Below are 975,175 nucleotides of genomic sequence, written 5' to 3' on the forward strand. Positions count from 1 at the left end.
GTTTCAATTAAGAATTGAACAGAGACTACCACTTAGAGGGTCCAGGCTTTTATGCTTCTTTAAACACTTGCCTGAAAAAGCCCTTAGCACAGGTTGTTGGGTGAAATATCCTGCCACTTACCAAACTTCATGATGCCATTTTAACAGGAATCCCGGGACAAAAGGGTTTATTTGAGATGATCTAATCTCACAAAACATACAATTCCAAATGTAGCTCCAGTGATACTTGGGGAAAGGATGTGCAACACCATTCAGTTAATGAGCAGTTGTACTTCTCTTTCAAGTGCACAATCACTCAACTGGAGTGTCTCTGCTCACCAGAGACAATCATGTTAAGCCTCTTGAACATCTGGGTGTTTACAGCTATTAACAAGCACATCATTATTTTAGCAGGGGTCTATCAGCTGTAATTTATTTTTCTTGTCACTCTTGAGAACTATAACACGGCCATTATGTATACAATATTCCACAAATGTGAGTACACCCTTCACAGAAATATATGTGAAATGATAGAAATGACACTTGGATATATTTTAGTGTAGTCAATGTGCAGTTTGTATAGCAGTAGAGATTTACTGTCCCCTAAAAATAATTTAACATACAGCCATTATTGTCTAAATAACTGGGAAAAAATGTGAGTACACCCTAAGTGAACATGTCAAAACTGTATCCAAAGTGTGAATATTTTGTGTGAGCATCATTGTTATGTAGCACTGCTTTAATCCTCCTGGACATTGAATTCACCAGAGCTGCAGAGTTGTTGCTGGGATCCTCTCAAGATTACAAACTTAATATAAATATAACTCTTAAATTCTACAAAGCAAACTTGGAACGTGCTAATTTAATATATATTGTAATATGTAATATTACAATAATGTAATATAGCAACTAAACTGTGAACTGCCAGCTAATATTGACTTACCGTAATTTCCGGACTATAAAGGGCACCCATATGTCTAAGTTTCTTTGACTAACCCATAACGCTGTTGCCAAGAAAAATAAAAAAGCAAGAGTTTTGGAAACCTGTCTGTGCTTATATGATTTCTGTTGCAACTGGAGTTAGCGAGCTCTCCCTTCACCCAGACTCAACGCGCTACAACGGCTTGTATCTAAACAGTAGCCTACCAAGTAAGTCATTGTTCACTGTCTTCCTCCTTCCTTTCACAACTACAGTGGTACCTTGACCTACGAGTGCATTAATGTACGAGTTTTCCGTGGTACAAGCGGTCACTCTGTCAATTTTTTTTGCTTTGTTACGCAAGCAAAAAATTGAGGTACGAGCTCGAGACGCCGCTGCTAGATGGCGAAGCGAAGCCAGAAAGTGAAGATTGTGACCAAAATTCAGATAAGCAAAGAAGAAAAAGAAAAAATTGTAAAGTTTAGGGATACGTAGTGTACAGGAGTGATAGTAAAAAACGAGTTTTCCCTCCGCCTCCGCTTATCGTCTCTACCCCCCCTCCACACACCCACACACACACACACACACACCCCACCGGCATTTTCGTTAGCTCAAGATGCAAAGTTGTTGCCTGTCTAACTTCCTCGAGGTTTATTGGCCAGCTTTTGTAAGGTTGCACTGGATGTGCATTGTCTTAGAGAGATAAAATAAATAAATGCTGTTAAAAATGAATGCCATAGTTTAAATGATAGGGTAGTGAAATACTCCACAGTATTTCCACATTGGCAACTGTATAAAACCTGAATTTAAATATATTTGTTTAAAACTCATTCACAAACAATGGAAATTACTGTTTTAATTGGTTATTTTCAAGGTTTTTTTGTGTGTGGGCTTATTCGGGATGGCAGTAACTCTTACTATCAAAAAGGCAGTTTGGTACATGACTGATGTTATCCAGTTATTTAAACATGACCTGGAAAACAGGTGATGGGACCACCGCAAAACCATGTTGATATGATAAAAGGGAGGGGGATTGTGCAGTATAATAAGAGGGGTGGGAGAGAAAACCTTTGTTCATTTTTGTATTATTTCTGTCTTGATTTTTCTCAGATGTTAATAATGAACAATTATTGCTCCATAGTACCTTTAACAGCCAAGCTGTGAACCAAAAGAACAAACTTTGAAGGACTGGAGCATAGACAAAACTTGAGTTAAATGTTGACTGTCAAGTTAAAAGACTGCAGGAGATAAACAAGAGGACTGAAGCTGGTCTGAAAGTCTCTATGTCCCAAAACAGCCAGTGTTGCTGAATTCTCTGGAGTGGTTCAGGTCTCAGCTTAACTTCTCCTGAAACTTCCTGGAGCTGACTAAACTGAGAGTACACAGTAAAACAAAACAACATTCATTCAGGACCAATGTTCAATATGAAGGACACCTTAAAACATTACATTATGTTAGACAGTAGCATACCCACACACACTACATAAAATGCACATGTGCAAAGAGCGTTTGTGAAAACACACACAAAAAAGTACAAATACACATTAAGTACAAATAGTAAAATAGCACAGTGACAGTGTAGCAGCAGCACATAGTGCTAAATGTAAAATTTAAAAAAGTGCATACACATTGTTCATGTTCAGAGGTGGCAAAAAGTACACACATCCTTTACTTAAGTAGAAGTACAGATACTCGTGTCTTAAAATACTCGGGTAAAAGTCGAAGTACTAATTATACTTTTTAACTCAAGTGAAAGTAAAGAAGTCTTGGCTCTGACATGTACTTAAGTAAAAAGTAGTTATTACTTCTACCTATTTTAGTGTCACACTGGTAACTGGACCTCACATCATATTAATGATTGATTTATTGATTGATTGATTGATAGATAGATAGATAGATAGATAGATAGATAGATAGATAGATAGATAGATAGATAGATAGATAGATAGATAGATAGATAGATAGATAGATAGATAGATAGAACCTTATTATAATTGCATTGTACAGGTACACAGCATTGAAATGCAGTTTTGCATTTCTAGCAATCGTGCAAATTGTGAAGATAAATATGTAGCATATGTACAGCATGTGAGTAAATATAAAGGCTATAACAGTGCAGAGATGTGTGGACATCATTAGGCAGTACAGATAGACGTTCTGAAGCTATAGCATTGAAGAGTAACTGTGCAGATAGGTAAGCTAAATAAACAAGTCTATATATATATATATATATATATATATATATATATATATATATATATATATATATATATATATATATATATATATATATATATATATACATGAATGTGAAATGTTGGGCAGAATGTACAGTAAGTATATAAATATATAAAGATACATAAAGATAAAAATAGTGCAGGTGTAATGAGGAGTAAAAAAGGATACAATTGTACAGAGGTTGTCAAACAAAAAAAAATATTCAATCGCAACTAAATCGCACATTTCTATCTGTTCTAAATGTACCATATATTAATACTTCCTGTTTTTAAAACTTTAAGCAACATATACATGGAGAAATTTGGACGCTACATAGAGCATGAAGACAAAACATTCTTGTAAATGTTTTAAAGTAATAATGGTGGTTTAAATGACATAAATCATCAGGACACCAAACAAAACCTTTGCTATGTTTCCACACGGACAGTTAATGAGGTGATACCGGAGAAACTGCACCTCTTCAAGTCTAATCAAGAAGCTTTTATCATAATCATAGACATTTTACAGATTTTAATGATGTTTTGTTTTTATCTGTACGATCAATAAAAAAAGTAATTTAAGTTTGTGTGCCATTATGAGGAAAAAAACCCAAAAAATGCCACCCAGAGGGTAAATTGTGTAAAACATGGCGGATTTGCTGTTTGATTTGAGACTTGGCGCAAAAATAAAACAAAAGTTTACTGATTAAAAATATTTTTCGGTGAAGTTTATTTCTTTTATATCTAAGTAAAGAAAGGACGTCGTGAATAAATGTATGTTTTGCTGGAGGTTTTATTTTCGCCTCTTATATTTAGTTATTTATTTAAGTATTTATATTTTTTATAAAAATGGCAAAAACAGAAATGCCCGCTGAATTAAAAGTGCGTTAATAAAATTTTGTGCCGTTTAAAAGAACTATGCAAAACGAATTTAAAAAGTTGTTACCTAATGAATATGTCCATATCTGAAAAATCCACATATAGAACACAAGCATAGCAAAGATGATGATGAGGAAAGTCTCTGTTCTCAGACATGTTTACATCACTGACTCCCTCTGTCTCATTCATGTTAACTTTACTTCTTGTTGCTTTCTGCCTGCTGATTCTGAGCTTCGTAAACTAGTTTACGTCTGTGTGAGAGAGTCAGGACTTTATACACAAGTGAATTGAATAAGACGCGCAGTAACACGAAATCGGTTGATTGGCTGAAACCGACGCAGTGAAAATAAAAAATTTCACCAAATCAATGGATTAAAACTAAAGTAACGAGCCGGTTTTGAAAATGTAAGAAGTAAAAAGTACAGATATTTGTGTAAAAATGTAATGAGTAAAAGTAAAAAGTTGTCTGAAAAATAAATAGTGGAGTAAAGTACTGATACCAGAGAAATCTACTTAATTACAGTAACAAAGTATTTGTACTTCGTTATTTCCCACCTCTGTTCATGTTATAATAAATACTTCATATGCAACACCTCTTCTAAAGATACCACTATCCTTGAAACACCACTGTCATTTATTAGAACCGGCACTTAAACACCACTGTTTAAATAGCAGCACAAGCCTCCAAATTTAAGATGCAAAATGCTTAAAGCTTAAAGCTCACTTATAAAGGTTATCATCATATAAATCATATATAAATATATAATTTATTATATAATAATATAAATAATATAAGCTCAAAAGGAATTCAGGAAATTGAGGGACCCATAGGGAGGTGTTCACCATCACCCCAGGATGGATGCACCTCTACCAGCACAACACAAATCCCCAGGTTTCAGATACGACCAGAAAGAGCTAATGCAGCTTTCTAGCAGTTTACCAGCCACCTCAGTACAACACAAAGTCATCTCCAGAGACAACCACTGCTATAAGTGGAGTGTACACTTGTTACCGTGATTAAACACAGTGTTTCATCAGGAGAAGGATAAAGGATGTTTAGAGCTTTTACATTTCCAGGATAAAATGCTGCAACACTTTTTGAGTTTGATATCAAATTGCATGGCATTTCTATTCCGTAAATCCTACAACATTCATATAAATATACATTTTAAAAATGTTGTTTTGTTGGTCCACACAGCTGAGTCACTAGCAGTCTTTAACTGGCATCGAAAGACCAAACTCTTCCAGCAGTACTTAAATGAGAAGAATTTGCTTTTCTAAGTATATTATCTCCAAACAAACATTTTAGACTGATAGTTTCTTTAGTCTGTGATCTAATGAACCAGTATCCGAATCTGAATTGATCGAGACAAATACAACGTGCATGGGTCTATGAGCAAACAATCAAGATCAATTGGTCCTACCACTAAGGACAGTGGTGCCTAATGTTTGTTAGTTGCAGCACTGCTTTGTTATTGCTGGAAGAGTAGGACCCTCAGAGCAATTGCTGTCAACAGTTGTGTGTTGCATGCTAATATCAACAGAATTTTTGTGGTTTGTTGAGACTATGATCAGATATTAGATAGAACATTTTCACTGCTATGGCATGGCAATTGTTTGTCGATATGTATCTTAACTATATTTGTATTTGATCATATTTTATGTTAAGGACCTTAGCAAGTCTCAAACTGATGGTAGGACTAGCATTAAGACAAATATCAAATTTATGCTTCTGCCTTATTAGCTGTTAGCTCGAATCAATATGTCCATGCAATATTGTTTTCCCAAATCTAATAGCCAGCTGTTAAATGGAAATTCTTTGCTGAGTATTTGCCGTGTGGCATCGAGGCGCTTTGGCTTAGTTGGTTAAAGTGCCTGTTTTTTGTTTTTTTTTCACTTTCCTTTTCTTTACAGTTAGGATGCATTATCATTAAGTGAAAATATTTTAGCAATATGTCGCATAAAATATGCTTTGGGACTCATCATACCATGCATGGTGTCAGAAAATGTTAAATAGTTTTGCCTGTATAATGTGTTGCATGTAGTAGCAGGACTTAAGGGCATAATCAAGAAAATTTTATTTGTACAGTGTTTTAACAATGAACATTGTCCCGAAGCATCTTCACAGAATCAAATAGATTCTGAATACAATCTTTAAATGTATAAATCAGTCCATATACTGTAGGTATATACATATAGATATATTATACACATAGACTACTCTCGGACATGATTTCACTCTGCACTACAGGACTACCCGCAGAGAAAATAGGAGTAGCAACTGGTGAACTTAATTAGATAACTAATCAATAACTGGAAGTGGTCTGGGATTTGGGGTAGGTATACAAGTCCAAACAGATACAAAGGACATAAAGATCTGAAAACAAAAGATCACACACACAAGAAGAGTCTGTGGAGCTGGAAATTCCAGTATGCAGTGTGTGGAAAATTCATGTTGCTATACAGCATATGTCAGTCTTTAAGTGCTATGAGTAAAGGGTTAAAAGTAACCATTATTCCCTTACAATCAATTCTTTGGCATTTATCATTGATATTAGGCCTTTTTTTTTGTTTTGTTTTTTAAACTTCCACTTAATATTAACTCTCCCTCACAAAGATATTCGGTGTCACCTCTTTCTCTGCTGTGTTACCAGTGACCATTATTATTATCCTTTAACCATAGTCCTTTAACCCAGGCCCTGTTATCACATCATGCAGCATGTGCATCATGTCCAGTGAGGTTAAAACTAATAAATATCAATGCTACACTGTGATGGTATAAATTTTGGAAAAAAATAAATGTCAGATTAAAAAAATATAGAGTTGACAGATTGCCAGATTTGATGTGATGGCTTGCAAAACAGAAGCCTGTCAGATGCACCCTTTAGACTTCCTGAGTAGTGAAACATGACTGCTTGTCAAATGAATAAAAAGCAGTTTAGGTGAACCTGTCAAGATCCTCCCCAGACAATGTTTAATATTCCACAGACAAAAGTCTGGAGGAAAATGGCATTTCATTTAGTCAGCTCCAGAATTACTGGCACCCTAGGGGTTAAAAAAAAAGGCTATAACAGGCTATAAAAGAATCTGACTTAGTTAGCTTCATTTCACACTGAAAGCCTGTCACACATCTAATCTTTATTAACTGAAGTAGTTTATTATAGTAATTCTGTTTAGGAATAAATGAACTTCAAAATATATGAAAGTAATAAACCATTTGCCATTATTTTTGACATTTCTTGAATTCTTATAATAAAATGTGAAGCAATCCGTTTATATTTATGCAGCTTTTTAGTGTAGTGTACTGTAGTGTACAGCTTTACTGTTCAAGTGTAGTTGAACAGTAAAGTCCCCCCCCCACTTCCATTTCCCTACAAATCAAGTGTTTTATAAGGTTTTGTAAGATAAAAGTCCCCCGGATTTTCATGAAGTATAGTGACGTCTCACAGCAACAAATAAATAAGTGGATGCATTAAAAATAAAATGAATTATTGCAAATCTTTCAGCATATACTGTCTGGGTGTGCGAGTAGGTGCATAAATAAGCTTCAGTTAGTTCAGAATGCAGCAGCAAGAGTCCTCACTAGATCTAGGAAATATGACCACATCACCCCCTGTTTTAATCAGTCTACACTGGCTCCCAAACAAATCTCGCATTGATTATAAAATACTACTACTGACGTATAAAGCACTTAACGGTCTCACACCGCAGTATCTGAGTGAACTTCTGTACCAGTATGATCCTCCATGCCTACTTAGATCAAAAGGTGCTGGCTATCTGTTGGTTCCTCCAATAATGAAGATTACAGCAGGGGGCAGATCTTTCTCTTATAAAGCCCCGCAGTTATGGAACAGCCTTCCAATCAGTGTTCGGGACTCAGACACAGTCTCAGTGTTTAAGTCGAGGTTGAAAAACATATTTATTCAGTCAAGCCTTTAATCAGTAGATTTTTTCTCAGGTAAAGGCTCAGATCTGGAGGGAACATGGATATAGAGTGTTTGGTGAACTGGGATATTTGTATGCTGTCGTCCCCTCACATTCACGTGTTCACTCAGGTTTGTTGTTGGTGGTGTGGTGGGTCGTCTCTTATCCCAGAGATCCCTCATGTCTGTGTTGCCTTCTGGTTCTCCCTTTTAGTTATGCTGCCATAGCGAGTCTTGCCGGAGTCCAAACTGCACAGTGACTTTAACTCTCATGCAACAATAGGTACACTTAATAATCCATATCCTTCTCTTCCTGTCACCCTCTCTCTCTCTCTCTCTCTCTCTCTCTCTCTCTCTGTCTCTCTGTCTCTCTGTCTGTCTGTCTGTCTGTCTGTCTGTCTGTCTGTCTGTCTGTCTGTCTGTCTGTCGAGTTAAACATGCTCCTGAGGCTCCAGTGACCACTGTTCCTGCCCCTCTCCCCTCCGTGGATCTTGCCACTTCATCCAGGCCTGCCTCTGGATAGTGTTCTCTTTGACTGGAGGCCACTCTGTGCAGCTGGGGAAGGTTTGTCATCAACGCCTTGGGTGGTTCCATGAAATTCCGGAGTAAGAACGGGAGCTTTGAGGATGGATTGGACTGTAGTTGATGTCAACAGTCTCCTACACTGACTCAGGAATTCATTTCGCTTTTGATCATCATCACTGCACCCCGCAACATTGTATACCTGCCACAAATGGACATTCGGTGTAACCCAGATGAGGATGGGTTCCCTCTTGAGTCTGGTTCCTCTCAAGGTTTCTTCCTTATGCCATCTCGGGGAGTTTTTCCTTGCCACAGTCGCCAGTCGCCACCGGCTTGCTCATCAGGGACAAACTTACTCATAAAGAACATATTCATTTTTAATCACCGCATTATCTGTGTAAAGCTGCTTTGAGACAATGTTCATTGTTAAAAGCGCTATACAAATAAAAATGAATTGAAATTGAATTGAATATAGATGTTCCAGGCTTTTTTTTTTTTTTTTTTTTTTCAACTGCAAGAATGCATGAAAAACAAGTTAGGAGTGTCTTTGACAATGTTATTTTTGGACTGTGATGACAATTTTATTGTTGATTGCAATCACAAGATGATACATCAGATTTACAATGTCTAGTAAAATAATTTTATTATAATCCTTTCAGTGTTTTGGTTATTTATAATCATTGTAGCATTAAAATGTATATATTAATTCATAATTTATTCTTGCCATTAAATATATATTTATGTATAATAGATAAAGATGACAAAGGTGTTTACAGAAAATATGAGACATGAATATCAAGTCAACACAATGTGATCTCTATAAGAAAAATAAACATATAAAAAAAAGAAGAAAAAAAAAAAGAAGAAAACATTTTCCTTAGACATTCCCAGATACTGTGGATACTTGAGGTTTTGGATTCTTATCTGATCCCAGACCAACTGTGGAGATATGAGGTCCACCCAGATCCTCTAGATGCTGCAGCCTCTTCTTCACCTGAACCAAACATTGTGTCAAGTCATTTAAAAATGCAAGTACAGAATGTCAGAAAAAAAGTGGCAACTTACTATTGATTTGCTACTACTTTAAATGCCAAAACACAAAAAGTTTATATACATAAAATCTAATACAGATACTGATAAAGTTAAGTCTTGCAGTTTACACAGACGTATGCAAATGACATTCAATCAACATTTTTAACAAAGAAATTTGTATAATTGTTGTGTAATTAAAACACCACCAAGAATTCCATGTTACTGTACATTTCCTGTGTCAATTCAGGTATCTATTCTGTACAAAATAATAGCAAAGATCTTTTTATATATACCTATATGAACAAAATAATAGGGACACCCGACCTTTCCAGCCATATGTAGCTCTTCCCACTGTAACCAACTGTAACTGACCTCAACCACTGTGTACACTGTGCACCCACTGTGTATAGTAGTAATGACAATAAAACCCTTTTGACTTGACTTGAATGCTGGCACACCCAAGGCCTGCTCACCCTACATCAGTACCTGACATTACTAAAACCCATAATAGCTCCTAAAAAGAAATCATTCCTGTGCAGGTCAAGGTTTATAGGTCTTAGCTTAGTTGTTTAAGCTTTTCAGTATGTACACTAAATTATCTTCTAATGATGACAATATAAAGCTTTAGAAAGCATTACAGACATTTATTGAAACAAGATGGTATAATAAAAAACTTGGTGTAGGCAAACTGTTGATGCAGTGAATTAAAGCTGAAATACATTTGCCTTCAATACAGTACTTTACTGAGAATATGACAGTCAAAACTCTACCTACAGTATCACACAAAAGAGAGTACACCCCTCACATTTCAGCCACCATTTTAGTAGATCACCCCAAAGGACAATACTATAGAAATAAAACATGGATAGATGTTAGTATAGTCAATGTGCAGCTTGTAAAGCAGTACAGATTTACTGTCTTCTAAAAATAACTATAAGCATACAGCCATTATTAAATAACTGACAACAAAAATGAGTACACCTTTTGATAAGTGCTGCATGTCATGTAAGCATGCAAAGTCCTATTCATCGTGTTCATGTTTTTGTCTGCTTTACAGGACCATATAACAAAGAACTCTCTGAAGATTTGAGAATTAGAATTGTTGCTCTTCACAAAGATGGGTGAGGCTATAAGAAGATCGGTAACACCCTGAAACTGAGTTACAGTACAGACGCCAGGGTCATACAGAGGTTTTCCAAGACGGGTTCCACTCAGAACAGGCCATCAAAGAAGTTGAGTTCTCGTGCTGTGCGTCAGGTGCAGAAGCTGGCTTAAAAAAAACAGATGCATAAATGCTGCCAGTATTGCTTTAGAGGTTGCAGAAGTAGATGGTCCACTTGTTCTGTAAAGCTGCTTTGAGACAATGTCCATTGTGAAAAGCCCTATAGAAATAAACTTGAACTTGTCAGAGCTCAAACACGGCAACAAGTCAGTTTGCATGACCGTCATCCCAGAAGGAAGCCTCTTCTAAAGTTGGCTCACAAGAAAACCCACAAACAGTTTGCTGAAGACGACCTGTCCAAGAGCATAAATTACTGGAACCATGTCCTGTGGTCTGATCAGACTAAGATAAACTTGTTTGGTTCAGATGGTGTTCAGCATGTGGGTCGACGCCCTGGTGAGGAGCACCGAGAACATTTTGCTATTCTGCAGTCAAGCATGGCAGAGGTAGCATCATGGTCTGGGCCTGTATGAGTGCTGCTGGTACTGGGGAGCTGCGATTCATTAACAGAAACATGATTTCCAACATGTACTGTGACATTCTGAAGCAGACTATGATGCCCTCCCTTCAAAAAGTTTTTCAACATAATAATGACTGCAAACACACCGCTGACATGGCAACTGCCTTCCTGAGGAAGGTGAAGGTGATGGAGTGGCGAAATATGTTTCCAGACCTGAGCCCTATTAAGCACCTGTGGGGTTCCTCAAGTGGACGGTGGAGAAGCGTCATGTGTCTAACCTCCAGCAGCTCCGTGATGTCTTTATCAAGGATTGGACGAGGATCCCAGCAACAACCTGTGAAGCTCTGGTGAACTCCATGCCCAGAAGGATTAAGGCAGTGCTACATAACAATGGTGCTCACAATAATGGCTGTATGTTGAGTTCTTTTGTAGAGGACAGTAAATATGTACCCCTATACAAACTACACATTGATTAATCGACCATATATCCATTTTTAATTGCTATTGTATTGTCCATTGAGAACATATAACATGGTTGCTGAAATGTGAGGGGTGTACTTACTTTTGTGAGATATTGTACATTAAAACTGAAATTGCTTTCAAAAAAATTTTAGTTTTCAATCTATTGTTTTTGTGGGAGGATTGGAGAATATCAAGATTTTTTTTTTTATTCCAGAGATTTTGGATCCAGGGACAATAACAGATGAATTCAAGGTCAAAATAAAGGCCAATCTTTTCTATAAGATCAAATCTGAGACAACAATACACACAGACACCAATTAACCTACCATGTGCTATTGCGGACAGTTTGCTCTTCTCTTCTGGGCTGAGTTGCAGCATTGTGTGTATGACAGGGAGCAGGGCCTGCTTCTCACTTCCAGCATGAAGAAAGATAAACTGCAGCAACACGTTTTTCAGATACTCCAGGTTTGCCACCGATTTCTCTCGCTCCTGATTCCGCTCTAGACGGCGCATCTCACTCTTCAAGAGCTACACAGGACATATTTATAGTTAGTCTATTAATTCAGTGTAATGGCTTGAATTTTATGCCGACACTGAATTTTATTTTTAAAATAACCACAAACATCCTTTACTGCTCAGTAATGCTGCTCCGAAATTGAAGATACAGCTGTGTGTGACAGTATAATAAAGTTTCCATATTAACAATTTGCTCACATTGATCTGCTCCATGAGGATGGCGTTGGTGGCTTCACTCTCGTGTAGCAGTCTGTTCATGTGCTCCATGCTCCGGGAGGCTGTATTCAGTTTGTTAGTTAACTCCTCCTTCGTGGGCTCCACCTGCCACACAAAGGGCTCTAAAAGCGCACACACACACGCACACAAAAAATGATAAGAAATTCCTAAATGCTGTTTAACCAATACCACTAGTGGCAGTTCTTATGCTTAATCATATAATGACAAGACCAACATTTAGATGTAAGTCATGTAAAAGGTAATAGGCATTTAAACTTTGTTGCCATCAGCAAATTAGCTGAAAATAATGTTAATTTTTATCTTCAAATGATGGAAAAGATATTAACATTTAATTTTAAACACACACACACGCACGCATGCAGCAGACCTTTATTTGGATGACCTTTACCGGCAAGACTGCATATATATGTCTTTTATAAATGTTCTCTTTCTCACTGATGCCATAACTTAATGATATTAACAAGAAACAAAAAATTTACGTCTGAATGATGACTTCCATGATTTCACTTTTTATAATTTTTTTGTTAATTGATTTGGCAGCGAGAAAAGTTGCATCATTCATGAAATAATCATTCATTCAACAGAATTAGGTCGATTCAACTCAGTGAGACCCCCCACAGTAGCCAAAATTGTGTTATTTACAGATAGTTTGCTAGTTTCCAGAGACTCTAATTGAAGTTAATTATGGATTTAAGGGTAAACATTCATTTCAATAAGTGTGATATTATGTGCCAAACCTCACAGAACACCCATCTGTCAAACCCTCAAAGCAACTATAATGAGCAAGATGCCACTTGAGTGTGGAAAACATATTACCATGTTTGGGGTCAGGTGAAGTGAGGAGCTGCTCGAGACTGGGTGGAGGAGTCCCTGCATTGGCGATAGACTCTGTTTCTGTTGTCTCCATTCCTTCTCCTTCCTCTCGTGCCATGTTCATCTCAAACAAAGGCAGATCCAAAAGCCTCTTGTCTATTTGAGGCTTCTTGCTTTGTGGTTGTGCAGCTAAATTGGCAATCACACATGTTAACATCAGACAAAAGAAGCAATATCTTAGCAATGGCTTACCTTCAACTGTAATATAACCTAAGAACAAGTGCTGATTGTCTGATATTCCTCAGTTTTTTTAGGTTGGGGCCAAAAAGTGCTTGGCCCCCTGCAGTACGACTTGGTATTTAATTGAATTTATTTCAATGCATGTTAGATTATTATATATGGACCACTTTTGTTTGACTTTATTAATGGCAAAAGGATAAAAAAATATTTAAAGTCGAAATACAAATGGACCCTATTAAAATGGCAGGTTCTTGTGCTGTGAAAGATTGAACCAAGATAAATCATGTCTTTTTTTTTAATGTGGCATTGCAACTGAAAGTAATAAACAGTAAGACTCATATAAGTGGAAAAAATAAAATAAATAAAAAAGGTACAATAACCTGGTTTGTACAAGTAGAAAAGCCATGGGGCACAAAAAACTTCCCAAGCTCAATGAATGTCAATTAATGATAGGTTACAAAATAAATTCCAAGACACTGAATATACCACAGAACATTAAAAAATCAATAGTGAACAAGTGAATAAAAAACAACACAACATTGACATTACTAAGAACTGGAGGTCCCCCTAAAATTGAGGGGAAGACTGGGAAAAGAACTGGTCAGGGAAGCTGCTAAGAGTTCTTCACATGTCAGTGCCACAGGGAGGGTGGCAGGTCAACACCATATTAACCCCCCAAAATAAATAAATAAAATACAAGCCTGGCTAAAGTTGACCAAAAAGAATAAATACATCCAATCTCCAAAAACTATTTGAAATAATTCGTTATGGTCTGATAAAAAACAAAGTTGAATTTTCTGGCCATAATACCAAAAGATATGTTTGGTGCAAAAAAGAGCACATCACTAAAATAACACCGTCCCCACAGTGAAGCAAGGAGGGGGCAGCAGCATGCTTTGGGGATGCTTTCCCTCAGCTGAAATTGGGGCTTTAATCAGCCTGGAAAGAATAATAATAATCTCAGAGTACTAGTAAATTCTGAAGTAAAACCTCAAGGCTTCTGCTAAAACTCAGAAGATTAAAAGGAATTTCACCTTTTAACATAAGCACATATAAATGACCTGAAGAGGGCTGTGCACCAACCAGTTTGTCTCGTTTCCGGTGTTAGAGTTGGAATGTCAAAAGAGCTCCAAGTCAAGATGTTGACTCATACCCACAATGACTGAATGCTTTAATAAACTCTAAAAGGTCCTTTACCTAAATATTAGTTTACAGGTGCGCACACTTATGCAACCAGGTTATTGTAGTTTTTTATTTTTACATATTTTTTCTAAATTAAATTTATAGGTTCGTTTTCATAATAAAGAGAACATGATTAATCCTGAAAATTATAAAAATTATGAAAAATCTGTCATTTCAACTATGTATAGACTGTTTATAACCACTGTAGTTAATCCAATATTTTTCTGAAAATGTGCCTACTGACAAACTTAAACTTGTTAAATAAAATTGTACTGCTCTTACCTGATCCAGCAGGTTCTTTTTGCAGCTGGAACAGCTGGGTCTCCAGACTGTTGATTTGGTGTTGCAGGGTCTCTACTGTGCTGCGATGTTCATCCTGCAAGTGGTGCAACTGGTCGCGCAAACTACTACGTAATGTTTCAGTTTGTGCTGTTAGCTGCGCCACTGTCTGGCTGTGCTCTGATTTTAGTGCTACATTCTCTGAATGCAGCGACAGTAACCTGGGATTGGGGTTAAAAATAAAGAAAAACATTTATAAAATAAACCAACCACAACCCATAAGCTGCACCGGTCAGAAATTTTAACTGGAACTGTAGTATTATACAGATGTTTTAGTTATTAAATAATATGTTGCTAGACAGTTCAGCTTGTGTTGTACTTAGTCTCCTGAGGGTTTTTAAAAGCAAATCAGAAGCTTAAGGCCATGTACAAGTTCAAGTCACTAATCAACCCTCCGCACTGAAATTCGAAAAAGTAACACATACTCCTGATAGTGTTATCTTGTATTTATTAATTGTGATAATCCTCTACGTTTTTTAATCAACTCAACATCTTTTCAGTTTATACAAACAAATCTGCTTTTTTTTGTAATGTTCATTTAATAAAACCAGCCAAATCGAATAAAAACAGCTCATCGATTACCTCTCTCGGAGTTCAGCCTCTTTATTGATGGTCTGCTGCAACATTTTGTTGTGACGCTCCAAAAGTGTGTCATATTCAGTCTGAAGCTGCTGCAGCTCTGAATTACTACTCTGTGTGTTAAGTTGACTTTCTTTCAGTTTGAGCCTCAGCTGCTCTAGCATTGCCTCAACGTTCTCCCTGCTCAGTGCAAAACATACAAAAGAACGTCGAATTAATGTTTGGTGTTTTGTCTGTCATCACAATTGCATTCAAGTAGAAACAGTTTAATCTATTAATGAATTACAACATGTAAGAAATTAATTCTCTGCAAAATCCAATATATACCAAAACATAACTACTGTGCCAAATCCACATATAAGCAACTTTGTCACTAAATTTCAGCTGAAATGCTTTATGTGCAAAACTGTCACTTACACTTACTGTTTTGCAAGTGCTTTCTAAATGTTATGTGGCAATGGCAGTTAAAACACAGCACTGCATAACTGCAGTGAAAATTTTTTTTATCTACCTATGAAAACTGTATGATTGTGTATGATTACACTTTTGAATGGATATGCATTACCTCGCATCATACAGTATACAACAAAAAAAACCCTTTCGAAGACAACAGCAACAGAAGTACAGCATAAACAGCATAATTAAAGAAGGAAATCTTACCTGTCCTGTTTGGAAAAATCCCCATCGCTTTGAGATGAACTCTTATGTTTCTGCTGCTTGAGCACATTGTGAACTCGCACCTTGTAACTCTCAAACTCGGACTTTGTGGACTCAAGTTCAACCTGCAACCACATGTAAAAAGCATGGAAGAATGCACTTTATATATATATATATATATATATATATATATATATATATATATATATATATATATATATATATATATATATATATATATATAAAAATATTATATATATTACATACATGCATGCATACAGTGCATCTAGAAAGTATTCAGACCCCCTTCATTTTTCTCTTTCTTTCTGATTTTGTTTCTTTTTTTCTTATTTATCCACCATTATAACCAATAAGGACAATTTGAATAAACAGTATTCTAGAATATTTCTAAATTATTTTAAATAAAAAGAACACATATTACATGCTCTCTGTGTTATTACAAGCACATTTGGCAGCAATTACAGCCTCAAGTCTTTTTTCTGGTCAGACTTACGAGGTTTGCACTCCTGGATTGGGGGATTTTCTGTCATTTTTTATGGCAAATCCTTTCAAGATCCGTGAGGTTGGATGGGGACAGTCAGTAGACAACCACTTTCAGGTCCTCAATAGGGTTCGAGTCAGGGCTTTTGCTGGGACACTCACAGAGTTGTCCCTAATCCACTCCCGTGCTGTCTTGGCTGTGTACTTAGGGTTGTTGCCATGTAGAAGGTAAACCTTTGGCCCAGACTGAGGTCCTGAGCGGTGTGCAATAGGTTTTTTTTGAGGATATCGTTGTAATTTGCTCTATTCAGCTTTACTTCAACCCTGACCTATTGCCCCCCCCCACAGCATTACACTGATATCATCATGCTTTGTCATTTTCTTCAGGTGATGGGTGGCACCTGGTTTCCTCCAGACATATCATTTAGAACTGAGGCTAAACAATCTTGGTTTCATCAAACCAGAGAATCTTGTTTCACATGGTCCTAGAGTTCTTCAGTGGGCCACCATGGGTTTTGCACTAAAGAGAAACTTCTATAGCCTCTAGTCACTCTGCCGTAAAGGTGTTTGAATTAAGACATTCCAAACTTTATATACAAAAATACACCCGATAATAAAAACCAAGAGCCACTTGCTCGGAGTATTAGATTCATTTAGCTCACCACTACAGGAGTTTGCATAAAATGAAAAAAGGTCTTAGATACCGTTGCAGAGCTCAGATCATTCTGCAAATTGGTCACTTGGTGCTGGTAGGAAGTGACCGACTTCTGATGCTGATCACTTATTGACTTTAGCTGCTCCTGGAGCTTGTGCCGGTCTGCAGTCAGTTCACTACACTGAATCTAAGAGAAAAACACACAAACACACACATTTGAACAAATAGCAACAGTTACTGTTCTTCTTCCTTTCACTCCAGACTGCCACTCTCCTTTGCTTTGCACACTACTACACAGTGCAACCCTCCTCTGCACATGACCAATCCATCTCAATCTCGCCTCTCTCACTTTGTCCCCAAAACGTTCTACATGCGCTGTCCCTCTAATAAACTCATTTCTAATCCTGTTCATCGTCGTCACCCCCAAGGAAAATCTCAACATCTTCAGCTCTGCTACCTCCAGCTCCACCTCCTGTCTTTTACTCAATGCCACTGTCTCTAATCCATACAACATCGCAGGTCTCACCACAGTCCTATAAACGTTCCCTTTCACTCTCACAGATACTCCTCTATCACAAATCACTCCTGTTATCACTCTTCTCCACCCACTCCACCCTGCCTGCACTCTTTTCTTCACTTCTCTAACACACTCTCCATTACTTTACACTGTTGACCCCAGCTACCTGAACTCCTCCACCTTCTCCACCTCTTCTCCCTGCAACTGCACCCCTCCACTGCCCTCTCTCTCATTCACACACATGTACTCTGTCTTACTCCAACTGACTTTCATTCTCCTTCTCTCCAGCGCTTACCTCCACCTCTCCAGGCTCGTCTCAACCTGAACCTTGATGCAGTCCAATCTCCACCTTAAACCGGTCTGCTGTTCCTACTGCACACTTCACTGCTGTCACACTGTCCTTATACATGTCCCGCACCACCCTCACATACTTCTCTGACGCACCAGACTTCCTCATACAATACCATCGTCTTAAACCATTTATTTGTTAAATTGTGATTTGGGTCATCATCATGCATAAAAGTGTTTTTTACCCCATATCGGTAGCCTCCCTGCTAAGTTTTCTTCTTGTTAATTTGGACATGATTTTTAAGCTCTGTGGACCATGGCTTCAGAAGTGAAATTAAACCAAAATATTGTTGAGAGAAGCCAACAGAAAAACATCTGTATAAAAGGTTGTGTATGTGTATCAGATATTTTTTGATGACTCTGCAGTAATGCGGCGTAAAGTACAGGAATCAGACTGTAGAATAGTCATTGATGTCACTGGCTTCAGTAAGTGATGTAAAAGTAACAATATACAGCTGAATGTAGCCAAGACGATGATGATGGTGGTGTAGGATCAAAGTTCCTGATGACCCTGGTTTCTATCCTTGAAGTTGGATGTGATAGACTTTGCTGTGCACCTAGACAATAGTCAATGTATGAAACATGATTCTATGGACCAGACACTGGGAACAATCCAGACTCTGCAGGACAGGATGCTCACCATGAACAAGACTCTCACCACCTCCATGAAGACCTCATCATGCAACAGACCAGTTTAAGCAATTTATCCATTCACAATAAACCAAAGAGCAGAAGGTCCCTCATACCACCGCTATCCATCCTGTAAACATTTTTTTATACATTTCCAAATTCCAAATGCTGCCTTAATTTTTCTTCAAGTACTTTTTAAAACCACCTTATGATCATCAGTACTATAACTACTGTACTTACTTCTGGTGCTACTTAGAATTTCATCTTTATTGTATTATTACGGAGTTGGGTTTCTGTAATCTGTATTCTGTGTTTATTGTCTGTGTTTTTTGTTGTTTGCTTTCACAACAAAATTTTCCAGAGAGATCAATAAAGCACCCTGTCTATCACAACCAGGTTATTGTGTTTTTTCCTTTAGTTTGTTTACCACTTCGTTTCCTTTTCTTTCTTTCTTTTTTTTCAGTCACCAACCTTGGCTGCAAGCTGTTAAGGTAGCCATAAGAGCAAAATTCTAAACTGTTTAAAATCTTTGTAGAAACCAGTCACCTTCTGGGGGAGAGTACAACCATGAGTACCATGGAACCGTTTATGTACACTACATTGCCTGGCCAAAAAAAACACAAAAAAAGGCACACTTTAATATCTTATTGGACCACATTCTGCTTTGATTACGGTATGCATTCTGTCACATTATTTATTTATGTCCAAAGTTGCATTAATGTCTCCCCAAGATCCGAAGGAATCAGACCACTCATTTAAGTAATTTAAATCTGCTCCAGCACACTCCAAAGATTCTCAAAGGAGTTCCACTCTTTCACAATTTGAAACCAATGAGCCTGGCATTGTCATCCTAGAATTTGCCCTTGCCAGAAGAGAAAGAAAAAAATTGAAATGGAAAGATGGAAATCCTGGTCATTGTGTACAATGAGGAAAATAAGTATTTAAACACCCTGCTATTTTGCAAGTTCTCCCACTTAGAAATCATGAAGGGGTCTGAAATTGTCATCGTAGGTGCATGTCCACTGTGAGAGACATAATCTAAAAAAAAAAAATATCCAGAAATCACAATATATGATTTTTAAACTATTTATTTGTATGATACAGCTACAAATAAGTATTTGAACACCTGAAAAAGTCAATGTTAATATTTGGTACAGTAGCCTTTGTTTGCAATTACAGAGGTCAAACGTTTCCTGTAGTTTTTCACCAGGTTTGCACACACTGCAGGAGGGATTTTGACCCACTCCTCCACACTGATCTTCTCTAGATCAGTCAGGTTTCTGGCCTGTCGCTGAGAAACACGGAGTTTGAGCTTCCTCCAAAGATTCTCTATTGGGTTTAGGTCTGGAGACTGGCTAGGCCATGCCAGAACCTTGATATGCTTCTTACAGAGCCACTCCTTGGTTATCCTGGCTGTGTGCTTCGGGTCATTGTCATGTTGGAAGACCCAGCCTCGACCCATCTTCAATGCTCTAACTGAGGGAAGGAGGTTGTTCCCCAAAATCTCACAATACATGGCCCTGGTCATCCTCTCCTTAATACAGTGCAGTCGCCCTGTCCCATGTGCAGAAAAACACCCCAAAGCATGATGCTTCCACCCTTATGCTTCACAGTAGGGATGGTGTTCTTGGGATGGTACTCATCATTCTTCTTCCTCCAAACACATTTAGTGGAATTATGACCCAAAAGTTCTATTTTGGTCTCATCTGACCACATGACTTTCTCCCATGACTCCTCTGGATCATCCAAATGGTCATTGGCAAACTTAAGACTTGCCTGGACATGTGCTGGTTTAAGCAGGGGAACCTTCCGTGCCATGCATGATTTCAAACCATGACGTCTTAGTGTATTACCAACAGTAACCTTGGAAACGGTGGTCCCAGCTCTTTTCAGGTCATTGACCAGCTCCCCCCGTGTAGTTCTGGGCTGATTTCTCACCTTCCTTAGGATCATTGAGACCCCACGAGGTGAGATCTTGCATGGAGCCCCAGTCCGAGGGAGATTGACAGTCATGTTTAGCTTCTTCCATTTTCTAACGATTGCTCCAACAGTGGACCTTTGCTGCTTGGCAATTTCCCCGTAGCCCTTTCCAGCCTTGTGGAGGTGTACAATTTTGTCTCTAGTGTCTTTGGACAGCTCTTTGGTCTTGGCCATGTTAGTAGTTGGATTCTTACTGATTGTATGGTGTGGACAGGTGTCTTTATGCAGCTAACGACCTCAAACAGGTGCATCTAATTTAGGATAATAAATGTAGTGGAGGTGGACATTTTAAAGGCAGACTAACAGGTCTTTGAGGGTCAGAATTCTAGCTGATAGACAGGTGTTCAAATACTTATTTGCAGCTGTATCATACAAATAAATAGTTAAAAAATCATATATTGTGATTTCTGGATTTTTTTTTTTGATTATGTCTCTCACAGTGGACATGCACCTACGATGACAATTTCAGACCCCTCCATGATTTCTAAGTGGGAGAACTTGCAAAATAGCAGGGTGTTCAAATACTTATTTTCCTCACTGTATATTTAGATACTCAGCTGATCAACCTTCTTGCCCATTAAAATTTGCTGAACCTAAACCTGACCAACTGAAGCAACCCCAAATCACAACACGTGAGAAGTCGAGTGGTTCTCTTCACGCTACACAGCTACTCAGTCCTAATTCTTCATCAGTGAGGCTAATCAGATAAAAAGGCTTAAAATTGTGTAGTCCTACAAAACATTAGTGTGATTTCTTTTTTACCTTGTGGTTCTCCAGTTGCTGTTGAATGGCCTCTAATTCCCCTTTCAGAGAAGACTGCAGGATCAGTTGAGCTGCTTCCTGCAAAGAAAAAAAACATTCAGTTTTACACAAAAATACAGAAAGTGTTCCCTCTAATTATCACCACATTATCTGTGTTCATTGTTAAAGGCGCTATACAAATAAAAATGAATTGAATTAAACAAAGTATATTTGTAAACTGAATAGCCACCAAACATCTCTCTGCCATTAACTTATATCTTACTTAATCTAGTGCTTTCACATCTGAGAATAACTGATGCTCAGAATTTACATACTGTACTGAGAATATCAGTAACACTATATAATAACACTGATTATCTCTTCATCATGGAACCTGTTAATGAGCGGAATATATTAGGTAGCAAGTAAACATTTTGCCCTCAAAGTTGACGTGTTAGTTGCAGGAAAAATGGCAAAGCGTCTTTTGAAAAGGGCTAAATTGTGATGGCTAGACGACTGGGTCAGAGCATCTCCAAAACTGCAGTTCTTGTGTGGGGTTCCGGTCTGCAGTGGACACATATCTATTAAAAGTGGTCTAAGGAAGGAACAGTGGTAAACCGGTAATGGGGTCATGGGCGGCCGAGGCTCACTTATGCATGTGGGGAGCAAAGGCTGACCCGTGTGGTTCGATCCAACAGATGAGCTCAATTTGCTAAAGAAGTTAATGCTCAATTAGTCAGGAGTGTTTTCACAGCAAAAGGGGGAGGAACACAATATTAGGCAGGTCATAATGCTTTGTTTTAGCATTAGTTGGATGCTGCACTGTACTTCGCATAAACTATATGCGACAAATATACAAATCAATTGGTGCTACATTTAAACAACCATAACTTTTCTTTTCAAACTAATCTGTAACCTGTAATATTTAACATGTGTATACTGTAATTATTTATATTGTGTTTTACATGAGGTCAAAGCTAGTCAGCTTTAAACTCGATCCAGAAAAAGTCAAAAGAAAAAACACTCCCTCAACTACCTACTCATCAAGTTGTGGTATTCTTCTAAGAGTTCTTTTCCTGTTTATGGAGTGATGCTAAATCTACATGACTGCTCACAGCATTAGGAGAAAACAGTATAGCATTTCATTCTTTTAAATGACTTACACTGTAAACAAGTATTCAATTCTATACAGATTATATATATAGGCTTTACGGGTCACTGTCTTCTAAGGAAAGTATACTTCACAGCTAGCTATTGCTGCGAACAGAAGACAATGGCAATGTCAGCCAGACCTGCAGATCATAAGATATGGGTCAAGCTGAATGCAGCATCATCACAAAATCTGGCGTCATACAGAATCTGTACACAGTCCATTTCCTCTAAAGGTTCCTTCATCACATCTTATTTTATTGTCACTTGGTCTCTGGTTTATTAATTTAATTAATAACAGTATCTACAATGATACAGAAATATAACTTATTTGGATTGAAAAATAAATTAATCGAATTTCAAAATGTAGGACATGTCTTCTGAAACCTATTTTACTAAACCCATCTTGATTGTTTAAATATGTACACAGAAAAGAGAAAACAAGGAATTAAACATCCAGTAATCTGATCTTGTGCAATTTGTCTCAATGCCAGAAGACAAAATGACTAATTAAATGCTAACATCCTGTAAGAGATCCTGTACCTAGAGTTTACATGATAAACACTGAAGGTAGTGGCACCTTTTTTAGTGCCCATGGTAAAGAATCTGAGCCGACAATAAACGTCATTAAAAACTTCACATGATAAAGTGGAGTGTTTGGAACTCACTTCCTTCTTGGCCTCTGCTAAATCCTTTTTAGTTTTTACCAGCAGCTGCTTAACCTTTGCAGTCTTCTCTTCTCTGCTGTCCACAAGTGACTTTAAAGACTCTAAAATAAAAAAAATAATAAAAAGATTAACATAACTAAGCAACTGTACTATAGAGAACATTATGCTCTTGAACATTGGCAGTTTGTACATCTCATTGTATCTTGTACTCAATGTTACGAATTTATTAATAGAATATATGGTCAATAATGTACATTTATAACAAGTTTGTTTCTATGTCTTAAAAGTTGCATCTAACATCTGTGAGGTCAAAATGTTAATTTTGAAAGAGTAACTTTTGTGGACCTGGTTTGTAATATGGAAAACTACAGGATACACACACACACACACACACACACACACACACACACACACACACACACACACACACACACACACACAAAAATATATACAATTTAATGAGGTAAACAAAAGTAAACTATTCTGCATTATGTATTGAATTCAGAGAGCTTTATAGATGATTGATATCCGAGTATCCGTGTTTCGAGAACAGACCCTAGGTTTTGTTGCCGAATTAGCAGTACACAGAAACAAGGCTGTAGTAGCAAAAAGCAAAACAAATTCAGTGGAAATTTGTGTGTGTTACTTTAAATCAGTTTAAGCTTCTGTCACATTCCTTCCAAATCTCTTACATACAATTGGCGAACATTTGTTTTAAGAACCTAATAAAAAAAAATTTTTAAGTGATGGACAGTACTTGCCTATTTCCTTCTCAAGTTTCTCCTCCCTCTCTCTCTGAGCTTGTGTTTGTCTTTCCTGCTCTTCTAGAAGTCTGTCCTTGTCAGAAAGTTGCAGGTTGAGCTCTTTGACCAGACGCTCATAATCTGCCATCTCCATATCCATCAAAGAGTTCTGCTGGGCATCCTGATAGAAAAGAAATATTTGCACTGAGGCTTTTAATAAACCAAAAAACTCTCATGATTAAGATATAATATACACAAAGTAAAATGAAGGTTGTAGCACTGCATGAATACGGCCAAATGATGGTTTTCCTTTCATAACATTTCTCAAAATGCAAAAATAATGTCCAGAATACTAAAATAATATATTAAATTCTAATAAAATAATTGAGCTACTTACCAAAAAGTGGGAAAAATTGTTTTTTCGAGCAACAAATTTCAAGGTTTACTTTACACTGACGCACAACACGTGCGAAACGAACCTGAGTGTTGTGATTATTTTGATTTGAGGAGCAATATTAAAATTTTTAAATGTAAAGGCACAAAGTATAAAAAACTTATTTAAAGCATTACAATCAACAAATTCTAAAAAAGACTCCTGGTGGACATGATGGACCTTCGACTGGACATGAAATCAAATCAAGCCTGCATTTTTTACTGTTACCGCAAAGAGCCACATCATACACATGGGCACACATGAACATCACCTATCCCTTCCTCTTACACACACACACACTGTCTCACACACACACAAACTCTCAGTTCAACCAAGTCCACAATCAAAAATATAATAATTTACAATAGCGTTTTTTTCTTTTACTATGCATGTTGCTTAGTGGGACTTCTGGCATTCCAGGTCAGAGTGCAACTGTGATTCAATAGCCGTGTTAATGTCCGATATTCTGTGTTCAACAGTGTGGCGGGCAGTTGGACGTCTGATACAATGCGTTTTAGTTTGTCGTTTTCAGAAGACAAGATTTCAACAACTTTACTGAGGCATTATTTAACAAACTCCCCTTCATTGTATGGCTTTTTAGCCCGTGCAATGTTCCAAGCCAAATTTAATTTTCCAAGCCAAATTTAATTTTCCAAGCCAAATTTAAAGCTACATTTTTGGGAAAACTGTATCTGCTTTTCTGCCTGACTTTTCAAAGTGACCAACTTGTGCTTGTGAAGTTCAGTCCCTTTTGGAAATTCCTGGTTGATGTTAGCATGGAGTGTGCTAAAGTGGCGCTGAAGCTAATGACGCCTGACATAAGGCAGAATCACTTGCCATTACGTTCAACATAATAAATATAAACTCTTCCACTCTGTTAAAAACGTCCTGTGTTTACCTTCATATTTTCCTTTTGCTGTGCATTTTTTCCTGCCATTTTGAGAGCGAACTTGACACAAACTGTTTATTTAAAATTTAAGTAAACAATTTGCATATGGAAGTTTGTGTTTGTGTTTTTTTTTTATGTGCGTGTTCACTTCGCTTGAGTTCGGTATTTGTCAAATGCGCATGTGCGTGAGATGAAAATACCGCAAAGTTTCCCAGTAGGGGCAAGATAATTTAAGTTTTGAAAATACTGTATTGAACTCAAGCGAAGCGAACACGCACATTAAAAAAAAAACAAAAACAAAAACACACAAACACAATTTTCGATATGAACGTAAGAGCCGCATGGAACCAGGCAAAGAGAGCCGCGGGTTGGCCACCCCTGCTGTAGGGTGTATACGTAAACATGCCTTCCTAAGCTGCTCGAGTTCTTGCACTGTCTGTTGCAAATGCTGTTTCTGTTTCTGTAGCAAAGCGTTGAGCTCCTCAACTTCCTTTACAGCACAGGCATGTTCCTTCAAACACAAAAAACATCAATTTACGTTATACATAAGTAATCACTAAATAAACATTCATTCATAATTGTGCATTGTTATACAAACAAACCAATGGTGAATGTGTATGTGTGTGTGTGTGTGTGTGTGTGTGTGTATGTGTGTGTGAGATATCTTCCAATTACATAACAGCTCATACCAATCCAGAGATGCTGAACTGTAGTACGCGATTCCTCCAAAACACATAAAGCAAGCCGCAGGATCTTTGTGAACTACTGCTCATGCTACTTCACAAAGCTCTCATGTACTCCTTGCTACTGATGGTTGTGGTATGAGTGAGATTTGAACTTATTTGTGATTAAAATGACTAATGATACAAATAAATGTGCAAGAATACATAAACCTTTTTTTTTTTTGCAGAAACATTTTTAAAGAGGTAAATACACTGTAAAAACCAAATGTCTATATGCAAAGTGTGGCTGTGAAGACCTTCTACTGGCACTGTGATGAGACTACCTTTATTTTTTGCTCTTTCAAACGCCTTTCTGCTTCCAAGTCTCTGTCCACCGAGGATTTGAGTTTGTGCATATCAAGAGCCTGTGCCTCCAGCTGTCGAACATTATTTTGGAGAGTCTCGATATGAGCCATTAGGTCTTCTCTCTCAGAGGAAAGTTGCTTATGCTGAGAGAAAAATTGGATTAAATTAAGATATACTTTTAACTGTATCAAGAATAATTTACTGACATACGACATTTACTGCTGACTGCTATTTTTTTGGACAGAAAGGTCAGAGCCCCTACTAAATGTAATGTAACTGAATAACTGGACAAATTCCTCTATGTATTTTAATACCTTTAATTTTGTAGTGGTCTAGATATTGTTCAGATATTTTAGTAACAGTCACTACTAAGAGACTACTTACATTCCTCTAGTTTAAACTAATGCTATTTAAATAGATGAAAGCTTTTTTTTTCTTTTTTCTTTTTTCTAAAAGCCATGTATTTGCACAATAATTACCTGTTCTACAGTGACATGAAGACGTTTGGTTAAATCACCAGCCAGTTTTTCTGATGCTTCCAGTTTCTCTTTCGCTTTATCCAACAGCTCAGTTTGCTTGTCATAATCAATCATAAGATTCTGAAATTTTTGTTAAAAAGAGCACATTTTCAACACTTTAATAAATAAAAATAAATGGAATGATAAATATATGAGGAGATCTGCAGAATGCAGCTGAGCAAGCAAGATAAAAAAAAAAGCACATATTGTAAACAACCTATTGTAAACACAATTATTATCTTCAAAGTATCGTTCGTATCCAAACAACATTGGCAGTTAAAAACTCATTATGAGCATGATGCATTTTGATATTGTTTTTAAAAGCCTCATAGTGCTGATGCAGTGGTGACTATAATGGTCATTTTTACTGATATTTTGAAAGACACATATAAATGCATGTGTTAAGCTGCTTTGAGACAATGTCCATTGTAAAGATTTTGTAACATTTTTTTATGTAAAAAAAAAAAAAAATTCATTTATGGCTTTCATTTATTTCAGCATGTGGAAGCACGGATCACTCTCAGCCCAACCAGATTTTTTTGATTGACATTAAACAGGGATATTAATTTTTCATTATTTTTTTTTTTTTTTTTTAGTTTGCGTTATGAAACAGAGAAAAAAACTAAAACAAAAGAGTATAATGATGATAGATAGATAGATAGATAGATAGATAGATAGATAGATAGATAGATAGATAGATAGATAGATAGATAGATAGATAGATAGATAGATAGATAAAAAAGGCAGTTGAGTTATGACTGCTGTATACTGTACCTTATAGGCCTCTGCACCATGGATGATGGCCTTCATGGAGTCTGACATTTTGTCTCTTTCAGATTTTAAAGCCTCCAAGTCTTCTTTCAGTCTAGATGCCTATATTAAAAATAATGTAATACTTTACATTTAAAAGTTAGAACAAAATACTACAGTCCTGATATCAACTTCCATGTAAAAATACACCCTGACATAAACGTTACTTCATAGAAGACAAACACCAGCAAGAGACACCCAATACAAATTCATTAAGACAAGTAGAAACATTACAAACCTCTTTTTTGCTGCAGTCCAGTTCCTTCCTCGCTTTCACCGCTACAGCTTTGAATTTATTCAAACGTTCGTCTTTTTCTTTGCTTTCTTTTTCTAAAGATTCTACGGAATGTGAAAAGAATGCCAGTATTATAGTAAAATAAAGTTTAATATTCCATAGGAAAAAGTGGCAATTGGGTAAAAAATAAATACCACAGCCATTACTTAAAATGTATGTGTAAATAACACCTGGAGACTTTCTAAGGTTAACTGGATAATTGTAATGTTTACAGAAATGTATGCAAGTCTTGAGAACATTAACACATGAATACATTATATTTATATGTAATGGATGTTTCATTAATTTGATAGAATGAAAAGAATAAAAAGAGCATACCTATTCGCTTCATATTTTCATTAAGTGTAGATAGCTTGGATTCCTGAAAATAAACAGTGATAACATTGGGCAAATATTACACTCATTTCTGAATATATATATATTCATATTGATACTAAAAACATGTCTTCATCGGAGTTTCATTAAAATACTCTCATTCTGCTATTACTACCATGTATGAGAAGCATAGAAAACAGTTCCAGCATATATACACCTCTATACAAGTAAAAAGAAAAAAAAACATCATGAGAACATTGATAATGATCAAAAGAATGCTTCACATAGCAACTACAAACCTGTAAATGGGAAATTTCTTCCTTTAGATGGACTAACATGGATTCTTTTTCACTTAGCTTCTGTTGGAGACGTTTCATGTCATCAGTTTCCTGAGCACCACCTTCAACTGCAGATTCTTCATGGTCTTGGCCCACCAACCTCCCTGTTATTTCAGCCTGCTCATTTTGGTCTCGCTGCAAATGTTCAGCATCTGACTGTTCTTCGTTCAGGCTCGTCTTCGGTAAGAGCCCTCCATCTCTGAGCTCAGACAACTGCACTGTTTTTTCATGCAACTGCTGCGTTAACATCAGTTTCTCTTCTTGAATGCTTAACAGGAGTTGCTTCAGCAATACAGAGATGTCCATGCCCTCATCTACGTTCACAGAGTAGTTCTGCTCCAGCATTTCACAGATGTTCTTCTGTGCATCAGAAAGTTTTCTTTCATGGGTTTCTAAACGCTCCTTTAGATCATCCCTTGCTTCAACCATGTTCACCAGGTCTCTTTTTCGATCCAACTTTTCCTCATTTAACATAATGTTGCTCTTTTGGTCTTTGTGAATGTTAGACTGAAGATGGTTCAGAAGCACAGAAATGTCCACCTCTCCATCTATTTTCACAGAGTAGTTTTGCTCCAGCATTTCACAGACATGCCTTTGGGTTTCAATATGTTTTCTTTCACTAGTTTCAAGAACAGTCTTTAAATGATTTTTCTCATCAAACAAAGCTTGCAGGTCTTTCTGTAGTTTATCCTTTTCCTCATTTGATACAATACAGGTTGATTTATCTTCTTCCACTCTGGATAGAAGATGGTTCAGCAATACAGAGATGTCTTGCTCCTCTTCCATTTCCTCAGAGTAATTCTGCTGAAGGACGTAACAAACTTGCTTCCGTGCCTTCAAAAGATTTTCATTAGTGTTCTTCAAATCGTTCCTTAAAGCATCCTGCTCTTGCAATGCAGACTGGTGCTCTTTTTGTAGTTCAGCCATTTTCTCATTGGACACAGCCAGGTCTTCTACTGAAACATTGCAATGCCTGGACAGTTGATCTTTTTCACGGGCTGAGAAAGAGAGACGGCTCTCCAGCTCAGCTACACAAGTCTGCAGTCTTTTCTTCTCATCTGAAGCTCCTTCCAAGATCATTAACAAGTCCTCAAACTTCTCAATTGTGATTTGTGCAGTGTCCTTACCACCCTGCTTACATTCATTCTGGATTTGTTTTACGTACATGAACATTTCTTCCAGTGACGCCTTGTTCCCGCTGATTTTTTTGTAATCTGGAACGATGTCCTCCTTGCAACACATTTTTTGCTCTGAACGATCCTGTGTTTGTTCTAAACTCTTTAATTTCTCTATTAGGCCATCTTTCTCCTGCAGCTTCTTCTCCAACATCTGAACCGAGACTGCAGCCTGCTCCTTCATGGCATTGTATTTCTTCACAAAGTCAGATGTTCGGTCACCAAGCTCCTTCTCAATGTTACTCAGAATTTCTTTGGTGTGCTCATATTCACTGACGATAGATTGTTTCTTCTCAGAAAGCACCTTACATGCGTTTTGCAGATCTCGTGCTTCTCGAACGATTGCCTCTTTTTCACGTTCGTGTTGAGAAACAAGACAAGCTTCTAGTTCTGTCATTTCTGTTTTGTGGAACTCTTTTAATTTTTGAAGAATCTGATTGTGTTCCTCAAGAGTTACAGTTTCTTCTGCATTTATAATATTGACCTCCTTTTCAGGGCAAATCTCACCTTCCTCTTTAGTCATTTGTAATTCATTGATCTTAAACTCCAGTTCTTCTTTTTCCATGCTGAACTCCTCCTTTAAATGTTTCAAATCGCAGTCAAGCTTAGTATTCACATTAGTGAGAAAGGTGAACTCCTCTTTAAGAAGTGCATTTTGTGTCCGCAAATCCTCTAGTGCTAATCTCAACTTGTCCACTTCAGTCTCTGGGTCTTCTAATAATGGGGACTCCGATGCATTAATTAAATCTAATGGCTTTTGGCTCCTCCTGGTGAGGTCTTCTTCTTCCTCTTGAACATCCTGAAGGTAGCCTTCTTTAAGAGCTATTTGCTCTGAGAGCTCTTCCTGGATCAGCAACAGCCTCTCTCTCTCCATATCAAACTGTGCAGCATTGATTTCAAGCTGATCTTCCAGATATCTGACCTCCTCTTCATGCTGTATGTTGAGTCCTGAAATCATCTCCTTAAAGTTGTCAATCTCCTCTTGGGTTTTTTGTAGAGCAATCTGATGAGCTTCCTTAAGACTTTCCTTCTCAGTTAGCCATTCTTTTTTAGCCAATTCCAGATTTTGCTCCAAGTCAATTATTTTGCTCTCATATTCTTGACAAACTGCTGTATTTTTAGAATTAAAGTCCTCCTGAAGTCGAAGTCGAAGTCTCTGGATTTCATCATTTTCACCTGCCATTTTTTTTAAAACCGCCAGTTCCTCTCGATACTTTGTGTGTGATTTTTCGAACTGTTCTTCCATAAGCTTTATCTTTTCGGCATGGCCTTTTTCAGAATCGTTCAGTTTTTCCTGGAGAACAGCTACTGTGTTTTCTGACTCCTGTTGATAAATGTTGAAAAAGTAAATGTATTGTTCTACCAAATTATTCAAGCTTAAACAAGGTAAATGATAAAGTGCACATTTTAGCAAATAATTGCTCATTTGTTTGTTCGACATTATTATACGTCATTAAGCTCCTACTTTATTTTGCACTACTTTAAGAGTGCACTGAACTTAAGAGAAAGAGAAAAATTACAAATAAAGGTGCAGAATGTACCCAATCCACATGCAGTACAGTGATCTAAAAGTCAAATACCACTGAATGAAATGAAACAGTTTTTGAATTTTGCCAAATTATATAATCAGATGAATAAAGCTTTCAGCAATCAGTGCAGTTAGACAAAGAAGCCAATTACATAATCTAGCGTTTTTATAAAATCCCAATTTACACACTGGTTTATGTTGCAGTGAGGGAGTCAAAAACAAGCAGCTGAAAACTATTCATGCTCAGAGACAGAAAAACTCTATAGAGAAAGTTGTTCTAGGCAGTTCATCTCCATCTCCAACTTACTTCTCTTTGGTTTCTCAAATTTTGGTTTTCTTTGCGCAGTACCACAAGCATCTGTTGAGTCTCTGCTTTCTCAAGCAATACAGCATCCAGTCTCTCGGTCAGCTCCTGTTGCAGAAGACCAGTCACACCATTAGTGGCACATGTACACCAATCAGGCATAACATTATGACCACCTGCCCAATATCGTGTTGGTCCCCCTTTTGCTGTCAGAACAGTCGTGACACGTCGAGCATTAACTTCTTCCGCAATTTGAGCTACATGAGCTCGTCTGTTGAATCAGACCACCACTGTTCCTTCCTTGGACCACTTTTGATAGATACTGAGCGCCACAGATCGGGAACAGCCCAAAAGAACTGCAGTTTTGGAGATGCTCTGACCCAGTAGTCAAGCCATCACAATTATTCCCTGTTTAAACTCTCTCAAATCCTTATGCTTAACAATTTTCCTGCTTCTGACATGTCAACTTTGAGGACAAAATGTTCACTTGCTGCCTAATATATCCCACATACCAACAGGTGCCATGATGACGAGATAATCAGTGTTATTCCCTTCACCGCTCTTATTGTTATAATGTAATAATGTTATGCCTGATCGGTGTAACTGATGTTCTTCTGCAGCTATATTTACATAACCATGAAAGCGTTAGTTTGTACACTTGTTCAGACTACATTATTATAGTATTCAGTTACCACTACACACTGGATGCTTACCTGTATTACAGATTCATTAGATGCTCCAGCTTGATGGGCTTTTACTGTTTTCTCTTCTAATTCTTAAAATAAAACATGGGTGTATGAGACCAGACAAAACTAGAGATTATAAAGTGAAATGAGAAATAATAGGAATTCGGATACTGGTAAGATTTGAGTGCCTACCTGCACACTTTGACTTTAACTTCTGCATTGCAGCCATCTGCTTTTTTGCAAATTTAATGAGGTCATCTTTGGACAGTGTGTCCAGCTGTCAGGTGCATTAGAAAGAAAGTGAACATCATTACTTTTGCCTCAGCAAACTTTTTTTCCCACGTTTAACATGTAAGGGGTTTAATACATTACCTTAGATTTTCCACTACATGAGGCGGAAGTGCCACACTCCACTTCCGGTTCCTTCTGTAAACAACCAGTAAGATCAGTTTACACATACGTTTCGTTACTTAACTAACTGCTTATCAAACATAGACTATGATGACACTTAGATGACTATGAGAGAAAGATATGCACATCACTAACCGTGTATCCTGACCAGTTGTAATACTCTGACTATCTGTACTGTTATACAGCTGGATTACAGATGCAGTGTATTCATAAAAAGAGTGTCAATTACATACAAAAAAAAGATGCCTACTCACCTCCATATTCACAGCTCACAGTCTAATTACTGATTTTGAAACAACTTTCACCAGCACAACATTCACAACACTGAGCTTCACGGAAATGCAGCACAGCAACCAGAGCGGTTATTTCCGCTTTCGTCAACGAATGCGAAAGCAAAGGGTGGAGAGGTTCTTACTGGATGGAAGGCCAAACGAGTCAAAATTTGTGAACCATATAGCATGGCATGCCGAAAGTGTCAAAACTGCTCACCGTGTATGTAACAAGTCAAGTCAAGAGTCAAGAAGCTTTTATTGTGATTTCAACTGTATATAGCTGAAGCAGTACACAGTAAAATGAAACAACGGTTCTCCAGAACCCTGATGCTACACATTACACACTCATATTACATCACTTCATTACCATAAAGGGGAAGTGGTGGCTCCAGCGGTTAAGGGGCTGGGTTGCCGATCGGAAGGTCTGGGGTTCGAGCCCCGGTATCGCCAGGCTGCCACTCTTGGGCCCCTGAGCAAGGCCCTTAACCCTCTATGCTCCGGGGGTCCCTTACGAGGGAAATAACAAGGTCTGTGACGTCGGAGTGACGTGGGGCCGCCTTCCCGTGGGCTCACCACCTGCAGGAGGGACCATAAGGGACGGTGCTGTGAGGATTGGGCAGCAGTTGGGTCCTGCTTAGACTGCTGCCCCCGCGACCCGGATTACGGATAAGCGGGAGAAAATGAATGAATGAACATTACCATAAACTGTTTACATGCCACTTTTGAACATCTTTTCTGGATTGATGCTATTACTCTTTTGCACAACCTGTTTACATATATATATATATATATATATATATATATATATATATATATATATATATATATATATATATATATATATATATATATATATATATATATATATATATAAAATACAGACTGTGTTAAAAGAAGAGGCCCAGTCTCAACTCAAATTCCTCCCAAATTACTTTAGTTTTTCTTTTAAATGGCAAATTTCCATATTCTACTGCAAATAAAATATGGGTAAAAGCAAGCGAGGGTAAATGTTATTTTTTTAAGAAGGGTGTTTCAAGTGAATTACCTTGTAGCACGTTCAATATTTGGGTCTTTGTTAAATATTATACAATCTAATAATGGGTTTGTTTGTAACATGCACAACAAATTCATAAACCTTTCAGAAACATGATACTTTCGGAGGTAATCTTAAAGCTCAACAGCGCCCCCAGGTGTAGGAAATACAAACAGAATGGCATGAAGCAAAGCTCAAGTCTAATGTAAACAGCAGCAGATTCATTGAGTCAGTAATTGATAGTTGTGTCTCTCTCTCTCTCTCTCTCTCTCTCTCTCTCACACACACACACACACACACACACACACACACACACACACAAACACGCACACACACACGCGCACACGCACGCGCACACACACACACACACACACACACACAGATAAATTTAGGACTGATACTATATGATATTATAGCCCACTTTAGTGACACTTCATTAGTAATTTTACTGAATCAGTTGCAGGGAACACATATGAGCTTATAACACTAGAATATTATACTTGCAAATTAAAATGTAATTATTGTGTTTTAATGAAGGGATTCAAGCTTTTTCAGATGATTCTGCTTTTGCGATTCAGAGAGCATGATAAGACCCCAACAGAGCATTAATGAAACACAAAAATATATACTGATCACCAATATTCTCTGATACGATATTTTTTATGTATCATTGAGATTGTGAGATATATCCTATTGCTTTACAGTAAGCTTTATTACTAACACATTAAGTCAAGTCAAGTTTATTTCTAAAGCGCTTTTTCAAAACAGATATTGTCTCAAAGCAGCTTTACAGAATTTAACAATTAAGGTGAACGATGTGTATTTATCCCTGATGAGCAGCCATGGTGACTGTGATGTAATAAGGCAGAAACCTTGAGAGGAACCAGACTCACAAGTGGAACCCATCCTCATTTGGGTGAAATCAAGAGTGTGATTATTTTTATTTTAAAAACTCACTGAGATTGAAAATCTCTTTTACAGGAGTGACCTGGCCAAATTGAGCAACAATACAATTTGTTTCGACACAGAACAATTTCATTTCATTGAATCAACTTCCATTTGCCGAATGACTACTTTACATTTATCCAAAGACAACAAATTTTGTAACTTCACAAACGACTGAAGGTGATTACAGTCAAACGGGGCTGCATACACAAAAGCCTTCTTACCTAATTCATTCGCATCTAGCAAAAGAAACAGAAATAATATAACAGTTTTGAGAATGTAGAGAATATTTCTCAACAGTTTTCTGTTAAATAAGACAGCAAAGATATGAAGGCAACATCCCCAAGATAGCTTTATAAATAATTAAGTACCAATGCATTTTTCTCCTACTAGACAAAGAGGGCCAACCCACTCTGGTATACAAGGCACAATGATGAGTTGAAGATTTACAATTTAATATAAATCTTAGCACACCATGATAAACAGCATCTAAAGTAGAGAGAATATATAATGGTGAAACCAATTTCTTTCTTGCATTAAATGACAAACAAATCTTGTTCCCAAAATAGAACCCAAGCTTAACTTAAAATTTTTTCTTCAGTTATATGAGTAATATGAGAACCAAAAGATAAAACATCGTCAACAATAATGTGAAAATATTTGTATTCTTTTGCTTATTCAATCATAGTACTTTGTAGAGTCTGCAGAGAGATTAAATTACCTTCAAGTTTTTTTGAACCGAAAAAATAACATATACTTAGTTTTATCACTATTCAGAACAAGTTTTAAACTAGAAAGCCGTGATTGGATGACATCAAAAGCTGACTGAAGCTTAAACAGGGCTTGCTGCCCAGAAGAACTACAGTACATAGTAGTATCATCTGCATAAAAATAAGAGTTAGCATTTTGAATGTAATAATCAAGACTGCTTATATAAATAGTGAGTAAGAGGGGCCCCAGCACAGATTCTTGGGGAACACCTTTAGCAGTCTCCAATGAATCAGATAGTTTACTTTCAATTTGTACACGTTGAGTTCTTACACTTAAATATTTAATTTTTTTACCAAAAAATAACATAACTTGATAAACCAACGCTTTTAAATCTATGCAGCAATATTTCGTGATCCACCATGTCAAAAGCTTTAGATAAGTCAATAAAAAGAGAGGCACAGAAATCACCATTATCAATTGATCCCACAATTTCATTTAGAACTTTCAAAACAGCTTTGGTAGTACTGTGTTTTTTGCAGAACCCAGATTGATTAATAGACAACACTTTGTTTGTATTCAAATAACATGTTAACTGTTCACAAATAAAACTTTCTAAAATCTTTGTTAAAACACAGAAATTTGAAATCGGCCTGTAATTACCTAACACTGCAGGATCTCCCCCTTTTAACAGAGGAACAACAAAAGCTGATTTTCAAATTTCCGGAACAACACCTGTGTTTAATGAGAGGTTAAAAATGTAATTTAAAGGGGATATAATAATATCTTCAGCTAATGTCAAATAAATAGGTTCCACACAATCAGGGCCTGGTGATTTATTTGTGTCCAGCAATCTGAGTGCTTTATAAACATCCGAGTTCTTGATTTGTTTAAATCAAAACTCCTCTTTTTTTGAACGACTTTCTGCGTTATAGATTATAAATCTTTAAATAATACAGAACACTGAAGAGTGAGAACTAACATGAGCAAATATATTATATATATTTTATATATAATAAATATTATATATTTGCCCTCTTATTTAATTCTGTTATACCACCTGCTTCTGACCTCACTGATCAGATCGCCTTGCATTCACTTCAGCCAAGCCATTCTCATTTTAATGTAGAGCATCAGGGTGGGTCAGTCAGGTCCGAATGTCACATTGTCTCATCTCCTCAGCAGGACCAACATCGGTTAGATGTGGGAGGTGGGGATCGAATCAAATTGAGAACATATTCTTGCGAAGTTCTAGTTTTATTTGTTTAGCACTTTGGATATTGTCACACAAGTGATTTACAGACATCATCATTTTCCATTTAAAAACTGTCCCTTTAGGCAAAGCTACACATGAATAATTTTACATTTTATATTTCTGAGTACATGAAATATATTAATATGTGAGCTATTTAAAAAGATTTAATGTTTATGATGTTAATGTTTATTCTACAATAACAATTAAATGACCAGCAATATTTTTTTAAAAGGCAGTAGCATTGCACAGGTGGGAGTTTAAGCTGTGTCCCACAAGGCACACAAAGTTGATAAGAGCTGGGGATGACTGAATGGTAGAGAATTTAACCGGTAAAGGAAAGAACTTCCTCCCCCACAAACCTTCACCCCCCCCCCCCTCTGTGAAAACACAGCAGCTGCTAGAACCTATTTTGGTGATGATGGCATCAGTCTATTTGTAGTGAAGCACAGGGCAAGTGAGCTGCCTTTTTTTTACAAGACTGTTGGACTACTTTGAACAACCTGACTGACTTTTTCATTGTAACCAACATGGAGGCACAAAAACGAGGAATTCCAGCTTCAATTCCTGAGAATGAAGAGCTCACAGAGTTGCAGATGAATGGGGTCCAGGACAGGGAGAATGGTGGAGAAGCTGAAGTTCCTCTAGCCAAATCTCAGAGAAGACGCAGTGATGTGAAAGTCTATAAGGAGTTTTGTGACTTCTATGCTCGTTTGTAAGTTTCATATTGCTTCTGTTTATTCACTAGTGCTTTTTTTTTGGATACTGACAGACTATTTTATCTAGGTGTCACTATAAATCAGAAAGTTTTCTTCCATGACAATAAAATATAATTATAAAGCAATGGTTTTGAAAAATGTCAGTATCCTCAGTAATTGGACAACTGAAGATGTAAAAATGGCACCACACTGAGAGACCTACCTTGAAAGATAATGAATTCATGTTTAAAATTAGTTTAATTCATATTCATCAGTGATCCTGAGCAAGAGACATTCCCCTTTCTTATATTTCTTTCTCAAACTGTTTGACCTTAACCTTATGAAAGGAATGATAATGTCTGTTTTCTAAAGCATATTGAATAAATGATACCAATATGATAAATTGATACATTATTATATTTGAAAGCATTGTCATATATGCGTAGAGTTGATGGTATCACCTCTTAAGTGTACAGTTATTTACTGTAGATATTTCCATACAATATTCATTAGCATGCATTTTCTTTTGTGAAAATAAGTGACCTAAAGACCACTAGAGACTAAATACAACCAGTGTGTGTGTGTATGTGTGTGTGCATGTTTGTAGGTATGTGTGTTGCAATGGTATGAGTGGATCAGATGCAGCTGCATTGCTGGGATTTTTAAACACTTTGGCGACACTGCTGGTTTGAGAACAGCTCAGAGACCAAAAATATCCAGTCAAGATCCAGCCAATATATAACACCAGTCCAGAGGTCTGAGTGACACTGACACTGGGGAAAGGCTACAGACAATTAAATAGCTTAAACAGCAATCCTAAAACTACGTGAGGACACAAAGTAGGCAGAGGTTCTCCTTCAGTTTAAAACAAAGTTCCTGGAAGTTTCAAATAATGCATGAGAAAATCACATGAGAACGTAAAGTCAATCGGTTTTTAAATCAAGAAGCAAATGCACACAGCAATAGACTGTGCAGTCAACACAGTCTTAGACTTGCAGGTATTTAGACACAGCAGGCCTTAAACAAACAAACTAACTAATAGCTAACTGTCTTATAACAAAATGAGTCGATGAATAATAGACTAGAACAAAAACAAGCAAAAAAACACACAAGTGAATATGAGTTACTACTATGTGATAAACCTGTGATATGAAAAGGAAAATTCATAACAACTGATGAAGTTATTAGATAAAAGAGATATAGAACTTTGAGAATACTTGGTCATAACAGGCAGATTTACTTTGAACTTTTTACCTTCAACTCCTCACAACCTTTCTGCTAAAACATGTGCCTAAAGATTTGTCTGCTGATTAAAAGGTAAAAAATTTGCTAATATTTAACAAACTTTTTACATTTTATTTCCTAAAACGGGACCTTTGTTCTGTGATAGACCTTTTTATTTTTTTTATTAAAAAATCTAATTTCATTAATTACATACACAACCGTACACAATAAACATAAATAAATAGAAATGACATTATCAAAGTAGAATATACATACACCAGAATATTTGTACATGTAGGAAGTCGGAAAATATACCAAATATAAGAATCTCATTTGTGAAATGCAGAGATCAATAGCCAAAACAGAATGGTTTATTTTGAATGATTTAGAAAGTACAATGGTTTGTGCAGTAAATGCTTTATTGTTTATTATATTATTATTTCATTGTTTAAAAATGTAAGATGTGTTTGTATTATTGAAAGTTTTCAAAAGTAAAATAGGTTCAACATAGTGATTTTTAATGTTTTTGTTTCCCCAGTAATATGGCAAACGCTCTTGCTAATGCTGTTTGTGAACTCTGCAAAACTGGCTTCACTCCTTCTGAGAAAATTGTAAACAGTAATGGGGAATTGTATCATGAGCAGTGTTTCGTGTGTGCACAGTGTTTTCAGCAATTTTCAGAAGGCTTATATTATGAGGTAGGTTTCATCTTTATCTCCGCTCTAATTGCTAGTCTTATAGGTTTGCTGTTTTTGCCTGGAGAATTGATTTATGATAGTACTGATACACGGGAGTACAACGCTTGTTGATAAATGAGCAACGAAATTCTCTAGAACAGAACGAAAATAATTCTTCTTACCTCAGATTATTCAACATTTGTCATAATGTACTAAATTGGATTAGATAAGATTAGATTAAATACAACTTGATTGTCATTGTGCAAGGTACATGTACAGAGCCAATGAAATGCAGTTAGCATCTAACCAGAAGTGCATAAGTGGCCTATTTACAATAGATTACAGTAGATAAATAAAGTATGAGGTCCATATATACAGGGGTGAGGGTGAATAATGTACAGTAGGTAATAATATATACTGTACAAAGATTCGGCATAGACAGAAGATAATATACTCAAATAACACAATATAGTTATATACCAGTATGAATGTATGTATGATACAGTATATCTAACAGTATAAATATGGGTGGAATGTATAGAGAGATTCAGTTTAACAAACCAGATTGGTGGACATTTTAAAGGCAGACTAACAGGTCTTTGAGGGTCAGAATTCTAGCTGATAGACAGGTGTTCAAATACTTATTTGCAGCTGTATCATACAAATAAATAGTTTAAAAATCATATATTGTGATTTCTGGATTTATTTTTTTTTATTATGTCTCTCACAGTGGACATGCACCTACGACAAACAATTTCAGACCCCTCCATGATTTCTAAGTGGGAGAACTTGCAAAATAGCAGGGTGTTTAAATACTTATTTTCCTCACTGTACTTTCCTCTTTTGTTTTAGTCCTTTTAAGTAACTGGGCTGTATGTCAGATTTATATTAACAGCTAGTTCAATTATCTAAAAGTGATGCTTATAACCTAAATAAACCTGCAGATTTTTTTTCCTGTTGCAGTTTGACGACCGAAAATACTGTGAGCATGATTTCCACATGCTCTTTGCTCCATGTTGTAATCAGTGTGGTGAGTAATTCAGATGAAGCTTCACATTAACTCTTTGTAATATTTTTGTTTTTGTACCTTACAAGTGTTCAGTTTTTCAATGTTTTGTCAATACTTTTCAATAGTTTGTCTACAGCTTAATAAAACTATTAATAACAGAATAACACCCATTTCTTTTTGAAAATGTTACTGGGAGTCGCAGTCTTGCTCTAACCGGTTTTCCTAATAATTTTTGGTAAAGGTACATGAAGCATTTCACTGCATGTAGTACCTTGTATGCATGTGTATGTGACAAATAAAATTGTATTTGATTTGAAGGTAAAAGCCTTTAAAATAGGAAACTACCCAAAAACCAGGGCTCCTGTGTGCATCAAACGTCTAGACTTTTGTGATGAATAAATTCTTTTGAATGTAAGATGCAGCAGAATGAGTGCATGATGCTGAAATTTGAAGCGGAACAGACAGTGTTGGCCTGATTAGTGCCAACATGCATTCAACTGAGTAAGATTTTTACACTGGAAACTTGGCACTCTGATGGCTTTTAATTCCTCCAGATGTACATTAGATCACCGATGTACATTTGCCTCGCATTGCTGATGCTTGTGCACATGCCCAGAAAGTGTATGTTGGGTGTAAAACAGATTCCTTTTTTTAGTGTCGTCAGTTCACTCCATTCCAGGTGGATCATTATCCTATCACAGCATGTCTGCTACTCTCTTGTTTTATTAATTATGTATTGTCTGAAGCTGGAAGTGACAACAGTAAGGGATAAGACTTTTAAAGGATGTTTTAAAAAGTTAAAAATACATTTTCTCTCTCTCTCTCTTTCTTTGTACCACTCCACTTCTTAGCATGTGCAGGAATTTATCCTTTGATTTATAGCCCCGTAAAGTACACAAATATAACTGAACTTTAACTGAAATACTGAAAAATCAACCTTTGCATTTGACATTAACCAGAAATGTGAAAATCTGAAGGTAACACAATGTAACTGTAGGATAATCAAAACAGAAGAAATTTGTTTTTTTCTTTGCTGTTGGGAACACGTTCTAAGTACCGTTTTAAATTCAGTGTACAGTGTTTGTATTTGTATGATGTGTGCAGGGGAGTTCATTATTGGTCGAGTCATTAAGGCCATAAACAATAGTTGGCACCCAGAGTGTTTTCGCTGTAATATCTGCCGCGCTGTGCTTGCTGATGTTGGATTTGCAAAGAATGCAGGCAGGTAAATGTATCCCACACCAAATGACAAAATTGCTATATTCACATTATAATAGAAACTGTTTGAAATTGCACATTGAATTTGTAATCTATAAAATTTTTCACTTTTCTTAATGAAATGGCCACAAGGCAGGAGAACTGTAAATATTTCACTCCCAATATTGCAGAGTAACTACAAATAACAACTTAGACTGAAACACATCTTTTAAAATGTAGTTTGTAATCCAATGCCTCATTAGATATTGTATATCTCAACTTATTAAATATTAAATGGAAAGTTAAGTATCTGTTGAACCTTAAACAGACACCTGTGTCGTCCATGCCACATCCGCGAGAGAGCCTGTGGCCTGGGCAAGTATGTTTGCCAGAAGTGTCACACCATCATCGATGAACAGCCGCTGATCTTTAAGAGTGATCCATACCACCCTGATCACTTTAACTGCAGCAACTGTGGGTGAGTTGTAGCATTTCAGCATTTCTACTCTGGTAGATCAAATCCTCCTCACTTCACATTTGAATGAGAATGTGCATTGGCTTGTGAGCTTTACGCATCAACATAGCTTACAGTTCATCCCAGATCTTCTGAACTATGTAAAAAAAAAAAAGAAAAGAAAATTATATACAGTGGAACCTGGTTATGTCGCCGGCCTGGGGGAAGCCAAAAAGCGGCAAGATAACCGATGATAGAGATAAACGAAAACCAATATGGCGGCAATATATTAACGTGCTTGAAATTTCTTTATGTACATAATGTGCGTTATTAAATGAGAATGTGCATGCACGTGTTTTTGGAGTTTTTTTTACACAACAGCGTTGCCGTGATTTAATTGATTGGTCATGCGGAGTGAGATAACCTGTAATGCGGATAAGGATGCGGAAGCCGAAGTAAACGCAAACAAAGTTTATTGAGAATACTCAGGAGATAATCCACCAATACTTGTAGCGAAGCAGTAATATCCAGTGGTCCACCAAGTTCTGTGAAAGCAGAGACAGTTCGTGTAGAGAATCCACGGATCCGCGCTATGGAAAGCGCAGCACTGGGTAGCAACAGATAAACGTGGTGCAGACAGCGTGAACATGGAAAACAACAGGATCGGGGTAATCCGGGGTGCAGCCGTTGAGAGAATGCGGTGTCCAAGAAGAAGGGTACATAGTGGGATACGTATACGCGATTACACAGACCGACATGAACCAATACATATGATCATGCACAAACAATAACGGACCGCGAGTGTGTGGAGGTGAGGAGCTTAAATAGGAGATGGGATGAGTGAGTGAATGAGAGTCAGGTGTGTGTGATCAGCATGACTGCGACAAGCGCACGGGAGAAGAAGCAGGGTGCTTTGGGGAATGCCGCCGCCAAAGGGGGCGTGGCAGGGGGATTCCTGACATAACCGACGTTAAGTGACAAATTTGCTCCCCCTTGTGCTCGAGATATTAGGGTTTGGCGACCTGAAAAGATCGACATAACCGGTTCCACTTCAAAAACGTCGACTTAATAGGGTTGGCGAGTTAACCGGGGTCTAGATAAGTGGGTTCAACTGTATATATATATATATATATATATATATATATATATATATATATATATATATATATATATATATATATATATATATAATGTATGTGTGTGTGTGTGTGTGTGTGTGTGTGTGTGTGTGTGTGTGTGTTTCTAGAAACACAACCCTTTAGATGTCATCACAAAGCGAATTGTGTTTCTACACAGAGACGGCTTGAGCTGAATAAACAGCAGAATGTTTATATATATTGCATAGAAAATTATTTTAAACTATCTGTTTACACTTATAGGAGTTATCCTTATCAGCTGTGGAGTTGAGGGTTAAGGGCTTTGTTTAAGGGCACAGTTTACCTGGTTATTGTCACGATAAAATTTGAGACTGATTGTGTGTTTTGTGTTTTCAGTAAGGAGCTCACTGCTGATGCTCGGGAGCTAAAGAATGAGTTGTATTGCTTGCCGTGCCATGACAAGATGGGCGTGCCAATCTGTGGGGCATGCAGGAGACCAGTAGAGGGCAGAGTGGTGAATGCAGTCGGCAAGCAATGGCATGTTGAGGTAATCACACAGTATTATCCACAATGTAGTACTATCCAGAAAAAACAACAAGGGGATGATGTTGTGTTTGAATAGCTCAGTTTAGGATAATCATTATGGATGTGTGGCTTTTTTTGTTTATAGATAAATTAGGAATCAATGAAAGGATTCTGTACAACACTACATTTAGGCAAAAAAGCTAAGAAACATAATTTAATGAGGAAAAGTAATGTGTGTGTGTGTTTGTTTGTTTTGTAGCATTTTGTGTGTGCCAAGTGTGAGAAACCTTTCCTGGGCCATCAGCATTATGAACGCAAAGGTCTGGCTTACTGCGAGACCCACTACAATCTGGTACGAACAAAAATATTTGTCACCATATAACAGATGTATCTCGAAAAAGAAAGAATGAGTGTAAAAAAAGATTTTGCTTTTATTTAGCTCTTTGGAGATGTCTGTCACCACTGCAACCATGTCATTGAAGGAGAAGGTAAAACACTTTAATATAATATAATATAATTATATATAATTATATATAATTATATATAATTATATATTTATAATAATAGTTTATATATTATATATATATTATAATAGTTAAATATTTATATTAATAGTATTATTTTATACTATTGTATTAAAACAATGACAAGTCACATGCACACACAATACTATATTGGGTCAAAACTGACACAAAAATCTGAGTCATTGAGTCTCTCTGTTATTCTCTGTTTAAATCTGAAGTCTTGTCCTATTTTCACCTTAAGTGTAGTAAAAGTTATGTATTATTTTGATTATGGTGCAAGTGATAAAATGTTTAGTGACCCTAAAAAAAAAAACCCTGCCAATTTAAACTTTTTATGCTGCCTGCAGCTAGCTGTTAACCAAAATAATCCTGATGAATCTTCCAAGTGTACAATACACTGGCACTAATTCCACAAACATAGAAAAACACTTTTACACAAACACTGAAACTTTTAAATCAACTGAAAATGGAAACTTGGCACAGCGTCTGGCAACGCCCTTTAAAAGTATCAGAGCAAAGTGTTTTAATGAAAATTAATTTTGTGGCTCGTTAAACCCTTACAGGATTTTTGTCTACACTTCCTTAATACATTATTATACAAAAAAACCTTCCTGTTTTACCTAATAAGCCAGAAGAACACCTCCAGCAGGTCATCCACGGCTTTTGAGGCAGTGTTCTACCATAACAACAAATAATCATCAAATTATTAAAGGGGGTTAGCTTTTAGTGTTACATTTGAACCAATGTGTGGGCAACAGACTAAACGTAACGTACATCAGGTTAACAAGACACACACACTGGCGATCAAAATTAGAGAACAATTTATAAACAATTAAACAATTCTGAAATAGTCATCTTTACTGCTCAACAGTTGAAGGAGTTTTTGTCCTGTCTATACCATGCTACCAGAACACCTTTTCCACAAATTAACTAAGGCATTAAAAAAAAAAAACATTATTTTGCAGAAAACACACTGATCAAAATTAGAGAACACTTTCAGATACCTTCCAGTTATTGGTGTTAATCTGGCACCTGGTGCTAATTTCCTTGATTATCTGTCAACCCCTATTTAACTGGCAGCCTACCTTCCAGTTTCACTGACTCTGCAAGATGGTGGGCCGTTCTAAAGTGACTGAAAGCCTCCGGCAGCAGGTTGTCCAGATGAAGGCCAAAGGGATGACCCTATCAGCCATAGCAAGACAAGTTGGTTGTTCCAACTCTGTGATTTCAAGAATATTGAATCTTTATATTGAATCATAAACTCATTCAAGTCCACCAAGAAGGCTGGTCGTCCACGGAAGACAAATACAAGAGAGGACAGGATACGGCGGAGGATCTCAATGGGCAATCGTTTCCACACTGAAGCTGGAATTGCTCACCAGTTCAGCGCTGAACAGTGTAAGGATCTGTCTCGTCATACAGTGTCCCGACGTTTAAGAGCATTCGGACTGAAAGCCCACTCTGCAGTGACCAAACCTCTTATTAGCAGAAAGAATCAAAAGGCTAGACTAAGCATGTTGTGTGGACAGAGGAGAACTGTTCACTTCAGTGATGAAAGCAAGTTTAATTTATTTGGGTCCGAACAGTTCCTTGAAACTGAAAACATTAAAATAATGACATTACCTGCCCAAAGTCCTGATCTCAACCCAATAGAGAACCTCTGGAAAATCCTTGGTGACAAAGTTATGGCCAAGAAACCCACTACAGTCACCGAACTGTGGAGGAGACTGGAAGAAGAGTAGACCAAAATCACACCAGAGCAGTGTGAGAGACTAGTGCTGTCCTGTGGCCACAGATGTGCTGAAGTCATTCAGAGCAGAGGCCTGTACACTTCCTACTAATTGCTGACTGTTGTACCCTTAAGAAAATTTTTATTCTTTTTCCATGCTACAGTCATTGTTCTCTAATTTTGATCAGTGTGTTTTCGGCAATATAAAGTTATTTTTTTTTTAATGCCTTAGTTATTTTGTGGAAAAGGTGTTCTGGTAGCATGGTATAAACAGGACAAAAACTCCAACTGTTGAGCAGTGAAGATGACATTATTTCAGAATTGTTCAATTGTTTATAAATTGTTCTCTAATTTTGATCGCCAGTGTACATTAAGACAAGATGCTCAAGCAAAAGTCTTTCATGTAGGTATGGTAAAGGTGCACTTAAATATATATGTAAAATGATGCTCAATTTAAGGCTTGGTCCATTAATGTAAATGTATGTCCACATATTAACTGTCTGTTCATTACGCTGCTGGTGATATTCTTATAATAAAGAAGTTATATAGGATATAGATATCTAAAGCAAATCCAGACACTGTACAGGTCCCATAGAGAATGTGTTATTCTTCCGTTTATCAAATTTTGCACTGTGCAAAAACTTAAAACTTAAACTGTGCTGTTTTTCTTGAAGTCATTTCAGCACTAAATAAAGCCTGGTGCATCAACTGCTTTGCCTGTTCCACCTGCAGTTCTAAGCTGACCCCGAAGTGAGTTTCTGTTTTCCATGCCTGATAATTAATGCCTCTCTAGTGGCAAACTATTTTAGATAAGAATATTAAAAATAATAAAAAGTATTTTATAAATTATGGATGAGAATCCTCAGGCGGAATGTAATGGCTAAAGGGATTCTAACGCTACGTCTTTCTTCTTCATTGCTTCTTATACTACCTTTGCTTTCTTGTGGCCTTTATAATCATACAGGGACAAGTTTGTGGAGCTTGATCTGAAGCCTGTATGCAAACAGTGCTATGAAAGAATGCCAACGCAGCTCAAGCATCGTCTAGCTAAGCGGGAACATGACTCCAAGGACAAAAAGAAAATGGGTATCTGTCTGTAAAGTTATCCATTGCACTGGTGAGTTTCCTTCTCTCTTGTGTCTTATGTACTTATATTACGATTTTTGATTGGTATTTTTAAAAAGTAAATGATTTTTAATTCTTATAACAATTTTTTTTCCCTTTTTTTTTTTTAGGCATAGTGCGACGCTTATTAGGCAATGTACCAAGTGTGGATGTATTTGAGATCCCGAAGCCTTCTGTGCTCTGTCTATTTGCATAAATACAAGTATTATAGTCCTTTGTTATAACCTTTGTGTTTGCACCATAATACCTCATGTACCATAATGATACATACAAGTTTTAACAGGGGTATAGAGAATTTCTTTATCTAAAGTTTCTGCCAAAATATTTTGAAGTTTTTTGAAAGACACATGCAGGTTCCTTTGGTTTATGTGCAACAACTTTCACTTTGATCAAACAAATATATAAATGTACAGGTGTTGGTACAGCAACATAATAGACAGTTAAACTTTTTAACTGCTTTAACTGGATTTTCACTGAAAAATCCTCATTTAGCATGAACAAGTGCTTTACACACTTTTGACATCTCGATCAGTAAACATTAAGCTGAAATACTTAATGTAAAACCTAGCCTCATGTAACATTTGACAAAGGTGTTCTTTACTAATTGGATATTTCTTTCTGACCTTGCAATCCAGTTCATCCCAGAGCAGTTCAACAGGATTTAGGTGTGGTGACCGAGCAGGAAATTCCATGATAAAGAACACTCCAAACGACTGTTTTATCTCTAAATAACAGAGTTGAACATATGCTTCTAGTTACTTGTTTATAATAGTTCCTATTGTGTGAATGTTGGCTCCAGTCAGCTGCAGTCCAGATGGAATTACATGTGGTGATAAGTGTGGAATAATAGCCATGTTGGATCAGTATTTTTACCTGGAAGAAGTTATGGAGAAAGTCCAACCTTCCCTATTCCAAATCAAATGCCAAACCATTAAACTTTCACCTCCATGTTTGACTGTGTCTGTGAGGCATTCAATCGTGTGTTTTTGTCGTTTACCTAGTTTGTTGCATATAAATAAGGAAAATGAATGTGTCTCAAAAACCATAAAACATTACATATTTCCAAAATTTGGACAGTGACTGTACACTATGACATGTTCCTAAAGTGTTGTCTCCCCAGGGGTCCAAGGAAGCTGGTGGCTGCATCACTTTAAAGCTATTATATTTATCATTGAGAATTTATTTGAGATATATATATATATATATATATATATATATATATATATATATATATATATATATATATATATATATATAATTTCAGTACTTGGGTTATATTCAGAAAATATCTTGAACTGTTAGGCGGGTCTGTAGAATTTATTTCTTTATTTATGTACAGATATTTTAAGAGCTTCTGCCTGATGACATTACTGGCAACTGTGTGACTACATTTTGACAATTAAAAACACATTGTGATGCAGCCATCTTGTTGTTTCTCTGTTTTTGCCATATCTCCTATCTTTGTTTACTACATTGCAGTTTCTGCTAGATTTTTATTAAGACTATAAACTTAGCATTATGCAATAACACCTGTCTTATGATGTGCAGTAAAATGTCGACACTGACAGACTATACAATAATATTCAGAGATTAACTTTTGTTCCTTCACTCTGATTGGACAGGATTCTGGATAAGGCGCATGCTTAAGGTAACTGAAATCTGAGTTCTGAGTTCTTTATATAATTAATTGTGCTTTTGTCTTTTCTTTTTAGTTCTTCTTTCTGCAGAAATAAACTATTCTTCAAGTAAATAATGTTTTTAAAAGATACTAATATTTATAGACACAGATATAATATTAATAGAACTTCTTGCAAGGAACATCATTCTTCTACAGTTTTATTCTAATATAAAAGCACATAAGAAATTGAGGCAAATTCTTCCTGAGATTTTTGCAATTTAGAATAAAAATACATTCTATCAATAATAGATAAATGATCTACAAATAGAAAAGAAAGATTAAGAGAGCAAAAACTCTGAAAAACTAATAATTCCCCCGGTCCTCCTTTATCAGTGATAAGAACGAAGTATTTTGGAGTAACAGGAATTTTTCAGTTTAAGTTTTAGTGCAAATTATTTTTTTTCCCTACAGAAAGAATACAATTTACAAACCAATTGCCAAAGATTAGATTAGCTTTAATATAACATGTCCTTATTTTTCCTGATATGTGTAAGATGTGAAATTGTGTTTAATATGTGGTAGCAGGTGAATAGCATTTGTTTTCAAAAATAGATTTTTTTGACAGGGAAGGAATGACATTGCAAATTAATATAAAACTTAAGTCACCCAGTTCTGGGAAAATATGGTTGTGTTTGGGAAGGATGAGCAGTGAGATTAATAATATCAGTGGCTAGAAACCACAGGTTGCATGAAGTGAATTTAAGCAGCTATCACTGCACAGTACACCACAACAATGATGGAACTGTAATGAATGGAATTTTGTTGCCAGCCAAATGAGGATGAATTCCCTTTTGAGTCTGGCTCCTATCACGGTTTCTTTCTCATACCATTTCAGGGGGTGTTTCTAATATTATGAGCAATATTATAAACAAACTTATAGCCACGTATCCATTCTTTTATATAACTTTATAACCACTCTATCTGTGCAAAGCTGCTTTGAGACAGTGTCCATTGTTAAAATGGTGGACAATTACAATGTTAAAAAATGTAATTAATTAATGTACTTAATTATTTTTGTTCACGTATCTGTACTTTACTGATGTATTTCCAATGATGATGATTAAATTAAGGTACTGCATACCCAAGAAGAGCATTACAGCTCTTCTGAAAGCTTAATTTTCTAGGCCAGAAAATGCATATACTACCGCAAAAATAATTAAATTAACTCTTAACAATACTACCCACAAAAAAAACACACAAAACAAAATGTAAAAACCTGCGCTGAATGAGGGATTACTGTATCATACTTTTTACTCAACTACATTTCACTAAATCAGTTGATTCTTTTTATTTATGAGGGGATAAAAACGTAACTGGTCAATCACACAGCAATCACACCAATCAGGGTAGAGCACGCACTCTGTTTTAAACTTGTTTTAATATAATTTATTAATATCATTCTATTCATAGATTGATGTGTTAAGAGTAACATTAAAGTCTTTTTACATAAACTAAGTTGATTAAGCAACAGACTTGTGATAAAAATTATAATAGGAACATTACAGCCATAATAAATCATAGTACTTGGACACTTAAGTACATTTCAAGGCAAATATATTTGTACTTTTACTCAAGTGTAGGTTTAAAGGAACACTTTTACTTTCACTGGAGTCATATTTTACCTACTGTATCTAGTTTTATATGTAGTTTGTCCACCACTGTAAAAGGTGCTATACAAATAAAACTGAAATGAAGTTCAGCTGGGTTAGATAACAAACAAAACACTGACACAAAACTTGGCTGTACAGAATAATTAGTCAAATCATCAACGTTTTTATAATTTCCTCAGAAATGCTACAATGAAGAGCTAAAATAGTACATAGTACATAAAATGCTGGTTTTGTCGGTCTGTCTGTCTGTCACTATTTCTCTGTTGGTGCATCAAAACAGTAATTCTGTTTCCATGGAGATTTCATGTGACAGTTCATGTGACTTCTGCCTCTCTACTCACGGCATTCATACCATTTCTTTCTACTGATTATATATATATATATAATAAATTGTGTAAAACAGTGTGTATATATATATATATATATATATATATATATATATATATATATATATATATATATATATATACACACATATACATATACACACACATTTTTAACCATTTATCTGTTTAGTATCTTAATCCGCTGAAACATGAACTGCTGTTTAGTTCTGTTTAGCAGTTCAGGGGCTCTATCTGTAACACACACGCACGCGCACGCACGCTTAGCCAAAATGCGTCACAAAAGCAGCTATCGCGAGATGTGGAGGAGTCGCGCTCTGATTTGCTGAACTGAAAACTGCGTCATACTATCCTGGTCGCGTTCAGCTTGAAGTAAATGTGAAGTTAAGGTTCGTTTTTGGAGAAAGCAAAGGAACTTACGGAAAGCAGAAGCTCGCAGGGACGTCGCGGTTCTTTCGCAGCTATGAGGAGAAGTAAGGTGGACGTTGAACGCTACATTTCTTCAGTGGAGAGCTTCTCTCCTTCTCAAAAAGAGGTACGCCATACCGGATTCAAAACGCGCTAGCTAGCCGGTTAGTTAGCATGCTAGGTGTTTAGCTTGGTTAGGCCGCTGTGTGGCTAAAAGTGATTAGCGCGCGCCGACACACACCTACGCGCGCGCATACGCGTGTTTACTGCGTTTAGTCGGTGTGAGTGTGCAGTACGATACAGTAGAATATAATACCGTTTTGTGAGTGAGAGAGCGAGCTGTGCGCCTTGCTGACACTTAAAAAACGCGCTATGTGTGAGAGAGACATTTGAGGGAGACGCGCGTGCGCTCGTCTGTCTGTTTTTTGGTGCACGTGTTCAATGTGTATAACTAAAGGACGTATCAATGGCGTGTTGACTAAATGCATGTAACAAGGATCGGGAAATAACTGACGAGAGCTAAATGCATTAACTGTTGGTTTCACCAAAAAATTTGAACATGAATGAAATCTTTACTCTGCCTGAGAGTCTCATTTCCATCAGAATTTTAATTTATAAAGGTTTTTAGCACAAATAAAATGTTGTCAATATGAAGAGCTCAGCAGTTTGCGTTGATCTCCAGAGACCACCAGAATAGTTTTTAACCTTATATTAAGAAATATCATCAATTTAGACATGTCCATTACAAATATGATGGGATTGAACTGTGAAATGAGTGTAAACAAATAACTTCTCAGTCACCGTGTGCTGTTCTCTAAAACATCCTGTGCTGAAACTATAAGAATTTTAGAGCTGATTGATCAGAAGTCAATCCTATGCTCCTGTTGCACTGATCGAGCTGCTGTGTTTTGATGGTTTTGCTGTATGATAATCATTCTGGTGGTCAGAGTCTAGAGATTTAGCAGGGGGTGTGAAACTTTACTAAGTGCTCTCCATCTTGCTCTCCATCTTTACTAAGTGCTCTCCATCTTGACCATGTATTGTGCTAAAGCAAGTGTTTTCCATGCCGTTCTATTTTATCGAGCTTTTATCACTGTTTTAGTTTCGCAGGCAGAGTTTTGGTGGTTATTAAGAAAGCTGGTTACCTGTATGTTCTGTGTTAAATGCCCAACAAACAACTATTTGTTTATCTCTGTTTTTATTTATTTTTTGTGCCAATGCAGAAAACAGCGAAGGGATTTTTATTTGCAAAATTATATTTTGAAGCAAAGGAGTATGAACTCTCTAAAAGGTAACCTATGAACACATTTTTCTTTTTTTGTGAAGGTTTTTTTTTTTAATTGAAATTTTTTTTTTTATTATTATGAAATAATCTGCTGGTCTTTTGTCTCTTTGTTGTATGTCTTGCCGATAGACATGTATCAGCATATTTAACAGTCCAGGGCAGAGATCCCAAGGCGCATCGATTCCTCGGTCAGCTTTATGAACAAGAAGGTGAAATTGAAAAAGCTGTCGGATGTTACAAGGTGAGTAGTGTACATGTCACTTTACACTATCTACACTATCATTTTGCAGTTTGGTCCTGAATGTATATTTTGTACGTGATGCTAAAATGATAAGAAATGATGTAGTTTGAACTTTAATGGATCCTGTCTCTGGTTCCTGTCCCGTCTTTAGCGCTCTGTGGATCTGAACCCAGCACAGCGAGACCTGGTTATGAAAATAGCCGAGCTGTTATGTAGCAAAGCGGAACCTGACAGCAGGGCAGAATTCTGGGTGGAGAAGGCTGCCAAACTTTTGCCAGGTCACCCTGCAGTGTTCGACCTAAAGGTTTGTACATCATTGTTTTTTGTATAATTGGCTAATGGCATAATTATTTACATGTGAAGAACGAGAAAAAGATTAATGCTTCATCCTTTGCTTAAATATCCTTTCTTGATAAGGCGGCCTCAGAGTACTGTATGTCCAGAGACGTCCGATAGGGTTCCGCATCCAACAATTCAATATTTCACCCGACCCGACCCTGGCGAGTTCCCTTATTTAAAGTTATCCCTTGATATCCCTGTTTACACTTTACTGGCTCTAGCAACTTAAGGTTAAATCCTGGTGTCAAAACTGTGACACTTTGAATCAAACGAAAGAGCAGAGACGTCAGATGGTGCAACCAAGGATGGGCCCAATAGCAAAGCCCAGAAGCAGCCCAGGTGCTGAGGCCCTTGAGTCAGTCTGAACCAGCATGGAGATCTAAACAGATCAGAGTTCTGTGCCCATTCTGCAACAGTACAGAACATTTACCACTGTGTACCACTTGTACCACTTTCCAGGCATTTAGCACAGAGCAGATGATCAAATGCATCAAAGACAACAAACGGTTTTTTTCTAAATGTGGGCCATTACACTTAGCTAGAAATTGTACCCTAAAGAAGCCCTGTCATCTGTGCAGTGGGAAACACCTTCATATCTGTTGTACTACAACACAAGAATTGAACCCTAAACACCTATGCAGTACTTGATGACTGATCCAAAAGGACCATGCTACTCCCAGCTGCATTTTAGAAACTAGGGCTTCAAGGACGGACAGAGGATTTAACATTAATAACAATTCGACAAGATGTCAATAAACTCAATGGGGCAGCAGATTCCTTTAGAGTATGCTCTACAGCCTTAGCAATGTTTACATATCTCCATCACTCCTCAAATGGAAGAACTACCCCGGAACATAGAGAGACTTTAATCATACGATCAAAGATCAAAGACCCGATTACCCCCCAAAATCTCCTGCTCATGGGGCGGCCAGACAGCTCTTTATCTTAAGAAACATACTCCGCCAATAAGCTCGTAGGACGACGTAGATGGAGACAGAGTCAAGTTCTTACTGATCATTTTTGGTCAAGCTTTGAGACACTACTTGCCTAATCTCCAGCTACGACACAAAGGGATAAATGATTAAAGCGTTTTTGCTCCAACCAAACAATAGTGTTATTTAGATGGTTATTTTTTTGTTTACAAGTGTCTCATTACTCTGATTGGAATATTGATTGTTTGTTTCAGAATAACCTTCGGGTTAAAAAAAAAAAACGGCATCTTGCTGGTAAGAAAACATATATGCCTGGTAGAATGTAGTTAGAAAACGAATGAAATCAAGCACAAAAAACAAAAGAGAAGTATAAGAGGCAGGCTCTCGGGCTTTAGTATTTATTCTATAGGCAGGTGTCGTGATGTTTTTTTTTTCCTGCATCACCTCTCATTTCAAACTTTTTATTTCCAGCCAGTAGCATTATGGAATCATGGAGTTATGATTGCAGGGTTGCAATGAGTTTAGGATTCTAACAGTATATGGGAGGAAAGGATCAGACATAGTCTCAGATAAATGTTTGTAGGAATCTCATTTGTCATGAAAATCTTCATTAAAAATGTAAAATATAAACTTATGAGACATGTGGATTTTAACCCTGTACTTTTCTGGATTGCTCCAGGACTGATTTCATGTATTTATAAATGAAATAAAACTAATGTTCAATGCAGGAAATGTGTATCCAGGGTACTTCATCATCTATAACTTATTCTTTTAAGCAATATAATCTTTGATGATGGACAGTAAAGCTCAAAGTGTCTTCTTTCCAAAGATATCTAAATTGTGTATGTAGCTGCTGTCAGGAAATGTTAACCTTTTAAGTTGGGTAGGGCATTTCAGCTGCGAATCCTGAAATTTGGGCAGGGTGGGGCGAACCAGACATAGTCTTAGAAATGTTTGTGGGAATCAAATTTTTCATGATATCTTCATTCAATTTAAAATATAAACTCAGGCGATGTGGCTTTCACCCCATTACTTTTCTGGATTACTACAGGACTGATATGTTGGTCTAGTGGTTAGGATGCGGCGCTCTCACCGCTGTGGCCTGGGTTCGATCCCCGGTCAACTCTTAGTGCCGGTCCCAATAAATGTAAACTTCCTTACATTTGGTCCCTCGAACTAGATAGTAAACCTGTCTAACACCTCACAGAAATAAAAATATTTGCTCAATAAAATTTGGGCTAATTGTTGTTTGTATTTAGGAGAAACTGCTGAGTGCACAGGGACAGCGAGGCTGGAACCAGCTTTATGACCTGCTGCAGTCTGAGCTCCGGCTGCGCCCTTCTGATGCCCATGTAAACCGGAGACTGGTGCAGCTCCACTGCTTGGATGGACGGTTGGAGGAAGCAGCTAAGCACTGCATGGCTGTGGAAAGCACTGGTGTCTTAAGACACAGTCTGGACTGGTACACCACTGTTGTCCATACATTTCAGGTTGGTGAAGTTAATTTCTATGCTGGGGCAATTCAGGTTTTCTTTAAAAAAAAAAAAAAGACAAGTTAATCTTATCAAGTGAATTTTATATAATTGAAATAAAATTGGCACCACAGCGTTACACATGTCTGAAAGCAGTGCAATTCTACTTTACTGAGAAATCTATTGTAAATATAAATGCTTTGCAGGAATACCTGGCTCAACCAAGTGTATCTTCTAATGAGAAGGCATGTCGCAAGTTCCAAAAGGAGCTCCTGCTAGCGCAGAGTAATCTGCTGAGGCTCACAATTGCCGAAAAAGATTGCAGGGAAAGTGTAATTGCGCTCCAGGTGTAAGTTACTTTTGTTCTGTTGCCCACATATTGGTTTCCAAATGTAATACTTAAAGCTCTTTTTTTTAAATAATTGATGATTATTTGTTGTTATGGTAGATTTGACCATGCTATGCAGTCTTTAAAGAACACTGCCTCAAAAGCTGTGGATGAGCTGCTGGAGGTGTTCACAGAAATGAGAGCTCATCTGTATCTTTATGCTGGGACCCTGCTTCTGAAGATGGCCATGGAAAAAGAACAGCAGTGGAGAGCCGTTGTTGATTTAGCAGCCCTCTGTTACCTTCTGGCTTATCAGGTAAAACAAGGTTTTTTTGGTATAATAATGTATTAAGGAAGTGTAGACACAAATCCTGCAAGGGTTTAACGAGCCACAAAATACATTTTCATTAAAACACTTTGCTCTGATACTTTTAAAGGGCGTTGCCAGACGCTGTGCCAAGTTTCCATTTTCAGTTGATTTAAAAGGGTTAGTATTTGTGTGTTTTCATGTGAAATTAGTGCCAGTGTATTGTAACTTGTTGGACGATTGGACATTATTATTTTGGTCAACAGCTTAATAATAATATACTGGGAAGCCAAAGTGCATAAAAAGTAAGGCTGCGTTGTTCATTAAATAAATGGTAAGCATTCTTACTAGTAGTTTGACTACTTCGTATGTGCGTCCCATTATGCAGTCATTTGTTTTTACTTTTTTCCCCTTTCTAAATATCAGTTTTAGTAACACTACCAGCCCTGAAAATGCATGTTTAACCCCTCAAAAATAATCCTTATAAAAATTAGTATGAAGGAATTTTGCATTGTAACTAGCTGTTCTACAGGTCTGCTATGAAAAACACAACTGGGGTTGATGCTAGGATTTCAGCAGTCAGCAGACACCAGTTGTCTGAAATCAGGATGTCTGTGGACCTTAAGTGTGATCATGATTCATTCATGTAAATCTTGGTAGGACATTAGATATGTTTTGCAGGAAATGAATCATGAGACTGAGAGTACCAGCTAAACCACATATTCTGGCTAACATGTTTAGAATTGCTGTTTTATTTTATTTTATTTTTTGCTTCCAACTTGGGGCATATAGAATTTGCAGTCATTATAAGCAGTCAGTAATTTAATCTAGGGCTGCAACTAACAATTATTTTGATAATCGTTTAATCGGACGATTCATTCCTTTCTTTTTTCTCCCTTTTTCAGATTAATCAGATACAAAAAATAATTTTCTTTTAATTAGATGTTTTGCTTATTATAACTATATAAGACCCTAATTCAGGGTATTTATATATTTGATATTAAAGTGTGTTTTAAAAAAAAAATGCAAAAGCCACATATTGAGATCATTCATCGATTAGACGTTGCAGCTCTAATTCAATCACAGCATGTTGGTCCATATGTCCCTAGAATGGTATTAATGCGTAGTTCCCCCAGGGGTCCAGATTTATTTATTTTATTTTTTTTAACACTGCAGAAATTCAATCCACCATGTGAAGCTTATATTGTAGTTTTAGTAGATGTTTTAGTTGTCGACTTGAATAGTTTTGTCTCCTCTCCTTTAGGTTCCAAGACCAAAGACTAAACCTGAGAAAGATGAACGAGCATCCCTGAAACCTCTAGAGTCATTAGCTTGTTATCGTCAAAGCCAGGCAGGCCACATGCTGTTGAATTTAAAACAGGAGACTGAGCACTTTGTGAAGGAGGTGGTGGAGGTGTTTGGGAACAGAATTGGCCGGGACACCCTGTTCGAGACGCTTTTCAGTGCTCAAGCTCCAGTGGATCTCTCGTTCGTCGGAAATGACAACATCTCCAACCTCAGCTCTCAGTCACCAGACATACAAGGCCTGGCTAAGTGGGACACGGGTATGATTACAACAGGCAAACACATTAAGCACAAACATACATCGAATCCTACTGAAATTTAAAACACTAGTAGTCAGGGTCAAGATTTATTACCAACCAGCAGATGGATTAAAAATAACATTCTTTAAGAATTCACAAACCTGAGAAAGTGACAACACTGAACACACCTGACCTCAAGACGTACACTGCAAATTTTTTTAATTCTGCACAACAAGGTACATGGTCCAGGAATTCAGTGTCGCTAAAGTCACTATTGATCTGTACCTGAATAATGGAATACGCTCCGTTTATATTTGAATTTCCGTACCTTTTGCTTCCCACTTACACACGTCTTTCTCTCTCCCTCGCACATGCTCACACGCTACACGTGACCCAGGACTAATAATGAACACAACTTTTTGATATTGACCCAGTGTAAGCATTTAAAAACAAAGCTTGTGATTCCCCCACACCGTCCAGTTGACAAATGTTTATTTTTATGCAGAACTCACTCTTTTAATAGCCCCTAGAAACAAGTGTTGTAAAATGTGTGTTGTCCAATAAGCATTAATCATTTATACTTTTAGAATGTAAATGTACATAAATCTACCATATACCCCACAGCACTAGTGTCTATCAGCCTGGTGTTGGGGATTCATAGGAAGTTTCCCCACAGGCTGTGCTGCTCACAGAAACCAATTTCATTAAATCAGTCACACTGAAAGTTTATCGTTGAATCATTACAGCTACAGTTGAGACTACAGCATTGTATTCTCCATATTTGTGTTCTTAGGCTCCATCTTGCATTGTGGAGATTTACAACACCTGACATGGCTGGGATTGCAGTGGTCAATGATGAGCCAGAGACCTGCTATTAAAGACTGGCTTAAACAGCTTTTTCCTCGTCTCACTCTGGAGACATTTAAACTGGACACCAATTCTCCAGAGTCAATCTGTCTGCTTGACCTTGAGGTGAAGACCAGTTTTCGTGTGTGTGTGTGTGTGTGTGTGTGTGTGTGTGTGTGTGTGTGTGTGTGTGTGTGTGTGTGTGTGTGTGTGTGTGTGTGTGTGTGTGTGTGTGTGTGTGTGTGTGTGTGTGAGAAATCATCGCTTATTTCAGTAGTGGATAATGGATAGAAAGCTGCACATCACTATGCAATCAGTTACTATAATTTTATGGTTCATTCTGCAGTTGTTGAACTCAGTCATTAGGGATGTACCTCTTTTCTTTGTTTCAGGTGTTTCTCTGTGGTGTGATATTCTCAAGTCACACTCAGCTCCAAGAAACAGCAAAGATTTCCGCTACATCACAGTTGCACGAGCCGAGATGTTTACCTCTGCAACTGATGAAACTCTTATCCTCAGAGAAACAAAGAGAGTGGTGGGAAGCAGTCTACAATCTTATTCATAAAAAGGCATTGTGAGTAAAACCAAAATGAAAACATTTTCTAAGGGGAAAAAACTTGTGTGCACAGTACCGTAATTTCCGGACTATTAAGCGCACCCAAATATAAGCCGCACCCACTGGATTTTACAAAAAAAATTTTTTAACATAAATACGCTGCACCCGTCTAGAAGCCGCAGGTATCTACACTGAAACTAATGAACTTTACACAGGCTTTAACGAAAGACAGTGTCTGTTACACGGCTTGTATCTAAACAGTAGCCTACCAAGAAAGTCATTGTTCACTGTTTTCCTCCTTCCTTTCACAACTATTTCTCTCGGGAGTTTTTCTTTTGGCATCGTCGTGCGTTTAAAAATCACCATCGGTGAAGCTTTTCTCCCGATGCCGTGCAGCTCAGAACACAGGTGAAGTGCGTTTTTTTTCATGCCCGGTTGTTTTCAGCGTGACGAATGATTCGCATTTCCTGTATACAGTTCGAGTGAGCGGCAGGTCAAACGTCAGAGGAACATCATCCATATTTATGATGTGGTGCGACCCGATTCAGTGGGAGCTCATCTGATTTAATATAAAGAGTTTCATTGGTTCACCTGAACCCGTTCCGCAATTTCATTGGTCTAATGTTATTGAGCAGAAAGTAAAACTGGGGTTGGGCCTATAGATGCATAGTGTTTGTCTTTTTGTCAGTTGTGGAGAGACTTCTTCTTCGTGGTGGCTTTTTTAATTAATACATTTTTTTATGAGTTCCTTTAGACTTTTCAATTTTCTTAATGGTTGTCTGTATTTAAAATTATATTTTTATCTATTTGGTCCTTATTTGTCCATCTGTAGACCCAATACATCTGCTAAATTAAGAATGATAGTCCAGCATGGCTTAAACACACTGCGAGCAAGAGAGAAACATGGTCTTCAACCTGCACTGCTCATCCACTGGGCCAAACATCTCAGCATCATGGTAATCATTTAACTCTTTTGGCCAATTATGAAATCTGAATTATTCTTCTTTCATAATTTAAAAAATAATAATTATAAAGAGATATATATATATATATATATATATATATATATATATATATATATATATATATATATATATATATATATATATATATACACACACACACACACACACACACACATACAAACACACTTTTATCTACTTAATTGTGAGATTGTGATCTGAGAGTTTTTTGATGATTTTATAGAAGTGACTGAAGTACTTTCTTTTTTTTATCAGCTACTTATTGTATAATTGAGTTTTTAAAAAAATGGTTTGATTGGTTCTGTAAGCCGCGACTGTTTACTAAATAATGTATTTACCATTCATTGCATAAATTCTGACCATGTTTACAGATATGAGAGTAAAATGTTTATAGAAGTATGTAATATGACTGAACTATTTGCAGGGTGATGGTGTGAACTCCTACTATGACCAGAAAGAATATGTTGGCCGTAGCGTGCATTACTGGAGAATTGTGCTCCCTTTGCTTGAGAAAATTGAGCGCAGACGCAGCATTCCTGAACCTCTCGATCCTTTATTTATTCATTTCGCCAGTAAGAACATACAGGTGAAGTGATCTTTCCTGATCTGTGTTCTTTTCAATGCATTTGAACAACGCAATGTTATTTTTTATTTATTTATTTTTTGCCTCTTCTTGTGTTAGGTTTCACAAATTAAAGCTTATGAAGAGGAGGCTAAGATCGCATTCGCTACTCTTCTAGACATTGAGGGCAACACACATCAGGCTATTTCAGATCTTAATCAAATCAACAGTATCTCTTCCCACTGGCATCTTGCTCGGGTATTCCAGTTATTTCCTACCTCACATAAATGAGGATTTTTGAGTGATTTTCAACTGCTACTTTCAATTTATTTTTAAACAGCCATATGTTTCATTTTTCTTTTATTGTTTTGATCTTTCAAAGATCTATCAGAGACTCTCTGAGGAGGCAGGAAATGGAGTTGAGGAAACTCAAGACAAGTACATCAACTATCTCCAGCAGTTAAAAAAATACATATTAAAGGTCTTGCATGCCAGTGAAGATGACAATGAGAAGGTCCAGTATCTAAATCTAACATTCATGAGTATTATCTTAATTGCAAAGATGCATACATTTTAAAATTGTTTCACATTTTATTACAGCTGCCTGTATCAATGGAGGAAATTCTGGACTTACTCAGTGATGTCAATCAGCAGCTTGGAGAGAACGGAGAGGTTGTGGATGGAGTTTGTGAAGAACATCCATTGACTTCAAGCCCAAGATCTTTCACAGAACCAACTGCAGCTGCTTCCCATAAATTCTCAATGTCCTCACCAGCCAAAAATCTTCTCTCCCCCTCTAAGAGATCAGTGGTATATATGTTTTTTTTGGGTTTTCCAATGGGCTGTTATGCATGATGATTACATTATTAATTTGTTTTATTTGTTATTGCTAATTAGTTTTCTCCAAAAACACCCCCTCACTGGGCAGAAGATCAGAAGTCACTTTTGCAGTTGCTCTGTCAACAAGTCGAATCTTTAAAGGTCAGTTTGGGACCAGTAACTTTAGTTTACTTAGTATTTATTAAAATCAGACTTCCTGCCATACAGGAAAGCTGGATATTACTTTTGCTAAGACATCAGAGTTGTACTAGAAATGGTTTGCCTAATGCTCTGATAAGCATGAAAAATAGAAATGATTAAATAATAGAGGGGAGGGGAGATAATTGAATGTTTTGATAATCAATGGCAGTAATTTACACACTTCACAATGTAAATGTTTGCAGAATGAAGTTCATGATCTGAGGCACAATTCAGCTGTAGCAGCAGAGTCCCCATTTCACAGAGTGTATGGAGGGAATTATCCAGCTGAGACTCTCCAGGAACCCTTTCCAGCAGCACAGTCGTTTCACGGAGTACCACTTACTGGTTAGGCTAACTACATTAATTGAGGTTCAGTGCACTGTGTTTGACGCTGTTCATTTTATATTTATTTATATATATATATATATATATATATATATATATATATATATATAATAATTTTTTTTCTTCTCAGTTGCCACTACAGGTCCTTCAGTATATTACAACCAGTCTCCTGCATATAATTCACAGTACCTACTTCGCACTGCTGCTAATGTAACACCATCCAAGGTAGGAGTGCAACTCGGTGTTTAAAACCTTACTTTAGCAGTTAAATTAGGCTAAAACTATTTTAGGCATTAAATGATTTTAAATTGAGGGAAGGGTTTTTACTACCGTTTCTACTTGATGATTATATGTTTAGCCTAAATTCTTTAGAAAATTTGTATTTTATTTTTTTTAGGTAAAAGATTTTTTGGACATTCTTGAAAAAGTTTGATAGTTATGGATTGCAGGAGAAGCTGGACCGTTCTTTTACCATATTTTTCTTATAGGCACCTGTCTATGGAATGAATCGTCTCCCCCAGCCACACATGTATGCCTACCAGCAACCAACACACACTCCCCCCCTTCAAACTGCAGCATGCATGTACCCTCAAGATCAGGTTTTTGGTGCTACAGGCTTGCTGTCCCCATACAATGAAGAATACTGCAGTCATAATGTTTCTCAGCCATCAACCAATCCAACATTGCCAGAGCCTGGATACTTCACTAAGCCACCTGTACTACCTGCTCAGTCCTGTAAGAGCAACGAAGGCAAGTCGGTAGACATAAAAATGATCTTTAACCATCAAATTCCTGGTGAAACATCTAAGATTGGGACCACAGCTCCAATCCAAAGCACACAAACAGCAGCTGCATTTAAGTTCAATTCCAATTTTAAGTGTAATTCTGGTGACTTTACTTTCTCTTCTGCAGAGTTGAAAAATAACAGTGAAAGCCTTTTGGGGCTTCTGACCTCAGATATTCCTCCTAGAACCGAAAGCCATTCAGCCCTAAAGTCTCAGCCGCAAGACCAAACACCCAGTCAGAGTGGGGTCTTTACTTTTGGTAGTAAAAATGCTTCCGGGTTTTCGTTTGTTGAAGGGACACAGGGTAAAGCAACTCTTTTCGGAAAATCTGACAAATCATTTGACTTTGCAAATATGTCCAAGCCAGTGACTGGGGTGGAAAAGGATGGGAAATGTGATGAAAGTGATGACAGCACCCATGTTGAAGAGGATGAGGATGGACCACACTTTGAGCCCATTGTTCCTCTGCCCAATAAGATTGATGTGAAAACTGGGGAGGAGGAGGAAGAAGAAATATTCTGCAACAGAGCAAAATTGTTCCGTTTTGAGGCAGAAACGAAGGAATGGAAAGAAAGAGGCATCGGATTAATTAAAATCCTGAAGCACCAAAAATCTGATAAATATCGGGTGTTGATGAGAAGAGAACAAGTTTTGAAAATATGTGCAAATCACTACATCACTGCAGACATGGCTCTAAAACCAAATGCTGGGTCTGATAAGTCATGGGTATGGTATGCTATGGACTATGCTGATGAAATGTCGAAGACCGAGCAGCTGGCTATTCGTTTTAAGACTGCAAATGAAGCGGTTTTATTCAAACAAAAATTTGAGGAAGCCCAGGCAGCTATTCTTGAACATCAAACAATGCAAGGTCAACTAAAGGAAAATGACACACAGTTATCAACGTCTGAGAAATCTACCAAAAAACCTGATCTAAAAACTCTTTTTGCTAAGAAGGCAGGTGACTGGGATTGTACAGTTTGCTGTGTAAGAAATAACTCCTCATCTAAACAGTGTGTTGCGTGCAGTGGCCCCAATCCTTTTGCTGATTCAAAACCTGAAGCTAACCCAGCTGCAGTATTTAAAAGTGCTCCTGCTTCATCAGCGGGCGCCTTTACTGTACTTGGAAGTGCTGGAAGTTCCAAGGATGCCAGTAGTGTTTCCAGCTTCAAGGCATTTGGAGCTCAAATTCCTTTTTCCTTTAAATTTGGAACATCCAATCAGAGTGAAGCAGCAAAATCACAGGAAAGTTCCAGTTCCTCTGGTCCAGAAGTCAAGACCTCAAGTGTTTCAATTGAGTCTGGATTTGCCTCTCAGTTTGGTAAGAAACCAGGACAGTGGGATTGTTCCACATGTGCAGTGAGAAATGAGGCTTCTGCAAGCATTTGTATTGCGTGTCAAACCAAAAACTCTGCTGCACCAGAATCTACCAAACAGTCTGCAAGTTTGCAAAGTTCAGCTCAACTAAAGGAAACTGACTCCAAGCCTTCTGCCTTTGTGGATTCTAAAAAAAATCTGGATCTGAAAACCCTCTTTGCTAAGAAGGAAGGCGATTGGGATTGTGATGTTTGTTGTGTAAGAAATAAATCCTCATCTAAAGAATGCGTTGCTTGCAGCAGCCCCAATCCTAGTTCTGAATCAAAACCTGAAACTAAACCAGTTGAGGGATTTAAAAGTGCTCCTGCTTCTGCTTCCTCAAAGGGAGGCTTCACTTTTGGACTCTCTGAAAGTTCCAAGGAGACCAGTGGTGCTTCCAGCTTCAAGGCATTTGGATCACAAATTCCCTTTTCCTTTAAATTTGGAACCCAGCCATCTAATCAGAGTGAAGCAGCAAAACCACAGCAAAGTTCCAGTTCCTCTTTACAAAAAGTCACCTCTTCAAGTGTTGCCCCATTTGTGATTGGACTTGACTCTCAGTTTGGTAGGAAACCAGGACAGTGGGATTGTGATACCTGCTTGGTCAGGAATGAAGCATCTGCAAAAAACTGTGTTTCGTGTAATGCTCCATGTAGCAGCAACCAAAATGAAGCGCAGTGGGATTGTGGTGACTGTCTGGTTAGAAATGAAGGCACATCCAGTCATTGTGTGTCCTGCAAGAAACCTAATCCAAATTCAGATGCAACCAAGGCAGCACCAGCACCTTCCTCCTTTAGCTTTGGTGCTGATAGTCAAGCTAACCATCCTCCAAGTACAGGGTTTACAGCTGGCACTTTTAAATTTGGTCTGGATAATAAAGATGTGCCAACAACCGCTCAAGGTGAAACGTCTTCAAGTGAATCAAAATTCTCTTTTTCTGTCCCTGCATTAACCAGCGAATTAAAATTCGGTTTGAAAGGATCTGAATCAAAGCCAGCAAACAGCGGATCTGCCTCTGAGTTTCTGAAAAACATTGCTGAACAACACAGAGAAAAAGAAAAAGAGGTTTCCTCCTCATCTGTCCAGTCAGAGAGCAATACTATTAATGAGGAGTGTCCGCTGATTACAGGAAAGCAAAATGCCCCCAGTTTCGCAGACTTGGCAAAGACTTCAGAAGGAAACTTTCAGTTTGGTCAGAAGGATACCAGTTTTAAAGGTTTTGCAGGAGCTGGTGAGCAGCTTTTTAATTCATTTCTGCAAAGCAAAAGGGCAGACGGCTCCGTTAACCAGGAAGAAGAGGAAATGTATAAAACTGAAGAAAATGATGATATTCAGTTTGAACCTGTGGTAAAGATGCCTGATAAAGTTGACCTTGTTACAGGAGAAGAAGATGAGGAATGCATGTACTCAGTGCGTGCTAAGCTTTTCAGGTTTGATAACGAAACTCATCAGTGGAAAGAGCGGGGGGTTGGAAACCTAAAACTTCTTAAAAATAATGAAAATGGCAGACTTCGAGTTCTAATGAGACGAGAGCAAGTGCTGAAGGTGTGTGCTAATCACTGGATCACTACAATAATGAATTTAAAGCCTCTTTCTGGTTCAGATCGTGCCTGGGTATGGTTAGCGAATGACTCTTCAGATGGAGATCCCAAGCTAGAACAGTTGGCTGCCAAGTTCAAATCTCCAGAGCTTGCGGAAGAGTTCAAGCAAAAGTTTGAGCATTGTCAGCAACTCCTTTTGGACATCCCTTTGCAAACCCCCCATAAGCTGGCTAACTCAGACCGAACAGCAAATCTTATACAAAAGGCTGAGGAAATGAAATCTGGTCTTAAGGACCTCAAATCATTCCTGACTTGTGATGGAATGAAGGGCAAGCACGAGGTACACAAAGCGTCATCTGCCAACGATACGTCCGAGCTCATTAGCAAACCCCACAGTGAGAGCATTGGACCCACTCTGGAATGGGATAATTATGATTTGCAAGGAGATGTTCATGATGAAAGTGCCGACACCTCCATATATGCTTCTCCACTCGCTAGCAGCCCCTTGCAAAAAAATTTGTTCCGGTTTGGAGAATCAACTTCTGGGTTTAGTTTCAGCTTTCAGCCTATTCTTAGTCCGTCCAAATCCCCAGCTAAGCTGAATCAGAGTGGGACATCTGTAGGAACAGATGATGAACAAGAAATAAGTCAAGAGGAGGAAAGAGATGGGCAGTACTTTGAACCAGTTGTGCCATTGCCTGATGTGATTGAGCTTTTAAATGGAGAAGAGAATGAACAGGTAGTGTTCAGTCACCGAGCAAAATTGTACCGCTACGATAAAGACCTCAGCCAGTGGAAAGAAAGAGGCATAGGAGACATAAAAATCTTACAGAACTATGATACAAAGCGCACCAGGCTTGTGATGCGACGTGACCAGGTTTTTAAGTTATGCGCGAACCACTGGATAAAATCGGACATGAAACTTGAGCCGATGAAAGGAGCAGAAAAGGCGTGGATTTGGAGTGCTTACGACTTCGCTGAAGGAGAAGGAAAAGTTGAGCAGTTGGCTGTGCGCTTTAAATTGCTGGAGACTGCAAATTCTTTCAAAGAATTTTTTGAGAACGCCAAGGATGCCCAGGAACAGGAAACCCTTCTGGTGTCCGCTTCCCCTAAAGAAGTCTCGACCTCTCCCAAATCCCTGTGTGGTAAAGCTGCTATTGCGGTGCTTGAGGAGACGACTAAAGAACAGACCGAACTGCCTTCTGAAAGCAGTCATTCACCTGCAGTGAATCTCAGTCCACATAACACCTCTAAAGCAGTGGTCTCTCCCCCCAAGTTTGTCTTTGGTTCAGACTCTGTGCAGAAAATATTCGGAAGCCCAGGATCTTCTAAACAGGTGGTTTCTAGTCCTGCTACAAGCCCAACACACTGTGCGTCAAGCTCCAGAACAGACGAAAGCAAGATGATTACTCCATTCAAAGTGCCTGAAAGAGGTGAGGAATTTTGTTTAATTTTTTTAGCCTTATAGCCTATATAAAGACTGTTTGTTGTTTTGCTAATCAATCGTTATTGGCTTATGTTTCTCAAACGATACTTCCTCCGTTCTGGTGAAGTACCCCAAACTATTTTCAAATGTTTCCAGCATCAGTGAACACAATGTTCTCTTACTTTGTTATCCAAATGGTCTTTGAGTTTAAAGAACATTTGGTATAGTTCCTTCTGTCCTGGGTTAGAGTATTATGGTTTAAAATTTGGTAGTTATTATAGTATGATCAAATTTCCTTTATACAGTTTTATCAACTATTTAAGTTTTTTTTTTATTATTTCTTTCTTTTACTTTTTAATACATTGTACAGCAAAAAGAAATCCCCTCTTCTATTTATTTAATTTAATTTATTTTAAAAACAATACGTATTTGAAGACCGAGTTAAGCCACGTATATAAAGATTACACAATCCGGCTTTTAGCAACATACAAACATAATTAAAAACTTGTGCTGCCGGCTTTCATTCCTGTAGACCACCTGCCTATCTGCTGCCTATCTAAGTGAACAGTCAGTTGGAAGTAGTAAAATGAGCATGCAGCAGTCTGATTGCCAAATTATGATGACTAGATGACCCTGTCAGAGCATTTTGGCAGGGCAAGGGAAGGACAATCCCAAGTGGCCCGAGCAGGAAAATGTCCAATAAAAGTAATTTTATGTGTTATAGGTTAAGTGAGGTATTGGTGGCGTGAGTGAAACTTCCACTTTTAAATTTTTAAAAATTTAATTCAATTTTCTTTTTGACAGATGTCTCTCAACAAACAAAAACCAAAGCCTCTTTAACTGCGTACTAAAAGTCAGAGTTATTGGCACACTTCAAGAAACAGTTTCTTTTTATTCCCTGCACCCCTAAAAAGACAGAAATGAACTAAAAAAAGATTCTGGAAAATGAAATACGAACACAACACTTATGTTTGATGGACAGATAATCAGCGATCATTTCCTGAACATTATTGTTGGGGTGAATTAAAGTTGGACACATTTGATCTTGTTTTATTTTTGTTTATTAGCTTTTAAAAATGTAGTGGTTTTGGGTGTTTACTTCTGTATGTGTAGTTTGTGGTTCTATTCGACATTCACGCACACAAGTCTGCAGTCTGTCTGAAAGCTTCCATTTTCACTGTTCTGTTTGATCACCTATTGCAAGCGACAACCTTTTTTTATACTAATGAAATTAACACTATTGGATTGTATGTAAGATTATTGCTCTACTAAATATATTTTTTAAATGAGCATAAAAACACAAAAGATGGTAGTTGGACTGCACAAAAAGAATGACTAATAAAAAATTATATAAGCTGTTAAAATACCATTAAAGGTCTACAAGATCCCTCTACAAGTGTCTTCAATCCTCCAACTTTTGTTTGACATTACATTTAGAGGCTCATTGGAATTGGTCTAAAATATCTGGGTGCTGATTACTTTAAACCAGTGGTTTGCTGCAGACATCTTCCTTGTGTCTTTGCTGAAAAAGCTTAGTGTTTTTTTTTTTCTTATTTTTATATGAAGGGTGCCAATAATTCTGAAGTTTCATAAAATATTTTGGAAATAAAAAATTGTAATTAGAGATGTATATAAAATGCTAGGCAAGTGAGTAGTTGCTGAATTTAATTTCTGTGTGAAGCTACCACTTCATTTGGTGCCTCACCTACCATCCACTGTGTTTTTAGGATTGGATTTTAGGCTTTTTAAAGATAACCCTATGGCTTTTTGGACATGCACTTCAGCTACCCAGTTTAAACCTCCAGGTATTGTCACTGCACGTTGTGTTCTTTGCAGTGTGGGACACTGTTCTGTCACCACCAAGCTTGTGCTGACCTTCTTAACTCTGAGGAATAATAACCAGAACGCGTGTTTTTAAAATAACCTGCATGTGTTTGGAATTTGACAAATGACATACTTCCACTGGTGTTCCGCAATCGGTTATAATAATGTTCTTTTTGGTATTGTATGAGGAAGTCAGGTATGTCAGAGAAGTATGTGAGGGTGGTGCAGGACATGTATGAGGACAGTGTGACAGCAGTGAAATGTGCAGTAGGAACGACAGACTGGTTCAAGGTGGAGGTTGGACTGCATCAAGGATCGGCTCCGCCCTTTCTTGTTTGCAGTGGTGATGAGCAGGTTGATGGACGAGGTCAGACAGGAGTCTCTGTGGACTATGAAGTTTGTGGATGATAGTCATTTTGGAGAGAGTAGGCAACAGGTAGGGAAGAGCCTGGGGAGCTGAAGGTAGGTGCTGTAGGGAAGGGAAATAAGTAAATGTGTGTGAAGGAGTCGGAGGGCAGTGCAGTGGTGCGGTTGCAGGGAGAGAAGGTGGCGGTTCAGGTACCTGGGATCTACAGTGCAAAGTAATGGAGAATGTTTTGGAGAAGTAAAGAAAAGAGTGCAGGCAGGGTGAAGTGGGTGGAGAAGAGTGACAGGAGTGATTTGTGATAGAAGAGTATCTGCAAGAGTGAAAGGGAAAGTTTATAGGACTGTTGTGAGTCCTGAGATGTTGTATGGTTTAGAGACAGTGGTGTTGCCATTTTTGTATTTAATAAAAAACACTATTCCCATTTGAATGGTTTGTTTGTATATACATTTTGTAATGAAGTAGCAGTTGAGCTGTGTGCGTGTGTGCTTTGTCCTAAAGCCCCATTTGGCATGTTTGTATATATTGTGGAAAAGTGGTAATTTGTAGAAGCTTTTTAAAATGATCTTGAAACTATTCATCATTTTCATTCTCAATCAGAATAGACTTTGCTTGTTGTTTTGAAAGGCATCACGTATTATTCAAACTGATAAGATGTTAAAAAGTGAAATGATCCTGAGTGGGGTTTTGGAAAAACTTGCACCAAATAACCGTCTGTCTGGTGAAGTGCATGATAGATTGTGTGTGTCTCTGTCGGCCTTCCGCATCAAATTAGTGGACATGATTAATCCTGGACTAATTGCTGTATTATATAATATATTGGATAAATAAATATTTTGTTTTCTGTCATGATACTTATGATGCTTATGATAAAATATCCTACTTTGCATAATGCAAAGTAGATAAAAAATAAATTAGTGGTGTCATTGCCACCAGCGTCACTGAAAATGTAACTTAAAATGGTTGTCGGCTTTAATGCTGTAATTCGCCTTTGTTTAAAATTGAGCGATCGGGCTAATTCTTGTTTTTGTCTCTTAGTGTCTTCTGAGATCCTGGACGACACAACTAATGCCGGGGACAGCTGTGACCCTGATATTAAAATCGTGTTTGAACAGAAACCAACTAAAGAGCAGGAACAACTCGCCCGAAAACTGATGCTGCCACCAACGTTTTTTCTTTACAAAAATAAGCCAGGATATGTGAGCGATGATAGTGATGGTAAGAGTTTACTGCTTCTCCCCTCAACCCCTGATTAGTGCTTGAAAATTTATTTAGTTTTGTGAATCACCTTAATTTGGAACACAATGTAGTTCCATGACCTTAATTCATTAAGAACAATAATAATAAGCAAAATACAGTTCAGCATTGTGCAATCATTAGACTTTTGACTTATTTGTATTTTGCTACCTTTGGTTAAAAAAACAGAAAACTGATCAGTCTGTTCTTTGGAAGAAAACTTCGTCTTCATTGTTTATTACGTTTTTGGCGATCAACAAATCCAATGACCTCAACATGCATTTACTATGTAGATGAAGATTTCGAGACTGCTGTAGGAAATCTAAAAGGAAAACTGTATCCAGATTGTGGCAGACATGGTCTAGGTAAGTTATATTCATCTGTGTGTGTGTGTTTAACATGTAGATTATGAGTAAAATTGAATGAAATACAGTTGAACCCACTTATCTCGACCTCGGTTAACTCGCCAACCCTATTATGTCAACGTTTTTGAAGTGGAACCGCCAAATTCTCACTTTGTCTTAGCATTTTTTAATCGTTTTTTTTTTTTTTTTTTTAAATACACACACGTCGCCGAACCCTAATATCTCGAGCACAAGGGGGCAAATTTGTCACTTAACGTCGGTTATGTCAGGAATCCCCCTGCCACGCCCCCTTTGGCGGCGGCATTCCCCAAAGCACCCTGCTTCTTCTCCCGTGCGCTTGTCGCAGTCATGCTGATCACACACACCTGACTCTCATTCACTCACTCATCCCATCTCCTATTTAAGCTCCTCACCTCCACACACTCGCGGTCCGTTATTGTTTGTGCATGATCATATGTATTGGTTCATGTCGGTCTGTGTAATCGCGTATACATATCCCACTATGTACCCTTCTTCTTGGACACCGCATTCTCTCAACGGCTGCACCCCGGATTACCCCGATCCTGTTGTTTTCCATGTTCACGCTGTCTGCACCACGTTTATCTGTTGCTACCCAGTGCTGCGCTTTCCATAGCGCGGATCCGTGGATTCTCTACACGAACTGTCTCTGCTTTCACAGAACTTGGTGGACCACTGGATATTACTGCTTCGCTACAAGTATTGGTGGATTATCTCCTGAGTATTCTCAATAAACTTTGTTTGCGTTTACTTCGGCTTCCGCATCCTTATCCGCATTACAGGTTATCTCACTCCGCATGACCAATCAATTAAATCACGGCAACGCTGTTGTGTAAAAAAAACTCCAAAAACACGTGCATGCACATTCTCATTTAATAACGCACATTATGTACATAAAGAAATTTCAAGCACGTTAATATATTGCCGCCATATTGGTTTTCGTTTATCTCTATCATCGGTTATCTCAGCGCTTTTGGAGTCTCCTAGGCTGGCGACATAACCAGGTTCCACTGTATATATACAGAATGAAATCTAAATTAAATCTGAAATGTGTATTTTATGATACAGTGCAGCAAACCATACAGACAAGGAATTAATAACTGTGTGTATAATTTATATAAAACATATATATTACATAGGATTCTGAAAGTATTCAGGCCCTTCCAGTTTTTGCCCAATTATAGTGGTGTAGGTTTATTTGTTAAAAGAAAATTAAATGTAAACATTTGGACATCAATCTACACACAGTAGCACATAATGTAGCAATTTTTTATGCTTTTATATTGCTATTGTATTGTCACTTTCTAGCAGCTCTGTTAGCAGCTTCTGTTTCTGATGGATTTGTCTAAACAAGCTTTGATCAAGATATTTGAACAGTTTTTCTCATTTTCCTGCATAACCTCTCAAGCACAATCAGACTGGACAGGAAGTCACCCTTTCACATCTGAGATTTATTCACAAATGTTTTATGGGGTTTGAGTCTGGGCTCTGATTGGCCCAATGTAGGATATTCACAGACTGGTCCTGAAGTTAGTAGTGTTGTCTTGGGCCACCTCCTTTTCACCTCAATGTGAGGTCTTGTTCTATATTATGGAGGTCATCAGAGAGATCCTTGAAATAAATGGCTTGGGCTGACATGCACTATGAATTGTAGGGCCTGAAAAACTCAAGGTGTAGTTTACTAAAGCTTAAATGTGGGAAATTTAGTGTAACTCCAGATAATCAAGACAAAAATCATGTTCTCTGCACATGTCCAAAACATCTCAATCGCCTCCCTCACTTTGTCTCCAAAACGTCCCACATGCACTGTCCCTCAAATAAACTCATTTCAAATCCTGTCCATCCTCGTCACTCCCAACGAAAATATCAACATCTTCAGCTCTGCTACCTCCAGCTCCACCTCCTGTCTTTTACTCAATGCCACTGTCTCTAAACAATACATCATCGCAGGTCTCACCACAGTCCTATAAACTTTCCCCTTCACTCTTGCAGATACCCTACTATCACAAATCACTCCTGTCACTCTTCTCCACCCACTCCACCCTGCCTGCACTCTTTTCTTCACTTCTCATAACACTGAATTAGGAATGACAATTTTTTTTTTTTTAAATCACTACATTTAAATACTGGATTGGTTGTTTGAAGAATGTCTTAATATCTCCCATTTAAAGCCAGTGGAGTTGCAGAGGAACCTGAATGTGTGCTTGTCTGGGAAAAGAAACCAACCTTGGAGGAGGAGAGAAAAGCCAAGAGCCTACAGCTTCCCCTCACGTTTTTCTGTGGTACTAGTAGTGATCCAGACACTGAGCTTGACAGGCCAGAGGACTTTGGAACAGAGTTACAAAAGGTCCAGCAAGCTCAGGTGGGTGTCCTAGACTCATTTCGTATGCAAAATTGGTGAATCTGCACACATCAGGCAAATAAAAAAAATTTTTTTTCACATTAATTGGTCATAAATGAAATACTGTGTATTCCATGGTTTATTTTTATATATATATATATATATATATATATATATATATATATATATATATATATAATTTGCTTCCTCTCTGTCTGCCATCTCAAAACAATGAAACCGAAAAACAGCACTACACTCAGACAATAATGGTTTGAAATTGCCCTTGTAGTTGTTTAATTTTTCTCAGTAGGCTTTATAAAAGTCTTTATTTTATATTTTTGTTTCCCCCACCAGAGTGAAATGTTCAAGCAAAAGAAAAACAGTGAGCACTGGTCTGACCAGCCTGCTGTAGCTGATACTGGCTGTCCTATTGACCTCTCTACAAAGACCCAGGAAGCTGAAAGAACTGACTCAAGCACCACTCAAGGTAACCCTTCTTTGGAATATAAATTCTGACCAATTATTTTTATGAAAGAGTTTTTTCTATTAAGATCCTAAAATTCTGTCATAAAAAATAAGTATCACAAATGTTATCACACAAAATACATCTTGCCTCCTACATGTGCAACAATAAACATTCACTGTAACCTGAGAGAGACAGGAGTGATTGTGTGTAATCCACACATATGAAACAAAGGGACATAAGTACACAAGTACACACTAAATGTACACTTTTCATGTCCAAATATTGACCCAATGCCTTGCCTAATTTCATTTATATTTGTTAACCAGTATTTGTGGTTCATTATAATTTTTTTTGTACACACTACTTTTCACAATCAAGTCAGATCCCTATAGATAAAACCTGTTCTTGACAAACCAAATTTATTTTTATTGAGGAAGGAACAGAGGAAAGCACAATAACAAACAACAATAACATTAGGCGACAGCTAATCGACAGTATTTTCCACATTTCCTGGTCCCCCCCCCCCCCCCCCCTTACAATTTTTTTTCCAACAAACCCCCCCCCCCCCCCCAATCCCAAAAATAAAAACAAAAAAAACACAGTTGACATTACAAACAGTGAGAAAATACTGAACAACATTGTTAGCCCATTGCACCTGACAGCATTACCTGTTACAATGCGCACAAGCCTTCCAACTCAGTTTGGGGGAACAGCTGCACCCTTTCCAAAATATGAGATCATTGGAGTCCATACTAAATAGAAAAGTTTAGTGGACCCTCTAAGAGAGTATTATATTTTTTCCTAACTTCAAAAATAGCATCAAATCTTTAAGCCAGAGTGAGACTAAAGGTGGTTTACTTGATTTCCAATCAAGCAATGTTCTTCTCCGAGCCAGAAGACACGCAAAAGCACAAGCATCCTGACACTTCCTGGGCATGACTGTACCTTGCTCAGGTACTCCAAAAATTGCCATTTCAAAACTAGGCTTAATATCCCTAATATAAACCTCAGAAAAGATTTTAAATATAGTTGTCCAGTAATCAAACAGTCTGGGGCAAGTCCAAAACATATGAGCCAAATCTGCCCCAGCAGATTTACATTGGTGTATATTTTGGACAGCTTAACCTTGCTGTAATGAAGTCTGTGAAGGACCTTGAACTGAATCAAGCCTAAACGAGTGCAGGAGGTCGTCCCATTCACCCTGAATAATGCATTTTTCCAGGTTTTCTCTGATATGTCCACTCCCAAATCCCTTTTCCATTCCGCATGGATTTTGTTCAGATCGATATTTTAGAATTTGTTTTTGATGACATTTGCACAAACGTTATTTATCTGTGCATCAACATGACTGATGTTTGTTCTCTTTTCATCTGCCCACAGATGTCCCTTCTGCTTTCAGTTTTGTTTCTCAAAATGCATTTACATTTGCAGACCTGGCAAAGAATTCTGAGGAATATGCATTTGGAAAAAAAGGTTGGTTTTTATTGTTTTCTTAGTTTTGCATGTGAACATTAGATTTTTTTTTTTGCCACTGTTACAATGCAAAAAAAAAAAAAATATATAAAACCAAAAAATAATTTTCTTTTAAAATATATATATTTGATTAGGGTGTGTGTGTGTGTGTGTGTGTGTGTGTGTGTGTGTGTGTGTGTGTGTGTGTGTGTGTGTGTGTGTGTGTGTGTGTATACACACACACACACACACACACACACACACACACACACACACTCTGCATCTGGAAAGTATTCACAGATGCCCCCCATTCAACTTGAGAGGAGTGCAAAGAAGAATGGGACAAACTGCCTAAAATGTTTGGCAAGCATGTAGCATCATACTATATAAATAAATAAATTGAGTGTAATTGGTAGCAAAGGCTATATATATATATATATATATATATATATATATATATATATATATATATATATATATATATATATATATATATATATATATATATACACACACACACACACACACACACACACACACATACACATATATATACATACATACATACAGTGAGGAAAAATAAGTATTTGAACACCCTGCTATTTTGCAAGTTCTCTCACTTAGAAATCATGGAGGGGTCTGAAAATGTCATCGAAGGTACATGTCCACTGTGAGAGACATAATCTAAAAAAAAAAATCCAGAAATCACAATGTGATTTTTTTTTTTAACTATTTATTTGTATGATACAGCTGCAAATAAGTATTTGAACACCTGTCTATCAGCTAGAATTCTGACCCTCAAAGACCTGTTAGTCTGCCTTTAAAATGTCCACCTCCACTACATTTATTATCCTAAATTAGATGCACCTGTTTGAGGTCGTTAGCTGCATAAAGACACCTGTCCACCCCATACAATCAGTAAGAATCCAACTACTAACATGGCCAAGACCAAAGAGCTGTCCAAAGACACTAGAGACAAAATTGTACACCTCCACAAGGCTGGAAAGGGCTACGGGGAAATTGCCAAGCAGCTTGGTGAAAAAAGGTCCACTGTTGGAGCAATCATTAGAAAATGGAAGAAGCTAAACATGACTGTCAATCTCCCTCGGACTGGGGCTCCATGCAAGATCTCACCTTTTGGGGTCTCAATGATCCTAAGGAAGGTGAGAAATCAGCCCAGAACTACACGGGGGGAGCTGGTCAATGACCTGAAAAGAGTTGGGACCACCGTTTCCAAAGTTACTGTTGGTAATACACTAAGACGTCATGGTTTGAAATAATGCATGGCACGGAAGGTTCCCCTGCTTAAACCAGCACATGTCCAGGCACGTCTTAAGTTTGCCAATGACCATTTAGATGATCCAGAGAAGTCATGGGAGAAAGTCATGTGGTCAGATGAGACCAAAATAGAACTTTTGGGTCATAATTCCACTAAACGTGTTTGGAGGAAGAAGAATGATGAGTACCATCCCAAGAACACCATCCCTACTGTGAAGAATGGAGGTGGTAGCATCATGCTTTGGGGTGTTTTTCTGCACATGGGACAGGGAGACTGCACTGTATTAAGGAGAGGATGACTGGGGCCATGTATAGCGAGATGTTGGGGAACAACCTCCTTCCCTCAGTTAGAGCATTGAAGATGGGTCGAGGCTGGGTCTTCCAACATGACAATGACCCGAAGCACACAGCCAGGATAACCAAGGAGTGGCTCTGTGAGAAGCATATCAAGGTTCTGGCGTGGCCTAGCCAGTCTCCAGACCTAAACCCAATAGAGAATCTTTGGAGGGAGCTCAAACTCCGTGTTTCTCAGCGACAGGCCAGAAACCTGACTGATCTAGAGAAGATCAGTGTGGAGGAGTGGGCCAAAATCCCTCCTGCAGTGTGTGCAAACCTGGTGAAAAACTACAGGAAACATTTGACCTCTGTAATTGCAAACAAAGGCTACTGTACCAAATATTAACATTGACTTTCTCAGGTGTTCAAATACTTATTTGCAGCTGTATCATACAAATAAATAGTTAAAAAATCATATATTGTGATTTCTGGATTTTTTTTTTTAGATTATGTCTCTCACAGTGTACATGCACCTATGATGACAATTTCAGACCCCTCCATGATTTCTAAGTGGGAGAACTTGCAAAATAGCAGGGTGTTCAAATACTTATTTTCCTCACTGTATATATTTTTTTAAGCAAAGATTTCAAACAAATCTCTTTCACGTTGTCATTTATGGGGTATTGTTTGTAGAATTTTTAGAACAATTAATGAAAGAAATCCATTTTGGAATAAGGCTGTAACATAATGTGGAAAAAGTGAAGCGCTGTGAATACTTTCTCAGATGCAGTTTGTGTGTGTGAGAGAATATATATATATATATATATATATGTATATGTGTGTGTGTCAAATAAAAATGTCTCTGGCAGTAGTTAGGGGACCCTAACTTTAATTGACATTCCATCTCTCATTTGTCTTTTTTATAACATTTGTTTACTTATTTTCTTTTAAGACTCCAACTTCTCCTGGGACAATGCTGGAGCAGCAGTCTTTGGCACTACCAAGACAGCTTCTCGAAATGAGAATGAAGACGAGGAGGGTAGTGATGACGATGTTTCAAACAATGACATTCACTTTGAGCCCATTGTTTCCTTACCTGAGGTATGTCCCTATTCCAGTCATTTTATGGATTAATCCCTCCATGTATATATTTCTGTGTGTGTGCTTAGATAAGAGAAAGTCTATAAAAGCTATACAAGATGTTGCACAAATCTGTGCCTTTTTTTCTGTTCTCAGGTTGAGGTGAAGTCTGGTGAAGAAGATGAGGAGATTCTTTTCAAGCAGAGGGCGAAGCTGTTCAGATGGGATCGCGATTTAAACCAATGGAAAGAGCGCGGAGTTGGTGACCTTAAGATCCTCTTCCATCCAGTAAAAAAGCACTACCGTGTCCTGATGAGGCGTGAGCAGGTTTTAAAGGTGTGTGCTAATCACACCATCACAAAGGACATCGAGCTGAAACCCATGAACACCTCTGCTAATGCACTCGTTTGGACGGCTTGTGACTACGCAGGTTAGACCACTTGAAGATTTTGTACAGTTATTCCACTATGTTTCTATTTCATGTTTCTAAGTTGTACAACTTTTTTTTTATTTATTTTTTTTCAAACAGAGGGAGACGGCAAGGTGGAGCAGCTCGCTGCTAAATTTAAGAACCCTGAACTTGCTGAATCCTTCAGGAAAACCTTTACAGATTGCCAGAGGTGCCTGACTCAAGTGGACTTGGCCCAGTCTTCAAAAGTCATGGAACTTTGTTGCCCAAGCAACCCATTGGTGTTTTTCGCTATAGCTGCTGATGATGAATCACTCGGCATGATCACGATGGAGCTTTTTGCCAACGTTGTCCCTAAAACAGCAGAAAATTTCAGAGCTTTGTGCACTGGAGAGAAAGGATTTGGTTACCGGAATTCTATTTTTCACAGAATCATCCCTGATTTCATGTGTCAGGTAATGCACCCGCTGTGTTCTATATCCAGTCTGCCATCTTATTCAAATGGGCCAAGCACTAATTAATATAAAATTGTTTTTTTTAATTGAACAAATCTTTTTATTTTGTCTGATTGATTTGTCATGTTCTGTGTTTTGTCAGGGTGGCGATATAACTAATCAGGATGGCTCAGGTGGGAAGTGTATCTATGGCGAGAGGTTTGAGGACGAGAACTTTGAAGTGCGCCACACAGGACCGGGTATACTGTCTATGGCCAATCGTGGCCGAGACACAAACAACTCTCAGTTTTTCATCACAGTGAAGAAAGCCGAACATTTGGACTTTAAACATGTTGCCTTCGGTGTTGTCAAAGAAGGCATGGATGTGGTGAAGCGAATGGAAGAGCTGGGCTCTAAAAAAGGCAAACCGAGCAAGAAGATAACAATTGTTGACTGTGGACAGCTGTAGTTTTTCCTACAATAAGTTAAATTGTTTTTTCGTGTTCTGCTTGTTTATTGCTTGGTTGACTATATTCTTGTTAAAAACATGAACAGGTGAACACTCTAGCTGAATAAACACATTTGGATAATCTTAAACAGTAAATTTTTGTGTTTTTACTCTGTATAGGTTTCAGAAACTTTTGCTGTTTACAGCATTGTGAATTCTAAATTTTTCTGCTTTTTTGCCAATATTAAAGGTTGAACAAGGAAGTTTGTGTGTCTTATACCCCCCCCCCCCCCATGCATAAGTTCTTTAGTATTCTTTGTAGCTATAATATTAACTTTTTAAAATTTAATTCATTTTTATTTCTATTGTGAACATTGTCTCAAAGCAGCTTTTTCACAGATAACGTGGTGATCTAAAGAACATCTTATTCATTTTTAAGTGTAACTGAATTGAGTTGTTGAGCTGCAGGAATTCAGGCTATGCTGTGGATGTGTTAAAAAAAAAAAAAAAAAAAAAAGGGAAATAATTGAAGGCCTGTCTCTTGGCTATACACTTATTTATTTTTAATTTTTTTTACTATTTAATGCAATAATTCAATTTCTACAAAACCTTTTGATCTGATGTGATATTAGTCACTCAGTGGATTTAAATGGTTTGAGCAAAATTAAATAGCAAATCTGGTGCAGTTTGATCACTGTGTAAACCAGGGTTCACCAACCTTTTTAAAACCGAGAGCTACTTCTTGGGTACCGAATAATGTAAATGGCTACCAGTTTGATACACACTTCTGAAATAACAAATATCCTCAATTTACCTTCAATGATGTTAATAATTAATGATCTTCATCTATATTTTAATAGTCATTTTTAAAATTCACACGCACAGCTCTAACTCTCACTCAGCCTCTCCCTGCTCTAATCACCTACACCTGTTACCCATCACCTTTCCCCTTTATAAGGTCCCGATGTTGCCGTAAGAGATCTACCAGACTTCCAACCACTAGTATTCCCCGTACTTCCATATTTTCTAGAAAAGGCCCGCAATTTGTGTGGTCCTTGCGGGTGTCCTTCACAGCTAAATAATTGCCAACAAAAGTGAGTACATTCAAAGTAATAACAGCTGTATGTCGTGTAACCGTGCAAAGCCACACGTCCTTTTCATCATGTTCATTGCTGCTTGACAGAACCATGCAAATTTATGTATCTTGTATTAGAGCAGTTAAAATGTGCTTTAAGTACAATTCTCTCATACTGACCACTACTGTCAAAGACACTTTGAAGATCTAAAAATCAGAATTGTTGCTCTCCACAAAGATGCTGAGGCCATAAGAAGATCAGTATCACCCTAAAACTGAATTACAGTACAGTGGCCAGGGTCATACAGAGGTTTTCCAAGAAGGGTTCCACTCGGAACAGGCCTCGCAAGGGTCTGTCGAAGAAGTTGAGTCTTCGTGCTGTGTGTCAGGTGCAGAAGCTGCTTCAAAAAACAGACTCATGAGTGCTGCAGCAGTACTTTAGAGAAGGGAAACATTGATTTCAACATTCGACATTTTGAAGCAGAACATGATTCCCTTCCTTCAGAAACTGGGTTTTCCAACATGAAAACGACCCCAAACACACCTCCAAGACGACAACTGCCCTGCTGAGGAAGCTGAAGTTAAAGGTGATGGCATGGCCGCAGGAAGTGGGGGTGCTGCAGCACCCCCTATTGGCGAGAGAGAGATTTCTTTTTTAAATGTAGGCCTATTAAAAATATTTTGCACAATTTATAAATTCCTTATGAATATTTTAGGAAATAATTTTGACACACGTAGGCTATTAAGTGTATTTTGGATTTTAATTTAATTATTTTGATTATTTTAATTATATTGATTTTCCAAGTTCATTTGTAAAGCGCGTTTCACACGCGCGGGTGATTTTAGTTTGGCTTTCTCTGGCAGCGCGCAAACATAGCCTAAATGCCTTGCCCTTGTGGAAGATAAAATTAGCTCTTCGTACCTTTTACAATAACATGAAGATATCAGAAAAAGAGATCGGTGGTCTCTTTCCTGCTCGTGTTCCACATCCCTCTCAAAGCGCAGAGCGGTATGCTATAACGCGGGTTTGTGTGGAAATATAAACCTTTTTTTTTTTTTTTTAATGGATTCAACTTTATTATATTATGTAAGTGACCAGTATTTACTGATATTTATTTCAATGCTTTACAGGCTTTAGTGTGTTGTTTCTTTGGTTTTTTTTTTTATTATTATTTCAAAACAACCCCCCCAACCACCGCAACACCGCCGGTATTTGGTCCACTGGTAAAAAAAAAAAAAAGTGCCATCGTCACAGCCCTATGTTATTTTTTAAAATGTATTCTAAATAGGCCCATAGGCTCATAGGTTTTTTTGTCAAAAAAAAAAATTTCACAGCACCCCCTGTTCAAAATTACTTCCAGGGTGATGGAGTGGCCAAATATGTCTTTAAACCTTGAACCCTATTGAGCACCTTTGGGGCATCCTCAAGCGGAACGTAGAGAAGTACCATGTGTCTTACATCCAGCAGCTCCGTGATGTCATTATGGAGGAGTGGAAGAGGATGCCAGCAACAACCTGTGCAGCGCTGGTGAATTCCATGTCCAGGAGGATTAAGGCAGTGCTACATAACAATGCTCACAAAATACTGCCACTATGGATACAGTTTTCACATGTTTACTTAGGGTGTACTCACTTTGGTTGCAAGTTATTTAGACAATAATGGACGTGTGTTGAGTTATTTTCAGAGGACAGTAAATCTGTACTGTTATACAGGCTGCACATTGACTTAAATATTTAATTTCATTTCATTTTCTCGCGCTTATCCGTAATTCGGGTCGTGGGGGCAGCAGTCTAAGCAGGCATACCCCGCCTTCGACTGCTGCCCAATCCTCACAGCACCGTCCCTTACGGTCCCTCCTGACTTAAATATGTCCAAGTTTTATTTCTATAGCATTGTCCATTGAGAACATATAATAAAATGGTTGCTGAAATGTGAAGGGTGTACTTACTTTTGTGAGATACTGTATGTGAATGTTCAAATGTAAAATTTTCTTTTCTTTTAAAATCCTCCTTTAGCATGAATAACAGCTTTACACACCATCAGCATTGAGTTTCTCCAAATCTTTAGCTGAAAAACTTTGCCATGCCAATTCTACAACTTGCCAAATGTGCTTTTCACTGGTTATTATATATTTGTTTCTGACCCTGTGAACCAGTTCATCCCACAGTGGTTCAAAAGAATTTAGGTGCCGGACCATTTCATGATAAATAACCTGCTGTTTGCTCTATAAATAACCCATGTACATTGTTAAAAGCTCTATACAAATAGAAATTAATTGAATTAAATTAAAGAACACTTACAGAGTTTGGGTGCAGCACGGTGAAGTCGAGTCCAATGAGCCACTGTTCAGAGAGAATTGCATTGTGTTGTATAGAAAGGAAGCCATGTTGGTTTAGTTCTTTTCACCCAGAATAAATCCCCATCCTTCCCTCCATCTCTCTGTTCTCTATTTTACACAAGTTCTATTAGAGCACTAAATGTCAAAATTGGACTCATCTGTCCACAGAACATTCTTTCAATCATTAATTGTGCAATTCTTGTGTTATTTCCCTTTTTAACAAGTTTGTTGCATATAAAACAAAAGGAACATGTATGTCTCATCTCATCTTCTCCCGCTTATCCGTAATTCGGGTCGCGGGGGCAGCAGTCTAAGCAGATTCCCCAGACACTTCTCCGTGTCCAGGGATCGGGCTGTCAAGGCCCCCGCCTTCGACTGCTGCCCAATCCTCTCAGCACCGGTCCCTTACGGGCCCTCCTGCAGGTGGTGAGCCCACGGGAAGGAACATGTATGTGTCTTAAAAATATACCAGGTGTTTCCACAATTATTAGGCATTTGGACAAATAATCTTTAATGTTTACCAGACCATTTCTTCCCAAAGAATAAAGACATAAATCTGGATAAAGTCGGTGGCAGTTTTAGACATTAATAAAGCGCCAACAGCTGAAAAAAACTTTTCTTTAAAAATTCTTTAAAAATCCAAATGATCTAATATTGGCACTAAAACAAATCTTTATGTGAGTATTTCTTGATTTCTTTACACCATATTTTAAAGGACATGCAAATACATGAGTATGTTAAAATAATGTCTTGTCTGTTTATTCCAAAGATTTGACATGAATGAGTGAGGTATCAGCATGTATCAGCATTTTTTCTTGTTTAACTCCCTGCTTGTTTCTGTCCAAAAAAAAATTTGAATGCAGTACATGAAAATCATAAAATAAATCTTCTATGTACAAATACAAATGTTAACAAATAAAAGTTTATTGCAAGCATTATTGTTCCTCAACACAAACCAAAATATATTTTATATTTTAACATAGACATCTTTTAATAGCCAGTGACAGCTTCAACATTCTAAGATTAAATAACATTTGTAAATATTTGCATGATTTTCTGCATATATATAAAACAGAGCCTGCCCAAATAAAGATACTTACAAAGTGAATATATAAGTGATCAGATCCTTTAAACAGAGGTCAACCATCCATCAGACAGGAGTCACAATATATAATGTTATATGCTGCATTTGATAATTTAACTTTCCAGCAGCAGTCATCTGATATCCTGTTTAATACAGTGTATTTATTGTTTATTACTGTGTACATTCAATGATGGAATTAAAATGCGTTTTATAGTCTACAGATCTGCAATGGCTCTAAACATTATAAAGTGGTCATTGAAGATGACTGAAAGTTTCGTTGTGCAGTGATTGTGCATCAGATGAAAAACTCTTGCTTGTCCTCTTTTGTGCAGTCTTTATTTATACCTGAGCCGTTGCTCTGATTCCACTTTGAATTGTCTTGAGGAGTACATACACTTTTTGGAAGTGATGCTGTTTTATCTGAGGATTTTAGTGATGATGTGATGTTAAACATCTGTGGACGCTCAGAAAGAGGCTGTGGAACTTTTGCTTTTGAGTGAATTTGTGTTTGTGGAAGCAAGTAAGCTGATACCACAGAAAGGTCTACAGATCTGCTGATTACTGCTTGTCCCGTGTCTACATCAGTCTCTTCTGCTCCCACTAGTGTGTCTACGTTTATCCGGAACCGTGGCATTGTAAGAGAGATGGAACTGCAGGGACGAGAGGTGGAGGGATAGGTGCTTACTGAATGAAACGCTTCTGTTGCCATAGAGATCAGGGAGTGAGTGTGGAGATCTGTCCATCCAGCACACACAGTTTTCTGGTTACACTGAACACTCTCTATGTTCTTTTGCATACACTGTAGTGGTAGGGGAGTCAATGAAGTCTGCACGAGTGGATTCTCAGTGTGGGAGTGGGAGGTGCTTTGGCAGCAATTCTTCCGATTAGAGACATAACCATTTAATGGTGAGGAAGAGGGAGTCTCTAAGATTGGACAGGATGGAATGGTGTCCCTTGACGGTTCTGGTAAGCCCTGTACATAAAGGATAAAACAATACATAGAAAAGTTACTTTGCTAAGTGTAAAGTTTTGTTTAATCTATAGTGATTGACATTGTGCTAAAATCCCTTACATATTGTGCTAATTATAATATGTAATTTGACCCATGAACCATGTGCTACATAAAACAGCACAGATCAAAGAACTCGCTTGTAAACAAAACTTTGACTATTAAACTGTGTAACTATGGCTGTTAATGTGACTGCTGATAAAAGTAGCAGAATGAATTCTGAAGTGTGCTGAACTATATGTTCTTCTCATATCCAATCAGATGCGCAGAACTAATAAGACAGTGCTTTAACATACAGAGAGTTAATGACCCAAATCATACTGCAAAAACAATCCAAGAGCTTTTTAAACAAATGAAATATTCTTAAATGGCCAGTCACCTGATCTTAAATTAAAATATTATGTGTTTTGTGTATCTGACCCACACTGTCTTGTGTTGTCTGTTTGCACTGGGCTGCACACGATGCACTTAATGTGGCGAGGACAACTTACTTTAGTCCTTAGCTTTGTGTTCTGTATGTATCTCTATGTTTTGTGACGCAGCTCTATGTTGTTTTATGGAGCAGCAGGGTTCTGGAGAAAAGTCTCATTTCACTGTGTACTGCGTCGGCTTAATGTGCTTGAGATGACAAAAGAAGCCTATAAAAGTAAGAGTCTTGACTTAACTCATAAAGAATTAAATATTTTCCCTTATACTACTATACTTATATCACTTAATGGAACTGTCCTAAGCAAGCCCCACAAGCTTTAACCTCACAGTTATGGAACAGCCTTTGAATTAGTGTTCATGACCCAAACACAGTCTCAATGTTTAGGGTGAAATCACATATGTTTTGTCAACTTTTTATTACAATTTTATTTAAAATTCTGTCACATCTCCCCATTTGATGTGGTTCCCCAGGTTGTTGATGGTGGAGTGGCTGGCTGATTTATGTCCCAGAACTCCCTCATGTCTGGCTCTCCATTTCAGTAATGCTTTCATTGCTAGTCTCGCTGTCAATGCTGTTTGTACTCTGAACACAATGCACACTTTATTTAACCATAACATGAAATCCTTCTCTCTCTCTCTCTCTCTCTCTCTCTCTCTCTCTCTCTCTCTCTCTCTCTCTCTCAATCAGATTCTCCATAATGCCTATTGTATGCAAATTCTCCAATCGAACAAATGAAAGGATTAGTGAGCTGATAAAGATCTACACCTGTGCCTTGGAACAGTTACACTTACAATGAGGGACACTAAACCCCATTGCCAGTACTTTAAACTAAAAGAGACCCTTAGGACCCTTGAACATGGCTAAATGTTCCCCTTCCTGGATTTTTTCTCTCTTCCACAGATGAGAGCAAGGTCGACTATTTTATGACAAATCAAACTTCAGGAAATAGTGAATATATATATTTGAATATGAAATAAACATTTCTACAACACTTAAATAATAATGGGGTCCAAGTGGAACCTGATAACATGCATCTGCTTTAGTCATAGTTGCTGTTCCACCCAAATAAATTGGAACGCCCCCAAATGTGAACATCTTCACTTCATAAATGTATGTGTTGCTAGATTTGCTACTGCCTGGCACAACAAGCTCATCTTTATAAAATATATTTAAAAAAAGATATTAATTTTTAGAATATCTGAGTTTTATATCTGATTTTAAATAGTGAAATCTTAAATTGCACAAGCTTTTTTGCTTTAAGGTGTCAAATAGCATTACATAGCTGCATTTATTAATTTATCAGTGTAAAGTTCACATTAGTAAGATAGTAGGACAAATGTGTGAGTGTATATATGTGTGTGTTGTTTGGGGCGGGGTGAGGGCGCTAGAGGTGGTGTGGAGGGATGTCAGAATGTGACAAAAGTCCACTGTTTCCTACTGCACACCTCGCTGCACAATGATCTGGGAATTTGCTGTCCTTTTTCTGTAGGTCCTTTCTGCTCTTTCTCTCTTTTTCCCTCTCTTTCTGCCTTTTTCCCTGCTTCCATACTGCTTAACTCCATTTCCCTACTGATCACAAGGATGAAATATGTATTATTATGATTGGACCTCATGTAATTTTTTTTCCTTTATGATTATACATGATTATGATGTTCAGCTCCTCCTTTTCTGTTCTCTAATGTTCTCTAAAGAATTACTGTTAATTATTAGCATGAGAGTTGATCGAGGAGGGTGAGGTTTTATCACTTATACTTTGAGAGATATACACAAAGTATATAAAAGTTCACTTATATAACACAACACCTTAGGCAAAGGCCAAACTATCATATAAAACACATGCCACAACCCACCCACCCCAGTATAGGAGTTTTAGAGCAAAGGGCTCCTTCTGCAAACTTCAATATTATAGACTAGGTAGTTTATTCATGCAAATATGCAATCAATATGCAGACTCTCACCTGAAGCAATATCTTATTTCCATCGTAGTCCTTTGTTTGCCAACGAATGCTACTGATTGGTCTACAAGGATGGGGCAGAAGTGGTATGAGCCCACCCATATTTCTCACACGTATCTCCATAAAGGTGCTTTCTGTAGGGGTAGGTTCCTGTCCCCGTGGCAACCGCTTAAATGATAGCTGAATCTCCATGTGGTGATTGGAGTAGACCACACAGAAGGTATAAATCCGATTCCTCTGTGCTAGAGGGCGACACAGAAGCAGTCTGTAGAGACGCACCTGATCACTGTAGGTCTGATACCTACAATGTATAGTGAATCGTACAATCTCCTTTCCATAATGTACCTGCCGCAGCGCCCAGAGCGGTGTACCGGGCGCTAGCATAAAGAAATCCTGCATTGCTGGGGAAAATGTTAAGTTTTTTACTTGCTCTGTGTGATGGTAGTGCCATGGAGGGCGCCTCAGCAACTGCTCATAGTTTACTTCTGCTAAACAATCTTCTTGCAGGAAAAGGATGATTGACAGGCATGGACGAAGAGATAGATGGTGGTCTGTAAAGCACCGTGATCTCAGTTGGGGTCTTTCTGCTCGCTCTGACACTTTGAAGAGGGTTAGTTGTGGGTGGAGGAGGGAGAGGAGTTGGTCTGCAGCACTTTGAAGTGTTTGTGCCTCACCTGGATCTGTTATGATGTGAACAGAAACGAGGAAGGGGTCTTGCAGGAAATCTACAATAAACAAATCCCATGGACATGAACAACGAAAACAAATTTTAGTAAAAGCAAAGAAATATAAACATCATATACAGTATATTATATTCACATGATCTTATTGACTTTCATCAGTTTCCAGTATGTAAAAACATCCAGTGAGCAGCAAAAATGGCTTGTTGAAGAAAGGTCAGAAGAGATTGTCCAGACTGGTTTCAGCTGACAGTAATGCTATGGTAACACAAACCTGTGTTTACAACCAGGTTGAGCACAAAGATATCGCACAGAATGCACAACACAACACTGGGTTCTATTGCTATTATCCAAAAAAGGTATACAAGGACAGGCTCACCAAAACTTAAAAGTTAAACACTAAAATATTGTCTGTTTTTTCCCACAGCCTTTCAAAGGTCATCTGCTGTTTCAACCAACATTTCTTTTATTTGTGATTTTTCTAGATTCTTAAATAAAAAGTCCATGGCATCCACAATAGAATAGTGTTTCTTTAATTCTGTATTACAAAAAAGGGAGAAGAATTTCCACTTTTTAAAATTCCACGCGTAAATGGGGCTACTTACACCTTTTTCCTATTCCCTCTTTCTCTCGCTCATTGGGCATTTGCTCCCTCCTCACTCAGGGGACTTGTCCTACTTTGTTTGTTGTTCAAGGTTGAGGGCATGATGGGCCGAGGGAACGCTGTGCTCTTACAAACTTACACACATACAAACAGAACCCCACCATACACAAATCCACCTCTGTGCTGTTGCTGTATTGCCTTACCTGTCAACTGTAAATGATTACATGTAATTAAAGACACTTTCACACCATTACCTCTAACACAGTTTTTACCAGTTAAACACAAAAAGTAGAAGGGGAGAAATGAGCAATAACTAGTTTCAAGTTAATAATATTAGTTATAAAAAAATTATCTTATTAGTTATAAACCATAGATTTCCCTCTGACCTTTTAGAAACGGGGATTGCAATATTAATGGCTAATTAAATGACTGCCCACATTTACACAGTGCTCACTTTTGGTGCAGCTCCCTAGTGTCTACACTAATTGGCCCTTTTATCAGGTTTATAATATAGACAATACTCCTCCACATTGTTCTCAGGAGTGTAAAATAGACTAAAATAATAACCTGGCAGTCACATTAAATGGGCTGATGCGAGTCAAGTGTGTCAATGTCAAATCAAATGGAACAAAATTGGCATAATATTCTTAGTGATATCATGGGATGAAAAGAGGATCCCTGACATATTAACTAGCTGTTTATAATAACAAAATACACAGGAATTCTTTTAAACTTTCCATTTCCTGCTATATTTTCCCTTCCAATAAAGAGGCACCTCTATCCTGCTTTTACTGAGTAGTTTGAAGGTGAACAGATACACGGAGCAGACAATTTAAATAAACACTCCTTCATGACAGTAACAGTTTTATGGCCAAGATTCAATAACAATTCCATTGCATGGATGCTTAGAACTTCATTTTCTACCAGGAAAAATGTAAAAGGCATTTAATACTTAATATTTAACATTTAAAGACATTTGTTTTATAGGCCCTCCATTTTCATACACTCAACATTGGACAATTGAAAAGTTCCATGTTCCAAGGGGTCTAGAGAGGTGTCAATGTCAGTAAAGGCCATCATTAGGCTGCAAAAAACAGTAGCTAACAGTAGCTATTTTTTTGTTTGTCTGCTGTATATATATATATATATATATATATATATATATACACTTAGAAATCATGGAGGGGTCTGAAATTGTCATCGTAGGTGCATGTCCACTGTGAGAGACATAATCTAAAAAAAAAATCCAGAAATCACTATGTATGATTTTTTAACTATTTATTTGTATGATACAGCTGCAAATAAGTATTTGAACAGCTGAGAAAGTCAATGTTAATATTTGGTACAGTAGGCTTTGTTTGCAATTACAGAGGTCAAATGTTTCCTGTAGTTTTTCACCAGGTTTGCACACACTGCAGGAGGGATTTTGACCCACTCCTCCACACAGATCTTCTCTAGATCAGTCAGGTTTCTGGCCTGTCGCTGAGAAACACGGAGTTTGAGCTCCCTCCAAAGATTCTCTATTGGGTTTAGGTCTGGAGACTGGCTAGGCCACGCCAGAACCTTGATATGCTTCTTACAGAGCCACTCCTTGGTTATCCTGGCTGTGTGCTTCGGGTCATTGTCATGTTGGAAGACCCAGCCTCGACCCATCTTCAATGCTCTAACTGAGGGAAGGAGGTTGTTCCCCAAAATCTCGCGAATACATGGCCCCGGTCATCCTTTCCATAATACAGTGCAGTCGCCCTGTCCCATGTGCAGAAAAACAACTCCAAAGCATGATGCTACCACCCCCTTGCTTCACAGTAGGGATGGTGTTCTTGGGATGGTACTCATCATTCTTCTTCCTCCAAACACGTTGAGTGGAATTATGACCCAAAAGTTCTATTTTGGTCTCATCTGACCACATGACTTTCTCCCATGACTCCTCTGGATCATCCAAATGGTCATTGGCAAACTTAAGACGTGCCTGGACATGTGCTGGTATAAGCAGGGGAACCTTCCGTGCCATGCATGATTTCAAACCATGACATCTTAGTGTATTACCAACAGTAACCTTGGAAACGGTGGTCCCAGCTCTTTTCAGGTCATTGACCAGCTCCTCCCGTGTATTTCTGGGCTGATTTCTCACCTTCCTTAGGATCATTGAGACCCCACGAGGTGAGATCTTGCATGGAGCCCCAGTCCGAGGGAGATTGACAGTCATGTTTAGCTTCTTCCATTTTCTAATGATTGCTCCATCAGTGGACCTTTTTTCACCAAGCTGCTTGGCAATTTCCCCGTAGCCCTTTCCAGCCTTGTGGAGGTGTACAATTTTGTCTCTCGTGTCTTTGGACAGCTCTTTGGTCTTGGCCATGTTAGTAGTTGGATTCTTACTGATTGTATGGGGTGGACAGGTGTATTTATGCAGCTAACGACCTCAAACAGGTGCATCTAATTTAGGATAATAAATGTAGTGGAGGTGGACATTTTAAAGGCAGACTAACAGGTCTTTGAGGGTCAGAATTCTAGCTGATAGACAGCTGTTCAAATACTTATTTGCAGCTGTATCATACAAATAAATAGTTTAAAAATCATATATTGTGATTTCTGGATTTTTTTTTTAGATTATGTCTCTCACAGTGGACATGCACCTACGATGACAATTTCAGACCCCTCCATGATTTCTAAGTGGGAGAACTTGCAAAATAGCAGGGTGTTTAAATACTTATTTTCCTCACTGTATATATATATACCTTAAATCAACTTTTACTACTTTAATCAACATGGGCATGGACAAATATGGATGCCTAATGCATATGTGTTTATTATCAGTGAGACCATACTCAACATAGAGCATGAAGACTAAATATAATTGTAAATGTTTTAAAGTAATTATGGTGTTATAAATTAGATAAATCATTAGGGCACCAAACAAAACTGTTGCTATGTTTCCAAACGGATGGTTTTAATTGCTGCATCATGGCGGATTTTAGTGATCCGCATATTTTAGTCTATGTTGTATGGATTAGAGACAGTGGCATTGAGTAAAAGACAGGAAGTGGAGCTGGAGGTAGCAGAGCTGAAGATGTTGAGGTTTTCGTTGGGAGTGACATCGATGGACAGGATTAGAAATGAGTTTATTAGAGGAACAGCACATGTAGGACGTTTTGGAGACAAGGTGAGGGAGGCGAGATTGAGATGGTTTGGACATGTGCAGAGGAGGGACATGGGGTATATCAGTAGGAGAATGCTGAGAATGGAGCCACCAGGAAGAATGAAAAGAGGAAGGCCAAGGAGGAGGTTTATGGATGTGGTAAAAAACATGCAGATAGTTGGGTTGAAAGAAGCAGATGTACAGGACAGCGGGGTATGGAGACGGATGATCCGCTGTGGCGACCCCTAATGGGAGAAGCTGAAAGAAGAAGAAGATGGCGGATTTTAGTGCTTGATTAGAGACTTGCTGCAACAGTAAAACAAATATTTAGTGATTAAAATTTTTTTTTGCTGTGTATTTTTATTTATATATTTATTTTAATATCTGACTAAAGATAGGATGTCATGAAAAAATGTGTGTTGCGTTTTAATTTAGCCTCTTTAATATATATATATATATATATATATATATATATATATATATATATATATATATATTCTTAATATTTTTAATAAAAATGGTCAAACGGAAATGTGTGCTGAAATGTGCGCTGCAATAATCGTATATTCAACACTATCCAACCCTTATTTTTACATTATTAATAACAGGTTATATCGAGTGATGCAGGACAAGAAAACCAAATTCAAAGTCACCTATTCGTTGCCAGCAAAGAGCTGTAGGGACTTCCGCTCCAGCTGGCTCACCGTAATGCCATAACTGTCCTTTCAGGCCAGAAAACATTTGTAAACCACTAATTACCCATGTTTATTGCCTGGCAATTTGTAAGTTACTCTAGTAATTTGAATACAAAAAAGTTTAGTTTTGTCCATTTAACTACACTGTAAAAGAAATTCTGCAAAATTGACAGTAAAAACTGGCAGCTGAAGTTGCCAGAAATCTAGCGTAAAAAATACGGTTGAACTGGTATTTTACATTGTAGAAAATTGTCCTGGAGATAAACAGTAAAATACTGTTTACAGCCTGTGCTAACTCATTTTGTTTGCAGAAACCGAGTGCACCTAAAATGGCCAATTGCCATGTTTATAAACTAATATTTATAATATTTAAATAATGTCAGCATATTAGTACTCAGAATGTATTTTATTTAGGTCAATGACAAAAAACTTACAGAATTATGCAAAATCATTAAAAGTATAAATTCAAGTCTAATCTCTTGTAGATAATAACAGCACACATTCATATGCAATTGAAGTTAGTAAAGAGAGTCTCACTGCATCAATTCTACACAGTTACTGCCTTTATATAAACCAACATGCCACATTACTGTACATCAATATTTCTCTGTCTGTCAATGACTTAAAGAGAGGCTCTACTGTCCTACACAATGGCAATCCACAAAACAAAAGGGTAAAATACAGACAGCAGGGTTGCCAGTAATCTACTTTAAACTGATAAGACGGAGATTTTGCTCATCGGCCCAAAAACCAGTATACAGAAGCTCCAGCATCTCAACCTGCATTTAGACGGATGTTCTGTAACCACTAGTTCGATGGTAAAAGACCTGGGAGTTATTTTAGACAGCAACTTGTCTTTTAAAAATCATATTAACCAAGTTACAAAACAGCCTTCTTTTACCTTAGAAATATTTCTAAGTTAAGAAATATGTTGTCTATATCCGATGCAGAGAAGGTCTACATGCGTTCATGACCTCCAGAATAGACTATTGTAATGCATTACTAGGTGGATGTCCTGCGTCATTAATAAACAAGCTTCAGTTAGTTCAGAATGCAGCAGCAAGAGTTCTTACAAGGTCAAGAAAATATGACCATATGACCCCAATCTTATCGTCCCTACATTGGCTTCCTGTTAAGTTTCGAATAGACTACAAACTACTGCTTCTCACTTATAAAGCACTAAATGGTTTGGCTCCCATGTATCTATCCAGTCTTTTAACACGCTACAATCCGCCATGCTCACTGAGATCTCAAAACTCTGGGCTTCTAGTAGTTCCTAGAATAGCAAAGTCCACTAAAAGCGGTAGAGCATTTTCACATTTAGCTCCTAAACTTTGGAATAGTCTTCCTGACAGTGTTCGGGGCTCAGACACACTCTCCCAGTTTAAGTGTAGATTAAAAACTTATCTTTTTAGCAAAGCCTACACATAACACACATCACATATCATAACCTTGTGCTCCAGAACATATGATCACATGCACATTATCAACTTGTGCTGTTAATATCATGAACAGCAGCTACGCTAATTCCTCTCCACTGCTTCTCTTTCTCTCCCCATCCTGAGGCATCCTGAGGTTTAGCCAGCTCCAGTCACGTCCCACCTCATGATGATTATGGACTTTTGAAGAAGTAGATGCCAAACTCGCAAACATCCCGAACCATCTAGAGACGTACCAGTGCCAATTGGATCCCACTAAATGTGTGGAGTTTTGACATTGGACCTCCTGGAGTGTTTAAAGGCTCTGGCATGGAGAAGCTGATGCTGGATCTGTGATGATCACAAATGTTGAGCTCATAAAACTAGGAGCTACTAACCATATAGACTGTATAAGACTGTAGAAAGAACATTACTTATAATCTTATACTCCAGTGCTCATGTTAGTTCTCACTCTCCAGTGTTCTGTATTGTTAAAAGATTTACGATCACGCTCTTGATGTCACCCAAATGAGGATGGGTTCCCCTTTTAAGTCTGGCTCCTCTCAAGGTTTCTTCCTCATTACATCTAAGGGAGTTTTTCCTTGTCACAGTTTCCAATACTTTCTCATCAGGGATAAATACACACCATTCACCTTGACTGTTGATTTCTGTAAAGCTGCTTTGAGACAATGTCTGTTATGAAAAGTGCTATAGAAATAAACTTGACTTGACTTGACTTGACTTGTTAAAATATATTTCATAGTGTGTTATTTCATTAAACCACATTTAAAACCTTTAATCCAACAGCAGAATCCTGTTTTAAAAGAGTGCTTATGTGTGTCCACACAACAGAGTGTGGAAGTAACACTGACGCAGTGATGAAGCTAATGAGATAATGAATTGACTAATTAAATGAGGATTCAACTTTGATGAACACCTGTGAACAAGCAGGATCACTGATGGAAAGAGAATCAGGAGCAGATAAACACAATCTTCACCTATAGAAATTAAAGACAAATTCATTATGTGATGATTATATCATCAATAGCCAAACCAAACCCACCAAATTACACATTCTCTTTTCTTGTCATAACAAAGGTGTTTTACAAACACACACACACACACACACACACACACACTCACACTCACACACACACACACACACACACACACACACACACACACACACACACAAACTCTCAGTTCAACCAAATCCACTAACAAAAATATAATCATTTACAATAGCGTTTTTCTTTTACTATGCATGTTACTTAGTGGGACTTTTGGCATTCCTTGCCTTGAACAATCCCCTTCAAATCTGCCTCGTATTCCGTTGTTGCCACTCGAAGCAATTCTTTCACATGGGTGTCAGTCAGAACAGATCGATGCTTTGATTTCACGTGTTTCAGGGTAGAAAACACAGACTTTGTGGGTTTTTTTTAATGTGCTTGTTCACTTCTCTTGAGTTCAACACGGTATTTTTTGTCAAATGCGCATGTGCGTGAGATGAATAATAAGGGGTGGGCAATTAATTTTTACAAGGGGCCACATGAGAAACCTGAATTGTGTCAGAGGGCCACACCAACGATAATATTTTAGGGATGCACCGAAATGAAAATTCAATTCAAAAGGCAATGAATTCCATAATGTTTTGTGTTATGCCTTTTGCCTTGGCACCATCACTGGAAAACTTTCCTGCCTTTTCAAAAAAACGTCCTCTACAGACGGAGTGCGCATGCTTGGATTGACTTTACATTTCTGCGCCGCGTTCTTCTGATATTTACAATGGCAATCGTGATGTTTGGATTTCAGGTGATAAATTAAACCCGACTTGGAGAAACTTTTTGCAGATACACCCCCTCTTGAAATTTCAGCATTGCATGTTTTGCAAATCGCTATCCACACACCGCAGACATGTTGGCTTTTATCCAGATAACCGTGTGCTGGCTGCGCTTTTTTATTGCATCATTACAATTGTGTTTCTGCTGTGTTGTTTCGGTGATTTAGGTATTTAGGTTTCGGTGCATGCCTGTAATTTATGATTGGCCTCACACGGTCCGGACAGGGACGTACAAAGAGCCGGATGTTTGCCCAGGTCTGATATACCGCAAAGTTTCCCAGTAGGGGCAAGCTCATTTAAGTCTTAAAAATACCGTATTGAACTCAAGCGAAGCGAACACGCACATTAAAAAAGAAAACAAACAGAAACTTCAATATGAACGTAAGAGCCGCATGAAACCAGCCAAAGAGCCGCATGCGGCTCGCAGGTTGGCCAACCCTGTCATAGTCCATGGAGACTCCTGTCTGACCTCGTCCGTCAACCTGTCCATCACCACTGCAAACAGAAAAGGGCTCAGGGCTGATCCTTGATGCAGTCCAACCTTCACCCTGAACCAGTCTGTCTTTCCTACTGCACAATTCACTGCTGTCACACTGTCCTCATACATGTCCTGCACCACCCTCACATACTTCTCTGACACACCTGACTTCCTCATACAAAACCACAACTCCTCTCTTGGCACTCTGTTGTACGCTTTCTCTAAATCCACTACTCTTTTCCATAACTTCATGGTGTGACTGATCAACTTAATTCCCCTGTAGTTACTGCAGCTCTGCACATCTCCCTTATGCTTAAAGATCGGTACCAGCACACTCCTTCTCCATTCCTCTGGCATCCTCTCACCTTTCAGAATCTTGTTAAACAATCTGGTTAAAAACTCCACTGCCATCTCTCTTAAACATCTCCACGCTTCTACCGGTATGTCATCTGGTCCAACCGACTTTCCACTCTTCATCCTCTTAATCGCTGCTCTCACTTCCTCCTTACTAATCCTATCCACATCCTGCTTCACCAACTCCACATCATCCAACCTTCTCTCCCTCTGATTTTCCTCATTCATCAGCTGCTCAAAATACTCCCTCCACCCTCTCAACACACTCTCCTTACTAGTCAACACATTTCCATCTCCATCCTTTATTGCTCTAACTTGCAGCACATTCTTTCCAGCTCGGTCCCTCTGTCTGGCCATTCGGTACAAATCCTTTTCTCCTTCCTTAGTGTCCAACCTCTCATATGCCTTTTCCTTGGCTTTCGCCACATCCCTCTTCACCTGCTGCTGCATCTCCTTGTACTCCTGCCCACTTTTCTCATCTCTCTGTCTATCCCACTTCTGTTTTGCCAACCTCTTTCTCCTTATGCTCTCCTGCACTTCCACATTTCACCACCATGTCTCTTTGTCTTCCTTTTGATTTCCAGATGTCACGACAAGTACTTTTCTAGCTGCCTCCCTCATCACTCCTGCAGTAGATACCCAATCATCCAGCACCTCTTCACCACCACTGAGCCTCTGTCTGACCTCTTCCTTTAATCTCACACTACAGTCTTCCTTTTTCAGTTTCTACCATCTTATTCTTCTTTCAGTCCTCACTCTCCTTCTCTTCTTCTTCGCCTCCAAAACCATCCCACAGAACGCCATCCGATGCTGTCTAGCTACACTGTCCCCCGCCAACACCTTACAGTCTCCAATCTCCTTCAGGTTGCATCTTCTGCATAGAACATAGTCCACCTGTGTGCCTATGATCGCCCTATGATCATCCTTCTTATTAAAATACGTATTCACCACTGACATTTCCATCCTTTTACCAGAATCCACCACCATCTGCCCTTCCACATTCCTCTCCTTAAGGCCATACCTACCCATCACCTCCTTATCACCTCTGTTCCCTTCACCTACATGCCCATTAAAGTCTGCCCCAATCACCAATTGTTCTTTCCTAGGTACACTATCTACCACTTCATTTAATTCACTCCAGAATCCTCCATCTCACAGCCGACTTGTAGAGCATAAGCACTGATGACATATATCATCATCTCTTCAACTTCCAGCTTCACGTTCATCAGCCTATCAGAAACTCTCTTCACCTCCACTACACTGTTACTGTACTCATCTTTTAGAATCACCCCTACACCATTTCTCTTTCCATCCACACCATGATAGACCAGTTTAAACCCACCTCCAATGTTCCTTGCCTTACTCCCTTTCCACTTGGTCTCCTGAACACACAACATATCTACCTTTCTCCTCACCATTATATCAGCTAACTCTCTCCCTTTACCCGTCATAGTACCAACATTTAAAGTACCAACCTGAACCTCCACTCTCCTACACTTCTCCTTTACCTGCTGTCTCTGTAGACGTCTTCCTCCTCTCCTTCTCCTCCTTCGGCCAACAGTAGCCCAATTTCCACCGGTACCCTGTCGGCTAACGATACCTGTGGCGCTCGTTGTTAACCCGGGCCTCGACCGATCCGGTATCAATTTCTTATTTGTGATCCGCATATTCGATTTGGAACATGTTTTTATGCTGGATGCCCTTCCTAACGCAACCCTCCCCATTTATCTGAGCAGTGCACTAACAGTGCACTGGCTTGTGCCTCCCTAATGGCTGGGTTCTTTTCAGTACAGATAAATACTAATCCCAAATGTGCTGTAAAGCAACTTCAGAGCTTCAAGGCAAAGAAATTAAATGCTCTTAATTTGAACTTGAAATTAAACTGACCTCACCTTAACAGAGCATGCAGAATAGCTATGTAGCTGCTATCAAGTATATACTGTAGTAAGTCATAGATACTTTTCTACAATAGACTTTCTGCCAGCTCAGGAGAACAGCTCAGCTCTCCTCAGTTCTTCTTTGATCTCTTATCAACTTGGGGTTCCAGACTGCAGACCCTCCACTTATAGAATATTTCATGTTTTTCACACAATTCTGCAGAAACTTTAAATATAGTTGTGTATGAAAATTAAGAAGATGAGCAGTTTTGAACATACTTAGACTGCCGAACTCAAACTCTAACCCTAACCCTAACCCTAACCCTAGCACCAACAAACAACGCCACAGATCACATTTTTCCCAAATGTGACATTTTATGTGAAAATTAACTGATTCAAAACTCTGCATTATTTGATGTTCCTATTTATATATAAGCAGATGTCTGAAATTGTGTATTATTTGGCCATGTCAGATTTTCCTCAAACTCATATCTTCTACCGAAGCATGTATTCAGACATTACGCTGTTAGATTGGTTCTAAAATGGATTATGATTATGCAACTTGTTCATACCAGCTTGAATGTACATGGTCATTAAAGCAAACAAGGGATGTACAACATACCAAATATATAAGAATCTCTACCACTCATAAAAATATAAAAAATAATTATTCCCAATTTGCAATGAAAAGTAGATAGAAGGATTGTCATTCAGAAACAAGATGGGAAATTCTTCCACAGAAATTTTTGGGATCCAGGTGTTACTAGCAAAATACCTGTAATTTGGTTACCAACATTTTGCCATTTTGGTGTTCTGGAGCACACAGGTGTATTTATATAATAAGTGTCTCTCATTACATGGGAAGGGTTATAAGACCATCTCAAAGAAACCTCCAGTTATTGAGACATGAATTCCACTTTATACAAGTATTTTCTGAAGAGAACTGTGAGGCCATTAAACCAGCAGATAAACTGGGCAGAAATTAAATCATTATTAATCATTGGAATGGCTAAGAAAAAAAAAGATTGAGATTCTGTGGCAGGATCTTAAATGATGTGTTTATAAACTAAATACTTCATCCATAAATTCAAGAATGTAAAGTAAGTGTGCTAATTTCCACTAAATGATATCAGAGTCTCTAACACAATCGATATTGCTGCTGAAGTTGTTTCATCATATTTTGAAGAATAAATTGTACTTATTTTTTTGCCATTTGTTTCGTAATGTTGATTTACTTTTTGGGGAAAAATGACTATAATTGTAATGTGTAATTTTTGGCTGTTGTTTCGTGCCATCTGAGATTATTTATTTAGTTACAGAAGATAGAAAGAAGTTTATTTAGTTGCTCTTTATATCGTTTTATCTTTTCAGCTTTATATAAGAAAGCATTAGGAGATGTACACATGTGTGTGTGTGTGTGTGTGTGTGTGTGTGTGTGTGGTGCTTCCAGATTAAAGGGCTAATATTGGATATAATCCCTTCACTCAGAAATACACAAGAAACCCAACAGAGCATTAAGAAAAGGTCATTCCATGCCATCAGTTGCAACAGCCAAGAGTCTCTTACAATTTACAGACAGAGAGAAAAGCGAGAGAGAGAGAGAGAGAGAGAGAGAGAGAGAGAGAGAGAGAGAGTAAAAGAATGAGAAAGTGTCACTTACTGTTTGTAGTTGACAATAGACTGGTCCAGTCTCGCCTGGAGACAGACAGACACACACACCAGCTCTGTGAGATGCTTAACATATTAATAAAAAAACACCTCCAACATCTGAAATAAGCAAATACATAGCTAGACTGGGGCGTGACACACACACACACACACACACACACACACACACACACACACACACACACACACACACACACACACACAAAAAAAACTATTTACCAAAAATGACCCCACCCCAAACACACACACACACACACACACACACACACACTGATTGCACTGATACACTCAGTGTTGTTGTAAATCATGCTGCTTTGCCTCTCAGTGTTGCTGTACTGTATCTCACCCAGTCGCTCCTGCACCACAGTCTGCGTGCTCATCCTCAGTCAACTTCTTCTCCATCACACCTGAAAATGACATCATGTCCTTTCTGGCGCACGATTCCCCCTAATCACAGTCACAAGCCTTAATATAAAAATCTAATATTTCTGTAACTTTTCCGCTGTGGAACAGGAAGCTTTATATTTCGATCCTTTCTAACCGCGTTAGTATACGTGTTCGGCTCGTGCTCGGTGTCTGAAGTAATAACTCATGAAGCTGATGCAGGTCGAGGCGCGCGCTGCTCCGCAGACCAACTTTTACACCTCAGGGTGGGAAGGGTGGGCTCGCGCCCCTCTGCTGCCACCCAGAGTATAAACGTCTTCAGCAACTCGATTATAAGATTTATCTTATAAGAGGAAACAGACTGAAAAACATGAGTTTCACTTATTTCACATGAGCTGTAACTGTAGAGTCGAAATTTGGTTTTCTAATGCCAGTCCAGACAGAATATCTCACATTAAAGGAATTGTATGGACCCTTCCACCCAGCTAGTGAAAGTTTTCCAAACTGAGGATTTAAAACCGCAGCTGTGGTTAAGATGTTGGATCAAATCTCAGCACCACTTTTCGCCCTTTTTTGGCCCTTGAGCAAAACCCTCAAGTGATCAGTTGTATAAAGGAGACAGTCGCTCTGAATACAGGTGTCTGCCAAATACCATAAATACAAAACATTTTTCAACACTAATCTAATAACAAACATGTATAACCATATTTACCTATTCAAATAAAAATAAATTGTTTTTTTTTTTTTTTTTTGCTTTTTTTTTTTTTGCTTTTAATAGACCTTGCATACATCTAGAATGATAACATTATAGTAAAAAAAAAAAAAAAAAAAATATATATATATATATATATATATATATATATATATATATATATATATATATATATATATATATATATATATATAGATTTTTTTTTATTTTTTTACTATAATTTTATCATTCTAGATGTATGCAAGGTCTATTACTATTACTAAAACTTTCTTTCGGCTTCTCCCATTAGGGGTCGCCACAGCGGATCATCCGTATTCATGATCCGCATGTTTGATTTGGCACATGTTTTTACGCTGGATGCCCTTCCTAACGCAACCCTCCCCATTTATCCTGGTTTGGGACCAGCACTAAGAGTGCACTGGCTTGTGCAACCCTAATGGCTGGGGTTGGTTCCCTGACCGGGGATTGAACCCGGTTTGCAGCGGTGAGAGCGTCGCATCCTACCCACTAGACCACCAGGGAACAAAAAGTAAGCAAAAAAGCAAAAAAAAAAAAAAAAAAAAAACCCCAAACAATTTTTTTCATTTTAAGTTTATAAAAGCTAGGAATTTAGTAAACACTTGAAGCTCTGGAAAGCAGGACTGACAGAGAACTACATCATACATACATACATACTCAACTACATTTTGCGAAAACAGTTGTTCCTTTTTATTTATGAGAGGATAAAACGTAACTAGTCAAACATGCAGCACGCCACCAATCAGGGTAGAGAACGCGCTCTTATTTTAACTTGATTTGATTGTAGCTTGGTGTATCTACTTATCCCCAACATACAGTTCAGTGTCATTTCAACAGCAAGAAGAACATTTTTATAGGAATAATGATGGAAAAAACTCCTAAATCGAACTCGCCACAACACTCGTGGCCTTAATTCTAAAGAAATAAACTTGAACTTGAACTTACTTGTTCACTTTTTTAAAAGATATCAATCAGTGTTTAACTCATTATATATGCATAATACAATTATACATAATATAATTCTATTTATAAATTGTTGCGCTAAGAATAACATTAAAATCTTTTTTACAAAAACAGAGTTGATTAAGCAAAGAGTCTTATGACAAAAAAATGATATTAACATTATAACATAATAAATCATAGTACTCTGGATATTTAAGTACATTTGAAAGCAAATACTTTTGTACTTTTACTCAAGTGAAAGTTTAAATGGACACTTACTTTTACTGGAGTCATATTTTACAGAGTGAATCTCTACTTAAACTCAACTACATGGTTTGTGTACTTCTTCCACAACTGATTGCTACCCATAACAGTAACACCATCAAAGCCCTGACCAAACCAGTTGGTATGATATTCTGATATTTTCCTTTATGGCTTCCAAGATATGTAATTATCTTATAAAGCCTACGACATTTAAACTATCAGCCCAGGAAACCTGACTTTCTTTACTTCTCCTATTAGCTAAAAGCCTTTATCATTTCTGATAAACATTAGAATATTTTATTTTGGATAAATTTGCTTGTGAATTTGACATTGCCAATAGCATCCATTTATTTTTCTATTAGAGGATCATGTTTGGCAATATTTTTTAAAATGGCCCAAAAACCTCAGCAAATGTCCTCTCAGTTCCCATAAGTATATGGACTATTGTTGAAGAAGCGGTGATGCTACTCAGTGGTAGACATTGATCTGTCCAAACTTTTTTGAGACCAGTTGCCATTAAATTTTAAATGACCCTATCTGTTAATAATAAATGTCCTCGGTTTAAACTTTTGCCATGTTTTCTGTGTTCTACTGTGAATAAAATAAGGGTTTACTAGATTCATTTGATTTACATTTTACTCTAGGATCGTATAAATTAATGTGAATAATTATATTCAGGGTCCAAAACATACATGTAAAAAAAAAAATAGAAACATCAAGTATTTTTATTTAGTTTATTGCACATTTTTTAAATGTTTTACATGAACTTACCTTATGTTAACTTTTTGCACAACCTTCAATGTTTACATTTTGTGTTTTATTTACAAGTACACTCCTGTGTAAAGTTCTGTCTTGCACACTTCACAGTATAATATATAGCAGGTTTACTGGCGGCGCTATTTTGTGTTTTGTGTATTTGTCTGTTTGTCTTGTCTCTTTGTCACTGTGTACTGCGTCAGCTATATATGGTTGAAATGACAATAAAAGTTTCTTGACTTAACTTGATTTTCATAATTTCCTCAATTTTATGATTTTAAAAATGACATGCAGGACACTTACAAATAGCTTTTTTATCAAAGCAGTACTCTGTTTAACAATAAACAAATGTAACAATAAAAAGACATGCATCTTCTTTAGTGCAATCTTAAAAATGAACACAACACACCACAAATCCACACCATCTTATTTATGTACACATAGTCCAAAAAATAGGAATAATCATAGTATTTTTTTTCAAGGTTTCATGCTAATTTTATGGTTTAATGGTTTTACAGTAAAAAAAAAAGGTAGTTTTAAATCAATTAGAATAAGTGATTTTGAAGCAGCCACAACCTTCACTTTTCTAGTTGATGTAGCCTTCGGGTCTTAAAAGCAGATAGTCTTTTAATATTTTTGGGATAGGAAGCTTGGGGATTAATAGGTAACAGTATTTCCCAAAGTGCTTTCTTATTGCAGATCTGCACAGGTGCTGCAGGCAGCGTGGTTTAAATTCCAAAGCAAAAAGAGAGTCATAAAATGACCTGTGAAGCTAAAGAACAATAATCCTATCAACATATAATGTGCTTTGTTATAAAAAGTTTTTTAATTCTTAAAAGTACTTACTTTGAAAATCTCTTCAGGTATGGCTTCCACCCATGTATATGTTACAGGAACAAGCGTATAGGAGTTGAACAGAATCTCCACTGTTTTCGGAGCAGCTGCACAGGCTGTTAATACCTTAATTAACAAGACCAAATAAATAAAGCATGTCTTTTATAAATTATATTGTAGCTACTATAGTTCAAAATGTAAAAAAGCAACAGAAGTAGATACAGTAAAATTTTTTTTAAACAATTTCAAGTTTCAAACCTTGAGCAATGCCTGTGGCCACACTTTAATTGATCCATGGTTTAACAGGGTCTGAACCACAATATCTGGCTGACACTCCTGACGTAATATAGCATTTTGTAGCACATTCGACAAGGGTGAACAACCATTGTAATCAATGGCATTGATGTCTGCCCCATGATCCAAAAGAAGCTGCACCAATCTAATCTGGACATTGCGAGCTGCCTTGTGTAGAGGAGTGCGTCGTTCATTGTCAGCTACATTCACATTAGCTCCATATCTCAAGAAAATAGTGCAGACTTCAAGGTGTCCCTCATCCTGATCTTCTCCCAGCTTTTGCTGAGCTTCCAAACATGCAGCCCCTAATGGCGTTTCTCCTGAGCTGCTGGTGTGGTTGATCTTCGCGCCATATCGCATGAACAGCTGAGCGTGGTGTGGCAGCCCATGCCTCGCAGCTATAATTAGTGGAGTTTCCTCTTCTTCTTCAGTAGGAAGGTCAACATTAGCACCATGACGCACCAAGGCTTTGGCACATCTGTTTTGGACAAGTGATTACTATTATATCGGTTTTATTATGGTAAATATGAAGTACTTTGTAACAGTCAAAAAAATAGTGTCTCTCTTAGGCTAAAATGAATGCAGTCATATATTCACCAAAAATATTGACATTTTAGATGCATGCTTTCCTAGCAGTTCTCTGAAAAGTGTTAAAAATGTGATCCAGGTGTGGTAAAGAAAACGATCTAGGTTCTATTTAGGGTTAACTTAAAGTGAATTTGTGTGCAGAATGTACAATGTATATAAGCACAAAACTGTCCCTGAAACGGAGCATTAGACGTACATTTTAATCAGGTCTCGGCCCATGCTTCGAATAACTGACCAAATGGCATAGATTATTCAACATAAATGATTTGAATGCTTAGAAATAAATAAAATTATACCTGAGTGACTGAGGTGTCCTGCACAAATGTAAAGGTGCCAGCCCCTCCTCTGTCAGCTGATTGGGATTGGCTCCATGCTCTAGGAGCAGCTCTGCACATTCAGTGTTGCCATTTGTGCATGCCTCATGAAGCGCTGCCTTTCCTCCTGCACTGAGATTAGGATGTGCTCCATTCTCAAGCAGGTACACAAGGCAGTCGGTAAAACCCTGTGCTGCAGCAATGCACAGTGGACTTGTCAGCTCTTGCTTGTATTCCAAAGACCAGAGGCCTATAATGGGGTATAATTACTCTGTAAGTTTATTGATTAAAAGCAATAGTAATTCATGGGAATAATTTGTAATAGCCTTCTTCTAGGTCATGCAAGTGTGTCTCAGTTATGCAAGATTTTGAAAGATTACACTTAAGTGTAATTTTGTTGAATGAAATCATGAGAAGAACTACACCACTATCTGATTATCTCATGTAACCAATAAATGCCAAATTTAATTTCAGCCCAAAACAATTTTCCCCCACGATTTTCCCTAATGAATGACATTGCAGGCCAATATTAAATTACAGAAATAAACAATAATTATTTTTGAGTATTATCCATTTAAAGTGCATAGTGCAGCAGAGGACAGCATGCAGCAGAGGACAGCAGAGGGGAAAAATTGGAACTCACAAGCATTCTTGCATGTGTAATTCCAAGCATGTAATCTCTATTCATGTGATTTGACTCATAGCCTGTTTTAATTGAGCATTGCTTTGTCTGGTCTAATTTGGTCTGTTTGAAGATCCCGACTCTTTGAATTGGATTATGGTTTAGATTTGTCCTCATCAGCATGACTTTCAAAACACAACCTGCATCCAACCCTCTTCCTCATACACAATGATTCTGGGAAAAGTTATTATAAATTATATGCTTTTTTGCATATAAATCACAACTAATTTCATTGCATGATAGTGTTAAAATAAAAAGCTCTCCATGTTTTCTGAAAAGATGACCCACATTAAGTATCTTAAAAAATTGATAAGACATGCACACTCAACAATGACATATTTACATGTATAAAGAGTATATGGCTCTAGTTAACAGGTGATTACACATAACACTGCAGAGAACACTTCCATCTAGTGTATAAATGTCCTCTGCTTATGAAGTTAGTGTCTTTTATTTATTTATTTATTTATTTATTTATTTATTTATTTATTTATTTATTTATTTATTTTATTTAACCTGTTGCTAATACAATATAAAATTTTCTTATGCACTATGCCATTTAAAACACAATAAAAGGAAAATAAAATTTGCATTAGATAGGGTGTGTGATCAGCTATTCCTATTGTATCAAGAAACCAATTTATGTATAATTTTTCATTATGACTTTAATAAATAAGTTAATGGCGTCTATTCTGGTGGTAATCCCTGTGCCAGCAATGCTTTTGTTTTCTATCACATTGTCATCACATTTTACTTCAGTGCCAAATGCATGCTTGATAAAACAGACCATGGAAACACCCCACCTCAAAATGGATGTTTCTTTTTGTATATAGTATGAAATATTGCTGTACCTCTGGTCTTGAAGTCTCTCCCCAACATATTTCTCAGCCTTTCTTCTCAAATTATACTCACTTGCATACACTCTTCAATAATCAGATACTCATTCACTGACTGTTTATTGCTTGTACTATAGTTTTTTTTAATTGTCAACTTCCCAAATATGTTAAATGCTTAACTAAAAAATAAAAGTTTTGTTTGCTTCACATTTTCGCCCACATTTCCTTCCACAAATAAACATACATTTCCTTTAAATTAATTGTCTTTCTATTTTTTACCATTGTTTTATTTATTTTTTTCAATTATTAAGATTTGCTTTTTCTTCATTCAGATCAAACTCACCAAGTTTCTGTGCAGTCCACCTCAGTTCATCACTTTGGAACACTAGAATCATATTGAGCTCAGCAGGATCAGAGAAGCCATCCTGTAAGTCCCTCCAGTGGTGACTGAGCATGTCGACCAGCACCGGGGGGCACAGAAAGTCTATCCCTGGCTTCTTGATGCTTCTTATTTCTTTGATACTTTTAGCCTTTGTACGTTTTAGTGCACACTTTTTTGTGTCTGTGAGGCATGTAGAGGCAGGTACATGCCGCATAATGTACGTCTGTCCATCCTGGTTGATCATAATTATGAAAGAGGAAGCTTGTCTGTGTGATTCTTACCTGCTTGTCTTCATGGCTTTTTATATTCCTATAGTTTTTTTACACTATGTATTTTTAGTTCACATGACGCGATTGTAGGAAGGTCAAACAATTCCAGTGACAGACATGGACAATCATTTTATCCCTCAGTGTTTTGTATTGGAAACAATATAAATAAATGGGCAGGGCATAGTTGTAAACATGTAAGGTTAAGTGGAGTGCATTGGTGCTGATATCACCGTTGCATTGCTCTGGAAATAGTAACACAAGTGAATAAATACCACTGGGACAGAAATGTAGCCCAATCAGATTGGCCAAACAGCTGCTGAGGAATATAGACTGTGATCCTGGCACATATGCCACATTCTGACCTCTCATTTATCAGGACTTAAAATAGTCAAAATCACATTTCAGTGAAAAGTGAAAGCCTATATTTGCGTGTAATTGCTTTGCATTAAAAAACAAATAAAAATATTTTGCATTAGTCAGAATTTTCACTACAGTAAATCATTAACCATCATGGGATGGGCATGTTTTTATATATACATTACAATACAGTATAATACAATATAATTTTGGAGCATAGATGTGTGGATATTGCCCGCCACAAAGCATTAGTAAGGTCAGGCATCAAAGTCAGGCAACACCCCAAACCCCCCCAACCCCACACACAGACAAAGATGCACACTCTAATCTTTCCTAGATAGGTTAAAAATGTATGCATTAAAACCCAACTGTACAAAAACAATAAGTACAGGAATACCTGACAGATATAAATTAATGTAAGACATTCAATAGCTGTGTATTAGCTGTATTACTAGTAGCTCTGTGTATCAAAACAAACATGTAAGAGGAGCTCCCTTCAAACAGGATGGGCAGCTAAACAAGAAGAATCCATGTCTATTAGGTTCTATAAAAGAGTGGTTACAAAACCAATGGGTTCCTGCCTACTGAAATCACAGCAATGGTAATACTCTGATACTCAGAACCGACCTTATAGCCAGCCTCTAAAGAAAAGTTCTGCTTGTACATGTTTGACAGGATGTCAACAGTCTTAGTGTCCTTCAGCAATGTTCTTCATGCTGTAGACAGATAGATCTTACTGAATTTGGAATATTTGAGCCTCTGGACCTCTTCTCCTCATAAAGCACATTTGTTGGAGGCATACCAACATGTTAATCCCTGCATGCTTTCTACATGGGCTGTTGGACTTTACAGTTAATCGCCATTTTTAGACAACGACACTCAAAACAATAAAAAATGATGGTCACTCTCATTCCTGCCTTCTAGTCGGCCCCCAGCAATGAAAAACTAAAGCATCACAAGGAAGCAGAGTAGCGAGAGACTACTGTAATATGTACAGTACCAGTTTTGTTTGGACACACCTTTTCATTCAGTGTTTTTTCTTAATTTGTTATTGTTTTTAACTTTGTACATTAATGCTGAATACAACAGCATTAACCATGCAAAAACATGTATGAAATGATGTAGTAAACAAAAACATGTTAAAATAACACAGAACAGTTTTTGTATTTTAGATTATTCAAAGTATTCACCTTTTAACCCAGCAATTAGGGTTGCACGTGCCGGTCCCAAACCCGGATGAATGGGGAGGGTTGTGTTATGAAGGGCATCCAGCATAAAACGTGCCAAATCAAATATGCGGCTCACGAAAGAGAAATTAATTCATCGCACTGCCACAGGTATCATTAGCCAACAAGGTACCGGTGGAAATTGGGCTACTGCCGAATGAGGAGAAGGAGAGGAGGAAGACATCTACAGAGACAGCAGGTAAAGGAGAAGTGTAGGAGAGTGGAGGTCCGGTTTGGTACTTTAAATGTTGGTACTATGACTGGTAAAGGGAGAGAGGGAGCTGATATGATGGAGAGGAGAAAGATAGATATGTTGTGTGTTCAGGAGACCAAGTGGAAAGGGAGTAAGGCCAGGAACATTGGAGGTGGGTTTTAAACTGGTCTATCATGGTGTGGATGGAAAGAGAAATGGTGTAGGGGTGATTCTGAAGGAAGAGTACAGTAACAGTGTAGTGGAGGTGAAGAGAGTTTCTGATAGGGTGATAAACGTGAAGCTGGAAGTTGAAGGGATGATGATAAATGTCATCAGTGCTTATGCTCCACAAATGGGTTGTGAGATGGAGGAGAAGGACAAATTCTGGAGTTAGATGAAGTGGTAGATGGTATACCTAGAAATGAAAGATTGGTGATTGGGACAGATGTAAATGGGCATGTAGGTGAAGGGAACAGAGGTGATGAAGAGGTTATGGGTAGGTTTGGTTTTAAGGAGAGGAATGTGGAAGGGCAGATGGTGGTAGATTTTGCTAAAAGGATTTGCTAAATGGCAGTGGTGAATACTTATTTTAAGAAGAAGGAGGATCATAGGGTGATGTATAAGAGTGGAGGAAGGTGCACACAGGTGGACTATGTTCTATGTAGGAGATGCAACCTGAAGGAGATTGGAGACTGTAAGGTGTTGGCGGGGGACAGTGTAGCTAGACAGCATTGGATTGTGGTCTTTAGAATGGGTTTGAAGGTGAAAAAGAAGAGAAGGAGAGTGAAGACTGAAAGAATAATAATATGGTAGAAACTGAAGGAGGAAGACTGTAGTGTGAGATTCAAGGAAGAGGTCAGACTGGGGTTCGGAGGTAGTAAGGAGATGCTGGATGATTGGCCAACTACTGCAGAAGTGATGAGGGAGACAGCTAGAAAAGTACTTGGTGTGATCTGGAAATAGAAAAGAAGACAAAAAGTTGTGGTGGTGGAATGAGGAAGTGCATTTGAGAGTGTGTTAGAGAAGTGAAAAAAAGAGTGCGGGCAGGGTGGAGTGGGTGGAGAAGAGTGAAGTGGGTGATTTGTGATAGAAGAGTATCTGCAAGAGTGAAAGGGAAAGTTTATAGGACTGTGATGAGACCTGAGATGTTGTATGGATTAGAGACAGTGGCAGTGAGTTAAAGACAGGAGGTGGAGCTGGAGGTAGCAGAGCTGAAGATGTTAAGGTTTTCGTTGGGGTGATGAGGATGGACAGGATTAGAAATGAGTTTATTAGAGGGACAGCGCATGTAGGACGTTTTGGAGACAAGGTGAGGGAGGCGAGTTTGAGATGGTTTGGACATGTTCAGAGGAGGGACATGGGGTATATTGGTAGGAGAATGCTTAGGATGGAGCCACCAGGAAGGAGGTAAAGAGGAAGACCAAGGAGGAGGTTTATGGATGTGTTGAGGAAATACATGCAGATAGTTGGGTTGAAAGAGGCAGATGTAGAGGACAGGGGGGTATGGAGACGGATGCATGCTCATGGTATTCTCTCAGTCAGCCGCATAAAGTAGTCACCTGAAGTGGTTTTCAACAATATGGAGGACATCCTAAAGGTGTTGAATGCTTCTCCTTCTGTCCAACTCATCCAAAACCATCTCAACTGGATATAGATCAAGTAATTGTGGAGGCAAGGTAATATATTTCAGCACTCCATCACTCTCTTTTTTTAACACTGCTGAAAAGTAATGAAGTAATTGTAATTCTTTACTGTACTTTAGTAGCATTTTTTTTAGTGTATCAGTACTTTACTGAAGTATTTGGCAAAAGACATTTACTTTAACTTCACTACATTTTAAAGACAAATATCTTACTTTTTACTCAACTACATTTTGTGAAATCAATTGTTCCTTTTTATTTATGTGTATACAAACTCCCTTTTACTTTTAATTGAGTAATATTTTACCTAGTGTTTTTCTAGTTTAACTCAAGTACATGGTTTGTGTACTTTGTCCACCTTAGACAAAAAGCCAGAGGTGTGTTTGGGGTAATTGTCCTGTTGGTAAACAAATTATGGTCCCACTAAATGCAGATGAGATGGCATGGCATTGCACAATATGGTAGCCATGCTGATTAAGTGTGCCCTCAAATTTGACCACGTTATCAACAATGTCTCCAGCACCTTCACACCTTCTCTGAACTGTCTGTTCAACAACTGCATGTAATAAACATATCCTCTGCTGCAGAGGTAGTTCTTGGTCTTTGTTTCCTGGGACAGTCCTCATGAAAGCCTGTTTCATCATAGTATTTGATGGTTTTGGAGACTGTAGTTGGGGATACATATATGTTTTTGATCATTTCTTAAAGAAATGATGGACTTTTCTCTTTACTTAGCTGTGTTTCTTGCTAGATTATGGAGTTAGATTTGGATGGATTTGTACACTGGTTGTGGTAGCACTAATAGGAATATTGACTTTACTCAGCCTTGCACAAAATGGTCTATAACACAGCAAGAAATGTCACAAATGAATTCTTCAAGAAACACACATGTGAACTGAAAACTCTAGACTTCCTTATGAATATGTTGAGAGCTTGCATTTTCCAAACAGTCATCAAAGCTAAATTATATTCATATTTTGCATGTCTTCGGTATTTATGTTCAACGTTGAAAATAATAAAAAAAGACACTGAAGGTATGTCCAGACTTTTTTTAAATATATAAATAAGTGTATACATAAATATGTGACTGAGTAGTGCTTTTTAGACAAAAAAACAATGCTGATTTATTTGGCTTGTTTTTCCAAATAAAATATTTTTAAATCCCACCAAAGGATAAATAAGTGGTCAAAGTCATTGTTTTGATTTTTTCATCCATTTAACAGTGTTTTTTTTTTTTTTACATTAATTATTGCATATAATACTGGGGAGATCTTCACAGAATGTCTCCTCTGTCCAAAATAAAGGCATAGTACTATTAAAATGCAGTAAGGTGATTGTAACAAACATTATATGAAATATAATTGATTGACTCTATCAGCAGTAGCCTGACTTCAAATTCATGTTTTATCAAATCTATTGGCACACTGGCTAAACATTCATTTTATTAACCATGTCACAATAATATTATTTCATTCATTTATTTATTTTCTTTAATCCGGGTCGCAGGGGCAGCAGTCTAAGCAGGCCCCCGCCTTCGACTGCTGCCCAATCCTCACAGCACCGTCCCTTACAGTCCCTCCTGCAGGTGGTGAGCCCACGGGAAGGCGGCCCCACGTCACTCCGACGTCACGGACCTTGATATTTCCACCGTAAGGGACCCCCGGAGCATAGAGGGTTAAGGGCCTTGCTCAAGGGCCCAAGAGTGGCAGCCTGGCGATACCAGGGCTTGAACCCCAGACCTTTCCCGATCGGCAACCCAGCGCCTTAACCGCTGGAGCCACCACTCCCCCTCAAAATAATACAATTGTGTATATATAAATGGGGACCTAATGATAGTGGGGAATATTGAATATTAAATATCAGAATGTTAAACATTTACTAATGTTTTAAACTAAATTGTGTAGCAGTGGAATTCTAAGACTCACCCACCAATACAGCTGGTGGAAGCTGAACATTAGGGTCTTTTATCCAATCATCATTGGACAACTCAATAACAGCATCTGGATTTTTCTTTGTCAGCTCTTTGAGGAGGTTTTCCACACAGTTGAAGTCCTTCCTGTCCTGGGCATCTTTTAGTGTCCGTACAATTTCTGAGTGAAGTGAGAAATCCACCTTTATTCCTGAAGACATAATTGTACAGCTGTACTTTTTATTTGCTGTAATATTTAAACATTAGTTCATTAAAAATAAGACTGAAATGGTTTTAACATTGTGAAGATTTGTTTTCATTCACTAGACATGCAGCTAAGAATAGCACAAATCGAAAGTCAGCTGAGCAGATGTCTCAAAATATCACTGGTCTGGTTTAGGCGACCCAAACACTACAACATTGCAACATGTACTTGATACATATAAACTTCAATTCTATACACAAAGTACCACTGTTATTCTCAGAACTGATAATCTTGTTAGTTGTAGTTCATTTACTTAAACCACTCGGTCCAAAAAAAAAAAAAAAAACAGGATTACATATACATTTAGTCAGACATAATGCATGCTGTAGATACAATATTTGATCTAAAGAACGCATTTTCTAAGTAATTTCTACTACAACGAAATAAATAATGTAGAAAATATGTAGAACAGGATAAAAATGTTTAAACATTGGCCTCAGCACAAGTGTACATGTTGCTGAGAAAACCTTGAAAACTGCATTTATAGGCAGTTTAGCCAGCTCATTGGAGCTTATTAACAATAAAAAAAAGAAGATACCAAAGGAAAGAAATTCGATAGAACAACGTAGCATCAAGGAAGAACACCTCTCCTCCCAACAACCAGGTGCTCTGTCTAACAATGGCTGAAGTGAGAAAAACTCACCTTATTTACGGAAGTCTGCTGGACCAGACAACATTCCTGGCAGAGTGCTAAGGGAATGCCTAGAATAACTAGCAGATATCTTCACTGACATCTTTAACCTCTCCCTGAGCAGCGCCGTCTTGTTCCTACATGCCTCAAGACAGTGATCATTATCCTCATGCTAAAGAAGTCTACAGTCTCCTGCCTCAATGAGCACTGGGGCCCCTCACAGCTGTGTGCTCAGCCCACTGCTGTTTACTCTGCTGAATGCACAGCTCGAACCACATTATCAAGTTTGCCGATGACACAACTGTGGCGGGTCTCATCAGCAAGAACGACAAGTCAGCAAACAGAGAGGAGGTTCAACAGCTAACAGCCTGGTGTCGAGCCAACAACCTGTCTCTAACCATTGACAAAACCAAATATATGATTGTTGACTTTAGGAGAGCACAGAGCGACCATTCTCCACTGAACATCAATGGATCCTTTGAGGAGATCATCAAGAGCACCAAATTTCTTGGTGTTCATCTGATGGAAAACTTCACCTGGTCACCAGCTCCATCAGCAAGAAAGCCCAGCAGCATCTCTACTTCCTGAGAAGGCTGAGGAAATCCCATCTCCCTCCCCCCCATCCTAACCATGTTCTACAGCAGGACCATTGAAAGCATCCTTAGCAGCTGCATCACAGCCTGGTTTGGGAACTGCACCATCTCAGACCACAAGACTCTACAGAGAATAGTGAGGTCTGACGAGAAAATCATTGGAGTCGCTCTCCTCTCTATCATGGACATTTACACCACATGCTGCATCCACAAAGTCAACAGCATTAGACGACCAAGACTGTGCAACAGTTTTTTTTTTCAACCCCTTAGGCTCCTTAACACATAGAACTGAACTGGAACTCTCACACACACACACACACACACACACACACACACACACACACACACACACACACACACACACACACACACACACACACTTTCTCACTCAACTGTGTGTTACTGAACTGTTACAAACCGAAACTCAAACACACACTCAAATACACATCCATGTCTTCAGCACCACCCATATTATTTTATAACTTTTAACATGTGTTTTTTACACACTTTCTTTATTGCCTCTGTTGCTGTTTTGCACAATATTCTGTGTTTCTATTTTCTAGTACACACTTGTTTACAGTGCTCTTTTGCACATTGGACCCGTATAGCACATTATACAGTAATATTATCATATTTGTTTAGTTGACATACGATTTTGACGTTGATGCCTGTTTTACCAATAACTGTATCAGAGTGACATGTTTAGATCATGCATCTGAAAATCAAATGTAATAGCATAATTTGACAAAAGCAATAAATGTACATGAACCTTGAACAAAAATAATCCATAGCAGGGGTCTTTACCTAATATTGCTTGAGGTCCATTAAATGAACCTTCCTTGCCAGCTGAGGTCCGGACACTTCTTCTTCTTCTACTTCCTTTTCTTCTTTCGGCTTCTCCCATTAGGGGTCGCAACAGCGGATCATCCGTCTCTATACCCCCCTGTCCTCTACATCTGCCTCTTGTAACCCAACTACCTGCATGTCTTCCCTCACCACATCCATAAACCGCCTCCTTGGCCTTCCTCTTTTCCTCCTTCCTGGTGGCTCCATCCTCAGCATTCTCCTACCGATATACCACATGTCCCTCCTCTGCACATGTCCAAACGTCTCAATCTCACCTCCCTTACCTTGTCTCCAAAATGTCCTACATGTGCTGTCCCTCTAATAAACTCCTTTCTAATCCTGTCCGTCGTCACTCTAAACGAACATCTCAACATCTTTAGCTCCTACACCTCCAGCTCCACTTCCTGTCTTTTACTCAGTGCCACTGTCTCTAAACTATACAGCATCTCAGGTCTCACCACAGTCCTATAAACTTTCCCTTTCACTCTCACAGATACTCTTCATCACAAATCACTCCTGCCATCACTCTTCTCCACCCACTCCACCCTGCCTGCACTCTTTTCTTCACTTCTCTAACACACTCTCCATTACTTCGCACTCATGACCCCAGGTACCTAAACTCCTCCACCTTCTCCACCTCTTCTCCCTGCAACCGCACCACTCGACTGCCCTCCCTCTCATTTACGCACATGTACTCTGTCTTACTCCTACTGACTTTGATTCCTCTTCTCTCCAGCGCTTACCTCCACCCCTCCAGGCTTTTCTCAACCTGCTCCCTACTCTCACCACAAATCACAATATCATCCAAAAACATCATAGTACCACTGCAAACAGGAAAGGGCTTAGAGACGATTCTTGATGCATTCTGACACATTAAACCAGTCTATCGTTCCTACTGCACACTTCACTGCTGTCACACTGTCCTGATACATGTCCTGCACCACCCTCACATACTTCTCTGACACACCTGACTTCCTCATACAATAACACATCTCCTCTCTTGGCACTCTTGGCACTTGTCATACGCTTTCTCTAAATCCATGAACACACAATGCAACTCCTTTGACCTTCTCTATACTTCTCTATCAACATTCTCAAAGTCTGTGGTGCTCTTCCTCTGCATGAAACCATACTGCTGCTCACAGATGGTCACCTCGTCTCTCAGCCTGGCCTTCACTACTCTTTCCCATAACTTCATGGTGTGACTGATCAACTTTTTTCCCCTGTAGTTTCTGCAGGTCTGCACATCTCCCTTATTCTTAAAAGATCGGTACAGAACACTCCTTCTACATTCCTCAGGCATCTTCTCACCTTCCAAAATCCTGTTAAACAATTGTTAAAAACTCCACTGCCATCTCTCCTAAACATCTCCACGCTTCTGCCGGTATGTCATCTGGTCCAACCGACTTTCCACTCTTTAGCCTCTTAATCGCTGCTCTCACTTACTAATCCTATCCACTTTCGCTTCACCATCTCCACACCATCCAACCTTCTCTCTCTCTCTCCACATTCCTCTCCTTGCCACATCACCACTGGCTTGCTCATTAGAGACAAATTTACAATTATAAAGAAGCCACCTAAATTATTATCAATTAAAATGTTTTAAATACATATATGTGCCAAGCTGTTTGACTGGTACAAAGGACTGTAACCAATTCTTTGCTCTCTAATGAAAGCAATATTTTCCTTAAAGAGAAAGTAACTTCATGAGAAGAAAAAACAAACAAGTCGTGGTCCGTAAGCATTACTGATCACCAGTAATCGGAGAAGCAGGTATCTAGATATATGTATAAATCCCATGATTTGTTGCCAGCTGGAGGCTTAATGTTATTTTTCTTAGTTTTAATTTCAAATTAGAAGGCTGAGATTTTTTTACGTTTAGATGAATTGAGAGTAATTTGTGATCTTGCAGCATTTACCACCTCAGACATATTGCTTTGACTACTTGCCTCCTAGGTGTTGATTTTAAGATATTACATAGACTCACATAGATTTACTATAGATTTCTCATACACTCATAGATGCACTGCAGTTATTAGGTATGATTGCAACTGTCATCTGAAAGTGAATAGATTCATACATTTGCTCCATACAAAGTGACCTGATTAAACATAGAATTTTGTTTCGACGTATAAACTGTCATCAAATCCGCACTCCATTAATTTGACAGTATTCTTTGCAGTAAAAGGACCTCCAACTCCGTTTTTGCTTTGGTGGTTAAATGCCTCTCGAATATGTTACTCACCGATAAAATTGGTGATTTTGTACAAGACCCCTCTTCATTTCATCTCAATATTAATTAAATAAATTAATTTGGTTTGTGTAATGCTTCACCTGAAAAAATAGAAGATTATTGGCACAGTTCACAAATGGTACTTGGAGCCTGTAGTTTGGCAGCTGGCACAGAGACTGACTGAATGCATTGTTTGACTGAAGCAGATAAGCCACAGTGTCATATGAATCGTTAATGATTCATAGTTTTGAACTCTCAGACATGAACATCTCCTGGAAGCCCTATCTCTCATAGGCTCTTAACTAGACTCATTCCATTCAAGGTTGTCCAATTTTGGACAGTTGCACTTTATTAGATAATAATTATAAAAAAAGCAGACTGTTTTTTGCCTTCCTAGAATGTGAATGTACATGGTGCCACAAATGATTATTCCACATTCTTGTAGTTTTGTGCTAGACCATTTGTCCTTAGATGTAACCCTAGGTTAGAGTTGCAAAAGCCAGCGCACTCTTAGTGCCAGTCCCAAGCCCGGATAAATGGGGAGGGTTGCTTTTGAAGGGCATCCAGCGTAAAACATTCAGCGGATCACAAATCAGAAATTCATACCAGATCGGTCGAGGTTACCAACGACAGCCACAGGTATTGTTAGCCAACAGGGTACAGGTGGAAATTGGGCTACTGTTGGTCGAAGGAGGAGAAGGAGAGGAGGGAGACGTCTACAGAGACAGCAGAAAAAGGAGAAGTGTAGGGGAGTGGAGGTTTGGGTTGGTACTTTAAATGTTGGTACTATTACTAGTAAAGAGAGAGAGGTAGCTGATATGATAGAGAAGAGAAAGGTAGATATGTTGTGTATTCAGGAGACCAAGTAGAAAGGGAGTAAGCCAGGAACATTGGAGATGGGTTTAAACTGCTCTATCATGGTGTGGGGGGAAAAAGAAATGGTGTAGGGGTGATTCTGAAGGAAGAGTTTAGTAAGAGTGTAGTAGAGGTGAAGAGAGTTTCTTATAGGGTTATGAATGTGAAGCTGGAAGTTGAAGGGGCGATGATAAATGTCATCAGTGCTTATGCTGTGTGAGTTAAATGAAGAGGTAGAAGTTGTTTCCTATGAATGAAAGATTACTAATTGGAGCAGACGTTAATGGGCATGTAGGTGAAGGGAACAGAGGTAATGAGGAGGTGATGGGTAGGTATGACCTTAAGGAGAGGAATGTGGAAGGGCCTAAAAGGATGGAAATGGCCGTGGTAAATACAAATTTTAGCAGGAAGAGGATAGGATTAGTGAGGATGAAGTGTGAGCAGCGATTAAGAGGATGAAGAGTGGAAAGTTGGTTGGACCAGATGACATACCGGTAGAAGCATGGAGATGTTTGGGAGAGAGGAGAGGCAGTGGAGTTTTTAACCAGGTTTTTCAACAAGATTTTGGAAGGTAAGAGGATGCCTGAGGAATGGAGAAGGAGTTTGCTTGTACCGGTTTTTAAGAATAAGAGAGATGTGCAGACCTGCAGTAACTACAGTGTGGTTTCATGACAAGAAGAGGTCAGAAGGAGTTGCATTGTGTGTTTGTGGATTTAGAGAAAGCGTATGACAGGGTGCCGAGAGAGGAGTTGTGCCAGGCTGAGAGACGAGTTGACCATCTGTGAGCAGCAGTATGGTTTAATGCAGAGGAAGAGCACCACAGACTTTAAGAATGTTGATAGAGAAGTATAGAGAAGGTCAAAGGAGTTGCATTGTGTGTTCGTGGATGAGAAGAGGAGTTGTGGTATTGTATGAGGAAGTCAGGTGTGTCAGAGAAGTATGTAAGGGTGGTGCAGGACATGTATCAGGACAGTGTGACAGCAGTGAAGTGTGCAGTAGGAACGACAGACTGGTTCCAGGTGGAGGTTGGATTGCATCAAGCATTGGCTCTGAGCCCTTTTCTGTTTGCAGTGGTGATGGACAGGTTGACAGACAAGGTCAGACAGGAGTCTCCATGGACTATGATCTTTGCGGAAGATATTGTGATTTGTGGTCAGAGTAGGGAGCAGGTTGAGAAGAACCTGGAGAGGTGGAGGTATGCGCTGGAGAGAAGGGGAATAAAAGTCAGTAGGAGTAAGACAGAGTACATGTGTGTGAATTAGAGGGGGGGCAGTGGAGAAACAGGGAGGGCTGTTGCAGGGAGAAGAGGTGAAGAAGGTGGAGGAGTTCAGGTACCTGGGGTCAACAGTGCAAAGTAATGTAGAGTGTTTCAGAGAAGTGAAGAAAAGAGTGCAGGCAGGGTGGAGTGGGTGGAGAAGAGTAATAGCAGGAGTGATTTGTGATAGAAGGGTATCTGCAAGAATTAAAGGGAACGTTTATAGGACTGTGGTGAGACCTGAGATGTTGTATGGTTTAGAGACAGTGGCATTGAGTAAAAGACAGGAGGTGGAGCTGGAGGTAGCAGAGCTGAAGATGCGGAGATTTTCATTGAGAGTGATGACGATGGACAGGATTATAAATTAGTTTATTAGAGGAACAGCACATGTAGGACATGTTGGGGACCAAGTGAGAGAGGCCCGATTAAGATGGTTTGGACATGTGCAGAGGAGGGACATGGGGCATATCAGTAGGAGAATGCTGAGAATGAAGCCACTAGGAAGGAGGAAAAGAGGAAGGCCATGGAGGAGGTTTATGGATGTGGTGAGGGAAGACATGCAGGTAGTTGGGTTGAAAGAGGCAGATGTAGAAGAAGAAGAAGAAGAAGAAGAAGAAGAAGAAGAAGAAGAAGAAGACGAAGAAGAAGAAGAAGAAGATTTATCCTTAAATTTCTATCTGCAGAAAAAACACTGTTAGGTTCACAGTATGATATCCATCTCCAGTTGTAGAGTGAAAATTACAGTGTCTCCTCAAGACTACTACAGCATACAGTGGTTTGACAGTATATCAACAATATATTGCATTATGCAACTACTAGTAAAAGCCATGCTACTCTGAGGAGTGCTAATTCAAGTGAAGTGCTAATTGAACATAGGGCTATGAATAGTTCGAGGCACAGAACAAAGTAGTGTTGCCAGGATTGTATCAGGCTTTAGATCTAGTCTTCCATTAACTGAGGTTTAAATTAAGAATGTGAATTAATGTGTTGTATTTCGGAGTCAGTTTGTCATATGATAAACCAATACGTATTTCCTTTGCAATGGACCTTGTTTTTCAATCTTTTTTTTTAAGTGGCAGTAAATCTTTATAAACAGACTTTGTTGACTGCCTCATTGCAAAGTAGCACTCAGTGTCTCTTACCAGAATGTATCTAGTCTTTTGATTCTGTGATTTATTATCTTGTTTTTGACTTTGTAATGCTTTCTTGTCTTTAAATCTTTTGTAGATTTGCCTATTGCTGATAGCTGTTGTTTGCTGATCAACTGATCCTGCCTGTTCCTGATTATAATTTTTGCATCACATTTTTTATTTATTTGCCAATTTCTTAATAAAATCCATACTGTACTTGCATCCAAATCTGATTCAGAAACACAGCTGATTTACTGGCAGCAGCAAAAACAAAAAACACAAATCAAAGCTCACAGAGTGAAAAACTTTGTTTTGACTCGCATAAAAAAAAAAGCAGCAATCCTAAAAATGCTGTCTTGCAAAAGCAATAAACAATCACTCAGACTGGTGAAGGGCATTGCAGCAACTCTAAGAGACATTAATTCCATTTTAATGCAAATATGGCAATGATTGTAAAAATGTGAAGGTAAAAGTTTGCTATGTAATCTAAACAGACGGCTGAATTTCTTTCTTTACAAATAACAGATAGATATTGACATAAAAAGACATCGACATGCATTAACCTTGTCTTCACTAGAGTCTTTGTTTAGGGCTAGGAGGAAAATGCACTGTGATGAATTCAGGAACAAGCTGAATAGCCTATAGCAGTGGTCCCCAACCCCCGGGAATGCGGACCGGCACCGGTCCGTGGGTCAATTGGTACCGGGCCGCACAGAAAGAATACATAACACATTATTTCTGTTTTATTAATTATCTGATTCTGAACGATGATTTATTTTGGAAAATTACCGGATTCTCTCCGCCACATCTGTCTATGACTCACTCTTTATGCATGTGATGATGCCTCGGTCACATGTCTTACCTCCATCTGCTACCTTCTTAAAGGTGCTGCTCCGCCCACTAACACATAATACATTACCGCTAAATTGAAACCCCCAAGCGAGCAAAATGAACAAAAACAACACAGTGGATTCACTTTAACAATTTTATATTTAAATTATTATAATACCAGTTTTTATGTCATTGTATAATTTTATTTTGTTGTATTTATCCGCCACACCTTAAAGGCCGTGAAAATATTGTCTGACATTAATCCGGTATGTGGCGCAAAAAAGGTTGGGGATCACTGGCCTATAATACAATTACAAGTGTAAACTCAAAATGGTAACTGCAAGGAATCCAAACACTCAGGAATCTTGAAAAGGCACAGGATTAGCTGACTGAATTAGCATTGGGCGTAAAGTGTTGCACAGCATTCTAAGCAGATGTTGTGACAAACTAAACTGATTTGTAAAACAGCTTTCATCCTCCAAAATAACAACATTCTGTAAATATCTATTTCCTCCTTAAGGTCTCTTTACCCACACCTCCTACTACAAATGCTGCATCTGCAAGACCACCAGTATTGTGGAAAAACCAGACCACCCCTCATATGGCTATAGTTTCCAGAGAACAGCTGGCAGTGGTTTCTTCTCTTATATACTATTTTGATGTGAAGTAAATGTGCACTGTTCTATGTACCTATTTATACTAGAATTGATTGCCTTTTTTTGCATTTGTCTGAAACTCTATTTGCATTTTATTCAGTTTCATCTACCATTCTGCTTCATTAATAAATGTAATAGACTGATAGGGAAAAAAGCTTTGTAGGACTGTCCAAATACTTTTTCAGTGTTTTCTTTTTATTGAAACCTTTCCTTCAGTACATTTTAACACATAATATTTTAGCATGGAAAAAAAAAGTAATGGTGATACTACAGAGAATGGAACAAGGAATTACACACATTAGTGTATTTACTTCGTTTCAATTCTGTTTTACAATTAAATGGACAATGATTATTGTCCCAAAGAAGCTTTACGTTGAAAAATATGTTATAAAATATGAATTTATATATCAGTGCCTAAATGTATACTGTTGTTTATGTCTGTACTTTTGAAATTCACCAACAGCTGGAACTAATTTCCTTGTGTGTCAACACTTGCCAATAGATCTGATTCTGATAAGTTTATCCCTAATGAGCAGGTCAGTGTTGACAGTGAGAAGGAAAAACTCCCTGAGATGACACAAAGAGGAAACCAGATTAAAAATCTGGGTGGTACCAAATGTCCGAATGTGGTTTTTGTAGATTAATACTTTTACTTTTGATGCTTAAATAAATGTAAAAGATACTACTGTATTATATTGCCATTCCAAGATAATAATTATGGATAAGGGAATGTTTGGGGAATAAGAACTATAGGTGTTACACAGTTGAATGAGGAGGGTATAAAGACTGTGTTTTTGTTTGGGTACTTTCACAGAACTGCCTGGCTTTTTTCTGCTGATTAACTTGGTTTAGTTTTTGTTACTATTGATAATAATCGGCCACGACACGATCAGAGTAATATTTTATAGCAAGTGTTTGTAATTGAAAGGTTTCCTTTATCCATCTTCCCACACATCTATTTCTCTTCCACACTCCAGCCCAGGCGGGGGCGATAATGTACCAGTATTACGAGTAAAAATCAAGAAACACGAAGAAGTGCCAGTTGTGTGTACTGTTAGTTCTGTTCAATAGGTGGCGATACTCGCGAATGTGATCGTGTTCGTAAAATAAAGAAGAAAACGACAACATCCGCTAGCAGTTCGCTTTAGTTTACCGGTTAGCAGGACAACAGACGTCTCGTGTATCGGTGTAAGAAGTTTTTCAAAGATGCCAGTGGCAGTCATGCTGGGAGAACATTATGAGAAGCTTCTGGAGCAGTGTGAGACTCAGGAGCTGGAGGTAACACCGAGAGGAGAGAAGCCTGGTGTCCGGGTTCCTCTATGATTTTTCACTTACACAGAGCTTCAAATTCGTCTGTTCAGTGTGACTTCAGTGTCATTACAGCATAAGCCGGCCTTATAGTTAGTGAACTTAATATTTAAAATATTATTTAGAAATATATACTTATGAACTTATTCTGGAGAACATCCTGGTCGAGCTATTTAACATAACAGATGTGATGGTATAGAAAGGAAAAGACAGATTTGACAGTGTTTGAATAAAGAATGAAGGCAGATCTCCTAATACAGAGGAAAGAGAGCCATAATATAAAGCTTTTGAAAAGAAATCCTACATATGGAGCAATTTTACATGCTTTAGTCATTTTCATTGTTATTTCTCTGTGGACACAGGGGTGTCAGGAATTAGGACTGGGATATACTGTAGAAGTATATTCTGAATGCTGCACAGGCATGAGCAATACAGGAAATAAAACACACCATGACCCCCCAAAAAAAGCAAAGTAGTATTTATGGTTCAACATGTAAACAATCCTGAGCAGCAGTACACACATTTGTTAAATAATAATTTGCTCTATTAAAGTGATCAGTTTGTAGGAATAAACTGTTCCTGAATCTGTAAAACCTCTTGCAGTTAAAGGAATGTGATCTGTTTATGGGAAGGATGAAAGAAATCCAGTTCGTTGTGCACATCTTAATGTGGAACCCCTTAATGTCAGGAAAATGTAATCCAGTACAGCAGTGATAAGAGTTACAAACCACATGCTTTGACACACTATGGGGTGGAAATAATTGTTGGGATCTTTATCATAATACATATTCAATGTGATCAGTGAGATTTGTAGACAGGATTAACTGCATAGGAAATGATACTTGATTACGTCATATCAATCGTGTTTTTCAAACCAAATCAAATCTAATTTATTTGTCACATACACATACATACAGGGTACGACATGCAGTGAAATGCTTATTACGACGGTCTGGCATGAGGGAATAGGATGGGGAGAAAAATAATACATAATAATAATATAATAAAAAGACTGATAAATAAAGTATGAAAACTATATAAAATAATATATATATATATATATATATATATGAGAGAAAAACTGTCTTTAATAGTTAAAAAATATAAGAAAAACATTCAAATAGACACTAATAATCATTTTTTTTCCCGTTTTTCCCGTTCAATTAAGGGTTTTCCATTAATGTTATCATCCCAAATTTCCCAAATAAGCAATACATCTGTAGATTTTTAAATACATTTAATTGTAGTTTATATTCTGTGAATTCTGTACTGATCTTTCTGTTGGCAGGTAACGTTACAGTCACAATTCACAGGTCTGTTTTCATGATTCAATTCATTTATTTAGTTATTGTTCGAATATTTTCAACAAGATTTAAATGAAGAAACGTAAAACAACCATTGCTGAATCAGAAACACTGCAAAAACATACAAAATAAACATTACTCTGAGCTTTAACGTTTGGATTTACCATTTCTTATAAATTACCAAGCGCATTTATAAATCTTGACCGAAATTTGATTGAATACATGAAGTGTCTGAACAGGAGAACGAGATCAACTCCATAGCGTTGTCTGAGGCATCATGTTTACCAGAATTAGATCGGCCAAAATGTCCCACTTTCATGGAAACATTGTAGATTAGAGAAGCGTGGGGATGTTGGTGTTTAAAAGAGAATTAAAATCTCTGTTTTTATTCATTACAGAGTGCAACCACAACGTATTTCAATGACGCATGTTTAAGTAAAGTTAGATGCATGTTTTTCGTTTATTCACGCTGAAACTGATCATTCGTCTGATTATAATGAGTTTACAGATTCTGACACCATGGCATGTTTTTATTGTTTTATAAATAATATTTTAAAAGTAGGTTTAGCCGTCCCTCATCTTTGTCCACAATTTATATTGACATGCACGATATCTGCTATTAACTGCTCCAGGCTCCAGGTGGCATTGCAACTCCACAAGTGTATTGCCAGCTGCTGTCTCTCTACCTGCTACACAATGATATGTGAGTGCTTGATCTTTATTATATTATCATTATTATTATTATTATTATTATTATTATTATTATTATTATACAATTTTTAATTACTGTTTTTATTGCTTATTATTGCTATTTTGTTTTTTTATTTAATTTTTTTTTTTTATTTCACAGGAACAACGGCAGGTATCTTTGGAAGCGGATTCCACAAGCAATCAAAACGGTAACACATTTAGATATCTGTTCTAATGAGAGCCTAAGGTTGGCTATAATTAAAAGAATAAAGAAAGGTAGCTAGCTGGCTGTTTGTTTACACATTTATTTATGTATTTTAAATGTTCTCCAGTATAAGGCAGCCTTCAATCTGACTACTCATAACCACTCATAGCTCTGAGTCATATCCATTCTGTGATATGATTAAGAAGCTTACTTCTTAATCATAGCTTAATCAAGCTTACTTCGTGTTATGGGCTGTATTTTATCTCTTAAAATGCCTGTTCACAGTGCCATTCGACTTATTGATCAATCGACCTTCCCCTTAACCACAATATAATTAATATCACCCAAACACTTTTATAAAACACATCGATCATTAAGAAAAATAGAGGGAATTCTAACTTGTTGGTAAATGAAAAAGACATGAAATAAACTCAAATATTAGTAGATTTTTGTATCACAATCATTTGTCTTATGCCAAGTGGTGTTCCCTCTGGTCCACATTGGAAATGAGCTGAAATAAAGTCATTTCAGAGGCTTGCGCAATATGTAGTAATTCTAAATTGCAGAATAGTGCAATCAATAATACAGTGGAACCCGGTTATGTCGAGGGCCTAGGGGACGGCAAAAAGTGTTGAGATAACCGATGATCGAGATAAAAGAAAACCAATATGGCGGCAATATACAGTGAGGAAAATAAGTATTTGAACACCCTGCTATTTTGCAAGTTCTCCCACTTAGAAATCATGGAGGGGTCTGAAATTGTCATTGTATGTGCACGTCCACTGTGAGAGACATAATCCAAAAAAAATAATTCAGAAATCACAATATATGATTTTTAAACTATTTATTTGTATGATACAGCTGCAAATAAGTATTTGAACACCTGTCTATCAGCTAGAATTCTGACCCTCAAAGACCTGTTAGTCTGCCTTTAAAATGTCCACCTTCACTACATTTATTATCCTAAATTAGATGCACCTGTTTGAGGTCGTTAGCTGCATAAAGACACCTGTCCACCCCATACAATCAGTAAGAATCCAACTACTAACATGGCCAAGACCAAAGAGCTGTCCAAAGACACTAGAGACAAAATTGTACACCTCCACAAGGCTGGAAAGGGCTACGGGGAAATTGCCAAGCAGCTTGGTGAAAAAAGGTCCACTGTTGGAGCAAACATTAGAAAATGGAAGAAGCTAAACATGACTGTCAATCTCCCTCGGACTGGGGCTCCATGCAAGATCTCACCTCGTGGGGTCTCAATGATCCTAAAGAAGGTGAGAAATCAGCCCAGAACTACACGGGGGGAGCTGGTCAATAACCTGAAAAGAGCTGGGACCACCGTTTCCAAGGTTACTGTTGGTAAAACACTAAGACGTCATGGTTTGAAATCTTGCATGGCACGGAAGGTTCCCCTGCTTAAACCAGCACATGTCCAGGCAAGTCTTAAGTTTGCCAATGACTATTTGGATGACTCCAGAGGAGTCATGGGAGAAAGTCATGTGGTCAGATGAGACCAAAATAGAACTTTTGGGTCATAATTCCACTAAACATGTTTGGAGGAAGAAGAATGATGAGTACCATCCCAAGAACACCATCCCTACTGTGATGCATGAGGGTGGTAGCATCATGCTTTGGGGGTGTTTTTCTGCACATGGGACAGGGCGACTGCACTGTATTAAGAAGAGGATGACCGGGGCCATGTATTGCGAGATTTTGGAGAACAACCTCCTTCCCTCAGTTAGAGCATTGAAGATGGGTCGAGGCTGGGTCTTCCAACATGACAATGACCCAAAGCACACAGCCAGGATAACCAAGGAGTGGCTCTGTAAGAAGCATATCAGGGTTCTGGCGTGGCCTAGCCAGTCTCCAGACCTAAACCCAATAGAGAATCGTTGGAGGGAGCTCAAACTCCGTGTTTCTCAGCGACAGGCCAGAAACCTGACTGATCTAGAGAAGATCAGTGTGGAGGAGTGGGTCAAAATCCCTCCTGCAGTGTGTGCAAACCTGGTGAAAAACTACAGGAAACATTTGACCTCTGTAATTGCAAACAAAGGCTCCTGTACCAAATATTAACATTGACTTTCTCAGCTGTTCAAATACTTATTTGCAGCTGTATCATACAAATAAATAGTTAAAAAATCATATTGTGATTTTTGGATTTTTTTTTTAGATTATGTCTCTCACAGTGGACATGCACCTACGATGACAATTTCAGACCCCTCCATGATTTCTAAGTGGGAGAACTTGCAAAATAGCAGGGTGTTCAAATACTTATTTTCCTCACTGTATTAAAGTGCTTGAAATTTCTTTAAGTACATGATGTGGGTTAATAAATGAGAATGTACATGCAAGTGTTTTTGGAGGTTTTTTTACACAACAGCGTTGCTGCGATTTGTTTGATGAAGGCATGCTATAAACATGTACATACATGTTTGTTAACTGTCAGGAATCCACCTGCCACGCCCCCTTCGGCGGCTGTCAAACCTCCGCTTTCTCTGAAGCTCCCGGCTTCAATCGCGCACATTTAGCACTCATCACCAGCTCCTATTTAAACCCCTAACTTCCACACTCTCACCGTCCGTTATTGTTGGTATATGTTGGTTCACGGCGGTCGTTATTATCGCTCATGCGTATCCCGGTACGTGCCTTCCCACTCGGACTCCGCACTCTCTCACCGGCTGCGCTTTTCTTCCCAACGCGCATCCCAGATTCCCCCGATCCTGCCGTTGTTCATTCCATGCGTTTGCTGCTCATCCCTCATTCTCCCGTGTGCTGTTCAGCGCCGCGCTTCTACCAAGCGCACCCGTGGATTATATATATAGACTGCCTCTTTTCAGTTTCAGACTTAGTGGACCGCACTCCCAGAGCCCACCACCGGAATATTCACTTTCAAGGCGAGTGTTTGTGTTTGGCTTTGCCCTGTGTTGCAATAAACTGTTTTGCTTTCACTTCGGCTTTCGCCTCCCGTTCATCGCATAACATTTAACAACAAAAGGCATATTTGCACCAACTAACAGCAGAGATTTACCAGTATACAATACAAACCACTGTCGATTCTCCATACAAACCTTTATTATATTCTCCAACATTGCAAACACAAAGATCGCTCACAAAATCACTAAAAATGTGCGGGGTGTAGTTCGTTTTCACAAAAAGCTAACCAGTGTCAACATTAAATTCTCGAGTCATTTCACTCTGACACACAGCTCTGAAAAGTGTCGTACACCTGTAGCATCTGTAAGGTTTGATTTTTCCGCCACTTCCGCGAGTTCTTCTGCGGCTGCACAGCACCGATCGAGATAACTGATGTTAAGTGACAAATTTGCCCCCTTGTGCTCGAGATATTAGGGTTCGTCGACATAAAATAATCAACATAACCGATGAGAAAATGCTAAGACAAAGCGAGAATTTGGTGGTTCCACTTCAAAAACGTCGACTTAATAGGGTTAGCAAGTTAACCAAGGTCGAGATAAGTGGGTTCCACCGTATTATTTTTAAACGAACTTACTTCAAATAACAAAATATTATTTTTGCATTTTTATTTGCACAGGCAACCCCAGAACTGGCCGCTATTTGGACAGTAGGACAGTGTATTTGGCAGAGAGATTTCCCAGGTATCTACAGTGCAATTGCTGCCCATCAGTGGTCTGAACCAGTTCTCCCTGTAATGGAGTCTCTAAGAGGTACTTTTTTAAAAGCTATGTGTATGTATAACTGTGCACTTGGAGTATGTTGATTATGAGGTCTTTGACACCATACACCAAATACTAATAAGTGATCTATAGAAGGTGATGTGATTTGTTTTCTCTTGATTTGTCTTTGCTGCTCATGAATGCTCTTTTGTACCGCGAGGCTGTAGACGTTATTTGACAAAGTTAACAGCAAATATCAAAAAGGGAAAAGCACGGTCAACGTTATTAATGTGATGTCAGAGCGTTCTATTGAAAATATGAAAAAAGTTTATTTAAATTGCCATTTATTTTTAACAACATATTTCATGCTGATATACACTTCCTGTGTTAAGTCGGTCAAGTGCTCTGTTTTTACACAAGGTCAATTTACACATAATGACTTAGAGATTTATTTCAACTCTCATTTGCTATATATAAGTTTTCACTTGGTCAGTATTTCATGGTGTTGCCATTCCTCCTGACAGGTCTGGTGTAACTGAGTTTGGTTTGTGCGGCTTGTTGCTCAAATACACCTTTTCAGTTTAGTTCACAAGGATTCAGGTCAAGGCTTTACTTATGTTTTTTTTTTTTTACTTTGGAGACTTGCTTAAGAAGTCCCTGGCTATCTTCAAGCGACAGGTGAAGACCTTCCTCTTCCTGAAACACTTAACAAAACAAACTTGTAAAGTGTTAGTTTAAAAATCTGCCTGATTTATAGTAAATTCCAGTGTAGATTTATTCATTGATAGACACTCTAAGAACTTTTGTACGTTGCTCTGGAAAAGGGTGTCTGCTAAATGCCGTTAATATAAAAGTAAATCCCTGTCCTGCTGGAGGAATCAGTTCAGAGCAAGATTTAATGTCTCAATGTCCTGTAATTTTTCTTCAGAATTTCTAGATAATCCTCATTCCTCATGATGCCTTGACACAATATGTGAGTGCTTTCCCAGTTTCAGTAAAAAAAAATCCCCACGTTGTCCCGCCCCGACTGCCCCCCCCCCCCCCCCCCGCGCTTCACAGTTGAGAGAGTGTTTTCGCCGATTCTCGACTCACCGAAATTATCAAGTTAATTTGATAATTAATGAGTTTGATGATTTCATTGCGCTCTTGAATTACATCTGTGTGACCACTTTTCAGGCTGTAGTAATGTAGGACATTCTTGATGGTTGATGTACTTGATGCCTTCAGCACTTTGAATTGTTCCTCTGTTGTCTTTTCAGGCAAAGTTCAATGTTCATAATATTAATATATGACCTGTGTCATATACACATTACACATATACCCTTGTTGTTGTTGTTGTTGTTGTTGTTGTTGTTGTTGTTCTTGTTCTTGTTGTTATTATTATTATTAATAACCTGCAGCAAGTTCAGGAATGCTACAGACCAGACTGTAAATAAAAAATAAAAATTGTATCTAATGCTGCATTTGGCTAGACATTTGTCTATAACTCCTTATTCTTGACATCTGACCAGAATTTATTTGGAAACATTGAACAGACTCCTCTAAGTTCAACAAGTGTTCAGCAAATGATGTATGATCAACACGGCAGCACACATCACCAGCAGTAAACAAAGTAGCAGATCTTATCTTTAAATGACTTATTGCGTATATACAAGTATTTGTTTTTGATCAATCAACTTGCTGCCGATATTTTTTTGGCTTAATCTACAATGCTGACTGTACAGTCCAGGAAAACTATTACTCATGTCAGTTAGTTGATAACAAAAGAAAAGGTAAAGGCATTTATTTTTTTCCGCTTTGTAGCTGAAATGCACAGAAGATCCATCTTGTATTGTGAAGCAGCTCTGATCTGAACACTGTTTCATTTTCATCTAAATTTGTAAATGTTTGATGAGTTAAGACATTCACTGCTTTATCGGTTAGACAGCACAGACAGAGGGAATATTCAGGCATCAGAGAAAGTTTTTTTTTTATTCTTTGTGTGTTGATCACTGAATGGCTTAAGAAAACCTTCTTCTTCTTTCGGCTGCTCCCATTAGGGGTCGCCACAGCGAATAATCCGTCTCCACACTACTCTGTACTCTACATCTGCCTCTTTTTTTCTTTATGTGTGATCCGCATATTTGATTTGGCACATGTTTAGGCAGGATGCCCTTCCTAATGCAACCCTCCTCATTTATTAGGGCTCTGCCTGGGACCAGCACTAAGAATGCACTGGCTTGTGCAACCCTGATGGCTGAGTTTGCTCAAGAAAACCTATATTATGATTATACAACACAATTCCAAACCATCATCCCTCATCTCAAGCATACACTACATTGTTTACAGGTTTTTTTAACACTCATGTATTCAAGTTCTGCACATAAACGTTATATTATAAAACAAGTATTTGCGCTAAACTGAAATTCCATATGCCAGACCACAGTGGTAGTGTACATCATTCTCTCATGCTGAAAGAAATCCCTAACCCTAACCCATTTCACCTCACACTGGTAATGCACAGACAATGAATTTGTGTGATGGAACACAATAATTTAAATTAAATGTAATAATATTCATATATATTTATATTTCAGATTTTAACATTGCTACAAAGTTAGTTTATAGAAATCCCGTTTTTACAATGAACAAACCAGAGGTAAAAACACTGACATGTCAAGATGAGAAGGAGGCATTGAGAGCTGTACCACATCACCATATTTGGCAACAACCAAATAGCAGAATGAAGCACCCCAACAGGGTTGAGAGAAGGAATGACTTGGTGTGAAACTATTGTGTCATATGTCTTGTGGTAAACTCTAGAGACTGTTGTGTATAAAAATCTAAGCAGATCAACAACTTCTGACATATGCAAACCAGCCTTTTTTGTACCAACAACATGTCACAATCACAGGCACAGAGATCATGTTTTTCCCTCTCTGATATTTGATTAACTGAAGCTCTTAACAGGTATCTAAATGATTTTGGGCATAGCTGCTGCCACATACGTGGCAGATTAGGTTACTAGGTTAAAGTGCAATGTACTGTTCCTAATAAAGTGGAGATTGAGTGTATATTATTATTATGTCTAAGTAAGAATTTTTGATCACAAATAAACTGTTCACCTCATCTTTTGCAATCAGCACTTTTTGTTTGTTTGTGGTTTATCAAAGCTTATCAAATTAACTTCAAAGTAAATTAAAATGGTTTTTCATATCCAATTTCCTGCTGTCTGGCACTGATTTTCAGTGCATTCTTCAGCAATCACAACATCCCGAAATAACCGTGACTGTTTGATGAAAGTTCAAAGCTTGTATACAGGTCTGAGTGTGTGGCTGAGTCATGTTACACAAAGTGTCCTGAACAGAACAGTTTAGAGCAGCAGATGGTGGTGTAAACCCACGTCAAGGCTTGGGGACATGTGCTTTGCAGCTCCTTCGTATGGGATTTGTTATGTTTTTCTGTGCTTGTGCTAAACTTAGGGATTTTTTTTGGCGGATATCTGGTATCTATCAGTGATGTCAAGTTTTATGCCTGCAACTGTTTAAAACTGTTCAGTTCTTGCTCTTAACAAAGTTCAGTCCTTCTGCACTTAGTTATTTCACAACTATACAAGTTGAATGGACACCCTTGTGTAGCATTTTAAAGTGTATAAGGTTATTTCTCATTTCAAAACTCAGTCCTGCAGTTTCTTGCTTTTGTTAGGTAGGTTTTCTGCAAGACCAGGTTTTCTGATAAATGATATAGGTAAAGCATGTGTGTTTACTAAGGGGAAATTATTACATGTTTGGAACAAGAGCACAACATTTCTCTGAATATTAGTTCTGTGCTAAGTGGAGGAATCACTTACACACACTATTCACTTGATCCTCATGTGCGTGCATGTGATTCACCCAGACTATGGCAAGAAGTTAAAAATAGTGCTTTGCCCAAGTAGCAGTGTGTTCCCTATGTATTTCTGTAGACGTTAAAATGTTTGTTTGTTTCTGAACTGATCGAACTTTGGTCAGTTTGACATAATGTGACGATGAGGATGTTTATGTAACAAGTATACCGTTTAGTGACATTTACACTTTTTTTCACAATTATTTTTATAGTGGAGATATAAACCATTATAAAACTACTCAATAAATTTTTCCACTTCTTTAAAGTCAACAAAAGATGGTAACAAAAGATGGTCACTATTTAATGTTTATTGTTTTTCTATTTAAATGTAAGATCTGCCTTTTTTTTTTTTTTATAAGCAGTGGTACAAATGCAACAAAAATCGTTTGAACAAAAGTAAACATTTTAAAGAGTTATTTGTAATGGCTATTATTATAAACATTTGACAGGCTTGAGTCCAAGGTTCAACAGATGGTCCTTGTTCATCACTGCACAAATATTTATTCTGTAGAAATTTGTCATATTTGTCCCTGGAAGGGCTAAAGTTGTGTCCCTGATTTTGGAGCCATGTGACCTGTGGAGGCTGATGGGAGGTTGGGGGTGTTACTTCTCCAAAAAGAGACTTAAAAACAAACTGTCTGCCCTAATTGGTTGGTGGGATTGAGCGTCACAGGCAACAAGACGATGGTATAAAACCGTTGGCCTCTGCACTTCAACAGAACTGACAGCTGATGGGACATACCTCTGTTGTGTTGCTATAATTACAACAGACATCGCACCCAGCATTAGACACCAGCGGTAGTTAAAATGGAAATTCAGAGGACTGGCTCCCTGATTGGGTCACCGAACTCCATGGATAGTCTGGAAAAACAACTTAGTTGTCCAATCTGTCTTGATATGTTCACCAAGCCAGTAGTGATCCTTCCCTGTCAACATAACCTGTGTCGTGGATGTGCTAGCGATCTTTACGACTCGCGAAACCCGTACAGATTTTCAGGCGGGGTGTTCAGGTGTCCAACATGTCGTTTCGAGGTGGTTCTTGATCGTCATGGTGTACATGGACTTCAAAGGAATCTTCTAGTTGAGAACATTATCGATCTTTACAAACAGCAGCAAGAAGGTAGTGGAAACACCACAGCACCTGTAAAGGCTAAAGTCTCCACTGAACCATTATGTGAGGAGCACCAGGATGAAAAGATCAACATCTACTGTGTGACCCACCAGACTCCCACTTGCTCGATGTGTAAAGTGTTTGGACAGCACAAGGACTGTGAAGTTTCCCCAATTGCTAGTGTTTACCAGGCTCAAAAGGCCGAGATGAGCAATGCCATTGATACCCTGGTTGCAGGAAATGGGCGGCTGCAGGCCCTGCTAAAACAGATGGAGGAAGCTTGCAAAGCTGTTCAGGACAATGCTCAGCATGCTAAGCAAAGGCTAGGGGAGCGATTTGATGGTCTATATGTAGCTCTAGAAGAACGAAAGAACAGACTCTTGGAGCATATCAGCAAAGAGCAGGAAGAGAAAGTGGCATCCTTAAGAAAGCTAGCTAGACATTATGGAGACCGTCTTCAAGCAGGCACGGATCTCACTGACACAGCAGTCCAAGCCCTTGAACAAAGCAGCGCTGCAGAGTTCCTGCAGTCCTCTAGGAGTCTTATTGCACAGACAAAGGATACAGCCAAGAGTTCCCTGGCTGAAGAAAGACCTGAACCTGGTTTTGAAAGGATGGACCATTTTACCCTTTTTACCGACCATATTGAAGCATTGTTGTCCAAGATGGACTTTGGTGCAGACAATACTGGAGAAAGTGAAGAGGGAGAGGAAGAAGAAGAAGAAGAGGAGTGATCTAGATACTTTGTGGTTGAAGAGTTAGAGTCTGAAAGTAAAAGTGAAGGACAGCGTCAAAGATGTTGCTAAATAATGTATTTTAACATATTTTAGAAGGTTTTACCAGGTGTGCTAAAATATGATTAAGTGGCATTTTATACTTTTATAATGAGAGTTTATATTTGTGTCTCTATGAGAATCATATGTTGAGAGTATACTCTGTATTCTGAAATAATGGAAATTATTATATTGTTAAATTAATATATAATAAAATAACACTGTTAAGGTTGTTGTATAAGTGTATATGACTGTATTTCATTGTTTGATTTCTTTGGCTATTATGCTGCATTAGAGTGAAATCTTTAATAAAACATTCATCTGAAATCTAGATGCATTTTCATTTATGTGTAAGAAGTGTATTGATAAAGAAAGCTTAGTTCTTTTCTCTCTCCTAAAAATCACTTTTGTTTGAGCTTGGTTTACATAGGACAGACAGCATGGCCTATTTTTAGGAGGCTTTGGAGTAGTATGTCAGTGTAGGACAGATGAACCAGCTCCTATTTCTGCCCTCTGATTCTCGAGTAACTTATACACCAAGTTAAACAGGGATCATAAGCAACCAGATTTTTTAAATCATGTTTTATTAACACTTTGTTAGTTGAGTTGAAAAACTCACCAAGCAGCAATGAACATTGAGTTGACCTGAGAGACAACGAAAGGCAAAGCTGCACCAAGCAACTCAAATTGAGCTTGTGTGAGTCATATAGGTTATACATGTACATGTGTATTATGTGACGTATATATTTCTGTATACAGTACAGTGCAACCTCGATACTCATGAGGGTTACATTCTGTGACCCCTCACGAGTAACAAAAAAATGGCGAGGTTTTGACTCTCCTTTTGATGGTTCCTTTTTCAAGGGGAATTGTACATGTACTGTAGTGTAAACTCAACAAAAATTGTGAATTACTTGTAATGTTTTATTTACTACTTTGATTGAATAATAGAATAATTTTTCAAACATTTTTGTCATTCATTAGTACAAACTCTGTTTAGAAATGTTACTCCGTACTTTATGATCCGATTCCAAATGATAACTCGCAAACTATTGAGGTCGCGGGTGTCAAGGTCATAAGTATCGAGGTTTCACTGTATATAAAACAAAAGTAGACTTGCACTGCGCAGAGAATTTTTTAACCTTGCACACCATTAAGGTCATCTGGATTTGTGTTTTATCCCCAACCAGAGTCTACCCGCAGGAGGGCATATGGCCTTGTAGCCCAAGCATACACCTCAATCAGTGCAGAGGACTTTGCCTCCTTTGTGGGATATTCTGTGGAAGAAGCTGTAAAGGGTAAGATATTATTCATAATCAAACAGCACATTCATTTAGAAGCGCATTAGAAATGTGTTATTATGTAAGTGCAGAAAATGTTAAATGTTTACTATATTTTATATAAGATATTTAAAACTCGTTCATGAATTGTACTAATTATACATAATCTAAAAATATAAAACCACGATTCCAAAAAAAAGTTGGCACTGTGTAAAATGTAAATGAATCCAGAATGCAAATCAAATAAACCCATCTTTTATTTACAATAGAACAGAAAAAACATATCAAATGTTGAAACTGAGGAATTTGAGGGTCCTGGGTCTTCTTTGTTGTATTATTCATGCTTTTTTATTGTATTATTCATGGTAAATGGTTTCACTTGTCCCTTGCACATAAAGATTTTCTCCAGATTCAATTACTCTTTGGATTATATTTTATATTATAGATGAGGTATTCAAAGTCTTTGCAATTTTATGTCGAGGAGCAGTATTCTAAAATTGTTCCAAGACACTGTTTTTCGCTTACCTGATATATACTACCTGATATTATTTGCCCTGATCGTGTTACTGACATGTTGCCAATTAACCCAAATAATTACAAAATGTTTCTCCAGTTGTTTCTCACAATTATTTTTCCAGGCTTTTGTTACCCCGTTCCAACTTATTTTTTAGATGATTATTTTTCTATACTTTATTTTTCTTTCAAATGGTACATTTCCTCACCTTAAACATTTGTTCTATTTGTTCAGTTTAGTTTTTTTTATGTTCTTTTCTGGATAAAATATTTGATAATGTTATTTGGAAATCATAAAGTATTATTATTATTTTATTTTATTTTACCCTGCATCCGACTTTAATTACACTCAACCTATTAGTCATCAGGACAGATAACAGAATACTTGATCCCCATTTTTTGGATTTATATTTTTCAGATTCCCAACCCACACTTTTTTTTCTTTTTTTTTTTTCCCCCACTTTTTATTGTATGGATCCAACAGTAATTTTCCATTATGTTCTTGTTTAAGACAAGACTTGTTTTTCTCTTTTTCCTTTAAATTTGCTGTTCTGTTATGGTGTGACATCCTTTTACAACTTGCTATAATTAAAAAAAGGCAACATTTGCATGTTTGAAACAAATCTTGTTTGTTGTGTGTCAAAAGGCGTTATTAGTCATGGGTGGCAGGCGGATCCTAACGCCCGGATGATAATTCCACAGAAACCAGGTGGGGGCACTGTTTCTTTTTGGTTTTTCCTTTTTTGCCCCTCATGTAGGTCTGAATCATCTGTATGTAATGTTCCAGTTATACTCCCCCTCCTATGTAGAAAAACAAACTGTTGGTTGTCCATGGTAACCACATAAAGTATTGCCCACACACTTTACCCTTTTATTCTCTGGTCTCTGGTTTAATTGTATTCATGACTCTGCTGTTCCGTGAATATTTACCAAAGGTTAGTTTAACACACAGTTTAGTTGTATGTGTTTAATTCCATCATGTTCACAGGTTTCTATGTGGTCAGAGGTGATTGAGAATGTGGAGGTTTAATGAAACGTATTATCTCTGTGTCAGGCTCATGCTCCCTTCTTTGCTGTTCTTTCTCTTCAGATCCACCCCCGGTTTCATTGGTTCCAAATGAGCAGCAGCTGGCCAGACTCACTGACTACGTGGCCTTCCTTGAAAACTGATCCCCCCCTACTCTTACCCCCACCCTCTTTTAATCTTCACAGCTAAACTTTGTAATTTCGAAGGTCTTAAGTATGTTCTTCCTGTTTTTGACTGAGTGACATGCAGGACTTTCCCAGATGCTAGTCACATTATGCATGTGTTGCTTGATTTGGATTTCATTTAGCAGTGGTTTAACTTTATTTAGCCTGCGCTCCTTTTTTTTTTTTTTCTTTTCTCATTCATTTGCACAGAACAATTCCTTTGTTCTACACGTCACGATGGTTTCCATGTTTTATGGTGAAGAATTTCTTCTTAAAGCTCAGGCTATGATGCCCGGGCGAAAAAATTTATACATTTTGTATTAGTTTCTGAAGGTACAATATCAAAGTATAACGAGAGTGCACATTTGGCAAAATCAAACCATGCGCGTGTTAGGTGTCATAAATACACTGACGTTTGTGCACTAGGAATAAACCCAGTAGTGTTCAGTGCTGCATGTATTGAAATAAGGTTTAATCGGCCAGAATTCACTAAAGAAATAAAGACCATGTCCAAACTTTCTTTAGGGAAGTTCTTTTTTACCGGTTTTCCTGCCTGAGATTATCAGAGTTCTTGTTTGTCTGTTGAAGTTTTTTTTTCCAACCGGAATAAGCACAGGAAAAGTACAAAATAAAAATTAAACATTGACACTAGAAATGCCATTTTACATATCAGGATGTTGTTTTTTATCTTCTGTATTTATTTTCTGAAGGGGGCTCGTGTGGCTTGGACATAACAAAAACATCTGGCGTTGACAAGCAAATCTGTCTTCTAGCTTGCAATATATAGATGTGTTTCCATGTGATAAAGGCATTAAGATTACTAGAATTTTATATATGGACTTTTTGCAGGTTTAGCAGAAGCAATAGATGTTACACACATCTGTTTTCAATGATGAGTTCATCAGTTCATGAAGTAATGTACAGTACACATATACAAAATCTGGCAGTTGAACTACTCTGTTTTCCCATGCACACCTGGAACATGTTCACTATGTCATACACGATTGCCTGTGCTATAGTTTATTATGCTATGATAAAACCTAGAGACAGCGCTACAGAGTTTGCAACCTTAGAAACACTCCTAATGGTTAACAGTAAAAGAGATTTCAGCATGGCATTAAACGTCTTTATGAATTAGTGGCCTTCAATGTTTGAGAAAATACGCTTTGGATGCCAATTTACTGTACTGCAAATCATAAAATGATCAAAGAAGAGTGCAGCTGACAAGGACTTTGAACTCCGAAGTCATGGGGTCATAGACAACTGAAGCATCTGGTACACGTGTGAGTGTGTGTGTGTGTGTGTGTGTGTGTGTGTGTGTGTGAGTGTGAGTGTGAGTGTGAGTGTGAGTGTGAGTGTGAGTGTGAGTGTGAGTGAGTGTAAAGGATGTTCTGCCACAGGATTTTATTTAAAAAGTTGGTCCAATATGGTCTTGGTTATTGTAGACAAAAGTATATGCATCACCCTTTGAATTTTATCTGTTGCAAGATGTTCATTATTAAAAAAAATTATAATAAAAAAATCTAAATTAAAATAAGCGAATTACTAGTTTAGGTTCTAATTGCTGTTCAAAAGTCAAGTACTGTTTAAAAAAAAAAAAAAGAAAGAATTGAGTGTCACCCTGATGAGGATGGGCATCCTTTTGTGTCTGGTTTCAATCAAGGTTCCTTCTTTCCACAGTATCTTCTCTGGGCGTTTTTGCCATGATCACCTCTAAGTTGCTGATTAGGGAAGAAATTGTAGTGATAAATGTATTCTTTTTAAATGTATGTCAAGCTGTTTATGTAACTAAACTAAACAAATAAAAATGGATTCCTTTATTATTGCATCAATATAAATGCATTCTATATATTTCACATTGCTTTGTAATGGTTCATTCTTGGAGCTGCCAGAATAATTGTTCCAAAATACAGTTATGCCAGTATATAAGATGTAACAATGTGTCAAGGAAGTCATAACTAGCAGACACTTCATTTTCTCATTTTCTGTCTGTGTCCTACAAAGGAGTAGTAGTGAGAGTTTTAATGTAGTTAAAATTGTGTTACATCAGTATTTTCTGCCTCAGTTTATAAGATCTTAACAGTTTTATAATTTTCGGTCAAAGTGCTGACGATGCAGGTTGCTTGTATATACAAAGAAGCATTAATATCCAATTTTTTCCAGAATGAATGAGTAAACTCTCCCTTTACTGCATCATACAGGAAAATGTTTCCATGTGGAAAGATGAGTCACGGGCAGAAGCTGGAACTAAGTAATGAGCAGAAACAGAGTTTGAATGATTGGGTATGGACAGAGTTAATCATTACATTTTGTTCCCCTCTCATGCCTGTTTTAATAGCCATAAGTATTTTAAATGCATTAATTTAGTTTCTTTATCTTCCAAACTTTATATGTTACAAAAGTATAAATCTATAAGTGCCTGGCTTTACATATGTGTAATCACATCCAGATGATTCCAGCTGTGTAGCTTGATGTTATTCAGTGTGTAGGCTATTCTCTGCACTATACTACTTTCTGTGCTATACTAGGGAAAGGTTTGCTATTGAAATGCTCTGGAAAAGTAACAGTTGCGCTTCTACATGATTTTGGGCCATCTCGCTTTTAAAGTAAATACAATAAAACATTCAGATAAACAGAAGTGAAGGCATCTGCCTTATATGGAGAGTTATTCTAACATCCTTTATTCTTACATCCTTCCTAATAATCGTAATCAAACTAATATTTACATGAAACCATGATACACTCATTTCTGTTCATTAATTATTGAGTATATTGAGTTGAACTTTCTTATACTTAATATTAATTGAGACTAAGGCTGTCAAAAGTAACGTGTTAATTATGCGCAATGCAAATTTATTTGAACGGCTTTAATTTTATTAACGCTATTAATGCAGCACCCATTTCTGTTTGACCATTTTTTTTTATCATTTTATTTATAGATATAAAAGAGGCAAAATTCAAACCTTACAATTTTAAAACTCAACCCACATCTATTCACGGCGTCCTTTCTGTACTTTTTCATTTTTAAATCACTAAACATTTGTTTTACTGATGCGGCAAGTCTCAAATCAAGCACCTAATCAATATTTGTCCGTACCCACCTTTATTAGAGTATTAAAAACTTGAAAGGAATTAAGGTGCATTTGAAACCAGAGGTGGCAAAAGTACACACATCCTTCAAGCAAGTAGAAGTACAGATACTCATGTTTTAAAATACTCTGGTAAAAACTGGAGTCGTGACTACACATTTTTACTCAAGAAAAATAATGACGTTTGGGCTCTGAATTGTACTTAAGTAAAAAAAAAGGGTTTTAACCATTACTACTGTTCCCTTTTTAGTGTCACACTGGTAACTGTACAGTGGCCGAGAAGTGCAAAACACATTAACAAATCAGAAAACAAATGAACAAATGCAAAAACAAAATAAATCAGAAAACACAACGACAATTCAGACAAACCGGAAAAGGTAGGTATAGTTTGTGAATGGAAACTTACCAATCATTTGATGAAACACCTGTCATCAGACTAGAATACTAGAGCACAGGCAAAACGTCTAAAGCGCAAGACAGATTTCATTAATAATTTCATACAACACAACAAAACCTGATCAGGAATGTCTCTGTTATCAGTCATGTTTACTTCACTGATTCCCTCTGTCTTATCCACGTTAACCCCAGACTTCTTGTTGCCTTTTGCCCGTTCATTGTTAACTTTGTAAAACCTCTGTAGCCTACATATGTGGTGAGTGAAAGCCAAGCAATTATACACCAGTGGGAGATTTAAAAAGCCACAAGTAAAATGAAATGACAAGAAATAAGTTGACAGGCTGAAAACGGTGCACAGTGAAAAGAAATATTGATCATGTCACCAAATAGATTAAAACTAAAGTAATAAGTCTGGTTTGATAATGTAACTCTTGACGATTGTGTGATTAATCACGCAAAATGTAGTCCTGGATCAGTGTTGCAGACTGTTAACATCAAGTACAGTCCAAATTCATCCTCAAAGCTCCTGTGTTACAAAGAGAATCTTATCCGGAGTACACTGTACAGTGTGATTAGGGTGCAGTTGAGGACTGCGGAAAGACTCGCAATGGCAGCATAACTCAAAGGGAGATCCAGAAGGTAACACAGACATCACACAGTTCAAACTCGAGTAAACATGTGAGAGAAGGGGTTGACAGCATACAATTATTCCAGTTCACACTTTATATCCATGATGCCTCCAGATCTGCTCCTTTACCTAAGATCAAACGATAAAAGGCTTAAATAAATAAATGTTTTAACACTGAAACTGTAAGTCCTGAACATTAATTGGAAGGCTTTTCCATAACTGTGGGGCTTTGTAAGAGAAAGCTTTGCCTCTGCTGTAGTCTTCATTATTTAAGGTACCAACAAATAGCCTGCACCTTTTGATCTAAGAACTCAACTCTACTCAACTCAACTCAACTCAACTCAACTCAACTCAACTCAACTCAACTCAAGCTTTATTATCATTCTTCCACAGACGCAGTATACAAAAGAATGAAGTGGCGTTACTACGGACAAAGGTGCATAGAGAGAGAAACAGTAAGAGTAGCATTAAACATAAATAAATAAAGAGTAAACATTAGACATGGCATAGTTAAGGTGTGATACATATGAGGTAGATGTGTGAGATATGAGGTTGGAATGTAGGTAATGTAAGTTAAGTGCAAGTGCACAGTCAGAGTGACTGTGGGCAAGTGGGTGCAATGTCCCCTGTGTAATGTCCAGAATGTATGCAGATGTGCTACAGTGTCCAATGTGCATTTTTAATGCACAGTAAAGTGGCTGAATGTGAGTGTGGACTTCTGAACCAAACTAAAGCTTATTTATGCACTTACCAGAACATCCAGACAGTAAAGCAATACAGTAATCTAGTTTTTCTGCATCCTGTGATGACATTATATTTCTGAAAAGAAAACATTTTAAAGAAGCGTTATCATATATCCTTCCACATTGCAAAAACTTGTTCAAGAACAAGGTTTTTACTTGGCCTCCTAATTCCCCAGATCACTACCTAATGTGCTGGACAAACAAGACTCATCCATAGAGGTTCCATCTCACAACTAACAAGACTTTAAGGATCCGTTGAAAAATGTTGGTGATACAGCTGTTTTGGAAGCTCTTTGAAGAGCTACATTATTAGGCAGGTGTACAAGGACATGAAAGTAAAACTACTCCAAATTATTATTTGGTATGACCACCTCAGTTTTATATAGGTACACTGTTGTGTTTTTAAAGAAATGTTTTTTTTTTTTTATTATTATTATTGAATTAAACTTTTTGAATGTTCGAAAGGACAGGCACTCAAGCCACACACCAGATGAAAAAATAAGTCTGGAAATGGAAGCAGAGTTAGCATATGTGGATAATTACTCTTTTTTGGGAGTTTCAAATGGATTCAAAAATTCAGAGATTAATTTTATCCATGTGCTGTCTGCATTCTTTACTCCTTTGCTCCTAAAAGCCAAAATAAAACCACAACATGTTAAAAGCTGTATTGTGAGTGAATTTGTTTGCAGCATATGAACAAGAACAAAAAAACTAACTAGCAGAATGTTCTTGTAATTTAGCGTTATTTTTAAGCCTAATGATTACTCAGCTTGATTAAAAAAGAAATCACAGATCAGTTTGACGTCTGTTTAACATGCAATCTTAACCACAACAGACTACACTAGCATTTTTTATTTTTTTTTGCTTAATCAAGATGTGAGATGTGCATTGACTCAAAAGCTGGCTTCTGCAGTCTCTTCTGTAGTATGTTTGGACAGTTTATTTTTGTTGTCTTCACAATCTGCACATCTGTTCAACAATTACATGGTGTTTATAGCTAGTTAGATTTCTCTATTTCTTGGGGGATGAAAATGGCTACATATGTTTGACTGCCAACAATAAATCATAAATTTGTTATGCAAAGAACATAATTCTGTTCTTATTTTTCGTATTAGCATTATGTATGCTTTTTAGTCGTAATATATGATTTCAGAAAAAAACAACCTTTTATATCAGTAATTATTTTTACTCACTTATAAACTGTTAGAAGTGTGCAAAAGTTACATAACAGATCTTAGTTTGCATTTAATATTATATTTTTTTTTTATGTTAGAATTATTAATAGTTGACTATGTAGAGTAAGAAATGTTAGCAGTAATGAGTACCGTTTAAAATCTTAAATGTCATAGATGAAAAGTTAATTTCTCCTGTCTTGAGCACATAAAATAAATAAAGTACTTAAGGCTTTATGGGATCTGCAAAAAGCCAAAATGCCTGAGCATTGAGTCATGATTCAGAGGCCTGGAGGAAGTCGGGGTGAACAGATGTGCTGCAGAAAGACCAATTTCTGATTATAACAAAGCAAGCAGAGGAAAAACATTATGTAACAGCATTTGCCTTGTGATTTCTTATTTCTTGGATGTTACTTACTTTATAGCTCTCTTTTTATCATTTGTAAAAAAAAGAATCTGACTGAGTATTCATGATATAAGGCACTAAATATACTGGATTTACACACTTTTGGCATCTGGGCAGTTCGTTTCTCCAAATATTCAGCTGAAATTCGTCATGCCGCTTCTAAAATTTCCCAAAAGTGTTCTTTGCTAGTAAGATATTTTTTTCTGACTTTGTGATCCAGCTCATCCCAGAGCAATTACATAGGATTTTCAGTGCTTATTTGCCACAATTAAATGATTTAGATCATAAGGCTAATTTTAAAATTATACTGAAAAACCCAAATAAATACATGGATTTTATTAATTAAGGGGAAAAAAAATGTCCAAACCTGCCTGGCCCTATACGAAAAAGTAATTGCCTCTAAAACTAATAACTGAATTTGCCACCCTTCAAGGCAACAAATGCAATCAAGCTTTTACATGACTGTGGAGGAATTCTGACCCACTCTTATTTGCAGCATAGTTTTATTTCAGCCACATTGGAGGGTTTTTGAGCATGAGCGGTTCTCTTACAAGTTCATGCCACATGCCGCATTTCAATTAGGTTTAAGTCTGTACTTTGACTAGGCCACTCCAAAGCCTACATTTAATAAATTTTTTTTAAAAACATATAGAGGTGACCTTGCTTGGTGTGTTTTGGATCATAGTCTTGCTGCATAACCCAAGTACATTTGAGTTTGAGGTCATGAAACAGTGCCCGGACATTCTCCTTCAGGATTTATGACTTCATATAGAAAGTCATCCAGGTCCTAAACCTGCCCCAGACCATCACACTACCACCACCAAGTTTAACTGTTTGTGTGATGTTCTTTTTATGAAATCCTTTGCCAGTTTTTGTAACAGGGTGCACACTTTCCAAAAAGTTAAATTATGGAACTTTGGATTCATTAGTCCACAGAATACAGTATTTGCTCAAAGGTCTTGGGCATAATCAAGATGATTTTTGGAATTTTGTGTTGTTTTTGGTCAGCAGTGGCCTTCGCCTTGAAACTCTCCTATGGATGCCATCTTTACCCAGTCTCTTACTTACTGTGTATTATGAACCTCAACTGAGGCAAGTGAGGCCTGCGTTTCTTTAGATAGATAGATAGATAGATAGATAGATAGATAGATAGATAGATAGATAGATAGATAGATAGATAGATAGATAGACAGACAGACAGACAGACAGACAGACAGACAGACAGACAGACAGACAGACAGTTTGCTGCAGTTTGGCATCTACCAGAAGTGCAAATTGTAGCAGTCGTGCAAAAGTGCAGATAAATATCTAGCATATTTACAGCAAGTGGTATATATGAAAGCATATACAGTGAATAAATATAAAGGTTATAACAGTGCAGAGATGTGTGGACATCATTAAGAATGACAGAATTACAGAAATGGTTCTAAGGCTATGGCATTGAAGAGGAATGTGCAGAAGTGAAAGGTTACAAGATTACAAGATTATGGCATTTAACGAGTTAGCAAGCTGAATAAACAGTCTAATATATATATATATATATATATATATATATATATATATATATATATATATATATATATATATATATATATATGTACTGAGGAGTAAAAAAAGATTTACTATGTAATATGTACATGTTTTGTACAGAGGTTATATAGTGTTTTGTTTTGTGTTTGTTTTGTAGTGATCTAGCGAGACGCTGGGCCTCGCGTTGTGCACGTGCCACCATCTTGGTTATTATTATAGATGTTGTTCTGGGTTCTTTTATAGGCTCCTGGATGACTCGTTGTTGTGCTCTTGGAGAAATTTTGGTTGGCCTGCCACTCCTGTAAAGGTTCTCCACTGTTGCAAGTTATTTCTTGATTAAACAAATCTGGAAGTAATCAGGGTTTGGCAAGTGAAATTTATGGTAGCCATGCAGGTTCCATGCAGTATTCCTTTCACCTAGAATAAATCTTCAACCTTCCCTGCTACAAAACAAACCAAAACTATTTAACTTTCATCTTCATGTTTTGCTGTAGTCTTCTTCTTCTTCTTCTTCTTCTTTCAGCTTCTCCCATTCGTGGTCACCACAGTGGATCTTCATTCTCCATACCCCACTGTCCTCTACATCTGACTCTTTCAACCAAACTACCTGCATGTCTTCCCCCACCACATCCATAAACCTCCTCCTTGGACTTCCTCTTTTTCTCCTTCCCTGTGACTCCATTCTCAGCATTCTCCTACTGTAATACCCCATGTCCCTCCTCTGCACATTTCAAAACCATCTCAATTGTGCCTTCCTCACCTTGTCTCCAAAACATCCTACATGCGCTGTCTCTACTTCCTGTTTCACCATCTCCACACCATCTCCATCCTTTATGATGAAAAGTCAAATTTCTATCCTTTCAGAAAAATCTACCAACATCTGCCCTCACCACATCCATTAAACCTCCTTGGCCTTCCTCTTTTTCTCCCTCCTGGTTGCACCATTCTCAGCATTCTCCTACTGATATACCCCATGTCCCTCCTCTGCACATGTTGAAAACATCCGTCAACCTGCCCATCACTACTACAAACAGGAAAGGGCTTAAAGCTGATCCTTAATGCAGTCCAACCTCCACCTTGAACCAGTCTATCGTTCCTACGGCACACTTCACTGCTGTAACACTGTCCTCATACATGTCCTGCACCACCCTCACATACTTCTCTGACACACCTGAGTTCCTCATACAATACCACAACTCCTCGGCACTCTGTCGTACGCTTTCTCTAAATCCACAAACACACAATGCAACTCCTTCTGACCTTCTCTATACTCTTTCCCATAACTTCATGGTGTGACTGATCAACATTATTCCCCTGTAGTTACTGCAGGTCTGCACATCTCCCTTATTCTTAAAGATTGGTACCTCCATTCCTCAGGCATCCTCTCACCTTCCAAAATCTTAAAACTCCACTGCCACCCCTCTACACCTCTCCATGCTTCTACCTTCTTACTAATCCTATCCACTTACTGCTTCACCATCTCCACACCATCCAACCATCCAGGCCACTGCTTTTCAATATTTACTTTATTTTGATTTGTGGGTGGCATGGTGTTGCTTAGATAAAGTTAAAACCTCATAGTTCCAGTGTTCTAGGTTCAACCCTGATTTCTCATTAGTGTTAGTGTAGGTTGTGTGCATTCTCTGGTTTACTCTGATTGTCTAAAAACATGCAGTTAAGCATCTTAACTATGTTTGATTTTTCCTAGGTGTTAGTGTGTACATGGTGCTGCTGCTCCGAATCAGGAGGAACAAATGAGATGGTTGTGTATTCTTGTAAATCTGCATTTGGCATGTCCTAGTGGAAGAGGACCACAGGGCAGACCCAGGGCCTGCTGAACTTATTCAAGTTAACAGTTGACTTGAAAGCATCAAGAGTGTGGGAATACTGAACAGTTCAGCTAAGTAAAAAGGAGTATTTATATTTTTAGTAGTTTTAGTAATTTAACATTTGACGTGTTTTATGTTTAGAACACTCCTTATGAGTGAGAAAGGTGGAGAAGAAGTGAAAGATATGTGTATAATATGCATCAATATAATACTTTTGGCTATGACTAAAGGTATTGGCACCACTAGCGAATGTATAAATGGTAAATATTAACGGCTACATTTCTGCATTGTTTTACTAAAGACTAAAGTTGGACAGTCTGAAACTATCATTTACCAAAAACTGTCAGTTTTAAGTTAAGTTTTATGCATGGACAAGCATGCGTACATTTGAAGATGAGAGAAAATCCAGGATGTGGGTTTGGTTAAAAACAATCTTTTCCAGCTAATCGTCCCAAATAAAAAAATGCTAGAAGAATAATCAGTGGGAAATACACTATACAATAGATTTTAAAATAAATGTTTTTTCCATTCAATTTTTTTCTCCCTGTAAACTCCATCTGGCTTTCATCCATCACTTTTTTTTTTTTTTTGCGAAGTTCCAGAGCCAAGTCCAAAGTGTTCACCATAAAAGGGCATTCCATTTAAAGCAGGTCACTCCTTTCGCAGTCTAGCTCAACACATGCTGTGAAACAGATTTGTTCCACAGTTCTTAAACAGGCCATCTAATACACAGTAATGGTAAAAGGCACTCTTATCCTGTTTGAGGTTTGCTGTGTTACAGATTTCCCAAACCCTGAAGGCAACTCTCACTAGTCTAAAAAAACAAAAAAAACTATCTAGGCTGGGTATCATAGAAGTACTAATTTATTAATGTCTTCTGATTTCTTTGTGAAACACAATGATGTACCTTAAAAACACATATTCACACACACACACACACACACACACACACACACACACACACACACACACACACACACACACACACACCACACACACAACAAAAATAAGTAGATTACTCTAGATCAGTTTTGACTTTTTACTGTTTTTTGCATGTTGCACATTATTTACCAAAAATGTATACAGTTTGATGTTGCCAAATTCAGTTAAACACCTATTACAACATTCAGAGAGGGTTTTTTCAATGAAAACATTTAGATAATTTATGAATGAATGTGGTTCCAACACAGAATACAAATAAGGCATTGTGCAAACAAGCAGTGAAAGCGTAATAAGGGGACTTGAGAATGTCTTTGTGTGTTAAAACATACATTAATGACTAAAAACTAAGCAAAAAACACTACCAACAGCAAAAACAACAACAATAAAAAACAAGATGATCCCTATAACCACCAGAAGATAGAATGATAAGCTTTCATCAAGCAGTTCATATATGTGAATGAAAAAAAAAAAGCAATAACAAAATATCTTCTTTTTCTTTCTTTCTTTCTTTTATTTAACTACTTAAGGCATTGTACTGTATTTGGGGGAAATATACTGTACAACGTACAAACACACAAAAATGCCATCTAGCACCAGTACAAAAATATCATGCAACAACATCTTTGGCATTTTTTCCAAAAAAAAAAAGAATGAAAAGAATTAAAATGCCTATTATAAAGGTTCCCCCTGGCAGAATCCAGTGCAGGCAGCTTGTTTTTTTTTAAATCATTTTTCCCTCAGAGGTGAACCTTGAATCATCAGTGTGCCTTCATGTCCTCACTGCAGCAATGACTTGTGCCTGCTCAACAGTGACTGTTGATAAAGAAAAAAAATCATTATGATTTGCTCATGTAGCAACTTTTATAAAAAAAAAAAAAAAAAAAAAAATATATATATATATATATATATATATATATATATATATATATATATATATATATATATATATATATATATATATACATGGTACAGTACATTCCTAAAGTAATTATTATATTCGGTTAGCACAAAGAGCTTAGAATGTGTTAAAACTAATAGTAAATTATAACCAAACCATGGGAGACCTTCCACTCATGATTTTGTTGAAATATCTGTATATGCAACTTTTCATTTGAAATGACCTTTTAAGTTTGTGTTTTTCATGCGGTTCCAAATATATGTGACTTGTTATTGTCTATGAAATTGTGAAATGATAAAACTTCACTTTTTCATAGAAAACACGTGTGCACATGCAAATGTCCTGCCAACCTGGAAACACTTCCACAGCTTTTATATCTGACTCACTTCGTCCAAACTGTATCACGTCCAGGCTAAACAGAAAAAAAATGTGCTGCTGTGTGGAATTAATTATACTACCAGTGGCTCTGTGTTTGCTCCCTGCTGCACAAGAGTGGAAATGTATGTGCATTGAACAAATCATATCCATAGCAAATATAATCAGTGTAAGCAGCACTTTTCTTTCATGTTTAAGTTCCCATCTAAACAAGTAAAACAAATGTTAACAAGACCAGATTATTGGAGATATGAAATTAAATATTTGACCTAAATGTATCTTTTTCAGTAATCTTTGTTCTTTTTCTTATTAAGAGTAAGAGTTAGTGATCAGTTTACCAGTTGAATTGCTTAGAATTCTCCAAATCTTAAGATCCTTCTAAAAAATAATGACTCTAAACTATGCTATGTTATTGCAACTGGTCACAGCATCGTTTCAATATTTTTTGATTTCTATAAAAGCTAAAGCAAAAGTATTTCTTTCAGGTTTACATGCTGAATGAAATGCTGATAAAAATTAATCAGCTAAATTTTGGAAAGAGAGGCCAGTGCAATTTCTGATTTCAGTAAATTAAAAGTGCACTCTTGATATAAATCTCACACCATAACATATACATTATAAATCTCATGCAAAAAAACAGTGACTGAGCGAAAGTTAGATGTCAGAAAAGGACATGGTTGTGATATAAAAAGAAGATCTTGGATGTTTTAGATAGCACATTGCAAAAGATGATACCAAAACACATCTATTTTATATTTCATATTATATGCTTATGATAACAAAGATATTTCTTTTTAATGACTTTAGGAAAAAATATTTACATTTACACAATTCAGTCAGTTAAAGATCAATGTGGTATATCTCACCGGCATTTCCACATGCTTTTTCACACTCCTGTTGTGTGTCAAAACGATTGAGGTTGCCACCACAGCCTCCATACCAGAATCGTGTACAGCTCTTGCTGACGGAGTCATAATGCCATTTAAGTACAAACTTAGCACATGTACCTTCATCCTTGGAAAGTTTACAAATGTCCAACACTGACGTTTGGGCAGCTGTTTAAAGAGAGCAGAACAGAGAAAAGTGAGTATTACAAACAGTGATAGCTTTAACAAGTTCACCACAAAATGTGGGCCAATGGGTCTGCATTACAATGTCATTATAAATATTGTGCTAAATGACCACAGAAAATGATTTTAGGATTAGCTCTCTTTCAAGAAATGGAAGACTGGAAATTACTGTGAGAAGATGACCTCAATGTTTTTCCCTCCTACTCCTTAAACAAAACGGACTAATTCATACCACTTCTGAAATGTTCTCAACATATGATGTATATCGTCCCATCCCCTAAAAACGGTCTTTTCATTGAGCAGCCGTTATTTTTTTCCACAAGCAATAAACATTTATATGATGAATGAGAGCACATAGGGCTTATTGTTAGCTGTGGAAATTCATGGTGGCTCCAAAATAATTTCTTCCATAGAGACTAAATTACTCAAGAAATAACACTTCAAACTTCATTTAAAAAAAAGAAAAGAGAACACTATACAACTAATCTTTTAGAAAAACTGAAGTGAAACATCTAATTTCAAAGCCCATATTATATAAACAGAATGACACCAGAAACATTTGCAAACTTCAAAAAACATCATAAAAGCACGTTTTTTCTTTTGATTTTACATGCCATAAATAGCACTCATGTAATCAAAAGAAAAACTTCTGTGTAAATGCACTATGCTATCACTCAATTATTTGATATGCATGGTTATAACATGTGTATAAAGACACAAGGATTTTCCAATCATATGGTAAAGATTGCCATAAATGATAATTGTAACTGGGAGAGAAATCCTAACCTGAACCTGGTATGTCCTGTGGTTTGATTGTTTCAACACTCTGCTGGTCCACTGTGGAGTAAGAAAATAATTATAAAAAAAAAAATTCTTTTGATATTAGAAAGATTAGAGAAATACCAGAAGAAAATATTTTGACGTTTCAGGGAGCCTAACGTCCCTTAAATGGGCCTTACATTTACACTGGCCCATCTGAGTTGCTGCAGTGTTATTGCAATGGCAATTACGTTTAGTAAATTTAATTTAAGTGCGTTTTTGCTCTCTTATGCTGCTTTGACACAATTATGTCACTGTTCAAAAACACCCATGTATTTTTAACTGTATATTCATCAAGTAAGGCCTTTCAAAATTTAAGTGCATTTCCCTAAGGCTGTAGACCCTGAAGCACTTGGTTCTGTGGGGCAAAACACCTACCTTTATTGAAGCAGTGTTTAAGGCATTGTGCCTCAGTCTCAAACCTATTTTCATTGCCTCCACAACCTCCATACCAGAAGCGGGTACAGAATCCATTCTTTTTGTCAAAGTACCACTTAGCCTCATAGTCTTTGCATGGTAGTCCAGTGTCAAAGTCAAGTGAGCATGGGTCTGCAAACTCATTAACTAGAACATGCAAAAAAGTAGGTGTTACAGTAGATTATGAAAAGGAGTGTGTTAGTGATGTCAGCTGAGTTTTTCAAAATGAAGGACATTTAAAGACAAATATTACAAGCGTGTGCATTTAGATGAGCTGAAATGCTAATCTTATGTTAGCATAATGTAACTGTTTTATTAGGTTTTCAGTAAAGGAGCTACATTCTACCATACTTTTCTATAGAAAACATGCCATTCTAATTTTCCATAATCAAACATTATTTGAATAACTTATTTGATTAAACATATGAATTTTACCACACTTAAATCCTGACCTATGTTTGTACAAAAAGATTAGAGAAACATGAAATTAAAACTGAAACATTTACACATACAGTCCTCTCCAAAAATATTTTAATGGCAGGTTGATTGAAAAAAAAAAAAAAAATTAATTTTTGCTATACACCAAAGACATTTTGGGTTTTTTTCGGTAAAAAAGATTATTGAGATAAGAAGTCCGCTTTTATTTTCATAAATAGTTACTAAACATAACACCTATGTTTGGACATACCCATTTTTCAAGTGTTCAAAAAACATTGGAACACGGAACTAACAAGTGTTTAATAAATAATTAAGAGTTAGATTATTAGGCATTATAAATATCTAAACATATGCTTCGTTGTTCAACCATGCTTTCGCCTGTGAAAACTGCATTTGTTAATTATAACCCAATATGATGACCAGAGAGCGTTCTATTGGAGAAAATAATGGCATCACAGGACCACCAATTTGTTGATACTTAATGTAATTATTGCAAACCATTAAATTGCAACCAAATATTAAGTATTATTAAAATCACTCAAATATGTCACTAAAATACATCACTAAAATAGAGTGGTCTGTTAGTTTGTTATCACCAAGATAAAAGAAACATCAGGAAATGAAAGCTGAAATTAGAATCTATCATATGATAGGATATATCTCACACTCAAAATGTCTTATAATCATAGCATATAGCAAACAATAAAGAAGGTGGTGCAAATCGTACAAATGGGCGTGTCTAAAGCATTTCACAATATTGAAAGTGTCTAGACATTCAGCTCATCTCAAACCACCTGATCACATGACAGTTTAAAAACAAGAAGAATAATTGTTTCCTTTTGCAAAAATGCAAAACAATTGTATCCTTTAGCTAAAGCTATGTAAATCATGCAGCAAACCCACCACCTGCAACTCATTTGACTTTTGTGTTTGTTTATTGTAGATAATAAGAGGACGTAGTGCATGCAGCTTACAAAGATTAAAGATTTTTTTAGGTTATTGCTGTAACATGTTAGTGGTAGTGGTAGTGACGTGTGCAAAGGTAGTGAGACATTTTTGCATTTCTGTTTTCCAAAAGAAAAAAATTTAGAGTGGTGATAGGCTAATGTGGTGTTGATCCATGTGTGGAATGACTTTACTGCTTTGGTATGCCTAAATGCCTTTACCACAGAACACAGCTGGTGGGAAAGTCAAGAAAAGTTATATTGAATTATATAGTGCAAATTAATTTATATACTAAACATGCTGATGTATTGTTATTAACTGCTATGAATTATTTGTGTGTTTCAGGCAGAATTTGATTTTACGCACAGATTTCAAGAACCTTATAGAAAACTGTTAAGAAACTGCTGTAGATCAGGAAGTCACTCTTCCACTGATCATGATGGTCATTTAGCAAGTAAATATATAAAAACCTTTCTCTTAGAGAGGAAGTAAGCATTTTCTTAGTTGAGAACAAGATGGCTACCAAAACAATGAAAAGCTTTCTTTGTAAAATAAGTAGACATGATATGAAAAGCAAATGTTTTTGTTGTAAACTTTTTCGCAAACAAAATAAACCACAGATAAAATTGCTAAAATGAATCTCTAATACATCATGAATTCTGGTGATGTAATAACTTGATGCGATTTGGGTTTTAAATCTGAAGTTTTAAAAAAGATAAAAGATAAAAGATAAAATCATCTTTTAACAATTTGGGGAAAAGTTTGGGATTGTATTGGTTAGTCATTGAAAGTGGTTTGATCATCATCTGTCATAATTCTAGACAGTCACAAGCTGGTTAAACTAATAACACACAAAGATTCTACAAATCTTTATTCGCAATATCCGCCAATATTTCCTGTAGCTGCTTAATGACTGGAATAATGATGAGAAAAGAATTTTAGAGCATTCCTCTGTACAAAACTGTTTTAAATAATAAGTATTTTCGGCCTTCATAATTTTAAAACCATATTGAGGTTATTCCACAACATCTCAACTGGGTTAAGGTCTGGACTCTCTTAAAGTCATTAACTGTTGCCTTGATATCATCCTGTATGCCTTGATGCAGTTTTTTTTTTTTTTTTTTACCTTTTTCAGGGCTGCTCATAGAGCTTTGGTGTGACCTTCAACAGTTTGTGTCATTATGGATCAATGATCATCCAGGTCTTTAAAAATGTTAGGTTTTTTTATCCAGGTTTATGCATCATTATAATCTGTATTCTGAGGTCCTACAAAAGCTGATTGGATTCTCGGGGTTCTTGAGAAAAAGAGATTTGTCAGTAACCAGATTTTTTGCCTCTATTTAAAGAGCAAAGCAGCCGTGTAACACAAACTTCCAGTCTCATCTCCTGAACTGAACACCTGACTCCAATTAGCAACTGGCAAAATTGTGAACTCATAGGTTTACCTTATTTTTTGCAATAAAGCTCTGAGAAAACACCACTCTATGTGTGTTATTAGTTTAGTCAAATTTTCTATATTGTGACCTACCTGAAAATAAGACTACATATATAATAATTCAATGTAAGTATCCATGTAATTTCAAAGGGGTTCACAAACTTTATCTTTCAACAGCTTCTTTCTAGCCTGTAATGTGTTTTAAGCACTATACATTACATTTTATTTTCATAGATGCTGCTTTATAACAGGTTAAATAAAATTATACACATTGCAACATAAATAATGATTTGCAAAAATATTTGTTTTAATTACTTCGGATCTCAGTGAATCTAACTGTTCAGAAAATCTGTCCAGAAAGACAATATTGGTGTTATTTATAGTGAAGAATGCCACATTATTATATTATAAATTTGATATTTATGTGTATGTATATTATATATACATTTATTATTATAAAAAAAAGGTAATACTGACCATAAAGTTAAATTTACTCACCAATTTCTGGTTTGCTCAGTGGAGATGTAGTCAGTTCACCTATGGAACTTGTGGCAAGATGTTCTGCCTCTGTTAAAAACATATTTTCTCATTTACAGCATAAACCTAACAATGGTGCATAGTTGTTTGCAATGGTTTGGGCACCCCTGGCATTATAACAGTATTTTTCTTAAAGTGAAAATAAGTAAATATTATCAAATATTTTAAAACATAATATGTTCTGCAAATATTATGCAAGCATACTTTTTTATTAAATGTAAAACAATTAAGGCAAAGTTTTGGAGAGTTAAACATTATAGAATTTAGGTAACTCCTTAAGCCTGTTAAAACCTCTCACTAATATTACATCCCCATTTAAAAAAATGTCTGAATCTTAAAAACTTGTGTTAAAACAAAAAACTATGAGCTGACAAAAGAGTGCTTTAGTACTATGTTGTTGCTTGCAGAAATCTGATCTGCAGAACATTAAATTGTTGGAACTGTGCAGCAACACTCTTTTGTCAGCTCATAGTTTTTTGTTTTAACACAAGTCACCAAAGAATGAGTCACCAAAAAGAAAGTGATTTCATCACAGAAGTCAACATTGGAAGTTTGCATAAATGATCTCGAGGCAGTTTGGTGCTGTGTACTGATAACAAAATAAAAAAAGGAAACTATCAAAAGCTTTGGGATTGGCTTTCCAAGTGTTCTGAACTTCGAATTTCGAATATGCTGTTCATGCAAGATTGTTAATAATATCTTAAATATCTTAATATCTTAAAGTGCTATTGGGTGTCGAAACTTTTGAACATGCCACAATTAATTAATTTAATAAACGAGAAAAGTACTAATAAATTGATAAATGAAATTAGATTTAGGTTTTTGTTTTGAAAAATACAAATGGAAACGGTTTATACCATACATGCAGTTTATACATCGCATTTAGTTTACTAACTTACAAAATGTACAAAGTATTGTAAATAAAACATGAATCAAATGTAAAAATTACTTTGACAGCAGATATTGAGAGCAGCATTAAAATGTAAAGATCGTAAGCTTACTTGTGGTAATTATGCCTTTGTAGGTGCTGGTAGCCTTTTCTTTAAGACTGTGGCTAATGACTACCACGTGATAGGTTTGACTGGGTTCCAGGTCTTGAAATGTAAGATGGGGACCGGTCATGTTCCTCTTCAGTATTAAGCGATGATCCTTTAGGTGAGTCACTGTAACTTCATGGATTGCTTTTGGATCATTACTGACCCATAACAAAGTGAAACTTTTGGAAGTGACATTGACTAGGTGTGGATCCTCAGCATTTATTTCTGTGAGCACAAAAAATACAGATTAGACAGGTTTTTTCTAATTCAAGGCCTTATTAAGCTAATGATCAAGGCAGACCATGGCACAGCTCAGATTTACAATTCACATAGCCATCATTACATTAGTGACTATATATATAATGCCTATTAATTTTTAATCACTGAACATTTGTTTTATTGATAATCAAGCACCGAAATCCGCCATGATGCACACATCCGCAATCAAAACCGTCTGTGTGTATACATGTCCTGATGACTAATGCAATTTAAAACACCATAATTACTTTAAACCATTTACATTACATATTTTGTCTATGTATGTTCGCTATGGTTTCACTAATAATAAACATACATTTGCATAAAGCATCCATATTTGTCCATGCCCATGTTGATTAGAGTATTAAAAACCTGAAAAGTGCTCATTTAAGGTAAATTTACAACAGATAAAATTTGCGATTAAGTTGAGAATAATCACGAGTTAACTCATGACAATCATGCGATAATATTTTAATTAAATATTTTAATCGATTGACAGCAAAAAAAAATTAAATAAAAAAAAAATATATATATATACAGTATATATATATATATATATATATATATATATATATATATATATATATATATATATATATATATATATATATATATATAAAATGACCAAACCTTTCAGCTTTTGTTCCTTATCTTCCTTCTGTCCCTGAACATCATGTTTATTGTTGTTCCTACAGTAAATTTTGTAAAAAAGTAGAATATAAGGATTCTGCTGTACAAGTAAAATGTTAATAATTCTAACATTCTGAATCTTATGGGCATAAATTACTATTTCTCTTAGGAACAATGTCAGAAGGCTTACTTGTAAGTGCTAGCTTGGTCACTTTGGTACGACTGGCAGTGCTTTGACATTTCAGCAGACATGTAGAAGGCATTCTTCACTGTGTTGTGTGTTTCAAAATGTAAAATTAAAAACATGACTACTCATTAACTCACAATTTTGTAAAAGAGTTATACTTACAACTAAGGTACTTGGGCAGTAGTTGGGCAAACCTCTGAAGCTGATCATTGTAGAAACCTTGAGGTCCATCTATACTCTTGTAAAATACATCTGAAGGTTCACTAGCAATCTGGGCCAGGATACGAGCATCTCTGGCACTGATCTGCTTACCTACTCCTATCACCACAATGAAATAACCTTTACATTTTACATCAATGGCTGCCTTAAGCAGTTTCTCTTCATTCTCTGCCACTGGTCCAGTCACAAGGAGAACGAGCACCTTCAGTTGGCGTGGATATGGTGCTTTTTCAAACACATTCTCTACTGTACTCTCTAGTGCAGCTGCCAGAGCACGACCCCCTTCTAGTTGTTGCACCTTGTGCAGTAAGAAGCTCTGGATATCAAGAACTGACTTGTGGTCTGTCAGGCCAAATGCCATGCGAATAGGTATCTTGCTATCATTGTACAAATACTCATATGGGGAATGCTGAACGAGTGCTACTCTAGCATGATTGGCACTCGTGGCTGGTTCTGCTGAGATCTCCAGGTGATTCACCATGTCAGCAATATATCGTTTCATTTCTGTAAAGACAGTCGGCCAAGTGCTTTCAGAGCTGTCAATGATGAAAGCCATATCAACATCTAAGTCTGTGGTTGAGGCCCTTCTTCCCCTACTTCCTGCGGAAGGCCTATAATCACATTGCTGATTAGGAGTACATATATCTGCAGAAAAAAAAACATTTCAGTGACACCACTGTTCATTAAATGTTGGTATATGTTTTTAGGTTACTGTACATAAGCCATGTATTTAAAGGTGGATGCTTTTTATTTTAAAATGCACTGCATGTGATAAAGTTTTACCTAGGCAGATGTGGCAGTCATGTATCTCCTTAATAATTGTGTTGATATTTGCACTTCCTGAAGAGGGCAGGTCTTTGAAATATGCTAAAATTGTGTTATTTACCTGAAAGATAAACCAATATAAGAAAAATTAGAAAAAAATTGGAGTGCATTTAACAAGCAAGCTTAATAATGTCTTTGTGTATAATTTATCTTGGGACAGATTTATTTGCATTGTCCCAAGAGTTTTTAGTGCTGACCCCACCTGCAGGAATTTCTGTGTCGGACGAGGCATGAGGAAGACACTAGTGATTCCAGCATCGTAGAGTCGCAAAGCAGCATTTGTGAACTCTGTTGTAAAATCCACAGGTTCATTCACAAAGAATACAGCTAACTTGCGCACCAAGAAGCCACTGCGCACCCTCTTAAAGGTGTTTTGGGCCAAAAAGTTCATAGCTGATTCCAGGTTGCGCTTTTTATTTGTTCTCAGAGACTGCAAGCCTTGCACTCGTTCCAACAACATGCGTTTCCTAATGGCATCAGAAAAGCGTATGTCAGTGGTGATTTCACTGTTGTAGAGTGTTAGGGCTACTCGAGCTCCACGTGGACAGTTGCTCTCAGTGATGGTAATGCCATTCACGAGTCTGTGTGTGATGTTTTTCATGACATCAAAATTAGCCCTTGATACCCCAGTCGATGTATCCAAGGCAAAGGCCAGCTCAGTGGGATACAGGGGACATTCCAGAGCTCCTGAAGAACAGAGAGTTTCTTGGTTTGAGAATTGTTAACCTATAAAACTAATAAGCCAGTTCTTGTTATGTGTTTAATTAAAGGGCTGGTTCACTTACCATAACAGCATGCTACAAAAGAAAAAAAAAAAGTCAGGTTAATTTTTTTTTTTTTACAACAAGAAACACTCTTTAAATGTAATACTACTATTATATTATATACATACGACAGTTATCTCTGATTTTTTTGACCAAGGCACAAGCCTGCAAAAAAACAACGGATGTAGTAGTTTAGCAAAGAATTCCCATGTTTTCCCACTATCATAAAGTTAAATTAAAATAAGGACATATCCTTACTGATTCAGCTGGTCCTCTGGGTCCCTTTTGGCCCTGTGTGAACAAAAACATTATTTTCCAAGATAATTCTTTATCTGTTTTAGGGCTGTTTAATCTGAACCAGCACTGGTCACATTCCAAAACATTTTTCGTGTCCCTCTTTGCGTACTGATTGCAAATTTATAGTTTGTAATTTGCTCCAATACAATTCAACATTCATTTAAACATCCTGATTAGTCACTATGAATTGACTTCCTTACTGATAATAAAATTAATTAATTTAAAGAAGAATACTTACATAAGGTCCTGGATAGCCAACCTCTCCCTTCAGTCCAGGATCACCAGCACCTCCTGCAATACCCTAGAATATAAAGTGCACAATCCATTACATATACTATATAGAATAGATATAAAAATATATTAAATATGCAGTAGTTGTAGAGCTCACTCTCTGGCCACTGTTTCCTTTGGGTCCTGGTCCGCCACTGGTTCCAGGATCACCAGATGCCCCCTGTGAACAAAGAAAAAAACCCACTAGTTTATAACCTTTGTGCTATTTTAGAGACATTCAAGCAGCCAGGAAAAAACACTTAAAGCTTTGTTGTGATGACCAGATCTTACCTTCGGACCTGGATATCCAGGGAAGCCCGGATCACCCTGTAAAAACACATCATTAACTTTTTTAATAATTAATGGTGTTTCATGTATTACATATGATTTACTCTATTTAATATAATTATAGACAGGTATACAAACACAAAATTTTATTTCTTTAATGGTTTATTGCCCCTTTAAATTCTAGCATTTCTTAGGAAAAACATCATATATTAAATTAGCTGGGTGCTGACAATCATGCAAAAGCAGGTAATTATGTCTTACAGACCTTTCTTCCATCAGGACCAGGTTTTCCAAAGCCATCTCGCCCATCTTCTCCCTAGTAAAATGACATTTAATTTTAAACACTTTGATATGAGGCATGTCAATAAAGACATGAAGTAACATCATGGAACATACAAATGTTCCACTTATACAGTGTTACTTACTGTAACATATTCCACCATTCTCATTTTAATAAAATATACATGACTAATTTAATGTTTGCTATCACATGTTTAAATGTCTGAACATGGTTTTACAGACTTACAGGTTCTCCTCGAGGTCCAAGTGGTCCTATAGAACCCTTAGGTCCTGGTTCTCCAGGTTCACCCTACAATCAAATTAGAGAGACTACTCACCCAAAAAAACTATACAGTGAATGCTTTGGGGTGAGTTTCGGGATCCACAGTATGAAATCATTAGGTAATTTATTAGATTAGAATCATTCATAGATGAAATATCAGTACATTTTCCATTTGCAGCTATGTGACATACCTTCCGACCAACAATGCCTCGTCTCCCCTTATCCCCAGATGGTCCTTGAGGTCCTCCTGGGCCCTAAAAACATACATCCCTGTTACAATTGCAGTTTTTCATGGTGTAAAAAAAAAATCCCTAGGTAATTCATGTTATTAATTTTTCATCACCTTTAATGTAAAACAGCAATCAACAGAATTCAAGTGGACATCAAACATAAAAGTTTGTTAAAACCTGCTAATCATAGTGCTTTACCCATGTATATAAATAAAACCTAAATTAAATATAAAAATTGGTGAAAAATCTTCCAGTGTGATGAATATAACATACATCGACCTGGCATAACTTTATGACCACCTGCTTAATATTTGTGTTGGTCCCCCTTTTGCTGTCAGAACAGTTGTGACCCGTTGAGCATTAACTTCTTAGCAATTTGATCTACAGAAGCTCATCTGCCTTTGCTCATCATGTGCATCAATGAGCCTGTTGCACACTGGGAACATCCCACAAGAGCTGCAGTTTTGGAGATGCACTGACCCAGTTGTCTAACCATCACAATTTGGCCCTTGTAAAACTCGCTCAAATTCTTATGCTTAACAATTTTTCTGCTTCTAACCTTTTCGACTTTGAGGACAAAATGTTTACTTGCTGTCAAAAGTACACTGTATTGACAAAAGTATTGGGTCACATGACCTTTCCTGCTATATGTGGTTCTTTTCCAAACTGTTACCACAAAGCTGGAGGCACTCAATTGTATAAAATGTGCTATAGATTGGATGTGCTATACTAAAATTTCCTCTTTACTTGAACTTGGAAACCCAAATCTGTTCCAGCATGGCAGTTCCCCTGTACACAAAGTGAGCTCCTTGAAGATGTGGTTTACATGCTTTGGAGAGGAAGATCTTGAGTGACCTGCTATTGAGCTCTGATCTCATCCATACTGAACACCTTTGGGATGAATTGGAACGCTGACTGCACCCCAGGCCTCATCACCTACATCAGTAACTGCCTTTCGTAACACCCTTGTGGCTGATGAACATAAATATCTATAAGCACACTCCAAAATCTAGTGGAACATCTTCCCAGAAGAAAGCAAATTGGGACTAAATGTGGAATGCAATTGTTAAAAAAAATCACTTACTATACTTATGACCAGGTGACCCAATACTTTTGGCAATATAATGTATCATATCCACTAACAGGTGCCATGATGAAGAGATAATCAGTGTTATTCACTCGTTGTTTAAAATGTTATAATATCATAATGTTATGCTTGGTCGGTTTAAGTTTTTATATTAATACTTATAAAATATTTATAAATGCAGTTTCACAAAATAATGAAAACATTTACGACTAATTAAAAAATACCCAGACATGGCAGTTACAAGAAGTTATGTTCCTAGCCCGAGATAGAACAAATGAAGAGCAAATAAATGTCATTTTATGATTTAGTGCAAAAAATTCAGAGATTTAATCTACACCAAATACCAAGAGCACTGTAGTGATGTGTTGTATTTTTAAAGAAATATAGCACCTATAGAGTACAGATTTACAGAATATCAGCATGGCTGTGATTTGGCTTCAGGTAATCAGAGACGTGTGATATTTGTCATGTTATGAAAGGATATCAAATGCAAGTGAAGACTTCATATTTATAGTTGAATCTTAAGAACACACAAAATAACTTGAATAAAAATAACAAAATGACAAAATAAAGCAAACATATGGAGCTTAAGCAAACATCAGGACCATAAACTGTAAAAAATTTACATGACTGACATCAATGACTAGGAAAAACAACCATGGAAAGACAAATGTGAGCCGAACAGTGCAGTGCATAGTAAGGATATGTGCTAATTATCTATAAATCAGATGCAGAGAAACCCTCAACATAATCCATACAATAATCAGTTTAACAGCACAATTTCATGCACTTACTCTTGGTCCTGGATTTCCGTCTTCTCCCCTGGTTCCTGGAGCTCCAACTGGCCCACTGGGACCCTGCCACAAGAACCATAAACAAGTCAGCCTTATTTCTTATTCAGTCATTAGTGTCAAACCTAAACATAATGTAAAGTCTTCTTTTCTTCACAGAAAAGAAAGAAAATCTGAGTCGTATGTCATTAATTCTAATGATACAAAGGTTTTTGGTCTTCTCTTCATTTCTCTGTTTTTTGTGTTGTTGATATATAAGCATCAAACGATGTCTCCCTGTCCTAGCAGAGGATTGGAGCGAAGATTTAATTGCATTAGTTCTCTTATTAATGCTAGCACAGTCCACAGGAAAGATCTGTTTAAAATTTCACTTTGAAAAACAGTATCTATTACAAAATGAATATGCTTATTCCTACTTGCTGTAAAACTCTTTACATCTCGAACACTGCAAAAATCTGCCTTTACAACTAATAAAATTAATCTGCAGTGGGAGAAACCTGGAAAACCTGAAGGAAGATCCTAGTGGCAGTTGAAAAACCTGCCAAATTCTAAGCCTTGCTTCAGCTGAAGTGACTTATAAAAACTTACTCTAGACCCTCCAATTCCGTTCTCCCCTGCAACGCCATCTGCTCCAGGCTTTCCAACAGAACCCTAAAACATGGAATTGTACAATCTTGTAAAATCTGGTAAATGTAATCATATACAAAGTGTTTGGTGATAAAAGTAACAAAGCCAAATTTAAATTTCCTTACAGCTTGTCCAGGTGGACCCCTTCTCCCATCAGGACCCTGAAAAAAAGAAGAAGTTTGTAAGATAAGTCGAAAATAAGAGAAAAGAAAATGGGGAAAAATAAAACATAATAATATGTAAGAAAAGAGAGAAAATCAAGAGAAAATGAAAGAATTAGAAAACTGAATGTGAGTTAAAACTGGAGCTTTAATGTTTTTTTTAATGTAAACATTTTACCTAAAATTCTTAGCACTATTTATATAATTTTTTCAAAATTATTATTATTATTATTATTATTATTATTATTATTATTATCCTATCAATAATATAATATTATACAACCATTTTGTTTTCTAGACAGAGAAAACATACCCGTCTTCCTGCTTCTCCTGGACCTCCTTTCTTACCATCTTCTCCAGGCTCACCCTTGGGAAATAAAATAGTTGACAGATTTAAGCAATAAATATGGCAAAGATCATTAAAAAATGTTTTTATCTTTCTCTCATGCAGACACACATGTAGTGTTAAACAGAATAACAAGGTGTTGGATCATCTATTATACATGTGTCAGATTAAAAGCACATATTCCGAATTATTATCTCTTTCAAGCCATTTTTGTTAATTGTGTATTAAAAATCATAAAAAAAAATCACAGATAAAAAAGAAAGAAATACCCCATGGGTTTTACACATATGACATAATAGCTATAAAAGTGTATATTGCATATGTGTGTGTACTGGAATGTGTATGCAACTAGTTTATGCTGTGGATGCATGGAAAAAATAAGAGATTTTACTGGTGGACCAGCATCGCCTGGATCTCCTTTTGGTCCTCTTAGGTTATTGTCCTTTCCTGTAATGCCCTATTTAACAAAAAAACAATTATAGTATGTATTGTTTTTTCAACACCAGCATGTAAACTGCATAATGCAGGACATTATTCGTCTAATAAAAAAAAAAATTATAGTTAAATGTACATGCATTAAAACTGATGTCATATTTTTGAGAAAACATTTAAACAACATTTTGCTGACTCAATAAATATTGATCTGTTAAACAAATGGCATTAGTACTGTGAATTCAGCACTCTTAGTTTGCAGTTAATAGACTTGTTATAAATATTGCCTTATCATAAACTGGCAATAAAAAAATTACATAGAACTTACTGGATCTCCATGGATGCCAGTCTGACCAATATCTCCTGCCTGGCCTTTGGTACCTTTAGGACCCTAGATTTACAAAGGTTGTAAAACACCATTTTTATTTAAAGGTGAAAGATTACATATTTCATTATTTTTAGTCATAAAACAAATAAAATATTTAAATAAATAAAATTAAAATACCCTTTGTCCAGGGTTGCCTCTGTCACCTGGTGGTCCGGCAACTCCACTCTTGCCCTAAAAAGTTTATATATTTTAATCAATACAACTTCATATCTTAATAATGTAATAAATAAAAATTAATGATTGCATTAAATAATCTATAACCTCAAAAATCTCAGACATCAGAACTTACATCGTCACCGTTGATGCCGTCTAAACCAATCTCCCCAATATCTCCCTGGAATAATTCAATAAATACACATCATATAAAATAACATATAATCTAATTATATGAAAAAACATATATCAATTAATATGATTAATTTTAATAATATAAATTTTTTCTCTTTTTTAAACAAATGTATTACCTTTTCACCATTGTATCCATGTGCACCCTGAAAGGCAATAAAAACATGTTAATTATGCTTAAAAATATGAGAGATTGTAATTGTGCTACATTTTAGAGGTTTAATTTAATAATTTCAATAAGATATTTTCACGTGGGTGATTAACGGTGTTTAGCTCTGTATTAACTACACAAGTAAAAATAAACACACCTTAGCACCTCTTGGGCCTGGACATCCTTGAAAACCTTGAGTTCCATTCACACCTGGAGGACCTCTTTCTCCCTGAAAGATTATGTTTTGAGGGAAAATACTAATGAAAAATTGACTAATAAAATACTCAAATAATAATTCTTGTCATGGATTCACTCATAGTGAAACACTTTAAGCATCAATATTAATGTTACACACCGGTCCACCTTCATCTCCAGGATGTCCTCTGTAGCCCTCGTTTCCAGGTAATCCCTTATATGAAAAAAATCCACAGGCAAAACTGACATAAATAAATATGATGGATAAATAAGACAGTCTGTAGACAACTCAAGGTGAGGGAGGCGAGATTGAGATGTTTTGGACATGTGCAGAGGAGGGATATGGGGTATATCGGGTGGGAGAATGCTGAGGATGGAGCCGCCAGGAAGGAGGAAAAGATAAAGGCCAAAGAGGAGGTTTATGGATGTTTTGAGGGAAGACATGCAGGTAGTTGGTTTAAAAGAGGAAGATATAGAGGACAGGGGGGTATGGAGATGGATAATCCGCTGTGGCGACCACTAATGGGAGAAGCCAAAAGCAGAAAAAGTAGACAACTCAGTCATTTCACTGAATTAAAATATTAGTTAAAACAGTAAATGTTGGACCTTTGTTCCGGATGGACCAATAGCTCCTCTGTAGCCTCTCTGGCCAGTGCACTTGCATGGGACTGAGCAACACTCCATTTCAGCAATATTGTCCTACACAAAATGATAAATGTACATTAAGGTATTATTTTTAAAAGAAACATTTTAGAGTATTTTTTAAGCAATTTATAAACATTTGATTTATAGACAAAGTTCTTAACATACCAATTCCTCTACCAGTTCATATTCCAAGTCTATCAGATTCACACGCAGAGGTTTGGACCTAAAACCCCGTCCAAATTCCAGTAACACTGCATTCTCAAAGAGTGGAACCCTCTCCAGACCAACCAAGATAAAAGCATGGACTCCTAGAGAATATATATCTATAAACAAACTGTACTTGCACAGCTTATGAAGGACATTTGCTTCTAATGCCTATTTGATATTAAACATAATAGAACAGCACAAAATCACAAACAATATCTAGTCATGTTTATTTTTTATATTAGACACAAATAGAATGGCAAGCCTTATTCATTTACTTTTGCTATACACTGAAGAGTGTATAGCAAAAAGTAAATTAATTAGCCTTTGTGCCATTCTAATTCTTTCAGAAGGTACTTTACAATATGTAGAGAAAAATATGAATCCTTTAGCCAAATTAAATAGAATGAAAAAATTTCAATCTTTAAAAACATTAACTTGTGTACTGGCCTAATTTAATATGTATTTTCCTAAACAAGTTCAAGACAAGAAACAAGAATTAGTGAATCCTATATTCCAAAATTCCCTATATGAATTATATACATAAGTATACATATATACATAATATGACTTAAAATACATCTACATACAACTTTTACTTATTAGCTACTGGTCATTATCAAAACTCCTATTTTTCTAAAATATCCCAGAAAGGGTTAATATTACTAGTTGAGATTTATAGTACTGCCACAGTACTACTGGCCTCTGCTGAAGGTTGGATTATAAAAGTTAGTTAAGCTGCAATATACTGGTTCACATTATACTTTTGCATAGGGTATAAAATACTACTAACAACCTGATAAGTTCTGATACTCATTTCTCTGCACCTCAATAAACCTTTGTTCTATTAAGATGCACAATGTCTGCTTTAATCAATAGGTCTAGGTCCTTTATCAGTTGCAAACACAATGAAGTGTACAGTAGTGGACATACATCTCTACCACAATAATCTCAAATATGCTATTTCTTTTTAATGTGTGTTTAGAAATCAAGAGACAGGCTTGATATTTAAATCTAGGATGAAAACCTATTTTTAGTCATGCATTTATTAAAAATAGTGGTCTCCTTGCTCTCCCCTTTTGTTAAAATGTGATTGCTGGACTTGCAGGAGTTCACAGATTTATCTAAATCACATTTTATCTTTCAATGGTTAGATAAGAGCAGAACTTAGAGACTAATTCATACATGAAAATTTGTAAATACAATTGACTTATTTTTTTATAAAGCTGCATTGAGACATTGTATAATAAAAGCATTATACAAATAGAAGTTTTATTTAATTGAATTTAACTAACTGGAGCATTCTGTGATGGCTGGTCCTGCTGTGGCTCCTTTTTCCCCTTTAAACCTGACTGATTCATCCTGATGCTCTACATAGTTTTAGTTCTTCTGCATTTTTGACTATCTGCTTTTGTGGATGGTCCAACATTACCATGGATCTCACCTGGATTAGATTTGTACAGTACATACCAAAAAATTGCTGCTGCATTAATAAAGACTGTGCTGTGATAATTCCAGAGTGCTCATTTTTTAGGGATTTTCATTTTATCTTATTTTGGCAAAATGGATTTTTGACAATGACTATTCTAGTTTTAAAAGTTTTTAGTTTATGAGTGACTATATACATATAAATAAAAAAAGTAATTTTCAGCATCATGTAGGTTTAGTATATACAATACATTATAAAAAAAAAACCTAAATTTTCTTACCCCCAATACGCATCGCCTCAACTCGCTCTTTCATTACATTATATTGGGCATCCAATCCATCAGTGAGGTGAATAACAATCTTAGCATGCAAATAATAAGAACAGTAAATTTATGTTAGTTCTCATATCAAAATTCCCCAACACTACATAGCAGTGTATTTACTTAAAATATATTTGATTTTTACAAAACAAATTGTAAGCTTACAGCAATTAAATTCAAAAACATATGCATGTATACCTTAACCCTGTCTGCAGGACGGTTCTTGAGCCTTGCAGCATAGGCATCAATAGTCTTTCCATTCAATATGTAGGGTCCTCGGCTCTGTAGAGACCTGAAGGCTTCAATGAGCTTTGTGTGGCTATCTGTAAATTCAAGATGAACAGGCTCCTGTGCAGAGTCTAATGCTGATATTCCCATCTGCACTGATGGAACCTGACCAGAAGTGCAGCTAATGGCTTCCATTTGGGTAATTCGCTGCAGAATGGCAGACATCTTGATGTCTAATGATTTCTGAGTAGCAAAGATGTTCTGAGCAGACACATCAAAGCCCAGAAGAACATCCAGGTTGCAAGCTAGCATTGTTGGAAAAGTGATTTTTTCATTACTGAATTTATGATGAAATACTTATTGAGAAAATTTATTGTAAGCAAGTGAGATGGGTAAATTAAAATGTTTTCATTGTGTCTCACCTTTTGTTTCAGTTTTATCACCTGTACAGAGTTTTCCCATGACATCATCTACAAGAGTATCCAAAATCCGCTCATTCAACTCGGATAGCTCTTGGTAGGTACTGGCCCGGGCCACAGTGGTGGGCTCACTGCCCAAGTCATTTATCTCATTCTCATTGTCACCCACACCAATGGCATAGACACGTACACCAGTACTTTTAAGGGCTAATGCTGCAGATTTACTATCATCTTGTGAACGTCCACCTGTCAGCAGCATCAGGATCTGGGGAATTCCCTCCTCCTTCCGGCTACCTCTCTCCTTCACAAAGTGTTTTTGCTGAACATGCCTAATGGCATTTCCTGTATTGATTTTCCAACCACCCTTGTATTCAGTTTTGTTAATTGCCTCCAAAATGTCATTTTTGTTGTTATATGTGTTAAAGTAGAAAACATCTGTCACATCTGTGGCATAGTGAGCCAGCCCGATCTGAAGGTTGTCACTCTCTGTGACAAAAAGGTCAATAAGCTCTCTGATAAATACCATGGCCACATTAAAATGATTTTTCCCAAGGTTCATTGAACCATCAACCAAAAAAACAATGTCAGCAATCTTGGGCATTGGACCAGAAGCTACAGAAAGATGTGAGAGAACAAACCAATGTTATACATTGGTATAAATTGAATATTGTTAGTAACAACATTTTAAAAACAGTTGTACTTACGTGTAGGGGGTGCAGGGGTTACAATCTCAACTGTTCCACTGAGTCTCGCAAGAAATTGGCTCTCTATATTTTGCAGTGCTGGGAAAGTTGCCACTTGGAAGACATCATCTGGGGTGGTTGCAATCTCCCTGAGTTGCCTTGAATCTGCTGCCCCAGCACCAATTCCAATACAATTCACCTGAGATCTCTTAAGAACTGATCCATAATTAGAGACATCAGAGGTAGATCTTCCACCTGTGAGTACCACCAAATGTTGAGAGGCTTTGTCCAGGCGAGCTCCTGCAGACTCCTTTAGTTCATTATCAATCACATACTGAATAGCCTCTGCTAAGTTTCCACCACGACCTTTCATTTGACGCAATCTTTTAATAGATGAAATTACTGCCTTCTTGTTACCATGGGATATAAGAGAGAACTCAGTCTTAGGTCTCTCTGCATACTGTACCACAGCCACACGCACTTGGTCAGGGTGTACACTGAGTTGTTGAACAATCTTCAGGATAAAGTCACGGATGTGAGCAATTCCGTTTGGACCAACATTATCAGAACCATCAATAAGGAAAACAATGTCCTTTTTTCCAAGATTTAGTCCTAAAGAAAAGCAAGCACTTGAGTACAACAAACCTTTACAGAATTTACATTTATAAAAAAATATACAGGTGGTTATGTTCCCAAACCGCCCACGATAAAGTCGATAAACAAATGCCACAACAAATATGCTATTTTATGTATATAGTACTGTACTGTATTAACATTTTAATTTATCTTATAATGAATAATTATATTTTTATTAATAAATTTCATTATTTCAACATAAAAATCCATTAAACAATTCCCTATAAGTTTTCTGGTCTATCATGCTATCCTTGAGAGACCAGTAAAATCAGCTAAACAAATTAGTTATGTAGTAAATGCAACTATCCACGATGACCGGGGATTAGTGTAGCAGCTATTGATTTCGGCTCAGTAAAAGTAACAGAAAAATAATTCTCATGCAGATATCTTGCTTTTTGTTATTTTGCTCGTCTGTTATGCTAAAAACTTATTTATAGTTCAATTAAATACTCATGTTGCATATAAAAAACACTGATGTACCTATATCCATTGTTTCAATAGCTTCTTTAATCTCTTTAGTAGTCAAGGTTTCAATGGAAGTTAAAAGTTGCTGTTCAACTCCTGGTTTCTGTTGGAAGTCTCTAATGATATGGGCCTGTTCTGGCCTTAAAGAAATCAGTTTCAGCTCTTCAGAATCAGCATTTTCCGACCCAACAGCCAAAGGAGCCACATAACTCAACTTCAACTGGTTAGCAGGACCAGACACATCATCATTAGATTTTCCTCCAGTCATTAAGATGAGAAACTGTGGAACACCATCTTCAATTCGGCTGCCAGATGATCTCTGGTAGATGTTTTTTGAAACCCAGCTCAGTGCTTGGCCAGTATTAAGTATTCTGCCACCTTTACTTCTCATTCTTCTGACTGACTGGCGAACCTCTTCCTTGGTTGAGCGCTCATTGAGGAGGAATTCCAGTTTGGAGTCTTCACTGTACTGTACTACTGAAACCCTCACTTTGTCCAACCCAACATCTAGCTTCTCCACAATATTCAGAATAGTGTCTTGAATAGCAGGGAAATCTCTCTGCATCATAGTTGTTCCATCAATGAGGAAGACCACATCCTTCTTTTCATTGATTGATACTGTTGTTACTATTTTTGAGAAACACAAGACAAACACTTATGGCATAAAATTCCTTTTTGACATATCAAAAAATTACACATTAATATATTCATTACATTTGACACATCTTATTGAAATAACACATTTACATTAGCAGGTAAATTGTTTAATGTTTATATGCTTACAATAATGATTATATCAAGACAATTTATGTCATAGTTTGCATACAGTAGTTATGCTATATACACAAAATGTGCCACAGGCTCACACTTGTAAAGATAAACTATATGTTCTAACAGAAGACTTCATAGCAATCCACATGCTTAATAAATACAATGCAAATAATAAAATTTTCACATAGAACAATAATGGCATCATTACCTGTGTGATAAACAGGTTTCAGTGTCCTCAATTTGTCATCAGTCAACTCTTCAAGGGTATTAATGAACTGCTCTTTCACAGTATAAAGGCCAGGCAAATCTTCCACTTCGTAAGCAAATGTGGGCACATAGGAAATTAACCGAAGCTCTTGAAGACCAGTATCTTTTGTCCCGATACTGAAAGTTACAATTCCTAGATCTTTCAATGTATTTACTGATGCTGCTACATTATCCGTTGCTTTTCCTCCTGAGATTGCTATAAGAAATTGGGGGACACCCTCCTGCTTCCGGCTCCCACGAGTTGAATCAAGGACATTAAGACGTACAAAATCTATGGCCCTACCCAAGTTTCGTTTTTTGCCTCCCTGTTGTCTGATGTTTGTGATTGCATTTAAGACCTCCTCTTTTGTCTTGTGGGAATCGAGGTGCATATCCACATGTGGATTGTCTCCATACTGCACTACGCTTACTCGAATTGCATTTTCACCTATAGTTAGTTGGTCTACAAATCCACGAATAAATTCCTGAATGATGGGAAAATCTCTACCAACACCTTCAGATCCATCAATCAAAAAGATGATATCCTTCTTAGGACCATAAGATATTCCTGAGGAAATAAAAAAGGGAAAAATACAAAATATCAGTGATTTTTCTTAATTTTCATTCAGTTTATATACAGATCTGGTTCACACCCCAATAATGGTCAGATTATTCTGTACAATACTCTTGACACCGTTGTGTTGCTGCTGTTGAAGCCATCCTGCAACAATGTTGTGATGGCTAGACAAATGGGTTAGAGCAGCTCCAAAACTGCAGCTCTTGTAGGGTCAGTATCTATCAAAAGCGGGAGTGAAGGCTGGCCAACATGGCCAGTTAATACTGTTAATGCTCGACAGGTCAGGACTGTTTTGGCAGCAAAAATAGCACCAACACAATATTAGACAGGTGGTCAGTATGTTATGCCTGATCGATGTATAATGTATTGGTAAAAAGTAATGAACAGGAAAAGTGGTCCAGAAGAATTTCCAAAATATTAGATGTGCCATGGAATACCATCAGCTATCATTAAAATGTGGAGAAACTTGGGCACCACAGTAACAACACGAAGAACAGGACCTTCCTTCAAAATTGATTTATAAACCTACTGAAACTTTTAGGAATCTGCAGGAATATATGGAAAATAAAAAACATTTCCGGCATGGTACAATCTCTTCTAAGTTTCTAGGGGATATGATGGCTAGATTCAAGCACTCTTACTCCAGAAAAAAAAAAGAAAAACATTTCTATAAAAAAAAAAAAAAAAAAAAAATATATATATATATATATATATATATATATATATATATATATATATATATATATATATATATATATATATATATAGTTTTGGGAAGAAAAAAAATTATATGAAAAATGAAAATGGTCTACTCTAATGAGAAGGCATGGACACAAAACAAATTACTTCATCATCCTGCACAATAAAGACCAAAACACAATGCACAAATCATATTCAGAAAAGGAATAACTTTAAGAGATTATGATAAAAATTTTGGAATGGGCAAAAGCACCATTGTACGATGTAAAATAATTGAATAATCTGGAGATGTTAAACTAAAGTTGATAGATACGTTGCAAAAAGACAGGGTGCTGTATTACAAACATATATGGCTAACAAAATATGCTTAAACAAAGTATACAAAGGGTGTGCACGTACAAAAAGGAGAATAATTTTAATATGTAGTTTAAATAAATATATAGATTGTCGGTTGCTATTTAACATTGAAAGTGGATGCAAAATGATTAGTACAGCCGTAAAAAAACCAACAGAATCAGATTTGTTTACTGATTAGTACTGGACATGTGAATAATATCATGTTTCCAATCAAAACATAAAAACTGTATGAAAAAATAAATAAAAAAAATATTTAATGACAGCCTATGACATGTACTGAATTCTGACATTTTATTTAACACACATAGACTTTATTTATTTAATTTAGATAATAGTAAATATAACATTTCTTAAATGAGACAATGCAAAAAAAACGATTAACTAAGATCACATATGTCTGTAAAAATATTTAATACAAAAAGAAAGAAATAAAGAAAAGTGATAAAGAAAGAAAAACTCAGGTATGTGTCTCTGGAGTCATTTTGATCGCTGCTGTTAAAGTTTGTCTTACCTATAACCGTAGGCATCACTGGCTTTATGTCCAGAAGTGCACTGCTAAGAGAGGAGTAAAATTGCTGCTGGAGATTGGCTAGGTCAGAGAGCTCAGAAACAGTGTGAGCATATGAAGGACCATTTGCAATTTTCTGAATTTCACTGCTCAATTTTATGGGGCCAACACCAAAAATTAACACTCCAATCTCTTTGAGGGCAAAGGAAGGTTGATCAACATTATCTGTTGACCTTGATGCCCTGAGCAGTATGAGAATATTAGGCACACCGTTCTGACGTCTACTGCCAGCAGAGGCAGTGAAGACATTTTCTCTCACATATTGGAGAGCTGAGCCTGTGTTGACACGCCTTCCACCTTTTTGCTTTACAGTGCTGATAGCATTAAGGATTTCCTCTTTTGTTAAATACGTATTTAGATAGAAATGGACCTCAGCATTTGTACTGTACTGTACCACTGAAACACGGTCCATGCTGTCCCCAATGTTAAATGTTTCCACTAATCTTTGTACAAAGTTAAGCATGGCAGGAAATCCATTCCTTGCCCCGTCTGACCCATCCAGCAGGAAAACAACATCCTTTCTGGAAACCTCATAATCAACTAAGAAAAAAACAAATCCATTAAAACCACAAGTAGTTTGGTATATACAGACATTTTCATTAAGTAATATACCAATTCCCTATTTTAAAAATGTCAGATATGTTATTGAAGATGACACACAATTTGATAATAAACACATTCATGTAAATTTATATAATCAATTGGTTTTACACAGTCATACCAAGAGAAGGTGGGAAGGATGGAGTGAGGGGAACTGCCAGAGTGTCTATAGAAGTCAGAAGTTGTTCCTGGACATTTTGGAGATCAGTAAAATCTGACACAGTCAGAGAGAATCTGGGGTCAAACGAAATTCGCTCGAGCTCATCAGAGTTCCTTGATCCTATCGAAAAAATCATGATACCCAAATCCTTCAGTGCCGCAGCTGGGATATCGAAATTGTCAAAAGACCTTCCGCCACTTAACAGGATCAGCATCTGTGGCACACCCTCCAGACGTCTGCTACCCGAAGAGGTAGTAAATACGTTGTCTCTGACATATTGAAGAGCTGCCCCAATGTTTATTGGGCTTCCACCTTTGTGCCTCAAAGAACTGAATGTGCCAAGAACATCCTCCTTTGTCGTGTATGTCTTAAGATAGAAATGGACATCAGCATCTCTGCTGAATTGGACTACAGACACACGGTCTTTGTTCTCGCCCACTTTCAAACTCCCCACCATGTGCTGGACAAAGTCTTTCATTGCTGCAAACCCATTTCTATTGCTGTCCGACCCATCCAGCAAGAACACAACATCTCTCCTCGGTACATGGGTCTCAACTAGGTGTAATTACGGAAGAAAAATGCAGAACGTTGTAAACAAGGTCGCAATAGACTTCTTGTGCTAAGCAAAAGCTTGCCATGAGCTGCACAGATTTTACTGCCTGCTCTACATGTCTCATAAAAATGTGGAAAAACTTTGGGAAAAATATAGACCTATAAAGTTCTTCTTACCTCTTGATGTTGGAGATATACTTGTAAGTCCTACAAATCCAGTGTTAATGATGGAAAGAAGCTGCTCTTGTATATTGGGGAGGTAAGTAAAGTCTGTCACTGAGAGTGTGGCACTAGGGTCATTTGAGATCTTTTGCAATTCTTTGCTACCTGAGCCTACCAATCCCACAGAAAAGATCAAGATTCCAAACTCTTTCAGGGAAGAGGCTGGTACGTCAACGTTATCAAATGACCTTCCTCCACTCAACAAAATCAAGACCTGAGGAACACCCTGTAAACGTCTGCTTCCAGAAGACGCACTAAAAACATTGTCCCTTACGTACTGAAGAGCCATTCCTGTGTTGAGAGGTCTCCCTCCTTTATGTCTCAGACCTCTAATGGCGTCGACAACGCTCTCCTTTGTTGTGTATGTATTGAGATAGAAATGCACCTCTGGATCTCTGCTGTATTGGACTACAGAGACGCGGTCTCTCCCATCTGACACATGCAACCTGTCCGCAAAGTTTTGAACAAAATCGCGAATTGCTGGAAAATAACTCCTTGTGCCGTCTGAACCATCGAGAAGGAATACGACATCTCTCCCCTCAAGCCTTTGATCAACTACAGAGAGTGAAAAATAAAACATTTTATATCAACCCTTCTTGGACAATTTTCAAAGTAGCCCTCTATCCCATTCACAGTCTGTACTGTAAGATAGTTGACCGTCTTATCTTTCTTTTTATGCTTTTCAACCACTTTGGTGGTCGTAGCTTGGTGACCATGCAAGATAGCTGAGACCTGATCGCAAGGGAGTTGCACAAAACTGCATTTTGGCTAGAATTGCAGACATGGCCTCTAAGATTTAGGCTTGTAGGTGATAGCAACTTTGTCAACAAAACTGGGATAATCTTAGAATTGACTAAATCAGGCTACAACTGTGACAAAGCATCTGTACAATTACTTCATGTGTGATAGATAATTGAAATAACTAATATGGTATGATGGAATTCCATAAATGATTGTGCAGTCAGAGTGATGGCTGCTGTTAAAGTTTGTCTTACCTATTACCGTAGGCATCACTGGCTTTATGTCCAGAAGTGCACTGCTAAGAGAGGAGTAAAATTGCTGCTGGACATTGGCTAGGTCAGAGAGCTCAGAAACAGTGTGAGCATATGAAGGACCATTTGCAATTCTCTGAATTTCACTGCTCAAATTTCTGGTTCCAACACCAAAAATTAACACTCCAATCTCTTTGAGGGCAGAGGCAGGTTGATCAACATTATCTGTTGACCTTGATGCCCTGAGCAGTATGAGAATATTAGGCACACCGTGCTGACGTCTACTGCCAGCAGAGGCAGTGAAGACATTTTCTCTCACATATTGGAGAGCTGAGCCTGTGTTGACCCGTCTCCCACCTTTGTGCTTTACGGTGCTGATAGCATTGATGATTTCCTCTTTTGTTGAATACGTATTCAGATGGAAATGCACCTCAGCATTTGTACTGTACTGTACCACTGAAACACGGTCCATGCTGTCCCCGATGTTAAATGTTTCCACTAATCTTTGTACAAAGTTAAGCATGGCAGGGAATCCATTCCTTGTCCCTTCTGACCCATCCAGCAGGAAAACAACATCCTTTCTAGAAACCCCATAATCAACTAAGAAAGAAACAAATCCATTAAGACTACAAATTGTTTGGCATACGGACATTTTCAGTAAGTAATATACAGATTAACTTTTTTTTAACTGTCAGATATGTTATTGAAGATGACACACAATTTGATAATAAACACATTTGTGGAAATTAAAGTAATCAATTGGTTTTACACAGTCATACCAAGAGAAGGTGGGAAGGATGGAGTGAGGGGAACTGCCAGAGTGTCTATAGAAGTCAGAAATTGTTCCTGGACATTTTGGAGATCAGTGAAATCTGACACAGTCAGAGAGAATCTGGGGTCAAATGAAATTCGCTCGAGCTCATTGCTATCAGAGTCCCTTGATCCTATCGTAAAAATCATGATACCCAAATCCTTCAGTGCCGCAGCTGGGATATCGACATTGTCAGAAGACCTTTCGGCACTCAACAGGATCAGCATCTGTGGCACACCCTCCAGACGTCTGCTACCCGAGGAGGTAGTAAATACGTTGTCTCTGACATATTGAAGAGCTGCCCCAATGTTTATTGGGCTTCCACCCTTGTGCCTCAAAGAACTGACTGTGCCAAGAACATCCTCCTTTGTCGTGTATGTCCTAAGATAAAAATGGACATCAGCATCTCTGCTGAATTGGACTACAGACACACGGTCTTTGTTCTCGCCTACGTTCAAACTCCCCACCATGTGCTGGACAAAGTCTTTCATTGCTGCGAACCCATTTCTATTGCTGTCCGACCCATCCAGCAAGAACACAACATCTCTCCTCGGTACATTGGTCTCAACTAGGTGTAATTACGGAAGAAATATACAGAACGTTATAAACAAGGTCGCAATAGACTTCTTGTGCTAAGCAACAGCCTGCCATGAGCTGCACAGATTTTACTGCCTGCTCTACATGTCTCAAAAAAATTTGGAATAACTTTGGGGTAAATATAGACCTAGAAAGATTTTCTTACCTCTTGTGGTTGGAGATTTACTTGCGACTCCTACAAATCCAGTGTTAATGATGGAGAGAAGCTGCTCTTGTACATTGGGGAGGTAAGTAAAGTCTGTCACTGAGAGGGTGGCACTAGGGTCATTTGAGATCTTTTGCAATTCATCGGTATCTGAGCCTACCAATCCCACAGAAAAGATCAAGATTCCAAGCTCTTTTAGGGAAGAGGCTGGTACGTCAACGTTATCAAGTGACCTTCCTCCACTCAACAAAATCAAGACCTGAGGAACACCCTGTAAACGTCTGCTTCCAGAAGACGCAGTGAAAACATTGTCCCTTACGTACTGGAGAGCCATTCCTGTGTTGAGAGGTCTCCCTCCTTTATGTCTCAGACCTCTAATGGCGTCGACAACGCTCTCCTTTGTTGTGTATGTATTGAGATAGAAATGCACCTCTGGATCTCTGCTGTATTGGACTACAGAGACGCGGTCTCTCCCATCTGACACATGCAACCTGTCCGCAAAGTTTTGAACAAAATCGCGAATTGCTGGAAAATAACTCCTTGTGCCGTCTGAACCATCGAGAAGGAATACGACATCTCTCCCCTCAAGCCTTTGATCAACTACAGAGAGTGAAATATAAAACATTTTATATCAACCCTTCTTGGACAATTTTCAAAGTAGCCCTCTATCCCATTCACAGTCTGTACTGTAAGATAGTTGACCGTCTTATCTTTCTTTTTATGCTTTTCAACCACTTTGGTGGTCGTAGCTTGGTGACCATGCAAGATAGCTGAGACCTGATCGCAAGGGAGTTGCACAAAACTGCATTTTGGCTAGAATTGCAGACATGGCCTCTAAGATTTAGGCTTGTAGGTGATAGCAACTTTGTCAACAAAACTGGGATAATCTTAGAATTGACTAAATCAGGCTACAACTGTGACAAAGCATCTGTACAATTACTTCATGTGTGATAGATAATTGAAATAACTAATATGGTATGATGGAATTCCATAAATGATTGTGCAGTCAGAGTGATGGCTGCTGTTAAAGTTTGTCTTACCTATTACCGTAGGCATCACTGGCTTTATGTCCAGAAGTGCACTGCTAAGAGAGGAGTAAAATTGCTGCTGGACATTGGCTAGGTCAGAGAGCTCAGAAACAGTGTGAGCATATGAAGGACCATTTGCAATTCTCTGAATTTCACTGCTCAAATTTCTGGTTCCAACACCAAAAATTAACACTCCAATCTCTTTGAGGGCAGAGGCAGGTTGATCAACATTATCTGTTGACCTTGATGCCCTGAGCAGTATGAGAATATTAGGCACACCGTGCTGACGTCTACTGCCAGCAGAGGCAGTGAAGACATTTTCTCTTACATATTGGAGAGCTGAGCCTGTGTTGACCCGTCTCCCACCTTTGTGCTTTACGGTGCTGATAGCATTGATGATTTCCTCTTTTGTTGAATACGTATTCAGATGGAAATGCACCTCAGCATTTGTACTGTACTGTACCACTGAAACACGGTCCATGCTGTCCCTGATGTTAAATGTTTCCACTAATCTTTGTACAAAGTTAAGCATGGCAGGGAATCCATTCCTTGCCCCGTCTGACCCATCCAGCAGGAAAACAACATCCTTTCTAGAAACCCCATAATCAACTAAGAAAGAAACAAATCCATTAACACTACAAATAGTTTGGCATATACGGACATTTTCAGTAAGTAATATACAGATTAACTTTTTTTTAACTGTCAGATATGTTATTGAAGATGATACACAATTTGATAATAAACACATTTGTGGAAATTAAAGTAATCAATTGGTTTTACACAGTCATACCAAAAGAAGGTGGGAAGGATGGAGTGTGGGGAACTGCCAGAGTGTCTATAGAAGTCAGAAATTGTTCCTGGACATTTTGGAGATCAGTGAAATCTGACACAGTCAGAGAGAATCTGGGGTCAAATGAAATTCGCTCGAGCTCATTGCTATCAGAGTCCCTTGATCCTATCGTAAAAATCATGATACCCAAATCCTTCAGTGCCGCAGCTGGGATATCGACATTGTCAGAAGACCTTTCGGCACTCAACAGGATCAGCATCTGTGGCACACCCTCCAGACGTCTGCTACCCGAAGAGGTAGTAAATACGTTGTCTCTGACATATTGAAGAGCTGCCCCAATGTTTATTGGGCTTCCACCCTTGTGCCTCAAAGAACTGACTGTGCCAAGAACATCCTCCTTTGTCGTGTATGTCCTAAGATAAAAATGGACATCAGCATCTCTGCTGAATTGGACTACAGACACACGGTCTTTGTTCTCGCCCACGTTCAAACTCCCCACCATGTGCTGGACAAAGTCTTTCATTGCTGCGAACCCATTTCTATTGCTGTCCGACCCATCCAGCAAGAACACAACATCTCTCCTCGGTACATTGGTCTCAACTAGGTGTAATTACGGAAGAAATATACAGAACGTTATAAACAAGGTGGCAATAGACTTTTTGTGCTAAGCAACAGCCTGCCATGAGCTGCACAGATTTTACTGCCTGCTCTACATGTCTCATAAAAATTTGGAATAACTTTGGGGTAAATATAGACCTAGAAAGATTTTCTTACCTCTTGTGGTTGGAGATTTACTTGCGACTCCTACAAGTCCAGTGTTAATGATGGAGAGAAGCTGCTCTTGTACATTGGGGAGGTAAGTAAAGTCTGTCACTGAGAGGGTGGCACTAGGGTCATTTGAGATCTTTTGCAATTCATCGGTATCTGAGCCTACCAATCCCACAGAAAAGATCAAGATTCCAAGCTCTTTTAGGGAAGAGGCTGGTACGTCAACGTTATCAAGTGACCTTCCTCCACTCAACAAAATCAAGACCTGAGGAACACCCTGTAAACGTCTGCTTCCAGAAGACGCAGTGAAAACATTGTCCCTTACGTACTGGAGAGCCATTCCTGTGTTGAGAGGTCTCCCTCCTTTATGTCTCAGACCTCTAATGGCGTCGACAACGCTCTCCTTTGTTGTGTATGTATTGAGATAGAAATGCACCTCTGGATCTCTGCTGTATTGGACTACAGAGACGCGGTCTCTCCCATCTGACACGTGCAACCTGTCCGCAAAGTTTTGAACAAAATCGCGAATTGCTGGAAAATAACTCCTTGTGCCGTCTGAACCATCGAGAAGGAATACGACATCTCTCCCCTCAAGCCTTTGATCAACTACAGAGAGTGAAATATAAAACATTTTATATCAACCCTTCTTGGACAATTTTCAAAGTAGCCCTCTATCCCATTCACAGTCTGTACTGTAAGATAGTTGACCGTCTTATCTTTCTTTTTATGCTTTTCAACCACTTTGGTGGTCGTAGCTTGGTGACCATGCAAGATAGCTGAGACCTGATCGCAAGGGAGTTGCACAAAACTGCATTTTGGCTAGAATTGCAGACATGGCCTCTAAGATTTAGGCTTGTAGGTGATAGCAACTTTGTCAACAAAACTGGGATAATCTTAGAATTGACTAAATCAGGCTACAACTGTGACAAAGCATCTGTACAATTACTTCATGTGTGATAGATAATTGAAATAACTAATATGGTATGATGGAATTCCATAAATGATTGTGCAGTCAGAGTGATGGCTGCTGTTAAAGTTTGTCTTACCTATTACCGTAGGCATCACTGGCTTTATGTTCAGAAGTGCACTGCTAAGAGAGGAGTAAAATTGCTGCTGGACATTGGCTAGGTCAGAGAGCTCAGAAACAGTGTGAGCATATGAAGGACCATTTGCAATTCTCTGAATTTCACTGCTCAAATTTCTGGTTCCAACACCAAAAATTAACACTCCAAACTCTTTGAGGGCAGAGGCAGGTTGATCAACATTATCTGTTGACCTTGATGCCCTGAGCAGTATGAGAATATTAGGCACACCGTGCTGACGTCTACTGCCAGCAGAGGCAGTGAAGACATTTTCTCTCACATATTGGAGAGCTGAGCCTGTGTTGACCCGTCTCCCACCTTTGTGCTTTACGGTGCTGATAGCATTGATGATTTCCTCTTTTGTTGAATACGTATTCAGATGGAAATGCACCTCAGCATTTGTACTGTACTGTACCACTGAAACACGGTCCATGCTGTCCCCGATGTTAAATGTTTCCACTAATCTTTGTACAAAGTTAAGCATGGCAGGGAATCCATTCCTTGCCCCGTCTGACCCATCCAGCAGGAAAACAACATCCTTTCTAGAAACCCCATAATCAACTAAGAAAGAAACAAATCCATTAACACTACAAATAGTTTGGCATATACGGACATTTTCAGTAAGTAATATACAGATTAACTTTTTTTTAACTGTCAGATATGTTATTGAAGATGACACACAATTTGATAATAAACACATATGTGGAAATTAAAGTAATCAATTGGTTTTACACAGTCATACCAAGAGAAGGTGGGAAGGATGGAGTGAGGGGAACTGCCAGAGTGTCTATAGAAGTCAGAAATTGTTCCTGGACATTTTGGAGATCAGTGAAATCTGACACAGTCAGAGAGAATCTGGGGTCAAATGAAATTCGCTCGAGCTCATTGCTATCAGAGTCCCTTGATCCTATCGTAAAAATCATGATACCCAAATCCTTCAGTGCCGCAGCTGGGATATCGACATTGTCAGAAGACCTTTCGGCACTCAACAGGATCAGCATCTGTGGCACACCCTCCAGACGTCTGCTACCCGAGGAGGTAGTAAATACGTTGTCTCTGACATATTGAAGAGCTGCCCCAATGTTTATTGGGCTTCCACCCTTGTGCCTCAAAGAACTGACTGTGCCAAGAACATCCTCCTTTGTCGTGTATGTCCTAAGATAAAAATGGACATCAGCATCTCTGCTGAATTGGACTACAGACACACGGTCTTTGTTCTCGCCCACGTTCAAACTCCCCACCATGTGCTGGACAAAGTCTTTCATTGCTGCGAAGCCATTTCTATTGCTGTCCGACCCATCCAGCAAGAACACAACATCTCTCCTCGGTACATTGGTCTCAACTAGGTGTAATTACGGAAGAAATATACAGAACGTTATAAACAAGGTCGCAATAGACTTCTTGTGCTAAGCGACAGCCTGCCATGAGCTGCACAGATTTTACTGCCTGCTCTACATGTCTCATAAAAATTTGGAATAACTTTGGGGTAAATATAGACCTAGAAAGATTTTCTTACCTCTTGTGGTTGGAGATTTACTTGCGACTCCTACAAGTCCAGTGTTAATGATGGAGAGAAGCTGCTCTTGTACATTGGGGAGGTAAGTAAAGTCTGTCACTGAGAGGGTGGCACTAGGGTCATTTGAGATCTTTTGCAATTCATCGGTATCTGAGCCTACCAATCCCACAGAAAAGATCAAGATTCCAAGCTCTTTTAGGGAAGAGGCTGGTACGTCAACGTTATCAAGTGAACTTCCTCCACTCAACAAAATCAAGACCTGAGGAACACCCTGTAAACGTCTGCTTCCAGAAGACGCAGTGAAAACATTGTCCCTTACGTACTGGAGAGCCATTCCTGTGTTGAGAGGTCTCCCTCCTTTATGTCTCAGACCTCTAATGGTGTCGACAACGCTCTCCTTTGTTGTGTATGTATTGAGATAGAAATGCACCTCTGGATCTCTGCTGTATTGGACTACAGAGACGCGGTCTCTCCCATCTGACACATGCAACCTGTCCGCAAAGTTTTGAACAAAATCGCGAATTGCTGGAAAATAACTCCTTGTGCCGTCTGAACCATCGAGAAGGAATACGACATCTCTCCCCTCAAGCCTTTGATCAACTACAGAGAGTGAAATATAAAACATTTTATATCAACCCTTCTTGGACAATTTTCAAAGTAGCCCTCTATCCCATTCACAGTCTGTACTGTAAGATAGTTGACCGTCTTATCTTTCTTTTTATGCTTTTCAACCACTTTGGTGGTCGTAGCTTGGTGACCATGCAAGATAGCTGAGACCTGATCGCAAGGGAGTTGCACAAAACTGCATTTTGGCTAGAATTGCAGACATGGCCTCTAAGATTTAGGCTTGTAGGTGATAGCAACTTTGTCAACAAAACTGGGATAATCTTAGAATTGACTAAATCAGGCTACAACTGTGACAAAGCATCTGTACAATTACTTCATGTGTGATAGATAATTGAAATAACTAATATGGTATGATGGAATTCCATAAATGATTGTGCAGTCAGAGTGATGGCTGCTGTTAAAGTTTGTCTTACCTATTACCGTAGGCATCACTGGCTTTATGTCCAGAAGTGCACTGCTAAGAGAGGAGTAAAATTGCTGCTGGACATTGGCTAGGTCAGAGAGCTCAGAAACAGTGTGAGCATATGAAGGACCATTTGCAATTCTCTGAATTTCACTGCTCAAATTTCTGGTTCCAACACCAAAAATTAACACTCCAAACTCTTTGAGGGCAGAGGCAGGTTGATCAACATTATCTGTTGACCTTGATGCCCTGAGCAGTATGAGAATATTAGGCACACCGTGCTGACGTCTACTGCCAGCAGAGGCAGTGAAGACATTTTCTCTCACATATTGGAGAGCTGAGCCTGTGTTGACCCGTCTCCCACCTTTGTGCTTTACGGTGCTGATAGCATTGATGATTTCCTCTTTTGTTGAATACGTATTCAGATGGAAATGCACCTCAGCATTTGTACTGTACTGTACCACTGAAACACGGTCCATGCTGTCCCCGATGTTAAATGTTTCCACTAATCTTTGTACAAAGTTAAGCATGGCAGGGAATCCATTCCTTGCCCCGTCTGACCCATCCAGCAGGAAAACAACATCCTTTCTAGAAACCCCATAATCAACTAAGAAAGAAACAAATCCATTAACACTACAAATAGTTTGGCATATACGGACATTTTCAGTAAGTAATATACAGATTAACTTTTTTTTAACTGTCAGATATGTTATTGAAGATGACACACAATTTGATAATAAACACATATGTGGAAATTAAAGTAATCAATTGGTTTTACACAGTCATACCAAGAGAAGGTGGGAAGGATGGAGTGAGGGGAACTGCCAGAGTGTCTATAGAAGTCAGAAATTGTTCCTGGACATTTTGGAGATCAGTGAAATCTGACACAGTCAGAGAGAATCTGGGGTCAAATGAAATTCGCTCGAGCTCATTGCTATCAGAGTCCCTTGATCCTATCGTAAAAATCATGATACCCAAATCCTTCAGTGCCGCAGCTGGGATATCGACATTGTCAGAAGACCTTTCGGCACTCAACAGGATCAGCATCTGTGGCACACCCTCCAGACGTCTGCTACCCGAGGAGGTAGTAAATACGTTGTCTCTGACATATTGAAGAGCTGCCCCAATGTTTATTGGGCTTCCACCCTTGTGCCTCAAAGAACTGACTGTGCCAAGAACATCCTCCTTTGTCGTGTATGTCCTAAGATAAAAATGGACATCAGCATCTCTGCTGAATTGGACTACAGACACACGGTCTTTGTTCTCGCCCACGTTCAAACTCCCCACCATGTGCTGGACAAAGTCTTTCATTGCTGCGAAGCCATTTCTATTGCTGTCCGACCCATCCAGCAAGAACACAACATCTCTCCTCGGTACATTGGTCTCAACTAGGTGTAATTACGGAAGAAATATACAGAACGTTATAAACAAGGTCGCAATAGACTTCTTGTGCTAAGCGACAGCCTGCCATGAGCTGCACAGATTTTACTGCCTGCTCTACATGTCTCATAAAAATTTGGAATAACTTTGGGGTAAATATAGACCTAGAAAGATTTTCTTACCTCTTGTGGTTGGAGATTTACTTGCGACTCCTACAAGTCCAGTGTTAATGATGGAGAGAAGCTGCTCTTGTACATTGGGGAGGTAAGTAAAGTCTGTCACTGAGAGGGTGGCACTAGGGTCATTTGAGATCTTTTGCAATTCATCGGTATCTGAGCCTACCAATCCCACAGAAAAGATCAAGATTCCAAGCTCTTTTAGGGAAGAGGCTGGTACGTCAACGTTATCAAGTGACCTTCCTCCACTCAACAAAATCAAGACCTGAGGAACACCCTGTAAACGTCTGCTTCCAGAAGACGCAGTGAAAACATTGTCCCTTACGTACTGGAGAGCCATTCCTGTGTTGAGAGGTCTCCCTCCTTTATGTCTCAGACCTCTAATGGCGTCGACAACGCTCTCCTTTGTTGTGTATGTATTGAGATAGAAATGCACCTCTGGATCTCTGCTGTATTGGACTACAGAGACGCGGTCTCTCCCATCTGACACATGCAACCTGTCCGCAAAGTTTTGAACAAAATCGCGAATTGCTGGAAAATAACTCCTTGTGCCGTCTGAACCATCGAGAAGGAATACGACATCTCTCCCCTCAAGCCTTTGATCAACTACAGAGAGTGAAATATAAAACATTTTATATCAACCCTTCTTGGACAATTTTCAAAGTAGCCCTCTATCCCATTCACAGTCTGTACTGTAAGATAGTTGACCGTCTTATCTTTCTTTTTATGCTTTTCAACCACTTTGGTGGTCGTAGCTTGGTGACCATGCAAGATAGCTGAGACCTGATCGCAAGGGAGTTGCACAAAACTGCATTTTGGCTAGAATTGCAGACATGGCCTCTAAGATTTAGGCTTGTAGGTGATAGCAACTTTGTCAACAAAACTGGGATAATCTTAGAATTGACTAAATCAGGCTACAACTGTGACAAAGCATCTGTACAATTACTTCATGTGTGATAGATAATTGAAATAACTAATATGGTATGATGGAATTCCATAAATGATTGTGCAGTCAGAGTGATGGCTGCTGTTAAAGTTTGTCTTACCTATTACCGTAGGCATCACTGGCTTTATGTCCAGAAGTGCACTGCTAAGAGAGGAGTAAAATTGCTGCTGGACATTGGCTAGGTCAGAGAGCTCAGAAACAGTGTGAGCATATGAAGGACCATTTGCAATTCTCTGAATTTCACTGCTCAAATTTCTGGTTCCAACACCAAAAATTAACACTCCAAACTCTTTGAGGGCAGAGGCAGGTTGATCAACATTATCTGTTGACCTTGATGCCCTGAGCAGTATGAGAATATTAGGCACACCGTGCTGACGTCTACTGCCAGCAGAGGCAGTGAAGACATTTTCTCTCACATATTGGAGAGCTGAGCCTGTGTTGACCCGTCTCCCACCTTTGTGCTTTACGGTGCTGATAGCATTGATGATTTCCTCTTTTGTTGAATACGTATTCAGATGGAAATGCACCTCAGCATTTGTACTGTACTGTACCACTGAAACACGGTCCATGCTGTCCCCGATGTTAAATGTTTCCACTAATCTTTGTACAAAGTTAAGCATGGCAGGGAATCCATTCCTTGCCCCGTCTGACCCATCCAGCAGGAAAACAACATCCTTTCTAGAAACCCCATAATCAACTAAGAAAGAAACAAATCCATTAACACTACAAATAGTTTGGCATATACGGACATTTTCAGTAAGTAATATACAGATTAACTTTTTTTTAACTGTCAGATATGTTATTGAAGATGACACACAATTTGATAATAAACACATATGTGGAAATTAAAGTAATCAATTGGTTTTACACAGTCATACCAAGAGAAGGTGGGAAGGATGGAGTGAGGGGAACTGCCAGAGTGTCTATAGAAGTCAGAAATTGTTCCTGGACATTTTGGAGATCAGTGAAATCTGACACAGTCAGAGAGAATCTGGGGTCAAATGAAATTCGCTCGAGCTCATTGCTATCAGAGTCCCTTGATCCTATCGTAAAAATCATGATACCCAAATCCTTCAGTGCCGCAGCTGGGATATCGACATTGTCAGAAGACCTTTCGGCACTCAACAGGATCAGCATCTGTGGCACACCCTCCAGACGTCTGCTACCCGAGGAGGTAGTAAATACGTTGTCTCTGACATATTGAAGAGCTGCCCCAATGTTTATTGGGCTTCCACCCTTGTGCCTCAAAGAACTGACTGTGCCAAGAACATCCTCCTTTGTCGTGTATGTCCTAAGATAAAAATGGACATCAGCATCTCTGCTGAATTGGACTACAGACACACGGTCTTTGTTCTCGCCCACGTTCAAACTCCCCACCATGTGCTGGACAAAGTCTTTCATTGCTGCGAAGCCATTTCTATTGCTGTCCGACCCATCCAGCAAGAACACAACATCTCTCCTCGGTACATTGGTCTCAACTAGGTGTAATTATGGAAGAAATATACAGAACGTTATAAACAAGGTCGCAATAGACTTCTTGTGCTAAGCGACAGCCTGCCATGAGCTGCACAGATTTTACTGCCTGCTCTACATGTCTCATAAAAATTTGGAATAACTTTGGGGTAAATATAGACCTAGAAAGATTTTCTTACCTCTTGTGGTTGGAGATTTACTTGCGACTCCTACAAGTCCAGTGTTAATGATGGAGAGAAGCTGCTCTTGTACATTGGGGAGGTAAGTAAAGTCTGTCACTGAGAGGGGGGCACTAGGGTCATTTGAGATCTTTTGCAATTCATCGGTATCTGAGCCTACCAATCCCACAGAAAAGATCAAGATTCCAAGCTCTTTTAGGGAAGAGGCTGGTACGTCAACGTTATCAAGTGACCTTCCTCCACTCAACAAAATCAAGACCTGAGGAACACCCTGTAAACGTCTGCTTCCAGAAGACGCAGTGAAAACATTGTCCCTTACGTACTGGAGAGCCATTCCTGTGTTGAGAGGTCTCCCTCCTTTATGTCTCAGACCTCTAATGGCGTCGACAACGCTCTCCTTTGTTGTGTATGTATTGAGATAGAAATGCACCTCTGGATCTCTGCTGTATTGGACTACAGAGACGCGGTCTCTCCCATCTGACACATGCAACCTGTCCGCAAAGTTTTGAACAAAATCGCGAATTGCTGGAAAATAACTCCTTGTGCCGTCTGAACCATCGAGAAGGAATACGACATCTCTCCCCTCAAGCCTTTGATCAACTACAGAGAGTGAAATATAAAACATTTTATATCAACCCTTCTTGGACAATTTTCAAAGTAGCCCTCTATCCCATTCACAGTCTGTACTGTAAGATAGTTGACCGTCTTATCTTTCTTTTTATGCTTTTCAACCACTTTGGTGGTCGTAGCTTGGTGACCATGCAAGATAGCTGAGACCTGATCGCAAGGGAGTTGCACAAAACTGCATTTTGGCTAGAATTGCAGACATGGCCTCTAAGATTTAGGCTTGTAGGTGATAGCAACTTTGTCAACAAAACTGGGATAATCTTAGAATTGACTAAATCAGGCTACAACTGTGACAAAGCATCTGTACAATTACTTCATGTGTGATAGATAATTGAAATAACTAATATGGTATGATGGAATTCCATAAATGATTGTGCAGTCAGAGTGATGGCTGCTGTTAAAGTTTGTCTTACCTATTACCGTAGGCATCACTGGCTTTATGTCCAGAAGTGCACTGCTAAGAGAGGAGTAAAATTGCTGCTGGACATTGGCTAGGTCAGAGAGCTCAGAAACAGTGTGAGCATATGAAGGACCATTTGCAATTCTCTGAATTTCACTGCTCAAATTTCTGGTTCCAACACCAAAAATTAACACTCCAATCTCTTTGAGGGCAGAGGCAGGTTGATCAACATTATCTGTTGACCTTGATGCCCTGAGCAGTATGAGAATATTAGGCACACCGTGCTGACGTCTACTGCCAGCAGAGGCAGTGAAGACATTTTCTCTCACATATTGGAGAGCTGAGCCTGTGTTGACCCGTCTCCCACCTTTGTGCTTTACGGTGCTGATAGCATTGATGATTTCCTCTTTTGTTGAATACGTATTCAGATGGAAATGCACCTCAGCATTTGTACTGTACTGTACCACTGAAACACGGTCCATGCTGTCCCCGATGTTAAATGTTTCCACTAATCTTTGTACAAAGTTAAGCATGGCAGGGAATCCATTCCTTGCCCCGTCTGACCCATCCAGCAGGAAAACAACATCCTTTCTAGAAACCCCATAATCAACTAAGAAAGAAACAAATCCATTAACACTACAAATAGTTTGGCATATACGGACATTTTCAGTAAGTAATATACAGATTAACTTTTTTTTAACTGTCAGATATGTTATTGAAGATGACACACAATTTGATAATAAACACATATGTGGAAATTAAAGTAATCAATTGGTTTTACACAGTCATACCAAGAGAAGGTGGGAAGGATGGAGTGAGGGGAACTGCCAGAGTGTCTATAGAAGTCAGAAATTGTTCCTGGACATTTTGGAGATCAGTGAAATCTGACACAGTCAGAGAGAATCTGGGGTCAAATGAAATTCGCTCGAGCTCATTGCTATCAGAGTCCCTTGATCCTATCGTAAAAATCATGATACCCAAATCCTTCAGTGCCGCAGCTGGGATATCGACATTGTCAGAAGACCTTTCGGCACTCAACAGGATCAGCATCTGTGGCACACCCTCCAGACGTCTGCTACCCGAGGAGGTAGTAAATACGTTGTCTCTGACATATTGAAGAGCTGCCCCAATGTTTATTGGGCTTCCACCCTTGTGCCTCAAAGAACTGACTGTGCCAAGAACATCCTCCTTTGTCGTGTATGTCCTAAGATAAAAATGGACATCAGCATCTCTGCTGAATTGGACTACAGACACACGGTCTTTGTTCTCGCCCACGTTCAAACTCCCCACCATGTGCTGGACAAAGTCTTTCATTGCTGCGAAGCCATTTCTATTGCTGTCCGACCCATCCAGCAAGAACACAACATCTCTCCTCGGTACATTGGTCTCAACTAGGTGTAATTACGGAAGAAATATACAGAACGTTATAAACAAGGTCGCAATAGACTTCTTGTGCTAAGCGACAGCCTGCCATGAGCTGCACAGATTTTACTGCCTGCTCTACATGTCTCATAAAAATTTGGAATAACTTTGGGGTAAATATAGACCTAGAAAGATTTTCTTACCTCTTGTGGTTGGAGATTTACTTGCGACTCCTACAAGTCCAGTGTTAATGATGGAGAGAAGCTGCTCTTGTACATTGGGGAGGTAAGTAAAGTCTGTCACTGAGAGGGTGGCACTAGGGTCATTTGAGATCTTTTGCAATTCATCGGTATCTGAGCCTACCAATCCCACAGAAAAGATCAAGATTCCAAGCTCTTTTAGGGAAGAGGCTGGTACGTCAACGTTATCAAGTGACCTTCCTCCACTCAACAAAATCAAGACCTGAGGAACACCCTGTAAACGTCTGCTTCCAGAAGACGCAGTGAAAACATTGTCCCTTACGTACTGGAGAGCCATTCCTGTGTTGAGAGGTCTCCCTCCTTTATGTCTCAGACCTCTAATGGCGTCGACAACGCTCTCCTTTGTTGTGTATGTATTGAGATAGAAATGCACCTCTGGATCTCTGCTGTATTGGACTACAGAGACGCGGTCTCTCCCATCTGACACATGCAACCTGTCCGCAAAGTTTTGAACAAAATCGCGAATTGCTGGAAAATAACTCCTTGTGCCGTCTGAACCATCGAGAAGGAATACGACATCTCTCCCCTCAAGCCTTTGATCAACTACAGAGAGTGAAATATAAAACATTTTATATCAACCCTTCTTGGACAATTTTCAAAGTAGCCCTCTATCCCATTCACAGTCTGTACTGTAAGATAGTTGACCGTCTTATCTTTCTTTTTATGCTTTTCAACCACTTTGGTGGTCGTAGCTTGGTGACCATGCAAGATAGCTGAGACCTGATCGCAAGGGAGTTGCACAAAACTGCATTTTGGCTAGAATTGCAGACATGGCCTCTAAGATTTAGGCTTGTAGGTGATAGCAACTTTGTCAACAAAACTGGGATAATCTTAGAATTGACTAAATCAGGCTACAACTGTGACAAAGCATCTGTACAATTACTTCATGTGTGATAGATAATTGAAATAACTAATATGGTATGATGGAATTCCATAAATGATTGTGCAGTCAGAGTGATGGCTGCTGTTAAAGTTTGTCTTACCTATTACCGTAGGCATCACTGGCTTTATGTCCAGAAGTGCACTGCTAAGAGAGGAGTAAAATTGCTGCTGGACATTGGCTAGGTCAGAGAGCTCAGAAACAGTGTGAGCATATGAAGGACCATTTGCAATTCTCTGAATTTCACTGCTCAAATTTCTGGTTCCAACACCAAAAATTAACACTCCAATCTCTTTGAGGGCAGAGGCAGGTTGATCAACATTATCTGTTGACCTTGATGCCCTGAGCAGTATGAGAATATTAGGCACACCGTGCTGACGTCTACTGCCAGCAGAGGCAGTGAAGACATTTTCTCTCACATATTGGAGAGCTGAGCCTGTGTTGACCCGTCTCCCACCTTTGTGCTTTACGGTGCTGATAGCATTGATGATTTCCTCTTTTGTTGAATACGTATTCAGATGGAAATGCACCTCAGCATTTGTACTGTACTGTACCACTGAAACACGGTCCATGCTGTCCCCGATGTTAAATGTTTCCACTAATCTTTGTACAAAGTTAAGCATGGCAGGGAATCCATTCCTTGCCCCGTCTGACCCATCCAGCAGGAAAACAACATCCTTTCTAGAAACCCCATAATCAACTAAGAAAGAAACAAATCCATTAACACTACAAATAGTTTGGCATATACGGACATTTTCAGTAAGTAATATACAGATTAACTTTTTTTTAACTGTCAGATATGTTATTGAAGATGACACACAATTTGATAATAAACACATATGTGGAAATTAAAGTAATCAATTGGTTTTACACAGTCATACCAAGAGAAGGTGGGAAGGATGGAGTGAGGGGAACTGCCAGAGTGTCTATAGAAGTCAGAAATTGTTCCTGGACATTTTGGAGATCAGTGAAATCTGACACAGTCAGAGAGAATCTGGGGTCAAATGAAATTCGCTCGAGCTCATTGCTATCAGAGTCCCTTGATCCTATCGTAAAAATCATGATACCCAAATCCTTCAGTGCCGCAGCTGGGATATCGACATTGTCAGAAGACCTTTCGGCACTCAACAGGATCAGCATCTGTGGCACACCCTCCAGACGTCTGCTACCCGAGGAGGTAGTAAATACGTTGTCTCTGACATATTGAAGAGCTGCCCCAATGTTTATTGGGCTTCCACCCTTGTGCCTCAAAGAACTGACTGTGCCAAGAACATCCTCCTTTGTCGTGTATGTCCTAAGATAAAAATGGACATCAGCATCTCTGCTGAATTGGACTACAGACACACGGTCTTTGTTCTCGCCCACGTTCAAACTCCCCACCATGTGCTGGACAAAGTCTTTCATTGCTGCGAAGCCATTTCTATTGCTGTCCGACCCATCCAGCAAGAACACAACATCTCTCCTCGGTACATTGGTCTCAACTAGGTGTAATTACGGAAGAAATATACAGAACGTTATAAACAAGGTCGCAATAGACTTCTTGTGCTAAGCGACAGCCTGCCATGAGCTGCACAGATTTTACTGCCTGCTCTACATGTCTCATAAAAATTTGGAATAACTTTGGGGTAAATATAGACCTAGAAAGATTTTCTTACCTCTTGTGGTTGGAGATTTACTTGCGACTCCTACAAGTCCAGTGTTAATGATGGAGAGAAGCTGCTCTTGTACATTGGGGAGGTAAGTAAAGTCTGTCACTGAGAGGGGGGCACTAGGGTCATTTGAGATCTTTTGCAATTCATCGGTATCTGAGCCTACCAATCCCACAGAAAAGATCAAGATTCCAAGCTCTTTTAGGGAAGAGGCTGGTACGTCAACGTTATCAAGTGACCTTCCTCCACTCAACAAAATCAAGACCTGAGGAACACCCTGTAAACGTCTGCTTCCAGAAGACGCAGTGAAAACATTGTCCCTTACGTACTGGAGAGCCATTCCTGTGTTGAGAGGTCTCCCTCCTTTATGTCTCAGACCTCTAATGGCGTCGACAACGCTCTCCTTTGTTGTGTATGTATTGAGATAGAAATGCACCTCTGGATCTCTGCTGTATTGGACTACAGAGACGCGGTCTCTCCCATCTGACACATGCAACCTGTCCGCAAAGTTTTGAACAAAATCGCGAATTGCTGGAAAATAACTCCTTGTGCCGTCTGAACCATCGAGAAGGAATACGACATCTCTCCCCTCAAGCCTTTGATCAACTACAGAGAGTGAAATATAAAACATTTTATATCAACCCTTCTTGGACAATTTTCAAAGTAGCCCTCTATCCCATTCACAGTCTGTACTGTAAGATAGTTGACCGTCTTATCTTTCTTTTTATGCTTTTCAACCACTTTGGTGGTCGTAGCTTGGTGACCATGCAAGATAGCTGAGACCTGATCGCAAGGGAGTTGCACAAAACTGCATTTTGGCTAGAATTGCAGACATGGCCTCTAAGATTTAGGCTTGTAGGTGATAGCAACTTTGTCAACAAAACTGGGATAATCTTAGAATTGACTAAATCAGGCTACAACTGTGACAAAGCATCTGTACAATTACTTCATGTGTGATAGATAATTGAAATAACTAATATGGTATGATGGAATTCCATAAATGATTGTGCAGTCAGAGTGATGGCTGCTGTTAAAGTTTGTCTTACCTATTACCGTAGGCATCACTGGCTTTATGTCCAGAAGTGCACTGCTAAGAGAGGAGTAAAATTGCTGCTGGACATTGGCTAGGTCAGAGAGCTCAGAAACAGTGTGAGCATATGAAGGACCATTTGCAATTCTCTGAATTTCACTGCTCAAATTTCTGGTTCCAACACCAAAAATTAACACTCCAATCTCTTTGAGGGCAGAGGCAGGTTGATCAACATTATCTGTTGACCTTGATGCCCTGAGCAGTATGAGAATATTAGGCACACCGTGCTGACGTCTACTGCCAGCAGAGGCAGTGAAGACATTTTCTCTCACATATTGGAGAGCTGAGCCTGTGTTGACCCGTCTCCCACCTTTGTGCTTTACGGTGCTGATAGCATTGATGATTTCCTCTTTTGTTGAATACGTATTCAGATGGAAATGCACCTCAGCATTTGTACTGTACTGTACCACTGAAACACGGTCCATGCTGTCCCCGATGTTAAATGTTTCCACTAATCTTTGTACAAAGTTAAGCATGGCAGGGAATCCATTCCTTGCCCCGTCTGACCCATCCAGCAGGAAAACAACATCCTTTCTAGAAACCCCATAATCAACTAAGAAAGAAACAAATCCATTAACACTACAAATAGTTTGGCATATACGGACATTTTCAGTAAGTAATATACAGATTAACTTTTTTTTAACTGTCAGATATGTTATTGAAGATGACACACAATTTGATAATAAACACATATGTGGAAATTAAAGTAATCAATTGGTTTTACACAGTCATACCAAGAGAAGGTGGGAAGGATGGAGTGAGGGGAACTGCCAGAGTGTCTATAGAAGTCAGAAATTGTTCCTGGACATTTTGGAGATCAGTGAAATCTGACACAGTCAGAGAGAATCTGGGGTCAAATGAAATTCGCTCGAGCTCATTGCTATCAGAGTCCCTTGATCCTATCGTAAAAATCATGATACCCAAATCCTTCAGTGCCGCAGCTGGGATATCGACATTGTCAGAAGACCTTTCGGCACTCAACAGGATCAGCATCTGTGGCACACCCTCCAGACGTCTGCTACCCGAGGAGGTAGTAAATACGTTGTCTCTGACATATTGAAGAGCTGCCCCAATGTTTATTGGGCTTCCACCCTTGTGCCTCAAAGAACTGACTGTGCCAAGAACATCCTCCTTTGTCGTGTATGTCCTAAGATAAAAATGGACATCAGCATCTCTGCTGAATTGGACTACAGACACACGGTCTTTGTTCTCGCCCACGTTCAAACTCCCCACCATGTGCTGGACAAAGTCTTTCATTGCTGCGAAGCCATTTCTATTGCTGTCCGACCCATCCAGCAAGAACACAACATCTCTCCTCGGTACATTGGTCTCAACTAGGTGTAATTACGGAAGAAATATACAGAACGTTATAAACAAGGTCGCAATAGACTTCTTGTGCTAAGCGACAGCCTGCCATGAGCTGCACAGATTTTACTGCCTGCTCTACATGTCTCATAAAAATTTGGAATAACTTTGGGGTAAATATAGACCTAGAAAGATTTTCTTACCTCTTGTGGTTGGAGATTTACTTGCGACTCCTACAAGTCCAGTGTTAATGATGGAGAGAAGCTGCTCTTGTACATTGGGGAGGTAAGTAAAGTCTGTCACTGAGAGGGTGGCACTAGGGTCATTTGAGATCTTTTGCAATTCATCGGTATCTGAGCCTACCAATCCCACAGAAAAGATCAAGATTCCAAGCTCTTTTAGGGAAGAGGCTGGTACGTCAACGTTATCAAGTGACCTTCCTCCACTCAACAAAATCAAGACCTGAGGAACACCCTGTAAACGTCTGCTTCCAGAAGACGCAGTGAAAACATTGTCCCTTACGTACTGGAGAGCCATTCCTGTGTTGAGAGGTCTCCCTCCTTTATGTCTCAGACCTCTAATGGCGTCGACAACGCTCTCCTTTGTTGTGTATGTATTGAGATAGAAATGCACCTCTGGATCTCTGCTGTATTGGACTACAGAGACGCGGTCTCTCCCATCTGACACATGCAACCTGTCCGCAAAGTTTTGAACAAAATCGCGAATTGCTGGAAAATAACTCCTTGTGCCGTCTGAACCATCGAGAAGGAATACGACATCTCTCCCCTCAAGCCTTTGATCAACTACAGAGAGTGAAATATAAAACATTTTATATCAACCCTTCTTGGACAATTTTCAAAGTAGCCCTCTATCCCATTCACAGTCTGTACTGTAAGATAGTTGACCGTCTTATCTTTCTTTTTATGCTTTTCAACCACTTTGGTGGTCGTAGCTTGGTGACCATGCAAGATAGCTGAGACCTGATCGCAAGGGAGTTGCACAAAACTGCATTTTGGCTAGAATTGCAGACATGGCCTCTAAGATTTAGGCTTGTAGGTGATAGCAACTTTGTCAACAAAACTGGGATAATCTTAGAATTGACTAAATCAGGCTACAACTGTGACAAAGCATCTGTACAATTACTTCATGTGTGATAGATAATTGAAATAACTAATATGGTATGATGGAATTCCATAAATGATTGTGCAGTCAGAGTGATGGCTGCTGTTAAAGTTTGTCTTACCTATTACCGTAGGCATCACTGGCTTTATGTCCAGAAGTGCACTGCTAAGAGAGGAGTAAAATTGCTGCTGGACATTGGCTAGGTCAGAGAGCTCAGAAACAGTGTGAGCATATGAAGGACCATTTGCAATTCTCTGAATTTCACTGCTCAAATTTCTGGTTCCAACACCAAAAATTAACACTCCAATCTCTTTGAGGGCAGAGGCAGGTTGATCAACATTATCTGTTGACCTTGATGCCCTGAGCAGTATGAGAATATTAGGCACACCGTGCTGACGTCTACTGCCAGCAGAGGCAGTGAAGACATTTTCTCTCACATATTGGAGAGCTGAGCCTGTGTTGACCCGTCTCCCACCTTTGTGCTTTACGGTGCTGATAGCATTGATGATTTCCTCTTTTGTTGAATACGTATTCAGATGGAAATGCACCTCAGCATTTGTACTGTACTGTACCACTGAAACACGGTCCATGCTGTCCCCGATGTTAAATGTTTCCACTAATCTTTGTACAAAGTTAAGCATGGCAGGGAATCCATTCCTTGCCCCGTCTGACCCATCCAGCAGGAAAACAACATCCTTTCTAGAAACCCCATAATCAACTAAGAAAGAAACAAATCCATTAACACTACAAATAGTTTGGCATATACGGACATTTTCAGTAAGTAATATACAGATTAACTTTTTTTTAACTGTCAGATATGTTATTGAAGATGACACACAATTTGATAATAAACACATATGTGGAAATTAAAGTAATCAATTGGTTTTACACAGTCATACCAAGAGAAGGTGGGAAGGATGGAGTGAGGGGAACTGCCAGAGTGTCTATAGAAGTCAGAAATTGTTCCTGGACATTTTGGAGATCAGTGAAATCTGACACAGTCAGAGAGAATCTGGGGTCAAATGAAATTCGCTCGAGCTCATTGCTATCAGAGTCCCTTGATCCTATCGTAAAAATCATGATACCCAAATCCTTCAGTGCCGCAGCTGGGATATCGACATTGTCAGAAGACCTTTCGGCACTCAACAGGATCAGCATCTGTGGCACACCCTCCAGACGTCTGCTACCCGAGGAGGTAGTAAATACGTTGTCTCTGACATATTGAAGAGCTGCCCCAATGTTTATTGGGCTTCCACCCTTGTGCCTCAAAGAACTGACTGTGCCAAGAACATCCTCCTTTGTCGTGTATGTCCTAAGATAAAAATGGACATCAGCATCTCTGCTGAATTGGACTACAGACACACGGTCTTTGTTCTCGCCCACGTTCAAACTCCCCACCATGTGCTGGACAAAGTCTTTCATTGCTGCGAAGCCATTTCTATTGCTGTCCGACCCATCCAGCAAGAACACAACATCTCTCCTCGGTACATTGGTCTCAACTAGGTGTAATTACGGAAGAAATATACAGAACGTTATAAACAAGGTCGCAATAGACTTCTTGTGCTAAGCGACAGCCTGCCATGAGCTGCACAGATTTTACTGCCTGCTCTACATGTCTCATAAAAATTTGGAATAACTTTGGGGTAAATATAGACCTAGAAAGATTTTCTTACCTCTTGTGGTTGGAGATTTACTTGCGACTCCTACAAGTCCAGTGTTAATGATGGAGAGAAGCTGCTCTTGTACATTGGGGAGGTAAGTAAAGTCTGTCACTGAGAGGGTGGCACTAGGGTCATTTGAGATCTTTTGCAATTCATCGGTATCTGAGCCTACCAATCCCACAGAAAAGATCAAGATTCCAAGCTCTTTTAGGGAAGAGGCTGGTACGTCAACGTTATCAAGTGACCTTCCTCCACTCAACAAAATCAAGACCTGAGGAACACCCTGTAAACGTCTGCTTCCAGAAGACGCAGTGAAAACATTGTCCCTTACGTACTGGAGAGCCATTCCTGTGTTGAGAGGTCTCCCTCCTTTATGTCTCAGACCTCTAATGGCGTCGACAACGCTCTCCTTTGTTGTGTATGTATTGAGATAGAAATGCACCTCTGGATCTCTGCTGTATTGGACTACAGAGACGCGGTCTCTCCCATCTGACACATGCAACCTGTCCGCAAAGTTTTGAACAAAATCGCGAATTGCTGGAAAATAACTCCTTGTGCCGTCTGAACCATCGAGAAGGAATACGACATCTCTCCCCTCAAGCCTTTGATCAACTACAGAGAGTGAAATATAAAACATTTTATATCAACCCTTCTTGGACAATTTTCAAAGTAGCCCTCTATCCCATTCACAGTCTGTACTGTAAGATAGTTGACCGTCTTATCTTTCTTTTTATGCTTTTCAACCACTTTGGTGGTCGTAGCTTGGTGACCATGCAAGATAGCTGAGACCTGATCGCAAGGGAGTTGCACAAAACTGCATTTTGGCTAGAATTGCAGACATGGCCTCTAAGATTTAGGCTTGTAGGTGATAGCAACTTTGTCAACAAAACTGGGATAATCTTAGAATTGACTAAATCAGGCTACAACTGTGACAAAGCATCTGTACAATTACTTCATGTGTGATAGATAATTGAAATAACTAATATGGTATGATGGAATTCCATAAATGATTGTGCAGTCAGAGTGATGGCTGCTGTTAAAGTTTGTCTTACCTATTACCGTAGGCATCACTGGCTTTATGTCCAGAAGTGCACTGCTAAGAGAGGAGTAAAATTGCTGCTGGACATTGGCTAGGTCAGAGAGCTCAGAAACAGTGTGAGCATATGAAGGACCATTTGCAATTCTCTGAATTTCACTGCTCAAATTTCTGGTTCCAACACCAAAAATTAACACTCCAATCTCTTTGAGGGCAGAGGCAGGTTGATCAACATTATCTGTTGACCTTGATGCCCTGAGCAGTATGAGAATATTAGGCACACCGTGCTGACGTCTACTGCCAGCAGAGGCAGTGAAGACATTTTCTCTCACATATTGGAGAGCTGAGCCTGTGTTGACCCGTCTCCCACCTTTGTGCTTTACGGTGCTGATAGCATTGATGATTTCCTCTTTTGTTGAATACGTATTCAGATGGAAATGCACCTCAGCATTTGTACTGTACTGTACCACTGAAACACGGTCCATGCTGTCCCCGATGTTAAATGTTTCCACTAATCTTTGTACAAAGTTAAGCATGGCAGGGAATCCATTCCTTGCCCCGTCTGACCCATCCAGCAGGAAAACAACATCCTTTCTAGAAACCCCATAATCAACTAAGAAAGAAACAAATCCATTAACACTACAAATAGTTTGGCATATACGGACATTTTCAGTAAGTAATATACAGATTAACTTTTTTTTAACTGTCAGATATGTTATTGAAGATGACACACAATTTGATAATAAACACATTTGTGGAAATTAAAGTAATCAATTGGTTTTACACAGTCATACCAAGAGAAGGTGGGAAGGATGGAGTGAGGGGAACTGCCAGAGTGTCTATAGAAGTCAGAACTTGTTCCTGGACATTTTGGAGATCAGTGAAATCTGACACAGTCAGAGAGAATCTGGGGTCAAATGAAATTCGCTCGAGCTCATTGCTATCAGAGTCCCTTGATCCTATCGTAAAAATCATGATACCCAAATCCTTCAGTGCCGCAGCTGGGATATCGACATTGTCAGAAGACCTTTCGGCACTCAACAGGATCAGCATCTGTGGCACACCCTCCAGACGTCTGCTACCCGAGGAGGTAGTAAATACGTTGTCTCTGACATATTGAAGAGCTGCCCCAATGTTTATTGGGCTTCCACCCTTGTGCCTCAAAGAACTGACTGTGCCAAGAACATCCTCCTTTGTCGTGTATGTCCTAAGATAAAAATGGACATCAGCATCTCTGCTGAATTGGACTACAGACACACGGTCTTTGTTCTCGCCCACGTTCAAACTCCCCACCATGTGCTGGACAAAGTCTTTCATTGCTGCGAACCCATTTCTATTGCTGTCCGACCCATCCAGCAAGAACACAACATCTCTCCTCGGTACATTGGTCTCAACTAGGTGTAATTACGGAAGAAATATACAGAACGTTATAAACAAGGTCGCAATAGACTTCTTGTGCTAAGCAACAGCCTGCCATGAGCTGCACAGATTTTACTGCCTGCTCTACATGTCTCATAAAAATTTGGAATAACTTTGGGGTAAATATAGACCTAGAAAGATTTTCTTACCTCTTGTGGTTGGAGATTTACTTGCGACTCCTACAAGTCCAGTGTTAATGATGGAGAGAAGCTGCTCTTGTACATTGGGGAGGTAAGTAAAGTCTGTCACTGAGAGGGTGGCACTAGGGTCATTTGAGATCTTTTGCAATTCATCGGTATCTGAGCCTACCAATCCCACAGAAAAGATCAAGATTCCAAGCTCTTTTAGGGAAGAGGCTGGTACGTCAACGTTATCAAGTGACCTTCCTCCACTCAACAAAATCAAGACCTGAGGAACACCCTGTAAACGTCTGCTTCCAGAAGACGCAGTGAAAACATTGTCCCTTACGTACTGGAGAGCCATTCCTGTGTTGAGAGGTCTCCCTCCTTTATGTCTCAGACCTCTAATGGCGTCGACAACGCTCTCCTTTGTTGTGTATGTATTGAGATAGAAATGCACCTCTGGATCTCTGCTGTATTGGACTACAGAGACGCGGTCTCTCCCATCTGACACATGCAACCTGTCCGCAAAGTTTTGAACAAAATCGCGAATTGCTGGAAAATAACTCCTTGTGCCGTCTGAACCATCGAGAAGGAATACGACATCTCTCCCCTCAAGCCTTTGATCAACTACAGAGAGTGAAATATAAAACATTTTATATCAACCTTTCTTGGACAATTTTCAAAGTAGCCCTCTATCCCATTCACAGTCTGTACTGTAAGATAGTTGACCGTCTTATCTTTCTTTTTATGCTTTTCAACCACTTTGGTGGTCGTAGCTTGGTGACCATGCAAGATAGCTGAGACCTGATCGCAAGGGAGTTGCACAAAACTGCATTTTGGCTAGAATTGCAGACATGGCCTCTAAGATTTAGGCTTGTAGGTGATAGCAACTTTGTCAACAAAACTGGGATAATCTTAGAATTGACTAAATCAGGCTACAACTGTGACAAAGCATCTGTACAATTACTTCATGTGTGATAGATAATTGAAATAACTAATATGGTATGATGGAATTCCATAAATGATTGTGCAGTCAGAGTGATGGCTGCTGTTAAAGTTTGTCTTACCTATTACCGTAGGCATCACTGGCTTTATGTCCAGAAGTGCACTGCTAAGAGAGGAGTAAAATTGCTGCTGGACATTGGCTAGGTCAGAGAGCTCAGAAACAGTGTGAGCATATGAAGGACCATTTGCAATTCTCTGAATTTCACTGCTCAAATTTCTGGTTCCAACACCAAAAATTAACACTCCAATCTCTTTGAGGGCAGAGGCAGGTTGATCAACATTATCTGTTGACCTTGATGCCCTGAGCAGTATGAGAATATTAGGCACACCGTGCTGACGTCTACTGCCAGCAGAGGCAGTGAAGACATTTTCTCTCACATATTGGAGAGCTGAGCCTGTGTTGACCCGTCTCCCACCTTTGTGCTTTACGGTGCTGATAGCATTGATGATTTCCTCTTTTGTTGAATACGTATTCAGATGGAAATGCACCTCAGCATTTGTACTGTACTGTACCACTGAAACACGGTCCATGCTGTCCCCGATGTTAAATGTTTCCACTAATCTTTGTACAAAGTTAAGCATGGCAGGGAATCCATTCCTTGCCCCGTCTGACCCATCCAGCAGGAAAACAACATCCTTTTTAGAAACCCCATAATCAACTAAGAAAGAAACAAATCCATTAACACTACAAATAGTTTGGCATATACGGACATTTCCAGTAAGTAAAATACCGGTTAACTGTATTTTCTTTTAATGTCAGATATGTTATTGAAGATTACACACAATTTGATAATAAACACATTTGTGGAAATTAAAGTAATCAATTGGTTTTACACAGTCATACCAAGAGAAGGTGGGAAGGTTGGAGTGAGGGGAACTTCCAAAGTGTCTATAGAAGTCAGAAATTGTTTCTGGACATTTTTTAAATCAGTGAAATCTGACACAGTCAGAGAGAATCTGGGGTCAAATGAAATTCGCTCGAGCTCATTACTATCAGAGTCCCGTGATCCTATCGTAAAAATCATGATACCCAAATCCTTCAGTGCCGCAGCTGGGATATCGACATTGTCAGAAGACCTTTCGGCACTCAACAGGATCAGCATCTGTGGCACACCCTCCAGACGTCTGCTACCCGAGGAGGTAGTAAATACGTTGTCTCTGACATATTGAAGAGCTGCCCCAATGTTTATTGGGCTTCCACCTTTGTGCCTCAAAGCACTGACTGTGCCAAGAACATCCTCCTTTGTCATGTATGTCTTAAGATAGAAATGGACATCAGCATCTCTGCTGAATTGGACTACAGACACACGGTCTTTGTTCTCGCCCACGTTTAAACTCCCCACCATGTGCTGGACAAAGTCTTTCATTGCTGCGAACCCATTTCTATTGCTGTCCGACCCATCCAGCAAGAACACAACATCTCTCCTCGGTACATGGGTCTCAACTAGGGATAATTACGGAAGAAAAATACAGAACGTTGTAAATGAGAGATTCCGTCTCTCCCTTCTGACACATGCACCATCTCGGCAATGTTTTGAACAAATTCACACATTGCTGTAAAATAATTACTAGTGTCACCTGAACCATCCATTTAAAAGTATTATATCATGATTTACATTTATTATTCCTAGAACATGAATAGCAATAAGTAATTACATTAACAATATGGATTTATTTTTACATCTCCGCTTTTCAAGCAAAAGTAAAGTAAATTTTTTAGCATTGAGATTACTCACCAATCTCTGATTCCTTTTTTGTTGTTCCTTTTGACCAGTCTTTTGTCAATGCCTCAATTACTTTCTCTTTTATACTGGGTAGGTGATTATAATCATTCACCGACAACGATGATATTTTAGCTGAAATCTTTTTTAGCTCCTGTGCATCTGAGTTTTGTATGCCTACCCCAATTATCAAAACTCCAGATTGTTTGAGAGCAGTAAGTGGCTCATCGATACTATCTTTTGATTTCCCCCCCACCAGGAGAATTAGTATTTGAGGGACTCCTTCATACTTTCTACTGCCCGAATTTGCAGCAAATATATGATCATTAACATACCAAAGAGCAGAACCTGTATTAAGGGGCCTTCCTCCTTTGTGTGTTAGACCCTTAACAGCATTCAATACATCTTCCTTTCTCAGAAATGAATTTAGATGAAAATTCGGAACCGCTATGTTGCTATACTGAATTATTGATATTCTGTTCTCATTTGGTCCAATAGTGAGATTTGCAATAATATTGTACAAAAAATCCCGTAATTCTGGAAATCCTCTTCTAGTATTGTCTGAGCCATCCACAAGAAAAGCAATGTCTTTTTTCAGATCTTTACTTTGAAACTGATATGCTGAGGAGTATAAAAGTATAGGAAAAAAAAAATTATAATTAATTCATAAGTTTGATCAGCTACATTGATATGTACAAAGTCTACAAATTCTCTCACTCTATTCCTTTCACCTACCACTTAATCCTGTTAAACTCACTCACTCATTTATTAACTCTATCATGATCAGGTTTGCATTGGATCTGGAGCCTATTTTTGAGAGGCAAAAATTCACCCTGCACCCTGCCATGCTCACAAATATTTACACAGAATTTTACATCTGAGCATGATTTAGAACACATACTGGCCTTGCAAAAAACCTTAAAAAAAAAAACCTCTAAATAATACAAGCTCCAAACCAAATCTCTTTAAATAATGCATTCTTTTTAAATTGATCTTCTGTTCTTTCTGCCTATGACATCAATGTAGACTTCTTTTGATTTAGTTTTTTTTCATAAGGTTTGTCATCATATTTTGTTAAATATTTAAAAATTTCTGGAATTTAAGGACAGCATATGTGCGTCATATCTTAGAGGAAATTAAAGCATTATTTCCTCAGGGAATTGTGCAAATTATTACTGCAACCTTATGGAGGGTGTGAACTATGTACAAAAAAATCTATGTGCTGTATTTATACAATACATCTTACCCTCAAATGTTGTAAATTCCATTGAACTTCCTTTAACACCAGTGATAGAGGCAACTACTTGATAGATGTTTTCAAGGAAGTTAAAGTCAGGGATTGTGAAGGCATAGGTTGGGGTAGAAGACATTGTTTGCAATTCCAACGCATCAGCATTTCTTGTCCCAAAGGTAACCACTATGACATTACTTTCCCTTAATGCTTGTGAAGCACCTCTGATATCGTCATTTGATCGTCCACCAGAAAATACGTAAAGTATCTGACGTGCTCCCTCAAGATGTCTGCCTCCAGATGATGGAATGAATATATAATCTTTAATAAACTGGAGGGCAGCACCACTGTTCAGTGGCCTCCCTGCTTTGTGTTTAACAGATCGTACTGAATTCTGCACTTCGTTTTTGCTTGAGTATGAGTTGAGATAGAAATTGGCAGTAGCATCCCGACTGTACTGGACGAGGGCAACCCTGTCACCACTTTCTTCTACATTTAGATTTTCAACAATTGTTTGCACACAGGCACGGATTGCCTCAAAGCCATTTTTAGTATCATCAGATCCATCCACAAGAAATACAACATCACTTTTTATAGTGTCTAGAATAAGAGAATGACAAATTACACAATATGAATAATTACAGTATAATGTACAAAAGAAGGTAAATGAAAAAATAGAACATTATCTCTTACCTAAAGCAGATGAAATGCTGGGTGCCACTTGTGTGTTTAAAACCTCTTTTATTAAAGACAAAACTTCCTCTTTAATTGTGAAAAGGCTATCAAAGTTAACAATAAAAAAATGATTTGGTTGGTAAGATATTGTTTGTAGTTCAAGAGTATCTGCATTTGGTGAACCTATACTTAATGGAAAGACTCCAATTTCTTTTAGGGCTTCAACTGGACCTCTAATATCATCTCTAGACCTTCCAGCACTCAGCATAAGCAAAATCTGTGGAACACCCTCTAAACGTCTGCTCCCTGAAAGGGCTGAAAAGACGTTATCCTTTACATATTGCAAAGCTGCCCCAGTATAACGTAGTTCTCCACCTTTGTGGTGCAGGTGTTTTATACTGTCAAAAACTTCATCTTGTGTTGAGGAATGTGTATTCAAAAAGAAATCAACTGTTGCTTTGTCACTGTATTGCACCACAGAAATGCGATCTTTGTCTTGGCCCAAGCTTAACCTTTCTGCCAAAAGCAGAATAAATTGTTTAATATGTGAGAAACTTTCCTTAGTGCTGTCAGAGCCATCGATTAAAAAAACAATATCTTTTTTTTTCCCATTTGCTGTAGAAGACAAAAAAATAAAGTCAATCCACACGAAACAATTGATTGAGAATTAAAAATTAAATCACACAATTATGCTTTCTATTATTTTCTATTTAGTGTGTGATAGTGAGGCTCATAGATATTCAGGGAAAATTCAGACCGTGAATGCATTACCCAAATTTCCTAAACCATTTTCCTATTAGTTAGTTGTTTTATTAATTTGAATAGCTTCTCTGATTGAAATGAAGTGTGCTGTAGTGCTAATAGAATGGGGAAATGGCAAAAGGCTTGGATTGTCTGAATAATCTAATATGTAATGTAATACTGAATTAAGTAATATAACAACCAATGGTTTTAAATGTTGAGTGGCTTAATACATGATTGTTTTAGTGCTGCTGCTGGACCACATCATCTTGAGATCTTCCACCAGGTGCCAGAAAAAAAAAATCTATAAAACATATGTCTAGTCATATATGACATACTAAAAATGTTCAGCTACAGTGTTAGAGTTGGTTTAGCAGGATTTGGGAGTTTAGCCATTTGCTTCAAGATTGAGTCATTTAGAAATGGGGCTGGAAATGGGCCAGGGTTAGTGTGATGCACTGAACATTAAACACTACTCTCTATTTAATCCCTCACTGTATTTTTAGCCATTGACTGAAACAGACACATTATTAAATCAATTTTAGTGTGGTTTGACACATTTAAGTTAGACAATGTTAATGTAAATCATCTTGAATGTAGGTAAAAAATTTGTGAAAAGTTTCACATTTTTTTCTAATGGAAAATAAACATTGATTAGGAATTTCTACACTGTAGAAATAAATTACCAAAAACAAACAGATAGCAAAGAAATGTAAGCGGATTATATGCTCCATCTTTGAAACATTTTTGTAAACCCAGGCGGAATAAAAAAGAGTTTTGAAATCCCCAGAAAGCTGTTCATTTTATGACCTTCCACTAGTCAATGGCAGAATTATATTACAGAAAAAGTAATTTTAAGATTTTGTTCTAATTAACAAGTCCTGAAAATGTTATTTCCATGTAGATAAGGTAAATAAGGTAGATCAGTTTACCCCAAATGCATTTAACTTATTTGAATCTGCATTCTCAAATGTAACACAGAAGGACAGGCTAAAGGGTATGAAACATCAGAAAGACAATCCAAATTCAATGCAAATCCAAAACAATGTTAAAATAAAACAGACACGGATCAGGCAGTCAACAAACCCAAGCGCAGTATAAATATGAACCAAACTAAAAAAAAAAAAAAAAAACATAAAATAAAAATCTGAATTAAACTCTGGCCCAGCTGCAGTGTAGGACAGGACCAATGTTTGCACAACTCCCATTCTTGTGTTAAAGTGCTCATAGTGATTACAACATAATTTTGTTTTGATATTCACTGAGATGATATAAAAGTGAAATTGTAAAATCAAGTTTTCTTACCTGTTTTAAGAATTTTAACCAGTTCTGTCCTTGGCAGGCTCACATAGCTATTAAGCTTTTGCCGGACTGTATCAAGCTGGCTGAATTCTTTCACACTGAAGGCAAATGATGGATTATGAGAAATAGCTGCAATCTGTTTGGAATCCGCATTTTTCACCCCAATACCAAAAGGCACAACTCCTTCAGTCTTTAATACACTGGCAGGTTCATTTACACTGTCCCTTGACTTTCCTCCAGTCAAAACAATTAAAAACTGAGGCACATTTTTGTCTGCTCTGCCCCCAGCAGATGTTGATAAAACTGTGTTCTTCATGTAGGTTAATGCAGCTCCTGTATTCAGACTCCTGCCACCAATCGGGCTAAGCTGCGGTATAGCCCTCAAGACTTCTTCTTTTGTTCTGTAGGTGTTTAGGAAGAAATTAGGAGTTGATCTCTCACTGTGCTGGACAACAGCGATTCTTACTTTATCACTAGCAATGTCCAGGGGCTCAATAATCTTAAGTATGAAGTCACGAATGTATGGAAAATCTCTTCTAACAGCATCAGAGCCATCTATCAGAAATGCTACATCTCTTTCACCATGGTCAGCAGTTGCAACATCTGAATAGAGAAAAAAAGAAAGTTAAAATTGCTCCATTTTATATATATATATATATATATACACAGTGAGGAAAATAAGTATTTGAACACCCTGCTATTTTGCAAGTTCTCCCACTTAGAAATCATGGAGGGGTCTGAAATTGTCATCATAGGTGCATGTCCACTGTGAGAGACATAATAAAAATAAAAAATCCAGAAATCACAATGTATGATTTTTTTACCTATTTATTTGTATGATACAGCTGCAAATAAGTATTTGAACACCTGAGAAAGTCAATGTTAATATTTGGTACAGTAGCCTTTGTTTGCAATTACAGAGGTCAAACGTTTCCTGTAGTTTTTCACCAGGTTTGCACACACTGCAGGAGGGATTTTGGCCCACTCCTCCACACAGATCTTCTCTAGATCATTCAGGTTTCTGGCCTGTCGTTGAGAAACACGGAGTTTGAGCTCCCTCCAAAGATTCTCTATTGGGTTTAGGTCTGGAGACTGGCTAGGCCATGCCAGAACCTTGATATGCTTCTTACAGAGCCACTCCTTGGTTATCCTGGCTGTGTGCTTCGGGTCATAGTCATGTTGGAAGACCCAGCCTCGACCCATCTTCAATGCTCTAACTGAGGGAAGGAGGTTGTTCCCCAAAATCTCGCAATACATGGCCCCGGTCATCCTCTCCTTAATACAGTGCAGTCGCCCTGTCCCATGTGCAGAAAAACACCCCCAAAGCATGATGCTACCACCCCCATGCTTTACAGTAGGGATGGTGTTCTTGGGATGGTACTCATCATTCTTCTTCCTCCAAACACGTTTAGTGGAATTATGACCCAAAAGTTCTATTTTGGTCTCATCTGACCACATGACTTTCTCCCATGACTCCTCTGGATCATCCAAATGGTCATTGGCAAACTTAAGACATGCCTGGACATGTGCTGGTTTAAGCAGGGGAACCTTCTGTGCCATGCATGATTTCAAACCATGACGTCTTAGTGTATTACCAACAGTAACCTTGGAAATGGTGGTCCCAGCTCTTTTCAGGTCATTGACCAGCTCCTCCCGTGTAGTTCTGGGCTGATTTCTCACCTTCCTTAGGATCATTGAGACCCCACGAGGTGAGATCTTGCATGGAGCCCCAGTCCGAGGGAGATTGACAGTCATATTTAGCTTCTTCCATTTTCTAATGATTGCTCCAACAGTGGACCTTTTTTCACCAAGCTGCTTGGCAATTTCCCCGTAGCCCTTTCCAGCCTTGTGGAGGTGTACAATTTTGTCTCTGGTGTCTTTGGACAGCTCTTTGGTCTTGGCCATGTTAGTAGTTGGATTCTTACTGATTGTATGGGGTGGACAGGTGTCTTTATGCAGCTAACGACCTCAAACAGGTGCATCTAATTTAGGATAATAAATGTAGTGGCGGTGGACATTTTAAAGGCAGACTAACAGGTCGTGAGGGTCAGAATTCTAGCTGATAGACAGGTGTTCAAATACTTATTTGCAGCTGTATCATACAAATAAATAGTTTAAAAATCATATATTGTGATTTCTGGATTTTTTTTTTTTTTTAATTATGTCTCTCACAGTGGACTCTCATAGTGTCACCTACGATGACAATTTCAGACCCCTCCATGATTTCTAAGTGGGAGAACTTGCAAAATAGCAGGGTGTTCAAATACTTATTTTCCTCACTGTATATATATATATATATATATATATATATATATATATATATATATATATATATATATATATATATATATATAAAAGAAATCTTAATCATCACAAACTAGAACTCACCAGACACTACAGTGGTAAGTGGTGTCATAATAATTTCAGCAACACTTGGCAACTGAGCAAAGTTGTCGTTATAGTATGCCAGACTTTCAACAAAAGCAACTTTCTTTAGTTCACTTTCTTCCACCTGGCCAACTCCAACAGAAAAAGTCAATATTCCAGCTATTGCTACTTGGTCTGCAATGCTGCTGACCTCATCTTGAGATGGACTAGCAGTGATTAGTACCAGAACCTTCTGGATCTCTGGTCCCTTCCGAGAACCAACTGATTCCTTGAAAAGGTTTGTTTGAGCAAAACGAAGGGCTGCCCCAGTATTCACTGCATTTCCTCCTATTAATCTTAACTGAGCAATGTTATCAAGCACTTTTTGTTTGCTGTCATGAGAATTCAAATAGAATTCTATCCTTTGCTGCTCAGCAAACTGCAAAAGGCCAATGCGCACTCTTTCAGGTCTCACATCCAGCTTGTCAACAATACTAGTAATGAACTGTCGTACAGCAGGCAGATTAGCATTTCCAACATTGTTGGATCCATCAACCAAGAAGACAATGTCCCTAATTATTCGCTGGACCTGTATTGTTGTTGTTTCTGTTACTGTGAAGATAAAATGTAATTAGAATTTTATTAGTGGTTATTCGAATAGATTCTGAAAGTAGATTTTACAAATATGGCCTTTTTTTTTTTTACAACAGTTGCTAAATTAGAAAAGAAAAAAACATTATATACAGAATTTTTAAACAAAAGAAGAAAATAATATTTTAAGGTCAATAATATGTAAGGTTAAATTTAATTATTTAAAGTTAATAAAACAGATATAGTAAAATTCAGAAAGTAAAGTCAAAATGGATATGACATAATGTACATTTGTGTGTTCAAATAAGGGAAATTAAGGAACAGACTTGTTTATAAAGAGTTTGCACTGGACAATGATATGCCTAGGTGTCTATCGCACAGCATCAGTGCACCTATTACAAAGCACCTGCACAGATACTATGCATATATTTTCCTTTTTAGCCTAGTTGTAATGTCAGAAAAAAAGAAAAGAGAAGAAAGTAATAAGAAGAGACATCTGGCAAATATGTTGGATATGGTGCAATAACCAAGTGGAAGCAAAGGTGCACTGATCACGACCTGGCATACATTTTTTTATGCAGTTAAAGACAAGTACTAGGGCATGGTGGCCTGAAAAGCTTCACATCAATTGCACTAACCAGTATTTTTCAGTTTACCATAATGAGTAAATGTCAATAAAGTACTTAAAATCAGAACTAAGGTTTTTTTAAGTAAAAAATATATATATATATATTACCAGGGTCAGTTGGTGGAACAACACCTGCAACTGTTGATAGTGCAGACACAACCTCTTTGGGGTTGCGTAGTAACTGACGAAAGTCCTTAAACATGAAGACAAGTTTATTAGCAATTGCTAACTGTTGAAGTTCAGATTCTTCCGCAGCCCGTGAGCCAGCAGCCATGGTCAAGACGCCCATATTTTGCAGGGCCTCAGCTGGTTCCACGACACTGTCTTTGGACTTTTTGCTTGTGATCAGCAACACAAGCTGGGGTACACCTTCTTGAATTCGGCTTCCTTTTTCAGGGATAAGCATGTTGGTTCGTACAAAGTCAAGTGCGGCACCTATGTTTACATCAGGTGATGGTCTAGGTCTGATTCGGGCAAGATCAGAAATTAGGGTCTCTTTCATGTCATGTGCGTTCAGGTCAAATTCAAGTCTTGGTATGTTGGCAAACATAGCCACTCCAATTTGCACCTGATTAGGTCCAACTGGAATTGTGTCAATGAAATTTTTTATGAATTCACGGATGGCATTGATTAATGTGGGGCCCATGGTGCTGTCAATGAGAAATATTATGTCTCTTTCCGAAACAGGGATTTCTGAAATGAAAAATGGCAAAATAACATTAAATATTATCTCAAAATATATTCCCAATGTTACAAATTTGGTTTCCATTTAAATTGGGTAGGTTATTAGAATAACCCTTAAAAAAAATATTTATAATTTTTTATGAGGTTATGTTTCTGTATATAGCATTTGCATGGATATACAGTAACAGACAGTAATATATTTCTTTAGATATTTATAGTGATATTATTATTGTTATTGTTATGAAACATTTACATTTTATTTAGCATTAGAATGAAGCTCTATGCAGATGTAACTAAAGAATTACTACATATGGGGTTTCTCAGTAAAGCACACAGCTGGTTCTAGATTTATGCAAGTAGAATATTGATGTATTATACCAATATTATATTGATTGTTAAGTCCAGCACCACTGTCTAGCAGGTGGCTGTGACTACAATACAATACTAGTAAAACATATTTGTATAGAAGTAGTAAAAAATTATAGATTCAATGCAATATTAAGTACAATATATGGCCAAAGGCAGATGGAGCTGCTAAATCAGCATTTACATATTTGATGGTTGAATATTCTATTCAATGTTGGTTCAATTCTATTTTTCTTTTTTTGGCTAACAGCCAGCAGTCTTCTGAGGTTTTCCAGCAGATTTTGCAACCATGCTATGGGGATTTGCCTTGGCAAACCATTTTTTCATTTACATCGCTTTGTCCAAAGTGGGGTTGTCATGCTGAAACAGTTCATTCCAGTGAAGATACATTCATCCTAAATGAGGCCAATTCATGCATCTCAATCTATTCTTAAGCTCTGGGTTCTCCTTGCAACATGTGTATTTATACTGAGCTCATAATTACACAAAGGTGACAATCAGCATTCAATTAATTTAGTGGTTTCAAGCATAAGTACAGAATATAATAAACTCAAATTAAATATAAATAATGATTATATTATAATTGTTGCAAAAAAAATCCTAAAATATGAATAGTTCATTTCTGACATTATTTGTTCACTTTGGAATCCCCCCTCGAATGATTACATACCTGTGATGTCATTGTGAAACACAATCGTGCGCTGGGCCACCCCATTAATATATGGAAGTAGCTGATCACCCAAACTTGCCCCTGCTCTGACATCAGGGATAAATAAAACAAAGCTTCTGTCACTTGTGAAAGCCTCCATCTGGGCTCTAGCTGAATCACCAATCGCAGCACCAAAAACAAACACGTTGGCCTGCTTTAGCTCTCTCTGAATCTCACTGACATCATCAGTGGACTGCCCAGCACTGATAATTACCACGACTTGGGGCACTCCCTCCTCTGCCCTGCCTCCTGCCTCTGGGCCCAACAGTTTTTCATTCACCAACTCCAAGGCTGCCCCCAGATTAGAATCATATCCACCGGTGAATTTAACATTTTGCACAATATTCTGCATGGCCTCTTTGTTGTAATTGTCACCAAGATTGAACAGTACCACTGGGGCAGCACCATACAGCACCAGGGCTACCCGGACCATGTCCCTGCCCACATCAAGCCCTTCGATCACTCTGAGCACCAACTCAATGATGATATGGAAGTTGGCGGCTTCAATGTTGTCTGATCCATCAATTAAGAGCACAAGGTCTGCTGATTCTTGGGCTTTGAAAGAAGACAATAACACAAAGAAACAAAGAATAATGCTAGATGTGGGGTTAAAAACAGAAGAGAGGAAGAGTAGACAAGGTGCAGGCACATGACTACATGTCTAGATATACAGTATGCTGCATGAGGACTGAATGACTCAATAAAGACACTAATTTATGATAAATTTTGATTTTAATTTTGTGCAATTTGGAATTGTGCGTTTTGATTTAAATATAGATCTTGTTTATTTTTATAGTGTTACAAGCAGAAATAACCTAACAGAGCTGTAGTTGAAAGCAAAACCAATAAAAGAACCTGTTCAGTTACTATAAATCCTATAGATTTCCTTTTATTATTAACAATAAAAATACACCCGAATGTCAATGGCTGAAATACAAAATTTTAAATGAGAATTTTTTGGTGCATCAGTAAAGTACTTGATATATTTTTTATACACATGTGTTTGTGTCGGGTCCCGCAGGAATTCAGGTCTCTAATTTGAGACTTGGTGCGTCAGTAACCTAAGGTTTAGTGATTAAAAATACATTTTCGGTGGAGTTAATTATTATTTTTTATATATCTGAGTAAAAAAAGAATGTTGTGAATAAATGTGTGTTGCTTTGGAGTTTTAAATTTCACCTCTTTTATATTTATTAAAATTTTTAATTAAAGCCACGTGTTAATAAAATAGGTGCCGTTAAAATAAATTTGCCTTAAAGCATTATTAACATGTTAAATTTGACAGCCCTAATTTAAACCAAGGAAATGTTTTGAAAAAAATAAATTTAATTGAATGGAATTTTGAATTTGATGGCTGCAAAAGAAATTTGAAACGGGAGGAACAAAAGGCTGGAAAAGTAAGTGTTACTCAAAACAAACAACTAGAGGAACATTTTGCAACTAATTAGGATAATTAGCAAAAGTTCAGTAACATGATTTGGTATAAAACGTATATCATTGAGAAGCACAGTCTCTCAGATGTAAAGATAAGTGGCGGTTTACCAATCTGCAAAAAACTGTCTACAAATTGTCGAACAATTTCAGAATAATGTTCTTTAATGTCAAATTCTGAAGACTTTGAATATCTTATTATCTAGAGGTACATAATATCAAAAAGATTATGACAAATAATATTGGATGCCTGTGATCTTTAGGCCTCAGATGGCATGCATTAAAACAGGCAAGATTCTGTAATGGAAATCACTGATTGGGTTTATAAACACTTCTAGAAATCATTGCCTATAAAAACAATGAAAACCCTATAAAAACTAGTCACAGTGTCAAGCAGATAGATTAAAGCTCTATTATGCAAAGAAGATGCCATATGTTAACTTCTTTGGGCCAAAGTTTATTTAAAAAAGACCTAGGCAAAGTGGAACACTGTTCTTTGGTCGGAAGAATCGATATGTTAAAATCCTCCATTAAAAATCCATCCTCCACTAAAAAGGAGAAAGACATCTAGCATCCAGAGGGCGTTGCATATTTCAGCAAGACCATGCTAAAATGCATACTGCAACTATTACAAGTAGCATGGCTTCATTGTAGAAGAGTTAAGGTGTTGAACTGGCCTGCCTACATTTTAAACTTCATCAATTGAAAACATTTGTTGCATCATGAAAAAAATAAATAAGTTGTTGAGCAGCTAGAATCCTGTATTCCCAGCAAACTGGACTGATCAGTTCTCAGATGTATACAGACTGATATTATATTTACAGGGGATGCTAGTGGTAAACATGGCCCTGTCCCAAAATTGTGGGATGTGTTGCAGCCATCAAATTCAAAATGACCTTTTTCATTTCCTAAAATTGTACATCTTCTCAGTTTGATATGTTTTTAATGTTATATTGTGAAATCGGGTTGCTCCAAACATCTTGGAGAACTAATCGCAGATCTTCTGTTGAAGAAAGCTGCCTTGAACCCTTCTGTCTCTCAATGTAATCTCAGACATCTTAATGTATCCATGATATACTAAATAGTGTAATTGTAATTTGTAGGCTATTTGATTTTCTTTTGTATTTTATTTTAAGATGTTGGATTAATAATGTTGAATTAATATAATAACAATAAGTGATTTAGAATAAGTGATTTAGATCACATTCAGTGATTTAGATTAGTTTGATTTCTTTTACAGCAGATTATTATTATTATTATTTATTTATTTTATTTATTTTTATTTCATGTTCACATTTTCCGACTTAAAGCAAACTAACAGATTATTGTAAAAAGAGTGTAGTCTATGTAACTGGAAAAAGGGTTTACTTTAGTAACTTAATCATCTTCATTCTGTATTCAGTCACATCATGCAGACTCATGTTACAGAATTTAAACATAACATTACCAGTCATGACACTGTCTTTCATCTTTACAAACCCAGCGATACCAAGACAAATGAACATTGAATGCTGATAACACTTCAATCTTCTTTAAAACTAAGCCTGCATCCAAAAGGTTTTTGTGAGGAGCTAGTAGCAAACTTGACTCCCATAACACAGTGGTTAAATCTTTAAATTCAATACTTTAATTCTAAATTGTTCACAGCCATGATTTTTGAGGTTACCAAGTCTGATTAACTGTGGTGTGACCTACCATTACCAAAATGCCCAGATACATAAAACTATACTGATATTAATTCTATGATGGTAGGAAAAAACTGATCTTTATGTTATGCAGCAACATGAGCAATGAACTAATTATGTCACATTTACACCATAAAATACAATTGCTCTTAATTTGATATTGGTCTAATGTTTGAGGCTGATATTGTAACAGACCAGTGTACAACCCAATAATTTCTTTAAAATCATTTTGTATTTTACTGCTACTTTGTAAAGATGAAAGAAAGTTCATCACTGTATTCATTTGCAGAAGACAATCTTCACAAATATGCTTTTACCAAACACACATACAGAATAAGACATTGAGCTCAGAAGACAAAAGCTGTGGTGGATAGTTAGCCATTACCAGTAGCTTGAGTTTGTAAAGTTATACTGTATTTATCTAAATATAGACTTCTTTATAGAGTCTTATATTTTTTTGTGGTAGAAAGTGAACAGTTAGACTGAGTGAGACAGAAAGACAAGACAGATGACAGGTAGATGGTTGAAACCCATGGTAGATGGTTAAGACCCTAATACTAGATTTTTTATTTGACTGAAATACCATTTCCATAGAAAGTATGACAATATAATGCTAATGTAATAAAGAGAAAGAACACTAAATATGAATAATTAAAACAATAAATAGGATCGTAAATGTTCTACCAATATATAAATGTGTTATTAACTATTACACAAAAGATGAGTTTCATCTTGCAGCAAAAAAGTGACATTAGCAGTGCAGGGAAAAGGCTTGCATGTAATTCAGTATTAATAATTTTCTGTTTTCAAATTCAAAGTCCTCAGGCCTTGTCCAAAATCTGTACCATCCCAATGTCATTTAGTTTCAATTGAATGTACCACCACAATTGATCAAACCTTGGACTGCGTTAGGGTGGACTTACCATCCTGAGCATTAAGGTTTGGGAGAATGCCCAAAAACAGGACTCCCATAAGGGTGTACAGCAGCAACCAGTTTGTCCCCATTGTTCACAAAAACACCAAGAACACACCTGAAAAATAAAAGTCTGTCATTTAGAATTAGAATGTCAATTTTGGAATTACTATTAAGCAGAATTCTCTGGTAATGCTCACACATTTCTGTAATTTTGGGATTTCAATGCAATTTAATTATATTCATATGACCTCAACATAAACTGTATACTGCATTTAGAGTCAAAAAGATTTGATGAAATGTAAACATTGTCTATAAACAGTGTTTTTTTATAAGTTATCTAATGAATCTGCCTTAATATTCATATTAAAAAGGTTCTGACTCCACTTGGTTCTTCAAGTTTAAATGACTATAATGGCATAAACAATAGGCATTTTAAACACTCAAGGAAAAAATTGGAGGGGAGACCTTCCGAGTGCAATATCAGTATATTCTTGAGCTAAGAACAGAATTCCACACTGGAACAATCAACACAAGAGAATTTGCTGGAGACACAAGAACATAAATTCTGGCTGTTTAATGCAACTATCTGAGCAATCAGATGCTAATAAAGTGATCAGCCTTCATTTAAGTAAAAAAAAATACAAATTCAACAAGTTACAAGTGTCATGCCCACTTTGGTTGGGAATGTCAGCTATGAGGTAATGCAAAAGTGGGGCAGTAGGAAGGGTTGTAGATATATTACATCAATTTCCTTAAAACAGGTAAATTTTACCTCTTAATGTCTAAAATCAAGAAGATTGTAAAGTTGTAAACTGACTAACATGTTTTTGTCCCTACCCTCTAATCACACTAATCTCATATTACATCATATCTAATCTAAATTTACATAATATCTAATCTAAATTACACAAATCTCATAAACATTATATTGAGACGACACCAGGTGTGATGCCACCTCAACACTTGCGTGAACAAAAAAACAAATAGTGCTCGATATGGGACTAAACAAGGAGCACCATAGTGACTAGGCAAATTGCTTGGTCCAGCTCTGCGTGGAACATTCTTATGTGTCATCGGTAATTTCACAAGTTTTACAAAGCTAAAAAGCAAGTTCCCTTAAGGAACTTGAGCTGCGTCGAAAACACTTTGGAAACGCCTTGAGTTGTTTATGCTCTGAATCACATAGGCAGTCCTGAAACCCAAAAGCAGCGCATTGCCACCCAGACCCCTCAGATGCTAATTCTCCGTTCCAGAGCTGCCTCTGCAAGACGTTTTGGAGACAAGGTGAGGGAGGCTAGATTGAGATGGTTTTGACATGTGCAGAGGAGGGACATGAGGTATATCAATAGGAGAATGCTGAAGATGGAGCCACCAGGAGGAAGGAAAAGGGGAAGGCCAAGAAGGAGGTTTATAGATGTGGTGAGGAAGAACATGCAGGTAGTTTGGTTAAAAGAGGCAGATGTAGAGGACAGGGGGGTATAGAGATGGATCATCTGCTGTGGTGACCCCTAATTGGAGAAGCCAAAAGAAGAAGAAGATGACTGTATTTTAACGTTTAATTTCTACAGTATTGCCCTGTAATACTTCATAAGACAAATCCAAAAAAATTATTTTGTGAATTGTTGGCCTTTTCAAAAGAATGTTAATTTACTGTATATGTACTTAAAACTTGGTAGAGGCTCATTTTGCTTTTAATACTGCCTTAATCCGGCGTGGCATTGAGGTGATCATTCTCTGGGACTGCTGAGTTGGTATGGAAGCCCAGATTTCTTTGACAGTGGCCTTCAGCTCATTTGCATTTTTTTTGTCTCTTGTTTCTCAATTTCCTCTTGACAATATCCCATAGAGACTCTAGGTCAGGTCTGGTAGGTTTGCTGCCCAGTCAAGCACACCAACATCATGGTCATTTAACCATCTTTGGGTGCTTTTGGCAGCATGGGCAGGTGCCAAATCCTGCTGGAAAATGAAATCAGCATCTCCATAAAGCTGGTCAGCAGATTGAAGCATTAAGTGTTCTAAAACTTCCTGGTAGATGGTTGTGCTGACCTTGATAAAACACACATGACTCCACAAATCACCACTGACTGTTCAAAACTGGACTTCAAGCAACTTGGATTCTGTGCCTCTCCTCTCTTCTTCCAGACTCTGGGACCTTGATTTCCAAATTAAATGCAGATTTTTCTTTTCTTTCATCTGAAAAGACAACTTTGGACCACTGAGCAGCAGTCAAGTCTTTTTTGTCTTTTACCCAGGTAAGACACCTTTAGCATTGTCTCTGGTCAGGAGTGGCTTGACACAAGGAAATTGTCAGTTGTAGACAATGGATAAGTCTGTGTGTGGTGGCTCTTGAAGCATTGACTCCAGCTGCAGTCCACTCTTTGTGAATCTCCGCCAAATTATTGAAATGTCTTCCTACAACGTTATTATCCTTTCATTCAACTTTCCATTAATGTGCTTGGATACAGAACTCTGTGAACAGCCAGCTTCTTTAGCGATGACCTTTTCAGTCTTACCCTCTATGTGCTCCATATACTTCAACGCTCTTCTCTGTTCTGGCACCAAGGTGGTGGAATGAACTTCCCCTAGATGTCCATACAGCAGAGTCCCTGAATATCTTCAAGCGACGATTGAAGACCTACTTCTCTACCTGAAACACTTAAATTAGCACTTTCCAAGTTTGCTCTGTAGAATTAAGGAGTTATATTTATATTGAATTTGTAATCTTGTGTACCAGTGTAGATTTATTCATTACTAGAGACTCAAAGCACTTTTGTACGTCGCTCTGGATAAGGGCGTCTGCTAAATGCCGCAAATGTAAATGTGATTGTAAATCGGCAGGGTGTAAATGATCGTCTTCTGGACAACTGTCAAGTCAGCAGTCTTTTCCCATGATTGTGTAGCCTGAACCAGACTAAGACACCATTTAAAGGCTCAGGAAACCTTTGCAGGTGTTTAAATTTATTAGCTGATTAGTGTGTAATACCGCGAGTCTCCAATATTGACCCTTTTCACAATATTCAAATTTTCGGAGATACTGAATTTTGGGTTTTCATAAGCTCTAAGCCATAATCATCAAAATTAAAAGAAATAAACACTTGAAATATATCAATCTGTGTGTGATGAATTTATATAATATACGAGTTTCACATTTTATATTGAATTACTAAAATAAATCAACTTTTAAATGATATTTAAATTTATTGAGATGCATCTTTATATATGTATATATATATGTATATATATATATATATATATATATATATATATATATATATATATATATATATATATATATATATATACATATATATATATATCAATCATTTAAAATATTGAATCGTGATTATTCCCAATTGTCATGAGCAAATTAAATGCACATTAGTATCTGTTCTAAATGCACCTTAAATTAATGAAAGTTTAAATTAATTAAATTAAATTAAGTTTTTAATACTTAATACTTTAATACTTAAAACATGGGAATGGACAAATATGGATGCTTTATGCAAATGTATGTTTATCTGTAGTGAAACCAGAGTCAGCATAGAGCATGAAGACAAAATATTCTTGTAAATGTTTCAAAATTAATTATGGTGTTTTAAATCACATAAATCATCAGGGCACCAAACAGAACTTTTGCTAAAGAAAGTACTTGGTACAGTACATATAGTTCTACAAATAATTTATTATGTTAAGATCTTTTAAAACTGTTTATAAATTACTTGTTTAGAAGCAGCACCAAGAATTCTGTATCCATCATCAAGTAATAAAAAAAATCATAGGAATTGTCAATGTTGATTCTGGTATTAATTATTCTCTTGTAGCTTTTTCTTTACAGCACAGTAGGTTTTTTTTGTACACTGTAGACACACTGTTTTTATTTACCAGCAGATGGAAATAAAAACACGAATAAATTGACATTGGGTCCTGCCAATAAAAAGAGAGGCCTGCAAACACAAACAAGCACTTCAATATAGATTTTTTTCTCTTCAGCTCAGACCATGAAGCAATTTTATAAACAGGGTTTGGAACACAAGCCACATAAAAAAAATCCAGCTTTAAGTCTATTATTAGGGATCCCTGATTAGCTGTATTAAGCATTAAACTCTATTGAACAATAAATTGGATCCTTTATCATTGCACTACAGGTTTTATCAGTTGATCTGGATTTTTTGCTTAGCTAGGCAGATTTACTTATGTATGTATTTACCTTGTAATATTGTACAATCAAAACGAGAGGATGACAACAATAATTTTAATATAATGTTTAGTATAATGCAACATTTATTTTCAGCCCACAGTCCTTAATCAAGTTTGACACACCCCATAAAAAATGAAGAAAGCTTTTCATAGTACCATAGCCATAAGCCTTAAAATAAACACAAAATTCGATTTACTAAAAACATTTAAAATTGAAAAGAAAATGTGAAACAATGAAAACATAAACAGTGACTAGAAATGCATATGCTTCTAGACATGCGTACACTAAAAAACATGTCCCATATTAATATGCATTTGGCTTAAGTCAACATTACTTACTACAATTTTTTTTTTTTTTGTGGGTTTTTTTAAGCTTTGTTAACATTTGCAATATAATATCTAATTTAACCCAGTAAAGTAGTACAGTATGCTGCAACTATTACATTTAGCCATTTACAAATACAACCCCAGAATTATTGGGACCCTGTGTCATGCAATGAAGAAGCTATATGATATATATATATATATATATATATATATATATATATATATATATATATATATATATATATATATATATATATATATATCATATAGCTTCTTCATTGCATGATAGAGCTTTAACCTGCATTAGTTCATTAGTTGATGACATGGTGAACTCACTGCTCAAGGTGATTCTAAGCCCATGCTGTGATTTCCATTACAGAATCACACATGTCTTTAATGCAATGATAGAGCTTTAACCTGGGGGACCGAAGAATACAGGCATCCATTATCGATTTTTTGTTGATCAGTTTATTAGATTTGCAAATCATTGCATTCTGTTTTTTATATATATATATATATATATATATATATATATATATATATATTTTTTTTTTTTTTAACTAGTGAATCATGGTTTTCATTCTAAATGAATGGATTTTGGATGTATTTCCAAAGTTTATTTACAATCTAATGCTTTTGGAAAGTAGATTTTATTAGCTATACCACTAAAAGAACTCACTGCACCCCTAAATGGTATGGAAATTTGTTTTAAGACCTGAGATTCTTGAAATTAATAAGTTTTAGAGAATCCTGCAGAGTACTGACCAAAATTGTTGAGTAAGTACAAAGTAGTAAGTAAAAGCTCAAAAAAAAATTTGTTTAATAATATTTTTGCAATTCAAAATAATTACATTAATAATTAAATATTCTCTAAAAAAAAAAATTAAATTAATTTACTAATTTCAATTAGTCTTCCTAGTACAGTTTTTCAGTGTACAAAGCAGTAAACTTGTATTGAAATAACTAAAATGAATAACTCCCCAGTTGCAAGTCAAACTCTACAACACCCCCTTCTGTCACAAGGATAGAAGTACAGTTGTTGCCGCCCCATGGCCACACTTGCACAGTCCTGATTATAGTCATAAAAAAATCTGTAACTTGTAAACCAGTAAATTGTAACTTGTTTATCATTCACACAACTGTGCATGCATGACTGTGATATCTTATGGTTTTCATAGATTTTTGGTCTTTTTAGCTACTTTTGTCACTTAACCCTTTGTAGAATAGTAAATTGTATTACTTAAATTGTTATAATTAAATATGAATATCTCACCTTATAACGACAGCCTAGCTCCAAAATATAAAATATAATAATTCACATATCTCTAAAACTAAAATAAAGCAACTTGTAAAAAAATTCCAATACTTCTTAAAAAAAAAAAGAGGACTAGTGGGAGAGAGCTACTCAAACATCTGTTTCTGTTTACCATGGCTTTTGATTCTTCCCTCTTAACTTTCCCAGGTTTCTTTGGCCATCTGGATAAGGATATGGAAAAAATATCTCATGGCAGTCTCTTTATTGCCCAGAGCATTATTTAGCCAGCATACGTAGTGGCACACAATAAATAGTACATCGAAACACCAAAGATTATCTTTACCTTCTAGCACTTGCATTATACCAGATGTAGATGTTTTGGTTTAAAACTGAGCTTGGTCTCGTAATAAACAAACAAACAAATAAAAAAATTATTTAGGCAAGGACATTAAGCTATTTGCTATAAGCAACAACTTTTGCAAAACAACTTTTGCTATAAGCAACAACTTTTGCAAAAAAAATAGATTCAGCCGTGGAAATTATGTGCATGGAGCTTTTAACATTTATGACATACCAGCATATGCTGCACTGCTTTGTGCTGCACACAGAAATAGACTTTACAGGGCAATGCTCACTTTTTTGCAGTTTTAAGACTTGTAGTCTTAAATTAAATTACAGACTATATGCATGCTATTAAACAAATACTCCTGTGCATTCAATAGGATTTACTTGCTTTAGTAAACCATACCTTATTTGCCACATGCTATTACTTTTACTTACCCTTAGTGATAAATGGTGTATTCTGCAGAGGATTTTAAAAAAATTTGCGAGTCAGTAATATATTATCTTCCTACTGTGTCCCATTAGTCAGTTTGATGCATTATTAACTCCAAGGCAGTGATAAATAGGATGGGTCCTAAGAAATTACTGAGAGACACCAGTGTATGGCACCAAGTTACTCATCAGGTCATCCAGTTCTGTTCTCCAAAAGTGAAGTTGCACAGCCTCCAACCCTAAGACACGGCACATGGAAAACTGCCATAGAACTCTTCTGCACCTCCCACTTTCTGTGGAAGGAAGGGGACGCAAACTCAAAGAGCAAAAAAACACAGGGAAAACTTTCAAATGAGAAACAGAAGCCTGTATGAGGAAAGTTATGTCACAGCCAATGCATCCTTAAACTCTTTGTTTTTCCAGATGACGTTAATTCTCTTTTGGTTTTGTTAAACTTCTAGGTTTTTGTACAGCATATTTCTAGAATAGTTCAGAACTGTAGACAATGTCTTCAAACATTTGTAAATGATGTTCGTTTTAATACAACTGGAAAAACATGCTTCCATAAATGCATTTCTCTGTGAAAATGATTTAAATTCAGATTAAAGTATAAGACCTCCACAAGCATGCAGTAAAAGCTCTAATAGTCATATGTCAAAGAATGTCCTCATTCTCCTTATAAAGAGCTCAAAACAATTCCACAATGAAACAATATCCTCTTCACCCAATTATCTGTCCTTGTCAGGGTTTTCTGGGCTCATAGCACTCTTTTCCAGTTACACGGCACGCACTTCTGGGTCAGCGGCCATCTTGCCATTTTTCCTGTGCCACCCAGTATTAAAGCACACAAAGGACATATACTCTGGGTCATATTATTCTACTGGCTCGTCATGTCTTTGGGAATATTCTTGCCACCCTGCCTGCTCTAGATCCTGTACCTAATCCCTGATCCCTGTTCTGCTCTGCCACCCTAGTTACTGTTTTGAACTCTGGACTGTTTTTTGGTTTGTGTTTTGGACTGTTTTCAGATCTCTGGTTTTGGTTCTCCATGTATTGCTCTGTCTTCTGGCTCTCGAATTTTGGACTGTTTTTTCAGACTCCGTTTTGGGTCTTGGAATTTGGACATGTTTTTTTCCCTTTGCCTCTTTTATCATGAAAAAACTGTTTTCACTATTCCCCTGTCACGTCCTGCATTTACACTGACCGCTCCTGACAGTCCTAATGTGAGCTGATCTTCTGTGCCACTGGATATTTGATCCCACTGACATACCCAGGTCTGAGATCCACCACAAAACACAAGAAGGAAGTAACTGTCCCACTAGTATTTCCTTGGCTGTGTATTATTGTAATCCACTCTAGCTGAACAAATACCACAAAAACCACTAGGAGCAGTCTCCCATGAACAGTCAGTAATCTGCACATGGTTTAACAGTCCATTATCATTCCTGTCTCAATAAAATATCACTTTGCCTCTCACACTGTAGCTCTCACCTTAAGTGTTTTGAAAGACTGGTCAAAGACTTTATCAGCGTTTTGACACCATAGACCCATTACAATTTGCATACCATCCCAGTCACTTTACTGATGATGCCAATGACACCTCGCCCGCATCCTTGAAAAATATAGACAACCAAAAAGGGATATTATGTTTAGATGTTGTTTTTTGATTACAGTTCAGTATTTAACATTATAATCCCAGCAAGCCCAGCACCAAGTTGGAGGACCTGGGACTTGTCCCATGCTTCTGTAAGTGGATCTTAAAATTGATGACCAGAAGGATGCAAACAGACTGACCTCTTTTTCATAAACATTCTTAAAGCAAACAAGGCATCTGTGGTGCTCTTCTTCGGCATGAAACCTCACTGTTGCTCACAGATTGTTACCTCTTTTATCAGCCTGGCTTCCACTACTCTTTCCCATAACTTCATGGTGTGACTGATCAACTAAATTCCCCTGTAGTTCCTGTAGGTCTGCACATCTCCCTTATTCTTAAAGAAAACTCCACTGCCATCTCTCCTAAACATCTCCATGCTTCTACTGGTATGTCATCTGGTCCTACAGACTTTCCACTCTTTATCCTTTTAATAGCTGCTCATACAGTACTTACTCCTTTCTAATCCTATCCATTTCCTGAGTTACCATCTTCACATCATTCAACCTTCTCTCCCTCTCTCATTTTCTTCAACATACTTCCATCTGCATCTTTTATTACTCTAACTTGCAGCACATCCTGTACATCTGTACATCCTGTACATCTGTACAAATCCTTTTCTATGTCTTTAGTGTCTAATTTCTCATATAGCTTTTTATATGACTTTTCCTTATCTTTTGCTACAACCCTCTTTACCTGCTGCTGCATCTCCTTGAACTTCTGCCTACTTTTCTCATCTCTCTCTGTCAATCCCAATTCTGTTTTGCCAACTTCTTTCTCCTTATGCTTTCCTGCACTTCATCATTCCACCACCACGTTTATTTTTCTTCCTTTCTATTTCCAGATGTCACACCAAGTACTTTTCTAGCTGCCTCCCTCATCACTTCTGCAGTAGTTGCCCAATCATCCAGCACCTCTTCACCACCACCGAGCCCCTGTCTGACCTCTTCCTTGAATGTCACACTACAGTCTTCCTCCTTTAGTTTCCATTATCTAATTATTTTTTCAGTTCTTGCTCTCCTCCTCTTCTTTTTCACCTCCAAATATTTCAGCAAGAATGTATTGATATTGATATTGAACATTGATATAATAACAGCCAATCATGGCTTGTCCATGATTGCTCTTATATATGTTAAACGTTAAATACTTCACACTCAGCTTTTATGGCAAAAAATAATAAATTCTTTAAACAGCTCATTTATATTTTAGTTTTTTTATAAAAAAAATAATTTATTTTAATTCATTTGCCACCGTACATATTTCATAGATTTTGCATTGGATATGTATTTTGTTTTCAAAAAACATTTGTGGAAAAAAACATTTGTTTTACTGTGGGCTTCTGACATACACTTTCAAATACTAATTCTTATTAAAGCACCACTAATCACTTTTTCATATAGATTGTGGAAGAGAATTCCAAAGATGAGAAGCAACCCAGCTAAATGCCCTAGACCCATATTGACTAAACAAACAGAAGGTACACCAAGGGAAACGGATGAAGAAGATATGAGAGTACACTTTGTAATGTAAGTATTAAGCAAATCAGAAAGATATGAGGATGCAAGATTATGAAGATTATACAGGCAGCTGAGTTTTGGACCAATTGAAGTTTAAAACCAAGTTTGTGTGGTAGCTCAAACAGAAGAGAGTTACAACAATCAATGCGTGAGGTAACAAGAGCATGTACAAGAAAAACTGTGAAATTGGATATCAGGAACGGGCGAAGACGGCTGATGTTCTGTAGATGGCGGCATGCAGACCGAGTAATATTGTCAATGTGCTTTTCAAAAGACAATGTACTATCAAGGATTGCCTTTCTTCACAGAAAGTAAAAAACTATTGAATTTTGACTAATTAGATTTAGTGGCAACCAGAAGAATCTCTGTTTTGTCATTATTCAGCTTGAGAAAATTGGGTGAGAACCAAGATTTAATCTCTTCTAAACAATTCAGAAGAGCGGAGAAAAGAAGAGTGCAATCTGGTTTTGAAGATAAATAGTATCATCTGTGTAGCAATGAAAATTAATGCCATATTTACTAAAAATATAACCAAGAGGTAATAAGTAAATGATAAAAAAGGGCCCAGATCGGAGCCTTGATGAACACTACAAATGTTTTAGTACCACAGACTTTTTTTTATCAGAAACAGAATCATACCCTAAAATAGAATCAAACAATCAATCAATCAATCAATCAATCAATCAATCAATCAATCAATCAATCAATCGCATATTTGGCTGTCATTTCCTACCCATTAATGTGGCCAATAGTCAAAATCGGCCAACGCATCACTGGCAACCAACTACCTATCATTGAGCACCTTTACCACAGCAGATGTCTGCACAGAGCTCACAACACCATCAAGGACTCTTCACATCTCAGTCACAAACTGTTTAACCTTCTTCCATCAAGATACAGGAACATACGCACCAGAACCAGCAGGTTCAGGGACAGATTTTTTCCATCCAAAGTCACACTACTTAACTCTACACTACACCTTTAGATCACTGTATAAAACTTCTGTACATTTATACATACAATGTACATATTACATAATGTATTTTTTATACTCCTGATTCTCTACACATATTGTGCCTCACATACATCTGCACTATATTTAGCACAATATTTAGTGTACTTGTATATTCAGCTTGTATACTTGTACTTGTATATTCAGCTTTTGCAATATCCTTTTACTTGTACCTTTACAACAGTCTGCACATTTTCACTGCCATAGACTTTATATTTATTCACTGTATTTACTTTCTATCTATCTATCTATCTATCTATCTATCTATCTATCTATCTATCTATCTATCTATCTATCTATCTATCTATCTATCTATCTATCTATCTATCTATCTATCTATCTATCTATCTATCTATCTATCTATCTTTAACTTACTGCAGCTGTTGTTTTAATGAGCTCTACTGCCACCGGCTGGTTATTTATGAATCTTTAACTTGCATTAATTCACTCCGTTAAACTTCTATTCTGAAGTAAGCCCACCCGGCAATTTAGTCCCATCATTATTTCGGTGTACCCCCTGATGGGTTAGTGGTTAGGATGTGGCGCTCTCACTGCTGCGGCCCGAGTTCGATCCCCGGTCAGGGGATTGGTTCAGGGAACCAACCCCCGCCATTAGGGTTGCACAAACCTTAGTGCTGGTCCCAAGCCCAGATAAATGGGGAGGGTTGCGTTAGGAAGGGCATCCAGCGTAAAAACCTGTGCCAAATCAAACATATGAATGATCCGCTGTGGCGACCCCTAATGGAAGAAGCCAAAATAAGTTTTCTTGTTGAGGTGTACTGTTCAGTGCAAAAGTGCAGTCCTAAGCCATTGTTTATATTAATTACAGTCCAAATCCATCCTCGTAGCTTTTGAGTTGTTCAGTAACTTTACGGATTGATAAGCTGTTCATGTATATCCATCCTCAGCTGAACTGAGTGGCCTCCAGTTGAAGAAAACACTTTCCAGGGGTAAGGCATTCAGATGAATCAGGCAGATCTGAAGAGAAGAAAGAAACAGGAGCACTGGTCACTGGTACCTCAGGAGCATGTTTTTAGTTCTTGTGATAGTTTTTGTTAACGATTATGACCTTGTGGCATGGACAAGGGAAGCTAAGGTGCACCAGACAAAGATGTTGTTTTTTGTTGTTGTTCTGCATTGAGTTGGACAACCTAGACTTTTCTTTCTTTCGGCTTCTCCCATTAGGGGTCGCCAAAGCGGATCATCCGCATGTTTGATTTGTCACATGTTTTTACGCTGGATGCCCTTCCTAACGCAACCCTCCTTAATTATCCGGGCTTGGGACCGGCACTAAGAGTGGCTGGGGTTGGTGTAAGGTCACATTCTGCCATTAACTCCTGAGAACCACCAGCTGCAGTGTTTTATACCCTGGATACTTTCATAGTGCATTTAAATTCAATTTAATTCAATTTAATTTCTATAGCACTTTTCACAATGGGAATTGTCTCAAAGCAGCTTTACAGAATATACGAATTATAGAAAAAATTAAATAAATGTAATTATTCCTGATGAGCAAGCCATTGTTTATATAACTGTGAGAAGTTTATATAACTGTGAGAACTGTGAGAAGAAAAAACTTCCTAAGATGGTTTGAGGAAGAACCCTTTAGAGGTGCCAGACTCAAAAAGAGAACCCATCTTCATTTGGGTGACACCAAAAGGGTGATTATAAATCATTACATTACAAACACTGGAAAACAAGAAAAATCATGAGCATGAGAGCGTGTAAATATGAGTAATTACCTTTATACAGTCAGTTGGAGTTATGGAACCAGGCACTTCTGAGCAACTCATAAATTATAAATTCCACAAAAATTCCTCCATGGCATACCATCTAAATGTTCAATGATGGGGTAAGAGCATATGTCAAAAGTTATTTTGATTGTTAATTGGTTGTTTATCCTCAAAGCCCAATGACTGAAATCTTTATGAATTAAAGATTTAAAGATCTTTAACATTAATTATTTACTAATTTATTAATAAATTCTCTTCTTCGGCTTCTTGCCGAGTTTGGCTTAGGTTCCAAGTGAGAGGAAACTATGGTGGTTATCAAGAGTTTCTAGAACATAGATAAATAGAACACTTTATTCATCCCAAAGGGAAAATCAACATCACATGCAGAACCCAATGTTCTAATTGACTCTCCTGATCACCAGATGGCAGTGTTTCCACACTCTAATAACCTACAGCAATAGGTCACAATGGGTCTCACACACACACACACACACACACACACACACACACACACACACACACACACACACACACACACACACATACACACACACACACACACACGGGCATTCTGAGATGATAGTTACACTTTTAGGACATACTTTTGTGGCCATTTATCTGTTGATCAATGTGCAAAATGAAGGTGTCCATTAAAACAGGAATGATTCTGTAATGAAATCACTGCATGGGCTCAGAAAAGTCACAGCACAGTTCACCTGCCATAAAGGCAAAGGAAAAAACACATATGTATATGATCAAGAAATGTGCCATTTTCTCTGGACTAAAACAAACCCCAAGGAAAATCTAAAGAGGAATCAAACCATCCAGCTTGTTCAGCGCTCAGCTTCAAAGCCTGCATCTCTGACAGTAAGGAGGTGCATTACTGGATATGGAATGGGCAGCATAGATGCTGAAAGGTGTATACAGGATTTAGAGCAACATATGCTTCTATTGAGATGACATCTTTTTCAGAGAAGGCCTGAAAATGCTAAACAGCATACTGCATCTATTAAAGTAACATGGCTTCATCGAAGTTGAATTGGTCTGCCTGCAGTCCAAACCTTTCACTAATTGAAAACACATGAATACAACAAAGAAGACCCAGGACTGTTTAGCACATGCAAGTGTTTTGAAGTCCCCGTAATAATTAAAATTCTGTTCATCATGTTTTGCACATGGTTCAAGTAAAATACACCTCACTTCCATACACAGTGCTCCACACCGCTCTCTCTTTCCTGCATATTCACATGCACACCAATGGTGTAATTTAACGAATTACAAATACTCTTCTTACTGTAATTGAGTTCTCAGTAATTGTACTTTATTAAGAATTTTAAAAACAGTGCACTTTTACTTGAGTATATTTTAGTGCTGTATCCATTTTTTCAACGTGCTACTTTCCCTCAACCTTCCGTTGTGACTTTATTCACCTGATTCCTGTGGGTCCTGCTGAAAAAACATTTATGGTATAACTTCCACTGGATGTAGTATCAGCGTTGACTGACTTTTCTTTATGTGCGATTTGCTTTTCAGTCAAGAATATGTTCAAAAGACATTAAAACACATGTGACATTAGGAACATGTGCTGTTCATGGCTGCACTGACAAAGCTTAATTACTGGTATAAAAACAGTGCTAAAATGTATACACAAAAAGTTAGAGGGGACTTCACTTGCAATAGTTTTAAACTGTTTTGCTGACAGCTATTATACACACACATATACTGTATATTTGAGCTTATGCAGCTACAGATGCAGTATGCGAGTTCTGACTAGTAAACTTTCTAATGACCTAATCAAAGGATGTGAAAATAGCAATGTGATTGGACACCTGGTAGATGGCCCCAGTGACTCCATTTCAAAATCTGCGATCATGTACAAACCCGATTCCATAAAAGTTGGGACACTGTACAAATTGTGTATAAAAACAGAATGTAATGATGTGGAAGTTTCAAATTGCAATATTTTATTCAGAATACAACATAGATGACACATGTTTAAACTGAGAACATGTATCATTTTAAGGGAAAAATAAGTTGATATTAAATTTCATGGCATCAACCCATATCAAAAAAGTTGGGACAAGGACATGTTTACAACTGTGTGGCATCTCCTCTTCTTTTTATAGCAGTCTGCTAATGTTTGGGGACTGAGGAGACAAGTTGCTCAAGTTTAGCAATAGGAACAATGTCCCATTCTTGTCTAATACAGGCTTCTAGTTGCTCAACTGTCTTAGGTCTTCTTTGTCACGTCTTCCTCTTGATGATGCACCAAATGTTTTCTATGAGTGGAAGATCTGGACTGCAGCCTGGCCATTTCAGCACCCGGATCCTTCTTCTACGCAGCCATGATGTTGTAATTGATGCAGGATGTGATCTGGCATTGTCATGTTGGAAAATGCAAGGTCTTTCCTGAAAGAGACGATGATTGGATGGGAACATATGCTGTTCTAGAACTTGGATATACTTTTCAGAATTGATGGTGCCTTTCCAGATGTGTAAGCTGCCCATGCCACACCCACTCATGCAACCCCATACCATCAGAGATGCAGGCTTCTAAATGAGCCTTGGCCCAGAGAAAACGCCTGTGCTTCTGGATCATGTTTAGATATGGCTTCTTTTTTGACCTATAGACTTTTAGCCGGCAGTGGCGAATGGCACGGTGGATTTTGTTCACCAACAATGTTTTCTGGAAATATTCCTGAGTCCATGTTGTGATTTCCATTACAGTAGCATTCCTGTATGTGATGCAGTGCCGTCTAGGGCACGAAGATCATGGGCATCCAGTATGGTTTCCTGGCCTTGACCCTTACGCACAGAGATTGTTCCAGATTCTCTGAATCTTTGGATGATATTATGCACTGTAAATGATTATACCTTCAAACTCTTTGCAATTTCTTTCTGAGAAACTCCTTTCTGATATTGCTCCACAATTTTTTGTAGCAGCATTGGGGGAATTGGTGATCCTCTGCCCATCTTGACTTCTGACAGAACCTGCCACTCTGAGACGCTCTTTTTATACCCAATCATGTTGCCAATTGACCTTATAAGTTGCAAATTGGTCCTCCAGCTGTTCCCTATATGTACAGTTAACTTTTCCAGCCTCTTATTGCTACCTGTCCCAACTTTTTTGGAATGTGTAGCTCTCATGAAATAAAAAATGAGCCAATATTTGGCATGACATTTTAAAATGTCTCACTTTCAACATTTGATATGTTATCTATATTTTATTGTGAATAAAATATAAGTTTATGAGATTTGTAAATGATTGCATTCCTTTTTAATTCACAATTTGTAGTGCCTCAACCTTTTTGAAATCGGGTTTGTATTTTATGCTATCGGTTGCCTGCAAAACTGATTTCTGAAAACCTTACAATAGATACTTTTGACCCCAGCAACATGTGATGTGATGGCATAAATCTGACTGGACAAAAACTTCAACTCTAGGCAAACTTTGAATCCATAAACACATTTAACAGCATTGTAAAATTTCTTCTCTGTCTTCTTTGATTCATATTTCCAAACAAAACTATTTGAAAGTGTTATAACCAGTGTTGGGCAGTAACGCATTACTGTAACGCAGTTACTTTTGACAGTAACTAATACTGTAACGCATTACTTTTTAAATAAAGTAACTCCGTTACCTGTATGGTGCGTTACCCGTTACTTTTAAATGAATGAATTTGGACTGAAGTGTAGCCTACAGTCTAACCTGTTTACAGCAGCGACGCATTGTAGGATTGGCGGATGAACCTCTGTAAACACGAAGAAGACGCGCTGTGGGCATGTCTCCATTTATTCAGGTCTGTGTCAGTAATGGCGAGTCGAGGCGAGAGCAAGACGAGTTTCTCAAAATGGAAATATGCTTATTATTTCACTTTAGTTAAAAATAAAGACAAAAACTTTTCAGTCAAATGTAAGCTGTGTCTTTCTGGTTCGAAGGTCGTATCTACTGCGATAAACAGCAACTCCAATCTGTCGACGCTCCTTTATTATTCTGTGTCTGTATTCTGTTGTGTTTGTTGTAGGTCATGTTGTGTGCAGGTCTCATTACAAACCAGAGTTTCCATCCTGCCCTAGTCTGCCTTGATCCCACCTCCACACTGATGGCATTATGATTGGTGATCCTATTTAAGGAAGATGAAGAGCTGCAACCTGAAAGGGTTATTTTAGTGGTGTTTGGTATGCTATTTTGTGCTTGGCTTAGTTTGGAATCTGTTTGTTCTGATTTTGACTTGTGCCTGTATGTTGACCCTAAGCTTGGTTTGCCCTTTTGGACTGGTTAACTGGTTTTCTGTATATATTTAATACTGTACAAAATCACTTGGTTCACTGGCAGTAGGGGTGTGGCTGCTATTTGCTTTGGAGTGGGGTTTGGTTTTCATTTCTTTCAGGTAAGGGAGCATAAAAAATTTGACATTTTTGGCCTTGGCCTACCCTGAAGGCAAACCATTGTACAGTTGTGTAAATACTACTATTTGTGTTAACAATATACAAACACCTTGTGTAGCAAACCTTGTGTGCATTTTTATATATTTATTTATTTATTTTTTGTTTTCACAAAAATATCATGCGTTGAATCCTGAGCTAGTTACTCTGTGCTGCCTAACCCTAGACTGGGTCATAACAAAAGCCATCCTCTTTTACTAAAAAAATGTAATAAGACTATGATTATTATTTTATGCTAAGATTTTGAAAGCAGTGAGTTAGCATTTGAAAAATTAGCTGAAAATGGTGTTTTGCAAGTGGTTAAATATGAATTATGAGAGTCCAAGGATTTTGGAACATGTGGTTATTAAATGTTTCACTTAGCTGTTTCACTTACTCACACATCTTTGGTTACTATGTCTTCTTACCCAATCGGGAACAGTAATAGTGCAGTGGGGCAAAAAAGTATTTAGTCAGCCACCAATTGTGCAATTTCTCCCACTGGAGAGATGAGAGAGGCCTGTAATTTTCATCATAGGTACACTTCAACTATAAGAGACATAAGGAGAAAAAAAAAATCACATTGTCTGATTTTTAAAGAATTTATTTGCAAATTATGGTGGAAAATAAGTATTTGGTCACCTAAAAAAGCAAGATTTCTGGCTCTCACAGACCTGTACCTTCTTCTTTAAGAGGCTCCTCTGTCCTTCACTTGTTACCTGTATTAATGGCAACTGTTTGAATTCGTTATCAGTATAAAAGACACCTGTCCACAACTTCAAACAGTCAGACTCCAAACTCCACTATGGCCAAGACCAAAGAGCTCTCAAAGGGCACCAGTAACAAAATTGTAGACCTGAACCAAGCTGGGAAGACTGAATCTGCAATAGGTAAGCAGCTTGTTGTAAAGAAATCAACTGTGGGAGCATTTATTAGAAAATGGAAGACATACAAGACCACTGATAATCTCCCTCGATCTGGGGCTCCACGCAAGATCTCACCCCGTGGGGTCAAAATGATCACAAGAACGGTGAGCAAAAATCCCAGAACCACACGGGGGACCTAGTGAATGACCTGCAGAGAGCTGGGACCAAAGGAACAAAGGCTACCATCAGTAACACACTACACCACCAGGGACTCAAATCCTGCAGTGCCAGACGTGTCCCCCTGGTTAAGACAGTACATGTCCGGGCCCGTCTAAAGTTTGCTGGAGAGCATTTGGATGATCCAGAAGAGGATTGGGAGAATGTAATTTGGTCAGATCAAAACAAAATAGAACTTTTTGGTAAAAACTCAACTTGTCGTGTTTGGAGGAGAAAGAATGCTGAGATGCATCCAAAGAACACTATACCTACTGTGAGAGACATCATGCTTTGGGGCCGTTTTTCTGCCAAGGGACCAGGACGACTGATCCGTGTAAAGGAAAGAATGAATAGGGCCATGTATCGTGAGATTTTGAGTGAAAACTCCTTCCATCAGCAAGGGCATTGAAGATGAAACGTGGCTGGGTCTTTCAGGATGACAATGATCCCAGCACATCGCCCGGGCAACAAAGGAGTGGCTTTGTAAGAAGCATTTCAAGGTCCTGGAGTGGCCAGTCTCCAGATCTCAACCACATAGTAGGGAGTTGAAAATCCATGTTGCCCAGCGACAGCCCCAAAACATCACTGCTCTAAAGGAGATCTGCATGGAGGCATGAGCCAAACTATTCAATTCAATTCATTTTTTTTGTATAACGCTTTTAACAATGAACATTCTCTCAAAGCAGCTTTACACAGATAATGTGGTGATTAAAAGTGAATATGTTCTTTATAAGTAAGTTTATTACTGATGAGCAAGCTGGTGGCAACTGTGGCAAGGAAAAACTCCCCGAGATGGCATTAGGAAGAACTACCAGCAACAGTGTGTAAAAACCTTGTGGAGACTTACAGAAAATTTTGATCTCTGTCATTGCCAACAAAGGGTATATAACAAAGTATTGAGAAATTTTGTTATTGACCAAATATGTTTTTTTCCACCATATATTGCAAATAAATTCTTTAAAAATCAAACAATGTGATTTTCTGGATTTTTTTCCTCATTTTGTCTCTCATAGTTGAAGTGTACCTATGATGAAAATTACAGGCCTCTCTCATCTTTTTAAGTGGAAGAACTTGCACAATTGGTGGTTGACTAAATACTTTTTTGCCCCACTGTATACTTGTCTGTTATCTACAATAAACTGAAGAATCTTTGCACCTTGGGCATTGTAGATCACATGGAAAACTTTTCCAAGAATTAAGTTTGGGTTGGGCATGATAAATAATCTGCACCTATATTGCCAGTATGTACCTTGCATTTCCAGAACTTTCTGCATGTTTGCATTTACCAAGCAAACATATCCATAAATACCTGCACAATGAGTGCAAGACTTGTGTAATGCAAAGCTGCCTTATATGTTCATTTACAAAGCTATTAAAAAGTATACAAATGTATATTGGTGTCTTACTGCTTGGCTGGCTGTCTGTTCTGTTGGGAGAAAACCTTTCTCCTCCCTCTACTGGTAATTAGACATGTGATAAGCTGTGTTTAGTCTTTTCTGCCTGCAGCTGTCCATTTGAACTCCTAAGGGATTTTCCCACCAGCTGTAGTTCAAAATGTAAGTTATTTGTGCAATTTATTGTTTCACATGGTGATGAAAATATCTTTAAATATACAAATATTTGTATATATGTACTGTATATGTATGTATGTGTATTGTGTGTGTTTCAGGGTATATACCTGTACTTTACATTGTTCTTTGTTACTTTTTCACATGTGTATGAAAAATGTTAAACAAAGGATCAACAAAATTCCTAAAGCCTTGTGTCTCAGCACAAGGTAATGCTGCTGCAGTTGACTGAGGGTTTTTATTTTAATTAATTAATTTTTTTTTTCCAAGGAATGATGGTGAGAAGGAACCCTTTTTCTTCTTTTACATTTTTTTATAATTAATTTTTCTGCTACCTCTTTTGGCAGAACCGTGTGAAAACAGCAAAAGGCAAATCGGTATATTTGTTTGTGTAGTGTTTTATTATGATTTCGCAGTATAGATTTTTTTGTGGGTGCCACTCCTAAAATACAATTAAATTAATGTTAGTATTGATAATCATTGCTTTTTGGGAACAGTGAACTTGCTGAATGGTCTGAGGAATATAGTCAGATTGGTTTTCAGCTGCAAGAAAGAATATGGTAGATTATTACTCATCAGTAAATCACTGTTTACAACCCTGGTGAGAGAGAAAAAAAAAGCATTTCAGCATACACAAAACCAGAATTTTTTTTTATACCATTCTGTGTAGAAAATGTTGGAAAATCCTAAGAATTAAGCAGTTTCTGAAAGACTTAAACCAGCTTATTTGGCATCAACCATGCCAAGGGAACAGGGATCGGCACAATTTTATGTATTGTGCCAATTAAATAATTGGGCAGGCCAGGTGTACATGTATTTTAATTAAAGTGGACAAAACCTGTACTGTTTTACAATAATTTACATTATGCATGACAGTGTATGTACCCTGTTTGTTTACTGGACAGACATCTTTCTGGACATATTGATACTGGAGTTCTTTCACATGTTCACCTCTAAAAATATTTGGTTTTTCACTCATCTGGAAGGCAACCTTTGGATCCTTAAAGACAATATCAGTATTGTAAGATGCATCAAAATGTTAGTACATTTGAAAATGTAAACATATTGTATTGTAATGTTGAAGGATGCACATCTCAGTTGTTGTTTTTCAGAAATATTTGTGGTATTGATGCAACAGTTGAATGGTGCACATTTGGTTGCAGTCTTAAAGTGGCCTTTCAAAAAGAGACCATGATTTACAACATGGTCTCCCTGCATTTTTTTCTTCTCTCTACCACTTCACTTACCTCAGCAACTTGTCTTCTTTGATTCATATTTTTAAGAAGAACCATTTAAAAACCTTCCTAAGTAAGTGTATATACTCATAGAATCAATGCAATTATTATTATTTTTTGTCATTTTTAGTATATAGTTTTATATAAATCATTTTTTATTACACCACTTATATTCCTCTAACTAGGGCTTGAAAATAATGACCCAAAATATTAGTGAGCAAGCAAAGCTGGATCTCTCAAGACTCACTGATGAAGAGGCCAGACACATCTGGCAGGTGATCCAGAGGGATTTTAACCTACGTAAAAAAGAAGAGACCAGACTTGGGTAAAACTGTTGTCCTATTGGGGAAAAATGCTTATTCATATCTATATATTAATCAAATTGCATGTATTAACTTAAGCCAGTACACAGTGTGTGTGTGTGTGTGTGTGTGTGTGTGTGTGTGTGTGTGTGTGTGTGTGTGTGTGTGTATATATATATATATATATATATATATATATATATATATATATATATATATATATATATATATATATATATATATATATATATATATATATATATATATATATATATATATATATATATATATATATATATATATACAGTGAGGAAAATAAGTATTTGAACACCCTGCTATTTTGCAAGTTCTCCCACTTAGAAATCATGTAGGGGTCTGAAATTGTCATCGTAGGTGCATGTCCACTGTGAGAGACATAATCTAAAAAAAAATCCAGAAATCATAATGTATGAATTTTTTTACTATTTATTTGTATGATACAGCTGCAAATAAGTATTTGAACACCTGAGAAAGTCAATGTTAATATTTGGTACAGTAGCCTTTACAGAGGTCAAACGTTTCCTGTAGTTTTTCACCAGGTTGGTTTGAAATCATGCATGGCACGGAAGGTTCCCCTGCTTAAACCAGCACATGTCCAGGCACGTCTTAAGTTTGCCAATGACCATTTGGATGATCCAGAGGAGTCATGGGAGAAAGTCATGTGGTCAGATGAGACCAAAATAGAACTTTTGGGTCATAATTCCACTAAACGTGTTTGGAGGAAGAAGAAGAAGGATGAGTACCATCCCAAGAACACACACTGCAGGAGGGATTTGGGCCCACTCCTCCACACAGATCTTCTTTAGATCAGTCAGGTTTCTGGCCTGTCACTGAGAAACACGGAGTTTGAGCTCCCTCCAAAGATTCTCTATTGGGTTTAGGTCTGGAGACTGGCTAGGCCACGCCAGAACCTTGATATGCTTCTTACAGAGCCACTTCTTGGTTATCCTAGCTGAGTGCGTCGGGTCATTGTCCTGTTGGAAGACCCAGCCTCGACCCATCTTCAATGCTCTAACTGAGGGAAGGAAGTTGTCCCAGTCCGAGGGAGATTGACAGTCATGTTTAGCTTCTTCCATTTTCTAATGATTGCTCCAACAGTGGATCTTTTTTCACCAAGCTGCTTGGCAATTTCCCCGTAGCCCTTTCCATATATTGTGGAGGTGTACAATTTTGTCTCTAGTGTCTTTGGACAGCTCTTTGGTCTTGGCCATGTTAGTAGTTGGATTCTTACTGATTGTATGGTGTGGACAGGTGTCTTTATGCAGCTAACGACCTCAAACAGGTGCATCTAATTTAGGATAATAAATGTAGTGGAGGTGTACATTTTAAAGGCAGACTAACAGGTCTTTGAGGGTCAGAATTCTAGCTGATAGACAGGTGTTTAAATACTTATTTGCAGCTTTATCATACAAATAAATAGTTTAAAAATCATATATTGTGATTTCTGGATTTTTTTTTTTAGACTATGTCTCTCACAGTGGACATGCACCTACGATTAAAATTTCAGACCCCTCCATGATTTATAAGTGGGAGAACTTGCAAAATAGCAGGGTGTTCAAATACTTATTTTCCTCACTGTATATATATATATATATATATATATATATATATATATATATATATATATATATATAAAAAGTACTTCACAAACTGAAATGAAGTTGTCTGTTTATTTCAACTGTACATTGCAGAAATCTTAAGTCAAACATACTGACTGAGGACACAAAGCGAAATCTGCTGACCTACCAGTCCAACCTTAGCAACTCTTTCTGCATATATTGCATGCAGCCATTTAAGTTCCTGCTCAAAAGAAAATGTCAATGCAAGAAATGCAAAACCTTTACCTGCAAAGCTTGCAGCTGGTTCAACAAAAAAGAACGTGGCTGGTTGTGTGATCTGTGCCATATGGCCAAGTAAGTTCTTCAACACGCTCTCTCATTCTACCCCAAAAGGGCCTTGTAAAAAAAGATGGTTTGGACATTAAAGGTAATAACACACAAGTATTAGAAAGTAAGTTACTGGAATGAAGTTTGGACAGATGAGTTCAAATTTGACATATTTGGCTTTACAGTTAAACATGGAGGTTGGAGGCTTAATGGTCTGGGGATGTTTTGGAGCAGGGAATGTTGGCAACTTATTCCAGGTGAAAAGAATACTGAAATAAATTTTCATAAATTTCAACACCATGCAATTTCACCTAGGATTGTAGCTTCACCATACAACAAGACAATGACCCAAGGCATCTGTCCAAGCACTGCAATTGTTATTTAGAGAATAAACAATCTGCTGGAGTGTTATCTATCATGGAATGGTTTTTACAGTCACTGCACCTAAATGCTATTTAACTGTTCTGGGATGCAACTAATGTTTAGAAAGAAATATCCAACTAGCAAAGAATTCCTTTGTCAATGTAATACAGTGTAACCTGGTTATGTCGCCGGCCTAGGGGACGCCAAACAGCGTCGAGATAACCGATGATAGAAATAAACGAAAACCAATATGGCGGCAATATATTAACGTGCTTGAAATTTCTTTATGTACATGTTGTGAGTTATTAAATGAGAATGTGCATGCACGTGTTTTTGGAGGTTTTTTTACACAACAGCGTTGCCGCGATTTGTTTGATTGGTCATGCGGAGTGAGATAACCTGTAATGCGGATAAGGAGGCGGAAGCCGAAGTAAACGCAAACAAAGTTTATTGAGAATACTCAGGAGATAATCCACCAATACTTGTAGCGAAGCAGTAATATCCAGTGGTCCACCAAGTTCTGTGAAAGCAGAGACAGTTTGTGTAGAGAATCCACGGATCCGCGCTATGGAAATCGCAGCGCTGGGCCGCAACGGATAAACGTGGTGCAGACAGCGTGAACATGGAAAACAACAGGATCGGGGTAATCCGGGGTGCAGCCGTTGAGAGAATGCAGGGTGTCCGAGAAGAAGGGTACATAGTGGGATACGTATACGCGATTACACAGACCGACATGAACCAACACATACGATCATGCACAAACAATAACCGACCGCGAGTGTGTGGAGGTGAGGAGCTTAAATAGGAGATGGGATGAGTGAGTGAATAAGAGTCAGGTGTGTGTGATCAGCATGACTGCGACGAGCTCTGTGCTCAGAGAAGAAGCAGGGGAATGCAGCTGCCGAAGGGGGCATGACAGGTGGATTCCTGACATAACCGATGTTAAGTGGCAAATTTGCCCCCCCTTGTGCTCGAGATATTAGGGTTCGGTGACATAAAACAAATCGACATAACCAATTAAAAAATGCTAAGACAAAGCGAGAATTTGGCGGTTCCACTTCAAAAACGTCGACTTAATAGGGTTGGCGAGTTAACCGAGGTCGGGATAAGTGGGTTCGAATGTATAGCTAAATGTTTGGAGAAACTAACTGTGTGGATGCCAAAAAAGTGTGTAAAGCTGTTATGCTAATTGAGGATTTTTCAATGAAAATGTTTTACATTGGTAACTTTATGTTTGTTTGATCAAAGAAATTCTACATACAAATAGAAGTATCAAGTTTTTTGCATATAAACAAAAAGAAAAAGCCTAGTTTGCTCACAAACCTTTGACAATTTTCAATAATTACTAGGCTACAGTAAATGCAGCATGTGTACATATAACGTTTTATATTTACTGAAAAACTCTTTACCTAGAGTGTCTGAAGTATACTTGTATACTTCAGACACTTGACAAGTATATACTTGACAAGTATATACTTGACAAGTATATATATATATATATATATATATATATATATATATATATATATATATATATATATATATATATATATATATATATATATTTATTTATTTATTTATTTATTTATTAATGAAAAACCTGTATGCCTTTAATTGCAGAGTCTTGATAATTGGTCAATTTGAGTGGTTCCATCAGAATGTATATGATCGTTTTAAGCAATCAGGCAGTGCAAAAGTGATGATGTCACTGTACAACAAACTGCATGGAGGTCAGTCCTGCTCTCAGTTTGACCTGAGAGGTAGGTTTATATATGTCTCAAATAAGGGTGCAGTACAAACATCTGTTAAAGGAGATGGAATGGTAAAGTTGTTTATATGACTTGAAATAAATTGTATACAATTTTATTACAATTATACAATTACAAAAATACAATTACAGAGGGTTTCTACAGTATTTTTCCCTATATTCTCATTAAATGTATGTGTCTCCTGACAAAATATCCCTGATATAGTTTAGGTACCATTTTACATCACAATTAATTTACAAAATGCATCATGCAAATCCCACTTCAAAAGAATCAGTGGACTATGCTGAAAGAAGAATTATTAGCTATGCTTCTTTGTCCATGTGACTAGCTCCCTGACCTAGTCACATGTCCACCTTATTTTCCATGTGCTTGGAACCTAGTTAATCTGCTTAATCCAATTTTCTAGCTTACACTGCCCTGAAAAAGACTTTTGCAATGCAACTGTATCAACTCAAAATCAATTTTGCACTACATCCAGCTCACTCTGTGATACATTAGATACAAAATTTCAGATTTAATTTCCTGATATTCTTAGATGTGTTTAAATTGCAATTGTTTAGGTGAGAAAAATAAAAAGAACAAAACCTTTATAATGAAAGGTAAAAATTGAACATAAATATTTGATTGCGTATTCCGTGCTTGAAATAATTAGACCTGAAAAACCCGCTGGAATCTGCAATTGTTGTAAGCATTCTTTCCAAAAAGGCATATGGTAGGTGCTTAATAAAACTCTTTCGGTTGAATATTAAAGATTTCTTATGCTGAAAACATATACTGCTCATCAAATGGCTAATACCATGCCTACACTGATAGCTAAGGAGAGACAAGTCAGCCTACTCTGCCTTAAGCTTACTAAAACATTTATAATACTTTTACTAATTAAAATTTTACTAATTCTAAATCAATGGAATCAAAGGAACGGCTTTACATAAAAAGAAGGGGTTTATAATAACGGTGCTTGAAAATGGCTTAGCCAGCATCCAGATATACATCCAATTTAAAATCTATGGGGTGACCTAAAGAAAGCTGTGCAAAGGAGATGGCTGGCCAATCGGAAAGATTTTAAATTCTTTGTCAAGGAAAAGTTTTTTCAGGACAAGATGTGCCACATTAATGGCCTTTGTCTATATACTATAGCTTGGATGCCAAGTTTGATTCTAAAAGCACCATAAGTTGTATGTAATAGATTTAGTGAGATTTTTGAACTGAGTTTTTCAAGACATTTTACTCCATTGAAAAATATATGAACCACTAGTGATAATGATTTAGGTAAAACAATACTACAGATTGTTTACTACTAATTACACTGCTTGAATAAGGGACTATATAGAGTTGGCAGAAGATACAATTTATGAAAAAAATATATAAGAAAAAGTATAAAGCGCTGTTAACGATTGTATCATACTTAATTACTATAATTAGACTAAAAACCAATGTCTCACTCAAAAGAAAAAAAAAATTGAAATACATATAAAAATGTAACTTGCAATGCTGTGCTTTATCTTATATTACATTTATATTAATGCATTTAATTTATACATGTTTCTAATGTGAAACAATCATTTTGGTTTAATTGTCTAAATAGATTTGGGGAGCAATACAGATAATTTTTTCAGTTTCTTGTCCATCCCAGATGTAAGACACTCAAAAAGCACTGTGGGAGAATGCTGCAAACAGGTACTCACATATTTAAATAACTAAGTTATTAATGTGTATATTTCTCAGTAAAAAGGTAATCTTATTATGTAGGTAAGCCAAGTATTATTCTGTCATCCTTCTTAATCCTTCTACTCCAAATGCAAGAATTGTGTTAACCAAAATCTTGTATTGCGGTATATATTAAAGATTGAGGTACTAATAAAAGAATTCATACAAAGCTAAAACTAACTGAAAGATTTTATGCTTTATATGCATATTGTGATTATGGAGAAAATCAATAGCACTTCCAGAGGGACATATGTTTATAGGTTGTACTCAATCACTCATAATTAAAGTACTCAATTATGTACTCAGAATTCTCTCAAAATGTGTATTTCTTAGGGATAATAATCAACAATTTATTTATTTACCTGAAGCTGCTTACAAATTTGAAAGGTATGCAGAAGACATTTTGTTGAAAAAAAAAAACTAATTACACAATGATTGTGATTATGGATAGAATGCAATGATTTGCAAATCTCATGAACCCAGATTTTATATGTATCATGAAAAAAAGGACTTCTGAATGTGATGTCCACAACACGTCTCAAAAAGTTGGGACAGGGACAGCAAATTGCTGTAAAATGTGTTAAAAACACCTGGAAGAGCATTATGCACACTAATTAGGTTAATTGGCAATAGGTCAGTTACATGATTGTATAGAGAAGAGTATCTTAGAGAGGCATTGTCTCTCATGAGGCAGATACCAAATAACATAACTCAGTTGATTTTGTGCATGGTAGCAAAATAACAAACTAACTGATGTTAATATCAATATGGGTATTTTGGTTGCTTCACTTTTGTAATGTCAGCTGCAATCTAAGCTACATGTTTCTTTCCCTCAACAAACTTTTTACTTCCTGCTGTCTCAGGCTGAAAGCGCAGAGGAATCATTGTCTCTAGTGGACCTAGTAGAGCTGGAGCTCAAGCAGAGGCTGAAGAAGCTAACTGAAAACATCAGTGACAAAGAAAAAAGTTCTGATGAAGAGGAGGTCAATCAAGTAATAGATTACATGAAGCCTCTGGAAAGTAAACAGCCATATTTTTCCTCAGCCCTCAAAAGAAAAAGGGCAACGTCAGCTGATAGCAACTTGTGTAGAAATGAGCTGACCTCTTTGAGGGTAAGATCACATAACTCAATTTAGTTGTATTGTGCTTTCATTAACATACCTTGCCAGAAAGCACTTTTATAAACATGTGTATCAGCATGCAGTGAATGAGCAAGCCAGAAGTGACAGTGGAAAAGGAAAATGAAATGAAACAACGTTCCTCCTGAACCCAGGTGCTACATAAAACAACATAAAACAACAGTCACAGAACAGAAGAACACAGGGCCAGGAACTAAGATCCTCGCCACATAAAGTGCATGTGTGCAACTGGTGCAAACAGTGCAAAAGACAACACAAGACAGTGCAAGACAGCACAGCACAGGACAGTGCAGAACAATACACAATACACAAAATATAAAAATAAAAACAGCAATAGCAGAATAAGGTGCACAGTAGCAGAAAAATGTAAACAGAAAATGTAAACAGAATTGTGCAATTCTACAATAGCAGCAATCAAAATGAACTGAACAGTGACCAAAGGATTTGGACAGAATACTGTGCAAAAACAGCAAGTCCCGGAAGATCAGCAACAAACACATTTTGCGATAATGAAAGGTGTGAATGGTACTGAAACCTGGGTGTGCGAAGTGTATGATGTGTGTTGAGTCACACATTAGTGTGTGTGTGTGTGTGTGTGTGTGTGTGTGTGTGTGTGTGTGTGTGTGTGTGTGTGTGTGTGAGAGTGTTCAGTTCAGATGTTTGTTAAGGAGCCTGATGGCTTGCGGGAAAAAATGATGTGACAGCCCGAATGCTTCGGAACCGTTTCCCTGATGGTAGAAGTGTAAAGAGTGTGTGTGACGGGTGTGTGTGGTCATCCACAATGCTGTGTGCTTTGCGGATGCAGCGTGTGGTGTAAGATGATTGATTATAGAAGGGTAGATGAGTATAGTAAAACAGCAATAAATATGATGAAAAAATGTTCACAGTAGGCAAATTGTTTTAACAAGAGTGCAGTTTGTTTAGTGTACAAAATTTTAATTTCTTTAGGCAGTTTGGCATGTTTAGCTGCTGCCAGGTCGCTCTCTGTCAATCCAGTACTAGGAATATTTCTTCATAATAAATCTTGCTGTCTTAGGCTGGAAGAAAGAGGAGACAAAATCCAGGACAGGTTTTATGCACGTATGAACACACTTTTCACAGTTTACTTTCACTTTTTAGAGGTAAGTTCTTAAGTGTGTTTGTACATTTGTGATTTTTAATCCCAGTGCTGCTATTTAAACAAGGCCCTTAACCACTCAGTTATATAAAACAGTAAATCGCCCAGCATTAGGGCACCTGAAAAAGACTTAAAGCAAAACTTAAAGCTATCATTGTTGTTAGCATTTCAAAATGTAAAATAATGCTCCCTATTATATACAGTTGGTATACAGGTATATAAAAATAGCAAACCAGGGCCACATTTAAGTAAAGTAGATTAATATGCAGATGTCTGGCTTTGTGTAAAGTGCACTTAAACAATACGATACAATACATCTGTTTAGGTGGAGGAATTTACAGCATGAAACAGGGTCTTGCTTCTCTTTTTTTATGTTATGTAATGCCTTGTAGTCTTTATAACAAAGAGGGGAAAGTATGATAAGATTACACATTGCTTGTGGACTTTCTTCAGTAATTTACAGAATATACTAGTCCTGTCCATATAACCTGTCTGGGATCAGGGTCAGGGATGTATACATAAAGATGAGATGACAATCCAGGATGGGAATAAAAAGCGAAACTAAAATTAAAGCATGTTTAGTTTACAGTGACACCAAGTAATTACATCATTTCTCTTTACTGTATATAGACAGCGAATATGCTATAAATATCATTTGACTTTATTGACCTGACCCACAATTCATATTTGAAATGTTTTATGCCATATTATTATAACATTTCAAATACATCTGTAGTTAACATTAGCAATTTGTTCTAAATGTGTTCGGGCTAATTTCCGATTTTCTTAAGAAAGAAGTTGTGAGTCAAATACATGATTTACAATGATTAGCTACTAACACTTTGTTCTTTGAATGAAACAAGAAGAAGTTACCTCTAATTACATGAGAAAAGGGCCCCAAAACATTATTATATAATAATCGCAACAAAATGTCAAATGTGTCAAGTATTTATTTATTATTTTTTTTTAAAGAGTAAATAATTTTGGGTTTTTTTTTTTTTATTATTCTGGTTTTGGAATTAAACAAGGTCAGGTTCAGAACAAGGTCAAGGTTTGTTAATAGATTAAAACAGATTCAACAACATTTTAAAGGCATTTGAGGCATTTAAATTTGTAAAAAGGAGGACTTGACTTGTTGGGAGTGAAGAACCCCCCCACTGACACCTTTGGCATTGAATATTTCTTGTTTTTCTTTTATAGACCACATTCAACTTAAACATTTAAAAATATCTGTAAATCCATTCGGTATGAAACATAATTTGTTCATGCATTACTTTCATTTTACAGTTCTCTGTTGATATTGAGAGACACTCTGTCACCCAAAGGAGGCTGAGTTTGTATGAGTTCAGTACTGCAAGATGTGAGCTGTCTCGATTGGAAGATGAAGTAGCAATGGCAGTGGCTAGAGTCCAGAGTGCTCAAAGTGTGGTGAGAAATTTCTAAATTGTGATTCCTCCAATTTACATTTTCCAGATTGCAACTTTTCTTTTAAACTTTATGATAAATTTGATTGCACTGCCTGTACTTCCTTTAAGATTTCAGACATTGAACACAGAATTGCTGCCTTAGGAAAGACATATGCGTGGAATTTCACCAGCAAATGGTATGTATTCAATATAATTATATTGTGTGAGCATAATATTTTAATGAAAAATGTAAAGGTGTGTAACAGTCTCTATAGTTTGTGAAAGAAAAAGTGGGGGGGGGGTGTAATGGAGATGGATGTCTGAGTTATAATTGTTTTATAAACAAATTATCGTAAAATCCAACTCAAATCTTAAGTCAAAATCAAGTATACATTTTTAATCAGTACTCACATTGTCCACTATGGGAATGCAGGAGGAAGAGATGGCCCAATTGCATCGAATTTCATTCCATTTCATTTTATTTATTTGACAGGGACAATGCAAACATACATAGAAAAAAGGTTTATAGCAAATGCTAATTTTCAACTCCTGTCCCTGGTTGGGCTCTAAACACAATACAAATTACATACTAAACTACTTCAATTTAAACAAATACCATGATAAGGACAATTCCATATACACAATAAAATTTACCCATGAGATTTAGCCGTAAAGTTTACATACACACATATATCATATACAACTCTTACCTACTAGTTAAAAATGAGTGCACCTTTGGTTTGTCTTCACAGAGAAGGTAGTCTGACCAAAACTGGTCCTACAGTATGGGATTTTACAGTCATGATTTGTAAGACCCCTAGTGACTCGAGTGCTGCTCTGTCTCTCAATAATTGAACTTAGTGGCTCAGGTACTAAATGAATAATGCACTTGCAAATTAATTTAAGGAAGCAAAAATTGCTAAAACTCTCAAAATTCATTAAATTATATTTCTTAAAAATAGTACAGTGATGGTGTCGAATTGGTTTTTTGTCCATAATTTTTATTGCTCTGTTGTATACAGAACGTATGCATTTGGTTGCAGTAGGAGTGGCTTGAGCCCATGCTGTCATGTAGTACGATATATGAGAAAAAATCATAGCATGCATACAGCATGCATACAGCAGGGCTGCCTGGTGCGGTATAAAACTTCTAATTAATTTTAAAACAATTTAGATTACTTTGTATTGTTTTTAAAATGTTCTTTATGTGCTTATCAAAATTTGGTTGAGGATCTAAAACCAATCCTAGATATTTGAATTCTGTAACTGGATTAATTTCTTTATTTTGTATATTAATATTAAATCTTCCTTTTAAATCGAGTTTTTTAATGGAAAAGCACATAGAAACTGTTTTTGTGAGATTTAAAACTAGTTGATTTTGGATGAGCCATTGTTGGATGTCAAACATACTAGTAGACAATACAGCTGCAGCCTGCTCAGGTGACTTGGCGGGTGCATAAATAACGTCTCTAGGTTACGAACGTAACCCTAGTTCCCCGAAGAAAGGGGACGCTGCGTCGAAACGCTATGGGAACGCCCATAGCGTTTCGTCGCAGCTCGAGTTCCTGAAGGGGAACTGCATCATCCGCATAAAGCTGACATCTGGCATCAGAGCAGTGCAGGGTCAAGTCATTTATAAAAAGACTAAACAGCATGGGGCCAAGTATAGAACCCTGCGGAATGCCCATTATGTTTGAGAGTGTGGATATGTTTTGATCAACTTTAACACACTGTACTCTAGACTGGAGGTAAGATGTAAACCACAACACTGCCTCATTTAAAAAATTAAAATGTAACATTTTAGATAAAAGCAAACTATGATTGACCATATCAAATGCCTTTTTAAGGTCAATAAATACAGCCCCCACCACATTACCCTTGTCCAGGGACTTTTTTACTTTTTCAATTAAACAGCAGTTTGCTATTTCTGTTGAATAACCTGGTCTAAACCCAAACTGGTGAGGATTGAGTAGCTGTCTGGCTTCTAAATGTTTACTCAGTTGCACTACTACAACTTTTTCAATAATTTTAGATAAGACTGGTAAAATCGATATAGGGCGATAGTTACTCATTGAGTCTTGGCTACCACTTTTGAACACAGGAATAATTATACCTTGTTTCCATGCACTGGGAAATGTACTGTTTCTTATAGAAAGATTAACAAGGTGGGTCAATGGTTTGACTAGGACATCCTTATACTTTTTAAGAAAACAACTGTTCATCCTAAAAATGTCATCAGACTTAGAATTTGGAAGTTTATTAATTATTTCTGCAACTTTTATATCCGACACCTCTTTAATATAAAAGGAATCTGTTGAGGTACAGGATAGCATCAAATACCCCACTATTAAATAACTGCAGAAGACTGTGTAAATAATTAAGTTTTTCCCTTTCCATTAAATGTCAATGTCTGGAAAAAAAAATAAAAAATTAACCTATTGCACAATTATTACCCTCTTGTCAGAATAGGATGTGGTTCTCTCTCGAGTCTGGTTTCTCTCAAGGTTTCTTCCTTATGCCATCTCAGGGAGTTTTTTCTTGCCACAGTCACCACCAGCTTGCTAATCAGGAACAAACTTACACTTATAAGGAAGTCTTATTAATTCTTTATTGCTGCATTATCTCTGTAAATCTGCTTTGAGACAATGTCCATTGTTAAAAGTGCTATACAAATAAAAATTAATTGTTCATAACAAAACCGGCATTAAGAAACATGTTCACCCATTTTGGAAAAGGTGTTAACGATCACTCTAATATCTGTAAACTTATAAATGTTGTGGTGACCTCTGTGCTTAATGTTGCATGATGGCACTGCTGGAGCATTATGCCAATGAAAGAATAAGGATATGAATGAAAGAATATCTAATGGTAGGGTGATGGTATTCTGTTTTCAATGCAGTCGAGCCACACCCTCCAACTGATGGTGAGACAAGTCAAGTCAAGTCAAGTCAAGTTTATTTGTATAGCGCTTTTCACAACAGACATTGTCTCAAAGCAGCTTTACAGAAAACAACAGTGAAGGTGAATGGTGTGCGTTTGTCCCTGATGAGCAGCCGTGGCGACTGTGGCAAGGAAAAACTCCCTTAGATGTTATGAGGAAGAAACCTTGAGAGGAACCAGAATCAAAAGGGGAACCCATCCTCATTTGGGTGACATCAAGAGTTTGATCATAAATCTTTCAACAATACAGAACACTGGAGAGTGAGAACTAACATGATTACTGGAGTATAAGATTATAAGTGATGTTCTTTCTGCAGTCTTATACAGACAGCGCTGATTAAATATTTAGAATTAATTTTAATTTAATATTTGAGTTATCATTCAGTACAAGTGCAATAAACATGTTTTTCTTTATGATTACCTGGATCTAATGTATGAAATAAAGTGAAATTAAATGTGTGTGAGCTATAAATACTTATAACCGTTCTACTTCAGTTCAGACAAGTGCTGTATATATATATATATATATATATATATATATATATATATATATATATATATATATATATGAGTGCTACATATAAGTGGCTTATTGGTGTTCTATAATGATATAATAATAATTTATTAAAAAACAATCAGATTATCTTTCCTTTATTTAAAATATCTTCTTTTAGTAATATTTTTTTTATTTGTTGCAGTGAACCTAAACATTCTGCCTCTAAATTAGTCATTAGTCAATGGGACTTGGTGAACACAAACACAAATGAACTAAATCCTGAGCCTGTTACAATAAAGCAACATTCCATTTAATAAAATTTTGTATAGAACTTAGTGAAGAACAAACATAATACAAATGTTAAAACTACAAATGTGTATTTTGTCAACTTAATAACTTTCTGAAACCCAGAATTCTTCAAATGAAACCAGACAAGGTAACATCAATGGAAAACATGTGCACCTGTAGAGGAACTGATAAGACATTAGATGCTTGCCAAATTGGATCGTCTACTTCCAGTCCAATTACACATTAAAATGCTCTGGCAAATGATACAAAGAAAATTATATTTTATTTATTTATTTATTTTTTTTTACAACTGCAAGATTATTTACTTTCAGAGCACTTGGATTACAAAATATCTTTAATTATGGTATATGATCTGGCAACCCTGTATCAGTTTTCCTGATTAATTTCAGTAAAAAATAATGTTAATAATACAGGAATTAGCTAGACATATTCATCCTTTCTGTAGCCTTTAGCTTTCTTAGTCCTCCCAGACTTCTTTCTTTCAATGTGAGGACGAGCTGAAGGTGGCCGTATAGTTGCTGTTTTTCGTGGCTCTGTTATTGCAATGGAGGGTCTGCCATATGCTAAATATTTCACCTTCTTTTTTTTAGTTGACCTGAAATAACAAATGTACACAATATAATAAAACCATAAAATATTTCCCTTACATTTTTAAATTAGTTTGGGAAAAAAATTAGGGAACATTCATTCATTCATTCATTCATTCATTTTTGTACAATATTTTGCAAGATCATTTTTAAGGTATATTGTGAAATGTACTTTGCTCTGTGTATTACTATGAGACTTTTGAGGGTCTCAGAAAGGTAGTAATTCGGTTTTGGGATTGTATGTAGGCCAAGAAACTTTGTATCCTAATGTCACAAACTATATTTTTTTATGAATGGACCAAGACTACCTGGAATGACAACCTTCCCTTCCTCCAAAGATGCTGTAAAGCACTCCTCCAGATATGAGAAGCAAAGAACCCATCCACCCCATATACAGTGGTGCTCCAAGCTCAAACCTTTAAACATGGAAAGTCAACTGTAATTATTAAGCAAACAGTCACTCGGTGTGCTACTTGTTTAGCAATCCTGCATTTTAACATCTGAAGATCTAGAGTTTTCATTCAACTTAAAAATGTCAGCTAAACCAGTAGACATGTACATCTGGAATGACTGACATTTGTGCACTTGTATTAAGCATGCATTCATGTGTATACAGTGTCTTTGCTTACTGATGAAACACACTAGGATCCTTTATACACACAGAGCTGAAGAGCCAGTAGCTTTTGTGTTTAAATATTATAAAAAGTCTCCAGAGTATGGAGGTTTTGTACAAGATTTGTTTCTCTTTATAATGAGATTCTGTAAATTAAAATTGGTTGTCAGCACTATAGGCTCACAAGATAAAATAAAAAAAAAACAATGTAAAATGCTAAATAATAGTATGTGCTAGATCATGTACTATTTAAGACACTGCTGCGGTGGCATTAGACTCTGTAATGAAAGGTCACAATTTAAAAAAAAAAAAAAAAAAAAAAAAAAGGTTGCCACTGCTAGACCCTTGAGCAAGTCCCTTAATCCTAGACTGTTTTAAGCCACTCTGGCTAAGGGCATCTGCCAAATAACATAAATGCAAATGTAAATAAATAATGTGGAAGAACAAATTGTTAAATTAAACCAAATTACTGCAATGATTCATATAATATTTTCTACCAGATTATGCAGAAATATCATGTCGATAGTCTAGATTCTTATAAAAAATTTTATTTAATGCATTTGCTTATTTCTTTCAAATATGCCTAAAGTATTTTTTTCTTTATTTTTACTTCTGTAATTGTGCTTTGTATTTAATACATTTGACAAGAGATATAAAAATACAGCTTGCACAACCTCATAGATTTAAACTAAATACAGGCAGTGTTGGGCAGTAACTAAGTAAGTTACTGTAACGCAGTTACTTTTGACAGTAACTAATACTGTAACACATTACTTTTTTAATAAAGTAACTCCGTTACCGTTACTGTATGGTGCGGTGTCTGAATTAATTTTGTCTGAATTGTAGACTACAGTCTAACCTGTTTACAGCAGTGATGCATTGTAGGATTGGTGGATGAACCACTGTAAACACGAAGAAGACGCGCTGTGGGCGTGTTTCTGTTTATTCAGGTTTGTGTGGCAGTAATGGTGAGTCAAGGAGAGAGCAAGACGAGTTTCTCAAAATGGAAATATGCTCATTATTTCACTTTAGTTGAGCATAAAGACACAAACTTCTTAGTCAAATGTAAGCTGTGTCTTTCTGTTTCGAAGGTTGTATCTACTGCGATAAACAGCAACTCCAATCTGTCGAAGCTCCTCCAGAAACTCCATGCCTCGACGACGCTAGAAGCTAACCTGGTGTTTCCCTTCGGGACCTCGAGCTGCATTTAAATGCTTTGGGAATGCCTCTGCGTTGTCCACGCTCTGAACCACGTGTGAAATCTAGCCAATAGGCAAGACGTGAGGTCATAGACAGGCAACGTCGTATAAACCAGGAAGCTACAATGTGCGGTGGTAGCGACATTAGCTTCTGCTAAGCGCTTTGTGTGTGTTATCTGTGCAGTCATGAGTTTAAATGCAGGCAGAATTCCATCTGCGTTGTTTGCTTAGCTTAGGAGCGTGCTTAGTCGGCTCTCGAGGGTATCAGTTGTTAGCATTTTTAGCATTTTAGCCGTGTGGCTCTGTGGGGGAAATTTTGGGGAAGCATGCCTGGAGGCTACTTCTTCTCCCGGTGAGATGATGGATGCTGGCGAGCCTGTGGACTCCTCACAGCCTGTGCTGTATGAAGAGCTCCTTGAGGTCGTGACACGGCTGGATCTAGCTTGGCCGGTCGTGTAGCAGATGCAGCGCGCACCCAGTGAGCTGGATGAGCATTTCCTGCGCCCTGTGTCACAGCCTCAGTAGACTAAGTAGCGCGGCTACATGCCGCTTGTGGTATAGATGCTAGCTAGCTATCTCTCCCTGAGTGCTGCATCTATGAAGGCTATCGGTTTGCCTACGAAGAGCCATTTGGCTCTGGTAGGTAGGGCTACGTGGCAGGTCACGATGAGTATGTTGCAGGCATACCAGGCTGGCCTGCTATGGGGAAAGGGAGTGTTGCCACCCAATTCCCGCGGGAAGGTCCTAGGGGCCCCTGGCGACACTCTAAGCCCGAGGAGGGGCTGGACGACCTGAGGTTCGTCCTCGCCTCTAGTGAACAGGCTGTGGTGCTTAACCCTGACGGCTTGCATCTTGGAGGGCGGTGTGCACCGCATGCTACGGTGTCTGTCCCTCCCCAGCACCACCGGGATGCCGGTCTGTCGGCCCTGCCACAGGGTGTTCAGGATGCTGCCTCCCTCCAGAGGTTAACTCCCTTGTTCCACCCGAATGTTTGTTGCGGATGGGGGTCATCCGCCGCCTCTCAGGGGGCTTCAACGGCCGCAGTACGCAGCTCCTGCCATTCAGGTTCAGGAGGACTGTCTGTCATACGGCTCCCACACGACATGTCGTGTTACAGGCATTCTGCCCTCCTCCGTTTCTAGCCCCCGACCCGGGGTTACAGACCCGACTGTGTCCAGTGCGAGCACTGGACGCTTGTCTCCACAGGACGAGTCCATGGAGGCGGTCGATGCAGCTGTTCGTCTGCTGTGGCCCTAATAGGAGGTGGGTAGTGGATGCCATCCTTTCAGCTACGAGTCCTGGTCTCCCCGCTTCGCTCGGGGTCAGGGCTCGCTCCACCGGAATGTGGCGGCCTCTACGTCCTGGTCTGCTGGAGTATCACTCCGGGACATTGTGACGCTGAGGGCTGAAGGGGAACGTCTCTAGGTTACGAACGTAACCCTAGTTCCCCGAGAGAATGAGATGCTGCCACATTTATGTGCCACACTCCCTGCATCCCTGCAGCACTTACCTTCTCTCTTTGCAGGAGCTAATGTTGCTACCACTGCACAGCCATCTTGTAGCTTCATGGTTTACGTGACATCACCTGTCTATGACATCTCATCTTGCCTATTGGCTAGATTTCACACGTGGTTCAGAGCATGGACAACGTAGGGGTGTTCCCAAAGCGTTTAGACGCAGCGTCTCGTTCCCTCGGGGAACTAGGGTTATGTTCGTAACCTAAAGACATTCTGTTCTACATTGTTGATAGTTTTCATACTTAAGCTGTGAAAGATACATTTTTAAGAGCGCAACACAACAGCTTTTATGATGCAGAAGCCACTTTAGTTTTTGATTTTGAATATATTATTCAGCTTGTTTTGTTATTTATTTTAGAAATCCTTGTGATATATTCAGTTTGTGCTGGTTTGACTTAAATAAAATAGTGTTTTAAAAATTGCTTTGCGTTTAAGTCAGTTTTGTGTTTGTATAGACCATAACGCATAAAAGGTCATTAATGGGAACATTAAAGAATTTTCTTTAAAAAAGTAACTAAAAAGTAACTTTTAACAGTAACGCATTACTTTTTGCTGTAAGTAATCAACAAAGTAATTGAGTTACTTTTTGAATGAAGTAACTAGTAACTATTTCTTAGTAACCAGCACAACACTAAATACAGGTACTATTAAATGGCCTCCCAGAAAATTTAATTTTTAGCAGCTGATTAATATGAGTATGTGTAACTATGTAACATTTGAAATTAAGCCATGAACTTAAATGCCAGGATGTTTATATACTTTTCTAGATGACTGACTGCAGACAGAATGTGTTCAACTGCAAAAAAAAACTTTAAATCTTTAAAGTTAAAGAGAAACTGGGATCATTCAATATTAAGCTTAAAATGAAAAAAAAAAAATGTCTAGAAATATGTTTAATAATATTATATTTGGCTTGTTGTTAAAGGTACAATAATAGGTAACTATATCTATACTGAAGGTGGTTTCTCTTGTGTGAGCTACACATTTTAGTCCAGCATTGTCCTTTGAACCAACTGCAATTAATTGGAAATATACAAAGATACTTACTTTTGGTTCTGATAGTTGGGATCAAGAAACTCTTCAACAACTTTTATTCCATACGAGGTGTAAGCAAACAAAGAACAAAGACCTAAAGAGAGATGAGAGAGAGTAATCTTGATAGCAGCACAATCAAGAAAACAATAGGATTTCAGAATAGTTATTACTGAAACTTCAGCACAATTTACCTGATGCGATATAATTCATTCCTGCAGCAAAGGTGACTCTTGCATTCGCAATTTCTGACCCACCAAGTTTCGTGCATTTCATCCCTACCAAGGCTAGAATGGCTCCAAATATTCCCAAAAGTATTGAGAGGATGATTAGAGCACGGCACATTTGAATATACGCTATTTTACAAGAGAAAGTATAAGTACAAATTAAATTACAGTACAGAACACATGGCGATTAAACTTAAATGAAACAAAAAACCTGTTTTAATGTTGTTGTCAGTATTTACTCTTGTGTGTAGGTTTCAAATTGACATGAGCACATACTTTACACCACTGCCATAGAAAATATGGGCATCAATTGAATAATGTGCAGTTCTTTATTTAGTGTATACTTTGCTGTCATTTGCTTTCTGGTTGCATCAAGTTGTACAGTTAAGTTGCTCACACTTGCTGCACACAAACCCTGAGCTCAGGACCCTCAACTAACAAAATATCACATTGGGAAATGCACACCTTTCGAGGCAGGGAAATTGTTTTATTAGCATGCCCCCAAACTAATTGAAAAGGTCTATATGTGAAATCTACACGTATTTCCTTTAAATCTAAAATATACACAGTATAATAAAAAGTGTATAGACACCTGATTATCACAGGCATATGTAGGCCTTTTATAAAACTTTTGCTAAGTTTTAAACTAATAATTGTTTAGGATGTTTAGGAGTTTTATAAATCTTCTTAAGACCACAAATGAATTCCTAACCTCAGCCTAACCTTTGAAAGGAACTGTAATGCCAACTGTGGAAAAGACCCTACTAATGCTCTGGTGGCTGTACAAATTCGCAAAAATGGTGGCCACTGCCAAAATTCCAAACTAAGAAAGCCTTCCCAATTTGATGTCATAATTACAAGCACATATAGGTATGATAGTTTGGTGTCCACACACTTTTAGTTGTGTAATATATATTTAATATGTGTAATGTTTTTGTATTAAAATTTAAATATACTTATTGCACATAGGTATATATACACGTGTGTCCTACACACTAGTGCATAATTTTTAGTTGCACACCCTTTTATATTTGGGTGTGCTTAAACATTTTATGCACTTAAGATTTCAGGTTTATGTGTTTCTTGTATGCTATATAATTACTAAATGAAAAAATCTGAATAAAAGTTAAAGAGACTTAGGAGACTTACGTGGCAAAGCAAGCAATGTTGGAAACATCTTGCAGTCAACCATACCAGTTGAATCGGAAGTACAGTCTTTCCACAGGTTGGAATGGAAGTAATTGGTAGTGAGGACTGTAGATGCAACCTCTGAGTATGTCCAGTATTCCATTGGCAAGGTGGAAAAGATCAAGATCCATCCAACCACACAGGCCACAAAGCAACCTATTTCTAAGTACATTACAATTGTCCTGTACTTCATAGTTTTGATGGTAGTCACAGCTTTTTCCTGGGCCTTGTCTTTTGGCATAAAAAGAAGAATCTACCACTTCAGCTCTAAGACTCTCTTCAGTTGAGATGACTGTGTACAGTTGTCACATCCAGCCTTCTTCAGGGAGGGAGAAGGTGTTTTGGTTTCCATTGTCTCAGATTTCAAGGACAGTATGACAATCAGGCTTGTTTATAATAATGTTTTTTTAAGTAAACCTTGAGTTGTGCTATTATTAGCAGTACCCATATGCCGGTGATGTTTTCCTTCTAACGAGTTATTTGTTGTATTCAACAGTTTATTTTTTTCAACATTATGTCCAAAGACTGTAAGTTACAATTTTACACTGACAGGCAGATAACCATATGGGTAAAATATGTCCTTGTTTACAAGTCAAGTCAAGATACTTTTATTGTCATTTCCACATAGCTGATAAAGTACACAGTAAAATGAGACAACGTTCCTTCAGAACGCTGCATTAAACAACATAGAGCTACATAACACAACATAAAGCTACATAACAGATCAAAGAGCAAGGACTAATGCAAGTGTCCTCACCACATAAAGTGCATCGGGTGCAACCTGGTGCAAACAGTGCAGACAAACAACACTAGACAGTGTGTGACAGATACACAAAATAGCGCCAACCAGAAAACCTATTGTATACTATGATTATACAGTAATGTGCAAAAGAGGACTATAAACAAGAGTGTGTTTTTAAACATAAACACAATGATGTGCCAAAACAGCAGTACCAGTTTCATTTACTGGCTTCCAGTTGCCAAGTAGCCAAAAATGGACCAGCACCATCTTACCTCCAGCAATGCTTGACTGGTACCACCTTCTCTTAGGATGAGATGTAAGTATACTTCAAGGCTGTTCTCTGTTCTGGCACCGAGGTTGACGGTTGAAGACCTGCCTCTACCTGAAACACTTAAATTAGCACTTTTTAAGTCTGCTTTGTAGAAATCAAAAGTTATATTTATATTAAGTTTGTAATCTAGCAGTAGCAGCAGCTGAAAGGTGCAAAAAACAGCATGTAAATGGTATAATATGGTTAAGTATAAATAATAAATAAATGGTAGTGGAATGGATTGAGATGAGTAATGAGTGTGTGTTAAGTTCAGGTTGTACAGTTCGTTTCAGTGTGTTTGTGTGTGAGTTTCAGTTTACTTCTGTGTACTGAGTAACCTGATGGAATGCGGGTAAAAGCTGTTACACAGTCTGGATGTGACGGCCCGGATGCTTCGGAAACGCTTTCCTGATGGCAGGAGGGTGAAGAATGTGTGTGTGAGGGGTGTGTGGGTCTTCCACTGTTGGCTTTGCGGATGCAGCGTGTGGTGTAAATGTCCATGACAGAGGGTGAGAGACTCCAAGGATCTCAGCTGTCCTCACTATCCTCTGTAGGGTCTTGCTGGTGATGAGTGACCAGGTAAGGTTATCCACCAGATGAACACCAAGGAATTTGGTGCTAGATGCTGAGGGATGATTAAATTCAATTAAATTCATTTTTATTTGTATAGCGCTTTTAACAATTAACATTGTCTCAATGCAGCTTTACACAGATAATGTGGTGATTAAAAGTGAATATGTTCTTTATAAATAAGTTTGTCCCTAATGAGAAAGCCGGTGGCGACTGTGGCAAGGAAAATCTCCCCGAGATGGCTTAAGGAAGAAACCTTGAGAGGAACAAAATTTAAGAGGGAACCCATCCTCATCTGGGTAATTGTGTTGAATTCTGAGCTGAAGTCTATGAACAGCATTCGTATGTACGTGTCAGTAGAGTTCTGTGCTCAGAGCACTTTGCTGACTTAACATTCGTGAGTAAGCAGAGTGAACAGCAGTGGGCTGAGCACACAGCCCTGAGGGGACCCAGTGTTCAGTGTGGTGGTGCTGGAGATGCTGTTCCTGATCCAGACTGACTGAGGTCTCCCAGTGAGGAAGTCCAGGATCCAGAGGAAGATGTTCAGGCCTATTAGGCTCAGCTTCTCAATCAGGTGCTAGGAGATGATTGTGTTGAATGCTGAACTGAAGTCTATGAACAGCATTCGTACGTGTGTGTCCTTATTTTCCAGGTGGTTAAGGGCGAGATGAAGGGTCGTGGTGATGGCATTATCTGCGGAATGCTTTGGACGATACGCAAACTGCATAAGGGCCTTGATGTGCCTTATGACAAGCCTCTCGAAGCACTTTATTACAATGGGTGTGAGTGCGACAGGGCAATAATCTTTGAGGCAGGAGACTGTAGACTTCTTTGGCACAGGGACGGTGGTAGTTGACAACGGCGCTGCTCAGGGAGATGTTAAAGATGTCAGTAAAGACATCCATTAGTTTTTCTGCACATTCCCTAAGCACTCTGCCAGGAACGTTATCTGGTCCAGCAGACCAGATACCAGATAACCAGGGTTAACTCTGCACAGAGTTTTCCTCACTTTAGCCGTGGATAGACTGAGCACCTAGTCACTGTGAGGAAGGGTTGTTCTCAAGGCTGTCTTGTCCCCTGCTTTAAAGGCAGAGTCACTAGATTTTAGCAGTGCATGCAATTTTGCAGTCATCCACGGCTTCTGGTTGGAGCGTGTAGGGACAGTCTTGGAGATAGTCACATCATCAATGCACTTGCTAATGTAGCTGGTCACTTTGTTGCAGCCTCCCTAAACATGTTTCAGTCAGTACACTCAAGTCCTGATGAGCAGAGGTGTCTCCTGATGGCCAGGTTTTCACCCATTTCAGAACTGGTTTAGAGCATCAGACAAGCAGTCTGTATGTTGGAATTAGCATAACAGAGATGTGGTCTGAGGAGCCGAGGTGGGGGTGGGGCTTTGCACGATACATACTGGGAATGTTTGTTTTTACATGGGCCTATAGATGTTTTTAATGGCTTTGCCTAATGTATATGTAGGTTTCATTTATGTGGCAATAATTAGCAAAGACGTTACCCCTATGTCCTCAGAAATATATAAATACTCTGTTCTGTCTTGATAAACTTTGAATCTCTACTTCATGAGAAGGATGAGAAAAGCTCATCTCCCTCCCCCCATCCTGACCATGTTCTACAGAGGTACCATTGAGAGCATTGGGAGCAGCTGCATCACTGCCTGGTTGTTAACTGCACCGTCTCAAATTACAGAGGATAGTGAGGACAGCTGAGAAGATCATCAGAGTCTCTCTCCACTCTATAATGCACATTTACACCACACACACTGTATCTGCAAAACCAACAGCATTGTGGACAACCTCACACACCCCTCACACACACTCTTTACCCTCCTGCCATCAGCAAAGTGGTTGCGAAGCATTCGGGCCGTCACATCCAGACTGTGCAACAAGCCATCAGGCTCCTCAATACACAGAACTGAAATAGAACTTTAGTTCACACACACACACACACACACACACACACACACACACACACACACACACACACACACACACACACACACACACACACACACACACACACACACACACACACACACACACTCACTCAAATGTGTGTTACTGAACTGTACAACCTGAACTTAACACACACTCATTACTTATTACTCATCTCAATCATTTTTTTATTATTATTTATACTTGACCACATTACACTGTTTACATGCTGTTTTTTTGCACCTCTTGACTGCTGCTACTGCTGTTTTTTGCACTGCATTGTGTCTATTTATATTCACTCCCAGTTATAGTTTTTACAGTTTTTTTTCGCACAGTACTGTTACTGTAAACACCACCTCCATTATCTAGATTAGTTGCAAACATTACCATGGTTGTTGGTTCTCAAAGTTTACATAATTTAAATAGGCATAATTCATTTGGGATAATCCAACTTGGTTCATGATATGTAAGATAAACCTTTATTCGTCCCACAGTGGGGAAATTTCTACGTAGTGATGCATGAGAAAAACGCTTTATTTTTGATTGAATGAATTTCGGTCATGAATTGTTTTAAAATTAAAATATGAAATTTATTATTTTTCTCTCTGTAATTGTGATAAAATATGCAAAATTAATACATGTATTTTTAACTATAATGCCATATTTTATCATACAAAAATTAAAAGTGCTATAATTGTATTATTCTCACAAAAGTAACAGTTACAACCATTGCAGTGAACTAGATTGGATACATAAAATACACACTACTCTGTCAAATGTATAGGCTGTTATGGGTTTTTATTGTGATTCCTATATGAATATATAGAATATTTTATTTCTATTTCTATTGTATTTATGTATTATATTTATATATAAAATACATTGGAACAAAATGTCTTTTCTCCAGTACTAGAATGCAACACATAACAGGACATGTTAAAAAATTTTTTTACTTTATTTTGATTATAGCAACTGAAAAAATTTAACCAAAAGCAACAAAGAACCTTCAAAGGATAATGTATATTAGGCTTACTGAACACGTGTGTACCATTTAACTAATCATTTTTTAAAAGAGCTTTTTGCAACAAAACATTTTTTTTGTGAAAGATTCTTTCAGGACTACAAGATAAAAAAGTTACATATCCTGAATGAAAAATATGATTGACATTTTTTTATTTGAGTCGTTTACAAAATGCCCCATATCTATCCAATAGAATTTTCAAAGTCTCCTGTCTATAGTTATGTTATAATAAGTTTATATCTGGGCCTTCTAATGTGCTTTTTTTTTTTTTTTACTTAAATTTGTACTTTAGTTAATGCTGAAAAATATCCTTATCAAGAAGGTGTGCAGGATTTGTGCCAGAATAGAATGGTACTTGGAGCTATTTATTATTCCATCTGTTGTGTCTAGACCACAGTCCCACCTAAAGAAAAGCAGCCACATAACATGATTTCATCACCACCATGCTTCACCATGTTTTTTTTTTTTTGTATCATTAAATCCTGAAATTGTAACAGAAGTGTGTACATTTATAAAAAGAAATGTTTAGATCAGTACTGTACCAAGCTTTATAGTTTGTTGCTTTCCTTTAATGTTAACAAATAATATTTACAGTGTTGGAAATATTTTCTCCGCTTCTGCATTCAAACAAAAGAATCTTCATCAGACAGAACAAGAGAACTTCTCGATACTTGGCTACTCGAAGCTTGGCTGGAGGTCATTGATTGGATGGATGCTGCATTGTCACTGTTGTATAATGTTTGACCTTTCCTCTGTGCCTTGTATGTCTTAGGAGTCCAGTATTTTCTTGAAGCAGGAATGTCCATCTCTCTGCAGTTCAAAGATTAACACATGAGTGAGCATCTTTGCATCTCAATAAAATAAACCATAAAGTTTCTTACTTTAGTAACTTTAGTAAAGTTACTTTATTGCTTACCTTACACCAATACAATAAACATTTTCAATAAAGATTTATGAATTCAAGTTAAAAATGTGTTCTTTAATGCATTGACAATAATGCATAATGCATGAAGAGTAGAATAATTACCGTATTTTTCGGACTATAAGCCGCTACTTTTTCCCCACGTTTTGAACCCCGCGGCTTAAACAAAGAAGCGGCTAATATATGGTTTTCCCGGTTTCACAAACTTCAAACCAAAAAACTGAGAGACATATGAAAGACCAATGAAATTTCCGAACGGAAACGAAAAAACGCACTTCACCTGTGTTCTGAGCTGCACGGCATCGGGAGAAAAAACTTCCACTGGTGGCGCACGACGATGACAAAAGATAAACTCCCCAGAGTAATACAGTGGTACCTTGACCTACGAGTTTAATTCGTTCTGTGGACGAGCTCATATCTTAATTTGCTCGCACATCAAATCAGTTTTCCATATTGAAAATACTTAAAATGGCATTAATCCATTCCAACCCTCAAAATGACACCCCGTTTTTATGTTTCATGTTATTAAATTGGAAAATACATTTCTAAATAACAAATCTTGTATAAAAACATAATAGAAAGAGTATGTAAAGATATCTTCTTCTGCTTCTTCTTTCACAGCGGATCATCCGTCACCATACAACTCTGTCCTCTACATCTGCCTCTTTCACACCAACTACCTGCACATCCATGAACCTCCTCCTTGGCCTTCCTCTTTTCCTCCTACCTGGTGGCTCCATCCTCAGCATTTGTCTACCAGTATAACTCATATCCCTCCTCTGCACATGTCCAAACCATCTCAATCTCGGCTCCCTCACCTTGTCACCAAAACATCCTACATGCGCTGTCCCTCTAATAAACTCATTTCTAATCTTGTCCTTCCTACCTCCAGCTCCACCTCCTGTCTTCTACTCAATGCCACTGTCTTTAATCCATACAACATCCATACCACCCTGCCTGCACTCTTTTCTTCACTTCTCTAACACACTCTCCATTACTTTGCACTGTTGACCCCAGATACCTGAACTCCTCCACCTCTTCTCCCTGCAACCGCACCACTCCACTGCCCTCCCTCTCATTGACACACATGTATTCTGTCTTACTCCTACTGAGTTTCATTCCCCTTCTCTCCAGCGCATATCTCCACCTCTCCAGGCTCTTCTCAACCTGCTCACTACTCTCACCACAAATCACAATATCATCCGCAAACATCATAGTCCAGGGAGACTCCTGTCTGACCTCGTCCGTCAACCTGTCCATCACCACTGCAAACAGGAAAGGGTTTAGGGCCGATCCTTGATGTAGTCCAACCCTCACCCTAAACCAGTCTGTCGTTCCTACTGCACACTTCACTGCTGTCACACTGTCCTCATACATGTTCTGCACCACCCTCACATACTTCTCTGACACACCTGACTTCCTCATACAGTATACAATGTAAAAACACAATGCAATTCCTTCTGTCCTTCTCTATACTTCTCCATCAACATCCTCAAAGCACATAAGGCATCTGTGGTGCACTTCCTCGGCATGAAACAATACTGTAGCTCACAGATGGTCACCTCTTCTCTCAACCTGGCTTCCACTACTCTTTCCCATAACTTCATGGTGTGACTGATCAACTTAATTCCCCTGTAGTTACTGCAAGACTGCACATCTCCTTTATGCTTAAAGATCGGTACCAGCACACTCCTTCTCCATTCCTCAGGCATTCTCCCACCTTGCAAAATCTTGTTAAACAATCTGGTTAAAAACTCCACTGCCATCTCTCCTAAACATCTCCATGCTTCTACAGGTATGTCATCTGGTACAACCTACTTTCCACTCTCCATCCTCTTAATCGCTGCTCTCACTTCCTCCTTACTAATCCTATCTACATCCTGCTTTACCAACTCCACATCATCCAACCTTCTCTCTCTCTGATTTTCCTCATTCATCAGCTGCTCAAAATATTCCCTCCACCCTCTCAACACACTCTCCTCACTAGTCAATACATTTCCCTCTCCATCCTTTATTACTCTAACTTGCAGCACATCCTTCCCAGCTCGGTCCCTCTGCCTGGCCAATCGGTATAAATCCTTTTCTCCTTCCTTAGTGTCCAACCTCTCATACAGCTCCTCGTATGCCTTTTCCTTGGCTTTCGCTACATCCCTCTTTACCTGCTGCCGCATCTCCTTGTACTCCTGCCTACTTTTCTCATCACTCTGTCTATCCCACTTCTGTTTTGCCAACCTCTTTCTCCTTATGCTCTCCTGCACTTCCTCATTCCACCACCACGTCTACTTGTTTTCCTTTCTATTTCCAGATGTCACACCAAGTACTTTTCTAGCTGCCTCCCTCATCACTCCTGCAGTAGTTTCCCAATCACCCAATACCTCTTCACCATCACCGAGCCCCTGTCTGACCTCTTCCCTGAACCTCACACTACACTCTTCCTCCTTCAGTTTCCACCATCTCATTCTTCTTTCAGTCCTCACTCTCATTCTCTTCTTCTTCGCCACCAAAACCATCCTACAGACCACTATCCAATGCTGTCTAGCTACACTGTTCCCTGCCAACACCTCACAGTCTCCAATCTCCTTCAGGTTGCATCTCCTGCATAGAACATAGTCCACCTGTGTGCACCTTCCTCCACTCTTATACGTCACCCTATAATCATCCTTCTTCTTAAAATACGTGTTCACCACTGCCATTTCCATCCTTTTAGCAAAATCTACCACCATCTGCCCTTTCACATTCCTCTCCTTAAGGCCTCGAACGATCTGGTATGAAAATCTTATTTGTGATCCGCAGATTTGATTTGGCACATGTTTTACGCTGGATGCCCTTCATAACGCAACCCTCCCTATTTACCCGGGCTTGGGACCGGCACTAAGAGTGCACTGGCTTGTGCCTCCCTAATGGCTGGGTAAGTATGTAAAGATATAATAAGGTTTTATTCAGTGTATTTACCTTGGAGATGAGACGACTTGAGCTAACGAAAACGCCGGTGGGGTGCGCGTGTGTGTGTGGGTGTGTGGAGGGGGGTAGAGGCGATAAGCGGAGGCGGAGGGAAAACTCGTTTTTTACTATCACTACTGAACACTACGGGTCCCTTAACTTTAAAATTTAAACTTTTTCTTCTTTGCTTATCTTAATTTGCTTATCGTCACAATCTTCACTTTCTGGCTTCGCTTCGCCATCTAGCAGCGGCGTCTCGAGCTCGTACCTCAAGTTTTTGCTTGTGTAACAAAGCAAAAAAATCGACCGAGTGACCGCTTGTACCACAGAAAACTCGTACATTAATGCACTCCTAGGTCAAGGTACCACTGTAGTTGTGGAAGGAAGGAGGAAGACAGTGAACAATGACTTACTTGGTAGGCTACTGTTTAGATACAAGCCGTTGTCGCGCGTTGAGTCTGGATTATGGGAAAGCTCGCTAACTCCAGTTGCAACAGAAATCATATAAGTACAGACAGGTTTCCAAAACTCGTGCTTTTTTATTTTTCTTGGCAACAGCGTTATGGGTTAGTCAAAGAAACTTAGAAATGAGCATCAGAAAATAAAAAGGGCATAATCCTCAGTCTCCACACGCGCAGTAATACCGGAATTATGCAGTGGCATGCTGTATTCCCAAAATACCGCTATGCTCCTAATAGAAGCGCAACATATTGCATTTAGTGTCTTTTGTTAAAGCCTGTGTAAAGTTCATTAGTTTCAGTGTAGACACCTGCAGCTTATAGACAGGTGCGGCTTATTTATGTTAAAAATACAAATCTTTGTCAAATTCAGTGGGTGCGGCCTATATAAGGGGTACGCTTTATAGTCCGGAAATTATGGTAGATTAAAATGATTGAGATGACAATTAAGAATCAGAAGAACTCCCAAATGCCATTTATTTTACAATCCCTTTATATATATTAAACTGTAAAATGTACAAATGTGAGTGGATTTAAACAAATTTCCTGGCATAAAAAAAATCAATTATTAAAAGCTGTAACACAAAGTCTGCAAACATGACCATCAGATTTGTTTACATTTCATTTAAGAAATTGAAGCTAAATGGCTGGATATTAAATGTGGTGTTGGTGGTAGTTTAGTGAGGTTGAGATCAGGTCTCTGTGCACGACTCTCGTGTTCTTCCACTCCCAGTGAATGGAACTTGTAATACTACAGCATTCCAAGACATTCTATGCAACTATGTGTTTCCATATTGTTGTAACAGTTTGTAAAAGAACCACATATAGATGTGATACTTACAGTATATAGTAAATGCCCTAAAGCTGAATGCTTAATTTCTGAGTTGTTGAGCAAGTAAAATTGAGGTAAAAGTACCTGTGCGGCTCGGTTCAGTAGCCCTCAAAAGGCCATTTTGATGGCTAGCCTTGCTACTTTATGTTTCTATAAATAACTAAAGGAGCAGCCTATTTAAAGATGTGTATAACAGTGGTTTGTCTTGACCAGTGACATTTTATTTCAATACAGGATGTTTCTGGAAATATGATGTATTCAAATGTTACCTTTCTGTTTGGCAGATCCTGTAGAGAGTCACAAAATACAGAACAGAGCCTAGGATTATGGAAGTACTGCCTATCAAACCAAAGAATACTGGAAGACCTATGTAAAACCTATAAAAAACAAAAAAAAAACATAATTAATGAATGGCTTTAGAACATAACTCTTTTTCAGGTAAAAAGAATTATCATGTACATTCAATATCATATGGTATTGACTAAACCAAAAAATATATACATTTATATAATATAAAATATCCAATATAAATATATATATAAATGCAAACATTAACTGTATCAAAATTGTTTCCTTATTATTTGCTCTGGATGTGAATATTTAATAATAAAAAAAAACAGCCTTATATATATATATATATATATATATATATATATATATATATATATATATATATATATATATATATATATATATATATATATATATATATATATATATGAAATATATATATATATTTCACAAAACCCACGGTTCGGTTCGTATCACGGTTTTAGGGTCACGGTTTTCGGTTCTGTGCGGTTCTTGTTATTTTTTCTTTTAATCTTCAACACTCCAGAAATTCCCTTCAGCATTTGATATATAGCTTATTAGCTTTATTAATCACATTATTGGGACCATCCCTGAGTAAAAGCTAGGTGAGATTTTGATACAACAAGAGAGAAGACATTGATAATGACATGCTTTTCGTTTATTTGGCGAAAAAAAAAAAGTGTCAGCGAGAGGGAATATTAAACCGCGGCTCGAGTACATTCATCAGCTGACGAAATCCTTCACACTCATTCACGCTGCAACCGGCTCTCTCCTGTTTGTGCTGTTTGTATCGACACATTGGCGTGATGTCTTCTCAAATAAACTGTTATATTAGAAGTGTTGCCATTAGCATATTGAATGCATTTTGCACAATGCTTGCACACAGTCGCAGTTCTATCTACAGTTTTATTTCCGTTGTCATCGTAAGTAACAATAAAAATGTTCCCACACACCAGTTTTGAAAGACGCGGGCGCATCCGCCAACTCCGGGCAGCCTTCATTATCTCCTCCACTTGCCATTTCTGCAGCACTCCTTACTCAACTTTTACTGTCTATATGCATGTTCACGTGAAACTGTCTGAGGCGAAACTTGAACCGTGCGACGCACACACAAACCGAACCGAGACAAGCGAACCGAACGGTTCGAGTGTTTTTCCATGTACTGTGCCACCCCTAATATATATATATATATATATATATATATATATATATATATATATATATATATATATATATATATATATATATATACACACAAAAAATTATGTATATATAAAATGTATATAATTTCCCTACATTGTATTTGTAATCGATTTAATATTTACAATGGTATTTGTTAGTTTTAATTAAAAAAAAAAAAAAAAAAAAAAAGGTCCCTTTGTATCTCTATCTTTGGCTTCTCTCTGTGACCTTATATGTCTAGTGCATACCATCAGGGACCAATAGAGGACAAATACTTCACATGTTGGTACTGGACACTGACAGGAAATATAAGAATACCATTAAGCCTCTAGATTCCAGTAGGTTTCTACACTGCATTTTTTATAATGATTTAAAGATTTACACAAAACAAACTATGTAATGGAAAATGGGGAAAAAAATGTATGATGTTCCTATTGTGTTTTTTAGGAGGGTAATCATAAATTCCACATCTGTGACAAATTAGATCTTACAGTAGAGACAGAGATGAATACCTTAAGATGCGTGCATCAGCCATCTGTGTAAATAGTACTGTGCCCAGTCTAGCAGTGTATAAGCAATAAGCAGCAAAGCAAGACACACCTTGTTGAGAAAAAATAAAGCATCACAATAGGCATGAAAAAACATCTTGAGAATATTGAATATTTAAGTTTTAATATTTTGACTTTCATACCTCCAGTAAAATGAAGAGCAGATCCTATTAACAATAATCTGCACTTTTTTCTCTCATGTCCACCGATATATGTGCAGTCCATCCCAATGAAGCAAAGTATGGCGGCAAAAAATCCCACAAACATCCCAACAAGCAGCAAAGCCCGCACAGCCTGCAGGGGTCCTGTTCATAAGAAAGAGGAAAAAATGATTGGTGTCAACTGAGCTAGGCATTTGAATCATTATTATTTTTTTTTAATGTGTGTAATAAATCTACATGGTTTTAAATGCTGAGAAATGAAACTTTGTCCTGCTGCTTAGCCTCTCAGTAGCTATAGGTTGCCGCTATACATATAATGATAAATCCATTATAATTTTGTTCATGTCACTGAATGCTTTCTTCATTTATAAATAGCTGGATAAATAGCTAAAAATGTATATTTTAAATAATTACATGTGAAACATCCAATATATCAATAATTTGTCGAACATTAAATATACATTTGGGGAAATCAAATAATAACAAGAGTTGTTTTGTTGAGGATCAGTGATGATTGTTCTACTACACGCTGAATTCATTCGCTTCTAGCAGCTGTTACAGCCATTCATTGTGCCAAAGTATAAAACATAACATTAAAAAAAATTACTTTAATTATTACTAGACTGCAATGTATAACCTTATTTTAAAAAAAGTTTGATGCAACAGTAGAGGAACATTTCTTTTGCCCAGTTCTCTTTGTGAAGCAAATGACTAGCTGCGCATACTGTGTGGGGAAAAAAAATTATATTACTCACTCCAGCATTATTTCTATTCTGTAACTTACAAATAAATTGTGGTGCATATTTCCGATCTACTTACTCTGGTCTGTTCTAGTTTCAGGCCTCACAACCCACATGGTGTCATAGTCCCTGCAGTTGGCTACATCACTGGAGTCTGTATAGCACTCTCTCCATAGAGTGGACCAGTACCATGCAGCATTAATGACCCAGGAGCCTCCTTGGCCACCTATGTAGCTAACCCTCCAATAATCCATCACCGTGGTACAGCAGACCAAAAACCATCCAACTGTGGATATCAAGAAGCCAAACACTTGTATAAGCATTATGTTCATTGTAATCTTCTTGGTTCTGATCGTTTAGAAATATAATGTGATTGCTTAAAGATGTCTTCTGCTGTGGAGAATAACAGGTTTAAACCTGAGAAGACACAGCCTGTGGGCGTGTTTATGTGTGTTTATTAAACTTGACGAAAATGTGCGAGTGCAGTATGAGTTCGTGTTTGTTGTCATGCTAATCACAAGGCATGTTTACTGTAAATGTGAAGGAGCATGCATCCAACATAAAATGAGGGTAGTCTTACAATTGTCCTTGTTCTCTGAAATAACAATACTATAATATATAATACCTATAATGAGATGCACACATGACTTCTGTATTTAAAACTGCAGTGAATAAATAACAAGCAATATTACAGATAATGTATTTACTATTTTGTTTTATTTTGTTTGTTCTTTATGGGCAATATACTATTACTGCCAATATACAGTATTCACATGTATTATAATACACATTTTATGTTTAGTTTTTTTTTGTTGAGAAAACTGGATAACCCAGAAATAAGCAAATAATAAATACATACAGACATGAGAAAAACATGTTGTGTACATCTGAATATTCTGGATTAGAATACAGAACCCACGCATCATGCTCAATGTCACATTCAGATTACTCAGATTACTCACTGCACACTCCTGGTATCTAGCAACACTCACCTCTCTATAAGCACACTCCAAACATACACTCACTGTGAAGTATCTATTCAGCTATGTTTTCACAACGGACACACCAAGTCTTTTTTTCTGATAAACCAGTTAAATAAAAGCGTTTACCACAACAACCTTCTCTGTTTCTGTCACCTGGCACTGTATAACTTTACACAAACAGTTAATTATAGGCAGAATAATTATAAGCAAACAAATAAATAAATGTATGTGTACACATTTATTTGTTTCTCCTATTTTTGTTGAGCTTCACAGTTTCGTTTGTGTGTGTGTGTGTGTGTGTGTGTGTGTGTGTGTGTGTGTGTGTGTGTGTGTGTGTGTGTTAATTTGTTTGTTCATTGGCTTTGTGTTACTGTAGTGATTATTTTGGGTATAATAAAAACATGTGCAATCTCCAGCTTGGTTCCAAACTGCTGGATGCTCTTATTTGTTCATTAACAAATGAAACTTCTGTAAATTTCAGTTTATAATAATAGCCATATGTATATTATGTTTATAGTACATACACATCTGAAAATTTCTCCTATAATACCATTTTATTTAACTCATGAAGCTTATTTAAACACTGTATATTCTGCACTTGCTGCTATTGAACTTCTGGTTAGACCTAAACTGCATTTCGTCACCTTGTACTTGTACATGTGTAATGAAAATAAAGTTGTTAAGCACCCTTACTAAAAGTTTTGCAAAAGTGGGAAAAATATTGGGAGGGGAATTCAGTTCACAGTATACCTGCTATATGGTCTGGGAAATGTCTGAAAACGCAATGGAAGCTGTTTTAATGTCTGAACATTTGATTTTGAAGTGTGAATTGTTATGTGTGGAACTACTGAGTAGCTTTTCCAAGTATTGAGCAAGAAATCTTTGGTTGCTGATCATTAACTACAGCAGGCATTTTGTCAAAGTCCCTGTTGCTAAAGCTGGCAAATGTTTTATCTCATAAGTTATTTGACCCTGGATCATTTCCTTCAATTGACCTTGAGAGCTAAATTTAAACCTATAGACTTACCTGGAAAATTCACAACCTTCTAAAAATGTTTTAAGCTTTATATTGTTTAATTATAAATAATTGTATAATCTTATTGCATATTATGAGTGAAATTTTATGGGAATTAGTGCAAATCATATACAGTATCTAAGTCAATTATTATATATTATTATAAAAAAATGTTTAATACAGCATTATTTATTGCATTTCATATTTATTATATTTTTATATTGAACTTGAAGTAAGCATCAGTTACTAATATATTATACATCGAAAAGAAATAATATATTGCTTTGGAGTAATAAATTCCCAAAAGATTATGACAAGTTTATGACAATTTCAGTAAAAAAGCTCTTTTGTTTGTTTTCACACTGCACGCCACTGACTCCACATTGACTTATGAGAATGCATATTTAAGCTACTTTACAAGTTACGAAAAGTTAATAAAAAACAGATGGAAAATAAATGAATGGAACATATAAACCTAAAGTTTACGGTCTATTGATCAAGTGTTTTTTAACATGTAGGAAACAGGTTACAAATCATTCACAGGCCAGACTCAAGCTTGAGAGAGCTTTTAATTTGTTTTGCGGATGTTGGCACTCTGACACTAAGCTGGTGTTGACTACTGGTGTTTTCAATCCAAGTATCACTACATTATATACAGTATTATTAGAGTAAAACATAATTGATTATTAATTCAGCAATTAAAAACTTTAATAATTTTGTACAAAAGTTCTTCCAAGCAAAATAGTTTTCATACACAAATGACTTTACAGTTTTAGTTCTGTTGACATTATAGCAAATGATTTTAAAGAAAACAAAAACAAGTAACCCAAAAATATATTTTTTTAATTCTGAGGGATTCAATACACAAATAAAAAGTTTGTCATACTTTGATCGCATACTGATGAAATTCAATTTCAGCTACTCATTAATCCATGACAAAATACTTAATCTGAAACTAAGTAATAATTATATTTGATGAATTGTCAACTAAATATATGAATGAGTGGTAGCTGATAACTTATTAACATCATAAAAGCAATATTAAAATAGAGCCTTTCATGTAGCGTGACCTCTACATTTTAAATGGGAAATATAATATCTGTGTTTGTTTACATATACTCTTGTTCATAAACTTTCATAGTTCTTTGACAGTCCAATTTTTTCTATTCAAACTTTTCCCAAAAGCATTTTACACTACAACCATAACATCCACTTTTGGCAGAACATTTGACAAGATAAAATGTTAAATATGAATTTAGTTAAAAAAAATAAAAACAAAAAATAAATCTGGGTTAAAATCTGCAACTCCATGAATAAACAGGGTATATGCTTCAAATGTGAACTATGCTTTGCAAAAATTAATAATAATTTCTATAAGTAAATTGGCAGACAAAATAATTTTTCAAATAATTTAGTTTTTAAATCTGTCTTAAGTATTCCTACCAAAAAAATATATTTTTTTAATGATCAATGTTACTAGTCATGTGAAAATGAAGGACGTCCACTTCTGAAAAGATTGCCCATTGTCTTGAATCTTTTACACTTGTTACGATTTCTTCTCTAAGATATATATTTTTTATCAAATATTTATTATTACCCTGAATCCAAAGAACACTGTGTAAAATAAAACATAAAAAATAGATATTTGTACTGATGATATGTACCATTTTAAGAAAAAAATAAATAATTTTTGTATTTGATAGCCACAAAATGTATAAAAAAAAATCGCTGGGACGCTGTGTAATATTGCCTCTTCTTTTACAAGAGAAGAATTCTATTGAGAAATAAATGTTGTCTTATTTGTGTCTGAAATAGGATTTTTGCTGCCTTGGGACTTTTTTTGTCATATTTTTTATTTTATGTGAAATGAAATATGAAAGGCCTTTTTCAAGATCCATCCCAGGTGTCTCGATGTGTGCAGCAACCAAGAAATACAAAATTACCTTATTTTTTCTTACAAATTTATTATTTTCTAAAAATGGTACATTTTCTCAGTTTACACATTTGATATTTACTATGATGTATTGTGAATAAAATATAGGTTTAGAAGACTTGCAATTAATTATTATTATAATTTTTTTTACATTTTACCCAGCATTCCAACTTTTTTTTATTTTTTATTTTAATGCTCTATTTGATTGTGATCTATACCAGGATGACAATGATAATTACTATTACTGGAGACTGTGTTCTAATGCACACTCTCTAATGCAAAAACTTAGGTTTGGGGATGATCCCACTGGTTTTCCTGTTATATGAACTCTTTAGTAGATTGTCTTTGACAGAAGAAATGTGGGAGTTTTTTTGTGTGTGTGTGTATCACACATAGGCATTTTTATCAAAGTTTTTTGAGGTGCTGCTGTCTTCTGTTGGGGACCTCCTGACATTTGTTGAATGGATTTGTTTCTTCTCAGGTTTAGAAACATAAGAGGTTGCACTATAGACATATCGATTCCTCTCATTTGAGCTGTGGAAGAAAACAACACTTTAGTAAACCTTAATGATTCAGTTAAAACTAATTACTAATAATATGAATATTATATTACTTCCACATTGTGCTTATGTGCTTATTTTTTATAAACCTTTTTGGAGTCATTATATAGTTCCCTTTTAGGAACTCGAGCTGCGTCAAAACACTTTGGGAATGTGCCAGAGTGTTCATGCTCTGAAATAATGTGTGTAATCAGTCAATAATTGGACACTGGCTGTCACCGATGGGTGTCAGATTGTTTGTCAAAAAAGAAAAAGAAAAAAGAAAAAAAAATTAAAGCAAGCAAAAAATGCACAGCTTGTGTGTCGCTTGCTTGGGAGCGGAGCATGCAGAGTCAGAAAGGCCGAGGAGCTTACAGAAGTTGTAATGCGTGGCGTTGCCAAGCTCGATATTACTTGGCGGGTTCATGAGCAGAAAGTGCTTTCATCTAGTAAATTAGATGAACGCTTTCTAACACCCATGTCACAACCTCCGTGTTGGTGTCTTCCCTTTTCTCCTGACCTGCACACCGAGGAGTCCAGGTCATGGGTTAAGCCTTCTTCTGCTTTTTTCCCCTTCACCCCCAGTTCTACTGTGTATTCCCACATTATGGGGTGAAAAGAACATGGTTATGAGGCAATGCTGTGGGTTGAAGAGACACTTGCCACCTATCTCTCTCCCGGAATCGCCTCCTTTCTTAAGACCCCGACATTACCCCGAAGCCCCTACGCAATACATCAGCACTCGTGTGTAAAGTCTATGCTTCGGCAGGTCAAGCCGCTGCATTCCTGCACACCATGACGGTGTTGCAGGCATATCAGGCTGACATGCTGCATGAGTTGGATATGGGAGGTGCCCCGGGCAGATAAGCTTATTGATAAGCTTTGCTGTGCGGATCTGGCTCTCAAAGCCACTAAAGAGACTGCTAGGGCCATTGGGTGGTCTATGGCTGCCCTGGTGTCCACACAAAGGCACCTGTGGCACACTCTGTCAGAGATCTCTCCTCTGTAAGCTCAGTGGTTGAAAGGTTTCAGGAGAATAAGAAACAGGTGTCTACGTTCCAAATGTAGCGTTGTGACTCGTTTGCCCCCTTTGAAGGATCCTGCATGGCACTCGTGACGTGACAGATCTGAGGACAGTCATCTTCAACAGAAAGGCTTTGACGAAAAGGTCATGACATAGGACTTTCTGGGGATCCGACCATGAAGGGGTGAGCTGCACCGGTCTATTTGTTGCCCGCCCTGTCCCGGCCCCCTCAGGGACCCTGAGGGGGCACAGCTTCAAGGTTTTGGTCTCTCCAATGAGATGGTAGAGACCATTCTCCACTCCAGAGCTCCCTCTACATGGAGGTTGTATCCGCCAAGTGGCGTCTTTTCTGCTCGTGGTGTGAGCACCACCAGCTGGATCCAGTTGACTGCCCGTTTGGTTCAGTGCTGGATTTTTTTCAGGGACAGTTCTCCAAGGGTTTGGCTAAGTCCACACTAGTCTACGCGTCCGCCATTTCGGCTTATCATGCCACAGTGGCCGAGCAATCTCTGGGCAGAGACCCGATTGTAAAGCATTTTTTTTTCGTGGCACCTGGCCATCGTTTTGAGCCTCTACCCGAGGCATCTTAGAGGCACCTTTCAATTAAGATCATGTTCTTGTTGGCCATCTGCTCTATCAATAGAGTAGGGGACCTGTAGGCCCTTTCCATGGCCCCCTCCTTTCTGGAGTTTACCCCAGGTATGGCTAGTGCCTTCCTGTACCCCTGTACAGGTTACATCCCCAAGGTGCCCTCGGGTGTCTTATGACCCGTAAGATTATTCTATCCTCCTCCTTTCTAGGCCCCAGACCAGGAGAAACTGAACCGGCTCTGTCTGGTGCAGGCACTCAACACCTACGTTGACAGGACGAATCCTTGAGAAGAACCGATCAGCTGCTCATCTGCTATGGCCCTTCCAAGAGAGGCCATCCTGCTAATAAGCAGACTCTGAGCAGGTGGATTGTTGATGTTATCACATCATCTTATGAGTCCTCTGGTCTCCCCGCTTCGAAGTCAGAGCTCACTCCAACCGGAGTGTGGCTGCCTCAAAATCTTGGTCCTCTGGAGTTCCCCTCCAAGACATATGTAATGCTACGAGTTGGTCCACCCCGCTGACCTTTGTGTGGTTTTAAAACCTAGACTGCAGTGCCACTCCTGGCCCCTCAGTCCTCCTCTAGCTGTGTTAACAGACAAACACTAGGCATGGACTGGTCAGTCTGGCGTGATTGGACACTCATTCCCAAAGCGTTTCGACGAGTTCCTGAAAGGGAACGTCTCTAGGTTATGTATTTAACCATAGTTCCCTGAGGGAACGAGACACTGTGTCTCTGTGCCACACCTCTGGCATCCCTGCAGTGCTTCCTTGTCCCTTACAGAAGCTGCTGCTGCCCTCACTCATATGCGTTTTATACTCCTGGTTGTAACGTCAACCCACCGGTGACGGCCAGCGTCCAATTTTTTTATGATTACATGCATTCTTTCAGAGCGTGAACATTTGGGCGTGTTCCCAAAGCGCTTCGACACAGCGTCTCTTTCCCTCAGGGAACTAGGGTTACATACGTAACCTAGGGACGTTTTCTCCGATACTATTTCATTGTCCAGTTCTATGTTTTTTTTGCGTTATTAATTGTTTTGTTTTTTATATCAAAAGATGAATATAGATTGGAATTTGAGCTTCAAATTTCTGATTATTACATCTGCATCAAGTGTTAAACAACTTAGAACCATGGCACTGTGCTCAAGTGAATGTTTATACAATTAATAGCAGTTGATATCTGTTTCTGGTTTAATTCTAAACATGTTTCAAATGTCAATACTTTATTTGTTCATAACAGAAAAATAGAGACCATCCCACAAGATGAAAACCACTCATCATCAAAATAAATAAGTTCTGATATCAACACTAACCTCTACCAACATGATGGAAATGGCAAAATGTAAAGATAAAAAACGATCCGCTCATGATAAAGGATCTGCTTATGATAAAAATCTGCAAAACATGCTGGATATTGGGTGGTCTGCAGCTGAAGGTGCCAAGTTATTTAACACATCTAGATGTATCTATCAGAAAAATAAAGCGGACTCATATTCATGTTTTGATTTTAACACCAAATGCCTTTAGTCTATAGCAAAATCCATTGAATTGGGTTGTAATTTATCTTAAACATAATCATTAGGTGCTTTTACAGATTCAATGCAATTTTGTTTACAAGTCATAAAATCTGATAAATCATTAATTACAATAGAATGTTCAAGGAATAGTAGCATTGAGTCTGATGATTGTGTTTTCAAAAAACTTTTAAAATGTGTGAAAACATCAACATAAACACTTAAATAATTAAATAATAATTTATACTTTACAATAGAAAAGTACTTCCTGTTTCTGACATGACACTTTCTGTAAAATGACAACATTGTGTTGTGTTAGAAGTAATACTACAGTACGAAACCACAGATATATAAGTTGATTTGTGTGCAGAAAATGTATACGGTTATCAGAAGTTAACCTGTCAAATGTAAGGTTTTCATGTTTCACCAATAGGGGACATTTGTTTGTCTCTCCATATTACCTTTTGCTATTACCATCAAACAGTGATGAGAAGAAAACAATCCCTCCCAGAATGCACAGGGCAGATCCTGCCCAACCTATGAATAATGCTGCCCCCAATTCATACCTGAGAAGATACAAAGCAGTTGATCTCAAATCATCTGTTTGACCTTAAATAAACTCGTTACATCTTTATATGTTGTGTCAAATTATCAGGAACATACTTCTGGTCCACAAACATGGGGTCAAAAAATTCAGACATGATCCTGTTGGCATACAGAGAGCAGGCAGTCAAAGAGCAGAGACCTGCAATTATAATAAGTTTGGTTTACCTGAGCAGAGTTTCATTCATCATCGCAAACACATTGCAAACACAGCTGGCTCAAAGAAAGGTTTACACACCACCAAGAAAATACTGAAGTCCAGAAAAGCATGCAATTCGAGCTTTAAGTTGATCACTTCCTCCGATTTTGGTACACTTCATTCCCACCAGAGCACATGCAGTTGCAAAGAAACCAAGACACACAGCTGAGATCATCAGTCCTCTGCACACCTGGATGTAACCTTTCACAAAATAGTTACATATATGTATTTTCAAATATTAAATTATTGTAGTTAATGCATGCAAAATGTAAATAATAATGACATAAATAATGGCAAAGTCAGACAAATGGATGTTTGGAGGGTATCACATTTAACATATGCAACAGACTAGTAAATGTTTAGATGAAATCTATAATATGCAGGCAAGAATAACATGCAATCAGCCAATGTAGTATAGCAACTGGTTTTGTATGACCCTATTGTAATGATTCCCAAACATAACCAAGTTATGTGCTGGTTAGAAAGTTAATTTTATATAAATCCTACAAACATTAAGATATTATCTCAATGAGGATCCCAGACAGACAGGAGGACAAAATGTGCATAAAGGCAGACTCTTGTGTTTTCAGGTCCTGCAAATGAAAGTGTACAGTATGTAGCATCTCTATATGACAAACCAGAAGAAAACCATTAAAGAAAAACATTTCAGACATTTGCAGAAATTCAAAACCTCTTGTGACCATGACCCTGTTTGTATTAGTAATAATTCCATAAACATTACAAACATTGAAATACTGATCTTTAAGATATTACACTAACATGAATCTTCGACAAATGCACAGATACACATAAATAGACAGACAACCCAAAGACATAATGCCTTTGATACCAACAAATACCAACTGCAATTAATTACTCAACATTAGTACATCACGGTTAGTACATTAGTACATCTGTGCAGAGTTTTTGTGTCCCAGTGGGGTTTCCTTGAAAGACATGAAGGTCTGAGTGTTGCTTTATTTTTAATATTTGTTTCTTGTTCATAAAACATTAACCAACTTTAATGGAGAAGAAACAGAAAAGCTAATTATGCCTTTAAAAAGGATTAAAGAGAAACTTGAAAGTCATGCATTTACACTCTTTTGCATTGGGTGTAACAATTCTGAATTTAATGAGATATGCATCAGCAGGCAAACTATTTCTCACTGCCCATTTGAAAACCCCTTTTTCTTATCTTCAACCTTGTTAAACACAAACCGAAATGCAGAAATCCTTGAACATTATTTTAGGTAAATGGGTAAGAATAGGGTGGGAATTGCTTTTTATATTTTGTTGTGTTTCGTGAAAACTTAAAGGTAAAGTCTACAGTATTGTGTGCACTCTTTATATTTACCAGTATTTTTTTTTTTAACTACACATACCACAGTAGTAAAGCAATGTAAAACTGAGCAATGTATGCCTGATTAAACATGCTATAATAATGTAATTAAGGTTTTGCAGATAACAAGCCATGTTTGAACATTTGTTTTAAGTCTTTACACCCTTCATTTCTCCACATCTACTTTGAACCTATATCATTTAAAGCCATCCTTTAAAAAGAGAATCAACATGGGTCATTTCCCATGAGTGTACATTAAATCAGGTTTTCCCAAGAGCTGGAAAATGATGTTCATTAGTGAACAGGCATCACAGTTGACCTTAAAAAAAAAAAACTAAACTAAGCAATACATGACAACATGACTGATAATTTCTACTTTTAACTGCACCCATCTTCTAATTTATTTTTACCTTCATTTGGTTATTTTTTACACTTTTGGGTTAAATTTCATTTAAATTTCTTTGTCATTTTAGAAGAAACATTCTCTGTTACTCTTTTACTAACATATACTATCTCTCTTTCACTTATATGAAAAAGTATTTCAGTGAAAAGAGCTGGCTAACCGTCTAACGCGAGCATGGAAGGAAAGTCTTTGCAGTTGGAAACTCCAGTAGAATCAGTCACGCAAATCTTCCAGAGGTTGCACCAAAAGGTAGCTGTAGTAATTACTGTGCCATCATTTGAAGACACCTTCCAGTAGTCTGTTGGTAAAGTGGAAGACACCAACACCCATCCAGCTGTGGCTACAAGAAATGCTGATATTTCTGTGACCATTTTACCCATTGTTATTTTATAATAGTTATTTTGTCAAAGTCTGCTTGCGTAGAAAACAGGTCCTCTCACAGGTAATCCAGGATAACCCAGGTTAAATAATGTAAGTGTACATGAGTCATACATTGGCTGCTCTTTAGGGAGGGTTTTGGCCATCACTCGTCACAGATTTTCAACAAATCGGTCTTTAGGACATTGTGTGACCATGGTATGCAAATTGGTCCAACAGCTGCTTATAGCTAATAGACTGTTAAAGTGTGTTGTATTTTTTTGTTTACACACGGTCAAATGTTTTAATAATAAACAAGACTCACTTTTTAATTTAAAAACTGATTACACATGTATAACATATGAAAACCTATTTATAGTATTCACCATGTAAAAACGAATTTCTTGAATAATGACTATTTCCCTTTTTTTTTTAAACTGAGCCAGATCAAATAGAGATTTTTGTTAGAGTCTTGTGTGGTTCTTTAGACCACACCTCATGTATATAATGGAAGTTGAATACATAAAATTTCCTACATGGAATTTCTTAAAGATTATTTCTTTAAAACATAAAACTAATAATATGTTCTTCCAGCCAGCTTTCTGGGGACAGCACAATACTCCTTCTCTTCTCTCTCTCGCTCTCTTGGTCGAGTTAAACATTTTTCTGAAGTTCCAGTGACCACTCTTCCTGCCCCTCTCCCCTCCTTGAATCTCCCCACTTTGTCCTGGCCTGCTTCTGGATGGTGTTCTCCTTGATTGGAGGCCACTCTGTGCAGCTGGGGATGGTTTCTCATCAATGCCCTGGGGTTCCATGAAATTACGGAGTTAGAACAGGAAATTTGAGAATAGATTTGGATTGTAGTTAATGTCAACAGTCTGCTACACTGACTCAGGACTACAGTTTTCTTCTGATTACCATCACTGCACCCCGCAACATCGTATATCCGTAATAAATAGACATTCGGTGCAACCCAGATGAGGATGGGTTTCCTCTTGAGTCTGGTTCCTCTCAAGGTTTCTTCCTTATGCTATCTCAGGGAGATTTTCCTTGCCACAGTCGCCACAGGCTCACTCATCAGGAACAAACTTACACTTATAAAAAACATCTTATTAATTCTTTATTACCACATTGTCTGTGTAAAGCTGCTTTGAGACAATGTCCATTTTTTAAAGCGCTATACAAATAAAAATGAATTGAAATGAATTGAACATAAACATGCATGAATCAAAACTATAAATCTGTTCATCACTGCCACCTATAGATTAAAAAAAAACAGATGCTCAATTGACACAGTACAGAATTAGGTGGAGTGAAAGTAGCTGGAAGTTTCAATTAAACAATAGACACATTTACACCATGACACCATGGTGCAGTTACATGGTACAGAGAAACTTCCCACATGGGCTGGGAATGTGGAAGATGACTCTAGCCAGGATAGGAGCCCCTCCCCAAAGATTTCAGAAGAGGCACAAGAGAGAATGTGAGACAAATGCTAAACAGTCATGTAACATGATCCAATTATGTGTGGCTTATGAGAAATGTAGTCTAGTGCCATTTTAAATAACACTGAGAGTGTGGGAGTATTGCATGAGGTACACTTGTATGATACAGCATTAAGATTTCTCTTTACTAGCACTAAGGGATTTAAACCCAATCCACTACAACAAAGAGAACAAAAATGAGCTATACATTTCCATAAAATACATTATTTCTTTGTGGAACACAGTGACTGCTTGACTTCAACCCCACTTAACACCTTTGGGATAAAGTCAACAAAACCTTTTTTCAACACCAGTTGCTAAAGTGTAATGTGGCTCATTAAAATTATATATCTTATTCAAATGAACAGAAAACCTCACAATGCATGGAGCAGAAAATATTTTTTTGCTGAGACTGTAGCCCCCCCTGGAGAGGAACTCTGGTAAGAGCTATTAGTGCTTTGACACTATTTTTTGAATTGCGTATAAAGACAGTATGCTTAGCTACAGACAGGCGCTAAAAGCTGCTAGAGCTGAACACCTGAGCAAACTCATAGAAAATAACAAAAACAATCCCAGGTTCCTTTTCAGTACAGTCGCTAAATTAACAACAAATCAGGGATCTGAAAAATGTGTTCCATCACAGTTTAGTAGTGAAGACTTTATGAATTTCTTCACTGAAAAAATAGAAAAACAATTGTGGCAGTTCAACCTCTGACAGCATCTCCCGACACAATCGTACTTACAACCCCACAACTACACTGTTTTACATGTATAGGACAGGAAGAGCTGTATGATGCTATTATGAAAGCTAAATCAACAACATGTCAGTTAGATCCAATTCCCACTAAACTACTGAAGGAAGTGTTATATACAGCTGGTGAGCCTCTTCTCAATATTATTAACTCCTCACTATCGTTAGGTCATGTCCCTAAATCCCTCAAGTTAGCAGTTATTAAGCCACTCATTAAAAAACCTAATCTGGATCCAAACACGCTATCGAATTACAGACCAATTTCAAATCTCCCATTTATGTCTAAGATTTTAGAAAAGATTGTCGTTGCCCAGTTATGTAACCACTTGCAGGAGAACAATATATTTGAAGAGTTTCAGTCAGGTTTTAGGCCCCATCATAGCACAGAAACTGCTCTAGTTACAATCACTAACGACCTGTTTTTAGCTTCAGACCAAGGCTACATCTCCCTATTAGTTTTACTAGATCTTAGTGCTGCGTTCGACACTATAGATCATGATCTTCTCCTCGATCGCTTACAGAATTACATCGGTATTCAGGGACAGGCATTAAGCTGGTTTAAATCCTACCTGTCCAATCGTTACCATTTCGTAGATTTAAATGGAGAGCTATCCAGGATAATGCTAGTAAATTATGGCGTGCCACAAGGGTCAGTTCTAGGACCCCTGCTTTTTACAATATACATGCTTCCATTAGGAAATATTATTAGAAGGCATGGAATTAGCTTCCATTGTTATGCTGATGATACCCAGCTATATATTTCATCCAAACCAGGTGATACAGCTCAATTAGCTCGCATAACTGAGTGTGTTGAAGAAATAAGAGATTGGATGACCCATAACTTTCTGCTATTAAATTCAGCTGTAAAGCTGTAAAGCTGCTTTGAGACAATGTCTGTTGTGAAAAGCGCTATACAAATAAACTTGACTTGACTTGACTTGACTATTTTTTATGGAGAGGCCAGGTGAACTTATAACAACCATCTTCCAGTCTCCCTCCCCTGTTATATAATTCACTCTTCCTTACTGCCCAACTGAAGACATTTCTCGTCCTTAGTGCTCTGTGAAGAGAGTCTGGCATAGACTCTCTCTCTGCATCCTTGAAGATGAAGATAGGCAGGATGAAGATGTGAAGAGGGAAAACAAGCAGCTATATCTACAGATGGTTAAGTGGTCTAAAGCACTCAAGATTCTGACCATTCTCCTGGTTAAAGGGGAGTCTTCTCTCTAAATAGGGGTTTTGTTGTTTAGGTCTCATTCCACGCAGGAGTGCTGCTCTCTTTATTAAGACCTAGTATGCTAATATTAAATAAAACACATTAAGAACAAAGCTTTTATTATGTATTTTACATTATGTAGTAAACAATATTTTAACAAATGGTAAATTCTTAACTTTTTGTTTGCACTCTGACTGCATTAAATAAAAGCATTTGCCAGTAAAGTTAAATAGTTAAAATGTCAGTTTATTGAGTCTTAGTGTTTTTGTCAATAAGTGTACAAAAATGAAAAAAAATGTTCATCTGGGTCAGGTTAACTGATTTGTCAAATCTGACAGCCTCTAGATGTTCAGATGTTACCCTGGTTGAAAGATAGGGTTTCATTCTCCAAATTAATATGTGGGTTTTAATCCCAGTTTTAGCACAAGATTTGTGCATATTGAATAAAGTACACGAGTATTTCTATAACTATGTATTGAATATCATCACATCCAACATTGAAAAATATATAAATAAATATAAAGATACTTCTCCAAAGTTTTTTTTTAACTGAAATGAACCTGAAAGGCCATAATCCAAAACATATAAACTGTTTTGATAAGCGCAGTTCAGGTAGTGTCACGGCTTGTCCATGCATGGCTGCTTTTAAAACTCACTACTCTATTGTAAATGGAAATCATATTAGCAGCAGAATTAAAACAGAAGTCTACAGACACGTTCTTTCTGCTAATTTATAATTAAATGCATACAATCTAATCGTTTCATTATGCAGCAGCCCTAAAGCCCAAAAACACTGCCAACTTAAAAGTTGATTTGAAATTGTGAGGGTTCTCTCTCTCTCTCTCTCTCTCTCTCTCTCGCTCTCTCTCTCTCTCTCTCTCTCTCTCTCTCTCTCTCTCTCTCTCTCACACTCTCTCTTTCTCTCTCACACACACACACACACACACACACACACACACACTCACACACAAACACACACACACACACACACACACACACACACACACACACACACACACACACACACACACACACACACACACACCTGCTCTTTCCAGTCTTTCTTTCACACATAACTCATTTCCCTTTTACCCCTTTTGAGGATCAGTTTTCTTTTGCTCAGAGGTTTCCAATATTTGATTATGTTAGAAACACTACTGTTGTTATAGGAAAAGTATCCATGGCAGGATGGATTGATAGGACAGGCAGAGGAGTCCAGTTTATACAAATTAATGCATACCATTGACTTTGGCTTTACTTGGCTTTGTTTGAGCATGAAGATGCAGACACTGCATTTTTCATATATGATTCATTGAAATTGAGGACATAAAACTACTACCATATCTGGGAAAGCCTAATTCTGCTTTCCTCAGAGTGTACAGATGTGCAGTACAGATGCTGGCTTAGTCATGCTTTGTTATATCATTCACATCATGTTGCACTACCCAGCAGCTGTAGAGAGCAGATTGCTCCACCTTCATTACCATGATCTCATGGGCCTAGATTCAGATAGATAACTTTCTTCAGGCTGCTCAGGAGCAAGTATTAAACAAATATACCATCGTGAGCCTAACAAATTATATGTGTGTGTGAGCACACATGGCAGTAAGACCCCTTCTGATTCAGATGTTTCATTTCAAATTAATATAAGTGTACCTCGAGTATATCAATATACCTCGTCCTTCCATGGGGCACTTTTGGTAGTCATTAACCACTGCATACCACAAAATAATGAGTGTTATTTACTTCACCTGTCAGTGCTTTTAACTTCATGGTTGATCAGCAAATATCCAAATAAAAAAATTAAAAATTAAACAAATATTCTGATAATATACAATCTTGACTTTATCATTGGGTCATCATCATATTTTGCAGTATAGAAAATAAAGGCTGAAATCACATGTACCCTATTTATTTAAATGTGGCTGGTCAGAATGTAATTTCCAATAAAAATGTAAAATGTTTCAATAAAAAATAAATAATAATAAATAAATAAATGTATAATGTTATCACAGATAATTTTGTAATATCATTTTGTAAAATAAAAAAATGATTTTGAGTTTCTATTGTAATTCTATTTGTAAATGAGCAATTAAGATGGCGTTATCAAATCCTTACATTATTTGTATTGTCATTAGTATCCTGTTTTTTCCTTTTTCTATCTTTATCATTACTCTCACATATTTAATATAATATTTGGAAATTTCGGTCAACTAAATTACACCTTACATCACACCTTACAAGTCTTTTGTTTTTCCTAAAAATATGATTAATTTGCAGATATATTGAGTGGATAATCCATGACAGGTTTGGTCTTACCCTGTAATTTGAAGATTGTGTGGTGCTGCCTGCAATGCACAGCTCCAATGGCATTTCCAGCACAGCTCATCCAAAGTCCTTGAAAAACCCAGGTGGCTGTAATTACAGATGAAGCTCTGCTCGTGCTCTTCCACTCGTTAGACACAGTAGCACCAATAGTAGCACCCAAGCCCATTAATCCAGCCAATAATGCCATAATTTGCTTGCATGACATTGTTTAAACAAAACTTTTTAAAGAAAGATTTCAAAATCAGATGTTCCTAAATGCCAACGAGGCGATGGAATTACAAAAGAGACATGTGTTACAAAGTGATTATTTACCAGGTGGACATCTTGGTCAAGCTAAATTTTACTGTAATAAGCAAGAGAAATATCTGGACCTGTGTAGAAATATATGGAGGCTGAACTGGAGGTTAGTCATTAAAAGAACTCTTTTAGCTTGTGATAATGCTTTGTCATTTCTTTGCTGTTTGGTTGAGTACATCATATGTTCAACATTAACATTTTTAAAACAAATTGGTCAGCCTTTAAATGTTAACATGACAAAGTTCATAAACAGATGTACCGTTTCTTGTTATACAGCGAATTACATAAATTCATCAACCATCACTTGTATGCAATATAATGCAAAGAATTTTATAATGTTTTCATTTTCAATTTTCAAGATGGCTTCACTTTCATTCAAAGACAAATGCAGTGTTGAATCAAAATGCTACAATTAGCATGAAACATAAGTAAATATGTAAGTAAAACAGTAACGAACAGAACAAGTCAATAAGCACAGTAAATACTCACTAGATGGTGAATAAACAAGAGGCCACTCTGTGCAGCTGGGGACGGTTTCTCATCAATGCCTTGGGTGGTTCCATGAAATTCCGGAGTAAGAACGGGAACTTTGAGGATAGATTGAACTGTAGTTAATGTCAACAGTCTGCTACATTGACTCAGGACTACAGTTCGCTTCTGATCACCATCACTGTACCCCGCAATATCTGCAATAAATGGACATTCGGTGCAACCCAGATGAAGATGGGTTCCCTCTTGAGTCTGGTTCCTCTCAAGGTTTCTTCCTTATGCCATCTCGGCGAGTTTTTCCTTCGCCACAGTCGCCATCAGCTGCTCATCAGGGACAAACTTACTTATAAAGAACATATTAATTTTTCATCACCACATTATCTGTGTAAAGCCGTTTTGAGACAATGTTCATTGTTAAAAGCGCTATACAAATAAAAATAAATTAAATTGAATTGAATCAACAAATTGGTATGTAATATAACCCCAATGAGACTCAGCTGCTGAGCAATCTAATGGAATGAAGAAACATCTGAGTGATATTACAGGTCATGTTGCTAAACAGGCCAAGTAAAGAATCCTGTTTGCCTTCTTCACTTATTACAAGATGTTAAGAGAACATACTTTTAGACACACCAATACGCCGTCTGAAAGGAGGACCTAGGAGAGATAGGAAATGATTAACTCAGGGGAGAAGAAGGAAAGGTACAGTATGCTTAGATTATGACACCATCATGAACATATTCCCACTACATTAACCACATTAAGGTACGTAATTTCTCTGCTATGGCGAACATCCAGTTCATTCAGTGTGTGAAGTGTGACATGTTTAGTCAGTCTCTCTCCGTTGTTAGCGATAATTTTATCTGTAAGAAGTGTAAGCTAGTTTGCTCTCTTTGCGGAGAAGATCTTAGCATTAGAGGAGCACATCCAGAGTCTAGAGAGAAGTAGTGAGTGCGAGAGCAGTCCAGGTTCTGCAGGGGAAAGTCTGCCCTAGGTGAAGTTAATATTCCCCCGACTCCGGCATTAGAGCCTTTGCAGCGGGGCGAATGGGTGACGACTCGGCGGCATACTCGCAAAGCCAAAGCTAACGCTAAGGCTCGCCCACGGGAGCACCATTCCTCTCCGTTTTACGTGCCCAACAGGTTTGCTCTCCTCAGTGAAGCACCCGCTGAGAAACCTGAAAGAGCTCTGGTTTTAGGAGACTCCATTCTGAGGCACGTGAAATTAGCTAGACCTTTAGGGGCACCAGCAGCACAGGTCATGTGTATACCGGGAGCCAGGGCGCCGGACATAGCAGGTCAGCTTAGATTCTTAGGAAAGCACAGGTTCTCTAAGATAGTTTTTCACATAGGAGCTAATGATATACGCCTTCGACAGTCAGAGGTTACTAAGAGTAATAATATAGAGGTGTGTAAATTAGCGAAGGCAATGTCTGATGCAGTAACATGCTCTGGCCCCATCCCAATGCGACGTGGCGATGTAGCCTACAACAGGTTATGGTCGCTGAACTGCTAGATGTCCGAGTGGTGCTCCAAAAACAATGTGGGCTTCATTAATAATTGGAGCATTTTTGAGGGCAAGGCTGGCCTGTTAGGGCGGGACGGTGTCCATCTCACTCGGGAAGGTGCTTCTCTCATTTCTTGTAGTATAGGTCATAGTCTCAGAACAGCACTAGTTAACAAGTGACTGTCTAGGGCCAAGGCCAGGGAGCAGACAGACAGGCTAAACCGACCGTCTGCTAGCTGCACAGAGTCGTCACTCAGGATCCACCAAATTGAGACTGTGTCTGTCCCCCGAGCGAAACCAAAATATAGGAATTCTCAGAAAGTCTGTTTTAGTAACCTGATTAACATTAAATTAAATAGGACTGAACGCACAGCCAGCACCTCTGATCTAAAGATAGGATTGCTGAATATTAGATCTCTCACGTCTAAAGCGCTTACTATAAACAAAATGATCACCGACCAGGAGTTTAAAATAATGTGTTTAACAGAAACATGGATTAAACCGAATGAATATTTATCAATAAATGAAGCGAGTCCTCCTGGGTATAGCTACATACACCAACCCCGTCTAAATGGTAGAGGAGGTGGAGTCGCAGCTATTTGTAATAATAATCTAAGCGTCACACAAAAGACTAAACACAAATGTAAAACATTTGAAGTTCTTTACACCAGCATAAAATATTCAGTGTCCGAAAGCAGGTCCAGTCAGTCAATTCCACTAATTATTATTTATAGACCCCCAGGGCCCTACTCTGATTTTCTCATAGAATTTGCAGATTTCATCACAAATTTAGCTACTTCTTTAGACAAAGCATTAATTGTTGGTGATTTTAACATTCATTTTGATAATCAGGAAGACCCCTTAAGAGCAGCTGTTGTGTCCATTCTAGATTCAGTTGGAATTAATCAGAATGTTATAGGACCCACTCATAGTGGTGGACACACTCTCGATTTGTTGTTAACATTTGGATTAAAAATAAAAAACGTAGTCATAATTCCACAGTCTGAAGCTATTTCAGACCATTATCTCATCTCTTTTAAAATCTGCCTCAGTCATTGCATTACTACTTCACCACGTTATCGTGTTAAGCGTAATTTCACGTCAGCTACAGCAGCGCGTTTTATTAACAATCTTCCAGAAATTACAATATTAGATAGATCTCCGTCTGACCCTGCAGAGCGCGACTGGGCCACTGAATACCTAGAATCAACATTACGTTATACCATAGATGATGTAGCTCCCCTTAAGACCAAAATGATCAGGGAGAAAAAATTAGCACAGTGGTATAATGATTATACACGCACCTTAAAACAGACCACTCGAAAATTAGAACGTAAATGGCGTCAAACAAAATTAACAGTATTTCAAATAGCATGGAAGGAGAGCCTCCTAATTTATAGAAAATCTCTTAGTGCTGCTAGATCAGCATATTTCTCCACCCTCATAGAAAATAACAAGCATAATCCTAGATTTCTATTCAGCACGGTAGCAAAATTAACAGGGAATAAAAGCACTGCACTCACATGCACACCATCAATAGGTAGTAATGATTTAATGAACTTTTTTAATAATAAAATTGAAAACATCAGGCAAAAAATCCAGACGGTTAATATAAAGCCAAATTATTTTACAAGTAACCCTGTAGACAGCAGTTTAATTATAACAGACAATCAATTACAAAGTTTTACTCCTATTCACGAGAATGACTTAATTTCATTAATTTCCTCATCAAAATCATCAACCTGCTTTCTCGATCCCTTGCCTACAAGTTTCTTTAAACAGATAATTCCAGAGGTAATTGAACCTGTTTAAAAAAATAATAAACTCTTCCATTAGCACTGGTTTTGTACCAAAATCCTTCAAACTGGCAGTTATCCACCCCCTAATTAAGAAACCTGACCTTGACCCATGTCAGCTGTCCAACTACAGACCAATATCAAATCTCACCTTCATATCCAAAATTTTAGAAAAGGTTGTAGCACAGCAGTTATGCTCACACCTACTTATGAATAACATTTTTTAAATGTATCAGTCAGGATTTCGGCCTCATCATAGCACAGAGACGGCGCTAGTTAAGGTGGTAAATGACCTGTTATTGGCCTCTGATCAGGGTTTTGTCTCCTTACTTGTTTTGCTCGACCTTAGTGCAGCTTTTGACACCAATGATCACACTATACTACTTGCTAGACTTGAGAACGTTGTTGGAATAAAGGGAACAGCTCTCTCTTGGCTCTGGTCTTATTTGACTGATCGCTATCAGTTCATTCATTCATTCATTCATTCATTTTCTCCCGCTTGATCCGTAATTCGGGTCGCGGGGGCAGCAGTCTAAGCAGGCCCCCACCTTCGACTGCTGCCCAATCCTCACAGCACCGTCCCTTATGGCCCCTCCTGCAGGTGGTGAGCCCACGGGAAGCGCTATCAGTTTGTTAATGTAAATGGTGAGTTCTCCACACTCTCTGAGGTAAAGTTTGGTGTTCCCCAAGGATCTGTCTTAGGCCCTCTGCTTTTCTCTTTATATATGCTGCCTAATGGAGAAATTATTCATAAACATGGTATTAGATTCCATTGCTATGCTGATGATACACAGCTGTATATTTCAGCAAAGCCAGATGAGAGAGATCAGCTTAACAATGTTGAAAAATGTGTAAAGGACATTAGACAGTGGATGCTCGATAACTTTCTTCTGCTAAACTCAGATAAGACGGAAGTACTTTTACTAGGACCACATGCAGCTAGAAGCAAACTTTCCGATTACGTAGCATCTCTGGATGGTGTTTCTGTTTCAGCGTGTACGGCTATCAAAGACCTTGGTGTAATTATTGACCCGAGTCTTTCCTTTGAGGCTCACGTGAATAATATTACCAGGATCGCCTTCTTTCACCTTAGAAATATTGCTAAAATTAGAAATATGATGTCGTTACAGGATGCAGAAAAACTAGTTCATGCTTTTGTTACTTCTAGATTGGACTACTGTAACGCTTTACTGTCTGGGTGTGCGAGTAAGTTCATAAATAAGCTTCAGTTAGTTCAGAATGCAGCAGCAAGAGTCCTCACTAGATCTAGGAAATATGACCACACCCAATCAAATCTCGCATTGATTATAAAATACTACTACTGAGGTATAAAGCACTTAACGGTCTCGCACCGCAGTATCTGAGTGAACTTCTGTACCAGTATGATCCTCCATGCCTACTTAGATCAAAAGGTGCTGGCTATCTGTTGGTTCCTCCAATAATGAAGATTGAAGCAGGGGGCAGATCTTTTTCTTATAAAGCCCCGCAGTTATGGAACAGCCTTCCTATCAGTGTTCGGGACTCAGACACAGTCTCAGTGTTTAAGTCGAGGTTGAAAACATATTTATTCAGTCAAGCCTTTTATCAGTAGATTTTTCTTAGGTAAAGGCTCAGATCTGGAGGGAGCATGGATATAGAGTGTTTGGTGAACTGGGATATTTGTATGCTGTCGTCCCCTCACATTCACGCGTTCACTCAGGTTTGTTGATGGTGGTGTGGTGGGTCGTCTCTTATCCCAGAGATCCCTCATGTCTGTGTTGCCTTCTGGTTCTCCCTTTTAGTTATGCTGCCATAGCGAGTCTTGCCGGAGTCCAAACTGCACAGTGACTTTAACTCTCATAATGCATATCCTTCTCTTCCTGTCACCCTCTTCTCTCTTTTTCTCTCTCTCTCTCTCTTTCTCTCTCTCTCTCTGTCTCTCTCTCTCTCTCTCTCTCTCTCTCTCTCTCTCTCTCTCTCTCGGTCGAGTTAAACATGCTCCTGAGGCTCCAGTGACCACTGTTCCTGCCCCTCTCCCCTCTGGATAGTGTTCTCTTCGACTGGAGGCCACTCTGTGCAGCTGGGGAAGGTTTGTCATCAACGCCTTGGGTGGTTCCATGAAATTCCGGAGTAAGAACGGGAGCTTTGAGGATGGCTTGGACTGTAGTTGATGTCAACAGTCTCCTACACTGACTCAGGAATACAGTTTGCTTCTGATCATCATCACTGTACCCCGCAACATTGTATACCTGCCACAAATGGACATTCGGTGTAACCCAGATGAGGATGGGTTCCCTCTTGAGTCTGGTTCCTCTCAAGGTTTCTTCCTTATGCCATCTCGGGGAGTTTTTCCTTGCCACAGTCGCCACCGGCTTGCTCATCAGGGACAAACTTACTCATATGGAACATATTCATTTTTAATCACCGCATTATCTGTGTAAAGCTGCTTTGAGACAATGTTCATTGTTAAAAACGCTATACAAATAAAAATTGAATTGAATTTAATATTCTTCAGTGGAAGCCATAGTGTCTACTGAACTTTTGTATAATTTGTTTCTTTTATATTAAATAATCAATATGTTGCATATTGTTATAAAATTTTCACAACTACATTGCCAACAGGGTCTTATGGACCCCTCTGTAGATATACAGATTTGTACAGTATAACGAAATGTAGTTTGGCTAACATTAGGTGTTATCTTTTAATTCAATTTTATTACAATAGTATTTTTTACAGTCAATGCTGAAACCTTGAAGGAGTCAGATTAAAAAAAGCTTCAAACTGAATCATATAAATTTAAATCTTAAGAGTCTAAACAGCATCTAAACATTCCAATTCATCCAAACACTGTGTACCCATAAACCATTCAGATCTGTGCTTTTACATGTAAAAAGGTTTTAACAAAGGTACTGACTAAAAAAGTGAGTCTAAACACCGACACAATAAACATTAGGTATTGGAAGTGAGCCATGAGCAGCTATTCAATGCACTTCAAGACAACTGTGGAGATAATAAAGACATGTCTGTGAGGAAATTGGTCTTTTTGTGGATACAGGTTGTTTTTCAGCATACAAGCAGACATTGTCCAGGAGAACAGATTTCTTTGGCTTCAGCATCAGCAGGGTATTCCTTGCATATGCTGCAGTCACAGTCATCACCTGCTTCCCAGGTGAGCTTTGATTTTTACTAATGCGTCTGTGCTGGAGGCTTTAAAATGCACACAGAAGCCATTAAATATGTATTTGGAGTCTATATTAAGCCACATTTAGCTGGATCCTTAAATATGTTCTATTGAATGTGACTGATTCTACAGTTCTACAACAATACACATTAATTTTGGTTACTGGGTTAATGGCTATTTCTTAACAGAGGATCTGCGGTGATTTAAATGTAAGTAAGTAACTATGTAGAGTGAGTATATAGTTACTTACTTACATTTAAATCAATGGAGATCCTCTGTTGTTGTGTGTGTTCCAGGAAATCTGCAGTTTCTGAAATACTAACTCATCAAGTACAATTTTTTTGGACACATTTTCTTTATGACTGTTCACATGATAAATATTAAAAAAAAATTTTTTTTTTGTTTTTCACAGAATGATTGGATGACTCGATAACTGCATAAATAAGTAGTAAAGGTGTTTATAATAAAGTGGACAATTGGTGTATAATATAATATAATATAATATAATATAATATAATATAATATAATATAATATAATATAATATAATATAATATAATATAATATAATATAATATAATATAATATAATATAATATAATATAATGCATATCATAATAACTCGGTAGGTGGCGGTAGCGCTCCGTAACCTCCATAAAACTTTACAGAAGAAGAAAGGAAATTCAACATGGCGGCCGACAAATCTACTAAAGAAAAGCTGTTGTCTGTTCTGAATGATATGGAAGTGCTATCCAGGTTGGATTTATGGCTGATTTCTGATTTTATTATATTGTTATTCTTATTGTACAGCAGTGTTAAACGTTCTGGAGAAAGTTTAATGTATCACATCTAACGAACGGAAGTTTACATAATATGGCTAGTTGTGCTAACTTAGCTTTACATGTACGCAGAAAAAAGGTAATGATTGGTTATTAATTTATATTTCTCACCGCTGATTGGCCAGTATGAAATGATAAGGCAATCATTATTCCGGTTATAGGCAGCAGGGAAGAACGTTATTACTAAAACTACTCATAGGTGTTTATCATTCTGAACGTTTTATTCTAATTATAATGTGTCAATGTGGGTAGATTTCACCAGAGAGTCTGAAATATGATGTTAGAACCAGAAAAAAATAGATGTAATTTTGCTTCTCTGGCTGGAAGATGACGTTTTGTTTCTGCAGAGAGCTGATAGAGATGCTTGCATTGTCTCGAAACCAGAAGCTTCCCCAGCCTGGAGAGGACACTCAGGTATTCTTCACTTTAAATATATATTCTCTATAAATATATATTATACTGAAAAGCAGTGGTGGGCCGTCAGGGCCAGGTAGACCCTCTCTCCTGGCATGAACACTATTAGAATCTAAAATAAAACGAGATATATATATATATATATATATATATATATATATATATATATATATATATATATATATATATATATATAATGATAACCAATAGTCTATTCTCTTCATTTCATGGTGTTCTCTTGCTTGTGCTGCTTTCTGTGGTGTCAGGAAAGGTAGAATTTTGATCAAATCATATTTTAGCCATGAGGCATTTAGAATCAGCAGTGCTGGTGCCTGTTATATTAAAGTTGTTGCTTTAACCAGTCAGATTTTGAGTCACCAGGGCCACCCAGCACGCATACAATAACCTCAGCATTTCTACCTCCTTTGATTGGCTGGTCAGAGAGCGCATGGTTTGAATGGGCTGCGCTGTGCAATCTGCACAAGCTCAAATATACTTGTATTGATTAAAAGCTTTTTTTTAAATTTTTTTTTTATTTCACAATTACTGACAAGAGGAGAAGAAAGTGATTAGGTCACAGACATACTCACAAGATGGACTTTTCATGTGAAGCTGGACAGCACGAGGACTATTTTAACTTTTTATTCTTTTGCATGTTCTTTCCTGTAGAATTTGCACAAGTTGTTTTAATTTCGAAAAGCACTGCTATCGAGCAACTAATGATTATTTTGATAATATATTGGGGGAAATAATCATTTAATGACAAGTAAAAATATGATCTTTAATTAATGTTTTGCTCATTAGAACTATATAAAACCCTAACTCAGGGTATTTATGTGTATAAATATACTTAAAAATTGCAAAAGCCTCATTGAGTTTAACTGTCTCTTAATTTAGACATTTTAAAGCTTATAGTAGCTGCTTGTTGACGAGTGCATGGGGGATTTCTCTTTGAACAAATTTACTCATACTGGGTTGCTTCTTTCTGTAAAAAAAAAAAAATAACATTTGAGTATGCAAGGTGAAGCATTTTGTGTAAATCAACATTCGTATTGTATTTTGCAAATGGCAAGTTGACACCATGCTTAAAGAAATCTATATAAAATATAATCCAACATAGTTTTGACCACTTTTGTTTAAAAAAATAAAATAAAATTTGTTCAGGTGTGAGGATCTAAGCATCTAGAATATATAACGTAATCTTGTATAATAATTTAATGATATGTGCATAAATTAAATATTCAGACATTGAAAACAAGCATTTGAACGTAGTAAAGCCGCAGTAAATCACGTTGGAACTGTTGTAGTAGACGAATGCTGAAAAAAGAATAAAATGAAGAACCGCAGAAAGCTAACAGGCTTAATTAAAAAAAAAAAATGCTCTTGTGTACAAATGCATAATCATTAGCTGAAAACCACAACAGTGACTAAAATTTGATAATTTGCTGCTGCTGTAATTTGCAGCTTTTAGATTTAGTGTTTGTTGGCACCATTTTAAATTGAATCAATCACTATCCGACAAAGTGGATCCAGTGTGACTGCCCCGAAGTTACAGTTTATACAATAACACTTCACTAAACTATACAATTTTCACATGGTGATTATACACTTTTCACTCACCGTGCTGGTGTTTCTCCTTCATCCGTGACAGCAGTGTGATTTTTTTTTTTTTTTTTTTTTTTTTTTTTTGGGGTGTGCTAATGCATCACTGTGGTACTTCCCTCCCACACAAGCTCTGCTTTGCAAAACTTCCAGGTGCCGTTTACTGTGTTGCGTTTAATATAAAGCGCGTTGGATGACTTAAGACGCACAGTTTTTCCTGCAGTACCCTGTACTGGCCGCAATTTTCGCATGCGTCTGTGCTCTTTTATGGTCACACTAACCTGTAAATCGGGTTGATTAATAATGGTATTCATTGACAATGAATTTCATTATTGATTAGTTGTTGCATCCCTAATTTCAATCCCCCGAAATTAAATCAAAACAAAATGCATGGAAACCAAAAAAATTCAATAAAAAGAAATGGATTGTTTTATTTAAGATACAGTGGGGCAAAAAAGGATTTAGTCAGCCACCAATTGTGCAAGTTCTCCTACTTAAAAAGATGAAAGAGGCCTGTAATTTTCATCATAGGTACACTTCAACTATGAGAGACAAAATGAGAAAACAACCCAGAAAATTACATTGTCTGATTTTTAAAGAATTTATTTGCAAATTATGGTGGAAAATAATTATTTGGTCAATAACAAAAGTTCATCTTAATACTTTGTTATATACCCTTTGTTGGCAATGGCAGAGATCAAATGTTTTCTGTAAGTCTCCACAAGGTTTTTACACACTGTTGCTGGTAGTTTGGAACATTCCTCTAAGCAGATCTCTTCTAGAGCAGTGATGTTTTGGGGCTGTCGCTGGGCAACACGGATTTTCAACTTCCTCGAAAGACTTTTTATGGGGTTGAGACCTGGAGACTGGCCATTCCAGGACCTTGAAATGCTCCTTACAAAGCCACTTTTTCTTTGCCTGGGCGGTGTGTTTGGGATCATTGTCATGCTGAAAGACTCTGCCACGTTTCATCTTCAATGCCCTTGCTGATGGAAGGAGTTTTTCACTCAAAATATCACAATACATGGCCCTGTTCCTTCTTTCCTTTACACGGATCAGTCGTCCTGGTCCCTTTGCAGAAAAACAGCCCCAAAGCATGATGTTTCCACCCCCATGCTTCACAGTAGGTATGGTGTTCTTTGGATGCAACTCTTCTTTCTCCTCCAAACACAAGTTGAGTTTTTACCAAAAAGTTCTATTTTGGTTTCATCTGACCATATGACATTCTCCCAGTCCTCTTCTGGATCATCCAAATGCTCTCTAGCAAACTTCAGACGGGCCCGGACATGTACTCTCTTAACCAGGGGGACATGTCTGGTAAATTCTCTAAAAATCAGACAATGTGATTTTTGGGATTTTTTTCCCCTTATTTTGTCTCTCATAGTTTAACTGTACCTATGATGAAAATTACAGGCCTCTCTCATCTTTTAAAGTGGGAGAACTTGCACAATTGTTGGCTGACTAAAACTTTTTTGCCCCACTGTATCACTGAAGGCTTATGTGTGAAGTGCACAAGCCTGCCTTTGCTGAAATGCCAGTAAGGGCAAATGTCTTGGCTCTGTAAGATCAGCGGCCCAACACAGATGCATATGTTTGTCGTTTGTGTGAGCAGTTGCTGGAGTTGCTGGTGCAGAGGGACAAAGAGTTCCAGGAGCTGATGCGGACAGCCTTGAGACAGGGCAGGACCCATGAGGAGATGCAGAAGCTGGAGAAAGAAGTAGACAAGAGGGATGGTGACATCCAGCTGCTGCAGAAGCAGCTCAAAGAGGCAGAGCACATCCTGGTGAGCTTGTTTATGTAAACTAGAACTAGAATATAATGAGGTCAGAACATACAATGACTTTGTTATATTACATGTTGTAGGATCTGTTGTCCCAATGTAGCAGGATGGTTTAACATGCTCTTACAGGAGATAATCTATCTATTTATTTATTTATTTATTTATTTTATTTAATTGGTTTATTTATCTTTTTGTTTGCATTCAATGAATATCAACACTCACAATAAAATTGCACCATTTAACCATTTCAGTAAAAGTAGTACTGAAGTTTAAGCCTTTTTTGTATAACCATAAATGTAAACATGGTGCTAATAACATTAGAAGAATGAATTGTGCATGACAAAAATTGTATTAGATACAGTTTTGTAAAAGCTAAACATTCATGTTAAGGTTTGCACAGGCTAATGTTCTGGTACTTTTAATGAATCTACAAATGATGGTCATCTAACAGATTACAATAAATTATGTATTGCTGTTTTGTTATATCATATTTAAAAGCCACTATTATCTTAGCATATACATAAGTTGCTTCTTGACTAGCAGTATATTATAGTGTTTAGGTAGGAAAAGTAAATTTTTCCACCACTATTTCATACTATTGGACAGTCAACATAAAGTGTGACTACTTTCACTGTAATAAATAAATAAATAAAATAAAAATAAATCATGAGAGAACTGGAGATGCTTGTCAGAAAATCTTTAGAAACAACAAGCAGAAGAACTAAGAGATTCAGAAGAATAAAAGGAAGAGCAACAGGAGGATATTTGTTCTGTTGTCATCCTAAGTGCTGTCATTTATGCTCTCAGTGTTCAAGCACTGACTACAGGTGCAGTCTGGAATTTAATTTTCTTGTTTTGAACAATGTTCTATTTGAATATTGACCAGTAAACTATCAGCTAAATCTAATGTAGTCTGTTCTATCAATATTGTGTGCATATAATATGAAACCCCAAATTGAAACAGTTGAGATGCCGTGTAAAAATGTACATTAAAACAAAATGCAATGATTTGCGAATCTCCTAAACCCATAATTTATATACAATAGAACACCAAAAACATAAAAAGTCGTCCAATTAATGTCCGATACAAAGTTGTAGCTAATCGCCAGTCCTGGATCTTCTTTGTCATATTTTTTGTTTCACAATGCACCAAATGTTTTCAATTGTTGAAAGGTCTGGACTGCAAACAGTCCAGTTCAGCAGACTCTTCTATTATGAAGCCATGATATTGTAATACCGTATTTTTTTTATAAGCCGCTACTTTTCCCCACGTTTTGAACCCCGCGGCTTAAATAACGAAGCGGCTTATTAATGGATTTTTCCTGGGTTTTTACCGGTCTCACAAACTTCAAGCCAAAAAACTGAACCCCATAACATTAGACCAATTAAATTTCCGAACGGAAACGAAATAACTTACCTAACCTGTGTTCTGAGCTGCACGGCATCGGGAGAAAAACTTTCACCGGTGTTGATTTTTAAACGCACGACGATGACAAAAGATAAACTCGCGAGAGAAATTGTTATGAAAGGAAGGAGGAAGACAGTGAACAATGACTTTCTCGGTAGGCTACTGTTTAGATACAAGCCGTTGTAACGCGTTGAGTCTGGGTGAAGGGAGAGCTCACTAACTCCAGTTGCAACAGAAATTTCTGGCTTATGCCGATATTTAAAAATCTTGGCACCTTATGGCCGGCAAATGATGTCGATATTTTTGGCCGATATGTTTGCCGTATTTTCTTTTTTTCCACACTTCATCTGATTAAATCGATCAGTTAATTAATAAGATGTGATGCAGAAAAATTGCTTATATTCTATATAAAAAATAGCGGTTTTATTCTGCATGTCAAATCAGCCGTGGAGCTCATCTGTGAGAAAGAACGTCGATTGGCTATTCATCTTAGCAAACGAGCACACGAAAAAAAAAAAACTGAACAGACTTGTTGTCATTGTCGTTCTCATCTTTGCAACTTGGCAGATATAATTTGAAAAAAGCAGCACGAAACGCTGCTTGCTTTATATATTTACTGTTCCAAGTCTTCCGGTTTCCGTGTTTGGAAGCCTCCTCTGAAGTTGGTTTACAAGAAAGCCCACAAACCTTTAGCTAAAGACACCCTGTCCAAGAGCATGAATTACTGGAACCATCTCCTGTGCTCTGATAAATGTGTTTGACTCAGATGGTGTTCAGCATGTGTGGCGATGCCCTGGCGAGGAGTACCAAGAAAATTGTGTCTTACCTACAGTCAAGCATGGTGGTGGTAGCATCATGGTCTGGGGCTGCATGAGAGCTGTTGGTACTGGGGTGCTGCGGTTAATTGAGAGAGACATGGATTCCAACTTTTATTTTATAGTGTTGAGTGCTGAACTGAATTCTATGAACAGCATTCATACTTATGTGTTCTTATTGTCCAGATGGGTGAGGGTCGTGGCGATGGCATTGTTCTATAAGAATAACAGAGGAGATGTCTAAATAGCCGAGGATATGGGTGGGGCTCCGCACGATACGCGCCGGGGATGTTTGTGTAAAGACCTTTCACATATTGCTTTTGGGTTTTTGTTTTTTGCATTAAGGACATAATTGCTAGTGGATGACAATGGCAAACTGTGTTCATGGACAATTACTTCTGGAGGTGTTTAAACCCATGCAGTGATCACCTTTACAGAATCAGGCCTGTTTTAATGCAGTGCTGCCTAACCGCCATGGAGGTCACGAGTATCCAGTATTTATTATCGTTCTTGTTCCTAGTACACAGATTTCTTCAGAATCTTAATAATCTAATGTACTGTTGATAAGAGAATCAGTTTTTCACTGCTTTATGTTAAAGATCATATTCTGAAATAGTTTTTTCAGATTTAAATATATTTTTGCAAATTGGTCCCTGAGAGACTCTGTTTCTCTAATATATTTATTTTTATTATTATTATTTTCTCAGGTTACTGACCTGTTGCCAATTAACCTAATTATTTGCAAAAAGTTCCACCAACTGCTTCTTTTAGTAACATTTGTATCAGCCTTTTGTTGCCTAAGTCCCAACTTCTCTGAGACTTGTTGCGGACATCAAATTGCATAATTTTTTTTCCCCCTCAACATTTTGTGGGTTGTTTTTTTTTTTTGTTTTATAATAAAAATAAAACATGGGTTTATGAGATTTGCAAAGCATTGAATTAAATTTTTTATTTACATTTTACACTGCATGCTAGCTTTCTTTGGAATTGGGCTTGTTAATAATATAAGGCATGTCTGTATGTGGAAACCTCTCATCTGCAGTTTGAGTCAAATGAATCAATCTGGCTGTGATGTCAGGGATGAAAAAAAATCGATAGGATAAACTGGTCATTCAGTACATTCAATATCCAGGTGCATAAATGCGCAGGTGTACAAGTGTTCCTAATAAGTGGATGATGAGTGTGTGTATGTACTACATAAAGCCTTGTAGCAAAACTGGGCATATTGGTTATTCAGCATGGCTAGAATCCTCCACGGCATAGCAAGTGCTCGTAACATTTTTCCCCGCCTGTTGCTAGGCTCATCTCTGCCTCCCATTTAAAATATATCGCTCTAACCATCTGCACACAAGCTATATTGATTGATGCGAAATCAATTTCTCTTTTTCCTTGTCCAAGCAGGATGGCATGTTAGTTTGGCCTGATGAAATGCCTACTCTCTTAAATAGTAGAAAAAATATTAGTGAAAAAAAATTGCAGTAAGTTGCCCTTCACCCTGAAGCCTGTCTCTGTCTTACTTCCTTTCATTCTTGCTCTCTTTATGTATGTATGTATGTATTTATTTATTTATTTATTTATTAATCTTACAGGCCACTGCTGTATACCAAGCCAAAGAGAAACTCAAATCTATTGAGAAGGCGAGAAAAGGTATTGCATGCTTGTCTGAGGCCAGGGCACACCAAACTTTATAATTTCACACACCCTTAACTTCACCACCTACATCCTTTATCAGAGATTTACACAAACTGCATTCGTCTTTTTTTTTTTTTTGGTTTTTTCACGCCCAACTAAGCCACATCTAATTAAATATCGATAGCAAAATGCAACTCGAAGGATCCTGTTAATGCCCCTATGGTGTTAAGAGATCTTAAAGTTGATCTCTTGAGTGATATTATCTCTTTTTTTTTTTTTCTTCTGACATGTAATTTCAGCCACCTTGTCGCTCAATACATGTGGAGTTTATTTTCCATGTATTGTTTTCTTCCAGGCAGCGTCTCTTCAGAGGAAATTATAAAGTACGCACACAGGATAAGTGCCAGTAACGCAGTGTGTGCTCCTCTGAATTGGGTCCCAGGTATGTTTTTCTCCAATTTTCTGTCATCCAGTTTTTCACTGCTATAAAATAAAAAGCACACTTTAGCTTCATTTATAAATGATGCACCTAATATCAGTTTTCAGATTGTTTTTTGCTTTTTTTGTTAGCCACATTTATTTCTTACATGAACAATTCATTGAAAATGCATTCTCTCATTGTGTTCTATCAGATAGTCTCTTTTGCTCAGATTATACCCACTGACTTGGATTCAGATGAATGTGTGTGTGTGTGTGTGTGTGTGTGTGTGTGTGTGTGTGTGTGTGTAAAGGTGATCCACGGAGGCCGTATCCCACTGACCTTGAGATGCGTAGTGGAATGCTTGGGCATATGTGTAACTTGCCCACCAATGGTGTAAATGGCCACCTGCCTGGTGATGCACTGGCTGCTGGGAGATTACCAGGTTTGTGTGTTATTTTTTTTTTCTTAAAATTATGCAACATTTATGCAATTATGCATGTATACAATCTGATAGACACACTTTAATCGTTAGTTTAGGAAAGTGTTCATGTTTAATTAATATGCTTGTATACTGAGGAAGAAACATGTAACAAACATGGCATGCATTAATAGTTGCAATGTGTCAAGCTTAAAAAAAGTGTGGTAATGAACCAACACAAGGCTGGAATGCGAAGAATATGTAGATCAAATTTCATGGGAAATCACACCATTCTACATTGACTGTATATTCAGCTTTTTTATTTTTTTATTAATTTATTTTTTTTACACAACTAATCAACAAGTAATGATTTCTGTTGCTTTCTATAGTGTAGAGCTGCACAGACATTAAGCTTTCGCTGGGTCATATTTATAGACATACATCTCATCACTGGCTAATGAAACGTATCAAATTAATTATATTTTTACTAAAAACAGTTAAACATGAATTCGTTGCAAATCATAAATATTGATGAGAGATTATATAAGAATGAGCCTATATTCCGTCTACTCAGGAGTAACTGTGTAACGTTTGTTGTGTACGGGCATCAGCAGACATTTATACAGGTCCTTTATTGCCCTGTGTTGCTTTACTTACCTTTAAGATTTCTTTTATACTTGGGGCTGTTATGTGACCTTGAGATTCTGTAGCAAATCAATAATTGCTCTTACACAGTTGGAGATTTTGATTTGTATGGAGATATATGGAAAGGTAGATTTTAAAGAATGTTCATTTAAAAGTGCCATCAGTAGTCTTTAGATTTGGCTGTTAGACTACTTGATGCTTTGCTGGCATTTTTATATATTGCTTGCAACATCAGACAGTTCTTAAGCAGGTCAGGGGATGAGCTATTGACAGGCAAATGATATATGTAAATAAAGTCCATTAATATTTTGGCACTGTACATCATAGTCAGGTCCATAAAGTTTGAACACTGTATCTGCAATTGAAATGAAATAACGCATATGAGCTCAGCAAAAAACTTGGTCCTCCCATGAGGTACTGTACAGTGTGCATTCACCCTGACTTCTTATGGTTAATGTATAGATAGAGGTGCCTAAAGTTCAAATTAATATATATTAGTCTGTTTAAAAACTGCTTGGGAAAAAAAAGGGATGGAAAAAGTGGTCTGTGAAATCCTCTGTGTAAATGTATTCAGGACTAATGATGGACATGCCACCTGACTAGACCAAAGCGATTGAACATAATATTGCCACCCTTAGTAAATAAAAGCAGAGTGCTGTGAAAATTGTTTAACATTTAGATCTTTTGTTCAAAGATATGACCCACATTATTGTCATGTATATCAAACAATTGTAAACACAGCTAGGATTACATTTTTATATATATATATATGTGTGTGTGTGTGTGTGTGTGTGTGTGTGTGTGTGTGTGTGTGTGTGTGTGTGTGTAATTGCTTGTAATTCCTGATTATTTTGGAGAAAACATGGCAAGGGATCTGAGACCATTTCCTCTATTGAGAATTCCATGAGTCCATGATGCCATCTACTCTAACAAAATGTCCGGGTCCTCTGGCAGAAAGACAGCCCCCAAAACATTGAAGAGCCACCACCAGGTTTATCTCTGGGATGGAGTTACTTTTCAATATTACCACCACTCTACTGTGTGTGGAAAAACCCACCTCTAGTGTTTAAGCTCTATTTCGGTTTCATTTGGTATCAAACTCCCATTTGAAGTTTCAGAGTTGTCTGGCATCTGAAGATACTTGAGTTTGTTTTTAGCTGAGAGTAGAGGTTTTCTTTTCTTTTCTTGAAACCCTTCCAAAGAACTTGTGCTGATGTAGGCAATGTTGGATGCCCAGTTCTGCCAAAAGACAGTCCAAGTAGGTTTTTCTGGCCACTCCTTAAAATGTTAACTTGTTTCCTCTTACTATACTAACTATACTTTGAGAGAACTTTGCTGCATGAACCATTTTCTTTTGAGATTCAACTGAAATCAATTCAAATCTCATGATGTCCAGACAATTTACGCTATAATTCACTGGTATAATTCTAAATTTGTTTCATCAATGATGGCATGCAATCCTGGTCGAGATGCAGCGAAACAGGCCCAAACAATTATACCAACATTAACATGTTTCACAGATTATTTGAAATATACCATGTGGTTCCTTTGTGACTTTTCAAACTATTACAAATCTTGCTATGGTGTGATCATCTACTCCATTTATTCACAGTTTGTCTGAATGTTTATTTGTGGAGTTCTCTCTTTAGAGAGAACTCTTTAGAGAGCATCTTAGAGCATCTCTCTATTTATTGCTCATCCTCAGGTTGTGCTCCTTTGTTTATACCATGATACACTTTCACAAACGTGTTGTGAAGTTCAGACTTTGCCTTTTTATATAATGACCTGAAATCTATCACTCACTGACACCTGTTCATCATCCCATTGATTGAAAGCAGATGGACTGTAATTTGGCCTTCCTATTAACTGCTAATTCTAAAGGTGCCCATATGTTTGTCACTTACGAATATATAATAGTTTTTTTTTTTTTTTTATAAATACATAAATTATAATATTTTTATAGATAAAATAAAACTTAATTAATCCCAAAGGAATTTCTTGTACCAGAGACTGCTCCAACAAACAAAAGAATGCAAACATGTAATAGAATTGCACATAATAGTTATAAAAAAGAAAATAATAAAATGATAGTGACATAGTTAAATAATATTGCACATAATCATATATTAAACGTCAACGATTATACGTTATATAGTCATGTGATATCTCATTTGATTGGGTTCACTTTGTTTACATTTAGGACTTGATTTGAGGGGGATATTAATGCAAAAAATATAGTAAATGTAGTCTATCTGGGAGTGGTTAGATCCAGTGTTGGGGGTAACGCGTTACAAGTAACGTGCGTTACGTAATAATATTACTTTTCTGGAGTAACGAGTAAAGTAGCGCGTTACTTTATAAATTTACACATTAATATCTGAGTTACTTTTTTAAAAAAGGACCACGAGTTACTTTTCAGTTAAATTATTTTGCATAAAAAAAAATATACTGAATTAAAATGAACGTAGTCACGTAGAATCGCGCACTCATACGTGCGAGCCGCGGGAATAGAAGCTGGTCAAAAGCGGAGATGGCAAACCAGAGCATTACATTACTGTGATGGAAGTATTCTTATAATTTTAAAATGGTCGAGGAAAAGGAGAAAGTAATAATGGTTAAGTATAGATTATGTGTTGGTGAAAAGCTCTGATCAACTGCAAAAAATACCACTTCAAAAAAATAAAAATAAAATAAAAAATCTGCATGCAAGCACAGCACTACGTGTGTGTGTGTGTGTGTGTGTGTGTGTGTGTGTGTGTGTGTGTGTGTGTGTGTGTGTGTGTGTGTGTGTGTGTGTGTATGTTGAATATATGCAACATTATGCAATGTTGCATATATGGAAATAGAGACAGAAATATAGAAAACTTTTGCCGACTTTCCACCACTGCAGATCTAGGGTTAGGGTTAGTTTATTCTGACTGCTCAGAATAAAAGTTTTCTGTGGGAGACGCATGTACGATGCCATCGCGAAAGAGAGAGAGAGAGAAAGAGAGAGAGAGAGCTCATTTGCTCTTTGTGGGAAGATAAACTGCCATGGTCACTGATAATAGCGCGAACTTTGTAAAAGCGTTCAGAATGTTTCAAGCTGATGATGAAGCAGAGAATGATGTAGACGAGGACAAGTGTCATATTTACGGAATTGCATGTTACATTCCTGACGGCGAAGCAGATTGAAAAGCAGTGTACAGAAGAGCGACTGGAAAGTTTTCAGCCTTGTGGTCAAAATTTAGTCGATAATCTTATTGTTCTTCAAGAAGTTATTAAGCATTTTAAATGTTTGACGTCTTTTGCTCTAATATAATTTATTTCTTAATGCCAATTATCTATATTACACCTGTTACACCTGTAAGGCGTGAAAGAGATACCAGTAACGCAAAAGTAATATAACGCATTACTTTCCATAAAAAGTAACTAAGTAACGTAATTTGTTTTTTGGGGAGTAACTCAATATTGTAATGCATTACTTTTAAAAGTAACGTTGCCCAACACTGGTTAGATCTCGAAGATGATTGGAACAACCTACTTTCCAAGCTTATCCAAAAACAAGCAGCAAGAGGAAATGGTGGTCACACTAAATATTGATTTTGACATCCTTTCATTTACTTTAAATTTTGTTTACTGATAAAAAAGAACCCAACATTTTCCAGCATAACTTTCCAGCCTTTTTAGTTTACCTGCTCAAAGCTTTTGCAAAGTAAATTACTCCAAATATATATTTACTCCTATTGAATATTCATGGTGCATAATTGTGCCATGTATATTTAAGAAAAATTTAATTTTTATTATTTTTTTTTTATTTGAGAATAGACAGTGAGGCAAAGCAGCTCATGCGTTGACTGATACTGGCTGTCACATACCAGCGCTCATTTAAATCAAATTCTTCAATTCCATTCCTGTGTTGTTGAACTTCCTCCCTTTTTAAGCTTAATGTTGACAGTGATGGTTCTTTCTTATTTCCCTCCCAAGATGTACTGGCTCCTCAGTACCCATGGCAGTCTGCAGACGTTGCTATGGCGATGCCTCCACCACCTCACCACGGTAACGACCTCGGCTTGGAGTTGCCGGGGCATAATAAGGAGAACGAGGATGACGTGGAGGCCATGAGCACAGACTCGTCCAGTAGCAGCAGTGATTCAGACTGAGAAAGGCATGCATGCATGAGTGAGGGGCAAAATAAATACAAAATTCTCCAAAAGGACTTGGTGTAATCAGGCTTCATAACCATAACTGAAGACATTTTACGGTTATTATTATTATTTCCACTCTGCTTAAACCATCCTGACCTCAGCCAGCTGAAAACATCTCATGATTCCAAGCTAAAACAATGCAAAAAATTTAATTTGCAGCTGGTTTTATACGCATCAGCTGTAGATTTTTATTTTACTTCTTGTTACTATACACAAAAAGCACCACTTTTTAGTACCTCTGGAATTATCTCCCACTTTTCTTGTCAAAATTCTGTTTGCTTGAAAGTGGATGTGAAGATTGGCTTAGTTTGATGGACTTATATTTCAGTATAATGTAGGCTCTTGTAGAGATGCTGCAAACCTTTACTGCAACTCAGCAGTTGTGTAAATAGAGCTGTATAAATGTTTGTGTTTGAGACCTTGTAAATAAAGATTCTTTGATAAAATATCTGTCTGTTTTGTATGTTGAGTGTAATAAGCAGAGTGCCTTCTCTATTAAAATTTCACTTTAATATACTAAAAATAATTTGGTATTGACATTGTTTGTGGTTTTATACCACAGACAAACTACACGTTTCACTCATTTGACTTTTATTAAATGTATGCGTATAGTCGTGATTTTAAATGCAAACTGTGTGATGAAAGTTTAGATTCAAACCAAAATCTCAAGTTTGGTTAATTTTGACCAACAAATTTGTATCACATGATGATGATGGACCAATAGAACTTGTCATGGTGTATCCTGTTTGCAGTGTCTGTGTGTGTGTCTGTGTGTGCTTGGTATAATTAATGCCTACATCATTTGAATTCAATGAATTCAATTCAATGTGCTGATTTTCAACATGTAATCCAATTCAAATTAAATTTTACACATATGATATGCAGTGAAATGCTTTGTGCGACTGTCCAACATTTAAGCAAAAAAGGTCAATTAGTAAAAGTATAACCTATATGAAAATATATGTATATACACGAATAAGTAATTTGTACTTCCAATATCTGCCATAAATTGATGTGTATGTATGTGAAACAAAAACGTGTGTGAAAATCACATTTAGTACAGAACATAGTGTTCTGGCTTTCATCCCTAATATTCAAATATATAAAACGCATGCTTGTACAGTTATATATTATAAAATTTTGTCGTAAGTGTAATGTGGTGTGACGTGATACAGGCGACAATAACGGCAGTATGTGTGGAATAGTAAAATTATAATTAATTTTTGTTTGCCTCTATGCACCTATATACGGTGGGGGAAATGATTTTGTGAGTTTACCCCCTTACCAAGAAATTATTAGTCTAGAATTTCTATGGTAGGTTTTTATCAACAGAGAGAGAGAATCTAAAAAAAAAAATCCTTGATGTTTATAAATTAATTTGTATTTGATCGAGTAAAATCTCTAGGATACTTCACACCATCTGACTGGTAAGACATCAAGAAATCTTCAACTATAAGAACACGCATACTACAGACCAAATAGTTACAAGTTCACACACAGCCCAGTTTATAGAAACCATATCTATTCCTCGGGTAGTAAAACCAAGAATTACATACACAAGATCCAGAAATAATCTTATTGCAGTTAAAACTGAAAAATGCCAGATAAACAAACACAACAAAGTTCTAAAGTTCGGTCTTTTAAACATTAGATCACTTGCACCCAAAGCACTGATTGTAAATAAGATGATCACAGATAATAATCTCGATGCACTCAGTGAGACAGAGTGCATCGAGATAATAATCTCGATGCACTCTGTCTCACTGAGACCTGGATTAAACCAGGTGATTATATGGGTCTAAACGAGTCTACACCGTCAGGATATGTTTATAAGCATGAGCCCCGTCAGACTGGTCGTGGGGGGGGGGGGGTGTAGGAATCATTTATAGTGCTTCTCTTAATGTTAGTCAGAGATTAGGATTCAGCTTTAAATCATTTGAAGTGCTCGTTCTTAAAATTGCACTTTCAGACATGCATAGAAAACTCGCTCTGGTCACCGTGTACAGACCCCCAGGGCCCTACGCTGATTTTCTTCATGAGTTTGCTTGTTTTCTCTCAGACCTCTTGATCAGTTTTGATAAAGTGCTGCTTGTAGGAGATTTTAATATTCATGTAGATGATGCAAACGATGCCCTAGGATTATCATTTGTCGATTTACTAAACTCTTTTGGAGTTAAACAAAACGTCACCAGACCAACCCACCGTTTTAACCACACACTAGATTTAATAATATCCCACGGAGCAGACGTCACTGATATAGATATTTTACCCCAGAGTGATGACATCACAGACCATTATCTCATACTGTACACACTACCGGTAGAGCAGATTAACCGTGTTTCACCACGGTATCGACTTGGTAGGACTATTATTCCAACCACTAAGGACAGATTCATAAATAACCTGCCTGATTTATCTCAGTTTCACATTAAACCCATAACTGCTGATCATCTTGATGAGATGGCGAACAACATAGACCTTATCCTCACTAGCACTTTAGACACTGTTGCCCCCATCCGGTTAGAAAAGGTTCGAGAACAAGCACCTGCACCTTGGTATAATAGTCATACGCATGCCCTAAAGAGAACAGCACGTAATCTGGAGAGAAAATGGAGGAAAACTAAATTGGAGGCATTTAGAATTGCGTATAAAGACAGTATGCTTAGCTACAGACAGGCGCTAAAAGCTGCTAGAGCTAAACACCTGAGCAAACTCATAGAAAATAACAAAAACAATCCCAGGTTCCTTTTCAGTACAGTCGCTAAATTAACAACAAATCAGGGATCTGAAAAATGTGTTCCATCACAGTTTAGTAGTGAAGACTTTATGAATTTCTTCACTGAAAAAATAGATAACATTAGAAAAACAATTGTGGCAGTTCAACCTCTGACAGCATCTCCCGACACAATCGTACTTACAACCCCACAACTACACTGTTTTACATGTATAGGACAGGAAGAGCTGTATGATGCTATTATGAACGCTAAATCAACAACATGTCATTTAGATCCAATTCCCACTAAACTACTGAAGGAAGTGTTATATACAGCTGGTGAGCCTCTTCTCAATATTATTAACTCCTCACTATCGTTAGGTCATGTCCCTAAATCCCTCAAGTTAGCAGTTATTAAGCCCCTCATTAAAAAACCTAATCTGGATCCAAACACGCTATCGAATTACAGACCAATTTCAAATCTCCCATTTATGTCTAAGATTTTAGAAAAGATTGTCGCTGCCCAGTTATGTAACCACTTGCAGGAGAACAATATCTTTGAAGAGTTTCAGTCAGGTTTTAGGCCCCATCATAGCACAGAAACTGCTCTAGTTAAAATCACTAATGACCTGTTTTTAGCTTCAGACCAAGGCTACATCTCCCTATTAGTTTTACTAGATCTTAGTGCTGCGTTCGACACTATAGATCATGATCTTCTCCTCGATCGCTTACAGAATTACATCGGTATTCAGGGACAGGCATTAAGCTGGTTTAAATCCTACCTGTCCAATCGTTACCATTTCGTAGATTTAAATGGAGAGCTATCCAGGATAATGCTAGTAAATTATGGCGTGCCACAAGGGTCAGTTCTAGGACCCCTGCTTTTCACAATATACATGCTTCCATTAGGAAATATTATTAGAAGGCATGGAATTAGCTTCCATTGTTATGCTGATGATACCCAGCTATATATTTCATTCAAACCAGGCGATACAGCTCAATTAGCTCGCATAACTGAGTGTGTTGAAGAAATAAGAGATTGGATGACCCATAACTTTCTGCTATTAAATTCTGATAAAACGGAGATTTTGCTCATCGGCCCAAAAAATAGTACACAGAAGCTCCAGCATCTCAGCCTGCATTTAGACGGTTGTTCTGTAACTACTAGTTCAACGGTAAAAGACCTGGGAGTTATTTTAGACAGCAACTTATCTTTTAAAAATCACATCAATCAAGTTACAAAAACAGCCTTCTTTCACCTTAGAAATATTTCTAAGCTAAGAAATATCTTATCTATATCTGATGTAGAGAAGCTCGTCCATGCGTTTATGACCTCCAGAATAGACTACTGTAATGCATTACTAGGTGGATGTCCTGCATCATTAATAAACAAGCTTCAGTTAGTTCAGAATGCGGCAGCAAGAGTTCTTACTAGGTCAAGAAAATACGATCATATAACCCCAATCTTATCGTCCCTACATTGGCTTCCTATTAAGTTTCGAATAGACTACAAACTACTGCTACTCACTTATAAAGCACTAAATGGTTTGGCTCCCATGTATCTATCCAGTCTTTTAACACGCCACAATTCGTCACGCTCCCTAAGATCTCAAAACGGCTTCTAGTAGTTCCTAGAATAGCAAAGTCCACTAAAGGCGGTAGAGCATTTTCACATTTAGCTCCTAAACTCTGGAATAGTCTTCCTGACAGTGTTCGGGGTTCAGATACACTCTCCCAGTTTAAGTGTAGATTAAAAACATATCTTTTTAGCAAAGCCTACACATAACACACATCACACACATCACATCACAACCTTGTGCTCCAGAATATATGATCACATGCACATTATCAACTTGTGCTGTTAATATCATGAACAGCAGCTACGCTAATTCCTCTCCACTGCTTCTCTTTCTCTCCCCATCCCGAGGCATCCTGAGGTTTGGCCAGCTCCAGTCACGTCCCACCTCGTGAAGATTATGGACCTATGGATGATCATGGAGAAGTAGATGCCGAGTGTTTAAAGGCACTGGCATGGAGAAGCTGATGCTGGACCTATGATGATCACAAATTGTTCTGTATTGTTGAAAGATTTATGACCAAACTCTTGATGTCACCCATATGAGGATGGGTTCCCCTTTGAGTCTGGTTCCTCTCAAGGTTTCTTCCTCATATTATCTAAGGGAGTTTTTCCTTGCCACTGTCGCCACGGCTTGCTCATCAGGGACAAACGCACACCATTCACCTTCACTGTTGTTTTCTGTAAAGCTGCTTTGAGACAATGTCTGTTGTGAAAAGCGCTATACAAATAAACTTGACTTGACTTGACTTGACTTAAAATAAGTACCTGATCCCGTACCAAATTAGCAACAATTCCGACTCCCACACATCCAAATTAGTGGTGTCCCTTTAGAACAACTCGTTATGTGTACAAAAGACACCCGTCACAGAATCAACCTCTTCCATTCAAACCTCCCACCACCATGGAAAAGACCAAAGATCTGTCAAAGGACGTCAGAGACAAGATTGTAGAACTGCACAAGGCTAAAATGGGCTACAAGACCATCAGATTGTTGCCTTGGCAGAATGTTTTTGGTCATTATCATGCTGGAAGTCCATCCACGGTCAGAAGGTTTTCATCCAAGATTCTACAGTGCATGACCCTGTTCATGTGGTGAAGTGGTAAAGTCTTCCTTAACCTTTACCAGAGAAACAGCCCCGAAGCAGAATGTTTCCTCCTCCATGTGTGACACTGGAGATTGTGTTCTTGGGGTCATATTCAGCATTTCTCTGCTCCAAACATGGCGAGTCGAGTTGATGCAAAAAATCTCAATTTTGGTCTCATCTGACCACATCACATTCTCCCAAGCCTTCTCTGAATCATTCAGGTGTCTGTTGACAAACTTCAGACGGGTCTGTTCATGTGCAATCTTAAGAAGAGAGACTGCGGTGTGTTACCAATGATTTTCTTGGGGACTGTGGTCCAGGCTCCCTTGAAATCATTAACAGCTCCTCCTGTGTAATCCGAGGCTGATCCCTCACCTTTCTCAGAATCATCCTCACCCCATGAGGTGAGATTTTGCATGGAGCTCCAGAGCGAGGGTGACTGCACCCCGCAACATTGTTTATCTGTAATAAATGGACATTCGTTGCAACTCACATGATTCCCTCTTAAGTCTGGTTACTTTAAAGGTTTCTTCCTTATGCCATCTCAGGGAGTTTTTCCTTGCCACAATCGTGACTGGCTTACTCATCTTTATTTTTATCACCACTTTATCTGTGTAAGATAAGAATATTCAATGTAAAAACGCTATACAAATAAAACTTAATTTAATTTAATTTAATTGGTTGACATCTTGTATTTCTTCTTAATTTTTTAATAATTATGCCAATAGTGATCTTTTTCTCACCAGGCTTCTTGATAATGGTCTTGTAGCCCATTCCAGCCTTGTGCAGGTCTACAAGCTTGTCTCTGGCATCATTTGACAGCTCTCTGGTCCTGCTCATGGTGGTGGAGAGTTTTGAATGGAACAAATAATGAGTTGATATTAGGAGCTCTTTCCTGCTGGTTGGTACAGGATCGAATACTTATTTCACTTGATTAAATACAAAATAGTTTATAACTTTTCTTTAAATGATTTTTTATGGATTTTTTTTTATATTCTGTCTCTCCTTCTACCAAAAAAATTCTAGACTGTTCATTACTTTGTAAGAGAGTATATTTACAAAAGCAGCAGCGGATTAAAATATTATTTGCCCCACTGTACATTATAGCAATCGGTCACAATAATCACATAGTGAGTGTAAGCTACAGCTGAGCGCTCGTTCATCAAGATTTGTTTAGTGTAAAGCTGAGAGTGCACCAAGGCTATTACTGTAATATTTGCAAACTGAATGTTATTTTCCTTCTACCTTGCTTTCACATACACACATACACTTGGCTCAATGCTGTTCAGCTCTCTATTATAGACGCTCCCCTTGCCTAGCCAACACGCACTAAAACAGAACACTTATTACTGAAATTCTGCAAATGAGCCTTATCACTCAATTGTTCTAGCTCTACCTTCCAAACAATGCTCAACCAAATCACTGCTGCTACATACCAGTACTGCCTGAATCAAACAATGCTGAGTATTCCACTGCAAAACTTTGATGTTAATAATAATGTCATATAAATAGGCAGCGTGCAGGCAGAAGACTGTCCAGAAGCCAAACAGAATATTACAGATACTGAAGTCAAGGATACCTGCCAATATGTCAGAGCAAATGTTACATAAAAGCAGTTCATCACTTTCATCACTGCAGTAACTTATCTAAAGTCCACATAGAACTGGATTCTTAATTGCCACAATATGGCCATGAGCTCCTCTGGAAAATTAGGGTTTTTTTTAAGCAAACAATAAAGACAGATGCCTACATCTACATCAACAGTTTTTCTCAGTTGCTTTGGAGCGTTTCTCAGATTAGAAATGAAATTTTAAAAACTACTTGTTCAACCTCCACATCATTTATTCACTTGTGCTCATCATAAAAACCTTACGAATCAAATTACGAATGTTCATTCATTTAATCAATTGTGTACAAGTGTCTGCTGTTTCCTACATTATCAGTTGTTTATGTTCATGTTGATCAAAATATATTATACTGGTTTCACCTGAATAGTTTTAACCCCCAAAACATCTCAGTTCATTGCATAAATCATTGAATGCAAAATGGTTACACCAGTTTTCATCATCTGTCATCGAAAATTTCTTTAACTTTTTTTTGTAAATGTCATTTGATGAATTGGGCAGATGAATCTTGAATGTCACTAATGAAGGAGAGTGAACGGCATCAGATCAACTGATAATCAACCAGTTCTCTAAAACAGGTCAAAGGTGATTCTTGTGAAACCTTCAATTGGAGACAGACAATTTAAAAAAAAAAATGGATGAACAACTAAGAAACGAACAAACACTTGTAGAGTACAGTAAAAGTGTGAATCCTGTCTGGTCTCTTGCAATCAATATAAATCAAATATGCAATCAAATACAGTGAGGAAAATAAGTATTTGAACACCCTGCTATTTATATCTAAGTTCTCCCACTTAGAAATCATGGAGGGGTCATTGTAGGTGCATGTCCACTGTGAGAGACATAATCTAAAAAAAAAATCCTGTATGATTTTTTAACTATATATTTGTATGATACAGCTGCAAATAAGTATTTGAACACCTGAGAAAGTCAATGTTAATATTTGGTACAGTAGCCTTTGTTTGCCTCTCCTTGAACTGCCACCTTAACGTGGTGGAGGGGTTTGAGTACTCGAATGACCCTAGGAGCTATGTTGTCCGGGGCTATATGCCCCTGGTAGGGTCTCCCAAGGCAAACAGGTCCTGGGCGATGGGTCAGACTAAGAGCGGTTCAAAACCCCTTATGAGAGAACAGGGTCCGGCCGGGCTCAGCCCGAAGGAGCGACGTGGGGCCGCCTTCCAGTGGGCTCACCACCTGCAGGAGGGACCGTAAGAGGCCGGTGCTAAGAGGATCGGGCAGCAGTCGAAGGTGGAGGCCTCGACAACCCGATCCCTGGACACGGAAGCTAGCTCTAGGGACGTGGAATGTCACCTCGCTGGCGGGGAAGGAGCCTGAGATTGTGCGTGAGGTTGAGAGGTTCCGACTAGAGATAGTCGGGATCACCTCTACGCACGGCCTGGGCTCTGGAACCACACTCCTCGAGAGAGGATGGACTCTTTACAACTCTGGAGCTGCCCATGGTGAAAGGCGTCGGGCTGGTGTGGGTTTGCTTATAGCCCCCCAGCTCAGCCGCCATGTGTTGGAGTTTACCCCGGTGAACGAGAGGGTCGTTTCCCTGCGCCTACGGGTCGGGGATAGGTCTCTCACTGTCGTGTGTGCCTACGGGCCAAACGGCAGTATAGAGTACCCGGCCTTCTTGGGGTCTCTGGGAGGGGTGCTGGACAGTGCTCCGACTGGGGACTCCGTCGTTCTACTAGGAGACTTCAATGCACACGTGGGCAGCGACAGTGACACCTGGAGGGGCGTGATTGGGAGGAACGGCCCCCCTGATCTGAACCCGAGCGGTGTTCAGTTATTGGACTTCTGTGCTAGTTACAGTTTGTCCATAACGAACACCATGTTCAAGCATAAGGGTGTCCATCAGTACACGTGGCACCAGGACACCCTAGGCCGCAGGTCGATGATCGACTTTGTGGTCGTTTCATCTGACCTGCGGCCGTATGTCTTGGACACTCGGGTAAAGAGAGGGGCGGAGCTGTCAACTGATCACCACCTGGTGGTGAGTTGGATCCGATGGTGGGGGAGGAAGCTGGACAGACTCGGCAGACCCAAGCGTACTGTGAGGGTCTGCTGGGAACGTTTGGCCGAGCCTCCTGTCAGAGAGATCTTCAACTCCCACCTCCGGCAGAGCTTTGACCAGATCCCGAGGGAGGCCGGAGATATTGAGTCCGAGTGGACCATGTTCTCCACCTCCATTGTCGAAGCGGCCGCTCGGAGCTGTGGCAGTAAGGTCTCCGGTGCCTGTCGAGGCGGCAATCCCCGAACCCGGTGGTGGAAACCGGAAGTAAGGGATGCCGTCAAGCTGAAGAAGGAGTCCTACCTGGCCTGGTTGGCTTGTGGGACTCCTGAGGCAGCTGACGGGTACCGGCAGGCCAAGCGAACTGCAGCCCGGGTGGTTATCGAGGCAAAAACTCGGGCCTGGGAGGAGCTCGGTGAGGCCATGGAGAAGGACTATCGGCTGGCCTCGAAGAGATTCTGGCAAACCGTCCGGCGCCTCAGGAGGGGAAAGCAGTGCCCCACCAATGCTGTTTACAGTAGAGGTGGGGAGCTGTTGACCTCAACTGGGGATGTCGTTGGACGGTGGAAGGAATACTTCGAGGATCTCCTCAATCCCGCCGTCACGTCTTCCATTGAGGAAGCAGAGGCTGAGGGCTCAGAGGCGGACTCGTCCATCACCCAAGCTGAAGTCACCGAGGTAGTAAAGAAACTCCTCGGTGGCAGGGCACCGGGGGTGGATGAGATCCGCCCTGAGTACCTCAAGTCTCTGGATGTTGTGGGGCTGTCTTGGCTGACACGCCTCTGCAGCATCGCGTGGCGGTCGGGGACAGTGCCTCTGGAATGGCAGACCGGGGTGGTGGTCCCTCTTTTTAAGAAGGGGGACCGGAGGGTGTGTTCCAACTATAGGGGGATCACACTTCTCAGCCTACCTGGGAAAGTCTATGCCAGGGTACTGGAGAGGAGAATACGGCCGATAGTAGAACCTCGGATTCAGGAGGAACAATGTGGTTTTCGTCCAGGCCGTGGAACACTGGACCAGCTCTATACCCTCTACAGGGTGCTGGAGGGTTCATGGGAGTTTGCCCAACCAGTCCACATGTGCTTTGTGGATTTGGAAAAGGCATTCGACTGTGTCCCTCGCGGCGGCCTGTGGAGGGTGCTCCGGGAGTATGGGGTCGGGGGCCCTTTACTAAGGGCTGTCCGGTCCCTGTATGACCGAAGCAGGAGCTTGGTTCGCATTGCCGGCAGTAAGTCAGACTTGTTCCCGGTGCATGTTGGACTCCGGCAGGGCTGCCCTTTGTCACCGGTTCTGTTCATAATTTTTATGGACAGAATTTCTAGGCGCAGCCAGGGGTCGGAGGGTGTCCGGTTTGGTGACGACACGATTTCGTCTTTGCTCTTTGCAGATGATGTTGTCGTGTTGGCTTCATCAGACCAGGACCTTCAGCATGCACTGGGACGGTTTGCAGCCGAGTGTGAAGCGGCTGGGATGAGAATCAGCACCTCCAAATCCGAGGCCATGGTCCTCAGTCGGAAAAGGGTGGCTTGCCCACTTCAGGTTGGTGGGGAGTTCCTGCCGCAAGTGGAGGAGTTTAAGTATCTTGGGGTTTTGTTCACGAGTGAGGGAAGGGTGGAACGGGAGATTGACAGACGGATCGGTGCAGCTTCTGCAGTAATGCGGTCGATGTACCGGTCTGTCGTGGTGAAGAAGGAGCTGAGCCGCAAGGCGAAACTTTCGATTTACCGGTCAATCTACGTTCCTACTCTCACCTATGGTCATGAGCTCTGGGTCATGACCGAAAGGACAAGATCCCGGATACAGGCGGCCGAAATGTGCTTCCTCCGCAGGGTGGCTGGGCGATCCCTTAGAGATAGGGTGAGAAGCTTAGTCACTCGGGAGGAGCTCGGAGTAGATCCGCTGCTCCTCCACATCGAGAGGGGTCAGCTGAGGTGGCTCGGGCATCTGTTCCGGATGCCTCCTGGACGCCTTCCTGGGAAGGTGTTCCGGGCGCGTCCCACTGGGAGGAGACCCCGGGGAAGACCTAGGACACGCTGGAGAGACTATGTCTCCCGGCTGGCCTGGGAACGCCTTGGTGTCCCCCCGGAAGAGCTGGAAGAAGTGTCTAGGGAGAGGGAAGTCTGGGCATCTTTGCTTAGACTGCTGCCCCCGCGACCCGGCATCGGATAAGCGGGAGAAGATGGATGGATGGATGGATAGCCTTTGTTTGCAATTACAGAGGTCAAACGTTTCCTTTAGTTTTTCACCAGGTTTGCACACACTACAGGGGGGATTTTGGCCCACTCCTACACACAGATCTTCTCTAGATCAGTCAGGTTTCTGGCCTGTCGCTGAGAAACACGGAGTTTGAGCTCCCTCCAAAGATTCACTATTGGGTTTAGCTCTGGAGACTGGCTAGGCCACGCCAGAACCTTGATATGCTTCTTACAGAGCCACTCCTTGGTTATCCTGGCTGTGTGCTTCGGGTCATTGTCATGTTGGAAGACCCAGCCTCGACCCATCTTCAATGCTCTAACTGAGGGATCTCGCAATACATGGCCCCGTCATCCTCTCCTTCATACAGTGCAGTCGCCCTGTCCCATGTGCAGAAAAATACCCCCAAAGCATGATGCTACCACCCTCATGCTTCACAGTAGGGATGGTTTTCTTGGGATGGTACTCATCATTCTTCTTCCTCCAAAGACGTTTAGTGGAATTATGACACATCTGACCACATGACTTTCTCCCATGACTCCTCTGGATCATCCAAATGGTCATTGGCAAACTTAAGATGTGCCTGGACATGTGCTGGTTTAAACAGGGGAACCTTCCGTGCCATGCATGATTTCAAACCATGACGTCTTAGTGTATTACCAACAGTAACCTTGGAAACGGTGGTCCCAGCTCTTTTCAGGTCATTGACCAGCTCCTCCCGTGTAGTTCTGGGCTGATTTCTCACCTTCCTTAGGATCATTGAGACCCAACGAGGTGAGATCTTGCATGAAGCCCCAGTCCGAGGGAGATTGACAGTCATGTTTAGCTTCTTCCATTTTCTAATGATTGCTCCAACAGTGGACCTTTTTTCACCAAGCTGCTTGGCAATTTCCCCGTAGCCTTTTCCAGCCTTGTGAAGGTGTACAATTTTGTCTCTAGTGTCTTTGGACAGCTCTTTGGTCTTGGCCATGTTAGTAGTTGGATTCTTACTGATAGTATGGGGTGGACAGGTGTCTTTATGCAGCTAACGACCTTAAACAGGTGCATCTAATTTAGGATAATAAATGTAGTGGAGGTGGACATTTAAAGGCAGACTAACAGGTCTTTGAGGGTCAGAATTCTAGCTGATAGACAGGTGTTCAAATACTAATTTGCAGCTGTATCATACAAATAAATAGTTTAAAAATTATATATTGTGATTTCTGGATTTTTTTTTTTTAGATTATGTCTCTCACAGTGGACATGCACCTTCGATGACAATTTCAGACCCCTCCATGATTTCTAAGTGGAAGAATTTGCAAAATAGCAGGGTGTTCAAATACTTATTTTCCTCACTGTAAATAAATTTGTGCTGCTAAAATTCATAGATGCCAAACAAAAAAAAATTAAAATTTTGTACATTTTCGGTCACTGTGATCCAAACCATAGTTTATATAAAAAAAATACTGAAACTGTACACCATCATACTGACAACACGACATAAACATTTTTGATGATTTTGTTTGTGCACAATGACTGTAGGACTTTTCATTTTGATGGGAATGAGATGTTCATTGACACAAATTCTTACTTTTGAGAGATGAAATAAGGATTTTGAGAAAAGTACAGGCTTTTTGTAAAAGGCTTTTTGAGAATGCACTTACTGGTTTGCACATATGTTAAAACACAATAGTTTTTCTCAGCTGCTTTGGAGCATTTCTCGACTCAACCTTATCATCCATATTTGCAAACCAGTAAGTGCATTTGCAAAACAATTTGTACAAAAAACACAACACATTGAATTTCTTGCAAAGCGTGTACTTTACTCAAAATCCTTATTTAATCTAAGTATTTGTGTCAATGAACATGTCATTCCCATCAGAATGAAAAGTCCTTCAGTCATTGTGTACAAACAAAATCATCAAAATGTTAAGTTATGGTGTCAGTATAATGGTGTAGAGTTTCAGTATTTCTTGATATAAATTATGGTTTGGATCACAGTGAGATGGTGTTCAAAAAAGCAGAATGAATTAAGTCATCTTTTTAAGCCACATTTTCTTCTATCTCCTTCCTCATTCCAGTATTTTAGTAGAGGTGGTAAATCTGCAATCCAAAACTCTGGCAGGCATAAATTCAATATGCAAATTTCCTCCCATGATTAAGCGGGGATATGAAAAATACCCATAAGTAACAAAGGGGCGGTACTGAAGAGAGCATCACAAGGTGTGTACGTGGGGAAATTAATGAATACCTGTAAGCACCCATTACTATTAATTTATGGGACCAAAGCTCTAAAGTTGATTTAGAAGTTAGTCCTCACCTATTTATCCACTAATACTAGGACATTAGATTTGCAGATGTTTGGAAGGGGAATGTGTGAGGATGGATCTTCCTGTAGCAAAACAAGGTGTCTGTGCCTAAAAAGGTAGTGTTTGTTAAGGCAGGATTCCACTACACTGGTTATTTGGGATTAGGTTGCACCAGTGTTTAATTCAATTCAATTCATTTTTATTTGCATAGCGCTTTTAACAATGAACATTGTCTCAAAGCAGCTTTACACAGATAATGTGGTGATTAAAAGTAAATATGTTCTTTGTAAGTATGTTTTACCATCCATAATCGGATGGCTTGGTTGATAGGTTTCATCAAACAAATTGTTTATACACAGCGATGCTTGGTATTGGGAAAGGTGGCTGTTAAGCATTATCTTCTTCTTCTTCTTTCGGCTGCTCCCATTAGGGGTCGCCACAGCGGATCATCTGTCTCCATACCACCCTGTCCTCTACATCTGCCTCTTTCACACCTGCATGTCTTCCCTCACCACATCCATGAACCTCCTCCTTGGCCTTCCTCTTTTCCTCCTACCTAGTGGCTCCATCCTCAGCATTCTTCTACCAATATAATTCATGTCCCTCCTTTGCACATGTCCAAACCATCTCAATCTCGCCTCCCTCACCTTGTAACCAAAACATCCTACATGCGCTGTCCCTCTAATAAACTATTTCTAATCTTGCCCATCCTCGTCACTCCCAACGAAAACCTTAACATCTTTAGCTCTGCCACCTCCAGCTCCATCTCCTGTCTTTTACTCAATGCCACTGTCTCTAATCCATACAACATCGCAGGTCTCACCACAGTCCTATAAACTTTCCCTTTCATTCTTGCAGATACCCTACTATCACAAATCACTCCTGTCATTCTTCTCCACCCACTCCACCTTGCCTGCACTCTTTTCTTTACTTCTCTAACACACTCTCCATTACTTTGCACTGTTGACCCCAGGTACCTGAACTCCTCCACCTTTTCCAGCTCTTCTCCCTGCAACCGCACCCCTCCACTACCCTCCCTCTCATTCACACACATGTACTCTGTCTTACTCCTACTGACTCTCATTTCCCTTCTCTCCAACGCATATCTTCACCTCTCCAGGCTCTTCTCAACCTGCTCCCTACTCTCACCACAAATGTCATCCGCAAACATCATAGTCCAGGGAGACTCCTGTCTGACCTCGTCCGTCAACCTGTCCATCACCACTGCAAACAGGAAAGGGCTCAGGGCCGATCTTTGATGCAGTCCAACCTTCACCCTGAACCAGTCTGTCGTACCTACTGCACACTTCACTGCCGTCACACTGTCCTCATACATGTCCTGCACCACCCTCACATACTTCTCTGACACACCTGACTTCCTCATACAATACCACAACTCCTCTCTTGGCACTCTGTCGTACGCTTTCTCTAAATCCACAAATACACAATGCAATTCCTTCTGTCCTTCTCTATACTTCTCCATCAACATCCTTAAAGCAAATAAGGCATCTGTGGTGCTCTTCCTTGGCATGAAACCATACTGTTGCTCACAGATTGTCACCTCTTCTCTCAGCCTGGCTTCCACTACTCTTTCCCATAACTTCATGGTGTGACTGATCAACTTAATTCCCCTGTAGTTACTGCAAGACTGCACATCTCCTTTATGCTTAAAGATCGGTACCAGCACACTTCTTCTTCATTCCTTAGGCATCTTCTCACCTTCCAAAATCCTGTTAAACAACCTGGTCAAAAACTCCACTGCCATCTCTCCTAAACATCTCCACGCTTCTACCGGTATGTCATCTGGTCCAACCGACTTTCCACTCTTCATCCTCTTAATCGCTGCTCTCACTTCCTCCTTACTAATCCTATCTACATCCTGCTTCACCAACTCCACATCGTCCAACCTTCTCTCTCTCTGATTTTCCTCATTCATCAGCTGCTCAAAATACTCCCTCCACCTTCTCAACACACTCTCCTCACTAGTCAAGACATTTCCCTCTCCATCCTTTACTGCTCTAACTTGCAGTACATCCTTCCCAGCTCGGTCCCTCTGCCTGGCTAATCGGTATAAATCCTTTTCTCCTTCCTTAGTGTCCAACCTCTCATACAGCTCCTCATATGCCTTTTCCTTGGCTTTCGCCACATCCCTCTTTACCTGCTGCCGCATCTCCTTGTACTCCTGCCTACTTTGCTCATCACTCTGTCTATCCCACTTCTGTTTTGCCAATCTCTTTCTCGTTATGCTTTCCTGCACTTCCTCATTCCACCACCACGTCTCCTTGTCTTGCTTTTTATTTCCAGATGTCACACCAAGTACTTTTCTAGCTGCCTCCCTCATCACTCCTGCAGTAGTTGCCCAATCATCCAACACCTCTTCAACACCACCGAGCCTCCACCATCTTATTCTTCTTTCAGTCCTCACTCTCCTCCTCTTCTTCTTCGCCTCCAAAACCATCCTACAGACCACCATCCGATGCTGTCTAGCTACACTGTCCCCTGCCAACACCTTACAGTCTCCAATCTCCTTCAGGTTGCATCTCCTGCATAGCACATAGTCCACCTGTGTGCACCTTCCTCCACTCTTATACGTCACCCTATGATCCTCCTTCTTCTTAAAATAAGTGTTCACCACTGCCATTTCCATCCTTTTAGCAAAATCTACCACCATTTGCCCTTCCACATTCCTCTCCTTAAAACCATACCTACCCATCACCTCCTCATCACCTCTGTTTCCTTCACCTACATGCCCATTAAAGTCTGCCCCAATCACCAATCGTTCTTTCCTAGGTACACCATCTACCAGTTCATCTAACTTACTCCAGAATCTTTCCTTCTCCTCCATCTCACAGCCCACTTGTGGAGCATAGGCACTGATGACATTTATCATCATTCCTTCAACTTCCACCTTCACGATCATCACCCTATCAGAAACTCTCTTCACCTTCACTACACTCTTACTGTACTCTTCCTTCAGAATCACCCCTACACCATTTCTCTTTCCATCCACACCATGATAAAACAGTTTAAACCCACCTTCAATGTTCCTGGCCTTACTCCCTTTCCACTTGGTCTCCTGAACACACAACATATCTACCTTTCTCCTCTCCATCATGTCAGCTACCTCTCTCCCTTTACCCATCATAGTACCAACATTTAAAGTACCAACCCGAACCCCCACTCTCCTACACTGCTCCTTTCCCTGCCGTCTCCCTAGAGGTCTTTCTCCTCTCCTCCTCCTCCTTCGGCCAACAGTAGCCCAATTTCCACCTGTACCCTGTCGGCTAACGATACCTGTGGAGGTCGTTGTTAACCCGGGCCTCGACCAATCCGGTATGAAATTCTCATTTGTGATCCGCATATTTGATTTGGCACATGTTTTACGCTGGATGCCCTTCCTAACGCAACCCTCCCCATTTACCCGGGCTTGGGACCGGCACTAAGAGTGCACTGGCTTGTGCATCCATAATGGCTGGGTTGCTGTTAAGCATTATAAATTGCTAATATTGAAGTTCAAAAAAGCACAAGAAAGAATATATAGACATATACATACACATACACACCCATATATATAATGTAAATATAAACCTTGAATAGAAATTTGCAAGATCTTAATGAATTCTGTAGATCTCTCTCAACTCTATAAATCTTGTAACTATTTATGAGCTTGTTATTAGGTTCTTGATGAGTTGTACTGGGTGTGACAGATAACCAAATAATGAAATTTTAATCATTTTAATCATCACTAATCTTCAGAATAATCTCTAAATATTTTTGGATAATCTATATATATATATATATATATATATATATATATATATATATATATATATATATATATATATATATATATATATATATATAAGCTCAAATACCACTGACTGATTTACTCACTCATCACGAAATCTCAAAAACCACTAAACGGATTGCAATGAAATTTGGAACATACCTACCTCTTGCGTCTTAGGTGCTCACTAAGAAAGGGTTTTGAAAAATTCACCCTGGATCGCGGCTAACTCGCGAAAAACGCGATTTCTCACGCATTGTAAATTCTTTACAAATTACGGATCCTAATGAAAACTTAGTACATTGTTTCTTATTAGATGTTAGATGCACGATAAAAATTATTTTCAAAGTAGTTTGCCCTGTATTGGTACTACAAAGGGGTAGTACGTTATTTGTTGACGTTACGTTTTGATCTCTGATCATCCAGTCCTGCTCAGTGCTTACGGCTTATTGCCATATTGCTTAGCGTTCTGCCTTCCGTAGCGAAGCACGGGTACTTTCAGCTAGTATATTATAAAACACAGACATTGGTTTTTTTTATTTTATTTTGCTTCAAATATATACATGAAGAATTAGGTGTGACTCATATAGTTTTGACGTTTCTAGATTGTCCTGCTAAAAAATTTATAAAAGTAATTAACAACCAGCAAATAGGGGCAGAAAGTCTCAGATATGCATCTGTTTAGTACTTGCTTATTTAATGAACAGTAATTTGTTGTTAAGACAATTAAAATCAAAAGAAACCTCGAATGTTACTTCTTAAAGTGTGCAAATATGTCAAACATATATAATGTATTTGTCTATGTTTCATTTTCTAGATTTAAAAATTGAAAACTTTTTTGTATATTCCATACCATATTCCCCAGTTTGTGCATGTGTGATGACAGAGACAGAGGCATTTTACTTCACAGTAAACATCTGCCAATTTCTGTTTCTTGTGCTTTGTTGTTCTTCTAAAAGCAAAATAAAATAGACATTTTACAGCATGACTTTAGAGCATGACAATGGCTGAAGGATGCTGTTATCTATGTGATTCCAGGACAAGTGTGATTTATTTTTTTTTTAAATGAGATCTCTATCTTTGCACCACATGCTAGGATGTGTTATTAAATCTTTCATGTCTACTCACTTACCTGTGTTAGTCCATCATAGGCTTTTGCTCCTACTGTTTTCCTCTTTCTCTTGAAACGATGTAGAGGGGAAAAAGAGGGGTTTTATCTCCCCAGAGACCGATGCCTGATGACTCACCTCTGTTGTGTGAGAGTGGGTGTACAATTGAAATGTGTCTGACCAGGCTTCAATAAAGGGAATCATTTTGTTGACAGAAAAAGCTGGAAAATGGAAGGAAAATTAAACACTGAGAGGCAGAACAGCTGAAAATGATAATGACAAACAGTAATTACATCTATGAAACATGCCCCTTTAAAAAATACATGAAAAAAACATATTTGTCCATGTCTATATTGTTGATTTTAGCAACCTGTTGGAGTGATTTGAACTGATATGCTTGGATTGCTAAACCTAAGAAAAAATATATTCAATTGTATTTGGCATTATTAAACATTATATTATAAATTGACTGGTCTGCTTTTTCTTCAATTTTATTCAAACTGTTGAACATGTCATTCAAATTATACTATTTGCTTTCCCTTCTGTGCTTTATACAAAAGAAGATATATCAAATAGTCTTTTTTTTTATTATAATAAAAGACAAATGTCGATGTCAGCTAGTAAATCTGCAATAATGGTTGCTGTAGCATAAGACTTACTAATAGAACTAAACCCTGACAGATGTAGTTTAGCATCTGCTAGAAGTGCAAATAGTAGTATTGTGCAATGTGCAGATAAATATGCAAATATATGCAGAGTAAATAAATATAACCACTATGGCAAATGTACATAAGCTGTAAATGCTGTAAATGCTGTGACCTTATGATGCCATATGTTTTTTTTAGCGGTACACCAACTCCTGTGTTACTTTCAAAAATGCAACTCTTAAAGCGATCATTTTGTAAAAAATTATTTACTAATATATTTATAATAAAAACAATTATTTATGATATCATGACCACACAGTTCTAATAAAGATCATTTTTGTAGCTTTTATTTATAATGATATTTTAGGTGGTTATACACTCACCATCCACTTTAAGGAAAACCTGTACACCTGCTCATTTATTAATATTTATCAGCCAATCATGTGGCTAAATCACACAGAATAAAATTATTCAGATACATGCTTCTACAGACAAACTCAAATGATCACTCGTTACAACTACGCAGAAAACTATAAAACTATAAAACTAACTTTTAAATTCTTAGCCGATTTTCTGCTCAACATGTTTGTAGAAACTGCTTATTTGAGTTATTATAGACTTCCTGTCACCTCAGACCAGTCTAGTCATTCTCCTCAATAAAATGTTTTAACCTGCAGACCTTCTACTCACAGGATGCATCATTGTTTTTCACTTAATTCTGTATATAAAAATCCCTGGAGATCAGCATTTTCCAAAATACTCAAATCAGCCCAGCTGTTACCAATGGTTATGCAACGGTTAAAATCACATATATCACACTTTCTTATTCAGATGTTTGATGTAAAGGTTCATTAATCCACATCTTACTGATTGTGACATGATTAACTTATTAGGTAGCTACATAAATGTGCTATTTTACAGGTGTTCCTATCAGAAAAGGTAAAAGAAAATAAAAATGCTTTAAACTTGTCACATGTACTTTACAGTACAGCAAGATGCTTTCTCTGTCTAGCTCAGTGATGTTAGGAAGCTGGAGCCAGAACCCCTGGAGCACAGAGGATTAAGAGCATTGCTAAGGGCCCCAAGAATGGTGGATTGACAATACCAGGGTTTGAACTGACGACCTCTTATTCAGCAATCCATAGCTTTAACCACTGTGCTACCACTTTCCAGGCAGTAAATTGGTTAGGCTGATCTGTAAATCGTTCAATTCATGTTCAGTAATGTATTATATTGTCAGTAGTCAGTAGTATAACCCATTTTCATTTATCTGATGAAAGTTGTTTTTCTTTCATTTTTGATAGTTGGAGCTCATGGCTCATTAAGTATTATTATTATTATTATTAGTAGTAGTAGTCGTAGTAGTATCAATAATAATAATAATATGATAATAATAACAGTAGTAGCAGTAGTAAAAATAATATAATAATAGTAGCAGTAGTAGTAGTAGTAATAATAATAATAATATATAATAATAATAATAATAATAGTAGTAGTAGTATTAATACAAAAAATATAATAATAGTAGCAGTAGTACTAATAATAATTATAATATAATAGTAGTAGTAGTAGTAGTAGTAGTAGTAGTAGTAAAAATAATAATAATATAATAGTTGTAGTAGTAGTAGTAGTAGTAGTAGTAGTAGTAATAATAATAATAATAATAATAATAATAATAATAATAATAATAATATAATAATAGTAGAAGTAGTAGTAGCAGTGGTAGTAGTTATAATATAATTTTAACATTTAACAATAAAATCATTGTCATCTTCATCTTCATATTATTATTATTATTATCAGCTTTTCCAAAACAACATGATGTGTATGTGTTATCTCATCAGTGTGTGAGATCTTCCAGGGTATTTCTGTCCACCTAATTATTCCTGTTGCCTGCATGCCTGTGTTTGTGTGAAAGCATGGACAGACTATGGAAAGGTCAGGCCTGAAGTTGATTATTATAGAACTGTTTGTAATGTCTGCTAAAAAAAAAAGCATAATGACTTGACTGTGTTTTTATGAGAGAGAAAGCATTATTAAAGCATTATAATGTTTGTAATTGAGTAAGACATGCTCACATTGCTTAACATGCAGTGATGTATGTTGAAGGACCTTCAGCTATTTGCCTATTCCAAACCACAGTCATACATATATACAGACTTTTTACATATTCCTTGTTGAATGTCAGACCCCACTGTGGGTTCTAAATTAACTGATTTACATACATGCACTGGCAATGTGCAGTCACTTTGTTTAAAAAATGTAATTGCATTATTAAGGTATCTTAAAATATGCAGTGACTGTCATAATTATGCATGTTCTCCGTCATTATTCCTATTAAAAATGCTTTACTAAACTAAAGGCTACACATTAAATTAATCGGTATTAAATAAACACATGTAATTAAGCATAACCATTTGAGCACATATTGTTACTACAGAGACAACTACTTCTGACAGGCATTGGTAGGAGAAGGCCAATGACCATGCGGGTGAATCCATGGAAATTACATTCAATTCCATCATAGCCTTCATTAATTACTTAACTGTAACAGATGTGTAGCAAACCTGCCAAATCCAATCGGCTACTACGGAAGAAAGAGAGGTTGCCATGAGAGACTTTGTCTCTAAGAAACTAATTAGATTACTAATTAATTAATATTAACTCCCATATGGACACTGCATCAATCCAACACATCAGCTGGGAGTTAAAGTTATGGCTGGTATGAGTGGACAAGTCAGGTTTGCCAAATAAGTTCAAATATCATGCAGTCTTTGCTGGTTAACGAGATCACTTGCATTAAACCTGAACAGTATTATTCTAGCACAATGGTCCCCTGGTGGTCTAGTGGTTAAGATGCAGCGCTCCCACCGCTGCGACCCGGGTTCAATTCCCGGTCAGGGAACCATCCCCAGCCACTCTTAGTGCCGGTCCCAAGCCCGGATAAATTGGAGGATCCGCTGTGGCGACCCCTAACGGGAGAAGCCGAAAAGAAAGTATTATTCTAGCACAATATAAACTGCTATTAAACTTTTACAGTGGCCTAAGTTTATGGTTACCAATGCAACAATGATGCTGCAACACTCATCGTTCATTGACTTAGCTCAGCATTCAAAACAATCATCCCTCAGCACCTGTTTAAAAAGCTGAGCATACTGGGCCCGAACACTTCCCTCTGCAACTGGATCCTGTACTTCCTGACTGGGAGACCTCAGTCAGTCCCGATCAGAAACAGCATCTCCAGCACCACCACACTGAGCACTGGGGCCCCTCAGGGCTGTGTGCTCAGCCCACTGCTGTTCACCCTGCTGACTCCCGACTGTGTAGCAATGCACAGCTCGCACCAGATCATCAAGTTCGCCGATGACACGACCGTGGTGGGTCTAATCAGCAAGAACGACGAGTCAGCATACAGAAAGGAGGTGCACCAGTTAACAGCCTGGTGTGGAGCCAACAAACTGTCTCTGAACGTTGACAAAACGAAAGAGATGTTTGTGGACTTCAGAAGAGCACAGAGCGGCCATCATCGTCAATAGATCCTCAGTGGAGATCGTGAAGAGCACCAAATTCCTTGGTGTTTATCTGGCGGATAACCTCACCTGGTCACTCAACACCAGCTCAATCACCAAGAAAGCCCAGCAACTTCTTTACTTCTTGAGAAGGCTGAGTAAAAAATAGTTCATCTCCCTCCCTCCATCCTTACCATGTTCTACAGAGGGACCATTGAGAGTATCCTGAGCAGCTGCATCACTGCCTGGTTTGGGAACTGCACCATCTCAGAACGCAAGTCCCCAAGATCATCAGAGTCTCTCTCCCCTCCATCATGGACATTTGTCACAGGCCGGGGTGGCCTTCCCTCCCCTTCACAACGTACCACCTCGAGGAGTTACCCAGAGACACCAACAGACCAGACAAGGTAATTAACATCAAAAACTGGTATTTTATTTAGTTAAAGTAAGTCCACTCTCAAACTAAAATCCACCAACTGATCCTCCTCTCTCTTCTACCGGGTTGTGTGGGAAGTTCGCACAACGATCCCTCTTCGGACGGACAGAAGCAAACGATGGAGCAGACACTGGTAAGAGTTCAGACAACAGTTCCTCTTCGGCCGGAAGTAAGTAATGGAACAAGCACCAATAAGGATTCGCACAGCAACTCCTCTTCGGCCAAAGATGAGTAAGGGAGCAGACACAGGTAAGGATCCGCACAGCGGCTCCTCTTCAACCGGAGATAGGGGTTGCGGCAGGCACTGGTAGGAAATTGACAACAAGGGAAAGGGTTACTCTTCTCACAGGACAGCATCAATCATTTGAGTGTCACCGCTTTTTGGGATAGGGGGGAAGGATCGGGCAGGGGTCATCTGACGCAATACAATAGTCCGTCGTAGATGGCAACCGGGGAGCTCTCTCGTTCCCTCCACGGGACGCACCCGCTAGCTGGGGGCCACTCCCCTTCCACAAGCTGACGGCAGTTTCTCTATGTTCACAGAACCACAGTGGTGAGTACAGGTTTCAACGGTCAACAACTGGGTCTTCTTTCCACAGGGCAGTAGTAGCAACATTCAATGGCGAAGGACAGTTTCTCTAGGTTCACAGAACAACAGTGGTGAGTACAGGATTTGACAATCAATAACTAGATCTTCTTACCACAGAACAGTGATGGCAGCATTCAATGGCGAAGGACAGTTTCTTTAGGTTCACAGAACAACAGTGGTGAGTACAGGATTCGACAGTCAACAACTGGGTTTTCTTACCACAGAACAGCGATGCATAGATCATAAATCCTCTTCAACTCAGACAGAATGGAGCTGCATTCCTGTACAGCATATGCTCAGCACACAGCAGTTAATTAATTTCAGTTTGACCTTCAGAGCCCACAAGTAGCCAACTGGGGAACGGGCAGACACAAAATGACAGTTTCCACACCAGTGCACAATTCAGTCACTTCAAATGATCACACGTGTTCACTTCACATTAGGCACTGCAACTCACATCAACTCACAGTGAATAGGTTCTCTTCTCGTGGTCCCGGCCGACTCTCTCCGCTCAACTGACAAACTGTACATCCAAGCTGTGTAGGTGGTCGACTATGGGAACACAACTGACATTGAAAGACTTCAAAACAAAACTCACTGAACGCCGGGGCGGCTTCACCACATCATAGCGGGTAGCGGGCACTACAGGTATTAACTTCCTAATAGGACTGGCAGATAACACTTATCTGTTCGATGAGATAACGCAGTTCAATCATACCACTGCTCTCCAGCTCTTCCTTCTCTGCATACAGTCTTTCCCGTCCTTTAACGATCTGCCCTCTCATGTACTGCTCGACGGGATCAACAGATCAACAACCAAAGATTTCCTCCAGTCTGCATCAACCCCAAAGATTTCGCTCCAAAGTTTTTCTTCTCTGCTGCACATCAACCGGATCCTTTTATAATCCCCCTCACAAATCCATATCCCTCGTGGCCCAATCTTTGCTCATTGCCCAGCTGCCACTCATTCCCTCATTAGCAAGCTCCGTCAGCCTGTTTACACGGGAAAAACCAGGAACCGTTCTGGTGTTACATTAAACTCGCTCCCACCGGAAACAAGCATGGGGAGGGACAGTTCCGCTTATTTGTCCCCCCGTGACATCCTCCCCCCACCAATCCATTCTAGTCCCTAGAACGAGGCCCAAGGACCCAGTCTCCATATCTCGCAGGGGGCTGCCCTCTGTTGTCCCGTTGGGAACGTCTTGGTGGCGAGGCGTGGTCTTCCACTCTTGGTTCGACGTTCAGGCCCCTTGGAACCACTGCCCAACCTACTAAGGGTGGCCTAGGTGCCACCGGGACAGTCGGAGCTTCTACCGTAGGCTTTGGATAGTTCGGACAGGGGCGGATTAAATTCCGATGTATCACCCGCTCCGGGCCTGACTTTCCCTCAGGGCGGATGGTATAAACCGGCTGGTCGGGACGTTGTTGACTTTGTACCACATAAGGCAGGGCCTCCCACCGATCACTCAGTTTGCCCTTTCCTTGGCGTCGATTGTCCCGTACCAAAACTCTCTCCCCGGGCAATAACGGAGCCTCTCGGGCCGTCCGGTCATACAGCCGCTTGTTCTTAGCAGAGGCTATGTTGATTCGATCAGTGACCCGTTCGTACGCCGAGTGGAGTCGCTGATGATGTCTGCCTACCTAATCCGTCAGACTCAGATCTTCTCCAACCCCAGCCGTTCCAAGTAGTAGATCTGTGGGGAGACGCACATGTCTCCCAAACATCAGGTACGTTGGAACATAACCAGTGGTGCTGTGCACACTATTGTTGTAGGCCTGTACCAGCGCGGGAAGACTATCGACCCAATTACTCTGACGATCCGTATCCAACGTCCCCAATAGGCCCAGCAACGTCTGGTTGAACCGCTCACACCCTCCGTTTCCCTGGGGGTGATATGGCGTGGTATGCGTCTTTTTACACCCATAGAGCTGGCACAACTCCCGTACAACCTTAGATTCGAAGTTTGGCCCTTGATCCGAGTGAAGAGTCTCTGGACACCCAAACGGCTGGAATACGATCTTCCACAGGGCATTTGCAGTAGTGGTGGCAGTCTGGTCTAATGTAGGAATGGCCCAAGCATATTTTGTGAACAGGTCAGTTACCACTAGAATGTTCTGGAAGCGATCCATCGGTCGACCCAACGTCAAGTAATCCATGGCCACAATGTGCAAAGGGGCCCTGGCTCGTATGGGGACCAATAGGGCTCGCACCACTTTCCTCGTCTTGAAGAGCGTGCATTTCTGGATGAACAAGTTCACAGACGCCTCCATCCCTGGCCAATAGAAATTTCTCCGCAAGAAAGACACCGTCCTCTCTTTCCCTTGATGTCCTAACTGGGTATGGTAAGCCCGTAAAAGGGCTTGAACCTGCCCTTCAGGTACCACCACCTGGCCTACAGTTTCACCCAGCACGGGGTCTCGGATGGATCGGCAAACCACCCCCTCTCTCAGATAGAGCCTCTCCCACTGCCCGAGGAGTTTCTTCACTACCCATGTCTGGGCTCGACGCTCCACCACCTCCGGCCATAACCCCTGCATCAGCCAGGACCGTACCTTCATCAACTCAGCATCTCCCTCCTGCCTTTCCTTCCACCGCTGCGAATCCCAGCCCCAACTAACGGGGACTGTCTCTTGCTGGAGCCCAGGTGCTTCCACACATCCACCTCGACCCCTGTAGAGCTCACTTGACAGAAGTTAACTCCTCCACCATTCCTCACTTGCTGGGGGCCCACCGAGGTCACTCGGGCCAATCGTTGATGGCGATACAAGTTAACTGGATAAGGATGTACATTCCGTATCCTCACGACGACTCGGCCCCGCCGAACAGCGGCCAAACCTCGAGCCACCTCCACCACTTGACAATTCAAATGGGGCTTCACGAGCACCCAATCTTCTGGTCCAAACGTCCGAGCGGGCAACCGAACCCAAATCACAGCCTCACTCCGGGCCGGGACAGAAAGAGCATATCGACAAGTAACCCGGCCTGTGCCTTCACCATCTTCTTGGGAACTGGCCGTATGAACCCGGCAACAATCTGCAACAATACGTTCCCACTCACGTTTCTCGGCTGGCGGGGCAGTTCGAATAGGCCTGGTTTGGAACAGTTCCTCCCAACACTCTGAAATGACATTCATGCCCAAAAGGGCTCGATGCGTCCCCAAACAAGGGTCCCGGACGACCACAACTCCTTTCTGTGGTACCGTAATCCCATGAATCTCCAAGTCCGTGACCAGGTATCCAACATAAGGAATGTCTAGACCGTTTGCTCCTCGCAAGGTGAGCCAAGGGGCCTCCGCCTCCTGTAAACATTGAGCATTGAACAGTTCTTTAGACAAACTCTCGGAGAATAGAGTAACTTGGGACCCGGTATCCACTAGACATCGGACCTTGACACCGTTCACCTGAATCTCCACAGTGGGGCAGCGTCCAACTAAGTGGTCTCTAGGGACAGTGGACAAAGAAGGGTCAATCAAAGGGGTCCCGACCACTTGACCCAAAGTGGCCGGTAACTCTAAAAACCCCCCTGCGAACCCCGGCGAGAACCGCACTGGCGACTATAGTGTCCCGGCTCTCCACAGCCATTACAAATCGGCCGACCCTGCGCGTCCCATTGGAATCTGGGGCCAGCAGACCGAATTGGACGCCTTCCTGGGTCTCGAGTAGGAACGCTCTCGAAGCAAGGGCAGCGGATTTAGCCGCTCCTGGCAAAACTCCTCCAGAAAGGTCTTAGACAACTCGGTCATTTGTTCCCGCACCTCCTTCATGAGTTCTGCACGTAGGGCCTGCTTCCAATCGGACGGCCCAGGAAGAGTGGAATCGATCGTTCGACTGGCGGCCATACAAACGGAGGGGTCCGCCGTCTCCGCATGATCCGTCTCCAAAGCCAGGGCCTCCCTTCGCAAATCCTCGAACGTCAGCTCAGGATCTCGGCGGAGCTGTACACGCAAGCTTTGACGGACGGGGCCCTTCCGGAGACCCAGGAGAAATTGGTCTTGCAACAAGGTCTCTTCACCACCCAGGCCATGGTCACGCCTCTCTTTCAGCCTAGTGAACTGCTCCCGCAATCGTAGAGCAAAGGTTTGCTCGCACATCAACTCATGGGCATGTAGGTGAATGGAACAGAGGGGATGAGAAGGTGATGGGTAGGTATGGCTTTAAGGAGAGGAATGTGGAAGGACAGATGGTGGTAGATTTTGCTAAAAGGATGGAAATGGCAGTGGTGAACACTTATTTTAAGAAGAAGGAGGATCATGGGGTGACGTATAAGAGTGGAGGAAGGTGCACACAGGTGGACTATGTTCTATGTAGGAGATGCAACCTGAAGGAGATTGGAGACTGTAAGGTGTTGGCCCGGGACAGTGTAGCAAGACAGCATCGAATGGTGATCTGTAGGATGGTTTTGGAGGTAAAAAAAAAAAAGAGGAGGAGAGTAAAGACTGAAAGAAGAATAAAATGGTGGGAAATGAAGGAGGAAGAATGTAGTGTGAGATTCAGGGAAGAGGTCGGACAGGGGCTCAGTGGTGGTGAAGAGGTGCTGGATGATTTGCAACTACTGCAGAAGTGATAAGGGAGGCAGCTAGAAAGGTACTTGGTGAGACATCTGGAAATAGAAAGGAAGACAAAGAGACGTGGTGGTGAAATGAGGAAGTGCAGGACAGCATAATGAGAAAGAGGTTGACAAAACAGAATTAGGAACGACAGAATGATGTAAAAAGTAGGCAGGAGTACAAGGAGATGCAGCAGCAGGAAAAGAGGAATGTGGCAAAAGCCTAGGAAAAGGCATATGAGGTGCTGTATGAGAAGATGGAAAATATGGAGGGAGAAAAGGATTTGTACCGATTAGCCAGGCAGAGGAGAGTGTGTTGAGAAGATGAAGGGAGTATTTTGAGCAGCTGATGAATGAGGAAAATCAGAGAGAGAGAAGGTTGGATGGTGTGGAGATGGTGAAGCAGTAAGTTGATAGGATTAGTAAGGAGGAAGTGAGAGCAGCGATTAAGAGGATGAAGAGTGGAAAGTCGGTTGGACCAGATGACATACCTGTAGTAGCATGAAGATGTTTGCAGACCTGCAGTAACTACAGAGGAAATAAGTTGATCAGTCACACCATGAAGTTATGGGAAAGAGCAGGTTTTATCCCAAGAAGTATAGAGAAGGTCAGAATGAGTTGCTTTGTGTTTGTGGATTTAGAGAAAGCATATGACAGGGTGCCGAGAGAGGAGTTGTGGTATTGTATGAGAAAGTCAGGTGTGTCAGAGAAGTATGTGAGGGTGGTGCAGAACATGTATGAGGACAGTGTGACAGCTGTAAAGTGTACAGTAGGAACGACAGACTGGTTCAAGGTGGAGGTTGGACTGCATCAAGGATCGGATCTGAGCCCTTTTCTGTTTGCAGTGGTGATGGACAGGTTGATGGACGAGGTCAGACAGGAGTCTCCATTGTGGTGAGAGTAGGGAGCAGGTTGAGAAGAGCCTGGAGAGGTGGAGGTACGCTCGACAAAAGGGGAATGAAAGTCAGTAGGAGTAAGACAGAGTACATGTGTGTGAATAAGAGGGAGGGCAGTGGAGGGGTAGGGGTGCAGGTAGAAGAGGTGGTGAAGGTGGAGGAGTTCAGGTACCTGGAGTCAACAGTGCAAAGTAATGGATAGTGTTTTGGAGAAGTGAAGAGAAGAGTGCAGGCAGGGTGGAGAAGAGTGACAGGAGTGATTTGCGATAGAAGGGTATCTGCAAGAGTGAAAGGGAAAGTTTATAGGACTGTAATGAGACCTGCGATGTTGTATGGTTTCGAGACAGTGGCATTGAGTAAAAAACAGTAGGTGGAGCTGTTTCAATATAAATTTCAATATTGGTGGAGGGCACTGTAGGTGTTTCTAATAAAGTGGATGTTCTCTAATGGCATTGTTGAAAATATATGGTGATGAATTTACAGTCTAGACAATAAAGCAATTAGTAGCATCCTTGCTCCTTTGTAATTTTCTCATTAACAGTGGTAGTACTGTTGTTCTTGGTCCTACAAATGTCTAAATGAATTCGATCTGAGGCATTTTATAGTACTGCATAATCTTCTGTAATGCCTAAAATTTAATCTTATGCTTTTTTATATTTGAATACACTGCCTTTTCTAATTTTTTCCAATTCAATATCATTAAGCTGATTTAAATCCTACCTGTCTGTTTGTTACCATGTTGTAGACTTAAATGGATAGCTATCCAGGGTAGTGCAAGTAAATTATAAGGGGGCCACAAGGTTCAGTTCTAGGACCCCTGCTTATCACTATATACATGCTTCCCTTGGGAAATATTTTGAGAAGACATGGGATTAGTTTCCATTGTTATGCTGATGATACCCAACTATATATATATCTCATCGAAACCAGACGATACCAGCTCAATTGGCTTGTATAACTGAGTGTGTCAAATAATTAAAAGATTGGATGACTCATAAATTTCTATTATTAAATTCTGATAAGACAGAGATGTTGCTCATTGGCCCAAAAATCAGTACACAGAAGCTCCAGCATTTCAACCTGCATTTAGAAGGATGTTCTGTAAATGCTAGTTCAACAGTAAACGACCTGGGAGTTATTTTATACAGCAACTTTTAAAAATCATATCAACCATATTACAAAAACAGCCTTCTTCCACCTTAGAAATATTGCTAAGCTAAGAAACATGTTGTCTATATCTGATGCAAAGAAGCTTGTCCATGCATTAATGACCTCCAGACTGGACTATTGTAATGCATTACTAGGTGGATGTCCTGCATCATTAATAAACAAGCTACAGTTATTCCAGAATACAGCAGCCAGAGTCCTCACAAGGTCGAGAAAATATGACCATATAACCCCAATCCTATCATCCCTACATTGGCAACCTGTTACGTTTTGAATTGACTACAAATTACTGCCACTTACTCACAAAGTCCTAAATGGTTTGACTCCCATGTATCTATCCAGTCTTCTAACATGCTACAATCCGTCATGCTCCTTGAGGTCTCAAAACTCCGGAATTCTAGTAGTTCCTAAAATAGCAAAGTCCACTAAAGGTGGTGGAGCATTCTCACATTTAGCTTTGGAACTTTGGAATAGTCTTCCTGACAGTGTTCAGGGCTCAGACACACTCTCTCAGTTTAAGTGCAGATTAAAGACATATCTTTTTAGTGAGTTCTTCACATACACATCATATATCATAATCTTGTGCTCCAGTACATTTGATCACATGCACATTATCAACTTGTGAAACTTCATGTAGAGTTTGGACATTGGACCTGATTGAGTGTTTAAAGGCTCTGGCATGGAAAAGCTGGTGTTGGATCTGTGTTGATCGCAAATGTTGAGCTATTTTATGAGTTGTTCACTAGCTCTCGGTTCCATAACCTCAAATGACTGTATAAGACTGTAGAAAAAACATTACTTATAATCTTACATTCCGGTGCTCATGTTTGTTCTCAATCTCCAGTGTTCTGTATTGTTTAAAGATTTATAATCACACTCTTGATATCACCCAAATGAGGATGGGTTCCCCTTTTGCTCTCAAGGTTTCTTCCTCATAACATCTAAGAGAGTTTTTCTTGCCACAGTCGCCATGGCTGCTCATCAGGGATAAATACACATCGTTCACCTTAACTGTTAAATTCTGTAAAGCTGTTTTAAGACTATGTCTGTTGTGAAAATAAACTTGACTTGACGACTTGTGTGTTGTTCTTGCAATTATTCACAGGGGGTTTAGAATATAAGATTATTGCTGAGAAAAATAAAATGTTTTATAAAATGTACTTTGGTATTTAACAAGTATATGTATCAAAGAAAGGGAAAAAGTCAGAGCCAGCATCATGAAAGCAACTGCCAAATACAGCTCTCGTTGCTCCTGTTGACCTTGTCAAACTGGCATAATAATACACATCCTATGTGGAACAGCCTAGTAATTAGATCACAGTTCTGTTTTATTGGAAGACATAGATGTCCAGATGGCAAGCTGTTAGCACAGACAGCAACATATTTCCTCTTTTGCAGCATTGCTCCAGATGGAGATTGATTTAGCAATGATTGGTAAAGAATGGAAAAGATTTGTGGGGAATGAAATTTTGGTAATACCTCATAGTATACATTATACAGATATCTCATAGTATACATTATGGGCCAAACCAGATGCTACCAAGTTGAGGTAAACAGGATTGCTCTGGCAAAAAAGGCTTTTACCAAAGACGTGTTCAAAACTTAAGTTCATTTACAAAATAAAAGGTTTACAATATTTCATAACACCATTTGCACTTTACAAATGCAGCCACTATAGTAAAATGGCTAAATGGATGAAAGTTATAAAAAAGGCAATGTTAGAACATTTTTGTTCTAATTGGTGTCGAGTGGTCTAAATCCTAAACAAAATGTTTTGGTAGTATTTGGCACAAAAGAAATACTGCCCAACACCCAGGTAACACTATTCCTGTGATGAAGTATGGTGGTGGTAGCATCATACTCTGTGTTTTCTTTTCAGCTTTAGGAATTGCCTGTTTCCATTACAGGAATAATAGATCAAGCCAAATGTCATTAAATTAATGTTTTAGTCAGCTTGCATTTACATTCCTTTGCATCTATGGTAAATATACACAGTATCATGCAAAGGTAAGTACACCCCTCACATTTCAGCAACCATTTTAGTATATCTACTTAAGGAACAATGCTATAGAAATGTGCACCTTATCAAATGTCAAAACTGTGTCCAAAGTGTCAATATTTTGAGTAAGCACCATTGTTATGTAGCACTGCCCTAATCCTCCTGGGCATTGAATTAACCAGAGCTGGGCTCAATAGGGTTCAGATCTGGAGACACAATTGCCACTCCATCACCTTTGCCTCCAGCAAGGCAGAGTCATCTTAACAGACTGTTTGGGGTTATTTTAATGTTGGAAAATCCATGCAGCCGTTTCTGAAGAGAGAGCATCATGTTTTGTTTCAGAATGTGACAGTACATGTTGGAATCCTTTTTTCTCCTAAATGAACTGCATTTTCCTAGAACCAGCAGCACTCATGCAGCCCCAGACCATAATGCTACCACCACTATGCTTGACTGTAGGCAAGACACATGTTTTTATTTACTTTAATATCTCATATGTGTACGAAAAAAACATAATTTAACTGTATACATATGAATTTTGTTGTACTGTAAGCATAATCCCAACTTTCAGATCAGAATATTATTTTGGATTTTGGATTTATTAACAAGGTTCAAAATGTTTTTGACAATAAATGCAATCACCCAGATATAATCACCAACTTTATTCAGACATTTCTTAACTTATGGAAATGTCAGAAGACAAGTAGAGAAAACATAGTAGAGAAAACATTTCAGAGAAAATATAGAATTTAAAGAATCTGCTTCATATTTTCCCATAACCTAATTTACACGGCCAATGTGGAGAGACTTTTTGAACACAATGTATTTGTATTTTGCTGTAATATGGCAACTAAATGCAATAAATGGGTTTAGTTTTCACTGATATTCTTGTTTGCAATTTCAGCAGTAAAAATGTACATTTTTCTAAAAAGCAAACAAATTATTTGTTCATTTTAAGAGACCTGTCTTATTTTCTCTCTCTTATTTAGCATTGCTCTTTAATAAAGAAAAAGTACTTCTTATTCAATTACTCGATTAATCGATAGCAGAAGCCCTAATGACCACTGATGCAAAGCAAATATATATTTACTGTAGATCTTCTTCTTCTTCTTTCGGCTGCTCCCATTAGGGGTCGCCACAGCGGATCATCCGTCTCCATACCACCCTGTCCTCTATATCTGCCTTTTTTACACCAACTACCTGCATGTCTTCCCTCACCACATCCATGAACCTCCTCCTTGGCCTTCCTCTTTTCCTCCTACCTGGTGGCTCCATCTTCAGCATTTTTCTACCAATATAATTCATGTCCCTTCTCTGCACATGTCCAAACCATCTCAATCTCGCCTCCCTCACCTTGTCACCAAAACATCCTACATGTGCTGTCCCTCTAATAAACTCATTTCTAATCTTGTCCATCCTCGTCACTCCCAACGAAAACCTCAACATCTTCAGCTCTGCTACCTCCAGCTCCACCTCCTGTCTTTTACTCAATGCCACTGTCTCTAATCCATACAACATCGCAGGTCTCACCACAGTCCTATAAACTTTCCCTTTCATTCTTGCAGATACTCTTCTATCACAAATCACTCCTGTCACTCTTCTCCACCCACTCCACCCTGCCTGCACTCTTTTCTTTACTTCCCTAACACACTCTCCATTACTTTGCACTGTTGACCCCAGGTACCTGAACTCCTCCACCTTCTCCACCTCTTCTCCCTGCAACCGCATCACTCCACTGCCCTCTCTCTCATTCACACACATGTACTCTGTCTTACTTCTACTGACTTTCATTCCCCTTCTCTCCAGCGCATATCTCCACCTCTCCAGGCTCTTCTCAACCTGCTCTCTACTCTCACCACAAATCACAATATCATCTGCAAACATCATAGTCCAGGGAGACTCCTGTCTGACCTCGTCCGTCAACCTGTCCATCACCACTGCAAACAGGAAAGGGCTCAGGGCCGATCCTTGATGCAGTCCAACCTTCACCCTGAACCAGTCTGTCGTACCTACTGCACACTTTACTGCCGTCACACTGTCCTCATACATGTCCTGCACCACCCTCACATACTTCTCTGACACACCTGACTTCCTCATACAATACCACAACTCCTCTCTCGGCACCCTGTCGTACGCTTTCTCTAAATCCACAAATACACAATGCAGCTCCTTCTGTCCTTCTCTATACTTCTCCATCAACATCCTTAAAGCAAATAAGGTATCTGTGGTGCTCTTCCTCGGCATGAAACCATACTGTTGCTCACAGATGGTCACCTCTTCTCTCAACCTGGCTTCCACTACTCTTTCCCATAACTTCATGGTGTGACTGATCAACTTAATTCCCCTGTAGTTACTGCAGGTCTGCACATCTCCCTTATGCTTAAAGATCGGTACCAGCACACTCCTTCTCCATTCCTCAGGCATCCTCTCCCCTTCCAGAATCCTGTTAAACAATCTGGTTAAAAACTCCACTGCCATCTCTCCTAAACATCTCCACGCTTCTACCGGTATGTCATCTGGTCCAACCGACTTTCCATTCTTCATCCTCTTAATCGATGCTCTCACTTCCTCCTTACTAATCCTATCTACATCCTGCTTCACCAACTCCACATCCTCCAACCTTCTCTCTCTCTGATTTTCCTCATTCATCAGCTGCTCAAAATACTCCCTCCATCTTCTCAACACACTCTCCTCACTAGTCAACACATTTCCCTCTCCATCCTTTATTGCTCTAACTTGCAGTACATCCTTCCCAGCTCGGTCCCTCTGCTTGGCCAATCGGTATAAATCCTTTTCTCCTTCCTTAGTGTCCAACCTCTTATACAGTTCCTCATATGCCTTTTCCTTGGCTTTCGCCACATCCCTTTTAACCTGCTGCCGCATCTCCTTGTACTTCTGCCAACTTTTCTCATCACTCTGTCGATCCCACTTCTGTTTTGCCAATCTCTTCCCCCTAATGCTCTCCTGCACTTCCTCATTCCACCACCACGTCTCCTTGTCTTGCTTTCTATTTCCAGATGTCACACCAAGTACTTTTCTAGCTGCCTCCCTCATCACTCCTGCAGTAGTTGCCCAATCATCCGGCACCTCTTCACCACCACCGAGCCCCTGTCTGACCTCTTCCCTGAACCTCACACTACACTCTTTCTCCTTCAGTTTCCACCATCTTATTCTTCTTTCAAACCTTACTTTCCTCCTCTTCTTCTTCGCCTCCAAAACCATCCTACAGACCACCATCCGATGCTGTCTAGCTACACTGTCCCCCGCCAACACCTTACAGTCTCCAATCTCCTTCAGGTTGCATCTCCTACACAGAAGATAATCCACCTGTGTGCACCTTCCTCCACTCTTATACGTCACCCTATGATCCTCCTTCTTCTTAAAATACGTGTTCACCACTGCCATTTCCATCCTTTTAGCAAAATCTACCACCATCTGCCCTTCCACATTCCTCTCCTTAAAACCATACTTACCCATCACCTCCTCATCACCTCTGTTCCCTTCACCTACATGCCCATTAAAGTCTGCCCCAATCACCAATCGTTCTTTCCTAGGTACACCATCTACCACTTCATCTAATTCACTCCAGAATCTTTCTTTCTCCTCCATCTCACAGCCAACTTGTGGAGCATAGGCACTGATGACATTTATCATCATCCCTTCAACTTCCACCTTCACGATCATCACCCTATCAGAAACTCTCTTCACCTCCACTACACTCTTACTGTACGCTTCCTTCAGAATCACCCCTACACCATTTCTCTTCCCATCCACACCATGATAAAACAGTTTAAACCCACCTCCAATGTTCCTGGCCTTACTCCCTTTCCACTTGGTCTCCTGAACACACAACACATCTACCTTTCTCCTCTCCATCATATCAGCTATCTCTCTCCCTTTACCCGTCATAGTACCAACATTTAAAGTACCAACCCGAACCTCTACTCTCCTACACTGCTCCTTTTCCTGCCGTCTCTGTAGACGCCTTCCTCCTCTCCTTCTCCTCCTTCGGCCAACAGTAGCCCAATTTCCACCGGTACCCTGTCGGCTAACGATACCTGTGGCGGTCGTTGTTAACCCGGGCCTCGACCGATCCGGTATGAAATTCTCATTTGTGATCCGCATATTTGATTTGGCACATGTTTTACGCTGGATGCCCTTCCTAACGCAACCCTCCCCATTTACCCGGGCTTGGGACCGGCACTAAGAGTACACTGGCTTGTGCCCCCCTAATGGCTGGGTTATATATTTACTGTAGATAAATAAATAAAAATCATTTAACAAGTCATGTAATCCAGATTGTTCGTTATACCTTGATGTTGCCATGGCTACATGCTCACTCAAAGAGTTTAATTTTCTTCTTTTTCCATATTTCACCTTGATACACAGAGTATCATATATCCTGGTTTAAATAGAATCTTCTGAGAAATGTTAAATGCAGTCATGTCTATCATTACCACCTACAAGTTTGATCAATATCTATAGTTAATAACAGTTTCTTCTACTACAGGATTGCAGTAATCTATAGTCATAGTTGTTGTTGATTGTAACCCCTTAGGAATTATGTTCTTTCTTAAACAGCATCAGTTATAAACTAGAGATGGTAGAGTCTAATCAGTTGGGAGGTTGGACAATCTTCTTAGTGCACTTAGATGTTATTTGCTTGATGGTAGTTGTTTGCAGTAGAAAAATAAAGAATTCAGGGTGTTATTGCAGATTATTTAAAATAGGTCAATCAGCTTGTAAACCTGTAGAACAGTTTATATTTGACATGGATGATGGCTGTTAAAAAACTCTTTGAGGTTCTTGACCCGAGACTCTAGAGAAATAGACATTTCTCTGACATTTCTAGACAAAGGTTTAGTTAAAAGAAAACTCATACTCCCAATGAAGAAATGGCGTTTGATGCATCAGTGTAAATTGTACAATTCAGCAACATTAAATTATTAAATTATACAAAAACAGGTGTGTGAACATCCATGCAGTTTCCTGGGCATTCACTAAATTCCAGGGATTTCATTATCGCTGCGTGAAATAGATGTTTCTAGAGGTTTTGGAAAAACGGCCCTTTTCCAAAAAGAATTTAAGTAAATTAAGAGGTCACCCATCATGCATGCTGTGTTGTTTTTTTTTTTTGCATGCAAACATTTCCAAACCCAGGTGCATTTCCAATGGATAAAAAAGGAGAAAAGCATACCTGTGATGGATAATAAAGAATTTTATATTTATCTTATTAAATGTATCTGTTTCTCTTTCTCTGTAATGTGACAGTGTGACATTTCACTCTTAAAAAAAAATAGATAGTTTGGGAGGTTGTACATGAGAATATTCTGTAAGCCCTTAATCAACCAGTTCTTCAAACATCTCATATCTCTTGTTCTTTTTGTGTAAATTAAATAAAGTATGGAATTATGGGTATATATGAGGGTTTTTAATGGCAAGGGCTGTGGAAATAACTAAGATTAATAAAACTTTAGCTTTAACTGAAGATTGCTTTTGGTTATTAGTGGGACATGATTGAACTAATGTAAAGCTTATTAAAGTGAAGAGGGTATTCCATAATTAAATAGTATATTGTAAACATGGAACAATCAGGACAGGTGTCTTATAACAATACAAATGTAATTGTAACAGTGTAAATGTACTCTGACACAAAACACGTGCGCTCAAGACGAGTATCTGAAGGTAACAGTATATAAAGTGTATATGAGCCGAAACCCCTGTGATTATCTGAAGCAAGCAGCTTTCCTCCCAAAACTTCGCATGATCATTGACCTATGCAAAGTAATCAAATCAAATGGTGAGAGGAAATGCATAAGTTTATAAAAAGGGTCCTGTATTTCCCAGACAGTACCCTCTTGTGGTCTGGTGGTGAATTGTACTAGGCAGATAAACAGCGATTTTATAATAGTGAAGACCTTTACTGTCACATTGTATTCAGTTTTTCCGATATTCTGTTCTTCGTAATGTTTTCTCTGAGGTTACTAGCATGTAATCCGTCATTTTCTTGATTGACATAGATTTTGTGGAATTTTTAAATCTGTCTTTCGCGTTGGTCAAAAATAAATCTAAAACAAAGGCATTGCTTTGGGTAAAATAGTGACTAAACTATTTTATATTTTATTCACTATGTAAACTTAACTTTCTTTTCGGCTTCTCCCGTTAGGGGTCGCCACAGCGGATCCTCCGCACGTTTGATTTGGCACATGTTTTACGCTGGATGCCCTTCCTAACGCAACCCTCCCCAATTTATCCGGGCTTGGGACTGGCACTAAGAGTGGCTGGGGATGGTTCCCTGACCGGGAATCGAACCCGGGTCGCAGCGGTGGGAGCGCTGCATCTTAACCACTAGACCACCAGGGGACCTTTATTCACTATGTAAACTAAACACTAATAATGTAATCCATCTGCTATGATTTAATATATTTATTATATTCAATAATATTTACTTAGTAATATTTTAAAACATCTATACATTCATTATTTCATTAAAGTATAATTGCTCAGTGCTTTTTCCAGCCCTGTGTGTAATTTAAACAAGCAGCAATATATGCAAGCATGGTATGATCATGGCATGATCATTCATAACTGCTAAATTGGACTTTGGGATGAAGAACTTTATTTGATGAGAAGTTGATAAGGTGGAAAGGTGATCTATATTATTCAGTAAGGTACTGCTCTTATTTCTTGAACATACAGTAACTAATGTGAAGTTGTGATTATACACAGTCAAGCAGCAGTCAGTTGTTGTGTTTTTGTTCCCCAAACTGAACATAACTTTGATATCATTTAAATTTTTTCTTGCATTTTTTTCTAGCATATTTGCCATATTCCTGTATTACATACAGCGATTTGTTTCTAAAGGTTTAATACTTATATATGTAATGTTTAAATACTACAATATGACATCTTACACCACACAGAAGAGGAGCCTCTAAAATGAGAAATCTAGTTAACCTTATTATACCACCCTGCAAGTCTTGTAATTAAATGCTAGTAGCTAATTTGACGTAATTTAATAGTGAAAAGTAAATGTACTGTATTCTAAAAATTCTGCTTTAAAACAATGTTCATTGTTAAAAGCGCTATACAAATAAATGAATTAAAAGGTTGTACAGCTAAATGAGTGAATGAATTAATTAATAAATATGCAGTTGCATTGTAGGGGAATGCAGTGCAATCTGTATACAGAAAAAGGTGAATTCTTCATACTGTAGATTTATAGTTAAAACGTGTCCTGTTTACAGTTTTTCTCAATTGCTAAAACACTAAACCCTATTGTCTGAACCAAATGCTCAGTTGCCTGAACCCACTGATTGAATCAATCACTCTTTTGGCAAAACCATAAGCACTTTTCACCTGTTTAGGCACAACTTGCCAACACATTTTCATTGTGATGCACCCGTGCTGCATAATGGTGAGCACAGGTGACAAAAGTCAAACACAATTAAAGCACAAGTTTTACCACTTGAACACTACAACTCAAAATGGATCACACTTGTGGCTAATGATGTGAGGGAACATATAAAGTAAGCCAGTTCAGAGAGCACTGGTTTGTGAGACCCTACAATGGATAGAAATCTGAGAGTGGATTCACACACAAATCTGTAGTGGTTCGTGTGAGAGGAGGTCGAGGTGGTCAGCGAAGACAAAGAACAGTAATATCTGATGAAATCAGAGCTACTGTGATTGACCATGTTCTTGTCCATAGTATAAGCATGAGGGAGGCTGGACAAAGGGTACAACCAAACATCAGTAGATTCACTGTGTCCACCATAATCCGAAGATTTAGAGAAAAGAACAGGTAATTACCTTTTTTGACATTATAGTACAGTATGTAAATGTTGACAGCAATTACTCTATGACATACTATATACTGTACCACAATATACTGTAAGTAAATATGTTTCAGAACATCACTGTACCAATGTACTGTAGTATTGTCATGGAGGGTTGGTCTAACTGTTTGTAGGCCTAGTATTCCATGTATATTTTTTGTAACTCCATGTTCTCTTTTTGTAGAATTGAAAGACTGCCACATGGGGGTGGGAGGACAGGTATGTTCTCCCCCCACCAAGAGATATGGTCCATGAGAACAATGCCATTAAACTGAGTGAAATTCAGCAGAAGATAATTGAGGACCATGTACATTTTGAGGGTTTTATCAGTGTCAGCCTCACTACTGTTGATTGTGTCCTCAACCGCAACAGACTGCGCATGAAACAGCTATACAGAGTGCCCTTTGTTTGCAACTCAGACAGAGTCAGAGAGCAAAGATTCCAGTATGTACAGGTTGGCAAATATCCAGACACATTCGATGTTGATTACTCTAAGTAGTGATTTACTGTAGTGGCCTAAATCACCTTTTCCGTATCACTTACAAAACTATATCTATTTCTACAGTGGGTTCTTCAACTGGATGCAATGGAAAGACCCCATGAATACGTGTACATGAATGAAGCTGGGTTTAATCTTACCAAATCTCACTCAACCACACGCGAGATGCTCTGTAGGGCAGCAGGATGATCATCACATTTATGTTGTTGTTTGGGACAATGTGAGTTTTCACAGAGCCCTCCAGGTTAGAGAGTGGTTCAATATGAACCAAGGTTTTATCAATCTTTGCCTTCAATCGTACTCGCCTTTCCTAAACCCCATTGAGGAATTCTTCTCCTCATGACGATGGAAGGTATATGAACGCCAACCCTACACCAGAGTAAATCTCCTGCAAGCCATGGGACTTGCCTGTGGTGATATAGGTGTGGAGGCATGCCAAGCCTGGATACGGCATGCCAGGGTTTTTTCCCCCGTTGCCTAGCCAGACAAAATGTGCCCTGTGATGTGGATGAAGCCCTGTGGCATGACCCAGTATGGAGACATGATGCTGGGCTGAGTAATGCACTTATTTGTATATTTTTTTACTTTATTTTTACATGGGCTTACTGTACACAAGTGGCAAACTCATAAGATTTCTGTTTTATTTTTACAATTGCTACGTGTAAATGCACAAGATTTCTGTTTTGTCTTTTTGTACAAGTGCAAAATGCACAGGTTTTTTTTGTTTTGCAACATGCATTTAGCCTACAGTGAACAATAAACATTTATTTCGCCAGCTTCATGTCCTGAGCATTGTGTTTTCTATTTTTCTACATAGTGTTTAGTGACTGTTCCGTAGTGATTTTAATTTTGATTGACTCGGGGCAAGATTTGACAACATAGTTCAGTTTTGAGCACAGATTGAACTGTTTTGAGGTGAAAGTTTGGTTTTGCAAGAAGAGTCTGAGGTTTTGTAAATGTAGCTTGAGAATTGGGTTTTGTGTTCACAGTTTAGAGAAAAGGAGAGCAGCTTTCAAGAAATGTGTCTTAGCAATCGAGAAAAACTGTAAATTAAGATATTTTTTAGTCATTGTTTGCAGTATTTATCTGTGGTACAGGTTTTGATGCACACATCTTTCTTCTACCAGATCTTCTTCAATAGATATCAATCAAATTCCCTTCCTCCCAACCTTTCTCTCTTTCCCATTCTCTCATGTTATGTCTCACAAGGAAGGTAATCTATAGAGATAGAAAGATATACAGAGAGGCAATGAGATGGTTAAACACCTACAGGAGGAGGAGAAAAAAGAGAGAGAGAGAGAGAGAGAGAGAGAGAGAGAGAAAGGGGTGGGAGAGAATAAGCGAGCGAGAGAGAGAGAGAGAGAGAGAGAGAGAGAGAGAGAGATAGAGAGAGAGAGAGGGATGGGAGAGAGAAAGGGAGCATACAAGCAAAGAAAAGGAGTAAAAAACAGATCAGTGCTGGTGTGATCACTGGTGTGTTTAAGGAGCGCGTTCTGAGTATTTGTCTTGAGAGTATGTATGAATGTAGCAGTTTGTTACAGAACAACCTCGAAAGACAGCCTTTATAGTAAGTTGGTGAGACTGTTTTTTTCTATCACATTGTTTTTTATTAGTATTGTGTGGTTTGTGTGTGTGTGTGTGTGTGTGTGTGTGTGTGTGTGTGTGTGTGTGTGTGTGTGTCTGTAAAAAACTAAATGTGTGTGCATTGTATATTCTGTAATTATATTTATTGATGTTTTTTTTTTTCTTTTCATCTTAGACTTTAGGATCACAGATGACCAGACAAACACCCAAGGAGCTCCAAGTCTCTGATTCACTCTCAGTAATGCAATGTAATGCTATGTTTGTGTGTCTCCATCTCTTTGACCCTCAGCATGGCAGGATCAAGTCAATTGATCAAATTCTTATGGAGAACTGAACACAATTATGTTGTATTTCTTGTCCTGATCTTAAGACATAAAATTTCTAAAATAAAGTGGGAGAGAGTTTGTCTCCTGTTAGAGAAAAAAGTTTTTATGTAGGCTTTCAGCCATTTAAAAGAATACCCATAAAAGGAGGACATTGTGGGAGGTCTTCTGGAGCAAGACACATAGAGACCTTAAATCTACGCTGTGTTATTTCTAGAAGTATTTCTCCAGCAGGTTACACTTTTATAAGCACGATTAAGTGGGCTGACTTTAAACCTGACTTATAGAAGATGCAAGGCCACAAGGACAACAACTTCTCTCTCAGCTGCAGTGAAAGCATGGAATACTTACAGCTCAGCAACCTCTCAAATTTGGAAACAAGTTTATGTCTGGGCCAGGAATCGGAGCTTGGGCATGAGAAGAACTGGGCAGCACTGTTGATCATGCTAATTGTGGTCGTCACCATTACGGGAAACATCCTTGTTATCATGGCTGTAACACTGGAGCGTAAATTGCAGAATGCCACTAATTACTTCCTCATGTCACTGGCTATAGCTGACATGCTATTGGGCATCCTTGTCATGCCCATCTCCATGGTGACCATCTTGTATGGTGGGTTGGCTATATTTTATTTCTTCATTTTTGTAGTATAGAGCTTATGTGCTAAATTTTTTATTTGTTTACAAACGGCTAGGACTATAATAAATATTTCTTATATGGATATAATATATGTAATATATAGATATATTTCTATGCTGTTTACAGTGGAAATAATTATTTAATCCCCTGCTAATTTAGTACATTTACCCCTTACAAAGAAATGAACAGTCTAGAATATTTATGGTAGGTTTATTTTAACAGAGAGAGAGAATATAAAAAAACATTAAAAAAAATTTAAGAACGGTAATAACTTAATTTGTATTTGAAAAATAATAAATCAATATTATATATAGACCCAAATTAGCACTGTCCCTTTAGGAGAGTGCTCCCAATATGAACTCATTATGTGTAAAAAAGAGGGATTAGCCCAGGATTACACAGGAGTAACTTGTTAATGATCTCAAGGGAGCTGGGATCACAGTCACCAAGAAAACCATAACACACCAAGGCCTCTCTGCTCAAGATTACACATGAACAGACCCATCTGAAGTTTGCCAACAAACACCTGAATGATTCAGAGAAGGCTTGGGAGAATGTGATGTGGTCAGATGAGACCAAAATTTAGCTCTTTGGTATGAACTGAACTCATGCCATGTTTGGAGGCAGAGAAATGCTAAATATCTCCCCAAGAACCCCATCCACACTGTAGAATCTTGGACAAGAACCTTTACGCCTCAGCCAGAACTCTGAAGATGGGTCGTGGATGAGTCTTCCAACATGACAAGGCTACAATCTGATGATCTTGTAGCCCATTCCAGCCTTGTGCAGGTCTACCATCTTGTCCCTGATGTCCATTGACAGATCTTTGGTCTTTCCCATGGTGGTGGAGCGGTTTGACTGGAAGAGGTTGACTGCTCATTTCTTTGTAAGGGCAAAATCAGCAGGGGATCAAATCATTATTTCCCCCACTGTATTTGAAATGTGGCTGTAGTTGTTTAACAATTGTTCTTAAGCACATTAAGTGAAAGAGAGTTCAATCATTAAATCATAATAATAATAATTTAAAAAAACATTATTTGTACATTATATGTTATTTATGTTTGTTTTTCGCACCACTGTGTTTAAATTCCAGACACTCGAAATGCAAGCAGTTTGTGTAAAATCCGACCAGATTACTGTAGCATTTTAATTGGTCAAATGGTCAACTGTTAGCTAAAAAGATTTAAGTATTTAGCCAGTGATAATGGAATAGTTTATTATTTTTGGAAACAGTTTAACTGATCTGGAATTATCATCATGTTAGGCATCAAGAGCAGAGGTTTTTGGATTTTTACTGCTGATCTGATATAGTTATTTTGTTTTCTACAGGGTCATGTATTATATTATCTGGCTTTAACTACGTAATCGGAATTTTTTGTTTAATAAGTTTATAAAAAAATAGAATAGCCGTTATTTGTCACATACACATTAAAGCACAGTGAAAATATTTTCTTCACATATCCCAGTTTGGTTAAGAGCTGGGAGTCAGATATGATAGCAGAGGGTTAAGGGCTTTGCTTAAGGGCCCAAGAATGGCAGCTTGGTGATACTAGGGCTTGAACCCCTAAACTTCCAAGCAGTAACCCATCATCTTAAACACTTAGCAACCACTCTGTCGAAAAAAATCACAAATTAATCACTGCTACATATTGATGGTGCCCATATTACTGTGGTGCTCCTATTACATGTTCATTTTGCTACAGTATTGAATAAGAATCATATTAGTATTATGCTTGCTGTTTTCATTAAGGTGGACAGATGTTGATCATTAGCATCTAGCATTACTAAAAGCTTGGCTATAGAATCAGAATCAGAATTAGAATCAGGTTTATTTGCTAAGTGCATTGACACACACAAGAAATTTGGTTCCAGCTGTTAGTGACTCTCAAAGTACAGACAAAAATTAAACTATACATTCAGCTTGGACTAGACAAGACAAAACAGACAAGACAAGACAAAACAGACTATACAAAATGATGCAGACAATGTAACACAATATAGACAGTATGAATATTAAAGTAGTGCAAATGACATTATTGTGTGTCAGGTATGATAGTTACTTTAGAACTTTGTACAATATACAGCAGCCATAGTGTGTGTGTAACATATAAGGATAATGTGATGACTGAGAGTACTGATAGTGCAGTACTTATAGATATGATATGAAGCAGGGAATATATTTATGGTGAGTTGTTAATGAGACTGATTGCCTGGGGAAAGAAACTGTTCCTGTGTCTGGAAGTTTTGGTGGACAAAAGTCTGCATGAAGGGAGAAAAAGATGTTGTCAAGATGTTGTGTCCATGGTGCAAAGGGTCAGTAGTGATTTTTCCCCAGATCAGGAGGCTCAGACTTTTTCATAAAGTGGACAGTACAATAATAATAATAATAATAATAATAATAATAATAATAATAATAATAATAATAACAATGTTGTTCCAATGACTTTCTACATGGGAACCAAGTTGTCATTTATTCTGCAGCCTAAAAAGTGTCCTCTCTGAGACATACCTATGTATGTAATGCCGGCCACTGCTTTTTAAACTGTCACATAACAGTATACCACATGCAGTGAAAAACCCTACCTGCCCTCTTTAAAAATTACCTTGTCTATATGAGCTTTTGGTTACTGAAGTTAAATTTAATATTAGGGTAGAATTACCAACACATATAAGGCTGCTGTATTTCTCTAAGGAAGTGTGTGTGTGTGTGTGTGTGTGTGTGTGTGTGTGTGTGTGTGTGTGTGTGTGTGTGTGTGTGTGTGTGTGTGTGTCTGTGAGGTTTTTGTCATAATTAGATCATTGATTTTTGCAGAATAGTAAAATGCACACTGCTGCATCAAACTGCATTTCTTTTTTGAATGGCTTTATAGTTTTCCTGTAGTACTGTACCATTTCTTTTATTCTGTGATTTTCATCCCATCTCTATATTTTTGTTCTATTTTCCCCTCTGTGTATTAAGGATTAAAAAAAAAAAAAATAAATAATTAATGTTTTGATGGGTAAGTGCTTACTCAAACTGAATGTGTCAATTTATTTGTTCTAATGGTTAACATTATTTGTACAGAATAATGGCGAGCAAGTACTCCCACACACACACGCATGCACACTCAAATATTGATTTTATTCAACATACCTCAATTCACACCCTTTTGCTCTCATCTTCTTTTCCAAATATTGTTTATTCTTTTTTCTTTAGTGCATATAAACACCATATCCATATTATTTATCCAGTCATCTATTACATATAAAAAAAAACTCAAGTGGCTTACAAACCCACAGAACACCTTTGTGTTAGGTTAGCTGGAATGCATCAAATATAAAATAATACACAAGATAAGACATAAGACATACACCATACCATTAGGTCCTATGTGCTTTTTAAACAGCCTATTCCACATTTAGTGGGATTTCTCTGTTATGATAACCCATTCTTCTGTAGATGTTCTCTACTGATGTAGGGTGAGGGGTTGCAGAATTCCAATTCATCTCAAATGTGTTCAATAGAGTTGAGCATGATAGCAAGACACTCAGCATCCTCCACTCCAACCCATTTAAACCATATCTTTTTTTAAATTGCATTGTTGCGTTGTCATGCAGTTTTTGGACTCTTAGTTCAAATGAAGAGAAAATGTTATGATACAGCATCCTAATACATCCTTTATAATTGTGTGCCTCTATCTTTGAAGTTACAGTTTGGGGAAGAACTGCATATGGCTGGATGAGTCAGATGTCCTAATACTTTTGTCTGTAGAATGTATAATAAGATACTATATTATTATATGTACTATATATTAAATTGTGATAGAAGAGTATCTGCAAGAGTAAAAGGGAAAGTTTATAGGACTGTGGTGAGATCTGAGATGTTGTATGGTTTAGAGACAGTGGCATTGAGTAAAAGACAAGAGCTGGAGCTGGAGGTAGCAGAGCTAAAGATGTTAAGGTTTTCGTTGGGAGTGACGAGGATGGACAGGATTAGAAATGAGTTTATTAGAGGGACAGCGCATGTAGGACGTTTTGGAGACAAGGTGAGGGAGGTGTGATTGAGATGGTTTGGACATGTGCAGAGGGTATATGGGGTATATCGGAAGAAGAATGCTGAGGATGGAGCCACCAGGAAGGAGGAAAAGAGGAAGGCCAAGGAGGAGGTTTATGGATGTGGTGAGGGAAGACATGCAGGTAGTTGGTTTGAAAGAGGCAGATGTAGAGGACAGGGGGGTTTGGAGATGGATGATCCGCTGTGGCAACCCCTAATGGGAGCAGCCGAAAGAAGAAGAAGAAGATACTATATATTCCATAATTTATTTGTTGTTTATAGATTCCACCTACTTCTAGGGAAGCTGTGCGATTTAATTTAATCTATCCAACAGCTACTTGATCTGCACAGTGGGAGGGGCCTGACACAGTTCGTTCAAAAACTAACCAGAGGACATCCTTATAAAACACCCAAACCAACTAAACTGTTACCTCTCAAGTTACAGGAGCAAATTTGAGCAGCTTTAAAATTGACAAGCTTTATGATTAAGAGTTATATGATTGACAGTTGTGGCTATCAGCTGACAACTTTATCAGCCTTCTCTTTAGTTAAATGTCCAAAATATATTTCCGTAAGTTTGATGATACAATCACAAAACCATTAGGAAATTTGGAAAAGTCTAATCTTATGTATTACGTCTTTTGCCAAAAAAACTAAACTTTTTTTCATGTTATCACTTTAGACCCCTTTTCCCACATTTTAATTTCAAAGACCTCATATGTATTAGTGTCTATCACATCACTTTTACATGACTGGCTTTGCCCCTTCACCCATTGAACCACACCGTGGCTTCCTGTGATCATTTTAGCTATTAACTGTGTCTTTTTATGTCTGAGAGCATTGCAGAGTCTAAGTGTGCTTTCGAACATCACTGCATGATTTTACAACCATAATTAGGTTCAGCTCTAACCAAGGATAATGAGCCCCACTGGCCCAGTGTCTGAGTTGGTGATTATCAGTCATGTGCCACCTGCCAACTTGAATCTTTTTGTTAAAAATTCTTAGTGGTCGACAGTTACGGAGTAAATGTAATTCATTACAGCACTTAAGTAGCTTTTTCACATATCTGAACTATACTGAAGTATTTCCGTTAGGGGAGACTTTTACTTTACCTTCACTACAATTCAAAGTCAAATTTCTTACTTTTTACTCAACTACTATTTGCGAGTCGAACCTTTTTATATATAAGTAAATAAAAACTTAACTGGTCAAGCACGCAGCCAGCCACCAATTAGGGTAGAGTTTTAAACTCGTTTTGACTGGTTTTAACATTGTTTTGACTGGCGCTTGGTGTATCTATTTATCAATAACATACAGGTCATCATCAGTACAACAGCAAACATTTAGAGAGGAATAAATAATGGAAGAATCTCCGGACGCTAACTTGCCACAACACTCATGGCCTTAACTGGTACAATTTTTTGAAAGTATTTGGAAAAAAGGTTTTCAGGCTCATGATAATTGTAATAGATATCAATCAGTGTTTGACTCATTAATATCATTCTATTAATAGATTGTTGTGCTGAGAGTCACATAAGAGTCTTTTCACATAAACTAAGTAAATTAATCAAGGAGTCTTGTGACAAAAATGATAATAGGAACATTATAGCGGTAATGAATCATAGTACTTTGGATACTTACGTACATATGAAGGCAAATACTTTCGTACTTTTATTTAAGTGAAAGTTTAAACGAAGCACATTTACGTTTACTGGAGTCATATTTTAAAGAGTAAATCCCTACTTTAACTCAACCACATGGTTTGTGTACTTCTTCTACCACTGTCAATTCCAAAAAACATTTTGCTGCCTGATATTTGATAAATGCATTTGCCTTTTGTGTTTGTGTGTTTGGTAGGTTACTCTTGGCCTCTCCCTGCCATCCTGTGCCCACTGTGGATCTACCTTGATGTACTGCTTTCCACAACATCCATCATGCATCTGTGTGCTATCTCGGTAGATCGATATATTGCTATCCGCAATCCATTAGCTCACAGCCGTGCCAAATCTGCGTGGCGTGCCCGTGCAAAGATTACCGCTGTCTGGACCATCTCTGCCAGTGAGTTATATACAATTCATTGCTATTTTGAGACCTCTCTGTAACTCAATAATACTTTTTATCGCGTTTTGCATTCCTTATGCTAAATAAATTTGAGATGGCCAGTCAAACAGTTTAGGAGGTTGTTTAAGATTTTTTACAAATCCAAAAGCAAGACAAGCATAAGGACAACAAAATAAGATATAGACATCTTAGAAATAAAATAGAATCTCAATACCTGGATAAAAGAGTGAAAGCAGTATCTCCCCAATGGCAAAATATGGATTTGGAAACAATTTATTACAACTAAAAAAATGTCTGCAAATGGTTAAGGATTCTAAAAAAAAGACTCCTATGGTTTTAAAACTGTCTCCGAATACTTTAAGTGGTCATCAGTTTGCTTTGACCTTGGGCCAAATTTTCCTGTTGCTGTAGGGGACAAATCTGCTAAACCGTACGAACGAATATTTTGTTAACCTGAATCTGGTACCAGTTTATAAGGTTCATGTAACTAATCTAAACAAGGAACATACATCAATGAATCAATGTGTTGGAAATGCATTCTGCCTCTCAATGTTTCATTACTACCATGTGCCTAGGTTTATATAACCTGCTTGATCTATAATTAAAAGCTTTTTAATACAATGAATAATTGAATTTACATACTGGGCAAAGGCTTTTGCATATTTTCTATAAAATTAACCATTTCAGTGTAGGAAATACTTACACTGTTTAATTAATGACTTATTTTAAACATAATAACCGATGTAAGCAACCATTTTGGCAGCTGCCTTGTCTGGAGATTTCTAATTGCATATTATACTCCACGCTTCTAAAAGTAAAAACAGCAGAATTATTTTGGAAGAAATTGATGAAGAGTGAATTTGATAGATCTGAAGCATCAGATACACTATATGGAAGAAAAAGTACTGGGACACCTGACAATTCCAGCCTTATATATGATTCTTCACAAAACTGTTACCACAAAGCTAAAGGCTTTTATACGATGTCTGGTTGAATGGATTCTGTAGCATTAATATTTCCCTTCATATGAATCAGGAGACCCAAATCTGTTCCAGCATAGCAATGAACCCTGTGCACAAAGACAGCTCCATGAAAATATGGTTTACATAGGTTTAAGTGGAAAATAATCAGTGGCCTTCTATAGAGCTCTGAACTCAACCTTAGAGAACATTATGAATTGGAATGTTTCACCCCAGGCCTCCTCACCCTTCATCAGTTCTTGACTTTACTAATGCCCCTTTGTGGCTGAATAAGCACAAATCTTGGCAATCACACCAAAAATGTAGTGGAACATCTACCCAGATGCACTCATAACTGCAAATAGAGACTAAATTGTGAAATGGGATGTTCGAAAATCATTTACCAATTTAAGGAACAGGTGTCCATAAACTTTTGTTCATATAGTGTATCCCCAAATGTCTCTACCAGGCAATGGTATAGGAAGTGTATTTTTATTTAATGCATTATATATTGACAAAAAAAAAGGTTGCAAAATATAGGCTTCTTCACAGTAATAGGAGGAGGGGAATAACCTGAGGTGTTCTTTCAATAATAAAAAAAAATTATAATAATAACAGCAAACAAATTTCAAACATTATTTTATGAATAGCAGTAGCCCTTCTCCTTTCATCGTCTTTAAATTCAAGGCACAATCATACAATACCAAGCAACACTACTGAATCATATAAACTGTAAACAAATACACTAAAAATAAAGAAATATGAAACATGGTTCCTTAAGTAGGACAAACATGGATATTTTAGTGATTTATTAAAAGAAATAGTACTGTAAATATACAGTAATAAATAAAAATAGTCAACACTACACTAATGTAGTGTTCATTATATGTATAATAATATTCACTGCAAATTTGATTTAACAATAATCATATTATTCCTAATGATCCCAATGTGTGTGCAGTATAAATGCTCACTACATGCATGTAACTGAACTCTGAATATAATCAATTATCAGTGTCTAATTCTAATTTCCTTTCGATTTTCCTCGCAGGTATCTCGATGCCAATCCCAGTCCTAGGCCTTCATGACCACACAAAAGTGTTCAAAGAAGGAAGCTGTTTCCTGACAGATAGCTCATTTGTGCTTATTGGCTCCTTTATGGCCTTCTTCATGCCATTGACGATCATGGTGGTAACATACTTCCTGACTATCAGCGCCCTTCAGAGCGAAGCAACACTTTGTTTGGATCGGTTGGTGCCACGCCCGAGGTGGAGTGGTAGTTTAGCATTGGGCTTCCTCCCTTATGAGAAGAAGCTTTTCCTGCGCCGCTCATTGACCCTCAGCAATGAACAGAAGGCAACCAAAGTCCTGGGAATTGTGTTTATCCTTTTTGTCGTCATGTGGTGCCCGTTTTTTGTTACAAATGTATTGGTGGCTGTGTGTGACTCCACCATCTGCCACAATGACATAATCAGTGGACTTCATAATGTTTTTGTCTGGGTTGGATACCTTTCATCAGCTGTCAATCCACTGGTCTACACTCTATTCAATAAAACGTATCGTTCTGCCTTTGCTAGATTTGTAAAATGCCAGTATAGAGAGGAGAGGAAACCACTGAGGCTCATTCTAGTCAACACTATCCCTCCATTAGTGTACCAGTCAGCAATAGCTGACGCTTTGGGAGATTTCTCTTCACCACTTAAAAGGCAAAAACTAGAATATTGTAAAAGAATCACTGAGGAAAGTGTTAGTTGTGTCTGAACATAGTGTATGAGCTAAAGGTTTGGTGGTTATGCTGATGCTTTAGAGTTTTTTGCAATGTCAACTTTCTAAAACTCTGGAAGCCAAGTAAGTGAAAAATGTTTTCTATTCATCCTTGTTTATGTCTGAGGATGAAATCCCAACATGGTCTGCTCTGTTGCATCGAAAGAGCTGAGAGCAGATGTATTCATGGAGAATTATGTGGAGTCATTATATTTGAAAAGAATGACGTATGAACAAACCAGCCTTGTGGAAAAACTTCAAATTGATTTCAAGTTCACAGAACCGTAAGTGCTGTGTAAAAATGTTAGGTTCTTAGAAAAAGTCCTTTCAAAAAGATCACATCTATAGAAAGAACTTAATAGTGTGGAAGTAATTGGATGTAATTATTTTATATAAAAATAAAAAAAGAAAGAAAGAAAAGGTTCCAGTCTGGTCAAACATCCTCTCTAACTCAGCCTGCTTAGTAAATGCAGTTTCTGACAAGCATTTTACCTCCTGTCTTATGGTTTGTTTTACAGGTATGTAAATGTACCACAAATACACAGTATATTATAATATTCTTTTCTAACATACCATAGAAACTTTCAAAATGATTTCCATGTTATTCTCAATAAAGAGTCCCAAAGAATACTTTCCATATATGATTCCTAAAACTGCTTCCTTGCTTAAAGATCATGTTATTGTGTTATTATGTCATAAAGTTATACTTGTGATTGGACTAGTAAAATGTAAAAAGACTAGTAAAATGTCAAACTCACCTATAGAGATCTAATAAAAAAAAGCAATAGTACTACCTGTTGCACATAGACAAGTAGGTTTACACCTGATTTTATAGAGCAGCCTTCATAATTTCACTTTATTGCAGACCCTGTGTTTCTGGAGTGGAATTTAAGAGGTGTTTAATTGATCTTGTCAAATGCAGCACAAAATATTTCTATTATTTTAATATCTAAACACCTTACAATCCGTCACGCTCCCTGAGATCTCAAAACTCTGGACTTCTAGTAGTTCCTTGAATAGCAAAGTCCACTAAAGGTGGTAGATCATTCTCACATTTAGCTCCTAAACTTTGGAATAGTCTTCCCACTTTAAGTGTAGATTAAAAACATATCTTTTTAGCAAGGCCTACACTTAACACACATCATACATCATAACCTTGTGCACCAGTACATCTGATCACATGCACATTATCAACTTGTGCTGTTAATATCATGAACAGCAGCTACGCTAATTCCTCTCCACTGCTTCTCTTTCTCTACTCATCCTGGGGCATCGTGAGGTTGCTCCAGAACCAGTCACGTCCCACCTTATCAAGATTATGGACCATTAAAGAAGTAGATGCCGACTACGCAAACATCCTAAACCATCTAGAGACGTACCAGTGCCTATTGGATTCCACTTCATGTGTGGAGTTGGGACATTGGACCTTCTGGAGTGTTTAAAGGCTCTGGCATGGAGAAGCTGGTGTTGAATCTGTTATAATCACAAATGTTGAGATATTTTATGAGTTTGCTCAGTATCTCCTAGTTTTATAACCACAAAATAACTGTATAAGACTGTAGAAAGAACATCACTCATAATCTTACACTCCAGTGCTCATGTTAGTTCTCACTCTCCAGTGTTTTGTATTGTTTAAAGACTATAATCACACTCTTGATGTCAAGCAAATGAGGATGAGGTTCTGAGGTTTTGAGTCTTGTTCCTCTCTAAGTTTCTTCCTCAGAACATCTAAGGGAGTTTTTCCTTGCCACAGTCTCCATGGCTGTTTATCTGGGATGAATACACTTCGTTCACCTTAACTGTTAAAATTCGGTAAAGCTGCTTTGAGACAATGTCTGTTGTGAAAAGCGCTATAGAAATAAACTTGACTTGACTTAATGTGTCTGTTAGACTGTCAGCTCTAATGTACTTGTGTGCCTCTATTTTATTAATAAACATATACATTAGTGAAACAAACCAAATTAAGACATTTCTTAATATTAACACAAGTATAGAACTTAATGAATACTATTGTGGGTATGTGTTTGTATGTGCTTCAAATGCTTTTCAAATGCTTTTCTAAAATGCCAGATATCATCAGGTTTAGAAAGAGAGGAACGGATCTCTGTTTAGTAAAACTAAATCATTTATACATGACAAAATCTCTCTCTAATCCTAATTAATGAGCACTTAAAAAAACACCTAATGAATCTGATAAATGAAGGTTGTCACTGGATAAAGGGCATCACAGGCAGCTCACATTGGGAAACAGTCACAGAACCCAGCACTTTGGAAAGCTATGGTATTTACCCTTAAAACCATTTCACGGCAGGCAAATCGATGATGGGACAAATTAACTTTCAATAACAATCATTTCTTTTACAATCCCAATTCCAAAAAAGGTGGAAATAATGTAAACTATAAATAAAAACAGAATGCAATGTTCAAAATGCATATCTAATGTTCAAACTAAGGAAAAATATCAGAAAATATAAGGCAATTTTTTTGTGATGCATGCAGCATGTTTCAGAAAAGTTGGGACAAGGCCATATATTTTTTGTTTCATGATCTGCTAAATGTTTTCATTTGTTAAAAGGTATTTACTGCAGATAGGCCAGGTCAGTTTAAAGTCACTTCTACTACGAAGCCATGCTGTTGTAATAATGCAGTGTGAGATTTAGTATTGTCTAGATAAAATATGTAAGACCTTCGGTGAAAAAGATTATTTTTTAGTGATGCATTTGTTGGTCTAAAACAGGGGTCACCAACAGTGACAATTCACAGCAACAAACATGCAAATTTGCACACAAACACAGGTATTTAGGAAGCTGAACACCTAAAAAAATAAAGCAGGGGACAGATCCGACATGTCACACACAAGTACAAAACGCAGGTTCTGGCCTGTGTTTGTCACCTTTTGAATGACGTGACAAATCTAGATGTGGCTGTGTAAAGAGGGACTTAATAATCACCTTGGATAAAATACACAACATGGTTAAAAAAGGAGTTTTGCCCAAGTGCTTGTAGAAAGGCAGACCATTTCGCCCGCAAGGACCACATGAGTCGCACGCGGGCTTTTTCTAAAAATAGCTGTTTCCTACCTTGTTAAATCATTGATGATAATTATTGTGAGAAATCATTAACATGATCAGTGGTACAGTGGGTACGGAAAGTATTCAGACCCCCTTAAATTTTTCACTCTTTGTTATATTGCAGCCATTTGCTAAAATCATTTAGGTTCATTCTTCTTCCTCATGAATGTACACATAGCACCCCATACTGGCAGAAAAACACAGAATTGTTGACATTGTTGCAGATTTATTAAAAAAGAAAAACTGAAATATCACATGGTCCTAAGTATTCAGACCCTTTGCTGTGACACTCATATATTTAACTCAGGTGCTTTCCATTTCTTCTGATCATCCTTGGGATGGTTCTACACCTTCATTTGAGTCCAGATGTGTTTGAATATACTGATTGGACTTGATTAGGAAAGCCACACACCTGTCTATATAAGACCTTCCAGATCACAATGCATGTCAGAGCAAATGAGAATCATGAGGTCAAAGGAACTGCCTGAAGAGCCCAGAGACAGAATTGTGGCAAGGCACAGATCTGGCCAAGGTTACAAAAAGATTTCTGCTGCACTTAAGGTTCCTAAGAGCACAGTGGCCTCCATAATCCTCAAATGGAAGACGTTTGGGACGACCAGAACCCTTTCTAGAGCTGGCCGTCTGGCCAAACTGAGCTATCGGGGGAGAAGAGCCTTGGTGAGAGAGGTAAAGAAGAACCCAAAGATCACTGTGGCTGAGCTCCAGAGATGCAGTCAGGAGATGGGAGAAAGTTGTAGAAAGTCAACCATCACTGCAGCCTTCCACCAGTCGGGGCTTTATGGCAGAGTGGCCGGACGGAAGCCTCTCCTCAGTGTAAGACACATGAAAACCCGCATGGAGTTTGCTAAAAAAACACCTGAAGGACTCCAAGATGGTGAGAAATAAGATTCTCTGGTCTGATGAGACCAAAATAGAACTTTTTGGCCTTAATTCTAAGCGGTATGTGTGGAGAAAACCAGGCACTGCTCATCACCTGTCCAATACAGTCCCAACAGTGAAGCATGGTGGTGGCAGCATCATGCTGTGGGGGTGTTTTTCAGCTGCAGGGACAGGACGACTGGTTGCAATCGAGGGAAAGATGAATGCGGCCAAGTACAGGGATATCCTGGACAAAAACCTTCTCCAGAGTGCTCTGGACCTCAGACTGGGCCGAAGGTTTACCTTCCAACAAGACAATGACCCTAAGCACACAGCTAAAATAACGAAGGAGTGGCTTCACAACAACTCCGTGACTGTTCTTGAATGGCCCAGCCAGAGCCCTGACTTAAACCCAATTGAGCATCTCTGGAGAGACCTAAAAATGGCTGTCCACCAACGTTTACCATCCAACCTGACAGAACTGGAGAGGATCTGCAAGGCGAAATGGCAGAGGATCCCCAAATCCAGGTGTGAAAGACTTGTTGCATCCTTCCCAAAAAGACTCCTGGCTGTATTAGATCAAAAGGGGGCTTCTACTAAATACTGAGCAAAGGGTCTGAATACTTAGGACCATGTGATATTTCGGTTTTTCTTTTTTAATAAATCTGCAACAATGTCAACAATTCTGTGTTTTTCTGTCAGTATGGGGTGCTATGTGTACATTCATGAGGAAGAAGAATGAACCTAAATGATTTTAGCAAATGGCTGCAATATAACAAAGAGTGAAAAATTTAAGGGGGTCTGAATACTTTCCGTACCCACTGTACACATACATCACATCCACATACATCAGGGGTGTCAAACTCAAGGCCCGTGGACAAATTCGGCCCGACGTACAATTATATCCGGCCCGCAAGATGATTTTATATAGATCTATTATTATTGTTATTAATGTCCCGGCAATATGAAGCTCTGATAACACAAACTACAGATCCCACAATGCAGCGCTTCAGTTGCCTTAGCGAATGCTAGACTACCTGAGAACATTCCAGCGTCAATCAAGTCGAGCTTCTGTTGATGTATTTAACCCTATTGTACAGTTATTTTGAAACAGCGCCACACAGTGGTAAAGAGAAAAGTTGATTCTGAAAACAGAGCCCTTCAATACCGATGGGATTCTGAGTAGACGTTTTGGAGACAAGGTGAGGGAGGTGAGATTGAGATGGTTTGGACAGAGGAGGGACATGGGGTATATCAGTAGGAGAATGCTGAGGATGAAACCACCAGGAAGGAGGAAAAGAGGAAGACCAAGGAGAAGGTTTATGGATGTGGTGAGGGAAGACATGCAGGTAGTTTGGTTAAAAGAGGCAGATTAAGAGGACGGGGGGGTGTAGAGACTGATGATCCACTGTGGCTGACCCCTAATAGGAGAAGCTGAAAGAACAAGAAGAAGAAGAAGATCCCTGTCACCGTTCACCAGTTGTCCCTCCTCAGACCACTTTTAATCCAAAGATTTATATTTCTTATATGTATTTTATATTGTTAGGCAACGAGGCGGAAGCCAGAGTGCATGCGCACACAGTTTTTAATAACACCCAGAATTAAAGAAAAGTGAAAAAGGCACACACGTGAGTAGAGCGGTGTAGTCCGAAATAACGCGCTGCAAAGTCAGACAGTGTGCGGGCACGCGCATGAAGGAGAACAGTCCTCAGCGGAGTAGAGAAGCGAGACGTAGCTGCAGGTATAGCAACAAACAATAACGGACGAAGCTGAGGAGCGTACGAGCCGTATTTATGCTGGGCGGCTGATGAGAGGCAGGTGCGCCGAGTTGGTAATCAGGTGAGCTGCTGCGCATCAGTGGTGCTTGTGCTGGTGCCGGCACAGGGTGCTCCCTGACACCACCCCCTCCCACAGGGGCGGCGATGGGGATGCGAAGCGTGGAACTCCTCCAGGAGCGCCGGATCCAACACGTCCTGCCTGACCACCCACGAACGCTCCTCCGGCCCGTACCCTTCCCAGTCCACCAGGTACTCGAGGCGACCCCCGCGCCGCCGGGAGTCCAGCACCTCCCGGACTGCGTAGACCCCAGGCTGATCCACGACCTCCGGCTGGACGGGCGCGTCGGGGCCATCTGAGGGCAAGGAGGTAGATGGAACATAAGCCTTCAGCAAAGAGACGTGAAACGTGGGGTGTATACGGTACCTCGGTGGCAGGTCCAGGCGGTAGGACACGTCGTTGACCTGCCGGACGACCCGAAAGGGCCCGATGTACCGGGGACTCAACTTCCTGCACGGGAGCCTCAGCCGCAGATCACGCGTGGACAGCCACACCTGGTCCCCTGGCTGGAAACGCGGGGACTCCAAATGCCGGGCATCAGCGTGCCGTCTGGAGTTCCGAACTGCCCATCGGAGTTGGGTGTGTCGACTCCCGGACCCGGCTGCTCTCCCGGAACCAAGCATCCACCGCGGGCACGTTGCTCGGCTCGTCCGACCACGGGAACAGCGGCGGTTGGAAGCCCAGAGTGCATTGGAACGGGGTGAGGCCTGAGGTGTCCTGGCAAAGCGAGTTCTGTGCATACTCCGCCCATGGTAGGAAGCTACACCAACTCTCCTGGTCCCTGCTGCTGTAGATTTGCAGGTACCGGCTGAGCTCCTGGAGCTTCCTCTCTGCCTGTCCGTTAGTCTGGGGATGATAACCCAAGGAGAGATTGACTGTGACACCCAACAACCGAAAGAAAGCCTTCCATACCTGGGAGGTGAACTGCGGCCCCCTGTCCGAGACGATCTCTTCCGGGAGGCCGAAGGTGCGGAACACCTGGTGGAAGAGCGCCTCAGCTGTCTCCAAGGCGGTGGGCAGGCCCTTTAGGGGGATGAAATGGCAGCCCTTGGAGAACCGATCCACCACGACGAGGATACAGGTGTTACCTTCCGATCGGGGCAAGTCGGTGATGAAATCTATGCCCAAGTGGGACCAAGGGCGCTGAGGAACCGGGAGTGGCACGAGCTTACCCACGGGCAAGTGACGAGGAACCTTGGACATGGCACAGGCTGAGCATCCCTGGACGAAGCTGGTGATGTCCCTAGTCATCCCTGGCCACCAGTATCGCCCCTGGACGAGCTGGAGAGTGTGTTTCTCGCCCGGGTGACCGGTCCCCAGCCCCTCGTGGACCGACTGGATCAGCCTGCGCCGACATGCAGAGGGAACGAACACCCGTCCCACCGGAGCCCCCTCGGGGGTTGCCTCTTGGGCCGCAGCGGAGCGGATCTCCTCGTCTAGTTCCCAGACGATGGGTCCTACGATCAACGAGGGCAGGAGGATGGGCTCAGTAGACGGCGGTAGAAATTTGCGAAGCCAAGGAAACGTTGAAGCTCCTTAACGGAAGTGGGAGCGGGCCACTCCTTTACGGCGCCAACCTTTCCTTCATCCATCCGTATCCCCTGGGCCCCGATGATGTAGCCGAGAAACCTGTGGTTGGTGGAACTCGCACTTAGAGAGGTTGAGGAAGAGGTGATGCGCCCGGAGAGCTCCCAGAACCTGTCTCACGTCACCGAGGTGCTCCTCCGGGTTCCGCGAGTAGATGAGGATGTCGTCGATGTAGACAAGCACGAACCTCTGGAGGAAGGAGCGGAGCACCTCGTTCATGAACCCCTGGAAGACTGCCGGGGAGATGGAGAGGCCGTATGGCATGACCCAGTACTCGTAGTGTCCGGATGGAGTCACAAAGGCGGTTTTCCACTCGTCCCCTTTCCTGATACAGCACCAGGTTGTAGGCGCTCCGGAGATCGAGCTTGGTGAATATCCGGGCCCCCCATAGTTCTTTGAGAGCAGCGGGGACGAGTGGTTGGGGATACGGGAGTGCCTTGATTTGGAAGTTGAGCTGCCGGTAGTCGATACAGGGTCGGAGGCCCCCATCCTTCTTCCCCACAAAAAAGAAGCTCGACGGCGCTGGAGAAGTCGATGGGCCGATGAACCCCTGGCGGAGGGCCTGCTGGATGTATTCCTCCATGGCTCGGTGTTCCGGAGCCGACAGGGGGTAGATCCGGCCCTTTGGCAGCTTGGCCTCAGGGAGCAGGTCGATCGCGCAATCCCACGGCCGGTGAGGGGGAAGGCGCGTAGCGGCTTGGGCACTGAACATGTCCCGGAACTCCTGATATTCCTCGGGGATCTCCACGTTGGTGTTGTTGGTTGCTGCTTCCACCTGGGTCGCACCCACCGAGGCTCGGAGGAGACGGGTGGGAAGGCCGGTGAGACAATACTGGTGGCAACTGGGGCTCCACTCGAGGATGTCACACGGGTCCCAGGAGCACCTCGGTGCGTGTTGTTGTAACCACGGTCTGTACCGCTAGGTCCTGGGAGCTCCTCTCTCTAGAGAGCTGAAGGCGGTCGAGGCAGGCTTGCGAGATGAAGTTCCCTGTGGAACCGGAGTCGACCAACGCCCGTACCGACAGAGAAAGAGCAGGGGTCAGTAGGGTTACGGTGAGCTTTGACAGCGTACAAATAATGGGAGGAAAACAGACAGGACTCACCGTTGTGCGAGCCGGGCGTGTGGGACAACCGGAGACGGAATGTCCCGCTCCACCGCAGTACAGGCATCGACCTGAGGCTAGGCGGCTGTTTCGTTCACGCCGGGTTAGTCTCTGCGACCCCAGCTGCATAGGCTCTGCCCCTGAGGAGATCGGCACCGTGGGTGGAGTCACCGCAGGAGGTGGTGGAGATTGGCAGGCTATGCCAATCGGCGATGAGATCCCGATCGGAGTCGGAAGAAGCGCTGGCTTGCGGATCCATATCCGGGTTAGCAGCTCCTTTCTCAGGTTTTAGCGGTCCGTTATTCTGTTAGGCAACGAGGCGGAAGCCAGAGTGCATGCACACACAGTTTTTACACTCAGAATTAAAGAAAAGTGAAAAAGGCACACACGTGAGTAGAGCGTTGTAGTCCGAAATAACGCGCTGCAAAGTCAGACAGTGCGCGGGCACGCGCATGAAGGAGAACAGTCCTCAGCGGAGTAGAGAAGCGAGACGTAGATGCAGGTATAGCAACAAACAATAACGGACGAAGCTGAGGAGCGTACGAGCCGTATTTATGCTGGGCGGCTGATGAGAGGCAGGTGCGCCAAGTTAGTAATCAGGTGAGCTGCTGCGCATCGGTGGTGCTTGTGCTTATGCTCCCTGACATACAGTATATGTATAAATATTTGTATTTGTATCTATTTATTTCTCAAAATCTGCTTTGGGACAGTGTCTATTCGTAAAAGCAGGATACAAATAAAATCAAATATTTCATATACTGCATATTGAGAAAGCCCCACACGATCTGCTGTATGTATACTGTTGTAGTGCAATTTGTTTGTAGGGTTTTTTTTAGACCATTTCTAAATTGCCAATGTGCCAATGTGGTGACGAAATAACATTGAAGGAACTGTAGATTCTAAGAGCACTGTCATCCTCACATGGCCAGCAACCCTACTCTAGCAAATAGATGCTCCTGGCATGTCTGGTGCCTGAGTTACCCATACTTCTCAAGAGAAACTGAACAGAAGTTCCCACAGGATCCCAAAATTAATTACAATCTCTGTCTATGGACTTCCTAATGTCCTCACCCCATGGCTACAAAGAGTGTCTCAAACATTGAAGGATTTTATCGTCTTCACCAACAGTTCACAGATACCTATTTGGACAATATTATCAAGTCCACCTCATGGCTAGACCAGCCACACTCTCCTGAGGAAGGTCCAGTGACAACTCCAAAGAAAATAAGGGCACAATAGATACAGCAAGGTGTGCAAGTTTGATCTTTATGTGACTATTTGGATATTTCTTTCACTTTACTGCAGAGACCTCAACCCTTTGTCCCAATCCTGGATGACCAAGACACCCCAGTGTTCACTCATACACTTTGTACTATTCACACTCTTACATCCACTGAATTGATTAAAATTGCCTGCTGTTGCTGCAAGGTTCCCCTTTTACATGAATTTGGCCAAATTGAATTGTTTAAATGTTCAAATACAGGGACAGAATCATTAACAGCACAGTTATCTGAAAAAAAGGGTACATCATATATTGGGTAGTGAGTGGTAAGAAAATATAAAACTTAAGCAACATTTCCAAATGCTTTTAATTTTATAGCTCATAAAAAGTGTTTACCTCAGAGATCACATTTTGCACTTTTACTGGAGGTTGCTTGCCTCAAGAGTGAAATAATAAGAAAAAGACCATGAAACAGAATTAAGATATTATTTTGCACCTGGAAACCTGCTCGAATCCCTCACGCTTTTGAGCGTCACACAGCATACTGCCTCTAACATCAGTACGGATCAGCACATGGAGGCCTCCCTAGAGCTTTCTCATGCTGAATATAATCAAACATTAATCCCACTATTCGATTCATGGTGAAATTATAGTAAACACTTTAGCAGTAAATTCATTGGTTCCTGCCCTCCTTATGTTGTTGTTTTTGTTCAGATTGTTGTTAGTACAGTTAGTGACCTGACAGGAAAGCAAAGCAAATCACTTTGGCTACAACCAACTTAACTTACCTCAGAGAGTATTATTTTACTGTAACATCCAATTTAAAAACATCGCCTTTGATGGCAAAGTTTGGAATTGGATATGAAGATGGCAAAGGATATTTGCAAAAAAATGTTTGGTTTTAAAGAACATATTCTGAAATGTACTGCCACACATGGAATTTTATAGGGGTATTTAATGTGTAACCATATCAATGACTTAATATGTTTTAATGGATTTAAATGTTGACTACCAGCAGCACTGCCAGGCCTAAAACAACTAAAATACACATTAAGAATTAAGTCAGCCTTTAGAAACTCATTGTCTATGTAAAGATTAATACAAGGACATAAATTAATTTTATTTCAATTAGATTAAACTGTTTTACGCCTACATATTATTTTGTCAGACTGCTGTCAAAACCCTATTGCATGACCTGTCTAAAATTAAGATGAAAAATAATTAAAATATTTTAAGTACCTAATACATAAAATAAATTTATTTATATACCATTGAATAACCTACTATTAATTCAGGATTGTACATATTTTTTTATATTTCACAACATTGCTGACAAATAATTTGCCCAAAATAAGACTCGGTTTAATTGTCTCATACTCTGCTAATATCACAGCTCCACTGCAGTCTCCTCCTGACTACTACTGGATAATAAGTTTCTTTCGGCTTCTCCCGTTAGGGGTCGCCACAGCGGATCCTCCGCACGTTTGATTTGGCATATGTTTTACGCTGGATGCCCTTCCTAACGCAACCCTCCCCACTACTGGATAATGATTATGTTAAAAAAAAAAGTGTTTCTTCTGTAACTAGAAGTTTTGTGAACTGCTTATATTATATCTCTTTCTGCCATAAAATATAAAATGTTGCATTAAATTGTACATTACATACGCTATTATTTTAATGTAGTAGTTTCAATTAATCACATTCCACTAAATTCATAAATATATATAATTGCTAATTACAGTAAATGCAGAATAATATGTGCATACTAATGTGCAATAAATATGCATACTGTGGCTAAAGTAAATATCATAGAGGTAGAAAGACAATGCTATATAAAATATGAGCTATTTAATCTAGTAGTTATCTGTTCTCATAAATTAAAAGTAGAAAAACAGATTTCTGCCAATAAGAACAAAATAAAGAGAGTTAAAGTTTAAACATCTAATTTATTGACAATAAACAACATCTAGGCTTGACGTCTGAGTCTCACAGCAGATCTTGAGGTGTGTTTAAATGAATCACCTCAGATTAAGCATTATAGACTCAGTCTTCCCAGGCATGGAGCACTTCACATGTGTAAATGATTCCTGTTTTGATAAAGACAGAGTGCAAACAGAGTGGAAAGTCGCAGAAAAAGGAGACAGAAAAATCACATGAAACAGGATAGGTGTAAGTAATTAATTATTACTTTATTGCACTCTTGCAAAATTATGATAATCCATGTTGGCATGAGCAATATAAATACACGGATACACTTCATAATGATGAGTTCATGATTGTTGGCCTCTTAAAGTAAAGCCATGAAGATACAATAACACTCATGAGCTGACATTATTGAGCAAATAATTAACTATGCATGTACTAACATTAGTTCATCATTAGTTAATGCATGTGTCTTTCTGTGTGATTTTGCAGTAACACATTATAAACCTACAATCAACTGCACATGCAGGCCATTTAAAATGTGTTTGGGTAAAATGGTAAGTGCTAAGTTGCAAGAAAAGGACACCAAGAATCTGGATACTGGGTAGATATAGGTCATTTATCAGTAGTTTAGTGCATTTTTACAAAGTTGTTGAGCAGGAACAGTGTATAATAAATTAAGAACTGTGATAATCCTTTGGTAGAGTTTGGTGTAACACTTGCTTGGTTGGAATGAAAACCTGCACCCACACGGGCCTAAGGTGTTAATAAATGCGTTAAATAACAAAAGTGTTAACACGTAGGTAGTCCATTAATAACAAATCATGACTCCAGCCTTAGTTAAGGTATGTGAATTACACAGATTAGCACACAAGGTAATTCATTACTTCATGATGAACTAACCATTAATTCAGACTTGATTACATTACATCTATCAAGTATCTATCTTTATTATTAAGCATTAGCAAATATTTTACAGTATATATACACACACATATACACACACACACATATATACATATATATAATACATACATTATATACACACACATTATATATATATATACGCACACACACACACACACACACTGGGGCAAAAAAGTATTTAGTCAGCCACCAATTGTGCAATTTCTTCCACTTAAATAGATGAGAGAGGCCTGTAATTTTCATCATAAGTACACTTTAACTATGAGACAAAATGAGAAAAAAAATCCAGAAAATCACATTGTCTGAATTTTTAAGAATTTATTTGCAAATTATGGTGGAAAATAAGTATATGGTCACCTAAAAAAAAAGAAAGATTTCTGGCTCTCACAAACCTGTAAATTCTTCTTGTGTGTACATGTACTGTCTTAAGCAGGGGACACGTCTGGCACTGCAGGATTTGAGCCACTGGCGGCGTAGTGTTACTGATGGTAGCCTTTGTTACTTTGCCCCAGCTCTCTGCAGGTCATTCACTAAGTCCCTCAGTGTGGTTCTGGGATTTTTGCTCACTGTTCTTGTGATCATTTTGACCCCACAGGGTGAGATCTTGCAAGGAGCCCCAGATTGAGGGAGATTATCAGTGGTCTTATATGTCTTCCATTTTCTAATAATTGCTCCCACAGTTGATTTCTTCACAACAAGCTGCTTACCTATTGCAGATTCAGTTTTCCCAGCCTGGTGCAGGTCTACAATTTTGTTTCTGGTGTCCTTTGACAGCTCTTTGGTGTTGGCCATAGTGGAGTTTGGAGTCTGACTGTTTGAGGTTGTGGACAGGTGTCTTTTATACTGATAACGAGTTCAAACAGGTGCCATTTATACAGGTAACAAGTGGAGGACAGAGAAGCCTCTTAAAGAAGAAGTTACAGGTCTGTGAGAGCCAGAAATCTTTCTTTTTGTAGGTGACCAAATACTTATTTTCCACCATATTTTGCAAATCAATTCTTTAAAAATCAGACATTGTGATTTTCAGGATTTTTTTTTTCCCTCATTTTGTCTTTCATAGTTAAAGTGTACCTATGATGAAAATTACAGGCCTCTCTCATCTTTTTAAGTGGGAGAACTTGCACAATTGGTGGCTGACTAAATACTTTTTTCTATCAGTTTATGCTGAGAAGGCCAGATGATAGAATTTAATCTGAAGCCCTTCATCCAGGATTTAGCTCTGTCCTGCATGCAGTCCAATACCCCCCCCTATACTGCTCGATATCACGATCGGATCTTTGGTGAAAAGCGGGAATGTGGACAACACGCTGGACATGATGCGCCGTGTGTTCGCCGAGGAAAAGGCTTCGGGTGTGAGAGATTTGATGGAGGAGTATATCAAACGCCTGGGCATGTTTTTACACCAACTCACAAAAGCTTTAGAGGAGACTGGACGCTTGGAGAGACAACTGAGTGAACAGCTGACCCGTCTGAAAAACTCCATGCTGCATGATAACCAGATGAGCTCACGCTCCATAAAGTACTGGACCAACGGTGCAGCTTTCCATCTGCAGATGCTCATCCATGCAGCAAGATTTGAGATGAAGAACACCACGAAATGCAACGCACAACTTCAAATCCATGTAGTATCCATCATCAGCGTGATCCATCGCTATCAGCTCGACTTAGATGAGCTCTTAAAGCTGTACAAGACCTACAAAAAAACAACGATCACCATTGACATTCCCAAGATTATCGCATATCCTCCTGTTACTGTTTTTAAATACTGGATAGTCGAGGACTATGAGCTTAAAAAGAAAACCCCTGTAATATACTACGATGTTAGGAATATGCTCAAATCATCAGAACATTAATTATGTTGACCACATGTTCGTCAACTGGAGCCTGATAAAAAATCTGAAAAACTATTTCAGTGATCTTAAAGACAATGTAAAGGAACTGATCCTCCTAAATAATGACTTTAACCTGCAAAATGTCTCAAACCAACGTAACCGTGGGAAGAAGGGGTGAGGGTGCTGCTGGGGGAGTGCGGTGTCAAAACTGAATCGATGAAAATTTTACAAAAAGAACTAAAATGTACTAACTTGTAAATATATTAAAATTTATTAAAAAAGCTTAAGCCTACAATGACATTAGGTAACAATTGTAGCGTAACGTCACCACGTGCGCAGCCGCGTTTCTGATCAAACAAATTACAACAAAAACGACATAAAAAAAACCCCGTTGTAACGCCGATTGCACACAAACCCAGTGGCTAAAATTGTCACATGCGTGTACAAAGGGCATTATGCATGATGGTCCGTTATTATAGGTATTCATTGCATATATTAGAAGAATTGTGAAGAATTGTGAAGCAGTCAGGGTTTATTATGGTTCAACCCGGCTTTGTCACAACTATGATTATTCAATATTTATAATATTATAGGTGTTTATGGCAACAATGACATTTTTCAACCTACGCATAAACAAGCACTGCAATCTTCCATACTCACTTTATCCTGGTCGAGGTTCGGCTTTTCTTGTTGCCCAGAGGTGGCCTGTTCGAGTGAACAGGGTTTGGGTTTTGGCCCTGGACAGAGACCTGTCTAGCAGTCCATAGTTTTCTACATTGCCTTATAAAATATCCACTTAAAAGTCATCCAATTTATCCTGAATATATAAACATGTACACAGATTCTCTCACAGTTAATATGCTTTTAAAATACATTTTCAAAGTCAAAATCATTTAAAAAAATGTAGCTTGCATAAATATTCAAACCCTTCAGACTATTTTTGTTTGTTTGTTTTTTTTTACTGAAACTTGCCTAGTATCTTAATCCTGGTCGATCACACCAAAAACATCATTTGGTCACGTTCATGTTTTTATAGTCATGTTTGCAGCTTTTCACAAATGCCCTCATCCATGCTAACTAGACTAATAGCTATCTAATGTTTCATCTAATTAGCTGATGGACAAGGGGCCAACAGTGGCAGTATGGCATTGCTGGGATTTAAACATATGACCTTCTAATGTCTATTCCTTATTCGCAATTAAATAAATTGAATCGAAATGAGAAAGCATGAGATTGCAATGAAATTAGTGACAGGTAGAAATATTCCAGGGGTGATTATTGTGCAGGGCACCGCAAAGCCTTCACAAAAAAATCGATTTAGAACATTAATGCATTTCATATTTAATGTAAACCAATGCACATTGCTTTCAGAGAATATTGATATTACTAAACTTTCTTTTCGGCTTCTCCCGTTAGGGGTCGCCACAGCGGATCCTCCGCACGTTTGATTTGGCACATGTTTTACGCTAGATGCCCTTCCTAACGCAACCCTCCCCAATTTATCCGGGCTTGGGACCGGCACTAAGAGTGGCTGGGGATAGTTCCCTGACCGGGAATCGAACCCGGGTCGCAGCGGTGGGAGCGCTGCATCCTAACCACTAGACCACCAGATATTGATATTAATTGCTGTTATATTTGTATTCATATAACACTCATAAGTGCTTCATATATCGAAGTCGACTAATTAATTTCTCCATCTAATAAGGGAATTATACTCATTAAAGTTATTCACTTTTGTATCTTTTACAGTCTAAAATGGCCAGGCTAAAAACTAAATATTAGACATATTTTGTGTTAATCTTCAATTTTTGGTTGATAGGTATTAGAATGCTGCATGCGTTTTAGTATTATTTGTGTTTCCTTCAAGTAAATTTGTATTAATATATCACATTGCACTTGAATATCTGATATAAAAAAATAAAAAAAATATATATATAAAAATGTAACAATCCAAAAAAATGTTTCAATGATATGTTTATAAACATGGCATTATAAAGCTATATACATTGATATATAATGTTCAAATGCTGGTATAAATGCTGCTTTAAAACACATCATTGTTCTGTGTTTTTCTGAAAGATTGAGAAAATATACAAAAGTATATAATAATATTCCAGGTGAATGAGGTCATACGATTCACTTAACTGAATTTATTTGTAATAAATATTTTTATTTCCTTATAATTGCATCAGTAATTCCACTTGCCCACTCCTATAGTCATAATTTCAGTTTCATAATGCATTTTGTTCATGTTTGTGATACATGTTTGATTCATTACTGAGTAAAGAATTTGATCATTTAATTTCTATAAAACGGTGGCAGTAGCTTCCCAGTTCTCTCTCTCTCTCTCTCTCTCTCTCTCTCTCATGGTTTGGTAGTAAAGTTGCTTTTACGGTGTGTTTGGACACAGCGTGTTGAGCAGAAACAGTACTGTAGATATTCAAATGGAACTTTTCCCAGCAGAGACTCTCCACACTGCCAGCACCGCCTACGAGGAATAAACACACAATACTTTTAAGAGCACAGTTATAATAATTCTGTTTTCAATAGTTAGGAAGTTTTTTAAACCACAAAACACAAGCAATAACAAGCTACCTGATATTAGTGATTGTTCCTCCGTTTTTGGCTACCTGCTCAGCCAATCGTCTTTCTGCAACCAGTGCTCGCTAAACAACAACAAAAAACAACACACGATGATTTATACAATGCTGAAAGGACAAACAGCCAAAAGACAAACAAAGAAGGTCCTTTGGGTATGAAATGTGCTGTATATACTGTACACTGCATATGCAATATAATACTGGTTATAACATTCGATAGGTCTTCGGTCCCACAATTATTCCTGCTGTTTCCACAGACGAGTTTTAAGCCTCTCACAATACCTTTTCTCGCTCACTCAGCGCTAAAAACCTCTGCTTCTCCTCTTGCTCTTCCTCTTCTTTTCTTTTCTCCTCTCGCCGCTCCTTCTCACGCTGCTTCTTCGCTGCCTTCTGCGCCTTTTTCTTTTCTGCTTTCTTGCTCTCTATTTCAGCTGTCAGTGGCCCTGGGACCTTTAATACACAGACTGCTCAACCCAAAAGTTTGAACTGCTAAGCATGCGCAATCTTTTATCAAAATTCAAATGCATTAAAAAAATAAAATAAAATATAAAATAAAATAAGCCTTCTTCTGGCCAAGGGGTGAAAAAAACATTGTCCAGGCAAATCATTTGTAATTAAATGATGATAAAGATATAAATGTAATCAAACAATCTTTATATGTAATATTTGTGTGTTGTATTGAAAAGTGAAGTAAGATGTTTTAGTTCTTTTTGCGTGCCTGTGTATGTCTAAGAATTAGAGTGCTAAAGAGAAAATAAAAGACAAAGCACATTTATTTCAAAAATGTAATTAAGTGTAATGATGCCACCTGATTATGTCACTCGTGTCCTACCTGAGCTTTAGCATAGTCGTATTTGTCTGGATGTTCAGCCATAAATTTTCGGAACATATTTCTGCTTTCTTTGTCTGGTGCAACTGCATATGGTGTCTGGCCTTTTCTATCCCTGTGTAGAAAGTGCAAGTCCGTCATAGAAGTGAAACAGACAGTTTATATCTGTGGATAAAATAAACTCATAGCAACTAACGTCGGTTTTTATTAACAAAGCAAACTCTCTGATAATATCCTGCTCTAACCTCTAGCCTTGATATGGTTATACCGAACTTCTTGGGGTTGGGAATAAATGATTAAAGGGTAAAATGTAATAAGAAAATGAACTTATTGCAGGCTGGTGTGTTGCTGCACAGTAAGAAGCGCCTCACTTTTATTCCACCTGTAGATGACATGTCAATTTTGACCATTTATATCTTAACCTTGTGATACAGCAACAAAAAAAACCCCCAAAAAAAACATCTGAGACCTGAGCAACTGTAAGTCAAGTCAAGTCAAGTCAAGTTTATTTGTATAGCGCTTTTCACAACAGACATTGTCTCAAAGCAGCTTTACAGAAAACAACAGTGAAGGTGAATGGTGTGCGTTTGTCCCTGATGAGCAAGCCGTGGCGACAGTGGCAAGGAAAAACTCCCTTAGATGTAATGAGGAAGAAACCTTGAGAGGAACCAGACTCAAAGGGGAACCCATCCTCATATGGGTGACATCAAGAGTTTGGTCATAAATCTTTCAACAATACAATATATACAATACTGTACCGCACTGTTACTGTGCACTCATAAGATTTTTACTAAACCTCAGCTACCAAGTTTGACAGACAGAATCCCTTTACAATGTTTGCAAATTTAATTTATGCATATGTCATTTAATTATTATACAAAATGTAATTAATGATATATTCTAGATGCTTAGATCCTCACACCTGAACAAAATGCCTGGGTATTTTATTAAACAAAAAAAATGGCAAAACAATGTTGTATTAGATTATATATTGTTTTTTTACGCATGGTTGACTACTTGCCATCTGCAAACATCATTAAAAACAATATAAATGTTGATTTACTCAAATTGCTTCTGCTTGCTTACTTAAATGCAGCCACTATAACGTTGCCATTTTAAAGCTTAAACTCAATGTGTCTCTTGCATTTTTTTAAAGTACACTTTTATACATAAACACTTTGAATTAGGGTTTTATATAGTTATAATAAGCATAATTTTCAATTATAAAAATATTTTTTATCTGCTTAATTAAAAAAAAAAAAAATAATAATTATATATATATATATATATATATATATATATATATATATATATATATATGCGCATTTATTCAAAATAATTAATCCAGTAATATTTTTGCCTCTGTGCATTAAATTTTGTAGCAGATGAATCAATGTTACCTGCATGTCGGGTCGCTTCCCATCTCCAATAACAGCATAACAGCATATTTCTGTGCAGCTGCTGATGCCACGTGTAGCAGTGTGTATCCGGCTGAGTCAATAGCTGTGTTGAGGAGTCGGATTAATGTGTCCTTTTCCTGTTGCAGGAGTGTGTGCAATGCCTCTGTGTCACCGGTTTTACATGCTGTGTAGAGAGCGTCTTGGATGCCAAACTCCCACGATACACAAACCTCATCTACCCGCACATAAATGAATCGACAAAACATCCATCTAAAATCCTATTACACATAAAAGCTCACATTTTATAGCATAGTATCTATTTCAATTAACATATAGCTTGCTGATGTTAACTATATTCCTATCTAATATTAAGCAAGTAATGCACTCAATGGTACTTTTTCACAATAGAAATACAAATAATCGTTTTTATTTTATATTAATGGTTGTAATGTTGATGTTTGATGCAAATATTAGAGATTGCAAAGAAAGTTTACAAATACACGTTACCTTGTTCATTAGGTTCATCGTTCTTTGGATTTTTCTTGTCTTTTGTTTTGATTTCTCTCGCCTTATCGTCCCGGCTCTCATTCTTTTGCCCTCTGCTGCCAAAGTCTAACAGTGCATGCATTTAAAATAATAATAATAATAATAATAAAACAGAAATATTATATATATATATATATATATATATATATATATATATATATATATATATATATATATATATACACATATAAAAATTATATTATATAAAATTATAAAATATAAAACATAATAGCAAACATGTTTCACTTAAAATTTTTATATGTAAAGTCAGTGATCTTGGTTAGAAGAATAATACCTTCACTTTCCATAGTTTTCTCCTCCTTCTCAGTTGCCTCTGTTTTTTTCTCTTTCCTCTTTTTCCGTTGCTTCTTGCTGGGTTTGATTTCATGTTCCCTTAAGTCCAAAGTGGACATGGTCACATACTCCATTTTCATCTGTACAGAGATGTCATCATCCTCTTCTTCCTCCTCCTCATCCTCCTGCTGGTCTACCTGATGGGCTACTGAGACAAAGACAAACCAGGTGTACTGCTCCACATCGTTCAATAAGCAAATAACAGTGTGAATTTATTCTAGACAAAGACACACCGACCACACGATGCATCTTCGGTGATTAGAGCTGTAACCCACCTGCTACATTTTCATTGGTTTGATTTGAAGGTTTTTTCTGCCACATTCTTTTGGACGAACTCAGAATGCTGCATACATCTGTGGTTTTATCTGTAAATACACGTACAATGTACATTAATTGTGTATACACAGTAACTGATAAACAGGAAATAGGTTCAAACCTGAGGCCTGATTAAAACATTTAAATGCCCAAACTTTTTTCCTTTAGGTTCAATGATCTAATGTTCTTTTACATTAATCAGTATTTTAAAAATACCTCATATAGCATACAGTTGATTGCTTTGCATTTTGCAAAATGTTTTTACTTCGAAGTCATTCATCTACACCTAAATGCACTGTCAAGGTTTTTTCTATACAGTACTTCTAATATCTAAACAAAACGTTAATAACTACTAACTATCAATAAAGATGAATAAAGAGATGTATACCATAAATCTGTAGCATTGAGAGGACGCGATGCACACGTGCTATTTCGCTGAACGTGGCTCGGCGAGTAGCAAAAGGTATTGACTGAATTCTTGGGTCTTTTTTCTCCAGTGGTGCCCCACGACCTCCAAAAAACACACTCCGGTTATATTTTGGGGAGCGAAGGAAAATGGTGTTGGCGTGAGTTAAATATTCAGCCCAGTTTTTCAGCAGCTCCTGAATCTCCTGATAAGGAAGTGGTTGTGTTTATGCGTTGTATTAATAAGTGAACGGCAGATATTGAAATTCTAACAGTAAATGCTACTCAAGCTGTGCATTCCGCAAAGAAACTAAAACTGTGGCTATCTACAGTATGTGCGCTGTAACATAACCAATTACATTAGTGTTATTTGTACTTGCCTTTGTTAAGGCGGCCTCGTTATAGCGCCGGAGAGCAGATCCAGCTGATTTGGGGGCGTGGGCTCTATTCTGGGCATCACAAACACTCTGAGCCGTTCCTCGTTTCGCTCGAACTGTGTAACGGTGGAACGTCTTATGCTGCAGTACCTCGTTCCTGTAATATAAGAAAAACATACCAGTTATGGACTGACTTGATTAAGAAAACATGCTTTTCAGCAGATCAACATTACAATTGTAGATATTTTTTGAATGACATCATGACATCAAGTGAAAATGGCATTCAGTTTTTCCTCTTTATCCTTATACTTCTTAGCATATTTGTATATTGTGACTGATCATCAGGCTCACTTCTTCAAGTACTTAACATGCAACATACATTATAAACGTAAAAATTATTTTAGTGTTCATATAATATCACAACCATTTTATGCACAACATACGAGGTACTTAAACAGCTCATATTCACACTCATATGGCACTGCTGATATTGTTTTGTATTGAATTATCATGTGAAAGTCTACTAACCCTTTATAAACAGCTCCAGCAAAATGGCCACCACCTGTCATCAGAATCACCCATATTGTCTTCTCGGAGATGTTCAGCAAAGAATCAACCACATTTGTCTCAGTTTCAATCTGAAGAACAGATTTTTTTTATTTTTAATGCAGGGGCAAAAGTCTACAACCTAATGCTGTATTGTTTTTTTTACTCTGATATTTCTACTGTAATACAAAAAAAAAAAACTTAATATGCCTTATGCTATATAAACTATAAGGTCAAAAGCATGTGGAGACCTGACCAAAAGAACACCCAACAAAACTCTTGGCAAACCATGGGCATTTTTATTCACAACAAAAGACAGAACATACACATATATATATATATATATATATATATATATATATATATATATATATATATATATATATATATATATATTGCGGGAGTTTTGTGTTCTGAGACTTTATGTCTGCTCAACAGTCTTGGGGGTTTTTTTTGTCATATTTTTTGTTTCATGACGGGCAGGACAGTTTAGCACCTGGACTCATCAACTATGAAGCTATGCTGTTGTAATAGTTTCCAGAATGTAGTTTAGCAATGTCTTGCAGAAATATGCAAGGTCTTTCCTAAAAAAGAAAAACAAAAGGTCTGGATGGAAGGAAATGTGGTTCTAAAATGTATATAACTTTCAGCATTGGTGGTGCCTTTCCAGATGTGCAAGGTGCACATTCCATGAGCACTAATTCACCAACCATACATTTAGATAGTTTTTGAATTTAGCGATGATAGTAAGGTGGATAGTACATCTCCTCTTAACTCCAAAGGACTTGCATGGTTTCCAAAACAGAACAGTTTTCCACAATGCCTTAATTTTAAATGCACTTTGGACCAAAGAAAATGGTGCCATTTTTGGATCATGCATACTTTGCATTTGTGGCTAACATGGCTAACGACAGACTGGTTCATCTGAAGGTTGGACTGCATCAAGGATTGTATTTGATTAAAAAGGTATTGGTATGACAAAAAAAAAATTCTAGACTCCTAAAGGCTTTGTGTGCAACTCAAAAATGTACTTACTGTTCTTTTCTGTACTGCACACCGGTACAGATATAAATACTGTCCCTGAGAGTTTTGGAGCAAAACTTTTGTAGATGGGCGGCCTCCATAAGAAATCGCATCATTAACAGTGTTATCATCCTCCTCCTCATCCCCAGAGTCTGAACCTGAAATACTTGACATATCCCCTGTTCAGAAACACACAAGAAACTAAATTAGACAAGAGCAAGGGTTTTAATTCGCCTTACTGTGATTGTACTAATAACACTCATGACTACTCACAAACTCATACAAGATCTATGCATTTCTACGGGATTTTGTGCAGTGTATGAAACATGAGAGAGCAAATAAATGTACCCATTCCTGTCTTCTTTTCGAACTCCTCCACTGTGATCGGTGATCGTCCAGCAATTCGCTGCCTCAGATTGAAGCGATGCCAGTCAAGTTTATAATGCTCCATCTGAAGAAACATACAAACTGCACATAAAAATTGGATCGAACTGCATATCTTTAGAATGTTTACTCAGCAGAAAAAAGAAATAGTCTGTTAAAAGCTTTGCATGAAATCCCTGCACCTGTTCTTCACGACTGTCGAATGAGCACTGACACGCAGAGCAAAATTTCCTGTCTGGCACTTCTCCAGGTGACACTAGCTCGTCTCCTGTTCCGTCCATTCCTCTTTTATCGTCAGGAAATTCTAGAAACAAATACATTTCATTTAGATACACTGAAGAATGACGTTAATTTTTACACAAGTGTATATGGACAAGGGTTTTACGATATTTTTGTCTTATTTATTTGATAGGGTTCACACTGTGTCTAAGTTGTGAACTAATTTGAACTTTATAAATTGGTAAAAATCTGTGAAAATGTGTCAAAATTGGAATATATTTGGGGTAAAATTAATGAATTAATTAATAATTTTTTTTTTTTTATCAAGCATTTTTGTAGTCACAAACTCAAATTAATTGTATTTGTACACCACAGTTGCTAGAGACTGAGGGCATTGTCACAAAGCAGCTTTACAAAAATAAATTAATTAGGGATACACTTTTATTTCATATATTTGTCCATATTTATGCATCACAAATGAGCAAGCTAAGGGTGACTGTTTAGGGAAAACTCAATGAAATTACATTAGGAAGAAGACATGATGGGAACCAGACTAAAACGGAACCTGCTGATCAAAGGGAGAAAAAGCTAGAAATAAACATGGATTATTACATTTGTATTGTCATATAATTATTAAGGACAATGTAGGGAGGGACTAAAAGAGAAAGAGCAAAAAGTAAAACATAATGTGGACATCCTGTCTACAATCAACAAATCTAAGTAAATGTGTCAGGGTGGGCAGGCATTAGCATCCTAACACCCCATTTCAGCAAGACACTATAAGCATGAACTCTCCACAATTGCTGCTGCATTCGAAACAGTAAGGCAACATCCAAGAGGTAACAAAAGCATGAAATAGTTTCTCTTCTTCATAATGATATTGTAATGCAGTGATGATTTCTTATCTTAGAATTATTTCTGAGATACAAAAAGGCTATCCTAGTCATCTACACAACCCAGCCATTAGGGTTGCACAATCCAGTGCACTCTTAGTGCCGGTCCCAAGCCTGGATAAATGGGAAGGGTTGCGTTAGGAAGAGCATCCAGTGTAAAACATGTGCCAAACCGAAAATGGGGATTACAAATAAAAATTTCATACCGGCTCGGTCGAGGCCCGGGTTAACAACGACCGCCACAGGTATCGTTAGCCAGCAGGGTACCAATGGAAATTGGGCTACTGTTGGCCGAAGGAGGAGAAGAAGAGAAGGAACACGTCTAAAGAGACAGCAGGAAAAGGAGAAGTGGAGAAGAGTGGAGGTTCGGGTTGGTACAATAAATGTTGGTACTATGACTGGTAAAGGAAGAGAGGGAGCTGATATGATGGAGAGGAGAAAGGTAGATGTGTTGTGTGTTCAGGAGACCAAGTGGAAAGGGAGTAAGGCCAGGAACATTAAAGGTGGGTTTAAACTGTTTTATCATAGTGTGGATGGAAAGAGAAATGGTGTAGGGGTGATTCTGAAGTAACAGTACAGTAGGAGTGTAGTGGAGGTGAAGAGAGTTTCTGATAGGGTGATGAACGTGAAGCTGGAAGTTGAAGGGATGATGATAAATGGCATCAGTGCTTATGCTCCACAAGTCGGCTGTGAGATGGAGGAGAAGGAAAAATTCTGGAGTGAGTTAGATGAAGTGTTAGATGGTGTACCTACAAATGAAAGAGTGCTGATTGGGGCAGATTTTAATAGGCATGTAGATGAAGGAAACAGAGGTGATGAGGAGGTGATGGGTAGGTATGGCCTTAAGGAGAAAAATGTAAACGATGTGGGCAGATGGTGGTAGATTTTGCTAAAAGGATGGAAATGTCAGTGGTGACACTTATTTTAAGAAGGAGGATCATTGTTTACGTATAACAGTGGAGGAAGGTGCACAATTCGCTAATTCCTCTCCACTGCTTCTCTTTCTCTCCCCATCCCGAGGCATCCTGAGGTTTGGCCAGCTCCAGTCACGTCCCACCTCGTGAAGATTATGGACCTATGGATGATCATGGAGAAGTAGATGCCGAGTGTTTAAAGGCCCTGGCATGGAGAAGCTGATGCTGGATCTATGATGATCACAAATTGTTCTGTATTGTTGAAAGATTTATGACCAAACTTTTGATGTCACCCATATGAGGATGGGTTCCCCTTTGAGTCTGGTTCCTCTCAAGGTTTCTTCCTCATATCATCTAAGGGAGTTTTTCCTTGCCACTGTCGCCACGGCTGCTCATCAGGGACAAACGCACACCATTCACCTTCACTGTTGTTTTCTGTAAAGCTGCTTTGAGACAATGTCTGTTGTGAAAAGCGCTATACAAATAAACTTGACTTGACTTGACTTGACACAGATGGATGTTCTATGTAGGAGATGCAACTTAAAGAAGATAGTGGAAACTGAGGGAGGAAGCCTGTAGTGTGAGGTTTAGAGAAGAGGTCAGACAGGGGCTCAGTGGTGGTGAAGGTGCTGGATGATTGGGCAACTACTGCAGAAGTGATAAGGGAGACAGCTAGAAAGGTACTTAACTATGACATGGTGGTGGAATGAGGAAGTGCAGGAGAGCATAAGGAGAAAGAGGTTGGCAAAACAGAATTGTGATCGACAGAGTGATGAGAAAAGTAGGCAGGAGTACAAGGAGATGCCGCAGCAGGTAAAGAGGGATGTGGCAAAAGCCAAGGAAAAGACTTATGAGCAGCTTTATGAGAAGTTGTACACTAAGGAAGGAGAAAAGGATTTGTCCCGATTGGCCAGGCAGAGGGACCGAGCTGGGAAGAATGTGCTGCAAGTTAGAGCAATAAAGGATGGAGATGGAAATGTGTTGACTAGTGAGGAGAGTGTGTTGAGAAGATGGAGGGAGTAATTTGAGCAGCAGATGAATGAGGAAAATGAGAGAGAGAGAGAGAGAGAGAGAGAGAGAGAGAGAGAGAGAGAGAGAGAGAGAGAGAGAGAGAGAGAGAGAGATAGAGAAGGTTGGATTGTGTGGAGATGGTGAAGCAGGAAGTGGATAGGATTAGTAAGGAGGAAGTGAGAGCAGAGATTAAGAGGATGAGTAGAAAGTCGGTAGGACTAGATGACATACTGGAGAAGAGGTGACCATTTGTGAGCAACAGTATGGTGTCATGCCGAGGAAGAGCACCACAGATGCCTTATTTGCTTTGAGAATGTTGATGGAGAAGCATAGAGAAGGTCAGAAGGAGTTGCTTTGTGTGTTTGTGGATTTAGAGAAAGCGTACGACAGGGTGCCGAAAGAGGAGTTGTGGTATTGTATGAGGAAGTCAGGTGTGTGAGAGAAGTATGTGAGGGTGGTGCAGGACATGTATGAGGACAGTGTGACAGCAGTAAAGTGTGCAGTAGGAACGACAGAATGGTGTAAGGTGAAGGTTTTTAAGATGGGGTATATTGGTAGAAGAATGCTGAGGATGGAGCCACCAGGTAGAAGAAAAAGAGGCCAAGGAGGAGGTTTAAGGATGTGGTGAGGAAAGATATGCAGGTAGATGGGTTAAAACAGGCAGATTTATAGGACAGGGGGGGGTATAGAGACGGATGATTCGCTGTGGCGACCCCTAATGGGAGAAACCAAAAGAAGATCTCTTAATGCCATAGAAGATGTAGAAGATTCTAGCTGCATGCAGTTCTAGTACAAGTGTCCAGAGGGATTTTAAACCATTCCTCTTGCAGAAAAGTGGCAGGGTCACTACAGTAGGTGGTCCCCATGTAGTGGGACTGGGGAATGCTATGATATTGCAGCAAATGATCACTGACCCACCCTGTGCTTTACTTGGTGCACACAACAGTCGGGTAAGTAAGCTTCTCTACATCTTATCTTACCCAGATGTTGGAAAGACAGTAAAAGTGGACCTAGAGAACGATACATGTTTCATATTGTCCACAGCCCAAGTTTTCTGCTGCTGGCTCTATAAAAACCCAATGTTTGACACGGGTACTGGAGTGACCGAAGGTTTAACTACAGCCATGAAGATCCCTGTGGAGCTTCAGATTAACAGTTTTGGTAAAAACATTAGAGCCAAAGTGACTAGATCTTGCAGATTCCTCACATGCACCAGCACAAAATGTGCACCCATTTACACTGTACGATAAAAGCATACCCAATAATGTATTCCCTAGCTCTCCAGTTGTATGACTACTTGTGCTGCCTAATGTGATGCTGGAGTCTGATCCTGACAAACTTTTATTTTTCTTGCCCTCTAGATCTGCCCGATTCAACCTGCGTAGCGCTTATGCACTGTTAGCATGCTTTCTGCTGTGGATGTTCAGAAAAGCAACGCACCAAATAGTATATAAATAAGGGGAATATGTTCCATTATGCTGTTAACGAGAATTTTTTTTTAAAAACACAGCGTACCCTCTCTGATGCTGAGATGGAGAGGTTCCTGAAGATCCTGCAACTGCGAAATCTCTCTAAGCCCATCAGTCAGCTTCGGATTGAACGCCGGGTCAAACAAAGAGCAGCAGTCTGGTCTGGCCATCGTAAAAGCAGCACACTCATGAAACTGAGGAATAAAAAAAAAAATAGTAGTTAATAAAAATTCAGAAAAAATAAGGTGTCTTCATAGGTGCTGGGTCAGCAAAAGTTAAAAAGGGAACGATTCATGTAAAAATGAATTTATTTTTAGCATTAATTAATTAAACTTAATTAGGTTTAACACGATATACGAGGACATTAGCTCCAATAAAACATTACTCACCATTATAAAATCTGGCACAGTATGACAATATGATTACATATCTATGTCTAATGGATAAGGTCATAATATTCGGACACATTTTTGCAGCCAATAGTCTCAATCACTGCGCAAATCTTATTTCAATTACTGATTTGAATTTTTTATTTGGATCAGTCTATTTCACAATTGGGATTATTCTTTCCTTTCCTCTGAATGTTTCATCTGCTCTTGAAACAGATCAACCATAGATGCTCTTACAGCAGGGAAAATAAGTATTTGATACATCAGCTTTTTTATCAGTAAGGGGATTTCTAAGTGGGCTATTGACACAAAATTCAACTAAACTAAAGATCAAAGTTCATAAAAGAGGCCCAAGGAACCTTCAAGATTTAAAGACTGGTCTCTCCATACAAGAGGCTTCTAGAAGCTGTAATCACCAACAAAGGCTTTTCTACAAAGTATTAAATAAAGTGTGTTCAATACTTATTCCCTGTGTCATTTCACTTTATTTATTATGACTCAACTTGTACACTTAAATGTTCTGATTTCTTTGTACGAATTCAACATTTGGCTTGATGACTACATCTGGTGGAAATTTTGTGTCAATAGCCCACTTAGAAATCCCCTTACTGATAAAAATGCTGATGTGTCAAATACTTATTTTCCCCGCTGTAACTTGTGCTTTTTAACTGAAGCCAAGCTGATAGATCCAATAAAGTGGGTGTTTTTACCGTTCCTGTGATTAATATACCACGACTTAGACAATGTTCAACAAACCCATCATGGTAACTAGCAGTGTTTTAGCGTTAATTAATTTATTCGTCAAATTGTTTTTCACGAAAACGAGACAAAAACAATAAAAATCACTCGCTAATGAGAAACAATGACTTGAATCGATTGTCACATTTAACGACGAATAAAAATATGAGGGCGTGACGATTTGGGAAGAGATCCAATCACATGCTCATATTTGCATTTTAACGCGTTTCAAAATGTCAACATCCGGGAGAAACAAAAGAGCAGACATGTGGATGAATTTGACTGAATACAATATAAAAGAAAACAAGACCATTTGTAAAAAATTGTGGAGTGAAAATCATCTTAAAGCTATTTGCAGACAACTCATCCTGAAATTCATGAAAAGGTAATAAATACTTTTTTATTTTAAACATTTGACTGCTTTATTAATAAATAATACAATAGTCTGTATGTGTGTGTATGTATGTATGCATTTTGGTTAAGAGGGGTGTGTGAGAAGGAATATTCATATTAACTCCTTTTCCAATAATCGCAAATAAACCTTTTGCATCCCAGCGGAAAACTGCAACAGCTTTTTTTTTGAGTAAATCGAAGTACAAACTCTAAAAAAACAAAAAAAAACAACCGACTGAGGAGGACGCCATAGCCAAATGGATTGGATGCACAGGACTACCAGTCAATGATTATAGATGAGGACCTTGTTCTAATGATAGAGACAGTAGGCAGAAGGCTGGCGGTTCAAAAGAAAAGCTAAATAGCAACCTAGTTGACAAAAATTATGAAGACGACGATGGTTCTCCACTATCCTTCCAGTTTTTAATAATGCGTTGGACAGCTCTTAACCCAAGTGTAGTAGTAACAGCGATCTCCTTAGATGTTTTCTTTCCTTGATGCATGCCAATAATTCAACACTACTGAAACTTTTCCACGACCACACGATGTGTCTTCTGACATGGTTGTTTAAGAAATGAGAAGCTACTCACTGCATCCGTTGCCAGCTTAAGCATAATCATGCATGCAGTAATTATCCAATGGGAGACTCTTACCTATTTGCTTAGTTAAATACAGGTGGTGACTTTTTTTTCGAATGGGCAGTGTAATACAGAGGAACGTCGACACTAGCGACCTCGATTGTTTGCGACTTTTCATTTGGAACCGGACTGAGAGCAACTCATGAAAAACCGGGGAGGGGGGGGGGGGATTTATATATCGATATCTATAATAATATAATAATATATATATATATATATATATATATATATATATATATATATATATTATATATATATATATATATATATATATATATATATGAGAGAGAGAGAGAGAGAGAGAGAGAGAGAGAGAGAGAGAGAGAGAGAGAGAGAGAGAGAGAGTAATTGATTGTAAGGATGTTTGTTTACCATATTAACAGCAATAACCAGGTGAATTGAGTACCATTAATTATCTTAATATTTATACCACCAGTCGAGGAATGAGATATGGGATATAGACGCTGCAGACCACCATGTATACATTTTTGAATAGTTTTATAGTCTTTGTACACACCGTTGTGCTGTTGTATAGCTGCTGTAGGACTGCATCCAGGCCAGATGACCTTATATTCCTTATCAATCTTAAATAAGTACACTAAATTTCCAAAAGTATTGGGACACCTGCCTTTTCCTGCTGTATGTGGTTCTGTTCCAAACTGTTACCACAAACCTGGAGGCATTTAATTGTAAAGGACGTCTTTAGATGGCGCTATAATAACACTGTGCATTCACTTGAACTTGGGAACCCAAACCTGCTCCAGCATGGTGGCACAAAGTGCCTTGAAGATCTGGTTTACATGCTTTGAAGAGGAAGATCTTGCTGCTATAGAGCTCTGATCTAATTGCTACTGAACATGAATTGTGTTCAAAATCTAGTGGAACATCATCTCAGAAGAGTGGAGGGAATAATAAGAGTAAAATTGGGACTAGGGTTTTAAAGATCACACCATACTTATGACTAGGTTACTATATACCAATACTTTTGGCAATATAATGTGTCAATCCACTGTGGTTGTATTTGACTATGTAGCCACCTCACAGTGCTAATTCTGTGTTTAATTACACGGCCTCCCTTTAATACACATGAACATGGTGTCCAGGGAGCTCAAATAATTATTTTAAACAACGTCCGAAAAAAAAAAGCTGTTTGCTTTTCTTTCCAACCTGTTTTCTGACAAGCACCGCCTTCCTGTGCGTTGATTGGCTACCATTGCAGCAATCTTGCCCTGTGATTGGTTAAGAGAGATCTCTTGTCTAATCGTAATGAGAAGGAAAAACGGAATAAGGGTGCGGAAAGAAATGCTGGTTTTTGTTTTACTTTGTTATAGCCATTAACTAAGGGTCTATTTATTCAATAAACAGCAGACACATTTCTAAGGCGACAAAAAATGATCGGACAATAGAAATCCATCCAGATAAACAACGAAATATAAAACTGTACCTTGTAATTTGAGCTCACGCGTGTCTCCTTTTCTTCTACGTCAGAAATACAGTTTTCTTTTCTCTCTCGACTAATTATCGCCATCTATTGTGAGGTTGGAACATTACATTGTACACATGTACACATCATAGGCACGTCACAGAGTCAGCTAGATATCTGACTCTCCCAACAGTAATGTGATTTTAGCAAGAAATTATTGCTATTTTGCATAAAAATACATAAGCTCATCATTACAATTCTACAGCAAATGTGTAATTTATTGAAAGCCAATTGCAGTCCAACAAAATATGAATTGGACTTTGAATGGGAATTTTTTTGGCCAGGCAGCGTTTAATAAATAACAAAAAATATGATGTAAAAAGTGTGAAAAGAATATGCAAAGATTAATGCTAGGGTTCTGCCTATTTAACTGTATAGGGTGTGTGTGTGTGTGTGTGTGTGTGTGTGTGTGTGTGTGTGTGTGTGTGTGTGTGTGTGTTTGTAAAGGACATTACTTATAATATTAAGTTCCAGTGCTTATGTTAGTACTCACTCTTCAGTGTTCTGTATTGTTTTTAGATTTATGATAAAACGCTTGATGTCACCCAAATGAGGATGAGGTTCCCCTTTTGAGTCTGGCTCCTCTCAAGGTTTCTTCCTCATAACATCTAAGGGAGTTTTTCCTTACCACAGTCACCATGGCTGCTCATCAGGGATAAATACACATCACCTTAACTGTTAAATTCTGTAAAGCTGCTTTGAGACAATGTCTGTTGTGAAAAGCGCTATAGAAATCAACTTGACTTGATACTATCTATCTATCTATCTATCTATCTATCTATCTATCTATCTATCTATCTATCTATCTATCTATCTATCTATCTATGGGCTGTCTCATGCAAATACATTTTAAAGGAACAAATTTTAATAATGCATTTCTGTTTGACCATTAATAAGAAATACTAATACATAAATATATAAGAGGCAAAATTAAAAACCTACAAGACATGCATCCTTTCTTTACTCAGATATACACAAATAAATAAACTCCACCAACAAATCATTGTTAATCACTAAACATTTGTGCTCAGAGTCAGCTGATGTGTTAAAGTCCATCTGTTTTTTGGGAAAAATTGGCTGATGGCTAATATATGATAAGTCTAATTGGAGAGGGTCTGCGGGGTCTGTGGAAGCAACAGATGTGATTTTTGACAAGCTTCTCTAAAGTAAATTAATAATAAAATGCATATGCATGTTTGTCTTTTCTTTATTTATGACCAAAAATCAAATATGTTGTTCCATAATGCTATCGCTTGCAGCTCTGTATATATTTTGGTCCATGTGCACTGACTGGAGGTCATCATCAGGCTGAACATCCACCCCTGGAATCCTCTCTTTTCTGATTGTGACAAGGCAGAACATGCCACAATAATGTTACAGGCCCAGTCAGGTGCAATCGTCAGATAATTTAAACACAGAAACCTTTCTTTCAGTTGCCCAAATATTTTATGGTGTGCTCTTGTTCTAGTAAAAGCTGTATTGTAATGGATCGGATGACTGGGATTTGGGTCAGGGAATTGAGTCGGAAAATACTTCCTGTTCGCATAACACTTTTCCCCAAGCAGGACTGTATCATAATTATCTGTGCCATGGAAAAATGCATGTAATACAGTGTGCTTGACATTTCTATTTTTCCATTTTATTTTTCTTACCATTTTCAAATAATGTACATTACATTTATTTCTTTAAAATTCTAGTTATTCACTACCTAAAATATTTTACTAGGTCCAATTCCTATAAACTGCATGCTACATCAAGATTCAGTGCCTTTTTGCATAATGATGATCCAATCTGAGAAAAAAAGAAACTTAATAGTAGGTTGCCTGTAAATCCGCTTGCCGTCTTTTGCACTGATTACACTCGGGAAGCCTGTGGGACACACAGTGTTAGATTTTTATCATGCCCAAAACGAAACTTGGAGAGATTTTCCATACAACCTGTGATGCTCCGTAGTGCCTTTCTGATATCAGGGAAGAAGAAATACACAGCACACAGAATGTAGCAATGTTTCCTCTCTTCATTTTATTGCAGGTGGCAGACACGTATTTAAACACAGGATGATACAGTCTACGCACACACACACGAACACGCACACACATATTGGGGAGAAAGCTGACCTTAAGTGTTTCCTGTTTAGACTAGAGGATATACCAGTCAGAGATTTATGAGCCCAGATAAGACTCTCTGTTTACCTTACAGACTAACATCCTATAGACACTGAACGGACAAAGGAATGTGTGTGAGATAGTGTGAAAACAGTTTTAACACTAACACACAGTTAGTGCTTATTTGCACGATCTTCCTTGCATCCTCCTCCCCTCTATGAAATGCTATGCTAAGTGTGGAGGATTTATATGGCTATGATATACTTTCAGTATCGCCTCCACTTATAAACCCATTATCTAAACTTGAGCTTATGAGCCTTTTGCTTGAACTTTGTGATAAGCTTCAAAGAATCAAACCCGAATCATGTCAAATCAACAGCAAAATCCAGCTAATTGAACAATTCAGGTACAAAGAATGGACCTCGTGTATTAGCATATGCCCTGGGAGTTGTGATGATAACAGCACTACATCTATTATTTTTAAAAGTGGCCATAAACTTCAAGATAAAAGGTAATTAAAATTAGAAATACTTTATGTTCATTTATTTATTAAATAAATAATTAAAAAGTATAAAAGGTGCTTTGAATAATCTGCAATCTTTATCTACAGAAAATGTATTGCATAACAAATCTAAAGCAGAATATTTTCCATTTTCTAATTAAAGACTTTATTGGGTACAAAAGTATTGTTTATGGGTTATATTTTTTTTACAGTTTACTGTAAAACTAAATGAAGGATATAGTCATGCCATAAAAAATTGATACACACGTTTTACATACTTTGTTTGATATTCCTCCGTGGACTGTGAGGTTCTGCATTACACACGTTAGATTTACATTAACAAATGCTAAGTAGCCAGATTACTTTTAAACTTCCTGGTCATTATCCAGTTCTTTCTTTACTTGTTCACACTGCAGTTTCAGCTTGTTTTCCTCCTCTTCCAGTTCCTTCACCTGGTTCTGCATGATACTCACAGAGACATTGCGTAGCTTCACCTCCCTGTATTATAGCAAAACATTTTTAATGCCTTGATAATTGATACAATGTTAGAATAAGATATGTTAATCTGTGCTAATCCACATTTCTGTGTTCAGAAGATGAGATGTTAATTATTGGAGTGAATCCTGACATCTTTGATTAATTGTACCAAGTTATTATACGGTTTATACCGAGCGGACGTGTCCAATGACTGATTCAGTTGGGTCAACGTCTGTTTTTTCTGTTTTGCAGCCTCCAGCTCCATTAATGCATCACACACTCGATCGTCTACATGCAGCAACAAGAGCATCCTCCGGTCCAATTCTTCACGCCTGCAAACATACATTTTTAGACCATTAACAGGCACTTGACCAAAAGCATTGCACGATTTTTTTTTTTTTTTTTTTTTTTTTTTTTTTTTTTTTACCTCTGATGGACCTCCATGCTTATGACTTCTTTTTCAGCCTTCACTTGCTGCAGTTTAGAAGTTGCATCCTTCAGCCGTTTAAGCAAATTCTTAAAGAAATTAAAATGACTGTTTTAACTGAATTGAATTTCACACACACACACACACACACACACACACACACACACACACACACACACACACACACACCTTTGTGTAAAATTTCTGTAGGCACAAAAAGACATTTAATTTTTTGTACCCATTTCATACTGTGCAATTTTAGAATCACAGCACATGCCAAAGTGTAACAGTATTAGGATTTTGTATACAATTGTATTTTATTTTATAATATAGTCTTTATAAGAAAATTGATCAACTTTACATTTATGCGATTATCTAATCAGCCTCATTCAAACCAACTACCTGCATGTATCCCATCATCCATATACTATATACTGTATCATATATACATTACTATATCATGTTATTTTAATACATTATTTTCTGACATGTCTGTCTATGCATCACCTTTGCACAGTGTATTGTATATTACTCCATATACCATATATTATTACCTACTGCAACTTCTGTACATTAATCAGCCTCATCCCTGTATATATGGACCTCATGTCTTATTTATCTACTGTAATATATTGTAAATAAGTCACTATGCACTTCTGGTTAGAATCCAATCTAATCTAAAAAAGATACAGGACAAGAACTTCAGACGATGTTCACATCAAACATGAAAATGAAAAAAATATATATGATGAACTGCTGTGGCAGAATCTCTCTGTGGCATTTGCATATCACAGAATGTGAGAGATGTGTAAAGCCATACAGAACACAATTATTTCAAGTTATTGCTGCCAAATGTGGTTCTGCAATCAGTTAATCAATGCATGGGAATTGTTAGGTTTCTAGAGTAGATTTGACTTTAAATCACTTTGTGGGCACAATTCACACTTTTCTTCTGGACTTTAGAAGATAATAAATTGAATAATATTGAATAATACTCCTGTTGCTCACTGATTCACTTGTGGCACTGTAATACTTAAAATGACTAAATTGTGCATACTTTGCAGCTTCTACATTGTAATTGAATAGAAGTATTATGGCAAGGACAAATATATTTGAGCATCTTAGTTTATCTGCATTGTGGTGTAGGACTGTATCATAGGACCACACAGCAGCTCTTCAAAAAATAGTATTATGGGCATTGTCTTGTTTTAGTGGCAGAGCTTTACATACCATAAAATTAGCATTTCCAGCATGTTATTATGCAACATTTTAGCATAATTATAACATCATCCAGCAGAATATCATCCACTTCAGCACTATTATATTACAGCGTAATGTTGACTAAGCACTGCAACATAGAATGCATCATTCCTTTGTTTTTTTTTTGTTTTTTTAATACAATCAGTGCCCTAAAACACTATTTTATACAGGTATGGGCATTTTTTTAAATAGCATTGCACTATATTTTCTTTTTATGTGCACATGTTAATGCAGGATTAACAGCTTAATGTTTACAGAACCAATGTAATATTGCAGTATTGCACTTAAATAAATAAATACTTACTTGAACATCCTTGCTATGTTGAATGGACTTATCATGAGGATTATCTAATGGTGAATTCATTTCAAGATGAGTATTCTTACATGTTTACCTACTTAAAGCAATCAAACAAATGTGTAAGAAAAGGTTTAAGGTTGTCCTCCTGTACTACTAGTTTTCCTTACACACCTGAGGCTAATTAGCTAATTAACAAACCTTTCTTGAGGTTGCTGGGTCAGTGTGCATACAGCTCAGAGGGGAACATTTGTCATTTTTCTTGTATGATAAACAATCATGCCAAAGCATCCAGTTTTTTTTTAGCAAAATAATAATAATAAAATAAAATAAAATAAAATAGTTTTAGTGAAAATCCATAATAATGGATTTAAACGTTTCCATATATTTTGTTTGCATGTTGCACGCACTTTTCAACTCACATTTCCTTGCATAGAAGATTATTGATCAGTTTTGCTTTGTGCATGGGGATCGCCCATGTATATTCCTCCCTTATGATATAAACCTGTAAGCATGTATGGACTGATTTATTAGGAGCTCTTAACCATCACAAAGCTATAAGAGCAACAGAAAAGAACTTGAAAAGACTTCAGGAAAAATGCACACAATATACAACAAAAAAACTAAAGAATGCATATATAACAGCTCGACAAGTTATTTACTGACTACATTCTGGTGAATATGTGTTCCTAGATATCACATATTTGTTTAGGTCTGTGAAACTGTTATTGTGCCTAGTGTTTAAAAATGGTAAGTGCTTATATACGCCAACTGCAGCAGGAATACCACTGCACCATGCTTGTTTTATGCTTGACTTATGACTATGTTGATTTAAATTCAGTCTGCATTATTGTGAAAAATAAACACTTTTCCACCATTATTCATGGAGGAGTTGATGTTGGATCTATAATAATCAGATGTTGAACTTTTTTATGAGTTGCTCAGGAGCTCTTGGTTTCACAACTTCAACTGATAGTATAAGACTGCAAAAAAGGACATTAGTCATAATCACACACTCATGATATTTCTCTCTTTCTGGTGTTTTGTATTGTTTTTATGATGTATAATCACACTTTTGATATCACCCAAATGACCTCATACCATCCTTCTCACTTAGGATTAATACACATAATTCACATTAAAAAAATCTTTTTTTTGAGACAATGTCCATTGTGAAAAGCTTTATAGAAATAAACTTGAACTTGTTCACATAATTCACAGGATTAACTGAAATAAGATGTTTTTTGTGTTCATTTACATTTTTGTCTACAACAAACAAGATTTAATTGTTCAGTCATCATAACCTTCGACTGCTTCGCACAATACAATGTTACTTACATAGTTCATTTTGCTCAATGTATTTATAAAATTAAGTTTTTAGAATTATACAAAAACACTGGAGAATGAGAACTAACATGACCAGAATGTGTGATTATGAGTAATGTCCTTTCTACAGTCTTATACAGTCATTTGAGGTTATGGAAGCAGGAGCTACTGAGCAAATCATAAAATAGCTCGACATTTGAGATCATCACAGAATCAACACCAGCTTCTCCATGCCAGAGCCTTTAAACACTCAAAGAGGTCCAATGTCCAAACTCCACATGAAGTGGGATCTAAATGGCGCTGGTACGTCTCTAGATGGTTTGGGATGTTTGCGGGGTCAGCAGCTACTCCTTTAAAGGTCCACAATCTTTATGAGGTGGGATGCCACTGGAGCTGGAGTTAAATATGCGTTGCTCACCTTTACGCTTACATTCTGCTTTGAGACAATGTTCGTTGTGAAAAGTTCTATAGAAATAAACTTGACTTGAATTATGTGTTAGATGAGGAAAAATATATAATTGTGTGTCATATGGTTGAGCATTAAGTAGAGCTTTCAAAGCATATGCTGAATTGTCCTGAAAGCAGTGACTAACACACTATGAGTGCAGCGTGTTCAGTCGGTGCATGCTGAATCAGTGTTTCAGCCTCAGTCAGTTTAAACTGCTTCTCATAAACCTGCTGATTTAGGACACAAATTCTCCAGTCAAAGCAGTGCACATAATACTTGTTACTTAGTGCTGTAGTGCACATAGTAATTACATACGCTGTTACCTGACATTAAGGATTTGTCCTACTATCAAATAATGAATGCTGTATGTGCATGTTTAATATGGGAGGAGCTTTATATGTGTGTGTGTGTGTGTGTGTGTGTGTGTGTGTGTGTGTGTGTGTGTGTGTGTGTGTGTGTGTGTTTGTGTGTGTGTGTGTGTGTGTGTGTGTGTGTGTGTGTGTGTGTGTGTGTGTGTGTGTGTGTGAGAGTGTGGCAATATATAAGAACTCAAACTTAACTAAATTTAAACTCAGTATATTTTCCTGCCAAATTTGTCTGTCAGAACTACAAAATGCTCCATTTAGCATTACTTTACGGGATGGTGATGCAATGCTGGACCTTTCCTCTGCAGGTAAAAATATAAAATTGTTAAGCGTATTAAACCATATAAAAACAGACGTGTTTAGAAAATTTACATTTTATGGAAATAAAGATGTAAAAAAATGTTGCAAAAAATTCGGCTTAATGGTCATTTCTCAGGCATTTTTTTTGTATATAGTAGTTAAGTGTATTTTGGTGTCATATAGTGAATTAAAAGGTGTATGCGAAGAGAAAAACTGTTATAATAATAAGAGAATCATGTCAAGTAAAGTGTGTCTGCATATACAGGGCCTAAAAATAAAAGTATGCCCTCTTTGAATTCTATAGTTTTATGTATCAGGACAAAAATCATATGGTCCTTAGCAGGTCTTAGAATTAGGTAAATACAACTTAATATGAACATCATGTGGCATACTACAACATGTCATGATTTATTTTTTTTACAAGCCGAAATGGAGAAACCGTGTTAAAACTAAGTACACAACTTATAATTCAACAGATTGTAGAACCACATTTAGCAGCCATAACTTGAAGTAATTGTTTTCTGTATGACTTAGGGTGTAAATGCACAGCTGTTTGTAATATGTAAATGCCTGTAAAGAGATTCTGCCACAGCCGTTCATTTGGTTTGAGGTCTGAAATGAGCCATTGCAACACTTTAAATCTGATCTTTTTCAGCCATTCTGTTGTAGATTTGCTGGTGTGTTTGAGATCATCCAGTTGCAAGGCTCAATTTTGGCCAAGCTTTAGCTGTCACACAGATGGCCCTCACATTTGACTCTAGAATGCTTTTGTGTAGAGAAGAGTTAATGGCCAACTTAATGACTGTAAGTTTCCCAAACCCTGTGGCTTCAAAACAAGCCCAAATCATCACCCTTTCACACTGTTCTTGACAGTTTGTATGTGTGACAAACATGGTGCCATGTATTTTTCCATCATCTCCACTTATATTTCATATGTCCAAAGAACTTATTTTGCAAGCCTCAGCAATGCTGGCAAGTTTTTTTTTTAAGAGAAAAGACTTTCTTCTCACAACTCATTTTCATTTTTTTTTGTACTGAACTTTTACATTTAACATGAAAACAAAGACCTACAGTATAGAGTCTGAGATAGAAATCCTGGGTTTTTGTCATTTCTCTGTACACTGCAAGGTCTGACCTTGATGTAAATTTGCTGGATGTTTAAGATTTTCAAGACATACACTCCCAGGAGTATTGGCAACTATCTTGTTTATTAATGTTTTCCACTTAATAATGATCCTCACTGCAGAATGATAATTTTAAATAGTTTGAGATGGCCTTATACGCCATCCCAAATTGGTGGACAGCAACAATTGCAATCTCTAAGATTATTGCTGATGTCATTCCTCCTTAGCATTCTGTTTACACGTACCGGAATGCTAAAGCAGCAAGCTGCTGAAACTTGGGTTTTTATAAAGGAGGTTACACATGCAGATGATCAATTAATCAAGGGCATTTATTTAACAACAACTAGCTGCGAGATTTTTTAATCCCTTGAAAGCAGTATAGAAAGAGTTATACTTAGTTTTCACACATGGTTTCTTCGTTACGGCTTGATTTTTGCAAAAAGAAGAACAGGTGTAATATGCCTTTTACATTTTTCTTTTTTACAGAACTCCTCTGCAATCCATGAAGCAAAAATAAGACCAAAACGAGGTTATTCAGGTAAAATCAGGAATTTCTGGAAACAGGATTCTCTGGTTCTTAATCTATATATATATATATATATATATATATATATATATATATATATATATATATATATATATATATATATATATATATATATATATATAGATTCAGACCACACACATTTTCCTTCAGTGTAAAATTTTCTTTTATTTCATTTTTATTTTCAAAATGCAACATTGTTCAATTTTTAAATTAGCAGTCAAAAGTTGCACACACTATATATATATATATATATATATATATATATATATATATATATATATATATATATATATATATATATATATATATAAATAAAATACAGTGGTGTGAAAAGTGTTTTTGTTGTTCACTGGAGTCCCAAAGCTTTAGAAATAGCTTTATAACCTTTTCCACTCTGATAGATCTCAATTACTTTCTTTCTCATTTGTTTCTAAATTTCTTTAAATCTCGGCATGATGTCTAGCTTTTGAGGATCTTTTGGTCTATTTCACTTTGTCAGGCAGGTCCTATTTAAGAGATTTCTTGACTGTGAACAGATGTGGCAGTAATCAGGACTGGGTGTGGCGAGAGAAATTTAACTTAGGTTTAATAAACCACAGTTTTAATAGGGGGGCAAACACTTTTTCACACAGGGCCATGTAGTTTTGAATTTTGTTTTCCCTCAATAATAAAAACCTACATTTAAAAACTATGCAGTTCACTTGTGTTATCTTTTACTAATATTTAAATTAGTTTGATAAAACATTAAAGCTTGACAAACATGCAAAAAAATCAAGAAATCAGGAAGGGGCAAACACTTTTTCACATGACTGTATATATATATATATATATATATATATATATATATATATATATATATATATACTATATTGTCAAAAGTATTGGGTTACCTTCCCTTTCCTGCTGTATGTGGTACTTTTCCAAACTGTTACCACAAAAATGGCAATCCCTCAATTGTACTAGACGTCTTTAGATGCGCTATAATAAAATTTTGCATTCACCTGAACTTGGAAACCTAAACCCGAATATCTAGTTTACATGCATTGGAGAGAAAGATCTTGCTGCTATTGAGCTCTGATCTCATACCCACTGAACACCTTTGGGATGAATTGGAAGGCTGACTGCACCCCAGGCCTCCTCACCTACATCAGTATGTGCCTTTACTAACACCCTAATAGCTGATGAACACAAATATCCATAAGCACAATCCAAAATCTAGTGAAAAATCTTCCCAGAAAAGTGGAGGGAATTAGAAGAGCAAATTGGGACTAAATGTGGAATGCAATGTTTAAAAACCACCGTTCTTATGACCACATGACCCAATACTTTTGGCAATTTAGTGTATATGTGTATGATTCAGTATTTTTGAATATTGCTGTGTTATTCCTGTTTTTCATTCTGATTATTGTTAAAGTAAGTTATTGTAATGTTATTGATTTGTTGCTTTAGAGGAGTTTCTGTATCCAGAGGAGATGAATCCAATGGAAAAGATACTTGTAGCAAATAACAGTAAGTTATGAGCTGTACTGACTGACACAAAATACATAAAAAGTTCTTTAAGATTTTTCAAATTTGCTACAGAACTTATATAATGAATTTGGAAGGTTGTTAAAAGTTACTTTTTAAAATGGAAACAGTATTGAAATATATAGATTAAGGTGTTTTTTTTTTCCACAGGAATGTCACGTTTTCAGGGCTTTGCCTTTCGGGAAGGTGACATTGCGAATTATGGTACGAGGAGCACAATTTCATGTCCAAACCAAAACTGCCTCTGGCCAAAATCGGTGGATGGGTTTGTTTACGTACCTTACACCATCTCTCCTCTTTACGGTGGGTTAAAAATTAATACCTTATATATAATATAAGAGCTTTAGTCACATATTGCATGTGCATTAATGCAATTTGTAGCAACTGCACTTCAAGTACATGAAAATAAAAATGGAGGATGTGGTCAGACTGCCAGAAATGTTTTTATTCAAATACCAGCATTAATCTGCAGAGATATGGAACTAATATCTAATATACTAAGTGTACATGAGTCATCCTTCACTTTATTGTCAATATGTAGAAAGTGTATGTTGGCAGTTGGCAGGCTTTTTTCAGGTTCGCTGTAATATGAAGAACTTCATATATTTTTTAAATGATGCCAGCATGTTTTTGAGCATCATTTAAAAAATATATGAAGTTCTTGTAACACCTTTATCCAATGATAAAACATTTTCATTTTACAGGATACAAAGGCTCGCTGAATGATTTAATAAGTATGATAATTAAGTAAATCATATGCTACAGCCATCAAACTCACCAGATCTCGAATCATTCGAACACCGATTTGATATTCCGGAGTGATATATTACACAGCATCTCGACCACATGCTCAAACAATTTATTGAGTGTAGAACCCTGTCAAATTTACACCAATGTGCATTGAAGCCGTTCTGGCAATTTCTGGTGGCCCAGCAACAAGCTAAAGCATTTTTTAAGTTTGACTTTTTTCATAATGCGCCACCATGTCTGCAATAGGACTAAGACAAATAATTAAGATATTTTTCCCTTTAAAAAATTTTAAAAACTAATATTATTCTGCTACAGATAATATGGACCGGATCACAATTGAGATGGGAATGCTGGATATCTCATCTTTGACGTGTGTGAAATTTGTGCCTCGTACGCATCAAGCTGACTTTGTTGATATCCAGCCTAAATATGGGTGAGCTTAATAGAACTGGCAACCATTAACATTTGTTTAACAATGTAGTTAACTTCTGGTATAGTATACATCTAGTATCACTCAGGCTTATGGTATTTAGTGCATTATGATAACTTGCCATATTACATTGTAGTGTAAAGGGAAAGTTATGAAATTTGCAATACATGTCTTTGTATTTTTCTTTTCTTTTTGCATCTATTGACTGGAAACATTTTTATATGTACAGCATAATATTAAGTGATTTCAGTTTCCTACTCAATAATATTACTTTGTCACAACCATAAATATGCAGTTTACACAGAACAATTTAACACGAAAAAGCTTTTTTTGCTCTTTATCATATTTTAGACAAAAACTTGAGAAATATACACCCACCATTTAGTTCATTAGGAGCACCAGTTATCTAATCAACCAATCATTTTGTAGCAGCAAAAAAATCGTAGTCAAGACTTTCAGTTAATTACTTTTTGACAAGGCTTTGATGTTTGCTTGAGTATTTCATAAAAATGCTGACCTTTTCAGATTTGCCTAATTAGAGACTCAGTTCACACACAATGGTAAAATAAACATAACCCCCCAAAAATTTAATAAAATTTTTTTTTGTATTGTTGAAGGGTTCCCTGGTGGTCTAGTGGTTAGGTTTTGGCACTCTCACCGCCACTGCCTCGGATCGATTCCCGGTCAGGGAACCAAACCCAGCCATTAGGGTTGCACAAGCCAGTGCACTCTTAGTGCCGGTCCCAAGCCCGAATAAATGGGGAGGGTTGCGTTAAAAAGGGCATCCAGCATGGGCATCCAGCATAAAAACGTGCCAAATTGAACATACGAATGATCCGCTGTGGCAAAGCCCGAAAGAAAGTTTAGTTTTTGTATTGTTGGAGTTTTTGTTGCTGTTATTACAGCATTATTTATTATTATTTAATATTTCATATTATGTAATTCTTTATTAATTAGGCCTGAAACCCAACAAATGTGATTGTGAGAGTGTCAGCTCTCTTTAAGACCAGTTACAGTAAATAGTTTTTATTAGCATAATGTTTCTAGTTTCATGGTGAAATTTTTGGCTAATATAGGCCTATATAGGTTCAATATTGCTGACTATGTTATTGATGCTGCAGGTGCTGGTCCTTCTTGGGAAGGATTGGAGGACCACAGCCACTTTCACTGCAGACTCCTGCGTGCATGTGGTCAGGCGTGGCATCTCATGAGCTTATGCATGTGCTTGGGTTTGTACATGAGCAGTCTCGTTCAGATCGTGACCGCTATGTCACCATCCTGTGGGAAAACATAATAGAGGGTTTGTTTTATTCATTCCATCCTCTTTGTTCTTTACAGCTGTCACTAATTTTATTTTTATTTATAAAAAAAAAACCTTCTTTCTTTTTAGGGCAGAAGCACAATTTTAAAAAGTATGAGACAAACAATTTAAACACCGTGTATGACTATGACTCTGTAATGCATTATGGGAGGTAAGCAGAATGCCTACAGTATGTCTCATACTCATAACATGATCTCTCTACTAACATTTTCAACATTTACAGTTATATTATATTATTATGTGCACATTTATATGATCAACTAATATTGTGCTTTTTTTTAAAAAAACACCTAGCTAGTAGGAAAGGTGTATATATTTGTATATTTATATTTTTTTTAAGTTTCTGAATATGATTATCAAAAAAGAGTCAATTTGGTGATTTTATTTTATTAGTTTTGGCCTATAAAAACATTTACACACAGATTGTACTAAAAGAGTGACACATGGGCCCACTGTCATAATTGTACCAATAATAACTTATTATTGTGAATATTTTATTCACAATTCATCTCACTTATGATTTTTATTTTAAACCTTATTTCAGATATGCATTCTCAGAAGATGGATTACCAACTATAATCCCTAAACCTGATCCAAACATTCCTATTGGCCAACGTGATGGACCAAGCAAACTAGATATTCACAAAATAAATCTGCTGTACAACTGTGGTATGTAAAATACTTCACTTCAAATACTAAACATTACAATCATAATAACGTCTAATTTCTTTTTTTCTTTTTTTTTGCTACAATCCTGCAGGTGGCTTTGTGTGAATAGAAGCTATAGAATAGAATAACATATCGGATCAGTCACAATTCTTATATTTTTCAGGCTATAGGATTTTTATTTTGCATTGTCGTAGATACTGCAACTTAGAATACAAAATTGTCATTTCTTTTAATTTAGCTGTTGTAAAAATATCCAACCAATTCATCAATGGAAAGAACGCATTTGTTGAAAGAAAAAAAAAAAATCACTGCTATGTCCAAGAAACCTTTTTGAATGTTCTTGCTTTTTACATTGTTAAAACATCTGTACATTCCACTATTAGTACTTTTTGTATATACAGTAGCTCATACAATGGCTTAATGTATAGACATGATTGGAAAAATCATATCAATATGAGATGATCTCAGAATCAGGTTTATTGGCCAAAGTGTGTTGACACACACACAAGGAATTTGGTTCCAGCTGTTAGTGACTCTCAAAAGTACAGACATAAATAAAACTATACATTCAGCTTGGACTACACAAGACAAAAACAGACTATACAAGACAATAAAGACAATGTGAGACAATACAGACAGTATGAGTATTAAATAGGGATATGGATTAAATGACAGATCAGTAATGTCTTATGTAAAACATTGCTATCTATTATTAATGCAATTGCATTCAAAAAATATTCTTTAATATGAAATAATACAGAAAAGCTGGTTACAAAATTGTTGTATACATTGTTTTTCTGTAAACAGTCAAATTTAGAGCAATGTGACAGTGGCTGTGTGACTTATTATGTGGAAAATATTATGTGCATATTAAACAGCTTTCATCTTACTGCAATTAACTGGCTATTTATTATAATTCATTTGCAAGTTTGTTTAATATGCTGTCAGTTATTTAATGGTGTTAATTGTGTAAATAAATTTAATACTAAGGAACTGGTGCTTTATAATCAAACATAATTACACAACCGACTTACTTCTTTGTTCTTTATTGTTTTTATGAATAATAAATTACTAGAATCTAGCGGCTGGCATTTTAGATCCAAATTGCTGCCAATACTTTGCTTTTGGAATGGAAAATAAATCTTGAAGATGCCACACTTATTTATAGGTTGTTTAGCTCAAATTGATTCGTGCAAATGAGTTTGTAAAGGGTGCATTTGCAAGAGTGAGTTCTTATCTGTTCAGCTTTCATCATTATCAGATGCTACATTCATTAATGGCAGTACATTAACTGTTTGTCATGTCCACTCCTGGGCGTTGCTACAGTTGGAAAACAGACAGGTGGCGCTATATGGAAAAATATTGCCATTTTTGGAGCATTTCTCATTCTGCAATTACCTGTTGTACAATTGATTATATCTGTACCACACACATTACAGTCAGTTTATTCATTTACGCAGTTGCACTATGTATTAAAACAAAACAACACCTGCTTTATAAATCTACTTACAGTATCTTCCCAAATTGTGCACTAAACAGTAACTAGATGCTTTGATGTGTCACATTTACGTGTGAGTGTTTGTATTAGTGTGTGCTCTTGCGTTGGAAGGCCATCCTGGTAGACAGTCTCATCCGTCCTCTCCTCCATCTCTTTCTCCGGATCCTTGCTGTCACTTCCTGCTTCTCGCTGTCTAATGTGAACAGACTCCTTAGAAAGTTAAATAACAGGTAAAGCGACAGGTACGTGAGGAACAGAAAACAGGAGCAGAGGAGCAGCATCTGAAAATAATAACCTGTTTTGAATCTTCTTCTAATCACGATCCCACTTCTTCAGCATTATGTTTTTGGTGATCATTGATCAAATAAAATAAAAAAAACAGTTAATCCAATAGACTTTGTTTATAAATCTTCATCCAAATGTCATCCAAGTCTCTAGATGTATCCATCCAAACACACACATATGGGGCGCATTCTCAGTGCTATGTTCCATTTCACACATATCCAAAGCTTTACATGCACTGTTAATCAGCTTAATCCAGATTAGTTTGCTCTGGAATTAAAGTCAATGGCACATTGGTTTCATCCCAGCTGTCACTCGGCGGTATTGCATAATACTCACACGCATTATTATTGGTTTATTATGGTCAACACAGTGATTTCACCACAATAGCTTTACTTTCTTAGTTCTACAAAATTAATTTTGAAGTTACTTTGAATCATAAATACAATGATAAATAAACCCTGCTACAAAAAATTTGAGGGCAGAGCTTTTTTTTTGCATCAGAGCTGAGACAGTTACTCCCACATTAAATACAGGAAATGTTTAGTAATTTCTCTTCTAAAAAAAAACAACAACTCAAAAACAATAGAAACAATTACAGAAATCCTAAAGTTTTTAAATAAAGATATTGTTACAAACCATCAGTTGTCAACCATTATAACATTAACAAATGGTTTTAATGACATAGTATATTTGTGTAAATGATTCATTTTATAATCATTCATCACAGAAACCAATTGGATCCTGAATGCTTATATCAACCTTCATAATTTTTATTGGTGTCCAGTAGATACCAACATGTGCTCTACAAGTTTCCAAACGTGCTCCATGCATCCTTCACGGTATCCACTGCACACAAAACGCCAACAATAGGAGGTATCAAAGTATCAGTGTGAACCTGCAGAGGCCATTACTCTTCCCAGTTTAACCATTAAGAACAAGTCTATGAGGGTTTCTAGTATTATTTATGTCTTTTTTTTTAGCAGCGTTGTGGAATAATTGCTCAAGATGAATCTAAAGTTCATGGAAGCCTTTTAAATACCAGTCTTAATAATAATTGAGTGTGTATTATGTGTATTGGTGTAACTCTGTTAGGTTTGTGGGACACTTTAATCTGTTCATTCTCTATGATATTTTACTCAGGGTTTAGTAATTCCAGTACAGTTTTGGAAGACTCAGTTGTGTTTAAGATTTAACTGCATTTTGATCCTCAACTTTTAAATTTATTTGCTGTACATATTTGTACACAAATGACTGTATAAGTCTGTGGAAAGAACATTACTTATAATATTACTCTCCAGTGTTCTGTATTGTTTAAAGGCTATAATCACACTCTTGATGTCACCCAAATGAGGATGAGGTTCCCCTTTTGAGTCTGGTTCCTCTCAAGGTTTCCTCCTCATTACATTTTAGGGAGTTTTTCCTTGCCACAGTCTATGAGCAGCGTTGTGGAATAATTGCTCAAAAATTGCTCGGCTGCTCATCAGGGATAAATGCACACCATTCACCTTAACTGTCTGTTGTGAAAAGCGCTATAGAAATAAACTTATTTAATAAACTTAAATAAACTATATGACTTGACATATATTTCCATATTTATCTGCACTTATTTGTCTGTCAGCCAGAATGAACATTTGCATCTGCAGCACACATAGGTTCATGATCAGTTCCATCTGAGTCTTTTTCAATACTTTATAAAATAATTGCATAAATTAGCACATTGTAAATTGACTGCACAGTAAAATGTACGGAACGAAGGCTGATCAAAAATAGGCGAACATTGTGTATGATCCTACTTTTTCAAGTATGTTATTGTGCATGAATGTGTTTTTTCCGCATATTCAGCATGCTAGTATATTGCATCATGCTTCTATCTCTTATGATGTATTATATTTACAAACAACAACAATAGATTTGTATATATTTAACATTATTCTTGTACATGCATGCATTACGTTTGCAATAAGATGTAAGCTCTGAGTGCTAATATATTGCATCACTTTTCCTGATACTATCTCTTATGATGAACTATATTATCAACAGTTTCATATAAAACATTATCCTTGTACATGCAATTCATTAGTGTTATTGTTTAGTGTAATGAGCAATTACATGACACTGCATCACTTCTCATGTTACTGTCTCCTACTAGACTTGTGGATTTCTAGTGTTCATTGTGTAGTTTAAATGTCATTATCTGGTATATTAATAATGTGTTTTTGTTTAGAGTTTGTGTGTGTGTGTGTGTGTGTGTGTGTGTGTGTGTGTGTGTGTGTGTGTATGTACAGTGGTGTGAAAAAGTGTTTGCCCCTTCCCGATTTCTTATTTTTTTGCATGTTTGTCACACGTTAATGTTTGAGATTATCAAACTAATGTAAATATTAGTAAAAGATAACAAAAGTGAACACAACATGTAGTTTTCAAATTAAGGTTTTTATTATTGAGGGAAAACAAAATCCAAAACTAGATGACCCCGTGTGAAAAAGTGTTTGCCCCTAAAACTAAAAATTTAACAAGGCCATGTAGTTTTGGATTTTGTTTTCCCTCAATAAAGGCTTTTGAGGATGATGAGTGGACGTCTAGTCTTTTTTTTTTTTTTTTTAATCATTGTACATGTTTATATTTATTGTTAATTACCCTTTGCTAATATAAACATAGTTTTGAAAGTATTTTGTACCTTTGTGGGTTTGTATATATTATACTTTATCATTTGACATTTTTGTAGCATTTTCGCTAATTAAAAATAAAATGTATTGTTCATAGAACAGTGACTCGTCTTCAAATATGATTTTGTAAACCCGGGTGAAACCATTATCATTGTCATTATTATTGTTATCATTATTATCATTATCATTATCATTATTATTATTATTATTATTATTATTATTATTATTATTATTATTATTATTTAGAAGACTATAAATATAAAAGATAAATACAAACATGTATCCCATATAATGAAAGAGACTTTTAATAAAAATAGGTGTTAAAGTTAAATAAGTAAAAATCACACAGTTAAATAAAGTTAAATCACACAGATATTAATTAACATGAGTGATTTATATTTGTTTTGTGTTTGGGCTGTTAATGGTTTTTTCTTCTTCCGTCCTCCAGGTGGTGCTGTGGCAGATTCATGCCCACAAATCTCGCTGCGCTTTCAAACTAATAATCATAGAAGAAGAATAAGTGTTTATACATAGAAGAGAATACGGTTTTTATTAGTTTTCTATTTTCGGGAATTACCCAGTGATTTCTTCTAAAGGTGAGCAATTAAAAGACAAATCTGACACTAAATGTTAGCTAAATGACTGTGTTTCTTTTTAGAAATGCATCCTTTAGCGGTTCAGTGCAGGTTCTTAGCATCAGTACATTGTATGTGTCATTGAATGCAAAATGGTTAAACCAGTTGTCATCATCTGTCATCGAAAATGTCTATTAAACTTTTTTTTGTAAATGTGTTGAATTGATGAATTGTGCAGATGAATCTTGAATGTCACCAATGAAGGCGAGTGAAAGACATCAGATCAACCGATAATCAACTAGTTCTCTAAAACAGGTCAAAAGTTAATCTTGTGATCCTTCATTTAGAGAGTGAATACAGTCAGAGCAAAACAAAGAATTATAAAGTCTGAAAATGGATGAACAACTAAGAAACGAACGAACACTTTTAGAGTACAGTAAAAGTGTGAATCCTGTTGGGTCTTTTGCAATCAATATAAATCAAATATGCAATCAAATAAAATCAATTTGTGCTGCTGAAATTCATAGATCCCAAACAAAAAACTCACTTTTGAGAGATGAACTGAGGATTTTGAGAAAAGTACAGGCTTTTGCAAGAAATCCAATGTATTCTGTTATTTGTACAGTGTTTTGAGAAATATGCACTTACTGGTTTGCAATTATTAAGGATGATTCGAGAAATGCTCCAAAGCAACTGAAAAAAACTGTAACACACATAAGGTGTTTTTTGGTCCTGTCTGCTCAGTGCTTGTGAATTGAATTACAATATGTAATCCTGGGATTCAATTAAAGTGGGTCACCAATTGTGAAACACACTGTAAACTCATTTTCCTCTAATTTGATCAATGATTTGATTGATCACCTGAAGCCTGATGCGGTTATAGAAAAGATAATAAAAAGATGTGGTGGTAATAATATGTGACTATGAAGATAAATCAAAGTATTTTCCGTGATTAAGATATAAAACTATTAGCAGTTGTAATCTGTAACAGTTATTCAAGCATAAAGTGTAGTGCAACAGTGTAAATAATTCTTGTGCAAGAAGAAAAGGTTTTCTTTTTTTTTTCCAGTTCATAATAATAAGAGCAGAGTGAAGAACCTTATTTCTAATCCTGCTGCAGAGGCAGTATAGGATGTTTGAGCTCTTCTCTGAAGGCAGGAGGGTGAACATGCCATGGTTGGGAAAGGAGATCTTGACTGTACTTCTAACCTTTTACAGGCAGTGTTTTTCTGTGAAGTTTTCACTGCTTGCTGGAGAGCTAATTTGATGGGACTGAGCATTTCAGTGGTACAACATAAAGGTTGACCAGTATATATAAGTATATATAAGATAGATAAGTATTTTCTTATTCTGAAGCAAAAAAAGGAGCCTTTGTACTTTCTCTCTCTTCGGCACGGTTAATGCTCAAGGTCGGATCACTACAGATTCACTGTGTTTCTTAGTTGTTTCGGGTATTGAGGACTAGATTGTTATTGGCACACAGTCATCACGCATTTTGACTTAATTGAACCTATTCTTATTTTTTACATGTTTATAATTTTTATTCGTTTTTTAAATGTTGTTAATATTATTATTCCATAGGGATTTCATGGAGTCTGAGTTGCTGATTGGCTGGGAGGCAGAAAGGGTGGAGTTGAGGTCAGAGCTTTCCAGACTGGAGGAAGAGCTGATAGAGAGTCGAGCAGAGACAGAAGAGCTTCGATCTCGGACGAATGTGTTGACTGAACGGGTCAGAAAAGAAATATTTCGTCATATTATATTACTCACCCACAGTGTTTTTTCCCCTTTCGTGTATGCAGCCAGATTAACCTACGAGTCATACGCTAATTCAATGCTAAATAAGGCATTGTAGTCTATTAAATTGAAGTGTGTGTGTGTGTGTGTGTGTGTGTGTGTGTGTGTGTGTGTGTGTGTGTGTGTGTGTTGTGTGTGTGTGTGTGTGTGTGTGTGTGTGTGTGTGTGTGTGTGTGGTGTATGCAGTTGACTCAGAACTTGGACTCATCCATATCTCTTCATTGGGAAAGTGATCAGAGAGAATGGATAAAGAAACTGAGAGAGGGAAAAGAGCGAGAATCAAGACAGGCTCTGCTCATCAAGAAACTACAGCAAAAGGTGTGAAAACACACACTTCTACGACACAAACTACATTTAATCAGACAGAGTAGTAAATATTTCGAACTATCTTGTTTCTTGTTTTTTGCTATTATGTAAAGACTGAAGTTGATTTTATGCTTTTTTAAACAAATAGAGAGAGAAAGTATATGTTTTTTCTGAATGCCGTTTAGATTTTTAAGTTGGGCAGGTACATTTTTTTTGCTTTTGTATACTTTTCTTGCCTCATTGTGTTCATGTTCATGACTCTGGTGTATATTTAAGAAAAATAGCATTTTATGGCTTCTGTTATAGAAAGTAGCAGGTGATAAGCTTTGGGGAAAACCAACTAACAAACAGAAGTTGTGTTATTACTGAAAAAGAGACATTTATATAAAAACCCGAGCGGTCCTCATTCCCGAAGCTACAGGAAAAACCTAATTTTTTAAATACAAATCTATATGTATGAAAAGATGATGTAATTTAAACGTAGTTTCTTTTGAAGTTATAATGTGTACTGTTATATTATCACACTTAAATGTTTTTTTACCACACTATATAAAGAGTTGCATTGAGACAATTAAATGAATTAAAGCACAGGACCTAAGATAAAGCATTAAAAAAATGCACAAGCTGTAACGACAACCTTAAAACACATGAGTGAATGTGTGTAAAATGTAAATCATATTTAAATTCTTTAAAATATTCTTTTAAATATTTAAAAATTAAGAGTTTAATCTTTGTTGGTTAATCCCTACTCCAATGATATTTATAAAATTGGTCATTTATCTTAAGTTAATAGTTAAGTATCTTAACTATTAAGTTGTCTTGGTGAGTTATATGACAGTTTAAAATGCTTAGAAAGAGCTACTCTATAAGTTCTGTAGCTCAGTGTGGTTGTAGCTCAGTGGTTTAGGGCAATGAACTTTGGAACAGAAGGTCACAAGTTCAAATACCACCACCAAGCTGCCACTGCTGGGCCCTTGAGCAAGGCCCTTAACCCTCCCCTGCTCAGGGTGTCTGCCAGACGACATAAATGTAGTTTAAAATGTTATACAGGAGGGAAATTCTACTTCTAGTTAAATAGTGGTTTAATTTCTTTCTTTCAGAAATGATAATATGAAAATGACTATTTTTTCATTAATTTCATATGCATTGAAATTGGATCCTATTTAAGGAGTGAAACTAAAAGTTGCTAATGCACTTAACAGTTTAGCTGAAAGGCATGTAGAGAATCATCTCAAGAAAATGAGCCATGGTGTATGAATATAGGCATACCACATAAATACCACATATTTCCTCTTGATGGGTGCGTGTTAGGTGATGGAGTACAGGAGTCGATGTGAACATCTGCAGCAGGACATGATGATTGAGGAGAGAGAAATGAAAGTCAGAGAGGTATACATATCCTACTTTCTCTTTCCAATATGTGGTAAATAAAAATAGTGTATAAAGCCTTAGTCTCTACATTTGTAGAGAATTTTGCTAGATGAGCGCAGCAGTAACCTGGAGACCACCCTTATCAGGCTAGAGGAGGAACAGCAGAGGTGGGGGATTGTATTTATGAATTTATTATTACTAAATTGAGTTCAAACAACGAGATTTGACATAAAATCTCTCCCTGTGCAGGAGTGCAACAATGGCTGAAGTCAATGCACTGTTTCGCAGTCAGCTCAGCCAATCAGCAGAAGAAAACCAAGCGCTGCAGGAGGATGTGAGGAAACTGACTGCTGATTGGTCTAAAGCGGTGGAGGAAGCGGAGCAAAAAGAAATGGATTGGAACAAAGAGAAAGAGGTTGGCGCTGAAATCGATCTCATAGGATACCTTTCATAGATCTGCATACAAATTAATCGAAATATAACAAATAAATGATGTATTGTTACATTAAGTACTCACCTTGTTGGTGTGAAACCCATAGTTCTGATGGTATTATAATGAAATAGCTACCGTGTATTTTATGTCACCATTAATACAAACGATATGTTAACTAGCTGTATATAGTCATGAAATATAAGGATTTTCTATATAGGCTAAGAGATTTTTATGATGCAAAAAATGAATTAATGGAGAGGTTTCCCCACGTGATCTTCGATCTTTTCTGATCGTGGAAGAATCACACGGGACACAGAATGGCGCATACGTTCTTCTTCAATTTAATGCAGATAACAGAGAAGTACCGTAATTTCCGGACTATAAAGCGCACCCATATATAAGCCGCACCCACTGAATTTTCAAATATTTTTATTTTTAACATAAATAAGCCGCAGGTGTTTACACTAATGTACTTTACACAGGCTTTAACGAAAGACACGTTACACACGGTGTAACGGGTGAAATATGTTGCGCTTCTATTAGGAGCATAGCAGTATTTTGGGAATAGCCTGCCAGAAGAGAGCTCTCCCTTCACCCTGACTCAACGCGCTACAACGGCTTGTATCTAAACAGTAGCAGACCAAGAAAGTCATTGTTTACTGTCTTCCTCCTTCCTTTCACAACTATTTCTCTCGAGAGTTTATCTTTTGGCATCGCCGTGCGTTTAAATAATCACCCGATGGAAGTTTTTTCTCCCGATGCCGTGCAGCTCAGAACACGTGAGGTGCGTTTTTTTTTAGTTTCCATTCGGAAATATAAATGGTCTTATGTTATGGGGTTCAGTTTTTTGGCTTGAAGTTTGTGAAACCGGGAAAACCCCAGGAAAAATTCCTAAATTAGCCGCGGAGTTCAAAACGTGGGAAAAAAGTAGCGGCTTATATTCCAGAAAATACGGTATTATATATATGCATATATACACACACATGAAAATAACCTGAGCTGAAACTGTTCCTGATTGGGTAAGAAGACATAGTAACCAGAGATGTGTAACCAGAGATAGTAACCAGAGATGCTCAGACAAAGACATTCCATAAACAACATAGATATGTGTGTTTAGAGAACTTGCGTAACGCCCATCCTAATACTACACTACGGTATTTTAATATGTTGTATAACATATTTGATTAGTAAGAGAATTGGAATAATAAATCATGTTCTGTTCGCAACTGATGTGTGTTTTGCAGGTTTTCTCAGGGTATATGGAAGCAGAGCGTTCAAGGCTAATGGCGCTCTGGAGCAAAGTCGTAGCTCTCAGACGCCAATGTCATGCAGTCAAAGTTGCAACAGACAAGTGAGCATGAGTATTTTCACTGAATAGAATGTTTTGTTTTATTACTTTGGTGTGTTCTGTCACTGGCATTAACACTGTAAGGCTTTGACACACAAAAAAAAGAAATTTAGTAAAACAATCATTAATATTAACATTACAGTGCTAATAGAGAGTGTGTTAGAGAAGTGAAGAAAAAAGAGTGCAGGCAGGGTGGAGTGGGTGGAGAAGAGTGACAGAAGGAGTGATTTGTGATAGAGGAGTATCTGTGAGAGTGAAAGGGAAAGTTTATAGGACTGTGGTGAGACCTGCGATGTTGTATGGATTAGAGACAGTGGCATTGAGTAAAAGACAGGAAGTGGAGCTGGAGGTGGCAGAGCTGAAGATGTTGAGGTTTTCGTTGGGAGTGACGAGGATGGACAAGATTAGAAATGAGTTTATTAGAGGGACAGCGCATGTAGGATGTTTTGGAGACAAGGTGAGGGAGGCGAGATTGAGATGGTTTGGACATGTGCAGAGGAGGGACATGGGGTATATCGGCCTTTGTTTTCCATCCTAATTGTGTGTTTGCTGTTTAGTTCAGAAACATAAATTATATACATGGACAAATTTGTTGGTATTCCAGCAGGGAATGATCTAGAACATGGATCTAAATAAACACAAATGGTTTAATGACGGTAAATGGTTTTGAAGGATCTGGCGAAATTTTGTATGAAGGATGGTCCTTCCTTTTTATGGTTTTTATAGGCATTTATAGGAGTTTTTCTGAACAAAGATTTAATTTTGCTTTTGATTCGGATTCGAAAAATGTAAAAAATTAAAATGACGGTCAAATTTGCAGGTTCCACTATAAAGAAAATATACCGTGCCCTCCACCAATATGGGCGGCACTGTAAATTTTCTTTATAGTGGAACCTGCAAATTTGACCGTCATTTTAATCCGAATCCGAATCAAAAGCAAAATTAAATCTAGACAAGGTATAGAAACAAATGACAACAATTTAGTTTATTTATTAAGTTATCTCAGTGAAAATTGTGTGTGTGTGTGTGTGTGGGGGGGGGGGGGGGTGTTTATTATGGAGGGATTCCATCAAATTTGTCCATGACTGTAATATAATTTATTATCATTTTAACAAAAACAATGTGCTAGCAGATCTGTTGTTTTCAAGTGTTTTTAATCTTTTATTTACATATTTTTAGAGACTTATGGGAATTGAGAGCAGAGTTCACTCGCCTGTCATCCACTTTTCTCTCTTTGAATGTCTTCACTGCTATTTCTTCAACTCCTTCTCCTCCCGCTCCTCCTCCTCCTACTCCTCCTCTCTGCAACACCTCTGGACCAATGACTCTGGCCGAGTTAGATCATGATGAGAACATGGAGAATCTCAAAAGCAGGTCATCAAATACGATTTTTACATTTATTAAAAAAAACAACTAAAATGGCTTGAATTAATTTAGAAGTCATTTTATAGTAAATCAAAACAAACTGATTTCTTCAGTGTTGTTGCTTTGAATCAGAATTGAACCATGGCGATCCTGTTAATAGAAATATAACCGATTCAGCACTTGCTGATTTGAAAGCTAACCAAAGTGTCATAGCATTTTAATTGTGATTTACTGTTTCCAGACTTGATGACTTGACCGCTATTATAAAGTCTCAGGAGCTGGAGAGACAAAGACAGAAGGCAATAAAGAGCAACAACAAAAAAGAGGAAAAAGAACAAGAGCTCCTCCAAGAGAAATGCAGAGAAATGGAAAGAAAATTTGAATCAGTCACACAGGCGATCAGAAAATTGGTGAGATGGCATCAACATGTTCTGGATTCATAACCATTCTGACAAATGTACAGTTAATTCATTAGTTCTTTTATCTGATTTATCATTATTAGATTAGATTTCATTTCTACAAGTCTATGGTCAGTGATTATTTGTCTTTAAATAAAAAATTTACCTTACATTACAACAAAATAACAAGTATAAATTTTTTTTTTAAGTAAATCAACATGTAGAAACCAATAATACACCCTATAATTCAGTGCCATATAATTGAAGTGTATGTGATATAGTTTAGCGCTTAAAATACAGAGCAAAACTATTGTTTCCAACCTGGCAAGTTGTGTATTTTGTAGGAGTGTAATGGTACACGTGTTCCTACCAGAATTTTTTAGTACAGGGATTTTCGGTCAGGTGCACATTTGTACCAAAGTCAATCCTTTTTCCATGCAGAACAAAGGTAAAGTCTGAGTACCCATTCATTCATTTTCTCCCGTTTATCCGTAATTCGGGTCGTGGGGGCAGCATTCTAAGCGGATTCCCCAGACACTTCTCCGTGTCCAGGGATCGGGCTGTCAAGGCCCCCGCCTTCGACTGCTGCCTAATCCTCTCAGCACTGGTCCCTTACGGGCCCTCCTGCAGGTGGTGAGCCCACGGGAAGGCGGCCCCACGTCACTCCGACGTCACTGACCTTGATATTTCCTTCGTAAGGGACCCCCGGAGCATAGAGGGTTAAGGGCCTTGCTCAAGGGCCCAAGAGTGGCAGCTTGGCGATACCGGGGCTTGAACCCCAGACCTTCCGATCGGCAACCGAGCGCCTTAACCGCTGGAGCCACCACTCCCCCGTCTGAGTACCCATAGGAACATATTAAGTGGCGGACTGCAAATTTGTTTGAGTGCATTTAAAAAAATATTAAACTTGAAAACACGAACAATAATGCCAGGGTTATAGGGAAAAAAATAAATACATCTTTTTATGTCTAGCTTCAGGAATTTCTCTTTAAAGGAGAAAATCCTGACAATTCCACATATCAAGGGAGTGAATGGGGTCTAACAAATGTAAAATATTTGACAATATGATAAAAAAAAAAAAACATTTATTGCATTCATTAAATTTATTCTATTTTATTTTTATAGATTTTATTATATATTTTATTTGTATAAAATATAATAAAATATAATTTCATATATTATTTGACCAAGCAGGCATTTTATGTAAAATTGTTTTTAAAATGTAAACTGTTTAAATACTAATGTGTACAAATATAATAATAATAATAATAATAATAATAATAATAATAATAATAATAATAATAAACTTTCTTTTCGGCTTCTCCCGTTAGGGGTCGCCACAGCGGATCCTCCGCACGTTTGATTTGGCACATGTTTTACGCTGGATGCCCTTCCTAACGCAACCCTCCCCAATTTATCCGGGCTTGGGACCGGCACTAAGAGTGGCTGGGGATGGTTCCCTGACCGGGAATCGAACCCGGGTCGCAGCGGTGGGAGCGCTGCATCTTAACCACTAGACCACCAGGGGAATAATAATAATAATAATATAATAATAATTAGCTTTTCTTTCCCCTAACTATAACGAAATTGAACTGAACTGTGACTTAAAAATTGGGGTACGAACCGAACCGTAAATTTTGTGTACCGTTAAAACCCCTAGTATTTTGCTATCTGAACTGCTTCCTATAAGTGAGCTTCACTCACTTTTACTTACCTTGTATAACTAATTTTATTTCTTGCTAATGTGCTACTGACTTTACAATATGCCTCTCTAACACTTAAAATTGAATGTTATTTAAACAATTTATTTAATGTTTTCAAATTAAATGAATATCCTTCAATAATCAACGTCAAACAATTCCCCAATAAACAGGAGAGGGTTCTGGATTCTCAGAAGTCAGATGGACACAAAAGAGTTTTACCAAACGGTGTGCTCAGTGACGATCTCCACTTTGTTCTGTGGGTCATCTCTGAGGCTGAGGGTGCCTTCCAGTGGGGACACAAAGATCTGCGGGTGAGTAATCAGAAACTATTTTAATTATTTGATTTAATATTACTTAAATTAATTCTCAATATGTACATTGCACTTATGTGCACCTACTTACCTACCTATCTCTCTACTTATTCAGCTGATTTTCTTCCACCTGTTTTTTAGATGCTTGCCATACCTTTCTACTTCACAGCTAATCATATTATTATACTTTCCTTTACTCTTTTTAAAACTAAAAGGGTAAAAATGCTTGTTTCCCTTTTTTAGTCTTAAAATTTTGGATTATCAGGTGGTTTATTTTTTTTTTGAAGTATGAAAAATATTGCTATTACTGTGGTGTTTTTGTTTTCTTGGGGGTTTTTTCCAGGAAGCTGAAGGAAAGTGGCAGAGGTTGAGAGTGGAGTCAGAATCATTGCAGCAGCAAATCAGAGAGCTTAAAACTGAGAGGGAGGATCTTCAGAAACAAGCCAGTTTGGAAGCTCTAGAGTTAAAACAGATGAATAGTCTACTGAGAAAGTGGGTGAAATGCTATTTCAATATTCTGAAATATGTATTAAAATGTATTTGTTTTGTTGTGTAGCACATACAATTATATATAATAATTATGATATAATATAATTAATAATATAATGTATAATAATAGTTTGTTGTGTAGCACATATATATATATATAATTATTATTTATTTTAATTACTTTTATAAAAAAAAAATTCCGTTGTTTTTTTCTGTTTAGTCGTTCTTTTGAAGATTGGTTTGGGTCTTTGATAGTCCAGTTAATTCTGGATTTGATCTATCTGTTCCTAAGCCTCTGTTGAACTTCCATGTGTGTCTATTTTTTGCAGTGAAAAGGAAACAACATTGAGTTTGAAGATGCAGCTGAATGAATCTGAGCGCCGCAGTGAAGATCTCAAGAAAGAAAATGTACGGTTGATACAGGAGAGAGAGAGGGAGGATGAGGAGAGGAGTGGAGTAGAGAGAGAGCGACAGAAACAGTAAACACCTTTTAAAAACATATTTTGTCTTATGTCTATCTGACTTTTTCTTTCCGTATGTGTAATATATATTATACATAATACTGTGTATTATATAATATAATATATAAAATACATATGTATATTATGTGTATATATTCGGTGCGTATCCTGGTTTTTAAGTCACAGTTCGGTTCAATTTCTATCAGTTGTGAAGAAATGCAAACAATATTAGAAAGTGCCTTCTTGTTTAAATAATATATAAAACAATATTTAGATATTTTATTTAAATAGAATACATGTAATTAATGCCAATATACTTTTGAATTATATTTATTAAATTGAGTAATTAAATTAATGAAATAATATTAAATAAATGAAAAAACTAAATTAAATAGTTTATGTCTTTTAGACCCCATTTGGGTAATTGACATAAAACGCTCATTTCCTTTGAATTCCAGGTCTTTCTGAAGCTCTTCACAAGTGGTGTCTCTTGGACAATTCTTCTGATATTCTTTTTACTCTTCTGTCAGAAATCTTGCAAGGAGCACCTGGTCATGGTTGGTTTATGTTAAAATGATGTTCTTTCCATTTCTGGATTATGGCCCCAACAGTGCTCACTGAAACATTCAGAAGGTTTGAAATCCTTCTATAATCAATGCCATTAGTATATTTTGCAACAAAAAGATTGTGAAGGTCTTGAGAGCTCTTTGCTTTCACCCATCATGATGTTTCTTGTGTGACACCTTGGTAATGGGACACCTTTTTACAGGCCATGAGTTGGGACTGAAGCAGCTGATATTAATTTGCAATGACACGGGGCAGGATTGCGTTTTACTGATTGATTTGAGCTGCTGTCTTGGCTTCCCATGGCATTTTTACCTCCCTTACTTCATGTGATCAATACTTTTTCCCTGTGTCATTTTACATTATTACACATAATTTATGTACATCTATGGTTTGATTTCTTTGTATGTGTGGATTGCATGGGTTGTTACAACATCTGGTGAAAATTTTCATGTTAGTAGCACCTTAAGAAATATATTTACTGAGAAAAATGGTGACATGTTTAATACTTATATATACATATACAGTGCAACCTCAATACTCGTGGGGGTTACGTTCATGACCCCTCGTGGATAACAAAAAATGGCGAGGTTTTGACTCTCTCCTTTTGATGGTTTCTTTTTCAAGGGGAATTGTACATGTACTGTAGTGTAAACACAACAAAAATTGTGAATTACTTGTCAAATGTTTTATTTACTACTTTACATGAATAATACAGTAATAAAAGTTTGTACATTTTTATGTACAAACTTGACTTGCGCTATAGATTCTTTAGAGTTTGATGTCCAGCTTTAAGAAATTCTCTTAAAAGGAAAAAAAATCCTGACAGTTCCTGAGGAAGAGAATAAAAGAAGGATGGAAGGAATGCAGACTTTTGTTAAAGTATGCAACAAAAAAAAAAGAAAAATGGAATATTAAATGTAAAACACACACACTTGTATACACATCTGTATTACCCAAATCGGGTCTAACAGCTGAAAACTCATTAATTAAATTTTTACATGTATTGAATTTAATTTAATCGATTACTCAATTTAATAAGTGTATTGCATAAATTTGCTTATTTTTTTTTTTTTTATCAAATATTATAAAATTTTATTTGATATTCAACCAAGCAGGCATTTCATTTAAAATTGTTTTAAAATTTTAAACTGTTCAAATACCGATGATCACCAATGTTAATTATTATAAAAACTTTCTTTCGGCTTCTCCCTTCAGGGGGCGCCACAGCGGATCATCCGCATGTTTGGATGCCCTTCCTAACGCAACCCTCCCCATTTATCCGGGCTTGGGACCAGCACTAAGAGTGGCTGGGGTTGGTTTCCTGACCGGGGATCGAACCCGGGCCGCAGCGTTAAAAGCAGCGCATCCTAACCACTAGACCACCAGGGACCCCACCAATGTTAATTATTATAAATTGCGTTGATAAAAAAGGCAATTAAATTTTTTGCATTTCTTTCCCCTGACCGTACCAAAATGTAACCGAAACGTGACCTAAAAACCGAGGTACATACCCAAACATGAATTTTGTGAACTTTTCTACTTTGGCACCCACAGGACCTAATGATTAATGTCTACAATGTGATCAACGAGTTTTTTCCTGATCAATAACCGATGGTTTCTCTACCCAGAAAATAACTATATTTTAGTGCATATATAAGGTTTCTTTGTGATTTATTTATTTATTAAATAATTCATTGAATTTATCTATCAACTGGTTTCAGAAACACACTGTTTATAGCTGATGAAGAACTTTTTGCCTGGAACACTGTTTTTTCTGGAAACTTTGCTTATGTCTACATTGATGAAGGGCAGGATGGGTTTATGCACAGATAGATAAATAGACAGGTGGTTGGAAAAACAGATCATGTAAATGGACTAGAGACGTGTTTGTGTATAGTAATGGATAGAATGAAAGAGAAGTTTCGGGTTTCCAATGATACTATTTGTATTTCAGAATGGAAGCAGGTCTTTTGGAAAATGCCAATTTGTATGAGCAACAGAGTCGCACTCGTACCGAGCTCCATTCACTGCAGGTGGCACTGGAGCAAGAGCGACTGGAAAAGGCACGTGCAGAGAAAGAGTTAGCAGACTGTCGGGAAACTTTAGCCAAGGTAAAGTATGAACAACGCTTACACCTTTTCTAACATTTTTAAACTAAACAGCAAACTTATGTAGCAGGTATTAGTGTGGTTTATTTCTGGTTTGAGTTCAGATCATTCGCAGTTTTTTTAAGAGATGTTTGGTATGCATATTCGGTTCAAGCGTTCGTGACTCAGAGACTCTGTTCACACTCACTAACTTCTGGCAAATGCATGTCGTTCAGGATCCTTTTAACTTTGTCCTTAAGGCAACAACAAATTGGTTTGGGGAATTTTTGCATTTCTATCATCAGAGTTTTTCCATTGTTACAAGGTTAGTCTCTTCTCTGTCTCTCTGTCTTTTAGACACGCGAGTCTCTGCTCACACTCTCCTCTACACACACTTTGCTGCAGAGGGAAACTGCGGATACATGTGATTCATTGGAAAAAATGGCTTCCTTCAATGAGTCACTGACACGGGATAAAAGAGAGCTCAGTGCCCGGAATCTCCAGGTGTTTACATCTTTATCTCACCTTTAGCTCGTGGAGTCTCATTCAGTATATGCCTTCAGCTTATGCACATGGGTCACAATATTTATTATACTACACCATGTGCTTATCCACTCATCATTATGTAGCAGTTTGTATTAGTGACTTTTGCTATTGTGTCTGTGTAAGTGTAGAGTTACTTTACATCAGTAATATGTCATTGGCTGGATTTTACAAACATGGTAAAAAATTGTCTGTGTGTGGTTTGTTGGTTTGTCCCTCCAGCTGGAGGAAGAGTTAACAGAATCTCAACTGCAGCTGCAGCATTTCAGATCAGATGTAGCATCTCTGGAGAAGGCGCTGAATGCTGTTTCAGAGGAAAACAAAGAGTTAAGGTCAGACACGGTAACTGTTGTGAAATAATAAAAGGACGCTATGAAGATTTGTCATTATTATTTATCTTCAGTCTTTTGTCACATAGGAAGCATCACAAAATCTAAGGCATATCAAACAATTGCAAACGCAACACAATTTTAGGAAAAAAAAGGTTATATATAGTTCTGTGTGAAGGTTTTTGGTAGGTGTTAAAGTAACTGTAGGTGTTTGGTAACTGTAAAGTAAGAATTCTTTCAATGATAAAATGGTTACTAGTTTATTTTTATCAATTAAACATTAATTTTAAGTAACAGTCAAATGTTTGGACACATCGTCTCCTTTCTGAATCACCAAAGTCTTCTTGTCTGGCTATACCCCTATGCCAAATATACTTTAGGGATTGCCGAAATGCAGATCTGCACTCCCTTCATCTACTTAGAGGAACGGAACGAGAACTGGTGGGGGAACTGCAGACACTGACAGATGAAAAAGAGAGCAAAGCAAATGCCCTCACTGATGAGGAAATAAAAAATGAGAAGGTGGGATGGAAAAGAGTTAAAATATGACAGTGGCTAGTCCTAAACTAGTGAAACCCATTACCATGGTCATGTGTATTTATGTGTATGAGCAAACCTAATAATAAAAAATCTATATAGTCAATAGTCATTGTATAAAAATGAATAGTATAATATTTTAGGGTATTCTGGAGCCCATGGCAGTGCTGCTTGCCAGACCTAATAAAGCTGGATATTATGAATTTATTTTTGACTTTTTAGTAGCATTGATTATGAAAAATTTACAAAACACATTTGCACTTTTCTATGATTGGACACTGCAATTGTATAACCTGAAGCCTGTTTGTCCTTGTGCTCAGCTGTGTGAACAGTACAGAAGTGTCAGTGAGGAGTTGGATACGGTTAAATTGAAGCTGGAAAACACGATCAACCAAGTGAAGAAAACGCAGAGAGAAAACGAAGCACTGCAGAATGAAAAACAAAAACTGAAGAAACAAGTGCATAGTTTGGGTCAGGAGAAGGAGGAAATACAACAGGACTGTGAGGAGCTAAGGTAAAACTGATGATCAGGTAAAAAAGATGATTTATGGTGTCTAACATTCTATATAAGTGGAGGCAAGTTACATTGATGTCAAAAGCAAAACAAAAAAAATGCACAAATTGAGATTGTGGAAATTGTTGTATTATAGATATAATTAGGAATAATTCTTACAAGCATGTTCTTTATGAACAGTATGACCTTTTTTTTTATTATTTCTGCTGTTTGTTTGCCAGTCAAAATAATTAATCACAGTTTAGTGTTTAGTGACAGTGATTCCAAATGTTATATGCAAATCCCTCCATAACTACACCAATAAATGAACACTATTCTGCCATGTAATTCTTTTTAGGAAATTAAGTGGAACCCTTCAGCAGCAGCTTTGTGTGGCAAAGGAACAGATTTCTGTACTGGAGGTTCAGCATGCGCAATTACAAACACAGGTTCACACACTCCAGATGTCCAAAGATGTTCTATATGGTAATATTTCTTCCCCAATTAATATTCTCAATCATCTCATTCATGAAAAAGAATGAACATTATTTCCCCATGCTTTGGAAGCTTCTGATATCCCTATGTATATAATTGTGAGTTAATAATTTGATTTGTATTAATATAATTATTATTATTATTATGAAATATTTTTGGTATTTATAATAAACTGTCATTCATTCTGTATTAAGCAAGCGTCAAGAAGTATGGGACATGTGTTCAAAGAAATTGAAATCTATTCTAAAATCTTAAATATACTTTTAATCTCTTTCCAGGCAATACTTTTTTTAAATAAACTGGTTTTCACTAGATATATTGTAAGCTATTCAAGGTCCAAACCTACAGTCAGGTAAAAATGAAAGTAAACCCATTGTCTATGGTTAAAGATATATATATATATATATATATATCTTTATGTAATCTCAGACAGATTTGATGGTGAGATCAGGGAGCAGTTGGGGCCAAAACTGTTACTTCCAGGATTCCTTGTTCTTCAGATAGTGACATTCATAATAATATTGGCTGTGTGTTTTGGGTTGTTGTTCTGCTGCAGAATAAATGTTTTGGTCAATCAGATGCCTCCCTGATGGTATTGCATGATGGAAAATATGTGTCTGTATTTTTTAGCACGAATGACATCATTAATCCAGACCAAATATCCAACACCATTTGCAGACCTATGCTCAATCTTACCATGCTGTCTGACCTGTGACATAAGACTAACTTGAACAGCCAACCTGCTAATACTCACTTAGTTTGAAGTCTCCTACACAGGTTTTTTAGAAAATGCATAAAATTGATTATTATTATTCCCTTGGTATAACTGCTTAATCATTCACCTGAATCTGTGAACACTGTGTTTTCTTCTTTTCATTGATTTTCCATTAAGTTAATTGATAAATTAATTAATAACACATTTTTAAAAGCATTTTCACTATACAGCATTTTCCTATGTACACAGTAATATGTGTAAATGTGCTGTATTTCTTTTTTTATTATTATTTATTATTATTATTATTATTATTATTGTTGTTGTTGGTCTTATGCAACTTCTTTTTTGTAATTCCGTTTTTGGCATAAAACAAATTAATATTTCTACTATTATTGTTCTTATTATAGGAGAGATAAAATGTCTTCAGTCTGAAGTGGAGAGAAATGCAATCCTGAGGGAGGAAGCAAGAAGAGAGACACAGGAAGAACAGATACGGTGTGAAAAGGAGATTGAAATCTGTCAGTTGGAGATCAAGAGGTTGAATGCTGAGGCCCAGACAACATTGAACAACCACAGAATCCATGAAGAAGACAGGACAAAATGGCAAATAGAAAGGGAAACTCTAAACTCTGAGCTGGGACTGAAAGATGGGGAGATGGTGGCTCTAAAAAACAGGATGGATTTATTGGCCAAAGAAAATGAAAAGCTTGCAGCCTTGATCGGTGAAAAAGATGGAGCTGTAGAAAGGCTTTTATCAGAAATCAGGAATCTGGAGTTGCACATGCGAGAAGCAAAATCTGAGATTGAACAATACAAAGAGAAAGTGAAAGCCATTGAGGGAGAGAAGGAGGCAATTTTGGAACAAGTGAAGGAAGAAGGTGAACAGCTACAAAAAATTAAAAAACAGAATGCCAATTTGGCTGACATTTTACACATGCGGGATTGTGAGATAGAAAAGAACAGCAAGCGCAACAAAGAATTGCTAACAAACATAAGAGTGCAGGAAAGCTTAGTGGAAAAACTCAAATTAGACCTTAAAGAAAAGGAGATTGTAATAGATAAAATAAACAATGAGAAGAATAAACAAAAAGAATGGGAGGCAGAGGCGAGAGAAAAAGAACTGAAGTTGAAAGGAGAACTAAAAAAGAAAGGAAATGAAATAGAAACTCTAAGAGACAATGTGGAAGAATTGAAGATGGAGAAGCAGCACATGTCTCATCTTCTGCAGGAAAGAGATACTTCCATAGAAAAGCTTAAGAATGAAGTGATGGACATGGAACTGAAATATAAAGAAAAACAGAATGAGATGGAGTGGTGGCAGAAAAAGGCTGGGGATGTGGCAAGAGAAAAAGAAGTACTAATTAAGAGAGTGGAAAATCACATTTCTGTTGAACAAGAGAGAGACGAATTGGCAGACCAACTGAAAGAAAAAGACGAAGAGATGAAAAACCTGAAGAAAAATAAACAAGAGCTGGTTCGTGACCATGAGAGGATGATTGAGGAATATAAAAAACAAGAGACAGAGCTGCTGCAGAGGGACAGAGAAATAGAAGAACATAGAAGAGCAATGTTGAAAATGATCAATGAAAAGGATGAGCTAGAGAAATTGAAAAAAGAAAAGATTAGTCTGGAAGAAAGGAGGAATCAACTGGAGGATGGTGAACAGAAGATGAAGGAAGAGATCGATGTGCTCAGAGTGACGATTGTTGAACTGGATAGAGAGAACATAGACGTTCAAAGGAGCATGCTAGAGCAAAAAAATCAACTCCAAATCCAGACTAACCTTCTGAATGAAAGAGAGGTAGAAGTGAACAGACTAAAAGACATTTTAGAACATAAAGAACAGCTTCTGATGATGTTGAAAGAGAAACTGAACGAAACAGAATTAGTCCTGGAAAAGGAAAGAAATATACAAAAGGATTATGATAAAAAACTCCACCTAGAAAGTGATAAACTAAATCAAATGCGATGCAAATTGCAAGAATTGGAAGTCAAAAACAAAGGTTTGACGGAGGAGGCAAATGTGGTGAGAATAAAACTTGAGGAACAGTTGAAAGAATTGGAGACCAAGTCAAAGCTTCTGCAAGAACATGAAGAAAATGTTATGAAATTTAAATTGAGCATAGAGAGTGGGGAAGAGGAAAAAGAAAATCTAAAGTGGTCTCTTAAGGAAACAAAGGAAGAGATAGAGAGGCTGAAGATTAAATTAAGAGAAAGCAGGGAGGAGGAAATGTGGAGGATAGAGCTAGAGCAACACATTCAAATTCTGGAAGAAGACTTAAAAAGGAAAGATGGAGTTATTGACGCTTTTAAAGAGAAAACAGATTTCATTATAAAACAAAAAGAAGACGAGCTAAAACGAGCAAAGGACGATATAGACACAATGTTAATGGAGGTGACCAAACTGAGAAAAGAAATAAATATACTTTCTGTGAGCAAAAACAAGGCAGAAACAATAGTGAGAGAACAGGATATAGAGAATAAAAAAATAAAAGATGGACTAAAGGCTGGATTGGAAGAGATGGTCACTTTAAAGGTGCTACTAGAGGAGAGCCACTGTGAAGGAGAAAAACTTAGGAAGGTATTAGAGGAAAAGAAAAAAAAAATGACGAAGAGAAGGGACGAGGACGTCACCGCAGCACAAGAAGAAACAGAAAATTTAAAACGGAGAGTTCAAATACTCCAGAAAGAGAATCAAGAACTACAGTTTCAGCTAAATGATAAAAGAGTTAAACTTGGTGAGAAAGAGGAGGAGAATGGCGTGAACAGAACGATGAATACCTTGGAGGAACCAGATTTTGCCAGATTGAAATGTGAAATGGAAAAGAAAAACGCAAGCCTTGAACTTGTCAAAGACAAGCTTGGACAGAAGAGGGAAACTGACTCTATGAAGAAGGAAATAAAAGAATCTGAGAAGATAAAACATGAAGAGATACAAAATGTTAAATTCAAATTTGCTACAGAAATTCTTCCAGAAAAAGAATTGGAAATAATTCCAGAATTTAAAGAAGAAAATGCAAGCCGTCTGTTTGGGGAACGACTCGAGGATGCACAAACAGACATTTTGAAATGGGAAATGGACAGAGAAAAACAACATGCAATGACCAACCTGGGGGATAATATATTTGTGAAGAAAACACAGTTTCTGGAAAACGCACAGGACTTTAAAATTAAGGAATTCCCAAGTGCAACTACAACGACAGAGAATATCGAATTACAAACAAAGCTGTATGATATAAAGAAGGAAGCAGACGAGCTCAGGAAAGAAAGAGATCACTTAAGCACATCGCTGGAAAAAAATGAGGCAATGCTGATTCATTATCTAGAAAAAGCCCATCAGCTGGAAATAAAAGTGCAGGTGAGAACTTAAGTGATGCATGATATTATTGTGCAAAAGGATGGCAATACATACAATTTTAAAATATACAGCACATTGCCAAAAGTATGTGGACACCTGATAATTCACATATGTGCATGCCGTTCCAAGTTCATCGGAGCTATACTCTGAGAAGTCACACAAGAAACCCTGCGCCATGCCAGTATTTAAATTCGTCTCAAACATATTCATTGGGGTGTTCCTTCTCAAACCATGTTTTCTTTGACCTTGCTTTGTGCACGGGGGCAATATCATGCTTGGACATGGGGGAAATCTTGAAGTTACAGCATACAACAAAGGAAATCTAGACAATACTATGCTCTATGTGTGTAATGCATATATGGAATAGTCACTGAAAGGTTTGGTTTCCAACCAAACTGCTCACAGCGCTTCACTTTTTCCATTTATGTTACAACGTTGTTCAAAAAACAGATCAAATTCATTATTTTCTTTAAAATTCTGCAAACAATACCCCATAATGACATAAAAGAAGTTTTGTTTGAAACTTTGCAGATTTAAAAAAAAAAAAAAAAAAAAAAAAAGGTATTCACAGCCTTTGCTCAATACTTTTCTGAAGCACCTTTGGCACCACCTACAGCCTCGAGTCTTTTACTTATACTTATTAAAGCTTTCAAACTAACTTCTTTCACATTGACAATATGGGGTATTGTTTGTAGATTTCTAAGGGGAAATAATTAATTGAATCCGTTTAGGAAGAAGGTGCGTGAACTCTAACCCTAACATTCCAAAACAAATTGATATACACAAAATACTTCCTTGATCAGGATGTTTATTTTGATGAATCCTAGATTTGAAGGGGTTTGGCTTAGGCATACTTACTGACCTATTGACCTCATTGCACCATATATGTTTTTTATCTTCAGTTGAATGACTGGCAATTCCCTCCTTGAGCACATTGCTGTGTTTTTTGTCAAGGTGAAGCTAGATTCACAAAAAATCCAAGCCATCCTGTCACCCTAATACATGGCACCCTTACATTATCATGTCACCCTAATACATGGCACCCTTACATTATCTTGCCTGCATAACAGTTTCACACCCATTCTTAGCTTCCCTTGAGAATACTATTGTTGAGGGCAGCCACAGTGATAAGTCCCATAGGTGTGTTTAAACTACAAGCAGTAAAAAAGGAATGTGTTTTTGGTACCTTGCCTGCTGATGATGCATGTGGCCTCCACTTGGGAGTACGGCCCAACTGTAGAAGGAACTTTTACCTACTTGGTGCTACAGAAGCACAGGTTGTATGTCCATCTCTGTTGTAAAATAATGAGATTATCAACTTCCAGGAAATGAAGGCAGTGCATCTGGACTTTATAAGTTTACTTACCAGTTTAAAGTCCTAGATTGTTGAGCATCTAAGGTGCATGGTATCTCCTCAGATGAACCCATCCAAACTCAACGTAAATTATTTACCTGACACCATTTACTCTACCTAGTAGAGCTGTTATTTTACATGTAGAAGAAGAAGCCTTTATTTTTCTTTTTACATATAGCACAGTGGATTCTTTTTTTTTATTTTTTATAAATATTGGTAGGAAACCCACTCAAAATCCCAACCTTTTGATCGTCAACCCAGAGCCATAATAATCGAACCACCACTGTTTACATGCTCGAATGTATATTCACTGTCTTATTTACTGTGGTTTTTATTATGCAAGATGGCAAGCAGCTTCGATCTGGAATCCCAGGGGCGTGTGTGTGCCCTGCAAAGAGCTGTGGCTGAGCTGGAGCTGAAGCTGGTGAAATTACATCAGAGAAATGAGCAGCTAGAACATCGTAATGAGAAGCTGAGATTGGAGAAAACAAACCTACGAGATGCATTAAACCAGGTAGAGTCGGATTTACTACAACCCTCTAAAGAGCAAAAAATAAAGTGTGCTTTATTTATATTTTTATATATATATATATATATATATATATATATATATATATATATATATATATATATATATATATATATATATATATATATATATATATATATATATATATATATATATATATATATATATATATATATATATATATATATATCTGTATCTCTCTATACACCTGTCACATAGTGTTTACTGGGTTAATATCCACTGAGTTGGTATGTTATATATTATTTTTGGACTTCTTGTTGCACAGCAAGTAGGCCAGAATAAATGGTACATTTTTGCTGACTGACTGTTTCTTGGGACACTCATATTGGATTGCAGATGCTTTTATATATTCTGAAAAATCTATCTGGACACTATGGCCATGCCTTCCTACTTTAAGAATAGATAGTAGTATTTACTCCAAGGTTGTCTAAATTATTAATTGAGGAGTTTGTTGGCTTTGAAAGTATTATTTAAATTTTGCTATACATTTTTACTACAGTCCAAATTGTTGTATTGGCAATGGCTCTGAGCTCTTTTTTTCAAGCAGGACATGCAAGACATTTCTTACCTATTCAAAAGATATCTTCTGCAATAGATGATAACCATATCCAATTCTGATTATTCTGTAGTCACTGGTGTTTCTGTGTTTTGCTCTCTAGGTCACTTATTGTCAATTGAATTTTACTATCAACACATCACATATTTCTGTAAACAGCAGGCCCCCTTTAGAACGGTTTATGCTAAATTTTGTTCAGCGGTCTAGAAAAACTAGATTACCTCACCCATGATTTATTTTTTTCAGCAGTTTGTGTTGGAAAGGGAGAAAATGAGATGTCAGCTGTCACAGACAGATGCTGAAATACAGGTATGGCTAAAACATCTTATTATAGGTATTACAAATCTCTGTTTCTACAAAGTAAGCAAATCATGTCTACGTTAGAATTGCCTTACTTGCTAAAATGCTTTCATATACACTAGTTTGAAATATCTAGGACTTTGTATCTCAGAAGACCTCACTAGGTCAATCCACACCTCCAAGCTTATAAGGAAACCACTCTACCTGGCTACAGACTGTTTGAAAACCTACCACCCAGAAAGCAATTTTGGAGCATGCAAACCAGGTCCACAAGTCTAAAGAATAGCTTTTTGCTCATGGTATAGCATTTTGCCTACATTGGGACAAAGAACAATTTAGCACGACATATAATAAAGCACGGAAAACAACCAAGAAATAGCATTTTTACCACCCACATATTATTGTATTAAATATTAATGTATTTTAACATGGCTGGTATGCATATGTGATCATGTACAAGAAATGTAATCTGTGAGAAACCGTAAATGTGATAATTTTTTAATTATTATTTTTTTTTATCACAATAAGGATTACAGCAGTCCTTCTGGTGCTGATGAGCTGAAGTGTCTGAGGGCACAGGTAAGTGAACTTTCTGCAGATTATTTGTATTTGAGACTAATTCATTTAGGAGTTTTGTGCTAAAAAGGTTACCAAGCCTTTTTGTTTTTTTTAACACTAGATCATTAATAAGTTGACTAAGAACACTTTGTTTTGTCTACAAATGCACAGGTTCACCAGTTACGTTTGTTGCTAGCTTCCGATCATCAGAAATGGGCAGACTTCATTCACCAATCCTTGAGGAATAGTAATTCACTACAGACATTAAGGCAGGACCTGAATGACTCGCTCACATTGGTGTCCAAGCAGCTGACCTCTCCGGTTTTGGAGTGTGAAACACAAAGACTGGAAAAGAGTCTGAGAGAGGAGGAGCTCAGGAATTTGCTCAGTCACAGCTAATGAACTATTGAGCTTTCTGCAAATGTACATGCAAAGACTTTTTTTTGTTGCTAAATACGGTGCCTTGCAACACTTCACTGCATTCCTCATATTTAACTTTTTAATTGTAACATTTTATGTTTTAAAAAATTGTAATTACATATTTCAGAAACAGTATTATTTTTCAGGTAAATCTATATTATTTGCTAAAAAAAATTTTATTTGAAACATTAAAATCTGCAGTTTTATAAATGTGCACATCTGTTGTCATGTCTGTTTTTTGCTGCTCCCATTAGGAGTCTTCACAGCGAATCATCTGTCTCCATACCGTCCTGTTCTCTACATCTGCCTCTTTCAAATTAACCACCTGCATGTCTTCACTCACCACATTCATAAACCTCCTCCTTGAACTTCCTCCTTTTCCTCTTGCCTGGCCAACTCCATTCTCAGCATTCTCCTACTGATATACCCCATGTCCCTCCTCTGCACATGTCCAAACCATCTCAATCTCACCTCCCTCACCTTGTCACCAAAACGTCCTACATGTGCTGTCCCTCTAATAAACTCATTTCTAATCCTGTCCATCCTCATCACTCCCAATGAAACCTCAACATCTTCAGCTCTGCTACCTCCAGCTCCACTTCCTGTCTTTTAGTAAATGCCACTGTCTCTAAACCACAGTCCTATAAACTTTCCCTTTCATTCTCGCAGATACCCTTCTATCACAAATCACTCCTGTTATCACTCTTCTCCACCCACTCCACCCTGCCTGCACTCTTTTCTTCACTTCTTTAACACACTCTCTATTACTTTGCACTGTTGACCCCAGGTACCTGAACTCCCCCACCTCTTCTCCCTGCAACTGCACCACTCCACTGCCCTCCCTCTCATTCACACACATGTACTCTGTCTTACTCCAACTGACTTTCATTCCCCTTCTTTAGGGTTTTGGTACAATTAGTTACTATTAGATGTCTTATAATTAGTTCAAACTATGCATAAGAAAATCTCAATTTAATAACCAATCTCTAGAAGGTCTCAGTAAATATACCTCATCAAATAGCATAATGTTTTTTTTTGTTGTTTTTTTATAATATTATCTAAACATAAAATTATCATTGAACATTAACATGTTAAAACTTGGAAAGTGCATGGCACAACTGTGAATCTGTCTAAAGGAGGAGATCTACCAGAAAGTCAGTGACCAGATAAAGAGCTCAATAGTCAGAAAAGCAACCAAAAAGCCACTGAAGCTTTAACTTGGTGTCATTTAGCCAAATAAAATTTTTTGCATTAGCAAACATGCTTTTTGACAAACACCACACAGGTTTTATGACTCATCTCTTCACATTAAGTCTATGTTGACAGAATTTCTGTTCTATGGTGTCCTGTGGTGTCCTGTCCTCAGCTTTGTCAATCTGAGCTGTGGATCTCTTCAGCTCCTTCAGAATTACCCTTGGTCTCAGTTGTTTCTGTTACTAATGCCTGATATACCCTGTCTCTGAAACTATTTGGAATAATTTAGGCATTCCTATTTTCAGTTGTCATAATTTCCATATTTTACATTTATTGGAGTGTTACAGGATGATTAGAGTTTCAAAGATTGTGATAAATATATTTTTTAGGAGTGTGGTGGTGAATAATAATGCAATACTGTACAAGACACTGAGCTTGTACGTGTGGCTATAGGTTTTGAGAATGACACAAATATTACATTATCAAGTCTGCTGCTTCTATGTTTTTAGAACCTTTTGTCAGATGTTACTATGATGTACTGAAGTATAATTATAAGCATTTCATAGGTGTCAAAGGCGTTCGTTGACAATTACACTACATTTATGCAAAGAGTCAATGTTTGCAGTGTTGACCCTTATTTTTCAAGACCTCTGCAATTCAACATGCTGTCGATCAACTTCATCCTGCTGATGGTAGCCCACTCTTGCAAAATCAATGTTTGGTGTCTGTCACAATTTTTGGGTTTTTGTTTGGACCCAAAATGTCAATGTTTTGTTCCCTGAAACTTATGGCAATCCATCATGCTGAAAAAGTCATTGTTCATCACTAAACTGTTCTTCATGCTCTCTGAGCATGTATTTGTTCTATTCTTTATTCTGTGTCCTTAGGCAAGATTGTAAGTTAGGCCACTCCCATGACTGAGAAGCCACCAAACACATGAATGGTGTTAGGATGCTTTACTGTTGGCATGACACAGGACTTATGGACTCACTAACAGCTGGAACCAAATTTCTTGTGTGTGTCAACACAATTGGCCAATAAACCTGATTCTGACTCTGATTCTGTTTATGCTAATGCTTACAGGATTTCCCAAACAGTCCTCCAACAGCATTTGGCTCACTGTGCATGCAGATACACTTTCCACCTGCCTCCACCTTGAACCAGTCTGTCATTCCTACTGCACACTTCACTGCTGTCACACTGTCCTCAAACAAGTCCTGCACCACCCTCACATACTTTTTTTGACACACCTGATTCCTTATAAAATACCACAACTCCTCTCTCAGGACCTTATTATACAGATTCTCTAAATCCACAAACACACAAAGCAACTCCTTCTGTCCTTCTCTATACTTCTCCATCAACATTCTCAAAGCAAATAATGCATCTGTGGTGCTCTTCCTCTGCATGAAACCATAATGTTGATCACAGAAGGTCACCTCTTCTCTCAGCCTGGCTTCCACTACTCTTTCCCATAACTTTATGGTGTGACTGATCAACTTAATTCCCCTGTAGTTACTGCAGTTTTGCACATCTCCCTTATACTTAAAAATCGGTACCAGCACACTCCTTCTCCATTCCTCAGGCATCTTCTAACCTTCCAAAATTATGTTGAACAACCTGGTTAAAAACTCTACTGCCATCTCTCCTAAACATCTCCATGCTTCTACTAGGATGTCATCTGGTCCAACCGACTTTCCACTCTTCATTCTTTTAATCGCTGCTCTCACTTCATCCTCACTAATCCTATCCACTTCCTGCTTCCCCAACTCCACATCATCCAACCTTTTCTCTCTTTTGTTGTCTTTATTCATCAGCTGCTCAAAATACTCCCTCCATCTTCCTCACACACTCTCCTCACTAGTCAACACAATTCCATCTCCATTTTTTATTGCTCTAACTTGTAGCACATCCTTCCGAGCTCTGTCCCTTTCCCTGGTCAATTGGTACAAATCCTTAGTGTCCAACTTATCATACATATGACTTTTCCTTTGCTTTCGTCACATCCCATTTTACCTGATGCGGCATCTCCTTGTACTCCTGCCTACTTTTCTCATCACTCTGTCGATCCCAAATCTGTTTTGCCAACCTCTTTCTCCTTGTGCTTTTCTGCACTTCCTCATTCCACCACCATGTCATAGTTAAGATGCATACCAACAAACAATAGCCACACCATAGCAGTGAAAACGTTCTATCAAACGACCTACTGCGCTAACGAAGCAACCGGAGAGCTGTCCGTTATTAGCTGCCACTGCTTTGAGAATTTATGACAATTAAGATCCTGTTGCCTGTTGTTTTTCTTTAGTGTAAAAAGATTTCAATGTATTTCAATCGGTTTCAATGTACTGACTGTAAGGCATATCTATGTTATTATGAACCTCAAAATCTGAGATTGCTAGGGCGTTGTACCACCACAAACGGTATGTTCATTGATAAACTGGTAAATTGTTTGTGTTGATATCACAGCGCAGTTGTACCCAATTTTGCATGATTTTCATTGCAGTTTGTATAGCCGTGGTACCACGCTTTCAGCAATAACAAAGGGGAGCTGCAACTGACCAACATAAGGCACCAATGTCCTTAGTGGTATGAGCAGCTGATCTGAATTGTTTGCTCTTGGACCCATGCATGTTGTATTGGTTTAATAGAAGAAATTTTAAAATCATATTTAGAACAATTGATGTACCTTTGGACTGTCTACTTTAGTTTAAAGACATACCCATTTGATCAAGAACTTAAAATCTACTATTGCCTGGTGTACAATGAAATTTACTAGCAAAACCAGTGGAAAATTTAAATGACTCTAGTGGGGCTCAAACCCACAACCTTTGAAAAGCTCAACTGCTGAGTCTAAAAGGCCAATGCGTGAGCCATTGCACCACAGAGTTCTACGCTGCTCATGTCGGTATTTTACTATCTCGGGACTGTTCATGTTAATGGCTGGCACGTACTTTGCTATGAAGCACAGTTTTTGCCATTGCTAATAAATACTATCAACGAGAAACACATGGCTGAGAGCAAAAACCTCTAAAAGAAGGAAAAGTAATTGGAAGGCATACAAGTGGATGCAATGAAGGACACCAGCATCAGGCACCGCTGGGATTTGAACCCAGGATCTTCTGTTTACGAGACAGGCGCTTTAACCAACTAAGCCACAGCGTAATGAAGGTACTCAGCCAGATTTTAAATAAAAATAATTTGCTATTAGATTTAGAAATAAAATATTGCATGGATATAAGCATTCTAGATAACAGCTAATAAGACAGAAGCATAGATTTGATTTTTGTCTTAACTGGTTAGCCTTCGCCACAGCTTTTGGGACTCACAGATAAAAATGATGCCCTAGCTATATTAAATGTTAACAGTTCCTGATAAAAGTGAGCTACATATACTATTTAAAATAGTTTCCTTTATATATATATATATATATATATATATATATATATATATATATATATATATATATATATATATATATATATATATATATATATATATATATATATATACATATGTGTATATATATATATATATATATACAGTGAGGAAAATAAGTATTTGAACACCCTGCTATTTTGCAAGTTCTCCCACTTAGAAATCATGGAGGGATCTGAAATTGTCATCGTAGGTGCATGTCCACTGTGAGAGACATAATCTAAAAAAAAAAAAATCCAGAAATCACAATATATGATTTTTAAACAATTTATTTGTATGATACAGCTGCAAATAAGTATTTGAACACCTGTCTATCAGCTAGAATTCTGACCCTTAAAGACCTGTTAGTCTGCCTTTAAAATGTCCACCTCCACTACATTTATTATCCTAAATTAGATTCACCTGTTTGAGGTCGTTAGCTGCATAAAGACACCTGTCCACCCCATACAATCAGTAAGAATCCAACTACTAACATGGCCAAGACCAAAGAGCTGTCCAAAGACACTAGAGACAAAATTGTACACCTCCACAAGGCTGGAAAGGGCTATGGGGAAATTGCCAAGCAGCTTGGTGAAAAAAGGTCCACTGTTGGAGCAATCATTAGAAAATGGAAGAAGCTAAACATGACTGTCAATCTCCCTCGGACTGAGGCTCCATGCAAGATCTCACCTCGTGGGGTCTCAATGATCCTAAGGTAGGTGATAAATCAGCCCAGAAGTACCCAGGAGGAGCTGGTCAATGACCTGAAAAGAGCTGGGACCACCGTTTCCAAGGTTACTGTTGGTAATACACTAAGACGTCATGGTTTGAAATCATGCATGGCACGAAAGGTTCCCCTGCTTAAACCAGCACATGTCCAGGCACGTCTTAAGTTTGCCAATGACAATTTGGATAATCCAGAGGAGTCATGGAAGAAAGTCATGTGGTCAGATGGGACCCAAATATAACTTTTGGGTCATAATTCCATAAACGTGTTTGGAGGAAGAAGAATGATGAGTACCATCCCAAGAACACCATCCCTACTGTGAAGCATGGGGGTGGTAGCATCATGCTTTGGGGGTGTTTTTCTGCACATGGGACAGGGCGACTGCACTGTATTAAGGAGAAAATGACTGGGCCCATGTATTGCGAGAATTTGGGGAACAACCTCCTTCCCTCAGTTAGAGCATTGAGGCTGGGTCTTCCAACATGACAATGACCCGAAGCACACAGCCAGGATAACCAAGGAGTGGCTCTGTAAGAAGCATATCAAGGTTCTGGCGTGGCCTAGCCAGTCTCAAGACCTAAACCCAATAGAGAATCTTTGGAGGGGGCTCAAACTCTGTGTTTCTCAGCGACAGGCCAGAAACCTGACTGATCTAGAGAAGATCTGTGTGGAGAAGTGGGCCAAAATCCCTCCTGCAGTGTGTGCAAACCTGGTGAAAAACTACAGGAAACGTTTGACCTCTGTAATTGCAAACAAAGGCTACTGTACCAAATATTAACATTGACTTTCTCAGGTGTTCAAATACTTATTTGTAGCTGTATCATACAAATAAATAGTTTAAAAATCATATATTGTGATTTCTGGATTTTTTTTTTTTTTAGATTATGTCTCTCACAGTGGACATGCACCTACGATGACAATTTCAGACCCCTCCATGATTTCTGAGTGGAAGAACTTGCAAAATAGCAGCGTGTTCAAATACTTATTTTCCTCACTGTATATATATATATATATATATATATATATATATATATATATATATATATATATATATATATATATATATATATATATAGAAGACACTTTGAGTTTTTCTGTCCATTATTCAAAGTTGATATTGCTCAAAAAGATATTAACTTATAGATTATGAAGTGCCATGTATATACATTTCCTGCATTAACCATCATTTTTATTTCATATATAAATACATGAAATCAGTCCTGGGGCAATCCAGGGTAAAAGTACTGGGTTGAAAGCCACATGTCTCATGAGTTTTTATGTCAAATTGCTGAAGATTTTCATAACAAATGAGATTCCTACAAACATTTATTTGAGACTGTCTGATCCTTTTCTCCCTCCCCCCTGTTTGAGAGACACCTGCTAAACTCAGGTAATCATTCATATTCTATTCATACAGTCTGCATAGAAATAAATGGCTGACCATTAAAGGCTTTTGTGATACATATTTGGGGCTATTGATATTGATTTAGCATTCATATTGATGGTCAGGTAGCCAGAAAAGCTATTGTTCTACAGTCATGGCCATTCATATTGATGTCCGGCCATTCCAATCCAAACAATACACACACACACACACACACACACACACACACACACACACACACACACACACACACACACACACACACTTTTCAAGCATTTCTCTTATAAAAACAAAACGGGCAATAAAATGTATAACGTCGTATAAAACGGTGAAGGGAGATATACTGTAAAACACAGATGTAAAATAGACTCTATATAGATTCAATGGAAAATAGATTTTCCATCCCCATGCAGATCTCCAAGTCACTGTTGTTACTCTGCCCCAAGAATATTTTCCTCATCGCTGCTTTGTGCAAATCTCCGATAAAACAACTTTTTTGACTGTTAATTTTGTAATAAAAAAAATAATAATTATTTGTAAACAAAGTCCAGTTAGGACGAGCTGGAAACAGCTGTTTGTGTAACCCAGATGAGGATGGGTTCCCTCTTGAGTCTGGTTCCTCTCAAGGTTTCTTCCTTATGCCATCTCGGGGAGTTTTTCCTTGCCACAGTCGCCAGTCGCCACCGGCTTGCTCATCAGGGACAAACTTACTCATAAAGAACATATTCATTTTTAATCACCGCATTATCTGTGTAAAGCTGCTTTGAGACAATGTTCATTGTTAAAAGCGCTATACAAATAAAAATGAATTGAATTGAATTGGAATTGAACTGTTTGTGCAGAACCGAGAGCTGCATCCACTTCCTGGTGTCACCGTGCACGTGCCCCTCTCTTTGACCACTAAGAGTTTATAAAGAGTGATACAACTAAGAACTCGCCCACGTGGGGAATACAATTCTCTCATATATCGTTAGAATCCTGCACTTATTGGTTATATTTTCTATCAATCATTTTGTTTCCATAATGCAAATGAAAGGTTTGAAATGATAAGTGGTGCAAAAAAAAAACGTCACGACACCTGTCTATAGATTGTATACTGAAGCCTGAGGTTCCACCTCTTTTACTGTATATTAAGTTTTTTTGTGGGTGGTCTCATTTGTTGTGTAACACCATATTCTACCAGCCATATTTGTTTGTTTACTACCAAGATGGCGTTTTTTTATGTGAAAGTTATTACGAAACATATACAAACAAAACACCAATGGAAGTACTGTGACGTAAACAAAAGAATAAACATCTAAATTACAACACTATTGTTTGGTTGGAGCAAAAAATGCTTTACGGCATGTTGTTCAGTGGAGCCTTTCCAAATAAACCGGAATTTGTAGCAGTTTGTGACTCGTTATTACAATGATTGTGTAAGTACTGCATTTTTTATGCATGTTTGTGTGCACTGCTTACACAAATTCGGCAAATACATTTGTTATACATTTTCCATTGAAAAACAGTGAACTGAACGTGCGGCTTAATGCTCAGACCTTTAGAATGATTTGTAGTTAGTCATGGCTATTGACATTTTATTTAATCTATTGTTAAACATTAACACCTATGAACAATAGAATATCAGTCGTGCTGGCGCAACGCTGAAGGCTAAGGGGTTACTAATGCTACTATTACTAATCTTTGAATAGCTCGACCACTGAGCCTAGAAATCAATTGCAGAATCCATTGCGAAACAGAGCTCTACGCTGCTCAGGTCTGTATTTTACAATCTCTGGACCGTTCAACTTAATGGGTACTTAATGGGTGCTTTGTTTAAAAGCACAGTTTTTTTCCATTGCTAACAAATACTATCAACCAGAAATACATGTCTGACAGCAAAGACCTCTTGAAGGAGCTGAAATGCACAAGCTTTTAAAATGTGTCAGAGCAAAGCCTGCAATTCACCATTCAGTGCCACAGAGAAGCCATCTTATCCCACTGGAAGGCATTCAAGTAAAACCAATATAGCACAATTACATCGGGCACTGCTGGGATTTGAACCAATGATCTCCTGTTTCCAAGGCCTGTTTACTTTATCCAACTACTACTAGCGACAGCACCTAGACGTAATATAGAAGAGACGCAGCCAGCTGTTGTATGCGAATTCTTTGCTATTTGATTTTGAAAAAAAAGGTTGCATGGATAAAAGCATTCTAGATAACAGCTAATAAGGCAGAAGCATGAATTAGATTTTTGTCTTCATGCTAGTCCTACCATTAATTTAAGACCATTAATTCCTCAACATAAAATATGATAAAATAGAAATATAGTAAAAATACACCAACAAAAACAATTGCCATGCCATAGCAGTGAATACGTTCTATCTAATATCTGATCATAGTCTCAACAAACCACTAAAATTCTCTTGAAATTAGCATGCAACACACAATTGTTGACAGCAATTGCTCTGAGGGTCCTACTCTTCCAGCAATAACAAAGCAGTGCTGCAACTAACAAACATTAGGCACCACTGTCCTTAGTGGTAGGAGCAATTAATCTCGATTGTTTGCTCATGGACCCATGCGTGTTGTATTGGTTTAATAGAGAGATTTTTAAATCAAATTTAGAACAATTGATCTACCTTTGGACTGTCTACATTAGTTTTAAGACATACCCATATAATGAACTTAAAATCTACTATTGCCTGACCGTTGAATCAACACAAGCAGTCTATAAACAATTGTGTTGGTAAGATGAAATAGTTGTATCCATGTTCCTAATCTTTGTTAATCAGAACATTATAGTGGGCTTTTAATGTGTGAGCACAAAGTACGAAATTATTCTGTTTCAGATATATAGATTTCTAACATCCGATTAGGATACAGCAACATTTTGGTCAAATGAGTAGAACCATGTAAAACAAGAGGAGATTTTTTTCAAACTGTGTACAACAAAGCATTTCAGGTAAGTACGAGAAGCACGGATATGCCACATCCAATATGGTTCTTCAATCTACCTGGTGTACAATTAAAGTTACTAGCAAGACCAGTGGAAAATTGAAATGACTCTGGTGGGGCTCAAACCCACAACCTTTGAAAAGCTCAACTGCTGAGTCTAGAAGTCCAATGTGTGAGCCATTGCACCACAGAGTTCTACGCTGCTCATGTCTGTATTTTACTATCCCGGGACTGTTCATGTTAATGGATGTCACGTGCTAATAAATGCTATCAACGAGAAACACATGGCTGAGAGCAAAAACCTCTAAAAGAAGGAAAAGTAATTGGAAGGCATTAAAGTGGACACAACAAAGGACACTAAAGGCACTGCAGGGATTTGAACCCAGGATCTCCTGTTTACGAGACAGGCGCTTTAACCAACTAAGCCACAGCACCTTGACAGTGTATTGACTGTACTCAGACAGATTTTGCAACTACTGTAGCAGTGATAAGGGAGGCAGCTAGAAAGGTACTTGGTGTGACATCTGTAAATAGAAAGGAATACAAAGAGATGTGGTGGTGTAATAAGAAAGAACAGGAAAGCATAAGGAGAAAGAGATTGGTAAAACAGGATTGGGATCAGCAGAGTGATGAAAAAAATAGGCACAAGTGAAAGAAGATAAAGATGGATGAAAAAAAAGCCAAGAAAAAGGCATATTAGGAGCTGTAAGAGCAGGTGGACATTAAAGAAGGAGAAAAGGATTTGTACCCAATGACCAGGCAGAGGGACCGAGCTGGAAAAGATGTGCTGCAAGCTAGAGCAATAAAAGATGGATATGTAAATGTGTTGACTAGTTGACTAGTGTGTTGACTAGTGAGGAGAGTGTGTTGGGAAGATGGAGGGAGTATTTTGAGCAGCTGATGAACGAGGAAAATGTGAGAAAGGGAAGGTTGGATTGTGTGGAGATGGTGAAACAGGAAGTGGATAGGATTAGGAAGGAGGAAGTAAGAGCAGAGATTAAGAGGATAAAAAGTGGAAAGTCGGTTGGAACAGATGACATACCAGTAGAAGCAGGGAGATGTTTAGGAGAGATGGCAGTGGAGTTTTTAACCAGGTTGTTCAACAAGATTTTGGAAAGTGAGAAGATGCCTGAGGAATGGCAGCAGTATGGTATTATGAGCACTACAGATGCATTATTTGCTTTGAGAATGTTGATGGAGAAGTATAGAGAAGTTTAGAAGGAGTTGCATTGTGTGTTTGTGGATTTAGAGAAAGCAAACGACAGGGTGCCGAGAGAGGAGTTGTGGTATTGTATGAGGAAGTCAGGTGTGCCAGAGAAGTATGTGAGGGTGGTGCAGGACATGTACGAGGACAATGTGACAGCAGTGAAGTGTGCAGTAGGAATGACAGACTGGTTCAAGATGGAGATTGGACTGCATCAAGGATCGGCTCTGAGCCCTTTCCTGTTTGCATTGGTGATGGACAGGTTGACGAACGAGGTCAGAGAGGAGTCTCCATGGACTATGATATTGTTATTTGTGGTGGGAGTAGGGAGCAGGTTGAGAAGAGCCTGGAGAGGTGGGGGTACATGATGGAGAGAATGGGAATGAAAGTCAGTAGGAGTAAGACGGAGTACATGTGTGTGAATGAGAGGGAGGGCATTTTGGTGGTCTAGTGGTTTGGATGCGGCGCTCTCACTGCTGTGGCCCGGGTTCAATCCCCGGTCAGGGAACCAACCCTAGCAACTCTTATTGCCGGGTCCCAAGCCCAGATAAATGGGGAGGGTTGCGTTAGGAAGGGCATTCAGCGTAAAAAATATGTGCCAAATCAAACATGCGGAGGATCCGCTGTGGCGACCCCTAATGGGAGAAGCCGAAAGAAAGTTTTTACATTTGTGGCATTTAGCAGACGCCCTTATCCAAAACTATGGAGCGGTACGGTTGCAGGAAGAAGAGGTGGAGAAGGTGGAGGAGTTCAGGTACCTGGGGTCAACAGTGCAAGTAATAATGAGTGTGTTAGAGAAGTGAAGAAAAGAGTGCAGGCGTGGGAGTGGGTGGAGAAGAGTGATAGCAGGAGTAATTTGTGATAGAAGAGTATCTGCAAGAGTGAAAGGCAAGGTTTATAGGACTGTTGTAAAACCTAAGATGTTGTATAGATTAGAGACAGTGGCATTGAGTAAAAGACTGGAGGTAGCAGAGCTGAAGATGAGGTTTTTGTTCGAAGAGACGACAATGGACAGAATTAGAAATGAGTTTATTAGAGGGACAACACATGTAGGACATTTTGGACCTAAATTTAAATGTGAACTGTTTCTGATAATTGTGGGCTACATAAACAATTAAAATATCTTTGAAAAGAAGACATTTTGAGATTTACTGTCCATTATTCAAAGTTGATATGGCTCAAAAAGATATTAAGTTATAGATGTTAGTTACAATACCCTAGGTCAGCCTAGAATTGTGGATGGTTAGGATGCTGAGTTAAAATGAAAATAGTGTTAGTTACAACGATAATTGAACTTCAGTCCCAGCTACTACGTTAATAAGGTCAGTTAAGTTCAAAGGAAAAAAAAAACAAGCACAGCTAACTTTTTTTTTTTTTTTTTTTTGCCAAGTTTTGCCAAGTTGAGTTAGTAAGTACATTCCAGAAGCTAACCCTGACAATGTAGATTGTTTCCTTCAGTGAAAGTACAGATTTCTGTTGCTGAACAGCGATGGTGGCAGAAGATCATGGTGCAAACACACTGAATAGATAAGGAGATAATTGGGATGTGTGGTGTGTAAAAGTACAGCACGAGTACTAGAAATGTTGCATCACTGACTCCTAACCAAGGAATAATCTCATAGGTGGAACCTAATGTTACTTTTAGCACACCAATCTATTAATAGAATGATATTAATGAATTAAACACTGATTGATATCTGATACATTATCATGACTCCAAAACCTTCTTTCAACAACCACAAGCCGTACGGGTGGGAAAACACACCTCATCCACCCTCACCCTCAGCACTGGCGCCCCCCAGGGTTGTGTTCTGAGCCCCCTGCTTTACTCAATGTACACACATGACTGTGTGGCCACATCCAACGCCACCACCATCATCAAGTTTGCTGACGACACTGTTGTGGTGGGTCTGATCTCCAACAACGACGAGACAGCCTACCTACAGGAGGTTAAAAACCTGGAGAGATGGTGCCAGGAGAACAACCTTCTCCTGAACATCAGCAAGACTAAGGAGTTGATCGTGGACTTCAGCACAAAGCGGGAGCGGTCATACCAACCTATAAACATCAGCGGGACCCCAGTGGAGAGAGTGGACAGTTTCCGGTACCTTGGTGTTAACATCACACAGGATCTGTCTTGGTCCTGTCACACCAACACCCTGGTGAAGAAGGCCCGGCAGCGTCTGTACCATCTGAGACGCTTAAGGGACTTTAAACTACCCTCTCAGGTGCTTAAGACTTTCTACACTTGCACCATTGAGAGCGTCCTGACGGGTAGCATCACTTCCTGGTTCGGGAACAGCACCATGCAGGACAGACGAGCCCTCCAGAGGGTGGTGCGTTCAGCTGAACGTACCATCCACACTGAGCTCCCTAACCTGCAGGACATCTATAGCACGCGGTGCTGGACAAGTGCTAGGAAGATTATGAAGGACCTCAGCCATCCCAACAATGGACTCTTTTCTCTGTTGCGTTCAGGAAAACGCTTCCGCTCCCTGAAAGCGAACACAAAGAGAATGAGGAGGAGCTTCTTCCCGCAGGCCATCCGGTGTTTAAACCAGGAAACACCCAGGATCTAGAACTGGCCCACTCTCTCCATCATCATCACACTTCTCTGTACATATATTCACCTTCGCACCACGTCACTTTAAAAATATCTCACCGTTCGCACCACGACACTTTAAACTCTGGACTTGCACAGCACAGTGTGCTTTTTATTTTATTCATACCACACCATATTGCACATGGACACTTTATGGACCCTTACACCACACCATACCGCACACGGACACTTTATGGACAACCCACCACAAATTGCCTATTGTTTACATTTTTTACTACACATTGTTTACTGTTTATATGTATATTTGTTTCATACATTATCCTTTTATATATCTTTATACCTTATATTCTTTTATTTTATTTTATTTATTTATTTTTATTTTATTTTATATAGTTTTTCTTATACCTTATACCTTATTTATCTGCCTCCTTTTCTTTCCCCCCATCCTATTCCCTCATGCCGGACCATTGTATAAAACATTTCACTACATGTCGTACCCTGTATGTATTTGTATGTGATGAATGAAATTTGATTTGATTTTGATTTAATTTGACTTCAAAAAAATTGCGCAAATAAATCCTCGGGGGGTGGTGGCTCCAGCGGTTAAGGCGCTGGGTTGCCGATCGGAAGGGCTGGGGTTCAAGCCCCAGTATCGCCAAGCTGCCACTCTTGGGCCCTTGAGCAAGGCCCTTAACCCTCTATGCTCTGGGGGTCCCTTACGAGGGAAATATCGAGGTCCGTGACGTCGGAGTGACGTGGGGCCGCCTTCCCGTGGGCTCACCACCTGCAGAAGGGACCGTAAGGGACGGTGCTGTGAGGATTGGGCAGCAGTCGAAGGCGGGGGCCTGCTTAGACTGCTGCCCCCGCGACCCGAATTACGGATAAGCGGGAGATAATGAATGACTGAATGAATCCTCGGGTGCTGTGAAAAGTCAGAGTCAGGAGTTTCTTCCATTATTTATTTCTCTCAAAATGTTCTGCTTGATGTTGAACTGATGCTGAACTGTTTGTTTGTGCTAGTAGATACCACCAACCAGCAATAATGGATCTAGTTTGAATGACAGCCTGAGTGAAGTACGCCATGACCCAATGTCTCCCCTATTGATTAGTTTCAGCTTTAAAAAGCTCCTCTCTGCTTCAGCTACCATCACTGGATAAATAAGACATATTTTTAGAGCAGTCCACAAATTTGGAAACATTTCTGAAAGCTCCATTTCATAAATACATCTCACGATAAATGCATTTATTATTTAATACGCATGTCATTGTGCACAATCAATCAAACTCTCAGAACCAAGAATTATACAACTTTTTGGCTAATTGTAGCTATAAGATACACACAACGTCTCTATCCTAATAATATATCTTATCCTTTGCACATGATTTCCCTCACTCATCTCACTTCAGGACCTATTCAGTACAATTTAAGAAAACCTTTATGACATCACCTCAATTAAAGGTAAACAATTCAATGATTGTTAGTTTAACTATAATCCAACTAGACTAGTTAGGCTGTCATTTTTTTTATGCTACACACATTATGATAAACTACATAATATAAATTATAATGTTATGCAGCTAAAAGAAATATTGTTGCTATATGCATTAAAATATAGCCGGCAACAGCAGAACCTAAGTGATGTACAGTTATTAGCCTATTTCATTAAATGCACTAGTCTATACTATTCTCATAACAAGATGAGAGGTTAGGCTGGATATAAACTTAATCTTTTGCATCCACACTACTTCTTTTTTTTTTCTGAATTGAGTGTTTAGACCTTTTTTTTGTCATCCAAAATTTTATTTGGATTCAGCTCTTTCTACTGATACCCCGCACCTCCTTTCTGAGTGTATGAGTGAGGGACTTTCTCCAGGTGGTGCATGCATTGGTTCATTGACCTTAACATGATATAATGTTATAATATAGGTTATGATATACATTGGATTTCTTGCAAAAGCCTGTACTTTTCTCAAAATTCTTATTTCATCTCTCAGTAAGTATTTGTTCAATGAACATCTCATTCCCATCAGAAGTCCCTTTGTCATCGTTTACAAACAAAATCATCAAAATGTTTAGTCGTGTTATCAGTATGATGGTGTACAGTTTCAGTATTTCTTGATATAAACTTTGGTTTGGATCACGGTGAGTAAAAATGCATAAAATTTGACTTCCTTTTGTTTGGCATCTATGAATTTCAGCAGCACAAATTTATTTATTTGATTGCATATTTGGTTTATATTAGTTACAAGAGACCAAACAGGAGTCACACTTTTACAACAAGTGTTTGTTTGTTTCTTAGTTGTTCATCCATTTTCAGACTTTATAATTTTTCGTTTTGCTCTGACTGTATTCACTCTCCAATTGAAGGTTCACGAGATTCACCTTTGACCTGTTTTAGAGAACTAGTTGGTCATTGGTTATCTGATGCCATTCACTCGCCTTTATTAGTGACATTCAAGATTCATCTGCACAATTTATCAATTCAACACATTTACAAAAAAGTTTAATAGAAATTTTCAATGACAGATGATGACAACTGGTTTAACAATTTTGCATTTAATGACTTATAAAATGAACTGAGATGTTTGTGGGTTTAAAACTATTCAGGTGAAACCAGTATAATATATTTTGATCAACATGAACACAAACAACTGATAATGTAGGAAACAGCAGACACTTGTACACAATCGATTAAATGAATGAACAAGAAATGTTCTTATGATGAGCACAAGTGACTAAATGATGTGGAAGGTTGAACAAGTAGTTCAACGTGGAGAAGAAACGCTCCAAAGCAACTGAGAAAAACTGTAAGAGCAAACAGCCGCTGGGTGGCGCTGCTAACGCAAACGCGCCGTGTGGCGACGCTAACGCAAACGCGCCGTGTGGCGACGTCGCAAAATAATGACGTCAGCGGGGAAGTAATTGACACCCTCCGCAGAAGAAGTGAAGAGCCGCTTTATATAGAGCTGTTTTTTGGGGAAGAAAGAAGGTGTGACAAACACAAACATTTATCTATTTTTATTATTAACGAATAATGTTTTATTGCAGAAAGCTTCTATGGTAAGCCACTACTGTTAGCACGGGGCATACAATTAATGAGGTTTTCTGGTGTTTACATTCTTTCAGCTGCAAGTACCTGTTTGGTATAATTTATACATATCTTGTCTGATATATTTATTTGTCCTGGTATTAGATTATATAAATCCTCTATGGGTTTGCATGTAAACGTGTGCAAACGGGTGATTATAAGGCGGTATTCCAAACAGTTCTACATTCCCTACATGTGTGCACTACATGTGTGCACAAGTGCTCTACCTTCTCATTAGTGTTGAAGTGTACTAGATGTGCAATAAGTGTGCGACCAGAGATTATTTTTTGCTCCTGTTTACTCGCTCAGCAGTTACAGTATACAGTAAATAACAGAACGAAACAATAAACCTGATAAAATAATTGTCTTTTATGTCTTACAAATGTGTTTTGTTTTGTTCGAAGCAAGCCATGGCCTTAACACAGGTGTCTTCTAATAAGTGCGCCGGTGGATACCAGAAAGTGTTTGAGCATGAAAGGTAAACAAAGAAACAAACAATCTTCTGGACTGATTTGAGTTCATTTTCTGTAAATTGAGGGGTGTATATTTCTGCAAGAACCCCATTAGATCATTTCTGATCACTAGTTTTTTTTTTAACTTTTAATCTTTTTAATCTTGTGTAGCCTTCCACAAGCTTCAAGTCCAGTCAAGTTGATTTCTATAGCACTTTTCACAACAGACATTGTCTCAAAGCAGCTTTACAGAATTTAACAGTTAAGGTGAATGATGTGTGTTTATCCCTGATGAGCAGCCATGGTGACTGTGGTAAGGAAAAACTCCCTTAGATGTTATGAGTAAGAAACCTTGAGAGGAACCAGAGTCAAAAGAGGAACCCATCCTCATTTGGGTGACATCAAATGAGTTCTCGCTATCGTTTATATCATTGGATGCAGTAGAAATCATTATTTTTACTTCCCCCTTGGGCACAAAGTCAGCTCTATGAGGATATGGTTTACATGGGTTGCAGTGGAAGATCTTGATTGGCTCTGACCTCAGCTCTATTGAATACCTTTAAAATGTACATTAGTACCTGACTTTACAAACACCCTGGTGAATCTCCACAAGCACAACCCAGAATCTAGTGGAACATATTTTTAATATTTGCAGACAGTTTTTAAAGATCCAAAAGGTCTTGGCTTGGCGTTTAGAATTGCCTTTGGTACAAAGGATAAAAATAACCTGAGAAAATTATTTTCATTTTGTAATTGTTGTCATTTTGCTTTGTGGTTTTTTAATTATTGATCAAATGAAAGATGATAAAGCATGTTTTATTCATATAAGAAAAGAAACAGCCACAGGTCATTTCCATGACTTAAGGTGCTGTGTAGACATTGCCAGAGACGGTTTTCTTGTTTGGAAAATTACACACTATAATTTTTTTTGTATAATCTTTTATTTAATACGGGAGCTTTGAGGATGGATTTGGACTGTAGGTAATGTCAACAGTCTGCTACATTGACTCAGGACTACAGTTTGCTTCTGATCATCATCACTGTACATTGTATATCTGTAATAAATGGACATTCGGTGCAACCCAGATGAGGATGGGTTCCCTCTTGAGTCTGATTCCTCTCAAGGTTTCTTCCTTATGTCGTCTCAGGGAGTTTTTCCTTCCAACAGTCGTCACCGGCTCACTCATCAGGGACAAATTTACTTATAAAGAACATTTACTCATTCTCATATATAAAGAACATTCACTTTTACTTACCACATTTTATGTGTAAAGCTGTGTAAAAGCGCTATACAAATAAAAATGAATTAAATTAAATAAAAAATTTTTTTTTAAAGTGTTGCATTTTCACATTTTTTTTTTCTTTTTTTTCTTTCTTTTTTTTTTAAGCTCTGAACTAAAGTGCAAGATGAAATTTGCCATATACCTTCCTCCTAAAGCTGAAACTGGAAAATGCCCTGTGCTCTACTGGCTCTCTGGTATTATAAAGCGTTCTTTCAAGCGTCCCAATGTCCCCACAATTATGTGTATTTCTTAAAAAAAAACAACAAAAAAGTATATATTTACAGAAAATTTAAGATTTTAAATTTCTAAGCCTTAAGTTAAATGTATGTTTAGATGTAGCTGTAATTATCTGGATTAATAGTTATTGCAAAGGGAACAATAGTAGACGCCTCCAAAGGTTTATTAGACAAATAAATGCATCTGTATGACAGGACTAACATGCACGGAGCAGAATTTCATCACCAAAGCAGGAAGCCAGCGATCTGCAGCCGAACACGGCATCATCATTGTTGCCCCGGATACAAGTCCACGTAAGCTCAGCTAAGCACACTTTAGATTAAAATGCATGCAAACTATGCGCCTGATTTTATCCAGCATGATGCAAACTGGTTTATTTACAAATTTTGGTATTCATGAAAAATGTTGTAATTTCAGAAAATTGGCATTGTATACATTTGCTTCATTAAGCATATGAAGATTGATAAAACTAACTTGCTGGACTACTTTAATATAGAGATTATTGTCATATCTTAAGGTCAATTTTATTGAATTTTCTTATGTTCACAGGATAGAAAAGACACACTTATCCAGAAAGATTCCTTCATTAGCAATACAACCCCATGCTAGTTTACTAGCTCAATGACTAATAACATAATCAAGAACCATAAGATTTAGTCATTTACTGTATATTGTCAATAATGACTCATTTCCACATTCATAAGCCATAAAACATTTGCTATCTGATTTGAGATTGAAGTGACACTTGTGAGAGCGATGTTTAAAGATTAGAATGATTTTTTTTTCAAAGGATGAATTCTCTAGTACTTCAGTCTTTTTTGCTTATTGATTTTTTTCTTATAATTTTTCCGGTCACAAAGTCACAACTAATTTAAACTTTTTGCAAACTGCATTTAGATTTTCACCTTTTATAATCTTTTTCATTAAAAGTTGCCTTTCTGCTTATCATTTCAGTTGTCAGTTTGTGCTCCTAATCCTTTGTAGGGACTTTTGTGCACAGGTTTCTAAATCTTTGTAAATCCAATGGAAATGTTTTCTATTTGTATTGGTGTATGCACATTTTTTCACACTTGATTTGAAGTGTGACTGCACTACTGTTAGGTGGCTGCAATGTTGAAGGAGAAGACGAAAGCTGGGATTTTGGAACAGGAGCCGGTTTCTATGTTGACGCTTCACAGGAACCGTGGAAGACCAACTATCGCATGTACTCTTATATCACTGAAGAGGTGGGCACAAACTCCCACTCATTCTGTGCTGAATCTTGCCTTAGCATGTGCCAAATCTTGTTTTTAGTAACAACTTCATACAACTGTAACTAGGCTCGGGACGATTGGAGATTACTGCTAGTTTTAAAACAATTTCTAATTTGGAAAAAAGTTGGTAACCTAAAGAAAAATGCATATTAATATAAAATATGTTTACTTGTGAACCACTGAGATTTTATATGCTTAGCCTCAGTGTATGCAAATATTTGTCCTTTACTGTATTTCTAAAATGAGCTCTCTTTTTCTTTCTTCCACTCAGCTGCCACGTTTAATTAATTCTAATTTCCCTGTTGATCCGGAGAAGATGTCTATATCAGGGCATTCAATGGGTGGCCATGGTGCACTGATCTGTGCGTTGAAAAATCCCGGGAAATATAAGGTATAAACTTCTCACCATTGTTATGTTGTTATTAACTCCACACTCACTCCTCTGTACATACACATGGTATAACCAGAAATAGCTAACCACTTGCTCATCACAAACAGATGTGTTTCTTGAACAAAACCATGGGCATATTGTGGAGTTGGTCCTCATTGTGCCCTTATAATATATTGGGTCTAATTTGACTGACTTGTTTTTGAGTGATTAGGGAGCGAAAATGTCAAAGGTTAGCACAACATGTGGCTATAACCATTTATTAAATTTGTTTTTATAGGCCGTTTCTGCTTTTGCCCCGATCTGTAACCCAGTGCAGTGCGCTTGGGGACAAAAGGCTTTTTCTGGCTACCTAGGACCTGAAAAATCCACCTGGGAGGTAAAGAGTTCAGAAAGAACAGTTGGTTGAAGTTGTCTTTAATAAGTAAAAAAAAAAAATATATATATATATATATATATTTCAAACACTCAAGTTACTGCATGCTACTAGATTTATGTGGATTTGCACATTAATTTGTATTGTATTTTTATATATAATAAATAAATGTATGGATATTATATACAATGACTGTAACTTCAAAATAATGTAAATCTTGAGACATGACCTAATCTACCCAAGAGTCTTAAAGAATGGTCAGTTTGGGGTACTGTAGTTTGTTAAATAGTTTTTGTTAGTAATTTAACAAATTACAGTACACAACTTATCGAATCAATTATATATGTGGGTAATTCGGGGACCATCTGTATAATTGAATGACAATATATTTATATTTGTAGTTTGTAAACCCACCGAGTGCTAAATTAGTGAGAAAAGGAAAGTAATGCTTGGCACGAAACAAACTACATTAATTACCTAGTAAAGCTTGTGTTTACGAGCAGTTCAGACATTGTGATAATCAGTGCTAGTATTTGATGTAATTTGTGCAATTATCCCAACTTCAGTGGTGTTCTTTAAAAAATAGCAGATGATTAAATTTGAGATGAATGCTGGAACACAAAAATTGAATTTTCATACAGTTGTGTACTTTGTTTTAGGCCTTCGATGCCACAATATTGGCTGCCTCATATACGGGTCCAGAATTGGACATTTTGATTGACCAGGGCCGTGATGACCAGTTCCTGTCGGCCAGTCAGCTGCTTCCTGATAACCTGATCGCTGCCTGTTCTCAAAAGAAAATCCCTGTTGTATTTCGACTTCAGCAGGTCAGTAGTGCCTCTTTTGATGACTAAAATATGTGTGTTAGAAAGCTGCAAAAAACCACCACTGGCTCCTGTTGGTCTTTTAAGAAGGTTTGATCAGCCACAGTCTTTGCCTCCCTTATTTCCATGCTATGATAACATGACATGCTATCAATGTCAACGAATGATCAAATGAATGCTATGACGTGATAGTTAGGAAATCAACGCATTTCCGTATTGCAGTTATTGTAGATCTGAGGAAAGTGAAACACAAACAGGGGGAAATACTGTCATTCTGGTACAGGTTGATTTTTCATCCATCCAAATAATACTTTTTCCAACTGGTCTGGCTTTTCATTTTTTAGATGTTTTTTTGGCAAAGTCTAATCTATTAAGTTTAACCTTTTTATTCTTAAAGCTTATGAATGGTTTGCACCTTGTAGTGAAACTTCTGGTCTTCTTGTAGATTGTCTGCTGGTCGGTTGTAAATCAACCACTGCAAGGTTTGATGTGCATGCTGAAAAACTGTTCCTTTCAACAACGGTATAAAGAGTGATAATATGAACATTGAGTTTCAATATGGCATTTCTAATCCCAGAATTCCTGCTCACTTGTGTTTTTTTTTCTCCACATTCATTTATTCATTCATTCTTTGTAAACTTTATAGAGACTTCTGTCTGAAGATCCAAATAAATCAGCAGTTTCTATAATACTCTGACCATCCGTTAATCCGTACCATTACAATCAAAATTACAGAGAGAATGCATTTTCAATATTCTGATGTTTGATGTCAACTGTACCTGAAGTTTCCTTTACCTATACTTGCAAATAGACAGTCAAGTCTATTACTTTGTGGTGATCCTAAAAGTGCACAAACACAGTTAATGGCTTTATTTTACACAGTCCAATTTGCCTTGTTCTGATTTGCTCGCCTTTCAGTTCTAACCATTTTTCTGATCAGTCTGTATGGAAAATGTTGGAAAAATATAGTCTACCAATGCATTAATGAAGCCCATCACCATCTCTGTAAATATCTTGACGTCCTCATAGCTGACCCAGAACATGTAACAATCATGTAGAGCCTCTGATTGGTTAAACCAAGTGCCCCAGTGCTCTAATAGAACCTGTGACATTCTAGCACAATTTTTCTTATTACTTCACCACGTTAACCTCATACTTCTTGTTGCCTTCATTGTTCGCTTCGTAAAATAGCCTTCGTCTGTTGTGCGCGAGAGCCAGGAAATGTTACACAAGTGGTAGGTTAAAAAAATCCGCACAATGACAGGAAATTGGTTGACGGGCTGAAAAAGGCACGCAACGAAAAAAATATTGATCACCAAATAGATTCAACAATTGTCATAAATTAAAGTAACAGATATTTGTGTAAAAAAATGTAATTGATTGAAAGTAAAATGTTAGAGAAGAGAAATAGTGAAGTACTGATACCAGAAAAATCTACTTAAGTACAGTAACAAAGTATTTGTACTTCATTACTTCCCATGTCTATAAATATCCCACATCTTTCTTACTCACATTTTCTAAAGTCGACGAGAAACATACCATACCCACTAATAATTTGATTTAAGAATGATATGCAGAAATGTGCACATACATATATGCATGTATCTAACGATTTTTCTTTAAATGTTGCTTCAGGGCTACGACCACAGCTACTACTTTGTGTTCTCGTTCATCGATGACCACATCAAGCACCATGCGAAGTATCTGAATGCATAAGACAGAATGTGATTCTTTACATCACTTTTCACAACAATAAAACTATGTACTGATGTCGTTTGTCAGTATTTCATGTTTTAAAATTAAAGCCTCTGATCAAGTGTTTGTGTTTTTTCTTTGGGTTTTTTTGACCTTCATTTTATCAACCTGGAAAGTGAATGTAAAGGATATAAAAATAAAATTCAAGGATTATTAACTTTGGTCATGAGGACACATTTTTTGGAGATTTTGAATGGGTTTATGATGCTGATATTCATCTGAATCCCATATCAGTGTTGTCATTACCCAGATTACAACAGAACCCTTTCTAATTATACAGTGGTCTTTAATACCCAGTTAAATTGAGTGAATATAATGAGAAAGTGTTCATCAAAGGTAGACTTTATTTACTGAAAAAAGCAGGTGAATATACACATTATATACAAAGGCTGATTTCTGCTACAATTTGGGGGCAAAAATCTATGACCAACATTGTTTAAAAAACAAAACAAAAAAAAAACCCAACTTTTTTTTACAATAAAGTTTTAAGATTAAAAATAGAAATCTATAGGCACTTTCATTCACCAGGAAACAAAAATCTCCCTTAATAAAAATCCACTATTCTAATTATAAATTAATAAAAGGTATCAGATTGAATTTAGTGAATGTAGTGTTTTACATCATACTCTTATTTCTCTCTAATCAACAAATCAGTGCATAACAATAAATCACACTTACTTTAACTCTATTAATCTATTAATGATTCTTTCAAGCTAGTTGTAAAATCTTGTGTAAAAAAACAACAAAATAAACAATTGCACAATTGTTTAAGCATTTCCAAAATACATTTCCAAGCAATTCAACCATGGCTGATACACCAAAATTTATCAATAATAATAAAAAAAAAAGGCAAATACAATTTTTACTCCTAGTCAGCATACAATTTCTCTTCTTTCTACTCTCTGTGAGGTTTTTGTACAAGGGATATTTTTGGTAGGGGAAAAGGGTATTTCAAAATTGTGCACACAACCTGTAAATATGTACAAGTGCCATCGCTAATTCCAGAAGTAGTAAAGTGATTGAGAGGCTTTTTATAGCTATATTCTCCTTGATTACAGAGTTATACGTTCACTAATACTTTACTCAGTGTATTTGTGCAAAATCCCCAACAATATTAGTAATAGTGCAATGCTTGCATATAGTCTAATCTGTAATGATTATTAGATGACATGTCACCCAACAAAAGTATTGATTAGTTAGTAATAATGGGTAATGATCAATTCTAAAATGTATTATTATAAATTGGTAATAACCAATAATTACTTGTGGTTTTGCGGTATACACAGTAGTTTGTGATGGAAGGCTTTTAAAGCAATATTAATATGCAAACATAGGATTCAAACAATATTCACAACACAAAAGTATACTTTATAATCTGTTGCTCAATTGATTATGAAAACTCAAGGGTTCTTTTTTGGTACAAGGAAATACAAATATATATATATATATATATATATATATATATATATATATATATATATATATATATATATATAAGGTTAATATTCATGTATCATTTTGAGTTTTCATCATTTGTAGTTAAATGCAAATCATGTACATCATACACTGAAAAAACAAATACAAATGATTGGCTCAAGTCCTATGGTGCATGTTATCTCTAATTTCCCTACACGACTTTAGTTCCTCCCTGCAACTGATTTCTAATTTAAAAAAAAGTAAACAACTCTCATAATTTTGGTTTTATCCTGATATATTCGACCTCAAATTATATGTATATATGATTATCATTTATTTTATTTTTTTTTGGGGGGGGGGGGGGGGGGGGAATAAGCTTGAAATGCAGCAGCAGAGATAATGCTAGTAGCCTGCTAGTAAAATCTTAGCATATGACATTTAAAGCAATCAAGAAACGTTCACATTAGTGCGTTAATTTGTGGTAAACTAGATGCTTTAGAAGCTTTACATAACTACAAGTATTATTCATCGGAAACAAAAAGAAAGACAGAGCCCACATGCCCACAAACATTCTAAATGATTCCCACTCTCACAGGAACAGATGTGCACATATCCCAAACGTACACAATCTAGTTTGCTGTACATGTTACTCTGTTTCACCCCAATCAACATTTTAGATTTATAAATAATTTAGTTGTCAGTTAATAATTATTCAACATTGCACAAATACTTAAAAATGTGATTGACTCAAGCAGAAAAAAGACAAATAGTCATATATTTTGTGGTCTACTGAGCTCACACCTGCCCTGAGACACCCAAAAGCTGTGTTTGTGTACAACATTAATGAGCCGTTCATGTCCTCATGTTTGTTTATTAATGAATGTGATCGAATGAATCATTTGAGCGAATGATTTTTCGTTTCTGTACATATACCGATTGATAATTTTCGCTCACTTCAGTCCTGCCCATGTAAAGCTATGAAATCAGCATGCCTATTACTGTACGAGACTTTGTGCTGATTCTGCACAAACCGGGTCATGTTGTTTAATACAAACTGAAGGAACTATTCTATGAACGAAATTACTGACCAAGACGTTTATTCAGTTCGGCTGTGAGAATTACTGGTTCAACATATTTAGCACTCTGGAAAATCTGAATGTCTGATTATGTAATGATTGATGACGTTACACAATAAACACCACGCCGACTAATGTAACGTGGCATTGCACAGCATTAGCCGCTATACATAAAAGTGCAAAAATGACAACTATTTTTAAAAGATTATCATAACATCAAAAATCATACACATATGTAAAAAGAAATGTTTATAACATGCATGTCCACTCTCCTAAAACTAGCCTGCAGTAATGTATTATATAGGAAAAGTCAATGAACTGATCATTTTGGTGAACAGCATCAAAAGATTCGAATCACTGGGATGAATTGAATATACCACCGCTAGTGCTTAATGCTCACAAATACAACCTGACAAGGGTTTAAAGGCGGCCATTGTTTTGGTGAGGGAATAATATTTTTTTTTATCAAGTTTATTAATACATTTTTGTTTGGAAACGTGTTTGGAATCACTTTTTTTTTTTTTTTTTTTATACACACGGTGCTTTTTAACCTTTTGACGTTTTATTTAAATCATTCCCAAAAATACTTTGCCTCATGAATATCAAATAATTGCAAACACAACAAAAAAAATATTTGTTAAATATGTGTGTGTGGTGGAGATAAGAGCTCTGAATGTTCTACAATGCCTGATGATTTTGAAGAGTAGATGGTAAGGGATCTGAGACCATTGCTCAATACAAAATCTCCAGATCCTTCAAAAGTCCACACTGGAGGACTCTCCCCTTTAGTTCCCTCCACAGGTTTTCAATGGGGTTAAAGTCAGAGGAAAGAGATGGGCAAAGCAGGACCTACATCTGCTGGTTGGTAAACCATCTTTGTGTTGATTTTAATGTATGTTCTGGATTACTGCTGGATGATCTAACCATTGTGATCGTTGGGAATTTGGTATATTTTACCTCATGTTTATACTCCTGATGAACAAGAAGTTGTGGTTGATCAATTTCCTGTTTCAAATGACATAAATGTATGAAAGAAATATATATAAATATCAGTGGGGAAAAAAAAAACATCAAATATATTTTACTCGCATGAATTTACAGGGGTGCCAGAAATAGCGAAATATATTAAACAAAGATTTATTTTTTATATAAAATTGTGTTATTCAATTTCTTATATCCATGAGATTATTTGTGTTTGTTTAACAAAAGATTTAAGAATTAAAAAAAATTCCACAGCCTTCTTTACTCATATATTCAACAAGAGCAAAGGGCTAATAAGTAGTTCCAATATTCCAAAGACATACAGACACATCCCAGAGGTCTTTTTTCAGTTTGGTTTAGTTATGTAACAACATTATCTTATTTCACACAGGAGTGTACTGATGAAGTCACTATTAAGATGAAGCATTCAGAATAAGGTGTTAAGTATTAAACCTGTGTTAGGATTGTAAATACACACCATATGATCCATATACACAAGAGTTAAATACAATAAGCCAAAGGCGACTTGGCTTAGTTTGGAAATGATATGTAGGATAAAAAAAAAAAAAAAAATATTTAAAACGGAGTACAAATTTATTGGACCAAGAGCATTAAAAAGTCTACTATTTCTTAATAAATAGGTATTAAATAAGGAATGTTTTATCCATTTGTTCATGTTTGGATTCTAAGACTAATAAAAGTCGCCAGGTAAACAAGTGTGTGTATATGATGGAGAGAAAGTAATGAGATTAAGGTTCACATGAAGAGGTTTGTCACACCAAGGCCTCGTCCAGCAGAGCCTGAACAGTGATCCCCACTTTCACTAGTCCCTTTTCCTCCAGAATGTGATGAGGGAGACACAGTTTGTCCTGTAGAGAGCATGGCAGAGAAGGATGCAGAGAGAGACAGAATAAGACAAAATGGAAAAAAGAGACACAAATAAGTAATACACTTGGAAGATAATTATATACTTAGATTCTTACACAATAATGAGTGGGAAAGAGTCATTCTTAATATTTCTGTCTCATGTTATTATTAACATTTGAAAATACCAAGAAAATGATTTCATTACGTTTCTTTTCATCTAGTTTTGTGAATGACCACCTTAAACCTTTTTAATTGTTCCAAGGTGCTTTACTACTTCCCTTGAATTCTCAATGCTAAACTACTGGGCTTTTTTTTGGTTTTTTCTTTAAATAAAGAAAAAAAATACTAAAATGTATTGTTATTTATTATTACTAACTATTTGCATTGGTCTTTAAATAAAATTTAACTCTTTAACAAACACTTTGCAGTTAATACAAAATATACTGTACCAATCAAAAGTTTTAGAACACACCGTTTTTTTTCCAGTTTTAATTAACATTTAAGCAGTTTAAGTCCAGTGAATAACCTGAAATGGTACAAAGGTAAGCAGCAAACTCAGATGATAAAATGCTGGTTACCAAAAGCTTTATCAAAGTTTTCAGGGAAAAGTAACAAGTTAACAACTTATAGCTGCAATGGAATTATTAAAAAGCCTTAAAAGATGCTTAAAGTGTCCTAAGTTGTTTGATTATTAAAAAAATAAAAATAAAAAAAAAAGTTTAATACCCCCTCTTAAACAACAGTATTGTTCTGTAGGAAGTAGTATATTGCTCTTATACTGGCAAGAAAGTATTCAAGTTTGAGGTGTTCTAAAAATTTATTTAGGGGTCCAGGCACCACATGTTCAGTGCCCCTTTTATGACCACATCTACCTATAGAGGTACAATATAGAGGAACCCAATAGCGATAGCAGCAGGAAAATTGTAACTGTAAGGGGTCCAAGCACTAAATCACTGCACTGCTCATACTGGTCAAGGCACCAATTTGATGCTATCGAAGTATCTGATGGCTTCTGTATAGTTTCAAGTGTTCAAACACCAAAAGGGTTTAATAGCTCACCAGAATAGTAAAAAAAAAAAAAAAAAAAAAAAAAAAAAGTCAGAAAAACCAAGTGGTGGTGGTAATAATAAATATTTTTTTATAGCATAGTATTTTTTTATTGGTTGACTAAGAAATTTAAATTTGGCAAAATTCAGGATTATGGGAAAGGCGTACAAAATTTGAAATACAATTCTAACCCTAACCCATACATTGTTCTTCGATGTATAAAAATGATTTACTTTTGCTCACTATTTTTCCCAGACCAACATATGACTCGACACCCTCCAAAAAACTGAAACCCACGCATGAGAAGAACCTTAACCGTTTACATTTATTACCTGTTTACAGTCTCACAGAACCTTAAAAAACATTATAGATAAATATAGAACTGTGTCAAACCATCAGCATGAAAACAAGACAGAAACAAAGCAAATCAAATCCCTCCTGTAGCAAGGATGATCTCTCACACGGATTTATTTTGTCACTACTCTAAATCCAAAAATAGTGTTTTTATTAACTTGCTGAGCCGTAAGAGCTCTAGTCATAATGTAAAGCAATCATGAAAAACTGTTTTCCTTATTCAAGATTTACATACACATTCACAAAGTGCAAATTCTCATGGAATCAGATAATCTAGATCAATGCTTAGCATACACATTTTTATCACACCTCTGACTACATCCGCTCATGACAATGCTAGTAGCTGTTCCTCACAAAAGTTTGATAAGGGATCAGGGTAAAATCCCAATTTGTACACACTCAGCACGCCTTTTCCCAATAGCACGTAGTAAAACTAGAAAATATAACGTAAAACAATTAAAATACCGAAGACAAAAGAAAAACAAAACAAAGAAAAACAATTATTTAAATTTGCCTATCTGTACTACTGTTAATGAAACTGCATGAATATGCTAGCTATTAGCAAACTAGTGCTTGCAGGTAAATATGACTTATGTACAATTTAAACAGAATAGAATACAATAGAAATTCACAAAATCACTTTAACTCCATAGTTGCTGCTATAGGGATTACACTACTTGTGTATTTGTCACAGTTAATTTATAAGGGAAAGCTGGCAAAGATGCAATCATACACGTTTTAAACCAGACAGTATGCTTCTGAATGAGTGCTATAAGTTAGATTAGCCCTTCAATAAAAACACTAATGGTACCATTACATGATATTGCACATCTGAATCATGTTTGAAATGTACATACATTGGTAAAGACCTGAAAGCAGCATTAGTATCCACCCTTCTTGTTTATGTGTATTATTCCTGGACACAATCAGAAATGTGTGCAGTGTAAAAAAGTTGGCATATGGATCAAAAACTAAACAGGTAATTTAGGGAGAATAAAATGACTGTAGGAAGTCCATTTATCACTTGCGTATGATTTGTTAGATGTTCATGTGTATGTGGGTGTATGTTCACAGTTGAGCGTGTGAGTCAAATGACTCGAATTTTGCAGGTTTTCAACACATCTTAAAAGTAGCCCATAGGCCAATGCTTTACTGACCAATAATTATAATTTTTTTTACTTTTGCATTTTTGCACTAAAGAAATAAGTACTACAGTATGACAGTTAAGTATGAAATACATGCTAGTACTAACGCTGTGCTAATACAGAATTCTGAAATAATGACATCCTTTAAAAACATCAAACTGACTTCTGAATTAGCAAATGTGGTTCCTGGCATGTAGGTACGTTGCTTGTATGTAAACTTGATGTTCACATGTAAAACAGATGTGAATGTAAACATTACTAAATGTATGTGATCATAACTGAACTATATAACTGAAAACTGTAACAGTTTTTGCTTCCAACTCTAGACTCATTTGGAATTACAAATGGGCGTTTGGAATTGTGCTCATTTTGTTTTAATAATCTCTAGATCAAGGTCATATATCGTTTTACCGCCTTTTTTTTAAAAACTATAATGTAAAGATATTATCATGTCTCTCTTACAACCTCTCATTTCTCTCATCTATACCTGTGCATGAGAAAGAGGATTGGCCGCTGTGCCTGTCAGTCATAATAAATCACACTATAGCGTTAATATATCTCTGATTTGGATCAGAACCTGTATCAATAATGCGTTCATCCACTATTTAAGTAAAGCACGGAATTGTCTATCAAGATAGACACACTTCCACTTCAATGAGCAGTTATATAAAAGAGAATTATGAATATTTCTAATGGTCATAATACACTGACAGAAAACGCATTTGTAAGCTAATGAAAGTAAAGATAGGATTTGTGGAGAATTGACTGGCCACACAAGCTTCCATTTTAAACCAGTGTTTAAAACCACAATAATTACCTTATATAAGAGTCTGGATCGTTTGCAGTGCCTATTTTAATTTCATTTCTCCTTGATTGTGACATGTAAAATGTTAAACATGTCGAATGTAAAAACGTTTAAATTCCACACTTTTTATTCAATGTAAAATTGAAGAAATCTTAATCGTTAGCGATATCATGATGACCCTCAGTTGCAAATGTTTCGACAAAACGCTTCTAAGCAAATTACACTCAAAGATTCTGGAAAAAGACAATCTCTTATTGTGATTTACTGAATTAGATGGGTTATTGTTTATGAATAAAAATGAAGCCTGCTGCTATGCCTGTATGAACGGAAAATATGTTGGGTGGATATATAAATGGTGTAAATTCATGCGCTCTCCACAGATTGTGTATTAAGTACATGTATGTCTGTGTAAGAATGTGTTATGTCAGTTCGCTCCAGGTGTAGGCCCCAAACAGAAGCAGTAGGCAGAACAGATGCACCAGACTTGAGCCAATCAGATCCCAGATATGCCAGGGAGAAGACTGTTCCTGACAGGGACTATGGTCCCCGCTTTCCACTTTTTCTCTTTCCTCCGTTCCGCCATCCATTCCTCGATCTTTGTCTTTTAAAGCCTTGTTCTCCAGTGACACCAGGGCTCGGACCGTGCCCCGGACCGGCCGCAGCGAACACTGAAGTATGTCGTATGGCGAACATAGAGATGACTGAGAGCGGAAAAAGAGAGAGAGAGATGTGGAGGGAGGGATTGGAGAAAAGGGAAAGGAAAATTTGGCAAAAAGGGAAATAGAAAAAATAGAAAAAAAAACAAAAAAAAAAAAACAATAGAGACAGGTGGAGGATGTTAAAGAGAAAAGAAATGAAAGAATAAGAGCAGAAGGAGAAGAGTCATCGCAAGGTCAACAGGGATTAAAATAGATGTGGGTTTGGTAGTGTCAGAACGTTTAAACTGTTTCAGGTTCAAATAATAACTTTGAGAATGTTGCTACAAATGTAAAGCAGCTGAACATTGTTTTACTGTTTTGTTCGCCATTTGCAGGATGTCAGAACTTTCAGCAGGGCTGATGGTACAGTATGAGAGCAGGAGCAGATGATCACAAATGAGAGTAGAAGCAAATACATCGAACTAAAGCCAACAATCTTTAGACATGTGCTTGTATTCGAAAGCATGGCCAATTTCTTATGCACTAGCCTGTAGCTTTTTTTTATGGGGCAGCAATAATTCATAAATTAGTATCAACACTTCTATACAATGTCTTAGAGATGCATAATAGTACATCATTACCACAGCACCAAGGTTAATATAGTCATAACTAAATATTAGGCTAAAAGATGCAATCCCCTACCTGAGGGTTGAATGCTGATCAATTATTAAATACTTGTGGAAAAGAAATCAATGGTATCAGTCATACTTGTGTGTGTTGAGTAGAAGTGGCTCTTGATATGGAAGAAGACTGATTGAGGGGCTGTAAGTAAAAACTGTTTTCAAAATGTTTGAATATCGTTGTTGGTGTCTCACTTAAACAACAGCAGCAGTTCAAGGCAAGAAATTTTTTTTAAAAGTCAAATATCTACATTAAATCAAATCAGTCGTTCCATTTTATTTATGAGTGACTAAAAACGTAACTAGTCAAGGTGTAGAGCAAACCACCAATCAATGCAGAGTGCGCGTTGCGTTTGAAACTTGCTTTGATTGCCACGTGGCAGTGGTGGATTTAGGCATAGGGTGGCATCTTGCCAGGGGATACACAGGGCATCCACAGAAAGAAAGACGGTCGTGCCAAATATTATATCATGTCACGGTCGATGAACCTGGTCGGGACTCTGAGTGTGCCTGGAGAAGTTCCCTCACTCATACACTCAGAAAGAAGAGGAGAGGCTTGGGTGACGTCACCTCAGCAGTCAGGGTTTTGAGGGGGAGAACTGACAAGACCTGGGAGTGACGTCACGCCAGTAAGAAGAGCTGAATCCAAATTAAAATGATGGATGACAAAAATGGCCCAAACCCTCAGGAGCCCAATTTACAAAAAAGCTAGTTTAAAAGGCTAATTGAAAATACATATATTATAAGGATAGAGATATTGTATGTATCTTATAGCTACAAATAGCCAAGGAGTTGTATGGTTCTTGGTTCTATTAGGTTGATCAATTGTGCACAGTAACATAAATAAGAGAGGAGCTTTTCAAAGCTAAAACTAATCAATGGGGGAAATGTTGCCGCTTAGTGGTATCTACTAGCACAAACATACAGTTCAGCATCAGTTCAAAATCAAGCAGAACATTTCGAGAGGAATAAACGATGGGAGAAACTCCTCACTTTAACTTGCCACAGCACCCGTGGCCTTATTTAAAATATCTCTGAAGTTGGCGAAAATAAGATTTTCAGCTCATGATAATTTATTAGATATTAATCAGTGTTTAACTCATTAATATTATTCTAATAAGAGATCAGTGCTCTAAAAGTAACAGAGTCTTTTCACATGAACTGAGTTGAGTATGCAGAGTCGTGATTAAAATGATAAGACATTATAGCCATAATAAATCATAGTACTTGTATACTAGAGCAGTGGTCCCCAACCCCCGGGCACCGGTCCGTGGGTCAACTGGTACCGGGCCGCACAGAAAGAACACATAACTTACATTAATTCCGTTTTATTTATTATCTATTTCTGACTGACGTTTTATTTTAGAAAATTACCGGATTTCCTCTGCCACATCTGTCTATGACTCACTCATGATGCCTCGGTCACATGTCTCACCTCCATCCACTACCTTTTTAAAGCAGCTGCTCCAACCGCTAACACATAATACATTACCGCTAAATTGTAAACCCCAAGCTAGCAAAATTAACAACAAACACAGTGGATTCACGATTATTATTAATATATTTAGAAAATACCAGTCGTATCATTTTATTTTGTTGTATTCATCTGCCACACACTAGCCGGTCCGTGAAAGTATTGTCTGGCATTAAACCGGTCCGTGGCGCAAAAAACGTTGGGGACCGCTGTACTAGAGTACATTTGAAAGCAAATTATTTTGCGCTTTTACTTTTGCTGGAGTAATATTTTACCTAGTGTATCGCTACTGTTACTCAAGTACATGCTTTGTGGTGATAAACTAATCTCTCAAACATTCAAAGATTAATCCAAAATATATAAACTCATGCTAAGTTTTTAGGATGTACTTCTGAGCACTGCCACCAGGTGGTGCTGGAGTGATAAAAAGTTCAAACTATTAAAATTAAACCAGAATTCAGCTCTCTGTTAGGGAGGGAAATGTTAGTCAGGATTCTTTTTTTCCAGGTTTGAATTGAAGTGCTTGTGTATAACACAGTGGCCCAAATGCCCTTGAAGTTTCATAGAAATCTGGCAGATTTGTGAGCTACACACTGATTTCCTACTGTGAATGGAGAATGCTGGAACACCACTGTATATCTGTTTTGTAGGGCTGCATTATATTGAGAGAAAATGTGGTGACGTGTTAAATACTACAATATGGTAAATATTAATGTTATAAGTGTATAAAATAAAGTTAAATAATTTTTATTATTATTACTACTACAGATTTAAAAAATAAAAAAGATAACCAACCTAAATGTTGTATGCTCTTTTGAGGAGAAAATCACTATCATTAACTTCTGACAATAAACAGAAACTCACAAGGGAAAAAAACATTATAAAAAAAATAAAATAAATAAATAAATGGCTAGAACACATCTAACAGCTGGTAAAGATACCCTGTATCCACATGTATTACATAATGCTTTATGTTGCAAGAGTATAAATAATCAAAATAATCAATAAATGAGTTTGTTGCAGTGGCAAGAAGCTAATCAGAACTTGTTTCCAGAACAATTTGTTGGCTACTGACAATTAAAGTTAGCGTCAAGCTAGTTTGTCCCACCCACTCCTGGCAAAAGGCGAACAAAGGTATTTGTGCAAGAAAAGAATCAGCCACTGAGAGTGTGAGGAATGATTTTGCTTGTGCATACAAATTTTCCTCATGTGCCAGAGCTAGTACTGCATACACAGTATATCTTGCACGTTGTTTCGTTGCAATTTACATTTACACTCTCAATGCAGGAGCTTCAATAATGCGCCCAGATTTCTGGCACAGATCTGCTGCCATATACACCACAAATAACGGTCTTGTGCCCGTTCTATTCTCTGCTATCTGCATCACCCTTATTTTGACTTTTCATAAGTCTTTGACATTAAAATAAAGTATTAAAATAAATCATTTATTGCAAGCATTTCCAAAATGCATATCATAATCTGTAAAATTGTAATTTTTTTGCATTATTTAGATTCCATAACACACACACACACACACACACACACACACACACACACACACACACACACACACACACACACACACACACACACACACACACACACACACACACACACACACACACACACACACACACACACACACACACACACAAGCACAAGGTGAGAGATTGAAAGAGCCCAAAGCCATGACAATGAAATGATATTTAATAAACTATGTGCTAACATTCAACATTTGTATTGCAATCATTACCCACTGTTTTATTATAATTATTTTTTTTACAAAACTAAAATATACAATTTACTACAATTTACATTACATTTGCATACCAATTACATTACATTACGTTCACTCTGTGTCATGTTTCTAAATCTGGTACTCTTTCTCATTTCCTTGGACAGAGTGGTAGGTATGCTTTTACACCGACACGGTGATATTTATTTTATATATCTTATCATACAACTATCTATCTGCACATTTAGACAAAAACACACTGATAAGAAAGCATTGTGACTTCAGGGTCATCCCAGATCTGCAATTAGAGCATTTCCCCTTTCATAGTCAGATGTCAGTGTGTGTTAGAGCTTATGGGGTGAAGGTTTATTTTTTGTTGTGTGGCTTAAGAACCTTAAAATAAATCTGAGCTGCTGTGGGTTTTAGAGGTTATTAAGTACAGAATATATTCCTTTATAATCTTTAATTTTTCTATTACCCCACCTTCACTGTCATTTAAATAGCAATTTTCCTAGTAATAGGCGTGTGTGTGTGTGTGTGTGTGTGTGTGTGTGTGTGTGTGTGTATGTGTGTGTGCACATGGGTGGATCAGCTTTTAAAAGCTTACTTGTGATTCTGTTCTAAAATTGCAACATGTTTAAACAAAGCTTGTGATAATAGTGCAAACCATGCAACCTCTCTGTTATTCTCTTTACAGGAAATAATGTCACTCACCTCAGGAACACCAATCTTCCTGCAAGCGTCCAGGAAGTTCTCAACATTCCGGCGGCATTTAGCCATACTGAGCTTTGGCTAAATAGAAAAAAAAAAGATTAAAAAACAAGATAAATAATCCAAAAATTGTCAAAGAGGATGCTTTAAATACTCTTCAGAGTAACGCACTACTGCTGGAGATGGAACATGGATGCTAACGACCGAGCGCGGTCTAACGTGATTGGCTAGATGACAGAGCACCACCCCGTCCATGAGCGAGGAGCCAAGATCTTCAGGAAGCACAACCTTCAGTCTGCTCTCAATGCACTGAACAGGATACACACACACACAAAATAAATTTAACAATGTGTAAAAATTGGTGTATTTAATGAGTCAGTTTATATATATATGTGTGTGTGTGTGTGTGTGTGTGTGTGTGTGTGTGTGTGTGTGTGTGATGCATGCTTTGTCACCTCTCGTAGCTGCTCCATGAGTTCCAGCTCCTCTCTAAGCTGTTCCATCTTCCTCCTCATGGTGAATTGAGGATCCACTGACTCCAGACTCTTAGGGGTTCTCAGGTAAACTGTCAAAAGGCAGAAAACAGTCAGACATGTATGCACAAAACATTGTCATTTCAAGAAAAGTGAAAGCTTTTCAAAAGCTGACAAATCTTGCATCACCATTAGCAGCGGGTTATCTTGGGGGATAAAAAGTTCAGCTATTCTCATGAATAGTATGGAACATTTACGAATATACACACTAACCGATTATCACAGTCCTATCTGTTACGTCATCATTTACTTACCTTATTGTAAAAACAAAGATGTTATGCAATTTTATAAAGTCATATTTTTTTTCCCACAATAAAAATTGTACTATTTTAAGGAAAAAATGGAGTAATTCTAACTTTGCAAGACATCGGTGAAACAAATGGCTAAAAAAATGCTAAAAAAAGAAACAGCTGAAAACACATTTTGCCACTAATTATGTTAACTGGCAACAGGTCACTAAAATGATTGGGGATAAAGCGAGTATCTTTGAGAGGCAGAGCAGTCAAATCAGCTCCAGAAATCACTGTCTGGGAACATAGCTCGCCTGTGACATCCACAAACGCAAATTAAAGCTCTATCATGCGAAGAAGCAATATGTAAACATGGTCCAGAAATTTCTCTGGACCAAAGTTCATTTAAAATTGACTGGGGCGAAGTGGAATGTGGTAAGACGAAATGGAAATTTCAATTCTTTTGGAAACCATTGACATCACTTCTTTCGGACTAAAGAAAAGAGGGACTAGCCGGCTTGTTATCGATGCTCAGTTTAAAAGCTGCACCTCTGCTGGGTATGGGGTGGATTAGTGCCTATGTAAAGTGGCAGCTTGCACAACTAGAAATGCACCATTAATGCTACAAGGTATATACAGCTGTTAGAACAACATATTTCCATCCTTTTTCAGGGAAGGCCCTGAATATTTCAACGAGAAAATAAACTGCACTCTGCATTTATTACAAAAGCTTCGTATTAGAAGATGAATGAAAACATGACAACGAAGACCCAGATCATATATGGACCATTGTTAAAGAAAAGGGGATGCTACACAGTGATAAGCATGGCCCTGTCCAAATGTTTTGAGATGTGTTGAAATCCAAATGACCCTTTTTTTTTTTTTTTTTTTTTTTTAAATGGTCCATTTCCTCAGTTTACACATTTGGTTTCTGTTTTCTATTGTGAATAAAGTTTGAAGAAATAAGTTTGCCAATAAGAATAAACCCGCACTCTCCTTATTTTTCCGACTGTAATTAGTGAGGCGTGAAGATGAAATGAAATGAAACAAGGAAGAAGTGTCTTTAGCCAAGTATGCTGGCAACAGGCCAAAGATCAAACCATAAAACCATGACACAGAATACAAAAGCTAAGAGAAGGATATACTGCAAGACCTTGCCAGGTCTTACTACACAACAAGTGAGGTGATGTATCTCTGTTCATATTCCTTTCTGACTTAAAACGAAACTTGCTTATGTTTGATAACTGTGTGAGAAGGAGTGTAGTGCTGGAGCAAAAGGGAGGGCTGGGAAAAGAGGAGCTAAATGCTTTCTAAGCAAGAAATTTTAGAGATGGAAGGAAGGATAAGTAGAGTGAAGAATAGGACAACGTTGCTCTAATGCTCTGCAGAGGAAATCTGGATCATTTAAACTCAGCCAAGCGCAGCCTCTTTTTGAAAGTGCAACATAAAGATAAAAATCTCATGACTGAACTGCTTGTCTATGTGTGTGTGTGTGTGTGTGTGTGTGTGTGTGTGTGTGTGTGTGTGTGTGTGTGTGTGTGTGTGTGTGTGTGTGTGTGTAGGCTATGAGTGGTTGCCCTAAAATAATACCCCTCAAATATGGCCTTGAAAAAGAGGCCAAGGCTAAAAATAAAAAAAGGAGAGCACGTTCTGTTTCATGCAGAACATCACAGATCTCTCTCTTCAATTTATTTATCAAGCTATATTTACCTTGAAGATTCAGAAATCTGCTATACTTATAGCCCTTTTGATCACATCTTGCGTTTATTCATAAATCAAGTCACATACGTCCAAAAACATTTAAGGTATTTTTAAATAGGTATTTTTGATTAGAGCTGTGGATGAGGGAAAAAAAAAAAAAAGAAAAATACTGCAAAGTGCACAAATTTGTCCTTCTGGTGAAAACATTTAAGACATCTAACCTCATTTCTATCTTTTAAACCGGCAACAACATGCTTATGTGAAGTTGGAGGCGTTTATGTATTCATGTAGTCTTTCTTTTTTCCTCAGAATGTTTTCTGTGGACACTCAGTCCCTCCCCCTTTCTTGAATGCAGCAGGACTATAAATATACACAGCACAGTTAAAAGCAGCCTTTCCACATTTTTTAAGAAACATTGCTTCCTCTTAACTGTGTGCGTGTCTGTGTTTGCCTCACCATAGCCAACTATCTCATTTTTATGCAAGTTTAGAAAGAAACACACAAGAAAATAAAAAAATAAAATAAAATAAAATCAGCTTCTGTGATAAAACATTTGCATTTATAAGGGATGAAACACTTGTATGTTGTATGATGAGCACTGAGGAGAAGCTAAGTTAAGCAATATTCACACATGTAGCAGCACACAGTGACCACTGATGACCAGATGTGGGCATGTCTAGAGGGTTACGCTTTGAGAAAGGCTTAACCTTTTGCAACTATGTTGCAACTTGGTGAATCTACTACCAATAAGAGTGAAGATGGTGAAACTAAAATGTGATCTGTCTCTTTAGTTAGATTAGTCACACTGACAACTACAAAAGTAGGAACGTCGACTGGAGATTTCATAGTACGACGGCTTGTGTGGGAACTCAGAATTACTGTGGTTTCAACAGCATTAACAATCTTTTACCAGCTTCTATTTTTTCTCTTTTTCAAAAAACAGTGCCTGAGAAACTGTACTCGAGAAACAAAAGCATCCTCTGAAGATTTTCCTATTATGGAAAACTCCTTTCCCGTAAACAGTAAATAGCTAAATGATTCCTTACAAAAAAAAAAAAAAAAAAAAAACTTAAAACATATATCCTTTTGCGTTCATCTATTTCTTATTAGACCTGCAGTCACTGTTTGAGTCCCTGTGAGTGAGCTGTTACTATAGAAACACTGGTATTGGTACAAGGATATAAATACAATTTCGAGAGCAGCCAGAACTGCTGCTGCTCTAGAAAATCAGATTTTTTTTATCGAATCATTTGGATGCAAACGTTTCATTAGGAAATCATGAACAGAGAAAGTGATTGCATGGAAAATAATTAACTCAATTACTAATTGATTTCTTCTGTGGATTGCATTCAGATGGGACGATTTTGTTGACATACCACTGTGAAGAATGCATCCGTTAGGTGGCCTATTGAGTGTGTCTCTACTGATGGACAAAGGCAAGCAATGGACAAGGGGTGGAGCTACACACACACACACACGCACACACACACACACACACACACACACACACACACACACACACACACACACACACACACACACACACACACACACACACACACACACATTAAGTTGAATGCTAACATTAATTAGAGCTACGCATGAACAGTAAATGAGCAGCATTGCTAAAATAAATATATAAATGGTTAATGTTACCGGAAAAATACTGATCCCTCTCTTTATTCCTGACTAATTTATCCTGCAGCTGAGGACCTGTAAAGGGTTAAACTGAAGATTCCATTGAGTTCCCTTTTGAGTCTGGTTCCTCTCAAGGTTTCTTACTCATATCATCTCAGGAAATTTTTTGCTCATAATCTATTTATATATGTAAAGCTGCTTTGGGACAATGTCCATTGTTAGACATGCTATACATAAAAAAATTATTGCATTCAACTGAACAAAGCAGCAGAGAAGACACTTTGTAGCAGGAAGTGAAGTTTAACAATGATTTGTCTAGCCCTAGTCTTTGATGATTACTTAGTAAATGGATTTCTGACAAACTACTGCATACTGACTTTTCTAGTAAACAAAGTTTACATTATTAATATTTTATAGAAAATTAAAGTATGTAAAAATCACATTGCTCTTCTGTTATACTTATTTCTTATACAAATAATGATTACAAATATCACTGACGCCACATTTGTTGCTAATTTAAAAAAATATATACATTACTGCAAGTAGGAAATGAACAAGCTAAGCTGAAAAGAAGCAGTATTTCTTGTCTTTCTCATTATTTTAATAATTCTGCAAGCATCAACATTGATTGACTTGTTAAAAATAGTATGAAAATATTTGGAAATGGCTTGGGGTTCCAATGTAGGCTCATTTACCCCTGGATCAAGTAATAAATATTAATAATATCTTGGTTACAATACTTGGTTACAACACAACCTTTCTAACTTGGTGCTACAAATGGCTAAAAAGGAATATATTAAAATAATCTCCGATAATGAAAAATATGAACATATAATTAATATTTATGCATTTTCTAAAGCGTTAGACGTGTGTAGGGTTCTTATTAATAATAGCAATAATAATAACAATAATAACATTCCAGTCCATTCATTATTACAAAAACAGTGCAAATGTGTGTGTGTGTGTGTGTGTGTGTGTGTGTGTGTGTGTGTGTGTGTGTGTGTGTGTGTGTGTGTGTGTGTGTGCATGCACACATGGCCATCACCTGATCGGGGCTTCAATCCAAATGGTGGTGAAAGCACTGGACTCTGGACTTCACTCTAATATTCAGTCATTAAAATACATGACAAATTAACAGGCACTGTTTAATATTTTTAGCAGATTCCAACACAAACAGCATTTATTTTATATATATATATATATATATATATATATATATATATATATATATATATATATATATATATATATATATATATATATATATAATAAACATATTTGTATATTATAGAAAATTATTTCAGATTTGATCTGTAGAAGTCTGTAAAAAGTCTGTAAAATATTCTTAAAAAGCTCATCATCACCTAATAAAACTCAGAAATGTAGAAAGTAATGTTTGTGTATCTAAAACAGAAAAGATTTACTTACATTCTCTTCCATTGCTTGACCATCATCTGTCTTCTCCTCACTAATCATCTCACCCTGTCACACAAAATTACCAGAACAATGAAGAAAACCAGACACATACAGGGAACATGTACTTCATATTTAAAGTTGCTTTTAATCACAAAGCTGTACTCATTTATAAAATAAAGTGTGTGAAGAAGCACATAGAGCACCTGTTTTTGTCCTTATCATCTCACACTCTCAGCAGTTCTTACCCTTGGTAAATTTTTGCTTCCTGACTAAACATCAATTCTAGTAAGTATAGATTTTAGACATACTTATTCATAAAACACAAACATTATTTTTCTTTGTTGAGTATTAGAAGAGATATAGCATGTAAAAGGAGAACAGATAAAGAACAGCGTGCCGGTCCACGTGAAAACTAGGGTGGGCAATACAGACAAAAAGCGTGCCTATCCGCGAGTGAGACGGGCGAACGCTAGGTAAAGGCGACCTGATCCACGAGTGGGCACCGGCGGATGTCAGGTGGAACCAGTGAATATTTTACATTTCGTTATTGTTAAAGGCTATAATTTGCTGGTTATAATAGTTAATATAGTTTGTGCTTGGAAAGAAAGTTGAACTGGTCATCCCGCATTACACCAAGATTCCCAGATAGACTGTGAAGGGTGTGTTCATAACCAATAAAAAAAAAGTGCACCAGAATTTTGTCTTGAAGCAAACCAATATCTTCTGTGGATCAAGAAAAAGTCCCAGAGTCCCTGGTTCAATTGCATGGGTTACTTCCTTTGATCTTGTGTCAATATGTGTTTGATCTAGATTAAACTTCTGTCATCCAAAAACAGGAATCCGAGGCTATGATGGGTGCAGATTCACTGAAATTGAGTAGACTGGAAGTACACTATAAATAAACACTCATTCAAATCTAGGGGTTATCAGCACATGTGCCTACTGTCATGATTTGTGAAGAGAGGTAAAACTAACAAATCATGGAGAGAACCTGTTTGAATACCTTCCATAGAACTTAGCATTTTGAGTGTAAGGCAGCAAACACCACCCATGGTACAATGGGTACCTGGTGGCATACAAATAATTATCAGGTATTATCAGCTGCATTGCCACACAATGTACAATATGCTTACTAAATTGTTATAAAATAAACAATTGCTAGTTTTCTCTTGATCAAGGCTTCAAGAGACTGAATAAATGGAAGAATCTTGTATTGAAGTGTGAGCAGTTCTCCATTTACATCGACAAGCGCATGAGGGTATAAAATGTGAACGAGGCAACTAATGAAAATTAAAGTTACAAATGAAATCCAATGTTAAATATTGTTAAAAAATAGTGTAATATCTATATAACATAGCTTTAGGCATGGGCTTTCTCCCACACTTCAGTTATTTCATAATTCTACTTCCACTGTGAGTGTGATCTTAGCAAATAAACTACAATATAACTTCTGGTTTATTTATAATATGGCTTCATTTTTACAACATGGTATGAATCATACATTTCTAGTTACTATGCAACTGATTAAAATTCTTCTGAATTAATGCTCCAACTCTGCCAAGTACTGTAGGTAATATCAAAACATAAACACTGTTTAACGGAACAAGAGTCGAGTGACACTTCCTGATCTAAAACAAAAGGCCAGGTTGTTGTTGAAGATATAGACATAGCCAGGGACAACAAAACAAAAGGTGCAAGTGCTTACAGCTTTACTGGTTTTATTGCCAGTAATCTTTATGCAGTTCTGCTTAACACTGTACATTCTGAATCATCTCTGGATAATCATTATTGTATATAATTGTAATTCATAGTAAATCCTAGATTATCATCTTCATATCTATATATTATCTGTATATACATTGCGTATAACTTGTATACAGTTGTACATACAATTATCCTAATACATTTTGTTCTAATAGTTTATATGCGTAAAATGTAATTTATATATCACAGCAACCATTTGAGTAGATCTTCTCAAAGGACATTACTATAGAAATTTAACTTGGATATATTTTAGAGTAATCAATGTGCATCAATGTGCAGTACAGATTTACTGTCCTCTGAAAATAACTCAACATACAGACAAATATCTGGCAACAAAAGTGAGTACACCCTAAGTGATAGCAGCTGTACATCATGTAACCATGCAAAGCCTCATGTCCTATTCATCATGTTCATGTTTTTGTCTGCTTCACAGGGCCATACAAGTTTGTGTATCTTGTATTAGAGCAGTTAAGATTTGGTGCTTTGAGAACAATTCTCTCATACTGACCACTGAATGTTCAACATGGCATCCAATGGCAAAAACTCTATGAGGATCTGAGAATTAGAATTGTTGCTCTCCACAAAGATGGCCGAGGCTATTAGAAGATCTATAACAACCTAAAACTGAGTTACAGTACAGTGGCCAGGGTCATACAAAGATTTTCCAAGATGGGTTCCACTCAGAACAGGATTTGCAAAGGTCCATCAAAAGGTTAGGTCCTTGTGCTGTGGGGCAGGTGCTGGCTTAAAAAACAGACGCATTCGTGCTGCCAGCATTGCTTTAGAGTTTGCCGAAGTAGAAGGTCCACTTGCCAGTGCTCAGACCATACGCTGCACATGGCAACAAGTTAGAAGGAAGCCTTTTCTGGCTCACAAGAAAGCCGACAAACAGTTTACTGAAGACAACCTGTTCAAGAGCATGAATTACTGGAACCATATCCTGGGGTCTGATGAACTATAATAATAATAATAAACTTGTTTGGCTCATATGGTGTCCAGCATGCGTGGCTACGCCCTGGTATGTAGTATCAAGAAAATTGTGTTTTGACTACAGTGAAGCATGGTGGTGGTATCATCATGGTCTGGGGCTGCATGAGTGCTGCTGGTACTGAGGAGCTGCGGTTCATTTAGGGAAACATGGATTCCAACATGTATTGTGACATTCTAAAGCAGAACATGATGCCCTTCCTTTAGAAACTAAAATTATTGCTGAAATGTGACAGCTGTATCTATTAAATACTATTAAAATGTAGGTATTTTTCTTGAGTATTAACATTAGTATTTCTGGTAGAAATATTCAAAACGTGTTTCAAAAGATTAACTTTTGGTTTACTGGTGTGTTTTTTTAGGTGTTTTTGATTTCAACAGTGGTTTCTGCTTTTCTAGTCTAGAACAGAGGTCCCCAACCACTTAGTCATGACCGGGTACCGGGGCATGAAAGAATTGCCACTGGGTGGCAAGAATGTTTTTGGAAAAAATGTTTATAGATACTGTATTATTTATTTTTCCTTTTAAGAGCCACTATACAAATTTACATGTTGTATGATTTCAGAAAACATTATTTCCACACTTGCAACAGGTACAGCTAATTGTGAACATAAAAGCTCATAAAAGATCGCTTGAATTTTTCTTGTAAAGGTGGTAAAAACGGACCAAGTGATAGTAAAAATAGGACCAGTCAGCTAGTGACAAGAAAAAGAGGAAAAAATAAGCAGCATTTAATAGAAAATAAGATGATTTTTATCTAAAATATGGTTTTGCGTGGTTTCCAAACTCCATGTTTGTAATATGTGGAGATTAGCTAATGAGTCAGTAGAGACACAACTTGACATTTTCATGTAAATTAAATGAATAAATAAATGATTGCAGATTACCACACACCCCCTGGCCAGGAGTCCACAAAGATATTTTCAAAACAAAACTAGTCCAGGGTATACAAATGGTTGGAAACCCCTGATCTAGAAGACAGTTCTGCAGTTCTCCAAAAGGGTTATTGGATTACCTTTTGAGCCACATAGAAGGTATACTGCTGGCACGCAAGCTGCGCCTCCAGCCGTGCCCGTTTGAGTATATACTGCCTCTTCCTCTGGAACTCCCAGCCTTCATCCGGACCATCCTTCAATGACAAGGACACCTCACAACTCCTAACAGCTTAAGATCTTTTATAAAATGCAGCGCACGCCACACAAACGATCCACCACAAGAACAAACTGAACACACACTCCAAAAACAGCTAAGAAACAGAAACACAAGCTAGCATGGCTCAAGTCTAAATGTGTCAGTTAACAAGTGTGTTACACCAATACAGTCCGATCCCAAAGTAAAAGTCCACAACCAAAAGCTACTTATTAAAATAATAAAAAAAAAGGTTCTATTCACTTTATAAAGATTAATCCAAAATATATTCAGATAAATAAAGCTGTTAGTCAGTAATAGGGTGCCTGAAATCCTGTGTTTAATCACATTTAAAGTTGTGAAACATTAAACAACTTGTTCTTGTTCTTATTTATGTTCTGATATTCTTATTTACGTTCCATAAACAGTCTTTCTCTAAGAGAAATATGGCTAGTATTTTATATATATATAGTATTTTATATATGGCTATAATTTTATTGAGAAAGTATAAACTTTGTATTAAGACACATGAGAGAACTTACTGGTCATTACGTAAGGCAGACACTGGAGACTCCTTCCATAAATGCTAAAGGAATGTCTCATTATAGTAAATTTTAATATAATCAGTATTTTCATGGTTCGTAATCAAGTCACTGTCAATGAACTGTTACTATACAAAAAAAAAAGCAGACTTATAACCCACCAGTCCAAATAAATTTGCCAGTCTAGACCTTTTACATGTTTTACCTTCATATGACCTAGACCCTGTTTGGAACAATTCCCAAAACAAACTGCTTGTTACTGGGGTCAAATTGATGTGCTGATGGCTAAACCTGAAAACATAATGCATCCACCATGTATTTGCTTTGCAGCCAAACCGCTGTCTGAGCCATTCTGATTAATTAGACTTGAGAAACACTGTGATAGCTAAATAGATTGGAGTAGGGCCTTCTCCTAATGAATAAGTATAAGGTAAATGACAAATAGTATATTTTTCTGTGTTAAGCTTCATCCTCTACAATTCAGTTAATCAACCAATATTTTATATTCTGATTATGTTGAATGAGTCCAAACCGTGGAACAAATGAGCAGCTGGAGTCAGTTTAATCACCTTTCTGCTTTACAATAACTATAACCATAGTGACATACAGTTACAGTGCCTTGAACTTGAGTCTGCTATTATAAACATTTTCTAATGACCTTACTTAGCTAAAGGGATTTTTAGAAGTTTTTTTCAATGGCAACACATCTCTATATAATTTAGAATAAGCAGTGGTAAAATAAAATATCTAACTTGACCAAATTAGTGGACTTTTGGATCTCACTGTATAAGACAATAAATATCACATCGCATACTGAATGCATCGTATGTTTCTGTCAAAAGCTGCGAGTGCAACATCAGCAACGACTAATTGACACACAACAAATGCAAGCGTGCACACACAAACTCATGCACACTGCCATTACAACAACAGCATGGCACAGTTTACTGTAAAATACAGTCTAAAACAAAAGTGAAAAGCCACCAATCCAACATCAAGATGATACTCTTGAATTAACATATAAAGCTATGTAAAAAAACAGAAAAAAAAATAAAAAAATTCAATCTCATTCTAATTGTATAGTGCTTTTAACAATGGACATTGTCACAAAGCAACTTAATAGAAATAAATAAATGATAAATACAGATTTATAAATAAGTCATTGGCAAAAGTATCAAGGGAAAAACTCCCTGAATTGATATGGCTGCGCTTTTGGATAGCAAAAAGTATTGAACAATATGCAAGAGATCTTTGAATATTAGGCATAACTTAACATGAAATGACTTCATGTCATGTTGACAGCAAATAACAAGATATATCGTTTTTATCAAAATACTTTTGTGTTCCTGCATTGAAATGTGGTGTGTATTTTTAAATCTGAAATTCATTATTGTCAATTTGCTGTTCATACATTATTTCAGGGCAACTGTGTGTTAATTCAAAAGATACAACTGCCCTTCTACATGTGCCCCTGGATGCCCATGATTGATTAGTATGGAAGAATATTCCAGACAATTATGCAAGCATCATAATGTCCTCCACAATTTTACAGACTACCTCCATTGTTCAAAACATTCCTATTGCTGACATTTCCCCCATTGGCCGTCGACCGTAAGTGATGTCACATCCTAAATACAAACATGCCCAATAATATAGTCCCACCCCTGACACTTGATTGACAGCTTTCAAAGCAAAGGCATCGGGAAATGCAAATGCAAAACCATGCGATCGTTTGAAAATTCAAATAATTGTGATTGCTTTTGAGTTTTGGCAGGCTACACACGAGAGTGAAAAAAGTAAATGTGGTAATTAATATTGCCATATTAAATATGACATGGTCAATAACTCATAAGACATGGGAAATACATTTGCTAATGGACTTTGCTTTTCTGTTTTAAATTCGGCAGTCACTGCGCGTTTTGGCGAAAGCGCAAACGGTAATGCAAGATTTGCAAATGCGTTTGGATTATGTCACAATTTATGCGTCCACGTATGGAAAATGCAATTGCGAATACAATTTGCAATTCTTTTTGAATATCATCCGGAATATCCGTCCATAAATGAGTGTCAGTCTACTGTTCTATTTAAAAATGAATGGAGTAACACTATCCTTCCTATCCAAATTTTGCTCTCCTGTGGTATCCTTTATTAACAGTGTGTACACAGAATTGATAAGAATGCATGACAATATGCTTGTAAACTACGACTGCACCTGCATTAGCAGAAACCCCTCAATGAAGTGTGTGATTGTGAGAAACTGTGTAGGCCCAAATACTTACATGTTGCTTTTATTTTTTATAATAAATAATAATAATAATAAAAAAAAAAAACATTTCAGCAAGAAATTTGGAGATGTGGTGGTGTGTGAATTTCCCAAGCAACAAAAAGACGCATAATGACATGAATTATTAAAATTCGTGACACTCATGATATCCAAATATGACAACAGTGCTAAGGGATTTTTAGTGAATTTCAAGCCACTGTTCTTCAAATGTAACTGGGGCACTAAAGTGCATGTACATAACTATTAAAAAAACAGTTGTGTACATAAGATGAGCAAATGGTTGTGGCATCATCACTGTTCAAACTTGCATAGAATCTCCTTATACTTTTCAGTTGGGTGACTTAGAAAGCTGCTAATAATAAAAAATCTGTAATAAGAACGCCATTCAGGATTTGTTTTTTTAACCTAACAAGAGTCAATCCCAAGCTGAGTACACACATCAATTGCAATTTAGTTTCATGTACGAGTGAGAGTCAGCTTATTTTAAAATTTATTAGAATGGCCCTTCGGTTTTCTTTGTCTAAGCTAAGACCTGAGTGCATTCAACTTTCAATGAATTATATTAAGTGATATCCTGAGAACAGTGTACATTCTCAACATTAGACATATAAGCACAGCTCTACATTTCATAGATGCAAATGAGACACTACCTTAGGCGTTGTCTGTCCGTCTTCACTCTCCTGACCACTGAGAGAGAAAAAAATATAAAGACAGTGATATATATATATATAGAATATATGTCTAACACCTAAAGGGAATAAGACACATGGGCTGTGCTGTTACTCCTCAGATGTTTATTCATTTTAATAACAGATATTTGTCAATGATTGCAATAAATCACAAACACTTATGCTACTTCATGCTTTTTAACTTAACAATAACATACAGTTCATATGGTGTGTGATGTATAATTATTGCATTATCTGGTAGCTTGCGACTTACTTAAGTGATTCGTCCACTGTTACCATTTCCACTGGGTAGAGTTTAATTCCAGCCAAATCAGCTGAGCTCATGTTCACTCTAAACACATGGTATAGTAAAGCATTATGCTAATTAGTGACTCTTTTTTAGCTTGTACTTCCAATGCAAAAGAGGCAAAAACCTTTCCCATGTGTTGTACTATTTGAGGTAAGTGGGAATTTATGAAAGTGAAATACCTGTTTGGATTCTGCAACAGCTCCACTGCTTCTTTCAGTGGGCTGATCAGGTTAATCTTTGGCCTGTAAGAGACATAGTGTGGTAAAAATTTCTTCTCACTAAAAAGTGTGCAATTCTGTCTGCAATTTCTCCAAAGTAGGACACTCTCCTGTCAATCACAGAGACACCAGCCAATCTCAAGCATCCGCACACTCTTTTATGCAGAAGACGAATGAATCTTCTCCTCTACATGTGTAACATTTTTCCCCACTACTGCTGATTCAATAATAAATGTGACACCCAAATTATTACTCTCAAAATTCTAACCTTACAGAGAACTTTTTACTGAGCACAACAGACTTTTCATTTATGAGTCAAGTCAATTTATACAGATTACTAGCTAGAAGGGGACAGGAGTTTATGAGTTTTAAGAAATAACAGTGGCCAGCTTCTAACTGCTCAAAGCTCATGAACATTTAGCTGAATATGCTGAAAAGCAGATCAGCATTTAATTCTTGTAAAAAGCAATAATTCATATTTAAAACGTAAAAAAAAGGATACCAGTAGTGCTATTCCTGAAGTTGGACGGTACAATTAAGGGTACCAATATTTTACCTGGAAAGGTGCATGTGGTTTCCCTCTAACACTTTTCTATCACAGTATATCTTTAATAAATAGTTCCAAAATGTAAAATGATATATACAAAAGCCAATGCATAATGTAGATAAAATGGAAAAAGAAAGGAATTGAATCATGGATTGAGGAAGGAATACTTACGATTGCTCCACTGCCCAGTTACTGTCTTCCTCAATTCTGAGGGGTTCGTCAAAGTCAACACCTCGACCCTACACACACACACACACACACACACACACACACACACACACACACACACACACACACACACACACACACACATCATCTCCAGCTGTCATGTGACAGCACAGTAAGGAACTGGCTGTCTAGAATTCTTACTAGTTCTTTGTTATCACAGTGGCTGGCACACACACACACACACACACACACACACACACACACACACACACACACACACACATATATATATATATATATATACAGACACATACACAGAGCTCTGCCAGTTCCAGTCCACAAAAAAAAAAATATATCCTGGAGATTTACAATTTTTTTGTCAGCAGAAATTAAATTTTAAACAGAGGAAAAAAAAGGAAGCAATACCTGAATTAATGAAAATTAAAATGGGGAAAGTTGAGAACGATTTAGGATCTGAGCCAGGGTGGCCTACTTTATTTAAAATTAGACCATGACTTTGTTCAAAACTGTTATATAGCCTTAGCAATGGTAATTAGTGCACTCAAAGGAAAAATATGTATTAATGAAATAGAAGCATTTGGAAAAGTGTCTTTTGGACAGATGTTTGACAGAATGGTGTGATAAAAAAAATAAAGGCCTGTAAGTGCAGGACCTGCAATCTGAAACACCTTGCTTACTATTAAAGAAAAACGGATACGTTGGTCTGAGCTGACAAGAATGGTGATCAGAAAAGCATCTCACGCATTGAACCTTGAGGTAAATGCGCAGAAGTTCACATCAGCTTCCACTTTTAATCAACCAATGATAAGATTCTAAAACTATTATCGGTCTACTTTCAACTATAATGGACATATGACAACTGGAATATGGTGGTCCAGGTGATTGCATTGATGTAGTTCTTCATTTTGATCTTCAAATCAAATGTACCATATTTTCCGGACTATAAGCTGCTACTTTTTCCCCACTCTTTGAACCCCGCGGCTTAAACATCGAAGCAGCTAATTTATGGATTTTTTCTGGGGTTTTCCCGGTTTCACAAACTTCAAAGCCAAAAAACTGAACCCCATAACATTAGACCAATGAAATTGCAGAACGGGTTCAGGTGAACCAATGAAACTCTTTATATTAAATCAGATGAGCTCCCACTGAATCGGGCCGCACCACATCATAAATATGGATGATGTTCCACTGACGTTTGACCTGCCGCTCACTCGGACTGTCAAGAGGAAATGTGAATCATTCGTCACGCTGAAAACAACCGGGCATGAAAAAAAACGCACTCCACCTGTGTTCTGAGCTGCACGGCATCGGGAGAAAAGCTTCACCGGTGGTGATTTTTAAACGCACGACGATGCAAAAAGAAAAACCCCCGAGAGAAATAGTTGTGAAAGGAAGGAGGGAGACAGTGAACAATGACTTTCTTGGTAGGCTACTGTTTAGATACAAGCCGTGTAACAGACACTGTCTTTCGTTAAAGCCCGTGTAAAGTTCATTAGTTTCAGTGTAGATACCTGCGGCTTCTAGACAGGTGCAGACTCAATTGTAAACCAATCCTAATCTGGGTGACTCTGGAAATGTTTTATTATCAAATCTATTTAATTGAAGTTATTAGTATATGATAATAAAATATGTTTTGTATAATAAAATTACAACACATTAAAACATTGTTTTAGTGCTATACAATAAAATGATACTTTTCCCATTTTGTCCTGCAAAAGAGCTCAAAAGACTAAAAAAGGAGAGGTGCTGGAAACATACAACTTCACTTTTTTATAAAACTGTTGTCCTTTATCCACATTGCTGTTAAAGGAGGAGGAGGAGTTACCTTGATGTAGTTGACGAACCGAGAAGTGTAGGTAGAATCTCTGTAGCCAAACTGTCCTGAGTCTGAGGGGCTTTGGTCTGAGACAATAAACAAACAAATGATATCTTAATGCAACCAAGACCTTCTATATCTCTATCTCTCACTCTTTCGTTCTCTCTCCTCCTCTCAGGTGTTTACAGTACCTGTCAAAAGATTGGAAACACTGCGTCTTTTGCCATTTTAAAACACATGTATGTTCCTTTTGTTTTTATGCAACAAACTTGGTAAAAAGAAGAAATATACAAGAATCAGACAGTGACTGGAAAAAAAAAGGCTGCAGACACATGAAGAAAGAGCAAAAGAGAGATGAAAGCAAACTCCACAACCAATTTGGAAGCTAATGGTTTGGGGTTTTTTGGAGCAGTAAAGTTTGGAGATTTATTCCAGGTGAAAAGTATACTGAACTTACATGGATACTATTCCATACACTGCCACGTAATTCTGTCCATAATTGGAACCAACTTCACCATACAACAAGACATTGACCCAAACCATACAGTAAGTCCAAGCTTTGTAAGCATAATTTAGAGAGCAAACAGTCTATATGGTGGACTAGTCACTGGACCTTAATCTTAATGAACTGCTCTGGGAAGAACTGGATTGCAAGGCCCAAAGGAAATATACAACTAGCATAGAACAAGGTTTTTCAAGTGGCATGGCAAAGTAATTAAACTGAATGTATGGAGAAACTAACTGTCTGGATGCCAAGTGTATGCAAAGCTTTTATTCATTGGAAAGAAGGTATAAACAGCTTTAAATTGATAGTGCATTCAAAAATTCTGGAAGTGTCTGTAAAAAAAAATTTCTATAAAAAATCTGATTTATAACGTATATATTTATTCAGACCCTTTGCTTAGTACTTAGTTAAAGCACCTTTAGCAGCAATTACAGCATCAAGTCTTATTGGGTATGATGCAACAAGTTTTGCAAACGTTGACTTTGGGATTTTCTGCAATTCTTCTAGGCAAATCCACTCAAGCTCTGTCGGGTTGTATGGGGATCATCAGTGGAGAGCCCCTTTTAGGTCTCTTCGGATATATTCAATAGGGTTCAAGCCACTCCTGTGTTGTCTTGGCTGTATGTATAGGGTTGTTGTCAACCTTCGGCCCAGAATGAGGCCTGGAGCACTGTGGAGCTAAATTTTCAGACCAGAAAATTTAGTTCCACACTGTCAGAGTGTCCATTGAGTTCTTGGTCACCACTCTAACTAAGACCCTTATCCCCTAATTGCTCAGTTTTGCTGGGTGAACAGCTCTTGGAAAAATCCTGGTTGTGCCACACTTCCATTTCAGAATAATGAAGCCCACTGTGCTCATGGGAATTGTCAGTGCACGAGCAATTTTTGTATTCTGCCCCAGATCTGTCTCTGACTCAGTGTTGTTCTATACACTGAAATGAATTCTTAATGAAATCGGCTGTATATTTGGGATTGTTCTCCTGCTGCAGAATAAATTTGGGGCCAAACAAATGCATCCCTGGTGGAATTGCATATCTGCTCGTATTTTTTAGGATCGAGGGCACCATTAATCCTGCCTAAATGTCCAACTCCCTTTGCAAAAATGCTGCCTCAACTTTGCAGGAAACCTCCATTATGCTTCACTGTTGCCTGTAGACAGTCATTATTGTACTGCTCTCTAAGCCCCGACAAATAACTTGTTTCTTGCTACAGCCAAAATTTTTCAGATTTCTGTGCTTTATTAAAATAGCTTGAACAGCACACTCTGAGACCCCTGTCTGCTTTGAAATCTTTGACAGGAAGAGACCTTGTAGAAAGCTACATTGTGTCTTGTTTCTGTGCTCAGTCTTGTCATGGTGTATGACCTATAAAATGAAACTGTCCTCCACAACCTCTCCTTAGTTGCAGAGATTGTCTGTTCCTCACCCAGTTTAAAGCCTCCTACACAGCTGTTTCTGTTTCAGCTAATAACTGTTTTCAGCCTGACTCTGATCTTACAAAATCCTTGAACGTGTGCATGTATAAGAGTTGAAGACAAAGTGAAGTCACATCAAATACTGACTTAATTTGGATTTCTATTCTGTTCGTTTACTTTTCATCATAGAAATTAAAAATCTCACTTTAAAAACCATTGCACAGTACATTAAATATATACAGTATATATCTCACAAAAGTGTGTACACCCCTCACATTTCATCATTTTAGTATATCTACTGAAGGGACAGTACTACAAAAATAAAACTTGGATGTATTTTAGAGTAGTCAATGTGCAGTTTGTATAACAGTACAGATTTATTGTCCTCAAAAAAAACTTATCTTAGTATTATTAGACCACAGGACATGGTTCCAATAATTCAGGCTCTTGGACAGATTGTCTTTAGCAAACCTTTTGTGGGCTTTCTTGTGAGCCAGCTTCAGCTTTCTTGTGAGCCAGGTTTTGGAAAACCTCTGTATGACCCTGGCCACTGTACTGTAACTCAGTTTCAGGATGTATAGCCTCAGCCATCTTTGTGGAGAGCAACAATTATAATTCTCAAATCCTCAGAGAGTCTTTGCCATGAGGTGAGTCATTATGAGAGAATTGTACTCAAAGTACCAAATTGTAACTGCTCTAGTGCAAGATACACAAATGAACATTGATGAAAAGGACATGTGACTTTGCGTACAGCTGTTATCACTTCGGGTGTACTCACTTCTGTTTCCAGTTACTTAGACAATATTGGTTGTATTTTGAATTATTTTTAGAGGATAATAAATCTATACTGCCATACAAGCTGCACATTGACTTCATCAAAATATATCCAAATTTCATTTCTATAGTATTGTCCCTTGAGAGGATCTACCAAAATAGTCGCTGAAATTTAAGGGGTGAGATAAGGTAGGTAGGTGTGTGTGTGTGTGTGTGTGTGTGTGTGTGTGTGTGTGTGTGTGTGTGTGTGTGTGTGTGTGTGTGTGTGTGGGACTGTGTGTATATATATATATATATATATATATATATATATATATATATATATATATATATATATATATATATATATATATATAGAGAGAGAGAGAGAGAGAGAGAGAGAGAGAGAGAGAGAGAGAGAGAGAGAGAGAGAGAGAGAGAGAGAGAGAGAGAGAGAGAGAGAGAGAATAGATGACTGAGAAAGTCATATAGTGCAGCTGGCTTTCCTCTAAGTATTTTACAACCCCTCCCAATATTTTCCTTGTGTGCTGACAGCTACTTCCTCTCAAGTATCTTTCTATCCTAAATCCTGACTCAGGCACGCACACACACACACACACACACACACACACACACACACACACACACACACACACAGAATTACATTACAGTCTGTTGTCTTTGGTTCCAGTGTGTTGGGTGTCAGCAATTGGATGTTTCAATCCTTTCACTTCCTACTGTGTGTATGATGTGTAGTGAGTGAGTGTGTGTGTGTGTGTGTGTGTGTGTGTGTGTGTGTGTGTGTGTGTGTGTGTGTGTGTGTAGTGTTACCTGTCAGGGAACTGAGATGCTCGATGGAGTCATCTTTACATATTCCTTCCTCTTCTGTGATATTGGACATTGGGACATTTAGACTCAGACTGTCCTCATCAGATGGCTAACCCACACACACACACACACACACACACACACACACACACACACACACACACACACACACATCATACATATTATACTTTTTAAAAAATCAACGTTGCTAAATATATTAGGGCTACTGAGTTCAACTAAATCTCATTTTAATCCGTTTTGTACTCTATTGCACTTGTATGTATTTTTGCCAAGGTGAAAACATGACACCACAAGCATTCACACACAAACAAGTCATACCTCTGTGGCAGAAAGTCGTTTGTCACCATTATCGCTGCCCACCCCCGAGTCACTGTCGAGTTTTCTATGCTGATCAATGTCCTCCGTACTGACAGAGAGAAAGAAATAATGAGAAAGAGAGGGAGGGATGAGCTTGTCTTCATAATCTAAACTATCTCTCATTAGCCCTCCCTCTCAGCACCAATGTCACCCTCAGTCTATTAAAATGATCCCCCTGAGACAAGACACATCACGTATATCTTTCTACATATCTATGTCATTAAAGACAGCCACTTCAAATACTGTGGGATTGTGGATTTTGTAATAACATCCATATGCTTGATAATGTTTTGCCCTCTTGAAACGCATGTTGGGTCAGTATTTTCAGTATCAGAGCAGGTATATTTCATTTTGCCCACTACCTGCATGTCATGATGATTAAAGGACTGCTTTAAGTAAATATTCATGTTGAGTGAATGCCATTGCTGCTTTGGGACAGTGTCCATTGTTAAAAGTGCATCCAGTACAAAAGTACAATTTTGGTGTAGCAGCGGCACGTGAATGACAACACTGGATTGTGACTGGTGAGTGGAGCTGATAACACACCTGTATATGGTTGGCCTTAATGAATGTGTGCTTGTTTACAGTGAGAGGATAACAGGGGTGCGAGAACAGAGTAGACAGAGAAAGAGACAAGTGGAGCTGTATATGGGTGGGTGTGTTTGTGTGCATGTGTGTGTGTGCGCATGTTAAGAAAATTACTGGAATGTGAAAGTAAAAAAACAAAATAAAGCCGGTCATTTTTTTTGACCCTGTCATCTGCATAATATTTAATCCTCCTCTGAGCCAGAAATCTATCCACAACTGGTATTCCTCAAAAATGTGGGATTGCTGGAAAGATGGAAAACTGAGATTTGTATATTTACTACTTTACTACTAGTCTCTAATAAGACAAATGATTGATTGATAAGATTAAATGTAAAGTTATGTGTCTTAAGTTATGTGGTCAATGCGATTTATGACACTGACCTGCCAGTGGTGGGACGTGATAGGCTGAGGTGGTCCATAACAGGCAAGTAGAGGGCGTCGGCCAGCTTGTCACTCCGACACGCCTCCATGGTAAGGTACTTAAATATGTGAACCTTTCCCTTTATACAAATCTGAAACAGACAAGCAGATTAAAATACCATCACATACTTATTTAATATTTCAAGGGTTTTTACTGCAGTATGTGCATGCATGTTACCTGTGCTGGAGGGCTCTGAAGTGGGTTGTTTTCTAGATGTAATGATTGTAGCTGAGTCATTTTGCGGTAGCAGATGGGAATCGTTGAAACTTTATTGCAGGAGAAATCAAACTTCACCAGAGGTAGATCTGCCAAATCTGTAAAAAAAAATAAACACACACACACACACACACACACACACACACACACACACACACACACACACACACACACACACACACACACACAAACGCGCGTCAAGTTTATATTATTATATTGCATTTCACAACAGCTTTACAGAATTTAAGAGTTAAGGTGAATAGTGTGTATTTATTCCTGATGAGCAGCCAATTAATTGTCAGACAATTAGATTACCATCATTTCTAGTTTTGGGTGATATTGGTTTTGTTAATTCATAAAAGAATAACCATGACATACTGCTCACTGAAATTAATTCAATTGTATGCATGCAGTTTATTTTTCAATTTATTATTACCGGCTTAAACGTAAACTCAGAATAATGTCTGAATGCTGAATTAATTCATGTGATATTAAAATAATCTGTGAAAATTTGCTTCGGCTGCATACATGCCAGCTATTTATATACTTCATGTGCCTACAACATGCCCTGATTTACCCACACATTTATTTTATTTATAGGACACATGCCATCATTTATTCAGCAGCTGTGACAATTAACTAGTAAAATGGAAGCAACAATAATTTAAGTCCTGACCAAAGAAGGAAGTGGAAGTAAATTTGACTAAAGCACAGGTTAGTCATTTTTACCCAACATTTGTGGAAAGAGTAACAAAACTTTTAGGGTTTTTTGTTGTTGTTTGTTCAAAGTCAATATTATTTTTATGAACTTTATTTATTGTCATTTTTTATTAACTATACAAATGTACCGTAGCTGAAGTTAAATTAACATTTCCCTTTTTAACATGTGTGTCAAATTTCCAACCTGTACAAATAAACAAATGTCTTTGTAATGGCTTGTGGTAATGAAGGTAATGAAGTTTCGAGGCTAGAGCGCACAGATCAGGTCGTTTTCGCCTAATGTCCTCATTCGGACACCCTAAAAACAGTCAGTAGAATTCGCTATTGACGGTGTGGCCCCTGGGGACGAATTCTTAATGCACAATGCCGCGGATTTAAAAAAAAAAAGACGACGAGCATCTACTTGGTCGAGCTGTGGACCTGCCTTGCCTTTTTTGGTTGTAGAGTCTTCCACTGTGAAAACTGTTGCGGATGTGCCCAATTTCACGCTTGCTTTTTGTTCTAAAATGCTGTCCATGATGAAATTGCAGACGTGGTAAAGCACATGGTCACAATAGCACCAGTTGCCCAGCTCCCAAAGTACACAAGATGATGTCTTTTGGCACACATAATTATGAAGGTCGGTGCTCCCTGTGAATGTGCATGCAGCCTTGTGCTGCCATCTGTATATCCACTTTTAGTTTGGTTTGTTCACCAGTGCTATTTCAGGTGACACAGCTTTAATACCAAAACTTTATTTAACACACACACACACACACACACACACACACACACACACACACACACACACACACACACATACACACACATACAAAGTACTATGTCTAAGTGTTGTGTACCTTCAGGTAGAACACACAGAAGGTTCCTGCGGACATTGAGCTCTCTGAGAGACTTGAGGCATCCGATGTGGCGCGGGAGAGCTGTGACCTCATTACAGCTCACATCCTAAATGGGACAACACAGATCTTATAAGCTTTCATCCAGTTATTCTTTGGAAAATGTAGACTTCAACCAATATGAAAAATGATGAAACATAGTAAGAAAATCGTGTCGAAATACTGATAGTAATACTGAAGTAGACAAATTATGAACCCATTTAAACAAATAAGACAAAAATATTATACCATTAATAATTGAGAAGAATTATCTATACATATCAGATCTCATATCTGTGAGTGACAAAAATGAGGGACCAATGACCAGTGACTGGTATAACTGCAATTGAATGTTTCTGGTAACTGTTGAACAGTCCTGTGACTGACACTTCTCAGTATACAACAGTTTCAACTCTGGTATGTTGTTGGGTTTCCCCACATGAGCTGCTTGCTTTAAGTCCTTCCAAACATTTCTATTGAATTGAGGTTAGGACTTTGACTGGGCCGAGTCAAAACATTAACTTTTTTCCTCTTTAACTATTCTTTGGAAAAATGACTTTTTTGGCTTAAGGTCATTGTCTTAAAGTTCACAAATGTAGTTCACTGACAGATGTCCAGACATTTTTCTTTAGATTCACTGGTACAATTCTGAATGATTGTTTCTCATTGATGGCAAACTGTCCTGGCCCGATGCAAGAAAAATAGGCCCAAACCATTATACTACCACCATAATACCACCACAGCTTATTATACTGAAATGTTGTGGCAGCAGGTGTGTGGGCAGGTGGCAGTTTGTGAATGGAGTGCATCGTGTAAGAAAGCAAGCGGTAAGGATCGCACACACATATGTGATTTGATATAAACGTTCACCGTTGCAGTGATAAAGAAAGAAGATAACGTAAAAAAAAAAAAAAAAAGGGAACCAAGAGAGAAAGAGAGAGAGAGAGCTGAGTCTATGTATATTTATATACACTAAAAAAAGTTAAAAAAATTAAACGCTGAAAACTGAAAGTAATGACTGTGCATGACTGTGGAAAATAAAGCCTTCTTCTTTTCAGTGAACCTGTCGCTTGTCTCTTCTTTCTTCCACCCTGTTCCAGCAAGCTCTCCACAGTGGTGCTTCCTTTCTCCAAACATAAGTTGCTTAAAAATTGACCCTGGGTTCCTTTTTGACCCTGTAAACTTCTTGCTTTTGGAGTGATCTTTATTGGTAATTCCTGGGGAGGGTAGCAATGGTCTTAAATTTCCTTCATTTGAAAACAATATGTCTGACTTTATGGAATCCATACTCTTTAGAAATAGTTTTGTTACCTTGAACTAGCCTGATGAGCAACAATAACTAATATCTCTTCAGAAATCCTGTTTGCTCGGGCCATGCTACACTTCCACGAACATGTTCTGAAGATCAGACTTTGATTACATAAAACAGAGCACTCACTGACACCTACCAGTGATGACAATTGTCATACAATTGATTAAAAACAGACTCTAAAGTTACCTTCGAATTAACTACTAAGCCTAATGCTTTACATTCTTTTGCCAGAGATATGTATTATTGGATCATTTTTCTCAATAAATAAGTGACCAAGTATATTTTGTTTCATTTGTTTGATTAGGCTTTTATCTACTTTGAGAACTTGTGTGAGAATCTGATTGGGTTATATTTATGGAGAAATATAGAAAATTCTAAGGGGTTCACAAAAGTTCTTAGCAATAGTTTTTGCTTTGCACCACACCAACGGATATAGTTTTTGCCCAGTAAAGTTAAATAGGATATAGTTTTTGCCCAGTTTCCTACTAATGGCGGTCTCATGAAGCTTAATAAGTATATATATATATATATATATATATATATATATATATATCATTGTTGTGTCATATCTGCACAGCCATACTCCCAACAGTACATCTTTCCAGGACTATGGAAGTGATTATAACAGCAAATGCGAAAGAGATGTTAAAAAAAAATATAGCATGCTACCCAAAGACAGCAGTACATAACCTGAGATTTCGAATGTACATATAAAAGTAATGGGGAGGGAAAAATAAATAATTCATACACGCTTACCAATTCCATTAGATGGGTGAGCTGGCCAATGCTTTCCGGCAGAGCGTTGAGTTTGTTGTTGCTGGCATTGAGGACTCGCAAAGGAAGACCACACACACACAACGGCAGCACTGACAGCTGGTTGCGACTACGCATTGCAGAAACAATAGGAAAGTGGTGTTACAATCAACATCCCAAAAGCCTAAAATAGCTCACTTTGTGGTTGCTCCTAAGATGTTCGGAAAGTATGGTTTGTAAAGAAAGTATACGTGTTTCCTTTTTTTTTTCCTATTAAAATTTGCAATAGGGAAATAAACATACAGGTTTTTTAAATAAATGATTTGCTGTGGAAAAGCAAAAGTCAAGGTAAGTTGATGTGCATTGTTTGTGGGCATTTTTAATTATAATAAGTGCATTGGACCTGGTGAGACTTAAGGCTCCTGTTGTTTCTCCTCTTTTGTCTTTTGTCATGCCTTTAAGGACTTAATTCCTATACTACATGAATGTCTCCCTTAGTAAGTCTTGAGAGTGCAAAATAGCACAATCTGATGTTATACACTGATGCTCTGATCTACAATAAAGAATCCTGCTGAAGATACTTGTAAATCTATTGGTCTGCCCTGCAAAATTCCCAAAAATGGTAAATATCCGTTTCAGTCTCTCAAAAACATGCAGCATTGACTTTTGTAGGTTCTTGTAAGAAACATTAGTAAAGGATGTGGTGTAAAAGATGTACATCTAAGTGTTACTGTAACGTGTGTGTATTTTTATTTTTTGTGTAGCACACCAGTGTATGATCATGAATACCTGATATTTAATGAGGTGAGCGACTGCAGGCTGATGATGGAGTCAGGAATGCTTTTGATGCAGTTGTGATAAAGGTTCAGTGTTTCTAATGAAACAAGACGCGCGACCTCAGAAGGAACTTCCGTTAAACGATTCTTTGAAAGGTCTAAAAGAAGGACAAAAAGGAAAAGGTTAATGTTACAAATGTTAAGGCAGCAGGAAAACTTTTTTTTATACATTTTATATTAAACGCAAGGCATAGGAGCATTTTATATTAAATACAACATTTGTAAACACAAAAGTAATGCAAAGCTGAGCTTTGTGGTAAGTACCACAGTGATGTACAAGCACATGAAAAGAAAATGCACTGGTGTCATGGATGAAGACAAAACATCAGCACGGTAAGCAGAAAACTGTATAATCCTCATCATGTGAAAATGGTAGTTTAATGAAGTGCTGTTCAGGACGCACTGGATCTGTTCTGTCGTGACTTGTGAGCATCAGGTTGCGTTAACTGGTGTTAATGAATACAAAGTGTGCCGAGAAAACGTTTCCCAAACCATTGTACCACCTCCACCAGTCTGGAAAGACCTCTCTCATCAACAGGCGTTTCCATCCACAGAACTGACAGGTAAGCTTACTTTGATGTTTGCAAAATCGACTGTTGTATGTTCAATATAATATATAGCATATATGCAGATATGGAAATACGCAAGCCAGATGCTATCTGGCACCAGCAATTATTTTACAGTTAATAATTGCGATCACATTTTTTTCACCATGACCCAATCTGCAAAATGATAACAATGCACTGCTGCCACTTGATTGGCTGATAAATGCATGAATGAGTAGAGTACATGTGTTCCTGCTAAAATGCTCAAAGTATTATTTACATTGAAAACACAGTAATGTGTGTTTTTTCATATGACTAATCAAGTATTTTTCTGTAGTGCAACTGTGTGCCACGAGGAGGCATGATTGTGTGTGCGTGTGTGTGTGTGTGTGTGTGTGTGTGTGTGTGTGTGTGTGTGTGTGTGTGTGTGTGTGTGTTTATATCTTGGTGAACACTTATATCTTGGTTTTTTTTAATTTATGGTTAAGTATAGGTAAATTAGATGCATTAATAATTGGGCAGTTTTTTTTACAAGGACTGCAAGACAGAGGTGTGTGTGTGTGTGTGTGTGTGTGTGAAGAATTGTTTCAGGGCAACACCTCTAAAAATTCTTGGGGAAACCCACCTATCCGTTAGTGTCTCCTGCTCTTACACGCACACACAAACAGACACACACACATACACCACGGGTGCTATTGTTTCAATATATATTACTGTTACTTGGCTGTGAGGGGAAGATCAACAAGGAAGCCTGTCTTACATCATAGCCAGCAAGAACAGTAAAGGCCACACACATATTCACACAGACCCATGGTTTAAGAGCCATAATTGGAGATGTAGAGGAACAGCTGGCACAGTACATGCCTAAAACTGACGTCATTTGTTCGGATGACAAATAATGAGCGAGTCTGTGTGTATGGAGACGTGTGTGTGTAAATGTATTTGTTCTTTAGCCACTTTTATCCGCTGCATTTTTTACAGATTTATCAGGAACACAAATTCATTCCGATTCCACACTCCCACACACTCCCACTCGCAAAAGTACTCTTACTCATCCTAGAAACAGAAAACTGGTACAACAAGCTGCTTGGCTAAACTCTACACAAACACACAAAACCATGAGACTTTCATGTTTGTGTTTGATGCATGTTTGTATATTTGTATGTAGGCTGCGTGTGTGTATCTGCTTACAATTAATAATTTATACTGTGCTTTATTTATATTATTTATATTATTGTTAAATGGTGGCATTGAGTAGCAAGTGTATGTGTGCATAGATGTGTTGGAGGTGTGACATTAAGAAGGAAAACCTGGTGACCCTTTTTTCAATGTAAAGTACAAGTGTTTCTAACGGAAAGAAGAATACAATGAGAAAATATGACAGGTCCACACATGCTCACACACACACACACACACAAACACACACACACACACACACACCTACCTAGATTGTGATCTGATCTAATAAAACTATAAAAATTAATAAACAAATAAAAACTACACCTATAATTAATAACTAGTTGACATGGGTGGAGTATAACAAATACTCTCATTACTACATTTAATTACATGGTTCACTGCAATAGTACTTTGTTGAGTACAATGAAATCAAAGAACTTAAAAAAAAGTAGGTAAAAAGTAGGATAGACTAGCTTGCTAAATTGTTTTCCCTTACTAAAATTGTGGGTCGATAGGGATTTCCTGTTCTGTTACAGCTTATATAACAGGATAACATGTAGGAACAAGAGTTAGTCTTGAAGTTGGCTACCAATACCTTTCTACATACTGTGGTGGTAGTGTGCAGTTCAGCATAACCCCTTTGTTTTTTAACTGAAAACCTTTCTATTTAATCCCTTTTTGTAAATTCTCACCGCAGTCTGAACACTAATAGCCTAATACATTTGAAATATAGTTTAGTAATGTATTAAAGATACTAACCCAGCCATTAGGGGGGCACAAGCCAGTGTACTCTTAGTGCCGGTCCCAAGCCCGGGTAAATGGGGAGGGTTGCGTTAGGAAGGGCATCCAGCGTAAAACGTGCCAAATCAAATATGCGGATCACAAATGAGAATTTCATACCGGATCGGTCGAGGCCCGGGTTAACAACGACCGCCACAGGTATCGTTAGCCGACAGGGTACCGGTGGAAATTGGGCTACTGTTGGCCGAAGGAGGAGAAGGAGAGGAGGAAGGCGTCTACAGAGGCGGCAGGAAAAGGAGCAGTGTAGGAGAGTAGAGGTTCCGGTTGGTACTTTAAATGTTGGTACTATGACGGGTAAAGGGAGAGAGATAGCTGATATGATGGAGAGGAGAAAGGTAGATGTGTTGTGTGTTCAGGAGACCAAGTGGAAAGGGAGTAAGGCCAGGAACATTGGAGGTGGGTTTAAACTGTTTTATCATGGTGTGGATGGAAAGAGAAATGGTGTAGGGGTGATTCTAAAGGAAGCGTACAGTAAGAGTGTAGTGGAGGTGAAGAGAGTTTCTGATAGGGTGATGATCGTGAAGGTGGAAGTTGAAGGGATGATGATAAATGTCATCAGTGCCTATGCTCCACAAGTTGGCTGTGAGATGGAGGAGAAAGAAAGATTCTGGAGTGAATTAGATGAAGTGGTAGATGGTGTACCTAGGAAAGAACGATTGGTGATTGGGGCAGACTTTAATGGGCATGTAGGTGAAGGGAACAGAGGTGATGAGGAGGTGATGGGTAGGTATGGTTTTAAGGAGAGGAATGTGGAAGGGCAGATGGTGGTAGATTTTGCTAAAAGGATGGAAATGGCAGTGGTGAACACGTATTTTAAGAAGAAGGAGGATCATAGGGTGACGTATAAGAGTGGAGGAAGGTGCACACAGGTGGATTATCTTCTGTGTAGGAGATGCAACCTGAAGGAGATTGGAGACTGTAAGGTGTTGGCGGGGGACAGTGTAGCTAGACAGCATCGGATGGTGGTCTGTAGGATGGTTTTGGAGGCGAAGAAGAAGAGGAGGAAAGTAAGGTTTGAAACAAGAATAAGATGGTGGAAACTGAAGGAGGAAGAGTGTAGTGTGAGGTTCAGGGAAGAGGTCAGACAGGGGCTTGGTGGTGGTGAAGAGGTGCCGGATGATTGGGCAACTACTGCAGGAGTGATGAGGGAGGCAGCTAGAAAAGTACTTGGTGTGACATCTGGAAATAGAAAGCAAGACAAGGAGACGTGGTGGTGGAATGAGGAAGTGCAGGAGAGCATTAGGGGAAAGAGATTGGCAAAACAGAAGTGGGATCGACAGAGTGATGAGAAGAGTAGGCAGGAGTACAAGGAGATGCGGCAGCAGGTTAAAAGGGATGTGGCGAAAGCCAAGGAAAAGGCATATGAGGAACTGTATAAGAGGTTGGACACTAAGGAAGGAGAAAAGGATTTATACCGATTGGCCGAGCAGAGGGACCGAGCTGGGAAGGATGTACTGCAAGTTAGAGCAATAAAGGATGGAGAGGGAAATGTGTTGACTAGTGAGGAGAGTGTGTTGAGAAGATGGAGGGAGTATTTTGAGCAGCTGATGAATGAGGAAAATCAGAGAGAGAGAAGGTTGGAGGAGGTGGAGTTGGTGAAGCAGGATGTAGATAGGATTAGTAAGGAGGAAGTGAGAGCAGCGATTAAGAGGATGAAGAATGGAAAGTCGGTTGGACCAGATGACATACCGGTAGAAGCGTGGAGATGTTTAGGAGAGATGGCAGTGGAGTTTTTAACCAGATTGTTTAACAGGATTCTGGAAGGGAAGAGGATGCCTGAGGAATGGAGAAGGAGTGTGCTGGTACCGATCTTTAAGCATAAGGGAGATGTGCAGACCTGCAGTAACTACAGGGGAATTAAGTTGATCAGTCACACCATGAAGTTATGGGAAAGAGTAGTGGAAGCCAGGCTGAGAGAAGAGGTGACCATCTGTGAGCAACAGTATGGTTTCATGCCGAGGAAGAGCACCACAGATGCCTTATTTGCTTTGAGGATGTTGATGGAGAAGTATAGAGAAGGACAGAAGGAGCTGCATTGTGTATTTGTGGATTTAGAGAAAGCGTACGACAGGGTGCCGAGAGAGGAGTTGTGGTATTGTATGAGGAAGTCAGGTGTGTCAGAGAAGTATGTGAGGGTGGTGCAGGACATGTATGAGGACAGTGTGACAGCAGTAAAGTGTGCAGTAGGTACGACAGACTGGTTCAGGGTGAAGGTTGGACTGCATCAAGGATCGGCCCTGAGCCCTTTCCTGTTTGCAGTGGTGATGGACAGGTTGACGGACGAGGTCAGACAGGAGTCTCCCTGGACTATGATGTTTGCAGATGATATTGTGATTTGTGGTGAGAGTAGAGAGCAGGTTGAGAAGAGCCTGGAGAGGTGGAGATATGCGCTGGAGAGAAAGGGAATGAAAGTCAGTAGGAGTAAGACAGAGTACATGTGTGTGAATGAGAGGGAGGGCAGTGGAGTGATGCGGTTGCAGGGAGAAGAGGTGGAGAAGGTGGAGGAGTTCAGGTACCTGGGGTCAACAGTGCAAAGTAATGGAGAGTGTGTTAGGGAAGTAAAGAAAAGAGTGCAGGCAGGGTGGAGTGGGTGGAGAAGAGTGACAGGAGTGATTTGTGATAGAAGAGTATCTGCAAGAATGAAAGGGAAAGTTTATAGGACTGTGGTGAGATCTGCGATGTTGTATGGATTAGAGACAGTGGCATTGAGTAAAAAACAGGAGGTGGAGCTGGAGGTAGCGGAGCTGAAGATGTTGAGGTTTTCGTTGGGAGTGACGAGGATGGACAAGATTAGAAATTAGTTTATTAGAGGGACAGCACATGTAGGATGTTTTGGTGACAAGGTGAGGGAGGCGAGATTGAGATGGTTTGGACATGTGCAGAGAAGGGACATGAATTATATTGGTAGAAAAATGCTGAAGATGGAGCCACCAGGTAGGAGGAAAAGAGGAAGGCCAAGGAGGAGGTTCATGGATGTGGTGAGGGAAGACATGCAGGTAGTTGGTGTAAAAGAGGCAGATATAGAGGACAGGGTGGTATGGAGACGGATGATCCGCTGTGGCGACCCCTAATGGGAGCAGCCGAAAGAAGAAGAAGAATGTATTAAAGATACTTTCGTAATAATTAAGCATACTTTCACTAAACGGGAGTTTGAGTAAGTGCATAAATAAGCTTCAGTTAGTTCAGAATGCAGCAGTCATCAAATCTCGCATTGATTATAAAATACTACTACTGACGTATAAAGCACTTAACGGTCTCACACCGCAGTATCTGAGTGAACTTCTGTACCAGTATGATCCTCTACGCCTACTTAGATCAAAAGATGCAGGATATTTGTTGGCACCTCAAATAATGAAGACTACAGCAGGGGGCAGATCTTTCTCTTATAAAGCCCCACAGTTATGGAACAGCCTTCCAATCAGTGTTCGGGACTCAGACACAGTCCAAGTGTTCAAATTGAGGTTGAAAATGTATTTATTTAGTCAAGTCTTTTATCAGTAGATTTTTTCTTAGGTAAAGGCACAGATCTGGAGGGAACATGGATATAGAGTGTTTGGTGAACTGGGATATTTGTATGCTGTCGTCCCCTCACATTCACACGTTCACTCAGGTTTGTTGATGTTGGTGTGGTGGGTCGTCTCTTATCCCAGAGATCTCACTTTTAGTTATGCTGCCATAGCGAGTCTTGCCGGAGTCCAAACTGCACAGCGATATTAACTTTCATACAACAATAAAGACACATAATAATACATATCCTTCTCTTCCCATCACCCCTCTTCTCTCTCTCTCTCTCTCTCTCTCTCTCTCTCTCTCTCTCTCTCTCTCTCTCTCTCTCTCTCTCTCGGTCGAGTTTAACATGCTCCTGAGGTTCCAGTAACCACTGTTCCTGCCCCTCTCCCCTCTGTGGATCTTCCCACTTCGTCCAGGCCTGCCTCTGGATAGTGTTCTCTTCGATTGGAGGCCACTCTGTGCAGCTTGGGACGGTTTCATATCAACGCCTTGGGTGGTTCCATGAAATTCCGGAGTGAGAACGGGCGCTTTGAGGATGGCTTGGACTGTAGTTAATGTTAACAGTCTGCTACACTGACTCAGGACTACTTTTCGCTTCTGATCATCATCACTGTACCCCGCAACATCGTATATCTGCTATAAATGGACATTCGGTGCAACCCAGATGAGGATGGGTTCCCTCTTAAATCTGGTTCCTCTCAAGATTTCTTCCTTATGCCATTTCGGGGAGTTTTTCCTTCGCCACAGTCGCCATCAGCTGCTCATCAGGGACAAACTTATAAAGAACATATTCATATTCTTTTAATCACCACATTATCTGTGTAAAGCTGCTTTGAGACAATGCTCATTGTTAAAAGCGCTATACAAATAAAAATTTAACAAATGTAAATTGCAGTGTATCACCTCACAATACAGAATTAAATGCTCAGCTACTAAACCAACCTTGAAAAAACAACCAATTCCTTTTTTTTTTAATTACATTTTTTTTACACCTAATTTGCATTCACATTGTAGTCCATAATTCGCTTGATCCTTCCGCTACATAAATGTCAAGCAATCCTTTTTTATGCTTTCATTACAAAATAGAATCTCCTGCCACATAAAAAAAATGCAATTTGAAAAGTTTGAAACGTTTGAAAAGTGAAATTTGAGCAGTACTTATTCAGATACATGACTAAATGATCAGAAATGTAGAATATGCTTAGCTGGTTTCAGTTATTATAATTACAAGTAAGCTGATGAAAGGCTTGGTTGATTTAAAACCAAAACCAAAACTCCCCAATGTCTTTAAATAGGTTACAAGGTTATAAAAAAAAAAATAAAAATTCATTGACCCTTACTGTTACTAAATATATGTTAATGCATATTATTTTGCATTTTTTGTGGAAAAACACTACGAGGTCATAAAAAAAGTGTAATTTTTTTCTGGAAAATGGGGCTGATTTTCCAGTCTAGACTTTTGAATTATAATTTTTTTTTAAACCATTATTTCTGACAATATACATATATGCAGGCTAAAGACAATCTCCCGGACATTAATTAGATGACCGTCTGACCCCACAGAGCTTGACTGGACTATTAAATGTCTAGAATAAACATTCTGTTACACCCTAGTTAATGTACCTCCCCTTTAAAAATGTAATTATTAAAAAAAAAATTTATATAAGTTATAGAAAAGCTCAGTGCTGCTGGATCAGCATATTTGTCTAATCTCATAGAAAATAACAAGCATAATCCCAGATCTTTGTACAGAAGTACTGTAGAAAGAATTTACTAGGAATAGAATATGTTTGTTCTAGATCCTTTACCTACATGTTTCCTCAAAAAAGATATTTCTAGAAGTAATTGAACCTATTCTAAATACAATACACTCTTCCATTAGCATTGGTTATGTAACTAAATAACCCTAATTAGGAAACCTTTCCTTGACCCCGGTCATCTGTCCAACTACAGTCCAATATCAAACCTCCCATTAATCTCCAAGATTCTATAAAAGGTTGTAGCACAGCAGTTCTATCTACTTAGGAATAACATTTATGGATGGATCATTCATAGCACAAAGACAGCACTGGTTAAAGTGGTAAATATAGTTTAAAAAAAGAAATATATTGTCATTACAGTATGCAGAAAAATATTTTCATGCATTTGTTACATAGAGATTAGACTACTGTAACACTTTACTGTCTGAGTGTTCTCTTCTAGTAAGTGCATAAATATGGCTCCTAACTAAATCAAGCATTGATTACAAACTGCTACTACGAACGTATAAAGCACTGATTTGAGCAAACTTTTGATAAATTATGATGCACTACGCCTAATTAGATCAATGCTGCAGGCTATTTGTTGGTACCTAAAATACTGAAGACTACAGCAAGGGGCAGATATTTCAGCCTTCCAATTAGAACATCCCACCTCTAGATGGAGCCCTTCTCAATTGAGACCACTCTGTGCAGCTGGAGATAGTTCCACACAAACAGCCTTAAGATCCTTGAAGCTGCTGAGCAACAATTGTTTCAGAATGTAATTAATAGCAGCAGTCTACAATGGCTCTGGACCACAGGGTGCATGAAAAGTTCAGCATTTACGCACCTATTACTGCACACCTCAACAATGGGACTGCAATGAATAGACACAGGTTCCCTTTTAAGTCTGGTTCCTCTCACGGTTTCTTCCTCATACCATCTCAGGGAGTTTTTTCCTTGCCACAGTTGCCACTGGCTTGCTCATCATGGATGAACAATTAGAAGGAACTACCTTATATGCAATATTAAAAATATAACCTTATTATCACTTTATCTGTGAAAAGCTGCTTTGAGGCAACGTCCGCTATACAAATAAAATTGTATTGAATATTTAAACTAAATTCCACACACATAAATCATGAGTATACTTTTTTTCTGTCAGATCTAGCTTCCAGGAAAGACACAAATGAAGGACGCCATTGGAAAGGAAAGAGAGTCTGAAAAGTTAAACCACGGGCAGAGAAAAAAGTGTCTGTTTGAATACTCATAACCACTTGGTCCTGGAAACACATGGTTAGTCTGAGAAGCCGGGTGTGCGAAGCAGGGGATGGGAGCTTACGAGAGAGTACAGTCCGAAACGGTCCGAGGTAGGGAGCCGGCAAACAGATTAGAGTCAGAGTAAGAGAGGAAGCAAGATTCCGTAAATCAAAACCAAAAACAAGAGAGCATGCATAGACATGTTGCATAAATCCATTGGATTATGGGGAGTTTGATCCCATAGCTCGTAGCTACAAGAGGACTTAAGGAGGTCCACATGGGCTATCGTTCACCCGTGCTATCTGGCTATCTTCCAGCAGTGGGCAGAGTATTATGCATGCAGTCAGCCCTGAAAAGTTTTTCGGACCAGGTGGGGGAGTTTTGGGTGCAGAGGATGTGGAGGCTAGTCTTTGGTTTTCTGGTTAAGCCTTTCCATCTGGCCATTGGTTTGAGGATGGAAGCCTGAGGGGAGACTGACGTAAATGCCCAAGAGACGACTGAATGGGCGGAGAACAGGGGCCCCTGATCGAAGACAATGTCCTGAGGCAAGCCATGCAGGCAAAAAGTGTGTTTGAGCAAGAGCTGAGCAGTTTCTTTTTTGGAGGGTAGTTATGGTAGGGGGAAAAGTGACCCATTTGGAGAACTGGAACTGGAGAATTAAGTCTACGGCAATGTGCAACCAAGGATGTTGGGGGACAGGAAGGGGACAAAGGAGCCCTTTGGGGCACCCCTTGGGAGTGTCAGGTACACACAGGGAAGGTGGCGTGGAATTCATGAATGTCCCTGCAAACAGAAGGTCACCAAAAACTTTGTAAGAGGACTGTCAAGGTGTGAGGGGTGCCCGGGTGACAGAAAAAAGAGAGAACTGTGACCCGTATAGTTTCTGTGGTGGGCAGCCCTCAGGGACAGGTTGGTCAACAGTGGGTTCGATCGCTTAGCTGACAGCAGATACTCCAGATTCCACACAAGGAATGAAACTTCAGACCCCTCTAGCCAGTGATGGCACTCCTCCAGGGCCAACTTGACTGCCAAGAGCTCCGCATTAACCGATGAGGTACTTATGTTCAGCCAGACTGAGGTCGCAAGAAAAGAAGGCACATGGGTACAAGCTATTGTCCCGGGCGTCTGAGAAAGAACTGCATCGACCCCCAGATCAGAGTCGTCCATGTCTACCGCGAATTGGCTGGAAGGATCCTGAAGGGCCAGGACAAAGGCAGAGGTGAAGAGACTCTAAACTTGGTAAAGGCCCATTCAGCCACTGGGGTCCAGCTGAAAGCCTTTTGCATGGAGGTAAGTTGGTAAAGGGGGGCCACGACAAAGCTATAGCCCCTGATGAACCGCGGGTAGAAATTGGCGAATCCCAAGAACCTCTTTAATTGCTTCCAGGTTGTTGGATTAGGGCCAGTCCATCACCATGTAAATCCTGGTCAGGTCCATCTGGATATTTCTGGCTGAGGGGACAAACCTGAGAAAGGTGGTGCTCGAGACATGGAATTCACACTTCTCTGCCTTGACATATAACCGATTCTGGGAGAGCTGCCCAACACTTCTGAATGCACGTGCTGGATTTGTAAATCGATGGAGCACGAGAACACTAGGATGTTATCCAGGTAGACAATCCCGTAATGGTGTAATATGCCCAGACGCATTGTTGAACGCTGTTTCCCACTGATCCCCTTCCTGGACAAAATGTGGTAGGCGTTCCTAAGGTCTAGAGTAGCCTTGGAGAGATGCGGAAGGAACAACAGGGGCAACGGGTAACAGTTCTTGACCATGAAGGCCTTTAAACCCCTGATAGTGGATGCACGGATGGAGGCTTTCTTCACCACAAAAAAGAAATCCAATACCTGCAGGGGAGGAGAAAAGGTGGATGATGTCAGCAGCAAGGGAGTGTTGAATGTATTGGATCATGGCCACCTGCTAGGGTGTCGTAGCGTGTCAAAGAGAGGAGTAGTTCCGGGCGAAAGATTAATTGTGTAAAAAGTAAAGTGTGGATGGGGGTTAAGGAAAAGGTTTGGGCTTTACTGAACACTGCAACAAGGTCGTGGTAGGCTGGGGACACAGACCTGAGGTCAGGAGAAGTCTGTGGGGAACACGAGAGTGGTGTGGGGAAAGATTATGCGAGACAGTGGGATTGACTATAGGTTCCCAACTCAAGTACCTGCCCAATGGACCAGTCCAAGTAGGGGTTGTGCTTTTGAAGCCAGGGGAAGCCAAGCAAGATCAGGGTGTGAGGCAACAAAATCATCAAAAAAGGTCCCGGTGTCCCTCAACGATGGTGACCCAGTGGGGATTGTTTAAATAAGTAGCCCTTGTCTAGGGCATATTCATCCAGGGCCCGGACCTGAAGGGTATCTGGTAGAGGATCGGTTTTCTTATCCTGATCCATGAATTCTGAGAATCCGCTGCCATGAGAAGGTCATTACCGCATTTTCCGGACTATAAGCCGCCTTTTTCCGCATCAGGAGAAAAGCTTCACCGATAGTGATTTTTTAAATGCACGACGATGCCACAAGATAAACTCTCGAGAGAAATAGTTATAACTTTCTTGGTAGGCTACTGTTTAGATACAAGCCGTTGTAATCGCGTTGAATCTGGGTCATGGGATAGCTCGCTAACTCCAGTTGCAACAAAAATCATGAGCACAGACAGGTTTCCAAAACTTGGCTTTTTTATTTTTCTTGGCAACAGCGTTACGGGTTAGTCAAAGAAACTTAGAAATGAGCATCAGAAAATAATAAGGACATATTCCTCGGTCTTGCACACATGCAGTAATAGCGGAAAAATGTGGCGGCAGGCTATTCCCAAAATGCCGCTCTGCTCTTAAAGGAGCCACAACATATTTCACCCGTTACACCGTGTAACAGACACTGACTTCCGTTAAAGCCTGTTTAAAGTTCATTAGTTTTAGTGTAGACACCTTGGATTTTTTCAAAATGCAAGTAATAGCGGTGGTTTTAAGAGCCATAGGAACAATTCCAGTAGTAAGAGAGGAGCAAATAATAGCAGAAATAAGAGGAAGCAGAGAGGGAAGACCGGCTTTAACCAGAACCGTGTGAAGAGGATCCAGGGAGCAAGTAGAAGACTTAGACTGATGTATAAAATCTAAAATATCTGAGGTGGTGGGAATCTGAAAAGCAGAAAATTAGTAAGAAATAGGGTACAATTTAGAAGAAGTGGTAAGGGACGAAGGAGTGCAGGTGAATTTCCTATATTTTATCCTAATATTTTTTGCCTTGATTGGAACAGCTGAAACCAGAATAATAACTATATTTAGTATTAACAATACAGTTCTTATAGTGCAGAATATGACTTTTGTGCATATCTTAATAGATAGAAAGACCAGTTTTCCTGTAAAGCCGTTCAATCTGATGACCTTTGGATTTCAGTAACCGAGGCTCAGAAGTAAACCAAGGTGCCGAGTGAGAAAAGAAGACTGTCCTGGTTTTCGAAAGGGCAGAGAATTGTGAATAATCTTAAGACCATTATTATAATGAAAAACCAGATCGGGGCTGGATAGATTGTCAATATTTATAAGACTGTCAATGCCACAGGACAGGGCATCAAATTTGATGTCCTTAATATTGCGAAATGAGATAACACAAGGTTGCTTAATTACAGAAAGAGAAAGTGGAACATTGAATGAAAGTAAGTGATCAGTTATAGGAAGATCAGCAGCAGTACAAACTGAAGGAGTGAGACCAGAACAACTAATTAAATCTAAAATGTGTCCCTTTGAATTAATAGGAAACCACCACAACGATGGTAGGAGTGGGCTCAGGGAGTTCAAACACAGCTGATCCAAAAGTTGTTTTCAACCGGAAGTGATCAATGCGATAAATTTTTATTGCTGAAATTGCATATAAGAATATCTGTTAATTCGAATTAGTTTTCTCTTATGTTCTATTTTGAAATGATCCCAAACTTTGTAAACATTCTTGCATTTTCTTTGGCCTGAATCTTCGCCCCTCGCTGTTTTCTCCCCGTTCCTCTATTTGTCATTTTTCCGCGTCTTCCGTCTTTACCTGTCCAGAGAGCTCAAGAGTTTAGCGGGTGGCGCGTCAGTAATAATAGTCCGTTGGAAAACACAGTGCTTTATGTGTAGTTAGACGGACTAAACGAATTTAGTCATTTGTAATTTGCAAATAATTTGTATTTAAATTAGTTGAGTTACTCGAGCAATCATTTCAGCCCTACTTAACAGTAAGTTACATAATTTTCTCCTGCAAAAATACAAAACTTGCAGCATAAAAAAGCCAAACTGAAGAGAAAAATGGGTGCAACTTTTAATCAGAAGAATACCAACTGTGAAGCATAGGGGGTCCAGAATCACATTGTGGGCAATGTGTTTAAAAAAGGGACTGGTGCATTTTATAGATAAGATGGATATATATTGGAGCAAAACACTGATCCATCAGGCCCTCCTGCACTGACGCACATTCAAATACATGCCTAATAAGACACTCTTCGTTTTCCCCCATGTCACAGTGCATCCAGTAATATTGCTTGGAACACTCGAAATTGGAATGTCACTCGTGTTAAATAAATCTTAACTAGTGGGCATTTGGCAGAGTGTATTCCTGTAGTGGAGTTTCCAAGTCTTATAGTCAAGATCTGGCCTTGGAGATTTGTATAATGTGTTTTCTTTAATAATGTTCTAAAAGCTCCTAAAATTAACTAAGTATCACAACTAGACCATGGTGCAAAAAGAAGGTGGACTAGGTTATAAACCAAGTTTTTTTTTTTTACATCAAGTGGATGGCTAAGTGGATGTGTGTCGCTTTTCCTGGGAAATAAATGCTCATGCACTATGGGAAGTCGACTAAGGCCACCTTCCAAAACAACGTTGCAGACTAAGCTAGCATCATTGTGTCAATGGTACTAACTAATGGCAGTCACCTTTTTCAGCATGCTCCACACACATTCACACTGCAACAAACTGACAAATCATGTCAATGTGTTCAAGTTATTTATTCTGCCTCCAACTTCCTTAGCTATCAATCTGAAAAACATTTGCACATTATTCAAAACAATGGCCCACCTCACATTTCACGCTCTTGTTTTTATGTCAACCTGGATCTCTTTTTCTTTCTATATGTCTCTCTCTCATCACTGGTTCTCTTTCGGATCCCTCCTGCAACCCTTACCTATCTATCTCATATCTTTAGTTCTTATTCGTTCTCTGTCTTGTTTGTGACACTCTTTTTCTGCCACTACATTCTTCCACACACTTGAGTTTAAACAAAAGACACAGAAATGAACAAACATCAACTGAACAGGCTAGTTGCCTGTCCACACACACGCGCGCACACACACACACACACACACACACACACACACACACACACACACACACACACACAATCACCAAGACATAGCTGCCAATAATTAGGTAATAGTAAATAATTGCCTTTCATTCTCACTGTCACCCATACACACACACAAACAGGGTACAATTACAAAAGTACAATTATTCCCACAACTCAATCGTTGCCTCCACCATCACAGCTGGAGTGGGCATGCTGAAGAATGTGGTGCATCAGCAAACACACACACACACACACACACACACACACACACACACACACACACACACACACACAAGACATGTTCATACCCCTGTTTTCTGAGCTGCTATAAACCTTAGCCACACAAAGAAGCTCCACCCAGATAGAAAGGATAATGACAGAGTGTGTGTGTGTGTGTGTGTGTGTGTGTGTGTGTGTGTGTGTGTGTGTGTGTGTGTGTGTGTGTGTGTGTGCGCGCATTTTCTTATTTCTGCTTCAGAGGTTTTTAACACAACGCAAACTGTTAGTCTAAAAAGCAAAATAAACACGCAACAGTATGAAGTTATTGCATGTGTGCTTATAGGTGGAGATCATTAACACCACTGCACTGGAGTGGCTAGACTGTGCAATAAAATCTGTACACGCTGAGTTTGAGAAAAAGCTGTGTAAGTTTCACAGCACAACTGGCTAACAGGAGAACAGACCCCATGCTTCATACATGCCTCCTCATGATTATTATTTTTATCACACTGCCATGACTGTAACTTTTTAAATCAACAAGAATTAAAATATAAGGCACATGTTCAAGCATTTATTTTTGCAGTATAGAACATTCATCGTCAATACAGATTAGAACTTTTTTGCTTCCTGTTTTCACACCGAAACTGTAACTGCTGTTACATTTTTAATTATTGTAAAGGCTGCTTGGACAAAAAATGTATCCAAACAATTTGGTTTTGAAAATTTTTTGCACTTTGATACCGAAAAGAATATCTAATATGCCGTTACTCCATAATGGCCCTAAAACAACAGCAATTTGTGCATAAACAGATCTCCTGCTAAACATGCCTTTTGTGTGTGTGTCTGTCTGTGTGAGCATGCACCTATTAGCTGACAATCCGTTTTTAGTTTATAAGCATAGAAACTCCACATTACCATAGGGACCACACAAAGACTTACACATTAATGTGAGCAAAGTTTTTCTTAATTTGAATGTGTTTTATAGAAACAAACTAAAGCCAATGACCATCCTGCTGATAAACATCACTCACCTAATTACCCCTATCCACCCCCAGAACAAATTCTTCATGTGTATGTGTTTGTGTGTGTGTGTGTGTGTGTGTGTGTGTGTGTGTGTGTGTGTGTGTGTGTGTGTGTGTGTGTGTTTACTTCCACACTGAGCTTTATGTCTGGGATTAGTCTACTAATCTGTCCCAGTTGTAGCAGGAAAACAAGATAAATAACAGACTGTAATGCATCGGGATAACAGAAAAAAAAGAAAGAGAGGAGGAAAGAAAAAAACAAACAAAAAAAAACAACTGTTGACTTCCAAACAAATGAATCCATTACAAAGGAGGCAAAAAGGTTATTGCCATCAGACCACACTGGTCATATCTTCTCTCAACAATAATGATTTCATGTGATAATGATCCAAATCCTAATCCAGAAAACTGTGACACAAAAATCCCTGCACTGCTACAACCACTGATTTCCTGAACGGAAACAAGGCTCAGGAAGCGCACCTCAGCCTGTGTGACCCAGAAACCCGAGTGCCTCGAGGGTGTATGCTCTTCTCGCTGCTCCACTTGCTACACCGAGCATTGCACTGCAAAACACCGTTTTTGGCTTTTTAACTTAAGATAGTTGGACGTATGCCACCTTAGTGAAGCATGTTTAATACTAGAAATTACATAATCTATGCATGCATCTATGCAACAGACCACGTTAGGTTGGTTTATAAGGCACTCGGTTTTGTGGCTTTCAGCCCAATGTCCCAATACATCATACTGCAGGACTTGGATCTAGCACTGAAGGCATATACTAAGCACTAGTCAAGTCTTGCATTCTCCTTATTTGACATCTGTCTGATTATTCCTAGACTTTACAGAATTACATTTGTGCCAAAAGCAATGAATTGAGTACTTTCCAATTTAAATGTAACTTTCTAATTAATATAAAACACATATACAAGGACAGAGAAGAAAAGCACTTTAAAACTGAAATATTGATACATTTTTTGTCATCTTTTCTTGAAAATTACATTCAATACTTTTGGCATAAATCTGATGGATTCCATAAAAGGTTTTTCTCAGACAGAATTTCATACCCCAATAAAAATCTGCTGTAGCCTAATGGTTGGGTGGTCATAATAACTTTAAAAAAATAATGCTCGATTAATACAACCAGACAATTTAGTTTTTCTTTTCCTTGTCAGAATTACAGTTGGTGTGTATTGTTATGAAAAAAAACTGCACACTGTAACTGTAACAATACAAAACAAATTTAGTCACGAGGAAACAGAAGAACCAGGAGGAAACCTAAGCAAACATAGGAGGAAACAGCAAAGCTCAAGATTAAACCTGGAATCCCTTACTGGGACATGTTTAGGGAGGCTGCAACTAACGGCGATTCTATCAACTTGGAGGAGTCCATATCATCAATGGCCAGCTACATCAGCAAGTGAGTTGACGACATGACGGTCTCCAAGACCAACACTACACGCTCTAACAAGAAGCCATGGATGACCACAAAAAAAGTGTGTGCACTGCTAAAATATAGAGACTCCACCTTCAGAGCAGGGGACAAGACTGCCTTAAAAACAACAAGGGCCAAACTGTCCCAAACCATCAGAGAGGCAAAGCGTGCACATGCCAAAATAATCCACAGCCACTTTCAGAACAGAGGAGACACCTGGCACATGTGGCAAGGCATCCAGGCAATCACTACAAGAACCATAAGACAACAACTTCACCTGCTTGTGAACATGACGCGTCCCTCCCACATGCGCTAAATGACCACCGGTCTTAAGATGCAGAACACCGTGGAGGCAAGGAAGACCACCCCCCTCCTCCCAGTGAACAGGTGCTCTGTCTTTACACGGAAGAAGTGAGGAAAACCCTATGCAGAGTTAGGAAGTCTGCTAAACCAGCCAATGTTCTCAAGACAACAACCATCGTCCCTATGCCGAAGAAATCTACAGTCTTCTGCCTCAATGACTATCATCCCATTGCACGAAACACCCATCATATTGAAGTGCTACGAGAGGCCCGTCATGAGGCACATCAAGACCCAGTCACCACCACTCTCACTGAACCCAATGCAGTTTGCCATCGTCCAAACCGTTCCACAGACGATGCCATCGCCACGACCCTTCATCTGGCCCTCAACCACCTGGACAATATCGACACATACGTACGAATGCTGTTCATAGACTTAAGTTCAGCATTCAACAAAATCATCCTTTACCACCTGATTGAGAAGCTGGGCCTACTGGGCCTGACCACTTCCCTCTGCATGAGTCAGCATACAGAGAGGAGGTGAAACAGTTAACAGCCTGTTGTAGAGCAAACAACCTGTTTCTGAACATTGACAAAACCAAAGAGATGGTTGTTGACCTGGTCACTCAATACCAGCTCCATCAGCAAGCCCAGCAGCACCTCTACTTTCTAAGAAGGCTGAAGAAAACCCATCTCCCTCCCCATATCCCAACCATGTTCTACAGAGGGACCATCAAGAGCAGCCTGAGCAGCTGCATCACTGCCTGGTTTGGGAACTGCACCACCTCAGATCGCAAGACACTACAGAGGATAGTAAGGACGACCGAGAAGATCATCTGAGTCTGTCCCACACTGTCTTGTGTTGTCTGTCTGCACTGTCTTTTGTCTGCACTGTTTGCATTCGATTGCAAATGATGCACTTTATGTGGCAAGAACAACTTACTTTAGTACTGAGCTTTGAGTTCTGTTATGTATCTATGTGTTGTGTGACGTCGCTCTATGTTGTTTTATGTAGCACCATTGTTCTGGAGAAATGTCTCATTTCACTGTGTACTGCGTCAGCTATACTGTATATGGTGGAAATGACAATAAAAAGCTTCTTGACTGGCTAGCACATTCTGCTGTGGTGTGTACATATAATATAAAACATGAAAACATGAAATACACCATTGTACTGAATTTAAATGCGAGTCAACTTTCAACTAACTGGTTTCATCCACTTCTTCTGTACATGAATTTGTCACTAAACATGTTTATGGAGATCCTGAAAAATGGACATAGGAAAAGAACAAACACAAACCTATAAACCACTACCTGATAGCTACAGCATATAGCTGGTGAATATTTCTAGTCTTAAAATTATTTTTATTGTGACATACAGTGGTAATAAGAATCAGACACAACCTACAGTTTCCTAAATTTCAAAGTCACTGTTTAGTAATATTAGATATTACCATTACCCATTATCAAGATTTGGAAAGCAGTTTTGAAGCCCAATTTATATATTAAAAATATTCTGAAGAACAGTATTTAAAAAACATAAAGTGAGATTTTTTTAAAAGGACTCATAAGCAGCATTCCGGTTAGGATAAGTTTCCGAAAGTTAAGAACATTGAAATAATAAACTAACGAGCCATGAGTCTAGATCCAAACCTGGAAATACTTGAAAACAAGGATATGGCTAAAAAGTCCTCTACAATTAATGAAATATGGAAGAGACAGGAAGAAAAGTAGACCAAGTGAACACCAAAGTAGTCTGAGAGATATACTAAAAGCTAATATTCCTTAAATTGTTTTACTTTTTGAACCAAGATGCCAATGCTAACAGCATTATTAAAGTATTTAACTTGTGTATTTCCTTATATGTTTATATAGTGCTGTTTAAATGCAGGCTTTGCTTAGCTCACTGTGCAAACTTAACTGTGTTTAAACTTACCAGGTACATACCAAATTGTGTTCACACCCTCACATTAACACATATGTGAATGCATGTACACACACACACACACACACACACACACACACACACACACACAGAGAGACAGGATGTCAGCTCCTCCCATGCTCATTGTGTTGCCTTACAAGAGAAATGACCATTTCCTTTAACTCCAACACACTCTCACATATACACTCAATGCATACACACATAATCATGACAATATGGTATACAAGACGATATTTTTTTAATGGAAATGCATCTCAATAAACAATGACGTCTTTTTTCCTTATTAATAATACCATACACCCACAAAAATAGGTGGCGCCAATTACAGGTGAACGGGTTTCCCTGGACTAAAGTGGTTCAAAAGTTAGCAAAATAAACCAGTATCTGAGGCAAGCCTATGATGCAAATTTTAGACTCAAGGTGATAAATGCAGCAGAGTCTTCTAACAACTGTCAGTCAGGCAAGAAATTCGGTGTGTCGGAATGCAATGTCATGAGATGGCGAGCCCAAAAAGAGTCTATGAAAATCCTACCCCAGTCCTAAAAGCAGCCGCTTCAAAGAAATTGAACAGCAAGTGTGTCAATACATCGTCGAAAAAAGAAGTGAGGGGCTACCAATAACTAGAGCCGTCATCCAACTGAAGGCACTGAAAATCGTGAAAGAGCTGGGCATACCCCTCACCGAAATCAAAGCCAGCCTTAGATGGTGCAGAAGAACGATTCGGCGCAATGGATTAGCCCAGCGCTTGCCCTCCGGCTGCACAGAGAAACTGATGTCTTTTCAGAGCTATGTGATCGGTCTAAGAAAAAAAAACACTCATTTATCCCCTGGATCAGATGGGTGATGCAGCTCAAACGCCTGTGTTTTTTGACATGCCAACATCTATCACTGTACATAAAAAAGGCGAGAATTCAGTCATTGTGAAATATACTGAAAATGAGAAGAGCAGAGTGACCATATTGCTAGCGTGTTTCGCTGATGGGACCAAACTTATGTGATTTTAAAGCACAAGACAGCCAATACCTTCTAGAATTATCGTTTTGTATGCAGAAAAAAGGATGGAGACTGAGCTTGTGGTGGACTGGCTTAAAGTGGTGCGGGGCAGACAAAGTGGGACACTCAGAAATAAGAGGAACATGCTATTTTTGGATGCTTCCCGTGGAAATGTGACTTCGGTGGCCAAAAACAACGCCATGCAATAAACGCCGACCTCGTCATCATACCAGGGGGATAACAAGTCAGCTGCAGGTGTTGGATGTGGTGGTTAACAAGCCATTCAAAGATAATCTGCACAAGAACTATACAGAGTGGCTGCTGTCTGGCAATCACACACTCATACCATCCGGAAAAATTCAAACCCATGGTAAATGTTATATCTCAAATGATTTTTTAGCCCTTATTAGGAACACCTTTATGCAATTATCCAATCAACTAATCATGTGGCAAGTGAAAAGCATTAAAAAGAAGAAAGAAAATATCGACCAGAAGATTTGTCTATAGTTCATATCAATCATCAGAATGGGGAAAATGTGATCTCAGTAATTCTGACCTTTGAATGATTGTCTCTATTTAAGTGAAACTGCAAGATCCCCTTATATATCTTATGAAAATTGTGTGTGCATGTGTGTTTTTTGTGCGAGAGAGATACAGGAAAGGGAGGAATGCTTCAGGGTTTCACACTTTGCCCTCTGACACTTTATCATGGAGTGTCACTGTGGGTGTATTTGTTTTACAGTGTGTTTACTTGATGAAATTGTATTGCTTCTCTTCAAAATATTTTTGCTTATAAAAACACAACAGAACAAAAAAACAAAACAGAAAAAAAACAAAACAAAAAAAACCTTAGGTTTGGATTAGAGAAATGATGATCCTCTGAGCAAGTGCTGATATGTTCCTAATGAAGCAAAGTCGTGTTTGATTAAATTGGCCAAGCATTTAAATGCTGAAGGCGAAATGACCTCACACATCTCACTGTGCATCATATCAAGACCTCAGCTTTGTACTTACATATGGCTAATTGCTGTGGACAAGTGATCATTTTGGTTGAGTTGGAAGGGACATGGTTGCAAACTAAGCTAGACTTGTTTTGGGTAAAATCTATAATATTCATATGTAAATATTTATGTCATATCACCCTGATCTAAGGCATGTAAGATTAGCTAGGCCTTTGGGGGCACCAGCAGCACGGGTTAAATGTATACAGGAGTAAGGGCACCAGACAAAGCAGGTAATTTTATATTTCTAGGCAAAGGTAGGTTCTCCAAGATAGTTTTGTTCTGCGCTAATGATATATACCTTCAATGGTCAGAATTAGGGCTGGGCGATATGGCCTAAAAAAAAATCCCCGATTTTTTCACAAAAAATCCTATTTGCGATTTAAATCGATTTTTCCCCCCCTGCTTAAAATCAATCTGCATATGACAAAAAAATTTTCCAAAAAAAGTTTTAACTTTATTAAATAAAGTTTATTTACCCTTCTGGGATTATAACCCACTTTGGGTTAAAGTGCAATCAGAAACAACAAGCCAAAAATACAAGATGCAGGCCCTGCCTTTGTAAATTGTGAAAATAGAACGTAACATAACATAAAATGAGCAAACCTACAAAGAAAAAGGTTTTATGAGTGTTTAAATGTGGAACATGATTGAAAATGCACCTGAGGTTTTAAGTGATTTTGCCTTTACTTTTCTCCAAAACTCCACAGTAAAATGACTGTTTGAATATGGTGATTTAAATGCTCGGATTTTCCTGTTTCTTAACGAAAACGCCGTTCTGAAGCGTCTTTACATGTATTTTGGTCGCTTCCACCACCCGTACCGTAAGTGTACGATTGGACGCGCAACACTAAACAAAGTGCGGCTGCTTAACTTTTCTTGGGAACGAGTTCTTCTCTGCTCGCTGCCATGTTGTTTGTGTATCTCTGTGGCAAACGCGCGGGGGAGGGGGGCGGATGCTGAGTTCGTTCGAAACTATGGGAGCCCAGAGGGGAGCTTCGGCGGACATTAAAGAGAAAACCGATTTTTATTAAAACAGACCGATGTAAACTACACATTCGAGTTAATCGATAAAATCGATTTATCGCCCAGCCCTAGTCAGAATATTCTAAGAGTGACTTTAGACTGGTGTGCAAATAAGTGAAGGCAATGTCTAATAAAATACTATCTGGACCTATCTCAGTGTGGTGTGGCGATTTAGCTCATATCAGGTTATGGTTGCTGAACTGCTATATGTGGGGTTTATTAATAATTTGAGGGATAGGCTAGTCTATGAGAGCAAAATTATATCCATCCCTTCTTTCCGATGGTGCTGCTTTTACACGCAGTATAGTATATAGTTTCAGAACAGGACTAGTTAACTGGTGACAAATCCAGAGCCAAGGCCAGGGAGCAGACAAGCAGGTTAGCCCAACCGGCTGTCACTCAGGGTTCACAATATTGAGACTGAGCAAAGCTCCTGAGTAAAGCTAAAATGTATACATTCTCAAAAAGCTTGTTTTAATAACTTAATTAACATTAAATTATATAAGACTGAAAGCACCTTTTATCTAAAGATGGGACTATTGAATATTAGATCGCTAATGTCAAAAGTGCTGACTATAAATGAAATTATTGCAAATCTGGCGCTTAATGTACTGTGTCTAACAAAAACATGCATTAAACCAAATGAGTATTTAGCATTAAATTATGCTAATCCTACTGATAGTTATATACACCATTCCCATCTAACTGGCAGAGGAGCCTGTGTCACAGTTATTTATAATAATAACTTTCTTTTCGGCTTCTCCCGTTAGGGGTCGCCACAGCGGATCCTCCGCACGTTTGATTTGGCACATGTTTTACGCTGGATGCCCTTCCTAACGCAACCCTCCCCAATTTATCCGGGCTTGGGACCGGCACTGAGAGTGGCTGGGGATGGTTCCCTGACCGGGAATCGAACCCGGGTCGCAGCGGTGGGAGCGCTGCATCTTAACCACTAGACCACCAGGGGACCTACAGTTATTTATAATAATAAATAATAATAATAATAATAATAATAATAATAATAATAATAATAATAATAATAATAATAATAATAATAATAATAATAATGTCACACAACAGATTTAACATAAATGTGACACGTTCAAAGTTCTTTGAACAACATAACCTATGTAGCTTCCAAAAACAAGTAAATTCCATTAACTATTTTATATAGACCCCCAGGGCCTTATTCTAATTTCATTGCAAAATTTGCAATCATATGTACTTCTTTACCCAAAACAATAACGGTCAGTGATTTAAATATTTATTTTGAGAATCAAGAAGACTCTACAACAGCAGTTATCTCCAGTCAAGATTCAGTAAAGTAATATAAATTGTAATAGAAAATCATTTAAAATTTAAAAAGTGCAGTAGTGGTGGACATACTTGATTTAATTTGGATAAAATAATGAAAACTTAGTCATAGTTACAGAAGTTATTTTAGATCATTATGTCATTCATTTAAATACATGCCTCAGGCATAGTGTTAACATGTACCCTTCCATGTTACCATGTTAAACATTACATCATCAGCTACTATAACAAGTCATATCAATAATTACTATCTAGTCCCATTGAGCTCAGTGGGGCTACTAAATGTCTGGAATCAAAATTCAGCTACACTCTTTAATAATAATGTAGCTTCCATTAAAATATAACTAGAAAGATAATAACTTGCACCTTGATATAATGATCATACAAGCACTTTAACACAAGCCACTCGGAAATTAGAACGTAAATTGCAACGAACTAAACTGATAGTATTTCATATAGCATTCAAAGAGTTTTAGAGAAAAGCTCTTAGTGCTGCTAGAACAACATGTATCTTTTTACCTTCATAGAAGATATCCGTGACAAAATAGACAATATTAGGTAAAAAAAATCCAGCCTATTAATTTAAAGCCTGACAATTTAATAAACAACACAGTATACAACAATATAGCTATAACAGTTTTAGCATTTACAAAGTTTTGCTTATATTCAAGAAGCTGCCCAGGTGCTTGTTCAACCTCTGCCACAAAGGCTACCAAGGTGCTTGTTCAGTCTCTTGTCATTCCAAGACTGGACTACTGCAACTCTCTGCTGGCAGGTCTGAACGCTATTCGTCCACTGCAAATGATCCAAAACGCAGCTGCGTGACTTGTGTTCAACCAGCCCAAATTCTCCCACCCCACCACTGTGCTCCCTCCAATGACTTCCGGTAGTTGATCTAAAGATTCAAAACACTGATGCTTGCCTACAAGGCCAAAAATGGACCAGCACCCTCTTACCTCTGAGACCTCATCACACCTTGCACTGCACCACACTGTCTGAGATTCTCCAGCACTGCTCGATTGGTACCACCTTCTCTCAGTGTAAGAGGTAAGTATACCTGAAGGTGCTTCTCTGTTCTGGTACTGAGATGGTGGAATGATCTTCCCCTAGATGTCCGAACAGCGGAGTCCCTGTCTAAGTGATGGGTAAAGACCTACCTATTCCTAAAACAGTTAAACTAACACTTTCCAATTTAGCTTTATTAAAAAAAACTCTCAACAGAGTTGTAGGCTTATTTATATTAAGTTGTAATCTAGCGTTGATAGAGACTCAAAGCACTTATGTACAACGTTCCAGACAAGGGCGTCTGATAAATGGCGTAAAGGTAAGAGAGCAAATGAATTTACCTTATTTACGCATGAAAAACTTGAGTACTTGATCGTTCACCTGCATGTTTATTCAAACAATTTCTGAAGCAATCAAACCTGTTTTAAAAATAATAAATAGTTTCCTTAGCATTGGTTAGGTACATAGATCGTTCTAGTAAGCAGTTATGAAACCTGAGCCTGACCCCTGTCAGCGGCCCAACTATAGGCCAACATCAAACCTTCCCTTTATCTCCAAGCTCCTAAAAAAGATTGGAACACTGCAATTATGGTCATACTTACATAGGAATTACAGGATTTGGGCCTCATCAGAGACACAGAAACAGTACTGGTTAAAATAGTAAAAATGACCTGCTACTGGCCTCTGTGTGTCTCCTGTGTCTCGTTGGTCATGTTGCATGACCTTAAAGCAGCTTCTGACGACACTGATCATATCATCATTCTTGCTAGATGAGGAAATGTTGTTAGAGTCAAGGGAATAGCCTCTACTGGCTCAGATCTTATCTGATTGATCATTATCAGTTTGAAAATGGTAAGTTCTTCACACTTACTGTGGTAAAGTTACTGTTCTGCAAAGATTAAATTAGTGAAATTCGCATTTCTGGATGGTCTTTCTGTCTTAACATGTGCAAGACCTTGTTGCTTATTGACTTCAGTGTTTGCTTTGATGTCCCGAAGATAATGATAGCTCTAGTATATTTTCATCTTAGAAATATTGCTTAAATAAGTGTCATTCCTCTTAGTTCTAGTTCATGTTTCTGTTGCATACATGTTGGAGTGTTGTAATGCCTCACTGTCTTGATATTCTAGTAGGTGCATAAATAAAGCTCTCTTAGTCCAGAATGCGATAGCAAGTGCCTTTTCCAGGACCATAAAATATGACCGTGTCACCAGGTCTTATCCACTCTAGGTTGACTTCCATCTTGCATCGATTATAAATTACTATTACCTACTTATAGAGTACCTAATGACTATGGGAGGTGCCAGCACTTTCTCTTACAAAGCCCAACATTTATGGAACAGCCTTTCAAATAGTGTTCAAAACTCAAACAACTAGATTTTTGGTAAAGAATCAGATCTGGAGGAATCCTTGTTGGGGGCAATCTTATATCCCAGAGATGCCTTGTGTTTTTGTTACCTTTAGGCCCACTCTTCGAGTTAGGCGGTCTACTAGACTTTCCATAGTCCTTAATAGACTTTCCATAATCCTTAATAATACAATAATGCATGTTTCTCTTCAGGAATAAATTTAAATGGACTAATTTAGACATTTATATTTGTAAATGAGTTATTTCTGCAAAGGTGCTATGAGACAATGTCCATTGTTATAGCACTTTGCAAATAAATTGTATTCAATACAGTCTAGAGTACTAATTGTACATGTTTACTCAGAACTAGCATTCATTGAGGATAACATTCATCTAATAACCATGGCAGTCACCAGTTGCTGTAACATTATTTGTAATTATGAATGGTGTGTCAGATAAAGTGACTATTATATAAAGAACATACAATAAAGATGCAGTGAAATTTCAATGAGAATGTGAGCACAGGTAGCAATTTACCACACCAATTTAAAAATAAGTGAGCCTGAAGTTTATCTCCATCACATTCATTGCACAAATTGTACCCGCTTGGCATTGTTCATATTAAAATCTACTTTATATTTACTGTAATAGTTCCCTGTAGTATTATGTACTATAGAGTTGTTAAGTGGCCAATATAGTAACAAGTATGTTAATTAGTACTTTATTAATTAGGCGTTGTTTCTTTCAATCCCTTGCCTTCCCCTGGACAAGGCACTGGTATTATGTCAACCAACAACCAGCAAAATAGTTGCCATGTACTGTGAAAACAGCATGTGTAAGTCTTGAAATGTTTTACATTAGGTTAAAATATTATTTTTAGACGAAGAGAACAGAAAACAACATGTCTTAGGTTTTATGTATAAAACCTGTAAAACAATGAAACCACCGAAACTGAAAGCTAACATTATGAAAGCGTCTGGAAATCCCGTCTCATATGATACCGCAATAAGATCCCAATCCTGCCGCTATACTTCACAACCAATCCAAATTAACCTTAGGAAATGTGACAGTTTTATTTGGAGTATTTTAGTCGAACATAAACTTAACGTCGGCTGGACATTTTTTTATGTTATTTGTTTTTTTTTATTCTGTAAAGTTCAGTGTGTAATGTCTAAAACAGATTTTTCAAAGTGACAAGAAACCGTGATGTTACATGGTTCTATAAGCCCGCTAAGTAACATCCAGGACAGACAGGTACATGTGGTGATGTAGTATTGTTCAAGATGAGGCATTTGATTTGGGAATAGTTTCAGAATGAATAGTTGAGAATGAGATTTGTCAAAAAAGAGAATGCATTTTGGAAAAATTATTCTCACAAAAGGAAGTACACCCCTCACAGATGTACTGCCCTCTAAAAATAATTCAACATACAGCCATTATTGTCTAAACACATCGCAACAAAAGTGAGTACACCCTGTGTAAGTGAACATGTCAAAAGTGCATTCAAAGTGTCATTATTTAGTGTAAGCCTCATTGTTATGTAGCACTGCCTTAATCCTCCTGGACATGGAATTCACCAGAGCTGCACAGGTTGTTGCGGGGATCCTCTTCCACTCCTCCATAATGACATCACGGAGCTGCTGGATGTTAAACACATGACGCTTCTCAAGCTTCCACTCGAAGATGCCCCACAGATGCTTAATAGGGTTCAGGTCTGGTTCACAGAACATGGTTCCAGTAATTCAGACTCTTGGACAGGTTTTCTTCAGCAAACTGTTTGCAGGCTTTCTTGTGAGCCAACTTCAGAAAAGGCTTCCTTCTGGGGCAACAGCCATACAAACTGACTTGTTGCATTGTGCTGCATATGGTCTGAGCACTGACAAGCAGACCTTTTGCTTCTGCAACCTCTAAAGCACTGCTCATGCGTCTGTTTTTGGAAGCAGCTTCTGCACCAGACACACAGCACGAAGACTCAACTTCTTCGACAGACCCTTGCGAGTGGAACCCTTCTTGGAAAACCTCTGTATGACCCTGGCCACTGTACTGTAATTCAGTTTCAGGGTGATACTGATCTTCTTATAGCCTCTGCATCTTTGTGGAGAGCCACGTTAAACATCCAGTGGTCAGTATAAGAGAATTGTATTTAAAGCATAACATTTTAACTGCTCTAATACAAAATATACACATTTGTATGGTCCTGTCAAGCAAACATAAACATGATGAATAGGACATGTGGCTTTGCACATGTGGCTAACGTACATTTCTTATCACTTAGGGTATTCTGACTTTATTATTTAGTATTTCATTTATGTAACTTATTTAAACACTGTTTATCCTGCACTTGCTGCTATTGCACTTCTGGTTAGACCTAAACTGCATTTCGGTGCCTTGTACTTGTACATGTGTAATGACAATAAAGTTGAATCTAATTTAATCTAAAATATTGGTAACTGGCATGTTTGTATTGGAAACCATTAGCATTTCCGTGAGGGATTTTACTGGGGATTTTTTTCCAGCAGTTTGATCATAATGTGCTCCTAAAAGCTCAACATGTCTGATGGTTTATTACCATTACTGCACAATGAAATCTGTCACTGTTCAAAGAAAAGAAAAAAACAGTGTCATTGTATAAACATTTCCATAATGTATTTTTTTTTTTAAGTAATCCTGCTGAGCTGTAATTGCAGTATTTTTGATTGATGTGTCATATCACGTTTTGAACATTATAATACTCTTGCAAAATGGTAATGAGTTTATAGAAATAAACAAACACACACTGATGAATTCCTGCCCTTATATTTTTGGGAGATTGTTGTGGTGTAACACCTGCAACACGTCTCAGCATGTACAGAAGAGTGCTGTATTTTACCCTTTCATGTTGGAGTGTTTACAAAAACGCAGCAGGACATTTAACATTGTAACAGTTTCTGCAACTCAGTAACACTTATCACTGTGGCAGTTTATTTAGCAGCTCATTCCACTCTGGTTACACTGCACTCTGGTTCGTTGTTGATGTTTTTAATTCACATACTGCGTTAAAAAAGCAACACACACACACACACACACACACACACACACACACACACACACACACACACACACACACACACACACACACACACCCCCCTCCAGCCCCACCCAGAGCTTGCCGAAATATCTTGCTGGTTACCTGCGTGCACCGTGTCGCTGAGGTCGTAGTGCGTGGCCGCGCTCGGGAATTCCTTCAGCTTCCTCGCGCTGAGGTTGAGCGAGCCCGAGCCTACCGCCTCTTCCAGCGCGCGCTCCACGCCGCGGCTCGCGCCCACCACTCTCGGCGCCGCCGCGCCGGACACCGCCTCCATGTTCGCCCAGGCGGCCGCCGGCGGAGATCGAAACAAACCGAAAGAGTCTCCGAGTCTCTTCCCTAAAGATTAACGGGCTATAATCCAGTTGTCCGTCGTCCCACTCGCACGCGACTGCGCAGTGTTTTCTTATGACCAACGTTGACTGGAAGTGAAACGAGAACGGCGACCCTGCTGGTCATATATTGTAACTACACGAGTGTTTTACTGTGAAGCGATACTGCGACAAAAAAATAATCAATTGCACCCTCTACTGGACGAACAATTATCACAGATTGTTTCAAGTTTCACAAAACGTTTAATGAACATTTCTGGGGTCCAGAGAGAACGTTCTCCGTGGTTTACCTCGAAATCCTCAAGAGATCAGCTTAAAAAAAACTATGGACATTTTCTAAAAGGGTTACCATAATGTTAAGGGAACGTTGTCCACATTAACGTTCCTGACAGGTCCAAAAGATTTAAGGGTTAACAAGGGAATTGTCTATAAACACTTTTTAGAGTTTTACATTTTCTATGAAACTGAAATTGTTTTCTACTTTAAGGTTAAATAAGGATTTATAATCGTTTGCTTTATTGTTTTTTTTTTGTTTTGTTTTGTGTTTTTGTTTTAAAAAAAAGCAAAGCGTACCACAAAATTGGTAAGCCTTTTTTTTTATTATTCACATTTTACACACTTTGTAAAAAATTGTTTTTAATTGTTGTATTTAAAAAGTTTTAGAAACCTGAAAAGAATGTTCTTAGAACCACTGTGTTCTTAGAACCACCACAATGTTTCCGAAAGGTTCTGTAAACTTAAGAGATATATTCCCCAAATACATTGTGGGTAACCTCAGGGGTGTATTTAAAGGTTCCCAGGTTTGATGAATTAAAAATGTAATGGGATGTTGAGAGATAATTTTCTGAACCATAATGCAAGTGAAAATCACAACCTCCTGAAAAAGCAAAAAACTTTGGGAAGCACTCATTCTTATGTGTCGATGCAGATTCTTTCAGCAGTTTGCATATAAAACTTGACTTGAGTTTCACTATTTTATTACTATTATTGTATTATTTATTATCTTCTGGTCGACTTATATTTCCGTTAACCTTTAAACTACTAGCGAAATGCTGTAACTTTGAAAAATGTAGCTTCTTAACTACTTGTCCAGAAGCGACAAGGTAAAGTTTATTTTACTGTCAAAATTCAATTCAATTCAATTCATTTTTAATTTGTATAGTGCTTTTAACAATGAACAATGTCTCAAAGCAGCTTTACACAGATAATGTGGTGATAAAAATTAATAAGATGTTCTTTATAAGCGTAAGTTTGTCTCTGATGAGTGAGCCGGTGGCGACTGTAGCAAGGAAACACTCCCTGAGATCGCATAAGGAAGAAACCTTGAGAGGAACCAGACTCAAGAGAGAACCCATCTTCATTTGGGTTGCACCGAATATACATTTATTACAGATATACGATGTTGACATGTGCAGTGATGGTGATCAGATGCAAACTGTAGTCCTGAGTCAGTGTAGCAACCTGTTTACATTAACTACAGTCCAAATCCATCCTCAAAGCTCCTGTTCTTTCTCTGTAATTTTATGGATCCCCAGGACGTTGTTGAGAAACCATCCCCAGCTGTGTTTTGAACGTCATCACCTTCTGCTGATTACGGTTTGATTTGGTGTTTTATACCTTCATGACTTAAATGTGTACTTTTCAGTACATCACTGCTAAATTTTTTGCTATTTTCAGCTTTTTTTGTTGGACATGTCAGTGTGATCCAGTCCAAAGTCTTCTTCCAATTCAAACTTTGACTAAAGTCTACAGTCATGTTTGACTCTTGGGCCTCCAATGGCTTATATCACAAACCTGACTGGCGCTAAAATATGTAGCAGTCCATAAGATGGCACCATGAGTTTTCTGAAAAGGGAAATGGCAAGAGGAAGTCAAGGTCGTGTTAAAAACAAAACTGAAATGCTTACTAGTGTGAACAGGGTTTAGGGTTTGACTACATGCGCCCTCTGCTGGTTATTCTCTTCTATATGCAAAAGGGTTAAAGCATATTATATGGCCAAAAAGTACTGAATGTCGACCAATGACCATCACAGTTATTTATCAGTAATCTACAAAAACTCTGCCAGGAAGTTTGTAGATCACATCTGCATATTCAATTACATTTTATTCGTATAGTGCTTTTAAATGTGGGAAATGTGTAATGAGGTAGTTTTATAAAAATCAATTATATATATATATATATATATATATATATATATATATATATATATATATATATATATATATATATATATATATATATAAAATATAAATAAATTTATAGTAAGCTTATTCTTTTCAAATGGGGTTCAGATGTGGCAATGGAGGACAAGAAACTCCATAAGATAATATGAAGAATTAACTTGCAGCAGAACCAAAAGGGAACTCACCATCATCTGGGATGTTATAGAATAAAAATCATTATATTCTATAACTGCATACTATATGGTTAAAAAGTGCAGCTGGGTAATCAAACAATTGTTGGAGTGTTCAAATGTTCACTTGAGTGCAAATCTGTTTGTGGCAATTGTAAGCCCATTGTAGAGATAAGTACTTGTACATGTATGTAATAAATGCACCCTGATCTTTATGATTTCAGCAAAGTAAACCCATGTACAACCCTATTTACAAAAAAGTTCAAATGTACATAAAAACAAAATGCATTGATTTGCACATATAAACTTATACACTAGTCTATTTTTTTTTTAATTGGGGTTGCATTTTTAAGCTATTTTAAATGTAAAGCCATTCTCAGCAGCAGCAAGTGAATTCCAGTTGACAGTCAACAGGGGTGGGTGGGTGTTAGGGTCATAGAATGCTTACAACAGTATGTCGTAATATTTAGATTTTTTCCTAACAATGCTCCTTTGCACAGAGTGCGCTCCATGACGACATGGTTTGGCAATCCTCTATCCTGAACAAAACCCTGGCCTCTGGAACAGCTCGCCACCTGACATCAGTGTAGGACCTCACTATTGCTTGTGTGTTTGTGTGTGTGTGTGGGTGGGTGTGTGTGTGGGTGGGTATGTGTGTGTGTGTGTGTGTGTGTGTGTGTGTGTGTGTGTGTGTGTGTGTGTGTATGTGGTTGCGTATGTTTTAGTTGACACGATTAATTACCCAGATGAGAACCCAGCTTCACATACTGGAACTGAAACTTCTGCTATCACAGGTTCCTCTTTTTTTTTAACTTAGCAAGTGAAACCACAATCAACAACTGAACAAATACAAAGTTTTTTTTGCACAGTTATTTCATATAACGGACTCTGAAGTTGCAGCTAAAGGACTGAATAATGCTATGAAAATCAAGGAGTAATCAGGTAAAATCAGAATTTTATTTATTATTTTTCATATGTTATTTGTTTAATCCATAAGTGTTGTGGATGTTTAACTGGTCACAGTACAAAAGAACGGCTGAATTCATTGGTAACTTATTAAAAGTTGGTCTAACACACAGAGTTATACATTACTGTACTATTGCTCCTACAAATATTAATTCTATGAGTTCTAGACATTCGTTTTAATTTTTTGTTTTAGGATTTGCACATAACAAAATATTTGGAAATGTGATGTAATGAAACAAAGTTACTGTTCTTTGTTATTTCTCTTATACCACAAGAATTTGTTAACAATTACAGATGAAATTTTTGAATGGCATGTTGTGCTTTTGAAAAGTTTATAGTTATACTTAAAGTAAAAAGTTTGCTTTAAGAAATGAAGAAAGATTTGTTCCAGATTTGTTCCCGAATCCCACCAAAACCTGTCTATTTATAATGTCACAGAGAAACCTGAAGTTGTAAGCTGTCACAGAGAACTGACATTAGAGAGTTCTTTATAAATGTTATTAAATGCAAAATAAATTCAATTTGTTCTCTCATTAAATATACAGTTTCTAACTAAGGTGAGTACGCCCCTCACATTTGAGACATTTTTGTAAATCTTTTCGAAGGGGCAATACTATAGAAATGAAACTTCGATATATTTTAGAGTAGTCAATGTGCAGCTTGTATAGCAGTATAGATTTACTATCCTCTGAAAATAAATAAACATAAAGCCATTATTGTCAAAATAGTTGCCAACAAAAGTGTGTTTTATGGGGGTAGATAAACATGTCAAAACTGCATCCAAAGTGTTAATATTTAGTGTGAGCACCATTGGTATGTAGCACTGCCTTAATACTTGGCACCTCCATCACCTTCAGCAGTTGTCATCTTGGTGATGTGTTTGGGTCGTTATTATGTTTGTAAAACTGCAGTTTGGCCCAGTTTCTGAGGGGAGGGCATCATGTTTTGCTTCAGAATGTCACAGTACATGTTGGAGTCCAGTTTTTTATCAATGAACCGCAGCTCCCCAGTACCAGCAGCACTCATGCAACCCCAGTTAATGATGCTACCACCACCATGCTTGACTGTACATAATTTTCTTGGTACTCCTCACCAGGGTGTCACCACACATGCTGGACAACATCTGAGCCAGGCAAGTTTATCTTTGTCTCATCAGACCACAGGTCATGGTTCCAGTAATTTAGGCTATGACCTGTGGTTTCAGTAATTCAGGCTCTTGGACAGGTTGTCTTCAGCAAACTGTTTTGCTTTCTGCAGCTTTCTTGTGAGCCAACTTCAGAAAAGGCTTCCTTCAGGGACAACAGTCATACCAACTGACTTGTTGCAGTGTGCAGCTTATGGTCTGAGCACTGACGAGCAGACCTTCTGCTTCTGCAACCTCTAAAGCACTGCTGGCAGCACCTATGCGGGTGATTTTTTGAAGCAGCTTCTGCACCTGACACACAGCATGAGGATTTAACTTGTTTGATGGACTCTTGCGAGGCCTGTTCCGAGTGAAACCCGACTTGGAAAACCTCTGTATGACCCTGGTCATTGTACTGTATCTCAGTTTCAGGGTGTCAATTCTCAAATTCTCAGAGAGTTCTTGTTGTGCCATGTTCAACATCCAGTCGTTAGTAGGAGAAAACTGCACCCAAAGCACCACATTTTAACTGCTCTATTACAAGTCACACAAATTTGTATGGTCCTGTAAAGCAGATAAAAACATGAACATGATGAATTGTACATGTGGCTTTGCATGGTTAAATGACGTACAGCTGTTATCACTTAGGGTGTTCTCACTTTTATTGCCGGTTGTTTAGATAATAATGGCTGTATGTTGAGTTGAGGACAGTCAATCTGAAGTTTTATTTCTATAGTATTGTTCCTTGAGAAGATATACTAAAATGGTTGCTGAAATGTGAGAGGTGTACTCACTTTTGTGAGATACTGTATGTAATTCTGGTTCGGATTCAGATTTACATTTGTCACAATGACTCTGGTTGAAATCTAAATACATCACCTGAACATAGGTCTTTTTCACATATTTTAAATGTATACACTGTTCCAGGTTCAATCTTGAGCACAGGTATGAGTGTTTGTGTTTATGTGCATGCCCCAGTTCCATGTGGGTTTCCTTGATTTTTTCCACTCACTGATGTACAAGTGGAAAGACAAGCTAGATTAAATCACACCTAGGTATGAATGTATAGACTTAGAATTCAAACTAGAGTATTTTCTTCCTCCTAAGATATTAATGATATTGATGAGATAAATTACTTAGGAATTATTAATAAAAGAAGAGAAAGTTGTGACACATTCTATAGTAAAAAATAATAGATGGTAGCTCAGTGATTAAAGCATTGGATTTGGGATCATAAGGTCACAAGTTCAAATCCCTCCCCAAGCTGCATCTGCTGGGCCCCAAGCAAAGCCCATAACCCTCCACTGCTCAGTTGTAAGTCATCCTGTATAAGGCCTCTGCCAAATGCAGATAATGTAAAATTAAAGTAAATTACTTTATATTAAATAAATATTGCTGATTAGTACTATGTGTGTGTGTGTGTGTATGTGTGTGTGTGTGTGTGTGTGTGTGTGTGTGTGTGTGTGTGTGTGTGTGTGTGTGAGAGAGAGAGAGAGAGAGAAAGATTTGAAAATCATTGTATTGATAGTTAATTTACCGCAGAGTTTAAGATCAATATTGCACTGAACTTTATTTTTTGTAAATCAAGAGATTATTTCCAGAATTGTGAATTTCTGGTATGGGTGCATTTTATTTATTACAACTAAACATCATGTCTGTTCCTGAAACTTTACAGCATAGTAAGATTTGTAATAATCATATCTCAGTGGTTTTTTTTATTTATATATATATATATTAGGTTTCTTTCCATGTATAGCTTTCATAATATGGTTTTCTTATTTGCTTTAAATTTTGACCAGGAACCACAGACCAAGTTTGAAACCATTGCCCATTTAATGTGAACATGTTTAAACTTAAGAATGTATTTACTGGAATTAGAAACTTGTTACAAAGACCATACACTGGAACCTTCTGACAAGCTAAAAATGACTCATGAAATGACACATTCATATAACACCATAAAGTCGTCAGGCATCAAAGACAAATAGCTAAACCACAAAAGCTTTATGTAGCTCGCTTTTCTAAGTATAATAGTAAGTATTATAGTATTTTATATATATAAGTATATAATGAGTATATTTTACATAATTATAATGAATATATAAAATTAGCTTCTTTTTTTTTCAAATAATGCATTTGTTTTGTAATCAAAATGTCTCAGCATTAACAAACATTATTTCATTATTTGGGAGAGGACATTTGAAGTTAATTGGGAAAGTCTTGAAGAAAACACACTATTGTTAAGCTAAGGTGTTCTAATTGTGACTTACACTTAACCTTTACAAATTCAAATGGCACAAACAAGACAAAGCGAGAGAGAGAGAGAGAGAGAGAGAGAGAGAGAGAGAGAGAGAGAGAGAGAGAGAGAGAGAGAGAGAGAGAGATTTACTTTCAGTATCTCACAAAAGTGAGTACAACCCTCACATTTCTGCAACAATTTATAAGTAGATCTTATCAAGGGACAATACTAAAGAGGACAGTAAATCTGTACTGCTATACAAGCTGCACATTGACTACTCTAAAATAGTTTAATGTCTATAGTATTTTCCCTTAAAAAAAAATATACTAAAATGGTTGCTGAAATGTGAGGGGTGTACTCTCTTTTGTGAGATACTGTAGTGTACTGTGTGCATTTAATTGACACATGGGCTCTAGTGTATATAAATATATATTTAATCCTATTAATTATTCATCTTTGCTTACAAATAAAAAAAAAGAAGAAAGAAAATACTGGTGGTTCATGAAATCCATTTTGTTATGGTAAGAAATAAAAAATGTTTTCAAAACATACAGTCTAATAAAGTCTAGCGTGTTTAATTGTATTTTAGTTTTTTTTTACCTTGATTTAATCTTATTTAGTACTACTTACCCACAGCTTTAATTTAGGCAAAGATAAATAGTGTTATGATGTGGTTTGCTTTGGATCATGAGCCCTTCCTTTCATTCTCCATACTCTCCTATTCCTTTAATTCTGGTAGAAATCTTTCTTTCATCTGTCCAGGGATCTTATTCTGCTTTTTAATAAATATTTTCTAGCAGTCTAATAAAACTTTTTTTTTGTTTTTGAGTGCTACTAGTGCTTTGCACGGAAAGGATTTCACAAAAATGCCACGTAAACCAAATACATTGGTGTATTTGGGTTTTTAATGTACTGACAAATTAGCCATGATACTATGACACTCTCTTAACATCTATTATTAATCATATTGAATTAAAATAATAGATTTTTGTCATTCACACTGAAAATAAGTTTCTTCAGCAATTACTCTGTATCTTCAATATAATTAGACTGCAAAGACATGTAGTAAAAAGAGGGGGAATAATATAGATCTAGGCCTTTGCAGGTGTTCACTTTGAGAAATGAGAGTTTATGCAACACTGGAGTGTTTTGCATGGCATGCATGGTCTTCCTGTAGATTTTGTCATACTCACTTTTTCAACCTTTGTTTCTTGAACTATTGTTTTACACAAATTGCTAAACAGTGTTGCTTTCTTTAAATCATGATTTAATCTGAGTGCACTTAGCACTACTTATGTAGGAGATTGATTTTAATACATAAAATAGACAATTTCATTATGTATCATTTAATACAGTAATTATGGCCTTTATTACATACAATTAACAATTAAAAACATTTACTCCAGCTTATATTAGTTTCCACTGAAGAGGCTTAGAATATCAGTAAACCAGAATTTATATAACAATTAATTTAAGTTTCATTAATTTAATTAATTTGTTCTAATCTTTATAAAGAATAAAACACTAGATGTGTGCTGTTATATAAATATAATCACTGATGTAGTGATTTCATATGGGCAATCATGAAGATTGTTTAATAGTTGCAAACTTTTCAATGTAAATTTTAATGTTACAGCTTAAACTCTGAGTTAGAGAGACGTCATCCATACACATAATCCTTTATTATATCAATCCATTTTTTAATACACTTTTAAATAGTCTTAAATTATACGGAGAATGTGTGCAAGCTTTTACAGGATAAACATAAATGGGTAATGTGGAATATAACATAAGAATGAAGGGATAAAAAGGAACTTGCAAGTAAAAAAATTTAACTGACTGATATATGAGTGGAGGCCATAACAGGGTTTAAAAAGTGAAGCCAAAACTCTAGCCAAAAAGCTAGGTCTTTTGCACTAATATTGTAACTAACAAACTAGTGTGAGTGAACAAAGTGATGGCATAAACCAAGGCAACTAGCTCAATTTTATTAAAATAAATTAATTGTAGGATCCTAACTCGCACTCCAAACAGCCTGTTAGGTAGCCGTTGACCCCTTTTTAAACAGACCCCAAAAAATTTAAGAAGAAAAGGTGTCAGAGCTAGAAGAAAGCTAGCTTCTTTTCCATGGGCAACCCTGTACTTTGATGAGCATAATGGATTAGCATGTGTCAGCAATTTAGCAAATGACAGTTCAGTCAGTTATGACTCAAAGCTGTAAAATCATATCCTAAATACAATCAAATCAACAAACCTACTAAATTATAACAAAAATGAAATGACTACAATTTAGCTGTAATTAAACAACATGCGTTTTTATACAGTATGTTACTTACATACATACATGTATACATGTATTACATTTATACAGTATATACAGCTGTTTGAAACAAATGCCCACAAAGTGTTCCAAAAACTGGCAGCCAATTCCATAAATGTGCTGGTGAGCTTGTGAATTTAAAAAATATCATAAAACCAAACACTTATATGTTAATAACAAATATATTAGGCCATTTAATTATCATTATAAAGATCTAGATTAAGTTACACAAGCAGCACTTCTGTGTCTTCTGAAATTCCTCCTTACTTCTTGTTTATCTCTTCAGAATGAGTCGTTCAGACCCATACCCTAATTGGCTGTAGTTTTGCCAATTTCATGATGCAAGTAGAAAATAAAAATGTGGATGGTGACCAGGGAGAACAGAGGAACCTAGAACCTCTCTCTGGAAAAAATCCAAATGGACAAGAAGAAACTGAAGATGAAGGATTTTACTACTTACCCCGGAGCAGTCCTGTTCTCTCCCGCCGACAAGCAAAAAAAATTAAGAAACTGTCTTCAGTAGGAATAAATAATAACCATGAACACTGCAATAAAAATGTTTCCGAAACTCTCAAGAACATTTTCCCAGAAGCACAAAAAATTCCTACTTCTTCGAGTCAGTGGCTTTCTCAGGTTTTGGACACACATGATGCTTCAACAGTTCTCAAAGATGAAAAATATTCTGACAAGCAAAAATGTCTGCCAGGTGGAGCTTCAGCATCACAATTTTCATTATGTAAGGAAAATAATCTTCTCAATCCTGGAGGCTCACAACTGGAAAAAGAAACCATAACCTGCTTGAAGAAATGCTTGATTTCAGGTCAGTAATATTTACTAAAACACAAACACACACACAAAACACCCTAAAAAATGTGTATTCAGGAGCCTGTGTGATTTGTTGTTGAAGGTGCTGACCATGAAGAAAAAATCTCTGAAGCATTCTATAGGAACAGTATCAATCTTGACCAGGTAATGTGTGCAAAGAGAATTTTTTTCTTTTCTGTAGCTTTGTGCATTAGCCAACTAATTTGTTTTTGTGTGCGGTTGTGTGTGTAGGAGAATGCTCACTTTGTTGTGGTGGACATGGTGCTGGAGGTTCTTGAGGCAGCAAAGTGGAGCCTGTCCCAGAAACATTCAGACTCATTTTCCTCAACTGACAGTGGCTATGTAGGTAAAGACCGAATCACTCTGCATTAATTTATGACATAAAAAACATAGTGGTGTTGCGCGTGTTGTAATAGTTTTTGAATTATTACTTGCACTGGAAAACAAAATTGTATGTTTCACCCGCAGGTCCTTTGGTCCTACCCTGTTTAAACCTTTTGTTTTGGCCTGCTCCTTGTGTAATAATACATAATTATGTGTTCTTCTTGTGTAGTAATACATCATTCTGTGTTCATCATTTATAGTGTAGTTTTTAAGTTTTTTAGTGATTAAACATTAAACCTAAAATATTTATGGTAAACTTAAACGTCACGGTAAAGCTTCACACTAGCCACTATAAATTCATACACTTCTCTGTAAACCTTCAATGTATACTTGCGAACATCACTGTAGACCTTGTTACATCACTGAGGTCATATACTATAACTGAATGTATCTTAATTTAAATCTCCCTGAATTTCTCAGTTATTTTACTATGTGAATTTTACTGTAAAATTCATTGTAAACATATCATTTTTATGAACTTTACTATAAACTTATAAGCTTCACTGTGAACTTCACTATGAATTTAAATATCACAATATGATTCTAATCACTTGATTAAACACTTACTTCTTTAATTTCATCATAAAAATGTAAAAAACATGACAAAAGCTACAAGCATCTATTAAAACACGTTTAACCCCTAAACTTTCAACAAACCTTGTTACTAAATTCACAGTAAACATTCTTGTAGATTATTAGGCTTAGTATTTTAAAAGTTTTTATAAAATGTAAATCTATCAAAAACCTGAGAGTGCTATTGTACATTTAACTTGAAAATCCTTACCAAATCTGTCTCAACTATATACTTTACTGTAAATGTCCTTTATAATTAGTTGTAAAAGTTGTTATTATTGTTGTTAGAACCCTGTGACCATAGACTTTCATCAAACAGAACTTCTACAGTAAGCAGGTACGTACAATATTCTGATGAAAAGATTAACATTAACAATTGTTTGCATGTTCATATACTTAGGTGTGTGTGTGTGTGTGTGTGTGTGTGTGTGTGTGTGTGTGTGTGTGTGTGTGTGTGTGTGTGTGTGTGTGTGTGTGTGTGTGTGTGTTCCTGTGCATTAGTTGTTCAGCAGAAAATCTGGCTCGGAGCTTGCTCATAGAACTTGAGAGATGTTGGATTTCCTCAGAAGAGCTGCTAGGAGAAGTGAGAATGTGAACACACCCACACATGCTTATGCTCACATTCACATGCACAAACACACACACATATACATCCTCCAACCAGATAAACTGGCAGATGTGAGAACATTCATGACCGAGTTCTGTTATATGTCAAGTGTACACACATCAAGTGTACACACCCAAACACACACACACACACACACACACACACACCACCAGGCAAGACATAATTTTCTTGGTACTCTTTACCAGGGTGTCACCACACATGCTTGACACCATCTGAGCCAAACAAGTGTATCTTGGTCTCATTAGACCACAGGACATGGTTCCAGTAATTTGTGCTCTTGTACAGATTGCCTTCAGCAAACTGTTTGCGGGATTTGTGGGTCAGATTCACAAGAGGCTTCTTTCTGGCACTATGGCTATGCAAACTGACTTGCTGCAGTGTGCGGCATATGGTCTGAGCACTGACAAGCGAACCTTCTGCTTCTGCAACCTTTAAAGCAATGCTGGCAGCACTCATGCATCTGTTTTATGAAGCCAGCTTCTGAACCTGACATGCAGCACGAGGACGTGTTACTGATCTTTTTATAGCCTAGGCCATCTTTGTAAAGAGCAACAATTTAAATTTTCAAATCCCCAGAGTGTCCTTTGCCACGAGGTGCCATGTTAAACATTCAGTGGTCAGAATGAGAGAACTGTGCATGAAAAACATGAACATAATGAATAGGATATGTGGCAACGTACAGCTATTTTGGCAATAATGGCTTTATGTTGAATTTTTTTCAGAGGACAGTAAATGTGTACTGCACATTGACTACTGTAAAATAAATGCAAGTTTAATTTCTATAGTATTGTCTCTTGAGAGGATATACCAAAATGGTATTAGTGAACAGAACTTTTGCTATGTTTTTGCTGTACAAGCTACACACTGAATATACTGTATATATATATATATATATATATATATATATATATATATATATATATATATATATATATATATATATATATATATATATAAACACATTTATTTATGATTTATGAGACTATAGAAGTCCAAAGAGATGAAAGCAAACTTTATTTTATTTAGTGTCCCCTGGCCACTGTCTCCATGGTGTCAGAAGGTGAAGCCAGCTTAACTGATGAGATCCTCTTGAAAAGTCGAATGAGGGGGACACTGATATGGACACCACCCCAATTCGAGATAATAACCAGCATGACTCCGACACAGAGGTGAGTCACAAATCGGATATGTGCTCATTCAAAATATATAAAATAATACAATAGTATGTACCATCCAAATGGCATCAGAAATTTTTCTATGCAATACTTTTAATCAAACGTTTATTTCTACTTTGAAATATATTTTATGAATGTTCAGTCTGTTACAGTGAACAAGAACCCCACTAAAAATAATGGTTTCTACTACAAATACCATAACAAGCAGTGGTTAACTATTAAAACCATCACCAATGCGTTACATTACAATAGTGTATTTGTGTACATCATTAAATCATTATCATCGAACCATAAAAACCCTTAATGGTATTTGAATACCTAATGATGTGCTAATGATCAGTATTGTTGTGCAGTTGATACTAATGTTAGCTAATTTGCTAAAGGGGTTCTATAGTTCCTTAATAGAATCGGCTAGAAAAAAAAAAAAACTGAATGCAACAAATTAAAAGTAGAGAACCATGGGAGCATTAAGAACTTCAATAAAACTAATACAATTGCCAATATAACCATCCAATGTGTTACAGATTGGATGTGGTAGCATTACATTTTCCCTTCACTAACTTGAAGACTCAAACCTGTTCCAGCATGGCAATGCCCGTGTTCTAAAAGTGAGGTCCATTAAGGTCTTGAGGGGCCTGTCTTAGAAATCCTTTTTTTTTTTATTAAAAAACTGAAATATCATGTTTCTAAATATTTAGACCCTTTGCAACAATACGTGAAAGTTAGCTCAGGGGCCTCCCCCTTTGTTGATCGTTGCTAAGATGTTTTTACACCATGATTGGAGTCCACCAGTGGTAAATTAAATTGATTGGACATGATTTGGAAAGGTACACACCTCTCTATATACAATATCCAATTCTTGAGGTCAATCATACTGTCACAGAGCTGAGCTAAGAGACTGGATTGTTGCAAGTCACAGATCTGGGGAAGGCTACAAAAAAGCTGGTTAACTGAGAAATCACAGGACATAGGCATTACTAAAAGTGGTGACTAATAACCTTTTGGTCACTCTGACTGAGCTCCAGAGGTCCTGTGTGGAGATGGGGCAAAGTTCCTTAAGGACAACCATCACTGCAGCCTCCACCGATCTAGCCTTTATGACATAATGGCTAGTTGGAAGACTCTCCTCTGTGTAAAACCCATAGAAGCCCACTTAACGTTGAGGAAAAAGGTTCTCGTATTTTCAGGTGTTTTTCTAAAGCTAGAACTTGGCAGCTGGTCATGGTTGAGGGAAAGCTAAATGGGGCAGAGATATCCTTAATAAAAACCTGTTCCACAGCACTCTTGACCTCAGATTAGGCTGAAGGTTCCTATTCCTACATGACAATGACCCTAAGCACACAGCCAAGACAACACAGTTGTGGCTTAGGGGCAACTCTGTGAATATCCCAGAATGGTCCAGGCAGGGCCCTGCCTAGAACCCTATTGAACATCTCTGGAGAGACCTGAAAGATCTGTACACTGATGGTCTCTATCCAACCTGACTGCGCTTCAGAGGATTTGAAAAAAATAATAGCAGAAAACACATTCCAGTGCAAAGCATGTTGCATACTTAAAAAGCCTTGAGGCTGTATTGCTAAAATACTGAATTCTGAATACTTAAACACATGTGATATTTCAGATTTACAGTCATCTCTAGAATTAAGTTTTTACTTTGTAATATATATATACAGTGAGGAAAATAAGTATTTGAACACCCTGCTATTTTGCAAGTTCTCCCACTTAGAAATCATGGAGGGGTCTGAAATTGTCATCGTAGGTGCATGTCCACTGTGAGAGACATAATCTAAAAAAGAATATCCAGAAATCACAATGTATGATTTTTTAACTATTTATTTGTATGATACAGCTGCAAATAAGTATTTGAACACCTGAGAAAGTCAATGTTAATATTTGGTACAGTAGCCTTTGTTTGCAATTACAGAGGTTAAATGTTTCCTGTAGTTTTTCACCAGGTTTACACACAATGCAGGAGGGATTTAGGCCCACTCCTCCACACAAATCTTCTCTAAATCAGTCAGGTTTCTGGCCTGTCGCTGAGAAACACGGAGTTTGAGCTCCCTCCAAAGATTCTCTATTGGGTTTAGGTCTGGAGACTGGCTAGGCCATGCCAGAACCTTGATATGCTTCTTACAGAGCCACTCCTTGGTTATCCTGGCTGTGTGCTTCGGGTCATTGTCATGTTGGAAGACCCAGCTTCGACCCATCTTCAATGCTCTAACTAAGGGAAGGAGGTTGTTCCCCAAAATCTCGCAATACATGGCCCGGGTCATCCTCACCTTAATACAGTGCAGTCGCCCTGTCCCATGTGCAGAAAAACACCCCCAAGGCATAATGCTACCACCCCCATGCTTCACAGTAGGGATGGTGTTCTTGGGGTGGTACTCATCATTCTTCTTCCTCCAAACACGTTTAGTGGAATTATGACCCAAAAGTTCTATTTTGGTCTCATCTGACCACATGACTTTCTCCCATGACTTCCTCTGGATCATCCAAATGGTCATTGGCAAACTTAAGACGTGCCTGGACATGTGCTGGTTTAAGCAGGGGAACCTTCCATGACATGCATGATTTCAAACCATGACGTCTTAGTGTATTACCAAAAGTAACCTTGGAAACGGTGGTCCCAGCTCTTTTCAGGTCATTGACCAGCTCCTCCTGTGTAGTTCTGGGCTGATTTCTCACCTTCCTAAGGATCATTCAGACCCCACGAGGTGAGATCTTGCATGGAGCCCCAGTCCGAGGGAGATTGACAGTCATGTTTAGCTTCTTCCATTTTCTAATGATTGCTCCAACAGTGGACCTTTGTTCACCAAGCTGCTTGGCAATTTCCCCGTAGCCCTTTCCAGCCTTGTGGAGGTGTACAATTTTGTCTCTAGTGTCTTTGGACAGCTCTTTGGTCTTGGCCATGTTAGTAGTTGGATTCTTACTAATTGTATGGGGTGGACAGGTGTCTTTATGCAGCTGATGACCTCAAGCAGGTGCATCTAATTTAGGATAATAAATGTAGTGGAGGTGGACATTTTAAAGGCAGACTAACAGGTCTTTGAGGGTCAGAATTCTAGCTGATAGACAGGTGTTTAAATACTTATTTGCAGCTGTATCATACAAATAAATAGTTTAAAAATCATACATTGTGATTTCTGGATTTTTTTTTTTTAGATTATGTCTCTCACAGTGGACATGCACCTACGATGACAATTTCAGACCCCTCCATGATTTCTAAGTGGGAGAACTTGCAAAATAGCAGTGTGTTCAAATACTTATTTTCCTCACTGTATATATATATATATATATATATATATATATATATATATATATATATATATATATATATGTGTATATATATATATATATATATATATATATATATATATATATATATATATATATATATATATATATAAAATACAAAATTTATATTATTTGTTGGCTTCATACTTTGAGCTTTGAATTTAACTTAATTTCATTAGGCGCAGTGATGCTGTTGCCTCGCAGCAATTCCTATGTGCAGGCTGTGGGACAGAAATTGAGCCACGTAAGTATATTTTGACTATGAATATTTTGCTCTTTATTTCAATACACAGTTTTTACAAAAATATTCTATTTGAACACCATTTTCACGGTTTAAACTGATATATGGTTATATATCCATCTGTTGCTGCAAGCATTCAAATTAAACAATGAGTATCAAAAAGCTATTTAATAATTACTATATTGTTTTCTTGTATACACTGTCAAGATATATTATATTGATTACAGGATCAAATTGTACCTACACATTTTGCAGTTTGTACAGAGGTGTATTACAAGAGTCAACAAACACTGTTTTAGCTCGGCACACACATGTTGAATTGGGAAATTAATATGTTGGTTACTGCTCTCCACTTTTATGTTTCATCATATGATGACAAATAAATCCATAAAAACTGTTTTAATATGAGGCTATATATATATTTATTTATTTATTTATTTATTTATTTATTTATTTATTTATTTATTTATTTATTTATATATAAAGCCTCATATTAAAAGAGTTTTTATGGATTTATTTTATATGAAATTTATTGAAGCAAGAAACATCACACGAAAAAGAGTGAAACTTATTGTTACTGATTGTTATTATAATATATTTGTGTTGTCTTATAATATATATATATATATATATATATATATTATAAGACAACACAAATATTCCCTATTCTGCAGTTTAAAAAAAATGCTCAGTAACAATAAGTTTCACTCTTTTTCGTGTGATGTTTCTTGCTTCAATAAATTTCATATGGGTGAGGGTATTCCATGGTTCTACAGATAATTTTTATAAAGCAAGTCAAATAAATGTTATTGCAAAATCAAATTAAATTCATTTCAATTTAGTAAATTAGTGTATAGTGCTTTTAACAATAGATATAGTCACAAAGCAGCTTTAAATAGATAAATATGTTACAAAGTTAAAATCTATAGGTTTGGTGCTTATAAGTTCCTTATAATTTTAAGTTCATCCCTAATGAGCAAACCACTGGCATCTGTGGCAAGGAAAAAAACCCTGAGAGGGCAAGAGGAAGAAAGCTTGAGAGGAATCGGACTTAAAAGGGAATTGATCATCATCTGCGTGGGATGGAATGTTGAATGTCGAAACTCAACTGCTTTAACTTTTTTGGATGCCTGGGTGCCAAACTTCTGGATGCCTTCTTGTGTTTGCATGGGCCCATGAGACCTTGTCATAAGTAATCAATGACCTGTCAATGGAACCTTTTTACTGAGTTAGAACCAGCTTATTATCTGTTCCAAGTGACAGAAAACATTGCAGTATTGTTTATCGAACCATTTTTATATACTTACCTAGTATTTTATTTTACCTATAATGGTGCCTATTCAAACCAAGCTCATCAGGAGATATTTTTTTTTAGTAAGGACACTAACACAAAGGGGATATCCCATGCCTGGCTTTCAAGGAACCTTGCATGTGGAGGGTGGTTAGCTCCTTTAAAAAAATTGCTATGATCTTACAAGCACCAAACATACAAAACCAGCTCTTCTAGCATTAAGAATCATTCTATGATCCAAACTTAGATCCGACCAGAGATTTTGGGTTAACCCTAATCATTTTTCTTTCATTTAGAGGAGGATGCATGATTTTTCTGTAGCATGTGAGATTTAGTTGCAGGTTGGACATACTTCTATAATTTGAAAAACCTAAGAAATCTTTAGCAAAAGTTGGTACCACCCATTCCAGCCTACATACATTTACTGGCTAAATTTATATAATCACTTGTTGTCCTGCTGATTTTTCCAAGTTTGACATGGAGTAGTGTAGCATTTGCAAGGAGGGGAATGTGAACGTTCTTATATTTAGAGCATCAAAAGTGTAATGAGAACATTAAAAGTTCATTAAAGAGGCTAACAGTCATTATACAGTAAGGATGCACAACATAATTAACATCTGATAGACTAGTATAAATGACAGGGAGTTTTAAAGTGTCAGACAAACAACTGAAAGTATTGAATGAGATTACCATAGGATGTGTCCTTGGGACAAAATAAATGTCCCACTTGATTGTGTCTATGATCAACGCCTGAGCCATTTGTTGAATTAAAGTTTATACCCAGATCTTCAATAGTCATCAGTATCCACTAGTTTATGAGTGAGGACAGGAGGTTATACTTGCTCCCAAAGATTTGCAAAATCTAGAAAAAATCTAGAAGTTGTATTAGATTACCCACAACGCAATGGCCCATTCAGAAGAACAGATTTAAGAGGCTTCCTCGCTAATAAAAACAGACTACTAACTATCTATACATGTACTATGATTCTTTCATCGCTATCATGTTTTATAATTTTTATCACATGACTCTTTGCTTAATTAACTCAGTTTATGTGAAATGACTGTTGGTCTTAACGCACCAATCTATTAATAGAATAATATTAATCAGTCAAACACTGATTGATATCTAATAAATTATCACAAGTTGAAAACCTTCTTTTTTAACGACTTCAGAAAAAATGTTCAAATAAGGCCACGGGTGTTGTGGCAAGTTACAGTCAGGAGTTTCTTCGATCATTTATTATTTAAATGTTCTGCTTGCCGTTGAACTGATGCTGAGCTGTATGTTGGTGCTAAGTAGATACCACCAAGCGACACTGGTGGATCTAGCTTGAATGATGCCCTGGGTGAACCATGCCATGACCCAATGTCTCCCCCATTGATCAGTTTCAGCTTTGACAAGCCCCCTAAATACATTTATTGAACAATTAAACCCACATGCCACCGTGCACAATTTATAAAACTCTCAGAGCCAACAACTCCTTGGCTATATATATATATATATATATATATATATATATATATATATATATATATATATATATATATATATATATATATATATATTCAGTACAATCACAGAAAACCTAAGTGTTCAAATCAATAAGTGTTAGTTCAACTACAATCAAACTAGACTAGTTAGGCTTTCATTGTTTTGTTGCTACACACTTTATGGTAAACTACATACTATAAATTGTAATTTTATGCAAGCTAAAAGAAATATTGTTGCTATATGCATTAAACCATAGCAGGCAACAGCATAATCTAAGTGATGTACAGTTATACGCCTATTTTATTAAAAGCCTTAGCCTATACTATGCTCATAACGAGAAGACCGATAGAGCTGCATACACACCTTTATCTTTTAAACGTTTTCCCCCTACTTCTTTCCTCTTTTTTATAGAATTGGCTCCTGAGACTTTAGACCTTTTTTGTCATCCATAATTTTAATTTTAATTCAGCTCTAGTTGCTGATGTGACGTCACTCCAGGTCTTGTCAGTTCTCCCACTGGAAATTGATGGCTGAGGTGACATCACACAACACCCTTTCTGAGTGCACTACGAGTCCCGACCAGGTTCATTGATCAAGACATAATATCATAATTGGGGTGATTGTGCGATTGAGCGGTTAAATAAAATTTGATCAAATAAAAAAAGATTTTTGCCCCCCAGAAAGATGCCGCCCTGGGTGGCTGCCCATGTAGCCTATACCTAAATCTACCACTGCCAAGCTGCAAGGGTACAGATCACACTGTACCCTGATTGGTGGCTTGTTGTGTGCTTGACTAGTTATGTTTTTATCCACTCATAAATAAAAAGGAACTACTGATTTCACAAAATGTAGATATTTGACTTTAAAATGTAGTGAAGTTAAAGTAAAAGTCTCCCCAAACTGAAATACTCGAGTAAAGTACAGATACACGAAAAAACTACTTAAGTACAGTAATGAACATTACATTTTCTTCATTACTGTCCACCACTGCACTTATACCCATCATCATGAAGTGTTTTGAAAGACTTATTATGTGGCACATCAAGAACCTCACTGGACCTGCTGCATTTTAAATATAAACTAGACTATCACTTTGTTATTGTCTCATTGTGTCTATTTAACTTTATTGTGGTGTTGGCCAATTGCCACACACTTTATGAAATTACAATTGAAAAACATTTGACCTGCTTAAAATGTTCATGCTATTGGCTATTTTGTGTTTTGATAAACAGTATATGTCTAGTACCATTTGTCTTGAACTATTTGCACTTTGTGAATAAAATTATGAGCTTACATCCGCTTTCCAATTTTATTTATGACAACAGTATAGATTCAAATTAGCTTTAAAAATCAGCTATATGAATCAAAGTTAACTAATTTTAAAAAACATTGCGGTTTTATTCTTATTTGTTCTCTAGGGTACATGAAGAGGTTGCGATACTGTGACTACCTGGGCAAGTATTTTTGCGATGGTTGCCACAGAGGTTGCGAAGCCATTATCCCAGCACGGGTTTTGAGCAACTGGGATTTTGGACGATACCCAGTATGCCAGTTTTCCAAGCAGATATTGGAGTCCATTTGGGAAAAGCCACTATTTAAGATCACCGATGTAGCCAAGAAACTGTACTCACAAGCCAAGGAGCTTCAGAAATTCAGGGTAATTTTTTTTAACCTTTGAATGATCACATTAATAAATCCAAGTAACACTTGTAATTCAGATGAATTTCTAAAGAAATAAATGCAGTATGCATAAAAAGATTGTTAAGGGGGAAATTTGAATAAATAAAAGGCTAATTTATGGAAGAAAGAATTGTTTGAAATCAGTACTGATGAATTGTTTCAATCTATTCATGAATGTGACTGTTTTGAACGTAGTAAATAGTGCATACCTCTATTAAAATATGGAGACAGGAAAGCAGAGTCTTTATGATATGTTAGTAAAAAATGCCACCTACTTAAATTCTATTAAAGCACATGATTGATCAGATTCTCAAATCTGATAGATCAGCAGGTTTCAGTAACACAGCTATTGACAGCTTTTCCAGCAGTCATTCATAACACAGTTTTGTTTCCAGATGTATTTTTCTCATTTTTAGCTTTATACAATCCAAGAGTCCAAGAATTTTGAAGTGCTGTTACAGGATTTTACTAATAAAGCTCTAAACCTTCTCATATTTCACACTTGCATTCTTCTCCTCCAGGAGCTTCAGGAGCAACTGATCTCCATTAAGAAGCTGCTAAAAGCATGCAGACTATCTAAAGGGTAAAGTTGGCCATATGGTTAAAATAAACACAGTTGTGTGAAAATAAATGTACACCCTCTTTGTCTGTGTGTGTGTAACTTTCAGGACAAAACAAATTACTTTTTCCTTATTAAGTCTTAGAAGTCGGTAAATACAACATCTGATGAACAAACAGCACATGACATATTACACTGTATCTTTTTTTTTGGCAAAAGTATAGCTAAAATTGAATAATCATGAATAAAAACTTAATACACTTAATGATAGCGAGTGAAACTTTCAGTAATTGTGTTCTGAATGACTTTATCAGTCTCTCGCATCAATATTTTCGCAATGTTTTTTCACTTTAGTGAGGTTTGTGGCCATTTGTTTGTGGCCATTTGTTTTTTTAAGGTCCTGCAATAACATTTCAGTTGGGTTGAAGTCTGGACTTAGACATGGTCACTGCAACTGTTTGAGTTGGACAGTTGACTGCAGCATACTATGGCATACAGATAAGTTCATGGACACCTAAATGACTGCAAGTTGCCCAGGTCCTGTGGCTGCAAAACATGCACAAATCATTACCCCTCCACCACAGTGCTTGGCAAATAGTATGAAATGTTTGTATTGACATGCTCTTTTAGGGTTTTTTTGCCAAACGTGGTACTGTGCATTATGGCCTAACATCTCTACTTTAGTCTTGTCTGTCCTGAGGATATTGTTCCAGAATTCTTGTAGTTTGTTCAGATGCAAACCTTCGCTGTGTTCCCATGTTTTTATTTTTAGAGAGGAGACTTTCAATTGACAACCCTTCCAAACTCACTCGTTCAAGTCTTTTTTATTGCAATGTCAGAACATTAACATTTAACATGCCAACTGAGGCCTTTAGAGTCTAAGATGCAAGTGTTTGCAGTTTCTTTGAGCTACTTAGCCTTTGGAATCCTGTGGAAGCAGTAACAGTGTACTTAGTTTTTCACACATTCTCCATTTTAGCTTTATTTTTGTAAAATTTAAAATGACAGTGTAAAATGTCATGTGTTGTTCATCTAACAATTTTTGTTGTGTCCTCAAAAGTAAACTATAGAATTCAAAGAGGGTGAACTTTGTTCACAAGGCTATAAACAAATGAATAAATGAATAATACGCTTACACAGAAATTAGTAAATATTAATGATATGGCATCATAAAGTCTGACACATATAGTATACTTAATTTCACATAACACCGTATTGTTATTTGATTAGTCTTGGTTATCCTACCTTCTTTAGGATGGCCAGTACCAGATCATTTTTTTATGTGTGTTTGTTAGTTTACATTTCCAGATCCTGTTTGTAAGTCATACACATAAGTTTTGATTATGTGTATGGATTGTTTTTGACAACTGAAAGGTGACACTTGTTGTGAGTGATGATTTGTTGAGAAGCTTCAACAGTTATCCACATTTATCCACATTTGTTTTATGGAATACTCATAGTCCAAGATCTAATCAGACAGATTATTTATTTTTTGACCATGGCTATATGTCTAAATTTTGCTATTGACTGTGATTTGTGCCTAACATAAAGTAAGGGTATTCTTCTCTGTCTAAGCCTCATGTACTCATATCATTCTTTCTACACACAGGGTCCTTGATGAGTTCCAGCAACTTCCATCCCACCTAAGTGATGAGCTACACCTTTTTGCCATGGATGACCTAATCAAGATCAAAAGGGGTCAGCTTCTGACCATAGCGAAGGCAATAATGAAATCTGCAGTAGACCATGTGGAAGCTTGTCAGGTGTGTATAAACTTCAGATTCAGGATTAAAGTGGTTGTACAGTCCCAATTCCTAAAAAGGTATAAATGTAAAATGTAAATGAAAACAGAATGCAATTACAAACCCGATTCCAAAAAGGTTGGGACACTGGACAAATTGTGAATAAAAAAAGGAATGCAATAATTTACAAATCTTATAAACGTATATTTTATTTACAATAAAATATAGATAACATATCAATGTTAAAATGAGACATTTTGAAATGTCACGCCAAATATTGGCTCATTTAGATTTCACGGGAGCTACACATTCCAAAAAAGTTGGGACAGGTAGCAATCAGAGGCAGGAAAAGTTAAATGTACATATAAGGAACAGCTGGAGGACCAATTTGCAACTTACATGATTGGGTATACAAAGAACCTCTCAGGGTGACAGTGTCTCTCAGACGTCAAGATGGGCACAGGATCACCAATTCCCCCAATGCTGCGGTGAAAAATAGTGGAGCAATATCAGAAAGGAGTTTCTCAGAGAAAAATTGCAAAGAGATTCAAGTTATCATCATCTACAGTGCATAATATCATCCAAAGATTCAGATAATCTGGAACAATCTCTGTGCGTAAGGGTCAAGGCCGTAAAACCATACTGGATGCCCGTGATCTTCGGGCACTGCATCACATACAGGAATGCTACTGTAATGGAAATCACAACATGGACTCAGGAATACTTCCAGAAAACATTGTCAGTGAACACAATCCAATGCGCTATTCGCCACTGCCGGCTAAATCTCTATAGGTAAAAAAAAAAGCCATATCCAAACATGATCCAGAAGTGCAGGCGTTTTCTCTGGGCCAAGAATCATTTACAATGGACTGTGGCAAAGTGGAAAACTGTTCTGTGGTCAGACGAATCAAATTTGATTTGGTTCTTTTTGGAAAACTGGGAGGCCATGTCATCCAGACTAAAGAGGATAATGACAACCCAAGTTGTTATCAACGCTCAGTTAAGAAGCATCATCAATTCTGAAAGGTATATCCAAATTCTAGAACAACATATGCTCCCATCCATCTTTTCTTTCAGGAAAGACCTTGTATTTTCCAACATGACAATGCCAGACCACATACTGCATCAATTACAACATCATGGCTGCATAGAAGAAGGATCCGGGTACTGAAATGGCCAGGCTGCAGTCCAGATCTTTCACCCATAGAAAACATTTGGCGCATCATAAAGAGGAAGATGCGACAAAGAAGACCTAAGACAGCTGAGCAACTAGAAGCCTGTATTAGACAAGAATGGGACAACATTCCTATTCCTAAACTTGAGCAACTTGTCTCCTCAGTCCCGAGACGTTTGCAGACTGTTATAAAAAAAAGAGGGGATGCCACACAGTGGTAAACGGCCTTGTCCAAAATTTTTTGAGATGTGTTGATGCCATGAAATTTCAAATCAACTTATTTTTCCCCCTTTAAATTATAAATTTTCTCAGTTTAAACATTTGATATGTCATCTAAGTTGTATTCTGAATAAAATATTGAAATTTGAAACTTCCACATCACTGCATTCTGTTTTTATTGACAATTTGTTCAGTGTCCCAACTTTTTTGGAATTGGGTTTGTATTTATATGTCATAAACCTATACACAACAGAACATAGAAAACATAAATTTTGACATTATATATAATTTTAAACAAAAAATAAGGTAATTTTAAATTTGGTGGCTACAACACGTATTAAAAGAATTTGGGACAGGGGCACCGAAAGGCAGTAAAAATTAATTCTGCTAAAAAAAATAGTTTAACTGGCAAGAGGCCAATAACAATTTGGGTATAAAAAGATTATCTACGAGAGGCAGGGTCTCTTTTAGAAGTGAAGATGGACAGAGATTCGAAGACTCATTATCTACAGTACATATCATCAAAAGATTCAGAGAGAATCTGGGGAAAACTCTGTGTGCACTGAATCAGGGAAAATCTCAATACTGAATACCAATTATCCCTAGACAGCACTGCATTAAATACAGGTGTATTCTGTAATGGAAATTACTGTATGGGCTCAGAAACATTTCCAGAAATGAATGCCTGTAAACCCAATTTGATGGGTTTTTTTTATATACCAAAGCTTTTTTTTAAATTGATTCAGGCAAAGTGAAAGACTGTTCAACATTTTTTATTCTTTTTAGAAAACATAGTCACTTTACTCCAGACTGTATCACTGTTGGTATGGGCAGCTTTCACATCTGGAAAGGCACAAAATAGCTTGGGGTTTATTAGGTTAATTCCAGAAATTCTAGGTAATTCACAGGCAGCACAAAACAAGAAATGTTCATATAAACATGAAAACATACTAGTCAAAACCAGGAAGTATAAATTGGAACATAGAAGTAGAAAACGAGGAACAAAGAAAGCTAATTTACAAATGGCACAACCTCACAAAGAAACAAGGATACACAGGGGTATTAGCAGGCAGCCTAATCAGGAATCAATCTTATATAGGTACAATTATATATCAAGTGCATGGAGAAATAATGAGTGGAGACAGAATCAAAACGGAAATCAGCCCCTTGAGCGAAAAAGGAATCACTGATAGTATTGAATTTATTATTTCTGAATGAGTTTAGAATTTTTGAGCTGAAATACTAGCGTTATACAAAAAGAATGCTTAATTTAGGGAACCAAATATATTTTGTGTAAATAATTATTTAAATGTCTTACAAACCACATTTTCTAATATAATGCCACCATATATATTTATTTTTTTAATTACATTTTAATATACTTAATAATGAAGGTAACACTGTTCCTTTGGAGTATTTTGTGTTTAATATTTTCCGATGTACCGCTATGAAATACTATTCTCCCTCTCCCCCTCACGCTTTCTCTTTAGCTGTGCCTGGCCAACGGCTTTATCTGTGAGTTCTGCCATGGGAAGGATGTGCTCTTCCCCTTCCAAACAGATATCTGCACACGCTGCCAAGGTAACCGCACACTAACCACAGTGACATCAAACCAACCCCTGTGACATGAAATCACCATGCACACTATAATAATAAACACACTTTGCAACGGGCACTTATCCAAAATTTCATATTTGTCATTACTTAATACCTTCTGCCTTGATTCTGTACAGTATATTCCTCATGCACATTTACACGGCAACTCATGACTATTACTAATCTTAAACTATAGATGTTATTTCAAATAAATTCAAAATAAATCCACTGCAGTCTACTAATATTGTAGACACAAACTCCCAGAACACACACTTTTTCACACTGACAATTCATTATCAATTAAGCACAGTTGTGTGTTTGATCAAACTAATTATTTAAATGTTCAGAAATGAATACTTTTTCTCTCTGTGTCTCTCTTTGTCTCCATCTCTTTAGAGTGTAGAGCTTGTTTCCACACTTCATGTTTCCGAAATGATGCTTGTCCTAAATGCATTCGGCTCCAAAACAGAAGAGCTGCCAGGAGATGAAATTAAGTGTAATGTCTATGTGTGTGTGTGTATATATATATATATATATAATGTATATATAATGTATATAGATATATATACATACAGAGAGAGAGAGAGAGACAAAGAATATAAATTTAAGAAGCCTTAAAATTCCATGAAACTATTACTATTGTCTTTTTCTGTACATGGCTGAATGCTATGTATTCATAAAAACAAAATGCCATGCATTAAACAAAATAAATAAATATGTGTTTTTCTTTTTATCATGCATTTAAAAGCTGTGCTGTTGACTTATGGTAGCCTAATATACTTCATTTTGATTTTAATTGCTCACTCTTCATTACGTCTGTAATGTGTTTATGTGTATATGTGTATATATATGTATATACATATATATATATATATATATATATATATATATATATATATATATATATATATATATATATATATATATATATATATATATGTGTGTGTGTGTGTGTGTGTGTGTGTGTGTGTGTGTGTGTGTGTGTGTGTGTGTGTGTGTGTGTGTGCCTGCGTGCGTGCGTGTATATACTTTATACAATATATACAATATACTTTATACTGTTGTTTTTAATATTGAACACTATATGGCTAGATTAGTAAATCCTTTATCCACTCTTTAAAGTGCTTTAGAACTGACCTTTTCTGAGAGTGTTTTAGGAATTAAAAAAAAAAACCAACACACATACAAACCCTTGCCAGAGAGTACTGGTTACTATGAAAGTCTTCAGTTGACACTCAGGCCTATACAGCATACTACACCATGCTAATGGTATTCACAATGGGATAGTTATTTTAGGATTGTATGTATTAGGATTACTGTGGTTGTTACCAGTATCCGTCGTTAGGGGGTGCTGGAACATAGGAACTACACACACACCTGTGCATTCACCAAGCACCTTTACTTTTTTTTTTCTTTTCTCACAACATATCCGCTTCTATCCAATGTTCCAGCACCCTCTAACGACGCATACTAGTAACAACCACAGTAATCGAAATACATGACAAGAGTATACTGTAATTTACAGTGCAAAATAGAGCAATTACCAGTACCGTAAAGTGTAAACTATTAGTGGTCTATTTTTTCGGGGTTTTTTTATTGAATATATATATATATATATATATATATATATATATATATATATATATATATATATATATATATATATATATATATATATATATATATATATATAGAGTCGTAGGACGGGTCTGACTGTTCTTCTTATTCCTTGATTTTGTCATTTACAACTAATATTGCATTTTATGCAGTGTAGTTTTGTCCGGTGTTTAAAATACCTTCACAAGCCGGGTTTCATCCTAGTTTATATTATTTATTATTTCCTTATATATATTTATGTAATAAACTAACGAACATTATTATTTGTATTAAGAAAAGATCATGTCAGAAGTGGGATTCGAACCCACGCCTCCAGGGGAGACCAGAATCCTCTGTTAACCAGGGGAAGGTTTGAACCTTGAGTCTGGCGCCTTAGACCGCTCGGCCATCCTGACACTGACGTGGCTAGAGAGATTTATAGTAAGAAACTGAACAGATTTTAGTTAAAGGTCAAATTATTTGTTACATGTTTTTAGCTGCTTTTTTACGCTAAGCTTTCTGGTAATCATGTTAGCAGTGAACTGTGGCTTTTCAAAAGAACGCAATAAAAATCTGAAAAGTGTATAAACGTAGTTTATAATTTTTCTCACACTTTCTGGACTATTACAATACTGAAATATGTTAATAACTCTAAACTGCATATTCTTTATCCGTTCAAACTTGTTACATTTTTTTAAATCTATCTGGACATCAACATGCACACTAATAATAAACACATTTTGAAATATATATATATATATATATATATATATATATATATATATATATATATATATATATATATATATATATATATATATAGATATATATAGATATATATATATATATAATTTCATCTTCTCCCGCTTATCCGTAATTCGGGTCGCGGGGGCAGCAGTCTAAGCAGATTCCCCTGACACTTCTCCGTGTCCAGGGATCGGGCTGTCAAGGCCCCCGCCTTCGACTGCTGCCCAATCCTCTCAGCACCGGTCCCTTACGGTCCCTCCTGCAGGTGGTGAGCCCACGGGAAGGCGGCCCCACGTCGTTCCGACGTCACGGTCCTTGATTTATTTTTCTTGTATATATATATATATATATATATATGTATATACATATATATATACATCATTATATATATTGTCATTACTCAATGCCTTCTGCCTCGATTTAATGGTCTAGGTCAGTGGTCCCCAACCCCCGGGGCGCGGACGGGCACCAGTCCGTGTGTAAATTGGTACCGGGCCGCTCAGAAACAGTACATAACCTTATTTCCGTTTTATTAATTATCTGATTCTGAACGATGTTTTATTTTGGAAATGTTGGATTCTCTCCGCCACATCTGTCTATGACTCATTCTTAATGCATGTCATGATGCCTCGGTCACATGTCTTAACTCCATCCACTACCTTCTTCAAGGTGCTGCTCCGCCCGCTAACACATAATACATTACCGCTAAATTGAAACCCCCAAGCGAGCAAAATTACCAAATAACAACACAGTGGATTTACGTTTATTATTATATTTAGAAAATATCAGTCTTTATGCCAGTCGTATCATTTAATTTTGTTGTATTTATCCACCACAACTTAGAGGCCGGTATGTGAAAATATTGTCTGGCATTAAACCGGTCCATGGCAAAAAAAATGTTAGGGCCCGCTGGTCTAGGTGGATGTCCTGCATCATTAATAAAAAAGCTACAATGAGTCCAGAATGCATCAGCCAGAGTTCTCAAAAGGTCAAGAAAATATGACCATATAACCCCAATCTTATCATCAATACTCTGACTACCTGTTAAGTTTTAAATCGACTACAAACCATTGCTACTTACTTACAAAACACAATGGTTTTGGTCCCATGTATCTATCCAGTCTTTTAACACGCTACAATCCCTACAATCCCTCCTTGAGATCTCAAATCTATGGCCGTCTAGTAGTTCATAGAATAGCAAAGTCCACTAAAGGTGGTAGAGCAATCTCACATTTAGCTCCTAAACTATCTGTCTTCCTGACAGTGTTTGGGTTTTAGACACACTCTCCCAGTTTAAGTGCAGAATAAAAACTTTTCTTTTTAGCAAGGCCTACTCTTAACACATATCACATATCATAAACTTGTGCACCAGTACATCTGATCACATGCACATTATCAACTTGTGCTTGTTAATATCATAAACAGCTGCTATGCTAATTCCTCTCCACTGCTTCTCTTTCTCTGCCCATCCTGGGGCATCCTGAGGTTGCGCCAGCTCCATTCCCATCCCACGTCATAATGATTTTGGACATTTGAAGGAGTAGCTGCTGACCCCGCAAACATCCCGAACCATCTATAGACGTACAATCGCCATTTGGATTCCACTTCGTGTGAAGTTTGGACATTGGACCTCTTTGACTGTTTAAAGGCTCTGGCATGGAGAAGCTGGTGTTGGATCTATAATAATCTCAAATGTTTAGCTATTTTATGAGTTGCTCAGTTACTTCTTTACTTTAAATTAAGTAATAAAAGTGGTCAGTACTTTTACCAGAGTATTTTAAAACATTTATATCTGTACTTCACCTAAGTAGAAGTGAAGTAAGTCATTGAGTAACGACTTGTGAAAGTATTTTAAAATTTTTACATTTTCTTCTTTTTAACTCTGTCCCCATCTAAATTTGGTCCAGAGATTAAAAAAAACTACAAAAAAAACCCATTTTAAAATTACTTTCAAATATACTGTCGTATTCGCTTCTAATTTATATTATTTATTATTTCTTTATATATTTACGTAAAAAACTAACGAACATTGTTATTTGTATTAAGAAAAGATCATGTCAGAAGTGGGATTCGAACCCACGCCTCCAGGGGAGACCAGAATCCTCTGTTAACCAGGGGAAGGTTTGAACCTTGAGTCTGGCGCCTTAGACCGCTCGGCCATCCTGACACTGACAAATAAGTGCATACAGGGAGTTATACAGATAAGGTCAATTCAACTGCTATGTTTTCAGGGTTTTTTTTATGCTAAACGTAAAATTTAAATTCAAGATTTGCTTGTAAACCGTGTTAGCAGTGAACTGTGGCTATTAAAAAGAACGCATTAAAAATCAGCAACGTCTATAAACATTAAAGTTTATGACTTTTCTTACTCTTTCTGGACGAGTATAATATCGAAAGAATTAAATAAATCTAAACTGCATATTTTTTATCAGTTCAAACTTGTTTACAAATGCACAAAATACAGTGGGGAAAAAATACGCGCTTTAACAAGGAGACAAGTAAAATCTGTCGACCGCTGGCGAAAGTAACTCGGGGACTTCCTATTTCAAATTAAATGAGAATTTCTTATTCCTTGATTTTGTCATTTAAAGCAAAAAGTGCATTTTATGCAGTGTAATTTAGTCCGGTGTTTAAAAAAAATACTTTCACAAGTCGTGTTCCATCCTACGTTCTTTACGTGTTCATTTTTTTCAGTGTCAGGATGGCCGAGCGGTCTAAGGCGCCAGACTCAAGGTTCAAACCTTCCCCTGGTTAACAGAGGATTCTGGTCTCCCCTGGAGGCGTGGGTTCGAATCCCACTTCTGACATGATCTTTTCATAATACAAAAAAAACAATGTTCATAAGCATATTGCATTACCTCTCTCTCTATCTCTCTCTCTCTATATATATATACACTGGTGATCAAAATTAGAGAACAATTTATAAACAATTGAACAATTCTGAAATAATGTCATCCTCACTGCTCAACAGTTGAAGGTGTTTTTGTCCTGTCTATACCATGCTACCAGAACACCCTTTCCACAAATTACCTAAGGCATTAAAAAAAAAAAAAAAAAAACATTATTTTGCAGAAAACACACTGATCAAAATTAGAGAACAACAATGACTGTAGCATGGAAAAAGATTGCAACAAAATTTTCTGAAGGTTACAACAGTCAGCAATTAGTAGGAAGTGTACAGACCTCTGCTCTAAATGACTTTAGCACATCTGCGGCCACAGGACAGCACTAGTCTCTCACACTGCTCTGGTGTGATTTTGGTCTACTCTTCTTCCAGTCTCCTCCACAGTTCGGTGACTGTAGTGGGTTTCTTGGCCATAACTTTGTCACCAAGGATTTTCCAGGGGTGCTCTATTGGGTTGAGATCAGGACTCTGGGCAGGCAATGTCATTATTTCAATGTTTTTAGTTTCAAGTAACTGTTTTACCCGTTTTGCTGTGTGACATGGAGCGTTGTCCTGCATGAACACTGCAGGCTGATTGGGTGATGAATGCAGGGAAGGAACCATATGTTGTTGAAGAAGGTTTTGATAAACATTTGCATTCTCTCTGCCATGTAGCTGTATAAGAGGCCCAACTCCTGCTGCAGAAAACATGCCCCAAACCATGACACTTCCTCCTCCACTTTTCACTGACTTCTTTTCACACTTTGGGTTCAGTCTTTCTCCAGTTTGTCACCGAACATAATGTTTCCCATCGGACCCAAATAAATTAAACTTGCTTTCATCACTGAAGTGAACTGAAGTGAACAGTTCTCCTCTGTCCACACAACATGCTTAGTCTAGCCTTTTGATTCTTTCTGCTAATGAGAGGTTTGGTCACTGCAGAGTGGGCTTTTAGTCCAAATGCTCTTAAACATCAAGAAACTGTATGACGAGACAGATCCTTACCCTGTTCAGCGCTGAACTGGTGAGCAATTCCAGCTGCAGTGTGGAAACGATTGCCCATTGAGATCCTCCGCAGTATTCTGTCCTCTCTTGTATTTGTCTTCCGTGGACGACCAGCCTTCGACCAGTAAAGGTATGGCCAGAGGGGGCCATTTGTTCTCTACAGCAACAGTTTCAGGATACTGACTGGAACATGTTTGCCTCACAGGCCACACTGGACTCTCACACGAACATGAACATTTACACATCATCTGTTTTGGACCATATTAACACATGCATTGCCAATGTCACTACAGTCAAACACGTGAAATGCTTTCCTAATCAGAAGCCGTGGATGAACTCTGAAGTCCGTCTCCTGTTGAAAGCAAGAGATGCTGCCTTTAAATCTGGCAGTGCAGAGGACTACAACAGAGCCAGGGCCAACCTGAAAAGAGGCATCAGGAAAGCAAAACTCACATTTAAACTCCACATAGAAGAGCACTTCCACAACTCTGACCCCAGACGCATGTGGAAAGGCATCCAGACCATCACAGACTACTAACGCACAGCTCAACCAACCAGCAGTGCCTTTCAACCGGATGAGCTCAATCACTTTTTTGCTTGTTTGACCAATGCACAAGACATTTCACAACAACCACGGACTCTTCTACTGCTTACAGCCCACTTTCACTCTCAACAACGGACGTCTATTCAGTGTTTAGCAGATTGGATGCACGAAAGGCAGCTGGCCCGGATGGCATACCAGGACTTGTTCTCAGAGCATACGCTGGACAACTGGCACAGGTTTTTACTGACATTTTCAACCTGTCATTGGCCCAAGCCACGGTACCTACATGCCTGAAGACCACTACCATCATACCATTGCCTAAGCACTCAGCTGCTGAATGCCTGAATGACTTTCGCCCAGTTGCACTCACCCCTTGAGAAACTGATCCTGAATCACCTCACTGCGGGCCTACCACCTACACTGGACCAACACCAGTTTGCCTATCGCCGGAACAGGTCAACAGAGGATGCCGTTTCCACAGCTCTTCATTCAGCCCTCACCCACCTGGATAGAAGCAACACATACATCAGAATGCTGTTCATTGACTTTAGCTCTGCGTTTAATACAGTCCTCCCCACTGTACTGATCACTAAGCTAAGTGAACTGGGTATCTGCACCTCCACTTGCAGATGGATTCTGGACTTTCTCACCAACAGACCTCAATCTCTCAGGTTGGGAAACCAGGTATCCTCTACCCTTATTCTGAACACTGGCATCCCGCAGGGCTGTGTTCTGAGCCCACTGCTCTACTCCCTGTTCACCCACGATTGTGCTCCTCTGTATAACTTCAACATCTTCATCAAGTATGCAGATGACACCACCGTGGTCGGCCAGATTGACAACAATGACGAATCGGCCTACAGGGGAGAGATCCATAATCTCCATAACCCTGGTTAAAAAAGCACAACAGCGCCTGTACTTCTTGAGAAGTCTCAAGAAATCTCATCTGTCCCCGGGGATTTTAACGAGCCTCTACCGCTCTCTGAGTTAAACTGTTTAACCTCCATCCATCACAAAGGAGACACAGGAACTTGCGCACCAGAACCAGCAGGTTCAGGGACAGCTTTTTTTCCATCCACCATCACACTACTGAACCCTACATTACACCGCTAAATCACTACAAAAACGAACACAAAACAAAACACTGTATATAACCTCTGTACAATACATGTACATATTACATACTCTTCTATTACTCATTACATCTGCACTATTTTTATCTATGTATCTTTTATCATTACTGTACATTCTGCCCAACATTTCATTCCTTTGTGTATATAACCTGTGTGTGTGTGTGTGTGTGTGTATATATATATATATATATATATATATATATATATATATATATATATATATATATATATATATATATATATATATATATATATATTTATTTATTTATTTGTTTGTTTGTTTGTTTGTTTGTTTGTTCATTTATTTATTTATTTATTTTTATATAGTAGACTGTTTATTTGACTTGCTAACTTCTAATTACTCTTCAATGCCATAGCCTTAAGAACCATTCCTGTACTTCTTAATGATGTCCACACATCTCTGCACTGTTACTGCCTTAGTTTTATTCACTGTACATATGCTTACATATTTATATATATAGTAGACTGGTTATTTAGCTGCTAATTCTTAAATGCCATAATCTTATAACCTTCACTTCTGCACATTACTCTTTAATGCCATAGCCTCAGAACCATTCCTGTACTCTAAATTGATGTCCACACATCTCTGCACTGTTACTGCCTTTATATTTATTCACTTTACATATGTTTACATATTTATCACCTTATCACTTGCTGTAAATATGCCATATATTTATCTGCACTTTTGCACGACTGCTACATTTTGCACTTCTGGTAGATGCCAAACTGCATTTCGTTGCTGTGTACCTGTACAATGCAATGACAATAAAGTTGTATTTATCTATCTATCTATCTATCTATCTATCTATCTATCTATCTATCTATCTATCTATCTATCTATCTATCTATCTATCTATCTATCTATCTATCTATCTATCTATCTATCTATCTATCTATCTATCTTGGCCGACTTGAATGAGTTTGTGATGTTGTAAATATTCAATATTCTTGAAATCACAGAGTTGGAACAACCAACTTGTCTTGCTATGGCTGATAGGGTCATCCCTTTGGCCTTCATCTGGACAACCTGCTGCCGGAGGCTTTCAGTCACTTTAGAACGGCCCACCATCTTGCAGAGTCAGTGAAACTGGAAGGTAGGCTGCCAGTTAAATAGGGGTTGACAGATAATCAAGGAAATTAGCACCAGGTGCCAGATTAACACCAATAACTGGAAGGTATCTGAAAGTGTTCTCTAATTTTGATCAGTGTGTTTTCTGCAAAATAATGTTTTTTTTTTTTTAAATGCCTTAATGCAATATGCTTATTAACATTGTTTTTTGGATTATGAAAAAAACATGTCAGAAGTGGGATTCGAACCCACACCTCCAGGGGAGACCAGAATCCTCTTTTAAACAGGGGAAGGTTTGAACCTTGAGTCTGGCGCCTTAGACCGCTCGGCCATCCTGACATTGACGGAACAATATGTACAGGGAGTTATACAGTATAAGATGATTCAGGATTTTCTACATGTACAGTATAGTAATACACAATATACTGTGCAAAGATTGTACATACAGAATAAATTTGGTGGAATATACAGTAGTGCGTTGATAAACAAGTTATGGATGGTGCAGAAATACATAGATAGCTTTGCAAAAAAAAACTGACAATGCAGTTTTGTGTTGTATTTTATAAGACAATTTATGCAAAGTTTTAGGATGTTATTAGTATTGGAGAAGACTTCAGACCATGATACAGACAAATGCTTCTTTTTTTTAGGAAGCCGTTTACTTTTTAGAACACAGAGATATATACAGTATTTCACAAAATTGAGTATTATGCTGGACACCATCTAAGTCAAACAAGTTCATCTAAGTCTTATCAGACCACAGGACATGGTTCCAGTAATTCATGCTCTTGGACAGGTTCTCTTCAGCAAACTGTTTGTGGGCCTTTTTGTGAGCCAGCTTCAAAAGTTGCTTCCTTCTTGGATGATGGCCATGCAAACAGACTTGTTTTAGTGTGCGGCTTATGGTCTAAGCACTGACAAGCAGACCTTCTGCTTCTGCAATCTCTAAAGCACCACATTTTAACTGCTCTAATTCAAAATAAACACATTAGTTTGGTTCTGTTAAGCAGACAACAACATGAGCATGATGAATAGGACATGTGGCTTTACATGACTAAACAACATATAGCTGTTATCACATTTAGGGTGTACTCACTTTTGTTGCCAGTTATTTCAACAATAATGGCTAAATGTTAAATTAATTTAAAAAGACAGTAAATCTGTACTGATATACAAGCTACACATTGACTACTCTAAAATATATATAAGTTTCATTTCTATAGTACTGGCCCTTTATAAGATATACTAAAATGGTTGCTGAAATGTGAGGGGTGTACACACTTTTGTGAGATACTGTAAATAGGGTACTGTTTTATTCCAGTAACCATAAACATTGTAATGTATATTTAATATACTTTAGTTTATATAATATAATTTATATTTAATATACTTTAACCTGAAGACATTAACAGTGTTTTATTTATTTATTTGTTTTATTAGAATATCTGTTAATAAATATGTATAGGTGTGTTTAGTTATATTAGGACCCAATAAAAACAAAATATGATATCCCTGAATTTGTAAGATGTTTAGGAAATTCTTAAATTCTCCCAAAGCACACAATAGCATGCAATATTTATATATTAAACATACAAAATATAACAAAATATGCCATATTAATTAATTTAAACTAGGGTTAAGTTTAACCTCTGCATTCCCACAGTTAGCAATAATAAAGCAGGGATTTCAGAATCAGGCAAAAATTGTATATTTGTGTTTAATAGTTTGTGCAGTGTGTATGAGTACACATTGCTTACAAAATGTAATTCCTGAATATTTAACAGTTATGCATCTGCAGCATTACCAGCAGAGTCGATTCTGCAGCTCTGGAACCGACTCCATAGATTCGATTCAAATGGAATTCCACTAGAGGGCACTCGCCGAATCCTATAATGAATCGGGTTATATAATCCTGATGAATTCTGTTTCGCTCATCTGTAGTGTAAAAAATGGGGGAAATAAATAAGTCACGTGGCTTATTCGCCACATAACAAACACCTGAGTCGACACAACCTGAGTCGACACAACCTGAGTCGACACAACCTGAGTCGACACAACCTGAGTCGACACAACCTGAGTCGACACAACCTGAGTCGACACAACCTGAGTCGACACAACCTGAGTCGACACAACCTGAGTCGACACAACCTGAGTCGACACAACCTGAGTCGACACAACCTGAGTCGACACAACAGTCCGAACAGTCCTGGCCAGTGACATTTCCGGAAGTTTTTGCATTTCAGTTCATGTTAAAGTCATGCACTCCTGAAGTCGTCGCTTGTTCGTATTTAGTGTTGACACGTGCTGTGTGTTAATGGTCCTGCTTATGAAACAGTAAACACGACCTTTTACATCAAGCAGTGTGTTTGCGACACAGAAGGTGCCACAATGTCTTATTACAGAAACGCGATTTGGTTTGTAAAAGGGCTGCGAGAATACACAAGGTAAGCGATTATTATCTCAGCATTGTATCTGTGCAAACATCAGATCCAGTGTGACTGGAAGCAGTTATTGAAGTTAAAGCTAGATCTTTATATTATATTTATTACATCATTCCGGGTAGCTGGCCGGATTGTAACATGACCAAACTTTGATTTAATACGTATAAAATAAAATATAGTGTTATTAATTTTACAAATAACAAGTATGTTTGTGTGTTTTTTAATTATTTCTGCCATGACACTGACGGCATTCGGCGGATTTCCTTATCCACAGTAACCTACATTTATCTTATTTATATGACAGCTATGGAGTTAAGGGCCTTGCTCAGGGGCCCATGGGTGGCAGCTTGGTGTGACTGGGATGTAAACTGACTTCATATCCGAACTCCACTGCCTAAACCTATATAGCAACCACCACCTGTAATGAACCGCTTAGAGAGCTTGGCTTGGCCTGAACATTAATGCTACTACTACTACTACTATTATTAATAATAATAATAATAATAATAATAATAATAACAATAATACTACGAGGGGAAGGCAGAGTGGACAAAAAGTATGTACAGTGGAACCCCGATGTACGAGATTTTGATCTATCTATCTATCTATCTATCTATCTATCTATCTATCTATCTATCTATCTATCTATCTATCTATCTATCTATCTATCTATCTATCTATATCAAACAATGCTTTGAAAATACATTGTAACAGATACAAAAAGGACATTGTATCAGATAAGCTGAGCTATCCAAGAATCCAGACTTACCTTCCTTGGTCTAAAACCGTAGATGCGTGGATCAAATCTCACTCACGTCAAGTGCTTCTTTTGGGGTTTTTCAAAAATATTGGAACACCACTAAGAAGTCTGTCATGTTTGGATTGTACTCTGCCTCGCTTGCTCTGGATAAAAGTTTGCATAAATAAACTTTTGCTATTTGCAATAAATAATTAAATTATATAATATCTGTTCAGCCAGCCTGAAAATGTATTTGCCAGTAGGAGGGCAATAGGATCACAACTTGCCCTGTAAGTTGTGTAAACAAACAGGCTTTAACAGATGGCAAATAGTCAGGAATTGTGGAATTGAGGCTCCAGACTCTGTTGTTCAGATTGTTCAGACCTTCCCCTTATGAAGTAGGATTCTGGTCTCTAAATTGAGGCATGGATTCAAATCCCACTTGTGACAGATGGGTTTTGTCACTTAGTTCATCAAGGATGGGTGTTTATTTGTAAGGAGGTGGACAAAATAAACGTAGAAGCAAACTGCTTTAAAAATGCACAATAACGGATGGAAAAGGGCATTGCCTATCTGTCATCCCTTATTTTTTTCACCCCTCTTTAGACTGTACACTGTTTTGCTTGCTTTGGATAATAATGTGCAAAATAATGAAATTGTATAATATCTGTTTAGCCAGTCTGAAAGTGTATTTGCTAATTAAAGTTTTATTTTCTGGTTTCTAAATGGATGCATGGTTTGAATCCAACTTCTGACAGTTGTGCCAATTTTCTTATTAAAATCTGGTATGTAAATATTAAAACAAATAAAATTAAAACCAAGGCTTTTAAATGAGAACACTGGAAAGGGTTTATTTATGTATAAACCCTTTCCAGTGTTCTCATTAGTAAAATTTATTCCAAATGTAAACACTGCATAGGACACAGGACATATAATGATGTGTATAGTGAAAAGAAGAATTAAAGGGGATGGAGAGAACTGTATTAGAAATATCAAACAGTATGAGACCGTTCATTTTAACCTTACGTATTTTACTTATCTACCAGAGAATACTGCAGTTGTGGGTGGAAACAACGTTTAATGTTACAAGTCATGTATTTTTTTTTTCCTACCAGGAGTGGTTATGAAGCAGCAGCAAAACATTTCATAGATTCTGATCTGGACCTGGATGTAAGCAGTAGGTCTTTTGTTATCACGGGTGCCAACAGCGGGATTGGAAAAGCGACTGCTCTGGAAATAGCTAAACGAGGTAAAACTGACCTTTTGTACCCTCTGAGCACAGTAGGTTATCATTTGACTATTTTATAGCTGGCGACCCATTTAATAAAAAAAATCCATCGGTTCAATTAATTTAACTGATCCAGCTAATAAAAATAATAATTAAATAAGAAAAAGAAAAATAATAGAAAAAAAAATCTACAGTAAAAATCTACTAAATGTTTTTTCTATAAACGTCTTGTTCATTGGAGCTAATTCATCAGTCTTTCACTGAACCTTTTTAATTTCTGCTTTGCATTAAACAAATCGAGCTAAAATGTTAGCCCGACTTACAAAGGTTAGAGAAACACTGTAAAAAAATAATGTTTAGTAATGCCATTCACCTGTAAATGACCAGGTCCATGCACTTCACAGCTGTTTTTGCATTTACTGACGGCCACAGCACTTCTTTATACTCCTTCAAACAACCGGAAGCACACAAAACATATATTTAATGCACTGTAATGCATTTTTGTTTACTCAGATTGGTGCAAAAATCATATTGCAGAGGGTCCTCAGGTTGAAACATCTTGTTAATGAGCAAAATCAGAGTACAGTGAAGCGGCTAGTTTGATATAGCAATTCCAGTAATCAAGTGACTTCTGAGCAAAAAAGCATGTCAGAATGCAGTCCAGTTTGTGTGAATTTGTCCCAATGAGGACTTCAAATTTTAATTCTTGGCTGACCAGAGAAAAATCTGATGTTGTCCTCTGCTTTTGTATCTCAGGGTTTGATGTTTTTTGGATGCTGAGATGTTATGTTATTATGAACCTTCTGGTTGATTAAGCAGAGCTTCTGTTGCAGTAAGCATCTGATCCTGGTGGAGCAGTGACACCATGATAATCGTACTGATGAACAAAGATGGCAAACGAACGTGCAAGATTGTATTTTTTGCAGTGTGTCACAGGATATAATGGCTCTAGATATATAAAGTGCAGTGTAATTCCCTGTGTTGTTATTCTCTCTCAGGTGGCACAGTGCACATGGTCTGTCGAAATAAAGAGCGTGCAGACGAGGCGAAAAAGCAAATTGTGGAGCAGAGCAAAAACGAGGTGAAAAGAGACCTTTAGCTATTGAGACTATTATTGCATTGCTTCTTTTTTTTTTGTCATATCAAAAGGTCCATTAGAACATTTAGCATCATGAAAAATTTTATTCTAAAATATAAAAAAAATTAACTGTTTGTACTGATTCTTTCAGAATGTGCATGTGCACATTGTGGACATGTTGAGTCCGAGAGGATTATGGGAATTTGTGAACAACTTCACTCAGAACCATAGCGTACATGTGCTGGTGAGTGTGTTGAGTGTCTATATACAAGCAAACCACTATAGATTGTTGTAAATAACATTTCACTTGGTTTCACTGAAGAACAAATGAGACAAGCTGAACTAAAAGTAAACCTTTCTTATGATTTGGAGTGAATGTGCGTTTAAAATGTTGTAATTATATAAAGATTCTCTATTATATTATAGGTGGTTTATAAATGAGAATGTATAGATGATCTCGTTTATCATTTGTGTACAGATCAACAATGCTGGGTGTATGGTGAATCAGCGTGAGTTGACTGAGAATGGCCTTGAGAAAAACTTTGCCACCAACACACTTGGTAAAGTGTATTAATATTAATTAAAATAATATAAATTATTATTATTTCATTGTAGTTCCGACATTTTATTATAAATATTATTGTGTCTATAGTAGAAATATACACAACACTAAAATCTCCTACTTGTTGACCTGGTGATAAGATGCTACTTTTAATTTTAATTTACACAATCATCATACTCATTATACTATAAACAAAGTTAGCAGTATTGGTGTAAAATAATACAGCATTCATGTATTTATTTGAATGTGCAGTTTGGGTGTTTTTAGTGTCCCCCTTTTGAAGAAATCAATTACTGAAACAATTGAAAGAGCAACATGCCAATAAAACAGTGTGTAAACAGTTACTGCACTGAATTGCGTGTTAGTTAGATAAAGTATGTGGTCTTCTTCATTAAGCATATTTTTTTTAACTGGGTAAGGGTTTGGTTAGATTAGTGGGTTCTCTATATGGTATCTTTGCACTAGGCTTGGTTTGAGCTTATTGTATAGTGGTTCTAAGTATGTTGGAAAGCTGCCATTTGGCCCAGTTTCTGAATAGACCTTCCATTTCTGCAACCTCTAGAGCAATGCTGGCAGCACTCATGCTGAATTTCAGGGTGTTACTGATGATCTAATAGCCTAGGCCATTTTTGTGGAGAGCAACAATTCTAATTCTCAAATCCTCAAAGAGTCTTTGCTATGAGGTGACATTTTGAACATCCAGTGGTCAGTATGAGAGAATTGTACTCAAAGCAGATTGTTTAGGGAATGTGCAGAACAGCTAGCAGATGTCTTCATTAACATATTCAACGTCTCCCTGAGCAGCGCTGTTGTTTGCACGTGCCAAAGTAGTCTACAGTCTCCTGCCTGAATGACTATCGTCACTTTGCACTCAAAAGCATCGTTATGAAGTGCTTTGAGAAGCTTGTCATGAGGCACATCAAATCCCATTATATTACATTATAAAATGTAATGTAATTCTATGTAGATTTGTTTTATAAAAATATATGTTCTTGCCACAGGAACATTCATCCTGACCACAGCACTAATTCCTGTGCTGAAAAAGTCCCAGGACCCAAGAGTGGTAAGTGTCTTTCAGAAATTTTTTACCTTTAAATTACAAATTAAAATTGATTTCTAGACCTGAATTCTCAAGTATGAATTTTAAAGAATGTAAACATTTTAATTGCTGTGTTAGTTATATAAGTTGACTTTCATTAATTGTGATTTACATTTAATTTAACTTTAATTTAATGACCATTCAAATGTTATTAGTTTTCCATGCTTTGGGTAAAAACCTTACTAACTGTTTAACACATTTTGCATGCTCTATTAACCTCAGATAATATATACTTATAAAATGTAGAGTAACTATTATTAAATTGGATTTATTTACAACGTATTATAAAATATATAGTATGTGATATCTTTTTATGAATAAGATATTTGTGTGTAAGTGTGTGTGTGCATGTGTGTAATTTATATATATATATATATATATATATATATATATATATATATATATATATATATATAGATAGTGTGTGTGTCTTATGCAAGAAGATTTTAAAGAGACTAATTTTATTAACGTGCAGAGCGCATTTCTGTGACCATTTCTATAGAAATATAAATAAAATGTAAAAGAGGGAATATTAAAACCTTTAATGCAACACAGATTTATTCACAATGTCTTTTCTTTACTCAGATATAGAAAGAAAAAATAAATAAATAAATAAACTTCACTAAAAAATTATTTTTTCATCACTTAACATTTGTTTGTCTCAAATCAAGCACCGAAATACGCTATGATGCATACATTCCGCAATTAAAACCGTCCGTGTGGAAACATAGCAAAAGATCTGTTTGGTGTCCTGATGATTTATGTAATTTAAAACACTATAATTACGTAAACACTTAAAAGAAGATTTTGTCCTCATACTCTATGTTGAGTATAGTTTCACGATTACCATTTTGGTATATCCTCTCAAGGGACAATACTATAGAAATTAAACTTGTATAGTAGTACAGATTTACCCACAGGTGCTCAACAGGGTTCTGAAGACATTCTTGGCCACTCCTTCACCTTCAGCTTCCTCAGCAAGGCAGTTGTCATCTTAGCGGTGTGTTTGGGGTTGTAGGTATGTTGGTAAGCTGCCATTTGGCCCAGTTTCTGAATGGTCTGAGCACTGACAAGAGGACCTTCTGCTTCTGCAACCTCTAGAGCATTGCTGGCAGCACTCATGCGTCGTCTTTTTTTTAATTTTTTTTAATTTTTTGTCTTCTGCACCTGACGCACAACTAAGTTTCAGGGCGTTACTGATCTTCATATAGCTTAGGCCATTTTTGTGAAGAGCAACAATTCTAATTCTCAAATCCTCAGAGAGTCTTTGCCATGAGTTCCCCCGTTGAACATCCAGTGGTCAGTATGAGAGAATTGTACTCAAAGCACCACATTTTAACTGTTTTAATACAAGATGCACACATTTGTATGGTTGTGTCAAGCAGACAAAAACATGTACATGATGTATAGGACATGTGGCTTTGCATGACTAAACAACATATAGCTGTTATCACTTAGGGTGTACTCACTTTTGTTGCTAGTTATTTAAAAAATAATGGTGTATGTTCAGTTATTTTCAGAGGACAGTAAATCTATACTGATATACATGCTGGACATTGACTACCCTAAAATATATCCTAATTTAATTTCTATAGTATTGTCCCTTTATAAGATATACTAAAATGGTTGCTGAAATGTGAGGGGTGTACACACTTTTGTGAAATACGGTGTGTGTGTGTGTGTGTGTGTGTGTGTGTGTGTGTAGTTTGCGCATATACATTAACACATTTAAGAAAAGTCTTAACAAAACGGTGGTCCAGACTTAACATTACAATTTAAAATTAAAAACAATACAAATAAAATGTAAATGTTTCTCTGTCTAAATGAAAGTTAAATACCCAGGTTATAATTGCATAGCTTGCTTCAAAAAAGGAATCTTTATTTAACATGTGATTAGTGTGTTGATGTTAATTTACACACAAAAAAAAATCTTTAGCATTGCAAATCCAATCACAAGTTTTAATCCTGATAGTACTACAGCCATTCATAGTCAGGAGCCCAAGAAAGCAATACTGGCTGAGCTCTCAGGGAGGGAAGGGTACATTTATGGCATTTGGAATACATACAATCATTCATTCACAGCAACACTAACCATGTTGCCTTTTCCCTCTCTGGCTAGTAGTTTATGATGGGGGAAAAAAATGATAAGTGGAAGTTAGAGGAAAGTAGCCAAAATAAAATGAAATAACAAATTATATGTGCCAAACACGTCTTTGAAGAAAAGAAAAAAAAAACAGCGAATCAAATAGATTCCATAATTATGCTTTTTCAAGTACAGGATGTACTAGAAAGTTATTTTTGAGTCCCTTTATATTCCTTAACATGGCACTCTTTATTAGATCACTGTATCATCAGGAGGAATGTTGGTCCAGAAACTCAACCTTGATGATCTGCAGTTTGAAAAAGGAACTTTTGATGGAACTATGGCTTATGCCCAGAACAAGGTGCACACACATTTATCATTGACTTTTAACAATTATATAAAACAAGTATACTTACTATCTATCTATCTATCTATCTATCTATCTATCTATCTATCTATCTATCTATGAGAGAAAGAGAGATTAGGGCTGTAAAAGGACATGTATTTGTACTGAAATTCTTCGGTACAGAGCTTTCACTGAACGCAATGCAATCCTTTTTACGTGAAGAACATAGTTCACATCTGTCATTGGGAGTGATGAGAATGGACAGGATTAGAAATTAGTTTATTAGTTTATTAGATTTATTTACAGCACATGTAGGGTTTTTTGGAGACAAGGTGAGGGAGGCAGGATTGAGATTGTTTGGACATGTGCAGAGGGTATATGGGGTATATCGGTGGGAGAATGCTGAGGATTGAGCCAGCAGGGAGGAAGAAAAGAGGAAGGCCAAGGAGGAGGTTTATGGACATGGTGAGGGAAGACATGCAGGTAGTTGGTTTAAAAGAGACAGATTTATAGGACAGGGTGGTATGGAGACAAATTATCCACTGTGGCAACCCCTAATGGGAGCACTTGAAAAAAGAAGATATATACAGGTAGCCCCTGACCAGTAATCACAGTGGCGAGGAAAAACTCCAGAACCAGATACAAAAGGGAGCCCATCCTCATCTGGGTGATACTGGTAATGAAGACTTGTCTTTGGTCTCATGTTGTTTATTGTATTTATTATACCACATAGGTTAACTCAGGGTCTATACAAAACCATTCTTTTACACCATGACAGCAAAACCAAGTTGAAAATTATACAGTGCTGGTAACTCTGTATGGTTAAATATAAATGTATATGATTTGTACCCACTGTTCTCCTATGACCTAGAAATAGTTTTAACACAATAACTTAAATTTTTTTTTGATGTTGTTATGTATTGTACAACATATTTACTGTAACCAGAGACAGCAGGTGATAATGACAGAAGTTTGGGCACGTCAGCACAAAGAGATTCACTTCTCATCTATGCACCCAGGTTGGGCCGATACACCAGGTATGTTTGTGTGTGTAAGCTAAAACAAATTAACATTACAGGACATCACAAATTGCATGATAATGAAACATTTTAATAAAATATATATGAATATAAAATCTATACGTGTGTAATAAGACAATAACATTAAGATGATGGCAGCAGACAAACACTAACTGGATTCTTTTGTATGTATAGCGGTGCGGTCCTCCATGCCAGATTTCTATGCCAAAATGAAGGATAAATTACGCACAGAAGCACAAGGAGCTGACACTGTGGTATGGTTAGCACTGGCTGACGCAGCTGTAAAGCATCCCAGTGGTCTCTTCTTCCAAGGTAAGTTCCTCCAAGTTTTTTTTTATTTGGGTTTGGAAAATGCATTATTCAAAACAGATCAGTTTTTAAACCTATTATTATTTAATTTATTTAAAATGATGAAAAAAAAAATTACTTATTTAAGTTTAAAATAAGTAAAAAAAAAAAAAACTAATCACTGACCAATATTTACTGTAACTTAACTCAGGTCTCTGTATGAGTCTGTAAAGCAGGAGTGTCCAATCTTTTCTACAAAGGGCTAGGGTGGGTACAGGTTTTCATTCCAACCAATTAAGGACCACACCTGATTCAGTGAAAAGGAAAATTGTGATTTAAACAGGTAGAATTTGGTGTGGAAAACCTGCACCCACATCGGCCCTTTGTGGAAAAGATTGGACACTCCTGCTGTAAATTCTGCACAGTTGTATCACATACACTTCAATCCCACTGAACTCAAATCAGGATCTCAACTGAATCATTCTTTTACCCTCTGTCAACAAAACTAGGCTGAACGGTACAATTTACCCCTATAGGACTTATAAATATAAAATACTTAAATATAAAATACAGTAATCCCCCATTTATCGTGGTGGTTACGTTCCAAAACCGCCCCCGATAAACAAAAAAATGCGATAAATGGACGCCACCCTTGAAAAAGCTTTTTATGTTATTGTTTAAGCAGTAAATCATCATCCAACACACTTCAAACACAGACAGAAAACATTTGCAAGAATATAGCGAGATACATTTTGTGTAAATTGGTAGAAATACAGTACATAGTCACATTTATAGTAAGCACATGTACTGTACAGTATACGGTTCTGAAGTAGCCTATGAATAGTTTCTCTGCTTGTTTATTGGTTAAAGTGTCCTATGATGTAAAAAAAGTGGCTGAATTAAAGACACGTCACCGTATTCTTTACTTTCTGTACTATATTAACATTTTACTTCATTTTATTAATAGTAGTGTTTTTATTAATACATTTTATTATTTCAACACAAAACTTCATAAAAACCATTCACTAAATGTTTTTTGGTCTATCGGGCTATCTGTGAGAGACCGGGAAAATCAGCGAAACAAATTAGCCAGGGGGCCAGGGGGCATGAGATTCGAACTGTGGTAAAGCAGGGCGATTACTGTAATATGATTTAACCTACTGCTCCTCTATGACCGCGGATGGAAATAGGCACAGCCAAAGGTTGCATTTGTTTATTTACTTAATAACCTAAATATTTGACTCAGTAAATATTCTTGCAAAAAAACCTTTAAATTGTATCTAATCTACAACAACTTAATGTTCAACTTTAATTTCTATATAAGTTCAGTTATATATCCTATTGCCTGAATAAGCATTCAGTTACCTCAGAGATTTCTAAGTTGCCCGGGTACAGCATAGAACCCAACTTTATGATGGTTCCCCCTGTAGTGCTAGGGTATTCTCCTTGGTCAAGAGATACCAACCCTTAGGCCTCCCTTGCTTGGGCTACATTAATATTCAAGTACATTCCTGTATCCCTTGGTAGAAACCATTTTTTCATCACTCTGTAGGAACCCAGATATAATAGATCTTTGGTATTCCAAAATTTCTATAAAAAACAAGAAAACGGACAACTCGTTTGTCGTGAGTTGAGACCTGTGTGAGTGGAGGAAGAGATCCTGGTCCCTGAGAAATGTGGGTTGCTGCACTTTTTCTATTATTGCAAAATGGTACTTTGGCTCCTACTTCACCTAGACTGGAGGTTGAAATGGCTCAATCCAATCTTTCAGCCGGTTAAAGCATGCTCTGGGAATACTAGGAGATAACTGAATATTCAATGAGATTTCGCTTTAAGCTGGGTCTGCATCACTGGCATCCATGGGCACCACTAAGGTTTCTAGGCCCCCTGGCAAATTGGTACTTTGGGCCCCAAGGCTTGATATCCCAATTATCTGTAAGTTTTGCTACTTGTAACAACAATCATTATCAATAATCGTAACAATTATTGTGTATTTAGCAAGAGAAAATCAAGAACTAAATTTAAACAGTTAAATTAACTGAAATTTTGCGTACAGTATACAGTAAAGCAGCTGACACCATTGTACGGTCTGTTACACACAGACAACTAAAACACTGTCTGGATTATTATAACAAGAGTGAATAATAAATTTCACACAACAGCAGCTCCAGAAAGAAATGCAAACATTAAATGTAATTTGTTATTTTCCACCTCTGCTTATACCCTTTTGAGAACCCTATTTTATTCTGTTGATACTTTTGAAAAGTTTTTTATTCTAGTTAATCCAAATTTAGTCCTAAAGGTTTTTTTTTTTGTTTAATGAATCTTAAACATATTATTTAGTTTTAGATTTTTATAACTAAACCTGGCTTTTGCCATAGAAGCTGGCATGGTGTTAAGAAAAAAAAGAACAAACAAATCTAACTTACAAGCCTAAGCCTTTTTTTTTATTTATTTGTCAGAGTTTTTTATTTAAACTTGATTAACCTATTTTGATTGTCGAATTTTAGATTGTCGCAGGGTCGTCTTTCAAAATGCACAATTTACAGAAAAAATCTAATAAAGTGTCACTATTTAAAATCAGTCTCAGGGTGTTAGATGGTGGGAAAAAAGCATTCTGCTCTCAGATAATCCTTTCATAAGTGAAAAAGGAAATTTATTCTGTGTGCAACATGTCATTGCAGACAGAACCCCAGTGGCCACACACCTGCCTCTGGCCTTTACCAGATCCTCATCCTCTGAGGAGAACGAGTTTATGAACACGCTGGAGCGGCTCAACACACAGTTGAGGCAGTCCCCTACTTCGGCGCTTTAAAGAAGAAAAATGTTCTTAAGACAAATGATGCATTTTTTTCTCTAAATAACAGCCAAAATAAAAATGTTTTGTATGGAATGTGCCATTAAAGATATGCTTGCTTGATTGTGGAAATTAATAAAACATTAAAACATAAATACATTATCTAATTGTCTAATCATGTCCTGTTGTAGGCATGACAATTTTTTACTTCACGAAAGTGCATTAAACTAATGAATGTCATATTCAATTTAATATTGTATTTTATAGGATTTTTTCCAAAAAGTACAGTAAACCTATAATGTGTTTCATATTTTTCAATTCTTCAAACCTTTTGCTTCGATGGCAGCTTTGGACACTCTTGGTATTCTCTTAGTCAGCATCATGAGGCAGTCACCTGGAATGGTTTTTCCCAACAATCCTGAGAGGTTTCCAGAGGTGTTGTATACTGTACTTGTTGGCTGTTATTCCTTCACTCTCTGGTCCAACTCATTCTAAACCATCTCATCTGGATTTGGACTGGGTGATTGTGGAGGTCAGGTCATCTGATGCAGCATTCAATCACTGTTCTTCTTGAACAGATAGCTCTTGCAGGTTTTTGGAGTCAGTCTCATGTTGGAAAATAAATTTCCCATTAAGTGCAAACCAATTGGGATGGCATGTTGCTGCAGAATGCTGTGGTATCCAAGCTGGTTGTGTGCCCATATTTTTGACTAAATTAACAACAGTGTAATAAGAAAAGCACCATCACACCTCCTCCTCCATGCTTCACAGTGGGAACCGTTCATTCAGAAACCATCTATTCACATTCTTTGTATGTCTAACAAATACATGGTAGGTAGAACGAACCAAAAATCTCAAATTTGGACTCATAAGACCAAAGGACAATTTTCCAGTGATCTAATTTCCATTTCTTGCGTTTCTTAATGCAAGCAAGTCTCTTCTGCTTGTTGTTCTTTTAAAGTAATGATTCTGTTGCTACAATTCGACTGTAAAGTCTCCTCTGAACAGTGAATGTTGCAGTATGGCTGCCACTTGAACTCTAAAAAGCCTGTATGTAAATTGGAGGTTTCTGAGGATGGTAATTCTAATAAACGTATCTTCTGCATAAGAGGTCGCTCTTGGTCTTTCTTTCCTGGGACAGTCCTCATGAAAGTCTGTTTAATAATAGCATGTAATGGTTCTGGAGAATGTACTTGGTGATACATTTAAAGTTCTTGAGATTTTTTATCCACCGTATCCACCGTTTTCTCTGCACAAGACCACTGATGGTATAGAGTACATTAAGAAGGCACAAATTAACCCTTTACAAGGCACATCTGTGAATTTAAAACCATGCCACGTGACTACCTCATGAATCTGATGAGAGAATGTCATGAGTTTGCCACGCTGTCACTAAAGCTAAATATAGCTACTTTGGATAATCTAAAATATAAAACATAAATTGGGTTGTTGAACACTTTTTCTTTTTCTTTTCTTGTTTTGACTAGTTTTGTATAAACAAGACCATTTGCCCAAGTTTTAGTCTGAGTGCAAATTTGTACACTGTAGACCCCTGTTCTTGGCTGCCATTTTAATGTGTTGAGATGATTTTCTGCTGAACAGATATGTAATAAGTTATAAGAGTAACTGCAGCCTTCCTGTGAACTCAATAAAGTCTTCCTCTTCTTTTCTGACCTTCATTAACAACAAGTTGTACCCATCCACAAAGTTGCTCTCCCAGGATGTTTTTTGCACCATTGTATGTAAACTTGAGAGACTACAGCATGTTTAAATCCCAGTTGGAGATCAGACGTTTCCACTCCTATTAAAGTTCGACCATTTTGTCTTATGCAGAAAAATTGACAAGCTCTAGAATCATTTTGTTATTTTTTTAAGGTTTTTAATTTTTCCCTCATCCATGTAAAGACACGCAAATACAAGTATTTTCTTTAAGAAACATGAAAACGTGTCAAACAGTACAATCAGTGCACTTCGTTGTTCACAAATGGTGCAAGGCTGACAAATGTTAAGTATTTACACAAGATAATGATCACTGGTCCATTATAACATGCTCCTGTTCCTACACACAAATACACCCCACCCCCCCTCCCTCCATTGTCAGTGCCAGTATTGAACATCCTCAAGGTCAGAATTTCTGACCAGAGTGCTGTAGTGATCTTCAGGATACAACAGGTGTCATGTCCCATAGCTAAACACACACACACACACACACACACACATATATATATATATATATATATATATATATATATATATCAGCTTATCGATTATAAAGTGTTAATTTTTAATAATCCATTAATGAAGATTTAAGTAATGTATTACCTTGAGGACCCTGTCTGTCCCAGAGGTCAGCAGCCAGCTCCTGGTCGGCTCGTAGTGAACGTACACAATTGTGTGTTTGCTGTCATGGAATGATGCTGTGGGTGCTCGCCTTACAAAAACAAAAAATATATTTTTTTCATTGTTAGGGGGAAAAAAACATTGTTAAATGCCAGATTTATGGTAATAATATACATTATGCACATGGCAATTTTGTAAGTATCGATACATAAAAGTATGCAAAATATAAAGCAGGTAAAATAAGTATTCAACACGTCACCGTTTTTCTCAGTAAATATATTTCTTAAGGTGCTAGTGAGGTGAAATCTTTACCAGATGTTGGTAACAAACTATGCAATCCACACATACAAAGAAATCTAACCATAAATGTCCATAATCGAAGTTATGTGTAATAATGTGAAATGACAGGGAAAAGTATTGGACACAATGTATTTAATACTTCGTACAAATGCCTTTGTTGATCATGACTGCTTCAAGACACCTCCTGTATGGAGAGACTAGTGCACACATTGCTCAGGTGTGATTTTGGCCCATTCTTCTACACAAACAGTCATCAAGGTTCTATAGCCTCTTCTATAAATTCTGATGTTTGGTTCTTTTTATAGATTTTGGATGAGATTCAAGTCAGGTGTTTGGCTGGAGCAGCTTTATTTTCTTTCTCTAAAACCAATTAAAAGTTTCCTCAGCTGTGGGTTTGGGATCATTGTCTTGCTGAAATGTCCACCCTTGTTTCATCTTTATCATCCTGGCAGATGGCAGCAGATTTTTATCAGGAATGTCGGTACATTCTTCCATTCATCCCTTCATAATTCTTCAATTATATGAAGTTTGCCAGTACTGTATGCAGAAATCAGACCCACACCATGATGTTCCCACCTTCAAACTTCACTGTTGGTATGGTGTTTTTGGGGTAATGTGCAGTGCAATTTGTCCTCCAAACATGGTGTGTATTATCACATCCAAAAAGTTACATTTTTGTCTCATCTGACCAGAATATTCTCTCAATATTTCACAGGCTTTTCCAAATGTTGTGTAGCATGCTTTTTCTTCAGCAGTGGTGTGGTGCACATACATGTCCATTAATTTATTAAAAGTAAAAAAGATTATGAATAATTATATTAAGGTTATGTGTTAAGAACCCAGCCATTAGGGGGGCACAAGCCAGTGTACTCTTAGTGCCGGTCCCAAGCCCGGGTAAATGGGGAGGGTTGCGTTAGGAAGGGCATCCAGCGTAAAACATGTGCCAAATCAAATATGCGGATCACAAATGAGAATTTTATACCGGATCGGTCGAGGCCCGGGTTAACAACGACCGCCACAGGTATCGTTAGCCGACAGGGTACCGGTGGAAATTGGGCTACTGTTGGCCGAAGGAGGAGAAGGAGAGGAGGAAGGCGTCTACAGAGACGGCAGGAAAAGGAGCAGTGTAGGAGAGTAGAGATTCGGGTTGGTACTTTAAATGTTGGAACTATGACGGGTAAAGGGAGAGAGATAGCTGATATGATGGAGAGGAGAAAGGTAGATGTGTTGTGTGTTCAGGAGACCAAGTGGAAAGGGAGTAAGGCCAGGAACATTGGAGGTGGGTTTAAACTGTTTTATCATGGTGTGGATGGGAAGAGAAATGGTGTAGGGGTGATTCTGAAGGAAGAGTACAGTAAGAGTGTAGTGGAGGTGAAGAGAGTTTCTGATAGGGTGATGATCGTGAAGGTGGAAGTTGAAGGGATGATGATAAATGTCATCAGTGCCTATGCTCCACAAGTTGGCTGTGAGATGGAGGAGAAAGAAAGATTCTGGAGTGAATTAGATGAAGTGGTAGATGGTGTACCTAGAAAAGAACGATTGGTGATTGGGGCAGACTTTAATGGGCATGTAGGTGAAGGGAACAGAGGTTATGAGGAGGTGATGGGTAGGTATGGTTTTAAGGAGAGGAATGTGGAAGGGCAGATGGTGGTAGATTTTGCTAAAAGGATGGAAATGGCAGTGGTGAACACGTATTTTAAGAAGAAGGAGGATCATAGGGTGACGTATAAGAGTGGAGGAAGGTGCACACAGGTGGATTATCTTCTGTGTAGGAGATGCAACCTGAAGGAGATTGGAGACTGTAAGGTGTTGGCGGGGGACAGTGTAGCTAGACAGCATCGGATGGTGGTCTGTAGGATGGTTTTGGAGGCAAAGAAGAAGAGGAGGAAAGTAAGGTTTGAAAGAAGAATAAGATGGTGGAAACTGAAGGAGGAAGAGTGTAGTGTGAGGTTCAGGGAAGAGGTCAGACAGGGGCTTGGTGGTGGTGAAGAGGTGCCGGATGATTGGGCAACTACTGCAGGAGTGATGAGGGAGGCAGCTAGAAAAGTACTTGGTGTGACATCTGGAAATAGAAAGCAAGACAAGGAGACGTGGTGGTGGAATGAGGAAGTGCAGGAGAGCATTAGGGGAAAGAGGTTGGCAAAACAGAAGTGGGATCGACAGAGTGATGAGAAAAGTAGGCAGGAGTACAAGGAGCTGCGGCAGCAGGTTAAAAGGGATGTGGCGAAAGCCAAGGAAAAGGCATATGAGGAACTGTATAAGAGGTTGGACACTAAGGAAGGAGAAAAGGATTTATACCGATTGGCCAGGCAGAGGGACCGAGCTGGGAAGGATGTACTGCAAGTTAGAGCAATAAAGGATGGAGAGGGAAATGTGTTGACTAGTGAGGAGAGTGTGTTGAGAAGATGGAGGGAGTATTTTGAGCAGCTGATGAATGAGGAAAATCAGAGAGAGAGAAGGTTGGAGGAGGTGGAGTTGGTGAAGCAGGATGTAGATAGGATTAGTAAGGAGGAAGTGAGAGCAGCGATTAAGAGGATGAAGAATGGAAAGTCGGTTGGACCAGATGACATACCGGTAGAAGCCTGGAGATGTTTAGGAGAGATGGCAGTGGAGTTTTTAACCAGATTGTTTAACAGGATTCTGGAAGGGGAGAGGATGCCTGAGGAATGGAGAAGGAGTGTGCTGGTTCCGATCTTTAAGCATAAGGGAGATGTGCAGACCTGCAGTAACTACAGGGGAATTAAGTTGATCAGTCACACCATGAAGTTATGGGAAAGAGTAGTGGAAGCCAGGCTGAGAGAAGAGGTGACCATCTGTGAGCAACAGTATGGTTTCATGCCGAGGAAGAGCACCACAGATGCCTTATTTGCTTTGAGGATGTTGATGGAGAAGTATAGAGAAGGACAGAAGGAGCTGCATTGTGTATTTGTGGATTTAGAGAAAGCGTACGATAGGGTGCCGAGAGAGGAGTTGTGGTATTGTATGAGTAAGTCAGGTGTGTCAGAGAAGTATGTGAGGGTGGTGCAGGACATGTATGAGGACAGTGTGACGGCAGTAAAGTGTGCAGTAGGTACGACAGACTGGTTCAGGGTGAAGGTTGGACTGCATCAAGGATCGGCCCTGAGCCCTTTCCTGTTTGCAGTGGTGATGGACAGGTTGACGGACGAGGTCAGACAGGAGTCTCCCTGGACTATGATGTTTGCAGATGATATTGTGATTTGTGGTGAGAGTAGAGAGCAGGTTGAGAAGAGCCTGGAGAGGTGGAGATATGCGCTGGAGAGAAGGGGAATGAAAGTCAGTAGGAGTAAGACAGAGTACATGTGTGTGAATGAGAGGGAGGGCAGTGGAGTGATGCGGTTGCAGGGAGAAGAGGTGGAGAAGGTGGAGGAGTTCAGGTACCTGGGGTCAACAGTGCAAAGTAATGGAGAGTGTGTTAGGGAAGTAAAGAAAAGAGTGCAGGCAGGGTGGAGTGGGTGGAGAAGAGTGACAGGAGTGATTTGTGATAGTAGGGTATCTGCAAGAATGAAAGGGAAAGTTTATAGGACTGTGGTGAGACCTGCGATGTTGTATGGATTAGAGACAGTGGCATTGAGTAAAAGACAGGAGGTGGAGCTGGAGGTAGCAGAGCTGAAGATGTTAAGGTTTTCGTTGGGAGTGACGAGGATGGACAAGATTAGAAATGAGTTTATTAGAGGGACAGCACATGTAGGATGTTTTGGTGACAAGGTGAGGGAGGCGAGATTGAGATGGTTTGGACATGTGCAGAGAAGGGACATGAATTATATTGGTAGAAAAATGCTGAAGATGGAGCCACCAGGTAGGAGGAAAAGAGGAAGGCCAAGGAGGAGGTTCATGGATGTGGTGAGGGAAGACATGCAGGTAGTTGGTGTAAAAGAGGCAGATATAGAGGACAGGGTGGTATGGAGACGGATGATCCGCTGTGGTGACCCCTAATGGGAGCAGCCGAAAGAAGAAGAAGAAGATATTAAGGTTATGTGTTGTAATGTGAAATGACATAGGGAAAAAAAAATATTGATAATTGCAACAATAAGGTTGCAAAGGTCTTCAGAGCTCTTTGCTTTTACCCAATATGAGATGTTTATTGTGTGACACTTTGGTAATGGGACACCTTTTTACAGGCCATCACTAGGGACTGAACCAGCTGATATTAATTTGCACTGACAAGGGCAGGATTGCGTTCTGAATACTGATTTATTTCAGCTGCTGTCTTGTCTTTCCAGGCCTTTTTGCACTTCCCTTTCTTTGTGTGTTCAATACTTTTTCCCTGTGTCATTTTACATTATTACACATAATTTATGGAAACATATGGTTTGATTTGTATGTTTGGATTCCATGGGTTGTTACCAACATCTGTTAAATATTTCATGTCAATAGCACCTTTAGAAATATATTTACTGAGAAAAATGGTGATGTGTTTAATACCTATTTTGCCGGCTGTATAGCTTTTTAAGTACATCATAAATTATTGGTTACAAACTAATATTATATATATAGAAGGAAGAGTACAGTAAGAGTGTAGTGAAGGTGAAGATAGTTTCTGATAGGGTGATGAACATGAAGCTGGAAGTTGAAGGGGTGATGCTAAATGTCATCAGTGCTTATGCTCCACAAGTGGGTTGTGAGATGGAGGAGAAGGACAAATAAAGTACATATAGGCAAAAAGATACAGCCTGTAATTATGTATTTTTCTGCATAAATAATAATTAAAGATATTTATAAAGAACAGACACTAACTCTTCATCGGTGATGGATTTGTGGCATTCATCACACACTCGCACCTGGAACTCAAAGCCCATCAGAGGGATGGTGGAGCGCAGGGATGAGCACTTTCCACACACAGCCTTGCCACACTTCCTGCAGTGGTGCTACAAGAGACAGAAGATCACATGACCCCTTTACACAACTGTGTCCTTACACTGCTCTAAATCTGTTTTTTAATTGTTGTAATTGCCGTTTGTATGTGTGTGTGTGTGTGTGTGTGTGTGTGTGTGTATAACCTGGCGCAAGCCAATCTTTTTGCTGTCCCACATCTGTTTAAAGTTCCAGAAGAACGGTTGCTCGCATTTCTGACAAGAGTCGCTGTCTAGCCATTCCGGGGTCTGCAACACACACACACACACACATTACATTAGTGCAAACATATGACAGAAAATATAAAGGGAAATCTTGCGCTGAACAATCAATTGTTTACCTCTTGTCGTTTGACGTCCATGTTCCACACAACAATCCCACCATCAGCTCCGCAAGAAATAAGCTGACGAGTGTGTGGTGCAAAGCATAGCCCTTGTACCTTGTCACTGCACATGGAACACACACACAATCCTTAGTATCATGAAGACTTCATTTTTTTATATAAAGTTATAGCACAACAGTGATGAAAAACTATAATGATAATAATAATAGTTGTGTGTTGATTTATTCATTGATATATAATCAAAGCACTTATGTACGTCTCTCTGGATAAGGCAGTCTGCTAAATAGTGTAAATTGAAACGTAATACTACTACTACAACCCGAAGTCTTTCAAATCAGGAGCCAATATTTTATTCACAATAGAACATGGAGAACATAACAAATGTTTAAACAGAGAAAGTTTACACTTTACACACAAAATAAGCTTATTTTAAAGTTGATGCCTGCTACAGGTCTCAAAAAAGTTGGCACGGGACAGCAAAGGGCTGAAAAAGAAATGTAGCTGAAATAAAATCTAGCAACTAATCAAGTTAATTAACATCAGGTCTGTAACGTGATTAGCTATAGGAGATTGGCAAAGGTTCCGAAATCTGTGAACGAGTGCGTAAAAAGATTGTGGAATACTTAAAAATCAATGTTCCTCAGCGTCAAATTGCAAGGACTTTGCAAATCTTATCATCTACAGTACATAACATCATCCAAAGATTCAGGAAACACTGGAGAAACCTCGGTGTGTAAGTGACGAGGCCGAAGACCTTTGTTGGATGCCCGTGGTCTTCGGGCCCTCAGATGACACTGCCTCACTCATCGGCATGATTGTGTAAAGAATGTGTTATTGACATTACTAAATGGGTCCAGGAATACTTTCAGAAACCACTGTGCCATCTGCAGATGCCAACTAAAGCGCTATCATGCAAAACGAAGCCATACGTGAACATGGTCCAGAAGCGCCGTCGTATCCTGTGGGCAAATGCTCATTTCAAATGGACTGATTAAATCCAAATTTTACATTCTTGTTGGAAATCATGGGCGACATGTTCTCCAGGCTAAAGAGGAGGGGGACCTTCCAGCGTGTTATTAGCGTTCGGGTTTAAAAGCCAGCATCTCTGATGGTATGGGGTGCATAAGTGCAAACAATATTGGCAGCTTGCATGTTTTGGAAGGCACTATGAATAGTGAAACGTATATAAAGATTTTAGAGCAACATATACTCCCCTCCAGATGGCATCTATTTTAGGGAACGCCATGTGTATTTCAGCAGGACAATGCAAAACCACATACCGCAGCTATTACAACAGCATGGCTTCATAATAGAAGAGTCTGTGTGCTGAATTGGCCTGATTGCAATCCAGATCTTTTACCTACGTTATTAAACGGAAAATACGCCAAAGACGACCGTGAACTCTTCCACAGCTGGAAACCTATATTCCAACAGCAAAACTCCAGAAACTCATAACCTCAAATCTTCAAACTTTTGAAAAGAAGAGATGCTACACCATGGTAAACATGAACCCTGCCAACTTTTCTGGGACATGTAGCAGGCATCAAATTTAAAATGAGCTCATTTCATGCATAAAAGTGTAAAATTTAAACATTTATGTTCTCTATGTTTTATTGTGAATAAAATATGTGATTCGAAAGTCTTAGTTTTCATTTAATTCAGCATCCCAACATTTCCATACTTCAGGTGTACTACTATTACTACTCTTACTACTACTAATAATAATAATGAATGAGCAAAATTAAAATAAACCGAAAATTAACTTTCATTGTAACTAGCCAGCAAAATTGTGAACTCAAGGACATAATGGTTCAAAGTGGAGAAGCATTATTATTTTATTGCCCACATAATTATGAGTAGTTTTAAATGAGCATCTTTCAATGTAGCGATGTATCGACAAAATTTACAGCACATATGTAAAAAATGCAAATAAAAACAATTTTCATGTTTGTTTTTTTTGTTTTTGTAAAAAATAGTGTTTTCTTAAGTCTCACTTGTGTCCCTGCAGCTCAATGGCTGTGCCTTTACGACCACCGATGTCCCACATAATGATAGAATGATCTGAACTTCCAGAAAACAAGACTCTCTGGACAGGGTCCCAACACAAGGCTGTTACATTTCCTACACACACATTTAAAAAAGCAGAAGTTAAATAGAGGGTAAACAACATTTAAAAGGAAAAAAAACCCACACTTCTTAATACTTCATACTACTTGCATTTGTGTGTATGTCTGCGTGTGTCTGTATATATGTACCCGTGTGGCCTTTAAAGGTGGTGACTAGACTGCAATTATCTTGTTCCAGTTTCAGAATAGTCACCTGACCCGAGTGATCCCCCACAAATGCATGTCTGGTCTCCACATCAAACCTGACAAACAGTTTGTCAAAGGAAAAAAACTAGTTTGCCTACAAAACACACCTCAATGACTAAAGGACCACATTGTTTTTTACCAACTGAGTAAAAACACAAATGGTGTTTGTGAAATGCTCTGTTCTATTCAAGCATGAGGTCTTACTACTAGAGAATGCATTATATAAAAGGGGTTTCTTCGGACAGACAGACAGATAATTTTATTCATCCCAGAGTTCTTCTTTTCTGTTGGTTTAAAGAATTAATATTGCGAAAGCACAGGCCAAAATGGAAATATAGTACAAATAACAAGAAAGGCAACTGTTTTTCACATCTTTTTGCTCTTTAGCTAATTTTTTGTTGCTTACATTTTATACAATTTAAAACCAAACAGTAAATAATGAAAGAATTTAAACAAACTGATGTTTATCAGTCGAACTTAGTTACACAGCCAAAAACAATTGAAGCTCCAAGATCACTACTGAAAAATTATTAAATTATTATTATTATTTTTTTTTTTTAAGTTATGTCCTAATGGACCTGTTTAACATTTAAAAAATACATTCCATTGAATATATTTGCAATCGTTTAATTATCAGCTTCATGACCTTGTTATGGTCAAGGGTCTTTGTAAACTCCACAGCTATAAATCAATCAACATATCTATAATGCTCACTATACAGTTTGCCGTTTTGAGGACGCCATTCAGCAGGGTTAGCTTCTGAGAAAATACGAACATGAAGGCGTCCTTTTTTTTCTTCACCAACTTTCCAGAGCATTTTGATGTGGGACAAATGGAGCACAAACATCAAAAGGTCAGGAATAATAGGAGTTTAGAGAGCTTGAAGAAAAAAATAATAATTTTGCACGGCTAAAATTCATGTACTTTTATTCGTGTTTTTCCATATAAACACACTCCATTATACACATACTCAAAGTAAATTTGTCAATAAACATTAACAATTAAAAATAAAGAACTATCCACTTTAATTAGTGTAAATAAAATGGCAAAGTATGACAGTATAGGTGCAAGGATACTGAAGTCCTGTGACCCATGCAGCGGTCCTGTACGTCCCTAAAGAATGGCCGCTCTCTGAGCAATGCCAAGTGAAGTTCTTATCCTGACCTGTGCTCAGGACCCACTCCATCTCCAAAACGAACAACACCACAGTGACTGCACCCTGGTGAGCTACACACACACACACACACACACACACACACACACACACACACACATAGTAGTATAGGCAGCAGGAGATAACAACACATCATGTACAAATGCACTTTGACAATATTCACCCTGATAGGAGCAAGCTGGAGTCATCTTATTGAAGTCCTCAGACACAATGAACTCCTGTACAGATGAAATAATAATTCAAAAGCATATAAGTGTACAAGCACACACACACACACACACACACACACACACACACACACACACACACTCACACACACTCACACAGAAAGACTGAGGACTCACAGAAACAGCTCCATTGTCCATCCCAACTGAAAGCCTTCGGGTCTCTGGGTTAAAAGACATGCACGAACAGGGAGCTGCAAACAGATGCAGAGAAACACACCATTTTACTCACATATAAAGCTAAACAGACATGGACAATAGCCCTTTAATATTCGATCTCATTCTGCGTGAGAATCCCTGGACTGGCACAAACATGCACATTGTGTTATTAAGCAATTATTAGAGCTTGTCATAGCAGGCATACATTCCTCTGTATTATACTCCTAAATATCATGAGTATTTAATAAATGATCAAATAGTTTTATAGTTTATAGGTAATCATTAATAGAGTGAATAGAGAATTAGTTAATACAGTTAATAGAGAATTCTCAACACTGGCTAAACAAATGTGATGTGACGAATAAAACAATAACACAAATCCTAGCAATAACAAGCACTACACAATAAGAAGCACTGTTTAACATTACATCATTGTTTCTCTCTAATGGTGAGACAAAGTCAAGGCAATCTCAAAGTTGAAACCAATCTCAATGAAGTTCTCACCCAAAATCCATAAATGTATATTCTATTGAAATTCTAATAACCTCTTTTAAGTGACAACTGTTTTTTTTTTTTTATTCTGTTATTGGACAGATATAAGCCAATATTCAGCAGACTTTCTCCCTGTGGAAACAAGGGGCTGATTGAGCACGAGGTAGTAAATAGAGAAGAAAGTGAGGGGTGTGGATCACTATGTTGGGTTTTGCTAAACAGTGTCCTCTGTTTAAGTGAGTGGCGGTGAAGATAAAAAAGGGAAGAGCGAGGGTACATGAGCTGGACATATAGAACAGTGCATGTGTTTATTTTCTGGACAACTAATGCCTCCCATTTCTTTTTCCTTTCACCAACAAGATCTTCACTTTTGCCTTTCTAATGTGTTGCTCAAAAGTATTGCACCTAGTGGACATGCTGTGTGGCAGAAATCAGTTATGGTAAGATTTCCCTCACACTGCGATCATGTTCGGTCAGAGAGGAGAAGTAAAGGACAAGACAGTTAATGATTGTGTTGCCAGATTGTGCTTGTTTAAAAAGTACTTTGTAATTGCCATTGTCTTGTTCTATGTGTATGTCACAAAGAAGAAGCATTGGACAAAGTACAGCCATTCTTCTTTGTAGTTAATTAAGTAACTAGCTGAGTTTGACTTAGTTTCATTATAGCAGTTATATAAATACACTGAAAAGCACTGCGTCTCACCGGGCATGGTGTGGTAGATGCTTGGCCAGTACTGTCCACTGTCTCTCTTCAGCCAAACACGCACCGTCCTACCACAGAAACACAGAAAATCATTCAGTAATCCACTAAGCACATTGTTTCATATGCAGCTAAAAAACAATTACAACCACAGTGTGGGCATTATTCGAGATAGGTGTGAGATATCAGGATTAATTCACAGCTAGTTCTAAATTATACTATTTTCGTGCATGACACAGAGGTGAATAACTGTAAATAAAATGCTAGCTGCTGTGAATTATACCACTTTCACCGAGATCAAATTTAGCAAGTTCATCCTCAGTTCATTAATGCCTTATCAAAATCACTATACATATTTACCATGTAAGTTAGTATATAACTCCACATACAATTCATAATGACATTATTTGACATAATTAACATGTTCACTTCAGGTTTATTTCAGGTTGACCTTGTCAAATTTTTTTTACATAATAGATAATTAGACAAGCCAAATATTGCAGAAACTTCAGAAAAGACAAAACTTGATTAAAAGTGGCAAACACATCCAGGATACTGAATGCAAAGATTAGCAGATTGGTTAGACGGTGTTAAAGTGATTATTTAAGTGCTACATACTTTCTATAGCAATAGATTATGCAGGGATATTAGAATTATAATGACTGGTAAAGGAACAACTATTATAGGTGGCAGCATACAAAATCACGGAGAAATAATACTAATTAATTAAATATTCATATTAAAGTAAAGAAAGTCAAATGTGATTTTCTTTTTAAGAAAACGAGAATTGATTATCCATGGCAAATTGCTGTGGAATAAGAGAGGTACAAAAATGAGATGTAAAATTATATGAATATAATTAACTTTGAGATGTAACAGCAACTCCAAAGGTTTAGGGGCCACATCACAACTATAAAAATTATTTATTTGAGAATCATTCCTCATACACTCACAGATGCCTATATTACTCACACTTTGAAATGTCCAAACAACACCCAAGATAAAGTGTGTTATTTTGGAAAAAAGAAAAAAAAAAAAAAAAAAAAAAAAAATGAGATGTGGCCTGATTGTTGAACAGAGTGGTTTGGTACACGCCCACATCAGTGGAGCAGGGAAATAAAGCACTTGTGATAATGCTGAAGTGGCAGGATGTGACTGTCACATCATATGATGATGAAGAAACAGTGTAAGGAAGGAAAACTGTGAGCAAACTGTTATAAAAGTGTCTCTACAGTTTCCCTTCAACTGCACATCATGATTTTTTTCATGATTAACAGTAACATTCAGCCAAAGAAAAAGAAATGTGCAAATATAAAAAAAAGAATAGAGACATAATACAGTATATAGTATATACACAACACAATGTATAAATACAAAAGAAGAAAAAAGGAGACCACGAGTAAGTAGTTACACTATCAGACATATTGCACATGAGTAATATTGCACGTTTTTTTTTTTTTTTTTTTTTTTATTGCATGTGTTTCATTGAACCAGAAGTGTTATAAGCTCATTAAAAAGTATCCAAGAGGAACTTTATAATGACCTGAAGATACATTTCAAGTTGAATGATCATTTTCTGAGTTTTTTCATTTGTAGGCATGGAATATTGTAGCACTAATCCACATTTCATCTTTCACCTAAAAACAGGGGCAATTTAGTCTTGATATTACAGCCAGCTAAAGAGGATATGTAGACCTTCAGTCCATGCAGATATGGGTCTCATGCTTCAACTTTCATTCTGACACTACTATCATCTTGTAGACCATAGAGTATCTGTCAAAACTCATGCTGCAATGCATTCGGGGACTTTAAGCCCAGTCCATTAGTTATCTCTATTAACCCCATGCTGGATTTTGCACAGGGGTACAACAAAGATGAAACACCCGAGATATTCCAGTATAAACATATTTCATTTATGGAGTTTAACATTCCCTTCAGTGTTATAATGTGCTAAAGGAACTTCACAATTCCTAGTGATTCAACTACATCTACATATCAAGTCTTAATCCCGCTCTGATGTCTACAATCTTCAATCTTAAAAAAAAAAAAAGTCCAGAATGAATCGAATAAAGATTTTTGCTTCCTAATTACTTAATGTACCCAATATACCATACCTTCTTTAATTATTGATTATGATTAGCCAGAATGATCATTCTGATTATGCTATTGTTTATTTTGAAGACATTTATTTAACGTACAAAGCATTAGACTCCAGTGTCAGCTTTAGTAACCTGTAGAATGTCAAAACAAATGACAGGAGAGCCAAAATATTTTCTCATGAATAATACAAAAAAATACTCTTGCACATTTTAAAGTTGTCAATAAAAACTGCACTTGTCACCTAAATAATTGCAGCATTAAACGCATAACACAATTTAGGAGAAGTATGCTGCATTGAAATGTAAAAAAAAAAAAAAAAAAAAAAAAAAAAAAAAACGATGTCCACAGTCACAGCACTGTGTTCATTCTTTTCCTAGAACGGCAGGACTTCTTCATGAATAATGATTGTAACCTTGACCGTGTCTACGTCAATACCGCAGTACCGCGATCCATTGAAAAATCGATCGATCACGTGATCCAAATCCTGATTTCAGGTGCACCGACATTGTTCCAGGTTATACCTACACGGGATATACGGCGATGCGATGTTATACTGGTTCTTCCTCGGTGTTTTGCTAAAAGCCACACATTTTAAAGCCCACCTGTCCTGCGAGACGGTGATCACTCCGTCCTCCTTGGGGATGATCACAGCCGTGTTCACTACATCCTGAATAGATTCGATCTTGCTGATCAGAACCGGTTTCCGGGTCTGCGGGGGACGAGGCTGGGCTTCAGCCGCCATCAGCCAAAACCATTGACGTATTTCTCCTACTTCGGAAGCATAACACACTGTACCACGTATACTAGAACAGCGACCAGCGTTATGGAGGATCTGAGCGAGTCGGGGAGTCCTGCGGCGGCTGAGGGTCAGCTGATCACCGGGACCGCCCAGGGGGCGCATTCAAAACACAGCCCACACTCACTACATCACACTTCACGTCTGGGATTTCAATAGTACGCATCTACCAGTTACATAGTGTAAACTCGAAATATAAGAACTTTAGGTGGATATGGTTGTTTTAAAAAATAATAAATAAACAAATAAACAAAACCGAATGGAAAATAGCAGCGCACGATGTAAAGAGATCCAGCACAAAACATATCATCGTCTACTTGTAAGGGGTATGCAAAATAATAATAATAATAATAATAATAATAATAATAATAATAATAATGGGGTATTACAAATATTGAAAGCAAACAAATAAATAAAATACACCAAACAAGCAAAAATAAATAAATAAACCGGAACCCGGAAGTGAAAACGGAAGTAACTATAAGTGACCTCCATTTTGTTTCACGATTCCCTTCTTTTTCTACTTCTTCTTATTATTATTATTGTGATTATTATTAGTAGTAGTAGTAGTAGTATTATGATCGTGAATATACAATATTTTACACCTGGTTGTAATGTTCATAGTAAAGCTGCATGTTTTAGTAATTACTATTTTATTTATCTATTAATGTATTTTATTTGTATTGTTTTAGTTTAATAACAATCATAATAACAATAACCTGAACTTTGGTTATAGCCATGTTTATGAATCCTTAAAATGAGTTTTTTATTATTACACCCAGGACGCCAACCACTAAATTTTTAGGCTCCAAATTATTAAGGCTCAGACAATAAGTGGTTTAGACTGGTGGTTGTCCAGGATGGTGTATCTTCTTTGTGTAGGCCTAATCAGCATGTTCTTACAATCAAAGGTTTTATTAAAAAAAGCATTAACGCCAGCTGTGCTAGGTGAAACGCCTGCAGGGGAATCTGATCACAGTCTGTATGCAGTATTAGCTTTTCTTTTTTTAAATCACACTTCGGATTCAACATCACATTAAAACATTTTATAAATAATGGCAGAAATGTTTAGAAAACCTTTTCTTTTCTTTTTCATTCACTCAACCATTTATGCAAACTAGAGTATGCTACCCTGTAAAACCCTTTACTTTGCCTAATTTCACCAGTAGAGGGCAATATTTTATTTCACTTCCATTTCGAATCAACGTTTCACATGTCTCTGTGGCGCAATCGGTTAGCGCGTTCGGCTGTTAACCGAAAGGTTGGTGGTTCGAGCCCACCCAGGGACGGACTCGTTTTTCAACTTAAAGAGAAATTGCGTCCTTGCGTTAAAACGCCTGCCATGACACCAAATTTTAAATTCACACGAGTGCGCTCAGTTTTCGTCTTCTTCTTCTTTTGGCTGCTCCCATTAGAGGTCACCACAGCGGATCATCCGTCTCCATACAACCCTGTCCTCTACATCTGCCTCTTTCACACCAACTACCTGTATGTCTTCCCTCACCACATCCATGAACCTCCTCCTTGGCCTTCCTCTTTTCCTCCTTCCTGGTGGCTCCATCCTCAGAATTCTTCTACCAATATAATTCATGTCCCTCCTCTGCACATGTCCAAACCATCTCAATCTCGCCTCCCTCACCTTGTCACCAAAACGTCCTACATGGGCTGTCCCTCTATTAAACTCATTTCTAAAGTAGAGAGTAGAGCTGAAAATAGATAAGATAAAAGATAAGATATACCTTTATTCGTCCCAAAGTGGGGACAGTTCTTTGTTACAGCAGCAAGAAAAATAAATAAATAAATGCAAATATGTAAAAGAATAGACGAATAGACATACTATAGTATACAAGTATATACACAACACAATGTATACAATACAAATAAGGAAAAAGTACATACAGTGGGTACGGAAAGTATTCAGACCCCCTTAAATTTTTCACTTTTTGTTATATTGCAGCCATTTGCTGAAATCATTTAAGTTCATTTCTTTTCCTCATGAATGTACACATAGCACCCCATACTGACAGAAAAACACAGAATTGTTGACCTTTTTGCAGATTTATTAAAAAAGAAAAACTGAAATATCACATGGTCCTAAGTATTCAGACCCTTTGCTGTGACACTCATATATTTAACTCAGGTGCTCTCCATTTCTTCTGATCATCCTTGAGATGGTTCTACACCTTCATTTGAGTCCAGAAATTTTTGATTATACTGATTGGACTTGATTAGGAAAGCCACACACCTGTTTATATAAGACCTTCCAGATCACAATGCATGTCAGAGCAAATGAGAATCATTAAGGTCAAAGGAACTGCCTGAAGAGCTCAGAGACAGAATTGTGGCAAGGCACAGATCTGGCCAAGGTTCCAAAAACGACGACCAGAACCATTCCTAGAGCTGGCCGACCGGCCAAACTGAGCTATCGGGGGAGAAGAGCCTTGGTGAGAGAGGTAAAGAAGAACCCAAAGATCACTGTGGCTAAGCTCCAGAGATGCAGTCAGGAGATGGGAGAAAGTTGTAGAAAGTCAACCATCACTGCAGCCCTTCACCAGTGGGGCTTTATAGCAGAGTGGCCCGACGGAAGCCTCTCCTCAGTGCAGGACACATGAAAACCCGCATGGAGTTCTCCAAGATGGTGAGAAATAAGATTCTCTGGTCTGATGAGACCAAGATAGAACTTTTTGGCCTTAATTCTAAGCGGTATGTGTGGAGAAAACCAGGCACTGCTCATCACCTGTCCAGTACAGTCTCAACAATGAAGCATGGTGGTGGCAGCATCATGCTGTGGGGGTGTTTTTCAGCTGCAGGGACAGGACGACTGGTTGCAATCAAGGGAAAGATGAATGCGGCCAAGCACAGGGATATCCTGGACGAAAACCTTCTCCAGAGTGCTTTGGACCTCAGACTGGGCTGAAGGTTTACCTTCCAACAAGACAATGACACTAAGCACACAGCTAAAATAACGAAGGAGTGGCTTCACAACAACTCTGTGACTGTTCTTGAATGGCCCAGCCAGAGCAATGACTTAAACCCAATTGAGCATCTCTGGAGAGACCTAAAAATAGCTGTCCACCAACGTTTACCGTCCAACCTGACAGAAATGGAGAGGATCTGCAAGGAGGAATGGCAGAGGATCCCCAAATCCAGGTGTGAAAAACTTGTTGCATCCTTCCCAAAAAGACTCCTGGCTATATTAGATCAAAAGGGTGCTTCTACTAAATACTGAGCAAAGGGTCTGAATACTTAGGACCATGTGATATTTTAGTTTTTCTTTTTTAATAAATCTGCAACAGTGTCAACAATTCTGTGTTTTTCTGTCAATATTGGGTGCTATGTGTACATTCATAAGGAAAAGAAATTAACTTAAATGATTTAAGCAAATGGCTGCAAAATAAAAAAGAGTGAAAAATTTAAGGGGGTCTGAATACTTTCCGTACCCACTGTATATACTATACAAACTTAAGAAAAATACACAAATCAATTATTATATATTATATTGACATTCTATGTCAATATAATGCTTTCATTTATATATGGACAGCCTGGATGTCACTATTATGAAAAATGTTACAGTGTACCTTTACCTTTCAGATTGCATCCTGCAGCTCATACTGACCTAAATCAAATACATAAAATATGTACTCTGCTGTCCCACTTAACAACAGAAACAATGTGCAATTGTAGATCTCACATTTTCTGCTTATACTAGCAATTATAATTTAAATTTCCTCTTTTCCTCTATCTAGAAATCACTATAGGTGAATTGGTGGTTCTTTGAACACTAGATAACAGCCAGAGGCCCTATACATTTGTAGATACTCTCATGGGTGTTGATGTGGAGACTGCATACTTTTTGTTCTTAATACCGTCTGCAGCATCAGCTCTTTACCTGGAACCTACTCACTGGGTGTCCATAGGGTCGATGACAGTTTAATATGAACAAATAGTGAGCCCAGTGAAACTAGTAATGTCAGACCCTGCAGAGTGAAAATAACAAATTAACAGTTAGTCATTATAGCTAACAAGTCACCATAATGTGGAGAAAAAAGAGAAGGGAAAACTATTGTGTTTCACAACTTTGGAAGACTAAACAACCTTATGGATTGTCGTCACAAGCTGCGATTGACAGCTTTAAACGTGTCATGTGTCCCAGCAATGGGCTTTAAACAATGACTCTTAATATAACAATAAAAACGATTATAGAATCATAAAGAAATGGCATTTATATAGCTTTTATATAGCATTTATATATTATTTCTATTGGAATAAATGAATACAGTCTCCTTACTGCATATCTTTTATGGTACAACAGGTATTCATAGCAAATTTTACATCAGTCATTTTTAGGGCTTTTTGGTAAGGAACATCTTATTACCATTTTACACCAAAACAACAATAAGTAATATTCATAATTGTGGATGCCACATTCTAACAAAACCTTTTTTTAAATAGAATGATAATAGTTTGTAAAATGTATTTAGCTGGCAAGTGTAAAAAAAAAAGCCAAGACAATGTACGATTTGCATATGATAATAAGGCTCCCCGAAATTACCAATCAGCGAATTCGTTTTGGACAAACGGTGGCGTAACGGCGAAAGGGGCGGAGCCTGGCCTGAGCCCAGAGTTAAAAGAAGTGAGGCTGGGAAAGAGGTTTTCTAGTCTCTAAGTTGCACCGAAGTAAAAATCTAGGCTTATTATTTCAACTTCCTACCAAAAAACACGTATTTACCCTTGAGTATCACTAATCTTTCCCCCACCCAAGGGTTTTTGAGAAGCTTTACTCAAGTTTACAACGCAGCAGGGCAAATATTTGCATTCAGCCAACTATTTTTATACACTAAGGATGCGTAAGACAGTTAGCATTAGCAGGAGTGTTAGCTGACGGCGTGTTGACTAACAAGCGGCAGAAGGGAGACATTTGGGCTCATTTTTATTCCTTTGTTTGACCGATTAGCATTGACATGTAGAAGGTGTCATAAAATCAACACGATGCCTGTGATCCTGTTTCTGATAGACACGTCCGCCTCTATGAACCAGCGCACCCATTTGGGCACTACCTATCTGGACATTGCTAAGGGTGCTGTTGAGACTTTCCTTAAGGTAAATGACAGCGCAAACCTAAATAATTAGCCTTTTATTATCAGAATTTTCCTGATTTTTGTTCATGTTTCCACGCAGCTCAGGAGTAGGGATCCGGCTAGCAGAGGAGACCGATACATGCTAGTTTCCTTTGAGGAAGCTCCTGTGGGGATAAAGGTAGTGTTTTACTGTAATGTTCTCTTCGAAAACACGACTTTTCTTTTCCGTTTGAGTTGTTGCCGTGATATTTCCTTCGATTGTGCCCGCTGAATAGTACAATATTCCGACAAGCAGCGACATTTCTTTCACAACATGGCCGACATTTTGTTCTTATCTGAGATGCAAGGGAACTACGTAGGGCAGAAAGGGCCAACATTTTTTTCCAGCGATGGATGTGTAGATGCAGGGTAGAAAAGGTCATAATTAACGAGGTAGGGTTCATAACTAAACCAGCACAAAAGTGAAACATTTAGGAATTAATTATAATTAATTTGTTAGAAACGTAATGACAGAAATACAAACAATTTTTTCAGTTGCACATAAACACAGCTTACAGTTTAATTATATCAAACACTAGTTGCAGTCTAAAACACATTGCATGGATTCGTAATTGCAGCGGGTCAAGGAACTGGATCAAGTTCACACTAACATGTCAAAATATGGGAAAATCAGTTTATATAAAGTCATTTTTTATTTCTTTTTTTTTTTTTTCATTTAGTGGCTATAAATTTGTTTTAGTGAATTAGATCACCTCCCAAGTGTAGTCCAGTTTTTTGTTCAATTTTGCAATAATTTAGATTTAATGTTGTAGAAAAAGATCTTGAATTTCACAAATGTATAAATTGTAAGAACATAAGTTTAAAACTAAAATCTGATTGCAATGATCTGATTGCAGAAATAAAGCCTACCTATTTGCTTCTTTGTTTTGAAAGTTGGGAATTATGAGCTAATTTGTATACCAAATGCATGTATTCATTTGTCTACATCTACAGAGGCTATTAATTTTTTATTCAAAAAAATCAAGGATATTGCACACAAAATGAATGACCCACACTCTGATAACGCTCGTTTTTCCTAAGTCATATAATGAAATTGGTCATGGACAGCCCCATCAGTATTATTAACCAGTGCATAAAGATTGCTGTCAGTGGCACAAGCGGATGACCTGTAACCATCTGTTACAAAGTTATATGAAGTTCATGACTGATATTTTCATGTTAAAATACCATCCATTTTCTGGGATGTACTGTGAAAGCATCCAGGAAGCATTCTAACCCTTCTGTTCTCTCTCTCTCTTCTCAGGCTGGGTGGAAAGAGAGTCATGCTACCTTCATGACTGAACTGAGGAACCTGAAAGCTCTTGGTTTAACAACATTTGGCCAGTCTTTAAGGACTGCTTTCGATTTGCTCAACCTGAACAGATTAGTTTCAGGGATAGACAACTATGGGCAGGTATGCAATCTGATATATATATATATATATATATATGTGTATATGTATGTATGTATAACTTAAGTTTTTATTACTTAAAATATGCAAAAGCCACATAAGTTTAACTATAATTTTGACATTTTAAAGCCTATAGTGGCTTTTAACAAATTCCCTTTTTTTTGGGTTGTTTCTGTAAAAAAAAAATTGTCTGATTAATCCATTATCGAAATGATCATTAGTTGCAGCCCCAATACAAAGGCAGCTTCATTATGCAATGGTTTACATGGTTTGGAGTGAACGGTTTAAAATGGTCTAGAGCTCTGACCTTTACCCTTTTAATAGGGGGTGTCAAACTCAGGCCCACGGGCCAAATATAATTTCCAGATTTGGCCTCCGGGCCTGAGTTTGACATCCCTGTAATAGGGTACAGGTTAGAGCTCTAGACCATTTTAAACCAAGATCATATTAAATGTGTATTAGAGCTGCCCGCCAGTATATAGCGCATACACCACTAATACTACTAATCCCAGAATTCTTTGTTAGTATACAACATTTATTCAAGCTCAGTTTGCTACACTCTGATTGCTTGAAGTCAGATACCTGCATCTCTTCTTAGATACAAGTGCATCATGTGTGGGGTTTAGGCTCTAAGCTGAGGAAATCCTCAGGATTGAGTGAAGGTGTTCATCAGTCGTCAGTCGAGACAGCTGAAAAACTTTGAATTTATCCCGCGATTTACCGATTTTGAAGCCCAGAAATGCAGATTTGAACTGCTCAGTAATCCGTTTGTGGTTGACGTGGAAAACGCATCAACCAACCTCCAAATGGAGCTGTTTGAACTCCAGTGTAGTGACACGCTCAAGTCAAAGTACGACTCTGTGTGTGCTGCACAGTTTCCATGTTTCCTCCCCAACACACTGCACCAACTCAGTGTCTAAGCTGCTCAAATCCTCTCTGTGTTCACCAGCACATATGTGTGTAACTGTTCTCTTTAATGAAGATGAACAAAACCCCACTCAGGAGTCTCACTGATGAACACCTTCACTCAATCCTGAGCATTTCCTCAGCTCAGAGCCTAAACCCCACACATGATGCACTTGTATCTAAGAAGAGATGCAGGTATCTGACTTCAAGCAATCAGAGTGTAGCAAACTGAGCTTGAATAAATGTTGTCTTTATGCACTTTTTTTATTGAAGGAAATTATTATTAGTTTTGGTTGTTTTGTTGTTGCCCTGTGAAAAAAAGATTTACATTATAAAGGAACTTGAAAAGAGAGAGAGAGAGAGAGAGAGAGAGAGAGAGAGAGAGAGAGAGAGAGAGAGAGAGAGAGATAATAAGAAACGAATACCACTTATGTGTCTTATTTTCAATTTAATTTCTCATGTGTTTATAATAATAAACTTTGGTTGTTCCAGATTTAATGTTTATGCAAAACTAAAGTTTGTTTCCATATAAAAAGATTCAACATTACTGATCTGGAGAGACGGAAAACATGCACAATTGCAGTAAATTTTTCTATAAATATTGAGTTTGGCCTGCGACTTCGTCCCAGTTTTTAATTTTGGCCCACTGTGAATTTGAGTTTGACACCGCTGCTTTATTGAATACGTTTGGAATGAATTGTTATGCTGACTGCACTGCTTTTTTTTTTTTTTTTTTTTTTAATCTCAAATTTTAGGGTCCACAACATTTTGTTTGTATAGTGTTTTATTGTGTTGTTTTTTCTAAAATTGTCAGGGAAACTCAACTGTAAGTGCTCTGTCTGTGTGCAGGGAAGAAATCCGTTTTTTCTGGAGCCTGCCATCATAGTGGCGATTACTGACGGAAGCAAACTGACCAGCATGTCAGGAGTGCAGGAAGAAGTATGATGTCATTTATTGAATACATTAACATTTCAATGTCCAAGCAGTTACCTTGAATTGTTCCATGACATGTTTTATTTTTTTATTTTTTATTTTCCCTACTACATAACTTTATCTTTAATTGTTTTTCTAGCCTGACTATGATTAACCTCCTCTTATACTGGCATGTATGTAGCAGTGTGCAGTATTGAAAGAAAAATAGAAAGAAATCTCAACGTTTTCTGGAATTTTGCGGGATCAGATACAAACTTTCTTTCGGCTTCTCCCATCAGGGGTCGCCACAGCGGACCATCCGCATGTTTGATTTGGCACGTTTTTACGCTGGATCCCCTTTATAACACAACCCTCCCTATTTATCTGGGCTTGGGACCAGCACTAAGAGTGGCTGGGGTTGGTTCCCTGACCGGGCATCGAACTCGGGCCACAGCGGTGAGAGTGCTGCATCCTAACCACTAGACCACCAGGGACCTCGGAATCAGAGCAGATGATTTCCATAATTCAAAAGTTTTATTTATTTATTTTTTCTCTTTTCTAATATATTGTATTAGCTCCCTTTTATGAAAATAGCATACTCATTTATTTGAACAATATATTGAAGGGAGGGGTATTTATTATTTAAAACTGAAGCATTCAAGTTAGAACAACAAAAATCACCTCATGCTCGAGAGTTTGCCGTTATGACCTGTACAATTAAGGCACGCTGTTTCACTTCAGTATTTTCTCCCAGGCAATATGTAACATTTTTAAAGCTGTTTAAACCCATCTCTCTCACCCGATTATACTGGCACCATGTCTCTGGCAACGAAATTGGTGACAGTGTTTGTTATATCTTGCCATCTTTTTGCGATTTCTCTCTGTTTTACACTGTCTGCTGCAGGCACATCGTGTTCCTGAAGCTTTTTATAATCCTCATTATCAGTGCAGTGGGAAGTTAAAGGATAGTAAAAACATCTGACCTTTCAAAACCAAACCGATTGCATGGAATTTGAGGTTGCTGGTGTTTAGATAGTTTCTTTGCTCATTTTAACTACATGCACAGTAGTTCAACACAGTGAATTTGTGAAAATTAGTGACATACTCAATAATTTGATTTTGCATATCTTTAAAACAACAATTACGTTCCATATACGTACTCTCAGTGAATGTCTTTAAAGGCCTTAGAAAGTCATCAGTTTCTTTTCTCTTATTCTCTAGTATAAAATAAGGTAGATTGATATTGGAATATACGAGTTCTTTTAATCTTTTTACAGGAAATCCAAGGTATTAGCCCTAATCAATCAACTTTTGAGGCTTTTTTTTTCTAGTTTTAAAAATGTTTAGCCATATTTCTGGTTTTATTCCCTTTCATTCAGTTGCATTTACCCCTGATGACTCCATTGCCAGGCAGTGAGTTGACAAAGGAACCGTTCCGCTGGGACCAGCGCCTTTTTTCCTTGGTGCTCCGCATTTCAGGCCATGCCTCCTTGGAGCCTGAACAGGTGGGCGGTGTCCCAGCCGATCCCTCCCCTGTCACGCCCATGTGTGAGGTGACAGGAGGTAAAACTTACTGAATTTTGTACTTGTAGTGAAAAATCGCATGCTTTGGATATAACATTTACATGGAGCATTTTAATCGGTTTAAATGTCCAATCCATGTGAAAATGCTCCATGTGAATGGAATAAAAATTTAATTTTAATCGGTTTGAGAGGGTTGGGATCAACCTTTCTATAAACTGAACAAAATAAAAATTCTGCTTTGTAAACGATTTAAACTGATTACATTCAGAAGATATATCTAAACTTTTTTACTGGTCTCACTGTTTCGCACAGCTTCCCAGTTTGTAAAAAAAAAAAAACTCATCTAAAAGTTTAGTTTCCATTCTAGGTCACTAAATTCCAGCAATACAACCCACTCCCACCAGTCCTTACTTACAGACCTTACCAGGGAAGGGTAATACTGAGATGCTCCTTAGAGTTGCGCAGCCACCTCATACATTCCAGCAGTAGTATGCTTACAAATTCATACTGTTGCTTGATTAAGAGCAGCAGTTTACATAAAAATAGCAGGATTACAGGAATAGGAGTCCACCGAAACTTTCAATCTCAATAAGTTTACTCGGAATGACATGCATTTCAGAATTACTATTGAACTAGAGTACAAGTTAAAACAGAGAGTGGTTTCATTTATTTTGCATCAGTAAGATTTTACAAGAAAGTGCCAGACGAAGTTCATGGTATTAAGATGTTAACACGGCTACCACAGCTGTGTCTTTCAAAGTCAAATGAATTAATTTAAACTGCTAAAAGATTAAGCTTACATACACGTACAAAACGCATGTTTTAAACAAATGGAGTTGGGTCAATTTATCTATCAATTGCGGACAAGTCCTGAAAATAGCTGTGTCTGAGAGTGAGCAATGTGTGACTGTATGAAAAGACAAAAATTGTTCAGTTCTGTCCTTCATTTTAAATGTAAGGTTTTAATATCTTTTGATCATAAATCTAACACTTTAACCATTGAGCTACCACATCCCCTTTTTACGTTTGTTTTAATGATAAGCAATTATACAATTAAAAAGGCAACGAATATTCATTCTATTCAATCATTATTGCCTCGTTATAATAAATTGTTTGTGAATGCAGTTTAGTCTGCTGCTTTTATAAAAAACTGATGTCATGTCAGTTCCTTCAAATGAGACATTCAAATCATTTATTCTGTGTTCATAACTTTCTGTAATTAAAAACTGTGTGTGTGTGTGTGTGTGTGTGTGTGTGTGTGTGTGTGTGTGTGTGTGTGTGTGTGTGTGTGTGTGTGTGTGTGTGTGTGTGTGTGTGTGTGTGTGTGTGTGTGTGTGTGTGTGTGTGTGTGTGTGTGTGTGTGTGTGCAGGTCGCTCGTACAGTGTGTTTTCACAGCGCATGCTAAACCAGTGCCTGGAGTCTTTGGTGCAGAAAATCCATAGCGGAGTCGTGCTAAACTTTGAGAAGACAGGACCCGACTCTCCTGAAGGTAACTTTGCTTTGTATAACTATCATAGCTTCTATTAATAAATTCCATATTGTTTATGTTTTGTTATTTTAGTGTCTGGTTAAATACATATCTGATGTTTAAACCATTTTATGAAAAAAATATAATAATCATTTTAAATTTCATATATGCAACGACTCAGAAATGTTGCAATCAGGGCACTGAAAAAACAGGACAAGTGGTACTAAATGAAACAGCTGGAGGAACATTTTGCACCTAATTAGGTAAATTCAGGAGGCAGTAACATATATTTGGTATTTAAAAAAATCTTGTAGAGGGAGACTCACTCAGTAGTACATATAGACATAGGTTTACTGTTCTGCAAAAATCTGTGACTACAGCTGTGGAAAACAGAATGATGTTTATGAACATCCCATTTTATTTTTATATGTGTTCTGGCCATCAAATTCAAAATTGCCTTATTTCTTCCTTAAAATGGTACATTTCCTAAATTTAATCATTCAATATTTATCTATTGGGAATAAATCATATTTTGAGATTTGCAAATTACTGAATAATGTTTTTATTTACGTTTTATACAGTATCCCACATTTTTTTAAATTGGGGTTGTACAGCATCTCACAAAAGTGAATACACCCCTCACATTTCAACAACTATTTTAGTAGATCTTCTCAAGGGACAATACTATAGAAATGAATCTTGGATATATTTCATAGTCAATGTGCAGCTTAAATAGAAGTACATGAAAAATAACATGCAGCCATTATTGTTATGTAGCACTGCCTTTAACCTCCTGGGCATGGAAATCACCAGAGTTACACAGGTTGTTGCTGGGATCCTTTTCGGAGGGTCCCAGAGTTGCTTCTCCACCTCCTGCTTGAGGATGCTCCACATGTTTAATAGGGTTCAGGTCTGGTGATGGCCACTCCATCACCTTTATTTTGGTGGTGAGTTTTGGCTCATTTTCTGCTGTTTGGCCCAATTTCTGAAGGCAGGTCATCATGTTCTGGAATCCATGTTTCCCTCAATGATCTCCAGCTCCCCAGTACCAGCAGCACTCATGCACCCTGAATCATGATGCTTACACCACCATGCTTGACTGTAAGGCAGTCACAATTTTTTTGGCACTTCTTTTCAGGGTGTCAGAACACATGCTGGACATCATCTGAGCCAAACAAGTTTATCTTGGCCTCATCAGTCCACAGGACTTGGTTCCAGTAATTCATGCTCTTGGACAGGTTTTCTGCAGCAAAGTGTTTGCAGGCTTTCTTGTGAGCCAACTTTAGAAGTGGTTTTCTTCTTTGATGATGGCCGTGCAAACCGACTTGTTGCAGTGTGCGTCGTATGGTCTGTGCACTGATGAGCAGACCTTCCGCTTCTGCAACTTCTAAAGCACTGCTGCAGCACTCATGCATCTTTTTTTATTTTTAAGCAGTTTCTGCACCTGATCCACAGCATGAGGACTCTCTGTATGACCTTTCTATGTTTTCTCTGAAAAAAGCAAGTCAAGTTCATGTTCCTATTGTCGTTTCGATTTCATTTGTTGAGTTATTTTCAGAGAACAGTAAATCCGTACTGCTATACATGCTGCACATTAACTATAAAACATATATCCAAGTTTCATTTCTATAGTATTGTCCCTTGAGAAGATCTACTAAAATAGTTGCTGAAATGTGAGGGGTGTACTCACTTTTGTGAGATACTGTACATTTTCTGTTAACAATGTGGTCCTAATGAAGTTTTCAATTCTTTTCAGATGGTCTGTCAGAAGCCAAATCCGGCCACCAGCCATGGCACAGTTCCCATAAGCTCATTTATGTGCGCCCCAATCCCAAAACAGGAGTTCCTGTTGGCCACTGGCCCATTCCTGAGTCCTTCTGGCCTGACCAGAACTCCCCCACTCTGGTTAGACACACACACACACACAACACATACATATTGACGTAAAATGTAAAAAGAAATGGCTAGCAGGCAAACATACTATTTTAATGTATTTTTTAATTTTTTTTGTTAAAAACAAGTTTGAATACATAAAGTGTGAAGGGAGTTAAAAATCTATTGCGATACTCAAATTTGATCCAGGTAAAGCAGGGGTCACCAACCTTTTTAAAACCGAGAGCTACTTCTTGGGTACTGATTAATGTGAAAGGTTACCAGTTTGATACGCCCAGTTTTCAGTTTGATCTGAAATAACATATTTGCTAAATTTTTCCCATGCTTTGAACCTCGGGCTTAAACAACGAAGCAGCTAATTTATGGATTTTTCCTGGGTTTTTCCCGGTTTCACAAGCTTCAAGACAAAAAACTGAGCCCCATAACATTAGACCAATGAAATTCTTTATATTAAATCACGCTCCCACTGAATCGGGCCGCACCACATCATAAATATAAAGGATGGTACTCTGATGTTTGACCTGCCACTCACTCACACTGGCTACAGGAAATGCGAATCATTCGTCACTCTGAAAACAACCAGGCATGAAAAAACACACTTCACCTGTGTTCTGAGCTGCACGGCATCGGGAGAAAAACTTCACCGGTGGTGATTTTTTTTTTTTTACGCACGACGATGACAAAAGATAAACTCTCGAGAGAAATAGTTGTGAAAGGAAGGAGAAAGACAGTGAACAATGACTTTCTTGGTAGACTACTGTTTAAATACAAGCCGTTGTAGCGCGTTGAGTCTGGGTCATGGGAGAGCTCGCTAACTCCAGTTGCAACAGAAATCATATAACCACAGACAGGTTTCCAAAACTCATGCTTTTTTATTTTTCTTGGCAACAGCGTTATGGGTTAGTTAAAGAAACTTAGAAATGAGCATCAGAAAATAATGACATATTCTTCGGTCTTGCACACATGCAGTAACACCGGAAAAATGCGACGGCAGGCTATTCCCAAAATGCCGCTCTGCTTTTAAAGGAGCCACAACATATTTTACCGTGTAACAGACACTGTCTTTCGTTAAAGCCTGTGTAAAGTTTATTTGTTTCAGTGTAGACTGAGAACAGGCTTATAGACAGGTGCGGCTTATTTATGTTCAAAATAAAAATATTTGTAAAATTCAGTGGGTGCGGCTTATATTTGGGTGCACTTAATAGTCCGGAAATTACGGTACTGATATTCATCTATGTGAAGACACTGATTATCTTAATAATTTCTCATAGTAATCATCAACAAAGATTTAACAAAGTAGTTAACTATTTTTAGAAAAGGCCCGCGGGCTACTCATGCACAGAGAGCATGCGTTATTAACATTATTGGTCATATGGTTATCTTTATAGTTAATAAAATCTAGTTTTTAAATTACACCAGACTTGTACTTGTGTGCTGTAGTTCCAACATGGGTTTGATGCATATAGAACATTTACATCATATATTCTTTATTGACATTGTCATGTCATACCTTGATCACTATATAGAGCAAACAGTAAATTACACGATTTGCTCAGTGTTTTTATTATTTTATTTTTTTTACACTTCATGTGTCAGCGATTATGCATTATGTTTTATGCTCAATCTTTAGACTACCGTTGAAAATCTATTCTTCTCCTAATCTATTGATCTCTTTTGTATCGTGTGTGTGTGTGTGTGTGTGCGCATAGCCACCACGAATGGCCCATCCACAGGTGCAGTTTTCCTGCTTTGAGGCAGAGCCCATAGTTATTGATAAAGTCCCATTTGATAAATACGAGTTGGAGCCGTCTCCTCTAACACGCTACATTTTGGAGAGAAAGTCACCACACACCTGCTGGCAGGTAACATGCTCTTTGTGTTTATATGGCACCCTAGTGTGGTTGAGGAGTTAATGAATGTTCAACCTAAAACAATCGTCACTATTGTGGTCATAAAAACATAATTTTAGGTTATAAACACACTAAGTAGTATGTTGTAGTATGGTGTATCGTGTGACTTATTTTTTTTTTTTATGTTGTGTTTAGGTTTATGTAAGTAACAGTGCCAAGTATGGTGAGCTTGGGCACCCTTTCGGCTACCTGAAGGCAAGTACAGGGCTCAACTGTGTCAACCTTTTCATCATGCCCTATAACTACCCTGTGATTCTGCCCCTCCTCGGTAAGTGCCTTCATGCACACACACACGCACACACACACACACACACACACACACACACACACACACACACACACACTCTCAACCATGTGCCCTACATCTGCCTTTGAGTGCATTTTAAAGAATCAGTAACATAACATGAAATGTTACTGTGTTGGGTTCTAACGGTACACAAAATTCACGGTTCGGTACGTACCTCGGCTTTTAAGTCACGATTCGGTACGATTTCGGTAAGGTTAAGGGGAAGAAATGCAAAACATTAAATCGCTTGTCATCTTTTATAAACTCAGTTTATTATTAATAACCTCTGTGAACATCAACAGTTAAAATGTATTTTAAAACAGTTTTAAATAAAATGCATTCATGGTTAAATAATATATAAATAAATATATTTATTAACATTTTATAAAATGTAATAAATCAATGCAATACACTTTGATTATTTTGATTGAATTTGCACAGATGAAATTGGATTAAATAAAAATAAACGGAAACATTTTATTTAAATATTTTACATTTGTTAGACCCCATTTGGTTAATACAGTTCTACTTATTTCAGTATCTTAAACAAATGTCTTTTCCTTCAATCCTTCATTCATTCACTCCCTTGAAATGTGGAATTGTCAGGATTTCCTCCTTCTAAGAGAAATTCTTGAAGCTGGACATAAAAGAATTCATAGCACTAGCGTTAGCGCAATGGATTCTTTGTTTTCATGCATGCGCAAAACAAATAAAACAAGTCCAGTACAGAGTGTGTAGCCACCGTGACACTGCAAAAACTCTAGTTTCTTTTTTATACCCCTGACATTGTTGTGTATGTTTTTAAGTTAATCATAGTAATAATAAAAATGCAGTGCTAGGCAGAGACTAAACAAACTTGCGGTCCGCCACTTAATCCGTTCCTGAGGGAACTCGGATTGTAATGATTGCACGAATGCCCTGTACGTAAATTTTGTTATGAATACATCTACCGTTAGTTACACAGTACTGTGTAAATGCTTTGAAGTCACTTGTTGATTCGTCTGTCTGTAGATGACTTGATTCGAATTCACAAATTCAAGCCCACTCCAAAATGGCGTCAGTCCTTCGAGAGCTACCTGAAGACCATGCCACTATACTACATCACTGTGAGCAGTCACACACACACACACACACACACACACACACACACACACACACACACACACACACACACACACACACACACACACACACACACACACACACGCCACTTGCTTGTGTGTAAAATACTTTTGGCTGCTTTCAGCCCCTGAGGAAGGCACTAAGAATGATGGGAGCACCAACCCTGCTGGCCGAAAGCATGGAGTATGGCCTTAGCTACAGTGTTACATCATACTTGAAGAAACTTAGCCAGCAGGTATTTCCCAGAAAACACAATTTAATTCTCTTGAATCCTAACGTTATTCTGTAGTATGGTTTATTTCAGTAAGAAAAAATTGTTTTGTGCACTTTTTGACTAGTATGTGGCATGTTTGTCTGTTCCAGGCGAAGGTAGAGGCAGACCGTGTGTGTGCATTAGTGGGAAAGAAGACTGGGCCTGATATGGGGATCAAGCTCCGTCTTCGAGGCTCCGCCCTCTCATTAGCTCACAGAAAGGACTTTGCACAGCTGCTGCAAGGCATCATGGGAGATGGGCTGCTTGAAATCAACCCCAAAGAGTTTTCAGGGTTCCAGCTGGCTGTCCTCAACAAGGTGTCTTATTATTGTCTTAAATAATTTTGTATTAAATTTACAATGGGTTAATTAATAAACAAGTAAATATACTCTATCACTAAAAGCAATTAGTCATAATTATAATTCCTTTGTCTGTGTGTTTAGGCCATGAAACCACAGGGCCTGCGGAACCCATATGACATACCCAGGATTCAGCTGCTGGACCAGCTGAGCCGCATGAGGAGAAATTTTCTAAATGCAAGGACGTGTGTGCTGAAAAGCCAAGATGAAGGTGACAATTTATTCTGCCTTCCCCAGCACCCTTCCACTGTTTCTACCCTCTATTTCAAATTTGCTTCTTTATTTTTTAGATCAGCTACATAGCGTGCCCATAGCACAAATGGGCAATTATCAGGACTTCCTGAAACTGGGCCCTGCCCCCTTGAGAGAAGCTGACCCAGACCAGCCCAAGAGACTGCATACCTTTGGAAACCCCTTTAAACTCGACAAGAAGGTGAAATCTAAATCAGTCTTTATTTATCTTTTTTCTTTGTTGCATGTAATAGCAGTTGTAGGTGAATTAAGTGGTCTTATTATTAAACTTGTTTAACATTGCATAGTGCAGTGTGCTAGATTTCAGCTTTGATAAATATTTCAAACTTATGACCTGCTTTTCTTTAGTAACATTATTTCTGATAGTTTAATAAATCAAGTTTAAGATTTACAATAGCTTACTGCTGCACTGCAGTCTTTTCTCTTTCTTTCTATTTCTTTGTTCCTCTGTCTTGTCCCTGGCTACTGTACATGTATGTCTGAACATGCATGTGGCTATGATCAAACACTTGATGTCCCCCAAATGAGGATGGGTTCCCCTTTTGAGTCTGGTTCCTCTCAAGGTTTCTTCCTCATTACATCTAAGGGAGTTTTTCCTTGCCGCAGTCGTCACGGCTTGCTCATCAGGGATAAATGCACACCATTCACCTTCACTGTTAATTTCTGTAAAGCTTCTTTGAGACAATGTTGTGAAAAGCGCTATAGAAATAAACTTGACTTGACTTGAACAAGTCTGTCTTTCTCTCTGTCAGGTTGTGTTTTATTGTTCAAGACTGATTATGTATTGTTCATTAGAAAACCAGGAAATATATATGAGCTAGAGTGATGCTCTGTGTGTCTCTGTTTTCGAGTTATATAAAATATAAATCTGGTGATCTTTTGTTCGGTTAATGAAAGGCAATGATGGTGGATGAAGCAGACGAGTTTGTTACTGGGACTCAGGGAAAAGGCAAGCGACCCATCGATACCAGCACACCGACTGGTGTTCCTAAAAGGAAAAGGTGCATGTCGCCAATACTGCGCCTGGGACATGCATACACCCCTCCCAACAAGACTCCACCAAAAGGTAAGGAAACACCCCCACACACTTTGTCATGTTCAAAATAATTGAATATTTGTAAAACTCATATTTTTTCTTAACATTACTATAATAACTTTTAGCACCAGATGCCAACCATGTGGGCCACCTCGAATTCGAGCAAGCCCCAGTTCTCAACTACATGAGCCATCTAGATTTGGAACAGGTTACTTATTCCAACCATATAGGCCAAACCGAATTCGAACGGGTCCCTAACTCCAATCACATGGGCTGCCTTGATTTGGAACAGTCCCAGGAACTGCCCCCCGTTCCCCCTAATCTCCATGAAAATCACCTAGAGGAGGACATGGAGGGTGAGCTGGAGAATGGACGAGGCAATGGAGAGGGAAAGGAAGTGAAGAGGAGGAGGAACGAGGGGGATCAGTGCGAACTGAACGCAGAGCTCCACGTCCTCATCACCAGAGAGATCCGAAAGCCGGGTCGGCGTAAGTGCACTTGGTGGGGTCATGTTCAACAAAATGTGGAATACATAAAGCAAGATAGAAGAAAACCTAATTCTTACATGCCCCAAGAAAGGCCTTCTATAAACAAATGATGAGTGAAGTATAGGTATGTGATGTTGCATTTCTGCATCTTATTAATCTAGTTGATCATAGTTTATCATAGTTTTAGTTATGTTCTAAGCGTCTCAGCATAAATAAATAATAGGCAGTATATTAGAGCATAGCATCTATAAGTCTTGACAGTTTGGTGTGTCTCATAATATTACTATTAAAAACATTAATGAAATTACGAACATGACTGCCAAAAAGAGTAAATTTAAAGAGTATAGTGAAGTAAAAAAAATACTGTTAAATAAATAATTTGACGCCAACTGTACTACTCCAGTGTTTCTGGTGATTATACTTTCTTCTGTTTATATGAAACTCATTTTAATTTTGAGGCATGCTTTTTAAATTAGTATTTAAAAAGACACAAAACGTTTTCTTCTATCAGACGGTCTGATCTAATAATATTTTTTGATCGGTTTGTCTAAAGTGCAAATGACATTTCCAAATATAAGATACCAAGTATATGAAGTGTTACATACTAAGGTCTAAAGGACATTATTCTCTCTTCTCTCCTCTGTCTCTCTCTCTCTCTCTCTCTCTCTCTCTCTCTCTCTCTCCTCTTTTCTACACCCTTTTTTGTTTATGCTTTTCCAGGTTACGAGAGAATCTTCTATCTTCTGAATCAGATTCAGGGCAGTCTGGAAACAAAACTTGTCTTTCTGCAGAACATCATTAAAGAGGCAGCGAGGTACACAGCACTTTAGAAGGCTTTACTTAGATTAATCAGGTTTAATCTTTTATTTAAAAAAAGACACACAGATGGAAATAAAATTGCCTTTGTTGCTCCTGTTGTTGCTTGCTTGTACACTGTCTCATGTGTTTTATTTTCAGATTTAAAAAGCGAGTACTGATAGAACAACTAGAGAACTTCCTGGAAGAAATCCATTCTCGAGTGAACAGCATGAACCATGTGGACAGTTACTGATCAAAGACAATCACAGAGAGAGCACTTCTGCATAATCACATCTCAGGGCTAAAGAAAAGATCCTACACCTCATATTTATCTTTCCTGGTCTGTTCTAATCCTGTTTTATGCCAAAGATGAATATATTTATCAAATGCATTGCCCATTTACTTGGACACTGTGTTTGCATGAGTATTGGCTCTTAATTGTCTTTACAATTTAAGAAAAAAGTTATACAAAATATAAACTTCTCTCCTGGATTTTTTTTTTTTCATTTCAAAAGAACAAGACTAATTTATTTAACAGCATTTTAGCAAAATGTAAATTTTTTGGGGAAAGTCATTTTGTATCTTGTTCATCATATTTTCACCCAGTTCGCCCACCTGATTCTTGATGGGGACCAAACACTCCAGCTTTGGCTCAAACTATTTTGTACAAATGTACTGAAATTTTAAATATTATTTAAACGCAATTAATTCTGTGAATAGCTATTCAGAATAAACATTATTTTGAAATAAACATGAGCTTGTTTTATTCTGTGTAAGATGTAAACTGAAAAAGGTGAGTGCATGTTTTTAATAAATGTAATGACAATTATGGTGCAAATCATCTAGGTGCAAAAGTGTTTATTCACAAACCGACAAATCCCTCTTATTGGCCCTCAAATTAATTTTCACCTCAACCACCCACAGTTTCTGGGTATTTGTTGTAGACAGTGTGTAATATTAATTGATTCCTCTGCTGGATTCATCATTCTGCCAATAAATAGCACCAAACCTAAAGATAAGAAAAGAAAAAGACATAAATTGGTGTTTGTCTTGTTAACCGTAGATGAAAAAAATCTAAATTTAGCATGATTGGGACAATGAAAGGTAAACACAAACAAGCTACAGTTGCAGACCCCATTGACTGGCAACTCCAGTTGCAATTCTATTATTTAAAATTTAAATGTGGAAAAGAAATGTGACAAGTTGAATGAAACTATGGATCTAAATTTTGTATATTTATAGTACCAGTCAAAAGTTTTGACATACATTGTCTTTCACAGCTCTTTGTTTTTATTAGTTTCAACATTGTACAATTATATCTAAAGTTTTTTAGATTGTTCAAAGTATCCGCATGAGGACTGTCTTTTCTCTAAATAACTTTCTTGCTCTAATATGGATTTGTACAGTAGCTGTAGTAGCACCAATATGCCTACTGACCATTTTGTCTGCTCAAGACAAGTGATGGTCTAAAGCAATGTTAAGAGGGCAAGACCTGTCACAAATTAACCCTATAGCTAACTCTACAGCATTCCAAGTGACTTCCACATGAATCCGATGAAACAATGTCAAGAGTGTGCAAAGCTGTCATCAAAGCAAAATGGGAATCAGATATATAAAACATTGTGTAAATGTTTTTGCTGATTATAATTCCACATTTGTTTTGTTAGGATTTCATTAATAAAATACAATGTTGAAACTAACAAAAATAAAGAAAAACAATAAGGTGGTGTCCAACTTTTGACTAGAAGTGTACATCTAGATGTGTTAAATAAATTAGAATGTGGCATTTTAATGGCAAGCCACCCATTTTTTAATGAACATCCACTGGAAAAGATTCTCTTAATTTTGCAGTAGTTTGCAATAACTATTTGCAATCCAGCTGGTGACATCATCAAACTCTTGCATTTGTCCTTTGTGATGCTTTTCCAGGCTATCAGAGCTAGTGTAAGTTTCTGTTGGTTTTGGCGTTTTCTCCATCCAGTCTCCAATTTAGAAGCAGCTCAACTGGGTCTGGGTTATGATCTGCTGATTGACTTTGGCAGTAAAGACTTTCACTTGTTTCCCATTATCAAGTCTTACAGTTCTACTCTCTAGTTCTTACATTCTAGTAACTTCTGAATTAATTTTTTTGCTGTCATCTTTAAATAATGGATTGAAATACCTTCATCCCTGTCTCAAGGTAATAGTGATGTCCTCTAACAGTAGTTGAGACCCCATCATTGTTTTAAATTTTATATATAGAAATATCTATATATAAAATTTAGAACAATGATGGGGTCTCAACTACTGTTAGAGGACGTCACTCCTATCATCCTATCAACTGTTGGGTTTCCATTGTGGAAGTATAACAGAAAGAAATAAGCAATAAAGCATTAAATTCCACCAATAACTATTATTATTTATTAATAATAATAATAATAATAATAATAATAATAATGCATTTTTAAAGAAAAAACAAGCAAAAGACAGAGGATATAGGAACTGTAGTTAAATAATAGTAGAATACTGTAGAAATGCATTGGTAAATTGAGTGGCAGGGCATCAGGGCCAGCAAAGCCTTCTCTGCTGGCCTAAACACTATCAGAAGCACTGACCTACATTTACAAAAAGAAATTCTAAAATATTCATGAAATTATAATAATTTATTCCCAACAGTTTGTAAAACACAGCAAAACATGTCTGTTTTCACACATTAATACATCTGAGTTAGACTTTTTTCTAGCCTACGGAGGAAGAGAAATAGTTTTTTGTGTTGGACATAATTAAAAATAAATTTTTAAGAAAAGCTAGACATTGTGAGGAGACGTCGGCTGACCCCGAAGCTAGCGAGCTTGTCTCAGCCCGGGAAAGGGCTATAATTGACCCGAGTCTTTTCTTTGAGGCTCACGTCAATAATATTACCAGGATCGCCTTCTTTCTCCTTAGAAATATTGCTAAAATTAGAAATATGATGTCGTTACAGGATGCAGAAAAACTAGTTCATGCTTTTGTTACTTCTAGATTAGACTATTGTAACGCCTCACTGTCTGGGTGTGCGAGTAAGTTCATAAATAAGCTTCAGTTAGTTCAGAATGCAGCAGCAAGAGTCCTCACTAGATCTAGGAAATATGACCACATCACCCCCTGTTTTAATCAGTCTACACTGGCTCCCAATCAAATCTCGCATTGATTATAAAATACTACTACTGACGTATAAAGCACTTAATGGTCTCGCACCACCGTATCTGAGTGAACTTCTGTACCAGTATGATCCTCCACGCCTACTTAGATCAAAAGGTGCTGGCTATCTGTTGGTTCCTCAAATAATGAAGACTACAGCAGGGGGCAGATCTTTCTCTTATAAAGCCCCGCAGTTATGGAACAGCCTTCCAATCAGTGTTCAGGACTCAGACACAATCTCAGTGTTCAAGTTGAGGTTGAAAACATTTAATCAGTCAAGCCTTTAATCAGTAGATTTTTTTTTCTTAGGTAAAGGCACAGATCTGGAGGGAACATGGATATAGAGTGTTTGGTGAAGTGGGATATTTGTATGCTGTCGTCCCCTCACATTCACACGTTCACGCATGTTTGTTGATCCCAGAGATCCCTCATGTCTGTATTACCTTCTGGTTCTCCCTTTTAGTTATGCTGCCATAGCGAGTCTTGTTCAAACTGCAGAGTGACATTAACTTTCATACAACAATAAGGACACTTAATAATCCATATCCCTCTCTTCCTGTCACCCTCTTCTCTCTCTCTCTCTCTCTCTCTCTCTCTCTCTCTCTCTTTGTCTCTCTCTCTCTCTCTCTCTCTCTCGGTCAAGTTAAACATGCTCCTGAGGCTCCAGTGACCATTGTTCCTGCCCCTCTCCCCTCTGTGGATCTTCCCACTTCGTCCAGGCCTGCCTCTGGATAGTGTTCTCTTCGACTGGAGGCCACTCAGCTTGGGACGGTTTCTCATCAACGCATTGGGTGGTTCCATGTAATTCCGGAGTAGAACGGGTGCTTTGAGGATGGATTGGACTGTAGTTAATGTCAACAGTCCCCTACACTGACTCAGGAATACAGTTTGCTTCTGATCATCATCACTGTACCCCGCAACATTGTATATCTGCTTCAAATGGACATTCGGTGCAACCCAGATGAGGATGGGTTCCCTCTTGAGTCTGGTTCCTCTCAAGGTTTCTTCCTTATGCCATCTCGGGGAGTTTTTCCTTGCCACAGTTGCTCATTAGGGACAAACTTACTTACAAAGAACATATTTACTTTTAATCACCACATTATCTGTGTAAAGCTGCTTTGAGACAATGTTCATTGTTAAAAGTGCTATACAAATAAAAATGAATTAAATTGAATTGAAAGGGTTTGTTCTCCACTTACAGACCAGTGAATACGAGCAGTACCACTGGTTTACAGCCTCTGAGGAGTGGTGCAAATTATAAGTATGCATCTCTGGTGATTAGGTTGTATTTTATTTACATTTTTAATGTTTTTGTCATTTTATTAGACAAATGTGAATTCTGAACTGCTCCAGATGATATGTGCACAGTTGCGGTAGTAGTGTGGCGCAGCGGCCCCCAATCGTTTTGGCAGCAAGGACCGGAATAATGTTAAACAATATTTTCATGGACCCGGCCTTTAATGCGTGGTGGATAAATACAACAAAACAAAATTATACGACCGCCATAAAAACTGGTATTTTCGAAACCATCTCCTCTCGTTCCACACGGTTCTACTCATTTGACCAAAACGTTGCTGTAGCCTAATCGGATGTTCCAACAAATATTCCTGACACAGAATCATTCCATACTTTGTGCTCACACATCCAAAGCCCACACTAATGTTCTGATTAGCAAAGATTAGGAACATGGGCACAACTGTTTTGTCTCATTGGCACAACCATTTATAGACTGCTTGTGTTGATTCAACTGCCAGGCAATGGTCGATTCTGAGGTGTTGGTGGTACAACGCCCTAGCAAGCTCAGATTCCGAGGTTTGTAATAACATGGATATACCTTACAGTCAGTTTGTACAGTACATTGGTACAGCAGTTGGTCTATATCAGGTCAAAAATCTGTTTACACAAAAGAAAAGCAACAGCCAACAGGACCTTTATTGTATTACATTCTCAGAGCAGTGGTTCCTAGTAACGGCCTTCAGCCAGGTCGCCTCGTTAGCGCAGTAGGTAGCGCGTCAGTCTCATAACCTGAAGGTTGTGAGTTCGATCCTCACACGAGGCAAGTTTCCTTTTGAAATCTTCATCACTGCTAGTGGTTTTGCAGGCAGACAAACTGCAACAAAAATCAAGTAAAACAGCTACAAGTGTTTCGTCTCATCTGCACAAACAATTATATACTGCTTGTGTTGATTCAACTGGCAGGCAATGGCAGATTCCGAGTTCTTGATTACAAGGGGTTTCTCTTACAACCAAAGCGCACAGTCCAGTGGTGCAGCAATTGTTCTACAAAAGATTTAAAAAATCTCTTGTATAAAACAAATATGCATTCATGGGTCCATGAGCAAACAATCAAGATCAGTTGCTCCTACAACTAAGGACAGTGTTGCCTAATGTTTGTTAGTTGCAGCACTGCTTTGTTATTGCTGGAAGAGTAGGACCCTCAGAGCAATTGCTGTCAACAGTTGTGTGTTGCATGCTAATTTCAAGAGAATTTTAGTGGCTTGAATCTAAGAGTGAAGAATTTCCATTCAACAGCTGGCTGAGCATTTGTTGTGTAGCAGCAAGGCGCTGTGGCTTAGTTGGTTAAAGTGCCTGTCTAGTAAACAGGAGATCCTGGGTTTGAATCCCTCCAGTGCCTGATGCAGTTGTCCTTTGCTGCTTGAGCACCTTCCAGCTTTTTCTTTATGGCTTGAGATATAACATTGCAAGTGGATAAGATGGTTTCTCTGGTGCACTGAATGGTGAATTGCAGTCTTTGCTCTGAGCCTTTTAAAAGCTTGATAGTATTTGTTAGCAAAGGAAAAAACTGTGATTTTAAGCAAACTATGAGCCATCCGTTAAGATAAACAATCACGAGATAGTAAAATACAGACCGCCACAGCGTAGGGGCTCTGTGGCGCAATGGGTAGCGCATTGGACTTCTAGACTCGGCGGTAGAGCTATTCAAAGATTGTGGGTTTAAGTCCCACCAGAGTCGTTGTGCTTTTCTACTTGTCTTGCTAGTAACTTTAATTTTACACCAGGTAGATTGAAGAGCCATATCGCATGTGACATGTCCGTGCCTCCTGCCTAACCCGAAATGCTTTGTTGGACGCGGTTTTTCGAAACCATCTCCCTTCGTTCCACACGGTTCTACTCATTTGACCAAAACGTTGCTGTAGCCCAATCGGATGTTCCAACAAATATTCCTGACACAGAATCATTCCATACTTTGTGTTCACACATCCAAAGCCCACACCAATGTTCTGATTAGCAAAGATTAGGAACATGGGCACAACTGTTTTGTCTCATCGGCACAACCATTTATAGACTGTTTGTGTTGATTCAACTGCCAGGCAATGGTGGATTCTGAGGTGTTGATTACATGGGTATGTCTTAAATCCAAAGTGAACAGTCCAATGGTATAGTAATTGTTTTAAATATAATTAAAAAATCTCTTATATTAAACCAATACAACATGCATGTGTCCAAGAGCAAACTATCTAGGTCAGCTGAATACCACTTAGGACATTGGTGCCTTATGTTGGTCAGTTGCAGGTCCCCTTTGTTATTGCTGAAAGCGTGGTACCATGGCCATACAAACTGCAACGAAAATCAGGTAAATTGGGTACGACTGTGCTGTGATTTCAACACAAAACATTATAGGCCTTTTTATCAATGAGCAAACTGTTTGTGGTGGTACAACGCCCTAGCAAGCTCAGATTCCGAGGTTTGTAATAACATGGATATACCGTTCAGTCAGTTTGGACAGTACATTGGTACAGCAGTTGGTCTAAATCAGGTCAAAAATCTGTTTACACAAAAGAAAAACAACAGCCAACAGGACCTTTATTGTATTACATTCTCAGAGCGGGGGTTCCTAGTAACGGCCTTCAGCCAGGTCGCCTCGTTAGCGCAGTAGGTAGCGCGTCAGTCTCATAATCTGAAGGTCGTGAGTTCGATCCTCACACGAGGCAAGTTTCCTTTTGAAATCTACATCACTGCTAGTGGTTCTACAGGCAGACAAACTGCAACAAAAATCAAGTAAAACAGCTACAAGTGTTTCGTCTCATCTGCACGAACAAATATATACTGCTTGTGTTGATTTAACTGGCAGGCAATGGCAGATTCCGAGTTCTTGATTACAAGGGGTTTCTCTTACAACCAAAGCGCACAGTCCAGTGGTGCAGCAATTGTTCTGATTTGTAGTCCAAAAAGTGTAAGTGTGTGTGTGTATTAATGTCAGACAGCACGCATACTCCTCGGTAGGTTGCGCATGCTCAGTATCAACAATTCGCTGGTATCAGTAGTATATCGGACGTGTCCGAAAGAAACGGTTCTTGATACTGCAGCACGCGTACTGCTCGGTAGGTCACGCATGCTCAGTAACAACAATTCGTTGGTATCAGTAGTATGTCGGACGTGTCGGAAAGGACGGTTCTTGATCCAGTACTGGTGACTCGAGAACAGCAGTATGTGTGCTGCTCGGAATCGGCAGGTATGCGCATGCTCAGTGATGATCACTTGTTCAGCAGCATGTTTCAGTTTAAAGTGTGTACTGTTGGAGAAACTAGAGAAGAACCCCATTCTCATGGATATTGATTTATTTTGAGTCGGATAGACGGTCATACACATTCAAAAGTGAGTAACTTGAGTAATTTTGTTGATTAGTGCTGATTTGCGACCCGAACTGTTTTGAACGATTCAGTCCGATTTGGTGAACCGGTTCGACCGGTTCACTAAAAAGAACCGGTTCAAATGAACAATTCGTTCACGATCCGGCCATCACTAGCTCACACGTCCAAAGCCCACACTAATGTTCTGATTAGCAAAGATTAGAAACATGGGCACAACTGTTTTGTCTCATCGGTACAACCATTTATAGACTGCTTGTTTTGATTCAACTGCCAGGCAATGGTGGATTCTGAGGTGTTGATTACATGGGTATGTCTTAAATCCAAAGCAAACAGTCCAATGGTATAGTAATTGTTTTAAATATAATTTAAAAATCTATTATATTAAACCAATACAACATGCATGGGTCCAGGAGTAAACGATCTAGGTCAGCTGAATACCACTTAGGACATTGGTGCCTTATGGTAGTCAGTTGCAGTTCTCGCAAAAACTGCGATTTTAAACAAACTACGAGCCATCCGTTGAGATAAACAGTTCCGAGATAGTAAAATACAGACCGCCACAGCGTAGGGGCTCTGTGGCGCAATGGATAGCGCATTGGACTTCTAGACTCAGCGGTAGAGCTATTCAAAGGTTGTGGGTTCGAGTCCCACCAGAGTTGTTGTGCTTTTCAACTTGTCTTGCTAGTAACTTTAATTTTACACCAGGTAGATTGAAGAGCCATATCGCATGTGACATGTCCGTGCCTCTCGTCCTAACCCGAAATGCTTTGTTGGACGCGGTTTTTCGAAACCATCTCCTCTTGTTCCACACGGTTCTACTCATTTGACCAAAACGTTGCTGTAGCCCAATCGGATGTTCCAAAAAATATTGCTTCATAAATGTTGTTTTTTCAATTGTCTGATATGTGAGTGCATAGCAAACAAAACATTAAAAAGTTAAGCAATAAAAGGCACTGTAAGTGGAAGTCGACAAACGCGCATAACATGACTGAAATAAAAATACGTTTTTTTAATCTTCTGTTTATTTCTACATCTAAAATATCTAAATAAACTGTCTAAGGTGTTTACTTTTATTTAATATCTAAAAGAGTGATTTTCAATGAAGGCAAAGATACAAGGAGTGTGTATAATCGCAGCTTGAGCTCCTTTCTTGACTTAACTGAAGATCAATGACAAGAAAAATCGCACCACGCCGATAGTGTGGTCTTTAAGATGTGCACATTATTTTACCACTCCAAAAGGCCCCAGCACTTTTTCTCTGGCCCTGAAAGTCACAGCAGCTGTTGCCTTGGTTTATTACAGAAATTCTTGGGGTTGGTCACAGGTGTAAGCCAGTCAGCTGTCAGTGGTACATGCATTTCTTCCACTTCAGACAGTCATGCTGAAGATAATTTATAGTTTTCCCTACTCATCTCAGAGCTAGCTCAGAACAAAACATGAGTGTATATCTAATTAATGATTACCTGGGGTTTTAAGTTCAATAGACTGCACAGATATTCAGCTGTCTATGAAACCTCTTAGTTTTGTGAATTAATTGGGAGACTATTCCATCAAAATATAGTATCCTCTGTAATAGGTGATGATGGCTATCCTTTAAAGCTGTGGCTGCTTATATCATCTGTTACACCAAAAACAAGAAAGCAGCATGTTTACAATAGTGAATTGAGCAGGGCCAAGAGACTTAACACACATTTGTAATGTTAATAATGTTGTAAATGTAGTTCAGGTGTTTGAATTGTTCTTGTGATACATTACGGTACAGGCTTAAGCCAGTCTGTGCTCTCTGGCATGCTGTGTACTTCACAACTTTGCCACAGACGTCATTTTCAACTCTCCATGAAGGCGTCATAGGACATTAGAAGGAGAGAAGTTTGCAGTTTCGTGAGCCGTTTGAGGAGACTGAAAAGCTGCTAACTGAAGCAAGGGAGGTACAAGAATAACGGCCTGCACAACTGGCTATACAAGTAAATGATGCACCAAAGACAATTTTACATTGTAACCACTAAGTGTATTATTGTGTATGTCATAGGGTACATGCACTCAGGGCTATAATGTTTTTCTATTTTTAAGTAGCTGGTAGCAGCTACTTAAAAACCTGTTTACACAAGTTTTGCATCATCTACACAGTCCATCTCCTCCCTGACTCCAGGAGGACTTTGCACACAACCAGCTTATAAAGCTTACACACTGGGTATGAAATGATGTTTTGTGTTTAATGATTGCCTAGTACTGCACAGTATTGCTTTAGTTTGTTAGTAGTTCATAAAATTGCCAAAACTTTGCTAAATATTTTAAGTCAATTTTTAATGTTCTGCTTTTTGTACCTGGAGTTTAAAAATACTTTTTATAAATAGTGCCCACACATATGCTAATATTTTAGAGAAATTTTAAATATTAAGAATATTATTATTTTTTAACTGACTCGTGCCACATTTAACATGTAGATTTTCAACCTCAATATGTTAGCACATCTGTGCTAATTTCTTTACATGGAAATTTTGGTGATTACCTTCAGCTTACCAGGACATAAATATGTGCAAATAATTAAGTCCTGGTTTGAAAAATTTTTGACTTGCACATATTTCATAATTGTTTATTACACAATACTGGGGATTTGAATGTAGAGTTTAGAGCAGAATTCCAATAGTAAAATTAAAAGAAACAGTTCACAGCCACAAATGTCAATTTAAAGTTTGACCTTTTTTAGTACATTTCATGTACATTTACCAGACACCATTTACTTTGTCTTAAGGTTTATTGTGCAAATATGTGGTAGCTAAGGTAGATTTCTACTAAGAGTAGATTCATTTAACAGTACACAGAAGTGAATACAGTAAATGGCAAATGACTAGACAAAATATGCCCATCATGTTAGTCCTCACTGTATATCAGCATGGTTCTCTTCATTGCGGTTTACATGCCAGCACACAGTAGAAGTCCGTTTTGAACTCTAGATTAGTGTCAGGTGATGAGACGCCCATTTCATCTTGAAGACTGAAACACATAAATGTGTTTAAATTTGTATACATAAAAATAATGCAAACATAGTATAGTCTTTTTAGTAAGAGAGTTGATTTCCTGTAGAACACCACACACACATGACATGATACTGAAGGAATAAAACACACCAGGGCATGCTGTTACAGATCATGAATAATGAACATTAAGGTGGTGTGATGGTGATGCCACCCTAAAATAAAACACATCCAGAGTTTTATTATCCTTATAATACTGTATATCAATTTGCCAAATAATTACAATTTGTATGTAATAAAGAGCAACACAATACTATTGATCAGTATATAGTTGCATTTCATGCATAAACTTTAGACTAAAAAAAATTATTCCTTTAATACATAAAAAATATATATTGAAGTATTAGTAAACTGATTACCGTCTCATCATTGACTCTAAAAGAGCAGTTGCAGCTTGGGGATCTTTCCTGAAGTAGGTCTGACAATAAGAGAAAGACTCCACAAAGCCGACTACACCCGCAACCGTCATCTCCATCTTCAGTGAAATATTTGTAACCCTTCCCAAAGAAGACGCAAGTTGAAAAGATGGTTACCTGATGTTTTGAGTTTATTTAATGCCTAGTAATGCACAGTATTGCTTTAGTGTGTTTGCAGTTCATAAAATTTCCAAACATTTGCTAAATATTTTTAGTAAATTTTTAATGTCCGTTTTTTTTTGTACCTGGAGTTTAAAACTACATTTCTTAAATACTGCCCGCACATATGCTAATATTTTAGAGAAATTTGAATATTAAGAATATTATTATTTTATTATATATATATATATATATATATATATATATATATATATATATATATATATATATATATATATATATATATATATATATATATATATATATACAGTGAGGAAAATAAGTATTTGAACACTCTGCTATTTTGCAAGTTCTCCCACTTAGAAATCATGGAGGGGTCTGAAATTGTCATCGTAGGTGCATGTCCACTGTGAGAGACATAATCTAAAAAAAAAAAAATCCAGAAATCACAATATATGATTTTCAAACTATTTATTTGTATGATACAGCTGCAAATAAGTATTTGAACACCTGTCTATCAGCTAGAATTCTGACCCTCAAAGACCTGTTAGTCTGCCTTTAAAATGTCCACCTTCACTACATTTATTATCCTAAATTAGATGCACCTGTTTGAGGTTGTTAGCTGCATATAGTCACCTGTCCACCCCATACAATCAGTAAGACTCCAACTACTAACATGGCCAAGACCAAAGAGCTGTCCAAAGACACTAGAGACAAAATTGTACACCTCCACAAGGCTGGAAAGGGCTACGGGGAAATTGCCAAGCAGCTTGGTGAAAAAAGGTCCACTGTTGGAGCAATTAGAAAATGGAAGAAGCTAAACATGACTTTCAATCTCCCTCGGACTGGGGCTCCATGCAAGATCTCACCTTTTGGGGTCTCAATGATCCTAAGGAAGGTGAGAAATCAGCCCAGAACTACACGGGAGGAGCTGGTCAATGACCTGAAAAGAGCTGGAACCGTTTCCAAAGTTACTGATGGTAATACACTAAGACGTCATGGTTTGAAATCATGCATGGCACGGAAGGTTCCCCTGCTTAAACCAGCACATGTCCAGGCATGTCTTAAGTTTGCCAATGACCATTTGGATGATCCAGAGGAGTCATGGGAGAAAGTCATGTGGTCAGATGAGACCAAAATAGAACTTTTGGGTCATAATTCCACTAAACGTGTTTGGAGGAAGAAGAATGATGAGTACCATCCCAAGAACACCATCCCTACTGTGAAGCAAGGGGGTGGTAGCATCATGCTTTGGGGGTGTTTTTCTGCACATGGGACAGGGAGACTGCACTGTATTAAGGAGAGGATGACCGGGGCCATGTATTGCGAGATTTTGGGAAACAACCTACTTCCCTCAGTTAGAGCATTGAAGATGGGTCGAGGCTGGGTCTTCCAACATGACAATGACCCGAAGCACACAGCCAGGATAACCAAGGAGTGGCTCTGTAAGAAGCATATCAAGGTTCTGACATGGCCTATCCAGTCTCCAGACCTAAACCCAATAGAGAATCTTTGGAGGGAGCTCAAACTCCATGTTTCTCAGCGACAGCCCAGAAACCTGACTGATCTAGAGAAGATCTGTGTGGAGGAGTGGGCCAAAATCCCTCCTGCAGTGTGTGCAAACCTGGTGAAAAACTACAGGAAACGTTTGACCTCTGTAATTGCAAACAAAGGCTACTGTACCAAATATTAACATTGACTTTCTCAGGTGTTCAAATACTTATTTGCAGCTGTATTATACAAATAAATACCTAAAAAATCATACATTGTGATTTCTGGATATTTTTTTTTTTTAGATTATGTCTCTCACAGTGGACATGCACCTACGATGACAATTTCAGACCCCTCCATGATTTCTAAGTGGGAGAACTTGAATATATATATATATATATATATTTTTTTTTTTAATCTTAAAAAACATTTATATTATATTATGTGCAGATTTGACATACAACCCCATTTCCATTCAGAAAAATGTAAAATGTAAATAAAAACAGATTGCAATGATTTGCAAATCTCATGAACCCATATTTAATTCCCAATAGAACATAGAAAACACAATTTAGTAATATTGAATTCGATGGCTGCAATAGTTTTTAAAAAGTTGGGACAGGTCAATGTTTTCCACTGTATAGTCAGTATATATCAGTTTATATATTTCTGGGAACTGCAGAAACAAAAATTGGGAGAGGAATGTTGTCCCATTTGTGTTTGATACAGGATTCTAGACGCTCAATGGAGCTGGGTCATATTTTTTGTTCCATGATGCACTAAAATGATTTCAATTGGTGATAGGTCTGGACTGCAGGTATGCCAGTTCAGCACCCGGAATCTTCTACTACAAAGCCATGCTGTTGTTATAGATGCAAGTCTTTCCCTAAAAAAAATATCATCTGTAAGGAATCATACGTTGCTTTAAAACCTTTATATACCTTTCAGCATTGATGATGCCTTTCCATGTGTGCAAGATGCCCATTTAGGCACTCATGTACACTGATAGCATCAGAAAAACAGGTTTTTGAACTTAGTGCTTATAACAAACCAGATGCTCCCTCTACTCTTTAATCAGCAGGACACGACTTCTATGATTTCCAAAAAGATTTTAAAAATTCTATTCTTCTTACCACAGTACAGTTTTTCACTTTGTCTTAGTCAAATGATGAGCTCAACCTACAATTGTGGAGGTCAAAGTAAAGTGTGTTTACAGACAGTGTTCTGAACCCATGCAGTGATTTCCATTAAAAAAGCATGCCTGATTTTAATATGCAGTGCTGCCTGAAGGCCCGAAGATCACAGAAATCAGATATTGAGTTTTGCTCTTGTCCCATGTGCACTGAGATTTCTCCAGATTCTCTAAATCTTTTGATGATATTGTGTACTCAACTCGGATAAGATGAAAGTACTTTTACTACGACCAAATGCAGCTAGAAGTAAACATTTTCCGATTAAGTAGCATCTCTGTCTTTCCATCTCATTGTGTACAACAGGCCAAAACTTTGGTGTAATTATTGACTCTAGTCTTTCCTTTGAGGCTCATGTAAATAACAATACCAAGATCGCCTTCTTTCACCTAAGAAATATTGCTAAAATAAGAGGATGCAGAAAAACTAGTTCATGCTTTTGTTAGTTAGTTGCAAAATTATTTTCCAAATTACCTTATTTTACCCTTACAATGGTACAATTGTACATGGTATAGTTGTAACATTTAATGTGTTTTATATGTTCTTTTGTGTATAACATATAGATTTTTATATATGCGGATTTGCAAATAATTGCATTCTGTTTTTATACATATTCTACACTGCTCAGGCCTAACATTATGACATTATAACTTTATGAACTATTATATTATCTTTGTGGAGAGCAACAATTCTCGAATCCTCATAGGGTTATTTTCCATGAGTTGCCATGTTGAACATTTGTCAGTATGGTAGTACAGTAAAACCCCGTTGTATGAGCAACCTATAGTACGAGCAAACGGAGATACAAGCAACCTCGCTCGCAAAATTTTACCCTGTTTTACGAGCAAATTTTTATAAAGCACGAGCAAACCCACGTTGCCGGTTCCCCGTTTTCGGCGGAGGGTCGCATCAGTCGCTTAGTTGATGACGTATCACTCGGTCACTCCAGTTGTTCAGTGCAGCAAAAACATAACTGTGGCAGCGGGGGGCGTGGCCGAGCGGCGGTTTGTGAATGGAGGGCGGGTCCGGGAGCAGATAGGCAGAGGATTGCCTCACCTGAAGTTAATGTGACCTAATGATTGTCCTCTCTTTTCTAGTGATCGGAGGGTGCATTTAAGGAGGAGAGTGTGTGTGCGCGCGCGTGTGTGCACCAGAGTCGTGCTGCGTGGGGCAATAAGCAGACCGACACAAAAAATAAAAAATAAAATAAAAGTGGCTCCCGTATTCATACACTCTCCCACAGTAACTTTTTTTAGTTTTATATTTCTATTTCACTAGAAATCTTGAAAAATGTCTCCCTAGAAAATCAGTGATGGTGCTGTAAAAACGAAAGTAAATAGAATTACCATGGAAACCAAGGAGGTTATGAGCGTTTTGTGCGTCTCACACTCGCAATCAACCACTATCACATGAGTAAGTGTTAAATTATGTTTACATTACGATAATTTGCGGTGTATTTGTTTTCAAAAACAGGCTACAAATACTTTTTAAGTGCAGAAATAAGAGATCTCGGAACGGATTAAACCGATTTTACATTCATTCCTATGGGGAAAATTAGTTTGAACATACGAGCAAATGGACACACGAGCAATTTTCAAGAACGAATTATGCTCGTACAACGGGGTTCCACTGTAATGTACTCAAAGCACAAGCAGACAAAATCATGAACATCATGAATATGACGTGGTTTTGCATGGTTACATGATGTACAGCTGTTATAGCTTATTGCCAGTTATTTAGACAATAATGGCTGTATGTTGAGTTATTTTTAAAGAAAAGTAAATATGTACTGCTATACAAGCTGCACATTGACCACTCAAATATATCCAAGTTTCATTTCTATAGTATTGTCCCTTGAGAAGAAATACTGAAATGGTTGCTGACATGCGAAATACTGTATGCCTGATCAGTGTATGTTTTATTTACATGTTGTCCCAATTTTTTTGGAATTGGTGGTGTAATACTGAATAATAAAAATAATAATAATAATACATTGTATTTTTAATTGCACAGTTTCAGCCTTGCTCCATCCTGCCCTTAATGACCAACCTGTGTTATTTTTTTTTTGTTTCATTTTGTGCAGTGTGAAACAAAGGTTTTATTTTTGGCACATACCTCTCTTTGTCAGGGAACGGTATAGCCTCAAACAAAGCCTGAAGTCTACTGTTGGCTACTGCCACCGGAGGACTAGCATAAGGTTTGATAACCTTCTTCACCTAAAGAAAGACAAACAGATGATCAGATGAAATGTATTAATGCATTTCCATTATTTATTTATGAGTGGCAAATGTATTAACCCAATTTGTTACTGTCACTTTTATTTATCATTTACATTTGAATGAGATCTATGTCAATTTCAAGAAGTAAAGGGGATTGGTTGTGCAGACATCTGACTATAACACCCACATCTGATTGTCCAGATTTAGTCCCTCTTTTTTTTTTTTTTTTTACAAGGAATTCCACTCTTATGGAAAGGTTTTCAGCTATATTTTTGTGACCCTGGATTTCATTCTGCTACAAGAGCCTGATGCACACTCAGTGTTCCAGTTCATCCCAAAGGTGTTCTTTCACTTCTATCTTGGTAAACCATGTCTTAATGGATCTCTTTTTGTGCATATTGGCACCATATACTGGAATAGATTAATTCTAATACTTTACAGCATACAAATACAATTTAGACATCTGTGTGATTTCAACTTTAAAGCAACAGTGTGGAAGGAGCACATACTTTTTTACGACATATTGCATATCTTATTCCCACCCCGATAACCTTAAAACTCCATGACTCATGAGCAAGGCTTTGCTTTTATGACCAAACTAGAATTGGCCTTCATATTCTAGCAAAGACTTAAGGTCCCAAAAGTTTTACAGGCAAGCAGTTTCCTTTCAATCTCACCTCTGAACAGATGTTGGTCAGTTTGTCACCACAGGAGCCATAATACAGACTGAACTCATCAGTGTAGCCCAGAAGAGCAATACAACCATGAGGCTTCAACACACGTGCTGCCTCCTTCAGGAAACGCTCAGCATCAAACCAGTGAGCTGCAGATGCTGCAGTCAGTAAATCCACAGAGCCATCGGCAAAGGGCAGATCCTCAGCTGGACCGGACCTGTGTTAAGCACAGTAACATTACCTTCTTTATTTCACTCTCTATTTCTTAATCTACTGCTTGATTTCATACTCACCATCTGTAAATGTGTATTTTAAGAAGTATATTATGGCAATTGTAATAGATTGATGGTGCAATGTCCTTTCACAATAAAATTTTAACATAAACCTAAGAAGAGGCAGCAGAAAAGGCTTTATAGCAGACCTGTAGGTGACATTGGCAAAACCTGGCACTGCCCTGGCTTCCTCCACCTGGCATTCGCTTACATCAATGCCCACCACTTTCTGGAAGTGAGGGGCCAGTAGACGAGTGTTCTGTCCCGTCCCGCAGCCCAGGTCCACAGCAAGTTCATGAGGAGGTCCTTTCTACCAAACAAACCACAACAAATAAATAAATAAATAATTAAATTTATTAATTTTGCAGACACTTATATCTAACATTAAATACAACTCAGCTTAGAAGGTGAAAGTCGCATGCCTTGCTATGTTATGGTGTGGCTCTTTAGCATGCTGATGGTGTTGGGATTTGAGTTTGGAATCTTAAGCCACAATAATTAAATACCAAATAGAGATGGAAATATGTATGAAGTAGATTCAGTTTCATTACCCATTCCATGTTTAGCATTATTACACTGAACACACTGCAGTTATCTATTTGTCAGTGCTTTTCATGAACAATTCTTGACAAAGTCTAAAGCAAAAAGCCTATTTTTATGTACATGCCTCTTTAAGGCCACAGCTAACCATCCTTGGAATTCATTAATTAATCTTAAGTAATCAGCTCACAACCCTTACCCTAACCCAGTTTAGTTTATTAAACTTTGTCATTTTCTGGTGCTATACATTTCTACATACTTTTATAGGCATAGAAGTGAATACATTTGAATTTACTTTTGCCTTTGTGCCATTTCAGCCATTGTTGAGATTTGTGGCTATCATTACATGCATACGAGCTGTGTCAAAATCTAGTTTTGCACTTTATGTCTAATTATTTTATGACTAAAAGATGATGTCTTTACTAAAAGATGATAATTACTTCAGTGCCTATTACACCATGTTTGCTCAACATTGCAGGAATGTTTGTAAAAAAAAAAATAGGGCATAACCTTCTTATAACCTATCAAAAACATTTGTAAGTATTATTATAATGTTCTGTATTAGCTACTTTTAGCAACATGTATCATCAAAGCTAAGTTACATAAGGTGTGGTGGTGTAGGAAGGAGCCCAAATTCATACATATGGTCTAGAGCTATATTTTAAACCCATGGTTAGTAGTATAGACATTAAAGACACAAGAATGCATAATCTATCCTACCTTTTTGTTCAGGTACTCCAGAATAAGCTGCAAAACCGTATCAGGTGGAATTATGCGATACTTCTGGTAAATTGAAGCATGGTGTTTCTCCTCAAAAAGTCTGTGGGCCATGGCAATCTTCTCTCATTCCAGATTCTTAGCAGAGTGACTCAGCATGTGTTTAAGCTAGTGTACTGCTTACACTCTGGCTAATCATTACTACAAACAAAATGAGGACAAAGGAAAATTATCTAATGAAAATCACTTTGGTAACCATTATGTGCAAGAGTTTATCACATATCCTTAATTACAGTGGAGAATATTGTACCTAGTGAGTCCTGTGTAAAAAATATGTTTCTTCAACAAATTATCACATGCTTATTGTAGGTCTGTATTAAATCATACTGGAAAGCTTTTGTCTTGAATATTTGAAAAATTTTGGTACATTTTGAACATTATAATGACACTGTAAAAAAGGAAAAGCATGGATATTTTTCAACAGATTTGGATATGTTTTTGTTTTAATACTGACCACAAATGACTGATTACGAGTCAAACAGATTCTCATGTTCCCATTTGTAAGGACTGCATGTAATTTTCAATTCCTTATTTATAAACCCTATTTCAAAAAAGTTGGGAGACTGTACAAATTGTGAATAAAAAACAAATGCAATAATTAAAAAATCTTATAAACCTATATTTTATTCACAATAAAATATAGATAACATATCAAATGTTGAAAGTGAGACATTTTGAAATGTCATGCCAAATATTGGCTCATTTTTGATTTTATGAGAGCTACACATTCCAAAAAAGTTGGGACAAGTTGGGATAAGAGGGCAGAACAAAAAAGCTGGGAGACCAATTTGCAACTTATAAGGTCAATTGGCAACATGATTGGTATAAGAAGAGCCTCTCAGTGTGGCAGTGTCTCTCAGAAGTCCAGATGGGCAGAGGATCACCAATTTCCCCAATGCTGCGACTTGTTGAATTATTAGATTTCCTGCTTTAATAATACAATTCATTCTCACTGTATGAGATTCCTGTCTGTGATACTGCATTCCGCTATAATGCTTTTCTGTATATTGATGGTTTCATAAGGGCGCCATAATAGTATTAAGAGGTGGACTGATTCAATGTAGGACACTACAGAAGGTCTGGTTGTGAAATACACTGATGTAATGGTTAATCGGTGTACAGTAAACAGTCGGTTGGAATAAAATAACTTTAGCATCTGAGCATCGCTACCGGTTTCGTTTTACGTAAACAGACTGCGGACCATTCATTTATATTTAAATGATTATTTACGGTAACTCCACTTATCACTTATTACCGATACTGAAACCAAACTTTCTATAGAGGTCTAGCTTCCGCTCTCTCTCTCTGTGTGTGTGTGTGTGTGTGTGTGTGTGTGTGTGTAAATATTTACCTTTCGCAGGTTCTTGTGTGTTTTGTTTTTTTTTATCATAAAATAATACAAATCCGACAAATAAAAATGGACTGGTAAGGGCGGTATTGATAAAACACAGGCAATTCTCACGCCCTCTTCCAGTAATTCTCGCGATATTTCCTGAAATCTCTTAAAGAAACAAAGTGTGCTGCACTTTGCTGCAGCGCTCCTCTTTCATTCTACTGTATATCCATCACGTGGTATTCTATCATTAAAATCCGTATCATATGACGTATTTAAGACATAAAATGTATAATGACATCACCTGGTTTTAAAGCATGTTTTGGAAAGATTTAAGCTGAATATTTCATATATCTGTGAATTTTGTGGTCAAGAAAATGAAACCATTTTGCATCTTTATTTTTTTTCATTGTATTTACTCAAGATTATTTTGGGAGGATTTGAATATTTGATGTACTGTTTTATACAAACTTTTAATTGTGAACAACAACATATACATTTGTTTATTTTAGTAGGAATATTCCATATTCATAGGAAAAAGCATGCTCAATGTAGACACAAGTGGCTTGTGAGATGGAGGGGAAAGAAAAATTCTGGAGTGAGTTAGATGAAGTGGTAGAAGGTGAACCTAGGAATGAAAAATTGGTGATAGGAGCAGATTTAAATGGGCATGAGGTGATGAGGAGGTGATGGGTAGGTATGGCTTTAAGGAGAGGAATGTGGAAGGTCAGATGGTGATAGATTTTGCTAAAAGGATGGAAATGGCAGTGGTGAATACGTATTTTAAGAAGAAGGAGGAGGATCATAGAGTGACATATAAGAGAGGACGCAAACTTGGGGGGGGGGGGGGGGGGGATTTTCACTGCACAATTAACCTGAAGGAGATTGGAGACTGTAAGATGTTGGCTAGACAGCATCGGATGGTGGTTTGTAGGATGGTTTGGTGTGTGTGTGTGTGTGTGTGTGTGTGTGTGTGTGTGTGTGTTTATGATCCACCAGCTCAGCCACTTTCTTTCTCTGGTTACTGAAAGAGACAAACATTTGTAACTTTCTCCAATAAGACACAGGTAAGACTTACTGAGCATTACAGATACTACATAATCCGAGATACTATGTAATTAGGAAGCTTCCTTCTAGATAACAGTGCGGTCCTATATTAAAGTACTTCCTTCTTATCAGATTTTAACAAAAGGAAATTAATAAGCATTTACTGTTGTTAGATTTTTATCATGCCCAAAACGAAACTTGGAGAGATTTTCCATACGACCTGTGATGCTCCGTAATGCCTTTCTGAATTCAGGGAAGGAGAAATACACAGCACACAGAATTTAGCAATGTTTCCTCTCTTCAGTTTATCGCAGGTGGCAGACACGTATTTAAACACAGGATGATACAGTCCACGCACACACACACGAACACGCACACACAAAAAGCTGACCTAAAGTCGTTTTCCTGTTTAGACTTGAGGATATACCAGTCAGAGATTTGTGAGCCTAGATAAGACTCTCTGTTTACCTTACAGACTAACATCGTGAATATCCTATAGACACTGAACGGACAAAGGAATGTTTGTGAGATAGTGTGAAAACAGTTTTAACACTAACAACTGTATAATGTCCTTTACTCATTCCTCTATGTCAGGGGTTTCAAACTCTAATTCACAGTGGGCCAAAATTAAAAACTGGGAAGAAGTCGCAGGCCAAAATCAATATTTATTGAAAAATTTACTGCAATTGTGCATGTTTTCCCTTTTCTCCAGATGTGTAATGTTGAACCTTTTCATATGGAAACAAACTTTAGTTTTGCATAAACAGTGAATCTGGAACAACCAAAGTTTAATATTATAAACACATGAGAAATTAAATTTGAAATAAAACACACATATGTGGTATTCTTTTTTTATTATGTCTCTCTCTCTCTCTCTCTCTCTCTCTCTCTCTCTCTCTCTCTCTCTCTCTCTCTCTCTCTCTCGCCTTTTGAATTCCTTTTTAATGTAAATCTTTTTTCACAGGCCAACAACAAAACAACCAAAAATAATAATAATTTCCTTCAATTAAAAATTGTTTTTTAACCATTACCAGTGCATGCCTTGGAGTAGAAAAAGTGCATAAAGACAACATTCATTCCAGCTCAGTTTGCTACACTCTGATTTACACTGCTGCACATTGGTTCAAGCCAGATAAATGGCATCATGTCTGGGGTTGGGCTCTGAGCTGAGGAAATCCTCAGGATGGATTGAAGGTGTTCATCAGTGAGACTCCTGAGTGGTGTTTTGTTCATCTTCATCAAAAAGAACAGTTGCTTACATAGATATGAGCTGCTGAACATAGAGAACATTTGAGCAGCTTAGACACGGAGTTGGAGCAGTGTGTCGGGGAGGAAACATGGAAACTGTGCAGCACACACAGAGTAGTACTTTGACTTGAGCGTGTCACTACACTGGAGTTCAATCAGCTCCATTTGGAGGATGGTTGGTGCGTTTTCCACGTCAACCACAAACGGATTACTGAGCAGTTTAAATCTGTATTTCTGGGCTTCAAAGTCAGTAAATCGGTGGGTAAATTCAGCGCTGAGTATGCATAGTTTTTTAACGGTCTTGACTGACACACCAATACAATAACAAAGCATTCTGGGCTTTGCAGTATTAGCGGTGTATGCGCTATATACTGTCGGGCAAACGCTAATACACATTCAATATAATCTCGCATGCCAAATATAGAGTTTGAGTTTGATACCCCTGCTCTATGTTATTAAGCAGATGTCTCTTTAATGGCTTTGCTAAAAACATACAACAGCAGCACAACAATGAAAGCTAATACCATGTTTACACATAATTTTACAAATAAGTAGCATATATCAATAAAAATCAGTGGGCCTAAAACAGATCCTTATTAAACACCAAACTTTACCTCAGTAAGTGTAGAGTCACCATTTACATCAACAAACTGTTAACTATTAGATAAGTTAAATAAGACCTGAGTCAGGAGAGAGCCATTCATTTTATTCCAACAACATTTTTAGTCTAGCAAGGAGAATGTTATTACTGGTGTCAAAAGCTGCAATCAGACCAAGCAAAAGAAGAAGGAAAATAGATGATTAGCAATCAGAAGCTAATAGCAGGATATTAACCACTATAACTATCAATATCTCTGTGCTATATTGAGGCTTATATTCTGACATACATCTCATGAATGTTATTCCTATGCTGTTTTTTCCACGATCTTGGAAATAAATGGGATGTGTGATATTGGCATATAGTTGGACAGCAGACAGGTCAAGGTCAGGTTTTTTTTTTTTTAATTAAATTAAAAAAAACTGACAGTTTGAACAATTTAGGTACATAACCATTGCTAAGGGAAGAATTTATTATTTTTAGAACAGGTTCAAATGCTTCTAAAATTATCTGTTTGAAGAAATATGTAGGTAAAAGATATCAAACACAGATCTGATGTGGAAATACGTCAAATTAATTTGTTCTCTTGAAGGGGAGTAAAACTTTAAAATTGCTGATCTGTTATGAATATATTATGTATGGTATATACAGGGTTATTTATAAAATTGTCTGAATTTATTATTTTAATGTGATTTTTCTTATTTTATCATTGAAAAAAGTTTATGAATTCATAACTGCATATTAATGCTGTGATGTTAGTGTGGTGCTTTTATTCCTAGTTACATTTGCCACAGTATTGAAGAAAAAATTCTTCTTCTTCTTCTTTTTTTGGCTGTTCCCCATTAGGGGTCACCATAGCAGATTATATGTCTCTACTCTACTCTTTCCTCTACCTCTGCCTCTTTCAAACCAACTACCTGTATGTCTTTCCTCACCACATCCATAAACCTCCTCATTTCCACCTTTCTGCTTTCTCTTTTCCACCGACTGCTCATATCTGTTGGAGTTTATGTTTGTGAGATGTAGACTATTTACCCTGGGAATTCATCATGGCTATTGTGCTCGGAGTGTACATACCACCTAGTGCTAATGCGAAGGAAGCGCTCAGTGTACTCTACGGGACCGTTAGCGAACTACAAAACACACACCCTGATATATTGTTTCTTGTCGGCAGAGATTTAAACCATGCAAATCTTAGGACTTTACTCCCTTAATTCACCAGAATATGGACTTTGCAACCAGAGGAGAAAACACGCTGGATGTTGTTTACACAAACATCCCGGGCGCATACCATGCAAAGCCCTGCCCCCACCTCGGGTACTTCTCTTTTTTGCTGATCCTAGCATACAGACCACTCAGCAGGCGTTCAAGACCAGCTCGAAAGCAGGTGAGAACCTGGCCAGCAGGATCCATGTCTGCGCCCCAGGACTGCTTTAAATGTACTGACTGGGACATGTTCAGGGAATCTGCAACCAATGGCGATTTAATCAACTTGAAGGAGTACACGTCAACAGTAACCAGCTACATCGACAAGTGCATTAATGACGTAACCATCTTCAAGACCATCAGTGCATGCTCCAAGCAGAAGCCGTGGATGACCACCAAGGTGCGTGCGCTGCTAAAATCAAAGGACTCCGCCTTCAGAGCAGGCAACAAGACGGCCTTAATGACAGCGAGGGACAAACTGTCCCGTGCACATGTGGCAAGGCATCCAGGCGATCATGAACTAAAAGACAACGTCACCTGCTTGTGACCTTGATGCCTCACTCCCAGATGCGCTGAACGACTTCTACGCCCGGTTCGGGGTGCAGAACAACATGGCGGCGAGGAAGACCACCCCTCCTCCCAGTGACCAGGTGCTCTGTCTAACCATAGCTGAAGTGAGGAAAACTCTATGCAGAGTTAACCTATGAAGGTCTGCTGGACCAGACAACATTCCTGGCAGAGTGCTCCAGGAATGTGCACAACAGCTAGCAGATGTCTTCAACGACATCTTCTCCCTGAGCAGCGCCATTGTTCCTAAATGCCTCAAGATGATGACCATCGTTCCCGTTACAAAGAAGTCAAGTCAAGTCAAGTCAAGTTTATTTGTATAGCGCTTTTCACAACAGACATTGTCTCAAAGCAGCTTTACAGAAAACAACAGTGAAGGTGAATGGTGTGCGTTTGTCCCTGATGAGCAAGCCGTGGCGACAGTGGCAAGGAAAAACTCCCTTAGATGATATGAGGAAGAAACCTTGAGAGGAACCAGACTCAAAGGGGAACCCATCCTCATATGGGTGACATCAAGAGTTTGGTCATAAATCTTTCAACAATACAGAACAATTTGTGATCATCATAGATCCAGCATCAGCTTCTCCATGCCAGGGCCTTTAAACACTCGGCATCTACTTCTCCATGATCATCCATAGGTCCATAATCTTCACGAGGTGGGACATGACTGGAGCTGGCCAAACCTCAGGATGCCTCGGGATGGGGAGAGAAAGAGAAGCAGTGGAGAGGAATTAGCGTAGCTGCTGTTAATGATATTAACAGCACAAGTTGATAATGTGCATGTAATCATATATTCTGGAGCACAAGGTTGTGATGTGATGTGTGTGATGTGTGTTATGTGTAGGCTTTGCTAAAAAGATATGTTTTTAATCTACACTTAAACTGGGAGAGTGTATCTGAACCCCGAACACTGTCAGGAAGACTATTCCAGAGTTTAGGAGTTAAATGTGAAAATGCTCTACCGCCTTTAGTGGACTTTGCTATTCTAGGAACTACTAGAAGCCGTTTTGAGATCTCAGGGAGCGTGACGGATTGTAGCGTGTTAAAAGACTGGATAGATACATGGGAGCCAAACCATTTAGTGCTTTATAAGTGAGTAGCAGTAGTTTGTAGTCTATTCGAAACTTAATAGGAAGCCAATGTAGGGACGATAAGATTGGGGTTATATGATCGTATTTTCTTGACCTAGTAAGAACTCTTGCTGCGGCATTCTGAACTAACTGAAGCTTGTTTATTAATGATGCAGGACATCCACCTAGTAATGCATTACAGTAGTCTATTCTAGAGGTCATAAACGCATGGACGAGCTTCTCTGCATCAGATATAGATAACATATTTCTTAGCTTAGAAATATTTCTAAGGTGAAAGAAGGCTGTTTTTGTAACTTGATTGATGTGATTTTTAAAAGATAAGTTGCTGTCTAAAATAACTCCCAGGTCTTTTACCGTTGAACTAGTAGTTACAGAACAACCGTCTAAATGCAGGCTGAGATGCTGGAGCTTCTGTGTACTATTTTTTGGGCCGATGAGCAAAATCTCCGTTTTATCAGAATTTAATAGCAGAAAGTTATGGGTCATCCAATTTCTTATTTCTTCAACACACTCAGTTATGCGAGCTAATTGAGCTGTATCGCCTGGTTTGGATGAAATATATAGCTGGGTATCATCAGCATAACAATGGAAGCTAATTCCATGCCTTCTAATAATATTTCCTAATGGAAGCATGTATATTGTAAAAAGCAGGGGTCCTAGAACTGACCCTTGTGGCACGCCATAATTTACTAGCATTATCCTGGATAGCTCTCCATTTAAATCTACGAAATGGTAACGATTGGACAGGTAGGATTTAAACCAGCTTAATGCCTGTCCCTGAATACCGATGTAATTCTGTAAGCGATCGAGGAGAAGATCATGATCTATAGTGTCGAACGCAGCACTAAGCTCTAGTAAAACTAATAGGGAGATGTAGCCTTGGTCTGAAGCTAAAAACAGGTTGTTAGTGATTTTAACTAGAGCAGTTTCTGTGCTATGATGGGGCCTAAAACCTGACTAAAACTCTTCAAAGATATTGTTCTCCTGCAAGTGGTTACATAACTGGGCAGCGACAATCTTTTCTAAAATCTTAGACATAAATGGGAGAATTGAAATTGGTCTGTAATTCGATAGCGTGTTTGGATCCAGATTAGGTTTTTTAATGAGGGGCTTAATAACTGCTAACTTGAGGGATTTAGGGACATGACCTAACGATAGTGAGGAGTTGATAATATTAATAAGAGGCTCACCAGCTGTATATAACACTTCCTTCAGTAGTTTAGTGGGAATTGGATCTAACTGACATGTTGTTGATTTAGCTTTCATAATAGCATCATACAGCTCTTCCTGTCCTATACATGTAAAACAGTGTAGTTGTGGGGTTGTAAGTACGATTGTGTCGGGAGATGCTGTCAGAGGTTGAACTGCCACAATTGTTTTTCTAATGTTATCTATTTTTTCAGTGAAGAAATTCATAAAGTCTTCACTACTAAACTGTGATGGAACACATTTTTCAGATCCCTGATTTGTTGTTAATTTAGCGACTGTACTAAAAAGGAACCTGGGATTGTTTTTGTTATTTTCTATGAGTTTGCTCAGGTGTTTAGCTCTAGCAGCTTTTAGCGCCTGTCTGTAGCTAAGCATACTGTCTTTATACGCAATTCTAAATACTTCCAATTTAGTTTTCCTCCATTTTCTCTCCAGATTACGTGTTGTTCTCTTTAGGGCATGCGTATGACTATTATACAAAGGTGCAGGTGCTTGTTCTCGAACCTTTTTTAACCGGATGGGGGCAACAGTGTCTAAAGTGCTAGTGAGGATAAGGTCTATGTTGTTCGCCATCTCATCAAGATGATCAGCAGTTATGGGTTTAATGTGAAACTGAGATAAATCAGGCAGGTTATTTATGAATCTGTCCTTAGTGGTTGGAATAATAGTCCTACCAAGTCGATACCGTGGTGAAACACGGTTAATCTGCTCTACTGGTAGTGTGTACAGTAGGAGATAATGGTCTGTGATGTCATCACTCTGGGGTAAAATATTTATATCAGTGACGTCTGCTCCGTAGGATATTATTAAGTCTAGTGTGTGGTTAAAACGGTGGGTTGGTCTGCTGACGTTTTGTTTAACTCCAAAAGAGTTTAGTAAATCGACAAATGATAATCCTAGGGCATTGTTTGCATCATCTACATGAATATTAAAATCTCCTACAAGCAGCACTTTATCAAAACTGATCAAGAGGTCTGAGAGAAAACAAGCAAACTCATGAAGAAAATCAGCGTAGGGCCCTGGGGGTCTGTACACGGTGACCAGAGCGAGTTTTCTATGCATGTCTGAAAGTGCAATTTTAAGAACGAGCACTTCAAATGATTTAAAGCTGAATCCTAATCTCTGGCTAACATTAAGAGAAGCACTATAAATGGTTCCTACACCCCCCCCACGACCAGTCTGACGGGGCTCATGCTTATAGACATATCCTGACGGTGTAGACTCGTTTAGACCCATATAATCACCTGGTTTAATCCAGGTCTCAGTGAGACAGAGTGCATCGAGATTATTATCTGTGATCATCTCATTTACAATCAGTGCTTTGGGTGCAAGTGATCTAATGTTTAAAAGACCGAACTTTAGAACTTTGTGTTTGTTTATCTGCCATTTTTCAGTTTTAACTGCAATAAGATTATTTCTGGATCTTGTGTATGTAATTCTTAGTTTTACTACCCGAGGAATAGATACGGTTTCTATAAACCGTCTCGCGGAGGGGGACGAAGCGGTTCTCGGTCGAGATCTCGAAGGCCGGTGGTGGAGGTGGAGACATCCTCGATCGGGGCTTGGCTTGTCTCTTCCGCCGCGGCCGCATCCAGGGTCCATGTTGCACCGGTGCCGGAGTTGTAGGTGCGCTGGGCCTGGGCATAGAAGCACGCGGAGTTGATGTGCTGGGAGCGTTAGGTTCAACCCGGGAGTTTACCTGGGATGAGTGCGCGTCCGCCCGGGATGTTTTCAGCGCCGCTTTCCGCTCTCGCAGCCGGGCATGCTTTACATGCAGCTCGCGAATCTGTTTCTCCAATGCCTCCATCTCCAACGCCACCGTTTGCAACTCGAACGAGTCCTCACCTGTGCTCGAATGCAGACAAACAACCGGCATAGTGCTTATCGTCACGAACAGATTTATTATACAGAGATGTGAGTGAGAGAAAATAAATATAAACAACACTAGTTATAGTCGAGTTAACTAACTACAGGCACAAATCAGGAAGACAAAAACAATTAAGGATTATTAAAAGAGGAAAAACGGATGGATAGATAGCAAAGTTTGTTTGAAAGACGCCGAGAGAGATACAAACACGTAACTCGCGGCAAACAAGTCAAACCATGTGAGTCAAAAAAATGAGATGTTACAAAATCTCGGATCTCTAGATAGAAGTCTACTGTCTTCTGCCTCAATGACTAATGTCCCGTCACGCTCACACCCATCGTGATGAAGTGCTTCGAGAGGCTCTTCATGAGGCACATCAAGACCCAGCCACCACCCTCACTGGACCTTATGCAGTTCGCGTATCGTCCAAACCGCTCCATGGATGGTGCCATCTCCACGACCCTTCATCTGGCCCTCACCCACCTAGACAACAAGGACTCGTATGTATGAATGCTGTTCATAGACTTCAGCTCAGCATTCAACACAATCATCCATCGCCACCTGAATAAGAAGTTGAACCTACTGGGCCTGAACACCTCGCTCTGTAACTGGATCCTGGACTTCCTGACTGGGAGACCTCAGTCAGTCCAGATCGGAAACAGCATCTCCAGCACCACCACACTGAGCACTGGGGCACCTCAGGGCTGTGAGCTCAGTCCACTGCTTTTCACTCTGCTGACTTATGACTGTGTAGCAAGTTCATCATCAAGTTTGCCGATGACACGACCGTGGTGGGTCTCATCAGCAAGAATAATGAGTCAGCATACAGAGAGGAGCTAGTAACAGCCTGGTGTGGAGCAAACAACCTGTCTCTGAACATCAACAAAACAAAAGAGATGGTTGTTGACTTCAGAAGAGCACAGAGCGACCATTCTGCACTGATCATCGATGGACCCTCTGTGAAGATCCTAATTCCTAGGTCTTCATTTGGCGTTCATAACCTCACCTGGTCACTCAACACCAGCTCTACTCGACTTCCTGAGAAGGCTGAGGAAAGCCCATCTCCCTTCCCCCATCCTGACCAGGTTCTACCGAGAGACCATTAAGAGCATCTTGAGCAGCTGCATCACTGCCTGGTTTGGAAACTGCACCGTCTTGGATCGCAAGACCCTACAGCGGATAGTGATGACAGCTGAGAAGATCATCGGAGTCTCTCTTCCCTCTATCAAAGACATTTACAACACATGCTGCATCTGCAAAGCCAACAGCATTGTGGACAACCTAACAAATCCCTCACACACACGCTTCACCCTCCTGCCATCAGGGAATCGGTTCTGAAGCATTCGGGCGATCACATCCAGACTGTGTGACAGTTTCTTCCCTCAAGCCATTAGGCTACTCAACACAGAACTGAATTAAACTCACACACACAACTGTGTGACTGACCTGTACAACCCGGATTCAACACACACTTGTACTAACTTCACATATCCATGTCTTCAGGACACTCATATTATATACTTCATTACCATAAACTGTTTACATGCCGTTTTTGCATATCTTTTTTTTAATTGCTGCTATTGCTCTTTTGCACAAAATTTTGTTAAAATTTTTTTTGTTACTTACAATGTTCACTTTACGTCTTTTACACACCACAGTATGCAATATACAACATGTTTACTGGCGCTGTTTGCACCAGGTTGCACAAGATGCACTTTATGTGGCGAGGACACTTACTAGTCCTTAGCCCTGTGTTTTCTGTGATTGTTGTTGTATGTAGCACCATCGTGCACCTGGTCCAAACCATCTCAATCGGGCTTCTCTGACTTTGTCCCCAAAATGTCCTACATGCGCGGCCCCCTCATTTCTAATTCTGTCCATCCTCATCACTCCCGATAAAAGTCTCAACATCTTCAACTCTGCTACCGCCAGCTCCACCTCTTGTCACTTCTACTCAATGCCACTTTCTTACAATCATACAACACAGCACACTTTCTCCCACTTAATCTTACTCACTCCAGAATGTTTCCTTCTCCTCCATCTCACAACCCACTTGTGGAGCATAGGCACTGATGACATTTATCATCACCCCTTCAACTTCCAGCTTCACATTCATCACCCTATCAGAAACTCTCTTAACCTCCACTACACTCTTTCTGTACTCTTCCTTCAGGATCACCCCTACACCATTTTTCTTTGCATCCACACCATGATAGAACAGCCCCCCTCCAATGTTCCTGGCCTTACTTCCTTTCCACTTTTACAATTAGAAATAAACAAGGTACCACCTCCTTTGCCAGGAAGACAGTGTATATGTATATAACTATACCCAGGATGACAAGCATCATTTAATGCTAAATATACATTTAGTTTAATTCATGTTTCTGTTAAACACAGTACATTTAACTCCTAATCACTATAATATAATGCTGACTGTGCATTCATTCATATCTAATTTAATGTTAAATAAGGTACTAAAACAATCTTTCTGGGAATTTCTACATTTTGGTATTGCTCATAGAACAGACGCAGTTTAATATGGTGAAACCTGAATGACGACTTGGCGCAGCTAGCAATGCTAGGTTTAGCCTGCTTGTCTGCTCCCTGCCCTTGGCTCTGGATAGTCACTGGTGAACTAGTTCTGTACTAAACTATGAGTTATATTGCAAGAAATGAGAGCAGCACCTTTCCACTCATAGAAGATATACCCATAACATTCTCTCATTCGATTCATGAGGTAGTCACCTGGAATGATTTTTAGTTCAAAGAGTGCCTTGTCTTGAGTTAGTTTGTGGCAGTTCTTACCTTCTTAATGTTTTTCTTGGCCCTCATTGTCTTATCCAAACAAAAAGGTGAGTAAAAAGTCAGTAAAAAGTTCATATGTCAAGAAACAGTCAGCTATGTAAAGAGAAAAGAAAGAGAAGAGAGAGAGAGTGCGAGAGAGTGCGAGAGAGAGAGAGAGAGAGAGAGAGAGAGAGAGAGAGAGAGAGAGAGCGAGCTGTTGAATGGAAATTCTTTGCTGTTATATTTAGAAAAAAAAATACTGCATGTACACAAGTATAACAGGTTGTTAGGCATGACGACGGAGTAGAGGATCCAAATGCGAACTTTATTTACAGAGTGGTGAAACAGGCAGGGTCGATAACAGCAAAAAGTAATATCCAAGGATAGACAAAAGGGTAATCCAAAATAAGGCAAAGTCATGGCAGGCGAAAAGCAATAATGAAACAAGATCAAATGCAGGAAGGCAATGGAACAAAGAAAACATGGAGCATAGCATGGTGAAATACTTTTGGCATAAACAAAACATACAACATATTAGTTCAACAATAAAGAGCAACGAACATACGTGGGTGTGTCCATTTTAAAGTCATCCTGCTGGGAACTTGGAGGAGTATGTAATTGGTTCCCAGGCAGGGCCTACTGGGAACTGCAGTCCGATAGGACACAGTCTTAGTAGTCATGGCGCACTCTGAATCCTAGATTTTTATGCAGCACTGTAGCAAAATTAACAGGGAATAAAAGCACTGCACTAACATGCACACCATCATTAGTTAGTAATGATTTCATGAACTTTTTTAATAATAAAATTGAAAACATTAGGCAAGAAATCCAGACGGTTAATATTAATCCAAATTATTTTACAAGTAACCCTGTAGACAGCAGTGTAATTATAGCAGACAATCAACTACAAAACTTCACTCCTATTCATGAGAATGACTTAATTTCATTAATCTCCTCATCAAAATCATCAACCTGCTTTCTCGATCCCTTGCCTACAAGTTTCTTTAAACAGATAGCTCCAGAGGTAATTGAGCCTGTTTTAAAAATAATTAACTCTTCCATTAGCACTGGTTATGTACCAAAATCCTTCAAACTGGCAGTTATCCACCCCCTTATTAAGAAACCTGACCTTGACCCATATCAGTTGTCCAACTACAGACCAATATCAAATCTCCCCTTTATATCCAAAATTTTAGAAAAGGTTGTAGCACAGCAGCTCTGCTCACACCTACTTATGAATAAAATTTTTGAAATGTATCAGTCAGGATTTCGGCCTCATCATAGCACAGAGACGGCGCTAGTTAAGGTGGTAAATGACCTGTTATTGGCCTCTGATCAGGGTTTTGTCTCCTTACTTGATCACACTATACTACTTGCTAGACTTGAGAACGTTGTTGGAATAAAGGGGAACAGCTCTCTCTTCGCTCAGGTCTTATTTGACTGATCGCTATTAGTTTGTTGATGTAAATGGTGAGTTCTCCACACTCTTTTCTCTTTATATATGCTGCCTCTTGGTGAAATCATTCAGAAACATGGGATTCGCTTCCTTTGCTATGCTGATGACACACAGCTGTATATTTCAGCAAAGCCAGATGAGTGAGATCAGCTTAACAATGTTGAGAAGTGTGTAAAGGACATTAGACAGTGGATGCTTAATAACTTTTTTCTGCTCAACTCAGATAAGACGGAAGTACTTTTACTAGGACCACATGCAGCTAGAAGTAAACTTTCCGATTACGTAGCATCTCTGGATGGTGTTTCTGTTTCAGCGTGTACGGCTGTCAAAGACCTTGGTGTGATTATTGACTCGAGTCTTTCATTTGAGTCTCACGTGAATAACATTACCAGGATCGCCTTCTTTCACCTTAGAAATATTGCTAAAATTAGAAATATGATGTCGTTACAGGATGCAGAAAAACTAGTTCATGCTTTTGTTACTTCTAGATTAGACTACTGTAATGCTTTACTGTCTGGGTGTGCGAGTAAGTGCATAAATAAGCTTCAGTTAGTTCAGAATGCAGCAGCAAGAGTCCTCACTAGATCTAGGACATATGACCACATCACCCCTGTTTTAATCAGTCTACACTGGCTTCCAATCAAATCTCGCATTGATTATAAAATATTATTACTGACGTATAAAGCACTTAACGGTCTCGCACAGCAGTATCTGAGTGAACTTCTGTACCAATATGATCCTCCACGCCTACTTAGATCAAAAGGTGCTGGCTATCTGTTGGTTCCTCAAATAATGAAAACTACAGCAGGGGGCAGATCTTTTTCTTATAAAGCCCCACAGTTATGGAACAGCCTTCCAACCAGTGTTCGGGACTCAGACACAGTCTCAGTGTTCAAGTCGAGGTTGAAAACTTATTTATTCAGTCAAGCCTTTTATCAGTAGATTTTTCTTAGGTAAAGGAGCAGATCTGGAGGAAGCATGGATATAGAGTGTTTGGTGAACTGGTATATTTGTATGCTGTCGTCCCCTCACATTCACACGTTCACTCGGGTTTGTTGACGGTGGTGTGGTGGGTCGTCTCTTATCCCAGAGATCCCTCATGTCTGTCATACCTTCGGGTTCTCCCTTTTAGTTATGCTGCCATAGCGAGTCTTGCCGGAGTCCAAACTGCACAGTGACATTAACTTTCATACACCAATAGGGACACCTAATAATCCATATCCTTCTCTTCTTGTCACCCTCTCTCTCTCTCTCTCTCTCTCTCTCTCTCTCTCTCTCTCTCTCTCTCTCTCTCTCTCGGTCGAGTTAAACATGCTCCTGAGGCTCCAGTGACCACTGTTCCTGCCCCTCTCCCCTCCGTGGAACTTCACACTTCTGTGCAGCTTGGGACGGTCTCTCATCAACACCTTGGGTGGTTCCATGTAATTCCGGAGTAGAACGGGTGCTTTGAGGATGGATTGGACTGTAGTTGGTGTCGGGGGTCTGCTGCACTGACTCGGGAGTGCAGTTTGCTTCTGATCGTCATCACTGTACCCCGCAGCATTGTATATCTGCTTCAAATGGACATTTGGTGCAACCCAGATGAGGATGGGTTCCCTCTTGAGTCTGGTTCCTCTCAAGGTTTCTTCCTTATGCCATCTCTGGGAGTTTTTCCTTGCCGCAGTTGCTCATCAGGGACAAACATACTTACAAAGAACATATTTACGTTTAATCACCACATTATCGGTGTAAAGCTGCTTTGAGACAATGTTCATTGTTAAAAGCGCTATACAAATAAAAATTATTTGAATTGAATTGAATAAGCGACGGCGACCGGATATGTGGCAATTAGCATTCAAGATAAAAGCTAATAAGGCAGAACGACAACAAAAGCGCACTTGCCAATTTCTTGGGAGTTAAACCACTACAAACAGTATGATCAAATGTTTGTGTAGAAATCACAGTGCAGGATCAAAATGTAATTTCTTTCATATTTAGAACAATTATTTTATCATTGGACTGTTCACTTTGGATTTAAGACATACCCATGTAATCAACACCTCAGAATCCACCATTTCCTGGCAGTTGAATCAACACAAGCAGTCTATAAATGGTTGTGCCGATGAGACAAAACAGTTGTGCCCATGTTCCTAATCTTTGCTAATCAGAACATTAGTGTGGGCTTTGAATGTGTGAGCACAAAGTATGGAATGATTCTGTGTCAGATATATTTGTTGGAACATCCGATTAGGCTACAGCTACGTTTTGGTCAAATGAGTAGAACCGTGTGGAACAAGAGGAGATGGTTTTGAAAACCGCGTCCAACAAAGTATTTCGGGTTAGGACGAGAAGCACGGACATGTCACATGCGATGGGGCTCTTCAATCTACCTGGTGTAAAATTAAAGTTACTAGCAAGACAAGTAGAAAAGCACAACGACTCTGGTGGGACTCGAACCATTGCGCCACAGAGCTGCTATGTTGTGGAGGTTTGTATTTTACTACCTCGGAACTGTTTATCTCAACGGATGGCTGGTAGTCTGTTTAAATCACTGTTTTTTTCCATTGCTAACAAATACTATCAAGCTTTTAAAAGGCTCAGAGCAAAGCCTGCAATTCACTATTCAGTGCCCCAGAGAAACCATCTTATCCACTTGCAATGTTATATCTCAAGCCATAAAGAAAAAGCTGGAAGGTGCTCAAGCAGCAAAGGACAACTGCATCAGGCACTGCTGGGATTCAAACCCAGGATCTCCTGTTTACTAGACAGGCACTTTATCCAACTAAGCCACAGCTCCTTGCTGCCACAAAGCAAATGCTCAGCCAGCTGTTGAATGGAAATTCTTCGCTCTTAGATTCAGGGGGGAAAAAAGTGCATGGACTTATTCATTCGAGCTAACAGCTAATAAGGCAGAAGCATGAATTAGATTTTTGACTTAATGCTAGTCCTACCATTAATTTGAGACTTGCTAAGGTCCTCAACAGAAAATATGATCGAATACAAATATAGTTAAGATACATATCGAAAAAACAATAGCCATGCCATAGCAGTGAAAACGTTCTATCTAATATCTGATCATAGTCTCAACAAGCCACTAAAATTCTGTTGAAATTAGCATGCAACACACAACTGTTGACAGCAATTGCTCTGAGGGTCCTACTCTTCCAGCAATAACAAAGCAGTGCTGCAACTAACAAACATTAGGCACCACTGTCCTTAGTGGTGGGAGCAATTGATCTTGATTGTTTGCTCATGGACCCATGAATGTATATTTGTTTTATATAAGAGATTTTTTAAATCTTTTGTAAAACAATTGCTGCACCACTGGACTGGTTGTAAGAGAAACCCCTTGTAATCAAGAACTCGGAATATGCCATTGCCTGCAAGTTGAATCAACACAAGCAGTGTATAATTGTTTGTGCAGATGAGACGAAACACTTGTAGCTGTTTTACTTGATTTTTCTTGCAGTTTGTCTGCCTGTACCACTATCAGTGATGAAGATTTCAAACGACAACTTGCCTCGTGTGAGGATCGAACTTACAAGCTTCAGATTATGAGAAAGACGCACTATTTACTGCGCTAACAAGGCGACTTGGCCAAAGTCCCTTACTAGGAACCACTGCTCTGAAAATGTAATACAATAAAGGTCCGGTTGGCTGTTGTTTTTCTTTTGTGTAAAAAGATTTTTTACCTGATTTAGACCAACTGCTGTACCAATGTACTGTCCAAACTGACTGTAAGGTATATCCATGTTATTACAAACCTCGAATCTGAGATTGCTAGGGTGTTGTACCACCATAAACAGTTTGCTCATTTATAAAAAGACCTCTAATGTTTTGTGTTGAAATCACAGCGCAGTTGTACCCAATTTATCTGATTTTCATTGCAGTTTGTATGGCTATGGTACCACGCTTAAAGCAATAACCAGAGATGTATAGTAACGAAGTAGAACTACTTCACTACTGTACTTAAGTACTAAAAAGACGTATCTGTACTCTACTGGAGTATTGTTTTTTCTAATACTTCCACTTTTACTTCAGTACATATTTTCGATGAGTTTAATACTGTTACTCCGATAGATTTTTTTATGTTCTGCAACGTTACTCGTTACAATTATAAAAATGTTACGAATCATTCCAAAACCACATTATTGTCAGGAATCCACCTGCCATGCCCCCTTTGGTGGCTGTCATTGCCTCTGCTTTCTCTAAAGTTTCGGGCTTCATTCATTGAACACACCTGAGACTCATTCATTCACTAATCACCTGCTCCTATATAAACCCCTCATTCACTCACACTCCTTGTACGTTATTGTATGCATGCATTTATTTCATTGCATGCATTTATTTCATTGCATGCATTTATTTTGCTTCTTACATTTTCGTCTCGGACTCCTCACTCTCTCTCTACGGCTCGGATTACCCCGATCCTCCCGGCACTGTTTTGGATCTATGTTCACGCATTTAGCATGACGTTTCACCCGTGACTGCTCAGCTGCGTGCTTCCTCTCGCGCACCTTGGGATTACCTATTCACGAACTGCCTTTCACCGGTTCAGAACTTTCGTGGGAAGCGCTCACGGAGTGCACCACCGGAATATACTTTGCACTGCAAGTATTTATGTTGGCTCTGCCTTGTTTTGTGAATAAACTTAGTTTTTTCTAACTTCGGCTTCCGCTTCTGTATTCCGCATAACAATTATCACTGCCAGAGCAGTAGATGGCTCTGTCACAGGTTTGAATAAGCTGGCTCATTATTAAGCGAATCAGATGATCAAGAGCCCTCTGAAAGACAAGTAGTTTATTGAGGCCAGGTGTCGCAACTGTTCAAGGTTCGAAGCAGGTACTTGATCAGAGCTCGGATAGCTCAGTCGGTAGGGCATCAGACTTTTAATCTAAGGGTCCAGGGTTCAAGTCCCTGTTTGGGCATTTAAAAGCCAACGGCTGGCTGATTCTTGGCGGTGAGATAATCCAAAGCTTGTTTGAATCTTCCCTTGACGTAAAAATTCCATGATATTTTTTTTCTTTCACAGAGTACTGGCTCTGACGTTTCCACATGCTTTCCAAGTCTTACCCATACATTAGCAAATTATGGTTTAGTATCACTGTGGTAAGCATCCTTTATGGTGTTCATTTTGACCAACCAATGGCTCTGACAATAGTCGTCTTTGTTTGAACCCAAAAGATATTCCCATGATCCTCCCATGCAAATATCATTGGTTCAAAAATGCTTTGAATGTCACATTATTTGAGGTGTCACTGAAACTTGAATTGTGAATACATCTTAGTCACTATTTGCAGAGTTATCTTTTTTTCAGCAAGAGCAAATTGACAAAGTTTGGTAACATGTTATAGGAGGGTTATAATGTACTAACGTTAATTTGATGAGACAGACTACACTTTGGACAAATTCAAATTCTCCACATTGGACAATCAAAGATAGAGCAGCTGCTAATAAAGGCCAAAAAGCAAGAGTCCAGCAACCATGACCTCGACGTGATTTGAACACACAACCTTCTGATCTGGAGTCAGACGCCCTACCGTAGCACCACGAGGTCCGAGTGGCGCGTTTGACCCGCCTCTTGGCCCAGAGAAGGCTTTGCATTTTTCTCGTCCCGGTTGTAATGACAAATTGAGTCTGACGGTCAGGTTGCAAGCTCTGACATTTTCCGCATTGGAAGTCCCTGATTGTTGGTGTAAGTAAGATTCAGGAATTACATTTCATATGTAAAGGAAACAATCTGTTACACTATACAGTGAATTAATAAACTTAGTGTCAGTCATTTGGTCAGTGATGAAATGTAAAGTTAGTTTGCAAAAAACAAATGCTATATATTAGGCTATGGACAAAGATTGGCAAAAGAACTTTTAAGGTGCTTTTTATGTGAGTTATACATAGTCCCATTTTTCAACTAGCCTGCATCCTTAAATACTGCTGTTGGACATGAAAAAGGGGATAACCTTCATGGTGGGCGTCTTGCAAAAAAGGCACATTAAACTATTGGAAAAAGCTTCAAGAAACTCCTGAGATTTGCCCTCTGAGCCAGCACAGAGACAAGTATTTTATTGAGGCCAGGTGTTGCAACTGTTTTCGGTTCGAAGCAGGTACCTGTGCAGAGCCCGGATAGCTCAGTCGGTAGCGCGTCAGACTTTTAATCTGAGGGTCCAGGGTTCAAATCCCTGTTTGGGTGTTAAAAAGTCAAGGACGGGCTGATTCTTGGTGGTGAGATAATTCAAAGCTTGTTTGAATCTTCCCTTGACATCCAAATGTCATGAGATTTTTTTTCTTGCACAGAGAACGGGCTCTGACGTTTCCACATGCTTTCCAAGTCTTACCCATACATTAGCAAATTATGGTTTAGTTTCACTGTGGTAAGCATCCATTATAAGGTTCATTTTGACAAACCAATGGCTCTTTAAATAGTCATCTTTGTTTGAACCCAAAAGATATTGCCATGATCCTCCCATGCAAATATCATTGGTTCAAACATACTTTGACTGTGACATTATTTGAGGTGTCACTGAAACTTGAATTGTGAATACATCTTAGTCACTATTTGCAGTTATCTTTTTACAGCTAGAGCAAATTGAAAAAGTTTGGAAACATGTTATAGGAGGGTTATAATGTACTAAGGGTAATTTGATTAGACAGACTACACTTTGGACAAATTCAAAGTCTCCACATTGGACAATCAAAGATAGAGCAGCTGCTAATAAAGGCCAAAAAGCAAGAGTCCAGCAACCATGACCTCGATGTGATTTGAACACGCAACCTTCTGATCTGGAGTCAGATGCGCTACGGTTGCGCCACGAGGTCCGAGTGGCTGTTTTGACCCGCATCATGGCCCAGAGAAGGCTTTGCATTTTTCTCGTCGCGGTTGTAATGACAAATTGAGTCTGACGGTCAGGTTGCAAGCTCTGACATTTTCCGCATTGGAAGTCCCTGATTGTTGGTGTAAGTAAGATTTAGGAGTTACATTTCACATGTAACGGAAACAATCTGTTACACTATACAGTGAAATAATGAACTCGGTGTCAGTCATTTGGTCAGTGATGAAATGTATAGTTAGTTTGCAAAAAGTAAATGCTATATATAAGACTATGGACAAAGATTGGCAAATGACCTTTTAAGGTGCTTTTTATGTGAGTTATACATAGTCACATTTTTCAACTAGCCTGCATCCTTGAATACTGCTGTTGGACATGAAAAAGGGGATAACCTTCATGGTGGGCGTCTTGCAAAAAAGGCACATTAAACTATTGGAAAAAGCTTAAAAAAACTCCTGAGATTCGCCCTCTGAGCCAGCACAGAGACAAGTATTTTATTGAGGCCAGGTGTCGCAACTGTTCTAGGTTCGAAGCAGGTAACTGCGCAGATCCCGGACAGCTCAGTCGGTAGAGCATCAGACTTTTAATCTAAGGGTCCAGGGTTAAAGTCCCTGTTCGGGTGTTAAAAAGCCAAGGTCTGGCTGATTCTTGGTGGTGGAATAATCCAAAGCTTGTTTGAATCTTCCCTTGACGTCAAAATTCCATGACATTTTTTTTCTTTCACAGAGTACTGGCTCTGACGTTTCCACATGCTTTCCAAGTATTACCCATAAATTAGCAAATTATGGTTTAGTCTCACTGTGGTAAGCATCCTTTATGGTGTTCATTTTGACCAACCAATGGCTCTTTAAATAGTCGTCTTTGTTTGAACCCAAAAGATATTCCCATGATCCTCCCATGCAAATATCATTGGTTCAAACATACTTTGACTGTGACATTATTTGAGGTGTCACTGAAACTTGAATTGTGAATACATCTTAGTCACTATTTGCATTTACCTTTTTACAGCTAGAGCAAATTGACAAAGTTTGGAAACATGTTATAGGAGGGTTATAATGTACTAACGTTAATTTGATGAGACACACTACACTTTCAACAAATTCAAATTCTCCACATTGGACAATCAAAGATAGAGCAGCTGCTAATAAAGGCCAAAAGCAGGAATCCAGCAACCATGACCTCGACGTGATTTGAACACGCAATCTTCTGATCTGAAGTCAGACGCGATACCGTTGCGCCACGAGGTCCGAGTGGCTGTTTTGACCCGCCTCTTGGCCCAGAGAAGGCTTTGCATTTTTCTCATCGCGGTTGTAATGACAAATTGAGTCTGACGGTCAGGTTGCAAGCTCTGACATTTTCCGCATTGGAAGTCCCTGATTGTTGGTGTAAGTAAGATTCAGGAATTACATTTCATATGTAACGGAAACAATCTGTTACACTATACAGTGAAATAATGAACTCAGTGTCAGTCATTTGGTCAGTGATGAAATGTAAATATATATATAAGACTATGGACAAAGATTGGCAAAGGAGCTTTTAAGGTGCTTTTTATGTGAGTTATACATAGTCCCATTTTTCAACTAGCCTGCATCCTTGAATACTGCTGTTGGACTTTAAAAAAAGGGATAAGCTTCATGGTGGGCGTCTTGCAAAAAAGGCACATTAAACTTTTGGAAAAAGCTTCAAGAAACTCCTGAGATTCGCCCTCTGAGCCAGCACAGAGACAAGAATTTTATTGAGGCCAGATGTCGCAACTGTTCTAGGTTCGAGGCAGGTACCAGAGCAGAGCCCGGATACCTTAGTCGGTAGAGCATCAGACTTTTAATCTGAGGGTCCAGGGTTCAAGTCCCTGTTCGGGCATTTAAAAGCCAACGGCTGGCTGATTCTTGGTGGTGAGATAATCCAAAGCTTGTTTGAATCTTCCCTTGATGTCAAAATGTCATGAGATTTTTTTTCTTGCACAGAGAACGGGCTCTGACGTTTCCACATGCTTTCCAAGTCTTACCCATACATTAGCAAATTATGGTTTAGTTTCACTGTGTTAAGCATCCTTTATAAGGTTCATTTTGACCAACCAATGGCTCTGTAAATAGTCATCTTTGTTTGAACCCAAAAGATATTGCCATGATCCTCCCATGCAAATATCATTGGTTCAAACATACTTTGACTGTGACATTATTTGAGGTGTCACTGAAACTTGAATTGTGAATACATCTTAGTCACTATTTGCAGAGTTATCTTTTTTTCAGCTATAGCAAATTGACAAAGTTAGTTTGCAAAAAACAAATGCTATATATTAGACTATGGACAAAGATTGGCAAAAGAGCTTTTAAGGTGCTTTTTATGTGAGTTATACATAGTCCTATTTTTCAACTAGCCTGCATCCTTAAATACTGCTGTTGGGGATAACCTTCATGGTGGGCATCTTGCAAAAAAGGCACATTAAACTATTGGAAAAAGCTTCAAGAAACTCCTGAGATTCGCCCTCTGAGCCAGCACAGAGACAAGTATTTTATTGAGGCCAGGTGTCGCAACTGTTCTCGGTTCGAAGCAGTTCTCTTTCAAACATTTGTTCGGTATCTCACTATGGGAATCGCCTCGGGCGTGACCAATCCTGGAAGCATCAATCACACCACGTCTGCCGGCTGACAGACCAATCACGACAGTGATGCGGGAGTCCTGCCTCCCTATATACACCGCTGCCAGCGGTCCCTGCTTCATTCTCGTTCTCTTCCCCGTGAAGATCCTTTTAGGAAGCTATCCTCAGCAGATCCTCTGGGGGCGGTCGCTTAACTGTTCATAGACTGGCCGTTAAGGTACGTCTCCGAGCGCGGCTGCTTCTTGAGGAGATTATCCACTGTCAAAGCGGATATTCCCTTTTGCAGTTTCTTTCCTTATTTTCTTTCACATTGCGTCAAGCGAGTATTAGAATATCGTTCGAGACCCGTTTCGAGAAGCACGTCGTGGTGATCTCGTTGTTTCCTTTTTTTCCGGTGATTGCACCTCCGTTATGGCGACTGCGAGTTCATCCGGGTGCACGGCGGGGAAAGTTCAATCCCGGCCGTGTGCATGCGGGTCTACGATCTCGGCAAAAGACTCTCATCCCCTGTGCATCGTGTGCTTAGGAGTTCGGCACGCTCAAACCGTGCTCGCTAACCCCGAGTGCTGCCCGCACTGCGCTCTTTTCCCGTCAAGGGTTTGGGAGCGCCGCCTGCGAGTCGCGGCCACGAATAAAGGGGATCCATGTCTCTCTCCGCTGCCCGCAGAGAGGAACGAAGCTGCTTCGCAAGCACAGTGCAGCTGGGGAGAGTTGTTGGACGAGGTTTCTCCTGTCCTTCCTTCACTCTTCGAATCTAACTCTCTACTGGATAACAAGGGTGAGGGAGAGGAAGATGATGAGGTCGCTCATTTTTTGGAGGAAGATTTGGAGGACGACGAGGAGGATGCTATCCTTCCTCCTGATCTTCTCTCCAGGCCTGGAAGTGCTACAGGCCCTTCCCCCATGCCAGGTGAGCTGGACCTCGTGGAGGTGTGTAGGAGAGCAGCCAAGAAACTTTCCATCGAATGGCCATCTCAGCAGGTGCATCAGGACGCTGAGAGGGATTTATATGATGGGAAGAGGCTGCCATCGCGCACTTCCCCAGTTAAGCAGCTGAGTCCTGCTGTACCGGCGTGTGTCACAGAAATGCGTCGTTTTTGGGACAAGCCCTTCTCGCATAAAGTGCCCGTTAAGGCTTTCTCTAGACTGGAGGTGCACGATATGGAGGCTTTGGGGATGTACCCTAACCCCCCCCCCCCCCCCCCCCCCCCGAGAGCTGTCGGTGGCTAGCCACCTCCACCCAAATCGACGAGCTGCTATATCCTCCTCCTCCCCTTCTCTGCCAGGACGTACAGAAAGGCTGTCCGCCTCCCTTTTCCAGAAGATCTACCGCTCCTCGGCCCTGGCGGTTAGAGCTCTGAATGCCACTTCAATGCTCACGGCTTACCAGGCAGAGGTCATGGAGGAAATGGGGAGGCAGATTGATGCTGGGTCTCCAGATTCAGCCTTGTGGGAAGAAATCTGCGTCATTGCGGATCTCAACCTACGTTTTTCTAGAGGAGCGGTCCAGAGCTGCGGCCGCAGCATGGGCCTCGCTGTGGTAAGCGAAAGAGCCCTGTGGTTGGATGGTGCCACCGCGCCGTCTGTAAGCAAGAGCCACAGAGGTCCGCTCTCTGCTCACGCGGAGAATTGCCGCGCATGCGCAGTTCATCATTGGGTGTATTCCACAATACAGCTGGGATATCGCCTGCAGTTTGCCGTGAGACCACCGCTTTTCAGCGGCGTGATTTGGTCGACAGCAGAGGGCGAATCTGCTCAGGTTTTGGAGGACGAAATAACCTCCTTACTGAGCGAGGGGGTAATTCGATCGGTGCCGTGAGAAGACAGCCAGCTCGGCTTTTATTCCCGGTACTTTGTCGTTCCTAAGAAAGGGGGGGGGGTCTCTGTCCCATTCTGGATTTACGGAACCTCAACGAACACCTCAGAAAGTACAGGTTCAAGATGCTCACATTGAAAGCTTTGTACACTGTTATTCGTCCCAGAGACTGGTTTACGTCAGTGGATCTGAAGGACGCGTATTACCACATAAGCATTTATCCGGCACACAGGAGATTCCTACGTTTTGCCTATTTCAGGGCACAGCCTATGAATATTTGGCGGTTCCGTTCGGGCTAGCTCCGCGGATCTTTACCAAATGTGTCGAAGCTGCACTGTCTCCATTGAGAACGACGGGTTTAAGAGTGTCAGCGTATTTGGACGATCTCCTCCTCTGCGCTCCGTCACGGCAGAAAGCGGAGGTGGATACGGGTGTGCTTCTGTCTCACCTGACTGGCTTAGGTTTCAGAATAAACAAGACAAAGAGATGCTTGGTGCCCACACAGGAAATAATATACCTGGGTCTCAGATTGAACTCAGACCTGTATCAGGCTTTTCTATCAGAAGAGCGCATCAGGTCGATTCGCAGTTGTCTCTCTTTTTCAGAGAGGAAGGACAGTTCCATTCAGACTCTGTTTACGCCTGCTGGGGCTGATGGCTTCGTCACTGTCTGTCATACAGCTGGGACTGTTGCGAATGAGAGAGTTTCAGTGCTGGGTTACGGCACAGCGCTTATGTCCGAAGCGCCACCTTAATCGCAAGGTGATGGTGACGTCACTGTGCTTACATCACTGGAGAAATTGCGATTTTCTCGGGTCGGGAACCCCGCTGGGGGCTGTTTCCCTGAGAAAAGTAGTGACGACGGATCCGTCACTCGCAGGTTGGGGTGCGGTGTGCGAAGGCAGGATGGCGGAAGGGAAATGGCCCGTTTCTCTTCGGTGCGCGCACATAAACTTTCTGGAGCTGTTAACGGTGTTTCTAGCTTTGAAACATTTTGTGCAGTTTCTTCGGAGTCACCACGTATTGGTCAGATCAGACAACACGACGGCGGTGGCGTACATAAATCGTTAGGGCGGAACGCGCTCTCCTCGACTTCACCGTCTGGCGTGAGATCTCATGGTGTGGGGCATGGAGCATTTCCTGTCGCTGCGAACGACTCATGTACCGGGAGTGCTGAATGCGGGGGCGGATCTTTTGTCCAGGGGAAATCCCCTGTACGGGGAGTGGTCTTTCCATCCTCAGGTGGTGAACCTGTTATGGGAGAGATTCGGCCGGGCCGCCGTAGATCTCTTCGCCTCGCACGAAAACATTCATTGCCCTCTGTTCTTTTCTCTGGCGAGAAACGGTGCACCTATGGTGTGGATGCGTTGGCCCACCCGTGGCCAAACGTTCTGCTTTATGCATTTCCTCCACTAAGTCTGATCGTGCCGACTCTACAAAGAGTAAGAGAAGGCGGTCACTCTGTCATACTAATCGCTCCGAACTGGCCAGGGAAAGTGTGGCTGACGGAGATATTCCAACTCCTGCACGATCGACCCTGGCCTTTCCCGTTGCGCAGGGATCTCCTCTCGCAAGCGCGCGGGGAGATTTTTCACTCGACACCGGACAGAGTGGCTCTCTGGGCCTGGCCCGTGAGAGGATGAATCTTAGTGTCGCTGGTTTGCCTCCAAGGGTGATTGAGACGATTCAGAATGCGAGAGCAGCTTCGACGCGCTCTGCATATGATAGGAAATGGAATGTGTTTGAACTATGGTGTGCTCAGAGACATATCGTCCCTTTTCACTGTTCTGTGGCAGATGTGTTGTGCTTTTTGCAGGAACTTTTGGATAAGGGCAGGGCTTTTTCAACCGTTAAGGTTTATCTCGCCGCTGTTTTTGCATGCCATGTAGGGATCGACGGTAATACTATCGGTCATCACCCGCTCGTGTGCAGGTTTATGAAGGGGGCGCGGCGCCTGAGCACGTTCTCAAAGCCGCTGGTTCCGCCATGGGATCTGTCCGTGGTCCTGAGCGCGCTCTCTCAGTCTCCCTTTGAGCCGATAGGGAGTATTGATTTAAAGCTCCTGTCGCTTAAGGTTGCTTTGTTGTTGGCTCTTTCAACCGCGAAGCGGGTTAGTGAACTTCATGCTTTGTCTGTTCATAACTCCTGTATGCATTTTGCTTTGGATTTCTCGCGAGTGGCTCTCAAGACTAATCCGGCTTTTATCCCTAAGGTGAGCGAGTCAGCTTTCGCCTGCAGACAGGTGGATTTAATGGCCTTTCATCCGCCTCCTTTTTCCTCAGCGGAGGAGGAGCGGCTTTACTGTCTGTGTCCTGTCCGTGCGTTACGTCACTATGTTGACAGGACGAAGGGTTTGAGACGGAGTAATCAGCTGTTTGTTTCATGGGCTGGTTCCTGTGAGGGAAGTCCCGTTTCCCGGCAGCGCCTGTCCCATTGGCTCCTGGAGGCTATTACAATGAGTTATAATAGTGTGGGTCTTAACCCTCCGGAAGGACTGAGGGCTCATAGTACCCGAGGCTTGGCCGCTTCGTGGGCGCTTTTTAAGGGTGTTTCGATTCAGGACATCTGTGCGGCAGCATGCTGGGCTTCGCCGCACACTTTTGTCCGTTTTTATAGGCTGGATGTCACGGAGCCTTCGCTGGCTCATTCCGTCCTGAGTGTGTAATACATATATGTATATATTTTGTATGTGTGTATATGTATGTATGTATATATTATATAGATATATATATCTATTTCATGACAACGGATGATGGTAACATCGTGGATCGGTTGTTTGTTATTTCTCTCACTTCCACTCTCTTCAGTGAGAGAGGTTATCTCTTTTATCACATCACTGACGATTCCCATAGTGAGATACCTCGCTCCTGTTATCAGAAATCCGGGGTTACGTAAGTAACCTAAAGGTACCTGTGCAGAGCCTGGATAGCTCAGTCGGTATTGCTTCAGACTTTTAATCTGAGGGTTCAGGGTTCAAATCCCTGTTTGGGTGTTAAAAAGTCAAAGACTGGCTGATTCTTGGTGGTGAGATAATTCAAAGCTTGTTTGAATCTTCCCTTGACGTCAAAATGCCATGAGATTTTTTTTCTTGCACAGAGAACGGGCTCTGACGTTTCCACATGCTTTCCAAGTCTTACTCATACATTAGCAAATTATGGTTTAGTTTCACTGTGGTAAGCATCCTTTATAAGGTTCATTTTGGCAAACCAATGGCTCTGTAAATATTCATCTTTGTTTTAACCCAAAAGATATTGCCATGATCCTCCCATGCAAATATCATTGGTTCAAACATACTTTGACTGTGACATTATTTGAGGTGTCACTAAAACTTGAATTGTGAATACATCTCAGTCACTATTTGCAGAGTTATCTTTTTTTCAGCTAGAGCAAATTGACAAAGTTTGGTAACATGTTATAGGAGGGTTATAATGTACTAACGTTAATTTGATTAGACAGTCTACACTTTGGACAAATTCAAAGTCTCCACATTGGACAATCAAAGATAGAGCAGCTGCTAATAAAGGCCAAATTGAGTCTGATGGTCAGGTTGCAAGCTCTGACATTTTCCGCATTGGAAGTCCCAGATTGTTGGTGTAAGTAAGATTCAGGAGTTACATTTCACATGTAACAGAAACAATCTGTTACACTATACAGTAAAATAATGAACTCAGTGTCAGTCATTTGGTCAGTGATGAAATGTATAGTTAGTTTGCAAAAAGCAAATGCTATATATAAGACTATGGACAAAGATTAGCAAAGGAGCTTTTAGGGTGCTTTTTATGTGAGTTATACATAGTCACATTTTTCAACTAGCCTGCATCCTTGAATACTGCTGTTGGACATGAACAAGGGGATAATCTTCATGGTGGGCGTCTTGCAAAAAAGGCACATTTAACTATTGGAAAAACCTTCAAGAAACTCCTGAGATTCGCCCCCTGAGCCAGCACAGAGACAAGTAGTTAATTGAGGCCAAGTGTCGCAACTGTTCTAGGTTCGAAGCAGGTACCAGAAAAGAGCCCGGATAGCTCAGTCGGTAGAGCATCAGACTTTTAATCTGAGGGTCCAGGGTTCAAGTCCCTGTTTGGGCGTTAAAAAGCCAACCGTTGGCTGACTCTTGGTGGTGGGATAATCCAAAGCTTGTTTGAATCTTGCCTTGACGTCAAAATTCCATGAGTTTGTTTTTCTTGCACAGAGTACGGGCTCTGACGTTTCCACATGCTTTCCAAGTCTTACCCATACATTAGCAAATTATGGTTTAGTCTCACTGTGGTAAGCATCCTTTACGGTGTTCATTTTGACCAACCAATGACTCTGACAATAGTCGCCTTTGTTTGAACCCAAAAGATATTGCCATGATCCTCCCATGCAAATATCATTGGTTCAACCGTACTTTGACTGTGACATTCTTTGAGGTGTCACTGAAACTTGAATTGTGAATACATCTTAGTCACTATTTGCAGAGTTATCTTTTTTTCAGCTAGAGCAAATTGACAAAGTTTGGTGTGGCCAGTGGTATAAAAAATTTTTTGCCTTTAGTTTTCACTGTGCTGAAATTGCGTGTGTGGCCCTTAAAGAGATCGCTGGTCTGGCCTCTCGAGATTTCCCTTTCACAGGCGCGAAAAATAGAACAGCCATTTTTTGGAGAACTCTGTGGAGCAGTCGCATGCTGTGTGTTGTTTCGATATCGAGGAGGATTTATTCTAAAGGGTGCTGTTCCTCCTGGTAAATATCTCTTTAAAACTGTTTTTATATCTGTGGGAACTAGTGACCTATTTGTAAGAACCTTTCTTTGTGTGCAACTCTTGTAGATGAGATCGGTTCGAGTATAATCTGCGTGATCCTCATGTCACGTGCAAATACTACTTTCTGTGTAAGTTCAGTGCTTCTAATATTATTTATGTGATTATCTGAAAGTGTTTTAAGTGCTATAAATACTGTTAAACCTATTGTTTTAATGTTTAATAGTGTGTATTTGTGTTTCGTTTATCTCTTTTGTACCATAGCACTACCGTATTTTATTTACTTTATTTTCTTTATCGTATTCTTGCTTATTTTTGTTTTTTTATATTCTCTGAGCCTGTGTGTTCAGTAAATTGGGTGAGAAAAGTTTTTGTTAAATAACCCCTTAGATTGTGTACATTCTTACACGCTCATTAACACTCAAGATGTCTTTTGGTGTTTAAGTGTAATTTATTGAGTGTGCATCTGGTGCTGGGATTCTAACCAGTGTTTATCTGCGGTAAATCGCTGTTAAGATTTGATTTTGTTACACTGCATTTTGGTAAAACATTATTTTCTCCATGCAATATTTTTTCCCTAAATCTAAAAGCAAAGAATTTCCATTCAACAGCTGGCTAAGTATTTGGCAGGTGGCATCGAGGTGCTGTGGTTTAGTTGGTTAAAGTCCCTGTCTTGTAAACAGTAGATCTTGGGTCTGAATTCCACCAGTGTCTGGTGCAGTTTTTGCTTGAGTGTTTTCCAGCTTTTTCTTTATGGCTTGAGATTTAAAATTAAAAGTGCATAAGATGGTTTCTCTGGGGCACTAAATGGTGAATTGCAGGCTTTGCTCTGACCCTTTTAAAAGCTTGATAGTACTTGTTAGCAATGGAAAAAGGAAAAAGTTTACCTGAAGGAAGTGACAGTGGAGGCAGGACAACTGAAAGATATGAGAGTATCAGACATAAATAAAGGATTAATAGAGCAGATTGGTGAAGGGAGGATTCTCGCAGTGCGTCCCAAACAAAATAAGTTGTATGAGGTCACTCTGGAACAATAAGAGGACACCGAGTATCTTTTGGACGGTTTGGTTATCAATGGAACCAAGTGTGAGGTCAAAAGACTGCAAAATAGAGACTATGTGGTCTCCTTCATGCAGCTGCCTGTCTACATCAATGATAATAAAATTATAAATAAATTGTAGGGATGGGGAGTTTTCCCAATATCCAAAATAAAAAGGAGAGTGTATCCAGGCACCAACATTGAGGACGGGACAAGGTTTGTGAAAACGTGGCTCCCAAAAAAAGTTGCCTCTCTCCCAATACAAATATAGAAACGGCAGAAGGCCCGCAGTACTTCCGGGTTACGCACAGCCATTAAGTGAAGACCTGCCGGCTGTGCATGAGCCCGAATCATTTGGTGAAGGATTGCCCAGATTTCAAGTGCTTTAAGTGTGAGGAGAGAGGGCACATTGCGAGGGACTGCAACGCAGTAACGTGCCTGGATTGCAATCTGCCTTTAAATAAGTGTGAGTGTTGGATGGGGAATGAGAAGGCGGAGGATGAACAGCAGGTGGATGCGCAGTTGCATGAACGAGACAGTGAGCGGCGAGAAGAGTAAATAACAAAACAAGAGGGAGAAACAACAATGGACAAGGGCGTGGAACAAGAAGGAAAGAAGCACAACAACCAGGAGGATTACTTACAGCAGGACGGGGAAATCTGAACCCAAATAGGACTAACTGAAAGTTTGCAAAACGCTTTGGTGGGGAAGAAGGACCAAGGGAAGAGACCTTGGTGGACATGCAACAGGACGGAGAATCATGGACTCAAATGGAGTTGACGTACAGACTGCAAAATAAATAAATGAATAAATAAATAAATATAAAAGCTAAATTAATCCTCCAGTGCAACACACGTTTATTCACCATGTCTTTTCTTTGCTTAGCTATAAAAATAAATAAATAAACTTTACCGTAAAAGAATATTTAATCAGTAAACATTTGTTTTACTGATGTGAGAAAACATATAGGGGGCCTAATATTATTATGATGTGAGGTCCAGTTACCAGTGTGACACTGAAACAAGTAAAAAAGTAGCATTTTACTACTAATTAAGTACATGTCAGGGCCCAAACTTCTTCACTTTAACTTTAGTAAAAAAGTATAGTCAGGAACAAGTAGATGGTCACCCAATAGTGGGAAAGACAGACAGACAGACAGACAGACAGACAGACAGACAGACAGACAGACAGACAGACAGACAGAGAAAGAGGAAAAAAAACAGTTAATACAGACAAGACAGACAGACAGACAGACAGACAGATAGATAGATAGATAGATAGATAGATAGATAGATAGATAGATAGATAGATAGATAGATAGATAGATAGACAGACAGACAGACAGACAGACAGACAACAGCATGAAGAAAAAGGCGGACAAATAGATGGCCGGGTGGATAGACAGATAGACAGAGTGATATTTGAAAGGTACCAGACTCAAGGTTCAATACATTCCAGGAAACTACGTGTTCTGGTCTCCACATGGAGGCATGGGTTTAAATCCCACTTCTGACAGTAACTTTATTTTTATTAGAAACAAAAACAAAAATATGAAATCAATTCTCCTTTGTCTTTCAAACACAGACATACAGAACAAAGATGGTTACCTAATAGTGGGAAAGACAGACAGACAGAAACAAACTGTTAATACAGACAAGCAGGCAGATGGATATATAAATTAGACAGATCAATAGATTGATAGGAAAGATGAACAGGCATATATATATGCATTCAGACAGAAAAACATATAAGACTGACATAGATAGATAAGAAACACACAAATAGAAGGATAGTTAAGACAAACAAGTAGACAGAGACTGGTAAAAATAGTTTTATCAGCCACTAAGGGGATAAGAAACACATGCTTGTATGTCAGGATGGCCGAGCGGTCTAAGGCGCCAGACTCAAGGTTCAATACCTTCCAGGAAACTGAGTGTTCTGGTCTCCACATGGAGGAGTGGGTTCAAATCCCACTGTACGTGGGAGGCTGTATGTGAACTCCATATGAGTCTCCGTCCTGTTGTATGTCCACTGATGTCTCTTTCTCTTGGTTCTTCTTCTCCACTGCGTCCAAAGCCTTTTGCCAACTTTCAGTTAGTGTTATTTGGGTTCAGATTCCCCCATCCTGCTGTAAGTGATCCTCCTGGTTGATGTGCTTCTTTCCTTCTTGTTCCACACCCTTGTCCATTGTTGGTTCTCCCTTTTGTGTTGTTGTGATAAATACATCTCAGTCTCTATTTTAGAGTTATCTTTTTTTGTCAGCTAGAGCAAATTGACAAAGCTTGGGAACATGTTATAGGAGGGTTATAATGTACTAACATTAATTTGATGAGACAGACTACACTTTGGACAAATTCAGTCTCCACATTAGACAATCAAAGATAGAACAGCTGCTAAAAGAGGCCACAAAGCAAGAGCGCTGCAACCATGACCTCGACGTGATTTGAACTGACATTTTCCGCTTTTGAAGTCCCTGATTGTTGGTGTAATTAAGATTTAGGAGTTAGTTTTCAAATGTACAGGAAACAATCTGTTACACTATACAGTGAAATAATGAACTTAGTGTCAGTCATTTGGTCTGTGATGAAATGTCAAGTTTGTTTTCAAAAAGCTAATGATATGTGTTAGACTATGGACAAAGATTGGCAAAGGAGCTCTTTGAATACTGCTGTTGGACATGAAATAGGGGATAACCTTCATGGTGGGTTCTTACAAAAAAGGCACATTGAACAAGTGGAGAAAGCTTCAAGAAACTCCTGAGATTCGCCCTCTCTGAGCAAGCACAGAGACAAGTATTTTATTGAGGCCAGGTGTCGCAACAGCAGACATGCGCGCAGAGCCTGGATAGCTCAGTCGGTAGAGCATCAGACTTTTAATCTGAGGGTCCAGGGTTCAAGTCCCTGTTTGGGCGTTAAAAAGCTGGCGGTCAGTGGTTCTTATTGGTGGAAAATCAAAAGTTTGTATGAATCTTCCCTTGATGTCAAAATGCCATGACTCTTCCTCTGACATTCCAGATGTTTTCCTATCCTACCCATACATGAGTAAATAATGGTTTAGTCTCACTGTGGTACGCATCGTTTATGGTGGTAAATTTGACCAACAAATGGCTATGAAAATAGTCGTCTTTGTTTTAACCCAAGAGATATTCCCATGATCTTCCCATGCAAATAACATTGGTTTAAACATACTTTAACTGTGACATTATTTGACGTGTCACTGAAACTTAAATTGTGAATAAATAGGGTTGTTTTTACTCTGGACAGGCAACACAGAAGACGCTGCGGGTTCACAGAATAATTCACGAGTCGCTGTTATATGAACAATAAAACATTTTATTTTTGATTACCGAAAAAACTACAAAGATGTCAAATAATAAAATATAATAGATGCAAACACACAAAGGTACAAATAATATATCAAAATTATGTATATTTCAGCAAAGAAGGCACAGGTATTGCATTTGTATTTTTGTTATTATTATTAAATCTGATTAAACATTTCACGAGATTATTTTCTGTATGTGGTTTGATCTATCGGTGGTGGTGAGGGTTTCTGTGTGTGTGTGTGTGTGTGTGTGTGTCTGAGTTTTACCCTGTGCATCTCCCGGGATCTGATGTTTCAGGTGCCACCCAGTAAACTCCATGCAGTGGATCCAGTAGAATGGGGAGTAATTCAATCAGAGACACAGGGTTTATTTTTTTTTATGTTTATGTGCCAATGTAGCTTTCAAAATGACCAAAAAAAAACAATGCCAAAGTCTCTGTGGTGCAATCGGTCAGCGCGTCCGGCTGTTAACTGAAAGGTTGGTGGTTCGAGGCCCCCCAGGGACGTGATAGTGACTTTTGTTAGACACCAAGTGCTGCACACCAACCTGAGCTGAGAGCAAGTGGAGGAACAAGTGACTGTTACTGGGTGGTGCGTCTTAGAAAAAGGTTTTCAGGTTTGAACAAGTTCTCGATGCTACTTTTCCTCATGGTGAATTTCCTCGGAGACCACATGACTCTCATAGGTTTCCCCATAAGGAGCTCACAATTAAGTGTTGCCAACGCTCGCTCAGCTGAGGAAACAAAATTCATTACAGGTCATTCATTTCAGTAAAAAATACTGGGGAAAGGTGGGTGAGGAGAAAACACTCTCAAATTTTAAGTCAGAAAACCTGACCATATTCATGTAATAAACTTTCTTTTCGGCTTCTCCCGTTAGGGGTCGCCACAGCGGATCCTCCGCACGTTTGATTTGGCACATGTTTTACGCTGGATGCCCTTCCTAACGCAACCCTCCCCAATTTATCCGGGCTTGGGACCGGCACTAAGAGTGGCTGGGGATGGTTCCCTGACCAGGAATCGAACCCGGGTCGCAGCGGTCGCACTAGACCACCAGGGGACCTACCATATTCATGTAATAAAGTAGTAAAATAATACAGAAATTACTCCTGGAGTATTAAGTAGACAAGAAACTGGTATAAATGCAGAAATAGTGTATAGGGGTTTAATGAGGATTTAATTACCATCGGCTCGCTGGTAAAAGTTGACGTAGGCGTAACTGATTAAAACACCGGCGTTCCGGTTCCTGCAGACATGGATGGAGTGAACGTGGCCCACAGAGCTGAATTTCTCCATCAGCATGTTATCTGTCACTTCATGGTGCAGATCATCAACATACAGTGATGAAATACTGGAATTCATTTTATCTAAAAAACAACAACAAACAAACAAAAAAACTCAGTTATAAACAAGAGAAAAAAAACACCAAACCTACAGTCTTAAACAGATAAACATCATTATGAGTAAACTACAATTACTTTCCACTCTTAAATGTTGAAAGATTGTAAAACATACAGGTTTAAAGATCTTACATTTCTACATTTCTCAGTACAAAAATAAAGTTAATGGAAAGCAAAAAAACAGTCTAAAAGATACTCAGAATAACTATATATATAGCAAAGCTACTAATCAGGTACCTAATAGTCAGTAGTAGATGAATAGTTATAATGTTTATCAGTCTCTGCTGCTGCTTTTATTGCTTCTGTGTGTTTGTTTGATGGTTGTCAGGAGATACTAGAATGTTTTATGATGATGTCATAGAAACTTTTCTGTAGCATCACTCTGGTCACATGACCAGTTGGACACATAAATCGCAGGCAGTTAAATCACAAACACAATAAAAATAATATTTTAATACAAAACTAACTTTAAATATCAATATGATAAAAAATAAAAATGCTCCTGAACTCTGCATGTACACAAAACAGACCAATGAATCACATTTAAAATGCTTTCAGTGATTCTACATCCTGCGTCTGATCTACACTGTGTGACCAAATGTATTGGGACACGTGACTTTTCAACACCACATCAGTAATGAGCTCCGTTTAGTCTAAATTTGACTAAAAAATAAATAACAAAATGAGAGATTATATTTCCAGAAATGTTGCAGTGAGCAGAAATGGACATTTCGGCTAATAGTGTAGGAGACATCATCATTAGCCTCATGCTAGCCGGGTTTGCTAGCGCTGTTTTTGTGTTAGATACTTTCTTAGAATATTTGATTAAAAGTTGACCAAAACCAAATACATTCGTCAGACACTTATATTGTGTTTATAACTCACTAAATGTAGAATATTTAGACTGAGGATGAAGACTATTAAAGCTAAGATTAGTTAGCCGGCTAGTTAGCCTAGCTCAGTGGTTCTCAAAGTGTGGAGAATAAAGATATGACAGGTGGGGCGCAATGAACGGCAGGATTTATTTATTTATTTATTTGTTCTTCATTAATGATTTTCATTATGAATAAAGTTTATACACACAAAGCAGCACAAACAATGGTGTAAAAATCTATTCAATGGATAAATGTGTGACATTGATCACAAAAAACAAACAAACAGGTAATTCGGCACAAGCAGACAAAAAAAGGTAGATGGTAGGAGCAATAAACCAAAAATTCAGCCTTGAAGAAAATATAATTGTGGTTTGTGTTATCCTGTTCCTTTTGCCACATCTCATATCTCTGAAACTTTTTAGATGTTGCTAAACTGAAAGTTAAATACAGATCTCATCTCAATATTAAACATGACTTGAGAGTGACAGGATCAAGTCTACAACTCAGTTGTGAAAAGATGTACAGAGATTTTACACAGATTGCAAAGTGACAGAAAGGCAAAGTGATAACACAACTACACCTTTCTTTTCTCTATTTTTGTTTTTGATGCTAGTTAATGATCATTTAGAATTGGATAGTTTAATAAATTAGACATTTTTCAACTTGAAGTATTTCATTATCCTTTTTTGAGGTGACGGAGGACAGGTGGGGCTTAAAAATCCACCCCTCTGAAGTGGTAAATGGCAGAAAAAGATTGAGAATCACTGCTAAAAAACTTAAACAGAAGTCACATTAGTACAGAATGGAGCATAAAGCACGTCCGGATAGTGCCGCTAGAGGGCAGTGTGAGACTGAGAGTTGAGGATGTGAGCTGTGTGAATAGTCTGTTAAGGGGTGGGAAGAGGGAAAAAGAAGGGAAATAAGGAAAACCATGAAAAAGAGAAAGAAAAAATTTAAAACTGGAAGAAAAAATAAAAGGTAATGGAAACATGTCTTGCACATTTCTTATGGTTGTTGGCAGATTGATGTATATATTTTATAGCAAACTGCCTTATGTGCTTCCCAGGGAGAATCTCTGATGTGAATGATGCTGGTTCGAATCCCTCAATAGTGCAATTCGAATCCCTCAAGTTAATATAGGTTAATTTTATTTACAGAAAATTTATTTTATTTTACCACAGTGTTATTATTTAAAGTACGATTAAAAAAATAATAATAATTAGAAAAATTTTAATTTATGATTGTGGGGCCCCCTAGCGTTCTCTTGGGCCCATATGCCTGGCATACTCTGCACCCCACCTAACGGCGCCCCTGAGAATGAGGATGATAATGGGTTCACATCAGGTTCACAGAATAATTCACGAGTCACTGTTCTATGAACAATAAAACATTTTATTTTTAATTACTGAAAATGCTACAATATTACAAATAAATGTATATATTAACAAAGGTTATTTAACAATAGATATAATCAGGTCCAAAGATTAAAAAAATGATCCTAATTGGGTCTGAAACAAAAACCTAATCATGAATAACTATAGATTATAATAGTAGTAAATCCACAAAAATAAATGGTAAAATAATATCAAGTTTTTGAGTGACTCAAAACACCAGGAAGAAATGGTTAAAGGAGCAGAACAGAAGAAACAGCAGGTCTGGATGCAGATGAATCACTGGCTGAAGATGAACTTTGACTACCAGGCTGTAAAGACACATATTGTATATTATAAACTTAAGCATAATAATGATGATGATAATGACATATGAAGATCTTTTTAAATTGCAGGAATCTGCATTGGTACATTTACATTAGGTTTGGCTGCTGAATTGTTGCTAAAGGATCCACCAAACCGTGACTTGTAAAATCATGTAAAATCATACATGTGCTGAAAATGTAAAGATCTGATTTCCCTTTTGAAGAAAACACAAATAATCTTCTATCCAATAAAAGACAATATGACTATAAAAGGCTTTGGGGATGTTCCAGAGATAATTGCGTGTGGAGTAAATACTGAAATATGAAAATAATGAATGAGCAGTGATAATGTAAGTGCAGGCTGTATAATGGTGGGGGTGGAGGTAGGGGGCGCTACAGCAGTAGGAGTGGAGTAAAGCAGGTGGAACACTTGCAGCAGGTGGAACACTTACGACCTGGTAAAAGAACAATAAAGAGTGTGGAAAACTGGTTTTATTCACCTTTTAGTCTTGGTATTTTTTACAGATCTAAATAAGAAGAAACATTGCAAAATCTAACATTCACACATTAATATGTTTAATCCACAATCATCTCTGTACACTAGTGAGAGTCTGAGGGCAGAAGTCAAGTGATATGAAACATATTCTTTTGAAACAAGAAGTTTCACAAGATCTTTCTGAACCTTTTTGATATCTTGTAGAAAGCACAAGATGAATCATGTTTCCTAAAGAGATAATGTGAGTTCTAATGTTCTTCCTCCTCGTCCCAGCAAAGCAACTTTCACCTCAAGTAAAACAGTTTATGTTTGTTTCTAACGTTTCTTCTATGCTGAAACACTTCTGTACATTGTTCACTTCACACAGTAAAGACTTAACAATAAATCACTATCACACATTGATGAAACGCTGTAAGCAGGATTTGAATCTGCGTGGGAAAACCCCATTGGATTTCAAGTCCAACGCCTTAACCACTCGGCCATCACAGCAGTGATGAATTTTGCTGATGTCTTGATTTGTCCAAAATTTTACCTAAAAAGGAACATTTAGAATTGAAAGTGTCTCTGACAGACTTTGGCACTTTTCTCACCATTAAACACAAGACAGTTTGAGTCCCATTGAGTTTTCCTGCTGAGCACAGCACAATTCTTTAAGCACAAAAGAAGTGCAGATAATCCAGTTTAAAACATAATTCAATTCAATTCAATTCAATTCATTTTTATTTGTATCGCGCTTTTAACAATGAACATTGTCTCAAAGCAGCTTTACACAGATAATGCGGTGATTAAAAATGAATATGTTCTTTTGTATATATATTTTTTTTGTATAATGTATAATTTTTTTTTGTATAATGTATAATTTTGGAAAAATTGCTATACAGGGTTCACTTCCTCTTGAACTTTATTGTACACTTAGCAATAAGTGGGTTTATACAACACATTTACTGAGAGCTAAAACCCCATTAGATGCCATCTTGGATTAGCCCCTAATCCAAGATGGCAGAAACCATGTTTGTCCTGTATTGTTTTTTTTTTTTGTTTGGAAAAGGCATCTCTTTTAAATATAATTTTTAACAGTGGAAATTCAACATATGGATTTTTAAAGCAACCGAGTGGATTACTGTGTTCCGACGTGGCGTTTACTTGCTTTTTTGGTATTTTAGGTATTTTTGGGCCTTTGGATCTCTGCACTACTGACTCACAGCTTGTATCATTCTTTGAATTTCAGAAGGGCCTCTGGATATCTGCACTATTAACTCACAGTTTGTATCATTCTTTGGAATTGCAAGAGGTACATCACCACTACATCTGTGCGTTTTAGCCTCGGATGGGTGAAAGAAACCCCAAAAAGTCCTTAATATTGAGGCACAGTACTGTGTTTCATTGGTGAATGTTTTCAAACTGGACACTCATATCTGCTAACAGCTAGCTACCACTAGCTGTAGTTACAGTTCTCACGGCTTGCTGCCACCCTTTACATCCTCACTACCGTCATCTCAGGGGGTCTGCCTATTACGGTCTCAGCTCCCTTTATTCCACCAGTTTATCATCTGCTGTAGCCTTAGTAGCTACAGCCTCAGCTGTTTTTACCATCAGACTGTCACCAGCTACAGCCTCAGCTGCCTCCATCTCTGGGCTGTCATCTGTTACAGTCTCAGTCGCATTTTCCACCATTGGACTTGTCCTAAAAATGAAGTTTTATCTATTCTTGTTTATCCTTTCGATCCCCCTTACTAGTGGGGTTGTCCATTTGCATTTAGAAAATAAGTCTATTCTTATGCAGTTCCCTTATGTAGTCTCAAGGCCTGAAACAATTTCCAAGGTCCAATTTAAATCACAGGGGCCAAGTCACTCATTTATGTTTGTTTTTAAGGCTGCAAATCTACTCCATCTTCATTGCCTCTACATTTTGAAGGATTGGTTTATTGTCACTGCAGACTGACTTCCTGTTTTTTTTATATCATTAAATTCTAGATCTGGGACTTTCTGCTGCAAATCAGCTAAGTCCAGACTTCTTGTTATTATTTTATTATTAATTTCTGGAAATGTTCTGCCTAATTCAGGCCCTGATAGCCTTAAGATATGTGATACACCTGAAGATTTTAAATTAAGGTCTGGCCTGGGTATTATTTATCTCAATGTTCGGAGTTTAATGTCCAAACTAGATATGGTTAATTTATGGGTCAAGTCAACTGAAGCTGACATTGTTGTTTTGTCTGAAACCTGGCTGACAAAATCTGTCCTTGATAACGATATTGGCATTGATGGTTATAATGTGTATCGTTCAGATCGCCCAAAAAGAGGGGGAGGTGTTGCTATTTATATCAAATGCAAATTTAATTCTAGTTTGGTGCTCTCAAAATCGGTTTGTAAACCATTTGAGTTTTTGGCATTAAATCTTGAAGTCTCAAAAGACCACCAAATCAGGCTGGTTGGTTGTTATATAACTCCGTCTTCATCAAATGACACTTCTTCTACATTATCAAATTTGTTAAGTCAAGTTATTTGTAATGACACTCTATTGTTGTTGGTGATCTGAACTGGGACTGGCTAAGGCCGGTATCAAATGCTTTTAAAGAGCAGTGTGACAGTTTAAATTTGACTCAATTAATTAACACTCCTACTCGGCCAAATCCTAAATGTCCGGAGAAATCATCACTCATTGATTTAATCCTGACCAATGCCCCTTTTAAGTATTCTGCAATAGGTGTTTTTTCTAATGATGTGAGTGATCACTGTGTGATTGCTGCTGTTAGAGATACTAAGGTGCCCAAGTCTACACCTCGTATTGTTGAAAGGCGAAATATGAAAATGTTTGTTGAACATGTTTGTTTTTTATATGATTTGTTTTATTTTGACTGGAGTAGAATTGTTTGTTTGATGATGTGGAATTAGCCCTGACTTTTTTTCAAAACAGTTTTCTTGATATTTTGAACAGACATGCACCTATTCGTATATTTAGAATTAAGGGTCGGGACAATCCCTGGTTTTCTTCTGAGATTTCTAAATTGCTCCACGAGAGAAATGTAGCCTGGGCAAAAGCAAGGAGATCGGATACTGATGCTGACTGGCTTGTCTTCAGATGTTTGCGAAACAGATTCACTTCACTTTTCAGAAAAGCTAAAGCTGAATTTTATTTATCTGAAACTACAGAGAATCTAAATGACCCAAAAAAATTCTGGAAAACTATGAAATCAATATCTGCAACGACTAAACCAACAGGGTTTCCGGTGTCTCTAGTTAAAAATGGTGTGTCTATATCTGACAAAGTAGAAATGTTAAATTGTTTTAATGAGCATTTCATATCATCTGGATCTTTGTTTAATTCTGTTGCTCCTATAGTGTCGGAGCCTGTAAATGACACCTTTATTACTGCTGACAAAACTTTCAGTCTTCGCTCCTTCTCTGTTGCTGATGTTCATAAAGCTCTGAAACAATTGAATCCTCGAAAACCTGCGGGCCCAGATCACTTAGACCCTTTCTTTTTGAAATTAGCTGCAGATATCCTAGCTGAACCTTTGACTCATCTTTTTAATCTTTCTCTGATCACAAACAAAATTCCCAAGGTATGGAAGTCTGCTTATGTTTTGCCACTTTTGAAAGGAGGTGACCCTACCTTGCTAAATAATTATAGACCTATTTCCAAACTTTCAGCTTTGGCCAAAACGTTGGAATCTTTGGTTAGTGAACAAGTAAAAGAGTATTTAAATGCTCAGTCAATTTTATCTAAGTATTAATCTGGTTTTAGGAAAAAACACAGCACTACCACTGCTGCTATAAAAGTAATTAATGATATAGTCAAAGCACTTGATGATAAGAAACACTGTGTGTCTATGTTCATTGATTTGTCCAAAGCATTTGACACTGTTGACCGTAGTATTTTAGTGCAGAGACTGATCAGTATAGGTATATCTCAGCACTCTGTGGGCTGGTTTATTAACTACCTCGCTGATAGGACTCAAGCTACGCAAGTTGATGGCCTAACGTCAAAATATTTATCAATCTGTAAAGGGGTCCCGCAAGGCTCCATTCTAGGGCCACTTTTATTCACTATTTATATAAACTGTCTAGGGGAAAATGTTCAACATGCATCTTTCCATTTTTATGCAGATGATACGGTCATTTATTGTTTTGCAGCTACCATTAGGAAGGCGTATGAATGCTTGCAAACTGCTTTTGATAGAGTGCAAGCACAGCTTTATCATTTAAAGCTTGTGCTTAATGCAGAGAAGACCAAAGTAATGGTATTTTCAAACTCAAGGAAAAAAAAGTTAGACCTGAATATTGTTACTGACCAGGGTAAAACAATTGAGGTAGTTTCATCTTATAAATATTTAAGATTTTTAATTGATTGAGCACCTTTCTTTTGAGCTTCATATACAGAATCTAGTAAAAACGTTGAAATTAAAGCTAGGTTTTTCTTTAGGAACAAATCTTGTTTTACTTTTTCTGCTAGAAAAAGGCTAGTTGATGCCACATTTCTCTCTATTATTGATTATGGTGATCTGTTGTATATGAATGCCCCATCAAAGTGTCTTCAGATGTTGGATGCTGTGTTTCATGGAGCTTTAAGGTTTATTTCAAATTGCAGACCTCTCACGCATCATTGTACACTTTACTCCAAAGTGAATTTGCCCTCTCTGTCAAATCGCCGGCTTACTCACCTTTATATTTTTATATATAAGGGTATTATAGGCAGGCTGCCAGGCTACATATCCGAATTTCTTTCTTTTGTACAGAGTACTTATGGTTTACGGTCCCAGAAAATTCTCTCATTAAATGTTCCTCAAGCTAGGACAGAGTTGTTCAAAAAGGCTTTTATGTTTTTTGCACCTTCAACTTGGAATGACCTACAGAAATCACTAAAGCTACAGTGTCTAATTTCCTTAAATGATTTTAAACATTATGTTAAATCTATGGAACATGAGTCTATCCACACATGCAAATGTTTTAATTAATGGCACTTTTATTTAAATTGAAATGTACTTGAGTTGTCTTTTGCGTTTTTTGTTTGTTTTGTGATTGTGTGATTTAATTTTGTTCTGCTATTTTGGCCAGGCCTCTCTTGAAAAAGAGATTCTATATCTCAATGAGACTAACCTGGTTAAATAAAGGTTAAATGAATAAAATAAAAATTAGATTTCGAGTCTAACGCCTTTACCTCTCGGGCCATCACAGCAGCAGATATTGTCTGTTATATTTTATAACGTTTTTCAACAGGAACGTAACTACACGTGTCAGCACGTTAAAAACCTCACTTTTGCGGAACAGGACGGCGAGCTCTCAGTCGGAAAATCAGACATCAAACATCATTTTTGCAAACACCTTCCGAACTGCACTGACTCAAGAACAAACCCTCAAAGCATTTTTCCCAGATGCACCACCTGCCAGCAACAATCACTCAGTCCTCCGCTTATGTTCAGTGGAGATGATCATGAAGCTCAGCAGCACTTTAGAGTCTAACTAATGCCACCGCAGGTCTGGATGGGTTTGAACTACTGACATTATGGATAACAGGCCATTGCAGTAATCGATTGCAGCACAGAGACCTCTCTTTGGAGTCTCCTTTAGTGAGACACCACCCGGCGTGTGTTTTGCATGAAGTCCATGTGACATGGAGAATTAAATGATGTGCTCGGTTCTTAATCTCAGCGTATTTAATTCCTTCCCCACATTGGGCAATAAAAAGCTTTTGCACTGGCGCACTAAGATGGCAAAGGTTTCTATTCATCTTGGTGACACCTTTCTGATGAGCACCGCCGAATCTGGTCGTCCTTATTAAGCCGCTGATAATCGCTAAAGTGTGTGTCTGGTTGTCTCAGTCAGTGGAGCATGAGATTCTTCATCTCAGGGTTGTGGGTTTGTGCCCCACGTTGGGTGAGGACAGCTATTGCAGTGACATGCTTAGATGATAAAGGTTTCTGTTCATCGTAGTGACACCACCAAATCTGCTACACACAAAACGGGACTGGAAATGTGTGTATGCCACTTTCTACTCAAAGGTTCTGTTTAAAAAAAAAAAAAAAAAAAACCTTGACAGGTGTACACACATTCTGGAGACACAGAAGGTGAAAAGGGGAAACAGCGACACAGATGGCAAGATGAAGAACTGAAGTCAGATGGTAAGAAGTAAAAGATGCTGCAGAATAAAAAAGAGGAGGAGAGAGGAGAAAACAGTGAGTGTGAGGAGAAGATTCATATGGAAGTCCGTTTCTGCCACATAAAAAAAGTATCCAATTACAAGTTTTTCACAACATGGTTACCGGTCGGTGGAGGCACCAGAAATGTAGAATGTTTATGAGAATGTCAGAGATTATTTATAGGTTGTTTTTTTTATATATATATGTATTTGCATTTCGATGTAATATGCCAATTAAATGCTCTAAATGGGTTTTTTTACAGACTGCAAATTCAGCAATATAAAAAAGTTATTTTTTCTAAAAAGCAAACAAATTACTTGTTCATTTTAAGAGACCCGTCTTATATCTTATTTTCTTATATTTAGTGTCGCTCATTAATAAACAAAAAAATGCAACTTATCCAATTACTCAACTAATCGATGGACTAATTGGTAGAAAACTCAATTACAAAAATAATCCCCAAATATAACTAGTAAATATAGTTATTGTTGTGTGTGTGTGTGTGTGTGTGTGTGTGTTTTGTTGTTAATGTTGTGTCCTTGTAGATCTGGACTTCACTCACAGATTCTCATGCTCTACCAACTGAGACACACACTTTAGCAAATATCAGCGGCTTAATAAGGATGACCAGATTCGGCGGTGCTCGTCAGAAAGGTTTTACCAAGATGAATTGAAACCTTTGCCATCTCAGTGCGCCAGTGCAAAAGCTTTTTATTGCCCAATGTGGGGAAGGAATTAAATACGCTGAGATTAAGAATCTCATGCTCTACGCCGAGCACATCATTTAATTCTCCATGTCACATGGACTTCATGCAAAACACACGCCGGCCTCTGACTGGCAATTTAAGAACAACCAGTGCCGAATGTGGTTTATCCAAAAAACTAAAGGAGACTCCAAAGAGAGGTCTCTGTGCCACAATCGATTACTGCAATGGCCTGTTATCTATAATGTCAGTAGTTCAAACCCATCCAGACCTGCGGTGGCTTAAGTTAGACTCTGCTGGCAGGTGGTGCGTCTGCTAAAAATGCTTTGAGGGTTTGTTCTTGAGTCAGTGCAGTTTGGAAGGTGTTTGCAAAAATGATGTTTGATGTCTGATTTTCCGACTGAGAGATCGCCGTCCTGTTCCGCAAAAGTGAGGTTTTTAACGTGCTGACACGTGTAGTTACGTTCCTGTTGAAAAACGATATATAAACTATAAAAGACAATATCTGCTGCTGTGATGGCCCGAGAGGTAAAGGCGTTAGGCTTCGAAATCTAATGTGGTTTTAGCTCTCAGTAAATGTGTTGTATAAACCCACTTATTGCTAAGGGTACAATGGAGTTCAAGAGGAAGTCAAACCTGTATAGCAATTATGTTGGAAACTGGATTATCTGCACTTCTTTTGTGCTTAAAAAATTGTGCTGTGCTCAGCAGGAAAACTCAATGGAACTCAAACTGTCTTGTGTTTAATGGTGAGAAAAGTGCCAAAGTCTGTCAGAGACACTTTCAATTCTAAATGCTTCTTTTTAGGTGAAATTATAGACAAGTCAAGACATTGCAGCAAACTTCATTACTGCTGCGATGGCCGAGTGTTTAAGGTGTTGGACTTGAAATCCAATGTGGTTTCCCCACGCAGGTTCAAATCCTGCTTACAGCGTTTCATCGATGTGTGATATTGATTTATTGTTAAGTCTTTACTGTGTGAAGTGAACGATGTACAGAAGTGTTCCAGCATAGAAGAAACGTTAGAAACAAACATAATGTGTTTTACTTGAGGTGAAAGTTGTTTTTCTGGGATGAGGAGGAAGTCCATTAGAACTCACATTATCTCTTCAGGAAACATGATTCATCTTGTGCTTTCTACAAGATCAAAAAGGTTTAGAAAGATCTTTTAAAACTTCTTGTTTCAAAAGAATATGTTTTATATCACTTGACATCTGTTCTCAGACTCTCACTAGTGTACAGAGATAATTGTGGATTAAACATTGTTAGATATTTATTATGCCCAAACGAAACTTAATTCTTGGAGAGGTTTTTCATACGACCTGCGATGCCCATAGTGCCTTTCTGAACAGGGAAGAATCACACCGCACACAGCAAATGTTCTTCTTCGGTTAATTGCAGGCAGCAGAACGTATATATACACACAGAGGAGAGAAAGCTGACCTAAAGTTGTTTCCTGTTTAGACAAGACGATATACTAGCCGGAGATGTGTGAGCCCAGATAAGAGTCCCTGTTTACCTTACATACTAACATCGTAAATATTTTATAGACACTGAACAGACAAGGGAATGTGTGTGAAACTGTGTGAAAACCGTCTTAACACTAACAATGGCCACTTTAAATCATTTATGATTTAGCATCAAACACCAAAACATAGGATGTTCATCCTGGGAACAGAATCGGTGACATAAACTGCAAATGAAAAGATAAAGACAAACAAAAACATACAGATTCCATTTCATTCTTTCCCTACATGTATATAATCCTTCATCATCACCACTCCAATCGAGGCCTTTATGGCCTGTCTTACCATCGTCATCAAACATGGCAACATACAAAGTACAATTCCAACAATCAATAAAATAATCAATCCTAAAACAAAACAGTGTTCAACACTCATAAACAAACTCTTAATCTTCTCAAAAAAACTTTGTTGAGCAGTTGTTTCACGTTCTCCAAGACATCATGAGACAATTGTTTCTCAGTGCTTGTTCAATATGTCTATTAGCAGTATTATAAGGTCGTTTCTTCTCACTGAATCATGTATTCAAAGAGAATAAAAAAGATTTGGAGTCTAGTTACATCTATGCACATATAGTTATAGAATTTATACCTAGAGCAGGTATCAGGGTAAGCTAAACAAAACAGTCAAGTGAGTCAGATCTTCACCCCGGAGGTGGCCCACTTTCTACTATAAGGAAAGGATCTTTCTGTGGGCTCTCAACTGTTTCATCCCTAAATACTCACTTAGGTAGGCTTTTTAGGCCAACAGACCAATTTGTGCACAGATTAAGTGGGTGCTGTTTTGATCCTGCTTGCGTGTATCCACTGTGGCTGATAATCAGTCAGAACTCCAGTTCTGGTTACAGCTAGAATAATCACTGGACCCAGATACTTCGGCTCACCGACCTTGGTAGGCTTCAGACTTCGTATCAGGACCTGCTGATTAGGCACAAAAGGGTGTGTTGGCTTATCTGTGGGCAGAGGAAGAGTTAGTGAGACATCAGCACTGATAGAATTAAATTTCTCAATCAGGGCAGAAACGTAGTCGTCCACCATCACTTCCAGGTTACCTAAGGAAGAAATGCCAGTGCGTCCCCTGACCCATGGGGTTGGGAAAGGCTTGAACATAAAACTTTCAAAGGTTAGTTTTGTTGAAGATGGGGTCATTTTCATTTCTGTGAGTACTGCCGGGACTCCTTACCTGTTACTGGGATTTCTGGGCGTGGTGACTTTCACACATTCTGTCTATTCGTGGTGATATAGTGGAACATAGTGACATCCTAATATCATTCTCTGGTCTAGCCTTGCCCTGTACTTGTTCTTTGGATATGCCAGTGTGGAAAAACCGCTCTCACAAAGGTATGTAGTTGGAAAGGGTAAAAGACACCTCAATGCTTTTACTGTAAGCTCTGGATATTCTGTCTGGCAACTTATCCAGAACTTCATAAGGGGTTGTGTATCATACATATGCCTACTGACAGAGTCTGTGGACATCTCTATGAGCTGATCCTAAAATTAATCGTGAAATTATGGAGGCTGTCACGGACCACCAGTTGAAAACCCCTGGTCTAAAGAAAAAAGATACGCAACAGGGCGATATCTGTCACCGTGTTCCAGGGCTGGATCCCTGCAGCCGTACCACCACGTTTGTGCACATAACGGTAAAAAAGGCTTAGCATAATTCAGAAGACCTTGAGCTGGGGCAGACTGTATAGCCTTCTTGAGGGCAGCAAAACTGTCAGTCCACAGTCCACAGAATAAGATGTGATGGGGAGCTTTGTGATCAATAGCACTACGCAAAACTTTATCATGCTGTGCGCAGTCAGGGATCCATGCTTGGCAGTAGTTCACCAGTCCCAAGAAGCTCTGCATCTGTTTCACAGTCTGAGGTCTTGAAAACCTAGTCACAAGCTGTACTCGGTCCTGCGATATCTAACGTTTGGCCTTCTGAGATCACATGGCCCAGATATGAGACCTTTCTCTTCACCCACTGTAGTTTCTGGTGTGAAGCTTTAAATCCAGCCTGAGACAGGACATTGCAGACAATCACTGACGCTTTGTGGCAGTCCTGCTCAGTCAGTCCTGTGACAAGGATGTCATCTGCGTATTGAAGAATGGAGGTTGTTTCTGGAAGGTGTATATCAGCCAAAGTTCTGTGCACTACAGCGGAGAATACGGCTGGCGAGTCAACAAAGCCCTGAGGAAGACATGTCCAGGTGAATTGACGTCCCCTATAGGTAAACGTGAAAAGCAGCTGCGTCTCTGAGGCCAAAGGGACACTGAAAAAAGCAGAGCAAAGATCAATCACAGTAAAAAATCTGTGAGTCGCTGGTATATAGAACAATGGTAGCTACATTGGGCACCAAAGGAGCCAAACGGAATAACTAATTTATTAATCTCACGCAAATCTTGTGTTAGCTTCCAGCATTTTTTATCCACCTTCAAGACAGGATTAATTGCTGTATTATAAGGTGTATAAGAATGTGTCTCGATTAAAACACCTTGTGACAATAAATTGTCAATAACTGTTTCGACAATGGATATTGTTTAACAAAAATCGAATAGTGTGTTTTCATGAGTGCATGATACGGTTTTACCTGGATTAAACCTGCCTCGTCTATGTGAGAGGCCCATAATTTAGGGTTAACTTCACCTAAATTTGGTTCATCGGGCATGACCTCTGTACTACCCTGGAAGAAATCTCCCGGATGTGGCTATGGTTTGGTTGAGAGCATGAGGACAGAAGGAAAAGACAGTGAGACATTGGTTTTAAAAAAAAGAGATTTCCATTCCCATTTTGTGCATCATATCTCTTCCTAAAAGGTTTAAAGGCGAGTTTGGAATTATTGTAGAGCTATGATAAAAATTTGTATCAGTCGGTGTCACCACAGGCAAAAGGTCAGTTACAGGACATGATATTGGAACTCTATCTATTCCCTAATAGATGAACTTCCCCTTTCTCCTAGGACCTCCACCTTGAGTTTTGTGCTGAGGCTGGAATGTACCACTTCCTGTTGCAATGAAGAGCCTACCGGGTTAACTAAACCTGGAGCAGGACAGAAAACTCTCGCAGCATCTAAATCTCTAGGAAAAAGTATCTAGATGTGACACAATTTTACTCCATAATGCCAAATGATCTAAATAAGGATTAGTGCAGTAACCGGCACAATTCCTATGCATCCAATCTTTGGGATTTTCTCCCGGCAGTAAGCGAGAAATGTCATGACCGAACGTCTTTACACAGAACTAAGAACAGACACACAACACTTAACAGACAGACAATACACGCAACACTAGGCACCAGGGGGATCGCAGTCTTCAAACAAAAAAGTATTTCAGTCTCTCCAATTGGATCACAAATTTTGTAAGTTAGGAGAAATAAATAGCCTATAAAGCCAAAACAAGATTGAAGTCTTTTGAAAAATTTGAAAGTCTTTTCAAAATGTCTGTTTTTCTTTAGTTCCTTTTCTTTTTTCTCTCACTTTTATTTATTTATTTATTTTTATTTATTTTTAATTTATCTATTTTTTTCAGGCATATAAAAATTATCGTGGATTCTTTTGGATACTTTAGACAATATCGCCTATATTAGACAGAGCGTAAAAAACGTCTTCTAATCTTGCATCTTACGTCTACGGTGAGGAAAACAATGTGCAAATATTGACTGAGATGTATTCACAATTCAAGTTTCAGTGACACCTCAAATAATGTCACAGTCAAAGTATGTTTGAACCAAGTACAGGCTCTGACATTTCTGACAATAATCGTCTTTTTTTTAACCCAAAAGATATTCTAATGATCCTCCCACGCAAATATCTTTTGGGTTCAAACAAAGACGACTATTGTCAGAGCCATTGGTTGGTCAAAGTTAACACCATAAAGGATGCTTACTACAGTGAGACTAAGCCATAATTTGCTAATGTATCGGTAAGACTTGGAAAGCATGTGGAAACGTCAGAGCCCGTACTCTGTGCAAGAAAAGACATCTTATGGCATTTTGACATCCAGGGAAGATTCAGACAAGCTGTGGATTATCCCACCAACAAGAATCAGCCACCCGTTGGCGTTTTAACACCCGAACAGGGACTTGAACCCTGGACCCTCAGATTAAACGTCTGATGCTGTACCAACTGAGCTATCCGGGGTCTGCTTGCGTTCCTTCTTTGAACTTAGAACAGTTGCGACACCTTGCCTCAATAAAATACTTGTCTCTGTGCTGGCTCAGAGGGCGAATCTCAGGAGTTTCTTGAAGCTTTCTCCAATAGTTTAATGTGCCTTTTTTGCAAGACGCCCACCATGAAGGTTATCTCCTATTTCATGTTCAACAGCAGTATTCAAGGATGCAGGCTGGTTGAAAAATGTGACTATTTATAACCCACATAAAAAGCACCTTAAAAGCTCCTTTGCCAATCTTTGTCCATAGTCTTATGCATAGAATTTGCTTTTGGAAAACTAAATTTACATTTCATCACAGACCAAATGACTGACACTAAGTTCATTATTTCACTGTGTAGTGTAACAGATTGTTTCCTGTACATATGAAATGTAACTCCTGACTCTTATTTACACCAACAATCAGGGACTTCCAATGCGGAAAATATCAGAGCCTGCAACCTAACCGTCAGACTCAATTTGTCATTACAACCGCGACGAGAAAATGCAAAGCCTTCTCTGGGCCATGAGGCAGTTCCAAGCAGCTGCTCGGACTTCGTGGCACAACTGTAGCACGTCTGACGCCAGATAACAAGGTTGCGTGTTCAAATCACGTCATGGTTGCTGGACTCTTGCTTTTTGGCCTCTATTAGCAGTTGCTCTATCTTTGATTTTCCAATGTTGAGACTTTAAATTTGTCCAAAGTGTAGTCTACCAAACAAATCAAATCAAATCAAATTTTATTTGTCACATACACATACATACAGGGTATGACATGCAGTGAAATGCTTTTTACGACGGTCCGGCATGAGGGAATAAAATGGGGTAAAAAGAATAATAAAAAAAAAATATATAATAACAAAATCTAAAAAAATATAATAAGAAAAAGAAGGCAGATAAATAAAGTATAAAAAACTATTAAAAAAAACTATATGAGGATATAAAGATATATATATATATATATATATATATATATATATATATATATATATATATATATATATACAGTATATATATATATATATATATATATATATATATATATATATATATATATATATATATATACACACACAAAAATGCTTATGGCAGTGTGCAGTTAAACAGTAAACAGTAAACAACAGTAAACAAGTTAAGCATGGTTTTGATTGTCTATAAAGTGTCCGTGTGCGGTCTGGTGTGGTGTAAAGTTTTCATAAGTGTCCGTGTGCAGTAAGGTGTGGTGTAAAGTGTCCTTGTGTGGAATGGTGTGGTATTAAAAAATAAGAATATAAAAAATATGAAATGTAAAGTGTACTGTGCTGTGCAAGTCCAGTGTCTAAAGTGTCGTAGCACAAAAAGTGTGATATGTGCAAGGAAAAAAGGTCTGATGATGGATGGAGAGAGTGGGCCAGTTTTTTAGATCCTGGGTGTTTCCTGGTTTAAACTCTGAATGGCCTGCGGGAAAAACCTCCTCATCATTCTCTCTGTGTTCGCTTTCAGGGAGCGGAAGCGTTTCCCCGAACGCAACAGAGAAAAGAGTCCATTGTTGGGATGGCTAAGGTCTGTCACAATTTTCCTGGCTCTGGTCCGGCACCGCGTGCTGTAGATATCCTGCAGGTTAGGGAGCTCGGTGTGGATGGTGAGTTCAGCTGAACGCACCACCCTCTGGAGGGCTTGCCTGTCCTGCATGGTGCATCCTCCCGAAGCAGGAAGTGATGCTACCCATCAGAACGCGCTCAATGGTGCAGGTGTAAAAAGTCTTTAGCACCTGAGAGGGTAGTTTAAAGTCCCTTAAGTGTCTCAGGTGGCTTAGTTGGTTAAAGTGCCTGTCTAGTAAACAGGAGATCCTGTGTTCGAATCCCAGCAGTGCCTGATGCAGTTGTCCTTTAGTGCTTCTGCTTGAGTGCATTCCATCTTTTTCTTTATGGCTTGTGATAGAACATTGCAAGTGGATAAGATGGTTTCTCTGGTGCACTGAATGGTGAATTGCAGGCTTTGCTCTGACCCTTTTGAAAGCTTGATAGTATTTGTTAGCAATGGAAAAAAAAAGCTGTGATTTTAAACGGACTACGAGCCATCCGTTGAGATAAACAGTTCCGAGGTAGTAAAATACAGACCTCCACAACATAGAGGCTCTGTGGCGCAATGGATAGCGCATTGGACTTCTAGACTCAGCGAAAGACCTATTCAAAGGTTGTGGGTTCAAGTCCCACCAGAGTCGTAGTGCATTTTTTACTTGTCTTGCTAGAAACTTTCATTTTACACCATGTAGATTGAAGAGCCATATCGCATGTGACATGTCCGTGCTTCTAGTCCTAACCCGAAATGCTTTGTTGGGCGCAGTTTTCAAAAAAATCTCCTCTTGTTCCACATGGTTCTACTCATTTGACCAAAACGTTGCTGTACCCTAATCGGATGTTCCAACAAATATTCCTGACACAGAATCATTCCATACTTTCTGCTCACACATCCAAAGCCCACAATAATGTTTTGATTAGCAAAGATTAGGAACATGGGCACAACTGTTTTGTCTCATCGGCACAACCATTTATAGACTGCTTGTTTTGATTCAACTGCCAGGCAATGGTGGATTCTAAGGTGTTGATTACATGGGTATGTCTTAAATCCAAAGTAAACAGTCCAATGGTATAGTAATTGTTCGAAATATGATTTAAAAATATCTTATATTAAACCAATACAACATGCATGGGTCCAAGAGCAAATGATATAGGTCAGCTGAATACCACTTAGGACATTGGTGCCTAATGTTGGTTAGTTGCAGGTCCCCTTTGTTATTGCTGAAAGCGTGGTACCATGGCTATACAAACTGCAATGAAAATCAGGTAAATCGGGTACGACTGTGCTGTGATTTCAACACAAAACATTATAGGCCTTTTTATCAATGAGCAAACTGTTTGTGGTGGTACAACGCCCTAGCAAGCTCAGATTCCGAGGTTTGTAATAACATGGATATACCGTTCAGTCAGTTTGGACAGTACATTGGTACAGCAGTTGCTCTAAATCAGTAAAAAAATCTTTTTACACAAAAGAAAAACAACAGCCAACAGGGCCTTTATTGTATTACATTCTCAGAGCAGTGGTTCCTAGTAATGGCCTTCGGCCAGGTCGCCTCGTTAGCGCAGTAGGTAGCGCGTCAGTCTCATAATCTGTAGGTCGTGAGTTCGATCCTCACACGAGGCAAGTTTTCTTTTGAAATCTTCATCACTGCTAGTGGTTCTACACGCAGACAAACTGCAACAAAAATCAAGTCAAACAGCTACAAGTGTTTCGTCTCATCGGCACAAACAATTATATACTGCTTGTGTTGATTCAACTGGCAGGGAATGGCAGATTCCGAGTTCTTGATTACAAGGGGTTTCTCTTACAACCAAAGCGCACAGTCCAGTGGTACAACAATTGTTCTACAAAAGATTTTAGAAATCTCTTATATAAAACAAATATACATTCATGGGTCTATGAGCAAACAATCAAGATCAATTGGTCCTACCACTAAGGACAGTGGTGCCCAATGTTTGTTAGTTGCAGCACTGCTTTGTTATTGCTGGAAGAGTAGGACCCTCAGAGCAATTGCTGTCAACAGTTGTGTGTTGCATGCTAATTTCAACAGAGTTTTTGTGGTTTGTTGAGACTATGATCAGATATTAGATAAAACGTTTTCACTGCTATGGCATGGCTATTGTTTGTCAATATGTATCTTAACTATATTTGTATTTGATCATATTTTCTGTTGAGGACCTAAGCAAGTCTGAAATTAATGGTAGGACTAGCATTAAGTCAAAAATCTAATTCATGCTTCTGCCTTATTAGCTGTTAGCTCGAATCAATATGTCCATGCACTTTTTTTCCCCCTAAATCTTAGAGCGAAGAATTCCCATTCAACAGCTGGCTGAGCATTTGCTGTCTGGCAGCAAGGCGCTGTGGCTTAGTTGGTTATAGTGCCTGTCTATTAAACAGGAGATCCTGGGTTTGAATCCCAGCAGTGCCTGATGCAGTTGTCCTTTGGTGCTTGAGTGCCTTCCAGCTTTTTCTTTATGGCTTAAGATAGAACATTGCAAGTGGATAAGATGGTTTCTCTGGTGCACTGAATGGTGAATTGCAGGCTTTGCTCTGACCCTTTTGAAAGCTTGATAGTATTTGTTAGCAATGGAAAAAAAAAACTGTGATTTTAAACAGACTACGAGCCATCCGTTGAGATAAACAGTTCCGAGGTAGTAAAATACAGACCTCCACAACATAGCGGCTCTGTGCCCCAATGGATAGCACATTGGACTTCTAGACTCAGCGGTAGAGCTATTCAAAGGTTTTGGGTTCGAGTCCCACCAGAGTCGTTGTACATTTTTTACTTGTCTTGCTAGTAACTTTAATTTTACACCATGTAGATTGAAGAGCCATATCGCATGTGACATGTCTGTGCTTCTCGTCCTAACCCGAAATGCTTTGTTGGGCGCAGTTTTCAAAAAAATCTCCTCTTGTTCCACATGGTTCTACTCATTTGACCAAAACGTTGCTGTACCCTAATCGGATGTTCCAACAAATATTCCTGACACAGAATCATTCCATACTTTGTGCTCACATATCCAAAGCCCACAATAATGTTTTGATTAGCAAAGATTAGGAACATGGGCACAACTGTTTTGTCTCATCGGCACAACCATTTATAGACTGCTTGTTTTGATTCAACTGCCCGGCAATGGTGGATTCTGAGGTGTTGATTACATGGGTATGTCTTAAATCCAAAGTGAACAGTCCAATGGTATAGTAATTGTTCTAAATATGATTTTAAAATCTCTTATATTAAACCAATACAACATGCATGGGTCCAAGAGCAAACAATCTAGGTCAGCTGAATACCACTTAGGACATTGGTGCCTAATGTTGGTTAGTTGCAGGTCCCCTTTGTTATTGCTGAAAGCGTGGTACCATGGCTATACAAACTGCAATGAAAATCAGGTAAATCGGGTACGACTGTGCTGTGATTTCAACACAAAACATTATAGGCCTTTTTATCAATGAGCAAACTGTTTGTGGTGGTACAACGCCCTAGCAAGCTCAGATTCCGAGGTTTGTAATAACATGGATATACCGTTCAGTCAGTTTGGACAGTACATTGGTACAGCAGTTGCTCTAAATCAGTAAAAAAATATTTTTACACAAAAGAAAAACATCAGCCAACAGGGCCTTTATTGTATTACATTCTCAGAGCGGTGGTTCCTAGTAACGGCCTTCGGCCAGGTCGCCTCGTTAGCGCAGTAGGTAGCGCGTCAGTCTCAAAATCTGAAGGTCGTGAGTTCGATCCTCACACGAGGCAAGTTTTCTTTTGAAATCTTCATCACTGCTAGTGGTTCTACAGGCAGACAAACTGCAACAAAAATCAAGTAAAACAGCTACAAGTGTTTCTTCTCATCGGCACAAACAATTATATACTGCTTGTGTTGATTCAACTGGCAGGCAATGGCAGATTCTGAGTTCTTGATTACAAGGGGTTTCTCTTACAACCAAAGCGCACAGTCCAGTGGTACAACAATTGTTCTACAAAAGATTTTAGAAATCTCTTATATAAAACAAATATACATTCATGGGTCTATGAGCAAACAATCAAGATCAATTGCTCCTACCACTAAGGACAGTGGTGCCCAATGTTTGTTAGTTGCAGCACTGCTTTGTTATTGCTGGAAGAGTAGGACCCTCAGAGCAATTGCTGTCAACAGTTGTGTGTTGCATGCTAATTTCAACAGAATTTTTGTGGTTTGTTGAGACTATGATCAGATATTAGATAGAACATTTTCACTGCTATGGCATGGCTATTGTTTGTCAATATGTATCTTAACTATATTTGTATTTGATCATATTTTCTGTTGAGGACCTTAGCAAGTCTGAAATTAATGGTAGGACTAGCATTAAGTCAAAAATCTAATTCATGCTTCTGCCTTATTAGCTGTTAGCTCGAATCAATATGTCCATGCACTTTTTTCCCCCCTAAATCTTAGAGCGACGAATTCCCATTCAACAGCTGGCTGAGCATTTGCTGTCTGGCAGCAAGGCGCTGTGGCTTAGTTGGTTAAAGTGCCTGTCTAGTAAAAAGGAGATTCTGGGTTCGAATCCCAGCAGTGCCTGATGCAGTTGTCCTTTGCTTGAGTGCCTTCCAGCCTTTTCTTTATGGCTTGAGATAGAACATTGCAAGTGGATAAGATGGTTTCTCTGGCACACTGAATGGTGAATTGCAGGCTTTGCTCTGACCCTTTTGAAAGCTTGATAGTATTTGTTAGCAATGGAAAAAAAAAACTGTGATTTTAAACAGACTACGAGCCATCCGTTGAGATAAACAGTTCCGAGGTAGTAAAATACAGACCTCCGCAACATAGCGGCTCTGTGGCGCAATGGATAGCGCATTGGACTTCTAGACTCAGCGGTAGAGCTATTCAAAGGTTGTAGGTTCGAGTCCCACCAGAGTCGTTGTGCATTTTTTACATGTCTTGCTAGTAACTTTCATTTTACACCATGTAGATTGAAGAGCCATATCGCATGTGACATGTCCGTGCTTCTCGTCCTAACCCGAAATGCTTTGTTGGGCGCAGTTTTCACAAAAATCTCCTCTTGTTCCACATGGTTCTACTCATTTGACCAAAATGTTGCTGTACCCTAATCGGATGTTCCAACAAATATTCCTGACACAGAATCATTCCATACTTTGTGCTCACACATCCAAAGCCCACAATAATGTTTTGATTAGCAAAGATTAGGAACATCGGCACAACCATTTATAGACTGCTTGTGTTGATTCAACTGGCAGGCAATGGCAGATTCTGAGTTCTTGATTACAAGGGGTTTCTCTTACAACCAAAGCGCACAGTCCAGTGGTACAACAATTGTTCTACAAAAGATTTTAGAAATCTCTTATATAAAACAAATATACATTCATGGGTCTATGAGCAAACAATCAAGATCAATTGCTCCTACCACTAAGGACAGTGGTGCCCAATGTTTGTTAGTTGCAGCACTGCTTTGTTATTGCTGGAAGAGTAGGACCCTCAGAGCAATTGCTGTCAACAGTTGTGTGTTGCATGCTAATTTCAACAGAATTTTTGTGGTTTGTTGAGACTATGATCAGATATTAGATAGAACATTTTCACTGCTATGGCATGGCTATTGTTTGTCAATATGTATCTTAACTATATTTGTATTTGATCATATTTTCTGTTGAGGACCTTAGCAAGTCTGAAATTAATGGTAGGACTAGCATTAAGTCAAAAATCTAATTCATGCTTCTGCCTTATTAGCTGTTAGCTCGAATCAATATGTCCATGCACTTTTTTCCCCCCTAAATCTTAGAGCGACGAATTCCCATTCAACAGCTGGCTGAGCATTTGCTGTCTGGCAGCAAGGCGCTGTGGCTTAGTTGGTTAAAGTGCCTGTCTAGTAAACAGGAGATCCTGGGTTCGAATCCCAGCAGTGCCTGATGCAGCTGTTGCTTGAGTGCCTTCCAGCTTTTTCTTTATGGCTTGAGATAGAACATTGCAAGTGGATAAGATGGTTTCTCTGGCACACTGAATGGTGAATTGCAGGCTTTGCTCTGACCCTTTTGAAAGCTTGATAGTATTTGTTAGCAATGGAAAAAAAAAACTGTGATTTTAAACAGACTACGAGCCATCCGTTGAGATAAACAGTTCCGAGGTAGTAAAATACAGACCTCCGCAACATAGCGGCTCTGTGGCGCAATGGATAGCGCATTGGACTTCTAGACTCAGCGGTAGAGCTATTCAAAGGTTGTAGGTTCGAGTCCCACCAGAGTCGTTGTGCATTTTTTACATGTCTTGCTAGTAACTTTCATTTTACACCATGTAGATTGAAGAGCCATATCGCATGTGACATGTCCGTGCTTCTCGTCCTAACCCGAAATGCTTTGTTGGGCGCAGTTTTCACAAAAATCTCCTCTTGTTCCACATGGTTCTACTCATTTGACCAAAACGTTGCTGTACCCTAATCGGATGTTCCAACAAATATTCCTGACACAGAATCATTCCATACTTTGTGCTCACACATCCAAAGCCCACAATAATGTTTTGATTAGCAAAGATTAGGAACATCGGCACAACCATTTATAGACTGCTTGTTTTGATTCAACTGCCCGGCAATGGTGGATTCTGAGGTGTTGATTACATGGGTATGTCTTAAATCCAAAGTGAACAGTCCAATGGTATAGTAATTGTTCTAAATATGATTTTAAAATCTCTTATATTAAACCAATACAACATGCATGTGTCCAAGAGCAAACAATCTAGGTCAGCTGAATACCACTTAGGACATTGGTGCCTAATGTTGGTTAGTTGCAGGTCCCCTTTGTTATTGCTGAAAGCGTGGTACCATGGCTATACAAACTGCAATGAAAATCAGGTAAATCGGGTACGACTGTGCTGTGATTTCAACACAAAACATTATAGGCCTTTATTGTATTACATTCTCAGAGCGGTGGTTCCTAGTAACGGCCTTCGGCCAGGTCGCCTCGTTAGCGCAGTAGGTAGCGCGTCAGTCTCATAATCTGAAGGTCGTGTGCTCGATCCTCACACGAGGCAAGTTTTCTTTTGAAATCTTCATCACTGCTAGTGGTTCTACAGGCAGACAAACTGCAACAAAAATCAAGTAAAACAGTTAGAAGTGTTTCGTCTCATCGGCACAAACAATTATATACTGCTTGTGTTGATTCAACTGGCAGGCAATGGCAGATTCCGAGTTCTCGATTACAAGGGGTTTCTCTTACAACCAAAGCGCACAGTCCAGTGGTACAATAATTGTTCTACAAAAGATTTTAGAAATCTCTTATATAAAACAAATATACATTCATGGGTCTATGAGCAAACAATCAAGATCAATTGCTCCTACCACTAGGGACAGTGGTGCCCAATGTTTGTTAGTTGCAGCACTGCTTTGTTATTGCTGGAAGAGTAGGACCCTCAGAGCAATTGCTGTCAACAGTTGTGTGTTGCATGCTAATATCAACAGAATTTTTGTGGTTTGTTGAGACAATGATCAGATATTAGATAGAACATTTTCACTGCTATGGCATGGCTATTGTTTGTCAATATGTATCTTAACTATATTTGTATTTGATCATATTTTCTGTTGAGGACCTTAGCAAGTCTGAAATTAATGGTAGGACTAGCATTAAGTCAAAAATCTAATTCATGCTTCTGCCTTATTAGCTGTTAGCTCGAATCAATATGTCCATGCACTTTTTGCCCCCCTAAATCTTAGAGCAAAGAATTCCCATTCAACAGCTGGCTGAGCCTTTGCTGTCTGGCAGCAAGGCGCTGTGGCTTAGTTGGTTAAAGTGCCTGTCTAGTAAACAGGAGATCCTGGGTTCGAATCCCAGCAGTGCCTGATGCAGTTGTCGCTTGAGTGCCTTCCAGCTTTTTCTTTATGGCTTGAGATAGAACATTGCAAGTGGATAAGATGGTTTCTCTGGTGCACTGAATGGTGAATTGCAGGCTTTGCTCTGACCCTTTTGAAAGCTTGATAGTATTTGTTAGCAATGGAAAAAAAAAAACTGTGATTTTAAACAGACTACGAGCCATCCGTTGAGATAAACAGTTCCGAGGTAGTAAAATACAGACCTCCGCAACATAGCGGTTCTGTGGACCAATGGATAGCGCATTGGACTTCTAGACTCAGCGGTAGAGCTATTCAGAGGTTTTGGGTTCGAGTCCCACCAGAGTAGTTGTGCATTTTTTACTTGTCTTGCTAGTAACTTTCATTTTACACCATGTAGATTAAAGAGCCATATCGCATGTGACATGTCCGTGCTTCTCGTCCTAACCCGAAATGCTTTGTTGGGCGCAGTTTTCACAAAAATCTCCTCTTGTTCCACATGGTTCTACTCATTTGACCAAAACGTTGCTGTACCCTAATCGGATGTTCCAACAAATATTCCTGACACAGAATCATTCCATACTTTGTGCTCACACATTCAAAGCCCACCATAATGTTTTGATTAGCAAAGATTAGGAACATCGGCACAACCATTTATAGACTGCTTGTTTTGATTCAACTGCCCGGCAATGGTGGATTCTGAGGTGTTGATTACATGGGTATGTCTTAAATCCAAAGTGAACAGTCCAATGGTATAGTAATTGTTCTAAATATGATTTTAAAATCTCTTATATTAAACCAATACAACATGCATGTGTCCAAGAGCAAACAATCTAGGTCAGCTGAATACCACTTAGGACATTGGTGCCTAATGTTGGTTAGTTGCAGGTCCCCTTTGTTATTGCTGAAAGCGTGGTACCATGGCTATACAAACTGCAATGAAAATCAGGTAAATCGGGTACGACTGTGCTGTGATTTCAACACAAAACATTATAGGCCTTTTAATCAATGAGCAAACTGTTTGTGGTGGTACAACGCCCTAGCAAGCTCAGATTCCGAGGTTTGTAATAACATGGATATACCGTTCAGTCAGTTTGGACAGTACATTGGTACAGCAGTTGCTCTAAATCAGGAAAAAAATCTTTTTACACAAAAGAAAAACAACAGCCAACAGGGCCTTTATTGTATTACATTCTCAGAGCGGTGGTTCCTAGTAACGGCCTTCGGCCAGGTCGCCTCGTTAGCGCAGTAGGTAGCGCGTCAGTCTCATAATCTGAAGGTCGTGTGCTCGATCCTCACACGAGGCAAGTTTTCTTTTGAAATCTTCATCACTGCTAGTGGTTCTACAGGCAGACAAACTGCAACAAAAATCAAGTAAAACAGCTAGAAGTGTTTCGTCTCATCGGCACAAACAATTATATACTGCTTGTGTTGATTCAACTGGCAGGCAATGGCAGATTCCGAGTTCTCGATTACAAGGGGTTTCTCTTACAACCAAAGCGCACAGTCCAGTGGTACAACAATTGTTCTACAAAAGATTTTAGAAATCTCTTATATAAAACAAATATACATTCATGGGTCTATGAGCAAACAATCAAGATCAATTGCTCCTACCACTAAGGACAGTGGTGCCCAATGTTTGTTAGTTGCAGCACTGCTTTGTTATTGCTGGAAGAGTAGGACCCTCAGAGCAATTGCTGTCAACAGTTGTGTGTTGCATGCTAATATCAACAGAATTTTTGTGGTTTGTTGAGACAATGATCAGATATTAGATAGAACATTTTCACTGCTATGGCATGGCTATTGTTTGTCAATATGTATCTTAACTATATTTGTATTTGATCATATTTTCTGTTGAGGACCTTAGCAAGTCTGAAATTAATGGTAGGACTAGCATTAAGTCAAAAATCTAATTCATGCTTCTGCCTTATTAGCTGTTAGCTCGAATCAATATGTCCATGCACTTTTTGCCCCCCTAAATCTTAGAGCAAAGAATTCCCATTCAACAGCTGGCTGAGCCTTTGCTGTCTGGCAGCAAGGCGCTGTGGCTTAGTTGGTTAAAGTGCCTGTCTAGTAAACAGGAGATCCTGGGTTCGAATCCCAGCAGTGCCTGATGCAGTTGTCGCTTGAGTGCCTTCCAGCTTTTTCTTTATGGCTTGAGATAGAACATTGCAAGTGGATAAGATGGTTTCTTTGGTGCACTGAATGGTGAATTGCAGGCTTTGCTCTGACCCTTTTGAAAGCTTGATAGTATTTGTTAGCAATGGAAAAAAAAAACTGTGATTTTAAACAGACTACGAGCCATCCGTTGAGATAAACAGTTCCGAGGTAGTAAAATACAGACCTCCGCAACGTAGCGGTTCTGTGGTCCAATGGATAGCGCATTGGACTTCTAGACTCAGCGGTAGAGCTATTCAGAGGTTTTGGGTTCGAGTCCCACCAGAGTAGTTGTGCATTTTTTACTTGTCTTGCTAGTAACTTTCATTTTACACCATGTAGATTAAAGAGCCATATCGCATGTGACATGTCCGTGCTTCTCGTCCTAACCCGAAATGCTTTGTTGGGCGCAGTTTTCACAAAAATCTCCTCTTGTTCCACATGGTTCTACTCATTTGATCAAAACGTTGCTGTACCCTAATCGGATGTTCCAACAAATATTCCTGACACAGAATCATTCTATACTTTGTGCTCACACATCCAAAGCCCACAATAATGTTTTGATTAGCAAAGATTAGGAACATCGGCACAACCATTTATAGACTGCTTGTTTTGATTCAACTGCCCGGCAATGGTGGATTCTGAGGTGTTGATTACATGGGTATGTCTTAAATCCAAAGTGAACAGTCCAATGGTATAGTAATTGTTCTAAATATGATTTTAAAATCTCTTATATTAAACCAATACAACATGCATGTGTCCAAGAGCAAACAATCTAGGTCAGCTGAATACCACTTAGGACATTGGTGCCTAATGTTGGTTAGTTGCAGGTCCCCTTTGTTATTGCTGAAAGCGTGGTACCATGGCTATACAAACTGCAATGAAAATCAGGTAAATCGGGTACGACTGTGCTGTGATTTCAACACAAAACATTATAGGCCTTTTTATCAATGAGCAAACTGTTTGTGGTGGTACAACGCCCTAGCAAGCTCAGATTCCGAGGTTTGTAATAACATGGATATACCGTTCAGTCAGTTTGGACAGTACATTGGTACAGCAGTTGCTCTAAATCAGGAAAAAAATCTTTTTACACAAAAGAAAAACAACAACCAACAGGGCCTTTATTGTATTACATTCTCAGAGCGGTGGTTCCTAGTAACGGCCTTCGGCCAGGTCGCCTCGTTAGCGCAGTAGGTAGCGCGTCAGTCTCATAATCTGAAGGTCGTGTGCTCGATCCTCACACGAGGCAAGTTTTCTTTTGAAATCTTCATCACTGCTAGTGGTTCTACAGGCAGACAAACTGCAACAAAAATCAAGTAAAACAGCTAGAAGTGTTTCGTCTCATCGGCACAAACAATTATATACTGCTTGTGTTGATTCAACTGGCAGGCAATGGCAGATTCCGAGTTCTCGATTACAAGGGGTTTCTCTTACAACCAAAGCGCACAGTCCAGTGGTACAACAATTGTTCTACAAAAGATTTTAGAAATCTCTTATATAAAACAAATATACATTCATGGGTCTATGAGCAAACAATCAAGATCAATTGCTCCTACCACTAAGGACAGTGGTGCCCAATGTTTGTTAGTTGCAGCACTGCTTTGTTATTGCTGGAAGAGTAGGACCCTCAGAGCAATTGCTGTCAACAGTTGTGTGTTGCATGCTAATATCAACAGAATTTTTGTGGTTTGTTGAGACAATGATCAGATATTAGATAGAACATTTTCACTGCTATGGCATGGCTATTGTTTGTCAATATGTATCTTAACTATATTTGTATTTGATCATATTTTCTGTTGAGGACCTTAGCAAGTCTGAAATTAATGGTAGGACTAGCATTAAGTCAAAAATCTAATTCATGCTTCTGCCTTATTAGCTGTTAGCTCGAATCAATATGTCCATGCACTTTTTGCCCCCCTAAATCTTAGAGCAAAGAATTCCCATTCAACAGCTGGCTGAGCCTTTGCTGTCTGGCAGCAAGGCGCTGTGGCTTAGTTGGTTAAAGTGCCTGTCTAGTAAACAGGAGATCCTGGGTTCGAATCCCAGCAGTGCCTGATGCATTTGTCGCTTGAGTGCCTTCCAGCTTTTTCTTTATGGCTTGAGATAGAACATTGCAAGTGGATAAGATGGTTTCTCTGGTGCACTGAATGGTGAATTGCAGGCTTTGCTCTGACCCTTTTGAAAGCTTGATAGTATTTGTTAGCAATGGAAAAAAAAAACTGTGATTTTAAACAGACTACGAGCCATCCGTTGAGATAAACAGTTCCGAGGTAGTAAAATACAGACCTCCGCAACATAGCGGTTCTGTGGCCCAATGGATAGCGCATTGGACTTCTAGACTCAGCGGTAGAGCTATTCAGAGGTTTTGGGTTCGAGTCCCACCAGAGTAGTTGTGCATTTTTTACTTGTCTTGCTAGTAACTTTCATTTTACACCATGTAGATTAAAGAGCCATATCGCATGTGACATGTCCGTGCTTCTCGTCCTAACCCGAAATGCTTTGTTGGGCGCAGTTTTCACAAAAATCTCCTCTTGTTCCACATGGTTCTACTCATTTGATCAAAACGTTGCTGTACCCTAATCGGATGTTCCAACAAATATTCCTGACACAGAATCATTCCATACTTTGTGCTCACACATCCAAAGCCCACAATAATGTTTTGATTAGCAAAGATTAGGAACATCGGCACAACCATTTATAGACTGCTTGTTTTGATTCAACTGCCCGGCAATGGTGGATTCTGAGGTGTTGATTACATGGGTATGTCTTAAATCCAAAGTGAACAGTCCAATGGTATAGTAATTGTTCTAAATATGATTTTAAAATCTCTTATATTAAACCAATACAACATGCATGTGTCCAAGAGCAAACAATCTAGGTCAGCTGAATACCACTTAGGACATTGGTGCCTAATGTTGGTTAGTTGCAGGTCCCCTTTGTTATTGCTGAAAGCGTGGTACCATGGCTATACAAACTGCAATGAAAATCAGGTAAATCGGGTACGACTGTGCTGTGATTTCAACACAAAACATTATAGGCCTTTATTGTATTACATTCTCAGAGCGGTGGTTCCTAGTAACGGCCTTCGGCCAGGTCGCCTCGTTAGCGCAGTAGGTAGCGCGTCAGTCTCATAATCTGAAGGTCGTGTGCTCGATCCTCACACGAGGCAAGTTTTCTTTTGAAATCTTCATCACTGCTAGTGGTTCTACAGGCAGACAAACTGCAACAAAAATCAAGTAAAACAGTTAGAAGTGTTTCGTCTCATCGGCACAAACAATTATATACTGCTTGTGTTGATTCAACTGGCAGGCAATGGCAGATTCCGAGTTCTCGATTACAAGGGGTTTCTCTTACAACCAAAGCGCACAGTCCAGTGGTACAATAATTGTTCTACAAAAGATTTTAGAAATCTCTTATATAAAACAAATATACATTCATGGGTCTATGAGCAAACAATCAAGATCAATTGCTCCTACCACTAGGGACAGTGGTGCCCAATGTTTGTTAGTTGCAGCACTGCTTTGTTATTGCTGGAAGAGTAGGACCCTCAGAGCAATTGCTGTCAACAGTTGTGTGTTGCATGCTAATATCAACAGAATTTTTGTGGTTTGTTGAGACAATGATCAGATATTAGATAGAACATTTTCACTGCTATGGCATGGCTATTGTTTGTCAATATGTATCTTAACTATATTTGTATTTGATCATATTTTCTGTTGAGGACCTTAGCAAGTCTGAAATTAATGGTAGGACTAGCATTAAGTCAAAAATCTAATTCATGCTTCTGCCTTATTAGCTGTTAGCTCGAATCAATATGTCCATGCACTTTTTGCCCCCCTAAATCTTAGAGCAAAGAATTCCCATTCAACAGCTGGCTGAGCCTTTGCTGTCTGGCAGCAAGGCGCTGTGGCTTAGTTGGTTAAAGTGCCTGTCTAGTAAACAGGAGATCCTGGGTTCGAATCCCAGCAGTGCCTGATGCAGTTGTCGCTTGAGTGCCTTCCAGCTTTTTCTTTATGGCTTGAGATAGAACATTGCAAGTGGATAAGATGGTTTCTCTGGTGCACTGAATGGTGAATTGCAGGCTTTGCTCTGACCCTTTTGAAAGCTTGATAGTATTTGTTAGCAATGGAAAAAAAAAAACTGTGATTTTAAACAGACTACGAGCCATCCGTTGAGATAAACAGTTCCGAGGTAGTAAAATACAGACCTCCGCAACATAGCGGTTCTGTGGACCAATGGATAGCGCATTGGACTTCTAGACTCTGCGGTAGAGCTATTCAGAGGTTTTGGGTTCGAGTCCCACCAGAGTAGTTGTGCATTTTTTACTTGTCTTGCTAGTAACTTTCATTTTACACCATGTAGATTAAAGAGCCATATCGCATGTGACATGTCCGTGCTTCTCGTCCTAACCCGAAATGCTTTGTTGGGCGCAGTTTTCACAAAAATCTCCTCTTGTTCCACATGGTTCTACTCATTTGACCAAAACGTTGCTGTACCCTAATCGGATGTTCCAACAAATATTCCTGACACAGAATCATTCCATACTTTGTGCTCACACATTCAAAGCCCACCATAATGTTTTGATTAGCAAAGATTAGGAACATCGGCACAACCATTTATAGACTGCTTGTTTTGATTCAACTGCCCGGCAATGGTGGATTCTGAGGTGTTGATTACATGGGTATGTCTTAAATCCAAAGTGAACAGTCCAATGGTATAGTAATTGTTCTAAATATGATTTTAAAATCTCTTATATTAAACCAATACAACATGCATGTGTCCAAGAGCAAACAATCTAGGTCAGCTGAATACCACTTAGGACATTGGTGCCTAATGTTGGTTAGTTGCAGGTCCCCTTTGTTATTGCTGAAAGCGTGGTACCATGGCTATACAAACTGCAATGAAAATCAGGTAAATCGGGTACGACTGTGCTGTGATTTCAACACAAAACATTATAGGCCTTTTTATCAATGAGCAAACTGTTTGTGGTGGTACAACGCCCTAGCAAGCTCAGATTCCGAGGTTTGTAATAACATGGATATACCGTTCAGTCAGTTTGGACAGTACATTGGTACAGCAGTTGCTCTAAATCAGGAAAAAAATCTTTTTACACAAAAGAAAAACAACAGCCAACAGGGCCTTTATTGTATTACATTCTCAGAGCGGTGGTTCCTAGTAACGGCCTTCGGCCAGGTCGCCTCGTTAGCGCAGTAGGTAGCGCGTCAGTCTCATAATCTGAAGGTCGTGTGCTCGATCCTCACACGAGGCAAGTTTTCTTTTGAAATCTTCATCACTGCTAGTGGTTCTACAGGCAGACAAACTGCAACAAAAATCAAGTAAAACAGCTAGAAGTGTTTCGTCTCATCGGCACAAACAATTATATACTGCTTGTGTTGATTCAACTGGCAGGCAATGGCAGATTCCGAGTTCTCGATTACAAGGGGTTTCTCTTACAACCAAAGCGCACAGTCCAGTGGTACAACAATTGTTCTACAAAAGATTTTAGAAATCTCTTATATAAAACAAATATACATTCATGGGTCTATGAGCAAACAATCAAGATCAATTGCTCCTACCACTAAGGACAGTGGTGCCCAATGTTTGTTAGTTGCAGCACTGCTTTGTTATTGCTGGAAGAGTAGGACCCTCAGAGCAATTGCTGTCAACAGTTGTGTGTTGCATGCTAATATCAACAGAATTTTTGTGGTTTGTTGAGACAATGATCAGATATTAGATAGAACATTTTCACTGCTATGGCATGGCTATTGTTTGTCAATATGTATCTTAACTATATTTGTATTTGATCATATTTTCTGTTGAGGACCTTAGCAAGTCTGAAATTAATGGTAGGACTAGCATTAAGTCAAAAATCTAATTCATGCTTCTGCCTTATTAGCTGTTAGCTCGAATCAATATGTCCATGCACTTTTTGCCCCCCTAAATCTTAGAGCAAAGAATTCCCATTCAACAGCTGGCTGAGCCTTTGCTGTCTGGCAGCAAGGCGCTGTGGCTTAGTTGGTTAAAGTGCCTGTCTAGTAAACAGGAGATCCTGGGTTCGAATCCCAGCAGTGCCTGATGCAGTTGTCGCTTGAGTGCCTTCCAGCTTTTTCTTTATGGCTTGAGATAGAACATTGCAAGTGGATAAGATGGTTTCTCTGGTGCACTGAATGGTGAATTGCAGGCTTTGCTCTGACCCTTTTGAAAGCTTGATAGTATTTGTTAGCAATGGAAAAAAAAAAACTGTGATTTTAAACAGACTACGAGCCATCCGTTGAGATAAACAGTTCCGAGGTAGTAAAATACAGACCTCCGCAACATAGCGGTTCTGTGGACCAATGGATAGCGCATTGGACTTCTAGACTCTGCGGTAGAGCTATTCAGAGGTTTTGGGTTCGAGTCCCACCAGAGTAGTTGTGCATTTTTTACTTGTCTTGCTAGTAACTTTCATTTTACACCATGTAGATTAAAGAGCCATATCGCATGTGACATGTCCGTGCTTCTCGTCCTAACCCGAAATGCTTTGTTGGGCGCAGTTTTCACAAAAATCTCCTCTTGTTCCACATGGTTCTACTCATTTGACCAAAACGTTGCTGTACCCTAATCGGATGTTCCAACAAATATTCCTGACACAGAATCATTCCATACTTTGTGCTCACACATTCAAAGCCCACCATAATGTTTTGATTAGCAAAGATTAGGAACATCGGCACAACCATTTATAGACTGCTTGTTTTGATTCAACTGCCCGGCAATGGTGGATTCTGAGGTGTTGATTACATGGGTATGTCTTAAATCCAAAGTGAACAGTCCAATGGTATAGTAATTGTTCTAAATATGATTTTAAAATCTCTTATATTAAACCAATACAACATGCATGTGTCCAAGAGCAAACAATCTAGGTCAGCTGAATACCACTTAGGACATTGGTGCCTAATGTTGGTTAGTTGCAGGTCCCCTTTGTTATTGCTGAAAGCGTGGTACCATGGCTATACAAACTGCAATGAAAATCAGGTAAATCGGGTACGACTGTGCTGTGATTTCAACACAAAACATTATAGGCCTTTTTATCAATGAGCAAACTGTTTGTGGTGGTACAACGCCCTAGCAAGCTCAGATTCCGAGGTTTGTAATAACATGGATATACCGTTCAGTCAGTTTGGACAGTACATTGGTACAGCAGTTGCTCTAAATCAGGAAAAAAATCTTTTTACACAAAAGAAAAACAACAGCCAACAGGGCCTTTATTGTATTACATTCTCAGAGCGGTGGTTCCTAGTAACGGCCTTCGGCCAGGTCGCCTCGTTAGCGCAGTAGGTAGCGCGTCAGTCTCATAATCTGAAGGTCGTGTGCTCGATCCTCACACGAGGCAAGTTTTCTTTTGAAATCTTCATCACTGCTAGTGGTTCTACAGGCAGACAAACTGCAACAAAAATCAAGTAAAACAGCTAGAAGTGTTTCGTCTCATCGGCACAAACAATTATATACTGCTTGTGTTGATTCAACTGGCAGGCAATGGCAGATTCCGAGTTCTCGATTACAAGGGGTTTCTCTTACAACCAAAGCGCACAGTCCAGTGGTACAACAATTGTTCTACAAAAGATTTTAGAAATCTCTTATATAAAACAAATATACATTCATGGGTCTATGAGCAAACAATCAAGATCAATTGCTCCTACCACTAAGGACAGTGGTGCCCAATGTTTGTTAGTTGCAGCACTGCTTTGTTATTGCTGGAAGAGTAGGACCCTCAGAGCAATTGCTGTCAACAGTTGTGTGTTGCATGCTAATATCAACAGAATTTTTGTGGTTTGTTGAGACAATGATCAGATATTAGATAGAACATTTTCACTGCTATGGCATGGCTATTGTTTGTCAATATGTATCTTAACTATATTTGTATTTGATCATATTTTCTGTTGAGGACCTTAGCAAGTCTGAAATTAATGGTAGGACTAGCATTAAGTCAAAAATCTAATTCATGCTTCTGCCTTATTAGCTGTTAGCTCGAATCAATATGTCCATGCACTTTTTGCCCCCCTAAATCTTAGAGCAAAGAATTCCCATTCAACAGCTGGCTGAGCCTTTGCTGTCTGGCAGCAAGGCGCTGTGGCTTAGTTGGTTAAAGTGCCTGTCTAGTAAACAGGAGATCCTGGGTTCGAATCCCAGCAGTGCCTGATGCAGTTGTCGCTTGAGTGCCTTCCAGCTTTTTCTTTATGGCTTGAGATAGAACATTGCAAGTGGATAAGATGGTTTCTCTGGTGCACTGAATGGTGAATTGCAGGCTTTGCTCTGACCCTTTTGAAAGCTTGATAGTATTTGTTAGCAATGGAAAAAAAAAACTGTGATTTTAAACAGACTACGAGCCATCCGTTGAGATAAACAGTTCCGAGGTAGTAAAATACAGACCTCCGCAACATAGCGGTTCTGTGGCCCAATGGATAGCGCATTGGACTTCTAGACTCAGCGGTAGAGCTATTCAGAGGTTTTGGGTTCGAGTCCCACCAGAGTAGTTGTGCATTTTTTACTTGTCTTGCTAGTAACTTTCATTTTACACCATGTAGATTAAAGAGCCATATCGCATGTGACATGTCCGTGCTTCTCGTCCTAACCCGAAATGCTTTGTTGGGCGCAGTTTTCACAAAAATCTCCTCTTGTTCCACATGGTTCTACTCATTTGATCAAAACGTTGCTGTACCCTAATCGGATGTTCCAACAAATATTCCTGACACAGAATCATTCCATACTTTGTGCTCACACATCCAAAGCCCACAATAATGTTTTGATTAGCAAAGATTAGGAACATCGGCACAACCATTTATAGACTGCTTGTTTTGATTCAACTGCCCGGCAATGGTGGATTCTGAGGTGTTGATTACATGGGTATGTCTTAAATCCAAAGTGAACAGTCCAATGGTATAGTAATTGTTCTAAATATGATTTTAAAATCTCTTATATTAAACCAATACAACATGCATGTGTCCAAGAGCAAACAATCTAGGTCAGCTGAATACCACTTAGGACATTGGTGCCTAATGTTGGTTAGTTGCAGGTCCCCTTTGTTATTGCTGAAAGCGTGGTACCATGGCTATACAAACTGCAATGAAAATCAGGTAAATCGGGTACGACTGTGCTGTGATTTCAACACAAAACATTATAGGCCTTTTTATCAATGAACAAACTGTTTGTGGTGGTACAACGCCCTAGCAAGCTCAGATTCCGAGGTTTGTAATAACATGGATATACCGTTCAGTCAGTTTGGACAGTACATTGGTACAGCAGTTGCTCTAAATCAGGAAAAAAATCTTTTTACACAAAAGAAAAACAACAGCCAACAGGGCCTTTATTGTATTACATTTTCAGAGCGGTGGTTCCTAGTAACGGCCTTCGGCCAGGTCGCCTCGTTAGCGCAGTAGGTAGCGCGTCAGTCTCATAATCTGAAGGTCGTGTGCTCGATCCTCACACGAGGCAAGTTTTCTTTTGAAATCTTCATCACTGCTAGTGGTTCTACAGGCAGACAAACTGCAACAAAAATCAAGTAAAACAGCTAGAAGTGTTTCGTCTCATCGGCACAAACAATTATATACCGCTTGTGTTGATTCAACTGGCAGGCAATGGCAGATTCCGAGTTCTCGATTACAAGGGGTTTCTCTTACAACCAAAGCGCACAGTCCAGTGGTACAACAATTGTTCTACAAAAGATTTTAGAAATCTCTTATATAAAACAAATATACATTCATGGGTCTATGAGCAAACAATCAAGATCAATTGCTCCTACCACTAAGGACAGTGGTGCCCAATGTTTGTTAGTTGCAGCACTGCTTTGTTATTGCTGGAAGAGTAGGACCCTCAGAGCAATTGCTGTCAACAGTTGTGTGTTGCATGCTAATATCAACAGAATTTTTGTGGTTTGTTGAGACAATGATCAGATATTAGATAGAACATTTTCACTGCTATGGCATGGCTATTGTTTGTCAATATGTATCTTAACTATATTTGTATTTGATCATATTTTCTGTTGAGGACCTTAGCAAGTCTGAAATTAATGGTAGGACTAGCATTAAGTCAAAAATCTAATTCATGCTTCTGCCTTATTAGCTGTTAGCTCGAATCAATATGTCCATGCACTTTTTGCCCCCCTAAATCTTAGAGCAAAGAATTCCCATTCAACAGCTGGCTGAGCCTTTGCTGTCTGGCAGCAAGGCGCTGTGGCTTAGTTGGTTAAAGTGCCTGTCTAGTAAACAGGAGATCCTGGGTTCGAATCCCAGCAGTGCCTGATGCAGTTGTCGCTTGAGTGCCTTCCAGCTTTTTCTTTATGGCTTGAGATAGAACATTGCAAGTGGATAAGATGGTTTCTCTGGTGCACTGAATGGTGAATTGCAGGCTTTGCTCTGACCCTTTTGAAAGCTTGATAGTATTTGTTAGCAATGGAAAAAAAAAAACTGTGATTTTAAACAGACTACGAGCCATCCGTTGAGATAAACAGTTCCGAGGTAGTAAAATACAGACCTCCGCAACATAGCGGTTCTGTGGACCAATGGATAGCGCATTGGACTTCTAGACTCTGCGGTAGAGCTATTCAGAGGTTTTGGGTTCGAGTCCCACCAGAGTAGTTGTGCATTTTTTACTTGTCTTGCTAGTAACTTTCATTTTACACCATGTAGATTAAAGAGCCATATCGCATGTGACATGTCCGTGCTTCTCGTCCTAACCCGAAATGCTTTGTTGGGCGCAGTTTTCACAAAAATCTCCTCTTGTTCCACATGGTTCTACTCATTTGACCAAAACGTTGCTGTACCCTAATCGGATGTTCCAACAAATATTCCTGACACAGAATCATTCCATACTTTGTGCTCACACATTCAAAGCCCACCATAATGTTTTGATTAGCAAAGATTAGGAACATCGGCACAACCATTTATAGACTGCTTGTTTTGATTCAACTGCCCGGCAATGGTGGATTCTGAGGTGTTGATTACATGGGTATGTCTTAAATCCAAAGTGAACAGTCCAATGGTATAGTAATTGTTCTAAATATGATTTTAAAATCTCTTATATTAAACCAATACAACATGCATGTGTCCAAGAGCAAACAATCTAGGTCAGCTGAATACCACTTAGGACATTGGTGCCTAATGTTGGTTAGTTGCAGGTCCCCTTTGTTATTGCTGAAAGCGTGGTACCATGGCTATACAAACTGCAATGAAAATCAGGTAAATCGGGTACGACTGTGCTGTGATTTCAACACAAAACATTATAGGCCTTTTTATCAATGAGCAAACTGTTTGTGGTGGTACAACGCCCTAGCAAGCTCAGATTCCGAGGTTTGTAATAACATGGATATACCGTTCAGTCAGTTTGGACAGTACATTGGTACAGCAGTTGCTCTAAATCAGGAAAAAAATCTTTTTACACAAAAGAAAAACAACAGCCAACAGGGCCTTTATTGTATTACATTCTCAGAGCGGTGGTTCCTAGTAACGGCCTTCGGCCAGGTCGCCTCGTTAGCGCAGTAGGTAGCGCGTCAGTCTCATAATCTGAAGGTCGTGTGCTCGATCCTCACACGAGGCAAGTTTTCTTCTGAAATCTTCATCACTGCTAGTGGTTCTACAGGCAGACAAACTGCAACAAAAATCAAGTAAAACAGCTAGAAGTGTTTCGTCTCATCGGCACAAACAATTATATACTGCTTGTGTTGATTCAACTGGCAGGCAATGGCAGATTCCGAGTTCTCGATTACAAGGGGTTTCTCTTACAACCAAAGCGCACAGTCCAGTGGTACAACAATTGTTCTACAAAAGATTTTAGAAATCTCTTATATAAAACAAATATACATTCATGGGTCTATGAGCAAACAATCAAGATCAATTGCTCCTACCACTAAGGACAGTGGTGCCCAATGTTTGTTAGTTGCAGCACTGCTTTGTTATTGCTGGAAGAGTAGGACCCTCAGAGCAATTGCTGTCAACAGTTGTGTGTTGCATGCTAATATCAACAGAATTTTTGTGGTTTGTTGAGACAATGATCAGATATTAGATAGAACATTTTCACTGCTATGGCATGGCTATTGTTTGTCAATATGTATCTTAACTATATTTGTATTTGATCATATTTTCTGTTGAGGACCTTAGCAAGTCTGAAATTAATGGTAGGACTAGCATTAAGTCAAAAATCTAATTCATGCTTCTGCCTTATTAGCTGTTAGCTCTAATCAATATGTCCATGCACTTTTTGCCCCCCTAAATCTTAGAGCAAAGAATTCCCATTCAACAGCTGGCTGAGCCTTTGCTGTCTGGCAGCAAGGCGCTGTGGCTTAGTTGGTTAAAGTGCCTGTCTAGTAAACAGGAGATCCTGGGTTCGAATCCCAGCAGTGCCTGATGCAGTTGTCGCTTGAGTGCCTTCCAGCTTTTTCTTTATGGCTTGAGATAGAACATTGCAAGTGGATAAGATGGTTTCTCTGGTGCACTGAATGGTGAATTGCAGGCTTTGCTCTGACCCTTTTGAAGGCTTGATAGTATTTGTTAGCAATGGAAAAAAAAAACTGTGATTTTAAACAGACTACGAGCCATCCGTTAAGATAAACAGTTCCGAGGTAGTAAAATACAGACCTCCGCAACATAGCGGTTCTGTGGCCCAATGGATAGCGCATTGGACTTCTAGACTCAGCGGTAGAGCTATTCAGAGGTTTTGGGTTCGAGTCCCACCAGAGTAGTTGTGCATTTTTTACTTGTCTTGCTAGTAACTTTCATTTTACACCATGTAGATTAAAGAGCCATATCGCATGTGACATGTCCGTGCTTCTCGTCCTAACCCGAAATGCTTTGTTGGGCGCAGTTTTCACAAAAATCTCCTCTTGTTCCACATGGTTCTACTCATTTGATCAAAACGTTGCTGTACCCTAATCGGATGTTCCAACAAATATTCCTGACACAGAATCATTCCATACTTTGTGCTCACACATCCAAAGCCCACAATAATGTTTTGATTAGCAAAGATTAGGAACATCGGCACAACCATTTATAGACTGCTTGTTTTGATTCAACTGCCCGGCAATGGTGGATTCTGAGGTGTTGATTACATGGGTATGTCTTAAATCCAAAGTGAACAGTCCAATGGTATAGTAATTGTTCTAAATATGATTTTAAAATCTCTTATATTAAACCAATACAACATGCATGTGTCCAAGAGCAAACAATCTAGGTCAGCTGAATACCACTTAGGACATTGGTGCCTAATGTTGGTTAGTTGCAGGTCCCCTTTGTTATTGCTGAAAGCGTGGTACCATGGCTATACAAACTGCAATGAAAATCAGGTAAATCGGGTACGACTGTGCTGTGATTTCAACACAAAACATTATAGGCCTTTATTGTATTACATTCTCAGAGCGGTGGTTCCTAGTAACGGCCTTCGGCCAGGTCGCCTCGTTAGCGCAGTAGGTAGCGCGTCAGTCTCATAATCTGAAGGTCGTGTGCTCGATCCTCACACGAGGCAAGTTTTCTTTTGAAATCTTCATCACTGCTAGTGGTTCTACAGGCAGACAAACTGCAACAAAAATCAAGTAAAACAGTTAGAAGTGTTTCGTCTCATCGGCACAAACAATTATATACTGCTTGTGTTGATTCAACTGGCAGGCAATGGCAGATTCCGAGTTCTCGATTACAAGGGGTTTCTCTTACAACCAAAGCGCACAGTCCAGTGGTACAATAATTGTTCTACAAAAGATTTTAGAAATCTCTTATATAAAACAAATATACATTCATGGGTCTATGAGCAAACAATCAAGATCAATTGCTCCTACCACTAGGGACAGTGGTGCCCAATGTTTGTTAGTTGCAGCACTGCTTTGTTATTGCTGGAAGAGTAGGACCCTCAGAGCAATTGCTGTCAACAGTTGTGTGTTGCATGCTAATATCAACAGAATTTTTGTGGTTTGTTGAGACAATGATCAGATATTAGATAGAACATTTTCACTGCTATGGCATGGCTATTGTTTGTCAATATGTATCTTAACTATATTTGTATTTGATCATATTTTCTGTTGAGGACCTTAGCAAGTCTGAAATTAATGGTAGGACTAGCATTAAGTCAAAAATCTAATTCATGCTTCTGCCTTATTAGCTGTTAGCTCGAATCAATATGTCCATGCACTTTTTGCCCCCCTAAATCTTAGAGCAAAGAATTCCCATTCAACAGCTGGCTGAGCCTTTGCTGTCTGGCAGCAAGGCGCTGTGGCTTAGTTGGTTAAAGTGCCTGTCTAGTAAACAGGAGATCCTGGGTTCGAATCCCAGCAGTGCCTGATGCAGTTGTCGCTTGAGTGCCTTCCAGCTTTTTCTTTATGGCTTGAGATAGAACATTGCAAGTGGATAAGATGGTTTCTCTGGTGCACTGAATGGTGAATTGCAGGCTTTGCTCTGACCCTTTTGAAAGCTTGATAGTATTTGTTAGCAATGGAAAAAAAAAAACTGTGATTTTAAACAGACTACGAGCCATCCGTTGAGATAAACAGTTCCGAGGTAGTAAAATACAGACCTCCGCAACATAGCGGTTCTGTGGACCAATGGATAGCGCATTGGACTTCTAGACTCTGCGGTAGAGCTATTCAGAGGTTTTGGGTTCGAGTCCCACCAGAGTAGTTGTGCATTTTTTACTTGTCTTGCTAGTAACTTTCATTTTACACCATGTAGATTAAAGAGCCATATCGCATGTGACATGTCCGTGCTTCTCGTCCTAACCCGAAATGCTTTGTTGGGCGCAGTTTTCACAAAAATCTCCTCTTGTTCCACATGGTTCTACTCATTTGACCAAAACGTTGCTGTACCCTAATCGGATGTTCCAACAAATATTCCTGACACAGAATCATTCCATACTTTGTGCTCACACATTCAAAGCCCACCATAATGTTTTGATTAGCAAAGATTAGGAACATCGGCACAACCATTTATAGACTGCTTGTTTTGATTCAACTGCCCGGCAATGGTGGATTCTGAGGTGTTGATTACATGGGTATGTCTTAAATCCAAAGTGAACAGTCCAATGGTATAGTAATTGTTCTAAATATGATTTTAAAATCTCTTATATTAAACCAATACAACATGCATGTGTCCAAGAGCAAACAATCTAGGTCAGCTGAATACCACTTAGGACATTGGTGCCTAATGTTGGTTAGTTGCAGGTCCCCTTTGTTATTGCTGAAAGCGTGGTACCATGGCTATACAAACTGCAATGAAAATCAGGTAAATCGGGTACGACTGTGCTGTGATTTCAACACAAAACATTATAGGCCTTTTTATCAATGAGCAAACTGTTTGTGGTGGTACAACGCCCTAGCAAGCTCAGATTCCGAGGTTTGTAATAACATGGATATACCGTTCAGTCAGTTTGGACAGTACATTGGTACAGCAGTTGCTCTAAATCAGGAAAAAAATCTTTTTACACAAAAGAAAAACAACAGCCAACAGGGCCTTTATTGTATTACATTCTCAGAGCGGTGGTTCCTAGTAACGGCCTTCGGCCAGGTCGCCTCGTTAGCGCAGTAGGTAGCGCGTCAGTCTCATAATCTGAAGGTCGTGTGCTCGATCCTCACACGAGGCAAGTTTTCTTCTGAAATCTTCATCACTGCTAGTGGTTCTACAGGCAGACAAACTGCAACAAAAATCAAGTAAAACAGCTAGAAGTGTTTCGTCTCATCGGCACAAACAATTATATACTGCTTGTGTTGATTCAACTGGCAGGCAATGGCAGATTCCGAGTTCTCGATTACAAGGGGTTTCTCTTACAACCAAAGCGCACAGTCCAGTGGTACAACAATTGTTCTACAAAAGATTTTAGAAATCTCTTATATAAAACAAATATACATTCATGGGTCTATGAGCAAACAATCAAGATCAATTGCTCCTACCACTAAGGACAGTGGTGCCCAATGTTTGTTAGTTGCAGCACTGCTTTGTTATTGCTGGAAGAGTAGGACCCTCAGAGCAATTGCTGTCAACAGTTGTGTGTTGCATGCTAATATCAACAGAATTTTTGTGGTTTGTTGAGACAATGATCAGATATTAGATAGAACATTTTCACTGCTATGGCATGGCTATTGTTTGTCAATATGTATCTTAACTATATTTGTATTTGATCATATTTTCTGTTGAGGACCTTAGCAAGTCTGAAATTAATGGTAGGACTAGCATTAAGTCAAAAATCTAATTCATGCTTCTGCCTTATTAGCTGTTAGCTCGAATCAATATGTCCATGCACTTTTTGCCCCCCTAAATCTTAGAGCAAAGAATTCCCATTCAACAGCTGGCTGAGCCTTTGCTGTCTGGCAGCAAGGCGCTGTGGCTTAGTTGGTTAAAGTGCCTGTCTAGTAAACAGGAGATCCTGGGTTCGAATCCCAGCAGTGCCTGATGCATTTGTCGCTTGAGTGCCTTCCAGCTTTTTCTTTATGGCTTGAGATAGAACATTGCAAGTGGATAAGATGGTTTCTCTGGTGCACTGAATGGTGAATTGCAGGCTTTGCTCTGACCCTTTTGAAAGCTTGATAGTATTTGTTAGCAATGGAAAAAAAAAACTGTGATTTTAAACAGACTACGAGCCATCCGTTGAGATAAACAGTTCCGAGGTAGTAAAATACAGACCTCCGCAACATAGCGGTTCTGTGGCCCAATGGATAGCGCATTGGACTTCTAGACTCAGCGGTAGAGCTATTCAGAGGTTTTGGGTTCGAGTCCCACCAGAGTAGTTGTGCATTTTTTACTTGTCTTGCTAGTAACTTTCATTTTACACCATGTAGATTAAAGAGCCATATCGCATGTGACATGTCCGTGCTTCTCGTCCTAACCCGAAATGCTTTGTTGGGCGCAGTTTTCAAAAAAATCTCCTCTTGTTCCACATGGTTCTACTCATTTGATCAAAACGTTGCTGTACCCTAATCGGATGTTCCAACAAATATTCCTGACACAGAATCATTCCATACTTTGTGCTCACACATCCAAAGCCCACAATAATGTTTTGATTAGCAAAGATTAGGAACATCGGCACAACCATTTATAGACTGCTTGTTTTGATTCAACTGCCCGGCAATGGTGGATTCTGAGGTGTTGATTACATGGGTATGTCTTAAATCCAAAGTGAACAGTCCAATGGTATAGTAATTGTTCTAAATATGATTTTAAAATCTCTTATATTAAACCAATACAACATGCATGTGTCCAAGAGCAAACAATCTAGGTCAGCTGAATACCACTTAGGACATTGGTGCCTAATGTTGGTTAGTTGCAGGTCCCCTTTGTTATTGCTGAAAGCGTGGTACCATGGCTATACAAACTGCAATGAAAATCAGGTAAATCGGGTACGACTGTGCTGTGATTTCAACACAAAACATTATAGGCCTTTATTGTATTACATTCTCAGAGCGGTGGTTCCTAGTAACGGCCTTCGGCCAGGTCGCCTCGTTAGCGCAGTAGGTAGCGCGTCAGTCTCATAATCTGAAGGTCGTGTGCTCGATCCTCACACGAGGCAAGTTTTCTTTTGAAATCTTCATCACTGCTAGTGGTTCTACAGGCAGACAAACTGCAACAAAAATCAAGTAAAACAGTTAGAAGTGTTTCGTCTCATCGGCACAAACAATTATATACTGCTTGTGTTGATTCAACTGGCAGGCAATGGCAGATTCCGAGTTCTCGATTACAAGGGGTTTCTCTTACAACCAAAGCGCACAGTCCAGTGGTACAATAATTGTTCTACAAAAGATTTTAGAAATCTCTTATATAAAACAAATATACATTCATGGGTCTATGAGCAAACAATCAAGATCAATTGCTCCTACCACTAGGGACAGTGGTGCCCAATGTTTGTTAGTTGCAGCACTGCTTTGTTATTGCTGGAAGAGTAGGACCCTCAGAGCAATTGCTGTCAACAGTTGTGTGTTGCATGCTAATATCAACAGAATTTTTGTGGTTTGTTGAGACAATGATCAGATATTAGATAGAACATTTTCACTGCTATGGCATGGCTATTGTTTGTCAATATGTATCTTAACTATATTTGTATTTGATCATATTTTCTGTTGAGGACCTTAGCAAGTCTGAAATTAATGGTAGGACTAGCATTAAGTCAAAAATCTAATTCATGCTTCTGCCTTATTAGCTGTTAGCTCGAATCAATATGTCCATGCACTTTTTGCCCCCCTAAATCTTAGAGCAAAGAATTCCCATTCAACAGCTGGCTGAGCCTTTGCTGTCTGGCAGCAAGGCGCTGTGGCTTAGTTGGTTAAAGTGCCTGTCTAGTAAACAGGAGATCCTGGGTTCGAATCCCAGCAGTGCCTGATGCAGTTGTCGCTTGAGTGCCTTCCAGCTTTTTCTTTATGGCTTGAGATAGAACATTGCAAGTGGATAAGATGGTTTCTCTGGTGCACTGAATGGTGAATTGCAGGCTTTGCTCTGACCCTTTTGAAAGCTTGATAGTATTTGTTAGCAATGGAAAAAAAAAAACTGTGATTTTAAACAGACTACGAGCCATCCGTTGAGATAAACAGTTCCGAGGTAGTAAAATACAGACCTCCGCAACATAGCGGTTCTGTGGACCAATGGATAGCGCATTGGACTTCTAGACTCTGCGGTAGAGCTATTCAGAGGTTTTGGGTTCGAGTCCCACCAGAGTAGTTGTGCATTTTTTACTTGTCTTGCTAGTAACTTTCATTTTACACCATGTAGATTAAAGAGCCATATCGCATGTGACATGTCCGTGCTTCTCGTCCTAACCCGAAATGCTTTGTTGGGCGCAGTTTTCACAAAAATCTCCTCTTGTTCCACATGGTTCTACTCATTTGACCAAAACGTTGCTGTACCCTAATCGGATGTTCCAACAAATATTCCTGACACAGAATCATTCCATACTTTGTGCTCACACATTCAAAGCCCACCATAATGTTTTGATTAGCAAAGATTAGGAACATCGGCACAACCATTTATAGACTGCTTGTTTTGATTCAACTGCCCGGCAATGGTGGATTCTGAGGTGTTGATTACATGGGTATGTCTTAAATCCAAAGTGAACAGTCCAATGGTATAGTAATTGTTCTAAATATGATTTTAAAATCTCTTATATTAAACCAATACAACATGCATGTGTCCAAGAGCAAACAATCTAGGTCAGCTGAATACCACTTAGGACATTGGTGCCTAATGTTGGTTAGTTGCAGGTCCCCTTTGTTATTGCTGAAAGCGTGGTACCATGGCTATACAAACTGCAATGAAAATCAGGTAAATCGGGTACGACTGTGCTGTGATTTCAACACAAAACATTATAGGCCTTTTTATCAATGAGCAAACTGTTTGTGGTGGTACAACGCCCTAGCAAGCTCAGATTCCGAGGTTTGTAATAACATGGATATACCGTTCAGTCAGTTTGGACAGTACATTGGTACAGCAGTTGCTCTAAATCAGGAAAAAAATCTTTTTACACAAAAGAAAAACAACAGCCAACAGGGCCTTTATTGTATTACATTCTCAGAGCGGTGGTTCCTAGTAACGGCCTTCGGCCAGGTCGCCTCGTTAGCGCAGTAGGTAGCGCGTCAGTCTCATAATCTGAAGGTCGTGTGCTCGATCCTCACACGAGGCAAGTTTTCTTCTGAAATCTTCATCACTGCTAGTGGTTCTACAGGCAGACAAACTGCAACAAAAATCAAGTAAAACAGCTAGAAGTGTTTCGTCTCATCGGCACAAACAATTATATACTGCTTGTGTTGATTCAACTGGCAGGCAATGGCAGATTCCGAGTTCTCGATTACAAGGGGTTTCTCTTACAACCAAAGCGCACAGTCCAGTGGTACAACAATTGTTCTACAAAAGATTTTAGAAATCTCTTATATAAAACAAATATACATTCATGGGTCTATGAGCAAACAATCAAGATCAATTGCTCCTACCACTAAGGACAGTGGTGCCCAATGTTTGTTAGTTGCAGCACTGCTTTGTTATTGCTGGAAGAGTAGGACCCTCAGAGCAATTGCTGTCAACAGTTGTGTGTTGCATGCTAATATCAACAGAATTTTTGTGGTTTGTTGAGACAATGATCAGATATTAGATAGAACATTTTCACTGCTATGGCATGGCTATTGTTTGTCAATATGTATCTTAACTATATTTGTATTTGATCATATTTTCTGTTGAGGACCTTAGCAAGTCTGAAATTAATGGTAGGACTAGCATTAAGTCAAAAATCTAATTCATGCTTCTGCCTTATTAGCTGTTAGCTCGAATCAATATGTCCATGCACTTTTTGCCCCCCTAAATCTTAGAGCAAAGAATTCCCATTCAACAGCTGGCTGAGCCTTTGCTGTCTGGCAGCAAGGCGCTGTGGCTTAGTTGGTTAAAGTGCCTGTCTAGTAAACAGGAGATCCTGGGTTCGAATCCCAGCAGTGCCTGATGCAGTTGTCGCTTGAGTGCCTTCCAGCTTTTTCTTTATGGCTTGAGATAGAACATTGCAAATGGATAAGATGGTTTCTTTGGTGCACTGAATGGTGAATTGCAGGCTTTGCTCTGACCCTTTTGAAAGCTTGATAGTATTTGTTAGCAATGGAAAAAAAAAACTGTGATTTTAAACAGACTACGAGCCATCCGTTGAGATAAACAGTTCCGAGGTAGTAAAATACAGACCTCCGCAACATAGCGGTTCTGTGGTCCAATGGATAGCGCATTGGACTTCTAGACTCAGCGGTAGAGCTATTCAGAGGTTTTGGGTTCGAGTCCCACCAGAGTAGTTGTGCATTTTTTACTTGTCTTGCTAGTAACTTTCATTTTACACCATGTAGATTAAAGAGCCATATCGCATGTGACATGTCCGTGCTTCTCGTCCTAACCCGAAATGCTTTGTTGGGCGCAGTTTTCACAAAAATCTCCTCTTGTTCCACATGGTTCTACTCATTTGATCAAAACGTTGCTGTACCCTAATCGGATGTTCCAACAAATATTCCTGACACAGAATCATTCCATACTTTGTGCTCACACATCCAAAGCCCACAATAATGTTTTGATTAGCAAAGATTAGGAACATCGGCACAACCATTTATAGACTGCTTGTTTTGATTCAACTGCCCGGCAATGGTGGATTCTGAGGTGTTGATTACATGGGTATGTCTTAAATCCAAAGTGAACAGTCCAATGGTATAGTAATTGTTCTAAATATGATTTTAAAATCTCTTATATTAAACCAATACAACATGCATGTGTCCAAGAGCAAACAATCTAGGTCAGCTGAATACCACTTAGGACATTGGTGCCTAATGTTGGTTAGTTGCAGGTCCCCTTTGTTATTGCTGAAAGCGTGGTACCATGGCTATACAAACTGCAATGAAAATCAGGTAAATCGGGTACGACTGTGCTGTGATTTCAACACAAAACATTATAGGCCTTTTTATCAATGAGCAAACTGTTTGTGGTGGTACAACGCCCTAGCAAGCTCAGATTCCGAGGTTTGTAATAACATGGATATACCGTTCAGTCAGTTTGGACAGTACATTGGTACAGCAGTTGCTCTAAATCAGGAAAAAAATCTTTTTACACAAAAGAAAAACAACAGCCAACAGGGCCTTTATTGTATTACATTCTCAGAGCGGTGGTTCCTAGTAACGGCCTTCGGCCAGGTCGCCTCGTTAGCGCAGTAGGTAGCGCGTCAGTCTCATAATCTGAAGGTCGTGTACTCGATCCTCACACGAGGCAAGTTTTCTTTTGAAATCTTCATCACTGCTAGTGGTTCTACAGGCAGACAAACTGCAACAAAAATCAAGTAAAACAGCTAGAAGTGTTTCGTCTCATCGGCACAAACAATTATATACTGCTTGTGTTGATTCAACTGGCAGGCAATGGCAGATTCCGAGTTCTCGATTACAAGGGGTTTCTCTTACAACCAAAGCGCACAGTCCAGTGGTACAACAATTGTTCTACAAAAGATTTTAGAAATCTCTTATATAAAACAAATATACATTCATGGGTCTATGAGCAAACAATCAAGATCAATTGCTCCTACCACTAAGGACAGTGGTGCCCAATGTTTGTTAGTTGCAGCACTGCTTTGTTATTGCTGGAAGAGTAGGACCCTCAGAGCAATTGCTGTCAACAGTTATGTGTTGCATGCTAATATCAACAGAATTTTTGTGGTTTGTTGAGACAATGATCAGATATTAGATAGAACATTTTCACTGCTATGGCATGGCTATTGTTTGTCAATATGTATCTTAACTATATTTGTATTTGATCATATTTTCTGTTGAGGACCTTAGCAAGTCTGAAATTAATGGTAGGACTAGCATTAAGTCAAAAATCTAATTCATGCTTCTGCCTTATTAGCTGTTAGCTCGAATCAATATGTCCATGCACTTTTTGCCCCCCTAAATCTTAGAGCAAAGAATTCCCATTCAACAGCTGGCTGAGCCTTTGCTGTCTGGCAGCAAGACGCTGTGGCTTAGTTGGTTAAAGTGCCTGTCTAGTAAACAGGAGATCCTGGGTTCGAATCCCAGCAGTGCCTGATGCATTTGTCGCTTGAGTGCCTTCCAGCTTTTTCTATATGGCTTGAGATAGAACATTGCAAGTGGATAAGATGGTTTCTCTGGTGCACTGAATGGTGAATTGCAGGCTTTGCTCTGACCCTTTTGAAAGCTTGATAGTATTTGTTAGCAATGGAAAAAAAAAACTGTGATTTTAAACAGACTACGAGCCATCCGTTGAGATAAACAGTTCCGAGGTAGTAAAATACAGACCTCCGCAACATAGCGGTTCTGTGGCCCAATGGATAGCGCATTGGACTTCTAGACTCAGCGGAAGAGCTATTCAGAGGTTTTGGGTTCGAGTCCCACCAGAGTAGTTGTGCATTTTTTACTTGTCTTGCTAGTAACTTTCATTTTACACCATGTAGATTAAAGAGCCATATCGCATGTGACATGTCCGTGCTTCTCGTCCTAACCCGAAATGCTTTGTTGGGCGCAGTTTTCACAAAAATCTCCTCTTGTTCCACATGGTTCTACTCATTTGATCAAAACGTTGCTGTACCCTAATCGGATGTTCCAACAAATATTCCTGACACAGAATCATTCCATACTTTGTGCTCACACATCCAAAGCCCACAATAATGTTTTGATTAGCAAAGATTAGGAACATCGGCACAACCATTTATAGACTGCTTGTTTTGATTCAACTGCCCGGCAATGGTGGATTCTGAGGTGTTGATTACATGGGTATGTCTTAAATCCAAAGTGAACAGTCCAATGGTATAGTAATTGTTCTAAATATGATTTTAAAATCTCTTATATTAAACCAATACAACATGCATGTGTCCAAGAGCAAACAATCTAGGTCAGCTGAATACCACTTAGGACATTGGTGCCTAATGTTGGTTAGTTGCAGGTCCCCTTTGTTATTGCTGAAAGCGTGGTACCATGGCTATACAAACTGCAATGAAAATCAGGTAAATCGGGAACGACTGTGCTGTGATTTCAACACAAAACATTATAGGCCTTTTTATCAATGAGCAAACTGTTTGTGGGGGTACAACACCCTAGCAAGCTCAGATTCCGAGGTTTGTAATAACATGGATATACCGTTTAGTCAGTTTGGACAGTACATTGGTACAGCAGTTGCTCTAAATCAGTAAAAAAATCTTTTTACACAAAAGAAAAAAAACAGCCAACAGGGCCTTTATTGTATTACATTCTCAGAGCGGTGGTTCCTAGTAACGGCCTTCAGCCAGGTCGCCTCGTTAGCGCAGTAGGTAGCGCGTCAGTCTCATAATCTGAAGGTCGTGTGTTCGATCCTCACACGAGGCAAGTTTTCTTTTGAAATCTTCATCACTGCTAGTGGTTCTACAGGCAGACAAACTGCAACAAAAATCAAGTAAAACAGCTACAAGTGTTTCGTCTCATCGGCACAAACAATTATATACTGCTTGTGTTGATTCAACTGGCAGGCAATGGCAGATTCCGAGTTCTTGATTACAAGGGGTTTCTCTTACAACCAAAGCGCACAGTCCAGTGGTACAATTGTTCTACAAAAGATTTTAGAAATCTCTTATATAAAACAAATATACATTCATGGGTCTATGAGCAAACAATCAAGATTAATTGCTCCTACCACTAAGGACAGTGGTGCCCAATGTTTGTTAGTTGCAGCACTGCTTTGTTATTGCTGGAAGAGTAGGACCCTCAGAGCAATTGCTGTCAACAGTTGTGTGTTGCATGCTAATATCAACAGAATTTTTGTGGTTTGTTGAGACTATGATCAGATATTAGATAGAACATTTTCACTGCTATGGCATGGCTATTGTTTGTCAATATGTATCTTAACTATATTTGTATTTGATCATATTTTCTGTTGAGGATCTTAGCAAGTCTGAAATTAATGGTAGGACTAGCATTAAGTCAAAAATCTAATTCATGCTTCTGCCTTATTAGCTGTTAGCTCGAATCAATATGTCCATGCACTTTTTTTCCCCCTAAATCTTAGAGCGAAGAATTCCCATTCAACAGCTGGCTGAGCATTTATTGTCTGGCAGCAAGGCGCTGTGGCTTAGTTGGTTAAAGTGCCTGTCTAGTAAACAGGAGATCCTGGGTTCGAATCCCAGCAGTGGCTGATGAACTTGTCCTTTGGTGCTTGAGTGCCTTCCAGCTTTTTCTTTATGGCTTGAGATAGAACATTGCAAGTGGATAAGATGGTTTCTCTGGTGCACTGAATGGTGAATTGCAGGCTTTGCTCTGAGCCTTTTGAAAGCTTGATAGTATTTGTTAGCAATGGAAAAAAAAAAACTGTGATTTTAAACAGACTACGAGCCATCCGTTGAGATAAACAGTTCCGAGGTAGTAAAATACAGAACTCCGCAACATAGCGGCTCTGTGGCCCTATGGATAGCGCATTGGACTTCTAGACTCAGCGGTAGAGCTATTCAAAGGTTGTGCGTTCGAGTCCCACCAGAGTCGTTGTGCGTGTTTTACATGTCTTGCTAGTAACTTTCATTTTACACCAGGTAGATTGAAGAGCCATATCGCATGTGACATGTCCGTGCTTCTCGTCCTAACCCGAAATGCTTTGTTGGGCGCAGTTTTCAAAAAAATCTCCTCTTGTTCCACATGGTTCTACTCATTTGACCAAAACGTTGCTGTACCCTAATCGGATGTTTCAACAAATATTCCTGACACAGAATCATTCCATACTTTGTGCTCACATATCCAAAGCCCACAATAATGTTTTGATTAGCAAAGATTAGGAACACGGGCACAACTGTTTTGTCTCATCGGCACAACCATTTATAGACTGCTTGTTTTGATTCAACTGCCAGGCAATGGTGGATTCTGAGGTGTTGATTACATGGGTATGTCTTAAATCCAAAGCGAACAGTCCAATGGTATAGTAATTGTTCTAAATATGATTTTAAAATCTCTTATATTAAACCAATACAACATGCATGGGTCCAAGAGCAAACGATCTAGGTCAGCTGAATACCACTTAGGACATTGGTGCCTAATGTTGGTTAGTTGCAGGCCCCCTTTGTTATTGCTGAAAGCGTGGTACCATGGCTATACAAACTGCAATGAAAATCAGGTAAATCGGGTACGACTGTGCTGTGATTTCAACACAAAACATTATAGGCCTTTTTATCAATGAGCAAACTGTTTGTGGTGGTACAACGCCCTAGCAAGCTCAGATTCCGAGGTTTGTAATAACATGGATATACCGTTCAGTCAGTTTGGACAGTACATTGGTACAGCAGTTGCTCTAAATCAGTAAAAAAATCTTTTTACACAAAAGAAAAACAACAGCCAACAGGGCCTTTATTGTATTACATTCTCAGAGCGGTGGTTCCTAGTAACGGCCTTCGGCCAGGTCGCCTTGTTAGCGCAGTAGGTAGCGCGTCAGTCTCATAATCTGAAGGTCGTGAGTTCGATCCTCACACGAGGCAAGTTTTCTTTTGAAATCTTCATCACTGCTAGTGGTTCTACAGGCAGACAAACTGCAACAAAAATCAAGTAAAACAGCTACAAGTGTTTCGTCTCATCGGCACAAACAATTATATACTGCTTGTGTTGATTCAACTGGCAGGCAATGGCAGATTCCGAGTTCTTGATTACAAGGGGTTTCTCTTACAACCAAAGCGCACAGTCCAGTGGTACAACAATTGTTCTACAAAGATTTTAGAAATCTCTTATATAAAACAAATATACATTCATGGGTCTATGAGCAAACAATCAAGATCAATTGCTCCTACCACTAAGGACAGTGGTGCCCAATGTTTGTTAGTTGCAGCACTGCTTTGTTATTGCTGGAAGAGTAGGACCCTCAGAGCAATTGCTGTCAACAGTTGTGTGTTGCATGCTAATTTCAACAGAATTTTTGTGGTTTGTTGAGACTATGATCAGATATTAGATAAAACGTTTTCACTGCTATGGCATGGCTATTGTTTGTCAATATGTATCTTAACTATATTTGTATTTGATCATATTTTCTGTTGAGGACCTTAGCAAGTCTGAAATTAATGGTAGGACTAGCATTAAGTCAAAAATCTAATTCATGCTTCTGCCTTATTAGCTGTTAGCTCGAATCAATATGTCCATGCACTTTTTTTCCCCCTAAATCTTAGAGCGAAGAATTCCCATTCAACAGCTGGCTGAGCATTTGTTGTCTGGCAGCAAGGCGCTGTGGCTTAGTTGGTTAAAGTGCCTGTCTAGTAAACAGGAGATCCTGGGTTCGAATCCCAGCAGTGCCTGATGCAGTTGTCCTTTGGTGCTTGAGTGCCTTCCAGCTTTTTCTTTATGGCTTGAGATAGAACATTGCAAGTGGATAAGATGGTTTCTCTGGTGCACTGAATGGTGAATTGCAGGCTTTGCTCTGACCCTTTTGAAAGCTTGATAGTATTTGTTAGCAATGGAAAAAAAAAACTGTGATTTTAAACAGACTACGAGCCATCCGTTGAGATAAACAGTTCCGAGGTAGTAAAATACAGACCTCCGCAACATAGCGGCTCTGTGGCGCAATGGATAGCGCATTGGACTTCTAGACTCAGCGGTAGAGCTATTCAAAGGTTGTGGGTTCGAGTCCCACCAGAGTCGTTGTGCATTTTTTACATGTCTTGCTAGTAACTTTCATTTTACACCAGGTAGATTAGAGAGCCATATCGCATGTGACATGTCCGTGCTTCTCGTCCTAACCCGAAATGCTTTGTTGGGCGCAGTTTTCACAAAAATCTCCTCTTGTTCCACATGGTTCTACTCATTTGACCAAAACGTTGCTGTACCCTAATCGGATGTTCCAACAAATATTCCTGACACAGAATCAATCCATACTTTGTGCTCACATATCCAAAGCCCACAATAATGTTTTGATTAGCAAAGATTAGGAACATGGGCACAACTGTTTTGTCTCATCGGCACAACCATTTATAGACTGCTTGTTTTGATTCAACTGCCAGGCAATGGTGGATTCTGAGGTGTTGATTACATGGGTATGTCTTAAATCCAAAGCGAACAGTCCAATGGTATAGTAATTGTTCTAAATATGATTTTAAAATCTCTTATATTAAACCAATACAACATGCATGGGTCCAAGAGCAAACGATCTAGGTCAGCTGAATACCACTTAGGACATTGGTGCCTAATGTTGGTTAGTTGCAGGTCCCCTTTGTTATTGCTGAAAGCGTGGTACCATGGCTATACAAACTGCAATGAAAATCAGGTAAATCGGGTACGACTGTGCTGTGATTTCAACACAAAACATTATAGGCCTTTTTATCAATGAGCAAACTGTTTGTGGTGGTACAACGCCCTAGCAAGCTCAGATTCCGAGGTTTGTAATAACATGGATATACCGTTCAGTCAGTTTGGACAGTACATTGGTACAGCAGTTGCTCTAAATCAGTAAAAAAATCCTTTTTACACAAAAGAAAAACAACAGCCAACAGGGCCTTTATTGTATTACATTCTCAGAGCGGTGGTTCCTAGTAACGGCCTTCGGCCAGGTCGCCTCGTTAGCGCAGTAGGTAGCGCGTCAGTCTCATAATCTGAAGGTCGTGAGTTCGATCCTCACACGAGGCAAGTTTTCTTTTGAAATCTTCATCACTGCTAGTGGTTCTACAGGCAGACAAACTGCAACAAAAATCAAGTAAAACAGCTACAAGTGTTTCGTCTCATCGGCACAAACAATTATATACTGCTTGTGTTGATTCAACTGGCAGGCAATGGCAGATTCCGAGTTCTTGATTACAAGGGGTTTCTCTTACAACCAAAGCGCACAGTCCAGTGGTACAACAATTGTTCTACAAAAGATTTTAGAAATCTCTTATATAAAACAAATATACATTCATGGGTCTATGAGCAAACAATCAAGATCAATTGGTCCTACCACTAAGGACAGTGGTGCCCAATGTTTGTTAGTTGCAGCACTGCTTTGTTATTGCTGGAAGAGTAGGACCCTCAGAGCAATTGCTGTCAACAGTTGTGTGTTGCATGCTAATATCAACAGAATTTTTGTGGTTTGTTGAGACTATGATCAGATATTAGATAGAACATTTTCACTGCTATGGCATGGCAATTGTTTGTCAATATGTATCTTAACTATATTTGTATTTGATCATATTTTCTGTTGAGGACCTTAGCAAGTCTGAAATTAATGGTAGGACTAGCATTAAGTCAAAAATCTAATTCATGCTTCTGCCTTATTAGCTGTTAGCTCGAATCAATATGTCCATGCACTTTTTTCCCCCCCAAATCTTAGAGCGAAGATTTCCCATTCAACAGCTGGCTGAGCATTTGCTGTCTGGCAGCAAGGCGCTGTGGCTTAGTTGGTTAAAGTGCCTGTCTAGTAAACAGGAGATCCTGGGTTCGAATCCCAGCAGTGCCTGATGCAGTTGTCCTTTGGTGCTTCCGCTTGAGTGCCTTCCAGCTTTTTCTTTATGGCTTGAGATAGAACATTGCAAGTGGATAAGATGGTTTCTCTGGTGCACTGAATGGTGAATTGCAGGCTTTGCTCTGACCCTTTTGAAAGCTTGATAGTATTTGTTAGCAATGGAAAAAAAAAACTGTGATTTTAAACAGACTACGAGCCATCCGTTGAGATAAACAGTTCCGAGGTAGTAAAATACAGACCTCCGCAACATAGCGGCTCTGTGGCGCAATGGATAGCGCATTGGACTTCTAGACTCAGCGGTAGAGCTATTCAAAGGTTGTGGGTTCGAGTCCCACCAGAGTCGTTGTGCGTTTTTTACATGTCTTGCTAGTAACTTTCATTTTACACCAGGTAGATTAGAGAGCCATATCGCATGTGACATGTCCGTGCTTCTCGTCCTAACCCGAAATGCTTTGTTGGGCGCAGTTTTCACAAAAATCTCCTCTTGTTCCACATGGTTCTACTCATTTGACCAAAACGTTGCTGTACCCTAATCGGATGTTCCAACAAATATTCCTGACACAGAATCAATCCATACTTTGTGCTCACATATCCAAAGCCCACAATAATGTTTTGATTAGCAAAGATTAGGAACATGGGCACAACTGTTTTGTCTCATCGGCACAACCATTTATAGACTGCTTGTTTTGATTCAACTGCCAGGCAATGGTGGATTCTGAGGTGTTGATTACATGGGTATGTCTTAAATCCAAAGCGAACAGTCCAATGGTATAGTAATTGTTCTAAATATGATTTTAAAATCTCTTATATTAAACCAATACAACATGCATGGGTCCAAGAGCAAACGATCTAGGTCAGCTGAATACCACTTAGGACATTGGTGCCTAATGTTGGTTAGTTGCAGGTCCCCTTTGTTATTGCTGAAAGCGTGGTACCATGGCTATACAAACTGCAATGAAAATCAGGTAAATCGGGTACGACTGTGCTGTGATTTCAACACAAAACATTATAGGCCTTTTTATCAATGAGCAAACTGTTTGTGGTGGTACAACGCCCTAGCAAGCTCAGATTCCGAGGTTTGTAATAACATGGATATACCGTTCAGTCAGTTTGGACAGTACATTGGTACAGCAGTTGCTCTAAATCAGTAAAAAAATCCTTTTTACACAAAAGAAAAACAACAGCCAACAGGGCCTTTATTGTATTACATTCTCAGAGCGGTGGTTCCTAGTAATGGCCTTCGGCCAGGTCGCCTCGTTAGCGCAGTAGGTAGCGCGTCAGTCTCATAATCTGAAGGTCGTGAGTTCGATCCTCACACGAGGCAAGTTTTCTTTTGAAATCTTCATCACTGCTAGTGGTTCTACAGGCAGACAAACTGCAACAAAAATCAAGTAAAACAGCTACAAGTGTTTCGTCTCATCGGCACAAACAATTATATACTGCTTGTGTTGATTCAACTGGCAGGCAATGGCAGATTCCGAGTTCTTGATTACAAGGGGTTTCTCTTACAACCAAAGCGCACAGTCCAGTGGTACAACAATTGTTCTACAAAAGATTTTAGAAATCTCTTATATAAAACAAATATACATTCATGGGTCTATGAGCAAACAATCAAGATCAATTGGTCCTACCACTAAGGACAGTGGTGCCCAATGTTTGTTAGTTGCAGCACTGCTTTGTTATTGCTGGAAGAGTAGGACCCTCAGAGCAATTGCTGTCAACAGTTGTGTGTTGCATGCTAATATCAACAGAATTTTTGTGGTTTGTTGAGACTATGATCAGATATTAGATAGAACATTTTCACTGCTATGGCATGGCAATTGTTTGTCAATATGTATCTTAACTATATTTGTATTTGATCATATTTTCTGTTGAGGACCTTAGCAAGTCTGAAATTAATGGTAGGACTAGCATTAAGTCAAAAATCTAATTCATGCTTCTGCCTTATTAGCTGTTAGCTCGAATCAATATGTCCATGCACTTTTTTCCCCCCCAAATCTTAGAGCGAAGATTTCCCATTCAACAGCTGGCTGAGCATTTGCTGTCTGGCAGCAAGGCGCTGTGGCTTAGTTGGTTAAAGTGCCTGTCTAGTAAACAGGAGATCCTGGGTTCGAATCCCAGCAGTGCCTGATGCAGTTGTCCTTTGGTGCTTCCGCTTGAGTGCCTTCCAGCTTTTTCTTTATGGCTTGAGATAGAACATTGCAAGTGGATAAGATGGTTTCTCTGGTGCACTGAATGGTGAATTGCAGGCTTTGCTCTGACCCTTTTGAAAGCTTGATAGTATTTGTTAGCAATGGAAAAAAAAAACTGTGATTTTAAACAGACTACGAGCCATCCGTTGAGATAAACAGTTCCGAGGTAGTAAAATACAGACCTCCGCAACATAGCGGCTCTGTGGCGCAATGGATAGCGCATTGGACTTCTAGACTCAGCGGTAGAGCTATTAAACGGTTGTGGGTTCGAGTCCCACCAGAGTCGTTGTGCATTTTTTACATGTCTTGCTAGTAACTTTCATTTTACACCAGGTAGATTAGAGAGCCATATCGCATGTGACATGTCCGTGCTTCTCGTCCTAACCCGAAATGCTTTGTTGGGCGCAGTTTTCACAAAAATCTCCTCTTGTTCCACATGGTTCTACTCATTTGACCAAAACGTTGCTGTACCCTAATCGGATGTTCCAAAAATTTATTCCTGACACAGAATCATTCCATACTTTGTGCTCACATATCCAAAGCCCACAATAATGTTTTGATTAGCAAAGATTAGGAACATGGGCACAACTGTTTTGTCTCATCGGCACAACCATTTATAGACTGCTTGTTTTGATTCAACTGCCAGGCAATGGTGGATTCTGAGGTGTTGATTACATGGGTATGTCTTAAATCCAAAGCGAACAGTCCAATGGTATAGTAATTGTTCTAAATATGATTTTAAAATCTCTTATATTAAACCAATACAACATGCATGGGTCCAAGAGCAAACGATCTAGGTCAGCTGAATACCACTTAGGACATTGGTGCCTAATGTTGGTTAGTTGCAGGTACCCTTTGTTATTGCTGAAAGCGTGGTACCATGGCTATACAAACTGCAATGAAAATCAGGTAAATCGGGTACGACTGTGCTGTGATTTCAACACAAAACATTATAGGCCTTTTTATCAATGAGCAAACTGTTTGTGGTGGTACAACGCCCTAGCAAGCTCAGATTCCGAGGTTTGTAATAACATGGATATACCGTTCAGTCAGTTTGGACAGTACATTGGTACAGCAGTTGCTCTAAATCAGTAAAAAAATCCTTTTTACACAAAAGAAAAACAACAGCCAACAGGGCCTTTATTGTATTACATTCTCAGAGCGGTGGTTCCTAGTAACGGCCTTCGGCCAGGTCGCCTCGTTAGCGCAGTAGGTAGCGCGTCAGTCTCATAATCTGAAGGTCGTGAGTTCGATCCTCACACGAGGCAAGTTTTCTTTTGAAATCTTCATCACTGCTAGTGGTTCTACAGGCAGACAAACTGCAACAAAAATCAAGTAAAACAGCTACAAGTGTTTCGTCTCATCGGCACAAACAATTATATACTGCTTGTGTTGATTCAACTGGCAGGCAATGGCAGATTCCGAGTTCTTGATTACAAGGGGTTTCTCTTACAACCAAAGCGCACAGTCCAGTGGTACAACAATTGTTCTACAAAAGATTTTAGAAATCTCTTATATAAAACAAATATACATTCATGGGTCTATGAGCAAACAATCAAGATCAATTGGTCCTACCACTAAGGACAGTGGTGCCCAATGTTTGTTAGTTGCAGCACTGCTTTGTTATTGCTGGAAGAGTAGGACCCTCAGAGCAATTGCTGTCAACAGTTGTGTGTTGCATGCTAATATCAACAGAATTTTTGTGGTTTGTTGAGACTATGATCAGATATTAGATAGAACATTTTCACTGCTATGGCATGGCAATTGTTTGTCAATATGTATCTTAACTATATTTGTATTTGATCATATTTTCTGTTGAGGACCTTAGCAAGTCTGAAATTAATGGTAGGACTAGCATTAAGTCAAAAATCTAATTCATGCTTCTGCCTTATTAGCTGTTAGCTCGAATCAATATGTCCATGCACTTTTTTCCCCCCCAAATCTTAGAGCGAAGATTTCCCATTCAACAGCTGGCTGAGCATTTGCTGTCTGGCAGCAAGGCGCTGTGGCTTAGTTGGTTAAAGTGCCTGTCTAGTAAACAGGAGATCCTGGGTTCGAATCCCAGCAGTGCCTGATGCAGTTGTCCTTTGGTGCTTCCGCTTGAGTGCCTTCCAGCTTTTTCTTTATGGCTTGAGATAGAACATTGCAAGTGGATAAGATGGTTTCTCTGGTGCACTGAATGGTGAATTGCAGGCTTTGCTCTGACCCTTTTGAAAGCTTGATAGTATTTGTTAGCAATGGAAAAAAAAAACTGTGATTTTAAACAGACTACGAGCCATCCGTTGAGATAAACAGTTCCGAGGTAGTAAAATACAGACCTCCGCAACATAGCGGCTCTGTGGCGCAATGGATAGCGCATTGGACTTCTAGACTCAGCGGTAGAGCTATTAAACGGTTGTGGGTTCGAGTCCCACCAGAGTCGTTGTGCATTTTTTACATGTCTTGCTAGTAACTTTCATTTTACACCAGGTAGATTAGAGAGCCATATCGCATGTGACATGTCCGTGCTTCTCGTCCTAACCCGAAATGCTTTGTTGGGCGCAGTTTTCACAAAAATCTCCTCTTGTTCCACATGGTTCTACTCATTTGACCAAAACGTTGCTGTACCCTAATCGGATGTTCCAAAAATTTATTCCTGACACAGAATCATTCCATACTTTGTGCTCACATATCCAAAGCCCACAATAATGTTTTGATTAGCAAAGATTAGGAACATGGGCACAACTGTTTTGTCTCATCGGCACAACCATTTATAGACTGCTTGTTTTGATTCAACTGCCAGGCAATGGTGGATTCTGAGGTGTTGATTACATGGGTATGTCTTAAATCCAAAGCGAACAGTCCAATGGTATAGTAATTGTTCTAAATATGATTTTAAAATCTCTTATATTAAACCAATACAACATGCATGGGTCCAAGAGCAAACGATCTAGGTCAGCTGAATACCACTTAGGACATTGGTGCCTAATGTTGGTTAGTTGCAGGTACCCTTTGTTATTGCTGAAAGCGTGGTACCATGGCTATACAAACTGCAATGAAAATCAGGTAAATCGGGTACGACTGTGCTGTGATTTCAACACAAAACATTATAGGCCTTTTTATCAATGAGCAAACTGTTTGTGGTGGTACAACGCCCTAGCAAGCTCAGATTCCGAGGTTTGTAATAACATGGATATACCGTTCAGTCAGTTTGGACAGTACATTGGTACAGCAGTTGCTCTAAATCAGTAAAAAAATCCTTTTTACACAAAAGAAAAACAACAGCCAACAGGGCCTTTATTGTATTACATTCTCAGAGCGGTGGTTCCTAGTAACGGCCTTCGGCCAGGTCGCCTCGTTAGCGCAGTAGGTAGCGCGTCAGTCTCATAATCTGAAGGTCGTGAGTTCGATCCTCACACGAGGCAAGTTTTCTTTTGAAATCTTCATCACTGCTAGTGGTTCTACAGGCAGACAAACTGCAACAAAAATCAAGTAAAACAGCTACAAGTGTTTCGTCTCATCGGCACAAACAATTATATACTGCTTGTGTTGATTCAACTGGCAGGCAATGGCAGATTCCGAGTTCTTGATTACAAGGGGTTTCTCTTACAACCAAAGCGCACAGTCCAGTGGTACAACAATTGTTCTACAAAAGATTTTAGAAATCTCTTATATAAAACAAATATACATTCATGGGTCTATGAGCAAACAATCAAGATCAATTGGTCCTACCACTAAGGACAGTGGTGCCCAATGTTTGTTAGTTGCAGCACTGCTTTGTTATTGCTGGAAGAGTAGGACCCTCAGAGCAATTGCTGTCAACAGTTGTGTGTTGCATGCTAATATCAACAGAATTTTTGTGGTTTGTTGAGACTATGATCAGATATTAGATAGAACATTTTCACTGCTATGGCATGGCAATTGTTTGTCAATATGTATCTTAACTATATTTGTATTTGATCATATTTTCTGTTGAGGACCTTAGCAAGTCTGAAATTAATGGTAGGACTAGCATTAAGTCAAAAATCTAATTCATGCTTCTGCCTTATTAGCTGTTAGCTCGAATCAATATGTCCATGCACTTTTTTCCCCCCCAAATCTTAGAGCGAAGATTTCCCATTCAACAGCTGGCTGAGCATTTGCTGTCTGGCAGCAAGGCGCTGTGGCTTAGTTGGTTAAAGTGCCTGTCTAGTAAACAGGAGATCCTGGGTTCGAATCCCAGCAGTGCCTGATGCAGTTGTCCTTTGGTGCTTCCGCTTGAGTGCCTTCCAGCTTTTTCTTTATGGCTTGAGATAGAACATTGCAAGTGGATAAGATGGTTTCTCTGGTGCACTGAATGGTGAATTGCAGGCTTTGCTCTGACCCTTTTGAAAGCTTGATAGTATTTGTTAGCAATGGAAAAAAAAAACTGTGATTTTAAACAGACTACGAGCCATCCGTTGAGATAAACAGTTCCGAGGTAGTAAAATACAGACCTCCGCAACATAGCGGCTCTGTGGCGCAATGGATAGCGCATTGGACTTCTAGACTCAGCGGTAGAGCTATTCAAAGGTTGTGGGTTCGAGTCCCACCAGAGTCGTTGTGCATTTTTTACATGTCTTGCTAGTAACTTTCATTTTACACCAGGTAGATTAGAGAGCCATATCGCATGTGACATGTCCGTGCTTCTCGTCCTAACCCGAAATGCTTTGTTGGGCGCAGTTTTCACAAAAATCTCCTCTTGTTCCACATGGTTCTACTCATTTGACCAAAACGTTGCTGTACCCTAATCGGATGTTCCAACAAATATTCCTGACACAGAATCAATCCATACTTTGTGCTCACATATCCAAAGCCCACAATAATGTTTTGATTAGCAAAGATTAGGAACATGGGCACAACTGTTTTGTCTCATCGGCACAACCATTTATAGACTGCTTGTTTTGATTCAACTGCCAGGCAATGGTGGATTCTGAGGTGTTGATTACATGGGTATGTCTTAAATCCAAAGCGAACAGTCCAATGGTATAGTAATTGTTCTAAATATGATTTTAAAATCTCTTATATTAAACCAATACAACATGCATGGGTCCAAGAGCAAACGATCTAGGTCAGCTGAATACCACTTAGGACATTGGTGCCTAATGTTGGTTAGTTGCAGGTCCCCTTTGTTATTGCTGAAAGCGTGGTACCATGGCTATACAAACTGCAATGAAAATCAGGTAAATCGGGTACGACTGTGCTGTGATTTCAACACAAAACATTATAGGCCTTTTTATCAATGAGCAAACTGTTTGTGGTGGTACAACGCCCTAGCAAGCTCAGATTCCGAGGTTTGTAATAACATGGATATACCGTTCAGTCAGTTTGGACAGTACATTGGTACAGCAGTTGCTCTAAATCAGTAAAAAAATCCTTTTTACACAAAAGAAAAACAACAGCCAACAGGGCCTTTATTGTATTACATTCTCAGAGCGGTGGTTCCTAGTAACGGCCTTCGGCCAGGTCGCCTCGTTAGCGCAGTAGGTAGCGCGTCAGTCTCATAATCTGAAGGTCGTGAGTTCGATCCTCACACGAGGCAAGTTTTCTTTTGAAATCTTCATCACTGCTAGTGGTTCTACAGGCAGACAAACTGCAACAAAAATCAAGTAAAACAGCTACAAGTGTTTCGTCTCATCGGCACAAACAATTATATACTGCTTGTGTTGATTCAACTGGCAGGCAATGGCAGATTCCGAGTTCTTGATTACAAGGGGTTTCTCTTACAACCAAAGCGCACAGTCCAGTGGTACAACAATTGTTCTACAAAAGATTTTAGAAATCTCTTATATAAAACAAATATACATTCATGGGTCTATGAGCAAACAATCAAGATCAATTGGTCCTACCACTAAGGACAGTGGTGCCCAATGTTTGTTAGTTGCAGCACTGCTTTGTTATTGCTGGAAGAGTAGGACCCTCAGAGCAATTGCTGTCAACAGTTGTGTGTTGCATGCTAATATCAACAGAATTTTTGTGGTTTGTTGAGACTATGATCAGATATTAGATAGAACATTTTCACTGCTATGGCATGGCAATTGTTTGTCAATATGTATCTTAACTATATTTGTATTTGATCATATTTTCTGTTGAGGACCTTAGCAAGTCTGAAATTAATGGTAGGACTAGCATTAAGTCAAAAATCTAATTCATGCTTCTGCCTTATTAGCTGTTAGCTCGAATCAATATGTCCATGCACTTTTTTCCCCCCCAAATCTTAGAGCGAAGATTTCCCATTCAACAGCTGGCTGAGCATTTGCTGTCTGGCAGCAAGGAGCTGTGGCTTAGTTGGTTAAAGTGCCTGTCTAGTAAACAGGAGATCCTGGGTTCGAATCCCAGCAGTGCCTGATGCAGTTGTCCTTTGGTGCTTCCGCTTGAGTGCCTTCCAGCTTTTTCTTTATGGCTTGAGATAGAACATTGCAAGTGGATAAGATGGTTTCTCTGGTGCACTGAATGGTGAATTGCAGGCTTTGCTCTGACCCTTTTGAAAGCTTGATAGTATTTGTTAGCAATGGAAAAAAAAAACTGTGATTTTAAACAGACTACGAGCCATCCGTTGAGATAAACAGTTCCGAGGTAGTAAAATACAGACCTCCGCAACATAGCGGCTCTGTGGCGCAATGGATAGCGCATTGGACTTCTAGACTCAGCGGTAGAGCTATTCAAAGGTTGTGGGTTCGAGTCCCACCAGAGTCGTTGTGCATTTTTTACATGTCTTGCTAGTAACTTTCATTTTACACCAGGTAGATTAGAGAGCCATATCGCATGTGACATGTCCGTGCTTCTCGTCCTAACCCGAAATGCTTTGTTGGGCGCAGTTTTCACAAAAATCTCCTCTTGTTCCACATGGTTCTACTCATTTGACCAAAACGTTGCTGTACCCTAATCGGATGTTCCAACAAATATTCCTGACACAGAATCAATCCATACTTTGTGCTCACATATCCAAAGCCCACAATAATGTTTTGATTAGCAAAGATTAGGAACATGGGCACAACTGTTTTGTCTCATCGGCACAACCATTTATAGACTGCTTGTTTTGATTCAACTGCCAGGCAATGGTGGATTCTGAGGTGTTGATTACATGGGTATGTCTTAAATCCAAAGCGAACAGTCCAATGGTATAGTAATTGTTCTAAATATGATTTTAAAATCTCTTATATTAAACCAATACAACATGCATGGGTCCAAGAGCAAACGATCTAGGTCAGCTGAATACCACTTAGGACATTGGTGCCTAATGTTGGTTAGTTGCAGGTCCCCTTTGTTATTGCTGAAAGCGTGGTACCATGGCTATACAAACTGCAATGAAAATCAGGTAAATCGGGTACGACTGTGCTGTGATTTCAACACAAAACATTATAGGCCTTTTTATCAATGAGCAAACTGTTTGTGGTGGTACAACGCCCTAGCAAGCTCAGATTCCGAGGTTTGTAATAACATGGATATACCGTTCAGTCAGTTTGGACAGTACATTGGTACAGCAGTTGCTCTAAATCAGTAAAAAAATCCTTTTTACACAAAAGAAAAACAACAGCCAACAGGGCCTTTATTGTATTACATTCTCAGAGCGGTGGTTCCTAGTAACGGCCTTCGGCCAGGTCGCCTCGTTAGCGCAGTAGGTAGCGCGTCAGTCTCATAATCTGAAGGTCGTGAGTTCGATCCTCACACGAGGCAAGTTTTCTTTTGAAATCTTCATCACTGCTAGTGGTTCTACAGGCAGACAAACTGCAACAAAAATCAAGTAAAACAGCTACAAGTGTTTCGTCTCATCGGCACAAACAATTATATACTGCTTGTGTTGATTCAACTGGCAGGCAATGGCAGATTCCGAGTTCTTGATTACAAGGGGTTTCTCTTACAACCAAAGCGCACAGTCCAGTGGTACAACAATTGTTCTACAAAAGATTTTAGAAATCTCTTATATAAAACAAATATACATTCATGGGTCTATGAGCAAACAATCAAGATCAATTGGTCCTACCACTAAGGACAGTGGTGCCCAATGTTTGTTAGTTGCAGCACTGCTTTGTTATTGCTGGAAGAGTAGGACCCTCAGAGCAATTGCTGTCAACAGTTGTGTGTTGCATGCTAATATCAACAGAATTTTTGTGGTTTGTTGAGACTATGATCAGATATTAGATAGAACATTTTCACTGCTATGGCATGGCAATTGTTTGTCAATATGTATCTTAACTATATTTGTATTTGATCATATTTTCTGTTGAGGACCTTAGCAAGTCTGAAATTAATGGTAGGACTAGCATTAAGTCAAAAATCTAATTCATGCTTCTGCCTTATTAGCTGTTAGCTCGAATCAATATGTCCATGCACTTTTTTCCCCCCCAAATCTTAGAGCGAAGATTTCCCATTCAACAGCTGGCTGAGCATTTGCTGTCTGGCAGCAAGGCGCTGTGGCTTAGTTGGTTAAAGTGCCTGTCTAGTAAACAGGAGATCCTGGGTTCGAATCCCAGCAGTGCCTGATGCAGTTGTCCTTTGGTGCTTCCGCTTGAGTGCCTTCCAGCTTTTTCTTTATGGCTTGAGATAGAACATTGCAAGTGGATAAGATGGTTTCTCTGGTGCACTGAATGGTGAATTGCAGGCTTTGCTCTGACCCTTTTGAAAGCTTGATAGTATTTGTTAGCAATGGAAAAAAAAAACTGTGATTTTAAACAGACTACGAGCCATCCGTTGAGATAAACAGTTCCGAGGTAGTAAAATACAGACCTCCGCAACATAGCGGCTCTGTGGCGCAATGGATAGCGCATTGGACTTCTAGACTCAGCGGTAGAGCTATTCAAAGGTTGTGGGTTCGAGTCCCACCAGAGTCGTTGTGCATTTTTTACATGTCTTGCTAGTAACTTTCATTTTACACCAGGTAGATTAGAGAGCCATATCGCATGTGACATGTCCGTGCTTCTCGTCCTAACCCGAAATGCTTTGTTGGGCGCAGTTTTCACAAAAATCTCCTCTTGTTCCACATGGTTCTACTCATTTGACCAAAACGTTGCTGTACCCTAATCGGATGTTCCAACAAATATTCCTGACACAGAATCAATCCATACTTTGTGCTCACATATCCAAAGCCCACAATAATGTTTTGATTAGCAAAGATTAGGAACATGGGCACAACTGTTTTGTCTCATCGGCACAACCATTTATAGACTGCTTGTTTTGATTCAACTGCCAGGCAATGGTGGATTCTGAGGTGTTGATTACATGGGTATGTCTTAAATCCAAAGCGAACAGTCCAATGGTATAGTAATTGTTCTAAATATGATTTTAAAATCTCTTATATTAAACCAATACAACATGCATGGGTCCAAGAGCAAACGATCTAGGTCAGCTGAATACCACTTAGGACATTGGTGCCTAATGTTGGTTAGTTGCAGGTCCCCTTTGTTATTGCTGAAAGCGTGGTACCATGGCTATACAAACTGCAATGAAAATCAGGTAAATCGGGTACGACTGTGCTGTGATTTCAACACAAAACATTATAGGCCTTTTTATCAATGAGCAAACTGTTTGTGGTGGTACAACGCCCTAGCAAGCTCAGATTCCGAGGTTTGTAATAACATGGATATACCGTTCAGTCAGTTTGGACAGTACATTGGTACAGCAGTTGCTCTAAATCAGTAAAAAAATCCTTTTTACACAAAAGAAAAACAACAGCCAACAGGGCCTTTATTGTATTACATTCTCAGAGCGGTGGTTCCTAGTAACGGCCTTCGGCCAGGTCGCCTCGTTAGCGCAGTAGGTAGCGCGTCAGTCTCATAATCTGAAGGTCGTGAGTTCGATCCTCACACGAGGCAAGTTTTCTTTTGAAATCTTCATCACTGCTAGTGGTTCTACAGGCAGACAAACTGCAACAAAAATCAAGTAAAACAGCTACAAGTGTTTCGTCTCATCGGCACAAACAATTATATACTGCTTGTGTTGATTCAACTGGCAGGCAATGGCAGATTCCGAGTTCTTGATTACAAGGGGTTTCTCTTACAACCAAAGCGCACAGTCCAGTGGTACAACAATTGTTCTACAAAAGATTTTAGAAATCTCTTATATAAAACAAATATACATTCATGGGTCTATGAGCAAACAATCAAGATCAATTGGTCCTACCACTAAGGACAGTGGTGCCCAATGTTTGTTAGTTGCAGCACTGCTTTGTTATTGCTGGAAGAGTAGGACCCTCAGAGCAATTGCTGTCAACAGTTGTGTGTTGCATGCTAATATCAACAGAATTTTTGTGGTTTGTTGAGACTATGATCAGATATTAGATAGAACATTTTCACTGCTATGGCATGGCAATTGTTTGTCAATATGTATCTTAACTATATTTGTATTTGATCATATTTTCTGTTGAGGACCTTAGCAAGTCTGAAATTAATGGTAGGACTAGCATTAAGTCAAAAATCTAATTCATGCTTCTGCCTTATTAGCTGTTAGCTCGAATCAATATGTCCATGCACTTTTTTCCCCCCCAAATCTTAGAGCGAAGATTTCCCATTCAACAGCTGGCTGAGCATTTGCTGTCTGGCAGCAAGGCGCTGTGGCTTAGTTGGTTAAAGTGCCTGTCTAGTAAACAGGAGATCCTGGGTTCGAATCCCAGCAGTGCCTGATGCAGTTGTCCTTTGGTGCTTCCGCTTGAGTGCCTTCCAGCTTTTTCTTTATGGCTTGAGATAGAACATTGCAAGTGGATAAGATGGTTTCTCTGGTGCACTGAATGGTGAATTGCAGGCTTTGCTCTGACCCTTTTGAAAGCTTGATAGTATTTGTTAGCAATGGAAAAAAAAAACTGTGATTTTAAACAGACTACGAGCCATCCGTTGAGATAAACAGTTCCGAGGTAGTAAAATACAGACCTCCGCAACATAGCGGCTCTGTGGCGCAATGGATAGCGCATTGGACTTCTAGACTCAGCGGTAGAGCTATTCAAAGGTTGTGGGTTCGAGTCCCACCAGAGTCGTTGTGCATTTTTTACATGTCTTGCTAGTAACTTTCATTTTACACCAGGTAGATTAGAGAGCCATATCGCATGTGACATGTCCGTGCTTCTCGTCCTAACCCGAAATGCTTTGTTGGGCGCAGTTTTCACAAAAATCTCCTCTTGTTCCACATGGTTCTACTCATTTGACCAAAACGTTGCTGTACCCTAATCGGATGTTCCAACAAATATTCCTGACACAGAATCAATCCATACTTTGTGCTCACATATCCAAAGCCCACAATAATGTTTTGATTAGCAAAGATTAGGAACATGGGCACAACTGTTTTGTCTCATCGGCACAACCATTTATAGACTGCTTGTTTTGATTCAACTGCCAGGCAATGGTGGATTCTGAGGTGTTGATTACATGGGTATGTCTTAAATCCAAAGCGAACAGTCCAATGGTATAGTAATTGTTCTAAATATGATTTTAAAATCTCTTATATTAAACCAATACAACATGCATGGGTCCAAGAGCAAACGATCTAGGTCAGCTGAATACCACTTAGGACATTGGTGCCTAATGTTGGTTAGTTGCAGGTCCCCTTTGTTATTGCTGAAAGCGTGGTACCATGGCTATACAAACTGCAATGAAAATCAGGTAAATCGGGTACGACTGTGCTGTGATTTCAACACAAAACATTATAGGCCTTTTTATCAATGAGCAAACTGTTTGTGGTGGTACAACGCCCTAGCAAGCTCAGATTCCGAGGTTTGTAATAACATGGATATACCGTTCAGTCAGTTTGGACAGTACATTGGTACAGCAGTTGCTCTAAATCAGTAAAAAAATCCTTTTTACACAAAAGAAAAACAACAGCCAACAGGGCCTTTATTGTATTACATTCTCAGAGCGGTGGTTCCTAGTAACGGCCTTCGGCCAGGTCGCCTCGTTAGCGCAGTAGGTAGCGCGTCAGTCTCATAATCTGAAGGTCGTGAGTTCGATCCTCACACGAGGCAAGTTTTCTTTTGAAATCTTCATCACTGCTAGTGGTTCTACAGGCAGACAAACTGCAACAAAAATCAAGTAAAACAGCTACAAGTGTTTCGTCTCATCGGCACAAACAATTATATACTGCTTGTGTTGATTCAACTGGCAGGCAATGGCAGATTCCGAGTTCTTGATTACAAGGGGTTTCTCTTACAACCAAAGCGCACAGTCCAGTGGTACAACAATTGTTCTACAAAAGATTTTAGAAATCTCTTATATAAAACAAATATACATTCATGGGTCTATGAGCAAACAATCAAGATCAATTGGTCCTACCACTAAGGACAGTGGTGCCCAATGTTTGTTAGTTGCAGCACTGCTTTGTTATTGCTGGAAGAGTAGGACCCTCAGAGCAATTGCTGTCAACAGTTGTGTGTTGCATGCTAATATCAACAGAATTTTTGTGGTTTGTTGAGACTATGATCAGATATTAGATAGAACATTTTCACTGCTATGGCATGGCAATTGTTTGTCAATATGTATCTTAACTATATTTGTATTTGATCATATTTTCTGTTGAGGACCTTAGCAAGTCTGAAATTAATGGTAGGACTAGCATTAAGTCAAAAATCTAATTCATGCTTCTGCCTTATTAGCTGTTAGCTCGAATCAATATGTCCATGCACTTTTTTCCCCCCCAAATCTTAGAGCGAAGATTTCCCATTCAACAGCTGGCTGAGCATTTGCTGTCTGGCAGCAAGGCGCTGTGGCTTAGTTGGTTAAAGTGCCTGTCTAGTAAACAGGAGATCCTGGGTTCGAATCCCAGCAGTGCCTGATGCAGTTGTCCTTTGGTGCTTCCGCTTGAGTGCCTTCCAGCTTTTTCTTTATGGCTTGAGATAGAACATTGCAAGTGGATAAGATGGTTTCTCTGGTGCACTGAATGGTGAATTGCAGGCTTTGCTCTGACCCTTTTGAAAGCTTGATAGTATTTGTTAGCAATGGAAAAAAAAAACTGTGATTTTAAACAGACTACGAGCCATCCGTTGAGATAAACAGTTCCGAGGTAGTAAAATACAGACCTCCGCAACATAGCGGCTCTGTGGCGCAATGGATAGCGCATTGGACTTCTAGACTCAGCGGTAGAGCTATTCAAAGGTTGTGGGTTCGAGTCCCACCAGAGTCGTTGTGCATTTTTTACATGTCTTGCTAGTAACTTTCATTTTACACCAGGTAGATTAGAGAGCCATATCGCATGTGACATGTCCGTGCTTCTCGTCCTAACCCGAAATGCTTTGTTGGGCGCAGTTTTCACAAAAATCTCCTCTTGTTCCACATGGTTCTACTCATTTGACCAAAACGTTGCTGTACCCTAATCGGATGTTCCAACAAATATTCCTGACACAGAATCAATCCATACTTTGTGCTCACATATCCAAAGCCCACAATAATGTTTTGATTAGCAAAGATTAGGAACATGGGCACAACTGTTTTGTCTCATCGGCACAACCATTTATAGACTGCTTGTTTTGATTCAACTGCCAGGCAATGGTGGATTCTGAGGTGTTGATTACATGGGTATGTCTTAAATCCAAAGCGAACAGTCCAATGGTATAGTAATTGTTCTAAATATGATTTTAAAATCTCTTATATTAAACCAATACAACATGCATGGGTCCAAGAGCAAACGATCTAGGTCAGCTGAATACCACTTAGGACATTGGTGCCTAATGTTGGTTAGTTGCAGGTCCCCTTTGTTATTGCTGAAAGCGTGGTACCATGGCTATACAAACTGCAATGAAAATCAGGTAAATCGGGTACGACTGTGCTGTGATTTCAACACAAAACATTATAGGCCTTTTTATCAATGAGCAAACTGTTTGTGGTGGTACAACGCCCTAGCAAGCTCAGATTCCGAGGTTTGTAATAACATGGATATACCGTTCAGTCAGTTTGGACAGTACATTGGTACAGCAGTTGCTCTAAATCAGTAAAAAAAATCCTTTTTACACAAAAGAAAAACAACAGCCAACAGGGCCTTTATTGTATTACATTCTCAGAGCGGTGGTTCCTAGTAACGGCCTTCGGCCAGGTCGCCTCGTTAGCGCAGTAGGTAGCGCGTCAGTCTTATAATCTGAAGGTCGTGAGTTCGATCCTCACACGAGGCAAGTTTTCTTTTGAAATCTTCATCACTGCTAGTGGTTCTACAGGCAGACAAACTGCAACAAAAATCAAGTAAAACAGCTACAAGTGTTTCGTCTCATCGGCACAAACAATTATATACTGCTTGTGTTGATTCAACTGGCAGGCAATGGCAGATTCCGAGTTCTTGATTACAAGGGGTTTCTCTTACAACCAAAGCGCACAGTCCAGTGGTACAACAATTGTTCTACAAAAGATTTTAGAAATCTCTTATATAAAACAAATATACATTCATGGGTCTATGAGCAAACAATCAAGATCAATTGGTCCTACCACTAAGGACAGTGGTGCCCAATGTTTGTTAGTTGCAGCACTGCTTTGTTATTGCTGGAAGAGTAGGACCCTCAGAGCAATTGCTGTCAACAGTTGTGTGTTGCATGCTAATATCAACAGAATTTTTGTGGTTTGTTGAGACTATGATCAGATATTAGATAGAACATTTTCACTGCTATGGCATGGCAATTGTTTGTCAATATGTATCTTAACTATATTTGTATTTGATCATATTTTCTGTTGAGGACCTTAGCAAGTCTGAAATTAATGGTAGGACTAGCATTAAGTCAAAAATCTAATTCATGCTTCTGCCTTATTAGCTGTTAGCTCGAATCAATATGTCCATGCACTTTTTTCCCCCCCAAATCTTAGAGCGAAGATTTCCCATTCAACAGCTGGCTGAGCATTTGCTATTTGGCAGCAAGGCGCTGTGGCTTAGTTGGTTAAAGTGCCTGTCTAGTAAACAGGAGATCCTGGGTTCGAATCCCAGCAGTGCCTGATGCAGTTGTCCTTTGGTGCTTCCGCTTGAGTGCCTTCCAGCTTTTTCTTTATGGCTTGAGATAGAACATTGCAAGTGGATAAGATGGTTTCTCTGGTGCACTGAATGGTGAATTGCAGGCTTTGCTCTGACCCTTTTGAAAGCTTGATAGTATTTGTTAGCAATGGAAAAAAAAAACTGTGATTTTAAACAGACTACGAGCCATCCGTTGAGATAAACAGTTCCGAGGTAGTAAAATACAGACCTCCGCAACATAGTGGCTCTGTGGCGCAATGGATAGCGCATTGGACTTCTAGACTCAGCGGTAGAGCTATTCAAAGGTTGTGGGTTCGAGTCCCACCAGAGTCGTTGTGCATTTTTTACATGTCTTGCTAGTAACTTTCATTTTACACCAGGTAGATTAGAGAGCCATATCGCATGTGACATGTCCGTGCTTCTCGTCCTAACCCGAAATGCTTTGTTGGGCGCAGTTTTCACAAAAATCTCCTCTTGTTCCACATGGTTCTACTCATTTGACCAAAACGTTGCTGTACCCTAATCGGATGTTCCAACAAATATTCCTGACACAGAATCATTCCATACTTTGTGCTCACATATCCAAAGCCCACAATAATGTTTTGATTAGCAAAGATTAGGAACATGGGCACAACTGTTTTGTCTCATCGGCACAACCATTTATAGACTGCTTGTTTTGATTCAACTGCCAGGCAATGGTGGATTCTGAGGTGTTGATTACATGGGTATGTCTTAAATCCAAAGCGAACAGTCCAATGGTATAGTAATTGTTCTAAATATGATTTTAAAATCTCTTATATTAAACCAATACAACATGCATGGGTCCAAGAGCAAACGATCTAGGTCAGCTGAATACCACTTAGGACATTGGTGCCTAATGTTGGTTAGTTGCAGGTCCCCTTTGTTATTGCTGAAAGCGTGGTACCATGGCTATACAAACTGCAATGAAAATCAGGTAAATCGGGTACGACTGTGCTGTGATTTCAACACAAAACATTATAGGCCTTTTTATCAATGAGCAAACTGTTTGTGGTGGTACAACGCCCTAGCAAGCTCAGATTCCGAGGTTTGTAATAACATGGATATACCGTTCAGTCAGTTTGGACAGTACATTGGTACAGCAGTTGCTCTAAATCAGTAAAAAAATCCTTTTTACACAAAAGAAAAACAACAGCCAACAGGGCCTTTATTGTATTACATTCTCAGAGCGGTGGTTCCTAGTAACGGCCTTCGGCCAGGTCGCCTCGTTAGCGCAGTAGGTAGCGCGTCAGTCTCATAATCTGAAGGTCGTGAGTTCGATCCTCACACGAGGCAAGTTTTCTTTTGAAATCTTCATCCCTGCTAGTGGTTCTACAGGCAGACAAACTGCAACAAAAATCAAGTAAAACAGCTACAAGTGTTTCGTCTCATCGGCACAAACAATTATATACTGCTTGTGTTGATTCAACTGGCAGGCAATGGCAGATTCCGAGTTCTTGATTACAAGGGGTTTCTCTTACAACCAAAGCGCACAGTCCAGTGGTACAACAATTGTTCTACAAAAGATTTTAGAAATCTCTTATATAAAACAAATATACATTCATGGGTCTATGAGCAAACAATCAAGATCAATTGGTCCTACCACTAAGGACAGTGGTGCCCAATGTTTGTTAGTTGCAGCACTGCTTTGTTATTGCTGGAAGAGTAGGACCCTCAAAGCAATTGCTGTCAACAGTTGTGTGTTGCATGCTAATATCAACAGAATTTTTGTGGTTTGTTGAGACTATGATCAGATATTAGATAGAACATTTTCACTGCTATGGCATGGCAATTGTTTGTCAATATGTATCTTAACTATATTTGTATTTGATCATATTTTCTGTTGAGGACCTTAGCAAGTCTGAAATTAATGGTAGGACTAGCATTAAGTCAAAAATCTAATTCATGCTTCTGCCTTATTAGCTGTTAGCTCGAATCAATATGTCCATGCACTTTTTTCCCCCCCAAATCTTAGAGCGAAGATTTCCCATTCAACAGCTGGCTGAGCATTTGCTGTCTGGCAGCAAGGCGCTGTGGCTTAGTTGGTTAAAGTGCCTGTCTAGTAAACAGGAGATCCTGGGTTCGAATCCCAGCAGTGCCTGATGCAGTTGTCCTTTGGTGCTTCCGCTTGAGTGCCTTCCAGCTTTTTCTTTATGGCTTGAGATAGAACATTGCAAGTGGATAAGATGGTTTCTCTGGTGCACTGAATGGTGAATTGCAGGCTTTGCTCTGACCCTTTTGAAAGCTTGATAGTATTTGTTAGCAATGGAAAAAAAAAACTGTGATTTTAAACAGACTACGAGCCATCCGTTGAGATAAACAGTTCCGAGGTAGTAAAATACAGACCTCCGCAACATAGTGGCTCTGTGGCGCAATGGATAGCGCATTGGACTTCTAGACTCAGCGGTAGAGCTATTCAAAGGTTGTGGGTTCGAGTCCCACCAGAGTCGTTGTGCATTTTTTACATGTCTTGCTAGTAACTTTCATTTTACACCAGGTAGATTAGAGAGCCATATCGCATGTGACATGTCCGTGCTTCTCGTCCTAACCCGAAATGCTTTGTTGGGCGCAGTTTTCACAAAAATCTCCTCTTGTTCCACATGGTTCTACTCATTTGACCAAAACGTTGCTGTACCCTAATCGGATGTTCCAACAAATATTCCTGACACAGAATCATTCCATACTTTGTGCTCACATATCCAAAGCCCACAATAATGTTTTGATTAGCAAAGATTAGGAACATGGGCACAACTGTTTTGTCTCATCGGCACAACCATTTATAGACTGCTTGTTTTGATTCAACTGCCAGGCAATGGTGGATTCTGAGGTGTTGATTACATGGGTATGTCTTAAATCCAAAGCGAACAGTCCAATGGTATAGTAATTGTTCTAAATATGATTTTAAAATCTCTTATATTAAACCAATACAACATGCATGGGTCCAAGAGCAAACGATCTAGGTCAGCTGAATACCACTTAGGACATTGGTGCCTAATGTTGGTTAGTTGCAGGTCCCCTTTGTTATTGCTGAAAGCGTGGTACCATGGCTATACAAACTGCAATGAAAATCAGGTAAATCGGGTACGACTGTGCTGTGATTTCAACACAAAACATTATAGGCCTTTTTATCAATGAGCAAACTGTTTGTGGTGGTACAACGCCCTAGCAAGCTCAGATTCCGAGGTTTGTAATAACATGGATATACCGTTCAGTCAGTTTGGACAGTACATTGGTACAGCAGTTGCTCTAAATCAGTAAAAAAATCCTTTTTACACAAAAGAAAAACAACAGCCAACAGGGCCTTTATTGTATTACATTCTCAGAGCGGTGGTTCCTAGTAACGGCCTTCGGCCAGGTCGCCTCGTTAGCGCAGTAGGTAGCGCGTCAGTCTCATAATCTGAAGGTCGTGAGTTCGATCCTCACACGAGGCAAGTTTTCTTTTGAAATCTTCATCCCTGCTAGTGGTTCTACAGGCAGACAAACTGCAACAAAAATCAAGTAAAACAGCTACAAGTGTTTCGTCTCATCGGCACAAACAATTATATACTGCTTGTGTTGATTCAACTGGCAGGCAATGGCAGATTCCGAGTTCTTGATTACAAGGGGTTTCTCTTACAACCAAAGCGCACAGTCCAGTGGTACAACAATTGTTCTACAAAAGATTTTAGAAATCTCTTATATAAAACAAATATACATTCATGGGTCTATGAGCAAACAATCAAGATCAATTGGTCCTACCACTAAGGACAGTGGTGCCCAATGTTTGTTAGTTGCAGCACTGCTTTGTTATTGCTGGAAGAGTAGGACCCTCAGAGCAATTGCTGTCAACAGTTGTGTGTTGCATGCTAATATCAACAGAATTTTTGTGGTTTGTTGAGACTATGATCAGATATTAGATAGAACATTTTCACTGCTATGGCATGGCAATTGTTTGTCAATATGTATCTTAACTATATTTGTATTTGATCATATTTTCTGTTGAGGACCTTAGCAAGTCTGAAATTAATGGTAGGACTAGCATTAAGTCAAAAATCTAATTCATGCTTCTGCCTTATTAGCTGTTAGTTAGAATCAATATGTCCATGCACTTTTTTCCCCCCTAAATCTTAGAGCGAAGATTTCCCATTCAACAGCTGGCTGAGCATTTGCTGTCTGGCAGCAAGGCGCTGTGGCTTAGTTGGTTAAAGTGCCTGTCTAGTAAACAGGAGATCCTGGGTTCGAATCCCAGCAGTGCCTGATGCAGTTGTCCTTTGGTGCTTCCGCTTGAGTGCCTTCCAGCTTTTTCTTTATGGCTTGAGATAGAACATTGCAAGTGGATAAGATGGTTTCTCTGGTGCACTGAATGGTGAATTGCAGGCTTTGCTCTGACCCTTTTGAAAGCTTGATAGTATTTGTTAGCAATGGAAAAAAAAAACTGTGATTTTAAACAGACTACGAGCCATCCGTTGAGATAAACAGTTCCGAGGTAGTAAAATACAGACCTCCGCAACATAGTGGCTCTGTGGCGCAATGGATAGCGCATTGGACTTCTAGACTCAGCGGTAGAGCTATTCAAAGGTTGTGGGTTCGAGTCCCACCAGAGTCGTTGTGCATTTTTTACATGTCTTGCTAGTAACTTTCATTTTACACCAGGTAGATTAGAGAGCCATATCGCATGTGACATGTCCGTGCTTCTCGTCCTAACCCGAAATGCTTTGTTGGGCGCAGTTTTCACAAAAATCTCCTCTTGTTCCACATGGTTCTACTCATTTGACCAAAACGTTGCTGTACCCTAATCGGATGTTCCAACAAATATTCCTGACACAGAATCATTCCATACTTTGTGCTCACATATCCAAAGCCCACAATAATGTTTTGATTAGCAAAGATTAGGAACATGGGCACAACTGTTTTGTCTCATCGGCACAACCATTTATAGACTGCTTGTTTTGATTCAACTGCCAGGCAATGGTGGATTCTGAGGTGTTGATTACATGGGTATGTCTTAAATCCAAAGCGAACAGTCCAATGGTATAGTAATTGTTCTAAATATGATTTTAAAATCTCTTATATTAAACCAATACAACATGCATGGGTCCAAGAGCAAACGATCTAGGTCAGCTGAATACCACTTAGGACATTGGTGCCTAATGTTGGTTAGTTGCAGGTCCCCTTTGTTATTGCTGAAAGCGTGGTACCATGGCTATACAAACTGCAATGAAAATCAGGTAAATCGGGTACGACTGTGCTGTGATTTCAACACAAAACATTATAGGCCTTTTTATCAATGAGCAAACTGTTTGTGGTGGTACAACGCCCTAGCAAGCTCAGATTCCGAGGTTTGTAATAACATGGATATACCGTTCAGTCAGTTTGGACAGTACATTGGTACAGCAGTTGCTCTAAATCAGTAAAAAAATCCTTTTTACACAAAAGAAAAACAACAGCCAACAGGGCCTTTATTGTATTACATTCTCAGAGCGGTGGTTCCTAGTAACGGCCTTCGGCCAGGTCGCCTCGTTAGCGCAGTAGGTAGCGCGTCAGTCTCATAATCTGAAGGTCGTGAGTTCGATCCTCACACGAGGCAAGTTTTCTTTTGAAATCTTCATCCCTGCTAGTGGTTCTACAGGCAGACAAACTGCAACAAAAATCAAGTAAAACAGCTACAAGTGTTTCGTCTCATCGGCACAAACAATTATATACTGCTTGTGTTGATTCAACTGGCAGGCAATGGCAGATTCCGAGTTCTTGATTACAAGGGGTTTCTCTTACAACCAAAGCGCACAGTCCAGTGGTACAACAATTGTTCTACAAAAGATTTTAGAAATCTCTTATATAAAACAAATATACATTCATGGGTCTATGAGCAAACAATCAAGATCAATTGGTCCTACCACTAAGGACAGTGGTGCCCAATGTTTGTTAGTTGCAGCACTGCTTTGTTATTGCTGGAAGAGTAGGACCCTCAAAGCAATTGCTGTCAACAGTTGTGTGTTGCATGCTAATATCAACAGAATTTTTGTGGTTTGTTGAGACTATGATCAGATATTAGATAGAACATTTTCACTGCTATGGCATGGCAATTGTTTGTCAATATGTATCTTAACTATATTTGTATTTGATCATATTTTCTGTTGAGGACCTTAGCAAGTCTGAAATTAATGGTAGGACTAGCATTAAGTCAAAAATCTAATTCATGCTTCTGCCTTATTAGCTGTTAGCTCGAATCAATATGTCCATGCACTTTTTTCCCCCCCAAATCTTAGAGCGAAGATTTCCCATTCAACAGCTGGCTGAGCATTTGCTGTCTGGCAGCAAGGCGCTGTGGCTTAGTTGGTTAAAGTGCCTGTCTAGTAAACAGGAGATCCTGGGTTCGAATCCCAGCAGTGCCTGATGCAGTTGTCCTTTGGTGCTTCCGCTTGAGTGCCTTCCAGCTTTTTCTTTATGGCTTGAGATAGAACATTGCAAGTGGATAAGATGGTTTCTCTGGTGCACTGAATGGTGAATTGCAGGCTTTGCTCTGACCCTTTTGAAAGCTTGATAGTATTTGTTAGCAATGGAAAAAAAAAACTGTGATTTTAAACAGACTACGAGCCATCCGTTGAGATAAACAGTTCCGAGGTAGTAAAATACAGACCTCCGCAACATAGTGGCTCTGTGGCGCAATGGATAGCGCATTGGACTTCTAGACTCAGCGGTAGAGCTATTCAAAGGTTGTGGGTTCGAGTCCCACCAGAGTCGTTGTGCATTTTTTACATGTCTTGCTAGTAACTTTCATTTTACACCAGGTAGATTAGAGAGCCATATCGCATGTGACATGTCCGTGCTTCTCGTCCTAACCCGAAATGCTTTGTTGGGCGCAGTTTTCACAAAAATCTCCTCTTGTTCCACATGGTTCTACTCATTTGACCAAAACGTTGCTGTACCCTAATCGGATGTTCCAACAAATATTCCTGACACAGAATCATTCCATACTTTGTGCTCACATATCCAAAGCCCACAATAATGTTTTGATTAGCAAAGATTAGGAACATGGGCACAACTGTTTTGTCTCATCGGCACAACCATTTATAGACTGCTTGTTTTGATTCAACTGCCAGGCAATGGTGGATTCTGAGGTGTTGATTACATGGGTATGTCTTAAATCCAAAGCGAACAGTCCAATGGTATAGTAATTGTTCTAAATATGATTTTAAAATCTCTTATATTAAACCAATACAACATGCATGGGTCCAAGAGCAAACGATCTAGGTCAGCTGAATACCACTTAGGACATTGGTGCCTAATGTTGGTTAGTTGCAGGTCCCCTTTGTTATTGCTGAAAGCGTGGTACCATGGCTATACAAACTGCAATGAAAATCAGGTAAATCGGGTACGACTGTGCTGTGATTTCAACACAAAACATTATAGGCCTTTTTATCAATGAGCAAACTGTTTGTGGTGGTACAACGCCCTAGCAAGCTCAGATTCCGAGGTTTGTAATAACATGGATATACCGTTCAGTCAGTTTGGACAGTACATTGGTACAGCAGTTGCTCTAAATCAGTAAAAAAATCCTTTTTACACAAAAGAAAAACAACAGCCAACAGGGCCTTTATTGTATTACATTCTCAGAGCGGTGGTTCCTAGTAACGGCCTTCGGCCAGGTCGCCTCGTTAGCGCAGTAGGTAGCGCGTCAGTCTCATAATCTGAAGGTCGTGAGTTCGATCCTCACACGAGGCAAGTTTTCTTTTGAAATCTTCATCCCTGCTAGTGGTTCTACAGGCAGACAAACTGCAACAAAAATCAAGTAAAACAGCTACAAGTGTTTCGTCTCATCGGCACAAACAATTATATACTGCTTGTGTTGATTCAACTGGCAGGCAATGGCAGATTCCGAGTTCTTGATTACAAGGGGTTTCTCTTACAACCAAAGCGCACAGTCCAGTGGTACAACAATTGTTCTACAAAAGATTTTAGAAATCTCTTATATAAAACAAATATACATTCATGGGTCTATGAGCAAACAATCAAGATCAATTGGTCCTACCACTAAGGACAGTGGTGCCCAATGTTTGTTAGTTGCAGCACTGCTTTGTTATTGCTGGAAGAGTAGGACCCTCAGAGCAATTGCTGTCAACAGTTGTGTGTTGCATGCTAATATCAACAGAATTTTTGTGGTTTGTTGAGACTATGATCAGATATTAGATAGAACATTTTCACTGCTATGGCATGGCAATTGTTTGTCAATATGTATCTTAACTATATTTGTATTTGATCATATTTTCTGTTGAGGACCTTAGCAAGTCTGAAATTAATGGTAGGACTAGCATTAAGTCAAAAATCTAATTCATGCTTCTGCCTTATTAGCTGTTAGTTAGAATCAATATGTCCATGCACTTTTTTCCCCCCTAAATCTTAGAGCGAAGATTTCCCATTCAACAGCTGGCTGAGCATTTGCTGTCTGGCAGCAAGGCGCTGTGGCTTAGTTGGTTAAAGTGCCTGTCTAGTAAACAGGAGATCCTGGGTTCGAATCCCAGCAGTGCCTGATGCAGTTGTCCTTTGGTGCTTCCGCTTGAGTGCCTTCCAGCTTTTTCTTTATGGCTTGAGATAGAACATTGCAAGTGGATAAGATGGTTTCTCTGGTGCACTGAATGGTGAATTGCAGGCTTTGCTCTGACCCTTTTGAAAGCTTGATAGTATTTGTTAGCAATGGAAAAAAAAAACTGTGATTTTAAACAGACTACGAGCCATCCGTTGAGATAAACAGTTCCGAGGTAGTAAAATACAGACCTCCGCAACATAGTGGCTCTGTGGCGCAATGGATAGCGCATTGGACTTCTAGACTCAGCGGTAGAGCTATTCAAAGGTTGTGGGTTCGAGTCCCACCAGAGTCGTTGTGCATTTTTTACATGTCTTGCTAGTAACTTTCATTTTACACCAGGTAGATTAGAGAGCCATATCGCATGTGACATGTCCGTGCTTCTCGTCCTAACCCGAAATGCTTTGTTGGGCGCAGTTTTCACAAAAATCTCCTCTTGTTCCACATGGTTCTACTCATTTGACCAAAACGTTGCTGTACCCTAATCGGATGTTCCAACAAATATTCCTGACACAGAATCATTCCATACTTTGTGCTCACATATCCAAAGCCCACAATAATGTTTTGATTAGCAAAGATTAGGAACATGGGCACAACTGTTTTGTCTCATCGGCACAACCATTTATAGACTGCTTGTTTTGATTCAACTGCCAGGCAATGGTGGATTCTGAGGTGTTGATTACATGGGTATGTCTTAAATCCAAAGCGAACAGTCCAATGGTATAGTAATTGTTCTAAATATGATTTTAAAATCTCTTATATTAAACCAATACAACATGCATGGGTCCAAGAGCAAACGATCTAGGTCAGCTGAATACCACTTAGGACATTGGTGCCTAATGTTGGTTAGTTGCAGGTCCCCTTTGTTATTGCTGAAAGCGTGGTACCATGGCTATACAAACTGCAATGAAAATCAGGTAAATCGGGTACGACTGTGCTGTGATTTCAACACAAAACATTATAGGCCTTTTTATCAATGAGCAAACTGTTTGTGGTGGTACAACGCCCTAGCAAGCTCAGATTCCGAGGTTTGTAATAACATGGATATACCGTTCAGTCAGTTTGGACAGTACATTGGTACAGCAGTTGCTCTAAATCAGTAAAAAAATCCTTTTTACACAAAAGAAAAACAACAGCCAACAGGGCCTTTATTGTATTACATTCTCAGAGCGGTGGTTCCTAGTAACGGCCTTCGGCCAGGTCGCCTCGTTAGCGCAGTAGGTAGCGCGTCAGTCTCATAATCTGAAGGTCGTGAGTTCGATCCTCACACGAGGCAAGTTTTCTTTTGAAATCTTCATCACTGCTAGTGGTTCTACAGGCAGACAAACTGCAACAAAAATCAAGTAAAACAGCTACAAGTGTTTCGTCTCATCGGCACAAACAATTATATACTGCTTGTGTTGATTCAACTGGCAGGCAATGGCAGATTCCGAGTTCTTGATTACAAGGGGTTTCTCTTACAACCAAAGCGCACAGTCCAGTGGTACAACAATTGTTCTACAAAAGATTTTAGAAATCTCTTATATAAAACAAATATACATTCATGGGTCTATGAGCAAACAATCAAGATCAATTGGTCCTACCACTAAGGACAGTGGTGCCCAATGTTTGTTAGTTGCAGCACTGCTTTGTTATTGCTGGAAGAGTAGGACCCTCAGAGCAATTGCTGTCAACAGTTGTGTGTTGCATGCTAATATCAACAGAATTTTTGTGGTTTGTTGAGACTATGATCAGATATTAGATAGAACATTTTCACTGCTATGGCATGGCAATTGTTTGTCAATATGTATCTTAACTATATTTGTATTTGATCATATTTTCTGTTGAGGACCTTAGCAAGTCTGAAATTAATGGTAGGACTAGCATTAAGTCAAAAATCTAATTCATGCTTCTGCCTTATTAGCTGTTAGTTAGAATCAATATGTCCATGCACTTTTTTCCCCCCTAAATCTTAGAGCGAAGATTTCCCATTCAACAGCTGGCTGAGCATTTGCTGTCTGGCAGCAAGGCGCTGTGGCTTAGTTGGTTAAAGTGCCTGTCTAGTAAACAGGAGATCCTGGGTTCGAATCCCAGCAGTGCCTGATGCAGTTGTCCTTTGGTGCTTCAGCTTGAGTGCCTTCCAGCTTTTTCTTTATGGCTTGAGATAGAACATTGCAAGTGGATAAGATGGTTTCTCTGGTGCACTGAATGGTGAATTGCAGGCTTTGCTCTGACCCTTTTGAAAGCTTGATAGTATTTGTTAGCAATGGAAAAAAAAAACTGTGATTTTAAACAGACTACGAGCCATCCGTTGAGATAAACAGTTCCGAGGTAGTAAAATACAGACCTCCGCAACATAGTGGCTCTGTGGCGCAATGGATAGCGCATTGGACTTCTAGACTCAGCGGTAGAGCTATTCAAAGGTTGTGGGTTCGAGTCCCACCAGAGTCGTTGTGCATTTTTTACACGTCTTGCTAGTAACTTTCATTTTACACCAGGTAGATTAGAGAGCCATATCGCATGTGACATGTCCGTGCTTCTCGTCCTAACCCGAAATGCTTTGTTGGGCGCAGTTTTCACAAAAATCTCCTCTTGTTCCACATGGTTCTACTCATTTGACCAAAACGTTGCTGTACCCTAATCGGATGTTCCAACAAATATTCCTGACACAGAATCATTCCATACTTTGTGCTCACATATCCAAAGCCCACAATAATGTTTTGATTAGCAAAGATTAGGAACATGGGCACAACTGTTTTGTCTCATCGGCACAACCATTTATAGACTGCTTGTTTTGATTCAACTGCCCGGCAATGGTGGATTCTGAGGTGTTGATTACATGGGTATGTCTTAAATCCAAAGCGAACAGTCCAATGGTATAGTAATTGTTCTAAATATGATTTTAAAATCTCTTATATTAAACCAATACAACATGCATGGGTCCAAGAGCAAACGATCTAGGTCAGCTGAATACCACTTAGGACATTGGTGCCTAATGTTGGTTAGTTGCAGGTCCCCTTTGTTATTGCTGAAAACGTGGTACCATGGCTATACAAACTGCAATGAAAATCAGGTAAATCGGGTACGACTGTGCTGTGATTTCAACACAAAACATTATAGGCCTTTTTATCAATGAGCAAACTGTTTGTGGTGGTACAACGCCCTAGCAAGCTCAGATTCCGAGGTTTGTAATAACATGGATATACCGTTCAGTCAGTTTGGACAGTACATTGGTACAGCAGTTGCTCTAAATCAGTAAAAAAATCCTTTTTACACAAAAGAAAAACAACAGCCAACAGGGCCTTTATTGTATTACATTCTCAGAGCGGTGGTTCCTAGTAACGGCCTTCGGCCAGGTCGCCTCGTTAGCGCAGTAGGTAGCGCGTCAGTCTCATAATCTGGAGGTCGTGAGTTCGATCCTCACACGAGGCAAGTTTTCTTTTGAAATCTTCATCCCTGCTAGTGGTTCTACAGGCAGACAAACTGCAACAAAAATCAAGTAAAACAGCTACAAGTGTTTCGTCTCATCGGCACAAACAATTATATACTGCTTGTGTTGATTCAACTGGCAGGCAATGGCAGATTCCGAGTTCTTGATTACAAGGGGTTTCTCTTACAACCAAAGCGCACAGTCCAGTGGTACAACAATTGTTCTACAAAAGATTTTAGAAATCTCTTATATAAAACAAATATACATTCATGGGTCTATGAGCAAACAATCAAGATCAATTGGTCCTACCACTAAGGACAGTGGTGCCCAATGTTTGTTAGTTGCAGCACTGCTTTGTTATTGCTGGAAGAGTAGGACCCTCAGAGCAATTGCTGTCAACAGTTGTGTGTTGCATGCTAATATCAACAGAATTTTTGTGGTTTGTTGAGACTATGATCAGATATTAGATAGAACATTTTCACTGCTATGGCATGGCAATTGTTTGTCAATATGTATCTTAACTATATTTGTATTTGATCATATTTTCTGTTGAGGACCTTAGCAAGTCTGAAATTAATGGTAGGACTAGCATTAAGTCAAAAATCTAATTCATGCTTCTGCCTTATTAGCTGTTAGTTAGAATCAATATGTCCATGCACTTTTTTCCCCCCTAAATCTTAGAGCGAAGATTTCCCATTCAACAGCTGGCTGAGCATTTGCTGTCTGGCAGCAAGGCGCTGTGGCTTAGTTGGTTAAAGTGCCTGTCTAGTAAACAGGAGATCCTGGGTTCGAATCCCAGCAGTGCCTGATGCAGTTGTCCTTTGGTGCTTCCGCTTGAGTGCCTTCCAGCTTTTTCTTTATGGCTTGAGATAGAACATTGCAAGTGGATAAGATGGTTTCTCTGGTGCACTGAATGGTGAATTGCAGGCTTTGCTCTGACCCTTTTGAAAGCTTGATAGTATTTGTTAGCAATGGAAAAAAAAAACTGTGATTTTAAACAGACTACGAGCCATCCGTTGAGATAAACAGTTCCGAGGTAGTAAAATACAGACCTCCGCAACATAGTGGCTCTGTGGCGCAATGGATAGCGCATTGGACTTCTAGACTCAGCGGTAGAGCTATTCAAAGGTTGTGGGTTCGAGTCCCACCAGAGTCGTTGTGCATTTTTTACATGTCTTGCTAGTAACTTTCATTTTACACCAGGTAGATTAGAGAGCCATATCGCATGTGACATGTCCGTGCTTCTCGTCCTAACCCGAAATGCTTTGTTGGGCGCAGTTTTCACAAAAATCTCCTCTTGTTCCACATGGTTCTACTCATTTGACCAAAACGTTGCTGTACCCTAATCGGATGTTCCAACAAATATTCCTGACACAGAATCATTCCATACTTTGTGCTCACATATCCAAAGCCCACAATAATGTTTTGATTAGCAAAGATTAGGAACATGGGCACAACTGTTTTGTCTCATCGGCACAACCATTTATAGACTGCTTGTTTTGATTCAACTGCCAGGCAATGGTGGATTCTGAGGTGTTGATTACATGGGTATGTCTTAAATCCAAAGCGAACAGTCCAATGGTATAGTAATTGTTCTAAATATGATTTTAAAATCTCTTATATTAAACCAATACAACATGCATGGGTCCAAGAGCAAACGATCTAGGTCAGCTGAATACCACTTAGGACATTGGTGCCTAATGTTGGTTAGTTGCAGGTCCCCTTTGTTATTGCTGAAAGCGTGGTACCATGGCTATACAAACTGCAATGAAAATCAGGTAAATCGGGTACGACTGTGCTGTGATTTCAACACAAAACATTATAGGCCTTTTTATCAATGAGCAAACTGTTTGTGGTGGTACAACGCCCTAGCAAGCTCAGATTCCGAGGTTTGTAATAACATGGATATACCGTTCAGTCAGTTTGGACAGTACATTGGTACAGCAGTTGCTCTAAATCAGTAAAAAAATCCTTTTTACACAAAAGAAAAACAACAGCCAACAGGGCCTTTATTGTATTACATTCTCAGAGCGGTGGTTCCTAGTAACGGCCTTCGGCCAGGTCGCCTCGTTAGCGCAGTAGGTAGCGCGTCAGTCTCATAATCTGAAGGTCGTGAGTTCGATCCTCACACGAGGCAAGTTTTCTTTTGAAATCTTCATCACTGCTAGTGGTTCTACAGGCAGACAAACTGCAACAAAAATCAAGTAAAACAGCTACAAGTGTTTCGTCTCATCGGCACAAACAATTATATACTGCTTGTGTTGATTCAACTGGCAGGCAATGGCAGATTCCGAGTTCTTGATTACAAGGGGTTTCTCTTACAACCAAAGCGCACAGTCCAGTGGTACAACAATTGTTCTACAAAAGATTTTAGAAATCTCTTATATAAAACAAATATACATTCATGGGTCTATGAGCAAACAATCAAGATCAATTGGTCCTACCACTAAGGACAGTGGTGCCCAATGTTTGTTAGTTGCAGCACTGCTTTGTTATTGCTGGAAGAGTAGGACCCTCAGAGCAATTGCTGTCAACAGTTGTGTGTTGCATGCTAATATCAACAGAATTTTTGTGGTTTGTTGAGACTATGATCAGATATTAGATAGAACATTTTCACTGCTATGGCATGGCAATTGTTTGTCAATATGTATCTTAACTATATTTGTATTTGATCATATTTTCTGTTGAGGACCTTAGCAAGTCTGAAATTAATGGTAGGACTAGCATTAAGTCAAAAATCTAATTCATGCTTCTGCCTTATTAGCTGTTAGCTCGAATCAATATGTCCTTGCACTTTTTTCCCCCCTAAATCTTAGAGCGAAGATTTCCCATTCAACAGCTGGCTGAGCATTTGCTGTCTGGCAGCAAGGCGCTGTGGCTTAGTTGGTTAAAGTGCCTGTCTAGTAAACAGGAGATCCTGGGTTCGAATCCCAGCAGTGCCTGATGCAGTTGTCCTTTGGTGCTTCCGCTTGAGTCCCTTCCAGCTTTTTCTTTATGGCTTGAGATAGAACATTGCAAGTGGATAAGATGGTTTCTCTGGTGCACTGAATGGTGAATTGCAGGCTTTGCTCTGACCCTTTTGAAAGCTTGATAGTATTTGTTAGCAATGGAAAAAAAAAACTGTGATTTTAAACAGACTACGAGCCATCCGTTGAGATAAACAGTTCCGAGGTAGTAAAATACAGACCTCCGCAACATAGCGGCTCTGTGGCGCAATGGATAGCGCATTGGACTTCTAGACTCAGCGGTAGAGCTATTCAAAGGTTGTGGGTTCGAGTCCCACCAGAGTCGTTGTGCATTTTTTACATGTCTTGCTAGTAACTTTCATTTTACACCAGGTAGATTAGAGAGCCATATCGCATGTGACATGTCCGTGCTTCTCGTCCTAACCCGAAATGCTTTGTTGGGCGCAGTTTTCACAAAAATCTCCTCTTGTTCCACATGGTTCTACTCATTTGACCAAAACGTTGCTGTACCCTAATCGGATGTTCCAACAAATATTCCTGACACAGAATCAATCCATACTTTGTGCTCACATATCCAAAGCCCACAATAATGTTTTGATTAGCAAAGATTAGGAACATGGGCACAACTGTTTTGTCTCATCGGCACAACCATTTATAGACTGCTTGTTTTGATTCAACTGCCAGGCAATGGTGGATTCTGAGGTGTTGATTACATGGGTATGTCTTAAATCCAAAGCGAACAGTCCAATGGTATAGTAATTGTTCTAAATATGATTTTAAAATCTCTTATATTAAACCAATACAACATGCATGGGTCCAAGAGCAAACGATCTAGGTCAGCTGAATACCACTTAGGACATTGGTGCCTAATGTTGGTTAGTTGCAGGTCCCCTTTGTTATTGCTGAAAGCGTGGTACCATGGCTATACAAACTGCAATGAAAATCAGGTAAATCGGGTACGACTGTGCTGTGATTTCAACACAAAACATTATAGGCCTTTTTATCAATGAGCAAACTGTTTGTGGTGGTACAACGCCCTAGCAAGCTCAGATTCCGAGGTTTGTAATAACATGGATATACCGTTCAGTCAGTTTGGACAGTACATTGGTACAGCAGTTGCTCTAAATCAGTAAAAAAATCCTTTTTACACAAAAGAAAAACAACAGCCAACAGGGCCTTTATTGTATTACATTCTCAGAGCGGTGGTTCCTAGTAACGGCCTTCGGCCAGGTCGCCTCGTTAGCGCAGTAGGTAGCGCGTCAGTCTCATAATCTGAAGGTCGTGAGTTCGATCCTCACACGAGGCAAGTTTTCTTTTGAAATCTTCATCACTGCTAGTGGTTCTACAGGCAGACAAACTGCAACAAAAATCAAGTAAAAGAGCTACAAGTGTTTCGTCTCATCGGCACAAACAATTATATACTGCTTGTGTTGATTCAACTGGCAGGCAATGGCAGATTCCGAGTTCTTGATTACAAGGGGTTTCTCTTACAACCAAAGCGCACAGTCCAGTGGTACAACAATTGTTCTACAAAAGATTTTAGAAATCTCTTATATAAAACAAATATACATTCATGGGTCTATGAGCAAACAATCAAGATCAATTGGTCCTACCACTAAGGACAGTGGTGCCTAATGTTTGTTAGTTGCAGCACTGCTTTGTTATTGCTGGAAGAGTAGGACCCTCAGAGCAATTGCTGTCAACAGTTGTGTGTTGCATGCTAATATCAACAGAATTTTTGTGGTTTGTTGAGACTATGATCAGATATTAGATAGAACATTTTCACTGCTATGGCATGGCAATTGTTTGTCAATATGTATCTTAACTATATTTGTATTTGATCATATTTTCTGTTGAGGACCTTAGCAAGTCTGAAATTAATGGTAGGACTAGCATTAAGTAAAAAATCTAATTCATGCTTCTGCCTTATTAGCTGTTAGCTCGAATCAATATGTCCATGCACTTTTTTCCCCCCTAAATCTTAGAGCGAAGATTTCCCATTCAACAGCTGGCTGAGCATTTGCTGTCTGGCAGCAAGGCGCTGTGGCTTAGTTGGTTAAAGTGCCTGTCTAGTAAACAGGAGATCCTGGGTTCGAATCCCAGCAGTGCCTGATGCAGTTGTCCTTTGGTGCTTCCGCTTGAGTGCCTTCCAGCTTTTTCTTTATGGCTTGAGATAGAACATTGCAAGTGGATAAGATGGTTTCTCTGGTGCACTGAATGGTGAATTGCAGGCTTTGCTCTGACCCTTTTGAAAGCTTGATAGTATTTGTTAGCAATGGAAAAAAAAAACTGTGATTTTAAACAGACTACGAGCCATCCGTTGAGATAAACAGTTCCGAGGTAGTAAAATACAGACCTCCGCAACATAGCGGCTCTGTGGCGCAATGGATAGCCCATTGGACTTCTAGACTCAGCGGTAGAGCTATTCAAAGGTTGTGGGTTCGAGTCCCACCAGAGTCGTTGTGCATTTTTTACATGTCTTGCTAGTAACTTTCATTTTACACCAGGTAGATTGAAGAGCCATATCGCATGTGACATGTCCGTGCTTCTCGTCCTAACCCGAAATGCTTTGTTGGGCGCAGTTTTCAAAAAAATCTCCTCTTGTTCCACATGGTTCTACTCATTTGACCAAAACGTTGCTGTACCCTAATCGGATGTTCCAACAAATATTCCTGACACAGAATCATTCCATACTTTGTGCTCACATATCCAAAGCCCACAATATTGTTTTGATTAGCAAAGATTAGGAACATGGGCACAACTGTTTTGTCTCATCGGCACAACCATTTATAGACTGCTTGTTTTGATTCAACTGCCCGGCAATGGTGGATTCTGAGGTGTTGATTACATGGGTATGTCTTAAATCCAAAGCGAACAGTCCAATGGTATAGTAATTGTTCTAAATATGATTTTAAAATCTCTTATATTAAACCAATACAACATGCATGGGTCCAAGAGCAAACGATCTAGGTCAGCTGAATACCACTTAGGACATTGGTGCCTAATGTTGGTTAGTTGCAGGTCCCCTTTGTTATTGCTGAAAGCGTGGTACCATGGCTATACAAACTGCAATGAAAATCAGGTAAATCGGGTACGACTGTGCTGTGATTTCAACACAAAACATTATAGGCCTTTTTATCAATGAGCAAACTGTTTGTGGTGGTACAACGCCCTAGCAAGCTCAGATTCCGAGGTTTGTAATAACATGGATATACCGTTCAGTCAGTTTGGACAGTACATTGGTACAGCAGTTGCTCTAAATCAGTAAAAAAATCCTTTTTACACAAAAGAAAAACAACAGCCAACAGGGCCTTTATTGTATTACATTCTCAGAGCGGTGGTTCCTAGTAACGGCCTTCGGCCAGGTCGCCTCGTTAGCGCAATAGGTAGCGCGTCAGTCTCATAATCTGAAGGTTGTGAGTTCGATCCTCACACGAGGCAAGTTTTCTTTTGAAATCTTCATCACTGCTAGTGGGTCTACAGGCAGACAAACTGCAACAAAAATCAAGTAAAACAGCTACAAGTGTTTCGTCTCATCGGCACAAACAATTATATACTGCTTGTGTTGATTCAACTGGCAGGCAATGGCAGATTCCGAGTTCTTGATTACAAGGGGTTTCTCTTACAACCAAAGCGCACAGTCCAGTGGTACAACAATTGTTCTACAAAAGATTTTAGAAATCTCTTATATAAAACAAATATACATTCATGGGTCTATGAGCAAACAATCAAGATCAATTGGTCCTACCACTAAGGACAGTGGTGCCCAATGTTTGTTAGTTGCAGCACTGCTTTGTTATTGCTGGAAGAGTAGGACCCTCAGAGCAATTGCTGTCAACAGTTGTGTGTTGCATGCTAATATCAACAGAATTTTTGTGGTTTGTTGAGACTATGATCAGATATTAGATAGAACATTTTCACTGCTATGGCATGGCAATTGTTTGTCAATATGTATCTTAACTATATTTGTATTTGATCATATTTTCTGTTGAGGACCTTAGCAAGTCTGAAATTAATGGTAGGACTAGCATTAAGTAAAAAATCTAATTCATGCTTCTGCCTTATTAGCTGTTAGCTCGAATCAATATGTCCATGCACTTTTTTCCCCCCTAAATCTTAGAGCGAAGATTTCCCATTCAACAGCTGGCTGAGCATTTGCTGTCTGGCAGCAAGGCGCTGTGGCTTAGTTGGTTAAAGTGCCTGTCTAGTAAACAGGAGATCCTGGGTTCGAATCCCAGCAGTGCCTGATGCAGTTGTCCTTTGGTGCTTGAGTGCCTTCCAGCTTTTTCTTTATGGCTTGAGATAGAACATTGCAAGTGGATAAGATGGTTTCTCTGGTGCACTGAATGGTGAATTGCAGGCTTTGCTCTGACCCTTTTGAAAGCTTGATAGTATTTGTTAGCAATGGAAAAAAAAAACTGTGATTTTAAACAGACTACGAGCCATCCGTTGAGATAAACAGTTCCGAGGTAGTAAAATACAGACCTCCGCAACATAGCGGCTCTGTGGCGCAATGGATAGCCCATTGGACTTCTAGACTCAGCGGTAGAGCTATTCAAAGGTTGTGGGTTCGAGTCCCACCAGAGTCGTTGTGCATTTTTTACATGTCTTGCTAGTAACTTTCATTTTACACCAGGTAGATTGAAGAGCCATATCGCATGTGACATGTCCGTGCTTCTCGTCCTAACCCGAAATGCTTTGTTGGGCGCAGTTTTCAAAAAAATCTCCTCTTGTTCCACATGGTTCTACTCATTTGACCAAAACGTTGCTGTACCCTAATCGGATGTTCCAACAAATATTCCTGACACAGAATCATTCCATACTTTGTGCTCACATATCCAAAGCCCACAATATTGTTTTGATTAGCAAAGATTAGGAACATGGGCACAACTGTTTTGTCTCATCGGCACAACCATTTATAGACTGCTTGTTTTGATTCAACTGCCCGGCAATGGTGGATTCTGAGGTGTTGATTACATGGGTATGTCTTAAATCCAAAGCGAACAGTCCAATGGTATAGTAATTGTTCTAAATATGATTTTAAAATCTCTTATATTAAACCAATACAACATGCATGGGTCCAAGAGCAAACGATCTAGGTCAGCTGAATACCACTTAGGACATTGGTGCCTAATGTTGGTTAGTTGCAGGTCCCCTTTGTTATTGCTGAAAGCGTGGTACCATGGCTATACAAACTGCAATGAAAATCAGGTAAATCGGGTACGACTGTGCTGTGATTTCAACACAAAACATTATAGGCCTTTTTATCAATGAGCAAACTGTTTGTGGTGGTACAACGCCCTAGCAAGCTCAGATTCCGAGGTTTGTAATAACATGGATATACCGTTCAGTCAGTTTGGACAGTACATTGGTACAGCAGTTGCTCTAAATCAGTAAAAAAATCCTTTTTACACAAAAGAAAAACAACAGCCAACAGGGCCTTTATTGTATTACATTCTCAGAGCGGTGGTTCCTAGTAACGGCCTTCGGCCAGGTCGCCTCGTTAGCGCAGTAGGTAGCGCGTCAGTCTCATAATCTGAAGGTCGTGAGTTCGATCCTCACACGAGGCAAGTTTTCTTTTGAAATCTTCATCACTGCTAGTGGTTCTACAGGCAGACAAACTGCAACAAAAATCAAGTAAAACAGCTACAAGTGTTTCGTCTCATCGGCACAAACAATTATATACTGCTTGTGTTGATTCAACTGGCAGGCAATGGCAGATTCCGAGTTCTTGATTACAAGGGGTTTCTCTTACAACCAAAGCGCACAGTCCAGTGGTACAACAATTGTTCTACAAAAGATTTTAGAAATCTCTTATATAAAACAAATATACATTCATGGGTCTATGAGCAAACAATCAAGATCAATTGGTCCTACCACTAAGGACAGTGGTGCCCAATGTTTGTTAGTTGCAGCACTGCTTTGTTATTGCTGGAAGAGTAGGACCCTCAGAGCAATTGCTGTCAACAGTTGTGTGTTGCATGCTAATATCAACAGAATTTTTGTGGTTTGTTGAGACTATGATCAGATATTAGATAGAACATTTTCACTGCTATGGCATGGCAATTGTTTGTCAATATGTATCTTAACTATATTTGTATTTGATCATATTTTCTGTTGAGGACCTTAGCAAGTCTGAAATTAATGGTAGGACTAGCATTAAGTCAAAAATCTAATTCATGCTTCTGCCTTATTAGCTGTTAGCTCGAATCAATATGTCCATGCACTTTTTTCCCCCCTAAATCTTAGAGCGAAGATTTCCCATTCAACAGCTGGCTGAGCATTTGCTGTCTGGCAGCAAGGCGCTGTGGCTTAGTTGGTTAAAGTGCCTGTCTAGTAAACAGGAGATCCTGGGTTCGAATCCCAGCAGTGCCTGATGCAGTTGTCCTTTGGTGCTTGAGTGCCTTCCAGCTTTTTCTTTATGGCTTGAGATAGAACATTGCAAGTGGATAAGATGGTTTCTCTGGTGCACTGAATGGTGAATTGCAGGCTTTGCTCTGACCCTTTTGAAAGCTTGATAGTATTTGTTAGCAATGGAAAAAAAAAACTGTGATTTTAAACAGACTACGAGCCATCCGTTGAGATAAACAGTTCCGAGGTAGTAAAATACAGACCTCCGCAACCTAGCGGCTCTGTGGCGCAATGGATAGCGCATTGGACTTCTAGACTCAGCGGTAGAGCTATTCAAAGGTTGTGGGTTCGAGTCCCACCAGAGTCGTTGTGCATTTTTTACATGTCTTGCTAGTAACTTTCATTTTACACCAGGTAGATTGAAGAGCCATATCGCATGTGACATGTCCGTGCTTCTCGTCCTAACCCGAAATGCTTTGTTGGGCGCAGTTTTCAAAAAAATCTCCTCTTGTTCCACATGGTTCTACTCATTTGACCAAAACGTTGCTGTACCCTAATCGGATGTTCCAACAAATATTCCTGACACAGAATCATTCCATACTTTGTGCTCACATATCCAAAGCCCACAATATTGTTTTGATTAGCAAAGATTAGGAACATGGGCACAACTGTTTTGTCTCATCGGCACAACCATTTATAGACTGCTTGTTTTGATTCAACTGCCCGGCAATGGTGGATTCTGAGGTGTTGATTACATGGGTATGTCTTAAATCCAAAGCGAACAGTCCAATGGTATAGTAATTGTTCTAAATATGATTTTAAAATCTCTTATATTAAACCAATACAACATGCATGGGTCCAAGAGCAAACGATCTAGGTCAGCTGAATACCACTTAGGACATTGGTGCCTAATGTTGGTTAGTTGCAGGTCCCCTTTGTTATTGCTGAAAGCGTGGTACCATGGCTATACAAACTGCAATGAAAATCAGGTAAATCGGGTACGACTGTGCTGTGATTTCAACACAAAACATTATAGGCCTTTTTATCAATGAGCAAACTGTTTGTGGTGGTACAACGCCCTAGCAAGCTCAGATTCCGAGGTTTGTAATAACATGGATATACCGTTCAGTCAGTTTGGACAGTACATTGGTACAGCAGTTGCTCTAAATCAGTAAAAAAATCCTTTTTACACAAAAGAAAAACAACAGCCAACAGGGCCTTTATTGTATTACATTCTCAGAGCGGTGGTTCCTAGTAACGGCCTTCGGCCAGGTCGCCTCGTTAGCGCAGTAGGTAGCGCGTCAGTCTCATAATCTGAAGGTCGTGAGTTCGATCCTCACACGAGGCAAGTTTTCTTTTGAAATCTTCATCACTGCTAGTGGTTCTACAGGCAGACAAACTGCAACAAAAATCAAGTAAAACAGCTACAAGTGTTTCGTCTCATCGGCACAAACAATTATATACTGCTTGTGTTGATTCAACTGGCAGGCAATGGCAGATTCCGAGTTCTTGATTACAAGGGGTTTCTCTTACAACCAAAGCGCACAGTCCAGTGGTACAACAATTGTTCTACAAAAGATTTTAGAAATCTCTTATATAAAACAAATATACATTCATGGGTCTATGAGCAAACAATCAAGATCAATTGGTCCTACCACTAAGGACAGTGGTGCCCAATGTTTGTTAGTTGCAGCACTGCTTTGTTATTGCTGGAAGAGTAGGACCCTCAGAGCAATTGCTGTCAACAGTTGTGTGTTGCATGCTAATATCAACAGAATTTTTGTGGTTTGTTGAGACTATGATCAGATATTAGATAGAACATTTTCACTGCTATGGCATGGCAATTGTTTGTCAATATGTATCTTAACTATATTTGTATTTGATCATATTTTCTGTTGAGGACCTTAGCAAGTCTGAAATTAATGGTAGGACTAGCATTAAGTCAAAAATCTAATTCATGCTTCTGCCTTATTAGCTGTTAGCTCGAATCAATATGTCCATGCACTTTTTTCCCCCCTAAATCTTAGAGCGAAGATTTCCCATTCAACAGCTGGCTGAGCATTTGCTGTCTGGCAGCAAGGCGCTGTGGCTTAGTTGGTTAAAGTGCCTGTCTAGTAAACAGGAGATCCTGGGTTCGAATCCCAGCAGTGCCTGATGCAGTTGTCCTTTGGTGCTTGAGTGCCTTCCAGCTTTTTCTTTATGGCTTGAGATAGAACATTGCAAGTGGATAAGATGGTTTCTCTGGTGCACTGAATGGTGAATTGCAGGCTTTGCTCTGACCCTTTTGAAAGCTTGATAGTATTTGTTAGCAATGGAAAAAAAAAACTGTGATTTTAAACAGACTACGAGCCATCCGTTGAGATAAACAGTTCCGAGGTAGTAAAATACAGACCTCCGCAACCTAGCGGCTCTGTGGCGCAATGGATAGCGCATTGGACTTCTAGACTCAGCGGTAGAGCTATTCAAAGGTTGTGGGTTCGAGTCCCACCAGAGTCGTTGTGCATTTTTTACATGTCTTGCTAGTAACTTTCATTTTACACCAGGTAGATTGAAGAGCCATATCGCATGTGACATGTCCGTGCTTCTCGTCCTAACCCGAAATGCTTTGTTGGGCGCAGTTTTCAAAAAAATCTCCTCTTGTTCCACATGGTTCTACTCATTTGACCAAAACGTTGCTGTACCCTAATCGGATGTTCCAACAAATATTCCTGACACAGAATCATTCCATACTTTGTGCTCACATATCCAAAGCCCACAATATTGTTTTGATTAGCAAAGATTAGGAACATGGGCACAACTGTTTTGTCTCATCGGCACAACCATTTATAGACTGCTTGTTTTGATTCAACTGCCCGGCAATGGTGGATTCTGAGGTGTTGATTACATGGGTATGTCTTAAATCCAAAGCGAACAGTCCAATGGTATAGTAATTGTTCTAAATATGATTTTAAAATCTCTTATATTAAACCAATACAACATGCATGGGTCCAAGAGCAAACGATCTAGGTCAGCTGAATACCACTTAGGACATTGGTGCCTAATGTTGGTTAGTTGCAGGTCCCCTTTGTTATTGCTGAAAGCGTGGTACCATGGCTATACAAACTGCAATGAAAATCAGGTAAATCGGGTACGACTGTGCTGTGATTTCAACACAAAACATTATAGGCCTTTTTATCAATGAGCAAACTGTTTGTGGTGGTACAACGCCCTAGCAAGCTCAGATTCCGAGGTTTGTAATAACATGGATATACCGTTCAGTCAGTTTGGACAGTACATTGGTACAGCAGTTGCTCTAAATCAGTAAAAAAATCCTTTTTACACAAAAGAAAAACAACAGCCAACAGGGCCTTTATTGTATTACATTCTCAGAGCGGTGGTTCCTAGTAACGGCCTTCGGCCAGGTCGCCACGTTAGCGCAGTAGGTAGCGCGTCAGTCTCATAATCTGAAGGTCGTGAGCTCGATCCTCACACGAGGCAAGTTTTCTTTTGAAATCTTCATCACTGCTAGTGGTTCTACAGGCAGACAAACTGCAACAAAAATCAAGTAAAACAGCTACAAGTGTTTCGTCTCATCGGCACAAACAATTATATACTGCTTGTGTTGATTCAACTGGCAGGCAATGGCAGATTCCGAGTTCTTGATTACAAGGGGTTTCTCTTACAACCAAAGCGCACAGTCCAGTGGTACAACAATTGTTGTACAAAAGATTTTAGAAATCTCTTATATAAAACAAATATACATTCATGGGTCTATGAGCAAACAATCAAGATCAATTGCTCCTACCACTAAGGACAGTGGTGCCCAATGTTTGTTAGTTGCAGCACTGCTTTGTTATTGCTGGAAGAGTAGGACCCTCAGAGCAATTGCTGTCAACAGTTGTGTGTTGCATGCTAATATCAACAGAATTTTTGTGGTTTGTTGAGACTATGATCAGATATTAGATAGAACATTTTCACTGCTATGGCATGGCAATTGTTTGTCAATATGTATCTTAACTATATTTGTATTTGATCATATTTTCTGTTGAGGACCTTAGCAAGTCTGAAATTAATGGTAGGACTAGCATTAAGTCAAAAATCTAATTCATGCTTCTGCCTTATTAGCTGTTAGCTCGAATCAATATGTCCATGCACTTTTTTCCCCCCTAAATCTTAGAGCGAAGATTTCCTATTCAACAGCTGGCTGAGCATTTGCTGTCTGGCAGCAAGGCGCTGTGGCTTAGTTGGTTAAAGTGCCTGTCTAGTAAACAGGAGATCCTGGGTTCGAATCCCAGCAGAGCCTGATGCAGTTGTCCTTTGGTGCTTCCGCTTGAGTCCCTTCCAGCTTTTTCTTTATGGCTGGAGATAGAACATTGCAAGTGGATAAGATGGTTTCTCTGGTGCACTGAATGGTGAATTGCAGGCTTTGCTCTGACCCTTTTGAAAGCTTGATAGTATTTGTTAGCAATGGAAAAAAAAAACTGTGATTTTAAACAGACTACGAGCCATCCGTTGAGATAAACAGTTCCGAGGTAGTAAAATACAGACCTCCGCAACATAGCGGCTCTGTGGCGCAATGGATAGCCCATTGGACTTCTAGACTCAGCAGTAGAGCTATTCAAAGGTTGTGGGTTCGAGTCCCACCAGAGTCGTTGTGCATTTTTTACATGTCTTGCTAGTAACTTTCATTTTACACCAGGTAGATTGAAGAGCCATATCGCATGTGACATGTCCGTGCTTCTCGTCCTAACCCGAAATGCTTTGTTGGGCGCAGTTTTCAAAAAAATCTCCTCTTGTTCCACATGGTTCTACTCATTTGACCAAAACGTTGCTGTACCCTAATCGGATGTTCCAACAAATATTCCTGACACAGAATCATTCCATACTTTGTGCTCACATATCCAAAGCCCACAATAATGTTTTGATTAGCAAAGATTAGGAACATGGGGACAACTGTTTTGTCTCATCAGCACAACCATTTATAGACTGCTTGTTTTGATTCAACTGCCAGGCAATGGTGGATTCTGAGGTGTTGATTACATGGGTATGTCTTAAATCCAAAGCGAACAGTCCAATGGTATAGTAATTGTTCTAAATATAATTTTAAAATCTCTTATATTAAACCAATACAACATGCATGGGTCCAAGAGCAAACGATCTAGGTCAGCTGAATACCACTTAGGACATTGGTGCCTAATGTTGGTTAGTTGCAGGTCCCCTTTGTTATTGCTGAAAGCGTAGTACCATGGCTATACAAACTGCAATGAAAATCAGGTAAATCGGGTACGACTGTGCTGTGATTTCAACACAAAACATTATAGGCCTTTTTATCAATGAGCAAACTGTTTGTGGTGGTACAACGCCCTAGCAAGCTCAGATTCCGAGGTTTGTAATAACATGGATATACCGTTCAGTCAGTTTGGACAGTACATTGGTACAGCAGTTGCTCTAAATCAGTAAAAAAATCTTTTTACACAAAAGAAAAACAACAGCCAACAGGGCCTTTATTGTATTACATTCTCAGAGCGGTGGTTCCTAGTAACGGCCTTCGGCCAGGTCGCCTCGTTAGCGCAGTAGGTAGCGCGTCAGTCTCATAATCTGAAGGTCGTGAGTTCGATCCTCACACGAGGCAAGTTTTCTTTTGAAATCTTCATCACTGCTAGTGGTTCTACAGGCAGACAAACTGCAACAAAAATCAAGTAAAACAGCTACAAGTGTTTCGTCTCATCGGCACAAACAATTATATACTGCTTGTGTTGATTCAACTGGCAGGCAATGGCAGATTCCGAGTTCTTGATTACAAGGGGTTTCTCTTACAACCAAAGCGCACAGTCCAGTGGTACAACAATTGTTCTACAAAAGATTTTAGAAATCTCTTATATAAAACAAATATACATTCATGGGTCTATGAGCAAACAATCAAGATCAATTGCTCCTACCACTAAGGACAGTGGTGCCCAATGTTTGTTAGTTGCAGCACTGCTTTGTTATTGCTGGAAGAGTAGGACCCTCAGAGCAATTGCTGTCAACAGTTGTGTGTTGCATGCTAATTTCAACAGAATTTTTGTGGTTTGTTGAGACTATGATCAGATATTAGATAGAACATTTTCACTGCTAAGGCATGGCAATTGTTTGTCAATATGTATCTTAACTATATTTGTATTTGATCATATTTTCTGTTGAGGACCTTAGCAAGTCTGAAATTAATGGTAGGACTAGCATTAAGTCAAAAATCTAATTCATGCTTCTGCCTTATTAGCTGTTAGCTCGAATCAATATGTCCATGCACTTTTTTCCCCCCTAAATCTTAGAGCGAAGATTTCCTATTCAACAGCTGGCTGAGCATTTGCTGTCTGGCAGCAAGGCGCTGTGGCTTAGTTGGTTAAAGTGCCTGTCTAGTAAACAGGAGATCCTGGGTTCGAATCCCAGCAGAGCCTGATGCAGTTGTCCTTTGGTGCTTCCGCTTGAGTCCCTTCCAGCTTTTTCTTTATGGCTGGAGATAGAACATTGCAAGTGGATAAGATGGTTTCTCTGGTGCACTGAATGGTGAATTGCAGGCTTTGCTCTGACCCTTTTGAAAGCTTGATAGTATTTGTTAGCAATGGAAAAAAAAAACTGTGATTTTAAACAGACTACGAGCCATCCGTTGAGATAAACAGTTCCGAGGTAGTAAAATACAGACCTCCGCAACATAGCGGCTCTGTGGCGCAATGGATAGCCCATTGGACTTCTAGACTCAGCAGTAGAGCTATTCAAAGGTTGTGGGTTCGAGTCCCACCAGAGTCGTTGTGCATTTTTTACATGTCTTGCTAGTAACTTTCATTTTACACCAGGTAGATTGAAGAGCCATATCGCATGTGACATGTCCGTGCTTCTCGTCCTAACCCGAAATGCTTTGTTGGGCGCAGTTTTCAAAAAAATCTCCTCTTGTTCCACATGGTTCTACTCATTTGACCAAAACGTTGCTGTACCCTAATCGGATGTTCCAACAAATATTCCTGACACAGAATCATTCCATACTTTGTGCTCACATATCCAAAGCCCACAATAATGTTTTGATTAGCAAAGATTAGGAACATGGGCACAACTGTTTTGTCTCATTGGCACAACCATTTATAGACTGCTTGTTTTGATTTAACTGCCAGGCAATGGTGGATTCTGAGGTGTTGATTACATGGGTATGTCTTAAATCCAAAGCGAACAGTCCAATGGTATAGTAATTGTTCTAAATATGATTTTAAAATCTCTTATATTAAACCAATACAACATGCATGGGTCCAAGAGCAAACGATCTAGGTCAGCTGAATACCACTTAGGACATTGGTGCCTAATGTTGGTTAGTTGCAGGTCCCCTTTGTTATTGCTGAAAGCGTGGTACCATGGCTATACAAACTGCAATGAAAATCAGGTAAATCGGGTACGACTGTGCTGTGATTTCAACACAAAACATTATAGGCCTTTTTATCAATGAGCAAACTGTTTGTGGTGGTACAACGCCCTAGCAAGCTCAGATTCCGAGGTTTGTAATAACATGGATATACCGTTCAGTCAGTTTGGACAGTACATTGGTACAGCAGTTGCTCTAAATCAGTAAAAAAATCTTTTTACACAAAAGAAAAACAACAGCCAACAGGGCCTTTATTGTATTACATTCTCAGAGCGGTGGTTCCTAGTAACGGCCTTCGGCCAGGTCGCCTCGTTAGCGCAGTAGGTAGCGCGTCAGTCTCATAATCTGAAGGTCGTGAGTTCGATCCTCACACGAGGCAAGTTTTCTTTTGAAATCTTCATCACTGCTAGTGGTTCTACAGGCAGACAAACTGCAACAAAAATCAAGTAAAACAGCTACAAGTGTTTCGTCTCATCGGCACAAACAATTATATACTGCTTGTGTTGATTCAACTGGCAGGCAATGGCAGATTCCGAGTTCTTGATTACAAGGGGTTTCTCTTACAACCAAAGCGCACAGTCCAGTGGTACAACAATTGTTCTACAAAAGATTTTAGAAATCTCTTATATAAAACAAATATACATTCATGGGTCTATGAGCAAACAATCAAGATCAATTGCTCCTACCACTAAGGACAGTGGTGCCCAATGTTTGTTAGTTGCAGCACTGCTTTGTTATTGCTGGAAGAGTAGGACCCTCAGAGCAATTGCTGTCAACAGTTGTGTGTTGCATGCTAATTTCAACAGAATTTTTGTGGTTTGTTGAGACTATGATCAGATATTAGATAGAACATTTTCACTGCTAAGGCATGGCAATTGTTTGTCAATATGTATCTTAACTATATTTGTATTTGATCATATTTTCTGTTGAGGACCTTAGCAAGTCTGAAATTAATGGTAGGACTAGCATTAAGTCAAAAATCTAATTCATGCTTCTGCCTTATTAGCTGTTAGCTCGAATCAATATGTCCATGCACTTTTTTCCCCCCTAAATCTTAGAGCGAAGATTTCCTATTCAACAGCTGGCTGAGCATTTGCTGTCTGGCAGCAAGGCGCTGTGGCTTAGTTGGTTAAAGTGCCTGTCTAGTAAACAGGAGATCCTGGGTTCGAATCCCAGCAGAGCCTGATGCAGTTGTCCTTTGGTGCTTCCGCTTGAGTCCCTTCCAGCTTTTTCTTTATGGCTGGAGATAGAACATTGCAAGTGGATAAGATGGTTTCTCTGGTGCACTGAATGGTGAATTGCAGGCTTTGCTCTGACCCTTTTGAAAGCTTGATAGTATTTGTTAGCAATGGAAAAAAAAAACTGTGATTTTAAACAGACTACGAGCCATCCGTTGAGATAAACAGTTCCGAGGTAGTAAAATACAGACCTCCGCAACATAGCGGCTCTGTGGCGCAATGGATAGCCCATTGGACTTCTAGACTCAGCAGTAGAGCTATTCAAAGGTTGTGGGTTCGAGTCCCACCAGAGTCGTTGTGCATTTTTTACATGTCTTGCTAGTAACTTTCATTTTACACCAGGTAGATTGAAGAGCCATATCGCATGTGACATGTCCGTGCTTCTCGTCCTAACCCGAAATGCTTTGTTGGGCGCAGTTTTCAAAAAAATCTCCTCTTGTTCCACATGGTTCTACTCATTTGACCAAAACGTTGCTGTACCCTAATCGGATGTTCCAACAAATATTCCTGACACAGAATCATTCCATACTTTGTGCTCACATATCCAAAGCCCACAATAATGTTTTGATTAGCAAAGATTAGGAACATGGGCACAACTGTTTTGTCTCATTGGCACAACCATTTATAGACTGCTTGTTTTGATTTAACTGCCAGGCAATGGTGGATTCTGAGGTGTTGATTACATGGGTATGTCTTAAATCCAAAGCGAACAGTCCAATGGTATAGTAATTGTTCTAAATATGATTTTAAAATCTCTTATATTAAACCAATACAACATGCATGGGTCCAAGAGCAAACGATCTAGGTCAGCTGAATACCACTTAGGACATTGGTGCCTAATGTTGGTTAGTTGCAGGTCCCCTTTGTTATTGCTGAAAGCGTGGTACCATGGCTATACAAACTGCAATGAAAATCAGGTAAATCGGGTACGACTGTGCTGTGATTTCAACACAAAACATTATAGGCCTTTTTATCAATGAGCAAACTGTTTGTGGTGGTACAACGCCCTAGCAAGCTCAGATTCCGAGGTTTGTAATAACATGGATATACCGTTCAGTCAGTTTGGACAGTACATTGGTACAGCAGTTGCTCTAAATCAGTAAAAAAATCCTTTTTACACAAAAGAAAAACAACAGCCAACAGGGCCTTTATTGTATTACATTCTCAGAGCGGTGGTTCCTAGTAACGGCCTTCGGCCAGGTCGCCTCGTTAGCGCAATAGGTAGCGCGTCAGTCTCATAATCTTAAGGTCGTGAGTTCGATCCTCACACGAGGCAAGTTTTCTTTTGAAATCTTCATCACTGCTAGTGGGTCTACAGGCAGACAAACTGCAACAAAAATCAAGTAAAACAGCTACAAGTGTTTCGTCTCATCGGCACAAACAATTATATACTGCTTGTGTTGATTCAACTGGCAGGCAATGGCAGATTCCGAGTTCTTGATTACAAGGGGTTTCTCTTACAACCAAAGCGCACAGTCCAGTGGTACAACAATTGTTCTACAAAAGATTTTAGAAATCTCTTATATAAAACAAATATACATTCATGGGTCTATGAGCAAACAATCAAGATCAATTGGTCCTACCACTAAGGACAGTGGAGCCCAATGTTTGTTAGTTGCAGCACTGCTTTGTTATTGCTGGAAGAGTAGGACCCTCAGAGCAATTGCTGTCAACAGTTGTGTGTTGCATGCTAATATCAACAGAATTTTTGTGGTTTGTTGAGACTATGATCAGATATTAGATAGAACATTTTCACTGCTATGGCATGGCAATTGTTTGTCAATATGTATCTTAACTATATTTGTATTTGATCATATTTTCTGTTGAGGACCTTAGCAAGTCTGAAATTAATGGTAGGACTAGCATTAAGTCAAAAATCTAATTCATGCTTCTGCCTTATTAGCTGTTAGCTCGAATCAATATGTCCATGCACTTTTTTCCCCCCTAAATCTTAGAGCGAAGATTTCCCATTCAACAGCTGGCTGAGCATTTGCTGTCTGGCAGCAAGTCGCTGTGGCTTAGTTGGTTAAAGTGCCTGTCTAGTAAACAGGAGATCCTGGGTTCGAATCCCAGCAGTGCCTGATGCAGTTGTGCTTGAGTGCCTTCCAGCTTTTTCTTTATGGCTTGAGATAGAACATTGCAAGTGGATAAGATGGTTTCTCTGGTGCACTGAATGGTGAATTGCAGGCTTTGCTCTGACCCTTTTGAAAGCTTGATAGTATTTGTTAGCAATGGAAAAAAAAAACTGTGATTTTAAACAGACTACGAGCCATCCGTTGAGATAAACAGTTCCGAGGTAGTAAAATACAGACCTCCGCAACATAGCGGCTCTGTGGCGCAATGGATAGCCCGTTGGACTTCTAGACTCAGCGGTAGAGCTATTCAAAGGTTGTGGGTTCGAGTCCCACCAGAGTCGTTGTGCATTTTTTACATGTCTTGCTAGTAACTTTCATTTTACACCAGGTAGATTGAAGAGCCATATCGCATGTGACATGTCCGTGCTTCTCGTCCTAACCCGAAATGCTTTGTTGGGCGCAGTTTTCAAAAAAATCTCCTCTTGTTCCACATGGTTCTACTCATTTGACCAAAACGTTGCTGTACCCTAATCGGATGTTCCAACAAATATTCCTGACACAGAATCATTCCATACTTTGTGCTCACATATCCAAAGCCCACAATATTGTTTTGATTAGCAAAGATTAGGAACATGGGCACAACTGTTTTGTCTCATCGGCACAACCATTTATAGACTGCTTGTTTTGATTCAACTGCCCGGCAATGGTGGATTCTGAGGTGTTGATTACATGGGTATGTCTTAAATCCAAAGCGAACAGTCCAATGGTATAGTAATTGTTCTAAATATGATTTTAAAATCTCTTATATTAAACCAATACAACATGCATGTGTCCAAGAGCAAACGATCTAGGTCAGCTGAATACCACTTAGGACATTGGTGCCTAATGTTGGTTAGTTGCAGGTCCCCTTTGTTATTGCTGAAAGCGTGGTACCATGGCTATACAAACTGCAATGAAAATCAGGTAAATCGGGTACGACTGTGCTGTGATTTCAACACAAAACATTATAGGCCTTTTTATCAATGAGCAAACTGTTTGTGGTGGTACAACGCCCTAGCAAGCTCAGATTCCGAGGTTTGTAATAACATGGATATACCGTTCAGTCAGTTTGGACAGTACATTGGTACAGCAGTTGCTCTAAATCAGTAAAAAAATCCTTTTTACACAAAAGAAAAACAACAGCCAACAGGGCCTTTATTGTATTACATTCTCAGAGCGGTGGTTCCTAGTAACGGCCTTCGGCCAGGTCGCCTCGTTAGCGCAGTAGGTAGCGCGTCAGTCTCATAATCTGGAGGTCGTGAGTTCGATCCTCACACGAGGCAAGTTTTTTTTTGAAATCTTCATCACTGCTAGTGGTTCTACAGGCAGACAAACTGCAACAAAAATCAAGTAAAACAGCTACAAGTGTTTCGTCTCATCGGCACAAACAATTATATACTGCTTGTGTTGATTCAACTGGCAGGCAATGGCAGATTCCGAGTTCTTGATTACAAGGGGTTTCTCTTACAACCAAAGCGCACAGTCCAGTGGTACAACAATTGTTCTACAAAAGATTTTAGAAATCTCTTATATAAAACAAATATACATTCATGGGTCTATGAGCAAACAATCAAGATCAATTGCTCCTACCACTAAGGACAGTGGTGCCCAATGTTTGTTAGTTGCAGCACTGCTTTGTTATTGCTGGAAGAGTAGGACCCTCAGAGCAATTGCTGTCAACAGTTGTGTGTTGCATGCTAATATCAACAGAATTTTTGTGGTTTGTTGAGACTATGATCAGATATTAGATAGAACATTTTCACTGCTATGGCATGGCAATTGTTTGTCAATATGTATCTTAACTATATTTGTATTTGATCATATTTTCTGTTGAGGACCTTAGCAAGTCTGAAATTAATGGTAGGACTAGCATTAAGTCAAAAATCTAATTCATGCTTCTGCCTTATTAGCTGTTAGCTCGAATCAATATGTCCATGCACTTTTTTCCCCCCTAAATCTTAGAGCGAAGATTTCCCATTCAACAGCTGGCTGAGCATTTGCTGTCTGGCAGCAAGGCGCTGTGGCTTAGTTGGTTAAAGTGCCTGTCTAGTAAACAGGAGATCCTGGGTTTGAATCCCAGCAGTGCCTGATGCAGTTGTCCTTTGGTGCTTGAGTGCCTTCCAGCTTTTTCTTTATGGCTTGAGATAGAACATTGCAAGTGGATAAGATGGTTTCTCTGGTGCACTGAATGGTGAATTGCAGGCTTTGCTCTGACCCTTTTGAAAGCTTGATAGTATTTGTTAGCAATGGAAAAAAAAAACTGTGATTTTAAACAGACTACGAGCCATCCGTTGAGATAAACAGTTCCGAGGTAGTAAAATACAGACCTCCGCAACATAGCGGCTCTGTGGCGCAATGGATAGCCCATTGGACTTCTAGACTCAGCGGTAGAGCTATTCAAAGGTTGTGGGTTCGAGTCCCACCAGAGTCGTTGTGCATTTTTTACATGTCTTCCTAGTAACTTTCATTTTACACCAGGTAGATTGAAGAGCCATATCGCATGTGACATGTCCGTGCTTCTCGTCCTAACCCGAAATGCTTTGTTGGGCGCAGTTTTCACAAAAATCTCCTCTTGTTCCACATGGTTCTACTCATTTGACCAAAACGTTGCTGTACCCTAATCGGATGTTCCAACAAATATTCCTGACACAGAATCATTCCATACTTTGTGCTCACATATCCAAAGCCCACAATAATGTTTTGATTAGCAAAGATTAGGAACATGGGCACAACTGTTTTGTCTCATCGGCACAACCATTTATAGACTGCTTGTTTTGATTCAACTGCCAGGCAATGGTGGATTCTGAGGTGTTGATTACATGGGTATGTCTTAAATCCAAAGCGAACAGTCCAATGGTATAGTAATTGTTCTAAATATGATTTTAAAATCTCTTATATTAAACCAATACAACATGCATGGGTCCAAGAGCAAACGATCTAGGTCAGCTGAATACCACTTAGGACATTGGTGCCTAATGTTGGTTAGTTGCAGGTCCCCTTTGTTATTGCTGAAAACGTGGTACCATGGCTATACAAACTGCAATGAAAATCAGGTAAATCGGGTACGACTGTGCTGTGATTTCAACACAAAACATTATAGGCCTTTTTATCAATGAGCAAACTGTTTGTGGTGGTACAACGCCCTAGCAAGCTCAGATTCCGAGGTTTGTAATAACATGGATATACCGTTCAGTCAGTTTGGACAGTACATTGGTACAGCAGTTGCTCTAAATCAGTAAAAAAATCTTTTTACACAAAAGAAAAACAACAGCCAACAGGGCCTTTATTGTATTACATTCTCAGAGCGGTGGTTCCTAGTAACGGCCTTCGGCCAGGTCGCCTCGTTAGCGCAGTAGGTAGCGCGTCAGTCTCATAATCTGGAGGTCGTGAGTTCGATCCTCACACGAGGCAAGTTTTCTTTTGAAATCTTCATCACTGCTAGTGGTTCTACAGGCAGACAAACTGCAACAAAAATCAAGTAAAACAGCTACAAGTGTTTCGTCTCATCGGCACAAACAATTATATACTGCTTGTGTTGATTCAACTGGCAGGCAATGGCAGATTCCGAGTTCTTGATTACAAGGGGTTTTTCTTACAACCAAAGCGCACAGTCCAGTGGTACAACAATTGTTCTACAAAAGATTTTAGAAATCTCTTATATAAAACAAATATACATTCATGGGTCTATGAGCAAACAATCAAGATCAATTGCTCCTACCACTAAGGACAGTGGTGCCCAATGTTTGTTAGTTGCAGCACTGCTTTGTTATTGCTGGAAGAGTAGGACCCTCAGAGCAATTGCTGTCAACAGTTGTGTGTTGCATGCTAATTTCAACAGAATTTTTGTGGTTTGTTGAGACTATGATCAGATATTAGATAGAACATTTTCACTGCTATGGCATGGCAATTGTTTGTCAATATGTATCTTAACTATATTTGTATTTGATCATATTTTCTGTTGAGGACCTTAGCAAGTCTGAAATTAATGGTAGGACTAGCATTAAGTCAAAAATCTAATTCATGCTTCTGCCTTATTAGCTGTTAGCTCGAATCAATATGTCCATGCACTTTTTTCCCCCCCAAATCTTAGAGCGAAGATTTCCCATTCAACAGCTGGCTGAGCATTTGCTGTCTGGCAGCAAGGCGCTGTGGCTTAGTTGGTTAAAGTGCCTGTCTAGTAAACAGGAGATCCTGGGTTCGAATCCCAGCAGTGCCTGATGCAGTTGTCCTTTGGTGCTTCCGCTTGAGTGCCTTCCATCTTTTTCTTTATGGCTTGAGATAGAACATTGCAAGTGGATAAGATGGTTTCTCTGGTGCACTGAATGGTGAATTGCAGGCTTTGCTCTGACCCTTTTGAAAGCTTGATAGTATTTGTTAGCAATGGAAAAAAAAAACTGTGATTTTAAACAGACTACGAGCCATCCGTTGAGATAAACAGTTCCGAGGTAGTAAAATACAGACCTCCACAACATAGCGGCTCTGTGGCGCAATGGATAGCCCATTGGACTTCTAGACTCAGCGGTAGAGCTATTCAAAGGTTGTGGGTTCGAGTCCCACCAGCGTCGTTGTGCATTTTTTACATGTCTTCCTAGTAACTTTCATTTTACACCAGGTAGATTGAAGAGCCATATCGCATGTGACATGTCCGTGCTTCTCGTCCTAACCCGAAATGCTTTGTTGGGCGCAGTTTTCAAAAAAATCTCCTCTTGTTCCACATGGTTCTACTCATTTGACCAAAACGTTGCTGTACCCTAATCGGATGTTCCAACAAATATTCCTGACACAGAATCATTCCATACTTTGTGCTCACATATCCAAAGCCCACAATAATGTTTTGATTAGCAAAGATTAGGAACATGGGCACAACTGTTTTGTCTCATCGGCACAACCATTTATAGACTGCTTGTTTTGATTCAACTGCCAGGCAATGGTGGATTCTGAGGTGTTGATTACATGGGTATGTCTTAAATCCAAAGCGAACAGTCCAATGGTATAGTAATTGTTCTAAATATGATTTTAAAATCTCTTATATTAAACCAATACAACATGCATGGGTCCAAGAGCAAACGATCTAGGTCAGCTGAATACCACTTAGGACATTGGTGCCTAATGTTGGTTAGTTGCAGGTCCCCTTTGTTATTGCTGAAAACGTGGTACCATGGCTATACAAACTGCAATGAAAATCAGGTAAATCGGGTACGACTGTGCTGTGATTTCAACACAAAACATTATAGGCCTTTTTATCAATGAGCAAACTGTTTGTGGTGGTACAACGCCCTAGCAAGCTCAGATTCCGAGGTTTGTAATAACATGGATATACCGTTCAGTCAGTTTGGACAGTACATTGGTACAGCAGTTGCTCTAAATCAGTAAAAAAATCTTTTTACACAAAAGAAAAACAACAGCCAACAGGGCCTTTATTGTATTACATTCTCAGAGCGGTGGTTCCTAGTAACGGCCTTCGGCCAGGTCGCCTCGTTAGCGCAGTAGGTAGCGCGTCAGTCTCATAATCTGGAGGTCGTGAGTTCGATCCTCACACGAGGCAAGTTTTCTTTTGAAACCTTCATCACTGCTAGTGGTTCTACAGGCAGACAAACTGCAACAAAAATCAAGTAAAACAGCTACAAGTGTTTCGTCTCATCGGCACAAACAATTATATACTGCTTGTGTTGATTCAACTGGCAGGCAATGGCAGATTCCGAGTTCTTGATTACAAGGGGTTTCTCTTACAACCAAAGCGCACAGTCCAGTGGTACAACAATTGTTCTACAAAAGATTTTAGAAATCTCTTATATAAAACAAATATACATTCATGGGTCTATGAGCAAACAATCAAGATCAATTGCTCCTACCACTAAGGACAGTGGTGCCCAATGTTTGTTAGTTGCAGCACTGCTTTGTTATTGCTGGAAGAGTAGGACCCTCAGAGCAATTGCTGTCAACAGTTGTGTGTTGCATGCTAATTTCAACAGAATTTTTGTGGTTTGTTGAGACTATGATCAGATATTAGATAGAACATTTTCACTGCTATGGCATGGCAATTGTTTGTCAATATGTATCTTAACTATATTTGTATTTGATCATATTTTCTGTTGAGGACCTTAGCAAGTCTGAAATTAATGGTAGGACTAGCATTAAGTCAAAAATCTAATTCATGCTTCTGCCTTATTAGCTGTTAGCTCGAATCAATATGTCCATGCACTTTTCCCCCCCCTAAATCTTAGAGTGAAGATTTCCCATTCAACAGCTGGCTGAGCATTTGCTGTCTGGCAGCAAGGCGCTGTGGCTTAGTTGGTTAAAGTGCCTGTCTAGTAAACAGGAGATCCTGGGTTCGAATCCCAGCAGTGCCTGATGCAGTTGTCCTTTGGTGCTTCCGCTTGAGTGCCTTCCAGCTTTTTCTTTATGGCTTGAGATAGAACATTGCAAGTGGATAAGATGGTTTCTCTGGTGCACTGAATGGTGAATTGCAGGCTTTGCTCTGACCCTTTTGAAAGCTTGATAGTATTTGTTAGCAATGGAAAAAAAAAACTGTGATTTTAAACAGACTACGAGCCATCCGTTGAGATAAACAGTTCCGAGGTAGTAAAATACAGACCTCCGCAACATAGCGGCTCTGTGGCGCAATGGATAGCGCATTGGACTTCTAGACTCAGCGGTAGAGCTATTCAAAGGTTGTGGGTTCGAGTCCCACCAGAGTCGTTGTGCATTTTTTACATGTCTTGCTAGTAACTTTCATTTTACACCAGGTAGATTAGAGAGCCATATCGCATGTGACATGTCCGTGCTTCTCGTCCTAACCCGAAATGCTTTGTTGGGCGCAGTTTTCACAAAAATCTCCTCTTGTTCCACATGGTTCTACTCATTTGACTAAAACGTTGCTGTACCCTAATCGGATGTTCCAACAAATATTCCTGACACAGAATCATTCCATACTTTGTGCTCACATATCCAAAGCCCACAATATTGTTTTGATTAGCAAAGATTAGGAACATGGGCACAACTGTTTTGTCTCATCGGCACAACCATTTATAGACTGCTTGTTTTGATTCAACTGCCCGGCAATGGTGGATTCTGAGGTGTTGATTACATGGGTATGTCTTAAATCCAAAGCGAACAGTCCAATGGTATAGTAATTGTTCTAAATATGATTTTAAAATCTCTTATATTAAACCAATACAACATGCATGTGTCCAAAAGCAAACGATCTAGGTCAGCTGAATACCACTTAGGACATTGGTGCCTAATGTTGGTTAGTTGCAGGTCCCCTTTGTTATTGCTGAAAGCGTGGTACCATGGCTATACAAACTGCAATGAAAATCAGGTAAATCGGGTACGACTGTGCTGTGATTTCAACACAAAACATTATAGGCCTTTTTATCAATGAGCAAACTGTTTGTGGTGGTACAACGCCCTAGCAAGCTCAGATTCCGAGGTTTGTAATAACATGGATATACCGTTCAGTCAGTTTGGACAGTACATTGGTACAGCAGTTGCTCTAAATCAGTAAAAAAATCTTTTTACACAAAAGAAAAACAACAGCCAACAGGGCCTTTATTGTATTACATTCTCAGAGCGGTGGTTCCTAGTAACGGCCTTCGGCCAGGTCGCCTCGTTAGCGCAGTAGGTAGCGCGTCAGTCTCATAATCTGGAGGTCGTGAGTTCGATCCTCACACGAGGCAAGTTTTCTTTTGAAACCTTCATCACTGCTAGTGGTTCTACAGGCAGACAAACTGCAACAAAAATCAAGTAAAACAGCTACAAGTGTTTCGTCTCATCGGCACAAACAATTATATACTGCTTGTGTTGATTCAACTGGCAGGCAATGGCAGATTCCGAGTTTTTGATTACAAGGGGTTTCTCTTACAACCAAAGCGCACAGTCCAGTGGTACAACAATTGTTCTACAAAAGATTTTAGAAATCTCTTATATAAAACAAATATACATTCATGGGTCTATGAGCAAACAATCAAGATCAATTGCTCCTACCACTAAGGACAGTGGTGCCCAATGTTTGTTAGTTGCAGCACTGCTTTGTTATTGCTGGAAGAGTAGGACCCTCAGAGCAATTGCTGTCAACAGTTGTGTGTTGCATGCTAATTTCAACAGAATTTTTGTGGTTTGTTGAGACTATGATCAGATATTAGATAGAACATTTTCACTGCTATGGCATGGCAATTGTTTGTCAATATGTATCTTAACTATATTTGTATTTGATCATATTTTCTGTTGAGGACCTTAGCAAGTCTGAAATTAATGGTAGGACTAGCATTAAGTCAAAAATCTAATTCATGCTTCTGCCTTATTAGCTGTTAGCTCGAATCAATATGTCCATGCACTTTTTCCCCCCCTAAATCTTAGAGTGAAGATTTCCCATTCAACAGCTGGCTGAGCATTTGCTGTCTGGCAGCAAGGCGCTGTGGCTTAGTTGGTTAAAGTGCCTGTCTAGTAAACAGGAGATCCTGGGTTCGAATCCCAGCAGTGCCTGATGCAGTTGTCCTTTGGTGCTTCCGCTTGAGTGCCTTCCAGCTTTTTCTTTATGGCTTGAGATAGAACATTGCAAGTGGATAAGATGGTTTCTCTGGTGCACTGAATGGTGAATTGCAGGCTTTGCTCTGACCCTTTTGAAAGCTTGATAGTATTTGTTAGCAATGGAAAAAAAAAACTGTGATTTTAAACAGACTACGAGCCATCCGTTGAGATAAACAGTTCCGAGGTAGTAAAATACAGACCTCCGCAACATAGCGGCTCTGTGGCGCAATGGATAGCGCATTGGACTTCTAGACTCAGCGGTAGAGCTATTCAAAGGTTGTGGGTTCGAGTCCCACCAGAGTCGTTGTGCATTTTTTACATGTCTTGCTAGTAACTTTCATTTTACACCAGGTAGATTAGAGAGCCATATCGCATGTGACATGTCCGTGCTTCTCGTCCTAACCCGAAATGCTTTGTTGGGCGCAGTTTTCACAAAAATCTCCTCTTGTTCCACATGGTTCTACTCATTTGACCAAAACGTTGCTGTACCCTAATCGGATGTTCCAACAAATATTCCTGACACAGAATCATTCCATACTTTGTGCTCACATATCCAAAGCCCACAATATTGTTTTGATTAGCAAAGATTAGGAACATGGGCACAACTGTTTTGTCTCATCGGCACAACCATTTATAGACTGCTTGTTTTGATTCAACTGCCCGGCAATGGTGGATTCTGAGGTGTTGATTACATGGGTATGTCTTAAATCCAAAGCGAACAGTCCAATGGTATAGTAATTGTTCTAAATATGATTTTTAAATCTCTTATATTAAACCAATACAACATGCATGTGTCCAAAAGCAAACGATCTAGGTCAGCTGAATACCACTTAGGACATTGGTGCCTAATGTTGGTTAGTTGCAGGTCCCCTTTGTTATTGCTGAAAGCGTGGTACCATGGCTATACAAACTGCAATGAAAATCAGGTAAACCGGGTACGACTGTGCTGTGATTTCAACACAAAACATTATAGGCCTTTTTATCAATGAGCAAACTGTTTGTGGTGGTACAACGCCCTAGCAAGCTCAGATTCCGAGGTTTGTAATAACATGGATATACCGTTCAGTCAGTTTGGACAGTACATTGGTACAGCAGTTGCTCTAAATCAGTAAAAAAATCTTTTTACACAAAAGAAAAACAACAGCCAACAGGGCCTTTATTGTATTACATTCTCAGAGCGGTGGTTCCTAGTAACGGCCTTCGGCCAGGTCGCCTCGTTAGCGCAGTAGGTAGCGCGTCAGTCTCATAATCTGGAGGTCGTGAGTTCGATCCTCACACGAGGCAAGTTTTCTTTTGAAATCTTCATCACTGCTAGTGGTTCTACAGGCAGACAAACTGCAACAAAAATCAAGTAAAACAGCTACAAGTGTTTCGTCTCATCGGCACAAACAATTATATACTGCTTGTGTTGATTTAACTGGCAGGCAATGGCAGATTCCGAGTTCTTGATTACAAGGGGTTTCTCTTACAACCAAAGCGCACAGTCCAGTGGTACAACAATTGTTCTACAAAAGATTTTAGAAATCTCTTATATAAAACAAATATACATTCATGGGTCTATGAGCAAACAATCAAGATCAATTGCTCCTACCACTAAGGACAGTGGTGCCCAATGTTTGTTAGTTGCAGCACTGCTTTGTTATTGCTGGAAGAGTAGGACCCTCAGAGCAATTGCTGTCAACAGTTGTGTGTTGCATGCTAATTTCAACAGAATTTTTGTGGTTTGTTGAGACTATGATCAGATATTAGATAGAACATTTTCACTGCTATGGCATGGCAATTGTTTGTCAATATGTATCTTAACTATATTTGTATTTGATCATATTTTCTGTTGAGGACCTTAGCAAGTCTGAAATTAATGGTAGGACTAGCATTAAGTCAAAAATCTAATTCATGCTTCTGCCTTATTAGCTGTTAGCTCGAATCAATATGTCCATGCACTTTTTCCCCCCCTAAATCTTAGAGTGAAGATTTCCCATTCAACAGCTGGCTGAGCATTTGCTGTCTGGCAGCAAGGCGCTGTGGCTTAGTTGGTTAAAGTGCCTGTCTAGTAAACAGGAGATCCTGGGTTCGAATCCCAGCAGTGCCTGATGCAGTTGTCCTTTGGTGCTTCCGCTTGAGTGCCTTCCAGCTTTTTCTTTATGGCTTGAGATAGAACATTGCAAGTGGATAAGATGGTTTCTCTGGTGCACTGAATGGTGAATTGCAGGCTTTGCTCTGACCCTTTTGAAAGCTTGATAGTATTTGTTAGCAATGGAAAAAAAAAACTGTGATTTTAAACAGACTACGAGCCATCCGTTGAGATAAACAGTTCCGAGGTAGTAAAATACAGACCTCCGCAACATAGCGGCTCTGTGGCGCAATGGATAGCGCATTGGACTTCTAGACTCAGCGGTAGAGCTATTCAAAGGTTGTGGGTTCGAGTCCCACCAGAGTCGTTGTGCATTTTTTACATGTCTTGCTAGTAACTTTCATTTTACACCAGGTAGATTAGAGAGCCATATCGCATGTGACATGTCCGTGCTTCTCGTCCTAACCCGAAATGCTTTGTTGGGCGCAGTTTTCACAAAAATCTCCTCTTGTTCCACATGGTTCTACTCATTTGACCAAAACGTTGCTGTACCCTAATCGGATGTTCCAACAAATATTCCTGACACAGAATCATTCCATACTTTGTGCTCACATATCCAAAGCCCACAATATTGTTTTGATTAGCAAAGATTAGGAACATGGGCACAACTGTTTTGTCTCATCGGCACAACCATTTATAGACTGCTTGTTTTGATTCAACTGCCCGGCAATGGTGGATTCTGAGGTGTTGATTACATGGGTATGTCTTAAATCCAAAGCGAACAGTCCAATGGTATAGTAATTGTTCTAAATATGATTTTAAAATCTCTTATATTAAACCAATACAACATGCATGTGTCCAAAAGCAAACGATCTAGGTCAGCTGAATACCACTTAGGACATTGGTGCCTAATGTTGGTTAGTTGCAGGTCCCCTTTGTTATTGCTGAAAGCGTGGTACCATGGCTATACAAACTGCAATGAAAATCAGGTAAATCGGGTACGACTGTGCTGTGATTTCAACACAAAACATTATAGGCCTTTTTATCAATGAGCAAACTGTTTGTGGTGGTACAACGCCCTAGCAAGCTCAGATTCCGAGGTTTGTAATAACATGGATATACCGTTCAGTCAGTTTGGACAGTACATTGGTACAGCAGTTGCTCTAAATCAGTAAAAAAATCTTTTTACACAAAAGAAAAACAACAGCCAACAGGGCCTTTATTGTATTACATTCTCAGAGCGGTGGTTCCTAGTAACGGCCTTCGGCCAGGTCGCCTCGTTAGCGCAGTAGGTAGCGCGTCAGTCTCATAATCTGGAGGTCGTGAGTTCGATCCTCACACGAGGCAAGTTTTCTTTTGAAATCTTCATCACTGCTAGTGGTTCTACAGGCAGACAAACTGCAACAAAAATCAAGTAAAACAGCTACAAGTGTTTCGTCTCATCGGCACAAACAATTATATACTGCTTGTGTTGATTTAACTGGCAGGCAATGGCAGATTCCGAGTTCTTGATTACAAGGGGTTTCTCTTACAACCAAAGCGCACAGTCCAGTGGTACAACAATTGTTCTACAAAAGATTTTAGAAATCTCTTATATAAAACAAATATACATTCATGGGTCTATGAGCAAACAATCAAGATCAATTGCTCCTACCACTAAGGACAGTGGTGCCCAATGTTTGTTAGTTGCAGCACTGCTTTGTTATTGCTGGAAGAGTAGGACCCTCAGAGCAATTGCTGTCAACAGTTGTGTGTTGCATGCTAATTTCAACAGAATTTTTGTGGTTTGTTGAGACTATGATCAGATATTAGATAGAACATTTTCACTGCTATGGCATGGCAATTGTTTGTCAATATGTATCTTAACTATATTTGTATTTGATCATATTTTCTGTTGAGGACCTTAGCAAGTCTGAAATTAATGGTAGGACTAGCATTAAGTCAAAAATCTAATTCATGCTTCTGCCTTATTAGCTGTTAGCTCGAATCAATATGTCCATGCACTTTTTTCCCCCCTAAATCTTAGAGCGAAGATTTCCCATTCAACAGCTGGCTGAGCATTTGCTGCCTGGTAGCAAGGCGCTGTGGCTTAGTTGGTTAAAGTGCGTGTCTAGTAAACAGGAGATCCTGGGTTCGAATCCCAGCAGTGCCTGATGCAGTTGTCCTTTGGTGCTTCCGCTTGAGTGCCTTCCAGCTTTTTCTTTATGGCTTGAGATAGAACATTGCAAGTGGATAAGATGGTTTCTCTGGTGCACTGAATGGTGAATTGCAGGCTTTGCTCTGACCCTTTTGAAAGCTTGATAGTATTTGTTAGCAATGAAAAAAAAAACTGTGATTTTAAACAGACTACGAGCCATCCGTTGAGATAAACAGTTCCGAGGTAGTAAAATACAGACCTCCGCAACATAGCGGCTCTGTGGCGCAATGGATAGCGCATTGGACTTCTAGACTCAGCGGTAGAGCTATTCAAAGGTTGTGGGTTCGAGTCCCACCAGAGTCGTTGTGCATTTTTTACATGTCTTGCTAGTAACTTTCATTTTACACCAGGTAGATTAGAGAGCCATATCGCATGTGACATGTCCGTGCTTCTCGTCCTAACCCGAAATGCTTTGTTGGGCGCAGTTTTCACAAAAATCTCCTCTTGTTCCACATGGTTCTACTCATTTGACCAAAACGTTGCTGTACCCTAATCGGATGTTCCAACAAATATTGCTGACACAGAATCATTCCATACTTTGTGCTCACATATCCAAAGCCCACAATATTGTTTTGATTAGCAAAGATTAGGAACATGGGCACAACTGTTTTGTCTCATCGGCACAACCATTTATAGACTGCTTGTTTTGATTCAACTGCCCGGCAATGGTGGATTCTGAGGTGTTGATTACATGGGTATGTCTTAAATCCAAAGCGAACAGTCCAATGGTATAGTAATTGTTCTAAATATGATTTTTAAATCTCTTATATTAAACCAATACAACATGCATGTGTCCAAAAGCAAACGATCTAGGTCAGCTGAATACCACTTAGGACATTGGTGCCTAATGTTGGTTAGTTGCAGGTCCCCTTTGTTATTGCTGAAAGCGTGGTACCATGGCTATACAAACTGCAATGAAAATCAGGTAAATCGGGTACGACTGTGCTGTGATTTCAACACAAAACATTATAGGCCTTTTTATCAATGAGCAAACTGTTTGTGGTGGTACAACGCCCTAGCAAGCTCAGATTCCGAGGTTTGTAATAACATGGATATACCGTTCAGTCAGTTTGGACAGTACATTGGTACAGCAGTTGCTCTAAATCAGTAAAAAAATCTTTTTACACAAAAGAAAAACAACAGCCAACAGGGCCTTTATTGTATTACATTCTCAGAGCGGTGGTTCCTAGTAACGGCCTTCGGCCAGGTCGCCTCGTTAGCGCAGGAGGTAGCGCGTCAGTCTCATAATCTGGAGTTCGTGAGTTCGATCCTCACACGAGGCAAGTTTTCTTTTGAAATCTTCATCACTGCTAGTGGTTCTACAGGCAGACAAACTGCAACAAAAATCAAGTAAAACAGCTAGAAGTGTTTCGTCTCATCGGCACAAACAATTATATACTGCTTGTGTTGATTCAACTGGCAGGCAATGGCAGATTACGAGTTCTTGATTACAAGGGGTTTCTCTTACAACCAAAGCGCACAGTCCAGTGGTACAACAATTGTTCTACAAAAGATTTTAGAAATCTCTTATATAAAACAAATATACATTCATGGGTCTATGAGCAAACAATCAAGATCAATTGCTCCTACCACTAAGGACAGTGGTGCCCAATGTTTGTTAGTTGCAGCACTGCTTTGTTATTGCTGGAAGAGTAGGACCCTCAGAGCAATTGCTGTCAACAGTTGTGTGTTGCATGCTAATTTCAACAGAATTTTTGTGGTTTGTTGAGACTATGATCAGATATTAGATAGAACATTTTCACTGCTATGGCATGGCAATTGTTTGTCAATATGTATCTTAACTATATTTGTATTTGATCATATTTTCTGTTGAGGACCTTAGCAAGTCTGAAATTAATGGTAGGACTAGCATTAAGTCAAAAATCTAATTCATGCTTCTGCCTTATTAGCTGTTAGCTCGAATCAATATGTCCATGCACTTTTTTCCCCCCTAAATCTTAGAGCGAAGATTTCCCATTCAACAGCTGGCTGAGCATTTGCTGCCTGGTAGCAAGGCGCTGTGGCTTAGTTGGTTAAAGTGCGTGTCTAGTAAACAGGAGATCCTGGGTTCGAATCCCAGCAGTGCCTGATGCAGTTGTCCTTTGGTGCTTCCGCTTGAGTGCCTTCCAGCTTTTTCTTTATGGCTTGAGATAGAACATTGCAAGTGGATAAGATGGTTTCTCTGGTGCACTGAATGGTGAATTGCAGGCTTTGCTCTGACCCTTTTGAAAGCTTGATAGTATTTGTTAGCAATGAAAAAAAAAACTGTGATTTTAAACAGACTACGAGCCATCCGTTGAGATAAACAGTTCCGAGGTAGTAAAATACAGACCTCCGCAACATAGCGGCTCTGTGGCGCAATGGATAGCGCATTGGACTTCTAGACTCAGCGGTAGAGCTATTCAAAGGTTGTGGGTTCGAGTCCCACCAGAGTCGTTGTGCATTTTTTACATGTCTTGCTAGTAACTTTCATTTTACACCAGGTAGATTAGAGAGCCATATCGCATGTGACATGTCCGTGCTTCTCGTCCTAACCCGAAATGCTTTGTTGGGCGCAGTTTTCACAAAAATCTCCTCTTGTTCCACATGGTTCTACTCATTTGACCAAAACGTTGCTGTACCCTAATCGGATGTTCCAACAAATATTGCTGACACAGAATCATTCCATACTTTGTGCTCACATATCCAAAGCCCACAATATTGTTTTGATTAGCAAAGATTAGGAACATGGGCACAACTGTTTTGTCTCATCGGCACAACCATTTATAGACTGCTTGTTTTGATTCAACTGCCCGGCAATGGTGGATTCTGAGGTGTTGATTACATGGGTATGTCTTAAATCCAAAGCGAACAGTCCAATGGTATAGTAATTGTTCTAAATATGATTTTTAAATCTCTTATATTAAACCAATACAACATGCATGTGTCCAAAAGCAAACGATCTAGGTCAGCTGAATACCACTTAGGACATTGGTGCCTAATGTTGGTTAGTTGCAGGTCCCCTTTGTTATTGCTGAAAGCGTGGTACCATGGCTATACAAACTGCAATGAAAATCAGGTAAATCGGGTACGACTGTGCTGTGATTTCAACACAAAACATTATAGGCCTTTTTATCAATGAGCAAACTGTTTGTGGTGGTACAACGCCCTAGCAAGCTCAGATTCCAAGGTTTGTAATAACATGGATATACCGTTCAGTCAGTTTGGACAGTACATTGGTACAGCAGTTGCTCTAAATCAGTAAAAAAATCTTTTTACACAAAAGAAAAACAACAGCCAACAGGGCCTTTATTGTATTACATTCTCAGAGCGGTGGTTCCTAGTAACGGCCTTCGGCCAGGTCGCCTCGTTAGCGCAGGAGGTAGCGCGTCAGTCTCATAATCTGGAGTTCGTGAGTTCGATCCTCACACGAGGCAAGTTTTCTTTTGAAATCTTCATCACTGCTAGTGGTTCTACAGGCAGACAAACTGCAACAAAAATCAAGTAAAACAGCTAGAAGTGTTTCGTCTCATCGGCACAAACAATTATATACTGCTTGTGTTGATTCAACTGGCAGGCAATGGCAGATTACGAGTTCTTGATTACAAGGGGTTTCTCTTACAACCAAAGCGCACAGTCCAGTGGTACAACAATTGTTCTACAAAAGATTTTAGAAATCTCTTATATAAAACAAATATACATTCATGGGTCTATGAGCAAACAATCAAGATCAATTGCTCCTACCACTAAGGACAGTGGTGCCCAATGTTTGTTAGTTGCAGCACTGCTTTGTTATTGCTGGAAGAGTAGGACCCTCAGAGCAATTGCTGTCAACAGTTGTGTGTTGCATGCTAATTTCAACAGAATTTTTGTGGTTTGTTGAGACTATGATCAGATATTAGATAGAACATTTTCACTGCTATGGCATGGCAATTGTTTGTCAATATGTATCTTAACTATATTTGTATTTGATCATATTTTCTGTTGAGGACCTTAGCAAGTCTGAAATTAATGGTAGGACTAGCATTAAGTCAAAAATCTAATTCATGCTTCTGCCTTATTAGCTGTTAGCTCGAATCAATATGTCCATGCACTTTTTTCCCCCCTAAATCTTAGAGCGAAGATTTCCCATTCAACAGCTGGCTGAGCATTTGCTGTCTGGCAGCAAGGCGCTGTGGCTTAGTTGGTTAAAGTGCCTGTCTAGTAAACAGGAGATCCTGGGTTCGAATCCCAGCAGTGCCTGATGCAGTTGTCCTTTGGTGCTTCCGCTTGAGTGCCTTCCAGCTTTTTCTTTATGGCTTGAGATAGAACATTGCAAGTGGATAAGATGGTTTCTCTGGTGCACTGAATGGTGAATTGCAGGCTTTGCTCTGACCCTTTTGAAAGCTTGATAGTATTTGTTAGCAATGGAAAAAAAAAACTGTGATTTTAAACAGACTACGAGCCATCCGTTGAGATAAACAGTTCCGAGGTAGTAAAATACAGACCTCCGCAACATAGTGGCTCTGTGGCGCAATGGATAGCGCATTGGACTTCTAGACTCAGCGGTAGAGCTATTCAAAGGTTGTGGGTTCGAGTCCCACCAGAGTCGTTGTGCATTTTTTACATGTCTTGCTAGTAACTTTCATTTTACACCAGGTAGATTAGAGAGCCATATCGCATGTGACATGTCCGTGCTTCTCGTCCTAACCCGAAATGCTTTGTTGGGCGCAGTTTTCAAAAAAATCTCCTCTTGTTCCACATGGTTCTACTCATTTGACCAAAACGTTGCTGTACCCTAATCGGATGTTCCAACAAATATTCCTGACACAGAATCATTCCATACTTTGTGCTCACATATCCAAAGCCCACAATAATGTTTTGATTAGCAAAGATTAGGAACATGGGCACAACTGTTTTGTCTCATCGGCACAACCATTTATAGACTGCTTGTTTTGATTCAACTGCCAGGCAATGGTGGATTCTGAGGTGTTGATTACATGGGTATGTCTTAAATCCAAAGCGAACAGTCCAATGGTATAGTAATTGTTCTAAATATGATTTTAAAATCTCTTATATTGAACCAATACAACATGCATGGGTCCAAGAGCAAACGATCTAGGTCAGCTGAATACCACTTAGGACATTGGTGCCTAATGTTGGTTAGTTGCAGGTCCCCTTTGTTATTGCTGAAAGCGTGGTACCATGGCTATACAAACTGCAATGAAAATCAGGTAAATCGGGTACGACTGTGCTGTGATTTCAACACAAAACATTATAGGCCTTTTTATCAATGAGCAAACTGTTTGTGGTGGTACAACGCCCTAGCAAGCTCAGATTCCGAGGTTTGTAATAACATGGATAAACCGTTCAGTCAGTTTGGACAGTACATTGGTACAGCAGTTGCTCTAAATCAGTAAAAAAATCTTTTTACACAAAAGAAAAACAACAGCCAACAGGGCCTTTATTGTATTACATTCTCAGAGCGGTGGTTCCTAGTAACAGCCTTCGGCCAGGTCGCCTCGTTAGCGCAGGAGGTAGCGCGTCAGTCTCATAATCTGAAGGTCGTGAGTTCGATCCTCACACGAGGCAAGTTTTCTTTTGAAATCTTCATCACTGCTAGTGGTTCTACAGGCAGACAAACTGCAACAAAAATCAAGTAAAACAGCTACAAGTGTTTCGTCTCATCGGCACAAACAATTATATACTGCTTGTGTTGATTCAACTGGCAGGCAATGGCAGATTACGAGTTCTTGATTACAAGGGGTTTCTCTTACAACCAAAGCGCACAGTCCAGTGGTACAACAATTGTTCTACAAAAGATTTTAGAAATCTCTTATATAAAACAAATATACATTCATGGGTCTATGAGCAAACAATCAAGATCAATTGCTCCTACCACTAAGGACAGTGGTGCCCAATGTTTGTTAGTTGCAGCACTGCTTTGTTATTGCTGGAAGAGTAGGACCCTCAGAGCAATTGCTGTCAACAGTTGTGTGTTGCATGCTAATATCAACAGAATTTTTGTGGTTTGTTGAGACTATGATCAGATATTAGATAGAACATTTTCACTGCTATGGCATGGCAATTGTTTGTCAATATGTATTTTAACTATATTTGTATTTGATCATATTTTCTGTTGAGGACCTTAGCAAGTCTGAAATTAATGGTAGGACTAGCATTAAGTCAAAAATCTAATTCATGCTTCTGCCTTATTAGCTGTTAGTTAGAATCAATATGTCCATGCACTTTTTTCCCCCCTAAATCTTAGAGCGAAGATTTCCCATTCAACAGCTGGCTGAGCATTTGCTGTCTGGCAGCAAGGCGCTGTGGCTTAGTTGGTTAAAGTGCCTGTCTAGTAAACAGGAGATCCTGGGTTCGAATCCCAGCAGTGCCTGATGCAGTTGTCCTTTGGTGCTTCCGCTTGAGTGCCTTCCAGCTTTTTCTTTATGGCTTGAGATAGAACATTGCAAGTGGATAAGATGGTTTCTCTGGTGCACTGAATGGTGAATTGCAGGCTTTGCTCTGACCCTTTTGAAAGCTTGATAGTATTTGTTAGCAATGGAAAAAAAAAACTGTGATTTTAAACAGACTACGAGCCATCCGTTGAGATAAACAGTTCCGAGGTAGTAAAATACAGACCTCCGCAACATAGTGGCTCTGTGGCGCAATGGATAGCGCATTGGACTTCTAGACTCAGCGGTAGAGCTATTCAAAGGTTGTGGGTTCGAGTCCCACCAGAGTCGTTGTGCATTTTTTACATGTCTTGCTAGTAACTTTCATTTTACACCAGGTAGATTAGAGAGCCATATCGCATGTGACATGTCCGTGCTTCTCGTCCTAACCCGAAATGCTTTGTTGGGCGCAGTTTTCAAAAAAATCTCCTCTTGTTCCACATGGTTCTACTCATTTGACCAAAACGTTGCTGTACCCTAATCGGATGTTCCAACAAATATTCCTGACACAGAATCATTCCATACTTTGTGCTCACATATCCAAAGCCCACAATAATGTTTTGATTAGCAAAGATTAGGAACATGGGCACAACTGTTTTGTCTCATCGGCACAACCATTTATAGACTGCTTGTTTTGATTCAACTGCCAGGCAATGGTGGATTCTGAGGTGTTGATTACATGGGTATGTCTTAAATCCAAAGCGAACAGTCCAATGGTATAGTAATTGTTCTAAATATGATTTTAAAATCTCTTATATTGAACCAATACAACATGCATGGGTCCAAGAGCAAACGATCTAGGTCAGCTGAATACCACTTAGGACATTGGTGCCTAATGTTGGTTAGTTGCAGGTCCCCTTTGTTATTGCTGAAAGCGTGGTACCATGGCTATACAAACTGCAATGAAAATCAGGTAAATCGGGTACGACTGTGCTGTGATTTCAACACAAAACATTATAGGCCTTTTTATCAATGAGCAAACTGTTTGTGGTGGTACAACGCCCTAGCAAGCTCAGATTCCGAGGTTTGTAATAACATGGATAAACCGTTCAGTCAGTTTGGACAGTACATTGGTACAGCAGTTGCTCTAAATCAGTAAAAAAATCTTTTTACACAAAAGAAAAACAACAGCCAACAGGGCCTTTATTGTATTACATTCTCAGAGCGGTGGTTCCTAGTAACAGCCTTAGGCCAGGTCGCCTCGTTAGCGCAGGAGGTAGCGCGTCAGTCTCATAATCTGAAGGTCGTGAGTTCGATCCTCACACGAGGCAAGTTTTCTTTTGAAATCTTCATCACTGCTAGTGGTTCTACAGGCAGACAAACTGCAACAAAAATCAAGTAAAACAGCTACAAGTGTTTCGTCTCATCGGCACAAACAATTATATACTGCTTGTGTTGATTCAACTGGCAGGCAATGGCAGATTACGAGTTCTTGATTACAAGGGGTTTCTCTCACAACCAAAGCGCACAGTCCAGTGGTACAACAATTGTTCTACAAAAGATTTTAGAAATCTCTTATATAAAACAAATATACATTCATGGGTCTATGAGCAAACAATCAAGATCAATTGCTCCTACCACTAAGGACAGTGGTGCCCAATGTTTGTTAGTTGCAGCACTGCTTTGTTATTGCTGGAAGAGTAGGACCCTCAGAGCAATTGCTGTCAACAGTTGTGTGTTGCATGCTAATATCAACAGAATTTTTGTGGTTTGTTGAGACTATGATCAGATATTAGATAGAACATTTTCACTGCTATGGCATGGCAATTGTTTGTCAATATGTATCTTAACTATATTTGTATTTGATCATATTTTCTGTTGAGGACCTTAGCAAGTCTGAAATTAATGGTAGGACTAGCATTAAGTCAAAAATCTAATTCATGCTTCTGCCTTATTAGCTGTTAGCTCGAATCAATATGTCCATGCACTTTTTTCCCCCCTAAATCTTAGAGCGAAGATTTCCCATTCAACAGCTGGCTGAGCATTTGCTGTCTGGCAGCAAGGCGCTGTGGCTTAGTTGGTTAAAGTGCCTGTCTAGTAAACAGGAGATCCTGGGTTCGAATCCCAGCAGTGCCTGATGCAGTTGTCCTTTGGTGCTTCCGCTTGAGTGCCTTCCAGCTTTTTCTTTATGGCTTGAGATAGAACATTGCAAGTGGATAAGATGGTTTCTCTGGTGCACTGAATGGTGAATTGCAGGCTTTGCTCTGACCCTTTTGAAAGCTTGATAGTATTTGTTAGCAATGGAAAAAAAAAACTGTGATTTTAAACAGACTACGAGCCATCCGTTGAGATAAACAGTTCCGAGGTAGTAAAATACAGACCTCCGCAACATAACGGCTCTGTGGCCCAATAGATAGCGCATTGGACTTCTAGATTCAGCGGTAGAGCTATTCAAAGGTTGTGGGTTCGAGTCCCACCAGAGTCGTTGTGCATTTTTTACATGTCTTGCTAGTAACTTTCATTTTACACCAGGTAGATTGAAGAGCCATATCGCATGTGACATGTCCGTGCTTCTCGTCCTAACCCGAAATGCTTTGTTGGGCGCAGTTTTCACAAAAATCTCCTCTTGTTCCACATGGTTCTACTCATTTGACCAAAACGTTGCTGTACCCTAATCGGATGTTCCAACAAATATTCCTGACACAGAATCATTCCATACTTTGTGCTCACATATCCAAAGCCCACAATATTGTTTTGATTAGCAAAGATTAGGAACATGGGCACAACTGTTTTGTCTCATCGGCACAACCATTTATAGACTGCTTGTTTTGATTCAACTGCCAGGCAATGGTGGATTCTGAGGTGTTGATTACATGGGTATGTCTTAAATCCAAAGCGAACAGTCCAATGGTATAGTAATTGTTCTAAATATGATTTTAAAATCTCTTATATTAAACCAATACAACATGCATGGGTCCAAGAGCAAACGATCTAGGTCAGCTGAATACCACTTAGGACATTGGTGCCTAATGTTGGTTAGTTGCAGGTCCCCTTTGTTATTGCTGAAAGCGTGGTACCATGGCTATACAAACTGCAATGAAAATCAGGTAAATCGGGTACGACTGTGCTGTGATTTCAACACAAAACATTATAGGCCTTTTTATCAATGAGCAAACTGTTTGTGGTGGTACAACGCCCTAGCAAGCTCAGATTCCGAGGTTTGTAATAACATGGATATACCGTTCAGTCAGTTTGGACAGTACATTGGTACAGCAGTTGCTCTAAATCAGTAAAAAAATCTTTTTACACAAAAGAAAAACAACAGCCAACAGGGCCTTTATTGTATTACATTCTCAGAGCGGTGGTTCCTAGTAACAGCCTTCGGCCAGGTCGCCTCGTTAGCGCAGTAGGTAGCGCGTCAGTCTCATAATCTGGAGGTCGTGAGTTCGATCCTCACACGAGGCAAGTTTTCTTTTGAAATCTTCATCACTGCTAGTGGTTCTACAGGCAGACAAATTGCAACAAAAATCAAGTAAAACAGCTACAAGTGTTTCGTCTCATCGGCACAAACAATTATATACTGCTTGTGTTGATTCAACTGGCAGGCAATGGCAGATTCCGAGTTCTTGATTACAAGGGGTTTCTCTTACAACCAAAGCGCACAGTCCAGTGGTACAACAATTGTTCTACAAAAGATTTTAGAAATCTCTTATATAAAACAAATATACATTCATGGGTCTATGAGCAAACAATCAAGATCAATTGCTCCTACCACTAAGGACAGTGGTGCCCAATGTTTGTTAGTTGCAGCACTGCTTTGTTATTGCTGGAAGAGTAGGACCCTCAGAGCAATTGCTGTCAACAGTTGTGTGTTGCATGCTAATTTCAACAGAATTTTTGTGGTTTGTTGAGACTATGATCAGATATTAGATAGAACATTTTCACTGCTATGGCATGGCAATTGTTTGTCAATATGTATCTTAACTATATTTGTATTTGATCATATTTTCTGTTGAGGACCTTAGCAAGTCTGAAATTAATGGTAGGACTAGCATTAAGTCAAAAATCTAATTCATGCTTCTGCCTTATTAGCTGTTAGCTCGAATCAATATGTCCATGCACTTTTTTCCCCCCTAAATCTTAGAGCGAAGATTTCCCATTCAACAGCTGGCTGAGCATTTGCTGCCTGGTAGCAAGGCGCTGTGGCTTAGTTGGTTAAAGTGCGTGTCTAGTAAACAGGAGATCCTGGGTTCGAATCCCAGCAGTGCCTGATGCAGTTGTCCTTTGGTGCTTCCGCTTGAGTGCCTTCCAGCTTTTTCTTTATGGCTTGAGATAGAACATTGCAAGTGGATAAGATGGTTTCTCTGGTGCACTGAATGGTGAATTGCAGGCTTTGCTCTGACCCTTTTGAAAGCTTGATAGTATTTGTTAGCAATGAAAAAAAAAACTGTGATTTTAAACAGACTACGAGCCATCCGTTGAGATAAACAGTTCCGAGGTAGTAAAATACAGACCTCCGCAACATAGCGGCTCTGTGGCGCAATGGATAGCGCATTGGACTTCTAGACTCAGCGGTAGAGCTATTCAAAGGTTGTGGGTTCGAGTCCCACCAGAGTCGTTGTGCATTTTTTACATGTCTTGCTAGTAACTTTCATTTTACACCAGGTAGATTAGAGAGCCATATCGCATGTGACATGTCCGTGCTTCTCGTCCTAACCCGAAATGCTTTGTTGGGCGCAGTTTTCACAAAAATCTCCTCTTGTTCCACATGGTTCTACTCATTTGACCAAAACGTTGCTGTACCCTAATCGGATGTTCCAACAAATATTGCTGACACAGAATCATTCCATACTTTGTGCTCACATATCCAAAGCCCACAATAATGTTTTGATTAGCAAAGATTAGGAACATGGGCACAACTGTTTTGTCTCATCGGCACAACCATTTATAGACTGCTTGTTTTGATTCAACTGCCAGGCAATGGTGGATTCTGAGGTGTTGATTACATGGGTATGTCTTAAATCCAAAGCGAACAGTCCAATGGTATAGTAATTGTTCTAAATATGATTTTAAAATCTCTTATATTGAACCAATACAACATGCATGGGTCCAAGAGCAAACGATCTAGGTCAGCTGAATACCACTTAGGACATTGGTGCCTAATGTTGGTTAGTTGCAGGTCCCCTTTGTTATTGCTGAAAGCGTGGTACCATGGCTATACAAACTGCAATGAAAATCAGGTAAATCGGGTACGACTGTGCTGTGATTTCAACACAAAACATTATAGGCCTTTTTATCAATGAGCAAACTGTTTGTGGTGGTACAACGCCCTAGCAAGCTCAGATTCCGAGGTTTGTAATAACATGGATAAACCGTTCAGTCAGTTTGGACAGTACATTGGTACAGCAGTTGCTCTAAATCAGTAAAAAAATCTTTTTACACAAAAGAAAAACAACAGCCAACAGGGCCTTTATTGTATTACATTCTCAGAGCGGTGGTTCCTAGTAACAGCCTTCGGCCAGGTCGCCTCGTTAGCGCAGGAGGTAGCGCGTCAGTCTCATAATCTGAAGGTCGTGAGTTCGATCCTCACACGAGGCAAGTTTTCTTTTGAAATCTTCATCACTGCTAGTGGTTCTACAGGCAGACAAACTGCAACAAAAATCAAGTAAAACAGCTACAAGTGTTTCGTCTCATCGGCACAAACAATTATATACTGCTTGTGTTGATTCAACTGGCAGGCAATGGCAGATTACGAGTTCTTGATTACAAGGGGTTTCTCTTACAACCAAAGCGCACAGTCCAGTGGTACAACAATTGTTCTACAAAAGATTTTAGAAATCTCTTATATAAAACAAATATACATTCATGGGTCTATGAGCAAACAATCAAGATCAATTGCTCCTACCACTAAGGACAGTGGTGCCCAATGTTTGTTAGTTGCAGCACTGCTTTGTTATTGCTGGAAGAGTAGGACCCTCAGAGCAATTGCTGTCAACAGTTGTGTGTTGCATGCTAATATCAACAGAATTTTTGTGGTTTGTTGAGACTATGATCAGATATTAGATAGAACATTTTCACTGCTATGGCATGGCAATTGTTTGTCAATATGTATCTTAACTATATTTGTATTTGATCATATTTTCTGTTGAGGACCTTAGCAAGTCTGAAATTAATGGTAGGACTAGCATTAAGTCAAAAATCTAATTCATGCTTCTGCCTTATTAGCTGTTAGTTAGAATCAATATGTCCATGCACTTTTTTCCCCCCTAAATCTTAGAGCGAAGATTTCCCATTCAACAGCTGGCTGAGCATTTGCTGTCTGGCAGCAAGGCGCTGTGGCTTAGTTGGTTAAAGTGCCTGTCTAGTAAACAGGAGATCCTGGGTTCGAATCCCAGCAGTGCCTGATGCAGTTGTCCTTTGGTGCTTCCGCTTGAGTGCCTTCCAGCTTTTTCTTTATGGCTTGAGATAGAACATTGCAAGTGGATAAGATGGTTTCTCTGGTGCACTGAATGGTGAATTGCAGGCTTTGCTCTGACCCTTTTGAAAGCTTGATAGTATTTGTTAGCAATGGAAAAAAAAAACTGTGATTTTAAACAGACTACGAGCCATCCGTTGAGATAAACAGTTCCGAGGTAGTAAAATACAGACCTCCGCAACATAGTGACTCTGTGGCGCAATGGATAGCGCATTGGACTTCTAGACTCAGCGGTAGAGCTATTCAAAGGTTGTGGGTTCGAGTCCCACCAGAGTCGTTGTGCATTTTTTACATGTCTTGCTAGTAACTTTCATTTTACACCAGGTAGATTAGAGAGCCATATCGCATGTGACATGTCCGTGCTTCTCGTCCTAACCCGAAATGCTTTGTTGGGCGCAGTTTTCAAAAAAATCTCCTCTTGTTCCACATGGTTCTACTCATTTGACCAAAACGTTGCTGTACCCTAATCGGATGTTCCAACAAATATTCCTGACACAGAATCATTCCATACTTTGTGCTCACATATCCAAAGCCCACAATAATGTTTTGATTAGCAAAGATTAGGAACATGGGCACAACTGTTTTGTCTCATCGGCACAACCATTTATAGACTGCTTGTTTTGATTCAACTGCCAGGCAATGGTGGATTCTGAGGTGTTGATTACATGGGTATGTCTTAAATCCAAAGCGAACAGTCCAATGGTATAGTAATTGTTCTAAATATGATTTTAAAATCTCTTATATTGAACCAATACAACATGCATGGGTCCAAGAGCAAACGATCTAGGTCAGCTGAATACCACTTAGGACATTGGTGCCTAATGTTGGTTAGTTGCAGGTCCCCTTTGTTATTGCTGAAAGCGTGGTACCATGGCTATACAAACTGCAATGAAAATCAGGTAAATCGGGTACGACTGTGCTGTGATTTCAACACAAAACATTATAGGCCTTTTTATCAATGAGCAAACTGTTTGTGGTGGTACAACGCCCTAGCAAGCTCAGATTCCGAGGTTTGTAATAACATGGATAAACCGTTCAGTCAGTTTGGACAGTACATTGGTACAGCAGTTGCTCTAAATCAGTAAAAAAATCTTTTTACACAAAAGAAAAACAACAGCCAACAGGGCCTTTATTGTATTACATTCTCAGAGCGGTGGTTCCTAGTAACAGCCTTCGGCCAGGTCGCCTCGTTAGCGCAGGAGGTAGCGCGTCAGTCTCATAATCTGAAGGTCGTGAGTTCGATCCTCACACGAGGCAAGTTTTCTTTTGAAATCTTCATCACTGCTAGTGGTTCTACAGGCAGACAAACTGCAACAAAAATCAAGTAAAACAGCTACAAGTGTTTCGTCTCATCGGCACAAACAATTATATACTGCTTGTGTTGATTCAACTGGCAGGCAATGGCAGATTACGAGTTCTTGATTACAAGGGGTTTCTCTCACAACCAAAGCGCACAGTCCAGTGGTACAACAATTGTTCTACAAAAGATTTTAGAAATCTCTTATATAAAACAAATATACATTCATGGGTCTATGAGCAAACAATCAAGATCAATTGCTCCTACCACTAAGGACAGTGGTGCCCAATGTTTGTTAGTTGCAGCACTGCTTTGTTATTGCTGGAAGAGTAGGACCCTCAGAGCAATTGCTGTCAACAGTTGTGTGTTGCATGCTAATATCAACAGAATTTTTGTGGTTTGTTGAGACTATGATCAGATATTAGATAGAACATTTTCACTGCTATGGCATGGCAATTGTTTGTCAATATGTATCTTAACTATATTTGTATTTGATCATATTTTCTGTTGAGGACCTTAGCAAGTCTGAAATTAATGGTAGGACTAGCATTAAGTCAAAAATCTAATTCATGCTTCTGCCTTATTAGCTGTTAGCTCGAATCAATATGTCCATGCACTTTTTTCCCCCCTAAATCTTAGAGCGAAGATTTCCCATTCAACAGCTGGCTGAGCATTTGCTGTCTGGCAGCAAGGCGCTGTGGCTTAGTTGGTTAAAGTGCCTGTCTAGTAAACAGGAGATCCTGGGTTCGAATCCCAGCAGTGCCTGATGCAGTTGTCCTTTGGTGCTTCCGCTTGAGTGCCTTCCAGCTTTTTCTTTATGGCTTGAGATAGAACATTGCAAGTGGATAAGATGGTTTCTCTGGTGCACTGAATGGTGAATTGCAGGCTTTGCTCTGACCCTTTTGAAAGCTTGATAGTATTTGTTAGCAATGGAAAAAAAAAACTGTGATTTTAAACAGACTACGAGCCATCCGTTGAGATAAACAGTTCCGAGGTAGTAAAATACAGACCTCCGCAACATAACGGCTCTGTGGCCCAATGGATAGCGCATTGGACTTCTAGATTCAGCGGTAGAGCTATTCAAAGGTTGTGGGTTCGAGTCCCACCAGAGTCGTTGTGCATTTTTTACATGTCTTGCTAGTAACTTTCATTTTACACCAGGTAGATTGAAGAGCCATATCGCATGTGACATGTCCGTGCTTCTCGTCCTAACCCGAAATGCTTTGTTGGGCGCAGTTTTCACAAAAATCTCCTCTTGTTCCACATGGTTCTACTCATTTGACCAAAACGTTGCTGTACCCTAATCGGATGTTCCAACAAATATTCCTGACACAGAATCATTCCATACTTTGTGCTCACATATCCAAAACCCACAATAATGTTTTGATTAGCAAAGATTAGGAACATCGGCACAACCATTTATAGACTGCTTGTTTTGATTCAACTGCCAGGCAATGGTGGATTCTGAGGTGTTGATTACATGGGTATGTCTTAAATCCAAAGTGAACAGCCCAATGGTATAGTAATTGTTCTGAATATGATTTTAAAATCTCTTATATTAAACCAATACAACATGCATGTGTCCAAGAGCAAACGATCTAGGTCAGCTGAATACCACTTAGGACATTGGTGCCTAATGTTGGTTAGTTGCAGGTCCCCTTTGTTATTGCTGAAAGCGTGGTACCATGGCTATACAAACTGCAATGAAAATCAGGTAAATCGGGTACGACTGTGCTGTGATTTCAACACAAAACATTATAGGCCTTTTTATCAATGAGCAAACTGTTTGTGGTGGTACAACGCCCTAGCAAGCTCAGATTCCGAGGTTTGTAATAACATGGATATACCGTTCAGTCAGTTTGGACAGTACATTGGTACAGCAGTTGCTCTAAATCAGTAAAAAAATCTTTTTACACAAAAGAAAAACAACAGCCAACAGGGCCTTTATTGTATTACATTCTCAGAGCGGTGGTTCCTAGTAACGGCCTTCGGCCAGGTCGCCTCGTTAGCGCAGTAGGTAGCGCGTCAGTCTCATAATCTGGAGGTCGTGAGTTCGATCCTCACACGAGGCAAGTTTTCTTTTGAAATCTTCATCACTGCTAGTGGTTCTACAGGCAGACAAACTGCAACAAAAATCAAGTAAAACAGCTACAAGTGTTTCGTCTCATCGGCACAAACAATTATATACTGCTTGTGTTGATTCAACTGGCAGGCAATGGCAGATTCCGAGTTCTTGATTACAAGGGGTTTCTCTTACAACCAAAGCGCACAGTCCAGTGGTACAACAATTGTTCTACAAAAGATTTTAGAAATCTCTTATATAAAACAAATATACATTCATGGGTCTATGAGCAAACAATCAAGATCAATTGCTCCTACCACTAAGGACAGTGGTGCCCAATGTTTGTTAGTTGCAGCACTGCTTTGTTATTGCTGGAAGAGTAGGACCCTCAGAGCAATTGCTCTTTACAGTTGTGTGTTGCATGCTAATTTCAACAGAATTTTTGTGGTTTGTTGAGACTATGATCAGATATTAGATAGAACGTTTTCACTGCTATGGCATGGCTATTGTTTGTCAATATGTATCTTAACTATATTTGTATTTGATCATATTTTCTGTTGAGGACCTTAGCAAGTCTGAAATTAATGGTAGGACTAGCATTAAGTCAAAAATCTAATTCATGCTTCTGCCTTATTAGCTGTTAGCTCGAATCAATATGTCCATGCACTTTTTTTCCCCCTAAAGCTTAGAGCGAAGAATTCCCATTCAACAGCTGGCTGAGCATTTGCTGTCTGGCAGCAAGGCGCTGCGGCATAGTTGGTTAAAGTGCCTGTCTAGTAAACCGGAGATCCTGGGTTCGAATCCCAGCAGTGCCTAATGCAGTTGTCCTTTGATGCTTCCGCTTGAGTGCCTTCCAGCTTTTTTTTATGGCTTGAGATAGAACATTGCAAGTGGATAAGATGGTTTCTCTGGTGCACTGAATGGTGAATTGCAGGCTTTGCTCTGACCCTTTTGAAAGCTTGATAGTATTTGTTAGCAATGGGAAAAAAAACCTGTGATTTTAAACAGACTACGAGCCATCCATTGAGATAAACAGTTCCGAGGTAGTAAAATACAGACCTCCACAACATAGCGGCTCTGTGGCGCAATGGATAGCGCATTGGACTTCTAAACTCAGCGGTAGAGCTATTCAAAGGTTGTGGGTTCGAGTCCCACCAGAGTCGTTGTGCATTTTTTACTTGTCTTGCTAGTAACTTTCATTTTACACCAGGTAGATTGAAGAGCCATATCGCATGTGACATGTCCGTGCTTCTCGTCCTAACCCGAAATGCTTTGTTGGGCGCAGTTTTCACAAAAATCTCCTCTTGTTCCACATGGTTCTACTCATTTGACCAAAACGTTGCTGTACCCTAATCGGATGTTCCAACAAATATTCCTGACACAGAATCATTCCATACTTTGTGCTCACACATCCAAAGCCCACAATAATGTTTTGATTAGCAAAGATTAGGAACATCGGCACAACCATTTATAGACTGCTTGTTTTGATTCAACTGCCAGGCAATGGTGGATTCTGAGGTGTTGATTACATGGGTATGTCTTAAATCCAAAGTGAACAGTCCAATGGTATAGTAATTGTTCTGAATATGATTTTAAAATCTCTTATATTAAACCAATACAACATGCATGGGTCCAAGAGCAAACAATCTAGGTCAGCTGAATACCACTTAGGACATTGGTGCCTAATGTTGGTTAGTTGCAGGTCCCCTTTGTTATTGCTGAAAGCGTGGTACCATGGCTATACAAATTGCAATGAAAATCAGGTAAATCGGGTACGACTGTGCTGTGATTTCAACACAAAACATTATAGGCCTTTTTATCAATGAGCAAACTGTTTGTGGTGGTACAACGCCCTAGCAAGCTCAGATTCCGAGGTTTGTAATAACATGGATATACCGTTCAGTCAGTTTGGACAGTACATTGGTACAGCAGTTGCTCTAAATCAGTAAAAAAATCTTTTTACACAAAAGAAAAACAACAGCCAACAGGGCCTTTATTGTATTACATTCTCAGAGCGGTGGTTCCTAGTAACGGCCTTCGGCCAGGTCGCCTCGTTAGCGCAGTAGGTAGCGCGTCAGTCTCATAATCTGGAGTTCGTGAGTTCGATCCTCACACGAGGCAAGTTTTCTTTTGAAATCTTCATCACTGCTAGTGGTTCTACAGGCAGACAAACTGCAACAAAAATCAAGTAAAACAGCTACAAGTGTTTCGTCTCATCGGCACAAACAATTATATACTGCTTGTGTTGATTCAACTGGCAGGCAATGGCAGATTCCGAGTTCTTGATTACAAGGGGTTTCTCTTACAACCAAAGCGCACAGTCCAGTGGTACAACAATTGTTCTACAAAAGATTTTAGAAATCTCTTATATAAAACAAATATACATTCATGGGTCTATGAGCAAACAATCAAGATCAATTGCTCCTACCACTAAGGACAGTGGTGCCCAATGTTTGTTAGTTGCAGCACTGCTTTGTTATTGCTGGAAGAGTAGGACCCTCAGAGCAATTGCTGTCAACAGTTGTGTGTTGCATGCTAATTTCCACAGAATTTTTGTGGTTTGTTGAGACTATGATTAGATATTAGATAGAACGTTTTCACTGCTATGGCATGGCTATTGTTTGTCAATATGTATCTTAACTATATTTGTATTTGATCATATTTTCTGTTGAGGACCTTAGCAAGTCTGAAATTAATGGTAGGACTAGCATTAAGTCAAAAATCTAATTCATGCTTCTGCCTGATTAGCTGTTAGCTCGAATCAATATGTCCATGTACTTTTTTTCCCCCTAAATTTTAGAGCAAAGAATTCCCATTCAACAGCTGGCTGAGCATTTGCTGTCTGGCAGCAAGGCCCTGTGGCTTAGTTTGTTAAAGTGCCTGTCTAGTAAACAGGAGATCCTGGGTTTGAATCCCAGCAGTGCCTGATGCAGTTGTCCTTTGGTGCTTCCGCTTGAGTGCCTTCCAGCTTTATCTTTATGGCTTGAGATAGAACATTGCAAGTGGATAAGATGGTTTCTCTGGTGCACTGAATGGTGAATTGCAGGCTTTGCTCTGACCCTTTTGAAAGCTTGATAGTATTTGTTAGCAATGGAAAAAAAAAACTTTGATTTTAAACAGACTACGAGCCATCCGTTGAGATAAACAGTTCCGAGGTAGTAAAATACAGACCTCCGCAACATAGCGGCTCTGTGGCGCAATGGGTAGCGCATTGGACTTCTAAACTCAGAGGTAGAGCTATTCAAAGGTTGTGGGTTCGAGTCCCACCAGAGTCGTTGTGCATTTTTCCATCCATCCATCTGCCTGCTTGTCTGAATTGACTGTTTTTTTTCTCTTTGTCTGTCTGTCTGTCTGTCTGTCTGTCTGTCTGTCTGTCTGTCTGTCCCACTATTGTTCTCCAGTGTTCTGTATTGTTGAAAGATTTGTGATCAAACTCTTAATGTCACCCAAATGAGGATGGGTTCCCCTTTTGAGTCTGGTTCCTCCCTCATTACATCTAAGGGAGTTTTTGCTTGCCACAGTCACCACGGCTGCTCATCAGGGATAAATGCACACCATTTACCTTCACTGTTGATTTCTGTAAAGATTCTTTGAGACAATGTCTGTTGTAAAAATTGCTATACAAATAAACTTGACTTGACTTGACTTGACTATTGGGTGATCATCTACTTGTTTCCTCTGTATGTCTTGTTTAAAAGACAAAGGAAAAATTATTTTTATATTTTTTAGTATTTGAACACACACCTCCATGTGGAGATCAAACACTCAGTTTTCTGGAAGGTTTTAATCCTTGAGTCTGTTACTTTAGACGACTCAGCCATACTATTAAGAGCTATATTTTACAAATTTCTGTCTACTTATTTATCTTATCTAGCCTTCTATTTGTGTTTATCTATGTCAGTCTAATCTGTTTTTTATTCTGAATGCCTATATGCCTTCTCATCTTTTCTATCGCTCTATTAATCTATATCTATCTAATTTATCTACCCATCTGCCTGCTTGCAGAGGCGGCAAAAGTACACACATCCTTCACTTAAGTAGAAGTACAGATATTCATGTTTTGAAAGACTCTGGAAAAAGTTCTGACTATAATTTTTTACTCAAGTAAAGTGAAGAAGTTTGGGCTCTGACATGTACTTAATTAGTAGTAAAGGCTTCGTTTTTACTTGTTTCAGTGTCACACTGGTAACTGGACCTCACATCATATTAATATTAGGGCTGCCAATCGATTCAAATATTTAATCACACTGTTCTAAATGTAAAGAGAGATGACAGAGATGGCAGAAAGCGCCCCCTATATGTTTTCTAGCATCAGTAAAACAAATGTTTACTGATTAAATATTATTTTTCAGTAAAGTTTATTTATTTATTTTTTTAGCTGAGCAAAGAAAAGACATGGTGAATAAACGTGTGTTGCACTGGAGGATTAATTTCGCCTCTTTTATATTTATTTATTTATTTTTTTATATTTTAATTAAAGATTGTCAAACAGAAATGCGCTGCATTGATCACACGTTAATAAAAACAGGAAATTTATTTATACAAAAAAACTAATAAAAAATTTTGTTACCCAATAAATGTATCCAGGCTGAACAACAACCATATAGATCACAAGCAGAGAAAAGATGATGATGATCTGGAATGTCTCTGTTCTCAGTCATGTAAAATCTTGCCTACTACGTTTGTGATCTTAGTTTCTTACACATTTCCTTGTTCTACCAGAACACAGCTCTTTAACACTGCAGCAGAACTATTTCAAGTCAATCCTGTAGATAATTAAACCGCAAACGAAATACGTCTGCTGCATTTGCGTGTTCAAGTCTTCTGTTGCTTGTTTGATACTGAAATATTTTGGCAAAATTTCACTGAATATCGAAGACTCATCCAAATGCTTGAGCATGTCTTTGGACAAAAATAGTTGAAACCTCGCTGTGACACACCAGTCTAGCTTTCATTTGACATCACTGGCTTGAACACTTGTTTTGTTATCATGATAGCTAAGCATGGTCTCTTATTTGAACAGAATCTGGTTCCAGGAATGGCACAAAAGTGTGCAACTGTGTGGCTAAATCTGTGTGTAAATAAAGTGCAAAGGGAAAAGAATGCAATGTCTTATCTGCTAGTATCCTCAGATTCCTTATTTTTTTGTTTCTATAGTGGCATTTTATCCTAATAACTCAATTAGGAGATGGATCATTGATGAACCTTGATACTCTTATTTACAGTGTTTGTGAAAGAAAAAGTGTCACATAAAAGTAAATCAGTGTATTGCATAATGTGAACAAGTGAAAAGGACAGATTTCACAACAATGCTGTACAGAGTACACTGATCTGCATAATCCAGTCCTTTATTGTTTTCTAAAAATAAGCTTAGTATGTGTGTTTTGGACCTATCTGGTTGTTCAGAGACATAAATACAAATCATTACTTTTTCACTAAAAAAGGCTAAACTTGACAAACTAAAAGAAAAAGAGCTTGTGAGACTGTTTAACATAGAGCTAAAACGAGCACCTTTTGACTAGCATTTACAGCGACCCTCGATCTCGAACGGATCTAGGCTTTGGACCCGCTAATCAACATTTACAGTATTTACGGAAGGAGATCTACTCTATTTGACCAAAATTGTAAAGTGGCAGCGGTGGGATTTGAACCCACGCCTCCAAAGAGACTGGAGCCTAAATCCAGCGCCTTAGACCGCTCGGCCACGCTACCAGTAGTTAAGCTCTGAGATAGGACTGCCAGCTTGTGGAGGAGATGCTGTCGCAGCCGGCCATAATGTCAGTGGCATGCATGAAACACGCTTAACAAAATACTTTTGTTTGAGAATAAAGTAATACAAAAACACACAACAGGCTGTGCAGAATTGGCAGTCCATTGCATTTCCCCTCTGATTGTCAACAATGATCCACATATAATAACAGGATTCAGAAGCAAGTTTTTTTGCCACTGTAGTTTTGTCACAGCTGCGACGATCCATCATTGAAACAGACAACCTTTACAAAATAGACAGCAACAAAAACAGCTTCAGAAATTCCTCTAAAGGTAGCGACACACTTGCGTCTTCTGCCAATGGTAAATTTTGGTTTGTTGTCTCAGTTGGGCTCTTGATGCCACTGGAGGCATTAAAGTGGACAGCAAGAAAGAAGGGAAGCCACAATCCCTAGGGAAGCCTTTGGAGACTAGATGTCGCAATGCTTACGCAAACCACACAGCTTTGGAATTTCCTCTAAACAGTCAAGTATGGCTTTATTGACAATCATTATATCCTGAAGCCTTGTGATAGAAATGGCAACAAAGCTAGAAGTTGCTATAAATCGGCAACTAAGATACAACCTTGCGACAAGGGTGGGACTCAAACCCACGCGTGTAAAGCACAATGGATTCGTCCATCCCCTTAACCTTTTTTTTTTTTTGAGAATACATTTCCAAGTGAAAATACATTAGGTTAAAAGGCTCTCAACCTCCCAGAGCATGAAAATCACAATAATTTTTACATTCTTTTCATTTTGTTAAAATTACATTCTTCAATCTGAATCTTCTAAAACCTTAGTGACTTCCTGCGTAAAAACTTTGTCAAATTCATCTATATTTCCATCTTTTTTAAAATAATAGAACAAGTATTCAACATTACTTTCAAATTTCCTTTTGAAAACAAACCAGACATCTTCATCAACATCACAAGTAGATTCAGAAGTGTTTTGTTTTTTCCTTTTTTCTCAAAGCCCAACATCATCACCTTATTCCATTCCATATCATCATCATCTTCCCCTCTCAATTTTACAATCATTGTTTTACATTTCCTATTAAAATTTTCTAATTCTTAATTCTTTTAACAAGTTTAAAGGTCTTGAATAACTATATATCTTGAATAACTCAGGATACTAGCGGAACGGATGTTTCATTTTTTTCCCCTTTTGCACTTTATTTATACACAGATTTAGTCACACAGTGGCACAATTTTGTGCCATTCCTGGAACCAGATCCTGTTCAAATGAGAGATCATGCTCAGCTATCATGATAACAAAACAAGTGTTCAAGCCAGTGATGTCAAATGGACTTTTTTTGTCTAAATACATGCTCAAGCATTTGGATGAGTCTTTATTATACATTGAAATTTTGTCAAAATTTTTCAGTATCAAAAAAGCAACAGAAGACTTCGAACAGAGTCAACATGTTAAATAGTTTTCTCTCATGTTTTTTTCAGTATCAATAACAACTCAAGTCTCCTCCACATGGGCTCAGCTCAGAAAAATTTACCAAGAAGGTACACCCCTATATGAAGTGCGATTCAAACGCACACCTCCAGAGGAGATTGCAACCTGAACGCAGTGCCTTAAAAAGCTCAGCCATCCTGACAGCCAGGCTTTGACTTTTCTTGCATTGGTGACCATGTCTAGGCCATATGGTGAACATGCAACAGTAACAGTAGCAAAAGGCTCTACTTTTTTTTGTACACAATAATAATAACAACAAAGTGCTGTGCTTTTGTAAAGTAAAGAAAACAGATAGGGGGCGCTTTCTGCCATCTCTATCATCTCTCTTCACATTTAGAAAAACGCGATTAAATATTTGAATCGACTGACAGCCCTAATATTAATATGATGTGAGGTCCAGTTACCAGTGTGACACTGAAACAAGTTAAAACGAAGCCTTTACTACTAATTAAGTACATGTCAAAGCCCAAACTTCTTCACTGTAACTTGAGTAAAAAAGTATAGTCAGAACTTCAACTTTTACCAGAGTCTTTTAAAACATGAATATCTGTACTTCTACTTAAGTGAAAGATGTGTGTACTTTTGCCGCCTCTGCAAGCAGGCAGATGGAGAGATTAAATAGATAGATATTAATTAATAGGAAAGATGAGCAGGTATATAGGCATTCAGACAGAAAAACAAAAGACTTACATAAATAAGAAACACAAATAGAAGGAGAGATAAGACAAACAAGTAGACAGAAATTTGTAAAAAATAGTTTTATCTGGTTTCCACATGGAGGCGTGGGTTTAAATCCCACTTCTTACAGTAACTTTATTTCAATTAGAAATCAAAACAAAAATATAAAATTTATTTATTTGTCTTATATAGAATATTATATAATATATATTATATATTATATTATATAATAATATAATTATATATATTATACAGAATAAACAAGTAGATGGTTACCTTATAGTGGGAAAAACAGACAGAAAAAACTGTTAATACATACAAGCAGGCAGATGGATATATAAATTAGATGGGATAGGAAAGATGAACAGGCATATATATATATATGCATTCAGACAGAAAAACAGATACGACTGATATAGATAGATAAGGAACACACAAATAAAAGGATAATTAAAATAAACAAGTAGACAGAAATTTGTAAAAAGTTTTATCAGCCACTGAGGGGATAAGAAACACATGCTTGTGTGTCAGGATGGCCGAGCGGTCTAAGGCGCCCAACTCAAGGTTCCATACCTTCCAGGAAACTGAGTGTTCTAGTCTCCACATGGAGGCTTAGGTTCAAATCCCACTTCTGACAGTAACTTTATTTTCATTAGAATTCAAAACAATAATGAAATAATTATTCATTCATTCATTCATTCATTTTCTCCCGCTTATCCGTAATTCGGGTCGCGGGGGCAAAAGTCTAAGCAGGCCCCCGCCTTCGACTGCTGCCCAATCCTCACAGCACCATCCCTCACGGTCCCTCCTGCAGGTGGTGAGCCCACGGGAAGTGAAATAATTATTCTCCTTTGTATTTCAAACACAGACATAAAGAATAAACAAGTACATGGTTACCTATTAGTGGGAACGACAGACAGAAAAACATGGCAGCATCAGTCGAGGATCTGGCAAAAAGTGTAACTGAGTTTCAGGAGACAAAAAGGTATCACTAAAGGATCAAATTAACAAGTCCTTTATCAATCTTTATCTTTATCAGATAACAGACAAGTATATATATATATATATATATATATATATATATACACACTGGATAAAACCCGAGCTTAAACTGTTCCTGGTTGGGTAAGAAAACATAGTAACCCTAACCCAGACAAACACTTTCTGTGTACCTTACATACTCACATCATAAAGATCCTATAGACACTGAACAGACAACATAGGAATGTGTTTAGAGAACCAGTGTGAGGCCCATCTTAATACTAACAGATATGAAAAAATATATAAAAATTTAGCAGGTTGGCCGAACACTCGAGCGCCTTGCAACCCTTGTCAGACTGTCCAAAGAACTTCAGCAACTAGCTCAAGAATGGGACCCCCACATTCTTCATTTGTTGCAGTTCTCAAATGCAATCGAGGGTAACATGTCTGCTTATAAAACACTTTTTACCCAGAAGAAAAAGCAGCACCAGCAACTCCCCATAACTGTGTTCATCACTCGGAAGAAGACACCAGACACTACGCCTTTAGCGACAACAGAAGTTATGGACGAGGGTGAAGATACTGCACCACCTGATGAAGAGCTGTAATGCTCTTCTTGGGTATGCAGTACATTCATTTCATCACCTTCATCATCAAAGTTGTACCTTCACTGGTGAGAACCCATATAGAATTTTTATGTTAAAATGGTAAATTACGTAGGTTTAGGAATATTAAATGTTTAAAAGCAGAGAAAAGGTTCATAAGAGTGTCGATGTGGTTTATAAATTCTGTATACTGTACTGTATACATATTAGGTTGCCACTTCACGTTCTTTCGCCTATCGGGGGGTCTGAAACGTAACCCCCACGCTAGGCGAGGGATTACTTTATATCCAAATCTTTTATTTACTAGAGAGGACTTTTGGCTGATCCTGAACACTTGGCTGTTGCAAACAAGAACAGAGCAAACACCGTACTAAGACGTCTTTGTAGCAGCAGTTTTTAGGCTACTTGGTATGTTTACTGTAAATCTTGATTTTGAGCATCTTCTCACATTATTTGTGGACTGTTCAGTTTTTTACTCATGTTCTTTGTCTATCTGAAACAGGACGACTTGGCTAACAAGGGCTTAAGGAGAAACTTCCAATGTCAGTCCAAAATCTGACAAAAAAGCATAGTTGTGTTTGGAACAGAAAAACTCAGGAAAGATATCATTAAATCTTTATTCTCTGATGTTAAGTTCTTTATCAACAGGAAAGTGTTTCAGCAAGTCCTAATTTTATGATGGATTTTGTGTGCAGATTTGCCATGGGAGCTGCAGCTGGCAGTGGTTTATTCCACTCATGATCTGGCAGCCAGAAACCCCAAAGTCGCTGTAAATATTTTGGAATCATGGTGGCAAGACATCACAAAGCTCATTCCTCCAGCCGTCACCAAGCCTCAGACTCTCTTAATGAATAATTTAATAGATTACTTTTATTGTGATTTACATCTAAAACTTTTGTTTATAAAGAAATAAAATACATTGTAGATCCGTACAGTGTTATTTGCTGCCTATTATAGTTTATGTTTATATGGAAAAAGCCTGTATGCTATAGACTCCATGATGGAGACATCAGACAGTTTGGATCAGGACCAGCAAAACCCATCACAGTGAGCACTGGGACCTCAGGGCCGTATCCTCAGTCACCAGCTGTTCACACTGTGATTCATGTCTGTGCTGCAATGCACTGCTCAAATCATCAACTTCATCAGTCACATGACTATGGTGGGTCTCATCATCAAGAACAACGAGACGGCTTTCAGACAGGAAATGCAGTGGATAATGGACTGGTGCAGACTCAACAATCTTGTGTTCACCTGTGGAGAAACTCACCTGGTCTCTCAAATCCTGCAGCATTGTGGATGATCAAACACACACCCTTCATACACACTTTTACCCTCTGTGGTGCCTAAGAGCCAGGAAATGATACACCAGTGGAAGGTTAAAAAGTCACAACGTAACAAGAAACACGTTGATGTGCTGAAAACAATGCACAATGAAATAAAGAAGCCAAACTAAAATTCAGTCAGAGTTTCTCACGAACTGTTCCTACAAGATGCAGACCAGGCAGCCGTCTCACATGAGCTGTTTTTCAGAACTTTCTATTGAAATATTTAACGTTTCTCAAAGTCTGTTTCTCAAACCATAAACAATCAGACAGTGCCATGTTAAGCCTTCAGGCTGGATGCTGGTTTGTGATGGTTGGATGCTGGTTTGTGATGGTTGGATGCTGGTTTGTGAATGGAGGGAGGAGCCAGAAAAGCATAAGAAGGAAAAAATGCATAATGACGGCTGAGGGAACGCGCTTGAATGTGATCTTGTTCTGCTTCAGGATCAGTTGCAAAACAAAGCCCAGGTGCTCGTAAGCTCTTAGTAAATGCTTCATGGAAAAAAACATAAAAAGAAAAGCTTTTAAACACATGCAAAGTTTATTAAATACAACATGCTCTAACATTAAAACACAACCAAATACACAGGACCAAAAACAGAGTGTTATTAAAAAAGGGGCTTCTCTGCATTGAATTGATGCTTTTTTTCTAAAACAACTCATATAAAGTGACAAGAAAATTCCTTTGGAGTTTTTAGTCACTTACTTTACAAAAACATGCTGTATGTTACCACTGAAATGTTGCAGTAGTTCTATATTGTGAATTTGGACTTTTTAACGGAAGATAAAAGCATGGAGTAGAAGAAATGAATAACACTAATAATAATAATAATAATAATAATAATAATAATAGAAGAAGAAGAAGAAGAAGAAGAACTGCATTAGATAAAGAAAAAGTTGACTTGTAACACGCAGAATTGTCAGTCTGACACTGCCCTCTAGTGGCACTGTCAGTGCTTGATTTTTGCTTAATTCTGTGTAAAAACTATTAATCATCTGTTTGTTTTATAATATTTTTATAAGCTCCCTCTCTCTCTCTCTCTCTCTCTCTCTCTCTCTCTCTCTCTCTCTCTCTCTCTCAGACCAGAGTACAGATGTGTGATATTAAGGAGATGTGTGAGGATGTTTTCAGTGTGTCTGGTTACAAACTACAGATGTTTTTGGGAGTGTAGATGAGAGAGCTGGTCTCATAGAAAATGATTATTAAGTTACTGAAAATTATTTATTATATATAAATAAGATTTCACACTGAGTGACTATAAACTAACTGAGAGACTGAATTAAGAAAGAAAGGAGACTAGTGGTAAATCTTTTCTATAGTTGTGAGGTGACTGATACACAAAGCCATGGAGCAGTTGGACACTGGGGAGACAATCAGATGAATGAAAGTAGAAAATGTGATAAAAACCTAAAGTTTATTGTAAGATTTGAATCATAATTGTTCAGATGCACAGTGTAGCAGCAATGACACAAAATTTACTTCACTACAAGAGCAAAAATTATAGAAAAAAAAAAGAAAAACAGATTAAATAAAAAAAAGAAAACAATCCAATGTTATTTAAACTTTACAGGCAAAAAATGAAGAAAAAAAAGAATAAGATATTTCTGTTATTTTTCGCATTGTTTATTGTTAGATTTTTATCATGCCCAAACGAAACTTAATTCTTGGAGAGGTTTTCCATACGACCTGCGATGCCCGTAGGCCTTTCTGATATCAGGGAAGAAGAAATACACAGCACACAGAATGCATGTTCTTCCTCTACTCTTTATTGCAGGTAGCAGAACGTATATATATATATATATATATATATATATATATATATATATATATATATATATATATATATATATATATATATATATATATATATATACACACATACAGAGAAAAGGCTGTCCTAAACTTGTTTCCTGTTTAGACAAGAGGATATTCTAGCTGGAGATGTGTGAGCCCAGATAAGACTCCCTATTTACCTTACATACTAACATCGTAAATATTCTATAGACACTGAACAGACAAGGGAATGTGTGTGAAACAGTGTGAAAACCGTCTTAACACTAACAATGGCCACTTTAAATCATTTATGATTTAGCATCACACACCAAAACATAGGATGTTCATCCTGGGAACAGAATCGGTGACATAAACTGCAAATGAAAAGATAAAGACAAACAAAAACATACAGATTCCATTTCATTCTTTCCCTACATGCATATAATCCTTCATCATCACCACTCCAATCGAGGCCTTTATGGCCTGTCTTACCATCGTCATCAAACATTGCAGCATACAAAGTACAATTCCAACAATCAATACAAGAATCATTCCTAAAACAAAATAGTGTTCAACACTCGTAAACAAACTCTTAATCTTCTCAAAAAACTTTGTTGAGCAGTTGTTTCACGTTCTCCAAGACATCATGAGACAATTGTTTCTCAGTGCTTGTTCAGTATGTCTACTAGCAGTATTATAAGGTATACATAACAGTCTACTCTCTGAATAATGTGTTCAAGAGAATAGGAAAAATTCGGAGTCTAGTTACAACTATGCACATATAGTTATAGAATTTAAACCTAGAGCAGGTATCAGGGTAAGCTAAACTAAACAGTCAAGTGAGTCAGATCTTCACCCCGGAGGTGGCCCCCTTTCTACTATAAAGAAAGGATCTTTCCGTGGGCTCTCAACTGTTTCAGCCCTGAATACTCACTTAGGTAGGCTTCTTAGGCCAACAGACCAATTAGTGCATAGAATAAGTGGGTGCTGTTTTGATCCTGCTTGCGTGTATCCACTGTGGCTGATAATCAGTCAGAACTCCAGTTCTGGTTACAGCTAGAACATTTGCTGGCCCCAGATACAACAGCTAAACGACCTTGGTAGGCTTCAGACTTTTTATCAGGACCTGCTGATTAGGCACAAAAGAGTGTGATGGCTTATCTGTGGGCAGAGGAAGAGTTAGTGAGACATCAGCACTGATAGAATTCATTTTCTCAACCAGGGCAGAAATGTAGTCGTCCACCATCACTTCCAGGTTACCTAAAGAAGAAATGCCAGTGCGTCCCCTGACCCATGGGGTCGGGAAAGGCTTGAACATAAAACTTTCAAAGGTTAGTTTTGTTGAAGATGGGGTAATTTTCATTTCTGTGAGTACTGCCGGGAGAACAACAGTCCAATTTCGGCCTGTTTCAATGCAGGCTATAGTATTACGCTCCTTAATGGTTCTGTTTGTTCTCTCTACCACGCCAGCTGACTGTGGGTGATAGGAAATAAAAAATGCCAGTCGATTGCTAAGCTTTTAGCCAAAAGTTGTGTTACCTTTCGAAGCAAAAGGTGTGCCGTTATCACTTTCAATCACACCAGGAATACCAAACCTAGAGATGATCTCTTTCGTTAATATTTTGACAACCGTTTTAGTATTCTCTGTCACGCATGCAAATGCTTCTGGCCACTTACTGAATCTGCCAAATATAACCAACAGGTACCTCAAATTTCCTACAGGTAGCATATGTGTAACTATGGCCACTTTGGCAGGTAGTTGAACAGCTTTTAAAAGGTCGCCTATGGGATTAAAATGTGCTATGGGCATTCCATCAGCTGTTTTAAAGTCTCTTTGCTTCCATGTTTCGGCAAAATCATGCACAACACCATAAGCATACTTAGAATCAGTGTATATAGTCACTACTTTACCTTCAGTCAACTGACATGCTCTTGCAAGTGCAACCAACTCTGCAGCTGGTGCTGATGTGTATGGTAATGATTTAGCTTCAACTATTACATCAGGTAATCTTACAACCGCATATCCACATAAATACACACAATCAGAAGGTTTTAAACATGAACCATCTACATATAGGCAATCCCCCTCTTCCAGGGCCATATCTAAAAGATTGGGCTTACAAGAGGTCTCTTGTTCAATGTGTTTAAGGCAATCATGTGCCTCGTCAAAACCATCTACGTCAATATCGTCTAGCAGATCACGCAGAGCGACTGCAGCTGAATGCGGCTGAGAAGAAGGTTTAATAGTTAAGTTTTCAGCCAAAAGTGTGGTTTCATAACCAGATCTACATTGTGCTGTCATATGTTGTGTGTTGAGGTTGTGTAAAATAGCTGTTACCTGATGTAAGGTGTACAGTATCAAAGGATGTGACAGCACCGAGAGCAAATTGACAAAGTTTGGTAACATGTTATAGGAGGGTTATAATGTACTAACGTTAATTTGATGAGACAGACTACACTTTGGACAAATTCAAAGTCTCCACATTGGACAATCAAAGATAGAGCAGCTGCTAATAAAGGCCAAAAGCAAGAGTCCAGCAAGCATGACCTCGACATGATTCGAACAAGCAACCTTCTGATCTGGAGTCAGACGCGCTACCGTTGCGCCACGAGGTCCGACCGGCTGTTTTGACCAGCCTCATGGCCCAGAGAAGGCTTTGCATTTATCTCGTCGCGGTTGTAATGACAAATTGAGTCTGACGGTCAGGTTGCAGGCTCTGACATTTTCCGCATTTCAAGTCCCTGATTGTTGGTGTAAGTAAGATTCAGGAGTTACATTTCATATGTAAAGGAAACAATCTGTTACACTATACAGTGAAATAATGAACTCAGTGTCAGTCATTTGGTCAGTGATGAAATGTAAAGTTAGTTTGCAAAAAGCAAATGCTATATATAAGACTATGGACAAAAATTGGCAAAGGAGCTTTTTAGGTGCTTTTTATGTGAGTTATACATAGTCACATTTTTCACCTAGCCTGCATCCTTGAATACTGCTGTTGGACATGAAAAAGGGGATAACCTTCATGGTGGGCGTCTTGCAAAAAAGGCACATTAAACTATTGGAAAAAGCTTCAAGAAACTCCTGAGATTTGCCCTCTGAGCCAGCACAGAGACAATAATTTTATTGAGGCCAGGTGTCGCAACTGTTCTAGGTTCGAAGCAGGTACCTGAACAGAGCCCGGATAGCTCAGTCGGTAGAGCATCAGACTTTTAATCTGATGGTCCAGGGTTTAAGTCCCTCTTTGGGCGTTAAAAAGCCAACAGCTGACTGATTCTTGGTGGTGGGATAATCCACAGCTTGTTTGAATCTTCCCTTGATGTCAAAATTCCATGAGATTTTTTTTCACTGAAACTTGAATTGTGAATACATCTTAGTCACTATTTGCAGAGTTATCTTTTTTTCAGCTAGAGCAAATTGACAAAGTTTAGTAACATGTTATAGGACGGTTATAATGTACTAACGTTAATGTGATGAGACAGACTACACTTTGGACAAATTCAAAGTCTCCACATTGGACAATCAAAGATAGAGCAGCTGCTAATAAAGGCCAAAAGCAAGAGTCCAGCAACCATGACCTCGACATGATTCAAACACGCAACCTTCTGATCTGGAGTCAAACGCGCTACCGTTGCGCCACGAGGTCCGAGGGGCTGTTTTGACCCACATCATGGCCCAGAGAAGGCTTTGCATTTATCTCGTCACGGTTGTAATGACAAATTGAGTCTGACGGTCAGGTTGCAGGCTCTGACATTTTCAGCATTTCAAGTCCCTGATTGTTGGTGTAAGTAAGATTCAGGAGTTACATTTCATATGTAAAGAAAACAATCTGTTACACTATACAGTGAAATAATGAACTCAGTGTCAGTCATTTGGTCAGTGATGAAATGTACAGTTTGTTTGCAAAAAGCAAATGCTATATATAAGACTATGAGACTATAAGACTTTTAAGGTGCTTTTTATGTGAGTTATACATAGTCACATTTTTCAACTAGCCTGCATCCTTGAATACTGCTGTTGGACATGAAAAAGGGGATAACCTTTTTCATGTCATGTCACCATGTCACCTGCCATGGTGGGCGTCTTGCAAAAAAGGCACATTAAAGTATTGGAAAAAGCTTCAAGAAACTCCTGAGATTCGCCCTCTGAGCCAGCACAGTATGTGTGTGTGTGTGGACTGTATCATCCTGTGTGTATAAATACGTGTCTGCCACCTGCAATAAACTGAAGAGAGGAAACATTGCTACATTCTGTGTGCTGTGTATTTCTTCTCCTGAATTCAGAAAGGCACTACGGAGCATCACAGGTCGTATGGAAAATCTCTCCAAGTTCCGTTTTGGGCATGATAAAAATCTAACAGTTTTGGTGTCAGAACCGAGATGCTTTCCGACAATATCCAGAGGGAGATCACGCATCAAGGAGAATTTAATGTATTCCCTTGTTTGCGGGGATTGTCCCGTTTGCCAGCCAAAAGGGCTGCATGTGTGTTCGTGTCTTGGGTATGCATTAATTGTTTAATTAATGATAATGTCCTTTGGTGGGATGATTTCGTCGCAACATTGTTTTTCTCACCTTAGATGTAAGATGTAAGATTAGAAGACGTTTTTTACGGTCTGTCTAATATAGGCGATATTGTCTGAAGTATCCAAAAGAATCCACGATAATTTTTTATATGCCCGAAAAAAAATCAATAAATGAAAAATGAATTGTTTTAAGAAAAAAACAAAAAAGTGAGAAAAGAGAAAAGGAACTAAAGAGAAAAGGAACTAAAGAGAAAAGGAACTAAAGAAAAACGGACATTTTAAAAAGACTTTAAAATTTTTCAAAAGACTTCAATCTTGTTTTGGCTTTAAAGTCTATTTTTTTCTCCTAACTTACAACATTTGTGATCCACTTGGAGAGACTGGATTACCTTTTTGTTTGAAGACTGTGATCTCCCTGGTGCCTGCGCAGCTGTATTGTCTGAGTGTTATGTGTTTTGTGTATTGTCTGTTTATTAAGTGTTGTGTGTCTGTTCTTTGTTCTGTGTAAAGATGATGGGTCATAACATTTCTCGCTTACTGCCGGAAGAAAATCCCAAAGATTTTAATTGTGCTGGTTTTTGGACTAATCCTTATTTAGATCATTTGGCATTATGGAGTGAAATTGTGTCACATCCAGATACTTTTTCATAGAGATTTACATGCTGCTAGAGGTTTCTGCTATGCTTCAGGTTAAGTTAACCCTTTATGCTCTGCACTGCAACAGGAAGTGGTGCATTCCAGCCTCAGCACAAAACTCAAGGAGGAGGTCCTAGGAAAAAGGGGAAGTTCATCTATTAGGGAATAGATAGAGTTCCAATTTCATGTCCTGTAACTCACCTTTTGCCTGTGATGACACAGACTGGTACAAATTTATATCATAGCTTTACAATAATTCCAAACTCGCCTTTAAACATTTTAGGAAGAGATATGATGCACAAAATGGGAATGGAAATTCTGTTTTTTGAAACCAATGTCTCACTGTTTTTCCTTCTGTCCTCATGCTCTCAACTGAGCCACAGCCACATCTGGAAGATTTCTTTCATGGTAGTACAGAAGTCGTGCCTGATGAACCAAGTTTAGGTGAAGTTAACCCTAAATTATGGGCCTCTCTCAAAGATGAGGCAGGTTTAATCCAGGTAAAACCGTATCATACACTAATGAAAACACACTATCCGATTTTTGTTAAACAATATCCATTGTCGAAAGAGAAGAATGTTAGCATTGCTCCAGTTATTGACAATTTATTGTCACAAGGTGTTTTGATCGAGACACATTCACCGTATAACACACCGATGAATCCTGTCTTAAAGGCAGATAAAAAATGCTGGAGGCTAACACAAGCTTTACGTGAGATTAATAAATTAGTTATTCCGTTAGCTCCTTTGGTGCCCAATGTGGCTACCATTGTTAACTCTATACCAGCAACTCACAGATTTTTTACTGTGATTGATCTTTGTTCTGCTTTTTTCAGTGTCCCTTTGGCCTCAGAGACGCAGCCGCTTTTCGCTTTTACCTATAGGAGACGTCAATTCACCTGGACACGTCTTCCTCAAGGCTTTGTTGACTCGCCAGCCGTATTCTCCGCTGTAGTGCACAGAACTTTGGCTGATATACACCTGCCGGAAACAACCTGCATTCTTCAATACGCAGATGACATCCTTGTCACAGGACCGAGTACAGCTTGTGACTAGGTTTTCAAGAACTCTGACTGTGAAACAGACGCAGAGCTTCTTGGGATTGATGAACTACTGCCGAGCATGGATCCCTGACTGCGCACAGCATGATAAAGTTTGCGTAGTGCTATTGATCACAAAGCTCCCCTATCACATCTCATTCTGTGGACTCATGAAATGACTGACTGTTCCGCTGCCCTCAAGAAGGCTATACAGTCTGCTCCAGCTCTAGGTCTTCCGAGTTATGCTAAGCCTTTTCTAGTTTATGTGCACGAACGTGGTGGTACGGCTGCGGGGATCCTAGCCCAGGAACACGGTGACGGATATCGCCCTGTTGCGTATCTTTCCAAATTTTTAGACAACATAGCACAAGGGTTGCCTTCGTGCTTGCGTGCAGTGGCTGCTGCGGCTCTGATGGTCCGGGATGCTGAGAAAACGGTGCTGTCACATCCTTTAATACTGTACACCTCGAATCAGGTAACAGCTAATTTATACAACCTCGACAAACAACATGTGACAGCACAACGTAGATCTGGTTATGAAACTACACTCTTGGTAACGGAAAACTTAACTATTAAGCCTTCTTCTCAGCCGCATTCAGCTGTAGTAGCTCTGTGTGATCTGCTAGACGATATTGACTTAGATGGTTTTGATGGCGCACATGACAAATTGAACGTGAGACCTCTTGTAGGCCGGATCTTTTAGATACGGCCCTGAAAGAGGGGGATTGTCTATAAGTAGATGTTCATGTTTAGAACCTTCTAGTGTGTATTTATGTGGATATGCGGTTGTAAGATTACCTGATGTAATAGTTGAAGCTGAATCATTAGCATACACATCGGCACAAGCTGCAGAATTGGTCACACTTAGTGATTATATACACTGATTCTAAGTATGCTTATGGTGTTGTGCATGATTTTGATGAAACATAGAAGCAAAGAGACTTTAAAACAGCTGATGGAAAGCCCAGAGCACATTTTAATCTCATAGGCGACTTATTAAAAGCTGTTCAACTCCCTGCCAAAGTGGCCATAGATTTTATACATATGCCACCTGTAGGAAATTTGACATACCTGTTGGTTATCGTTGACAGATTCAGTAAGTGGCCAGAAGCATTTGCATGTGCGACAGAGAATGCTAAAATTGTCAAAATATTAACAAAAGAGATCATCTCTAGGTTTGGTATTCCTAGCGTGATTGAAAGTGATAACGGCACACCTTTTGCTTCAATGGTAAGACAACTTTTGGCTAAAAGTTTAGCAATTGATTGTTATTTTAATATTCCCTATCACCCACAGTCAGCTGGAGTGGTAAAGAGAATGAACAGAACCATTAAGGAGCGTGTTACTAAAGCCTGCATTGAAACAGGCCCGAAAATTGGACTGTTGTTCTCCCGGTAGTACTCACAGAAATAAAAATAACCCTATCTTTAACAAAACTAACCCTATCTCTAACAAAACTAATCCTTTGAAAGTTTTATGTTCTAACCTTTCATGACCCCATGGGTCAGGAGACGCACTGGCATTTCTTTCTTAGGTAACCTGGAAGTGATGGTGGACAACTATGTTTCTGCCCTGGTTGAGAAATTTAATTCTATCAGTGCTGATGTTTCACTAACTCTTCCTCTGCCCACAGATAAGCCCACACACCCTTTTGTGCCTAATCAGCAGGTCCTGATAAGAAGTCTGAAGCCCATCAAGGTCGGTGAACCGAAGTATCTGGGTCCAGCGACTGTCCTAGCTGTAACCAGAACTGGAGTTCTGACTGATTATCAGCCACAGTGGATATGCGCAAGCAGGATCAAAACAGCACCTATTTAATCTATGCATTAATTGGTCTGTTGGCCTAAGAAGCCAGCCTAAGTGAGTGTTCAGGGCTGAAACAGTTGAGAGCCCACGGAAAGACCTTTTCTTTTTAGTAGAAAGGGGGCCACCTCCGGGGTGAAGATCAAACTCACTTGACTGTTTAGTTTAGCTTACCCTAAATTCTATAACTATATGTGCATAGATGTAACTAGACTCCAAATTTTTTTAATCTCTTTGAATACATTATTCAGAGAAGAAACTGTTATGTATACCTTATATAAATGATTAGAGACATACTGAACAAACAATGAGAAACAATGGTCTCATGATGTCTTGGAGAACGTGAAACAACTGCTGAACAAAGTTTTTGGAAAAGATTAAGAATTTGTTTACGAGTGTTGAACACTATTTTGTTTTAGGAATGATTCTTGTATGTTGTTGGAATTGTATTATGTATGTTGATGACGATGGTAAGACAGGCCATAAAGGCCTCGATTTGAGTGGTGATGATGAAGGATTATTTGCATGTAGGGGAAGAATGAAATGGAATTTGTATGTTTTTGTTTGTCTTTATCTTTTAATTCGCAGTTTCTGTTCCCAGGATGAACAGCCTATGTTTTGGTGTGTAATGCTAAATCATAAATGATTTAAAGTGGCCATTGTTAGTGTTAAAACTGTTTTCACACTATCTCACACACATTTCCTTGTCCGTTCAGTGTCTATAGGATATTTACGATGTTAGTCTGTAAGGTAAACAGAGAGTCTTATCTGGGCTCACAAATCTTGGGCTGGTATATCCTTTTGTCTAAACAGGAAAACGACTTTAGGTCAGCTTTCTCCCCAATATGTGTGTGTGTGGACTGTATCATCCTGTGTGTATAAATACGTGTCTGCCACCTGCAATAAACTGAAGAGAGGAAAGATTGCTACATTCTGTGTGCTGTGTATTTCTTCTTCCCTGAATTCAGAAAGGCACTACGGAGCATCACAGGTCGTATGGAAAATCAGAGACAAGAATTTTATTGAGGCCAGGTGTCGCAACTGTTTTAGGTTCGAAGCAGGTACCTGAGCAGAGCCAGGATAGCTCAGTCGGTAGCGCATCAGACTTTTAATCTGATGGTCCAGGGTTCAAGTCCCTTTTTGGGCGTTAAAAAGCCAATAGCTGACTGATTCTTGGTGGTGGGATAATCCAAAGCTTGTTTGAATCTTCCCTTAATGTCAAAATTCCATGACATTTTTTTTCTTGCACAGAGTACGGGCTCTGACGTTTTCACATCTTTTCCAAGTCTTACCCATACATTAGCAAATTATGGTTTAGTCTCACTGTGGTAAGCATCCCATATGGTGTTAATTTTGACCAATCAATGGCTCTGACAATAGTTGTCTTTGTTTGAACCCAAAAGATATTGCCATGATCCTCCCATGCAAATATCATTGGTTCAAACATACTTTGACTGTGACATTTTTTGAGGTGTCACTGAAACTTAAATTGTGAATACATCTTAGTCACTATTTGCAGAGTTATCTTTTTTTCAGCTAGAGCAAATTGACAAAGTTTGGTAACATGTTATAGGAGGGTTATAATGTTCTAACGTTAATTTGATGAGACAGACTACACTTTGGACAAATTCAAAGTCTCCACAGTGGACAATCAAAGATAGAGCAGCTGCTAATAAAGGCCAAAAGCAAGAGTCCAGCAACCATGACCTCGACGTGATTCGAACACGCAACCTTCTGATCTGGAGTCAGACGTGCTACCGCTGCGCCACGAGGTCCGAGCGGCTGTTTTGACCAGCCTCATGGCCCATAGAAGGCTTTGCATTTATCTCGTCGCGGTGGTAATGACAAATTGAGTCTGACGGTCAGGTTGCAGGCTGTGACATTTTCCGCATTGGAAGTCCCTGATTGTTGGTGGAAGTAAGATTCAGGAGTTACATTTCATATGTGAAGGAAACAATCTGTTACACTATACAGTGAAATAATGAACTCAGTGTCAGTCATTTGGTCAGTGATGAAATGTAAAGTTAGTTTGCAAAAAGCAAATGCTATATATAAGACTATGGACAAAGATTGGCAAAGGAGCTTTTAAGGTGCTTTTTATGTGAGTTATACATAGTCACATTTTTCAACTAGCCTGCATCCTTGAATACTGCTGTTGGACATGAAAAAGGGGTTAACCTTCATGGTGGGCTTCTTCCAAAAAAGGCACATTAAACTATTGGAAAAAGCTTCAAGAAACTCCTGAGATTCGCCCTCTGAGCCAGCACAGAGACAAGAATTTTATTGAGGCCAGGTGTCGCAACTGTTCTAGGCTCGAAGCAAGTACCTGAGCTGAGCCCGGATAGCTCAGTCGGTAGAGCATCAGACTTTTAATCTGAGGGTCCAGGGTTCAAGTCCCTGTTCGGGCGTTAAAAAGCCAATGGCTGACTGATTCTTGGTGGTGGGATAATCCAAAGCTTGTTTGAAACTTCCCTTGATGTCAAAATTCCATGACATTTTTTTTCTTGCACAGAGTACGGGCTCTGACGTTTTCACGTTTTCCAAGTCTTACCCATACATTAGCAAATTATGGTTTAGTCTCACTGTGGTAAGCATCCTTTATGGTGTTAATTTTGACCAACCAATGGCTCTGACAATAGTTGTCTTTGTTTGAAACCAAAAGATATTGCCTTGATCCTCCCATGCAAATATCATTGGTTCAAACATACTTTGACTGTGACATTATTTGAGGTGTCACTGAAACTTGAATTGTGAATACATCTTAGTCACTATTTGCAGAGTTATCTTTTTTTCAGCTAGAGCAAATTGACAAAGTTTGGTAAAATGTTATAGGAGGGTTATAATGTACTAACGTTAATTTGATGAGACAGACTACACTTTGGACAAATTCAAAGTCTCCACATTGGACAATCAAAGATAGAGCAGCTGCTAATAAAGGCCAAAAGCAAGAGGCCAGCAACCATGACCTCGACGTGATTCGAACACGCAACCTTCTGATCTGGAGTCAGACGCGCTACCTATGCGCCACGAGGTCCGAGCGGCTGTTTTGACCCTCCTCATGGCCCAGAGAAGGCTTTTCATTTATCTCGTCGCGGTTGTAATGACAAATTGAGTCTGACGGTCAGGTTGCAGGTTCTGACATTTTCCGCATTGGAAGTCCCTGATTGTTGGTGGAAGTAAGATTCAGGAGTTACATTTCATATGTAAAGGAAACAATCTGTTACACTATACAGTGAAATAATGAACTCAGTGTCAGTCATTTGGTCAGTGATGAAATGTAAAGTTAGTTTGCAAAAAGCAAATGCTATATATAAGACTATGGACAAAGATTGGCAAAGGAGCTTTTAAGGTGCTTTTTATGTGAGTTATACATAGTCACATTTTTCAACTAGCCTGCATCCTTGAATACTGCTGTTGGACATGAAAAAGGGGATAACCTTCATGGTGGGCGTCTTCCAAAAAAGGCACATTAAACTATTGGAAAAAGCTTCAAGAAACTCCTGAGATTCACCCTCAGAGCCAGCACAGAGACAAGAATTTTATTGAGGCCAGGTGTCGCAACTGTTCTATGTTCGATACAAGTACCTGAGCAGAGCCCGGATAGCTCAGTCGGTAGAGCATCAGACTTTTAATCTGAGGGTCCAGGATTCAAGTCCCTGTTCGGGTGTTAAAAAGCCAATGGCTGACTGATTCTTGGTGGTGGGATAATCCAAAGCTTGTTTAAATCTACCCTTGATGTCAAAATTCCATGAGATTCTTTTTTCTTGCACAGAGTACGGGCTCTGACGTTTTCACATGCTTTCCAGGTCTTACCCATACATTAGCAAATTATGGTTTAGTCTCACTGTGGTAAGTATCCTTTATGTTGTTAATTTTGACCAACCAATGGCTCTGACAATAGTTGTCTTTGTTTGAACCCAAAAGATATTGCCATGATCCTCCCATGCAAATATCATTGGTTTAAACATACTTTGACTGTGACATTATTTGAGGTGTCACTGAAACTTGAATTGTGAATACATCTTAGTCACTATTTGCAAAGTTATCTTTTTTTCAGCTAGAGCAAATTGACAAAGTTTGGTAACATGTTATAGGAGGGTTTTAATGTACTAATGTTAATTTGATGAGACAGACTACACTTTGGACAAATTCAAAGTCTCCACATTGGACAATCAAAGATAGAGCAGCTGCTAATAAAGGCCAAAAGCAAGAATCCATCAACCATGACCTCGACGTGATTCGAACACGCAACCTTCTGATTTGGAGTCAGACGCGCTACCGTTGCGCCACCAGGTCCGAGCGGCTGTTTTGGCCAGCCTCATGGCCCAGAGAAGGCTTTGCATTTATCTCGTCGCGGTTGTAATGACAAATTGAGTCTGACGGTCAGGTTGCAGGTTCTGACATTTTCCGCATTGGAAGTCCCTGATTGTTGGTGGAAGTAAGATTCAGGAGTTACATTTCATATGTAAAGGAAACAATCTGTTACACTATACAGTGAAATAATGAACTCAGTGTCAGTCATTTGGTCAGTGATGAAATGTAAAGTTAATTTGAAAAAAGCAAATGCTATATATAAGACTATGGACAAAGATTGGCAAAGGAGCTTTTAAGGTGCTTTTTATCAGTTATACATAGTCACATTTTTCAACTAGCCTGCATCCTTGAATACTGCTGTTGGACATGAAAAAGGGGTTAACCTTCATGGTGGGCGTTTTGCAAAAAAGGCACATTAAACTATTGGAAAAAGCTTCAAGAAACTCCTGAGATTCGCCCTCTGAGCGAGCACAGAGACAAGAATTTTATTGAGGCCAGGTGTCGCAACTGTTCTATGTTCGAAGCAAGTACCTGAGCAGAGCCCGGATAGCTCAGTCGGTAGAGCATCAGACTTTTAATCTGAGGGTCCAGGATTCAAGTCCCTGTTCGGGTGTTAAAAAGCCAATGGCTGACTGATTCTTGGTGATGGGATAATCCAAAGCTTGTTCGAATCTTCCCTTGATGTCAAAATTTCATGAGATTTTTTGTCTTGCACAGAGTACGGGCTCTGACGTTTTCACATGCTTTCCAAGTCTTACCCATAGATTAGCAAATTATGCTTTAGTCTCACTGTGGTAAGCATCCTTTATGGTGTTAATTTTGACCAACCAATGGCTCTGACAATAGTTGTCTTTGTTTGAACCCAAAAAATATTGCCATGATCCTCCCATGCAAATATCATTGGTTCAAACATACTTTGACTGTGACATTATTTGAGGTGTCACTGAAACTTGAATTGTGAATACATCTTAGTCACTATTTGCAGAGTTATCTTTTTTTCAGCTAGAGCAAATTGACAAAGTTTGGTAACATGTTATAGGAGGGTTATAATGTACTAACGTTAATTTGATGAGACAGACTACACTTTGGACAAATTCAAAGTCTCCACATTGGACAATCAAAGATAGAGCAGCTGCTAATAAAGGCCAAAAGCAACAGTCCAGCAACCATGACCTCGACGTGATTCGAACACGCAACCTTCTGAGGTTGCAGGTTCTGACATTTTCCGCATTGGAAGTCCCTGATTGTTGGTGTAAGTAAGATTCAGGAGTTACATTTCATATGTAAAGGAAACAATCTGTTACACTATACAGTGAAATAATGAACTCAGTGTCAGTCATTTGGTCAGTGATGAAATGTAAAGTCATTTTGCAAAAAGCCAATGCTATATATAAGACTATGGACAAAGATTGGCAAAGGAGCTTTTAAGGTGCTTTTTATGTGAGTTATGCATAGTCACATTTTTCAACTAGCCTGCATCCTTGAATACTGCTGTTGGACATGAAAAAGGGGATAACCTTCATAGTGGGCGTCGTGCAAAAAAGGCACATTAAACTATTGGAAAAAGCTTCAAGGATCTCCTGAGATTCCCCCTCTAAACCAGCACAGAGACAAGAATTTTATTGAGGCCAGGTGTCGCAACTGTTCTAGGTTTAAAGCAGGTACATGAGCAGAGCCCGGATAGCTCAGTCGGTAGAGCATCAGACTTTTAATCTGAGGGTCCAGGGTTCAAGTCCCTGTTCGGGTGTTAAAAAGCCAATGGTTGACTGATTCTTGGTGGTGGAATAATCCAAAGCTTGTTCGAATCTTCCCTTGATGTCAATATTCCATGAGAATTTTTTTCTTGCACAGACTACGTGCTCTGACGTTTCCACATGCTTTCCAAGTCTTACCCATACATTAGCAAATTATGGTTTAGTCTCACTGTGGTAAGCATCCTTTATGGTGTTAATTTTGACCAACCAATGGCTCTGACAATAGTTGTCTTTGTTTGAACCCAAAAGATATTGCCATGATCCTCCCATGCAAATATCATTGGTTCAAACATACTTTGACTGTGACATTATTTGAGGTGTCACTGAAACTTGAATTGTGAATACATCTTAGTCACTATTTGCAGAGTTATCTTTTTTTCAGCTAGAGCAAATTGACAAAGTTTGGTAACATGTTATAGGAGGGTTATAATGTACTAACGTTAATTTGATGAGACAGACTACACTTTGGACAAATTCAAAGTCTCCACATTGGACAATCAAAGATAGAGCAGCTGCTAATAAAGGCCAAAAGCAAGAGTCCAGCAACCATGACCTCGACGTGATTCGAACACGCAACCTTCTGATCTGGAGTCAGACGCGCTACCGTTGCGCCACGAGGTCCGAGCGGCTGTTTTGACCAGCCTCATGGCCCAGAGAAGGCTTTTCATTTATCTCGTCGCGGTTGTAATGACAAATTGAGTCTGACGGTCATGTTGCAGGTTCTGACATTTTCCGCATTGGAAGTCCCTGATTGTTGGTGGAAGTAAGATTCAGGAGTTACATTTCATATGGAAAGGAAACAATCTGTTACACTATACAGTGAAATAATGAACTCAGTGTCAGTCATTTGGTCAGTGATGAAATGTAAAGTTAGTTTGCAAAAAGCAAATGCTATATATAAGACTATGGACAAAGATTGGCAAAGGAGCTTTTAAGGTGCTTTTTATGTGAGTTATATACATAGTCACATTTTTCAACTAGCCTGCATCCTTGAATACTGCTGTTGGACATGAAAAAGGGGATAACCTTCATAGTGGGCGTTGTGCAAAAAAGGCACATTAAACTATTGGAAAAAGCTTCAAGGATCTCCTGAGATTCCCCCTCTAAACCAGCACAGAGACAAGAATTTTATTGAGGCCAGGTGTCGCAACTGTTCTAGGTTTAAAGCAGGTACATGAGCAGAGCCCGGATAGCTCAGTCGGTAGAGCATCAGACTTTTAATCTGAGGGTCCAGGGTTCAAGTCCCTGTTCGGGTGTTAAAAAGCCAATGGCTGACTGATTCTTGGTGGTGGAATAATCCAAAGCTTGTTTGAATCTTCCCTTGATGTCAAAATTCCATGAGAATTTTTTTCTTGCACAGACTACGTGCTCTGACGTTTCCACATGCTTTCCAAGTCTTACCCATACATTAGCAAATTATGGTTTAGTCTCACTGTGGTAAGCATCCTTTATGGTGTTAATTTTGACCAACCAATGGCTCTGACAATAGTTGTCTTTGTTTGAACCCAAAAGATATTGCCATGATCCTCCCATGCAAATATCATTGGTTCAAACATACTTTGACTGTGACATTATTTGAGGTGTCACTGAAACTTGAATTGTGAATACATCTTAGTCACTATTTGCAGAGTTATCTTTTTTTCAGCTAGAGCAAATTGACAAAGTTTGGTAACATGTTATAGGAGGGTTATAATGTACTAACGTTAATTTGATGAGACAGACTACACTTTGGACAAATTCAAAGTCTCCACATTGGACAATCAAAGATAGAGCAGCTGCTAATAAAGGCCAAAAGCAAGAGTCCAGCAACCATGACCTCGACGTGATTCGAACACGCAACCTTCTGATCTGGAGTCAGACGCGCTACCTATGCGCCACGAGGTCCGAGCGGCTGTTTTGACCAGCCTCATGGCCCAGAGAAGGCTTTTCATTTATCTCGTCACGGTTGTAATGACAAATTGAGTCTGACGGTCATGTTGCAGGTTCTGACATTTTCCGCATTGGAAGTCCCTGATTGTTGGTGGAAGTAAGATTCAGGAGTTACATTTCATATGGAAAGGAAACAATCTGTTACACTATACAGTGAAATAATGAACTCAGTGTCAGTCATTTGGTCAGTGATGAAATGTAAAGTTAGTTTGCAAAAAGCAAATGCTATATATAAGACTATGGACAAAGATTGGCAAAGGAGCTTTTAAGGTGCTTTTTATGTGAGTTATATACATAGTCACATTTTTCAACTAGCCTGCATCCTTGAATACTTCTGTTGGACATGAAAAAGGGGTTAACCTTCATGGTGGCGTCTTGCAAAAAAGGCACATTAAACTATTGGAAAAAGCTTCAAGAAACTCCTGAGATTCGCCCTCTGAGCCAGCACAGAGACAAGAATTTTATTGAGGCCAGGTGTCGCAGCTGTTCTAGGCTCGAAGCAAGTAACTGAGCAGAGCCCGGATAGCTCAGTCGGTAGAGCATCAGACTTTTATCTGAGGGTCCAGGATTCAAGTCCCTGTTCGGGTGTTAAAAAGCCAATGGCTGACTGATTCTTGGTGATGGGATAATCCAAAGCTTGTTCGAATCTTCCCTTGATGTCAAAATTTCATGAGATTTTTTGTCTTGCACAGAGTACGGGCTCTGACGTTTTCACATGGTTTCCAAGTCTTACCCATACATTAGCAAATTATGGTTTAGTCTCACTGTGGTAAGCATCCTTTATGGTGTTAATTTTGACCAACCAATGGCTCTGACAATAGTTGCCTTTGTTTGAACCCAAAAGATATTGCCATGATCCTCCCATGCAAATATCATTGGTTCAAACATACTTTGACTGTGACATTATTTGAGGTGTCACTGAAACTTGAATTGTGAATACATCTTAGTCACTATTTGCAGAGTTATCTTTTTTTCAGCTAGAGCAAATTGACAAAGTTTGGTAACATGTTATAGGAGGGTTATAATGTACTAACGTTAATTTGATGAGACAGACTACACTTTGGACAAATTCAAAGTCTCCACATTGGACAATCAAAGATAGAGCAGCTGCTAATAAAGGCCAAAAGCAAGAGTCCAACAACCATGACCTCGACGTGATTCGAACACGCAACCTTCTGATCTGGAGTCAGACGCGCTACCGTTGCGCCACGAGGTCCGAGGGGCTGTTTTGGCCAGCCTCATGGCCCAGAAAAGACTTTGCATTTATCTCGTCGCGGTTGTAATGACAAATTGAGTCTGACGGTCAGGTTGCAGGCTCTGACATTTTCCGCATTTCAAGTCCCTGATTGTTGGTGTAAGTAAGATTCAAGAGTTACATTTCACATGTGAAGGAAACAATCTGTTACACTATACAGTGAAATAATGAACTCAGTGTCAGTCATTTGGTCAGTGATGAAATGTAAAGTTAGTTTGCAAAAAGCAAATGCTATATATAAGACTATGGACAAAGATTGGCAAAGGAGCTTTTGAGGTGCTTTTTATGTGAGTTATACATAGTCACATTTTTCAACTAGCCTGCATCCTTGAATACTGCTGTTGGACATGAAAAAGGGGATAACCTTCATAGTGGGCGTCGTGCAAAAAAGGCACATTAAACTATTGGAAAAAGCTTCAAGAAACTCCTGAGATTCGCCCTCTGAGCCAGCACAGAGACAAGAATTTTATTAAAGGCCAGGTGTCGCAACTGTTCTAGGTTTAAAGCAGGTACATGAGCAGAGCCCGGATAGCTCAGTCGGTAGAGCATTAGACTTTTAATCTGAGGGTCCAGGGTTCAAGTCCCTGTTCGGGCGTTAAAAAGCCAATGGTTGATTGATTCTTGGTGGTGGGATAATCCAAAGCTTGTTTGAATCTTCCCTTGATGTCAAAGTTCCATGAGATTTTTTTTCTTGCACAGAGTACTGGCTCTGACGTTTTCACATGCTTTCCAAGTCTTACCCATAAAATTAGCAAATTATGGTTTAGTCTCACTGTGGTAAGCATCCTTTATGGTGTTAATTTTGACCAACCAATGGCTCTGACAATAGTTGTCTTTGTTTGAACCCAAAAGCTATTGCCATGATCCTCCCATGCAAATATCATTGGTTCAAACATACTTTGACTGTGACATTATTTGAGGTGTCACTGAAACTTGAATTGTGAATACATCTTAGTCACTATTTGCAGAGTTATCTTTTTTTCAGCTAGAGCAAATTGACAAAGTTTGGTAACATGTTATAGGAGGGTTATAATGTACTAACGTTAATTTGATGAGACAGACTACACTTTGGACAAATTCAAAGTCTCCACATTGGACAATCAAAGATAGAGCAGCTGCTAATAAAGGCCAAAAGCAAGAGTCCAGCAACCATGACCTCGACGTGATTCGAACACGCAACCTTCTGATCTGGAGTCAGACACGCTACCTTTGCGCCACGAGGTCCGAGGGGCTGTTTTGGCCAGCCTCATGGCCCAGAGAAGGCTTTGCATTTATCTCGTCGCGGTTGTAATGACAAATTGAGTCTGACGGTCAGGTTGCAGGCTCTGACATTTTCCGCATTTCAAGTCCCTGATTGTTGGTGTAAGTAAGATTCAAGAGTTACATTTCACATGTGAAGGAAACAATCTGTTACACTATACAGTGAAATAATGAACTCAGTGTCAGTCATTTGGTCAGTGATGAAATGTAAAGTTAGTTTGCAAAAAGCAAATGCTATATATAAGACTATGGACAAAGATTGGCAAAGGAGCTTTTGAGGTGCTTTTTATGTGAGTTATACATAGTCACATTTTTCAACTAGCCTGCATCCTTGAATACTGCTGTTGGACATGAAAAAGGGGATAACCTTCATAGTGGGCGTCGTGCAAAAAAGGCACATTAAACTATTGGAAAAAGCTTCAAGAAACTCCTGAGATTCGCCCTCTGAGCCAGCACAGAGACAAGAATATTATTGAGGCCAGGTGTCGCAACTGTTCTAGGTTTAAAGCAGGTACATGAGCAGAGCCCGGATAGCTCAGTCGGTAGAGCATCAGACTTTTAATCTGAGGGTCCAGGGTTCAAGTCCCTGTTCGGGCGTTAAAAAGCCAATGGTTGATTGATTCTTGGTGGTGGGATAATCCAAAGCTTGTTTGAATCTTCCCTTGATGTCAAAGTTCCATGAGATTTTTTTTCTTGCACAGAGTACGGGCTCTGACGTTTTCACATGGTTTCCAAGTCTTACCCATAAAATTAGCAAATTATGGTTTAGTCTCACTGTGGTAAGCATCCTTTATGGTGTTAATTTTGACCAACCAATGGCTCTGACAATAGTTGTCTTTGTTTGAACCCAAAAGATATTGCCATGATCCTCCCATGCAAATATCATTGGTTCAAACATACTTTGACTGTGACATTATTTGAGGTGTCACTGAAACTTGAATTGTGAATACATCTTAGTCACTATTTGCAGAGTTATCTTTTTTTCAGCTAGAGCAAATTGACAAAGTTTGGTAACATGTTATAGGAGGGTTATAATGTACTAACGTTAATTTGATGAGACAGACTACACTTTGGACAAATTCAAAGTCTCCACATTGGACAATCAAAGATAGAGCAGCTGCTAATAAAGGCCAAAAGCAAGAGTCCAGCAACCATGACCTCGACGTGATTCGAACACGCAACCTTCTGATCTGGAGTCAGACGCGCTACCGTTGCGCCACGAGGTCCGAGGGGCTGTTTTGGCCAGCCTCATGGCCCAGAGAAGGCTTTGCATTTATCTCGTCGCGGTTGTAATGACAAATTGAGTCTGACGGTCAGGTTGCAGGCTCTGACATTTTCCGCATTTCAAGTCCCTGATTGTTGGTGTAAGTAAGATTCAAGAGTTACATTTCACATGTGAAGGAAACAATCTGTTACACTATACAGTGAAATAATGAACTCAGTGTCAGTCATTTGGTCAGTGATGAAATGTAAAGTTAGTTTGCAAAAAGCAAATGCTATATATAAGACTATGGACAAAGATTGGCAAAGGAGCTTTTGAGGTGCTTTTTATGTGAGTTATACATAGTCACATTTTTCAACTAGCCTGCATCCTTGAATACTGCTGTTGGACATGAAAAAGGGGATAACCTTCATAGTGGGCGTCGTGCAAAAAAGGCACATTAAACTATTGGAAAAAGCTTCAAGAAACTCCTGAGATTCGCCCTCTGAGCCAGCACAGAGACAAGAATATTATTGAGGCCAGGTGTCGCAACTGTTCTAGGTTTAAAGCAGGTACATGAGCAGAGCCCGGATAGCTCAGTCGGTAGAGCATCAGACTTTTAATCTGAGGGTCCAGGGTTCAAGTCCCTGTTCGGGCGTTAAAAAGCCAATGGTTGATTGATTCTTGGTGGTGGGATAATCCAAAGCTTGTTTGAATCTTCCCTTGATGTCAAAGTTCCATGAGATTTTTTTTCTTGCACAGAGTACGGGCTCTGACGTTTTCACATGGTTTCCAAGTCTTACCCATAAAATTAGCAAATTATGGTTTAGTCTCACTGTGGTAAGCATCCTTTATGGTGTTAATTTTGACCAACCAATGGCTCTGACAATAGTTGTCTTTGTTTGAACCCAAAAGATATTGCCATGATCCTCCCATGCAAATATCATTGGTTCAAACATACTTTGACTGTGACATTATTTGAGGTGTCACTGAAACTTGAATTGTGAATACATCTTAGTCACTATTTGCAGAGTTATCTTTTTTTCAGCTAGAGCAAATTGACAAAGTTTGGTAACATGTTATAGGAGGGTTATAATGTACTAACGTTAATTTGATGAGACAGACTACACTTTGGACAAATTCAAAGTCTCCACATTGGACAATCAAAGATAGAGCAGCTGCTAATAAAGGCCAAAAGCAAGAGTCCAGCAACCATGACCTCGACGTGATTCGAACACGCAACCTTCTGATCTGGAGTCAGACGCGCTACCGTTGCGCCACGAGGTCCGAGGGGCTGTTTTGGCCAGCCTCATGGCCCAGAGAAGGCTTTGCATTTATCTCGTCGCGGTTGTAATGACAAATTGAGTCTGACGGTCAGGTTGCAGGCTCTGACATTTTCCGCATTTCAAGTCCCTGATTGTTGGTGTAAGTAAGATTCAAGAGTTACATTTCACATGTGAAGGAAACAATCTGTTACACTATACAGTGAAATAATGAACTCAGTGTCAGTCATTTGGTCAGTGATGAAATGTAAAGTTAGTTTGCAAAAAGCAAATGCTATATATAAGACTATGGACAAAGATTGGCAAAGGAGCTTTTGAGGTGCTTTTTATGTGAGTTATACATAGTCACATTTTTCAACTAGCCTGCATCCTTGAATACTGCTGTTGGACATGAAAAAGGGGATAACCTTCATAGTGGGCGTCGTGCAAAAAAGGCACATTAAACTATTGGAAAAAGCTTCAAGAAACTCCTGAGATTCGCCCTCTGAGCCAGCACAGAGACAAGAATTTTATTGAGGCCAGGTGTCGCAACTGTTCTAGGTTTAAAGCAGGTACATGAGCAGAGCCCGGATAGCTCAGTCGGTAGAGCATCAGACTTTTAATCTGAGGGTCCAGGGTTCAAGTCCCTGTTCGGGCGTTAAAAAGCCAATGGTTGATTGATTCTTGGTGGTGGGATAATCCAAAGCTTGTTTGAATCTTCCCTTGATGTCAAAGTTCCATGAGATTTTTTTTCTTGCACAGAGTACGGGCTCTGACGTTTTCACATGCTTTCCAAGTCTTACCCATAAAATTAGCAAATTATGGTTTAGTCTCACTGTGGTAAGCATCCTTTATGGTGTTAATTTTGACCAACCAATGGCTCTGACAATAGTTGTCTTTGTTTGAACCCAAAAGATATTGCCATGATCCTCCCATGCAAATATCATTGGTTCAAACATACTTTGACTGTGACATTATTTGAGGTGTCACTGAAACTTGAATTGTGAATACATCTTAGTCACTATTTGCAGAGTTATCTTTTTTTCAGCTAGAGCAAATTGACAAAGTTTGGTAACATGTTATAGGAGGGTTATAATGTACTAACGTTAATTTGATGAGACAGACTACACTTTGGACAAATTCAAAGTCTCCACATTGGACAATCAAAGATAGAGCAGCTGCTAATAAAGGCCAAAAGCAAGAGTCCAGCAACCATGACCTCGACGTGATTCGAACACGCAACCTTCTGATCTGGAGTCAGACGCGCTACCGTTGCGCCACGAGGTCCGAGGGGCTGTTTTGGCCAGCCTCATGGCCCAGAGAAGGCTTTGCATTTATCTCGTCGCGGTTGTAATGACAAATTGAGTCTGACGGTCAGGTTGCAGGCTCTGACATTTTCCGCATTTCAAGTCCCTGATTGTTGGTGTAAGTAAGATTCAAGAGTTACATTTCACATGTGAAGGAAACAATCTGTTACACTATACAGTGAAATAATGAACTCAGTGTCAGTCATTTGGTCAGTGATGAAATGTAAAGTTAGTTTGCAAAAAGCAAATGCTATATATAAGACTATGGACAAAGATTGGCAAAGGAGCTTTTGAGGTGCTTTTTATGTGAGTTATACATAGTCACATTTTTCAACTAGCCTGCATCCTTGAATACTGCTGTTGGACATGAAAAAGGGGATAACCTTCATAGTGGGCGTCGTGCAAAAAAGGCACATTAAACTATTGGAAAAAGCTTCAAGAAACTCCTGAGATTCGCCCTCTGAGCCAGCACAGAGACAAGAATTTTATTGAGGCCAGGTGTCGCAACTGTTCTAGGTTTAAAGCAGGTACATGAGCAGAGCCCGGATAGCTCAGTCGGTAGAGCATCAGACTTTTAATCTGAGGGTCCAGGGTTCAAATCCCTGTTCGGGCATTAAAAAGCCAATGGTTGATTGATTCTTGGTGGTGGGATAATCCAAAGCTTGTTTGAATCTTCCCTTGATGTCAAAGTTCCATGAGATTTTTTTTCTTGCACAGAGTACGGGCTCTGACGTTTTCACATGCTTTCCAAGTCTTACCCATAAAACTAGCAAATTATGGTTTAGTCTCACTGTGGTAAGCATCCTTTATGGTGTTAATTTTGACCAACCAATGGCTCTGACAATAGTTGTCTTTGTTTGAACCCAAAAGATATTGCCATGATCCTCCCATGCAAATATCATTGGTTCAAACATACTTTGACTGTGACATTATTTGAGGTGTCACTAAAACTTGAATTGTGAATACATCTTAGTCACTATTTGCAGAGTTATCTTTTTTTCAGCTAGAGCAAATTGACAAAGTTTGGTAACATGTTATAGGAGGGTTATAATGTACTAACGTTAATTTGATGAGACAGACTACACTTTGGACAAATTCAAAGTCTCCACATTGGACAATCAAAGATAGAGCAGCTGCTAATAAAGGCCAAAAGCAAGAGTCCAGCAACCATGACCTCGACGTGATTCGAACACGCAACCTTCTGATCTGGAGTCAGACGCGCTACCGTTGCGCCACGAGGTCCGAGGGGCTGTTTTGGCCAGCCTCATGGCCCAGAGAAGGCTTTGCATTTATCTCGTCGCGGTTGTAATGACAAATTGAGTCTGACGGTCAGGTTGCAGGCTCTGACATTTTCCGCATTTCAAGTCCCTGATTGTTGGTGTAAGTAAGATTCAAGAGTTACATTTCACATGTGAAGGAAACAATCTGTTACACTATACAGTGAAATAATGAACTCAGTGTCAGTCATTTGGTCAGTGATGAAATGTAAAGTTAGTTTGCAAAAAGCAAATGCTATATATAAGACTATGGACAAAGATTGGCAAAGGAGCTTTTGAGGTGCTTTTTATGTGAGTTATACATAGTCACATTTTTCAACTAGCCTGCATCCTTGAATACTGCTGTTGGACATGAAAAAGGGGATAACCTTCATAGTGGGCGTCGTGCAAAAAAGGCACATTAAACTATTGGAAAAAGCTTCAAGAAACTCCTGAGATTCGCCCTCTGAGCCAGCACAGAGACAAGAATTTTATTGAGGCCAGGTGTCGCAACTGTTCTAGGTTTAAAGCAGGTACATGAGCAGAGCCCGGATAGCTCAGTCGGTAGAGCATCAGACTTTTAATCTGAGGGTCCAGGGTTCAAGTCCCTGTTCGGGCGTTAAAAAGCCAATGGTTGATTGATTCTTGGTGGTGGGATAATCCAAAGCTTGTTTGAATCTTCCCTTGATGTCAAAGTTCCATGAGATTTTTTTTCTTGCACAGAGTACGGGCTCTGACGTTTTCACATGCTTTCCAAGTCTTACCCATAAAATTAGCAAATTATGGTTTAGTCTCACTGTGGTAAGCATCCTTTATGGTGTTAATTTTGACCAACCAATGGCTCTGACAATAGTTGTCTTTGTTTGAACCCAAAAGATATTGCCATGATCCTCCCATGCAAATATCATTGGTTCAAACATACTTTGACTGTGACATTATTTGAGGTGTCACTGAAACTTGAATTGTGAATACATCTTAGTCACTATTTGCAGAGTTATCTTTTTTTCAGCTAGAGCAAATTGACAAAGTTTGGTAACATGTTATAGGAGGGTTATAATGTACTAACGTTAATTTGATGAGACAGACTACACTTTGGACAAATTCAAAGTCTCCACATTGGACAATCAAAGATAGAGCAGCTGCTAATAAAGGCCAAAAGCAAGAGTCCAGCAACCATGACCTCGACGTGATTCAAACACGCAACCTTCTGATCTGGAGTCAGACGCGCTACCGTTGCGCCACGAGGTCCGAGGGGCTGTTTTGGCCAGCCTCATGGCCCAGAGAAGGCTTTGCATTTATCTCGTCGCGGTTGTAATGACAAATTGAGTCTGACGGTCAGGTTGCAGGCTCTGACATTTTCCGCATTTCAAGTCCCTGATTGTTGGTGTAAGTAAGATTCAAGAGTTACATTTCACATGTGAAGGAAACAATCTGTTACACTATACAGTGAAATAATGAACTCAGTGTCAGTCATTTGGTCAGTGATGAAATGTAAAGTTAGTTTGCAAAAAGCAAATGCTATATATAAGACTATGGACAAAGATTGGCAAAGGAGCTTTTGAGGTGCTTTTTATGTGAGTTATACATAGTCACATTTTTCAACTAGCCTGCATCCTTGAATACTGCTGTTGGACATGAAAAAGGGGATAACCTTCATAGTGGGCGTCGTGCAAAAAAGGCACATTAAACTATTGGAAAAAGCTTCAAGAAACTCCTGAGATTCGCCCTCTGAGCCAGCACAGAGACAAGAATTTTATTGAGGCCAGGTGTCGCAACTGTTCTAGGTTTAAAGCAGGTACATGAGCAGAGCCCGGATAGCTCAGTCGGTAGAGCATCAGACTTTTAATCTGAGGGTCCAGGGTTCAAGTCCCTGTTCGGGCGTTAAAAAGCCAATGGTTGATTGATTCTTGGTGGTGGGATAATCCAAAGCTTGTTTGAATCTTCCCTTGATGTCAAAGTTCCATGAGATTTTTTTTCTTGCACAGAGTACGGGCTCTGACGTTTTCACATGCTTTCCAAGTCTTACCCATAAAATTAGCAAATTATGGTTTAGTCTCACTGTGGTAAGCATCCTTTATGGTGTTAATTTTGACCAACCAATGGCTCTGACAATAGTTGTCTTTGTTTGAACCCAAAAGATATTGCCATGATCCTCCCATGCAAATATCATTGGTTCAAACATACTTTGACTGTGACATTATTTGAGGTGTCACTGAAACTTGAATTGTGAATACATCTTAGTCACTATTTGCAGAGTTATCTTTTTTTCAGCTAGAGCAAATTGACAAAGTTTGGTAACATGTTATAGGAGGGTTATAATGTACTAACGTTAATTTGATGAGACAGACTACACTTTGGACAAATTCAAAGTCTCCACATTGGACAATCAAAGATAGAGCAGCTGCTAATAAAGGCCAAAAGCAAGAGTCCAGCAACCATGACCTCGACGTGATTCGAACACGCAACCTTCTGATCTGGAGTCAGACGCGCTACCGTTGCGCCACGAGGTCCGAGGGGCTGTTTTGGCCAGCCTCATGGCCCAGAGAAGGCTTTGCATTTATCTCGTCGCGGTTGTAATGACAAATTGAGTCTGACGGTCAGGTTGCAGGCTCTGACATTTTCCGCATTTCAAGTCCCTGATTGTTGGTGTAAGTAAGATTCAAGAGTTACATTTCACATGTGAAGGAAACAATCTGTTACACTATACAGTGAAATAATGAACTCAGTGTCAGTCATTTGGTCAGTGATGAAATGTAAAGTTAGTTTGCAAAAAGCAAATGCTATATATAAGACTATGGACAAAGATTGGCAAAGGAGCTTTTGAGGTGCTTTTTATGTGAGTTATACATAGTCACATTTTTCAACTAGCCTGCATCCTTGAATACTGCTGTTGGACATGAAAAAGGGGATAACCTTCATAGTGGGCGTCGTGCAAAAAAGGCACATTAAACTATTGGAAAAAGCTTCAAGAAACTCCTGAGATTCGCCCTCTGAGCCAGCACAGAGACAAGAATTTTATTGAGGCCAGGTGTCGCAACTGTTCTAGGTTTAAAGCAGGTACATGAGCAGAGCCCGGATAGCTCAGTCGGTAGAGCATCAGACTTTTAATCTGAGGGTCCAGGGTTCAAGTCCCTGTTCGGGCGTTAAAAAGCCAATGGTTGATTGATTCTTGGTGGTGGGATAATCCAAAGCTTGTTTGAATCTTCCCTTGATGTCAAAGTTCCATGAGATTTTTTTTCTTGCACAGAGTACGGGCTCTGACGTTTTCACATGCTTTCCAAGTCTTACCCATAAAATTAGCAAATTATGGTTTAGTCTCACTGTGGTAAGCATCCTTTATGGTGTTAATTTTGACCAACCAATGGCTCTGACAATAGTTGTCTTTGTTTGAACCCAAAAGATATTGCCATGATCCTCCCATGCAAATATCATTGGTTCAAACATACTTTGACTGTGACATTATTTGAGGTGTCACTGAAACTTGAATTGTGAATACATCTTAGTCACTATTTGCAGAGTTATCTTTTTTTCAGCTAGAGCAAATTGACAAAGTTTGGTAACATGTTATAGGAGGGTTATAATGTACTAACGTTAATTTGATGAGACAGACTACACTTTGGACAAATTCAAAGTCTCCACATTGGACAATCAAAGATAGAGCAGCTGCTAATAAAGGCCAAAAGCAAGAGTCCAGCAACCATGACCTCGACGTGATTCAAACACGCAACCTTCTGATCTGGAGTCAGACGCGCTACCGTTGCGCCACGAGGTCCGAGGGGCTGTTTTGGCCAGCCTCATGGCCCAGAGAAGGCTTTGCATTTATCTCGTCGCGGTTGTAATGACAAATTGAGTCTGACGGTCAGGTTGCAGGCTCTGACATTTTCCGCATTTCAAGTCCCTGATTGTTGGTGTAAGTAAGATTCAAGAGTTACATTTCACATGTGAAGGAAACAATCTGTTACACTATACAGTGAAATAATGAACTCAGTGTCAGTCATTTGGTCAGTGATGAAATGTAAAGTTAGTTTGCAAAAAGCAAATGCTATATATAAGACTATGGACAAAGATTGGCAAAGGAGCTTTTGAGGTGCTTTTTATGTGAGTTATACATAGTCACATTTTTCAACTAGCCTGCATCCTTGAATACTGCTGTTGGACATGAAAAAGGGGATAACCTTCATAGTGGGCGTCGTGCAAAAAAGGCACATTAAACTATTGGAAAAAGCTTCAAGAAACTCCTGAGATTCGCCCTCTGAGCCAGCACAGAGACAAGAATTTTATTGAGGCCAGGTGTCGCAACTGTTCTAGGTTTAAAGCAGGTACATGAGCAGAGCCCGGATAGCTCAGTCGGTAGAGCATCAGACTTTTAATCTGAGGGTCCAGGGTTCAAATCCCTGTTCGGGCATTAAAAAGCCAATGGTTGATTGATTCTTGGTGGTGGGATAATCCAAAGCTTGTTTGAGTCTTCCCTTGATGTCAAAGTTCCATGAGATTTTTTTTCTTGCACAGAGTACGGGCTCTGACGTTTTCACATGCTTTCCAAGTCTTACCCATAAAATTAGCAAATTATGGTTTAGTCTCACTGTGGTAAGCATCCTTTATGGTGTTAATTTTGACCAACCAATGGCTCTGACAATAGTTGTCTTTGTTTGAACCCAAAAGATATTGCCATGATCCTCCCATGCAAATATCATTGGTTCAAACATACTTTGACTGTGACATTATTTGAGGTGTCACTGAAACTTGAATTGTGAATACATCTTAGTCACTATTTGCAGAGTTATCTTTTTTTCAGCTAGAGCAAATTGACAAAGTTTGGTAACATGTTATAGGAGGGTTATAATGTACTAACGTTAATTTGATGAGACAGACTACACTTTGGACAAATTCAAAGTCTCCACATTGGACAATCAAAGATAGAGCAGCTGCTAATAAAGGCCAAAAGCAAGAGTCCAGCAACCATGACCTCGACGTGATTCAAACACGCAACCTTCTGATCTGGAGTCAGACGCGCTACCGTTGCGCCACGAGGTCCGAGGGGCTGTTTTGGCCAGCCTCATGGCCCAGAGAAGGCTTTGCATTTATCTCGTCGCGGTTGTAATGACAAATTGAGTCTGACGGTCAGGTTGCAGGCTCTGACATTTTCCGCATTTCAAGTCCCTGATTGTTGGTGTAAGTAAGATTCAAGAGTTACATTTCACATGTGAAGGAAACAATCTGTTACACTATACAGTGAAATAATGAACTCAGTGTCAGTCATTTGGTCAGTGATGAAATGTAAAGTTAGTTTGCAAAAAGCAAATGCTATATATAAGACTATGGACAAAGATTGGCAAAGGAGCTTTTGAGGTGCTTTTTATGTGAGTTATACATAGTCACATTTTTCAACTAGCCTGCATCCTTGAATACTGCTGTTGGACATGAAAAAGGGGATAACCTTCATAGTGGGCGTCGTGCAAAAAAGGCACATTAAACTATTGGAAAAAGCTTCAAGAAACTCCTGAGATTCGCCCTCTGAGCCAGCACAGAGACAAGAATTTTATTGAGGCCAGGTGTCGCAACTGTTCTAGGTTTAAAGCAGGTACATGAGCAGAGCCCGGATAGCTCAGTCGGTAGAGCATCAGACTTTTAATCTGAGGGTCCAGGGTTTAAGTCCGTGTTCGGGCGTTAAAAAGCCAATGGTTGATTGATTCTTGGTGGTGGGATAATCCAAAGCTTGTTTGAATCTTCCCTTGATGTCAAAGTTCCATGAGATTTTTTTTCTTGCACAGAGTACTGGCTCTGACGTTTTCACATGCTTTCCAAGTCTTACCCATAAAATTAGCAAATTATGGTTTAGTCTCACTGTGGTAAGCATCCTTTATGGTTTTAATTTTGACCAACCAATGGCTCTGACAATAGTTGTCTTTGTTTGAACCCAAAAGATATTGCCATGATCCTCCCATGCAAATATCATTGGTTCAAACATACTTTGACTGTGACATTATTTGAGGTGTCACTGAAACTTGAATTGTGAATACATCTTAGTCACTATTTGCAGAGTTATCTTTTTTTCAGCTAGAGCAAATTGACAAAGTTTGGTAACATGTTATAGGAGGGTTATAATGTACTAACGTTAATTTGATGAGACAGACTACACTTTGGACAAATTCAAAGTCTCCACATTGGACAATCAAAGATAGAGCAGCTGCTAATAAAGGCCAAAAGCAAGAGTCCAGCAACCATGACCTCGACGTGATTCGAACACGCAACCTTCTGATCTGGAGTCAGACGCGCTACCGTTGCGCCACGAGGTCCGAGGGGCTGTTTTGGCCAGCCTCATGGCCCAGAGAAGGCTTTGCATTTATCTCGTCGCGGTTGTAATGACAAATTGAGTCTGACGGTCAGGTTGCAGGCTCTGACATTTTCCGCATTTCAAGTCCCTGATTGTTGGTGTAAGTAAGATTCAAGAGTTACATTTCACATGTGAAGGAAACAATCTGTTACACTATACAGTGAAATAATGAACTCAGTGTCAGTCATTTGGTCAGTGATGAAATGTAAAGTTAGTTTGCAAAAAGCAAATGCTATATATAAGACTATGGACAAAGATTGGCAAAGGAGCTTTTGAGGTGCTTTTTATGTGAGTTATACATAGTCACATTTTTCAACTAGCCTGCATCCTTGAATACTGCTGTTGGACATGAAAAAGGGGATAACCTTCATAGTGGGCGTCGTGCAAAAAAGGCACATTAAACTATTGGAAAAAGCTTCAAGAAACTCCTGAGATTCGCCCTCTGAGCCAGCACAGAGACAAGAATTTTATTGAGGCCAGGTGTCGCAACTGTTCTAGGTTTAAAGCAGGTACATGAGCAGAGCCCGGATAGCTCAGTCGGTAGAGCATCAGACTTTTAATCTGAGGGTCCAGGGTTCAAGTCCCTGTTCGGGCGTTAAAAAGCCAATGGTTGATTGATTCTTGGTGGTGGGATAATCCAAAGCTTGTTTGAATCTTCCCTTGATGTCAAAGTTCCATGAGATTTTTTTTCTTGCACAGAGTACGGGCTCTGACGTTTTCACATGCTTTCCAAGTCTTACCCATAAAATTAGCAAATTATGGTTTAGTCTCACTGTGGTAAGCATCCTTTATGGTGTTAATTTTGACCAACCAATGGCTCTGACAATAGTTGTCTTTGTTTGAACCCAAAAGATATTGCCATGATCCTCCCATGCAAATATCATTGGTTCAAACATACTTTGACTGTGACATTATTTGAGGTGTCACTGAAACTTGAATTGTGAATACATCTTAGTCACTATTTGCAGAGTTATCTTTTTTTCAGCTAGAGCAAATTGACAAAGTTTGGTAACATGTTATAGGAGGGTTATAATGTACTAACGTTAATTTGATGAGACAGACTACACTTTGGACAAATTCAAAGTCTCCACATTGGACAATCAAAGATAGAGCAGCTGCTAATAAAGGCCAGAAGCAAGAGTCCAGCAACCATGACCTCGACGTGATTCGAACACGCAACCTTCTGATCTGGAGTCAGACGCGCTACCGTTGCGCCACGAGGTCCGAGGGGCTGTTTTGGCCAGCCTCATGGCCCAGAGAAGGCTTTGCATTTATCTCGTCGCGGTTGTAATGACAAATTGAGTCTGACGGTCAGGTTGCAGGCTCTGACATTTTCCGCATTTCAAGTCCCTGATTGTTGGTGTAAGTAAGATTCAAGAGTTACATTTCACATGTGAAGGAAACAATCTGTTACACTATACAGTGAAATAATGAACTCAGTGTCAGTCATTTGGTCAGTGATGAAATGTAAAGTTAGTTTGCAAAAAGCAAATGCTATATATAAGACTATGGACAAAGATTGGCAAAGGAGCTTTTGAGGTGCTTTTTATGTGAGTTATACATAGTCACATTTTTCAACTAGCCTGCATCCTTGAATACTGCTGTTGGACATGAAAAAGGGGATAACCTTCATAGTGGGCGTCGTGCAAAAAAGGCACATTAAACTATTGGAAAAAGCTTCAAGAAACTCCTGAGATTCGCCCTCTGAGCCAGCACAGAGACAAGAATTTTATTGAGGCCAGGTGTCGCAGCTGTTCTAGGCTCGAAGCAAGTAACTGAGCAGAGCCCGGATAGCTCAGTCGGTAGAGCATCAGACTTTTAATCTGAGGGTCCAGGATTCAAGTCCCTGTTCGGGTGTTAAAAAGCCAATGGCTGACTGATTCTTGGTGATGGGATAATCCAAAGCTTGTTCGAATCTTCCCTTGATGTCAAAATTTCATGAGATTTTTTGTCTTGCACAGAGTACGGGCTCTGACGTTTTCACATGGTTTCCAAGTCTTACCCATACATTAGCAAATTATGGTTTAGTCTCACTGTGGTAAGCATCCTTTATGGTGTTAATTTTGACCAACCAATGGCTCTGACAATAGTTGCCTTTGTTTGAACCCAAAAGATATTGCCATGATCCTCCCATGCAAATATCATTGGTTCAAACATACTTTGACTGTGACATTATTTGAGGTGTCACTGAAACTTGAATTGTGAATACATCTTAGTCACTATTTGCAGAGTTATCTTTTTTTCAGCTAGAGCAAATTGACAAAGTTTGGTAACATGTTATAGGAGGGTTATAATGTACTAACGTTAATTTGATGAGACAGACTACACTTTGGACAAATTCAAAGTCTCCACATTGGACAATCAAAGATAGAGCAGCTGCTAATAAAGGCCAAAAGCAAGAGTCCAACAACCATGACCTCGACGTGATTCGAACACGCAACCTTCTGATCTGGAGTCAGACGCGCTACCGTTGCGCCACGAGGTCCGAGGGGCTGTTTTGGCCAGCCTCATGGCCCAGAGAAGGCTTTGCATTTATCTCGTCGCGGTTGTAATGACAAATTGAGTCTGACGGTCAGGTTGCAGGCTCTGACATTTTCCGCATTTCAAGTCCCTGATTGTTGGTGTAAGTAAGATTCAAGAGTTACATTTCACATGTGAAGGAAACAATCTGTTACACTATACAGTGAAATAATGAACTCAGTGTCAGTCATTTGGTCAGTGATGAAATGTAAAGTTAGTTTGCAAAAAGCAAATGCTATATATAAGACTATGGACAAAGATTGGCAAAGGAGCTTTTGAGGTGCTTTTTATGTGAGTTATACATAGTCACATTTTTCAACTAGCCTGCATCCTTGAATACTGCTGTTGGACATGAAAAAGGGGATAACCTTCATAGTGGGCGTCGTGCAAAAAAGGCACATTAAACTATTGGAAAAAGCTTCAAGAAACTCCTGAGATTCGCCCTCTGAGCCAGCACAGAGACAAGAATTTTATTAAAGGCCAGGTTTCGCAACTGTTCTAGGTTTAAAGCAGGTACATGAGCAGAGCCCGGATAGCTCAGGCGGTAGAGCATCAGACTTTTAATCTGAGGGTCCAGGGTTCAAGTCCCTGTTCGGGCGTTAAAAAGCCAATGGTTGATTGATTCTTGGTGGTGGGATAATCCAAAGCTTGTTTGAATCTTCCCTTGATGTCAAAGTTCCATGAGATTTTTTTTCTTGCACAGAGTACTGGCTCTGACGTTTTCACATGCTTTCCAAGTCTTACCCATAAAATTAGCAAATTATGGTTTAGTCTCACTGTGGTAAGCATCCTTTATGGTGTTAATTTTGACCAACCAATGGCTCTGACAATAGTTGTCTTTGTTTGAACCCAAAAGCTATTGCCATGATCCTCCCATGCAAATATCATTGGTTCAAACATACTTTGACTGTGACATTATTTGAGGTGTCACTGAAACTTGAATTGTGAATACATCTTAGTCACTATTTGCAGAGTTATCTTTTTTTCAGCTAGAGCAAATTGACAAAGTTTGGTAACATGTTATAGGAGGGTTATAATGTACTAACGTTAATTTGATGAGACAGACTACACTTTGGACAAATTCAAAGTCTCCACATTGGACAATCAAAGATAGAGCAGCTGCTAATAAAGGCCAAAAGCAAGAGTCCAGCAACCATGACCTCGACGTGATTCGAACACGCAACCTTCTGATCTGGAGTCAGACGCGCTACCTTTGCGCCACGAGGTCCGAGGGGCTGTTTTGGCCAGCCTCATGGCCCAGAGAAGGCTTTGCATTTATCTCGTCGCGGTTGTAATGACAAATTGAGTCTGACGGTCAGGTTGCAGGCTCTGACATTTTCCGCATTTCAAGTCCCTGATTGTTGGTGTAAGTAAGATTCAAGAGTTACATTTCACATGTGAAGGAAACAATCTGTTACACTATACAGTGAAATAATGAACTCAGTGTCAGTCATTTGGTCAGTGATGAAATGTAAAGTTAGTTTGCAAAAAGCAAATGCTATATATAAGACTATGGACAAAGATTGGCAAAGGAGCTTTTGAGGTGCTTTTTATGTGAGTTATACATAGTCACATTTTTCAACTAGCCTGCATCCTTGAATACTGCTGTTGGACATGAAAAAGGGGATAACCTTCATAGTGGGCGTCGTGCAAAAAAGGCACATTAAACTATTGGAAAAAGCTTCAAGAAACTCCTGAGATTTGCCCTCTGAGCCAGCACAGAGACAAGAATATTATTGAGGCCAGGTGTCGCAACTGTTCTAGGTTTAAAGCAGGTACATGAGCAGAGCCCGGATAGCTCAGTCGGTAGAGCATCAGACTTTTAATCTGAGGGTCCAGGGTTCAAGTCCCTGTTCGGGCGTTAAAAAGCCAATGGTTGATTGATTCTTGGTGGTGGGATAATCCAAAGCTTGTTTGAATCTTCCCTTGATGTCAAAGTTCCATGAGATTTTTTTTCTTGCACAGAGTACGGGCTCTGACGTTTTCACATGCTTTCCAAGTCTTACCCATAAAATTAGCAAATTATGGTTTAGTCTCACTGTGGTAAGCATCCTTTATGGTGTTAATTTTGACCAACCAATGGCTCTGACAATAGTTGTCTTTGTTTGAACCCAAAAGATATTGCCATGATCCTCCCATGCAAATATCATTGGTTCAAACATACTTTGACTGTGACATTATTTGAGGTGTCACTGAAACTTGAATTGTGAATACATCTTAGTCACTATTTGCAGAGTTATCTTTTTTTCAGCTAGAGCAAATTGACAAAGTTTGGTAACATGTTATAGGAGGGTTATAATGTACTAACGTTAATTTGATGAGACAGACTACACTTTGGACAAATTCAAAGTCTCCACATTGGACAATCAAAGATAGAGCAGCTGCTAATAAAGGCCAAAAGCAAGAGTCCAGCAACCATGACCTCGACGTGATTCGAACACGCAACCTTCTGATCTGGAGTCAGACGCGCTACCGTTGCGCCACGAGGTCCGAGGGGCTGTTTTGGCCAGCCTCATGGCCCAGAGAAGGCTTTGCATTTATCTCGTCGCGGTTGTAATGACAAATTGAGTCTGACGGTCAGGTTGCAGGCTCTGACATTTTCCGCATTTCAAGTCCCTGATTGTTGGTGTAAGTAAGATTCAAGAGTTACATTTCACATGTGAAGGAAACAATCTGTTACACTATACAGTGAAATAATGAACTCAGTGTCAGTCATTTGGTCAGTGATGAAATGTAAAGTTAGTTTGCAAAAAGCAAATGCTATATATAAGACTATGGACAAAGATTGGCAAAGGAGCTTTTGAGGTGCTTTTTATGTGCGTTATACATAGTCACATTTTTCAACTAGCCTGCATCCTTGAATACTGCTGTTGGACATGAAAAAGGGGATAACCTTCATAGTGGGCGTCGTGCAAAAAAGGCACATTAAACTATTGGAAAAAGCTTCAAGAAACTCCTGAGATTCGCCCTCTGAGCCAGCACAGAGACAAGAATTTTATTGAGGCCAGGTGTTGCAACTGTTCTAGGTTTAAAGCAGGTACATGAGCAGAGCCCGGATAGCTCAGTCGGTAGAGCATCAGACTTTTAATCTGAGGGTCCAGGGTTCAAGTCCCTGTTCGGGCGTTAAAAAGCCAATGGTTGATTGATTCTTGGTGGTGGGATAATCCAAAGCTTGTTTGAATCTTCCCTTGATGTCAAAGTTCCATGAGATTTTTTTTCTTGCACAGAGTACTGGCTCTGACGTTTTCACATGCTTTCCAAGTCTTACCCATAAAATTAGCAAATTATGGTTTAGTCTCACTGTGGTAAGCATCCTTTATGGTGTTAATTTTGACCAACCAATGGCTCTGACAATAGTTGTCTTTGTTTGAACCCAAAAGCTATTGCCATGATCCTCCCATGCAAATATCATTGGTTCAAACATACTTTGACTGTGACATTATTTGAGGTGTCACTGAAACTTGAATTGTGAATACATCTTAGTCACTATTTGCAGAGTTATCTTTTTTTCAGCTAGAGCAAATTGACAAAGTTTGGTAACATGTTATAGGAGGGTTATAATGTACTAACGTTAATTTGATGAGACAGACTACACTTTGGACAAATTCAAAGTCTCCACATTGGACAATCAAAGATAGAGCAGCTGCTAATAAAGGCCAAAAGCAAGAGTCCAGCAACCATGACCTCGACGTGATTCGAACACGCAACCTTCTGATCTGGAGTCAGACGCGCTACCTTTGCGCCACGAGGTCCGAGGGGCTGTTTTGGCCAGCCTCATGGCCCAGAGAAGGCTTTGCATTTATCTCGTCGCGGTTGTAATGACAAATTGAGTCTGACGGTCAGGTTGCAGGCTCTGACATTTTCCGCATTTCAAGTCCCTGATTGTTGGTGTAAGTAAGATTCAAGAGTTACATTTCACATGTGAAGGAAACAATCTGTTACACTATACAGTGAAATAATGAACTCAGTGTCAGTCATTTGGTCAGTGATGAAATGTAAAGTTAGTTTGCAAAAAGCAAATGCTATATATAAGACTATGGACAAAGATTGGCAAAGGAGCTTTTGAGGTGCTTTTTATGTGAGTTATACATAGTCACATTTTTCAACTAGCCTGCATCCTTGAATACTGCTGTTGGACATGAAAAAGGGGATAACCTTCATAGTGGGCGTCGTGCAAAAAAGGCACATTAAACTATTGGAAAAAGCTTCAAGAAACTCCTGAGATTCGCCCTCTGAGCCAGCACAGAGACAAGAATATTATTGAGGCCAGGTGTCGCAACTGTTCTAGGTTTAAAGCAGGTACATGAGCAGAGCCCGGATAGCTCAGTCGGTAGAGCATCAGACTTTTAATCTGAGGGTCCAGGGTTCAAGTCCCTGTTCGGGCGTTAAAAAGCCAATGGTTGATTGATTCTTGGTGGTGGGATAATCCAAAGCTTGTTTGAATCTTCCCTTGATGTCAAAGTTCCATGAGTTTTTTTTTCTTGCACAGAGTACGGGCTCTGACGTTTTCACATGCTTTCCAAGTCTTACCCATAAAATTAGCAAATTATGGTTTAGTCTCACTGTGGTAAGCATCCTTTATGGTGTTAATTTTGACCAACCAATGGCTCTGACAATAGTTGTCTTTGTTTGAACCCAAAAGATATTGCCATGATCCTCCCATGCAAATATCATTGGTTCAAACATACTTTGACTGTGACATTATTTGAGGTGTCACTGAAACTTGAATTGTGAATACATCTTAGTCACTATTTGCAGAGTTATCTTTTTTTCAGCTAGAGCAAATTGACAAAGTTTGGTAACATGTTATAGGAGGGTTATAATGTACTAACGTTAATTTGATGAGACAGACTACACTTTGGACAAATTCAAAGTCTCCACATTGGACAATCAAAGATAGAGCAGCTGCTAATAAAGGCCAAAAGCAAGAGTCCAGCAACCATGACCTCGACGTGATTCGAACACGCAACCTTCTGATCTGGAGTCAGACGCGCTACCGTTGCGCCACGAGGTCCGAGGGGCTGTTTTGGCCAGCCTCATGGCCCAGAGAAGGCTTTGCATTTATCTCGTCGCGGTTGTAATGACAAATTGAGTCTGACGGTCAGGTTGCAGGCTCTGACATTTTCCGCATTTCAAGTCCCTGATTGTTGGTGTAAGTAAGATTCAAGAGTTACATTTCACATGTGAAGGAAACAATCTGTTACACTATACAGTGAAATAATGAACTCAGTGTCAGTCATTTGGTCAGTGATGAAATGTAAAGTTAGTTTGCAAAAAGCAAATGCTATATATAAGACTATGGACAAAGATTGGCAAAGGAGCTTTTGAGGTGCTTTTTATGTGAGTTATACATAGTCACATTTTTCAACTAGCCTGCATCCTTGAATACTGCTGTTGGACATGAAAAAGGGGATAACCTTCATAGTGGGCGTCGTGCAAAAAAGGCACATTAAACTATTGGAAAAAGCTTCAAGAAACTCCTGAGATTCGCCCTCTGAGCCAGCACAGAGACAAGAATATTATTGAGGCCAGGTGTCGCAACTGTTCTAGGTTTAAAGCAGGTACATGAGCAGAGCCCGGATAGCTCAGTCGGTAGAGCATCAGACTTTTAATCTGAGGGTCCAGGGTTCAAGTCCCTGTTCGGGCGTTAAAAAGCCAATGGTTGATTGATTCTTGGTGGTGGGATAATCCAAAGCTTGTTTGAATCTTCCCTTGATGTCAAAGTTCCATGAGATTTTTTTTCTTGCACAGAGTACGGGCTCTGACGTTTTCACATGCTTTCCAAGTCTTACCCATAAAATTAGCAAATTATGGTTTAGTCTCACTGTGGTAAGCATCCTTTATGGTGTTAATTTTGACCAACCAATGGCTCTGACAATAGTTGTCTTTGTTTGAACCCAAAAGATATTGCCATGATCCTCCCATGCAAATATCATTGGTTCAAACATACTTTGACTGTGACATTATTTGAGGTGTCACTGAAACTTGAATTGTGAATACATCTTAGTCACTATTTGCAGAGTTATCTTTTTTTCAGCTAGAGCAAATTGACAAAGTTTGGTAACATGTTATAGGAGGGTTATAATGTACTAACGTTAATTTGATGAGACAGACTACACTTTGGACAAATTCAAAGTCTCCACATTGGACAATCAAAGATAGAGCAGCTGCTAATAAAGGCCAAAAGCAAGAGTCCAGCAACCATGACCTCGACGTGATTCGAACACGCAACCTTCTGATCTGGAGTCAGACGCGCTACCGTTGCGCCACGAGGTCCGAGGGGCTGTTTTGGCCAGCCTCATGGCCCAGAGAAGGCTTTGCATTTATCTCGTCGCGGTTGTAATGACAAATTGAGTCTGACGGTCAGGTTGCAGGCTCTGACATTTTCCGCATTTCAAGTCCCTGATTGTTGGTGTAAGTAAGATTCAAGAGTTACATTTCACATGTGAAGGAAACAATCTGTTACACTATACAGTGAAATAATGAACTCAGTGTCAGTCATTTGGTCAGTGATGAAATGTAAAGTTAGTTTGCAAAAAGCAAATGCTATATATAAGACTATGGACAAAGATTGGCAAAGGAGCTTTTGAGGTGCTTTTTATGTGAGTTATACATAGTCACATTTTTCAACTAGCCTGCATCCTTGAATACTGCTGTTGGACATGAAAAAGGGGATAACCTTCATAGTGGGCGTCGTGCAAAAAAGGCACATTAAACTATTGGAAAAAGCTTCAAGAAACTCCTGAGATTCGCCCTCTGAGCCAGCACAGAGACAAGAATTTTATTGAGGCCAGGTGTCGCAACTGTTCTAGGTTTAAAGCAGGTACATGAGCAGAGCCCGGATAGCTCAGTCGGTAGAGCATCAGACTTTTAATCTGAGGGTCCAGGGTTTAAGTCCGTGTTCGGGCGTTAAAAAGCCAATGGTTGATTGATTCTTGGTGGTGGGATAATCCAAAGCTTGTTTGAATCTTCCCTTGATGTCAAAGTTCCATGAGATTTTTTTTCTTGCACAGAGTACTGGCTCTGACGTTTTCACATGCTTTCCAAGTCTTACCCATAAAATTAGCAAATTATGGTTTAGTCTCACTGTGGTAAGCATCCTTTATGGTTTTAATTTTGACCAACCAATGGCTCTGACAATAGTTGTCTTTGTTTGAACCCAAAAGATATTGCCATGATCCTCCCATGCAAATATCATTGGTTCAAACATACTTTGACTGTGACATTATTTGAGGTGTCACTGAAACTTGAATTGTGAATACATCTTAGTCACTATTTGCAGAGTTATCTTTTTTTCAGCTAGAGCAAATTGACAAAGTTTGGTAACATGTTATAGGAGGGTTATAATGTACTAACGTTAATTTGATGAGACAGACTACACTTTGGACAAATTCAAAGTCTCCACATTGGACAATCAAAGATAGAGCAGCTGCTAATAAAGGCCAGAAGCAAGAGTCCAGCAACCATGACCTCGACGTGATTCGAACACGCAACCTTCTGATCTGGAGTCAGACGCGCTACCGTTGCGCCACGAGGTCCGAGGGGCTGTTTTGGCCAGCCTCATGGCCCAGAGAAGGCTTTGCATTTATCTCGTCGCGGTTGTAATGACAAATTGAGTCTGACGGTCAGGTTGCAGGCTCTGACATTTTCCGCATTTCAAGTCCCTGATTGTTGGTGTAAGTAAGATTCAAGAGTTACATTTCACATGTGAAGGAAACAATCTGTTACACTATACAGTGAAATAATGAACTCAGTGTCAGTCATTTGGTCAGTGATGAAATGTAAAGTTAGTTTGCAAAAAGCAAATGCTATATATAAGACTATGGACAAAGATTGGCAAAGGAGCTTTTGAGGTGCTTTTTATGTGAGTTATACATAGTCACATTTTTCAACTAGCCTGCATCCTTGAATACTGCTGTTGGACATGAAAAAGGGGATAACCTTCATAGTGGGCGTCGTGCAAAAAAGGCACATTAAACTATTGGAAAAAGCTTCAAGAAACTCCTGAGATTCGCCCTCTGAGCCAGCACAGAGACAAGAATTTTATTGAGGCCAGGTGTCGCAACTGTTCTAGGTTTAAAGCAGGTACATGAGCAGAGCCCGGATAGCTCAGTCGGTAGAGCATCAGACTTTTAATCTGAGGGTCCAGGGTTCAAGTCCCTGTTCGGGCGTTAAAAAGCCATTGATTCTTGGTGGTGGGATAATCCAAAGCTTGTTTGATTCTTCCCTTGATGTCAAAGTTCCATGAGATTTTTTTTCTTGCACAGAGTACGGGCTCTGACGTTTTCACATGCTTTCCAAGTCTTACCCATAAAATTAGCAATTTATGGTTTAGTCTCACTGTGGTAAGCATCCTTTATGTTGTTAATTTTGACCAACCAATGGCTCTGACAATAGTTGTCTTTGTTTGAACCCAAAAGATATTGCCATGATCCTCCCATGCAAATATCATTGGTTCAAACATACTTTGACTGTGACATTATTTGAGGTGTCACTGAAACTTGAATTGTGAATACATCTTAGTCACTATTTGCAGAGTTATCTTTTTTTCAGCTAGAGCAAATTGACAAAGTTTGGTAACATGTTATAGGAGGGTTATAATGTACTAACGTTAATTTGATGAGACAGACTACACTTTGGACAAATTCAAAGTCTCCACATTGGACAATCAAAGATAGAGCAGCTGCTAATAAAGGCCAGAAGCAAGAGTCCAGCAACCATGACCTCGACGTGATTCGAACACGCAACCTTCTGATCTGGAGTCAGACGCGCTACCGTTGCGCCACGAGGTCCGAGGGGCTGTTTTGGCCAGCCTCATGGCCCAGAGAAGGCTTTGCATTTATCTCGTCGCGGTTGTAATGACAAATTGAGTCTGACGGTCAGGTTGCAGGCTCTGACATTTTCCGCATTTCAAGTCCCTGATTGTTGGTGTAAGTAAGATTCAAGAGTTACATTTCACATGTGAAGGAAACAATCTGTTACACTATACAGTGAAATAATGAACTCAGTGTCAGTCATTTGGTCAGTGATGAAATGTAAAGTTAGTTTGCAAAAAGCAAATGCTATATATAAGACTATGGACAAAGATTGGCAAAGGAGCTTTTGAGGTGCTTTTTATGTGAGTTATACATAGTCACATTTTTCAACTAGCCTGCATCCTTGAATACTGCTGTTGGACATGAAAAAGGGGATAACCTTCATAGTGGGCGTCGTGCAAAAAAGGCACATTAAACTATTGGAAAAAGCTTCAAGAAACTCCTGAGATTCGCCCTCTGAGCCAGCACAGAGACAAGAATTTTATTGAGGCCAGGTGTCGCAACTGTTCTAGGTTTAAAGCAGGTACATGAGCAGAGCCCGGATAGCTCAGTCGGTAGAGCATCAGACTTTTAATCTGAGGGTCCAGGGTTCAAGTCCCTGTTCGGGCGTTAAAAAGCCAATGGTTGATTGATTCTTGGTGGTGGGATAATCCAAAGCTTGTTTGATTCTTCCCTTGATGTCAAAGTTCCATGAGATTTTTTTTCTTGCACAGAGTACGGGCTCTGACGTTTTCACATGCTTTCCAAGTCTTACCCATAAAATTAGCAATTTATGGTTTAGTCTCACTGTGGTAAGCATCCTTTATGTTGTTAATTTTGACCAACCAATGGCTCTGACAATAGTTGTCTTTGTTTGAACCCAAAAGATATTGCCATGATCCTCCCATGCAAATATCATTGGTTCAAACATACTTTGACTGTGACATTATTTGAGGTGTCACTGAAACTTGAATTGTGAATACATCTTAGTCACTATTTGCAGAGTTATCTTTTTTTCAGCTAGAGCAAATTGACAAAGTTTGGTAACATGTTATAGGAGGGTTATAATGTACTAACGTTAATTTGATGAGACAGACTACACTTTGGACAAATTCAAAGTCTCCACATTGGACAATCAAAGATAGAGCAGCTGCTAATAAAGGCCAGAAGCAAGAGTCCAGCAACCATGACCTCGACGTGATTCGAACACGCAACCTTCTGATCTGGAGTCAGACGCGCTACCGTTGCGCCACGAGGTCCGAGGGGCTGTTTTGGCCAGCCTCATGGCCCAGAGAAGGCTTTGCATTTATCTCGTCGCGGTTGTAATGACAAATTGAGTCTGACGGTCAGGTTGCAGGCTCTGACATTTTCCGCATTTCAAGTCCCTGATTGTTGGTGTAAGTAAGATTCAAGAGTTACATTTCACATGTGAAGGAAACAATCTGTTACACTATACAGTGAAATAATGAACTCAGTGTCAGTCATTTGGTCAGTGATGAAATGTAAAGTTAGTTTGCAAAAAGCAAATGCTATATATAAGACTATGGACAAAGATTGGCAAAGGAGCTTTTGAGGTGCTTTTTATGTGAGTTATACATAGTCACATTTTTCAACTAGCCTGCATCCTTGAATACTGCTGTTGGACATGAAAAAGGGGATAACCTTCATAGTGGGCGTCGTGCAAAAAAGGCACATTAAACTATTGGAAAAAGCTTCAAGAAACTCTTGAGATTCGCCCTCTGAGCCAGCACAGAGACAAGAATTTTATTGAGGCCAGGTGTCGCAACTGTTCTAGGTTTAAAGCAGGTACATGAGCAGAGCCCGGATAGCTTAGTCGGTAGAGCATCAGACTTTTAATCTGAGGGTCCAGGGTTCAAGTCCCTGTTCGGGCGTTAAAAAGCCAATGGTTGATTGATTCTTGGTGGTGGGATAATCCAAAGCTTGTTTGAATCTTCCCTTGATGTCAAAGTTCCATGAGATTTTTTTTCTTGCACAGAGTACGGGCTCTGACGTTTTCACATGCTTTCCAAGTCTTACCCATAAAATTAGCAAATTATGGTGTAGTCTCACTGTGGTAAGCATCCTTTATGGTGTTAATTTTGACCAACCAATGGCTCTGACAATAGTTGTCTTTGTTTGAACCCAAAAGATATTGCCATGATCCTCCCATGCAAATATCATTGGTTCAAACATACTTTGACTGTGACATTATTTGAGGTGTCACTGAAACTTGAATTGTGAATACATCTTAGTCACTATTTGCAGAGTTATCTTTTTTTCAGCTAGAGCAAATTGACAAAGTTTGGTAACATGTTATAGGAGGGTTATAATGTACTAACGTTAATTTGATGAGACAGACTACACTTTGGACAAATTCAAAGTCTCCACATTGGACAATCAAAGATAGAGCAGCTGCTAATAAAGGCCAAAAGCAAGAGTCCAGCAACCATGACCTCGACGTGATTCGAACACGCAACCTTCTGATCTGGAGTCAGACGCGCTACCGTTGCGCCACGAGGTCCGAGGGGCTGTTTTGGCCAGCCTCATGGCCCAGAGAAGGCTTTGCATTTATCTCGTCGCGGTTGTAATGACAAATTGAGTCTGACGGTCAGGTTGCAGGCTCTGACATTTTCCGCATTTCAAGTCCCTGATTGTTGGTGTAAGTAAGATTCAAGAGTTACATTTCACATGTGAAGGAAACAATCTGTTACACTATACAGTGAAATAATGAACTCAGTGTCAGTCATTTGGTCAGTGATGAAATGTAAAGTTAGTTTGCAAAAAGCAAATGCTATATATAAGACTATGGACAAAGATTGGCAAAGGAGCTTTTGAGGTGCTTTTTATGTGAGTTATACATAGTCACATTTTTCAACTAGCCTGCATCCTTGAATACTGCTGTTGGACATGAAAAAGGGGATAACCTTCATAGTGGGCGTCGTGCAAAAAAGGCACATTAAACTATTGGAAAAAGCTTCAAGAAACTCCTGAGATTCGCCCTCTGAGCCAGCACAGAGACAAGAATTTTATTGAGGCCAGGTGTCGCAACTGTTCTAGGTTTAAAGCAGGTACATGAGCAGAGCCCGGATAGCTCAGTCGGTAGAGCATCAGACTTTTAATCTGAGGGTCCAGGGTTCAAGTCCCTGTTCGGGCGTTAAAAAGCCAATGGTTGATTGATTCTTGGTGGTGGGATAATCCAAAGCTTGTTTGAATCTTCCCTTGATGTCAAAGTTCCATGAGATTTTTTTTCTTGCACAGAGTACGGGCTCTGACGTTTTCACATGCTTTCCAAGTCTTACCCATAAAATTAGCAAATTATGGTTTAGTCTCACTGTGGTAAGCATCCTTTATGGTGTTAATTTTGACCAACCAATGGCTCTGACAATAGTTGTCTTTGTTTGAACCCAAAAGATATTGCCATGATCCTCCCATGCAAATATCATTGGTTCAAACATACTTTGACTGTGACATTATTTGAGGTGTCACTGAAACTTGAATTGTGAATACATCTTAGTCACTATTTGCAGAGTTATCTTTTTTTCAGCTAGAGCAAATTGACAAAGTTTGGTAACATGTTATAGGAGGGTTATAATGTACTAACGTTAATTTGATGAGACAGACTACACTTTGGACAAATTCAAAGTCTCCACATTGGACAATCAAAGATAGAGCAGCTGCTAATAAAGGCCAAAAGCAAGAGTCCAGCAACCATGACCTCGACGTGATTCGAACACGCAACCTTCTGATCTGGAGTCAGACGCGCTACCGTTGCGCCACGAGGTCCGAGGGGCTGTTTTGGCCAGCCTCATGGCCCAGAGAAGGCTTTGCATTTATCTCGTCGCGGTTGTAATGACAAATTGAGTCTGACAGTCAGGTTGCAGGCTCTGACATTTTCCGCATTTCAAGTCCCTGATTGTTGGTGTAAGTAAGATTCAAGAGTTACATTTCACATGTGAAGGAAACAATCTGTTACACTATACAGTGAAATAATGAACTCAGTGTCAGTCATTTGGTCAGTGATGAAATGTAAAGTTAGTTTGCAAAAAGCAAATGCTATATATAAGACTATGGACAAAGATTGGCAAAGGAGCTTTTGAGGTGCTTTTTATGTGAGTTATACATAGTCACATTTTTCAACTAGCCTGCATCCTTGAATACTGCTGTTGGACATGAAAAAGGGGATAACCTTCATAGTGGGCGTCGTGCAAAAAAGGCACATTAAACTATTGGAAAAAGCTTCAAGAAACTCCTGAGATTCGCCCTCTGAGCCAGCACAGAGACAAGAATTTTATTGAGGCCAGGTGTCGCAACTGTTCTAGGTTTAAAGCAGGTACATGAGCAGAGCCCAGATAGCTCAGTCGGTAGAGCATCAGACTTTTAATCTGAGGGTCCAGGGTTCAAGTCCCTGTTCGGGTGTTAAAAAGCCAATGGTTGATTGATTCTTGGTGGTGGGATAATCCAAAGCTTGTTTGAATCTTCCCTTGATGTCAAAGTTCCATGAGATTTTTTTTCTTGCACAGAGTACGGGCTCTGACGTTTTCACATGCTTTCCAAGTCTTACCCATAAAATTAGCAAATTATGGTTTAGTCTCACTGTGGTAAGCATCCTTTATGGTGTTAATTTTGACCAACCAATGGCTCTGACAATAGTTGTCTTTGTTTGAACCCAAAAGATATTGCCATGATCCTCCAATGCAAATATCATTGGTTCAAACATACTTTGACTGTGACATTATTTGAGGTGTCACTGAAACTTGAATTGTGAATACATCTTAGTCACTATTTGCAGAGTTATCTTTTTTTCAGCTAGAGCAAATTGACAAAGTTTGGTAACATGTTATAGGAGGGTTATAATGTACTAACGTTAATTTGATGAGACAGACTACACTTTGGACAAATTCAAAGTCTCCACATTGGACAATCAAAGATAGAGCAGCTGCTAATAAAGGCCAAAAGCAAGAGTCCAACAACCATGACCTCGACGTGATTCGAACACGCAACCTTCTGATCTGGAGTCAGACGCGCTACCGTTGCGCCACGAGGTCCGAGGGGCTGTTTTGGCCAGCCTCATGGCCCAGAGAAGGCTTTGCATTTATCTCGTCGCGGTTGTAATGACAAATTGAGTCTGACGGTCAGGCTGCAGGCTCTGACATTTTCCGCATTTCAAGTCCCTGATTGTTGGTGTAAGTAAGATTCAAGAGTTACATTTCACATGTGAAGGAAACAATCTGTTACACTATACAGTGAAATAATGAACTCAGTGTCAGTCATTTGGTCAGTGATGAAATGTAAAGTTAGTTTGCAAAAAGCAAATGCTATATATAAGACTATGGACAAAGATTGGCAAAGGAGCTTTTGAGGTGCTTTTTATGTGAGTTATACATAGTCACATTTTTCAACTAGCCTGCATCCTTGAATACTGCTGTTGGACATGAAAAAGGGGATAACCTTCATAGTGGGCGTCGTGCAAAAAAGGCACATTAAACTATTGGAAAAAGCTTCAAGAAACTCCTGAGATTCGCCCTCTGAGCCAGCACAGAGACAAGAATTTTATTGAGGCCAGGTGTCGCAACTGTTCTAGGTTTAAAGCAGGTACATGAGCAGAGCCCGGATAGCTCAGTCGGTAGAGCATCAGACTTTTAATCTGAGGGTCCAGGGTTCAAGTCCCTGTTCGGGCGTTAAAAAGCCAATGGTTGATTGATTCTTGGTGGTGGGATAATCCAAAGCTTGTTTGAATCTTCCCTTGATGTCAAAGTCGCATGAGATTTTTTTTCTTGCACAGAGTACGGGCTCTGACGTTTTCACATGCTTTCCAAGTCTTACCCATAAAATTAGCAAATTATGGTTTAGTCTCACTGTGGTAAGCATCCTTTATGGTGTTAATTTTGACCAACCAATGGCTCTGACAATAGTTGTCTTTGTTTGAACCCAAAAGATATTGCCATGATCCTCCCATGCAAATATCATTGGTTCAAACATACTTTGACTGTGACATTATTTGAGGTGTCACTGAAACTTGAATTGTGAATACATCTTAGTCACTATTTGCAGAGTTATCTTTTTTTCAGCTAGAGCAAATTGACAAAGTTTGGTAACATGTTATAGGAGGGTTATAATGTACTAACGTTAATTTGATGAGACAGACTACACTTTGGACAAATTCAAAGTCTCCACATTGGACAATCAAAGATAGAGCAGCTGCTAATAAAGGCCAAAAGCAAGAGTCCAGCAACCATGACCTCGACGTGATTCGAACACGCAACCTTCTGATCTGGAGTCAGACGCGCTACCGTTGCGCCACGAGGTCCGAGGGGCTGTTTTGGCCAGCCTCATGGCCCAGAGAAGGCTTTGCATTTATCTCGTCGCAGTTGTAATGACAAATTGAGTCTGACGGTCAGGTTGCAGGCTCTGACATTTTCCGCATTTCAAGTCCCTGATTGTTGGTGTAAGTAAGATTCAAGAGTTACATTTCACATGTGAAGGAAACAATCTGTTACACTATACAGTGAAATAATGAACTCAGTGTCAGTCATTTGGTCAGTGATGAAATGTAAAGTTAGTTTGCAAAAAGCAAATGCTATATATAAGACTATGGACAAAGATTGGCAAAGGAGCTTTTGAGGTGCTTTTTATGTGAGTTATACATAGTCACATTTTTCAACTAGCCTGCATCCTTGAATACTGCTGTTGGACATGAAAAAGGGGATAACCTTCATAGTGGGCGTCGTGCAAAAAAGGCACATTAAACTATTGGAAAAAGCTTCAAGAAACTCCTGAGATTCGCCCTCTGAGCCAGCACAGAGACAAGAATTTTATTAAAGGCCAGGTGTCGCAACTGTTCTAGGTTTAAAGCAGGTACTTGAGCAGAGCCCGGATAGCTCAGTCGGTAGAGCATCATACTTTTAATCTGAGGGTCCAGGGTTCAAGTTCCGGTTCGGGCGTTAAAAAGCCAATGGTTGATTGATTCTTGGTGGTGGGATAATCCAAAGCTTGTTTGAATCTTCCCTTGATGTCAAAGTTCCATGAGATTTTTTTTCTTGCACAGAGTACGGGCTCTGACGTTTTCACATGCTTTCCAAGTCTTACCCATAAAATTAGCAAATTATGGTTTAGTCTCACTGTGGTAAGCATCCTTTATGGTGTTAATTTTGACCAACCAATGGCTCTGACAATAGTTGTCTTTGTTTGAACCCAACAGATATTGCCATGATCCTCCCATGCAAATATCATTGGTTCAAACATACTTTGACTGTGACATTATTTGAGGTGTCACTGAAACTTGAATTGTGAATACATCTTAGTCACTATTTGCAGAGTTATCTTTTTTTCAGCTAGAGCAAATTGACAAAGTTTGGTAACATGTTATAGGAGGGTTATAATGTACTAACGTTAATTTGATGAGACAGACTACACTTTGGACAAATTCAAAGTCTCCACATTGGACAATCAAAGATAGAGCAGCTGCTAATAAAGGCCAAAAGCAAGAGTCCAGCAACCATGACCTCGACGTGATTCGAACACGCAACCTTCTGATCTGGAGTCAGACGCGCTAGCGTTGCGCCACGAGGTCCGAGGGGCTGTTTTGGCCAGCCTCATGGCCCAGAGAAGGCTTTGCATTTATCTCGTCGCGGTTGTAATGACAAATTGAGTCTGACGGTCAGGTTGCAGGCTCTGACATTTTCCGCATTTCAAGTCCCTGATTGTTGGTGTAAGTAAGATTCAAGAGTTACATTTCACATGTGAAGGAAACAATCTGTTACACTATACAGTGAAATAATGAACTCAGTGTCAGTCATTTGGTCAGTGATGAAATGTAAAGTTAGTTTGCAAAAAGCAAATGCTATATATAAGACTATGGACAAAGATTGGCAAAGGAGCTTTTGAGGTGCTTTTTATGTGAGTTATACATAGTCACATTTTTCAACTAGCCTGCATCCTTGAATACTGCTGTTGGACATGAAAAAGGGGATAACCTTCAAAGTGGGCGTCGTGCAAAAAAGGCACATTAAACTATTGGAAAAAGCTTCAAGAAACTCCTGAGATTCGCCCTCTGAGCCAGCACAGAGACAAGAATTTTATTAAAGGCCAGGTGTCGCAACTGTTCTAGGTTTAAAGCAGGTACTTGAGCAGAGCCCGGATAGCTCAGTCGGTAGAGCATCATACTTTTAATCTGAGGGTCCAGGGTTCAAGTTCCTGTTCGGGCGTTAAAAAGCCAATGGTTGATTGATTCTTGGTGGTGGGATAATCCAAAGCTTGTTTGAATCTTCCCTTGATGTCAAAGTTCCATGAGATTTTTTTTCTTGCACAGAGTACGGGCTCTGACGTTTTCACATGCTTTCCAAGTCTTACCCATAAAATTAGCAAATTATGGTTTAGTCTCACTGTGGTAAGCATCCTTTATGGTGTTAATTTTGACCAACCAATGGCTCTGACAATAGTTGTCTTTGTTTGAACCCAAAAGATATTGCCATGATCCTCCCATGCAAATATCATTGGTTCAAACATACTTTGACTGTGACATTATTTGAGGTGTCACTGAAACTTGAATTGTGAATACATCTTAGTCACTATTTGCAGAGTTATCTTTTTTTCAGCTAGGGCAAATTGACAAAGTTTGGTAACATGTTATAGGAGGGTTATAATGTACTAACGTTAATTTGATGAGACAGACTACACTTTGGACAAATTCAAAGTCTCCACATTGGACAATCAAACATAGAGCAGCTGCTAATAAAGGCCAAAAGCAAGAGTCCAGCAACCATGACTTCGACGTGATTCGAACACGCAACCTTCTGATCTGGAGTCAGACGCGCTACCGTTGCGCCACGAGGTCCGAGGGGCTGTTTTGGCCAGCCTCATGGCCCAGAGAAGGCTTTGCATTTATCTCGTCGCAGTTGTAATGACAAATTGAGTCTGACGGTCAGGTTGCAGGCTCTGACATTTTCCGCATTTCAAGTCCCTGATTGTTGGTGTAAGTAAGATTCAAGAGTTACATTTCACATGTGAAGGAAACAATCTGTTACACTATACAGTGAAATAATGAACTCAGTGTCAGTCATTTGGTCAGTGATGAAATGTAAAGTTAGTTTGCAAAAAGCAAATGCTATATATAAGACTATGGACAAAGATTGGCAAAGGAGCTTTTGAGGTGCTTTTTATGTGAGTTATACATAGTCACATTTTTCAACTAGCCTGCATCCTTGAATACTGCTGTTGGACATGAAAAAGGGGATAACCTTCATAGTGGGCGTCGTGCAAAAAAGGCACATTAAACTATTGGAAAAAGCTTCAAGAAACTCCTGAGATTCGCCCTCTGAGCCAGCACAGAGACAAGAATTTTATTGAGGCCAGGTGTCGCAACTGTTCTAGGTTTAAAGCAGGTACATGAGCAGAGCCCGGATAGCTCAGTCGGTAGAGCATCAGACTTTTAATCTGAGGGTCCAGGGTTCAAGTCCCTGTTCGGGCGTTAAAAAGCCAATGGTTGATTGATTCTTGGTGGTGGGATAATCCAAAGCTTGTTTGAATCTTCCCTTGATGTCAAAGTTCCATGAGATTTTTTTTCTTGCACAGAGTACGGGCTCTGACGTTTTCACATGCTTTCCAAGTCTTACCCATAAAATTAGCAAATTATGGTTTAGTCTCACTGTGGTAAGCATCCTTTATGGTGTTAATTTTGACCAACCAATGGCTCTGACAATAGTTGTCTTTGTTTGAACCCAAAAGATATTGCCATGATCCTCCCATGCAAATATCATTGGTTCAAACATACTTTGACTGTGACATTATTTGAGGTGTCACTGAAACTTGAATTGTGAATACATCTTAGTCACTATTTGCAGAGTTATCTTTTTTTCAGCTAGAGCAAATTGACAAAGTTTGGTAACATGTTATAGGAGGGTTATAATGTACTAACGTTAATTTGATGAGACAGACTACACTTTGGACAAATTCAAAGTCTCCACATTGGACAATCAAAGATAGAGCAGCTGCTAATAAAGGCCAAAAGCAAGAGTCCAGCAACCATGACCTCGACGTGATTCGAACACGCAACCTTCTGATCTGGAGTCAGACGCGCTACCGTTGCGCCACGAGGTCCGAGGGGCTGTTTTGGCCAGCCTCATGGCCCAGAGAAGGCTTTGCATTTATCTCGTCGCGGTTGTAATGACAAATTGAGTCTGACGGTCAGGTTGCAGGCTCTGACATTTTCCGCATTTCAAGTCCCTGATTGTTGGTGTAAGTAAGATTCAAGAGTTACATTTCACATGTGAAGGAAACAATCTGTTACACTATACAGTGAAATAATGAACTCAGTGTCAGTCATTTGGTCAGTGATGAAATGTAAAGTTAGTTTGCAAAAAGCAAATGCTATATATAAGACTATGGACAAAGATTGGCAAAGGAGCTTTTGAGGTGCTTTTTATGTGAGTTATACATAGTCACATTTTTCAACTAGCCTGCATCCTTGAATACTGCTGTTGGACATGAAAAAGGGGATAACCTTCATAGTGGGCGTCGTGCAAAAAAGGCACATTAAACTATTGGAAAAAGCTTCAAGAAACTCCTGAGATTCGCCCTCTGAGCCAGCACAGAGACAAGAATTTTATTGAGGCCAGGTGTCGCAACTGTTCTAGGTTTAAAGCAGGTACATGAGCAGAGCCCGGATAGCTCAGTCGGTAGAGTATCAGACTTTTAAACTGAGGGTCCAGGGTTCAAGTCCCTGTTCGGGCGTTAAAAAGCCAATGGTTGATTGATTCTTGGTGGTGGGATAATCCAAAGCTTGTTTGAATCTTCCCTTGATGTCAAAGTTCCATGAGATTTTTTTCTTGCACAGAGTACGGGCTCTGACGTTTTCACATGCTTTCCAAGTCTTACCCATAAAATTAGCAAATTATGGTTTAGTCTCACTGTGGTAAGCATCCTTTATGGTGTTAATTTTGACCAACCAATGGCTCTGACAATAGTTGTCTTTGTTTGAACCCAAAAGATATTGCCATGATCCTCCCATGCAAATATCATTGGTTCAAACATACTTTGACTGTGACATTATTTGAGGTGTCACTGAAACTTGAATTGTGAATACATCTTAGTCACTATTTGCAGAGTTATCTTTTTTTCAGCTAGAGCAAATTGACAAAGTTTGGTAACATGTTATAGGAGGGTTATAATGTACTAACGTAATTTGATGAGACAGACTACACTTTGGACAAATTCAAAGTCTCCACATTGGACAATCAAAGATAGAGCAGCTGCTAATAAAGGCCAAAAGCAAGAGTCCAGCAACCATGACCTCGACGTGATTCGAACACGTAATCTTCTGATCTGGAGTCAGACGCGCTACCGTTGCGCCACGAGGTCCGAGGGGCTGTTTTGGCCAGCCTCATGGCCCAGAGAAGGCTTTGCATTTATCTCGTCGCGGTTGTAATGACAAATTGAGTCTGACGGTCAGGTTGCAGGCTCTGACATTTTCCCGCATTTCAAGTCCCTGATTGTTGGTGTAAGTAAGATTCAAGAGTTACATTTCACATGTGAAGGAAACAATCTGTTACACTATACAGTGAAATAATGAACTCAGTGTCAGTCATTTGGTCAGTGATGAAATGTAAAGTTAGTTTGCAAAAAGCAAATGCTATATATAAGACTATGGACAAAGATTGGCAAAGGAGCTTTTGAGGTGCTTTTTATGTGAGTTATACATAGTCACATTTTTCAACTAGCCTGCATCCTTGAATACTGCTGTTGGACATGAAAAAGGGGATAACCTTCATAGTGGGCGTCGTGCAAAAAAGGCACATTAAACTATTGGAAAAAGCTTCAAGAAACTCCTGAGATTCGCCCTCTGAGCCAGCACAGAGACAAGAATTTTATTGAGGCCAGGTGTCGCAACTGTTCTAGGTTTAAAGCAGGTACATGAGCAGAGCCCGGATAGCTCAGTCGGTAGAGCATCAGACTTTTAATCTGAGGGTCCAGGGTTCAAGTCCCTGTTCGGGCGTTAAAAAGCCAATGGTTGATTGATTCTTGGTGGTGGGATAATCCAAAGCTTGTTTGAATCTTCCCTTCATGTCAAAGTCGCATGAGATTTTTTTTCTTGCACAGAGTACGGGCTCTGACGTTTTCACATGCTTTCCAAGTCTTACCCATAAAATTAGCAAATTATGGTTTAGTCTCACTGTGGTAAGCATCCTTTATGGTGTTAATTTTGACCAACCAATGGCTCTGACAATAGTTGTCTTTGTTTGAACCCAAAAGATATTGCCATGATCCTCCCATGCAAATATCATTGGTTCAAACATACTTTGACTGTGACATTATTTGAGGTGTCACTGAAACTTGAATTGTGAATACATCTTAGTCACTATTTGCAGAGTTATCTTTTTTTCAGCTAGAGCAAATTGACAAAGTTTGGTAACATGTTATAGGAGGGTTATAATGTACTAACGTTAATTTGATGAGACAGACTACACTTTGGACAAATTCAAAGTCTCCACATTGGACAATCAAAGATAGAGCAGCTGCTAATAAAGGCCAAAAGCAAGAGTCCAGCAACCATGACGTGATTCGAACACGCAACCTTCTGATCTGGAGTCAGACGCGCTACCGTTGCGCCACGAGGTCCGAGGGGCTGTTTTGGCCAGCCTCATGGCCCAGAGAAGGCTTTGCATTTATCTCGTCGCGGTTGTAATGACAAATTGAGTCTGACGGTCAGGTTGCAGGCTCTGACATTTTCCGCATTTCAAGTCCCTGATTGTTGGTGTAAGTAAGATTCAAGAGTTACATTTCACATGTGAAGGAAACAATCTGTTACACTATACAGTGAAATAATGAACTCAGTGTCAGTCATTTGGTCAGTGATGAAATGTAAAGTTAGTTTGCAAAAAGCAAATGCTATATATAAGACTATGGACAAAGATTGGCAAAGGAGCTTTTGAGGTGCTTTTTATGTGAGTTATACATAGTCACATTTTTCAACTAGCCTGCATCCTTGAATACTGCTGTTGGACATGAAAAAGGGGATAACCTTCATAGTGGGCGTCGTGCAAAAAAGGCACATTAAACTATTGGAAAAAGCTTCAAGAAACTCCTGAGATTCGCCCTCTGAGCCAGCACAGAGACAAGAATTTTATTAAAGGCCAGGTGTCGCAACTGTTCTAGGTTTAAAGCAGGTACTTGAGCAGAGCCCGGATAGCTCAGTCGGTAGAGCATCATACTTTTAATCTGAGGGTCCAGGGTTCAAGTTCCGGTTCGGGCGTTAAAAAGCCAATGGTTGATTGATTCTTGGTGGTGGGATAATCCAAAGCTTGTTTGAATCTTCCCTTGATGTCAAAGTTCCATGAGATTTTTTTTCTTGCACAGAGTACGGGCTCTGACGTTTTCACATGCTTTCCAAGTCTTACCCATAAAATTAGCAAATTATGGTTTAGTCTCACTGTGGTAAGCATCCTTTATGGTGTTAATTTTGACCAACCAATGGCTCTGACAATAGTTGTCTTTGTTTGAACCCAACAGATATTGCCATGATCCTCCCATGCAAATATCATTGGTTCAAACATACTTTGACTGTGACATTATTTGAGGTGTCACTGAAACTTGAATTGTGAATACATCTTAGTCACTATTTGCAGAGTTATCTTTTTTTCAGCTAGAGCAAATTGACAAAGTTTGGTAACATGTTATAGGAGGGTTATAATGTACTAACGTTAATTTGATGAGACAGACTACACTTTGGACAAATTCAAAGTCTCCACATTGGACAATCAAAGATAGAGCAGCTGCTAATAAAGGCCAAAAGCAAGAGTCCAGCAACCATGACCTCGACGTGATTCGAACACGCAACCTTCTGATCTGGAGTCAGACGCGCTAGCGTTGCGCCACGAGGTCCGAGGGGCTGTTTTGGCCAGCCTCATGGCCCAGAGAAGGCTTTGCATTTATCTCGTCGCGGTTGTAATGACAAATTGAGTCTGACGGTCAGGTTGCAGGCTCTGACATTTTCCGCATTTCAAGTCCCTGATTGTTGGTGTAAGTAAGATTCAAGAGTTACATTTCACATGTGAAGGAAACAATCTGTTACACTATACAGTGAAATAATGAACTCAGTGTCAGTCATTTGGTCAGTGATGAAATGTAAAGTTAGTTTGCAAAAAGCAAATGCTATATATAAGACTATGGACAAAGATTGGCAAAGGAGCTTTTGAGGTGCTTTTTATGTGAGTTATACATAGTCACATTTTTCAACTAGCCTGCATCCTTGAATACTGCTGTTGGACATGAAAAAGGGGATAACCTTCAAAGTGGGTGTCGTGCAAAAAAGGCACATTAAACTATTGGAAAAAGCTTCAAGAAACTCCTGAGATTCGCCCTCTGAGCCAGCACAGAGACAAGAATTTTATTAAAGGCCAGGTGTCGCAACTGTTCTAGGTTTAAAGCAGGTACTTGAGCAGAGCCCGGATAGCTCAGTCGGTAGAGCATCATACTTTTAATCTGAGGGTCCAGGGTTCAAGTTCCTGTTCGGGCGTTAAAAAGCCAATGGTTGATTGATTCTTGGTGGTGGGATAATCCAAAGCTTGTTTGAATCTTCCCTTGATGTCAAAGTTCCATGAGATTTTTTTTCTTGCACAGAGTACGGGCTCTGACGTTTTCACATGCTTTCCAAGTCTTACCCATAAAATTAGCAAATTATGGTTTAGTCTCACTGTGGTAAGCATCCTTTATGGTGTTAATTTTGACCAACCAATGGCTCTGACAATAGTTGTCTTTGTTTGAACCCAAAAGATATTGCCATGATCCTCCCATGCAAATATCATTGGTTCAAACATACTTTGACTGTGACATTATTTGAGGTGTCACTGAAACTTGAATTGTGAATACATCTTAGTCACTATTTGCAGAGTTATCTTTTTTTCAGCTAGAGCAAATTGACAAAGTTTGGTAACATGTTATAGGAGGGTTATAATGTACTAACGTTAATTTGATGAGACAGACTACACTTTGGACAAATTCAAAGTCTCCACATTGGACAATCAAACATAGAGCAGCTGCTAATAAAGGCCAAAAGCAAGAGTCCAGCAACCATGACTTCGACGTGATTCGAACACGCAACCTTCTGATCTGGAGTCAGACGCGCTACCGTTGCGCCACGAGGTCCGAGGGGCTGTTTTGGCCAGCCTCATGGCCCAGAGAAGGCTTTGCATTTATCTCGTCGCAGTTGTAATGACAAATTGAGTCTGACGGTCAGGTTGCAGGCTCTGACATTTTCCGCATTTCAAGTCCCTGATTGTTGGTGTAAGTAAGATTCAAGAGTTACATTTCACATGTGAAGGAAACAATCTGTTACACTATACAGTGAAATAATGAACTCAGTGTCAGTCATTTGGTCAGTGATGAAATGTAAAGTTAGTTTGCAAAAAGCAAATGCTATATATAAGACTATGGACAAAGATTGGCAAAGGAGCTTTTGAGGTGCTTTTTATGTGAGTTATACATAGTCACATTTTTCAACTAGCCTGCATCCTTGAATACTGCTGTTGGACATGAAAAAGGGGATAACCTTCATAGTGGGCGTCGTGCAAAAAAGGCACATTAAACTATTGGAAAAAGCTTCAAGAAACTCCTGAGATTCGCCCTCTGAGCCAGCACAGAGACAAGAATTTTATTGAGGCCAGGTGTCGCAACTGTTCTAGGTTTAAAGCAGGTACATGAGCAGAGCCCGGATAGCTCAGTCGGTAGAGCATCAGACTTTTAATCTGAGGGTCCAGGGTTCAAGTCCCTGTTCGGGCGTTAAAAAGCCAATGGTTGATTGATTCTTGGTGGTGGGATAATCCAAAGCTTGTTTGAATCTTCCCTTGATGTCAAAGTTCCATGAGATTTTTTTTCTTGCACAGAGTACGGGCTCTGACGTTTTCACATGCTTTCCAAGTCTTACCCATAAAATTAGCAAATTATGGTTTAGTCTCACTGTGGTAAGCATCCTTTATGGTGTTAATTTTGACCAACCAATGGCTCTGACAATAGTTGTCTTTGTTTGAACCCAAAAGATATTGCCATGATCCTCCCATGCAAATATCATTGGTTCAAACATACTTTGACTGTGACATTATTTGAGGTGTCACTGAAACTTGAATTGTGAATACATCTTAGTCACTATTTGCAGAGTTATCTTTTTTTCAGCTAGAGCAAATTGACAAAGTTTGGTAACATGTTATAGGAGGGTTATAATGTACTAACGTTAATTTGATGAGACAGACTACACTTTGGACAAATTCAAAGTCTCCACATTGGACAATCAAAGATAGAGCAGCTGCTAATAAAGGCCAAAAGCAAGAGTCCAGCAACCATGACCTCGACGTGATTCGAACACGCAACCTTCTGATCTGGAGTCAGACGCGCTACCGTTGCGCCACGAGGTCCGAGGGGCTGTTTTGGCCAGCCTCATGGCCCAGAGAAGGCTTTGCATTTATCTCGTCGCGGTTGTAATGACAAATTGAGTCTGACGGTCAGGTTGCAGGCTCTGACATTTTCCGCATTTCAAGTCCCTGATTGTTGGTGTAAGTAAGATTCAAGAGTTACATTTCACATGTGAAGGAAACAATCTGTTACACTATACAGTGAAATAATGAACTCAGTGTCAGTCATTTGGTCAGTGATGAAATGTAAAGTTAGTTTGCAAAAAGCAAATGCTATATATAAGACTATGGACAAAGATTGGCAAAGGAGCTTTTGAGGTGCTTTTTATGTGAGTTATACATAGTCACATTTTTCAACTAGCCTGCATCCTTGAATACTGCTGTTGGACATGAAAAAGGGGATAACCTTCATAGTGGGCGTCGTGCAAAAAAGGCACATTAAACTATTGGAAAAAGCTTCAAGAAACTCCTGAGATTCGCCCTCTGAGCCAGCACAGAGACAAGAATTTTATTGAGGCCAGGTGTCGCAACTGTTCTAGGTTTAAAGCAGGTACATGAGCAGAGCCCGGATAGCTCAGTCGGTAGAGCATCAGACTTTTAAACTGAGGGTCCAGGGTTCAAGTCCCTGTTCGGGCGTTAAAAAGCCAATGGTTGATTGATTCTTGGTGGTGGGATAATCCAAAGCTTGTTTGAATCTTCCCTTGATGTCAAAGTTCCATGAGATTTTTTTCTTGCACAGAGTACGGGCTCTGACGTTTTCACATGCTTTCCAAGTCTTACCCATAAAATTAGCAAATTATGGTTTAGTCTCACTGTGGTAAGCATCCTTTATGGTGTTAATTTTGACCAACCAATGGCTCTGACAATAGTTGTCTTTGTTTGAACCCAAAAGATATTGCCATGATCCTCCCATGCAAATATCATTGGTTCAAACATACTTTGACTGTGACATTATTTGAGGTGTCACTGAAACTTGAATTGTGAATACATCTTAGTCACTATTTGCAGAGTTATCTTTTTTTCAGCTAGAGCAAATTGACAAAGTTTGGTAACATGTTATAGGAGGGTTATAATGTACTAACGTAATTTGATGAGACAGACTACACTTTGGACAAATTCAAAGTCTCCACATTGGACAATCAAAGATAGAGCAGCTGCTAATAAAGGCCAAAAGCAAGAGTCCAGCAACCATGACCTCGACGTGATTCGAACACGTAATCTTCTGATCTGGAGTCAGACGCGCTACCGTTGCGCCACGAGGTCCGAGGGGCTGTTTTGGCCAGCCTCATGGCCCAGAGAAGGCTTTGCATTTATCTCGTCGCGGTTGTAATGACAAATTGAGTCTGACGGTCAGGTTGCAGGCTCTGACATTTTCCCGCATTTCAAGTCCCTGATTGTTGGTGTAAGTAAGATTCAAGAGTTACATTTCACATGTGAAGGAAACAATCTGTTACACTATACAGTGAAATAATGAACTCAGTGTCAGTCATTTGGTCAGTGATGAAATGTAAAGTTAGTTTGCAAAAAGCAAATGCTATATATAAGACTATGGACAAAGATTGGCAAAGGAGCTTTTGAGGTGCTTTTTATGTGAGTTATACATAGTCACATTTTTCAACTAGCCTGCATCCTTGAATACTGCTGTTGGACATGAAAAAGGGGATAACCTTCATAGTGGGCGTCGTGCAAAAAAGGCACATTAAACTATTGGAAAAAGCTTCAAGAAACTCCTGAGATTCGCCCTCTGAGCCAGCACAGAGACAAGAATTTTATTGAGGCCAGGTGTCGCAACTGTTCTAGGTTTAAAGCAGGTACATGAGCAGAGCCCGGATAGCTCAGTCGGTAGAGCATCAGACTTTTAATCTGAGGGTCCAGGGTTCAAGTCCCTGTTCGGGCATTAAAAAGCCAATGGTTGATTGATTCTTGGTGGTGGGATAATCCAAAGCTTGTTTGAATCTTCCCTTGATGTCAAAGTTCCATGAGATTTTTTTTCTTGCACAGAGTACGGGCTCTGACGTTTTCACATGCTTTCCAAGTCTTACCCATAAAATTAGCAAATTATGGTTTAGTCTCACTGTGGTAAGCATCCTTTATGGTGTTAATTTTGACCAACCAATGGCTCTGACAATAGTTGTCTTTGTTTGAACCCAAAAGATATTGCCATGATCCTCCCATGCAAATATCATTGGTTCAAACATACTTTGACTGTGACATTATTTGAGGTGTCACTGAAACTTGAATTGTGAATACATCTTAGTCACTATTTGCAGAGTTATCTTTTTTTCAGCTAGAGCAAATTGACAAAGTTTGGTAACATGTTATAGGAGGGTTATAATGTACTAACGTTAATTTGATGAGACAGACTACACTTTGGACAAATTCAAAGTCTCCACATTGGACAATCATAGATAGAGCAGCTGCTAATAAAGGCCAAAAGCAAGAGTCCAGCAACCATGACCTCGACGTGATTCGAACACGCAACTTTCTGATCTGGAGTCAGACGCGCTACCGTTGCGCCACGAGGTCCGAGGGGCTGTTTTGGCCAGCCTCATGGCCCAGAGAAGGCTTTGCATTTATCTCGTCGCGGTTGTAATGACAAATTGAGTCTGACGGTCAGGTTGCAGGCTCTGACATTTTCCGCATTTCAAGTCCCTGATTGTTGGTGTAAGTAAGATTCAAGAGTTACATTTCACATGTGAAGGAAACAATCTGTTACACTATACAGTGAAATAATGAACTCAGTGTCAGTCATTTGGTCAGTGATGAAATGTAAAGTTAGTTTGCAAAAAGCAAATGCTATATATAAGACTATGGACAAAGATTGGCAAAGGAGCTTTTGAGGTGCTTTTTATGTGAGTTATACATAGTCACATTTTTCAACTAGCCTGCATCCTTGAATACTGCTGATGGACATGAAAAAGGGGATAACCTTCATAGTGGGCGTCGTGCAAAAAAGGCACATTAAACTATTGGAAAAAGCTTCAAGAAACTCCTGAGATTCGCCCTCTGAGCCAGCACAGAGACAAGAATTTTATTGAGGCCAGGTGTCGCAACTGTTCTAGGTTTAAAGCAGGTACATGAGCAGAGCCCGGATAGCTCAGTCGGTAGAGCATCAGACTTTTAATCTGAGGGTCCAGGGTTCAAGTCCCTGTTCGGGCGTTAAAAAGCCAATGGTTGATTGATTCTTGGTGGTGGGATAATCCAAAGCTTGTTTGAATCTTCCCTTGATGTCAAAGTTCCATGAGATTTTTTTTCTTGCACAGAGTACGGGCTCTGACGTTTTCACATGCTTTCCAAGTCTTACCCATAAAATTAGCAAATTATGGTTTAGTCTCACTGTGGTAAGCATCCTTTATGGTGTTAATTTTGACCAACCAATGGCTCTGACAATAGTTGTCTTTGTTTGAACCCAAAAGATATTGCCATGATCCTCCCATGCAAATATCATTGGTTCAAACATACTTTGACTGTGACATTATTTGAGGTGTCACTGAAACTTGAATTGTGAATACATCTTAGTCACTATTTGCAGAGTTATCTTTTTTTCAGCTAGAGCAAATTGACAAAGTTTGGTAACATGTTATAGGAGGGTTATAATGTACTAACGTTAATTTGATGAGACAGACTACACTTTGGACAAATTCAAAGTCTCCACATTGGACAATCAAAGATAGAGCAGCTGCTAATAAAGGCCAAAAGCAAGAGTCCAGCAACCATGACCTCGACGTGATTCGAACACGTAATCTTCTGATCTGGAGTCAGACGCGCTACCGTTGCGCCACGAGGTCCGAGGGGCTGTTTTGGCCAGCCTCATGGCCCAGAGAAGGCTTTGCATTTATCTCGTCGCGGTTGTAATGACAAATTGAGTCTGACGGTCAGGTTGCAGGCTCTGACATTTTCCGCATTTCAAGTCCCTGATTGTTGGTGTAAGTAAGATTCAAGAGTTACATTTCACATGTGAAGGAAACAATCTGTTACACTATACAGTGAAATAATGAACTCAGTGTCAGTCATTTGGTCAGTGATGAAATGTAAAGTTAGTTTGCAAAAAGCAAATGCTATATATAAGACTATGGACAAAGATTGGCAAAGGAGCTTTTGAGGTGCTTTTTATGTGAGTTATACATAGTCACATTTTTCAACTAGCCTGCATCCTTGAATACTGCTGTTGGACATGAAAAAGGGGATAACCTTCATAGTGGGCGTCGTGCAAAAAAGGCACATTAAACTATTGGAAAAAGCTTCAAGAAACTCCTGAGATTCGCCCTCTGAGCCAGCACAGAGACAAGAATTTTATTAAAGGCCAGGTGTCGCAACTGTTCTAGGTTTAAAGCAGGTACTTGAGCAGAGCCCGGATAGCTCAGTCGGTAGAGCATCATACTTTTAATCTGAGGGTCCAGGGTTCAAGTCCCTGTTCGGGCGTTAAAAAGCCAATGGTTGATTGATTCTTGGTGGTGGGATAATCCAAAGCTTGTTTGAATCTTCCCTTGATGTCAAAGTTCCATGAGATTTTTTTTCTTGCACAGAGTACGGGCTCTGACGTTTTCACATGCTTTCCAAGTCTTACCCATAAAATTAGCAAATTATGGTTTAGTCTCACTGTGGTAAGCATCCTTTATGGTGTTAATTTTGACCAACCAATGGCTCTGACAATAGTTGTCTTTGTTTGAACCCAAAAGATATTGCCATGATCCTCCCATGCAAATATCATTGGTTCAAACATACTTTGACTGTGACATTATTTGAGGTGTCACTGAAACTTGAATTGTGAATACATCTTAGTCACTATTTGCAGAGTTATCTTTTTTTCAGCTAGAGCAAATTGACAAAGTTTGGTAACATGTTATAGGAGGGTTATAATGTACTAACGTTAATTTGATGAGACAGACTACACTTTGGACAAATTCAAAGTCTCCACATTGGACAATCAAAGATAGAGCAGCTGCTAATAAAGGCCAAAAGCAAGAGTCCAGCAACCATGACCTCGACGTGATTCGAACACGCAACCTTCTGATCTGGAGTCAGACGCGCTACCGTTGCGCCACGAGGTCCGAGGGGCTGTTTTGGCCAGCCTCATGGCCCAGAGAAGGCTTTGCATTTATCTCGTCGCGGTTGTAATGACAAATTGAGTCTGACGGTCAGGTTGCAGGCTCTGACATTTTCCGCATTTCAAGTCCCTGATTGTTGGTGTAAGTAAGATTCAAGAGTTACATTTCACATGTGAAGGAAACAATCTGTTACACTATACAGTGAAATAATGAACTCAGTGTCAGTCATTTGGTCAGTGATGAAATGTAAAGTTAGTTTGCAAAAAGCAAATGCTATATATAAGACTATGGACAAAGATTGGCAAAGGAGCTTTTGAGGTGCTTTTTATGTGAGTTATACATAGTCACATTTTTCAACTAGCCTGCATCCTTGAATACTGCTGTTGGACATGAAAAAGGGGTTAACCTTCATAGTGGGCGTCGTGCAAAAAAGGCACATTAAACTATTGGAAAAAGCTTCAAGAAACTCCTGAGATTCGCCCTCTGAGCCAGCACAGAGACAAGAATTTTATTGAGGCCAGGTGTCGCAACTGTTCTAGGTTTAAAGCAGGTACATGAGCAGAGCCCGGATAGCTCAGTCGGTAGAGCATCAGACTTTTAATCTGAGGGTCCAGGGTTTAAGTCCGTGTTCGGGCGTTAAAAAGCCAATGGTTGATTGATTCTTGGTGGTGGGATAATCCAAAGCTTGTTTGAATCTTCCCTTGATGTCAAAGTTCCATGAGATTTTTTTTCTTGCACAGAGTACGGGCTCTGACGTTTTCACATGCTTTCCAAGTCTTACCCATAAAATTAGCAAATTATGGTTTAGTCTCACTGTGGTAAGCATCCTTTATGGTGTTAATTTTGACCAACCAATGGCTCTGACAATAGTTGTCTTTGTTTGAACCCAAAAGATATTGCCATGATCCTCCCATGCAAATATCATTGGTTCAAACATACTTTGACTGTGACATTATTTGAGGTGTCACTGAAACTTGAATTGTGAATACATCTTAGTCACTATTTGCAGAGTTATCTTTTTTTCAGCTAGAGCAAATTGACAAAGTTTGGTAACATGTTATAGGAGGGTTATAATGTACTAACGTTAATTTGATGAGACAGACTACACTTTGGACAAATTCAAAGTCTCCACATTGGACAATCAAAGATAGAGCAGCTGCTAATAAAGGCCAAAAGCAAGAGTCCAGCAACCATGACGTGATTCGAACACGCAACCTTCTGATCTGGAGTCAGACGCGCTACCGTTGCGCCACGAGGTCCGAGGGGCTGTTTTGGCCAGCCTCATGGCCCAGAGAAGGCTTTGCATTTATCTCGTCGCGGTTGTAATGACAAATTGAGTCTGACGGTCAGGTTGCAGGCTCTGACATTTTCCGCATTTCAAGTCCCTGATTGTTGGTGTAAGTAAGATTCAAGAGTTACATTTCACATGTGAAGGAAACAATCTGTTACACTATACAGTGAAATAATGAACTCAGTGTCAGTCATTTGGTCAGTGATGAAATGTAAAGTTAGTTTGCAAAAAGCAAATGCTATATATAAGACTATGGACAAAGATTGGCAAAGGAGCTTTTGAGGTGCTTTTTATGTGAGTTATACATAGTCACATTTTTCAACTAGCCTGCATCCTTGAATACTGCTGTTGGACATGAAAAAGGGGATAACCTTCATAGTGGGCGTCGTGCAAAAAAGGCACATTAAACTATTGGAAAAAGCTTCAAGAAACTCCTGAGATTCGCCCTCTGAGCCAGCACAGAGACAAGAATTTTATTGAGGCCAGGTGTCGCAACTGTTCTAGGTTTAAAGCAGGTACATGAGCAGAGCCCGGATAGCTCAGTCGGTAGAGCATCAGACTTTTAAACTGAGGGTCCAGGGTTCAAGTCCCTGTTCGGGCGTTAAAAAGCCAATGGTTGATTGATTCTTGGTGGTGGGATAATCCAAAGCTTGTTTGAATCTTCCCTTGATGTCAAAGTTCCATGAGATTTTTTTCTTGCACAGAGTACGGGCTCTGACGTTTTCACATGCTTTCCAAGTCTTACCCATAAAATTAGCAAATTATGGTTTAGTCTCACTGTGGTAAGCATCCTTTATGGTGTTAATTTTGACCAACCAATGGCTCTGACAATAGTTGTCTTTGTTTGAACCCAAAAGATATTGCCATGATCCTCCCATGCAAATATCATTGGTTCAAACATACTTTGACTGTGACATTATTTGAGGTGTCACTGAAACTTGAATTGTGAATACATCTTAGTCACTATTTGCAGAGTTATCTTTTTTTCAGCTAGAGCAAATTGACAAAGTTTGGTAACATGTTATAGGAGGGTTATAATGTACTAACGTAATTTGATGAGACAGACTACACTTTGGACAAATTCAAAGTCTCCACATTGGACAATCAAAGATAGAGCAGCTGCTAATAAAGGCCAAAAGCAAGAGTCCAGCAACCATGACCTCGACGTGATTCGAACACGTAATCTTCTGATCTGGAGTCAGACGCGCTACCGTTGCGCCACGAGGTCCGAGGGGCTGTTTTGGCCAGCCTCATGGCCCAGAGAAGGCTTTGCATTTATCTCGTCGCGGTTGTAATGACAAATTGAGTCTGACGGTCAGGTTGCAGGCTCTGACATTTTCCCGCATTTCAAGTCCCTGATTGTTGGTGTAAGTAAGATTCAAGAGTTACATTTCACATGTGAAGGAAACAATCTGTTACACTATACAGTGAAATAATGAACTCAGTGTCAGTCATTTGGTCAGTGATGAAATGTAAAGTTAGTTTGCAAAAAGCAAATGCTATATATAAGACTATGGACAAAGATTGGCAAAGGAGCTTTTGAGGTGCTTTTTATGTGAGTTATACATAGTCACATTTTTCAACTAGCCTGCATCCTTGAATACTGCTGTTGGACATGAAAAAGGGGATAACCTTCATAGTGGGCGTCGTGCAAAAAAGGCACATTAAACTATTGGAAAAAGCTTCAAGAAACTCCTGAGATTCGCCCTCTGAGCCAGCACAGAGACAAGAATTTTATTGAGGCCAGGTGTCGCAACTGTTCTAGGTTTAAAGCAGGTACATGAGCAGAGCCCGGATAGCTCAGTCGGTAGAGCATCAGACTTTTAATCTGAGGGTCCAGGGTTCAAGTCCCTGTTCGGGCATTAAAAAGCCAATGGTTGATTGATTCTTGGTGGTGGGATAATCCAAAGCTTGTTTGAATCTTCCCTTGATGTCAAAGTTCCATGAGATTTTTTTTCTTGCACAGAGTACGGGCTCTGACGTTTTCACATGCTTTCCAAGTCTTACCCATAAAATTAGCAAATTATGGTTTAGTCTCACTGTGGTAAGCATCCTTTATGGTGTTAATTTTGACCAACCAATGGCTCTGACAATAGTTGTCTTTGTTTGAACCCAAAAGATATTGCCATGATCCTCCCATGCAAATATCATTGGTTCAAACATACTTTGACTGTGACATTATTTGAGGTGTCACTGAAACTTGAATTGTGAATACATCTTAGTCACTATTTGCAGAGTTATCTTTTTTTCAGCTAGAGCAAATTGACAAAGTTTGGTAACATGTTATAGGAGGGTTATAATGTACTAACGTTAATTTGATGAGACAGACTACACTTTGGACAAATTCAAAGTCTCCACATTGGACAATCATAGATAGAGCAGCTGCTAATAAAGGCCAAAAGCAAGAGTCCAGCAACCATGACCTCGACGTGATTCGAACACGCAACTTTCTTATCTGGAGTCAGACGCGCTACCGTTGCGCCACGAGGTCCGAGGGGCTGTTTTGGCCAGCCTCATGGCCCAGAGAAGGCTTTGCATTTATCTCGTCGCGGTTGTAATGACAAATTGAGTCTGACGGTCAGGTTGCAGGCTCTGACATTTTCCGCATTTCAAGTCCCTGATTGTTGGTGTAAGTAAGATTCAAGAGTTACATTTCACATGTGAAGGAAACAATCTGTTACACTATACAGTGAAATAATGAACTCAGTGTCAGTCATTTGGTCAGTGATGAAATGTAAAGTTAGTTTGCAAAAAGCAAATGCTATATATAAGACTATGGACAAAGATTGGCAAAGGAGCTTTTGAGGTGCTTTTTATGTGAGTTATACATAGTCACATTTTTCAACTAGCCTGCATCCTTGAATACTGCTGATGGACATGAAAAGGGGATAACCTTCATAGTGGGCGTCGTGCAAAAAAGGCACATTAAACTATTGGAAAAAGCTTCAAGAAACTCCTGAGATTCGCCCTCTGAGCCAGCACAGAGACAAGAATTTTATTGAGGCCAGGTGTCGCAACTGTTCTAGGTTTAAAGCAGGTACATGAGCAGAGCCCGGATAGCTCAGTCGGTAGAGCATCAGACTTTTAATCTGAGGGTCCAGGGTTCAAGTCCCTGTTCGGGCGTTAAAAAGCCAATGGTTGATTGATTCTTGGTGGTGGGATAATCCAAAGCTTGTTTGAATCTTCCCTTGATGTCAAAGTTCCATGAGATTTTTTTTCTTGCACAGAGTACGGGCTCTGACGTTTTCACATGCTTTCCAAGTCTTACCCATAAAATTAGCAAATTATGGTTTAGTCTCACTGTGGTAAGCATCCTTTATGGTGTTAATTTTGACCAACCAATGGCTCTGACAATAGTTGTCTTTGTTTGAACCCAAAAGATATTGCCATGATCCTCCCATGCAAATATCATTGGTTCAAACATACTTTGACTGTGACATTATTTGAGGTGTCACTGAAACTTGAATTGTGAATACATCTTAGTCACTATTTGCAGAGTTATCTTTTTTTCAGCTAGAGCAAATTGACAAAGTTTGGTAACATGTTATAGGAGGGTTATAATGTACTAACGTTAATTTGATGAGACAGACTACACTTTGGACAAATTCAAAGTCTCCACATTGGACAATCAAAGATAGAGCAGCTGCTAATAAAGGCCAAAAGCAAGAGTCCAGCAACCATGACGTGATTCGAACACGCAACCTTCTGATCTGGAGTCAGACGCGCTACCGTTGCGCCACGAGGTCCGAGGGGCTGTTTTGGCCAGCCTCATGGCCCAGAGAAGGCTTTGCATTTATCTCGTCGCGGTTGTAATGACAAATTGAGTCTGACGGTCATGTTGCAGGCTCTGACATTTTCCGCATTTCAAGTCCCTGATTGTTGGTGTAAGTAAGATTCAAGAGTTACATTTCACATGTGAAGGAAACAATCTGTTACACTATACAGTGAAATAATGAACTCAGTGTCAGTCATTTGGTCAGTGATGAAATGTAAAGTTAGTTTGCAAAAAGCAAATGCTATATATAAGACTATGGACAAAGATTGGCAAAGGAGCTTTTGAGGTGCTTTTTATGTGAGTTATACATAGTCACATTTTTCAACTAGCCTGCATCCTTGAATACTGCTGTTGGACATGAAAAAGGGGATAACCTTCATAGTGGGCGTCGTGCAAAAAAGGCACATTAAACTATTGGAAAAAGCTTCAAGAAACTCCTGAGATTCGCCCTCTGAGCCAGCACAGAGACAAGAATTTTATTGAGGCCAGGTGTCGCAACTGTTCTAGGTTTAAAGCAGGTACATGAGCAGAGCCCGGATAGCTCAGTCGGTAGAGCATCAGACTTTTAAACTGAGGGTCCAGGGTTCAAGTCCCTGTTCGGGCGTTAAAAAGCCAATGGTTGATTGATTCTTGGTGGTGGGATAATCCAAAGCTTGTTTGAATCTTCCCTTGATGTCAAAGTTCCATGAGATTTTTTTCTTGCACAGAGTACGGGCTCTGACGTTTTCACATGCTTTCCAAGTCTTACCCATAAAATTAGCAAATTATGGTTTAGTCTCACTGTGGTAAGCATCCTTTATGGTGTTAATTTTGACCAACCAATGGCTCTGACAATAGTTGTCTTTGTTTGAACCCAAAAGATATTGCCATGATCCTCCCATGCAAATATCATTGGTTCAAACATACTTTGACTGTGACATTATTTGAGGTGTCACTGAAACTTGAATTGTGAATACATCTTAGTCACTATTTGCAGAGTTATCTTTTTTTCAGCTAGAGCAAATTGACAAAGTTTGGTAACATGTTATAGGAGGGTTATAATGTACTAACGTAATTTGATGAGACAGACTACACTTTGGACAAATTCAAAGTCTCCACATTGGACAATCAAAGATAGAGCAGCTGCTAATAAAGGCCAAAAGCAAGAGTCCAGCAACCATGACCTCGACGTGATTCGAACACGTAATCTTCTGATCTGGAGTCAGACGCGCTACCGTTGCGCCACGAGGTCCGAGGGGCTGTTTTGGCCAGCCTCATGGCCCAGAGAAGGCTTTGCATTTATCTCGTCGCGGTTGTAATGACAAATTGAGTCTGACGGTCAGGTTGCAGGCTCTGACATTTTCCCGCATTTCAAGTCCCTGATTGTTGGTGTAAGTAAGATTCAAGAGTTACATTTCACATGTGAAGGAAACAATCTGTTACACTATACAGTGAAATAATGAACTCAGTGTCAGTCATTTGGTCAGTGATGAAATGTAAAGTTAGTTTGCAAAAAGCAAATGCTATATATAAGACTATGGACAAAGATTGGCAAAGGAGCTTTTGAGGTGCTTTTTATGTGAGTTATACATAGTCACATTTTTCAACTAGCCTGCATCCTTGAATACTGCTGTTGGACATGAAAAAGGGGATAACCTTCATAGTGGGCGTCGTGCAAAAAAGGCACATTAAACTATTGGAAAAAGCTTCAAGAAACTCCTGAGATTCGCCCTCTGAGCCAGCACAGAGACAAGAATTTTATTGAGGCCAGGTGTCGCAACTGTTCTAGGTTTAAAGCAGGTACATGAGCAGAGCCCGGATAGCTCAGTCGGTAGAGCATCAGACTTTTAATCTGAGGGTCCAGGGTTCAAGTCCCTGTTCGGGCATTAAAAAGCCAATGGTTGATTGATTCTTGGTGGTGGGATAATCCAAAGCTTGTTTGAATCTTCCCTTGATGTCAAAGTTCCATGAGATTTTTTTTCTTGCACAGAGTACGGGCTCTGACGTTTTCACATGCTTTCCAAGTCTTACCCATAAAATTAGCAAATTATGGTTTAGTCTCACTGTGGTAAGCATCCTTTATGGTGTTAATTTTGACCAACCAATGGCTCTGACAATAGTTGTCTTTGTTTGAACCCAAAAGATATTGCCATGATCCTCCCATGCAAATATCATTGGTTCAAACATACTTTGACTGTGACATTATTTGAGGTGTCACTGAAACTTGAATTGTGAATACATCTTAGTCACTATTTGCAGAGTTATCTTTTTTTCAGCTAGAGCAAATTGACAAAGTTTGGTAACATGTTATAGGAGGGTTATAATGTACTAACGTTAATTTGATGAGACAGACTACACTTTGGACAAATTCAAAGTCTCCACATTGGACAATCATAGATAGAGCAGCTGCTAATAAAGGCCAAAAGCAAGAGTCCAGCAACCATGACCTCGACGTGATTCGAACACGCAACTTTCTGATCTGGAGTCAGACGCGCTACCGTTGCGCCACGAGGTCCGAGGGGCTGTTTTGGCCAGCCTCATGGCCCAGAGAAGGCTTTGCATTTATCTCGTCGCGGTTGTAATGACAAATTGAGTCTGACGGTCAGGTTGCAGGCTCTGACATTTTCCCGCATTTCAAGTCCCTGATTGTTGGTGTAAGTAAGATTCAAGAGTTACATTTCACATGTGAAGGAAACAATCTGTTACACTATACAGTGAAATAATGAACTCAGTGTCAGTCATTTGGTCAGTGATGAAATGTAAAGTTAGTTTGCAAAAAGCAAATGCTATATATAAGACTATGGACAAAGATTGGCAAAGGAGCTTTTGAGGTGCTTTTTATGTGAGTTATACATAGTCACATTTTTCAACTAGCCTGCATCCTTGAATACTGCTGTTGGACATGAAAAAGGGGATAACCTTCATAGTGGGCGTCGTGCAAAAAAGGCACATTAAACTATTGGAAAAAGCTTCAAGAAACTCCTGAGATTCGCCCTCTGAGCCAGCACAGAGACAAGAATTTTATTGAGGCCAGGTGTCGCAACTGTTCTAGGTTTAAAGCAGGTACATGAGCAGAGCCCGGATAGCTCAGTCGGTAGAGCATCAGACTTTTAATCTGAGGGTCCAGGGTTCAAGTCCCTGTTCGGGCATTAAAAAGCCAATGGTTGATTGATTCTTGGTGGTGGGATAATCCAAAGCTTGTTTGAATCTTCCCTTGATGTCAAAGTTCCATGAGATTTTTTTTCTTGCACAGAGTACGGGCTCTGACGTTTTCACATGCTTTCCAAGTCTTACCCATAAAATTAGCAAATTATGGTTTAGTCTCACTGTGGTAAGCATCCTTTATGGTGTTAATTTTGACCAACCAATGGCTCTGACAATAGTTGTCTTTGTTTGAACCCAAAAGATATTGCCATGATCCTCCCATGCAAATATCATTGGTTCAAACATACTTTGACTGTGACATTATTTGAGGTGTCACTGAAACTTGAATTGTGAATACATCTTAGTCACTATTTGCAGAGTTATCTTTTTTTCAGCTAGAGCAAATTGACAAAGTTTGGTAACATGTTATAGGAGGGTTATAATGTACTAACGTTAATTTGATGAGACAGACTACACTTTGGACAAATTCAAAGTCTCCACATTGGACAATCATAGATAGAGCAGCTGCTAATAAAGGCCAAAAGCAAGAGTCCAGCAACCATGACCTCGACGTGATTCGAACACGCAACTTTCTGATCTGGAGTCAGACGCGCTACCGTTGCGCCACGAGGTCCGAGGGGCTGTTTTGGCCAGCCTCATGGCCCAGAGAAGGCTTTGCATTTATCTCGTCGCGGTTGTAATGACAAATTGAGTCTGACGGTCAGGTTGCAGGCTCTGACATTTTCCGCATTTCAAGTCCCTGATTGTTGGTGTAAGTAAGATTCAAGAGTTACATTTCACATGTGAAGGAAACAATCTGTTACACTATACAGTGAAATAATGAACTCAGTGTCAGTCATTTGGTCAGTGATGAAATGTAAAGTTAGTTTGCAAAAAGCAAATGCTATATATAAGACTATGGACAAAGATTGGCAAAGGAGCTTTTGAGGTGCTTTTTATGTGAGTTATACATAGTCACATTTTTCAACTAGCCTGCATCCTTGAATACTGCTGATGGACATGAAAAAGGGGATAACCTTCATAGTGGGCGTCGTGCAAAAAAGGCACATTAAACTATTGGAAAAAGCTTCAAGAAACTCCTGAGATTCGCCCTCTGAGCCAGCACAGAGACAAGAATTTTATTGAGGCCAGGTGTCGCAACTGTTCTAGGTTTAAAGCAGGTACATGAGCAGAGCCCGGATAGCTCAGTCGGTAGAGCATCAGACTTTTAATCTGAGGGTCCAGGGTTCAAGTCCCTGTTCGGGCGTTAAAAAGCCAATGGTTGATTGATTCTTGGTGGTGGGATAATCCAAAGCTTGTTTGAATCTTCCCTTGATGTCAAAGTTCCATGAGATTTTTTTTCTTGCACAGAGTACGGGCTCTGACGTTTTCACATGCTTTCCAAGTCTTACCCATAAAATTAGCAAATTATGGTTTAGTCTCACTGTGGTAAGCATCCTTTATGGTGTTAATTTTGACCAACCAATGGCTCTGACAATAGTTGTCTTTGTTTGAACCCAAAAGATATTGCCATGATCCTCCCATGCAAATATCATTGGTTCAAACATACTTTGACTGTGACATTATTTGAGGTGTCACTGAAACTTGAATTGTGAATACATCTTAGTCACTATTTGCAGAGTTATCTTTTTTTCAGCTAGAGCAAATTGACAAAGTTTGGTAACATGTTATAGGAGGGTTATAATGTACTAACGTTAATTTGATGAGACAGACTACACTTTGGACAAATTCAAAGTATCCACATTGGACAATCAAAGATAGAGCAGCTGCTAATAAAGGCCAAAAGCAAGAGTCCAGCAACCATGACCTCGACGTGATTCGAACACGTAATCTTCTGATCTGGAGTCAGACGCGCTACCGTTGCGCCACGAGGTCCGAGGGGCTGTTTTGGCCAGCCTCATGGCCCAGAGAAGGCTTTGCATTTATCTCGTCGCGGTTGTAATGACAAATTGAGTCTGACGGTCAGGTTGCAGGCTCTGACATTTTCCGCATTTCAAGTCCCTGATTGTTGGTGTAAGTAAGATTCAAGAGTTACATTTCACATGTGAAGGAAACAATCTGTTACACTATACAGTGAAATAATGAACTCAGTGTCAGTCATTTGGTCAGTGATGAAATGTAAAGTTAGTTTGCAAAAAGCAAATGCTATATATAAGACTATGGACAAAGATTGGCAAAGGAGCTTTTGAGGTGCTTTTTATGTGAGTTATACATAGTCACATTTTTCAACTAGCCTGCATCCTTGAATACTGCTGTTGGACATGAAAAAGGGGATAACCTTCATAGTGGGCGTCGTGCAAAAAAGGCACATTAAACTATTGGAAAAAGCTTCAAGAAACTCCTGAGATTCGCCCTCTGAGCCAGCACAGAGACAAGAATTTTATTAAAGGCCAGGTGTCGCAACTGTTCTAGGTTTAAAGCAGGTACTTGAGCAGAGCCCGGATAGCTCAGTCGGTAGAGCATCATACTTTTAATCTGAGGGTCCAGGGTTCAAGTCCCTGTTCGGGCGTTAAAAAGCCAATGGTTGATTGATTCTTGGTGGTGGGATAATCCAAAGCTTGTTTGAATCTTCCCTTGATGTCAAAGTTCCATGAGATTTTTTTTCTTGCACAGAGTACGGGCTCTGACGTTTTCACATGCTTTCCAAGTCTTACCCATAAAATTAGCAAATTATGGTTTAGTCTCACTGTGGTAAGCATCCTTTATGGTGTTAATTTTGACCAACCAATGGCTCTGACAATAGTTGTCTTTGTTTGAACCCAAAAGATATTGCCATGATCCTCCCATGCAAATATCATTGGTTCAAACATACTTTGACTGTGACATTATTTGAGGTGTCACTGAAACTTGAATTGTGAATACATCTTAGTCACTATTTGCAGAGTTATCTTTTTTTCAGCTAGAGCAAATTGACAAAGTTTGGTAACATGTTATAGGAGGGTTATAATGTACTAACGTTAATTTGATGAGACAGACTACACTTTGGACAAATTCAAAGTCTCCACATTGGACAATCAAAGATAGAGCAGCTGCTAATAAAGGCCAAAAGCAAGAGTCCAGCAACCATGACCTCGACGTGATTCGAACACGCAACATTCTGATCTGGAGTCAGACGCGCTACCGTTGCGCCACGAGGTCTGAGGGGCTGTTTTGGCCAGCCTCATGGCCCAGAGAAGGCTTTGCATTTATCTCGTCGCAGTTGTAATGACAAATTGAGTCTGACGGTCAGGTTGCAGGCTCTGACATTTTCCGCATTTCAAGTCCCTGATTGTTGGTGTAAGTAAGATTCAAGAGTTACATTTCACATGTGAAGGAAACAATCTGTTACACTATACAGTGAAATAATGAACTCAGTGTCAGTCATTTGGTCAGTGATGAAATGTAAAGTTAGTTTGCAAAAAGCAAATGCTATATATAAGACTATGGACAAAGATTGGCAAAGGAGCTTTTGAGGTGCTTTTTATGTGAGTTATACATAGTCACATTTTTCAACTAGCCTGCATCCTTGAATACTGCTGTGGACATGAAAAAGGGGATAACCTTCATAGTGGGCGTCGTGCAAAAAAGGCACATTAAACTATTGGAAAAAGCTTCAAGAAACTCCTGAGATTCGCCCTCTGAGCCAGCACAGAGACAAGAATTTTATTAAAGGCCAGGTGTCGCAACTGTTCTAGGTTTAAAGCAGGTACTTGAGCAGAGCCCGGATAGCTCAGTCGGTAGAGCATCATACTTTTAATCTGAGGGTCCAGGGTTCAAGTCCCTGTTCGGGCGTTAAAAAGCCAATGGTTGATTGATTCTTGGTGGTGGGATAATCCAAAGCTTGTTTGAATCTTCCCTTGATGTCAAAGTTCCATGAGATTTTTTTTCTTGCACAGAGTACGGGCTCTGACGTTTTCACATGCTTTCCAAGTCTTACCCATAAAATTAGCAAATTATGGTTTAGTCTCACTGTGGTAAGCATCCTTTATGGTGTTAATTTTGACCAACCAATGGCTCTGACAATAGTTGTCTTTGTTTGAACCCAAAAGATATTGCCATGATCCTCCCATGCAAATATCATTGGTTCAAACATACTTTGACTGTGACATTATTTGAGGTGTCACTGAAACTTGAATTGTGAATACATCTTAGTCACTATTTGCAGAGTTATCTTTTTTTCAGCTAGAGCAAATTGACAAAGTTTGGTAACATGTTATAGGAGGGTTATAATGTACTAACGTTAATTTGATGAGACAGACTACACTTTGGACAAATTCAAAGTCTCCACATTGGACAATCAAAGATAGAGCAGCTGCTAATAAAGGCCAAAAGCAAGAGTCCAGCAACCATGACCTCGACGTGATTCGAACACGCAACCTTCTGATCTGGAGTCAGACGCGCTACCGTTGCGCCACGAGGTCCGAGGGGCTGTTTGGGCCAGCCTCATGGCCCAGAGAAGGCTTTGCATTTATCTCGTCGCAGTTGTAATGACAAATTGAGTCTGGCGGTCAGGTTGCAGGCTCTGACATTTTCCGCATTTCAAGTCCCTGATTGTTGGTGTAAGTAAGATTCAAGAGTTACATTTCACATGTGAAGGAAACAATCTGTTACACTATACAGTGAAATAATGAACTCAGTGTCAGTCATTTGGTCAGTGATGAAATGTAAAGTTAGTTTGCAAAAAGCAAATGCTATATATAAGACTATGGACAAAGATTGGCAAAGGAGCTTTTGAGGTGATTTTTATGTGAGTTATACATAGTCACATTTTTCAACTAGCCTGCATCCTTGAATACTGCTGTTGGACATGAAAAAGGGGATAACCTTCATAGTGGGCGTCGTGCAAAAAAGGCACATTAAACTATTGGAAAAAGCTTCAAGAAACTCCTGAGATTCGCCCTCTGAGCCAGCACAGAGACAAGAATTTTATTGAGGCCAGGTGTCGCAACTGTTCTAGGTTTAAAGCAGGTACATGAGCAGAGCCCGGATAGCTCAGTCGGTAGAGCATCAGACTTTTAATCTGAGGGTCCAGGGTTCAAGTCCCTGTTCGGGCGTTAAAAAGCCAATGGTTGATTGATTCTTGGTGGTGGGATAATCCAAAGCTTGTTTGAATCTTCCCTTGATGTCAAAGTTCCATGAGATTTTTTTTCTTGCACAGAGTACGGGCTCTGACGTTTTCACATGCTTTCCAAGTCTTACCCATAAAATTAGCAAATTATGGTTTAGTCTCACTGTGGTAAGCATCCTTTATGGTGTTAATTTTGACCAACCAATGGCTCTGACAATAGTTGTCTTTGTTTAAACCCAAAAGATATTGCCATGATCCTCCCATGCAAATATCATTGGTTCAAACATACTTTGACTGTGACATTATTTGAGGTGTCACTGAAACTTGAATTGTGAATACATCTTAGTCACTATTTGCAGAGTTATCTTTTTTTCAGCTAGAGCAAATTGACAAAGTTTGGTAACATGTTATAGGAGGGTTATAATGTACTAACGTTAATTTGATGAGACAGACTACACTTTGGACAAATTCAAAGTCTCCACATTGGACAATCAAAGATAGAGCAGCTGCTAATAAAGGCCAAAAGCAAGAGTCCAGCAACCATGACCTCGACGTGATTCGAACACGCAACCTTCTGATCTGGAGTCAGACGCGCTACCGTTGCGCCACGAGGTCCGAGGGGCTGTTTTGGCCAGCCTCATGGCCCAGAGAAGGCTTTGCATTTATCTCGTCGCAGTTGTAATGACAAATTGAGTCTGACGGTCAGGTTGCAGGCTCTGACATTTTCCGCATTTCAAGTCCCTGATTGTTGGTGTAAGTAAGATTCAAGAGTTACATTTCACATGTGAAGGAAACAATCTGTTACACTATACAGTGAAATAATGAACTCAGTGTCAGTCATTTGGTCAGTGATGAAATGTAAAGTTAGTTTGCAAAAAGCAAATGCTATATATAAGACTATGGACAAAGATTGGCAAAGGAGCTTTTGAGGTGCTTTTTATGTGAGTTATACATAGTCACATTTTTCAACTAGCCTGCATCCTTGAATACTGCTGTTGGACATGAAAAAGGGGATAACCTTCATAGTGGGCGTCGTGCAAAAAAGGCACATTAAACTATTGGAAAAAGCTTCAAGAAACTCCTGAGATTCGCCCTCTGAGCCAGCACAGAGACAAGAATTTTATTGAGGCCAGGTGTCGCAACTGTTCTAGGTTTAAAGCAGGTACATGAGCAGAGCCCGGATAGCTCAGTCGGTAGAGCATCAGACTTTTAACCTGAGGGTCCAGGGTTCAAGTCCCTGTTCGGGCGTTAAAAAGCCAATGGTTGATTGATTCTTGGTGGTGGGATAATCCAAAGCTTGTTTGAAATCTTCCCTTGATGTCAAAGTTCCATGAGATTTTTTTTCTTGCACAGAGTACGGGCTCTGACGTTTTCACATGCTTTCCAAGTCTTACCCATAAAATTAGCAAATTATGGTTTAGTCTCACTGTGGTAAGCATCCTTTATGGTGTTAATTTTGACCAACCAATGGCTCTGACAATAGTTGTCTTTGTTTGAACCCAAAAGATATTGCCATGATCCTCCCATGCAAATATCATTGGTTCAAACATACTTTGACTGTGACATTATTTGAGGTGTCACTGAAACTTGAATTGTGAATACATCTTAGTCACTATTTGCAGAGTTATCTTTTTTTCAGCTAGAGCAAATTGACAAAGTTTGGTAACATGTTATAGGAGGGTTATAATGTACTAACGTTAATTTGATGAGACAGACTACACTTTGGACAAATTCAAAGTCTCCACATTGGACAATCAAAGATAGAGCAGCTGCTAATAAAGGCCAAAAGCAAGAGTCCAGCAACCATGACCTCGACGTGATTCGAACACGCAACCTTCTGATCTGGAGTCAGACGCGCTACCGTTGCGCCACGAGGTCCGAGGGGCTGTTTGGGCCAGCCTCATGGCCCAGAGAAGGCTTTGCATTTATCTCGTCGCAGTTGTAATGACAAATTGAGTCTGGCGGTCAGGTTGCAGGCTCTGACATTTTCCGCATTTCAAGTCCCTGATTGTTGGTGTAAGTAAGATTCAAGAGTTACATTTCACATGTGAAGGAAACAATCTGTTACACTATACAGTGAAATAATGAACTCAGTGTCAGTCATTTGGTCAGTGATGAAATGTAAAGTTAGTTTGCAAAAAGCAAATGCTATATATAAGACTATGGACAAAGATTGGCAAAGGAGCTTTTGAGGTGATTTTTATGTGAGTTATACATAGTCACATTTTTCAACTAGCCTGCATCCTTGAATACTGCTGTTGGACATGAAAAAGGGGATAACCTTCATAGTGGGCGTCGTGCAAAAAAGGCACATTAAACTATTGGAAAAAGCTTCAAGAAACTCCTGAGATTCGCCCTCTGAGCCAGCACAGAGACAAGAATTTTATTGAGGCCAGGTGTCGCAACTGTTCTAGGTTTAAAGCAGGTAATGAGCAGAGCCCGGATAGCTCAGTCGGTAGAGCATCAGACTTTTAACCTGAGGGTCCAGGGTTCAAGTCCCTGTTCGGGCGTTAAAAAGCCAATGGTTGATTGATTCTTGGTGGTGGGATAATCCAAAGCTTGTTTGAAATCTTCCCTTGATGTCAAAGTTCCATGAGATTTTTTTTCTTGCACAGAGTACGGGCTCTGACGTTTTCACATGCTTTCCAAGTCTTACCCATAAAATTAGCAAATTATGGTTTAGTCTCACTGTGGTAAGCATCCTTTATGGTGTTAATTTTGACCAACCAATGGCTCTGACAATAGTTGTCTTTGTTTGAACCCAAAAGATATTGCCATGATCCTCCCATGCAAATATCATTGGTTCAAACATACTTTGACTGTGACATTATTTGAGGTGTCACTGAAACTTGAATTGTGAATACATCTTAGTCACTATTTGCAGAGTTATCTTTTTTTCAGCTAGAGCAAATTGACAAAGTTTGGTAACATGTTATAGGAGGGTTATAATGTACTAACGTTAATTTGATGAGACAGACTACACTTTGGACAAATTCAAAGTCTCCACATTGGACAATCAAAGATAGAGCAGCTGCTAATAAAGGCCAAAAGCAAGAGTCCAGCAACCATGACCTCGACGTGATCCGAACACGTAATCTTCTGATCTGGAGTCAGACGCGCTACCGTTGCGCCACGAGGTCCGAGGGGCTGTTTTGGCCAGCCTCATGGCCCAGAGAAGGCTTTGCATTTATCTCGTCGCGGTTGTAATGACAAATTGAGTCTGACGGTCAGGTTGCAGGCTCTGACATTTTCCGCATTTCAAGTCCCTGATTGTTGGTGTAAGTAAGATTCAAGAGTTACATTTCACATGTGAAGGAAACAATCTGTTACACTATACAGTGAAATAATGAACTCAGTGTCAGTCATTTGGTCAGTGATGAAATGTAAAGTTAGTTTGCAAAAAGCAAATGCTATATATAAGACTATGGACAAAGATTGGCAAAGGAGCTTTTGAGGTGCTTTTTATGTGAGTTATACATAGTCACATTTTTCAACTAGCCTGCATCCTTGAATACTGCTGTTGGACATGAAAAAGGGGATAACCTTCATAGTGGGCGTCGTGCAAAAAAGGCACATTAAACTATTGGAAAAAGCTTCAAGAAACTCCTGAGATTCGCCCTCTGAGCCAGCACAGAGACAAGAATTTTATTAAAGGCCAGGTGTCGCAACTGTTCTAGGTTTAAAGCAGGTACTTGAGCAGAGCCCGGATAGCTCAGTCGGTAGAGCATCATACTTTTAATCTGAGGGTCCAGGGTTCAAGTCCCTGTTCGGGCGTTAAAAAGCCAATGGTTGATTGATTCTTGGTGGTGGGATAATCCAAAGCTTGTTTGAATCTTCCCTTGATGTCAAAGTTCCATGAGATTTTTTTTCTTGCACAGAGTACGGGCTCTGACGTTTTCACATGCTTTCCAAGTCTTACCCATAAAATTAGCAAATTATGGTTTAGTCTCACTGTGGTAAGCATCCTTTATGGTGTTAATTTTGACCAACCAATGGCTCTGACAATAGTTGTCTTTGTTTGAACCCAAAAGATATTGCCATGATCCTCCCATGCAAATATCATTGGTTCAAACATACTTTGACTGTGACATTATTTGAGGTGTCACTGAAACTTGAATTGTGAATACATCTTAGTCACTATTTGCAGAGTTATCTTTTTTTCAGCTAGAGCAAATTGACAAAGTTTGGTAACATGTTATAGGAGGGTTATAATGTACTAACGTTAATTTGATGAGACAGACTACACTTTGGACAAATTCAAAGTCTCCACATTGGACAATCAAAGATAGAGCAGCTGCTAATAAAGGCCAAAAGCAAGAGTCCAGCAACCATGACCTCGACGTGATTCGAACACGCAACATTCTGATCTGGAGTCAGACGCGCTACCGTTGCGCCACGAGGTCCGAGGGGCTGTTTTGGCCAGCCTCATGGCCCAGAGAAGGCTTTGCATTTATCTCGTCGCAGTTGTAATGACAAATTGAGTCTGACGGTCAGGTTGCAGGCTCTGACATTTTCCGCATTTCAAGTCCCTGATTGTTGGTGTAAGTAAGATTCAAGAGTTACATTTCACATGTGAAGGAAACAATCTGTTACACTATACAGTGAAATAATGAACTCAGTGTCAGTCATTTGGTCAGTGATGAAATGTAAAGTTAGTTTGCAAAAAGCAAATGCTATATATAAGACTATGGACAAAGATTGGCAAAGGAGCTTTTGAGGTGCTTTTTATGTGAGTTATACATAGTCACATTTTTCAACTAGCCTGCATCCTTGAATACTGCTGTGGACATGAAAAAGGGGATAACCTTCATAGTGGGCGTCGTGCAAAAAAGGCACATTAAACTATTGGAAAAAGCTTCAAGAAACTCCTGAGATTCGCCCTCTGAGCCAGCACAGAGACAAGAATTTTATTAAAGGCCAGGTGTCGCAACTGTTCTAGGTTTAAAGCAGGTACTTGAGCAGAGCCCGGATAGCTCAGTCGGTAGAGCATCATACTTTTAATCTGAGGGTCCAGGGTTCAAGTCCCTGTTCGGGCGTTAAAAAGCCAATGGTTGATTGATTCTTGGTGGTGGGATAATCCAAAGCTTGTTTGAATCTTCCCTTGATGTCAAAGTTCCATGAGATTTTTTTTCTTGCACAGAGTACGGGCTCTGACGTTTTCACATGCTTTCCAAGTCTTACCCATAAAATTAGCAAATTATGGTTTAGTCTCACTGTGGTAAGCATCCTTTATGGTGTTAATTTTGACCAACCAATGGCTCTGACAATAGTTGTCTTTGTTTGAACCCAAAAGATATTGCCATGATCCTCCCATGCAAATATCATTGGTTCAAACATACTTTGACTGTGACATTATTTGAGGTGTCACTGAAACTTGAATTGTGAATACATCTTAGTCACTATTTGCAGAGTTATCTTTTTTTCAGCTAGAGCAAATTGACAAAGTTTGGTAACATGTTATAGGAGGGTTATAATGTACTAACGTTAATTTGATGAGACAGACTACACTTTGGACAAATTCAAAGTCTCCACATTGGACAATCAAAGATAGAGCAGCTGCTAATAAAGGCCAAAAGCAAGAGTCCAGCAACCATGACCTCGACGTGATTCGAACACGCAACCTTCTGATCTGGAGTCAGACGCGCTACCGTTGCGCCACGAGGTCCGAGGGGCTGTTTGGGCCAGCCTCATGGCCCAGAGAAGGCTTTGCATTTATCTCGTCGCAGTTGTAATGACAAATTGAGTCTGGCGGTCAGGTTGCAGGCTCTGACATTTTCCGCATTTCAAGTCCCTGATTGTTGGTGTAAGTAAGATTCAAGAGTTACATTTCACATGTGAAGGAAACAATCTGTTACACTATACAGTGAAATAATGAACTCAGTGTCAGTCATTTGGTCAGTGATGAAATGTAAAGTTAGTTTGCAAAAAGCAAATGCTATATATAAGACTATGGACAAAGATTGGCAAAGGAGCTTTTGAGGTGATTTTTATGTGAGTTATACATAGTCACATTTTTCAACTAGCCTGCATCCTTGAATACTGCTGTTGGACATGAAAAAGGGGATAACCTTCATAGTGGGCGTCGTGCAAAAAAGGCACATTAAACTATTGGAAAAAGCTTCAAGAAACTCCTGAGATTCGCCCTCTGAGCCAGCACAGAGACAAGAATTTTATTGAGGCCAGGTGTCGCAACTGTTCTAGGTTTAAAGCAGGTAATGAGCAGAGCCCGGATAGCTCAGTCGGTAGAGCATCAGACTTTTAACCTGAGGGTCCAGGGTTCAAGTCCCTGTTCGGGCGTTAAAAAGCCAATGGTTGATTGATTCTTGGTGGTGGGATAATCCAAAGCTTGTTTGAATCTTCCCTTGATGTCAAAGTTCCATGAGATTTTTTTTCTTGCACAGAGTACGGGCTCTGACGTTTTCACATGCTTTCCAAGTCTTACCCATAAAATTAGCAAATTATGGTTTAGTCTCACTGTGGTAAGCATCCTTTATGGTGTTAATTTTGACCAACCAATGGCTCTGACAATAGTTGTCTTTGTTTGAACCCAAAAGATATTGCCATGATCCTCCCATGCAAATATCATTGGTTCAAACATACTTTGACTGTGACATTATTTGAGGTGTCACTGAAACTTGAATTGTGAATACATCTTAGTCACTATTTGCAGAGTTATCTTTTTTTCAGCTAGAGCAAATTGACAAAGTTTGGTAACATGTTATAGGAGGGTTATAATGTACTAACGTTAATTTGATGAGACAGACTACACTTTGGACAAATTCAAAGTCTCCACATTGGACAATCAAAGATAGAGCAGCTGCTAATAAAGGCCAAAAGCAAGAGTCCAGCAACCATGACGTGATTCGAACACGCAACCTTCTGATCTGGAGTCAGACGCGCTACCGTTGCGCCACGAGGTCCGAGGGGCTGTTTTGGCCAGCCTCATGGCCCAGAGAAGGCTTTGCATTTATCTCGTCGCGGTTGTAATGACAAATTGAGTCTGACGGTCAGGTTGCAGGCTCTGACATTTTCCGCATTTCAAGTCCCTGATTGTTGGTGTAAGTAAGATTCAAGAGTTACATTTCACATGTGAAGGAAACAATCTGTTACACTATACAGTGAAATAATGAACTCAGTGTCAGTCATTTGGTCAGTGATGAAATGTAAAGTTAGTTTGCAAAAAGCAAATGCTATATATAAGACTATGGACAAAGATTGGCAAAGGAGCTTTTGAGGTGCTTTTTATGTGAGTTATACATAGTCACATTTTTCAACTAGCCTGCATCCTTGAATACTGCTGTTGGACATGAAAAAGGGGATAACCTTCATAGTGGGCGTCGTGCAAAAAAGGCACATTAAACTATTGGAAAAAGCTTCAAGAAACTCCTGAGATTCGCCCTCTGAGCCAGCACAGAGACAAGAATTTTATTGAGGCCAGGTGTCGCAACTGTTCTAGGTTTAAAGCAGGTACATGAGCAGAGCCCGGATAGCTCAGTCGGTAGAGCATCAGACTTTTAAACTGAGGGTCCAGGGTTCAAGTCCCTGTTCGGGCGTTAAAAAGCCAATGGTTGATTGATTCTTGGTGGTGGGATAATCCAAAGCTTGTTTGAATCTTCCCTTGATGTCAAAGTTCCATGAGATTTTTTTCTTGCACAGAGTACGGGCTCTGACGTTTTCACATGCTTTCCAAGTCTTACCCATAAAATTAGCAAATTATGGTTTAGTCTCACTGTGGTAAGCATCCTTTATGGTGTTAATTTTGACCAACCAATGGCTCTGACAATAGTTGTCTTTGTTTGAACCCAAAAGATATTGCCATGATCCTCCCATGCAAATATCATTGGTTCAAACATACTTTGACTGTGACATTATTTGAGGTGTCACTGAAACTTGAATTGTGAATACATCTTAGTCACTATTTGCAGAGTTATCTTTTTTTCAGCTAGAGCAAATTGACAAAGTTTGGTAACATGTTATAGGAGGGTTATAATGTACTAACGTAATTTGATGAGACAGACTACACTTTGGACAAATTCAAAGTCTCCACATTGGACAATCAAAGATAGAGCAGCTGCTAATAAAGGCCAAAAGCAAGAGTCCAGCAACCATGACCTCGACGTGATTCGAACACGTAATCTTCTGATCTGGAGTCAGACGCGCTACCGTTGCGCCACGAGGTCCGAGGGGCTGTTTTGGCCAGCCTCATGGCCCAGAGAAGGCTTTGCATTTATCTCGTCGCGGTTGTAATGACAAATTGAGTCTGACGGTCAGGTTGCAGGCTCTGACATTTTCCCGCATTTCAAGTCCCTGATTGTTGGTGTAAGTAAGATTCAAGAGTTACATTTCACATGTGAAGGAAACAATCTGTTACACTATACAGTGAAATAATGAACTCAGTGTCAGTCATTTGGTCAGTGATGAAATGTAAAGTTAGTTTGCAAAAAGCAAATGCTATATATAAGACTATGGACAAAGATTGGCAAAGGAGCTTTTGAGGTGCTTTTTATGTGAGTTATACATAGTCACATTTTTCAACTAGCCTGCATCCTTGAATACTGCTGTTGGACATGAAAAAGGGGATAACCTTCATAGTGGGCGTCGTGCAAAAAAGGCACATTAAACTATTGGAAAAAGCTTCAAGAAACTCCTGAGATTCGCCCTCTGAGCCAGCACAGAGACAAGAATTTTATTGAGGCCAGGTGTCGCAACTGTTCTAGGTTTAAAGCAGGTACATGAGCAGAGCCCGGATAGCTCAGTCGGTAGAGCATCAGACTTTTAATCTGAGGGTCCAGGGTTCAAGTCCCTGTTCGGGCATTAAAAAGCCAATGGTTGATTGATTCTTGGTGGTGGGATAATCCAAAGCTTGTTTGAATCTTCCCTTGATGTCAAAGTTCCATGAGATTTTTTTTCTTGCACAGAGTACGGGCTCTGACGTTTTCACATGCTTTCCAAGTCTTACCCATAAAATTAGCAAATTATGGTTTAGTCTCACTGTGGTAAGCATCCTTTATGGTGTTAATTTTGACCAACCAATGGCTCTGACAATAGTTGTCTTTGTTTGAACCCAAAAGATATTGCCATGATCCTCCCATGCAAATATCATTGGTTCAAACATACTTTGACTGTGACATTATTTGAGGTGTCACTGAAACTTGAATTGTGAATACATCTTAGTCACTATTTGCAGAGTTATCTTTTTTTCAGCTAGAGCAAATTGACAAAGTTTGGTAACATGTTATAGGAGGGTTATAATGTACTAACGTTAATTTGATGAGACAGACTACACTTTGGACAAATTCAAAGTCTCCACATTGGACAATCATAGATAGAGCAGCTGCTAATAAAGGCCAAAAGCAAGAGTCCAGCAACCATGACCTCGACGTGATTCGAACACGCAACTTTCTGATCTGGAGTCAGACGCGCTACCGTTGCGCCACGAGGTCCGAGGGGCTGTTTTGGCCAGCCTCATGGCCCAGAGAAGGCTTTGCATTTATCTCGTCGCGGTTGTAATGACAAATTGAGTCTGACGGTCAGGTTGCAGGCTCTGACATTTTCCGCATTTCAAGTCCCTGATTGTTGGTGTAAGTAAGATTCAAGAGTTACATTTCACATGTGAAGGAAACAATCTGTTACACTATACAGTGAAATAATGAACTCAGTGTCAGTCATTTGGTCAGTGATGAAATGTAAAGTTAGTTTGCAAAAAGCAAATGCTATATATAAGACTATGGACAAAGATTGGCAAAGGAGCTTTTGAGGTGCTTTTTATGTGAGTTATACATAGTCACATTTTTCAACTAGCCTGCATCCTTGAATACTGCTGATGGACATGAAAAAGGGGATAACCTTCATAGTGGGCGTCGTGCAAAAAAGGCACATTAAACTATTGGAAAAAGCTTCAAGAAACTCCTGAGATTCGCCCTCTGAGCCAGCACAGAGACAAGAATTTTATTGAGGCCAGGTGTCGCAACTGTTCTAGGTTTAAAGCAGGTACATGAGCAGAGCCCGGATAGCTCAGTCGGTAGAGCATCAGACTTTTAATCTGAGGGTCCAGGGTTCAAGTCCCTGTTCGGGCGTTAAAAAGCCAATGGTTGATTGATTCTTGGTGGTGGGATAATCCAAAGCTTGTTTGAATCTTCCCTTGATGTCAAAGTTCCATGAGATTTTTTTTCTTGCACAGAGTACGGGCTCTGACGTTTTCACATGCTTTCCAAGTCTTACCCATAAAATTAGCAAATTATGGTTTAGTCTCACTGTGGTAAGCATCCTTTATGGTGTTAATTTTGACCAACCAATGGCTCTGACAATAGTTGTCTTTGTTTGAACCCAAAAGATATTGCCATGATCCTCCCATGCAAATATCATTGGTTCAAACATACTTTGACTGTGACATTATTTGAGGTGTCACTGAAACTTGAATTGTGAATACATCTTAGTCACTATTTGCAGAGTTATCTTTTTTTCAGCTAGAGCAAATTGACAAAGTTTGGTAACATGTTATAGGAGGGTTATAATGTACTAACGTTAATTTGATGAGACAGACTACACTTTGGACAAATTCAAAGTCTCCACATTGGACAATCAAAGATAGAGCAGCTGCTAATAAAGGCCAAAAGCAAGAGTCCAGCAACCATGACCTCGACGTGATTCGAACACGTAATCTTCTGATCTGGAGTCAGACGCGCTACCGTTGCGCCACGAGGTCCGAGGGGCTGTTTTGGCCAGCCTCATGGCCCAGAGAAGGCTTTGCATTTATCTCGTCGCGGTTGTAATGACAAATTGAGTCTGACGGTCAGGTTGCAGGCTCTGACATTTTCCGCATTTCAAGTCCCTGATTGTTGGTGTAAGTAAGATTCAAGAGTTACATTTCACATGTGAAGGAAACAATCTGTTACACTATACAGTGAAATAATGAACTCAGTGTCAGTCATTTGGTCAGTGATGAAATGTAAAGTTAGTTTGCAAAAAGCAAATGCTATATATAAGACTATGGACAAAGATTGGCAAAGGAGCTTTTGAGGTGCTTTTTATGTGAGTTATACATAGTCACATTTTTCAACTAGCCTGCATCCTTGAATACTGCTGTTGGACATGAAAAAGGGGATAACCTTCATAGTGGGCGTCGTGCAAAAAAGGCACATTAAACTATTGGAAAAAGCTTCAAGAAACTCCTGAGATTCGCCCTCTGAGCCAGCACAGAGACAAGAATTTTATTAAAGGCCAGGTGTCGCAACTGTTCTAGGTTTAAAGCAGGTACTTGAGCAGAGCCCGGATAGCTCAGTCGGTAGAGCATCATACTTTTAATCTGAGGGTCCAGGGTTCAAGTCCCTGTTCGGGCGTTAAAAAGCCAATGGTTGATTGATTCTTGGTGGTGGGATAATCCAAAGCTTGTTTGAATCTTCCCTTGATGTCAAAGTTCCATGAGATTTTTTTTCTTGCACAGAGTACGGGCTCTGACGTTTTCACATGCTTTCCAAGTCTTACCCATAAAATTAGCAAATTATGGTTTAGTCTCACTGTGGTAAGCATCCTTTATGGTGTTAATTTTGACCAACCAATGGCTCTGACAATAGTTGTCTTTGTTTGAACCCAAAAGATATTGCCATGATCCTCCCATGCAAATATCATTGGTTCAAACATACTTTGACTGTGACATTATTTGAGGTGTCACTGAAACTTGAATTGTGAATACATCTTAGTCACTATTTGCAGAGTTATCTTTTTTTCAGCTAGAGCAAATTGACAAAGTTTGGTAACATGTTATAGGAGGGTTATAATGTACTAACGTTAATTTGATGAGACAGACTACACTTTGGACAAATTCAAAGTCTCCACATTGGACAATCAAAGATAGAGCAGCTGCTAATAAAGGCCAAAAGCAAGAGTCCAGCAACCATGACCTCGACGTGATTCGAACACGCAACATTCTGATCTGGAGTCAGACGCGCTACCGTTGCGCCACGAGGTCTGAGGGGCTGTTTTGGCCAGCCTCATGGCCCAGAGAAGGCTTTGCATTTATCTCGTCGCAGTTGTAATGACAAATTGAGTCTGACGGTCAGGTTGCAGGCTCTGACATTTTCCGCATTTCAAGTCCCTGATTGTTGGTGTAAGTAAGATTCAAGAGTTACATTTCACATGTGAAGGAAACAATCTGTTACACTATACAGTGAAATAATGAACTCAGTGTCAGTCATTTGGTCAGTGATGAAATGTAAAGTTAGTTTGCAAAAAGCAAATGCTATATATAAGACTATGGACAAAGATTGGCAAAGGAGCTTTTGAGGTGCTTTTTATGTGAGTTATACATAGTCACATTTTTCAACTAGCCTGCATCCTTGAATACTGCTGTGGACATGAAAAAGGGGATAACCTTCATAGTGGGCGTCGTGCAAAAAAGGCACATTAAACTATTGGAAAAAGCTTCAAGAAACTCCTGAGATTCGCCCTCTGAGCCAGCACAGAGACAAGAATTTTATTAAAGGCCAGGTGTCGCAACTGTTCTAGGTTTAAAGCAGGTACTTGAGCAGAGCCCGGATAGCTCAGTCGGTAGAGCATCATACTTTTAATCTGAGGGTCCAGGGTTCAAGTCCCTGTTCGGGCGTTAAAAAGCCAATGGTTGATTGATTCTTGGTGGTGGGATAATCCAAAGCTTGTTTGAATCTTCCCTTGATGTCAAAGTTCCATGAGATTTTTTTTCTTGCACAGAGTACGGGCTCTGACGTTTTCACATGCTTTCCAAGTCTTACCCATAAAATTAGCAAATTATGGTTTAGTCTCACTGTGGTAAGCATCCTTTATGGTGTTAATTTTGACCAACCAATGGCTCTGACAATAGTTGTCTTTGTTTGAACCCAAAAGATATTGCCATGATCCTCCCATGCAAATATCATTGGTTCAAACATACTTTGACTGTGACATTATTTGAGGTGTCACTGAAACTTGAATTGTGAATACATCTTAGTCACTATTTGCAGAGTTATCTTTTTTTCAGCTAGAGCAAATTGACAAAGTTTGGTAACATGTTATAGGAGGGTTATAATGTACTAACGTTAATTTGATGAGACAGACTACACTTTGGACAAATTCAAAGTCTCCACATTGGACAATCAAAGATAGAGCAGCTGCTAATAAAGGCCAAAAGCAAGAGTCCAGCAACCATGACCTCGACGTGATTCGAACACGCAACCTTCTGATCTGGAGTCAGACGCGCTACCGTTGCGCCACGAGGTCCGAGGGGCTGTTTGGGCCAGCCTCATGGCCCAGAGAAGGCTTTGCATTTATCTCGTCGCAGTTGTAATGACAAATTGAGTCTGGCGGTCAGGTTGCAGGCTCTGACATTTTCCGCATTTCAAGTCCCTGATTGTTGGTGTAAGTAAGATTCAAGAGTTACATTTCACATGTGAAGGAAACAATCTGTTACACTATACAGTGAAATAATGAACTCAGTGTCAGTCATTTGGTCAGTGATGAAATGTAAAGTTAGTTTGCAAAAAGCAAATGCTATATATAAGACTATGGACAAAGATTGGCAAAGGAGCTTTTGAGGTGATTTTTATGTGAGTTATACATAGTCACATTTTTCAACTAGCCTGCATCCTTGAATACTGCTGTTGGACATGAAAAAGGGGATAACCTTCATAGTGGGCGTCGTGCAAAAAAGGCACATTAAACTATTGGAAAAAGCTTCAAGAAACTCCTGAGATTCGCCCTCTGAGCCAGCACAGAGACAAGAATTTTATTGAGGCCAGGTGTCGCAACTGTTCTAGGTTTAAAGCAGGTACATGAGCAGAGCCCGGATAGCTCAGTCGGTAGAGCATCAGACTTTTAATCTGAGGGTCCAGGGTTCAAGTCCCTGTTCGGGCGTTAAAAAGCCAATGGTTGATTGATTCTTGGTGGTGGGATAATCCAAAGCTTGTTTGAATCTTCCCTTGATGTCAAAGTTCCATGAGATTTTTTTTCTTGCACAGAGTACGGGCTCTGACGTTTTCACATGCTTTCCAAGTCTTACCCATAAAATTAGCAAATTATGGTTTAGTCTCACTGTGGTAAGCATCCTTTATGGTGTTAATTTTGACCAACCAATGGCTCTGACAATAGTTGTCTTTGTTTAAACCCAAAAGATATTGCCATGATCCTCCCATGCAAATATCATTGGTTCAAACATACTTTGACTGTGACATTATTTGAGGTGTCACTGAAACTTGAATTGTGAATACATCTTAGTCACTATTTGCAGAGTTATCTTTTTTTCAGCTAGAGCAAATTGACAAAGTTTGGTAACATGTTATAGGAGGGTTATAATGTACTAACGTTAATTTGATGAGACAGACTACACTTTGGACAAATTCAAAGTCTCCACATTGGACAATCAAAGATAGAGCAGCTGCTAATAAAGGCCAAAAGCAAGAGTCCAGCAACCATGACCTCGACGTGATTCGAACACGCAACCTTCTGATCTGGAGTCAGACGCGCTACCGTTGCGCCACGAGGTCCGAGGGGCTGTTTTGGCCAGCCTCATGGCCCAGAGAAGGCTTTGCATTTATCTCGTCGCAGTTGTAATGACAAATTGAGTCTGACGGTCAGGTTGCAGGCTCTGACATTTTCCGCATTTCAAGTCCCTGATTGTTGGTGTAAGTAAGATTCAAGAGTTACATTTCACATGTGAAGGAAACAATCTGTTACACTATACAGTGAAATAATGAACTCAGTGTCAGTCATTTGGTCAGTGATGAAATGTAAAGTTAGTTTGCAAAAAGCAAATGCTATATATAAGACTATGGACAAAGATTGGCAAAGGAGCTTTTGAGGTGCTTTTTATGTGAGTTATACATAGTCACATTTTTCAACTAGCCTGCATCCTTGAATACTGCTGTTGGACATGAAAAAGGGGATAACCTTCATAGTGGGCGTTGTGCAAAAAAGGCACATTAAACTATTGGAAAAAGCTTCAAGAAACTCCTGAGATTCGCCCTCTGAGCCAGCACAGAGACAAGAATTTTATTGAGGCCAGGTGTCGCAACTGTTCTAGGTTTAAAGCAGGTACATGAGCAGAGCCCGGATAGCTCAGTCGGTAGAGCATCAGACTTTTAACCTGAGGGTCCAGGGTTCAAGTCCCTGTTCGGGCGTTAAAAAGCCAATGGTTGATTGATTCTTGGTGGTGGGATAATCCAAAGCTTGTTTGAATCTTCCCTTGATGTCAAAGTTCCATGAGATTTTTTTTCTTGCACAGAGTACGGGCTCTGACGTTTTCACATGCTTTCCAAGTCTTACCCATAAAATTTGCAAATTATGGTTTAGTCTCACTGTGGTAAGCATCCTTTATGGTGTTAATTTTGACCAACCAATGGCTCTGACAATAGTTGTCTTTGTTTGAACCCAAAAGATATTGCCATGATCCTCCCATGCAAATATCATTGGTTTAAACATACTTTGACTGTGACATTATTTGAGGTGTCACTGAAACTTGAATTGTGAATACATCTTAGTCACTATTTGCAGAGTTATCTTTTTTTCAGCTAGAGCAAATTGACAAAGTTTGGTAACATGTTATAGGAGGGTTATAATGTACTAACGTTAATTTGATGAGACAGACTACACTTTGGACAAATTCAAAGTCTCCACATTGGACAATCAAAGATAGAGCAGCTGCTAATAAAGGCCAAAAGCAAGAGTCCAGCAACCATGACCTCGACGTGATTCGAACACGCAACCTTCTGATCTGGAGTCAGACGCGCTACCGTTGCGCCACGAGGTCCGAGGGGCTGTTTTGGCCAGCCTCATGGCCCAGAGAAGGCTTTGCATTTATCTCGTCGCGGTTGTAATGACAAATTGAGTCTGACGGTCAGGTTGCAGGCTCTGACATTTTCCGCATTTCAAGTCCCTGATTGTTGGTGTAAGTAAGATTCAAGAGTTACATTTCACATGTGAAGGAAACAATCTGTTACACTATACAGTGAAATAATGAACTCAGTGTCAGTCATTTGGTCAGTGATGAAATGTAAAGTTAGTTTGCAAAAAGCAAATTCTATATATAAGACTATGGACAAAGATTGGCAAAGGAGCTTTTGAGGTGCTTTTTATGTGAGTTATACATAGTCACATTTTTCAACTAGCCTGCATCCTTGAATACTGCTGTTGGACATGAAAAAGGGGATAACCTTCATAGTGGGCGTCGTGCAAAAAAGGCACATTAAACTATTGGAAAAAGCTTCAAGAAACTCCTGAGATTCGCCCTCTGAGCCAGCACAGAGACAAGAATTTTATTAAAGGCCAGGTGTCGCAACTGTTCTAGGTTTAAAGCAGGTACTTGAGCAGAGCCCGGATAGCTCAGTCGGTAGAGCATCATACTTTTAATCTGAGGGTCCAGGGTTCAAGTCCCTGTTCGGGCGTTAAAAAGCCAATGGTTGATTGATTCTTGGTGGTGGGATAATCCAAAGCTTGTTTGAATCTTCCCTTGATGTCAAAGTTCCATGAGATTTTTTTTCTTGCACAGAGTACGGGCTCTGACGTTTTCACATGCTTTCCAAGTCTTACCCATAAAATTAGCAAATTATGGTTTAGTCTCACTGTGGTAAGCATCCTTTATGGTGTTAATTTTGACCAACCAATGGCTCTGACAATAGTTGTCTTTGTTTGAACCCAAAAGATATTGCCATGATCCTCCCATGCAAATATCATTGGTTCAAACATACTTTGACTGTGACATTATTTGAGGTGTCACTGAAACTTGAATTGTGAATACATCTTAGTCACTATTTGCAGAGTTATCTTTTTTTCAGCTAGAGCAAATTGACAAAGTTTGGTAACATGTTATAGGAGGGTTATAATGTACTAACGTTAATTTGATGAGACAGACTACACTTTGGACAAATTCAAAGTCTCCACATTGGACAATCAAAGATAGAGCAGCTGCTAATAAAGGCCAAAAGCAAGAGTCCAGCAACCATGACCTCGACGTGATTCGAACACGCAACCTTCTGATCTGGAGTCAGACGCGCTACCGTTGCGCCACGAGGTCCGAGGGGCTGTTTTGGCCAGCCTCATGGCCCAGAGAAGGCTTTGCATTTATCTCGTCGCGGTTGTAATGACAAATTGAGTCTGACGGTCAGGTTGCAGGCTCTGACATTTTCCGCATTTCAAGTCCCTGATTGTAGGTGTAAGTAAGATTCAAGAGTTACATTTCACATGTGAAGGAAACAATCTGTTACACTATACAGTGAAATAATGAACTCAGTGTCAGTCATTTGGTCAGTGATGAAATGTAAAGTTAGTTTGCAAAAAGCAAATGCTATATATAAGACTATGGACAAAGATTGGCAAAGGAGCTTTTGAGGTGCTTTTTATGTGAGTTATACATAGTCACATTTTTCAACTAGCCTGCATCCTTGAATACTGCTGTTGGACATGAAAAAGGGGATAACCTTCATAGTGGGCGTCGTGCAAAAAAGGCACATTAAACTATTGGAAAAAGTTTCAAGAAACTCCTGAGATTCGCCCTCTGAGCCAGCACAGAGACAAGAATTTTATTAAAGGCCAGGTGTCGCAACTGTTCTAGGTTTAAAGCAGGTACTTGAGCAGAGCCTGGATAGCTCAGTCGGTAGAGCATCAGACTTTTAATCTGAGGGTCCAGGGTTCAAGTCCCTGTTCGGGCGTTAAAAAGCCAATGGTTGATTGATTCTTGGTGGTGGGATAATCCAAAGCTTGTTTGAATCTTCCCTTGATGTCAAAGTTCCATGAGATTTTTTTTCTTGCACAGAGTACGGGCTCTGACGTTTTCACATGCTTTCCAAGTCTTACCCATAAAATTAGCAAATTATGGTTTAGTCTCACTGTGGTAAGCATCCTTTATGGTGTTAATTTTGACCAACCAATGGCTCTGACAATAGTTGTCTTTGTTTAAACCCAAAAGATATTGCCATGATCCTCCCATGCAAATATCATTGGTTCAAACATACTTTGACTGTGACATTATTTGAGGTGTCACTGAAACTTGAATTGTGAATACATCTTAGTCACTATTTGCAGAGTTATCTTTTTTTCAGCTAGAGCAAATTGACAAAGTTTGGTAACATGTTATAGGAGGGTTATAATGTACTAACGTTAATTTGATGAGACAGACTACACTTTGGACAAATTCAAAGTCTCCACATTGGACAATCAAAGATAGAGCAGCTGCTAATAAAGGCCAAAAGCAAGAGTCCAGCAACCATGACCTCGACGTGATTCGAACACGCAACCTTCTGATCTGGAGTCAGACGCGCTACCGTTGCGCCACGAGGTCCGAGGGGCTGTTTTGGCCAGCCTCATGGCCCAGAGAAGGCTTTGCATTTATCTCGTCGCGGTTGTAATGACAAATTGAGTCTGACGGTCAGGTTGCAGGCTCTGACATTTTCCGCATTTCAAGTCCCTGATTGTTGGTGTAAGTAAGATTCAAGAGTTACATTTCACATGTGAAGGAAACAATCTGTTACACTATACAGTGAAATAATGAACTCAGTGTCAGTCATTTGGTCAGTGATGAAATGTAAAGTTAGTTTGCAAAAAGCAAATGCTATATATAAGACTATGGACAAAGATTGGCAAAGGAGCTTTTGAGGTGCTTTTTATGTGAGTTATACATAGTCACATTTTTCAACTAGCCTGCATCCTTGAATACTGCTGTTGGACATGAAAAAGGGGATAACCTTCATAGTGGGCGTCGTGCAAAAAAGGCACATTAAACTATTGGAAAAAGCTTCAAGAAACTCCTGAGATTCGCCCTCTGAGCCAGCACAGAGACAAGAATTTTATTAAAGGCCAGGTGTCGCAACTGTTCTAGGTTTAAAGCAGGTACTTGAGCAGAGCCTGGATAGCTCAGTCGGTAGAGCATCAGACTTTTAATCTGAGGGTCCAGGGTTCAAGTCCCTGTTCGGGCGTTAAAAAGCCAATGGTTGATTGATTCTTGGTGGTGGGATAATCCAAAGCTTGTTTGAATCTTCCCTTGATGTCAAAGTTCCATGAGATTTTTTTTCTTGCACAGAGTACGGGCTCTGACGTTTTCACATGCTTTCCAAGTCTTACCCATAAAATTAGCAAATTATGGTTTAGTCTCACTGTGGTAAGCATCCTTTATGGTGTTAATTTTGACCAACCAATGGCTCTGACAATAGTTGTCTTTGTTTAAACCCAAAAGATATTGCCATGATCCTCCCATGCAAATATCATTGGTTCAAACATACTTTGACTGTGACATTATTTGAGGTGTCACTGAAACTTGAATTGTGAATACATCTTAGTCACTATTTGCAGAGTTATCTTTTTTTCAGCTAGAGCAAATTGACAAAGTTTGGTAACATGTTATAGGAGGGTTATAATGTACTAACGTTAATTTGATGAGACAGACTACACTTTGGACAAATTCAAAGTCTCCACATTGGACAATCAAAGATAGAGCAGCTGCTAATAAAGGCCAAAAGCAAGAGTCCAGCAACCATGACCTCGACGTGATTCGAACACGCAACCTTCTGATCTGGAGTCAGACGCGCTACCGTTGCGCCACGAGGTCCGAGGGGCTGTTTTGGCCAGCCTCATGGCCCAGAGAAGGCTTTGCATTTATCTCGTCGCGGTTGTAATGACAAATTGAGTCTGACGGTCAGGTTGCAGGCTCTGACATTTTCCGCATTTCAAGTCCCTGATTGTTGGTGTAAGTAAGATTCAAGAGTTACATTTCACATGTGAAGGAAACAATCTGTTACACTATACAGTGAAATAATGAACTCAGTGTCAGTCATTTGGTCAGTGATGAAATGTAAAGTTAGTTTGCAAAAAGCAAATGCTATATATAAGACTATGGACAAAGATTGGCAAAGGAGCTTTTGAGGTGCTTTTTATGTGAGTTATACATAGTCACATTTTTCAACTAGCCTGCATCCTTGAATACTGCTGTTGGACATGAAAAAGGGGATAACCTTCATAGTGGGCGTCGTGCAAAAAAGGCACATTAAACTATTGGAAAAAGCTTCAAGAAACTCCTGAGATTCGCCCTCTGAGCCAGCACAGAGACAAGAATTTTATTGAGGCCAGGTGTCGCAACTGTTCTAGGTTTAAAGCAGGTACATGAGCAGAGCCCGGATAGCTCAGTCGGTAGAGCATCAGACTTTTAAACTGAGGGTCCAGGGTTCAAGTCCCTGCTCGGGCGTTAAAAAGCCAATGGTTGATTGATTCTTGGTGGTGGGATAATCCAAAGCTTGTTTGAATCTTCCCTTGATGTCAAAGTTCCATGAGATTTTTTTTCTTGCACAGAGTACGGGCTCTGACGTTTTCACATGCTTTCCAAGTCTTACCCATAAAATTAGCAAATTATGGTTTAGTCTCACTGTGGTAAGCATCCTTTATGGTGTTAATTTTGACCAACCAATGGCTCTGACAATAGTTGTCTTTGTTTGAACCCAAAAGATATTGCCATGATCCCCCCATGCAAATATCATTGGTTCAAACATACTTTGACTGTGACATTATTTGAGGTGTCACTGAAACTTGAATTGTGAATACATCTTAGTCACTATTTGCAGAGTTATCTTTTTTTCAGCTAGAGCAAATTGACAAAGTTTGGTAACATGTTATAGGAGGGTTATAATGTACTAACGTAATTTGATGAGACAGACTACACTTTGGACAAATTCAAAGTCTCCACATTGGACAATCAAAGATAGAGCAGCTGCTAATAAAGGCCAAAAGCAAGAGTCCAGCAACCATGACCTCGACGTGATTCGAACACGTAATCTTCTGATCTGGAGTCAGACGCGCTACCGTTGCGCCACGAGGTCCGAGGGGCTGTTTTGGCCAGCCTCATGGCCCAGAGAAGGCTTTGCATTTATCTCGTCGCGGTTGTAATGACAAATTGAGTCTGACGGTCAGGTTGCAGGCTCTGACATTTTCCGCATTTCAAGTCCCTGATTGTTGGTGTAAGTAAGATTCAAGAGTTACATTTCACATGTGAAGGAAACAATCTGTTACACTATACAGTGAAATAATGAACTCAGTGTCAGTCATTTGGTCAGTGATGAAATGTAAAGTTAGTTTGCAAAAAGCAAATGCTATATATAAGACTATGGACAAAGATTGGCAAAGGAGCTTTTGAGGTGCTTTTTATGTGAGTTATACATAGTCACATTTTTCAACTAGCCTGCATCCTTGAATACTGCTGTTGGACATGAAAAAGGGGATAACCTTCATAGTGGGCGTCGTGCAAAAAAGGCACATTAAACTATTGGAAAAAGCTTCAAGAAACTCCTGAGATTCGCCCTCTGAGCCAGCACAGAGACAAGAATTTTATTGAGGCCAGGTGTCGCAACTGTTCTAGGTTTAAAGCAGGTACATGAGCAGAGCCCGGATAGCTCAGTCGGTAGAGTATCAGACTTTTAACCTGAGGGTCCAGGGTTCAAGTCCCTGTTCGGGCGTTAAAAAGCCAATGGTTGATTGATTCTTGGTGGTGGGATAATCCAAAGCTTGTTTGAAATCTTCCCTTGATGTCAAAGTTCCATGAGATTTTTTTTCTTGCACAGAGTACGGGCTCTGACGTTTTCACATGCTTTCCAAGTCTTACCCATAAAATTAGCAAATTATGGTTTAGTCTCACTGTGGTAAGCATCCTTTATGGTGTTAATTTTGACCAACCAATGGCTCTGACAATAGTTGTCTTTGTTTGAACCCAAAAGATATTGCCATGATCCTCCCATGCAAATATCATTGGTTCAAACATACTTTGACTGTGACATTATTTGAGGTGTCACTGAAACTTGAATTGTGAATACATCTTAGTCACTATTTGCAGAGTTATCTTTTTTTCAGCTAGAGCAAATTGACAAAGTTTGGTAACATGTTATAGGAGGGTTATAATGTACTAACGTTAATTTGATGAGACAGACTACACTTTGGACAAATTCAAAGTCTCCACATTGGACAATCAAAGATAGAGCAGCTGCTAATAAAGGCCAAAAGCAAGAGTCCAGCAACCATGACCTCGACGTGATTCGAACACGCAACCTTCTGATCTGGAGTCAGACGCGCTACCGTTGCGCCACGAGGTCCGAGGGGCTGTTTTGGCCAGCCTCATGGCCCAGAGAAGGCTTTGCATTTATCTCGTCGCGGTTGTAATGACAAATTGAGTCTGACGGTCAGGTTGCAGGCTCTGACATTTTCCGCATTTCAAGTCCCTGATTGTTGGTGTAAGTAAGATTCAAGAGTTACATTTCACATGTGAAGGAAACAATCTGTTACACTATACAGTGAAATAATGAACTCAGTGTCAGTCATTTGGTCAGTGATGAAATGTAAAGTTAGTTTGCAAAAAGCAAATGCTATATATAAGACTATGGACAAAGATTGGCAAAGGAGCTTTTGAGGTGCTTTTTATGTGAGTTATACATAGTCACATTTTTCAACTAGCCTGCATCCTTGAATACTGCTGTTGGACATGAAAAAGGGGATAACCTTCATAGTGGGCGTCGTGCAAAAAAGGCACATTAAACTATTGGAAAAAGCTTCAAGAAACTCCTGAGATTCGCCCTCTGAGCCAGCACAGAGACAAGAATTTTATTGAGGCCAGGTGTCGCAACTGTTCTAGGTTTAAAGCAGGTACATGAGCAGAGCCCGGATAGCTCAGTCGGTAGAGCATCAGACTTTTAATCTGAGGGTCCAGGGTTCAAGTCCCTGTTCGGGCGTTAAAAAGCCAATGGTTGATTGATTCTTGGTGGTGGGATAATCCAAAGCTTGTTTGAATCTTCCCTTGATGTCAAAGTTCCATGAGATTTTTTTTCTTGCACAGAGTACGGGCTCTGACGTTTTCACATGCTTTCCAAGTCTTACCCATAAAATTAGCAAATTATGGTTTAGTCTCACTGTGGTAAGCATCCTTTATGGTGTTAATTTTGACCAACCAATGGCTCTGACAATAGTTGTCTTTGTTTGAACCCAAAAGATATTGCCATGATCCTCCCATGCAAATATCATTGGTTCAAACATACTTTGACTGTGACATTATTTGAGGTGTCACTGAAACTTGAATTGTGAATACATCTTAGTCACTATTTGCAGAGTTATCTTTTTTTCAGCTAGAGCAAATTGACAAAGTTTGGTAACATGTTATAGGAGGGTTATAATGTACTAACGTTAATTTGATGAGACAGACTACACTTTGGACAAATTCAAAGTCTCCACATTGGACAATCAAAGATAGAGCAGCTGCTAATAAAGGCCAAAAGCAAGAGCCCAGCAACCATGACCTCGACGTGATTCGAACACGCAACCTTCTGATCTGGAGTCAGACGCGCTACCGTTGCGCCACGAGGTCCGAGGGGCTGTTTTGGCCAGCCTCATGGCCCAGAGAAGGCTTTGCATTTATCTCGTCGCGGTTGTAATGACAAATTGAGTCTGACGGTCAGGTTGCAGGCTCTGACATTTTCCGCATTTCAAGTCCCTGATTGTTGGTCTAAGTAAGATTCAAGAGTTACATTTCACATGTGAAGGAAACAATCTGTTACACTATACAGTGAAATAATGAACTCAGTGTCAGTCATTTGGTCAGTGATGAAATGTAAAGTTAGTTTGCAAAAAGCAAATTCTATATATAAGACTATGGACAAAGATTGGCAAAGGAGCTTTTGAGGTGCTTTTTATGTGAGTTATACATAGTCACATTTTTCAACTAGCCTGCATCCTTGAATACTGCTGTTGGACATGAAAAAGGGGATAACCTTCATAGTGGGCGTCGTGCAAAAAAGGCACATTAAACTATTGGAAAAAGCTTCAAGAAACTCCTGAGATTCGCCCTCTGAGCCAGCACAGAGACAAGAATTTTATTAAAGGCCAGGTGTCGCAACTGTTCTAGGTTTAAAGCAGGTACTTGAGCAGAGCCCGGATAGCTCAGTCGGTAGAGCATCATACTTTTAATCTGAGGGTCCAGGGTTCAAGTCCCTGTTCGGGCGTTAAAAAGCCAATGGTTGATTGATTCTTGGTGGTGGGATAATCCAAAGCTTGTTTGAATCTTCCCTTGATGTCAAAGTTCCATGAGATTTTTTTTCTTGCACAGAGTACGGGCTCTGACGTTTTCACATGCTTTCCAAGTCTTACCCATAAAATTAGCAAATTATGGTTTAGTCTCACTGTGGTAAGCATCCTTTATGGTGTTAATTTTGACCAACCAATGGCTCTGACAATAGTTGTCTTTGTTTGAACCCAAAAGATATTGCCATGATCCTCCCATGCAAATATCATTGGTTCAAACATACTTTGACTGTGACATTATTTGAGGTGTCACTGAAACTTGAATTGTGAATACATCTTAGTCACTATTTGCAGAGTTATCTTTTTTTCAGCTAGAGCAAATTGACAAAGTTTGGTAACATGTTATAGGAGGGTTATAATGTACTAACGTTAATTTGATGAGACAGACTACACTTTGGACAAATTCAAAGTCTCCACATTGGACAATCAAAGATAGAGCAGCTGCTAATAAAGGCCAAAAGCAAGAGTCCAGCAACCATGACCTCGACGTGATTCGAACACGCAACCTTCTGATCTGGAGTCAGACGCGCTACCGTTGCGCCACGAGGTCCGAGGGGCTGTTTTGGCCAGCCTCATGGCCCAGAGAAGGCTTTGCATTTATCTCGTCGCGGTTGTAATGACAAATTGAGTCTGACGGTCAGGTTGCAGGCTCTGACATTTTCCGCATTTCAAGTCCCTGATTGTTGGTGTAAGTAAGATTCAAGAGTTACATTTCACATGTAAAGGAAACAATCTGTTACACTATACAGTGAAATAATGAACTCAGTGTCAGTCATTTGGTCAGTGATGAAATGTAAAGTTAGTTTGCAAAAAGCAAATGCTATATATAAGACTATGGACAAAGATTGGCAAAGGAGCTTTTGAGGTGCTTTTTATGTGAGTTATACATAGTCACATTTTTCAACTAGCCTGCATCCTTGAATACTGCTGTTGGACATGAAAAAGGGGATAACCTTCATAGTGGGCGTCGTGCAAAAAAGGCACATTAAACTATTGGAAAAAGCTTCAAGAAACTCCTGAGATTCGCCCTCTGAGCCAGCACAGAGAAAAGAATTTTATTGAGGCCAGGTGTCGCAACTGTTCTAGGTTTAAAGCAGGTACATGAGCAGAGCCCGGATAGCTCAGTCGGTAGAGTATCAGACTTTTAACCTGAGGGTCCAGGGTTCAAGTCCCTGTTCGGGCGTTAAAAAGCCAATGGTTGATTGATTCTTGGTGGTGGGATAATCCAAAGCTTGTTTGAAATCTTCCCTTGATGTCAAAGTTCCATGAGATTTTTTGTCTTGCACAGAGTACGGGCTCTGACGTTTTCACATGCTTTCCAAGTCTTACCCATAAAATTAGCAAATTATGGTTTAGTCTCACTGTGGTAAGCATCCTTTATGGTGTTAATTTTGACCAACCAATGGCTCTGACAATAGTTGTCTTTGTTTGAACCCAAAAGATATTGCCATGATCCTCCCATGCAAATATCATTGGTTCAAACATACTTTGACTGTGACATTATTTGAGGTGTCACTGAAACTTGAATTGTGAATACATCTTAGTCACTATTTGCAGAGTTATCTTTTTTTCAGCTAGAGCAAATTGACAAAGTTTGGTAACATGTTATAGGAGGGTTATAATGTACTAACGTTAATTTGATGAGACAGACTACACTTTGGACAAATTCAAAGTCTCCACATTGGACAATCAAAGATAGAGCAGCTGCTAATAAAGGCCAAAAGCAAGAGTCCAGCAACCATGACCTCGACGTGATTCGAACACGCAACCTTCTGATCTGGAGTCAGACGCGCTACCGTTGCGCCACGAGGTCCGAGGGGCTGTTTTGGCCAGCCTCATGGCCCAGAGAAGGCTTTGCATTTATCTCGTCGCGGTTGTAATGACAAATTGAGTCTGACGGTCAGGTTGCAGGCTCTGACATTTTCCGCATTTCAAGTCCCTGATTGTTGGTGTAAGTAAGATTCAAGAGTTACATTTCACATGTGAAGGAAACAATCTGTTACACTATACAGTGAAATAATGAACTCAGTGTCAGTCATTTGGTCAGTGATGAAATGTAAAGTTAGTTTGCAAAAAGCAAATTCTATATATAAGACTATGGACAAAGATTGGCAAAGGAGCTTTTGAGGTGCTTTTTATGTGAGTTATACATAGTCACATTTTTCAACTAGCCTGCATCCTTGAATACTGCTGTTGGACATGAAAAAGGGGATAACCTTCATAGTGGGCGTCGTGCAAAAAAGGCACATTAAACTATTGGAAAAAGCTTCAAGAAACTCCTGAGATTCGCCCTCTGAGCCAGCACAGAGACAAGAATTTTATTAAAGGCCAGGTGTCGCAACTGTTCTAGGTTTAAAGCAGGTACTTGAGCAGAGCCCGGATAGCTCAGTCGGTAGAGCATCATACTTTTAATCTGAGGGTCCAGGGTTCAAGTCCCTGTTCGGGCGTTAAAAAGCCAATGGTTGATTGATTCTTGGTGGTGGGATAATCCAAAGCTTGTTTGAATCTTCCCTTGATGTCAAAGTTCCATGAGATTTTTTTTCTTGCACAGAGTACGGGCTCTGACGTTTTCACATGCTTTCCAAGTCTTACCCATAAAATTAGCAAATTATGGTTTAGTCTCACTGTGGTAAGCATCCTTTATGGTGTTAATTTTGACCAACCAATGGCTCTGACAATAGTTGTCTTTGTTTGAACCCAAAAGATATTGCCATGATCCTCCCATGCAAATATCATTGGTTCAAACATACTTTGACTGTGACATTATTTGAGGTGTCACTGAAACTTGAATTGTGAATACATCTTAGTCACTATTTGCAGAGTTATCTTTTTTTCAGCTAGAGCAAATTGACAAAGTTTGGTAACATGTTATAGGAGGGTTATAATGTACTAACGTTAATTTGATGAGACAGACTACACTTTGGACAAATTCAAAGTCTCCACATTGGACAATCAAAGATAGAGCAGCTGCTAATAAAGGCCAAAAGCAAGAGTCCAGCAACCATGACCTCGACGTGATTCGAACACGCAACCTTCTGATCTGGAGTCAGACGCGCTACCGTTGCGCCACGAGGTCCGAGGGGCTGTTTTGGCCAGCCTCATGGCCCAGAGAAGGCTTTGCATTTATCTCGTCGCGGTTGTAATGACAAATTGAGTCTGACGGTCAGGTTGCAGGCTCTGACATTTTCCGCATTTCAAGTCCCTGATTGTTGGTGTAAGTAAGATTCAAGAGTTACATTTCACATGTGAAGGAAACAATCTGTTACACTATACAGTGAAATAATGAACTCAGTGTCAGTCATTTGGTCAGTGATGAAATGTAAAGTTAGTTTGCAAAAAGCAAATGCTATATATAAGACTATGGACAAAGATTGGCAAAGGAGCTTTTGAGGTGCTTTTTATGTGAGTTATACATAGTCACATTTTTCAACTAGCCTGCATCCTTGAATACTGCTGTTGGACATGAAAAAGGGGATAACCTTCATAGTGGGCGTCGTGCAAAAAAGGCACATTAAACTATTGGAAAAAGCTTCAAGAAACTCCTGAGATTCGCCCTCTGAGCCAGCACAGAGAAAAGAATTTTATTGAGGCCAGGTGTCGCAACTGTTCTAGGTTTAAAGCAGGTACATGAGCAGAGCCCGGATAGCTCAGTCGGTAGAGTATCAGACTTTTAACCTGAGGGTCCAGGGTTCAAGTCCCTGTTCGGGCGTTAAAAAGCCAATGGTTGATTGATTCTTGGTGGTGGGATAATCCAAAGCTTGTTTGAAATCTTCCCTTGATGTCAAAGTTCCATGAGATTTTTTGTCTTGCACAGAGTACGGGCTCTGACGTTTTCACATGCTTTCCAAGTCTTACCCATAAAATTAGCAAATTATGGTTTAGTCTCACTGTGGTAAGCATCCTTTATGGTGTTAATTTTGACCAACCAATGGCTCTGACAATAGTTGTCTTTGTTTGAACCCAAAAGATATTGCCATGATCCTCCCATGCAAATATCATTGGTTCAAACATACTTTGACTGTGACATTATTTGAGGTGTCACTGAAACTTGAATTGTGAATACATCTTAGTCACTATTTGCAGAGTTATCTTTTTTTCAGCTAGAGCAAATTGACAAAGTTTGGTAACATGTTATAGGAGGGTTATAATGTACTAACGTTAATTTGATGAGACAGACTACACTTTGGACAAATTCAAAGTCTCCACATTGGACAATCAAAGATAGAGCAGCTGCTAATAAAGGCCAAAAGCAAGAGTCCAGCAACCATGACCTCGACGTGATTCGAACACGCAACCTTCTGATCTGGAGTCAGACGCGCTACCGTTGCGCCACGAGGTCCGAGGGGCTGTTTTGGCCAGCCTCATGGCCCAGAGAAGGCTTTGCATTTATCTCGTCGCGGTTGTAATGACAAATTGAGTCTGACGGTCAGGTTGCAGGCTCTGACATTTTCCGCATTTCAAGTCCCTGATTGTTGGTGTAAGTAAGATTCAAGAGTTACATTTCACATGTGAAGGAAACAATCTGTTACACTATACAGTGAAATAATGAACTCAGTGTCAGTCATTTGGTCAGTGATGAAATGTAAAGTTAGTTTGCAAAAAGCAAATTCTATATATAAGACTATGGACAAAGATTGGCAAAGGAGCTTTTGAGGTGCTTTTTATGTGAGTTATACATAGTCACATTTTTCAACTAGCCTGCATCCTTGAATACTGCTGTTGGACATGAAAAAGGGGATAACCTTCATAGTGGGCGTCGTGCAAAAAAGGCACATTAAACTATTGGAAAAAGCTTCAAGAAACTCCTGAGATTCGCCCTCTGAGCCAGCACAGAGACAAGAATTTTATTAAAGGCCAGGTGTCGCAACTGTTCTAGGTTTAAAGCAGGTACTTGAGCAGAGCCCGGATAGCTCAGTCGGTAGAGCATCATACTTTTAATCTGAGGGTCCAGGGTTCAAGTCCCTGTTCGTGCGTTAAAAAGCCAATGGTTGATTGATTCTTGGTGGTGGGATAATCCAAAGCTTGTTTGAATCTTCCCTTGATGTCAAAGTTCCATGAGATTTTTTTTCTTGCACAGAGTACGGGCTCTGACGTTTTCACATGCTTTCCAAGTCTTACCCATAAAATTAGCAAATTATGGTTTAGTCTCACTGTGGTAAGCATCCTTTATGGTGTTAATTTTGACCAACCAATGGCTCTGACAATAGTTGTCTTTGTTTGAACCCAAAAGATATTGCCATGATCCTCCCATGCAAATATCATTGGTTCAAACATACTTTGACTGTGACATTATTTGAGGTGTCACTGAAACTTGAATTGTGAATACATCTTAGTCACTATTTGCAGAGTTATCTTTTTTTCAGCTAGAGCAAATTGACAAAGTTTGGTAACATGTTATAGGAGGGTTATAATGTACTAACGTTAATTTGATGAGACAGACTACACTTTGGACAAATTCAAAGTCTCCACATTGGACAATCAAAGATAGAGCAGCTGCTAATAAAGGCCAAAAGCAAGAGTCCAGCAACCATGACCTCGACGTGATTCGAACACGCAACCTTCTGATCTGGAGTCAGACGCGCTACCGTTGCGCCACGAGGTCCGAGGGGCTGTTTTGGCCAGCCTCATGGCCCAGAGAAGGCTTTGCATTTATCTCGTCGCGGTTGTAATGACAAATTGAGTCTGACGGTCAGGTTGCAGGCTCTGACATTTTCCGCATTTCAAGTCCCTGATTGTTGGTGTAAGTAAGATTCAAGAGTTACATTTCACATGTGAAGGAAACAATCTGTTACACTATACAGTGAAATAATGAACTCAGTGTCAGTCATTTGGTCAGTGATGAAATGTAAAGTTAGTTTGCAAAAAGCAAATGCTATATATAAGACTATGGACAAAGATTGGCAAAGGAGCTTTTGAGGTGCTTTTTATGTGAGTTATACATAGTCACATTTTTCAACTAGCCTGCATCCTTGAATACTGCTGTTGGACATGAAAAAGGGGATAACCTTCATAGTGGGCGTCGTGCAAAAAAGGCACATTAAACTATTGGAAAAAGCTTCAAGAAACTCCTGAGATTCGCCCTCTGAGCCAGCACAGAGACAAGAATTTTATTGAGGCCAGGTGTCGCAACTGTTCTAGGTTTAAAGCAGGTACATGAGCAGAGCCCGGATAGCTCAGTCGGTAGAGCATCAGACTTTTAATCTGAGGGTCCAGGGTTCAAGTCCCTGTTCGGGCGTTAAAAAGCCAATGGTTGATTGATTCTTGGTGGTGGGATAATCCAAAGCTTGTTTGAATCTTCCCTTGATGTCAAAGTTCCATGAGATTTTTTTTCTTGCACAGAGTACGGGCTCTGACGTTTTCACATGCTTTCCAAGTCTTACCCATAAAATTAGCAAATTATGGTTTAGTCTCACTGTGGTAAGCATCCTTTATGGTGTTAATTTTGACCAACCAATGGCTCTGACAATAGTTGTCTTTGTTTGAACCCAAAAGATATTGCCATGATCCTCCCATGCAAATATCATTGGTTCAAACATACTTTGACTGTGACATTATTTGAGGTGTCACTGAAACTTGAATTGTGAATACATCTTAGTCACTATTTGCAGAGTTATCTTTTTTTCAGCTAGAGCAAATTGACAAAGTTTGGTAACATGTTATAGGAGGGTTATAATGTACTAACGTTAATTTGATGAGGCAGACTACACTTTGGACAAATTCAAAGTCTCCACATTGGACAATCAAAGATAGAGCAGCTGCTAATAAAGGCCAAAAGCAAGAGCCCAGCAACCATGACCTCGACGTGATTCGAACACGCAACCTTCTGATCTGGAGTCAGACGCGCTACCGTTGCGCCACGAGGTCCGAGGGGCTGTTTTGGCCAGCCTCATGGCCCAGAGAAGGCTTTGCATTTATCTCGTTGCGGTTGTAATGACAAATTGAGTCTGACGGTCAGGTTGCAGGCTCTGACATTTTCCGCATTTCAAGTCCCTGATTGTTGGTGTAAGTAAGATTCAAGAGTTACATTTCACATGTGAAGGAAACAATCTGTTACACTATACAGTGAAATAATGAACTCAGTGTCAGTCATTTGGTCAGTGATGAAATGTAAAGTTAGTTTGCAAAAAGCAAATTCTATATATAAGACTATGGACAAAGATTGGCAAAGGAGCTTTTGAGGTGCTTTTTATGTGAGTTATACATAGTCACATTTTTCAACTAGCCTGCATCCTTGAATACTGCTGTTGGACATGAAAAAGGGGATAACCTTCATAGTGGGCGTCGTGCAAAAAAGGCACATTAAACTATTGGAAAAAGCTTCAAGAAACTCCTGAGATTCGCCCTCTGAGCCAGCACAGAGACAAGAATTTTATTAAAGGCCAGGTGTCGCAACTGTTCTAGGTTTAAAGCAGCTACTTGAGCAGAGCCCGGATAGCTCAGTCGGTAGAGCATCATACTTTTAATCTGAGGGTCCAGGGTTCAAGTCCCTGTTCGGGCGTTAAAAAGCCAATGGTTGATTGATTCTTGGTGGTGGGATAATCCAAAGCTTGTTTGAATCTTCCCTTGATGTCAAAGTTCCATGAGATTTTTTTTCTTGCACAGAGTACGGGCTCTGACGTTTTCACATGCTTTCCAAGTCTTACCCATAAAATTAGCAAATTATGGTTTAGTCTCACTGTGGTAAGCATCCTTTATGGTGTTAATTTTGACCAACCAATGGCTCTGACAATAGTTGTCTTTGTTTGAACCCAAAAGATATTGCCATGATCCTCCCATGCAAATATCATTGGTTCAAACATACTTTGACTGTGACATTATTTGAGGTGTCACTGAAACTTGAATTGTGAATACATCTTAGTCACTATTTGCAGAGTTATCTTTTTTTCAGCTAGAGCAAATTGACAAAGTTTGGTAACATGTTATAGGAGGGTTATAATGTACTAACGTTAATTTGATGAGACAGACTACACTTTGGACAAATTCAAAGTCTCCACATTGGACAATCAAAGATAGAGCAGCTGCTAATAAAGGCCAAAAGCAAGAGTCCAGCAACCATGACCTCGACGTGATTCGAACACGCAACCTTCTGATCTGGAGTCAGACGCGCTACCGTTGCGCCACGAGGTCCGAGGGGCTGTTTTGGCCAGCCTCATGGCCCAGAGAAGGCTTTGCATTTATCTCGTCGCGGTTGTAATGACAAATTGAGTCTGACGGTCAGGTTGCAGGCTCTGACATTTTCCGCATTTCAAGTCCCTGATTGTTGGTGTAAGTAAGATTCAAGAGTTACATTTCACATGTGAAGGAAACAATCTGTTACACTATACAGTGAAATAATGAACTCAGTGTCAGTCATTTGGTCAGTGATGAAATGTAAAGTTAGTTTGCAAAAAGCAAATGCTATATATAAGACTATGGACAAAGATTGGCAAAGGAGCTTTTGAGGTGCTTTTTATGTGAGTTATACATAGTCACATTTTTCAACTAGCCTGCATCCTTGAATACTGCTGTTGGACATGAAAAAGGGGATAACCTTCATAGTGGGCGTCGTGCAAAAAAGGCACATTAAACTATTGGAAAAAGCTTCAAGAAACTCCTGAGATTCGCCCTCTGAGCCAGCACAGAGACAAGAATTTTATTGAGGCCAGGTGTCGCAACTGTTCTAGGTTTAAAGCAGGTACATGAGCAGAGCCCGGATAGCTCAGTCGGTAGAGCATCAGACTTTTAATCTGAGGGTCCAGGGTTCAAGTCCCTGTTCGGGCGTTAAAAAGCCAATGGTTGATTGATTCTTGGTGGTGGGATAATCCAAAGCTTGTTTGAATCTTCCCTTGATGTCAAAGTTCCATGAGATTTTTTTTCTTGCACAGAGTACGGGCTCTGACGTTTTCACATGCTTTCCAAGTCTTACCCATAAAATTAGCAAATTATGGTTTAGTCTCACTGTGGTAAGCATCCTTTATGGTGTTAATTTTGACCAACCAATGGCTCTGACAATAGTTGTCTTTGTTTGAACCCAAAAGATATTGCCATGATCCTCCCATGCAAATATCATTGGTTCAAACATACTTTGACTGTGACATTATTTGAGGTGTCACTGAAACTTGAATTGTGAATACATCTTAGTCACTATTTGCAGAGTTATCTTTTTTTCAGCTAGAGCAAATTGACAAAGTTTGGTAACATGTTATAGGAGGGTTATAATGTACTAACGTTAATTTGATGAGGCAGACTACACTTTGGACAAATTCAAAGTCTCCACATTGGACAATCAAAGATAGAGCAGCTGCTAATAAAGGCCAAAAGCAAGAGCCCAGCAACCATGACCTCGACGTGATTCGAACACGCAACCTTCTGATCTGGAGTCAGACGCGCTACCGTTGCGCCACGAGGTCCGAGGGGCTGTTTTGGCCAGCCTCATGGCCCAGAGAAGGCTTTGCATTTATCTCGTTGCGGTTGTAATGACAAATTGAGTCTGACGGTCAGGTTGCAGGCTCTGACATTTTCCGCATTTCAAGTCCCTGATTGTTGGTGTAAGTAAGATTCAAGAGTTACATTTCACATGTGAAGGAAACAATCTGTTACACTATACAGTGAAATAATGAACTCAGTGTCAGTCATTTGGTCAGTGATGAAATGTAAAGTTAGTTTGCAAAAAGCAAATTCTATATATAAGACTATGGACAAAGATTGGCAAAGGAGCTTTTGAGGTGCTTTTTATGTGAGTTATACATAGTCACATTTTTCAACTAGCCTGCATCCTTGAATACTGCTGTTGGACATGAAAAAGGGGATAACCTTCATAGTGGGCGTCGTGCAAAAAAGGCACATTAAACTATTGGAAAAAGCTTCAAGAAACTCCTGAGATTCGCCCTCTGAGCCAGCACAGAGACAAGAATTTTATTAAAGGCCAGGTGTCGCAACTGTTCTAGGTTTAAAGCAGCTACTTGAGCAGAGCCCGGATAGCTCAGTCGGTAGAGCATCATACTTTTAATCTGAGGGTCCAGGGTTCAAGTCCCTGTTCGGGCGTTAAAAAGCCAATGGTTGATTGATTCTTGGTGGTGGGATAATCCAAAGCTTGTTTGAATCTTCCCTTGATGTCAAAGTTCCATGAGATTTTTTTTCTTGCACAGAGTACGGGCTCTGACGTTTTCACATGCTTTCCAAGTCTTACCCATAAAATTAGCAAATTATGGTTTAGTCTCACTGTGGTAAGCATCCTTTATGGTGTTAATTTTGACCAACCAATGGCTCTGACAATAGTTGTCTTTGTTTGAACCCAAAAGATATTGCCATGATCCTCCCATGCAAATATCATTGGTTCAAACATACTTTGACTGTGACATTATTTGAGGTGTCACTGAAACTTGAATTGTGAATACATCTTAGTCACTATTTGCAGAGTTATCTTTTTTTCAGCTAGAGCAAATTGACAAAGTTTGGTAACATGTTATAGGAGGGTTATAATGTACTAACGTTAATTTGATGAGACAGACTACACTTTGGACAAATTCAAAGTCTCCACATTGGACAATCAAAGATAGAGCAGCTGCTAATAAAGGCCAAAAGCAAGAGTCCAGCAACCATGACCTCGACGTGATTCGAACACGCAACCTTCTGATCTGGAGTCAGACGCGCTACCGTTGCGCCACGAGGTCCGAGGGGCTGTTTTGGCCAGCCTCATGGCCCAGAGAAGGCTTTGCATTTATGTCGTCGCGGTTGTAATGACAAATTGAGTCTGACGGTCAGGTTGCAGGCTCTGACATTTTCCGCATTTCAAGTCCCTGATTGTTGGTGTAAGTAAGATTCAAGAGTTACATTTCACATGTGAAGGAAACAATCTGTTACACTATACAGTGAAATAATGAACTCAGTGTCAGTCATTTGGTCAGTGATGAAATGTAAAGTTAGTTTGCAAAAAGCAAATGCTATATATAAGACTATGGACAAAGATTGGCAAAGGAGCTTTTGAGGTGCTTTTTATGTGAGTTATACGTAGTCACATTTTTCAACTAGCCTGCATCCTTGAATACTGCTGTTGGACATGAAAAAGGGGATAACCTTCATAGTGGGCGTCGTGCAAAAAAGGCACATTAAACTATTGGAAAAAGCTTCAAGAAACTCCTGAGATTCGCCCTCTGAGCCAGCACAGAGACAAGAATTTTATTGAGGCCAGGTGTCGCAACTGTTCTAGGTTTAAAGCAGGTACATGAGCAGAGCCCGGATAGCTCAGTCGGTAGAGCATCAGACTTTTAATCTGAGGGTCCAGGGTTCAAGTCCCTGTTCGGGCGTTAAAAAGCCAATGGTTGATTGATTCTTGGTGGTGGGATAATCCAAAGCTTGTTTGAATCTTCCCTTGATGTCAAAGTTCCATGAGATTTTTTTTCTTGCACAGAGTACGGGCTCTGACGTTTTCACATGCTTTCCAAGTCTTACCCATAAAATTAGCAAATTATGGTTTAGTCTCACTGTGGTAAGCATCCTTTATGGTGTTAATTTTGACCAACCAATGGCTCTGACAATAGTTGTCTTTGTTTGAACCCAAAAGATATTGCCATGATCCTCCCATGCAAATATCATTGGTTCAAACATACTTTGACTGTGACATTATTTGAGGTGTCACTGAAACTTGAATTGTGAATACATCTTAGTCACTATTTGCAGAGTTATCTTTTTTTCAGCTAGAGCAAATTGACAAAGTTTGGTAACATGTTATAGGAGGGTTATAATGTACTAACGTTAATTTGATGAGACAGACTACACTTTGGACAAATTCAAAGTCTCCACATTGGACAATCAAAGATAGAGCAGCTGCTAATAAAGGCCAAAAGCAAGAGTCCAGCAACCATGACCTCGACGTGATTCGAACACGCAACCTTCTGATCTGGAGTCAGACGCGCTACCGTTGCGCCACGAGGTCCGAGGGGCTGTTTTGGCCAGCCTCATGGCCCAGAGAAGGCTTTGCATTTATCTCGTCGCGGTTGTAATGACAAATTGAGTCTGACAGTCAGGTTGCAGGCTCTGACATTTTCCGCATTTCAAGTCCCTGATTGTTGGTGTAAGTAAGATTCAAGAGTTACATTTCACATGTGAAGGAAACAATCTGTTACACTATACAGTGAAATAATGAACTCAGTGTCAGTCATTTGGTCAGTGATGAAATGTAAAGTTAGTTTGCAAAAAGCAAATGCTATATATAAGACTATGGACAAAGATTGGCAAAGGAGCTTTTGAGGTGCTTTTTATGTGAGTTATACATAGTCACATTTTTCAACTAGCCTGCATCCTTGAATACTGCTGTTGGACATGAAAAAGGGGATAACCTTCATAGTGGGCGTCGTGCAAAAAAGGCACATTAAACTATTGGAAAAAGCTTCAAGAAACTCCTGAGATTCGCCCTCTGAGCCAGCACAGAGACAAGAATTTTATTGAGGCCAGGTGTCGCAACTGTTCTAGGTTTAAAGCAGGTACATGAGCAGAGCCCAGATAGCTCAGTCGGTAGAGCATCAGACTTTTAATCTGAGGGTCCAGGGTTCAAGTCCCTGTTCGGGTGTTAAAAAGCCAATGGTTGATTGATTCTTGGTGGTGGGATAATCCAAAGCTTGTTTGAATCTTCCCTTGATGTCAAAGTTCCATGAGATTTTTTTTCTTGCACAGAGTACGGGCTCTGACGTTTTCACATGCTTTCCAAGTCTTACCCATAAAATTAGCAAATTATGGTTTAGTCTCACTGTGGTAAGCATCCTTTATGGTGTTAATTTTGACCAACCAATGGCTCTGACAATAGTTGTCTTTGTTTGAACCCAAAAGATATTGCCATGATCCTCCAATGCAAATATCATTGGTTCAAACATACTTTGACTGTGACATTATTTGAGGTGTCACTGAAACTTGAATTGTGAATACATCTTAGTCACTATTTGCAGAGTTATCTTTTTTTCAGCTAGAGCAAATTGACAAAGTTTGGTAACATGTTATAGGAGGGTTATAATGTACTAACGTTAATTTGATGAGACAGACTACACTTTGGACAAATTCAAAGTCTCCACATTGGACAATCAAAGATAGAGCAGCTGCTAATAAAGGCCAAAAGCAAGAGTCCAACAACCATGACCTCGACGTGATTCGAACACGCAACCTTCTGATCTGGAGTCAGACGCGCTACCGTTGCGCCACGAGGTCCGAGGGGCTGTTTTGGCCAGCCTCATGGCCCAGAGAAGGCTTTGCATTTATCTCGTCGCGGTTGTAATGACAAATTGAGTCTGACGGTCAGGCTGCAGGCTCTGACATTTTCCGCATTTCAAGTCCCTGATTGTTGGTGTAAGTAAGATTCAAGAGTTACATTTCACATGTGAAGGAAACAATCTGTTACACTATACAGTGAAATAATGAACTCAGTGTCAGTCATTTGGTCAGTGATGAAATGTAAAGTTAGTTTGCAAAAAGCAAATGCTATATATAAGACTATGGACAAAGATTGGCAAAGGAGCTTTTGAGGTGCTTTTTATGTGAGTTATACATAGTCACATTTTTCAACTAGCCTGCATCCTTGAATACTGCTGTTGGACATGAAAAAGGGGATAACCTTCATAGTGGGCGTCGTGCAAAAAAGGCACATTAAACTATTGGAAAAAGCTTCAAGAAACTCCTGAGATTCGCCCTCTGAGCCAGCACAGAGACAAGAATTTTATTGAGGCCAGGTGTCGCAACTGTTCTAGGTTTAAAGCAGGTACATGAGCAGAGCCCGGATAGCTCAGTCGGTAGAGCATCAGACTTTTAATCTGAGGGTCCAGGGTTCAAGTCCCTGTTCGGGCGTTAAAAAGCCAATGGTTGATTGATTCTTGGTGGTGGGATAATCCAAAGCTTGTTTGAATCTTCCCTTCATGTCAAAGTCGCATGAGATTTTTTTTCTTGCACAGAGTACGGGCTCTGACGTTTTCACATGCTTTCCAAGTCTTACCCATAAAATTAGCAAATTATGGTTTAGTCTCACTGTGGTAAGCATCCTTTATGGTGTTAATTTTGACCAACCAATGGCTCTGACAATAGTTGTCTTTGTTTGAACCCAAAAGATATTGCCATGATCCTCCCATGCAAATATCATTGGTTCAAACATACTTTGACTGTGACATTATTTGAGGTGTCACTGAAACTTGAATTGTGAATACATCTTAGTCACTATTTGCAGAGTTATCTTTTTTTCAGCTAGAGCAAATTGACAAAGTTTGGTAACATGTTATAGGAGGGTTATAATGTACTAACGTTAATTTGATGAGACAGACTACACTTTGGACAAATTCAAAGTCTCCACATTGGACAATCAAAGATAGAGCAGCTGCTAATAAAGGCCAAAAGCAAGAGTCCAGCAACCATGACCTCGACGTGATTCGAACACGCAACCTTCTGATCTGGAGTCAGACGCGCTACCGTTGCGCCACGAGGTCCGAGGGGCTGTTTTGGCCAGCCTCATGGCCCAGAGAAGGCTTTGCATTTATCTCGTCGCAGTTGTAATGACAAATTGAGTCTGACGGTCAGGTTGCAGGCTCTGACATTTTCCGCATTTCAAGTCCCTGATTGTTGGTGTAAGTAAGATTCAAGAGTTACATTTCACATGTGAAGGAAACAATCTGTTACACTATACAGTGAAATAATGAACTCAGTGTCAGTCATTTGGTCAGTGATGAAATGTAAAGTTAGTTTGCAAAAAGCAAATGCTATATATAAGACTATGGACAAAGATTGGCAAAGGAGCTTTTGAGGTGCTTTTTATGTGAGTTATACATAGTCACATTTTTCAACTAGCCTGCATCCTTGAATACTGCTGTTGGACATGAAAAAGGGGATAACCTTCATAGTGGGCGTCGTGCAAAAAAGGCACATTAAACTATTGGAAAAAGCTTCAAGAAACTCCTGAGATTCGCCCTCTGAGCCAGCACAGAGACAAGAATTTTATTAAAGGCCAGGTGTCGCAACTGTTCTAGGTTTAAAGCAGGTACTTGAGAAGAGCCCGGATAGCTCAGTCGGTAGAGCATCAGACTTTTAATCTGAGGGTCCAGGGTTCAAGTCCCTGTTCGGGTGTTAAAAAGCCAATGGTTGATTGATTCTTGGTGGTGGGATAATCCAAAGCTTGTTTGAATCTTCCCTTGATGTCAAAGTTCCATGAGATTTTTTTTCTTGCACAGAGTACGGGCTCTGACGTTTTCACATGCTTTCCAAGTCTTACCCATAAAATTAGCAAATTATGGTTTAGTCTCACTGTGGTAAGCATCCTTTATGGTGTTAATTTTGACCAACCAATGGCTCTGACAATAGTTGTCTTTGTTTGAACCCAAAAGATATTGCCATGATCCTCCAATGCAAATATCATTGGTTCAAACATACTTTGACTGTGACATTATTTGAGGTGTCACTGAAACTTGAATTGTGAATACATCTTAGTCACTATTTGCAGAGTTATCTTTTTTTCAGCTAGAGCAAATTGACAAAGTTTGGTAACATGTTATAGGAGGGTTATAATGTACTAACGTTAATTTGATGAGACAGACTACACTTTGGACAAATTCAAAGTCTCCACATTGGACAATCAAAGATAGAGCAGCTGCTAATAAAGGCCAAAAGCAAGAGTCCAACAACCATGACCTCGACGTGATTCGAACACGCAACCTTCTGATCTGGAGTCAGACGCGCTACCGTTGCGCCACGAGGTCCGAGGGGCTGTTTTGGCCAGCCTCATGGCCCAGAGAAGGCTTTGCATTTATCTCGTCGCGGTTGTAATGACAAATTGAGTCTGACGGTCAGGCTGCAGGCTCTGACATTTTCCGCATTTCAAGTCCCTGATTGTTGGTGTAAGTAAGATTCAAGAGTTACATTTCACATGTGAAGGAAACAATCTGTTACACTATACAGTGAAATAATGAACTCAGTGTCAGTCATTTTGTCAGTGATGAAATGTAAAGTTAGTTTGCAAAAAGCAAATGCTATATATAAGACTATGGACAAAGATTGGCAAAGGAGCTTTTGAGGTGCTTTTTATGTGAGTTATACATAGTCACATTTTTCAACTAGCCTGCATCCTTGAATACTGCTGTTGGACATGAAAAAGGGGATAACCTTCATAGTGGGCGTCGTGCAAAAAAGGCACATTAAACTATTGGAAAAAGCTTCAAGAAACTCCTGAGATTCGCCCTCTGAGCCAGCACAGAGACAAGAATTTTATTGAGGCCAGGTGTCGCAACTGTTCTAGGTTTAAAGCAGGTACATGAGCAGAGCCCGGATAGCTCAGTCGGTAGAGCATCAGACTTTTAATCTGAGGGTCCAGGGTTCAAGTCCCTGTTCGGGCGTTAAAAAGCCAATGGTTGATTGATTCTTGGTGGTGGGATAATCCAAAGCTTGTTTGAATCTTCCCTTCATGTCAAAGTCGCATGAGATTTTTTTTCTTGCACAGAGTACGGGCTCTGACGTTTTCACATGCTTTCCAAGTCTTACCCATAAAATTAGCAAATTATGGTTTAGTCTCACTGTGGTAAGCATCCTTTATGGTGTTAATTTTGACCAACCAATGGCTCTGACAATAGTTGTCTTTGTTTGAACCCAAAAGATATTGCCATGATCCTCCCATGCAAATATCATTGGTTCAAACATACTTTGACTGTGACATTATTTGAGGTGTCACTGAAACTTGAATTGTGAATACATCTTAGTCACTATTTGCAGAGTTATCTTTTTTTCAGCTAGAGCAAATTGACAAAGTTTGGTAACATGTTATAGGAGGGTTATAATGTACTAACGTTAATTTGATGAGACAGACTACACTTTGGACAAATTCAAAGTCTCCACATTGGACAATCAAAGATAGAGCAGCTGCTAATAAAGGCCAAAAGCAAGAGTCCAGCAACCATGACCTCGACGTGATTCGAACACGCAACCTTCTGATCTGGAGTCAGACGCGCTACCGTTGCGCCACGAGGTCCGAGGGGCTGTTTTGGCCAGCCTCATGGCCCAGAGAAGGCTTTGCATTTATCTCGTCGCAGTTGTAATGACAAATTGAGTCTGACGGTCAGGTTGCAGGCTCTGACATTTTCCGCATTTCAAGTCCCTGATTGTTGGTGTAAGTAAGATTCAAGAGTTACATTTCACATGTGAAGGAAACAATCTGTTACACTATACAGTGAAATAATGAACTCAGTGTCAGTCATTTGGTCAGTGATGAAATGTAAAGTTAGTTTGCAAAAAGCAAATGCTATATATAAGACTATGGACAAAGATTGGCAAAGGAGCTTTTGAGGTGCTTTTTATGTGAGTTATACATAGTCACATTTTTCAACTAGCCTGCATCCTTGAATACTGCTGTTGGACATGAAAAAGGGGATAACCTTCATAGTGGGCGTCGTGCAAAAAAGGCACATTAAACTATTGGAAAAAGCTTCAAGAAACTCCTGAGATTCGCCCTCTGAGCCAGCACAGAGACAAGAATTTTATTAAAGGCCAGGTGTCGCAACTGTTCTAGGTTTAAAGCAGGTACTTGAGCAGAGCCCGGATAGCTCAGTCGGTAGAGCATCATACTTTTAATCTGAGGGTCCAGGGTTCAAGTTCCGGTTCGGGCGTTAAAAAGCCAATGGTTGATTGATTCTTGGTGGTGGGATAATCCAAAGCTTGTTTGAATCTTCCCTTGATGTCAAAGTTCCATGAGATTTTTTTTCTTGCACAGAGTACGGGCTCTGACGTTTTCACATGCTTTCCAAGTCTTACCCATAAAATTAGCAAATTATGGTTTAGTCTCACTGTGGTAAGCATCCTTTATGGTGTTAATTTTGACCAACCAATGGCTCTGACAATAGTTGTCTTTGTTTGAACCCAACAGATATTGCCATGATCCTCCCATGCAAATATCATTGGTTCAAACATACTTTGACTGTGACATTATTTGAGGTGTCACTGAAACTTGAATTGTGAATACATCTTAGTCACTATTTGCAGAGTTATCTTTTTTTCAGCTAGAGCAAATTGACAAAGTTTGGTAACATGTTATAGGAGGGTTATAATGTACTAACGTTAATTTGATGAGACAGACTACACTTTGGACAAATTCAAAGTCTCCACATTGGACAATCAAAGATAGAGCAGCTGCTAATAAAGGCCAAAAGCAAGAGTCCAGCAACCATGACCTCGACGTGATTCGAACACGCAACCTTCTGATCTGGAGTCAGACGCGCTAGCGTTGCGCCACGAGGTCCGAGGGGCTGTTTTGGCCAGCCTCATGGCCCAGAGAAGGCTTTGCATTTATCTCGTCGCGGTTGTAATGACAAATTGAGTCTGACGGTCAGGTTGCAGGCTCTGACATTTTCCGCATTTCAAGTCCCTGATTGTTGGTGTAAGTAAGATTCAAGAGTTACATTTCACATGTGAAGGAAACAATCTGTTACACTATACAGTGAAATAATGAACTCAGTGTCAGTCATTTGGTCAGTGATGAAATGTAAAGTTAGTTTGCAAAAAGCAAATGCTATATATAAGACTATGGACAAAGATTGGCAAAGGAGCTTTTGAGGTGCTTTTTATGTGAGTTATACATAGTCACATTTTTCAACTAGCCTGCATCCTTGAATACTGCTGTTGGACATGAAAAAGGGGATAACCTTCAAAGTGGGCGTCGTGCAAAAAAGGCACATTAAACTATTGGAAAAAGCTTCAAGAAACTCCTGAGATTCGCCCTCTGAGCCAGCACAGAGACAAGAATTTTATTAAAGGCCAGGTGTCGCAACTGTTCTAGGTTTAAAGCAGGTACTTGAGCAGAGCCCGGATAGCTCAGTCGGTAGAGCATCATACTTTTAATCTGAGGGTCCAGGGTTCAAGTTCCTGTTCGGGCGTTAAAAAGCCAATGGTTGATTGATTCTTGGTGGTGGGATAATCCAAAGCTTGTTTGAATCTTCCCTTGATGTCAAAGTTCCATGAGATTTTTTTTCTTGCACAGAGTACGGGCTCTGACGTTTTCACATGCTTTCCAAGTCTTACCCATAAAATTAGCAAATTATGGTTTAGTCTCACTGTGGTAAGCATCCTTTATGGTGTTAATTTTGACCAACCAATGGCTCTGACAATAGTTGTCTTTGTTTGAACCCAACAGATATTGCCATGATCCTCCCATGCAAATATCATTGGTTCAAACATACTTTGACTGTGACATTATTTGAGGTGTCACTGAAACTTGAATTGTGAATACATCTTAGTCACTATTTGCAGAGTTATCTTTTTTTCAGCTAGAGCAAATTGACAAAGTTTGGTAACATGTTATAGGAGGGTTATAATGTACTAACGTTAATTTGATGAGACAGACTACACTTTGGACAAATTCAAAGTCTCCACATTGGACAATCAAAGATAGAGCAGCTGCTAATAAAGGCCAAAAGCAAGAGTCCAGCAACCATGACCTCGACGTGATTCGAACACGCAACCTTCTGATCTGGAGTCAGACGCGCTACCGTTGCGCCACGAGGTCCGAGGGGCTGTTTTGGCCAGCCTCATGGCCCAGAGAAGGCTTTGCATTTATCTCGTCGCGGTTGTAATGACAAATTGAGTCTGACAGTCAGGTTGCAGGCTCTGACATTTTCCGCATTTCAAGTCCCTGATTGTTGGTGTAAGTAAGATTCAAGAGTTACATTTCACATGTGAAGGAAACAATCTGTTACACTATACAGTGAAATAATGAACTCAGTGTCAGTCATTTGGTCAGTGATGAAATGTAAAGTTAGTTTGCAAAAAGCAAATGCTATATATAAGACTATGGACAAAGATTGGCAAAGGAGCTTTTGAGGTGCTTTTTATGTGAGTTATACATAGTCACATTTTTCAACTAGCCTGCATCCTTGAATACTGCTGTTGGACATGAAAAAGGGGATAACCTTCATAGTGGGCGTCGTGCAAAAAAGGCACATTAAACTATTGGAAAAAGCTTCAAGAAACTCCTGAGATTCGCCCTCTGAGCCAGCACAGAGACAAGAATTTTATTGAGGCCAGGTGTCGCAACTGTTCTAGGTTTAAAGCAGGTACATGAGCAGAGCCCGGATAGCTCAGTCGGTAGAGCATCAGACTTTTAATCTGAGGGTCCAGGGTTCAAGTCCCTGTTCGGGCATTAAAAAGCCAATGGTTGATTGATTCTTGGTGGTGGGATAATCCAAAGCTTGTTTGAATCTTCCCTTGATGTCAAAGTTCCATGAGATTTTTTTTCTTGCACAGAGTACGGGCTCTGACGTTTTCACATGCTTTCCAAGTCTTACCCATAAAATTAGCAAATTATGGTTTAGTCTCACTGTGGTAAGCATCCTTTATGGTGTTAATTTTGACCAACTAATGGCTCTGACAATAGTTGTCTTTGTTTGAACCCAAAAGATATTGCCATGATCCTCCCATGCAAATATCATTGGTTCAAACATACTTTGACTGTGACATTATTTGAGGTGTCACTGAAACTTGAATTGTGAATACATCTTAGTCACTATTTGCAGAGTTATCTTTTTTCAGCTAGAGCAAATTGACAAAGTTTGGTAACATGTTATAGGAGGGTTATAATGTACTAACGTTAATTTGATGAGACAGACTACACTTTGGACAAATTCAAAGTCTCCACATTGGACAATCAAAGATAGAGCAGCTGCTAATAAAGGCCAAAAGCAAGAGTCCAGTAACCATGACCTCGACGTGATTCGAACACGCAACCTTCTGATCTGGAGTCAGACGCGCTACCGTTGCGCCACGAGGTCCGAGGGGCTGTTTTGGCCAGCCTCATGGCCCAGAGAAGGCTTTGCATTTATCTCGTCGCGGTTGTAATGACAAATTGAGTCTGACGGTCAGGTTGCAGGCTCTGACATTTTCCGCATTTCAAGTCCCTGATTGTTGGTGTAAGTAAGATTCAAGAGTTACATTTCACATGTGAAGGAAACAATCTGTTACACTATACAGTGAAATAATGAACTCAGTGTCAGTCATTTGGTCAGTGATGAAATGTAAAGTTAGTTTGCAAAAAGCAAATGCTATATATAAGACTATGGACAAAGATTGGCAAAGGAGCTTTTGAGGTGCTTTTTATGTGAGTTATACATAGTCACATTTTTCAACTAGCCTGCATCCTTGAATACTGCTGTTGGACATGAAAAAGGGGATAACCTTCATAGTGGGCGTCGTGCAAAAAAGGCACATCAAACTATTGGAAAAAGCTTCAAGAAACTCCTGAGATTCGCCCTCTGAGCCAGCACAGAGACAAGAATTTTATTGAGGCCAGGTGTCGCAACTGTTCTAGGTTTAAAGCAGGTACATGAGCAGAGCCCGGATAGCTCAGTCGGTAGAGCATCAGACTTTTAATCTGAGGGTCCAGGGTTCAAATCCCTGTTCGGGTGTTAAAAATCCAATGGCTGACTGATTCTTGGTGATAGGATAATCCAAAGCTTGTTCGAATCTTCCCTTGATGTCAAATTTTCATGAGATTTTTTGTCTTGCACAGAGTACGGGCTCTGACGTTTTCACATGGTTTCCAAGTCTTACCCATACATTAGCAAATTATGGTTTAGTCTCACTGTGGTAAGCATCCTTTATGGTGTTAATTTTGACCAACCAATGGCTCTGACAATAGTTGCCTTTGTTTGAACCCAAAAGATATTGCCATGATCCTCCCATGCAAATATCATTGGTTTAAACATACTTTGACTGTGACATTATTTGAGGTGTCACTGAAACTTGAATTGTGAATACATCTTAGTCACTATTTGCAGAGTTATCTTTTTTTCAGCTAGAGCAAATTGACAAAGTTTGGTAACATGTTATAGAAGGGTTATAATGTACTAACGTTAATTTGATGAGACAGACTACACTTTGGACAAATTCAAAGTCTCCACATTGGACAATCAAAGATAGAGCAGCTGCTAATAAAGGCCAAAAGCAAGAGTCCAGCAACCATGACCTCGACGTGATTCGAACACGCAACCTTCTGATCTGGAGGCAGACGCGCTACCGTTGCGCCACGAGGTCCGAGGGGCTGTTTTGGCCAGCCTCATGGCCCAGAGAAGGCTTTGCATTTATCTCGTCGCGGTTGTAATGACAAATTGAGTCTGACGGTCAGGTTGCAGGCTCTGACATTTTCCGCATTTCAAGTCCCTGATTGTTGGTGTAAGTAAGATTCAAGAGTTACATTTCACATGTGAAGGAAACAATCTGTTACACTATACAGTGAAATAATGAACTCAGTGTCAGTCATTTGGTCAGTGATGAAATGTAAAGTTAGTTTGCAAAAAGCAAATGCTATATATAAGACTATGGACAAAGATTGGCAAAGGAGCTTTTGAGGTGCTTTTTATGTGAGTTATACATAGTCACATTTTTCAACTAGCCTGCATCCTTGAATACTGCTGTTGGACATGAAAAAGGGGATAACCTTCATAGTGGGCGTCGTGCAAAAAAGGCACATCAAACTATTGGAAAAAGCTTCAAGAAACTCCTGAGATTCGCCCTCTGAGCCAGCACAGAGACAAGAATTTTATTGAGGCCAGGTGTCGCAACTGTTCTAGGTTTAAAGCAGGTACATGAGCAGAGCCCGGATAGCTCAGTCGGTAGAGCATCAGACTTTTAATCTGAGGGTCCAGGGTTCAAGTCCCTGTTCGGGTGTTAAAAAGCCAATGGTTGATTGATTCTTGGTGGTGGGATAATCCAAAGCTTGTTTGAATCTTCCCTTGATGTCAAAGTTCCATGAGATTTTTTTTCTTGCACAGAGTACTGGCTCTGACGTTTTCACATGCTTTCCAAGTCTTACCCATAAAATTAGCAAATTATGTTTTAGTCTCACTGTGGTAAGCATCCTTTATGGTTTTAATTTTGACCAACCAATGGCTCTGACAATAGTTGTCTTTGTTTGAACCCAAAAGATATTGCCATGATCCTCCCATGCAAATATCATTGGTTCAAACATACTTTGACTGTGACATTATTTGAGGTGTCACTGAAACTTGAATTGAGAATACATCTTAGTCACTATTTGCAGAGTTATCTTTTTTTCAGCTAGAGCAAATTGACAAAGTTTGGTAACATGTTATAGGAGGGTTATAATGTACTAACGTTAATTTGATGAGACAGACTACACTTTGGACAAATTCAAAGTCTCCACATTGGACAATCAAAGATTGAGCAGCTGCTAATAAAGGCCAAAAGCAAGAGTCCAGCAACCATGACCTCGACGTGATTCGAACACGCAACCTTCTGATCTGGAGTCAGACGCGCTACCGTTGCGCCACGAGGTCCGAGGGGCTGTTTTGGCCAGCCTCATGGCCCAGAGAAGGCTTTGCATTTATCTCGTCGCGGTTGTAATGACAAATTGAGTCTGACGGTCAGGTTGCAGGCTCTGACATTTTCCGCATTTCAAGTCCCTGATTGTTGGTGTAAGTAAGATTCAAGAGTTACATTTCACATGTGAAGGAAACAATCTGTTACACTATACAGTGAAATAATGAACTCAGTGTCAGTCATTTGGTCAGTGATGAAATGTAAAGTTAGTTTGCAAAAAGCAAATGCTATATATAAGACTATGGACAAAGATTGGCAAAGGAGCTTTTGAGGTGCTTTTTATGTGAGTTATACATAGTCACATTTTTCAACTAGCCTGCATCCTTGAATACTGCTGTTGGACATGAAAAAGGGGATAACCTTCATAGTGGGCGTCGTGCAAAAAAGGCACATTAAACTATTGGAAAAAGCTTCAAGAAACTCCTGAGATTCGCCCTCTGAGCCAGCACAGAGACAAGAATTTTATTGAGGCCAGGTGTCGCAACTGTTCTAGGTTTAAAGCAGGTACATGAGCAGAGCCCGGATAGCTCAGTCGGTAGAGCATCAGACTTTTAATCTGAGGGTCCAGGGTTCAAGTCCCTGTTCGGGCGTTAAAAAGCCAATGGTTGATTGATTCTTGGTGGTGGGATAATCCAAAGCTTGTTTGAATCTTCCCTTGATGTCAAAGTTCCATGAGATTTTTTTTCTTGCACAGAGTACGGGCTCTGACGTTTTCACATGCTTTCCAAGTCTTACCCATAAAATTAGCAAATTATGGTTTAGTCTCACTGTGGTAAGCATCCTTTATGGTGTTAATTTTGACCAACCAATGGCTCTGACAATAGTTGTCTTTGTTTGAACCCAAAAGATATTGCCATGATCCTCCAATGCAAATATCATTGGTTCAAACATACTTTGACTGTGACATTATTTGAGGTGTCACTGAAACTTGAATTGTGAATACATCTTAGTCACTATTTGCAAAATTATCTTTTTTTCAGCTAGAGCAAATTGACAAAGTTTGGTAACATGTTATAGGAGGGTTATAATGTACTAACGTTAATTTGATGAGACAGACTACACATGGGACAAATTCAAAGTCTCCACATTGGACAATCAAAGATAGAGCAGCTGCTAATAAAGGCCAAAAGCAAGAGTCCAGCAACCATGACCTCGACGTGATTCGAACACGCAACCTTCTGATCTGGAGTCAGACGCGCTACCGTTGCGCCACGAGGTCCGAGGGGCTGTTTTGGCCAGCCTCATGGCCCAGAGAAGGCTTTGCATTTATCTCGTCGCGGTTGTAATGACAAATTGAGTCTGAAGGTCAGGTTGCAGGCTCTGACATTTTCCGCATTTCAAGTCCCTGATTGTTGGTGTAAGTAAGATTCAAGAGTTACATTTCACATGTGAAGGAAACAATCTGTTACACTATACAGTGAAATAATGAACTCAGTGTCAGTCATTTGGTCAGTGATGAAATGTAAAGTTAGTTTGCAAAAAGCAAATGCTATATATAAGACTATGGACAAAGATTGGCAAAGGAGCTTTTGAGGTGCTTTTTATGTGAGTTATACATAGTCACATTTTTCAACTAGCCTGCATCCTTGAATACTGCTGTTGGACATGAAAAAGGGGATAACCTTCATAGTGGGCGTCGTGCAAAAAAGGCACATCAAACTATTGGAAAAAGCTTCAAGAAACTCCTGAGATTCGCCCTCTGAGCCAGCACAGAGACAAGAATTTTATTGAGGCCAGGTGTCGCAACTGTTCTAGGTTTAAAGCAGGTACATGAGCAGAGCCCGGATAGCTCAGTCGGTAGAGCATCAGACTTTTAATCTGAGGGTCCAGGGTTCAAGTCCCTGTTCGGGTGTTAAAAAGCCAATGGTTGATTGATTCTTGGTGGTGGGATAATCCAAAGCTTGTTTGAATCTTCCCTTGATGTCAAAGTTCCATGAGATTTTTTTTCTTGCACAGAGTACTGGCTCTGACGTTTTCACATGCTTTCCAAGTCTTACCCATAAAATTAGCAAATTATGTTTTAGTCTCACTGTGGTAAGCATCCTTTATGGTTTTAATTTTGACCAACCAATGGCTCTGACAATAGTTGTCTTTGTTTGAACCCAAAAGATATTGCCATGATCCTCCCATGCAAATATCATTGGTTCAAACATACTTTGACTGTGACATTATTTGAGGTGTCACTGAAACTTGAATTGAGAATACATCTTAGTCACTATTTGCAGAGTTATCTTTTTTTCAGCTAGAGCAAATTGACAAAGTTTGGTAACATGTTATAGGAGGGTTATAATGTACTAACGTTAATTTGATGAGACAGACTACACTTTGGACAAATTCAAAGTCTCCACATTGGACAATCAAAGATTGAGCAGCTGCTAATAAAGGCCAAAAGCAAGAGTCCAGCAACCATGACCTCGACGTGATTCGAACACGCAACCTTCTGATCTGGAGTCAGACGCGCTACCGTTGCGCCACGAGGTCCGAGGGGCTGTTTTGGCCAGCCTCATGGCCCAGAGAAGGCTTTGCATTTATCTCGTCGCGGTTGTAATGACAAATTGAGTCTGACGGTCAGGTTGCAGGCTCTGACATTTTCCGCATTTCAAGTCCCTGATTGTTGGTGTAAGTAAGATTCAAGAGTTACATTTCACATGTGAAGGAAACAATCTGTTACACTATACAGTGAAATAATGAACTCAGTGTCAGTCATTTGGTCAGTGATGAAATGTAAAGTTAGTTTGCAAAAAGCAAATGCTATATATAAGACTATGGACAAAGATTGGCAAAGGAGCTTTTGAGGTGCTTTTTATGTGAGTTATACATAGTCACATTTTTCAACTAGCCTGCATCCTTGAATACTGCTGTTGGACATGAAAAAGGGGATAACCTTCATAGTGGGCGTCGTGCAAAAAAGGCACATTAAACTATTGGAAAAAGCTTCAAGAAACTCCTGAGATTCGCCCTCTGAGCCAGCACAGAGACAAGAATTTTATTGAGGCCAGGTGTCGCAACTGTTCTAGGTTTAAAGCAGGTACATGAGCAGAGCCCGGATAGCTCAGTCGGTAGAGCATCAGACTTTTAATCTGAGGGTCCAGGGTTCAAGTCCCTGTTCGGGCGTTAAAAAGCCAATGGTTGATTGATTCTTGGTGGTGGGATAATCCAAAGCTTGTTTGAATCTTCCCTTGATGTCAAAGTTCCATGAGATTTTTTTTCTTGCACAGAGTACGGGCTCTGACGTTTTCACATGCTTTCCAAGTCTTACCCATAAAATTAGCAAATTATGGTTTAGTCTCACTGTGGTAAGCATCCTTTATGGTGTTAATTTTGACCAACCAATGGCTCTGACAATAGTTGTCTTTGTTTGAACCCAAAAGATATTGCCATGATCCTCCAATGCAAATATCATTGGTTCAAACATACTTTGACTGTGACATTATTTGAGGTGTCACTGAAACTTGAATTGTGAATACATCTTAGTCACTATTTGCAAAATTATCTTTTTTTCAGCTAGAGCAAATTGACAAAGTTTGGTAACATGTTATAGGAGGGTTATAATGTACTAACGTTAATTTGATGAGACAGACTACACATGGGACAAATTCAAAGTCTCCACATTGGACAATCAAAGATAGAGCAGCTGCTAATAAAGGCCAAAAGCAAGAGTCCAGCAACCATGACCTCGACGTGATTCGAACACGCAACCTTCTGATCTGGAGTCAGACGCGCTACCGTTGCGCCACGAGGTCCGAGGGGCTGTTTTGGCCAGCCTCATGGCCCAGAGAAGGCTTTGCATTTATCTCGTCGCGGTTGTAATGACAAATTGAGTCTGAAGGTCAGGTTGCAGGCTCTGACATTTTCCGCATTTCAAGTCCCTGATTGTTGGTGTAAGTAAGATTCAAGAGTTACATTTCACATGTGAAGGAAACAATCTGTTACACTATACAGTGAAATAATGAACTCAGTGTCAGTCATTTGGTCAGTGATGAAATGTAAAGTTAGTTTGCAAAAAGCAAATGCTATATATAAGACTATGGACAAAGATTGGCAAAGGAGCTTTTGAGGTGCTTTTTATGTGAGTTATACATAGTCACATTTTTCAACTAGCCTGCATCCTTGAATACTGCTGTTGGACATGAAAAAGGGGATAACCTTCATAGTGGGCGTCGTGCAAAAAAGGCACATCAAACTATTGGAAAAAGCTTCAAGAAACTCCTGAGATTCGCCCTCTGAGCCAGCACAGAGACAAGAATTTTATTGAGGCCAGGTGTCGCAACTGTTCTAGGTTTAAAGCAGGTACATGAGCAGAGCCCGGATAGCTCAGTCGGTAGAGCATCAGACTTTTAATCTGAGGGTCCAGGGTTCAAGTCCCTGTTCGGGTGTTAAAAAGCCAATGGTTGATTGATTCTTGGTGGTGGGATAATCCAAAGCTTGTTTGAATCTTCCCTTGATGTCAAAGTTCCATGAGATTTTTTTTCTTGCACAGAGTACTGGCTCTGACGTTTTCACATGCTTTCCAAGTCTTACCCATAAAATTAGCAAATTATGTTTTAGTCTCACTGTGGTAAGCATCCTTTATGGTTTTAATTTTGACCAACCAATGGCTCTGACAATAGTTGTCTTTGTTTGAACCCAAAAGATATTGCCATGATCCTCCCATGCAAATATCATTGGTTCAAACATACTTTGACTGTGACATTATTTGAGGTGTCACTGAAACTTGAATTGTGAATACATCTTAGTCACTATTTGCAGAGTTATCTTTTTTTCAGCTAGAGCAAATTGACAAAGTTTGGTAACATGTTATAGGAGGGTTATAATGTACTAACGTTAATTTGATGAGACAGACTACACTTTGGACAAATTCAAAGTCTCCACATTGGACAATCAAAGATTGAGCAGCTGCTAATAAAGGCCAAAAGCAAGAGTCCAGCAACCATGACCTCGACGTGATTCGAACACGCAACCTTCTGATCTGGAGTCAGACGCGCTACCGTTGCGCCACGAGGTCCGAGGGGCTGTTTTGGCCAGCCTCATGGCCCAGAGAAGGCTTTGCATTTATCTCGTCGCGGTTGTAATGACAAATTGAGTCTGACGGTCAGGTTGCAGGCTCTGACATTTTCCGCATTTCAAGTCCCTGATTGTTGGTGTAAGTAAGATTCAAGAGTTACATTTCACATGTGAAGGAAACAATCTGTTACACTATACAGTGAAATAATGAACTCAGTGTCAGTCATTTGGTCAGTGATGAAATGTAAAGTTAGTTTGCAAAAAGCAAATGCTATATATAAGACTATGGACAAAGATTGGCAAAGGAGCTTTTGAGGTGCTTTTTATGTGAGTTATACATAGTCACATTTTTCAACTAGCCTGCATCCTTGAATACTGCTGTTGGACATGAAAAAGGGGATAACCTTCATAGTGGGCGTCGTGCAAAAAAGGCACATCAAACTATTGGAAAAAGCTTCAAGAAACTCCTGAGATTCGCCCTCTGAGCCAGCACAGAGACAAGAATTTTATTGAGGCCAGGTGTCGCAACTGTTCTAGGTTTAAAGCAGGTACATGAGCAGAGCCCGGATAGCTCAGTCGGTAGAGCATCAGACTTTTAATCTGAGGGTCCAGGGTTCAAGTCCCTGTTCGGGCATTAAAAAGCCAATGGTTGATTGATTCTTGGTGGTGGGATAATCCAAAGCTTGTTTGAATCTTCCCTTGATGTCAAAGTTCCATGAGATTTTTTTTCTTGCACAGAGTACGGGCTCTGACGTTTTCACATGCTTTCCAAGTCTTACCCATAAAATTAGCAAATTATGGTTTAGTCTCACTGTGGTAAGCATCCTTTATGGTGTTAATTTTGACCAACCAATGGCTCTGACAATAGTTGTCTTTGTTTGAACCCAAAAGATATTGCCATGATCCTCCCATGCAAATATCATTGGTTCAAACATACTTTGACTGTGACATTATTTGAGGTGTCACTGAAACTTGAATTGTGAATACATCTTAGTCACTATTTGCAGAGTTATCTTTTTTTCAGCTAGAGCAAATTGACAAAGTTTGGTAACATGTTATAGGAGGGTTATAATGTACTAATGTTAATTTGATGAGACAGACTACACTTTGGACAAATTCAAAGTCTCCACATTGGACAATCAAAGATAGAGCAGCTGCTAATAAAGGCCAAAAGCAAGAGTCCAGCAACCATGACCTCGACGTGATTCGAACACGCAACCTTCTGATCTGGAGTCAGACGCGCTACCGTTGCGCCACGAGGTCCGAGCGGCTGTTTTGACCAGCCTCATGGCCCAGAGAAGGCTTTTCATTTATCTCGTCGCTGTTGTAATGACAAATTGAGTCTGACGGTCAGGTTGCAGGTTCTGACATTTTCCGCATTGGAAGTCCCTGATTGTTGGTGGAAGTAAGATTCAGGAGTTACATTTCATATGTAAAGGAAACAATCTGTTACACTATACAGTGAAATAATGAACTCAGTGTCAGTCATTTGGTCAGTGATGAAATGTAAAGTTAGTTTGCAAAAAGCAAATGCTATATATAAGACTATGGACAAAGATTGGCAAAGGAGCTTTTGAGGTGCTTTTTATGTGAGTTATACATAGTCACATTTTTCAACTAGCCTGCATCCTTGAATACTGCTGTTGGACATAAAAAAGGGGATAACCTTCATAGTGGGCGTCGTGCAAAAACGGCACATTAAACTATTGGAAAAAGCTTCAAGAAACTCCTGAGATTCGCCCTCTGAGCCAGCACAGAGACAAGAATTTTATTGAGGCCAGGTGTCGCAACTGTTCTAGGTTTAAAGCAGGTACATGAGCAGAGCCCGGATAGCTCAGTCGGTAGAGCATCAGACTTTTAATCTGAGCGTCCAGGGTTTAAGTCCCTGTTCGGGCGTTAAAAAGCCAATGGTTGACTGATTCTTGGCGGTGGGATAATCCAAAGCTTGTTTAAGTCTTCCCTTCATGTCAAAGTTCCATGAGATTTTTTTTCTTGCACAGAGTACGGGCTCTGACGTTTTCACATGCTTTCCAAGTCTTACCCATAAAATTAGCAAATTATGGTTTAGTCTCACTGTGGTAAGCATCCTTTATGGTGTTAATTTTGACCCGCCAATGGCTCTGACAATAGTTGTCTTTGTTTGAACCCAAAAGATATTGCCATGATCCTCCCATGCAAATATCATTGGTTCAAACATACTTTGACTGTGACATTATTTGAGGTGTCACTGAAACTTGAATTGTGAATACATCTTAGTCACTATTTGCAGAGTTATCTTTTTTTCAGCTAGAGCAAATTGACAAAGTTTGGTAACATGTTATAGGAGGGTTATAATGTACTAACGTTAATTTGATGAGACAGACTACACTTTGGACAAATTCAAAGTCTCCACATTGGACAATCAAAGATTGAGCAGCTGCTAATAAAGGCCAAAAGCAAGAGTCCAGCAACCATGACCTCGACGTGATTCGAACACGCAACCTTCTGATCTGGAGTCAGACGCGCTACCGTTGCGCCACGAGGTCCGAGGGGCTGTTTTGGCCAGCCTCATGGCCCAGAGAAGGCTTTGCATTTATCTCGTCGCGGTTGTAATGACAAATTGAGTCTGACGGTCAGGTTGCAGGCTCTGACATTTTCCGCATTTCAAGTCCCTGATTGTTGGTGTAAGTAAGATTCAAGAGTTACATTTCACATGTGAAGGAAACAATCTGTTACACTATACAGTGAAATAATGAACTCAGTGTCAGTCATTTGGTCAGTGATGAAATGTAAAGTTAGTTTGCAAAAAGCAAATGCTATATATAAGACTATGGACAAAGATTGGCAAAGGAGCTTTTGAGGTGCTTTTTATGTGAGTTATACATAGTCACATTTTTCAACTAGCCTGCATCCTTGAATACTGCTGTTGGACATGAAAAAGGGGATAACCTTCATAGTGGGCGTCGTGCAAAAAAGGCACATCAAACTATTGGAAAAAGCTTCAAGAAACTCCTGAGATTCGCCCTCTGAGCCAGCACAGAGACAAGAATTTTATTGAGGCCAGGTGTCGCAACTGTTCTAGGTTTAAAGCAGGTATATGAGCAGAGCCCGGATAGCTCAGTCGGTAGAGCATCAGACTTTTAATCTGAGGGTCCAGGGTTCAAGTCCCTGTTCGGGCATTAAAAAGCCAATGGTTGATTGATTCTTGGTGGTGGGATAATCCAAAGCTTGTTTGAATCTTCCCTTGATGTCAAAGTTCCATGAGATTTTTTTTCTTGCACAGAGTACGGGCTCTGACGTTTTCACATGCTTTCCAAGTCTTACCCATAAAATTAGCAAATTATGGTTTAGTCTCACTGTGGTAAGCATCCTTTATGGTGTTAATTTTGACCAACCAATGGCTCTGACAATAGTTGTCTTTGTTTGAACCCAAAAGATATTGCCATGATCCTCCAATGCAAATATCATTGGTTCAAACATACTTTGACTGTGACATTATTTGAGGTGTCACTGAAACTTGAATTGTGAATACATCTTAGTCACTATTTGCAAAATTATCTTTTTTTCAGCTAGAGCAAATTGACAAAGTTTGGTAACATGTTATAGGAGGGTTATAATGTACTAACGTTAATTTGATGAGACAGACTACACTTGGGACAAATTCAAAGTCTCCACATTGGACAATCAAAGATAGAGCAGCTGCTAATAAAGGCCAAAAGCAAGAGTCCAGCAACCATGACCTCGACGTGATTCGAACACGCAACCTTCTGATCTGGAGTCAGACGCGCTACCGTTGCGCCACGAGGTCCGAGGGGCTGTTTTGGCCAGCCTCATGGCCCAGAGAAGGCTTTGCATTTATCTCGTCGCGGTTGTAATGACAAATTGAGTCTGACGGTCAGGTTGCAGGCTCTGACATTTTCCGCATTTCAAGTCCCTGATTGTTGGTGTAAGTAAGATTCAAGAGTTACATTTCACATGTGAAGGAAACAATCTGTTACACTATACAGTGAAATAATGAACTCAGTGTCAGTCATTTGGTCAGTGATGAAATGTAAAGTTAGTTTGCAAAAAGCAAATGCTATATATAAGACTATGGACAAAGATTGGCAAAGGAGCTTTTGAGGTGCTTTTTATGTGAGTTATACATAGTCACATTTTTCAACTAGCCTGCATCCTTGAATACTGCTGTTGGACATGAAAAAGGGGATAACCTTCATAGTGGGCGTCGTGCAAAAAAGGCACATCAAACTATTGGAAAAAGCTTCAAGAAACTCCTGAGATTCGCCCTCTGAGCCAGCACAGAGACAAGAATTTTATTGAGGCCAGGTGTCGCAACTGTTCTAGGTTTAAAGCAGGTACATGAGCAGAGCCCGGATAGCTCAGTCGGTAGAGCATCAGACTTTTAATCTGAGGGTCCAGGGTTCAAGTCCCTGTTCGGGCATTAAAAAGCCAATGGTTGATTGATTCTTGGTGGTGGGATAATCCAAAGCTTGTTTGAATCTTCCCTTGATGTCAAAGTTCCATGAGATTTTTTTTCTTGCACAGAGTACGGGCTCTGACGTTTTCACATGCTTTCCAAGTCTTACCCATAAAATTAGCAAATTATGGTTTAGTCTCACTGTGGTAAGCATCCTTTATGGTGTTAATTTTGACCAACCAATGGCTCTGACAATAGTTGTCTTTGTTTGAACCCAAAAGATATTGCCATGATCCTCCCATGCAAATATCATTGGTTCAAACATACTTTGACTGTGACATTATTTGAGGTGTCACTGAAACTTGAATTGTGAATACATCTTAGTCACTATTTGCAGAGTTATCTTTTTTCAGCTAGAGCAAATTGACAAAGTTTGGTAACATGTTATAGGAGGGTTATAATGTACTAACGTTAATTTGATGAGACAGACTACACTTTGGACAAATTCAAAGTCTCCACATTGGACAATCAAAGATAGAGCAGCTGCTAATAAAGGCCAAAAGCAAGAGTCCAGCAACCATGACCTCGACGTGATTCGAACACGCAACCTTCTGATCTGGAGTCAGACGCGCTACCGTTGCGCCACGAGGTCCGAGGGGCTGTTTTGGCCAGCCTCATGGCCCAGAGAAGGCTTTGCATTTATCTCGTCGCGGTTGTAATGACAAATTGAGTCTGACGGTCAGGTTGCAGGCTCTGACATTTTCCGCATTTCAAGTCCCTGATTGTTGGTGTAAGTAAGATTCAAGAGTTACATTTCACATGTGAAGGAAACAATCTGTTACACTATACAGTGAAATAATGAACTCAGTGTCAGTCATTTGGTCAGTGATGAAATGTAAAGTTAGTTTGCAAAAAGCAAATGCTATATATAAGACTATGGACAAAGATTGGCAAAGGAGCTTTTGAGGTGCTTTTTATGTGAGTTATACATTGTCACATTTTTCAACTAGCCTGCATCCTTGAATACTGCTGTTGGACATGAAAAAGGGGATAACCTTCATAGTGGGCGTCGTGCAAAATAGGCACATCAAACTATTGGAAAAAGCTTCAAGAAACTCCTGAGATTCGCCCTCTGAGCCAGCACAGAGACAAGAATTTTATTGAGGCCAGGTGTCGCAACTGTTCTAGGTTTAAAGCAGGTACATGAGCAGAGCCCGGATAGCTCAGTCGGTAGAGCATCAGACTTTTAATCTGAGGGTCCAGGGTTCAAGTCCCTGTTCGGGCATTAAAAAGCCAATGGTTGATTGATTCTTGGTGGTGGGATAATCCAAAGCTTGTTTGAATCTTCCCTTGATGTCAAAGTTCCATGAGATTTTTTTTCTTGCACAGAGTACGGGCTCTGACGTTTTCACATGCTTTCCAAGTCTTACCCATAAAATTAGCAAATTATGGTTTAGTCTCACTGTGGTAAGCATCCTTTATGGTGTTAATTTTGACCAACCAATGGCTCTGACAATAGTTGTCTTTGTTTGAACCCAAAAGATATTGCCATGATCCTCCCATGCAAATATCATTGGTTCAAACATACTTTGACTGTGACATTATTTGAGGTGTCACTGAAACTTGAATTGTGAATACATCTTAGTCACTATTTGCAGAGTTATCTTTTTTTCAGCTAGAGCAAATTGACAAAGTTTGGTAACATGTTATAGGAGGGTTATAATGTACTAATGTTAATTTGATGAGACAGACTACACTTTGGACAAATTCAAAGTCTCCACATTGGACAATCAAAGATAGAGCAGCTGCTAATAAAGGCCAAAAGCAAGAGTCCAGCAACCATGACCTCGACGTGATTCGAACACGCAACCTTCTGATCTGGAGTCAGACGCGCTACCGTTGCGCCACGAGGTCCGAGCGGCTGTTTTGACCAGCCTCATGGCCCAGAGAAGGCTTTTCATTTATCTCGTCGCTGTTGTAATGACAAATTGAGTCTGACGGTCAGGTTGCAGGTTCTGACATTTTCCGCATTGGAAGTCCCTGATTGTTGGTGGAAGTAAGATTCAGGAGTTACATTTCATATGTAAAGGAAACAATCTGTTACACTATACAGTGAAATAATGAACTCAGTGTCAGTCATTTGGTCAGTGATGAAATGTAAAGTTAGTTTGCAAAAAGCAAATGCTATATATAAGACTATGGACAAAGATTGGCAAAGGAGCTTTTGAGGTGCTTTTTATGTGAGTTATACATAGTCACATTTTTCAACTAGCCTGCATCCTTGAATACTGCTGTTGGACATAAAAAAGGGGATAACCTTCATAGTGGGCGTCGTGCAAAAACGGCACATTAAACTATTGGAAAAAGCTTCAAGAAACTCCTGAGATTCGCCCTCTGAGCCAGCACAGAGACAAGAATTTTATTGAGGCCAGGTGTCGCAACTGTTCTAGGTTTAAAGCAGGTACAAGAGCAGAGCCCGGATAGCTCAGTCGGTAGAGCATCAGACTTTTAATCTGAGGGTCCAGGGTTTAAGTCCCTGTTCGGGCGTTAAAAAGCCAATGGTTGACTGATTCTTGGCGGTGGGATAATCCAAAGCTTGTTTAAGTCTTCCCTTCATGTCAAAGTTCCATGAGATTTTTTTTCTTGCACAGAGTACGGGCTCTGACGTTTTCACATGCTTTCCAAGTCTTACCCATAAAATTAGCAAATTATGGTTTAGTCTCACTGTGGTAAGCATCCTTTATGGTGTTAATTTTGACCCGCCAATGGCTCTGACAATAGTTGTCTTTGTTTGAACCCAAAAGATATTGCCATGATCCTCTTATGCAAATATCATTGGTTCAAACATACTTTGACTGTGACATTATTTGAGGTGTCACTGAAACTTGAATTGTGAATACATATTAGTCACTATTTGCAGAGTTATCTTTTTTTCAGCTAGAGCAAATTGACAAAGTTTGGTAACATGTTATAGGAGGGTTATAATGTACTAACGTTAATGTGATGAGACAGACTAAACTTTGGACAAATTCAAAGTCTCCACATTGGACAATCAAAGATAGAGCAGCTGCTAATAAAGGCCAAAAGCAAGAGTCCAGCAACCATGACCTCGACGTGATTCGAACACGCAACCTTCTGATCTGGAGTCAGACGCGCTACCGTTGCGCCACGAGGTCCGAGGGGCTGTTTTGGCCAGCCTCATGGCCCAGAGAAGGCTTTGCATTTATCTCGTCGCGGTTGTAATGACAAATTGAGTCTGACGGTCAGGTTGCAGGCTCTAGAGCAGCTGCTAATAAAGCCCAAAAAGCAAGAGTCCAGCAACAATCACCGCGACATGATTCGAAGTAGCAACCCTTGGATAAGAAGTCAGATGTACTGCCGATGCGCCACGAGATCTGAGCTGCTTGAGATATAAAAGTGTAAGTGGATGAAATGGTTTCTCTGCGGCACTAAATGGTGAATTGCAGGCTTTGCTCTGACCCTCTTGAAGCTTGATAGTATTTGTTAGCAATGGAAATAACAGTGATTTTAAACAAACTACGAGCCATCCATTGAGTTAAACAGTTCCGAGATAGTAAAATACAGAGCTCTACAGCATAGGGGTTTTTTTGCGCAATGGATAGCGCATTGGCCTTTTAGTCTCAGCGGTAGAGCTATTCAAAGGTTGTCGGTTCAAGTCCCACCAGAGTTGTTGGGCTTTTCCACTTGTCTTGATTGTAACTTTAATTTTACACCAGGTAGATTTAAGAGCCATATCGCATGTGACATTTCCGTGCTTCTCGTACTAACCCGGAATGCTTTGTTGGACAGGGTTTTTAAAACAATCTCCTCTTGTTCCACATGGTTCTACTCATTTGACCAAAACATTGCTGTAGCAATACAACATGCATGGGTCCAAGAGCAAATGATCTAGGTCAGCTGAAGACAACTTAGGACATTGGTGCCTAATGTTGGTTAGTTGCAGCTCCGCTTTGTTATTACTGTTAATTGTGGTACTATGGCCATACAAACTGTTATTAATTAACAGTTTGTACAATTAAAATCAGGTAAATTGTGTACAACTGCACTGTGATTTCAACACAAAACGTTAGAGGCCTTTTTACTCAATGAGCAAACTGTTTGTGGTGGTACAATGCCCTAGCAATCTCAGATTCCGAGGTTTGTAATAACATGGATATACCTTAGAGTCAGATTGGACAGTAAATTGGTACAGCAGTTGGTCTAAATCAGGTAAAAAATATTTTTACACACAAAAAAAAAAAAAACAACAGCCAACAGGACCTTTTTTGTATTATATTCTCAGAGCAGTGGTTCCTAGGCTTCGGCCAGGTCGCCTCGTTAGTGCAGTAGAAAGCGCGTCAGTCTCATAATCTGACGTTTTTGAATACGATCCTCACACGAGTCAAGTCTTTTTTAAATCTTCATCACTGCTAGTGGTTCTACAGGCAGACAAACCGCAACAAAAATCAAGTAAAACAGCTACAAGTGTTTAATCTCATCGGCACGAACCATTATATACTGCTTGTGTTGATTCAACTGGCAGGCACTGGCAGATTCCGAGTTCTTGATTACAAGGGGTTTCTCTTACAACCAAAGCGCACAGTCCAGTGGTTCAGCAATTGTTGTACAAAAGATTGAAAAAATCTCGTATATAAAACAAATATACATTCATGGGTCCATGAGCAAACAATCGAGATCAATTGCTCCTACCACTAAGGACAGTGGTGCCCAATGTTTGTTAGTTGCTGCACTGCTTTGTTTTTGCTGGAAGAGTAGGACCCTCAGAGTAATTGCTATCAACAGTTGTGTGTTGCATGCTAATTTCAGCAGAATTTTAGTGGTTTGTTGAGACTATGATCAGATATTAGACAGAACGCTTTCACTGCTATGGCATGGCTATTGTTTGTTGATATGTATCTTAACTATATTTGAATTTGATCATATTTTCTGCTGAGGACCTTAGCAAGTCTCAAATTAATGGTAGTACTAGCCTTAAGACAATAATCAAATTTATGCTTCTGCATTATTAGCTGTTAGCTCGAATGTCCATGCAATTTTTTTTCCCCTAAATCTAAGAGCGAAGAATTTCCATTCAATAGCTGGCTGAGCATTTGCCATTCGGCAGCAAGGCACTGTGGCTTAGTTGGTTAAAGTGCTTATCTAGTAAACAGGAGGTCCTGGTTTTGAATCTCAACAGTGCCTGATGCAGTTCTCCTTTGCTGGTTGAGTGCCTTCCAGCTTTTTCTTTATGACTTGAGATATAACATTGCAAGTGGATAAGATGGTTTCTCTGGGGCACTGAATGGTGAATTGCAGGCCTTGCTCTGACCTTTTTAAAAGCTTGATAGTATTTGTTTTTGTTCTGATTTCTCCTCTGCTTTCACACCAGCTTCACTTTGTGATTTTGCTCAGGTGAAAAACATCTGCTGAAATGTCAGATTCTTCTTTAACTCTTCTACTTTCTGTATATTCTGCTCTGCATTCAGGTTTTTCAGCTTCTTCTGATGTTTTGTCTCGTAATTCCGTCTTAGATTCAATTTCTTAATTACAGCCCCATTCGCTCCACTAATAAGACACACGGGTTTACCGCCAGTGTCAGTAAACATCTACTCAGAATCCTATCGGTTTTGAAAGGCTCTGTTTTCAGAATCCACTTTTCTCTTTGCCATTGTGAGGGGCTTCACAATAACTTTACAATAGGGTTAAATACATCAACAGAAGCTCGACTTGATTGACGCTGGAATGTTCCCAGGTGTTCGGTAAGGCAGATGAAGCCCAGCATTATGGGATCTGTAGTTTGTGTTATCAGTGCTTCATATCGCCGGGACATTAATAACAATAATAATAGATGTATATAAAATCATCTTGCAGGCCAGATATAATTGTACGTCAGGCCGGATTTGACACTGAGTTTGACACCCCTGATCTATTTGAAGACACTGATCATGTTAATGATTTCTCACAATAATGATCAACAATGATTTCATAAGGTAAGAACCCGGCATATTTTCTAAAAATAGCTGTCACCACGTTGGTGACCACTGATGTAGAATATATAATAAATTAAATTTGTATAATAATGAAATGATATATGCATAAATTAAATATACAAACATTAAAAAACAAGCATTTGAACGTAGTAAAGCCGCAATAAATCACGTTTGAGAACAGATTAGTTACTGTAGTAGACAAATGCTATAAAAAGAGAACAAAACGGAGAAACGCAGCAAGTTAACAGACTTAATGAAAATAAAAAAAATATGCATTGGTGTACAAATGCTGTTATTTAATGCTTTTAGATTTAGTGCTTGTTCGCACCGTTTTAATTAAATCATCCCGATGTCGTGATCGAGTCGATTGCGCAACCTGATGCTCACGAGTCAAGACAGAACAGATCCAGTACGACTGTCCAGAATTTACAAACGATTTACACAATAACACTTCAATAAACTACACCATTGTCACATGATGAGGATGACGACATTCGCTGACAACCAATTCCATTATCGATTATTATAAATTTTATTGATTAGTTGTTGTAGCTCTAATAATAAATAATTAACTCAGTATTTCAAAGAGAATAAAAACCCATAAAGTTTGGAAACTCACTGTTCCAGCAGTCGTACAGTCGCTCTATTGAATTATATTGCTGTAGTTATATTTGTATTTATATTTAAGGCTGCAGCTTTAGATTATTTTAGTAATCGAGTTTTCGACCCATTAGTCCATCAATTAATCGAGTAATCGGATAAGAAGCATTTTTTTCTTTATTAATAAGCGACACTAAATATACAAGAGAAAATAAGGCGGGTCTCTTAAAATAAACAAGTAATATGTTTCCTTTTTAGAAAAATTACAAATTTTATTTCTGAAATTGCAGTCTGTGAAAACTAAACCCATTTAGTGCATTTAATCACATTACATCTAAATGCAAATAGAAATATATAAATAAAAAATCATAAATAATGCTCAAGCATTTGGATGAGTCTTCGATATTCAGTGAAATTTTGCCAAGATATTTCAATATCAAACACGCAGCAGAAGACTTGAACATTATCCAAGCAAACTGTAGAATCAAACAGAGTCAGCATGTTAATTAGTTTTCTCTCATGTTCTTTCAGAATCAACTCAGTATCAGTATCAACTCAACAAGTCTCCCCTGCATGGGCTCAGTTAGTGGGATTTAAACCCACGCCTCCAGAGGAGACTGCGACCTGAACGCAGCGCTCGGCCATCCTGCCAGCAAGGGCTTCATGCCTCTTGCCTTGGTGACCATGTCTAGGTCATATGGTGAACATGCAAATGTAGAAGACGTATTTCGTTCGTGGTTTAATTATCTACGTGGATAACTTTTAATAGTTCTGCTTCAGTGTTAAAGAGCTGTGTTCTGGTGGAACAATCTGTGGGGAATTTGTAAGAAACTAAGATCACAAATGTAGTAGGCATGATTTTAACATGGCGCAGGGAGACCCCAACGGATTTTAGGTCCGCCACCTTATCCTTTCAGCCTTGATTATGGAAGGTTTTCCATGACCCCTGCACATCCATCAATGAGTCAACTGGTGCTTGCCTGCATCAAAAGGAAACCAAGGGAAATCTTTCTGTTTGGTGCACAAAGTAGGCAGGTCATTTGAATCCAGCATTTGTCCTTTTCACCCATGTACTCATCACATGCAGATAGTGAAGTAATAGGATTTGGAAATAGGTTTATACTTTTCCCCACTCTGAAGTGATACTCATCCTTATATGTGATCTCAATCTATGTCCACCTCTCTGCTAATCACATGCGAGCACGACATTCTTACCCCTATTCCCAATGAAAAGGGGCTCATATAAAATTATGTGGCATTTAGTAAATGTATGATTATAAATGACTTTGGCCTAACTGTCCTTAGGCTAGCTGAAAATGTGCATATAGAAAGATGTTGAACACAGAATTCGGATAACTTAACGGCATTATGTGTTCAGATTTCCATTGAGGAATGTGACTGAGGTATTAAACAAGTAACAGTTAGCAGAGGATGGTTTCGATCCATCGACCTCTGGGTTATGGGCCCAGCACACTTCCGCTGCGCCACTCTGCTCACTGCAAGCAGCCAAGACGGGACTCACATCTTGTGGCAAAGAGTGGCTCGGATCTACTCTATTAGGTTCCAAACGGTGCTGGAAAACCCAGTGGGATTCTTGTCAATATCAGATGAAGTTTCAACTGAATCTGAATTACAATGTAAAGGATTCAGTCAGAGACCATGCTCAGCTATCATGATAACAAAACAAGTGTTCAAGCCAGTGATCTCAAATGAAACCTAGACTTTTGCTTTGGTGACCATGTGTAGGCCAAATAATGAACACGCAAAAGTCATGGATGTATTTTGTTGCCGTTTTAATTATCTATGGGGTTGACTTCAAAACGTGCTGCTGCAGTGTTAAAGTGCTGTGTTCCTGCATTTCTTCTCTTCAACCATGTACTGACCACATGCAGATCTTGAAGTGAAAGGATTTTGAAATAGGTTTTACTGTTCTTCACTCTGAAGCGATACTCATCCTTATCTGTGATCTTAATCGATGTCCACCTCTCTGCTAATCACATTTAAGCAAGTCAAGTCAAGAGGCTTTTATTGTAATTTCTACTATACACAGTGGTACACAGTACACAGTAAAAACCAGACAACGTTCCTCCGGAACCCTGGTGTTACACTAAACAACAACATAGAGCTACAACACAACACAAGCTACATAAAGTGCATCGAGTGCAACCAAGTGCAAACAGTGCAGACAAAAAACAGTACAGACAGACAGTGCAGACAGACAACACAAGACAACATAAAACCCAATATAGCGCCGACCAGTAAACCTACTGAATAGTTTGATTATACAGTACTGTGCGAGGAGAACTGGATAAACTATTTCCGAGAGTGAATATAAACAGAACAATGTAGTGCAAAAAACAGCAGCAGTCAAGAGGTGCAAAAGACAGCATGTAAACAGTGTAATATAATACAGTCAAAGGTGCAAAAAACAGCATGTAAACAGTATAATACAGTGAAAGATGCTAAAAACAGCAGTTAAAGAGTGTAGTCCGGTCAAGTATAAATAATAATAAATAAATAGTGGTGGAATGAATTGAGATGATTAATGAGTGTGTGAAGTCCAGGTTGTACAGTTCGGTAACACACATTTAAGTGTGTGTGTGTGTGTGTGTGTGTGTGTGTGTGTGTGTGTGTGTGTGTGTGTGTGTGTGTTTATTCACAATGCTGAGTTTGTTATACATACTGACATTTTTTTTATATTTTTTTATTCAAGGAGATTCACTATTCATTTAGCTTGAAAGCACCTCACAGTATCACCTGCAATAACTAATGTGAACTATATTGTCACTTATTTACTACATCTGTATTACATTTTAGCCAAGACAATTAAACTGTTAATCATGAAAAATGTAAAAAATACCAGCTATGTGGAGTTTTATTTTACTTCATGTACCTACTGTGCTGGAAACAATCACCTGTTGGATGTCGGAGCAAACACTTTTGTCCTCTGTGTTGCTGGGGATTGTTGATAAATGCTGTTTTTCTTCATTGCCTCTCTGAAACACTTGATTTTTTTCTCCAATGTTATTTCATCAAAGTCTGATTAAATTTTTGTTATCCATCAAAACCAAATAAGATTTGGCATTATTTCCTTAACTATTGTTGTTGGGATGCTCTGCACATCTGCCAGGTCCAGCTTTTCCCTACGGCCCTTAGCAGCCTGAGAGCACTTTCCTTAGAGGGGGATCCTTATAAATATGAAATAAGATGGAAATTAGACAATAAAGTTTAGAAATAGTAAAGAGGGTTAACATTCTTTGTAGTTTGTATATTATGTGGTACACATGGATTTACTTAAGACACAAAAAATTGTCTTAAAAACACACAAAAATTTACTTTTTACTTTTCTTTTCTTTTTTTTGTATTTTTTGTATCAGCAAATTCTGATCTCTAATATAAAAACTTCCCAAATGTTACCTGTTATTAAAAGTACAAATCATATTTAGGGTCATTTAAGTCACAAATATAAACTCACAAATATAAACAAAGGTAATTAATGACTTTGATACATACGTAAAAAGCGTCACTTTGGAGTTATTAGATGAAACCTGAAAAAAATCTAATTACAGCAACGACAACAAGCTGCTGATATTATGACCTACAATATATATTAACCTAAACTAAAACATTTAATACTACACTAATTTAATCTAAATCATTAAAACTTACCTACAGAAAAATCGAAAATTACCAATCTGGAATACTCTAAATATAGCTGCAAAACTAAGTAATAAAATGCAACGAAAAAAAAAAAATCATGACATAATTCTTTTAACATAAAAAAAAAGTTATCTGACCATTTTATATCATTAATACAAAAAAATAAAAAAAATACCTGAAGAGGTCTGCTGGAATCACCAAGGAGCTGTAATCTAAAAAAGAATCAAAGATACTGAAGTCACAACACACATTTAATATTTTTTCCTGTTAATCAAAACAGTATAAAGTTTTATGTTCAGACTTAAAAGGGGATCAGTTATATTAATTGGCCAAAACTAAAGCACTGACATTTTACTCTTAAAAGATTAAAATTGTGAATTTACCTCAAATATCTGGGTCACAGGGTATAGAATCAGTGATCTGAAAAAGTAAAATAAATTAAATGACTTCTAAGATGAACTATCTTACAACTGTGTGTGTGTCTGTGTGTGTGTGTGTGTGTGTGTGTGTGTGTGTGTGTGTGTGTGTGTGTGCGTGCGTGCGTGCGTGCGTGCGTGTGTGTGCGGAGCATTTCGTAACCATAACTGGCACACTCAGAGTGTTGGCTGCATTTTGGGCCCGTCAGCGGACTAATGTGCCATCTGTTGCTCGAGCCTGGGCCACAGAAGTGTGCATGCATGTGTGTTTGTGTGAGGTGTATTACAACAAGGGAGTAAGTCCCCAGGCAGCCATGCTACTGTGAGAGAAGGAAGTGTATGTGAAGCATGCAAAGTCAGTGGTTCAGTCACCTGACTCCACTTCCCTCTGCCTGTTCTTGTGCGTGCAAAAGATTACAATTAAGGTCAGTGTGTGTGTGTGTGTGTGTGTGTGTGTGTGTGTGTGTGTGTGTGTGTGAGAGAGAGAGAGAAGAGAGGGCTATTGAGCTGAGGCAGGTGCAGGTCACCTGCTCTCCCTCAGTAATGACAAAGTGATCTGGAATCTAATGCCCTGTTTCTCACCTGGAGCTTCAGAGGCATTTATGGAAGGCTGCAGCACAAATAAGCTTGTTCTTGCCAGTCATAAAGTGTGTTTTGGTTGGAAGTTGTGATGGTAGTCATGGTGGCACTGGCAGTCTGCATTAATCGGTTGTTGTGACTGACTCTAATGCAGGCTGAAGGTTTTGCGCTGCATCACGCTCATGTCAGAGAGGATTAGCAGAACCTCCTATGAGCTTTCAGAGAGCGTGTTCTTCATTAACACTAAGAGAGCATAACAAAATTGACAGCAGCTTTAAACTTTAGGCCTTACATTCACAATTCCTGCAGTCCTGGAGGTTAACACTTCAGTGCTCATAAACATTTGTTGGATAAATGTTGAGGAAGAGCATAAAATACCTAGCATGAGACTGTGCATTTTTTTTTGTTGCTGTTATTCTGAGCTGATCAAAGTGGGTTGGAAATGATCCCATTTCCTGAGAGAATTAGCATACATGCTCACAGGAGCAGCAGTGGTGTGAAATAAAGTGGATTGTAGGCTTAGATGTTTGTGATTGCTTTTGCTCTGTATGTAGAGGTTCACAAATCCTTACACATAAACTTAGCTCCCACAGGTACTGTAAGCACAGGATACGGCACGTGTGAATGTATGTGTGTGTAAATACTATCGTGTAACTGAACCTACCACTAGGTATTACAAAACAATTTTCTTCTTGCCGGTAGTTTTTCAAGCTGTTTATGGAAACAACAAACACACAAACACTTGTAATAACACATTTTACGAAACAAGTTGTTTACCAAATAGAGTTGTTGCAGAATTCAAGAAAAGCAGAGATGCATTCTTTTTATATCAAATATAAGATACATGTATACATGCAAATATTGTAATATACATTTTGCAGCTCCACAAATGTGATTGTGTATGCTATAATCAGGGAGCTAATCATTTAATGAAACCCTGACATTTAAAGCCACAACTAAAGCCATAAATACAACAGCATTTTGTAATACATAGGAAATATGTGTGTATGGAATTTGAAGAAATTATGATATGATGTAAAAAAAAAATAGAGTATGATAGTTTTTGTATGAAGAATAGGTATAATGTTATTTAAATGCATTTTACTACAAAATGGTGATAACTTTAAATTAGATGAGGCGTATGACTCGTTAGCTAGTTAGCATATGAACGCTAATAGCTGTAGGGTTAGGGTCACCTGATCAATTTCAAAACTAAACCATAATTCAAATACCAACAAAAATGAAAATTGTATGTCATTTTAATGTTTTCAAGAAATTATACGCCAAGCAACGATCATATAAATGAATATAAAGCTACGACTCAGATCTAATGATTATTCACCTCAGCGGGAACTGCTCGGACTTCCGGGCACTAACAGGCTTGATCTAATGTGGCGGATGAAATCAGACTTCAGAGGGGCCCATATGTTATTCCCCGAAACAAAAATCATGTTTTCGCGACGTCTCCTAGAGATACCAGACCACAGCATTGGCTAAATGGTGCGATGTCTGAATACATGGGAGAATTAGGCATGGTATGCATTTGGCACTGTGAAATTGGTCTCCATCACTTACATCACATTTACATTGAGTGCCCCTAAATTTTGAGGGAAACATGGTGTTTGGATTTTTTTTCACAGAGCTCTTGTGTTCGAGTTTAAAAATTAGGTGTGTGCTTCCACAATATTTTATTTTATGAGTTTCTTAGTAGCTCCTGGTTCCATAATCTCAAATGACTGTATAAGATTGTAGTAAGGACATTACTTATAATCTTACATTCTGGTGCTCATGTCAGTTCTCAATCTCCAGTGTTCTGTATTGTTTAAAGGCTATAATCACACTCTTGATATCACCCAAATGAGGATGGGTTCCACTTTTGAGTCTGGCTCCTCTCAAGGTTTCTTCCTCAAAACATCTAAGGGAGTTTTTCCTCGCCACAGTCACCATGGCTGCTCATCAGGGATAAATACACACCATTCACCTTAACTGTTAAATTATTTTGTTTAAAAAATGTTTTTAAAAAATTGTTATTAAAAAATGTAAATCCAGATGAGATTAAAGCTGCTTTGAGACAATGTCCGTTGTGAAAAACGCTATAGAAATAAACTTAACTTGACTTGGCAATAACCTCCAGGCCCCTAATGGCTCTTTTAAGAGCCGTCAACTTTTCCCATACAGATGTTTCCAGATGAGGCTGCACAACAGCTTTCACACAGCATGTCCCTTGCTTCTGCAATTAAGATAATCTCTCAATTCAGAAGTTTTATTGCTTGACAAAACACGTCCACAATGCTTTACTATGCACGTTGGTGGTTGATAAAGAAGAGCTGCTGCTTCTCTTAGGAGGTCAAGCCTCTTGACTCTTGACTTGACCCACTTCAGTAGGTGTGACTGATCGCTGGTCATGAAGGTGGAGATGAAACTTGTGGGGAAGTTTCTCGCCTTGCTGGCTTTCCCACACTCATGTACAGCAGTTGGTAATTCTACTCACTGCATGTGTTGTGCAGCAGTAGTGGGTAACCGACTCCCTGCTCAACTTCACCTGGGTAGTTATGAGCGCCAGTGGGAATCTCTACTCTCTGCCCAATCGATGATTAGGTGACGGCTCTCTGAGCTCTGGAACACACTTGCAGTGACTGGCATGTCTCTGTAGCCTTCATTACCGACTCTGTAATCAGGAGAACTTGGAACGGTCTCAGCCACCTCTTCTCTCTCCAGCTCTTCCTTCTTATATCTCTCACCACCACACAGTCTCCTGTTTCAGATTATCCAGCTGTCAGCTGAAAAAAGAAGTGTTTCTCTCACCTGCTTCTGTAGATGAGATAAAGCACAGGACATGTTTGCACAATAACACAAAATTTTGTGAACACATTCAGAGTTAGTAATTCTTGGTTGTGGTTTTTAACCCACTCTGATTTTAGGTCGCCTGCCAGACAGGTGAGGTTTACCCAGGTTTTCTTCTACTTGTTTCAGTGCCTAATTAGTCAAGTCAAGCCAAGAAGCTTTTATTGTCATTTCAACCAAATATAGCTGACGCATAACACAGTGAAATGAAACAACGTTCCTCCTGAACCCTGGTGCTACATACAACAACAATCACAGAAATCACAGGGCTAAGGACTATTACGTGTCCTCGCCACATAAAGTGCATCATGTGAAACCTGGTGCAAACAGTGCAAAGACAACACAAGACAGTTAAAGACAACACAGGACAGTGCAAGACAACACAAAACAGTGTAGGACAAATACACAAGACACAAAATAGTGATTAATTAAAGGTGTGCATTTCTTACTGCTATTTTCTTCTGGAAAAATAATTTCTAGATGGTATTTCTAGTGTTGATATTCAGACTGCATCTAACCATTATAGTGTGTGAGTGTCTGTTTGTATTACTCCCCATATTGCCAGATAACAACATTTAAATCACACAATAAACGCTACAAATACACAAATCTAGGAGACAGTAACATGAGAAGTGATGCAGTATCATGATATAATACCGTATTTTCCGGACTATAAGCTGCTACTTCTTTCCCAAGCTTTCAACCCCGCGGCTTAAACAATGAAGCGGCTAATTTATGGATTTTTCCTGGGTTTTTATCGGTTTTACAAGCTTCAAGCCAAAAAACTGAGCCCCATAACATTAGACCAATTAAATTGCCAGTTCAGGTGAACCAATAAAATTCTTTATATCAAATCGGGTGCGCTCTCACTGAATCATAAATATGCATGAGGTTCCTCTGACGTTTGACCTGCCGCTCACTCGGACTGTCAACAGGAACGGCGACGTCACACTGAAAACAACCGGGCATGAAAAAATGCACTTCAACTGTGTTCTTAGCTGCACGGCATCAGGAGAAAAGCTTTACCGATGGTGATTTTTAAAAGCACGATGATGCCAAAAGATTAAACTTCCGAGATAAATTGTTGTGAAAGGAAGGAGGAAGACAGTGACCAATGAATTTCTTGTTAGGCTACTGTTTAGATACAAGCCGTGTAACAGACTTTTCTTTAAAGCCTGTGTAAAGTTTATTAGTTTTAATGTAGGCACCTGCAGCTTATAGACAGGTGCGCCTGATTTATATTCATTCATTCATTCATACATTTTCTCCCGCTTATCCGTAATTCGGGTCGCGGGGGCAGCAGTCTAAGCAGGCCCCCGCCTTCGACTGCTGCCCAATCCTCACAGCACCGTCCCTTACGGTCCCTCCTGCAGGTGGTGAGCCCACGGGAAGGCTGATTTATATTCAAAATGAAAATCTTTGTAACATTCAGTGGGTGCGGTTTATACGTCCCTGCGTGGGTTTGGAAACCAGCCTTTTGGTTAACAACTGAAAGCGCTAACCAGTGGCGCCATTGGATGAGAAAGAAATGGAAGATCTTGCACTGATTAGCTGTAATTACAAGACACACAGCGCACAAGCGAGCTTCCGAGATCAGACGAGATCGAGCGGAAATTTTTTTTATTTTTGTTTGTTTGTTTGCTTATATGCCTTTTCTGCTATTCAAGTTCAACTTTTATCACAATTTATTCACCACAGTAGATGTTCATCCTTAAATTAAGCATGAAAGCAAATAAAATGTACATGAGTCAAAAAATTTGGCCCAGGCCCTCAACAGTTCTTTATAAAAGTTTAGAAAACCCTCTGTTATGTAATTCTTTGTTTTCATCCACAATATGTTGTCTCCAAGTTCGAAGTTGCTTCACTTGTTTAAGAAAAAACCCATTTTCGCTTTCCATGACGCGTTGCTTTCTTCATCCATATACTTTTTTATCATTTTCATTTATTTGTATTTGTTCCACATCCATTAACCCCAATCCTTCCTTCCCTATTGCTTCTATAAAGGTGTTGTATGCAATTCTTGCAGGCTTCCCTTCCCATAAAAAATCAAAAAAACTTTTTTTAGCCTTCTTTCCGCCCACAGTGGCACAGATGATGTGTATAAAATGTATCATAGTTTAGAAATCATTAAAATGTTAAAAACTAACTTTATTTCTTCTGCTGTCTTTTCATCCCTCCTCATTAAAACTCCTAAAATCTTTATTTCTTTTGCTTCCATTAAAGTAAAATGCTCCCTTGAAAACGCTGCCCTTCTGAATCTCATGTATACCGTTTTATCATAATTTATTTTGGCTCCTGATCCCCTGCAGAACTTTTGTACCGTTTGCAATTGCTTTTTTCACCCCCTCCAGATTTTGGACTAATATCATTGTGTCATCCGCATATTTACATTTTTTATTCTCTTCTCACTCGATGTCTAATCCTTTTATTCCTTGCTCTTGTTTTTTAGTTAGTCCAAAAGGAACCACAATTAGATGTACAATTAATGTATGGGTCATATACAAATACAACATGAATGGGTCCAAGAGCAAACAATCGAGATCAATTGCTACTGTGGACAGTGGTGCCTAATGTTTGTTAGTTGCAGCACTGCTTTGTTATTGCTGGAAGAGTAGGACCCTCAGAGCAATTGCTGTCAACAGTTGTGTGTTGCATGCTAATTTCAACAGAATTTTGGTGGTTTGTTAAAACTATGACCAGATATTAGATAGAACGTTTTGACTGCTATGGCATGGCTATTGTTTGTCAATATGTATCTTATAACTATATTGAACTATATTTGTATTTGACCATATTTAATGTTGAGTACCTTAGCTCAAATTAATGGTAGGACTAGCATCAAGACAAAAATCAAATCTATGCTTCTGCCTTATTAGCTGTTAGCTCGAATGCATATGTCCAAGCAATATTTAAAAAAAAAAATCTAATAGCAAAGTATTTCGATTCAGTAGTCACCGAGCAGCATCGAGGCACTGTGGCTTAGTTTGTTAAAGTTCCTGTCTTGTAAACAGGAGATCCTGGGTTCAAATCCCAGCAGTGCCTGGTGCAATTGTCCTTTGCTGCTGTCCTTTGTGCCTTCCAGCTTTTTCTTCATGGCTTGAGATTTAACATTGCAAGTGGATAAGATGGTTTCTCTGGGGCACTGAATGGTGAATTGCAGGCTTTTCCCTGACCCTTTTAAAAGCTTGATAGTATTTGTTAGCAATGGAAAAAACTTTTTGAACAAACTACAAGCCATCCATTAAGATGAACATTTCCGAGATAGTAAAATACAGCACTGTGTAACGTAGGGCTCTGTGGCGCAATAGATAGCGCATCCAGACAATGGACTGGTTAAAAGATGAAGAGATGCCAATAAAATCAATAAAAAAGAAAGAAAAGGAATTGCGGAAAGAGTTTACCTGAAGGAAGTGACAGTGGAGGTAGGACAACTGAAAGTTGTGAGAGTATCAGACATAATTAAAGGATTAACAGAGCGGATTGGTGAAGGGAGGATTCTCGCAGTGCGTCCCAAACAAAATAAGTTGTATGAGGTCACTCTGGAACAATAAGAGGACACTGAGTATCTCTTGGACGGTTTGGTTATCAATGGAACCAAGTGTGAGGGACTGCAACGCAGTAACGTGCCCAGATTGCAATTTGCCTTTAAGTAAGTGTGAGTGTTGGATGGGGAATGAGAAGGTGTAGGATGAACAGCAGGTGGATGCGCAGTTGCATGAATGAGACGAGAAGAGTAAATAACAACACAAGAGGGAAAAACAACAATGGACAAGGGCGTGGAACAAGAAGTAAGGAAAAACAACAACCAGGAGGATCACTTACAGCAGGATGGGGAATCTAGACCCAAATAGGACTAACTGAAAGTTTGCAAAATGCTTTGGTGGAGAAGAAGGACCAAGGGAAGAGACATCGGTGGACATGCAACAGGACGGAGAATCATGGACTCAAATGGAGTTGATGTACAGCCTGCAAAATGACCTGAACACAATAGAATCCGACCATCCAGCATGTAAGGAACAAGCAACAGGAATAAAACATGAAAAGGGAAAAGAAAAAAGGAGGACAAACAAGTAAAACCAACGAAAAGAATTAGGTCAGTAAAGGCAATATCTAATGTAGAGGTTGCCAGAAAGAAAGTCCTTAAAAAAGAGATGATAAAGACTGAAAACAGGTTTGACTCGCTAAAGGACTTGGAGGAGATGAACTGAGATGATCAGTCAAAGGGAAATTAAAATGTATTTTTATTTTAAAACTGTTATGGATTATAAATTGATATCCTTCTAAAAGTTGCTAAGTAACACAGTGACATCATTGTGCGATGACGTCGTTTCGTCGTTAAAGTGCAAGACTGCGTCTTTATGTTACAAAGTATATAGAAAATGTAGTACAGTACAGAGTCTCTGTATTTTCTGAGCAGCGCTGCAGCGCCCCCTGTCACCAAACAGGTGAACACTTCCCAAGGAAGAACAATCAATCAATCAGTGTATCGTTCAAGGCTGGTCAGGGAACATTGATGGATACAGATAAGACACTATACAGTGCATTTGAAGAAAAAATCCACTTGTATTAAGGTCAGTGTTACTCTGATATAATTTTTATTTTTGTTATTTTTTTTAGAACGATCACAAAAACACAATGAAATTTCTCAAATTGTCGGGTAATCTCAGCAAAAATATAATTATAAATATTGTTTGTATGTGTTATGTTTAAAAATAGATAAAAAAAAAAGGTAAAAAGACATACATATTAGGTCAAGTCAAGTCAAGTCAAGTTTATTTGTATAGCGCTTTTCACAACAGACATTGTCTCAAAGCAGCTTTACAGAAAACAACAGTGAAGGTGAATGGTGTGCGTTTGTCCCTGATGAGCAGCCGTGGCGACAGTGGCAAGGAAAAACTCCCTTAGATGATATGAGGAAGAAACCTTGAGAGGAACCAGACTCAAAGGGGAACCCATCCTCATATGGGTGACATCAAAAGTTTGGTCATAAATCTTTCAACAATACAGAACAATTTGTGATCATCATAGATCCAGCATCAGCTTCTCCATGCCAGGGCCTTTAAACACTCGGCATCTACTTCTCCATGATCATCCATAGGTCCATAATCTTCACGAGGTGGGACGTGACTGGAGCTGGCCAAACCTCAGGAAGCCTCGGGATGGGGAGAGAAAGAGAAGCAGTGGAGAGGAATTAGCGTAGCTGCTGTTCATGATATTAACAGCACAAGTTGATAATGTGCATGTGATCAGATGTTCTGGAGCACAAGGTTGTGATGTGATGTGTGTGATGTGTGTTATGTGTAGGCTTTGCTAAAAAGATATGTTTTTAATCTACACTTAAACTGGGAGAGTGTATCTGAACCCCGAATACTGTCAGGAAGACTATTCCAGAGTTTAGGAGCTAAATGTGAAAATGCTCTACCGCCTTTAGTGGACTTTGCTATTCTAGGAACTACTAGAAGCCCAGAGTTTTGAGATCTCAGGGAGCGTGACGGATTGTAGCGTGTTAAGAGACTGGATAGATACATGGGAGCCAAACCATTTAGTGCTTTATAAGTGAGTAGCAGTAGTTTGTAGTCTATTCGAAACTTAATAGGAAGCCAATGTAGGGACGATAAGATTGGGGTTATATGATCGTATTTTCTTGACCTAGTAAGAACTCTTGCTGCGGCATTCTGAACTAACTGAAGCTTGTTTATTAATGATGCAGGACATCCACCTAGTAATGCATTACAGTAGTCTATTCTAGAGGTCATAAACGCATGGACGAGCTTCTCTGCATCAGATATAGATAACATATTTCTTAGCTTAGAAATATTTCTAAGGTGAAAGAAGGCTGTTTTTGTAACTTGATTGATGTGATTTTTAAAAGATAAGTTGCTGTCTAAAATAACTCCCAGGTCTTTTACCGTTGAACTAGTAGTTACAGAACAACCGTCTAAATGCAGGCTGAGATGCTGGAGCTTCTGTGTACTATTTTTTGGGCCGATGAGCAAAATCTCAGTTTTATCAGGATTTAATAGCAGAAAGTTATGGGTCATCCAATCTCTTATTTCTTCAACACACTCAGTTATGCGAGCTAATTGAGCTGTATCGCCTGGTTTGGATGAAATATATAGCTGGGTATCATCAGCATAACAATGGAAGCTAATTCCATGCCTTCTAATAATATTTCCTAATGGAAGCATGTATATTGTAAAAAGCAGGGGTCCCAGAACTGACCCTTGTGGCACGCCATAATTTACTAGCATTATCCTGGATAGCTCTCCATTTAAATCTACGAAATGGTAACGATTGGACAGGTAGGATTTAAACCAGCTTAATGCCTGTCCCTGAATACCGATGTAATTCTGTAAGCGATCGAGGAGAAGATCATGATCTATAGTGTCGAACGCAGCACTAAGATCTAGTAAAACTAATAGGGAGATGTAGCCTTGGTCTGAAGCTAAAAACAGGTCGTTAGTGATTTTAACTAGAGCAGTTTCTGTGCTATGATGGGGCCTAAAACCTGACTGAAACTCTTCAAAGATATTGTTCTCCTGCAAGTGGTTACATAGCTGGGCAGCGACAATCTTTTCTAAAATCTTAGACATAAATGGGAGATTTGAAATTGGTCTGTAATTCGATAGCGTGTTTGGATCCAGATTAGGTTTTTTAATGAGGGGCTTAATAACTGCTAACTTGAGGGATTTAGGGACATGACCTAACGATAGTGAGGAGTTAATAATATTTAAAAGAGGCTCACCAGCTGTATATAACACTTCCTTCAGTAGTTTAGTGGGAATTGGATCTAACTGACATGTTGTTGATTTAGCTTTCATAATAGCATCATACAGCTCTTCCTGTCCTATACATGTAAAACAGTGTAGTTGTGGGGTTGTAAGTACGATTGTGTCAGGAGATGCTGTCAGAGGTTGAACTGCCACAATTGTTTTTCGAATGTTATCTATTTTTTCAGTGAAGAAATTCCTAAAGTCTTCACTACTAAACTGTGATGGAACACATTTTTCAGATCCCTGATTTGTTGTTAATTTAGCGACTGTACTGAAAAGGAACCTGGGATTGTTTTTGTTATTTTCTATGAGTTTGCTCAGGTGTTTAGCTCTAGCAGCTTTTAGCGCCTGTCTGTAGCTAAGCATACTGTCTTTATACGCAATTCTAAATACCTCCAATTTAGTTTTCCTCCATTTTCTCTCCAGATTACGTGTTGTTCTCTTTAGGGCATGTGTATGACTATTATACCAAGGTGCAGGTGCTTGTTCTCGAACCTTTTTTAACCGGATGGGGGCAACAGTGTCTAAAGTGCTAGTGAGGATAAGGTCTATGTTGTTCGCCATCTCATCAAGATGATCAGCATTTATGGGTTTAATGTGAAACTGAGATAAATCAGGCAGGTTATTTATGAATCTGTCCTTAATGGTTGGAATAATAGTCCTACCAGGTCGATAACGTGGTGAAACACGGTTAATCTGCTCTACCGGTAGTGTGTACAGTAGGAGATAATGGTCTGTGATGTCATCACTCTGGGGTAAAATATCTATATCAGTGACGTCTGCTCCGTGGGATATTATTAAGTCTAGTGTGTGGTTAAAACGGTGGGTTGGTCTGGTGACGTTTTGTTTAACTCCAAAAGAGTTTAGTAAATCGACAAATGATAATCCTAGGGCATCGTTTTCATCATCTACATGAATATTAAAATCTCCTACAAGCAGCACTTTATCAAAGCTGATCAGGAGGTCTGAGAGAAAACAAGCAAACTCATGAAGAAAATCAGCGTAGGGTCCTGGGGGTCTGTACACGGTGACCAGAGCGAGTTTTCTATGCATCTCTGAAAGTGCAATTTTAAGAACGAGCACTTCAAATGATTTAAAGCTGAATCCTAATCTCTGACTAACATTAAGAGAAGCACTATAAATGGTTCCTACACCCCCCCCACGACCAGTCTGACGGGGCTCATGCTTATAAACATATCCTGACGGTGTCGACTCGTTTAGACCCATATAATCACCTGGTTTAATCCAGGTCTCAGTGAGACAGAGTGCATCGAGATTATTCTCTGTGATCATCTCATTTACAATCAGTGCTTTGGGTGCAAGTGATCTAATGTTTAAAAGACCGAACTTTAGAACTTTGTTGTGTTTGTTTATCTGGCATTTTTCAGTTTTAACTGCAATAAGATTATTTCTGGATCTTGTGTATGTAATTCTTGGTTTTACTACACGAGGAATAGATACGGTTTCTATAAACTGAGCTGTGTGTGAACTTGTAACTATTTGGTCTGTAGTATGCGTGTTCTTATAGTTGAAGATTTCTTGATGTCTTACCAGTCAGATGGTGTGTAGTATCCTAGAGATGTTATCTGATAGCACTGCTGCTCCAACTCTGCTGGGGTGCAGGCCATCAGGGCGGAAGAACCTAGGACGCTCCCAGAAACAGTTCCAGTTATTAACAAAGAGAAGTTTATGTTCTCGACACCATGACTGTAACCATTCATTTAGAGCTAAAAGTCTACTAAACTTCTCAGCCCCTCGCTGGTAAGTGGGAAGAGGTCCTGACACAATGATCCTCGTTGTGGGTGATGTGCTGCGTACCGTCTCCACCAGGATCCTGAAGTCCCTCTTTAAGATCTCCGTTTGCCGCAGCCTGGTGTCGTTTGATCCGGCATGGAGAACAACCGCTCCGAAGTTCTCGTTCAGGATCGCGGGTACCTGCGCAGCGACATCCAGAACACGAGCACCAGGAAAACAGCGAGTGTGCACCTTACCTTTAGCTCGGGTAGCGCGGACATGCCAGACGATGGAATCTCCGAGAATAACAGTGTCGCGTTCCGTCTCGCGGAGGGGGACGAAGCGGTTCTCGGTCGAGATCTCGAAGGCCGGTGGTGGAGGTGGAGACGTCCTCGATCGGGGCTTGGCTTGTCTCTTCCGCCGCGGTCGCATCCAGGGTCCATGTTGCACCGGTGCCGGAGTTGTAGGTGCGCTGGGCCTGGGCATAGAAGCACGCGGAGTTGATGTGCTGGGAGCGTTAGGTTCAACCTGGGAGTTTACCTGGGATGAGTGCGCGTCCGCCCGGGATGTTTCCAGCGCCGCTTTCCGCTCTCGCAGCCGGTCATGCTTTACATGCAGCTCGCGAATCTGTTTCTCCAATGCCTCCATCTCCAACGCCACCGTTTGCAACTCGAACGAGTCCTCACCTGTGCTCGAATGCAGACAAACAACCGGCATAGTGCTTATCGTCACGAACAGATTTATTATACAGAGATGTGAGTGAGAGAAAATAAATATAAACAACACTAGTTATAGTCGAGTTAACTAACTACAGGCACAAGTCAGGAAGACAAAAACAATTAAGGATTATTAAAAGAGGAAAAACGGATAGATAGATAGCAAAGTTTGTTTGAAAGACGCCGAGAGATACAAACACGTAACTCGCGGCAAACAAGTCAAACACAGGAAGCTACGTCACAGGAAGCTACGTCACATCAGGCTAAAGCAGATTGGTATCTGTGCGTATGTAAAAAACATACAGGTCTTAACATCAAGCATCGATTTTAGATGCATCTTCAATGGAATGATTTTGTGTAGGCAGAACACATCAATAAAAAGGAACTACATACCTGTTTTTACTCACGAGCCTTACTCCCTTTCCACTTGTTCTCCTGAACACACAACATATGTACCTTTCTCCTCTCCATCATATTAGCTACCTCTCTCCCTTTACCAGTAATAGTAACTGGGACCGGCACTAAGAGTGCACTGGCTTGTGCAACCCTATTGGCTGGGTTTTTCCTATCGATTTGTCTAATTTATATATCCATCTTCCTGCTAGTCTGTATTAACAGTTTTTTTCTGGCTGTTTTTCTGGCTGTCTTTCCCACTATTAGGTAACCATCTACTTGTTTATTCTGTATGTATGTGTTTGAAAGACAAAGGAGAACAATTATTTTATTGTTGTTTTGATTTCTAATGAAAAAAAGTCACTGTCAGAAGTGGGATTTGAACCCACACCTCCATGTGGAGACCAGAACACTCAGTTTCCTGGAAGGTACAGAACCTTGAGTCTGGCGCCCTAGACCGCTCGGCCATCCTGACATACAAGCATGTGTTTCTTATCCCCTCAGTGGCTGATAAAACTATTTTTACAAGTTTCTGTCTACTTGTTTTTCTTATCTATCCTTCTATTTGTGTGTTTCTTATCTATCTACGTCACTCTTATCTGGTTTTTTTGTCTGAATGCATATATATATGCCTGCTCATCTTTCCTATCAATCTATTGATCTGTCTAATTTATATATCCATCTGCCTGCTTGTCTGTTTTAACAGTTTGTTTCTGTCTGTCTTTCCCACTATTAGGTAACCATCTTTGTTCTGTATGTCTGTGTTTGAAAGACAAAGGAGAATTATTTTCATATTTTTGTTTTGGTTTCTAATAAAAATAAAGTCACTGTCAGAAGTGGGATTTGAACCCATGCCTCCATGTGGAGACCAGAACACTCAGTTTCCTGAAATGTATTGAACTTTGAGTTTGGTACCTTTTGAATATTACTCTGTTTGTCTGTCTATCTGTCTGTCCATAAGGCCATCTATTTGTCCGCCTTTTTGTCTATCTATCTGCCTGTCAGGCTTATATTGTTATCTGACTGCTTGTCTTTCCTAACTACCATGCTGTCTGTCTGTCTGTCTGTCTGTCTGTCTTATCTATCTATCTATCTATCTATCTATCTATCTATCTATCTATCTATCTATCTATCTATCTATCTATCTGTCTGTCTGTCTGTCTGTCTGTCTGTCTGTCTGTCTATCCATCCATCCATCCATCCATTAATCCATCCATCCATCCATCCATCCATCCATCTGCCTGCTTGTCTGAATTAACTGTTTTTTTCCTCTATGTCTGTCTGTCTGTCTGTCTGTCTGTCTGTCTGTCTGTCTGTCTGTCTGTCTGTCTGTCTTTCCCACTATTGTTCTCCAGTGTTCTGTATTGTTAAAAGATTTATGATCAAACTCTTGATGTCACCCAAATAAGGATGGGTTCCCCTTTTGAGTCTGGTTCCTCTCATGGTTTCTTCCTCATTACATCTAAGGGAGTTTTTCCTTGCCACAGTCACCACGGCTGCTCATCAGGGATAAATACACACCATTCACCTTGACTGTTGATTTCTGTAAAGCTGCTTTGAGACAATGTCTGTTGTGAAAAGCGCTATACAAATAAACTTGACTTGACTTGACTTGACTATTGTGTGACCATCTACTTGTTTCCTCTGTATGTCTTGTTTGAAAGACGAAGAAAAAATTATTTTTATATTTGTTAGTATTTGAACACACACCTCCATGTGGAGATCAAACACTCAGTTTTCTGGAAGGTTTTAAACCTTGAGTCTGGTACTTTAGACGACTCAGCAATACTATTAAGAGCTATATTTTACACATTTCTGTCTACTTATTTATCTTATCTAGCCTTTTATTTGTGTTTATCTATGTCAGTCTAATCTGTTTTTTAGTCTGAATGCCTATATGCCTGCTCATCTTTTCTATCAATCTATCAATCTATATCTATCTAATTTATCTACCCATCTGCCTGCTTGCAGAGGCGGCAAAAGTACACACATCCTTCACTTAAGTAGAAGTACAGATATTCATGTTTTAAAAGACTCTGGTAAAAGTTGAAGTACTGACTATAATTTTTTACTCAAGTTAAAGTGAAGAAGTTTGGGCTCTGACATGTACTTAATTAGTAGTAAAATGCTACTTTTTACTTGTTTTAGTGTCACACTGGTAACTGGACCTCACATCATATTATTATTAGGGCTGTCAATCGATTCAAATATTTAATTACGCTGTTCTAAATGTGAAGAGAGATGACAGAGACGTCAGAAAGCGCCCCCTATATGTTTTCTCGCATCAGTAGAACAAATGTTTACTGATTAAATATTATTTTTCGGTAAAGTTTATTTATTTATTTTTATAGCTGAGCAAAGAAAAGACATGGTGAATAAACGTGTGTTGCACTGGAGGATTAATTTCACCTCTTTCATATTTATTTATTTATTTATATATATTTTAATTAAAAATGATCAAACAGAAATGCGCTGCATTGATCACACGTTAATAAAAACAGGAATTTTTTTTTACAAAAAAACTAATTACAAATGTTGTTACCCAATGAATGCTGAACAACAACCATATAGAACACAAGCAGAGAAAAGATGATGATGATCAGGAATGTCTCTGTTCTCAGTCATGTTTACATCACTGACTCCCTCTGTCTCATCCATGTTAACCCCAAACTCTTGTTGCCTTCTGACTGCTTATTGTTAACTTCGTAAACTAGTCTACATCTGTGGTGTGTGAGACCCAAACAGAAAGATTGCCATTGGTTTCCCTTTGATGCACACAAGCCACAGTGGCCTTAAGGCAGAACCTTGTGTAGTCATGGCTAAGTGGGTAAGGCGACGGATTTCAAATCCGTTGGGGTTTTCCTGCACCATGTTAAAATCTTGCCTATTACGTTTATGATCTTCGTTTCTTACAAATTTCCCACAGATTGTTCTGCCAGAACACAGCTCTTTAACACTGCAGCAGAACTATTTTAAGTCAACCCCGTAGATAATTAAACCGCAAACGAAATACTTCTTCTACATTTGTGTGTTCAAGTCTTCTGTTGCTTGTTTGATACTGAAATATTCTGGCAAAATTTCACTGAATATCGAAGACTCATCCAAATGTTTGAGCGTGTCTTTGGACAAAAATAGTTGAAACCTCGCTGTGACACACCAGTCTAGCTTTCATTTGACATCACTGGCTTGAACACTTGTTTTGTTATCATGATAGCTAAGCATGGTGTCTCATTTGAACAGAATCTGGTTCCAGGAATAGCACAAAAGTGTGCAGCTGTGTGGCTAAATCTGTGTGTAAATAAAGTGCAAAGGGAAAGGAATGCAATGTCTTATCTGCTAGTATCCTCAGATTCTTAATTTTTTCGTTTCTACAGTGGCATTTTATCTTGATAATTTAATTAGTAGATGGATCATTGATGAACCATGACACTCTCTTATTTACAGCGTTTGTGAAAGAAAAGGTGTCACATAAAAGTAAATCAGTGTATTGCATAATGTGAACAAGTGAAAAGAACAGATTTCACAACAATGCTGTACAGAGTACACTGATCTGCATAATCCTGTTACTGAAAATAATTAGCATTGTTTAGTGGCTGTTTCTCTGATGTAGTGACTGGCAGAGTAATGAAAATACTCCACCATGTACAGAAATTGGGTAACAGTAGGTGGCGCAATAATGACCTTGTTTATTCATGACATAAGAATTAATGATGTCAACATTAATAAAAAAAAAAACAAAGGTGAAGGAGAGAGAGATGGATCGCAGTGCTGTTTGTTGACCACGACTATTATGTCTGTCAACTGACCAATCAATGCAGAGTTTGTTTAAAGTTCCAGCCAATCTTGTACAGAGTATGTAGCGGCCTATTGAGTGACGTCATAACCCGGCCTGCCGCGTAGCCTAGTGGTCACGTGGTCGGTTACTGCGTTCAATAAGGTCCTATAATGAGGTTGGTGGTGTTTTTATTTATTTATTATATATTTTTATTATTTATTTATTTATTTATTTATTTATTTATTTATTTATTTATTTATTATTTGTTTTATTTATTTACTTATTTTATTTTTGCATCTGTGCCTGAATTAAATAATTTATTTGGGTGTTTTTATGTATTGATTAATGTTTGACATAAACAATGCGAAAAATAACAGAAAATATCTTATTCTTTTCTTTCTTCATTTTTTGCCTGTAAAGTTTAAATAACATTGGATTGTTTTCTTTTTTTTTATATATTTTTTTGTAGTGAATTTTGTGTCATTGCTGCTACACTGTGCATCTGAACAATTATGACTCAAATCTTACAATAAACTTTAGGTTTTTATCACATTTTCTACTTTCATTCATCTGATTGTCTCCCCAGTGTCCAACTGCTCCATGGCTTTGTGTATCAGTCACCTCACAACTATAGAAAAGATTTACCACTAGTCTCCTTTCTTTCTTAATTCAGTCTCTCAGTTAGTTTATAGTCACTCAGTGAAAAATTGGGGCTGTTTAGATGAACACAACGATGATTTCCTGCAGGAATTGAGGAAAGACACACAAAGCTTTTGCTCAGCAGCTCTCAGTGTCTCTCTGTTTTTAGTTTCATCTTTTTTGATTAGGCTACGAGTTCAGCTACTAGGTAGCTCACTTTGAGATCTCCCTCCTTCACCTTTGTGGGTTTTTTTTTATTAATGTTGAAATCATTAATTCTTATGTAATGAATAAACAAGGTCATTATTGCGCTACCTACTGTCACTCAATTACTGTACATGGTGGAGTATTTTCATTACTCTGCCAGTCACTACATCAGAGAAACAGCCACTAAACAATGCAAATTATTTTCAGTAACTTAATAATCATTTTCTATGAGACCAGCTCTCTCATCCACACTCCCAAAAACATCAGTAGTTTGTAACCAGACACACTGATAACATCCTCACACATCTCCTTAATATCACACATCTGTACTCTGGTCTGAAAGAAAAAGAGAGAGAGAGAGAGAGAGAGAGAGAGAGAGAGAGAGAGAGAGATCAAAAAAATATTATAAAACAAACAGCTGATTAAAAGTTTTTACACAGAATTAAGCAAAAAATCAAGCACTGACAGTGCCACTAGAGGGCAGTGTGAGACTGACAATTGTCAATGTGAACTGTGTGTAACAATTAAACTTTTTCTATATCTAATGCAGTTCTTCTTCTCTTCTTCTTCTGCTTCTTCTTATTATTCTTATTCTTATTCTTATTCTTATTATTTTTATTATTATTATTAGTGTTATCCACAAACAATGTGAGAAGATGCTCAAAATCATATTTACAGTAAACGTACCAAGTAGCCTGAAAACTGCTGCTACAGAGACGTCTTAGTACGGTGTTTGCTCTGTTCTTGTTTGCAACAGCCAAGTGTTCAGCATCAGCCAAAGGTCCTCTCTAGTAAATAAAAGAGTTGGATATAAAGTAATCCCTCGCCTATCGTGGGGGTTACGTTTCAGACCCCCCGATAGGCGAAAGAACGTGAAGTGGCAACCTAATATGTATACAGTACTGTATACAGAATTTATAAACCACATCGACACTCTTATGAACCTTTTCTCTGCTTTTAAACATTTAATATTCTTAAACCTACGTAATTTACCATTTTAACATAAAAATTCTATATGGGTACTCACCAGTGAAGGTACAACCTGAATGATGAAGATGATGATGAATTAAGTGTGCAGTACTAATGATGATGAAGGTGATGAAATGAATGTACTGCATACCCAAGAAGAGCATTACAGCTCTTCATCAGGTGGTGCAGTATCTTCACCCTCGTCCATAACTTCTGTTATCGCTAAAGGCGTAGTGTCTGGTGTCTTCTTCCGAGTGATGAACGCAGTTATGGGGAGTTGCTGGTGCTGCTTTTTCTTCTGGGTAAAAAGGTTTTTTATGAGCAGACATGTTACCCTCGACTGCATTTGAGAACTGCAACAAATGAAGAATATGGGGGTCCCATTCATAAGCTAGTTGCTGAAGTTCTTTGGACAGTCTGACAAGGGTTGCAAGGCGCTCGAGTGTTAAGCCAACCTCCTAATTTTTAAAAAAATATTTTTTCATATCTGTTAGTATTAAGATGGGCCTCACACTGGTTCTCTAAACACATTCCTATGTTGTCTGTTCAGTGTCTATAGGATCTTTATGATGTGAGTATGTAAGGTACACAGAAAGTGTTTGTCTGGGTTAGGGTTACTATGTTTTCTTACCCAACCAGGAACAGTTTAAGCTCGGGTTTTATCCAGTGTGTATATATATATATATATATATATATATACATATATATATATATATATATATATATATACATATATGTATATATATATATATATATATATATATGTATATATATATATATATATATGTATATATATATATATATATATATATATATATATATATATATATATATATATATATACTTGTCTGTTATCTGATAAAGATAAGGATTGATAAAGGACTTGTTTATTTGATCCTTTAGTGATACTTTTTTGTCCCCGAAACTCAGTTACACTTTTTGCCAGATCCTCGACTGATGCTGCCATGTTTTTCTGCCTGTCGTTCCCCCTAATAGGTAACCATGTACTTGTTTATTCTTTATTTCTGTGTTTGAAAGACAAAGGGGAATAATTATTTCATTATTGTTTTGATTTCTAATGAAAATAAAGTAACTGTCAGAAGAGGGATTTGAACCCACGCCTCCATGTGGAGACCAGAACACTCAGTTTCCTGGAAGGTATAGAACCTTGAGTCTGGCGCCTTAGACCGCTCGGCCATCCTGACATACAAGCATGTGTTTCTTATCTCCTCAGTGACTGATAAAACTATTTTTACAAATTTTCTCTCTACTTGTTTATCTCATCTAACCTTCTATTTGTGTTTCTTATTTATGTAAGTATTTTGTTTTTCTGTCTGAATGCCTATATACCTGCTCATCTTTCCTATTGATTTATATCTATCTATTTAATCTCTCCATCTGCCTGCTTGCAGAGGCGGCAAAAGTACACACATCCTTCACTTCAGTAGAAGTACAGATATTCATGTTTTAAAAGACTCTGGTAAAAGTTAAAGTTCTGACTATACTTTTTTACTCAAGTTACAGTGAAGAAGTTTGGGCTTTGACATGTACTTAATTAGTTTCAATACTTCAGTATTGTTTCAGTGTCACACTGGTAACTGGACCTCACATCATATTAATATTAGGGCTGTCAGTCGATTCAAATATTTAATCGCGCTGTTCTTAATGTGAAGAGAGATGACAGAGATGGCAGAAAGCGCCCCCTATCTGTTTTCTTTACTTTACAAAAGCACAGCATTTTGTTGTTATTATTATTGTGTACAAAAAAAAAGTAGAGCCTTTACATATTTGAATGATGTGTTGCTCTGTTCGATCAAAAAAGACAGTAATTTATGTTCGTTTCGGTGTTATGAGAAAAAAATGGCACAAAACGTGCTGCCGTGTTTGCCGCCCCCAGACAGTAAAATGTCGAATGTGCGCATCATGGCTGATTTCAGTGCTGATTTGAGACTTGGCGCATCAGTAAAACAAATGTTTTTGATGGATGTGCAGAATCGGGAAAACCTTCCGTAACCATGGCTGAGTGGATCAGCAGCACTTTTTTAAGTCAACACTGTAGATAATTAAACCGCAAACTAAATACATCTGCTACTGTTGCGTGTTCACCATATGGCCTAGACATGGTCACCAATGCAAGAAAAGTCAAAGCCTGGCTGTCAGGATGGCTGAGCTTTTTAAGGCGCTGCGTTCAGGTTGCAGTCTCCTCTGGAGGTGTGGGTTTGAATCGCACTTCAGATAGGGGTCTACCTTCTTGGTCAATTTTTCTGAACTGAGCCCATGTGGAGGAGACTTGAGTTTTTATTGATACTGAAAAAAACATGAGAGAAAACTATTTAACATGTTGACTCTGTTCAAAGTCTTCTGTTGCTTTTTTGATACTGAAAAATACTGGTAAAATTTCACGGTATAATAAAGACTCATCCAAATGCTTGAGCATTAAAAACTACAGACCAATCACTATGCTGAATACTGATTTTAAGATTTTATCCAAAATCTTAGCCAACAGACTGAAGGAAGTAATGCCGAGCATAATTAAATCTAACCAAGTGTACGGTGTAAAGGGTAGAGATATAGCAGACACGACAATTAGTATAAAAGATACAATAAGATACATGCGTGAGCAGAATAAAGATGGTTTTATTATCAGTTTAGACTTTGAGAAAGCATTTGACAGGGTGGAACATTGTTTCTTATTTGACGTTTTAAAGAGGTTTGGGTTTGGAGAACATTTTATTAAATGGATTAGGATCTTATACAAAGGTGCAGTAACAAAAATTAAATGTAATGTGTTTTAACACAGTGTTTTAAAATAACCAGATCAATAAGACAAGGATGCCGCTGTCAGCACTTTTATATTCTCTAATTGTGGAACCTTTAGGACTAACTATAAAACAAGAGCAAGGAATAAAAGGATTAGGCCTCGAGGGAGAAAAGAATAAAATATTTCAAAATAAATGAGGATAAAACGATGTACATGAGATTCGGAAGGGCGGCTGTTTTAATGGAGCATTTTACTTTTATGGAAGCAAAAGAAATAAAGATTTTAGGAGTTTTAATGGGGACGGATGAAAAGAAAGCAGAAGAAACAATGTGGGAGGAAATATTAGGAGGGATTGAAAGGAGGTTGATATTTTGGAAAATGAGAACATTAACACTAAAAGGGAAAGTTTTAGTTCTTAACGTCTTAATGATTTTTAAACTGTGGTACATTTTATACACATCATCTATGCCGTTATGGGCAGAAAAAAAGTCTGAAAAGATGTTTTTTAGATTTTGTATGGGAATTGCGTCCAACACCTTAATAGGAGCAATAGAGAAGGGAGGACTGGGATTAATGGATGTGGAACAAAGAAAAACAGTCTGAGGGTGAAAATGATAAAATGAAAAGTACCTATGTGGGTATTATGCAAGTGAGAGATGTTTTATATGAAGATGTGAATGTGAGTCTTGGAGGAAAATCGTTTGCTTTTAAAACATGTTCTGTAAAAATGTTGTATTGCATTTTTAGAGATGCTGTTTTTAAGAGACCTGTTGCAAATGAATATTGCCGAAAACAGCATATGGAGGAATATAAAGGGGAAACTTATACACACAAAGTTGCAGAACTCAGACATAATGCAAATTAAAATAGAATTAGAATGGAACAGTCCGCTTCATGCAAAGTTTGTAATGATCATGCTGAGGGATTTTTACACCTGTTTCACTTGGAAATGTATTCTCAAAAAAAAAAAAGGTTAAGGGGATGGACCTTGATGGATCCATTGTGCTTTACACGCGTGGGTTCGAGTCCCACCCTTGTCACAAGGTTGAATCTTAGTTGCCGATTTATAGCAACTTCTAGCTTTGTTGCTATTTCTATCACAAGGCTTCAGGATATAATGATCGTCAGTGAAGCCATACTTGACTGTTTAGAGGAAATTGCAAAGCTGTGAGGTTTGCGTAAGCAT

At 38.8% G+C, this 975,175-nt stretch overlaps 27 protein-coding genes and 2 long non-coding RNA genes across 54 annotated transcripts in view; 14 read left to right on the forward strand and 15 right to left on the reverse strand.

The window, feature by feature from the left end:
- Positions 1-332,640, reverse strand: part of LOC310724036 (craniofacial development protein 2-like) — a 384,292-nt gene extending 51,652 nt beyond the window's left edge. The window contains exons 1-2 of the mRNA XM_083537797.1: positions 332,334-332,640; positions 331,988-332,181 (exon numbers count right to left, since the gene is read on the reverse strand). The gene's annotated coding sequence lies outside the window, so the exon portion shown is untranslated. The remainder of the gene's footprint in view (positions 1-331,987; positions 332,182-332,333) is intronic.
- Positions 8,998-33,446, reverse strand: gcc2 (GRIP and coiled-coil domain containing 2). 2 transcript variants are annotated; one of them, XR_014532880.1, is made up of 24 exons: positions 33,094-33,446; positions 32,801-32,854; positions 32,621-32,705; positions 32,456-32,517; positions 31,746-31,850; positions 28,697-31,234; positions 28,401-28,443; positions 28,026-28,126; positions 27,752-27,850; positions 26,939-27,058; positions 26,438-26,602; positions 25,838-25,942; positions 24,128-24,290; positions 23,367-23,467; positions 21,571-21,648; positions 17,383-17,520; positions 16,181-16,302; positions 15,524-15,700; positions 14,885-15,102; positions 13,184-13,369; positions 12,329-12,468; positions 11,941-12,142; positions 9,309-9,432; positions 8,998-9,157 (listed from the first exon to the last, which is right to left on the reverse strand). XR_014532880.1 is itself a non-coding variant. In XM_083537633.1 (23 exons), exons 1-23 carry the CDS (start codon positions 33,097-33,099, stop codon positions 9,359-9,361), a joined length of 5,082 nt encoding a protein of 1,693 aa, XP_083393759.1. In that variant the 5' UTR covers positions 33,100-33,255; the 3' UTR covers positions 8,998-9,358. The 2 variants fall into 2 exon arrangements, 1 of the variants encoding a protein (XP_083393759.1); XM_083537633.1 differs by having other exon boundaries at positions 8,998-9,432; positions 33,094-33,255.
- lims2 (LIM and senescent cell antigen-like domains 2) lies at positions 37,442-48,498 on the forward strand. The gene is made up of 11 exons (XM_083537799.1): positions 37,442-37,764; positions 39,510-39,669; positions 40,612-40,678; positions 41,762-41,882; positions 42,183-42,332; positions 43,802-43,952; positions 44,190-44,282; positions 44,370-44,418; positions 46,858-46,933; positions 47,148-47,300; positions 47,419-48,498. The coding sequence occupies exons 1-10, from the start codon at positions 37,580-37,582 to the stop codon at positions 47,281-47,283; spliced, it is 1,188 nt and encodes a 395-aa protein (XP_083393925.1). The 5' UTR covers positions 37,442-37,579; the 3' UTR covers positions 47,284-47,300; positions 47,419-48,498.
- ranbp2 (RAN binding protein 2) lies at positions 51,225-79,470 on the forward strand. 2 transcript variants are annotated; one of them, XM_083537630.1, is made up of 29 exons: positions 51,229-51,475; positions 52,572-52,639; positions 52,763-52,874; positions 53,026-53,178; positions 55,405-55,635; positions 55,824-55,966; positions 56,066-56,261; positions 57,517-57,817; positions 58,590-58,768; positions 59,035-59,216; positions 60,031-60,154; positions 60,606-60,767; positions 60,864-61,001; positions 61,126-61,257; positions 61,344-61,553; positions 61,641-61,724; positions 61,967-62,108; positions 62,239-62,333; positions 62,597-62,858; positions 63,021-67,223; positions 70,443-70,622; positions 70,934-71,005; positions 73,195-73,385; positions 73,719-73,851; positions 75,211-75,303; positions 77,789-77,937; positions 78,073-78,346; positions 78,446-78,780; positions 78,923-79,470. In XM_083537630.1, the coding sequence occupies exons 1-29, from the start codon at positions 51,404-51,406 to the stop codon at positions 79,226-79,228; spliced, it is 8,922 nt and encodes a 2,973-aa protein (XP_083393756.1). In that variant the 5' UTR covers positions 51,229-51,403; the 3' UTR covers positions 79,229-79,470. The 2 variants fall into 2 exon arrangements, with proteins under 2 accessions (XP_083393755.1, XP_083393756.1); XM_083537629.1 differs by having other exon boundaries at positions 51,225-51,475; positions 62,597-67,223.
- On the reverse strand, positions 83,310-100,658 carry fam124a (family with sequence similarity 124 member A). 3 transcript variants are annotated; one of them, XM_083537783.1, is made up of 5 exons: positions 100,391-100,658; positions 100,196-100,314; positions 99,842-99,876; positions 87,103-87,824; positions 83,310-84,678 (listed from the first exon to the last, which is right to left on the reverse strand). In XM_083537783.1, the coding sequence occupies exons 2-5, from the start codon at positions 100,270-100,272 to the stop codon at positions 84,001-84,003; spliced, it is 1,512 nt and encodes a 503-aa protein (XP_083393909.1). In that variant the 5' UTR covers positions 100,273-100,314; positions 100,391-100,658; the 3' UTR covers positions 83,310-84,000. The 3 variants fall into 3 exon arrangements, with proteins under 3 accessions (XP_083393909.1, XP_083393910.1, XP_083393911.1); XM_083537784.1 differs by having other exon boundaries at positions 87,103-87,779; positions 100,196-100,658; XM_083537785.1 differs by lacking the exon at positions 83,310-84,678 and adding an exon at positions 86,584-86,713 and having other exon boundaries at positions 100,196-100,658.
- On the reverse strand, positions 103,171-107,159 carry asb18 (ankyrin repeat and SOCS box containing 18). The gene is made up of 5 exons (XM_083537792.1): positions 106,817-107,159; positions 104,938-105,205; positions 104,018-104,531; positions 103,772-103,885; positions 103,171-103,697 (listed from the first exon to the last, which is right to left on the reverse strand). Exons 1-5 carry the CDS (start codon positions 107,097-107,099, stop codon positions 103,512-103,514), a joined length of 1,365 nt encoding a protein of 454 aa, XP_083393918.1. The 5' UTR covers positions 107,100-107,159; the 3' UTR covers positions 103,171-103,511.
- On the forward strand, positions 122,782-139,435 carry cops8 (COP9 signalosome subunit 8). Of its 3 annotated transcripts, none has more exons than XM_083537838.1 (8): positions 122,782-123,022; positions 124,989-125,059; positions 125,207-125,255; positions 128,802-128,934; positions 135,822-135,929; positions 137,071-137,133; positions 137,515-138,922; positions 138,994-139,435. In XM_083537838.1, the coding sequence occupies exons 1-7, from the start codon at positions 122,951-122,953 to the stop codon at positions 137,592-137,594; spliced, it is 576 nt and encodes a 191-aa protein (XP_083393964.1). In that variant the 5' UTR covers positions 122,782-122,950; the 3' UTR covers positions 137,595-138,922; positions 138,994-139,435. The 3 variants fall into 3 exon arrangements, with proteins under 3 accessions (XP_083393964.1, XP_083393963.1, XP_083393965.1); XM_083537837.1 differs by having other exon boundaries at positions 122,794-123,022; positions 137,515-138,928; positions 139,001-139,435; XM_083537839.1 differs by having other exon boundaries at positions 122,794-123,022; positions 137,515-138,924; positions 139,001-139,435.
- trim63b (tripartite motif containing 63b) lies at positions 131,625-134,958 on the forward strand. Its single transcript, XM_083537802.1, has one exon. The coding sequence runs from the start codon at positions 133,555-133,557 to the stop codon at positions 134,590-134,592; it is 1,038 nt and encodes a 345-aa protein (XP_083393928.1). The 5' UTR covers positions 131,625-133,554; the 3' UTR covers positions 134,593-134,958.
- Positions 148,434-223,887, reverse strand: col6a3 (collagen, type VI, alpha 3). Of its 3 annotated transcripts, XM_083537624.1 has the most exons (45): positions 223,612-223,840; positions 217,060-217,167; positions 212,982-213,575; positions 211,370-211,954; positions 210,064-210,654; positions 207,679-208,278; positions 171,382-171,987; positions 170,418-171,029; positions 169,323-169,913; positions 168,622-169,230; positions 168,170-168,504; positions 167,933-168,011; positions 166,185-166,327; positions 165,981-166,073; positions 165,535-165,588; positions 165,337-165,408; positions 165,148-165,174; positions 164,973-165,017; positions 164,801-164,854; positions 164,624-164,686; positions 164,255-164,320; positions 163,831-163,884; positions 163,482-163,517; positions 163,318-163,380; positions 162,733-162,795; positions 160,813-160,875; positions 160,586-160,648; positions 160,325-160,375; positions 160,063-160,098; positions 159,890-159,952; positions 159,740-159,802; positions 159,463-159,495; positions 159,333-159,369; positions 159,226-159,237; positions 158,643-159,127; positions 158,399-158,501; positions 157,559-158,260; positions 157,400-157,478; positions 157,210-157,268; positions 156,286-156,546; positions 155,246-155,314; positions 151,891-152,076; positions 151,480-151,530; positions 150,490-150,678; positions 148,434-149,163 (listed from the first exon to the last, which is right to left on the reverse strand). In XM_083537624.1, exons 2-45 carry the CDS (start codon positions 217,139-217,141, stop codon positions 149,120-149,122), a joined length of 8,766 nt encoding a protein of 2,921 aa, XP_083393750.1. In that variant the 5' UTR covers positions 217,142-217,167; positions 223,612-223,840; the 3' UTR covers positions 148,434-149,119. The 3 variants fall into 3 exon arrangements, with proteins under 3 accessions (XP_083393750.1, XP_083393749.1, XP_083393748.1); XM_083537623.1 differs by lacking the exons at positions 148,434-149,163; positions 150,490-150,678; positions 151,480-151,530; ... (11 more) ...; positions 217,060-217,167; positions 223,612-223,840 and adding exons at positions 173,564-174,160; positions 174,342-174,935; positions 175,110-175,709; ... (2 more) ...; positions 177,700-178,299; positions 178,740-179,229 and having other exon boundaries at positions 158,958-159,237; XM_083537622.1 differs by lacking the exons at positions 148,434-149,163; positions 150,490-150,678; positions 151,480-151,530; ... (34 more) ...; positions 170,418-171,029; positions 171,382-171,987 and adding exons at positions 182,798-183,483; positions 183,924-184,520; positions 184,702-185,301; ... (22 more) ...; positions 204,973-205,557; positions 205,651-206,247 and having other exon boundaries at positions 223,612-223,887.
- LOC310723597 (collagen alpha-3(VI) chain-like) lies at positions 179,504-181,344 on the reverse strand (the record flags this gene model as incomplete). The annotated part of the gene is made up of 2 exons (XM_083536859.1): positions 180,292-181,344; positions 179,504-180,117 (listed from the first exon to the last, which is right to left on the reverse strand). The coding sequence occupies exons 1-2, from the start codon at positions 180,914-180,916 to the stop codon at positions 179,504-179,506; spliced, it is 1,239 nt and encodes a 412-aa protein (XP_083392985.1). The 5' UTR covers positions 180,917-181,344.
- Positions 237,341-247,788, forward strand: mlphb (melanophilin b). The gene is made up of 7 exons (XM_083537801.1): positions 237,341-237,631; positions 238,014-238,153; positions 239,861-240,082; positions 242,039-242,148; positions 243,773-243,864; positions 244,758-245,006; positions 247,438-247,788. Exons 1-7 carry the CDS (start codon positions 237,620-237,622, stop codon positions 247,591-247,593), a joined length of 981 nt encoding a protein of 326 aa, XP_083393927.1. The 5' UTR covers positions 237,341-237,619; the 3' UTR covers positions 247,594-247,788.
- On the reverse strand, positions 251,134-258,004 carry cldn10l2 (claudin 10-like 2). Its single transcript, XM_083537821.1, has 5 exons — positions 257,626-258,004; positions 256,444-256,605; positions 256,265-256,346; positions 252,197-252,304; positions 251,134-251,896 (listed from the first exon to the last, which is right to left on the reverse strand). Exons 1-5 carry the CDS (start codon positions 257,903-257,905, stop codon positions 251,722-251,724), a joined length of 807 nt encoding a protein of 268 aa, XP_083393947.1. The 5' UTR covers positions 257,906-258,004; the 3' UTR covers positions 251,134-251,721.
- On the reverse strand, positions 262,781-287,001 carry LOC310724044 (claudin-7-like). The gene is made up of 6 exons (XM_083537805.1): positions 286,624-287,001; positions 270,431-270,637; positions 269,594-269,755; positions 269,415-269,502; positions 267,678-267,785; positions 262,781-263,066 (listed from the first exon to the last, which is right to left on the reverse strand). Exons 1-6 carry the CDS (start codon positions 286,835-286,837, stop codon positions 262,880-262,882), a joined length of 966 nt encoding a protein of 321 aa, XP_083393931.1. The 5' UTR covers positions 286,838-287,001; the 3' UTR covers positions 262,781-262,879.
- LOC310724061 (claudin-10-like) lies at positions 272,719-281,255 on the reverse strand. Its single transcript, XM_083537828.1, has 5 exons — positions 280,657-281,255; positions 278,794-278,955; positions 278,616-278,697; positions 278,414-278,518; positions 272,719-274,816 (listed from the first exon to the last, which is right to left on the reverse strand). Exons 1-5 carry the CDS (start codon positions 280,874-280,876, stop codon positions 274,669-274,671), a joined length of 717 nt encoding a protein of 238 aa, XP_083393954.1. The 5' UTR covers positions 280,877-281,255; the 3' UTR covers positions 272,719-274,668.
- med4 (mediator complex subunit 4) lies at positions 294,506-308,484 on the forward strand. Its single transcript, XM_083537823.1, has 7 exons — positions 294,506-294,633; positions 295,064-295,130; positions 298,345-298,515; positions 302,325-302,382; positions 302,723-302,809; positions 303,099-303,230; positions 307,818-308,484. The coding sequence occupies exons 1-7, from the start codon at positions 294,566-294,568 to the stop codon at positions 307,991-307,993; spliced, it is 759 nt and encodes a 252-aa protein (XP_083393949.1). The 5' UTR covers positions 294,506-294,565; the 3' UTR covers positions 307,994-308,484.
- A 17,156-nt stretch (positions 332,641-349,796) lies between the features above and the next one.
- Positions 349,797-360,560, forward strand: htr2aa (5-hydroxytryptamine (serotonin) receptor 2A-a). 3 transcript variants are annotated; one of them, XM_083537794.1, is made up of 4 exons: positions 349,797-350,127; positions 350,320-351,079; positions 356,997-357,197; positions 359,211-360,560. In XM_083537794.1, exons 2-4 carry the CDS (start codon positions 350,758-350,760, stop codon positions 359,918-359,920), a joined length of 1,233 nt encoding a protein of 410 aa, XP_083393920.1. In that variant the 5' UTR covers positions 349,797-350,127; positions 350,320-350,757; the 3' UTR covers positions 359,921-360,560. The 3 variants fall into 3 exon arrangements, with proteins under 3 accessions (XP_083393920.1, XP_083393922.1, XP_083393921.1); XM_083537796.1 differs by having other exon boundaries at positions 350,006-350,135; XM_083537795.1 differs by having other exon boundaries at positions 350,012-350,131.
- A 15,702-nt stretch (positions 360,561-376,262) lies between these two features.
- On the reverse strand, positions 376,263-391,295 carry ankzf1 (ankyrin repeat and zinc finger peptidyl tRNA hydrolase 1). 2 transcript variants are annotated; one of them, XM_083537745.1, is made up of 16 exons: positions 391,191-391,295; positions 387,635-387,782; positions 383,265-383,386; positions 383,047-383,149; positions 382,711-382,877; positions 381,658-381,767; positions 381,133-381,286; positions 380,736-380,958; positions 380,308-380,397; positions 379,974-380,177; positions 379,640-379,744; positions 379,133-379,367; positions 377,736-377,847; positions 377,186-377,353; positions 376,899-376,969; positions 376,263-376,791 (listed from the first exon to the last, which is right to left on the reverse strand). In XM_083537745.1, the coding sequence occupies exons 1-16, from the start codon at positions 391,272-391,274 to the stop codon at positions 376,668-376,670; spliced, it is 2,220 nt and encodes a 739-aa protein (XP_083393871.1). In that variant the 5' UTR covers positions 391,275-391,295; the 3' UTR covers positions 376,263-376,667. The 2 variants fall into 2 exon arrangements, with proteins under 2 accessions (XP_083393871.1, XP_083393870.1); XM_083537744.1 differs by having other exon boundaries at positions 379,974-380,180.
- A 2,723-nt stretch (positions 391,296-394,018) lies between these two features.
- On the reverse strand, positions 394,019-396,474 carry LOC310723221 (uncharacterized protein). The gene is made up of 4 exons (XM_083535990.1): positions 396,305-396,474; positions 394,741-394,829; positions 394,505-394,645; positions 394,019-394,334 (listed from the first exon to the last, which is right to left on the reverse strand). Exons 1-4 carry the CDS (start codon positions 396,362-396,364, stop codon positions 394,202-394,204), a joined length of 423 nt encoding a protein of 140 aa, XP_083392116.1. The 5' UTR covers positions 396,365-396,474; the 3' UTR covers positions 394,019-394,201.
- A 2,052-nt stretch (positions 396,475-398,526) lies between these two features.
- Positions 398,527-406,506, forward strand: hce2l1 (high choriolytic enzyme 2-like 1). Its single transcript, XM_083537818.1, has 9 exons — positions 398,527-398,742; positions 400,345-400,396; positions 401,855-401,914; positions 402,083-402,235; positions 402,998-403,115; positions 404,234-404,412; positions 404,503-404,584; positions 404,978-405,102; positions 405,194-406,506. Exons 1-9 carry the CDS (start codon positions 398,683-398,685, stop codon positions 405,205-405,207), a joined length of 843 nt encoding a protein of 280 aa, XP_083393944.1. The 5' UTR covers positions 398,527-398,682; the 3' UTR covers positions 405,208-406,506.
- Positions 406,507-410,006: 3,500 nt separating this feature from the next.
- Positions 410,007-435,217, forward strand: LOC310723991 (uncharacterized protein). 2 transcript variants are annotated; one of them, XM_083537631.1, is made up of 23 exons: positions 410,007-410,144; positions 411,705-411,852; positions 412,104-412,235; positions 413,535-413,612; positions 413,691-413,761; positions 413,844-414,009; positions 415,272-415,378; positions 416,555-416,749; positions 416,982-417,150; positions 419,012-419,152; positions 419,496-419,644; positions 419,971-420,120; positions 422,624-422,780; positions 423,114-423,260; positions 423,522-423,631; positions 424,009-424,150; positions 424,486-424,679; positions 425,017-425,144; positions 426,276-429,226; positions 430,924-431,094; positions 431,936-431,995; positions 432,515-432,565; positions 432,716-435,217. In XM_083537631.1, the coding sequence occupies exons 2-23, from the start codon at positions 411,712-411,714 to the stop codon at positions 432,941-432,943; spliced, it is 5,838 nt and encodes a 1,945-aa protein (XP_083393757.1). In that variant the 5' UTR covers positions 410,007-410,144; positions 411,705-411,711; the 3' UTR covers positions 432,944-435,217. The 2 variants fall into 2 exon arrangements, with proteins under 2 accessions (XP_083393757.1, XP_083393758.1); XM_083537632.1 differs by lacking the exons at positions 410,007-410,144; positions 411,705-411,852; positions 412,104-412,235; ... (2 more) ...; positions 413,844-414,009; positions 415,272-415,378 and having other exon boundaries at positions 416,604-416,745.
- Positions 435,218-449,253: 14,036 nt separating this feature from the next.
- esd (esterase D/formylglutathione hydrolase) lies at positions 449,254-456,203 on the forward strand. 3 transcript variants are annotated; one of them, XM_083537816.1, is made up of 9 exons: positions 449,254-449,379; positions 449,883-449,956; positions 451,319-451,407; positions 451,645-451,743; positions 452,552-452,676; positions 452,975-453,094; positions 453,372-453,470; positions 454,127-454,294; positions 455,927-456,203. In XM_083537816.1, the coding sequence occupies exons 2-9, from the start codon at positions 449,889-449,891 to the stop codon at positions 456,005-456,007; spliced, it is 849 nt and encodes a 282-aa protein (XP_083393942.1). In that variant the 5' UTR covers positions 449,254-449,379; positions 449,883-449,888; the 3' UTR covers positions 456,008-456,203. The 3 variants fall into 3 exon arrangements, with proteins under 3 accessions (XP_083393942.1, XP_083393943.1, XP_083393941.1); XM_083537817.1 differs by having other exon boundaries at positions 449,288-449,381; positions 449,887-449,956; XM_083537815.1 differs by having other exon boundaries at positions 449,294-449,450.
- A 3,471-nt stretch (positions 456,204-459,674) lies between these two features.
- On the reverse strand, positions 459,675-524,015 carry lrch1 (leucine-rich repeats and calponin homology (CH) domain containing 1). 8 transcript variants are annotated; one of them, XM_083537736.1, is made up of 21 exons: positions 523,665-524,001; positions 494,499-494,643; positions 493,713-493,839; positions 491,609-491,714; positions 490,011-490,147; positions 489,794-489,924; positions 488,786-488,873; positions 488,450-488,555; positions 484,956-485,032; positions 483,113-483,180; positions 482,356-482,418; positions 482,141-482,218; positions 481,849-481,885; positions 478,260-478,373; positions 474,506-474,559; positions 474,123-474,177; positions 472,816-472,899; positions 469,431-469,540; positions 469,147-469,284; positions 468,979-469,056; positions 459,675-460,388 (listed from the first exon to the last, which is right to left on the reverse strand). In XM_083537736.1, the coding sequence occupies exons 1-21, from the start codon at positions 523,834-523,836 to the stop codon at positions 460,293-460,295; spliced, it is 2,064 nt and encodes a 687-aa protein (XP_083393862.1). In that variant the 5' UTR covers positions 523,837-524,001; the 3' UTR covers positions 459,675-460,292. The 8 variants fall into 8 exon arrangements, with proteins under 8 accessions (XP_083393862.1, XP_083393860.1, XP_083393865.1 ...); XM_083537733.1 differs by lacking the exon at positions 459,675-460,388 and adding an exon at positions 461,741-464,438 and having other exon boundaries at positions 523,665-524,005; XM_083537734.1 differs by lacking the exon at positions 472,816-472,899 and having other exon boundaries at positions 459,675-464,438; positions 523,665-524,015.
- A 2,780-nt stretch (positions 524,016-526,795) lies between these two features.
- On the forward strand, positions 526,796-550,483 carry rubcnl (rubicon like autophagy enhancer). 2 transcript variants are annotated; one of them, XM_083537769.1, is made up of 15 exons: positions 526,796-526,831; positions 527,115-527,187; positions 533,180-533,713; positions 533,801-533,862; positions 533,950-534,064; positions 534,964-535,012; positions 535,177-535,258; positions 536,330-536,472; positions 539,952-540,016; positions 544,215-544,453; positions 544,998-545,059; positions 546,645-546,798; positions 549,661-549,751; positions 550,163-550,283; positions 550,326-550,483. In XM_083537769.1, the coding sequence occupies exons 3-14, from the start codon at positions 533,230-533,232 to the stop codon at positions 550,252-550,254; spliced, it is 1,638 nt and encodes a 545-aa protein (XP_083393895.1). In that variant the 5' UTR covers positions 526,796-526,831; positions 527,115-527,187; positions 533,180-533,229; the 3' UTR covers positions 550,255-550,283; positions 550,326-550,483. The 2 variants fall into 2 exon arrangements, with proteins under 2 accessions (XP_083393895.1, XP_083393894.1); XM_083537768.1 differs by lacking the exon at positions 526,796-526,831 and having other exon boundaries at positions 526,931-527,187.
- A 10,550-nt stretch (positions 550,484-561,033) lies between these two features.
- Positions 561,034-572,621, forward strand: dhrs12 (dehydrogenase/reductase (SDR family) member 12). Its single transcript, XM_083537803.1, has 10 exons — positions 561,034-561,209; positions 563,061-563,194; positions 564,172-564,254; positions 564,403-564,495; positions 564,730-564,811; positions 565,815-565,876; positions 568,252-568,356; positions 569,288-569,378; positions 569,556-569,693; positions 572,354-572,621. The coding sequence occupies exons 1-10, from the start codon at positions 561,154-561,156 to the stop codon at positions 572,482-572,484; spliced, it is 975 nt and encodes a 324-aa protein (XP_083393929.1). The 5' UTR covers positions 561,034-561,153; the 3' UTR covers positions 572,485-572,621.
- A 1,079-nt stretch (positions 572,622-573,700) lies between these two features.
- wdfy2 (WD repeat and FYVE domain containing 2) lies at positions 573,701-588,726 on the reverse strand. Its single transcript, XM_083537791.1, has 12 exons — positions 588,085-588,726; positions 585,386-585,453; positions 584,152-584,225; positions 583,971-584,025; positions 583,710-583,860; positions 582,577-582,689; positions 582,316-582,442; positions 580,319-580,424; positions 580,125-580,226; positions 579,862-579,992; positions 574,789-574,897; positions 573,701-574,654 (listed from the first exon to the last, which is right to left on the reverse strand). The coding sequence occupies exons 1-12, from the start codon at positions 588,381-588,383 to the stop codon at positions 574,625-574,627; spliced, it is 1,365 nt and encodes a 454-aa protein (XP_083393917.1). The 5' UTR covers positions 588,384-588,726; the 3' UTR covers positions 573,701-574,624.
- A 3,523-nt stretch (positions 588,727-592,249) lies between these two features.
- On the forward strand, positions 592,250-950,915 carry ints6 (integrator complex subunit 6). 4 transcript variants are annotated; one of them, XR_014532883.1, is made up of 18 exons: positions 592,250-593,381; positions 593,460-593,537; positions 594,663-594,812; positions 596,565-596,654; positions 598,007-598,190; positions 599,522-599,641; positions 601,377-601,525; positions 603,223-603,375; positions 603,559-603,691; positions 604,721-604,815; positions 604,956-605,066; positions 605,195-605,401; positions 605,528-605,654; positions 605,734-605,876; positions 606,593-606,761; positions 606,857-607,343; positions 607,940-608,033; positions 608,177-608,768. XR_014532883.1 is itself a non-coding variant. In XM_083537723.1 (18 exons), the coding sequence occupies exons 1-18, from the start codon at positions 593,271-593,273 to the stop codon at positions 608,268-608,270; spliced, it is 2,571 nt and encodes an 856-aa protein (XP_083393849.1). In that variant the 5' UTR covers positions 592,250-593,270; the 3' UTR covers positions 608,271-608,768. The 4 variants fall into 4 exon arrangements, 3 of the variants coding, with proteins under 3 accessions (XP_083393849.1, XP_083393850.1, XP_083393848.1); XM_083537723.1 differs by having other exon boundaries at positions 606,857-607,219; XM_083537724.1 differs by having other exon boundaries at positions 593,465-593,537; positions 606,857-607,219.
- LOC310724053 (uncharacterized protein) lies at positions 618,526-628,017 on the reverse strand. Its single transcript, XM_083537820.1, has 7 exons — positions 627,875-628,017; positions 626,467-626,664; positions 625,356-625,516; positions 624,938-625,151; positions 624,157-624,257; positions 619,184-619,321; positions 618,526-618,783 (listed from the first exon to the last, which is right to left on the reverse strand). Exons 2-7 carry the CDS (start codon positions 626,575-626,577, stop codon positions 618,693-618,695), a joined length of 816 nt encoding a protein of 271 aa, XP_083393946.1. The 5' UTR covers positions 626,578-626,664; positions 627,875-628,017; the 3' UTR covers positions 618,526-618,692.
- Positions 673,940-675,241, reverse strand: LOC310724114. Its single transcript, XR_014532951.1, has 2 exons — positions 674,950-675,241; positions 673,940-674,896 (listed from the first exon to the last, which is right to left on the reverse strand). It is a non-coding gene; the product is annotated as an uncharacterized lncRNA (long non-coding RNA).
- Positions 679,304-679,502, forward strand: LOC310724300. The gene is made up of 2 exons (XR_014533034.1): positions 679,304-679,376; positions 679,418-679,502. It is a non-coding gene; the product is annotated as an uncharacterized lncRNA (long non-coding RNA).
- Positions 950,916-975,175: the final 24,260 nt, after the last annotated feature.

The sequence above is a fragment of the Silurus aristotelis genome, assembly GCF_946808225.1.
Source record: "Silurus aristotelis genome assembly, chromosome: 3".
NCBI classification, from domain to species: Eukaryota; Metazoa; Chordata; class Actinopteri; order Siluriformes; family Siluridae; genus Silurus; species Silurus aristotelis.

Excerpts from the sequence above, each read along its gene's own strand:
- mlphb (XM_083537801.1), top strand. Across the intron at positions 242,149-243,772 it reads GTACAACAAACTGCATGGAG|ATTTGGGGAGCAATACAGAT; the intron begins GTCAGTCCTGCT and ends TTGTCTAAATAG. Across the intron at positions 245,007-247,437 it reads ATGAGCTGACCTCTTTGAGG|TTCTCTGTTGATATTGAGAG; the intron begins GTAAGATCACAT and ends TTCATTTTACAG.
- rubcnl (XM_083537769.1), top strand. The coding sequence starts at position 533,230 with ATGATGCAAGTAGAAAATAAAAATGTGGATGGTGACCAGGGAGAACAG. Across the intron at positions 544,454-544,997 it reads AGGAGCTTCAGAAATTCAGG|GAGCTTCAGGAGCAACTGAT; the intron begins GTAATTTTTTTT and ends CTTCTCCTCCAG. Across the intron at positions 546,799-549,660 it reads ACCATGTGGAAGCTTGTCAG|CTGTGCCTGGCCAACGGCTT; the intron begins GTGTGTATAAAC and ends CTTTCTCTTTAG.
- ints6 (XM_083537722.1), top strand. The coding sequence starts at position 593,271 with ATGCCTGTGATCCTGTTTCTGATAGACACGTCCGCCTCTATGAACCAG. Across the intron at positions 601,526-603,222 it reads ACCAGAACTCCCCCACTCTG|CCACCACGAATGGCCCATCC; the intron begins GTTAGACACACA and ends GTGTGCGCATAG. Across the intron at positions 605,067-605,194 it reads TGAAGAAACTTAGCCAGCAG|GCGAAGGTAGAGGCAGACCG; the intron begins GTATTTCCCAGA and ends TGTCTGTTCCAG.
- trim63b (XM_083537802.1), top strand. The coding sequence starts at position 133,555 with ATGGAAATTCAGAGGACTGGCTCCCTGATTGGGTCACCGAACTCCATG.
- cops8 (XM_083537838.1), top strand. The coding sequence starts at position 122,951 with ATGCCAGTGGCAGTCATGCTGGGAGAACATTATGAGAAGCTTCTGGAG. Across the intron at positions 125,060-125,206 it reads TACCTGCTACACAATGATAT|GAACAACGGCAGGTATCTTT; the intron begins GTGAGTGCTTGA and ends TTTATTTCACAG. Across the intron at positions 125,256-128,801 it reads TTCCACAAGCAATCAAAACG|GCAACCCCAGAACTGGCCGC; the intron begins GTAACACATTTA and ends TTATTTGCACAG.
- ranbp2 (XM_083537629.1), top strand. The coding sequence starts at position 51,404 with ATGAGGAGAAGTAAGGTGGACGTTGAACGCTACATTTCTTCAGTGGAG. Across the intron at positions 55,967-56,065 it reads AGTGTAATTGCGCTCCAGGT|ATTTGACCATGCTATGCAGT; the intron begins GTAAGTTACTTT and ends TTGTTATGGTAG. Across the intron at positions 71,006-73,194 it reads TTGTGGCAGACATGGTCTAG|CCAGTGGAGTTGCAGAGGAA; the intron begins GTAAGTTATATT and ends TCCCATTTAAAG.
- LOC310724061 (XM_083537828.1), bottom strand. The coding sequence starts at position 280,876 with ATGGGTAAAATGGTCACAGAAATATCAGCATTTCTTGTAGCCACAGCT. Across the intron at positions 278,956-280,656 it reads TTCCATGCTCGCGTTAGACG|GTTACATCCAGGTGTGCAGA; the intron begins GTTAGCCAGCTC and ends ATTTTGTGAAAG. Across the intron at positions 274,817-278,413 it reads TTTGATGGTAATAGCAAAAG|CTCAAATGAGAGGAATCGAT; the intron begins GTAATATGGAGA and ends TTTCTTCCACAG.
- lims2 (XM_083537799.1), top strand. The coding sequence starts at position 37,580 with ATGGAGGCACAAAAACGAGGAATTCCAGCTTCAATTCCTGAGAATGAA. Across the intron at positions 37,765-39,509 it reads TGTGACTTCTATGCTCGTTT|TAATATGGCAAACGCTCTTG; the intron begins GTAAGTTTCATA and ends TTGTTTCCCCAG. Across the intron at positions 42,333-43,801 it reads TTTAACTGCAGCAACTGTGG|TAAGGAGCTCACTGCTGATG; the intron begins GTGAGTTGTAGC and ends TTGTGTTTTCAG.
- esd (XM_083537815.1), top strand. Across the intron at positions 451,744-452,551 it reads TGCCCCGGATACAAGTCCAC|GTGGCTGCAATGTTGAAGGA; the intron begins GTAAGCTCAGCT and ends CACTACTGTTAG. Across the intron at positions 452,677-452,974 it reads ACTCTTATATCACTGAAGAG|CTGCCACGTTTAATTAATTC; the intron begins GTGGGCACAAAC and ends TCTTCCACTCAG.
- LOC310724044 (XM_083537805.1), bottom strand. The coding sequence starts at position 286,837 with ATGTCATGCAAGCAAATTATGGCATTATTGGCTGGATTAATGGGCTTG. Across the intron at positions 270,638-286,623 it reads CACAATCTTCAAATTACAGG|TTGGATGGTTTTTGGTCTGC; the intron begins GTAAGACCAAAC and ends TGATATCCACAG. Across the intron at positions 263,067-267,677 it reads AGGATCTGCCAAACAGAAAG|AGAGATGGACATTCCTGCTT; the intron begins GTAACATTTGAA and ends TTTGAACTGCAG.
- wdfy2 (XM_083537791.1), bottom strand. The coding sequence starts at position 588,383 with ATGCGCCCCCTGGGCGGTCCCGGTGATCAGCTGACCCTCAGCCGCCGC. Across the intron at positions 582,443-582,576 it reads CACCTTTAAAGGCCACACGG|GAAATGTAACAGCCTTGTGT; the intron begins GTACATATATAC and ends ATGTGTGTGTAG. Across the intron at positions 574,655-574,788 it reads GGACAGACAGGGTCCTCAAG|CTATGGGACATGACACCTGT; the intron begins GTAATACATTAC and ends GTGTGTGTTTAG.
- cldn10l2 (XM_083537821.1), bottom strand. The coding sequence starts at position 257,905 with ATGCCAAAAGACAAGGCCCAGGAAAAAGCTGTGACTACCATCAAAACT. Across the intron at positions 256,606-257,625 it reads AACATTGCTTGCTTTGCCAC|CGTATATTCAAATGTGCCGT; the intron begins GTAAGTCTCCTA and ends CTTGTAAAATAG. Across the intron at positions 256,347-256,443 it reads AATGAATTATATCGCATCAG|GTCTTTGTTCTTTGTTTGCT; the intron begins GTAAATTGTGCT and ends ATCTCTCTTTAG.
- dhrs12 (XM_083537803.1), top strand. The coding sequence starts at position 561,154 with ATGTCTTATTACAGAAACGCGATTTGGTTTGTAAAAGGGCTGCGAGAA. Across the intron at positions 564,255-564,402 it reads TGGAGCAGAGCAAAAACGAG|AATGTGCATGTGCACATTGT; the intron begins GTGAAAAGAGAC and ends TGATTCTTTCAG. Across the intron at positions 569,694-572,353 it reads CAGTGGTCTCTTCTTCCAAG|ACAGAACCCCAGTGGCCACA; the intron begins GTAAGTTCCTCC and ends ATGTCATTGCAG.
- LOC310723991 (XM_083537631.1), top strand. The coding sequence starts at position 411,712 with ATGGAGTCTGAGTTGCTGATTGGCTGGGAGGCAGAAAGGGTGGAGTTG. Across the intron at positions 419,645-419,970 it reads ATGAATAGTCTACTGAGAAA|TGAAAAGGAAACAACATTGA; the intron begins GTGGGTGAAATG and ends TATTTTTTGCAG. Across the intron at positions 423,261-423,521 it reads TCAGTGCCCGGAATCTCCAG|CTGGAGGAAGAGTTAACAGA; the intron begins GTGTTTACATCT and ends TTGTCCCTCCAG.
- asb18 (XM_083537792.1), bottom strand. The coding sequence starts at position 107,099 with ATGATCAACCAGGATGGACAGACGTACATTATGCGGCATGTACCTGCC. Across the intron at positions 105,206-106,816 it reads GTGGACTGCACAGAAACTTG|GCCTCTGGTCTTTGGAATAC; the intron begins GTGAGTTTGATC and ends ACCCCATTATAG. Across the intron at positions 104,532-104,937 it reads AGGACACCTCAGTCACTCAG|ATGTGCCAAAGCCTTGGTGC; the intron begins GTATAATTTTAT and ends TGTCCAAAACAG.
- col6a3 (XM_083537622.1), bottom strand. The coding sequence starts at position 217,141 with ATGGGGACAAACTGGTTGCTGCTGTACACCCTTATGGGAGTCCTGTTT. Across the intron at positions 211,955-212,981 it reads GTTTCACAATGACATCACAG|AAATCCCTGTTTCGGAAAGA; the intron begins GTATGTAATCAT and ends TTTTCATTTCAG. Across the intron at positions 191,260-191,699 it reads AGTGATGCCTACGGTAATAG|TTGATCAAAGGCTTGAGGGG; the intron begins GTAAGACAAACT and ends CACTCTCTGTAG.
- ankzf1 (XM_083537744.1), bottom strand. The coding sequence starts at position 391,274 with ATGGCGATAATTAGTCGAGAGAGAAAAGAAAACTGTATTTCTGACGTA. Across the intron at positions 380,398-380,735 it reads CTCAATGCTACAGATTTATG|ATAAAACCACAGATGTATGC; the intron begins GTATACATCTCT and ends GTGTATTTACAG. Across the intron at positions 379,368-379,639 it reads CGATGAACCTAATGAACAAG|ATGAGGTTTGTGTATCGTGG; the intron begins GTAACGTGTATT and ends ATGTGCGGGTAG.
- gcc2 (XM_083537633.1), bottom strand. Across the intron at positions 32,518-32,620 it reads GTTAAAGTCAAAGTGTGCAG|AATTAGAAGAGAAAACAGTA; the intron begins GTAGGCACTCAA and ends TTTTATTTTAAG. Across the intron at positions 27,059-27,751 it reads ATGGTGCAGAGGCCTATAAG|AATCTTATGATTGATTATGA; the intron begins GTACAGTATACA and ends CAAAAATTTCAG.
- LOC310723221 (XM_083535990.1), bottom strand. The coding sequence starts at position 396,364 with ATGAATTCACCATTAGATAATCCTCATGATAAGTCCATTCAACATAGC. Across the intron at positions 394,646-394,740 it reads AGCATGGAGGTCCATCAGAG|GCGTGAAGAATTGGACCGGA; the intron begins GTAAAAAAAAAA and ends GTATGTTTGCAG. Across the intron at positions 394,335-394,504 it reads TCATTGGACACGTCCGCTCG|GGAGGTGAAGCTACGCAATG; the intron begins GTATAAACCGTA and ends GCTATAATACAG.
- fam124a (XM_083537783.1), bottom strand. The coding sequence starts at position 100,272 with ATGATGTCATTTTCAGGTGTGATGGAGAAGAAGTTGACTGAGGATGAG. Across the intron at positions 87,825-99,841 it reads TCTATTGTCAACTACAAACA|ATTTCCTGCAAGACCCCTTC; the intron begins GTAAGTGACACT and ends TGTTTATTGTAG. Across the intron at positions 84,679-87,102 it reads GAAATAAGATATTGCTTCAG|GGCTTACCAGAACCGTCAAG; the intron begins GTGAGAGTCTGC and ends CTTTATGTACAG.
- htr2aa (XM_083537794.1), top strand. The coding sequence starts at position 350,758 with ATGCAAGGCCACAAGGACAACAACTTCTCTCTCAGCTGCAGTGAAAGC. Across the intron at positions 351,080-356,996 it reads CATGGTGACCATCTTGTATG|GTTACTCTTGGCCTCTCCCT; the intron begins GTGGGTTGGCTA and ends TGTGTTTGGTAG. Across the intron at positions 357,198-359,210 it reads TGTCTGGACCATCTCTGCCA|GTATCTCGATGCCAATCCCA; the intron begins GTGAGTTATATA and ends TTTTCCTCGCAG.
- hce2l1 (XM_083537818.1), top strand. The coding sequence starts at position 398,683 with ATGCTCCATTTAGCATTACTTTACGGGATGGTGATGCAATGCTGGACC. Across the intron at positions 401,915-402,082 it reads GATACTTGTAGCAAATAACA|GAATGTCACGTTTTCAGGGC; the intron begins GTAAGTTATGAG and ends TTTTTTCCACAG. Across the intron at positions 402,236-402,997 it reads CACCATCTCTCCTCTTTACG|ATAATATGGACCGGATCACA; the intron begins GTGGGTTAAAAA and ends ATTCTGCTACAG.
- med4 (XM_083537823.1), top strand. The coding sequence starts at position 294,566 with ATGGCGGCCGACAAATCTACTAAAGAAAAGCTGTTGTCTGTTCTGAAT. Across the intron at positions 294,634-295,063 it reads GATATGGAAGTGCTATCCAG|AGAGCTGATAGAGATGCTTG; the intron begins GTTGGATTTATG and ends TTGTTTCTGCAG. Across the intron at positions 302,810-303,098 it reads TCCTCTGAATTGGGTCCCAG|GTGATCCACGGAGGCCGTAT; the intron begins GTATGTTTTTCT and ends GTGTGTGTAAAG.
- LOC310724053 (XM_083537820.1), bottom strand. The coding sequence starts at position 626,577 with ATGGCCCACAGACTTTTTGAGGAGAAACACCATGCTTCAATTTACCAG. Across the intron at positions 624,258-624,937 it reads TGACCAACATCTGTTCAGAG|GTGAAGAAGGTTATCAAACC; the intron begins GTGAGATTGAAA and ends GTCTTTCTTTAG. Across the intron at positions 619,322-624,156 it reads CCGTTCCCTGACAAAGAGAG|GGTTACAAATATTTCACTGA; the intron begins GTATGTGCCAAA and ends TTCTTTGGGAAG.
- lrch1 (XM_083537733.1), bottom strand. The coding sequence starts at position 523,836 with ATGGAGGCGGTGTCCGGCGCGGCGGCGCCGAGAGTGGTGGGCGCGAGC. Across the intron at positions 483,181-484,955 it reads GGTTCGTCAACTACATCAAG|GGTCGAGGTGTTGACTTTGA; the intron begins GTAACTCCTCCT and ends GTGTGTGTGTAG. Across the intron at positions 464,439-468,978 it reads GGAAGATTGGTGTTCCTGAG|TCATCTCTATGTTCGCCATA; the intron begins GTGAGTGACATT and ends TTCCGCTCTCAG.